Source organism: Hemitrygon akajei, chromosome 23, assembly GCF_048418815.1.
Source record: "Hemitrygon akajei chromosome 23, sHemAka1.3, whole genome shotgun sequence".
NCBI lineage: Eukaryota > Metazoa > Chordata > Chondrichthyes > Myliobatiformes > Dasyatidae > Hemitrygon > Hemitrygon akajei.
Genome location: NC_133146.1, coordinates 22,373,279 through 23,227,749, shown reverse-complemented (window position 1 = coordinate 23,227,749; position 854,471 = coordinate 22,373,279). Strand labels below are relative to the sequence as shown.

The following is an 854,471-nucleotide window of genomic DNA, read 5'->3' as shown; positions in this document are numbered from 1 at the left end:
GAGATAAATTGAAGGGAAGTTTTGTGGGGGTCAGGGTATATTAAGTAAGCGTCTTATGAGATCGGGGATATTAAGTGCCTCAATCTGTTAGGACCGTACATCAGCTTCCCCTCCTTAAACAAAGTCGCGCACAGGCGTTCTCCATAAGGGATCCATCCTAACATCCCAGATCCCGTGGCGATCAAGTGGCGAAGGGAACTGGACTGTGTCCGAACCTTCCTCTACAGCCACCTGAGGATCCACCGATAGGCAACCTCTTAGGAGAACATCATACTCAACTCATAAGAGCATAAGAACATAAGAAACAGGAGCAGGAGTAGGCCATCCGGCCCGTCGAGCCTGCTCCACCATTCAATAAGATCATGGCTAATCTAGCCATGGGCATCTCCACCTACCTGCCTTTTCCCCATAACCCCTAATTCCCCTACTATGCAAAAATCTATCCAACCTTTGTCTTAAATATATTTACTGAGGTAGCCTCCACTGCTTCACTGGGCAGAGAATTCCACAGATCCACCACTCCCTGGGATAAGCAGTTTCTCCTCATCTCCTTCTGAAATCTAGTCCTCCAAATCTTGAGGCAATGATCACCAAGTGATCACATAACTATTAATTAAGTGTGTGGGCATTAGGTGCCATGAGGAAGGATTGGGGTTATATAGAGGGGAGGGGAGCCCCCCCCCCCCAGAAGGAGGATTCTGTGACTGACCTGCACTGAGAAGGTTCGGAGGATTTCAGGTACAATTGAGAGGGACTCCAGGATCTGAGCTATATAGAGGGTAAGTAAGGTGTTGGGTTAGATTGAGGAAAGGTGTGAGATTGATCTGCAGTGCCATCAGACACGGGGCTTGGCAGAAATGGGGATTACCATTCAGAATGATTTGAGCCTGGACATTCTTGTAATTGACACATTAAATTGCTGGTCTAATTCCGCAGTTGGTCTGTAAACTATACCCAGTGGAGCCAAGTGTAACTTGAAATTAGCTTATCTTAGTATGCTAAATAGCATAAACATCCTCTTGTGTGAACAAAGCAGCTAAAAAGCTAACATGGTGGGAAATGAGGGGGACGGTCTGATTTACGCAGCGAATAATTCTTAAATTAATATAAAGAACATCTGGAAAGGTGCAGGCTGCTCCAGCCCTCAAACTAACCTCATCATTGAATGCAACACGTACCAAATGCTGACGGGAATCAGCAGGCCAGACAACACCTATGGAGGGCTGAGATCCATTATCACGACTGGAAAGGAAGAGGAAGAAGCCAAACTAGGAGGGTGAGGGCAGAGTACAAGCTGGCAGGTGATAAGTGAGACCAGGCGAAGGGGATGGTGGGTGGGTAAGGGAGGGGGTTGAATTGAGAAGCTGGGAGGGATAAAAGGATGAATAAGGAATCCAACTGGCAGATCTGATCATAACCTCAGCTCCGTATAACAGTCAGCCCATAGTAATATTTTCACCCTCCTGATTTTTAAGAAACTTTGTCTTTAATATATACAAAGTCCCTTCTCACACCACCTTTTGAGGAAGAGTTTCAAAGACACTTCACTCCCGGAGGGGAAAGATTTACCTCAACTCTGTCTTCATTGGGCAGCCCTTACTTTTTGAAATGGAGACAACATTTCTCGATTTTAATAAAAACATGCTCTCCACATCCAACATTAAAGACCCATCAACATCTTGTATCTTTCAATAAAGACCCCTTTCATTCTTCTGAACTCCAGTGGATACGATTGTAGCCAGTCCCACCTTCTCTCATAAGATAACTCACTTCCTCTGTCAGCTTCACCCAGTCAGGGTTGGTAAAGATACATTAGGAGAATGGTAGGCACATTGATGATAGACATGGAGGGCTATGTAGAGGGAAGGATTAGATTGATCTTAGAGTTAATTAAAAGGTCGGCACAACATTGTGGGCCAAAGTGCCTGTAATACTCTATTTATGGGTATTCGTCTAGTACACTATCTCTGGTTTGCTTCTAATGTATAAATAGCCTTCTTGAAATAGGGTGATCAATACTATACATAGAACTGGAGATGTGCTCTCAACAACTTCATCCACAGCTGATGTCTAATCGCCCTGTGTTTTTAATTCAACTCCTCCTGCAAAAAACTGATGTCAAGTTTTGCTCTCTGCTCCTCCCCACATTGCACGTCCGTCAAACTGGAAAAAATCATCAGCTCCTGGAATCTACAACCACCCTGGAAAGTTTACAGCTATGCAACCCCTTCCCACTCTTACTCCTCTAACCTATGAACACACAATTTCTTGGGAATCTGTGGCTACTTGGAACATAGAACACTACAACACAGGAACAGGCCCCTCTGCCAACCATGTTGTGCTGAACCGATTAAATTACTAAGCAAATAGCCAACTAAACTAAACTCTTCTGCCTACACAACGTCCATACCCTTCCATTTCCATTTTAAAATCTTTTTTATTAATTATTATTGAAGATTAACAAAAATAAGATACATTGTCAATATATCATTATGTACAATAAGGAATTAAATTAGCAAATAACTGATTAACAAAGCTAAGCAATATATCAATAATAATAAGAGAAAATAAAGTGTTAAGAATATTTGTTTTGAAAGAAAAAGGGAAAATAAGAAACCCTACTAACTAAAAAAAAACCCATACTAACTGGAAAAAAAACCATTGGGAGCACATCCCCGGAGCTATACATCATATAAGCTTCCAGTCCATATCCTTCCATATCTCTCACTGTCATGTGTCTATCTAAACATCTCTTAAAAGTTCCTGATGTATCTGCCTCTACCACCACCCAGACAGCACATTCCCAGCAATCTCATCTCTTGCCTCTCTCAGTAAGACCCATTAGGAACTCATCCACCTTAATGCTTTTTAAGAGACTGAGCACTACCTTTTCTTTCACCTGGAAATGCCCTAGCATATGAATACACTCAGCACTGATCTCCCTGTCCTCCATGTCCTTCTCTTCAGTACATACTGATGTAAACTACTCATTAAGAACCTCACCCACATCATCTGGATCCAACCAAATGATGAAGGGTCTCAGCCCAAAGGGTCATTTGTTTACTTCCCTCTCCAGATGCTGCCTAACCTGCTGAGTTCCTCCAGCATTTCATGTGCACTGCTCAAGGCTTGGCTTATGTTCTTCCAGCAGTCTTATCAAGATGATGCGATGTTGTGGCAGACCAGATTTTCATTGCAACAGTGGATCACGAAGCAGAATCGGGCTTCATGTCACCGACAAATGTTGTGAAATTTGTTTTGTGGCAGCTGTACAATGCAATACATAAAGTATGCTATAAATTGCAATAAGAAATATATAAAACATAAATAGATAGTGAGTTAGTGTTCATGGATTCACGGGCATTCAAAAATCTAATGGCGAGGAGCAGAAGCTGTTCCTAAAACATTGAGTGAGTGCACTTCCTCCCTGATGGTAGTAATGAGAAGAGGGCATATTCAGGGTGGTGGGGCTTCTTAATGATGGATGCTGCCTTTTTGAGGCATTGCCTTTTGAAGATGTCCTCAGTGGTGGGGAGGATCGTAACCATGATGGAACTGGCTGAGTTTACACCAGTTTACAGCTTTTTCTGATTCTGTGCGGTGAGCCCTCCATACCCGTCAGAATGCTCTCCACAGTCCTTCGGTAGAAATTTGCTAGAGTCTATGGTGAAATACCAAATCACTTCAAGCTCCTAGTGAAATGTAGCTGCTGGCATGCCTTCTTTGTAATTGAATAATATGTTGAGCCCAGAATAGATCATCAGATATGTTGACACAATCGAATCTTGCAATAGTCCCATTTTTTATTCTCCCCACATCTCACCCCCACCCCCTACCAGGTATGTTGGCCACCTTACTCACCTGTACTCTGGGGAATTTCTACAGTGGGTAGTTCGTCTAACACTCTGCACAGTTTTTGGGATGTGGGAGGAAATCAGAGCACCCAGAGAGCATGCAAACTCCACACAGACAGCAGCAGAGGTCAGGGTTGAGCTACGGGACTGAGTCAAGTAAAACTCCAAAGATCCAACAACCCGTTGTTCAGAAATCCTGTTGGATAACCTAGGCTAATGAAGGATGGCTCACGTGAGCCCGGAACAAGAACCAAGGTCCAAGCAGGGCAAGCAGCCAAGGTGAGGGTCGACACTGTCAGGTGTGTGGTTAGAGCTGGTATCAGGGTCTGGAATGTAAACAGTCAAAAATGTTGGTCGTTTTGTGGCTGGAAATGGGGTCTGGAATGCTTATATATTTCCCACTCCCTGTAAGCTAATTAGGCTCTCTGGAAAAAGAAATAGCACTCTGTGTAACATTGAAAGACATGGAATAAAGGTGCATTGGCATATTAATAGGAGTAACATCTAATAGTCCAGAATAATAGTTGGCCCAGCACCAAAGTCCCAGTGTGTTGGATTTTCAGATTCTTCCGATGAGCCGGTATGAGTTTAACTGGTCATGATCCATGCTCTATGATTCTAAATGTCAAATAAATAAGGTGTTACCCTTCATCAATGTAGGCAATGAGATAAGTTATGAATTCAGCATTTGTTGGCCAGAGGAGCTGGTAATGACAAAGTACATCATCAAACATCAGTCCCTGGAGATTTGAGTGTATAATCATGAGCAGGCAATTGAGAGCAAAGGACAGTTTGAAAATCCACTGCATATCTCCTGCTACAGAATTCAGAAAAAGCTACGAAGATTCATTTTACCTTGCAATCAATGTGCTTATTACAGTTTCATCTGACAGCTGACAACGACCTTATCCGAATCTTTCATGTGGATTGTATTTATACACTGTGGCCAGCAATCTGTAATCTGATACAACATTGTGGTAAAATGCTCAGAGGTCAGCACAGAGAAATCTCAGCGATGGGTGTAATCGAGTCCCAGTTGTGTGTTGGAGCAGGAGCACACATCTATTTACAGATCAGATGGACCATAGAAATGCAGATTTAACAGATCAAGTGTCAATCTTTGCAAATTGCAGATCCACAGAAGCTGCAAAGCAGAAGGAAGTCAGTTCTCCCCAACAGACTCGCACTCATTAAAATCTGGTCTTCAAAAAGAGTTTTCTACTTACCCCAGCTCCCAACTCTTTACCCATTCTTCCTTTACATTCACTTATCCATAGAACTGTCAGTAACACCAGTTGAACTCTATTTTTTGTGTGCTTCCCCCAGCTGTCAGTCTGTGGTTTTGTATTGCCATGTGCTCCTGTCCCCGCTCCGGCCCCTGTGTCACTGAGTACTCCGTCTCTCATCTGTTTCTCATTATTACCTGTATTGCTGCCTCCTGTGTCACATTGTGCTCCACCTATCATCTGCCTCTCTGTTTATTGCTCAGTGTATTTCAGTCCTGTGTTTTCACCTGCTTGTTGCCAGATTGTATCAGTGAATTTTCCGGAGTCTTTCCAGCATCTGGATCTGGACTCTACTTGTCTGAATATTGACTCTGCCTGTTTCCTGATTCTGGTTTTTGGATTTCTCTGGATATTTTGATCTCTACCTGAACTTTGACGCTGACTTTGTTTACTCCTCGGGATTTGTTACTCAATTAATATCACTGTGTGCACAGTACTGGGTCTGCAATTGGATCCCTACTCCAGCATCCTGACAAGAACATGGACCATTATAGCAATGGTCCCCAACCTCCGAGCCACGGACTGATACCGGGCGGCGAAGCATGCAGGGGTCCAGTGGTAGCCGGAACGCACCCAGTGCATCTTTAAGAGAAAAGCTAAAATAAACAAACTAATTAATTAGGTGCTGCCTGGCACGTAAATGTCGGCCCAGATCAGAGGCGATTGTCGATTGCGTGAAGCCTTACCAAGAATCTTACCGTTAGTACCATATTCTGCCATGATGTTTGACTTACCAAAATGAACCATCTCACACTTATCTGGGTTGAATTCCATCTGCCACTTTTCAGCCTGGTTTTGCATCCTATCAATGTCCCGCTGTAACCTCTGACAGCCCTCCACACTATCCACAATACCCCCAACCTTTGTGTCATCAGCAAGCTTACACTAGTCACTGGCCTCCATCAGAATATGACCCGTCTACAGTCACTCTTTGCCTTCGGTGGGCAAGCCAGTTCTGGACCCACAAAGCAATGTCCCCTTGGATCCCATGCCTCCTTACTTTCTCAATAACCCTTGCATAGGGTACCTTATCAAATGCCTTGCTGAAATCCATTAACACTACAACTACTGCTCTAGCTTCATCAATATGTTGAGTTACATTCTCAAAAAATTCAATCAGGCTCGTAAAGCACAACCTTCCTTCGAGAAACCCATGCTGACTATTCCTAATCATATTACACCTCTCCAAATGTTCATAAATCCTGCCTCTCAGGATCTTCTCCATCAACTTACCAACCACTGAATTAAGACTCACTGGTCTATAATTTCCTGGGCTATCTCTACTCCCTTTCTTGAATAAGGGAACCACATCTGCAACCCTGCAGTCCTCGGAAACCTCTCCTGTCCCCATTGACGATGCAATGATCATCGCCAGAGGCTCAGCAATCTCTTCCCTCACCTCTCTTATAGCCTGGGGTACATCTCATCCGGTCCTGGTGACTTATCCAACTTGACACTTTCCAAAAGCTCCAGCACATCCTTTTCCTTAAAGCCTGAGCACGTAGGTATTTCAGTCCACTGTAAGTCATCCCTACAATCACCAAGATCCTTTTCCATAGTGAATATTGAAGCAAAGTATTCATTAAGTATCTCTGCTATCTCCTCCTGTTTCATACACACTTTTTCACTGTCACACTTGATCGGTCCTATTCTTTCATGTCTTATCCTCTTGCTTTTCACATACTTGTAGAATGCTTTGGGGTTTTCCTTAATCCTGTCTGCTAAGGCCTTCTCATGGTCCTTTCTGGCACTCCTAATTTCTTTCTTAAGCTCCTTCCTGCTAGCCTTATAATCTTCTAGATCTCTATCATTACTTAGTTTTTTGAACCTATTGTAAGCTCTTCTTTTCTTCTTGACTAGATTTACAACAGCTTTGGTACACCAAGGTTCCTGTACCCTACCATCCTTTCCCTGTCTCATTAGAATGTACCTATGCAGAACCCTACGCAAATATCCCCTGAACATATGCCACATTTCTTCCATACATTCTCCTGAGAACATCTGTTTCCAATTTATGCTTCCTAGCTCCTGCCTGATAGCCTCATATTTCCTCTTCCTGCAATTAAACACTTTCCTAACTTGTCTGTTCCTATCCCTCTCCAATGCTATAGTAAAGGATCATTGTGATCACTAGCTCCAAAATGCTTTCCCACTGACACCTGACCAGGTTTATTTCCCAATACCAGATCAAGTACAGCCTCTCCTCTTGTGTGCTTATCTACATATTGTGTCAAGAAACCTTCCTGAACACACCTAACAAACTCCACCCCATCTAAACCTCTCGCTCTAGGCACGTGCCAATCGATATTTAAAGAAGTAAAATCTCCCACCACAGCCCTGTTATTATTACACCTTTCCAGAATCTGTCTCCCTATCTGCTCCTCGGTGTCCCTGTTACTATTGGGTGGTCTACAAAAAACACCCAGTGGAGTTATTGACCCCTTCCTGTTTCTAACTTCTGCCCACAGAGACTCAGTAGACAATCCCTCCGTGACTTCCTCCTTTTCTGCAGCTGTGACACTACCTCTGCCTAGAAATCATGATTGCCTTTGAGAGAGAATCTAAGCGACTCCTTTTGACCTTCCAGTGACAAACTCATCACAGAGTTGTATACTGCAAACATGCTTTGATAATAAATGTACCTTGAACTGAATCCCCACCATCAATATCTCGGGGTCACCAACGAAACAGAAAATTAACTGGGCTAGCCGCCAAAATCTGATACTGCAGAAGATGCACAAAGAGTGGGGAATTCTGAAGCAAGCAATTTACTTCCCTATTCCCACAGCCTTCCTTATCATCCATATGGTATTTTGGAAAGATTATCATATTATCAGATTATCAAAGATATCATTATCATATTATCAACCTCTTATGTGGTTGACAGCAACATCAAAAACATTGTTATCCAGGAGGAAGCTGTGTTGGCCAGGAAGAATTAAATTCATCAGACAGGAGTCAGTCAAGGACTGTGAAAGTTTACAAAACAAATGTCTTTATTCTTGCCATCTGGTCAAGGAATGGGGCTGGCACTTTGTGAGACTGTTCCTGCGGTCACCATTTTGTGACCTGGCTAAGCAGGCTTGAACTGGTCTGATTGAGTGAACCCCTTTTTGTATTCTTCAAACTTCCTTCAAAAATATATCATAACTTTTACCCCAGTACTTTTCCAGACAAACACATTTTCACCATTAAGAGCTTGTACCCATTCAGCTCTGCTGCAGTGCAGCGGCTATGGTTTAATGCATTAAATCTTTGATTAATTCTGGAGAAACCTAGCCTGTGTTGGCTTTACTGAAATAGTGATTACCAGATCACAAATACCAACTAAACACATGAGTGCACAAACATTGCAGTTCTCAGAAATGGAAGAACAGCAATATTTCATTGCATTTGCTTATTAGGTCTTTGTCCATTCCACTGCTATTTTTCTATATCCTGTAGCAACCTTTTTAAATAGTTCATCTAATTATCTGGTTAGTAAATTTGCGGGCATGCTACGTCAGCAGGGGAAGCATGGCAATACTTGTGGGTTGCTCCAGCACATCCCCAACGTAAGCAACACAGTTCACTGTATGGTTTGATATACATGTTAATCTTTCATCTGCTCTTCAATCCTTCAATTATAGCACGTAAGTACAGTAGTTGAATGGTTATTGGAATTCTTGAAACAAAGCACGTGAATTGTTTTCAATAGATCTGATACGGGGCAATCTAGCTCCAGCTAAAATGAATGAACACTGTTGGGTTTTGCAAGTTTTAAGAGATTCATTAAATGCCTTCACTGTCCACCCAGTCTAACCTGCCTTTGTTTCAGGTCCCACAGTTCATTTGGGAAGAAATTCAACTGCATGATGCCATTTCTTTCAGATTTATATGACCGAAAATCAGAAGCACAATAATGATCATTTCTAGATTGTTTTATGTCACCCTGGAAATTCAGGCCTTTGTGTAACTGCTGGGGTTTCCATTACTGGGCACACATAGTTACAGATGATAGAAAGAGTCAAGGAGAAGGTGTGTGAAGAGAGATTGAAGTATTAGTATTAGCAAAGGCATCAGTCGTATGTGTGTGTGTGTGTGTGTAAGAGTGTTTATGGCAGCAAGCACCCTTACAATGTCCAGCTATTTCTGTTTGGGAATGTTGATGTGGCAGAGCATGGTCTCCAAAGTTTTAGAACCACTCCCCCCCCCCCCAGCTTCCCCACACCCTACCCCCTTGCTGTGAGATGAATAGTCATGCTCTGTGTTCCATGTGGTGGCTGGTGTGCAGACTTTACCCCAGAGGAGAAGTTTCACCCAAGTATCAGAGCCCTCAGGATTGGCCTGATCAGCTTCAGACTGAAGTGTTCCTTACAAATCCTCCCAAGCACCGCTGTTCCATTTCCATTTAATCTTTTTTTTATTGATTTAAAAATATATAAAGACAAATACAAATCAGAGAAGTTATATCAAATACATATTCCAATAGAAGTACAAACAACAAAACAGGAGTGTACACTGTCAAAATCTTATATAGTATAATATTGAGCTAATATATAAAAGGAACCACAATTCCTCAAAACAATTCAAAAAAAAAGATCAAATTGCCATTATTAAGAAAAAAAACACTAACTAACCTAAAACAAAAAAAAAAAGAAGATTGGGCATTCCATTTGAGGATATAATTACAATAAAAAAGGGAAAAATCCTTCTGGCCAAATCTGAGAAGTCACGGAGAAGAAGAAAAAAGATGACCTAAAAAAGTGAAAAAAAAGTTTGAAAAAAAGAAGAAAATTTAAATCATATGAAAATATTGAATGAAGGGTCGCCAGGTTTGCTCAAATTCAAAAGATGTATCAAACATTCGACTTCTAATTTTCTCCAAGCTTAAACACAACGTAATGGAGGAGAGCAAAAAAAAACAGTAGGTGGATTAGGATCTTTCCAATACAACAAAAAGTTGTTCCATCCCGAGTATCTTTGCATCTTCCAGTTCCTATAATTTCAGAGTTCTCTGCACTCATAGAGTCAGAGAACATCAAGCACAGAAACATGCCCTTTGGCCCATCTAGTCCATGCAGAACTATTCATCTGCCTAGTACTATTGACTCCACACCCCATATAGCACTCCATGCCCTCTCATCCATGTATCTATCCAAATCTCTCTTAAGTCTTGAAATTGAACCCGCGTCTACCACTTCCACTGACAGCTCATTCCACACTCTCACTACTCTCAGAGTGAAGAAATTCCCCCTCATATTCTCATCAAGCATTTCAACTTTCACCCTTAACCCATGACCTCTAGTTCTAGTCTCATCTAACTTCAGTGGAAAAAGCCTGTTTGCATTTATCCTATCTATATCCCTCATAATTTTGTATATCTCTGTCAAATCTCCCCTCATTCCTCTACGCTCTAGGGAATAAAGTCCTAATCTTTTCAACCTTTCTCCCTACCTCAACTCCTCAAGTCCTGGCAACATCCTTGTAAATTTTCTCAGCATTTTTTCAATCTCATTGACAACTTTCCTGTTGGTTGGTGACCAAAACTGCACATAATATTCCAAATAAGGCCTCTCCAAAATCTCATACAACTTCAAAATAACATCCCAACTCCTTTACTCAATACTTTGATATAGAAAGGTCAACATGCCAAAAGCTTTCTTTACAACCTTTCCTACCTGTGATGCCTCTTTCAAGGAATTATGGATCTGCATTCCCAGATCCCTCTGTTCTACTGCACTCCTCATTACCCTACCATTCACCATGTGAGACCTACCCTGGTTTGTTCTTCCGAAGTGTAACACCTCACACTTGTCTCCATTAAATTCCATCTGCCATCTTTGCACTAGCCTCCGATGGGTCTGAAGGAGCACTTTGTCAGGCCCTGGAGACTTATCCACCCTAATTTACCTCAAGACAGCAATACATCCAACTCTGTAATCTGTATAGGGTCGATGACCTCACAGCTGCTTTGCCTCACTTCTATCGACACTGTGTCCATCTCCCGAGTAAATACAGATGCAACCAATCCATTTAAGGTCTCCCTATCTCTTTTGGCTCCATGAATAATAACTGCTCTGCTCTTCTGGAGGATGAGTTTTATCCTTCACTATACTTTTGTTCTTTATCTGTAGAAGCTTTTGGGATTCTCCTTCACCTTGTCTGCTAAAGCAACCTTGTCCCTTCTTTTAGCCCTTCCAGTTTCCTTCTTAAGTGTTCTCTTGCATTTCTTATACTCCTCAAGTACCTCATTTGCTCCTTCCTGCCTATACCTGCAATGCACCCCCTTCTTTCTCTTAACCTGGGCTTCAACATCTTTTGAAAACTACGGTTTGCTAAACCCGTTATCCTTCCCTTTTATTCTGACAGGAACATACAAACATTGCACTTTCAAGATTTCACTGTTGAAGGCCTCCCACTTACCGAGTACACCTTTGCCAGGAAACAACTTGTCCAAATCCACTCTTGCCAGATCCTTTCTGATACCATCAAAATTGGCCTTTCTCCATTTTAGAGTCTCAACCCAAGAATCAGAACTGTCTTTCTCCACAATTATCTTAAAACTAATGGCATTATGATCACTAGATGCAAAGTGTTCCCCTACACAGACTTCTGTTCCCTGCCCTCTCTCATTTACTAGTTTCTCACTCTCTCTAGTTGGGACCTCAACGTATTGATTAAGGAAACTTTCCTGAACACATTTAACAAATTCTAACACATCCAGCCCTTTTGCAGTATGGGTGTCCTAGTTAATGGGTGGAAAGCTAACGTTACCTATTATCACAACCTTATGTTTCTGGTAACAGTCTGTGATCTCTCTAAAAATTTGCTCCTCCAATCCCGCAGACTGTTGTGTGGTCTATAATATAATCCTATTAATATGGTCATCTCTGTCATAATTCTATGTGCTGACCCATGTCCTAAGCTGATTTGCCTTTCCTCCAATACTCCTTGCATTGAAATATGCGCAATTCAGAACATTAGTTCCACCATGCTCGACCTTTTGATTCCTGATTTTGTATGTAGGCTTAACAACATCTTTCTCCACAACCACTCCACTGACCACTCTGGCACTTTGGCTCCCATCCCCCTACAACTCTATTTTAAACCCTCCCTTCCCCCAAACAGCATGAGCAAACCTTCCCACTAGGATATTAGTCTCCCTCCAGTTCAGGTGCAAAATGTTCCTTCTGTATAGGTCCCACCTTCCCTGGAAGAGAGCCCGATGTTCCAAAATTCTGAAGCCCTTCCTCCTGGAGGATCTCCTTAGCCACCTGTTAAACTGTGTAATCTTCCTATTTCTGGCCTCACTAACACATGGCACAGGTAGCAACCCTGGATGTCCTGTCCTTTAGCTCTGCACTTAACTCCCTGAAGCCACTTTGCAGAACCTCATCACCTTTCCTACCCATGTCCTTGGTATCGACGTGGACCTCACCCTCCCACTTAAGGATGATGTGGACTCGATCCAAGATGTCTCTGACCTTGGTGAGTGGGAAGCAACATACCATCTGGGAATCTCGTTCTTGAAATCTAGTTTTGGTTTCCTTATCATCCCTGAATTCAATCAAAGTGTCACAGTTGGCTTTGCTCTAAGCTTTCTTAAAGATTCCTTAAATCTTTCCATCCCTCTCACTCCTATGAGATTTTAAAAAACCTACATCTGTGATCAATCTTCAGATCAGCTTGTCCAACCAGTATCTTCCAATAGGGCCCTGTTTGATGACACTCCTATAAAGTGCCTTCTGATGTACTGCATCATTAAAGATGCAAAAGACACAACATTAAAGATACTACTTAAAGAAAAAAGATTGGCCTTACAATGTTTTCACACACTCAACGTCCAGAAGAATCTTCCAATGCAGTCAGTCAGATGTAGTTTTTCCTACCATGTACATCACTGGAGATAAAATCTTGAAGGAACTGCTGTAATTTACTTAAACCATTCATACCATGAAGCCTTAAGCAAACCACAACTGTTCTTCAAAGTAGAAATGGTTCAACTTTTCCAAGTTTTTTTTGAAAATGGTCAGAGGCAAATACAGCCTGGTCAGTGCTGTAACTGTAAGTTGTGCAATTTCAGCTCTAAGCAGAACTGAAATCCTTTCAAAGACTCTAAACTGAATACCGACTCTTAATTAAGTGAAAAAGGTTGAACACTTTCCCAGAGCCCCTCAGGTAAACACAGGCCCAGAGGCTTTACAGGACAGACAAGATTTTCTAGTTCATTACTTTTATCCTTGTTCTCCCAGTTTCTTGTTAAGCCTTTATGATTTGATTGGATGTTGGTGGCCTTCAGCTATTTACAAATCACTTTCACAAAGCCAACACGTCAAGTTGCAGCTATTGATTTTCTTCAGAAGCTCTGCTACTCGAACAAAGACAAAATTTCAACTGTTCTCTTGTGACAATAATGTAATTATTTGAGTGATAATTGTATGGCCTTTACTATTATGTGTGGCTGCTTAGACTAAAATGTTCAGTATTCTTATGGGTAATTGAGTGTCTTTGAATTAGGGTCAAATGCAATAATGCAAGTCGCTTCTCGGCCTTTTGGCTAAGATCAAGTGTAGTATCCTTGGGACACGCGACGATCGGAAGGGGGAGAAGGTTTTGCGCTGACGCAGGGGTGGATCCTAATGCTGATTGGCTCCCAATCTAACACCCCTTTCCAGCGACGACGACGACAGCAGTGAACAGGATGGCTGAAGACAACAGCGCATCGGCCCGAGGCCCGGGCATCAAGAACACTGTCCGGCTGACAGTGCGACACCAGAGCAAGGGGAACGGCTTCACCAGGGAGACCTTCATCCGGAAGGTCTTGATGAACTGCTGTGGATTCACAGTCGACGACGTCTACTGCGTCCAGGACTTTGCTGGGTTCTTCGACGTCACCTTCCGACGACCCGCAGGGTGGAAGAAGCTGCTCCAGCAATTCCAGGAGAAGGGGAGAGAGGAGCTGCTGTTGCTGCTGCAAGCACAGCCCCTCTTCGCTGTTCACAGGCTGATCAGCGCCTGCAAACAGTTCGAGCAGGCGTCGGGGGCCAGGGTTAACCGCACGAAGAGCGAAGCCATGCTCTTCGACAACTGGCCCGGCCGATCCATCGTCCCCTTCACCATCAGGGCTGATCACGTGAAGGTGTTGGGGATCTGGTTCGGAGGGGCCGAGGCGTGCAACAAGAACTGGCAGGAGCAGACTGCCAAGGTCAAACAGAAACTGGGACAGCTCCCTATCGATAGCAGGCAAGAACCTGGTCATCAGGTGTGACGTACTCTCAGGGCTGCTGTACTTGGCGCAGGTGTGGCCAGTCCCCCACTCCTTCAGCTCGGAAATCACCCGAGCCGTCTTCAGATTCGTCTGGGGATCCAAGAAGGAGTGGGTCAGACAGACCACCATGCACAAGTCCCTGGACAACGGGGGCAAAAACGTCCCCAATGTCGCCCTCACCCTGATGGCCAGCTTCGTGTGTGGCTGCATCAGGTTGTGTGTGGATCCCAGGTACGTGGGCACCAAGTACCACTACGTGCCCAGATTCTACCTGTCGCCCTGGCTACGAAGGATGGGTCTGGCCCCTTTACCGCGCAACACCCCTGTCAGCTGGTCATTGCCGCCATACCTGTCCCGTGTAGAGAAGTTCTTTCAGGTCAAGGTGAAGCTGAAGGTCGACTCCAACGGCTGCGTCGTCCACCCGCCCTCGGTCTTCACCATCGGAGGGAACCAAAGCTACCTGGTCTACACCGGGCAACCCAGGGTGTGCCACAACTGCAGCAAGGCGGGGCACATTGCAGCCCAGTGCAGGGCTATCATCTGCAAGAACTGCAAGGTGGAGGGCCACCTCACCAAGGACTGCACGCAGGCCAAGTCCTGCAATCTCTGCGGACAGGGCGGCCACCTGTACAGGGCCTGTCCGAGATGCACTGGCACCTATGCTCAGGCGACCAGGGAAGTTGCTGGCACTGGAAGGGCCCCGGCAGGATCGGATGTACCCGCCACCCCTGCAGAGGCGGCACCCAAAGCGATGGAAGACGCCAGCAGAGGAGAAGGTGCAGCCACCCCGAGGGTCCCACCCCCTGCAGACCCTCCAGGACCCTCCACAGGAAAAGGAGGAGGAGTCCATGGAGGAGGGGAGAGCCAAGCATGCGGAGATGTCCGTGGGGGAATGCTGCCGACTGAGGGACGCACTCAAACTCGGTGCAGCCACTGCAAGGGCCCGGTGGGGAAGGAGCACAGTTTAGGGTCCTTCTCCCGTGGGAGTTGAGGGGTAGGGGGGCGGGGTGTACACCCCTCAATAATGGAATGTAAATATGGAATAACAGAGTGCCACATGGGTGGCGAAAAGTGTGGAAATGTAAAGACTGTGATGGAAACAGTTGTAAAGGATTGAAAGTCATTGTATGGTTTATTGTATATAATTTTATTTTTGAATAAAGTATATTTTGTTTAATAAGAAAAAGTAGTGCAATTATTCATCTGACCAATCTGAATTCCATTGTCCCTAAGCATCCTACTCAATGTTGTCCTCTTCCCGAAGACTACCTTTGTGCATGGCTGCATCAGACTGTGTGTGGAACCTAAATACGTGAGCACCAAGTACCATTATGTGCCGAGGTTCTATGCACCCCTGGGGTTGTGAAGGATGGTACCGGCCCCGTTGTCCCATTATTAATCCTACCCAGAAGGGCTTCTTAAATACGTGAACTTTTGAAAAGAGGAGGGACTGTACTGGATCTGTTTGGGTAATGAGTCTGGTCTTTCAGTGACCTTTCAGTGGGTGAGCAGTGACCACAGCTCCTTAACTTTCAGGATAGCCATAGATAAGGGTAGGCATGGTCCTTGAGAGAGAGTTTTAAATTGGAGTAGGGCAAATTACGATGGCATTAGGCAGAAACTAAGAGTTAATTGGGAACACCTTTTTTTCTGGCAAGTCCACATCAGATATGTGGAGGGTGTTCAAAGTTCAATTGCACAGAGCACAGGGAAGGTATGTTCCCGTCAGAAGGAAGGAGGGGGTGGAAAGATTAGTGAACCTTGGATGTCTAGAGAGGTGATGAATTTAGTCAAGAAGAAAAAGAAAAAAAGTTATGTAAAGCTTCAGAAGTCAGGATCAAACACAGCTCATGAGGAATATAAAGAAGCCGGAAAGGAACTAAACAAGGAGATTAGGAAAGCCAGGAGGGACCATGAAAAATCCTTGGCAAGTGCGATTGAGGTGAACCCCAAGACATTCTATACATACATCAATAGCAAGGGGATATCCAGGGAGAGGTGTGACCACTCAAGGATAAAGGGGGAAAGCCTTGGATGTGGAGAGTGTGAGTGAGGTACTTAATGAGTACTTTGCTTCAGTATTTACAAGAGGAAAGGATATGGAGGACCAGGAGATCAGTGCTGAGTATACAAATATGTTAGGGCCCTTAGAGGTCAAGGAAGAGGAAGTATTGGACTCCTTAATGAATATTAAGGTGGACAAGTCCCCAGGGGCTGATGGGATTTACTCCAGGTTATTGAAGAAGTCAAGAGATGAGATTACTGGGGCCTTGACCAGTATCTTCGTGGCCTCTCTAGGCACAGGTAAGGTCCTGGAGGAATGGTGAGTGCTAATGTTGTACTTCTATTTAAGAAGGGAACAAGGGAAAATCCTGGGAACTGTAGACTGGTGAGTCTCATGTCAGTTGTAGGAAACTTGCTGGAGCAAATTCTTAGGAATAGGATATATGAGCATTTGGAAATCTATGGCCTAATTAGGGAGAGCCAGCATGGGAGAGATCTTGGCTTGACAACTTGATTGAGTTTTTTGACAAGGTGGTGAGAGAGATTGAAAAGGGTAGGGCAGCGGATGTTGTCTACATGGATTTTAGTAAAGCATTTGACAAATTCCTTCATGGGAGGCTAATCCAGAAGATTAAGCTGCATGGGGTCTGTGGCAAATTGGCTGTTTGGATTCAGAACTGGCTTGCCCATAGCAGACAGGGAGTAGCAATTGAAGGGACTCATTTGAGCTGGATGTCTGTAATTAGTGGAGTTCCACAAGAATCTGTGCTGGGAGCTCTGCTGTTGTGATGTATATAAGTGACTTGGATGAAAATGTAGATGGTTGGGTTACTAGGTTTGCGGATGATACCAAGATTGGTGGAGTTGTGGACAGTGTCAAAGACTGACAATGAATACATCGCAATATAGATCAGCTGCAGATGTGGGCTGAGAAATGACAGATGGAATTTAACCCAGATAAATGTAAGGTGTTGCACCTTACTCGGGCAAATGCAAGGAGACAGCACACTGTTAAGGATCTTCCTGAGCAGAGAGATCTTGGGATCCAAGTTCATTGCTCCTTGAAAGTGGCTACACGGGTCAATATGGTGGTTAAGAAGGCTTATGGAATGCTTGCTTTTATTCATCATCATCATCATCATCATCATCATCATCATCACCACCAGGTGCCGTGCCCAGTTTGAGCTTTGACTACCATGGCCCACACACTCCTGTTTCGGGTCAAGTGGGTCAATTCATTGATACTCATTTCCAGTTCTCTGGCTGCTGTCTCCATCATCATTTGTCTTTGTCTTCCTCTTGCTTTCTTCCCTTCAATCTTTCCCATAATTACCATGCATATTCTAACTCCTCTTTCCTAATCACATGTCCAATGAAGTTACGTTGCCTTTTCATCATCTCATACATTATTTCTCTTTTTGTGCTTGCTCTGCTCATGACATCCCCATTAGATATTCGTTTCATCCATGATATTCTTTGCATCTTCCTCAAAAACCTAAAAATGCTTTTATTAGTCAAGGCATTAAGTTCTGGCCACATCTGGAGTACTGTGTACACTTCTGGTTACCCCACTATAGGAAGGATGTTGAGGCTTTGGAGAGAGTGCAGAAGAGGTTTACCAGGATGCTTCCTGGTTTAGAGGGCAAGTGCTATCATGAGAGACTGGAGAAGTTTTGGGTTGCTTTCTCTGGTGTGGCGGAGGATGAGGGGAGATCTGACTTTTGAACTCAATGTCTCAACTATTAAAAGCAAGTATTGCATAAGCTTTATAACCACATTATTGAACTGTGTAGCCACCTTCAAGGAGCTATGAACATGGACCCCAAGATCTCTCTGTTCAACAAAACTGTTAAGCCAACTAGAGGAGAGCTGTACTTGATCTGATATTAGGAAATGAACCTGGTCAGGTGTCAGATCTCTTGGTGGGAGAACATTTTGGAGGTAGTGACCACAACTCTATCTCCTTCACCATAACACTGGAGAGGGATAGGAGCAGACAATTTGGAAAAACATTTAATTGGGGTAGGGGAAAATATGATGCTATTAGGCAGGAACTTGGGAGTGTAATTTGGGAGCAGATGTTCTCAGGGAAATGCACAGCAGAAATGTGGCAATTGTTCAGGGAACATTTGCATGGAGATCTGCACAGGTGTGCTCCATTGAGGCAAAGAAAGGATGGTAGAGTTAAAGAACCATGGTGTACAAATCTTGTTAAGAAGAAAAGAAAAGCTTTTGAAAGGTTCAAGAAACTAGGTATGGTTAAAGCTCTAGAAAATACAAGGTTGCTAGGAAGAAGCTTAAGAATGGAATTAGGAGAGCCAGAAGGGGCCATGAGAAGGCCTTGGTGAGCAGGATTAAGGAAAACCCCAAGGCATTCTACAAGTATGTGAAGAGCAAGAGGATGAGCCATGTGAGAGTAGGACAAATCAGGTGCAATAGTGGAAACATGTGCATGGAGTTGGAGGAAGTAGTGGAGATACTTAATGAATACTATGCTTCGGTATTCACCAGGGAAAAGACCTTGGCAATTGTGGGGATGACTTACAGTGGACTGAAATCCTGAGCATATAGACATTCAGAGGATGTGCTGGAGCTTTTGAAAAGCATCAAGTTGGATAAGTCACCAGGACCAGATGAGATATACCCTAGGCTACTGTGGGAAGTGAGGGAGGAGATTGCTGAGCCTTTTGCGATGATCTTTACATCATCAAGAGGGACAGGAGAAGTACCAGAGGATTGGAATATTGCAAATATAACCATATAACAATTACAGCACAGAAACAGGCCATCTTGGCCGTTCTAGTCTGTGCTGAACGCTTACTCTCACCTAGTCTCACTTACCTGTACTCAGCCCATAACCCTCCATTCCTTTCCTGTCCATATACCTATCCAATTTTTTTTTTAAATGACAAAATCAAACCTGCCTCTACCACTTCTATTGGAAGCTCGTTCCACATGTTGTTCCCTTATTCAAGAAAGGGAGTAGAGATAATAGAAGAAATTATAGACCAGAGAGTCTGACTTCAGTGATGGGCAAGTTGTTGGAGAAGATCCTGAGAGGCAGGATTTGTGAGCATTTGGAGAGACATAATCTGATTAGGAATAGTCAGCATGGCTTTGTCAAGAGCAGGTTGTGCCTTATGAGCCTGATTGAATTCTTTGAGGATATAACAAAACACATGAAGGTAGAGCAGTGAATGTAGTGCATATGGATTCCAGTAAGGCATTTGATAAGATTCCCCATGCAAGGCTCCTTCAGAAAGTAAGGAGGCATGGGATCTAAGGAGACCTTGCCTTGTGGATCCAGAATTGGCTTGCCCACAGAAGGCAAAGGATGGTTGTAGATGGTTCATATTCTGCATGGAGGTCGGTGACCAGTGGTGTTCCGTAGGGATCTGTTCTGGGACCCCTACTCTTCATGATTTTTATAAATTACCTGGATGAAGAAGTAGAAGGGTGGGTTAGTAAGTTTGCTGAATACACAAAGGTGTTGTGGATAGTCTGGAGGTTTGTCAGAGATTATAGTGGCACATCGATAGGATGCAGAACTGGGCTGAGAAGTGGCAGATGGACTTCAACCCAGATAAGTGTGAAATGGTTCATTTCAGTAGGTCCAATTTGAAGACAAAATATAATATAAATGGTAAGACACTTGGCAGTGTGGAGGATCTGAGAGATCTTAGGGTTCATGTCAATAGGACACTCAAAGCTGCTGATCAGGTTAACAGTGTTGTTAAGAAGGGGTATGATGTGTTGGCATTCATCAACCATAGGATAGAGTTCAAGAGCCATGAGGTAATGTTATGGTTATATAAGACCTTGGTCAGACCCCACTTGGAGTACTGTTTTCAGTTCTGGTCACCTCACTACAAGAAGGATGTGGATAGTATAGAGAGAGTGCAGAGGAGATTTACAAGGATGTTGCCTGGAATGGAGGGCGTACCTTATGAGAATAGGTTGAGTGTTGACTTGGCCTTTTCTCCTTGGAGCGACGGAGGATGAGAGGTGACCTGATAGAGGTGTATAAGATGATGAGAAGCATTGATCATGTGGATAGCCAGAGGCTTTTTCCCAGGACTAAAATAGCTAACACAAGGGGGCACAGTTTTAAGGTGCTTGGAAATAGGTACTGAGGAGATGTCAGGGGTAAGTTTTTCACACAGAGAGTGGTGGATGCATGGAATGCACTGCCGCCAACAGTGGTGAAAGCAGATACGATAGGGTCTTTTAAGAGCCTCTTAGATAGGTACATGGAGCTTAGAAAAATAGAGGGCTTTGCACTAGGGAAATTCTAGGAAGTCTCTAGAGTTGGTTACATGGTTGGCACAAACATTGTGGGCCAAATGGCCTGGAATGTGCTGTAAATTTCTATGTTTAAAGTGTATTGTCTCCTTGCATTTGCCCTTCCAAGGTGCAACACCTCACATTTGTCTGGGTTAAACTCCATCTGCCATTTCTCTGCCCATATCTGCAACTAATATATTCTTTGCCAGTTTTCTACACCATCCACAACTCCACCAATCTTGGTATCCTCGCAAACTTAGTAACCCACTCAACTACATTTTCATCAAGGTCATTTATATACATCACAAACAGCAGAGATCCCTGCAGAGCTCCACTAATTACAGACCTCCAGCTCGAATGAGTCCCTTCAACAACTACCCTGTCCATTTTTGCTTTTTTTAGGTGACTCAGACATGAGGAGTGTGAGTGTTGGTGCCAGAGCCCTATAGAAGTCGGGAAAGAGAGGATAAAAGAACCAGATTCAGGCAAGGCCAGTCTTTTTGGCTGCACAGGCATGGAAAGTGTCAGCATCAGTGGCTTAAACTCAGCTGCAAATAAAAGGACGGTAGGCTCAAGCGAAGCGGTCATTGTTGGAGTGTGCCAGTGATAGAGTGTGGAGGCTTTGGCTTAACAGGCTTCAGCGTGAACAGGCAGAAACACAGTTAAGAAAAGGTAAGCCTTTTTCTTTTTTATTATAGAGTAGTCAGGATGGAATGCTCCTCCTATCAGATGCAGGAATTCAGGATACCTGATGGTTGCCCTGATGTCTACATCTGCGTGAAGTGCACCCAACTTCAGATCTTGACTGACCGGGTCAAAGAGTTGGAACTGGAGTTGGATATACTCAGGATCGTTCGGGAGGCTGCAGATATTGTAGATGAGACTCTTGAAGAGGTGGTTACATCCAGAGTACAGGATTCAGACAGTAGATGGGTGACCACCAGGAGAGGTAAGGGGATTAAGAAGTCAGTGCCCTATGGCCATTCCCCTTTGCAACAAGTAGACAGACAGACAGACATACTTTATTGATCCCGAGGGAAATTGGGTTTTGTTATAGCCACGCCAACCAAGAATAGTGTAGAAATATAGCAATATAAAACCATAAATAATTAAATAATAATAAGTTAATCATGCCAAGTGGAAATAAAGTCCAGGACCAGTCTATTGGCTCTTGGCTCTGTTTTCCTCAAATAACTGACACTCCGAGGGAGGAGTTGTAAAGTTTGATGGCCACAGGCAGGAATGACTTCCTATGACGCTCAGTGTTGCATCTCGGTGGAATGAGTCTCTGGCTAAACGTACTCCTGTGCCTAACCAGTACATTATGGAGTGGATGGGAGACATTGTCCAAGATGGCATGCAACTTGGACAGCATCCTCTTTTCAGACGCCACCGTCAGAGAGTCCAGTTCCACCCCCACAACATCACTGGCCTTACGAATGAGTTTGTTGACGTTGTTTGCTGAAGGTACCCCTTTGGATACCCCTTTATACCCCAAGTATACCCCTTTGGATACCCCTTTATACCCCAAGTATACCCCTTTGGATACTGCTGGGCAGGATGACTCATTAGATCACGGCAGCAGCAGCCACACTGGTGGCACTGTAGCCGAATCTAAGCCTTGATTGATTGAGTCCCTAAAATCAGGCAGTGTGGTATTTTAGGGACTCAATTGTTAGGGGGACAGAAAGGAGATTCTGTGACTACAAAAAAGACATCAGGATGGTGTGTTGCCTCCCAGGTGCTGGGGTCCATGACATATCAGAGTAGCTGCAGGATATTCTCAAGGGGGACGGGGAGCAGCTAGAGGTCATGGTGCATATCAGCATCAAAGACATAAGCAGAAAAGGGGAAGAGGTCCCACGCAGTGAGTATATAGAGTTAGGAAAGAGGCTGAAGAGGATAACCTCTAAGGTTATAATCTCTGGATTACTTCTGATGCCAAGGGCTAGTGCAGGTAGGAATGGGGCAGTAGCACGGATGAATGAGTGGCTGGGGAGATGGTGCAGGGGACAGGGTTTCAAGTTCTTTGATCATTGCAACCTTTTCTGGGGAAGGTGTGACCTGTACAAGAGGGACGAGTTGCCCCTGAACTGGAGGGTAACCAATACCCTGGCCTGGAGAGTTGCTGATGCTACTCGGGAGAGTTTAAACTGGTTTTGCAGGGGGCTGGGAACCAGAGCCCCAGGTCAGTAAGGGAAGGATTGGACCAGAAGGTAGATGTAAAGAGAAAGTATTGAAAGGCAAAATTTACATAACGGAAAAGATAGGTTGGATAGTTTGAAGTTTGTATATTTTAATGCTGGGGTATTATGGGTAAGGGGGATGAACTAAGCATGGATCAGTACTTGGAACTGTGATGTAGACATTACTGAAACTTAGCTGAAAGAGGGGCTGGAATGGCCAATTGATGCATCAGGTTTTTGAAGTTTTAGAAAAGACAAAGGAGGTAAAAGAGGGGTGGAGTTGCACAACTGATCAGGAGCAACATCACAGCTGCTTAATGGAGGGGTCAGACATTAAGTCCATTTGAGTGGAATTCAGGAATAGGAAAGGTGCAATACATTGATGGGATTGTACTACTGACCCCCTTATAGCCACGATGACATTGAGGAACAGATATGTAATCAGATTAAGGAAATAAGTAAAAATAACAGGATTGTCATCGTGGGGATTTCAACTTCTCTAATATAAACTGGGACCTTCTTGACATAAAGGGTTTAGACGGGGCAAAATTTGTTAAGTGTATCTAGAAAGGTTTCTTAAATCAATATGTGGAAGGTCCAATGACAGGAGGAGCTGTACTGGACCTGGTGTAGGGTTATCAGCGTGGCCAGGTGAATGACCTTTCAGTGAGTGAGCAGTTAGGGAACAGCGACCACAGCTCCGTAGCTTTCAGGATAGCTTTTGATAAGGATAGGCATGGTCCTTGTGGGGGAGTTTTAAATTGGAGTAAGCTAAATTACAAGGGCATTAGGCAGGAACTAAGAAGCATTAATTGGGAACACTTTCTCTGGCAAGTCCACATCAGACACTTGGAGGGTGTGCTGCCTTTATGGCAGTTATTTAGTTTATAATATTTTCGCTTAGTAATTTGTTAGCATTTTTTAGTTAAAGTTAGGATTGTTTAAGTAAATTCATTTGTCTGTAATATATCGCGGCTGCGTTGACGTCACATCCGGTTTCGCCACGTCTTGTGGGAAAATACCGGTTTGGGATAAACGCAAGGGTGGGGGTCATTCACATGTGGCGCCCTGCGCTAGTTAAGTTGTTCTCTACGCACCAAAGACACAGTGAAAGCAACGCTGTAAGTCATTAGATAATCGATATGTTGAGTTAAAATTTTAACGCCGATTCTGTTAAAAGTAACGACGGTCGATAAGGTTTATGTTTTTGTTAGTTAAAGAGTCGGGATAGTTTGTATTGAAGTGTATTTAAAGCAGTCAATGGAGCAGGTAGATTCTGACTGTATGCTGCACTTTAATGTAATGTAGTTATTGTAGTTTTACCTTTGCAAGTATTCACAATGTAACTGTGATATCTAGAAGGAAACAAACACTGTACCAATCTTGTATTGTTTTATCAACAGTTTTCACCATACGTTAATGTGAAGAGTGAACAGTAAATGGTTAATCTTACTGCGACCTTGTTTTCATTGACTCCGGTTTATCTTGACGTTTAACTCGGTGTTACGTTACACCCGAGCGAGAACGTTACAGAGGGTGTTCAAAGATCAATTGCACAGAGAACAGGAAATGTGCTCACTAACTAATTTACGGTAGAGGGTTATTACTGGGAAATCAGCAATTTTTACAAAATTGCAACAGGTAAAACATTTTTTTAAAATGGCACACCAGATGAGGTGAAGTGTCTTTTTCTGAAATTGCACAGGCACCAAAGTTAGCCGGCCGTGGTGAAGCGGCATCTGCACCAGACTTTGAGGTGAGCGGTCCTGATGGGATCGAGTTTGGCTGGCTCCTTGCACTCTTCCCATCCGTGCAGGATTGAGTGTCGAGCTAGCAACTCGGCCTCGTAAAAGGCAGACAAAAATGCTGAAGAAACGGCAAGGATGCTGCCTGATGTGCCACAAGGCGTGGAGAGAAACAATAAGCATGCACCAAAGATGATGTATATTCTTAATGTTGATTTTCTTTTGTGTAATTAGCATTTTAACTAAAGATTTTTTTCAGAAACAAAATAATTTGATATAGAATTAAATGACCTTGGATAAGGATCCAAGATTAATTTTATTCCCCATATACAATTACATGTATTAGGAATTTGCTATGATGTGTTGGACAATGAACTCATCCTGCAGCTCAAGTGCCAGCCAGCTTACACTGCCCCCTGCTGTTGATCTTTGTGTATTTTATCCGAAAGATGATGCTTGCAATTACAGTAGTTGAAACAGATAGGGATTTCTCAGTTTATTTGTGTCAAGGTATATCAGGACATTTGAATTTAACGATAGGTTAAATAACTAATAAACTATTCAGGAAAATGATTACCAAGAATCGACTCTTTCTCAAAACTCGCTAAATATGTGTTCTGTAGCTCTACTCCACGGGAACATACTTTAGAAAGATCGAAACAATGATCTCCACTGACTCAGCCAACTCATCCGCAAACACAATGGACTCTTCTCAAAAATTAGGCAGACAGGTTGTTAAAAATTGCCTATCATCAGTGATAGTGAAATCAAAAATTTTACCTTGTCAAATATCTTCTGGAAATTCTCTATTGACCCTCACCTTCGAGGACTATACATTAATTCTTTCGTAAAACAGTGAAAACTTAACTGAGGATAGGTTGAGTGAGCTAAGTCTTTTCTCTCTGCAGCAAGAGAAGATGAGAGGTGATTTGTTAAGTGTGTACAAGATGACAAGAGGCATAGGTCAAGTGGATAGCCAGAGATCTTTCCCCTGGGTGGAAATGGTTAATTCAAGGGGATATAATTTTAAGATGATTGAAAGAAAGTATAGGTTGGGATGTTAGAGGACAGCTTTTTTAAGCAGAGAACGCTGAGAGTGCGGAATGCCCTGCCAGGGGTCACCAATACATCAGGGACATTTAAGAAGCTCTTCAATAGTCACCTGGATTATAGAAAAATAGAGGGCTGTGAAAAATAGAGAATTAAATTGATTTTAGTGTCAGTTATAAGGTCAGCACAACATTGTGGGCTGAAGGGGCTGTATTGTGCTGTATTGTTCTACGCTCCACGTTCTGACTACTTAATGGGAGTAGGTTACCCTCCAGAGCTAATGAATCAAGCTAAGGCATCAGAGCCTCACAGAATAACAGCATTATTACATTGTATCCTATCTTAGATGTCCTAGAGCGTTTTATTTCTAAGAAATTAATTTGGAAAACAGTCATTGATTTGTGTAGGTGAATGGAAAAGCCATAGAGTCCACTCTTCTGTATCTGAGTGAACAGTTAACTTGTTTCAGATGTTGTTATTGAGGGATTGATGCTGGTTCTAACTCTAGGATAGCTCCTGATGACCTTTTCCTGGAGCAAGAGATATACAATGTTACTTGACATCAGTATAATGCTGAGCCGGTAGGATTAGTCTGATTGCAACACCCATTTTGAGATGGCTGTTCAGGCATCTGTATCAACTCTAAGTGGTGTGATTTTAACTTGATGTAGGGGTTCGTTACGGTTCCTGCGTATTCAGTTAGAAGCTCAAACTTAGGTCACCTTGTCCTGCAGAGCTCACATTCCCGCTATTGTTCTCTATCCCGTCCCGGTAAGGAAGAGATTCAAATGTACCTCCTCCAACCTCAGCTACTGTATTCTGTGCCCTCTGCCTTCAGTGTGACCAAGAGCAGATGAGGAGGACTGAGATGGGCCAGTTTCATACATGTGTCTACTGCTCCCCAGATAAGGGCCCTTGCCCTTCCCACTGCAGTATCATGTTGCTTGATACCAGCTCTTCAGTTCCAGAAACTTCCACATGAATCCCTGCCTCAATCATTGAGGAACTACCAGTGTGTACAATCACATCTTTGGCAGTAATAACCAGCAGGATGCTGTTGATCTCCATGTTCTTGAATTAAGATGCTATCATAAATTTTGAATTGAACTACAAGGTGAGTTGTTTAGCTGTATCAGGATTCTTAATGCCGGTGCAGTACAAATGCCATCTTTGAAGTTTAAAATGCTTTCAGTTGTTCTTCGTTAAGAGTCACAGGGTCATCTGAGCACTTCTTGTCCTTCAGCAGATTGCTGAGAGGTTGAGCAGTAGTCCACCAATCTGCCACTAGCTTGCCATTACATTAATTAGCAATAGTTTTATCTGAAATAGCTGTCAAATTTTGTTTCATCTCTGTGATTCTAACATGAGTCACTAGGGGTCACTGTAGAGTCCATGTCATGCCCATCCTGTAATTCTGTGACATAAAGATAATGTCGCTGTTCCTAGAGTCCTGTCATTCCCCTGAGTTCGGTTGGTGGCACTGTACGGGGAGACTGTTCAATGTGAGCTGTAATTCCTTGGGTGGAGCTTCAGAAGTAGGTGTTTCCCAAGGTGGAGCACCTGTAGTAATGTCACCAGCAGGGTCCCTAGCAGGACTACCCAGTTGAAGTCACAGAGGCACTCTTCCAAGCAACACACACAAAATGCTGGTGGAACACAGCAGGCCAGGCAGCATCTATAAGGAGAAGCACTGTCGACGTTTCGGGCCGAGACCCTTCGTCAGGACTAACTGAAAGGAAAGATAGTAAGGGATTTGAAAGTAGGAGGGGGAGAGGAAAATGCGAAATGACAGGAGAAGACCAGAGAGGGTGGGGTGAAGCTGAGAGCTGGAAAGGTGATTGGCAAAAGGGATACAGAGCTAGAGAAGGGAAAGGATCATGGGACAGAATCATGGCCGAAGCACCGCGACAACTCTCTGATACTTCCTCTTATTTACCCCTTGATAATCCCAGTGGCCACATATTTTAATTCCACATCCCATTCCCATTCTGATATGTCTATCCATGGCCTCCTCTACTGTCAAGATGAAGCCACACTCAGGTTGGAGGAACAACATCTTATATACCGGCTGGATAGCCTCCAACCTGATGGCATGAACATTGACTTCTCTAACTTCTGTTAATGCCCCTCCTCCCCTTCTAACCCCATCCCTGATATATTTAGTTTTTTTTCCCTCCTTTTTTTTCTTTCTCTCTCTGCCCAGCACTCTGCCTGTTCTCCATCTCCCTCTAGTGCTCCCCTCCCCCTTTCTTTCTCCCGAGTCCCCCCATCCCATGATCCTTTCCCTTCTCCAGCTCTGTATCCCTTTTGCCAATCACCTTTCCAGCTCTCAGCTTCACCCCACCCCCTCCAGTCTTCTCCTATCATTTAGCATTTTCCCCTCCCCTCCTACTTTCAAATCTCTTACTAGCTTTCCTTTCAGTTAGTCCTGACGAAGGGTCTCGGCCCAAAACATCGACAACGCTTCTCCCTATAGATGCTGCCTGGCCTGAGCGTTCCACCAGCACTTTGTGTGTGTTGCTTGAATTTCCAGCATCTGCAGATTTCCTCGTGTTTGCCTTTTAGAGGCACTTTTCCATTTTGTTTTAGTTCACTTTGAAACTTCATACATTGCATATCGATTCAACTACCATCTTGTTCTTTCACTCGTTCAGTCAATGCAAAGATTTGCTCTTTAGACTTTTTACTGTCTCTAATACTTCTGTATTATCCATCTGTAAATACATGAACAGACCATCAGAGGGCGCTGTACGAGATCCTTCCATCTTCACTCGTTTCCCTGCTCTATGTAAAATACATATCATACATTTTTCACAAACTTGATTTACAGCTTGTGATAAACCAGGGACATACCATGTTTGATTTATATGATCCACAAATCCCCTCTTCAGCCTCTGGGGAAAGTTACTGTGGGTTGATGTTACTTTATGCGGCTCAGCTGTGAGCATCTTACCCATTTCATTTGGCTCAAGTGCCCAAAGTTGCAATGAGACTTTAGAGAGTAAAGGTTCCACATCAACACTGAATAACAGCCCTCCTACAACTTTGTGTCCAAAGATTGCCTCTGCCTCTAATGTACTAAGAAGCAATAAAAGAAAACCTTTCACAAACAAGGGAAAACCTGGCAGATGCTGGAAATGCAATCAACACACACAAAATGCTGGAGGAGCTCAGCAGGCCAGGCAGCATCTATGGAAAAGCGTAAACAGTCGTCTTACCAGGCCAAGACCCTTCAGCAGGACTTTGCCTCATTCCAATCACCACAGTCTACATCCAGTTATTTCCAGAACCTTGTAGCACGACAGTCCTTGAAGACCCTTGTCCAAGGTCCATTGCAGCCTTACCTGTGGAATCTGCTAGGGTGAGATGGTGTCCACTGTTCTTCTGATCTCGTATCATCCACTGAACTTTCAGAGGAGTCACGATGCTGGCACAATATCAGAATCACTTACTTATATTTCAGAGGTGTAGAGAGCAATTTTCTTACCAATATAGGGGTCCCATTTCTGCTACATAAAATGGTCATTTCCAGCCGAGTCATAATAAGCTCTACAGTGAAGATAACAGTGCCATTTGCTGAATTGTAGGTCTAAACAGAATCTAGAGAAATCTCCGGAAGCTTTCAAGGCACTTTCGCAAAAATTGTTCCGAACTGCTTAGTAAGTTGGTAATGAGTAACTGCCACTTGTATAAAAGAGGTTGACTGCTACTGAAATAAATAATCCATGGCTCTCTGGTAAACACACATTAAGTCCCTCAGGAGTGCAGGTAATCATAGCTAGCATTTTACACAATAAATCTCTTTCATATAAGTTTACAGGCACAGGATCCTGGTCTCCTATACTAACCTTTACTGGGTCTGATTTTAGGACATTAATAGGCTGTCCTCTGTTGGCAGAATGCAATTCCAGCTGATGACCATTTGCAATTGTACTACTTGTAGGTCCCATAATTTGCTCTTTCAGCAGTCCTGAATATTGATCCATTTTCTGTATTATCTTCTGATTATATATTCTTCTGCAGCTCACCTTTACCTTGTTGTGCCTCCATAATCTTAGACCAATTAGCCTTTTCAGGGAAGGCAGCATGAAATACATTGTACATATTTTTATAAAAATATTCATTTGGCATGGTAGCAGGTCCTGGCCTGGGTTTGCAATGTCCATGAAAACCCCGAAATTTAAACTCATAACATTTGAATTTGGGACCGAACCAGGCCCTCATTAATCCATAATACTAGGTCTGTGACACAAAACAATTGTTTTAAGTTTCTGAATAGCTTTTTCCAAACCTTTCTCCGTTCTTCTACCATAGCCCATAATTCTCCGGCTGTCCAAGGTTGATATGCACTCCTTGGTTCCTCATCCATAATTCTTCCATCAATCCTTTCCCTTTATAATTAAACATACATCTTGCTGGCATCCCCTTATTTGGGACAGGGAAGGATTCCCCTTGTCCCATAATTACCAATTTCTAGTCTTTCTTCCTCACCCTACTTACTGATTTTCTCTTTCTTTTTTTGACTACAGTGTCCTGTAGGGATTAAATTTATGAGGTCAGTTTCCAATAGTACCAGTGCATCCCTGATGCTAGATTTCAGGAGTCACGGACACTCTTACTCTATGGATTTGGTGCATCCCTGACACTCTTGCTGGTCCAATCTAATCATTGATACCCATGTATCACTGCTGTAAGGGTCAGAGTCACAGAGAGAGGAACTGATCTACTCAATAGACAGTAGCACAGGTTGTAGTGTATAGAACAGGAGCAGGGCAGAGCCTTGAATTTGCTACTCACCTGGAAAGGCCACACAAAGCAAAATGAAAACTTTCTTTTTGGTAATCACTCTTCTGCCAGTTTCCCCATGAGTAGGGGAAACTGCTTAATTTACTTAATTTACTCAAATACAGCTACTACACATCAATTCAAGGTCAGGATGTACTCTATTCACAGCTTAGTCAGTGCCTTTGGCGTTCTTCCTGTAATGCATCTGTTTGTCTTTCTGCAGTTTATATTCACAAGGTTTCATCAGCATAATGCTGCATAAACACTATTAGCAAAGCACTCGGGTACAATACAGGTTCCATTTTGTTACAGACAAAAATGCCATTTTGTTACTACAAGTACATCTCTACAACCAGTCCTTGCCAACCACAGTGCCTGACAGCTACTCTCAATTTCCCACATTCAGCCCATATCCCTCTAAGCCCCCCCCCCCCCCTTCCAGGTGCCTATCCAAGTGCTTCCTGAATGTTTTAAGAGCTGAAATGTGTTAGAGATTCAGAACAACACACACAAAATGCTGGAGGATCTCAAAAGGTCAGGCAGCATCTGTGGAAGGGGATAAGCAGTCAGCCTTTCAAGTTAAGACCTTTATCAGGTCTGTTAGAGATTAACACTGTTAATGAAATATACATACTGGGCAAAGGAGAGCAGAAAATGAGAGTCCATGGATAATAGGGGGGCAAGTGAAGTTAGATGACTTAAGAGCTGATAATGAGAAAGGTATGAAAATAAACGATGTGGGAGTGTGGAGGTGCAGTGAACATGCAGAACCCGTGCTGGGCGGGGTCTGGCCCCTACAGGCCAGCACTCCTGTTGATGTTGCTCTACAGTGTCCGCTCCCTGGAAGACAAACTGGATTGCCTTCATTTGTGGCTAACCCAGGGCAAGATGAGGAACTGCTGCATGCTTGTTCTTGCAGAAATACGGCTCCGGAATAACATCCCACACACCATCAAACTTCAGACCATGTCACTCAGGGAGCTGTGCTAGTATCAATTTTGTAACTGTCTGTGCCATTATAGCTATATGTGCTGTGTGTGACTGTATGTACTGTGTTTTACAACGTGACCCTGGAGAAACATTATTTTGTTTAGGTTGAATGACAATTAAACTTGAACTCTATCAAACCTCTCAGAGGGCACAGTCTCAGAACAGAGAGATGTCCATTTGAACAGAGGTGAGGAGGAATTTCTTTTAGCCAGACGATGTTGAATCTATGGAATTCATTGCCACAGACAGCTGTGGAGGCCAAGTGATTAGGTATATTTAAAGTGGCAGCTGATGGGTTCTTGATTAGCAAGGGTGTCAGAGATTACAGAGAAAAGGCAGAAGAATGAGGTTGAGAGGGATAATAAATCAACCATAATGGAATGGCAGAGCAGTCTCAATGGGCTAAATGGCCTAATTCTGCTCTGATGTCCAGTGGTCTCTCTTCATTCTCCTATGGTCCAGGAAATAAAATCCTATCCTATTCAACTTTTCCCTAAACCTCAGATCCCCAAGTCCTTGTAAATTTTCTCTGTATTCTTCCAATCTTATTGATATCTTTCCTGTAGGTGGGTGACCAGAACAGCACACAGTACTCCAAATTTGGCCTCACCAATGTGTTATACAATTTCAACCTAACATCCCGACTCCTATAATCAGTACTTAATGATGTCCAATGTGCCAAAAACTTTGTTTATGACCCTATCCAGCTGTGACCCCACTTTCAAGGAATTATTGATATGCATTCCCAGATCCCTCTGTTCTACTGCAATCCTCAGGGTGCCACCGCTCACCATGTATGTCCTCCCAAAGTGTAACATGTCACACTTGTCTGCATTCAATTCTTTCTGTTATTTTTCCAGCTGGTCCAGATCCTGCTGCAAGATTTGATAACCCTGCTTGCTGTCCACTATGCCCCCAACCTTGGTGTCATCCACAAATTTGCCGATCCAGATCATTGATATAGATGGACCCAGCACACGACTAATCGCAGGTCCCCAACTGGAGAGGCAACTATCTACTACCACTCACTGGCTTCCCCCACAAAGCCAATGTCTAATCTGATTTACCATTTCATCCTGAATGCCAAGCCACTGAAATTTTTTGACCAGCTCCCATGCGGGACTTTGTCAAAATCTTACTAAAGTCCATGCAGACAACATCCACTGCCTTTCCTTCATCAACTTTCTTGGCAACCTCCTTGAAAAAAGATCAGTTTGACATGAAGATCAACACATAAAGCCATATTGACTATCCCTAATCAGACCTGTCTATCCAAATACTTATATATCTGGTCCCTTAGAATACCTTCCAGTAATTTATCTTCTACAGATGTCAGGCCTGTAAGTTCCCGGCTCTTTCTTAGAGCCTTTCTTGAACAATGGAAAAACATTAGCTATCCATCAACCCTCCTACTTACATCCAGTTAATGACATGGAGAGGGTTGAGAGTTTCAAGTTTCTAGGAGTGAACATCACCAATTGCCTGTCCTGAACCAACCACATAGACACCACAGCCAAGAAAGCTCATCAGTGCCTCTATTTCCCCAGGAGGCTAAAGAAATTTGGCATGTGCCCTCACCAACTTTTGTTGATGAACCATACCCCGATACTTAATGGCTTGGAATAGCAACTGCTCTGCCCGTGACTGTGAGAAACTGCAGAGTCAGCAGACCATGGAAACTAGCCTCTATCGTGTCTATGCTTCCTGCTGTTTCATTAAAGTAGCCAGCATAATCAAATACCCCATCCGTGCTCAACATTCTCTCTCTTCTGAAACAAAAAAAATAAAATTCATCCCTTGATCTTTTCTGATTCAACAGCAAGAGCTATCTGCAAACCAAAGAGGCACTGTACACGCATTCAAGTTCATAAGAAATTACATTATTAAAGCTGTAGAAAAAATACAATACATACAGAAATAAAGTTGGTATGTGGAGTAAGTTTTTTTTTACAGCTGCACAGACCATTGCTCTGAGCATGAGATTTTTACACAGCCTGAGAACTCGTGGCACTTTAAAAGCTCTTTTCTGTTGTCGTATGCACATCAACCAAACACAAACCTCAACTCACAACAGAAGTAAACGATATCAGGCAGTCAAAACAACTGACAAGCACCATGGCAAAAGTAAAATGTTTTGATTAGACGCAACGGGCCAGCGATTTATTAACAATGAGGTACTGTACTGACTTTCATCTGTGGTTATTATTATTATTTGTAACAGTGTTGTGACTTGAAACACTGACATTATACATACATTGAGGTTCTAAACTGTTCCAAAGTAAAGGTTGAGGTGCGTTTATTATTTAGAAAATATATGGATTATATTCGTTAACATCAGTAATTAGTATTTAAAATAGTATTTTAATTTCACTATTATATTAACATAGATTTCAAAATTATTTTAGTATAATTTCAAAATTATATTAACATTATATAAAAGTAAATCCCTGCTACGGGACAACACAATAAAGGAAATTTCAGTAACTGCGCGGCCGCGAACCCACACAGCTTAGACAGGAAGTGCATGAGCGACAAAATGATCCTTTATCAACCAATCACTAAGCCACGCCCTCAATATATTGCCGAAGGAAACCGCGGGGGTATCGCTCTTTCTTTCCATCGGGCAGAAGATACAAAACCCTAAGGTAATGAAGCACCGGGATCGAGGACAGTTTCTCCCCCGCTGTTCCCTGGTATGCACTCGCAATCTACCTCGTTACGAACTCGTGTTTTATTGTTTACCTGCCTGCACTGCACTTTCTATGTAAATGTTACACATTATTCTGCATTGTTATTGCTTTACTTTATATTACCTCAATGAACCGTGTAATGTTTTCATCTGTATGAACAATATGCACGGCAAGCTTTTGTCCCCCCCGTACCTCGGTGCATGTGACAATACACCAATTACAATAATTAAGGTTTTCAACCCAGAAGAATGGAATTAATCACCAAATGGACGTTGCAAATTTCAATGAGTGCAGTATGTTGTCCCCAAATAACCAGAGGAAAGGTGACAACTGCAAACGAAAATGGTTAATCGATCCACAAGTTTCCGACGCTGACATCCTGATGTTGGAAAACTTTGCCACCAGATTTGTTCGGCTGGTGTAGAAACGAACAGATGAAAACCGGCAGGGAGCAGTTACTGACACCGGCAACGGTGACAGAAGCCCAGTTTAAAGTGCGGAACAATGAGCGGGCTGGTATAGTTCCATGTGGCAACGTCTGGGCTGGCGCGGTCGCCCGCACGAAAACGGGAAGAGGGCCGCCGATGGCTCTCGAACTGGGAATGCCGCAGCCAAAGCCGAGCGGGAGGGAATGGGGGCATTTCCTGGGCGTCTCTAGTTACGGAAGCGGGAGGAGCTGTGAAGAGTGACATTCTGCCGTATCCTTGTCAGGGCAGCGATGGCCGAGTGGTTAAGGCGTTGGACTTGAAATCCAATGGGGTCTCCCCGCGCAGGTTCGAACCCTGCTCGCTGCGTTTAGGTATTTTTCTCCACTCCGCAACATTTTCGCCTCGCTGTGTGGAAATACATCCGTTCCACGAAACGACGGAATCACCCGTTTGCCTTCCTGACATGGTGATCTCCACATTGCAGTACCGGCAGTCTCTTGTGATAAATAGGCAAGAACCATTATTTCCACCCCGAAAAGAAATACTGTGACTTGCAATTGCTGGAAACTGATTATTCGTGCTTAGGGAGCTGTGCAATTTAGGCCGGGATGGGAGGAAGAGAGATCACTTTATTACTACCCCAGCCCTCTACCACAAGTTACAATAAGCATAACCATATTGCAACTTTAAGCTCTAGTATTTTAATTTTAAAAAAACGTGTATATCTTTAGATTCCAGCCCTCCTAATACGAGCAAGCCATTCAATCAGGAAACGGCAGTAAATCAGCTGCAGTTGTAAGGAAGCAACTCAAAACTGTGAATTTATTACATACTTCAGAGAACGCCAGGTGCAAAGTCTGCGACTGCAACTTGTGGTGACCCACTTTATTAGATCAACCCTGACTACAAACATCGCCATCTTCCCTTCCTATCGGAATCAGGTTTAGTAAGTCTGGCATATGTATGAAATGTGTTGTGAATGCACACTGTAATGCATTGTCCTGTCTCCGTTCCCCTTCACACTCTACACCTCAGACTTTCAGTGCAAATCTGAGTCTCGTCACTTGCAGAAGTTCTCTGATGACTCTGCCGTGGCTGGGTGTGTTAGAGATGGACAGGAGTCGGTGTACAGAGAACTGGTGGACAAGTTTGTGGGGTGGTGCGGGACGAATCACCTGCTCCTGTATGTGGCCAAAAACAGGTAGCAGCGTATAAGCAGGATATTCCAGCCAGAAAAATCAATATCACAACTTGAAATCTCTCCTTGCCTATGCCTTATCACAGGCATTTCCTTTGTGCCCTCCACCCTGACTTCAAATTACCACTCAAAATTAGACAAAGGCCAATCTGAAATATCAACTCTTGTTTCTCTCTTCCAGTTTCGGTCTGACCTGCTGAGTCCTTCCAGCATTTTCTCTTTTAAAATGATGTTTATTAATAGAAAAGTATTGGACTAAAGGTTGAGGAGAATAGGTACAACTTGTCCGGACAACACCATTGGCCCTTTAAGAGCCTTTGGTTAATGCCTAGCCTGACACTGCAACACTCCGTCATTATCACAGTAAGTATTGGTTCAGTATTTACTTAAATTCCTGGAATGGAATTTGAACACAATCTTTTGAGTCTGAGTGGAGAACATTACCCACCAAAACCCAGCATCATGACATTTTTTCCCACAAATCTGCCCAAACCTTTTCTAGAATAAAAAAAATTGTACCTCCCTCACTTGGAAACCCAACAGTATTTTCTCAGGAACTAGTCAGGACATTCACATAAGTCACCTCATAGGAAATTAGGGAATGGACCTGCAAATGTGTTATGAAATCCAATCTTCTTACCACGATCTCCAAACGCAGTTCATGATTGGAGCCAGTCTTCATAGTGGTAGCTGTGAATATAATTGACGTAGGCATTGTCTCTGGAAAAAAATTGCCTCCACAGCCCTCTGTGGCAATGAATTCCACCAATTCGCCACCTTCTGGCTAAAGAAATTTATCCTCATCTCTGTTCTAAAGGGATGTCTTTCTATTCTGAGGCTGTGCCCTCTGGTCCTAGACTCCCCCCTCTATAGGAAACATCCTCTCTACATACACCTTATCTAGGCTTTTCAGTATTTGATAGGTTTCACTGAGATCCCTCTAGTGAGTACAGGCCCAGAGCCATCAAACACTTCTCATATGTTAACCCCTTCATTCTTGAGAACCTCTTTTGGACCCTCTCCAATGCCAGCACATCATTTCTTTGATAAGGGCCCAAAACTGCTCACAATACTCCGTGCGGTCTGACCAATACCCAATAGACCCTCAGCATTAAATCCTAGCTTTTATATTCTAGCCCTCCCAAAATCAGTGGCAACGTTGCATGTGCCTTTCTTAACACTGACGTTCCTGCAAGTTAGCCCTTTGGGAATGCTGCATGAGGACTCCCAAGTCCCTTTGCACCTCAGCTTTTTGAATTTTCTTCCCATTTAGAAAATAAGCTTTTATTCCATCTACCAAAGTGCATGATAATACAATTCCCTACACTATATTCCATTTGCCACTTCTTTGTGCAGTCTCCCAATCTGTCCAAGTCCCCCTGCAGACTCCCTGTTTCCACAACACTACCTGCCCTCCACCTATCCTTGCAAACCTGGCTAGACATCCAATGCTGTCATCCAAATCATTGACATATAATGTGAAAGGAGGAGGTCCCAATAGTGACCACTGCAGGACACCACTTATCACTGGCAGCCAAACAGAAAATGCCCCCCTTTATACCTACTGTGCCCCTGTCAGTCTGCCAATCTATCCATGCTAGCATCTTTCCTGTAATACCATGGCCTCTTAACTTGGTAAACAGCCTCATGTGTGGCACCTTGTCAAAGGCCTTCTGAAAATTCAAGCTAACAACATCTACTGACTCTCCTTTGTCTATTCTGCCTGTTATTTCCTCAGAGAATTCCAATAGATATTTTAGGCAAGATTTCCCCTTAAGGAAACCATGCTATTTTATCACGTAAATGATAAATGTCCTGATGAAGGGTCTCAGCCTGAAACGTCAACTGTTTACTCTTTTTCATAGATGCTGCCTGGCCTGCTGAATTCCTCCAGCATTTTGTGTGTGTTGCTCCTATTTTATCATGTACCTTCTAAAACGGCAAAATCTCATCCTAAATAATGGACTGCAGCATTTTAGCAACCACTGCAGTCAAGGCTAACTGGCCTATAATTTCCTGTCTTTTGCCTTCCTCCCTTCTTAAAGAGTGGAGCCGCATTTGCAATTTTCCAGTCCTCCAACTTTCCCCCAGTTTTTGTTATTTTGCACCTGCCTTTTGCTTTTATGAATGGATTTTAATGTGTTGCATCGGGAAAATAGATGTGAATAACTTAGAGGTCTAAAACCAACCCCAAACCATACGCTACTGCTATTTACAGAGCTTAAAACAAATACAATGGCCAACTAATTACTTTGAGGTTGTCATGCTTTGATTTAACCTAATTTTTGCTTGTTTAATCCTGGCTCATTGGGATTCCCAAGTATCGCGAAAGGTAGGAAAAGGGTAAGAAGATAAAGATTTTAAAAATCGGCAAGTTTTTTTTCTCTCCCATCAGCCGCCCCACACTCTAACCCTCCATGTACTGCCTGTGGTGCCTGAGTCAGCATCACAGTCCCCTACCGACACATGGAGGATGGTCCTCTCTGCTCACGTCCTGCACTTGGCTTCAAGGACTGAAATCATTTCATGGCCCATACTTACTGGCAGAAATTCTGCCCCCTCTCCACCATAATGCCACCAATGTCAAAACACATCCTCAGATAAAATTTACAAGAACGCTGATGAGTCTTGAGTTATAGGGAGAGTTTGAATAGGTTAGGACTTAATTCCTTGGAGCAGAGGAGAATGGGGAGGGGGAAAATTTGATAGAGGTATACACAATAATGGGTATAGGTAGGCTTTTTCCACTGAGGCTGGGTGAGACGAGAACTGGAGATAATGGGTTAAGGGTGAAAGGTGAAATGTTTAAGGAGAACATGGGGGAATCTTCTTCACTCAGAGGGTGGTGAGAGTGTGGAATGAGCTGTCAGTGGAAATGGTGAATGTGAGTTCGACTTCTATGTTTAAGAGAGGTTTAAATACCTACGTAGTAGGTAGTTAAATACCGTTGACCTATTGTGGCAATAGGCAAATTGCAATGGGACCAGGTCCTAGCTGAGGCAAGAGTTCAATCTAGTTATGACCAACCTCCCAAAGCATTTCATCACTGTCGACGTGAGTGTTTCTGGGCGATAGTCGTTAAGGCAGCCCACATTATTCCTCTTAGGCACTGGTATAATTGTTGCCTTTTTGAAGCAACTTCTGCCCATGGCAGTGAGAGGTTGAAAATGTCCTTGAATACTCCAGCCAGTTGGTTGGCACAGGTTTTCAGAGCCGTCAGGACCTTTCGTCTTACTAGGGTTCACTCTCTTTAAAGACAGTCTAACATCGGCCTGAGACACAGATCACAGGGTCAACAGGTGCAGCAGGGATCTTCACATCTGTAGCTGTGTTCTCCCTTTCAAAGCGGGCATAGAAGGCATTGAGTTCATGTGGTAGTGAAGCATCGCTGCCATTCATACTATTGGGTTTCGCTTTGTAGGAAGTGATGACTTGTAGACCCTGTCAGAGTTGCCGTGCATCCGATGTCGCCCCCAACCTTGTTCTAAATTGTCCCTTCACCCTTGAAATAGCCCTCCGCAAATCATACCTGGTTTTCTGGTAAAGGTCTGGGTTGCCAGACTTGAACGCCACAGATCCAGCCTTCAGTAGATGACGTACCTCCTTGTTCATCCACGGCTTTTGGTTTGGGAATGTGCAGTAAGTCTTGGTCAGCACACACTCATCCACACAGGTTTTAATGAAGTCGGTAACAACTGCAGCATACTCATCCAAATTCAAAGATGAAGCCCTGAATACAGTCCAATCCACTGATTCAAAACAGTCCTGTAGGCACTCCTGTGCTTCCCTTGTCCAAACCTTCTTGGTCCTCACTGCTGGTGCTGCAGTCTTCAGCCTCTGTCTATACTCAGGGAGTAGAAGTACAGCCAGGTGATCAGACTTCCTGAAGTGAGGGCGTGGAATAGCACGGTAGGCATTCTTGGCGGTGGTGTAGCAATAGTCCAGTGTGTTGTTTCCTCTGGTATTGCAAGTGATCTGTTGATGATAGTTGCTTAGTGATTTTTTTCCAGACTGGTCTGGTTAAAATCTCCCAAAACGATGGTGAAGGCATTAGGGTACACTGTTTCGTGCATGTTGATCCCATTGCTCAGATTATCTAAAGCCTGATTGACATTGGCCTGAGGTGAAATGTAAACTGCTACCAAACTGACCTTGGAGAACTCCCGTGGTAAAAAGGACGGCACTTAACTGCTAGATATTCCAGTTCTGGTGAGCAGAATTGGGACAGCGCTGATATATTTGTGCACCAAGAGGAGTTGTTCATGAGGCATACTCCTCCACCTCTGCTTTTGAGAGACTCTATAAGATCTATCCTGACATTGTATAGTAAACACAGCAATCTGGATCTCTGCATCTGGTACGGAAGGGGTTAATCAGGATTCCGTGAAACAAAGGACACACATGGTCCTAATGCCCCTCTGATTCAGCACCGTAGCTCTGAGATCATCAGTTTTCTTCACCAGAGACTGCACGTTTGCCAGCAAGATAGTCAGTATAGGGAGTTTAAGACCCCGTTTCTTAAATGCACTTGTAACCCCGCTTTGCACCCACCCTTCCTCCGTAGTATCCAATGTGGGCACTTCCGACCACAATCGGTGTTGCTTTCATCAGTTTTAAGCAGCAATAGTTTGTTTAAATGCATTAAGACATGTTTGTTGACTGTACTGACCTTGGAAGCAGTTGTGCTTTTTAGCTGTATCAGGCTGAAATGGGAATATTTAATCGTATCCATTGAGAGTACTGCTGCTACTCGAAAGTAGCCCTAAGTGCCCCGGAAGTAAGAATCATCGCAAACCCCCACATCTCCTGATGAACCTTTGATCTCAGTATCTGGAGTTGAACTGTGGGCTGTCTTTAGGAGGGTGAATCCAAGAAAAGCATTCAGACCAGATAGAATACCTGGCCGAGTACTAAAGACATGTGCTGACCAACTAGCTCTTTAACCTCTCTTTTCAGCAATGTGTGGTACCCACCTTCAGCTCCAATCATACCAATGCCCAAGAAGAGCGTGGTGACCTGCCTCACTGACTATTGACCAGTTCCACTTATATCAACAGTGAAGAAGTGCTTGAGCGACTGGTGACAAAACATATCAGCTCCTGCCTGTCAGGCAACTTGGATCTGTTCCAATTTGCCTATCGGAGCAACAATCCAAAGCAGATGCCATCTCATTGGCTCTTCACTCAGCCCTGGAACATCTGGACAGCAAAGGTGCATACAGCAGGATGCCCTTAATCGACTACAGCTCAGCATTTAATACCATCATCCCCTCAAAGCCATTCAATAAGCTCTAAGACCTTGGCTTCAGTACCTCCTTGTACAATTGGATCCTGGATTTTCTCACTTCCCGTCAGTTTGATTAGCAACAACATCTCCTCCATGATCTCCTTCAGCACAGATGCAACATGAGGCCGTGTGCTTAGTCCCCTGCTCTACTCGCTTTACACCCATGACTGTGTGGCTAAGTACAGCTCCAACACCATATTCAAGTTTGCTGATGACACCACTGTTGTGGGCTGAATCAAAGGTGGTGATGAATCAACATACAGGAGGGAGATTAAAAATTTGGCCGAATGGTGTCATAAGAATTCAATGTCAGCAAGACCAAGGAACTAGTTGTAGGCTTCAGGAGAGGGAAACCAGAGGTCCATGAGTCAGTCCTCAATGGAGAATCAGACATGGAGAAGGTTAGGAACTGGGAGTTACCACTTCAGAGGACCTGTCCTGGACCCAGCACATAAACATAATTGTGAAGAAAGCACAGCAGCACATCTACTTCCTTAGGAGCCTGCAGAGATACAGCATGACATCAAAAACTTTGACAAATTTCTATAGTGGAGAGTGTACTGACTGGCTGTATCACAACCTGGTGTGGAAACACCAATGCCTTTGAATGGAAAATCCTACAAAAGATAGTGGATTTGCTCAGTACATAATGGGTAAAGGCCCCCAACCATTGAGCACATCTACATGAAACAGTATCGTAGGAAAGCAGCATCCATCATCAGAGATCCCCACCACCAGGCCATGCTTTCTTCTTGCTGCTGCCATCAAGTTAGAAGGTAGAAGAACCTCAGGACTCGCATCACAAGGTTCAAGAACAGTTACTACCACTCAATCATTGGTCTCCTGAACAAAAGGGGCAACCACACTCACATGCCCATTCATTGAGATGTTCTCACAACAAATGATCACACTTTAGGGGCTCTTTATCTTGTTATTTTATGTTCTTGTTATTTATTGCTATTTATTTATATTTGCATTTGCACAGTTTGTTGTCTTCTGCACTCTAGTTGGTCTTTCATTGATCCTGTTATAGTCACTATTCTATAGATTTTCAGAGCATGCCCACAGGAAAATAAATCTCAGGGTTTTATGTGGTGACAAATATGTACTCTAATAATAAAAGTTACTTTGAACTTCAGATGGGCTACATGTCCTGTTTCTGTGCTGTAGTGCTCTATGACTCTATGGGCACAACTCAAAGGAGACATTAGATCAGGTGACTCAATGGCTGATCAGAGATTTTTAAGGAACATTCTAAAAAGGGACAGGGAACTTTAAGGAGTGAGTTCCAGATCTGCCAGTAGGCCAGCCTGCCAGTAATGGGCAAAGACCATGATGTTGGTTTTATAAGTATACACAGATTAGCTGAATCAAGCAAGTGGTGCCTTTAAGAGAATACTGCAGAAAGAGTTCAGTAAATACTGAATTCTAACATAATATAAATGATAATAATCACAATGAAAGACAATGGCTTTGAGTGAATTAAATATTTTAACTCCCATTTCAAAATTACACAGCAAGACCTCAAGGAATGAAGATCAGAGAATGCAGTTTGCATCTTACAAACACCTACATGAAACTGGTAGTCTGAGGAACAGTAACATTTAATTATATATATAAGAAATAAGTAAGACTATTTATAGAGACGCTCATCTCTAACTATTTCTCAGGTGAAATACACAACATATCACAAAATAAAACTTTCCACAGGACATTCAAAATACAAAGGATAAACTGATCTGACAAGAAATATTTTAGTAAAGTTGAGAATCCCTGGTGAAACTTCAAATTTCATAGTTCCTGAATTTCCTTAGTAATTCTGAGGGAGCATCGGCTGACCAGCGGAAATGATAGTGGCAGTCGCTGATGTTGAAAATTCCTAAAGGAAGAAAAAATTGAACAAGTTATAGGATCATAGAGCCTTACAGCATAAAAATGTGCTTTTCTTCTATACCAAACTTTTTGCCCACCTACAGTATGTTAATCCTATTTCCCTGTCTCCACATCCTTCTACACCCAACTATTCACTTTTCTGCCTAAATGTCTCTCAAACATCACAATTGTATCTAGTATTTGTTTCGAAATTGTAGCTCATCACCACCTTCAAGGACAATTACGTGTGGGCATCTCTTGAATGAATATAAAAAGTGTAAAGACAGTCATAAACACAAATAACTCAGTCACTTTAGAGATTGTATCATGTGAGGCTACTCTCCAACATTAGTGTCTAAAGTTCCAAGCTGTCTGGCTACATCTGTGGGCAAAGCCACAGTAAAACACTAAACAGACACTATAAGCTTATTGTTTAGTTTTAATTTCTGTTTTTAATTATAAGTTGTCCAGTCCTGATATCAAAACCATTGGTTGTTGAAACAATGACGGAGTAGAAGTGTAATTGTTAGTGTATCTTTCATTTGGTCACAAAAGAATTTTGTCATACCAGACAATCTTGAAAGGACAGCCTGGAGAAAGCATGTAAAGGATTACAAACACATTGCAACACACCAGAAAGGAACTGTTGACTGAGGCCCCTTCTTATAACCAGGAGCAGGGTCAATTAATTTAAAGCTTTCTCAACAGAACAAAAGAGAATTGTAGTTTCACACATTTAAAAGGACTCCACTACAAAGCAGATTATTTATGGGATCTTGGGAGTCCAGCCTAAAGGAACAACTACTACACTTGTCAGAATTGACTTTAGAAAAATGCTTATAGGCATGTAAGGCTCTTGAATTTCCCAGAGCAAGACTAGAACTACTGCACGAATCACAAGAAAAAGGCAGAATTGAGTAAGCACGGCTTAGATGGTCAAGTATAGTGGGGAGCAACATGATCAGTTGAAAATTTAAAAAAATTTCTCTTTACCACAGTAAGCATCCATATTGTGACAGAAAATCACTTTGGCAAACTCTGCAAGAGTAAAGCCGACTGTGGGCAGCACAATCCACAAGATGTGGTTGATTTTCACTCTGCAATGAGAATATCTGGGTACCAAACCATTGTCAATGGCTAGGGAGAATCTGTGCAAACAATCTCAGGAAGTTGATGGACAGGTCACAATTACTGATAATGTACATGAGCAATATACAATAATGACCCAGAGCAAAACAGACAAAGCAAAATGAACTCAAATGGTCAGGCAGTTCAAGGGAAATTAGGAAAGGTCCGGTCAAACAGTCTAAACCTGAAGTGTTGATTGTCCAATTCTTCCATAAATGCTGCATGATCTGTTGAGTTCTTCCAGTATTTTGTGTGTTACTCTAGGTTCCCAGTACCTACATATTCTTATGGCTCTAAAACGATTTAGCACTTCCAGAGCTGAGAGATCAAATGTCAGTCTGTTTTAAGTGCAGAAGTGTTTGGTACTTCCATAGAGGATTTCCCAAAGTTATATTTAATTCAGGAGGTTGAAATTTCAGTTTGGTCTAGCAACTGTCTCTGCACATCTGGTTATACTTGCACAGCTCTAAACAAGACCACTGACACACGGAAGTGACCTTACCAACTACCCTCAAATCAGTGGTCAAAAATTGCTTCTGGTCAGTTTTAAATCTCACTTGTGGGCAAACCCATTATACCTGCAGTGCATTGAGCCGCTCCCCAAAACAACCAGTTCCCAGACGCACTTTAGAATATTACCCAAACCTTCTAAAGGCTCTCTGCTGAAAGCCCTGCTCCTAACATTCCTCTCAAAGTTCAAAGATCAGCAAAACAAAAATTGTTCTGTCTAAGCTCTCAGTGAAGCTTCCCAGTTTCAAGCTTCAGCATTGAGCAAAACAGCTTGAATAACAAATTCAACCAACTAAACCTCAGAGACTACTATAGAACACATGAATGTCTAGATGAAGTGAAACCAAGAAGAGAACACAAAAGATGTATCAGGAGTTGGCCATTCAACCTATCAAACCTTCTCAACCATTCATCAGGAATGTGGCAGATCTTCTATCTCACCTCTGTTTACCTGGCCTACTTACATATCCCTTATATCCAGAAATGTACTCATGATAGATAGATAGATAGATAGATAGATAGATAGATAGATAGATACTTTATTCATCCCCATGGGGAAATTCAACTTTTTTTCCAATGTCCCATACACTTGTTGTAGCAAAACTAATAACATACAATACTTAACTCAGTAAAAAAAAATATGATATGCATCTAAATCACTATCTCAAAAAGCATTAATACTAGCTTTTAAAAAGTTCTTAAGTCCTGGCGGTTGAATTGTAAAGCCTAATGGCATTGGGGAGTATTGACCTCTTCATCCTGTCTGAGGAGCATTGCATCGATAGTAACCTGTCGCTGAAACTGCTTCTCTGTCTCTGGATGGTGCTATGTAGAGGATGTTCAGAGTTTTCCATAATTGACCGTAGCCTACTCAGCGCCCTTCGTTCAGCTACCGATGTTAAACCCTCCAGTACTTTGCCCACGACAGAGCCCGCCTTCCTTACCAGCTTATTAAGACGTGAGGCGTCCCTCTTCTTAATGCTGCCTCCCCAACACGCCACCACAAAGAAGAGGGCGCTCTCCACAACTGACCTATAGAACATCTTCAGCATCTCACTACAGACATTGAATGACGCCAACCTCATGCCACGTTTATATGAACTCAATGGCACAGCTTCCAGGGTTGAAAACTGCAAAGGCAGACTACCATGAAGAAATGCTTTCTTGTCTCAATCCCAACCAGACTATCCTTTATTCCACGCAGTGAGGCCTGGTTTAAGGCTCTTCAGCCTGGAGAAACATCCTCTTGCATCCAGCCTGGAAAGCCCTAAGAATTTAGGACGTTTTGATGAAACCTCCTCACATTCTTCAAAACTCTAGAGGATACAGTCCGAATCTCCTCAGTCTCTCTCAATATTGGGCTTCCAGCCAAGGATTTCAGCCCAAAACATTCCTCCAGCATTTTGTGCTACTGCATTAAATAATTTTTAATTAGTTTTCATCAGACATAGCAAAAGGTCACCCTGTGATTGTTGGTCCAATTTGTGAAACTCCCAAAGTCACTGTTTCTCCCAAACATGATAAAATTATCTCAAATGAACTGGCTATGCCAGCCTATTACTTCATGATTTTTTAATAGCTTCTATCCCAGTCTTTGAATTATTTCCTCATGTTGTATCCTTGAACCACATGTTCTGGGATTTCTGACTAATTTCCACAAGTAGATTTTAGAAATGGGATAGAACCAAGCATGCTTTAAAATGGGGATACTGCTGTTTAATAATGTCTTTAATGGTTTATTCAAAAGTTATTGAAAGACAGAAGAGTTTATAAACACGAGTTTCCACAGATTCTGGAAATCCAGAGCAACACACACAAAATGCTGGAGAAACTCTGCAGATCAGGCAACATCTTTGGAGACCCTCGGTCCAAAATATCAACTGTTTATTCCTCTTCATAGATGCTGCCTGATCTGCTGAGTTCCTCCAGCATTTTGTTTGTGCTACAGAGGAATACTTATTGTATTGTAATTAGCCATGGAGAGATATGGTTCAAAATATCTTAGGATAATGAGTAAAATGTTATTCAAAATTCAGATTATGATTGGGATGAATTTCATTATCTGAGAATAGTTTAGGATGTTCAGCTTCTAAAATACTTTCCCACAAATGATAAAGCTCCACTCTAAGAGACCTACACTTTTGTTTGGTAATGAGTATCCGAATGTTAGCAACAGTTATGTTAGCTGGCTGCATCACCATTAAGTTATTGATCATTTGACATTAATTGCACCTTCAGTAAATCTATATCTTTTCACTATGTAAAATTTATTTTCCTTTGCTTACGTGGAGAAGTGGGATCTTCGGCAAAATGTTGATCCTCATTTATCACTTCTGTCTCTTTGACTCCAGCTCCATCACTGTCAGCCTGTTGCACAGGAGAACTTCCATTCCAATCTTCCTCTGTAGATTGTCTTTGTTCCCCTGTCATGGTGGAGCCATCAGAATCTGCAGTAGGCGCTTCCAGCATTGGTTCTTTCTTACTTCTTACTGCCCAGTGCATTGTCTAGAAGATGCAATATATTGTATGAATACCTTTTCTATCTGTTAAGGACTGGTACTGTGAAAATATATCTGTATCCCTGAAGTATTTATGAATTTGTAACTTCTGTAAAATGTAGTGTGACAAAATGGAACCTATGAAATCCCAGAATGCTTTGCTGGTTTGGATAGAGGCTTAAAGGAAGCTGTGTGTGTTTTGTGACAAGAGATGTGTGTTTTATGGCGGGGGTGGAATGTTTTGACAACAGGGGTAAACAGGAAACAGTTTCTAAAGAACAAATGTCAGAACCAGATAAAGATGGAGATAACAGAGGAATGTTATGGAATGGAGTTAATTACTGTTCTCTGGAAAAAGTATATTTTGAGGTATAGGATTGAAGCTTTTTCCAGATGAAGTGTATGGAGTAGCTTCCCTTGCAAGTGAGTAAATGCGTCTATAATTTGATCCACTTTGAATTTATTGTAGTTTGTTTCTGTATACAAGAAGACCTAGCTGGACAGTATACGACAGTACCAAAGATATATAGAGTTTGGTTGAAATGTTTTGTCCAGACAATGTGTGGTATCTGCATCAATATAATAATTATCACTTTCCCAAGAGCTCATCAGCTATGGAAGCCACATGGCTTAGAACCCATTAGTTTTGGAATGGACCTGTTAAGGAATTCACCAAATAGGGATACCAGGGCTCACAAAAGCACAAACTTGATAGAGTTCCAGCTGCCACTCTTCAGTATTAGTACTGATATTTATAGAAATTGCCTGATACAGATCTCCACAGTACTCCCAAATGCAGATACAAGATGGTTTTTATTTCTATTAATAATTTCAGTCACAGTTGCAATTGAAACTAAAGATAAAGGTTATTCTTATTATCTTTAACATGCCCACTGGATGCGAAGCAGTCAAGCTGAGATCAAAAAAATCACCATGTATTAATTTTAAGCAGGCTTTACCTACTATAAACACTCCCCTTGGGATACTGAGATACAAAGTCTTGCAGTTGGGGAATGATTACAGGATACCTTTGACCAGGGCAACCTACATAATGATGCAAGTTACCATTTTGTTGCATGTATTTTTTGTATTTGGTCTAAGCATGTGGTGGCAATTTACAAATTGACAGAATAATCTCTGTTCAGCAACAGGAGAGAGCAGCTTGCATATTATACACAGCCAGCAAAAAGTCTCATGGTTTGGAAACATTTCCCAACATATTCAGTGATCCCAATGCGTCAGCATAAGGGCAACTTCTACACTTCATCACATCAAGCAACATTAAAACCCTGGGAGCCTTAATTCAATTTGCATTACAAATCTGATGTTTTTCACTAGTTCAAAAGAGCAAGATGCTTCAGATGCATTTTTGTGTCACATTCACAGTTACCATCACAACCACTATTTGCTCAGAAGGACAAACCTTTCCAGTGAAAATATATTCATTATGAATCATTAATGGCTACATGAGGGAATAAAATGTATTTTTTTCAAAGCTACTGGAGGCTATTACACTCACATAGTAAGAGGAAAGGTGAGTGATGGCTGGTAAGGCAGACTTTAAGAATGATTAGTCCTCAAACTTAAAAGTACTTTGATCCGGTATCAGAATCCACTGATCATTTCCCCATTGAGTGTTCCTGTCATAAGAGACTCCAGGCTGGTAATATTACATGGGAAAAACAGGCTTTAACTCTCTACAGGAGTGTTTAAGACAATGCATTTGTGCTCCTTATGCTTGCTCCTCCCTGACTTTCTGCAACCATATTATGCATTACTTACAATCAAACGTCAAGCTCTCTAAACTCCTACAGCCAAAGCAGCAACATCATTCAGCACTTCACACATATGTACCATGTCACTTCCGTCATTTTACAGGTGATCACTCTTAGCTGTGTCCACTCTGTACACATTTTCCCTTTCCCCACCTCAAAACAGAACAGCTAACAAATGTCACCAGGATCCTCAGCCAATCAGCTAAGTTGGAACAATAGTTAGATTTTATTCTTGCCTCCGTTTAGTTGCTTGCCCAAAATATTTCTGCCATGTTGGCTGGTGTCTTGGGTGACCAATTATATGAGACTGCAATGCGTACAGAATTCACTTTACCCCACCACCGCCCAGGAGTCCTAAAATGAACTACAGGTTCCTGGAAAGGACAGGGTCCCATTCAGTGTCTCCCAGCAGAGCAGCAAGGACCCGTTCCACTGGCACAAGGCATTCAGGAGGTAGCTGATTCAACAATTGGCTAGTCTTTCCTCTAATCCAACACCTTTCCAACCAGAACAGCCAATTAGATTAAATCCCAACCTCTGCTGTGGAGGTAGAATTTGTATTTTTCTCTCTCTCCCCCATATGTTTTGTCTAGGTCCTCTAGCTTCTTCTAGATTCCAAAGACCGGGGGGAGGTGAGGGGTGGTAGGTTAACTGATCAATAGAAAATATCCAGTGTGTAGGTGAGGGGTAGAATGTGGGGGGGGGGGGGGGGGGGGCAGTGTATCCATGGAAATTTGGGAAAGCTAGACTGGGTTCAAATAGTATTGGTATAAAACAAATGCATGATGGTTGGCACAGACTAGGTGGGCCAAAGGGCCTGTTTCTACGCTGTATCTTTTTTATGGCAATATGCTGTTGTAGTTAGTATTTTACAAATCCATATTCTTCCAGATTCCCAGATACGATTGACTCTTGAAAATAACAATACTCTGGGCTTTGGCACAAGTTGTAGATGCTGTTCATGCACAAACAGTCAGCACTTTACAAAGACCGATGTAGTTGTGACAGTATCTTGCTCCCATCCTGACTCATCCCACCCTATCCCCTCTTCTGCACCTGGTGTTAATGGAGAATATTACTTTTCATTATTCTTTAAACACAGCCTTCATGGAATTTATCAAGAATCTGGAGGCTGATATACAGAAAGGCACATGCATACACAGTACTGTACCTCATCTTGAAATAGTGAAAACACCAACATGTACAACATGTTTAAGGAGAATAAATGGTGGAAGACATGCACAGGTCAAATTGTTCTCACATGCCTGTATTCCAAAAAGACAATAGTTCCAAATAAAAAGAAAGAAATTGCATTTGTTCCTTCCAATGGCATCAATCTTATGGAAGTTGACAAGGGAATTGTCTATATGAGACTCTTGTACACTTTTAGGAATCGTAAAGGTCCATAAAACTGAAACAAGCAAGAGCATTTCTAAGCATAAATCAATGGATAATGGTAACCTTTAGTAGCAATATGGAGACGGTTCAAATCCCCAGATGCATTAAGTCTGGAGTCCACTGGAAGACAGTAAGTAGGTTTATTTCTCAGACAAAATGTGCAAATGAACCACTACCTACCATTTTGACAGCGTCACTTAGAGCCTCCCACTGACGAAATGGAATTGCAATCTTGCTGCGATACCAGTGGTCATAGCGAGCACGTCGGTCTTCATCGGTCAGGGTTTCTTTCGCTTGCTGCAGTTTCTGAAACTGCTCCACTGGATTTGCAGAAGTAAAACAGAGACTGGTTAATGATTCTGAAAACTCCTGCTCTCCACAACACTCCATCCAGGACTAGAGCTGCTCGCACGTCTGTTGTCCCCTGTGGCAGTGAGACTGCAGCCACAGGGTCAGGGGGCTGAGGTAGAGTTACTGAAGGCACCAGATAGGGATTTCACTTTAATTGGCTGAACATACAGGGGCAGGGGGGGTTATGCTAGAGTCGTACAGAGCAGAGCTGGAATTCTCTGTATGGTTCTGGATTTCTCATTACAGGAAGGATGTAATTGAAGGACGAAATGTCATCAAGGTTGGAGATTTTAATTATGAAGAAACATTGTCTATGCTGGGTTTGCCTCTTTAAATACAGTATAATGAATATTGCAGTCAGATTAAATTGAAGTGCAGAACACAATGAGAGGTCAAGATAGTGGCAGTCAAAAATATGAGGTGAAGATTTAATAATTGGTTGAAGCATGAGAAAATAATTGAAGGGAAAAAAATCATGTGACTGGTGGTGGGGTGTGGAACTGTTGATAGCCTGGTAAAGGATGAAGTAATCAGCAATGTTTAATAATACTTGGACTGGTGTAATGTGTCATCACCCACATGGCTACCAACCAAGAGCTGGGAAGTGGGTGGCCCTCATTTGCACAACACAGATACAGTGAGCTGACTGGCCTTGCACTGGATTCTAAAATTCTACAAATTGGACATTAAATGACAATGCAAGGAAACACTGTCACACAAAGAACTTTGAAAATCTGGAACACACGTTTACAAAGATCTGTCGCCAGTTCTTCAAAATTAAGTCCAGGGATGGGATATTTACAGGGGAACACATGGCTAAGTTTGTTGTTACAAAGAGAGTGGTTGATATCTGGATCACATTGTCACAGGTTGTGATAGAATCAGATACAAAACAACGTCATTCACTTAGAAAAGTTCTGAATAATCAGACAAGGTGATCTTGTGGAAGAAAGATCATGTTTGACCAATCTATTGAAATGTTTTGAAGACAAAATTCTAAGGATAAAGGTGATTCAGAAGACATGCTATACCTAAAATTTCAATTTGGCACTTCATCCTGGCCATGCTCTCTTCTCACTGCTACCAGCAGGAGGTTCAGGAGCTTTAGATCCCACGCTCCAGGTTCAGGAACAGTTAATACCCTTCAATTATCTGAACTAGTGTGGATAACTTCACTCACCACAATACTGAAATGACTCCACATCCTATGGAATCACCTACAAGGGTCTACAACTCATGTGCTCAGTATTATTTAATTGCTTTTTCATTATTATTTGCATGATTTCTCTTCTTTTGCACATTGGCTGTTTGTCTCTCAATGTTAATTATAGTTTTTCCATAAACTCTATTGCTTTGAGTTGTAAGAAATTGAATCTCAAGGTAGTGAAGTATGTACTTTGATAGCAATTTTTCTTTGAACTTTGTTAAGCTACTGCATCAAAGTTTACATTGAAAAATGCAATCTTGTGGTAGAGGAGAAAAATAAAGATAAGATTGGCTGGCTAATAGAGAAGAAAAATAGGCAAAATGGTGCTTCTGATTGGTGAAATGTAATGACTAGTGTACCACAGTGATTGATACTGCCGCAGCTTTTTATGATTTATGTAAATGAATTGGATGAAAACACTGAAGAATTGATTACCATACTAGCTTGCCAGAGAGAGGTAGAAAGTTGTGGAAAGGATAAAATTTAAAATGATAGGGTTAAGTGAGTGGTGAAAGATCCAGCACATGGAGTACCTTTTCACCGGGGGGGGGGGGGGGGGGAAACAGGGAAAGAGTTTATCTAAATGGGAAGAGATTGCAACCTCCAAGATACTGGAGATACTGGGTGCACAAGTTTGTTATTCACAACAGTATAGGAGGTGTAGCAGGTAATTAGGAAAGCTGACAGAATGTTATTGTTCGTTCATAGATGAATTGAGTATAAAAGTAGGGAAGATGTGTTTGAGTTCCATTGGCAAGAGCACCTGTAGAATATTGTAAACAGTACCGGTCTTCTTATAAAACTCATGGAAGTTTACTACTGCATTGGAAGCATTTCAGAGGTTTATTAACTAATACGTGAAATTAACAGGTTGCTTAATGAGGAAAGGATGGTCACGTTGAGACCAGAAGAATGAAAGGGAACACAATATCTTCAGGTGTCTTGAAAGATTAAATATGGACAAGAATATGCTTCCTCTTGTGGGAGCCCGTAGAACATGCTGGTCACTTTAAAAATACAGAGTCATATATTTAAGACAATGAGACAAAACATTCTTTTGGGGGGGGTCTTGAGTCTTTGAAAGTGGAGTTTTCAACATTTTTAATTTAGGTAGGCATATATTTGATAAGCAAGGGATTGGAAAGATGCCATGGGCAAACAGGAAATGAGAGGTCAAGGATAGAACTGGGTCAACCAAGACTTTTTTTTAAAAAACTTTTGGGATCTGGTCTCTCACACACAGCCAGCTTTCACTGCTCTTGAGACGATGGTGTTGACATACTGTACTTCTTCTGATGAAGTTACTCCCAAAGTTTTCGAAGAGAGAATTCCAGGATTTAGACCTAATGATGAAGGACAGGTGATACATTTCCATTTTGGAATGGTGTCTTCTTAGTGGGGAACGTACAGGTGATGGTGCTCCCAAACACCTACTACCTTTGTCCTTTTTGGGAGGCAGAGGCTTCTGATATTGGAGGTCAGTCAGAGTTCTGGTGGCATAGAACTGCCACACGTGTTTTAGACGGTTCAGTGTTTAAGGTGGTTGACAGGGTGCAAACTAAGCACTGTGCTTTGTCCTTTTTAGAAGGCTGTGACCTGAGGGGGCAAGCAACCCACTCTTGCTCCCACTGACTTCAAATATAAGAGCACTCTAAATCTCTTCAATAACAAGACCTATCAAATGCACAATAAAATGAAATGCCTGCTATCCAAGGATGGGATTTGAACTGACAACTCTTGATGCCAGGTCAAACATGGGAATTGATGGTACAGACGTACTTCAGCAGTGATTTCAAGAAATCGCTGCATCAGGCTGAAGTTGTCCCAGACAAACAAATCCTGAAACAGTAAAATTGTTGTAACATTATTCAACAGTACATTTGATACATCTGCCCACATGCATTGACAGTAATATTTATACTCATTCATTATATTCATAGTATTTAGCAGTACAAAATAGTCAAATGAAAACCACCTCCGCTATAGATCCATGCTCTTGTATTATCTGTATGGCAAGTCAATTTGGTCCAATTTGTATAGGTACAATTTAGAATACTAAAGTGGACAAGCTTGTTTTATTTTCCAGAATGAATAAGGAGTATCTCTGTGACAGGAATTAAATCAATCATCTCTCAAAGCTATATAAAAGCTAACAAAAACAAATGGAAATACACATACTACCTGTGGCAACAGAGAGGATTATTTCCATCACTTAGATTGAGAGATATTTACTTAATGAATATACCACTGCATCATCCATCACAGCATCACTGAAATGCTGATGAGAAGCTGTTTATCTAGGCTATTTTCCTTCCTATTGAAGCTCTTTGAGGGGCAAGGACAAAGAAAATATATTTATGGAAAGCTTGAATTACTGTACCCTAATTTAATATAACACACAGTCCATCAGGTTCAAATATACAGCACGGCTCATAATCTCCATGACTCATGCACCCATGATGTGGACAAACAGATAAACAATCACTCATGACAATCTTCAATATCGCATTATGCTTTAGAGGTTCTTGCCTACACTTGTATCTTTTTCATAAAGATGGATAAGCTTCTGTTCCTTTCACTATATTAGCTTATACTCATTTTGTATTTTTCAAACACTTCTTTCTACAGAATCACAAAATAGTTACAGTAAAAGTGAAGTAATTTAGCTGTCAAATCTGTACTGGCTTAAAGAGCAATGTAGTACCACCTCACTGTCCTCTTTCCACAACCTTGCACATTCTTTTCTTTGTATACCTAACCTTTCTGAAAGCTACAATTGAATTTACCAGCTAAACACCCACTGTATAAAAAAATCTTTTCCTTTTGCCATTTATGTTAAATCAACGTTGCCTAGTTCACAACTTTTCGGCCAATTTGAACAACTTTTCTCTGTCTGGATCCTTCATGATTTTAAATATCAGAATTGGACCTCCTTGTAACCAAGAAAACACAAACCAAGAAATCTCAGTTTCTCTAGACTATTCATATAACTAGTGTCCTCCATTGCTGGATTCTTTTTGCCAAATCTCTTTTGCAGGTTGGATCGGAAGCAGAAAATGGTGAAGTCCAATAACTGATAGAGGTTTATAATATTAGGAGAGGCATGGATAGAGTAGACTGGGAGAATCTTTTTCCCAGGGTGGAAATGTCTAATACCAGAGGGCATGCATTTAAGGTGAGAGGGGGTAAGTTTAAAGAGAATGTGAGGAGTTAGCTTTTACCTCAGAGAGTGGTGGATATCTGGAGTGTGCTGCCTGGTATGGTGGTAGAGGCAAATACATTAGAGGCTTTTAAAAGACATTTAGGAAAATGAATATGAAGATAGAGGGATATGGACATTGTGTAGTTCTGAGGGATTAGCTTTGGGGGGGGTGGTTTTGATTTACTTTTTAGCTGGTTCGATAAATTGTGGGCCAAAGGTTCTGTTCCTGTGTACTGTTCAAAGGTATCAAAGGTACATTTAATGTCAGAGAAATGTATACAATATGTATCTTTTTTCATCGCAACTATCCACGAAAACAGAGGAGTGCCCACAAAGAATGAATGAGTTAAATGTTCGAGCTCCACAGCATCCACCACCCCCCCCCCAGCTATCCCCTCCCATGCGTAAGCAGCAGCAAAGCAACTGTTCTACGTTCTAACTCACTATTCATAAAAGAGGAGGCGGAAGTGTGCAAGTACAAAAGTTCAAAGGAACCTCTGGGATTTGGGAGACTTCAGCTTGGAGCATCCTGACTATATCTCAGTCTGCACTGATTCACCCAGCACATCATCTAGATTTATCCAACTAAATAAATCACTTTGCTGGAGCAAAGTGCCATCAGACGTTCAGTGGGCACAGTTTAATCTTAATACAGCCTTACCTGCTTTTGGATTATCTGGATGTTTGTCAGGATGGCAGCTCAGGGCCTTGGCTTTAAATTCTGCCAAAATTTGCTCTGTCTGACAAAATAAATATTAAATCATTCACAACTTCAGATAAAAAGATAAACCTTAAGTCACTAATGTCATCAGAACAACACTGGTAAACTTATCAGACAGCATTTCCTTTTACGTATTTATTGCCTCTATTGGTTAGTTTATTTTGCAGCCAGGGAAGTGAATGCTTGACATGATGTAATACATTTGCCAAGGCAACAGCTGATGCTCAGTCCTCTGCACGTACAGTAGTAAATATTGCAAACTGCGTCACATTCTCAGTGTGAGATATTAATTTGTGTTTTAATGACACCAATCTGATACAGAATGCTCTGACTCATTACAATGCAATACAGGAAGAATGATGTTTAAATATATCAGTCTAAACCTGTATGCAAAATACAATGCACACTTCTGACACATCCGTTGCATTAGAATCTCCAATTTTAAAGAAAGTGCCAAGTCAAAGCAAACCTTCTAAACTTAAGAATATAACTTGACTTGTACTTAGGTTTTGAAACCCTTGAAATAGCACAGAATGCTAACCTAGACATTTCCCGGTGCTGCCTGTAAGGAGTTTGTATGTCCTCCCCGTGACCGTGCGGGCTTCCTCTGGCCTCCCACAGTCCAAAGACGTACCAGTTGGTAGGTTAATTGGTCACTGTGAATTGTCCCGTGATTAGGCTAGGGTTAAATTGGGGGATTGCATCATAATGTATTAGCTCTTGTAATTACACAAGAGCTGATACGTTATGATGCAGTCGACATACAAGGTCCTCGTTAGATACTTGTTTGGTTTCTTTTCTCGGTCCTTTCTCTTATCTTGCTCCAGTGTCTGTTAACGTCAGCCATTTCCTGGGAGCACATACCATCCTGTGGAACAGTACCTCACATGTACGTACATTATCAAGAGGGTACTTCCATTGAGAACGTTTTATGAGATTGTTTCAATAAACAATTGAAAATTCCCAGAATGTGGATATTACTGACAAAACCAATATTGATTGTCAATATCCAATTTTGCTTCTACAAAGATGGTGGTGAACTGCCTTCTCAAACAACAGCAGCTTGCAGGATGAAGTTAGACAGACAATTCCAGAAGTGGAGGGAAGTTATCACTGATACACATCAATCAGGATGTCGTGTGATTTCCTGCCGTCATGTTCCTAGGCAGTAACGGTTGCAAGTTTGGAGTGTGATGTAGAAAAATCTTTGGCAAATTACTGCAGTGTAATTCGTAGATGGCACACGTGCCAACCTGAGTGTGCCAGTCCGAACGTGAATGGATGTTCTTTATGGGTTGCAAAGCAGGTGTGAAATTGCATTTATTTATTTATTTAGACAGAGCACGGAATAGCCCCGTCTGGCCCTTTGAGCTGTACCACCCAGCAATACACAAATTTAATCCTAGCCTAATCACAGGGCAATTTACAATGCCAGTTAACCTTCCAACTGATCCATCTTTGGACTGTGACAGGAAATCAGAGCACCCAGAGGAAACCCACATGGTCATGGGGAGAATGTAGAAACTCTTCACGTGCAGTGGCGGGAATTGAACCCAGGTTGCCTGTACAGTAAAGCGCTGTGCTAAGCACTATGCTACCGTGCTCCCCACATTAGGGAGAGAGAAGACAAGTCAGAATTCACAGCCTCCGAATTGTCCTTGTAGTCCTGGTTCTGTAAACATAGAACGTAGAACACTACAGCACAATACAGGCCCGTCAGCCCATGATATTTTGCTGACATTTTAACCTACTCCAAGATCAATATAACCCTTCCCTCCCACACAGCCCTCCAATTTTCTTTCATCCGTGTGCTATCCAGGAGTCTCTTAAATGTCCCTAATGTCCTCTACCACCATCCCCAACATGTGTTCTGTGCACTAACTACTCTGTAAAAATACCTACCTCTGACATCCACTTATACTTTCCTCCAATCAAATTCAAACTATGCTCTCTCTTATCAGACACTACTATCCTGGGAAAAGGTGCTGGCTGTCCATTGTATCTATGCCTCTTAGCATCTTATGTGCTGTGCTCTTCATGCTGGATGTTGGAGAACTGAGACACCCAGTGTCTCCCGGGAAGCTACATCTGCATGAAGTGCATCCAGCTGCAGCTCCTTGAAGACCGTGTTAGGGATCTGGAGCAGCAACTGGATGACCTTCGACTTGTATGGGAGAGTGAAGATATAATTAATCAGAGTTACAGGGAAGTAGTCACCCCGAAGTTGTAGGAAGCTAGTATCTGGGTGACCGTCAGGAGAAATGGAAATAGGCAGTGAGAGCAGAACACCCCTGTGGCCATTCCCCTCAAAAACAAGTATCACCGCTTTGGATACTTTTGTGGGAGATGATGTCCCGGGACAATGCCACGGCAACCGGCTTACAGGCACTGAGCATAGGTCCGTGGTGCAGAGGGAAAGAGAGAGAAGAAGGGAGCGATAGCCATAGGGGACTCGATAGTGAGAGAAACAGACAGGAAACTTTGTGGACATGAACGGGACACCCGGATGGTATGTAGCCTCCCAGGTGCCAGGGTCAGGGATGTCTCAGATCGCGTCCACAACATTTTGGAGAAGAAGGGGGAGCAGCCAGATGTCTTGGTACCAATGACATAGGAAAGAAAAGCAATGAGGTCCTGAAAAAAGAATTTGGAGAGCTAGGTCGAAAGCTGAGAAACAGAACCTCCCAGGTAGTAATTTCTGGATTGCTGCCTGTGCCACACGCCAGTGAGGGTAGAAACAGGATGATCTGGCGGATAAGTGCGTGGCTGAGAAGTTGGTGCCTGAAGCTCTTTGATAATTGGGATATCTTTTGGGAGAGGTACGAGCTGTTCAAAAGTGACGGGTTGCACCTGAACCCGAGGGGGACCAATATTCTCGCAGGTAGGTTTGTTAGAGCTGTTGGGGAGGGTTTAAACTAACTTGGCAGGGGGTTGGGAACCGGAGTGAAGGGACACAGGAAAGGACGGATGGTAAAAAAGTAAAGATAGCATGCAGTCAGATTGTCAGGAAGGACAGGCAGTTGATGGGACTTAGTTGCAGCCAACAGGCTGAGTATCAAATCATTAGGGATGCAGAGTCAGAAAGGATAGCAAACACAGTACTCAAGGTGTTAAATCTAAATGCACATAGTATAAGAAATAAGGTGGATGATCTTGTTGCAATATTACAGATTGCCAGGTATGATGTTGTGGCCATCACTGAATCGTGGCTGAAGGATGGTAGAAATTGGGAACTGAATGTCCAAGGTTACACATTATATCGGAAGGATAGAAAGGTAGGCAGAAGGGGTGGTGTGGCTCTGCTGGTAAAGAATAGTATCAAATCTGTAGAAAGATGTGACATAGAATTGGAAGATGGTTAATCCTTGTGGGTTGAGTTAAGAAACTGCAAGGGTAAAAGGACATTGACGGCAGTTATATACAGGCATCCCAGCAGTGGCTGGGAGGCGGACCACAGGTTACTACAGGAAATAGAAAAGGTGAGTCAAAAGGGCAATGTTATGGTAGTTATGGGAGATTTTAACATGCAGGTCGATTGGGGAAAATCAGGTTGGTAATGGATCTCAAGAGAGTGCGTTTGTTAAATGCCTAAGAGTTGGCTTTTCAGAGCAGTTTGTCGTTGAGCCTAATAGGAGATCAGCTATACTGGATTGGGTGTTATATACTGAACCAGAGGAGATTAGGGAGCTTAAGGTAAAAGGACCCTTAGGAACCAGTGATCACAATATGATTGTGTTCAGCTTAAAATTTGAGAGGGAGAAAGTAAAGTCTGATGTAGCAGTATTTCAGTGGAGTAAGGGAAATTTCAGTGGTATGAGAGAGGAGTTGGCCAAAGTAAATTGGAAGGAGATGCTGGCAGGGATGACAGCAGAGCAGCAATGGTGTGCGTTTCTGGGGAAAATGAGGAAGGTGCGGGACATGTATTCCAAAAATGAAGAGATACTCAAATGGTAAAATAGTATAACCGTGACTGACAAGGGAAGTCAAAGCTATTGCAAAGGCAAAAGAAAGGGCATACAACAATGCAAAAACTAGTAGGAAGATAGAGGATTGGGAAGTTTTTAAAAACCTACAGAGAGCAACTAAAAAAATCATTGGAAGGGAAAAGATGAAATATGAAAGCAAGCTAGCAAATAATATAAAGTGGATAGTAAAAGTTTTTTCAAGTATGTTAAAAATAAAAGAGAAATGAAAATAGATATACTGTAGATCCGCTAGATTAGAAAATGAGCCAGGAGAAATAATAACAGGGGACAAGAAGATGGCTGATGAACTAAATGAAGGTGCCACACATGAGGCTGCTTACCAAGTTAAGAGCCTATGGTATTACAGGAAAGTTACTGATGGTTAGAGCATTGGCTGATTGGTAGGAGGCAGTGAGTGAGAACAAAAGGGTCCTTTACTGGTTGGCTGCCAGTGACTAGTGGTGTTCCGCAGGGGTCGGTGTTGGCACCATTTCTTTTTATGCTGTAAATAAATGATTTAGATGATGGAATAGATGGCTTTGTTGCCAAGTTTGCAGATGATACAAAGGTTGGTGGAGGGGCAGGTAGTGTTGAGGAAACAGGTAGATGCAGAAGAACTTAGACAGATTGGGAGAATGGGCAAGATAGTTGCAAATGAAATACAATTTGGAAAATGCATGGTCATGCACTTCGGTAGTAGAAATAAATACGCAAATTATTTTCTAAATGGGGAGAAAACCCAGGAATCTGAGATGCAAAGGGACTTGGGAGTCCTTTTGCAGAACACCCTGAAGGTCAACTTGCAGGTTGAGTCAATGGTGAGGAAGGCAAATGCCACGTTAGCATTCATTTCAAGAGGTCTAGAATACAAGAGCAAGGATGTGATGCTGAAGCTTTATAAGGCACTGGTAAGACCTCACCTTGAGTATTGTGAACAGTTTTGGGCCCCTAATCTTAGAAGAGATGTGTTGGAATTGGAGAAGGGTCAGAGGAGGTTTCCAGGAATGAAAGGGTTATTATATAAGGAACATTTGATAGCTCTGGGTCTGTACTCTCTGAAGTTCAGAAGGATGAGGGGGAATTTCATTGAAACTTTTCAAAGTTGAAAGACCTAGACAGAGTAGATGTGGAGAGTCATGATGGGAGAGCACAGCCTCAGGATAAAGGGGTGCCCTTTCAACACAGAGATGCGGTTAAATTTCTCTAGCCAAAAGGTGGTGAATTTGTGGAATTTGTTGCCACATGCAGCTGTGGATTCCAGGTCGTTGGGTGTATTTAAGGCAGAGATTGATAGGTTCTCGATTAGACATGGCATCAAAGGTTATGGGGAGAAGGCCGGGAACTGGGGTTGAGGAGAAAGAAAAAAAGGATCAGCCATGATTGAATGGCCGAGCAGAATTGATGGGCCAGATGGCCTAATTCTGCTCCTATGTCTTATGGTCTTATGCACCTCCATCAAGTCACCATCCAGTTCTATCAGGTCAATCCTAAAGTTTGACCACCCCCAAGATGTTAATGAATGTCAAGGAAGCTGATCAGATTTATTTTATGTTCAATAAAGTCAGGTAACAGAGAAGAGTTCCCACAGATTCTATAGGCTCCTGCTTTACCTGTGGTTATTGTTGCATTGTCACATACAGCGTCGTTCTTCTTTGTACCACATCTGTAAAGAGTTCTGAAGCTGAGGGGTTCTGACAAAACTCAAACTGAGCATCTGTGATCACATCATTTTTGAGTAAGTGCTATTTATTATACTGTTGATCGTGTTGTCTTTGCTGATAATAGGATATGACACAATTGGCCAGTTTGGATTTGTGTTCCTGCTGTGGACATCATGTAATCAAGTGTACACAATAGATTCTTGATAATAAATGATCCAAGTAAATTAGACAACAAATTACATGCTTTTGTAAACTTTTCAGTCCTGAAATCCTCCAAGGTCTCTATATTCCACTAATGGTTGTACATCTCATCTCTTTTCTCCCAAGTACTAGGAATTGTTCTCTTTTTTCAGCCACCTTGTTCACAAAGCATGGAATTCCTTCCCTACAGTTTTCTGATTATTTTCCTTTCAGATATACCTCTCTAACAGAATTTTGCACCATCTGCCAAATTGTACTCTTCTTGAGATTGGCCTCTCTCGCTATCTAAATACGTGTTTATAAGAAGTGTCTTGAAATGTTGAACTAGTTTAAAGATAAGGCCACACACCATAAGGCATAGGGGCTCCCCTTTAGAGCAGAGATAAGGAGGAATTTCTTTAGCCAATGGGTGGTGAATCTGTGGAATTCATTCCTAAAGCTGGCTCTATATCTTGTGGTGTGTGGACTTACCTTTAAACTAATTCAACAGCTCAAGGCACTTCTTGTAAATACATATTTATAGGGACAGAATTAGGCCATTCAACCCATTGAGTCTGCTGTTATTCAATCCTGATTTATTTTCCCTCTCAACTACATTCTTCTGCCTTATCCCTGTAACCATAGACACCCTTACTAATCAAGAACCTATCAACTTTCACTTTAAATACAGTATACCCAATGACTTGGCCTCCACAGCCAGCTTTAGCAATTAATTCCACAGATTCACCCATCCATTGGCTAAAGAAATTCCTCCTTATCTCTGTTTAAAGGGGAGTCCTTCTATTCCGAAGCTGTGCCCACTGGTCCTAGACTCCCTCACTATTAGGAACACCTCAACATCTACTCTATCGAGGCCTTTCAATATTCGATAGGTTTCAATGAGATTTCCTCTTACTCTTCTAAACTTCAGTGAAAACGGGCCCAGAGCAATCAAATAATCCTCGTATAAACCCTTTCATTCCAGGGATAATTCTTGTGAACCTCCTCTGAACTTTCTCCAATGCCAGCATGTCCTTTCTTAGATACGGGGCCCTGAACTGCTCACAATAATATGGTCTGACCAATTCCTTATAAAGCCTGATCTTTCTGCATGCAGGCATAGTTTACTTCATTTGTTGAGAAGTTACCAATGGAATTAAACACTCTTCAATCTGTGAATACCATGAATTCTGACCTTATCATGGCGGAGTTTGTGGTGAGCATGGGGGGAAGAGGTCATGAAGCAGTCGCAGAAGGTTAGACTTAACACACTGAGGAACTTGAAGGATATCTCAACACTACAAACATCTTAACCTATGCCTGGTGTGACTCCATCCACTGGAGTGTTTTACTTTGAAATACATATTGGGCTGCTCAGTGACAGAATCAGTTAAACACTGCTGTGATGTCAAGGCCAGTCACTTGCACCTCATATCTGTAAAAATAGGGGACAAGCTCTCCTCTACAATCACTCTGAGCACCGGTGCCCCACAAGGCAGTGTACTCATCCCCCTGCTGTACTCACTGTACACCCATGATTGTGTAACCGAGTTTCCATCGAACTCAATATATAAGTTTGCAGATGACACCACAATTGTAGGCCGTATCTTGGGTAATGATGAGTCTGAGTACGGAGGGGAAATTAAGAACCTGGTGGCATGATGCAAAGACAATAACCTATCCCTCAACGTCAGCAAGATGAAGGAATTGGTTGTTGACTTCAGAAGGAGTAGCGGACCACACGACCCCATCTACATCGGTGGTGCGTAGGTGGAACAGGTCAACAGCTTTAAGTTCCTCGGGGTGAATATCACAAATGATCTGATTTGGTCTAACCAAGCAGAGTCCACTGCCAAGAAGGCCCACCAGCACCTTTACTTCCTGAGAAAGCTGAAGAAATTTGGCCTGTCCCCTAAAACCCTCACTAATTTTTATAGATGCACCGTAGAAAGCATTCTTCTAGGGTGCATCACAGCCTGGTATGGAAGTTGTCCTGTCCAAGACCGGAAGAAGCTGCAGAAGATCATGAACATAGCCCAACACATCACACAAACCAATCTTCCATCCTTGGACTCACTTTACACCGCATGCTGTCGGAGTAGTGCTGCCAGGATAATCAAGGACATGACCCACCCAGCCAACACACTTTTTATCCCCCTTCCCTCCAGAAGAAGGTTCAGGAGCATGAAGATTCATACGGACAGATTTGAGAACAGCCTCTTTCCAACTGTGATAAGACTGCTGAACAAATCCTGACCCGGATCTGGGCCATACCTTCCAAATATCCGGAGCTGACTTGCACTACCTTACTTTCCCTTTTCTATTTTCTAATTATGATTTATAATTTAAATTTTTATTATATTTACTTCGATTTGTACTCCAGAGAGCGCGAAGCACAGAATCAAATATCGCTGTGATGATTGAACACTCTAGTATCAAGTGTTTGGTGAGAATAAAAGTAAAGTATATCTGGGATTCAGCTGGACGGAAGCTGTGATGAGGTTCAGAGCCAAGTGGTCATGCTGAAGTCAAAATTCGGAAATAGTGCAAGTTATTAGTAAGTACCATTCCATCACAGTTGATAACACCCTTCATCCCTTTGCTAAATATTGCAGACATACCAATGAGGCAGTAATTAGCTAGATTCTATTTATCCTTTATTTTGAACAAGACATACCTGGGCAAATTCCAATTTACTGAATAAGATTCTAGCTAGGCTGGAGGTAAATTCATTCTAGAGTGTGACTCTTTAGTACTGGGATACTGTTTGGCACAGTAACAACGTTGTCTCAACTTTGCGATATCGTATTGAATGAATCACATTGGCTCTGATTAAAACTTTCCAGGAGGATGCAGAGATGGATTATCTTCTCAGCACTTCTGCCTGAATGTATATGATTGCAATATTGCTGATCTATGGTTGGAAGATTGATTTCCTGTTCAGTGGCATGCCATTAGTTAATCAAACTAATTAAAGCATTAGTTAATCAAGCCGGGACTTCAGCTTCAGGTATTTTGGCTGGCTCTTTTCCTGGCATGCAGTTCTGCAATCCTCATTGAATCAGAATGGATCCCAATCTTGATTTTAACAGTAGAATGAGGGACATGCTGAACTATGGAGGTCACACATTATGGTGACAATTTCTGCTGAAGATGTTTGTAAACAGTGCCTCACTTGAGCTGCCAGATCTCTTCCAAATTTATCCCATTCAAACCTTAGACTTCAGTGCTACATAACAAGGAGTGTGTCCCTAGCATGAGGACAAGTCTCTAAAGGCTTTCTCTCAAAGATTAACTTTTTTACATTTCTGTTTAAAGATACAGGCTCACACTGCCCAATTACACCCATGTGACCAATTAACCTACAATCCCATATGACTTTGGAAAGTGGGAGGAACCCCACGCAGACACTGGGAGAACGTATGGCTTCCTTACAGACAACAGTGGGAACTGAACCCAGGTCACTGGCACTCTAATGGCGTCACACTAACCACTGCACTACCATACCACCCTAACCTCATGGTTCAGCATATCCCTCATTCTACTGACACAAATCAAGACTAGGGATTCAATGGGGAATCTCTTCCTGATCAACTAAACAGCATGCCATTGAACAGCAAAGCAATCTTCCAACTTTAAATCAAGAGGAGGAGATTTCAAAAATATTTTGTGACAGTCACTTCTATCAATGCTATCAAGGAGAAAAGGTTCCAGCTGAGAATAAGGACAATTATGTTTATCCCTCTTGCTGTTCACTCACTTTTGGTGGAGGTCCAATGTAGTAAGAGCGACATTGAACTCACTAACCTACATTTAAATCTATAATGTTACACATCATATACATGTAATTTGCCTGAGCCCACATTAAGGTTCACATTAGGTTACAAATGTGCTATATGGGACAGGTGTACACTGACACACAATTACAATACTGTACATTCCACATCGTTCAAAGATCCATAATGACCCACCAAACAACTTGGCAAAATCCTCCTTTGGAGTCTGATATCTAAACTGGGAAATGCTGTTCCATAGACTGGACATTCAGAATCATATTATACAGACCACAGCAGGACACCGCCACCGCAGATGCCAGGTCACTGTCCAAACGCAGGAGGGAGAAGCCCTTGGGAGTCCTCAAAGTTGATTCCCGGCTCAAAGGTGGGCAAAGAAGCTTCCTCCTGCTACCTCCACTTAGCTGATGAATCAATGCTCCTCTATTTGAATCGCACTTAGAATAGCATTGGGTCACCATTTACCAGGAATGCAACTGGAGGCTAATAAATACTGTGGCTAGACCAACTGGTCAGATGCAAGGTATCCCGTGGTGATTAACTCCTTTCCTAACACCCACAAGATCAGCCCACAATCTACAATCACAAGTCAGGGACACGTGGGAATAATCTCTCCTGTGTGGGTGAGTGAAACTCCAATAGTTCCCTAGAAACTCAACACTATTCGGGACAAAACAACTGGCGTGACTGGCACCCCATCTTCCCCCACTAAACATTCACTCCCTCTACCACCACCCAGAAAAATGCAATGCAGTTCCCCAAGTCTGCAAACTCGACCACAAAGAACAAGGGTAGCGGGTGTACGAGAAAAAAGTCCCCGTCCAAATCGCAGGCCATCAAGGTGTGGAATACAGTATGTCACCGGTCCTTCATTGTCACTGGGTCGAAATCCTGGAATTCCTTCCCAGTGCCACTGGGGAAGGGGTCTTCAGCAAAACGATTGCAACAATTCAGGAAGGTTGTTCACCAGCACCTTCCGAAGATAATTACTGTTGGGCAATAAATGTTAAACCTCGCCTGGGACATCCCACCTCAGTATATATTAACCCGCATTGTGATTGATGCCTGTTGTCTCACTTTTGGTGGACGCCCACCCTTCAATGAGATATGGACTGGCATATTGTAAAGTGCTGGCCCGCAGTATAATCAAATGCAGGGAATCCTGCACAGAGATGCCCGCTGGACAGCTACTCAGAGACAAACTGGACTGCACTAGGAAACAGTTAGGTCTCTGTACCCGTCACAACACCACCCCTGCCCCCACTAGGAGTTACACTTGTCAGCCTAAGGATTCTAACCCATTAAATGCCGTAAAGGACTTAGAGTGGATTTCTCTCACCGTGGACAGTTCATCGCACCCGAGCAGCTGGTAATAGTCGTCTTCCTCCTCGGTTGTGAAATTCAGCATCGCGTCCATCCGTGGAGCCTGTACCTGACTCTAACTCTGACTCTGGCACTAGTCCTGCTCCAGCTAATTCAGAGCCAGGCTGCGCAGCGGCCGTTTATAAAGAGCAGCCGATCCACTCGGAGCGGATGTGCCGCCCACCTGCCACGTTCCGGGCGATGACATACGCGCACGGCCAGTCTCCACCTCCAGGGATTTTCGCCTCGGGGGAGTGAGTATTAAGGAGTGTGAAGCCGCTGCAGACATCGACCTCTGCAAGGAGTCGTTAGTCTCTCCTTCGCCAGCCGAGCAATGTTAAACACCTCGCACCCGGACGTGAGGGGGCTGCGGGCAGTATGGAACCGAGACAAGTCTCAGTATGCTGAAAGACTCAAGGAAGGAAAACGCTGGACTCCAACTTGAAGGGAGCGCGATTTCAAAAGGGGTGAAATGTTCCAGGAAACTTAACGGATGCGCCTCGCCAAAATTTAAGATATATGTTTCGGTCGGGTAGTGAAGCACTTGATCAGAGAGGTAGGTCTCCTTGTGGGGATAAAAGGTACAAGAGGCAGGGATTGGAAGAGAAGGCATCTCGGGGTGTCGTGGGGCTGGATAAGGTTTCGCGGACGGGCGAAGCCATGAAGGGATTTGAAAAACCGACATGCTTGGGATCAGGAACTGGACCGTCCAGTACGATCTCCTCTGATTTCAGGAACGAAAAAATTTGTCTGAAATCACTCCGTGCTATTTCCACAGCAGCGTGTTTATGCATTTGTCTGTATGCCAAATACATCCCTTCTTATTTATTCATTCATTCTTAGTGTACATATGCGATACACATGTTTCTTTGTCTCCCGTATGTTTCAGTTTCTATTCTGTTTATGTCCGTGAACATGAACATGTCTTGCTTCACCCGACCTCACCTATTACCTTCCAGCTTGTACTCGTCTCCCCCCCTCCCTCCCCTTCTGATTCTGGCTTCTTCGCCCTTCCTTTCCAGTCCTGAGGACTGTTTATTCATTTCCATACTTGCAGAGTTCCTCCAACATTTTGTATGTGGTACTCAACATCTCTACAGAAAAGAACCAGCCTTGGAAAAAAAAAATTAGACCAGCGGTCCTGTACCCACATTGTTCATATAACTCCGGCTGCACGTAATATAGACATAACCATATAAACCATATAACAATTACAGCACGGAAGCAGGCCATCTCGGCCCTTCTAGTCCGTGCCGAACGATTACTCTCACCTAGTCCCACTGACCCGCACTCAACCCATAACCCTTTCCTTTCCTGTCCACATACGTATCCAATTTTACTTTGTGTATATGCGTTTATAAATGACATTATGACTTCGCACACTCTGGTCTAATTTATACTTTTAGCCCGGTATGGTAAAATTCAAGATCATAACTCCCATTGCCGTGTATTATCATGCCATACTTTACGTTCACCAAGAAGAAAGGTATTTGAAAAACATTTTTAAAAGTCGATAACGGTGTGTGATAGGTTCCACGGGGGGGGGGGGGGGGGAGTTAAGATAAAAGTTAATTCTGACTCACACCCGACTGTAATACAGTAATTAGGCTATGAATTTACAGGCCAGGAATAATATCTGTCCAGGAGTCAGATTTTATTCCATGAATTTTTATCCTTATTTTGAATAGTTTGTCTTCTGGAATTGACACTTATTTTTTGTGAACGTTCGAAATTAACCCCCTTCATTTTGTTTTCTACTGCGAATGGTTAGAATGTTGAACTTGCAACCACAAGGGGACAAATGGTAGAGTCATTCAAGGAAGAACAACTTTGAGGGAGTTTGTTGGAGTTAGAAGAAAAAGAATCAGAGGTGTCTCTGTTTTACAAGCCCGCTGATACCCCTTCTGGTACTTACCCTTGCAAGCGGAATAAGTGCCACACCTGCCCCTATACCTCCTCTCTCTCTCTACCATTAAGGGCCCAAACAGTCCTTCCAGGTGAGGCGACACTTCACCTGTGAGTCTGTTGAGGTCATCTACTGTATCCTGTGCTCCCGGTGTGGCCTCCTGCATATAGGTGAGACCCAATGTAGATTGGGAGACAAGTTCGCAGAGCACCTCCGCCAGAAAAAGCGGGATCTTCCGATAGCTGTCCATTTTAATTCTACTTCCCATTCCAACATGTCATTCCATGCCGCAAAGAGGCCACACTGAGGTTGGAGGAGCAACAGCTTATAATCCATCTGGTTAGCCTCTAACCAGAAGGCATGAACATCGATTTCTCGAATGTCTGGTAATAACCTCCCCCCCCCCATCACCCTTCACCATTCCCATTTCCCTCTCTCACCTTTTCTCCTTACCTGCCCATCACCTCCCTCTGGTGCTCTTCCCCCTTCCCTTTCTTCCATGGTCTTCTACCGTCTCCTATCAGATTCCCCCTTCTCCAGCCCTTTATCTGTTTTACCAATTAACTTCCTAGCTCTTTATTTACCCTTCCCCTTCTCCCAGTTTCACCCATCACCTACCATCTTGTACTTCTTCCTCCCCTCCCCTCATCTTCTTACTCTGACCTCATCCTTTATTCTAGTCCTGAAGAAGGGTCTCGGTCCAAAACATTGACTGTTTACTCTTTTCCATTGATGATGCCTGGCCTGCTGAGTTCCTCCAGCATTTTTTTGTGTATTACTTAATATTTATTTAACATTTTTGAGATGTTGCTGTTAATGGAAACAGTCACCAGCATTTATTGCCCATGAACTGTGTGGTTTGTTTGGCCATTTTTATTGAAAACCCCCACATTCCACAGGGAGGATATACAGAGACTCCTTAGTGTAGACGCCGGGATTGATCTCCAAATTTCCAATGCCCCTATCATAGCGTTGCACTAACTGCTACACTACCATCTGCCCATTTCAGAGGGCATTTAATAATAAATAATAACATAATTTAAATTCCACTCTTGTCATTTGAATGCAGGTATCTGGACTGTCAGCACAACCTCTGGACGAGTGATTCGGTAAGTTAACCTGAACACAACCATTATACCCATAAACATTGCTTTGCAGTAACAACAAATGACCTACACCACTAAACTGGCATGGGTAGCAGTCAGTGTTAAACATAAACAATTTATGCTTTGCCTATTGCATTAATCGGGCAAAGATTTCAATTCATAAATTTCAGAGCTTTGCAGAAATTGAATGAATAGTTTTATGATCAGTTCCTAGAAAGTTAAAGTTAGCTTTCATTTGTCAAGGCTCTAAGCTCTGAAAATCTTACCCAAAGCTTACCAACTTCTCGCCTTTTAAAATACTCCTTTGACTAAGTCTTTGTTCATTTGACCTAGTATTCTCTATATGTGGCTTTTTGTGTATAAATATATATTAGCCCTAGAGACATACAACACAGAAAGAGACCATCAAGTACATATCTGTACTAATCCCATTCATCAGCATTACCCTCTATGCTTTGCTAGTTTGCTAGTTCATGGGCTCATCCAAAATCCGCTTAAATGTTGTGAGGTATTTGCCCCCACCACCTTCTCTATCCCCACCCTTAATAATTTTGTACACTTCTATTGTGTCCCACTGCAACCTTCTCCATTCCTTGCAAATTAAATTTTTCATCTAAGCAATTTCTTGGTGAATCTCCACTGCACTCTCTTCAGTGCAGTGACGTCCTTCCTATGGAATGGTAACTGGTATGGCACATAATATTCCAGCAGTGTCCATGCCAATTTTATAAAGTTGAACCAAGACCTTCCTACTCTGATAATCTCGGACGCTCCTAAAATCAGGCAAGCAATTCCAGTGGCCTACTTCACCACCCTATCCACCTGTGCTGCCACCTTCAGGGATTCTTAAACTTGCACACCAAGGTCTTTTGTTCCTCAATATTCCCTGGAGCTCTATCATTCAAACTTTATGCCCTAGCTAGATTCCTACCCCCACTCCCAACCCTGCCATCTCTGTTCCTTATAAAGTGCATCATTCCAATTACCAGAATTAAATTCCTTCTGTTACTTTCCCTACCAGGGAACAGCAATTTTCCATGCCATCAGCAGATTCAATGATCACACTGAGTAGTGCAGGTCCAGGGTCCTATCCATGTTGTATATAACTAGACACAAGCTTCCATTTCCAATAGTCACCCTCAACCATCAATTCCTATTGACAAGCCCATTTTTGATCCAATTTGCCTTGGATCCCATTGGCTCTAATATCTTGAACCAGGCTTCCATGAGGGACGTTGTGAAAGGCCTTACTAAAGGGCACATTAACCACTCTTCATCAACATCAATGTACTGCTTCAAAAAAACTCAATTGAACATATTTCCTTCTGACAAATCTGTGCTGATCAATCCCGGCTTTTCTAAATGTAGATTAATAATGGCACCTCATCACTGGCCAGAAATATTTAAAGAGGTGTTGTTGAAAGTGATAAATGCCTGCTTGTTTAAGAACTTTGTATCATGGAATCAGTCAGTAAATTTGGAGGATCTCCCAACAACATAAGTCCATAAGACATAGGAGCAGATTTAGGTCATTTGGCCCATCAAGATTGCTACACCATTCAATCATGGCTGAACATGACAACATCAAGAGGTAAATTGTACTGTATGAAGTATGACTTTAGGAGCTTGATTTAAAACATCACATTTCTAAGCAAAGTATCAATTATTTGTTACTATCAGTATAATCAGAATCAGGTTTATTATCACCGGCATGTGTTGTGAAATTTGTTAACTTGGCAGCAGCAGTTCAATGCAATACATAATATAGAAAATAATAATAAATAACTCAATTACGTTATATGTATATTGAATAGATTAAAATCATGCAAAAAAACAGAAATAATATATATTAAAAAAGTGAGGTAGTGTTCAAGGATTCAATGTCTATTTAGGAATCGGATGGCAGAGGGGAAGAAGCTGTTCCTGAATCGCTGAGTGTGTGCCTTCAGGCTTCTGTACCTCCTACCTGATGGTAACAGTGAGAAAAGGGCATGCCCTGGGTGCTGGAGGTCTTTAATAATGGACACTGCCTTTCTGAGACACTGGTCCTTGAAGATATCCTGGGTACTTTGTAGGCTAGTACCCAAGATGGAGCCAACTAAATTTATAGCCCTCTTCAGCTTCTTTCAGTCCTGTGCAGTAGCCCCCACCCCCTCAATGCCAGGCAGTAATGCAGCCTGTCAGAATGCTCTCCACGGTATATCTACAGAAGTTTTTGAGTGTATTTGTTTACTCACCATCGATTGAGAGCTCAGCATCTTCAGTGAAGCAGTAGGGATCTATTGGAGGATGTGATTCAAAGATCATCTCAACCAACATTGGGTTTTTGGTATGAATGCCATTAAATGCATCCTACACCTGGCATTTTCTGTAAACTTAGAAAGGATGATGATTGAGACACAGATTATAATAAAAAATGAAATCATGGCCTTGCACTGTGGGAAAGAGAATAGCATGCCATAGGAATCACAGGACTAAATGCTGCAATTATTGGAGGGGAGGACTTCATGAGAATCCTCCATCCAGCACTTCCAGAGCTTCTCTGGGGTTGTAAACCATTTAGGAGGTATGTAGGACACTCTCTTTACTGTGTGAAGAAGACAATTGCAGGGAACAGCATCAGTCACTTTATATAACCACCCTTTACCTCATAAAATGTTGTCAACAGAGAGGGATATGGATTATGAAGGGACAATCATAAGCCATTCTCAAGTTTAGTCTTTGCCATCCACGGCTCTATGATTACTTGCAAGTTGCAAATCTCACTAATAGATCTAATCTCAGAGCTGACTGGACTCATGCAATGCTCTGTTATTGTGATCCTCTACTATGCAATGCAGACTCCAGATCTAACCAGCACAAGTTATCTTGAAAAGGTTCTCAATGACCCTTTGTTGATGGCCCTAACATTAAACATGTAGAAACCCAAGTCCTTCACCAGCCTGCCCAGCCATGGAACACTAGATACAAGAGATTCAGAAGATGTTAGAAATCTGTAGCAACACACACAAAAGGCTGAAGAAATCAGTGGATCAGGCAGTATCTATGGAAGGAAACACAGTCAATGCTTCAAGTCAAGATCCTTCATAAGTCCCCCTTCACTGCACTGGATTATATTTGCCAGTTCTTTGCACACTCTCCCAAGCCATCTAACTCCTAATGTAGACTCCTTGCCTCTACGACACATATTCTTCCTCCTCCTCCTTTTTCCTGTGGTCACAATACGACAGGTCCTTCTGCCAGAATATATACATTTATTTTTCTCTGTATGTACACATACATACTCACCCCTTAGATTTGCTTGGCTATCCAAACACAAAAACATGAAACTCTCCATAGATACATTCTGTGGCAATAAACATTTAGATGTAATTCTTAGATATTTTGGAATTCCTAGTTCATACTTTCCCACTATAGGATACCATATGTAGGCAAAGGAACTGCACTTTGCATTTTACATTCACCCCAATAGATGCACATCACTCTAGGTCAAAAGTTGACCTAGGAGCCTAGATGCATTTAAACCTAGCAATGGTTCAGTAACACTTTCATGACTGATTCTGTGTTGAAAGCTATTAGTATGAGTTATCTGAATATTGAGCAGGAGGGGAAATTGGGCTGTACAATCCCTGTCAGGGTAAGCCAGAATGTCAAATATTAAGCATGCAGGAAGCACATAGTAACATGATCCATCACACGATACTTGCTTAGCATGTACGAAATTGAAACTGGGTCACATTTTACTGACTTACAGACATGTTTATATCAGAATGATTTTAATGACCCGGACGCATAATGAGTGCAGACTTCTGCAGCTGTGCTTGCTGTTTGAGGAGGGTGCTGAGATTGAGCACAGCAAGTTTGGGTGAGATGCCCTGCCCCGACATACTTTTTACCTCTTTGGCATCTGTTTTAGATTTACCAAGGGTGCTGCAAAACAGGACAGGCGTTGGTCGCAGGCAGATATACTACCCCAAGGAAGGTGGGGAAGAAAGGCTCAGGTCTGTGGAACCCACGCATAAAGTACGTAAAGAAAACTATACCGCCACCTGCCACCTCTTTCCCCATTTGTGGAGGAATCACATTTCTACCATGGGCTGATCAGAGCACCAATCGGAAGAGGAAGCAAGTCATTTTTGCTCTGGAGGACTAACTACGAAGGTGAAGACGTAATGAAAACCCGTTTCTCCTGTTTTCATCCAGTGGTGAAGTAAGGGGATGTTAATTCTGCTTCAGTGGACGCTTGAAGCCGCTTCGAGTTATTGGAGCTGCTGCTCATGTTGTTGTTGTTGTTGTTCTGCCCGGTTGAACTCCGACCCCGGCCGGCGAGGTCACGTGACTCCATTTAACTCTCTGTGAAGATGGCGGAGACGGACGGAATTCGGGATTGTGCCGTCGATAACAAGGAGCTTGGCTGCAGCCGTATCGTCAAACGGTTGCGCCTGGATGGCGAAGACGCAGGGGTGGTCGCCAGCGCTGAGGAGACGCTGGAGGAAGGGCGGCGGCGGAGAGCGGCCGACACTGAGCGCCAGGCCGCAGGGTTGGCGCCGGGAGACAATGAGCCCCGGGTCGGGGGCCCGGAGAACGAGACGGCGCCGGCAGTCGGAGGTAGTGCTATGACGAGAGATGGAAAGGGAAGAGGAGAGGCGGGGTAAGGGAGGAGTAGGGAAGGAGGTAGAAAATAGGGAGGGCAGGGGGTTGGATGAATAGGGGAAATGGAGAGGAGAGTGAGAATTGAGGTGGAATAGGGGCACGGAGGGAAGGGATGTGGAATTCAGGAAGATACTGGAAGGAAGGTGGAATGGGGAAGGAAAGGGAGGGGGAGGGGAGGTGGAGTAGGGGAAAGGAAGGGAGGAAAGGGGGAGAAGGGGAGGTGGAAAAGGGGGAAGGGGAGGTGTAATGGTGGGAGGGAGGGTGGAACGGGGAGGGGAAGGAGGGGGAGTGGAGGGGAGGTGGAATGGGGAAGGGGAGATGGAATGGGAGAGGGGTGGGAGGGGAAGTGGAATAGGGGAGTGATGGTGGAATAGGGGAAGGGAGGGGATCTGTCATAGTGGGAATGGGGAGCATGCTGGAGAGGGAAGGGTGCAGTATTGGGAAATGAGGGGAAGGTGGAGGAAGGGATGGGTGTGGAATGGATGAGTGGGAATATGGGAGGGGTGAGCAAATAGGGGATGTAGGGCATTTTGGAACTTCAGAAAGTTGTAAGGTGGGGGAAATGGTGACATTTGGGGACTGTTTGATGGCTGAGGTAGGGGATGTGGGGGAGGGGATTGGTACACATGAGGGTGGAGGACATGAGTTGCAGAGTAAAGGAGAGGAGGGTGCATGGACTGGTTAAGGAAGTTTGGTTTGGAGAGGGGTGGGAAGGGTGTGTCACGGTGTGTAGGAAGAAGTGCTGAGTGGAATGAAGTGGGTGTGGGTGATACCAGTCAGGGTCGATAGGTGGGTGGGGTGGAGTTGGGGAGGGGTCTGTTGGTGTGGAGGGGTGGCAGTTTTAGCCAGAGGGTGGGGTGTGGAGTTTGGTGAGGGTGGGCAGGGTAGTGGTTGGAGGTTGGGTGTTGTGTGTTGGGGAGGTAGGAGGTCAGTAGGTGGTGGGTAAGCCAGGTGTCTAGTGGTTGAGGGGGCTGTGTAGGTCAAGATATGTGTTTGGGTGTAGTTTTGGGGATTGGGTAATTGGTGGTGGAGATATTTGGGAGCGGCTAAGGATGTGGAGGGGTATTTGCATATGTACAGAAGAGGTTATATTTTAAAAAGCAACTTGATCAATAAACTTTAAATGTGTATTTGTGAATTAAAAATTGCTTTCGTTAAACTAGATCTTGAAATTTGTCCCTTCTAGTCAGTGAAAGAGTAGAGGATTGGGCAAGCTGTCACATCCATGGCCCACGCCAGATCCTTGCATGTGGAGAGATTTCTCAGCAGGTAGAGAGGAAAGGGCGCCAGCTTTAGAGGGAAATGTACTTTTGAAAACTTGTATATAGTCTACAGTCGAGCTTTGGTGGTGCAGAGCACCGGTTCTCACCCAGGACAATGGGGTGTCACCACAGTCAATGCTCCTGCCTCATAGTTCCTGGGACCTCAGGCACTACGTATGAAGTTTGCACTTTCTCCTCCCACTTTACCCTTTTGTAGCAGTTAGTTAGAATTGCAACTTAATAGGCAGTTGATTGGCATGTAAGAGAAATGCTTTGTATGGCGTCAGGAAAGTAATGGGACTTAGGAAATCTGCTACAGTGAGTTGTCATGAACCCACTGGCCAATTTGCTGGTTCTTTGTAATAAAGACCTGCGCGGGTTGTTTATTTTCAACAGGGCATTTGGCATGTGCTGAATTGAAATATATTTTCCAAGGTATAGTTGGCAATCTGAGAACTAAAATTAATTAGAAGCCTATTTAGTTTCATTTCACTTTAATTAAGATATAAAAATCTGTGAGACTAGGGCAATGTGATTCTTTTATCAGAGGTTTGGGATTTAAGTCCTAGCTCGAAGACATGCAAAATCTGAGCTGATAGCTTGTGGGGCTGCTTCCATCATTCATACTGAATGCTAAGCCACTTGTAGATGTACATTCCATGGCAAAAAGCCCAAGTGTGGATAGTACTGGCAGAATTCTGGTTAACATCTATCCTTAGTCCGCAGCATTGAAAAGCAACTTATCTGCTTAGTTTTGGCACCTTGCAAAATAGATTCCGCAATTCCTACATTACAGAAATGGCTACATTGTGGAAAGAATTGCTGGAGAAAATCTTTGTAAAATAAATACAAGTCATCACCTTTTGTATAACTTGGGTAAATAGCAGAATTTTAAAAAATACTTTGAATACTGGAACATAGATTTCCTGTCAAAGTGTCAAATATTTTTCCTCTCCTTTCATTTTTCATTCAATGTGAAAAAGACAAATGGGATAAATAATAAAAAATAAATAATACCAAAAACTTAAATTGTAGAGTCCTTGAAAGTGAGTCAGTAGGTTGTGGAATCAGTTGAATGTTAAGGTGAGTGAATTTACCCACGCCAGTTCAGGAGCCGAGTGGTTGAAATGAATCTGGTGCTGTGGGGCCTAAGGCTCCTGTACCTCCTACGTGATGGTAGTAACAAGAAGAGAGCCTGTCCTGTTGTTAGTCCTGAAACATCTTCCCTTAGATGCTGCTTGGCCTTTTGAGTTCCTGCAGCATTTTATATGTGTTATTCCTGTTAATTGTGATTATAATGAGAGACAACCAATCTGGGTTTGACATCTTGGTTTCTCTGGCAGCACTGAGCACTTGTTGCTGTAGTGCCAATGTTCTTGGCTGCCAGGGAAATCAATCACTGAGATTTAATTGGTGGTTGGCCATGTGTGATCCTGTGGGAATTCCCATTAGTGGTAGAGTCAGTAGGAATTAGCTGAATGGTTCCAACAGGAGTCCTCATTTTTCAAAATTGGAGAGAAATTCTTGATACACTGTAGTTCAAAGTACATTTATTATCAAAGTATGTATACCATATATAACCTTGAGATTGATCTTACGGGCAACCACAAAACAAAGTACATTTATTATCAAAGTATGTATACCATATATAACCTTGAGATTGATCTTACGGGCAACCACAAAACAAAGGAACACAATAGAATTCACCAAAAACCCCACACCACAAAGTCAAACACCCAATGTGCGAAAAAAAATAATTATAAAGAGTAAAGGATACCAAGAACATGAACTGCAATGTCGCTGAAAGTGAGTCCGCAGACACAGAGCCAGTTCAGCACTGAGGCGAGTAAAGCTGCATAGAGTAGTGAGCTGAACACTGGTTCATCCTTTACCCTTGACCTTGCTGCCTTTATCTTTTTGATCTGGCTCGGCACTTAAATCAGGTAAATATCAGTTCATTTTTCGCTCTCATGCACCCGGCTCCACTACATCAATCCGGCCCGAATTTTCAATCTGGCCCCATTTTCAAGTCTGATACAGCAATAGCTCTGTGGCCTTAGCTGCATTCTTGAGAGTCTAGTTCACCAAATCCTTCAGAAGACTGCAAAAAGGCCAGGTCTTACGGGTGGTTCAAAAGCATACCTAAAGGGAAATTACAGGCTGCAGATTACAGTGATTATCATAGTCCAGAAAAAGTATATTTAGTAGACTTGTTAGTAGTTTTGTTAGCTGCCCACACTGTCACCCTGTCTCACCAGCACCATCTTGGGAATCCTGAGACATGAGTTGAAGGTTTATTCTCCTGCCATTAAGTGGCTGCTGAGAAGAGATGATAAATTACTCTCATTATTTGTTATCACCCAGAGAATTGTTTTGTAATAGTTATGTTTTTAAATTTCAGATGGCTTATCTGTGGGACATGCAGTTAATGCTGCTCCTGAGGAAATCATTCCAAATGGGATTCGTTCTTGGGAAAGTGACGAAGATGACAAAACATCTCACGCTAGCTCAAGTGATTGGACCCCTCATGCTCGGATAGGTACAGGTTAATATGTAATTAGATTATTACTTTTGCTTGTTGATGTTCAATGTTTTATAATTATGATTTAATTGTTTCATAGAAAAATATACTGCATGTAATCTTGCTATTTTGATTTCCTGTACACCTTGATAATCTTGTAAATTTGTTTATACATCTTAAAACCGCATTGCTCATTTTCTTTGTAATTGAACGTAAGATTTTCCTCCACAACATAACATATGCAGTCATGTGAAAAACTGAATCCTCATTTATTCTGTGAAGCTCTCAGGAGATGTAGAAGAATATTTGGTTCCCCTTTAGTCAAAGCCTTGCAACTTGGAAAAGATCCACTTTCACATGCCTTCTGTCTAATAACCAGTTCTCCATCCTGATAAGTATGTTATTCCTAACTCCTTGTACTGTGGTAACAACAAATTATTGTCAGTGATAATACTTGTCTACCTCCTCATTGTTAGTTTCTTCCTTTGTAAAATCACTGATTTCCTCCTGAGACTGATTTCATAATCCTTATTTGCCATGTAAATGTTAATGGTGGGGGGGGGGGGGGGGGGGGTGAGCTACTTAACAGTAAGTCTTAGATAAATCTTAACATACTTGTAAGTTTACATTTCTAAAAAGAGTCGAGGGATAATTCTTAAATGGGATATCTGTTGTGAACTGATTGGAAAGCACTCATATTCAAGAACTTTACCTTGTAACTTATCCTCTTCTACATTTTCATCCAGGTCCATATAGTTTTGTCCAGCAACATCTTATGCTGGGTACAGACCCACGGTCCATCTTGAAAGATCTGTTACGAGGGAACAGTCCACCACCAGATCTGGATGACATGACACTCTGGCAGATTGTTCTCAACATTTTGTCAGAGCCGCCGAAGAGGAAGAAGCGAAAAGATATTAACACCTTGGAGGACGTGGTGAGAATCTTGAAAGAGAGCAAGAAAATCATGGTCCTCACTGGAGCTGGGGTATGTGTTAAAGAATAGCATTCAATAATCCTATTAAAAATGTAAACATTTATAAGCAACGACTCTGTAAAAATCAGATTTTCCTTTAGTTAATCAGATTGGATTTGTTTTATGTTTGTGAGTTTCCAATTTTTTTTTTTATTCAGCCAATTCTTTTATTTGCCATTCTATTAGTATTATACTAATGACTGGGAAGGATCTGATAGTTTCAGCATTATTCTGGATTTTGCATTGGAATCTAACCCAAAATGAGAGTGAATGAGTTCTCCAAGTCTCAATGTGAAATCAGTGTACAGTCTAAACTCAATTTCTGATGGTTTAGCACTACACTGTAATTAGAGGTGTTTCTGAAATAGACAAAGCAACTGATGCTATTGTTTTTCTAAGAAGGAACTGAAGCAAATTGCTTCAGTTGCTGCAGTGAATTTTGCTTCATAATTCACCCATTAAGTGATAGAAGCAACAAGAAACACACAAAAGGCCAACCTACTGAAGTTAAGGATGCTGTTACACATAGCAACACATTTATCTTCTTGCTAGCCTTGCACTTTTGCACTGTATGTAGATTGTGGGACTTAGCCACATCTTTAATGCCACTACCACATGCCAGTTCAGTTAAGATACCATCTCCTTGTCTTTTTTGATAGTCAGAAACTTGGCTTGGATGACTTAATTTTAATGGTGAGTTCCATTTTTCTTTCATAAAATCTTAACTTAAAAGTTGATGTGAATACAGTACATAGAAGTCCAATGAGAGAGTCTTCTGCTTTTCGTGTCCACAGACAGTCTATACGTGGCCCAGCCAGAACTGGACACATTTTTGCACCTTATTGTTGAATTCGCTAAGGTGTGCAACAGCACAGGGTTCCTCTAACAATGGGCATTGCAGGAGATTTTGCATAGTTTGTGGCTCAGTTCCACATTCACAAGTTGTAGGGCTGAGAGAGTGTGTATTAAGGAACGAGACAGGGCAGGTGACGGGAACACTTTGCATCTAGTGATCATAATGCCATTGGTTTCAAGGTAATTATGGAAAAAGACAGGTCTGGTCCTCAGGTTGAGATTCTAAATTGGAGAAAGTCCAATTTTAATGCTATAAGAAAGGATCTGGCAAATATGGATTGGGACAGGCTGTTTTCTGGCAAAGGTGTACATGGTAAGTGGGAGGCCTTCAAAAATGAAATTTTAAGAGCACAAAGAGTACAAAGCTTGTGCTTATCAGAATCAAAGGCAAGAATAACAGATTTAGGGAACTTCAGTTAAGGAAAAAAGTGCATAACAGGCTTAGACAAGTAGGAACAAATGAGGTACTTGAGTAGTATAAGAAATGCAAGAGAACACCTCAGGAAATCAGGAGGGTGAAAAGAAGGCATGAGGTTGCTCTAGCAGACAAGGTAAAGGAAAATCTTAAAGGGCTTTTGCAGATATATTAAGAGCAAAAAGATTGCAAGGGACAAAATTGGTCTTCTGGAAGATCAGAATGGTAATCTATGCATGGAGCCAAAAGAGATGGGAGAGATCTTAAATGGATTTTTTTTTTGCACCTATATTTACTTGGGAAATAGACACAGAGTGTATAGAAGTGAGGCAAAGCAGCAGCGAGCAAAGTTATGGACTCTATACAGTTTACAGAGGAGGACGAGTTTGTTGTCTTGTGGCAAATCAGGCTGAACATATCCCCAGGGCCTGACAAGGTGTTCCTTTGGACTATGTAGGAGGCAAGTGCAAAAATTGCGGGAGCTGTAGCAGAGATACTAAATCATCCTGAGTGACAGGTGAGGTACCGGAGGATTGGAGGATAGCTAATGTTGTTCCGCTGTTTAAGAAATCCTCTAAGAATAAACCAGGGAATTACAGGCCAGTGAGCCTGACAACAGTATTGTTATTTGAAAATTATTTGAAAGTATTCTAAGAAACCAGAGGACTCAGCATCAAAATAGAAGGGCGTCCTTTTAGAACGGAGATAAGAAGGGATTTCTTTAGCCAGAGGGTGGTGAATCTGTGGAATTCATTGCCACAGGTAGCTGCAGAGGCCAAGTTCTTATGTTTATTTGAGGCAGAGGTTGATAGATTCTTGATTGGTCAGGGCATGAATGGATACGGTGGGGGGAAGGCAGGAGATTGGGGCTGAAAGGAAAAATGGATTGGCCATGATGAAATGGTGGATCAGAGTAGATGGGCCAAATGGCCATGTTCACTTGCTATATCTTAGTTTTCTGAGACTGGATACATGGGTATTTGGATAGACAGGGATTGATTAGGGATAGTCAGAATGGCTTTGTGTACAGTAGGTCATATCTAACCAATCCTATAGAGGTTTTTTTTTGAGGATGTTACCAGGGAAGTTGGTGAAGGCAAGGCAATGGATGTTGTCTATGTAGACTCCAGCAAGGCATTTGACAAGGTCCCACATGGGAAATTGGTCTAGAATGTTCAGTCACTTGGCATTCAAGATGAGGTAGTAAATTGGATTAGACATTGGCTTTGCAGGAGAAGCCAAGGAGTGGTTGTAGGTTGGTTGTTGCCTCTCTGACTGGAGGCCTGTGGCTGGTGAAGTGCTGTGTCCATTGTTGTTTGTCTGGATTAGCAAATTTGCAGATGACACTAAGACTGGGAGGGTAATGGACAGTGAGGAAGACTATCAAAGCTTGCAGCAGGATTTGGACCAGCTGGAAAAATGAGCTGAAAAAATTGACACGAGGAGTGTGGTAGAACACAGGGATCTGGGAATACAGGTCCATAATTCATTGTAAGTGACGTTACTGATAAATAGGATTGTTCAAAAAGCTTTTGGCACTTTGGCCTTCATAGATCAAAGTACTGAATACAGGAGTTGGGATGTTACCTTGAAGTTGTATAAGATGTGTGCAGTTTTGGTCACTTACCTATAGGAAAGGTGTAAGATTGAAAGAGAAAAGAAAATTTACAAGGATGTTGCTAGATCTGGAGGAACTGTTGTAAGGAAGATTGAATAGCTTAGAACTTTACTCACAGAATATTGAAGGGAAATTTGATAACGGTATACAAAATTGAGGGATATAGATAGGGTGAATACAAGCGGGCTTTTCTCCTCTGAGGTTGGGTGAGACTACAGCTAAAGTCATGGGTTAAGGGTGAAATGGTATGAGTGTGAAATGAGTTGCCAGTGCAAGTAGTAAATGTGATTTCTATTTCAATGTTCAAGAGAAGTTTGGATATGTACATGGATGGATGGGTGGTGTGGGCGTAGGTCAATGGGACTAGGCAGTTTAAATGATTTGGCACAGACTAGATGAGCCAAATGGCCTGTGTTTGTGCTGTAGTTTTAAATAACTATTTAAATTTAAAAAAATTTAAATCCACAGTGGAGATCACTTAATTATATAATAATTATATAACAATCTGCAGATTAAAATGATAGCATCTTCTCCTCGCTGACAATCAACACTGGTGCACCTCAGGCGTGTGTGCCTAGCCCACGGCTCTGCTCTACTCTATATCCATAACTGTGTGGCTAGGCATAGCTCAAACATCATCTGTAAATTTGCTGATGATACAACCATTGTTGGTAGAATCTCAGATGGTGACGAGAGGGCATACAGGAGCGAGATATGCCAACTAGTGGAGTGGTGCTGTAGCAACAACCTTGCACTCAACATCAGTAAGACAAAAGAGTTGATTGTGGACATCAGGAAGGGTAAGACGAAGGAACACATACCAATCCTCATAGAGGGATCAGAAGTGGAGAAAATGAGCAGTTTCAAGTTCCTGGGTGTCAAGATCTCAGGACCTAACCTGGTCCCAACATATCAATGCAGTTATAAAGAAGGCAAGACTGTAACTATATTTCATTAGGAGTTTGAAGAGATTTGTTATGTCAACAAATACACTCAGAAACTTCTATAGATGTACTGTGGAGAGCACCCAGGGTATGCCCTTTTCTCACTGGCATCAGATAGGAGGTACAGAAGCCTGAAGGCACACACTCAGCGATTCAGGAGCAGTTTCTTCCGCTCTGCCATCCGATTACTAAATGGACATTGAATCCGTGAACACTACCTCACTTTTTAAAATATATTATTTATGTTTTTTGCCGGATTTTTAATTATTCAATATGCGTATACAGTAATTGATTTACTTATTTATTAGTATTATTTTATTTTTTCTATATTATGTATTGCATTGAACTGCTGCTGCTAAGTTGACAAATTTCATGACACATGCCGGTGATAATAAACCTAATTCTGAATAATAACAGAAACTCTGGGTTATTGGGGGAGGGGGGGGAATAAAATGAACCTACCTTTTACCTGCAGTTGGTCAATAAATTGGGCTTAATGCACTTTTCTAGGTTTCTGTTTCATGTGGAATACCAGACTTCAGATCAAGAGATGGGATTTATGCTAGATTGGCAGTAGACTTTCCAGACCTTCCAGATCCTCACGCCATGTTTGACATTGAATACTTCAGAAAAGACCCTAGACCATTTTTTAAGTTTGCAAAGGTAAATATCTTAATGATTCTGAACTTTCTAGAAACTTGATATCATTTAAAGTGAGAGGCAGAACTAAGCAAAAAGTTGAAAGTTAAATAATGCTTAAAAAACAGTTATTTTCCAATTACACTTAATCAGTGTAAACATGTAAATATCTAATAGGATTTATGAACATGAATGAGTGGTAATTGTACTTCTTGAGGGGGGGCGTGGTCTCCCTCATTTTTTAATTTCCATCAATGCTATTAACTGTTCCATTCACCTTGTGTGCACCTCCAATCATTTCAGTGACACTGTTCCATTCTGATTTCAGTTTTTGCTATTGTTGACTTCACCCTTTCTCAAATACTGTTTTCCACCATGCTGGGATGCTCAGCTGCACACTCTACGACTTATCAATATGCCCATGGAGAATGACGGAATATTCAACTCTATTATATCTCATCTCAATCAATTCAACTGGATTAGCTGTCATCGCTAATATTTTTCCTAATATTAATAAAGAAAGGAATTAAACCTTCCTTTGTCTTGAAGCTGATACACCACTTTATTCTGTTTTGAAGTGATCTAATTGTTGGCTCTCACTGTCATATGATTTGAAGAGAGTTACAGTATATGAAACTTAGCATTGAACCCTTTTTGTGATCTTTCCCCGTGCTTGCTGTTTCATTTCCAAAATCACCTGTCTGTTACTGTTTATGGCATTCCTTCCCAAGCTCTAAATGACACCATTATCTATCTGTTCATGGCTAGCTGTCTTCAGTTTTTCTATTTTCTATCTTCTCATTTCCCCTGGGTGAAGTATCCTTCCTCTTTTATTCATTTTTCAGAATGTGGGCATCATCGGCAACACCAGCGTTCATTGCTCATCCCCACGTGTTCAGGAAAAGATGGTGGTGACCCATTTTCTTGAACCACATTGGTTCTTCTAGAGAAGGGAAGGGAGTCCCAGGATTGAGGAAAGTTGTTATATTTCCACATTGGGATTGTGTTAGTCTTGGAAGGGAACCTTCAGTGGTGTTCCAGCTTGACTGTTATCTTTGCCCTTCGTAGCGATAGACCTTTGGGAGGTACTTTCTGTATCACCTAAACAGATAACTTTATAGAATAGAACAGTGCAATGTTAGGCCCTTTAGCCCTCAGTGTGCTAAGCTAGTAATGCCTAATTAAACTAATCCCATACTGACTGCACATGGCCTATATCCCTCCATTCTCTGCATATAAGAGCCTTTTAAATGTCTCTATCATATGTCTTCACCAAAATGGTTGTTGCAATGCATCTAGTGTGTAGTGGGTAGTGCTTGTCATTCTCACTTTCAGCTTCCACTGCTGGCTGGCAGTCTTGCAAAAAGCCAAACGTGTAAGTCTCTCCCCACCAGTACATAGCCTCTCCAACAGCAAGCCTCATGTAGTGCCTCCTCGCTGGTGACACACAGAAACTGTACTCCTTTTGGACTCAGGCTGAACTACAGGGGACTGGCAGGAGGTCTGGCCCCTGTACACGTAGCACACAAGCCCACCACCCTGGTGCTTGTGAACGAGATCCCCAACTATGGGTAAATAGCCGCACTGCCTCGTGGGCAACCTCGAGAGTGATGAAGGCTACGGGAGTAAACCCAGACGGCAAATCTGGAGTGGAGCCCACAAGGAGAATGGACATCCGTCTGGCAGCGCAGCTGGTGCCACATACTGCTTCATAAGCTTTCCTTTGGACTACACTGGTGAGGCCGAGAGGGGGATCGTGACGACTGGGCATCTCAGGATCTCCATACCTTCTGCCCAGGCTTGTGATGATGATCATCACCCATTGTCCTTCGAGACAGACGGATGCCAGCCACCACTGTGTCTTCACCATCACTGCTGACAGTGCATTTCAGATACCTTCTACTCTGTTTCAAAATAAAACTTGCCCTGTATATATCTCCTTTGAGCTTTCCCACTCTTGCCTTAAATGCATGCCTTTTAATATTAGACATTTCAACCTTGGGGAGAAAGTTCTTCATGTACACCTCTCACAATTTTATAAACCTCTATCAGGTTGCACTCAGCCACTGCTAAACCTGAGAAAACAACCCTAGTTTGTCCAACCTCCCCCTTATAACCCATGCCAAAAATGAATGCAATACTCCAGATGTGGCCTATGCTGAATTTTTAAAAGATGCAACGTAGCTTCCTCACTCTTGAATTCATTGCCTCAGTTAATAAAGGCAAGCATGTTATATGTCTTTACCACCCTTTCAACCTGTGTGGCCAGTTTTAGGGAAGTGTGGACATGGATCACTCTATGTAAGTGCTGTTAAGGATCATACCATTATCTGTGTACTTTTTGCATTTGATCTTCTAAAGTACAGCACTCCCACTTGCCTGGATGAAACTCCATCTGCCATTTATCGACCCATGCCTGCATCTGGTTTGTATCCCACTGTATCCTTTGGCACTGTTCTACAGTATCCATAATGCCACTAATCATGGTGTCATTTGTAAGTTGACTAGCTCACCCATCCCTGTTTTTATCCAAGCCGATCATATGTATCATAAACAACAGATTTCTCTGTTAGGAATCCTGTTGAACCCTGATTGTCACAGACCTCCAGCCTGAATAAGATCTATCACCCACTACCCTCATTCTCCAATGGGCAACCCAATTCTGAATCCAAATGGCTGAGTCACCGTGAATCAGTGTGTGTTGGAGATGATATACAATGCAGCCAATATGGTTGTTATTGTAGTGGATGTTTTAACAATGCTCAGTTTTGTTCTGAATGCAGTTCATTTAGTGGAGTGGTTGTGGAGGAAGGGCATGCGATGAGCACAGGGAGCATCGGGATACAAGCTGATCTAGCCCTTTGTTTCTACTTTTACTACTACAATTGTATGAATCTTGAACAAGTAGATTGAAAAGATTGTAAAAAAAGAATGTTTCAAGAGGGTATGTTGATGAGCCACTGCCTTAAACTGCTTTGGTCATTCTAGTGAAGGGCAGGGAGTTCCATATCGAAGGAATTCTGGTAGTTCTCCCACATCAGGATAATGTGCACTTCTGTGTTTTGGAAGGGAACCTGCTAGTAATGTTCAGATGAAGCATCTGCTGATTGGGGGGAGAAAAGTGAAATAGGTTTATTCCCTCCTTCTTCCCTCTATTCCCCCATTGCTTTTGTTTTGCTCACAATCACAGCACAGCTTTCATCCTGGGTGTGAAAGCCCATTTGTCACAAAGCATTGAAGCTTATATCCTAGTTTCTGATTCATCGTGGTTTTGTCACTCAGTGCATCATAAAGTGATTTGACCCATTGAGAGACTGGCATTTCTTTGTGAAGCAATCCTGACAGTCCCATTCCTCTGCTGTATGTCCATGACCATGCAGATTATTTTCACATGAGACTCTATATTCAATTTTCTTTCAAAAGCCCTGATTGATTCTCCACTCGCCATTTGTCTATGGAGAATAATATCACTTCTGTTTCCACAATACCAATAATTGGTCTATGAAGTTCCCATTCCGTTCCATCACAAGGCATTCTTGTACAGGTACTTTTCTCCTTCCTTTTGGTTTTGTTACAGCGAGCTGGAACAACAAACGCCTATTGGTTAGCTGACAGCCAATCCCAGGCTGCATTTCATTGATTGGTCATTGTTCCTGTCAATATCTTGAATGTTCTTTAGTAAACCATTTAAATAGTAGTGCTTTGCAATGTTTTTTTTTGTAGTTGTGCGGTTTTAATGAATGAAGGTTTATTTTGTATTTGGGCTTTGTTCTGTTTCTTGGCTTCAGATTTCATTAGTATTTATAAGCAAGTACCGTAGATTCCGGATTTTAAGCCGCTACTTTTTTCCCACATTTTGAACAGCTTTGAACTTTGCGGCCAATAATCCGAAGCGGCTAATGCATGATTTTTTTCATGCCGCCTCGTAAACATTTTGCCTCATAACAGTAGACCAATAAAATTGATGAGTAGTTCACAGAGGTCCAATGAAATTGTACGATAAATCAAGCGCACTTTCACAATTAAATTATTGTAAATCAGTCATTTGTACTCACCCTCATCAACATGGAAAACACTCGAAGCATTGTGCTGCCTACTTAGTTTAAACTATATTTGTTTTCTGTACTACATCGCGGGATGCTATGACGTCACACCCGGTTTCGCGGTGTCTTGTGGGAAAATGCCGGTTTGCGATAAACGGAAAGGAGGGGGGGAGCGCATTACGCGAGCGGCTTTGGATCTGAGCGAACTCTGCTTTTAAGTTAAAGGTGATCAATAACTTTTCCTGGTAGGCTGCAATATATATATTTTTTTACCAGTCGTTAGGAGATATTGGAATGTTGTTCAGTAAAGAAGTATACGCAACGTATATTTAAAAGTAGCCGCGTACGGGCACGGTTCGAAAAAAAGCATTTGCAATATGTATTTGTTTTTGTTACCATATGGATTTAATTAAAAGTTAAAAAAATCCTCACGTGTAATATCTTTCTGTGTAAATATCTCATATTACAACGTGGGACACCTGCGGCCGAAAATCCGGTGCGGCCTAAAATCCGGTGCGGCCTAAAATCCGATGCGGCCTTTACAATTAAAAAATTGATTTTATTTCTAAAATTAGAGCCAGCGGCTTTTAATCAGGTGCGCTCTGTAGTCCGGAATCTACGGTAAACACAACAAATTTGTTACAAGGTGCTCTATTGGCAAATTTCAGCAAAATGCTTGCACATAATTTTACTACAGCAGCAAGCTCTATTTGAGGCTGAAGTTAATTGAAACTTTGACCAGCATGTTATCAGTAAGTCCAATGACATCAGTGTCAAATGCTGAACAGAACTCGTGTGAGTCAGTTGTTGCGTCCATTACCAACTTCCAGTTCGATGCTGCTTCAGGAGTTCCATTTGAATTGTAGTTCAAACATTACAAAGATATATTCCAGGTCGAGTTCACCAGTAAAGATGACTTCTGCCTAAGAACCCATGTGAGCTATTGTTTGACAAAATTCTGACAGCTAACAAGCATTCTTGGAGAGCAGTCATCCCTCTTCATTGTTTGTTACCATTGCCTAAAAGTCATTCAAAATGACCCTATTGACTTCATTGCATATGGCAGTTTTATCAATTGCGAATGTGAAAAGTTCAAGCTGGGTAACAGTTCAAATCTGATTTTTATTTGTGGACTTCAGACACCTGGCAGTGCTGACATTTGCAAACGGCCTCTGACCAGACTAGAGCAAAATCCTGATGTAACACTACAAGTGTTCACTGCAACTTGAAACATGATTCCAACCTGGTCAGACTCAACCATGTCAATGCAGTTTCCAGTTGCCCAGACATCATCGCTCAGCAGGTCTCCAAGCAGCTAGACACAGCTTGTTGGAATCGTTGTACTTGGAATTATGCAAGAAACTGCCAATGCAAGAAACACATGTGCAGCAAATGCCAACGCTGTGGCCAAAACTTTTTTCGTCCTTCACTGTCTTCAGGGCAAGTGAAACACAAGGACAAGACATTTCAAAAGCCATCAAAATCTACAAGAAGTCTAATGGTCACGTTCAAGGTTAACAGGAGACAGTACATCAGTGTATTTATCAACAATCAGCTGGTTAAGCTACAACCAGATACAGCATAAGACATCACCACTCTCTCCAAATGCACATGGCAGGCACTTGTATCCCCACTGGTCAAGTTAATCCATCACTCCGCTTGCAGTTCAAGTAGAACCCTTCATCTGATTGGCAAACTGCACTGCACAGTGAATCATGGAGTCACCATTCCATCAGCCTCTTCCGGTTTTTTTCTTTGCCTGGTGACTTACTGTGTAAAATACCGTAGATTCCGGACTACAGAGCGCACCTGATTAAAAGCCGCTGGCTCTAATTTTAGAAATAAAATCAATTTTTTACTTGTAAAGGCCGCACCGGATTTTCGGCCGCAGGTGTCCCACGTTGTAATATGAGATATTTACACAAAAAGATATTACACGTGAGGATTTTTTAACTTTTAATTAAATCCATATGGTAACAAAAACAAATACATATTGCAAATGCTTTTTTTTGAACCGTGCCCGTAACGCGGCTACTTTTAAATATATGTTGCGTATACTTCTTTACTGAACAACATTCCAATATCTCCTAACGACTGGTAAAAAATATATATACTGCAGCCTACCAGGAAAAGTTATTGATCGCCTTTAACTTAAAAGCAGCGTTTTCGCTCCGCCGCTCCCCCCCGCCGTCCCGTTTATCGCAAACTGGTATCCCACAAGACGCGGCAAAACCGGGTGTGACGTCATAGCATCCCGCGATGTAGTACAGAAAACAAATATAGTTAAAACTCTTCTAACTTTAACTAGAAAATGAATTACTAAGCGAAAATATTATAAACTAAATAACTGCCATAAAGGCAGCACAATGCTTTTCTTTGAGTGTTTTCCATGTTGATGAGGGTGAGTACAAATGACTGATTTACAATAATTTAATTGTGAAAGTGCGCTTGATTTATCGTACAATTTCATTGGACCTCTGTGAACTACTCATCAATTTTATTGGTCTACTGTTACGAGGCAAAATGTTTTCGGCGGCATGAAAAAAAATAATACATTAGCCGCTCCGTATTAAAGGCCGCAGAGTTCAAAGCTGTTCAAAATGTGGGAAAAAAGTAGCGGCTTAAAATCCGGAATCTACGGTACTCTAAGAAAATGTAGAAATGCCAGCTGTCTCCCTTGACTGATTTAGTGAAAGTGTGATCAGTTGGGTTTTTGTAACATAAAACCAAAAGACGATGTATTATAATTGCTGCTGTGCTTAAGTCTTCCACCAAACCAATGTGGACTCTGACCTAAGACGTGAATTTATAAGGTGTCTTTCACCATCTTGTGAGATTCCACAGGTAATGATGTACAAAAAATCACTGTTACTTTCTTTACACAGTTCCAAGTAACATCACTAGCAGATAATCTGATTTTAGATGGTGGAAGATAAATGTATATAAGAAAAAATCTTCTTCATTAGTCAAAACCTTGGTTTAGTATTTTTCTCACAAGTGGCATATCCAGTGGAGCAGCACTGATGCTGCACCATTGTGTCAGTGTGGAGTTTTTCTTGAGTGCTTGCTTTGGATTTGTGTGCACAATCCTGTGACTGAGCTATGACACTGAGATTCAATGGTAAGTGAATATTCAGTGAAAAATAGTTGGTTAATAACTCTCTTGAGGAATGTATTAGTGTTCCACATAGTTTAAAATTGGACTAATCAGAAGCCCACTAGATTAACTTGTTCTGCAAGATATTCCCGGAATGTGTATTAGACAATAATTCTACCTGTTTTTATTTCACAGGAGATTTATCCTGGTCAATTCCAGCCATCACTTTGTCACAAATTTATAGCCTTGCTGGATAAACAAGAGAGACTACTTCGGAATTACACCCAGAACATAGATACCTTGGAGCAGGTTGCTGGCATTCGTAGGATTGTTGAGTGCCATGGTTAGTAGTGGATAATATCTGGATTAAAATAACTGAACGAGTTTTCTTTCTCATTAAACTATTACATATTTTAATATGGGTATCTGTTTTGGTGTTCAAAATCTAACCGAAAATACTGGTTGGAGTACATATGGTTTATTTTAACGTGCTGACAAAGATCTTTCTGTTCAAGTATATGGTTACCTGGCTTCATTTATTGCACTGTGTTTAAAGGCTGGTATTTTATAGGAATTGGGCATAAATGCCCCTACAGCTGTTTCTCTGGGGGGTGGGGTTCAGTGGGGAAGATGAGATAATTGTGGATCCACATTGTTTCCTAATGAATGGTCTAACATGACTTGGTTTCTTTGCACTTAGATGCTGTATAATATGCTGAATATGCCCTGCATTTTCTTTTCTTATTCCAAATGTAATTTTAGAGTGCAGGGCAAGATACATCCCGATGTGCTCTCAAGTTAAACTCAGCAAAGTTCATAGCTTGCCAAAGGAGAGTCAGCGGCAGGATTTTATTTTGTTTTTTATTTAAAAAATTCTTACTTGGGGAGGAATTTTCTATATTTCTGGGAAGCTGATGTACATTCTAGGAAAGAAAAGGATACTGGCCAACCTTTCTGGGATACTATCAGATTTATTTAAAGCTTTGGACTTCCTTTTTATTCCTTTTAAAATTACTGTTAGTAATTTTTCTCTTGAACTATAAACGTTATGGTTTTACTGTTATCTGAAATTTTTATTTAGGTTCATTTGCGATGGCTTCTTGTCTGATGTGCAAATACAAGGTTGATTGTGAAGCAATTAGGGAAGAAGTATTCAATCAGGTAATTTGTTTCTGAAGTGAGGGAATTGAAATCACCAGTCTATTGCCTGTTGAATCAGGAATTGTTTTCCTTTTGCTGTACTGATGATGAAGAAGAAGGTGGGAATTGATGTGTGTTGTTTCTTGTCACAGAGCTGGAGTAGGCTGCCTGATTTCATCATGCAATGTGTGTAGTTCTTATATTAACTACTGGGAGATGTGCAAGTCTCCAATGAATAATGCATTCAGTTAATCCTGTACGTTAGGGATTCAATAAATATGGATGCTAGTGGATGATGGGGGCCAAAGAGCTGCATTTTACCCAAATTAGTGGACTGCTCCGGTACACTATTTGTGGTGGCTGCCTGAATTTTACATTCAGATGGCCAGTACTGTAGCATAGCATGATTGCCATGCACCAGTTGTTGAAAAATATGTAAGTAAGCTGTGTGCACAATAGTCTGTAGCACGGAACTAACTAGTGTGTTTTTTAAAGGTTGTTCCCCGTTGTCCAAAGTGCCCGCCGGAAGTTCCTCTTGCCATAATGAAGCCAGATATAGTGTTTTTTGGTGAAAACTTACCTGAGCAATTTCATAGGAGTATGAAGTATGACAAAGATGAAGTTGACCTCCTAATTGTAATTGGATCGTCGTTAAAAGTCCGGCCAGTCGCCCTCATACCAAGTAAGGTTCCTAACCTCGTAATTCATCTTATAGGATATACCACAAATAATTTGATGCAGTATATTAATGTTGTAATGAATATTGGTATCAATGTAAAATGCTCCACCTAGCTCTCAAAATTATAGTGAACCAGCATCTTGATTGGCAGAATCCAACAAATATTTAATAATATATTCAAATATTGACATTAGTAAAGCAATAATGTATGATTTAGTGCACAGTAATTTCATTTCTTGTTCTTAGACGGTGCAAACTCACATACTGTGGTAAATATTTACTTGTCAAGTATACTGCCTGATGTTGGATGCATGCCACATGCTTTTAATGACTCTTGTTTCAGTCAAGATTTTAAAGCAACTTCTGGAATATGGTGACTGGTGTTTTGGTTTTGTTCTATGAGAGGGATTTTTTTTTTTAATTAGTTCCAGCTATGATTAAAGGTAAAACTTGTCCTGACTTCAACACACATGGTTATCAGCCAGCATTGTGCATGGACAAGAGCTCCATTCTTGCTGACCCCGCAGATTGAATCAGTCCAGGTGAAATGAATCAAACTGTGACTCCTGCACATCTAAAATAGTGTGGAATAAGGATTATATTTTGTTCAGTTTTGACTCAATATTCTGTACCATGTTAAGGAAATATCAGCAAAACTATTGCACATTTATTTTGGCTTTAAAATAAAGGTTATTTGTACATAACTTGTTTACTAAGCTACTTTAGTCTGAAATTCCAAATAGCTGTAAATAAATGCAGGTGCTGGAACCCTTCAAATAAAAAAATTAGAGCTGGAAATATCAAGGATGTCAATCAATGCATGTTGAAACCAATTAAAATTTGAAGTATAGCAACAAAAAATCAAGCACAGAGATTAAAACCAATTCATAAATTTAAAGAACTCTGCAGAAAAATGTAGGGAATTAGGGACAGTTTCATGAAAGTAGTGTAATCAAAATTCATCCCATTCTAAGAATTGTGTGTACATGCTTGAAGTATCAGGTCTTACTAAACAATGAAACAAGAGTAGGAAAGTTGTTCAGGAAATGGCTGTTCATCAGCTGGCATCAATGTTCTTTTACCATAAATTCCTGGGATTAAGAACCTGTGCATTTAGAAACGCTGACTTTTCAGTGCATGGTGATTATTTTGAACAGTTTAATGCACAATTCTATATTTTAACATGCAAAGGTTATTTACCTCAATCTTATTTTAATGGATGATTTATTTTCAGGTTCTATACCCCATCATGTGCCTCAGGTGCTGATCAATAGGGAACCCTTGAACCATCTTAACTTTGATGTGGAGCTTTTGGGTGATTGCGATGTTGTCATTAATGAGCTTTTTCATCGTTTGGGTGGAGAGTTTGAAGAGCTTTGTGGCAAACCAGTCAAACTTTCAGAAATCACAGAAAAACCCCCTCGAATTCAAAAAGAATTAAGTTATCAGCCTTGTGATCTCCCTCCTACTCCGCCAGTATTAACAGAAGGTTCTAGTTCATGTGAGCAAGAAATGGAAAACTCCAAGTCAGCAACAAGTAAAGATTCCGCAGATACAAGTTGTGAGCCTGTTGTGGAACCTACAACAAGTTGTACAAAGGAAAACACAGCAGAATCTGAATCAGAAACAGTTCACGTAAAGGAGAGTACAACTGCTGACACCTCTGGGAATTGTGGCAGTGATCAGCAAATTACTCAGGCTCCTGAAAGTTGCCCGGACAGTGAGCATCATGTTCAAAGTGACATAAGAAATGTGAAGGAAACTCTCAAAAAGGGCTGGAGCAGCAAATTTCCAAAAGAACAAATCAGCAAGCGATTGTCTGGTAAGACAAATTGCCCATGTAATCCTGAATTTACATTTCGTGTGTGTAGCTAAGTCCTAATAGATTTTAGAGCATAGATGCCAATGACTTCTGAATTAAATAAATCGTGTGAATGCTTTAATGGTCAAAAAGCCATTATGCATATAGGTTGGAGTACATTTAGACAGGTTACCCCAACATACTGCTGCTGATCCGGTACTGTACTTCATGATGGACCCCTAATGAGTGCAACAATTCAAATGGGTGGTAGTTGTAGTGCAGACAATATTATTGCATGAGTTCTTCATGCATGCTGATGTGAATTACTTTTTAATTGGGAATGTTAATGTGTATGAGATCAGATTATTTGGGAAGGATAATAGTGAAATTCAGCATCCCTGGGAAAGAAACCACATTTGGGACTAGGCTAGTGGATTGCCCAGCAAATTGTTTCCTATGAACTGTGTGCGTCTAAATTGTATGAAATGAAAGATTGATTTATAGCACCCTTAGTGTGATTGTCTTGTCTGTTTTCAACTTTTTCTGTTTTATTTCCCATTCCCTAAACTCTACCAGGACCACTCTACTCCTTTCCTGTTCTGTTCACTTTTTGCTAGCTAGAGGGCAGAAAATATTTCTAAGGCCTTAGGCTCTTAAAAATGACAATAAAGAACATGTTATCCCTTTATTGTGGGAAGAGAGCTTTGTTGTATTCTTCCCTCTGAAGTTGGCATTATTTGCCTGGTGTCGGCTTCGTTCTTGGTTGAGTCTACAGTCAAAATCTTGAACGATACTCGGAACCTGCACATCTTTGGATGCTGGCGTTTGCCTGCCCTTATGCAGCTTAAATTCTCAGTCCAGTGAGAATCCTACTGGGAATCTGACTACAGCTAGAATGCATCCCAGCTCAAGGAAATGAATTGGGTTTAAGGCAAGTGCAGAGAGGTAAAATACAAACTAATTATCAGTTTTCTCCCTTTACCAAGTCCTCCTAACCTGCCTGTCTTGAGCACTGCTCTGCTTGGCTGTAACGATCACTGCTTTGATGCTAGCGAAGTGTTTTATCCAGGGTTAGTTGTGATTAATTTGTGTGCAGAATTTCATGGGTATTCTGTTGGAAGTCATGTTCAATCAATATTTCCCCTTTATTCCTCTATATCACTTGATCCCAAATGCCATGCAGAACAAGGGATTGAGTTAGTTTGATCCAACTATGGTGAATCTGGTTCTATGAACAGGTTGATTGAGGGTGAGTTTCAAGATGTTGAGATGCTGGTACTGTTGCTCAAGGCTGCTGATTTTAAGGGTTTTAACATGGCTGTTAAATGCAATACCTGTCTAGATGTGAATTAACACTCGGCATCTCTGCTGTAAAGATGTATCTCCACCACACCATACTCTCCCCAAATCAGGGTCAGAGACCCTTTTCCTTCCATTTGTTAAGCCTGTGACCCCTCAGCCTCCCCCCCCCCCCCCACCCCACCTTATTATTCAGTCAAAGGGTGTGAGATTCCAAATTCCGGAGGAGCTCAGAGTTATACTGCTGGTTCAGCATCTGGACAAACCTGAAGGCTGGAGAGGTTTTCTTCCCTCCCACGGATGAAGTGTGATCCACTGTGCTTGTCTGGCTTATTGTTTGTTACCCTCCTACCAACCTGCAAGAGTGAAGTGGTCATTAGTGAAGAAGTAGGTTGGCTGATCCAGCCTGATCTCTGTGAGTCTTGACGGTCATTATTAAATACACACATTCATGTTTCTAGGAGTAGATACTCTTAAGAGTGGGAGACCTCATGAGTTAACCTTTTACTTCTCTCGTCCAAAAGACAGTAGCCAATCTGTTGAGATGGTGCAGCTCGGCAAGGCTGAGAGTACTTGTGTAGGTCTAGTTATATGTTAGCTTCATTGACTGGTGAATGAACGCTGGACTTTGTACAGTGATAATTGATTACAAACTGCTCAGTAAAAGGATGATGGGAAAGAAAGAGAATGTCAGCTGTTGCTTAAAGTGAATACTTTTAGCTAAGTGGACTTCTGAGGTACTTCTTAAATTTGTAATTCAAGGAAGCCCATCAACTGAGAAAACTGTACAGATAGAAATGAAGTCATGCACTGGTTTGCCTGTGTTGCTAAGTCCAGAGAATTTAGTTGGAGATTGATAAGGTTATCGCACTGTTTCTTCATGCAGTTCCACTTATCCACCCGTGGATGAGAACTACAGATTATAAACAAATAAAACTGCATAGATTATTGTAAGCTGTCTGCTGCTTGTTCAACTTGTCCACAGTATACACATTACCAAGGTTATTCGGAGATAAGTGGTGCTGGATCCTGATGCTTTTGTGATCCAGGATTCTTCAGAAGTCAAGAATTTAGGCATAAAGCTTGTTCATGATCATTTTATTAAATGTTACAAGAGTGGAAAATGAACTAGTGAGAGGAGCCAAGAGAATAAACCAAAGACAAAGGAAAAAATAGTTGTGGTCGTCTTGCATTCAAACTAGTGAAAATAGTATATGGTGTGACATATATGTACTTTGAACAATTAACCTATAGAATAGCCAGATTCAAGTGGCATGACACCAGCTGCAGTAAACCAAGAAGCTTCTAGAATAATGCATAAGCAACTGTATCATAATTGCTGGAGAATTCACAGAACAATTATGCGTACAGAGCTGATTATATAAGAATACAAGCAAACAGGAAAGTTTAACTACAATTAAAGTCGCAATTCTACACCGCAACCCAACAGTTGGAAAATCCCGTCACCTTCTCCCCTGTATTGCCAAGGTTGAAGACAGGGTGTCTGTCTAGTTATCTCAGCCATATATTAATAACTATGACAGCTGGTTGAACTTAGTCTGAAGCACACCATAGGATCACAAGAAGAGTTAACCCATTATGTCTTTTCCCTGATGCACTCAGCGCACAATCAATCTGTACTACAAATTCTAATGATTAAATCAAAACAGTGGAAACATGTTGATTTAAACTACATTAATTGCCTCTACAGTACCAAATTTTAATGTATAGTTAAGCCACATAGTAAAGAAATGAAAGGAGATGCATAATCAAGCTAAATTAAGATCCTAAGAAAGTGTTTAAATAAAAACACAAATTGCTGGCAGAACTCAGCAGGCCAGACAGCAGCTATGGGAGGAGGTGGTGACGACGTTTCGGGCCGAAACCCTTCATCAAAGTGTTTAAGTCTGGTTTCCCAGGACAGCTATTAAAAATCAGCTTCAAGGACACAAAACATCACATCCTCATGCCTGCCTAAAAGTTCAAAGTAAATTTATACTCAAAGTACATGTATGTCACCAAATACAACCCTGAGTAAATGCAAAGAAGCACAATAGAATCAATGAAAAACTGCACACAAAGACGGATGAACAACCAATGTGCAAGAAACAACAAACTGCAAATACAAAAATAAATAAACAAGAAATATTGAGAAAAGTAGATGTAAAGTCCTTGAAAGTGAGTCCATGGGTTGTGGGAACAGTTCAGTGTTGGGGTGAGTGAATCTGAGTGAAGTTATCTCTCTAGTTCAAGAGCTGGGTATTTGTGGGGTAATAACTGTTCCTGAATGTGGTGGTGTGGGTGCTGAGGCTCCTGACACTCATTCTTGATGTCAGCAGTGAGAAGAGAGCATGGCCTGGATGGTGGGAGGGTCCTTGATGATGGACACTGCTTTCCTGCGAAAGCCCTGTTTGTAGATATGCTCAGTCGTAGGGAGGGCTTTTACCTGTGATGGACTGAGCTGTATTCACTACTTTTGCTGGCTTTTCCGTTCAAGGACTTTGGTGTTTCCAAACCTGGCCATGATGCAACCAGTCAGTATACTCTGCTGCACATCTATAGGCGTTGTCAGAGTTTTAGATGAGATGCTGAATCCTTGCAAACTTCTAAGAAGTAGAGGTGCTTCCATGCTTTCTTTGGAATGGCACTTAAATGCTGGGCCCAGGACAGATCCTCTGAAATGATGATACTGAGGAAATTGTTGCTGACCCTCTCCACCTCTGATCCTCCAATGAGGACTGGCTCGTGCCCACTGTTTTCCTCCTCCTGTAGTCAATAATCAGCTCCTTGATCTTGCTGACATCGAGTGAGAGATTGTTTCTGTGGCACCACTCGGCCAGATTTTCAATCACCCTTCTATATGCTGATTCATCACCACCTTTGATTTGGCCAATGACAGTGGTGTCATCAGCAAACTGAAGTATTGCATTGGAGTGCAAATATTAAGTGAGTTGAGGAAGAGGTTAAGCACACAGCCTTGTGGTGCACCTGTGCTGACAGAGATTGTGGAGGAGATGTTGTCAATCTGGACTAACGAGGGGTCTGCAAGTGAGGAAATAAGAGGATCTAATTGCACAAAGTGGTATTGACACCAAGGTCTTGGAGCTTATTACATAGAAACATAGAAAAACCTACAGCATACTACAGGTCCTTCGGACCACAATGCTGTGCTGAACATGTACTTCAGAAATTACCTCGGGTTACCCATAGCCCACTATTTTTCTAAGCTCCATGTACCTATCCAGGAGACTCTTAAAAGACCCTATCGTATCCGCCTCCACCACCATTGCCGGCAGCCCATTCCACACGCTCACCACTCTCTGCGTTTTTAAAAAAAAGAGTTGCCCCTGACATCTCCTCTGTACCTACTTCCAAGCACCTTAATACTGTGCACTGTCATGTTAGCCATTTCAGCCCTGGGGAAAAAGCCTCTGACTATCCACACGATCAATGCCTCTCATCATCTTATACACCTCCATCAGGTCACCTCTCATCCTCCGCCGCTCGAAAAAGAAAAGGCCGAGTTCACTCAACCTGTTCTCATAAGGCATGCTCCCAATCTAGGCAACATCCTTATAAATCTCCTCTGCACCCTTTCTATAGTTTCCACATCCTTCCTGTAGTGAGATGACCAGAACTGAGCACAGTACTCAGGGTCCTATATAGCTATAACATTACCTCTCGGCTCTTAAACTCAAGGTTGATGAAAGCCAATACACCGTATGCCTTCTTAACCACAGAGTCAACCTGTGCAACAGCTTTGAGTGTCCTATGGACTCGGACCCCATGATCCCTGTGATCCTCCACACTGCCAAGAGTCCTACCATTAATACTGTATTCTGCCATCATATTTGACCTACCAGAATGAACCACCTCGCACTTATCTGGGTTGAACTCCATCTGCCACTTCTCAACCCAGTTTTGCCTCCTTTCAATGTCCCGCTGTAACCTCTGACAGCCCTCCACACTATCCACAACACCCCCAATCTTTGTGGCAGCACCAAATTACTAACCCATCCCTCCACTTCCTCATCCAGGCCTTTTATAAAAATCATGCAGAGAAGGGGTCCAAGAACAGATCCCTGAGGCACTCCACTGGTTACCGACCTCCATGCAGAATATGACTCAACTGCAGCCACTCTTTGCCTTCTGTGAGCAAGCCAGTTCTGGATCCACAAAGCAAGGTCGCCTTGGATCCCATGCCTCCTTACTTTGATCAAATGCCTTGCTGAAATCCATATACACTACATCTACTGCTCTATCTTCATCAATGTGTTTAGTCACATCCTCAAAAAATTCAATCAGGCTTGTAAGGCATGACCTGCCTTTGACAAAGCCATGCGGACTATTCTTAATCATATTATGCCAAATGTTCTTAAATCTTGCCTCTCAGGATCTTCTCCATCAACTTGCCAACCACTGAAGTAAGACTCACTGGTCTATAATTTCTTAGGCTATCTCTACTCCCTTTCTTGAATAAGGGAACAACATCCACAACCCTCCAGAACCTCTCCCGTCCCCATTGATAATGCAAAGATTATTGCCAGATGCTCAGCAATCTCCTTCCTCACTTCCCACAGTAGCCTGGGGTACGTCTCATCCGGTCCCGGAGACTTAATCAACTTGATGCTTTCCAAAAGCTCCAGCACATTCTCTTTCTTAATGTATATATGTTCAAGCTTTTCAGTCTGCTGCAAGTCATCCCTACAATTGCCAAGATCCTTTTCCGTAGTGAATACTGAAGCAAAGTATTCCTGAAGTATCTCTGCTATCCCCTCCGGTTCCATACACACTTTTCCACTGTCACACTTGATTGGTCCTATTCTCTTACATCTTATCCTCTTGCTCTTCACATACTTGTAGAATGCCTTGGGGTTTTCCTTAATCCTGTCCGCTAAGGCCTTCTCATGCCCCCTTCTGGCTCTCCTAATTTCATTCTTAAGCTCCTTCCTGCTACCCTTATAATCTTCTAGATTTTCAACAGCTTTTGTACACCATGGTTCCTGTACCCTACCACCCTTTCCCTGTCTCATTGGAACGTACCTACGGAGAACGCCACGCAAATATCCCCTGAATGTTTGCCACATTTCTTCCATACATTTCTGTGAAAACATCTGTTCCCAATTTATGCTTCTAAGTTCCTGCCTGATAGCTTCATATTTCCTCTTACTCCAATTAAACACTTTCCTAACCTGTCTGTTCCTGTCCCTCTCCTATGCTATGGTAAAGGAGATAGGATTGTGATCACTATCTCCAAAATGCTCTCCCACTGAGAGACCTGACAACTGACCAGGTTTATTTCCCAATACCAGATCAAGTACAGCCTCTCCTCTTGTAGGCTTATCTACATATTGTTACAGAAAACCTTCCTGAAAACACCTAACAAACTCCACCCCATCTAAATCCCTCGCTCTAGTGAGATGCCAATCAATATTCGGGATATTAAAATCTCCCACCCTGTTATTATTACTCCTTTCCAGAATCTGTCTCCCTATCTGCTCCTCAATGTCCCCTTTACTATTGGGTGGTCTATAGAAAAAACACCTAGCAGAGTTATTGACTCCTTCCTGATTCTAACTTACACCCACAGAGACTCAGTAGACAATCTCTCCATGACTTCCTCCTTTTCTGCAGTCGTGACACTATCTCTGATCAGCAATGTCACACCCACACCTCTTTTGTCTCCTTCCCTGTCCTTTCTGAAACATCTAAAGCCTGGCACTGTTAAGACAGACAGACATACTTTATTGATCCCGAGGGAAATTGGGTTTCGTTACAGTCGCACCAACCAAGAAACTTAAGTAACCATTCCTGCCCCCTGAGCCATCCAAATCTCTGTAATGGCCACAACATCGTAGCTGCAAGTACTGATCCACGCTCTAAGCTCATCCGCTTTGTTCATGATGCTTCTTGCATGAAAGTAGACACATCTCAAACCATCGGTCTAAGCGCATCCCTTCTCTATCACCTGCCTGTCCTCCCTCTCGCACTATCTCGAGGCTTTCTCAATTTGTGAGCCAACAGCCCCTTCCTCTGTCTCTTCAGTTCGGTTCCCACCCCCAGCAATTCTAGTTTAAACTCTCCCTAATAGCCTTAGCAAACCTCCCTGCCAGGATATCGGTACCCCTCTGATTTAAGTGCAACCCGTCCTTTTTGTACAGGTCACACCTGCCCCAAAAGAGGTCCCAATGATCCAGAAATCTGAATCCCTGCCCCCTGCTCCAGTCCCTCAGCCACATAATTATCCTGCACCTCATTCTGTTCCTATACTCACTGTCGCATGGCACAGGCAGTAATCTCGAGATTACTACCTTGAGGTCCTGCTTATTGATTAGTTTTGAGGGGTTATTAGTAACGAATGCAGAGCTGTTGTCAATGAAGAGCACCCTAATTTATGCATCTCCACTGTCCATATGCTGCAAGGTTGAGTGAAGAGCCAATGAAATGGCATCTACTGTGGCACTGTTGTAACGGTCTATATTCCTCTGTCCTGTTATGCACATTAGCCATTTTCAGTTTCTCATTTGTCTATCAGAAATCAGTTCCAATCTGAATAATTTAGATATCTCAATATTTGGCCTTGCCCCTTATGCACTTTTTGGAAAAAGATTTAATCTCTAGATACTATTTAATTAAAATAAAGTATGTATTAGTAAATGAATATAGCAAATCTCAGTTAATTTGTCAATCTTCTGACGTGGAGGGGGAAAATCTGTTAGTTGTAAAGTGTTGTGCTAAACCTAAAGTCTAGGTTTATTGGTGACATAATTCTCTGATGTAACAGTAACTATAATCACATATTGTACCACACAAGTTTGAATGTTTTCTAGATCTTAACCTCCCAGTGTTATGGAATATTACAATGCCAAAGCAATTGTGAAAGGAATTTAACACTACAGTTATCAGCAAGCATGATGTCTTCTGTTTCTAATAGAGGACAGGGCGGGTTTGACGATGGTTGAGCCCAGGAGATTAGAACAAGGTATTTGTGCATCAAATCTTGTGACTGGAACTAGTTGGCTTCAGCAATCAGAACCATCTTAATTTGTCTGAGACCTGACTGCAGTGATGAAGTGATCCCCACTCAGTTCGATGTTGCTAGGAAACCTCAAAGGCTGGACTAATACCTTAATTTAGATGTTTAGAAGTTGTAATGAGGTCTGGAGTGAATCCAGACTGAATACCTTTGACTTGGATGTTTGTGGGGAACTGCCAGTTGTATTAAGGATTGATTACTCATGGGTTGAATTATAGAACATAGAACATTACAGCACAGTACAGGCCCTTCAGCCCACAATATTATGCAAACCTTTTAACCTCTTCTAGGAATCAAACCCAACCCTTCCCTGCTACATAGTCCTTCATTTATCTACCATCCATTTAAGAGTTTCTTAAATGCATCTAATGTATCTTTTTCTACCACCACCCCTGGCAGGGCTTTCCACTCACCCAGTACTCTGTGTAAAGAACTTGCCTCTAGTATCCCCACTATACTTACCTCCAATTACCTTAAAAATTTGCCCCCTTGTATTAGGCATTTTCACCCTGGGAAGAAGTCTCTGGTTATTCACTCTATTTATGCCTCTTAATATCTTATACACCTCTATCAAGTCACCTCTTATCCAAATTTGCTTCAAGAGGAAAACCATTGCTTACTCAACCTATCTTAAGACACTCCCTCTAGTCCAAGCAGCATCCTGGTAAATCTGCTTTGTACCCTCTCTAAAGCTTCCACATTCTTCCTGTAATGAGGTTACCAGAACTGAATACAATATTCTAAGTATGGACTAACTATGATTTATAGAGTTGTAACTTTACATCATGGTCCTTGAACCCAATATACCAACTCATGAAGGCCAACACACCATATGCCGCCTTAACCACCCTTATCAACTTACGCAACAGCTTTGGGGAATCTACGGGCATGGATTCCAAGATACCCCTCTTCCTCCACACTGCCAGAAATCCTGCAATTAACTCTGTATTCTGTCTTCAAATTTGACTTTCCAAAAAGAATTGCTTCACACTTTTCCAGGTTGAAATCCATGTGCCACTTTTCAGCCCAGCTCTACCTCCTGTCAATGTCCCATTGCAACCTACAACAACCCTCCACACTATCCTCAACTCCACCAATAACCTTCGTGTCATCTGTAGTCCTTTCAGGTTTACTCTGTACAAATCAGTATTTGATTATCTGTCTCAGGGCTTTTCTGTTTTAATGGTTGTGGGATTGGTTTGTAGCATATTGCATTTGCTCCTTAAAGTGAATTTGCTTCTGTTTTGTAATGTGTTCATCATCCTGTTTTGAATATGCCTAATGTTGCTACAATCTACACTCTTTGTTGAATTAGTGTTGGTCCCCAGTTTGATATTTGCCAACAATGACAGGTGAGGTTACAGACTGTGGCAGAATAGAATTCCATTGCTGCTATACTTCAGCACCTCCTGCATATCTAGTTTTGTGCTGCCAGATCTGTTGTGAACATAACCTGTTTAGCCTGGTTGGAATGCTGCAAAGTGTGAGAGTGTGAAGCTAGTCTGTATATACTATACTGCTGGGTATCATTTTAATAACTGTATGCTGAAGCAGTGGACTACGCTACCCTTATCTCAGTTGTTGACTCTGACCTGGACCATTCAGGTTGGATTGTTTTCCGCCCTTCCCAATGTCCTTTTGAGCTGAGTTCAGATCTTCCTCATTCAAGCTTCCTATAGGTATTGTGTTGTATGGGACTGTAGGTGCTTGTGACATTAGATCATTTCTGTCCCCTTAATTATATAGCCTCTGTAACTGTGACATTGTGTTTCCCTTCTGCCCACTGCATACACCTTGTTCCTCGCAGTCAGTTGGTTGGCAGCACTTGACATAACTGTCCTCATCCATAGAGGAGTATTAGGTGTTTCCGTTGAATATTTCTGTTGAGACTATTGCAGACAACCATGTTGCATGCCTAGTGTTATTATATTTTACCGATAAATAAAATTTGGGTTTTCAGGAAACCCAGAATATACACATGAATATGTGTATGAATAGTGTGCTAGGAACAAGTAAACAGGCAGACTGTGTGCTTCCGTGCTTTGACTGTTTGTACATTAGTGCTGTCATCTGTGTGGGTGGCTAGTTCCCTGCGTAACGTTCATGTGTATTAGGGAGATCACAGACTCTCTGATAGGGATGGGAGGTGTTGGGGATCTAAATGAATATTCTATATTGCTAATAAAATGGCTTTGCAATATGTATCTTTCTTGATTTTCAGATTCCCAATACCTGTTCTTGGCACCCAATCGCTACATTTTCCACGGTGCCGAAGTCTACTCTGACTCTGAGGGAGACGAGGCTTCATCGTCTGGTAACAGCATCAGTGACAATGAGTCATGCAGCAGCAGAAGTGTTGGCGATGGGGAAGAGGAGAGTGACATTGAAGAATTCTATAACGGAATAGAAGAAGACGGGGTATACTTTGGGGGTGGAAGTGAAGTGCTGACTGAAAACTCCATGCAGGGAGAATATGAAGATGATAATTTGTTGGAATAAGAGGCACATTTGCATGATACTAATATATTAAGTTATCCACCAGCATTAGCCTACCTTTAGGGCACTTTTTTATAGTCAGTGAGCTGTCCTGGACATAGTGGCGGTAATGATCATGCAAACCCTCAGTCTGAAACTCCTAGTTCAGTCTGTGTCTTGTGGTGAGAACACTAGGCCTCTAAATACTTCAGTCTGGTACTTCTACCAAATAAACTTCCTGCATGTTGAAACAACCATTTAACACACCAAGTTCATTGACATTACGTTTACTATAATCTTTCAAGTCAGAGAGTCTGCTCTCTGTCAAGAGTTGATTTATTTTACAGCTTTTACTTTCTATTTGTTTTGAGTTGTACAGTTATTTAATGTAGTTCCTCAGAAGCTGAAATGAATGTGCTGTACATATTTTTGTGAATGCTGTTCAAAAGCCATTTAATTGCTGAAAAGGGTAAAAAGGGAACAGGTAAAAAGACCAAAGAACAATGGGAGATCTCAATGATTAGAGCTGCAACAGAAGCTTTACAGGTCTGTGGCAGATTTTATTTTAGAGCACTGAGTGATTTGTTTAAACATATTACATATTTTCCTTCAAGTTTGTATTTTTTCTCATAAAACACTGGCTGGAATGTTTTCTATGAGATGAGCTGGCAGCTAATTTGTACACCGAGGTTACTATTTTTCATTGAGCTTAAGCTGTATATTAGAAACCATTGAGGCTACTCTATTTAAGTGAAAAACATTTTTACAAAATGTGGCACTTGTAGTTATCTGCTGCCTTATATAGAAATTGGTAGGGTTTCCTTATGGAGCCCAGTTCTACTCAGGCCTGGGTCCAGTTTTGGTACATGTATTGTTCCTTTTATTTTCTTGTATTACAAATATCTGTATAAAGTGTGTAATTTAAAGAAATATGAATTGTTGGACACCATTCCAGAACTACAGCTGGAATGCTGAAGAATATTGAGTTCTAAAATAGCAACAGAATATGCCGAAAACACTTAACAGCTCATACAGCAACTGTTCAGAAATAATGCTAATGTATCAATCAAAAGCTCTCATCAGAGCTGGGAAAGAAGGAACACAGGTTGGTTTAAGTTGCAGGGATGGTGGCAGGAGGATGGGCAGATTAAATGAAGTCATTCTGGTAGGCTGAGATAGGCTTGCATGGTGATGAATTGATCGATAATGAGGGTGATGAGAGAGCTGAGCCCAACAGAAGATTATGTAAAAGCTGTGACATGCAAGTCAGAACTGTTGGAATTCTGTTCCAACAGGTCTGTTCTTATCAGTGGAGAAAGAAAAACTTATCTTTCTGTTACAGAACTAACTGATTCCGGATTCCAGCAGAGATGGCCAGTGAACTGATACTGTTGAAGCTAATTCCATCTGATCGAATTCAACAACTTTAGGTCACTATTTTGTTTGTCAGAACGGCCAGTTCTCCTGCAGGTTATCCATCTGTAATTGGAACTATTTTTCTCGCTTCAGTGAAACTATCTGATCTGAACATTTTCTACAGTTCTGACTGATTTAATAGCTTATATATATATATACACACACACACACACACAGTATATTTGCTTTTCTCTCCCTCAACCACCCTCATTAACCTAACAATTGAATGGCTTCTTCAGAAGCTTTTCCCAAGACAACTCTAGCCTTACCCTGTCAAAGATGTTCCCTTTGTCCTATTCATCCCTAGACCTATCTGGAATTTAAAACTAAAGTTATCTTTTGTTCTTAGTGTTAATGAAGGGTGTGTGATTTTTAAAATGTTAACTCTTTTTCTTTCCACGGATGTTGGCTGAGTTGCTGAATATTTCTACCATTTTCAGTTTCTGTAGATTTCCAGTATCTACATTTATGTTTTAATTCAACATTGACCTGTTGTCTACATTCCAATTCCCCTTTCTATTGGAAGTCTAAATTATTCATTTCAAATGTTTAATGTATTGTTTGCTTATCCAGAACCAGCATAACAATTTTACGCCACACAATTTCATATAACAGCTTAGTTTTTTTTTAAAGCATTTGTAAAGTTTTGGTTGAGCTTAAGTGATACTGTGCAGAGCAAGTAGAGTATCTGTAAATTTACTGGCATATTGAAAGAAAACATTTACCTAGACATGAAAATGGGTATTTTGATATAAGAATTACTAAAAAAAAACTAACTAAAAATGTTAGAAATTTGTAAAGGTTTTTGTTGTTTTATAGTTTTGCTATTCAGTGAAACAACTATAGATTTTTACTTATTTTTGCAATCTACCAGAATTAAATATGCTCATCCAGAGCACCTTTTTGAATTTGGTTTGGAAATAGAATTCCCCTTTCTCATCAACTTCCATTTTGCAACATCTGCAGCTTTTCTCTAAACTTGTTCATGTACAAACCATCCTTTTATTGTGGTAACAACATACTCCAATTTCTACACATTACTCCATCTTTTGAATATATAATTATGCATTTGGGGTTTCAAATCATAATACTTTGTCCGCTGCTGTGAAATAATAAATAAAACCTCAGATCAGTTTCCCATTGGAATAGTGTTGTCCAACACTTCTACATTAACCATTTTTGTATCTATGGGAATCATACAAAGCACCAGAAGAAAATTGCATATATCCAGATTAAAACGAGTCTCAAATTTTAAGCCCTACCTTTGCTGCCTTGATGTTAATGTGACCTGATCTTTAAATACAAAGGTGTTCTTGTATTAGTGTGTTCATCTTCCTAAGTATTAGCTTTCTAAAATCTTATAATGAAAATGCAATATATTGAATATAGGTTAAATCTACTCTATTATTTTGTAGTATGGTGTTCTAATTATTTCTGTCCATTATACGTATTCAATCATTAATCAAATGACATAAGGACAGTTATTAAAAGGTGACTTGCTTTCTGTTACAATTTCATACCTGCAGTTTTAGGTCAGACTTTTTAAGTTATATATTTAACATCTTACAGTTTGAATATGCTTAGTTTTATGGAAAAGAAGCTTTTTGAAATTACTGTTGGAACATCGTGATTCCATGAAATGTTCTGTTAATTTAAACTTAGTTGCCTGAAATTGTGAAATCTTGTTCCTGTTCCATGTACCACAGTCTCTGTTCTCTGCTTTTAAAGTGAAGATGTGTTTGAATGGATAATATATTGCAATAAATCTCCTTGGTTAAATTATCTAAGTTTAGATTATTTTTGTTTGTGAAAAGTCAGTATTGAATTACAGAAGGATCATTAACTTAGATCTAAAACACAACCAGATCATCTTCGGATTAATAAATTAAACCTTGCAGTCTTTATTAACTGTTTTCCAATTCTACCTCTTTCTCTCCTTCAGTCCAGTGGTGATTCTGTTTGTTCCTGATTGGAATCTAAATCACCCTTTTCCCTCCTTTCATCATTAGAACAGGTCCTTCTGGCCCACTGATCCACGCTGCTCAGCAACCCACCTATTTAATCCTAGCCTGACACATGACCATAAACCTGTCAATCAGTATGTCTTTAGACTTTGGGAGGAGGTTGGAGCACACGGGAAGGATGTATGAACTTTCTAACAGAGGATGCAGGAACTGACCTCTGTCTATAATAACATAGTACTAATTACTACATGACCGTGACACCCAAATGTTGACCATATCCTTCACCTGTAAGAAGTGAAATGACAATAAAATCATGTGGGAGATTGATAGTGAATAGCTGAAGTCTTTTCTTCGGTAGGGTAATCCAAAACTTGAGAATGATCATTTGAAAAGAGACCTGAGAGGCAGATTTTTCAGAGAGTCATTGATACAAGGAATGAGCTGCCATCGGAAGTGGTAGAGGTGGATACAGTTATATTTAAAAGGTTTTAATAGATACATTGGTAGGAAAGATTGAGGGATGTGGGCCAAACACAGGCAATTAGGATCAGCTTATTTAGACAATTTGATTGGTGTGAATGAATTGGCCACCCTCCCTGCAAAACTGAACAAGCAGCTTTGATCTCCTTCCCAGTCCTAGCCTAAGGGTCTTTAACCTGAAACATTAATACTGTTTGCCTTCACAAAAATGAGGCCTAACCTGAGTCTGCTCAGCGTTTAGTGTTTTCATTCCCTCACTAGGATAGCGACCACTCCACTGCCTCTGCTTTGAACACAGTAGCATGCACTTCTAGGAGACACAGATTTGAACTGAAGAACGCAAGGAAGAATAAAACCTTGTTCCTGCACTCCAGAAAGATTTGCCCCATTCTATTCGTTTATACTAGAAGCCTGAAAATTGGTGGAGGATTATTTTTCCAGATTGCAGGTCTTTGGCCAGTGGTGTGCTGGAAGGATCGCTGTGGGATCCCCTGTTGCTTGTATTAATGATTTGGATAAGAGTACAGTATAGTCATAGTTTGCGAATGATATGAAAATTATGGGGTCAACACTAAAGAAGGTTGTCTAAGGTTACAACAAATCTGGATCAACTAGCAAAGTGGGCCAAAGAATGGCAGATAAAATTTAACTTGGTTAAGTGTAAAGTGATGCATTTTGGTGAATTAAAACCAGGTCAGACTTGCACAGGTGAAAATGCCCTGGAGAATGCGGTAGAATAGATCTAGGAATACATGTACACGGTTCCTGAAACTGGTGACCCAGGTAGAGTAGGTGGTGAGGAAGGTGCTTGTCATGCTTCATTGGTCACCGTAGAGACTGTGGCCTGCAACTAATGGGCTCGTGAATCGGCTGCAGTGATGTCTGACTTCTGGGCTGAGGACTCATTTTCATGAACTTCAGTCGTTTGCTTGGTTTTGTTGTTCTCTTTGCGCGTTAGGTGTTTGACAGTCTCTATTTAATGGGCTCTAATGCCTGTAAAGAAATGAAGCTCATGGTTGTATATGGTATACATACTTTGATAATAAATGTATTTTGACTTTGAATGTAAGAATTGGGATGCCATGTTACAGCTGTACAAGACATTGGTGATTCTGTACTTGCAGAATTGTGTGCAGTTCTGGGCGCCCAGTCGGAGGACAAATGTCATTAAGCCAGAGAGAATGCAGAAAAGAGTTTTATGTTACTGGGATCTGAAGGCTTGAGTTTGGAGAGACTGGATAGGATGGGGCTTCTTCTCACTGGAGTGTAGCGAGGGTTGACCTTTTTGGGATATATAAAATTATAATGGCAAGATAAAGTCAGTGTTTTACCCAGAGTAGGGAGTCTAAAACCTGGGAATATAGTTTTAAATTGAGAGGGGAAAGATTTGAAAAGAACACAAGGAAGAATAAAACCTTGTTTCAAGATCCCACACTCCAGAAAGATTTGGCCCATTCTATTAGTTTATACTAGAAGCCTGAAAATTGGTGGAGGATTATTTTTCCAGATTGCAGGTCTTTGGCCAGTGGTGTGCTGGAGGGATCGCTGTGGGATCCCCTGTTGCTTGTATTAATGATTTGGATAAGAGTACAGTATAGTCATAGTTTGCAGATAGAGTGGGTGGAAGAAGAGATAGTAACTAGTGAGTGTAGAAGGAACGGGGCAGGTGGCTCTGTCATGTTCATGGCTAAGAAGTTGGTTCATGAATGGCTCAGCTACAACTTCTCAGGGTCACACAGTGTGGGCCAAAGAGTTAGTACTGTGATTGCAAATATGATTTCAAAATGTCACATAGCTTCCCAGGTGTCAGAATCAAGAGTGTCACTGAGCAGCTGTAGAACGTTTGTAGGGCTAACAATGAGCAACCATTTTGATCCCAGTGACCAGCAGAGTGAAGGATACAAAACTGCTAGTAGTTAACACTTTATGATCCATGTCTCAAATATAGTAAGCTAACATGAGTACCAAACACAAGAGATGAAGGTGTAGTTGAGAAAAGATGCAGGGCAGAGAGACTTATGAAATTCCTGATACGCTGTTATGAGATCTCAAATTCAACTTGTCTTCCCTGTATTGGTCCCACTGCCTGCAGCAGCTGAAAGTCAAATGATGGGTCTTGATGTGAAATGTTACAGATTTTTTCGGTAAATGCCGCTTGATCCACTGACTGTTTTCAGCATTTTATCATTGTTCCTTAACTTTGGACCTAGTTGCTACAATAATGGAAGAGACCTAGTTCAAACGAGGGCAGAATGATCAGAGTGAAGACAGGACCACAGTATGGTGGTCACTGTTATAGTTACATCACAGGCAACTGAATCTGTGAGGATGAGGCCAAATTAATCACTTTTTCTGGTTCTCTCAGTACTGTCCACAGAGCCAGCCAATGTCCCGAAGATTTTGGCCACTTAGTAGTAATGCACTGTAATATTTAGTTGGATGTCGAGTTCCCCTGTTGAAAGTACTTAATTAGGACCTTGTTTCACTCTCTCTGTCATTCACTGCCCTGCAGAGTACCAACTTGTCAGCTGAGGAAAATGTAAGTGGTATTCAGTAGAGTTCCTTGGCTGTAATGCCATGAAACTGCTGGAATCTACAGTCAATGTGAAGATCCCCGATCTACTACGTGTCAATGAGCTGCTACCTCTGGTGAGTGTCCTGTCAATTGCACAGGACTTACCCAGGACCCATGAAGGAAAACTGGAATGTCAGTTGCAAGGTATGAATTTACATGCTATGAGTTTCCCTGTTTGAATCATCTATGAAATACCTCTGGTTTAGATGCTGATCCCAGATATTTGTGAGGAGGACTATGCCACAACATCTGGGCCTTATTTATTTAGAGGTACAGTGTGTAGTGGGCCCTTTGAGCCATGCCGCCCCACCAACTCCTCCCTGACAAAGCTGATTTAACCCTAACCTAATCATGGGACAATTTACAATGACCGATTAACATACTCTGTGTGTCTTTGGACTGTGGGAGGAAACTGGAGCACCCGCGGAAAACCCACATGTTCCACAGGGAGGACTTAAGAGATTCCTTACAGAGGATGGCGGAATTGAACTCCAAATTCCAATGCCCCGAGTTGCAATAGTGTCACGCTGAACTGTGGCTTTGTTTGACTTAACTGTCTGAATTCAAAGCCTTGGTAGATTATAGGTTGTTCATCTAGTTAACGGTACTTAACTAGATACAGCACAATAACGGGGCGGGGGGTGGTGGTACTAATAAAAAGGCAAGGACTTGATGTGTCTTGGTTCAAAAGAATATATGCTTGATCTAGTCATTGCCTTCGTTGTGCACAATGTGCAGTGGCAAGGATGTGAAGGCCTTCATGGAGAATGCAGTGATGATTTACTAGTTACCCAGAACTAGGGCTCTTCAGTAATAAGGACATGCAAGGGATCTTCTTTCTACATCGAAGGCTGAGTAGAGGTTTAATGAATTATTCAAAATCATGAGCAGTATACACAAATTAACTTAAGGAGTAAGTATTCCCATTGGTGAAAGGTTCACCAAAGAACACAAATTCAAAACACAAAAATCATCAAACTACTGGAAGAACTCAATGGGTCAAACAGCATCTCTGGAGGTAGAGGAATGGTTGAGGGGTGGAGTATATACCCCTGTGGGTATCAGTGGTGCTGAGAGCAAGTTCCTATGTATCAACACCATAGCTTATCGAAACACAGACACTATAGCCAAGAAAGCACAACAGTGCCTCTATTTCCTCAGAAGGAAATTTGATGTGTCCATATTGACACCAGTTTTTATAGGCACACAACTGAAAGCATCCCAGTCAGATACATAACAGACTGATTTGACAATTGCTCTGCCCAAGGTCACAAGAAATTGCAGCAGACACAGCTCAGTCCATCATGAAAACCAGCCTTCACTCCATGGACTCAGTTTTCCCTCAGAAAAACAGCCAGCATAATCAAAAAACTCTGCCACCCTGGGCATTCTCTTTTCCCCTCCCTCTTCCATTGTTCACAAGATGCAAAGGGTAGAAAACTCACGCCACTCGGTTCAAGGAGAGCTTCTATCCCACTTTTATAAGACTCTTAAACTAATCTCTTTACATTGAAGATGGATTCTTGTCCTCACAATCTATTTCAGCATGGCCCATCCATCTTATTGTCTATCGCTCTGTGTTCTCCCTATAACCAACGGTAACACTATATTCTGCATTCTGCTTTTCTCGTGTACTCAAACATTGACATTTTGAAATGATCTCTGTGAACGCTTGCAAAAAGGAGTTTCGGTCTCTCAGTAAATGTGACAATAAACTAAAACCACGAACTCTGATGGTTTGGGTTGAGAGCTGCATCACCATGGAGTCAAAACTATTTGCAAAAAAGAAATAAAAGGAAATGGTGCTTTTGGAAAAGTTGCTACATATTATCCTTTTTCAAATATTTATGACAGAAAAGGAGGCAATTTGTTTCCGTTTAGTCTACGCCAGCTCTCTGAGCTCCCAGGTACTTATTCTCTCTTGAACAGCAATCAGTTCCACTCGAATTCTACTCCCACCCATCAACACTAGGGGTAATTTTCACAGCAACCAATCAACCTACCAATCTGTATATCTTTAGGATGTAAGAGCAAAGCAGTGCATCTGAACCGGGGCGTGGAACTAACTGCATTCACAGTGAGGACACGGGCAACGCGGGTCAGGATGGAACCCAAGCTGGTGGAGCGGTGAGACCGCACCACCATCTGCAGGGGCACTGCCACACAGGCACAGTCGTTCGTCAATAAATGTCTTCGAAAAAGGTACACCTGACCTGCTGTGGCCCCAGGATAAGGAGTTATGATCCGGAATGCATCGTCTGGAAGGCGGGAGGAAGCAGAATCAGTCACGGTTTTCAAAAGCATTAGTATTCTCTGGAGCGTAGAAGGTTGAGGGGGGACTTGATAGAGGTATTTAAAATTATGAGGGGGATAGATAGAGTTGACATGGATAGGCTTTTTCCATTGACAGTAGGGGAGATTCAAACAAGAGGACATGAGTTGAGAGCTAAGGGGCAAAAGTTTAGGGGTAACACGAGGGGGAACTTCTTTACTCAGAGAGTGGTAGCTGTGTGGAACGAGCTTCCAGTAGAAGTGGTAGAGGCAGGTTCGATTTTGTTATTTTTAAAAAATTGGATACGTATGTGGACAGGAAAGGAAAGGGTTATGGGTTGAGTGCGGGTCAGTGGGACTAGGTGAGAGTAAGCGTTCGGCACGGACTAGAAGGGCCGAGATGGCTTGTTTCCGTGCAGTAATTGTTATATATGGTTATATGTGTCCCGCTTGAAGCACATGGCAGAGCTTCAGAGGGAGAGTCGATGGTGATATTCTCATATGGGTCGAATGGCCTTTAAGAACAAAACGAGTGGTAGTAACAGCTTGTTATTAAGCAGATATAAGGGTGGGATTAATCATGAATGGGCCGTGCCTCCAGGCTCAAGGCATGGGCCCGCCCCCCAGCTGACTGGTCTCTGCTCCCTGTCACTCGGCAGCGAGGACGGGCGGCTGCCATAACCATTCGGCGCTGGGATGGCGGTGCGACTGCTTGTGCGAAGCGGCTTCGGATGCCTGGCGGCTGCGGGACGTCCTACCGCACAGACGCTGGTTAGGTCCATGGCACTGACAGGTAAAGCAGCTGCGGCCGGCTCCGGGCTGTGGCCTGTTTACGGTTTGTCCGGGCCGAGGGGCGCCATGTCCGTATGACCTTGCTCGCCGGCCTGAGGGGAGACTCACTCGGCCATCGGCGCAGCAGGGCTCCCGGAGGTCGGAAGGGTGTCCGGTGCCGTCGACTTCGATCGCATCGACTCGGCCCCATGTTAGGTGTGCAGCGGGTCCAGCCCCGTAATTCAAGATCAGTGCTGGCTCTGTGACCGGACACGTCCGAAACCCTAAGCGGTCAGGGACGAGCAGGTTTTCTGCGTGACCCATTAATTACATTTAAATAGCACAGCGGTAAGGTAAAGTCAGAGATAGTCTTGACAGGTGGTGTAGGGGCTCGGTCAAAGAACAACTTTGGTTTCATTATCAATGCTTCTGGCTACAATGTAATGTGTAACTTTGTTTTTTTTAACTTAAGTAAATATTTACAGTTTGGTTGTGGCTACCTGAAATGGACATTTAACGTGCTTGAAGTGGTTAAGCAAAGAATCAGCTATTTTTCTGGCTTGCTCTGACCTCTATTCAGACTCGCAGTGGAACATCACAGGTTGAAAAATTAACTTCACTGGTCGATGCAGCCGGCTTTCACGACATTGAGGAGGACCAAGAAAGTTAAACTTGTTTTACGATTAACTAGGCAGCATGGTTTTTCCTAGTGCTGGTAATAGAGTTGCATTCGTGGAACCTGGAGAAAATTGTTCACTGAAAGCTAAGTTTGCGTGGAAAACTATTACAGCAAATCACTTCAATTTCTTCCTTTAGGTATTCCAACAGATGAAGAGCAGTCCACTGGACTTGAACGAAAGACGCTGCAAGCAATGAAAAAAGGGATGGTATGTGTATTCATCTTGTTAAGTAAAACAAATCCGGAAATGAAATGATGTCCATCATATTCAAAACATACCATCAGATGTTCAAGTTAAAGTACAGAATACTTTATTCTCACTCTGAATTTTAAATTGAATTAGTCTTAAAAATGAATAAACTGTGCAATTGAATCCACATTTCCTCCCAATCTGAGGAAAACTTTGCTTATAGAAAATATCAATCTGTTCATTGTGCCTATTTGATCTTGAATAGATTATAGAATCTGAGGTAAGGAAATTAGATTTTTGGAGACCTTCACAGGATAGATGTTGAAGGGCTATTTCTTTCATGGGGTTGCAGTACCCGTGCTTGTGGTTTCATGGTAAGTATTGAATGAAGAATTATTTCATCAGAGGATTGTGCTTTTGAAAATTTATAACTTAAGAGTGCTAACCATTGAGCCTATTTAAAGCTGAGAGCACTGGATTTTTCAGGGATAAGGGACATGGGCAAAAAGGCAAAGTCGAAGTTCAGTATCGATATTGAAATGAGTTAGGTGAGCTGCCTCATCTATATTCCTGGTCTTATTTCTTGTGTTTCTACTTAACAATTTCCTTTTTTAATTTTGAAAGATATTTTGGGACAGGTGATATGACAGTCTCATACTATAAAATTGGGAGCAGGCATATGAAATCTCATATGAAGAATGAGAAGAAAAGGAAAATTAGCTTCTGTATACATTGAGATCAGTTTGAACAAAGCACAGGAACTGGCATGATAGAAATATGACACCGTGCTGTTTTTAGAATTAGGACTGTATTCACAGGATGAGTCCAGAGCTGGAAATTGCCAAGTAAAATTTATTTTCTGGTGGCAACAAAAGCTAAAGCAGGCATGCTTGATGCTGTGAGGAGTTAGGATTCTTGCATGGAAATAATAGAGGGTACAGATGATCTAATCTAGGACAAAGTTTAAAAGAAGTCTGAGCCACAGCCACACGCTACAATGTATATATTTATTTTGTTCCTCTATTTCCCTCATCTTTCCAATTGTAATTATTTCACAGGACCCCTACAGTATTTTCATGCCCAAGGAGTATGCGGGTACTAAGGATGATCCTCACATCGTTCCTTCAATCACTGAGAAGAGGATTGTTGGTTGCATTTGTAAGTTGGAGATTTTAGAGAAGGAATTCTGGGTGCAATAGTGCTTTAACTATAACAATATTCACCCAATAGCTCTTTTTAAGATTTACTTCTTGTCATGGTAATTTGTGAAACTGTATGTGTACTCAGTAACTGGATCATTGAAGATACATGATCCATCTTCACAAGATGTGAGTTGCACAAAGTCTACTTTTGTTTTTTGTTCTCAGTACTTCTGATGGGGTTAAATGTGAGGAACCCCAGGATGTGCACAGCTTTATTGGCATGTGTATGCTGTCCAAGTGTGCAGCTTTCACAGAATCAGCTGAATCCCTTTTTTTTTTCAATATTGGTAGCAACATTTGATGTAACTCCCTTCTCCCGCCATTTTATCCTTCTGATCCTATTCCTGGAACTGATCTTTGGCATAATCCTGGGACTGTCCTGTCAGTATCCTTCAAATTGCTTCACTTTCTTTGTGCACAGGATTACATAAGCATGTTCAGTAGCTACGTTGCCATACCTGGAAAGAAAACATCTCAACCTATTTAAATTGTCTGGGTTAGTCTTTAAGGGTGGTATGCAATGTCAATTAGCATCTGAGAGTTCAACTTGGGTGGGATCTCCAGGTGGTTCAGTAATAGTAAGGGGATCTTAATGTAATGATGAGTAATCAGTAAATATCATATTGACTGCCATCAAAGAACAATTACAAGTCATAGAACTAATATTATTTACTTGCCTGCACAATCTCTGACCCTGTGCTGTTTACCAAATATTCTATGTATAAACTTGCCTAATTGTGCACTTATTCACTTCAATGCTTCAGCAGTTACTAAGTGTGAGATTTACTTAAATTTGTCTTAATTGCAGGTGAAGAGGACAACACTGCAATTGTTTGGTTCTGGGTGCATTCAGGAAAGTCCCAGCGTTGTCCATCCTGTGGGTCACACTATAAACTCGAACATCATGAACTTCCTCATTAGCCTTGTAACAATAGTCAAGTAGCTTGTCTACTATTTTTGTTGATGTGGAAGATTTGCGTCACAAAATAAAACTAATTATTTGTGTAAAGTCATTTATTTATATAGTTCACATTTAAGTAACCCAGAATACTGGGTGAGCAGATGAAGTGTGTGCTGTTATACTGATTACGGAATCTAGTGACCAAACATGGCAAAGTGCCGTAGCACTTTGTTCTGTTCTAAAGACCCCTGTTAAACCCTTCATTGGTATGGGTTTGGCCTATTCTCTCCATTCAATTGCCATATTTTTTATGTAGCAATAAGAACCAAAGAGGTGTTATAGGTGTGTGAGAGAGAATAAGTTGTAGGGCAATGGGGGAATAGGAAGGAGTGAATGGGAGGGGTTTTACTGGGAGCTGGGATGAATGTAATGGGCTGTATTGCTCCTATCTTTAAAAGCATACATGCCTTGTACAATCTGATGTATTCTATAGATTAAAATTCTATATGATGTATTCTACAGATGAAAAAAAATTTCATCTTGCTTACAGGAGAATCAATGGCATGAGATTTTTCCATTTTCAATTCTGTTCTGACATTTCCTGTTTTAATTAGTTTGCCAAATATGAGTATCTTATTTAAAAAAAAGTTGAAATGCATCAACTTACATAGCTAAATAATTTAATAATTACTGGAGAATACAGCACAGGAATAGACCATTTTGCCCACAATGAAATTATGTACTATGATTATTTCTGGGCAAAACTTTCATTTGCAGAATCAGGTTTATTGTCACTGACCTGTCGTGAAATTTGCTTTGTAGCAGCAGAACAGTGGCAAGATACAGAAATTTAAATGTAGGAGTAAATAAAAAGTGCAGAAGAGGAATAAAGACCATTGCTCATGGATCATTCACAAGTCTGACAGTGGAGGGGATGAGGCTGACCCTCATTCAAGTTCAGTCAGCTTTTTGTTTCCTGGTACTTCTCAGTCCACTTCCCCTCCATTGGTGTACTCAACAATCAAAAAGGATTAGTCAATAGTATGAATATTTTAAAAGCCACGTTGTCATTCTGTTAAAATAATACATGGAAATTATATTCTGTATATTCTACCTAGCAACACAAAGTTTTAATGTGAAGAATGATTTTCCATGTAGGTCTTTGGACATTATTATTTATTTTTATTTTTTTTTAAATGTTTGGGTCTTGAAAATCAGCTGAACCATACTGCTACCTCTGCTAACCTTGCCCTAATGATGAAATCCTCAATGCCGGAAGGAGGATGCAGAGAAGGTTTCAATTCTTTTATCTTCTGAAATCAGGGTGTTCAAAGTACATGGAAGGCTGACAACTGATATTGTTCTGGAGTCCCGACCCAATACAAACTGTCCCCTGCAGCTGGTGTGACCTGCTTCATCCAGCAAATCAATCAGGTATGTGTTGCAGGGGCTAAAATAAAGATTTAAACCCTTCATCTGGACTAAAATATCTAAGGGGAACATGAGGGGGAACTTCATTCAGAGGGTGGTGAGAGTGTGGCACTGGAAGTGGTGGATGCTTGTTTGATTTCAACAGTTAAGATAGGTTTGGATATGTGCATGGATGGGGAAGGGAGTGGTGTAAGGAGGGTTATGGTCCAGTTGCAGGTCAGTGAAACTATGCAGAATAATAGTTCGGCATGGACTAGATGGGTCATAGGTGCAGTTTCTGTGCAATAGTGATCTTTCAATAATCTTTAGCTCTGGAATGGTTCTGGAGAACTGGGAAATTGCAAATATCACTCCACTCTTTAAGATAGGAAGGAGACAAAAGTCAAGAAATTGTACGCCAGTTAGCCTGACTTCGGCAGTCCTGTTTCTCAGCTTTCTACCTAGCTTCCTAAAATTCACTCTTCAGGACCTCCTCACCTTGTCTACCTATGTGATCTGCCAAAATATACCAAGACATTTGGCTGCTCACCCTTGCCCCTGAGAATGCCATGAACACAACATTACAGTCCTTTCCACCTCTGCTCTTCTGTGTCACAGCACCAGACTCAGTGCCAGAGATCTGATCACTATGGCTCCCCATAGTAGGTCATCCCCCTCAACAGTCTCTAAAGTTATATACTGTACTTATTGTCGAGGGAAATGGCCATGGGTGTACTCTGTACTGACTGTTCATTTCCCCTTCTTCTCCTGACAGTCACCCAGTTACCTGTCTCCTGCAACCTATGGGTAACTACCTCCCTGTAGCTCCTGTCTATCACCTCCTCATTCTCCTGTATGAGCCAAAGGTCATTGAGCTGCAGCTCCAGTTCCTTAATATGGTCTTTCAGGAGCTGCAGCTTGGTGCACCTGGTGCAGATATGTTTATTTGGGAAACTCCCAGACTTCTCACATCCCACACACAGTACAAAACACTGCCCCTGGAGCCAGTTTGACTTACTGTGCACCAATAGATGAGGAATAAACAATTAAGAACACAGCGAGAGTAACTTACAGGAGAATCTACCTCATGATGAACCAAAGCCACACTAAAAACTGGCACACTCCAAGACAATGGCCTCTTGGCTTGCACCTGTGCTATTTTTATTTGCCCTTTCTAATAAATCCCTCTTGGTGATTGGTTGCTCAACTCAGAAGTTCTGCCTTTGAAGTCTCAATCACCGTCCTGATTAAAAAGTAGTTCTTTTCACAAATCTTTGGCGTGGATTGTCCAACTAAGAGAAAACTGGCTCAAAGCTCTGCTTTTTAAATCTTGTGGTTAACTGGATCAGCAAATTTGTGGATGAGACCAAGACTGTGGGTACAGTGGACAGCAAGGAAGAGCACCAGAGCTTGCAGCAGGATCTGAACCAGCTGGAAAAGTAGGCTAAAAATTGCAGGTGGAATGTAATGCAGACAAGTGTGAGGTGTTGTACTTCAGAAGGACCAACCAGGGTAGGTCTTACACAACAAGTGGCAGGGCACTGACAAGTGCAGTAGAACAGAGGGATCTGCAAGTACAGATCCATAATTCATTGAAAGTACCAACACTAGTAGATAGGGTCATAAAGAATGCTTTTGTCACATTGGCCTTCATAGATCAACGTATTGAGTACTTAAGTTGGGATGTTATGTTGAAGTTGTATAAGACATTTGGAGTATTGTGTGCAGCTTTGGCCACCTACCTACAGGAAAGACGTAAATAAGACTGAAAGAGTACAGAGAAAATTTATAGTTATGTTGCTGGGACTGGAGGACCTGGGTTGTAAGGAAAGATTGAATAGGTTAGAACTTTATTCTCTAGAATATAGAAGATTGATGGAAGTCTTGTTCAAGGTATGCAAGATTGAGGGATATAGATAGGGTAAGTGCAAGCAGGCTTTTTTCACTGAGGTTGGGTGAGACTACAACAGGTTAAAGGTGAAAGGTAAAATGTTTAAGGGGAACCCGAGGAGAAACTTCACTCAGAGGGAAGTGTAAGTGTGGAACAATCTGGCAACGCAAGTGGAGGTGCAATGTTTAAGAGCAGCTTATATAAGTACTTGGATGGAAAGGGTATGGAGGGCTATGGTCCTGGTACAGGTTAATGGGACTAGGCAGTTTAAATGATTTGGTACAGACTAGATGAGCTGAAGGTCCTATTTCTGTGTAGTAGTTTTGTCTATGACTCTATAGGATGAGATAGGATGTTTTCTATTGTGTATTGTTAAAAATAAGTGACATTCAGTGGAGCCAAGATGAATTTCTTCAGCCTCCTGAGGAAGCAGAGGTGCTGGGGAGCTATCTTGGCCGTGGTATCAATGTGGTGGTACCATGACAGGTAATTGGTGATGTTCACTTCTAGGAACTTTAATCTCTCACCCTAATGTAGACAGGAGCATGTGCACCTCCCACTTTCTTGAAGTTAATAGCCAACTTCTTTGTTTTGCTGACATTAACAGAAATGTTGTTGTCATGACACCATATCCTAAGGTCTTCTCTCCAACTCACTGTCATTTGAGATATGGCCTACTAAGTTGGTATCAACTGCAAACTTGCAGATGGAGTTTGAGCAGAATCTCTAACAACCTTGCACTCAACATCAGTAATACCAAGGAATTGATTGTAGACATGAGGGTAGGGTCAGGGAGTTGGCATCTGCCATAGACCTATTTAGACAAAAGGAGAATTGCAGTGAGTTAAGGTTGTCTGGGAGGCTGGAGTTAATAGTACCTGATGAAGGGTTTCCGCCAGAAACATCGTCACTACCTCCTCCCATAGATGCTGTCTGGCCTGCTGAGTTCTGCCAGCATTTTGTGTTTTTATTAATACTACCATTACCAGCCTCTGGAAGCACTTCATAATGGTAAGTGTCAGAGACACCAGGCAGAAGTCATTTAGGCATGTTACCTTGCTTTAGATAGATAGATGGATAGATACTTTGATCCCAAAGGAAACTACAGTGTCACAGTAGCATTACAAGTGTATACATATAAGATGAGAGGAAAGAATGAAAAATAAGTTGCCTCAAACTGTCTAACAGGAGGTTATCACTTACCCAGCTGTAGGTTGACTCATTATAGAGCCTAACGGCTGAGGGTAAGGATGACTTCATATAGCATTCTTTGAAGTAGTACAGTTGTCATACTCTATCGCTAAAAGTGCTCATCTGTTCAGCCAAGGTGGCATACAGAAGGTGAAAAACATTGTCCAAAATTGCAAGGATTTTCTGTAGGGCACTTTGCTCTACTACAGCCTCTAGTGTGTCCAGTTGAACTCCTATAACAGAGCCAGCCTTTCTAATCAGTTTATTGAGCCTGTTGGCATCACCCATGTTGATGCCATTGCACCAACACACCACCAAATAGAAGATTGAAATGGTGACAGTAACTTTTAGAACATGTGAAGGAGAGGCCTGCATACTCCAAAGGACCTCAGTCTCCTCGGGAAGTAGAGGCAAATCTGGCCTTTCTTCTGCACGGCCTCTGTGCAGGTGCTCCACTCAGTCTGCCATCCAGGTACTTGTAGGTCCTCACCATCACTAGTAACAGGCAGCAGTTCAGGCTTAGTCTTCCTTAGTCTCCTTTGTCTTACTGATGTTGAGCTGCAGATGATTCAGCTTGCACCATTTGACAAAGTCCCCTACCAGGACCCTGTATTCATTTTCCTGTTCTCCTTTTATATACCCAACTATTGTTGAGTCATCAGAGAATTTATGCAGATGACATGACTCATTGTTGCATCTAAAGTCCAAGGTATACAGGGTAAACAGGAAGGGAGTCTGTGGGGCCCCAGTGCTGCTTGTAGCCATGTCTGACACACAGCTCAGATGCTGTACAAACTGTGGTTTGCCAGTTTAGGTATCAGGATGAAAGATGTGAAGTAGGTGGGAACCTCAAACTGAAGCAGGGAGAGGTTAAAAATGTCTGCAAATACCCCTGTACAGGATCTAAGGTCACGGCCAAAGATACTGTACCATTCAGGTTAGATGCTTTGTGCAGATAGGCTCTCTGGAAGACTGATCTCATGTCCACAAGTGACTGTGGGTTTGGGAACATTGGAGGCTGTCTGGGTGGGTGGTGGCACTCCTTAACATGTATAGAATGTGTTAAGCTGTGCTGTTGATAGTAATGTTGCCTGACTTCCTTTTGTAGTCCATTACTGAATGCAATCTCTGCCACAATTGATGGGTGGTCTGGGATTCGATTTTTGACTGGCTTGTCTCTTGCCATCCTGATAGGTTTAAGGAGTATCTCAATTTCTTGCAAAGGTCAGGGCACCTTATTTTGAAATCAGTAGATCTAGACATCAGTAGGGTGTGGATCTCCCAATTCAAAGTGAAACGTAAATTTATCGTAATGTAGAAATACCGAGAATGAGTTGCAGCCCTTGGAAGTGAGTCTGTAGGTAGCATAATCATGTCAGAGTTGAGGTGAGTGAAATTGTAGGTTCAGGAGCTTGCTGATTGTAGGGTAGTAACCATTTCTGGACCTGGTGGTGTGGGACCTAAGACTTGTGTATCTCTTGGAATATGTTAACAGCAAAAGGGGAGCATGGTTTGGATAGTGGGTGTCCTTGATGATGGATGCTGCTTTCTTGTGGCATCAAACCTTGTAATTGTTCTCAATGGTGGGGGATGGCTTTGCCTGTGATGGACTGGGCAGTATCCACCACTTTCTGTAGGCTTTTCCATTCCTGGGTGCTGGTGTTTACATTCCAGGCTGTGATGCAGCCAGTTAGGAGACTACATGTGCATCAATAGAAGTTTTAGATGACATGCCAAATCTATATAAACTGTTAAGTGGAGGACTGTCATACCTTCTTTGTAATGGTACTTGTGTGCTGGTCCCAAGACAGGTCCTCCGATATGATCCACAGTTCTTAGTTTGGGAACACTGGGAATTTACTCTTTGGTACTATCCCCAACACATATGATTGTGGTAACACATGGACCTGTCTACTGATTTAAAGCTGTCATATACAGTTCATCTCTTTGCTCATCACTTTAACAGTGGGAGGGAAAATGGCTCAGTATATATGTTTAAAGTTTGTATAGCAATGATCAAGTGTGTTTGTGCCCTTTGGGGAGATGTGTTGGTAGAATTTTGGTAACACACTCTTGAAGTTGGCCTTGTTGCAGTCACGAGCAATGATGAAAAGAGTATCAGGTTACCTTGTTTCAAAGTTGTTGACCACAGAATGTCATTTAATTAGTGCAGGCTTCACATCTGCCTGAGCTTGGATATAGATCGCTGTCAGAAATAGCTGGTTAACGCCTGTGGCAGGTAATATGAGTGACACCTCACAGCTAGATGTTTCAAGTTGAATGAACAGAGTCTAACCAAGATTATCACATCCAAGCACCAATTCAGAAAAACACCTATACATTTAACTTTACCCCATGACTCTAGTCCATCCAGTGAATTGAGGCTATGTTATCTGGCAATTGACCTGATCCCCTACTCCATTAACCATTAAGTCTGATTACCTGAAGGTGCTAGGGATCTGGTTCAGCAGACCTGGTGCATATGTTAAGATATGGCTAGAGTGGATTATTAAGGTAAACCAAAAACTGGGACCCTGGGAACAGCACTTTTGATGGTAAGAAAGAACCCACACACCTGGTATTGCTGTATGTAGCATGGATGTGGTCCATGGCCCAAACACTGCTCCTGTGCTGTACATATCATTCTTGAGGCCCTCCATTGATCAGGGTCTACCACAGATATTGTGCCAAAGCTCTCTATGTGATATGCAAGCCTGAGTATGATATGGAGAGCAAATTATTGCTCATGTATCTGGCTTCCCTCCCTCCATGTAGCTGATGAATCCAAAGGAACACTAGAGACTGATATAGTTTGGCACCAGCAGCATCATCAGAATTACCAGTCAATGTTGAAGTCAACATAGGACTGCCTTAGGGATCCCAGCTCTGGAATTTTCCTTAGGGTTTACTCCCAAGCTTTCCCCATTAGTAGCTATAGGTGTAAGGCAGCAGAGGTTTCAGATCAGTTTTCCTTCTCCTAGATGAACTGCCAACCACAGCTGACAAGCTCCATTTGACTAGGCAACTGATTTTAAAGTGCCAGTAACTCACCTTTGCCCCATCTCCTGTCAGTAGAAATGCTTCTGCTGGGCTGATTAGCTGACCCACATGTGAAGGCCAGGAGCTGGACTTGGTTGTCAGAGGCTATTTCAGATGCACACTTTTGGGAGCATTTACAGTAATAGGCAGTGGGAGTTTATCCCCACTATCAGCCCCAGCTACAGCAGTCATCTAAGCCATCAGGACAAACAACCACTCTGCAAAAGAAAACAAGCTGTGCAAATACAAAGTAAGAGAAAATAAATTATAATAAAGAAAGGAAAAATACATATTGAGAACATAAGATGACGAGTCCATGAAAGTGAATCCATAGGTTGTGGGGACAGTTCAGTGATGGGGTGAATGAAGTTATCTCCACAGGTTCAAGAACCTGATGGCTGAGGGGTAATAACTGTTACTGAACCTGGTGATAGGAATCCCAAAGTCTCCTGTACCTTCTTCCTGATGGCAGCAGCAAAAAAAAAATTGCCTGGGTGGTGTGGTCTTTTACGACGGATGCTGCTTTCATGTGACAGTGCTCTGCGTACATGTGCTCAATGGTGGGGAAGTCTTTACCTATGGGCCGTATCCACTACTCTTTAGGATTTTCTGTACTAGGGCATTGGTGTTTCCTACTAGACTGTGATGCAACCAGTCGATATACCCTCCACCACATATCTATATTAGTTTGTCAGTTTTAGATATCATGCTGAATCTTTGCAAATTTCTAAGGAAGTAGAGTCTCTGCTGTCCTTTCTTCATAATTGTGCTTATGTGCTGGGCCTAGGACAGATCCTCTGAAATGATAACACTGAGGAATTTAAAGTTGCTGACCTTTTCCACCTCCAATCCCTCTGAATGAGGACTGGTTCATGGACCTCCGGTTTCCTTTGTCTTGCTGACATTGAGAGGTTGTTGTGGTACCACTCAGGCAGACTTGGCAGATTATGCTGATTCATCACCACCTTTGATTCAGCTGACAATGATTTCATCAATAAATGTAAATATAGCATTAGAGCTGTGCTTAACCTCGGTCATAAGCATAAAGTGAGTAGAGTAGGGGGCTAAGCACACAGTTTGTGGTACATCTGTGCTGATGGAATGTGTGGAGATGTTGCCAATCCAAATTCACTGGGGCCTGTAAGTGAAGAAATCAAGATCCAATTGCACAAGGGTGTATTGAGGCCAAGGTCTTGAAGCTTATTGATTAGTTTTGATTGGATGATGACATTGACTATTAAGCTGTAGTTGATAAAGAGCAACCTGATATATGCATCTGCTGTGGACCTGTTGTGCCAGTAGGCAAATTGGAGTGGATCTACGTCACTTCTCAGGCAGGAGTTATATATTTCATCACCAACCTCTCAAAGTATTTTATCCCAGTGGATACAAGTGCTACTGGATGATAGTCATTGAGGCATACCATCAAAGTGATAGTTTAAAGATGTCGGTGAACACTTCAGCCTGTGTATCAGCACAGATCTTTAGTAATCAGCCAGCTATCCCATTTGGGCCAGATGTTTTCTGTGGGTTCACCCCCCTGAAGGATGCTCTCGCACTGGTCTCGGAGACTGAAATCATAGGGTCATTAGGGCTGTGGGAGTTTGTGAAGGTTCCTCCATGTTTTGGTGGTCAAAGCAAGCATTGGGCTGATCTGCAGTGAAACCTTGTTGTCTTCTATTTTGCTTGGTTTCAACTTTGTAAGTTAATAGCATTCATAGTTGTTGAGCATCCTTCAGTGATTCATTTGGTCTAGAATTGCCACTTTGCACCTGAGATGGCTTTACAGAAATCATTCCTGGATGTTTCGTATCTTACTTGGTCACCTGACCTGAATGCCACTAATCTAAACCTCAGCAATTTGCAGATCTCATGATTCACTTAGGGCTTCAGGTTGGGGAAGACTCTAAATGACTTTCTGGGGGTACATTCATCTACAAGCATTTTTATAAAAAATGTCTGTGACAACCAATTCAGATTCATGGCCCAATCCTCTGACTCAAAGCAATCCCATAGCTGCTTTTCTGCCTCCTGTGATCCGACAGCCAAGTGTTCAAATTTCTTGAAATGCAGTCTAGGTGATTTGTAGTATAGCAGGGATATAAGTATGTGTTGAATCCCCTGGTGCTATGCTGATCATAATTGGGCCAAGATTTCTTCAGACAAGCCAGATCGAAGCCCTGTGATTTGAAATGTGTTGGGTGGGCTGTTTCTTGTTTGGTAATGGCAGTATTCGATATCTTGAGTGCCTGATTAATGTCAGCATTTGGCAGTTTGTAATCTGTGGTCAGAGTCATGGAGAACTGCCTTGATAAGTAGAACAGTTGGAACTTAATGCTTAGATGATACAGGTCGGGAAACAAGAGAACAACAAAACCATCACGTCCGAGCATCACAAAGGGTTTATCATGAAACGGATTCCCCATCTTTTGCATTTTCTAAATCAGCAGGTTGATCCATTTGTGTATCAAGAAATCTTTGGGTCTTAGCACCACATTCAGAGAGTAAACACAGCAATTCCTCATTTCTGCCTGATATAGCAATCTTGCCCTTAGGTCTTCAATCTTGTTCTCCAGCAACTGTACATTTGCTAACAAGGTGCTGGGTAGAGGGAATTCCTTTCCTCTGCATCTCAGCTGGGCTCCGAGTCTTCCCCTTCTCCCTCTTTACCAGTTATGGTGATGTATCTTTGTCTGCCTAAAGGTGCCATAGCTGTAGGCTTGAAAGCTAAGTTTGTTGAGTCCTTCAGAAGATTGTGAAATAGCTAGTTCATTAAGACTGTTCAAAACTATGTTGCTTAAAGGGAAATTACAGGCTGCAGATTGCAGCTAGAGTACAGGCAGTCCCCGAGCGACGAACATCCTACTTACGGACAACTCGTACTTACAAACCGAGGAAGGAGAACACCGTCCGCCATTTTAAGTCGTTCCTATTGACACTGTATTGAGTGTTTAACTTTGTATTTGGCTTAAATTTTTCTTAGTAAGATTCACCCTGACCCCGCCCCGAGTTCCCGAGTTCAATCCAGTGACTCCCGTACCATCCGTGCCGGGTTGATGTCGAGCTCACAACTCGACCTCGTAAAAAGAAATACACCTCCACCTCAAGTTCCCACGTGGAATATTGTGGAGGATCAATTACCCAAACCCAGCACAGCCCCCACTGGTCCCATTTAGCCTCTCTCAGTGCGGTGGTCCTTAGGACCCAGCGGACCTCCGGAGCGTTTGGAAAGAGATGAAACGCCATCGGTCACTGGAAAAGCGTTAGGCTAGTCGGTCAACGATCGGAACAATTTTAAAGGATAAAGTGAGAATAATGGAGCATGTGAAAGGCCCTGCCCCGATGAAAGCTACAATTATTACTAAGCAATGCAGTGGTTTAAATTATGGAATACATACGTTTAAGTGTTTTATATGCATAGAAAGGTAAAACATATACTACATACTGAGACAAATGTTTGACTAACTGACGCTAAATAATACCAGATGCACTTGTTCCGACTTACGTACAAATCCCACTTAAAGACAGACTTAGGAACAGAACTCGTACGTAACTGTTGGAGTGTATGGACTGCAGTAAGAAGCAAAGGAAATCAATTTACTGTGCTGATTTGTGGCTGGGGTAGGAACAAAATCAACAATCCAGACTTCCCAGAGGCTTCAAATGAGTTCTGGGATAGAGAAGCATTCAGAAAGCCAGTATTAATGCTAACCTGTCAATTAAAATGCATAAGGCAACTCAAAGCAAAGTATTTTTTCTCCTGCTCATGCATAGGATTACATGGAGACAAGACAGAACAACTTGCAGCCTAGAGGTGATATACACCAATGGTCTTATTGTTGGCTGACATGGGAGCAATTGATGGCTTAGGTTTCAGTTGCATTGGAGTGCAAGCCATTGAAATTCCCTGCTTTTAAGACAGGATGATCCACAAGGACACTGTCACGAGGGAGGAGGCTTCTCTTCTCTGGTATCTGGAATTATTTTCTTCCTTTTCTTATGACCTCTGTGCATGCACACATATGCACTTCATCTCTTAAATGTATGTCCCACTCTGTGTGGACATGATTTTGAGGGATCCAACTTCAATTTTGGGTCCCAGGAGAGTAGACAAATGGTTACCTTCAAACCCACTGTCTCTGCTTGTATGTAAAGGTCCATTCAGAGCTCTTGATGAAATAGTTTTTAATGACGTCACAGCATATAAGCAAATCTTAAATATTAAAGCAAATTAATAATTTAATCAAAAATGAAATTTTCAATTCAAAGTTGTACTCTTCTACATATTTCCTCAAATGGATCAAGATAAAACCCAACAACTCTCCAAATTTACTAGAAAATAAGTTACACAATGACATTTCTAAATCAAGTTGAAACATTTAAACAACAAACAATGCATTTTTTATTTGGTAAAAAATATTTTATCCTGGAAATATGCAAGTTAGCAATTGGTAGTTGAACAAGTAGCTTTGCACTAGAAAATCAAAAGTGAATCCCTAAACACTAGAGCTCAGCTTTAGAAGTTATAAGTTCATATTCTTTCATCATACTTGTGTATTTATTACAAAAATAATTTTAACATATATTCTTGCCTATTAATCTGTGTTGTCTTTTGTGAAAATTACCCTTTTGTTAAAATATGAGTCCTAGAAAAATGAATTCTGTGGATTCAAAATGTTATGGAAATAAATTTTTAGGATAAGAACAAAGAGATCCTCTACTGTGATTGTTCCATCTAATTGGTGTTTAAAGTTTTTGGATTGAACTCATCCTTGATACTTACTTCTGCATAGGTCTTAGCTAAATTTGTGCTAAGATTCCAGTGAGGAACAAACTGATCAGAATACACAGGCTCATAATTTAAGTAATTACACCCAAATTCTTCAATGATTTATACAGAAGTAGACTTTATAAACATAAGCTCCTATTTACAGCATGCCAGTGCCATAACATGTACATACTTTTTTCAAAGCTTTTATCCTATCATAAAAATCTTAACATTAATTATGGATCTCAACTAATTTTATATAAAAACAGGCAACTGAATTGAAAAAAATTAAAGGTGAATTTTTCATGCATCTGCACTTCTGTCTCCCAGAGCTCCAGTAGACTTTCTACCTAAAGAGCAAGGTAATACTATTTCTTCTGATGTTAAGAACATCGATAAGCATAATTTGTAAATGTAATTTTAATATGTAGGATACCGTATACAGTACATGATTCTATACAAATTGCTAATTTGACATTGCAAGCTCTTTACTGTATTTTGTTCATTTCTATTTCTCCTCCACAGCATTTCTTGAAAGATGCGTATTTTCCAAAGGCTTTCCTCAGCTCAAAAGTCAAAAATAGTAAAGATTTTCTTCCTTTTTTATACCAGACTGAAACCTTCATAATGATCTATGGCTTTAACTAGTTTGGCTTTAAGGATTTCCTTGTCTGTGTATTTTGGCAGATCCAGAAGATTAAAACAGGTGTGCGCTACTGGAAGGTAATCATCTCCACCTCCAGTTGGTTGAATGATAAATTTGAGGCTCTTCATACCAAGGATTGGAATTCGGTCACTACCTGTTAGAAACACTTTAGAATAAAAGCATTTTCAGATTTAAATGATGCACCAAGCACATAAATACTTAAAAAATACAAAATCATACATAGTTTATGACCAGAATAGTTGAATTCATTTAAACTTACACAGAAAACGTTTCTTCTTTTCCAAAGGTAGTTCATGGAACACTTCCCAGAAGAATTTGATAGTAGGATGTTCTGCCCAATATTCTCCTTTATATTCAGTATTCTATATTAAAAAGTCACTTAAAATCAATAGGCTACAGATTAAAAAGTAATGTTTTGAAAATTAACATAACTTTTTATGGGAAATATCAGTATGAAAATTACTTGAATGCAAAATCCAGGATTATCTCTAGAACAGCTATAATTGTACAGGATATGTGCTACAACAATGTGGTTTTATTAGCCAATAATGCTAGGAGTATCCTTAAGAATTTGGACAGATTAGGTAATTGAACAGAGAGTGTGCAGTAAGAGTACAAATTAGATAATAAGAGTACAAATAAGAAATTAAGCAGACAGTGGTGAAAACAGAAGTGGGTGGTTATAAAGGTTAATAATGTGTTAGAAATACTAAGGGATTTGAAAAAAAAACACGACCTTGAAGAGCTTTATTTTCACATTACAGAAGGAACATAATGCCCTAGTGCCAACAGATACACTGAATTTTACTCAGGCATCAGTGTGATGACCCAGTTACCAGTGTGGTAAAAGCCTAAATCATTAGTTCCACCACCCATTTTGTTGCCACAGTCCACCTCTCTAGTACTCTGGTGGCTCCTTATGGACTTCAGTAAGTATGAACTTCCACAGGCTTCCCATCTTTTAGGACAGAAATGAGGAGAAACTGGTTGCCCCAGAGTAGTGAATCTGTGGAATTCTCTGCCCAGGAAAACAGAAGAGACTAATTCATTAAATATTTTTAAGACACAATTATATAGATTTTTGCTTAGCAAATGGAGAAAAGGAAGTGGAGCCGAATCCACAGCCAAAATGGTAAAGGAGGCTCAACATGTCAAATGGCCGATTCCTGCTCTTATTTATTATGTTCTGTGTTTAGGTAAGGAAGTCTGTTTGCCAAATTTGTGGCCAGTTAAACTTGGTGCAAGCACACCAATTCCCATTCAAATTAATGACATCAGCTCTTATTAAAAATTGTGTTCTTTTCATTTAGTTTCAATTTTTAATGTTAACAGTAATTTTTAATGTTTTAGTACTGAAGGTTTTGTGTTACTGATTGTAAACATTGAAGATTTAGCTGCAATATTATGCCCCAAGACAAGGCTCAGGCATCACAAAACAAGGCCAGCTGCTATCAGAAACAGAAAGAAACAGGTCGTCTATGCAGATACAGCATCTATACGCCGTTCTGCCAGGTTGAGAGGTTAACAGAAGTAGCAAAGGCCAGAGGAAGCTGCAGAACACCTACAAGCTACTAGACTGTATGCTCTAAAACTGTATCAAGTTGCCTCCGAGGATGTCCATGGGCAAGTTAGAAGGTTTGGAAAGTTGGACTTCTCTTGTCCTCTTTAGTGGCTGGTTCAGAGGTCCAAGTATAATAGGAGTTCACTGCCATATTTAGTCAATCATTACTTAGATCAACTCAAGATATGATCTAGTAAAACAAAGTCACTTGGATGTTATGGTTGCAATGATGGTTACTTTCAGCAACAGCATCATTACATTATGAAACTCCGTAATTATGGAGTTAATTATGCAAAAACGTAAGTTGGTGTCAACAATTCTTTTCTCCTCCATAGGGGGTTCTATTTTATAATAAACATTTACAAAGCATCCTCACTGTAAAAGGAAAAAAACCTGAAGTTATGCTTTGTTACATGAGGTGCAAGTGATACTCTACTAAACCATAAATACATGTTTATTATTCTCTCAACTATGTCAAAAATAAGCATATTTAAAATCAATATTTTTCTACCTTATTCTCAGTTGAATCTTCCACATTTTTGTTAAGTTCACTGAAAATGTTAGTTAAAATTGTGCTGCTTACTTTCTACTTTCACGACTGAATTTTTCAGTATGATTGGTTGCTCAACCTGCTTGATGCCATCTCAATTTTAGAGATCCTCAGAAATTGAAATTTGACACTAAGTGACACCAGGAAGGGTGAAATCTACACCACAGAGAACTTGGGCAACTTTGTTAATTTGTAATCAAGTTGGCAGAACAGAGTATGATATAAAACCAAACACCTGTTACATTTAACAATATTTTGTGTCATACTCACTGAAACTATTTTAGATTTACATTGAGTATGTTAGCCCAAAGAATTCTTAAGTTTACCATACTACCAAGAGAAAAAGCTATAAAACCAGAGGCCATCTGGTCCATCAAGTCTGCTCCACCATATAATCTTGGTTGATTTAATTTTCCTTTTCAACCCCATTCTCCTGCCTTTTCCCCTAAAACCCCTTACTAGTAGTGCTATATGGTAGGTGGTAGCCATTTTCAAAGCTAGAAGCTTATAAACTTTTGTTCTTACTTCTACTATCCTTCATTATCCAGTTTACTTGTTCCTTCATCTGTTGTGTGGTTACACTAACCTTTTCCCATTCTTTCCAATCATAATTTGTATTTCCTGTAACCATTGCTTGCAGTTCATTAGGCTGGAAGAGTTGAAGTACTTTCCCTCCACATACTTTGTGAAAGCTTTCATAGAAAGCATCAAATAATGGAGCAATTGACTGGTTGAACAAATAGTCGACATATGCATCCACAAATTTATGTCTGGAAAAATACAAACAAATTTTTTTGTTAAGTCACAAATATAGACACAAGAATGAACACTAACCATAAAGTCACTTCTTACACATTTTCCCCCCAAGTAACTTCTAATAAAGTAACATTTTAATCTGTGAGCATTTTCAGCATGATACTGAAGCACTATGCTGTCTCCAGAACTATTAACAAAGTGCAATTTTCACAACTAGATACTCAACTCCCTCGTTGCCAAAGTTAAGTGATAATTAATGATCTAGTAACTTAATAGTAATCTGCATTAAGACAGTGGTGATGCGCAGACAAATTAATATATCAGATTAAAGGTGGTGCTGAACAACATTTAATGTAACAACTGACACTAGAGATTATCTATGCAGATTGGAAGACTGCTGGAATGCACCGGACTAGATACCTCTCAAATGCCCACACACCACTTTGACTGAGGACTCTCCTGGTCTTTGGATCAGTGGGAAAAGTCAAACTAAGTAAGAGCTGCTGGAAAAGAGTGGGTTTCTGTCTTAATTTGGGATTGTGGAAGAGGTGGGAAAGACAGCTTTTATTGTCCTTGAGACAGTTCACCTTGGGTTGAAGTAGACGTGGGATTATATACAGCAAGGGTGACAGAAAATGGCAAAAACTATGTTGCCCATTTAGTATGATATTTCCTCTTCTCAGAGCACCCTTACTATTCTGAGTGGATACCATCTGAACCAGGAGCAGCATCCAAGAATGGAAAGAACCTTCTTACTGACAACTATCAGGATTCCTTTTTCCACCAGGCCCTGTCCGATCTATCAATACAACTTTACAGAATCCTGGCAACAAAAATTCTCTCTTCTCATTCATGCCTATTTCACATGTCACCAAACAAAGCCTGTAAATAGCAGGGTTGCCACAATAAATACTGCAGTGATGGCAGTAGGGTAACCACAGTATGGAGCAAATCAGGATTATTAAGGACACTTGGTTTGTCTCAGGCCACTAACCACCATTCAACTAGTTGCCATCATAGTTGCAAAAGTTGTTTGTATTCAGTCAAGTTACAATTTTCCTGTATCATCTTAAACTTACAATTGCAACTCACATTGTAAAGAGATGACATTTAAAACCAGGACTTCACTCATTTTCACTGTCAAGATTATAATCATAACATTTACTTTTATGGCATTTATATTCCACGTATGTATCCCCCTAATGATATGTTATTGATATTCCACGTATGTATCCCTCTAAAAATACTGCCCTGAATTTCAGTATCATTTTCAGTTGATGAAATCAGCAAGATGTAGAATTTCTTTACACAGGCCTATAAACTTGCTGGATTATCTCGATTGTCCTTCTACGCAAAGGAACGAGAATGTTTATTCTCTAGTCTTCTGGAGCATCTCCTGTGGTTATAGATGATACAAAGACCTCTAACAAGGCCCAAGCAATCTCATCGTTTGTCTCCTTCAAAATCCTGCACTAGATCCCATCATTCCTCAAGAGCCCAACACCTTCACCTTCTTATATCAAGCATTCTAGAATATCAAAATAACCCTTCTTGATCTCTTCTTCCTCCAAGCAAGAATTCCATCCAGTGCTTGAGTGAACCCTCCCGTTTCCTAGCTACCCTCTTGTTTTTAATAAATAAAATGCTTTGAGATTTTTCTTAAACAAATGAGATCCAAATAAAACAATCTTAAAAATGTTTCATTACCCTGGAAATCAAAAGGATTATTCTCTGGATTACTTTCTAACTTCTTTTAGAAGTAACTTTTACAACTAATAAGAAATAAATTGCAGCATAGAGAAAGATTAATGAAGTAATGCAAGAGCAATAGAAGTTGGAAGGAAGCCAGATTTAGAAGAGCTACTTTTACATATAATTTACAACTGTTAATTTAAAATTATTTTACTTAAAATATCATTGATTCATACAGCACAGAAATGGAATCTTCATCCCACCATGTCTGTACAGACTATCAAATATCCATTTATCAGTACTTCATCCATAGCCTTCTATGCAATGGTGATTCAAGTTCTTGCCTAGATTCTGCCAACATTTCTGAGAGCTTTTTCCATTATTACCTTCTCTGGCAGTGCATTCCAGATTCCAACCACCTTCTGGGTCAATAAAAATTCTTTACAGATCATCTCCAAATTTATGCCTTTTAGTTTTGGATCCATGTGCTATGAGGAACTGTTGCCTACCATCTACACTTTCTACATCTCCCATAATTTTAAACATTTCTAATAGGTCCTTTTACGTGTTTCTTATTGTTCCAACTATATTATTTATACAAAACATCACATGAAATAATTTTAGTTTTAATTAAACAACTGGAAGCAAACATCATGGAACATACAACAGTACAGCACAGTAGAGGTCCTCTGGCCCACAATGGAATGCCGATTCTTTAATCTGTCTAAGTCTCTAACTAATCCTAATGTATCTGCCTCTGCCACCACACCTGACAGAGGGTTTCACAAACCTACCACTGTGTTAAAAACAAACACCTCTAGCACCTCCCCCCCCCACACTTTCCTCTGAACACCTAAAAGTTATACCCCCATCATATTAGCCATTTCTGCCCTGAGAAAAGATGCTGGCTGTTCACTCCATCTATGCCTCTTATCATCTTGTACACTATTATCGTCACCTCTCATCATCCTTCATTCCAAAGAGAAAAGCCCTAACTCATTCAACCTATCCTCATAAGATATGCTCTCTAATCCAGGCAACATCCAGGTAGATCTCCTCTGTACCCTCTCTGAAGCTTTGACATCTGTCCTATAATGAGGTGACCTGAACTGAACACAATATTTCAAGTGTGGTCTAGCAAGTATTTTACAGACCTGCAGCTGTGGCTCTTGAACTCAATCCCCCAACCAATAAAGTCTAACACACTGTACGCCTTCTTACCAACCTTACAACTTGTATGGCAACTTTGAGGGATCTATGGCTGTGAATCCTTAAATCCTTCTATTCCTCTACTCTGTCAAGAACCCTGCCATTAACCCTGTATTCTGCCTTTAAGTTCAACCTTTTCTCTTCACACTTTTCTAGATTGTACTCCATCTGCTGCTTCTCTGCCCAGTTCTGCATTCTATTTATGTCCTGTTGTAATTTATGACAACCTTTGTGCCATCTACAAATTTAATATCTCATCCTTCCACTTTCTCATCCAAGACATTTATAAAAATCACAAACAGCATGAGTCCCAGAACAGATTAATTGCTGAGCACCACAGATCATCAACCTCACTGGCAATCTTGTCATTCTCTAGAGCCTTCTTGGCAAGCCAACTCTGAATCCACACAACCAAGCTTTCCTGGCTTCCATGCCTTTTATTATAGGGAACCTTGTCAAAGGCCTTACAAAAATATGTATCACATCCACTGCTCTGGCATCAATTTGTTTTGTCACTTTCTCAAGGAATTTAATCAGGCTTGAGAAGCACGATACATCCCTTACAAAGTCATGCTGACTATTCCTATGCTTTTCCAAATGGTCATAATTCCTGTCTCTAAAAATTCTCTCCAATAGTTTGCCCACCACTGGTAACACTCACTGGTCTACAACTCCCAGGATGTAAAGATCATCACCAAAAGGCAGCAATTACATTCTTCAGTTCCTGTAGTAACGTGGGTAACTTATGCTCTCAATAGAGTATTGCTCCCTTCTTCTGACTTCCACTCACTGACTCAGTAGATGGTTCCTTCATGACATCTTCCCTTTCTGCAGCTGGTGATATCACCTCTCATTAGCAATACAACAGCACCCCCCCCCACCCCCGTGTCTTTTACAAAATCTAAACTTCAGAACATCCAGCATCCATTTCTGCCCTTGTGGCAGTCAAGTCTCTGTAATGACTATAACCATAAGACATAGGAGCAGAATTAGTCCACTTGGTCCATTGAGTCTGCTCAGCCATGGCTGATCCTTTTCCCCCTCAACATCAGTTCTCCCCATAAGCTTTGATGCCATGTCCAATCAAGAACCTATCAATCTTTGCCTTAAATACACCCAACGACCTGGCCTCCAAAGCTACACGTGGCAACAAATTCCACAAATTCACCACCCTCTGGCTAAAGAAATTTCTCTGCATCATTGTTTTGAATGGACACCCCTCTATCCTGAGGCCATGCCCTCTTGTCCTAGACACTCCCACCATGGGAAACATTGTTTTCACATCCACTCTGTCGAGGCCTTTCAACATTTGAAAGGTTCAATGAGATCCCTCCCTCATCCTTCTAAATTCCAGTGAGTACAGTCCCAGAGCCATCAAACGTTCCTCATATGATAACCCTTTCATTCCTGGAATCATCCTTGTGAACCTCCTTTGGACCCTGTCCAATGCCAGCACATCTCTTCTAAGATGAGCAGCCCAAAATTGTACACAATATTCAAGGTGAGGCCTCACCAGTGCCTTATAAAGCCTTAGCATCACATCCCTGCTCTTGTATGTTAGACCACTCGAAATGAATGGTAACATTGCATTTGCCTTCCTGTCCACTGACTCAACCTTCAAGTTAACCTTTCAGGTGTTCTGCACAAGGACTTCCAAGTCCCACTGCATCCAGACTTTTGGATTTTTTCCTCTGTTAAGAAAATAGTCTGCACAATACCAAATACCTAATACCAATTTCTAATACTAAAGTGCATGACGATTCATTTCCCAACATAGAAAACTGGTTGGCAGATAGAAAGCAAAGGGTAGCGGTGAATGGGTGTTTCTCGGAATGGCAGGTGGTGACTAGTGGGGTGCCACAGGGCTCGGTATTGGGACCACAGCTGTTTACGATTTACGTCAACGATTTGGATGAAGGCATTGAGAATAACATCAGCAAATTTGCTGATGATACTAAGCTGGGTGGCTGTGTGACATGTGATGAGGATGTTAGGAGAATTCAGGGTGACTTGGATAGGCTGGGTGAGTGGGCAGATACTTGGCAGATGACGTTTAATGTGAATAAGTGTGAGGTTATCCACTTTGGGAGTAAGAACAGGAAGGCAGATTATTATCTGAACGGTGTAGAGTTAGGTAAGGGAGAAATACAAAGAGATCTAGGAGTCCTTGTTCATCAGTCACTGAAGGTGAATGAGCAAGTGCAGCAGGCAGTGAAGAAGGCTAATGGAATGTTGGCCTTTATTACAAAGGGAATTGAGTACAAGAGCAAGGAAATCCTTTTGCATTTGTACAGGGCCCTGGTGAGACCACACCTGGAGTATTGTGTACAGTTTTGGTCTCCAGGGTTAAGGAAGGACATCCTGGCTGTAGAGGAAGTGCAGCGTAGATTCACGAGGTTAATTCCTGGGATTTCTGGACTGTCTTACGCAGAGAGGTTAGAGAGACTGGACTGGTACACGCTGGAATTAAGAAGATTGAGAGGGGATCTGATTGAAACATATAAGATTATTAAGGGATTGGACAAGATAGAGGCAGGAAATATGTTCCAGATGCTGGGAGAGTCCAGTACCAGAGGGCATGGTTTGAGAATAAAGGGTAGGTCATTTAGGACAGAGTTAAGGAAAAACTTCTTCTCCCAGAGAGTTGTGGGGGTCTGGAATGCACTGCCTCGGAAGGTAGTGGAGGCCAATTCTCTGGATGCTTTCAAGAAGGAGCAAGATAGGTATCTTATGGATAGGGGAATCAAGGGATATGGGGACAAGGCAGGAACCGGGTATTGATAGTAGATGATCAGCCATGATCTCAAAATGGCAGTGCAGGCTCGAAGGGCCAAATGGTCTACTTCTGCATCTATTGTCTATTAAATATCATTCGCCACTTTCTAGCCCATTCTCCTAATCTGTTTAAGTCCTTCTGCATCCTACCTGTTTCCTCAACACTACCTGCCCCTCCACCAATCTTCGTATCATCTGCAAAATTGGCAACAAAGCCATCTATTTCATCATCTAAGGTATTTATATACAGCACATATGAAGTGGTCCCAACACCGACCCTGCAGAACACCACTAGTCACTGGCAGCCAACCAGACAAGGATCCTTTTATTCCCACTCGCTGCCTTCTTCCAATCAGCCAATGCTCTAACCATCTTAATAACTTTCCTGTAATACCATGAGCTCTTAACTTAGTAAGCAGCATCATGTGTGGCACCTTGTCAAAGGCCTTCTGCAAGTCCAAATATACAACATCCACTGCATCCTCTTATCTATCCTACTTGTAATCTCAAAGAATTCCAACAGGTTCGTGAGGCAGGACTTTCCTTTAAGGAAACCATGTTGACTTTGTCCTATCTTGTCCAGTGTCACCAAGTACTCCATCACCTCGTCCTTAACAACTGAATTCAACATCTTCCCAACCACTGAGGGCTAACTGGTCTATAATTTCCTTTCTGCTGTCTTTCTCCTTTCTTGAAGAATGCAGTGACATTTGTAATTTTCCAGTCCTCTGGCACTATTCCAGAGTCCAATGATTTTTGAAAGATCATTCCTAATGCCGCCACAATCTCTAACGCTACCTCTTTCAAAACCCTAGGGTGCAGTTCATCTGGTCCAGGTGACTAATGTACTTTTAGCTTTTTGAGCATCTTCTCCCTTGTAATAGTAACTGCACACACTTCTCCTCCCTCACACACTACAACATCTGGCACACTGCTAGAGTCATGTTCTAAGTTATTTGCCCTTGCTCCTGATAGTTCTTACATTAAAAGAGACACATTTCAATCCATCCACTTTCTACAATTTCCACTGTCTATTCATCTTCAGTCTCTCTAAACACTGCATTTACTTTTACCTATTACCCTATTTTCTATTACTCATTTCCATTCCCTTCCCAAATTTAAACTCTCCCCAGAAGTTCTAGTAAACCTACTTGCAAGGATATTGGTCCCCTTGAGTTCAGGTATAACCTGTCCCTTTTGTACAGGACATAATTTCCCCAGAAGAGATCCTAATGATCTAGAAATATGAAACCCTTCTCCTTACACCAATTCATAAACCAGGCATACATCTACCAAATCATCCTACTTTTATCCTCACTGGTGCATGGCACAGGCAGCAGTCCAGAGGTTACCATCCTTGAGGTCCTGCTTTTCAGTTTCTTATCTAGCTTCCTATATTGTCTCTTCAGGACTTCATCCCTTTTCCTACTAAAAGTTATTGGTATCAATATGTACCAGGTTCAAGTTCAAGTTTGTAATTTAACCATACATGAACACCCAATAATACAGCCAAATGAAACAGTGTTACCCCAGGGCCAATGTGAAGACAGTAGTAAAATACAGTCACTATAAGTCCCTGAATCCATGAATGTTGCAGAAGTCTACAGCTGACCACAATACATCATCTTCTGCCGAGCAAACAAGAAGAGTAGCACCGATACCAGCATGGATGCCGCGCCACGCTACCTCTGGCACTCCAGTAGAGTGCACCGACTCCACTGCCTCTCTCCTGGGAAGCTACAAACAGTTGATACCATGGTTTGAGGCCAAGTCCTTGCAACGACTGAGTCTATGCAGCTCCCTCGCTATTCGCTAATAAACCGGTGAATCAGACCTGCAGCAGCATTCCATGTCACCAATGTCCAATAGGATCTTGCAAACGCACAGAAAATGACTACGACAATCACTCGCTGTTAGACTGCAAACTGCCTTTGTACACCAACTCCTCTCTGTCAGAGACAGCAGCAGAATCTACACCAAGTCTAGTTCCTTTACATTCTCAGCCAACAAGCAACTCGTAATGGGCTAGATCTGTAATACTTCAAGTTCTTAATGCACAGCAGGATCGTTTAATTGTAAAAAAATGTTTAAGGACAATAGCATCTATGGTTGTCCTCTTATAAGCCGCTGGATCTGAGCGCATTGCCATCTCAGTGGACATTTGGCTTAGCATGACTTCTTACTGCTCAGCCTCTCCCTTAAGACTGCTGTGGACCCGATCTAAGATGACCCTGACTTGGGCCACAGATCATCCAGCTCCAGTTCACTAACATGGTCTGTAAGGAACTGCATCCAAATACACCTCGCCAATGTAGCAATCAGGAAGACTGGAAATCTCTGAGACCTCCCACACCTTGCATGACCCAGGATCCATTATCTCTACTCTAACCTGGTAGTAATAGGCAAAGAAAAATTGACGACGCCTGAACCTAGTCTTCACCTCTCCTCACTGAAGCCTCTTGAGCCAAAGACTCCACTCCCCACTCTAATTCTGTTCTACAAACACCATGGCTGCTCTGCTTAAACCTTTCTTACCTTTATTAGTCCTAGCCAAATGCCTAACCCAAATGATCTTGGTAATAAGGCCCAAAAGGCCCCAGTTGTTTTTTTTTAATTCGGCAGTTAAATGCCATAAGCATTTGTCTCTGAAATGGCAATCTGCAAACAATGTTCTGATTAAGTTCAAAGTAACTTTTATTATCAGCACCTTATAAAGCCTCAGCATCACATCCCTGCTCTTATATTTTGGACCTCTTACAATGAATGCTAACATTGCAATTGTCTTCCTCCCCATCAAATCTACCTGCAAGTTAACCTTTAGGTTGTTCTGCACAATGACTCCCAAGTCTTTTTTGCATCTCTGATTTTGTGGATTTTCTCTCCATTTAGAAAGTAGTCTGCACATATATTTCTTCAAAGTGAATGACCATGCATTTTGCAACATCGCATTTGATTTGCCACTTTCTTGCCCATTCTCCTAATCTGTCAAGTCCTTCTGCAGCTTTCTTGTTTCCTCAACACCAAATGCCCCTCTACCACTCTTCATATTCTTCTGCAAACTTGGCAAAAAGCCATCTATTCTATTATCTAAATCACTAATAAACACCATGAAAACAAGCAGTCCCAACACCGACCCTGCGGAACACACTGGTCACCAGCAGCCAACCAAAAAGGATCCTCTTATTCCCACACGCTACCTCCTACCAATCAGCCAATCCTCTAACCATGCCAGCAACTTTTCCTGTAATACCATGCACTCTTACCTTAGTAAGCAAACTCACGTGTGGCACCTTGTCAAAGGCCTTCTGAAAGTCCAAATATACAGCATTTTCTGCATTCCCTTTATCTATCCTACTTGTAATCTCCTCAAAGAATTCCAACAGGTTCCATAGGCAGGATTATCCCTTAAGGAAACCATGTTGACTTGTCCCATCTTGTCCCGCGTCACCAAGTGCTCCATAACCTCATCCGTAACAACTGACTCCATCTTCCCAGCCACTGAGGACAGGCTAACTAGTCTATAACTTCCCTTCTGCTGCCCTCCTCCTTTCATAAGGAGTGCAGTGACATTTGCAATCTTCCAGTCCTTTCGCACCATGCCAGAGTCCAATGATTTTTGAAAGATTATTAATAATGCCTCCACAATCTCTACCGCTACACTACCTCTTCAGAACCCTAGGGTGCAGTTCAACTGGCCCAGGTGATTAATGTACCCTTAGGTCTTTCAGCTTTTTGAGCACCTTTTCCCCTGTAGTAGTACTGCACTCACTTCTCTTCCCTCACACCCTTCAACATCTGGCACGCTGCTTTGTTGTATGCCCTCTCTTTTGCTCTTACATTAACCTTGACTTCTCTTGTCAGTCACAGTTGCACTATTTTGCCATTTCTATGTTTTTGGAATAATTCTATCCTGCACCTTCCTCATTTTTCCTAGAAACTCACGCCATTGCTGCTCTGCTGTCTTGCCAGCTATCATCTCCTTCCAATTTACTTTTGCAAACTCCTCTCAAACCACTACAATTTCCTTTACTCCACTAAAAATACTGCTTTGTCAGACTGTACTTTCTCCCTACCAAATTTAAAGTTGAACATAATCATATTGTGATCACTGCCTCCTAAGAGTTATTTTACCTTAAGCCCCCTAATCACCTCTGGTTCATTACATAACACCCAATCTAGTATAGCTGATCCCCAAGTAGGCTTAATGACAAACTGTTCTAAAAAGCCATCTTGTAGGCTTTCAACAAACTCACTCTCGAGATCCATTACCAACCTGATTTTTCCAATCAACATGCATATTGAAATCTCCCATGACCATCATAACATTGCCTTTTTGACATAACTTTTCTATTTCCCATTCCATATCCTACCTAAAACTCTTTTTGTAAGCTATAGTAATCTTTCCCCTCCCAAGAATAACAACCTTTTCAGAAACACATACAGTCTTTCACTAATACTTTGCTGCATTGGAGAATGTTTCTCACCTGTTATCTTTGGTTACAGGAATATTGCTGCCATCCGGAATCAACTCTTTAACTTCCGTTAGACCAAACGTTTCTACTGTAATCTGATTAAGAATTGAGGAAAATTAAAATCACAAGCAAAGATCTTGAAATATTACCCGAACCATTGGTCAGTTTTATCAAAGACAAGAACCATAAGAGGCCAAAATAAATCAAAGCTAGCAGAGACCAAGAATTCTAAATATTATTTTTTTCTAGGGTTTCTCCTTTGTTTTTGTGTGTATTTCAGCTCTTTCCTCCCATACCAAAAATACACAGAAGGATATTATTTTATGTACTTAATACATTGTCATTTGCTTTTTTAGATTGATTCAGAGGTATCTCTCAGAAAATGCCAATCCCTTTAAATAACAGGATTAATTAGTCCCACAAAACTTCAGCTCAGATGACTAGTTCAATGTTAAACATTTGAAAGACTGAATACATACAAGGTAAGCATTATTTGTCAAAAGGGGTGAAAATCAGGGATAATTCCAGTCAAGATGGCTCCTTTGGTCGACATCTCTTAGATATATCATGAATACATATATTTCACTTTTACATTTTTACAATGTCTTTTACATTTGTTTTTCATCTTTGATGTGATTCTGGAATTCTTGGAGCCTGTAATTTGCTGTTTGGAGATCATTTGGGTATTTTTTAGCGCTCTGCAATCTTCAAGAGGATTCTGGGAGGCAGAGGCTGTGTGCGGGAACTTCACGGTAAGCAGGCCACAAGCTGATGTTTGACTTCATCTTGCCAATTAAATCTTCCATTTTTTGCCAATTAAAGCAACGAGGGACACTTGAAACATCGAGCTGAAAGTCTGGATTTTGTTTGGGTGTTTCAGTGGTCTGCAGTCTCCGATTCCAGGAAACAGAGACAGTGTGCACAACTTCATGGCAGGTTGGCTGCTGGACCTGTCTAGACCCCATTTCGCTGATTAAAGCTTCCATTGTTTGTCAATTAAGGTGATGAGCAAGACTGAAGCATCGAGGTGAGTGGAGAGGGTGACTTTTGATTACTCTGTACCAGAAAGGGAAAGATCTGCCACTGGGTGTGGAGAGTGCTCCCCAGGTTTTCTGCATTCTGGTTGTGGATTTCGACTATAGACTACCCCCACCCTGCCCCCAGTCTTAGTTTTTTTTAAATATTGTGTCTTTTGCCCAAACTCTCTACATTTTTTTGTGCGGGGCGGAGGGGTTTGGGGGTCGATATACCTGTTCTGCTTTTGTTAATTTTTTTTGTAGGGGAGGAGGGATTTGGAGGTTGAGGTGCCTATTCTCTTTCTGTTTCTTTTTTGTGTGGGGGAGGGGGGATTTTGGGGGTTGATGGCCGTGCTGCCTTTCTTTTCTTTCCTGATTTCACGGCTACCCAAATAACAATTCCAAGTTGTATACTTTGATAATAAATTAACCTTGAATATTTAAATGCCATATGGCACCAATACAGGAAGATTACCTCATTATACTAAACTATCAAAAACAGTAAAAAGCAATATAAGTTTCTATTCAGCACTAATGGAAATGAAAATGTTTCAAAATTGAGGAATAAATTTGAAAATGATTCACTGAAATATATACATTTCCAAAAATTTATCCACACACACAAGATTGAACTACTTATTTAAAACAGAAATACAATCAGCTCTGATCACTAAACCTTTCCACTTTTTACTCCAATATATTCCTAATAGCTTTCTGCCTTTATCTACTTTATTCCTTTCTTCACCCTGCAGCTGTAGACCCATACAAATATATCATCAATCCTTTATCTATTAAAATCAGGTATTAAAAACAAAGATATCACATATGACTTATAGAGTTATACAGCATGGATACAAGCAGACTGACCCAAATGCTTACCAGAGCTGGTCCTATTGCCTCCAAAACTTTCTTTCCATGCATCTGTCCAAATGCCTTTTAAATGTTGACAGCAATTAATTCCACATACACACTATCCTTTTGGGGGGGGGGGGGGGGAGTTGCCCCTTAATCCCTCTTAAATATTTTCCCTCTTACCTCAAATCTATGCCCTCTGGTTTTAGTGGGAAAAAGAGACTCTGACCATCCACCTTATCTGCACATCTCATGATTCTATATAGCTCTGTAAGGTCATCATGTAGCCTCCTACACTCCAGGGAAAAATATTCAGCCTATTTCAGTCTCACCTTGTAACTCAAGTCGTTCAGTCCTACCAACATACATGTAAATCTTTTCTGCATCCTTTCCAGCTTAATGACATTTTTCTATAGCTGGGTGACCAGAATTACACACAGTACTCCAAGTCTGGTCTCATCAATGTCTTGTACATGTCTTTCTCTTGTACCAATTAAAGCAAGCATGCCTGATGTCTTCTTCACCACCCAGTCTACTTATCTCACTGCTTTTAGGGAACCATAAGCAAGGTGCAGATTGACTCATTTACAATGTATCCTATTTACTTTCAAGATTACTCAAATTCTCCTTGTATATATCTATTTTCTCACCTATACTTTTTGTCACTGAACTCAGTTTTTAAATAAATACCATACTTTCCCACAATATTTTTCATGTCACCATTTACTTTAACATAGGTCTTAACTACCTTTCGTCTATTAATTGTGATGTGAAGAAGTCTCAAACCTGTAAATCCCACTTTTGTCTCACAACTAATTCCCAACGATCTGCAATTAATGATCTAATTGGAGCTGATCAATTTGTAGCTTTTATTGCTCAGTTTATTTGAAACCCATTCATTTATCCCTCTACACCCAACAAAAGCTGATCTTTTTCCCAGATGAGTAGCTTTATCTATGACATTTCACTATGCATTTACTATACTCAACATTGTTTTGATTGACATACTTAGTATTTTATATACATTACATACTGTATATGACACAAGGGAAGCTGTAACATTATCTCCCTATATCAAGTCAAACCTGTAGAAGTTTTACTGAGCACCATGAAAATCTGCTGATAGTTGTAGTGTTATAGAATCCTTAGTTATTATTGTTGCTTTCCCTATTATTATTCCCAAAAACATTACAAATAGAAATTAAGCTTTTAGGAATGTTCAGGTACAAGTCATGCTTTCTTTACTAATAATATGCCACATTCCTTCATAGTTATTCAGACTTTATTAGTCTTAATTTGTTATAGACAATAGGTGCAGGAGTAGGCCATTTGGCCCTTTGAACCGGCACCGCCATTCACTGTGATCATGGCTGATCATCCACAATCAGTACCCCGTTCCTGCCTTCTCCCCATATCCCTTGACTCCGCTATCTTTAAGAGCTCTATCTAACTCTTTCTTGAAACCATCCAGAGAATTGGCCTCCACTGCCTTCTGAGGCAGAGCATTCCACAGATCCACAACTCTCTGGATGAAAAGGTTTTCCCTCAACTTCGTTCTAAATGGCCTACCCCTTATTCTTAAACTGTGGCCTCTGGTTCTGGACTCCACCAACATTGGGAACATGTTTCCTGCCTCTAGCGTGTCCAATCCCTTAATAATCTTATATGTTTCAATCAGATCCCCTCTCATCCTTCTAAATTCCAGTGTATACAAGCCCAGTTGCTCCAATCTTTCAACATATGACAGTCCCGCCATCCTGGAAATTAACCTCGTGAACAAACGCTGCACTCCCTCTATAGCAAGAATGTCCTTCCTAAAATTCGGAGACCAAAACTGCACACAATTCTTGTTCTTGAAGCTTTATATAATTACATATCTAGCACCTAATTCTGAACCCAGTTTTTAACAAAACCAATCATTTTATCTTTTTTTAATTTCTTATTTAAATATTTTAAATATTCCACTGTCACCAAACTCCAAAGAATCACAACATTTAATCAGCTTACATAAATACTTATTATAGATGAAAGGAAACTCATTTTACATCAATGCTAATTTCACATTGAGGCCAAATATTAAACTGCATTGATCAAACTTACTTTAGTTCCTCCCTCAGATTCCTGACACCTACTGACAATCACTACATTTAAATGCGCTTTCAGATTCTCCTTTCGATATTGACTTACTGTGAAGTTGAGGGAGAACATGTCTTCCACATCCTCTTCTGGATAATCAAGTAGTTGCTGCAAACTCCTAAATAAAAATTCACACACTGATAAAGAAAAACTGATTTGATGAAAGTTGAATACATGCTCAAAGTCTGTGTCTTCAGAAATGTTAATTGTAAAAATTATTACCATAATAATAAAAATTAGCAGTAATTCAAGAGTTATCAAGCAGGTTGCATGTACACCTTTTCAACTTTCAACAGGAAAATAAACATTTAAACTGCAAATATTACTGAAAGACTTATTTATTTTATTTAGAGATATAGTGCAGAACAGCTCCTTCCAACCCAATGAGCTGCACTGCCCAGCAACTCACCTATTTAACCCTAGCCTAATCACAGGACTAATTACAATGACCAATTATCCCACTAACCCATATCATAGAAAGTACTCACTACAGAGGGTAATGGAAATGAACACCAGTGCCCCAAGCTGTAATAGCATCATGTCACCTGCTACACTAACAATTTACATGGTTGGAAAATTGTAAAATTACTGACTAATAATTGTTAATGATGAAACAAAATAATGGAGTTAATTTCTGAAACCCAAATAGAGATTAGTTTGGAAATGTTGTCATTATTTATTTTGTTTATTTTATCCAAAAGGTGATTAAGAAAGTCCAAAAGTTGGAAAGTTGCAACAAGGCCAGAATGTGAAGGGTACTTGAATGAATAAAATAATGTTATATTAACTAACCTGCCAACAGTAGGCATCAGTTCCTTCAGATCATCAAAAGTAGGCTTCTGATTTAGGAGTTTCTTATACAAAGCCAATGGAAAATGCAGATCAACAATTGTGAAGTTGTAGATGGCAAGACCACAGACGACACCAATCAAATGAAATAAATCAATTTCTTCAAAGGTCTAAACAAAAAGAAAACAGAATTATGATTGCATCATTGTAATGCTTAAGTGGTGAGGGATTGCACAGATGCAAAGTTAATGATTCACAACAAGGATATCAATCATGAATATTGCAAAATTGGCAATGATAACATTTTAATGACAGATCACTAAAATCACTCATTTTCAGAAGATAACCATATCCGTATCATACTCTGGCATAATAGCCAATACTCTGCTATTATTTGCTTTTATCACATTAGGAGTTGGATCTTACTTTTGAAGCCTTATTTAAAGCTGACTTTTAATAGTAGAATATAATATACTCAAAAAACATTGAGCACTCTTACTGGGTAGCCAAAAGTAGAAAGCAGCAAGGCCAAACTATTCAAATTGTTTGACTAGCCGATTTCATTAGATGGAAACAAAGAGCAGAAATAGGCCACTGGCCCCTTCAAGCTACCCCTGCGATTCGATAAAATCCATATACTTCAACATCAACTGTAGAATCCCACTTACTCTTGTAATTTTTTTCCATTCCTGTTTAACAATGAAAAGTTGTTTTAAAACTATTCATCTGCTTTAAAAATGTTCATACACTTTAACCATGATCCTCAGAGAAGTTTCAAGACATTTTACTATCGGAGAAAAATATTTTGCTTTACCTGTTTTAAATAGGAAACAGCATTTAAATATTAACTCCCAGTTCTAGATTCCCCAGAAGAGAAAACTTCAAGACCCTTCGTGATCATATACATTTCAAACAAGTTCTTGTTCTTTCTCCTAAACTCCAGTAGATACAAAGTACTGTCAACTTTCCTTCATAAAACAATCTGTTCATTCCTAGTATGTCTCTTAAATCTTCTCTGAAATGCTTTCATACACTAACATCTAACCCAGTCATGTAATTCAGTACTCCAAATAGGGTCTCATCAAAACCCTAAAAACTGAAGCATAATCTATCTATTTCTCCAGGCAATTTTCCTTACAACAAATAATAACTTAGCTTTTCCAATTACTCGTTGTAATAACATTCTTTATGCATCACGTGATTCCTCTGCATCTCAGAGCTGAGCAATCACTCACCACTTAAGTAATGCACTTTTCTCATTTTTCCTACTGAAATGGCCAATTTCACACTTTCCCCACATAATACTCCATTTGCCAGATCTTTATCCACTCACATAGACTATTAATAGCAATGATCACTTTAGTCTATTTATGTGCTCTTCATAACTTTATTTTCTACCTTTGTGTCATCAGAAATTTTAGCTACTACAATATTGATGCCTCATTCAGGTATGGCCAATAAATTGTAAATAGTTAAGGCCCCAGCAGTGATCCCTTTGACACACTTCTTTCTTGCATCTTACCCATTCTGGAAAAGTCACACTTATACCTACTGTCCTTTTCCTGTTAAGTCATTCTTCTATTCATGCCAAAAATATTACCTCCTGCACCATGAGCTTAATTTTTGTGTAATAACTTTTGATGCTATCAAATGCTTTATGTCAAGATTTCCAGATGCCCTGTTTTCTCTTTATCCATAACAGATTACTTAAAAGAATCATCTTCTCATTTGCATCAATTGCTTCTTGCAATCCAGAGAGGCTCTGGTCACATTTAAACAGTAGTAACTGGTAGGGAGATTTTAAAACTTTTTATACCTGATATGAAAACCAGATAAGCCTGGACTCCTCATAATACTGAAACATGCCATATTTAGGATCCAATAAATCTCTCATAATCAAGAGGAAAAATTCCTTACGGACTCCTCCAGCATCCACAGCTTCTTCTCCAACAAAAATAACCTGTGTGTGAAGAGATGCTCATCAGTTTGATACAGACTCTTGAAAACTATTTGATTTCACTGAAGAGAAATTGATGACCTGGGAAAACACAAAATTCCTCCATTAATATAATAATTTTCAATTGTTGTCATCTCCTCTTTAAATTTTTTGGGTTTTCACAACCTGTACTATCTCTACACTCATGAACACATCATTTAAATTTACAAATATGATTAGGTCATAATGGTGTTACTTCAATAAGGCAGACCATATAGTTCTGCAACACTGTTACTGTGCATAGAATAAAAAATATAGGGCCCCAAGGGATGATAAGATTAATTAGCCCCCCCCCAGTAAATTATCCCGAAAGTACAGTGAATGGCAGAATTTGGTGGGGATTGTTGAGGACGAGGGGAGAGTAAAGAAATGGCATTCACATTGGTTGGTGCAAATGGGAGGATGATAGCTGGTATGGACTCGATGGACCGACAGGACTGTTACGTGCAGTATGACTCATTTAGTGACCAAATCGAATTTCAATTTTCATAAGTGGCTTTTTTGCAATTTTTGCCCATTGCTCTGTAACTTGTACAAATCTGCTAGTTCTTCTATGTAAATCCCACATGTCCATTATAAAACCTAATTAAAGCCCAGCGCAAATATAACGCAAAGTATATTAGTTGGAATTTGACGCTTGGACACCAACGCAGAACTTAACTACATTGTCAGTCTGATATCATTGGAAGCAATTGAGGTTTCTCTGCATATGCAAAAAGTTCCGTTTTAATAACATTGAGGTGGGGTACTATAAATGCAACCGAGGGGGGCCTTGATAACCTTTGCAGTACTTTGTGAAAGTGGTGGTTGATGGTTGGCATTGTAGTTTGATAACTCATTGGATCTCAAAATGCATCAATGAACCATAATAATGGATAGAAATACTTAGGTCCAAAACCGTTGTTCTGTAAGATAATGAGAAAGTTAGACAGTGGCATGCAAAAGTTTGGGCACCCCCGTCGGATTTTTTATTACTGTGAATAGCTAGGCGAGTAAAAGATGACCTGATTTCAAAAAGGAATAAAGTTAAAGATGACACAGTTCCTTAATATTTTAAGCAAGATTAATTTCTTTATTTTCACCTGTTACAGTTTCAAAATAACAGAAAAGGAAAAGGGCCCGAAGCAAAAGTTTGGGCACTCTGCATGGTCAGTACTTAATAACATCCCCTTTGGCAAATATCACAGCTTGTAAGTGCTTTCTGTAGCCAGCTAAGAGTCTTCCAATTCTTGTTTGGGGGATTTTTGCCCATTCTTCCTTGCAAAAGGCTTCTAGTTCTGTGAGATCCTTGGGCCGTCTCGCATGCACTGCTCTTTTGAGGTCTATCCACAGATTTTCGATGAAGTTTAGGTCAGTGGGCTGTGAGGGCCATGCCAAAACCTTCAGCTTGTGCCTCCTGAGGTAGTCCATTGTGGATTTTGAGGTGTGTTTAGGATCATTATCCTGTTGTAGAAGCCATCCTCTTGTCATCTTCAGCCCCCCTTTTTTTTTTTTTACAGACGGTGTGACGTTTGCTTCCAGAATTTGCTGGTATTTAATTGAATTCATTCTTTCTTCTACCAGTGAAATGTTCCCTGTGCCACTGGCTGCAATACAAGCCCAAAGCATGATCGATCCACCCCCATGCTTAACAGTTGGAGAGGTGTTCTTTTCGTGAAATTCTGCACCTTTTTTCTCCAAACATACCTTTGCTCATTGCAGCCAAAAAGTTCTCTTTTAACTTCATCAGTCCACAGGACTTGTTTCCAAAATGCATCAGGCTTGTTTAGATGCTCTTTTGCAAACTTCTGACGCTGAATTTTGCAGTGAGGATGCAGGAAAGGTTTTCTTCTGATGACTCTTCCATAAAGGTCATATTTGTGCAGGTGTTACTGCACAGTAGAACAGTGCACCACCAGTCCAGAGTCTGCTAAGTCTTCCTGAAGGTCTTTTGCAGTCAAACAGGGGTTTTGATTTGCCTTTCTAGCAATTCTACAAGCAGTTCTCTTGGAAAGTTTTCTTGGTTTTCCAGACCTCAACTTGACCTCCACTGTTCCTGTTAACTGCCATTTCCTAATTACATTACGAACTGAGGGAACGGCTACCTAAAAACACTTTGCTATCTTCTTATAACCTCCTTTGTAGGCATCATTTATTTTAATTTTCAGAGTGCTAGGCAGCTACTTAGAGGAGCTCATGGCTGCTGATTGTTGGAACAAGGTTTGAAGAGTCAGGGTATTTATAAAGCTTTGAAATTTGCATCACCTGGCCTTTCCTAATGATGACTGTGAACAAGCTAACTAAGGTCTGAGACCTTGGTAAAAGTTACCTGAGAGCTCAAATCTCTTGGGGTGCCCAAACTTCTGCATGGTGCTCCTTTCCTTTTTACCACTCTAAAATTGTACAAAACAAAAATAATACACTAATACTGCTTAAAATGTTGAAAAGAATGTGTCATCTTTAACTTTATGACTTTTGGAGATCAGTTCATCTTCTACTCACTTAACTATTGACAATAACAGAAATTTTGACCGGGGTGCCCAAACTTTTGCATGCCACTGTATAATAAGGTAATAAAATGCTTTGATTGTCTTTTGGATATATCCTGTGTTTTAAAATCATCATTCCTGGTTGACATGGACAGCCGTGAAAAGCTGGTTTGCCCTCAACTGGCAAACCATATTCTTGAACTTCTGCGGTCGTATGAAGTTAATTAGTTAGAATCTGGATCCACCTAGTACATTACAGCCAAACATGCTTACTTCCTACAAATCAAAGTGAAGCCATAGTACCTGCCTGAGTCCTAATATGCCTGTTTGCTGGCAGAGTGAAGTAGCTCCTCTTCTATTCCTTCTCCAGGAACATTCCTAAATCATTCTCTATAATTCCAACTGTGTTGTATCTGACCATAAAGCCATATAACATAGGAGCAGAATTAGGCCATTCAGCCATTTGAGTCTGCTCCGTCATTCAATCATAGCTGTTATTTTCCCCCTCAATTCCATTCTTGTTTTCTCCCTGTAACCTTTGATGCCTTCACAAATCAAAAATCACTTTAATCTACCAAGTTATTTGCCCTCCACAGCCATCTATGCAAAACTTATTAGTATTATCATCTTCGCCACCAACTTCCACTCTGCTCTCAAACTCATGTGGATAATTTCTGACGTTCTCTCCCTTTTCTAGGTCTTTACATCTTCATCTCAGGAGACGAACTATCCATGGATATTTACTATAAACCCACCAACCTCCATAGCTACTTAGACTATACCTTTTCACTTTGTCTCTTTTGAAAGGATGCCCCTCCTTTCCCCTAGTTTTTCCATCTCTACTGTATCTGCTCTCAAGATGAGGATTTCTGTTACAGAGCATCTAAAATGTCCTCTTTTTCCTGTAAGTGTGGTTTCCCTTCTGCTGTGGTTGATGGAGACTGATTTTGCATCTCCTCAGTTTCTTGTACTTCTTTGCACACCCTGTCACCTCAGACATATAGTTCTAGTCCTTACTTTTTGTTCTATGAGCCTCTGCATCTAGCACATCATCCTTTTTTCCCCCATTTCTGCCAGCTGCAACAAGATCTGTGACCACAAGCTACATAATCTCCTCCCCATCGTTTTCTGCCTTCTGTACTGACCACTCCCTCCATGACTCCTTGGTCAGCTCATCCTTTCACACCCATCCATCCCTGACCCCCAGGACATTCCCCTGCCTTCAGAGTAGATGGAACCCTGTCCTTACACTTATTCCCTCACCACCATTCAGGTAACTAAGAGCTCATCTAGGTAAAGCATAGGTTTATGTGCACCTGCTCCAACCCTGACTACAGTATTTTGTGCTCCCATTGTGGCCTACTCTACAGCAGTAAGACTAAGTGCAGACTGGGTGGCTGCTTTGCAGAGTACCTGCATTTAGTCCTCAAAGGACATCCCAAGCTTGCAGACCATTTCAGCTCACCTTCCCATTCCCACACAAACTTGTCCACATAAAGAATAACACCTGATATTCTGCCTGGGTAGTCTACAACACAATGGCATGAATACTGAGTTTTCCAATTTTAGGCAAACCCTTCTTTTTTTTTTAAACCTCCGCAGCATGCTCCCTTCTGATCCTCCAGTGCTCTCACTTCTGTCCGTTTTACTACAACCCTTCTAGCTCTCCTTCACCCATCATCACCCCCTTCCCCCTTCTGGTTCCATCCACACATTATACACACTCCACCCAATTTGGTTCCCACTGCTGTTCACCTTTCCGCTAATGATTTCCATTCTCACCTTGTTTATTTACTGGTAACCAGCATTATGTTAGTACTTTATGTTATTGCTCATCTGCCTTTAGAGCTGTCACCTATCTTCAGACTTCCTTCCACTTTTGTTTTTCCCTCTCTGTCCACCTCCATCTATCACTCACCTGCACATGCCCAGCTCTACCTTTGCTAACCTGCCTATGTGTCTGGTATCTAGCACCCTTCCTCAGTACACCAATTGCCTTGAAATTCTTCCTTGACACACTCCTTCTCTTCTTTATACTAGCTTTGTTGCCTTTCCAGTCTCAGTGCTGATACAGGGTTTCTACCTGAAATGTTGACAATTCCTAACGCCCCCACCCCAAAGGTGTTATTCTAGCAGATTTTTTGCTCCTCCAGATTCCAGCATCAATAGACTTTTGCCTTCATACAATGGAGTCACTAATTTTGGGTTCACAAAACATTGTTCAAAATATACAATTTTAAAAAATCATAGAAATGAACTACCAAAACTAGGTAAGGTGCATTCAGACTATTATTCACAGAAAATGTTACCTTTAATGGTTTCTTGAAGTCAACGTTCTTGCTTTTTCTCAGTACTTGCACAGCATCTTCAACAATATGTTCCCTTCGTACAATCAGCACAAGACAAGGATTAACTGTATCAGCCACAGGCAAGAAAAAGGATGAAAAATTTTGTCTGTGTGCCTGGTCAACTGCCATCTAAAATGTGGAAAAAGTTAGGAATTGGTTTAATGTTCAATCCATTTAAAAAATATTTTTAAAAACACTAAGATAAAAGTGGAATGATTATCAGAAAAGTAGGATAAAAACATCTAAAGGAGTGCATTTTAAAATATTCACAAAGCAGTAGAACATTTTCTATGGCAACAACACCAAAGCGATTTATATTTTAGGATTTCAATTTGACTGCCAGGATCTATATAAAAAAATCTCCAAAAACGGGTATATCTTTCCTACCTTTAAATGGGATCTTGATAAAATTTAATGTCTCAGAATAGTTCTTAGCATTTCAAAGATGCCAAGACATTGCCCACTATAAAAACATTCCACCTCAAGTTACCCAGATTCTCTTGGAGTATGGCATGTTTTTGACAAAGAATTTATATCCAAAATCAAAATATACTAAGGACATGGTTAAAAGCAGAACCCAAAGGCTTCCCTATTATTATCACCCCTAAGTAGCTTTTTTACAATTTGATCTTGAAACTTCGGGTAATTTTCATTCCACTAGGGAATGAAAGAACACATTTGTCTACTTTAGTTACCTAAAACCTGATTAAAGCCTCATATTTAGATAGATATAACTTAATGAGTCTTCATTCTTGTTACACTTAAAGTGGTAGGGCCTTACCACTATCTAAATACTATCTCAGTGATAGGTTTCTTCCAAGGATGAAGTGCATAAATGAAGCTTGGATTTTGGTTTACTGGTGCGAAGCTTAGACAAAACAGATGAAAACAACTTTAATAAGCTTATCTTTTAGACAAGATTCCAACTAAGATATCAAAGTGTGTAAAGGCAAATGATGGTAGGACATTTAGGACCAAGGTGAGGAGAAACTTCTTCACTTAGAGAGTGGTGAACCTGCAGAATTCTCAACTACATAAGGCAGTACTGGCCACGTCACTGAATATAGGTAAAAACTAGTTCTACACAAAAAGGCTTCAAGAGTAGTAAAAGTAGGAATTTTAGTATTGAGACAAGAGGATCAGCAATGATTATACTGAATGGCACAGTGACTTGAAGGGCTAAATAGCCTTTACTTTTTGTTTTTCTATGTCTGTGTTTTACCATCATAAAAAATAAAGCTGGTTTATAAATGTTCAACATTAGCTTCCATTGTGGTATGTTACTCCACTTGCATATAAAGTAACAGATTCTAAAGATAATCAATTTAGCTGTATAATCATGTAACTGGGTTGATGCTATGCCCAATACACAATCACGGGGATTCCCTTCCATCATCAATGCTGCTTTTACCAGCATCTTCAATATTTCCCACACTTCTGCTGCACCCACTATCGTACAAGGATAAGGCTCCCTTGTCCTTACCTATCATACCACAAGTATATGGTACATGGAGCTTAGAAGAATAGAGGACTATGTGTATCCCTAGGTAATTTCTAAAGTAGGAACATGCTCGGCACGATTTTGTGGGCCAAAGGGCCTGTATTGTGCTACAGGTTTTCTATGTTTCAATGTTAAGTCTCCTTACCTAGCACATTATTCTCCTTAATTTCTGCCATCTACAACAGGATCCTACATCTAAGCACATTTTTCACACTGCCTCTTCTGCTCCACTGTCCACGGGGCTTGCTCTCCATGTGACTTTCTTGACCACTCATCTCTCTGCACTGGTCTTCCTCCTGGCACTTATCCTTACTATCAGTACAAGTGCTACACCTCCTCCCTCACCACCAGTCAGGGTCTCAAAATGTCCATCTAGGTGAGGCAAAACTTCACCTGTGTGTCTGACTGGGTCATCTACTGTATCTGGTCCTCCCGGTGCAGTCTCCTCTACATCAGCGAGATCCAATACAAATTTGGGGGCTGTTTTGTCGAGCACCTTCACTCCGTCTGCCACAAAAGGCAGGATCTCCCGTGACTACCCATTTGGACATCCCATTTCTATTCTGACATTTCTACCCATGACCTCTTCTACTGCCACAATGATCTAAATTTATTACACTGGACAGCAAATTATATTTTGAAAGTGTTGCTTCCTCAGATATATTTTGTGGTTATGATAGACTGCTTGAAGCAGAACACAAATATAGTCTCAGATTACTTGTATCACCTATAGGAATTTGGAGAAACAATAAATTAACTTTTATAGAATATAACGTATTTAACAGTATAACAGTGTTGATGCTTCGCAATAGTTCAACTAAGATAAAAGTATTTTGTTGATGATTTTCATTTGTACTCAGTGTCTAAGACTTCTCACTCAAGTGCCCAACAATAATCAGCCAACACTAGTGGATTCCAGTTGCCCTGATAGTGTTTCTACAAGACAGTAAAGGTGATAACCTTTAACCATGCTCCTCACTGACAGAGCCAAAATTTACAGGGAAGTAGTCTAAATGGGAATACAGAAAATGAATCTTTAGTGATGTATTACACTTCATGGTTTTGTATGCTTGAAGCATGTTGTCAACCAGCTGCATGCAGTTTGGTGCTCTGTAGTTGCCAAGAAAATTTTCAACAAAATCCCTGAATGCCTTCCATGTGATTTTCTCTGGTCCAACTAGAAATTCTTCAAATTGATGACCTGTTTGATTTGTGGACGAACAAAAATACTTTCCTTAATCTTGGCATCAGTTAGACTGGGAAGCATCTGTCTCAAATATCAAAATCTTTCACGGAAATTTTTGTGTGATTTTGCCATCCTGATGATACAATGAAAGCAAATGGGTCATGTGACAGACTGGTACTTCTGTCTGATCATTACCCAGTCTCCGTTCAGCCATAAGACCTGTGCCACATGACGATAGTCTTCCAGTACTGATGCTACCAGAGACATGGAGTCTAGAGGAGGTAGATGAAGATGCCAATAACCCTGAGCCAAAAATGGAAAATGACACTTGTACTGATACAGATTTTGAACCCTTTATGTCGAGTGAGCCTCAACTGATAACTCAATCTGTTGGAGGTTGTGTTCTTGGCGAGCTGTGCTTTCTCTCTCTCTCTCTCTCTCTCTCTCATTGGTGGGCAACAGATTGTTGCCAATTCTTGAGCCAGAGAACTTGAAAATAAAGCAATGCAACGGACTTTTAACACTAAGTCAGTGAGTTGTTTTGCTATATCTCTCCTCTCGCTGTGAAAGGGAACACCTTTTTTTTCCTTTATTAGGGAGAGCGAGCCTGTGGTATGTCGAATTGTCAGGTGAACGGTTAGTTTTTGTTGTACTGCATATCATGGTGTTCACTGGGGACTTTGTTATTGTATGCTTGGTGGGTGGAGGGTGCTGATGCTTTTTTGCAGAAGTGGTGAGGCTGAGTCTTTGATTTGCTGCTATTTGTGCATAGGAGGGGGAGCGGTTCTAACATTTTAACTGTCACTTATTCTTTGGGGCACTCTTTTGTTTTTGTGGACATCTGCGACAAGAGTATTTCAGGATGTAATATTGTATACATTGCTCTGATATTATATTGAACTATGGAACAGTTCACTATCACAAATACTTCTGAAAATAATAACTTCATTATAGTCAGTAAACAATATGCTATGTAGAGCATGCGCATCAACTTGAATAAATATATATGTAAATACAATGCACAGAACTGTGCCTGTGTGTGAGAGAGAGAGGGGGGAGAGAGGGGGGGGGAGACGGGGGGGAGAGGGGGGGGAGAGGGGGAGAGAGGGGGAGAGAGGGGGATAATTGATTTGGATTTTAAATTGAAATAACAAACATAGGTAATTTCAGAAAAAAATGGTGTGTGAAAGGGAAATTTCATGGTGATTTTCATGACCAACAGCCCAAAATCCACAAGGAACACCCAAAATTCTTCAAATTCAGTGTAATTGATCACATGTACATTGAAACTTACAGTAAAGTACATCATTTGCGTCAGCAACCAACACATTTGAGGATGTGTTGGGGATAGCCCGCAAGTCTCACCATAATTTCTGGCCCATAATGTTCAGCAGAACAAGATGCAGCTGACATTCCACAAGCAAGAAACCCCTCTTTCATCTCCCCCCCAACCCCACCCATGGGTCTGCAACTCCAGGCCTCCATCCTCCAGACGGGGGGTGCCGGACTTGCAGACACAGGGCTTCGAACCTCCAGATTTGCTGACCTAGAGGATTCAACCTTCTACCTCCAGACTTGCCAACTGTGAGCTTCAACATCCAGACTCAGGTTGTAGGAGTGATACCTTATATTCCGTAGGAGTAGCATCCAAACGGATGGAATTAATATTGATTTTTCTCCCCCTCACTCTTTCACTCTTTTCCCATCCTCATTCTGGTAACTTTCTCACTTCTTTTCTCCTTACCTGCCCATCTCCTTCCTGATTCCCATCCTCCTTCCATGGGTCACTTTCCTCTCCTATTAGATTCCTCTTTTTCAGCCCTTTACCTCTTTCACCTCCCAGTTTTTTTTTTAATGATGTTGCCAACTGCTTACACAAATAACTTGCAATTTTGCTGCAAAGAAGATAGGCTGTACATAGAACATTGGCTTGTGACCAATAGTGGAAATAATTATGTGGATTTAAAGCTTGCCCGATATCAATATCACAGTTAAATGACACAAAATTCTTTGTAATTTTGACCACAATCATTCATTGTAGCACACTGGATCAGAAAAACATTTCTGCAACACCCACCTTACAGGAATTCCTGTGCTAAGAAAGGGATTTTTATCATCCTTTGAGTTTCTGAGTTTGGATCTCAGAATTATTTGCCAATAAATTGGTGAAGTCTAAAGCAGAATTCAAGTTCTGGAAAACTATGCAACTGAAGATGATCAACAGCTGGAAAGGATCCCAAATGTTTAAATATTTTAAAACTAAGTCATAGCAGAAACCAAATAGAAATTTTACCATTTGTTTAGTTTCCAAATTATAAAATGAAGGATATTTACTAAGGTAGCTCTTTTTTTTAAAAAAAAAGGTGGTGGTACCTTGACAATTTAAAATATCAATATCTACATGATAAAGTTTCTAGAGGCTGTTTTATAAAACCGTAATTTATAACATGTCAATCTAGAACATGAAATAATAAAAACTGAATGGTACTAAATTAAAATTCATTGTTTCTGATGAATATATAAATTAGAAACAGAAATACTTCATTTAATCTTTTAAGCCTGCTTCTGGTTCATACGTCAGTGAAATTGTGGCTGATTTGAACACAACTTCAATTACCCATTCTCTCAAAACTCTGGTAACCTTTCATCTCATTTGTCAAGAATCTATTTACTTCTGTTTTTAAAATATCCAGAGTTTGACCTACACTTTGACCTTTGATGAAGGGAGTTCCAAAGTCTAATGTACCTCAGAAAAAAAATCCCCTCAACTGCCTTGAATAGATGATCTAAGTTTTATGTTGTTTCCCAGTTCTAGATACTCCCATAAGAGGAAACACATCAAGATTCCTCAGGAGAATCATTCAAGTATGCTCTCATTTTTCTAAACTCCAGCTAATAGAAATCTACCCTTACCAGCACTTGCTCAAAATACAGCAATTTATTCTAAGTATCAATTTAATAAAGAAATCTTGAACTTATTGTGTGCAGTTTTGGTCACCTAATTACAGGAAAGATATTAATAAGGTTAAAAGAGTGCAGAGAAGGTTTACAAGGATGTTGCTGGGACTTGAGAAACTGAGTTACAGAGAAAGGTTGAATAGGTGAGGACTTTATTCCCTGGAGCGTAGAAGAATGAGGGGAGAGTTGATAGAGGTGCATAAAATTATGATGGGCATAGATAGAGTGAATGCAAGCAGGCTTTTTCCACTGAGGCTAGGGGAGAAAAAAAACAGAGGACATGGGTTAAGGGTGAAAAGGGAAAAGTTTAAAGGGAACATTAGGGGGAGCTTCTTCACACAGAGAGGAGTGTGAGTGTGGAATGAGCTGCCAGTTGAAGTGGTGAATGCAGGCTCACTTTTAAAATTTAAGGAAAACTTGGACAGGTACATGGATGACAGGGGTATTGGAGGGATAAGGTCTAGGTGCAGGTCAGTGGGACTAGGCAGAAAAATAGTTTGGCACAGGCAAGAAGAGACAAAAGGCCTGTTTCTGTGCTGTAATGTTCTACGGTTCTACTTTCAACATATTAATATCCTATCAAATAAGGAGACTAATATTGCACACAGTTTAGGCAGTCCCCAGGTTACGATTGAGTTCTGTAACTGACAACAGTACATAATTTTAATTGTATATACATTAGAAATGAATAAGAAGAATATGTGGGAGGTGATCACAGAAACAGCTCTGTCGTGAGAGCAAGCAGGTGCAGGAAGAGCAGCTGCTGGCCAGCCGTGCTGACTTAGTAAGTAAGTGAATTTGCTCAGTGTTCTTAGCTCTGCTTGGCTTCACACAGGAGATTCTGCTGATGCTGGAAATCTTAAGCATATAAACACAATGTAGTGAATGTAGTAGGTCAAACAGAATCTATGGAGGCGAATAAACAGTTGATGTTTTGGGTTGAAAACCTTCATCAGAACTGCATTTTGTGTCCGCTTGTCTTGATCCAGCCCAAGTGTTGTGGCTTGGAGCTGCAGTGGTGGTGGTGGGGGAAGGGGTCAGAAGGCACATAGAAATGCTCCATTCCCACCCAGCAGCATTCCATCCATCCTGAATGCTCATTTGTACAGGCTGTCCACAAGTTAGGCATTCCTGTGGAGGGTCCAAACACCAAATATGGTTTCATCAATGCCCAAATAACTGGAGCACAATTTCCTGCATTTTCTCCCTCTCAACAATAAATAAGTTTCCAAACTTTCCTAATCACTTGCTTCACCTGGAAACTAGCTTTTGTGAAATATTCACTGGGAAATAGCCTTTTGTGACATATAAAAGACTGACATGAAACACTGTTTCGCTTGAAATTATTGCTCCCTGCTGAATTTTTTCAGGATATTCTGATTTGCAACACTTGCTCTAATATTGCAGCAGTGGTTTGTTTTACATAAACTTCACTTTAAATACATTATAATAGGTTATTGTTATGACTTTAATGATCGACAGACAACATACTCACCTGCATTTGTAACATGGCGTCGGTCTGCAACAACGTGGTTTTTGCTTGAGCATCAAATACAAATGGGTAAGTACAGATTGTAATTGGCATATCCAGCAACTAAAATAATGTAAATGAATAAAGTTAAATGCATTGAGTTGGAATCAAAAGATAGATTTCATCAGGTCTTGGAAATGAATCGTTGAACAACAAACAATTGCATGCAGCAAAAAGGAACTAGAAATTGACCATCTATATTAACTGAATGAATTAATGGCGGTCTCATTTACTCTCCATCAAAATAGCATCATGAGATCATAACACCCACTTGACAGTGCACCTCATCTGTAGTATGGTACTGCAATGTTAGCCTAGATACTCTATGGAAATCTCCGGAATGGAACATAAACCAAATGACTAAAGATGACACAGCAACACCATATAGGCATTTCAGCATCAATGTCACAAATCTACATTTTTGTAAAACCTTATTAAAACAATTCTGTTCCAATTATTATTAGTACAGTTGATAGTTTCGGTTTCATGACTATATCTGCTTTTAAATCAGCTTTAAGTTGTCTAAACTTACTCAGTACAGTGTAACAGTAGAAGACATTGTAAAATAATTTGATCTACGGTATTTGATCTGTTATTTACTGGCTTGTGAATGGCAAATCTAAAGAAAAGAGTGTTCAATCCTTTAAAACTTAGGGATTACTTATTTTGAGTTGTTTGATAATATTCAATGGCTGAACCCCATCTACAAGCCATAAGCCTGACCAACACCTCCAGCTATTAACCTACCCCACCACTATTGCTTATCATTTCCTGTCAGAATCACCTTGCGTTTGGATACTCCTGTACCTAGCATCACATTATGTACACACAATTAGTCTATGTACACAGGTAACCTATGTATTTATATTTATTGTTTTCTTTTTAATGCTGCATCTGATCTGGAGTAATGATCATTTCATTCTCCTTTACACTTGTGTATTGACAATAGACAACAAGCAATATTTGTTCAACTGCACTTCTGAAATGCAGTAAGTCTGTCATCCAGAATTGTAGGTTGTATTTCAGGTGTGAAATTATGGATAGTTGTAGCTGAAGAACTTATACCATATAATTCTTTTCTAGTCAACTTTTTGTTTTTACTCAACTTTAGTTAATTAGGTTCAGTTAAGTTGATCGTAACATCTAGTTTCACATGAAGTCCAGTGAAACATTATTCAGAACATTGTAAGTATAGACAAAAATCTTTTACTTACTACTCCATATACTTGATGCTGAAGCCAATTTACATAATCATTTCTGATGTCTATTAAGTCTTGTATTTCATGGATATAGAATTTATCATACTGGATTATCTGCCCAGCTTTCTCATTCACCTGAATGAAAAGAATTGAAACACTCCAAAATAAGTTTTGAGAACACTGTTTTTAAAGTAACAAAGTAAAACAGAAGGACAAAGTCAAATACAACATCAGTTATCAAGTATATGCAAATACAGTTTGCATGAACTTACCCTATGAAGAATTGCCAATACTTCCAGAGAAGTTTTTAGAAATTTATTCCATGTTATTTGCTCAGAATTAGGCATGCCAACCTCAGCCAATTTCAGAAGAAATACTACAACATCCTTATAAAGTTCCACAACCTTCTTAAAGAAAGCAGGTTCCAGTGTAGCCCACCAATTTTCTAGGATGGATGGATGAATTTGAATGGGTAAATGGCATTCCAAAAGACATCATAACATACATATACAAGTATTATAATAAACCTCAGGCAAGTCAGGTACCATCAGGAAAGAGAAACAGTTAATGTTTTGGATCAGAATCCTGTGTCAGTCCAGGAAAAGAGAAAAACAAGTAAATGAGAAGATGGGGAATCTCTGATAGGGAGAGTTTAAAAGTTAAGGAATCTCTTTCTATAGATACAACCTGACCTGCTGTGTGTTTCCAGCTTTGCATTTACACAAAAACCCAGCTGTTGTCTTAAAACACAAGACAGCAGCTTCCTGATTTAGATGTCTTAAATATGGTTAGATGGGAAATAAATACTACAAAAGTGATATCATATGTTAATCAACATTTTCTCAATTGTGAGTTTACAGTTTTTGTCTCTGAATTGTCAATCAGGATATTTTCAATTAGTTTTCATATATATAGGGAGCTTAAGGTTAAGGAATATTAGGAGACAGTAATCATATGATAAAATTCTCCCTGAAATTTGAGAAGGAGAAGATAAAGTTAAATGTATCAATATTACAGTGGAGTAACGGGAATTACAGAGGTATAAGAGGATCTGGCCAATTGATTGGAAGGGTACACTAGTAGGGATGATGGCAGGATGGCAACGGCTGAGTTTCTGAGGGCAATTCAGAAGGCGCAAGATAGATACATCACAAAGATGAGAAGTAGCCTAAACAGAGGATTAAGCAACCATGGCTGACAGGAGATGTCACAGACAGCATAAAAGGAATAAAAAGCCATAAGGAGAGAAAAGATGAAATATCAAGGTAAGCTAACTAATAATATGAAAGAGAATACAAATTTTTTTAGAAGATATATAAAGAGTAAAATAGAAGCCAGAGTGGATATCAGACCACCGGAAAATGACTCTAGAAGGGTAGTATTGGGGGAACAAAGAAATGGCAAATGAACTTACTAAGTATTTTGCATCAGTCTCTACTGTGGAAGACATTAGAAGTACGCCCAAAATTTGAGAATGTCAGGTGGAAAAATGAGTTACTGCTATTACTAAGGAGAAGATGCTTAGGAAGAAAGGTCTGAAGGTAGATAAATCACTTGAGACTAGATGGACTATACCTCACGGTTCCAAAAGACATTGATGGAGGCATTAGTAAAAATCTTTCAAGAATCACTAGGTTCCAGAATGGTTCTAGAAGACTGGAAAGTTGCAAATGTCACTCCACTGTTTAAGAAGGGAGAGAGGCAGAAGAAAGGAAACTATATGCCAGTTAGCCTGACTTCAGTGGTTGGGAAGATGCTGGAATCCATAATTAAGGATGAGTTTTTGTGGTACAGGTGTGCCCCCCTTCACAAAGGTAGAGCGCTCCTATGAAACTTTTCTTAAGCCGAAATAGCGTAAGGCGAAGAACCATTAATTTATACGGGAAAAATTTTCGTAAAAGTGAAAATCCTCTTAGTATTGTGAAAACAGGTTACTAATGTAGGTCTCTCATAAAAGCAAAGTGGCGTAAAGCGAACATTTGTAAAGCGGGGGACACCCGTACTTGGAAATACATGATAAAATAGACCAAAGTCAGCATGGTTTCCTTAAGAGGAACTCTTGCTTGATAAATCTGTTGGAATTCTTCTAAGCACATTTATCATCAAATTGTATTATTGTTATATTGTATCCAACCTTGAAATTTATCTTCTTGCAGGCAGCCACAAAACAAAGAAACACAATAGAAGCCATTAAAAAAAACCACACAACAACCAACAAACATCCAGGGTGTGAAAAAAGAAACAAATTGTGCAAACAATAAAGTTAAATAACACACAAAACATTAACTGCAGAGTCCCCGTCTGCTTTGAGGAAGTAACAGGCAGGATAGGCAAAAAAAAGTCAGTGGATGTTGTTAACTTGGATTTTCAGAAGGCTTTTGACAAGAAGCTTCACAAGGCTGCTTAACAAGATAAGAGCCATGGTATTACAGGAATGTATAGAAGATTGGCTGGCAGGAGGCAGAGTGGAAATAAAGGGGGTCTTTTCTATTTGGTGCCAATAATTAGTGATGTTCCAGAGGGGTCAGTATTGGGACAGCTTCTTTTCACATTATATATGTTAATGTTTTGGATGAGGGAATTGATGGCTTTGTGGCCAAGTTTGTGAATGTTACGAAGATAGGGGAAGGGGCAGTTAGTGTTGAGGAAGTACGGAGTCTACAGAAGGACTCAAGACAGTTTGGGAGAATGGGCAAAGTGGCAGATGCAATATAGTGTAGGGAAGTGTATGGCCATGGACCTTGGTAGAAGGAATAAAGCCACAGGTTATTTTCTCAACAGGGAGAAAAATACAAAAATCAAGACTTACAAATGGACTTGGGAGTTCCTGTGCATGATTCCCTCGAGGTTGAGTCAGTGGTAAAGAAGGCAAATGCAATGTCAGCATTCATTTCAGGAGGACTAGAATGTGATGCTGAGGCTTTATAAGGCATTGGTCAGATTGCAGTTGGGAGTATTGTGAGTAGCTTTGAGCCCCTTTTGTAAGAAAAGGTGTGCTGGCATTGGAAAGGGTACAGAGGAGGTTAATAACAATGATTTTGGAAATGAAAGGCTTAATGTATGAAGATTGTTTGAAGGTTCTGGGCCAGTACTTGCTGCAGTTTAGAAGAGTGGGAGGGGAATCTCATTGAAACCTATCAAATATTGAAAAACCTAGATGAGTGGATGTGGAGAGGATGCTTCCTATAGTGGGTGAGTGTAGGGCCAGAGGGCATAGTCTCAAACTACAGGGACATCCATTTAGAACAGAGATGAGGAGGGTAGGAGGGTTAACCATAGGGTAGTGAAACTGTGGAATTCATTGCCACAGATGACCATGGAGGTTAAGTCGTCAAGTGTGTTTAAAGCGGAGGGTGATAAGTTCTTGATTAGTCAGGACATCAAAGTTTATGGGGAGAAGGCAGGAGAATGGGGTAGAAAGGGATAATAAATCAACCATGATGGAATGGCAGAGCAGACTTAAGCCATTTAGCCCAATGTCTTATGGTCTTACACAACTAATAGCTTCATATTTTGATTTTAAAATATCAACACGAATGGCAAATACTAACACAAACTTAAACTGAGCAGAAGTAACAGTAACATTTCTGTGCCATTAACAATGAAACAATTTTCCTGTACTTCAGGAATGTAAAAATGAAGCAAACATTTCAAAACAGAATATGAGCAATTCTTGTCCAGATATTTATTTCTCTGAATTCCCAATAATTTTATAAAATGTATTTACCAAGCACTTTCAGTGGCATTTTTTCCAATTTTATAATAGCCATTGCGAATGGAATAGCTAATGTCACATAATTGTTGACGTCATTCATGGGAGGGCACTCTGGAAGAGTAATGTAGATCCTCAAGGCTTCTATATCAGGTGGGGATTTGGAAAGATTTGGAATTAAATTTTTCTCCATGCTAGCTGCAATCTAGAGACAAAAGACACATAGATCAACACTTGGAAACAAAATTAATTTAGAAACACAGTCTCATTATTAAATCTTCTTTGAAGTTATGTGTTTACAAAAATCAGATAAATCTATGAGGATAAATCTTACAAGGTCAGTATGGAACCATTTTGACTAAGGCGACTGTTGCTTTAACTCAAATTGGAACATTAATTCTTGTAATGATAAATTGCCATTTCCCATACTTTAAAAGAATAATCTCAGCTCCCCACACTCTTTGTTCCAATTAATTCTTAATTTCTAGTAATTCCACAACCATATGTGAAGTTTGGGTCTGCATATTTCTGCAGGAATTCCTCAGGGTAGTATCCTATGCTGACCATCTTTAGCTACTTCATCAATGATCTTCCTTTATTTGCATGGTGGAAAGTAAGGTTGTTTGTTAAAGATTGCATAATGTTTAGCATTAAAGAATCCTCAGATAATGAAGCAGTCCAGTTCCAAACCTGGCAATATCCTGCCTGATAGGTAGCAAATAATGTCCCTGCCACACAAGTGTCAGGCAATTACAATAACCAACAAGAGAAACTCCAACAGTTAACTCTAACATTACCATCACCAAAACCCCATCATCAATATCCTGGGGTGGTTTGCCATTTACCAGAAATTAAAATGAAGTAACCATGTACAGAATAAGGCTGCAAGAACAGGTAAGAGGCGAGGAATCCTGCAGCAAGTACTGTAACTCACTTGATTCCCCAAACCTGTCCAACATCTACTGGGGGAGAGGTCTGTGCCAGGTACCCAGCACAGTAGCATTTTCAATAACTTTCTTTCTCTATACACAATGCTATAATAAACCCTTTTAGCGCCAACTCCATAAGCATTTTAGTTCCCAGCAACAGACCTTAAGTACTAGGTACAAGTAATTTGTCACCATGAGTTTTATGTTATGTTATTGAAGCACACACTCAGTGACCACTTTATTAGGTACCTCCTGTACCCCATCCACTTTAAGGTTCAAAGGTGCTCTTCTGCACACCACTGTTGTAGTGTGGTTATTTAAGTTGCTGTAATTTTCCTATCAGCCTGAACCAATCAGGCCATTTTCTGACCTGTCTCATTAACAATGTATCTTCACTCACAGAACTGCCACTCACTGGATGTTTTTTGTTCATCACACCATTCTCTGTAATCTCTAGAGATTGTTGGGCATGAAAATCCTAGATCAGCAGTTTCTGAGATATTCAAACTACCCTGTCTGGTATCAACAATCACTTCATAGTCAAAGGCACTTTAATCACATTTTTTCTGCATTCTGAAATCTGGAACTGAACCTCTTCAGCATGCATGCTTTTATGTGGCAGCAACACAATGCATAAATGGCAAATAAGATATTTGCATTAACGAGGTGTGCACATATACCGTACCAAAAAAAGTAGATGAGTGCATATCAAAAGATCTGTTATGCAATAAGCATACGCAAAGATACAGGGATAATAGTGTAATGTAGGACAGTACAGACCCTTCAGCCTACAATATTGTGCCAACTCATTAACCTACTCCAAGATCAATCTAACCCTCCATCCCACATACCTCTTCATTTTTCTTTTATCCACATGCCTACCCAAGTCTTTTAAATGTCACTAAAATACCTGGCTCTCTCAGTAGCACATTCCATGCACTTACCCACTTTCTGTGCATAAACTTATCTCTATGTTGTAGGGGAAAGAATTGAGAGGGCTAATAACTAGAAAATTGGAACATGTATTCTGCTAAGCCTAGGAGTAGAGAAATGAAATGCAGCAGCAACACCAGTTTTCAGGAACTTCATTAATTATATAATACTGTGTGTGTTCATTGTTGTAAGTCATAATTATCATTTTTAAAACCAGGACCCAAGTCTTTTTGTACCCATTACTCTATTATCAAAATAAAGTTTTACAGGGTGCACTATCTCAGTGACACTGTTCTCCCTAGCCATGAACATGCTCACTAAGTCTGCTGAACCAGAGTGCAGAGGGTCCAGAATGAATTCCACTCAACTGCAACAACCCATCAGGGCATTCATGGATGACCTCACAGTCACCACAGAATCAGTCACCGGCTGCCGGTGGATTCTGCAGGGGCTCAAAAAGCTGGTGGAGTGGGCCCGGATGCGTTTCAAACCAGCCAAATCAAGATCGATGGTGCTGAACAAAGGGAAGGTGGAGAACAAGTTTCAGTTCAGCATCGCAAGCACAGCCATACCAACCATCACAGAAAAGCCAGTCAAGAGCTTAGGTAAGGCTTTTGACAGTTCTTTAAGGGACACGACATCCATTCAGGTGACCTGCACTGAGTTGGACAGCTGGTTGAAATCTGTGGACAAGTCTGGCCTACCTGGGAAGTTTAAAGCCTGAGTGTATCAGCATGGCATTCTTCCCAGAATCCTATGGCCCCTCCTTGTCTATGCAGTTCCAATCTCGACAGTTGAAACCTTAGAGAGGAGGGTTAGCAACCACCTCAGGAGATGGCTGGGACTGCCAAAGAGCCTGAGCAGCATTGCACCCTATGGATGCCACAACAAACTGCAACTGCCCTTCAAATGCTAAGGCATTTGATAAGGTACCCCATGCAAGGCTCATTGAGGCATGGGATCCAAGGGGACATTGCTTTGTGAATCCAGAACTGGCTTGCCCACAGAAAGCAAAGAGTGGTTGTAGACGGGTCAGATTCTGCATGGAGGTCAGTCACCAGTGGAGTGCCTCAGGAATCTGTTCTGGGACCCTTACTCTTCGTGATTTTTATAAATGACCTAGATGATGGGTTAGTAAGTTTGCTGATGACAAAGGTTGGAGGTGTTGTGGATAGTGTGGAGGGCTGTCAGAAGTAACAACGGGACATTGATAGGATGCAAAACTGGGCTGAGAAGTGGAAGATGGAGTTCAATCCAGACAAGTGTGAAGTGGTTCATTTTGGTAGGTCAAATACGATGGCAGAATATAGTATTAATGGTAAGACTCTTGGCAGTGTGGAGGATCAGAGGGCTCTTGGGTTCCGAGTCCATAGGACACTCAAAGCAGCTGCGCAGGTTGACTCTATGGTTAAGAAGGTGTATGGTATATTGGCTTCATCAATCGTGGAATTGAATTTAGGAGCCGAGAGGTAACGTTGCAGCTACATAGGACCCTGGTCAGACTGCTGAGTTCTGGTTGCCTAACTACAGGAAGGATGTGGAAGCCATAGAAAGGGTGCAGAGGAGATCTACAAGGATGCTACCTGGATTGGGAAGCATGCCTTTGAGAATAGGTTGAGTGAACTTGGCCTCTTCTTCTTGGAGTGATGGAGGATGAGAGGTGACCTGACAGGGGTGTATAAGATGATGAGAGGCATTGATCGTGTGGATAATCAGAGGCTTTTTCCCAGGGCTGAAATGGTTGCCACAAGAGGACACAGGTTTAAGTTGCTGGGGGGTAGGTACAGAGGAGACATCAGGGGTAAGTTTTTTACTCAGTGAGTCGTGAGTGCATGGAATGGGCTGCCGGCAACGGTGATGGAGGCGGATATGATTGGATCTTTTAAGAGACTTTTGGATAGGTACATGGAGCTTAGAAAAATAGAGGGCTATGGGTAAGCCTAGTAATTTCTAAGGCAGGGACATTTTGGTACAACTTTGTGGGCTGAAGGGCCTGTATTGTGCTGTAAGTTTTCTGTTTCTAAATCCTTGGAGGAAGAATTCAAGGTAACAAGAGCCAGAGAAGTGGTACAGTATAGGGACTCAAGTGATCCAAAGGTGGCTAGAGCAGGGATCCAAGTGAGGACTGGCAGGAAGTGGAGGGCAGAGGAAGCTGTTCAGGAAGGAGAGGCAAGGCTGTATCACAGAAGGCTGGTGGAAGTGGTCACCCGAAGCTGAGCTAGGCTAGGATCCTTTCCAACTCCCCAAATGGACACCATCAGAGGGAAGGAAAGGCGTTGCCTAGTTCAGGAGGAGGTAAGAGCAGTAGTGGAGGAGACGAGAACCTGCAAGGCGGTGGGAATGAAGCAACAGGGAGCTTGGATACGATGGCAGAATGCAGTTGGGAGGCAAGTGACCTGGGCTGATCTCTGGAAAGCCGAACCACACTGCATCCAATTTCTCATCCAGGCAGTGGGTTTCCAAGCCCATCAAACTTGCACACATGGGGCAACCCTGGAGCACATCCTCAGTGCTGCACGAGGGCACTTGGTGAAGGACGGTACCAATGGAGGCATGATCAAGTCCTGAAGACCATTGCTGAAGCCAACAGCGCAGGAGTTGAGTGGGCGAAGCGGTCCCGACCCTCCAAGCAGACCATTGCCTTTGTCAGAGCTGGGAAGCAGCTAATACCTGCCAAAAGAACATCTGCAGGCATCCTGACCTCTGCAAGGGACTGGCAGCTGTTGGTGGACCTCAAACTGCAGCTGAAGTTCCCCAACCATATTGCAGCCACCACCCTGTGACCAGACATTGTCCTTCTGTCTGAGTCTACTAAGCAAGTGGAGCTGCTGGAGCTGACAGTCCCATGGGAAGATCGCATGGAAGAGGCTTTTGAAAGGAAGCTCTCCAAGTACACAGGACTGGTCAGCAATTGTCAGCAGGCTGGATGGAGAGCGAGGTGTCTCCCAGTGGAGGCTGGATGTAGGGGATTCGCAGCCTGTTCCTTAGCCAGAGCCTTCAGCAATTTGGGCATCGAAGGAGAGAGCAAGTGGAGAGCCATCTGCAGTACCACCGCTGCGGCAGAGAGGGCCTCAGGATGGCTGTGGCTCAAAAGAGGGGAGCCATGGAGTCATAAGTAGCTAGCCATCTGGACACAAGCTGAGGTCTGATCAGCCCCAGTTGGGTCACCTGGAGGAGGGTGCATGATGTTGAAAGACCCGAAACACCCGATTATTCCAGGAACATCACTGAAGATGTGTCCAGAGGCATCAGTAGATGTATGTACACAGCTTACTAGCAATTTCGTCAACTGAGAATGTAAAGGCTGTACCAAATTCATGCTCAGGTACATCAGCTTTTGTTTCCTGGTTTTTAATAAATCACCCATTACTTCAAACACCAACTCTGTGTGTCCTTTTAGTTTGCTCCTGCACTGACATCTCCCAATGATCTTAAAAGCATGTCCCCTCATATTCCCTATTGCAACCCTGGGGAAAAAAGTGGTGGCTGTCTACTGTCTGTGCCCCACAACCTTTACACTTATGTAGTGAAACTAGGTAACAATGCCCAGTGAGAGGGAACAATTAAAAGGTTTCCATTTTCTTCAGAAAAGAGCTAAATTTTACCTGTCACCCTAGTGTTTAAATGGTTCCTTGACTAGCGCAAGGAAATTTATCATATTAGCTATTCAGAATATACAAATACAAAATGTAAAATGACAGATGAGACTTTTACTGAGTGGCCATACTCCAGGTACAGGCTCAAATAAATTGGTGACCACCAGAAGGGAGTTAGCAATCCCTGCAGGGCACTCCTGTGGCCATTACCCTTGATAACAGATTGGCCCCGAGATACTTTTTATCTTCTCCAGGGCATAGCAACTGGCTCTACGGCAGAGACGGAAACAGTACAATCAGACAGGAAACAAGTGATAGTATGATAAAAAGGCAGAAGATTTTATGCCTGCAGAACAGTTAGCAGGATCATGTGTTGCCTTCCCAGTTCCAGTATCAAGGACATCCCTGAACAGCTACAAAAAATTCTTGAGAGGTCATTGTACATATTTGTACAGATGACAAGGGTAGAACCTGCAGAATGAGTTATAGGGAATTAGGTAAGAATAAGACTTTTAGGGTAGCGATCTCCAAATGCCTCCTGATGTCACTGGCTAGTGAGGTCAGAAATAGGATAGGCCAGATGAATGTGCAGCTGAGGAATTGGTGCAGTGGGCAGAAATTCAAGTTTTTGTACTACTGGGATCTCTTCTGTACAAGAGGAACAGGGTGCACTTGAATCAGAGAGGGTCCAATATCTTTATGGAAAATTGATAATGCTACATGGGAGGGTTTAGATTGGCAGGAGGGACTCTGAGCAGGAGTATATCATAGGATAAAGCAGTAGCCAGTGACAACATGGGTAGAAATCATGGTATCCAGGGCCACAGTAAAGGTAAGGAAAGGAAATCCCAGTTAAACTAGTTATTTCAATGTAATGCAGACAAATTCAGAACATGGATTGGCTCTGAACACTGGCTGAGAGAAATGCAGTTCAATGTTCTAGAAGACAGATGTTACAGGTGTGACAGACATACAGGTAAGCAGAGAAGGGATGTAGTCTTTTTGATAAGGGAGTACATACAGTGTGTGTTGGCGCATGGCCAAGCTGTTAAAGTGTACGTCTAGTTGTCTGAAGGTCGCTAGTTCGAGCCTTGGCTGAGGCTTGTGTGTGCGTCCTTGAGCAAGGCACTTAACCACACATTGCTCTGCGACGACAGTGGTGCCAAGCTCTATGGGTCCTAATACCCTTCCCTTGGACAACATTGGTGGCTTGGAGAGGGGAGACTTGCAACTGCCGGTCTTCCATAAAGGCTTGCGCCCTGGAAACTTTCCAAGGTGCAAATCCATGGACTATCGAGACTAATGGAGGCCTACTACATACAGTATGTTCTATATTATATTCTATATTCTATATAGAATCTAATATTCTATATTAGAGATTTTAAAGACATGTTCAGATATGCACATGAATGTGAGGAAAATGGAAGGATATAAGCATTGTACAGATAGGAATTATTAGCTTACTAATTTAATTACTGATTTAATTGGTTTGGTTCAACATTGTGGTCCAAAGCCTCTGCTTCTGTGATGTACTGTCCTAAGTTCTGTAACAGCAGTACTTAGATTCTTACAAGTATCATCCAGTGGGGCCATATGGGTAGTGCTTAGAAACAGGAAGGGGAGGGTCAGAAACCACCACCCCCACACCAACTAGTTAATGGGTACTTGAGAAGCAGATGGATAGAGAAGTTGCTTAAATTTCCAAGAATAACAGGGTTGTATTAATGGGAGATTTTAATATCCCCAGCATTGACTGGGCCACCCAGAGTGTTAAGGGACTGGACAGGGTGGAATATGTGAAATATATCCAGCAAAGTTTCTTAGTTAATAATACCTACTTAGGTGGTTTCAATACTGGAGTTCCTCTTAGGAAATAAGGTAGGGCAAGTAACTGAAGTGGTAGACAGGGAGCCCTTTGGCTCTAATAACTATTAGTTCATTAGTGACCATAGTGATAGAAAAGGATAAGAGAGGTCCACAGGTTAGGGCTTAAATTAGAGTAGGGCTAGTTATCGGCAAATTGGCCAGTACCTAGCAAAGTCAATTGGGTGAGCTTGTTTGAAAATAAGGAAACAAATGGCAAGTGAGTGACTGTTAAGAGTGGGATATCAAGATTCTAGGAGCAGCATGTTCCTGTTAGGTTAAAGGGCAAGTCTGCAAAGTTTAGTGATACTTGGCTGATGAGAAACATTGAGGCTCTGGTCAAGGAAAGCAAAGGAGAATATACTGGGTTTAGGAAGTGGGGGACAAGTAAATCCCTAGTTATCTATAAGATTTAGATTACTCTTAAGAGGAAAATCAGGAAGGCAAAGACAGGGTACGAGATAGAGATGGTAGATAAGGTTAAGGGCAATCCCATGAAGTTTTATAGTTTATATTAAGCGTAAAAGATTAGTAAAGGGAGAGTAGACACTTCAGAGATCTGCAGAACCATCTAGGTCTTGAGAATACACTGCAAGCTATGGGTGGGATCTTCAATGACTATTTCTCTTAGCTGTTAACTGAGAATAATGGTTGCTCAAGAGATAAGATAAAGAAATGGAGATGTTTTGGAGGACATTCATATTACCATCGAAGTGGTATGTACCACCTTACAGTGAGTGCATAATGTGGATAAATCCCAGGGTCTGACTAAGTGCATGCTTAGACTTTGTGGGAAGCTAGAGAGGAAATTGCAAAGGCTCTTGCATACATATTCACTAAATTATTAGCCACTGGTGAAATTTCTGAGAACTGGAAAATGGACATTGTTGTTTCCATTTGAGAACCATAGCAGGTAGAAACCAAGCTAGTACAAGTCATCAGTAATGGGAAAGTTACTGGAAGGCTTTCTGAGGGACAGAATCTACCAGCAACTAGACAGATAAAAGTCTTAATAAGAGGAGACTGTGTGTGGAAAGTTGTGTTTGTCAGACGCTTTAGAGTATTTTGAAGAGGTAGCCAAAAGTGTAGATGAGGGTAGGGCAGTGAATGTGTCCATTTGGACTTTAGCAAGCCCTTCAACAAGGTCCACATGGTATCTTGGCTTGGAAGGTTAGGCCCCAAGGAATCCAGAGACAGCACGTTAAGCGAAATAAAAATTGACTCAGGAGGTAAGGAGCAGAGAGTAGGGTTTGAATGTTGTTTCTTGGAATGGAGGCTAATGGCAAGTGGTGTACTGCGAGGGTTGAAATCCTTGTTATTCGGTCTTTATATAAATAATTTGGATGCAAACACATTAAGATTGATCAGTACGTTGAAAATGACAGTATCTGGATGTGTGGTTGACAGTAAAATTATTATAGATTGTAAGAGGATCTTAATCACTTAGGAAGTGGGCCATGGAACAGTAAATTGATTTTAATACAGGCAAGTGCAAAATGATGCATTATGGAAAGTCAACCCAGCAAAGGACTTATACTATGAATGATAGGACGGAGAATGAAATGGGTCAGGGACTTGTAAGTACAAGTGCATAGTTCGTTGAAAGCAGTATCACAGGTAGACAGGATGGTGAGAAAGGTGTTTAGTATGTCGGCCTTCATTGGTCAGGGTAATGAGTATAGGAGCTGGAACATTATATTGCAGCTGAGTAAGCTTTTAGTGAGGCCACACTTGGAGCACTATGTAGTTTTGATCACCCTGTAATAGAAAAGATAAGGTTAAAATGGAGAGTGCACAAAAGACTTACAACGATGTTACCAGGTCAAGAGGACCTGGGTTACAGGGCGAGGTTGGCTAGGCTAATTCTTAATTCCTTGGAATACAAGAGGGTGAGGGATGACCTTATGGAAGTCTTTAAAATAATAGGAGGTATAGATGAGGTGGATAGCAAGTCTTTTCCCTATTCAAAAACAAGGTTTAGAGCGAGTGGAAAAGATTTAAAAAGAACCTGAGGGGTAGTTTTTTCGACAAAGAATGGTGAGTATATGGAACATGCTGCCAGGGGAAGGGGTTGAGGCAGGTACAATAATAGTTAAGATGCACTTCATTAGGTACCTAGATGGGCTTCTCATGGGATATGGGGCAAACACAATAAACTGGGACTAGCTGCGTGGACACTATAGTCAGCATAGATTCATTGGGCCAAAGGGCCTGTATCTCTGCTGTATCCTCTACGACTTTATAAATCCTAACCTATAATTACTATAGCAGTTGATTCTATGCTAGGCTGTCAAAATTGTCAAGAGGCTTAAGAATTTCTGTGTACTTATCAAGAAGTACCTGAAACCTTCCTATCTTGCTCAGGGGTGTTTCACTCCATTGAAATGAACAAGGTTTAGTCTAATCTGGCACAGGCTCCAAATCTAGAGATCTGTGTAAAATACATAGGAAACTAAAGGACTTTGGTGGACTCCAAATGCGCTCCAAGTAAGTTCATTCACTTTGGCAGGCTTCAGATGGCTAATTTGTTTTCACTGACTAAACAGTTACCACATCTGTTTCTGAGTCTTTGAGTAGACTGGAAACATTGCCACTCCATTGGAAATTGCTGTTGCCTTCATCCTGAAGTTCCCACTACCAATTTCCTTAGACAACAGTACAAATGACAATTGCTTGGCAGCTCCAATAAACCGACTTACACTTTTCTAACTCTGTAACATCTTGAAAATGAAACAAGAGGCTTAGTGTTCAATCTTCAGAGAAAAGCTCTGAGCCAGGTTGAAAAGGTTGGGTACAGGATGAAGTGAGGTGATGGGGTCCTGGGCCCAAGAGTGAGAAATGAACCAATGTTCTTAACATCACAGGTAACATTTACAAGTCATAAATCGTACAGAGATACATCACTAAGCCAGAGTCTTTTGCCTATTGAGTCTGCAGCAACCAATCATCCATTTTATATTAAACCTATATTAGTTACAATGTTATTTCCCCTACATTCTCAATTCCCACTACTCACCTACAAACAAGGGACAATTTACAGTGGTCAATTGACCAAATGGCTTCATGGCTGTGGACTCATCTTTGTGAACTTCATTTCTGTAAGTTCTTTTATTTTATGCACAATTTATTTTTTCCCTATACATTGGGTGTTTGATGGGCTTTTTCTTGGAATAGGTCCATTTGGGTTTCTTTGTTTTGTGACTGCCTACAAGGAGACAAATCTCAAGGTTGCACATAGTGTTGTTACGCCTGTGGCCCCCTCCTTTTTGAGAATCGCAGGATTGCTATTGATTCGGGTCAGGAGACCCAGGAAATGAGAGAGAGACACACAGATTTCTCAATGTTTGGAATGTGTCCTGGGTCTCCGAGAGACAAAGCCAAGGATAACGGCCATTATCTCTTGGAGACGGAATTGTGTATTGAGTACTGTACGATTCATCGAAGCCCCAGGCAATGAACCGGGGGGGGGGGGGGGGTGGTGGTGGAGGGCTGGCATCATTCCACCCTGATTGACATCTGAGACCCTGTGAGTCAGGATAAAAGAGGGTCTGTGGGAACAGCCCCACACACGCACCAGGAGAAACGCTAGAAGTTCTGTGACAGCGTTTAATAGCAATAGCCGGTGGAGGGCCCACGTGTGTCCTTTCCCGTTGCCCCGGGATTGAGGCCCTACCACGGAAGGCGGCTTAGCTAAGGAAGAGATCACCACCGACGCCATTTCGAAGGATCGACATCATAAAACGGAAAACCGGGCAAGTTCTAAAAACATCGTCTCTCTCTCCAACCAAAAGCTGCAGCTTGAATGAACTAAAGTGACTTTTATATTTCCATCGGACAATACATTATCCCCTAGACAACGATAGAGCTATTTCTTATTGATTATTATTATACCCGCGCTTTTAGATTTAGTATTGACGACGTTTATTATATGTATGTTTGCATTGACATTATTTTTGTGTATTTTTATCAATAAATACCGTTAAAAATAGTACCATCAGACTTCAACGGACCTCTCTATCTTTGCTGGTAAGTGACCCAGTTACAGGGTACGTAACAGTGTACACAATTTGATAATAAATGTACTTTCAATTTAGGCCTATGAAACTGGCAGGCAGCAGTTCTATTAGCTGTATTATTTGCTGCCCTCAAGAGTGAATTAAGGAACCATAAAAAACTCTCCATTACCTTGAATCACACTAGCAAGATCTGACTGGGTAAAAAAAAAGAGGACCATCCATCTATACACCAGTGCCTCTGTCAAACACTCAGAAGTGAAACACCTTCAGATGCTTTACAAGCAACACTTCACTCATAATAAGGCCAGAAGAGAGGTATTTTCTGAAGACTGCAGCATTTAATTCCATTCTGAACTTCCAATATAATGAAGCAGACCATAAAAGGAATTAAAACTGTCATACAGGTCTTGGACAGAATATACCTACACATATTGTATTAAATTATGGGCTTCATAGGAAGCACAAATGGGACTACATAACATCATCAAAAAAAAGAGGGAAGGGTCATTAATCACATTATAGCCATGTTGTTGCACTAATGCTCCAGTTTATAATTATCTTAATATCCAAAAATCTCTGATGCAAGACAATGTCAGACTGTGTGCAGTTCTGCTACCAAGCAGGCCAGAAAGATATTAAACTAGAAAGAGTACAGAAAAGATACAATTGCATGTTGCCTGGACTGCTGGACTAACTTACAAAGAGCAATTGGATAGGCTGGGACAGCTTTCCCTCGAGTGAAGGAAGCTGAGGAATGACCTTAAAGGTTTATAAAATCATTAAGTTAGGATGTGTCAGGATGATTTACGATATAGACAATAAAATGAAACAAACATCAGGCTAATAGCAAATTTAAGGTTTATAGTCCGGTTACTAACTGACACGAATTTTAAAAAAAATACAAAAAAAGGTCAAGCAAAGTGCATGAGTTTAGATTAGAAAACATACAGCACAATACAGGCTCTTCGGCCCACAAAGCTGTACTGAACATGTCCTTACCTTAAAACTACCTAGGCTTTGCCCATAGCCCTCTATTTTTCTAACCTCTTAAAAGACCTTATCATTTCCGCCTCCACAGCTGGAAGCCCATTCCACACACTCACCACTCTCTGCGTAAAAAACTTACCCTTGACATCTCCTCTGTACCTACTTCCAAGCACCTTAAAACTATGCCCTCTTGTGCTAGCTACTCATTATCTCATACACCTCTATCAGGTCACCTCTCATCCTCCGTCACACCAAAGAGAAAAGGTCGAGTTTACTCAACCTATTCTCATAAGGCATGCTCCCCTGCACCATTTCTATGGTTTCCCTGTCCTTCCCGCAGTGAGGCAACCAGAATTGAGCACAGTACTCCAAGTGGGTCTGACCAGGGTCCTATATAGCTGCAACATTACCTCTCATCTCTTAAACTCAATCCCACCATTGAAGGCCAATGCACCGTATGCCATGTTGCATTAATTAAAATCAATTTACAACCTTTATTTAAATCAAATCGACCGAGCCTAACCTTGAGAAAAATTAAATCCCATTTTGGCTTAAACCAGTTATTTAACAGAAGTTTATTATGTTTGCCTTATGAATTTTTTTTAATTTATAAAAGGGAAAGAGAAATTAATTTCAAGAAAGGTAAGCGAAGCTTAACTACCAGTTTTTTTCCAAGAAAGGTTGGTTAAAAATTTCATTTTCTACTCAAAAGAGCATTAACAATTATTTTTGGATTATTATATCTACAACTCACTGATTGTGAGCTGTAGATATAATAACTGAGACCTAAGAATTATTTCAAGGGTTTCTTCATGGCAAAAGGTAGAGAAAGGCTGTTATAGACCAACCAATAGCCAGTGCTATTTAGAAGAACGAATTTGTAGAGAGATTGCACTGTTGCAAGAAACAAAATCTAAGAAAGATAGCACCAGCCGTTTTTGTAGACCCAGGCAACTTCTTCCAGTTCGTCCACAAAACAGCTTTTTCAGCTTCTTTCTTTTCTTATGTCTTTCCTTTTCAAGGTGGTTAGGGTTCTGTCGGAGTCTGCATTCTACAGTTCAAACTATGGTTCTTTGCAAACAGTATATGGGATTCCCATATGCAGGTAAATTATGAAAATCAGGTTGGTGCTGGATCTGAAGAGGGGGAATTTGTAGAATGTTACAAGGTGGTTTTTTAGAGTAGCTAGGAGATCAGCTGTTCTGGATTGGATGTTCTGCAATGAACCAGAATTGATTAGACAGCTTAAGGTAAAGGAACCCTTAGGGGCTAGTGATGATAGAATTCACTCTTCACTTTGAGAAGGACAAGCAAAAGTCAGATACATCTGTATTACAATGGAGTAAAGAAAATTAGAGGCATGAGAGAGGAGCTGGTCAAAATTAATCGGAAGGGAACACTAGCATGGATGATGACAGATTAGCCACGGCTGAAATTTCTGAGAGCAACTTGGAAGGCACAGGATATATACATCCTAAAGTAGTAGTATTCTAAAGATAGGATCACACAAACGTGGCTGACAAGAAAAGTCAAAGCTAACATAAAAACCAAAGACAGTGCATGTAATAGAGCAAAAATTAGTGGGAAGTTAGAGGATTGGGAAGCTTTTAAAAACCAACAGAAGACAACTAAAAGGTCAATAGGAAGGAAAAGCTGAAATATGAAGGTATGGTAAAGAATGGAAAATTCCAATTGCCACACCAGTCTTCAAGAGGGGAGAGAGGCAGAAGAAAGAAAATTAGAGGCCAGTTAGTCTGACCTCAGGGGTTGGGAAGATGTTGGAATTGATTGTTAAGAATAGGGTCTTAGGGTACTTGAAGGAACATGATAAAAAGGCCATAGTCAGCATGGTTTCCTTAAAGGAAAATCTTGCTTGACAAATCTGTTGGAACTCTGAATAAATAACAAGCAGGACAGACAAATGAGAACTGAAATATGTTGTGGACTTGGATTTCAGAAGGTCTTTGACAAAGTGACACACGCAAGACAGCTTAACAAGAGCCCATGGTATTACAGCAAAAATTCTAGCATGGATAAAGCAGTAACACACACAAAATGCTGGAGGAAAAAAGTACAGTCGATGTTTCAGGCCGAAACCCTTCAGCAGTACTCTTTTCCAGGGATGCCTACCTTGAAGTAGTTTAAATCTTCCCTTCAATGGGAGTTCAGTGAAACCCTCTCTCACTGCTCCCCTTCTGTGATCCCTGCTGCTCTTTTCTGCTGAGGTCCTTCAGCATTCTGTGTGTGTTGCTTGGATTTCCAGCATCTGCAGATTTTCTCTTGCTTATTAATGGATAAAGTAGTGGCTGATTGGCAGGAGGCAAAGAGTGGGAATAAAGGGAGCCCCTTCTTTTCATGTTGTATGTCAAAGACTTGGATGACGGAATTGACAGCTTTGTGGCCAAGTTTGTGGATCATACAAAGATAGGTTCAGAATAGGTAGTTTTGAGAATATAGAGAAGCTACAGAAGAACTTAGAGAGATTAGGAGAATGGGTAAAGAAGTGGTAGATGGAATACAATGCTGTTAAGTGTATGGTCATGTACTTTGGCAAAAGAAATATAAGCGTAGCCTATTTTCTAAATGGAGAGAAAATACAAGAATCTGAGATGCATAAGGACTTGGGAGTCCTTATGTAGGATTCCCTAAAGGTTAATTGGCAGGTTGAGTTGGTGATGTGGAAGGCAAATGCGATGTTAGCATTCATTTCAGGAGGACTAGAATATTTAATGCAAGGATGTAATATTGAGGCTTTATAAAGCATTGGTGAAGCTTCACTTGGAGTATTGAGAGCACTTTTGGGCCCCTCATCTAAGAAAGGATGTGGTGACATCAGGGAGGGTTCAAAGGAGGTTCACAAAAGATTCTGGCATTGAAAGGCTTGTGATATGAAGAGCGTTTGATGGCTTTGGGCTTGTACTCACTATAATTCAGGAGAATGAGAGGTGACCTCATTCAGCTGGTGAAAGGCCTTGATAGTGGATGTGGAAAGGTGGTTTGCTATGGTGGGGGACTCAGGACCAGAGGACACCATCTCAGAATAGAGATTCTAAGACACCATCTTAGAATGGAGATAAGGAGGAATTTCCTTAACTAGAGAGTGCTGTATTTGTAGAATTCATTGCCACAAGCAGCTTGGAGGCCAAGTCATTGGGTATATTTAAGACAGGGGTTGATAGGTTCTTGATTAGTCTGGGCATGAAGGGATACGGGGAGAAGGCAAGAGATTGGGGCTGAGAGGGAAAATGGATCAGCCATCATGAAATGGTGCAGCAGACCAAATGACCTAATTCTGACCATATATCTTATGGTCTCCTTGAAACCAATGCAGAGCTGAAGAACCAAAAGGGCAATTAGCATATCACAAACACAAGAGATTCTGCAGATACTGGAAATCCAGAGCCACACACACAAAATGCTACAGGAACTTGACAAATCAGGCAGCATCATTGGAGGGAAATAAACAGATGATGTTTCGGACTGAGTCACTTCATCAGGACTAGGAAGGAAGCCAGAAAAAGGCAGGTGGACAGGAAGGAGTACAAACTAGATGATAGGTGAGGCCAGCTGATGAGGAAGGCTAGGAGGTGCAATTAATTAAGCTGGGAGGAGACAGATGGAAGAAGAAAACAGCTGAAGAAGGAATTGGATAGGAAAGGACAATTGACCATGGAAGAAAGGGAAAGAGGTGCACTTTAAGGAGCTGATGGGCAAATAAGTAGTGATGAGAGGGGAACCAGTATGAGGAATGGAAAAATAGTAAGGGGAGGCAGGAGAAATGAACAGAAATTAGAGAAATTGATGTTCATGCCATCAGGTTGGAGGCTACCCCAGGTGGGATATGAGGGTTTGCTCCTCCAACGTGATAGTGGCTTCATCATGGCTGTAGAGGAGGCCATGTACCAACATGTCAAAGTGTCGAAGTTGAAGTGAAATGGGTGGCCATGGCAGATGGAACAAAGGTGCTTAAGAAAGCATTTCCTCAGTCTATGTTGGGTCTTACTGACGTACAGGTGCCCGCACTGGGAGCATGGATACTGTAGATTGTCCCAAAAGACACTCAGGTGAAGTGTTGCCTAACTTAGAAGGACTGTTGGTGCCTTCAGTGGTGGTGAGAGAGAAGATATAGGGGCCGGTGTAGCACTTCCAGGGATAAGCATCAGGAGTGAGATCAGTAGGGAAGGACAAGTGGACATGTAGAGACCAATCCTTATGGAAATAAGAGGTTGTGGGGAAGGGATAGATGTGTTTAGTGGTAGGATTTTGTTGTAGATGGTGAAAATTTTGCAGAATGAAGTGCTGGATCATTCTCCTAATGACGCTTGAGGGGTGGCATGCAACGATAAAGAAAACATGATCCGTTATGGTGGCGGAAGGATGGGGTGAGGACAGATGTGCGGGAAAAGGAGGAGATGCAGGTCAGGACAGCGTCAATGGTGTTAGAAGGGAGGCACCATTCTGGGAAGTGTAAGGTATCTCAGATGTTATGGAATGGAAAGCCTCAATTTCAGAACACACATGGCAGAGATGGAGAAGCTAAGAAAAGGGTATAGCATTTTTAAGTGACATGATAGGATGAGGTATAATCAAGATACCCAAGTCAGTAGGTTTATAAAAGATATAATGGATAGTTTGTCTTCACAGATAGACAGCAAGATCAAGTGGAAAGATTTAGGAGGGAGGTGGTGGAGGGGAACTGGTTAGGTCTGTTATCCAGATTGAAACGGAGAGCTTTAAGGCCTTTTTGATGGGGGTTAGAAGTGTATAGGGACTGGACATCCATATTTTAAATGAACTGAGCAAGGCCAGGGAACACATGATCATGAGCATGTGAAGTATCACAGACATAGATGGGAAGAACTGAACCAAGGAGTATAAAATGGAGTTGATGTGTGCGGGCACGAAGTTAGTGGGGAAGGAGCAAACAATGGGCCTACTCAGATAGTCACAAAGTTTGTCAGTCTTGGATAAGAGGTAGAAATAAGCAGTGCGGAGTAAGGGAACTATGGTTGGTAGCAGTGAATGGGAGATCTCTAAAGTTGAGAAGGTTGGTGATGAAGTGCGGAGGACAATGGCTTGATGCTCCTTAGAGGGATCTTGTTGTAAAGATAAGTAAGGGCGCCAGGTCTTAACAAGGTAAAGAATAGTCCACCAGACTACAACAGCACCCACCTAGTCTGTGGGTTTGATGGTGAGGCTGGGATTGCTGTAAGGAGAGTGAAGTGTTCAGAAAGCATGAGGTTCAAATAGGAGAGAGGAGTGAAGTTGAGATGGATGATGTCCCATCGGCAGTTAAAGATGCAAAGATCCAGATCAGGCTGAAGACCATCTAGTCATCAGTAGAGGGTAGGAATCCTTGCCAAAGAAGTAGGCTTGGAGGCAGAGGTAATGGAAGAAGAGCTCAGTGTCATGAAAGGCACAGAATGCACTTTGTGCAAGTGTAGGGGCACAAAGATAAGGCTGCTGCTGTGGACAGAACACTGCTTCAGAGAGGGGAAAGCAAAGACATGGCAGGGATTAGAGCTAGGTCAGGAGAGGTAAGATTGGTATGGTTCAGGGAAAGTGGGTGAGAGGAAGATGAAGACTCAGGGCAATGAAATGGGGACAAGGGGCAACAGGTGACTGAGGGACCTGGGTTTGGTGAGGAGTAGTGGTGAAAGAGGAGGACCCAGCAGCAGTGAAAAAAGTGGAGGTGGAGACAACAGAAGTTGAAGCTGGAGCTGGAGATTACGGGATCTGCAGTCTGAAGGTAGCCAGGCAGTGTCAAGATCAGAACCACTGAAGCAGTGGGTCCACCGTCTCAAGATGGCTGGGGCTGAGGTTCTGCTGGAGAAGGCAGAACCATGGCCTGCAGGAGGCAGAGTATGACTATGAAAGAATATTCTATTGTCCCAATAAAGTAAGAAAGATTTTAAAATGGAGTTAAAATAAACAAAAAAATCTAAAAAGGTAATAAGTAATTAAATTTAAAAGCTTTGATGGAAAATGAAAGAACTAATAAGCATCATGCTGTTTCCGCTGGAATGTTGCAGGCTGAGGGGAGATCTGATGGAAGGTTTACAAGGTTATGAGATGCATAGATAGGGTGGACAGAGTATCTGTTTCCCCAGGGTTGAAATGTCTAACACTAGAGGCAGACATTGAAGGTGAGAGGGGGTAGGTTCAAGGGGGACGTGAGGGGTAAGTTATTCTAAGTGGCAGATGCTTGGAATGGTGGTAGAAAACCGCCAATAGGAAAATAGGTATATGGGGAGAAGGTAGGAATGGGGTACTGATTGTGGATGATCAGCCATGATCACATTGAATGGTGGTGCTGGCTCGAAGGGTCAAGTGGCCTACTCCTGCACCTATTGTCTAAAACAAAAAAATTAAGAGGCTTTTAAGAGATGGTTTAAGACAGGTGCATGGATGTAAGGAAGTTTAAGGGATAAAAACATGGTGCAGGCAGTGCTCAGGTATTTTTAATTTGCTTTTTAGCTGGTTCCACACAACACTGTAGGCCCAATGGCTTGTTCCTGAGCTGTACTCTTCAAAATTCTAAAGAAGCTGTATCAGTTGCATTTAGAGCTGTTGGTTAAATGTTATCACCACTGATGCAAATCAGACTCACTGATGTTTAAATCAGGGAGAAAACAATGAACTGAGTGTTATTTAACATTTCCAATTATCACTTGCAGGATACTCAGTTAATAAGCTAAATATACAATTAATACAGGCTTTTAAAATAGAAATACAAACTTGTTTTCTTATGCTTCTGAAAAAGTGCTTTCTCTCAGCTTGGAAAATAAGACTTAGTTACATTATTCTGCAATGCAGCCAATTAGTCCATTCAGTCACAAAGACCATATTTCTCAGCTGTTAAACCAATGAAAAGTTACTCCTTTACTTCAAATTAGATACACTATTAACATGCTGTATACTTTCTAAACGCTGACAAAATGTACATTAGGTCAATTCGAAGTAGTAAAACATGACTAATGGGCAATGAGAAAGAAATACATCTGTTTTTCTTAGTTTCAACTAACATGCTGACAAAATAAAACAGTGAGCACAAAATACCTGTTGACAAATACGAGGATGATCAGACTGTATGAGTCTATGGAATAGTAATCGAGCTGCATTCATGTCAATCCCTGAGTACTTGGAACTGGTTTTATAATGATCATCATTGCTGAAACAAAAATACTATCAATTAGTTGATAGACATCCAAATGTCATGGCTTTATACTTAATTATTAGATAAATTTGATAGCTGAATTTTATTTTTTTTTCTTATCCATCCACTACTGACCATAAAAAATGCTGCACTATGCCACTCTAAAACAACTTTTAATTGTCTTATAGGTTTCAGCCAAATATTTGTTATATATAATTTCAAAATGCACCAACTTTAATGAAAATAGCTTTTTTCAGCTTGATTTTGTAGAGGTTCATTTAATGCAATACAAATTATCTAGTCAAGTATAATTTAATAAAAAATCTTGCATTTTTAATTTATGGATTGCAAATCAGGAACCCAAGAATTTTAGGAGGCACATATTCTTGGTTGCCAAAATAATTATTGCATTTGTTTATTAAAATATTTGATGCATGGATTCAGTTGCTTCTAAATGTTGACCTGTCACCAAGAAACACGACATTTAGAAGTATAAGGAGTTAATTCCTCTCTAGCAGAATAATCTAAGGTACAAGTGACAAGAGCTTAAAAAAATCCTAAAAGAAAGCACAAAGTCATGTTTTGGTATTTGTTATTTGATTTTCCTTCAAGTAGGGGCAAGGTATAATTAGGTCCCAGGTAATTGTGAAAGGACAATTGATTAAAGATATCCAATAGAAGGTTTGAATAATTTAAGGTGAAGATGTAGATATTTAACACACATTGGGGTGAAAAGTTCTATGGGTAGATGCATCACATGATTGTGGTTACATTCACTTCAATCAATACTTTGTTAAGTGGTGCAGTGAATGAACCATTTCAGCTATTAATTAATATAAAAGGAGAAAAGCAATTAAAGTAAAAATATCCCCAACTCGAAGATACCAAAGAAGGTCTAAAAGGATGATACATGACCAGTGAAAAGTCATGGAACTATTTGAGATAGAGGATAGGCCCTTTGGCCCAACTAGTCCATGCTGACCAAGATTTTCATCTATGCTAGTTCCATTTGCTCAAGTTTGGTCCATATTCCTTTAAAGTTTTCCTATCCATGTACCTGTCCAAGTGTCTTTTAAAAATGGATAATGTACCTGACTTAACCACCTCCTCTGGCAGCACATTCCATATAAAATCACCTCTAAAAAGTGTTTCAAATATTCCAATAACAGTTGCCAGACCATGAAGTTAAAATTCTAAAAAGGGTGATCTGAACCAGTTCTCTGGGGGTAAGGGGATGGAAGGAAGAAGAAATGCAAAAGATACGTGTAACATCTTGGAGAATGGGTTACAATGTCAAAATCCTTTTAAAGATTACAACTGATACTTTTAATTATTAAACATGTCAACTCTGTTTTAGCCACTTCACTTAACCATTGTGGTTTCTAAGATTATACCATGCATTATTAAGGATGAAATTTTGAAACACTTGGACGTAAATAAAATAAGGCAATTTTATTAAGGGGCGATCTTCCCTGACAAATCTGTTAGAATTCTTTGATGAGGTAAGAGGAGAATTGGTGGGTACGGTTTTTTTGGATTTTCTGAAGGCCTTTGACAAGGTGGCACAGATGAATCTGCTAAATAAGCCCACAGAGTTAGAGGCAAGGTATTTACATGAATAGAAGATTGGCTGATTGGCAGAAGTCAAAGAGTGGGGATAAAGGAGTCGCTAGTGACTACTGGAGGTCCACAGGGGCACCTTTGGGACCACAACATAATTACTTTACACATTAATTATCTGGATGAAGGAACTGATAGTACTTTGGCCAAGTTTGCAGATGATCCAAGGATAAGTGGAAGGTCAGGTAGTATCCATAAAAGTAGGGAGTCTACAGAAGAACTTGGATAGGTTGGGAGAATGGGCAAAGTGTCAGATGGAATACAGCACAGAAAAGTGTGGGATTATGAATTTTGGTAAGAAAAGTAAAGGTGCTCATTATTTTCTAAATGGAGATTCAGAAATCAGATGTGCAGAGGGAAACCCTAGTTCAGAATTCCTTTAAGATTAAATTGCAGGTTGAGTCTGTAGTAAAGAAAGCACATGCAGTGTTAATATCCAGTTCAAAGAACTAGAATACAAAAGCAAGTACTTGATTGTTTTTTGTACTGCTGAGACTTTAAGGAGTTGCTCAGACCACACTTGGACATAGTGAGCAACTTTGAGCTCCTTAACCAGAGATTAATTTGCTGGCCCTACAGAAGGTCTAGAAGAGATTCACAAGAATGATACCGGGAATGAAAGACTTAACACATGGAGGAGCATTTGGTAAACACAAGAGATTTGGCAGATGTACAATAACACATAAAATGCTGGAGGAACTCAGCAGGTCAGGCAGCATCTACGGAGAGGAATAAACAGTCAACATTTTGGGCGAGACCCTTTATCAGGACTGAAAAGGAAGGGGGGAAGAATCAGAATCTGGAGCATTTGAAGCTTTGGGCCTGCATCTGAAGTATAGAGTAATCTCATTGAAACCTACAAATACTGAAAAATACAGTGAACGTGGAGAGGATGTTTCCATAAGGAGAAGTCTGGGATCCGAAGATAATGGCTTAGAATAAAGAAATGTCTCTTTAAAACTAAGATGAGGAGGAATTTCTTCAGCTGAATGGTGATGAATCTATGGAATCCCGGAGGGCCGGTGAGGCCAAGACGGTAGGGGTGCTCAAGGCAGAAGCTGATAAATTCTTGATTGGTAAGGGGCTTAAGAGTTACGGCGACAAGGTGGGAGAATGGGGTAGAAAGAAGTCATGATTAAACTTTAAAGTATTTAAAGTTTTTTTCAGTATGGCTTGAGGTATTAAACTTCTGAAATTAGATTATACAATACTGAACATGTTTAATAATAGATTCCCACAGTACAACCTCAACATGTGTCTCATCAAATAGCAGCTGTTAAGTACTGCAAGATGAATACAAGATACATGTAGTTTCACTTAGAACACAGATGGTTTAAACACCAGTGCTCAAAGTTGTACAAATTTAACACAGCTTACATTAAAGTTGCAGTGCATTTAGAAAACTTTATTAATCTCAGTATTTATAACATTACCTATAGGCAAGAAAGCTTCCATTTAGGCAGCCCTCTGACGAGAACACAGTATCGATTTCACTATGGTGAGAAAGAGACACCACATAAGTCACAAATGTTCCAATTTAACCATAACTAAAGTATTTCTCTACTCTTCAACTGAATCTTAACATCTGCATTGAATGACATATCTCCGTATTGCACAAGGATGAAACTACATTTACTTTATGGTTAAAGTTAAATGGTAGTCACATATTTCTGTAAAACAAAATTCTGATACAACTCAAAATACAAAGAAATTCTTCAAGAATATGAGTGATATTTCTCTTATAACAATGTAATGACAATTCAAGGAATAATCTATCTTGAATAAAGGCTATTTAGCCATATTTAAGCAGTACAGAATTTTTGGAACTGGCTTATTATGTAATTATTTTTATGAGGACATTAGCTTGCCTTTGGACTTTCTCTTTATGTGTTTTTGTCCATAGTCTTTCATGAGACACCCAAGTGGTCAGCTATATTCCTGGGTACAACATATTGATGCAGTTACAAAGGCAGCACAACAGTGGCTATACTTCATTAAGAATTCCAGGAGATTTGGTATGTCACCAAAGACACTAGTAATTTTAAAAAACAGATGTACCATCGACAGCATTGTAACCGGCTGCATCAGTCTGGTATTGGGGAGAAGGGGGAGGGGCACCACACAATGGAAGTGTACTGCACAGGGTCGGAGTAAGCTGCAGAAAGTTGTAAACTCAAGTCAGCTCCATCGTGGGCACTAGCATAAAGGACATCTTCAGCAGCAATGCCTCAAAAAGGCAGCATCTTTCATTAAGAACCCCATAACCTAGGACACATCCTCTTATTGCTACCATCAGGGAGGTACATACATACACAGTGTGTGGGGTGTGTGTGTGTGTGTTATTTTGATGATGTGTTACCTCCATCAGGTAGTAGCTCCTATAAATACTATCAGATGGTGGTGTCCAGGATTGGTGCTCATGATGTATTGGGCAGAGCACATTTGTTTCTGCAGCTTCTTACAGTCCTGTGCCTTGGAATTGCTGTACCAGACTGCAATGCAGCTACTCAGGTTACTTTCTATCGTACATCATTACGAGCTCATTATGAGCATTCAATGAGCCAAACCTGTTTAACATCCCAAAAAGATTCCTGCACACTTTTGTCACTGTAACCCTCTAACTGGGCTCATTAGCTACTTCTGCTAAAAGCCACGTGACTCAGCAGTGAGAAGGCCACCTTCATTAAAATTTCATAAAAATATATGTCAAGGGTCGGTTTGACTTGGGGTTCAACCAAACAGGAATGTTGCAACGTTCCAATTAAAGAAACCTCAATTTGAGCAAATGCTGTGTAAATACTGCCCACACACAATTATCAGTCAGCAAAAAATAACAGATAGTACACTGCATAAAATTATAAACAAAGCATATTTACTAATTTCAGCTTTATCAGTTATTAAAAGGAAAAATAAATAAAGGGCCCATTATAGTTTGACCCATCTAAATGAGCACATGACCATTGGAGTTCCTCTCTTCCAAAGCTGGGTATAAGAGTATTTCACGGCACCGACCCCAAGCACAGAGCATTTTGTGTAACAGGGACTCTCCTTCCAACAGCATTCTGTGGCATCTTTCCTTCCGTCTTGCTCTGCAACTGCAGACAAAAAATCTCAAACCAAGACTACTGTCTGTCACAAATCTCTTTCCACTATGCTCTCCCTAGAACTTTCTCCAGATCTCACCATCCTGATTGCCTGACACAACATTCCCAAGTTGAACAGCAGGGCTTTTTATCTTTAGCTGAAACCAAAATATTCTACCAGCAGGACACACTGTTTTTGCCGAAAACTGTTAAAATGAAATACCTACAGCATAGCTGTAGAAATCTTAACCAGGACCTTACATCCTTCCCCCCACCAATAAAAGTCATGTCCTCATGGCTATGAAACCTTTTAAACCATTATTAACAAAACTGTATTCAAATGAATTTTGTGATTTTAGGACCCCCCCCCCCCCACCCCGAATTCAACTGTAAATGGAAGTAACACATCTCGCCATGGGAATGGACGTAACACTTTGTTTCCCAGGTGCGTCCTCTACCGGCCTACCTAGGGGTTTCCTAACTCTGAGACCTTTCCTGTCTACTACAGGATGCCTCCCCATCATGCCTTCTGATGGCTCAGGTCCCCTGCCCCATGACTGATGTAAGCTTCCTTCAGCCCAAGCAAGTGCTGCCGAATATTTCAAACCTTTGCTGGTGCTAACCAGCGAGACCTCTCCTGGAAAAGGGTGTCCTCGTTCACTCTAATAGTGTGGCAAGCACCCTTGCAGCAACTAACATCGGACTTGTCAGTAGGAAAGAGATCTTCGCACTCCAACTAACCTCAGCCAGTCTCCTTTTCCATTCCTCTGGTGTCGGTGAGTCAAAGTTGCATGACTTTGATGTCAACTTCCTTGATCCAAGAGACTACTTCTCTTCTGTTTTCCCTGGAATACTAGCCACTACCATCATTGGAAAAAGAGGGGCAATCAGAATCCTACATCTGAGGGCAACACCTCTTCCTGATGCATTCCTAACAATTACTACTATTCTGCTTGCATAGATGGCCAAAGATCTCTACAGTTCAGGCCTCACCAGCAGTCCTGCAGGTAAACGTGACTCTTCCTGATGATCAGAAGCATCCACCTAGATGGCCGAGTTGTTGGGTACTTCAGCAAATTTGCAGGTTCCCATTACTCTACTCCTCCAGGATGTAACATGACAGGTTAGGAGGAACTTGCACCTTTTCAAAAGCAGCTCTGAACACAGGGTGAATGAACAAGGTTTTCAAGTTCTCTCCACTTCTCTCCTTGCATGCTCCCACGAGCCTTCTCACAATGCAAGTATCTGTTCCTACACAAATGGAAGCTCTACCCTTTTCAACTGGATCTGGGCAGACCAACTTTTGGTCTCAGTTACTCCAAAATCTGCTTCCAAAACTCCAGTTTCAACAATAAGTAGCCATTGTATGGGTACTCAACAGTACTAAGCTCCCAAATCTCAAGGGCACCGAATGGCATCAATGGTAAATGCATCAAATACCGGTTGTAAAAGCATCTATAAAGTAAAGTAACCTGTGTCGAGTGTGGCTCTGGTATAAACACATTAAATCTATATAATATACATTAGAGCCTGATCCCACTTAACATTCAGGAATAGTGTTTTGCACTTTATTATTTCCCTTGATATATTGATTGGAATGCACCCTCTCTGAGATACCAGCCAGATACCTCTGTAGTTTTGCCTTTTTACTTCACTGTTTGATTAACTGCTGACTTGCTTTTTGAACCTCGCAATCTCGCTTGAAATGCCCACCTTCTCCACAGTGGTAACAGAAAGTACCAGTTCCCTCTCTAGTCAAGAGATCCTTTTCAGCAGCAGTCCTGTCATAAATCCTACAGGTGGGTCGGGTTTCCCAGCGGACGTATTACGTTTAGCCAAAACATAAGCAGACATCCATTGAATCAGCTCAGATCCAAGGTTTCCACCTCATTCTTCAAAAGCTCTATCTGTGTCATCAGAGGTCACTTTAGCAGCAAAGGCTACCAGTAAAGACACTACCCTGGTTTTGGAAATGTTCCACTTCTCTATGTTTTCCTCCTCTCTAACTTCTGAGTAACTCATTAAAAGGAGGAGGAGGATATGTCTTGGGCTGTTCGAATACAGAGCAATCATGTCACGTAACTGCGCCCTTCACAACTTGTTCCATTCTCAAGCAATTTCTCTCAGACAGCTGAATGCCCCCTTTGTGACACAAACAATACAGGCATTTCTCCAACCTGAAAATGTAGGCAGACAGCTTCTCTTTCTCCTGGAATGTGTGGCTAAACTTCATCTTGAGATCAGTTGCACTTGCAAGCTCTGGGAGATGTTTTTGCCATTGCTGAAAGTAATTAGCTGTCGTGACTAATGGATTTTCTGCCTTTAGGAACCTCACAATATCAGCTGCCGGACCCTTTCAATTCTCTACCAATCGATTTTTTCATATTATCTGAGCACTGCCACTCATTCAACAACTGAGATGTCTACTCCACCCAAGCCTCATATTTTTCTTCTCCATCGGGTGTGGGCTTGACTCCAGAGAACACTCCCAGCCTACGATAATTTTGGCTCTCTGCAGGTACGCTTTAGCATTTACCAACCAATGATGTAATAGCTGAAACCAGCTCAGAATCAACCACTGAAGAACCCATTAGACCTTTCACATCAGACAACTCTTCCCCCTCATCTCACAGAGATGAGAACAAGGTCTTCACCCTTGGCTACCTTCCCCCCCCCTCTAAAAAATGTGGACTGCCCACGGCCCCACCTCTCCAGGGTCTCCTAGTATGTCGGGCAGCACAAATTCAGTCCCATCACTGCTAGACTGGACTAACACGACATCCTTGAATGTGCTGTTCAATCAGCGCAACTTTACTCAACACTTTTACAGAACCTAGCACTTTAATAAGCAGGTCCTCAGGGCTTAAGATACCCACTCCGCTCAGAACACAAACATTATTTGTGGATAGGCGCTTTGAGTCTTTGAGTCGCACCAAAGCTTAATCCCTGCAGTGTCCATAATAAAGTACCTTTATCACTTCTATATAGCAGTCACACAGCATCCAAGGAAACCAGGATGAGCCCCCATAAATGTAACCCTCTCACCAAGCTCACGTGTAACCTTGTTGCTCCTGTGCTAACAGTATCATGACTCAGAGGTGAGAGGGCCACCTTTGATAAACAATATATATCTAGTAGGGTCGGTATGATTTGGGGTTCAACCAAACAGGAATGTCATGATGTTCCGATTAAAGAAACCTTGAGTTGAGTGGCTGCTGTGTAAATACTACCCATACACAATTACAGTTGGCAAAATATAACAATCATACACCGCATAAAATTATAAAGAAACTATATTTTCTAATGATAGCGTTATCAAACAGTTATTGAATGAAAGGAAAAAAAAGGCCCATTAGTTAGACCCATCTAAATGCGCACATAACCATTGGAGCTCATCTCTTCCAAAGCTGGTTATAACCATTACTCATGGTGCTGAACCTAGTTGAGTGAAAGCACCCACCACAGTCCAAACTTCCCTTGAAGTCCATAGAAACATAGAAAACCTACAGCACAATACAGGCTCTTCGGCCCACAAAGCTGTGCCAAACATATCCTTATTTAGAAATTACCTAGGGTTACTCATAGCCCTCTATTTTTCTGAGGTCCATGTACCTGTCCAGGAGTCTCTTAAAAGACCCTATCGTATCTGCCTCCACCACTGTCACCAGCAGCCCATTCCACATGCTCACCACTCTCTACATAAAAAACTTACCCCGACATCACCTCTGTAACTACTTCCAAGCACTTTAAAACTGCCCTCTCACGCTAGCCATTTCAGCCCTGGGGAAAAAGCCTCTGACTATCCTCAGCATCAATGCCTCTCATCATCTTATACACCTCTATAGGTCACCTCTATCCTCTACCACTCCAAGGAATAAAGGTCGAGTTTACTCAACCTATTCTCATAAGGCATGCTCCTCAATCCAGGAAACATTCTTGTAAATCTCCTCTGCACCCTTTCTAAGGTTTCCACATCCTTCTTATAGTGAGGTGACCAGAACTCAGCACATCTCCTACATGGGGGCTTGAACAGACAGAAGCATCTCTCCACTACAGAGATCTTCTGCTGTCTTCACCTACATGTCCTTCTCTCCCGCAGCTGAATCTAATGTAATAGGGTTTTGTGCAATATGTTTGTATGACTAGCTGGCACTGTGATTGCAAAAGCTTACGAGTTCTATGAATGTAAGAATTTGATGAAACAAATGTATGAGAGCCTTAAATCCTGAACGACAGACTGTTACCAGGTAAGTACTAGCACGCCATTTTGGGCCCCCAAAGATGCATACAACAAAATATTGAAGTTTGTTGTGGCTCCATACTGCAATCACAATAGTGAGCAGGCTCCACTGAAAGGCTGCAAAAACTGTTATTCCCAGTGTGATGACCCAAACTTCAAAACTAAAAAATTGCTTATAACAAAAACACTGAGGTTTACAAATACAAATTTTACTAAATTAGTTTTATATTTGTAAGTTTTAACATTTTTTTAAATTAACAAAATGATTCCAGGATGCAATTTAAAGAGAAGCTATAATTGATACCATAAGCACATGATGGCTAATTTACATGGAAAAGAGAATGAGGCAAGCATTCATTCCACTAACTATGTACCGGTAGCATCCTCCTATGGAATGGGTGGGTTTCCTCTAGGCTCTCCAGTTTCCTCCCAGAGTCCAAAGATGTATCGGTTAGTAGGACAATTTGTCATTATCAATTGTTTGTGATTAGGTCAGGGTTAAAATCGGTAGGTAGTTGGTGGTATGGCTCAAAGGGCCTCCTTTTGTTGCCAAGTTTGGAGATGATATGAAAATTGGTGGAGGGGCGGGTAGAGTTGAGGAAACAGGTAGGCTGTAGAAGGACTCAACAGTAAGTGAATGGGCAAGAAAGTGGCAAATGAAATACAATGTTGGAAAATGCATTGTCATGCACTTTGTTAGTAGAAATAAATGTGCAGACCTTTTCTAAATGGGAAGGAAATCCAAAAATCTGAGTCTTGGAGTACTTGTGCAGAACACCCTAAAGGTCAGCTTGCAGGTAGAGTTGGTGGGGAGGAAGGCAAATGCAGTGTAAGCATTCATTTCAAGAGGTCTAGAATACAAGTGCAGGGATGTGATGCTGAGGCTTTATCAGGCACTGGTGTGGCCTCACCTTGAGTATTGTGGACATTTTTGGGCTCCTCATCTAAGAAAAGATGTGCTGGCATTAGAGAGGGTTTAGAGGAGGTTCACAAGGATGATTCCAGGAATGTAAGGGTTATCATACAAGGAACATTTGATAGCTCTAGATATGTACTTGCTGGAACTTAGAAGGATGGGGGGGGGGGGGGGTTGGAATCTCATTGAAACCTCTTGAACGTTGAAAGGCCTAGACATGGTAGATGTGGAAAGAATGTTTTCCATGGTGAGAGAGTCTAGGACAAGAGGGCACAGCCTCAGGATAGAGGGGCGTCCATTTAAAACAGAGATGAGAAGGGATACAAATTTGTGGAATTTTACCACAGGCAGCTGTGGAGGCCAGGTTGTTGGGTGTATTTAAGGCAGAATTTGATAGGTTCTTGATTGGACATGGCATCAAAGGTTACAGGAAGAAGGCCGAGGAGTGTGGCTGAGGGGGAAAAGCAAAAGGATCAACCATGATTGAATGGTGGAGAAGACTGAATGGGCCAAATAGCCTAATTCTGCTCCTATGTCTTAAGCGCTGCATCTCTAAATAAAATTACATTCCTTTTCACTGAACTTTCCACCACACTTATTTCAGATTTCCAGATTCTGCAGACTTTACAGTACATGAGTAGTAAAGTGAAAAGAATGCATATCTACATTGAAGAAGTAAAGATATTTTATCCTGTATAATCAATTAACTTTCTAAGTATTCAAGGGAACAGTTCTTAACATTATGCAATTTCAGATGTTTATACCTCTATTCACAAAATAAATCCCACCTTTGATACTATTTGTATCAAGTCAATGTGTCACTCTAATTCTTTCTTTCATTGCATATTACATTTAAAATATTTTATAGAAACTGTAATATGGTGAACAAAATCAAATAACAATTACATGCCAAGAATTTAGAAATGGATGGTGCACATCAAACAGAGGCACTGCTACTTACTTGGCTGCCTCCGAAGGAATCCTTCCTGGAGGAAAGCTCATCCATTTCTGGATGACTGGCTCATTTATTGTTAGTATGTGTTTTGATGGATTAGGAAACCTGAGGTCATCTGGTGGCATGGAATTCTTGAGAAGAAACAACAATTAACTGGTGAAAAAGGATACTTGAATGAGGTACTAGAGAAAATATGAATAAATGTGATATAGTGATTATTCTTGAAACTCAGCATTGGTCAACAAAATTAACCCTTGAACATAAAGGATAGTTGGTGCTGGTGAAGCTGATTCGTGGCAACAGGTTCACCACGCTGTTCTCAACTGGGCATATTTCGCTGGCCCAGCTCTTTCATTGACACTTTCTGAAGTCCAGCAGTCCCTCCAGCAATGAAGGCCCCACCATCAAAATACTCTTGAAAATGTGAACAGCTAGCAAGGCTGAGGAAGCAGGGCTTTGTTTGCATAAAAGATTTAAATAATTTAAAAAAATATTTATGACACCAAGATGCTTAAAAGCAAAAGCAATAAAAAGCATTAAAATTTGTTATTGAAGCAAGTACACCAAAATATTCCACAAACCCCTTGAAATATTTAAGTGAAGCAAAGTATTAAAACCCTGCTATTCCCAATTTTTTTCCTTATTGAAGTCAACGTGATCTTAGATAGCGCAGAATCCGAGAAAAGATCCAAGTTCTGAGCATAGAAGACAATAGACTGTGTAAATGCAAATATAAAAAAGCACTAAGTAATGAGAGCATGAAATAACAAGATACAGAGTACTTATAAAGAGAGACCATTGATTGTGGGAACATCTCAACAGGTGAGTGTAGGTATCCTCTTTTGTTCAAGAGCCTGATGATAAACTATTCTTGAACCTGGTGGTGCAAGTCTGAGGCGATTGTGCCGTCTTCTGGCAGCACGGAGAAAACAGCATGGCCTAGATGGTGAAGATCTTTGAGGATGGATGCCACTTTCCTATGACACCGCAAATGACTTGGCTCTGCTGTCAGATTCTAAGAATCCAAGTAACTATCAAATATAATCTTCCGAATCCAATTCCTGAATTTCTGTATTTGTTTGTATATAAGTCTGTAACTTAGCACCAAGGAAATTTATTGCATAGGTGACAGCCATTGACTTTTCTGGAGCTATCAAGCCAAACTTCAGGACCAGCTACTATGTTTTAACAAACATCTAATTTGTTCCTGCAAATGAGAAAATGTGGAGGTGCGCAAAATCCAACCAACACACCCAAAATGCTGAAGGAACTCAGCAGGCCAGGCAGCATCTAAGGAAAATAGTACAGTCCACGTTTTGGGTCGAGACCCTTCACCAGTCCTGATGAAGGGTCTTGACCTGAAACGTCAACTGTACTCATTTACGTAGATGCTACCTGGCCTGCTGAGTTCCTTCGGCATTTTATATGAATTTGTTTCTTCAACTTAAATTTTATTTTTACATAAAGCAATATCTTAACTTTCAAATGTTTGAATCATAAATGTGCACTATAAAACCATTCTAATGAACCCATTTTTTGTTCGAATTTTGTTTTGGATATACAGTGGATTCTGGTTAATTGGGCCCTCAGTTAACTGGGACAGCCACTTATTTGGGACAACTCAAAGAACAAAACTAATTGAGATGCCCTTCATTTATTTGGAACACTACACCATTTAGTTGGGACAGGAGACTGCTGCTAAACATTATCTAACTAGTGTCTGCACTTGTGTGGTCATTAGACATAGCACCGTGTTTAGTGCAAACAATTTTAATTATGTCGGTTACATTTATTTGTGTTCAAAAAGCAATAATTTTGGTGAGAAATAAGCAGCAAGACAATTCAGAACTGTTTTGCTCATTGCAGTTTTAAGTACGTAGGCTTGGAGATGCCAGAATCGGCTGGGAGTGAAAATGAAATAATTTCACTATTTCAACAAGTTAGAAACTATGAAAAATTTGAAGGAATTAACAGTCACTTTGAATTTTACAATGAAAAAGAAGATTTGGAGGATGGAATCATCAAAAACATTCTAAGAAGACAGTCCATTATCTGCACTAGGTATCTCAGCTGATTTTGTTTGGTCAAAAGAACACAGCAGAGAAGAATGAATTTTTTTGTCGATAACTATTATGAAGCAACACAGTTTTATCGTACTGTAGTAGTATTCATAGTGTTCTAATTTGTTCTACATTTCATTAAATACTTAATTTGTTACTCAGTTAAACAGCAGTTTGCCTTTTCTATACCTTTTTAACTATTCCGTGAAACTTCAGCTAATTGATGTAGCTGCTTAATTGAGCCATAATGTACCAGGCCTGATGTGCCTCAATTAACTGGAATCCACTGTATATTCAGACTTTTTAAACTATTTGGGATACAGTTGGCAAATATATTTGTGCTTCCATTGACGAATTGCACCCAGATAACAAGTGTCTTAATCAACCAAAAAATGGTTGACTAAACTGTAAACTTGTTATTAGTAAGGCAATAATCTGCAGTGTCCAGATGTTACTAAAAGCTTCTAGCAAATCTGCCGGCTATATCCAATTTTCTTTTTTCCTTAGTTCCATTATGGCTCAGCAAAGTGTATATGCTCATGCCATCTCTCTTAGGCAATTTAGTGCACACTGTGGCAACATGTTGGTTATAGTTGTACTCCATATTTTTCCCCAAACCAGGCTCAGGAGCATACTCAAGTTCATTAGAAGATTCTAATGAATCTTGGGTTTTATTTATATTTTTGAATATAATATAATATCAACATAAATTTTTCCCTGAAACTTTTCCCAGCTGTTTATCATTTCTAGTACATTAACACATGAGATCTTGCAGATGCTGGAAATCCAGATCTGTATTGGTGAAACCTGACGAACTTTGTGGGACAACAGTTGTGGACCTCAGCTCCATCCACAAAAAATGGTATTTTCTGGTGAACAACAATTCCAATTTCCATTCTAACCTGACTGTCTATGGCTTCCTATTCTGCCACAATGAGGCCACTCTCAAGCGGAAGAAGCAACACCTCATATTCCATCTAGAAATACTCCATCCTGATAGCATGAACATTGATTTCTCCAACTTTCAGCATTCTTTTCCCCCTCCTCCCCTTTTCCTCTTTATTTTCCCCAATCTGGTTTCTTACCTCTTCTCGTCATCTACCTATCACCTCCCTTGGTGCCCCTGTGCCTCTCTTATCTCCCCCTTCCCTCATGATCCAGTCTCCTCTCCTATCACCCTTCCCTTTCCAGTCCTGTATCTTTTCCCAGTTATCACCTCCCAGCATCTCATGTCACCACCCACCATTTTCTAGCTTGTCCTCCTTCCCCTCCCCCCAACTTCTTATTCTGGCATCTTCCCCCTTCCCTTCCAGTCCTGAGGAAGGGTCTCAGCCCGAATTTCATTCATTTCCATAAATACTGTCCAATCTGCTGAGTTCCTCCAGTGTTCTGTGTGCATTACTCTACCATTTGTAGTAGCTTACTTCATTTTCTCGAGTCTACTATCCCACTCTGTTTTATCCAACATCACTTAATGCCTGTAGCTTTGTACATGACAAGTCAGGGAAAAGAATAACCTTCAAATGAATCGTGATAAGGAAAAGTAGGAATCAACATTAATTTTATCTGATATTTATATTCACTATATGGCTTCCATCGATCCTCCTCCACAAATTCGAACCTCCGCATCAACCTCCTCCAAATTCTCATCAACAGTGTCTGTTCCAACCCATTTTTGTAGTTTTGATTCATTAAGATGTGCATTTCTAAGCATTATTTCTTAATATACAGAAAACACAAAATACGTATTTTAATGCCATACTTTTGAGAATGAGGAAAATTCCTTGCTATTTGAAACATTTAGTCTCCCTGCTGAGCTAAGAAAATTACAGATCATAATGTCAAAAATACATCTTGATCAAGAAATATTTCAAATAAGATGTTTTATTTTACCTGCAAATAAGCAAAACTTTGGTCTCCTCCAGAATAAATTCTTTTCACAAAAAAATAGTCTTGAGTATCTGCAATATTAAATTAAAAGGATAAAATATTAACATGCTACATTTTCTGTAAGATGTTGATCACATCTTAAGTACTTCCAACACCTAGGTCGAAGCATCTTCATAACATAACAAAATCATAGTTTTTTTTAAAGTGTTGGTTATACCCAGAAGAAAACCTGTATATAAATGGAACAAACGCAACATCATCTTAAACGTTATGATGAGTGAACAGGACATGATTACATTTTAGGCAGGGAAATGCTAACTAAATTGCTCAAAATTGTGAAATTTTATAAGATTCTATGCTTACATTTAGTTTGAAGCTGGCCTGAGGCAGCCTCTGAGAAAGTGGATATTAACTGAAATTTAGTAATTTTATAGTTAAAGAAATAAAAGGAGAACATGCTGGAAAGACACAATATTAGGCAGCATTAACGGAGACAAAAGGAGCAAATATTTTTAGGTCAATAACCCTTCCTCAGTTCCATTTTTCTTTCAGTTTTCTAGTATCTGCAGTATACAGCTTTTAGAAAAAAAGAACAATCATTGCTATTCAGAAAACAGACTGTTTTGTTATACTGAGATGACTAAAGCAAAATTAAAAAGCAACAAATTTGGAGGAACAGTATACCGGAAAATTTAATACAATTAAAAAAAAATAACAGCATATACCTACTGGGACTATAAGGAATCCAGGCTCCTTTCACTGTAGAAGGACTTCTTCTGTTACTTGTAGAACCAGTTCCTAGTTGACCATTTCCACCAAGACCAAATGAATAAACCTTCCCAGAAGATGGAACAAATGCTAGTGTGTGCTGCCTTTTGTTTTAAAAAAAAGACAAGAATAAAAACAATCATATTTTAGTTAACCAACCATAAAGGTAAAACAAAGTTCTAATTTGGGGCATGAATTTGCTAAAAAAGAACAAGTGGATTTTCAATTTTCAGATACAGAAATCAAGTACCGTAGATGTCGGATTATAAGCTGCTACTTTTTTCCCACATTTTGAACAGCTTTGAACACTGCTGCCTTTACTACGGTGCGGCTAATGCATGATTTTTTTTCATGCCGCCAAAAACATTTTGCCTCGTAACAGTAGACCAATAAAATTGATGAGTAGTTCACAGAGGTCCAATGAAATTGTATGATAAATCAAGCGCACTTTCACAATTAAATTATTGTAAATCAGTCATTTGTACTCACCCTCATCAACATGGAAAACACTCGAAGAAAAGCATTGTGCTGCCTTTATGGCAGTTATTTAGTTTATAATATTTTCGCTTAGTAATTCATTTGTTAGTATTTTCTAGTTAAAGTTAGAAGTACTACATCCCGGGATACTATGACGTCACATCCGGTTTTGCCACGTCTTGTGGGAAATACCGGTTTGCGATAAACGGGAAGGTGGGGGCATTAGGCGAGCGCGAAACGCTGCTTTTAAGTTAAAGGCGATCAATAACTTTTTCTGGTAGGCTGCAGTTTATATTTTTTACCAGTCGTTAGGAGATATTGGAATGTATACGCAACGTAATTTGTGTGTTACCGATACGTATGTATATTTAAAAGTAGCCGTGTTACAGGCACGGTTCGAAAAAAAGCATTTGCAATATGTATTTGTTTATGTTACCATATGGATTTAATTAAAAGTTAAAAAATCCTCACGTGTAATATCTTTCTGTGTAAATATCTCATATTACAACGTGGGACACCTGCGGCCTAAAATCCGGTGCGGCTTGTACAAGTACAAAATTGATTTTCTTTCTAAAATTAGAGCCAGCGGCTTTTAATCAGGTGCGCTCTGTAGTGCGAAATCTACGGTATTTAGTGCATGAGCTCTTTGCGTTGAGTTTAAATAATGTAAAATGTTAATTCCAAAAGCATATTTTCTTTTAACGTTGTTTTAGACAATCAAATTCAAAAGAAGTGCCTTTTACCTTTACTGCTTAGATTGTAACCTGACCAAGCAGACCACTCTTTCTATCTTTAATTTTCATTTGGCAAATTCTAGAAGCAAGTGACTCTCTTAATCATATTACTATCAAGGAAGAAGAAAGAGGATCCTTTTGTCAGGTGGCAATCTGATTCAAACACAATTCCAAACCTAAATACTGCAGATGCTGGAAAGCTGAATTGAAAACAGAAAAAGCTGGAAATACTAAAGTCAGACAGCACCTATGCAGAGAGAAACCACCCCTAAAGAAGAGAATTAATGTTTCCAGTCAATGAATTTTTAACAAAACAAAGGGGTGGGGGTGGAGTCAGGGAGAAACTCAGGAATCAAGCACTATTAATATAGTAGAGGGGATGAGGACTTATAGAATAAAAAAGGTCTGCAATAGGGAGGAAATCAGAAGCGATTCTGTTGACACATTGGTATTGGCATTAGCTGAGAGGTTCGTAAATGCTAGTGGTGAACAACAGCTGTGCCTAGAGACAGCATTCTAGAAATAAGTCACCCAATTTACATCGCCATTTCCTAATGTAAAGGGAATGCAATATGACTACGAATGGTTAAAATGCAGTAAGTACAAATGCTGCTGTACGTTGAAGGAGTGTTCAGGCATTTGAAGTACAGGATGGGTGTTCAGGGAAAATGCTATGAGAAGAGCAGTAGGTGTCAGTAAAAATGAAAGATGATTCAGTGTGTCAGTTAAAGAGGGGGAGGTGGATGGATGGATGGGAGACGGCGGTAAAACTCTCCTGAGAATTTATTTTATTTATTGAAATACAGCATGGAATAGGCCCTCTGGATCTTCCGAGTCACACTGTCCAGCAATCCCCCCCCCCCTCAATAATCAGGGCAATGTACAATGACCAGTTAAGCTACAACTGGCTCTTCTTTGGACTGTGGGAGGAAATCAGAGCAGCCAGAGAAAACCCATGCTGTCACACGGAGAATGTACAAACTCCTTTTGAATCCTCATTGCCTACACTGTAAGGCATTGTGCTAACCACTTTGCTACCATGCCACCCAGAGATGCATGAAATGTCAGAAATTGTGAAGAATGATCTGTTGCAAAAACCCAAACAGTCTGCACGTGTAATCCTGAAATTCAACTGTCCATTAATTCAGTTCACTTTTCTCAATCTAATCTCCATTTTAACTGCCTCTAATCTAACCATTGTCTACAGATCTAATTAGGCTTAATTTGAGGAACAGCTTGAACTTCCAACTTTCAGGAATCAACAATGACTTCAATAATGTCAGCGTTGAGTCTTGAATATTGTAAGTTTGTGTCTCAGAATTTTAGCAGTATTTTTCAGCTTCTCTTCCTTTATTTCAAATTCTATGTTTTGCTTCCTGTGGTTAAATTATCAAACTAGTAATCCACAGGCATAGTCTCAAATCACATCGTGGCAATTTTAATTCCAGTTAAAACCTGGAGATTGCAAAAACTAGTCTTAGTAACGATAACCACAAAAATTACCAGATTACTGTAAATATCAATGTTCTTTGCAGGAGTAAATCTGTCAATCTTACACAACCCATGCCATGACAGTGTCTCTACAACACATTCTGAAACGTCTAGGAAACTGCTCTGCTATCATTGCTACAAAGAAAGAAAGAATAAAGTAGATGGGCCAGTGCGTATTGACCTGGACACCAAATTATGATTTGGAAAAGTCACTTTTAGCACAGTCATCCTGTCAAGTCCTCTTCACTAACATCAAGAGACAGGTATATACATAAAGGCATGTTCACTGAATTATTAAGCAGCAGTTTGACATAATACTTCACACAGAATCCTCTTATCAAAATTCCTGGTACATACTGCCTGGACAGTAGGATTGATTAACCAGAGGCAGCAGCAGTAGTAGAATAGGCAGGTGGTGGTAGCCTTTGGAGTCCTCAATATTGACACCTGACCTCCACCCCCCTCAAGTCTTATGGTATCAAGTTAAACATGAGCAAGGGAAGTTCTTCCTAGTGATCAGTGATCGTCATTCCTCAGCCACACATTATAGTCAAAAAATGCTTAGACAACAAAGGTTAAGGAACCAGAAAACATTCGTGCTCCAGAATTATGTTCATTCTTAACAAACTGTTCCAATGCTGGCACCTATCAACAAATTTAGTCACACTTCATATAAAAGAGGTAATTGAGATATAGCACAAGGGACAAGTCTTTCTGCTTACTGAGTCTGCACCGACTATCAAGCATTCATTTTCACATTAACCTTACCCCAATCTATTTTACAGTTCCTACATTCTCATCAACTCACCCTCATTCTCCCATTCATCTACATTGTAGGGGCAATTTACAGTGCTTAATTGTTTATTTTTCAGATGCAAGAAGAAACCAGAATACCTATAGGAAATAGTGACCTTAGAGAAAACATGCAAATTCCACACACAGCAGCTCTGTTATACAACTAGGCTGTTGGAGGTCAATTATCCCAGTTGTTTGACACCACTGCAGGAGCTGGGAGCAAATACAGGAGTTTTTAAAAAGAGGTGAGTCTCAAACTTTCTCTGCGGTTTTAACTAGCAGGAGCCTAGAAGAGGCAAATTTGTAAATTGTCCATTGAAAATTGATTGGTTAATTAGTTAATTGGCATCAGTAATAAAAAGTTAGGGTCAAGCAGAGGAACCATTGTGGCAGGCCAGTGTTAAGTGGGTAGCTGATGTTTTGGCTCAAGAAGCAGAGGAAGGATAATTGGGCTCTCTTCTAGGGAAGGTACAAATCATTAGAAAGAGGTGTCACAGGATTGGAAGTTGTAGAATTGTTGTTAGGTAGAGCTTAGGAATTGCAAGGGTAAAAAGACACTGATGGCAGTTATAAACAGACCCCCAAAACAACAGTGGACATGTGGTCTATAAATTATAGTGTAGGATAATGCATATCAAAAGGGCAATATTTCAATAGTCATGGGGGAATTTCAATAGGCAGGTAAACTGGGAAAAGCAGGTTCATGCTGGATCCCAAGAAGTGAAATTACTAGAATCCCTATGAAGTGGCTATTTAGAGCAGCTAGTGATTGTTCCCACTAAGGGATCTGCTATTAAAACATAGAAAATAGGTCCAGGAGTAGGCCCTTCGGCCCTTCGAGCCTGCACCGCCATTCAGTATGATCATGGCTGATCATCCAACTCAAAACCCTGTACCTGCTTTCTCTCCATACCCCCTGATCCCTTTAGCCACAAGGGCCATATCTAACTTCCTCTTAAATATTGCCGGCTATTCTGGATTGGGTGTTGTGCAATGAACCAGAATTGATTAGAGTGCTTAAAGTAATGGAACCTTTAGGGGCCGAGCAATCATAGTTTAATAAAATTCACTCTGTAACTTGAAAAGGACAAGCTAAAGTCATATGTATCAGTATTACAGTGGTGTAAGGGGAAATACAGAGGCATGAGAAAGGAGCTGGCCAAAATTAATTGGAAGGGAACACTAACATGGATGACGGCAGAGCAGCAATGGTTGGAATTTCTGGGAGCAACTTGAAAGATGCAAAATAGATACATCCCAAAGAAGCAGCATTCTAAAGGCAGGATGACACAACCATGGCTGACAAGAGAAGTCAAAGCAAACATTAAAGCTAAAGAGGGGTCAGATAATAGAACAAAAATTAGTGGGAAGTTAGATGACTGGGAAGCTTTTATAAACCAAAAGAAAGCAACTAAAAAAAAGTCATAAAGGAGAAAAAGATGGAATACAAAGGTAAGCTAGCCAATAATATTAAAAGCATACCAAGAGTTTCTTCAGATATATAAAGTGTAAAAGAGAGGTGTGAGCAGATATCACACCACTGGAAAATGATGCTGGAGAGATAGTAATGGGGGACAAGGAATGGTAGAAGAACTGAATAAGTATTTTGTATCAGTCTTCACTGTGGAAGACACTAGCAGTATGCCAGAAGTTCGAGATTGCCGGGGACAGAAATTTGTGAAGTTTCCATTAGTAGGGAGAAGCTGCTAAGCAAGTTGAAAGGTTGGAAAATAAATAAATCACCTGGACCAGACTGTACACACCCAGGGTTCAGAAAGAGGCGGCTGAAGGGATTGTGAAGGCATTAACAATGATCTTTCAAGAATCAATGGATTCTGACATGGTTCCGGAGGACTGGAAAATTGCATATGTCACTCCACTCTTCAAGAAGCGAGCGAGGAAGAAGAAAGAAAACTATAGGCCTCTGTGGTTGGAAGATATTGGGAGTTGATTAAGAATGTGGTTTTGAGGCACATGATAAAGTAGGCTGTAGTCAGCATGATTTCCTTAAGGGAAAATCTTGTCAGACAAATCTGTTGTAATTATTTGATGAATAGCAAGCAGGATAGACAATGAAGAATTGATGGATGTTGTATACTTGGATTTTTAGAAGGCCTTTGACAAGGTGCCACACATGAGGCTTAAGAGCCAAATGGCATTTCAAGAAAAATACTAGCATGATTGGCTGATTGGCAGGAGGCAAAGAACAGGCAAAAAGGAAACCTTTTCTGGTTGGCTGCTGGTGACTAGTAGTGTTCCACAGGGATTTGTGTTGGGACCACTTCTTTTTACATTATATGTCAATGATCAGGATGATGGAATTTTGTAGCCAAGTTTGTGGATGATATAAAGATAGGTGGAGAAACAGAGCAGAGTGGCTACAGAGGACTTAGAGATTAGTAGACTGGGCAAAGTAGTACCAGGGGGAATACAGTGTCAGGAGGTGTATGGTCATGCACCTTGGTAGAAGAAACAAAAGTGTAACTATTTTCTAAATGGAGAGAAAGGTGCAAAGAAAATTGGGAATTCTTGTGCAGGATTTCATAAAGGTTGAGTAAGTGGTGAGAAAGGCAATGCAATGATAGCATTCATTTCAAGAGGACTAGAATATAAAAGCTAGGATATAATGTTGAGGCTTTACAAAGCACTGGGGAGGCCTCACTTGGAATATTTTGAGAAGTTCTGGCCCCTTATCAAAGAAACAAAGTGTTGATATTGGGGAGGGTTCAAAGGAGGTTCATGAAAGTTATTCCAGGATTGAAAGGCATAAGGAGCATTTGCTACTTCTGGGCCTCTACTCACTGGAATTCAGAAGAATGAGGGGTGATCTCAATGAAACCTTTCGAATATTGAAAGGCCTTGATAGAATGAATGCAGAGAGGATGTATCCAATAGTGGGGGAGTTTAACACCAGAGGATACAGCCTCAGACAGAGGGACATCATTTTATAACAGAGATGAAGAGGAAGTTCTTTATCCAGAGAGTAGTGAATCTATGGAATTCATTGAACAGATGATTGTGGATTTCAAGACATTGGATATATTTAAGGCAGAGGTTGATAGATTCTTGATTAGCCAGGGCATGAAAGGATACGGGGAGAAGGGAGGAGATTGGAGCTGAGGGAAAATGCATCAGCCCTGATGAAACAGCAGAGCAAAGTCGATAGACCAAATGGCCTAATTTTGCACATATATCTCATGGTCTTATGGCTCTGACATATGTCAAAGAAAAAATGGACCTGGGAATACAGGCCCCTAGTGCCTTGAATGTGGCATCACAGGTAGATAGGGTCATAAAGAGACCTTTCGGCACATTGGCCTTCATAAATCAGGGCACTGAGTACAGGGGTTGGAATGTTACGTCAAAGTTGTACAAGATGTTGGTGAGGCCCAATTTGGAGTATTGTGTGCAGTTCTGATCACCTACTTACAGAAAAAATAAATCAGCTTGAAAAATAAACAAGAGAATATTTGCAAGGATGTTGCTGGGACTTGAGAACCTGAGTTATTGGAAAAGGTTGAACATTTTAGGGCTTTGTTCACTAAAGTGCAGGAGAATGAGAGGAAATCTTAGAGGTGTACAAAACTGAGGTGTATAGATAAGGTAAACACAAGTCCCTCTCCCCTCAGGTTGGGTGAGTCAGAAACTAGATGTCACTGATTTAGCGTGAAAGGGGAAATATTTGAGGGGGAATTTCACTTAAAGGGTGGTATGATGGTGGAATGAGCTGCCAGTACAAATGGTAGAAGCAGATTTAGTTATAAATTTTAAGGGAGATTTGATTAGGTACATGGATATGGGGAGTTTGGACAGTTATGGTCTGGATACAGATCGACAGGATGAGGCAGAAGATCAGGTCAGCATGGACAAGATAGGCCGAAGGGTCTATCTTAGTGCAGTAGGGCTCTAGAATTCTTCAGCTGTTTTAATCAGTGACCATCCTTCCACAAGAGCAAAAGTCTGCTAATGACTACTCATTAAATTCCATTCTCAGCTGCTTCATCAGATAAACCAGCCTATATTTGCCTGCAGTGAGACCAAGAAGACATTCAAGGGCTGAACTGTAATTGGCAGGTAACACTTCTACCATAAAGATGCCTTACAATGGGCATCTTCAAATAGAGAAGGTCTTAACACCTACCCTGGATATCCAATGCCATTACCACCCCAGAGTCCCCATGTTCAATATCTTGCAGGTCAGCCTGACCAGAAATGCAACTGGACCAGCACATAAATATTGTTGCTACAAGAGCATGGCTGAGGTTGGGTGTTCTAAACCAATGACTTATCTTCTGACATCAGAGCCATTCCCCCATCTATAAAACATAGATCAATATCATGGCGAATTACTTTTTACTTGCCTGAAGGAATGCAGTGCTAAAAATACACAACTGGAAAATACTAAGAACAAAGCAGCTCATTTGACTGGTATCCCACCTATCAGACTAGTCAACTCAGTTGCATTAATGTTCATGGCCTTCTGCTACAGTAGCCCATCCAATTCAAGGTTCAGCACGTTGTGCATTCAGATATGTTCTTCTGCAAACCACTGTCGTAACGTGTTACTGCCACCTTCCTGAAGGCTTTAAACAGTCTGGCCATTTTTCTCTGACCTCTTTAATTAACAAGGCATTTTCACCCACAAAACTGCTGCTCATTGGATGTTTTTTATCTGACCATTCACTGTAAACAAGAGACTTGTGTGAAAATCTTCTGAGATCATCAGTTTTTGAGATACACAAACCACCCTGTCTAGCACCATGGTCAAAATCACTTAGATCACATTTTTTCCCCATTCTGATGTTTGGTCTGAACAACAGCTCAACCTCTTGACCATATCTACATGAACTTTGTGCACTAAGTCACTGCCACATTACTGGCTGATTAGATATTTTCATTAATGAGTAGGTGTATGTAATAAAAGTAGCCACTGAGGGTATAAAGTCTACAGAACGCACTGTGGTTAATCATAGCTACTCCAACAGCATCTCCCATTCCTGTGAGCTCACAAACTAAGTAAAACAAGGGCAGCAGGTATGCAGAAATACTATATCCTGCAGGTTCAGAACCAGGTATATTATCACTGGTGTTGCTCGTGAAATTTGTTGTTGATTGAGAAACTTAATCACCATTTTACCAGCATCATTAAGTCTAATTTCTGGAATGCCCTATCAAACAACACTGTTGGAAAGCTTTTACCGAAAGGACTACAGTGGTTTAAAAAAAAAGCAGCTCACCTCCATCCTAAGCACAGCAAAGGGAGGCCTTGCTAACCATGTTCAGATCATAGAAAGTAAACATAATTTACACTTCCTACAGACTTTCCTTTCGCTTTCTCTTCTTTCACTCTCCTTTTGATTATCTCAACAAAAGATGTGTGTCGTTCAGTCTCTCCAGGTTTCTATGCTATTTTAAACCTTTCCATTTTTTGTCTTTGCCTTTCTCCCCTTCTCTGCGATGTTGGTTCATTTCTAGCTTTCTCCCATTCTAATGCAAAGCCCTTGACTTGGAAAATTAACTATGCTTCTCTTTGGAATTCTGCCTCTCCTGTATTTACAGCATTTCTGTTACTGTCCATATATCATAAGTAGAATTCAAGAAATTGGAGTTAGAATTATAAATAAACTGAAATAAGGAAAAAGGCATTTGTTTTGATTATAGAAGTAGCTACATTGAATAGGCAGGCTTAAGAATTTTACAATGAGCTATAATGAGCAATAGCACATGAGATAAACTTGATAAATTTTATCACAGGGAGCTGTAAGCACTGAATTGTTACATCCAAGGCGACAATATAAAAGTTATAGAAAAATCTGCTCCAGTGAAATAATGAGGAAATTCTGGCACATCACTGAAAATGAAGTCCAGCTTAGCAAACCTACTCCTACTGAAATTAGTCTTCCTCAAAAGAAACATTTTTCCACTGATTGTGACTAGGCATGGGAAAGGAAAAGCCAACAGACACTTAAAACAGTGAAGAAACAGTTTGATGCTATGTGAGCAAATACAATGTTCAAGAATTTTATACATCGTAACATGTTAAACAAATACCAATGACAGCTCTAATATTTTGTATTCTTAACAAAGAAAATACAAACCTTCCACAGGCAATTTGTGTAATTACATATCCCATCAATTCAAAGACTTTCCTTGGGTTTATTTCATGGTTTGTGCTGTTGTGCCCCAATTGGCCATAGCCTCCAGCACCAAATGTAAACACTCCACCTTCCTGCAGAGGAATGCACAAGTTTTAACTATTTTTTGAAAATGGTAAACAACATACAGAAACAGCAGGGCACATGGTGCATCAAATCTGTTCCACAAAATAGCAAGGGTTCTCTCAGAATAAGAGGAATATCAATACAGTTTCAGTGTTCACCCACCCCCACAACAGCTCCAAAAATGTAATTCCATCTTGAATGGCAGTAAGACCAAGGATTGATTGTGGTCTCCAGGAAGGGTAAGTCAGGAGAACACACACCAGTCCTCGTCAAGGGAACAGCAGCGGAAAAGATTAACAATTTCTCAAAGCTCCAAGGTGTCGACATTCTGAAGATCTATTCAGGGTCCAACATATTGATGCAATTACAAAGGCAGCACAACACAGGCTGTACTTCATTAGCGTTTGAGGAGACTTGGTATGTCACCAAAGACTCTTGCAAATTATGACAGGTATACCATGGAGAGCATTCCAACTAGTTGCATCATCATCTGGTATGGAGAGACTACTGCACAGGATTGGAAAAAGCTGCAGTAAGTTGTAGACTCAGCCAGCTCCATCATGGGCATTAGCATCAAGGACACCTTCAAAAGGTGATGCCTCAAAAAGACATCCATCATTGAGGACCCCATCACTCAGGACATACCCTCTTCTCATTGCTACCATCAAGGAGGTGGTATGGTAGGAGCCTGAAGACACTCAACATTTCAGGAACATCTTTTCCCCTCTGCAATCAGGTTTCTACATGGACAATTAACCCATGAGTACTACTATATACACACATTGCACACGCGCACACACACACACACACACAGTTTAAATTTTAAGAACAAATTTCACAACACGTGAACAAGTGCCAGTGACATTAAACCTGATTCTGAAAAAACTGAACAACCACACCACTGGAGTATAGAATTCCAAACTAACAGCCATCTAAGAATATCATGCCTATGGAAAAGAAATTCTCTAAGTGGCCTATTCTGAATGGTTAGGGAGGTGAGTATAATTAGGTGTAAAAGATAAATGGATGGGTACATAGATCAGAAAAGTTTGGAGATATATGGACCAAATGCTGACAAATGGGACTAGCTCAAGGAGACATCACAGCAAGCATGGATGAGGTGGCCACAGGCTTGTTTCCATGCTGCACTGCTCTTCAAGACTCTACGATGAGATAGCAACCAATATAAAGTTTGTAAACTACATTTTTTAAAAAAAATATACAGGTTCCATAGTCTCCATTTTTTCTAATAAGCATTTCCCATGTTGCTGGAAAATGGGAAATGTGTTTTGATAATTTGTTGGGAGACATAATGGCAATATTAGCAATTGGGCTATGAAACAGAAAACTCAAGTTACACAAGTCACTATACATTCTGTTGATACAATTGAAAACCACAAGACCATAAGACACAGGAGCAGAATTAGGCCATTTGGCCCATCAAATCTGCTCCACCATTCAATCATGGCTGATCCTTTTATTTAAAAAATCTCCTTCTCAACCCCATTTTCCTGGCCTTCTCCCTGTAACCTTTGATGCCATGTCCAATCAAGAACCTATTAATCTCTGCCTTAAATACACTCAATGACCTGGTCTCCACAGCTGCACGTGGCAACAAACTCCACAAATTCATCACCCTTTGGCTAAATAAGTTTCTCCGCATCTCTGTTTTGAAAGGTTGCCCCTCTATCCTGAGGCTGCACGCTCTTGTCCTAGACTCTCCCACCATTGGAAAACTCCTTTCCAAATCTACACTGTCTAGGCCTTTCAACATTCAAAAGGTTTCAATGAGATCCCCCCCTCCCCCCCCCCCCCCCATCCTTCTGAACTCCAGCGGGTACAGACCCAGAGCCATCAAACGTTCCTCGTATGATAAACTTTTCATTCCTGGAATCATCCTCGTGAATCTCCTCTGAAACCTCTCCAATGCCAGCACATCTTTTCTAAGATGAGGGGCCCAGAACTGTTCAAAATACTCAAGGCAAGGACTCAACAGTACCTTATAAAGCCTCAGCATCACATCTTTGCTCTTGTATTTTAGACCTCTTGAAATGAATGGTAACATGGCATTTGTTTTCTTCACCACCAACTCAACCTGCAAGTTAACCTTCAGGGTGTTCTGCACAAGGACTTCCAAGTCCCTCTGCTTCTCAGATACCTGGATTTTCTCCCCTTTTAGAAAATACTCTGCATATTTATTTCTTCTACCAAAGTGCATGACCATGCATTTTCCAACATTGTATTTCACTTGCCACTTTCTTGCCCGTTCTCCTAATTTGTCCAAGTCCTTCTGCATCCTAACTGATTCCTCAGTACTACCTGCCCCTCCACCAATTTTTGTATTATCTGTAAACTACAAAGCCATCTATTCCATCAACTAAATCATTTATATACAGCATAAAAAGTGGTCCCAACTAGTCAATGGCAGCCAATCAGAAAAGGATCCTTTCATTCCCACTCACTGCCTCCTACCAATCGCCAATGCTCTAACCATGTTAGTAACTTTCCTGTAATACCACGGACTCTTAACTTGGTAAGTAGCCTCATGTGCGGCACCTTGTCAAAGGCCTTCTGAAGTCCAAATATACAACATCCACTGCATCCCCTTTATCTATCCTACTTGTAATCTCCTCAGAGAATTCCAACAGGTTTGTCAGGCAGGATTTTCCCTGAAGGAAATCATACTAACTTTGTACTATCATGCCCTGTGTCACCAAATACTCCATCACCTCATCCTTAACAATTGACTCCAACATCTTCCCAACCACTGAGGTCAGGCTAACTGGTCTATAATTTCCTTTCTGCTGCATTCCTCCTTTCTTAAACCCCTCCACTATGTAAATTTAAAATACAGTTACTACCTTTGTAAGAGCAGCAGTGTGATCTTCACCACAGCAAATGTAGACAATCTTTTGTGTTCGTAGGGATTTAAGCCGGGCAGGAACATATCTGTCTGGGATTAAAATATTTTCAATAAAGAGGTTTGAACAAAAAGGAGAGTTCTGTTGCTAAAAACTTTGATTTCAAAATTTAAATTGAAAATTTGTAAATATATAAAAGCTCCAAACACACATTGGCTTTTCCATGAAACGTAGCTGATCCAAGTTTTGCCAAACAATTTCTTTTTAGTTTGAAACCTAGAAAATTAAAATCCATCACATCCAACTCTACCCTCCCAACATACCAATCTATCAGGGTCTAATTTTTTGAATTTGTGTCATCAACTGAGACATCAAATTTTTTATTTTGATAATTAAACAAGTTCATAAGCCTAGTAAATATTAATAACATGCACAATAACAAACTGCATATCTGAAATTTTTAGATAAGAAAAGCCAGCTGGTTCCAGTATATAACAATACAGTTAATTATAAAAACAACGGTGTAGAGACACTAATTGTTTCCCTTCCAAGTAATAAGATTAGTGCTGCATGTAGAATGTACATATTACTAACATATTTAAGAGAAAATTTGACAATTAAAGCCCAAAACAAGATCTGGTTAGCCCTCCCTTTAGTCATTTTTCATTAGATTATAACAAATGTTCCATAACAATTATTTGTTGGCTTCTTTATTATCGCTAAATTTCGTAACACTCACCAGTTTCATCATTCAGGCCAAGTTGGCCAAATCTGTTGGATCCCCAACCAAAAATAGCCCCTGAGACTGAGAGTGCAAAACTGTGTGCTCCACCTGCTGCAAGCTGAACAAAAGGAACACCATTTAAAGATCTAACTGGCTGCGGCGACGGTTGGTTTCCAATATCTCGACCTAATCCCAGCTGCCCATTATTATTCTGTCCCCATGAGAAAACTTGACTTCCTGAAAGAATTAAGAACAAAATAAACTAAGAAAATATAATGCATTATATTCATTTCTTTCCACAACATGCATTTAAATACTGTAATGTAGTAACAGTGGCATGCATTTAAAATATCTCAAACAGTATTGAGAAAGGTCTGGTTGTGATGTCTTACAAACAGGTAGTTATTTGTAAGTTAACACGCAGAAACTAGCAACCATGTGCCAGACATCAAGTTTTCAACACAAAGATTTTGCTTTTTGCAAAGAGTATCACCAGTAGCAAAACTAATTTCCCTTTGTCATTAACTAAAACAGCATTTACATTGGCATCTGAATTAATAAACAGTGTAAGCTCATTACGAGGATGGTTGGTTAAAAGTAGTAATGCACAAATTTTTTAAAACGGTACCATTTATTTATACTATATACTTTTACTTAATATATACTGTATTGGTTTATTACTTTCACATACACCAAATACACTGAAAAGCTTTGGTTTGCATGCAAACAATGCAGGTCATAAGTACACTGAGATAGTTAAAAGGAAAATAGGACACTGAATAAAGTATAACAGTCAGAGAGAAAGTGCAATGCAGGTAGGCAAATAAAATACAAGAGCCACCACAATGAGATCAAAAGTTTATCTTTCAGTGCATGAGACGACTAATAAAGAGTCTGATAACAGTGGGACAGAAACTGTCCTTGAGCTTGGTAGTATGCGCTCTCAAGCTTTTCTATCTTCTGCTCACTGGGAGAGGGGAGAAGAGAGAATGATATAATTGGGAAGGGTCCTTGAGGTTGTTAGCTTCTTCCTCAAGACAGCTGGAAGTGTAGACAGAATCAATGGAGGAGGCTGATTTGGGCTGGTTTCATAACTCTGCAATTTCTTGCGATCTTGGGCAGAGAAGTTGCCACATGAAGCTGTGATACATCCGGATAGGATACTGCACAAATATTAATGCCAGTTACTATTTAATAATAAATAACATTTTTCTCATATACTCAAATGCTACAACAAAAACTTAAGTTGTAAGAACCTCTTCAGTTACCATGAACCTGTCCTCTTTACCAGATTTTCATGACTTCTCTTATTCTTTCCTTTCTAGCTTAGTTATTCTATTACTTCCTTTTGCCATGCTATAGAAATAGAATGTGTTCCAAACTCCATGAAAACCAAGCAGGTGATATCGCAGAAAAAGGGGACAAATTGACAAATGGAGGCAATGTTCCACATATTTTAATTTTGATGGAACCAAGTAAACAGAATATTTATTCCTCAGCTACATTTAGCACAGAGGTAGCCAGTTAATTAAAGTGACTTGGACTAATCAGCAAATAAAAACTGACGAACATGCACTGCCAAAATCTTTCCTTACCTTTTGATAAAGCAAGAGAATGATGATAACCACAGGCCACTTGTACTATCTGCACTTCTACCAAAGCCTTTAAAGTCCTAAAGGAAAAAAACTAACATAAATGTTAAAGCTCAAGCTATTCAGGACACCGTGGCTGGGAGCAGTTGCTCAAAACATTATGCTCATAAAAGCTCATGAAATAAATAAAGCAAAGGATTTAAAAACAAATACTCAGTCGAAATACATGGCCAAGCATAATCAGGAGATAAATAATGGCAAAATAGTTGGAAGAGCGGAGTGGGAATAACCGTAACAAATGCTACAAAATAATTAGAGCAGTGCAAAGAAAGGAGATATTATAACTAAAAAATACAGAATAATAAAGATTCCAAAATTCTAGTGGGCATTAGCTACAGATTTGTTATACAGAACTTAATGGGGAGCTGGTGTAGGAAATAAAAGAAATATGTTATTCAAGAGATCAGGGATAGAAGTTAAAGAAGAATAAAATTAGAATAGTAAGCATAGCAGTGAAAGCAATGAATCTCTATTCTACGCTTAGGGCACTTTTCTGGAGTGATATTCCTTAGAACCAAAGGGATAAGATTTAGTAATGAGTAACAAACTAGCACTGATTAACAATTAGGCAGTAGAATAACATCAAGCATCTTTTAACCTGACTCAATTCAAATTAATACTTCAAAATGACTAACTTTGAAGGAATGAAAAACAACTCAAGGTGTCAAATACTTAATTTTTTAAAGGAGTGAGTAAGCATACACACTAAACTGTGCAGAAGTCTTAAAGCACCCTAGATTTTTTTAATATAAATTTTGTTTTAAATGTTTAATCTGCATTAGTGTGTCAGCAGAAAACAGCTAATTTTAGGTTTCCAAACATTAATTTTCCAAAAAAAGTTAGAGAATTTTTGTATTTCATCAAAAGAAAGTAACATATTAATACACCATTTTCCAATTAAAAAATTGATTACTTTGTAGGTATATAGTCCAGTGCACAATTAAACAAATAATATACAGATGTTTATGATCTGTGGCATAATGAGTTGAATGAACTAAACTGATTAACTGAAACAGAAACAGGTACAGAAAAAAACAAACTACGTGAAGGACGACCAAACTGAAATGCAAGGGTGTGGCATATGTGACAGTTTAACCTCCAGATCGTTAATTCTTACACCATGGCAAAAGTGAGGACAGTAATAAGACTCAAGGCGGTCACCCTGAATCAGCAAGGTCTCTCCGAAGCAGACGTTTCAAGGCAGACAGGAGTTTCAAATGTGCTGTCCAAGCTTTTCAGAAGAAGCACAAAGAAATGGGAAAGGTTGAGGACTAGGAAACTGAGTGCAGCAGACAAGAAGTGCATCAAACTAATGTCCTTTCTAAATCAAAAGATGTCTAACATTGCCATCAGCTCTAAACTCACAGAAACCACTGGGACCAAAGCACACCTATTCACGGTCAGAAGTCTTGTTTGAAGTGATCTTGAATTGTTGCCAAAAAGCCATTTCTCCAAAATGGAAACAAAGCCAAGAGACTCACCTATGCACAAACACACAAGAACTAGGGTGCTGACCAACGGCAGCAAGTGCTCTGGACTGACGAGTCCAAATTTGAAAATTTTGGTTTAGACAGGAGGGAGTTTGTCCATAAAACAGCTGGAGAGTGTTACATGGAAGAGTGTCTGCAGCGAACAGTGAAGCATACAGAGGCTCCCCGCAGGTTTGGGGCTGCATTTCTGCAAATGGAATTGGTGATCCGGTCAAAATTAATGGAATCTTCAGTGCTGAGAAGCCCAAACAAATTCTCAATCACACAATACCATCAGGAAGGCGTCTTTTCAATCCCAACTTCATTCTGCAGCAGAACAATGACCCAAACACATGACCAGGAACGTAAAAGAACTAACTTCTATGAAAAGAACATGAAGGAGCTCTGCAACAGATGATGGATTCCAAAGAACCCAAAACTGTCTGGAATAACCTGGAGAGACAGGAACAAGCAAGACAGCCAAAGTTTGTAAAGGAACTGTATCAAGATGCATGGAACAAGCTACCTGCCAATTTACTCCTAAAACTGCACAACAGTGTACAGGATTGATGCAGTTTTAAAGGCAAGGGTGGTCACACCAAATACTGAATTGATTTTTTTTTTACTGTTTACTGCTCTTTATAGTTGTTTTGATATTTGGAAACATTTCATTTTGAAAGCAGTTTTGTTTTACATAATTTTTATATACAGGTGCCCAAGACTTTTCCCACAGTACTGTACATATACACACACATCTACAATGGAAATAATTTTAAAACATTTTGCTAACATACAAAATTAATATACAATTAAAAGGGCAAATTTCAATTGTATAGTTAAGTAAGCATAATTAACAAATTAAACATTATTCGAAGCTTATTTTATTATTAAAGAGATTAATTTATCTACTGTTAACAGAGAAAAGAACCGAAAAGAACGCAATTTAAATCTCCTTGACATTATTTCTATTTCAGGATACTGAAACAGGTGATGTTTAATTATAAATTTTCATAATTCTCTACATTGAGGAACCAAGTCGTTGCAGATGAATTGTTATGTTATTTAAAGTATATATCAGGAAACTACTGACTTGGTACTTGCTGTTAGAAAAAGTCTTATCTAAGAAAGTGATCAGGAGTTAATAACTCAATAAAATTGAACTGTAATAGACTCCTTACCTGGGAACTCGGACAAATTCCTCTGTTGTAACCAAACCCAACTGACCATCTTTGGCAAGGCCCCAAGCGAATACTTGGCCGTTATCATTTAAAGCTAGAGTATGCATCTCACCACATGAAACAGCGGTAATATTCTGAGCATCCAAAGCGACAACTTGTTCTGTACATCAAAATAAAATGTAGATTACCAATCTTTTTTTGTGTAATTTTAAAACCCATCTAATCATATATTTTGTTAAAATCTTAACTAAATGCAATTCCAGTTAGTTCAGATTCTGGCAAAATATACGATTACCCAGGATTTATACAAAGATTACCTCGTTGACACAAAGTATTTTTCAGCCAAGTGCAATAACAATTAGTAACTTACCCAGGATGTTTCTCTTGATTAATTAATACTATCCATTATCCTAGCATAATTGGCTTTTTAATAAGCAAATTATTTTTCTGACTTCAACCACATTTGCTTTGTCAAATTGATGAAACACTTCCGAAAAACTCAACATGCTTGCCTTTTCTACTCCAGTGAATAACCTTGCAATGTTCTTCATATCTTCCACTCAGTAGCTTAGAAGCATGTTTCAGTACAGCAACATGCCCCTTTGGCCCATCTCGCCCATGCCAATGATAATTATGTATACTAAGCCCACCTCTCTGCATAAGGCCTGCATTCCTCTGCACCCTTATTGTCTACACACATTCTAAATGTTTTAATAGTTTCTGCCTCCACTACGTCCTTTGTCAACTCAGTCGAAATAATTAACACCCTCTGTGTGAAAAACTTGCCTCTCAGATCTCCTTTAAATTTCTCCCCCTCCCCTTCAACCTGTGCTCTATAGTTCTGGATTCTTGTGCTCTGGAAGGAAGTTATTGACTATCCATCTTATCTATGCCCCTCAATTTTATGAAGCTTTACAAGGTCATCACTCTGCCTCCCACATTCCAGCGAGAATAAACCCCTATCCAATTCCTCCTCATAGCTACATCACTTATTCCCAACAACATTCTGTCCAATCTCTTCTGCATACAGTCAGCCCTCCTTATCTGTGGGGGATCGGTTCTGGGACGACCCCCCCCCCCCCCCCCCCCCAAGGATACCAAAAAAATGGATGCTCAAGTTGGTGGACTTTAGGACCCAGTGGAGTACTGGAGCTTATTTAACCTGTCTCAGTGTGGTGGACTTTAGGACCCGGCAGAGCACGGGACCTGCCGCCCACAGTATTTCTATTCCGGAAAATGATCACAATTGAAAATAAAGTGGAAATAATAAAGCGACTGGAAAGAGGTGAAACGCCAGTCATTGGAAAAGCATTAGGCTACAGTAGGGATAAAGTGAGAATAATGGCGCATGTGAAGGCCCTGTCCCGATGAAAACTACAATTATTACTAAGCAACGCAGTGGTTTAATTATTGAAATACATACTTTTCTTAAGTGTTTTATATGCATAGAAAGGTAAAATATATACTATATACTAAGACAAACGCTTGACTAACTGACGCTAAATAATACCGGATGTACCTGTTCCGACTTAGAGAACTTCCGTATTTTTTCGATTCCCGATCCACGATTGGTTGAATCTGCACAGGCGGAACCCGCGGATAAGGAGGGCCGAATGTACTCAATTTTGTTACCATATCTGTCCTGTAATGATTCGACCAAAACTATACACAATATTCTAACTGTTTTGTAAAACTGCAATATGATATCCCAACTCCTATACTCAATGTCTCAGACTATCAAGACAAGCATACCAAATGCTCTTTTCAGTACCTACCCATTAGTGAGATCACTTTCAGGGAGCTGTGGACTTGCACTCCAAAAAAACCTGCTGCTTACTCTATGTGTCCTAATAGAATTTGACATTCCAAAGCACATGACCTCACATTTGTCTGGATATTATCACATTTGCCACAGCTCCGTCTGATCTTCCAAATGATCTATGTCCCACTATATCCTTAGACAACCTTCTCTTCTTTTTTTATTTTTTATAAATTTTTTTAATTGAGTTTTCAAATAGATTACAGAAAGAAAAAATATTATCAGCCCTTTCCCCTCCTTAACCCCTCCCCCCTAACATATCCCTATAGAAAAAAAAGAGAAGAAAAAAGTAAGAAAGAAAGAATGCCTGGATATCAGAAGACCCCCACATGCTCCATGGAGTTCATAATAGCTTTAATATGTATATTTATTTCTTTCCCCAGATAACCAATAATTTTATCTTCAGAGCACCTATATATTTAATCCTATCTTTTGTAAATAAGGGCACCAAATTTTCAGAAAAATTTCATATTTATCTCTTAAATTATAAGTAATTTTTTCAAGTGGAATGCAGCTAAAAATTTCATTCTTCCAATGATCTATACTTGAGTATGAATCTGATTTCCAAGTAACTGCAATAGCCTTTTTGACTACTGCCAATGCAATTTTTATGAATTCTTTCTGACATTTATTCAATTTGGATTTCGATTTTATCCCTTCAATATCACCTAGTAAAAGTAATGTTGGATTATGTGGAAGTTGTATTCCAATAATTTGTTCCAGTAAAACTCTTTGTCCAAAAAGGTTGAATTTTAAAACAAGACCAAGTACAGTGTAAAAAAGTACCAATTTCTTGATTACATCGAAAACATTGATCAGATAAATTTGAGTTTAATCTATTTTTTGTGGTGTAATATATAATTGATGTAAAAAGTTATATTATACTAATCTTAGTCGAACATTTATTGTATTTGTCATACTGTCAAGACATAATTTTGACCAACTTGTTTCATCAATTTTAATATTCAAATCAGTTTCCCATTTTTGTCTTGACTTATGAATTCCTTGTTTAATTGCCTGTTTTTGAATCAAATTATACATACCAGAAATAATGTTTTTAATTTTTCCTTTATGAATTAAAGTTTCTATTTCATTAGGTTTCCGCAATAACATTGTTTGACCCAGTTTATCTATTAAATAAGCCCTTAATTGGAAATAACAGAAAAGAGTGTTATTTGATATTTTGTATTTATTCTTTAATTGGTCAAATGACATTAATATACCTCCTTCAAAACAGTCTCCTATATATCTAATCCCTTTGTGAAACCAGTTATATAAAAGTTGATTATCCATTGTAAAAGGAATGTTTATTTTGAATTAAAGGTCTCTTTGCTAATAAAGATTTCTTTATCTCATCATCAACATTTATCTTATTCAATAAATCAATCAAATGTTTTAGTATAGGAACAACAACACACACAAAATGCTGGTGGAACATAGCAGGCCAGGGAGAAGCGCTGTCAACGTTTTGGGCCCGGACCCGTATCCATTTAGATTCCCATTTATATATAAAATCTTCTGGTATATTCTCTCCTATTTTATCTAATTCTATTCTAATCCATACCGGTTTATCTTCATCAAAAAAAGATGCAATAAATCTAAGTTGATTTGCTTTGTAATAATTCTTAAAATTTGGTAATTGTAACCCTCCTAGGTCAATTTTCCATGTCAATTTTTCCAACGATATTCTTGACATCTTACCTTTCCAAAGGAACTTCCTCACACATTTATTTAACTCTTGAAAAAACTTCTGCGGTAATTGTATTGGTAGTGTTTGAAATAAATATCGTAATCTAGGGAATATATTCATTTTTACAGCACTGACTCTACCTACTAACGTTATTGGTAACATCATCCATTTGTCAAGATCCTCTTGAATTTTTGTCAATAATGGCAAATAATTTAGTTTATATAAATTCTTTATATCATTATCAACTCTTATACCTAAATACTTTATACCATTTATCGGCCATCTAAATTGAGTTATTAATCGACATTGACTATAATCTCCTTTAGTAAGGGGTAGAATTTCACTTTTATCCCAATTTATTTTGTACCCTGATATTTTCCCATATTCTTCCAATCTAGAAGATAATTTACACAACGAATGCAATGGGTTAGTTAGATAAATCAGAACATCATCAGCAAATAAGTTAATCTTATATTCCTCCTGATTAACTCTGAAACCCATAATATCTGAGTCAGTTCTAATTAATTCAGCTAATGGTTCTATCGCCAACACAAATAAAGCAGGTGATAATGGACAACCTTGTCTAGTTGACCTTGTTAACTGAAATGATGTTGAAATTTGGCCATTTGTCACCACTTTAGCTTTGGGGCTAGTATTTAAGGTTTTAATCCATTTTATAAAAGATACTCCTAATCCATATTTTTCCAATACCTTAAATAAAAAATCCCATTCCAATCTATCAAATGCTTTTTCTGCATCCAAAGCAACTGCCACACTCATTTCTTCCCTCTTTTGTGCCAAATGAATTATGCTAAGTAACTGAGTTACATTATCTGCCAATTGTCTATTTTTAATAAATCCTGTTTGGTCCATGTGTATTAATTTTGGTAAGTATTTAGATAATCTATTAGATAAAATCTTTGCTATTATTTTATAGTCCATGTTCAACAAAGAAATAGGTCTATATGATGTTGGCTTTAAAATATCTGTCTTTTTTTGGCAATACTATTAAAATAGCCGTCGAAAAAGATTCTGGAAGTTTATGCGTTCTTTCCGTTTGGTGTATTAGCTCCATAAAAGGAGGAATTAATAAATCTTTAAACATTTTGTAAAATTCAGGTGGAAAACCATCTTTTCCTGGAGATTTATTACTCTGAAGTGATCCCAGAGCTTCTTCGACCTCTTTCAATGTAACAGGCACATCTAATCCCTTATGTTCTTCCGAATTCAATTTTGGGAGAGTTATTTGTGATAAAAAACCTATCTCAACAATATCATTTTGTGATTGATCGATACAGTTCAGAATAAAAAAATTTTAAAGTTTCATTGATTTCTAAAGGTTTATAAGTAATTTTACTTACACTTGTTCTAATTGCATTTATCATTTTGGAAGCCTGGTCTGTTTTTAACTGCCAAGCAAGAATCTTGTGTGATCTTTCACCTAGTTCATAATATCTCTGTTTAGTTCTCATAATTGCTTTTTCTGTTTGGTATGTCTTAAGTGTATTATATTGTAGCTTCTTATTAAGAAGTTGTTTTTGCTTTTCTTGTCATATATCTTTGAGATGCTTTTTCTAATTTTGTAATCTTTTTCCAATTGATCTATTTCTACCATATATTCCTTCTTAATTTTAGAAGTATAACTTATTATCTAGCCTCTCAAATATGCCTTCATCGCTTCCCATAATATAAATTTATCATCAACTAAATGTGAGTTTGTATCTAAAAAAAACTGAATGTTTTTTCATAAAATCACAAAAATCTTGACGTTTTAATAATATTGAATTAAATCTCCATCTGTAAATCGATTCCTCCTTATCCATCATTATCATTGTCATTATCAAGGGGGAATGATCTGACAATATTCTTGCTTTATATTCCATATTTTTCACTCTGTCTTGAATATTTGCTGATAGTAGGAAAAAATCTATCCTTGAATAAGTTTTATGTCTATTTGAATAAAATGAATAATCTCTTTTTCTTGGGTTAATTCTTCTCCATATATCAATCAAATTTAAATCTTTCATCAATGATAAAGTTAATTTTGCTACTTTTGGTTTTGTAACAACCTTTGTTGACCTATCTAAAACTGGGTCTAGACAAAAGTTAAAGTCTCCACCTATTAATATTTTATCGTGTGTGTCAGCCAAATTCAAAAAAGCCTTTTGTATAAATTTTACATCGTTTTCATTTGGTGCATAAATATTCATAAGAGTCCATAGTTCTGAAAAGATTTGACAATGTATAATTACATATCTTCCTGCAGAATCAATTAATACATTTTGTATTTTAATTGGTAAAGTTTTGTTAACCAAAATTGCAACTCCCCTCACTTTTGAATTAAATGAAGCTGCAATAACATTTCCGACCCAATCTCTATTTAATTTCTGATGTTCTATCTCTGTTAAATGTGTTTCTTGTATAAAAGCTATATCTATTTTCATTTTCTTAATGTCTGTAAAAATTCTTTTTCTTTTCACAGGTCCATTAAGCCCATTAACATTAAAACTTTAAAAAATTCATTAAATTAGTCATTATTTTTAACGGGGCTACTCCAATCTATAATAATACATAATATTTCAACTCTCGTAGTACCTTGGGGAATTATTTTAAAATTCTCCATGTTACTATGTGTCTCCCCTCCGATCATCCAGGCAAAGAAAGAAAGATAAAAGAAAAATAGATTATAAAGAAAAAAAACAACAAAAAACCCCCCTGCTAATGTTGTGAATGAAAAAAAACACAACATTACCCCCCTCCATTGTGCGGGTCATGGCAAACGCCATGATTACACACGTGAATCCTGTAGCGATCGATCTGAAGTTCCCCCAGCTCCCCCGTAGCATGAGAAAGGTATATGTAAGAGAAGAAAAAATAATATCACTACTCTCAATTAATATTTCTCAAATTTTTACCTTTCTCCCCCTGTATCATATAATTAAAAGTATATTTAAATATTCTTCTGTCCTTAATGTCCATCAACTCACTTCACTGTCCCCGTCTTCATCTTTAATCTGTTTCACTTTAAAATCTTCACTGTATCTAGCGAATATTTGGGAGTTCTTGTGCAAACTCCTCTGCATCCCGATGATCAGTAAAAAATCTTCTTTTTCCGTCATCCAAAAAAATTATCAGTGTTGCCGGGTGGCGCAATATAAATTTATAACCCTTTTCCCATAAAACTTTTTTCGCTGGATTAAATTCCTTCTTTCTCTTCAAATGGTCATAACTTATATCAGGATAGAAAAAAACTGCTTTCCCTTCTATCATGAATGGCTCATTTCTCTTTCTGGCACATTGGGCAACCGCCTTCAGGATCTTTTCTTTATCTTGATATCTTAAGCATTTTATCAAGATTGGTTGTGGGTTTTGATCAGGTTGAGGTTTTGGTCTTAAGGCTCCGTGGGCCCTTTTGATTTCAATCAGCTGGGTTCTCTTTTCCATTTCCAAATTTTCCGGGATCCATTTTTGAAAAAATTTTATTGGATCCTCTCCCTCTATCCCTTTTTTAAGATCAACAATTTTAATATTATTTCACCTACTAAAATTTTCAAGCACGTCTATTTTTTCCAATAGTCGTTTTCTTTCTGATGTCCAGGCAAGAATATTATCTTCCATTTTATTCACTCTATCAATACTGTCTCCCATTATTTCTTCCAACTTTTTAGCTTTCTTGTCCATTTTCTCCTGTTTTTTCACCATTTTATCAAACATAATCTTCATATTTTTAATATCTTCTTTTATTATTTTTAATGTTTTTAATTCTTTTAATTCATGCATTATTTGCACCAAAGCTTTTCTTATGTCTCCAGAAGATCTTCCACCTCCAACCTCTTCCTGTTGTTCTTCTTTTGCCTCCTCATCTTCATCTGTATGTTCCAGAGAATCCGAATCCACCGCGGATTCATTTTCACTTCCACTTCCAATCGTAGCTGGGATTTGTAGTTCAAATTGCTTGTGTTTGCGCATGCCCCTTCCTTCGCGCACGCGCAGTTCCTGTTGTTCCTTCTTGGAGACTGTTGATGTTGCCGCCAATTCCTGTTCTGTATCACCAGAGGTAAGATGCACTTGAGTCCGAGGCTCCTTCATGGTGGCTGGCCCAGCTTGTACTGTCTTCAAAGTAGTAGTTTTCTTCTGCGTCTGTTTAAGAGGCATATCTAAGGAAAATCCTGAGTAGTTTAGACGTAGTTTTTAGAAAATATTCACTAACTTTTCTTCACTTAAACATTAATTTATTAGTGTTTTTTTTTTACGGGAGAGCTGGATTTCCACGTCGCGATCCTACGTCATCACGTGACGTCCCCCGACAACCTTCTCTTTAGAAAATTTATAATCATGTCTCTGACATTTTCATTCAAGTCTTTTATATATTCGTCTACATCCTCAAAGTCTCCCTCTATCACTGAGTGTGATGTCATTAACATAATTGTTCCCTCAGACAAATCTTTGATGTAAATTGTTAATAACTGAGGTCCAAGCACCAATTTCTGTGGTACTTACTGGTCATATTCCTATTTTATGGTTTCTATCTGATAATTTTTCAATCCATGCCAGAATAGTACCGCTAGTGTTTTATACTCTTTGTTCAGCAACCTCCCAACTAGCATCTTATCACATGCCTGCGAATTCCCTTCATCTATTCCATTAGATACAGCCTCAAAAAAAAGAAAACTCCAATAGATTGAGTAAATGGGATTTCCCTTCCATAAATCCATGTTTACTCTTTTCAAATATGTTGTTTTCTATGCATGTTTCATATGAAATGTTGCATTTTGGGAGATCAAATGCCAAAGGAGAGCTCTCAGCTAATTGCAGGATCATTAACTGCACTGGTATATAGGCAGTCCCCAGGTTACATACGAGTTCTGTTCCTGAGTCCGTCTTTAAGTCGATTTGTACATAAGTCGGAACAAGTACATCCTGTATTCTTTAGCGTCAAACATTTGTCTAGTATATATTTTACCTTTCTATGCATATAAAACACTTAAGAAACGTATGAATTCCAATAATTAAACCACTGCGTTGCTTAGTAATAACTGTAGCTTTCATCGGAGAAGGGCCTTTCAAATGTTGCATTATTCTCTCTTTATCCTTTAAAATAGTTCCAATCGTTGACCGACTGTAGCCTAACGCTTTTCCAATGACCGATGGACTTTCACCTCTTTCCAAACAGTTTATTATTTCCACTTTATTTTCAATTGCGATCGCTTCCCGTCAATGTAACAGAAACACTGCGAGCGGCAGGTCCCGAGCTCCGCTGGGTCCTAAGGACCACCGCACTGAGGCTAAATGTGACAAGTGGGGGCTGTGCCGGGTTTGTGTATTTGATCATCCACAATATTCCACGTGGGACCTTAAACTGGAGGTGGCTGTGTTTTTTATTTATGAGGTCAAGTTGCGAGCTCGAAATCAACCCGGCACAGATGGTACGGGAGTCACTGGATCGACATCAGCCCAGCATGGGAGCGGTCTGTCACTGGATCGAACTCACAAACCTCCGCTCTCCAGCCCGGCGCTGATCTCACTGCGCCACCAGCTGACCAGAATGGGGGGGGGGGGGGGGGTCAGAGTGAATCTTACTAAGAACAATTTAAGCCAAATACGAAGTTAAACACTCAGTGTCAACGGCAACGACTTAAAATGGCAGACCGTGTCACGATCCAACTTTAAATGGCAGATGGCATCGCGATCTGACTTAAAATGGCAGACGGCGTTCTCCTTCCTCTGTTCGTAAGTACGAGTTGTCTGTAAGTTGGATGTTCGTAACTTGGGGACTGCATGTACGAAACTATCTTGGGGTCCATATCCATAGCTCCCTGAAAGCGGCTACACAATTCGATAGTAATAAAGGCGGCATGTGGCATGTGTTCCTTTATGAATCCAGGCCACCTGGATTGGAGGAGACGTGCAGAGAGGAGAGGTTGAACAAAGTCAGATTGTTTCTTCTGGAATGACAGAGGCTGCAAGGAGACCTCACAGAAGTTTATAAGATTACATGGGATGGACAGCAAAGTGATTTTCCTCAATCATAAAATGTCCAAAACAAGGATGCATATTTGCATTTATTCTGAATTGAGTTATGTGCAAGAAGATATACAGGGCAAGTCCTTTTCTCCCACCACCCCAATGGAGAAAACAGAACAATGAGTGCTGAGAAAGCACAACCAGCAGTAGTGGTGGAAGCAATTTTGAAAGAGGTGTTTAAGAGGCTCTTAGACAGGCACACAAATATGCAGAGAATGAAGGGATATGGGCCTTGTTTAGGTAGAAGTGACTAGTTTAGTTAGGCATTTATTTACTAGTCTAATTAGTTCAGCACAGCATCTTCAGCTGAAGGACCTGTTCCTCTACTGTTCTATGTACTTAAATGATAACACCCAGGAATTTAAAGTTGCTGAACTTCTCCACCTAATCGCCCGTTGAGAGCTGGCTCATAGATTTCCTCTTGAACTCAAATATCTGCTCTTTGATCTTGGTGACATTGTGTAAGAGGCTGTTGTGGCACCACTTAGCTAAATTCTCAATCTCCCTCCTATATACTGATCCGTCACTACATTTGATTCCACTTATGAGAATGGTGTTGCCAGCAAACTTAAATATGGCATAGGTGGTGTGTTTAGCTGTACAGTCATACATGCAAAGTGAGTAGAGGAGGTCCACAAAGCCTTGTGCTGCACCCGTGCTGATAGAGGTTATGCTGGCAATCGGGACTGACTGTTGATGAAATTGTTCCAACTTCCAGGCATCAGACGCGCAAAACAGTCACTGTATTCGCAACTCTTTTATAATAAGAGATTATAAAATGAACAGACGAAGAACAATAATCTCACAGCCCTAATCATGTAAACCAGCAACCTGCCCCTGGGTAGTACAGCAGAACTGTGTAGGTCAGCCTGAGGGCACTGAGACTGGATGGTCTGTCTCCCTTTGACATTTTACTTGACCTAATGGCCTCTGCAGCACAGGCCCATCAACAGGTCCTTAAACAGAGAGTTGGTGCCACCTTCTAAATGCAGGAAAAACCTCTGAGATAGGTGGGAAATGGACTCCTCTACATTCCATCCCAAATATTATAGTCAGTAAGACAGGCCTAACAAAGTATCTGTCACTTCATTAAGCATTTCAACCAGCCTTCTCATAAATGCCTCCCTATTATGACACAAGGTGCAGTCATCTATGCCTTGATGATTACATCTGCAGGAAATGCATCCAACTGCAGTTCCTGACTGACAAGGTCAAGGAACTATAGCTGGATATACTCAGGACCATCTGTCATAGAAAGTGCCATAGATGAGAATTTTACTGAGATGGTTACACCCAGAGTGCAGGCTTCAGATAATAGAAGGGTGGCCACCAGAAGTAGTAGTAAAGAGATTAAGCAATAAGTGCTTTATCTATACAATATTTGCTCTCTTGTAATTTATTTAAACATCTTCTGAACTCTCTCACTCAACTGAAGATTTCCATGAGAACTACTAGGATGGTATTAGCTCCATGAATCTTACAACAGGGAAACTGGCCCTTTGGCTTATTCAGTCACTGCCAACCTTGATGCACATTTAAGCCAGTTCCATTTGCTGACTACTGGCCCATTTCCCACTACCGATCCATGTACTTGTTCAAGTGTCTTTTAAATGTTAATTATATTGCCTCAACCACTTCCTCTTTCTACATACAGGCCACCCTCTGATCACCCCTATGGTTCCCATTAAATCTCTACCCTCTCACCTTAAACCTATGTCCGCTAGCTTTTGATTCTTCAAACTTGGGGAAAGGATTGCGTGCATATTTATGTTTTTCGTGATTTTATACACTCAATCTCCTGCACTCCAGAGAATAATGTCCAAGCCTACTCAACCTCTCAATAACTCAACCACAAGTCTTGGCAACGTCCTCAAATCTTTTCTACTTTTTCTAGCTGTATCAAACTTTATTCACTCAGATTATTTAATTCTGAACTTCTACAATTTAATTCTCAGGGTTTCATAAATGAAAACACTTCATTCCTGTTAGATTCAATCTACCCATCTGCAAGTAACCTCACCTATGCAAAACTAGCAACTGCTGCCAGATCATGTGACAGGCCTCAAATCACAAAGGCTAACAGCATGGCTCAATTTAGAAAAGCACTGGCAGATATCTGGAGATCCTAGTCAGTCAGACAGTGAGAAAGCAAGAGCACTCAAGACTCCAGACTTTCTCTGCACAAGGCATTTAGCTGCTACTAGGACCAACAACTTTCCTATCATTTCGGATGTAGTGCATGCAGCTTGTGCAAACTCTCCCAGGACATGAAGAATGGCAAAAGAGAGATACATCATCTAGAAATCCCTATATAGCTTCTGCTTCCAGGTGGCTGTTCAGAGGTAAGATTTACAAAAACAGTATACTTCACCAGACTAGAGACATGTGATGATGAGGCAAACTATAGGAAAAATTTATTGTTTAACAGCTTTTTACCAAATAATATAGGGAAAAGTGCAAGAAATCAAACATAACAAAGGCTAATATAATGGACTTTGGATCAATAAAGGATAGAAAACTAATTACTGCTATAATTTTAATGTATAGTAGAAAAAAAACAAAATGCAAAATAATAAAGGCAACCAATAGAATACTGGAAATGTAAAGGTTACATTGCAAGTCCTCATTTGTATATAACTGATAATCTTAAGAAGAAAGCACCATAGATCTACCAGAAAACCTCCACGTAGCCTTGGATCATCTGGACAATACAAATACCCATGTCAGGATGCCATTTATTGACTATAGCTCAGCATTTAACACCATCATTCCTACAATCCTGACTGACAAGCTACAGAACCTAGATCTCTGTACCTCCCTCTGCAACTGGATCCTCAATTTCCTAAACAGAAGACCACAATCTGTATAGATTGGAAATAACATTACCTCACTGGCACTCCAGAGGGATGTGTGCTTAACCCATTGCTCCACTCTCACTACGTCCACATGGCTAGGCATAGCTCATATATCTATAAATTTGCTGATTAATACAACCATTGTTGGCAGAATTTCAAATGGTGACAAAAGTGCAGATAGAAGTGGGATATACTAGTTAGTTGAGAGGTATCACAGCAAATATCTTGAACTCAATGTTAGCAGGACCAATGAGCTGAGTGTGGACTTCAGGAAGGGCTAGACCAGGAATCACAAACCAATTCTCATAGGGATTAGAAGTGGACAGAATGAGCAATTTCAAGTTCCTGGGTGTCGATATCTCTGAGGGTCTAAGCTGGACACAACATTTTGATGCAGTTATAAAGAAGGCAAGACAATGGCTATATTTCATTAGGAGTTTGAAGTGATTTGGTTTGTCGAATGGTATGGTGGGGGTAGGTAGGCTACTACACAAGATTGAAATAAGTTGTAGAAACTTGTAAAATGAGTCAGCTCCATCATGGATACCAGCCTCTGTAGTATTCATGACATCTTCAAGGAGGAGCGGTGCCTTAGGAAGGCGGTGTTCATCATTAAGGACCCCCAACACCCAGGACATGCCTTCTTCACACTGTTACCGTTGAAAGGGGGTACAGAAGCCCGAAGGCACACATTCAGTGATTCAGGAACAGCTTCTTCCCCTCTGCCATCCGATTTCTAAATGGACATTGAACCCATTACATTTTTAATTTGTTATTTTGCACTATATACTTTAACTTAACTATTTAATTTTTTAAAATTATATATACACAAAAAATACATATTTAATGTAACTCAGTTTTTTTCTCTTTATATTTCATCGTGCTGCTGCAGTAAAAGTTAGCAAATTTCATGATATTAAATCTGATTCTAATAAACAGTTGTCAGAGGTCAAACTACAAGGATGATTATACAAATTCCCGGCAGGTCAGCGGGAGACGCTCATGGAGTGAGTACTGTTTTAGATTCGCTCCATAACCTTTACTTTTTTTAACCTTTGATCACCCTTATCCAACTTATTTTTACCTACACCAAAAGATTCTTGCTATTTTCTTGGACTTATCGTTAAGAGTTTATTGTGAATTTTTGAAGATATGCAAACAGAAATGGCTCTTAGATCTATAGGACGAGAACCTGGGCGCAACCCGAACGGTAATGGAAAGAAGCAAGCTCATCCGCAATGCACTGAATTAACTTATGAACTGTTTATGGAAGTTTTGGATAAAAAATTTGATGAACTACAACAAATTTTTAAACAAGATATAAAGGCTTTTCAAGATTATATGGTTAAGACGGATTCAGTAATTAACCAGCAGCAAGTTCTTATTGCGACTCTGCAAGAAGAAGCTCGGAAACGAGATTTGACAATTGAAAAATTGCAACAGGATTTAATTTCGACCACTAAATTGGTGGAAACACTTAAAGCCAAGAGTGTCAACTTTGAGAATCGGTCCAGAAGACAGAACCTACGTATACTTGGTCTCCCAGACGGCACAGAAAAAGACGACCCTTCGAAATATTTTGCTCAACTTTTAAAAGATGCGTTCCCGTCGGTTTTCCCAGATAACCCCCCGTTACTTGATCGAGCTCATAGAATTTGGCGTCGTTCATCGAGTGCTCCAGCTAAACCTTCGATTGTAATTGTCCGGTTTCATTATGTACACAACAAAGAACAACTTACCGTAGATTCCGTACTATAGAGCGCACCTGATTAAAAGCCGCAGGCTCTAATTTTAGAAAGAAAATCAATTTTGTACTTGTACAAGCCGCACCGGATTTTAAGCCGCAGGTGTCCCACATTGTAATATGAGATATTTACACAGAAAGATATTACACGTGAGGATTTTTTAACTTTTAATTAAATCCGTATGGTAACATAAACAAATACATATTGCAAATGCTTTTTTTCGAACCGTGCCTGTAACACGGCTACTTTTAAATATACATACGTATTGGTAACACACAAATTACGTTGCGTATACTTTTTTACTGAACAGTGCACGAACAACATTCCAATATCTCCTAACGACTGGTAAAAAAATATATACTGCAGCCTACCAGGAAAAGTTATTGATCGCCTTTAACTTAAAAGCTGCATCATATGTTTGCAGCGTTCTCGCGCGGGTCTAATGCGCTCGCCCCCCTCCTTTCCGTTTATCGCAAACCGGTATTTTCCCACAAGACGCTGCGAAACCGGATGTGACGTCATAGCATCCCGGGATGTAGTACAGAAAACAAATATACTTAAAACACTTCTAACTTTAACTAGAAAATACTAACAAATGAATTACTAAGCGAAAATATTATAAACTAAATAACTGCCATAAAGGCAGCACAATGCTTTTCTTCGAGTGTTTTCCATGTTGATGAGGGTGAGTACAAATGACTGATTTACAATAATTTAATTGTGAAAGTGCGCTTGATTTATCGTACAATTTCATTGGACCTCTGTGAACTACTCATCAATTTTATTGGTCTACTGTTACGAGGCAAAATGTTTTTGGCGGCATGAAAAAAAACCATGCATTAGCCGCACCGTAGTAAAGGCCGCAGTGTTCAAAGCTGTTCAAAGCGTGGGAAAAAAGTAGCGGCTTATAATCCGGCATCTACGGTACTTATGTGGCTCGGCGGGTTGGAATGGTTAAATTTCAAGATTACTATTTCCGTTTGGTTGAAGATTTTAGTCCTGAAGTTATGAAGGCTTCTTTTTAAACCTCTGATGTCTGAATGTTATGAGAAAAATCTAAAACTTGCACTCTTATACCCTGCGAAGCTTAGAATCTCTCCGCCACATGCTCCACGCCAGGTTTTCCTTTCTACATCTGAAGCGAGAAGTTATCTGGAGGAGAACTTCCCTACTGCTACAGACACTGATCCCTAATAAATGAGTGATTCTGATCGTGTAAGATGGTTTTCGATTCCTCAAACCAGATTTAGTCTCTGGTTATTGGTGTAGGTTTATCCTATACTTTATATTTAAGTTAAAGTGTGTTTTTGTTATATTAATCGCTCTGTTTTATACACTTTAACCATTATACTATATTTTTGACTATTATTTTTGTTCCTTCGAAGGTGTATTTTTAACCCTTCGAAGGTGAATTCTTTTTTATTAAGATGGTGGTTTTTTGGAAAAATATTCTTGGTTTTGTTTAAGATGGCGTTATTTTTTCTTCTCTCGTCTTCTTCCTATAATGCATCGCTTATCATAGTTTAAATATTTCTTGATTTGTTTGGGTTATAACCCGATTTATAAGCTTTTAGTGATTATATTCTTTTTTTTACAACAAAGTATATTAAGAAGTGTGGTTTTTAGTATAGTGATTATAATTTTTAAAGTTGGGTGGTTTTTTTTATATATATCCTTTATACACAGAGTGGTCTTCCGCTGATATGGGGGTAGAATTAGTCTCATTTTTTCCTTTTTCTAGCCATATTTTGGCTTTTTTTCTTTTTCTTGTGGGGGTGGGGGATGGTCTGTTTTCTAATTTTATTTTTCTTTTACCAGTTTGTTTTAGTTTTTTCATTTGGGCTGTTTTTGAACTTCAAATATGTCTACGATGTCGTCACTTCCGGGCCTGCTCTTTATTTTTGTTCCTCTTCCGGGTGCATGAGTTTATAATTTGGTTAACCCTTTTTATACCAAAGGGTTGATTTTAGAAGCATGGCTCAGACCATTAATTTTGTGTCTTGGAATACTAATGGTTTAAACCATCCGATTAAACGAAAGAAGATTTTCAAAGTATTCCAAAGACTTAATGCTCATATCATTTTTGTACAAGAAACTCATGTGAGGAAGGAGGACAAATATCGCTTTTTCAGGTCTTGGTGGGGTCAACAGTATCATTCGAATTCGAATGCCAAAGTAGAGGGAGTTTCAATTTTTATTGACTCCTCTATTGCATTTGTTCAACACGATATCCTTTCGGATCCAAATGGTAGATTTTTGTTAATTACGGGTTTACTTTGTAATAAAAAGGTTGCTATAGTTAATGTTTATGCTCCAAATGTGGATTGTCCTGATTTTTTAAAGTCCTTATTTACTTCTTTACCTAATCTAAATGAATATAAGTTAATAATGGGTGGTGACTTTAATTGTTGTTTAAATCCTTTGATGGACAGATCTATATCTATTCAGACTTTACCCAATAAGTCGGCCACTTGTATTAACTCCTTTTTGACTGATAATGGAGTTTTTGATATTTGGAGATTTCGGCATCCTAACGACAAAGAGTTTTCTTTTTTCTCACATGTTTATCATTCTTATTCGAGAATTGATTTTTTTTATTGATTCTTGTTTTATTCCATCAGTAATTGGTTGTAATTATGATATTATAGCTATCTCTGACCATGCTCCATTAAAACTTTCTATTAAATTTACAGATACAGCTTCTAATGTTAGACAATGGCAATTTGACTCTACCTTATTGCAAGATCCGGACTTTATTAAATTTATGATCGATTTCTTCTTTTCAACTAATTCCACGGATGATATTTCTTGCGGAACACTTTGGGACACTTTTAAAACGTATATACGTGGACAGATTATCTCTTACTCTGTTGGTCTGAGAAAACGCATTAAGAAGGAAACTCTTTTATTGGTTGATAAAATTAAAGAGATTGACAAGAAATATTCGATCACTCCTAGTAAGGAGCTTTACAAAGGGTTGAACTTCAAATGGAACATAGTTTATTACTTACATCTCCGATAGAAAATAAATTAATGAAAACCAGATCTGATTTTTATATACATAGTGATAAATCGGGTAAACTGTTAGCTAGTCAGTTGAAGAATGTTTTGGTTAAACGTCAAATCACTAAGATTCGTCAGCAGAATGGGGATTTGACAGTTAACCATGATGAGATAAAGAAGTCAGTTCAAGACTTTTATACCTCCCTGTATCAATCTGAATTCCCTCAGGATCATAATACCATGTGTGATTTTCTTGGGAAGTTGAATTTTCCAAAATTATCATCCGATGATCTTTCAATATTAGATACTCCTATTACGGATGCAGAAATTAAAAGGGTTATTTCCTCAATGAATTCTGGGAAAGCACCAGGTCCAGATGGGTATACTGTAGAATTTTTTAAATGTTTTTCCGCTACTCTTTCTCCTTGGTTATGCAGGGTTTTTGAAGAAGCAATTAGATTGGGGAATTTGCCACAATCTTTTTATAGAGTTTCTATTTCTTTAATACTGAAGAAAGATAAAGACCCTACTAACTGTGCATCCTATAGACCAATATCTTTATTGAATGTAGACTCCAAGATCTTTTCCAAGTTACTGGCTTCCAGGCTGGAGAAGGTATTACCCCAAATTATTTCGGAAGATCAAACTGGTTTTATTAAAAATCGCTATTCTTTTTTCAATGTTAGGAGATTACTGAATATTGTTTATACTCCTTCACATAGCACTTCAGAATGTTATTTCATTAGATGCGGAGAAAGCATTTGATAGAGTTGAATGGCCTTACTTATTTTATGTGTTGGAGAAGTTTAATTTTAGTCCGACATTCATTTCTTGGATTAAACTGATTTATCACACTCCAGTAGCCTCGGTGTTTACTAATAATCAAAGATCTCCCTTTTTTCATTTATTTCGGGGCACTAGACAAGGCTGTCCTCTTAGCCCATTACTATTTAACATTGCTTTAGAACCTTTGGCAATTGCCATCAGAGAATCACAGGATATTTCGGGTATTAATCGTGGGACAGATATTCATGTTATCTTTGTATGCAGATGATTTATTATTATTCATTTCTAACCCTGAGAAATCTATTCCAGCAGTTTTATCATTGTTGGCTCAATTTAGTGAGTTTTCTGGGTATAAGTTAAATCTTAATAAGAGTGAATTGTTTCCTTTGAATAGACAGGTCCCAAGTTATGGAAATTTACCTTTTAAATTAGTTAATGACTCTTTTACTTACTTAGGGATTAAAATCACAAAAAACCATAAAGAATTATTTAGGTTTAATTTTTTACCCTTAATTGATCAGATTAAATGCTTGTTTACTAAGTGGTCACCATTATCTTTATCTCTGATAGGTAGGATTAATGCTATTAAGATGGTTATTTTACCTAAGTTTTTATATATTTTTCAAGCGGTACCAACTTTTATTCCGAAATCTTTTTTTACTAATGTTGATTCAAAAATTTCCTCATATATATCTGGCAGAACAAAAATCCCAGGTTAGGTAAAATATACTTACAGAAGACAAAGAAGGAAGGTGAGTTTGCATTACCTAATTTCAGATTTTATTATTGGGCAGTTAATATTAGATATTTGTTATGTTGGTTTTAAGACTGGGATGGATCTTTTGGCCCTCATTGGGTGAGTTTGGAAATTAAATCGGTACCAGGTTATGCTCTGGGTTCTATTTTAGGGACTTCTCTCCCTTTTGCTCTTTCTAAATTGCCGAAACGAATTGACAACCCGATAGTTAAACATACTTTACGTATATGGTTTCAATTTCGGAAATTTTTCGGGTTGACTCAATTCGTTTTAAATATTCCTATTGTATCTAATTGCTTTTTCCACCCTTCAATTATAGATCAAGCTTTTTCGGCTTGGAAAACTAAGGGATTACTAAGATTTTCTGATTTATTTTCGGACAATTGTTTTATGTCTTTTGAGCAATTATCTAATAAATATAATTTGCCCAGATTTCATTTTTTTAGATATTTACAGATTAGGCATTTTTTAAGTACGGTACTTCCTACGTTTCCAAATTTTGTGTCTTCAGATATTTTGGAGAGTTTGTTTGAATTAAGCCCTTTTCAAAAATGGCTTATATCAAAATTTTATAATATAATTATGAAGATACGTTCAGAGCCCCTTTATAAGACAAAAAATGATTGGGAAAGAGAGCTTAATCTTATTATTCCTATTGAGAATTGGGATAGAATTCTTCAATTAGTTAATACATCATCTATAAGTGCCAAACATTCATTAATACAATTTAAGGTCGTACATAGGGCCCATATGTCCAAGGATAAATTAGCTCATTTTTATTCTTATATAAACCCTATTTGTGATAGATGTCAATTTGAAATCGCGTCTTTAACTCATATGTTTTGGTCATGTCCGCTTTTGAAAAAATATTGGAAAGATATTTTTGATATTATCTCTGCGGTATTGAACATCGATTTACAACCCCATCCTATTATCGCAATTTTTGGTTTACCAATGATGGACTCACTTCATTTATCTTCTTCCACCTGTCGAATGATTGCATTTCTCACTTTGACGGCTAGAAGATCTATTTTGTTGAATTGGAAGGAAATTAATCCTCCCACTGTATTTCATTGGTTTTCTCAAACTATGTTATGTTTAAATTTAGAAAAAATTAGAAGTGGTGTATTCGATACTTCTATTAAATTTGAAAAGATATGGAGACCATTTATTCAATATTTACATATGATGTAATATGACCCTGTTCCAAGCTTATTTGATTTTCCAGCTTTAATCTTATTTATGTTGAGGATCGGAGTTGACGACACTGATGATTATGTATTCTTGTGAGATATTATAAACAGCCCTTTTTTTTTCTTTTTCTAGTTTTTCTTTTTTTGCTTCTTTTTTCTTCTTTATTAGCTATTAGATTAGTAGTTTAGTTAATTTTGCAAACATTTTTTTTCCTTTTTTCTGTTTTTTTGTATCATATATTATGAAATACCTAGATTTGAATATCCACTCACAGGAGACCTGGCCCACGCCCAGGTTTACGGCTGCACAGGTGGAAGGTCAACTGAGGAAGATCTGTACCAGCAAGGCGGCTGGACCGGATGGAGTTTCCCCACGATTACTGAGGGCCTGTGCAACTGAACTGGGAGAACCACTACAGCGCATCTTCAACATGAGTCTAGATCAGAGAAGAGTACCCAGACAGTGGAAAACATCTTGTATTGTCCCGGTACCAAAGAAACCACAACCAAAGGAGTTGAATGACTTCAGACCTGTTGCCTTGACGTCGCACGTGATGAAGACCATGGAGCGGCTGATAATACAGAATCTGAGGCCACAAACCAGGCACGCCCGGGATCCGCTTCAGTTTGCATATAAGGAGAAGGTGGGAGTGGAGGATGCTATCACGTATTTGCTGCACAAATCACTCTCTCACCTAGATGGGGTCAGTTGTGCTGTGAGGATTACATTCCTTGACTTCTCTAGTGCCTTTAACACCATCCAGCCCAAGATCTTAAAGCACAAACTAACGGAGATGGGAGTAGACTCTCACATGGTGGATTGGATAGTGGACTACTTGACAGATAGACCTCAGTATGTGCGGTTGGGAGACTGTAGGTCTGACACAGTGGTCAGCAGCACAGGAGCGCCACAGGGAACCGTACTCTCTCCGGTCCTGTTCACCCTGTACACATCTGACTTCCAATATAACTCGGAGTCCTGCCATGTGCAGAAGTTCGCTGATGACACGGCCATAGTGGGGTGTGTCAGGAATGGACAGGAGGAGGAGTATAGGAAACTGATACAGGACTTTGTGATATGGTGCAACTCAAACTACCTGCGTCTCAATGTCACCAAGACCAAGGAGATGGTGGTGGACTTTAGGAGATCTAGGCCTCATATGGAGCCAGTGATCATTAATGGAGAATGTGTGGAGCAGGTTAAGACCTACAAGTATCTGGGAGTACAGTTGGACGAGAAGCTAGACTGGACTGCCAACACAGATGCCTTGTGCAGGAAGGCACAGAGTCGACTGTACTTCCTTAGAAGGTTGGCGTCATTCAATGTCTGCAGTGAGATGCTGATGATGTTCTATAGGTCAGTTGTTGAGAGCGCCCTCTTCTTTGTGGTGGCGTGTTGGGGAGGAAGCATTAAGAAGAAGGACGCCTCACGTCTTAATAAGCTGATAAGGAAGGCGGGCTCTGTCGTGGGCAAAGTACTGGAGAGTTTATCATCGGTAGCTGAGCGAAGGGCGCTGAGTAGGCTACGGTCAATTATGGAAAACCCTGAACATCCTCTACATAGCACCATCCAGAGACAGAGAAGCAGTTTCAGCGACAGGTTACTGTCGATGCAATGCTCCTCAGACAGGATGAAGAGGTCAATACTCCCCAATGCCATTAGGCTTTACAATTCAACTGCCAGGACTTAAGAACTTTTTTAAAGCTATTATTAATGCTTTTTGAGTTAGTGATTTAGATGCATATCATATTATTACTGAGTTAAGTATTGTATGTAATGAGTTTTTGCTACAACAAGTGTATGGGACATTGGAAAAAATGTTGAATTTCCCCATGGGGATGAATAAAGTATCTATCTATCTATCTATCTATCTATCTATTTACCTTGTTCATACATATACTGTATGGTTCATGTTTTGGGAAAACTCATTTATACTGTAATCATTGCTTATGTATTCTTTCATGTGCAATGGAAATTTGTATGTTTGTAATCCCTTTATTAATATATCAATTGTATTTTGTTCATATTATTAATATTAATAAAAAGATTGAAAGAGAGAGAGAAATTCCCTGCAATTTAGAAAGCTGCAATACAAGTTGATTTTTTTCAGGGATACTTAGGATAATTCATGTAGTGGATAAAACAAAAATTCTTGCCAATTATGAAGTTTAGGACTGGTAGGAATTGGAGCAGAATGGAAGGTCTAATAATTGGAGCAATCCCTGTCAGGTGCAAAACTAGAAACGATTAACTGTGCTTAAAGACTGATACAAGTCTTGAGTTCAGGGTCACTGACAATTTTTCAGATCTGGAAAAGCGAGCAAGTTGGAAAATTAAAGAGACAGGCCACTGGAATTTCTGCGATTTCATTGTTTTCCAAACCTCCAGAATCTACTTCCATCTACAAAACAAGGGCTCCGTGAGCCAGTCCTCAGAGACTTTAAATTCCTGTGTTATCATTTCAGAGGACCTGTCTTGGGCCCAGTATGTAAGTGCAAATACAAAGAAAACACGGCAGCGCCTCTACTTCCTTAGAAGTTTGCGAAGATTGGACATGACATCTAAAACTTTGACAAACATCTATAAAAATGTGGTGGAGAGTATATTGACTAGTTGCATCACAGCCTAGTACGAAAACACCAATGCCATTGAATGGAAAATCCTACAAAAAGTTGTGGATATCGCACAGTCCTGCACAGGTAAAGCCCTCCCCACCACTGAGCACATCAAGATGGAGTGCTGTCGCAGGAACACAGCATCCATCATCGGGGACCCTAACCACAACAAGTAATGCTCCCTCCTCATGGCTGCCATCAGAAAGGTATATGAGCCTAAGGACTCACACCATCAGGTTCAGGAACAGTTTTTACCCCTCAACCATCAGGCTCTTGAACCAAAGGAGACAACTTCACTCACTCCATCAAAATGTTCCACAACCCATGGACTCACCTTCAAGGACTCTTCATCTCATGCTCTCGATATTTATTGCTCATTAATTTATTACTTTCATTTCTTTCTTTTTGTGTTTGCAGCTTGTTGTCTCGGCCCGAAATGTTGACTGTACCCCCCACCACCCCACATTGATGCTGCCTGGTCTGCTGAGTTTCTCCAGCATTTTGTGTGTGTTGCTTGGATTTCCAGCTTCTGCAGATTCTCTCGTTTGTGAATAGAACTGATTGGATTTACTCTGGTGGGACCTCACATGGACCTAATGGGCTGAATGGCCTGTATCACAGCAAGAAGAATCCTCCCCTTCTAACGTAGTAGGAGAGGCAAGGCATCCAGAGCCGTAAGAGTAGGCACAGGTTTAAGGTGCTTGGAAGTAGGTACAGAAGGAGATGTCAGGGTTTGTTTGTTTATTATGCAGAGAGTGGTGAGTGTGTGGAACAGGCTGCTGGTGACAGTGGTGGAGGCAGATACAAAGGGTCTTTTAAGAGACTCCTGGATAGGTACATGGAGCTTAGAAAAATAGAGGGCTATGGGTAAACCTAGGTAATTTCTAAAGTAAGTACATGTTCCGCACAGCATTGTGGACTGAAGGGCCTGTATTGTGCTGTAGGTTTTCTATGTTTCTATCTGGAATGCACTGCCTGGAAGAGTGGCAAAACAAAGTTGCTAAAAGCATTTACAAACTGTCTTGATAAGCAGTTGAACCAGGAAAGAATAGAAATCTATGGGCCAAGTGCTGGAAGACAGGATTAATACAGTTGGGCTCCACTGATCAACATTGAATCAGTGGGCACTCCTACGAGCCAACTCAAGATAGATGCTGCTGTTAGAAGATATAATAAAGAAACTGACACAGACCAAGACTTAGCTGTTGGGAATACCCATTCCCAGACACTGTTTGACATGAATTTTGTTTTCACTTTCACTTTTAATAATATTCGACACTTCCCCCTTGAGTAAATCCAGCCCTTTGCAATGTTTATCAGAAACTCCTTTTGGCTTGGATTAAATACACAATCAGTTACAAATACTCTTTTATAATTTGGATGTAAGGAGCTCTGTTGAAATCAAAAGTTGAGCATCATTGAGCATTTTTTTTTTAAAGTGCACTTGCCAACAATATTCACAATGCCTCCCAAGACACTCCTTATGACTTTGGTTTGATTTGGCAAGTTGGACACAGATGTCTTTTACTTTATTTGAACAAGTGTAACTGGACTATTTTCCCACATTTCCATGACATGTTCAAGTGTTGTAGATATACTCAGTGGCTACTTTTATTAGGTACAGGAGTGAAACCCAGAGAGGTTTTCTGCTGCTGTAGCCCTTCAGCTTCAAAGGTTCAACATGCTGCACATTCAGAGATGCTCTTCTGCACACAATTATTGTAAGGTGTGGTTATCTGATTTACTGTCACCTTCCTGTCAACTTGAATCAGTCTGGTCTTTCTCCTCTGACCTTTCTCATTAACACGGAGTTTTCGCCCATAGAACTACTGCTCTGGATGTTTTTTGTACTATTTCCTGTAAACTCCAGAAACCATTGTAGATGAAATCCCAGGAGATCAGGAAATGAATACAAACAAGTAGTGAGGTCATGGAACCTATACAGATTGAAGAGAAGGAGGTGCTTGCTGATATGAAGCAAATCAGAGTAGATAAATCCCCAGGACCTGACAGGGTATTCCCTCGGACCTTGAAGGAGACTAGTGTTGAAATTGCAGGGGCCTTGGCAGATATATTTAAAATGTTGGTATTTACGGGTGAGGTGCTGGAGGATTGGAGGATAGCTCATGTTGTCCGTTGTTTAAAAAAGGCTCTAAAAGTAATTCAGGAAATTATAGGCCGGTAAGTTTGACGTCGGTAGTAGGTAAGTTATTGGAAGGAGTACTAAGAGATAGGATCTGCAAGTATTTGGATTGACAGGGACTTATCAGGGAGAGTCAACATGGCTACGTGCGTGGTAGGTCATGTTTAACCAATCTATTAGTTTTTTGAGGAGGTTGCCAGGAAAGTGGATGAAGGGAAGGCAGTAGATGTTGTCTACATAGACTTCAGTAAAGCCTTTGACAAGGTCCCGCATGAGAAGTTAGTTAGGAAGATTCAGTCGCTAGGTATACTTGGTGAGGTAGTAAGCTGGATTAGACATTGGCTCAATGGGAGAAGCCAGAGAGAGGTAGTGGAGGATTGCTTCTCTGAGTGGAGACCTGTGACTAGTGGTGTGCCATTGGGATCAGTGCTGGGTCCATTGTTATTTGTCATCTATATCGATGATCTGGATGATAATGTAGTAAATTGGATCAGCAAATTTGCTGATAATACAAAGATTGGAGGTGTAGTGGACAGTGAGGAAGATTTTCAAAGAGGGATTTGGACCAACTGGAAAAATGGGCTGAAAAATGGCAGATGGAGTTTAATGCAGACAAGTGTGAAGTATTGCATTTTGGAAGGACAAACCAAGCTAGAACATACAAGGTAAATGGTAGGACACTGAGGAGTGCAGTAGAACAGAGGGATCTGGGAATACAGATACATAATTCCTTAAAAGTGGTGTCACAGGTAGATAGGGTCGTAAAGAGAGCTTTAGGTACATTGGCCTTTATAAATCAAAGTACTGAGTTTAAGAGTTGGAATGTTACAGTGAGGTTGTATAAGACATTGGTGAGGCCGAACTTGGAGTACTGTGAGCAGTTTTGGACACCTAATTACAGGAAGGATATTAATAAGGTTGAAAGAGTGCAGAGAAGGTTTACAAGGATGTTGCTCCGTCTTGAGAAACTGAGTTACAGAGAAAGGTTGAATAGGTTAGGACTTTATTCCCTGGAACATAGAAGAATGAGGGGAGATTTGATCGAGGTATATAAAATTATGATGGGTATAGATAGAGTGAATGCAAGCAGGTTTTTTCCACTGAGGCTAGGTGAGAAAAAAACCAGAGGACATGGGTTAAGGGTGAAGGGGGAAAAGTCTAAAGGGAACATGGGGGGGGGGGGGGGGTTTCTTCACAAAGAGAGTGGTGGGAGTATGGAATGAGCTACCAGATGAAGTGGTAAATGCAGGCTCACTTTTAACATTTAAGAAAAACTTAGACAAGTACATGAATGAGAGGTGTATGGAGGGATATGGTCCAGGTGCAGGTCAGTGGGACTACGCAGAAAAATGGTTCGGCAGTCAAGAAGGACCAAAAGGCCTGTTTCTGGGCTGTTATGTTCTATGGTTTCTGAGACTCAAACCATCATTCCACAGCCAAAATCACTTGGATCACATTTCTTCCCTATTCTGATGTTTGGTCTGAACAACAACAGAATATCTTGACCAAATCCACGTTTTCATGCATTGAGATGCTACCACATGATTGTCTGATTAGATATTTACATTAATGAGATGCAGAGGTGAACCTGAAAAAGTGGCCACAGAGCTTATACTAGATCTGTTCTTTGTTGTTTCTGTGCATACCTTGATTTGATGTGGAATTAAAGTGTCTGAAGAATGATTTTTCGAATGACAGACCAGGATAGGTCACTGTGTGCTACCTTGGCCAGAGGACTGCTAGCAATAAATCAGCTATTACTTGTGTATTCATTTGGTGTGGATCTCTCACATTATTGAGGACAATAGAGTAGCTCAAAAATTCTATTATCATTCATTACAATTTAAGACTAAATGGGGCAGAGCTGTAGAATTTCAAATTGACCTGTTTGTTATGTACCCGTGACAGTGGTGTACTTGTCACGTGACAGGTGTTGAAGCTGTACTGGACTTGAGGTAATGGTCTTGTGGTGGTGGAGTGACGTCATTTTCCCGCCAGTAGAGGTCATGTGACAGGTTTTTTTTGTGTTTTTTTTTTTACAGGGTATAAAAGGAGGACCCCTCCCTGTGAGGAGGGGCAGTTCGTGGCTGGATTTGCTATGTTGACTTCATGCCACTGCGTGATTTAATGTTATGACGCAGTTTAGTTGAAAGATGGAGTTTTATTTAATGCCTAAAGTTTAAAAGGTCATTGCCAGCAGTTTCTTTATAATACTGCTAGTTGAGAATCAGTGGAGAGTGAAGATCGGAGTTCGGGAGCTGAAAGATCGAGGAAAGTCGATTTTGACGGTGAAACAGGTTCGACCTTGTTTGATCCTCATTCGGAAGGAATTCGTTGACTGTCCCCGTGTTAATCCCTGTGAATAGCAGAAAGGATTGGGAACAGTTTTGTAAAGGAAAGGTCAGTGCCTTTAAGCCGTTACATTTCATCTTCGTAAATTCCCCGTGGGAAAAGTAGTTCGACTGGGAACTGAAACAACACGACGTGAAAGAGAATTTAAATCGTCTTAAAAAGTCTCTCCTTAAATGGACTGTAAGCATTTTGAACTTTTGCAATACGACTTTGAAGAACTGTTTTGCAACATCGCTTTAAAAACTGTTTAAGCTGCATTGCTTTAAGAACTGTTTAAGCTGCTGCACAGCAGCTGATTTCCGGTTACGTGAGTGGTTTGTTTACTTTTTGGGGGTTTGTTTTTCAGTGTTTAATAAACGTGTTATTTGTTATAAAAACCCCTGCCTCACTCATATATTTATTGTTGCTGAATCCGTAACAGATTGCATAGCTTTGAAAGTAGTCTTGTTTTGTAGCTTTGCTACAAACAGTAAGGGCTAGTTTTTGAGGTAAAAAGTAAACATAGCTACTTCTAATAATAAGTTTCCGACAGCTATCTGGAACTGCTGGGTATGCTCCAAACCTATCCCATTTAGCAGAATCATAATGTTACAGAATACAAGGAACATGGAACTTCAAGGACTATGTGATGGCCACTAATATTGTCATATTTCAGATGCATCTTTGACATGCAGATTGGTGAGGGAGACTCCTCTCCGACCGGTTCCACAATTTGCAAAGCCAGATACAGCGCTTCAGCTATATCCTTCAAGGTTTAAGCGACCCAATCCAATGTCGATGGATTGCTCCTGAGGATGAACATGCAAGTCCCCACTTTACTACTTACCTGAAATTTGACATCAAGAATTACTGATTCACCTTCTGAGAGTGGACAGTTGGCAGTAACTAGCAAGACGTTTTCTCGCCCATGTCTGATTTAGATCAATGTTGAAGATCTCTATTAATGCAATATATCTAAATTTAGTAGTTCTCTCAAAGATAAAGGATTTGACACCTAATACATACCATGGTATACCAAGATTATTCATTGGATTTTAAAAAAACTAATAGAAATCCCACTGATACCGATACAAGTTTTCTTAGAATTCCTCTGATGTAGATACAAAAACTTCCTTTCCTTCACATTAAGAATCCAGCCATTAACCCTACATTCAACCTTTCAAAGTGAATCATTTCACACTTTTCCAGGTGGAATCTCCAGCCTTCACTTCTCAGCCCACATCAGCATTTCTGTCAGTGTCCCATTATAACCTATGACGACCTTCTGCACTACATATAACACCAACCTCCATGTCATCGTTCCACTTCCTTATCCAAGTCGTCCATATATATTAAAAAAATCACGAAGAGCAGGGGTTCCAGAACAGATGCCTGTGGAACACCACAGGTCACCAACCACCAGGCAGAATGCACTATCAACTACCAACCCTCTCTGCCTTCTTGTGGGCAAGCCAATTCCGAATCCACGCCGCAAAGTTTCCCCGGATCCCACGCCTCCTGATTTTCTGAACGAGCCTAACATGTATAATTGTCAAATGCCTTACTAAATCCCTTCAATGTTTAGTCAGTGCTTTCTGACACTGATTACTGCACATTCCCAGTTCGCCTCTACTAATTTTTCTCAACTGCAAAGCAAGCTTCAATTCTTGCGCTGAATTTAAAATGACAGCTGGAAAAAAAAGTCGTTAGACAAGCATTACGCGGGACCTGAATATTGAAATTTAGAGACTTACCTGGTCGTTTTCTTCCTTTTTCGTGTCCTAGCTGGCCCTGATCATTGCAGCCGCATGTATAAACAGTGCCATCATCCAGCACAAAAACAGTATGCCTACGACCACATCCTACATCTTGAACCCTTCTGCTCTGGAAGAATTTACACGTCCTCGGTTCTAAAACCACCTCTTCATCGATGCCACCCAGTCCAAGCTGTCCGAACGACGTGTTTCCCCAACACAACATGGCTCGTTCAGCAGGGAGGCACCTCTGTAGCTTCAGACGACTTTCACTTCAGTAGTCGTACTGACACCTGCACAGATTTTTTTTAAACACACACATAAACATATTAGTCATCACCATGCAATGGAGATCAAACAAAAGAAATACTCCGCCCATGAGGAGGTACCGCTGGATCGACCTCTGTCCAGCAGTCGAGCCAAGCAGCAAGTTGCCCCACACAACTTTCACAATGCAAAGGCCCAATGCGGCCTCGGAGAGCAAGGAAGACGGAACGTCCACCGCAAACGACCTCCACCCCACCACCATGCGCATCTGTAACAGGTTAGTTCTGAAACAGACCCAGCTCTCTCAGACGCGCACTGACCTGACCTGACACACGGCAGCTCTATCAACTGAAACGCTTCCGAAAGCACTAGAAGAATCTTCTCCCGCCGACTCAAACCACTGGAAGTGACGCCACAATTTACCGGTCACACCACGCCGGCGCAAAACGATGACAGCGCCCGACCGTCGATGTCCTCAATGGGCATGCGCGCGCCGCGGGCGGGCTCGAGCCGCTTGTACCTCGCGGACGCGCGCGCCGCGGGCGGGCTCGAGCCGCTTGTACCTCGCGGACGCGCGCGCCGCGGGCGGGCTCGAGCCGCTTGTACCTCGCGGACACGCGCGCCGCGAGAGGGCGTTGGCTTTCGACGGCTGTCGCGTGTGGGCGCGCGCGTCTTCTAGAGAACTAGATTGTCGAGTTGAAGGTGAGGTTGGCGTGTGGGAGGGAAGAAATTGCAACGTGTGGAGGATTTGTCGGAATTATCAATTATTATTAAAAATTAGTAATTTGTTAGTAAATTCTACTAAAGATGAATGAACAAACACGAGGAAATCTGCAGATGCTGGAAATTCAAACAAAAACACACACAAAATGCTGGTGGAACATGGCAGGCCAGGCAGCATCTATAGGGAGAAGCGCTGTTGACGTTTCGGGCCGAGACCCTTCGTCAGGATGAATGAAACTGGGCAGATGCTGAAAGCTACTCACCAACTACTCTGTCTAAAAAACTCGGGAGGTGGTGGTAGGAGATGCAATACCATTTTTTGGAGATACTGAGATTAGGCACATGGACAGGCTAGGAATGAATGCCACACGTAGCAAATGGGAGTAGATTAAATTGGCATCACGCATATAATTCTACAAAGTGTATCACCTATATTCACATCCACATTGTTTGTATAAATCACAAACATCAAAGTTTTCAGCACCATTTCAGGTAGTGCACTAATGGTCACCAACTTCTAATGAAAAAGCAACCCTCCACCACCAACTTTTACTGAACCATTTCCAGCTCTTGACTGGTTTCAAATGGACTCGAAGTTTTAATCAAAATTTGTTTTAAGATTGTTTTTTGTGCTCACAATGTTTTTCTTTGGTCTGATTCACCATTTTAAATACACATTAGGGCTCTCTAGAGTGGCTGTCCTTTCCTTCAATATGGGCTATACATGGAAATTGAGCATGCTTAGAATTTAAAAGTAAAGTTCCTGAGATAAAAATTATCTAGCAGAAGTTCAGACTTTGAGAGAACTTGAATTAAAATCTTTAAGGTGGGGAAAAATAAAACATTGGGCAGATTTCATCTTTACGCAACATTTTGAATAATTTCATTTCAACCTTTTTTGAACCTAGATTTTATGATCTGCATCAAGAAAGAAGTGCTTACTGTGGAAATGGATTTGACCATTTATAATGGTATAATGCTGTTACAGTGCCAGCAACCCAGGTTTATTTCCGCTGCTGTCTGTAAGCAGTTTATATGTCTCTCCTGTGACTGCATTGGTTTCCTCCAGGTACTCTGATTACCTGCCACCTGCCAAAGATGTGCAGTTAGTAAGTCAATTATTCACATGGGTGTAATTGGGTGGTGTGGGCTCACAGGGCTAAAAGGGCCTGTACTGTACTATATCTCTAAATAAATGTAGATATACCAAGTAAGTTGGAGGGTTAATGACATATTGGCACTTACTGTGGGGATTTGGAATATAAAAATATTGACATTTTGCAGGGGTTGTGGAGGACTATGGTGAATTTGGTTTTGGCTTGCCTATGTAAATAGTATCAGACTTTGAGTCAGTGCAGTGTAGATTTACTACATGGATTTCTGCGGTTGAGGCGTTTGTGCTGCTAGTGGGGGTTGAAAAGTGTTAGCTTGTTCTTCCTGAAGTGAAGAAGACAACAAGTGATCCACTTGAGGCATAAGGGATTCTAAAGTACATTAACAATGTAGACTGGTTCCACAAGCTAAAATCTACAGTTTAGGAGGTGTAGTGATAGACATGAGATATGGGATAGAGGTGTAGAGTAGGAGTGAGTTATAAGATGAGAAATTTCTTTATATGTAGGATTACGTTTGGTATTTTCTGTGAGGAATTAGATGTTTAGTCATTAATTATACAGTATTCATTACAGAGAGCAACAGAGTTTTGGGTACAAAGTAAAACAGAGGATTATGGACCCAGGCTGTAAAGTGAACAAGGCATAGGAACAGCTTTGATTATATTGAACATAGAGAAGGGCCAAAGTGTAGTATAACTTACACTTTTTATGCCCTTGTGTTTTTATTCTGGGTATAAATAACAGGAGGGTCTTGCTAAATTAGTTATGAACTGCTTTTATAGTTGTATGCTGAACTAACGAGGTACTCAAGTTAAGCTCAGAGCAGTTCTGGGAGCCCTAATTCTGCTACTATGTCTTATGGTCTTATGGCCTGTTGGATTCTGATGTTTTCAGAAGTTCTTTTGGATGTCAGGAAAGAGGCACAATTGTTTTATTAAGAGCTAAGAGAACAAAGAAAATTGAAAAATGGTCAATAACTGTAGCGGAAGCTAGTAGCAGAAGGGAGAGAAGAAGCAAAAAGTAAGACAACTGACCCTCGAGGTCAGCTCTTTTTATACCCATAGAGTAGAAACATTTCATTCAAATTTGCAGTTGAAAGAGTCCACGGATCAGATACCCCTTATTCAAATACTGTAACATAAAAGAAACTTCCAGCACTTTCCAAAATGTTACAAAGCACTGTAACCACAGGGGACACACTGAACAACTAAACCATATATGTCAAACTCAAGGCCCGCGGGCCAAATCCGGCCCGCAGTGGAATTATCTTTGGCCCGCGAGATAATATCTAATTACTAGTAAAGCTGGCCCCAGTAATCGAAGCGCCTATGGTGTATGATATGGCTAATGCTGAGTTTATTCAGGTACCAGGTTTTCAGGGTTTTTAGTGTTTATTCGGCAGTCTTGCTCGGTAGTCTTCTTCATAAGAAACGGAATTTGTAAAGTGAAACACTTTGTAGTTATAGCAGAGACTGAGACACATGAGAGCAGGCTGAGAAAATGGAGGCAATGAAAGCTGCGTTCGCACGCGTCCGACTGATCCGGCCCGCATGAAGCTGCATTTTTCTCAATCCGGCCCGTGACCTAAAATGAGTTTGACACCCCTGAACTAAACACACATACTGTGGCCACTAGAAAACATGTATATAAGTAATTATAAAAATATACAGTAGGTAAGTAATTAATTTTTAAGCTGCAAAGAAAATAACAAACAGTTTAATCCAACAGGTCTCAGTGGGACATGTCTTAACAGCACTATGGGAGAGACTCTATAACCTTTCTTTTTCTCTTCTGCTCATCTTCCCACTCCTTCACCTTCTCCACCTTTTCTTCTGCTATTTGTTCTAGTTTGTGCTAATGTTCTGCTGAGCCCTCAAAATGGCAACATTCTGGGGGGTTGCAACATATATAATAATTTGTAACATAAGTATGAGATCCTCTCCAGAAAGTAATGGAAAGTCCTGTCTAATTGGTCCAGGAGAAAAATTTTATTTTTGATTATTTCTCGACTTAGACTCCTAAGTCTCCATTAAGCTTTGTATGGCTATTTAACTGAGTCTTAGTTGCACTCTTCAACAAAAATCTAGATTGAAGTGATGAGACAAGATGGAAAGTATAGAATTTGCCCTAGGACATTCAGATCTGAATCAGAATCAGAATCAAAATCAGGTTTAGTATCACTGGCATGTTTCGTGAGATTTGTTAACTTAGCAGCAGCAGTTCAAAGCAATACATAATATAGAAGAAGAAAAAGGAAAAAATGATGATAATAATAAATAAATAAATAAATCAATTACAGGATACGTATATTGAATAGATTAAAAATTGTGCAAAAAAACAGAAATAATATTTATTTAAAAAGTGAGTAATGTTCACGGGTTCAATGTCCATTTAGGGATCATATGGCAGAGGGGAAGAAGCCGTTCCTGAATTACTGAGTATGTGCCTTCGGGCTTCTGTACCTCCTACCTGATAGTAACAGTGAGAAAAGGGCATGCCCTGGGTGCTGGAGGTCCTTAATAATATATGCTACCTTTCTGTCTAAGGCTCTGCTCCTTGAAGATGTCCTGGGTACTTTGTAGGCTGGTACCCAAGATGGGGCCAACAGAATTTATAACCCTCTGCAGCTTCTTTCGGTCCTGTGCAGTAGCCCCCCCCCCCCCCCACCCCATACCAGACAGTGATGAAACCTGTCAGAATGCTATCTATAGAAGTTTTGAGTGTATTTGTTGACATACCAAATCTTTTCAAACTCCTAATGAACAATCATCACTGTCTTGCCTTCCTTCTAACTCCGTTAAGCTGAGAGCAGTTCAATCCACACAGATTATGGTCTTCCGGTTAGGAAGTCGAGGATCCAATTGCAGAGGGAGGTACAGAGGCCCAAGTTCTGCAACTTCTCAATCAGGATTGTGGGAACGATGGTATTATATGCTGAGCTATAGTCGATGAACAGCACCTGATATAGGTGTTTGTATTGTCCAGGTGGTCTAAGGCTGTGTGAAGAGCCATTGAGATTGCATCTTCCATTGACCTATTGCGGCGATAGGCAAGCTGCAATGGGTCCAGGTCCAAGTCCAGGTATTGAGGCAGGAGTTCAGTCTAGTCATAACCAACTTCTCAAAGCATTTCATCACTGTAGATGTGAGTACTATCGGGCGATAGTCATTAAGGAAGCTCACATTATTCAAACTCCTTCCAGTGTGAAAGTTGAAGTATGGGAAATACAGTGAATCACAGGATAAGGGCATCAATCTTGATGATTACATCATGTGGGACAGAAGCATTTTACAAGCTTCCATGAGCATCTTTATTTGGGAGATCATGCACCATTTGATTATTCAAAGAATGTTAAGTTTTACAGTTTGTGAAGATTCCAGCTTTGTACACAGAGACAAATTTTCTGCAGAGGTGAGCTGCTGCTTGGGAAATATAAATAATCTAGCCATAGTCTTCTGAAATTGATGTAAGTTTCAGGATGATGGTAACCTTCATCTTTGTAGCCACAGCAGTCCATGTACAGACAATGTCTGGGCTATGCTGCAGCAGTGGCAGAACTCTTATCATTACTAACTTTGAAAGCCTTGATCTGCACGTGCATTGCACCTTGAGGAGGAATTTGCTCCTGGAAGACTCTTGGGGGAATTGATCATTTTCCTTCAGCTCCATTTGATGTGATGGAAATGCCTATGGCCACTTCCTTTGCTGCAAGCTCAATAGAATCAACAAGTAAAGCTGCTTAGTACGTTGAAACACTGTCCAAGGCTTTCATTTGCATTCTTCAATCTAGCTTATTGCAAAGAACTCCACTATAATTGAAACAAATCTGAAAGTAATTAATGATTCTTTTGAGTTGCATTTGTACAGATTTGGCACTGATTTTGAGACTTTCTTTCTGTGTGTGATCCATACAAGTTTGTAACAGACCTGTGAATTAATTTCAAGGGGAGAACTATTAGTTGGGAAGAATATAGATGACATCATCCTGTGCTTTAAGTGTAAACACATTAAGCACATGTAAGCATGAAAGTTTAAGTTGCATTATATGCTATCAATAGCATAAAGTTAATATTAGATTTTATGATCCATCAAATGCTGAATTTTATTCCCATAGCATGTAACAACATGAACTATGTAATTCAATTTCTAGTTAATGGGTCTTATATTCAAGCAAATGTAAATGCTTACAGTAGGACTCTAAGAATCTGCTGTGCAATGGTTTTGCATCTGGTTCACTAAGTGATACTTATTGCACTTCCTTTCCACTCAGTGGGCCCTGATGTCCACATTTGCCTTCCACTTTCTGGCACTCTGGTTCCTACTCACCCTGGTCCCTTCCAATTCACAGGGCACAGGTTATTGTTCTCCTTTTCCACTGACCAGGACACAGATTCTGATGCACTTTCTACTCACCAGAGTTCCTGTTTGGAGCATCATATCAATTCACTGAGGCCACAGATTTCAGGCTGCCTTCAAACTTGCCAGATCTCTGGCTCTTGTAATCCCTTCTGACATTCTGAAGCTTCCATTCCTGCATTCCCATATGACTTAATGGTGTCCAAGTTTCTGCTATTCCCTTCCACAAAACAGACTTCGAGTTCCCATGCTTCCTTTCCACTAAATAGGGCCTTTGTTCCTGCATAACTTTCCACTACACAGGGCCATTCACCCTTCTCCATATCCTCTCTCCGGGGCCCCATTCACCATGCTCCATATCCACTCTCCAGAGTCCCATTCACCATGCTCCATATCCACTCTCCAGAGCCCCATTCACCATGCTCCATATTCACTCGCTGGGGCCCCATTCACCATGCTCCATATCCACTCTCCAGGGCCCCATTCACCATGCTTCATATCCACTCTCCGGGGCCCCATTTACTATGCTTCCTATCCACCCATCAAGGGCCCCATTGTCTAGAATGCCCACTGGTTGGGTACTTTGCATGTTGAATTATCAAAGTTTTACTTTATATGAAAATAGAATATAAAGTGGAGAATATATTATGTTTGCTTTTGTCCAAACAATTCTCTGGAACAAATAGCAAGTTCCTGGAGGAGCTCAGTAAGTCAGGCAGCATTTACAGAGGGTAATGGATATTGACTGTCCATTTCCCTCCACAAATGCTGCCTAACCTGTAAAGTTCCTCCATTAGTTTGGTTTTTCACTCTAAATTCAACATCTGTGGTCTGTTGCGTCTCAATTTCTTTGGATGAAAGCCATTGGAATTGTCTGTCGGATAGTAAAACATTTTGTTAATGAAGGATTCATGTAGCATTCATAAACACAAGAATTTTGCAGATGCTATAAATCCAAAGCAATGATGAGGCCACTCTCAGGTTGGAGGAGCAATGCCTCATATTCAGTCTGGATAGCCTCCAACCTGATGGCATGAACATTAATTTCTCCAACTTCAGGTAATTTCTCCCCACTTCCCCATCTTTCTCTTTCCATTCCCCATTCTGGCTCCCCTTTAACCCCTTCCCTTCTTCCCTGCTGTCCATCACTTCACTCTGGTGCCCTTATTCTTTTCCTTTCTGTCAGAGTCCACTATCTTCTCCCATTAGATTCTTCTTTTTCAGCCCTTTACATTTTCCACCTAGTCTCTCCCAGCTTCCTACTACATCTTTCCTTCCCCACCCACCCATCTTCTTCCTCACTGGTTTCACCTATTACCCATCACATTGTATTCCTTTCCTCACCTCTTATTCTGGCTCCTTCCCCCATCCCTTCCAGTCCTGATAAAGTCTCAACCTGAAACATCGATTGGCAAATCTGTTGGAATTCTTTGAGGAAATAACAAGCAGGATATACAAAGGAGAATCAGCGGATGTTGTGTACTTGGATTTTCAAAAAGGCCTTTAACAAGGTGCTGCACACGAGGCTGCTTAACAAGAAAAAAATCCATGGTATTACAGGAAAGATACTAGCATGGATAGAGCATTGGCTGATTGACAGGTGGCAAGAGTGGGAATAAAGGGAGCCTTTTCTGATTAGCTGCCGGTGACTAATGGTGTTCTACAGGGGCTGGTGTTGGAACCTCTTCTTTTTATGTTATATGACAATGATTTAGATGATGGAGTTGCTGGCTTTGTTGCCAAGTTTGTGGATGATACAAAGATAGATGGAGGGAAAGGTAGTGTTGAGGAAGCAGGGAGTCTGCAGAAACACAGATTAGGAGACTGGACAAAGAAGTAGCTGATGGAATACAGTTTTGGGAAGTAGTCATGCACTTTGGTAGAAGGAATAAAAGCATATTTTTAAAATGGGGACAAAATTCAAAAATCCATGTGCAACAGGGTTTGGGAGTCCTCATGTAGGATTCCCCGAAGGTTAATTTGCAGGTTGGTGAGGAAGGCAAATGATTCCAGGATTGAAAGGCTTATCATATGAGGAGTGATTGATGGTTCTGGACCTATACTTGCTGTAATTTAGAAGAATGAGGGAGGATCTCATTGCCTAGATAGAGTTGATGTGGAGAGGATGTGGAGAGGATTCCCCGAAGGTTAATTTGCAGGTTGGTGAGGAAGGCAAATGATTCCAGGATTGAAAGGCTTATCATATGAGGAGTGATTGATGGTTCTGGACCTATACTTGCTGTAATTTAGAAGAATGAGGGAGGATCTCATTGCCTAGATAGAGTTGATGTGGAGAGGATGTTTCCTATAGTGGATGAGTCTAGGACCAAAGGGCACAGTCTCAGTATAGATGGACGCCCATTTAGAACAAAGATGAGGAGGAATTTCTTTAACCAGCGGGTGGTGAATCTGTGGAATTCATTGCCATGGACAGCTGTGGGGGCCAAGTCATCGGGTAAATTTAAAGTAGAGTTTGGCAGTCAGGGTGTGAAAGATTATGGGGAGAAGGCAGGAGAGTGGGGTTTAGAGGGAAATGGATCAGCAAAGATGAAATGGCAGTGCAGACTTGATGGGCTGAATGTCTAATTCTGCTCCTATGTCTTATGCTGGTTTATTCCTTTCCATAATTGCTGCTTGACCTGCTGACTTCCTCCAGCATTTTCTGTGTGTCACTCATGTAGCATTCTTATGATTTTTATAAAAATCTTCCATTTAAAGCAAGCTGCTTTCAAAAGTTATTTCTGAAACTCATAGTGAGATCTACCTACGACTGGAAATATTTTCATTTCAGCCCAATATTTTTATATATCATTCATTCGTACAATATTGTAATTTAAAAGAACCTAAGGATGTACAGAACACAGAACGGCCATATAGCCATATATTCAGTTCTTTTAAGATTGTCTAAATGTACTCATGCATCTGTGACAGGAATTTTTTGAAAAATGAATAATTGATCACTAGGATGCCCTTGATGCTCTTTTTTCATATTAAAAAAAATTATCATTGTTGCTCAATTACTAATTATATAGTTTATAGATTATAGTCCTGATGCTTACACTGAGGGTTTAAAAATTAGGTGTTTCAACTTCATCACCCAGAAGTGCAGGTACATATAGCTGATGAAAAGACAGGCATAACTGGGGCGCATGTGGGTGCCCATGGCCACACCTTGGGTTTGGGGGAAGTAGGAAGAGCCGAAAGAGAAATTATTGAGGGTGAGGACCAGATTACTAGGCGGAGGAGGGTGTTGGTGGAAGGGAACTAGTTTGGTCTTAAAAGTGAAAAAGACTGACAGTGGGACAATGGTAAAGCCTTTGCTGAGGAAGGACTGTTTAGCCTCAGAGAGGGGAAGGGGCAATTTCCATTCTGGTAAATGATAGATATGCCAGGAGGGGAGGTCAAATTTGGTTGTAAGGAGAAAGATTCAATTGTGAATTAGATGTGATTTACAATTGTGGAAATTGGGGCATAGACTTATTTTGTGGATTGCTATAAGATTGGTCCACAAGCACTACTCAAGGGCAAGTAGAATCTAACTACCCTTGCCTCATATTTACATACAAATTCTACAATTTTTTATGAAAGCATTTAAAAAATTTTCAGTTTTATTAAAGAGTGTAAAAAAAATGATATAATTTGAAAGGCGTGTGGCTGCCATCTAATCTTGTTCAAGTGAGAGGATTTCTTGTTTTTAAACTATGACTTCACACCTGCTTTATTTTGCTGTGCTCATTGGTCTCCATGCTTGTAGACAATTTGTATGTGATAAGCAACAGTTGTTTCGGACATTGCAGATCCAAGTGGTGCTGTGTTACAAGACCTAGTATTAGCCCTCGGCTGCTTGATGATGACGCTGCCTAAAATTAGCTTTCCTGCTGACTTGACATGGTTGCAATAAAAGAGCTAACCTGAATGGCACATTCTGTAAGGAAGGAACAAACTGATTGAAAGCAAGCAGTGTATTAGTTTAATCAACAAATAGATCTTCTTTGTGGTAAGCTTTCACCTGGTTTGCCAGGGTTACTTATTGAAAGATCAACAACAAAGAAAGACCAAAGCAAATTTGAAACTTTTTTTGATAAAGACGCAATTAATTATTCAATTCTGGGTGTAGTCTTGTAATACTTCTGCGACAGTAAACAAGTATATGTGTGTAATGGTGTATATTTTAGTCATTTTTTTGCAGAATATAAGGACATTTTTGTTAGTTCTTTGCTATTCAGTGCCTGTGGTACAGTCAGTATTCAAATGTACATTGAACTTAGATTGATGGGAAATTAAATAATCATATTATCATCAGATCATCTGTTTTACATCCAATTTAATTTAAATTGTTAACTAGATAACCTAATAAATGATGTAAGATTACAAAATGTTTTGCTGAATAAAGAAGAGTTTGCCATTGATAATGTTTTAACTTTATATGTTGCTTCCAAAAACTTAACTATTGAATGGTATTTTAACTTAAGTGCTCATTCCTAGACAGTAGTTTAAATTATGAAGATTGATCGTGCATAAGCTAAGTGTTATTAATCACATTTATTGATTGTAGTAGAGTAATATTTAGTTGTGTTGAGTCCAATGAAAGTGCCTTTGCTATTAGAGATTTAACTGAAGCTCACTTACGCAGCTTCCGCGGTTTTAATTACTGAGGCTGGTGGAATTCTGAGTATTATTAATTACAGAATAGAGTTATTAGAGAAACACAGCTGATACTGTCCTTCAAAAGAAGAACACTTTAGGTTTGTGATATATATTGTGTAAATTTAGTGTGCTTTCTGAGAGATGAGTAGAAATAGGTTACGAAGATGTTGTTAGAAAACACGAGTATTTCAGAATGCAACCGATAAGTTACTCTGATAATGTGAGTCTATGCAATAGGATAATGTTGAATAGTTCATTTGCTATTTGCTTGTGAAATTAATTACAAATTGTCCTTGAAACCTTTACTTGCTTTATAATCTTGATTAATATGTATTGGATTCCAGTTAATTGGTACATATCCAGGTCAGTCCATTTTCGCCCACTTAAGAGGCTGTATCAATTTGCCAAAATTTGATAGAAATAATTAAAAGCATATAAAAGAGACAAACTACTAAGTATCAAATTATGTATTTAAATGAAGTACAGAACAAATTGCCAATGAAAATATGCAACTATCTATATACTACTGAAACTCTCATGCTCTATTTGTCTGTTTGTGACCTCCAATTAGCACAAACAGTGCATTACAGCGGCATTATTTTTGGCTAAATCAACTTAAAATGTGCTGACTTACAGAATGCAGGCAAAGTTCAGGTTAATATATTCGTATAAAATTGCTCACTTGCCAAAATCAACAACCCTGTATTCACCCAAGAGCCAATGTCAGCCATGATGGAAACCGTGATGTGACAGCACGACACATGCGCACGGCCAGCTTTAGCAGCCCCTCATGATGCTCACAGAGCCAATTCCACCTTTGAGTGATCGGACAATTTTTGCAGTGAATAGAGAAGACAAAATCACACAGTATTTGACAGGCAGATCTATCGGGCCCTTTGAAACTGTCGGATCGATACTTGGATTTCCAACACGAGAGGGAACCAGTCGTTGTTCGCTTTCAAATGCACCTTCCCCAACAGCATCAAGTATTCTTTCGAGATAATGCTGCTGTGCAACTGAATAATGATATGACAAGAACCACTTTAACGGAATTCATGGATCTTTGCACTCACGATCCATTTGCAAGAACCCTGTACTATGTAGATATTCCCAGATTCTACACTTGGACTAATAAGAGATGGGAAAGAAGGAGAATGGGGAAAAGAGTGGAAGAGTACTCTGGGATTTTTGAAGCAAATGTTCTGGGTCGAGTGTATACATGAAAATACTTCATGTCTCCATGAAGTGGTGACCTCTACAATTTGAGAATGATTCTTCATCACATAAAGGGACCAGTATATTTTGAATAATTGAAAACACATAATGGAGATATCCTTCCATCATTCAAAGACGTCTGCAGAGAGAGAGGATTATTGCAAGCTGGTGATCATTGGCAGCAAACTGTGGGAGAAGCAGAGAAAACAAGAATGCCCAGAGCAATGAGAGATTTGTTTGTTGTCTTGCTAACAAAGACTGAAATCAACAATCCACAGCAATTATGGAACCAGTTCAAGAATGCAATGTCTGAAGATTTCTTACAAATGGAGAGGAGAACGATCAATGATCCTAATATCATGATCAATGAGAGGCATCATGGACAAGCTCTTCTGTATTTCCAAGAGAAACTTGAGAACTTGGGCAAAACACTTGAAGAATATAACTTGCCAATACCAAAAAACAGTACAATTACTCAAAGTGCTGGCAATCTGGAATTATTGTGTGAACTGCAATACAACAGAGATGAACAGCAGGAATTTGTTTCACAGAAGAAGCCCCTATTGAATAATGAGCAAAGAGAAGTATATGAATATGTGTGTGACTGCTTGGAAAGGAATCTCTCTTCAATAATTTTCATTGATGCACCAGGAGGAATGGGCAGGACATTTTTCATCAACTTGATCCTCGCTAAAGTTAGGGGAGATGGAGGTGTTGCTATTGTTGTAGCATCATCAGGTATTGCAGCAACATTGATGCCTGGTGGTAAGACAGTGCATTCAAGATTCAAAATAGCCCTTGAAGTAAATGAAAGTGCCCTTTGTAATATCGATAAGAACACCAATACTGCAAATTTACTCCAAAATGCGAGGCTTATTGTCTGGGATGAGTGCCCCATGATTAGGAGGGAGAGCTTCAAAGCCATGAACTGGACTCTTTGTGACATATGCGGCAAGAATGAGGCATTCGGGGGTATTTTAACCATTTGCTGTGGCGATTTCTGTCAGCTTCTACCAGTTGTGAAACATGGAAATGATGCTGATGTGGAGAACTCATGCATAAAAAAAATCCTGCTTATGGAGAAGCTTCATCAAGTTTTAATTGAAGGGAAACATGCGATTGAGTGAGGGAGAAGGCCGATATTCTGAGTTCTTATTGGATGTTGGAGAAGACAAGATTGAGAAAAATGAAAACGATGAAATCGAATTACCTGAAGATATGATTCTACCAGCAAAAACTATGGAAGAATGCATTGATTTCATCTACCCAACATTCGACAATCCTGCAGAACTGTTCTTGAGGAATTCTGTCTTGGTTCCTCTCAATGAAATGATGCAAAAAATAAACTTCATATGCATTAGATGCTTCCCTGGAATCATAAAAGAATACTGTTCCTTCATTGCTGTAAGTGAAGGAGCTAACACCACTCACTTTCCAACAGAATTCCTTGATTGGGTCGAACTCTCTGGATTGCTGCCAAATAAACTGGAATTGAAGAGGGGATCTCCCATCATTTCAATGATAAACTTGGATCCACCAAGGCTTTGCAATGGAACGCGAATGATGGTGGAAGAACTGCATGACAATCTCATCGTAGCAAAGATAAACATTGGTGCGTTCAGTAATGACATTGTCATAATCCCAAGAATTACTCTCAATTTATCAGAAGGGGAATATGTCCCTCTTCAGCGGAGCCAGTTCCCGATACAGTCATGCTTTGCTATGACTATACCTAAGGCGCAGGGCCAAACCATGGAGAATGTGTTGATTTATCTGGAGAAACCTGTATTCCAGCATGATCAGCTGTATGTGACTTTAAGCCAGGGAAAATGCAATGAAAATGTTAAGAGTATTCTTAAAGGGCGGCAGATCAACCAGAAATGTCATCAAAAGTGTCCTTCGTTAAATGAGGAGCTATATTTGTCTTGCTACGCATCTTTATTCTTTAATAAACTGCGTCTTTCTTCTTTAATTTCCAAAGCACATCACATCAGACTGCACTACCTTTCTCTCAAACCTGGTTGTCTAGTAGTACTATAAAACTATAAAATAGTTATCGATAGATGAATTGATCCAGTGTACACTGCCATGTATGGAATATCCAAGGAGGGGAAGCACCTTTGGTGAAGGGACTTGCCATGTCCATTCTCGTGTAGCTCACTCATTGTTGGTCTCCGCTGGACACTCAGCTCTTACCTGTCACTCCAAATAGCTGTTAGGATGCAATAGCAGCCACACCACAGTACACCATTTCAACAGGCAGGCCAAACCAGGTGAAGTGCAGTGGCGGGCTTTAGAACCCAGTGAATTAACAAGTCAGCTCAGGTGGACTGGGCAGATGAGATCAACAGTGAAATCCAATGGTGTTCAGTGAAACGGTCTCCCAGTCAGCTTCGGGTCTCACCGGTATATAAAAGGCCGACGCAGACTGGGAGACCGTTTCGCTGAGCACCTACGCTCTGTCTGCCAGAGAAAGCAGGATCTCCCAGTGGCCACACATTTTAACTCCACATCCCATTCCCATTCTGATATGTCTATCCATGGCCTCCCGTATTGTCAAGATGAAGCCACACTCAGGTTGGAGGAACAATACCTTATATTCTGTCTGGGTAGCCTCCAACCTGATGGCATGAACATTGACTTCTCTAACTTCCGTAAATGCCCCACTCCCCTTCTTACCCCATCCCTGATTTATTTATATCCCCCCTCCCTTTTTTTCTCTCTCTGCCCATCACTCTGCCTGTTCTCCATCTCCCTCGGGTGCTCCCCTCCCCCTTTCTTTCTCCCTAGGCCTCCCGTCTCAATTTCCTTTCCCTTCTCCAGCTCTGTATCCCTTTTGCCAATCACCTTTCCAGCTCTTAGCTTCACCCCACCCCCTCCTGTCTTCTCCTATCATTTTGGATTTCCCCCTCCCCCTCCTACTTTCAAATCTCTTACTATCTTTTCTTTCAGTTAGTTCTGACGAAGGGTCTCGGCCCGAAACATCAACAGTACTTCTTCCTATAGATGCTGTCTGGCTTGCTGCGTTGCACCAGCATTTTGTGTGTGTGTTGCTTGAATTTCTAGCATCTGCAGATTTCCTCGTGACAACAAGTATACAAATTAGCTGCAGGAGAAGGCTGATCTGCTTTGAGCTTGCTCTGCCTATTGATAAGGCCATGGTTGATCTGACTGTAATGTCCTCTGCACATTCCAGTTTACCTGTGGTTAATCTTTTGTCTTTTTTGCCTATCAAGAAACCATCCATCACTGCCTTAAAATATTTGCAGACTCTTCTTCCAGCACCCTTTAAGAGTTCCAAGGATGTATATTTTCTGAGAAGATTCACAATATCTCTGATTTACGTAGATAACCCCTTATTTTTAAATGGTAAACCTAATCCTGAATTCTTCCATAAGAGTAAACTTCACCTCTACATCCACCCTGTCAAGACACCTCAGGAATTTACATGTTTCAATGAAGTCCTTTCTCACTGTTTTAAATTCCAGTATTTAAATTTTCTTGACTAATACCCTGATTGGGAGGGGTGTCAAATTATGATAACGCATCCAAACCAATATTTGTCAAGTAAACCTTGTCTGAAGTGTTTACAATGCAATAAAGTAATTTAGGGAATGAAGCTAATGCTGCGCATAATACCCCAGATAGGATCTCACCAATGTCCAAGTTTAATCTATCATCATATCTTGAAAATTTTGCATGCGATTTAATGGGGTCAATAACATTGACTCTGGAGGATCTCAGAGTTGACTCAAGACTTGAGTCAGAATATTTTAGTTGAATTCCACACAGAAGTCTCGGCTGTTTACTTTTTCATGGAGTCATAGAGCACTATAACACAGAAACAGGTCCTTTGGGCTATCTAGTCTGTGCCAAACTATTATTTTGCCTCATCCCATCGATTCGTAGCTGGATCATACTCCTCCGATTCGTGCACTTATCCAAATTTAAATGTTGCAATCAACCCTGTATCCACCAGTTCCACTGGAAGCTTGTTCCACACTTGCACCACCTTCTGAGTGAAGAAGCTGCCCCTCAGGTTTCCCTTAAAATATTTTACTTTTCACTCTTAACCTTTGACCTCTAGATCTGGTCTCCCCTAACCTCAAAGGAAAAAAGCCTGCTTGCATTTATTCTATCTATACCTTTATCAAATTATTCCTCATTCTCCTGCACTCCAGGGAATGAAGTTCTAACCTATTCAACCTTTCCCTATAACTCAGCCTCAAATCCCAGCAACATCCTTGTAAGTTTTCTCTGTACACTTATTGATATCTATCCTGTTGGTAGGTGAACCAGAACTACACACAGTACTCCAAATTTGGCCTCACCAACTTCTTATATAATTTCAACATAACATTCTTCATACAATGCTTTGATTTATGAAGGACAAATGTGCCAAAAGCTGCCTTTATGACCTTATCTACCTGTGATGCCACTTACAGTAAAAGGAATTGTGGATCTCTATTCCTCAATCCCTTTGTTCTATTGTACTCAGTGCTGTACTGTCCACTGTGTAAGTCCTACCCTGGTTTATCATCCCAAAATGCAACATTTCATACTCACCTGCATTAAATTCAGTCTGCCATTTTTCAGCCCATTTTTTCCTAACTTATGAATCAGTACTGTTTCATATTGAGCCATCTGAGGGAAGAGTGGCAAATGTATAAAATGCACTCCAGTTAGGGGGCTTTAATGTATGTTATTAGAAGTGGCATTATAGTATCTCTGAATGACCTGTTAGTTTCCTTGTAGACCAAAATGCAACATATGGATGAAAACCAATAGAAGTTAATCAGCCATGATCAGACTTGATGGACCGAAAGTCCTAATTCTGCTTCTGTTTCATATGGAGTAATCTATATGACCTTGTTGTTGCTGATCTACTATCCTATTTCCATGTTGGTGCTGAGTGACCACTTAAGCTCCTTTTCCGCCTGTGATGCTGAAAACCCAACTCTAAAACCATCTTTAGATATGTCAAGTTCATTTAGTGCAGCTCAGCAGTGGCACCTAATTAACAATATGCAAAATTGTCCAGCAATGTGTTTTCTACAAAAAGCACACCAACTGCAAATGTAAGTTAATAATTATTAACTTACTAATACTGATAGAAGGGTTCAACACTTCTTTGAAATTCTATCTATAATCTGCTTCCTTTTGCTGTCTGCTCCCTGTGACCCAACCACACCCTACCTCAAACAACCCCTTCAGTTCCAAAGCTTATTTTGTCTTTAGTTCAAAGAAACTGGATATAATAAAGTCAAGGACTGGATGCCATGGAGTAAGTTTACTGAGTTAATATATGGACCTCCCAACTAAAGAGAGTGGCACACTGAATCTCCTCTTAGGGAATAGCACAGGGCAGGTGACAGAAGTGTGTGTAGGGAAACACTTTAGGTCTAGTAATCATAATTCCATTTGTTTCAAGATAATTATGGAGAATGATAGGACTGGTCCTTGTGCTCAGATTCTAAATTGGAGAAACACCAATTTTAATAGCATCAGAAAGGTTCTGACAGATATGGATTGGTGTTCCAGCAAAGGAATGCTTGGTCAATGGGAAGCTTTCAAAAGTGAGATATTGAGAGGACAGAGCTTGTATGTTCCTGCCAGAATAAAAGGTAAAACTAACAGGTTTAGGCAGGAAGGAACATCTGAGATATTTGAGGAATATAAGAAATGCAAAAGAACACAAGAGGGAAATCAGGAGGGCTAAAAGAAGGCATGAAGTTGCTCTAGCAGATAAGGTGAAGAAGAATTCTACAGATATACTAAGAGTAAAAACATGGCAAGGGACAGAGTTGGTCCTCTTGAAGGTTAGAATAGTCATCTATGCTTGGATCTAAAAGAGATGGAGAGATCTTAAGTGGATTTTTATATCATATTTACTCATGAAATGGACACAGAGTTTATAGAACTTAGTTAAAATAGTAGTGAGGTCAAGGACCATGTACTGTTTATAGAGGAAGATGTGTTTTGCTGTCTTGAGCCAAATTAGGGTGGATAAATACTGAGAGCCTGACAGGGTGTCCCCTTGGACCTTGTAGAAGGCTTGTGGAGAAATTGCAGGACTCTGACAGAAGTATTTATAATATTCTTAGCCACGGGTGAGATGCTAGAAGCCTGGAGGCTAACTAATGTTGTTCTGATTTTCTTGAACATCATTCCTGAATAAGCCAGGAAATTATGGATGGTGAGCCTAAAGTCAGTAGTGGGTAAATCATTTGAAGTTACCTAGGGTACAGGATATTTAAATATCTGGATAGATGCAGTTTGCTTAGATATAGTCGACATGGCTTTGCGCATGGAGGGTTGTGTGTAACCAATTTTATAGAGCTTTTCAAGGAGGTTACCAGAAAAGATGATGAAGGAAAGGCAGTGGATGTTGTCTTCTTAGACTTTCGCAAAGCCTTTGACAAAGTCCTGCATGGGACACTGGTCAAGAAGATTCAGTCATTTGGCATTCAGAATGAAGTCATAAATTGGATCCAACATTGGCTTTGCATGAGAAGCCACAGAGTGGCAGTAGATGGTTGCCTGTCTGATCGGTAGTGTGCAGCAGGGATAAGTGTTGGGTCCATTGTTGTTTGTCATCTACACTAATGATATGGATAATAATTTGGCAAACTGTTTCAACAAATTTGTGGATGACATTAAGATTGAGGGTGCAGTGGATAGCGAGGAAGACTATCAAAACTTGCAGTAGGATCTGGACCAGTTAGAAAAATGGGCAAGGATGTTCCTAGAGCTTGAGGATCTGAGTCAAAGGGAAAGGTTGAATAGGTTAGGACTTTCAGTCTATTCTAATATACTCTATTCGACATACGTATACTGTAATTTATTTATTTATTTTTATCATTATTTTTTCTTTCTTATGTATTATGTATTGCAGTGAATTGCTGCTGCTAAGTTAATATATTTCACTACATGTGCCAGTGATAATAACTCTGATTCTGATTCTGACTTTGTTCCCTGGAGTGTAGGAGAATGACGGGAGATTTGATAGAGCTAAACAAATTAAGAGGGGTATAGATAGGGTAATTACAAACAGGCTTTTTCCACTGAGGTTGGCTGAGACTTGAATTAGGGATCATAGGCAAATTCCCCCTCAGGTTCCCCTTTTGGAAGCATGATAGCATAGCAGTTAGTGTAATACTATGACAGCGCCTGTGATCACCGATTAGGGATCAATTGGGTTCAATTTCTGCTGCTGCCTGTAAGGAGTGATGTTCTCCTCATGATCGCATGAGTTTTCTCCAGGTGCTGTGGTTTCTTCTCACATTCTATTGACATATGGGTAGGGTTAGTGAGTTGTGGTCATACTATGTTGGTTCTGGAAGCGTGGTGACACTTGTAGTCCGATCAGAACATTCTTCACTGATTTCATTTGACATAATGACATATTTCACTGTACAGGTGACAAATAAACTTAATCTTAAAAATCTTTAAACTTCTTCACTCTGAGAGAGGTGTGAGTAGAACAAGCTGCTAGCAGAAGTGGTTGGTGTGGGTTCAATTGCAATATTTAAAGAGAAGTTTGGATAAGTACATGGATTGGAGGGGTATGGAGGTCTGTGGTCCAGATTTGGCTCAAAGTGACTAGGCAGAATAACATTCGGGCTGGACTAGATGGGCTGAAGGGTCTGTTTCTGTGCTGTTAAGTTCTATGACTCTATACAAAGATTAAAAAAATAAAATGAGTAACTCCAATTGCCATTTGGTAGGCATAAAGGGGCATGAATAGCTGCTAAGATGGAAACTCTACCTGCTATTTGAAACTGATGATTTTGGGCCCAGGGTATCACTGCAGATGCTCTTCCAAACATAAGCCTGAGTCTAGCTGGCTTTAGAAGATATAGCCTTTCCTTCAGTATAACGTCAAGGAAGCAGCTTTCACTAATTGCATCATTTAGTCACATTGCAATACCTTACATAATGAAATACTCCATGGCTGTATGCAGCATGTCTGAGATAATACTCAGCCTTGGATGGATGGTAGTGAGTAACATTTGCTCAGGATAAGTCAATGGCTATCTCTAACAAGGAAGACCATTCTCCTTCCTAGTATTCAATGGTAATAAGATCACTAAGTCTTTTCACATCAATTTCCTGGAGAGTACCACCACATAAATGTCATGCATAAAAGACCAAATCATTGGCTCATTGGTTACTTGACTAAATCACTTTCTCTCCACCATATCAAGCAGCTATTTTTTTAAAATCAAAATTGTATTTTATTTATTAAACATGCACACAGGAAGTACTATGTAAACAGTCTTTCTTTACATTCATTATTCCATCAAATCAAAACATTCATTGTGCCACCGAACTAATGCAGACTGTTACAAAGCATTAAGGCCACTCATGTTTACTCTTTAAACAAAACACCCGTAAAGTGTTTGAGGGGCAGTTACACAGGATCCAGCCCTTCAGTGTTCAGTGAGAGCACGATCATAAATTGTGGGCCTTCCCCAGAAATCCTTTACAGTGGATATACCAAATGTTAGTGTGCTGCTCAGCACATTCTCCTGCAGCCTGGAACATGCCAGTTGGCAGCATTCACTTATGAACATCTCGTTACACTGAAAGATCAACATGTTTTTCCAAGATAGTGTCCCTCACCAAACTGATGATCTTACAGCAGCAGGTGATGTTCGTCTCAGTATGGGTCACTGGAAACAGCCTATAGATCAGAGTCTTCTGCAACAGAACTATTCAGCTTAACCTCAACAAGGGCTATTGCTTCTTAGCTGTCCACAATGAGGCAGGAAATGATCTCATCTGCATTGCAACCATCTCAAGGACAGTGTGCATTGATAGTGAGTCTCCAATTATGCAGAAAGATCTGAAGGAGAGGACCTTTCTCAGTGTCAGCCAAGCAAGGTCTATGTGCTTGTTTGGGTTATGGCAATGAAACAATTTACAAAGTGGCTTTGACATTCTGCTCAAAGAAATCATCCTTCTCATTCAGGTCTGCAGAACTTTCTATTCTGATCACTGCCTCATGGACATATAGTCAAAAATGTTTTTCTGCAGAAACTTCAATGAAGGACAGGTAGTGTTGCAATATCCAGCTGTATGGAACTTTGTGTGGCAACGTCCAGGCCCGTCTTTCACAACTCTGGGGACCGCAGGTGCAGTCTTAGTATGGATTGGTGCTTGGTTTTGTATACTTTTGCTTAACACACTGCTTGATGCAGATAATCACAGAGATGGTCATCAAACTAGGGCTGTTAGATATGTTTGCTCCCCCATTCTCTAGAGATCTGTGAATTGTGATCCATTGAAAATGCTCAATTTTGGATATTCAGATGAAATAGAAAATGGTTTTGGAGACTACTATGGTCCAAAAATGAGGAATAGGGTACATCCGTGTCAAATATAGCTAAAGTAAGAGCACCTCACATCTGATGATGGGTGCTGCCTTAACTGTCTCAGGAAGCTCAACAACATCCCAACTTGAACATTCATTTTCAACATGCTCATGATGGAGTCTTACAAGATTCACAATTGCAACTGACTAAAGTGTGCTCAACGATATTTACCAAAATTGGAACCCATGCCATTCAGAAAAACAAGAACATGAGAACCCATACCTCTCAGATTTTTTTGTAATCACACAGCATCCTGATTTAGAATACATAATTTAATGAGTCAATACCTTTATTATATCTGGGTCAGAATGTTCAAATTCCATGTCCTGTGTTATGGAAGTATCTTCACCACAGACTGCAACAGATGATGAAGAGATCTAATCATGACCTCATTAATTGACCTTGTTACTAATGGGAAATGCAGATATGTAACCCCTGTTCCATGCTGAATGACTGGGACAGAATATGCCATTAAGTTCCAATCAACTCTTCATTACTGCAGTTTTCTTCAGGTGTCAGCAGCTGTTTCCTTGAATTACTAAGAGCTGCACTGAGTTCATGAGCAATGGTAGCTGGATGTGAGTCCTGATGGTGGTAGTAACTGGAGCAGGAGGCCAGAGGGAGAGATATAAATGGACATATGCAGTATAAGAAATATGTCAATGAATAAGTCAGACACAGGTCCTTTGACTCAACTGGTTCATGCCAACTACAGCATCCTCACTGCTCATCCCAGTTGCTTGCCTTTGGCCCATAACCCTCAGCCCCTCTTTTCCTTGCACCTATCCAATGTCTCTTAAATTTTGCAATTGCACCCACTTTGACCACTTCTTTTGTCAGCACATTCCAGGTATGCACTATCCTCTATGTAAATAATTTACCTATTGAGACTCTTAAATCTCTCCCCTCTTACTTTATACCCATGCCCTGTAGTTTGGGCCTCTGCAATCTTGGAGAACACATGATTATCCACCTTATCTACACCCCCTATGGTTTTATAAACTTCAGAGGTTAATTTCCATTCTCCTATGCTCCTAGGAATAGGTGAATTTAAGTGAAATTACTTTCACAGAGAGACTTACTGAATTCAACTTCAGTGTCAGGTCAGGTTTTACTTTAGAGAATGAACATGTATTTTTGTATTTTCTAATTCCATTGTTTATTTAAAATTAAGAATGCATCCTTATATTTGCACAACAAAGTCTAAAAGGCTTACATTTATATAATACCTTCTTATAAATGGATGTATTGACTGCTTTTGACAGAATGCCATGCCTATTTTGATTATGTTGCAGTGCCCAGCTGGATAATTGCTGCAGTAGAAAGTAAAGCCTCAGGAACAGGCTCTTCAGCCCACAAAGTCTGCTCATGATCCCATATTAAACTAATCCCATATGCCTGCACAGGATCCATATCCCTCCATTCTCTGCATATTCACACGCCTGTCCAAAAGTCTCTTGCACGTCACTATTGTATCTGCTTCCAACACCACCCCATCACCCAGCCACTAGCAGCACATTCCAGGCATCTACCATTTAGTATAAAAAAAACTGACTTGCACATTTTTAAAATTTCCCTCTCACTATAAAACTATGCCTTCTAATAGGTGACATTTCCACTCTGGTAAAAAGACTCTGACTATCTCCACTATTTATGCCTCCATAATTTTACAAACTTCTATCAGATCTCCCCTCAGCCTCTTAATAGAAGAAATTCCACGTTTGTCCAGCCTCTCTTTGTAGCTAATAGTGTCCAATCTAGCCAACATCCTAGTGAGCTGCTTTTGCATCTTCTTCAAAGCCTCTGCATTCTTCCTTTTACACAGTGACCAGAAAAGCACGTAATACTTCTGATGTGGCCTAAACAATGTTTTATGCAGCTATAATATAATTCCCAACTTTTTGAGAGCATCCTGACTAGCTGCATCACTGCCTGCTATGGGAACTGTACTTCCCTCAGAACTTTGCAGAGAGTGGTGCGGACAGCCCAGTGCATCTGTAGATGTGAATGCCCACTATTCAGGAAATTTAAAAAGACAGGTGTGTAAAAAGGGCCCAGAGGATCATTGGGAACCCGAGTCACCCCAATCCCAAACTCTTCCAGCTGCTACCTTCCAGGAAACAGTACCACAGCATAAAAGCCAGGACCACCAGGCTCAGGGATAGCTTCTTCCACCAGGCCATCAGACTGATTAATTCATGTTGACACAGTTGTATTTCTATGTTATATTGACTGTCCTGTTGTACATATTATTTATTATAAATTACTATAAATTGCACATTGCACATTTAGACAGAGACGTAACATAAAGATTTTTACTCAAGTGTATGAAGGATGTAAGTAATAAAGTCAATTCAATTCAATTTATACTCAATATCCTGACTGATAAAAGCTGTATGCCTTCTTTATCACCTGCTTTGTTGCCACATTTATTTAGACTTGGACTTCCACCTCAAGATCTCTCTGCATATCGATGCTCACAAGGGTCCTGCAATTTTACCGTATACTTTTCCTTTACATTTGACTTCACAAAGTGCAACACCTCAAACTTGTCCAGACTAAACTTCATCTGCTATTTATCTGCTCATATTTCTAACTGATCTTTATTCTGCTGTACCCTTCAACAACCTCCTTCACTATCTAGAACTCTGTGCTGTCTGCAAACTTACTAATCAGCCAATCTAAGTCTCTGTCACCTTCTTAACCAATTCAGTCAAGTTCATCAGATATAAGCTACTCTGGACAAAGCCATGCTGACTATCACTAACAAGCCCAACTTTCTTTCAAATGGGAGTGAATTCAATTCAAAAAGGTCAGTTCAGTCAGGGCTATAAACCGAAATTGGGGACAATCTCTGTTCGATGAGCTCAATGCCTTCTATAGTTGTTTTGAGCAGGCAGAGAAAGCTTCATCAAGGCACTTTCATGCAGCTCTCCTGGCTCTGTCTGTTACATCTCAATGGTAGAAGTCAGAACTGCTTTTACAAGGGTTACCTTTCAGGAAATGGCTGTCCTTGACAGAGTCCCGGGGTGAGTTCTAGAATCATGCTCAATCAACTGGCCACTGATATCTTCATATTCTGATCTCAATAGTCACATCTACTTCAAGGAAGCCTAACCTATTTCAATCACAAGGAAAGTAAAGCATCCTGTCTTAGTGATTACCAACTAGTGCTCTATTATCAGCCATAATGAAGTGCTTTGAGAGATTGGTAATGGCCCACATCAGAGCCAACATCCTATGCCAATTAGATCCCCCTGCAATTTGCAAACAAGAAAAATAAGTTTATGGAGGACACCTTCCTTGCACTAAATTTGGCTGTGGATCAATTCAACAATGATATATGTCAGAATATTATTCATTGATTACAGCTCAGACCTAAAACCCTATAATAATAAGTTCATTGACAAAATCATTGACCTTGACCTTGCTCTCCCAATTTATAATTGACTTCTAAACTCCCTGACCAGCAGACCTCAGTTGGTTAGAATTGGTCATAACATATCATCCACTCTGACCCTCAACACTGGTGCTCCCCATAGTTGTTTGTTTGATCGCCTCCTCTATTCCCCATTTACCCATGACTGTTTGGCCAAACGCAATGCCAACTCAATCTTAAGTTCACCAATAACGTCACTGTTATAGGTCAGATCAACAATGATGATGAAAAATAGATCATGAACTTTGTGTCAGAACAACAAATAAGCCCTTAACGTCACTGAGATGAACAAGCTGACTGCCTGACCTCGGGAAGTGGGAAGACGACTGGGAGTGAACACAACATTTTCTTGTCAATGAAGCTATCTTATAAATGTTCAATAGCCTCTAGTTCCTAGGTATCCATATCAGCAGCAACCTCTCCAGGTCCGTTCATATTGATGTGGTGATTATTAAAGACTCTTTCCATGAACATTTTCTTCAACCTCTGCAGATATCTTGTGGAAAGATTCTGAAAGTCTGCATCTCAGCCTAGTATTGCTGAGATGCATCAGTCCTTTTGGACTGATGGAATCTACAGAGAGTGGTAAACAATGGCCATTCCAACAAAGACTCATTATTACAAAGGTACCTTCTATACATTACATCATCATAGTGCATAGCTTCAGGAGGCTAACAGTATCGTCAAGTATGTCTGCTATTCTGGCCATTGTCTTTCTATTCTAGGAAAAGATACAGAAGCTTGAAAGCCTGAACAAGCAGAGTCAAGAACAGCTACTTCTCCACACCTATGAGACTTATGAATCAATTAATTTTTTCATAACCCCTTCCAGGTTGGTTGGCTGATGGCGTAGTGGCATCAGCACTGGACTCTGGAGCAAATGGTCCCGAGTTTGAATCCAGCCGGCTCCCTTGCACACTTTCCATCCGTGCTGGATTGAGCGTCGAGCTAGTAACTCGACCTTGTAAAAAAAAATACTGGAGAATGCTACAGAAATGCCACATGATGAGCAATCACCAATAAGATTGGAGCAAAAAGCTTTTCATGACAGCACCGCAATGACTCCACCAGGAGTTAAGGGCATTCTTCTTCTTCTTCCATTCCAGGTGGTGATGTTTTGAACCCTTAATTCTACCTCCTCTGCTATTGCCATTTTAGCATTTCTTTTTGCACTACCATACTTTGCACCATGCTATATTTTCTGCTTGTCGCTGTATTTATTGTTGTATTTATGATTACTGTGTGTACTGTTAGCTCTGTGAACTTCACCCCGTGAGCAAGAAACTTCATTGGTCACAATGTATATAACAATAAATTAATCCTGAAGAAGCCCTAAAGAAAGGTTCTCAGTTCAAAGCACTGACTGTTTATTCATTTCCATAGATGCTACTTGACTGGCTGAGTTCCTCCAGAATTTCTAGTGTTTATAATAAAATAATCTGATCTGGTTGATCTAATCTGATCCAATCTATACAAATCTTTTCCAATAGCTTCCCTACCATTGTGGTAAAGCTCACTGCCCTGCAGTTTATTGCATACTCCCTATTGCCCCCCAGTCCTCTGGGATCTCAGCTGTGGCTAGAGATGATTCAGAAATTTCTTCTCTTGTTTCTCTCAATAACCTACTGATATATTAAGTGTAAAAGGATAGCTAGGCAGAGATCAGCATGGGTATGTGTAGAGCTGCAGTTCAAGTTCAAGTTTAATTATCGTTCAACCCTATATGCATATAGCCAAATTGAACACCTTTCCTCTGGACCAAGGACTGTAGAATTGATGGTAAGTTAACCTGGTCCAGCTTGTTCTTCCACTGAGGATACACTGGAGGGCAGCACCAATAGGAGGGGCTAGCCCCCAACCCAAAACAGATTCCACAGGGGCTCTCTCACACTGCTGGTCGGCTGCAGAAGGTGACCCCGCGGCCTTGGCCAAGTCCTCACCACAACCAAAGCAATGCAGCCGCCTCACCATCGGTCTCTCTGATGAACCAGTGAACTGAACTTGCAGTGCTCTATATCACAATATCCAACAGGGTCTTGTAGTCACAATAAAAACTACATGATATGGTTGAGAATCTTTAATGAATATTTTTCATAATTTTTTGCTGTGGGGAATTTAATAGAAGTTACAGATTTCCAAAGAAGTGGTATTGCTGGCCTTATCACACATTAAGGTGGATAAATACCAAGCACTTAACCAAGTGCAACCCTGGACACTGTAGGAAAAAATGCTGAGGTCCTTGCATCATTTTTAGACACAGATGATGTTCCAGAGGACTTGAGGGCAGCTAATGTATTGTTATTTAAGAAAGAGAGCAAAGATAAGTGAATGAATACAAACCTGTGAGTTTGACATCAGTGTTGGTTATGTTACTAGAGAGTCTTGATTTTGAGGAATGAATCTACCAGAATTTGGATAGTCAAGGACTGATTAGTGATAGGGATAGAATATCTTTGTGTGTGTGAAATTGTGCCTAACTAAACCATTAAATTTTTTTTTCAGGTAACCAGAAAGATTGCTGGAGACAGGGTGGTGGATACAGCCTTTGACAAGTTCTCCCATGGAAGGGTAGTCTAGAAAGTTAGGTTGCGTAGGATCCAGAGAGATAGGCTATGTAGATCCATAATTGGCTCAGTGGTAGGAAGCAGAGGGTAACATTTGAAAGTTGTTTATCTGATTAGAGGCCTCTGAATTGTGGTGTGCGTACAGGAATCAATGCTGAGCTCATTGTTCATTATTTATATAAATGATTTGAATGAAAATGTACAAGGCATGGTCAGTAAGTTTGTTAATGACACTAAAATAGGTAGCATTTCAGACAACAAAGAAGATTAACAAAACTTATGTGGAGATTTTGATCAGCTAGGTAAGTAGGTCAAGGAATGACAAATGGCATTCGGTTCAGATAATGCCAGGATTTGAGCACCTGAGTAATAGTGAGAGAATGAGCAGGTTAGGACTTGAAGTGTGGGAAACTAAAGGGTGGCTTTATAGAGTTGTATACGATCATGAATGATTTTATACACCTTTTTTCCTGGGAGAAGGAACCAAAGACTATACATCATAGGTTTAAAGTGAGAGGGAAAGAGTTTAAAGGGACCAGAGGGACAATTTCATCACATGAAAGGTGGTGTGTATATGGAACAAACTGCCAGCAGCAGTGGTTGAGACAGGTACAATCAAAACATTTAATTAAAAACATTTGGATAGGTATATGGATAGGAAAGGTTCAGAGAGAATGGGGCCAAATGTGAGAAATTGGCACTACCTTAGTTGGTCAGCATGGGTGAGATGGGCCAAAGGCCCTGTTTCCATTGATGTATTACTGCATGACTCTAGAACACAGCATAGATTACATTAGGCCTTGGGGATCTATCTACCTTAATGTTTTTCAAGAGATCCAATACCTCCTCCTTGACACCAACATGACCTATAATATTAGCATACCTTGCACTGATCTCACTTTCCTCCATGTCCTTTTCCTTGGTGAATATCAATACAAATAATTTATAGGATCCTTTGTTCTGTGGTTCAACAGGAGTTCAGATTCTCACATCTTTGAATCTAATTGCCAGGAGAGTTTGAGGAGAAAAGATTTTATTACAAAAATAAGTACTCACTAGAGATAAGGGATATTATTAGGCCTCTCTCACTAGATGACTGCCAAAAGAAGACCCAGCCATAAAATTGACTAACCTATTATATGTACATAATATGTCTCACATTTTCATTCTGTTTATGTGGTCACCCTAGTAATAAATACCAGAATGGCAGTGACATTCATATTCTAGAAAGTATTTAAAAAATAACTAAAAGTGGTTTTGATTTCATATTTAGCCAATGGATTGGAATATGATTAGATATGCTGCTGTGATGCTCCACCATCGCCATTCCCAACATCTTTTGCTCCTGCCAGATTTACAAGCTCACTCTCTGCTCCACATTGGTAAATACAATCATGTGCAAAAGTCTTAGGCACCCTAGCTATATGTGCCTAAGTCTTTTGCACAGCACTTTAAATGTATGCCTTTCATAATATTAGCACACTAAGGTTCTTTGTTTTCTTTGATTTTAATATTCAAGACATAGATTTTCAACATAGCACTTTATTTTGCTGACCATCATGGTCTTTACTTGTTACACTACCATGTTGGCCCTCTGGGATCTGTGCTGTGCAAATGTTGAGCATTTGATCTGACTTATTCTCAGGCTGAAGACCCAAATGATTTCCCATATGGAGTGAAAATTAGGTGTAGGGTTTCAACTCACTGCTCTTGTGTCAGCTTTGAAAATCATTTAGTTCAAACTCTGGTAGTAGATGTGCAGCTTGTCTTCTTGTCCTTTAAGATAAAAAGAGAACATTTAATAAAAGAATTAACCAACTTTTCTGTGATTTCATGAAACTAGTTTATTGGAGATGCAGGAAAGCTTCTGACTTGTTTTTCCTCTAGCTCCCAGTAGAGAAGACAAAAATTATTTAGTTAATATTTGCAGTGCTCACCTGATTTAACCTGCTGTGTCATATCCAGGTATGGGTATCTTTCCTGTCTTTGTTTCTGCTATGAAGTTGACCCTTTCCATATCTGTTTGTTTATGAATTCATGGTTTCATTTTGATTTGAGTTTTATTGAAAGCTCTTTCATGTTTTCTATTTTGATTTGATTATTTGAACTCTTTATAGTGTTTCACAGAGATGACGACGATCTGTCTCGGAACCTATATTTCCTTGCTGTGCAACTTGATTGGTTGTTTCACAAGAATTATCAGTAAAACTAACAATGAATGTTGTTGAAAAAGCTTAAACCTACCCTCATATTTAAATTGGCTTGTAAGTGACTCCATTTGCATACACATGAATTTGCTTTCAGTAACCATTGCTTGAAAAAGCCAATTTCTCAAAAAAAAATCATGAAATTTTAATGTAATTTCTCATGACCATTTTAACTGAACTTAATTGATTAGCTGTATAATTTTCCAGAGTTACTCAAAAGCATTTTAAGACAAATGGTGTTTGGATAAGAACGCCAGTTTGGATTTGACAGCCGTATTCCATTCTTAGTGGGAAACCAGGTCAACATAAACAGACTAACTCAAATATCTGAAGGTAACTCAATAATGATGGATTTTAACAAGTTTAATTTGAGCATTTTAGGACATTTTAAAAGAAACAGATGGAGATTAAAATAGTCAACACACACAAAATGCTGGAGAAACTGAGCAAGTCAGTCAGCATCTATAGAGTGGATTAAACAGTTGACATTTCCAGCTGAGATCCTTAATCATGATTGTAAAGGAAGGGAGCAGAAGCCAGAATAAGGGGTGAAGGGACAGAAGGGAGTACAAGCTGGCAGGTAGTAGCTGAGACCAAGTGAGGAGGAAGATGTGTAAGTGAGGAAGAAGTAAGAAGCTGGGAGGGGATAGGTGGAAGGAGTAAAGGACTGAAGAAGACAGAATCTAATAGAAGAGGACAGCGGGTCATGGGATAAAAGGAAGGAGGTGGGGAACCAGAGGGAGGTGTTGGGCAGGTGAGGAGAAGAGAAGGGCTGAGAAGGTAACCAGAATGGGGAATGGAAAAACAGAGAAGTAGGGAGGGGAGAGAAATTACCAGAAGTTGGAAAAATCAGTGTTTATTCCATCGGGTTGAAGGCTACTTAGAAGGAATATATGGTGCTGCTCCCCCTACTTGAGGCTGGCATCATCTTGGCTGTCGAAGAGGCCATGGACACACTTGTTAGTCAGAATGGGAATGGGGAGTTAAATTAAAATGGGAAACTACTGGGAGATCCCCCCTTTTGTGGCAGACAGAGCGATGTGGTCTCACCTATCACCTGTCAGCTTGTATACTTTCCCCTCCCTGCACCTCCTTATTCTGGCTCCTCCTTCCTTCCCTTCCAGCGACATTGAAAGGTCTTGGCCTAAAAATCTCAACAGTTTATTCTAGTGTTGCTTACAATGTCCAGCATCTGGAGAATCTCTTGAATTTAGAATTAAAATAGTCACAATATTGCTCAATTTTATGACACATACTTGAAGCTGCTAAAATACTGAAGTTAGCTTATGATAAAATTTCTTTGCCAAAGAAAGAAATCTGAAAAGAGTGATACATAGCTGCTTCCTGCACATTCACATTTATCACTAAATTACTAAAATACTCCAATTGAGTAACAATGGAAAATGCTTAAGGAGCTGATGCAGGGAAAGCATATGGCTCTGCTGAAGAGGTCGGGGAGGTGGGGGATAAGTTGTTTGAAGTTATTGTCAGAGAAGGGAGAGGGAGACTTGACTTGGCTATATTCTGACATTTGTTTCTTTTTATGGGAAAATCTAGAACTGGGGACAGTGAGAATAAGGGATCATCCAAAAAAAAAATTGTGATGAGAAGGAGTTTCTTTTAGGTTGAGAAGTTTTGGAATTGTCCTCTCTAGAGGCTGAATCGTTGAATTTATTCAGAACTGATTTTGGACTTCACAGATTATGTACAGGCAGGAAGGTGAAGCTGATGCCAAGATCTGATCAGTTGTGATCTTATTGAATGGTAGAGCATGCTCACATGACCTTTATGTGCTTCTGTATCACATGTTCATATGCAGGAAAGGATTAAGCATGCTAAAAACATTGGTACAGGTACAGAGGAGATGTCAGGTACAGAGGCACAGAGGAGATGTCAGGGATAAGTTTTTCACATGGAGAGTGGTGAGTGCGTGGAATGGGCTGCTGGTGGCGGCGGTGGAGGCGGAAACGATAGGGTCTTTTAAGAGACTCCTGGATGGATACATGGAGCTTAGAAAAATAGAGGGCTATGGGTAAGCTTAGGTAGTTCTAAGGTAAGGAAACATGAGGAAATCTGCAGATGCTGGAAATTCAAGCAACACACACAAAATGCTGGTGGAACACTGCAGGCCAGGCAGCATCTATAAGGAGAAGCACTGTCGACATTTCGGGCCGAGACCCTTTGTCAGGACCCTTAGAGAGGATGTCTACGTACTGAGAGATGAACATCTAGTGAAGCTATATGGGTAAAACTTAGAAATAAAAGGAAGTATTCACTATGATGGAACTGTCCTATATAGGCTCCCTGAAAGCCAGCAGGAATAAGAAGAGCAAATATGTAAGAACAGTACTGAACTGTGTGCAGTTTTGGTCACCGAATTACAGGAAGGATATTAATAAGGTTGAAAGAGTGCAGAGAAGGTTTACAAGGATGTTGCTGGGACTTGAGAAATTGAGTTACAGAGAAAGATTGAATAGGTTAGAACTTTATTCCCTGGAGCGTAGAAGAATGAGGGGAGATTTGATAGAGGTATATAAAATTATGATGAGTATAGATAGAGTGAATGCAAGCAGGCTTTTTCCACTGAGGTTAGGAAAAAAAAACAGAGGACATGGGGGGGGAAGGGGGGAAAAGTTTAAAGGGAACATTGGGGGGGGGGCTTCTTCACACAGAGAGTGGTGGGAGTGTGGAATGAGCTGCCAGATGAAGTGGTAAATGCGGGCTCACTTTTACCATTTAAGAAAAACTTGGACAGGTACATGGATGAGAGGTGTATGGAGGGATATGGGCCTGGCGCAGGTCAGTGGGACGAGGCAGAAAAATGGTTCGGCACAGCCAAGAAAAGCCAAAAGGCCTGTTTCTGTGCTGTAATGTTCTATGGTTCTATAAATGTAGGAATAATAGGGTTATAATAATAGAATATTTTAATTTCCCTAATATTGACTGGGACTGCCTTAGTATCAAGGGGAAAAATTTACTAAGTATGTCTATAGGAAAGTTTTCTCAAGCAATATATAGGTGGACCCACTACAGAAGAAATACAACTGACCTCCTCTGAGAAATGAGGCTGAGCAAGTGGCATACTGTATATGTCAGTGGGATAACACTTTGGAACTGGTGACCATAATTCTGTTATTTTTAAGTAGTTCTGGAAAAATAAAGTCAATACTAAAGTCCCAAATTGGGGCAAGGCTAACTTAGATGGTTTTAGACAAAAACTTGCAAAGGTTGATTGGGAGAGACCAGTAGCAGGTAAAGAAACATCTGACTCGAGGGAGGTTTTTAAATGTGACAATCAGGGTGTTCGGGGCCAAAATGTTTAGAGTGCAGGTCAAGGCTGGCAGGAGTAGAGACCCCTGATTTATGAGGGATATTGAGGATATGATGAAGGGTCCTGATGAAGCGTCTCGGCCAGAAACATCGACAGTGCTTCTCCTTATAGATGCTACCTGGCCTGCTGTGTTCCACCAGCATTTTGTGTGTGTTGCTCTAAGGTAAGGAGATGTTTGGCACAGCTTTGTGGGCCGAAGGGCCTGTATTGTGCAGTAGGTTTTCTATGTTTCTAGGCCAAAAGCTACACAAGGAGGCCTAATATGGTCCTACAAGTGCCTTAAATCATCCAAACTATCAAACTTAACTGGGCCTCTTCTGGTCAGTTTTGCCATATACAGTATTCACCACCAGGTGGCTTATGACATGGGTTTCTACTTTTGAGAATTTAAGATTAATTCTTAGTTCTGAGTATGTCATCAAGGTACATCTTTAGTTTGCTAAGTATGACATCATCTGCTTTTAGTAGGATCTTCTTCTACTACTTGAGTTGCCACCATAAAAATTAATCTTGCTTTGGAATAGAACTTGGTTGTCCAATTCTGACCTTCTAGCCCTTCTCTTTTACCCTCTTCTGGCCAATGGGTAAGAATTAAGAAATAAACAATGGGTAAGCCTTTTTTCGTACTATATACTACATGACGTCTTTTTCCTCACCTGATTAATTAATCAGTGATATTTTCCTGCAGTATGTAACTTTTTTGCTCACTTTCAGTCACATAACCAAATTATGATTAATCTAAACTTCCAAATTGTGGCTCCTTTATTGTCTAAATCATTAATTCATAATACAAAAGTTCTAAGCTTTGAAATTTGCTGAATAGTCTCTCAGTCATCAGATTTCTGAATGGACAATGAACCCATGTATCTATTTTTCCCCTCTTGTTTTTCACTACTTATTTAATTTTATATATTTCTTGTTGTAATTTATAATATTTTATGCATTTCACTGTACTGCTGCCACAGAACTACAAATTGTGCAACATATGTCATTGATCTCAAACCTGATTCTTATTCAGTCAGTAAAACAACAGATGATGTCTTCTCGTTGTTTCTGTTCACTCAGCTATTTTTTTTCTTCTAATCTACCACTTTTCCAAGAATTCCTTGATCTTTTATTGTTTTGGTTAAAGCCTAAAGTTCATGTAGAATATATTAACTATACCAATGTTTGTAACCTCTCAAAAAATTAAGCTAAGTTAGTGAACATAACCCTGCCTTAACAAATCTATGCTGATTGTGTTTATTAACTTGTATTTTTCAAACTGACCATTTTAACTATCCCATAGAACTTTTTTCTAGTATTTTGTCCACAGACCATCTGCTTTCAAGTGAAATATTGGCAGTTTGCAAGTATTCCAGCACCATATCTGAATTAGAAAGAGTTGGAACATGATTATAAGGAATTAGCAGATAGGATTAGAAATTTTTAAAGTAAACTGCAGATGCTGGAAACCTGCCTCAAAAATAGAAAATGCTGGCAATACTAAGCAGGTCAGACAACAAACTGTGCAAATACAAAAGGTAGACAGATAAATAGATCTTTACCCTCTCACCTTAAATATATGCTCACTAGTTTTAGACTCCTCTATGCTAGAAAAAAGATGGTAAACATCCACCTTATCTATGCCCCTCATGATTTTATAAACATCTATAAGATCACCCGTTAGCCTCTTTCACTTCAAGGAAAACTATCAGCCTATCCAGCCTCCCTCTGTATATTAAGCATTCCAGTCCCAGCAACATCCTTATCTATTTTTCTTTCACCTTCTCTAGTTTAATCACATCCTTTATCATAGTACACCACAGCAATAATTGTGTTGTCATTTATAAACACACTTTCTTATTCAAAATGTTAATAGTACAAACAGCAGAGGACCTATCTCTGATCCCTGACACACCACAGGTGAAAGACCTCTAATCTGCTGTATCTACCAAAGATTTTCTCCCTCCTCAAAGGAATTCAATTGATCCCAACTGTCTGTACCTGACATACTGCTTATTTTTCTTGGTCATATCCTCAATATCCCTCATAAATCAGGGGTCTCTAATCCAACCAGCCTTGATCTGCACTCTAAACATTTTGGCCCCGAACTCTCTGATTATCACATTTAAAAACCTCCCTCGAGTCAGATGTTTATTTACCTGCTACTGGTCTCTCCCAATCAACCTTTGCAAGTTTTTGTCTATTGCCAAGTAAGTTAGCCTTGCCCCAATTTAGGACTTTAGTATTGACTTTATTTTTCCAGAACTACTTAAAAATAACAGAATTATGGTCACCAGTTCCAAAGTGTTATCCCACTGACATATACAGTATGCCACTTGCTCAGCCTCATTTCTAAGAGGAGGTCAGTTGTATTTCTTCTGTAGTGGGTACACCTATATATTGCTTGAGAAAACTTTCCTATAGACATACTTAGTAAATTTTTTCCCCTTGATACTAAGGCAGTCCCCGTCAATATTAGGGCAATTAAAATATTCTATTATTATAACCCTATTATTCCTACATTTATAGAACCATAGAACATTACAGCACAGAAACAGGCCTTTTGGCTTTTCTTGGCTGTGCTGAACCATTTTTCTGCCTAGTCCCACTGACCTGAACCTGGCCCATATCCCTCCATACCCCTCTCATCCATGTACCTGTCCAAGTTTTTCTTAAATGGTAAAAGTGAGCCCGCATTTACCTCTTCATCTGGCAGCTCATTCCACACTCCCACCACTCTCTGTGTGAAGAAGCCCCTCCTAATGTTCCCTTTAAACTTTTCCCCCTTCCCCCTTCACCCATGTCCTCTGGTTTTTTTCTCCCCTAACCTCAGTGGAAAAAGCCTGCTTGCATTCACTCTATCTATACTCAACATAATTTTATATACCTCTATCAAATCTCCCCTCATTCTTCTATGCTCCAGGGAATAAAATTCTAACCTATTCAACCTTTCTCTGTAACTCAGTTTCTCAAGTCCCGGCAACATCCTTGTAAACCTTCTCTGCACTCTTTCAACCTTATTAATATCCTTCTTATTCCTGCTGGCTTTCAGGGAGCCTATATAGGACAATTCCATCAAAGTGAATACTTCCTTTTTATTTCTACATTTTACCCATATAGCTTCACTAGATGTTCATCTCTCAGTACATAGACATCCTCTCTAAGTACTGGCACAGCACTCTTTCAAAGCAAAATCACATCTTCCCCTCCTCTCTTATTCTACTTCATACATGCCTGTACCATTGGTAACCCAAAACACTGAGCTGACAGTCCTGACCATCCCTCAACCATGTTTCTCTAATAGCTATAATACCACAATTTCATGGACCTATCCATGCCCTGAATTCTTCAGGCTTCGGGCAATGAATTAAATGCTGTTTAGCTTTTCTCTCTCCCTGTCCTGCTCTTGCCTGGAAAGGTCATGAAAACACTACTGAAGGAAGAGATTATATTGAATATTTGAATGGTGGATCAGGCATGAATAGTTGGATGGTGCACTCCTGCTTCTAGTTCTTGTGTTCTTATGATCAACACTTCTATTGTTTTCTCTCTTCTGTATCTGTGACACAGATCTTGACTTGGCAATTTTCTTTGTTGAAGTCATTTTTCTGTCCTATGAGTTATCTTCCCATGAATCTCTGCCTATTATCCTATTAACATCCATCCAAAACATAACGCTCCATCAATAGCAAACAATCTGAAGCAACCAATGAATCTACATATTATGCTGGAATTAACAGTACTTTGATCTAGGAGTTAGGTGTTACTGATTGAATCAATTTTGGAATAAACTTCTCATGACAAAATTAATCTTAATTTTAAATTTTTGTAAATTTAGTGTTTATGATGTGTTTAGCTTTTACTGTATTTCTTATGTTTCTTATGTCAATGCAGGTCATCACCACATGATAGCAGGGGTTCATTCCAGGCAGCAGCCTTACAATCTGTGCCACTGGTCTCCCAAATACTTGCTAGTATATATGGGCTGTACATAAATCAGATGTTCATAAGTTGAAGAAGGCCTGTAAACTAGTCACATAAGTTTATTTGAACATTGAACACTGGCAGTAAACCTCAGGAAAATCCCAAAGCACTCTATAAGAATATTAAGTGCAAGAGGTAACTGGAAAAATGAGATATGTCAGGGACCAATCTGACATGGAACTAAAGAGCTTAGGTAAAATCTTAAATGGATATTTCTCATCTGTATGCAGTTAGTGGAAGGACATGCTGGAGAATCCATGGAGTGTTATGGTAGAATTCTAGAACACATTATCATCAAAAGGAAGACACAGTAGCTGTCTTGGTGTGCTTAAATGTGGTTAAATCACCAAATCCTGATGAGATGTAGTGCAGGCTGCAATAACAGGCATAGGAAGAAATTGTAGGAACTTGCAGAAATTTCCAAATTTTCTCTGGCCACAGTAGAGCTACCAAATAACTGATGGGCAGCAAATATCCTACATTTATTCAAGAACTGTACCAAAGCTAAGCTTGATAATTACAGGCCTATGAGTAAAACATCAGTAGCGGAGAAATTATTGGAAAACTTTCAGAAAGACAGAACCAATCTGCACTTGAAAGAGCAAACATTAATAAAAAACTATTTGACATTGATTTATCAGGGCGATTTGATTGACATTTTTAAGAAACAACAAAATACAGTGGATTCTGGTTAATTGGGACACATCGGGATCAGTACTTTTTGGTCCAATTAAGCAGCTATAAATGAAATTTAGAACAACTTAGAACACTATCGATACCACTCCAGTGCCATAAAACTGTTTACTTGTTCTTAATACTTATCAATGGAGGAATTCATCCAGTGTATGTTGCCATGTTCTTTTGATTGATTGTAATCAAGCAAAGCTAGTGAGGCACCTAGTAGAGATAATTCAATTCAATTCAAGTTTAATTGTCATTCAACCATACATGAATACAGTTAAACGAGAAAGAGTTACTACGGGGGTTATGGTGTTAAAACACATTACCAGTGGCCACACACAAGAATACATTCATGCAATAAAAGAGTCCTGACACTCTCTTCCCTGCAGCACAATGATTTGATGCCCAGTTCTCGCACATACAAGTCAACCAACCCATATAAAATGTCATTAAAATACAATAACGCAGAATATGCATGTATTTAGTCCAGATCCCCAGTCCACTGATATTATCTGACAACCCGTCTCGACACCCACTAGGTAACACTGCAACGGCTGGAAAGCAAGCAACTTCGCAGCTTGAAGCCCAGGTCCACTGAGTGCCATTTAAAAAAAAGCTTGCAATTTACCACTACAAAGCTTGTCTTCTGCCGAGTGAAATCCTGAGAGGGCAGCGCCAGCTCCATTCTGGATGCAGCACCACAATGCTTTTGGTGAAGCACAACAGCTTCAACTCCTCACTCTGGTGGCTGCGAACAGGTGACACTGTAGTCAGGCCTGGTCCTCACTACGACCAAGGCCAGGGAGCTAACCCTGCCATCCACCACTGCTCTCATTCAGTAAACCAGAAAAACTTGTGGCATACCAGATCAACAATGTCCAAAGGGGTTTTGCGATCACTAAACAAAGTGACCATGACATTGCACAACTCTTTCCTTATCTCCGCCAGCAAGCAACTCACTGAAGGTATAAATCTGCAGTATTTAAAGTTCTTAATGTATAGCAGGAACTTGCGATCATTAGACTTACATTTAAGTAGAGTAATAGCATGTTTTGTTGACTCCATAGAAGCTTCTGCGACCCGTCGTACCATCATCTTTCCGAAATGGACTGCCTTCATACAATGCTATTGATTGCATCTTCAAATCTTCCTTGTAATTGTAACATTCAAGATGATTGTCAGTACTTTCAAATTCTTTGAAGTTCCTAACTTGTTGAAATTGTGAAATCATTTCATTTTCACTCCCAGCCATTTCTGACATCATCAAGCCTGACGGCTTAAAACCAGTTCTGAATTGCCTTCCTGGTTATTTCTCACCAACAATCAGTGATAAAAATCACTGCTTATTAAACACAAGCACATGCAACTGACACTAATTAAAAACAGTTCACTCTAAGCATGGTGTAGTGTTTAATGGCCACTCAAGTGCACATATCTGATGCTCTTTAGAAACTGCTCAGCAACAGGTTCCTGTCCCAATTAATAATAAGTACTTTATTAATCCCTAGTGGGAATTACTTTGTTACAGGGCAACATTTAAAAATACACTTAACAATAATAATAATAATTAATTAATACAATAAAAATGTTAACTAATAATGAAGTACAGAATAATAATATACACAATAATTTTACAATGTGTAATACTGTGCAATAATAATGTATGAAATAATAAAACAGAGACTATTGTACTATGATTTGTGTTCTCTTGTTGCACAGAGATGAACTGTTGTACATGCTTATTGCATGTGATAGGAAATCTTTTTTGTAACGATCCTTGTGACATCAGAGCTGACTGAGCCTGTTGGAAAGGGTGCTCCACTGCTTATTCAGTAGGTCATGGAGAGGATGTGCCTGATTGTCCATGTTAACAATTTGTTTAGTGACCTCCTCTCCACCACTAACTCAAAAGTGTCCAAGCTGTAGCCAAGGACAGACCTAGCCTTTCTGATAAATTTATTTAGTCTGTTTGCAGCACCAACACCGATGCTACTCCTACCACATAAGGCCGCAAAGAAGACTGCACTTGCTACAACAGACTGGTAAAAGATTTTCAATATCCTGCTGCACACATTGAAGGATCTCAGCTTCCTTAGAAAATAGAATCTGGTCATCCCCTTCTTGTAAACAGCCTTGGTGTTGGTTTTCCAGTCAAGTCTGTTCTCCAGGTGAGCACCCAAGTATTTGTACTCCTCCACCACTGCAACTTCTCCCAGAATTTATACAGGACTCATCACAGTCCTTTTCCTCCTAAAATCAATCAGCATCTCCCTGGTTTTGGCCACATTAAGAAGGAGGGGATTCCTCCCACACCATTTCACAAACTTATCCTCCAGTCCTCTGTACTCCAACTTCTGCCCACCTCTGATACACCCAAACACCACAGAGTCATCAGAGAACTTCTGCTAGTGACAAGGTTCAGATTTGTACTGAAAGTCTGAGGGGTACAGTGTGAACAGAAACGGAGACAGGACGGTCTCTTGTGGTGCTCCAGTGCCACTCACCACCATCTCAGACAGAGAACTACCCAGCTTTACAAACTAGGTTCTGTCTGTCAGGTAGACAGAAATCCAGGAGATAGTAGATTTGTCTTTGCCCATCCTTTGTAGCTTCTCACTCAGAAGAGGTGGCTGGATTGTATTGAAAACAATAGAGAAATCAAAAAATGTGATTCTCACAATGCCACCAGCATCATTCAGGTGGGAGTGAGCTCTCTGCAACATGTAGATGATGGCATCATCCATTCCCGCATGAGGTTGGTAGGCAATGAAGATCTCAATTGTGGTCAGGACCAGCTTCTCCAGTACCTTCATCATGTGAGATATGAGGGCAATTGGTCTGTAGTCATTAAGTTCAGATGGAATTCTCTTCTTGTGTACAGGAACCGAGCAGGAAGTCTTCCATTGCCCCAGTATCTTTTCCTGATTCAGACTCGGATTGTAAAAGTGCTGCAAAATACCAGACAGCTGGCTCGCACAGGCACTTCAATACCTTGGGGCTGATACCGTCTGGTCCAGCAGCCTTGCCTTGATGCAGTTTCTCCAGCTGTCTCTTAACCTGACCTGCAGTCATAGTCAGGCAGGGGAGGGTGGTCATCTGCATGAAGACAGGATATTCCGAAGTTGGGGGGTGGTTTTGGAACACAAGCACTCACCAGAGGAGAGGGAGAGGTGGATGGAGAAGGCTTCAGGGGCAGGGAGGGTGTGTGGTTTGGGCAAATGGGGAAGGCGACAGCACGAGGTCCCACACTGAACATGTTGAAAAACAAATTCAATTTGTTAGCCTTATCCAGGTAGCCCTTGATCTTCCTTTCCTTAACCTTGAAGCCAGTGATCTGCTTCATGCCCGACCACACACCCTTTATACTATTCTGCTGGAGCTTGTACTCCAGCTTCCTCTTGTAGGCTTCTTTGTACTCCCTCAGCTTTACCCTCAGTTAACTCTGTACTCACCTCAGTACTTGTCTATCTCCAGACCTGAAGGCTTTCTTCCTCATATTCAAAAATTCTTTCAGGTCCCTGGTGATCCAGGGTTTGTTGTTGGGGAAGCAGTGTACAGTCCTGGCTAGCAAGATGGTATTCTCACTGTGGTGAACTACATATACCTGTCTGGACTGCTCCTGTGGCTCCTCCCACAGACCCCTGTATAAAGGCGATTGAGGCCTGAGCCCGGCCTCCTTCTCCAGGATGTAGTGTTGTTCATTCTTCCAGTCAATAAAAGCCGATATCTCGCTTCTTACGTCTCAGAGTGAGTTATTGATGGTGCATCACTCACAGTATTTGTTACAGTCTTTCATACAGTCATTTTGTTAATGTCCTCCCTGTGTGGCGCACATAACACACCCCAGTTCATTCTCTCAAAAATATTTCCTGCAGTGCCTCATTAACATCCTGAGTTCACCTTCTCACAATCTTTGTTGATGCAGGCTGCTACTGGGCAAGGGGCATGTACCTGGGTGTTAGCAGCATCAGGCTGTGGTCAGATTTGCCAAGTGGGTCCTTTACATTCGCATACAGAAGGTCCAGTGTGGGGCAGCTGACATATTTGTAAACAATTGGTATGTTGCCTCGAGAGAAGCATGATTAAAATCCCCAGTAACAGCCACAAAAGCACTGGGATATTGAGTTTGTATTCTAGCAATGGTTGAAAGAATAGTGTCGCATGCTGCATTCGCATTAGCAAACGGTTGAATGTAAACAACAGCTAAAACGCCATTAGGTCTCAAACAGACAAAGGGAATCCTGGCTGTTTTCTCAATTAGTTTTTGTTCTTTAAGAGTTGCCCCAAATAAGCAGCTGCTGTGATTAACCAGTGGCCCAATTAACCTGAATTCACTATATATTGATGAAGGCAATGTGATTGTTGTAACCAATGTGGACTTCAGTAAGGCCTTTGACAAAGTGCCACATTGTAAACATGTCCATAAGGATTGAATGCATGTGATACATGGAGATTTGGGAAAATTGGATCCCAAATTAGCTTGGGAAATGATTGCTGTCACCCTCACTATATATTATTGTGCAGGTATTAGTAATGATCTTTCAAAAATTATTGGACTCTGGCATGGTGCCAGAGGACTGGAAAATTGCAAATGTCACTCCACTATTTAAGAAAGGAGGAAGGCAGCAGAAAGGAAATTATAGACCAGTTAGCCTGACCTCAGTGGTTGGGAAGATGTTGGAGTCAATTGTAAAGGATGAGATTATAGAGTACTTGATGACACAGGACAAGATAGGACAAAGTCATCATGGTCTCCTTAAGAGAAAATCTTGCCTGGCGAATCTGTCAGAATTCTTTGAGGAGATTACATGTAGGATAGATAAAGGGGATGCAGTGGGTATTGTGTATTTGGACTTACAGAAGGCCTTTGACAAGGTGCCACACATAAGGCTGCTTACCAAGTTAATTGCCCAAGGTTACAGGAAGTTATTGGCATGGTTAGGTCATTGGCTGATTGGTAGGAGGCAGCGAGTGGGAATAAAAGGATCCTTTTTTGGTTGGCTGCCAGTGACTAGTGGTCTGCAGGGGTCGGTGTTGGGACTGCTTCTTTTTATGCTGTATATCAATGATTTAGATGATGGAATAGATGTCTTTATTGTCAAGTTTGCAGATGATACAAAGATTGGTGGAGGGGCAGGTAGCATTGAGGAAACAGGCAGGCAGCAGAAGGACTTAGATTCGGAGAATGGGCAAGAGAGTGGTAAATTAAATACAATGTTGAAAACTACATGGTCATGCACTTTGGTAGTAGAAATAAATGTGAAGACTATTTTCTAAATGGGGAGAAAATCCAAAATTCTGAGTTGCAAAGGGTCTTGGGAGTCCTTGTGCAGAACACCCTAAAGGCTAACTTGCAGGTTGAGGCAGTGAGAAAGGTAAATGCAATGTTAGCATTCATTTCAAGAGATCTAGAATACAAGAGCAGGGATGTGATGCTGAGACTTTATAAGGCACTGGTGAGGCTTCACCTTGAGTATTGTGAATAGTTCTGGGTTCCTCATCTTAGAAGAGATGTGCCGGCATTGGAGAGGGTTCAGAGGAGTTCACAAGTATGATTCTGGGAATGAAAGGGTTATCATACAAGGAATGTTTGATAGCTCTGGATCTGTACTAGCTGGAATTTAGAAGGACAGGGGGGTGGTTCTCATTGAAGTCTTTTGAATGATGAAAAGCTTAGACAGAGTAGATATGGAAAGGCTGTTTTCCATGGTGGGGGAGCCTCGAACAAGAAGGCATAGCCTTAGGATAGAGGGGAGTCCACCTAAAACAAAGATGCAGAGAAATTTGTTTAGCCAGAGGATGGTGAATTTATTACCAGAGGCAGCTGTAGAGATCAGATTGTTGGTTGTATTTAAGGCAGAACTTGATAGATTCTTGATTAGACATGGGATCAAAAGTTACTGGGAGAAGGCTGGGGAGTGATGTTGAGGAGGGGAAAAAAATCAGCCATGATTGAATGGTGTTGAATGGTGGAGCAGACTCGATGGCCCAAATGGCCTAATTCTGCTCCTCTGTCTAATGGTCTTCTGGTCTTATGTACATAAATGACTTGGAAATGAATGTGGGAAGTGCAATTAGTAGGTTTGCAGATGTCAAAAAAATGGTGATGTTGATAGGAGATTACAAGATTGTTCTGATCAGTTGGTAGAACAAGGGCATATGGAAGCTTATCATTGTGAACTGATGTGCTTTGGGAATACTGAAAAGGGTGGGGTCTGTGTTTGCTGGAGTTTAGAAAAATGAGGGGAGATCTCATTGAAACCTATTGAATATTAAAAGGCCCAGATAGCATGGATGCGGAGAGGATGATGTTTCATATCATGGTTGGGTCTAGGACTGGAGTGCACAGCCTTAGAATGAAGGGATGTCCATTTAGAGCAGAGATGAGGAGGAATTTCTTGAGCCAGAGTGTGTTGAATCTGTGGAATTTATTACCATGGATGGCTGTGGAGACTAACTAATTCAGTAAATGTAAAGCAGAGGATGATGGGTTCTTGATTAGTCAGAATGTCAAAAATTACAGGAAACGGGCAGGCGACCTACTCATACTGGTCAGTGAGTGTACATTAAAAAGCAGTGCTTCACAGGAGTTACGGCATTTCAACAGTGGCCAATCAGAAATCAGGGTTCATTAGCAAGGACAAACAAAAATAAGGTGGGGCAAGCAAAGCTCCCTTTGTGTGGACAGTGTTTGAGTGGGGTTTTGAGGCTTTAGCTCTTTGAGGTTTCAGCAAGGAGAGGCTTGAGTGAGAGGAGACAAGAAGCTGTAGGTAGATTTTTTTTAGTTTATTTATTGTTTCTTTCTTTCTTTATAGTTGCACAGTTAGAATGGTAGAGATGCCAGAAAGGATATTTCAGTGCTTCTCTTGTGGGATCTAGGAATGCAGGGAGATCTCCAGTGTCTCTGATGACTTCACCTGCAAAAAATGCATCCAGCTGCACCTTCTAACACTCAGCGTTAAGGATTTGCAGCTGGACCTGGATAATTCAGGAGGCTGAATGGGTGTTAGACAGGACAAATAGAGAGGTAGTTACACCCAAGGTGCATGACACAGGAAACTGGTTGACAGGAGGGTGAAAGGGATTAATCAGCCAGTGCAGAGTACCCTTGTGGCCACCCCACTCATTGCAGGTAGACAACTTTGGATGCTGTTGGGGATTGGTGGTGGGTGGGAATGACCTAGCAAAGGAAAGCCACAGTGGTCAGATCTCTGGCACCGAGTCAGACTCTGTAGCTCAGAAGGGAAGCAGGGAGAAAAGGTGAGCTGCGGTGATAGGGGATTCATTATTTAAAGGAACAGAAAGGATGTTCTGTGGATGAGAATGAGTTTCCTGGATGGTATGTTGCCTCCCGGCTGCCAGGGTCTCGGACATCTCAGACTGAGTCCTCAGCAATCTTAAGTCGAAGGATGAGTAGCCAGAAGTCATGGTCCACATAGGTAGGAAGAGGAACAAGGTTTTGCAAAGTGAGTAAGTGAGTTCAGGGAGTTGGGTGCTAAGTTAAAGGACAGGACCTCCAGGGTTGTGATCTCAGGGTTGCTAACTGTGCTATGTGCTAGTGGGGCCATATATAGGAAGATCATACCAGTTTAACGTGTGGCTAAAGAGTTGGTGTAGGAGGGAGGGCTTCAGATTCTTGAATTATTCAGATTCAGATTCAGTTTATTGTCATTTAGAAACCACAAATGCAATGCAGTTAAAAAATGAGACAATGTTCCTCCAGAATGATATCACAAAAGCATATGACAAAACAGACTACACCAGAAAATCTACATAACGTTTGGCAATCCCCAGTCCAGAGTCTGGAGAGGTTGCTGCGTATTAATATTGTGCTACCGTCTTAGCGTGTTCCCCGGAAAGGAACTCCAAATCCACCAGACAAAACAAGACCAAAAACTAAAGCTACAAGACCTGCACAAAACCACATAGTTACAACATATGGATACAACAGTGCAAACAATAGCATAATTGATAAAAAAAAAAACAGACCATGGGCACAGTAAAAATAGTCCAAAGATGTTAAAGGACTATAAGTTCAAAAAATAATCACCACACAGTTTCCACAAGTCCTCAGGGTCCCGACAGACTCACCATCCCATGCCGGCGGCAGAAGGGAATACCCCCGCTATGGACTTCCTCGGCGCCGCCCGACTCAGCCTCACAGATGCAGCACACAACGAAAGCGACCTGACCTCAGCGGACTCCGAGTCCGTCGAACCTCCGAGCCTCCAACCATCCCCTCTGGCACAGCTTCTCCGAGCACCATCCTCTGCCGAGCGTATTAAGACGGCCCCGCCAATGGCCATTGGCAACGCGACCCCGAGGGCTGGGGGCCTGTTCTTCCCAGCAGAGTTCCGGACCTCACAGCAGCAGCAGCAACGAAGAAGGTCTTCCTGGAGATTTCCAGATGTTCCTCCGTGCTCCCACGTCAGTTTTCAATCGATTATGATTGCGCACGGCACCCCACTTCACAAATAACAGATAATCAGCTCTGGAGTGGCCGCTGCAAGCTGCGTCGTGCCGCCATCTTCTTGCACCTAAACTGGAAGGAGATTAATAATCTAACAGGAAGGTTTGCTGGTATTACATGGTGGGGGTGGGGGGGTGGAGTGTGATTAAACTAGAGCTACAGGGGGATGGGGAATGGGAAAGAATGTCAGAACAGATGGTGGAGTGGTTGTGGAGACAGCTGTAAAAATCTCAGACAATGTCAGGAATCAAGAGGTTGACCATGATGGGGCTAATGTTCTGAGTTATGTATATTTTAATGCAAGGTATTGAAGGAAAGGTAGATGAGCTCAGGGCATGGATCAACACACAGAATTATAATATTGTAGCCACCATTGAGACTTGGTTGAGGAGGGGTAGGACTGGCAGCTCAATATTCCAGGGTTTTGATGTTTTAGACGTGATAGAATAGGAGGGTTTGAAGGGGAAGGGATGGTGTTACTATTTAGAGAAAATATCATGGTAGTGCTCAGTTAGGACCGACTGGAGAATCCTAGTGGAGCTTTATGGGTGGAAGTGAGGAATAAGAAATGTATAAGCACATTAATGGGGCTATATTGTAGACTACTCAACAGTCCGTGGGATTTATAGAGCAAATTTGCAGAGAGATCGCAGACTGTTGCAAGAAACATAAGGGTGTTATAGTAGGTGATTTAACTTTCCATAAATTGACTGGGACTCCCATACTGTAAAAGCACTGGATGGGACAGAGCTTATCAAATGTGTTCAGGAGAGATTCCGTAATCAGTAGATATATGTCCCAATGAAAGAGTATACAATACTTGATCTCCTACTGGGGAATAAGACAGGGCAAGTGACAAAACTTTGTGTAGGGGAGCACCTTGCATCTCATGATCATAACGCCATTAGTTTCAAGGTAATTATGGAAAAGGATAGGTCTGCTCCTTGGGTTGAGATTTTAAATTAGATAAAGGCTAATTTTGATGGTATCAGAAAGGATCTGGCAAATATGGATTGGGACAGGCTGTTCTCTGGCAAAGATGTAAGTGGGAGGCCTTCAAAAGTGAAATTTTGAGAGCACAAAGCTTGTATGTGCCTTTCAGAATAAAAACCAAACACAACAGGTTTAGGGAATTTTAGCTATCAAGAAATAATGACGCTCTGGTTAAGAAACAGAGGGAGGTGCATAGCAGGTATTGACAGGTAAGAACAAAAGAGTATAAGAAATGCAAGAAACCACTTAAGAAAGAAATCATGGGGGCTAAAAGAAGGCTTGAGGTTGCCTAGCAGACAAGGTGGAGGAGAACCCTAAAGGCTTCTACAGATATGTTAAGAGTAAAAGGATTGCAAGGGCCAAAATGGTCCTCTGAAAGATCAGAATGGTAATCCATGTGTGGAGCCGAAAGAAATGGAGGAAATCTTAAATGGATTATTTGTATTTACTCAGGACATAGACACAGAATTTATAGACATAAAACGAAGCAGCAGTGATGTCATGGACCATATACAGATTACAGAAAAGGAAGTATTTGGTGCCTTGAGGCAAATTAGGGTGGGAAAATCCCCAGAACCTGATAGGGTGTTCTTGTGGGAGGCAAGTGTAGAAATTGCAGAGGTCCTAGTAGAGATATTTAAATCATCTTTACCAACAGATGAGGTACTGAGGATTGGAGGATAGCTAGTGTTGTTTCACTGTTTAAGAAGGGTTCTAAGTATAATCCAGGAAATTATAGGCCAGTGAGATTGACAACAGTATTGGGAAAGTTATTGAATATATCAGTATTTGGATAAACAGGACCTGATTAGGGATAGTCAGCATGGTAAGTCATACCCAACCAATTTTTTTTTAGAGTTTTTTGAGGAAGTCACCAGAAGAGTTAATGAAAGTAAGGCAGTGAATGGTAGCTAAATGGACTTCAGCAAGGCTTTTGATAAGGTTTTGCATAGGAGGTTAGTCAAAAATTGCTTTGGCATTCTAGATGAGTTAGTAAATTAGATTAGACATTGGCTTTGTGGAAGAAGCCAGAGAGTGGCAGTAGATGGTTGCCTCTCGGACTGGAGACCTGTGACTAGTGGAGTGCCACAGGGATGGTGCAGCACCATTGTTTGTCATCTAGATCAATGGTCATATTGTGGTTAACTGGGCAAATTTCCGGATGACATTAAAATTGGCGGTATAGAGTATCGCAAGGAAGATGATCAAAGTTTGCAGCAGGATCTGGACCTATTGGAAAATGGGCCGAAAAATGGCAGATGGAATTTAATGCAGACAAATGTGAGGTGTTTCATTTTGGGAGGACCAACCAGGGTATGTCTTACACATTAGGCATACTAATCTTTTCTAGGGTAGGGCACTGAGGAGTGCAGTAGAAAAGAGGGATCTGGGTATACAGGTCCATAATTTATTGAAAGTGGTGATAGATAAGGTTGTAAAGAAAGCTTTTGGCACGTTGGTCTTCATAAATCAGTGTATTGAGTAGTTAAGATGTTAACATCTCAGTTGAGATGTTATGTTGATGTTGAATAAGGCCTAATTTGGAATATTGTATGTAATTTTGATCACCTAGTACAATAAATAGGTATATAAGATTGAAAGAGTACAGAGAAAAATTAAAGAATGTTGCTGGGATAGGAGGACCTGGGTTGGAAGGAAAGATTGAACAGGCTTGAACTGTATTCCCTAGAATTTGGCAGATTGGATGGAGATTTGATAGAGGCATACAAAATTATGAAGGGCATAGATAGGGTAAATGAAAGCAGTGCTTTTCCACTGAGGTTGGGTGAAACTAAAACTAGAAGTGATGGGTTAAGAGTGAAAGGGGACCATGAGGGGAAACTTCTTCACACAGAGGGTGGTATGAGTGCAGAATAAGCTACCAGAGCAAGTGGTAGATGTGGTTTTGATTTCAATGTTTAAGAGAAGTTTGGATAGGTACATGTATGTGTGGGGTATGGAGGGCTATGGTGTGGGTGCAGGTCGATAGGACTAGGCAGTTTAAATGGTTCAGCACAGACTAGATGGGCTGAAGGACTGATTTCTGTGCTATAGTTTTCTGTGTCTTTATGACTAATGGGGTTGAGAGGGATAATAAATCAGCTATGATGTAATGGTGCAGCAGACTTGTCAAGTCACGTCAAGTCACTTTTTATTGTCATTTCGACCATGACTGCTGGTACAGTACACAGTAAAAATGAGACAGTGTTTTTCAGGACCAAGGTGCTACAAAAACTACACCGAACTATGTAAAAACAACACAGAAAAAACTACACTGGACCACAGACCTACCCAGGACTGCATAAAGTGCACAAAACAGTGCAGGCATTACAATAAATAATAAACAAGACGATAGGCACAGTAGAGGGCAGTAAATTGGTGTCAGTCCAGGCTGTGGGTATTGAGGAGTCTGATGGCCTGGGGGAAGAAACTGTTATATAGTCTGGTTGTGAGAGCCCAAATGCTTTGGTGCCTTTTCCAAGATGGCAGGAAGGAGAAGAGTTTGTATGAGGGGTGCGTGGGGTCCTTCATAATGCTGTTTGCTTTGTGGACGCAGCGTGTAGTGTAAATGTCCGTGATGGTGGGAAGAGAGACCCCGATGATCTTCTCAGCTGACCTCACTATCCGCTGCAGGGTCTTGCGATCCGAGATGGTGCAATTTCCGAACCAGGCAGTGATGCAGCTGCTCAGGATGCTCTCAATACAACATCTGTAGAATGCAATGAGGATGGGGGTGGGAGATGGACTTTCCTCAGCCTTCGCAGAAAGTAGGGATGCTACTTGGATTTCTTTGTTATGGAGCTGGTGTTGAGGGACCAGGTGAAATTCTCTGCCAGGTGAACACCAAGAAATTTGGTTCTCTTAATGATCTCTACCGAGGAGCTGTCGATGTTCAGCGGAGAGTGGCCTCCTGAAGTCAACAACCATTTCTTTTGTTCACATTCAGAGACAGGTTGTTGGCTCTGCACCAGTCCGTTAGCTGCTGCACCTCCTCTCTGTTTGCTGACTCGTCGTTCTTACTGATGAGACCCACCACGGTCGTGTTATCAGCAAACTTGATGATGTGGTTCGAGCTGTGTGTTGCAGCACAGTCACGGGTCAGCAGAGTGAACAGCAATGGACAGAGCACGCAGCCCTGGGGAGCCCCCATGCTCAGTGTGATAATGTTGGCGATGCTGCTTCCAATCCGGACTGACTGAGGTCTCCCAGTCAGGAAGTCTAGTATCCAGTTGCAGAGGGAGGTGTTCAAGCCCAGTAGGCTCAGTTTCCCAATCAGTTTCTGAGGAATGATGGACTGAATAGCCTAATTATGCTCCTGTGTTTTATAGTCTTACATGAGAAATGCTGGAGGGCCCTAGGGAATATTGATTGTATTGGAATATTGGAGAGGGTACAGAGAAGATTCACCAGCAAGTTGCCCAGGACAACTTTAAGTTATGAGGAGTGAGTGGATAGGCTAGGTTTGTTTCTCTTAGAATGGAGGAGGTGAGGATTTCAAAATTATGAAGGGCATAGATACAATAGATAATAGGATGTTCTTCCTTATAGAATATATGTCTAAAACTAGAGGGCAGAAGCTTAGGGACGGGGGTAGGAGGTAAAAAGGTGTTTGGGATTTTGAACATAGGGCTTGAGTGGCTGATGGAAGCATGCACTCTCACGACATTTAGGACGTATGTGGATGAGCACATAAATTGCCGGGATACAGCAGACTATAGAGCAAATACTAGTAATGGGATTAGTGTTGATAGATACTTGATGGTTGGCATGAACATGGTGGGCTGAGGAGCCTGGTTTTGTGCTATATGATTGTGATTAAATCAGCATACTAATCTTTGCCATTAAAATTATTGACATGTCATCCCTATTTTTAGCTGTAACCCACTTGTTAAACAGCCATTGGGGAATATAATGAAACATACTTCCTTATTTCACCTATACTTTCATAATAAAATTATTGTTTTAAATCTAATTTTTGGACTTAATTTCTGCAGGCAAGTAAACAGCCATGAAATAATGCACTCCCACTCTCATGGAGGATCAATACTGACCAGTGAATCAAGATTTCTGGAATATCCACCAAGGAAATATTAGAGTTTCAGCTATTCAAAAGGTGTTGCTATACTTTATGCATACCCTTCTATCCAATGAGGTATGATATTTGCCAGACACGTGGTATGACCTCCCTAAAATATCTTCAGACTCAGTATGCTGACAAATGTAACTGGTACTGTGGTGACAGGTTACCCAGTGCTGCTTCCCACTATCTCATCAACGTCAAGGTTAACTCTGTAACAACCTCCGGACTGTTAGTTTCTCTTGTCCCAGGGGCCTGCAGGATTGCAGTGCTGCCCACCTTTCATCTCCAACTTCTACAGGGTAACTTCCACTACTAGATTTTCAGATCATATCATCCACTCGGCCAGAAGGTATTGTGTTATTGGCTTCATGCAGAACTGATGTCTTTAATGATTTATAAAGGTCAATGTAGAATTGAAAGTAATTTGCTCTTTGAATTATAGTTCACATAGTGAATAACATTTGTTAGGCCACATTGCTTCTGCTTAAGACTCAAGAATTAGACTCTAGTGCTGGAAATCTTATTTAAACTTTGCATTTGGATATTGTTTGGACTTGAACTCAGCACTTGTTAGAGGATATATTTTTATCTTGTTAAGCGACTAAAGCTCTTGTTGTTTTGCGTTCTGTCACACATGCCTTAGATATCAGTGACATCATGGTTTTTATAGAAAAATCTCATTACCCAGTACATTTTAAGAGCCATGTCTAAAATTCAATGTATTTTTGTCACTATATCAGTATTTGAAACAATTTTAAGATGAATCAGATACTGCTTTGATTTTTGTGTAGTAAAATGATATCACAGACTATTATTAGATGAGTGCTTAGGGTATTTGCTCACAGAATTTACATACACAACAGCTGCAGAAAGAGCTCTGTTGGAAAGGCAATGTTTCCTCTGCAGTTCTCTAGGATTTGAGTGTCAGTAACATGTGGTCAGCTCAGAGATCTATGCACTAGGAGCATTGACTGGGAGTCTATCTGCAGATTTTATGGCCTTAACCTGAGGTGTCCTGATGATGTTGAGCTTCTTGGGTGTTATTGGAGCTGTATGCAAGTGAAGAATATGCTTTTGTATTTCCCAAATGCTCTTTGTAGATGGTGGAAAGGCTTTGGGGTATCAGGAGGTGAGTTTCCTACAACAGGATACCCAGGCTTTAAGCTGTTTCTGTAGCACAGTATTTCGTGGCCATTCTTGTTGTGTTCCTAGGAACCCCCATTTTTACAAATATGTTGTTAGTGGGGGATTTAAAAATAGTAATGTATATGAGTATCACTAGGAACTGATTAAACTTTGTTAAAAATGGTATTGCCTGTTTTCCTGTGATCTGAACGTTGTTTGCCATTTATTAGCCTACATTTGAATGTTTGAGTTTTGTTTCTTACTATCATGAACTGCTTTAATTGTTAAACAGTTGTGAGTGGAATTGAACACAGTGCAATCATTAGCAGTTCATTTTTGATATATTAGAAGGAAAATCAATGAACCAGCTAAAGATAAGCCAACAATACTGTTGCCATGAACTCCTGCAGTGATATTCTGGGGTTGGGATAATTAAGTCTCAATAATGACAGTGATCTTACTTTGTGAAAGGTGTGATTCTAACAAATGGAGTGTTTTCTCCTTGAGGCCCTTTGACTTGATTTTTGCCAGTGAACCTCAATGCTACATTTCTCAAATGTTGCCATGATATCAAGGATAGTTGCTCTCATTTTTAATCTAGAATTCCACTTGGTTCATATTAGGACCAAGGCTATGATGAGATTTGGAGTTATACTTGATACCCAAACTGGGCATCAATAAACAAGTTAGTGGAGAATAAATACAGCTTGAAAACACTGCTGATGATACTGTATAGTCCTTCAGTTTGTGAATGACTGAAAAATAACTGTTTTAGAACATAGAACAATACAGCACAGTACAGGCCATTTGGCCCACAATGTTGTGCTGACCCTTAAACCCTGCCTCCCATATAACCTTCTACCTTAAATTCCTCCATATACCCGTCTAGCAGTCTCTTAAATTTCACTAGTGTGTCTCCACCACTGACTCAGGCAGTGCATTCCACGCACCAGCCACTCTCTGAGTAAAAAACCTTCCTCTAATATCCCCCTTGAACTTTCCTCCCCTTACCTTAAAGCCATGTCCTCTTATATTGAGCAGTGGTGCCCAGAGGAAGAGTTGCTGGCTGTCCACTCTGTCTATTCCTCTTAATATTTTGTATACCTCTATCATGTCTCCTCTCATCCTCCTTCTCTCCAGAGAGTAAAGCCTTAGCTCCCTTAATCTCTGATGTTTTGGTGGCAGTTAGCTAAATTAGATTCATCAAGATTTTTATGATAAGGACTTATCTTGTCACTTTTCCACATTGTATGAAAAACGTCCATCGCTGTCAGCCATTTCCAATGATCAGATGTTACAGTGGTGATCTTAGAACAAGCAAAATTGAATCATCCACATGACACTTCTGGCTGGATATACTTTAGCCTAGTCTGTACCTCTTTCATGTTCCTTTTGGTGAAAGTGGAGATGTTCTTAGAGCTACCTAATCCTGTTACGTATTTAATTGTCCACCACTCTTCACTACTGCAGAGGTTTGCAGAACTTTCACTTGACCCTGTGGGATGTAATTCTGTGTGGCAGTTTCATCAAGTTAGCACCTGATTTTTATATATACCCTATGCTGCTCTTCTGCATTCTTCATCAAAGCAACAATGATCTTTTGTTTGATAACAACACTAGAACAAGGAATTTGCTGGCTATAAGATTACAGAGTGCAATGGTGTATAGTTCTGATCAATTTGAGTTGTAGGGTCATAGACTATGGAAACAGGCCCTTTGACCCATCAAATCCATGCCTGTCTTCAACCCACCCATTCACAAAAATACTACATTAGTCATACTTTTATTCTCCTTGTTTTCCATCATCTCCCCTAAATTCCACCACTCACTAAAACAGTTAGAGGCAACTTGTAGTAGCTAATTAACATGTCCTTGGATATGGGACAAAATTGGATCACTTTAATGAAACCCACACAGTTTGAAAGAGAAAATGCACATTCCACACAGCAACCTGTGTGAAGTCAGGACTTCGGTACTGTGAGGCAGTGGCTCTATTAGCTGTACCAGAGTGTTGCCCATTTGAAGAGTGAGTGACTGCACTTAAAACATATTGCAAATGCTGCATGATTAAATCACTTATTTAAAAACTTGAAAGCAACTGACCAAAAATGAAATTTATGCAAATCAGTATGATACCTGAAGCAAGGATATTTAGACATATTACTTAGGAAATGACAGTGAATGCAGTAAAAAGAATGAGTGTATAATCCCTTGCTGCCAATGTTTAAAAAAGACTCAGAACGGGAATCTACACAGCAACATGGATGCCAGTTCAAATGTGTTGCTTTAGTATCTGTTTACTTTCTGTCCCAAGTTCTGAATAGGTAAGGAGGGAAGTTCTTTGTTTTCTTTCCCCATCTTACCATTACAGTGACATAAAATCACAAAGAACTTTTGCTAGCCGAGGATTGCCCCCATTTCTAGCTCCAAGCAATTTATTTTTATCAGGTGATTTTGGAGGGTTGGTTTTACCTTATGGTGAATTTGTTGAGCCTTAAAATGGCAATGAAACTATACAGCATCATCGTTTCACAGCCTGGGCATTTTTAATGGCTTGGAATTATGTACAGCTGATCACACAATTTGACTGGCAGATAATGTTATTTACTTACTAGGAGCCACTACTGAAGAACTGTTGCTTACACACAGCAATATAGAAATTGCCTGCTCGCCCCTGAATTTGAGAAAAAGATAGATGATCTGATGTCATAAGAGACCTGGTACTAGTGAGCAGAAAGAACCTGGTGCAGATAGTATCCAGGAAATAGCTTAATGATGGGCAAGGACCTGCTCAGGACAGAGTTGAAGATTTCATGAGCTCACCATGCCTGTCTTACACATACAGTTATATCATAATGTACACCTGATGGGCTTATAAGAATTTTACACCTGATTCACTATTTTAGATGTGATTGCTTAACTCAATTACAGCAATAATAATGCAGCTTGCAAAGTGAGTCTGTGACCTCGATATAGATAGGCCTGTATTCTGCTCTATTTGCAAGGATGACAAGAACAGACAAAATTTTAAGTGACTTAAATGACTGAGTTTAATTCTTCATCACTCAATTTGACAGTCTGCTGTTGACATATTTGCATTTGCAATTATTAGGAAATGTTAACTGTCTCCATGATTATGGTAAAGATTGCATTCACATTGTCTTTTGCAACCTGCTCTCTGTGTGTGTTGTTCTCAACTGAGGTTTTGCTTGCGATATTTCAGTGAAATTCATAGCAAGACTGCTTAGTAAGATTCCACCTCACCTCAAGTTAATCCATGAATGAACCATTAGGTTAATGATAAAGAAATCCAAAAAAAAGACTAGTACATATGTGTCAAGGACCTCCCGCACACTCCTTTATAAAAATAGCACAGATTTAAAGAGTTTCTGCTTCACTTAGCAAGATTCAATTATTCAGACAGAAGCTGAACGTGTAACTTGGATTTTTCTTATTCATGATAGAATGCAAGAAGATAACTGTGAAGCCTCCACATCCATAACTCAGCTTCTGAGGGAGAGCTATTTAGCTGAAGTCCGAATACAACAAGAGCATGGAGAGAAAAGCCGATTAGAAGGTATCTCAGAACATTTTCATTATGGCAGTAAATCTGGGGGTTCCCAGGATTTAGATGGTCAGGACGAATCCCCTGATTTGTCTGCGTTTTTGAGCCAGGAAGAATTAGACAAAAGTGTAAACTTGGCTCAGCAAGCTATTGCCTTGTGTTCACATGAAGTAAATAAAGATGAAAAGCAGATCAATTTAAACTGCCCCAACAATGATTTGTCTGACATTTGGAAACCACCTGGGAACAAAAAGGTTTTAGAATCTACAAGTTCCTCAACTGTCCCAGAGAAATCAAATAACATATCGTATCAGCATGGAAATTTCATCAGAAGCCCCAGCAGCTCAAAAGAAAATTGCAAACAATTAAGAAAACAGCCAAAGCGTACGCCTTACTGCAGTGAAACAGAGTCTAAAAAAGATTACTTAAGTAAAGCTGCAGATTTCATTGAGGAGTTATCTTCACTCTTTAAAACAAATAGTTCAAAACGACTTAAACCTAGAGCCTGCAAAAGCTCTCGAAGCAGGGCACAGGCAAAATCTCGTTCACAAAGTCAACATTCAAACTGGTCTGTTGATGAGAGAGAGAGGGCACACGCTCCATTTTCTACACAGGTGTACAATGAAAGTGAACCAGAGGAAGAATCTGAAGAAACAGAAGAGGCTCTAGTTTCATCTGCATCTGTTGAAAATATAACAATAAAAGCTGAAAACAATGAGGTTCAGTCAAAGCCTTTATCTGTTGAAGATACCAAAGGAGATCCACCACGGTTCACTCAGCGGCTGAAGAGCAGAGAGGCAGCAGAGGGAAGCAGAATTCAACTTGAATGCATTGTGACTGGATTACCAAAACCAGAAGTGAGGTAACTGTCCCATATTTTTGTCTTTTTAAAGCTTGCAGTTTGGTTTGTCAAAAGGTTCCAGTGTGTTCTGTGAATAATTTTATGACCATAAAATTAAATGCTCATGAATTTGAATTTCTGAGCTTAATTCCAGCCTGAGTTGCAGCTGGAGAGCTTGTGCAAGCTGTTTAAAGAGTGAATCTGTTCTATACATGTGAATTATGTTGGAACCTACTCATGAACTTTATAAAGTAGTTTATTTTATGAAGTCAATTGCATCTAGAGAGAGATGTTGGATAGTACATATGTGATATTGCTGGGGTTAGATACTAATATTTATGGACCCTAGTGTGCCATAAGTTTGTGTGACTCTCTGAAGTCAGAATGGTTTCTGATTTGAAGGAGAACCTGCAAGCGGTGGTGTTCCCAATCACCTACTACCAACCTCTTTGTTGGTGAGAGAATTGTACGTTTATGAGATGGGCATCAATGTAGTCTATGGAAGTTACTGCAGTGCACTTTAATGGGTAAGACAAACTGCTGCCGTGGTACATTGATGGTGAGGGATTGAATAGTTAGGATGATAGGTGGAACACCAGTCAAGTGGTTAGCTTTGTGTCAGATGATATGTTCATTGCAGCTTCAATCATCCAGATACTTGGAGAGTATTCTATCTTACTGCTGATTAGTGTCTTATAAATGCCGCAAAAGCTTTGCTGAGTCAGGAGGTAGGTTATCAACTATAGGAAATCCAAATTCTTAACTGCTGATTCTTGTGGTCACAATATTTATGTGGTTTATTCAGTAGCATTTCTAGCCAGTTGTGGAAGACTTAGTGATGGTAATGCCACTGATTAACAAAGGTGCGTCCTTAGACTTTCTCTTGTTGGAGATGCTCATTATTTATCACTTACGTTATGTAAATTTAACATAATTTATCAGGCATTAATTTCATGTTGTCTGGATATTGCTGAATTCATTACGTCCTTCTGGCTACTATTTCCTCTATTCTGCCATCGTCATCAAATGAGAGGAATTATCCTAGTTTTAAAAATGTGTAGGTGAGAACATACTGTACTTCTGTTAAGTGCTGTCTCTGCATCCTATAATAAACAAACCTGGTTCATCCAATCTTCCCTCACAACTGAAACATTCATTCCAGGCAACATCCTGGTGAATCTTTCCTTCAACCACTCCATTGCAATCATATCCTTCCTATAGTGATCCAACCAGAACTATGAACAATATTCCATTTGTGGCTAACCGGCATTTTAGAAAGCTGTACCAAGACCTTTCTCCTCTTGTATTCTATGCCCAGGTTAGTGAAGGTAAGTATCTCATATGACTTCTGTACCTGACTGCCATCTTCAAGGATTGATTACGTTTTGAATGCATAATACAGTACTCTGGAAATTCCAAAGATTCACCACCTATAAAGAAATATATTTTTACTTCAGTTCTAAAAGAACTATGCCTTTTAGTTTGAGACAGTGAACTTTAATTCTAACCTTCTTAGCCAGGGCGGTCATTCTCCATGCATTTACCCTCACCAGCCCCCTAAGAAGTTTCGGGGAGATTACATCTCATTCTACTAAACCCTAAAGAATAGACGTGTAGCCCACTCAGTATCTCATTGTATAAAAGAATTGTCTTCCTTGCAAACAAGCTGGTGCTACAATTCTTTTAGAACAAGTATATTCTTTTTCACTAAGGGGATTGTACATTGTACAAAACTGTACGCAAATTATAAGAAATTTTAATCTTATGCTTCTCTTTAATGAAGGCCAACATACCATTTTGCCTGCTGCACCTCTGTGTTACCTTTTATTAACTTACATATGATATTTCTCAACTTTTCACCATTTTAAGAAGATGAAATATCTGTAATATTTCTAACTTACAATTTTCCATATTGAACTCCATATGCAGTGTTGTCTGTTCAGTGAGGATAAATATATATCCTCTTGAAACCTTCTTGCATTCTTATCACTATTCGTATTTCTAATAGTTTTATATCATCAGCAAACTTGGAAAAATTCCATTTGGTCCCTTTAGCCACATCGTTAATATAGATTGTGAATGGTTGGAGCACAAACACTTATACATAAGACCATAAGACAGAGGAGCAGAATTAGGCCGTATGGCCCATCAGGACTGCTCTACTATTTGATTATGGTTGATTTATTATCCTTCTCAACCCTATTCTCCTGTCTTCTCCCTGTAACCTTTGGCACTCTTACTAATCAAGACCCTATTAACCTACGCTTTAAAAATACCCTTCGCCTCCACAGCCACCTGTGGCAATGAATTCTATGCATTTACCATACTCTGGCTCAAGAAGTTCTTGCTCATCTCTGTTCAAAAGGAAATTCCTTGTATTCTGAGGCTGTGTCCTCTGATTCTAGGCTCTTCCACATCCTCTCCACATTCATTGTATATAGGCCTTTCAATACTCAATAAGTTTCAATGCAGTCCCTTCTCACTTTTTTAAATTCCAGCGAGTACAGGCTCAACACCATCCAATGCACTCATATGTTAACCCTTTCGTTCCCGGAATCATTCCCATAAACCTCCTCTGTGCTCTCTCCGATGCCAGCACATCCCTTTTTAGATAAGGGACCCAAAGTTGCTCACAATTCTCCATGAGCGGCCTGAGCACAGGGGTTCGTAACCTTTTTTTATATACCATGGGCCAATGCCATTAAATAAGAGGTCCATTGCCTTCAGGTGGGCAACCCCTCCTTTAGCATTACATCCATGCTTTTACATTCCAGTCTTCTTGAAATGAATGCTTATCCCTGTGGTGCCTCACTGATCACAACCTGCCTACCTGAGAAGGCCTCCTTCTTTGTTTTCTATCTGTTGACTAACTCTCAATTCATGTTGGTGTATTACCCCCAAATTTTGTGTGCTTTTTTTCATTAATCTCCTATATGGGACCTTATTGAAAATCTTTGAATATCCAGATACTGGCCAGTCATTGGTTTCTCCCTCGTCAACTCCACTAGAAGGAAATCTTATAGATTTGGCAAACACAATTGCCCTTTCACTAATCTAGACTGATTCTGCTCATTCGTATTCTATTGTAAGTGTCTGGATATTAGTGTGAAGAATAGGATAGACCATGATAGTATTGCCAGGGTTTTTAAGATAAAAAACGAAGTGTTGAGTATTTTGAAGGATGTTGAGGTGGGGCAAGACCTTTGACCTAATGGGTTATATTACAGGTTTTTACGAGAGGCAAGAAATGAAACTACCTGGGCCTTGACCAAGATATTTATTTCTTCTCTAGCCTCAGGTGAGGCTCCGGAGTACTGATGAGTGACTGATGTTCTTCCTTTGTTCAATAAAGAAAAATAGTGATAATCCTGGAAATTATGGACAAGTGAATTTATATGTGGTCGACAAGTATTGGAGAGGATTCTTTGAGGTGGAATTTATGACCAATTTGAAAAACATGGTCTAATTAAGGACATCCAACATGGCTTTGTTGGAACAGGTCATGTCTACTAACTTTATTGATTTTTTTGGAGAAGTGATGAAGGTGATTGTTTAAGGTAGAGCTGTGGATGTTGTCTACCTGGATTTTAGTAAGGTGTTTCACAAAATCCCTCATTGTAAGTTTATATGGAAGATTAAGATACATGGGATCAATGGTGATTTAGCCAGATGAGTTCAGAATTAGCTCACCTATAGAAGACCGAATATAGCAGTCAATGGGAGTTATCCTAGATGGAAGTCCATGACTAGTGTTGTTTTGCAGGGACCCATAATGGGACCTCTTCTCATAATGATATAATGTATATAAATGACCTAGATGAAAACATCAATGGGTTAGTAAGTTTGCAGACAACACAAGGATTGGTGGCATTGCGGATGGTGTAGAAGGTTACTGAAGGATATTAACAGAAATGTCTAAAAGCAAGGTGCTTGTATTTAAGATGAGTGGGGGAAAAGTTCAAAGGAGATGTGCAGGGCAAGTTTTTTTTACAGAGTGGGTGGAGGGGGCAAACACAGATTTTTTAAGTGGCTTTTAGTTGTGCATTTAAATATGCAGAGAATCAAGGGAAATAGGCCATAGATTAGCTTGGTGGGCACAATGGTTGGCATGGATGAACTGGGCAGAAAGGCTTGTTTCTGTGTTATATTACTCTTTTACTCTAAAACTCTATGTGTAGGCAGAAGGGATCAGGTGTCATTAGCTTAAGTAGTTTGTAACAATACCATGGATTGTTGTATGTCTTATCACATCCATTATTGTGGATTCCTGCTGCTAGCTGAAGTAATGGATTGTACAATAGATGATTTTGGTTTTTGTTATAGAATCAAATGGGAAATTTGTGACTAATGAAGTATCTCAGGGACTGATGCTGGGACCCCTGTTTGTGATGATTATTAATAACATGCATGTCAGTGTAGGAGGTACAATCAGTAAATTTGCAGATGAAAGAAAAGTTGGTGGTGTTGTGGATAGCAAGGAAGGTTGTTCAAAGCATGATACTAATTAGATGGAAGGTAGTACAGAGCATTGGCAGATGGGGTTTATTCCAACATGTGCGAAGAGATGAATTACAAGAATTATGGTCTTATGTTTTTTAAGTCAAAGTTCAAAGTGCATTTTATTATCAAAGTATGTATACTTTATACAACCTTGAGAATCATCTCCTTACAGGCAGCCACAAAACAAAGAACCCCAATAGAACCCATTAAAAACAAAAGAAGCCCATCAAATGCCCAATGTGCAGAGAGAGCAAACAAGAAAGCAAGCAAACAATATTCAGAATTGAATTTCACAATGCCAGGCATCACTGCAGCCAATTTAGAAGACCACTAGTTGCACACCACAGTACTAGTCCAGCACAGAGTCAAGCAAACCCCACAGAGCAGTGAGCATTGGTCTTAATTCAGTATACACTTAGTGGCCACTTTATTAGGTAGTGGAGGCCAATGTGGTCTTTTGCTGCAGTCGCCATCTGCTTCAAGGTTTGATGTGTTGTGCATTCCGAGATGCCCTTCTGCAATGCTTGGTTATTTAAAGTACTGTTGCTTTCTTGTCAGCTTGAACCAGTCTGGCCATTCTCCTTTAACCTCTCTCATTAACAAGGTGCTTTTGGCCACAGAACTGCCACTCACCGTATGTTAGTTGTTTCTCACATCATTGTCTGTAAACTCTAGAGACTGTCGTGCATGAAAGTCCTAGGAGATCAGCAGTTTCTGAGAAGCTCAAACCACACCATCTGACACCACTATCATTCCATGGTCAAACTCACTTAGATCACATTTCTTCCCCTTTTTCATGTTGATCTACACAAACAGAACCTCTTGACTATGTCTGCATGCATTTATGCATTGACTTGCTGCTACTTGATTAGCTGATCAGATATTTGCATTAACAAGCAGGTGTACAGGTTTCTATTCAGCTAATTTCAAAATTTGTTTTTGGTTCCATGAATATCAGTTTTATGTGAAGTGCACACTGAATTGCTAGTGCAAGAACAGGATGGAGGACATGACAACGTAATCATTCCTGAGATAACTGCAGAACCTTTGGAACTGCAAATTAAATACGTACACCTGGATTATATAGATAACAGGGAATAAAAGGAAAATTAATATGTGGGAGAAGTAGTGTTCCTGCTTAAGCTTGAAATCAAAAGAGTAGTTAATAATAGAGAATAACAGAGAAGATACCTAGAACAATACAGTACAGGAACAGATACCTTGGTCCACTTTGTTATGCCAAACTAATTAGATTAGTAATTAAATGCCTAACTAAACTAATCCCTTCTGCCTACACAATGTCTATATCCCTCCATTCTCTAAACATTTATGTACATATCAAAGGGGCTCATAAATATATCTATCATATTTGCTTCCGTTACCACTCTAGCAGCACATTCCAAAGCTTTCAATTACTTCTTATAATGGGATGACCAGAACTGAATTTAAACTCCAGATGTGGCGTCACCAGAATTTTACTAAGTTGCATCGTAACTTCCTGAATTTTGAATTTCGTTCCTTGACCAATAAAAATAACCGTGCTATATACTTTCATTACTACCCTATCAACTTGAGTAGCCACATTCAGGGTGCTTTAGGCTTGGATCCCAAGATTCCTCTGTACAAAAAAGTTGTTAAGAATCCTGCCATTACTGTGTACTTTCCCCTTTCATTTGATTTCCCAAAGTGCAATGTTTTGCATTTGATGCAATTAAGATCTACATGCTATTTCACCACCCATATCTGCAACTGATCTATAACTTGCTATATCCTCTGACAATGTTCTACACTATGCATAATGCCATCAATCTGCAAACTTACTAACCCACCCATCCATGTTTTCATCAGGTAACTTATATACGTATAAGTATCATAAACAGCAAAGGTTCCAGTACAGATCCCTGCAGAACTACACCAGTAGTGACCTCCAGCTAGATTAATTCCATTGACCACTACTCTCTGTCTTCTATGCACGTCATATTGGTGAAAGATAAGCATTCAGGAGATACTTTGTAAAGAAGTTAAGACTCCTAGTTGGAATTGAAGTTAGGTTCACTGATACTTGCTGTTAGGTGGTAGAATGTACAAATGCAGAGATTAAACAAGTATTTAGAAATGTGAATGTGGTTTTACAGGAAGATTTTGACTTTGCTGAAGGTTGATTTAAAGGGGTTAATTTCTTTGTCATACTCTGGACAAAATTTTGAAGGAATAAATCCATATACAACAAACAGGTAGGTCATATCTGTGTTAACCCTGATTAGTTATTTGCTCAATGGCCCATGAACATTTCATTATATCGAATAATGGAAAACCCATTACGATTCAAAACTTTGAAAAAAACGGACTGCAACTTAGCAAAGTGCAGACTTATTGAGTAAATGTGTTAATGACTATAACAGCAGAAGAAATCCCAGAGGGTTGCCTTATTGCCATAAAGGATTGTGGAGGCCAAGTCATTGGGGACATTTGGCATAGACTGAAAGATTCTTGATAGATAAGGAGATGGTTACAGGGAAAAGGTTCGAAAATGGTGTTGAAAAAAATCAGTCATGATTGAATGATGAAGCTGACTCAATGGGCCAAGTCTTATGGTATTAATATTCTGAATTGCTAGAGGTTTACAATATGATACATAAGTATTTTATACACCAAAGAGAGAATATCTCTATTTGCACCCCTTCCTCATACCCAAATATAGACAACATATAACAAACAGGAAAAGAAAGCATATGAACTACAAAATATAGTGAGTACTGGTAACTGTCAGAAATACAAGGAGCACAAAAGAAAACAACTATGTATAATAAGAGCTACAACAAAAGGAATATGAGAAGAAATTACAAGAAACATCAAAATTAACACAGTCTTGGAAAGCAAGTTGGTTAGGAACATCGTAACAACATTACACATCAAAACAGATATTTCATTTTATGATTGAGAATGAAGAAGCAGTGAAACTGTGTAATAATTATTTATACCAGTGTTTGAAAGAAACTAATTTTGAATTAGACAGGAAATCATAAAGTTAAGATAAGACAAATAACATGGTGGAGAACATTATAGTACCAAAAATGACAAATTCCCAGACCAGATGGTTTCGATCCAAGGTTATTGAAGGGATTAGGTGAGATTCCTAACTACAATCTGAAAATTTTCCTCAATCTGGGAATCATTTAATTCACTTAGAATAAAAATTTGGACAAAATCTGGACTGCCACTTCATAATTATTTCACTATTTAAGATATGTGAATAAGAGTAAGCAGAGGAGTATAAATATGCTGGTCTAGGATCTATTGTCAGTCTATAACAAGAACAAAGTTATTCAACACCATCAAAACTAGCAAATATTTCTTCAGTCCAGCTGAAGGGACTCATCCCTAACCATCGACTATACCCTTTTCCATAGACGCTACCTGGCCTGCTGAGTTCTTTGAGCATTTTGTGTGAGTTGCAAATATTTCTAAAAGAAAGATTATATCCAATGGATCTGATTAAATGTTGTAAAGAGTTTAACTGTAAATGTTATTTGTGTTGATTCACAGAAGGCATGCAATAAAATCTGTCATACGTTTGCAAAAATTTAACCTTATATAATTTAAAAAATATATTGACTGCGTTCACCCATTTTACAAAGTTGGTTGAATAATAGGAGACAGAATTGGGGTAATGGGAATGAATCTCTATGACAGGTGTCCTGCAGAGTTCTGTATTGGGGCTCAATTATGATATTTTAAAAGAAACAGTTCAATTGAGAAAATGGAGACTGACATAACTAAATTTACCAGTACTAGAAGCAGTGCAAGCATATCAGAATCAGAATTAAAAGCAGGTTATTATCACTGATATACAATAGGTGGAATACTTGCCTTACAAAGCCCCAGCAAAAAATCCTTGCTTTTGTATTCTGGTCCTCTTGAAATGAATATCAATATTACAATTGCCTTCCTTACAACAGACTCAACCTGCAAGTTACCTTAATAGAATCTGGCACTAGGATCCTCAAATCCCATGGCACTTCCAATTCTGAATTCTCTCCTCACTTAGGATGAATCATTTCAGCTACGGAGATAAACTGGATTAGCTGGATTTTGTTTTCCTTTGACTGGAGAAGGTTGAAGGGCCTTCTGACTGAATTTTGAATTAAGAGTCAGGGATGTCTATAACCAGGGAGAATAGTATAAGGTAAGCAGTTGGAGATTTATAAGAATTCTTTTACGCAGAAGGTGGTTAAAATTGAAATGCGTCGCTGGAGCAGTTGGCAGAGGCAGATGCACTCAATACATTTAAGATGTATTTAGAAGAGCCCTTTAAATACATAGAAGGGGACTATCCTTGACATGTACTTGATGATGACAATGGACACAGTTAAGCAAGGGCCTGATTCTGCCCCATATGATTCTTAGACACTGTAAGATCCTACAAACTCCTCAATTCTGTCTAAAGGATTCAACTATTTATCGTAGGTTTGGACATGATCAACCACCAACAATGAAGACAAAAATTAGCACAGCTCAATATCAGTATTTGTTGGTGCAAAGCAAAACTTCCCACCATTAAAATTAACTTTAAAATGATTTACAATGACAATATAATAAAGAAATATATTAAATTCCTATAGTTTTGAAAGGCTTAACCTTAGTGTAGGGGTTTTGTTGAAGCTCTCCCTAAGCACTCAGTTTCCACTTTATTAGGTAGAGGAATGGAACCCAGTGTGGTTTTCTACTGCTGTAGTTCAACCACTTCAAGGTTTGACATGTGTGTTCAAAGAGGTTCTTCTGCACACCACTGTTATAATGCGTGGTTACTTGAGATAATGTCACCTTCTTGTCAGCTTGAACCAGTCTGGCCATTCTCCTCTGACCCGTCTCATTAATAAGACATTTTTGCTCACAGAATTGCCAGTCACTGGACTGTTTATTCATTTCCGTAGATGCTGCCTGACGTGCTGAGTTACTGCAACATTTTGTGTGTGTTGCTCTAGATTTCCAGCATCTGCATGTTTTCTTATGATTTGTTCACTGGATGATTGATTTTTGCATCATTCTCTGTAAACTCTAGAGGCTGTTGTATGTGAAAATCCTAGGAGATCAGCAGATTCTGAGACACTCAAACCACCATCTGGCAGTCAAAGTCACTTACATCACATTTCTTCCTCATTCCAATGTCTGGTCCGAACAACAACTGAACCTCTTGACCACGTCTGCTTGTTTTTAATGTATTGAGTTACTGCCACATGATTGGCTGAATATATATTTGCATTAATGAGTAGCTGTACAGGTGTACCCAAATTTGTGGCTCAGGCTATTGGTATCAAGGTGATACGCTTGTGCCCCAACTGACAATATTTGCTTTGTAAATGACTGTGTTCTTATCTCTTGCAAAGTCAATCCTTGATTTCCAGAACTGTAGCAATCTGGCAAAATTATATCCCTTTAGCTTTGTGACAAATTCTCCCAGAATCCTGACAGTATCCCAATATTTTTGAAGCATTCTATAGATATGAAAAGAAATAGCATGCACTGTCTTTTAGTATCTCATTTACTATTCCTATTTTTTATTCATACAATCATTTTAAAATTTATGTCACAAGAAGCTACTTTGCCCATTGTGTCCTTATTGATTGAAAAAGTAATATCTAGACCAATCTAGTAACATCTTTTTAAACTGTCTTTATACTGTTTAATATTTTACACTGTTTCTCATTAACCTCAACATCTTAATTATCCCTCTTTTTGAGAAGATAGATGCAAATTATTTAATTAGGTACTTATCTACAACTTTCTGCATCATAGTCTGGTATGGTAATTCAAACATAAGAAGCTGCAGATGGTAGTTAACTCAGTGCAGTACATCATGGATACATCACTCACCACTATTGGTACTATCTACAGAAAACATTGGAAATAGCCTCAGGAAGAACACCATCATCAAAGGTCCCCATCGTACAGTCCATGCCATTTTCTCACAACCACCATTGAACATGAGACCCATATCATTCCACAGTTTCCTCTTTTTCCTTTTGCACTTATAAGGCATAACCCATTTTCTTTGACTTTACTTTTTAATTATTTTACATACTCTTTCTTCACTTTTCTAAACTTCCTTTTAACTTTCACTCCTGCATTTTCTTAATGCTTTAAGACTTTCCACTGCATTTAAGTTCTCAGTATCTTACATAGTCTTCCCTTTTTTGTAGAATATAATATTAAAGGTAAGACTCTTGGCAGTGTGGAGGATCAGAGGGATCTTGGGGTCCGAGTCCATTATACGCTCAAAGCAGCTGCGCAGGTTGACCCTGTGGCTAAGAAGGTGTATGGTGTATTGGCCTTCATCAATCATGGAATTGAATTTAGGAGCCGAGGGGTAATGTTGCAGCTATATAGGACCCTGGTCAGACCCACTTGGAGTACTGTGCTCAGTTCTGGTCACCTCATTACAGGAAGGATGTGGAAGCCATAGAAAGGGTGCAGAGGAGATTTACAAGGATGTTGCCTGGATTGGGGAGCATGCCTTATGAGAACAGGTTGAGTGAACTCGGCCTTTTTTCCTTGGAGTGACGGAGGATGAGAGGTGACCTGATAGAGGTGGATAAGATGATGAGAGGCATTGATCGTGTGGATAGTCAGAGGCTTACCCCTGATATCTCCTCTGTACCTACTCCCAAGGCTAAAATGGTTGCCACAAGAGGACACAGGTTTAAGGTCCTGGGGAGAAGGTGCAGAGGAGATGTAAGGGGTAAGTCTTTTTTTTTATTCAGAGAGTGGTGAGTGCTTGGAATGGGCTACCAGCAACGGTGGTGGAGGCGGATACGATAGGGTCTTTTAAGAGACTTTTGGATAGGTACATGGAGCTTAGAAAAATAGAGGGCTATAGGTAAGCCTAGTAATTTCTAAGGTAGGGACACATTCAGCACAACTTTGTGGGCCAAATTCCACTTTGGAAGAATTTGTGTGCTTTATGTTAACTATTATATGGCAAATTTCATGTTTACGCCAATCTTTGTGTAAATTTTAAATTTATGCTTTGATTCTTCTTGTGCATATAGAGGTAGTACATTTTTTGGAATTTATTCCAGACTATTTAATGTAATTTCCAGTACACAAGTGCACAGGAGAACAAAATAATTGTTAATCTGGATCCAATGCAGCACAAAAAACACAATAAGATAAAGAACACAATAATAAAAACATAAAAGTATATAAATACATAAGATTGCTTGTATACATAGCTATTTACCATTTACATTGATGATTTGGAAGAGGGGACTGAGTGTAGCATAGCAAAATTGCTGATGACACTAAACTGAGTGAAAAAGCTAATTGGATAGAGGATTTGGAGAGTCTGCAGAGGGATATAGATAGCTTAAGTGAGTGGGCCAAGGTCTGGCAGATGGAATACAACGTTGGTAAATGCGAGATCATCCACTTTGGAAGGAGTAATAGAAGAGCAGATTATTATTTAAATGGTGAAAAATTGCAGCATGCTGTTGTGCACAGGGACTTGGGAGTGCTTGTACATGAATCGCAAAAAGTTGGCTTGCAGGTACAACAGGTTATTAAGAAGGCAAACAGAATGTTGGCCTTCCTTGCTAGAGGGATTGAATTCAAGAGCAGGGAGGTCATACAGGGTACCTGGAGTACTGTGTGCAGTTCTGGTCTCCATACTTGAGGAAGAATATACTGGCTTTGGAGGCAGTGAAGAGGATGTTCACCAGGTTGATTCCAGAGATGAAGGGGTTAACCTATGAGGCGAGATGGAATCGCCTGGGACTATACTCTCTGGAATTCAGAAGAATGAGAGGGGATCTTATAGAAACACACAACATTTTGAAATGGATAGAAAAGATAGAAGTAGGAAAGTTGTTTCCATTGGTAGGTGAGACTAGAACTAGGGACCGTTGCCTCAAGATTCAGGGGAGAAGATTCGGGATGGAGATGAGGAGAAACTGTTTTTCCCAGAGAGTGGTGAATCTGTGGAATTCTCTGCCCAGGGAAGCAGTTGAGGCTTCTTTACTAAATATATTTAAGATATAGTTAGATACACTTTTACATAGGTGAATTAAGGGTTATGGGGAAAAGGCAGGTAGTTTATGGACAGATCAGCCATGATCTTATTGAACGGCGGGGCAGGTTCAATGGGCTGGATGGCCCACTCCTGCTCCTATTTCTTATGTCCTTATGTTCTTGTGACTATAAAGTGACACTAGGCACAGGAGTGACTGTTCATAAGGTGACTCTGACAGGAAATGATAAAGTAGTGGTGGTGGGGGATGTGGAGGGGTGAAGGTTAGTGAGTAGTGTTGACCAGCCTTATTACTGCTAGGGGAAAGTAACTTTTTGAGTTTGGTGGTTTTGGCATGGATACTATGTAGCCTTTTCCAAGATGGGAGTGGGACAGACAGTTCATGAGCAGGGTGGGTGGAATTCTTCATGATGTTACTGGCCCCTTGCCATATATATGTATTTGATGGTGGGTAGGCTGGTGCCAGTTATCAAACAATAAAGGGTGAAATACCCCTTCATGTCAGTATTTCACATGACTGGCAGAAGCTATTTGTCAACGAGTCATAGAACACTCCAGGACAGAAACAGGCCCTTCAGCCCAGCTAGACTGTGCCAAACCAATCTGCCTAGTCTCATTGACCTACACCTAGATTATAGCCTTCCATACCCAAATTTTGCATACTTATATCAAATCTCTCCTTAATCTTCTACATTCTAGGGAATAAAGTCCTGTCTTTCCCAGATAGGATTTTCTATTCTTTTCTATTTTGGGTTCAGGTTTGTTTACTTGCAAATTACATTTACAGACAATCTGATGTTGCAAAATTCAAAGCCAAATCCGAATCGAATTACATCTTCCTTGTTACCATACTGGAATATGACTTCCCTGCAAAGTGGGTGCATATTACAGTGAAATTCAATGCAAGTTGAAATCTAACCCAAGAAACTAGTTGGGAACTTTAAGTTGGTTGAAGTTATTATGAACAAATTTATTTTTGCCTGGATTAACTCCTTCATTGATACAACTTCTAGGATAGCATCAATGCATAAACATCTATCTTTTATTGTTGTGAAAAACAAAATCTTGTAGTTTTCTATATTTCTGTGGATGAATAACAACACTTGCAAGTTTTGGTTATGTATTAGTTTGGATAAAAATCTTTGAGTAAAGTTGATTGACATCATACTGGAAATGGCTTCACTACTAAGCTAAAACCACAGACAGAAATACACTTCAAATGTTTAAAATTCTGTCTCTGAGCCTGCAGTTTCTTGATTTATAGTTTCAATGTGAGGTACCTCTTACAAAGAGTGTCTGCTTAGGGAATCACACCAAAATAAAAAGCAAATGGAGTTTACTTTGGGTTGCCTTTATGTTAAAGAATTAACTACATTTAATACTTGCCAAGTAAGTGTAAATTATTCTTCAATAGCTTGATTCGTTGAGGCAATATTGAGCAAATATTCAAATCTAAAAATTCATCTGTCAGTTTTTTTATTGCCCATCTCAAACTGCCTTTGAGAAGATGGTAGTAAAGATCTTCCCACAGCACTAAAGAGTTGGGAATACCAGAATCTAAAACCTGCAAAAATGAAGTATCGGCAATATAAATCCAAATCAGCCCTGTGTGTGACTTGGACAGGAACCTGCAGGTAGTGATTTTTCATGTGTCTATGGGCCTTAACTTTTCTCATTATTGATGTGAAGGTTTTGCCTCTATTGATGATCATCTAATACCTCCATTTTTCTGTTGAGGATTCAACCTCTTTTCTCTTTTATTGTAATGTTTTCTCTCTCTGTATTCTCACTACATTTTTTGTCACTCAAGTTATATTATTCTCAAATGTGCTTCTTTGTGAGATAACACAATTTAATAAGTGTAAAGAGAGACAGAGTCTGGGGTTTTTGATCTGACTAAATGATTTAAGTGGAGACTATTGTGAGGAGCACTTGGAGGCATAATTCCTCCAGTGACCAGATGGGAGAAATATTGTCTACCGAATGTACCTTTTACGATCTGAGGGACATATTGATTGTGACAGGGGTTTGGGGAAATTTATGGTACAAGATGGAATGCAACATTTAGGATGAAGGATTGTTGAGGAAAAATATCTCTTGAGAAAAATAGACCTAGATGAGATAAAATGTACCAAATCCTGCAGAGCCTCAATACTGTTCAAGGTCAGGAGTTTTGTGTTAGCCAGCAGAAAATGCAGTTCTGCTCATGTAGTTAAGCAGAAGAAGAGAAGTAAATTACAATGACATTTTAAAGCATTTAAGTATTGTTGCAAAGCAGTAAGGGAACAGAATGGGAAGGAAAGCCACAAATGCAAAAGCATGAATTATTTTCCATCTCAGTGCAGAGGGGGAGAAACAAGTAGAAATCAGAAGAGTACTGGCAAAGGGGCAAGGCCAGTTCACAATTACACAAGCTGTCTGGGGTTCCTGTGAGATGTCTCAGGGAGAACATACCAATCTAAAAATCATGACATTTCCCAAATGGGGGAGAAATAGAAAAAGCAAACATAATGGAAAATGTCAACATTAATAGCAGAGACAATCAGATTTAGAACTATTGACTTATTTGCTTTGTGTTGGAATAACCTTGGACATAGGTATTTGGATTAGAAACTTGTTGAAATTCTATATTAATACTACTGAAACGTATGATAAGAAATAGTTAAAGAATGTGTGGAAACTAATACACATAAATTTATTTGGATTTATTGAAATACCTGAGTATAGTCTCTCTACTCTATTTAACATTGAAATTAGAACACTCAAAGAAAGGTAGCAGGGGAAAGTCAGTGCCATCTAGTGCCATCTCATGGTAACAATTAACCTTAAACATTAAGCATTTCCACGTTACTAGGAATGGCTAAAATGTAGGAAGAGTACATGGCTCATCAAGATTCTGCAGAGTGTGAAACTGTGTACATATTTAGGAGCAATTTTATACAGCACCAATCTTTGCCACTCCATCTTCAAATTCCATCTGCTAAGAGCCCTGAAAAATGTGACCAGTTTCACGTGCGTCTTTCTCAGTAGTTTCACAGTTTACTCTCTCTGATCTTTGTTGATTTATCCATACTTTTTCAGTGATATGTCTGCAGTCTTTTGACCCAACTCTTGCTTTACATACCCCTCAGATCATTTGCCTCACACCCTAAACTTCCCTTGCAGAGTGAATGGAGGAAAGCACAGAGTGAGTGCTTTAAACATATAGAACCTTATTTATTGCACACAATCTTTTGGCCTTAAATGTAGTGTAATAGAATTCAGAAGCAGCAGGTCTTTAATAAAAATACTTATTTATTCACAGTATGCTACTTATCTAATGAGCAAAGTGTTTTTATGAGAAGATATTAGAGCTGTGGTCAAATATTTCTCATAATTTGGCAAATAATTTTTGCATCTATGAGCAAAAACAAATTTCATGTCATGTTACATAAAGGGTATTTAATTCATCTCTCCACTATGTGTCTCCACAGCTCTGATAATAAAGAGCTTCCCTTTTCAGTTCTAGACCTTGTAAACATTTGGATTGTACTTTAGTTACAATGAAATTTAGAGAAGATGTATTAATTTAGTTAGTGGCAATTCCTGTATTACTGACACTGTATACCACACTTATATAATGTTAATCATGACAGGAAATTTTACATTTCTTTTGGATTTCCTTGATTAATAACCTGATTTGTAACTTCCATTTAGAATACATAAATTCCACTCTATGTTATGATTACCAGAATATAAGTCAATTTGCAAATATTTTCATGATTTTGTTAAATCAGGGAAGCTTCCTCCTAACATCACCCTTCAGCCTTCTTCTATTCATTATTTTTCTTCATGGTGCAAAGAGTTAATGTTTGAGTATTGCATAAGGATGCCAGTTAATTGGTCAACTTTGTCCCTGGATGGTGATAAGTTTTCTAAGTGTTGTTCAAGCTCATTTGGGTAAGCAGAGAGTATTCACACCTCAGACCTGTGCTTTATAGATAGTGGGCTATCGACAAGCATGTTATTTGCCACTTTAGCCTGCTCTTGTAGCTTAATCATTTATATAACTTGTGCGGTTATGTATCATTCTGAAAATGGTATAACTATTATTTGCCATTTATCAGTTCTTGCCTGAATTTTGTGCAGGTTTTCCTGCAGGTATGGACAACTGTCATAGAGAATTGTCATAGAGATTGTGAATGGAGTTAAGCATCGTGCAATCATCAGCAAAAATCCTTAACCCTGACGATGGAATGATATATCTACTGCAAATAGGTGGATGAACCTGACATAAACTATCACAGTTTGTATGCTAGAGATGTCATTGAAACAGAATATTTGTTGACACATAGCCTGCAAAGACAGTTCCTTTCTATCTGACTAAAAGTGTTTTCAAGCATTTAATAAGCATCCAGGATTTTCTATTTTTATTTCAGACTTCCACCAAATGCAATTTTTGACCTTTGTTTGGTCCTTGCTAGGGTCTGGAGCTATGTTTAGGGTATCCTGGTAGGCATAGTGAGCAATTAATCTAGAGCATATTGATCAACAAGTTTCTAGATTTTGCCATATCGATTTCACTTGACAGTTACCTTTTGCACATTCAGTATTCCTCCATCATTTCGATCAAGTGCACTTGGATCTGGAGATAATAGTTTGTGATACTGCTTTACAAAAGCAAGATAGTTCTGGTGCAGTGTACTCCTCCGTAATCAGCTTCTTGAAGCTCAGATTAATTTAATTTTTTTTAAAAAGGAATGTTGAAATACCTAAAGACTGACCATCCATGAATTCTATATGTAGTATTCACAATTGTGTGGTATTTGTGAAGAAAATTGTGGTTGATGTTTAGGGATCTCTTGCAGGATGTTAGAGATATATTTGTCCCAATGAGGAAGATAAAGAATGGTAGGGTGAAGGAACCATGGGTGACAAGTGAAGTGGAAAATCTAGTCAGGTGGAAGAAGGCAGCATACACGAGGTTTAGGAAGCAAGGATCAGATGGGTCTATTGAGGAATATAGGGTAGCAAGAAAGGAGCTTAAGAAAGGGCTGAGGAGAGCAAGAAGGGGGCATGAGAAGGCCTTGGCGAGTAGGGTAAAGGAAAACCCAAAGGCATTCTTCAGTTATGTGAAGAACAAAAGGATGACAGGAGTGAAGGTAGGACCGATTAGAGATATGGGAGGGAAGATGTGCCTGGAGGCTGTGAAAGTGAGCGAGGTCCTCAATGAATACTTCTCTTCTATATTCACCAATGAGAGGGAACTTGATGATGGTGAGGACAATATGAGTGAGGTTGATGTTCTGGAGCATGTTGATATTAGGAGAGGAGAGGAGGTGTTGGAGTTGTTAAAATACATTAAGACGGATAAGTCCCCGGGGCCTGAGGGAATATTCCCCAGGCTCTACGAGGCGAGGGAAGAGATTGCTGAGCCTCTGGCTAGGATCTTTATGTCCTCGTCCATAGGAATGGTACCAGAGGATTGGAGTGAGGCGGATGTTATCCCCTTGTTCAAAAAAGGTAGTAGGGATAGTCCGGGTAATTATAGACCAGTGAGCCTTACGTGTGTGGTGGAAAAGCTGTTGGAAAAGATTCTTAGAGATAGGATCTATGGGCATTTAGAGAATCATGGTCTGATCAGGGACAGTCAGCATGGCTTTGTGAAGGGCAGATTGTGTCTAACAAGCCTGATAGAGTTCTTTGAGCAGGTGACCAGGCATATAGATGAGGGTATTCCAATGGATGTGATCTACATGGATTTTTGTAAGGCATTTGACAAGGTTCCACACGGTAGGCTTATTGAAAAAGTCAGAAGACATGAGATCCAGGGAAGTTTGGCCAAGTGGGTTCAGAATTGGCTTGCCTGCAGAAAGCAGAGGGTCATGGTGGAGGGAGTACATTTGGTTAGAGGGTTGTGACTAGTGGTGTCCCACAAGAGTCGGTTCTGGGACCCCTACTTTTCATGATTTTTATTAACAACCTGGATGTGGGGGTAGAAGGGTGGGTTGGCAAGTTTGCAGATGACACAGAGGTTGGTGGTGTTGTGGACAGTGTAGAGGATTGTTGAAGATGGCAGAGAGACATTGATAGGATGCAGAAATGGACTGAGAAGTGGCAGATGGAGTTCAACCCGAAGAAGTGTGATGTGGTACACTTTGGAAGGACAAACTCCAAGGCAGAGTACAAAGTAAATGGCAGGATACTTGGTAGTGTGGAGGAGCAGAGAGATCTGGGGGTACATGTCCACAGATCCCTGAAAGTTGCCTCACAGGTAGATAGGGTAGTTAAGAAAGTTTATGGGGTGTTAGCTTTCATAAGTCAAGGGTTAGAGTTTAAGAGTCACGAGGTAATGATGCAGCTCTATAAAACTCTGGTTAGGCCACTTGGAGTACTGTGTCCAGTTCTGGTCTTCTCACTATAGGAAGGATGTGGAAGCACTGGAAAGGGTATATAAGAGATTTACCAGAATGCTGCCTGGTTTAGAGAGTATGCATTATGATCAGAGATTAAGGGAGATTAAGGGAGCGAGGGCGTTACTCTTTGGAGAGAAGGAGGATGAGAGGAGACATGATAGAGGTATACAGGATATTAAGAGGAATATATAGAGTGGACAGCCAGCACCTCTTCCCCAGGGCACCACTGCTCAATACAAGAGGGCATGGCTTTAAGATAAGGGGTGGGAAGTTCAAGGGGGATATTAGAAGAAGGTTTTTTACTCAGAGAGTGGTTGGTGCATAGAATGCACTGCCTGAGTCAGTGGTGGATGCAAATACACTAGTGAAATTTAAGAGACTACTAGACAGGTATATGGGAGGCAGGGTTTAAGGGTTGGCACAACATTGTGGGCCGAAGGGCCTGTACTGTGCTGTAGTATTCTATTAAAATTGTGTGTAATGTTTATATTTAAGCATAACTTTGATACTTTTAGTCTAAGGAATGCACTCTCAGTGCTGATTTAGCAGAGACCTCGCAGTACAGCTCACTAAGATTTTCAGATCACATCATCTGACATAAACAGGCACATATCAGACACTAAAACTATTAAAATCAATATACTCACTGCATTGCGGGTCTGGTATTTGATGTTAAGGGAACAAGTTTTAATTTGAGCTTAAGCACTTCTGTAAATTGATCCTTCAATGTTAATTGACTTTGACTCAATATTATTATATCAATTTAACCAAGAAATAAATAGCCTTAAAATAGCCTCATGGGGTTTTCCACAGCCTTATAAGTCTTTCTTTGTGTTCTTCAGATATTAAAGCATAAGAATTAACTTGTGTTCTATTTGAGTAAATTATATATTCTTAGAAGATTATTGTCTTCGGCAGTCCTTCAGGATCAAGGGTGACCTTGCTTCCACTCCAATTTTGTGAGGTGGCAGATTATGTCAGTGTGGGAACAGATGGGAGAGGAGATACTGACAGAGCAGTTGAGAGTGTAGTTTTTCTCCTGCTGCTTACTCCCATCACATGGTCTCAATGTTCTCAATACCATCCAGAACTCAACGCTTCTACCTTGAGTGGCCGTGGGACAAGATTTTCCTAGAGTCGGGGAAAATTGCTTTTTTTTAAGGTGTCTTTAAGCACATCCTTGAATTTTATCCTCCCTTTGTCTACTAATCTTTTCCTGCGATAAAATTAAAAACAAAACTTAATTCTAAGCACAGTAAGATTCTGCAGAAGAAAATAACCAAATAGCTTTCCATGATGTTGGTTCTGGAAAATATTGACAGGAACAACAGGGCTTCTTCTCTATATCATCAATGCCATAGTTTTCTTTATATATCTGACTTAAGAGGGTAGGAATGGCCTCAGTTTAATTTCTCATCCACAGCCAATAATTCCAACAATTCTGCAATCCCTCAGTATAACATGAATTGTGTGATCATATTTATAAATTCGGGTTGAAATGGCCAAACACGCATGTAATCACATTGGCAAGTTTGTCGATAACATGACAATGGTGGAGCTCATCACTAGCAACAATGAGATAACTTAGAGAGGAAGTGGAAAAGCTCGAGGTCTGGTGCCAGGCAAATATCCTCTTCCTCAGTGTCAACATGACAAAGGAGATGGTTATCAACTTCAGAAGAATTTACATCACTCACACCCCACTTTACATTGGCAGCAGAGCAGTTTCAAACATCTGAGAGAGCACATCTTGTACAACCTCTCATGGTCCCAGAACAGACTCCACACAATCAGGAAAGCTCAACAATGCTTCTACTTTCTGAGAAGGCTGAAGAGAGCTGGACTATGTACAGTTTATTTACACTCATATCAATGTACAGATGTGCAGTAGACAGCATCCTAACAAACTGCATCACTGTATGGTATGGAAACTGCACTGAGGTGGACAGGAAGGTTCTACAACAAGTAGTCAAAATTGTCCAACACATCACCAGCACCATCCCACCCACCATCAAGGACATATATATAGAAAGGTGCTGGAAAAGAGCTGGTAACATCATGAAGGATCTCACCCACCTTGCTCATGGACTATTTGTCCCTCTCCCATCATGGTGAAGGCTATGTAGCATCTATGCCAGGATAACCAGACTCAAAAACAGATACTTTCCCCAAGCAGTAAGGTTGCTCAACACTTCCACCCCTCACAACCCCACCACCACTACTTTATCATTTCCTGTCAGAGTCGCCTTATGTACAAACACCCTGTGCCTAGCATCATTTTATGGACATAAAAATCAATATCTATAAGTTATCTTATGTACTGTATTTATATTTAATGTGTTTTTAATTATTATGTTTTTATCATATTTTGTTGTTTTTGTGCTGCAGTGGATCTGAAGTAACAATTATTGCATTCTCTTTTACACTTATATACTGGAATGACATTAAGCAATCTTGAAACCGAAACCTGATGCCTTAGATGCCAGAAGTCTATCTGAGAACTTAATCTATCAAATAGCGACAGATGACTCTATTTATCAGATTCACTACTTAGTGATTTCATTAATTGTTCTGCCCAAACATATTTGCTGCATTTGGTGAGTTCAGAATGCAAAGATTAATAAAATATCTGTGTCATCTCACTTAAAATTTGACCTAAGAGCAGACTGAATAGAATTTTGCAACTTTACCTTTTGCACCAGGCAAAATGATAACGTGGCTTTCTCTGTAAGCTTTGGTGTAATGGTGCTTACCCTTTATATATTCCTTGTTATTATGTTTTCTGTTCCTCTGCCTTAAATTCAAATGGCAATTTCTGCTTATTAATTTTAAGTTACTGGGGCTATCTTTATTTATCATTCTCTCCTTTCATATTGATATTTCTTCTCTTCCATTAGCACCATGAGACAAAACAAAATGTTCTACCATGTGTATTTATTATCAGACGTCACATGGGCTAAATGAAGCTACTAAACTCAGGCTTGTATACTCACATTTATTAAGATTGTTCTTTACACTTACATTTTAAAGTGTTTGAACTCTTCTTAGGGTCGAGTGGTATTTTACTCAGTTACACTAGTGTACAGTAGAGTTGCACTTTGGAGTTTTTACCTCTGATATTCTCCATTGTTACTAATCACTCCCTTAACTGCTTAAGTTGTCCAAAGCTTTATACATGAAGTGAGAGTGAGTGGTTCAACACAATATTTTAAAAACAGTGCTCAGGTCTGTAACTTTATCACATGCTGACACACAATCTCCTGAACTTTGGAAGGCAAAAAAATACATACTGCCAGGTGGAGGCTGAGACTATAAGTAATGAGACACATTTACTTAACTTAATTGAACAACATTCAGTATAATCAGTGTATCAACAATAATTATAAACTTTAGAGATAAATATTTGCTAGGATACTAAGGAAAATTTATAGGCTGTTCTTAAAACACATGTAATGAGTTCTTTTTACATCCACCAAAATGATAAATAAGACTCAATATTATACTTAATCTAAAACAAAACTCATTAGTTTCAGTCCAGACTATGCACTCAAGTCTCTGGAATGGGGTTTCTACAATAACCCTTTCTAAAGATAACCCAATCTTTCAGAGATTAGTAAATACAATTATTATTGTCACATGTACTGAGGTAGAGTGAAAAACTTTGTTTTGCATGTCATCAATTCAGATCATTTCATCACGTTAGTGTATGGCTATAGTATAACGGAAAAAATGATAACAGAATGCAGAATAAAATGGTACAATTACAGAGAAAGAGCAGTGCAAGCAGACAATAATGTGCAAGGCTATAATGAGTAGATTATGAGGTCAGGAGTCTCATGCTATCATACTAGAGGGCCATTCAATAGTTTTATGACAGCAGGATAGAAGCTTACACAAGGAAATCTGCAGATGATGGAAAATCAAGCAACACACACAAAATGCTGGTGGAACGCAGCAGGCCAGGCAGCATCTATAGGAAGAAGCACTGTTGACGTTTTGGGCCGAGACCCTTCGTCAGGACTAACTGAAAGGAAAGATAACAAGAGATTTGAAAGTAGGAGGGGGAGGGGGAAATGTGAAATGATAGGAGAAGACAGGAGGGGGTGGGGTGAAGCCAAGAGCTGGAAAGGTGATTGGCAAAAGGGATACAGAGCTGGAGAAGGGAAAGGATCATGTGACGGGAGGCCTAGGGAGAAAGAAAGGGGGAGGGGTGCACCAGAGGGACATGGAGAACAGGCAGAGTGATGGCAGAGAGAGAGAAAAAAAAGGGGGGGAAGCTAAATATATCAGGGATGGGGTAAGAAGGGGAAGAGGGGCATTAACAGAAGTTAGAGGAGTCAATGTTCATGCCAACAGGTTGGAGGCTACCCAAACGGAATATAAGGTGTTGTTCCTCCAACCTGTGTGTGGCTTCATCTTGACAGCAGAGGAGGCCATGGATAGACATATCAGAATGGGAATGGGACGTGGAATTAAAATGTGTGGCCACTGGGAGATCCTGCTTTCTCTGGCGGACAGAGCGTAGATGTTCAGCGAAACAGTCTCCCAGTCTGCGTTGGGTCTCACCAATATATAAAAGGTCGCACCAGGAGCACCAGACGCAACATACCACACCAGCCGACTCACAGGTGAAGTGTCGCCTCACCTGGAAGGACTGTCTGGGGCCCTGAATGGTGGTGAGGGAGGAAGTGTAAGGGCAGGTGTAGCACTTGTTCCGCTTACAAGGGAGATCGGTGGGAAGGGTTGGGGGGGGGGGGGGGGAAACGAGTGGACAAGGGAGTCACGTAGGGAGCGATCCCTGCAGAAAGCAGAAAGAGGGGGATAGGGAAAGATGTGCTTGGTAGTGGGATCCCGTTGGAGGTGGCGGAAGTTATGGAGAATTATACGTTGGACCCAGAGGCTGGTGGGGTGGTAGGTGAGAACAAGGGGAACCCTATCCAGAGTGGGGTGGCGGGCGGATGTGTGGGAAATGAGAGAGATGCGTTTGAGAGCAGAGTTGATGGTGGATGAAGGGAAGACCCTTTGTTTAAAAAAGGAAGACATCTCCTTCATCCTGGAATGAAAAGCCTTATCCTGAGAGCAGATACGGCGGAGACGACAGAATTGCGAGAAGGGGATAGCATTTTTGCAAGAGACGGGGTGGGAAGAGCAATAGTCCAGGTAGCTGTGAGAGTCTGTAGGCTTGTAGTAGATATCAGTAGATAAGCTACCCCCAGAGGTGGAGACAGAAAGATCAAGAAAGGGGAGGGAGGTGTCGGAAATGGACCAGGTAAATTTGAGTTCAGGGTGAAAGTTGGAGGCAAAGTTAATGAAGTCAACGAGCTCAGCATTCGTGCAGGAGGCAGCGCCAATGCAGTCGTCGATGTAGCGAAGGAAAAGAGGGGAATGGATACCCGTATGGGCTTGGAACAAGAAGCTTATTCTGGTGGTATCTGCTTTCAGGTGGGAGGGGAATAAGAAAGAATGCCTAGGGTGTGTGGGATCAATGCATATGCTGTTCCATTGTTCAAGAAGGGTAGCCTTACTGAGACAGGAGAAATTTAGGGAGAGTCCATGGAAGGGAGGCAGGTGTGTTTATGTGCTGAGCTACATCTACAACTCCAAACAGTTTCTAAGAAGAGTTTATCTCTTAGTTTTCAGTTCCAAAATGCACTCTCCAACACATTATGCTGCCCTTCCTTGTTATATACATTGATGTTATACTTATTTTAAAGAAGTTTGCTGGAAATGTGCAGCCATTTCTCAGCCCATCTCCCAAATGATCAAAATATCTTTGGCATCTATTGTAACCTGCTTCACTATCAACAAGACTCCTGAATTTAAGATCATCATTAAACTTGATAATCATGCCATGCACATTTGTATAAGTCACTTACACAAATAATGAATGACAGAAGTCCCAACACAACCTCTAGGGCACCCCAGTAGACAAAGGCCTTCAGTTAGAGAATCAACCTTCAACCATCACTCTTTGCTTCCTATCATTGAGTCAATTCTGAATCGACATTGCCAACTCCCCTGAATGCCATGTGACCTATCATTCCAGATCAGCTTGCTATGCTGGACTTTGTCAAAGGCCTTACTAAAATCCATTTGGACAATATCTGTTGCTCTACCTTCATCTATCCTCTTAGATACCACTTTGAAAATCTTCAAATGATTCATCAGCCATGACCTCCCAAGCATAAAATCATGCTGACTATTCTTGATCAAGCCATTACTATTCAGGATATGGCCCGAAACGTCGACTGTACTCTCTTCCCTAGATGCTGCCTGGCCTGCTGAGTTCCTCCAGCATTTGGTGTCTGTTGCTTGGATTTCCAGCATCTACAGATTTTCACTTGTTTGTGAGCATCTTTACAAGGGTGTTTGTGATTTCTTCTGTGGCCTCCCATAAGATCCAGGGCTACAGTTCACCAGGCCCTGGGGATTTGCCCACTTTAATGTGCTTCAAGGCAGCAAGTAACTCCTTCTTTGTGATATGCATATGTAACAGTTGGCTGGGGTCTTCACGGACATTTTCAATCTGTCCCTGGCCCAGGCTGTTGTCCCCACAAGCTTCAAGATCGCCACCATCGTGCCAGTGCCAAAGCATTCCACTGCCGCGGGCCTGAATGACTTCTGCCCAGTTGCACTCACCCCCATTATTGCAAAGTGCTTTGAGAGACTGGTTCTATCACATGTGAAATCCTGCCTGCCCACTACCCTGGACCCCCATCAATTTGCCTATCACACCAACAGGTCAACAGAGGATGCTATCTCCACAGCACTTCACTCTGCTCTGACCCAGCTGGACAGCCCCAACTCTTACGTCAGAATGCTGTTCATTGATTTTAGTTTGGCATTCAATACTGTGACCCCTCCGAACTGATTGCCAAACTTCGCCATCTTGGTATCAGCTCATCCCTCTGCAATTGGACCTTGGACTTTCTGACTAACAGACCCCAATCTGTTAAGTTAGACAACCTCTTCTCCTCCACCCTCACCCTGAACACTGGCGTGCCTCAAGGCTATGTGCTGAGCCCTTTTCTGTACCCACTTTTCACCTATGACTGCATTCCTGTACATGGTTTTAACTCCATATACAAGTTTGCAGACGACACCACGGTGGTTGGCCTGATCAGAGGGGATGACGAGACGGCCTACAGGGACGAGGTCCAGCACCTGGCCGTGTGGTGTGCCAACAACAACCTGGCCCTTAACACCTTGAAGACCAAGGAGATCATTATGGACTTCAGGCATGCGAGGAGCCACATTCACATCCCCATCTACATCAACGGAGTTGTAGTGGAGCGTGTATCAAGCTTCAAATTCCTTGGTGTCCACATTTCCGAGGATCTCACCTGGTCCCTGAACTCCATCCTGATCAAGAAGGCACAACAACGCCTTTATTTCCTGCAGAGCATCAAGAAAGCTCACCTCTGTCCCAGGATACTGACGGACCTTTACTGCTGTACCATTGAGAGCATACTCACCAACTGCATCTCAGTGTGGTAAGGCAGTTGTCCCGTACCGGACTGCAAAGCACTCCAGTGTGTGGTGAAAACTGCTCAGCGGATTATTGGCACCCAATTGCCCACCATTGAGAATATCTACCATAAACTCTGCCTGGGCAGGGCGAAAAGCATTATCAAGGATGTATCTCACACTAACCATGGACTTTTTACTCTCCTCCCATCCGGTAGGCACTACAGGAGCCTCTGCTCCCGCACCGGCAGGCACAGGAAGAGCTTCTTCCCTGAGGCAGTCACCCTGCTGAGCCTCACATCACAGCGCTAAGCAATATTGCACCAATATTGTACTGTCTCAGTAAATTTATATTTGTGTGCAGTAGCACTTACTTTTTATTCGCAGTTATTTTGTAAATAACACTATTCTTTGCATTTCTGGTTAGATGCTGATTGCATTTCATTTGGCTTTGTATCTGTACATGGCACAATGACAATCAAGTTGAATCTAATCTAATCTAACAGGACTGCTGTATTTATTAGTCTCATTTCTTTGGGATCCATAATATTCTCCTTAGTAAATACCAAGGAGCCACTTTAATTCCTTGGCCCACCTTGTTCCCTAAGTGGAGGTCCAGTATTGCTCCATCCTGAATAGGTTCCTCTGTATATTGCACAAGGAACTGGCTTGAATACACCACACTAATTCTATTCCATCCAGGCACTTTGCATTCTGGGTGACCCAGTCGATATGGAAAAACTAGCAGTACCCTACTATTTGGACAACTATTGTCATTTCTACAAATTCATCCATTGTGCAGGTATTACTCCACTCCCACCCCTTGGTTTGACTTATGCTGTGATTATTAGGACATTTCACTCCAAAAAATAAATCAGCTTTCAGTTTTCAATAATGAAAAATGCGTCATGCTTTTGAATTTCTTATCTTTGTTTCCCAACTGTTTCTACTACATGTGCTGTATTTAATACATTGGAGACAAATTCAAAATATTTATTTTCCACCAAAGCCATTTCTTTATCCTAGTTTCACCTGCCTTTGCTTCTAACAGATCAATTCTATTTTTTCTACATGTAGAAAGTCCTACATTTTAATCACTTTTATTGCTTATTTTAACTTTTTATAATAATTTTATTACAATAATTTTCTTCAAGGTACCCTTACCACATGTTTACAAATTAACTCTGACATAAATGCATTATAAAATCAAAAATGTGGACATTGGAACAAGTTCTCTATAATCAATTAAACTCTGAACCACAGACTGGTTTTCTCCAACTAAATTTCAATGTTTTATCATAACTGGCCCAGTCTATGTGTAATTAATATATGTTTGTAAGGTCTGTAGCATCATTCATTCAATGTTATGACATGTTATTTTGAGCAGTAAATTCTAAGTAGTGCTACTTTTACTCTTCACACATGGTGCCAATTTCCAAGTGAGCATTAAAGAGCACTTTGTTATCCTTGGTATGATACTAGGCACCATATTCCAACACAAGAAGATATTGGGGATCTATATAGCATTGAATTCTAGATTGGCATAAGAGGACATCCACCATAAATCGCTATACTTCAGCAAAGTACTAGAAGGTATTTTCCCTCATTGGAGCAATGGTTTATCAAGGTGTTTCATACTTCAGCAAGTTAAGTTATTTGTAAGGAGGTGAGGGACAAAATATATGTGCCTAAATTTGTGCTCCACAAAAGAGACAATTTTGTTTTGTCTTGTTGCCCCACAACTGAAATTATTTTAGATGGTTTGGTGAAGCACATCAGAGTTTTGTGAGTCACTGAAGCTAAAACATAGGAGGGAAATAGCTAGCTTGGTCAGTAAATCTGACCTTCAGCATGAGCTCATTACCAATCTGAGTCCAGACTCAAGAGAGATTCCAATAGCTGTATCAGTCAGAACTGTGTTGAGGCTGTCAGGATATCATATATAGCAAGTTCGACAATCACGGTTGTCAATTTTTTTTCTTAAAAGTTCAGTCAAAAATGTGTATGTTTAAGTCTTCTGTTATTGAACATTTCTTTTGCAATGATTAGCTTTTGATGAATTCGACAGCTGCAAATCTTTAATTGGTGAGTCATAGCATGACTGAAATATAAATAAGATATTCAAGTGTATCAGCTATATAATTCTGTCTTGTAAAGGTACTACTTCACAGGCCAAAGCCAGATCTCAACTGATTGGTATTTCATTTTGATATTTGTGTACCTTTGTTGCTTAACTAGCTATGATCTGGTATTTCGAAGTATCTTCTGTCTTCTATTGTGTGGGAGAGGAAGTTTTCTTTTAAATATATCTTAGGATCTTGATTCATTAATTAAGCAACTGAGCTGATAACATAACCATATACACAAATATTTAGACCAATGACAGATCTGTGCATTGCAGTAGAGGAATGATTATTAATACTTATTTAATCTCAATGTTGATGCTGGAGACAGGTAGGAAAAAAATTAAATAACATAGCATTGACAATAATCCAAAATTAACTTCTGGATCTCAATATTGATCCTTGATTTTTTGATCTTGTAATGAGTAATTGTCTCATCAAATCCAGTTACTGTATCTTAGTGGTTAAATAAAGAATGTGGTTCAAGATTTAGTACCATTTATTTGGAAGAATATATTAAAAAGTTGGTTTAAACTTTCAAATTATACTCAACATGAACTGAATTATGAACACATAGGGTGTAAATTTGTTTAATTGAATGTATGTAAATACACTTTATAATTACTGAATGTGGCAGTAGATTTTAAATGTAAATATTTAAATGATTTTTAAAGCTGTAAAGGAGCAGATATTATTATATTATTTTTTAATGATCTGTCTATTGAGCTGCTAATGAAGGTAGTGGAGATAGGAACAGTTACAACATACAAGAGCTGTTTGGACCAGTAGAAATGAATAGATCTAGTGGGGTTAAGGAATTAATGTAGCAAGTGGGATTGGTATAGATAAGCTTAATAGTTGGCATAGATGCAGTGGACAAAATGGCCTGTTTCTCTACTGGGTGATTCTTTGACTGTTTGGTGTTATGCTTATGAAAGTAGACCAGACCAAATCTGAAATTAATGAATGGCTTTCATAGAAGGAATAAATAAAACAATTATGTTCTTTTGGTCCAATTGAACTGGAAGTTCTATCTTATAACTTTATATATGTTAATTTTTCACTTGTTTATTATGTAATTGCTGAATAGCTGCTGTTATTTATGCATTTGATTTTGAATCATGTTTTGCACTCAAGTCCTCCCCTAGAGTATAATAATTTCGGCTGACACTCCAATGCTTCATTTAGATAAGACATTTAACCTAAAAACCCATCTCAAGATGAGACAAAAGGATCCAAGGAATTATTTTGAAGAAAAAGATCTCTGCATCCTGGTGTTCTGGCTTGTAGTTTTATCCTTTAAACAATAGTACAGAAAAAATGCTTCATTTAGAAAGTAATGCAAAAGTCTATCCTTCAGTGATTGGGCATCTCATACGTGGCCAGCAAAGATTTTTAAGCTCTCTTGCAGAGCATCAGCATTCTCTTCCCTTGCTTTTCATAGCAGTCTGAGATACATCTTGTTTTCCATTAGTTTCCTGTGGTTATTAGTGAAAGCTTATGTACGCTTTTAGGCAAGGCCAGCATTGTTAAGTGATCCAGGCAAAAAGAGTTGGAGTAATCTAGAATGTTAATATTAATAAGACACTCAAAGTATTGCTTCTATAAATTATATAACTTGGGAATTCAGCATTTTCAATTTTAATAAAATTCTATAGCTTGTTTGTGGCATTTGACTTAAATTTTATACCTTTTTGTTTCTTATATACTTTTAGTCAATAATAAATCACCAGCTTGCTCATGACAGTTGCACATAAGCAACCTGGTTTTGACTAACTAGATTAATTACCTAGCAATTACTGCTAACAGGAGCTGATTTAAGTTCTTGGAATTTTAACCATTATAAGTATATTTTGTTAATGTACTGAGTAGACAGCTTAGAGTTCAATTCCACGGAGTATAGTTTCTATGGACAATAAAGCGGGATTTTGGTGAGTAGGGAGGAATATCTGTAGCGAAAAAAATGTGCTAACCTGTGAATTTATTTCTGGAAGTAAACCTAATAAATAAAGCTAAAGCAGGCACCCCGGGCACATGGACTGCACATCCTGTGTCATGCAGGAATTTCAAGACATTTCCCAAAACCCTAGACAATCACAGGTGCAGGAAATGTTGACAACTGAATGGATTTGATCTCTGGGTTTTGGAGCTTGAGTAACAGCTGATGTCATTGCAAAGCCAAATGGTGTACTTTTCATGAGGTCATCTGCTTATATGAGTACAGATAGAAAGGGACTAGATGTCTGCTAGGCAGACAAAAGAAAAGACAGGCAGTAGTTCAAGAGATCCTTTAGTACATCTTGCTTTCTAGTTGGTTCTGAAGGTTGATGGGCAGAGGGTGTTACTGGAGAATGCAACCAGAAACAACTGCACTCAGAGAAGGGTCACGATTAGGGGATTCTATGTTTAGAAATGATTTCTATGTTTAGAAGGGATTTCTGTGATTTTAGGATAGTAATTTGCCCTGCTGGTGGTAGGGTCAAGGATTTCATTGAACAGCTGCAAAAAATTCTTGTGGAGGAGGGTGAGTAGACAGAAGTCATGACCTGTATTGGTACCAATAACATAGTTAGAAAAAGGGTAAAAGTCTGCAAGCATTTAAAAAGTTAGGAAAGTCATTAAGAACAAGGACCTAGTGCAGCTATGGTGACCCTATTGTACCCTAAAGAAAATTAGAAATGTAGTTTAATCACAATATACATTTGTACATTATCATTTAAGCCCAAGTCTCTTTTCCTTCAAATTTGTAGTATTGAAGTTGAATAATTTTTGTTATAATCTTACAAAAATTTAGAGTAATAGTTGTAATTCTGGTCTTTACTACCATATTGGGAAACTAATGACTTAGGAATCCCACGTAGAAAGTTCCTGTGTGGTTGATTTAACAAACGTATTAGCCTATTTGCAGAAAAATTGTTAAAGACTTCTTTATAAATGTACCAATGCTTTCTTTGTTTGAATTTCTTCAATTTGGGTATTATTTGACTTATTTGAAAAAATTTCCACAATTAGATGTTAAAATAGAAAAAAAAAGTGGTGAGCTGTTCATCTAAAAGGGTTGAATAGGATAAATTTTCAATTGCAAATTCAATAGTGACTAAACCACTGTAGACTGGTGAATGCAGAGTAGTTTGTAAATAAAGAAGTGTTGGTGTTGAAAGGCAAGCTTTAAAGGCCCTATGCGCATAAAAATGATTAGAATCAGGTTTGTTATCACTGTCATATGATGTGAAAATTGTCATTTTTTGGCAGCAGTATAATGCAAGACAGGACATTTCTGTAAATTACAAAAATGGTGCAAAAAAAGGAATTATGCGATAGTATTATAAGTTCATGGGCCATTCAGAAATCTGATAATAGAGAAACTGTAAGATAAAAGAGCAGAATTAGGCCATTTGGCCCATCGTCTTCTGATTTATTATTCCTCAACCCATCCTCCTGCCTTTTCCTTGTAACTTTTGATGCCCTTACTAACCAAGAACCCACCAGCCTCTGCTGTAAGTATACTCAATGACTTTGCCTCCACAACCATTTATGGCCATAAATTCCACAGATTTTCCACCCTCTAGCTAAAGAGAGGAAGAAGGTGCTTCTCAATTGTTGAGTGTGGGTCTACAGGCTCCTGTACCTCTTCCATGACAGTAGTAATGAGAAGAGGGCATGCCCATGATGGTGAAGGGCCTGACTGATGAATGTCACCTTCTTGAGGCATCGCCTCTGGTACATGTCCTCGATGGTGAGGAAGGTTACACCCATGATGCAACTGGCTATATCTGCACTGCTCTGCAGCCTCTTGCAACCCTATGTATCAGGGTCTTCATTACAGGTTGTGATGCAACCAGTCAAAATGCTTTTCACTATACAGCTAGAGAAATTTTCAAGAGTCTTTGGTGACAATAATATAAAGCAGGATACCATAAGTTTTTTTTCAGTTATATAAAGAGTAAAGCAGAGGTGAGAGTTGATTGGACCTCTGGAAAATGATGCCTGTGAGGTAGTAATGGGGGACAATGAAATGGCAAACAAACTTAATGGGTACTTTGCATTTGTCTTCACTTTGGAAGACACTGGCAGTGTGCCAGAGGTCCATGGGTGCCAAGGAGCAGGAGTGAGTGCCATTGTTATTACAAAGGAAAAAGTGCAAGCAAACTCAAAGGTCTTAAGGTGGATAAGTCACCTGGATCAGATGGCCTACATCCCAGAGTGCTGAGAGAGGTTGGTGAAGAAATAACGAATGCACTGGTCATGATCTTTCAAGAATCACTTGATTCTGGCATGGTCTTGGAGGACTGGAAGATTACAAATGTCACTCCACTTTTTAAGAAGTGAGGAAGGCAAAAGAAAGGAAACCAAACCTCAGTGAAAGCGTTGGAGTCTTTATTAAAGATGAGGTTTTGAAGTAATTGGAGACATAATAAAATAAGTCAAAGTTAGCATGGTTTCTGTGGGGGAAATCTTGCCTGACAAATCTGTTAGAATTCTTCGAGGAAGTAACAAGCAGGGTGGACAAAGCAGAGGTAGTGGATTTCATTTACTTGGATTTTCAGAAGGCATTTGATAAGGTGCCGCACATGAGGCTGCTTAACAAGCTAAAATCCTATGGAGTTACAGGAATGATACTGGCATGGGTTGCAGAATGGCTGACAGATGAATGGGAATTAAAAGGGCCTTTTCTGGTTGACTGCCAGTGACCAGTGGTGTACCTCAGGCGTCAGTATTGGGACCACTATTTTGCACATTGTTTGTCCATGATTTAGATAATAGAATTGATGCCTCTGTGGCAAAGATTGCGGATGATACGAAGATAGGTGGAGGGGTAGGTAGTGCTGAGGAAGCAATGCAATTGTGGCAGAACTTAGACAAATTGGAAGAATGGGCAAAAAAGTGGCAGCTGAGATCCAGGTTGGGAAATGTATGATAATACATTTTGGTAAAAGGAACAATAGTGTGGACTATTATCTAAATGGGGAGAAGATTCAAACATCAGAGGTGTAGAGGGACAACTCTGCAAAATTTCTGGAAGGTTAATTTACAAATTGAGTCTGTGGTAAAGAAGGCAAATACAATGTTGGCATTTATTTCAAGGGAAATAGAATATAAAAGCAAGGAGATAATGTTGAGCCTTTATAAGGCACTAGTCAGGCTGCACAAAATATTGTCTACAGTTCTGGGCCCTGTATCTCAGAAAGGATGTTTTCTATGGTGGGGGTATCCAGAACTCGAGGGCACAGCCTCAAAATTGAGGGGTGACCCTTTAGAACAGAGGTAAGGAGAAATTTCTTTAGCCAGAGAGTAGTAAATCTGTGAAATGCTGTCACTGACTGCGATAGAGGGCAAGCTTGTGCGTATATTTAAGGCAAAAGTTGATTGTTTCCTGATCAGTGAGGACATCAAAGGATCTGGCAAGCAGGCATGTGTATGGGGTTGAGTGGGATCCAGGATCAGCCACGATGAAATTGCAGAGCTGATGTGATGGGCTTGTGGTAAACTATGTATACCTGTCTGGACACGCCCCTCTGCTGACTGCTCCTGTGGCTCCTCCCACAGACCCCTGTATAAAGGCAATTGGGGCACTGCTCCTCCCTCAGTCTCCAAGATGTCGTGCTCCCTTTTTGCTGCTAATAAAAGCCTATCGTTTACTTCCAGTCTCTGAGAGTTATTGATGGTGCATCAGGGCTGAATGGCTTAATCTTACTCCTATGTCTTATGGTCTTATGGACATACTAAATCCGCTCACACTTCTGATGAAGCAGAGCTGCTAGTAAGTTTTCTTCATGGTTGTATCAATGTGCTGGGCCCAGGACAGATCCTTGGAGATTTTTACACAAATGAACGTAAAGCTGCTCTTCCTTTCCTCTGCTGACCCTTCAATGAAGACTTGTGTATGTTTACCTGACTTTCTCTTTGTGAAGTCCACAATCAATCCTCATCAGCCTGCTCTTCCATTTTATGAAGATCATGGCTGATTTTTTTCTCAACCCAACCTTTGCAATTTATCCATAGTAATTATTTACCCCTTTGCTTCTCAGGAATCTTAAAACAAGTCCAGTACCTCTTTCTTGATATTAATACCATTTTTAGGTGTAGAGGGCTGAGGACTGGGATATATTTTTCAATATCTTTTGGGGAAAATATTCTCAGTAAGGCCAAGAGTGACATTTTAATAAAGGAGTACATTAAAATTTACTTATGGGTTTGGTGTTGATTGTATGCTACTAGATTAATAAAAACCTCATGACAGGATCTCAACACAAGTATTTAAAAAGCTAAGCTGTAAATAGAATTTGGAGTACAAATTTGGAGTACAGGATAGAACCAGACTACAGCGCACAGTGAGGACTGCCGAGCGCATCATTGGAGCCTCCCTGCCCTCTATTGTGGACCTGTACTCTTCCAGGTTGAAGAAGAGGGCGGGGAACATCATAAAGGACTCCTTCCATCCTGCGCACGGACTGTTTGATCTGCTTCCGTCTGGTAGGCGCTTCAGATCCCTCCAGACTAAGACTAATAGGCACTGGAGAAGTTTTTTCCCTACTGCGGTCACTTTGCTGAACAGTTAACTGCCGGTTAACTGTCGGCTAACTATTACTTGGATTGCACTACCTGTATGTATAATCTATATTTTCATTTATATTTATCATTATTATTGTTATGAGCAGAGAGACAACATCTGCCGGAAGTAAATTCCTTGTATGTGCATAGGTACTTGGCGATTAAAGTCTGATTCTGATTCTGATTCTGAAATAGATTGAGGATATTCAATGGTCACACTGCATTCGTGAGGCACCACTCATAATTTGGGGGAATCCGGAGTCAGTGAGATTTTTGTACCAGTTATGGAAAAAATGCCTGTTGCTGCCATAAAGATGGCATGTTGAATTGAATTGGCTTTATTACTTACACCCCTCATATACATGAGGAGTAAAAATCTCTATGTTATGTCTTCATCTAAATGTGCAATGTGCAATTTATAGTAATTTATAATAAATATTATGTACAACAGGATAGTCAATATAACATTGAAATACATTTGTGTCAGCAAGAATTAATCAGTCTGATGGCTTGGTGGAAGAAACTATCCCAGAGCTTGTTGGCCCTGGCTTTTATGCTGCGGTACCGTTTCACGGATGGTAGCAGCTGGAATAGTTTGTGGTTGGGGTGACTTGAGGTGACTCAGGTCACCAATGATCCTTTGGACCCTTTTTACACACCTGTCTTTATAAATGTCCTGAATAATGGGAAGTTCATATCTACAGATGTGCTGGGCAGTCTGCAGTACTCTCTGCGGAGTCCTGCGATTGAGGGAAGTACAGTTCACATACCAGGTAGTGATGCAGCCAGTCAGGATGCTCTCAATTGTGCCCTTATAGAAAGTTCTTAGAATTTGGGGGCCCATACATACTTCTTTTACTGTCTGAGGTGAAAGAGGCACTGTTGTGTCTTTCTTATCACACAGCCGGTATGTACGGAGCACGTGAGATCCTCGTTGATGTTTATGCCAAGGAACTTAAAAGTCGCTCACCCTCTCATCACTGGATCTATTGCATATATGGAAGTGGCAGGATTATTGTGGTCTGCTGTTGATTGAGTACAGATAAATCCCTGTTGACTTAATCAGCCAGGAAAAGTTATTTCAGATGAACATTCATCCACATCATGACAGTACATCATTGCAACTCTTTATGTGCATCAAAGCAACCCTGTCACATTACTTGAATCCTCTTCAACTACAGAAGCACCCATCATTCATTTTCTTTCTACTGCCTCATAGCAGTTAACCAGTGGGTCTTAGTTCTTAAGCACTTCTTTGCTTCTTTCTGATGATTATCATCATCATTGCATGCACTGCATTGAGTAGATGCACATACGTCATTCTTGTCATTTACAGTATATTTGTTTTCCTTTTCCCTTTTGTGGGGAAGGAATGCACAGAGTACTGGGGAAAGGGGAAGAATCAATACTGGTACTCTGCAGTTTTCCTAGCAAACATCTGTAGAAAATGAAGTACTGAAAATTAGTGATAATATGTTGCCTCCATGAATCTGAGAAGTAAGGGCCTTGCAGCTATATGGTAATATAATGACACATCAACCACCAACACTGCATAAAGCAGTCTGTCTCGTATTGTGTTGATTGGGTTACATTCGATCATGTAAAGATTAGTTTTATTTGTCACATGTGCATCAAAACATACAGTGAAATGCATCATTTACATCAAATCAAATCAGTGAGGATTGTGCTGGGCAGTTCACAAGTGTCACCACACTTCTGGTGCCAACATAGCATGCTAACCCTAACTGTATGTCATTGAAAAATGGGAGGAAGCTGGAGCACCTGAAGGAAACCCATGCGGTCACGATGAGAACACACTTATTCTTTACAAACAGCAGTGGGAATCGAACCCTGATTTTACTGCTGGTGCTGTAAAGCATTGCACTAACTGCTACGCTACCATGCCACCCACATATGAATCAATTATAGCACACTTACCTTGCCAATATTATTTCATATCTCTCATCTTCGTCTAGATCTTTATGTACAGTTGCTGAATCTTGGGAAAGAGAAGTCCTCAGAGAAAATGATTCCTTCTGAAGGAATATTGCCATAGGACCAGATTGTTTGACTTTCACCTGGTCTAAGAGGTAGTTAGTTCATAGAATTGGTGTATAACAGTGTAGTTTGGGAATGGTGACAAAAAAGCATGGCTGTGCAATTTAAGTTTGACCTCTGTCTCTGGTGCCCTGAATACTATTGCACAGCTTTAGATATTTGAAATGCAAAGCTTGTATTTCCTGCACGTTACACACCGACAGTTCCATGGAATAAGACGAGGAGCAAGAAGGTGATAATTGATTGCAATGACATTTAACATCCTACATTAACTTTCGACTAGTGGTGCACGGTGCCTACCACATGCCCTGCCTGTGATTCCTCAAGACTTTTCAACATCGTCTCCCTTGGTTTTGGCATTTTGGTTTATTGTCACATGTACCATGATACCATGAAAAGCTTGTCTTACATAACTATTCATATGGATCAGATTATTACACAGTGCATTGAGCTAGAATAATATAAACAATAAAAATGCAGAATAAAGTGTAACAGCTACAGAGAAAGTGCAGGGCAGGTGATGCAGATTATAACAAGGTAGACTGTGAGTTCAAGAGTCCAACTTATCGTACTAGAGATCTATTTAATAGTCTTAAAGCAGTGGGGAAGAAGATGTCCCTGAGTCTGGTGGTACATGCTTTCAGTCCTTTGTATTTTCTGTCTAATGATAGCATGATTTGTATCTTTGATTACGCTGGGTATTTTCCTAATGCAGCGATAAATATAGACAGAAGTCCATAGAGGGGAGGCTAGTTTCCAAGATGTGCTGAGAAGCTCTAAACTCAAGTATTTAAAAGGGCAGCAGTGCCATAGGATCTCCACTTCTCTGTCAAACATCAGCCTGACGTTGAAATTATATCTTTGTACCTTTGTTGCTGTGCCAAAATACTGGACCTTTCCACCAAATGACAGGGTAAGAGTACCTTCATCTTAAAAGCTTAAGGGATTCAGGAATTCAATCACCATCATCTTCTCAAGGACAAGTAGAAATGGCTGTCAAATTCTGATATTGTCATTAACATCCACCTCAGAAAGGAATTTATAAGAAAAATATTCATGCTTTAATGCAGAATTACAAGCAGATACTCTGGAAGATATATAATCGATATAATCATGTATTGATTGATGTGGTCATCAAGCCTAATATTTTCATCTATATTGATGTGTTTTATACCTCAAATAAAAATGAAAGGAAGATTGATAGTTCTGGAAATATGTTGTGATAAAAGGTACTAGATTACATTTAGTGAGTGAATCATGCTGTAAATAGCTTAGCTAGTAATGTACTGCAAAAATAGCCTGAGCACTTTATAAAGAGTCATGAATGAATTATACTTGTGTCATAGTGTAGATTATTACTGTCAACAAATTCATGTTAAAGGACGTGTATCTAAATTGTCTCATGATCTTCCAGTCCTGGCATCTAAAACAACTTTCAAATAGATACCATGACAGTGTTAAACATATTGGCTTAGAATTGTTTGAAACATAAAAAGAGGATCATGAGTTGGCTATTTGGCCCTCTTGCTTGTTCCACCATCGAATATGATTATGGCTGATTATCTACATGCACCCTACTGCACATTTCTTCTTATATCCCTTGAATGCTTTAGTATTTAACATATTCAAGAGGAGATAGATATTAACCATGACTTAACCTTCATATTTGTTTGGTTAACAAATTCACCATCTCTGAATGAAGAAATTTTGCTGGTCTCAGTTCGGGATGTCATAGATTAAGACTGTGGATCCAGCTTCTGGACTCTGTAGCCATTAGGAATATTCTTCTAGTATCCAATCAGTGTAGTCTCATTGGAATGTTATAGGCTTCTATTAAATCACTCTCATTCTTCTTAACTTCAATGAATATAGGCTCAATTAATGAAATCCCTCCTTAAGCACTAGACCTGACTTCCTAGGAATCAGTCTTGTAAATCTGTGTTGCACTCCATTATTGACAATACCATTCTTCATTAAATAATTGCGTGTAGAACTCCAGATGATATTTCAATAATGTCCTCCAGAGCTGCAGCAAGTATCCTTACTTCTGTACTTATAATCTCTTGCACTGAAGGCAAACATACCATTTGTCTTCCTAACTGCTTTTTGCACCTGGACATTTGCTTTCAGCGACTTGCTGCAACCCGTTTCAGCAACTGGGTACACGGACACCCAGTTCTCATTCCATGTCCCCTGTTCCCCAACTTAACATCTTCAGATGTATCTGCCATGCATTTGTACACTCACAAAGTATGGCAGACTCATGTTAAAAGCTCTTTACATTGACCACACAGCTCACTGCTCCTCCCCACCCCAAGGTTTATGTCATCTATAAACTTAGAAATGTCACATTAAGTTCCAAACCATTGCTGTATGTATTGTGAATAACAGGCCTACAAGCAATGATAGCTATAGTACTCAATTAGTCATCCAGACATTGACCTGTTTATTTCTACTCTCATTTTCCTGTTTGTCAATCAGTTCTCATTCCATGATAGTTTATAATTTCCAATTCCGTGTCCCTTTTGCATTTTCTACACTAATCTCTTATGTGGGGCCATATCACAATCATTCTGAAAGTCCAAATATGACATGTACACATGCATTCTCCCTTATCTATTTTACTTGGTAACAGCCCTAAAAAACATCAGAGGATTGGTTAATTATTACCCTTCCATGAACCCATGCTGACAGTGTGCAATGCTTTACAGGTATTCTGTTATTGCATCTTTATTAGAATGTAGCATTTTATCTTAGGCTTGCTGATCTGTAAATTTCCTGTTATTTCTCTTCCTCCTTTTTCAAATAGTGGGATTACATTTACTTCTCTCCAATAAATAGGTACTTCTCTAGAATCTAATAAACTTTAGAAGATGACTATTTCATCCACTACTTTCAGTGCCATTTCCTTTAGTATTCTGGAATGTAGATTTGAGGATTTGTCAGCCTTTAGCCTCATTCTTTACTAATATTAGTTTCCTTGCATCATACATTGGGGTGCTCTCTACAGCTACCTGATGAGATAACAATAGCCTTTGGCCAGAAACAGATGGTGCCCAAACTTCATAGAGTGTTTCAACCCTTAACCACTGCACTCTCCAGTTGGCAGGTCAGCAGTGGTGGTCAAGTCACTGCCCATCCGCTCCTGACTTCCAGCTCAACTCCTCTTGCCTGCTTCATATCCAGGAAGAGGCTCTTTCTGCTTCCTCCCCCATCCTACAAGCTGCTTGGTTCTTGCTCTTTTCATCAAGGCCCAGTGCAGACAGCAACCTCCATGCCTACTTTGCTGGGAACCCTCTACAACCGGGGAATAGCCATGTCTGTCACCATTAGTCCCTGCACTCCTGGACTAAGGACTGGTACTTCAGGGCCTTCTTCACATGACCCTCCTCACATCCTTCCTCCCATGGTACTGTGAGCTCCACCAGGACGATTTCCTTGTCTTCGGTGGACCACAGTACGATGTCTGGTTGAAGTGTGGTTTGTATGACCTCTGGGAACTGCAGCTTTCTGCCTACATCAACCATCATCTCCTATGATTTGGCATTTTGCAGCAGATTGGATTTACGCCTCTTTGATGTGACTGGAATGACCCTTGACGAAAATGACTGCCCTGTTTGCCTCTCTGCCAGCTGGTCTCTTTCTATACCTCTCCAGCTCCTGCGTGTCAGCAAGGAGCAGGAGCACCTTGTCGTGGTGCCACCTATACTGTCCCTGTGTTAAAGCTGTTTTGCATCCTGGCAGTATGTGTGCCAGTGAACCCCGCTGACCACAAAGCTTGTAGATAGGGTCCCCAGGTGTGCAGCTATGATGATGTAGGGAGAGTGTCATACATAGGCCACAGGAGGAAAGAAATGTGGAAGGGCCAGAGTCTCCAAAGCTCTGCCCAAGTGATCATGCACTTGGGAAGATCCTATTTAATTCAGGCACCCTGTGACCCCAACTCCACTACTTTCAATACCCATCTTTCATCCTCTCAGTCCCATACCTCTTCCTGGACCATGTCACACCTATCCCTTGCACTTGCACTACCCTATTGTTGGAATTGTGCTGAGTCAAGGCCTTGCTGTCCCTGACATAGGTTACCAGTGATGTCTCTTAATTGCAGGGAGGTCACTGCCTGGTCTGTGGCCGAGTTGCAGCCCAATTTCGGTCCGATCTTGTTGTGAATCCTACTTAATGTATTAGCTTGTTATTGGAGCCCCTCAGTGTTAACACAACTCTACACTTTGCCACCTTGAACACCTCTACTACCGATGGCAACAGGAGTTGTAGCTCACCTGAGCTTATGTAGAGTCCCACTGAAGAAAAACTTGGGGGGGGGGGTATCCCCAGCCATCTCTGCAGGTGCTTGTTGACTTCCCTCTTCCCTCTTAATGCCTTCTGTAGTGGTCATGGGGAAGTTGTACACCATGAAAAGCCAGTGCAGCCTTGGTTTTAGACCATGTTGGTATAGCCATGTCTTAAATTTACCAGGGAGGCCTGTTTTGTCAGTCTTCTTCAGTCACTCTTCAGTCTGCTTTACAACGTCGGTGATGTTGACGCGGTCCATCATTCCTGCATTAAACCACATTCCGAGATATTTTACTGGATTGTTCTCTATGGATGGGATGACTTCTCCCTGTACTTGAAGACGGAACCTGCTAGTAGCCTTGCCCTCTTTGATCACCATGCATCTGGACTTCCTGGCCTTGAAGGTCATTCTAGCCCAGGTAGCTATGTGGCCCAGGGTTTCCAATACACATCTTGCTTGGACTGGGTTACGGTGGTTACTGTGATGTCATCCATGAACCACCCACCCCCCCACCACCCATATTGCGGGTTGTCAGATGCCAGGCTCCAACAATGGGCCTCGGGTTATGTCTGCTGCTGCTGCTGCTGAAATGACAAACGAGATGGGGGAGATGGGACAGCCGGTTGGAATCCTTTTTGGAGGGTCTTGCCACTCGGTTGCAATGTGGGCTGAAGTGAAGCGTAGCTTGAATCCTCCTAGGTAGCTGGTGATCATGTCTTGCATTACTAGCAAATATGGTAGTGGTCTAGGACAATCTGGATGAGGACATGTGGAATTGATCTGTCAGCATTGGCTAGGTCTAACCAGACCACTGTTAGGTCACTTTTCTTCTGCTTAGCCTCATGGATCAATTGGCTCATTATTGAGGTATGTTCAAAGCACCCAGAAAAACCTGAGATGCCACCTTTCGGAATGGATGTGTTAATATAGTGGTTCTCCATTAAGTAAGAGGTCAGCCTTTTCGAAGCACCAAGAAGAATATCTTGCACTCCACGCCAAGGAATGAGATTGTCCTAAACTCGGGTGATTGTAGAGGAATCTTCTTCCTTGGGAACAAAGCATCTTTTAGCCATTTTCCAGCTTGGTGGGACAGAGCCTTTGGTCCAAATCTTCATCATTATCTTCCACAACCTCTAGAGGAATTTTGGTTATTTCTTATATACCTTTTAGGGTATACCATTTGGTCCTGGGGCAGCAGATGACTTTGCTCTCTTGATGATATCCCGGACCTCTTGCCACATGGGCTCTGCCACATTCAGCTGAGTTGCTGGAATTCTTGGTTTGGCTCAGTGGCTGGAATTTGGATTGAATTCTAGTCCTTGATCCCTACAGGGATCACTGTGTGATTCCCGCAGAAATTCTTTCACCTATTGCTTTGAGCTGGTTAGGGTGCCAGATTTTTGCTGGCTGAGAAGTTCCCTGTGAACCTGATGGGTTTTTAAACAAATTTTGTAGATTTTGCCACAATAGTATTATGCAATGAATGGCTCCCCAGTCAGTTCCCTTCTTTCACTAAACCCTTGATTCTCTAACTTACCTGGGGGAGTGTTTGTCTTTTTTTATCAAGGCAGACTAATATATGTGTTCAATTGTCCTGTCCTTTCTTTGGGTTGGGAATTACAATCACCAGAATAATCTTGGTTAGATTGGAGGATTTTTTAAATATATAGTAGAAGGCTTTTTTTTTGCCTTCTCTAAGAGCAATCCCATTATTACTATTATCTCACTTACTGCTTGTGTTGGCTTCTCATGCAACTGTCCAATTAGCCCCAATGTCCTACACTTCTCCCATGCACAACATTTTTTCTACTTTAGTTTTTATCTAATCATACACAACATACAATTAAACTAGCTTCCACCATCCTTTTAAGCATGACATTTCAAACTGCATTCCAGATTCCTGATTCTTCTGCCATTTGAAACATTTACTCTGTATTAAATGTAACAAAATCTTAGTAATCATTAATGTCTATTAGGATTGTAAAATCTGAATCACAATTAGTAGAGAGATATTCTGAGTGCTAGAAATTAATTTGCATTGTGCAATGCTTTTAGACATGATATTGGTAAATTTCAGTGTTTTTGTGCAGTCAAGCTTTTGCACTTCAATGCATTTGTAGATTTTGCAGATGACACTGTTCCTCATGCCTTAAGCATCCTTCATTGAAACTGCATAAATACCAGGCATTTTAAATGATTACCTATGGATACTTATTTGCAGTAGAGGAAGCATTCAAGGAATCTTGGGAAAAGTAACACTGAACCAGTTTTCGTCCAAATATCTACAGAATAATAAACCTTCAAAATAGCAATGATAATAAAAATAAAGAGAGACCCATCAGTAGAATCAGATTGTTTTCATTGTAGAATATTAAAGGAAATCAGTAAGAACAATGCAGCTTACAGACAAAACATATTTATGTGGAAATTATGTGTTTGTAGTTAAGGGTAAAGTGATTCAAATACATGAAATTTTTGAATTAAACAGCGAGATTGATTTTATAGGGAATCTGGCATGATGAACATTTTAATATTTTGAAAAAAATTAAATAGGATAATGTAAATAGATTTTATTATATGGATTTAGAGCAGTCAGAATTGTACAGCATGGAAACAGGCCCTTTGGCACAGCTAATCCATGCTGAACAAGATGCCCCATCCAACCTAATCCTATTTGTCAGCATTTGGCCCATAACCTTCCAATCCATGTACCTGCCTGTCTTTTAGAAGTTGCTATTATCCCTGCCTCACTTTCTCTGGCAGCTGATTCCACATAGATACTCCCCTCTGTGTAAACAAGTAAAAAAGTTGCCTCTCAAGTCCCTCCAACCTTAAACCTATGCCCTCTAGTTTGTGATGCCCCAATTCTGGGAAAATTACTGAACATATTTAACCTTTCAATGCCCCTCAGTATTTTAGATGCCTCTGTAAGATTATTTCAGTCTCTTACTCTTTAAGGAATAAACTTCTAGCCTGTCCAACTTCTTCCTATATCTCAGTCCCTCAGCCCTGGCAGCATCTGTATAAATCTTTTCTGTGCCTTTCCAGTTTAGTAACATCTTTCCTGTAGCAGGACGACCAAAACTGAACAGAATACTTCAGGTGCTGCCTCACCAGCATTTTCCACAATTTTTTCATGAATTTCCAATTTCTATAGATTCAAGAATCAATTTTGTTTATCACATGTATATTAAAACATACAGTAAACTGTGTTGTTTGCATTAACAACCAACATACTAACTGTGTGTTGGGGGCAGGAGACAGGTGTTGCCACACAAATTCCAGTGCCAATATAGCATGCCCACAATGCTTGGCAAAACAATGCAGAATACAATAAATAAAACAGAACACAACAAGCAACAAACCAACATCAGCAAACCAAGCCCAATTTCTCATTCCCACCCAAGCACATATGCAATCCTCTAACCCCAGAATACATCATCTTTTTTGACTCAGACTTGCAGACATTGGGCTTCAACTTGACTTCTGGACTTCTGATTTGACCTTCAGGCCAAGGTCCTCGGCAAGGACCCGCCAATTACTAAATACTAGGCATTGAACTCGTGACTCACTGATGACTGGATTCTAAACACAAGGTCTCCAACTATGGTCTCGTCAATTTGCAAATCCAGGGTTTATTGGACCTCTTTCTTCCTGCCAACATGGAATTCTGACTTCAGAACCTGCCAACAACTGGCTGTTCTGGTGGGGCCACTAGCTCTTGTCCTTGCTGGTCTGCCTGCCCAATGTCCAGCTGGACCTCCCAGCCTGGTTCCCAGATGTTCCACCTCCATGACTCTTGCCTTCAAATGAGGATGAAGACTCGGGCTCTTGCCAACTTATAATTCTCCTACATCCCTGATTCTAAACCCTAATCAGACTCCAAACTCCCCTCTTCATTCCACAAACCATCTCTATTAACCAACAGTAAAAAATAACAAAATGCAAATTGTGACTCAATAGAAGTTGCAACTCAACGCCAACTTGTAAAGCTTGTGATGGTATTGGGTCTGCTGACTGTGAAGTTCTAAACTCAAATACCTTAAGGCCTGTTTAATATAAATAGTCACAACTGCTCTCAATAAAGGGAGATTTTGGTGTAACTACCCAATCTTCAAAGCATGATTTATTTCCCTGTTTCTTCTCCACTGCACCTCTAGCTGCCAGTACCCACTGTTTGAGCGATGGGTTCCATCTCCCTACCAAAGAGAAGATACTTCCGCTAACAAAGTGGTTTAAAACACAGTTCATTTATCTTCAGTAATACACATTTAAATCCAAATATCTTTCTTAAAACTCATTTAAAACTCAGAGAGGATTTCTGTCTTAATCATTTCCAAATTACAAACCATTTCTAAAAAAACACAAACCATTTTCAAAACACGAAGCGTTTCTTAAACATAAAGGATTTCTTAAACTTAAAGGATAAATGATTTCCAAGACACGGGTATAGTTCCTATAAACTAAAATGACATACCAATAAGATGCAGATGAACGAGTTGTCAGTCGCAGAAACCAAAGCTGGAGGAATGGATTCTTAGTTCACCTTGTATTTTTTTCATGTTTTTTGATGTTCCTTCTCCCATGCCTAATAAGTATGAACTGCTCTCTACATTTATACTCTTTTTTTTTCTCCACCTGGGTGACTTCATACACATATGATATATTCTCATTTATCCTTTTAACACAAACAAACTAAAAACATCTTTTGGAGACATAGACTTCAAGCAATGCTATTAAGTTATTTTCTCTGAGTACATTAACCATTCCAATTTATGCACACATCAGTTATTGATATGCTAAATGATATTATCTATCTGTTCTGTAAGCTTCCATGAATTAATTAACTTTAGAGTCAGCTTGTCTGTTTGAAACAACCCAAATTAAACAACCCATTGTCTTACCTTGAGCAGTAAAGCAGGTGCAATGACTAGCATCTGATTTCTTACAGACAGAATGCCTGCAAAATACAGTACTCAAAGGCATGTAGGCCAGAATTGAACTGGATGAAACAACAAGATTCTATAAAGCACATCCGTCCAGTGCCTTACACACTACATCCTAAAGTGGATGCTGAACTGCAGAGCTTGAAGCCATCTGGAATTTTCTCCAAGGTTGAATGGAGTGATTGGGCCATGCCCATTGCCCCAGTGATCAAGAAAAGGAAGGCCAGAGCCATTCACATATGTGGGGATTTCAAGGTGAGCATCAACCCAGTGCAGTGTACTATGCACTAACCCCTGCCATGAATAGAAGACATGTTTGCATCTTTGGCAGTCAGGGAGAGGTTTTCAAAGATTGACATGTCACAAGCCTATCTGTAAATGGAGATTGAGGAGTCAAGCAGAAAGTTCCTCACAATCAACACTCGAGACTGGTCCAGCATAATCACCTCATCTTTGGTGTCGTATCAGCTCCAGCAATTTGGCAAGGAGCAATAGACCAAGTGCTCCAAGATATCCCAGGAACACAATGTTACCTTGATGACATCATCACGACTGCTAAAAATAATAAAACGCACCTCCAGAACCTTGGTAAAGTGCTTACCAGGCTCTGCACACAAAGAAAGAGAAATGTGAGTTTTTCAAGAATGAAATATCATATTGTGGACATGGTTTACATAAGTCACAAGAGAAGCTTGAAGCAGTGCTATTGACATCCAAAACGGAAAATGTGTCACAACTCAGGTCATACTTGGGCCTTGTGAACTACTACCACTGGTTTCTCCTGAACATTGCTACAGTGTTGCATTCATTGAATGCACTGTTATAGACAGGAGCAAAGTAGGAATGGTCAGAAAGATGTGAAAGAGCATTCAAGGAAACAGAGACAAATAACATATGATGAACTGCTCACCCATTATGACCCATTCCTGCCCTTCAGACTGGTATTGGAGCTGTTCTGTCACATATGAAAGATTGATCCGAATGTCTGATTACATTTGCTTTGAGATCACTGATGAGCACAGATTGACTGAGAGGCCATTAGTTTAATATGGAAAATAAAGAAGTTCCACCACTTCCTCTATGGACAAATGATTACGCTAGTGACAGATCACCAGCTCCTTGTGGCCATTTTCAAGCCCAAGTAGGGAATTCCAGTGATGACTGCTACTCAGTTACAATATTGGGCACTATTCCTAGGTGCCCACTCTTAAGACTTAGATTTCAAGGAACCAAACAACACAGCAATGCTGTGACTTGTCCTGTCTTCCAGTATTGGCAACTGAAGAAGAAACGTCTGCATACTGTGACCTGGCAGAAGTGTTCCACACCACATTGGTGGAATAGTTGCTGATAGCAAATTCTGAAATACAAAGGGTAACAAGGAATGACCCGACATTATCAAAAGTCTATGAAATCACCATGCAAGGATGGCCAGCTCATGGTAACCCTATGTTTCCAGAGTTCTCAGCGAGACGAGACCAACTGTCAGTATGTCACTGATGTGTGGATCTTGTGTTGTGGTTCCCTCTAACCTGCACACCAGAATGTTAGAAAATATGCATGAAGAACATCTGGGTACAGTCAAGATGAAGAGTCTCACTTGGAGTTGTGTGTGGTGACTGGGAATAGATAAACTGATTGAATACTTATCTAAAAGTTGTTTAGGAGGCCAAAAAGTTCAAAATGCACCCCCACAGGCACCGTTACACCCATGGGAGTGGCCATCTTCACCATGGCAAAGAGTACATGTTGGCTTTGCTGGGCCATTCATCGATTCCATGCTGCTGATTGCTGTGGAAGCTCATTCAAAGTGGGTGGTGGTTATACAAAGATGTTAACACTCTCAGCAAGGGCTGTTTCTGCCCTGAGGACTATCTTCGCCAGAAATGACTCACCAGAACAAATTGTGAGTAACAACGGACCACAATACACAAGAATTCCAATTGTTCATGAAGAAAAATAGCATCAGACATTTCATGTCAGTCCCTCACCACCCAGAAATGAATGGATTAGCTGAAAGGTTTATCCAAACCTTCAAGAAGCCCATTAAAGCGATGAACAAGTAGGACATTTCTCTACAGCACAAGGTGGACGACTTCCTTTTTGTGTATCAGAACTCTGTTCATGTTACGACAAACCAAACACTCGCAATGCTGTTCATGAGCAGGAATCTGAGATCTCACATAGACCTCCTGAAACTAGACCTTCGGAGGGAAGTACAAAATAAACAGTTCAGCCAGTTGCCAAGTGAAGCAGCAAGGAGTTTCATATTTGGATAGGAAGTCCTAGTGTGTGATTACCGAGAAGACAAGTAGAAGACCTGGTCGGATAGCTACAAGAACTGGACCATTGATGTACACAGTGAATGTTGGATATCAGATATGGAGATGTCGTGTGGACTAGATACTGGATGCACAACTGCAGAACACACCTGAGTTGACTGCATCCAACAAGACATGTACATTACAGTCACCAGACTTACCTCTCATTGGTGATCATGTCACTGACAGCACTATGACACAGGAAACTGAAAACCTTATCTTAGACAAGACACCTACTAAACCAGATGCCACCCCACAGGCTCAGAGGCACAATCCTGAAAGAAACAGAGCACCATGTAAAAGATTGAACCTTTGGACTTGTGAAGTTTGTTATGGATTGTTATTGTGAAAGCACGTTTATTTGGAATACAGGTTTACAAAAGCAAAATTGAATGTTTTGTACATATACAGTTTTATGTTGCATTGATCTAAAGATGAAGGAAGTGTAATGTATGGATCTAGTTCTTTTAAAGCAATGAACCCCCCTCCCAGCCCTATATATTGATCTGTAGTCCATGCATACGCTGTTGTCTATTCATGCACATTGTTCTTTCACACATTGCAATGTGATTACACCAGTTAAAGCCAACTCACATGTGTGTGCTTTTATTTTATCGACATGTAGTTGTGCACAGACATAACACTATTCGTCAGCTTTATAGATAGATAGATAGATAGATACTTTATTCATCCCCATGGGGAAATTCAACATTTTTTCCAATGTCCCATACATTTGTTGTAGCAAAACTAATTACATACAATACTTAACTCAGTAAAAATATGATATGCATCTAAATCACTCTCTCCAAAAGCATTAATAATAGCTTTTAAAAAGTTCTTAAGTAGTTTACTTAAATACATTAAATACAATCAACCCCGGCACTTTAACATATCTTACTCCTGGTGGTTGAATTGTAAAGCCTAAAGGCATTGGGGGAGTATTGACCTCTTCATCCTGTCTGAGGAGCATTGCATCGATAGCAGCCTGTCGCTGAAACTGCTTCTCTGTCTCTGGATGGTGCTATGTAGAGGATGTTCAGGGTTTTCCATAATTGACCGTAGCCTACTCAGCGCCCTTCGCTCAGCTACCGATGTTATACTCTCCAGTACTTTGCCCACGACAGAGCCCGCCTTCCTTACCAGCTTATTAAGCGTCCCTCTTCTTAATGCTGCCTCCCCAACACGCCACCACAAAGAAGAGGGCGCTCTCCACAACTGACCTATAGAACATCTTCAGCATCTCACTGCAGACATTGAATGACGCCAACCTTCTAAGGTAGTACAGTCGACTCTGTGCCTTCCTGCACAAGGCATCTGTGTTGGCAGTCCAGTCTAGCTTCTCATCTAACTGTACTCCCAGATACTTGTAGGTCTTAACCTGCTCCACACATTCTCCATTAATGATCACTGGCTCCATATGAGGCCTAGATCTCCTAAAGTCCACCACCATCTCCTTGGTCTTGGTGATATTGAGACGCAGGTAGTTTGAGTTGCACCATATCACAAAGTCCTGTATCAGTTTCCTATACTCCTCCTCCTGTCCATTCCTGACACACCCCACTATGGCCGTGTCGTCAGCAAACTTCTGCACATGGCAGGACTCCGAGTTATATTGGAAGTCTGATGTGTACAGGGTGAACAGGACCGGAGAGAGTACGGTCCCCTGCGGTGCTCCTGTGCTGCTGACCACCGTGTCAGACCTACAGTCTCCCAACCGCACATACTGAGGTCTATCTGTCAAGTAGTCCACTATCCAATCCACCATGTGAGAGTCTACTCCCATCTCCGTTAGCTTGTGCCTTAAGATCTTGGGCTGGATGGCGTTAAAGGCACTAGAGAAGTCCAGGAATGTAATCCTCACAGCACCACTGACCCCATCTAGGTGAGAGAGGGATTTGTGCAGCAAATACGTGATAGCATCCTCCACTCCCACCTTCTCCTTATACGCAAACTGAAGAGGATCCCGGGCGTGCCTGGTTTGTGGCCTCAGATTCTGTATTATCAGCCGCTCCATGAAATATATTTATTTTACTTACTTAGAGATCTAGTCCTTTGAGTCACACCACCCAGCAGCTACTGATTTTACCCTAGCCTAATCATAGGACAATTTATCATGACCAATTAACCTACTAACCTTTACATCTTTGGACTGTGGGAGAAAACCAGAGCATCCATGGGGAGATTGTACAAACACCTTACAGAGAACGCCAGAATTGAACTTTGAACTCTGGCACCCTGAGGTGTAATAGTATTACACTAATCACTACGCTACCCTGGTGTCCAATCAAGTGAATGCTCCGTTGTTAGCACAGAGGGAAGGCAATGCTGGAGTTATTGAAATGATGAATATTTTTTGCTTATGTTCACTCACTGAACTTGGCCATTAATGGAGTGACAAATTGGTTATTTTTAATTTCAAATTAAATGGTATAATATAGCCACCTTCTTGACTTGCCACATCCCTTGCAGTATAGTAATCCTGTCTTTCCCCAGCCCCTCTGTGCTGTTGGGTTAGGAGTTTAAGACATTGACCCAACATTAACATTGAGAGCGGCAGGTGTATGGCAGAGCTTTTTGCTGATCTCAGGGTGCCCTGCTAGATAGAAGAGGTTTAAATTTGCAGATGTTGTTAAGAGAATTTTGATGTGTTGCAGCACTGTATTCTCCAGACTGAACCATTTAATTGAATTGTGTAATGATAATGTAGACAGTGTATTTTAAAGTGCTGGGATGTTAGATGTCAAGCCATTATACCTCTGACATTTCTTGAAAATGGTAAATATTTTAAATGTATCTAAATGTAAAAGGAAAGTGATTGCACTTGACGGAAATGGTCTTTGATTTTACATTTGTGGACACAAATCTAACCTGCAGTCTCAGCATTTCTTTGTAAGTAAATGAAAAGTAGTTTCTAATTCAGACTAACACCTAAAAGATTATTAATTAAATGAAATGAAAATTTACCATGCATCATTTTTCCATGGAGCAGCACAGGGAGTCTGGAGCTTTTCACACTGCAAATCTTCATGTTATCTACAAGTTTGCTGATTGTACTGCCCTTGCTGAGGTGTTGTAACATCAACTAGACAGTCAACCAAACTTCATTCAACAATGACTCGAGAGTGAGGGTATAGCCTCCTGTCTCCTTGGTTTTCTTGCAATCTCAATGGCATGACGTAGTGAATAAGTAGTGAAAATGAAAAACAACAGAATACCATACAATACCATTGTTCCAATCACACAAGTAAATATGCACAGGTAAGGAAGAACTGAGTTAAGTTTTCTGTGGGTAAATATTATAAAATTACAACAAATAAATACTACAGGTAAATAGTATGTGTGAACTATTAGCATCTAGTTTATTGTTTAATAAGCTCAAGAATAATATTCTATTTCAGCAAAATTTTATTGATACCTTCACATTAACTTCTGGACAATATAACATCTACTTACAAGCAATGCTTTTACTGGTGAAACAACAGGATGGCTTTAGATAGAAACTTCTTTCGCTCATAAAATAATCCTCTGGCCTGCTGCCAGCCAGTGTGCTTCCCTACTTTCTATTTCCTGACTGCACAGGAAGTGACTTGCTACAGATCTGGAACTGCTCATTTTGAACTAAACTTGAATGTCCTTAATCACATAGTAAAAAACATAAATCAATTGCCCAAAGGGCAGAACACTGATCGTGCCTCCCACATCCATATCCAAGTCCCAACAATAATCCTTGTGGGATTGAAATGGAAAAAGAGCCTTCTACCATCACCCTGTTGACTATTCCTCAACAGGTCTAGGTTGGGCAACTCACTATGCAACTTAATTAATCAAGGCTTGCACTTTATTGACTCTGCACAAACACCCATTACTATGTTGACCCCAGGCCAACAATTTAAAACATATTCTACTATTCTCTCTGTACTAGTACTCACTCAGACCACTTTTCCGATTTAAAACACCAAAATAGAATCTCCCATTTGCCAGATGATTGATCCTTTTTCTCCCAGTCTCTAGCATGGGGTTTTTCCTGGCGGTAGATAGTTTCTGGATTGTTCGCCACTTTGCATTTCTTATAGTCTTCCTCATCACTTCAAATGTTGTGCCTCAATCTTTGTCGGCTCAATGTAATCTGATTGACCTGTGTCACCTTCTTATTGGCTCTGGTCCAAGCCAGCATCCATTTATTGCCCTTCTGTAAGTGACAACTGATATTTTATATCTCTTTGTTCTGAATTAGCCAGCTACTAGACTTGAGTTAGTCAAGTGAGCTGTAGATTCCCCTATTCAGAAACCTAAATGTTCTATTGTACCAAAGAACACCTCACAAATAACTTCTTATTTGGAACTGCTCTCTAGTTCAGCAGATTATCAGGAGCATCACTGTGTCAACTTTAAAGCACTTTTATAGAACTATTCTTGAGTAAGAACAGTTCAAAAGACACCTCACAAAATGACGGTTACAGAGCAGCTTCACAAAATGGTAGCCTCCATTCTTTCTAGCACATGGCAAGAACAAAGACAATTAGTTTGTTTACTTTCACAGTTCTTGCCTCATTTGAGTTTGATATTTCCTTCCTTTAATTTCTTCATGGTCAACATCTGCCCCTTTTGATCCACAGAAAATTCTGTTCATATATCTGAGTAAATGCAATACAAAAGGAACACCAGCATTCATAACTACATCAAATAATACTGTTAAAGATACTAACAAATTATCATAGACTGTAAAACATAGATAAAAAGCAATATCAAAATACTGGCTTATTTAAGAATATCAATACAAAAACATATAAAAGAAACATGCTAAAATACACCTGATTTCATTAAACATCAGGACATTTAACAGCAATTAATAAAACGTAATGAGGTAGAGGTACATAATAGTACATCATAGTATAAAGGCAAACAAAATCACAAAAAGGAGATTTGAAATAGTATTTAGCATGCAAAAACTTAAGTCGTTTCAGTTGCTATTGAAAAACACTTAGGAAAATACATTGGATAATCATTAGTACAAAGAGCAGAACAATAAAAACACATGAAATATTACAAATCCAAGCATGAAATTAACATCTAAACTTTACTCCAAAAGGGTGCATTCTGCAAAGCATCATTAGCTAAATCTGCATGATCTTTAGTAGTCTTGGATAATTCATCACATTGTCCAATAATAGCTTCATTATGGTTAATAACTTTATCCCACTGCACAGTAAAATGAGGGATAGTTGAAAGAGCAGTAGGTAACACATGTAAGTAAACCCTCAGCAGCATCATTGATATATACATTCTGTTGAATAGGTGGTTTTACAACTGCTTAGGTAGCACTTGTCCTGCTAAAACTAAGTCCTTCGAAACATTGGAAATCACAAAACTAGAATTAATCACACTTCTTATAATGTGTGCTTGAAGTAGCAATGTAATAAGTATCATTTACCAAAGCGAATTTCTGGAAGATCTTGTGTATAGACAGGCAAAATAGATAGAGAACAATTATAATAAGAAACAGACCCACAACCTGTTAACCCATTTTTAGCAAAATCCTCTGGACGAACCCAATATTCTTTTTGATAACAGGAAGCCAGATCTTTGTAGGTCTTTGCCATATAATAGCATAAGTAGGTGGATTTGTAATTGAAATACAAACTCCTTCTTGATACTTCCCAACATTATGAACCAAAATGTCCAATTAATAAATGTTGGAAAAGTTCCTGGAGGCTTATTCCACACTAGCAAGGAATTTGGAGTGGTGAAGTTGAACACTTGTACATGCTCATACCCTGATACTAGAATAACCTGTCCTGTTTCTTCTACTCCCTTTGTGTCTGTCTGAACCTCATCACAGAGCAAAGGACTATTAACTGTTGGCACTGCAATAGTTGTGGCATCAGTTGTTGACTCCACCGTGGGGTAGGGAATATATGGAAGGTCTTGGGGCTCCAGAACAACTGCGACTGAGTTGCCTGGGGCACATGCAGCCAATAATTTTGTTTCTGATTTGTGTCCACGTCAACAGTACCTTTACATTCCCAATAAAGTTGTACTTGAGTTATAAGCCCTTTTATCCCTGAAACAGGAACCCAAAAATAGGACTTCCCACCATTGTCCCAGTACTCCCTCTTTTCCCCATATTACCTTTGCTCAATCAAGATTATCAATAGACATTGGTCTTATTTTCTTTAAAACATCTTGACTCAGTTCTTCAAGTTTATGTAATCATTTTTCCATCCTCATCTACACAGTCTGCTATTACCGTGGCATCTGACAAATCCAAATAGACTTCTCCGTGAATGTTGTGAGTAGTCCATAACCTTCAATAGAGACTTCAGACATTAATGGGCCACTCAAATTTCAAAGTGTAAAGTAAAATTTATTATCAGAGTAATTACATGTCACCACATGCAACCCTGAGATTCTTTTTCTGTGGGCATGCTCAGCAAATCTATAGACTAGTAACTGTAAACATTGGACAACAAACTGCAAATGATACCAATCTAACTTATTTGGAACAGACTGGATTCGCTAGACAGATGAACTGCCTCTAACAACAATGTCATATGGCCCTCCAAAGTTCAAAGTAAATTTTATTATCAAATTACATATATGATACCATAGACAACCCTGAGATTCATTTCTTGTGGGCATACTCAATAAATCTGTTGAATAATAATCATAGCAGAATCAGTGAAAGACTGCCTAACTAGGGCATTTGACCAGAGTGCTGAAGATAACAAACTGCAAATACAATAAGAAGAAACATTCATAATAAATAAATAAGCAATAAATATTGAGAACATGAGAAGAAGTCATTTTTCTCACTGTTACCATCAGGTAGGAAGTACAGAAGCCTGAAGGCACACACTCAGCGATTCAGGAATAGCTTCTTTCCCTCTGCCATCCGATTCCTAAATGGACATTGAACCCTTGGATACTACCTCACATTTTTTAATAGATAGTATTTCTGTTTTTGCATGATTTTTAATCTATTCAATATACATATACTGTAATTGATTGACTATTTATTATTATTATTTTATTTTGTTTTTTGTTTTTTTTTCTTCTATATTATATATTGCATTGAACTGCTGCTGCTAAGTTAACAAATTCCACATCACATGCCAGTGATAATAAACCTGATTCTGATTCTGATTCTGAAAGTGAGTCGATTGGTTGTTGGAACATTTCAGTGATGAACAAATGAAATTGAGTGAAGTTATCTCCTTTGGTTCAAGTGCCTGATGGTTGAGGGGTAGTAACTATTCCTGAACATGGTGGTGAGAGTTCTGAAGCTTTTCTACATTCTTCCTGATGGCAGCAGTGAGAAGAGAGCATGTCCTGGGTGGTGGGGGACCCTGATGATGGATGCTGCTTTCCCATGACAACGTTTCATGGAGATGTGCTCAGTGGTTGGGAGGGCTTTACCTGTGGTGTACTTGGCTGTATCTATTACTTTTTGTAGGATTTTCCGTTCAAGGGCATTGGTGTTTCCATTACAAGGCTGGATGCAGCCATTCAATAATTCAATATGATCTATGGAAGTTTGTCAGAGTTTAGATGACGTGCTGAATCTTCGCGAACCCATAAGGAAGCAGAGGTGCTGTTGTGCTTTCTTTGTATTTGCACTTACATGCTAGGCCCGGGACAGATCCTCTGAAATAATAACACCTAAGTGTTAACCCTCTCTACATCTGATCCTCCAATGGGGACTGGCTAATGGATTGGCTCTGTTTTCTTTTTACTGAAGCCTATAATCATCTCCTTGATCTTGTTGATACTGAGTGAGAGTTTGCTGTGATGACACCACTCAGCTAGATTTTAAATCTCCCTCCTATATGCTGATTCTTCACCATGCTTGATCGGACCTACAACAGTGGTGTCATTAACAAACTTTAATATGGTATTGGAGCAATGCTTAGCTACACAGTCATAAGTGTGAAGTGTGTAGAGCCTTGTTGTGCACCTGTGCTGATGGAGATTGTGGAGGAGATGTTGTTGCCAATCCAAGCTGACTGGCACCTGCAAGTGAGGCAATTGAGGATCCAATTGCATAAGGAGGTATTTAGACCAAGGACTTGAAGCATATTGATTAGTTTTGAGGTGAAACAGTGAGAAAACAGCTCTGTCTTACCTCAAATAGTTTCATCGGATTTTGCACCACCTGTGCAGTGAAGTGGGAACTTTGATCTGAGTCTAAACTCCTTGGCAATCCCCAGTGGGTAAAAACTCTCTCAAACAAAATCCTGGCTGCAATATTAGTGGTTTTATTTGTAGTTAGGAAAACCTTTATCCACTTGGTGAAATCATCCATTATCACTAGGATGTATTTCAGTTCTCCATGGGATGGAGGTAAAGGTCCTATAAAATCAATCTTCAAGTTAATCCATGGTCCTTCTAGGAGGGTGTGTGTGTCTTAAAACTGCTTTTCTAGGTAATTTGTTTTAGTTTAACTGGGCACAAATCAAACAATTCTTACAATAATGTTCTACACCTCCTCACATTTTTGGTTGCCAACACAGATTCTTGAACTGTTCCATAGTTCTGTCTGCTCATTGATTCCAAAAATGTCATGGTACCAATACATCATCTGTTTTATTTTCACCTTCTGGCATTATGAATCTACTATTATTAAGTACAATCCATTCCATACCTGGATTCCTAAATATTTCCCATACTCTTCAGAATTAGAACACAGAAGAGTACTGCATTCTCTCTGCTCTGTACTTTTGCTAACTCCTGATCCTTTTGCTCTACATTGACTAAGTCTATAGGTACTTTTTGCTGGTTTCTGTGTCATCACTCGTCAATTCTGGCACCAAATGCACATATCATTCCACTCTGAACTGAGAGTTGAATGTAGCTTTACAATCTGTTTTAAAAAACTTGGTGTGATTGACACCACCTTTCTATTCAGCTACCAATTTCTGTATGACATTCATAGCAGTCTGTAAATCCTGACACAGACTTTACCATTTCTCTAATTCTGTGTTCGCCTTTTTACACTCTTCTTCACTTTTCCCCTTTTCTCTTGTCACGCATTCACACTGAATCTGAAACTGATTCATGCATCATATTCGCCTGACCTTGCTCTCTCAGAATTTCATTTTCTCTCCACTCTCGCCAACTTTTTTCCTCTCCCTCTCTCTCTCTCTAACTCTTCCCTGCTCTTACACAATTCCTCTGCCAGTTTCTTTTTCTCCCTTTTCACTTCAAATAGACTTTCCCAGCTACATCCCATTATAATGACTTTTTAATCCCTTGAAAAAAAATCAATAATTTATTTGGTTTCTTTTTACTAACTGCTTTCCACAATGCATCCCCCAGGGGTCCCTGAACCTCCACTATCAAACTTTCCTATCCACTCCTCATAATTAGGCCATTTTTTTAATAGATAACTAAGAAAGTAATCTCACCAATCCTCCAAACCCCCTAGGTTCTTCTTGACCTTTTATTTCCCCATTTTAATATCCTAACCTTGTGAGTGATTCAGCTCAAAACTAGCATCCTAGACCTCTATTCTTTCTTTTTTGAGCGCATCAAAATATGTTGACTGTTTGTTAATAGGTCTAAGTTAGGCAACTCACTACACAACTCCTAATCAATCAAAGCTGGCACTCTGCACAAACAACAACATAATATGTTGACCCCAGGCCAACAACTTAAAACGTATTCTTCTGTCCCCTCTGTACCAACACTTACTCAGACCACTTCTCAAATGTATAACACCAAAATAGAATCGCTCGTTGGCCAGCTGATTGATTCTTCTCCCAGCCCCTGGCAAGGGGTTCTTCACTGCGATGATTCTGGAATTTTCTCCGTTTTGTATTTGAAGCCTTTTATTCTTCTAATCTCCCTCATCAGTTCAAATATTGCGCTCCAATCTTGGCTCGAGGTCATCTGACTTACCTGTGTCACCTTCCTCTTGGCTCTGGTCCAAGTCAGCATCCACTTTTGCCCTTCTGCAAGTGACAACTGGTAATTTAAGTCTCTTTGTTCTGAATCAGCCAGCAACTTATTCATAAAACTGTATGTTCTATTGTACCAAAGAACACCTCACAAATAACTTCTTATTTGGAAATTATCTCTAGTTCAGGCAGATTATCAGGAGCATCACTGTGTCAACTTTAAAGCACTTTGATAGAACTATTCCTGAGTAAAAACAGTTCACAAGACACCTCACAAAATGGAGGTTACAGAGCAGCTTCACAAAATGGCAGCCTCCATTCCTTCAAACATATGGCAAAAACACAGAAAAGTGGTTTGTCTACTTCCATTTTCATTGACTCATTTGAGTTCAATGGTTCCTTCCATATTTTTATTTGTTCATGGCAAACAACCCAATTGTGGTGAACTAGATATACCTGTCTGACTGCTCCTGTGGCTCCTCCCACAGACCCTGTTGACTGCTCCTGTGGCTCCTCCCACAGACCCCTGTATAAAGGCGACTGTGGGCTGCTGCTCTCCCTCATTTTCCCCAGGATGTAGTGCTGTTTATTCTTCCAGTCAATAAAAGCCGATATCTCACTTCCTAAGTCTCAGCGTGAGTTATTGATGGTGCATCACCAATGCAATTTTTGATACATTTTGGCAACCTGGTCTGTATACCATGGATGGTATTAAACCATTCTGTTGTACATGATTTGTCAAAGACCTTGCTGAAATCTGTGTGAATCACATCTTTGGCACTGCCCTTATCAATACATTTTGTAACCTCTTCAAAGAATTTAATCAGATTGATCAGGCAGTGTCTGCCCTTGACTACACCATACTGGCTAAAACTGAAAAGTCCCTGCTTTCCAAGTGGTCATCAGTTTTCTCTCTCTGAATATTTTCCAGTATATTCCCATGCATCTTGTGTGAAATTAGACTGTGTCATTGCCCAGTACTATTCTCAGCCGTTTTCATTGCAATGCTGTAATCTCAACTTTCACAAACAGTCTGGCGGAGTGGAGCAATAGACAACTAGGTAAGTGATCAACCTATTTTGCAGCCACTACAGGAAAAAAAGTTATATCGATGGCTCTTGCTTACAAGCACACTGGGAGACGGAGTTCTATGGCATTACCTATCGACTTGTTCACTGAAGCAAAAGAGAAATTGAGCCATACATAATAACATCTGATCCATGATCCATGATCAAGCCTGCTGCCATCCTTTTTCTTTCCACCATCCCCTCCTCCCCACTCCATACATCACCACCTTACAATACTAAATGTCTATGACAAAACATCAGAGAATATTGGCCCTTACCATATTTATGTATTTTATTTGGAGATACAGCATGGTAATAGGACCTTCCAAACCATGAGCCCATGCTATCCAATTACACCCATGTGATCAATTAGCCTACAGGCCTGTACATCTTTGGAATGTGAGAAGAAACTGAAGCATCCAGAGGAAACCCATAGAGTCATGGGGAAAATGCACAAACACCTTACAGACAGCACTGGGAATTGAACCCAGGTCATTGGCACTGTAATAGCTTTACACTAACCATTACACTACTGTGCTGCCCCCAAGAGCCAGTCCTCAGTGAAAGTCGATGATGAAATTCACCATTTGCCTGCACAGGTAGTGGCCTTCAAAGGAAAAGAGTGTGTAAAGATCACTTTCTCAGATGTAGCACAATGCTCACGGTCTGTAGGGCAGTAGCAATCCCTGTCCTCTTGTATGCTTTTGAGACATCACCCTCAGCAGGTAACTCAAAACACCAGAAAGAGCATCATCTTTGTAAAATGTTCCAAATCCATTGACAGGATAAGTGAATGATTATTTGTGTTATCTTCCAAGCTGAGGGTTCTTCAGCTGAGGGTCAAATTGCACTGTTAATCTGAGAGAAGAGGTCACATTGTTAGCATCTGTCACTAGGCTCCTGAATCTGAACATTTGTCATAGCAAAAGATTACTAGGTGGAAGACCCTTATTATTACAAATATCTGACACATGAGGTTTTCTGTTCATGGACAAACCCACCACAGCATCTTAATATATGGGGACATTCAATTGGGAATGTGAAAAAGAATATTGTAATAATAGAGGTTTATAAAGTTAGTTGGATAAAAACTATTCTCCCATAGGCTATATTAGCTGCCATTTGCTAGGTTTTATCTCCTTAGGGCTGGAGGAATTAGGACTTAGTGAGGAGCAAAACAAAAGTTCTGCTGGAGTATTATGAGGAATTAGTGTGTGAATTAGAAAGCTGAGTTAAAGGGGATTACTGACAGAATCGAGTGTAAGTTGACATAGCTTAAAAGATGAGAGGGGTAATTTATGAATTAAAAGTGGTATGAGGGAAGCAGGGCATGAAGTTGGATAGTAAGCAAATGTGGCGCTATTCCATTGGGACAGGCTTTCTTTCACTTGTACTAAAACCAGTGTCCTGAATAATTAAATAACTGGGGCTGTAAACTAAATAGTGGCAGGGAAGATTCAGGTAAAGGAAATTTTAAAAAAGAAAAAAAGTACAATAATTATGCATGTTAATGTTATAGCAATGGAAACCAGAGATAAACAACTGGGGAATTAAGGGTGATAGGGAGGCAAAAAAGTTACTCTGATGTTAAGGTCAGATAGCCACGGTCTTCTTGAATGGCAAATCAGGGTCAAGTTGGTGCAACCTAATCCAGTTTCAATTTCTTTTTTTTATATGGCCATTTTTGTGATTTCACTATTGCCTCTCAGCCCTTGTTAGTCAACTAAGTGTTGTCCAGAGCCAAAATTATGTACCCAGTATACTCATGGTCTTTCTTGGCACCAAATCAGTAGACTCCTACAAGTCATGTTACTGTAGTTTGGGGTCAGCTGGCCCGGGAAAAAAATATGTATGAAACTATGCATAACAGTGATTGGTTAATGGCCTGGATTTTTCAGGGAAATTCAGCTATTGGGCTTCTCCACACAAATTCCAGGAAGTCTGGGATTTCTCTGCATGCACATACAAATGCAGTAATCTCAGATTTCATGACAGGTGTTTGGTGATGGTTCGCCACTGCAATCCAGTTGGATTCCTTAAGAACAGAGCAGGGAGTTCTTCTGCACTGATTTTAATGGGAAAGAACAGCTGCAAAGGCACTGTTGTAACAGTTGGTATTTTCAGATATTTTCATTGTTTCAATCTGTTTATACATTTCATTTTTCAGTGTTTCGTATTTTTCAGGTTGTTCTTTTTTTAAGACAGACATTTATTCAGAATAACTCATTGCAAGAAAGAGAGTGAATGAATGCGGTCAGCTATCACAGCTTTTTTCCTTTCAGCTGTTTCATTGGATTATTTTGCACCTTTCCTACCATGCGCACAGACACACATGCACATATATACAAACCGTACTAACTTACACAGCCTCCCCACTGAGAACTTAAAAATTCTGTCCAATCATTGTTTTCTACCATGAATAGATACAAATAATTTAATGTTTGGGATTGATTTAATCTGTCATTCACCAGTTATGGTCAAGCTGATATTGAGTTAAATAGCAACAGAGTAAGGGAAGAACTAAAACAGAAACTGCAGAAAATACTGATGGTTTGAGCCAGCATCGGTGGAAAAGTAACAAAATTATTATTTTAGGTTGTTGGCCTTTTATCATGCCGTTCATCATCAATTCTGATGGAAGTTTATACAGTAAAAAGATAGTTCTGTTTCTGTCAGATATTACCTCAGCTGCTGAATATTTCTAGTATTTTTGATTTTTTTCAGTTTTCCAGTATCTGCAATATTTCAGTTTTTGAAGGTATGATACAAACTATGCAGAAATAGAGAGCCTTCTTTTCTTTCAAATTTTGCATGTTTTCGGCAAGATTCATGTGATCATAATTTAGTTGCTTCTGAGAAGGTTCAGCCGCTGCAGAATTGACCTAATGAATTCTTCTGATAAAGGAACAGTTTCTGTGGATTGAAAGTGTTTTTAAACATTGAGTGGACAAGCAGATGTTATAATAATCAGCAATAAAAGGAAGGTAAATTGGGAATTGTAGTGCAAAGGGGTATTATATGTTTATTGAATCTTTTATTCAATAAGTTGTGGTCCAACTGTAGCTCCAGATCATATGTTCCAAATTTGTCTTCTCTGGATCCTTTGTCAACATCTATTGATTCTCTTCCTTTTCCAGCTCACCGTCTTCTTCCTTCACCTCTTGGTTCATTACATCTGACAGTGACTGATCCTGCTTTATTAGCAGTTTGTGAAAGGTGCTTAACAGTCAACAAAGCATTTAGAGACCCATAACTTGTCTTTTGTGAGGGACTTACTCAGAAATCCTGCAACATTACTTCAATCATGCTATACCTTTGTAGCACTAAAGCTATGTTCCTTTTAACCATGAGACTTGATGAGGTGAAGAACCAGTTAGGTAGGGAATGATCCTTGTTCCTCTTGGCCACCTCCTTGGCTCAAAGGATGTCAGGAATAGCAAAGAGTCACAAGCTGAATGCTCTACGATATCCCACACTAACCAACATAATCATAAATGTGCTGAATTTTGAGAGTATTTTCTGGAAATGCTGGTACATGATGATGGAAATTCAAGTCTGTCAACTGCCTTATGTTGTTTCTATTGGTTAAGGCAAAAAAAAAAGTGCAGTCTGCATATATACACCTGATCACAGGCATGAACTTTGGAATTTTTGCCACTAAACTATATATGCAAAAATATCCCAACATTCCTGTCTGTTTACAGAGTAAAATGTCAGTAAAATGATTCATATTCTCACATATCTAGTGTAACTAGTCAACTAAAATATGACATAGATATAAGCAAGGACATTTCATCAAATCATCTAACAAATTATTTTAGTGCCAATTATTATCATGCTCAAGATGAAATATTGAACATTAATGATCTGTGTTCTTCTGTTATCTAAGATTGGAGCTATTTCAACACCATGATTTAACTTTTTATTTTGTAGGTGGTACTGTGAAGGAAAGGAACTCAAGAACTCACCTGACATTCAGATTTCCTATGATGATAATCAGTGTTCACTGATCATTTCTGAGGCCTTTGAGGAGGATACAGGACGTTATACCTGTTTGGCTTCAAATATATATGGATCGGATGCAACGTCTGCAGAACTTTACATAGAAGGTAAAAATGTGTTGGTTAAGAACTTTCTGCAATGCCTCAATACAAGTTCAAGTTCAAGCTCAAGTTTAATTGTCATTCAACCGTACAATGAATACAGCCATATGAAACAGCATTATTCTGGGGCCAGGATGCCAAACATGATACCAATAGTCACACACAGCACAAGGCATATATAGCGCATACAAAATAGCAAGCACCTATAAGATATCAGCTAAATAGTCACACAAAAAAATTCCAAGATGCTGAGCCCATGGATGTTGTAGCAATCTGCCATCGAACACAGTACAACTTGTCTTTTGCCAGGCAAACACTGGGGAGTAGAACCCACTCCAGCTTGGACACTGTGCCATAACACCTCTGGTGGAGCACACCAACTCTGACACCTCTCTTCTGGGCGACTGTAAACAGGTGACACCACGTCTTATGGTCTAGTCCTTGTTACGACCAAGGCCACACAGCTCCCCTGCTCTCTGCTTCTGCAATGCATTAATAAATCAGTGAATCAGACTTGCAGCATTCCACATTAATAATGTTCAACAGGGTCTTGTGATCACAAGAAAAACAACTAAGATGATCACTCGCTCTTAGACTGCACATTGTCTTCGCTCACCAACTCCTCCAATGCCTCTCTGATGCAGGCAGCAGCATGATCCATACCAAGTCCAGCTCTTTCAGTTTCTTCACCAACAAGCAATGCACTGTTGGGGTAGACCTGCAGTATTTTAAGTACTTAAGTCCAACAGGATCTTGTGATTGTAAAAACTACATTTATAAAAGACAATAACACCTCTAGCTGACCCTGTAGAAGCCGCTGTGATCAAACATGCTGCCATCTTCCCAGAAACATTTGTATTGTAACATTAAACAAGCTTCCATATGCGATTATATGGAAGAATATATAGTATAGCTAATCCAGGTTCAATTCTCATTGCTGCCTGTGAGGAGTTTCTATGTTCTCCCTGTGACCACGTGGGTTTCCTCCCACAGTTCTGCATTTTGAGAGGGAGAAGCATAAGTCACATGTATCAGTATCACAATGGAATAAAGGGAATTACAGAGGCATGAGAGAGGAGCTTGCCCAGGTAGATTGGAGGAAGATACTGGTGGGGGGATGATGGCAGAACAAAGGCGGCTGAAGTTTCTGGGAATAATTCACAAGGCACAGGATAGTTATGTGCCACAGAAGAAATTGTTCTCAAATGACAGGGTTAGGCAACCGTGGCTAACAAAGGAAGTTAAGGACTGCATAAAAGCCGAGGAAAGGGCATTTAAGGTAGCAAAAGTGAGTGGGAAGTTGGATGACTGGGAAGCTTTTAAAATCCAACAAAGGGCAACTAAAATGCTACAAGAAGGAAAAAGATTAAATATGAGGGCAAACTAGCTGATAATATAAAGCAGGATTCTAAGAGTTTTCTCAGATATATAGAGGGTAAAAGGGAGGTGAGAATTAATATTGGACTACTGGAAAATAACACTGTTGAGGTAGCAATGGGAGACAAAGAATTGGCAGATGAACTTAATAAGTACTTTGCTTCAGACTGTACTGTGGAAGATACTTAACTGTATGCCAGAGGTCCACGAGTGTCAGGGAACAGGAGTGACTGCCTTTACTATTACAAAGGAAAAAGTGCTAGACAAACTCAAAGATCTTAATGAGATAAATCACCTGGACCAGATGGACTATGCCCCAGAGTCCTGAGAGAGGTTGCTGAAGAGATAACAGATGCATTGATCATGATCTTTCAAGAATCACTTGATCCTGGCATGGTCCTGGAGGACTGGAAAATTACAAATTTCAGTCCATTCTTTAAGAAGGAAAGAAGACAAAATAGAAGAAATAATATGCCGGTTAGCGTAACCTCATGGTTGGGAAAGTGTTGGGAGTCCATCATTAAGGATGAGGTTTCAGGTACTTGAGGACCAATGACAAAGTAAGTCAAAGTCAGCATGGTTTCTGTAAAGGGAAATCTTGCCTGACAAATTTGTTAGAATTCTTTGAGGAAGTAACAAGCAGAGTGGACAAAGGAGAGGCCGTGGATTTCATTTACTTAGGTTTTCAGAAGGTATTTGTTAAGGTGCCTCACATGAGACTGCTTAACAAGATAGAATTCTATGGTGTTACTGGAGATATACTGGCATGGATAGAGAAATGGCTGACAGGCAAGAGGCAGCAAGTGGGAATAAAGGGGGCTTTTTCTGGTTGGCTGCCAGTGGCCAGTGGTGTTCCTCTGGGGTTGTTATTGGGACATCTACTTTTCACATTGTTTGTCAGTGATCTAGATTGTGGAATTGATGGCTTTGTGGCAAAGTTTGTGGATGATACAAAGACAGGTGGAGAGGTAGGTAGTGCTGAGGAAGCAATGCAGTTGCAGTAGAACTTAGACAAATTGGAAGAACGGGCAAAAAAAGTGGCAGATGAAATACAGTGTTGGGAAATGTATGATAATGCATTTTGGTAAAAGGAACAATAGTGCAGACTATTATCTAAATGAGGAGAAAATTCAAATATCAGAGGTGCAATGGGACTTAGGAGTCCTCAAGCAATATTCCCAGAAGAGTAATTCACAGGTTGAGACTGTGGTAAAGAAGACAAGTGCAATTTTGGCATTTATTTCAAGGGGAATAGAATATAAAAACAAGGAGATAATGCTGAAGCTTTATAAGACACTAGTCAGACCACACTTGGAGTATTGTCAACAGTTTTGGGCCCCTTATCTCAGAAAGGATGTATTGTCATTGGAGAGAGTCCAGAGGAGGTTCATGAGGATGATTCTGGGAATGAAGGAGTTAACATATGTGGAGCGTTTTGCAGCTTTAGGCCTGTGATCACTGGAATTTAGAAGAATGTGTGCGGATCTCATTAAATCTTACCGAATGTTGAAAGGACTAGATAAGGTGGATGTGGAGAGGATGTTTACCTTAGAAACTAAATTTCATTGTGTTGATATTTCAGTGGAATAAAGGAAATTACAATGGCATCAGAGGGGAACTGGCCAAGGTTGAATGGAAAGGGACACTAGCAGGAAGGACAGCAGAGTAGCAATGGCTGGAGTTTCTATGAAAAATGAGGGAGGTGCAAAACAGATATATTCCAAATAAGAAGAAATTTTTGAATGGAAGGACACTACCATAGCTGACAAGTGAAGTCAGAGTTAAAGTAAAAGCAAAAGTACAAGGAAGCCAAAGCTAGTGGAAAGATAGAGGATTGGGAAGCTTTTGAAGATTTGCAGAAGGAAACTAAGAAGGTCATTAGGAAGGAAAAGAAGCTGTGAAAGGAAGCTGGTGACTAATATCAAAGAAGATACTAAAAGCTTTTTTAAGTATATAAAGGATAAAAGAGAGTTGTGGGTAGATATAGGACCAATAAAAAATGACACTGGAGATATTGTAATGAGAGACACAGAGATGGCAGAGGAACTGAATGTGTATTTTGCATCAGTCTTCACAGTGGAAGACATCTGCAGTATATCGGACATTCAAGAATGTCGGGCAAGTGAAGTATGTGCAGTGAAAATTACTTCTGAGAAGGTGCTCAGGAATCTTAATGGTCTGAGGGTGGATAAATCTCCTGAACCTGATGGAATGCATCCTCGGGTTCTGAAGGAAGTAGCTGGAGAGATTGCAGAGGCATTAACGATGATCTTTCAAGAATCGATAGATTCTGGCATTGTACCGGATGACTGGAAAATTGCAAATGTTACTCCGGTATTTAAGAAGGGTGGGAGGCAGCAGAAAGGAAACTATAGACCTGCTAGCCTGACATCAGTAGTTGGAAATTTGTTGGAATCGATTGTTAGGGATGAGATTACGGAATACCTGGAGGCACATGACAAGATAGGCCAAAGCCAGCATGTTTTCCTGAAAGGAAAATCCTGCCTGACTAACCTACTGCAATTTTTTGAGGAGATTACAACCAGGGTAGACAAAGGAGATGTAGTAGATGTGCTGTACTTGGATTTTCAGAAGGCCTTTGACAAGGTGCCGTACATGAGGCTGCTTAGCAAGATAAGAGCACATGGAATTACAGGGGAGTTACTAGCATGGGTGGAGCATTGGCTGCTCGGCAGAAAACAGAGAGTGAGAATAAGGGGATCCTATTCTGACTGGCTGCCGGTTACTAATGGATTTTCACAGGGGTTGGTGTTGGGACTGCTGCTTTTTACAATGTATGTCAATGATTTGGACTATGGGACTATGGATTTGTGGCTAAATTTGCTGATAATACAAAGATAGGCGGAGGAGCGGGTAGTGTTGAGGAAACAGAGAGCCTGCAGAAAGACTTAGATAGTTTAGGGGAATGGGCAAAGAAATGACAAATGAAATACAATGTTGTAAAGTGTATGGTCATGGAAGCAATAAACAGGCAGACTATTATTTAGATGGGGAGAGAATTCAAAATGCAAAGATGCAAAGGGACTTGGGAGTCCTTGAGCAGGATATCCTAAAGGTTAACCTCCAGGTTGAGTTGGTGGTGAAGAAGGCGAATGCATTCATTTCTAGAGGTATAGAACATAAGAGCAGGGATGTGATGTTGAGGCTCTGTAAGGCACTCATGAGACCACACTTGGAGTATTGTGTGCAGTTTTGGGCTCCTTATTTTAGAAAGGATATACTGATATTGGAGAGGGTTCAGAGAACATTCACAAGAATAATTCCAGGAATGAAAGGGTTACCATATGAGGAACATCTGGCAGCTCTTGGGCTGTATTCCCTGGAGTTCAGGAGTATGAGGGGGGTGGGGGATCTCATAGAAACACTCCAAATGTTAAAAGGCCTGAACAGGTTAGATATGGCAAAGTTCTTTCCCGTGGTAGGGGAGTCTAGGACAAGAGGGTACGACTTCAGGATTAAAGGACGCCCATTTAGAACAGAGATGCAGAGAAATTACTTTAGTCAGAGGGTGGTAAATCTGTGGAATTTGTTGCCACAAGTGGCTGTGGAGGCCAAGTCATTGGGTGCATTTAAGGCAGAGATAGATAGGTTCTTGATTAGCCAGGGCATCAAGGGTATGGGGAGAAGGCTAGGAGTGGGGATGACTGAAAGAATTGGATCAGCCCATGATTGAATGGCGGAGCAGACTCTGCCTTCCTTCTGCTCCTATATCTTATGGTCTTATGGTTATGGTGAGGGTATCCAGAATTAGAGGGCACGGCCTCAAAATTGAGGGTCGACCTTTTAGAACAGAAGTAAGGAGGAATTTTTTTTTAGTCAAAGAATGGTGAATATGTGGAATGCTCTGTCACAGACTGTGGTGGAGGCCAAGTCAGTGGGTATATTCAAAGCAGAAGTTGATAGATTCCTGATTGGTTGGAACCTCAAGGGCTGGTGAAAAGGCACGTATATACGGTTGAATGGAATATGGGATTAGCCATTATAGAATGGCAGGGCAGACTTGATGGGCAGAATGGCCTGCTTTTGCTCCTATGGCTTATGGTCTTATGTTCTAAGATTTCCTGACCTCCATGAACAAAGAACGGATAAGATATTACCATTTAAAAAGGAATTTCTGCTGCTAGCCACATGATCCTCTTCATCCCATTTTGAATCTCCACATGTCCATGGGGCACCTCACATCTACAATAGTTGTTCTCCTAGAGTTATCACTGCCAGTATAGATAGATAGATAGATAGATAGATAGATAGATACTTTATTCATCCCCATGGGGAAATTCAACATTTTTTCCAATGTCCCATACACTGAAATGTACACTGAAGACATATTTGAAGTGTCTGCTTTGATATCCATTTCTTACCAGTTTGAATATTCAATTCCAGTGTCATTGTCTGACCTTTAACACCTTTTTATTGGCTCTGCTCCAGATCAGAATCCATTTAAATCCCTCTTCCCAGCAAGTGAAAATTGGTAATTTATGGCTCTTTATTATCAATCAGCCACCAGCTTGAATCATGCAGACCAACATTCACAAGCCTGCATGTTATATCCAACCAAAGAACACCTCACAAATAACTTCTTATTTGGAAATGAGCGCTCGTTCAGCAGGTTACCTGAGGCATCATTGTGTCTAAAACACTCAAATCAGCCAAGTGACTTGACTCACAAAATGGAGAACCCAGTCTTCTTCATAAAATGGCAGCCTCCATCTCCTTTCTTATGGCAAGAACAAAGGCTATTGGTCCATCTGCTTCCACTGTCCTTGATTCATTCAAATTCATTGATTTGCAGACTGTAGTTCTTTCTGGCCAACAGGGGTGAGTATATTTTGGTCCAATTAAATAGCTGATGTAATTATCCAAAGTTTCATGGAAGTAGTTAAGAAAGTATAAAAAGGACAAATTACTATTTAACTGAGTAACAAATTATATATTTAAATGAAATACAGAACAAATTAGAGCATTACTAATATTACTACAGTACTATAAAGCTGTGTATTAGTCCGTAATAGTTACCACTGAAGGAGTTCCTTGAGTGTATGCTGACACGGTACTTGATTGGTAAAGAATCCATTCTTGGTCCCTTACCATCGAGGTTTAACACTTTTCCCAATAACCAACAATTTCTTTATATCAGTTCCTGACATTGTTGAACAACATAATTATGTAATCCGTTGCTTTCTTTGAACCTAATAGTGTTGCGTGTTTGTAGCAAAGGGAACTGTCCAATATGACACAATAAAAAAGGCCTATTTCATCGGCATTGTAGATATCATCTGCACAAAATTTTTTAAGCATGTCCATGTTTCTGCACTTACAACATCAGCAGTACCTATCTTGCTATGTGCTTTCTTGAATTAATGTGGTACCTACATTACCATCAAGACAACTAACCACATGCTTCCTTAAATTCATTGTGACATAGCTTCTTAGCTGGCTTCTCTGACTTGTTTTTTAACATTGGTCCACTGACATGCAACCAGTTATAATGGAATACTATGGATTGAGGCCCTCTTCAACGTTTGTATCCTTACCTTCAGGCTTTCATTTTTGCGATGTACTCTGTTGTCCGTCGCATAATGCCCATTCTTCTTGTCGTTCATCTTGCTGATGTATCAAGTGTGCAATTGTAGCTTTTAACACTTCAGTTGTCTCTGCCAGACGATGGGTGGTTTTAGGCAGATTGCTTTTAATTTGTTTCAGGTGGGTAATTTTTTTGGCTAGTGTCAGATCTTTTTGTGGAAAGGGTCTCAAAAAATTTCTAAAGTCAAAATAATCATGGCTTTTTGAATCGGTATCCATCAGCCCAAATGGATAACATAACATAAGCACACATAACGAACACAGCTGTTCACTCTGAGCATGGAGCAGTGTTCAATGATCACACAAGTGCACGTAATTCATCGTCTTCTGCTCCAGTTAAGCTGCAGTGTGTCCCAAATAAACAAAGTGAATACTGACTATTTTCTCATTGTTCTTTAAGAGTTGTCCCAAATAAGCTGCTGCCCCGATTAACCAATGGTACAATAAATTGCAATCTATTCTATTTTGTTTTATGTGCCGTGTGTGAAATATGCTTTGTGGGTGCACCATGGTCTGAAGGAACATTGTTTGGTTTGGTTGTATACTGTATATGTACAGCTAGATGAGAATCAGTTTGAACTTGAACTATTGTTTGTACCATGTTTTGAAAAAGGGTAATTGGTTGTTTTGTCATTCATATTTCTGTAGTACTATTGCTTCATAGTAACACAACAGGCTCAGAATGTACATTCCCCTTTACTATGAAGTATCAAGTCGTAGACACTTTGAAATTTGTGATGATACCCTTGATTAAGTTTAGAAGTTGTGGCATTCCAATTAGGGAGAAGAATTGACAAGGCATGGATTAATAATTCATCCATTCATTGTTCATCCTAGGGCAGTGAAAAATGCTTAGATGGAAATTAAGATGTTGTCAACCTAGCTTTTGTTGGAGCTTACTATTTGTTTTCCAAATGTTATTTTTATGTGGGTGCTGTGGATTAAGTTGAGGTCTTGTACTGAAATATACATTGGGCCCTTTCCAGATGCAACTCTGGACATTCTACTTCTTTAGTTTAATTGTGTTACTCAGAAGGAAAGCAGATATTGGATCTGCTCTAATCAGCATTTCCAGGAGAATATAACAGCTGTGCAAGTAGCTGCCAGCATGATTATTAAAGTTTTCATGAAGCCTTGCCAAAAAGTAGCAATTGTCCTTCAGTGTTTCAGGTCTCCTGTGTGCGACTGCAAATCCATGACTACTTCCCTTCTCAGCACTTCTCTACAGGTGGCCAACAGTTATCTCTCAACAACCTGTCTGAAGATGTGTGACAGAGACAGGTGTTTTAATAGACTCCTTAAAACAATAGTCCTGTAGGTCACTATTGATCATACATTGAGCCCTTGTAATTTCTTCCCCACTTTATTTCATGGTGCCCAAGAGGTCTGAATGGATTTCTATAAGTGATAGAGTTCCTCTTGTCCTTACCTAACAACTGCATCAGCCTCCATATTGAACACATCATCTTCCGCAACTTCCTCCATCTCTTTCGCCAAAGTGGGGGAATGCTTCCTCAAGCACCTCCGTTCCATCCACCAAAAATGGAACTTCCCAGTGGGCAAACATTTTAATTCTTATTCCTAGTCCCATTCCAACAGATCAGTCCATGGCCTCCTCTTGTGCCAAAATGAAACCACCCTCAGAGTGGAGGAACAACACCTTATATTCCATATTAGTAGTCTTCCACCTGAAATTATGAATATCAATTTGTCCTTCCCTCCCATCTTCTTCTATTCACCTCTGGCCTCTTACCTCTTTCCACCTGCCTATTATTACTCCCTGGGTCCCCTCCTCCTTCCCATTTTCCTGTGATCCACCTTCCTCTCCTATCAGCTTCCTTCATCTCAAGCCCTTTATCTTTCCCATCCACCTGGCTTCACCTATCACCTTCTCGCTAGCCTCCTTCCGCTCCCCCCACCTTTTTATTCTGGCGTCTTCTCCCTTCCTCAGTCCTAAAAAAGGGTCTTCGCCGAGACGTCGACTGCTTATTCATTTCCATCAATGCTGCCTGACCTGCTGAGTTCCTCCAATATTTTCTGTGTGTTGCTTTCTATACCTTAGTTTCTCTTGGATGACTGTTGCAATTCTCTTTGATCAACTACTAAGACTTATTTAATTAATTGCTTAATATTTTGTTTTCATAAATGAATGGTTCTGCTATAGGAAGTTTTTTATTAAACCCAGTCAATAATCTTTCTTTATGTATTACACAGGTGTCACTTCATCTGAATCTGAACATGACTCTGCAAAGGAAGAAGTGAATGAGTAAGTATAATTAAAACACAGTCACAGTTGACAGTTTTCAGTTTCTTACTCATTTTGTTGATCATCAAATATCCAGATGCATTTACATAGTAGCACCATATCATACATGGCGGATCAAGTGGGTGTCATCAAACAGTAGTTGGCATTGAAGCACGTAAAGGAGCGATTAGAGCAGGCTGTCAAAATCTTGGTGAATGGGATTTGGCACAGTTTGGGATGGGCAGTAAATTACTTCAACTGATACTTGGAATGACTTCACATTCATAGAAAATAGGAGTGAGATTAGCTTCAGAATAGTGGAAGTGGTAAAAACAAGGATAAACATTTCAGCAACAGAGGAGTGAGGCCAGAGTGGAGGCTGGTTTCAATAATGGCATAAAATGTATTCAGAAGTATATATAGTATCAATTTCATAAATGACAATAAATTGGCCAAAAAATTGGATTGTCCTTAGAAGGAAGGCAGCCAATGGGATTTAGACCATAAGACAAAGAAGCAGAAATTGGCCATTCGGCCCATTGAGTCTGCTCCGCCATTTTATCATGAGCTGATCCATTCTCCCATTTAGTCCCACTCCCCTGCCTTCTCACCGTAACCTTTGATGCCCTGGCTACTCAGTCTATCAATCTCTGCCTTAAATACACCCAATGACTTGGCCTCCACTGCCGCCCGTGGCAACAAATTCCACAGATTCACCATCCTCTGGCAAAAAAAATTTCTTCGCATCTCTGTTCTGAATGGGCGCCCTTCAATCCTTAAGTCGTGCCCTCTTGTACTAGACTCTCTCACCACGGGAAACAACTTTGCCACATCCACTCTGTCCATGCCTTTCAACATTCAAAATGTTTCCATGAGGTCCCCTGCCATTCTTCTAAACTCCAAGGAGTGCAGTCCAAGAGCGGTCAAATGTTTCTCATATCTTCTCATTCCCGGAATCATTCTAGTGAATCTTCTCTGAACCCTCTCCACCGTCAGCACATCCTTTCTTAAATAAGGAGCCCAAAACTGCACACAGTACTCCAAGTGAGGTCTTACCAGTGCCTTATAGAGCCTCAACATCACATCCCTGCTCCTATACTCTATTCTTCTAGAAATGAATGCCAACATTGCATTCGCCTTCTTCACCACTGACTCAACCTGGAGGTTAACCTTAAGGGTATCCTGCAAGAGGACTTCCAACTCCCGTTGCATCTCAGAACTTTAAATTCTCTCATCATTTAAATAATAGTCTGCCCGTTTATTCAATATTTAGGGAACAGAGTTTCTGGCAGGGACTGAAGTCAGTGGCTTTGGTCTTCCCTGTATTTAATTGGAGCAAACATTTGTTTATCTGGTATTGCATATTGAATAGATCGTCTGATAATTTAGAAACAATGAAAAGGTTGAGGTCAATCCAGATTTTGTCAACATATTAAAGTAAACAGATGCTATGTTGTTAGGTAATGTTACTGAGGGACAGCATGTAGATGACAAACAGGTGTCGAGCTAATGCCTCTTATTATGCTTGTAACCTAATATGTTCTTTGGGAAATGTTGGTAATCTAGAAAACACATCGAGAAGCTCGCCTAGTGTACACCATTTGTTCACCAAACAGCAACAATAAGCCCATGTGTGTCATTTTATGAATTTGTTTTCTTTTGTTGAAAATTCTGTGCTGTGGCATTATTTTTTGTGGTATGACAACACAGAAACTATCATGTACATATAATAAATTCCAGAGTATCAGATAATGCTGTAATTATTTATCCATAAAGAATATTTTGATATTCATAACATGAATTCTATATTTTTTGATTGCTCGGTCGATGCTTAATCATTTCTGATACTCGGAACCCATCTTCCCTATACACATAAACACAAGAGATTCTGCAGATGCTGGAAATCCAGAGTAACACACATAAAGTGCTGGATGAACTCTGTAGGTCAGACAGCATCCATGGAGAGGAACTAACATTTGACATTTTGGGCCAGGACTGGAAAGGAAGTGGGGGAAAAGAAGTCTGAGTAAAGGTGGAGGGGGAGGGGAATGAGTACAAGAGGAAGGAGTGAAACTAGGTGAGGGCAAAGGTAGGTGAGAAGGGGAATGAAGTGACAAGCTGGGAGGTATCATGAAAGACAACATATTATTATTTACTTAATACTCTGGTTCATTATGTGTAATGATTTAAAAAGTTAGTGTTTTTACTCTTTATTTTTGAACCTCATGTTGTATAACACAAAACAAAAATCAAAATGATATCAGCTTTTGTAGTTAACATTTTTTTTTAATTTTTAGGATTCAGGATCCAATCCCCATTGGTGTTGTCGATCAATCCTCTCCTCACAGTTCTCCAAATCTTCATTCAGAGTGTCACCAGTTAAATTGCCCAGGTGTCCAGCCTCCAGTACAGCCGATACAAAAGGTATTATCAGGTCTATCTTGTTTTCAGCATTTACTTGGAGACATAGAGAATTAAGTATGTAAGTTGAGTTTTTGGCCATCACATCGTTTTCACCCAGTGCTGTCCTCCTAATATCAATTTTCTTGCCTTATCTCCATGTTGTCTGATGCTCTTAAAAACCCATCTAGTATTCACTTAAATTATAACTTTAAATATATGATGCTAATATACATGTAAAGTATCTGTTTGAAAATATTGCAAATTCATATAAATTATTCATTTCAATTATTGCATCTCTGAAAAATAAGATTATTTACTTATTCACTGCCCATTATGCTGCAGGCAATTAGGACAGTAATGAAGGTTGTCTATATCTGTCAGTGTTCAGGGCTTCCTTAATCATGTCAGTAGCTACCACTCAGTTTTCACCACTGTCAGTCTTGCAAATCCCACCTGTAGACTCATGGAATACCACCACATTATCTGTGGGATTCTTCATTGCAGTTTTCATAACAATTTTGTTTTACCAGTCAGGGGTGTTAGACCTATGCTGGACCCTCAAACGTGAAGGAACAGTGGATTACTCTTAGACCAGCCTATACCCTTTTGGCATGAGTAACCCTACCAGGAGCCAAAGCATAATGCCCTGACTCCAGGCAATATAGCTCTGAGGGTATTAAGGCACACACACTAACAAACCTTGTGACAAGGTTGTGGTCCTTTTGGACAGAAAAGTAAGATGTCTGATCTTTATTAGAATTCAAAAAGGTGAAGAAATCCATCCAATGAGTAAAGAGAATCTGCATTGAGCAGAATATGCTCCATGACCTTATCCCTGAGGTTCCTTTGAGGTGGCCTTGAAAATAGCTCAAAAAGGAAATTCATAGAATCACGAATCAGTCTGTTTTCCCGGGAATATTAAAGTAATATATATCATCTGGGTGGAACAGTGCTTGTAAACTTTGCCTTATTACTGAAATGCTAGCAAGTCCGCAAAAATAAAATGATGTACAGGCTGACGATATGAAACAAGAGGAGAAAAATGTTGAAAATGCTCAACAAAGAGGTATCTTGAGCTTGCTTAAGCTCTTTTTCCTTCTTCCCACCCTATTGTGGACATTTTATATTGTTCTTTTTTTTCTCACTCCCCTTTTCTCAACATATTAAATCTATTTTAATAGTTTCAGTTCTGGATAGAAGGTCAATGACTTAAATGTAAACTTTCTTTTTCTCTGATAAATGCTTCCTGAGTCTGTCGAGTATTTCCATAATACAGTTTTGATTGTATTAACTCATCTACTCTGTTCTAGAGTATGTACCTTAGAAATTCAGAGGGTATGATTTTAATTTTTGTTTTAAGCTCTGCTTATTCCTTTCCTGAAACAAAGTAAACCTATTATTCTGTCCTCAGATACAAAGCCCTACAAATTTCCTCCAAGGATTGGATGGGCTTCCCCTCATGGCTGCTCCAGTTTTCACAAAGGTATTGTAAATTGATAGAAATAGTTTGATACTTGCAGATAATGGTCCAGCAATCCATCTGTATAGTGTCAGAATACTAGCATGGCACAGATCAAAATTGTGTTATGGTCCTTTAATGGATTCTGCACATTACTGAGGCAGTCAACACCAGATGCTAATGGTGAATAGACTTCATGAGTCATAGTTTCCAAAGAGCCTAACAATGTTTTTTTTTCTGAATCCACGTCGTGTAAATTATGTCACTAATAGTGGATTGTCTAGAAGTTTATCTAGCAATAAATTGTACCACATTGGCTTTCGTAGCAACTGCTGTTTCTCACACCAAGAAAAAAAATAGCCTTAAATAATGCTGAAGGCTAAAACCAAAAAAAACAAATCTTAATTAGAGGGCCAGATGCATTTCACCTGCATTCATAGCTGGAGTACAGCACAACTATCAAACAGTCCACAAGTAGACAATTAAAACTTGGAGCAACACACACAAAATGCTGGTGGAATGCAGCAGGCCAGGCAGCATCTATAAGGAGAAGCAATGTTGACGTTTTGGGCCGAGACCCTTCGTCAGGACTAACTGAAAGGAAAGATAGTAAGAGATTTGAAAGTAGGAGGGGGGAGGGGAAATGCGAAATGATAGGAGAAGACCGGAGGGGGTGGGGTGAAGCTGAGAGCCAGAAAGATGATCAGCAAAAGGGATACAGAGCTAGAGAAGGGAAAGGATCATGGGATGGGAGGCGTAGGGAGAAAGAAAGGGGGAGGGGAGCACCAGAGGGAGATGGAGAACAGGCAGAGTGATGGGCAGAGAGAGAAAGAAAAAAAGGGAGGGGAAAAATACAAAAAAAACCTAAATATATCAGGGAAGGCGTAAGAAGGGGAGGAGGGGCATTAACAGAAGTTAGAGAAGTCAGTGTTCATGCCATCAGGTTGGAGGCTACCCAGCCGGTATATAAGGTGTTGTTCCTCCAACCTGAGTGTGGCTTCATCTTGACAGTAGAGGAGGCCATGGATAGACATATCAGAATGTGAATGGGACGTGAAATTAAAATGTGTGGCCACTGGGACATCCTACTTTCTCTGGCGGACTGAGCGTAGGTGTTCAACGAAACGATCTCCCAGTCTGCGTTGAGTCTCACCAATATATAAAAGGCCACACCAGGAGCACCAGACGCAGTATACCACACCAGCCGACTCACAGTTGAAGTGTCGCCTCACCTGGAAGGACTGTCTGGGGCCCTGAATGGTGGTGAGGGAGGAAGTGTAAGGGCAGGTGTAGCACTTGTTCCGCTTGCAAGGATAAGTGCCAGGAGGGAGATCGGTGGGAAGGGATGGGGGGGATGAATGGGCAAGGGAGTCGCGTAGGGATAGATCCTGCAGAAAGCAGAAAGGCGGGAGAGGCAAAGATGCATTTGGTAGTGTGATCCCGTTGGAGGTGGCAGAAGTTACGGAGAATTATATGTTGGATCCGGAGGCTGGTGGGGTGGTAGGTGAGGACAAGGGGGACCCTATCCCGAGTGGGATGGTGGGCGGATGGGGTGAGGGCAGAGGTGCGGGAAATGGGAGAGATATGTTTGAGAGCAGAGTTGATGGTGGAAGAAGGGAAGCCCCTTTGTTTAAAAAAGGAGGACATCTCCTTCGTCCTGGAATGAAAAGCCTCATCCTGAGAGCAAATGCGGCGGAGACGGAGGAATTGTGAGAAGGGGATAGCATTTTTGCAAGAGACAGGGTGGGAAGAGGGATAGTCCAGGTAGATTGGATCAAGCAAACTTTGATCAAGGTTACCACATCTCCAGATGGTTTCAGCAACTTACCCCTCAGAGTTTATTGGTCAGAACAGCCAGAAGAAATCCTGTGAAAAGAGAAATGGGTTCCATGATCAATAGGTGAGAAATGAATAGAAACAAAATGTCTGACAGATGAACGACTAGAGACCTTCATAAATAAGCAGCCTCTAATCATAAAAACAAGAGATTCTGCAGTGGCTGGAATCTTGAGCAACATGCACAAAATGCTGGAGGAACTTGAATTCTAGCATTGTAAATAATAGCTTATCTGTTCTTCGTTCCTTTAAAATTATGTACACTAAGAATCTCCTAACGTTCTCTGAATGTCAGGCATCTCTCCTGTTTTCACCACATTAACTCTTTACAGGTATTCTCAACATTTTTTTACTAGCTTCTACAATGTGTTGAACTGTTTAATGCTTTTCCCAGTACACAAGTGCAAAGGAGAACAAAATAATCGTAACTCCAGATCTGATGCAGCACAAAAAGTAACACAATAAGATAAAAAATAAAATAATAAAACACAGTAAATAAAAATAAATAAGATAGCTTATACACATAGATTGATTGTATGTCCATAAAGTGACACAAGGCCTCTGTGACTGGACATTTTAGAGTGTTGTATTTGCTTGGAACTGGGAACCAGAATCAAAGTAGGGTAACATACCTGAAGGAAAATCGCTGTATTCATCAAGAGTACAAAACGGACCTTCACAGCTCTCTGGAGAGTCAAGTCAGGCTTTCTAAGTCAGTTATCACAAAAATCTGTAGCTTCTGTGGGCAGTGCTCCATCCACACACTTACACCTGGGCTGTTCAGTTTGTAGAGTACTGACACCCTAAACTTCATGACTTCCAGATTACTCTAAACTGTAGCAGTCAATCCATTATCATGCTTTTCAGTTTGCTAATGCTCCCTACTTAAGACTGCCTCTTTTTTCTTGAAAAAAAATCCCTGTAGCGGAGTTTATTTTATAAAGATGCAAGGTTCATGCACAATGCATTAGTAATCCTTGTGTAACTCAGAGCTGTCAGAATCAAAAGAATCATGTCATATTTCCAGGGAGCCTCCATCCCTGTTGTTATCAGGACGTAGAGTATTTGTTCACCATCGTATTTCAGTAGCCTTGGATTATCCTTCTTTCTTTACTTCTTCATTCCTATACTATTATAGAAAAGGTTCCTTATAATGACTGCAAGGAGGCTGATGGAAAATGCTATCAGGCCCCACTAGATGAGAATGCATTGTGTATTGCATTGCTCTGGGGATGCTTATCGGTGCAAGAGGCTAGCAAGGGAGAGGGTAGGAGCTCTCAGTGACAAATGAGGGAATTTATGCCTGGAGCCAGAGGAAGTAAGCAAGATTCTAAATGTGTACTTTGTATTGATATTCATCAAGGGAAAGATCATGGAGGATAATGACAGCACTGAGGGTATGTTGTTATTTGAATAACATTAAGAGGATATGTTCCCAAGACCTAATTGGATCTATCCCAGGTTACTGAGAGAGACAATGTAGAGGATTGCGGAGCTTTGACAAGATACTTTGGATTCTCTTTAGCCATAGGCAAGGTCTCAGAGTAGTGGAGAATAACCAGCATTATGTCTTTGTGTAAGAAGGATAATATGAAGGATAAGAAGGGAGGTGCGGTGGAGATACAACCCCAAAGGAGCTGTAGGCTGCTTCTTCCCTCCACTAGCCTGCAGATCACCCTTGAACAAGATGTTGTACCTGCCTACTCCGCCCGATCAGGATTACGTGAAACCATGGGAGCGGGTGGTGGATGGTATGAGCATATCCTATGTTCTAGTTATGTGACCACTGATGCCAGGCAGACATCCTCTGAAGAGTATCGATAATGGCTGGGGTCTCCCATCTTGTAAAGACACTACCCAGAAGAAAGCAATGGCAAACCATTTCTTTCGAAAAATTTGCCAAAAACAATCATGGTCATGGAGACCATGATCGTCCATGTCATATAACACAAAATATAATGATGATGATGATGATGACGAATACAGACAAACCAGCAAATTATAGCCAGAAGAGCCCTGCAGTGGTAGGGAAAATAATAAGATTCTCGGGGATAGTATTTTTTTTCAAATCTGGAAAAAAATAGGGAGCACAGATTTAGGGTGAGAGGGGAAAGATTTAAGTGGCACCTGAGATGTAACATTTTTATGCTGAGGGTGGTGGGTATATGAAATGAGCTACCAGAAGAAGTAATTGAGGCAGCTTCAATAACACTATCTAAGAAGCTCTTGGAGAGGTATATGGAGGGGAAGAGCCCAGAGGGATATGGACAGAACACTGGAAAATTGGTAGCATGGACTCATTGGGCTGAAGGGCCTGTATAGTGCTGTATTTCTCTATGACTGTATGACAGACGGCATGGCTTTGTGAGGGGGAGAATATGTCTTACAAACTTGATTGTGTTTTTTTGAAAAAATGAAGATGATAGATAAATGTAGGCATGTGAATATTAAATACATGGACTTCAGCAAAGCTAAGCATTTGATAGGATTCCACATGACAGGCTGATCCAGGAGATTAAGGCACTGAAATTTGGTAGATTAGATTCAAAACTGGCTAAGCCTTAGAAGACGAAGGGTACTTGTGGAGGGATGTTATCCTGACTGGAGGTTTGTGACCAGTGGTGTTCTTTGGAAAAGAGTGTAAATCGACCAGCCAGTTCTGGTAAGAAGGCGACATGTTCAGAAGCAGCGGCTTCTCAGGGGGCCAACCAAAGGTGTTTTTTACTTTGTTAAATGTGTTTTTATGATCGTAAGACGATATTGGACTCTAAGAACTTCATGTAGAGCAGGTCTGCTGCATCAGTGAGCTGCTCGTTGATTAGAGTAACCGGCTGGTGGATTGGAGGAGGAGCTGGCTGGCGTGTTAGTGAAGGAAGCGGCCAGCGGGTCGGAAAAGATGGAGCCTGCCAGGAGGTTGAAGGAGGCAGCTGGTGTGTTGGAGGAGCCAGATTGGGTTCGGAGGAGCTGACCTGGGCACAAACCATGCTGCTCCCTGCAACTCAAAGGCATCGGAGTTGGTGCACGAAGGCGGTATGCAATGTAACCATGGGTGACTGTCTTAGATGTTTCTCTTGCAATCGCAAGACCCTGTTGGACATTGATAATGAAAGATGCCGCAGGCCTGTTTCCCTTGTTTGGTGGTATGGGAGCTGCACAGCCTTGATTGTAGCAAGGACTAGGCCTTAAGCCGTGGACTTGCCTGGTGCTGCAGTCCCGGTGAGGAGGTGATGTAGTGTAGTGGTTATGCTGAGTTGGAAGTTCGCCTCTCCTGACAGTGCAGCCCTCCAGTGTTTGACTGGTGGAAAGACAGGCTGGATTGCCAGGCACTCTACTACCATCAATTTACAAGACAAGACACAAAAATTGATTTCCCTTCCTCCATCATCAACGTTGCCCTCAACTGCATTTCTTCCACTTCATGCTCGTCTGCTCTTGTCCCATCCATCTGCCACCCTACCAGAGATAGGGTTCCACTTGTTCTCACCTACCACCCCGCCAGCCTCTGCATCCTGTGCTGTGCATAATTCTCAGGAACTTCTGCCTTCTCCAATGGGATCCCACCAGCAAACACATCTTTCCTTCTCCCTCCCAGTTTCTACTTTCCACAAGGATCATTCCCTATGTGACTTACTTGTCCTTTCGTGCCTCCCCACTGATCTCCTGGCACTTACCCTTGCAAGTGGAACAAGTGCTACAACTACCCCTACACCTCCTCCCTCACTACCATTCAGGGCCCCAAACAGTCCTTCCAGGTGAGGTGACACTTCACCTGTGAGTTTATTGGGGTCATATACTGTGTCCAGAGCTCCCAGTGTGGCCTCCTGTATATCGGTGAGATCCAACATAGATTGGGAGACCACTTCACTGAGCGCCAGAAGAAGCTGGATTTCCCAGTGGCCACCCATTTTAATTCCACTTACCATTCCCATTCTGATATGTCAATCCATGACCTCCTCTACTGTTGCAATGAGGCCACACTCAGGTTGGAGGAAACACAGCTTGTATTCTGTCTGGATAGCCTCCAACCTGATGGTACGAACATCGATTTCATCCCCATTTCCCTCTATCACCTTATCTCCTTCTTTGCCTATCATCTCCCCGTGGTGCTCCTCCCCGCTTTTCTTTCTTCCATGGCTTTCTGTCTTCTCCCATTAGATTCCCCCAACTCCAGCCTTAGATCTCTTACACCAATCAACTTCCCAGCTCTTCATTTTATCCTTCCCCCTCACCTTTCACCTTGTGTTTATCTCTCCCCTCTCCCCACGTTTTAAATCTACTCTTCATCTTTTTTTCTCCAGTCCTGCCAAAGGGTCTCAGCCCCAAACATTGACTGTACTTTTTTCCATAGATGCTTCCTGGCCTGCTGAGTTCCTCCAGCATTTTGGATTTCCAGTATCTGCAGATTTTCTTGTCTGTGATTGGATTACTACACTGCGAAGCATCTTGCTATTAACATTTAATCTTCTGAAGTGTACACTTCACAGTTGGCCAGATTAAATTTCATCTGAGGTGCACACTTGGTTAAAATAGGCTTCAATTATACTGGTGCCTAAGAAGAATTTGGTAACCTGACTCAATGTTATCATTCAGTAGCACTTGGCATCCACAGTGATTAAGTGCTTTGAGAGATCAGTGATGAATCATATCAACTTCTGCACCTTGGATCAACTCCAGTTTTCTTACTGTCACAACAGGTCAACAGCAGATGCTATTGCTTTGGTTGTTCACTTAACCCTGGAACTTCTGGACAGTAGACATGCATACATCTGAATGCTTTTCATTGACTACATCTCTGCATTCAACACTATAATTCCCTCAAAACTAACCATTAAGCTCCAAGACCTAGGCTTCAGTACCTCCTTTTATATTGGATCCATGATTTCTTCACTTGAAGACCCCATTCAGTTCAGATTGGCAACACCATCTCCACAATCACCATCAGCACAGATGCACCACAAGGCCGTGTGCTTAGACTCTGCTTTACTCGCTGAATACTTATGACTGTGAGGCTAAGTACAGCTTTAATGCTATATTTAAGTTTGCTGACAACTCCACCATTGTTGGGCAAATCAAAGGTGATGAGGAATCAGCGTATAGGAGGGAGATTGAAAATCTGGTAGAATGGTGACACAACAACATCTCACTCAATGTCAGCAAAATGAGAGAGCTGATTATTAACTAAAGGAGAGGGAAACAATTCCAAGAGGACCACAACCTTGTCATGGTTTGGAGGTGTGCATGCGTCAACGACCCGAAGATCTATGCTGGCTAGACTCAAGGTCTTTTTGCTTTGGGTCTTGGTAGGGTTAGCCATGGCAAACAGGTAAAAGGATAGAGGCCAGAATAAGAGTGGCTCACGAGTCTTCCACGTTTGGGTATTCAGCTCAGGCTAACAACCCTGACTGGTTAAACAAAACTGTTACAGAAACAGCAATGAAGAATCCTTCTACATCTGTGTGGAGTAGTATTCCTGATTTCCCACCCAGGACTTCTATGGCTGACAGTAGTGACAGCACTTCACTGGACCCCTGAAGGGTGGAGGATATGCGGGAAACCAAAGGCAACTTGATGTTGTATGGTAGAGGTGGAAATGAGGGCCCTAAACCACAACTAGGGCACAGTAGAGAAGATAGCCAAGGACAGACAGAGATGGGGGACTACATTTTTGCACAAAATGCCAGCGGTGTAAAGGGCAGTAAGTAATAAGTGGAGGAAACTGGAGGACCATGAACTAGTCTTCATCAGAAGATCAGAGATGGAGAGGATTAGCAACTTTAAATTCTTTGTCATTATCAGTTCAGAGGATTTGTCCTGGGTCCAGCATGTAACTGCCATTACAAAGAAGGCTCTGCAGCAGCTCTACTTTCTTAAAAGTTTGAGAAGATTCACTATGTCATTGAAAACTTTGACAAACTTCTATAGATGCGTGATGAAGCGAATACTGACTGGTTGCATCACAGCCAGGTATGGCAACATGCATACCATTACATGGAAAAGTAGATACAGCCCAGTCCATCACTGGTAGAGCCCTCCATTGAGTACATCTACAAGGAGCACTGTTGCAAAAAAGCAGCATCCATCCTCGAGGAAAACATACCATCTAGACTTTGCCCTCTTCTCGCTGCTGCTATCAGGAAGAAGGTACAGGAGCCTCAGGATCCACACCACCAGGTTCAGGAACGGTTATTATCCTTCAACCATCAGGCTCAGTAGGGATAACTCCACTTAACTTCACTCACCCCACAACCCAGGGATTCACTTTCAGGGGTTGGGTTCTACAACTCGTGTTCTCAGTACTTATTGCTTATATATTTATTATTATTATTTTGTTTTCTTTTCCTATTGCTTTGTACCTGCATACTTTGTTATTATTTCCACATTGTTTTTTGTCCATCCTTGTTGCATGCAGTTTTCATTGATTCTATTGTGTTTCTCTGTACCCACTATGAATGCCTGCAAGAAAATTAATCTTAGTGTAGTATATGGTGATATATATACATTGATAGTAAATTTACATTGACTTTGACTTTGATCTGGCAATTGTCATATCTGCAATTTATCTACATCCCACTATATGCTTTGTCAATCTTCTTCACTATGCGCAATGTCACCAACTTTGTATCATCTGCAACCTTTCAAACCAATTCATCCACGTTTCATCTAGGTCATTGATATGTATCACAAACAACACTGGACTCTGTAAGGATACCTGTGAAATGGAGTGGTGTCCCAATTTACTATGGGTCTCACCAATGTAGAGAAGGCTGCATCGAGAGCACCAGACATAAAAGACAACCCCAGCAGATTTGCAGGTGAAGTGTTGATTCACCTGGAATAACTGTTTGGGGCCCTGAATGGAGGTGAATGGCCAGGTGTAGCACTTATGCTGCTTGCAGGGTTAAGTACTAAGAGGGAGATTAGTGGGGACAGATAAATGGACAAGGAAATCACTGAGGGAGCAATCCCTGCGGAAAACAGAGGAGGGGGAGGTAAAGATAGGTTTACCGTCTCTGATCACAAGACTCTGCAGCGGATAGTGAGGTCAGCAGAGAAGATCATCGGGGTCTCTCTTCCTGCTATTACAGACATTTACACCACACGCTGCACCCACAAAACTAACAGTATTGTGAAGGACCCCACACACCCCTCACACAATCTCTTCTCCCTCCTGCCATATGGCAAAAGGTACTGAAGCATTTCAAGCTTTCACGACCAGACTGTGCAACAGTTTCTTCCACCAAGCCATCAGAATCCTCAATATTTGGAGTCTAGACTGACATCTACATCACTTATCATTATATTGTAATTTGTCCTCTACTGTGCCTATTGTCTTGTTTATTAATTATTGTACTGCTTTGCACTGTTTTGTGCACTTTATGTAGTCCTGTGCAGGTCTGTAGTCTAGTGTAGTTTTTATGTTGTCTTTACGTAGTCTAGTGTAGCCTTGTGCTGTCTCACATAGTCTAGTGTAGTTTTGTATTGTTTCATGTAGCACCAGGGTCCCCGAGGAACGTTGTTCCGTTTTTACAGTGTACTGTACCAGCAGTTAATGGTCGAAATGACAATAGACTTGACTTGACTAGTGGTACGATCCTTTAGAGATAGCGGAAGTTTTGGAGGATGATGTGTTGGTTGTGGAGGCTCATGTGGTGGTAGGTAAAGACAAGAGGAGTTCTGTCACTGTTAGGGCGGTGAGAAGATGGGGTAAGCGCGGATGTTCAGGAAATGGAGGAAGTGCAGGTGAGGGCAGCCTCAATAGTGGAATAAGGGTAACCCTGTTCTTTGAAGAAGGAAGTAACCTCTATTGTCCAGGAAAAGAAAACTATATAGGACTGTGGTCAGACCCCACTTGGAGTACTGTGCTCAGTTCTGGTCGTCTCACTACAGGAAGGATGTGGAAACTATAGAAAGGGTGCAGAGGAGATTTACGAGGATGTTGTCTGGATTGAGGAGCATGCCTTATGAGAATAGGTTGAGTGAACTTGGCCTTTTCTCCTTGGAGCGACGGAGGATGAGAGGTGACCTGATAGAGGTGTATAAGATGATGAGAGGCATTGATCGTGTGGATAGTCAGAGGCTTTTTCCCAGGGCTGAAACGGTTGCCACATGAGGACACAGGTTTAAGGTGCTGGGGAATAGGTACAGAGGAGTTGTCAAGGGTAAGTTTTTTTTATTCAGAGAGTGGTGAGTACATGGAATGGGCTGCCGGAAACGAAGGGTCTCGGCCCGAAATGTCGACAGCGCTTCTCCCTATAGATGCTGCCTGGCCTGCTGCGTTCCACCAGCATTTTGTGTGTGTTGCCGGAAATGGTGGTGGAGGCAGATACGATAGTCTTTTAAAAGGCTTTTAGATAGGAATATGGAACTTAGTAAAATAGAGGGCTATAGGTTAGCCTAGTAATTTCTAAGGTAGGGACATGTTCGGCACAACTTTGTGGGCCGAAGGGCCTGTATTGTGCTGTAGGTTTTCTATGTTTCTACGTCTTAGGAACATATGCAGCAGAGGTGAGGAACTGAGAAAAGAGAATACCATTTTTACAGGAGACAGGGTGGGATGAGGTATAGTCAAGATGACCGTAGGAATTGGTAGGTTTTTAAAAGATGTCGGTTGACAGTTTATCTCCAGTGGTGGAGACAAATTCAGAAAGGGGATGAAGGTATCAGAAATAGACCAAGTGAATTTAAGGGCAAGGTGGAGGTTAGATGCAAAGTTGATGAAATTGATGAGGTCAGCATGGGTGTATGAAGCAGCATCCAATGCAGTCGTCAATGTAGCGGAGGAACAGTTAGAGAACATTTCTGGGGAAGGCTTGGAACATGGACTGTTTTATGTGGCTAATGATGAGGCAGGCATAGTTGGGGCCCATGCAGTTGCCAATAGCTACACCTTGAGTCTAGAGAAAATGGGAGGAGCTGATGGAAAAATTGTTGAGGATAAAGACCAGTTCTGCTAGATGGAGATGGATTGTGGTGGAGGGGAGCTGGTTGGTAGAGTACGGGGACAGAACATACATGATGAAAATGAAGTAGTCAGGGCCAGGAAATTGAAAGTTACTGAGGATATTGCAAGTATGAGAAGTGTTGCAGAGGTAGGTGGGAATGGACAGAGGTGGATATAGGTGGATCTATACAGCTCATTCTTCTGTATGAGCCATCTATGAGGGATCTTCTCAAATGACTTTCTAATATCCATGTAGAATGCACATACATGATATATCAATCACATTTATCACATCCTTGAAAAACTCAGTTGTTTGTAATACAAGACTTGCCCTGCACAAGCCACGCGGACTGTCCCTAATAATGAAATGGTTTTCCAAATGCTATAAATCCTATTCCTAAGAATCCTCTCCAATAGATTCTCCATCACTGACATGAAACTCTCTGGTCTTTATTTTCCAGGATTATTCCTATTTTCCTTCTTTAGTAATGGGACAATGTTAACTATTCGCTGGTACTTTAGGGCCACACTTGTGTTTCGAGAGGTCGTGAAGATACTGGCAGTATCTGCAATCTAATCTGTTACCTCCTACAATAACCTGGTGTATTAACCATAATGTCCTGGAGACTTATCCAGCTTGATGTTCTTCAAAAGACTCAACACTACCTCTTATCTCAATATGTCCCAGTATATTAGCACAGTCCACATTGATCTTATTATTCTTCCTTCCTTCTCCTTCGAAAACATTGACACAAAGTACTTAATGGACCTTGCTCCATTATCAGACTCCAGCTTATGTTCCTTTCTTTATCCTTGAGTCGTCTTACCCTCTCTCTTGATGTATGTATATAATGCCTTGGGATTTTCTTGAATTCTACTTGCCCAGGACTTTTTAATGAGCCCTCCTGGCTCTACTCATTCATTTCTTGTGTTCTTTTCTGGCTTCATTTCTGACAAAGAGACTTCAGAGACAGTTCCTTGTGGACTTTATGCGCCAGATTTAAAACGCGAGTGGGACCTGTCGGGATTTGCTATGAAGAGGGAGATTGTTTGGGTTATTACTAATTTAGCAAGGGCCAATAAAAAGAAGTTAGGTTTAAGCAGAGTGGTCATTATTAGAATGGCCAAATTTAGAGTTGGAGGCGTAGTTCAACAATCTTCGGCAAGAACAGGTGGATATTAAGGGTGCTGAATAGTTTTGGAATCATTTATTTGATTGTAGAACTCGGGCTTAAGAAGTTATAGCCAAAAGTATAACAAGCTCAGTGGGAAGAGGCTAAGTAATTGACCTAGGTGAGTACATAAATCAAAGGTTTCAGAGAGAAGACACGAGTAAGAACAGGTAAGTTTTTTTTTGCTGTCTGCAAATCCTTAGTCCTTAAATCAGTGTAGGCAGGATGGTGGTTAAGGTGGTGGAATGCTCTTCTGTAAGATGTGGGATTTCAGAGTACCTAACAGTCTCCCTGGTGATTACATCTATGGGAAGTGCATCCAACTTCAATTCCTTCCATAAATTGGAGCTGGAGCTGGATGTACTCAGGACCATCTGGTAGGCTGAAAACCTCACAGATGAAACTTTTACTGAGGTGGTCATACCCAGAGTGCAGGCTTCAGATATTAAATGGCACTGTGGCTGGCTCTGAGGCTTAGCAGGGAAGAGTTAAATGAGGCAGAACAATAGTGATGGGAGACTTGATAGTTAGGGACATGGAAAGGAGATTCCATGGCCATACAAGAGATGCCAGGATTGTGTGTCACCTCCTAGGTGCTAGGGTCCAGGATGTCTCAGGTTGACTGCAGAACATTCTCAAGCCAGAGGTTGTGGTGCACATTGGCATCAATGACATAGATAGAAAGGGAGAAGAGGTCCTGTGTTGTAAGAATAGGGAATTAGGAAGGAGGCTGAAGAGCAGAACCTCCAAATTAGTAATATCTGGATTCCCTCTGGTGCCACCTGCTAGTGAGGGCAGGAGTAGGATGATAGTACAGATGAATGAGTGTCTGAGGAAGTGGTGCAGGAAGCAGGGTTTCTATTCCTTGGATCATTGGAAACTCTTCTACAGCAGGGGTGACCTGTACAAGAGCAATGGGTTGCACCTAAACTAGAGGGGAATCAAAGTCCTGGCTGGGACATTCGCTGTGGATGTTGTCTACATGGACTTTAGTTAGGTTTTTGACAAGCACCTCATGGAAGGCTCATACAGAAGATTAAGTTTGCACGGCATCCATGGTGAATTATCTGTTTGGATTGAGAGCTGCTTTGTCCATCGAAAACAGAGGGTAGTGGTCAAAGGGATTTATTCTAGCTAGAGGTCTGTATTTAGTGGTGTTCCACAGGGATCTGTCTTGGTACTCTGTTGTTTGTGATGTATTTAAATGACCTGGATGAAAATGTCAATGCAATAAACACAAAATGTCCCGATGCAGGATTTCAGCCCAAAACATCGACTGTTTATTCATTTCCATAGATGCTGCCTGATATTCTGAGTTCCTCCAGCACTTTATGTCTGTTGCTCGGGATTTTGAGCATCTGCCGAATCTCTTCTGTTTATGAAAATGTAGATCAGTGAGTTAACAAGTGTGCAGATGATATGAAGATTGGTGGTATTGGGGATAGTGTAGAAGACTGATGAAGGATAGAGTGGGATATAGATCAGTTGCATATTGGGCGGAGAAATGAGACATGGAGTTTAAACTGGCCAAATATTAAGTATTCAACCTTGGTAGGTCAAAACTCAAGAGACACTATGCTTTTAAGCACAGGACCTTTAGCAATGTTGATGAGCAGAGGGATCATGGGTTCTAAGTTTGTAGATCCCTGAAAATATCTACACAACTTGTTAGGGTGGTTAAGAAAGCTTTATAAAACTCTAGTTAGGCTGCACCTGAAGTATTGCATACAGTTTTGTTCACTCCATTATAAGAAGTATGTCCATCAGACCATAAGCTATAGGAGCAGAATTAGGCCATTTGGGCCATCAAGTCTGTTCTGCTATTCCATCATTGCTGATTTATTAGTCTTCACAACCCTGTTCTCCTGCCTTATCCTTATAACTGTGACATCTTGACTAATCAAGAACCTATCAAACTCCATTTTAAATATACTCAATGGCGTGGCCTCCACAGCCATCCATAGTAATGAATTCCACAGATTCACTGCTGTCTGGCTAAAGAAATTCCTCTTTGTCTCTGTTCTAAATGGATGGCCCTCTATTCTGAAGATGTACCCTTGTTCTGGAATCACCCACTAAAGGAAGCATCCTCTCCACATCTTCTATATCTAGAACTTTCAGTATTCAATAGGCTTCAATTAGATCTCCCCTCATTCTTCTAAAATCCAATGAGTACAGGCCTAGAGCATTATACACTCCTCATACATTAATTCTTTCATTCTTGGAATAATTCTTGTGAACCCCCTCTGGGCCCACCCCAATGCCAGCAGAGCTTTTCTTAGATAAGGTGCTCAAAACTGCTCACAATACTCCAAGTGTAGTCCAACCAATGCTTTATAAAGGCTTAGCATTACATCCTTGCTTTAATATTCTTCTCCTCTCAAAATTAATGCTAACTTTGTATTTGTCTTCATTTCCAGTGACTCAAACTGCAAGTTATCCTTTAGGGAATCCTGCATGAGGACTTCCAAGTTCCTTTTCACCTCTGGTTTTTGAATTTTTCTCCATTTATAAAATAGCCTGCACCTTTATTTCTTCTTCAAAGCACATGACCATACAATTCCCTACACTATATTCTGCTTGCCATTTCTTTGCCCATTCTCCCAATCAGTCTAAATCCTTCTGCAGACTCCCTGCTTCCTCAACACTACTTGTCTCTCCACCTATCTTCATACCGTCCACAAACTTGGCCACAAAGCCATCATTACTGACATCCAAATCATTGACATAACATGAAACGAAGTGGTCCCAACACTGACCTCTGCAGCCAACCAGAATAGGCCCCCATAATTCCCGCACTTTGCCTCCTGCCAATCAGCTAATCCTATATCCATGCTGGTATCTGTCCTATAATGTCATATGCTCTTGTTAAGCATACTCATTGCGGCACCTTGTCAAAGGCCTTCTGAAAATTCAAGTAAAGAGCATCCACTGACACTCCTTTGTCTATTCTACCTGTTATTTTCTCAAAGAATTCCAACAGGTTTGTCTGACAAGATTTCCCTTCAAGGAAACCATGCTGACTTTGGCCTATTTTATCACATGACTCCAAGTATCCTGAAACCTCATCCTTAAGAATGGACTCCAACATCTTCCCAACCACTAAAGTCAGGCTGTGGCCTATAATTTCCTTCCTTCTGTCTCCCTCCCTTCTTAAAAGAGTGCAGTAACAATTGCAATTTTCCAGTCCTCCAGAACCATTTCTGAATCGAATGATTCTTGGAAGATCATTACTAATACCTCTACCATCTCTGTTGGTAGAGTTTCTGAACTCTGGTGTCTGGTCCATATGGAGCAGGACCTACCTTCAGAACTTTCAGCTTCCCAAGCACCTGCTCCTTAGTATTAACCACTGCATTTACTACAGCCCCCTGGCATACTGTTGGTGTCTTCCACAGTGAAGAATGATTCAAACTACTTATTAAGTTTGTCAGCCATTTCTTTGTCACCTATTACTACCTCTTCAGCATCATTTTCTAATGGTCCAATATCCACTCTCACCTCTCCTTTATTCTTTATATATCTGAAAACACTTTTGGTATCTTCTTTTATATTACTGGCTTGCTTACCATCATATTTCATCTTTGCTCTCTGTAGGAGCCACGCATCTGTTCCCTATCTGCATTGTTGCGTGTTTATTATTTTTATTGTGGTAGCAAGTCACATGAGTGGGGGCATGTTAAAAGCAAAGGGAACAAGTTACGTCTGTGCATTGTTCGTAACAGTTTGCAGCTGGGAGGCCTGTGGACATCTTATCTTTTGTTCACCACTCTATTATGTTTAACTTACACTTAAGTATGCTTAAGTTTCATCGCTTCAAGATTGTATGTTTGCTAATTGCTAATAAAGAATTGAATACATATCTTTGACTGTTAGAACAATCATATATGGAGCTGAGGGCGTGCCATACAAGCATTACAAACCCATTGGGGTTGCCTGCAGCGGCAACTTGTTTTGGTTAGAATTGGCCACTACACCCTCCTTATGGCTCTTTCAGTTGTCTTCTGTGGTTTTAAAAACTTCTCAATCCTCTAACTTCCATATAATTTTCCTATATTATATGCCATCTCTTTGCTTTTATGATGTCTTTGACATCCCTTGTTAGCCACAGTTGCCACATTCTCCCTTTAGAGTACATTTGCATCTTTGGGCCATACCTTAATTGCTCATTCTGAATTACTTGCAGAAACTCCAGCCATTGCTGTTTTGCTGTCATCCCTGCTGATGTCCCTTCCAATCGAAATGGCAAGCCCCTCTCTCATGCATCTGTAAATCTCTTTACTCCACTGTAATACTGATCTGACTTTATCTTCTCGCTCTCAAACTGCAGGGTGAAGTCTCATATTTTGATCACTGGCTCCTAAGCATTCCTTTACCCTAACCTCCTTAATTAAATCTGGTTTATTATACAACACCCAATCCAGAAAAAAAGCCACCTAAAAATCCATCTCTACAAGGCATTCTACAAATTCACTCTCTTAGTATCTAGCACCAACCAGATTTCCCCATCTTCTTAAGACAAGATAAGATAAAACTTTATTTATCTCAAATGAAATTATTGTTGAAAGGTTGCTCAGTCAGAAATATATACTTTAAATGTAAGTATTGAGATACAAAAAATACAAAATATGCATTAAAAATAATAGTGCAAAATACAGATGTCCAATGAAACCGTATACTTATATATTTAAGAAGGAGGAGTTGTAAAGTCTTATAGCCACAGGGAGAAAGGATCACCTGGTATTCAGTGGTGCACCTTGGTGGAATCAGTGTGCTACTAAAGGTGTTCTTCTGTTTGCCCAGTATTTCATGGAGGGGTGAGAGGGATTGTCCATAAGGCTCTGGAGTTTCTGCAGCATCCTCCCCTCAGACACAACCACCAGGGAATCCAGTTCCACCCCCAGAACAGATCCAGCCTTCCTGGCAAGCTTATCAATCTTCTTGGCATCAGCTGCTCTCACCCTCCTGTCCCAGCAGACTACAGCATAGAATAGAATGCTGGCCAGCGCTGAGTTGTAAAACATCTGCAGCATAGTACTGCAGACGTTGAATGACCGGGATCTCCTCAGGAAGTGCAGTCGGCTCTGCCCTTTCTTGTACAGAGCCTCTGTATTTTTAGTCCAGTTGAGTTCCCAGGTACAACAGAGACCTATATCAGAATCAGGTTTATCATCACTCACATATGTCATGATTTTTTTAAAACATTTGTGGCAGCAGTACAATGCAATACATAAAATCACTATAGTTCTATGCAGAAGTCTTATGTAAATATAATAGTATATAGCTAGGGTGAGTAAGACTTTCATACAGAACTGTAGTGATTTTATGTATTGCATTGTACTGCTGCCACAGATTTAAAAAAAAAGCAAATTTCATGACGTATATGAGAGATGATAAACCTATTTCCGAATGGGTCTCTGTTGTGGACTGAGAGTGTGCAGGTGGCAGGGAGAGGGGAATCTTGGTTGGAAGAGGGACAGGAGCAGGGAACAGCAGAGAGACATTCTGTAATGATCGATAAACCAATTGTTTGGAATCAAATGACCTTCTCTGGTGTCTCATGGCTGCGTGTGTCTGTACCCACGCCAACCACCCCCCCCCCCCACCCCTGACACTCCTTCTCTGCCACCTGTCCCACACTCCTTCCATGGCGCTCCACCCTCACCATTGCCAACGTCCTTTTCTCCTGCCGGATTTACAAACTTGCTCTCTGCTCTACATCAACAATTACAGTACTGATTTAAGTATTGACTGAGTAATTTGTAAGAATATGGCATGCTGTGATTCATAAACTGAGGCACTGAGTGTAAAGTGGGAAAATTATGTTGCCTGACTTTTGCGTTCACGACACTATATAGGCAGTTCATTAGTTGAAAGGAATGTTGGGTGTATTCTAGACGAAGATGGATATGTTTCTTTGGATTCATGAAACTTTGGGTGGGAAAAGTGGAGCTGAGGTTATAATACATTAATGATCTTATTGTATGGTGGAGGTTTTGTGTTGCAGTTTGTCCTTTATAGGTAATGTCTGTCATTTATTTTACTCTGTTTATTTACCTCTTGGCTATCTATTATCTTCCCATCATCTGTGTACATCTTTCATTTATATTAATTTGTATCAGAAATTTCTTTACTTTTGTCTGCATTTAAGTTGTAGCAATGTCAGTGCATGTGATGCTAACAAATAACTGCTTGTATTACAATAAGTGAAATGTTCTATAAACGAAGGTATAAAGAGTATATCTGGGTTACATATAGAATATTCCATAAAGCAAAAAATCTAGCGACATATCCAAGAATAAATTGGAGTGATAAATAACATTTGCATGATTTGCAGCCACTGCAAGATGTGACAGCAATAGAGGGACAGCTGGTCGTGTTGGAATGCAGAATAAAAGGAGTACCTTTCCCGAAAATAGAATGGTACAGAGAGGAAACTTTAATAGAAGATTCTCCTGATTTCCGAATCCTGCAGAAAAGTACGTGTTGTTTATTATAGCAGCAACTAATTAATTTGCCAGATTGGAATGCAGCTGCCCATTCTGGAATAATTTCTAATGAATTAGTGGGCTTTGTGCAAGCTTATTAACTGATGTGATGAACTGAGTTCCCAAGTTTGCAAGTTTACATTGGAAATGTATTCTGGATAAAAAATTGGAAGCTTTGGTGAAGTAGCATTTATGTGGCCCAAAGTTCTTTGATGAATCAATAAGAAAATATTGAAAGTAGATTAGTTGGTATGTATATGAGCTTCCATAATGCATTTGACAAAGTACCAGGAATTAAAGGGAGAATGTCTGCATGGATGCAAAATTAGCTGAGACAGAAAACATGGCTGAATTGATGTTTTTAAAACTTGAGAGAAGCATGTGGCAGTTTCCCATGGAGATCAGAAATAGAACTACTGACTATTTTGATCTATATATTAATGAGTTGGACTTTAGGTTTTTTGTAGCAATAGGCAATCATGATTGGCACTTCCAAAGTTCAGGTACTTCCTGCAAATATGTTCTGGACTTATGTGGATCTGCTTTAAGACAAGTTGTGCTAAGTGACAGATGCTAGCTCATCTGTCACTCTACATCATTGCTGCAATCAGTATCGGGGGTAGAGCACATACTGATCCTGGTGGAGGTTTAAGAGCCCCCATTAACGTCAAAGCAGATTCCTAACTTGGGAATTGGAGGGTAAAGGTAAATGATTATTTTAAACTTACTTTGTCTTAATATTCTAAACTATTTCTGATTTTGATTTTGATTATGTGTCACTTGCATCCATTATAACAAATAATACAACTCTGTGAATGTCACAGCATTTAAAAACTTTTAAATTGTGGTAGTGACTCTGACAGGGAACAAAACAAGGCTGTCAAGAAGAGAGGAAATGTTTGTCAGGGCATTAAGGAAAAAGCCTCAGTCTCAAATCTTGTGAGCCTTACTCGCCTCTGACCTGTTATCCCTTGCTATATACCTCCAACTCAGTTTTACTTCCAGATTTAAAGATCAACTTGATTATCCTTCCATCTCCATCTTAGGTAAGTGTGAATAGGAGGAGACTATTGAATATCAAGGAATATTGAAAGTCCTCGATAGAGTGGACATGGAAAGGATGTTTCTAGAGGGACACGGCCTCAGAATACAAGGACTTACAAGGAGAAATTTCTTTAGCCAGAGAGTGATGAAGCTGTGAAATTCACTTCCACAGATGGCAGTGGGGGCCAAGTCATTGGGTGTACTTAATTTGGAGGTTGAGAGGTTCTACTTTAGTAATGGTGTCAAAAGGTACAGGGAGAAGGCAGGGGTATGGGGTTGAGAGTGGAAATAAATCAGCAATTATGGAATTGCAGAGCAGACTTGAGGGGCCGAATGGCCCTATTCTGTTTCTATGTCTTAAGGCTTTATGGTCTTATGTACTGTGAGCTATGAATCAAGAACCTGGGCTGACTCTAGCTTGAATATGTCTACAGATTTAACATCCCAGCTGAGCATTACTGCACCGTTGCTCCTACAAACAAAAATAAGGCCAGTTCAATGGTGCAATTAAACAAAGAATAAAAAAATCCTTTCCGCTAAACTAAGTGTATTTCAGCATTAGCTGATTAGGTGATGAGGAGGACAGACTTTGTGCCTTGCCAAGATGTGTTTAGGCAGTGATGAGAGAGAGGTACGTGTAAAGGCAAAGACTGGTTCCCACCTTTGCCATCTTCGAGTCATTGTCTCACCAGCTGCACTTATCATAGGCCAGTATTAATATTGAAAAATAAACCTTCAGACTCATTTTGGTTGATTAAGCTAGCAAACTTACTGCTGGTTTGAAAAACTTTCTTCAGAAGATATGGTAGCATAGGTACATTTCACAGCCAGATATAGTTATGCAGCCAGAGTTCTGCACATTGACCGAGAGAAACAGATTCAAATCTTACCACTGGTGGCTTAAGTAATTAAATAAATCTGGAAGTAAAAATGAGTCTTAGTAACAGTAACAGAAACTAATAGATGGTTTAAAAAGTCCATCTCATTCACTATGCCCTTAAGTGAACAGAGAAGGAAATCTAACATCGCTGCAACACACACAAAATGCTGGTGGAACACAGCAGGCCAGGCAGCATCTATAGGGAGAAGCACTGTCGACGTTTCGGGCCGAGACCCTTCGTCAGGACTCTGGTCTGGTTGTTATATGATTGAAGATCCACCAATTCCCAATTCTTAACTGCTTCCTCAGTTCAGAGGTAATTAGGTATGGATACTATATATACCAGCATTGCCAGTGACATCCACATCTAGTTGAAATTATAAATAGAAAGGGACAATTTTGTCACACACAAGTTTATGAAGCTGCAGCTGCTTCTGCTCTGCAATCACTCCTCCCAACCTCCAGAGAATCAGTTTGCTTCTTAGACACCATTCCTTTCTGAAGTCTCACTTAGCCAGGGGCCTCACAATTTCAATTTATCATTCACTTAGTCATTGTGCCCAGGATCTGGCAGAGCCCCACACACCCTTCTTGATGAACCGCTTCAGCAATTCTTCCACAGCCCTTTGATACCTGTTTCTTTACTTTCTGGTCTCCCTCTGCTTCACAGCCAAGAAAAACATTCTCACCTTTTAAGTAAGTAATAAAAATCTTTAACTTTAAAGGAGATAAAAATGTATAGGATTTTTATCCTCTACAAATACATCTTTATTCAGGTATAAGAGTTCCCTTATTCAATTTTCCTCTTTTTTGCATCTAATGAAACAGCAAAGCAACCTGATCAATGTGAATGTGTAGACAATAGACAGTAGGTGCAGGAGTAGGCCATTCGGCCCTTCTAGCCAGCACCGCCATTCACTGTGATCATGGTTGATCATACACAATCAGTACCCTGTTCCTGCCCTCTCCCCATATCCCTTGACCCCGCTATCTATAAGAGCTCTATCTAACTCTCTCTTGAATGCATCCAGAGACTTGGCCTCCACTGCCTTCTGGGGCAGAGCATTCCACATATCCACCACTCTCTGGGTGAAAAAGATTTTCCGCATCTCTGTTCTAAATGGCCTACCCCTTATTCTTAAACTGTAGATGGTCCATTAAGTGGATTAAAGTTAAACTCTGAAGACATTTGTAGATTAGTTGCATTTATTTATGAAAGTTTAATTTCTACTTTAAAAGTTATCATAGAATACAGAACTATATGGAACAGGAACTGGCCCATGATTTATCAAACTAATTACACTATTAATTATAAGACTACTAAACTAGTCCCTCCTGCCTACAAAACTTCATATCCCTCCATTCAAGTACCTAAGAACCTGTCAAATGCCCCTGTCATATTTGCCTCCACTACCATTGCTTACAATACATTTCAGAAGTCCACCACTCTGTGTAAAAAAAAAAAAAAACAACAAAAAACATTCACACATTATCCCGTGAACTTATCCTCTCTCCTGTACAAAAAGGATGGGTTACACCTGAGTCTGATGGGGGAACCATTATCCCTACATGCAGGTTTGCTACAGTTGTTGGGAAGGATTTAAACTAATGTGGCAGGAGAATGGGAAATGGAGTGATAAGGCTGAGGAAGTGTAACATGAAGACAAAATTAAAAAGGGTGATGAATACAGTACTGAAGGTACTTGAATGCACATAGCATACGGAATAACGTAGATGATCTTGTAGTGCAATTAGAGATTGGCAGGTATGACATTGTGGGCATCACTAAGTCATGGCTGAAAGAAGATCATAGTTGGGATACACCTTGTATAGAATGGACAGGCAGGTAGACAGAGGGTGTAGCGTGGCTTTGTTGGTAAAAATTGAAATAAAATCCTTAGAAAGAGGTGACATAGAAGATGTAGAATCCTTGTGGGTAGAGTTAAGAAGCTGCAAGGATAAAAAGACACTGATGGGAGTTATATACAGGCCCTTCAACAGTGGGATTTTAATTTCAACACAAAGTAGAAAAGGCATGTAATAAGGGCAATGTTACGATAGTGATGAGGGATTTCTAATGTGCAGGTAGACTGGGAAAATCAGGTTGGTGCTGGATCCCAAGAAAGGGAATTTGTAGAATACCTATGGCTTTTTAGAGTAGCTTGCGGTTGAGCCCACTAGGGGAATGGTAATTCTGAACTGGGTGTTGTGTAATGAACCAGATTTGATTAGCGACCTGAAGGTAAAGGAATCCTATGGAGCTAGTGATCATAATATGATAGAATTCACCCTGCAGCTTGAGGGAGAAGATAAAGTCAGATGTATCAGATGTATCACCGGATTAAAGGGAGTTACAGAGACATGAAAGAGGAGCTGCCAAAGTTGAATGAAAGGGGACACTAGCAGGAATGACAGCAAAACAGCAATGGCTGGAGTTTCTGTGGGCAATTCCGAAGGCGCAGAATAGATACATTCCACTGATGAAGAATTATTTTAAGGAGAAGATGAGACTGACAAAGGAAGTTTAAAAACAACATAAAAGCAAAAGAGAGGGCATATAATATAGCAAAAATTAGTGGGAAGTTAAAGGGTAAGGAAGCTTTTCAAAAGCAACAGAAGGCAACTAAAAAGATAGCCATAAGGATAGTATACAAAGATAAGTGGAGGGGTAGGTAGTGTTGAGGAATCATGGAGTCTGCAGAATGACTGGACAGATTAGGAGAATGGGCAAAGAAGTTTACGGTTATGCACTTTGGTAGAAGAAATAAAGGCATAGACTGTTTTTTAAAAGGGGAGAAAATTTTAAAAATCAGTTGTACAAAGGGACTTGAGAGTCCTTGTGCAGGATTCCTGAAAGGCTAACTCACAGGTTGAGTTGGTGGCAAGGAAGGCAAATGGAGTATTAGCATTCATTTCATGAGGACTAGAATGTAAGAGCAAGGATGTGACTTTGCAGCTTTATAAGTCATTGGTCAGAACAGACAGAGTATTGAAAGCAGTTTTGGTCACCTTAACTAAGAAAAGATGCCTTGGCAGTGGAGAGGGTCCAGAGGAGGTTCACGAGAATCATTCCTGCAATGAAAGGGTTTTCGTATGAAGAGCTTTTGATAGCTCTGTGCCTGTACGCATTTGAGTTTAGAAGGATGAGGGGGCATCTCATTGAAACCTATCAAATATTGAAAAGCCTACATAGAGTGGATGTGGAGAGGATGTTCCCCATAGTGGTGAGTCTGGGACCAAAGGGAACAGCCTTGTGCAGGATAGAGGGATGTCCATTTAGAACACAGATGAGGAGGAATTTTTTAGCTGGAGTGCAATGAATTTGTGGATTTCATTGCCACAATGGCTGTGGAGGCCAAGTCATTGAGAATATTTAAAGCAGAAGTTAATAGGTTTTTGGTTTGTCAGGGTGTTAGAGGTTATGGGGAGATCGCCAAATGGCCAAATTCATTTCATGAGGACCCTGCCATTTCATCATGGCTGATCCATTTCCCCCCTCAGCCCCAATCTACTGCCTTCTCCCCACATCCCTTCATGCCCTGACTTAATATATACCCAATGACTTTGCCTCCACAGCCACCTGTGACAATGAATTCTACAGATTCACCACTCTCTAGCTTAAGAAATTACTCTTCATCTCTGTTCTAAATGGATGCCCTTCTCTGCTAAGGTTGTGTCCTCTGGTCCTAGACTCTCCCACCATAGGAAATGTAGGAATTTGGCCATAATAATTTCCATATGACATTTTCCTGTCATATCTGGTGATCTTTTACATCATTCACCATGCCACCAGCCTTTGTATTGTCTAGCAAACTTACTAACCTACCCAACCATTTCATCTAAATCATTTCAAGTATCACAAACCACAGAATTCCAGTACGGATACCTGCTGCACATTGATCATTATCCTCTGTCTTCTATGGGCAAGCCAATTCCAAATCTAAAAAGTTGTGTCACAGTGGATCCCATGCATCTCAGTCATTTGGATGAGCCTACCATATGGAACCTTGTCAAATGTCTTACTAAAATCCATGGAAACAACATCAGGCCCTACCTTCATCATTCACCTCCCTGAAAAACTTAAGTTGGCAAGACAAGTCTTACCGAACACTAAGTCAAGCTGATGATCTTTAATTAATCCATTGTTCTCCAAATCCTCCCTAAGAATCCTCTCTTAACAACTTTCCTACCATCAGCATGAATCCTGCCAGTACCGGGATTATCCCTATTCCCCCTTCTTAAAGAAAAAAACAACATAGTTACTCACCAGTCCTCTGGGTCCTCTCCTCTAACTAGAGGTGACAAAGATCTTCGTCAAAGCACCTGCAATTCCATCTCTTGGCTCTCTCATAAACCTGCGGTGTATCCCATCAGACTCTGGGGTCTTCTCCACCTTCACGTTCTTCAAGAGATCCAAATTATCTCTTCCTTAATTTCAAACACCTAGCATATTAGCACATTTCACAAAGAGCCCACTATCCTATATTTCCTTCATCTTGGTAAATATGAACACAAAATATTTTTTTGATGATCATACCCATATACCTTTGCTTCCAGGCACATGTCCTCTCTTTTATTCTACCCTCTCCCTAGTTTTCCACTTGCTCTTAATGTAAGTGCAGAGTGTCTTGGGATTCTATTTAATCCTACTTGCCAAGGATCTTTTATGGGTCCACCTCGTTCTCCAAATTACCTTCTAGAATACTTTTCTAATTTTCTTCACAATTCTTTTGAGCTCCATTTGATTATTACTTCTAAACCTTATATACACTTCCTTTTTTCTCCTTGACTAAATTCATCATCTCTGTCAATATCGAAGGTTCCTTTATCTTGCTAATACTATCCTCCTTTCTTCAAGTTCAAGTTTAATTGTCATTATTATCACACATGAATACCCATGAATACATCCAAATGAAACAGTGTTACTCCAGGACCAAGGTGTAAAACATAGTACCAACAGTCACACACAGCACAAGGCGCATATAAGATAGCAAGGACATATAAAATATCAGTAAAATACAGCCACACAAAAAAAAGTACAGGACGCTTGAGTCCATGAATGTTGCAGCACTCTGGAGTCAAACACAATACAGCTTGTCTTTTGATGAGCAAATACTGCGGGCTGCACCAACTCTTGGATGGCTGTAACAGGCGACATCACAGCTTGAGGTCTAGTCCTCACTATGACCAAGACCACGCTGCTACCCCACCACCCGCCAATAAATCAATGAAATGGACTTGCAGCATTCCACATTAACATTATCCAACAGGGCTCTGCAATTACAGGAAAAGTGACTAAGACAACCACTCCCTGTTAGGCCTCTCTGACGCAGGCAGCAGCACGATCTGCAACAAGTTCAGTTTCTCTACCAACAGGTAACTCGCTGATGGGGTAGACCTGTAGTACTTCAAATTCTTAATGTCCAGCAAGGTCTTGTAAACATAAAAAATGTTTAGAAAAGAATAACACTTTTGGTTGGCCCTGTAGAAACCGCTGTGACCGAGGGTATCGCTATCTTACAGGAACCCACCTGTTCTATACACTTTGCAGTTGATCTTTAAGTACCCTCTTCATGTCAGATGTGGACTTGTCCAGAAGCAACTGTTCCCAATTAACTCTCCCTGGTTCCTGTGTAATATTCTTATAATTTGTTCTTTTCCAATTTAATACTCTCCTGCAAGGTACATATATATCCTTATTTCTTTAAATTTGTGGAATTGGGATCTCTGATTCTTAAAATGTTCTCCCACTGAAAGTTCAATCACCTGGCCAGGCTCATTTACCAAACATCAGTCCAATATGGCCTCTCCTCTAATTGGACCATCTATATGCTGATCTTGGATGCATCTAACAAATATTGTTCCACCTAAATCTCTTGCACCAAGGAGGTCCCACTCTATATTGGGGAAGTTGAAGTCACCCACTATGATGATACAATACTGTTGTTTTTGCACCTTTCCCTAATCTGCCTTTATACCTGTTGCTTAATGTCATGATGGTTACTGGGCGGGGGGGGGGGGGGGTGGTCTGTAGTATAATCCCGTCAGAGTGATTACACTTTTCCTATTTTTGAGTTTTTCCCATATAGACTCAGTGGATGAACCCTCCATTATGTCCTCTCTGAGTGCAGCTCTGATGTCTCTAATGAATAATGCATCTCCCCCTCCCCACCTGCTTCTCTATCTTTACTAAAAATAGAAACCCTGGAATGTTAAATATTCGGTTCTTTCCCTCTCAATCAAGTCTTTGTAATAGTCACATTATAGTTCCATATACTGATCAGTTCGGAGGTCACCTTCCTTATTCCTAATACTCTTAGCATTAACATAAGCACACTTCCCATCTTGCCTCTTACCTTGTCTCTGCCCGTCCTTCCTTATAAACTTACAGGTCATGACATTTACCTTCCTCTCTGTTTCTCCACTTACTGATCTGGCGCTTTGAATTTCAGATTTATTATACTGAAAATCCTCCCTTTTGGCTCAGAAAAAAGTTGATTGAAGTAGTCAGAAGAAACCAACAGAAAATACCGGGCTCATGTTTTATCATTTATGTTTCAATATATTAATGACATATTATTGGATTTACTATCATGCAGTTTAATATGCCACGCCCTATAGTGTAGTTCTTTTACCATAGCACACCCTAGACCTAGACTGGGCTATAAGTTTGAATCCTTCCCTTAATTTCACTGAGCAAATATCACCTCCTACTCACTGATGCAGGTGTGCCAAAAAATCTTTGGTGAAGCTTTAATTACTGGCAGCAAAGGTCATCTATCAGTACAAGGATGGAAGATTTCTCATGCCTGGCACTGCAATAAATGAGTGATTTCACCAGCAAAGGCTGCTAGTGAGCAGGCAGTTGAAATCTGGCTTCTTGTGCTTTGGTCAGGCAACCTTCTGACAGGAAAAGAAGGTAAATGTTTACTTAATGATGGGAGTATGGTCCAAGAGCAGATTTCCAGTGTAAATGTTGGGAAATTTTATCAATGTCCTGCTTCACCAGTGTAATAAAATATGGGCTTTCAAATTATGGCCGATTGATGCCAGAAACTCCAGGGCATTTAATGGAGTAAAAAGGCTGGCATTTACCTATAGAACCTGGGCTATTCCTCCTTTTTAAATAGCTTTCCTAGTGTGATAACCTAATAAAAGGACATTCAACCTGTCTATGCTACTTTTTAAAATATTGAACACCACAGGAAGAACCACAAGAAGGTTTGGTTGTTGCTAACATTTATTTGACCAAATTATATTAACAACTATGCAGTTGAAACAAATAGATATGCAAAGATAGGTTTACCTATTCAATTAATCTCATGCTCCTCCTCTCTCCCTAAAGCCTGGGAAAAAAATTCATGTCCACTATGTTGATAGTGTATTGCACTAATGTTTAGTATTCATAGTCTGTCATGATCTTAAATAGTGTTACCTCATTTACTCTCCAGTAAATTAAGCAAATTTCTGATCTATTGAGTCTTAATCTTTCAAAATTTCTACAGTATCTTAATATCATCTGTCAACTGAGACACCCTAGACTTCCAGAACTAAAGGCTCTCATTCCTGTAAATCTCCTTTGCACCCTGGCTAAATCCATGACATCCTAATATGTTCATATCACCTGATCTGAGTAAGCATCTTAAGGATCAATGGCCTAAAACTCAGCATAAAAAGTTTTAAAACATTATCCTTTGATCATCTATCAACATAGATTGGATCCAAAGAGCCTTTCAAAAATACAAAAAAATAATCCTACTGCCTTAAACATGTGACAAAAATAGAGGGGAGATCGGGAATACAGATAATATACGAGCTGATTCCAACACTTAGGATTCATTATGCTCATGTATGTGAATGAGCACAGTACCAAACAAAATATGTCATATGTCTCACAGTTTTAATGATTTCAAGGACCTCTATGAATACCCCAGTAAGTTACACTTGTATTTGGAAATTCAATCTTTATGACAAAGAACAGGTCAAAAGTAAGAGGCAGTTGCAATGAAAATACAAGAGAATATTAAGAGTATATCAGGAACTTTTATATTAATCACCGTCAGATAACCAACCTCAAATTTTTGAGTTCTACAATAAGCAGAAATCTCCAGATGAGCTGAGGCTGTGGCTGTTTGCTATAATTAGATTTGCTTCTTTAAAAGGGAATGATTGCTTGCAGAATTGTAACATTGTGCAGTATAGCTACTAAAAGCAAACTCAGCTGACATGTGAACAATCCCAAAAGAGGCTTACTTGGCAATGATTCTAAATATTTTGAAGTATGTAACTTCACAGGAGTTAAATACTTTTAGTTTTCTCACATTAAAACTATTCACCAATCTTGAACAGATTCAAATGAATTTTATTTGCAACATGTATGTTTTATTCTTTAAGTAACCACTTTTTAAATGCTTACCATTTTTTTAAAAAGATAGTTGTCCTAATGGACTTTTACTTTTTGTCCTTTCCTGTTTGCTTTTTATTGATGTAGAGCCAAGATCAATGAGCGATTCAGGTGAGTGTTTGGATATTTTACAATTTATGGGATTTTCATGGAGTGCATATTTAGGTAAAATTAGCAAGAATTGTAGTAATTTACAATTTATTTAAGGGAAGAAGATATCAATGATTCTTCTGTACTTTTTCTGTAAATTCATTTGTACAATATGGAGAAACTAAAAGCAAATGTAGCAAATTCTCAATCTTAAAAGTTGACTGAAACTGTAGAAAGTTTCTAATACCATCTACAATGTCATTATGACTTTCCAAAAGCTTAACTATGAGATTAGTACTATCATGTACTACACTTACAGAGTAATTACAGCCTGAATATGAACTCAAGGCCCTGGTTAACAATTTGGTGAGACTCCCAACATTACTGGCTTTATTCAAACATTTTTCAGACTAGAAGAAATCAAAATGTGGAGAGGCATTTCCATACTGAATTCCATGGCCACAGGTCTCATAGTGCTGCACAGATAATGGCACAGTAGCTTTGGACATGTGATCACTTTTCTAATACAGCAAATATATGCACAACAGTGTGAAAATAACCAGATAATTTATTTGCATGATGTCAGTTGAAGGAAAAATATTGATCACAACACTTCTTGCACTTTAATTTACAGATTATTATTGGGGTATTGAGATGGATATTGACACCTTGCCTATCAGAGGGCCTGAGTGGGTCTTGTACTGGTCATTGGAGAAAGGGTCCCCAGGGTAGGTGAGAGAGCCATTAGAGGGTTGTGTTCATCAAGCTATCTGAGAGTTGTGCTGGAACAGATTAGGAGAAGAGATCAGTTGGAAAGGATATGAAAATGTAAGTATGAGAGTTACCTTAATGTGTGAGTCTGGAGCAGCAAAAATCCAATTTTTCTCTGTATGATCATCCAAATGAACCATGTATGGATAATGTAACTTTAAGCATATCTGGTATGTAAATTACTTTAGACATGAGGTTGCTCTAGCAGACAAGGTGAAGGAGACTCCCAAAGGCTTCTACAGGTATATTAAGAGCAAAAGGATAGCAAGGGATAGAATTGGTCCTCTTGAAGATCAGCATGGTCATCTATGCATTGAGCTGAATGAGATATGGGAAAGTCTCTAAAAATAAGTTGGAAAGTTATTGGCCAGTGAAGCTAACATCAGTAGTGGGTAAGTTATTGGAAGGTATTCTAAGAATTGAATTGAATTGAATTGACATTATTTCTTACATCCTTCATATACACGAGGAGTAAAAGTCTTTATGTTATGTCTGTCTAAATGTGCAATGTGCAATTTATAGTAATTTATAATAAGTAGTATGTTCAATAGGACAGTCAATATAATATAGAATACAATTTTATCAACATGAATTAATCAGTTTGATGGTCTGGTGGAAGAAGCTGTCCTGGCTTTTATGCTGTGGTACCGTTTCCTGGATGGTAGCAGCTGGAACAGTTTGTAGTTGGGGTGACTCGGGTCCCTAAAGATCCTTCAGACCCATTTTACACACCTTTCTTTGTAAATGCCTGATTGGTAGGAAGTTCACATCTACAGATACACTGGGCTGACCGCACCACTCTCTGTAGAGTCCTGCGATTAAGGGAAGTACAGTTCCCATACCAGGCAGTGATGCAGCAAGTCTGGATGCTCTCAATTGTGCTCCTGTAGAAATTTCTTAGGATATGGGGGCCCAAACCAAACTTCTTCAACCATCTGAGGTGAAAGAGGCACTGTTGTGCCTTTTTCACCGCACAGCTGATATATACAGACCACATGAGATCGTCGGTGATGTGTGTACTGAGGAATTTAAAGCTGTTCACCCTCTCAACCCCAGATCCATTGATGTCAGTAGGGGTTAGCTTGTCTTCATTCCTCCTGTAGTCCACAACCAGCTCCTTTGGTTTTGTGACATTGAGGAAGAGGTTGTTTTCTTAACACCACTGTGTCAGTGTAATGACTTCTTCAGGCTGCCTCATTATTATTTGAGATTAGGCCAATTAGCGTAGTATCAGCAGCAAATTTAATTAGCAGATTGGAGCTGTGGGTGGCGACACAGTCATGGGTATACAGAGAGTAAAGGAGGGGACTTAGGACACAGCCCTGAGGGGCACCTATGACCTGTGTTGAGGGTCAGAGGGGTAGAGGTGAAGGAGCCCACTCTTTCCTGCCAACAATCTGACTAAAAACCAGATATATAAATACTTGAATAGACAAGAACTGATTAGGGTTAGTCAATATGACTTTGTGTGTGGTAGGTTGTGTCGAACCAATGTTAGAGTTTTACAGGGAAGTTACCAAGAAAGTTGATGAAGGCACGGCAGTGGGTGTGATTTACATGGACTTTAACAAGGTCTTTGATAAGGTCCCACATGGAAGGTTGGCCAAGAAGGTTCATCACTTGACATTCAGGATAAGGTAGTAAATTGAATGATGACTTCGCAGAAGGCCTCTCTGACTGGAGGCTTATGACTAGTGATGTGCCATGGGGATTGGTGTTGGGTCCATTGTTGTTTGTCATCCATATTAACAATCTGGATGATAATGTAAACTGGATTAGCAAATTTGCAGGTGACACCAAGATTAGAGGTGCAGTGGACAGCGAGGAAGGCTACCAAATCTTGAAGAGGGAACTGGACCTGCTGGGAAAATGGGCTGAAAAATTGCAGATAGAATTTAAAGCAGACAAGTGTGAGTTGTTGCACTTTGTGAGAACAAACCATGGTAAGACTTGCACGGTGAACAGTAAGGCACTGAGGAATGTGGTAGGACAGAGGGATCTTGGAATACAGATACATAATTCCTTGAAATTGGTGTCCAAGTTAGATAGGGTTGTAAAGACAGCTTTTGTCACATTGTCCTTCATAAATCAAAGTATTGAGTACAGGAGTTAGAATATTATCTTGAAGCTGCATAAGACAGTGAGGCCTAATTTGGAGTATTGTGTCCAGTTCTGTTCACCTACTTACAGGAAAGATATCAATGAGATTGAAAGTGTGCAAAGAATATTTACAAGGATGTTGCCAGAACTTGAGGACCTGAGTTATAGGAAAAGGTTAAATAGGTTAGGGTTTTATTCCCTAGAGCATAAGAGAATGAGGGGAGGTTTGGTAGAGGTATACAGAATTATGAGGGACATAGATAGGGTAGATGCAAGCAGGCTTTTCCCACTGAGGTTAGGTGAGACGACAATTAGAGATCATGGGTTAAGGATGAAAGATAAAATGTTTAAGGGGAATATGAGGGGGAATTTCTTCACTCTGAGGGTGATGAGAATGTGGAACAAGCTGCCAGTGGAAGTAGTGAAAGCAGGTTCAGTTTCAATAGTTAAGAAAAAGTTGGATAAGCACATAGATGGGAGGGGTATGGAGGGCTATGGTCTGGGTACAGGTTGATGGGACTAGTTAGTTATGACTAGATGGGCTGAAGGGCCTGTTTCTGTGCTGTGTAGTACTCTATGACTCTGACTCAATGATGTAAGACCAGGACGAACTTCATTGAAATCCCAACATGACATGCAATGAATCAAAAGTTTTTAATTACTTGATGTTAAAATAACTGGCAATGTGTGTTCAAATGTCTCTGCCTATAAATAAAGTTTAATGGCAATAGTATGTGACTAACATGGCCAATTGAAAAAACTAGGGATTGGCAAATGCATGTGCTAAGCTGTCAATATTTTTGTGGATTTCTTCTTATGGACTCTTAACCTCTTTATGCTGCCAAACCCAATGGCCTATGGAGTTCAAATCCTCACATAATTTCTCTTGTATTGCTATGACATTTCTCCTGGATGGCTCATTACAGTAACAAAAATGTTAATCTTGAATGTGTTCAGAATCTTATATTCAATGTTTTTTAAAAAATTCAATTGCACATGTCAAATCTCAATTTTCCAGTTGTCCACAATACACAGGTTTTGCGATTAAAGATTATTTCTGTGTTTTCACTTCATTGGACCATTTTATGAAATGCAAGCTGTGAATGTATAGGCTCTAGGGGCACTTGCTTTTGGCATGAACATTGAACACTAAATGCATTATGAATTTTCTTGTCATGATCTTACAAATAACCAGATGTTCTGTCTCATCATACCACAATTGAGAAGTGTCATAAGTGGCTTAGGCTAAGCTGTTCAGTTTGTTTGCTTGTCTAGATTTCAGCTCTATTGTGCCTTGAAGACCTGTCTTTTCAAAGATGGTTTGTAATATTTCATTACTTAGCTGATTAAGGCCTTTGTAGAATATTGAAACAACTAGTGATGAATAACTCTGAACCTCCGTAGATGCCAATGAGGAATATAACTTTCTTGAATTAGTTTTATTTTCATTGTTCCTATAGTTACTTTAATTAAGTATTCAGATTCCAGGTAGCTGGTTTATAATCTCTATAACAAAAATGCAAAAGGCCTTATGTCTAATTATAATATAACTGTCACGAATCCTGTGACAAGTTGCAAAGGACCAGCAGAAATGCAACACACCTGGAGTCTGGTTTACTATAAATTAAGACTATATTTATTACTACTACAAATTAATATCATTAAAACCAGATAATACGATACAGGTTATAAACTATTATATATAAATATATATATATCTCCGTAAATGCGTGTGTGGATACAAAGATAATAGTCCCAGAGGTAGATATCAGTCTTACAGTGTCAGGTAAGTTTAAGCAGTTCAGTTCACTTTGTGTTGCATTGAGTTGAATTGATGGAGATAGAGAGAGAGTTAATTGAGTTGATGTTTAAGTTGGCAGCTTTAGTTGTTCTTGCTTCCAAAGTCTTTAGAGTCACTTCGTGTGGACCCCACACAGACACAGATGGACAGAGCCCCTTCTAGGCAACGGTCTACTAACCCACGGCACGGGTTCACCACCAGCAGACCCCCACAGGGAAGCTCTTACCCGCACTGGTAATCACAGGTCGAAATTAATCAGTCTGTGGCCTCCAACCTCGTGGTGGTCTTAAACTCCACCATTGGTTTCTGGGGTAGCTTCCGCACTTCTCCCATGTCGTGTCTCCTCTGCCATTATCAGACCAAAAGCCTCAACTTTTCATAATCCATTCGAAATTCCAGCTGTCCATTAGCTCAACCGCTCTGAGCTGTTACCATGGTGACTTCCCAGCTCGTGTCTCAGCTGGTGCCGTACTCTCTCTCTCTCAAGGTCACAATTAAAAGTGTTATCAAAACCAAGTCAGAGTCCTCTCTCTTTTAATTGCCTCCTTGTTCATTAGACTGCTGAATTTTCTAGCAGTTTCTCACCTGCGTGACATAACCATATAATATGATTTCTAGACTCAGGTATGGCATTCTGTAGTCACAAATAATTTGGGACATCTTCTATGTCCTGGAAGGCATTTATAATACATAATTACAAAGAGCAGGGGTCCCAGAACAGATCTCTGTGGAACACTACTGATCATTCACTTCTAGGCACAATCGATCTACAACCACCCTGAAACCTGAAAGAAAGAGTCTTGCTGTAAGACTCCATGGATCTTTTGGATCCATCTGAGCTGGATCCAGCATTGGTGTTAATGTCTCATCACAGTATTACACTGGATCATTTAGATGAGATTATTTGGAAATGTGTAACCCAGTAGGTTTTGCATGTTTGGAAATGGATTTAAACTTAAAAATATCCAACAGAAATACTCCAGCTTGACAATTTCCCTATTTAATTTCCTTGAGTAGAATTAGGATCTATAGATTGTCAATAACACAAGCAAATTGTTATACTAGAACAATAATTAATTTCTAAATTTTACTTTGGAACTGTGTGTTCTCTGGTTTCCTGAAATTTCCCAGTAAAAACAAGAGAAAAATAATTAAGATTTATGAAAATACTGCAATATGTGCTCAATAATAAACACAAGAGACTATGTACTTAGATGTTGGAAATCTAGAGCAACCCACACAAAATGCTGGAGGAACTCAGCCAGTCAGACAGCATTATGGAAATGAATAAACGGTTAATGTTTCGGGCCAAGACCCTTCATCATGACCTGTGTGTGTTACAATAGTTACTCAAGGGAGTTTCTTTCTGACCCATTAGTAGGAATTGGTTTGTTCAGTTTGTTTTCTGAAATATTTATAGGGGTTTTTTTTTGTCAGACACAAGTTCATAAATATATCTGGCAGATATTGAAATATTTTTGCCAGATCTCTGTACTGGGTATAAGGTGATGAGAGAAGAAATAGGTTTGTAAGTCAGGTTACTACCAACATGTACAAGAAGAATGCCATGTTCAATTGTATTTGTTTCTGAATTGCAGATGTTTCAGCTCTGTCAAGAAACAGAACTGTTCCTGGAGATTTTCCATTTTTTGTTATATCGCAGTCAGGTCATATACATATCCAGACTCTTCATGCGTACTTTATTGGAGGGAATAAAGGATGTCCTTTTAAACCAGTCCTGATATAGGGTCTCAAACCAAAGCATTGATCTTTTATCCCCTCTGCACTGATGCTGCTTGACCCACTGTTCTTCCAGCAGTTGATTTTGCTCTCATTTCCAAAATCTACCATCTCTTGTGTCTCTTTTCATAAAATCAGACATCAGACCAATCTATTTAAGGAATCAACAAGCCAAAGGAATATTAAATACATTCTTCAGAAGCACGTATCCTTCATAAACAGCTATGATAGACCCAAACTTAAATTCTGGTGAAGTTAAGGGAAAAAACTGGCAGGATAGAAATGTGAAGACATTTAAATCGCTGGGCTATGATGTGCATTTTGTGAGCAGGAATTTAGCAGTCCTCCCAACTGGTTACAATCTTCCCATCCAAAGTGGTTGTGGTGTGCTCCTTGCTATCACAATGCTACAATGAGTTAAGAACATGCAAAGTAACAATGTGCAGAGTGTGCATAATATCTGAACAATTGTGTTATGCCCTGTGTTATTGCTATGTAGCAGGTATTTGATTTTAGCAGTTCTGTAAGAGCAGTCTGTTCTGCTTTTAGTATGCCTAGGTTTCAGCAAAAGATAATGGGCTATGTTGTTCAACTTTGGAATGTTGTGTCAGTCAGTCAGGGTGATGGAATTGGGAGAAGGTTCTGGAGAAAGCTGGGCGTAGAGGTTTTTGTGACAGACACTGGTGTGGTTCAAGGTCTTTTTGGTGGGAGCTGGCAGAAGACAGGAGGGGAGATGGCTGAGGATGTTAAAGACAACTTCAAGATGAACTCAAACTTACGTACACGTTTGGATTGGGTTAACTGTAATGGGCCCTTTTTTATTTTCTTTTTCCTACTAACTATTCGATAAAGCTGACATTTGTAAATATACTTTTCTTTATAATTGTATGCAGTATACAATCTGTTACTTCTTGCTGACGGCTAATTGCATGAGGGCAGTATTTACATGGTATTTGCATAGGTCGGGATTCGGCTGGTTGAGACATCCCAACTTTCTGGTTTTGGTGGAACACAAGTCATACCAACCCTAGATGTATGGAGTTTGAGAAAGGTGGTTTCCTCACCACTGAGTCCAGTGGCTGTTCGGGGCTAACATGCCACGTCTCTAGAGACACGCGATTAAAAAGGGTTTCAATTGCAAGGATGAGAAAGGTGAAGTTCAGATGACAAATCAGTACTTCTCTAACTCAGTTTGCTGGGTAACTTTATTCATGTAATGTTTATTGAGATTGCACTTGGATAAAAACAAGTGATGAAAACATTCCACAAGGCAGAAAGGATTTATTAAAGCATAAATAGGTTAAAAATCCTTTAGAACTGGAAAAGCAAAAGAATAAGTTAATTTTAAATTAGAATAGGAGAGGGATGGATAAGGCAAAAGGATATCTCCAACAGGGTAACGTCAATGAAATGCTGGAGGAACTCAGAAGGTTAGGCAGCATCAATGGAAGGGAATAAATAGCTGATCTATGTCTATACTTGCCTGGAAACACCCAATCCCATCCAATCTCGGAAGCTAGGTAGGTTCAGGCCTAGTTAGTACCTGGATGGCACTGCAGAATCTCTTGAGTTTATGTCTCAGCCTGAAACATGGACTGTTTATGCCTCTCCATTGATGCTTTCTAACCTGCTGAGTTCCTCCAGCATTTTTTTTGTGTGTTACTCTGGTTTTCCAGTATCTGCAGAATATCTTGTGTTTATGTTCTCTGATAGGGTGAAGCCAAATTGTTCTGGGAATAAGCAGTAAAGATCCATTAATATGGGAATAATTGAAATCCTTCAAAGTCACTGTCCTCTTGTATATTTCCACAACACTGTTGTATCCTTGCTACTCCATCACTCAACATTATTCATGGTAATATCCTTCTTGTTATATATTTGGATTTCTGAAGACTTTCAGTACAGTACCACTTAAAAATTATAGCATAAGATATGAACTCAAAGAGTTGAGTAATGTATTAGCATGTTGATTAAGGTAATAAAGAATTAGGAAAGAAATGTTAGGTTTTCAAACAGTAATTAATGGGGTGCTTTTGAGATTAGTACAATTAGTACATTTACACAATTTGACCAAGTATTATAACTAATTTTTTGACAAGAGTTTGTTATATGAAGGACATTGAATCTGCTGAACAAGTGGCCTCAGGAGGGAAACCTGTTGGAGTCTTCTGCTGCTGTAACCCATCCATATGAAGGTTTGACACGTTGTGCATCTGAAGATGCTCTTCTCACCACCACTGTTGTAAAATGTAGTTACTTGAGTTACTGTCACCTTCTTGTCAGCTTGACCCAGTTCGGTCACTCTCCTTTGACCCCTCTCTTTAACAAGGTGTTTTAGCACCCACCCTGGATGCTTTTCATTTTTTGCAGCATTGTCAGGAGATCAGTAGGTTCTGACATACTCAAACTACCCTGTCTGGCACCAACTATCATTCCACGGTCAAAGTCGCTTATGATTCTGATGTTGTACCTAATAAAGTGGCCATGGCATGTAATTTAGCAGAAGGATTATAAATGGGATATGCAAGATTATCTAGGTATCTAAGGGGAATGAAAGAAACAAAATGTTGTTAAACAGGGAAGAAGTATAGAATGCTGCTGTACAGAAGGATATGATAATTCATATGCATGAAATACAGAAATTAATTTGTTTCATATAAAGTTAAACAGGCCTTTATTGTATGAGTATAAAATAGAGAAGTTTTGCTTTTGGTGAGGACACACCTGTCATACTGTAAAATGCTTCTGGTCTTCTTATTTAAGGCCTTAGAACAATTTAGAAAGGGTACACTAGGTTCATTCTTAGGAACAAGATGAGCACAAGAGGAATGATTGGGCTTTTATTTACTGTGGCTTTGAAGAGTGGGGGGGTACCTAATGGAAATGGATTCTGAACTCAATAGCATACATGCTGCGGCAATGTTTCCGTTTATGGAGGATTCTAGACAGGAAGGTATGTGTTTAGAATACAGGATATCTCATTTAAGATTGAAATGAAGCAAATTTCTCTCAGTGGCCATGAACCTTTGAAGTTCTGTACCCCAGATATCTGTGAATCCTTAGATATTAAATATATTTAAGGCTGAAGGAAATGGAATTTTTGACAATAATAGGATCAAAGGCAATGGGGAGCAGGCATGAAACTGGAGTTTTGACTTATTGAATGCCAGAACAAGCACAAGGAACTTATACGGTGTGCTCCTGATCTTTTCTCTTATGTTCTAAAGTTAATTTTTAGTTGTTTAATGCTAAAAGATAATTATGCAATTAAATTTCTGGGCACTTTTATTTCTTTTCTATTCCTTCTTAGACATGTTTATCATTAATTTGCTACTCAGATTAAGCTATTATCATCCTTCTATCATTTTTGTTACTTTCCTTTCTCAATTTCAATGGCATGCTGCAGAGTTTAAATTTATTGCTTTAAAAGAGAAAGTAGTTTAAACAGATAGCATTCACCATGCCAGTAGGGATCTCCCAGTGGTAAGTCATTTCAATTCCACTTCACTTACCACACTGACGTATCTGAAGAAGGCCTCTTCAACTGTCAGGTCATGACAAATGGAAATCAAATCACCTCATATTCTTCCTGGACTGTCTCCAACCTGGCAGCATGAACATTGATTTCTCAACCTTCTGGTAATCACTGTCCCTCTGTCCCTTTTCCTCTCTTTTTCCCTTTTTTCTCTCTCCTCTTAATCCAACTGGCTCCTATCATCCCATGACTTTCTCCTCCACCACTCTTTCTCCCCCTCTCCATCTGCCTAACATCCACATGCTTGTCTCACTGGTTTCCCTCCCGAACTTCTTCAATTTATTCCTGCTTCACTATCTTCACTAATTTATTCCATCATCTTCAATCCTTTGTCACTTCTACCTATCACTGCCCAGCTTCTGACATCATTCCCACCCTCCTCTGTCTATCACATTACTCACCCAAATGCACCTGTAACCTACTGGCTTTTGCACATGTGGGCAGGAACGATGTCAGAAGCTGGGCAGTGATAGGTGGAAGTGACAAAGGACTGAAGGAAATTCAGCTACATCCCCTTTTATTTCCAGTCCAGATTAAGGGTCTCTATCTGAAATGTTAACTGTCTATTTCCTACCATAGATTCTGCCTGTCAAAGTCCTGCAGCGTTTTGTGCATTAAACAAGCAGTGTGCAGTGCACAATACACATTTTAGGAAACATTTTTAATTAAATGAAAAGGTTAGCTTTTGCATTTTAGAAATAACTTGCAATAAAACGTGGAGCACATTTCAATGAAAGACATGAGCTATGCATAAAGAGAGTTTCAAGGACATTGCTTTTACTGTATTTGCACAAAAGCATGTACCCCTATAATTATTACAAAAGACAATTTGTTCTTCTAAGTAGACTAAGGATTATGTTAACTGTTCACAGAACCTACTACCAGGTACATTTAGTGTCATAGAGCAATACAGCACATAAACAGGCCCTTCAGCCAACAAGTCTATGCTGACCACAATGTCCACCTACCTAGTTCCAATTTTCTGCATGCAGCCCATATTCTTCCAGGCCCCTCATCTCATGTACCAATCAAGGAGATTTTATTGCCCCTGTCTCACCCATTTCCTCTTGGCAGCTCATACAATACAATCACCATCCTCTATGTGCAAAAGTTTCTCCTTAGGTGATCTTCTGTGATTTGCCTCTCTTGTTGGTCAATGCACAAATGACACAACAATTATATATCTAGAAGGCCACAATATTTGTGAAAAGAACTGGACAGGTTTCAATTATATATCTAGAAGGCCACAATATTTGTGAAAAGAGCAGGCCAGGTTTTAAAGTTTTTCAAAAGGAGTAAATCATGACAATGATTCTCAAAGCAAGGATCGCCTAATTTCACATAACTTCAGATTTTGTTAGCAACCATTTGGTGAACCAAAATGCCTAAAGTTCTTTCCCAAAGAGTTTTTAAAAATGTATATTTGGAAATACTCAAGGAACAGGGTAGCAGTGAACTAAAGATCACTTTTTGGTTGTTTGTGATACATTGTCTATTTAATTCTACTTTAAATTAATAGAAAAAAGATCTAACACTTAATGCACAGAAGTTCTAAGTAGTTATTACATTGCTGCATTTGATTCACATAAGCTTACTAATTTTATTGACATTCTGACTCCATTGTTGGCTTTCTGATAGAACTGCAGAGTTGATGAAAATCTCACAAAATCAATCTGTAATTCCCAATCATACTATTTTTAATGTATTAAAAGTGGTTTTCAGATGTTGGATCCCAATCAAATACTTAGTGTTATGATAAATGTTCTCACCCACATGCCCAAGAGTCTGGTTTCAATATGGTTTGGCTATATATAATTTTACTGCTTTTCTTGCACTTGAGGAAAGAATCTGGTTCTCTAAAAGCGTATGTAGATGGAAATTAAGGTCTGAAGTTAAATACTTCAAATTCCTCATTCACCCAATGATTGTAAAATCAAGGCACTGCAAAGTTTATGTAAAAGATTCCCATAACTTTAGTCTGGCAGCCAATATATTCATTCAGATGAATTTTCACTCCACCCCAACCAGAACCACTAGTGTCTTCCTAAGTCCTTTTGGTTTGTACCATGTTAGTTCCTCTCAGAATTGTATATGCAGTACGTAATTATGTAAAATCACTTCATCTTTATAAATTATCATGAGTGTAGATCCATCTATCTCATTCCTCATCACAGTGCATTATTTAACTATGGAATCAATGAATACCAGGTAACCAAAAGTAAACCCAATGCTCCAAATATATTCTGACTATAGTACTGTAAAAAAAGCATATTATCATGTCTTTATGTTCTTGTCCCCTTGAAATAAATGTTAAGATTAAATTTCCTTTCTGATTCCTATTTATACTTTTCCACCAGCTTTAAATGATTACTTGACTCTTAAATGACTTTGCCCCTCCATAGGTTTATATTTTTATCACCTGAGTGAGAATATCCACTGATTAGTTATTTTAAAAAATACCACTGGGTTTATGCAGGCATAAAATGCAGCATCAACTGACCTATTTGAAGTTCATATTAATTCAATATATAATATATATCGAGGAAAACACAGGCAAAGCAGACAACTGTGACTCTAATGTATTGTTACATGACTAAATAGTTGAATATGTTTGGAAAGCATCTGTGATTCATCTGAATTTTTTTTAGAGGAGATATGCACCCTGGTAATTGCTGAAGCCTTTGCTGAAGACTCCGGGATGTTTACATGTACGGCGAGCAACAAGTATGGCACCATGTCAAGCATGGCTCACCTCTCTGTCCGTGGTAGGTCTACCCTTTTTTTTATTAATTTTCTTCCTAACATTATTACCTTTTTGCTTCAGATGTAAACAAAAAAGCGACATATTTTTCAAAAAAGGGTTTATTTTAGTCAAATTACATAGGATGCAGCAGCCCATTGACGTTAGACACCAGACCTACTGGATCAAGCAGCACTATTTTAGGATTAAACCTCTGACTTCAGAAGGTAACAGGCTCATAGGATTAACCTTGATAGGATTAGGCTATGGTTCAGAAACTAAGTATCCTGTATTCTTCATTCTCTGACCTCTAATCACACCTTTCCTACCATTTAAAGTCACAAATAAGGTGGATGTGGATAACGAAAATTAGTTTGGATGAATACAGCAATAACTATGTTCAAAAATTTTAAAGTCATCCATTTTGATTGAAAAGTTGAAACATTTGCTTGCACTACCATTCTGACAAAAGGTACAGTTCAAGTCAGAAGTTTACATATACCTCAGCCAAATAGATTTAAACTCTATTTTTCACAATTCCTGACACTTAATCCTAGAAAGCATTCCCTGTCTTCTGTCAGTTAGGATAACTACTTCATTTTAAGAATGTGAATAATGTCAGAATAATAGTAGAAAGAATGATTTATTTCAGCTTTTATTTCTTTCATCACATTCCCAGTGGATTAGAAGTTTAAGTACACCTTGATAGTATTTGGCAGCATTGCCTCTAAATTGTTTAACTTGGGTCAAATGTTTTGGATAGCCTTCTCACAATAAGTTGCTGGAATTTTGTTCCATTCCTCCAGACAGAACTAATGTAACTGAGTCAGGTTTGTAGGCCTCCTTGCTCGCACACGCTCTTTCAGTTCTGCCCACAAATTTTCTATCGGATTGAGGTCAGGGCTTTGTGATGGCCACTCCAATACCTTGACTTTGTTGTCCTTAAGCAATTTTGCCACAACTTTGGAGGTATGCTTGGGGTCATTGTCCATTTGGAAGACTCATTTGCGACCGAGCTTTAACTTCCTGGCTGATGTCTTGAGATGTTACTTCAATATATCCACATAATTTTCCTTCCTCATGATGCCATCTATTTTGTGAAGTTTACCAGTCTCTCCTGCAGCAAAGCACCCCCACAACGTGATGCTGCCACCCCCATGCTTCACGGTTGGGATGGTGTTCTTTGGCTTGCTAGCCTCACCCATTTTCCTCCAAACATAACGATGGTCATTATGGCCAAACAGTTCAATTTTTGTTTCATCAGACTAGAGGACATTTCTCCAAAAAGTAAGATCTTTGTCCCCATATACACATGCAAACTGAAGTCTGGCTTTTTTATGGCAGTTTTAGAGCAGTGGCTTCTTCCTTGCTGAGCAGCCTTTCAGGTTATGTCAATATAGGACTCGTTTTACTGTGGATATAGATACCTGTCTTCCTGTTTCCTCCAGCGTCTTCACAAGGTCCTTTGCTGTTGTTCTGGGATTGATCTGCACTTTTTGCGCAAAAGTACGTTCATCTCTAGGAGACAGAATGCGTCTCCTTCCTGAGCGGTATGACGGCTGCGTGGTCCTATGGTGTTTATACTTGCGTACTATTGTTTGTACAGATGAACGTGGTACCTTCAGGCGTTTGGAAATTGCACCCAAGGATGAATAGACTTGTGGAGGTCCACAATTTTAGTTTTTCTGAGGTCTTGGCTGATTTCTTTTGATTTTGTTTGTAAACTTCTGACCCAGTGGAATTGTGATATATAGTCAATTAAAAGTGAAATAATCTGTCCATAAACAGTTGTTGGAAAAATTACTCGTGTCATGCACAAAGTAGATGTCCTCAACGTCTTGCCAACACTATAGTTTGCTAATATGAAATCTGTGGAGCGGTTAAGCAATGAGTTTTAATGACTTCAACCTAAGTGTATGTAAACTTCTGACTTCAACTGTATCATTGTTTATTATCTCCAAAATTCACTTCAGCAACACATTTAGCCTTCTTCAATTGCACCTTTGACTACAGTCTCCACCACACAGAAGGAGAAGAGCAGCAGACGCAAGAAAATACCGTATCTGAATCCTTTTCAAAGCCATACACTTTTCAAATTACTACTCTATGGTTTCCTAAAAAGTATGAACTTAATTTAGGCTTTCATAATTGCCTCCAAATTGGAAGTTTGTCTCTTCATTGTCACTTTGCCTCTTTGAATTCTTGCCTTGTTTAACACAGAGGAGATGGGGAAGGTTGCAAGGAGAGTGGTTCTCAGAGCTATTCCCTGAGAATCAGAAGATACCAGAGCTCACTAGAAACAGTAAGTTCAGAAGCCAGCGTTATGGGGAAGGAAGGAAGAAAGGATTAAGGTTACTGATGAATTTATACTTAGCCTTTCGATGAAGAGAGACCATGACCTATGTAGTGGTCAGCATGACATATTACAGCCCAGGACATCAGAGTCCAGAGTTCAATTCCAGCGCCATCTTTAAGGAGTTTGTACGTTCACCCCCGTGACCACATGGGCTTCTTCTCACGGTCCAAAGACGTACTGGTTAATTGGTCAACTGGCCATTATAAGTTGTCCTATGATTAGGCTAGTGTTAAAAAGGTGGGTTGCTGGCTGGCACAGTTATTTGGACCAGAAGGGCCTGTTCCACGTATTATCTCTAAATAGTTAAAATAAGTAAATATCAAGACTGAAAATTTGCTTAATGGACAATGATCCCAATTTCTCCTAGCTTACAAAAAGTCTCTAAAAGCCACAAACTTGTATAAATTATTTCTTTGACACCATTTCTGTAGTTCTTTTAAAAAGTGTATTTTTAATGTAAGAGTTTAATTCTGCAAATCTAATTCATGGTAATGACGCTATCTGCAAGAGCTTACATTGCTGACATGCCCTCCTGTGATATTCTGTATGTACAGTAATTAGAAAATTGTAGGAATCATGGTTGTAATTTCCTATAATATCCTTCTAACAAGAATAATGAATACAAACACATTACTTAACATTAACATTTCACTGTATCATTTTTATAAAGAATCATTAAAGTTTTAGATAATTTATGACTCCAGAGGAGGTGATTCTGCCATCATGCTAGTCGATGAACAACTATGCAGTGTAATTGCATCTCCTCGCATTTGATTCCCAACTTGCTGGTCTCAACTCTCCAAGTACATTCCAGATACAGATACATGATAAAGAGTTTCTGCCTCTACCAGCCTTTCAGATAGAGTCTTACCACCCTTGGTGTGAATTCTCTTTTCTCAGCTCCTTACTAATTTCTTTATCTATCAATACATTGAGAATCCTGTTTCATATCCTATATTTAAACTCATTGGGTTTGCTGGAAAATTTATAATTCTACTGTGTGATATCTTTTAAAACTATGTGAAAATGTCTTGAGGTTTTTTATAGGAATATTATCTGAATATTCTAGGTAAACTGCCTGTCCAGCACCACTAAAGACCCAAAGGCATCAGATTATCAACATTTTAATTATTGTGTTCCCTCAAAGGTCTCAGTTAAATTTTCCTCACCTCCTGTTGAAGAAATCAACGGCAGCCTACCCAATCTTTCTTTGAGTTTCCCAGACCTGACAAATACCCTCTTCAATGCAATCACATCTTTCCTGTAAAATAGTGGTAAAAGTTCTGAATTTTATTTTACATAGTGCTCAAACTGTGGTCTAAATAGTATTGTACTAGGTTAATTGCTCTGGTCTTGTCTCCAATGTCTTGACTAAAGGAAGTCTTCCATTATTTTTTAAGAACCATATTGTTTGACTTTAAAAAGTAATACATAGCAAGATCCTACATTTCATATCTTCTCATTCATTGCAATATGCACCCCCTTTGTTTTATTATCACCCTTCCCAACAAATGCATTCTGTTACACTTAACCAGATTGAATTCTGTTTTTCACTTCACAGTCCAACTGGTTAAGACCATTCATAATTTCCTGTAGTCAAAAACTCTCTTCCTTCCTGTAAGCTACATAGGCATTTTTTGTGTCACTTACATCTGCATCCTTATATTTTAGACTAGGTCTTTTATATATCCTAAAGGCGAGCAAATGCTGAACCTTGCAGAACCTTGCTGGTATAAGCCTTTCAGCTGAAAAAGAACCCAGCAATCATTACCTTTTGTTTCCCACTGCTGAGCTGATCTGATATGCCAAGCTTACTTGGATCCTCTCAGCTTTGTCATTAACCACCTTCCCAAGAGGAACCTTATTGAAAATCTTTCTATGATCTACAGAGACAATATGCAGAGAGCATAGTGCTTGTCAACCCACCTTAATACTCCTTCCAGCTGCTCAGCTTAATTTTTAAAAACTATATCCAGAATTGCACCACACCTTTGAACCTCCACCTGCTCACTCCTCCAGCCAAACTGTTGATATACTGCTTAAAATTTTCTGCTAAATGCCATTTACAAATTCTACACCTTCAATATTTCTTTGGCAACATCTTTGTACATTTTCTTTGCAGTCTTTCAATCTTATTGACACCTTTCCTGTAGGTAGGTGACCAAAAATGCACACAGTACTCCAAATTATGCCTCACCAATGCAATAAACAACTTCAACATAACATCCCACCTCCTGTAAGCAGTGCCCTGATTTATGAAGGCCAATGTGCAAAAGCTTTCTTTATGACCTTTTCTACCTGTGATGCCACTTTCAAGAAATTATGGATCTGTATTTCCAGGTCCCTCTGTTCTACCACATTCCTCAGTGCACTAATGCTCACTGGATAAGTCTTACCCTGTTTTGCCCCCCTAGGGCCCCTGCAATTTCTGCACTAGCCTCCCACTATGTCCGAGGGAACGCCTTGCCTTGCCCTGGGGATTTATCCACCCTAATTTACCTTAAATCAGCAAATACCTCCTCCTCTGTAATCTGTATGACCCCACTGCTGCTGTGAGGTATATCCATGACCCCACTGCTGCTGTGAGGTATATCCATGACCCCACTGCTGCTGTGAGGTATATCCATGACTTCACTGCTGCTGTGAGGTATATCCATGACCTCACTGCTGCTGTGAGGTATATCCATGACCTCACTGCTGCTGTGAGGTATATCCATGACCTCACTGCTGCTGTGAGGTATATCCATGACTTCACTGCTGCTGTGAGGTATATCCATGACCTCACTGCTGCTGTGAGGTATATCCATGACCTCACTGCTGCTGTGAGGTATATCCATGACCTCAGTGCTGCTGTGAGGTATATCCATGACCTCACTGCTGCTTTGCCACACTTCTGTAGACTTCGTGTCTGTCTCCTAAATAAATAGAGATAGAAAAAAACCATTCTTTTGCTCTTAATACATCTGTAGAAGCCTTTGGGATTCTCCTTCACCTTGTCTGTTAGAGCAACCTCAGTTCCTGATTTCCTTCTTAAATGTTCTCTTGCATTTCTTATACTCCTCAAGTACCTCATTTGCTCCTTCCTGCCTATACCTGCTATGCACATCCTTTTTTTCTTAACCTGGTTCTAAATATCTCTCTAAAACCAAGATTCCCTAAACCTGGTATCTCTGCTTTTTATTCTGACAGGAACATACAAAATCTGTACTCTCAAAATTTCACTTTTGAAGGCATCCCACATACCAAGTACACCTTTGCCAGAAAACAACCTGTCCTAATCTACACTTGCCATATTCTTTCATGATAGAAAGATGAGCTACCATTTCAGTGATAGTTAAAGTATCATCCATCATTGTGCTTTGTTCATCTGACTTATTCACTATATTCCTTGTATTTGGATATGGATCATTAAGTGTATCCAGAGTTTAATTTTTCTATTTTTTTTTGTTTGGTTCCCTTCCAAATTCCTTCACAGATTTTCTACCATCCATTTCTAGCTCAGTTCCTTCTCAGTTAAGCTTTCTATCACCATGCCAAGCTACTTCAAACCCTCCTCTGCAATTCCAGTGAATCTATCTGAGAGGATATTATCACAGCCCAGTTGATGGGCAATGTTTCTTGCCTGTACAGCTCCCACAATTCCTTGCTCCTTTCTCCATGCTCCAAAAATGTAAAGCATCCCTTCTGTACCACCTTTCCAATCACACATTCATCTACACAACCTTTGTGTTTATGTGCTCACTGGTGGATGGCAGCAGTTGTTCCCCAGAATTTATTGTGTTTGAAGTTCTGCTTCCCAACTCTTTCGGGTCTGTTTACAGTACCTCAATTTTTTGTCTACCTAATTCATTGAGAGCAATATATATCAGTATCTCTAGGGGTTTACCCTCTCCCTCCAGGGTATTCAGCAGCTGCTCATACAATCTATGAACCTGATATCTGGAAGGAAGCATACCATCCTTGAAACATGTATGCTTCCACAGAAGCAACCGTGTGTGCACATAAGTGGAAGCACTTATAAATATAGTTATATTTTCCTTTCCCCTCTTGCTGTACAGCTGAGCTCTGTAGTTAACATGTACAAAAGCTGGATGAACTCAGCAGGTCGGGCAGCATCCGTTGAAATGAGCAGTCAACGTTTCGGGCCGAGACCCTTCATCAGGAATGAAGATGGAGGGGGCAGGGCAAAGAAGGTGGGGGGGAGGGTGGAAGGTACCAGGTGAAAAACCAATCAGAGGAAAGATCAAGGAGTGGGGGAGGGGAAAGGCAGGAGAGGTGAAGAAGGAATGTAAGAGGAAAGCACAATGGGTAGTAGAAGAAGGCAGAATCATGAGAGGTGATAGGCAGCTAGGAGAGGAGGCAGAGGGCAAGTGGGATGGTGGAAGGGAGAGGGAGGGAATTACCGGAAGTTGGAGAATTTGATGTTCATACCAAGGGGCTGGAGACTACCCAGACGGTAGATGAGGTGTTGCTCCTCCAACCTGAGTTTGGCCTCATCATGACAGTAGAGGAGTCCATGTATGGACTTATTCAATGGAACATGGCTTCCTCTACTGCCATGATGAGGCCAAACTCAGGTTGGAGGAGCAACACCTCATCTACCGTCTGGGTAGTCTCCAGCCCCTTGGTATGAACATCAAATTCTCCAACTTCCGGTACTTCCTTCCCTCTCCCTTCCACCATCCCACTTTCACTCTGCCTCCTCTCCTAGCTGCCTATCACCTCTCTCATGATTCTGCCTTCTTCTACTACCCATTGTGCTTTCCCCTTACATTCCTTCTTCACCTCTCCTGCCTATCCCCTCCCAGCTTCCCCTCCCCCACCTCTTGGTCTTTCCTCTGATTGGTTTTTCACCTGGCACCTTCCACCCTCCCCCCCACCTTCTTTATAGGGCTCCTGCCCCCTCCTTCTTCAGTCCTGACGAAGGGTCTCGGCCCAAAATGTTGACTGCTCATTTCAACAGATGCTGGCTGATCTGCTGAGTTCATCTAGCTTTTGTATGTGTTGATTTGACCAGAGCATCTGCAGTGTACTTTGTGTGAGCTCTATAGTTGCTCTTCCCAGCTCAAACTTCCTCATTTTTGGTATTTCGTGGTCTTCTGAACTTACTGCCTGCACTTTTCTTCATCTTCCTGCCAGTCAACCAGTTTTTCATTGCTTACACATTTTTTAATTTAAGATTAAAGTTAAATTTAAGAAAGGAGGACTATTTTTTAAAACCTAAAAATTCCCCCAATCACCATAGTTCCAAATTTTGTACACTGTAGAACTAATGCTCCATAGAATGTCATTCTGTGCCAATCTGGAAGAAACTGACTGATGGCTTTTTCACAGGAACTGAAGATTATAATGCTGTTAATCTGAATTCTTCAAGCTCTGTGACAGTGGAGGCCACAGCAACAGATGCGCAAATCCAGCCAAATAAAATGCTGTTACCATCCACTGTCCCCTTTAAACCAAAACTGGAAAGCGTTCTTGTGAACCACCAAGACCACAAACCTAAAGCTGGATTGAGAGTGCATTTTAAATTACCTGAAGATGATACAGGAAGTGAACCTTCATTTGAAGGGGGACACGACAAAACAAACAAACAGAATGCCTGGACATCAGTGCCAATTTCACCGACAAAGGAGCCTCCACCCGTATTTGCCAAACCAAAACTGTGAGTATTTTGTTTACTGATGCAGTGCATGCATAGCTATTGAATGATGATAAGCATTTAAGTGCAGATTGTCCCTGACTCCTATATAGTCCCTTTGTTAAATAGTTTATATGTTTGTTAATAAGTGTTCTATGGAACAGATATTGCCTCAATTTTGATAGTTTAATATTTCTAAGCTATCATAAAAGTCACTTGGTTGAAAATTTTTTGGAGTGCATATTTTAAGATTGTAAATCCTAGCATAAACTAAGTTATAGTTTACGCTGTCAGTAGAAGAGGGCTGGAGGATGGGTTATTCCAATATTGAATCAATCTGAAAGTACAGAAATAAAGTGGCTGGCGCCTCAGCCAGCACCAGTTCTTCTCTACAAAAAACCAACTCTCCCAATCCAATGCAAAAGAATATAAGAAATAGAACTAGAAATAGGTCATTTACTGTTTTCTGCCTGTCTCACCATTCAATAAGAACATGATGATTTCTTCGCCTAATGGCGCTTCCTGCACTAATCTCGTATCCATTGATTCCCTTAATACATAAGTATGAAAGTACAAATTTGAAGAAGTGTGTCACTTAGTCCCTGAATTCTACAATGTTATTTAATCTGACTGTAACTCAGCTACACATTCCAGTCTACCCATGTTTACTTCTCACCCCAAAGTTTAATAAGCATTTGTCTACTTCTGCCTTAAAATGTTCAAAAATTTTGCTTCCACTGAGCTTTGAGGAGGCAGTTTCAATGACTTAGAGTATTTGTGAACACTCTTCTGCTAGATTCTACCAGTAGTTGGAAAAATGGCTGCCCATTTCGAGTGAGGAAGATCAGCAGATGACCAAATCCTTCACCCTTTGGAAAAAGGTTTAAGTGGCCTCATCAGTTATCTTTTATATAGGGAGATTATATTCAAATATAATTTGAAAACCATCTAAAGTGACTCAGGCTTGAACCACCAGATGAAGTTGAGGTGATAAGATAAAAATGAACTCCCGCTGAAGAAATGGACAATGTAATAAATCAATAATAAAGTATTGCATTGTAACCCAATTCTCTATGATCTTAGCTCTAGTCCCGCTGGTTACAACTCTGAGTAATTCAGGAATGCTGAATTAGCTTCTGTTCTCCTAATTAAAGATCATTACTTTGTAGCTTTGTTGGAATAATTTTGAATGAAAATGAAAGGTGATGTTTGAAGTTATGAGTATCGCCAGTTGGTAGATGTTAGCTTTGCAAAGCTGGGTGAACTTTCTTTTGAATCGTTGTTTATGTGATTTGCAGTCTGTCAATTAGCTCCTCTCTGCCCTTTAATGATCAAGAACATTTGCTCTTTTCATGCAGTTTCCTCTTGAAGCATTTAAAATTATATTGATGGCATGTGGCTAAAGTAGTTCAGTGCCAATCTGAAACAGTTAGTTTGAAGCTACCTTCAGTTTTCTGGGCTTTGAAATCTTGAAAGGATCTATGATTATTAACAGGGGAAAGCTGTTTTGCACAATGCCTTTCTTGGCTTTTATCAGTAGTTTTTCTGCCATTTGGGACTGTTTTCAGTTGTGGCTTAAGTATTGAATGACGTTAGGTTGACTTGCAGACCTCCATTTTTCATCCATGATTTTCCATTTACAAATTAAGTTGTCACAACCATATTTTGAAAATGAGTGTTTTCCTTGGTATAATTCCACATGTTCTTATTGTGAAGGGCACCAAGCAGGATCACAGAACCAGATGTCTAAACATGACATTGTGAAACGTTTTGTTTTTGTTTGCTATTCACTTCAATTTTCTTGCCAGATCCTCTGAGCTTATGAAATGTGAATGGAAATGTAATCTCACATTTGGGAATTTGGATCATGTCCTACATGGCCTATACATGACTCAGGCACTTATATAGAAGCATGCTTCTGCCAGTCTCACGTGGCTTGCTTCAGTGTTACTGAAAGAGAACAGATCAATCAGAAGCAAGAGTATATAATTTGACACCTGGTTTTTCACTATTAATAAAATTCCAGCTGATCTGTTAGAATTCGTCACCATTTTACAACTAGCCCCGGTAATCTTTCACCCCTTGCTTATCAAGTATCTGTCAAAGTCTTCTTCCACTGCCCCATATTGGAAATGTGTTCCTAAAGCTCATAATGCCCTGAGAGAGAAAAAATAACATCTCATCTGTTTTAACTGAGTGACCATTAGCTCAAGAAACATGTCTCTATATTCAATCTATTAACGCCCCTCAGGAGGTTTTATGTTTCAATCAAGTTACATTTTACTCTTCTAAACTCCAGTGAATAAAACGTAACCTGTCCAACCTTACCGCCTAAGACATACTACTCTCAAAAACCTACTCAGAACTGCTTCTTATTCATTAGCACCCTTCATTAATTAAGGAGACAAATACTGTACAAGTATTCCCTAAACTGTCTCACAAATGCCCATATAACTGCAGCGTAACCTCCCTAACTTTGTCTTCAATTACCCAGCAATAAACAATAATATTCTGCTAACTTTCTTAAAAGCTAGCTGTGTCTGAATGCTAGACTTTTGCAAGTCATGCATTGGGTCCCCAAGTTTTACTTGCATCTCAGTACTTTGTAGTTTCTCACCATTTGGACAATATGATTGCTTCTCTTTTTCTCATCAGACTGGGAGATGTCATATTTTTTCCAAATTATATTCCATTTGCCACATCATATTGCATTAACTTATCTACATCCCTTTGAAACCTCAGAATGTCCTCTTTACAGCTTGCTTTCCTACTTATTTTTTATGTCATTGTCAAATGTAACAAACATACCTTTATTTTGTGCCTTCTTCCAAGTCATTCATATACTGTAAACTGTTAAAAGACCACAGGACTGTTCCAATTAATTAGAAAAGACCCACTTAATGCCCACTCTCTATTTCAAGACAATCTAACATCCACACAAGTAGCTTAATTTTTATATCATTTAACTTGTATCTACCCTTTATGCGACATTTTGTCAGATTTCTTAAGGGTTATAGAGAGCACTGCAGCACAGAAACAGGCCCTTCAGCCCATCTAGTCCATGCCAAACTGTTATTCTGCCTAGTCTCATTGTTCTACACTGAGACCATAGCCCTCCATACCCCTATCCAAATTTCTCTTAAATTTTCAAATTCAGCCAGCATCCATCACTTCTGCTAGCACCTTGTTCCACACTTTCACCACCCTCTGAGTGAACAAGTTCCCATGTATGGCATTTCCTGAAAAATACCAAACAGTTAGGTCCCTATAACCTGCCATCTTAATCTAGAAACATAGAAAACCTACAGCACAATACAGGCTCTTCAGCCCACAGAGCTGTGCCGGATATGTCCTTGCCTTAGAACTACCTAGGCTTACCCATAGCCCTCTATTTTCCTAAGTTCCAGGTATCCATCCAGGAGTCTCTTAAAAGACCCTATCGTTTCCACCACCACCACCACCACCACCGCAGGCAGACCATTCCACGCACTCACCACTCACTGTGTAAAAACTTACCCCGACATCTCCTCTGTACCTACTTCCAAGCACCTTAAAACTAATCCCTCTTGTGCTAGCCATTTCAAGCCCTGTGAAAAAGCCTCTGACTATCCACACGACCAATGCTTCTCATCATCTTGTACACCTCTATCAGGTCACCCCTCGTCCTCCGTCACTCCAAGGAGAAAAGGCTGAGTTCACTCAACCTATTCTCATGAGGCATGCTTCCCAATCCAGGCAACATCCTTGTAAATCTCCTCTGCACCCTTTCTATGGTTTCCACGTCCTTCCTGTAGTGAGGTGACTAGAATTGAGCACAGTACTCCAAGTGGGGTCTGACCAGGATCCTATATAGCTGCAACATTACCTCTCGGCTCTTAAACTCAGACCCACAATTGATGAAGGCCAATGCACCATATGCTTTCTTAACCACAGAGTCAACCCAAGTCCCTCTGATCCTCCACACTGCCAAGAGTCTTGCCATTAATGCAATATTCTGCCATCATATTTGACCCTACCAGAATGAACCACCTCACACTTATCTGGGTAGAACTCCATCTGCCACTTCTCAGCCCAGTTTTGCATCCTATCAAAGTCCTGCTGTAACCTCTGACAACCCTCCACACTATCCACAACACCCCCAACCTTTGTGTCATCAGTAAATTTACTAACCCATCCCTCCACTTCCTCATCCAGGATATATAGAAAAATCACAAAGAGTAGGGATCCCAGAACAGCTCCCTGAGGCACACCACTGGTCACCAACCTCCATGCAGAACATGACCCATCTACAGCTACTCGTTACCTTCTGTGGGCAAGCCAATTCTGGATCCACAAAGCAATGTCCCCTTGGATCCCATGCCTCCTTACTTTCTCAATAAGCCTTGCATGGGTGCCTTATCAAATACCTTGCTAAAATCTATAAGAAGCAATGCATATTTGTGTTTCTAGATATGGAAACATGTCCTGGGGAACAGTTCATATACCATATCAGGTTACTTTCTTAATTGGGATTAACTTGATTGTTCTTGAGTTTGGGTCTGAAAGTATTTCTTCTGGAAATCTAAATGTAGAACAAACATTGGTACCCCTTTGTAGTGATGCATGTTACTTCAGAGAATTCCAAAAATTGGTCATATATGGTATCCCTTTCACAAAATCGTATTAACTTTGCCCGATTGCCTTGATATTCCTGCTAGAGTTTCTTAAATAATAGTTTCTAACACTTTTTTATGGCAATTGTTAAGCAATCTGGCCTTTAGTTTCCTGCTTTTTGTGTCTCTTAATCTCTGCCTTACATACATCCAATGACCTGCCCTCCAGTTGCCTATGGCAATGAATTCCACAGAATTCTTCTTTAAGTAACATACTGAACTACCTAAGGCACTCCCATGCCACCCACACCACTCCTGTGACATCCTTCTGTTTACTTTCTCCTTTGCCTCCAAAATTATAATCCTCACATGATCACACCTTCTTCTAAAACTACAACTGATCCTCTCTGGCGTGTATATATTGCCTGACTCTTCATCTAATGTCCATACTTCTTTTCAATCCTTGACCTCTCTTGCCCTCACAATTTCCAGCATCTAGCATCTCCTACTGATCACATTCTATTCCCTACCTACTGATCCTCAGTCCAAACTGCAATAGCACTTCCAGGATTCCTTCCCCACCCCCCCCAGAACCACTAGGCTCAGTTAAAAGGAATACCTCCTTATTACATAACAGGCAATACAGATTTGTGCCACTTTATAGCACAGCAGTCTCTTCGTTCTCAGCTTCCTGTAGTCTACTCTCGCACATGTTTGTCAAATCTGCATTTAACTCTTTAGTCACTTACCTATATTTTGGAATAATTTATAGTGGCCATTTAGCCTGACAGCTCATCTTGAGATGTGAGAAGGAACCAGAATAGCCAGGAGAATTACATGCAGTATGTGTAATTTCTACAGCACCCGAGGTTAAGATCAACCCTGGGATTCCAGGGTTGTGTGGCAGCAGGACCAACTGCTGTGCCATCATTCCCAAGCATGGCACTTGAACTTGTATCTGACATTACAGCAGTGAATCAGTACTGGACTGCGATATCAGCGTTTATTTATGTGCTTTAATCTTGGCACGGGACTTTATGGCTTACAAGAGTGCACTGAGTCACAGACGACACATGATAGTTACTTGTAGTAAAATATCTCAGGGTGTTCCTTTCCTATGCAAAGAGAAAGTTGTCTTTAATTTTCCCCTCAATCGTATGAAGCCAAGGTAGCATAACAGGTAGCACATTACAAATCACCACTATAATTCGAAGTTTGGAATTCAATTCTGGTGCCACCTGTAACGAGTTTGCACATTGTCCCCATGAACCATGTGGGTTTCCTCCAGTAAGTAGGCTAATTGGTCATTGTAAATTGTACTGTGATTGAACTTGTGTTAAAAAGGTGGATACTGGGTGGTGCAGCTCGTTGGGCCGGAAGGGCCTTTTCCGCGCTATATCTCTAAATAAATAAATAAATAAATACACACATAACGTTCATTTTTAAGACAAATGGCTCTTTCACACCACAATTGTTCTAGTGTATTTGTTGATAATGTGGGTTACCAACCTATTTTGATATTATGCATTTGGTATTTATCTTGATCTATATTTTTTGGATGGATAGCTTACATGAATGTCCTACTTCTTACATAAAGAAATTCTCCAATTGTATGCTATTTAATTTTAAGCACAAAAAGATTTGTAGAATGGCCAATTTCTTTATAGCCATCCAAATTTATGTGAAGTAACTGAATATTACAAAGAATGGAAAACTGTGTGCTGGCAGATTAATGTTTATTATTTTTAAAAGTTAAACCAATCAATAGGTTGTATTCTTATACGAATCCCATTCGCGTTTTAAAGAAAACCCACTAGAGGCATTCTGGCAATTTAACAGGTTGACAATTTTAAAGCTATTTTCTCCATTGATTCATTCATTTACAGATCTTTAATATTTTCAAGGAACTTAACATGATCATAACTTTTAATGGAGGCACAAGAGACCACAGAAGCTGGAATCTGCAGCAACAAATCTGCTGAAGGAACTTAGTGGATTGAGTTACATCTGTGGCAGGAAGGGAATACCCCTCCTTGCTCCAGCAGCCTGTTACTAACACCACCTGTCTACTAACACAACCTGCATGCCTCAGTACACCAATCACCTCTCTAACCCCTGTCTCACCACTCCACATCCCCACTTTATATTGGCCATCTTGCCTCTCCACTCGCAGTCCTGATGCAGGATTTCGACCCAAAATATCAACAACTTATTTTGTCCCACAGATAGACTCATAGAGAAGTACAGCACAGAAACAGGCCCTTCAGTCCATCTAGTCCATGTCAAAACCATTTAAACTACAAACTCCCAAAGACCTGCACCAGGACCATAACCCTCCATATCTCTACTATCCACCTATCTATCCAAACTTCTCTTAAACATTGAAATCAAGCTCACATGGACCACTTGTGCTGGTAGCTCATTACACACTCTCACACCCTTCTAATTGAAGAAGGGTTCCCCTTAAACTTCTCACCTTTCACCCTTAAGCCATGACCTGCTAGCATTTACACTATACCCCTCATACTTTGTATACCTCTATCAAATCTCCTCTCAATCTTCTAAGTTCTAAAGAATACAGTCCTAACCTATTAAATCTTTCTTTCAAACTTTGTAAGTTGGTCAACCCACTGATTTCCTCCAGCAGACTGTTTATTGCTTATAACTTTTAAAGTACTGTATTGTGCTTTAGGCTGCAAGGAAAACTGTTGAATCTTGCAACTTTGCCTCAAGTTAAAGTACAAAAGTACAGTAGTTTTTCTCTATTGAATGTTAAGAAAAACATGTGCTAAAAGCACTTAAGCTATACATAAAAATCATCAGTTACGAGTAGAATGTAATGAACAACTTCCTGCTCGCATACTGGCAATAAAGTGATTCTGATTCTGAAAGTTCATTGGTGCGCACGTAACAGATGATTAACCTGGACCAACCACACCTATTAAGTCAAGAAGGTACAGCAGCATCTACATTTTCTGAAGAGGCTGTAGTGTGCAAGGCTCCCCACCCCCATTCTAACAACTTTCTACAGGAGCACCATTAATAGTGTCCTGTCTGGTTGCATCATGGTGTGATTCGGAAGCTGCAAGGTATTAAACCACGTTATCCTACACAGGATAGTAAAAACTGTCGAAACTCTAAGATGGATACTCTAAGATGGTGGTGTGATGCAGCAGTGCACAGTGGCCACTTTGGAATGAATATCTGTAATCTGTCAAGTAGGATGTCATGTACAATCCTGATTTGATGGAGATGGACGGGTGAAGCACGGTGGAACATCTGGTGAAACTTCTGAAATGCCTGTTTCACTGCCGCTGCTACAGTGTGATCGGAAAATCTCCGGGAGGAAGAACCTGAATCTTCGGCTTTGCCCGTTGCTTGGTGGCCAGGGCCGGGGTTGAAGCGCTTGGCAGGGATGGTGCTCGGTGTCGGAAGGCTGGTCGGAGGCTTGAAGTTTTTGACCAGACTCAGAGTTGGCTGTGGTCGGGTGCTTCCAGGGGCTGTATCGGCAAGGTTGTCGGTGCTGGAGGTTCATGGCAGGAAGAGTTTTTCTTCCTTCTACCGTCTGCATGAGATGATGGGCTGTCAGGACTTTGAGACCTTTTTTTACCGTGCCATGGCCTGCTCTTTATCAGATTACGGTATTGCTTTGCACTGTTGGAACTATATGTTAAATTATGTGGTTTTTGTCAGTTAGTCTTTTATTAATTATGGTATTGTCTGCACTGTTGTAACTAAATGTTATAATTATGTGATTTTTGTCAGTCTTTTATCAATTATGGTATTTATCAATCATTTAATCAATCATTTATCAATCATTCCTTCCTTGCCTTGTACCCAAAACCCCACACTTGCTGTAGCTCATCTCTTGTGAATCATATTTTTACAATGCCATTTATTCTTTCAAATATAGATCATTTTCAGTGAATAGCAGGTGGATTTTAGATTAACTGCAACTAATTAGTGTTTTTGTTTGTAACTTCTTCATTGTACTATTTCCTTTAATTCTTGTGTTACTCATTTGTTAATTCCTTCCAACTAGTTTTCTTCATCTACTCTACCTAGTTGACCTTGTTAACTTAAAACCTTCTAAATTCCAGAAAGTATGAATCTAGTTCCTATAATGTATCTTTATATTTTAACCCATGGTATCATATTACTAAATCTAAACTATTCCTTCCCAAGATATAGAAACTGGAAGTGCTGGAAGTATTTTTGGCCTACTCCAACCAGGATGTCTATGAAACTGCAATATTATTTGATACCCTTGTAGAATACCTAGTTCTTTTAGACCTAAAGTGCATACCAAACACTTAGGCAGGTCTTGGAAGATATTAGGGATCCAAGGATTATTTATTAACAGGGGATGCATTCTTTTAGCTGCTGTTTTCACTGTTGAATTCTCAAATTTCAGTTGAAATGTCACAGAGCAAGTCTTGAAGCAACTGACTTTGGTGTAGGATTTGGGAAGATCTGGAGGGAAGCGAAAAGCAGTTACTGGAGTGTGATTGTGAAATAAAAGTTATCTAATAATATGCGTATTTTATAACTTCATCAGATAATGATGATGTAATGTCAGTTTTCATTGTTGATCTGATGCGGTTAGTGTTGAGGGAAACGCGTGAGAGGTGCAGGACTTCAATCATGCAGGTACCTTGGGAAATCAGTGATTATTATCTTGGAGAAGAGTTTGAGTGTGAATTGGATTTATTTAAAATAATGAAGGATGCAGATGCGGTAGATAGAAAAAATCATTCATATTGGCTAAAATGCGAAGAGCTGCGGCCATCCATATTTAGCCACCCATGTTCAACCATGAACTCCACTGTTGTCTGTCTGGAGTTTGCATATATTTCCTCTAACTGTATGGATTTCCTGCAGGTACTCTCATTTCCTGCCATATCTCAAAGATAAGTAGGGATAAATAGGTGATACTGATCTCAAGGTTCTTTGGAAGTCAAGAATGATATTTAATGCTTGGTGGATACGGCCATTTGATTAATTGATACAAGATCAAAGGATGAGCAAAAGAAAAAAAAGACAAACAAAAGGGAGTCATGGTCATCTTAGAATTGAGATAAAGCACATTCCATTGATAACAATCAACCAATAAAATAGCTACATTCAAGTGGCATGACACCTGCTGCAGAAAAATGGGAAGCTTCTAGAAAATACAGAATCAGCCATACTACAGTTATTAGAAAATTTATTGAATAATTAGAGGTGAATATATAAAAATTAAAAGCAAGCATAAGAAAGTTCAAACACAAGGAAAGTACAAAAAAAAACTCAACTCTACATCCTAATCAAAGGTTGATAGGTTAATGTCACTGTGATTATCCCTTGGTATGTACATGAGTAATAGGATTTCAAGGAGTTGATGTGAAAGTGGGAAATTAAATAGGGTTAGTATAGGTTCATAAATGGTGTTTGCTGGTCAGCACATGGTTGTTAGGCCACTGTCCATGTTTCCAAACTGTATGTCTGTTAACAAACTGGAGGGTATAAGATGAAAGTGAGGGACAAAACAACCAAAAGTTTAATGAAGATAAACTTAAGGATTTATAATTTGATCCCTGGATAGTAAGGACAAATTCAAATGTAGCATTTACAGAAAGCTAAATAATTATCTGAAAGGAAATAATTTGGCTTTGGGGAGAAGGTACGGAATGGAACTAGTGCGATTCTGCTTACATAGAGAGGAACGGATTTGATGGACCAAAAGGTCTCCTTTCACAATGTAACCATTCTAGGATTGTTAGATTTGAATTTAACATCTTCCATTGGTGAACTGGGATCTTTGCTCTTCCTCTCGTACTTCAAGTAACAATAGTGCTATTGTGTGTCCTTAACTGCACTGGGGAGATGGTGGTATTCCATTCTGGGTCATATTTACTGAGTTTGTGAGTGGCAGACGCCTGGATTCAGTTAAGCGTGATATCAGTAATGCTCTATCAGATTGCAGTAGCAGTTGCAAGACACGCATGGTCTCATCCAGAGTGTAATAGCAAGGAGCTCCCTATGTGTGCTAAACAGGTCATGTATACATTTGATCCTCACTTTTGATTTCCTTATTGAAGGAAGCTTGGAATGCACTTCCTCCATTGTGTATGAAATTATGGATGCTTCCAGAGATCCAGACAACCACAGGTGAAGGAAGTAGTTCCAGTTACAGCAGTATGACCTTATCAGTTTGAAGATGAAGCAATGACCAAAGTCACTATGTTATATTGGTATGCCCATGAACTTGATTGATAACATATTTAGAGAGGTTGACTCACCTGTTCTTAAGCATGAAGAAAGAGGACGTGGACAATAGGAACTACGATTGACTAATACATATGGCTAGAGGAATTGGAGAGCTTGAAAACTGATACATTCCATAGATTTGCAGTTTACTTTCAAAGGTTTTGAAGGGAGTGGCCTAAGAGTAGATACTCCAGTTGTCATCTTCCAGGGTTGTATGGATTCTCTTTCTGTGGAGTGGAGAGTAGCAAATGCAATGCCAGTACTTCCCGGGGGGGGCGGGAATGTTAGAATCTATAAAGAAAAGAATAACTTGATTGAGCACAGTTCACACTTGCTGGAATTCCTTGAGGACTTGATAGGGCATTGAATACAAGAGTTGGCAACATCAGGTTACAGCTGTGCAAGGCATTGGTAAGATCATGCTTGTGTGAGTATTGTATGTAGTTCTGGTCGCCATGCAATAGAAGGATGTGATAAAGCTTGAAAGTATGCAGAAAAGATTCATAAGGATGTTGTGGAGACTTGAAGCCTCATATTGTAAGAAAAGATTTGATAGGCTTGGATTGTAAATCCTGGAGTGAAGAGGCTGAAGTGTGTACTTAGAGATTTATGAAATCTTGAAGAGCATAGATCAGGTGAATGGCTATCTTTTTCATTTGAGGGCATGGCTTTAAGGTGAGAGGGGAAAGATTTACAGGGGAAGGGACATGAGTGCATTTGTATCAACATAGAGTGTGGTAGATATATGGAACAAGCTGCTGAAGAAAGTTGTAGAGCTAGGTACTATTTGAAACCTAGGCATTATTTGAAACCTTTCGAATGGTGACAGGGTAGATGTGGAGAGGATGTTTCCTATGGTAGGAGAGTCTCAGACCAGAGGACACAGACTCAGAATAGAGGGGCATCCTTTTAGAATTGAGAGGAAGAAGAATTTCTTTAGCCAGAGAGTGGTAAATCTGTGGAATTCTTTTCTACAAGCAGCTGTGGAGGTCAAGTCTTTATGTATATTTAAGGCAGCGTATGATAGCTTCTTGATTGGTCAGGGCATGAAGTGATATGGGGAGAAGGCAGGAGTCGAGTCAAGTCACTTTTATTGTCATTTCGACCATAACTGCTGGTACAGTACACAGTAAAAATGAGATAACATTTTTTCAGGACCATGATGTTACATGACACAGTACAAAAACTAGACTGAACTACGTAAAAAACAACACAGAAAAATAAAACTACACTAGACTACAGACCTACCCAGGACTACATAAAGTGCAAAAAACAGTGCAGACATTACAATAAATAATAAACAGGACAATGGGGCAGTAAGGTGTCAGTCCAGGCTCTGGGTATTGAGGAGTTGGATAGCTTGGGGGAAGAAACTGTTACATAGTCTGGTCGTCAGAGCCTGAATGCTTTGGTGCCTTTTCCCAGACGGCAGGAGGGTGAAGAGTTTGTATGAGGGGTACGTGGAGTCCTTCATAATGCTGTTTGCTTTGCGGATGCAGCGTGTAGTGTAAATGTCCGTAATGGCGGGAAGAGAGACCCTGATGATCTTTTTCAGCTGACCTCACTATCCGCTACAGGGTCTTGCGATCAGAGATGGTGCAATTTCCGAACCAGGCAGTAATGCAGCTGCTCAGGATACTCTCAATACAACCCCTGTAGAATGCGGGGTGGGAGATGGACTTTCCTCAGCCTTCGCAGAAAGTAGAGATGGATGCTGCTGGGCTTTCTTTGCTATGGAGCTGGTGTTGAGCGACCAGGTGAGATTATCTGCCAGGTGAATGCCAAGAAATTTGGTGCTCTTAACGATCTTTACCGAGGAGCCGTCGATGTTCAGCGGGGAGTGGTTGCTCCATGCCCTCCTGAAGTCAACAACCATCTCTTTTGTTTTGTTCACATTCAGAGACAGGTTCTGTACCAGTCCGTTAGCCGCTGCACCTCCTCTCTGTATGCTGACTCGTCATTCTTGCTGATGCGACCCACCACGGTCGTGTCATCGGTGAACTTGATGATGTGGTTCGAGCTGTGCGTTGCAGCACGGTTGTGGGTCAGCACAGTGAACAGCAGTGGACTGAGCACACAGCCCTGGGGGACCCCCGTGCTCATTGTGATGGTGTTGGAGATGCTGCTCCCGATCCGGACTGACTGAGGTCTCCCAGTCAGGAAGTCTAGGATCCAGTTGAAGAGGGAGGTGTTCAGGCCCAGTAGGCTCAGCTTTCCAATCAGTTTCTGACGGATGGTTGTGTTGAATGCTGAACTGAAGTCTATGAACAGCATTCGAACGTACGTGTCTTTTTTGTCCAGGTGGGTTGGGGCCAGGTGGAGGGTGATGACAATGGCGTCGTCTGTTGAACGGTTGGGATGGTATGCAAACTGCAGGGGGTCCAGTGAGGGTCTGGACAAGACAGCAGGGTCTTTATATGCCTCATGACGAGCCTCTCGAAACACTTCATGATGATGGATGTGAGTACAACGAGACGGTAGTCATTTAGGCAGGACACTGGGGCTGAGAGGAAAATTGGATCAGCTGTCATAAAATGACAGAGTAAATGGCCTAATTCTGCTCCTATATCTTATGGTCTTACTTAAAAGACATATGGATAAGTGAACACGAGGAAATCTGCAGATGCTGGAAATTCAAGCAACACACACAAAATGCTGGTGGAACACAGCAGGCCAGGCAGCATCTATAGAAAGAAACACTGTCGATGTTTCGGGCCGAGACCCTTCATCAGGACTAACGAAGGGTCTCGGCCCGAATCGTTAACAGTGCTTCTTCCTATAGATGCTGCCTGGCCTGCTGTGTTCCACCAGCATTTTGTGTGTGTTGATATGGATAAGTGCATGGATAGGGAACATTGAGAATAATATGAGCTAATCTAGGTAAATGGGAGTAGCTTAGATTTGCACTTTGGTCAGCATGGATGAGTTTTTTTAAAGGACCGGTTTCCATGGGGAATGCAGCTCTGACTCTAGAATAGATACGAGATATTCACTGGATGTGGTGTATTTAGAATTTCAGAAGACTTTCAGTAAAATGAAGTTGAGGGTAATATACAAAAATGGTTGGAGAAATTGTTATTAAACAGATAGAAAGATTCTTCTAAGTTTAGTAGACAGGCTGACAGGGTGGTGCAATGGTTAACACTCCAGTACTCAGATTTGATTCTGACCTTAGCTGCGGAATGTCTGGAATTTTAGCATTCTGTGACTATGTAGGTTTTTCCTGGTGCTATGATTTCTTCCCATGTGCTAAAGAAATGCTGGTTGACAGGTTAAGTATGTGGCAGAAAAATCAATGGGAAGAATTGTTAGAAATGAAGTGTGAGGAAAATATGCAATTAGTATACAAGGGTGTTTGATAGTTGGTATGTGGCACTTATTTTCATGCGGGATATCAGACTAATGGGTGATTGGTCAACATGGAATCATTGGGCTGAAGAGCCTATATCTGTGCTGAATTGCTCAACTGCAGTGATTAGTGTTTTGAGCCCACCTGCTTCAACAGTTAGGCTAAGTAATTGAAAAGTTGTATTCATAAGTTTATTTATGGGATGCTGAGTATGGACAGAGATGTAAAGAGGCTTAGGTAAATTGGAGAGTAAGGTAAATTGAGTGAGTGGATCAGATGGAACACAAAGTGAGAAATACAGTATGATGTTATTAACTGGGGTGAACATAAGTGGGAAGCAGAATTTAGGTAAGTAGTGCAAGATTAGATTGTACTCTTGTGACCTGAGTACAAATCAATTAAGGGCTGTTTGCAGGTGCAGCAGCTGATTAGGAAAGCCACTGAGATGGTAGTCTTTATAACAAGGGGATTTGATTATAGAAGTAAGGAAATCTTACTGTGGCTGTATAGGACCTTGATAAGATTGCTCCTAGAGTATTGTGCAGAGTTGTGGTCTCTTAGTTAAGCAAGGAATTATTTACCATAGAGGGAGTGAAATGAAGATAGACTAAACAGATTCTGAGGATGGCTGGAGAAATTCAGAAGACTGAGATTGTATTCATTTGAGTTTAGAAGGATGAGCGGTGACCACATTAAAACACACAAAATTATTAAAGTAAATCAACTTTATTATTATTAAAGAGAAATGACTGTGCAGGCGTGCGGACATCAGTGAGTTAGACTGGCCAGAAGAGTTTAAAATAGATCATTTTTTCTCTGGCAGTTTGATCGAGGAATAACTGTGCAAGCGCATGGACATCAACAAGTTAGACCAGCTGGAAGAGGTTGCAAGACAGCTTTATAGAGCAGGCTACGGAGTAGGGGGAGTCAGAGTAGGAGGGCTTTGGCTCAACGGGGCTTCAGTGATAGTGGATTGAGATGAGGTAAGTTACTTGTGAAGAATAGGAATAGGAAGCATGTCTATGAGGCCGGTGTTCTGGACTGGGTGTCAGATGTGGGATGTCTGGAAGACTCCCAGCCTCCCGGACGGCCACATCTGCGCTAGGTGTGCCAAGCTGCAGCTCCTTAGGGACCGTGTTCAGGAACTGGAGATGCAGCTCGATGACCTCCGTCTGGTCAGGGAGAGTGAGGAGGTGATAGAGAGGAGCTATAGGCAAGCAGTCACACTGGGGCCTCGGGAGACAGGTAGGTGGGTAACAGTCAGGAGAGGGGAGGGCAAAAGTTAGATACTACAGAGCACCCCTGTGGCTGTCCCCCTTAACAATAAGTACCCCTGTTTGAGTACTGTTTGGGGGGGGAAGCAACCTACCTGGGGGAAGCAACAGTGGTAGCACCTCTGGCACAGAGTCTGGCCCTGTGGCTCAAAAAGATAGGAAAAGGAAGAAGATGGCAGCAGTGAAAGGGAACTCTATAGTTAGGGGGTCCGACAGAATATTCTGTGGACACAGGAAAGAAGCAGGGATGGTAGTTTGCCTTGCAGGTGCCAGGGCCTGGGACGTTTCTGATTGCATCCATGATATCCTAAAGTGGGAAGGTGAACAGCCAGAGGTTGTGGTACATATTGGTACTAACAACATAGGTAGGAAAAGAGAGGAGGTCCTGAAAACTGACTACAGGGAGTTAGGAAGGAAATTGAGAAGCAGGACCTCAAAGGTAGTAATCTCAGGATTATTACCTGTGCCAAGTGACAGTGAGCATAGGAATAGAGTGAGGTGGAGGATAAATGCGTGGCTGAAGGATTGGAGTAGGGGGCAGGGATTCAGATTTCTGGATCATTGGGACCTCTTTTGGGGCAGGCGTGACCTGTACAGAAAGGATGGGTTGTACTTGACTCTGAGGGGGACCAGTATCCTGGCAGGGAGGTTTACTGAGGCTATTAGGGAGAGTTAAACTAGAATCGCTGGGGGATGGGAACCAAAATGAAGAGACAGAGGATGGGGCGATTGGTTCACAAATCGGGAAAGCTTATAGACAGTGTGAGAGGGAGGATAGGCAGGTGATAGAGAAGTGATACGCTCAGACTGATAGTTTGAGATGTGTCTCTTTTAATGCAAGGAATATCATGAACCAAGCGGATGAGCTGAGAGTGTGGGTCAGTACTTGGAACTATGATGTTGTGGCCATGACAGAGACTTGGATAGCTCAGGTGGAGGAATGGCTACTTATAGTGCCAGGCTTCAGATGTTTCAGAAAGGACAGGGAGGGAGGCAAAAGAGGTGGGGGCGTGGCACTGCTGATCAGAAATAGTGTCATGGCTGCGGAGAAGGAAGAAGACATGGAGGGATTGTCTACTGAATCTCTGTGGGTGGAAGTTAGGAAAAGGAAAGGGTCAATAACTCTACTGGGTGTTTTTATGAAGAACCCAACAGTAACAGTGACATTGAGGAGCAGATAGAGAGACAGATTCTGGAAAGGTGTAATAATAACGGGGTTGTCGTGGTGGGAGAGTTTAATTTCCCCAATATTGATTGGTATCTCCCTAGAGCGAGGGGTTTAGATGGGGTGGAGTTTGTTAGGTGTGTTCAGGAAAGTTTCCTGACACAATATATAGATAAGCCTACAGGAGGAGAGGCTGTACTTGATCTGGTATTGGGAGATGAACCTGGTCAGGTGTAGGTCTCTCAGTGGGAGAGCATTTTGGAGATAGTGATCACAGTTCTATCTCCTTTACCATAGCATTGGAGAGGGATAGGAACAGACAAGTTAAGAAAGCGTTTAATTGGAGTAAGGGGGAAATAAGAAGCTATCAGGCAGGAATTTGGAAGCATAAATTGAGAACAGATGTTCTCAGGGAAATGTACGGCAGAAATGTGGCAAATGTTCAGGGGATATTTGTGTGGTGTTCTGCATAGGTATGTTCCATTGAGGATGGTTGGGTACAGGAACCATAGTGTACAATGGCTGTTGAAAATCTAGTCAAGAAGAAAAGAAAAGTTTATGAAAAGTACAAAAACTAGGTAACAATAGAGATCTAGAAAATTATAAGGCTAGCAGGAAGGAACTTAAGAAAGAAATTAGGAGAGCCAGAAGGGGCCACAAGAAGGCCTTGGTGAGCAGGATTAAGGAAAACCCCAAGGCATTCTACAAGTATGTGAAGAGCAAGAGGATAAGGTGTGAGGGAATAGGACCATTCAAGTGTGACAGTGAAAAACTGTGTATGGAACTGGGGGAGATAACACAGGTACTTAATGAATACCTTGCTTCAGTATTCACTATGGAAAAGGACCTTGGCAATTGTAGGGATGACTTATAACGGACTGAAAAGCTTGAGCATATAGACATTAAGGAAGATGATGTACTGGAGCTTTTGAAAAGCATCAAGTTAGATAAGTCACCAGGACTGGAAGAGATATACCCCAGGCTACTGTGGGAGGGGAGGGAGGAGATTGCTGAGCCTCTGGCAATGATCTTTTTATCATCAATGGGGATGGGAGAGGTTCTGGAGGATTGGAGGTTGCATATGTTGTTCCCTTATTCAAGAAAGGGAGTAGGGAGAGCCCAAGAAATTATAGACCAGTGAGCCTTACTTCAGTGGTTGGTAAGTTGATGGACTTCCAGAAGACTATTGATACTGGGACATTACCGGACAATTGGTTGATAGCGAATGTCGTTCCAATTTATAAGAAGGGCGAGCACACAAATCCAGGAAATTACAGACCGGTTTCACTCACTTCCATCCCTTGTAAAATTCTTAAGCATATTATTCACTGTCACATTATGGACCATTTAGACAGACACAACGTTCTTACTCACCACCATCATGGCAGATCTTGTGACATGCAACTTGCAGGGCTGATCAACGACTTAGCAAAGATCCTTGACAACAGAAGCCAAGCAGACTTGATCAGACTCAGCTTCAGCAAGGCATTTGACACGACCCCCCCCCCCCCCCCCACCAGAGATTGCTATGTAAGCTTGAACATGTGGGCATTAACAACAGTCTTTTACATTGGTTAAACAAGTTCCTTACCAATAGACAACAACATGTGCTTCTCAAGGGGGCAGAGTCCCCTGAATCTGCAGTAACATCCAGAGTGCCCCAGGGGACCGTGTTGGGACCCTTACTTTTTCTCATTTACATCAACGACTTGCCAAATATAGTCAAGTCCAAAGTCAGACTCTTTGCAGATGACTGCATAATCTTCCGTGAGATAAAAAATGACTAAGATGCTCAGCTGCTGCAAAATGATATTGATTCATTATGTCAATGGGAGTCTCAATGGCAAATGTCCTTCAACTCATCTAAGAGTTATGCTATCCATGACAGTCACAAAATTAAACCAATCAACACGACATATAACATGAAAGGAAAGATTCTTGAACCAGTCACCCATATCTTGGTGTTGAAATTAGCAAGTATTTTAACTGGGCATGCCACATCAATTAGATTACAGCCAAAGCAAACAAAATGCTAGGTATCCTGCAAAGAAACCTCCTCTCATGTAGTAAATCTGTCAAGGTCATGGCATACAAGACACTCGTCCGTCCAAAGCTTGAGTATTGCGAGGCCATATGGGATCCCCATCAAGCTAACAGTAAGAAGTCCATTGAAAAAATCCAATGCCGCGCTGCTCGCTTTGTGCTAAATGATTACAGCAGGAAATCTAGTGTCACCAACATGCTCTCTAACCTTCAGTGGCAACCACTTGAAAACCGACGTACTAAACTACGGTTAATCTCCATTTTCAAAGAAGTTCACAACATCACTCCAACAAATATCCAAATTCGTCACAGGGTCAGTTCAACTCGACAGCAAATTGGACCTTACGTACTGGAAACCCCTTCACTCAGCAAGATTTGCTCCAGTACTCCCTCTACCCAAGATCAACAAGAGAATGGAATCTTCTGCCGCCAGACCTGCGCAGTATTTCTGACATTAATATTTTTAAAGATAGACTCAATCAAATCAATTTAGGGGATCTAGTCAAAAAAGCTCACTTTACAATTTAACTCTCACACCGTTCACACCGACTGTGCGTTATAACAGCCATCCGACAGTGCTTGCGCAGTACAAAGCAGAAGAAGCAGAAGACAAGATTTATGAACATTTGGAGAGGTATAATATGATTAGGAATAGTCAGCATGGCTTTGTCAAGGGCAGGTTGTGCCTTATGAGCTTGATTGAAATTTTTGAGGATGTGACTAAACACATTGATGAAGGTAGAGCAGTAGAGGTAGTGTATATGGATTTCAGCAAGGCATTTGATAAGGTATACCATGCAAGGCTTATTGAGAAAGTAAGGAGGCATGGGATCCAATGGGACCTTCTTTGTAGATCCAGAATTGGCTTGCCCACAGAAGGCAAAGAATAGTTGTAGACAGGTCATATTCTGCATGGAGGTTGGTGACCAGAGGTGTGCCTCAGGGATCTGTTCTGGGACTCCTACTCTTTGTGATTTTTATAAATGACCTGGATGAGGAAGAGGAGGGATGGGTTAGTAAGTTTGCTGATGACACAAAGGTTGGGGGTGTTGTAGATAGTGTGGAGTGCTGTCAGAGATTACAGCAGGACATCAATAGGATGCAAAACTGGGCTGAGAAGTGGCAGATGGAGTTCAAACTAGGTAAGTGTGAGGTGGTTCATTTTGGTAGGTCAAATATGATGGTAGAGTATAGTATTAATGGTAAGATTCTTGGCCATGTGGAGGATCAGAGGGATCTTGGGATCCATGTCCATAGGACACTCAGAGCAGCTGTGCAGGTTGACTATGTGCTTAAGAAGGCGTACGGTGCATTGGACTTCATCAACCATGGGACTGAGTTCAAGAGCCGAGAGGTAATGTTATAGTTGTATAGGACCCTGGTCAGACCCTACTAGGAGTACTGTGCTGGGTTCTGGTCACCTCACTAATAGGAAGGACGTGGAAACTATTGAAAGAGTGCAGAGGAGATTTACAAGGATGTTCCCTGGATTGGGGAGCATGCCTTATGGGAATAGGTTGAGTGAATTTGCCCTTTTCTACTTGGAGTGATGGAAGATGAGAGGTGACCTGATAGAGGTGTACAGTATAAGATGATGAGAGGCATTGATCACGTGGATAGTCAGACGCTTTTCCCTGGGCTAAAATGGCTAGCATGTGAGGGCACAGTTTTAAGGTGCTTGGAAGTAAGTACAAAGGGGATGTCAGGGGTAAGCTTTTTAACTCAGAGAGCGGTGAGTGCGTGGAATGGGCTGCAGGCGGCGGTGGAGGCGGATACAATAGGGTCTCTTATGAGGCTCCTGGATAGTACATGGAGCTTAGAAAAAATAGGGGGGGTATGGGTAACACTAGGTAATTTCTAATGTAAGTACATGTTCGGAACAGCATTGCGGCCCAAAGGGCCTGTATTGTGCTGTAGGTTTTCTATGTTTCTATATAAAAACAAAACATAAGAAACATTTAACAGGTCTGGCAGCATCAGTGGAAAGAAAAATAATTAATATTATAGTTAATGTTTCAGGTACAGAATTCATTGTTAGGATTTTAAAATAAGATAAAACTGTTGAAGGGCATCTTCATTTTAATTCACTGCATTGTCAGACTAGTTTTTCTCCTGAGGCAGTACATCAACTAATAGCACTCTGAGTTTAAAGAGGAAGTGCTACCAAGTGTAAAACTTAGCCTTTTAAAACCTATTCCATCTTCAAGATATATTTTATTTTACAGATTCCATTACGTTAGGGTGTGCATCAAAATGTAATGTCCTTTGTAGGAGTTAGCACATGGCTGTGTTAGGTGATGCAGACATATTTTCTCTGTTTACCCTGCACAATTCAATATGACTATATAAAGGCAACAAGTACAACAGTTAATTAATTACCTACTGATCCTGTTTAAACTTGTTGTTATGATTTATGTGTCCTTTGTCACATTAAAATGCTGCACAATAGAGCTCTAATTGCTCATGTGGTGAGCTACTAGTCTCAGCAGTGTAGATACTGACCAGATACAGAATTAGAAAATATAGTTGTATGGTACACAGTGCATAGTGAAAGAAGTGAAATCAAAAATAAATGCGTTTTTAGTATGCTTGCTTATTAAGCTCTGTTCTGATCAACTGGGTGGAATAGTCATTGATATCTTTAGCCTCTTGCTTCAGCGGTCTGAGGTACCCACATGCTTCAGGCAGGCTTTGTGATAACCTGCCTCAATGACTATCATCAAGTAGCACTTATTGAACATCTACTGTGATGCAGTGCCTTGAGAGGTTGGTGATGAAACATATCAATTCCTGCTTAAGAAGATACTTGGGTCCACTCAAATTTGCCCACTGTCACAACAAGGCCACAGCAGATGCCATTTCATTGGGTCTTCACTCAACCCTGGAACATCTGAACAGTGAAGCTTCACACAGCAGGATGCTCTTCATCGACTACAGCTCAGCATTCAAAACTATCATCCCCTCAAAACTAATCAGTAAGCTTCAAGGCCTTGGCCTCAATAACTCCTTGTGTAATTGGATCCTCAATTTCCTCACTTGCAGATCCCAGTCAGTTGGAATTGGCAAAAATATCTCCTCCACAATCTCTCGTCGGCTGAATTAAAGATGGTGATGAATCAGCATATAGGAGAGAGATTGAAAATCTGGCTGAGTGGTGCCACAACAACAACCTTTCACTCAGTGTTTCATAAGACCATTAAACTGATTATTGACTTCAGCAGGAGGAAACTGAAGGTCCACGAGCCAGTACTCATCCGACATGGAGAGGATCAGCAACTTTACTTCCACAGTGTAATAATTTCAGAGGGTCTGTCCTGGGCTTAGCACATCAATGCAATTAATGAAGAAAGCAGGACTGTGCCTTTACTTCCATAGATGTTTTTGAAGAATCAGCATGACATCTAGAACGTTGACAAGCTTCTATAGATAAGTGGTGGAGAGTATATCGACTTTTTGCATCACTAATGGAAACACCTATGCCCTTGAATAGAAAATTCTACAAAATGTCATGGATATGGCCCAGTCCATCGTGGATAAAGCCCTCCCCACCACTGGCACACCTTCACAAGGCACAGTCACAGGAAAGCACCATCCATCATCAAGGACCTCCATCATCCAGGTTATGCTCTCTTCTCGTTGCTGCCATCAGGAAGAAGGCAAAGGAGCTTCAGGGCCCCCACCACCAGGCTCAGGAATAGATATTATCCCTCAACATCAAGATGGAACCGGAGAGGATAACCACTCAACTTCACTCGCCACATCACTGAACTGTTCCAACAACCTATGGACTTACTTTCAAGGACTGTTCAGCTCATATTCGTGATATGTATTCTTATTATTTCTTAGTATTATTCACTTTCTCTTTTGTATTTGCAGTTTGTTGCCTTTTGACATTGGTTCTTTGACTGTCCTGTTGGGTATAGTCTTTCATTGATTCTATTGTGTTTCTTGGATTTGCCATGTAAACCCACAAGAAAATGAATCTCGGGGTTGTATTATTTCACCAGCACTGACTTCCATTGGAGAGCAGTGTTTGCAGGAAAATTTCTACAGGAACTTCTGGATCATGAGAACCCCAGTTAATAAATTTTCTTTGCATTTTCATGGGAGTTAGTAAGCCATTCAATGTAAGTGAATTGACATACAGTACATGCAAGACTTTGTACAAAATCTTTAAACTATCTTTTTATTTATAGATTGTGATCATTATAATAAATTTATGATTTTCAGTAATTTGCACTTGCTGAGGAGACAGACCCTCATTAAAAAAAAGGAAATTTCCTTTAAACTGAAATTACTTTGTTCAGAATAGAGAAGGATAGAAGAAAAGTTAATAATCTGTTTAAGTTATGAAGTTCAAAGTGAATTTATTATCAAAGTACATATATGTCACCATATGTTACCCTGAGATTCGTTTTTCACAGTCAAGCAAAAAATACAATAGAATCAATGAAAAACTACATACAAAGATTGACAAGCAACCAATGTGCAAAAGAAGACAACCTATGCAAATGCATGAAAAACAAATAAAATTAATAAATAATCAAACAAACAAACAAATAAATAATACTGAGAACATGAAAGTCAGTCCATAGGTTATGCAATTAGTTCAATGTTGGGGTAAGTGAAGCTATCCACATTGGTTCAGGAACCTCATTGTTGAGGGAAAAGCACAAGGAATAATTTGAAAAGCACAAAGGATAGGGTTATACGTTTAATGCAATTAACACAAGAATTCAACATAATTGAGGACATATTTCTTTATGCAGATGCATGATACAATCATGAACATTCAAAGACTGTCATACAGCAAAAATTAGTCTATTCGTAAATGAGCACACTGATCTTCAAGAGGACCAATTTTGTCCTTTGCTCCTAATGTATCTGTAGAAACCCCTACGATTCTCCTTCACCTTGTCTACCAGAGCAGCCTTATGCCTTCTTTTAGCCTTCCTGATTTCCTTATTAAGTGTTCTCTTGCATTTCTTACACTCCTCAAGCACCTCATTTGTTCCTTGCTGCCTATACCTGCTTTGCACCTCATTCTTCTTCTTGACCAGGACCTCAGTATCCTTTGAAAAGTAAGGTTATCTAAGCTTTTTATTCTGATGAAAATGTACAAACTCTGTGTTCCCAGAATTTCACTTTTGAAGGTCTGTTCCCACCTATCAAGCTTCATTTTGCCAGAAAACAACTTATCCCAATACACACCTGCCAGATCCTTTCTGATACAATCAAAATTAGTCCGTATCTAATTTAGAATCTCATTGCAAGGGCTGATCCTATCCTTCACCATAATTATCTTGAAACTAAAGGAATTACATGCAGTGGCCTCTTTATTAGGTATACCTGTACATCTGCTCGTTAATACAAATATCTAATCAGCCAATCACGTTGCAGCTACTCAATGCATAAAAGCAAGCAGACATGGTCAAGAGGTTCAGTTGTTGTTCAGACCAAACATCAGAATGAGGAAGAAATGTGTTCAAAGTGATTTTGACCATGGAATGATTGTTGGTGCCAGATGGAGTGTTTGAGTATCTCAGAAACTGCCAATTATCTGGGAGTTTCACAGGCAATGGTCTCTAGACCAGTGTTTTCCATCCTGGGGTCCACAGACCCCTTGATTAATTGTATTGGTCCATGGCATAAAAAAGATTGGAAACCTAGAATCTAGAGCAGGGGTTCCCAACCTTTATTTATGCCATGGACCTTTACCATTAACCAAGGAGTGCCAGGTTGGGAATCCCTGGTATAGAGTTTACAGAGAATGGTGCAAAAAAGAAAAGATATCCAGTGAGTGACAGTTCTGTGGGTGAAAACACTTTGTTAAGGCGAGAGGTCAGAAGAGAATGGCTCACTGGCTCTAGCCGATATTCTGAACAGTAACTCAAATAGCCACACGTTACAACAGTGGTGTGCAGGAGCATCTCTGAAAGCTGAATACATTGAACCTTGAGATTGATGAACTACAGGTGCAGAAGACCATGAACATGCACTCAGTTGTCCACTTTATTAGGTATAGTAGGAACCTAATAAAGTGGTCACTGAGTGTATGATCGCTGGATCCAAAGTGTTCCCCTACACATATATCTGCCATGAGCCCTGTCTCATTCCCTCATAGGAGATTCAGTATTGCACTTTCTTTAGATAAGACCTCTATATATTGATCAAGCAAACTTTTCCTGAACATATCTTCATAATGAGCTTGAATCCAAGAAAGTCCTACCAATAGCACTGTGAGTCTTCCTTCATTATGCTGCAGTTCAATATCATAGTTCACAGTAATCTGTTAAAGTCACGAAAAGCAGCACAGTAAGTACTTGCCAGGGATGTTCTCTTCGTTTTATATGAATTAAAGAGGCAAAATGTTCAAACTATAGAGATTCCACTGCAACAACAGTATAATGGATTCTCAGTACTTCACCAGAGGTCTATATCTAACAAGTTTTATCATGCAAATAGATTTCTTTGCAAGGAAATGCTGGTTTCTGATGGGTCCTGCTGTAGATTTACCCGAGATGTATTTGCTCTTGGCAATGGTGTCTAAGGATTTCATCAAACAGAGCTAACAGAACTTTTAGGGACTTTTACTGTACATGTCATTGCTTTTATTTTGAAGACACTGCATGCATCCCAACATCAGTGTAAAGGATTCAGTGAACCAGCATTGGAGCTGTGGAGGTCCAGTTTGAAACCTTTTGGTCTACCAGCTTTCAGGATGTCTTTATGTTTCTATTTTCATCTAACTGAACATCAGAATATGGAGTAATTGACTATCACTTCTGAGAGCAGCTCAAAACTCTTTGTTGAGGCTGTTGAAGGAAATGGTGAGTATTGCAGTAACTCAATCAATAATTTTTATGCCTGTAAGAAAAACTCACATTATGATTTTTTTCTTTCATTGTGAAAATGGTAGTTTACTGTTCTTTTGCATAGTTTTAATATAGGTTTTATACACAGAGCTTAGACTGTAGACAAATTAACCAAAGAATACTTATTGTTAACTTGCAAAGGATAAAATTTGTTTAATGTGTAAGACAGCTACACTTAGAATTACTAGCAAATGTTGGTCATTAGGAAAATTAGCAGACTTTTTCTGAATCTGTATAGTATCAGCTAGGGAAGGATATATATTTAATAATTGAACTAACATATCTGCTTCATACCATACCAGACAAGTGAATTAATTCATCTCAACATGAATATTATTAGAGCAATTTGCAATACTTGTTTCTATTTTAAGCTTGTCCTAGAAGGACAACATTTATAGTCAAATATAAAGAAATATTCAGAAACTGTGTGAACTATTTCATATAGTGCAAAGAAGTATTTTCTACAGTGCAGGACTTTATGGCGTTATGAATACATTTTTGCAGTGAAAGACATATTGAAATAATGTGAGGTTCTCAGTAAAGTTCTTTAAGGCTTGAACATACACTGTACTTAATAAAAGGAGCATACATATCCTGAATTACTATAGTTATTAATATAAAATCAATGAGTACTGTAAATAAGGGACATACTTCATAACAATTATACTCAAAATAAGAAGGTACAGACTTATTTCAGTGTGCATTGAACAAAACAATAAATATACAATAAACAAATGAAATAGAAGTGGCATATGTAGACATTGTAATCTAAACAATTAGGAAAGAAAAAATTGTACTGGGATACTAAATCAATTTTGAGAGAACTTGGAGGACTTCTTCGTTTGAAATCGGTCTGAAATATTTAGCTCTGATGGCTTAACATGTAACACATGGGCAATATGTTTCTGTGACATTGTCCGTATTATCAGCAAATGGGAGAAACTTCAGCAGGCAGCACTGAGGTTTAACACAAAAGAAAATAAGCATTATAATACTGGTACAGATCAACAGGAATGATCCAAACACTAAAGGGCTAACCATGGAGAGATATTAGAGAAATTCTTCATAACAATTTAGGAAACATGTCCATAAACTTTCAGAACACCAGAGAATGTGAGTAAAACCACTCAGCAGAGAGGATTAAACTAAAGTCACCTGTAGGGAATGTGAATCAAGAATGTGATGGCCAATGAAGATTAGAGTCAAAAGGGATGAGGAGTTTGGGAGAACTGGTGTGCCAGATGGATAAGGTTCAATAGCTCTGAGTCAGAAAGTTACTGTATATGATCAAATACCACAACGAAGAATTCAGCATACTGTATGTATCTTGAATAATTCCATTATGTACAGTTACAGTTAAAAATACTATGTTTAAAATTAAATATTAAACCAAGGCTCCTTTTGCATTGCTAAGTTGATGTTAAAGATTCCATGGCAATATCTCAGAGTGGAGTAATTGCCCTGATGCCCCAACAATACACATGTATGAAGAACAGGTGAATGGCAACTAGCGTGAGTCTAGGACTGATCAGGGATAAAAGAGGAAATGTGTCTGGAGTTGGAGGAGGTAAGGAAGGTCCTTAATCTTTGCCTCAGTGAGAGGGACCTTCACGAATGAGAGGACAGCATAAAATAGGTGGATATGCTGGAAGATGTTGATGTTAAGAAAGAGGATATGCTGGAACTTTTGAAAAATATTGGGATAGAAAGTCACCAGGACCAGATAGGATATAACCATATTACTAAGAGAAGCAATGGAAGAGATTTCTATGCCTTTGGCAAAGACCTTTGCATCCTCACTGGCCACAGGAGTAGTACCAGAAGATTTGAGGGTGGCAAATATCATTACTTTGTTCAAGAAAATTTAATAGAGAACAAAGTAATAGCTTTTGCCACCTCCAATCTTCTGTATCATAGACCAGTAAGTATTGTATCAGTGGTGAGCAAACTGTTGGAAGAGATTCTTAGAGACAGGATATACAAGCATTTGGAGAAGCATAAGCTGAATAAAGATAGTCAGCACAGCTATGTGAGGGATAGTTCGTACCTCTCAAGTCTGATTGAAGTATTTGAGGAAGTAACAGAACAAATTGATGAAGATAGAGTAGAGGATATAGTGTATACGGATTTTAGATAGGTATTTGACGAGGTTTCTCATTCAGAAAGTTAGGAGACATGGAATCCAAGGAAACTTGACTGTGTGGATTCAGAATTGGCTTGCCCACAGAAGCTGATAGTGTTAGTAGATGAAGCATATTCTACCTGGCGGTCCATGACCAGAGGTGTTCTATCCTGGGACCTCTGCTCTTTGTGATTTTTATAAGTGAATTGGATGGAGAAGTGGAAGGGTGGCTTATTAAGTTTGCAGATGACACAAAGATTGGTGGAGTTGTGGATAGTGTAGAAGGTTGTTGTAGGTTACAATGGGACACTGATAGGATGCAGAGCTGGGCTAAGAAGTGGCAGATGGAATTCAATCTGGAAAAGTGTGAAGTTGATACTCTTTGGAAGGTCAGACTTGAAGTCAGAATTCAGGGTTAATGGCAAGATTCTTAGTAGTGTTGATGAATAGAGGGATAATGGGGTCCACATCCATTGATCCCTCAAATTTAAGAAGGCATATGATGTGTTAGCCTTCATTAGTCAGGGAATTGAGTTCAAGAGCCAAAAGATAATGTAGCTGATGCACCATCAATAACTCACGCCGAGACTTAGGAAGTGAGATATCGGCTTTTATTGACTGAAGAACACACTACATCCTGGGGAAATGAGGGAGAGCAGCAGGCCACAGTCGCCTTTATACAGGGGTCTGTGGGAGGAGCCACAGGGGTAGTCAGCAGGGTCTTGGGAGGAGCCACAGGAGCAGTCAGACAGGTATATCTAGTTCACCACAGTAGCACTATAAAACTCTGGATAGGCCACACTTTGTGTATCGTGTTCAGTTCTGGTAGCGTCTCTATAGGAAAGATTTAGAAGCTTTAGAGAGGGTGCAAAACAGATTTACCAGGATGCTGCCTGGATTAGAGAGCACATCTTATGATGATAGATAGAGCGAGCTAGGGATGTTCTCTTTGAAGCGAAGGAGGATGAGAGGTGACGATAAAGGTGTACAAGACAATAAGGTGTACATAGATAGAACGGACATCCAGAGCAGAAATGGTTAATGCTTGGATGCATAATTTTAAAGTGATTGGAGCAATTATAAGGGGGAAGTTTTTACATGGAGAGTAGTGGGTCTGTTGAATGCACTATCAGTGCATTCAAGGCAGATACAAGGGACATTTAAGCACATGAAGGAAAGAAAAATGAAGGGCTATGTAAGGGGCAGAAGGTTTAGATTGATCTTAATGTAGGTTAAAAGGTCAACACAGCATCATGGGCTGAAGACTGTGCTGTAGTGTTCTATGCTCAATGATCTGTGTTATAATTAATTAAAAACTCTATTGAGAAGTATATTAAAGTATCATTTTAGATGATATACAGGTTAAATATTTTGATACCACAATTAAACTTCTGGAAGAAATAAATCCTCCATCAGCATTTGTTCAGCCCAAAACATTGACAATCCCTTTTCCTACACAGATGTTGCACGATCCACTAAGATTCCTTGGCAGTTTGGTTTTGCTCCAGATTCTAGCATCTAAAGTCCTGTGTCCCTCTTGAATATTTTGGTATTATGAACAAGAACAATTATCAAATGGAATTGATGTTTTCCAGGATTAAATCAAGATCTTAAAGAGTTGGTATATTTATCAAGACTGCTCAGTCAAGCCAATAAAGACAGGATTACAGAGTTGGAAGTGGGCAGTGAGTCCTTTCCAAAGAGTGTACCTGATAAATTCCCTTCACCAGCTAATAACTTACTAGTGCTCATACACAAAATAGATTGACTGAGATCATGCAGTTGCTATCAGTGTCTCTTGATCAATACCATTATAGAAGAGGAATTTTGCCAACATCTGTGTGATCCCAGGTATCATCTTTCTCTTCAGACAGCACTCTGCTCCAGACTAGCATCCCTCCAGTTGTGCATTGTGTTTAATCCCAGGTTATAGAAGTCAGACTTTGGAATGGATTGTCCTGAGACTTAATTGAGGCATGAAGACTTTGAATGACCTGTGCTTAAACTGAACTGTCAGCTTGGGAGAGTCAATTCTGATGGGTTTAGAGGAGTGCACCACTTTAGCACTTTTGAAATGATGGTAGTGGATTGTATATCTCTGTGTCTATTGGTGTGTTTATATGATCTGTGCAATGAGATATATTAGTTGTTCAGAAAGGCCAAAACGCTACCCTTAGGTATAGGATAAATCAGTTCTGGGAGTGATTTCATTCAGGACTGCTTGTAGCCTGCTCTTCACTTACTCTCTGTAAGAACTTATGGTGCCTATGTATTAAGGTGTATTTCCATGTAGTGAGGAGCATACTTATTCTGTTGCCTTATTTGTTTTTGCAACTACTATTGAATGTCCTGACGTGGTAGAGAGCTGTCAGTTTGACAGAATTAGAGCATGAATATCAGCAGGTGCACATTACTGAGTCATTGTGATACATATATAACATATTGCAGGCACAAAATGCACGTTGTTAGTCTCATCGCAATTGTAGTCATCTACTATGTCTAACTTGCCCTGGGATGAAAGTCTGTGGGCTTAAAGTTAAAAGAAAATTTATCAAAGTACATACATGTCACCATATACTACCCTGAGATTCATGAACTTAACAGGGCAATGCAGGTTTATTTGGGAGCAATCAAATTTCTGGGCTTAAGCATCACATTCTGTCACTAGGATTTATTTTGCTAAGGCCGTAACATTTGCCGCTTTGATTATTATTCTCTACATTATACTTCTTTCCCGTTTGTTCTTTAATTATTTTAGTATTAAAGTTCATGCAGTTTTACGGGCAATAACATTAGGAAAGTAGTTGTATAAAATGGTAAACTTTAAGAATAAGCCAGGAAATTATAAACTAACCAGCCTGATGTCAGTAATGGGCAAGTTATTGGAAAGTATTCTAAGGGACAGGACATATAAGTATTTGGATAGACAGGGTCTGATTAGGGATAGTCAACATGGCTTATGTGTGCAGACTGTATCTAACCAAACTTAAAGAATTTTTCAAGGAGGTTACCAGGAAGGTTGATGAAGAAAAGGCAGTGGACATGGTCCTCATGGACTTTAGCAAGACCCTTGACAAAATCCTGCATTGGGAGACTGGTCCAGAAGTCAGTTGACGTTCAGAATGAAGTATTAAAATGGATTCAAGATTGGCTTAGCCAGAGATGCCAGAAAGTTGTAGTAGCTAGTTGCCTCTCTGAATGGTGGCCTATAACTAATGGTGAGCTACAGGGATTGGAGTTGGTCCTTTGTTGTTTGTCATCTATATTAATGAATTGGATGTTAATATGGTAAGTCGGATCAGCAAAATTTGCAGATGTCACAATGTTTGGAGCATAGTGAACAGCAAGGAAGGCTATCAAAGCTTGCAGTGGGATTTGGACCAGCTGGAAAAAGTGGGCTGATAAATGGCAGATAGAACTTAATGTAGACAAGTATGAGCTGTTGCACTTTGTGAGGACAAACCAGGATAGACTTAACCAATAAGCAGCAGAGCACTGAGGAGTGTAGTAGAATAAAGGGATCATTCTTTGAAAGTGACATCACTGGTAGTTAGTGTCCAAAAGACAGCTTTTGGCACATTGGCAATCATAAATCAGAGTAATGAGTACAGGAGTTTAGATTTTATGTTGGTTGTTAAGACGTTAATGAAGCCAAATTTGGAGTATTGTGTGCAGTTCTAGTCACCTTCCTACAGGAAAGATATCAATAAGATTGAAAGAGTACAGTGAAAATTTACAAGCGACTTGAAGAACTGAGTTATAGGGAAAGGTTGAATAGGTTAGGACTCTAGGAGGTAGGAGAATGAGGGAAAATTTGATAGAGGTATGAATTCCTGCATATTAGGAACCAATATACAGTTTTATAGTACTGCAGTAGTATAGGTAGTGTTCTAGTTTGTTCTGTATTTTATTTAAATACATAATTTTTTTACTCAGTTTGTATTTTTTATACCTTTTTAACTACTTTCATGAAACTTTGGCTAATTGGGACAGCCACCAAAATGTACTGGTTCCAATGTGTCCCAATTGACCGGAATCCACTGTATTTGCATTTCTGCTACTGAACTCAGTCAAGTAGCATAATTAGAGGCAGCAACACTTCACTGATTCCATAAAACAGATGTTGCTATTTACCTTTGGATGATGGTTGGCTCTTGGCATTCACTCTTCACTGAATTACTTATTATGAGCAGTGAGCCTGGAAAGCCAAAAGGATAGATGTAATAAGCATAAGATTTTTAACTACATACTTGGGCTTGGTTCAGGGATATTCAAGTTATGAATGTTGTCATGAATGAAAATTTTAGAGAACTATTTCCCAATTTGTTTACAAATGCCAGACAAATAAAACACACATCTGAAAAAAGTACTAGCCAAATACATTATAGGGATTAATGTTATTTTGGTTCGGTAATTCTTTTTGGATCACTTAAATAACCTGGTTCTAAGGAAAGCACAGTGTTACTTGCTAATTTTTTAAAAAGTTGATGATAGCTCTAGGAGCTATCAATCCTTGCTCACATTTACTTGATCAGTCTGTACAAGTCGCTTCTCAAGCACATTTACAAGGCATATCTGGTATAAGTTTTTCCTTACATTATTTTACGAGTCCTTTCTGAACAGCACACCCCTTGTTCTTTCTAATCCTCTTACTAATCATTTCTCTCTCTAATCTAGACTCTCAGTATTAATCATTACTCTCATTAATCAAAACCTTCTAGCACTAATCATTCCTTATACATATTTACCAGAGGTCCCAGTGTTAGTTCACCCTGCATTTTAAAAATGAGAAGCTAATGTCAGATGTATCAGTATTACAGTGGAGTAAAGGAAATTACAGAAGCATGAGAGAGGAGCTGGCTGACATCGACTGGAAAAGAACACTGAAGGGATGACAGCAGAGCAGCAATGGCTGCAATTTCTGGGAACAATTTGGAAGGCACAGGATAGATACATGCCAAAGAGGACGAAGTATTCTAAAGGCAGGATGACACTACCGTGGCTAACAAGAGAAGTCAAAGGAACACAAAAGCCAAAGAGAGGGCATATAAAAGAACAATTATCTAAAAGATGTGCTGACATTGGGGAGAGTTGAATGGAGGTTCACGAAAATGATTCTGTGATTGAAAGGCTTGTCATATGAGGAGCATTTGATGGTTCTGGCCTCTACTCACTGGAATTCAGAAGAATGAGGGGTGACCATATTGAAACCTATCAAATGTTGAAAGGTCTGGAGAGAGGGTAGGTGAAGAGGATGTTTCCTATGGTGAGGAAGTCTAAGACCAGAGGCACAGCCTCAGAATACAGGGGCGTGCTTTTAGAACAGAGATGAGGAGGAATTTCTTTAACCAGAGAATTGTGAATCTGTGGAATTCATTGCCACAGGCAGCTATGAAGGCCAAGTAATTGGGTATATTTAAGGCAGAGGTTGATAGATTCTTGATTAGTCAGAGCATGAAGGGAAAGGCGGGAGTTTGGGGATCAGAGGGAAAATGGATCATCCATGATTAAATGGAAGACTTGATGGGCCAAATGGCCTAATTCTGATCCTATATCTTATCATTTTATGGCCGTACAGTTACATTTCACAGACCCAAATAGTATAAGATTTTTAAGGGCGATACGGAATATTGATGGAATGAGGCAGTAACTGCTCTATTTTGTGACCATTACTGACTTTTCAATGAACATTAACATTTTTATCTCACTCTAGTCCTAAATTGGTTTAGGTGTAAATTAATGAAGTGAGTTAAATGCAAAACAGAACTGGATATTTGATGTTGGGTACATCTTTAAAATAGTATGATTCAGATTTGTTTATCACAAGTACATCAAAACACAGTGAAATGAGCTATTTGTGTCAACGATCAGCAGAACCTAAAGATGTGCTGCGAGTAGCCCACAAGTGTTGCCACACATTCCTGCACTAACATATTATGTCCACAATGTTCAGTCAGTAATATCCTTATGTTATTGGTAGACCAGACATGAAATAAAATGTTTCAGATACATCTAGCACATATGTTTATTCAATTGCTTAAAGCTTTGCTTTAATATATGTTTACATCAACTGCAGCTATGTGTACTTGAAATTAACTTACTGACATGTTTTTTTTATTCCATATGTAGTGATCCCATCCAGTTGCAACAATTGCACAACCAGGTTCTCCTTGAACAACAGCAAGAAACGAACGTACTGCAATCAACAACTCAATCATCATCCCTGCCTACCACCTTCCCACCCGCATCTCCATCCACCATGAATACTCACACTTACAATTCTCATCAGTCTGCACAGATGCCTTCTGCCAGCAGGTCAACAATACCAACCAACACTCTGCCCCACGCATTTAATTATACACGTCCAAAACAGTTCATTGCTGCTCAGAATGTCAGAAGTTATTCACCGTCAAATTCTCCTCTGCCTGCATTGAGCATGATATCTCAAAAAACAGAGAGGGTGGATAGTAAAGAAAATTATTTTGGATTCCCACTCACAGTAGCGTCACAATATGATGTCTCACACAGTTATTCAACAACAAGTGCAGTTGGACAGACTGCTCCCACTATTCCACCACTTCTGAGTTTTCAGCCTCAGGTTGCTTCACCAACTGGTGGCTCCTGCCCTAGTCCAGTTCACAACCCAGTGGCTTTCCTCAGCTCTGTGCTACCGTCGTTGCCCTCTGCACCACCTACCAATGCAATGGGTCTTCCCAAGAGAGCTCCAATAATGTAAGTGTCAGTTACAAAATCTTCAAACATTACAGCGGTAGTTAGTTGTAAGGAGATTTGTGGATGGGAGATTGAAGCAGTTTCCTTTAAAGAATCTGGATGGTCCATTGGATTAGATAACAAAGAGTAGACCTCTTACTCCAAAGTCTCAATTTCAATGAATCTGGGCTAGATGTGTTTGTGACCATGGATGAATAGGAATGTGCTTTATGTACGTCTCACCCCTTGCCTAACTCACGGCTGTTACCACTTCTCAAAGGATATGACCAGTGCCCAAAATATGCATACCTAGATCTGTCTGCTAGCTATTAGTGCACAGTATTCATTATTCACAGGTTGATGGGAAGATAAGTTTAGGAGTTTATTCTCAGAGCACGGCTGTGCATTAGTCTTTCAATAAGAATGAAAATTGTTTCAAAAATATATTTTTCAGCTAGTTGAGTGTTGTTCTTTATTTTTGCCATGAAAGCTTGCTATGACAAGATTCCACTCTTGATTTGGAATAATTCCTGAATTCTGATTGTAGGTCTGGCCTGTGACCACCAACTTTAGCAGTTTAAAGAAATGATTTGAAGCATTTTCACCTGAGTGATACTATCACTAAACACACTGCAGGGACCATAAGTGTTAAAACTGAATGAGCAGAGGATTTGCCATTCTTCAGAAATTATCTGCGTTCTGAATGAAGGGATTTATTTTGTTTTGTTATTCAGGGTTATATCAGCACCAGAGTAAAAGTTATCCAGGACCTTACTTGGTCACCTTTGTAGATGTGTAGATTTTTTTAAAATGAAGTCTAGTACTCAAACATAATGGGATTGCTTATGTTGTCTGTGGGTGTTGAGTCAGTTTTAAATCTTAGTATTTCAGAAAAAGTTTTGGGCTTATATATGAGGAGTAGCAGATATTCATGGCATGAAACACACACAAAATGCTAGAGGTATTCAGCAAGACAGGCAGCATCTATGGAGGGGAATAAATAGTTAAAATTTTGGACTTTGATCTTTCATCAAGTCTAGAAGTGAAAGAGACAAAAGCCAGACTAAGAAGGTATGGGGATTGGGGAGGAGTACAAGCTGGTAGGGAGATGGGTGAGACCAGGTGAGGGGAAGATATGTGGACTGGGGGAATGAAGTAAGAAGCCGGGAGGTGTTAGCTGGAAGGGGTAAAGGACTGAAGAAGAAGAACTCTAATGGGAAAGGAGAGTGGACCATGAAATAAAAGGAAGGCAACTCAGCAATGGTGATGGGCTGGTGAGGAGGAAAGAATGGTAACCAGAATGGGTAATTCTGGAACATCTCTTGTTTATAATCATGATGGATCTTGTTTTGCCATGAAGGTGGTAAGCAGCCCCACCATTCTGTTTCTAAACATTTGAGATCCAAGAAACAAAGAGGTTAAAGTAGGGCATTTGAGATTTCGGAGGGAGCTGCTCTTCCTGTTTCCAGATCTGTCTGTCAAATACCAGGATTTCAAAATTACTAAACACCCCAAAAACATGATAGACATATATCACAAATACCTTTTTTATTGTTAAATTTTGATAAGGAGAAAATATAACCTTCAGTAACATGTTTCACCTAGGTTTATTTTAATGCTGATTTAATTTTGAGTAACAGCTGAAACAAATCCCTTATTTATGGCAAATGGCAAATGCTCTGCTCATTTATTTCAGGCAGTGATGAGGAGTGGAATGATTTTGTAACTTTATATACTGGTATTAGCTTCCAGTGTTCCCAGGTCAGATGCTGGTTGAAGTCATGTGCCTCTGACAAAATATGCCCTCCTTGGACATATTTGAGTTTTTGGCAAACAGTACTAGACATTGCTTTGATATTTCTGAGTTAAGGTTAGGAAGTCAACTAATGCGCATTGGAAATCACATGGTTATTTAAACTCATTGAACAGAAATTCTCACACTTAATTAAGACAGATTGTCAGAGAGCTTGTTTTGAAAAAGGCTCTGAAGGCTGAGTGTCATCCTGAACGGTATCAAGTTGATAATTTATTTTGGAATATAATGGGCCAGGTCTCCAAGGAGCTTGGATCTGACCATCTTTAAACTTACAGGCATATGCTTATATCTACAGCATACAGACTGAAGTCTAACCTTCTGCTGCATTTAAGAGCCAGCCTTGGCACACTCGTACTGCACTTGGGTAGTATAGATTTCCTCAGATTTCCCAGTTTAGAAAACTAGTTTAGCAAATATCCTTACTTAACATAACACAAATGTAGCTACCCCATTGAAGTGAAGGAACTGCTACCAGAAAAACAGAAGTAGACCTACAACTTGATTTAATTAAGCTAGCTTAAATGTAATTGATTGTTGTCAGTTTTTGACAGTTTTGGAGCGCTATGGTTTAATTTTTAAAATACACATTCATTTTTTTAGGGTTTTTTTCTATAAACATTTCCTGAGCATTGTTATAAATGCAATTGATGATCATAAATATTTGATTTAAACAATATCTTTGATGCCTAGTGTACCTGAGAGTAGAGCTTCAGAAGTCATTAAAGTCATGTGGAAATGCAGCCAGCCACATAAGGTCAGAAAGGGCCTTTGCTATGCTGAGCCTTACTGATTAGTTAGCAACAACCTCTTACAGGTAAACTACCAGTAGGATCACACTGGAAGAACAGTGCAGCTGATTGGCAAATTTTCTAATCAGTAGCAGAAGATCAGCCCAATTATATCTAGATTATAATTTAAATGAGAAATATATTAATAGCACAGAAGTACATATGTCACAAAGCATCACTTTTAATTATACAGTTCTACACAAGGTGTCTTGAAGAAAGTGTTGAAATCACCACGATCGTCCACTAATGATGAAATACGAGAAAGCAAGGATGCTGTAATACGTGACTTAGATAGAAAGTCAAACTTCAGAGATGACGTTTACCATACTGGGCAGCAGGTGAGAACCTTTTGCAGTAAGACAACTGAAAATGCACCTAAAGTTCAGCAATATTTTGTGAAATTTTCTTTCATATCAGCAGAATAATATTTAATTTCCCTGACTTGAAACCATTAAAAGTTACCTTTAGGGTATTTCTTCCCTGACTATGTCATGAAACAGAATGTGAACTGACTTTCAGATTTTTGGTGAAGATTTATGTTCAAGACCTTTCACATAATCTGGTCCATTCTGTATCCTGCCAGTCTCATTAAATGAGTTCAGCAAATCTAATTAATGAACTTACCTCTGAAAGGTTCTATTTACTATAGCAACAGTAACAGTTGGCATGCCATGAAACAAGAGGAACATGTTAACTTTAATATTGTTTGCCATGGTTGTAATTGTTAGTTCATATTAAGATAATGTTGTGTTTATAATCTTCTGGAAGTGATGTCTCTTTTATTCTGTTGAAGAATTCTAAAACCCGCTTTATTCATGTAGAAGTATCGTTTAACCACCCGCTTCTCTTCAATAGAGAGTAACTTATGAGGATAAAATAGCCCACAGATTTCTTGGACAAAATTCTCCTTCACTTTTTTTAATTTTCATGAGGTAAAGGATATGGCAGAGTTACAGGTACATGCTTTAAATTCACTTTCATCATTCACTTCCATTTGTATCAAGTTCATTAAAGATATTCAATGGTTACAATTAGCATTCACCAGATTATCAGCAAACTGTTGACTTAATTAAATAAACATAAGCAATTATTCACTGCATTTAGGTCTAATCCACACCTTGTAAAATGAAACACATTAATATATCGTACTCATGTGTAGACAGCAAAACTCACGCACCTCTTTTTACACAAAGTTGCAAGATATTAACATATTAGCAATCCTACGAAGAATTTCTGCTACTGTTACGCACACTTGGAGTCTTCACGTGGCAGATCGTGTTTCATATTTTTATTTGAGTTGTCTATCTCTATGAAATTTTTAAATATCTGTCTATATATGATTAGTCACTGTCTTATCCATTGCATTGCTCAGGATGATCATTATATGGTGTAACCAAATGACTGTTCTATAATTTCAAGCATTAAGTATGGTTATTGATCTGAAGCATTACAGTTAATGCCTTCTATAACTCATTGAGATGATATCCAACCCACTCATCTCTCTTAATCTCTCTTATAAAAGCATCTGAGACATTTATCTGTCATCTTTTCCAATTCAACTACCGAAGTTCAAAGTAAATTTAATATCAAAATACATATATGTCATCATATACAACCCTGAAATTCATTGGGGACATCACAGTAAATACAAGAAACATAATGAAATCAATGAAAGGCTGCACCCAACAGGATGGACAAACATACATGCAAAAAACAACAAACTGTGTAAGTACAAAATTAAAGAGAAACAAATTAATTAAATAAAATTATTAATTTAAAAAATTGAGAATATGAGATGAAGAGTTCCTATGGGAATAGTTCAGAGATGGAACAAGTCAAGTTAGACCATAAGACTATAACACATAGAAGCAAAATTATGCAATTCAGCCCATCAGGACTGCTCCCCAATCAATCATCCAAAGTCTCTGGCTATCCACGTGACCTATGCCACTTATCATCTTGTACACCTCTATCAAGCCACCTCTCAGTCTCCTATACTCCAGAGAGAAATGTTCTAGCTTGCTCAACCTATCTTCATAAGACGTGCCCTCTAATCCAGGCAGGATCCCAGTAGATCTTATATACTTTTATTGTTTATTTACTTTTTTCCATACTCTATGAACACAACTTTTACTAAGACCATAAGATACGGGAGCAAAATTGGGCATTCACCCCACTGAGTCTGCGCCCATTCCATCATGCCTGATTTATCATCCTCTCAACACCACTCTCCTGCCTTTTCCCCGTAACCTTTGACACCCTAACTAATCAAGAACCTGTCAAACTCTGCTTTAAATACACTCAATGACCTGGCTTCCACAAGCATCCATGGCAATAAATTACATAGATTCGCCATCATCTAGCTAAAGAAATTCCTCCTCATCTCTTTTCTAAATGGACATTCCTCTATCCTGAGGCTTTACCGTAAGGTCATTGACTCACCTATTATAGGAAACATCCTCCACATCCACTCTGTCTAGGCCTTATAATATTTGATAGATCCCCTCTCATTCTTCTAAACCTCAGCTAGTACAGGCCCAGAGTCATCAATGGTTTTCATATGTTAACCTTTTCATTCCTAGAATCATTCTCATGAACCTCCTCTGGACCTTCTGTAATACCAAAATATCTTTTCTTAGAAAAGGGGTCCAAAAATGCTCGCAGTACCCAAATTGCAGTCTGATCGATGCCTTATAAAGCCTTAGTATTATATCCTTACTCTTATATTCTAGACCTCTCAAGATTAATGCTAACATTGCATTTGCCTTCTTTACCACTGACTCAATCTGCAAGTTAACTTTTGGGAATCATGCACAGGGACTCCAAAGACCCCTTGCACCTCTGATTTTTGAATTTACTCCCCATTTAGAAAATAGTCTACGCCTTTATTCCTTCTATCAAAGTGCATGACCATACATTTCCCTACACTTGTATCTCATCTGCCACTTCTTTACCCCTTCTCCCAATCTCTCTAAATCCTTCTGCAGACTCCCTGCTTCCTCAACACTACCTGCTCCTTCACTTATCTTTGTATCATCTGCAAACTGGCCACAAAGGCATCAATTCCATCATCCAAATCATTGACATATAACGTGAAAGAAACAGCCCTGATACCAACCCCTGCAGAATACTAGTCATTGGCAGCCAACTAGCAAAGACTCCCTTATTCCCACTTTTTGCCTCCTACCAGTCGGCCAATCTTCTATCCAGGTTAGTATCCTTCCTGTAATAACATGAGTTCTTATCTTATTAAGCAGCCTCATGTGTGGCACCTTCTCAAAGGCCTTCTGAAAATCCAAGTAAGTAACATCCACTGACTCTTATTTATCTTGTCTTTTATTCCTCAAAGAATTCCAACAGATTTGTCAGGCAAGGAAACCATGCTGATTTTGGCCTATTTTATAATGTGCCTCCAAGTACCCCCAAAGCCTCATCTTTAATAATATACTCAACACAGACCAACTGGCCTACAATTTCCTTTCTTTTACCTGCCTCCTTCTCAAAGAGTGGTGAGACATTTGCAATTCTCCAGTCCTCCGGAACCATTCCAGGATCTAGCGACTCTTGAAAGATTATTATTTATGCCTCCACTATCTCTTTCAGAATCCTGGAGTGTAGTTCATCTGGTCCAGGTGAGCTAACTACCTTCAGGCCTTTCAGCTTCCCAAGCACCTTCTCCTTAGTATTAGCAACTATATTCATTTCTACCCCCTGACACTCGAATTTCTGGCATACCAGTAGTGTCTTCCACAATGAAGATTTACAAAAATCACATCCTCTCCAACAAATATCATTTTCCAGTAGTCCAATGTCCACTCTCACCTTTTTTTCACTCTTTTATATATCTGGAAAAACTGTTGGTATACCCTTTGATATTATTTGCTAGCTTTCCTTCAAATTTCATCTTTTCTTTCTTTTTTTCATTGTCTTCTGTTGGTTTTAAAAAATTTCCCAACCCTCTAATTTCCCACTAATTTTTGCTATACTGTATGTCCTCTCTTTTCCTTTTATGCTGACTTTCATTTCCCTTGTCAGCCACAGTTGCCTCATCCTCCCTTTAGAATACTTCTTAATCTTTGGGATGTATCTATCCTGTGCCATTGCTGTTCTGCTGTCATTCTTGCTTGTGTCCCCTTTCAATCGATTTTGGTCAGCTCCTTTTTTCATGCTCCTGTAATTCCTGTTATTCAACTGTAATACTGATACATCTGACTGTATGCCCAGGCATCATCCCCGATGAAGATGGCAGACTTTGTCATCAAAACATTGGTTATATTCAATACCTGTACCTGCCTGGAAGCTCAAGAAAAGTTTATTTGTTTATCTTCTTTATTTCAAACTGCAAGGTGAATTCATCCTGGCTACTGCTACATATAATTCCCATGAAAATCTTTTTACCTTTGCAGTTTCTTAACTCTACCCACAAGGGTTCTATATCTTCCAATCCTATTTCACCACTTTCTAGGAATTTAATTTCATTTTTTACCACCTCTCTGTCTACTTGCCTGTCCTTTTGATATGTGTATCCTAGGCCCCTAACCATGATCTTCCAGCCATGACTCGGTGATACCCACAGCATCATATCTGCCAATATCTAACTGTGCTACAAGATCATCTACTTTATTCTGTATACTGCGTACATTCAAATGTAACACCTATGGTCCTGTATTCATCACCCTTTTCGATTTCCCCTCCATATTACACTCATCCCACAGATTGCAACTTTTCCATATCACCTGCCAGTCTTTCTTCATAGTTTCACTGCACACTGCATCTACTTGTATACCAACTGCTCCATCCTCAGCCATATCACTGCAGTTCCCATCCCCCTGCCAAATTAGTTTAAATCCTCCCCAATAGCTCTAGCAAACCTTCCCATAAGGATATTAGTCCTTCTCGGGTTCCCGTCTAACTTATCCTCTTTAAACAAGTCATTCCTTACCCAGAAGAGATCCCAATGATCTAGAGAAATGAAACCCTGTCCCCTACACCAGATCCTCAGCCACTCATTATAGGCTGTACTATCATTCTTTTCCTGCCCTGATTCGCATGTGGCACTGAGACTAATCCAGAGATTACTACCTTAGAAGCCCTGCTCTTCAGCCTCTTCCCTAACTCCTTGTACTCACTGCGAAGGACTTATTCACCTTTTCTACCTATGTCTAATTCTACCTTGGTGCCAGTGGGCACCAAGACCTCTGGCTGCTCACTCTTCATCTCGAGAATATTCCGTAGCTGCTCTGAGACATCCTTGGCTCTGATCACATGGGAGGCAACACTTCATCCTGGTGTCTTTCTCATGGCCACAGAATCTCCCGTCCATCCTCCTAACTATCAGGTCTCCTATCACTATCATATTGCCTGACTTTACCCTTCCCTGCTGAGCCTTAGAGCCGGATACAGTATCTGGTTGCTTCTGCTGTACCCCCAGCAGTATCCAAAGGGTTATACTTGTGGCTGAAGGGAATGGCTGCATCTGAACCCTGCACTAACTGCTTATTCCCCTTACTTCTCTTGGTGGTCACCCATCTACTATCTGAAGCCTGCATTCTGGCTTTATCCGTGATGGACTGAGGTATCCACTACTTTTTGTAGGTTTTCCATTCAGTGTATTTCCATACCAGACTGTAATGCAACCAATCAATATACCCTCCAGCACACATCTATTGAAGTTTGTAAAAGTTTTAAAAGACTTGCCAAATCTTTGCCAACTTCTAAAAAAAGTAGAGGTGCTGCTGTGCTTTGTAAAGGTACTTACATGCTGGGCCCAAGACATAATACATTATCATTATGTAATTCATACCAATTCAATATCTGCTTAATTTGTTAAACTATCAGAATCATTTTTCCATTCTTCCTACAAATTTAATGATTTGTGCAAGTGATGCATCCATCAAATCCATTAATATATCTTTTAATTACATCCATCTTATCAATTTGATTAATAGGACTGGATGTTACAATCCCTAAAGTTTTTGCACTGCACTTGACTTGAATGGAAGTAGTTCTTAAAGATGATCACTAGATGATGTTACTACCATTACGACACATCTTCAGTGGTGTACCTCAACATCACTGGGTGTTTCGGCCTTTTATCACAAGACACCCTCAGCCGAGGCAGGCCCACCACAGGCTGATCAGACCTGGGTGTGTGTCACATGGTGAGTCTCTAGATGGTCACCTGGCAGCCCAGACAGCATCCCTTCTTTTCAGCCACAGCCAGTGACTGCTCATTTCGGCAGCATTAGCAAGTGCTTTGATTGCTTTCCTATGGGCCTGCCCTCTGACTCCTACTTCCCTCAGCAGCCTTATGGTGGAACTGGCTACAAAGCCCCTGCACCCCACCTCAACTGGGTGCACTTTTACGTTCCAGCCTCGCTCCTCTGCTTCAGCTGCAAGGTTGGCATGTCGCAGCCTTTTCCGTTCGTAAGTCTCATCCACAGCGTCCTCCCAGGGGATCGTCAGCTCAATGATAAAGGCAGGAGTTGGACCAAAGGACCAGGTCAGGCCGCAGGTTGGTTGTTGCAATTTCAGATGGGAAGGTAAGTTTCTGGCCTAAACTGACATGCGTTTCCCAGTCCCTGGCTGCACTTAGTGGGCTTGAGTCGTGAGGCGAGGGTTAGCCCCTGGTTTCTTTCCTTCCCAGATGAAGGATGATAGTTGTGGGACCGTTGTCTGGGCATTGAGAGGCCTGGCATTGGTGGTTACTCTCTTACACTCAAGTTCAGCTGCCAAACACCTCAGCACTTGGTTGTGTCTCCAGGTATATCTGCCTTGTATTATGCTCGTCTTGCAACTAACCAAGATGTGTTTGAGGGATGCCAGAACTACACACAGAAGACAAGCTGGATCCTCTCCCAGCCAAAGATTTATAGGAGAAGGCAGGACATCATATGTTGCTCTGATGATAAATCTCAATCTATTTGACTCCATGCTTCACAGCTCACTCCATGTGATTTTCCTCCTCTCAACACCCTCCCACCTCATCCAGCAGCCTTGCTTGGCTTAGGATATTGCTTTGGCACATCTGGCTGCTGCTTCTTGGTGGCACACCTCCTCCACCACCAGGTGCCAGCGTTCAGTTGTAGTAGCCTTTTTCCAGGTAGGTTTCATTTCTCTAAGGCCAAAGTCTCCTCTGCCCTATTGCCCACTATGTCCTGGTGTTGGAGGGCAGCTTCTGCTTCCAATACTGCTGTGGCTGGGGTCCATTTCTTCCCTGTTGCTAGAGCAGGAGCAACGCCTCTTATGATTGGATCCCAAGATTTTTTGAGTGTCATTTCCAGCTTTGCTTTGGCATATTTGTATTCCTCCACCAGGCTAGAAATTGGCAGAGAAAGGGCACCGTTCCCGTAAAGTCCTATGCTGCTAAGGCATCTCAGTAACCCAAGCCACTTTCCTTCTGATCCATCTAATCAATCAACCAACCATCTGACCATCTCCACTAACATTTTGGTCACTTCCATCCATCCATTTTCTATTGCAATCTACCATCGATTCAAACTTTTCTATTAACTTGGCCCATCTAACTCATTTATATTTCAATTTCTTCCATAATATTGATTCTTTTATTGTTTTGATCTAATTAAGTAATCTGACAACACTACCTATATAATCTATCTTTCCATCCAACAAATCCATTCTAGTAAGAACCAAATCCAGTAGTTACCATCTACCATTCTATCTTTCTCATCCATGAATCTGTCTGATTAATCCACCCACACAAACACAAAATTCTTCAATGATCAAACCTATCTATCCCATATAAGTAGTCACTTTTCTATTCACACATGTATGCATTAAATGCAATAATTTTCCATTTTCTATCCACTACATTTATCTACCATCCAGTTGGGTTAATTTATGGATAAACTTTTGTTCCTTCTTATTTCCAGATTTCTGTAGAAGTTTTCCTCAGGACACAAGAGCGATTTTATATTTATAGGACTTTAAATATTTGATAGAATCAATAACTGTGCTGGTCTATAATAGATTAAGATGAAAGCCACATTTTATGATTTCACCTTCATTTCAGAGCTGTGTATCATTTTTCCTTTAATTTTCAGATGTGGCATTGGGAACATTTCAGCTAGCTAAAGGAGGAATTAGTGTGTTAATTTTCTGAAACATACATTCATGGTCACTAAAAAGTAAATTTGTTTTTTGTGTTTCAAAATCCTTGGAGAACTTTCAGTCCTTGGGTTGCAGTGTTGTCTAGATGAACCTATTATTGTTGTATGTGTTTTTGCAGTTTAATTTCTTTTTATCTGTTGGGTTAAAAGTTCTTTCAAACTGTTCTGCTTCAAAAGTACTTTCACTCAATTATTTTTAATTAAAAGTGGAAGATCATTTCATTCATTAACAAGAGAATTATTTATTGCAAAGATCCATATAAATTAAACAACTGAACAATACAGTCCTCTGTGATTTCTATCTCAAGATTTGTTGATTTGCACCAACTCTCTATACTTCACTGCATGGATTTCAAACTCTTAACCTTCATTTGTAATACTATCTCCAGGACCTATCCATGCTTAATTCCCATCGGAGTCCTTTTTACCTCCAATTCCAATCCTGTGCAATCTTCAGTTCCTCAATTATAACATTCAAGGCAGGGCCCTCCACTCAGAAAATTGTCTTTAAGCGCCTCATTTTCATCTCATGTTTCTCCAAATTTTAACTACTTTTGAAGACCATCTCTTTAATTTATTCTAATCTTAGCTTCACAATGTTCTCATCACGTCATAGTTCAAGGCTTATTGATGGGGTATCAAAATTGTTTGGAGTTAGAGAAGAACATTGGTGGGAAGTCAAGAGACATTGGATGTGGAAGATAAAACTATCAATGAGAGACGGGAGATGTGAAAAGAGGGGAAGAATGCAGTGAACTTGGGAGAACATTGGTGATGAAGAAGAATACACAGGAGTCTGTGAATATTGAAGACCATAGGTACATTGAATCAAGGGAAGGATTTTACATGATCAGTGATTTGTTGATGGCATAGTTGTTGTTTAGGGGGGTATTTGGAAGTTCCATGTATCTGTCTCAGCCTTAATATAGGTGCACTTTTTGTCAACTAGAACGAAATTGTTAACATAAAGCACTGTTAAAATGTATCAAAGAGTGATTGCCTCCTGCAGACAGATTTGACTCTCCACCAGACAATGCCTACATCCCACACTGATCCAGTGGCTAGTTTGAAGTGAGTTGTTTTTGCGTTTAAGATATTTTGTATTTTACTTCTTATTCAAATCTGCCTCTTGGAAGATTAAAATTCTGCTTCTGTATTTCAGTACATCAATTACTGCTCATATTATGTTCAGTTATATTATTTCCATCTTAGAATAGATAGGAAATTGATTGATTTTTATCCAGTACACACCTCTGAGATTGATTTATTTGTCAATGTAGTTTTCAAAAGTAATAAAACTCATTAGTTTTGTTCCACCAACAACATTAGGTTCTTTATTACTCATTGCTCTATCTTGTATCTTTCAACTGGTGCAGTTTGTTGCAAGGTAAGCCTCCTGAATGTACATTGAGTTCACCAAAATACTTTTCTTTCAAAATGCTGGATTTTACTGCAGTTAATATAAAAATATTTGTTTTGTATTTCAATTTAATACCTTATAATATGGTTTGGTGTATTAATCAGTTAACAGAAGCTTGATTTTCCAGGAATACAAAGTGTCCAATTTTGAACAAAGACTTATGAATGAAATTGAATTCCGTCTGGAGAGAACTCCTGTGGATGAATCTGACGATGAAATAGAACATGAAGATATTCCTACAGGGAAGTGCATTGCACCAATTTTTGACAAAAAACTCAAACATTTCCGGGTGGTTGAAGGATCACCAGTAACCATCAGCTGCAAACTTATCAGCATACCAGTACCAAAAGTAAGTATTTTACTATTTAAAATATTTAAACGTATCATTGGGGGAGTCTAGGCCCAGAGGGCACAACCTCGGAACAAGGGTTGTCCATTTAGAATGAATGGAGATGGAAGGAATTTCTTTAGCCAGAGGGTGGTGGATCTCTGGTATTTGTTGCTCCAGGCACAGTAGATCCAGGTCATTGGGTGTATTTAAGGTGGAGGTTGAAAGATAAATCAGAGTGTGAAGGGTTACAGGGAGAAGGCAAGAGTTTGGGGTTGAGAGGGAAATGATCAAATGGCAGAGCAGATTCAATTGGCTTAATGGACTAATTCTGCTCATATGTCTTATGGTCTTATCCTTCTGATTCCGTGCTTATTACAGTTGTTATTTATTTATGCAAATACATACCTACTGAAGTACAACTGATTACATCTCATTACGCAGTTGGATTTGGCAGGCAGGGTTAAAGTTCTTCAGTTATAAAAACAGTAAAAGAATGAATAGGGAGAGACTAGTCCTCTTGAAAACGATCAGAGCCAGTATGTATAGATGGTGGTGTAGTGGCATCTGCACTGGATCTTGAAGTTCAGATCCGGCTGGCTCCTTTCATGTTTTCCATTCATGCTGGGTTGAGCATTGAGCTAGCAATTTAGCAAAAAAGAAATGGCAAGGTTGCCACATGATGCTCCACAAGGCATGGAAAGGACCACCAACAACCATCCATGTATGAAGCCACAGGAAATGGCCAAGATTTTTAATGTCTATTTCTCCTTGGAGTTTAGTCAGGAGAATATCATGGATGCCAAAGATATGTAGGTAATAAGTATGGAGGTCTTGGAAGGTATACATATCACAAGAAAGGAGTTATTTGCAGCCTCGAAACACATTAAGGTGGGCAAATTTCCAGGGCCTGACTAAGTACACCCTGGATCTTCTGGGAGGCCACGGAAGAAATCATGGAGGCCCATGTAGAGATATTTGCTTTGTTGTTAGTCACTGATGAATTTCTAAAAGACTAGAAAGCTGCTAATGTTGTTTTACTGTTCAAGACCAGTAGAAAAGACAGGCCAGGAAACTACAGGCTACAAACTACAGACTTCATTTGTGGGGAAGCTACAGAAGAGAATTCTGAGGGACAAGTCAAGGCCTGTTCAAGAATAGTCAATGTGGTTTTCTGTGAGGGAGGTTGTGGTTGGTTTTTGAAGAGGTAACTAAGGGGATAGATGAAGGCAGGATACTGTTCATTATTTATATGGACTTTAGCAAGGCTTTTTTTCAAGCCCCACATACAGGCTGAATTGGCTCAGTTATAGGAAGCAGAGGGTGATAGATGAAAGGTGATTCTCCAACTGGAGGCCTATGATTAGTGGGGTACCTCTACAAAGAACTCTTGATCAATTAGGGAAATGGACTGAGGAACAACAAATAGATTTCTGCTTAGATAAGTGTAAGGTGATGCATTTTAGACAGTCAAACCAGAATAAGACCTGTACATGCCACTGATGAGTGTTGTGGAACAGAGGGACCTGGGAGAACAAGTGCACATTTCATTAAAAACAACCACGCAAGTAGACAGGGTGTTGAAGAAGATGTTTAGCATGCTGGCTTTGATCAGTCCGAACATTGAGTATAGGTCTCGGGACATTATATTACAGTTACAGTATCTGTGTCATTAGTGAGAACGCACTTGGAGTCTGTATTTTGTTTTGGTTATCATGTTATAGGAAAGACATAGTTAATTTGGAATGGGATCAGAAGAGACTAATGAGGATGTTACCTGGACTAGAGAGTCTGAGTTATAGGGAGAGATTAGCCACACTGGACCTTTAATCCCTGGAATGAAGGAGAATGAGGGGGTGTCCTGATAGAAGTTTATAAAATCATGAGGGATATGAATAAGGTGGACGGTCATAGTCTTTTCCTCCAGGCTGGGGTGTTCAAATCTAAAAGGCACAGATACAGGATAAGAGTGGAGAGAGTTAAAGGAGACATGAGTGGTAACTTTCTTACACAGAGGGTAGTGAGTGCCTGGAATGAGCTGCCAGAGAAAGTGGTCAAGGCAAATACAATTGCAACAGTTAAGAGGCATTTAGATAGTTACTGTATATGGAGTGGGAGGTTTTGGAGGGTTATGAGCCCAAAGTGGACAACTGGAACTAGCAGGGAGGATGTTGTGGTTGGCATGGACCAGTTAGGCCAAAGAGTCTGTTTCCATTTTCAATTTCTCAAGGACTCTAATAACTTATTCCTGTACTTTACAACCCAAAGGTATATTGGTTTAAAGATGGTAAACAGATTTCTAAGAAGAATGAACATTATAAAATGAAGCGAGAAGGTGATGGTACATGCATATTGTACATTGAATCAGCTACGAATGATGATGATGGAAATTACACAGTTATGGCAGCAAATCCCCAGGTGAGTACCAAGACCTTCACGAGGAATGCATGTGGTATGCTTCAGCATGTCTTTTATTTTCATGCATCAAAAATAGATATGTCTAAAAGTCAAACTACATAATTATGTTATCAAGAGACCCCAATGTGCTCATAGTTTCAGTATGTTTTTATATTATCAGCTTTTCCAGACTGCTCTTTCAGCAGAATAATCAGAATAAGTAATATATTTTTCATTAAAAATGCCAATGAATTTTAGTATTTTCTATTTTAACTAACATCAGTGAAACTCTGTCGGATGTTTAAATACCCTTTTGAACCTTCATGGAAATGTTTCAACTACTGTAAAGTTTTTTTTTACATGTTATTGTTGTGCATTGTTCCCAAGTGAATGGACTGTGAGAAAATCATAAGACATAGAAACAGAGTTAGGCTATTTGGCTCATCAAGTCTGCTCTGTCATTCAATCATGGCTTATGATGGAGTAGGTTGATAGAGCTCCTGAAGTGCAAGGGGACAGAATGTGCAAGTTATTTTTTTAATGAGAGAAGAGAGCAGTGACCCAACCCTTTGCCATTACCAGGCTGTGCCTTTTACCTGATGTGTCTGTAATTCAGAATCAGGTTTATTATCACCGGCATGTGTGTGAAATTTGTTAACTTAGCAGCAGCAATTCAATGCAATACATGGTAATATAGAAAGAAAACAGTAAATCAATTCAGTAAGTATATATATGTATATTGAATAGAGTAAAAATAGTGCAAAACAGGAAGAATATATATTAAAAAAGTGAGGTACTGTTCATGAGTTCAATGTTCATTTAGGGATCATATGCAGAGGGGAAGAAGCTGTTCCTGAATCACTGAGTGTGTGCCTTCAGGCTTCTGTACCTCCTTCCTAATGGTGATAATGAGAAGAGGATATGCCCTGGGTGATGGGGGTCCCTAATAATGGCACCGCCTTTCTGAGGCACAAATCCTTGAAGATGTTTTGGATACTATGGAGGCTAGTACCCCAGATGAAGCTGATTAATTTTACACCTTTCTGTAGCTTCTTTCAGTTCTGTGCAGTAGCCCCCCCTCCCCCCTCCCCCACCATACCGGACAGTGAAGCAGCCTGTCAGAATGCTTTCCATGGTACGTCTATAGAAGTTTTCAATCACCAAGCTGGAAGGCTTAGACTTTTTTATGGAGGGAAGAGAAAAGAAAAAAGCAGTGTTAAGTTCCAAAATGCTACCAAATATCATAGGGTACCCTATTAACAATAGTATTTCAAACTATTAGAACCTAAAATGCATTCCCTGCATTTTGGCCTGCAGCCAAAATAGTACTTTCTACATCAGAGTACTCTGCTTCCAGAATTATTTTACCAGTGTTCACCTTTCTGTTCTGGCTGTGTTGCAATCTGATCCTTGATTCCTGTGTTGCCCAAGGGATATCCCTACAATCCTAGACAAAAGAAATAAGTTCACAAGTATTATCTCTGTGTTCTGGAGAACAGCAGTCTATTCATGAGTGGCATCTCTCTGTTCTCTAAAAACAACAATCTATTCGTACATAACAGGAAGCAAAGCCATAATTAAGTCAGTTTTAACTGCTACTGACCAGAAAGTCTTTTCCTGTGAATTGCTGGTGGCTGTCACTTGACCCAGTGGTCACTTTTTAAGACGATTGTCACTAGACCCTTCTACAAAAATGCGTGTACCCTCCAGAGTGGCTCTTAGCACCAAACATCTTTATGTGAGAGGTGGGATGAGCTTCTCCATTCTCCATGCCATCTTTATACATTTAACCAAGTAGGCCTGACAACTTGTTAAATAATTCAGCATGCATCCCCACCTCTTAAATGTGTCTCTATCAGAGTCCTTACCAGAACTGCTTGAGCAGTTTTGATGTGTGAATTTTCCCTCAAGGAAGTGTAATAATCAGACAAACATAAACAAGAGAAAATCTGCAGATGCTGGAAATCCAAGCATCGACTATGCTCTTCCATAGATGCTGCCTGGCCTGCTGAGTTCCTCCAGCATTTTGTGTGGATTATCAGACAGCCAATGTCTTTTACCTGATGTTAGCCCAATGGTAACAAATATCTCTCGTATTGTACATGTCATTAACCTGCTTTCTTCTGCTATGTCAGTGTCAGGATCTGAGGTGATAGATAGCAGTGTCAGGCACAATGGTACAGTCTGTTCCTCCTCATAATTGCCATAGATCGCTTACCTTGTAAAGAGAAACCACAACAGAAATGAACTGATAGCCTGTGAGCATACTGTTTCTGAGAAATCTAAAATCATGATTGTGTCCAATGAAACAACATAATAGGAAACATTACAAGATAAATTTCAAGGCAACAATTCCTTATACTCAACTTGTGATGGTTGATAAAACAACCCAAAAACGATTGACTGGTTTGCCTAGTATTTCCAACTTATGCTGTCTCGTGATATTTCACAATAGAAATCAGTAGAATTTCATAGTTATCCTTTTATCAAGCAAAAAAATCACAAAATAGAAGCAAGTACTGCAGGTCAGAACACAGGTTTCTGAAGAAAGCTCTGCTCTGCACAGAATGGTATATGTTGGCCTGTGCATTCGTTTCAATTCTTGTTTTTTTTGCTGAAATCATCTCTGACTAGAACTTATTGTAAATATATTCTGGGTTTTTTTTTTGGTAAACAGGGAAGAACCAGTTGCTCTGGTCACCTCATGGTACAGAATACTCCATTCCGTGGCCGTGTAGTCCCATCTGTTCAGAGCCAAAGGTAGGTGATCTGAGCTTCATATTAGTAACATGTATCTTTGTTTCTTTGAGTTTGATTTCCACACACTTGAAGTAAAAGGCTCTTTTGAGTATCATTAATTTGCCATTATTTCTAACATTTGTGTCTTAAATACTAAATTCATTTAGTTTTCCACATGGAAATTTCCTTCCATGTCCACAAAATACTAATGTTGCTAAATGAAAAATGAGAAAATCTGCAGGTGCTGGAAATCCAAGCAACACACACAAAATGCTGGAGGAACTCAACAGGCCAGGCAGCATCTATCGAAAAGAGTACAGGCGACGTTTCAGGCTGAGACCCTTCATCAGGACTGAAGGAAAAAAAGATGAGAAGTTGGGGTGGGGGGGCGAGGGGGGGAAAGGAAGAAAGGAAGGTGACAAGTATAACCAGTAAAGGGAGGGGTGAAGTAACGTTAAGAGCTGAGAAGTTGATTGGTGAAAAAGTTACAGGGCTGGAGAAGGGGGAATCTTCTGTCCTGGAGAGGACAGAAGGCCAAGAAAGAAAGAAAAGGGGAAGGAGCAGCACTAGGGGGTTGTAATGGGCAAGTAAGGAGATAAAGTGAGAGTGAAAAGGGAATGGGGAATGGTAAAGGGGGTACCAGAAGTTAGTGAAATTGATGTTCATATCATCAGGTTGGAAGCCACCCAGACAGAATATAAGGTGTTGCTCCTCCAACCTGAGTGTGGCCTCATCGCGACAGTAGAGGAGGCAACAGATTGACATGTCAGAATGGGAATGGAAAATGGAATTAAAATGGGTAGCCACTGGGAGACCCTGTTTTTTTTCTGGCATACAGAACTTAAGTGCTCATTGAAGTGGTCTCCTAACCTACATTGTGTCTCACCGATATACAGAGGCCATAGCTGGAGCATCAGGTACAGTAGAAGACCCCAGCAGACTTGTAGGTGAAATGTCATCTCATCTGGAAGGAGTATTTGGGGCCCTGAATGGAAGTGAGAGAAGAGATATAGGGGCAGGTATAGCACTTGTTCTGCTTGCAAGGATACGTGCCAGGATGATCAGATGGAAAGTTGGGCAAAGAACTGCCATTGCAATTTAATCCCATTCATCCCTCCCCATTGATTACCCTCCTGGCCCTTTGAAATTACTGTGCTATTCAATGGAATTGTAATTGATCGAAGTATGGTTTCCACCCATTCCTGTCTGTTTCTCATAACCCAACAAACATGTCCCTTATTTTCAAATACTGCCTCTTCTCAATAATACTATAAACGAATAGAGAAGATAAGGGTGAAAATGGAGCTTTCAAGGAAAATGAATAGATGATTAGAAATATAAGCCAGCTACATAATTCAAGGAAGAAACCAAATAAGTGATAGCATATCAAATCAATTAGAAATGTTGGTTAAGATCATGATAATCCAAATTATAAATGAATTTCTCAATGATTTAGCAAATGAAAAAGGTATTTATGATCATGTTTTCTTGTACAGAAATATCCTACTGACTCCTGTAATTATTGAATTTAATGTTGAATTTAACAGCACATTTCACTGCTTGTAATTTTCTGTTAAGTCAAGTGAAAATATCATTTTCTATAACAATGCAATGTGTTATGTATTGAACAATAGAACAAGGTCTCGTGTGTCAGAAGAACCTGTACAGGAGCGATTTTTCTGCCCGCATTTTCTTCAGGCACCAGGTAACATGGTTGCGCACGAAGGACAAATTTGTCGATTAGACTGCAAGGTAAGTGCTCAGATAATAGAAAAAGTGTTTAAAATGAAAATACAGTGGATTCTGTTTCATCAGGACACTTTGAGACCAATACAGTTTGGCCCAGCTAAGCAGCTCCCCCAATTAGCCAAAGTTTCATGGAATAGTTAAAAAGGTATAAAAAGGACAAACTATCGCTTAACTGATAACAAATCCTGTACCATTAGGGTTATTTTTTCAGCTAGTGTCAAATCTTTCAGTGGCATCTTGACAAGGATCCAAACTTTTTTTGTCAAAATAAAAAATAATAGAATTATCAAAAATCGGCATCCATCAGCCCAAATGGATAACATAACACAAGCACAAACAAATGACACTATATAAAATTGTTTACTCTAAGCACAGTATAATAGCCACATAAGTGCATGCAACTGACCCTAGTTAGAAACTGTTTGACAACAGTCTCCTATCTCAATTAAGCAGCATAGGTCCAAATAAATGAAGGGAATCCTTGCCATTTTCTCCATTAGTTTTTTTAAAGAATTGTCCTAAATAAATGGTTGTCCCTATTAACCTGAACTCACTGTACTTTTGTTTGCACAGTATTGTGGTATTGATTTCAATATTTCTATCAGCACATGAAGCATTAATTATATAGTTAATTTACAAAACAGTGATTCATAATCTTATATATCTCTAACATTACACCCCTCAAACTCCTTCACTTCAGAGAAAACAAGCCTAGCCTATCCAATCTCTCCCTATAGATAAAGCCCTCAATTCCAGGCAACTTCCTGGTGTTTTTCCTCTGAATACTCTACAGCACAATTACCCGTAGTGACCAGAACTGCACTCAATACTAAAAGTCTGGCTAGCTGATGTTTTGTAAACATAGAAACATAGAAAACCTAGTTGCAAAATAAGATCCCAACTTTTATATTCTACATCCCGAATTATGAAGGCAATTATACCATATGCAATCATCACCATCCTATCAACCTATGATGCTATTTTCAGGGAACTGAAGACTTGGAACTGTACAGGTCTGTAGAATAACATTCCTAATGCCCTACCATTTATTGTATATATCCTATCCCTTTGTGACTTATCAAAATACATCACTTTGCATTATTGGATTAAGTTCTTAGCCCAACTTTCCATCTGATCATCTTGTAGCCTTAAGCAAATTTCCATTCTATCCAAGGCACCACCAATTTTTATGCAAAGTTATTCATCATACCTCATTCATTCATATCAAAGTCGTTAATAAGTATCACAAATAGCAAATGTCCCTGCTGGTGTCGTCACCAATAATGAGACTAGAAACAAATTTACTGCTCAAACATATTTTACTTTACTTGAGCACAAGGAGATCAGCATGGCCCCTGTCAACACACTATTCTGAAGCCAGGACAGAAAAATGTTATTTTTATACAGTATTGGCTTATGGATATTGACCATTTGGTAAACATAGAACATAGAAAACTGCAGCACATTGCAGGGCTTTCAGCCCGCAATGTTGTGCTGACCATGTAACCTACTCTAGAAACTGTTTATAATTACCCTACCACATAGCCCTCTATTTTTATAAGCTCCATGTACCTATCTAAGAGTCTCTTAAAAGACCCTATTGTATCTGCTTCCACCACATTCACCAGCTGTGCATTCCACACACTCACCACTCTCTGTGTGTAAAACCTACTCCTGACATTCCCTCTGTACCTACTTCCAAGCACCTTAAAACTATGCACCCTCATGTTAGCCATTTCATCCTTTGGAAAAAGCCTCTGGCCAGCCACACGATTAAATGTCTCTCATCATCTTGTACACCTTTGTCAGGTCACCCCTCATCCTCCATCACTCCAAGGATAAAAGGCCATGTTCACTCAACCTATTCTCAGAAGGCGTGCTCTCCAATCCAGGAACATCCTTGTAAATTACCTTTGCACTCTTTCTAAAGTATCCACATCCTTCCTGTAGTGAGGTGACCAGAGCTGAACACAGTACTCCAAGAGGAGTCTGACAAAGGTCTTTATAGCTGTAACATTACGTCATGGCTCTTGAACTCAGTCCCATGGTTGATGAATGCCAACATACTATACGCCCTCTTAACAGCACTGTCTACCTGCACAGTAGCTTTAGTGCCGTATGGACATGGACCCCAAGATCACTCTGATCCTCCACACTGCCAAGAGTCTTACCATTAATACTATACGCTTTCTTCAAATTTGACTGACCCAAAATGAACTACTTCACACTTATCTGGGTTGAACTCCTTTTGCCACTTCTCAGCCCAGTTCTGTATCCTATCGATATCCCGCTGTAATCTCTGACAATCCTCCAGACTATCTACAACACCTCCAAACTTTGTATCATTGGGAAACTTACTAACCCACCCTTCTACTTCTTCATCCAGGTCATTTATAAAAATCACAAAGAGGAGGGGTCCCAGAGCCGATCATTGCGGAACACCACTGGTCACCAACCTCAGTACAAATATGACCCGTCTACAACCACACATTGCCTTCTGTGGACAAGCCAATTCTGGATCTACAAAGCAAGGTCCCTTGGATCCCATGTCTCCTTACTTTCTGAATGAGCCTTGCATGGGGAACCTTATCAAATGCCTTAGTGAAATCCATGTACACTACATCCACTGCTCTGCCTTCATCAATGTGTTTTGTTACATCCTCAAAGAATTCAGTGAGGCTCGTAAGGCAGAGCCTGCCCTTCACAAACCCATGTTGACTATCCCTAATAAGATTATGTCTCTCCAAATGCTCGTAAAACCTGCCTCTCAGGATCTTCTGTAACAACTTTCCCATCTCTGAAGTAAGACTCATTGGTCTATAATTGCTTGGGTTATCTCTACTCCCTTTCTTGAACAAGGGAACAACATTTGCAACCCACCAATCCTCCAGTACTTCTCCCGTCCCTATTGAAAAAAATGCAAAGATCACCTCCAGAGGCTCAGCAATCTCCTCCATCACTTCCCACAGTAACCTAGGGTATCTCTTCCAGTCCTGGTGACTTACCTAACTCAGTGCTTTTCAAAAGCTCCAGCACATCCTCTTTCTTAATGTCTATATGCTCAAACATTTCAGTCCATACAATCTGAGTATGCTTGGTCAATTGGTATTCACAGTAGAGGGGCTAAAAGTCAATAGAAACTACAAGCTGACAACTAATGATATTTTAAAGTTAGTAAAGCAATTGGCCCATAGTTTTATGTGTTTCACATCCTTCCATTCTATTGCTAAATTCTCATCTGTCTCTGGCACCCCCTACTGTGAAGAGAGAAGCTACATTCTTCAAAGACGTTTCTATAAAAGATCTCACTTCATTGGCCCCACTTGTCTAGATTACTGACATACTGCTGCAGTTATCCTCTCCTATCACGTCTGCAGTAAGCAGCGTTGGCTCTAGCCATCTCACTTCGGAGGTCTGGATTGACTACAAATGCCCCAGGCTATCCTTGCCTGCATGTTGTCTTTAACCCTTGCTTTACTGCAACTCCCACACAGTGATCCATCCTCATCTTCCTTAACTTAGGTGATATGGCTGACTACTCTTCTTCACTGTCCTTAGAGCTATACTTCTCTGGTTCCATTAATATCCATTCAATCTTGGCTAGAGAATTACCTGCAATTACTGTACCTCTGATTCCTCACAAAAATCCAGCCATGTCTCTTTCTTATTCATAGCTCATTGTGGTAGCACCTTCCAAATCACCTTCCTCTCAAATTCTTCCATTGTCTTACCCTCTCCCCCACTCACTCATTTCTTTTTCACTTTGATTTCCTCCAGCTCTACAGCCCTCAAAAATACCTATTCTCCACTAATTCTGTTCTCTGTTCATCTCCCATTTTAATAGTGCAACTTTGCCGGCCAGTCCTTCACCTGCCAAGAGCCCATACTCTGCAATTCACAGCTTGAACTCACCATCTTTCTGCCTTTGTAAGACCATAGGATATAGGAGCAGAAGTAGGCCATTCAGCCCATCAAATCTGCTCCACCATTCAATCATGGGCTTTTCCAATTCTTCCAGTCATCCCCACTCCCCTGCCTTCTCCCCATACCCTTTGATGCCCTGGCTAATCAAGAACCTATCTATATCTCTGCTTTAAATGCACCCAGTGATTTGGCATCCACAGCTGCTCATGGCAACAAATTCCACAGATTTACCACCTGCTGACTAAAGTAATTTCTCCACGTCTCTGTTCTAAGTGGATGTTCATCAATCCTGAAGTTGTACCCTCTTGTCCTAGACTCCCCTACCATGGGAAATAACTTTGCCATATCTAATCGGTTCAGACCTTTTACCATTTGGAATGTTTCTGTGAGATCCCCCCCCCCCACCCATTCTCCTGAACTCCAGGGAATACAGCCTAAGAGCGGCCAGACATTCCTCATATGGTAACCCTTTCATTCCTGTTTTAAATACACACCATAAAAACTACACTGAGCAAATATTTTTTCACATTTACCTTAATTTTTATGAAATAATTTTGAACAGTTAGCTAAATTGAAAGAGCTATACTAATAGAAATCAAAAAACTGCAGATGGTAGAAACCTGAAATAAAAACAGAGTGCTGGAACAACTCAACGGGTCAGAGATCTGTGGAAAAAGAAACAGTTGAAGTTCAGATCAACGACTGTCAAAACGGAAGTTATATGTATGCGTGACTGGGCAGCACTTTGCAACTTCAAGAGACCTTTTTAATCATATTTAACTTTTCCATTTGTCCAGTCCATTTCTCGGCTGTTTCTCAAGCTCAGATCTTGTTTAAGAGTGTGTTTAAAATAGTTGCTGGAAGAACTCAGCAGATCAGGTAGCATTTGTAGAGGCAAAATCCTGACCTCAGGTGCTGTCTGTGTGAAATTTGCTTACACTGCCTCTTTTATGTAGGATTAGTGTAAGTGGCTAAGTGATGGTAATTTTCTCTGCTGTATCTCTCTATAAATTAATTCAAAAACCTTTAAAACCAAAAATAGCCTTTACATCCTGAAATATATGAACTTTAATAGCATAGACATTAATAGACTTGAGCAAAACCATCTAAATTTTTTAGAAGGATGAACCTTGGATCAAGACCCTGCATGACCTGAAACTTCAGCTAACCCTCTGCCTCCACTGTTGCTGTCTGACCCACTTCCAGCTGGTTTTTTTGCTCTAGATCACAGCACCTGCTGTTGTATGTCTATTTGTCTGAGAGTGCTTAGTTAATACAAAGGTAAAACCAATATTGCTCAACTCAAGGTACTTCCAATTTCTGGAAAGTCAATGTTTTTAAGAGGAGTTAAAATTATAGCAGCTTATGTGTGCCGCTGACTTTTAGAGTGACTGGAAAGATGAGGATGAGGTTCCAAACTGAGAATGGACCAACACAATGAAAGAATTTGGTTATAATGTAGATACATAAAAAATACTTACGGTACTCCTTAAGTGATTCACACATTACCAGTTTCTCTTTAGCCAAAGTCTATGTGATTGCTTGAAAGCAATGGCTTCCTCCATTGAATCTAACAATTCCCAATGTGGTGACAAAGGATAGGTGAGGTGATCTGTGAGTCGGTCACAAACTGCCATGGAAATAATTGTTGTATTTTAGTTATTTCGTTCTTGGAACAGTAGAACAGTTCAGGAATGTGACTTGGCATAGACCATGCTAACAAAGACCTTCTAGGTGACTATATGTTTAAAAGGAAAAGCCTAAAAACAATAGGCCAGCACACAGTGTTTACCATCAAGAATAAGACAACTACCGTAGCTTATAGATACAAACATGACCAAAAAAAAATAGGACTTGGACATCTATAGTCACAACATCATATTGACCACTGTCTATGGTATCTACCAGAGAATCTGTGGCTCAAGAATCAGTCATTACAACTGTCACTACTCTCACCTACAATCTACTGTTTTGGATGAATGAGAGATAACTTCATTGAAATATATAAGGACTTGACAGGGTGTATGGTGAGGTTATTTCACTTTACATGGTAGCCTAACACATAAGTCTTTGGTTAAAGGCTTGAAGTTTTGTGAATGACAGCAGAAAATTTGTCTTCTCTCAGAGGATAGTTTATCTTTTGAATGACCTATTCTAGAGAAATTTTATGCTCATTCATTGATGTCAGTAGATTTTTGGAATCCAGTGGAAGTTTAGGATAACTGGATCAGGGAAAATGTGAGAATATCAAAACCTATTCTCAGGAGAGTCATTGTGATTTCAAAATTAGAATGCAATCAAGTGTCTGTGGTAAAAATAGATTAATTATATGATTGAATAAAAAAAAGAAAATGCATTAGTACTGTTCTCATAGCCTTAAAATATTAAAAAAATGTTTTACAGCCATCAAAGACTTTGAAATATGACTGATGCTTTGCAGTACGCTTGAGTGCGCGGTGGTGGGTGCCGATGCTTATTTTTTGATTGGTGCTTTGCTGCTACTTATGTGTGGGAGGGGGAAGCTGGGAGGGCTTTGGGGTTCTAATATTTAACTGTCATTCATTTTTTGGGGCACTCCTCTGTTTTCGTGGATGGTTGCAAAGAAAAAGTATTTCAGGATGTATATTGTATACATTTCTCTGACATTAAATGTACCCTTGAAACCTTTGAAATCACAAAGAAACTGGATGCTAGAATCCTGAAACTAAAGCAGAAATGTGCAATTGGTCAGGTAGCATCTGTGGAAAGGGAAGCAGATTTAATATATCAGGTTGAAGACGCTTTGTTTGGACTAGGAAAGAATGGAAAAACAAGATAGTTTTAAGATGCAGGAAAGATGAGAGGGCTGGAATGCAATTTGAAAAGGAATGGTGGAAATTGAGTTGTTGTGGTTCATGTTATAACTATCCTCACAGATAAGAACAGGAGGAAGCTGGATTCAGAAAGTAATAGTTGAGATCTTAATTGAAAAGCAAAATCTAGTAGTTATTAATACTCAAGGTGAACAAAACAGAAATGGTTCATTTGGTCCACATTTTCCATGCCAACCTTTTTATCTGTCTTCATTAATTCTACATTTGGTTTATATCCTACCACACCTTGCCAATTTACAAACTTGTCTAAGTCTCTCCTAAACATAGTATCTGACTCCAAGTTTCAAATACCAACCACTATTTTTGTAAACAAATTCCCCTCAAATCTCCTTTAAATCCCTTCCTCTCCTCATAAACCCATGCCCTCTATACCCATATCATGGGGAAAAGTCTAACTAACTCCCTATGCCTCTTATAATTTTACATACCTCCATCAGACCACCCATCACCTGACTTCACTGCATGGAAGACATGTTCAGCATTTCCAGTTATTCCCATTAACTAAAGTCATCCAATCCTGGCAACATTCTGGTGAATCTCCACTGTATCCTCTCCAGAACCATCATATCATTCCTATATGGTACACAAAACTGCACACAAAGTTTTGTAAAGGTTGCAACATAACTCTTATGTTCTATGTCCTGTCCTAAAAAGGTAATCATGCCATGTAGCTTCTTCGCCACTCTTCGAACTGTGTTGGCATTTTCAGAGAACTGTGAACTTGAAACCCCAAGGGACTTCTGTACATCATTCATTGGCACTTTACTGTTTACTGTATATGTTCTACTCTGTTTGATCAAGATGGATCACCTTCCACTCACCAGCATTAATTCCGTCAGCCAGTACTACTCAGCCACAAATTTCTATCTGATCTACATCCTGCTGTAGACTCAGACAACCTTCCTCAGTATCCACAAAAGTTACAGTTAACTTTTGGTTAACTGTAAGCTTACTTAATCATACCTTCTACATTCACATCTAATTCATTACTATATATCACAAATGTCACAGATCCCAGCACTGGTTTCTGTGGCACAACATTGGTCATAGTCTTTAAATCAGGAAAACATTCTCCCACCACCATCCTGTGCTCCCTTATTAGGGAGAGAGAGAACTTGTGGGATGTGGAATGCTGGGTGAAATGCGAAGTCTTTGGGGTAACCACAAGTCTGTGTCTTTGCTATTGCGTTGCTCACACTGCGTGCTCGGTGGTGGTGCCAATGCTTGCTCTTTTGTTTGTCAGTGGGGGGAGCAGGGATTGTTGCTTTCTGTTGTTTATGCACTGGAGGGAGGGGAGCTGGGGTGGACTTTGGGGTTCTTATGTTTAACTGTCATTCATTCTTTGGGGCACTTCTCTGTTTTCATGGATGTTGGAGAAGAAAAAGCATTTCAGGATGTATATTGTATACATTTCTCTGACATTAAATTGGACCTTTGAACCTTTGCTTCCTATCACCAAGCAAAACTTGGCCCTAATTGCCAAATTGGCTTGGATCTTGTAAGCTTTAATCTTTTGGATCAGTCAGCCATGAGGTTCCATATAAGACAACCTCTATTACCTGTTTTTATTAATGTTCTTAGATACTTCCTCAAAACAAATTGATCAAATTAGTGAGGCATGTTTCCCCCCACACAAAGCCACTCTGCCTATCCCTGATCAGCCCCACCTTACCAAATACACATACATAAATTCTATCCTTCAGGATTTTCACCAGTAATATTCACACCATTGATGTAACGTCATCAACTTGTAGTTATCTCATAATATTTGGATTATCTACTAATTTTTGTGTAACTAAAATTATATTACTAACAAACTTTCTTTATGATGTCAAAAGTAAAGCTTTGCTAGACCAAACTCACTGAAGTTCTGAAGAAGTGTTACTAAGAGAATAGACAAGAGTGATGTAGTTGTAACATTTAAAAGGACTTCAATAATGTAGTACAGGTTGAGTACACATTATCTGAAGTTCTGAAATCCATGATGTCACAAATGTAAAATTCCACAAAATGCTGAGAAGGTTCCCAGGCAATGCGCAGGTCTCTGCATACCACAGACAGTTCTGAGAACTGACCTCACATATGTAAAAAACAGAAGTTAATGTAAGATAGAAAAACATTGCATAAAGCAAAACATGAAGATCTCGATCATGTATCGTTAGTATCAGAGTGAACATATGGCACTTAATGATATGCTGATCATGAAACAAGCAAAGATCTATCACGATGAATTGAAAATTGAAGGTAACTGTGAATATTCAGCAGGCTGGTTGCAGAAATTGAAGAAAAGGCATGAGATTAAATTATTAAAGCATCTTCTGATCATGGAAATCTAGCACCAGAACAAATCTATGATGCTGATTGTTTTTATACCTTACATGATGGCCTTAAATTTTTAATGCATCACTGATGAAAATCTTAACACCTGAAAAGGTATACAATGATGATTGTTTTTATACCTTACATAAGCCCTAGAAACAAAAGTAAAATACATCTACAGTGTATTGTAACCTTTTAATCAAAACACAGCATCAAAACAACAGCTGATTTGGGTATTCCCCCAGTGCTGCTGTACTGTTGTTGCACAATTATATTTTCATTATATTAAGGGTATGTAATAATTTTTACTGTTCAGTACATACATATGATGAACAAATGTAAGACAAAATCTGCTTACCAAGAGCTCATAAATTTAGAGATGGAAATGATGGTGATCCCAAGCTATCTCATTATATATTCCAAAATCTGAAAATATTCAAAATCCAAAACACTTCTGTTCCCTTCAGATAAGAGATAGTAAATTAGATCAGAATACCTGGAGTCAGCAAAAGGGATAGCTAACTGGTTTTGAGAAAGAACACAATGAGTAGGGGGGGAAATGATTGTTTCCATAATACTGAAAATGATTTATATGAACATTTAGAACTTCAAATTAAAATAAAATCAGACATCATATTAAAATGTTGGTCAGTACTGAGAAGGACCACATTAAATTACTAGAAGTCATCAAACCTGGAGAACTGGCGGATAATTGCCCAACGAATTTCAATCCAATTAACTGAAATATTAAAATTTGAATTATAAAATGAGGTTATAAAATAAGGATCTGAAGAAGGATAGAGAAATAAAGGAATTTATGTAACACCAGATGAAGCAAAACTGATTAATAAAACCATAAAGTAAGTAGAACTATTGTAATGCTTATTGTTAGAGGTAAAATTGAAAAGGTAGTCAGAACAGTTCTAGTTTTAAGTGGTTTGTAGGATATTAAAATACGTTCTCTTTCTTTTAGGTGAGTGGTCTGCCAAATCCTGATCTCATGTGGCTGCTGGATGGTAAACCAGTCTTGCCAGATGCGACCCACAAGATGCTCGTGCGTGAAAATGGTATTCATTCGCTCTTGATTGATCATCTGACAGCACATGATGTGGGTACTTACACATGCATTGCAACAAACAAAGCTGGACAAAGTTCCTTCAGTTTGGAGCTATCTATTGTAGGTAAGGCCACTGCTGTGTAATGATATAATTCTATTAAAATAGGAAGTTTCCATTAATTTAGATAATTAATTGAATTTGTCGATTTGTCAATAAAGCTGGACAGCAAAATCATAATAACATTTTTCTGTATTTCAAAGATAAAGTTTTGCTTGACAAAATTCATTTAAGTTTTGAAGAGGTATAATTGAGAGAGTAGGCCAGGATAATGTGGTAACCCTAGTCTAGTAATTACTATGTGTGTGCGAGTTACTAGGCTCGGAAGCAGTTGCTTTTGAAGTTGCCAACTGGGCTCCTCATGTTCAAAATGAGTGACCTAGGTTCCAAAGGTGATCATCTGTGTATATGTCCCTATTAATTGGTAGCAGCAGACCAGGCTAATTATTGGTGTTAGTGCACAATGATAAGTTCATAGCCTGGCATTTTTCAAATTCTAATCTTCAGTCTATGCTTACTTTATATTAAACAAATACTAAGTAGCGTAAAAGAAACTTAACAGATTAGTGGTTGAATTATATCTTCTATTTTTGATACCCTTATAGACCTCCTCGAGCATTTAAAAAAATTGGTATGTTCCCTTCAATTCCCTTCAATTCCAAATGCTCTAATTCTTTGTTTAATAATTTCTTGTTTGAAAAGTAACGGTATAACATTTGCTGAAGTGCATTTCTTGTTAAGTTGTGTTAAGTAGGGATGGATGATCTTGGGAGGTCTTTTTCTTTGAATTGAATATTGAAACATTTACCTGGGAGAGACTTTGAACAATAGGATAAGGAACTAATAGAAAGTATAAGAAGAAAATAATTCTCAGAAGACAATCTTCATTAATTTTCCAATGAGTAATTATTTTACTTGAACTTCACCAGGTATCAATTCATGAGGCATCTTTGCCTGTGGATGAAATCTTCCAGCTGTACACACAACTGTGTAATGCCAAAGTATGGCAAGGAAGGCATTCTAAATGGTAGTCAGATCTTAACTTCATTGAATCTCACTTTGTCACTCTATTGCTGGAATATAATCCAACAGTTTCCAAGTCACAACTACACTTCACCCACATCAAGAAAATTTCACTTTATTCCTTTTAATCTTGCTGGAAGCAAATGATGTGAGTGAGCACAAGTATTTGCTGGAGTCAATTAAGGGCACTTAGAAAACTATATAATAAAAGGGAATTCATATTTGACAAATTTATTGGAGATTTTTGAAGTTGTAACTAGCAAAATAAAAGGAAGGACCAGTGAATATGGTATACTCAGGTTCTCAGTAGATTGTCACTAGATGTCACACAAGAAATTATGAAACTAAATTAGAGCATATGGAATTGAAATAAACATTTTATGCCCAGCTGTTTATAATCTTTATAAAGGATTTGGATGATGAGATCAGATGTTATATTATCCAGCTTTGTTAATTGGACAAATCTAGGTGCCTTTGTGGGTTGTGAAGAGGTTACAAAAAGTTATGCCACTCATTTTTGGTAGAAGGAAATAGATAAGTGGAATATATTTCAAATTGTGTCCAAATAGAATTTTTTTTTAATTCAGAGGGACCTGGTTGCCCTCATATAAGAAACACTGAAAACTAATATCTAGGTATAGCAAATAATTAGGAAGGCAAATGGTATCTTGGCCTTTATGACAAGTGTATTTGAGTACAAGACTACAATTGTCTTATTACATTGTTTACAGCCCTCATGACACTGCATGTGGAATATTGAGTACAGTTTTGGTTTCCATATCCAAGATGCCTTCTCTGCTTGTGACAGAGAGTTAAATGAAATTCACCAGATTAATTTATGGGAATATAGGTTTGAGGAGATATTATGCAGACTGTGGTTAAGCAGTCTAGGTCTATATTTAAAAGAATGAAGGTTGAGAAAATTTCCAAGTAGCTTGACAGACTAGATGCTGCTTCTTCTGATTAATGTCTTATGAACCATGAATCTACAAAGATTCATGAATCAAACTATGACTTTTTTCCTGAAATGTAGGAAACTGAGGGGTGACCTTTTGGAAGTATACAAAAATGAGAAAAAATGATTAGCCAGGGTAAGGGAGTCCATAACAGAAGCGCTGAGTTTTAAAATGAGAGAGAAAAGATTTAGAATATAAAACAGTAGGGTACAGGAACAGATCCTTCAGCGCACAGCTGAAATAATTAAACTAGTTATTAAATGCCTAACTAAACTAACCCCTTCTGTCTACACAATGACTATGTCCATATTCTGCACGTTCAAGTGCCTAAGAGCCTCCTCCACCATCACTGGCAGTGCATTCCAGGCACCTAACACTCCCTGTAAAAAAAAAAGTCCCTCACGTCACTTTTGAACTTACCCCCTTTCACCTTAAATGCACGTCCTTGATTTCAGACCTTCCAATCATGTGACAAAGATACTGGTTATCAACTCTATCCATGCCTTACATAATCTTATAAACTTCTATCAGATTTCTTCTCAGCCTCTGCCTTTCCAGAAAAAACAACCCAAGTATGTCCAATCTCTCCTTATGGTACATGCCCTCTAATTAAGCAGCATCTGCACAAACTTCTTCTGCACCTTTTCCAAATACTTGACATCCTTTCTATAATAGGGTGGCCAGAATTGAATGCAATACTCCAGGTATGGTCTCACTGAGAGATTTACTAGGATACTTCTTGGACTGGAGGGTATGTCTTATGAGGATATATTGAGCAAGATAGGGCTTTTTTTTAAGAATGAATGAGGATGAGAGGTGACTTGATAGAAGTGTACAAGATAAGAGACATAGATTGAGTGAATAGCAAGAGACTTTTTCCCAGGGTGGAAATGGCTAAAACAAGGGGGCATAATTTTATGGTCATTGGAGGAAAGTATAGGATGAATGTCCCAGGTATTATTTTTCACAAGGAGAGTGCTAAGTACATGGACACTGCCATGGGTGATGGTAGAATCAGATAGATTAGGGACATTTAAGAAACTCTTAGATAGGCACATGGATGACAGAAAAATTGAGTCTATGTAGGAGGAAAGGGTTAGATTGATCTTACAGTAGGTTAATAGGTTGACACATCATGGACTGAAGGGCCATGAATATCATGTTATTCCAGGTTCTATGTTGTAACTAGAATTTTATAAATCAGCAATATTCCAATTCTTGAACTCAATTCCTTGATCAATAAAGGCAAACATGCCGTCTTGCCTTCTTTGCCATTTATCAGACTATGTAACCACTTTCAGAGTGCTATGGGCCTGGACTACAAGATCCCTCTGGACATCAGCACTGTTAAAAGTACCGTGTTCCTTTACATTTGATCTCCCAGTGTCACACTTCACATTTAGCTGGGTTAATCTAAATCTGCCATTTCTCTGCCATGTCTCCAACTGATCTATATCACACTGTATCCTTTGCGAGTTTCTACACTATCCATGATCTTTCTATCATCTGCAAGCCTACTAACCTACTTAGTTACTATGTTTTCATCCAGGTCATTTTTATATGTGCCACAAACAGCAGAGATCCTAGTACAGATCACCAATGAACAGCACTAGTTACAGTCCTCCTACCAGAATAAGTCCCATTGACCACTGTCCTCTGTTTTTTATGGACAAGCCAATTCTGAATCTAAATTGGCAAATCAACATAAATTCCATGCATCTTAATCTTCTGGATGAATCTCCAATGAAGGACTTTGTTAAAACACCATAGTAAATTTGATGTAGACAACATCCACAGCTTCATCATTCACCTTTATCACCTCCTTGAAAAACTCAAATCAAGTTAGTAAGGCATGGCAAAGCCATGCTGATTGTCCCTAGTTAGGCCATGGATTTCCTGATGTTCAAATATCCTATCCCTAAGAACCCTCTTCAGTAATTTACCTAACACTGACATGAGATTCACTGGTCTAGAGTTTCCAGGATTATCCTATTTCCCTTCATGAATAATGGAACTCCTCTAGTTACCCACCAGTCCCCCAGATTCTCGCTTGCAGCTAGGGAGGCCAGACAAATTTTGGTCAAGGCCCCAATAATCTCATCTCTTGCCTCCCTCAATAACCTTGGACATATTCCATCAGATCCTGGGGGGATTACTCACCTTAATGTTCTTTAAGAGACACAACACTACTTCCTTATTTATGTTGAAATGCCTGAGCAAATTATCAAGCACCATGATAGCATAGCTATTACAGGTGGGGCGTTAGAGTTTAGAGTTCAATCCCGGTGTTCTCTGTAAGAAGTTTGTTCATCCTCCCCAAAGGAATGCCTGGGTTTCCTACTACCCTCTAAAGACATACCAGTTAGTAGGTTAATTGGTTGTTGTAAATTGTCCTGTGGTTAGGTTAGTGTTAAATCAGTAAGTTGCCAGTGGCATGGTTTGTAGACCCAAAAGGCCCTATTCAGCGCTGTAACTCTAAATAAATAAATAACACTGATCTTGCTATTCTCCATGCTACTTTTCTTGGTAAGTAGAGTATTCAGGACCTCACACACATCCTCAGGCTCCAAGCACGTATTCCCTCCTTTATCCTTGAGTGGACTTACTTGACTCCTGCTCTTGATGCATGTTCTAATATGTTCGTTAATCCTACTTCCCAAAGACTTTTCATAGACTTTTTAAAGGGATCTGAGGGGCAACTTTTCACACACAGGATGCTGAGTGTATGGAATGAACAGCTAGAGGACGTGATAGAGATGACAATTACATCTATAAGGCATTTGGACAGTTACATGCCTGGAAAGCTTTAGAAGGGTAAACAGCCAAAAGCAGGCAGGTGGGACTAGATTAGTTAGGCTTCTAGGTTGGCACAGATGAGTTGGGCAGAGAGCCTATTTTGATGCTGTACATCAATCTCAAAATCAGGGATGTCCATTCAGGACAGAGGAAATCTCTTCACCTGGGGTTTAGTGAATCTTTGCAGTATTCTGTCTGAGAATACTGTGGATGCTCTGTCACTGAGTATTTTTATGATGATGATTAATTTCCTTAATATCTAAACAAATCAAGAAATCTGCACAGGGAAACAAATGTAATGTAAAAGGTAGCCATGATCTCATAGCATGATGAGGCAGGCACAAGGTATTAAATGGCCTTCTCCTGCTTTGGATTCTTATTTTCTTATAATCCATATGCAGAGCAGGCTTACCCTGGCAGTTGCCCTGTCATTTGGTAAATTATAACACCGGCAAACTCAAGCAGTGTTTTTGATGCCTGGTCTGCACTGAAGAAGCCATGAAATACTAGGGTATCAAGATATTTAGTAGGACCCTTTATGCTACACTATAATGTTGATATGAGAAAGTAGGTATTGCCTCCCCACATCACTCAAGAGGCCAAAGTGCAGAAACTCAGAGGAGTTCTAAGTGAAAGAACTAAATGAGGAAGTGAAGATAAGTGAAGACAGCCCTTTTCTGGTTAGACTATGAGAAAATAAAGAGATCAGGAACCTTAACTGCACTTCATCTTTCAAAAGTAGTCCTGTGTTTCTGGCTTGTTATCTATCAACAACCACTTATTGCTGATAACACAAAGATAAAAATGTCCAAAAAAATACTTATTTCAAAAATAAACTATGCACAATCATAGAAAAGTAATCTAATCATTCTATCTGTGCCTCCATTCTATGAGCCTTTCCTTCTGTTGGTGTTGCTGTGAGATACTAACGTGGTTGTTGGTCGTAGACTTTAAAGTACAGCAAGAGCTTAGTTATATATTCCTGTCAGCATTCTTCTGACAAAAATAAAAATGCTGAAAAAAATTTTCAGCCAGGATGCTGTGCACACCTGTGCAATGTTGAAACAAGTATAGATCCTTCTTCTATCCCCACCTTTACAATATTTCCCATCTCAGTTAGTAAACAGAGCTACAGAGTGATAGCGTTTGATATCTGCACCCATTTCTTTCTCTTCAAACACCGGCTGGTGGCCATTAGACACTCAGGAGGTAAAGCACTAAGCTTGGACAGCAACCCCTTGCAGGACAAGATTTCTAGGCAAATGTAGAGGTAAAGTACAATGAAGATCATACATTCTACCTATATTATGATGGTGACACTGAAGCAGCATTTTGCACTATCTCACGAGGCCAACCTGTGAGCTGACCAACATTTTCTCGAAATATCTTAAATACTATCATTTGTCATTCTTAGAGGAGATCCTACATTCAGTAGGGCTGAAAGAGGAAATCAAGAAAACACTGTGTGTAGCTTGGTGGTCTGTTTTGTCAGAGCTTTTCATTTAAACTGGCCCTTGAACCATTATATCACAAGCCACATTATAGCCATTGTCCTAGCTTGATTCCTCTGTTTTTAACATCTTTATGTTAACTTTATACATGTCTCTCTTCAAAATACCAAATATTCTGTGGAAATTGAAGTGAATTTATTTCGCTATTACCACATATATGGATCAGTATCATAATAGTGTGTGGCATATATCTGAATTTAATTGTGTTCCTTTTGTACATTTCCAAGAGAAGGTGGTATGGTCGCAAGATGTTGGACCTCATGAGAACTTGTGACTCTGCCATGATTTTTTTTTAAATGTCTGATGGTTTAAGTGATTTTCCTGTTTTTGTGCTCACTCTTTTTACCAGTCCCCAATTTCTTCATTTTGGAATCCCTTGAAGGATTGCCTGCGAAGTGTCTTATCTTGTCAGATATTTTGTCAATGGCATGTGATGCTTGTGGTAGAAGACAGGCTGAAGTCTAAGTAAAAAACTTCTCAAGACAGTCCCATCCTCCTATAATCCAGAAATGCCTGTGGTGAGGGTGATTTGGGGTCTCACATTCACATTCACATCAATACTCTGCTGTCTTTGTGGGCTCCCCTGCAATTTACTTCTGTTACCGCTCATTTCCTAATACTGCAACTTAGTGCTGAAAACAATTTGTATGCTTGGAGGGAAATTATAGAAGTACCATTACATTCACAGAGCTCTGAAAATTCTCAAAGGATTGTGTGAAATGCATTGACTGATTACTCATAATATTGAGCAACTCAGTGAAATTGTATAGTGTTTGCCCCTCTTGGTTCCTCTCTTCTGTTCTTTTCAGTTATTTCTCCTCACCGGTGTATGGTGTTGTTTCAGACATGTAATTCCATTGGGACAGTGCTAATTCTGGCTGATCTATATCTCAGCTTCCTTTACTTACCTTTGATTTATATCCATTGTTATCCTTACCTAAAGTAATCTATTAATTACAACCTTAAAATTTTCCTTTGTTCCTGCATCCACAGTCTTTCAGAGGAAGTAATCCGAATTTAAACTACTGTGCTTTGGATGAAAAAATAACTTCCAGATATCTATTTATAAAAGGCATTTCATCATTTTAGCTATTGTAAAATGTTGTTGCTGTAAAAGAAGGTTTTGTCAAAGAACATAAGGAAATGGGCTCCAAACAGCTGTGTGAAAGTGCCCCTAAAATACCTTAAACTATCTTCTTCAATCACTAGCTATACAGGACCTAAGAGCAACTTATTGCAAAAGCAGGTGGGGAAATTACACCTAACATTGAATGTACAGCTACAAACTATTGTTAATAATAATCCTTGTAAAAATAATAGTTTGATAAGGAGGAATATTAAAGAGTTTGGGATTAGTCAAGGTGGGACTTCTGAAGAGAAATATGCTGTCTTGGTCTGTTTCGATAGCTATCCTATGATGTTGATAGGTTCAGAAGAAGAAAAACAGAAGTATTTTCAACAGTTCAATGGTTCTATTTAATATCAGAGAATGCATACAACATACAACCTGAAATTTTTACTCTCCACAGACATCCACAAAACAGAAGAATAACCCCAAAGATTGAATGACAGAAAAAAACATAAGAATCCTAAAGACCCCTCTCCTGCACTAGCAGAAGCAAAAGCATCAACTCTCCCCCATCCCCCTCCCACCACCGATTCCAGCAGGAAGCTCCAGTACTCACCATCCACCAGGCAAGCAGTAGCAAAGCTATTGAGAGACTACGATCTGCAGTCCAACAAAAGCTATTGTTTTTGACATGCCACAGACTCTCTCTCACTAATAAGGGAGAAAGAGGTTGTGGTGAACTACATATACCTGTCTGGACACGCCCCCCCCCTGCTGACTGCTCCTGTGGCTCCTCCCACTGACCATGGCTCCTCCCACAGACCCTGGTATAAAGGCGATTGAGGCCTGAGCCCTACCCTCAGTCTCCAGGATGTAGTATGGTGGTCAATTACTGCTTGTTCTTTCTTCCAGTCAATAAAAGCCAATATCTCGCCTCACGTCTCAGAGAGTTATTGATGGTGCATCAGAGGTACCAGTCCTTCTACAGTGAGAGGGGAGACAAATTGCTCACAATTTCAATGTCACTGTCTGAAGCACCATTTTTATTTCAAGTTTCCCCCAACTCAAAAATCGACAGCAAGCTCTCACTCACCATCGAGAGAGAGAGAGAGAGAGAGAGAAAGCGGTCTCCTGACTGCAGAGACCTCCAGCAGCCGCACCCACTGTTTTAATGTTCCAGTTTCCTGCGACACTTCAGTTCATGACACAGGTGAGAAATCGAGTCCACAGGGCCGTGCTAAGCCATACCCTGAAGGCACCTGACTTCAGGCTGCTCCTGGAGATATTGAAACCCAGCTGATTGGCAAATTCCAAGAATGGGAACCCACCACTGTGAAGTGCTACAGTTTGAGTGCAGCTGTAGATCGCAGACTCCAACAGGTCTCCAGAAAAAGAAAGAAGAGGCATTAGAAAGAAGAATTTAAACTGGGATGGGAGAAAGCACCCTCTGGCGCCATCTCGCCTTTTCTCATTTGCAAAGTCTTGCAACTTTGTTTCTCAGAATTCTCCCCAAATGACATTAAAATGTATTAAAATTAAACAAATCATATCATTACCCCATCAGGAAGGCTGATGGTCACACAAGGTGAAAGTTATCATTGTAGCAAAAGCAGTAAGAGTAGAAATAATATAAAATATGGAATATCAGTGTACTTCTAAAATATTTGTTTGTTCTTGTTTCTGTTTGCTTGGTTTGGTTTTGCAGCAAAAGAAATCACAAAGGCACCAGTGTTTATTGAGAAACTGCAGAACACAGGAGTGGCAGAGGGCCACCCAGTCCGATTGGACTGCAGAGTGATGGGCATGCCACCTCCCTTCATCTTTTGGAAGAAAGACAATGAGACAATCATGCCCAACAGAGAAAGAATAAGGTGTGTCTGAACTCCTCTTTACAGCAGGGCCATATAATATATTAAAGATTAAAAATATAAGTTTGTATCTGTTGGAATTACATCTGCTAGAATTGCACCTTGGAAATTTGCATAAAATGTTGCATTTGATTCAAGAGCATTTATCTTTACAATTAGCACCCAGTGGGAAACTCTCCCTTTCAGATGCCTGGTTATATCCTTTTTCTTCACCTAGTACATTTATCCTGCTGTTGCCAGTATAAGACTGTTAGCTACAGTTCTGGATTCAGGTGAGCAAAATTACAAGCCTCCCTGCCTATTGAGTTCCCTGTCACTTCTTCTCAACTAGACTTTGTGCTCCCCTGCTGGAGAGGAGAGCCAATCTTAGTACCACTAACTTTTCTCTGAGACACTAGCCTCCTCCTAGAAGGCATCCAACACTGTATAATGTTAGAGAGGGGAATAGCTACAGGGGCACATGCACTGCCTAACTGCCCCTTTTGGCAGTCATCCATCTACTCTTTGGCTGAAGATGCAAAGTGACCACCTCCCTGAAGCTTCTATAACACCTTCTGCCTCCTATACTGTGTTCTCTTCACGGATTCCAGCTGCTGTTTATATTGATCCATGTGGTCAGAGAAAAGCTGCAACTGGACACACGTCCCGCAAACAGCTGTCAGGGACATCTGTGTTCTCCCTGATTTCCCAAGAGGAGCATGCCGCTCCATTGAATGTCATTACCAACCAACCCTGATTTTCTTTTGGGTGAAAAAAGAGAAAAAGCTTTACCTTGTGGAACACCTTACATTCTGTTTGGGTAGCCTCCAACCTGATGGCATGAACATCAATTTCTCTAACTTCCGGTTATACCCCCCCCCCCCCCCACCTCCGCCATTCCCTATCCCCTTTTCCATCTCTCACCTTATCCTTGCCTGCCCATCGCCTCCCTCTGGTGCTCGTCCTTCTCTTTCTTTCTTCCATGGCCTTTTGTTCCTCTCCTACTAGATTCCCCCTTCTCCAGCCCTGTATCTCTTTCACCAATTAACTTCCCTGCTCTTTACTTCACCCCTCACCCCCCAGTTTCACCTACGACCTTGTGTTTCTTTCTCCCCACCTCCCACTCTAACTCCTCATCTTTTTTCTCTAGTCCTGCTGAAGGGTCTTGGCCTGAAATGTCGACTTTACTCTTTTCCATAGACGCTGCCTGGCCTGAGTTTCTCCAGCATTTTGTGTGTATTGCTTGGATTTCCAGTGTCTGCAGACTTTCTCTTGTTAACTTGCTTATCCTATGGTTGCTCAGCCACCTTACCAAAGCCTCTGCACATAGATCACAAACTCAGCAATCTGACATCATGTGTTAATTATTTTCCTAAAATACAATAAATAATGTAACTGAAAAAGATATAAAATTATCTGTGAGCTATAATTTACTGTATATTTGTTATTTAACCTGGTTTATTTTCAATTGACATTTCATAAGAAGATCTGCTGGTTTTCCAATTAGTTTTATATGTATTTAACTAAATCCATGTAGTTGTCTTACTTGAACAGTGCAGTAGCATATGGGATGACGTAGTAGCATAGCAGTTAGTGTAAACGCTTTTCAGCCCCAGTGACCCAGGTTCATTTCCCACCACTGTCTGTAAGGAATTGATATATTCTCCTGTGACTTTGTGGGTTTCCTCCAGGTGGCTCCACTTTCCTCCCACATTCCAAAGACATAAAGGTTAGGGTTAGTAGGTTGTGGACATGCTGTACTGGCATTGGAAGTGTGGTGACACTTCTAGGCTGCTCTCAGCACAATCCTTTCTGATTTGATTTGACACAAGTAGTGCATATTATTGGATGTTTTAATGCACATTTGACAAATAAAACAGATCTTTATTTTCACCCAGCATGCACCGAGATCCTACAGGGTATGTCTGTCTCTTGATCCAACCATCCAAGAAGGAGGATGCTGGCTGGTATACTGTGTCAGCCAAAAATGAAGCAGGAATCACATCTTGCACAGCTCGATTGGATTTATATGGTTAGTATGTATCTTGAGTGTTAACAGTTATAAGAGTGGATTTTCATCAGTGATACTGGGCAGCTTTGTAATTGTATCACCCTATCTCGGTTCTAAACTCTGTAACCCTTAAAAAGATCTAATGGATTAGAACTTTATAATTGTCTCCAAACTCAATAACTATTTTTTGGATAAATTTAGACTCCCTCCATCCTTTGAATGAAGCATTAGCTTTTGACTTTACCACCACTAAATGGCTTAGCTCTAATTTTAAAGTTATGTCCTTTGATTTTGAAATCCACCAGCAGAGGAAAGTTTGCATCTACCCTACCAACTTCATTGATCATTCTCAAATCCCTCAGCTAGATCATCCCATGCTTCCTGTGTTCAAATCAAATACTTTCAGTGAGATGTTTATGTATCTCTCAAAGAACAGGGATTGAATGCAAACTCCAAGCATTCACTAAAGGATCCTCAGAAGGCATTCTCATGTGGACCATAAGCAGGGAAGCTGTGGTAAACTATGTGTATACCTGTCTGGACATGCCCCTCTGCTGACTGCTCCTGTGGCTCCTCCCACAGACCCCTGTATAAAGGCGATAGGAGGCACTGCTCCTCCCTCAGTCTCCAAAATGTTGTGGTCACTTTTGCTGCTAATAAAAGCCTATCGTTCACCTCCCATCTCCGAGAGTTATTGATGGTGCATCAGAAGCAGGGTTTGTAAAATGTTGCTGGTGCTATTACCATTCAGTTTGCATCTACCCTACCCTTTAGTGAAGAGAATAGAAATAAAGGCGATAGTTGTATACTTTCTACGCCCCTTTTATAGTGAAGTAGTTAGTTGAGCAGCTCCCCCATAGCAACAAACACCCAAGTTCAATTCTGATATCTGATGCTGTTTGTGTGAAGCTCAGGCTTCTTTCCACATCCTACAGCCACATGGTTGATAGGGTAATTGCCCACTGTAAATTGCCCTTTGTGGATGAGTGATAGGGTCTTGGGAAAGTCTATGATAATATGGGGAAAATAAATGGAATTAAGTGAATAGTTGATAGTTGGCACAGACATAGTTTCCCAGCTGGATTACTCTGTGGCTCTGAACATTGTTAAGTTACGTGCCTTTATTAAATTAATGGAGTTTTGTTGAGGTTTTCCTGGAAAGGATATTACTTCACAAACTTCTACAAGATTTGCAAAATTGGAACTTAGTTGTTGCTCATTGCAGCAGAGATAGAGCCGACATGGAGTGGCTTATGGACAACTTTATAATGGTGTTGCCAATATTGTCAAGTTAAAGTGAGGCCATGATATCGCTGGACAGCATTTTTTCTGCATATGGCTGAGTTGAAAGCACATGATACCAACACAGCTTTGACTGGAATATTAATATATTGCCAGGAAATGACACTGTTGAGATACATTACTGAGAATATGTCAAGTATTATCATCTATAGTGTGTATTTGTTTTAGACTTTTAAAATAGCAAAAGGTACAAATGCATTTCACAGAAGAAATAACAAACAAAATTTGACACTGACCTACATTACAGCTGGTGGTCTAAAGCTTGTCCAAGGTAGCAGATTTTTAGAAGTGTCTTATATGAGAAAGAGGGTACAGGGTCAGAGAGGATTAGATGGTGAATCCTAAATGGTAGGACCTTTGCAGATGATGGTATAAACATCACTGATAGAGAGGTAGGTAGGAGGAGTTTAAAAGAAGGGAGAGGGACAGATGTTCTGTTCATTTAAATAAGCATTTGGTTTAAACAAAAATTATGGAATTACATAGAACAGAACATAGAATCATTCAGCATAGGAACAGGCCCTTCAGTCCACAATGTCTGTGCCAACCAGAATGCCAGTTTAAACTGCACATCTGCCCACATGTGGTTTATATCCTATCATTCCAGCCTGTTCATGTGTGTCTAAATGCTTCTTAAACATTGCATCACATCTGTTTCCACCATTTTCCCTGATAGCATGTTAGAAACATTTACCACTCAATGTGAAGGGGAAAAATTACCATGTAAGTTTTCTTTAAACTTTCCATTTTTAAAAGTTATGCCCGCTAGTATCTGATATTTCCATCCTGTGAAACAGACACTTACCATCTACATCTCTCATAATTTTATATACTTCTATCAGGTCACCCCTCAGCTACTGACTTCCAGAGCAAATAATTAAAGTTTGCTCAGCCTCTCCTTTTTGCTAATATTCTCTGTACAGGCGGCATCCTGGTGCCTTCTGTATCTTTTCCAAAGCCTGTCTGATGCACCATCAATAACTCTCGGAGACGTGAGGCGAGAGATAGGCTTTTATTAGCTGGAGGAGAGAGCACTATCAGCAGCAAAAGACCATCACACAACATCCTGGAGACTGAGGGAGGAGCAGTGCCTCCAATCGCCTTTATACAGGGGTCTGTGGGAGGAGCCACAGGAGCAGTCAGCAGAGGGGGGCATGTCCAGACAGATATATGTAGTTCACCACACTCTCCATCCTTCTTTTAATGTGGCAACTAGAACTGCACACCATTCTCTATATATGGCCTAACAAAAGTTTATAAGCCTGCAGAATGACTTCCCAACTTTTATAGTCAACACCTGACTGATGAAGACAAGCATGCCATATGCCAGCTTTAGGCTGTATCCAACTGTGTTGCAGTTTCAAGGAGCTATGCAGTTGCACCCCAAGATCCCTCTATACATCAATATGTCTAAGGGTCCTTAAATTTAATGAGGTAAGTAAACTGATTCATAGTTTAATTTCAATATGATTTCTTTGTATCTTTTTTGAGTTAAGCTATTAAAAGAGGCCTGGCAAGGCACTTCAAACCATGAAATGCACATCGTGTGGTTTGAATGAATGAATGACTGATCTTTATTGTCATTATACATAGATACAATGAAACTCTGTTTGGCTTCCTCTCAGGCAATCAAACAAAGAGGTAGATAAAAACAAGACAGTAATAGAAAAACAGTATTAAATAGACAAGTAGCAGAAAATAAGTTGCAGCAGCACCAGAATATCACAGAAATGCACAAAGTGCAAGTATTTGAGTCCTTGTGTGTGCATGTGTGTGCTCACAGTTTCAGTCATTGGTCTGTGGGAGTGGTGTGATGGAGGCCACAGCTCTGGGGTAGAAGCTGTTCCTCAGTCTATTTGTTCTGGCTTTTAGAGTACTGAACCTTTTGCTGGACGGCAGTGGGTCAAACAGGGAGTGGCCGGGGTGTGTCTTGACTCTGGTTATGCTGATTGCTTTCCTCCTGAGTCTGCTGGAATAGATGGTGTCCAGTCCTGGGAGCTCCATCCTGACAATTCGCTAGGAGGAATTTGCAGGAAGTCCTAAAGTTCTAGAAGCAGAATTGTTGTTAGATTCAATCTTGGATCTTGGAACCTGAGTCATCAGAATGGGAAAGAAATGTGATCTCAGTGACTTTGACTGTGGAATGATTGTTGGTGTCAGACAGGGTGGTTTGAGTATCTCAGAGACTGCTGATCTCCAGGGATTTTCATGCACAAAAGTGTCTAGAGTTTACAGAGAATGATGTGATAAACACAAATACATTTAGTGAGGTGCAGTTCTGCGGGCAAAAATGTTGTGTTAATGAGAGAAGTCAGAGGAGAATAACTTGACTGGTTCAAGCTGACAAGTGACAGTAACTCAAATAACTATGTGTAACAACAGTGATGTGCAGAAGGGCACCTCTGAACACGCATGTCGAACCTTGAAGTGGATGAGCTACAGCAGCAGAAGATCATGGACATTAGGTACAGGAGGTATCGAATAAAGAGGTCACTAAGTGAATGTTCATAGTTCCTTGAAAGTGGCAACACAGGTAAGCAAGGCCAATGGCATGCTTGCCATCTTTGCCTGGTCATAAAATACAATACTTTGGAGTTCATGTTGGAACTTAACAAAACACTGCTTAGGCTACATTTGAAGCATCATGTATATTCTGGTCACTATATAAAAGTGATTTGATTGTACCAGAAGGAAACCATGAGAGATTCACCAGGATGTTGCCTGGATTGGAGGAATTAACTAAAGGAAAAGTTGTATCAACTAGTTTTGCCTTCACTGGAATGAAGGAGGCTGAAAGGTAACCTGATTAAGGTGTATAAGGTTATGAGAGGCATAGTAATGATGTATAGTAAGAATCTTCTTCCTAAGATAGGTGTGTCAAAAACTAGAGGTCATCGTTTTAGGTTGTGAAGATGGATCAGAGGGGAAAATTTTTCACAAAGACACTGTTTGATATCTGTAGCTGTTTGACAGAGGAAATGCTGCACTTTGACACAATCACTACATTTAAGGAACATTTAGTCAGACACTTGATTACACAAGGCTCAGAAGGTTCTGAAGCAAATCCAGGCAAATTGGTCAGTATGGACACCATGGGCCCAATGGCCCATTTCTGTGCAATACTGCTCTATGATTCTAGAACTTTATAACAACTTCTGATTTTCTGATAATATGATTGTCAGGCAGAGATAATAGTGAACTGCAGGTGTGATGTTCATAGGATCATGGAAATATACAAAACAGAAAGGGGCCCATTCAGCACACTTTGCTTATACCAACTCTAGTGCTTACTTGCACTAATCCCATTTATCTGCATTAGGTTCACATCCCTGTGTGCCTTTCCTATCAAAATACTATCCAAATTTTCTTTAAATGCTGCAATTGTATCGGCCTGCACCACCTCCTCTGACAGATCACTTTGGACTTCCACCACCCACTGTGTGAAAAATCGGTAAGCACCAGGAATAATCATCCCTGTCACTTTAAGTTTAGTTCATGCAAAAGCATTAGCAAACGCTGCATAATAATGAGATTTTATAATGGTGATTTAAACTAATTTTATTAAGTAATGATTAGAACATTAAATCAGCTTCTGAAGCAGAGGCCTGTTGTTCCGCTGTTTTGGTGATAGAAGCTTTATGGGGAATAATATAATTGCCCGTTTTTGTTACTGCCTTATCATTTGTAGTGAATTTACTTGTAGAGTGCATATTTAAAGAGTATTGATTGCTGTCTGAAACATTTGTTTCACTTTTGATAGGGTGGTATACAGCTCCTTATAATATTAGAGTAACATAAAATTCACCATCACAGTTGCAAAGGCTCAACTTGGCTATTTTTGTTGTCACAGCTCAATGGCACCAGAACATCAAACAGCAAGTAAGAAAAGTACAACCTCCAAGCAGTCGATTTGCTGCTTTTTCTATCCAAGGACTTGACTTGAAATCTGCTTCCCCATCAGTGGACACTCCACAGATTGCAACCAAACAAAATGTGATGGAAAGTGATGAACTGTGAAGTTTCTTTTGAAGTTATTTCAATATTTTTTGCTTCTGCAAAACTTAGTGAACAGTGAATATAATAGATATCAAATGATCAACGTTTACACAAAGTTGTTTTTCAAGAGCTTAGTACCTTTGTGAATGTTATATGCAACAAGGCTGAAATGATGTTTAATTAGCATATAGACAGTACAGAGAAACAATATAATGATTTCTATAGTTCCTTTTTAATATTATGGCAAATGCTATTTATGAATGTAGATGTTGGCAATGCCACAGTTACAATAAGCTACTAGATGTTCAGTAATCAAGGTAAATTAGATGTCAATCCCCAGCAATTTTCCATTTTGCAGAGACTTTCAAAAGCAATGTGATAAAGAAAAGGTGAGCAGTGTTAATGGGTACAATATGAAATGTTTGGTCCTGGTTTGCAAGCAGATTCTTTCACTTGCATGTGGCTCATTGACACTCCTCAAAACCATTGCTTAATTAGCATAATTGTCTTTAATATGATGTTACATGCTGGTACAATGCATCTATTTGTTTGCACCAGTTAAACGTTGACTGCAGTGGACAAGTTTATTCATGTATTTGTGTTCCTTGATAACAATGCAAATTACTTTTGATTGTCTATTAAAAAGGTTAATTTTCTTTCCAAACTCCTTTGTGAGTAATTTACATATCTAAACATAAAATGGCTAATCATAAAATTGTGAGATTCCCATCATTCTTTACCTTCAACTGCTTTAGCTGGTATTAAGTTCGCCATATGGCTACTGGTACAGTGCGAGAAACATTTTCCCCATTTCATTCTCAATGAGCAGGGGACACTTTCACCTGAAACCATAATTCTGTTTGGATTCACACATGACACAGCTTTCAATGAACTAAGGAATACATATTAACCATTACAATCTGATTTGTTTACATATCTTGCTAGGTAATAAGTTGCCACACATACCCACTTAACCCACTGACTATGAGAACTGATCCAAAACAGCGGTTATTTTTTCCAGGTATTTTCACATTGATCATGTGTTTAGTGGTTTCCAGGGGCTTCCCTGATTCAGCAGAGACAAGCTTAAATAATATACTAACTGCAGGAAGAATGGATCTTTGGCTTGAATCAAAACATTAATGTATGCTTGCACTTGTAAAGAAATAATGGATTGTTTATCTTGTGAATAAAGTTTTATTTATTCTAACAAGTTTTGAAGTTGTGGATTTGCATGGATTGGCAGTATGGAAAACATGAAACACAATTACTACATTTAAAGTGCATGTCATATTTGCCTCTGCTCAGTGAAATACATTTCTTTCATTTAAGGAGCTAGAATACTTGAGTGGCTCTATTTTCACACTTATGACAAACAACAATGATGGAAATTGAAACTCCCTATTCCATGATAATGCAGATTTAAAAGAGATCCAGTCGATTTAGAAAAACAATTATCTTTTATCCACACCTTTTAGCTGAATCAACACAGGAAATGCTGGAGGAACTCAGCAAGTCAAACATCTGAGGGAAATGGACAGTCAACATTTCAGGTCAAGACCCTTCATCTGGACTGAAAGATAGAGGGCAGATAAGCCTTTATACCTCACTATCTTTCAGATCAAATAAGGGATTCCAGAACATAGAACAGAACAACACTGTAACAGGCTGTTCAGTCCACAAGGTTGTGCTGAACCAATTAAATTACTAAACAAATGGCCAACTATACTAACTAATCCCTTCTGTCGACACAATTTTCATATCCTTCCATTTCCTTCACATTTATGTACCTATTGAAAAGTCCCTAATTTATCTGCTTCTACCACCACCCAAAGCACCCATCACTCTCTGTGTAAAAAAAACTTGTTCCTCTCAGCTCTTTTGAACTTACCCCCTCTCACATTAAGTACCCTCTGGTATTAAGACATTTCACCCCAAGAAAAAGATGCTGTCTACTCTATCTATGTCTTTCATTATCTTACAAACCTCTAGTGGTTCTCCCCTCAGTCTCTGCCGCTCCAAAGAAAACAAGTTATGCTTATCCAAACTCTCATCCTCTTAATGCCTCATGTCCTCTAATCCAGGCAGCATCCTGGTGAACCTCTTCTGCACCCTTCCCAAAGCATTGATATCCTTCCTATAATGGGATGACCAGAAGTGTATGCAATATTCCAGGTGCAGCCTAGCTAGCGTTTTATAAGGTTGCAATATAAGTTTCTGATTTCTGAACTCAGTGCATTAACTAATAAAGACAAGCATGTCACATGCTTTCTTAACAACCCTATCAACCTGTGTAGCCACTTTCAGGGAGCTATGAACTTGGAACCCAAAATCCCTCTGCTCATCAACACTGTCAAGGGTCTTGCTCTTAACAGTGTGCTGTCTCTTTACATTTGACCAACAAAAGTGCAGCACTTCACATTTGGCTGGGTTAAACTCCATCTGCATTCCTCTGCCCATATCTGCAGCTGACTTACTGTATATCTCATTATTCTTTGCCTGTCTTCTATACAATCTGCAACACCACTAATCTTTGTATCATCTGCAAACTTACTAACTCACCCATCTATATTTGCATTGAGGTCATTTATAAACATCACAAACAGCAGAGGTCCCAGCACAGATCCCTCTGGAACACCACTAATCACAGACCTCCAGCTAGAATAAGTCCCTTCACCACTCCCCTCTGTCTTCTAAGGGCAAAACCAACTCTGAATTCAAACAGCCAATTGACTATTGATCCCATGCACCTTAATCTTCTGGATGAGCCTTCCATGAGGACCCTTAACTAAACTCCATGTCGACAACATCCACAGCTCTGTCTTCATCAATCACCCTCATCACTTTGTCAAAAATCTAAGGCATGACTTGTCCCACACAAAGCCTTGACGGCTCTTCCTAATTAGGCCATGGTTTTCCAATTGCTCATAAATCATATCCCTAAAAATTCTCTCCAGTGACTTCCTTATCACTGATGTGATACTCACAGGATTATAATTTCCAGGATTATCTCTGGTACCCTTTTTGAATAATAAAACAAAATTAGCTACTTGCCAGTTTTCCAGGACCTCGCCTGTAGCTAGAGAAGACACAGAAATTGGTTAAGGTCCCAGCCTCTCTTAATAACTTGGGGTATATCCCATCATACCCTGGGGTCTTATCCGCTTACAGTAAAGCTTCTTAAGAGACCCAACTCTACCCCCTCCCTTATCTCAAAATGCCCTAGCATTTTAATATACTCAGCACTGATCTCCCTATCTTCCATGTCCTTCTTAGTAAATACTAATGTAAAGTACTTACTTACGACCTCACCTACATCATCCACATCCAAGCAAATGTCCTCTCCTTTATGCTTGAGTGGCCCTACCTTCTCCCTAGTTATTCCCTTGCTCTTGATCTATGTATAGGATGTCTTGGGATTCACTAATCCTACTTGCCAAAGACATTTCATGGCCCTTCCTGGCTTTCCTCACTTCTTGAGTTATTTTCTAGCTTATTTACACACTTTAAGGGCACTGTTTGATTTTAGGTTTCTACCCTTTACATATTTTATTTTTTCTAAATACATAACCTCCTTTGACATCCAAGGTTCTCTTAACTTCCCCTCTTTGTCCTTCCTCTGACTGGAACTTACCTGTCTCGTACTCTGTGCAGTTGGTCTTTAAATACCCTCCACATGTCGGTTGTGGACTTGCCACAAAATGGCTGTTCCCAATTAACTCTCTCTAGTTCTTGTCTAATGCTCTCGTAATTTGCCCTGCTCCAATTTAATACTCTCCCACAAGGTCCATACATAGCCTTATCTGTGGCAATCTTAAAACTTAAGGAGTTGTCATTGTTTCCTAACTGCTCATCCACTGTAAGGTCAGTGTTACGGTACATCTCCAACAACAATGAATATAGAATTGAGTCAAGTTTTATAAACGAATTAACATTTATTAAACTCTGCTCAATAAGAATGAAAATTAAACAAACAACTAACTTAACCGGAAGTTAACTGTTATACGGCAACTCTGGAACACAGTCTTCAAATGGTAAATGTGAACACAGTCTTAAAGTGATAAATGCGAGCATGGTTTTAAACGTGGTAAATACGATTCCAAGTCCAAGTGATTTACACAGTCAATTAGGAGAGACTTTCTTAAAATAATAAATTCCTCGACAACGCGATGTTACTGCTGATCCTAGCAGAAATATGCTTTGCCTGAAGGATGCACGATGAAGGAAATAAAAATGGCTTAAAGGAACTGACCTTTTTCTTGGTGAATGAACACTGCATAACCCTTTCTACTCTTACAGGTAGGGGTTATCTCAAATGCAGGTCACTACTTCTTGAATGAATATCCAACAAGGTCGATCCTGTATTACCGCCGATGACACAAACTTTACCTGATCCTTCGGGTTCCTGTACTTCAGTAAAATCTTCACTCTCCAATACTTAGACTTTAAAATTAAATCAAAGATACATCAAACAAACTGGCAGCAATTAACAAAACCGCTGGCACAACGATTCTGTACCTTACAGTAGAAAGTAAAACTCCACTTTAAAACAAAACTGCGTCATGAGACCAAATACGCAGCATAACGGAGTAACTGACAAATTAAACGACGACTCAACACAAACCTCCTGCGTCACAGCAGGCTTTCCCGTTTTATACCTGTTGAGAACATGTCATCACGTGACCTCACTCTGGTGGGAAATGACATCACCCCTGCATCACAAGACCATTACATCATGCTCACCAGATACTCAATTACATCATGGTCACAAGACAGTCACCAGATACCCATGGGGTATGTAACACCTTCCTCCAAACAAAAAATTTGGGCTGTTATGAGCAAAATTTTAACAATTAACTAATTACCAAAAAAATACAAATGTATAAAATCCACAACATACAATATACATAGTATTATCATACAGCACCTTACAAATTAATATACCGTAGGAGTGTTACAAATGTTAAAATACTACTCCATAAAAAATTACATTGTACATTCAACATCTAGATAGACAGTCAGCAATCACATTATCTTTGCCTTTAAAATGAGTTATCAAAACATTATACTCCTGTAACATCAAACTCCATTTTAGTAACCTTCTATTTTTGTTTTTCATCCTACTCAGAAACACTAACGGATTATGATCGGTGTAAACTTTGAGTGGTTTCTGAGTTGTACCAACATACACATCAAAATGTTGTAAAGCCAAAACAAGGGATAATAATTCCTTTACTATAGTTGAATAGTTTCTTTGATGCTCATTAAATTTCTTAGAAAAGTAAGCTACTGGATGATCAACCTCGTCACCCTCATTCCTTTGAAGTAATACTGCTCCTGCAGCCTCATCACTAGCATCTGCAACTAATGAAAATGGTTTTTCAAAGTCAGGTGCCCTGAGCACAGGTTGATGACATAGCATAGTTTACAATTTCTCAAATGCCTCCTGACAAAGCACTGTCCACACAAACTTTTCATTTTTCTTCAAGAGGTTAGTTAATGGAAGGACAATGTTAGCAAAATTTTTACAGAATTTTCGGTAGTATCCTACCATTCCCAAGAATCTTCGGAGAGTTTTTTTAGCAGTTGGAGTGGGGTCCTCTAAAATTGCCCGAACTTTTGCCTGAACAGGAGCTAACTTACCTTGACCCACAACATAACCAAGGTAAGTCACAGTGGCATGACCGAATTCACTTTTAGCTAAGTTAATAGTTAAGTTAGCTTTTGAAAGCCTTTCAAATAGTTTCTCCACCGCAGTAATATGTGCTTCCCAAGTATCATTTTCTGTAACTAAATCGTCAATATAGGCATCTGTATCTTTTAACCCATGAATCATAGAATTAATCATCTGCTGGAAAGTGCCTGGGGCATTCTTCATCCCAAATGGAAGAACATTATATTCATGTAACCCAGATGGGGTTACAAATGCAGAAATCTCTCTACCTCTATCTGTCAATGGAACACACCAATACTCCTTCCAACAAATCAATCTTTGTAAGGAACTTTGCTTTTCTGATTTTATCCATACAACTATCCACTCTAGGGGTTGGATACACATCTGTTTTCATTACAGCATTCACCTTCCTGTAGTCAGTACAAAACCAAATACTACCCATCTGACTTGGGCACCATTAACACAAGGTGAACTCCAATTCGAATTAGGAGATCTAATAATATCATTTTCTAACATATACTTAATTTCTTTCTCGGCAAGTTCACATTGTCCCATGTTCATCCAATATGTATGTTGCTTTATGGGTTTGGCATCTGCAACATCTACATCACGTGAAGCTACTGTGGTTCTTTTAGGAATGTCTGAAAATAAATCCCTATATTTAAAAATTAATTGCTCCATCTGCTGCTTCTGCTCTGGCTGTAAATGAGCTAATTTCTCATCAATATTTTCCAGAATTGTTACGTTTGGTAATCTGGCAGAAATAATATTGGGTTTAAAATGAGTTTCAGATGAATCATCCATTAAGTTCCTAGTGAGATCAGACTCATTATTATTGACCAAAACAGTCATAGTAGCAGACTGTTTCTCATAATATGGTTTTATCATATATATATATGACGAAGCTGTTTGACCTTCTTCAATCCGGTATTTTAATCACATAATCCACATCATTAAATTTAGATATAATTTCATAAGGACCATGAAATCTAGCTTGTAAAGGATTCATTTGCACTGGGAAAAGAACCAACAATGTATCTCCAGACTTAAATGACCTCATTCTAGCTTCTTTATCATACCAGGTTTTCATTTTCTCCTGAGCCAATTTTAAATTTTCCCTGGCTAATCTACAAGCTTTATGGAACCTTTCCTTAAATTTTAAAACATAATCCAGCAAATTAGTGTGTACCTCTTTATTAATCCATTGTTCTTTTAATAAGGCCAAAGGTCCTCTAACTCTATGCCCAAATACAAGTTCAAATGGACTAAAACCTAATGATTCCTGTACTGACTCCCATACTGTAAATAGAAGTAAGGCTATACCCTCATCCCAATCATTTTCATTTTCTACACAATATGTCCTACTCATAATCTTGAGGGTAGAATGAAACCTCTCCAAGGCTCCTTGTGATTCTGGATGGTATGCAGCCAAGGTAATCTGTTTAGCTCCCAGTTTATAAACTATCTGTGGAAACAATCCAGAAATAAAATTACTACCTTGATCAGATTGTATTTCCTTAAGACAGATAGACATACTTTATTGATCCTGAGGGAAATTGGGTTTCATTACAGCCATACCAACCAAGAATAGTGAAGAAATATAGCAATATAAAACCATAAATAATTAAATAATAAGTTAATCATGCCAAAAAAGTAAAGAATTTTATAAGAGCCTTTATTACAGTTTTAGCCATTATATTCCTAAGTGGTATTGCCTCTGGAAACCTAGACACAGTGCACATGATAGTCAGCAAATACTGATGGCCACTTTGTTTTTGGTAATAGGCCCACACAATCTACAATAATTTTGGGAAATGGTTCACCAAATGCAGGAATAGGTTACAGTGTGGCCACTGGAGTAACTTGATCAGGTTGACCCACAATTTGGCAAGTATGACACATTCTGCAAATGTCCACCCTAGGGCATACTATGAGCTAAAGTTAAAATCTCATTTCAATAAACTTTAGGAACTACTACCTGGTGAACAACCTTCCATTCATCACTTGCAGGAATTGTAGGTGATCTCCACTTCCTCATTAATACCCCTTTCTCAGAATAATATCCTACTGGCACCTTATCAATTTCACTATCTGGAAGAGCTTCCTCTTTTAATTTGATAATCTCAAGGTCTCTACTCTGCTCTGCTATCATCTCCTTCAGAGACAGATACAAATCTTCATTGTCAGACTTACTCCAAGAATCTTGATCAAACAATGAAGGTAAGAAAGTTTCTGATAACTCCTCAAAATTCGAATCCCAAGTTGAACAGTCACGGGTAACAACCTCATCCTGCACATCAAGCTTTTTTGGCATAGCTTGAGTTACAACACAGGAGGAATCTGTGTTAGAATCCATCTGTGGTTCCTATGACCTTATTGTCAAATGCACTTCAGGAAAAACTTGTCCATCTGCTAAGTCATTTCCTAGCAATAGAGACACATCATTCACGGGTAAGCTGGGTTGTAGTCCAACTTTAATAGATCCTGTAACTAACCCTGACCTTAAATTTACTGTATGCAAATGTACAGGCATAAGGGCACTCCCAACACTTCGTATATAGTTTACCTCACCAGCATCAGACTTATCACTAAACTTTATCACACTGTCTAACATTAGTGATTGAGAAGCTCCAGTATCCCTAAGGATTTTTATTGGCACCGGAGTGGATCCCTCTTTCAAGGATACAAATCCCTCGGTTATAAAAAAGATCATATCCCCTTATAACTTGGTCAGACTCTGACAAAGCTTCATTTGTATTTATCAAACCCTGTGGATTTACAGGTGTTTCAATATGTTGCACACAAGCATCTGGGACTACCTTCTTCTCCTTCTTCTTCAATTGGAAACAGTTAGCTATTACGCGACCAGGTTTCTTACAATAATTACAAATAGGACCAAACTGTCTTTCCTTCACATGTTTCCCTTCATCCTTACCTTTCTCACTAGCTTCTGATTTAATATCTGGTTTACCTTGATTCTTTGTGCTAGTTTTCCTTTTAAAAGTTCTACCCTGAGGAAATTTACTCTTATAGATTAAAGCATACTCATCTGCTAATTTAGCAGGCTCCTGCAATGTAGCAGTGTCCCTCTAATTTAAGTATGTTCTTACTTCAACAGGGATGCTCCTTTTAAATTCCTGCAGTAACATCAACTCTTTCAATTTATTATACTCCCCATTCACATTTTTAGAGGAAACCCATCTCTCAAACCACACAGCTATTTCCACTTAAGCAAATTTCACTTAAGTTTTTTTCCACAGATTTCTTCAAATTTCTGAATCTTTCTCTATAAGCTTCTGGACTACCACCCACAAACCAATCAAACAAAAGAATCAGGTTTTTCCCTTCTCCAAATCAGACTGATAATTAAACAAGCACTTAAGCTCAAAATAGAACAAATCCCGGATGAGCCCCCAGTTGTCACGGTACATTTCCGGCATCAATGAATATAGAATTGAGTCAAGTTTTAAAAACAAATTAACATTTATTAAACTCTGCTCAGTAAGAATGTAAAGTGAACAAATGACTAGCTTAACTGGAAGTTAACTGCTATACTGCAACACTGGAACACAGTTTTCAAATGGTAAATGCAACACACTCTTAAAATGGTAAATGCGAGCATGGTTTTAAACGTTTTAAATGAGTTGATGTTAATGCAGGAATTTAAAAGGAGCATCCCTGTTGAAGTAAGAACATACTTAAATGAGAGGGATACTGCTACATTGCAGGAGTCTACTAAATTAGCTGATGAGTATGCTTTAATCTATAAGAGTAAATTTCCTCAGGGCAGAACTTTTAAAAGGAAAACTAGCACAGAGAATCAAGGTAAACCAGAAATTAAATCAGAAGCTAGTGAGAAAGGTAAAGATGAAGGGAAACATGTGAAGGAAAGACAGTTTGGACCTATTTGTAATTATTGTAAGAAACCTGGTCGCGTAATAGCTAACTGTTTCCGATTGAAGAAGAAGGAGAAGGAGGTAGTCCCAGATGCTTGTGTGCAGTCAATTAGGAGAGACTTCCTTGAAATAATGAATTCCTCGACAACGTGACATTACTGCTGATCCCAGCCAAAATATTCCTTGCCTGAATGATTCAAGATTAATGAAATAGAAACGGCTTAAAGGAACTGACCTTTACAACCCTTTCTACTCTTACAGGTAGGGGTTATCTCAGATGTAGGTCACTACTTCTTGAATGAATATCCAACAGGTCGATCCTGTATTACCGCCGATGACACCAACTTTACTCGATACTTTGGGTTCCCGCACTTCAGTAAAATCTTCACTTTCCAATACTTAGACTTTAAAATTAAAACAAAGATACATCAAACAATTAACAAAACTGCCAGCACAATGATTCTGTACCTTACAGTAGAAAGTAAAACTCCACTTTAAAACAAAACTGCGTCATGAGACCAAATATGCAGCATAACGGAGTAAATGACGAATTAAGCAACAACTCAACACAAAACTCTCGCGTCACAGCAGGCTTTCCCATTTTATACCTGTTGAGAACATGTCATCACGTGACCTCACTCTGGTGGGAAATGACATCACCCCACCATCACAAGACCATTACATCATGCTCACCAGAGACTCAATTACATCATGGTCATAAGACAGTCACAAGATACCCACAGGGTATCTGGCCAGGCTCATTACCCAACAGCCTCTCTTGTTGGGCTATCTACATATTGATGTAAGAAATTCTCATGGATACCCATAACAAATACTGTCACATCTAAACCTCTTGCACTAAGAAGATGCCAATTGAGATATTAGGGAAGTTTCAACACCTTTCCTTGATCTGCCTGCATTTCTGTTTCTCAGTGTCTTGGGAGCTATTGATGGGTCTGCAACACAATCCCATCAAACTGATTGGGCTCTTCCTATTTTTGAGTTCTACCCATATAGACAGAGTGGATGAACCCTCCGTTATTCCTCTTCTGTGTGCAGCTGTTATTTTGTCCCCAAACAATAATGCAACTCCCACTCCAACGCCCACCACTTTTTACCTCCCCTTCTATCTTTTCTAAAACATTGAAACCCTGGGACATTAAGCTCTTTCTCAACCAAGTCTCTGGCCACATCTTCATTCCATGTACTGATCCATGCTCTAAATTCATCACCTTTACCCATAATACTCCTAGCATTAAAATACACACACTTCAAACTATCTGTTCCATCGTATCTATTACTTTGCTCCTGCCTGTTTTTACTGGCCCTGACATCTACCTTTCTCTCCATCCCTCTACTTTCAGTCCTGGTGCTTTGTTTCTCATCTTGATTCAACATTGATTGTCCACTTCCTTCCATAGATGTTGCCCAACCTGCTGAGTTCTTCCAGCATTTTGTGTGTTGTTCCAGATTCCAGAATCTACAGTTTCTTGTGCATCCCTTCAGTTGGATGCCTGAGTTACTTGCCTTTATCAAGTGAAGCTCTTGATAATCTATGATCAATTGACAATGTTGATGCCACTTTTTTAACAGAAGTGTTAATTTTCTGCTAGGTAAAAGCTCAACTTGTATTCAGTCTACAGTGCAGCAAAATCAGAAGAGGCCTCTAACAGGTTCATCAAAAAAAAACTGCTGGAAGGTTGTGGCACATTAGCCAACGTCCATAGAGGCAGGTAGAGGGTCAACATTTCAGGTTGAAACCCTGCATCAAGATTGAGAGTGTGGAGGGAGATTGCCAGTATCGAGAGTTGAGAGTCGAGGGTGACACAGGGGTTGGCAGATGAAACCAGATGCGGAGGGGAATGATGGGCAGATGGAGTTAATTGTGAGCAGGAGAGGGTGGAGTTAGGCTCAGAGGCCGGATGATGACAAGTAGAAATGACAAGGAGCTGCAGAAGTTGGATTCTGACACGTAAGGATGGTAATAACTGGAACCAGTTGAGTGAGGATTGATAGAATATAAAACACAGTACAGGCCCTTCAGCCCATGATGTTGTGCCAACCTTTTAACCTACGCTAAGACCAATTTAACACTTCCCTCCTACATAACCCTTTATTTTTCTATCATCCATGTGCTGAGGCATTGAATTCAAAAGTCAGGAGGTTACGTTGCAATATTATAAAACTCTGGTTAGGCCACATCTAGAGTATGGTGTACAGTTTTAGTTGCCCCACTATAGAAAGGATGCTGAGACTTTGGAGAGGGTGCAGAAGAGGTTAACTAGGATGCTGCCTCATTTAGAGGGTATGTGCATTGAATAAACTTGCACTGTTTTCTCTGGAGCATCAGGAGGGTGAGGGGAGATCTAATAGAGGTTTACATAATTATGAGAGGCATAGATAGAGTGGACAGAGAGCATCTGCTTCCCAGGGTTGATAGTTGTAATACTAGAGGGCATACAATGAAGATGAGAGGGGGTAGGTTTATTTTACTCAAAGAGTGCCTGGAATGTTCTGCTTGGTTTGGTGGTAGAGGCAAATATATCAGAGGCTTTTAGGAGATGATTAGATAGGCACATGGATGTAAGGAAGATGGCGGGATTAATGTTTGGGTGTTTTTTATTTGCTTTTTAGCTGCTTTGGCACAACATTGTTGGATGAATGGCTGGTTCCTATGCTGTATTTTCTATGTTCTATCTAAGAGTTTCTTAAATGCTCCTAGTGTATCTACCTCTACCACCATCCCTGTAAGCCACACACCTACCACTCTCTGTGTAAAGAACCTACCTCTGATATCCCCCTATGATGGGCAGATGGAACCACGGGTAGAGGGGATAGGAAACCCAGTGCATTAAATGTGTGGGTATGGGCAGATGGAACCACAGGTAGAGGGGATAGATAGATAGATAGATAGATAGATACTTTATTCATCCCCATGGGGAAATTCAACTTTTTTTCCAATGTCCCATACACTTGTTGTAGCAAAACTAATTACATACAATACTTAACTCAGTAAAAAATATGATATGCATCTAAATCACTATCTCAAAAAGCATTAATAATAGCTTTTAAAAAGTTCTTAAGTCCTGGCGGTAGAATTGTAAAGCCTAATGGCATTGGGGAGTATTGACCTCTTCATCCTGTCTGAGGAGCATTGTATCGATAGTAACCTGTCGCTGAAACTGCTTCTCTGTCTCTGGATGGTGCTATGTAGAGGATGTTCAGAGTTATCCATAATTGACCGTAGCCTACTCAGCGCCCTTCGCTCAGCTACCAATGTTAAACTCTCCAGTACTTTGCCCACGACAGAGCCCGCCTTCCTTACAAACCCAGTGCATTTAATGTGTAGGTATGGGCAGATGGAACCAGATGGTGCAGTGGAAAGAAGCTGAATAATGGAGGGCTGGGTGTGTGTGGAAAGAAGGGGAAGGAGTGACAGGGGTTGGTTGTGGAGAACAAGATGGATCAGGACAACTTTGGAAGACAAGCTGGACCCGAACAACATCCCGTGCATCGTTATTCTACAGGCAATGCCTCTCAGGGACTTGAACTATATATTTTTTTGTGTGCATATATTTTTTCTGCTATTGTAACTATACTGTATGTTATATGTGCTGTGTGCTGTGCTGTTGGTACTCTGTTTTGCACCTTGGCCCCAGAGGAACATTGTTTCATTTGGCTGTATTCAGGTATGGTTGAACGACAATTAAACCTGAACTGGAACTTGATAGAAGCTGAATGGATCAGAAGGGAGAGAGAAAGGAACACGAGGCGTGCAATTACCTGAAACTGGAAAATTCAAATTTCATACCATCAGGTTGCAAACTACCCCAGTGGAACATGTTAGTGCTTTTGTGGGACCCTTAAGAAGGATGAGGTGGAAGCAAAAAGGGATAGTTGTTTTATTAGGGCTGTACTACAGTCCTTCTAATAGTCAGCAGTGAATACAGGAAATGACATGTAGGCAAATTACAAAGAAGTGCAAGCATAAAAGGGAATTTAAACTTCCCCACTATTGACTTGGATTACCTTAGTTTGAAGGACTTGTGGGGACGATGAAGCTTTTAAAATGCATCCAGAAAGTTTTTTGGGTCAGTATGTACGTAGTTCTATTGGACCTGGCCTTGGAATGGAGCCAGGCAAGAGGCTGGAATGTCAATGTAAGTATAGAGTAAGTTTCACGGTAGTTATGAAAGGAATAACAATGGATCAGAAATTAAGGTTGTGAAATGAGGGAAGTCCAATTGTAGCATCATAAAGCAGGGCCTGGCAAAAGCAGAAATGGGAGTAGTTACATTCAGGTAGGACTACAGTCAACAAGTGGGAGATATTTTAAATGGAAATAATGAGAGTTCAAGGCCAACGTGTCCAAGCTGCCCTCAGCCTTACTGGTGTCAGGGGACATCAACAAACAAAAAGGGAAAAAGAGGCATTTGGCAGGTTTGGAGAAGTGAAAATAGTGGAAATCTTACAGATGTACAGAGAGTACAGGGGGTACTTTAAAAAGGAGGAGAAAAAAGGGCACAAAATAATACTGTTGAACAAGATGAAGGGAAATCCAGAAGCATTTTATATACAAGCTGCTATATCCAGCATTGCTCTGATTATTATGTCAGCTATTATGATGTTTGCATTAAATTATTTGCAAGTAGGAAATAATTATTTGCAAATAATACTCATTATAAATAAATATATATAATTATCCATGATTAGGGGTTCAAATTATGTAGATACCTTATGTAGTAAGCAAAGTTACCAATCTAATATGTACAATTGAAAATAACTATGTACACAAAATTACACAGCTCTCTTTAGGTAGGTATGTATCAAATCACAAAGCATAATTTACTTGATTGTAAAGTTCATTTGCTTCAGAATACATTGTATTTCTTAGGAATCAGGTGTAAAATATACAAGTTATTTTAATCTTCAACTCTGGAACAATCCACATGTAGTTTTGAAATGAAGGCCAACAACTTTTAGGGACATAGTCCTTGCAACTTATTCATGGTCAGAGCAAAACTGAGTGGAACAGGGAACTGAAGTTGCTGATTTGAGAAGGTAGATTCCCCCAACAGCATTACTGCCATCTCAGTTACATGCAGTAGTAATTTTTGAACTTGTATCTGGTGCCCTTGCATATTATTGATGGATCCAAAATTCTGAGTAGCATCTTTGGAGCTTGTTCTTTTCATTGAAGATTGTATGATGGCACACTATATGGTCTCAGAAAGTTTAATGATTCCGTGGGAAAATATACAGTCCCATCAATGGGCAACAACCACAAAATTCTGGAGGAATTCTGCAAGCCAGCCAGCACCTATGGAGGGAAATGAACAGTTGACATTTTGGGCCACGGCTTTCCATCAGGACTGGAAAGGAAGGGGGGAGTAAACAGAATAAGAAGGTGGGGGAAGAGCAATGTTGACAGGAAACTTTGAAAGAGTATCTTTATTCAAGGCCTGCACTCTATGTTTTCATGCAACCTTTGTTAATACAAACAGTGTTGAGTAACATTTAGCAAAACAGCTTGCATGGATGCACAAAGGGGTATGCCAATTTGGCCAAAGTTTTTCATTGAAATCATTCCTGTTTGATTTTCTCACTTCCAAAACTGAGCAGCTCTCTCTTGCAGATAGATTGTCTATCAAATGCACTTGAATCCTGGTGTAATTGTTTAATTTCTTCCCAAATGTATGATGGTCAGCCCTTCAATTCATTTGCTTTATTACCTTGTGGAATTACTGGAAGCATTTGACAGATTTAATCCACTCCAGCACTAAAGTAACATCCACCACTGACTTATTCTTGTGTCAAGATCTTGCAATGTTTAATGCAAGGCTTCACTGGCTGCTTTGTTAGCCGTTATTCATTCATCCAATTTTACAATCTTTTATAATGTTTTCCTTTGGAGCTCTCTTCCTTATTTGTCAAACTTAAAAAGAGGGTCTAAAAGCCAAATGTGCAATTTCCTACCCTCCACACAGCCACCTCCAAGAGGACCACAACCTCGTCATGGTTTGGAGTCGTGTGTGCTTCAATGACCCAGAGCGCTATGTTGGCTGGGGTCAGGGCTTTTTGCTTTGGTTCTTGGTAGGGTCACCCAGGCCAAACAGGTCAAAGGGTAGAGGACTGACTAAGAGTGGTCCACCAGTCCTCCAGGTTTGGGGATTCAGCTCAGGGCTAGCAACCCTGACTGGTAAAACAAAATTATTACGGAAACAGAAATGAAGAATCCTCTACATCCGAATGCGACGGTATTCCTGAGCCTCCACGTGGGACTTGCATGTCTGACGTAGTGAAAACCAAGAGGAAACTACTAACATGACGAAGGAAGCCCTGAACATCACCAGAGATGGAAGACCTTCATTACTGCCCTAAACGCCAGTGGTATAACCGGCAGTACAGTAATGACCCTCCCCCCACTCCTGTTAAATGTGTTCCATGATGTTGCCATGTTTATTCTTCTAAATGGTAGATTAAATAAGTTAATAAGGCAAGTGTTTCCAGTTCCAAAAGAAGCATAAAAGATGACTCCTTAGTTACCACGAACAGCTTATGTAATAGTATCTAAGCCATTTATTTGGAATCTCACTGAACCAATATGTTTGTAAAAGCAAAGATATAATGCTGAAGCTTTGTAAGGCACTGGTCAGACCACACTTGGAGTACTGCGAGTGTTCTCGAGCCCTTATTTGAGAAAAATGTGCTAGCATTGGAATGGTCCAGAAGAGGTTCATGTGAATTACCCTGGGAATGAAAGGGTTAATGTATAACGGCTCTGGCCTGTACTCACTGGTGTTTAGAAGAATGAGGGGGGATCTCGTGGAAATTTATAAAATATTGAAAGACCTAGATAGAGTATGTGTGGAGATATTGTTTCCAGTAATGCATGGGTCTAGGACCAGGGGTCAGAATGCAAGGACATCCGTTTAGAACAGAGATCAGGAGGAATTTCTTTAGCTGGTGGGTGTTGAATCTGTGGTATTCATTGGCACAGACAGCTGTGGAGGCCAAGTTTTTGGGTACATTTAAAGTGGAGGTTGATACGCTCTTGATTAGTAAGATCATCAAAGGTTATGGAGAGAGGGCTGGAAAATGTGGTTCAAAGGGATAGTAAATCAAATGGAGACATTGAGTATTATAAAGAAACCAGAAAAGAACTCAAGAGAATTAGGAAAGCCACGAAGGGCCATGAAAGGTCATTGGCAAAAGGCATTAAAGAGAATCCCAAGGCATTCTACATATACACATCAGGAGCAAGAGGGTAATTAAGAAGAAGGTGAGATCACACAAGGATAAAGGGGGGAGCATTTACTTTAATGAGAGCATGTAGATGATGTCTTCAATGAGTGCTTTACATCATTATTTAACAAGGAGAAGGACATAGAGATAGGGAGATCAGTGTTGAGAGAATTAATATGCTCAGGCATTTGGAGGTAAAGGAGGAGGTAGTGAGTCTCTTAAAGAGCACTAAGGTGGATAAGCCCCCAGGGCATGATAGGATACACCTGAGGTTATTGAGAGAGGCAAGTGAAGAGATTTGCTGGAGCCTCCACCGATATCATTGTGTCCTTTCTAGCCACAGGTGAGATCCCAGAGGACTGGTAAGTTGCTATTTCTGTTCTATTATTCAAAAAGGGAATCGGGGATAATCCTAGGAACTATAAACCTGTGAGTATCACGTCAGTGGTAGGGAAGTTACTGCAGAGAGGTTTTATGGGATGGTTTATGAGCATTTAGAAAACCAATACCTTATTAGGAGGAACCAGTATTCCTGTGTGCAGGGAAAGTTGTGTCTTATAATCTGATTGACTTTTTTAAACAAGGTGTCAAGGTGATTAAGGTAGAGCTGTGGGTGTTGTCCTCATGGCTTTTAGTAAGGCATTTGACAAGGTCGCTTGTGGGAGGCTCATCCAGAAAATTAAGGGATCAAGGGTGAATTGGCCATTTGGATTCAGAGGTGGCTTGTTCATAGAAGACGGAGGATAGAGGTCAAAGGGACATTCTAGCTGGAGGTCTGTGATTAGTGGTGTTCTACAGGGATCCCTGTTGCTTGTGATGTATATAAATGATCTAGATGAAGATGTAAATGGGTGGATTAGTCAAGTTTGCAGATGATACAAAGACTGGTGATGCTCTGGATGCTGTGGCAAAGAATACATCTGGATTTAAATCAGTTGCAAATATGGGAGGAGAAATGGCAGATGGAGTTTAACCTGGCCAAATGTTAAGTGCTGCACTTTAGTAGATCAAATATAGAGAGACAGTACACCAAGGGCAAGACACTCAATGGTGTTGATGAGGAGAGAGATCTTGAGGTTAAAGTTCATAACTCCCTGAAAGTGACTACACAGGTTGATAGAGTGGTTAAGAAGGCAAATGGCCTTTATTAGTTGAGACGCTGAGTTCAAAAGACAGAAAGTTATGTTGCAGCCTTATAAAACTCTGGAATATTTTATACAGTTCTGGTCACCCCATTATAGGAAGGATGTCAAGGCTTTAGAGAGGGTGCAGGAGTGGTTTTCCAGGATGCTGCCTGGATTGGTGGGCATGTGCTATCATGAGAGATTGGACAAACTTACACTGTTTTCGTTTGGAGATCTGCTAGAGGGTTATGAGAGGCATGGATAGAGTAGGCAGGCATGTATCTGTCTATTTTTCCCAGGTTTGAAATGTCTAAAATCAGAGGGCATGCATTTTTTCAGTGTAAGGTGGTAATTTCAAAGGAGATTTTTAGGGCAAGTTTCCCCCTCCACCCTCACACAGAGTGATGGGTGCCTGGAATTCACTGCCTGGGGTGGTGATAGCGGCAGCTACATTAAGGACTTTTAAGAGACATTAAAATAGGCAGATGAATGAGATGGAAATGGAAGGAGAAGGACATTGTGTACGTAAGAAGGATTAGTTGAGTTGGCCATTTGGTTACTTATTTATTTGGCTTGGTACAACATTGTGGGCCTGGGCCGTAGGGCCTGTCACTGTGCTGTACTTGTCCGGGAATGTGAAGGAGGCTTGACCCAAAAGCAGAGCAGTGGAGACGATTTAGCAGTAAATGATATTTTACTAATAAACTGCAAAATAACAAGCTAGGAGGGGACACAAAACAAGTGAGAACAGATACCTATCACAACAAGGTAACTGATGGGTCAGAGCAGCTGGTTGAGGCTGGCTGGTTCATTTGAATGAACAAGGATTGTGGATGAGTGCTGGGTTTAAATAGGCTGCAGGTTGGAAATGATTCACAGGAGACTCCTGTTAGCTGGGTAGAGACTGGGAAGTGTCTGCCTGTGCAGGGCTGACAGGATTCCACATCCTACAGGGCAATCTGGTGGAACTCCTGAATAATGAATCCAAGATGAAACTCGGTGGCACCCAAGGCCTCTACTTGGGACTGTACCCTTCCCAATCAACATCCCTCCACCATGATGTGAATTCATCAAATGGCAAGTCATGTACACTGCACAAACCTCCATCTTACTCTCCACAGATGCAGGCTCAGCTGGGTTGAGTGTTCCATGGACTGCAGACTTGAGGAACGACACCTGGATCCTGAGGGATGGTGGCAGCTGGAAATGGCAAGTGACTGGATTGCTGTAATGGGTAGTTTTGGAGGTACCAATGAACTGGAGTGAGTACTGGCTGGAGTCAGTGTGAAGGAGTGGAGCTCGGGTGGCTAGTCATACACCGTTACCAGGCCGGAGTAGTCTGGCTGACAGCTGGCCTGGTGACAGTAGGAACGGTTAGCAGCTAGGGCAGGTCTCCATGCCCTCTTCCAAGCATTCTGGCAGCAGAAAACCAGGTCTTAAAGACAGGACCTCCATTGTTGGGTCCTCTGCAGGGAGCAAGGGGGAGTTGGTAGAACATGAAGCACTTCAAAAAAGGTGACATACCTGTGGCAGAGGTAGTGTGCGGACTGTGGGGCTGTTTGGCCCAGGACAGATATTTCTTCCTTGTGGAAGGGTTAGAAGCATTGCGGAAACCTCTCCAGTCGCTGATTGGCTTTCTGACTGTCCATTGGTCTGCAGAAGATAGCCAGAGGACAAACTCACTGAGACGTGGCGGAGGGAGCAGAAGTTTCATCAGAAGCAGGAGACAAATTGTGGGCCCTGGTCCAACACATTGTCCTGGGGAAAGCTGTGGTGGTGAAGTTCATGTTGGAGAACCAGATCTGCTGACTCAGCAGCTGACAGAGCTCTAGGAAGGGTAATGAAGTGCACCACCTTTGAGAATAGGTCCAGTACTGTAGTAATCACTGTGGCCCCATCAGAGGGTGGAAAACCCGTGATGATGTTCGTAGCAACGTGGGTCCACCATCACTGAGGGACCAACAGGAGTTGCAGGAGCCCAGAGGGCCACTGGTTGGAGTAATTGGATTGGACACATTGAGGGCAGGCAGCAATGGACTGATGTATATCTGCGATCATGCTGAGCCACCAGAACTGGTGTCACCGAATATCCGGATTCTATCACGAGCTGGATGGCCAAAGAGAGGCAAGGAGTGGGCCCACTGGAGTGTTTCAGAACATACGGCTGCCTACACATGTAGATCAGAATCAGGTTTGATATCACTGGCATGTGTTGTGAAATGTGTTAACTTAGCAACAGTAGTTCAATGCAATACATAATATAGAAGAGAAAAAAATAATAAGTAAATCAATTACCATATATGTATATGGGACAGATTTTAAAAATATGCAAAAAACAGAAATATTATATATTTAAAAAGGGAGGTAGTGCCCAAGGGTTCAATGTCCATTTAGGATTCGGATGGCAGAGGGGAAGGAGTTGTTCCTGAATCGCTGAGTGTGTGCCTTCAGGCTTCTGTACCTCCTACCTGATGGTAATAGTGAGAAAAGGGCATGCCCTGGATGCTGGAGGTCCTTAATAATGGACACTGCCTTTCCGAGACACCGCTCCCTGAAGATGTCCTGGGTACTTTGTAGGCTAGTACCCAAGATGGAGCTGACTTCTGCAGCTTCTTTCAGTCATGTGCAGTAGCCCCCCTGTACGAGACAGTGATGCAGCCTGTCAGAATGCTCTCCGCAGTACAACTATAGAAGTTTTTGAGTGTATTTGTTGACATACTAAATCTCTTCAAAATCCTAATAAAGTATAGCTGCTGTCTTGCCTTCTTTATAACTGTATCGATATGTTGGGACCAGGTTAGATCCTCAGAGATCTTGACACTCAGGAACTTGAAACTGCTCACTCTCTCCACTTCTCATCCCTCTATGAGGATTGGTATGTGTTCCTTCGTCTTACCCTTCCTGAAGACCACAATCAGCTCTTTTGTCTTACTGACATTGAGTGCCAGGTTGTTGCTACAGCACCACTCCACTAGCTGGTATATCTCACTCCTGTACGCCCTCTCGTCACCACCTGAGATTCTACCAACAATGGTTGTATCATCAGCAAATTTATTGATGACATTTGAGCTATGCCTAGTCGCACATGCAGTTGTCAAGTGTGTTGGCCGGAGCGGGCTTTGGTCATAGAGCCTGACCAATCGCATTCTCAAGATCACAGATAATCCAGGTGAGGAATTTGGGAGGATGGAATGATGGGCTGAGAGCTGATCTCCATTTCAGCTGGGTCATACTGTCATGACAGAGAGTCCACCACAGTGTTATTGACGCTGGGTCAGTAGGAGACGGTGAAGTTGAATTGCGTGGAGAAGAGGGCCTAGTAAGCCTGATGTAGGTTGAGTCAGCTGGTCTTTTGAATGGATACGAGATTTTGATGGTCAGGAAGGATTTTGTTTTCCATTAGCCAATGTCTCCATACCTTCAAACCCCATTTGATAGTGAGTAGTCCCTGTCTCCTACCCCATAACGGCACTGTACAAAGTTGAGCTTGCGTGAGAAGAAAGCACAAGGGCATGCCCTTTTCTCACTGTTACCATCAGGTAGGAGGTACAGAAGCCTGAAGGCACACACTCAGAGATTCAGGAACAGCTCCTTCCCCTCTGCCATCCAATTCCTAAATGGACATTGAACCCTTGGACACTACCTCCCTTTTTTAATATATAATATTTCTGTTTTTTGCATATTTTAAAAAACTGTTCCATATTCATATATGGTAATTGATTTACTTATTTATTATTTTTTTCTCTCTTCTATATTATGTATTGCATTGAACTGCTGCTGCTAAGTTAACACATTTCACAACACATGCCGTTGATATCAAACCTGATTCTGATGTACATGTGTAGGCAGCCGTACGTTCTGAAACACACCAGTGGGCCCACTCCTTGCCTCTCTTTGGCCATCCAGCAGGGAATTATGAGGCTGTCAGGCAGGAAATTGGAAGCTTAAACTGGAAACAGATGTTCTCAGGGAAAAGTATGGAAGAAATGTTGCAATGTTCAGGGGATATTTGTGTGGAGGTCTGCATAGGTACGTTCTAATGAGACAGGGAAGTTATGGTAGGGTACAGGAACCGTGGTGTACAAAGGCTGTAATAAATCTAGTCAAGAAGAAAAGCAAAACTTACAAAAGGTTCAGACAGCTAGGTTATGTTAGAGATCTAGAAGATTATAAGGCTAACAAGAAGGAGCTTAAGAAGGAAATTAGGAGAGCCAGAAGGGGCCATGAGAATAGGACCTATCAAGTGTGACAGTGGGAAAGTGTGTATGCAACCGGAGGAAATAGCAGAGGTACTTAATGAATACTTTACTTCAATATTCACTATGGAAAAGGATCTTGGTGATTGTAGTGATGACTTGCAGCAGACTGAAAAGCTTGAGCATGTAGAAATTAAGAAAGAGGATGTGCTGGAGCTTTTGGAAAGCATCAAGTTGGATAAGTTGCCGGGACCGGATGAGATGTACCCCAGGCTACTGTGGGAGGCAAGGGAGGAGATTGCTGAGCCTCTGGAGATGATCGTTACATCATCAATGGGGACAGGAGAGGTTCCGGAGGATTGGAGGGTTGCGGATGTTATTCCCTTATTCAAGAAAGGGAGTAGAGATAGCCCAGGAAATTATAGACCAGTGAGTCTTACTTCAGTGGTTGGTAAGTTGATGGAGAAGATCCTGAGAGGCAAGATTTATGAACATTTGGAGAGGTATAATATGATTAGGAATAGTCAGCATGTGTTTGTCAAGGGCAGGTTGTGCCTTATGAGCTTGATTGAATTTTTTGAGGATGTGACTAAACACATTGATGAAGGTAGAGCAGTAGATGTAGTGTATATGGATTTCAGCAAGGCATTCAATAAGGTACCCCATGCAAGGCTTATTGAGAAAGTAAGGAGACATGGGATCCAAGGGGACATTGCTTTGTGGATCCAGAACTGGCTTGCCCACAGAAGGCAAAGAGTGGTTGTAGACGGGTCATATTCTGCATGGACAATGGTGACTAGTGGTGTTCCACAGGGATCTGTTCTGGGACCCTTATTCTTCGTGATTTTTATAAATGACCTGGATGAGGAAGTGGAGGGATGATTTTAGTAAACTTGATGACACAAAGGTTGGAGGTACTGTGGATAGTGTGGAGGGCTGTTAGAGGTTACAGCGGGACATTGATAGAATGCAAAACTGGGTTGAGAAGTGGCAGATGGAGTTCAACCCGGATAAGTGTGAAGTGGTTCATTTTGGTAGGTCAAATATGATGGCAGAATATAGTATTAATGGTAAGAGTCTTGGCCGTGTGAAGGATCAGACAGATCTTGGGGTCCGATTCCAAAGGACACTCAAAGCAGCTGTGCAGGTTGATTCTGTGGTTAAGAAGGTGTATGGTGTATTGGCCTTCATCAATCGTGGAATTGAATTTTGGAGCTGAGAGGTAATGTTGCAGCTATATAGGATCCTGGTCAGAACCCACTTGGTGTACTGTGCTCAGTTCTGATTGTCTCACTACAGGAAGGATGTGGAAACCATAGAAAGGGTGCAGAGGAGATTTACAAGGATGTTGCCTGGATTGGGGAGCATGCGTTATGAAGACAGGTTGAGTGAACTCGGCCTTTTCTCCTTGGAGCAACGGAGGATGAGAGGTGACCTGATAGAGGTATATGAGATGATGGAGAGGCATTGATTATGTGGATAGTCAGAGGCTTTTTCCCAGGGCTGAAATGGCTGCCACAAGAGGGCACAGGTTGGAGGTGCTGGGGAGTAGGTACAGAGGAGATGTCAGGGGTAAGTTTTTTTTTACTCAGAGTGGTGAGTGCATGGAATGGGCTGCCGGCAAAGGTGGTGGAGGTGGATACGGTAGGGTATTTTAAATGACTTTTGGATAGGTACATGGAGCTTAGAAAAATAGAGGGCTATGGGTAACCCCAAAAAATTTCTAAGGTAGGGACATGTTTGGCAAAACTTTGTGGGCCAAAGGGCTTGTATTGTGCTGTAGGTCTTCTATGTTTCAATGTTTCTAGATGACCCTGGGGACCCTGAGTGTTGCCAGGGAGGAGGTCGATCACACTGTGTGAGGTGGCATGGTGCTGGCTTCGCTTTTACTGAGGGCAATGGCTAAATCATGGTTTTCCTGTGGGAACTTCCGAGAGTTGTCTCCGTCTCCACGGACTTGCAGGACAAAGTCGGCAGAAGTTGCAGGGCAGGTGTTCCAGAGGGTGGGCCCACTACTCGGCAGTGACTAGGCAAAGTGAGGGTCGTGAGTGGAAAGTGAGGGGAACGTGGGGCGAGTCGATAAGAAGGAATTGGATGACCTCGCGACTCTTCCCAATCGCATTGAAGTGGTGAGAGATGAGCTCGGTAAGGAGTCCAGGCTACACACAAACTCCAGTCCAAAAAGCTGCCTATTAAGCACCGGAGCCTCCTACATGCGTAGAGTCATCGGGGTGTGGAAGACAGACACGAGTCGGGCTATGGTGCTGGAACGGGAGTGCGGGGGTAGCTTACCAGAACAGGGCCAATCGTCTCCACCTGGCGGTGCGGTTTTCCCGGAGGCAGTGGGCATTCATTTTAACAGCAAGCAAAACACTGTCAATCTCCTCTGGGTTTGATCGCTCTCATTCTCGTTCATCTGCCCTCACAAAACACGCTTAGCAGGCCTGTAGCGGGAGTGAAGGATTACCACGCTAAGATCTTGTGCACAATCTATGTGAGATTTGCTTGCTAAAAGATGCTTTAAAAAGTCAACTTTCCAAATATCACTTCATTTCTTACCACTAGCAAATTCTCCAGTAACTTTTGCATTGCAAACAACACACGCAGGTAACACCAGTTTCTGTATTGTGCATAAATATTTCTGGCAGCTTGCACATTCCTGACCTCATGAGCTTTCGGTGTAGCAGCTTCTACTGTTTCATTAAGCCGTTCCAATTTAAATGAACTAACAGTCCTTTTGTGCTTCATGCCGTTTGCTTCTTTGGAATTTGACATGGTGAATCAATAAAAACAGTATAAATAAGCCAGATCTAAAATCTGCAGACAAATGATCACAGACTCCACGTTGTCAATATTGTCTGTATCAGAAACTGGAAAAGGAAATACAACCTTGAAATGTGCTTAACATGCCAACAAGGAAGAGAGTGACAACCTTTTGTGCGCAGTTTAAATGCCCTTGTGTGCTAGTAGCAAAAGATGTGTGTGCTCACTCCTTAGGGGGAATTTTAGCCTGCAGCCTGAAGTGGTTCTGGGAATGGAACTGGGGTTCTAGCTGATGATCTGCAGGGTCGTTCCGTAAGATGCTTGTCATTTCAGAGGACCAGAGTGATGAGACTGTCTAGGTCAGTGGGCATCTCCCAGGTAGTCAGTTTATCTTTCAAGCGCTCGGAGAGGGCATGGTGGTAATGGGCCAACCACCATTCCAGCCGCACTCTGCCTCAAGGGTCCTGAATTCCGCAGTGCAGTCAGCACTGAGAATGAGCCTTGACCCAGGCGAAGTATACAATCCGCTGCCCCACATCCACCTTCCTGATGGTCAAAACCCTGCGTAGCTCTGTAGTAAAACCTTCATATTGGCTGCAAATGATTTTGCTTTGTCCCAGTTAGCAAAAGCCCAAGTTAGAGCTCTCCCGGTCAAGAGAGAAATGACGAAGGCAATTTTGGTTCGGTCCGTAACATACAGAGATGGCTGAAGCTCGCAGTGCAAGATGCACTGGGACAGGATATAGCGGCCTGGCATTTAGCATTCAGGCACTGGAATCCGGGCTCCAAGGGAGGAGGCTGACTGTCACGGGGGGTTGCTGTATTGAGATAGAGAGCTGGTTGGCAATGGTGAACTGATGGCCAATGGTTTCCTGCTGCTCCGGGATCATCTGCTCTTCTCCTTTAGACGAGTAGACTCTGCAGGGTTAATCGCTGGTTCATGCATCCTGTCGGGTAATGTAGCGGCCTGGCCCAAAAGCAGAGCAGCAGAGATGACTTAGCAGTAAAGGATGTTTTCCTAAGAAACTGCAAAATAACAAGCTATTAGGCATCACAAAACAAGAGGGCACATATACTTAACTTGACAAGGTAACTGGAGGCTGGGGCAGCTCGTTCATATAAGTGTACATGGATTGCGGATGGGAGCTGGATTTAAATTGCCTTCAGGTGATGAATTGAAAACGACTGGCAGGTGATCCCTGTTAGCTGGGTAGAGACTGAGAGGTGTTTGCCTGTGCAGGCCTGAGAATCTTGTTTCCTATGTTCTATAACCCTTAAAGTTGACATATTTTTATATTGTTATTTATTGAGATACAGCACAGAATAGGCCCTTCAATCCATGTCACTCAGCAATCCGCTGATTTAACACCAGCCTAATCACTGGACAATTTACTACAACCAGTAAACCTACCAACTGGTATGTCTTTGGGTTGTGGGAGGATACCAGAGCACCCGGAGGAAACCCACGTGGTCATGGGGAGAACGTACAAACTCCTTACAGACAGCAGTGGGAATCTCAGTAGATATCGTAATTAAGAAGGTTTATAGGATATTGTGCTTCATTGGTTGGGGGAATTGGGTTGAAGAGCAGAGAGCTCATACTCTGACCTTATACAATATCGGTCAACCTCAGCTGGAGTACTGTGAGCAGTTCTTGTCACCCCGTCATAGGAAGGATGTGATGGAGCTGGAGAGGGTATGGAGGAGATTCACCAGCATGTTGCTTAGGGTGCAGTATCTCAATTGTAAGGAGAGAACGGAGCGGATGTTTTCCCGGAGTGGAGGAGGTTAAGGGGAGGCAAGATTGTGGAATGAGGGGTATAGATAGAGGAGAATCAGTACACTTTTCTTCTTAACAGAGGTAAATGAATCTTGAGGCCATAGATTTTGAATAAGCTATATAGATCAGCACTTTAATCATCTCGGCATTGAAGTCTATAGGGCAGATGTTGAAAAATGGACACCCATCCTCATACTAATTCTATTTGTATGGACACGGTGAGTTGAATTGATGTGTCAACGGGTCTGTTCAAAGAATAGCAATTAACATCAGACTGGTCAGACTGGGAAGGAAGTACTGGAGATTCACCAGTGAGAAAATGGAACTGAATTCACTTACAATCCACATTATTAAGCAGCTTATAAAATACAAGCAGAGCAATTATATACAACGCACCTGAAATCTGGAACAAAAACTGCAATAGCTGCAATTAAATTGCAAACTAACTTTTTGCAGAATAGAAGGATGGCCCTTTAAAAGAGAGATGAGGCGGAGTTTCTTTAGCCAGAGGGTGATGAATCTATGGAATTCATTGCCACAGATGGCTGCGGAGGCTGGTATTTTCTTGATTAGTAAGAGTGTCAAAGGTTACGGGGAGAAGCCAGGAGAATAGGGTTGAGAGGGAAAATAAATCAGCCGTGATGGAAAAGTGAAGCACACTTGATGGGCCAAATAGTCTGAATCTACTCCTATATCTGCTGGTCTTAACTACAGATTAACTCATTAATATTCATATGAAACTCCACATATAGCTAAAAATCACTATGCTGTACAAAATAGGTTTTCAAAAGCTTGTCTATAGCTCTAGCTTTCAGCTTTACATCTCAATTGTATGAGAATTCCGAGCCATGGCTAATATTGTTCTATTTATAAGTAATTAATCTCTGTAAAAGTTGGGGAATTTGTTGGAAAACACTTAGTTAGCTTTATCCTTAGGGAAAAGAAAAATCTACTGTAGTGGGAAAAAAGTTATCATTAATTATTTTGTGCCAGCTATTTCTATATACAAATAGCTGTTGACAGTGTTAGTAATTCACTGAACTCTTCCTAACTAGGACAACATATTCTTCGTTTTAAAAAAAGTACTAGTTAAGCACATTCAGTCATACAAATGAGGAAATTATCCACAGGGCTGATGGTCTCCTTTAACGTGTTGCTGGGCTGCGGGGATTAAATCCACAACATATTGAAGAACGCATGTTTTAATTCAAATCCCTACAGAGAGTGGCTGAAATCTGCCAACCATCCCTGTCATTAATAACAAAAATGATGTGAGCACATTAGTGATGGTTAAATCTATTATTCGTTCATTAGTGCTGGTATAGTACACATATTTGAAAGTTTAATAATGGCCAGCATCTCTGTATCTTCTTGAACACAGTTAAACATTTCAAGGTATTTTCGCCAGAGCAATTTCAGACCCAGCTTGAAATTAAGCTATGAAAAAGCCATTAAAATTTGTAACCCAACACTTGATGAAGAGAAGCATCTTAAAAGAGATGAAGAGAGGTTGAGATGTTTAGGCACTAGGGAATATCTTCCTCATATGAAAGAAATTTGGAAAATAGAAAGATATCTGGAAGAAAGCAGAGCTAAAGGATGTCTGTAGCACCAGAGATTACAGGGATAGAGAAAGGAAAGTCCATTTGGAAACTTAAACCAAAGGATGAAAGTTTCACACTTGAGTCTTTGTTGGTCTGGGACTTGGTGTACATCAGCAAGGACTGGGGTGACTGGTGGACAGGACTTGTTATGAACTAGCATGCAATCTTAGAACATAGAAGAGTATAGCACAGGAACAGGCCAGCTGGCCCACAAAACTGTGCTGAACCAGCTAAAAAGCAAATCAAAAACACCCAAACACTAATCCCTCACTGCCTAAACCATGTCCGTATCCCTCCATCATCCTTATATCCACGTGGTTATCCAAACATCTCTTAAAAGCCTCTTATGTATGCCTAAAGCAGGCAGTGCATTTCAGGCATCCACAAACAAGTTTAAAAAAACTTACCCCTCACATCCCCCTTAAACCTACCCCCTCTGACCTTGCAATACACACAGATTCAGAAGAATTCAAATTTGTAGATAGTGGAGAAGAGAAAGCTGTCAACAGGGAAGGCACAGTATTAACTGTAGTGGTAGCAGTGATTGAGATATCCGAGTCATATTTGAAGATTTCAGCATTAGATCAGTGCACGCCATAGTGAAGAGAAGTATTATCATAAAGGTTAATAAGAAGAGATAATGGTGGTGATGTGCTAAATTTGAACGTGGGATTACATTTCAACCTCACAAATTCGGTAGTGTGCTGAAAATCCTGGTGGTGGATTTTGAAAATAATGGCTTTGGTTTTGTCAATATTTTGCTATGCCGGAAATGGAATGTGTGGCAACACTTGTGGACTGCCCCCAGCATATCTGTGGGCATGTTGGTTGTAAACACAAACGATGCATTTCCCTGATGTACATATGATAAATAAATCTGAATCTGGAGATTTGATAGAAAGGAATCTCTGCTCAATCAAAGCAAAGACAGAATTGTGTTTCTCCCAGCTTACACTATTGCATTTGGAGCTCACAGTGTGGTCTTGTGGATGGCAGAGAAGCCAAAGCGCACGTTTTGTGACCACCTTACAGAACACCTCGGCTGAGATCACCGAGGTGACCCTGAGCTTCTCATTTTAACACAGTACTCCAGTCTGCAGAACACCTCTCTGCTTTGGTCCCCTACAATGCGCCAATGTAACTATGAGGAACAGCACTCAATCTTCTTCCTGAGTTTCACGCAACCCTTAGAAGTTTAACCATTACAGTGTGTTCGACCATTTCAGCCAAGCACCCTTTTAATTTCTCTCTCCACCGATGTAGCTGTATTCTCCCTCTCTCTCTCTCTCTCTCAGTACCTAAAATGTTGATCTTTAAATTGTTACCAGGACTGCTTTGGTCATCACCCAAGGAAGTGCTGGGACTTCTGATAAGCATTAAGGTAGATAAGGCCCCTGGACCTGATGGCCTATATCCCAGAATATTGAAAGAAGCAAATGAGGAGATGACATGGGCTCTGAAATAGATCTTATCATTCTCACCAGCAACAATTGAGATTCTGGAGGACTGGGGAATAGCAAGTGTTGTGCCTTTGTTCAGAAAAGAAAATAGGGATAATCCAGCGAATTATTGGCCAGTGAGCCTCGCTTCAGTGGTAGGGAAGGTATTGGAGGAGATACTGAGGAATAGGATGCACGCACATCTGGAAAGGCATGGTGTGCTTAGACAGAGTCAGCATGGCTTTGTGTATGACAGGACATGCTTATAAACTTGATGGATTGTTTTGAGGAGGCGGCAGTGGAGTTTGACGAGGGAAAGGCAGCAGATATTATTTACATGAACCTTAGTAAGGCATTTGATCAGATTCCTCAAGGCAGGTTGATTTGGATGATAAAGATGTGTGGGATCCTGGGGAATTGTGAATTTGGATCTGGAAATGGCTTACTCATAGAAGACGGAGGTGGAAGGGATGAATGCTGTCTTTCTGGCTGGAGGTCCATCACCAGTGATGCTCCATACAGATCAATGCTGGGACCTTTTGACCGTGATGCTGTCAATGATTTGGATGAAAATGTAGGTGAAGGAATAATCAAGTTTGCAAATGGCACAAAGATTGGTGGAGTTATAAACAGTGTAAAAGACCATCAAAGAAAACCATAAACTATGCAGTAGATCAGTTACAACATAAGCAGTGAAGGGGCAGGTGGAGTTTCCTGCAGGCATCTGTGAAGTGTTACACCTTAGGAGCTCAAATGAAAGGAGGAAGGATACAGCCAATATTAGACCCATTAATAGCATTAACATACAGATACTGCATGTACAGTATACACAGATACTGAATGCTACTGTGTGTAGCATTCACACTAGAACCACCAGACTCAAAAACTGTTACTTTCCCCGAGCACTAAGGCTGATCAATACCTTCACCCACTAACCCACCCCTCCACATACCCCACCACAACTACTTCATTATTTCCTGTCAGTCATCTTATGTACAGACACTTGTGTACCCAGGGTCACTTTATGGGCTTATAATCTATGTATATAAGCTATCTTACATACTTGTATTTATTGTGTGTTTTTATTGTCAACATGTTGTTTATCTCATTGTGTTTTTTGTGCTGCATGTAAAGGAGCATTTCATTCTCCTTTACATTTCTGTGCTGGAAATGACGTTAAACAATCTTGAATTTTGAATTTAGAACTTCAGTCATAAATGATCTTATTCTGATATCATAACCTCCGGTTCTAGACTCCTCCCTGAATCCAATTTGTCCTTTAATAGTTTTCAGTTTCAATGAGATTACCTGCTTTCTTCTAAGTTCTCCTTGCTGGGTCAGAATAATGCTATTTTAGCACCATCGACACAGGTTCAGTTCTGTATGGAGTTTGTACCTTCTCCCCATGACCGTATTGGTTTCCTGCAGGTGCTCTGGTATTATGGGGTGGCACAGTAAGCATAACATCGTTACAATGCCAGTGACCTAGGTTCAATTCTGCTGCTGTCTGAAAGATGTTTGTATGTTCTCCCCATTACTGCGTGTGCATGGTTTTCTTCTGGGCGCTCGGGTTTCCCACCACATTCCAAAAATATACGGGTTAGTAGGCTAATTAGGCACATGGGTGTAATTCGATGGGGTGGGCTTGTTGGCCCGAAATGGCCTGTTACTGTGCTAAAAAAAATACCAAATCCACAGCCTCAGGAATCCTGGTTGTATTTCCTCTTTGACAATTGCACCATTTTTTAGTTAGGGAGATCAAAGGAAATCTGTTGCCTGCTCACTGTCAGATCTTTTATTTGTAGTTTCTCCTTCAATTCCATCGAACTTGTCCCACATTCTTTAATTGTTTCCCCTATTGTTTCAGATTTTGTTTTAATTGCATAGATTACTTAGAAAGTTTAATTCTGGAATTTTCACAGATACACATTGTATTTTGACAGCTTTAACATCCAGCTGAGAAACGGTGTAGCAAAAAAAGGTTTTCAAACTCTTTCAGCAGTTTGATGGGCAAGTTTGCTCCCTATCAATCACAGCTCCCCACTACCAACTCCAACAAAGCAGAAAGATCCCCTAACACAAGAACTGCCGCTTCACAACAACTTCTCAACAGAAGAACCAGGCCAGGCTAAGTGCGGTCAGCAGTAAGCGCTGGTTGTCGTCTATAACACCAAATTCTGCACTGTAATGATATCAGTGAGGGAATGCAAGTGGTTAGGAAATATATCACAGTCAAGTGGTTTCTTGGGTTGAGGGGAATTCCAGATGAGCTTCAAAGATTGCAAGGCTGGGGATAGAAGCATTTTCAGGAGTTCCAGTTCAATCAATTAGACAACAAACGAGATACAATGGAAAAAGATGCTATGGTCAACTTACATTCAATGGCCACTTTATTAGGTACACCTGTACATCTGCTCATTATTGTAAATATCTAATCAGCCAATCATGTGGCAGCAAGTCAACGCATAAAAACAGGTAATGTGGTCAAGAAGTTCAGTTGTCGTTCAGACTAAACATCAGAACGGGGAAGAAATTGTCATCTAAGTGACTTTGACCCCGTGGAATGACTGTGGGTGCCAGACAAGGTGGTTTGAGTATCTCAGAAATTACTGATCTCCTGAGATTTTCATGCACAACTATCTTAGAGTTTACAGAGAATAGAGTGAGAAACAAAAAAAAATCCAGTGAGTGGCAGTTCAGTGGGTGAAAACTTCTTGTTAATTAGAGAGGTCAGAGAAGAATGGCCAGACTGGTTCAAGTTGACAGGAAGGTAATAGTAACTCAAATAACCATGCATTACAACAGTAGCCTACAGAAGAGTATCTCTGAATGCATAACATGTTGAATCTTGAAGTGGATGGGCTACAACAGTAGAACTTGCACTCATTGGCCACTTTATTAGGTACAGGAAGTATATAATAAAGTGACTACTGAGTGTATCTCAGGGTGAAGACAGCTTAAGAATATTGGTTAAAAGATAGTTTAACACATTCATACTCACAACGAGTACCATTCCTGACCTTCATAAGGGCTTGTGCACTGAGCTGATGGGTGAGGATGTTAGCTAAGGAGAGGAAATAATTTATAATATCAAACACATATAAAGCCAGAAGAAAAGATGTGCAGTTTACAGTAGGATTGAAGTATTCCAACTGTAATGTAACTAATTCCTTTTTATGAATGAAGTACTGAGCAGAAGGTGGTCTTGAGGATGAAGGGCTTGTGGAGGGAGGGCATGAGGGGAGATGCAGGGATGACGGAAAGATCTGAGTTTAGGGATTTAGTAAGGCAACCTTTTGAGAAACTTGCTCCAGTGTGCTAATTCAAGTGACAGAAGGAGCTGACCAACTGATCAGTTGGTTTCAGTCTTGGTCACATGGAATACCAGCTGGGGTGAAGTTGGAATGCAGTGATGGCGAGTTAATGAGTTGGTAATGAAGAGCGGCAAGTGGACATCTTTAGACTGATTGAAGATCTTCAGTAGTGTGTAGCTTTTCCAGTAGGCAGCAGAACCTGGCAGTGGTTTATGCAGTCAATGAATGGCTTAAAACATTTACCACCATTGATGTTCAAGTCCTTCAGGAAAGGAGTAGAAAGGGGTTGGCGTCCAAGATGGAGAAAGCATTGGAAGAGGGAATGGTGTTCTCTTTGAAATCTATCAAATATTGAAAGCCATAGATAGAATGGTCCTGGACAGGATATTTCCTACAGTGGGAGAGTCAGAATACAAGAAAATGTCTTTAGAACAGCGATGAGGAGGAATTTCTTTAGCCACAGGTTGGAATTCGTTGCCACAGACAGCTGTGATTGGATATACCCAAGTCATTGAGAATATTTAAAGCGGAGGTTGATGGATTCTTGATTAGTCAGTGTGTCAAAGGTTACGGGGAGAAGGTAGGAGAATGGGTTTAAGAGAGATAATAAATTAGCCACGATGGAATGTCGGCACAGGCTCGATGAGCCGAATGGCCGATTCCTGCTCCTATGTTTAATGAGCTTATGATCTGGGTCTTCGGGCAGATAATGGGGTGGGGGTGCTGAAAGGTCTGATCCTGTCACTGGTACCTACTGAAATGCAGTACTGTGCAGATTGCTGGGAACTCGGACTATCCTCTGACATTGCGTAAAGATCGCGAATCAGTCAGCGACGGGAAAACAACCTTGCACCTTGCCTGCAGTGCGGCTCACTAAAAGACGTCGGAATGAACGCGTAAAAGAAAAGGAAGTCTCCAGGGAAACCCTTCCTTCACCGCTCCCTGCAAAAGAGCATTGAATAATACTGTAGTAATCGCTGACCCAAAAGGACGTAGATATATCCAGTTAAAAATATTTAATTACATCCAGGAACGCGACAAGAATTGCACAGAACACATTTCAATCGAAGTCTGACCTCAGGCCTAAGCCAGTGATTCAAAAATAAAGCAATCGGAACTTTAAAAATCATAGAAAACTTTCAATAATCTGTACAAAAAAGATAATATCTAATACAAATATTTCACCGTTTGTTTTCTAATTGTACAGAGAATTGCTTGATAAAATGCATGTAGGTATGAAGTAGACGTATTATTTGGACGGTGCTAGCGCGACAAGTCGGCCATTCAGCAGCGACTCGTTTCTCAGCCTCGCCACATCCTCTAAGATTATTTACACAAATTCCAGCAAATCAAACCTTACTACCACAGAACCTGTTTAGCTAAATCCATAAAATTACCAGTACGACTAGTACATTCAAACTGAAGCAAGTTCGAGATTTGCAAGACCGTTTGGAAAAACGCAATCTGGATCTTCCTCAGCCAGCGCTGGGTTCAGTTGACTATCTGGAAGCTGTCGTGGTTGAACGGGAAGATGCTGTCCGTGCACATGTCCTTTTTCTCTGATACCTGTCCCACGTAAGTCTGAATGCTCTCGCTCCCCTCTGTGTGCTGGTACTGGATGTGAATCCAGCGCCGGTCGCTGCCGTAGCGTTCGGCCTCGGTCAGTATTCGAGTCAGGGCCATGATGTAGCTCAGCGCCATCTGCAGCGTCTCGTATTTGGAAAGTTTCTTGTCTTGCCCCCACTGTGGTACCACCTTGCGGAGCCGGTCGAAGGCGGTGTTCAGTCCCTGCATGCGTCGCCTCTCCCGGGCGTTCGCAGCCATTCTCCGGCGGACGCAGGTCTCTGCCCTCTCGACTCCGCACCCACTCGGAGTGGAAGCGGTGCGGGCGGCAGGCACCGGATCTGCTCCCGGAGCACAGGCTGATGCGGCGGACTTCATCGCTACTGCTCGCGGCTGAGGGACCCTTGAGCCTTGCCCGAGTTGCCTCGCTCTGCTGTGGGCAGCTGGTGTCTGCTCCGAAGATAAGACTTTATACACCTGTCCTGCCTCACCTTTCTGCCGAGCTCCGGCAGTAAAAACCCGCCTTACAACGTGCGCACAGGCTCTCCAAATAATATATCCCGTCGAAAAAAACTGGACCGCGGAAGATGTGGTTGCTTCCAAAAGTGCCCGTGGTTTAATGCGAGATCGGTGCTGAGCTGGATGAACAGAGCGGCGTTCACATCGAGATCGGAGGATCACCCGACCGCTAGCTGCCGGAGAACTCGGGATGGTTGGTGCGATGGGAGCGTGGCGAACAGTCAGTGCCTCTCGGCTCCACCGGCTGGTTTTATAGCCCCGGGCTGCGCCTTTAACAGGTGGTAGCAGGTGGAAAGGCGTCCCCAGCCCGAATCCCAGCGCCGTTCCTCCCTGGGAAAATCTGATCGAACCACAGCCCCATCGCTGCAAGCACTCATTTTCCAGTAGGGCCGCTACCATATGTTTGAATGTACCTTGAACGTGAACGCCTTTGATTAATAGCCAAAAGCCGATTAATACGAATTCTGAACGTGAACTTCCCTGGTTTCCAGGATTCTGAGGAAAGCGAAATGCAATGAGATATAGCAGGGAAGGGTTATCTCTTGTAACATCAGCACAATTCCAATCAATTCGCACTTTGCAGCTCTGGCAATGAAACGCCTGTTCAACCCGGAACCTCACAAAAGCAAGGCCATGCTTTATTAGTTTAAACAAAATATGACAAATCAATTTATTTAATACCGAGTCTCAGTGAGGGTAAACGGCAGCTGCTGACAGTATCGAACAAAGTCTGCCTGCGATTTTAGAGATTCCAATCAGTTCTAGACCTAGAGTTTTGAATTTGTCTCACTTGCTGGCTAATGTTCCTGTATCATTTTATTTAGGATTTTTAAAAAAAACGCAGTCCTTCTGAATATTCCCATGAGATAATCAAATTTGAAAGTGCAGGACCAGTGATAAATGTTTTCATCATTCCTGGGTATAATTGACACATTGCCTAATACTTCAAAATATTTTAACAGAAATAATCACTGCAAGTGATTTTTGTTAGACAAACCAGGAAATGAAAAGAAAGTCTATTTCATTGTGAATTACGGTCAACACAACTGCCACACAACTTTGGTCGCGTGTGCACGTCCTATCTACATTTATTTCGATGACGACAACGCGACGTTTTAGACTTGTATTAGTTTTAAACTATAATCTCACTTAAGCGATGAGATACAAGAAAATTATTTTTAAAAATAAGAACGTTATTAAACGAACTATTGCAACCAACGTGCCCCCGAAACCAAATTCTTATTCAGCATTCTGTTAAGGGGGCTGGGAGGGGGCAGTTACAACACCAGACCGGGAAATCAACCAAGGTTTTATCTTTGGAAATGGTATCCTTGGTAATATCACCTAACATTTCTCCCCCAAATCAACTAAAATTATTCAGGTGCAATGTCATATTTAAACACCACGCTTTTGCTTCTAAAATTATCAACCTGATGAGCAAGAAGTAGAAAATGCCGTTGATTCTGTGTTGTGAAATCTAATGGGCAGCTGGTGGTTGTCAGGACGGTCTTGTTGCGATTAAATGGTTTACTGAAGCGTCGCCGCCTTAGAAGTGGCAGTGAATCGGAGCGGGTTCAGTTCCTCCTCGAGTCCAATGCGGAAAGTGGCCGGACTCCCACGGGGATCACAATTTACACCCAAACCTCTCTTTACCACGGTTCGTGTGATTTTAAAAATCGAGATTTGATCAGGTGGATTGCTGAAACAGAAAGGAAAGAAGGCCAATAATGGGGAACGCCAGCTCAGTATCAGTATTTGGAAAGAGATCAATGTCTAGCAACCCGTTGCAAATTTGCCATTACGTTCTTCTTATCGTAAGTGTCTACCCCTATTTGATCTATTTATAAAATCACAACATCAAGTGAAGTTGTACAATTTTAATCTCCAGACCTGAGAAAGAATACATTGCTTAGAGGCGACCACAAACGACCCTGGTTGTATAGATTCTGCGAATGTCAGGAATTAGAATTATGGAGTCTTAAAAAAAAGTACAACACAGAAACAGGCCCTTGGGCCCTTTTACTGCATACCAAACCATTTAAACTCCCTAATTACTCCGGGGAAAGGATCGAGTGGTTGAGATGTGTGTTTAAAGATGAAGAAAGCATTGGTATTGAAATTTTAAATGTCAAAAATCTTGACAAGGTTAATGCTGGGATGATATTCCCCTGGCTGGAGTGTCCATCTTGCCAACAGATACACAAAATAAGAATATTTTTATTAGATAAAAATAATTTTAGCTCTGAAGTACAGAGAAATATCTTCAACCAGAGGATTACTTCGATTTCCTTACGCCGCACAGATCTTGGTTGTTGAATATGTTCACAAGAGATAAATTCAGACATGCTGCAATTACTCAGTAGGCCATACAGTATCTGTGGGGAGAGGAACAGTTACACTTGAAGATTCAGCAATTCCCTTTTTTTTAACTTCATGTTTCCAGCATCTGCAGGTTTTTAGTTTTATATTCCGCCCCCCCCCCCCCCCAAATAGATGAATAAATTACTGTACTGGATATCAATTGAATTAAGGGTAATGAGAAAAGTGCGGAAAAGCAGAGCTAAAATCGTGATTTTACTGAATGGGAAAACTTTCTCTTCCTCTCTCTAAATGTGTTGACATACATAACTATATCATGGAAAGGATGCATTTGAATGAGTAAATACATAATACATAGATATGTCTACAAGATGATATGATGAATAGATAGAGTGGATAGAAAGAGACTTTTTCCCAGGGCTGAAATGGCTAATACGGTGGTGGGGGGGGGAGGGGGACAGAATTTCAAGGTGATTGGACGAAAGTATAGGGATTTTAGAGCTAATTTTAGTTTTTTTACACAGAGTGGTGAGTGCGTGGAACACCCTGTCAGGTGTGCTGATAGAGACAGATACATTAGGGACATTTAAGAAACTCTTAGACAGGTTCATGAATGATAGACAAGTTGGAGGGCTATGTAGGAGGTAAGGGTTAGATTGATCTTAGAGTAGGTTGAGAGGTGAAGATGGAGTTTAGAAGAAAGAAGAGGGTTCTCATTAACTATCGAATATTGAAAGACCTAGATAGAGTGGACGCAGAGAGGGTGTTTTGTATGGTGGGGAAGTCTAAGACTAGGGGGCACTGTCTCAAAGCAGAAGGACATCCCTTTAGGACAAGGAGAAATTTCTTTAGCCAGATGGTGGTGAATCTGTGGAATTCATTGCCACAGGCGGCAGTGAAGGCTAAGTCGTTGAGTATATTTATGGGTTAACAGATTCTTGATTAATAAGGGGGTCAGAGGTTACTGGGAAAAGGCAGAAGAATGTGGTTGAGAGAGATAATAAATCAGCCATGATAGAATTGCAGAGCAGACTCGATGGGCCAAATGGCTTACTTTTGCTCTTATGTCTCATGGTCTTACGATATTTAGTTTTGTTCTGTTTGTCTAGATCGAAATCAAATGTGCAGCTAATGGTCATGTGCTTGAATGTGGCTAGCGGTCAAGTTGTGGATGACGCCCAACACACGGAGGACATTGCGGCTGCAAATGGAAATGGTGCTTGTTACAATGGATTGTTATTGGGTGTAGCCACCTTGTATGAAATTGGTGCCTGGCCAAATGGATTGGAGCATTGAATGTAGTGTTGTTTAGGAAGTGGCGTGAGAGATGGAATTTCAGTACGCCAAGCGAGGGCAGTAATAGCGGGGAAAGACAGATCTACTCCAGGGGAACAGCACCTTCATCTCCACTCTTTCACTGCCGCCCTGCTCCCAACTGGGCTAGGGCTTGATAAGGCAGATAACCAAAGTGAAAGTTGAGTTTATTGCCACAAGCACAAATACAGGTATGCACAGGTGCGATTAAGATCTTACTTGCAGCAGCATCGTGGGAACATGGCATCATCAAAGCAGCAATCACTAGAAAACATATTCAAAAATTGAACACTCTTATAATAAGAAAGAACACAAAAAAGTCTATTTTAGTGAAAATTGAACAAAGTGGTCATTGTGTCTCGAAACTTTGATGATTAGTGTTGAGCTGGTCGGTTTATGAACTGCCCGGCTGAAGGAAAATAGCTATTCTTGAACCTGGTAGTATGGGCCTTCAGGCTTCTGTAACTGCTGCCCGGTAATAGGTGCAAGATAATGGCATGGCCCGGATGATAGTACAGATGGTGAGAGCGATGGTGCTGTGATGTACTGGCCAGAGTAAACAACTCTGCAGCCTCTTTCTTTCCTGTTCATTTGAATTCCAATACCAGACAGTCATGTTTGTTAGGGTGTTTGTGACAAGTTAAACCTCCTTAATCTAGTAAAAAGTTGGTACATCGGCACACTTTCCCATTGATTTCAATACAGATCAACCAAGACTACAGCCAGAAATTTAAACCAGAAGTATGGGGGGGGGGGGGGGTGGAATCTGAAAGAGTAAATGGTAAATGTAAGGATCTGTAAATTGCTTTGCTAATACTGAGAGTATGATAGGAGTAGAAAATACGGGTATCTTAGGGAAAATATAGCAAGGAGTAAAAATAAATGGAGTTTCTTTACCTAAATTCGCCAAGCATTCCTAACACGGGATTCCTTTACTTTCCGTTTTCGGGAGGTGGACATTGCCGGCATTATTGCCCTCCTATCATCGCCCCCGAAATAAGGAGTAGTTACGAATTAACACATTGTGGCCTGGAGTCACGTACAAACTGGACTGGGTAAGATGGCATTAGTGAACTCAATGGGTTTTTATTACAACCTGGTCACCTGTACTAAAACTAATCCCCCCCCCCCCCTTATTTCCAGATTTATTTAATTACTTGCGTTTAAATTCCAAAGCTGTCATGGTGAGAATCAAGCTCGTGTTTCCAGATCAGTGGTCCAGATCTCTAACCTAATTAATGGCATAAATGATCTTATAGCCATTACAGAAACTTCGTTGCTTGGCGAATGGCTAAGAATGAAATATTCAGAGTGCTTACTGCATGCAATGGAAATCCAGTGGAAAATGTCGTATGGATAGTTGGATATCACACAAACAAAAGTGTGTAATGGCCTTCGTTATGAGAATCAGGATGAATGGAAATTCTAAAGGAAAAGTGTTAATCAAAGTATCAATGTAAACTCCTGATAACAACTGTACTGTAAAATATATTGCTAAATCTGGAGAGATTTTAATCCTCAAATAGACTGAATAAATCAAGTTTAGCAAATTCGAGTTGGAGGATGAGATGTTACAGTAAGTCCGAGACGCCAGTAGACTGGTCAGACAAGTTGGACTCCCACAGGTGAAAATTGGACACCACACGTGAGGTAGGGTTCCCCAAGAGGAACGGGAGCTGGAGGGGGTGCTTTCTGACTGCTGGCAGCACGAGACAATCTTACAGAAGGAGAAAGAAGCTTTGGAAATGAAGTGGGAGTACTAAAGCGGTGACATGTTACCATGAGGGAGGCTGCCCGGTCAGTGCAGATCGGGGCTAAGGCGTACAGGATAGCAGTACAGAGATGGCCTGTCGACTTGTAATGGCGCAGCGGTAAGGGGTTGCGTGGCAACCGGACTCCGTTAGGGTCTGAGACCTGACGCTGCGGGATGGCGATCTCGACATTGAATGAGGGTTGGGGCTATCTGGTTAGATAGTGAGGATGGGAAAGAGAGGTTAGGAAAAGCCTCTGATTTCAGTTTCTAAGTAAACGCCCTCCTCCCTCGCCCCCACCCCCATGCAGCCACGCCAGTGAAGGTCAGAACGGTGGCTACATGGTTCCAGATCTGGAAAGGGGGTCGCCGGTCCTTAGCCCTTCCAGCATCCATGGAACAGGGTGAGGAAAAACAGCAGGCTGGGCAGAGGAATTGCGTGAGAGAGGGGGGCCTGTGGGGCATAATACAGTGTCTCACCGAGACGACTATCGTCACATAGCTCTCCGCTAAGGAACTGGCACAGTTGAGAGTCAAGTTTAAGCAGAAGCCATGGAGTCTCTACACACGCGGTTGCTGAAGATCTGGGGTGTGGGGAGTGATGGAGTGAGTTTATCCAATAGGGAGGTGGGTGTCCTGGGGGGAGGGGGTTGCTGTCGTCCCACCACACGATTAACAGCGCCCTGACAGGACCACCCGCTTCCCACCGAAGTGATTAATCGCCAGGGAGCAGAGTGATAGCAGCAGGTATTCCTCACTCTTCGAGTGGGTTTTGCAGCCCCGGGGGAGCGGAGCACAGTGGAGGAAGGGGCCAGAGCCCCTTAGCCACTGGGGTCTGATCACAGGGATCTATCACGATAGCGACAACCCATGGTCAGAGGTTAATCTCAAACGTTAAAGCATCAACTAGCTCCTGGTTTAAAGGGAGTGGCGCTGCCCTTATTGGGACCATCAGATTACTGAAGGGATTGGGGTATGCGGGGGAAGGTCCTTGTAGTCGGGTGCGCCAATTAGACAAGTAGCCTTGGGGTGGTGGACGCAGGTGACCCGTAAGGAAATGTTTATGGCGTCGCTCAGCGCCAGGGTCCCGACGGAGCAGGTAGATGGAGGAAGCTCGACTGGGGGGAAGCGAGGTGAGGAGGCGGTAAAAGGTCGTTCTCCAAGGCCTCCCTCGAGAAGGGCTCCTGTCCTCCGCGGGATTCCTCGCATTCCGTTCAAGGTTGCCTATATTCCTCGCTGGAGGTTCTGCGAAAGACAGTGGCGGATCTTCAGAGGCAGCCGGGATCGCGCGGGGTAGGGGTGGGGGTCGCCCTCCCGCTCCACTCACGTAAGGATGGGCTCCTGACAGATATGTTCAGCGGTGCTTACCTACCGAGGGATCCGAGGCCTTACGGGTGCATTGCGGTACATTGAGGGAAATGAAAGGGAATGGAGCAGCGATGGATGGATGGCACTGGCTGGGGTGGGCATCGGTGCCGAGCACACCATCATTCCGGATAACGCCGGAATCCCAGGGCTAGGGGGCACACAAGCACACTACTGCCCGCTTGGAAGGTTATCTTGCCGTCGACCCATGACTGTCTTGGTGGCGGCCTCCCCTGAGGGCATTCTGGGAATGAGGGGTAGATCCCTGCAGACAAGTAGGGGCCGTTTTACCTTTGGGGAATTACTGGTGGGAATGGCCAAGTGGGAACCTTTGATGATCCCGCCACCACCCCCGCCCCACAAAGGCAGTTAACACCACAGGGTCCCGGGAGGCATCAAGGAGATCGGGGAAACTGTGGATGCCTGTTGCAGGGGGAGATAGGAGGCCGCACCGGGAACAACTTCAACCACCTCCAACGGAATCCCACTACCAAGCACATATTTCCTTCCCCCCTCTTTCTGCTTTCCGCAGGGATCGCTCCCTACTCGACTCCCTTGTCCATTCGCCCTCCCCCCCCCCCCCCCCATCCCTTCCCACCGATCTCCCTCCTGGCACTTATCCTTGTAAGCGGAACAAGTGCTACACCTGCCCGTACACTTCCTCCCTCACCACCATTCAGGGCCCCAGACAGTCTTTCCAGGTGAGGCGACACTTCACCTGTGAGTCGGCTGGTGTGGTATACTGCGTCCGGTGCTCCTAGTGTGGCCTTTTATATATTGGTGAGACCCGACGTAGACTGGGAGACCATTTCGCTGAACACCTACGCTCGGTCCGCCAGAGAAAGCAGGATCTCCCAGTGGCCACACCTTTTAATTCCACGTCCCATTCCCATTCTGATATGTCTATCCATGGCCTCCTCTACTGTCAAGATGAAGCCACACTCAGGTTGGAGGAATAACACCTTATATACCGGCTGGGTAGCCTCCAACCCGATGGCATGAACATTGACTTCTCTAACTTCCATTAATGCCCCTCCTCCCCTTCTTACCCCATCCCTTATTTCTCTCTCTCTCTCTCTCTCTCTCCTTTTTTCCCTCTCTGTCCCTCTCACAATCACTCCTTGCACTCCTTGCCTGTTCTCCATCTACCTCCATTCCTGATGAAGGGTCTCGGCCCGAAACGTTGGCTACTCTTTTCTCACAGATGCTGCCTGTCCTGCTGAGTTCTTCCAGCGTCGTGTACGTATTCTCCATCTCTCTCTGGTGCTCCCCTCCCCCGTTCTTTCTCCCTAGGCCTGCCGTCCCGTGATCCTTTCCCTTCTCCAGCTCTGTATACCTTTTGCCAATCACCTTTCCAGCTCTTAGCTTCACCCCTCCCCCTCCGGTCTTCTCCTATCATTTCGAATTTCCCCCTCCCACTTTCAAATCTCTTACTATCTTTTCTTTCATTTAGTCCTGACGAAGGGTCTCGGCCTGAAACGTCGACAGTGCTTCTCCCTATAGATGCTGCCTGGCCTGCTGCGTTCCACCAGCATTTTGTGTGTGTTGCCCTATCCACTACCAGCAGGTTAAACCCAAGGGGTGGCCAGCGGGTTTCTCGAGACGCATCCGCAGGGGCACGGGGCCGGTCAGATATGGCAAGTAGATTATGTGGGGCCCCTGGCAGAACAAGAAACACTCTGTGCTCGCGGTGGTGGACACATATTGCAAGGTCCTGGTGGCGGTGACGTGTGGCTGTGCTGACCAGGACAGCATAATAAAACGCTTGTAGCACTTTTCATCCATGTAATCGGACAACTTCTCACATTTTTCAAGGGGTCAAAGTCCAAGGTGGGTTGCGGAGTCTGTGGGCGTTCCACAAGCGGCGGGGCTGATCAAGCATATGAATGGGCTGTTGAAACAGTTATTCACCTCCAGCCGCACCACTCGGGGTGGCTGAGTGTGTGTTGCAGCAGGCGATGGACAACCTGAACTCCCGGGAGGGTCCCTGATGTCCCGACGCTTGGCAGTGATCGGCCCCTCCAAAGGTGGGAGAGGTGGAGTTGGAGGAGGAATCGAGGAAGTTTTGGGTGCAGCACCCATAGGAGACAGCAGAGCGGGGATTGCGCGATGTGTGCCATTACCTGGAGAAACAAAATACTCAGCAGCTAACCAGGAGAGAGAGAGTGTGCGAGTGTCCCTACATTACAGAACGGCAGAGTGGCGGAAACCGACGGCAGTGGTGGTGATAGTGATCGGAGTGAGATCCTACGGATGGTGTACGAGTATGGCGAACCACACCAACGCTTCGGACTGTTGCAAGAGGGTGCAGATGGAGTGCCGCCGATACCGATCCCTCTTTAACGAAGCAGAACAGAACCGTAGGAGGAATTTGTCCAGCTTCCCGGGTTTTGGCACTCTGTTTTGGGGGAAGCCGGGAGGGAGAAGTCCAATCCAGCCAACCTCGCCCAGCCGTACGGAAATGGCCTTGAAGAACTTGAGGTTCAGTAATCCCGGTGGAGTAAGTGTTTCAGGGGCTTGTACCTCCCTACTTGTGATTTGTCTGACCATTAGACAAATCATAGGACTGTAATCCCAAGTCCCGACTGCCAGTAGGGAAGGCGAAGGAGTGTCGGTGCAGGCGGAATGATGAGCGCAGATCCATCCAGTCAGTGGGACACAGTGAGCGTGAGCAGTGGCAGTATGCTGGTTAGTCACCTGGACATGCGACTCCAGGGCCTGCCTGGGGCTTCCTGCGGGATGGTATGGCTGCTGCTATCCAAGGTACGTCATACCATACGTACACTGCCCTAGTAGCCCGGGCGAATACCCCGCTCCGTGAGGGTCGGCGCAATGAGAGGCAGAAAGAATGGCAGCCTCGTTTTTCTGTAACAGGCACGGTATGCATAGTCTTCGTGATGGGGACGCCGGGCAACGCGCTGAAGCACACGGAGGATGCACTGACCGGAGTGTCAGCTGAAATGATGGCCATTCGGACGGTGGCCTTGTAAAATCGGACGGCTTGCGGGGAAAAGTGGCACCTGTGCCGTGATTAGTCAGGCGTGCTGCCCATACATCACCCACCTGGCTGATCATATGGAGCAGTCAGTAAAGAAGGTCAGAAAAGTAGGGGGCCAACATAACTACTATACCCCCGGGGGTGGGGGGGGGGTGTTGGTCTATTGGGGCGTTGGGAGGCTGGTGGGCCACTGTATTATACAGGGTAGCAACGGGTGGGCTGATAATTCTGTGTATTATGATGTTAGTTTTGTATGTAGTATTGTGGCTGCTGGAGCTACATTCGCCCGCGGGCTGCGTCTCACGGTGTTGCGTATTTCGAGGGGTATGTTGCTGTGAGTGTCAAATTTGCCCGCTCATCGAAAGCCACTCGCGGGAAGTATAAGGGGCATTGTGCCCTTTCCGATTGTTGCCATTTAGCTGATGGCGTCACGGCGCTGGTAGGTCTAAATCTAGCGCACTAAAAACATTCAGTCTCTATTTCGCTCTCTGGGCCACCTCGGGCTGGGGGCGGGGTGGGGGGGTGGAGAATGTCCAAGTGCCATGGAAAAATTAAACAGTGAACTGTGCAAGTGTGCTGGAATAAAAAGGGGCCGTGCCCAGAGTTTAGGTAAGTATTTATCACGGCGTGTGACTTGAACGGTTACTGAATATTTAGTATCTGCCTAGGCCTGTAAAGTAAATAGTTAACTTACTTACTGATAGTATCTTATGTCCCCAGCGAATCCGCAGACCAGATTTCACTCAAAGGTGGGACTGACTAGAAATAGTCATGGTTAAGGACAAAATGTTTAAGGGGAACATGAAGGGAAACTTCTTCACTCTACAGGTGGGGAGAGTGTTGAGCAAGCTGCCAGCGGAAATGGTGGATGTGGGTAGGATTGCAAGATCTATTTATTTATTTAGTGATACAGCGTGGACTCGGCTCTTCCGGCACTTCGAACCACCCTGCCCCAGCGACCTCACAACCCCGATTAACCCTAACTTAATCATGGGACAATTTACAATGACCAATTAACCTACCTGGTACGTTTTGGGAGGAAACCGGAGCAGCAGGGGGGAACCCCACACATTCCACCGGGAGGACATACAGAGGCTCATTACAGAGTGATGCCGGGTACTCTGATTCCGGAGAAATTTGGAAAGATACATAGGATGGGAGTGGTGTGGACAGCTATGGTCTGGATCCAGGCCAATAGGACTAGACAGAATAATAGTTCAGCATCGACCAGATGGACTGAAAGGCCTGTTTCTGTGCTGTCTGATCCATTGAAGCTGCTTCATTAATCAGCCTCCTCACTGATCTTCTAACTCATGGACATTTTCCTGCACATATCCTGTGATTCTCTTAATAACAATAACAAAATTACTCATCTTTAAAAAAATTAACTAACTGACTGAGCCTTCAAAACTGTGATAGAAAGTTTCACACATTCACCACAAAATCAGTGAAAACATTCTCACACTTGTCACAAATGTCCTACCTCTTATTCTGAAACTGAGACCCTAGGTTCTAGATTCCTCACTTAGAGAAAACATTTTCATTCCATCCATGCTCTCAAGCCCTTTGTAAATTCAAAAGGATCACCTCTCATTCTTGTAAACTGTAGAGGAAAAAGAACACTGTTAGTATCTGCCTGTATAGCAACAGAGCCAGGAACTGGTCTAGTCAATCTCCATTGTACTCCCGCTTTGGCAAATATGTCAACTTTTTGGAAAGAAAACTAAAACTTTACATGGCTATCCAAGTGTGCTACTTGCAAAGCCCTCTGCAATTACAGGAGGACATCTTTACTCTTGCCCTCAAGTCCTTCTGTAATCACCATTTGTTTTCCTGATTGTTAACTGTACCTGATTACTAACTTTCAGTGGTACAATGAAAAGAATTGCAATAGTAACTTCATGAAAAAGGGGTTTTTTTTCAGGAAGAATGATCATAATATAATTTTATATTTTAAATTCATGGTCATACAACATGGAAACACATCCTGTGACCCAGTCAACTACATTTGAATTAATTTCCATCTTCCATTTCAGTGCCTAAATTTCTAACTGATCTATATCGTGCTGTATTTTTTGATGCAAAAACAAAAACAAAGGAGCTGGTTATGGACTACTGGAAGAATGGAAACAGGCTAACCCCTACTGACATCAAGGGATCCAGGCTTGAGAGGGCGAACAGCTTTAAGTTCCTCAGCATAAACATCACCAAGGATCGCATGTGGTCTGTACATACCGGCTGTGTGGTTAAAAAGACACGTTAATGCCTCTTTCACCTCAGACAGTTGAAGAAGTTTGATATGGGGCCCCAAATCCTAAGAACTTTCTACAGGGGCACAATTGAGAGCATCCTGACTGGCTGCATCACTGCCTGATATGGGAACTGTACTTGCTTCAATCACAGGACTCTGCAGAGAGTGGTGCGGACAGCCCAGCGCAGCTGTAGATGTGAACCTCCCACTATTCAGGAAATTTACAAAGACAGGTGTGTAAAAAGGGCCCGAAGGATCATTGGGGAGCCAAGTCACCCCAACCACAAACTGTTTCAGCTGCTACCATCCAGAAATGGTACCGTAGCATAAAAGCCAGGACCAACAGGTTCCAGGACAACTTCTTCCAACAGGCCATCACACTGATACAGCTGTCTTTCTATATTATATTGACTGTCCTGTTGCACATACTATTTACTATAAATTGCACATTGCATATTTAGATGGAGACGTAACGTATAGATTTTTACTCCTCATGTATATGAAGGATGTAAGTAATAAAGTTAAGTCAATTCAAGACATTTCATTTTCCATAACTCCACCAAAATTTGGGGTTCCTAACTGGAACCCCTGTCAGATTTTCAGAAAGGAAATGCTCCCAGATATTGTTGACTATCTAATGAATGTATCAGCATTGGACTCTTTAGAAAGGAGCGTACCTTTTTCACTGCTGTGTGGAGAAACTTGACCACTGTGGACAAGGGTGTCCTGCCTTTCATGGACAGTTCAGGGTGTGCAGTCACCGTAGCAGAGGTGGCTCAATGCCAACCTATTTGATTTTAGATGGTCTTGGGTTCAGGAGCTTACACAACCTAGACTGAAAACCTAACCGCTCAGCTATTGAATGGAATGTGAAACTGAGACCCTGCTTGCTCTCTAAAATAAAAAAAATAACAAAAGACTAGTATTTAGTTTACATCTTAAAGCTCTAAAGTCATGTAGGTACTGTCATTTGAAGACATATGAAACTGAGATACTAAAGCTAAAATGCTAGAAGAACTCAACAGATTAGGCAGCATCTGTGGAGGCAAAAGGATGGGTTGCCTAATCTTGGAGTCTTAGACAACCCAAGGACAGGTGGTTCCTGAGACACCGTCCAATCAGAGCATCATGCTGTTCACTGGTTATTACTCTGCCATGACCTGAAAACAGATCATTAAAGCTCTATTTTTGGGAGTGTGGTGTGCATAACTCTGGCGTTCTTTCCAGGATTACAAAAGCAACAATTTTCAAGAGTAGTTCATTTGCTCTGAAGAGTTTCAAGGATCCCTGTTGTTGTGAAAGCTGGTATAAAATAATCGGACTCTTTGTTCTGATCATTACCAATCCTTGCTATGAAAGACATCACATCATCCAGCTGTTAACCTCACTGATATTTGTGGAATTGTTGCCTGAAATACAACAGGTACAATGTTTCTAAAGGTGCTTCATTAGTTTTGGACATTATTTTGGACATCCAGCATTTGTGAAAAGCACTACATATGAAAGACAGTGGGCTAGAAAACCATTCAATTGAACTGTTCCTTTCAGCGCTTTGCTATTGAAGATTAACATATCCTGGAATGAAATCTCACAATGTCCATTTCTGTGCCATTTCACCTCACTTTGGAAACTTGGTGGGGCACTTAAACATAGAACATAGAACACTGCAGCACAGTACAGGCCCTTTGGCCCACATTGCCTACACCAATTAGCCTACTGTAAGATCAATCTAAATCTTCCAATAGACAATAGGTGCAGAAGTAGACCATTTGGCCCTTTGAGCCTGCACCACCATTCTGAGATCATGGCTGATCATTTACTATCAATACCTGGTTCCTGCCTTGTCCCCATATCCCTTGATTCCCCTATCCATAAGATACCTATCTAGCTCCTTCTTGAAAGCATCCAGAGAATTGGCCTCCATTGCCTTCCGAGGAAGTGCATTCCAGACCCCCATAACTCTCTGGGAGAAGAAGTTTTTCCTTAACTCTGTCCTAAATGACCTACCCCTTATTCTCAAACCATGCCCTCTGGTACTGGACTCTCCCAGCATCTGGAACATATTTCCTGCCTCTATCTTGTCCAATCCCTTAATAATCTTATATGTTGCAGTCAGATCCCCTCTCAATCTTAATCTGGTTAATTCCAGCGTGTACAAGCCCAGTCTCTCTAACCTCTCTGCGTAAGACAGTCCTGACATCCCAGGAATTAACCTTGTGAATCTACGCTGCACTTCCTCTACAGCCAGGATGTCCTTCCTTAACCCTGGAGACCAAAACTGTACACAATACTCCAGGTGTGGTCTCACCAGGGCCCTGTACAAATGCAAAAGGATTTCCTTGCTCTTGTACTCAATTCCCTTTGTAATAAAGGCCAACATTCCATTAGCCTTCTTCACTGCCTGCTGCACTTGTTCATTCACCTTCAGTGACTAATGAACAAGGACTCCTAGATCTCTTTGTATTTCTCCCTTACCTAACTCTACACCATTCAGATAATAATCTGCCTTCCTGTTCTTACTCCCAAAGTGGATAACCTCACACTTATTCACATTAAACGTCATCTGCCAAGTATCTGCCCACTCACTCAGCCTATCCAAGTCACCCTGAATTCTCCTAACATCCTCATCACATGTCACATTGCCACCCAGCTTAGTATCATCAGCAAACTTGCTGATGTTATTCTCAATGCCTTCATCTAAATCGTTGATGTAAATCGTAAACAGCTGTGGTCCCAATACCGAGCCCTGTGGCACCCCACTAGTCACCACCTGCCATTCTGAGAAACACCCATTCACCGTTACCCTTTGCTTTCTATCTGCCAACCAGTTTTCTATCCGTCAATATCTTCCCCCCAATGCCATGAGCTCTGATTTTGCCCACCAATCTCCTATGTGGGACCTTATCAAATGCCTTCTGAAAATCAAGGTACACTACATCCACTGGATCTCCCTTGTCTAACTTCCTGGTTACATCCTCGAAAAACTCCAATAGATTAGTCAAGCATGATTTGCCCTTGGTAAATCCATGCTGGCTCAGCCCAATCCTATCACTGCCATCTAGATATGCCACTATTTCATCTTTAATAATGGACTCTAGCACCTTCCCCACTACTGATGTTAGGCTGACAGGACGATAGTTCTCTGTTTTCTCCCTCCCTCCTTTCTTAAAAAGTGGGATAACATTAGCCATTCTCCAATCCTCAGGAACTGATCCTGAATCTAAGGAACATTGGAAAATGATTACCAATGCATCCGCAATTTTCAGGGCCACCTCCTTTAGTATCCTAGGATGCAGACCATCTGAACCTGGGGATTTGTCAGCCTTCAGTCCCATCAGTCTACTCATCACCGTTTCCTTCCTAACGTCAATCTGTTTCATTTCCTCTGTTACTCTATGTCCTTGGCCCATCCATACATCTGGGAGATTGCTTGTGTCTTCCCTAGTGAAGACAGATCTAAAGTACTCATTAAATTCTTCTGCCATTTCTCTGTTTCCCATAACAATTTCACCCAATTCATTCTTCAAGGGCCCAACATTGTTCTTAACTATCTTCTTTCTCTTCACATACCTAAAAAAGCTTTTGCTATCCTCCTTTATATTCCTGGCTAGCTTGCATTCATACCTCATTTTTTCTCCCCGTATTACCTTTTTAGTTAAGTTCTGTTGTTCCTTAAAAATTTCCCAATCATCTGTCCTCCCACTCACCTTAGCTCTATCATACTTCCTTTTTTTTAATGCTATGCAATCTCTGACTTCCTTTGTCATCCACTGTGGCCCCTTTCCCCCCTTTGAATCCTTCCTTCTCCGGGGGATGAACTGATTTTGCACCTTGTGCATTATTCCCAAGAATACCTGCCATTGCTGTTCCACTATCTTTTCTGCTAGGATATCCATCCAGTTAACTTTGGCCAGCTCCTCCCTCATGGCTCCATAGTCTCCCCTGTTCAACTGCAACACTGACACTTCCGATCTGCCATTATCCTTCTCAAATTGCAGATAAAAACTTATCATATTATGGTCACTACCTCCTAATGGCTCCTTTACTTCAAGATTGCTTATCAAATCCTGTTCATTACACAACACTAAATTCAGAATAGCCTTGTCCCTGGTCGGCTCTCGTACAAGCTGTTCCAAGAATGCATCCCGTAGGCACTCTACAAACTCCCTATCCTGGGGTCCAGCACCAACCTGATTCTCCCAATTCACCTGCATGTTGAAATCCCCCATAACTACTGCGACATTACCTTTGCCACATGCCAATAACTCCCTATTCAATTTGCACCCGATATCCATGCTACTGTTTGATGGCCTGTAGACAACACCCATTAGGGTCATTTTGCCGTTACTGTTCCTCAGTTCTATCCACACAGACTCTACTTCTCCTGATCCTATGTCCCCCCTTGCAAAGGACTGAATCTCATTCCTCACCAACAGGGCCATCCCACCCCCTCTGCCCACATTTCTGTCCCTATGATAGCACGTATACCCTTGTACATTCAAGTCAGAGATTGCAGGTCTGATCTCCCTGCAGCCATGTCTCCGTTATCCCAACAACATCATAGTTACCCATTCGCACCTGAGCTTCAAGCTCATCCGCCTTATTTCTGACACTTCATGCATTCAGATATAGAATTTTTAGCCCATTTCTCCTCTCTCTGTTTAAATCGCTGCCTATTGTGCTTAACCCAGCTCCCTGAACTCCCATCGGGCTATACGCCCCTTGAATTTTGTTGTCCTTCCTAAATTTACTTATTCTTTCTGCACATTTAACTCCATGTTCCATCAGACCATCCCTCTGTACATGTGTCCTCCTTATCACTTGTTCCGCCTCTACTACACACTTAATATTTCAGAACCGTGTAGTCCCCACCTGTCCTTTATTCTTCCTCTCGCTATCCTCTCTCGCATTCTGGATCCCTGCCCCCTGCAAATTTAGATTAAACCCCCCCCCCCCGAGAAGCACTAGCAAACTTTCCTGCAAGAATGTTAGTACCGCTCCAGTTCAGGTGTAAACCGTCCCGTCGGAACAGATCCCACCTTCCCTGGAACAAAGCCCAATTATCTAAAAACCTGAAGCCCTCCCTCCTGCACCATCCTCTCAGCCACGTATTAATCTGTATAATCCATCTGTTCCTTGCCTCACTCGCACGTGGCACAGGTAGCAATCCTGAGATTGTTACCCTGGAGGTCCTGCCCTTCAGCTTCGCACCTAACTCCCTGAACTCACTACGCAGGACCCCCTCACTCATCCTACCCACATCGTTGGTCCCTACATGGACCACAACATCTGGGTTCTTGCCCTGCCTCTCGAGAATAACCAGCACCCGATCTGAGATGTCCCGGACCCTGGCACCAGGGAGGCAACATACCATCCGAGACTCCTGATCTTCCCCACAAAATCCCCTATCCGCCCCCCTGACTATAGGATCCCCTAACACTACCACTCTCTTCTCTTCCCTCCTCCCCTTCCATCCCACATAGCCCTCCCATTTTTCTGTCATCCATGTTCGTATCTAAGAGCTTCTTAAATGTATCTAATGTATCTGCCTCTGTCACCACCCTAGGGCATTCCACACAGCCACCACTCCCAGTGTAAAACCAAAAAAAATGTTACCTCTGACACCCTTCCTCTACGCTTTTCTCCAATCACCGTAAAATTATGCCCCTCCCCCCATGCATTAGCCATTTCCACCCTGGGAAATAGTCTCTAGCTACCTACTCGATCTATGCTTCTTACCATTTTGTACACCTCTTATCTAGTCACCTCACATCCCCCTTTGCTCCAAAAAGAAAAACCCCAGTTCACTCAACTCATCTTCACTTCCTTCAGTAATTCACCCTTGTGGGTTTGACATGATTTCTGTGTCAGTCATGAAATGCAAAGCCAATTTGCAACATTGAGGTAACCCAGATCAAGTTGTCCCAGAAGTGACCAGCATTGATGAGTCCCAGGACAGCTAGGTTTTAATACCACCCCACCATATCAGAATCTTGATAGGGTATGTTCCATCATTACTTTTGGTTCTTCAGGCCCCCTGTTAGTTCTGTACAAACTCTCCAAATTGTACAATAGTTCTGAACACCTGAGATCCCACTAATTCTGTTGATCCTGACTCCTGTTTCTGCCCAAACCATCTGTCAGACAGCTGGCTGTTCCCTCATTATTTACAGTACTTCCCTGTTGTCAAGTCCACTTTTTGGCCCATGGCCTGCAGCTTCTGGTGCTCATTCGCTAACCACACAACCTCTTACTCAACATCAGCAAAACCAAAGAACTGATTATTGACTACAGGTGGAAGAAACCAGAGGTCCATGAGCCAATCCTTTTTACAGGATCAGAGGTGGAGGGGGTCAGTAACTTTAAATTCCTTGGCGTTATTCTTTGAGAGGATCTGTCCTGGGACCAGCACCTAGTGCCATTTTGAAGGAACATGGTAGCTCCTCTACTTTCTTAGAGTTTGTGCAGACCACAGTAAGCCATCTAAAACTTTGATAAACTCCTATAGATGCACAGTAGAGAGTGTCTGGACTGGTTGCATCATGTTCTGGTATGGAAACACCAACACCAGAATGGAAAAGTCTACAAAAAGTGGTGAATACAGCCCAGTCTATCACAGACACACCCTCCCCACCATTGAGCACATCTACAAGGAGTGATGCCACAAGAAAACAGTATCTATCATCAAGGAACCTCTCAGAGTAGAATATGGTGACATGCATACTTTGATAATAAATTTATTTTGATCTTTGAACCTTGGACAGGGACAGGACCACAATTAAACCAGTCGTCCATGCACAGCTGTAATGTCTATTTGGTGCACTAGAAAATCTAAACGTATCTCCATCTGTTGACCACTTCTCCCTTGTATTATAATCACTTTTGTCATTTAATATCTCCTATTTCTTGCCTTATCGAAGACTTTGTCATCTTCCCTCCCGTCCACCTCTTCTCCCTTTGCACTTGCTTTAAGATTGGTTACACACTTGTCCAGTCCTGGATGTGAAAAGTTATTGATCTGAGACATTGCAAGTTTCTCTTTCTGCATATGCTGCCTGATTTGCTCAGTATTGATGTTGTTCTTCATTTTAATTTCAGGTTTGCAGCATCTTCAGTATTTTTCTTTTGCACTCTGTGCAAACTCTTATGAACCATGCAGTTGGATCTCAATGACAAATAGGCACAAAGAGAGTCCTAAGTAAGTAGTGCACCAGGGAACTTCTATGTTCAATTAAACTTAATAAGCAGACTTCCTTTACACTGAGCTGTCCAAATCTACCTGGTTATTAGGGGAGAAAGCCCTTAACCAGGGACCGCAGGAAAGTTGGGCAGTTGGAAAATGGTTGCTTCGGACAAGTGTGAAGCCCAGTCCATCACAGGCAAAGCCGCCCCCACCACTGAACACATTTACAAAGAGCACTGCCACAAGGGAGCAGCATCCATCATCAAAGACCTCCTTCATCCAGCATGCTCTCTTCTCACTACTACCATCAGGCAGGAGGTACAGGAGCCGTAGGTCCCACGCCACCAGGTTCAGGAACAGCCACTACCCTACAGCCATCGTGCTCCTGAACCAGTGTAGATACTTCAACACTGGACTGAAACTACAACCAAAAGTCTCACTTCCAGGGACTCTGCAACTCATGTTCTCATATTATGTGTTTGCTTGCTTATTTATTTAGTCTTCTTTTGTACTTTGGTTGTTTGTCAATCTTTGTTTATGTACAGTTTTTCATAAATTCTGTTGTATTTCTTTATTTTCCTGTAAATGCCTGCAAGAAAATGAAACTTGAGGCAGTATCTGGTGACATATACTGTAAGTACTTTGATAATAATTCATTTGATTTTGACTTTGATTTGACTCACGGTATCAAAGGATATGGCGAGAAGGCAGGTGTATGGGGTTGAGGGGGATCCGGGATCAGCCATGATGGAATGGCGGATTGGACATGATGGGCTGAATAGCCTAATTCTGCTCCTATGTCTTATGGACTTTGATCAGGAAGGTGTGGAAAACCCAGGTGGGAAAGCCTTAATATTTAGAGGAACAAGAGATTCTGCAGATGCTGGAAACCTTGAGCAACACACATATAATATGGTGCCCCCAGCACATCCCTAATGCAAGTGACACATTTCACTGTATGTTTTGATGTACATGTGACAAATAAGCTAATCTTTAAAGATTTTTTTAAAAACTCCAAATGCTGGAGAAATCTACGGATCTATGGAGAGAAATGACACTTCAGACCTAGACTCTTCGTCAGGATGAGAAAGGAAGAGGCAGAAGTTTCCTCTCTCATTCTGAGTCTGTTCCTTGTTATCTTGTCTCTTGCGAAATAAATGCTAATGCTGCTCAAAATGGAATCCAATAATGTGCAGAGCACCAGAATTAAACTTAAACCAGGAAATGCTGAGTGTGTGTGTGTGGGGGAGGGGGGGAGGAGCTCAAAAAGCTGTCCGTGTAAAGAAATACAAATTTCATTAACGCTGTTTCTCTTTTCACAGTTGCTGCATGATGTTGTGCTTTTCTATCATCTTCTGTTTTCAGTTCGGTCTTCAAATATCCGCAGACTTACGATTTTTCAGCTGACTATCTAGCCTGGAATCGCTTGGCTTAGCCTTTCCTCTCTTTCTGAAGAATTGTATGGGGATTGAAGATCTCCAGTCCTCTGGCACCAATCCCGTATCTGAGGAGGAGTAGAGCACGCAGGTCAGAGCCTCAGCAGTTTCTTTCTAATGTCATAAAACATGAAAACAAGCCATTCAACCCACCATGTCCACACTGAGCAATTAGTAATCCATCTGTATTAACTCCATCTTCTAGTACTTGGCCCATAATAAATCCCTAAACAACTCAACTGCCCACTTAGATACTTCTTCCACTGGGCTATTGGCAGTGTAGTCCTGGTAGTCTGCACTCTCTGGGTGGAAAAGGTGCCCCTTAAATCCCCTTTAAATCTGTTGCAATGTGAGCCATATTCAGCCTGCACATGGTCCACATCCCTCCATTCTCTGCATATTCATAAACCCATCGAAGATCCTGTTAAACGTTCCTGTTGTACCTGCCTCCACCATCACTCCTGGCAGTGCATTCCAGGCGCTCACCACCCTGTGTTTAAAAAAAAACATGTCTTTTGTCCCGCACATCACCTTTGAACTCCACCCCCACTCCACCTTTAATGCATGCTAATATTATTAATCATTTCGGACTTGGGGAAAAGAAATTTGATTGTCTATTTATGCCTCTCATAGTTTTATAAAATTCTAACAGGTCTTCCTTTAACCTCAGCTGCTCCAGAGAAAACAACTCAAGATCATTCAACCTCATGAAGAGGGCAGCAAATAGTTCATTACCTGCATACTCTGCTCCACACGTAACTCCCCCTTTGGGTACTGAAATTGTTGTACTAGGGTGAAAGGTCTTTGATCTGACATTGGTTCTTTTTCTGTTCCGTATTTCCAGTATTGTCTGCCTTCATCTTTTCATGCTCTGCTCTTCCCTAATTTATGCTCATCTAGACTTGGCAAAGAAAGAGGCCATTCTGCCCATTTAGTCAATGCGGATTCCAAGGGATCAATCCCTTTGGTTCATTCTCCCTCTGCATATTTTAGTTATTTTGTTTTATTTAGCATGGAGGGGGCCCTTCCAGCCCTATGCGCAGCAACCCTGATTTAACCCTAACCTAATCACGGGTCAATTTACAATGACCAATTAACCTACCCATTATGTCTTTGGACTGTGGGAAGAAACCAGAGCATCTGGGGAAAACCCACGTGTTCCATGAGGAGGACGTACAGAGTTCCTTTAGGAGAATGCCAGAGTTGAACTCTGAACTCCGCTACCCTGAGCTGCAATAGCGTCATGCTAACTGTTCTGCTACAGTGCACCTCATTCATTCAGTCTTGCTGCACATCTGTTAAATTCTGATGCTTTTGTGATCCGGAGGTTCTTTGTATGTCAAGATGGGGCATGAAACTTATTGATAGCAATTTTATTGTGTTACAAGAACAACGAATGACAAAAGTAGTCATTGCCATCTCATGGTCAGACTGGAGATAGCAAAAACTCAGCTCATGACAATAAACCAGCCAGGTTCAAGTGGCATGACACTGCTAAAGGAAACTAAGAAATTTCTTGAAAATTACAGCAGCAACTGTACCATAATTACTGGAAAATTCACTGAATAATTACATGTATACGTGCGATTATACTGTATAAAAGTGTTGGCGCGTGGCCAAGTGGTTAAGGCATTCATCTAGTTATCTGAAGGTCGCTAGTTCGAGCCTTGGCTGAGGCTGCGTGTGTGTCCTTGAGCAAGGCACTTAGCCACACATTGCTCTGCGGCAACACCGGTGCCGAGCTGTATGGGTCCGAATGCCCTTCCCTTGGACAACATCGGTGGCGTGGAGAGGGGAGACTTGCAGCAGGGGCAACTGCCGGTCTTCCATAAAAAAAACCTTGCCCAGGCTTGCGCCCTGGAAACTTTCCAAGGTGCAATTCCATGGTCTATCGAGACTAACGGAGGCCTACTACTGTATAAAAATACAAGCAAGTATAAGAAAGTTAAACTGCAAACGAACAACAATTCTACACTCTTATCAAACATGTCCATCAACTTCCCTCCAATTATTACGATTCTTTATGCCATTAAGGACTAGTTTACGGTGGCCAGTCCACTTATGAACCAGCATATCTTTTAGCAGCTGGGAAGAAAGCAGACAAGGACGAGGAGGTGAGGAGGAGGTCATTATTATCGCAGGGGTTCGTGCAAATTCCACACAGACAGCCCTTAAGGACGTGATGGAACCTGAGTCCCTAGAGTCGTGCTCACTACTGCCCCTGTCCTCTTTATCCTTTTGATTTGGGGTTTCTTCCTCATTCAGTGCCAGGATAAATTGTACAGCACAGAAACAGGCCCTTTGGCCCAACTAGTCCATGCTGAAACTATTTAAGCTGCCTACTCCCGTTGACCCGTACTGGGGCCAGAGCCCTCCATGCCCCTACTATCAATGTACCTATTCAAACCTCTTCTAAATGTTGCAATCGAGCTTGTGTGCACCACTCATTCCACACTCTCACAACCCTCTGAGTGAAGAAATTTCCCCTCATGTTCCCTTTAAACTTCCTACCTTTCATCCTTAACCCATGACCTCTGGTTGTAGTCCTACCCAACCTCAGTGGTAAAACTCCATTTGCATTTACCCCTATCTATACCCCTCATAATTCTGTATACCTCTATCAAATCTCATCCCAATCTTCTGTGTTCTAAGGAATAAAGTCCTAACCTATTCAATCTTTCCTTATAACTCAGGTCCTCCAGATCTAGCAACATCCTTGTAAATTTTCTCTGTACTCTTTCAACCTTGTTTAGATCTTTCCTGTAGGTAGGTGACCAAAACTGTACACATAACTCCAGATTAGGCCTCACCAATGTCTTGTACAACTTCAACATAACATCCCATCTCCTGTACACAATACATTGACTTATGAAGGCCAATGTGCCAAAAGCTTTCTTTACGACCTAATATCTTTCTGCTAATATCCAGATTCTATATTAATGCTCTTTCAGGAAAGGAATCTGTCTTCACCCCACTATATTTCATCTGTTTTACACCAGTAAGGTTGGCCCTGTTACTCTTTGAGGAAGCTAATCGAGTCATACTGTTGAAGACCATCAGTACACTGCATCAGGGCAACTAAAACTGATTTAATACCACCCTTTCTAATGATATGAGAGCCTATTCATTCATCCAAAGGTATTGACACATTTGAAAATGGGGATTGTGCTGGGGGCAGCCTGCAAGTATTGTCATGCTTCTGGTACCAGCATAGCATGCCCACGTGGCTAACCCTAACTTGTACGTCTTTGAAATGTGGGAGGAAACTGGAGCACCTGGAGGAAACTCACACGATTGCAGAGAGCGTACGAACTCTTCACTGACAGTGACGGGAATTGAACCTCCATCACCAATCACTGGCGCTGTAAAGTGATGCACTAACCATGGTCGGAAGTTTGCAGAGGAAGTAAAATTGGTGGTACTTAGCAGGGAAGGTTGTCTAAGGCTACAGCAGGATATAGATCAGTTGGAAAATTGGGTACAGTGTTGGCAGTTGGAGTTAATCCCAACAAGTGTGAGGTGGCACATTTTAGGAAGCAGACACGGGTAGAAGATACACTGCAGAATGCTGACAAACAGAGAGACCTAAGGACCCAAGTCAATCAGCTCCTGGAGGAAACCCACAGGATTACGGAGAGCATGCAAGCTCCTTCAAAGTGGCAACTCAGGTGGATAAGGTGGTGAAGAAGACAAGTGGGCAGCTTCATGAATTGGTGCTGGGCACAGTGGTCCGGGGATCTTTTCTGTGCCATATGAGTTTGACTCTGTTTCCCAGAAGATCTGCGAGTTGTCTTAAAACATTTCTGATATTAACGTAGAAAAATACAGTAGATATGGTCTTGTATCAAAATGGGTCATACATGCTGAGCTGTACTGGCATACGTGGTTGTTTGTGTAAATAATTTATTGGCTAGTAATTATTGCAGTCAATCCCATGGAGACAAACTCCCAAAACCAGAACAGCTGTTATTGTCCATTAAAAAAAAACTACCATTCAATTTATTTGTTCTGAAGCTCTAAATTATTTTGCATTTTGTGATTATTTTGCTTAGAGTATTAAAAAACATGCATAAGAATGTATTACCCAGAAGTTACCTGTTCAACAGTCCGAGATTATAACCATGGGTTCAGCTTGTATATTACATTGTGAAACTACTAACGTGAGTGAAGCTGACGACTGAACGTGATCTCAATTTCTTTGTGAATATCTGAATTTAGATAAACAAGAAAAAATCTGCAGACGCTGGAAATCCGAAGCAAGACACACGAAATGCTGGAGGAAGCCAGCAGGCCGGGCAGCATCTACGGAAAAGAGTACAGCTGATGTTTCCGACCGAGACCCTTCATCAGATTAGATGAAGGAGTTCACGGGTTTATCTGGCCTTTTAATGATATGGAGTGCACAGTAGCAAAGTGGTTAGCGTTACACTATTACAGCTCAGGGTGTCGGAGTTCAGAGTTCAATTCCAACGTCCTCCGGAAGGAGGTTGTATGTCCTCCCCGTGGAATGTGTGGGTTTCCTCCGGATGCTGCAGTTCCCCCCCCCCCACCCCACAATCTAAAGATGCACTAATTAGTAGGTTAATTGATCATTGTAAATTGTCCTGTGGTTAAGACGGGGGTTAAATCGGGGCTAGGGTTGGCCGCATGGCTGTAAGGGCCTATTCCGTGCTTTATCTCTAAATAAACACGCAGAGGTCATACAGGTTTCTGACAAATTGGCTGGCATCAACAAAACCTGAGAATGTATCAAACATAAAATAAACAGTTAATTGTGGGAAGTGCTTAAGGCATAGAAATTTGATATTCATAGATGTTCATACTTAAATGTAAAGCTTTGTCCCTCTGCTGTCAAATACAACCACTTATTTCTTGGTAATGGTGCATTTAATGCTATTAATTTTCTGAAGCCGCAGTTATTTTGCCAAATATTATTACATTATTACAACTATTTTAACCAAATGGTTTAAAGTTATAATAATGTAATATTGTGCCTTCATGGTTGAAAACTTTATTTGTCCAAATTATTTAAGTTTTTAGGTGAACCACAACAATCTCCCTCCTGACACACGTGCAGACACTGAGTGAGGGGACACTTGGACTGGAGGTGCACCGGGGGTGAAAAGTTGTACCAGCTCCGTCCTTCAGTCACAGAGAGCCTATCCACCTGTTTACAGTCCTGGTTAACAATGCTTTTGGGAGTTAAGGTTTGTGCCGGTAGGTACACTGAAAACGGCAGCTTTGTGACATCTGCTCAACTTCTCTAATCATTCTGGCACATTTCCTCATCTATCAGACATGAATAGTAGGGCCAGCAAAGCGTGGTAGAACAGAGAGACCTAGGGGTGCAAGTAAGCAGTTCCCTGAAAGTGATGACACAGGTAGACGGGGTAATGAAGATGGGGGACTAAGTACAAGAGTTGGGATGTTACGTCACAGCTGTACAGTATGCAGTATGTTGCCAAGACCACAACTGGGATATTGATATTCAGTTCTGACTGACATAAAGAAGGATGTGATTAGGCTAGAAACCTTGCAGAAAAATAGTCACAAGCCTGTTGGCTGGACTAGAGGGCTTGCTCTAAAAGAGAGACTCAACAGACGAGGAGTGTCTTCACTGGAGTGAAGGAGGTAAGATCAGCACCCTATAGAGGTTTACAAAATCATGAGGGGAAAGAGGTGAGGGGGGGGGCAGGAAAGATGGCCATCGTCTTTTTCCCAGGGTAAGGGAGTCTCAAACTTGACAGCATCAGTTTACGGTGAGAGGGAAAAGATGAAAAGCGGACCTGAGATCTGTGTTTTCTCACAGAGTGATGGCTATATGGAACAAGCTGCCAGAGGAGGTTGTGGAGGCAGGTAGGTACAATTATAAAATGTTATTTGGGTAGGTACACGATAGGAAAGATTAGGGGAGATGTTGGCCATACGCAGGGAAAAGGACTTCCTCAGGAAGACACTTTGGTCATCATGGATGAGTTGGGTCGAGCAGTGTTCCTGTGCTGTGTAACTCTGAGAATCTACACCTCAGGAATGCTGCTTACCGATGTCCAATTAACGTTTTGCCAGAACCAATAGACTCTGTACTCCATCAGACATAGACTCAAGGCTGAAGCCCAGAAATGAAAAGAGAATGACCACTTGTGACAAAGGCAAACTTTCATTGAACCTGGCATCAAGGAGCCCTGACAAAGCTGGAAACGAACCTTCAGTCCATCAAGTCCGTGCTGACCGTCAATTAATTCAACACTGATCCAATTTTCTCCCCTAACAACTCCCCCTCATTTACACACTAGGGGCAATTTATAGTGGTCAATTAGGCTAATAAACTGAACATTGTTAGGATGTGAGAGGAAACCAGAGCCACGTAGTCACTGGAAGAATTTGCAAACTCTCACATAAACTGTGCCAGGTGTCAGGTTCAAACTTTAGTCACTGGAGCTATAAGACAGCAGCTGTGCCGGCCCATCAGCATCAAGATGCATGCTTCAGTGATTCGTGTCATAGCCCGCACAAAAATAGAAGTTTGTAGACAATGAAGTTGTCCACGTCTGTACCAGTCTGAGCTGCATGTGGCATTCATGCCACAAAAGGTGCCAGGCACGACCTGCTCCAATAAAGGAGTTCAGTCATTTAGCTGCCTCTGAGTAGTATTCCCAAGACACACTCAAAAACAAACAAAAATCTAGATGACTTCAACTGCACTTTCCAAATCCATGATCAGCACTGAACAAGGACAAAAAGGTAAGTTGGTCAGGAGTGGTGGTAGAGACAGATGCAGTTAATTTGCTCTCCAGCATTTTGTGTGTGTTGCTTTACATCAGGAACATTTAAGAAACTCTTAGATCAGCCCGCAGGTGAAAGAGAAACAGAGGGCTATCTAGGAGGGAACACTTAGATTAAGTTAAAACATTGCCACAACATCACAAGCTGAAGGGCCTGTAACATGCAGTAGTGTTCTATGTTCGAAGATCGGAAGGTGTATGGAATACTTCAACGTTCACTTTCTCTTCACAGCTACAGACTGTCCAGATTGGAAATGTATGGTCAGTCTCCTTCCTGGGTCTAAACTCTGGAACTGCTTACAAGTTCCACCGGTTCAGTCTCTTCACAAGACACAAGTAGTTCAGAAAGATTTATCATCCACTTCCACTGGGGAAGGGCAGTAACTGCTGACTTTTAAGTGACACCTTTCACAACTTCAGGATGTACTAAATAACTTTACCGCTACTTTATGCCAATTTATGCTAATGAAATTCCCCAAAGCAGTGAAGTGGCAACATCTTATCACTTGTTCTAATGATATTGATTGATGAATTAAAATTCCCCAGAGCTTCACTTGGACAAAATGGGGACATGTGGATTTCTGTTATTTATGAAAGGAAGATGAATTACTTCATTTTAACATTCTTTCAACAGTGTAGCTTTGCCTGTGCTACAGTGGACTATCAAATCGGATTACCAACAGCGTATAGTTTAGAGAACTGATAGTAAATCCATCAGAAAGCTCTATATTATCCCATGGTATCGAGTGCAAAGGTGAAAGTAACAAATTTCTCACCTATACATTAACATAGCTGATTACCATGTTTGTACTGTCTACATCAGTCACTTTGTTACTGGTACCTGTACTGGTTTACTAATTATGTTTAAGAATTTCAAAGTAAAATTTATTATCAGAGTACATACATGTCACCACATACAACCCTGAGATTCTTTCTAAATGGGCATACTTAGCAAATCTATGGAACAGTAACTGTAAACGGGATCTCTAAACTGTAAACATCAACAACTGTAAACTGTAAACAAACTGTGGAAATACAGATAGCAAAGAAGGATCTAGATGAGCACTTGAACTGCCAGACTCCCTGTCTGGAGCATTCCACAAGCATTGTTGCAATCCAGGTTGAACAATCCTTAAAGGAGTGATGGTCTTCAAGTTTAAAAAAAGAACACAACCAGTGAATATTACAGTTACAGCGTCAGCGATGGCTGGAATAGGTAGTAAACCTTACAGCATATTTTGGAAATTGTCACAAGAGTTCTGCTAGGTAGGAACATTCACACATATAAATAAATGTGATCAGTCTTTATTACTGCCATTTGTGATTACTCGAAGCTGAGCTGTAACAATAATTGACAATATTTTCTAATTTCCAGTTTTATATCATACTTGTTAATGCATCATTTACAGTTTCTCCCTTAGTGAGAACAATTAGAGTACTTACCTGGGGGGACTTGGCACAACTTCAACTTTGCCTTTCCTAACACCTGACTTCTAATGCAACAGTTTACCTTGGATTATTAGAGATTGCAAGAGATGAAAGCATCAGAAAGCTGTGGAACAGAGAAAATGAATTCTTCGGTGGAAGAATTGTTACAATTTGATAGAATTCAGCTTTTACATCCATATACTTTGTACATACTTTATGAATGACATGTATCCAAAAATACCTTTGCAAAATGTACTTCCAATTGTTAGGTTATTTTTGGTGCTAAGAACTAGAAGAAGTTGTCAATAATGAAGTTGTGTACAAAAAGACTGATTGCAACAGTGTTTACCATGGAAATTGGAACCGACTAATAATGTGCATAGAACTGACAAAGTTCTATGAGAGTCCAAATACTCTCTCTACATATACACCTTTACTGAAATTGAGATTCACAAACTTGAGTCAGTGAGTGTAAAATATAAGGACAAATGCTTTAAATGAACATTATTTCCATTTGGATGGCTACAAAATATGTGGAGGAGAGATAAAGATGTCCACCTAGTTTGACTTATTGTTTTCTGGTGCAAAGAAGCATAAAATTATGCTCATCAGGAGAGTTTAATTGATTTAAGATTGGTGCATTTTGCCAGATGCTTCTTGGTCTGAGCGCTTGTATGACCTTCCCTGATCTTGCTGTCAATCTCCTGACCTCTCAGTTACTCCGGCTATGGTGCACATGATCATTAAGTCTTCTTGATTGCAGGGTTTATGAGTCACTACTATTCACTTATTTCATTTTTGCCTGAGATTTAAGTTCTCCATATGCTGCTGCTCAGAAAGAACCAGACTGTGCTTGCAGCTTGAGTGGCGTCAAGCGTCAGAAGTAAAGCCAACCCGACAGAAATTAGTACCACTGCATTTGACTTCGGACTAATTAAATAGTTTTGAGGCACTAATGACAAAGTGGAACAAGTGGCGACGTAATTCGTAATTTGTCTGAGCCATTTCAGTGACTCCACAGAGGCAGTCAAGCAGTCCCTGAGGTGTTGCATTAACCCTTATTTAAGCTGTTTATGATGGCGCTGGCATGGGGTTAAAAAGTAATGATGGAAGAACAAGCTACTGGTTTCTGCCCTTCCATATGTGACGGCTTCGAACTGTGGAAATGAAGGTCTGCTGCACCACATGCCCCAATTGTCTGCAAGTGAATGATGGATACTGGTGTTGACATCACTTGTTATTAACCATTTGGCAGTTTTTTTTTCTGAAGAAAAAAAGTTTCAGAATTAAAATTCGCATTAGATATTTTCAGCATATGGAGCAGCCATTTCACTAACAGGGCCAGCAGACTAGAAATGCTATCTATTCGTTTGAGTTGACTAGCTGAAGAGTGAGTTAAATTTCGGGCATTTTTGTTTTGAATTTAGGAAGTTATATCAATTGACGAGAAATTCGATTGCATGGCGCATTTTTTTAGGGTAACACGTTTGAAAGTAAGCTTATTGTTTCACAGAGTAGGACACTACCATGGTGGTTTCCAGGTTAGGAAGTGCCACATTGCTCACGCATTGTGGAAGTTCTGCTAAGGTATTTTCCAAGTCCATTGCCTGGAAAATGAGTCCATGGTTCTGAAACCAAGTGTTTCGCACCCCGTCTAAGTTGTTAAAGTGCTGCCTGCTCTGTTGCAGCACAGTTTTCATTGGTTTTCCATTACAAGTCTAGCCATGTCTGGTTCTCATGCTCATCATCAAGTTAAACTCAGAACACAGAGTAGTGCTACAGCACAGGCCCTTTGGCCCACAATGTAGTGATGACCTTTTAACCTACTCTTTAGATCAATCCTACATAGCGCTCCATTTTTTCTATCATCCATGTGCCTATCTAAGGGTTTCTAAAATGCCCATAATGTATCTGCCTCTATCACAGGGAGTTCCACACACCTCCTTGTAAGAAAAGAAAACTTGCCTCTGTATCCCCCCTACATTTGTCTCCAATCGCCACTCATATTAGGCATTATCGCCTTGTGAAAAAGTCTCTGGATTGCCATCTGACCTTTGCTTATCATCTTGTACACCTCTATCTAGCCACCTCTCATCCTCCTTTGCATCAGAGGGAAAAGTCCTGGCTCACTCAACACGTCCTCATAAGACATGGTCTCTAATCCAGGCAGCATCCTGGCAAGTCTCTTCTGCACCCTCTCTGAAGCTCCCACATCCTTACTATAATGAGGCGACCAGAACTGAACAAACATACTAAGTGTGCTCTAACTCAAAGTCATGTAGAACAAAAGTAGACAAAGGAAGTCAATGCCTCGAGGCAAATGTTGATAGCTGTATATTAACCCCCTACAGCGGATGGCTGGTAGAAGGATCGGGTGACTGTTAATGGACATGTCTGATTACAACATCATAAATAAGGGTTTGGGATTGCTCATAGACCTAATGGGCCAAATGGCGCCTCTCGTTCCATAAGTAAAAGTAAGACCTGGCCTCTTGCTGGGAGCTCAACTCGTGCAAATTCTTTTAATTTATTTTCTCACTTGCTCTCCTTTGAACCTCCTTTAATACTGAACACACTTCCGCCCCCTCCCCTCAAGCTCACAGCCATTGCCCAACCTTCTTACCAAAGTCGGGCAACCTCAGTGGGAGCATAGTGGTGAAGTTAATAGTCACTGTCTCTCAGCTTCAGGGATCTGGGTTCGATCCTGACCTCTAGTGCTGTCTGTTTGGTGTTTGCAAGTTCTCCCTGTGACCTCATAGGTTTCCTCACACATCCTGAAAAAGTGTGGGTGGTAGGTTAATTGCCCACTGTAAAACTGCCCCTGATGTGTAACTGAGAGGTGGAATCTGCAGGTGGTTGATGAATATACAAGTCCCCAGGTGAGTTGCTTTCCAGAAGACAACAGGAGAAAGTAAATCAGTGACAAATAACTATCAAAGGTGCTTCAGACTTTGTGGTTACCCATTTCATTGCCTCAGATTTTTCTCTTTTCAAAATTAAAATTGTATTCCCCTCCTCACAAAATGTATTTCAATTCCCCAGTGAGTTTGTTGAGTGGGGGGGGTGGGAAATGTCTGAATCCACGAGTCTGCTGGAGACTGAAGTCAGACTGTCCTGGGACTGGGCAGGTGGTAGGGAGGAACAAGGCTTCTTGTGCTGTTGCTCTGTCGCTCGATATGTTCTGTTTTGTGTCATTCTGCCGAACGTGCTGGGCACGTTACGTAGGTGCAAGAATGTGTGCTGCCCACAGTACACCCTTGGGTGTGTTGGTTTGTTAACACATGATAAATAAATCCAACTGCGAAATGGGATCATTGTGAATGGTTAGTAAGTAGTTGGCATGATCTCAGTGGACTGAAAAAAGGAAAGAGTCCTCAGTGTCTCCATTACCTAGAGAAACATCTTATTACAGCAGTGAACTGCAAAGACCCATTACCCTCACAAGACATTTCCTTTGGTCTCCGTCTGAAATAGACCAGTCCTTTTCTAGATACATCCACAGGTAAACATTCACTCAGTATATACCCAGTCATTTCCCCTCAATCTTAATTTTTTCAGTAAGATCTCATGTCCTCCTTCTAAATGAGCTTAGGCCTGGCTACTTCATATATCACCCCTTCATCCCAGCCTATTCGTTTGTCTACCACCTGAAGATGTGAACAACAAAATGTTCTGTTCCTAGAGAGAGGAAAATGACCCACCAGATGGAGATTCTTGGATAGATTCAAGATAGTAGCTGAGGAAAATAAGGAAAAGGGATGGATGCTATCTTGATGACAGATACAAAATGAAGATCTTCACATGAAGATCTTCACTTTAATGAAGACTTTATGTATATGAAATGCTTATCTTTATCAGTTGGAACATTCAGTTCAAGAATCAGGAAGTCATGTTGCAGCTTTATAAACCTCTGGTTCAGCCACATCTGGAGTACTGCATTCACATCTGGTTGTGGGAAGGATGCGGAAGCTTTGGAGAAGGTGCTGTATCAGGATGTTCTCTGGATTAGAGGACATGTACTGTAAGAGGATGGACAAACTTTGGTTGTTCTCTCTGGAGTGGCAGAGGCTAGGGGGCAATCTGATAGAAATTTATAACATAATGAAGGATATAGATAGAGTATATGGCTGGTGTCCATTTCCCCGGGGCTGAAATGCCTAATACTATTTATTTAAAGTGAGAGGGGCAAGTTCAAAGGAACTGTGTGGGGCAAGTTTTTTTTAACACAGAGATTGGTGGATGCCTGCAATACGTTGCCAGAAGAGATAGTGGAGACAAATACAATCGAGGTGATTTAAAAGGTTTTGCAGAAAATGGAGGGACTGGGACATTGTGCAGCTAGAAGGGATTAGTTTAGTTAGGTATTTACTAGCTGAATCAGTTCAGCAAACATCGAGGGCTGCAGGGTCTGTTCCTGTGCTGTACTGTTCTATGTTCCATAGAGGATCAACAGTGCATTAGAAGGACCCAGTACTGCAAATCACATTTTAGTCTAAAACATTGTCAAAGAAGTGTTGTCCCTCCAAATTCATTTGCTCAATGGATTCACCACCTACCCCACACAGCAAAGACCATCAAATACCCAATGTGCAAAAAAAAAAGAACAAATCATGCAAGCAATTAAAATAAACAAAAAAAACACAAAGAATATGAAACACAGAGTCCCCGAAAGTGAGTCCACAGCCCCGGAGACGGTTCAGTGCCGAGGAGAGTGAAGCCAGTCCAGGAGCCTAATAGCTACAGAGACAGGCCACAGCCCCGGAGACAGTTCAGTGCCGAGGCGCGTGAAGCCAGTCCAGGAGCCTAATAGCTACAGAGACAGGCCACAGCCCCGGAGACAGTTCAGTGCCGAGGCGCGTGAAGCCAGTCCAGGAGCCTAATAGCTACAGAGACAGGCCACAGCCCTGGAGACAGTTCTGCACTGAGGCGAGTGCCAATAGCTACAGGCCACGGCTGTAAAGTCGGTTCAACGCTGAAGCGAGTAAATCTCGTGGGACAGTGAGCTCAACACCAGTTCATCCTTTGCTCTTGGCCTTGACACTTTGATCAAATTGCGCAAAATAGTTTTAAAAAAGTAAACAAAACACATGGAACATGAACTGGAGATGGCACCGCCGGTTCAGCATTAAGGTGAATTCATGTTTCCCCGCAGAGTTTGTATCAAATGCAAATTTCTATTACAACATGTTCTTCAGACCACATGGAGCTATTTGTTCCTCTACTTTTGTAATGGGAAGACATAAACAGATTGTGGATGAATTGATAATGAAACAGGACTGCCGTTCAAACCAAAACATTTGGTTTGCACACGATTTTCAGAACACTGGGGAAAGAGAACCAATTTTGTTTCATGGAGAAAGTGGGTATAAAAGCTCTCCTGTTTTTTACGAGCTCAGGCCCGTGGGCTGTATAATTGTGGCTGTGCAGTGAATAGGATGCTCGTTGTGGATGGAGATCACTGTGGTGCAGTTATCAATGGAAGATTGATGAGGCGCCTGCAGGCTGGGCTTTGGGAACCCTGAACCATCTGGAAACTCTCTTCCGTTCCTACCTGCAGGAAAGAAATTTTGCAGAGCAGGTGTTCATTTGCTTCAATTTCGGTATTCCAACTTTCACTTCACTCGTCGTCTGATTGTTGGAAAAATCTACTTGTCTTCTGATGGCCCTAAATTCTTAAAATGATCTCTTGAAACAGAAACAGATCAAATAACCAATAATGGTTGCATAATGATACGGAAAATATAAATAATGCATTTTCAGCACCAAGAATTCAAAGTATATAAAGAGATTTAGGATTTCAAATATATACTTCCTGCAGGTGCAAGCAGAGTAAATAAGCAATGAAGAACAGTTTATGGGTTTCAGAAATAAGGATGAAGGGGATAGAGTAGTGATAAACCCACAGAAAACATTGATTTGAGATTTGTTCTGTCCCTGGTTTTAGATGCCAATTTTTAACAAAGTTGCTGAAGCTTCTCAGAGACTCCTGATGAGTTGCAGGTTCATCAAGAGGGGGCAGCACAGTAGCATAGTGGCTAGCGCATCGTTTTACAGGGTTAGCGTTTGCTGATTGGGGGTTCAATTCCCGCTGTTGTCTGTAAGGAGTTTGTATGTTCTCGGTGTGACCTTGTGGGGTCTTCTGGGCGCTCCAGTTTCCTCCCACATTCCAAGGAAGTATGGTTATGCTTCGCGAGTTGTGGGCATGCCATGAAGGCATCACAGGTGTTGAAATGCTTGCATGAGGCCCAGCAGAATTCTCGCTGATTTGATTTGATACCAACGATGCATTTCACTGTACGTTTCGATGTACTTGAGATAAATAAAGCTAATCTTTAAAAATCTTTGTCTTTTTCTATGCATTAATAAGGAGACTGAGGTGCAGGATTAATTCCCACTGAAGCGGGAAGGCTAAGGAAGTTATATAAGTACTTTAATTCTTCAAAGTTTTGAGTAAGGGTTTAGGAAATGTTTATTTTCTCTGCTTAGAGGGTGACAGAATCATTCACTTTTGATGAGGCAGCAAGGAGCATTTCTTTGCACAGAAAGCTCTCTGAGTCTGAATTGCCTTGCCACAAGGTAGTTGGAATTGTTTGAATGAAAGGCCTGCATACCTTTTAAGGGAAAGTTGAATATGTATTTCAAGTGATAGAAGATATGTGGTTACAAAAATAATATGCTGCAGATGCTGGAAACAATTATGCAAGTAGTCACAAACAAGAGAAACTCTGCAGATTCTGGAAATCCAAGGGTACAGTTGATGTTTCGGGCTAAGACCTTTCAGCAGGACCTGATCAAAGGTCTCCGTCCAAAATGTTGACTGTACTCTTTTCCACAGATGATGCCTGGCCTGCTGAGTTCCTCCAGCATTTTGTGTGTGTTGCTACAAATGGTCAAAAGGTTACGGGGATTGGTTGGAGAGTGAAGCAGATAAATGAACTTTCATCATTTACAGATTCAGATTTACTTATCACACGTACATCGAAACTTACAGAGAAATGTGTCATTTATCTTAACAGCCAACACAACCTAAGGATGTGCTGGGCACAGCCCACAAATATTGCCAACCATTCAGGCACCAACATAGCATGCCCACAATGTTCAGCAGAACAACACAACAACAACAAAACAGTAAATCAAACCGGCAAGACAAGCTCGTTTCCCACTCTCCCCACCCATACACAGACATACTCCAACATCAGGACAAGCCAAGCCTAGTCCTGGGCCCCGGATTCTCAGGTTTGTGGACATTGTGCCTCCAACCTGTGATTATGTGATGCGCATACAATCTATTATTCATAGATATATAGCACAGAAACAGGTAATTTGCTTCACATTCACGTCAATCATTTTACTCATTTACATCCATCCTATTTTACCAAATAAGATTCATATCCCTCTATGGCTTTGCCTATTAAGGTCCATGTCTAAGTACCTCAGAAACAAGGTCATTCTAATTGAATCTGCTACCTCCTCCAGGCAGCAACCACTTCCTATGTTCAGAAAAAAATTACCCCACAGACCACCTTTCTCTCATCTCAAAACTATTTGCTCTTAGTTTTGACATCCTATGGGGCAAAGAGATTTGATCAGCCATACCAGACAGCGAGTGCAGATGTGATGGTTTTATGCCCCTTCTCTGTCTTGTTAACGTCTGTCAACCAGACATCTATGTCTGATTGAAAGCACTAGTAGCAACATCACCGTCCATTATTCTGCCTCTGAAATTCCTTCAATCGAACAAATTTGGGAGGAAGAGTCCTATGAAGTGGTTGTACTATGTGTTGAGTTTAGCACTACATCCTGTATTTAAACTAATACACTGGCAGCGGAACTAAGGGAGACAGTTGGTCCCATCTCAGTCGGTTTCACAATCCCATGCACTTCCAGGTGAAATGAAATTATATTCATTTCAATGGGCCTTTTTGATTATTAAATTCAACAAGATGCTTCAATAATCCCACACTGCTAGTTTGGGAAAAGTGATGGGAATATACGACTATGTGTTTAAATCGAGCATAAATTGGAGAAGAGACCTTAATTCTAATTTTTCTACTTGCTTGCTCATTGAATACTGTTCACTCAAAAACTGCTTTGTACAAAATATTTCTATTATTTAAAATTGCAGCTTGTAATAAAACAAGTTCTTTTACAATGCCTAAAGCAATAACTTGCATCATATTAAATAGTCTATTTCTTCATCATTAGAAAGTGTAATTAATAATCAGAAACTTTGTTTTCACAAACATCGCAGTCTAGTTTTGAGGATGTGACTTTATAGCCTTTAAAATTCATTTCTTAACAGTGCAGCTTTTTCTGTGCATCTTTGCATATTTAATCAGCGAACCTTCTGTAAATGTCTGCAATTAGTGCAGTGATGATTAATAAAATAACCCCTTTTAAAGCCCCATTTAGCTACTAAAACTGCACAATCAGGTATAATTAATTCATCAATAATAAATCATTACTGATTAAGTAAGCCTTGAGTTTAGAGAAAATGAATGCCCTTCTCCACCTGAGCACTGCTAATTTTTCTAGTACTAGTGAAAATAAGAACAAATTGGGAAAACGCTTAACACTTTGCATCTTACAATAGATTTGTTCAAAGTTCAGCATAAATGTATTATCGAAGTACATATATGTCAGCATGTACAATCCTGAGATTCATTTTTATTGGGGTATTCACAGTAAGTACAAAGAAACACCATAGATTCAATGAAAAATCTCATACAAGTCTTTCAACAACTAACGTGTAAAAGACAGCAATTGTCCAAATTTTTTAAATTAATATAAGCAATAAATATCAAGAACATGAGATGAAGAGTCCTTGGAAGCCCAACATTTCAGTGTTGGGCTGAGTGAAGTTATTCCCTCTGGTTCAAGAGCCTGATGGTTGAGGGGTAATAACTGTTCCTGAACCTGGTGATGTGGGTCCTGAGTGTCCTATATCTTCTTCCTGATGGCAGCAGTGAAAAGAGAGCATGGCCTGGATGGTTGGGATTCTTAATGATGGATGCTGCTTTCCTGTGACACTGCTCCTTGTAAATGTGCTCACTGGTGGACACTGGGCTGTGTCCATTACCTTTTGTAGGCTTTTCCATTCAAGGGCATTGTTACCATTAGTGACTGCCTACACTTGCGAGTTTAAGTACTATGATCATGTTATGGCTTGTATAAATATATATAATTTATATATAATATATCTATTGCACTAACCACTGCTGGAATATTGGGAATAAAATGATTTTTAGTTTCATACACATCGCTCATTTTCTCTTTTCCTTCCCCCAGGTAGGATTCTCACTTCCAGAAAAGTTCCTTTAAGCTTTACTTCTATGACAACTTAATTATTTACATCTCAGTATTTAAAAATATTTAAAAAGGGAACTTTTACAAATTTATTTCTAATGGTGGTATGTAATTGTTTAGCCTGCAAAAATTGTAAAATTGTCATCTAAGCAATCGCATAACACCATTAGAAATAAATTTGCAAAGGTTTCCTTTTGAATGCCAGAAAATGAAATTAGAAATTGATCAGATTTTAGCAGAGAAATTGAAGAACTTGATGAGCAATTCTTGGACACAAAAGAGTCTAATTTTGTCTTGACCTTGAATGGATCTTGCTGGAGATCACTCAGACCATTGCACTTCAGTGCTGTATTGACAGCAGTGCACTCTGCTATCCTGACATCAGCTTCACTGATATCACAAACTGCTTATAGGCTATATCCACCCATGCTAACGGATAGGAACCCCACACTGCAACCATCATGGATATTCTCAATATCGTATCAAATTGCTCCTTTTTACCCTGTTTGGGTCTGACGTTGGGAAACATAAAAGGCAGCTTCAGAAGAAGCCTGCAGGCTGATTGCTCATCTTCCAACATGGCAGCCAGTGCTTGTTCCAACATTTTGCTGCTGAGATATTAATCTGGTGGGTCTTCCCATAGTGACGTCACTGATGGTGCTCCATTACTGGAGGGGTTGTTATGATCGTGGCAGACAACTGATAACTGATAACTATTAACAACTGTTTATAGGCTGAATAGACTAATTCTGCTCCTATGTCTTATGGTCTTAACCGAGTGCATCAAGGACCTCGGGGTTGGGCATGCACTGTGGAGAACCTGTTTATCTCATGCAGAGAATGCCTGCGTCCTCTCGTCAGGAAAGAGACACCTCACCCCACCTACAGGCTCGGGTTTCTCTGGGCTGAAAACTGGCTGCATTCTCGTGCCTGGACTGCTTTTACCGTGGGCATCGATTCGCAAGCTCTTTGCCACAGGATAGCTTGGTTGTGATTCCCTGTTTACTGCTCATTGCTACATCAGAGGCATTACCTGGCACTGTACTGACGAAGAAATTGTTTGGCTTCCTTTAACTTCACTGAGAAACAGGTGACATGTTGGACACTAGGTTGCCGGCTGTCCTTGGCTGCAGTCAGCCATGTGTCTAGAAGGTCTCTGATTAGTAACAAGGACCTTTTAAATAAAAGGAAGGCTTCTGCTTGCTGCAAAAATGTAAATGGTTGTGGATCCAGAGAAGAATTTCTTCAAGGTGGATGCCACTCTCTGGGATATGCACATGATTCTTTCATCCTGAAAGAATTTACACCACCAGTTATTTTCAGCAGCTGGTAATTCCTGAGGAGGTGGATCCTGGGGCCTTCTGCCTCCCTGGTTTCTTGCACCAGTGTATGCTCCAAATTCATCATTGGGGTGCTGATATAGCAAGAGACGAGCAAGTACAATGATAGTCGAGGAGAACGCCATTGGTCTCCTCAAAATCAGAATTCATTGCTGAATTAGTCTACAGGCTCTCCGACAGTGCTACTCAAGCAGGTGGGGAGGATGCTTCCATTAGCAGAGTCTGGGGGTACAGCCTTAGAATAAGAAGGCATCTCTTTAAAGTAATGAATTTCTCCAGCGAGAGGGTGATGAATCTATCATATTCATTGCTATGAAGTCATTGTGTGTATTTAAGGCAAAGATTAATAGGTTCTTGAGTGATAAGGGGGGGTTAAGAATTTTGGGGAGAAGGTGGGAGAATGGGAAGAGGGATTGAAAAAAAAAACAGCCATGATTTATAGTTGTGCAGGCCCAATGGGCTGAATGGCCTATCCCTGTTCCTATGGTCTAAGTACAGAGAGATCTGGAGTTTAAGCCGCTTGAAAGCAGCCTGAGAGACAGCCAGAGCAGAACACCAAGGGCTTTGTAGCTGGCCCTCAACCTCATCTCGCAGGTGAACAGAGGAGAGAGGCGTTAAACAGGAAGGTATAGGGGTCGCCTAACAGAGTAACTATTTTCATATCCTGCAAACCAAATCACCTTCTCTACACTGCAGAATGTAACACCAGTAATGAACCAAGGGAGGCTGGATAATGCATTGAGTACCCTCACATGACATTTTGCATTCCTAGATACATCGAATGAATAAATGGTTCCCAGTTCTCTTCACATCATGACTTGCCACAACGTTCGTGTATTTCATAAAGAGTAGCAGCTCACTTAAAGAACTCAGGTCTCATTCTCTCACTAACTCACTCACTCTCTCCCACTTTACTCACTCTGTGCCTGTCTGTCTCCATCTCTCAAACATTTTCCATGAACATATATACCATGGGATGTGTAACCAGTAATGTGTGGCTTATAGAACATAGAACCATAGAACACTACGGCACAGTACAGGCCCTTCAGCCCTCCATGTTGTACCGACCCATATAATCCTTAAAAAAAGTACTAAACCCACACTACCCCATAACCCTCCATTTTTCTTTCATCCATGTGCCTGTCCAAGAGGCTCTTAAATACCCCTAATGTTTTAGCCTCTACCACCATCCCTGGCAAGTTATTCCAGGCACTTACAACCCTCTGTGTAAAAAAACTTACCCCTGATGTCTTCCCTAAACTTCCCTCCCTTAACTTTGTACACATGCCCTCTGGTGTTTGCTATTGGTGCCCTGGGAAACAGGTCCTGACTATCCACCCTATCTATGCCTCTCATAATCTTGTAGACCTCTATCAAGTTATTATCTTTACCCAGTTCATTGCATCAGACAATCTCCTTCAGCACTGCCCCTTTTTAGGGAATTTTCCCATCTGGTAGAAACTAGTGTAGCAGCAAAATCAACGGGAATGGCAGGTTTCTTAACAGTGTGGAGGAGCAGAAGGCTCCTGGGGTTCACGTCCCTCGAAGTTGATAGGATTCTGAAGAAGACATAGGGTGTGCTGACCTTCATTAGTCAGGGGACTGAGTTCAAGAGTCATGAGATAATGTTTCAGCTCTGTAAAACTCTGGTTAGACCACAGTTGGAAAATTGTGTTCAGGTCTGGTTGTCTCATTATAAGAAGGGTGTAGAAGCTTTAGAAAGCGTGCAGAAGGGATCTACCAGAATGGACTTGGGCGTGTGCTAATGAGGATAGGCTGTGTGAGCTAGGGCTTTTCTCTTTGGAGTGAAGGAGGATGAGAGGTGTACAAGATGATAAGAGGCATAGATTGAGTGGATAGCCAGAGACTTTTTCCCAGGGTAGAAATGACTAATATGAGTGGTATAGTTTTAAGATGATTGGTGGAAACAATGGGGGTGGGGGGAATTTCGGAGGTACAAAGGGACTGAGAGTCCTCGTGTGGGAACCCCGAGAGGTTAACTTACAGGTTGAGTCGGTGATGAGGAAGGCAAATGCAATGCTAGCATTCATTTCAAGAGGATGAGAATATAAAAAGCAAATATGTGATGCGGAGGCTTTATAAGGCATTGGTCAAACCGCACTGAGTATTGTCAGCAGTTTTTGGCTCCTTATCTAAGAAGGGATCTTGGTGGTATTGGAGAGGGTCCAGGGGATGTCTACAAGAATGATGCCTGGAATGAAAGTATATTAGGAGTGTTCGATGGCTCTGGGTCTGTACTTACTGGAGTTTAGAAGAATGAAAAGGGATCTCATTGAAAACCTTTGAATATTGAAAGGTCTAGATAGAGTGGATGTTGTGAGGATGTTTCCTATAGTGGGGGAGTCTAGGACCAGAGGGCACAGCCTCAGAATACAAGAACATCCCTTTAGAACAGAGATGAAGGGGCATTTCTTTAGCTGCAGGTGGTGAATCTGTGGAATTCATTGTCACAGGTGGCTGTTGAGGGCAAGTCATTGGGTACATTTAAAGCAGAGGTTCTTGATTAGTGAAGCCATCAAAAGTAATGGGGAGAAAGCAGGAGAATGGGTTAATAAATCAACCATGTTGGAATAGAGGAGAAACCTGGTGGGTCAAATGGCCTAATTCTGCTCCTGTGTCTTAAGATCTTATAGTAACGTCTTTATACAGAGAGCGGTGGTTGTGTGGAACACATGTGCCAGGGATGGTGGTAGAGGCAGATACATTAGTGGTATTTAAAAAATTCATAGATGGGCATATAGATGACAGGAAATGGAGGGCTATGTAGGAGGGAAGACTTAGATTGTTCATGGAGTAGGTTAAAAGGTCGGCACAAAATCGTGGGCTGAAGGGCCTGTACTGTGCTGTTAAGTTCTATGTTTTAATTGTCAAAGAAGCAAAGATGAAACAGATAGTATAAAGATGCTCAAGGTTAACCATGAGATACCAATTTCAATCCATGCTGAAATACAGAATGACAATGGACTTTCTTCTATTGATTCAGAATACCATTGGACATTGTTCAGCTGAATCTGATGGGAAAGTGAAATAAAATTGTAACCGTGTTCCATGGAGAAAGCAATTTAGACATTAAGAGAGTCTGCGTTGTCGTCATCTAACAAATCTCCCACAATACCATAAGACATGGGAGTAGAATTACGTTATTCAGCCTATCAAGTTTGCTCTGTGGCTGATTTATTATTTCTCCCAACCTCATTCGCCTTCTCCTGTAACCTTTACCCTTATTAATCAGCAACCCACTTTAAATATAACCAATGACTTAGCCTCCACAGCCATCTATGGCAATGAGTTTATGCCATCTATAAATTTGCTGATGATACAAGCATTGTTGGTAGAGTCTCAGCTTTAGATGGGAGGATGTACAGGAGCAAGGTTTACCAGCTACTTGAGTGGTGTCGCAGCATCAACCTTGTACTCAATGTCTGTAAGACCAAAGAGCTGATTCTGGACTTCAGGAAGGGTAAGGCGAGGGAACATGAACCAATCCTCATAGAGGGATCAGAAGTAGAGTGAGTGAGCAATTTCAAGTTCCTGAGTGTCAACATCTCTGAGGATCTAACATGGACACGACATATTGATGCAGCTATAAAGAAAGCAAGATGGCCGCTGTGTTTGATTAGGAGTTTGAAGAGATTTGGTTTGTCAACTAAAACACTTTAAGACTCCTATAGATGTACCGTGGAGAGCATTCTGACAGGCTGCATCACTGTCTGGTATGGGGGCAGTGCTACTGCACAAGACCGAAAGAAGCTACAGAAAGTTTTAAAACTAGTCAGTTCCATCTTGGGTACTAACCTCCATAGAATCCTAGACATTTTCAAGAAGCAGTGCCTCATAAAGGCAGTATCCATTAGTAAGGACCCCCACCAACCAGGACATACCGTCTTCTCATTGTTACCATCAGGAAGGAGGTACAGAAGCCTGAAGGCACACACTCGGTGATTCATGAACTGAGCCATCAAATACTCCTCAAACATTAACCCTTTCATTCCCAGGATTATTTTCGTGAACCTCCTCTGGACTCTTTCCAATACCAGCACATCATTTCTTAGATAAGGTGCCCAAAATCTCACAATACTCCAAATGCAGACTAACCAATGCTTTATAAAGCTTCAGCATTACATCCTCACTTTTGTATTCTAGTTCTAGATGAAGTATGTGTACAAAGAATGATGTAATGAGGAAATTTGATGATATCAGAAATGCATATGTAAATCACTTCATTACAGCAAGAGATTATCAAGGATTTATGTAATTATGAATGCAGTTGAAAAGTTGATCTAATGGAATCTGTAGAGGAAACAACAGAAGAATCTATTGAACTGTATTGAGAAGATCACCTTTATCAAGGAAAGAAGTGGATACAAACTTGGAAAAGATCAAAAGGGACTAAGAAAATCTCAGATTAAGTTAATCTGTAATTTAAATTGCTTATACATTAGATGTTCATAACTTCTCCTTGGGTGAAAATGGCTAATACAAGGAGCCATAATTTTAAGGTGATGGGAGGAAAGTATAGGGAGGATTTCAGTGGAGTAGTGGACAGATGGAATACCCCATCAGGGGTGATGGTAGAGGTAGCTTTATTAGGGATGTTTAAGAAACTCATAGATAGGCACGTGGATGATAGAAAAATGTAGGACTTATATGCTCCTAACTTGGATGATGTGGACTTCTTTGAACGGTTTTTTACTGCGCTGCCTGATTTGACTTCATACTCTCTCATACTAGGCAGAGACTTCAACTATTGGTTAGATCCAGTGCTGGATCGATCATCTCCTATTCCCAGTGTACTAAGCAAATTTGCCTCATTAATTCAGTCCTTCCTCTCCAACTATGGCATCTCTAATGTATGGCGCTTTCTCCACCCAAATAAGAGAAAATATTCTTTCTTCTCACACATCCATCACACCTTTTCTAGAATTGACTACTTTTTAATCGATAATCAGTTGATTCTATCAGTCTGTTCCTGTGTTTATCAAAGCATAGTGATATCAGACCATGCTCCGGTTGTCCTGTCTATAATTCTTCCTGGCCTTCTTCTAATAAATAAGCATTGGCATTTTAATTCAACCTTACTGTCATATAATGACTTTGTAAAATTTACAATAATCTTTTTCCTTAATACCAATACGTCACCTGAAACTTCAAACCTGGCTGTTTGGGATGCTGTGAAAGCAGGTCAAATAATTTCCTACACAGCGAATATGAAAAGAAAGAATCATAAATAACAATTTGCCCTGGCCAATCAAATTAAAGAAATAGACCAACAATATGTTCAAATTAAAAATCCGGAGCTGTACAAAAAATGAGTGGAACTCCAAACTAAATTTGACCTTATTTCCACTCACCCAATTGAATGCCAAATCTTGAAGAGCAAGAGCCGGTTCTATATTCATGGTGACAAATCTGGTAAATTTTTAGCCAACTAATTAAGGGGCTTCAAAACCAAACACACCACAAATATTCAAATGGAAAATGGAAGCATCACCTCAAATAACTCTGAAATCAACAACACATTCAGGAACTTTTACTCCTGACTTTACACCTCTGAATCCACAAATGATAGCACTTTGGTCGAGAATTTTTTAAATAGCTTAAATATCCCTACACTCTCTCTTGATCTCAAAATGAGACTGAATGAGCCAATATCATTAGAGGAAATATCTTCAGCTATCTCATCACTGCAGACTGGTAAATCTCCAGGACCCAATGGGTTCCCTGTAGAATTCTTTAAATCATTTTCGTCACTGCTGTCACCTCAATTAACCTTGGTTTTATTTGATTTGTTTAAACAAGATAAACTGCCAGCATCATTTAATGAGGCATGCATCATTCTTCTAGCGAAGAGTGGCAAAGTTCCAACAGAGTGCTTCTCATAAGACCAATCTCTCTGTTAAATGTTGATGTCAAAATCTTAGCTAAAGTTCTGGCCCGTAGAGTGGAGAACATCCTACCCTCTATTATTTCTGAAGACTAAAACTGGTTTTGTCAAAAACTGCCTCCCCTTTTTTAACATATGCCATCTTTTAAATATCTTATACTCACCTTCAGTTGGGATTCCTGAATGTGTTATCTCCTTAGATGCAGAGAAAGTGTTCGACCGTGTGGAATTGAATTACCTCTTTGCTGTTATAGAAAAATTTGATTTTGGACCAAGTTTCATCATGTGGATTGAACTGTTATATTCGTGTCCCACTGCTTCTGTTTTGACCAACTCTCAGCAATCCCAACCTTTCAATCTCAAACGTGGAACCCACCAAGGGTGCCCCTTAAGCCCGTTACTTTTCAATCTGGCCATAGAACCACTGGAGATTGCATTCCATAGTTGTGCGGATCTGACGGGGATTTGGAGGGATGGAGTTGAGCACAAAGTCTCCCTTTATGCTGACGATCTTATACTTTTTACATCAAACCCGATCACCTCCTTACACCCCATGTTCTCACTCCTTAACAAATTTAGCCTGTTTTCAGGATGTAAACTTAATTTACACAAGAGTGAACGTTTTCCCAATAAATAGAGAAGCACAAGCATTAGAGTTCCATAACCTCCCCTTTAAGGTAGTGAATAACCTATTTACTTACCTTGGCATCACAGTAACAAGGAATTATAAGCGTCTTTTTGGAGAAAATTTCACTAATTTGTTAAATCATACAGAACAGAGCCTAGCACAGTGGTCACCCTGATGGGCTGAATTAATGTTGTCAAAATGAACATCCTTCCTAAATTCTCATACCTTTTTCAATCCATACCAATTTTCATTCCTAAAGTCTTCTTTGACTTGCCAGACTCAGTCATATCATCCTATTATGGAAAGGTAAGTGTCCCCAACTGAATAAAGTCCATTTTCAAAAATCTAGAAGTGTTGGGGGCATGGCTCTGCCCAACTTCCGCTTATATTACTGGGCAGCTAACATACACTAGTGCATCTTTTGGTCTCATTTCCACAACAAATCTGGCTGCCCAGTATGGGTGGCAATGGAGCTGAACTCTATTAAGAATTTCTCTATTTCCACACTTTTTGGATCCACACTCCCTCCTCTTATGCCTAAACCAATTGCTAATCCTGTTATCAGGCACACCCTGAGAGTATGGGTTCAGTTCAGAAAGTACAGTGGTCTCTATGGCTTCTCTCTTTCAAATCCTATTTTACATAAGCACCTCTTCCAGCCTTTTATACGTGATCCAACATTTCAAGACTGATATAGAAAGGGCATCAGGCGCTTTAAAGATCTTTTTATAGACAACTGCTTTGCATCATTTGAACAATTGTCTGCAAAGTTTAACTTCTTTCTTTAACTTATTTCTTCAGATACTTGCAAATTAGGCATTTTATCAGCCCTTTGTTATCAAACTTCCCTGAGGCACCCGACACAAATGTCGTTGATATGTATCTCTGCATGAATCCATTGTGCAAAGGTCTAACATCTACTATTTGTGACAAGCTAGCAGTTCTGAGGCGAGCCCCCCCTTGACAACATTTAAACTGCCTGGGAGAAAGATTTAATTTTTTCACTTTCAGACGATGTTTGGGATTCAGTTCTCAAGTTAGTTAACTCAACCTCTTTATGTGGCCACCACTGCCTGTTACAGTTCAAGGTCGTACATAGGGCCCATGCGTCTAAAACTAAATTATCTCGCATTTACCCAGATGTTAATCCCTGCTGCAACAAATGCAAAAGGGGTGAGGATTCCCTTATTCACGTGTACTGGACATGCCCTAGCTTGGAAAAATACTGGAAAGATGTTTTCCAAACTCTATCCCAAATACTTAATTACAATCTGGAACCTAACCCTTTGATTGCTCTTCTCGGCACCTCCAGAGAGGGGGACACGCACCTAAGTCCGACCAAACATCACATACTGTCTTTTGCCTCTTTTGGCCAGGTGTGCACTTGCTCAGGTAGAGGGCTGCTGCCCCACCCACCCATGCTCAGTGGCTCATGGACATCATGTCCTGTCTATGCCTTGAGAAGATCCATTATTCGACTCTCAATTCAGACATAAAGTTCCAAAAGGTGTGGGGACCCTTTCTTGAATATTTTCAGAATTCCCAGACAAACGAAAGGTTCATCCCTTGCAGGCCAGGCAGTATCTATGGGGAGAAGCACTGTTAACGTTTCGGGCCGAGACCCTTCGTCAGGACCTGACAAAGGGTCTCGGCCCGAAACTTCAACAGTGTGTCTCCCTATAGATGCTGCCTGGCTTGCTAGGTTCTACCAGCATTTTGTGTGTGTTGCTTGAATTTCCAACATCTGCAGATTTCCTCGTGTTCATCCCTTCTTCCTTTCCTTTGCACATAACTCCCTGACTTTCAGCATTCTCCAGTAAAATTCTACAAACTCAGATGCGTTAGGAAAATACACCTTCTCTATACCAATGCAGCTCTGTGGGGATAAAGGTTCTGTTTAACCCTTTTTGCTAATGCAGTGATGGCTTGGAGATGGGAACTGGGAGGGGTAGGTCGGGGCAGGGAGGCAACCAAAGCATGATTTTACTATGGGTGCGTCTCTTTCATAGATGTGAATTGTACATTGGTTACATTTGTTATGTACTACACAAACCTCCTTTGTACCATGCTTTCTTGATTTAAAAAACCTCTTTGCTGATCTCTACAAATGTCAGTCAGATGATTGGGAGAAGAATGGTACAGTCTGGTTACCTAAGGGAATATAGAAGAATTTTTCAGCTTTTCTCATTGGCCACGAACTTTAGCTTTATTTTTGTCCACAGGTCGAAGTAATGATTGAACACACTGAACCATGGTCCATGTCAGAAACGTGACTGCACTGCATAGACGAGGGAATTTGTTTTGCCCAGTCTGCCGTTTTGTATGTTAAAACTTTGAATGCCAAAATTTGGGAGTGATCCGGTTAAATTTAATGTAGAACAAGAGAAGTCAGGAACACACAATATTATTGAACACTGCAGCTACAGAATGCTGTTATATAAGGAAACATCACTTTCTATTTTCATCAGCTTATTATTGCTGCTCTCAAACACTGACAACAGCTTGCGTTTTAAACTTGCAGTTGGGTGCACGGTAGCGAGGCGGTAAGCACAACGCTATTACAATTCAGAGTTCAGAGTTCAATTCCGGCATCATCTGCAAGGCGTCTGTACACCCTCCCTGTGGACTGCATGGGTTTCCTCCAGGTTCTCCGGTTTCCGCCCACAGTCCAAAGACGTACCGGTTAGCAGGTTAATTGGTTATTGTAAACTGCTAGGTTTATATCGGGGACTGCTGGGTGGTGTGGCTCAAACCTATTCTGTGCTATATCTCTAATTAAAATATAACAGCACTGACAGTTTTAACGGGTCTCTGTTACTTCTGGCTGCAGCATGAACAACAACAGTAAAACAAATGGTTAAACAGAGTCTGAGGAGCAGGTTTTTCATCTGTTCCTCGTTCAGTTTTTTCACCAGATGTTTTTTTTTTGCAGATAATCATTTCCAGTAGCTTCTAAATTTCCTGAATTGCAAGTTGGAGCATCAAATGCTGGGTTGTGCAAGGACCACCTGCATGTCATAAGCAACATTCTTCCAAGGCAGCCCTTTGGATTTTGAAGCTTCAGCTGTTTGCCTGGACACAGTCCATGATGATGCATTAGATAAGATGTTAAGTGAGTCAGCTCTGGAGATGAATGTAAGGAGCCTCAGAGGAGTCCAGGTTGCAAACTACTTATGCAAAAGTTGCAAAATTGTCTGGGAACACTCGAGCAATTCAAAATGTACACTGACCATATCTGGGGCATGGTGCTGGAGCAGAATTGCCAGACCGGTAATGCAGTGACCATGGATTTTAAATTTAAACAACGAACTGTCCAATGCAGCCCGGTTTCCGATCTCGGGAAAGAGATTGAAGTAGGCATTGTGGGCTTAGTCTTGTCCTTTATTCCTCTCCCATTTTAGCTTTCATTGGGACCACTCTGTCCGTGACTCACTAGGCTGCATAATTTTCCCTTGCAACTACAGGACGTGTAACACCCATCATTTCACATCCTCCCTCACCCTCAGCCAGGGAGCAAATCAGGGGTTCACCTGCATCTCTTCCAATCTGGTCTACTGCATTGGGTTTTCTTGAGTTCCTAGTTGCAAGTCCCTTTAACTATCTTTTCCACTCCCACACAAAGTTGTTTTTCTTCAGTCATCCCTGTTGTTATGGAGAGGCCAAATGCAAATGGAAAGAAGAGCATCTGTTTGGGTAGCTTACAGCGCAATGGTATGACCATTGAGTTTTCCAGTTTCAGGTGACCCATTCCCTGATTCCCTACTCCCACACATACTCATATCTCCACCTGGATTTCTTCTTCCGTTGTTTACCTCACCCATTCCCTGTCCTACCCGGTCTTATCTTCACATCATCTCCTCCCTATCTGGTTCAACCTATCACCTACCAGCTTGTATCTCACTGCTATGTGCCAGCAATCCTTCCTTTTCTCTCCCATTCCCGATGCAGGCTGTCAACCAGAAACATCAACTTACACATTTCATCTCCACAGATGCTGCTTGACCTGCTGAGTAGTTCCAATGTTTCGCTTTTTTTGTTGCCGATTCCAGCATCTGCAGCCTCTTTTGTCTCCATTCATACAAGAGCCTGATTCAAATTCGGATTTATTTGTCATAGGCATGTCAAAACATAGAGTAAAGCGCGTTGTTTGTGTTAACAACCTTCACAACCTAGGGGTGTGCGGGGGGCAGCCACAAGTTCCAGTGCCAACACAGCATGCTCACAATGCTCGGCAGAACAACACAGAACACAACTAAACAGAGCCCAACAAACAGCAAAATAACAATAGCAAAAGAAACCCCTTTCCCCTCTCCCACCCAATCTCCCACGCACTCACACACACAGACAGTTCTCCAACTCCAGGACAGGCTACTAGCCTCCAATCTCCAGGGCTCAGCTATCGAGCTTCGACTTCTGGACTGCAGATCGACCTTCAGCTTCCAATCTTTGGTATTGATCCCTGGGCTAGCCAATGATGCAACTCTGAACTCTGGGTGCACCGACTGACCAGCTCTCGTGCCTCCTGCTCACAAGGGCTCCTGGTCACTGGACTTCATGCACGGAGTGGATTTAAATATCTTAATGTTATAACAAGCCTCCGCAATGGAACATGGGGATATCCCGATATGTCACATTTTTAAAAAGCCACATATTTGGTTGGCTGCAGTGTTTTTTGAAATTCATGATTTGATTGATTTTCTAACAGTCTCTTACTCCTACCTATAAATAGAAATATAGAGAATTACAAGCTGACTACTTCTACTAATGGAGAATATGTTTAAAGGGCGGATTAAAGCTGGTTGCACAGTCATAAACTGAGCATAAGATGGCACTCTTTACTGAGGCCGAAATACACTCAACAGTAAGCAAATCCCTTGCTCTGTTTACAAGTTGTGTTTTTATGCAGTTCCATTGTGCAAAGGTGGGTTAATATTCTGGAGTGAAATTTGTCCAGAAAAGAATTTCCTCATTCACCTCTCTCCAGGCATGAAAAAGCGGTTCTGTTGAAATGATACAGGCCATATTCACAGTGATTAAAATGTGTTAGCAAATCAAAGGCCAATGTAAATTTATAATTTAAATACAAATATATATACTGCCTTGTAATTCATTTTCTTGCAAGCATTTACAAGGATAAAAAGGAAATACAGTAGAATTTATGAAAAAAATATACATAAACAGACCAGCGTGCAAAAGAAGACAAACTGTGTAAATAATGCATTGAAAAATCAGCTGTCATGAATCTTTGAAAGTGAGTCTGTAGATCGTCGAATCAGTTTAGAGTATTAGTTCAGGTTCAGGAGCTTGATTGTTGTAGAGTAATAACTGTTCCTCAACCTTATAGTGTGGAGATCCTTGATAATGGATCCTGCTTTCTTGTGGCAGAGCTCTGGCAGGCGAATAAACCCTTCTTGGGTTTCCAGCCGGTTATGGGTATTAATTTGAACCGACTTTTTGATGATAAACTCAGCCATCTTCATCAGGAACGATGCCTGGGTATGTCTAGGACAGTGGTGTATATATACCCCTGTCGTCCGTCCGTCCTGATTGGTTAGTCCTCACCCAATCAGGTTTCCGCTGTCCCACCTTGTTTACAATTGAATTCTGGTTCTTACTCAGAGCGAGACCTTCATCTGTGTTAAAATTCTTTTCCACTGGTTTTATTTCAACGGCTTCCTTCACCAAGCTGTCCCAAAAGCCACGATGTGGCATAGCAGCTTGTGCCGTGGAAGTCAAACCTGTGGGCATTGCATATGCAACGTTCTACTTCTGCCGATTTCTCCGGGTAACCCAAACAGATACACCTCCTATGCTCCTTGATGCAGGTTTCCATCGTGCGCCCCACTATACACCGCTCTGTATTCGCAGGGAATCCTGTAAACGCCAGCCGTTCTGAGTCGCAGGTCATCTTTGGCCCGCTTAAGCTGTGATTTGAACTTCTTTATGAGTTTGTGGATAGTATTAATCTGGTACTTCTTCAAGGTTCTGCTGATCTTTCCAGAAACCGTGGAAATGACAGGAAGACAGGCAGTAGCGACAGGTTTCTCCTTACTGTTAGGTTATGAGCATCTAACCTGGACCCAACATTTCAAAGCAGCTACAAAGAGGCACAACAGCTATATTTCATTAGGAGCATGAGGAGATTTGGCATGTCACCAAAAACACTCACAAATTTCTACAGACATCTGCTGGCACACTCTCACCACTCTCTGAGTGAAGAAATCCCTCCATGTTCCCCTTAAACATTTCACCTTTGACCCTTAACCCATGACTCTAATTCTAATCTCACCCAACCTCAGTGGAAAAAGCCTGCTTGCATTTACCCTATCTATGTCTTTCATAATTTCGTATACCTCTTGTTTCATTTTGTAACTCCAAAACATAAAACTAGTTGAAAGAGAAACAAGGTTTTGCTTATACTATTAGCAAGGCACAAACGTGTGACGTGGGAGCGTAATGGCGTATGTCATTTGTATACTGTTACTCATAACCTGCAGTGCATTGTATAAACAATGAAGAATGCTTAATCAAACAATATATTTACAATATTACTCAAATGTTACCAATAATATTAAATACACTACACTCCTCCCTGCTTAGCTATAAACTTCAACTCAATATAGAACACATCTCAACTTATATATATATACTGTATACACAATGTACTATATAATACAAATACTATACAGACATCCACAGCATAGTCAATTTAGAATTGTCCCATTCAGGCCTAAAGATTTAATCATTGTGGAGGATCGCTTACTCGTGTAGGATAACATCTTTCCTGACAGGTGGTGGGGGAGCTCCCTCTGCTTTACAGGTGAGACTTGTGGCTTGTGGAACAATCTCAGGTTCTAGGGCCTCCTCCATGGTGGTTGTAAGAGCTGATTCTGAGATGGTGGGAAGTGGTTCTGACAGCTCTGAACACCCCTCTCCTTTCTTCAGCTTTTCTCTCTGGATCTACTTTGCTCCTCTCTTCTCTCCTGGTCCCGGCTTCTTTCTCTGTCTTTATCCTGCTCCTGATCCCTTTCTTGGCCAAGCCTCCTTTTCTCATCCTTGATTCTCTCACGATCCCTATCACGGTCCCGTTCATGTCCCTGGTCCCACTCATATTCTTGTTCCTGGGCTTTTTCTTTCTCACGTTCCTTCTCTCCTTCATGCCTTTCTTCTTCTCACTCATGTTCTTTCTCTCTATCTCTTCGCTCCTTTTCAACTTGTTGTCTTTCTTTCTCTCACCTTTCTTTTCCTTCTTCTAGTTTCTTGTGAGTATCTCTGAATTTGCGAATTTCTCGAGAAATTAGGTCTTGTTAATCCTCTTCCATTTCCATAGCATTGATGTCATCCTCCTCTTTCTTTTCCTTTTTTTTCTTTTGAGGATGTGCATCTTGATCTTGGAAGGTGCATTTAGTTCACTGGAGAATTCTCTTATTAATCCTTCCATTGCTCCCTTTACGATCTGATCTCTCCTCTTGGTTTCCTCATCCACAACACCATCTGACAAACCCTCAGTTTTTGTATCTCCATTGACTTCTTTCTCTTTGGCTTTCCATTCATCTAGCTGGGCTTTGGTCTTTGCATCTACTTTCCAAGCAGCTGTTTGTCTCCTGCTTGAAGTTAATGCAACAACCTTAAATGCACGCAGCATAGATTCTGCTACTTTATACTTACAAAAGCCAAATACTTGCATCTTTCCTGAAGCTCCTTGAACTCACTTCCAGCTGAAAACACAGCCACATTTTGCAAGTAATTGCCTATTTAACATTTGGTGCCACAGACTTGATGGGCTGAATGGCCTAATTCTGCTCCAACGTCTTCTGGTCTTATAACTGGATTTTATATATGAAGCAAATTGAGCAGTACTCTAAAGCAAATGAAAAAGCCAATAAGAAACGAGTACCAATTCTGCTGAGTGTATTGAGGGAAAAGCACACAGAAGCTTTCTCAGATACTTTGCCTACAAAAACTGTTGTAGTTGGACCAGTGCTTTCATTACTTTCACAGTTCCTCTGAACAGCACAGTCTGTCCTTGGTCCAACATGCTTTCTAACCAGAGGCACAGAGGTTGGCACCAACACTCTGTTGACAACGGTTCGTAGTGTTTGGCATGGAGACAGTTGTGGCATCTTCCAGTACCTTTCTTAATTTGCTTTTGTTTGACTCTATTACAGGGGATGTGGCATGCAAATGGTGGCTAGGTCTCCAATCAAGTTGTAGTTGTCTCAGCCAATCATGATCCCACAATGCTGGTCCTCCTGTTTTTACCACACTCGAGTCCAATGTGGCTTGTTGGTTGTTGTATTTCACTGTTACAAATGTCATTCCCACAGGAGTTCTCTTTTCTCCAGTATGAGTTCTTAGGTGATATCTGTAGGGTTCAGTTCAGTATCCTTGAAACGGCATTCAAAACCATTTTGTGGAATAAACCTAAATCAGAAACAGGTTTAATATCATTGGCATATGTTGTGAAATTTGTTAACTTTGTGGCAGCAGTACAATACATGACAATAGAGAGAAAAAAATGAATTACAGTAAGTATATATCCAGTATATTAAATAGTTAATTAAGTAGTATAAAAGAAATAAGAAAGTAGTGAATAGTGACTGAAACAGTCAAGACAGCATCCAATTCCATTTTAATTAATTTGCCATTCACTTCTAGTGTAAGCCAGATTGCTTGTCTATTGTTAGTTTTCATAATGTAAATCTCAATCTATGCAGTCCTGTGTCACTCATTATTGTCAAATATTTCATCAACAGTATGCAGATTTGTGCTCTTTTTGAAAATACAACTTGACATTTTATCTTTTCCCCGTCCCTGTTCTGTCCATTTATTTTTGTCTGGCCAACATGCTCTTTGTAAGTGTCCCACATTGTTGTATTTTCTGCAAGTTTTGCCTTTAAGTCTGCATTGGCCTGGTATATGTGCATCTCTACCACAACAGTGACACAATTTGCAAAGCCAGACAGGTTTCTTGCTCATTCTCAATTTCATTCCTGACCGCAACTCAGTTGTGTCTCTGCCTGCTGTTTCCATTGACACAGCGAGTTCAACTGCTCTTTTAAATGTAAGTTGTGCTCCTGTTAGGAGCCGCGTTGAATGCTTTATTTAAGATTCTTGTAAGAAAATGATGTCTCAGTACATCATTAAGCCCATTATGGAAAGGACAATGCACAAACAATCTCTTCAATTCTGCCACATAAGCTGAAATAGACTCCCCTTCCTTTTAATTCCACTTATGAAACCTAAAGAGTATTGCAATCAACAATGGCTTCAGTTCTGACTGTTCTTGTGTTCCTCTAAAGTTCATTTTGGCTGGTTTGGTTGGAGCGGTCAAACCTCTGAGCAAACTGTATACTTTTCCACCTAATGCACTCAGCAAGACTGGTACTTGCTTCTCATTTGCTATTTCATTTGCTTTAGAGTACTGTTCAATTTGCTCCGTATGTAAAATCCAGTTATGAGACCAAAATACATTGGAGCAGAATTAGGCCATTCAGCCCATCGAGTCTTCTCCGCCATTTGATCATAGCTCATCCATTTTTCTCTTAATGCCATTCTCTTGTCTTTGCCCCATAACCTCTCACACCCTGACTTATTAAGAATCTATCAGCCTCCGCTTCAAATACACTCAAATGACCTGAAATCCACAGCTGCTTGTGGCAACGAATTCCACAGATTCACCACTCTCTGGCTGAAGAATTTCCTCCTCATCTCTGTTCTAAATGGACGTCCCTTTATTCTGAGGTTGTGCCCTCTTGTCCTAGACTCCCTGCTCCCCTTTAGGAAGCATCCTCTACACATCCACTCTACCTATGCCTTTCAACATTCAATAGGCTTCAATGATACCCCCCTCATTCATCCTAAATTCCAACGAGTACAGTCCTAGTGCCATCAAACACTCCTCATATGATAAGCCTTTCAAAGATTCAAAGAACAGTTATTATCAATGAATATGCACCTTGAGATTTCTCTGCTGATAGACAGCCACAAAGCAAGAAACCCAAATAATCTAATTTTAAAAATGGACCAAAACCACGACGCAGAGAAAGAAAAAAAACAATCATGCAAACAAGAGAAGCAAGTGACAGCATTCCGAACCAGACTGAATCTTTAGCTCCACTCCCTGGAGCAGCTGGAGTAGGCCCAAGTAGCACAGCAGCCAGAGCAGTTCACCACCGAGAGATGAATGAACATTGTGGGAGAGCAAGCGAAATCAGCCCAGCCCTCACCTCTGGTCCCAACACTCAGGCTTTCCGGTCTGTCTGGACCGGCGTTTAAATTGTAAGCACTGGGTAGTGCCTCGAACTACAAACCGGACCCCAGTGTAGCAATACGCTTGGGGTGCCCAGCTTGGTGCCATTCTCAATCTCACCAAAGCAGCTCAGCACTTGGAGTGATCCAGCCTCACACCCAGGTTAGGTGAATGGGCCATTGAAACCCTTTCACATTGACTCCACTCCAAATTTCTCACTCGAGCTCTAACTTCAACCACGATACCAACTCCATCGGCGACCCCATCTTGAACACATTGTGCTTTGGCTTTGCGATGCGCCTGCACAGCCCATCCTTCAAATCAGCTTTGCCTCCACTTGCTTCTTCATTGTTTGTGGTGATAGCTTACCATAATTTTCTTCAGAAAAGGTGTTAGTAGTAATGTTCTCAACACTACCTGTCCCTCCACCTATCTTCATATCGTCCACAAACTTGACCACAAAGCCATCAATCCCATCATCCAAATCACTGACAAACAACATAAAACGTAGTGGTCCCAATACTGACTCCAGCAGAACATCACTCGTCACCAGCAGTCAATCAGAAAAGGCTTCATTTATTCCCACTCTTTGCCTCTTGTCAATTAGCCAATGCTCTATCCATGCTAGTATCTTCCCTGTTAATACCATCTTATCTTGCTAAGCAGCTTCATGTGTGGCGCCTTGTCAAAGGCCTTTTGAAAATCCAAGTACATAACATCCACCGATTCTCCTTTGTCTCTCCTGCTTGTTATTTCCACAAGTAATTCCAAAAGATTTGTCAGGCACGATTTTCCCTTAAGGAAACTGCGCCTTCTGAATTGCTCCCAGAAACTCCCATTGGAGCTCTCTTGTCATCCCTAGTGTCCCCTTTATCTTTTGTGCAATTGAACACATCAATCTTTCCAATGTTACCAACTATTTCTACTTTTTTAGAAGTTTGTAATTATTATCACCCAGTACTCATTGTTTATGAACAGACTAATTCATCCATTTTGTGTTTTTTTTATTACTTGACAACTTCTCTGTCACCCTTGTGAAGAGGCACCATGCTGTGTTGTTTTTATTAAACTCAAATGTCTTGCTGCATTTCAACAGGGAGATAGTCATCTCCGGCTCATTTAAAATTTATTTGTTGCCACTGTCATGTTCTATAGCTCCAAACATAAAACTAATTGGAAGAAGAACAAATGATCCGAGATAAACCAGTCTGGTTTCGATTTTAGCTTTGGTGAGGTGTGCATGAACTGTATGACATGGTGGTGTAATGACGTGTGCCATTTACATACCTTTTACAAATGACCCACAGTGCATTATGTAAACAACAAAGAATGCTTAATCAAACAATACATTTATAATAAGATACAAATATTACTCAAATATTACTGATATATGAAATACAACAACACCTCTAGCAAATATCCCCTCATTCTCCTATACTCGAGGGAATACATTCCTAACCTATTCAGCCTTTCCCTATACTCAGGTCCTCAAGTTCTGGCAGCATCCTTGTAAATTTCCTCTGCACTCCTTCAATCTTAGCGGTATCTTTTCTATAGGTAGATGACCAGAACTGCACACAATACTCCATTGGTTGAGTGGATAGTCAGAGACTTCTAGCCAGAACATAAATGTCTAAAACAAGGGGGGAGAGTATTATTTTAAGATGATTGGAGGAAAGTAGAAAGTCAGAGGTAATGTTTTTACACAAAGGATGGTGAGTGCATGGAGCTCCTTGACAGAGGCAGATAAGATACATTAGGGACATTTAAGAAGCTCTTAGGTAGGTAGTGGGTGATAGAATAATGGAGGACTATGTAGGAGGGAAGGGTTAGATTGATCTTAGAAAAGAAAGATAAAAAGGTCAGCACAACAGCATGGGCCAGTACTGTTTTAAACAGGCACTTCAGCCCAACTCATCCGTAACAACCAAGTTGTTTACCTACATTCATCCCATTTGGCTGTGTTTGGCCCATATCCCTCTTAACCTTTTCAATCCCTGTGCCTACGTCTTTTAAATATTGTAGTTGCCCTTACCACTTCCTCTGGCAGCTTGTTCCTCAAACCCACCATTCTCCCTGCGAAAAACTTGCCACTAAATTCCTTTGCCCTCTCACTTTGAATCAATGCCCTCTAGATTTAGACTCACCCACCCTGGAAAAATACAGACTATTTAACTTATCTACACCCTTTCAATTTTATATTGTTCCTCTGAAAGTTCACCCCACACCCTAAGGACTTTAGAGAGGTAGTAATGGGAGACAAAGAAATAGCAGATGAAAGAAATGCCAGAGAATAGTGTTTCTGTGGAATTCGTCGCCACAAGTGGCTGTGGAGGCCAAGTCATTGGGTACATTTAAGGCAGAGGCAGATTCTTGATCAGTCAGGGCATGAAGAGATACAGGGAGAAGGTGGGAGGTTGGGGCTGAGAAGGAATTGGATCAGCGATGATGAAATGGCAGAGCAGACTCGATGGGCCAAATGGTCTAATTCTGCTCCTATGGTCCAACTCAATAAGTATTATGTGTCAGCGTTCACTGTGGGAGACATCAGGAGTATGCTAGAATTTCATGAGTGTTGGGGGGGGGGGGGCAGAAGTGAGTTTATTCGCTATTACTAAGGAGAATATACTTGAGCAGTTGAAGGCTCTGAAAATAGATAAGTCACCTGGATCAGATGGACTTACATCCCAGGGTTCTGAAAGAGGTAGCTGAAGAAATTGTGGAGGCATTAGTAGTGATTTTTCAAGAATCACTACATTCTAGAATGGTTCCAGAGAACTGGAAAATTGCAAATATCACTTGACTCTTTAAGGTGGAAGAGAGGCAAAAGGCAGGAAACTATAGGCCAGTTGGCCTGATATCAGTGGTTGGGAAGATGTTAGAGTGCCTTATTAAGAATGAGGTTTCTAGATACTTAGAGGCACATGATAAAATAGGCTAAAGTCAGCATGGTTTCCTTAAGGGGAAATCTTACCTGACAAATCTGCTGGAATTCTTTGAGGAAATAACAGCGGGATAGACAGAGGAGACAGTGTTAGCACATGGCCTAATATGGCCTAGATAAGGCATCGGACTAGTAACCTGAAGGTCACTGGTTCGAGCCTCAGCTGAGGCTGCGTGTGTGTCCTTGAGCAAGGCAACTAACAACACATTGCTCTGCGATGACACCGGTGCCAAGCTGCATGGGTCCTAGTGCCCTTCCCTTGGGCAACATCGGTGGCGTGGAGAGGGGAAGGCCTGCAGCTTGGGCAACTGCCAGTCTCCCATACAACCCTGCCCAGGCCTGCGCCCTGGAAAACTTCCAAGGCGCAAATCCATGATCTCACGAGACTAACAGATGCCTATAAAGACAGAGGGGAGTCAGTGAATGTTGTTTACTTGGATTTTCAGAAGGCCTTTGACAAGGTGCCACACTGGAGGCTGCTAAAGAGCTCATGGTATTACAGGAAAGATACTAGCATGGATCAAAGATTGGCTGACTGGAGAAGTGGCACTGGCAGAGTGGGAGTAAAGCAGGCCTTTTCTGGTTGGCTGCTGATAAACGGTAGTGTTCCACAGGGGTTGGTGGTGGAACTGCTTCTTTTCACATTATATTTCAGTGGTTTGGATGATAGAATGGCTTTATAGCCAAGTCTGCAGATGATACCAAGATAGGTGGAGGTGATAGCAATATAGGTGATTAGGTGATTTCTGGTGTAGTCCTTAAGCATTAACCCAGGGAAATAAATTAGTTCAAATCCCACAACAGTAATTGTGGAATATGCATTAATTAAGTAATCTGAAATTTTAAAAAATAGCTCCAAGAACAATGACCACAGATGGGTTAAAGTAACTTAAGTTTTTTTTTACCAGTACTGTTGTGTTGTAAACATAGTGCCACTTTCTCACTGGTACACTGCATGACCTTATTTTCTTCTCTGTTCACAAAGTTAACGGATCTTTGTGAAAAACAACTTAATTCACTAACTTCCCCAGGCAAGGAATTATGTCCCATATGTAATTCCATGTGTTCTATGTGACTGCATTAACCATCTGATCAAAAGGCCTAGAAAACAGTTATATTTGTATCATAACTGCACTGGTTCAGGAAACTGACTCACCATCTCCTTATGAAGGATAAACAGGGATAAAATGCTGGTCTCCCAGTAATGATCACATTTTTTGTCATTCTGCAGCATTCAATACATTCTCAGTACTGTCTTCCTCCTTGAAAATATTATCTTTGAAAAATATCTGTACTTTCTTAATGAACAAAAAGAAAGATTGACAAATCTTGTTATACACCCCAGGCTGCCTAAAGAGTCTACTTGGGGCTGAGCTTCCAGCTCCTTTACTTTCCTGTCATATGCACCCCCTGTACTCTAGATTTCTATGTGTTTGTCCATGATGAATATCAGAAATTCAGCAGATGCAGAAAATCTGAATAAAAACAGAACAGTGGAAGCATTTGGCATCAGTGGAAAGTGAATTAAATTAATGTTTAAAATACAAGAGATTGTGCGGATGCTGGAAATCCAGAGTAAGACACCCAAAAATGCTGGATGAACCCAGCAGGTCAGGCAGCATCAATTAGAGAGAAATAAAGAGACATGTCAGGTCCTAATGAAGGATCTTGGCCTGACACGTCAACTTTTTATTCCTCTCCATGGATGCTGCCTAACCAGCAATTCTTCCAAAATTTTGTGTGTATTACTATAGTTAATGTTTTGGGTCAAAATCCCTTCTTCAGAGCTGGGAATAAAAGACAATATAGTTTTAAGTTTCAGAAAATTAAATAAGATAATGGGGGGGGGGGGGTGTTGTGGTGGATGGTTGTAGATGAATAGGGCCAAAGAACTATCTGTGATAAAGTGAGACCAGGGTTACTATGATTATAAATTGCAGTAGGTCAAATATGATGGCAGAATATAGCATTAATGGCAAGACTCTTAGCAGTGTGGAGGATCAGAAGAATCTCGGGGTCCGAGTCTATAGGACACTCAAAGCTGCTACACAGGTTGACTCTGTGGTTAAGAAGGCATATGGTGCATTGGCCATCAGTCATGGGATTGACTTTAAGAGCTGAGAAGTAATGTTGCAGCTATATAGGACCCTGGTCAGACCCCGCTTGGGGTACATTGCTCAGTTCTGGTCACCTCACTACAGGAAGGACATGGAAACTATTGAAAGGGTGCAGATGAAATTTACAAGGATGTTGCCTGGATTGGGGAGCATGCCTTATGAGAACAGGTTGAGTGAACTTGGATTTTTCTCCTTGGAGTGACAGAGGATGAGAGGTGACCTGATAGAGGTGTATAAGATGATGAGAGGCATTGATCGTGTGGATAGTCAGAGGCTTTTTCCCAGGGCTGAAATGGCTAGCATGGGAGGACACAGTTTTAAGGTGCTTGGACGTAGGCACAGAGGAGATGTAAGGGGTACGTTTTTTTATGCAGAGAGTGGTGAGTACGTGGAATGGGCTGCTGGCAACGGTGGTGGAGGTGGTTCTGATAGGGTCTTTTAAGAGACTCTTGGATAGATACATGGAGCTTAGAAAAACAGAGGGCTATGGGTAACCCTAGTGTATTGGAGGGGGTCATGACTGTCACGTGACAGTTCTTCCCATTACCTGGTCAGAAGGCATGCCACCTGCCAATCAAAGTTTGACCCCACCACACCCATCAATGCACACATAACCATTGGCCCCTTTAATTCGCCTTGTACTTGGCCTCAGGCAATTGGCCTTTGTAATCAGCTGAACTCTGCTGGCACTGAGCCATTGGCCCCCCTGTGAATTACCAGGGCTGGACCCTCCAACCCTCCTACACTAAGGGTGCCACATGTACTGGACTCTCCCCATGCCATCTCCAAGGGATCACCCTGCTTCACTCCAGGCTGAGAACTGTGGAACGGTGCTGGAGAAATTGTTGGTGAGCTGTGCATTGAATAGGATTGGGAGCATTGATTATTGTCCCTAATAGCATAGAGCCGTGCCCGCACAGAGTCAAGGGGTGGCGGGTATCGTATTGAATTTTCCCTTGGTTGTATGTATCTGTGCGTGTACTTTGTTCCCACGCGATTTTCTGACGTTCATTATTAATTGTCTGCATGTGTTTTATTGCTGATCCGACTTTTCCCATAACTGCTGTAAATTGTGCATGTGTGCATGTTGCTTCTGTTGCCATTTTCCCACGTTTGCCTTCTGTAAATAAAATCCTTTACTACCAAGACTGTTTGTCCAGAGTTCTTGCCTTTGAGACCTACCGAATCTATTTCCTCACTAACTTCACCTAGGTAATTTCTAAGGTAAGGACATGTTCGGCACAGCTTTGTGGGCCGAAGGGCCTGTATTGTGCTGTAGGTTTTCTATGTTTCTATGTCACAAAGAGCTGGACTCTACTTAATAACTGAACAACAAGGCCCCTTAGTTAGTTGGGGCCTGCATTTCAAAACAATAACTTGACAGTTAGCATGCTTTGAAATGTCTTCAGCTGTGAAATATTCTGCATAAATGCAAGTTCTTTATTGCTAATATGGAGCCTTTACTGAATAGTAGACATTATTTTCAGGCCGTGGCAGACAAAGTGGTGGCCCTATTGATCAAAAACTCTATACAGCACTGGAAGGGAAGTATTGATTTGCTCTGAATTTAAGAAAAAACAGTATTATTATCCTGCCAGGATTATATTGTAATACCGTATATTCCGGAGTATAAACCGACCCAGAGTATAAGCCCCCCCCCCCCTTTCAAGGTTAAAAAAGTGACTTTTTCATGTTACCTTTGTATAAGCTGACCCCTTTTGTAGAGATTTCTGATTTAACCAGAAAAGATCACAAGATCTCACATGCCCATACTCAGCTATGCGGATCCTGAACCGGGAAATTTTGTGAACCAGTACCTGCTAAGAAAACAGGCCTACACATTGTAGAGCATTATAAGTGAATTCTTAATAAATAAATCAGGGAGGGAAATCTTGGATTAGGACTCCAATGGTAAAGAATTCTCAGAATTGTAACCCCAGTGAAATCATTTAGCGCCCATGGTAATCTAGTTAAAACATAACACGGGGTGGCGGGATCAGTACGTGTACTCAGTATTGAGTTTGCGACCGCCATGTACAAAAGTTTAAAACAAATGCGATATGATGCTGGCTTTAGGCTGAAGGTTGTTGATTTTGCTAAAAGAACGAATAATTCTGCAGCTGCTAAGAAGTTTAGTGTAAACGAGAGAGAGAGAGAGAGAGAGAGAGAGAGAGAGAGAGAGAGGAGAAAGGCAGAGGACACGCTGAGGGAAATGCCAAAGACAAAATGTGCAAACCCCGGGAAAACATGCCAGTGGCCAGAACTGGAAGAAAAAGTTTTAGAGTGGGTGAATCACCAGTGATCGTCAGGATACATTGTTACCAGGGAAATGATTCGAGTTCAAGGTTGAAATGGGACGAAAAACACCGTGAGGTCAGCGAAAATTTCAAAGCTACGCCAAGTTGGTGCACCCGATTTATGAATAGACGTGACCTTGTGTTGAGACAAAAAACAAAGATTGCTCAGAAAATTCCCGCGGGGTGTTGTTTACGTTCAAGAACGCTGCTGGATGGACGAAGCCGGTTGCTTGAAGTGGGTTAAAGAGGCGTGGCGTCCACGTCCCGAAGGTTTCGGGAAGGAAAAGTCGCTACTTGTCTGGGACGTCTTCAAAGCGCACTTGTCAGGTGAGACAAAAGCAACACTGAAAGCTGAAAATACGGACATTGCAGTCATCCCCAGTGGTTTGATGTCCGTGTTCCAGCCACTAGATGTGAGTTTTTAAAAATCATTCAAAGAATTCATGCGACGACAGTGGAACGAATTTAACTCAAAACAGCCAATAAACACCTGTCTTCCGTGTATTCGTTTTTCCAAACTTGGCACCCTGTGTATAAACTGACCCCCTAATTTTAGGACCAAAATTTAGGGCCAAATTCTCGGCTTATACACTGGAATTTACGGTAGACATGAAAGAACGGAATTACTGAAATGTATTGGTAGTTACACTGTAGTAACAGTCCAACCAGAAAGCAAGATCTCCAAGGTGCAGATCTATGGTCTGAGCTGGTGCAGTGAGAGAAGTTCAGGTTATACAGTGCCTCTCTTCAATTACGGAGAGATGCAAGCACGGACACTGCAGTAAATGGGTATATTTAAAGCGGAGGTTGGTAGGTTCCTGATTAGTAAGGACATCAAAGGTTATGGGAGAAGGCAGGAGAATATAGTTGAGAGGGATAATAAATCAGTCATGATGGAAGAATGGAGCGGACTCGACGGGCCGAATGGCCTGATTCTGCTCCTATGTCTTATGGTTTTATAACTATTGGCCACCACCGGACTCGATTTTGAAAACTGCAGTTACTGTCCCAGCTACAGCCACTGCGATTCAAACGCCGCTTAAGTCAGCGACAATTGCTAACCAACGTTTCCTTTCCCGGAGCCTGATTAGTCAGAACACTCATTGTTTTCGGTCATTGCCTGTACTCCAGACCTTGATACATAGTATACACTTCAGCAGGACAATTTCCAGAATTATATCAAACTTGGAAAACCCCAGCTATCGCGTTCTGGTTATTTTGGTACAGTATCGCGGTGTTAGAAAAGTGCCAAAACTTTAAACTTTATTGGTGGAAGTAAGTCAAAAATCTATGACCAAATTGATACACATCCCATCTAGAGAATTCAGATGAAATTTACTGCGTGGTAATGCAGGCAGAAGGTCAAATTACAATCCAGCATCAAATCTGAACTGTTTATCAAATTCAGAACTGCTCAGAACCCGAATTCGTTTTTTTTTAACTATTCTGCCTTCGAACGATTTGCGATCTTGGGCACCGCAGCCAAGGGATGTGAATCAGATGTTGCCAACTGCAAATGGGCTCTGTAACAATCTGTCCTTGTCCATTAGCGACCACCTCCCAGGGGGATGTAACAACACGCTAATCTCGCTGCCTCTTCCCAAGGCTCTCTATGCATCCCATTCGCCCGCTCCCAGCTGGGAGCTCCAATTCTCCCGGGGCCCATTCCCTCCCTCCGCCTGGCGTCATCTCTGCGCAGGGTGGCGAAGGAGGCGTGGACAGTATTGTGATATTGGTGTGTGACCCGCGCACTGCCCGCCACCTGTCAACCTTTCACTCCGAACCGCCGAGCAGACATCTCGCCACAGCTCCCCACAGCCGAGACCCGCATAAACCACCCTCCCCCCAGGTTCTGTTAAAGACCAAGTGGATAGCATGAGCTCCGGTCAGGACAGCGATCTGAAGTTACCGATCCAGGAGGTGCATGAGATGGAAAGTTTGTCGAATAAGAACGCCTGGGATAACGCAGCATACGAGGGCTCGCCTCCGAACTCCCCTTTCAAAGTGCAGGCTATCTACAATCCCAGCTCTTTCCCAAGCAACCCTTACGGATGCGAGGAGCCCCCCGTGTACCCGGAAAAGAGCCAGCCTTCCTCGGGATTTTGCACAGCTCTGAGTAACGGAATTCGCAGTAAGTTCGAGGGACGCGAGCCACGTCCGATTGGAGTTTTCAGGGAATCCGATCATAGTTTTAATTGCCTGCGAGGATTTTAACAAAACCGGGATAAAATAAGTTATAAAATGTGAAGAGGCTTAACACTTACCCGACTCAATTTTCCTGGTATTTCTATTTCAGTCTGAGCCCACACTTGTATGTTAAAAAAACCTTTTACTCCCCAAAAATTGTGTTTTTCTTTGCTAAAAGTGTGGGGTAAATACAAATCTGACGATACCCCTAAACAAAATACTTAAATAATAGTGAAAAAGGAAAGCTGACATTTATATAGCACCTATCCCGGATGCCCCAAACTCTTTGCAGCTAATAAGGAACTTCTAACGTGAAGCCACTGCAGTCCTGTAAGAAACAGTGTCATTCTTAGTCTGGGTTTAGTGAGTGCCCATAAAGATGGTGATCTGCTGTGAGAGGTAACTGATCAGGACAATGGGGATTAACCATCCCTGCTCTTCTTTCCAGTATTACCATTTCGATCCCAGAGAGTAGGTGGTTTAATGACTTAATGAAAACTTACTTTGGGCAATCTAGCCATATTCCAGGAGCAGTGGACATTTAGTCACTTGGAGTAGTTTGTTGATAAAATGGTGATATGTGCATTTGAAAGGCAGAAGTGTAGATAAACACAGGTGAATCTCTGGTTTTAGTATCCACGGTGTTGGAACCTGCATTTGGACTAATTTATTATGTAAAATGCATTGGAGGGTTTTGCAATGAAATAGTTCAGTTTAGCTCAATGTCAGGCACAGCTAGTATAATTTAATAACGTTGTCTATAGATGTATGGTTAATAGCTTCCACCCTCTGTAGATATTGCCTGAGCTGCTGAGTTCCTCCAGTATTTTGTGTGTTGCTGTGCATAATTTCAGGGCAGTCTCTCTTCAGTGGTTATCCATATATATTATGTCAGAATACACCTTTAGTGAGGAGTCTGGTTTAAAAAGTGAGCAGTTGGATCTCTTGGGTAGCTGGGGAATGTACAATTTATTTCTCCATATTTTGAGAAGCCTACCAATACTCTCAAAACATGCAAGGCTGGAATTTCCATGCAAGTTCTGAATAATGGCTAATAGTGCAAATAATCCTTTGCAGTCCAGCTGTAGAGCATCCAGCAACATTTCCAATCTGCAGAGGTCAGTCCATTTCCTGCACTGATTTGACACATCTAATTGAGATTAGATTAGAAAGAAAATTATAGGCCCAGTTCGCCTAACTTCAGTGGTTGGGAATGTGTTGGAGTCTATTATTAAGGATGAGGGTTCGGGGCACTTGGAGACTAATGATAAAATATGCTGAAGTCAGCATGGTTTCTGTAAAAAGAAATCTTGCCTGACAAATCAGTTAGAGTTCTTCAAGCTAGTAACAAGCAGGGTGGTCAAAGGAGAGGCAGTGGGTGTCATTTACTTGGATTTTCAGAAAGCATTTGATAAGGTGCCACATATGAGGCTGCTTAACAAGATAAAATCCTATGGTATTACAGGAAAGATACTGGCATGGATAGAGGAATAACTGGCAGGCAGGAGGCAGTAAGTGGGAATAAAAGAAGACTTTCCTGGTTAGCTGCCAGTGACTAGTGGTGTTCCTCAGGGGACAGTGTTGGGACCGCTGCTTTTCACATTGTTTGTCAATGATTTAGATAATGGAATTGATGGCTCTGTGGCAAAGTTTGCAGATGATACTAAGATAGGTGGAGGGGTAGGTAGTGCTGAGGAGGCAATGTGACTGCAGCAGGACTTTGACAAATTGGAAGAATGGACAAAAAGTGGCAGCGGGAATACAGTATTGGGAAATGTACGATAATGCATTTTCATAAAAGGAACAACCGTGCGGACTATTATCTAAATGGGGAGAAGGTTCAAGCATCAGAAGTGCAGAGGGACTTAGGAGTCCTCGTGCAAGACTCCCAGAAGGTTAATTCACAGGTTGAGTCTGTGCTAAAGAAGGCAAATGCTATTATGGCATTTATTTCAAGAGGAATAGAATATAAAAGCAAGGCCTTTATAAGGCACTAGACTTGGCATTTTGTCAACAGTTTTGGGCCCCATATCTCAGAAAGGATGTGTTGTCATTGGAGAGAGTCCAGAGGAGGTTGACGAGGATGTTTCCAGGAATGAGAGGGTTAACATACAAGGAATGTTTGGCAGCTTTGGGTCTGTACTCACTAGAATTTAGAAGAATCCGGAGGGATCTCATTGAGATCCACCGAATTTTGAGAGGACTAGATAGGGTGGATGTGGAGAGGATGCTTCCTATGGTGGGGGTATCCAGAACTTGAGGGCACAGCTTCAAAATTGAGGGGTGACCTTTTCGAACAGAGGTAAGGAGGAATTATTTTAGCCAGAGAGTGGTGAATCTGTGGAATGCTCTGCCACAGAATGCGGTAGAGGCCAAGTCCGTAGGTATATTTAAGGTGGAAGTTGATAATTTCTTGATCAGTCAGGGCATCAAAGGATATGGTGAGAAGTCAGGTGTATGGGGTTGAGTGGGATCCAGGATCAGCCATGATGGAATAGTGGAGCAGACTCAATGGGCTGAATGGCCTAATTCTGCTCCTATGTCTTATGGTCTATCTACAAACATGAGCATAAAAATCAAGACTGAGCCCCAGTAGAATACTGAAGAGGTACTGTACCATCTAGACTGAGCCCCAGTAGAATACTGAAGAGGTACTGTACCATCTAGACTGAGCCCCAGTAGAATACTGAAGAGGTACTGTACCATCTAGACTGAGCCCCAGTAGAATACTGAGAGGTACTGTACCATCTAGACTGAGCCCCAGTGGAATGTTGAAGGGGTACTGTACCATCTAGACTGAGCCCCAGTAGAATACTGAGAGGTACTGTACCATCTAGACTGAGCCCCAGTAGAATACTGAAGAGGTACTGTACCATCTAGACTGAGCCCCAGTAGAATACTGAAGAGGTACTGTACCATCTAGACTGAGCCCCAGTAGAATACTGAGAGGTACTGTACCATCTAGACTGAGCCCCAGTAGAATACTGAAGAGGTACTGTACCATCTAGACTGAGCCCCAGTAGAATACTGAGAGGTACTGTACCATCTAGACTGAGCCCCAGTAGAATACTGAAGAGGTACTGTACCATCTAGACTGAGCCCCAGTAGAATACTGAGAGGTACTGTACCATCTAGACTGAGCCCCAGTAGAATACTGAGAGGTACTGTACCATCTAGACTGAGCCCCAGTAGAATACTGAAGAGGTACTGTACCAAGTAGACTGAGCCCCAGTAGAATACTGAAGGGGTACTGTACCATCTAGACTGAGCCCCAGTAGAATACTGAAGAGGAACTGTACCATCTAGACTGAGTCCCAGTAGAATACTGAAGAGGTACTGTACCAAGTAGACTGAGCCCCAGTAGAATACTGAAGGGGTACTGTACCATCTAGACTGAGCCCCAGTAGAATACTGAAGAGGTACTGTACCATCTAGACTGAGCCCCAGTAGAATACTGAAGGGGTACTGTACCATCTAGACTGAGCCCCAGTAGAATGTTGAAGGGGTACTGTACCATCTAGACTGAGCCCCAGTGGAATGTTGAAGGGGTACTGTACCATCTAGACTGAGCCCCAGTGGAATGTTGAAGGGGTACTGTACCATCTAGACTGAGCCCCAGTAGAATACTGAAGAGGTACTGTACCAAGTAGACTGAGCCCCAGTAGAATACTGAAGGGTACTGTACCATCTAGACTGAGCCCCAGTAGAATACTGAAGAGGTACTGTACCATCTAGACTGAGCCCCAGTAGAATACTGAAGGGGTACTGTACCATCTAGACTGAGCCCCAGTAGAATGTTGAAGGGGTACTGTACCATCTAGACTGAGCCCCAGTGGAATGTTGAAGGGGTACTGTACCATCTAGACTGAGCCCCAGTGGAATGTTGAAGGGGTACTGTACCATCTAGACTGAGCCCCAGTAGAATACTGAAGAGGTACTGTACCATCTAGACTGAGCCCCAGTGGAATGTTGAAGGGGTACTGTACCATCTAGACTGAGCCCCAGTGGAATGTTGAAGGGGTACTGTACCATCTAGACTGAGCCCAGTGGAATGTTGAAGGGGTACTGTACCATCAGAGGTACAAGCTAATGCATGAGACTTTAAACAAAGGTCTTATCTGCTTTCTGTGGTGAAAGCAATGCATGATACTTTGAAGAGGAACAGAAGAATTAAACCTGATTTCTTGGTAAAATTTTATCTCCAGTCAGCATTTCATATGTCTGTCCTTCCATAACAAATGAGGAAATTAAATATAGGTTGTCAGGCTTTTTTTAGGTGAGGAAATTGTCAGGAAGAGAAATTTTATTTCCTTAAGTTTCAATTGATTTTAGTGCAATGATTAAAATAAGCAGGATAGATGTTGAGAGGCCGCTTCCCATGGTTAGGGAGATTTGAGCTACTGGGGCCATGGTCTTGGTATAAGGAACTAGGTACTTAAGCAACAAAGAATAGGAGTTTATTTCTTTACATGATGTGGGAATTGTTGCAAAAAATTGAGTGAGATTTTGACATTTCTGCATATTATTGTGATAGCGGAATGATGATATTGATACTAAATGGGAGGCAATAAATGTTTCATTGTATTCTTTACACTTGTTGTTCTTCTCTTCTTGTATGTGAGCACTAGGACATGCTGTCAATTTTACACAGAAAGGGCGAATGAGTGCAAAGAGTCTTGCAATCATTACAACTATGAATTCCAGAATAATTACAAGATGCCCAGAAGCCAATGAGACTCAAGGCTTGGACCAGTGTTAGGGTCAGAAGTTTTTTTGTGCACTTCCAATTTTTAAAGTTTCCTTAATTCTGCACAGTAGTTTCAACACTCTACACATCATTGGCAGAAGAATAGCGATAACAACATATCATTGTTCTGTCCCTTTGATTCTGGAATGTGGGCTGGTGGAATTGTCCTTAAACCTAGCTAGGGAAGAGTCATGAAATGTATACCATTTGATAAATCATAAAGTTAATTGGGAAATGTCAATTTCCTAATGCTTTTGCCTGAAAAACACAATAGGGCTACGAAAACAAACTCTTCACACCATCTTAAATGTTTCATCTCCCAGTTAATCTGAGTAACCATTCCAGTTGCCCCCGTCACCCCTAACTATTTGCCCAGTCACTGCACAGCATTGTAGACATTTGAACCAGTGTTAATAATACTGTTTACATTGTAAATACATAATAGTATTTATGTACTTATGTACATTTTACTCCATATCCATACTTTAACCTCTAACTTTATTTTTATATTACTATTTACCCCTTATAACTGTTGAATGTTCTTTTTGGTTCTATGTTGCACATTGACCAATGCAAGTTCCTAATATGTGTAAATGTATATGGCACATGAAGTTGATCCTTCATCCCCGACCTTTGAAGAATGAATTACTATTTCAAGCCACGCAATCACATTGAAGCTTAAAGCCACAGGTAAGTATATCTAGAACAGGAGCATATAGCAGAGCACAGGAGCAGGTATTTCTGCCCACCACATCTGTGCTGACAGCAATGTCAGTCTAGCTAATCCCATCTGCCTGACCACGGTCTGTGTCTCTGTATTCCCCGACTGTTCATGTGTCTGTCTAAATTCCATTTAGTGTATACTCTCCTCCTGCATACCGGGCAGGGTCCTTAGCTGTCCGGCAATACTGTTTGAGGCTGTTAGATCTTTTAAATACTGTACTGAATGTGTCTTTGATCCATTTCGTGATTGCAGGTTTGTGGGGCACAAAGCTGACTGAGAACCTAACCAACAACCCAGAGCTGTACGTCAGGAGAACTTTACGCGAATTACTCGTTTACATCGTTTTCCTTGTGGACATTTGTTTATGTAAGTAAGTTGTGATTAACCACGTGATTTCCACACCCCATTCTAGCTCCTTTGTTGATTTTTGTTTCTAGTGCAGGGTGATTTCTTCTGTAAATAATTTGTTTGTATTAAAGAGGTCACATATAATAGTCCATTTCCTTCTCTCATTTCCCATGCAGTTCAAACAGCCCCATCTGCTTTTGCAAGCCTGCAAAATCAAATAATGATAAAATATACAAAATCAGTTATAAATTCATTTAAAATAATAAAATAAAGAATCAGCATGCATGCCTCCATTTAACTCATTTTAATTAAAGTTATCTAACCCATTCAAATGAATGAGAACAAGGTCCATAGACCCAGTTGGTGGAAATCAGAGACAAGTCTACCTGTGCAGAGGGTTTCTCTGATCTCTGGTAAGGCCAAATATGTTTTGGGCTGTTGTTGCCAATATTGAGGCTTTGTCGCTCAGCATATATACCTACACAAGTGTTTTGTTTCATTCTTCTTGGTCTTTGGGCCTACTTGATAAGCCCATGGTTAGCTGCCCTGCCCTGGACACTCCTGAGAAGATGAGGCTGGTGTTCATCAGGCCTGAGGTGGCACAGCCTTGTGCTGTTAAGGAGGATGCTCTAGGATTTTTCAGCCTAGAACAGAGGACTGTTATTTATAGGATGGTTCAACTGGTATCTGCTACCCAACGTGGTGAAGGGTATTGGTTTGAATGGTGATGGTAAGGTATTCTTAGTGATTGTGTTGATTTGAATTTAAATTGAGGGGTCTGGTGTCTTACTCCTGCTCCTGATTATTTGTGTTCTAGTGTTTCACTATGTCCTGAAATTTCGTCACGTTGCACATTGATAACATAGTAGTGTGGATAGTTAATGTGCTGGGTGGATTTAGATCAAGTTGACTGCCAGGTATTGAATCTCCTGAGTTCTGCTATGGCTGCAATTATTTGGGCAAACGCTAAATATTCCGCCCACTGTCTTTGTTTAGAAACATACAGATAGGAAAGTAGGAGCAGGAACAAGCTGTTTACCTGTTCTGTCATTCAGTATGGTCACGGCTGATCCTCTCTCACCATACCCTTTGACCCCTCTTTCCGTCCAGCAGTTTATCTCCCTCATATGTATATTCAAGCAATTTGATCCCCAGCTCCCTTGGTGGTAGAGAATTCCACGGGTTCACCCCACCTCTGTTTCAAATACCTGTATTTGTGACTGTGACCTCTGGTTCTGAGTTCAACTAGCCAGAGAAACATCCTCAATGTGTCTAGCTTGCTAGGTCCTGTCAGCATCTTGCTCATTTCAATGAGTCCGTGGCTAGTGGTGTTCGACAGGGAGTCTTACTGGGACCTCTGTTAAATGACCTGGGCAAATGTGGATAGGTGGGTTAATAAGTTCGCAAAGGACACAAAGATTGGTGATATCGTGGATCGTTTCGATGACTGCCAAAGGATACAGCAGCATATAGCTTAGTTGCTGATTTGTGCAGTGAAGTGGCAGATGGAGTTCCACCCAGTCAAATGCATGGTGTTGTCTTTTTGGAGCTAAAATAAAATGTAAAGGGAATATATACAGTTAATGACAGGAACAGTGATGATGTACAGAGGGATCTTATCATTCAAGTCCATCGATCCCTGGAAGTAGCTACACAGGTTGACTGGGTGGTAAGGAAGGCAAATGTTTTGCTTGGCTTTAATAGTCAAGGCACTGAGTTCAAAAGTCAGGAAGTTATGTTGCAGCTTTGTAAGAGTTCGTTTGGCTGCATCTGGAATATTGCTTTTAGTTCTGGTCACCTCTTTGCAGGAAGGATGTGAAGGCTTTGGAGAAGGTGGAGAAGGGGTTCACCAGGATGTTGCCAGGATTAGAGGGCATGTGCTATCGTGAGAGGCTGAACAAATTTGGATTGCTTCCTCTGGACTCATGGGGGTCTAGGGGAAACCTATTAGAGCTTTGTAAGATAATGAGGGACAACTATTGAGTAGATAGTATATTTTTCCTATGGTCAAAATGTTAAATGCTTGAGGGTGTGCACTTAAAGTGAGAGAGGGTAAGTCCAAAGGAGGTATATGGGGCAAGTTTGAGGGAAGTGCAAATTTCAGGGTGGTAGCAGAGGCAAATATGACAGAGATATTTAAGAGTCACCTAGATAGGCACGTGAATGTACAGAGGGATATGGATTTGTGTAGACAAAAGGGACTAGCTTAATTTCTAGTTTAATTAGTTCCTCACAATGTTGGGGGCTGAAGAGATTTTTCCTGTGCTGTACTGTTCCATGTTCAATATTGAGACATCCTCTGAACTCTCGTGAATATATAGTCTGTGCCAACCCAATCTCTCCTCGTACAGCAGTCCCACAATGCCAGGAATGAACGTGGTTTATTCCATTTATGAAAAGTATATCCTATCCTAGCTAAGACCAAAAATGAACACAAAGTATCAGTTGTGGGCTTATCAAAACCCTTCCCTACTGAGAGTGCAGAGGTCTTGGAGAAGCAGAAAGTAAGTCATGGAATACACAGCCATTGGCATGTTTCTGCAGCGAAGCACGTATGGAGCTTACCTGTTGAAGTTCTGGCCAGTAGAGACCCTGAGGATGGTGATGATGGGAAACTCGACAATGATAATATTACTTAGTGCTGACTGATTTGGCTCTGTCTTTGCAACTGTTAATTTCCTGTTGCTCAACCCAAACCTAGTTATTGCCAAGAACTCACTAAATTTATTCTTGGCTCCTTCATTTTATTGAGAAATTTGTAAATGGAGATGAATTGTGAGCGATTTTAAGGAAATGGGCTACTTAACACATTCTGTTGAAAGGAAAGTGTTGTCAAAAATTAAATGCACTTGAGGTCAGCATGTCATCCTGAAGAACAGCGACAATATCGTCAGGTTGATACGATTCCCCTTGAATGAATCATAAAAAGAATTGTCTGAGTCGAAGGTACGAGTTTCTTCATTGGGTTTGACTTTGTGCACTTTGATCTTGTTCTCGGACAGGTCTGTAGTTAAATATTTCCCTCGTTTTGATAATTCAGTGCAGGCTGATAGTACAGTGGTTGGTCAGCATGGAGTCGCCCTACATTATGTGAACAAAGCTTTACTTGGTAATTTTTTTACTGTCGATGGTGTAGCTGGACTGGTACAGATCAGCCTGGTGGCCAACTTGTTCTAGAGTAACGGTCTCCAGCACTTTAACTCAGATATTCTTGAGACCCAGAGCATCTCCTGTATCTTGATGTCACCTGGAATGATTCACATTGGTTGAAGCCAAAGATCTGTGATGATGAAGATCTTGGGAAATATCCAGAAAAACCTATCTGGATTTCTTCTTAAATAAAATGGTTGCAAATGCATTCCTTGCCATAAGGCTGGGGTGACCCTAGAGCCCTTCCTCCTGTTTGCTTTCACTCACCTGCCTCCATTGGCTGATTTTAGCATTTTGCCACGAGCACTGACCTGAACCATTTGTTCCAGAGGCAGTAAAGATAACTTCCTTGACAGGCATTTTTAAAGTTATAAAGAAATTAGAATTGCCTTCTCTTAGAATCAAGTTAAAATGTTAAAAAGGACATGTCCTGCTGTTGGTCATGAACCAGGAAGGCATTTGCCCTCTCAACATTTAGAGTCTCTTGGATGCTCCTGTTTCCTCACTCCTCCCAAAGACTTGCCGGTTGGTTAATTGGCTACTGTGAACATGTCCTCATGTAGATGGGTAGCGGGAAAACCCAGTGCAGGGGAAAGGACTGGTTTATCGACAAGTGTGAGAGAAGTTGTTATAGGGAAATAAGTGAGGAAATAGGATTGCTCTGACAGCTGGCACAGGCTAGATGGGCTGAATGGCCTCCTTAGATGGTGTGAAAGATGAGAAATGGGAAATAACATTTTAAGGACAGCTTTCTCACTCCCTACCCCCCCCCCCCCCCACCTTCACCACATTACTGAATGGGGAATGAACCCATGAACATTATCTCACTAATTTTGCTTTCTTTTTGCAGTCCTTAATGATATATTTCCATGAAACCAACTAATTGGGGCAGTTGTTTAATTAGGCCAAAATGCACTGATCCCAATTAGAACCAATAAACTGGAATTAATAATAATGCTGACTCTGATTCAGATAAGAGATGTAATTTAGCCCATCGGCCTTATGAATCCATTGCATGCCAATGAAGTCTAAAGAATTTATGTTTTTCTTGTGAATGCTGCTTATCTGATGCTATGGTGCTGCTGCACGTAAATTTTTTGTTGCACCTGTCCATGCATGTACAGTACTTGTGCATATGACAATAAACTCACCTTTGAATTAAATTTCATCCAGGGGTGTCTACGGTTCTTCACCTTTTTTATTCTGCATGTCATTCCCCTAAAAACGCTGTCCACTTGTGTGATCTAATGGGTGGCTTTCCTTTGTTATTTTAAGAGTTTAAATTGACATAGTAGAGTTATTTTCAATGCTGGCACAGAAATTATAAATTTTCTTGTTGATGGTAATAATCCAATGTATCTTTTGATAATGTTTAATGGTATATTACACTGAGCTTTAGGTGCTCGGTGGAGATATTAAAATTAGCATGTCAAAGGTTTGAGATAGAGAATAAGGAGATATGAGAGAAGAACTGGCCAAAGTTGATTGAAAGGGGACACTAGCAGAGGTGATGACAGAGCAGCAATGGCTGGAAATTCTGGGATCAATTTGGAAGGCGAAGGATAGAAACATTCCAAAGATGAAGAAGTATTCTAAAGGGAGGATGGGGCAACCATGACTGACAAGGGAAATCAAAGACAGCATAAAAGCAAAAAGCAGGGCATGTAATAGAGCAAGCATTAATGAAAAGTGAGAGGATTGGGAAGCTTTTAAAAATCAACAGAAAGCCACAAGGAGAGAAAGGATTAAATATGAAGATAAGTTAGCCAATAATATAAACAGAATACCGAGTTTATTTGGATATATAAAGTGTAAAAGAGAGTCGAGTGGATATCAAACCACTGAAAAATTACACTAGAGAGGTATTAATGTGGGACAAAGAAATGGCAGATGAACTTAATAAGTATTTTGTGTCAGTCTTTATCATGGAAGACATGGTAATATGCCAGGCAGAAATGAGCGTGGTTACTATTACTAAGGAGAAGATGCTTGCAATGCTGAAAGGTCTAAAGATAAATAAGTCACCTGGACCAAATGGATAAACCTCAGAGGTAGCAGAAGAGATTGTGAAGGCATTTGTAATTATGCTTCAAGAATCACTAGATTCTGGAATGGTTCTGGAGGAAAGGAAATTTGTAAATGTCATTCCACTCTTTAAGAGGGGAGAGAGGCAGAAGAAAGGAAGTCATAAGCAAGTTAGTTTGACTTCAGTGGATGGGAAGATTTTGGAGTCCATTATTAAAGATGAAGTTTCGGGGTACTTCAAAGTACATGATAAAGTAGGCAAAAGTTAGCATGGTTTCCTTAAGGGACGGTTAACGTCGATTTTCAGAAGGCCTTTGACAAGGTGCCATACATGAGGCTGCTTAACAAGATATGAACCCATGGTATTACAGGAAAGATACTAACATGGATAGAGCATTGGCTGACTGGCAGGAGGCAGAGAGTGGGATAAAGGGGACTCTTCTGGTTGGCTGCCAGTGACTAGTGGTGTTCCACAGGGGTCTATGTTGGGTCCGCTTCTTCTTACATTGCATGCCAGTGATTTGAATGATGGAATTGATAACTTTGTGGCCAAGTTTGCAAACAATGCAAAGATAGGTGGAGGGCCAGGAAGTGTTGAAGAAGCAGGGAGCCTGCAGAAGAACTTTGACAGATTATGAGAATGGGTATGAAAGTAGCAGATGGAATATAGTGTAGGGAAGAGTATGGTGATGCACTTCGGTAGAAAGAATAAAGGTGTAGACTATTTTCTAAACAGGGAGACAATTCAAAAGTCAAGGTGCAAAGGACTTGGGAGTCCTTCTGCAGGATTCCCTGAAGATTAATTTACAGATTGAGTCTATGGTAAGGAAGGCAAATGCATTATCAGCATTGATTTTGAGTTGATTAGAATATACAGTAAGAGCAAGGATGTGACACTGAGGCTTTATAATGCATTGGCTAGACTGCAATTGGAGTATTGTGAGCCATTTTCGGCCACTTATCAGAATCAGAATCTGAATCAGGTTTATTATCACCGGCATGTGATCTGAAATTTGTTAACTTAGCAACAGCAGCACAATGCAATACATAATCCAGCAGAGAGAGAACAAAAAATAAAATAAAATAATAAATAAACACGTAAAATCATTTACGTATATTGAATAGATTTTTTAAAACGTGCAAAAACAGAAATACTGTATAGTTAAAAAAAAGGAGGTAGTGTCCTAAGATCCAATGTCCATTTAGGAATCAGATGGCAGAGGGGGAGAAGCTGTTCCTGAATAGCTGAGTGTGTGCCTTCAGGCTTCTGTACCTCCTACCTGATGGTAACAGTGAGAAAAGGGTATGCCCTGGGTACCAGAGGTCCTTGATAATTGACACTGCCTTTCCGAGACACTGCTCCCTAAAAATGTCCTGGGTACTTTGTAGGCCAGTGCCAAAGATGGAGCTGACTAGATCTATAACCCTCTGCAGTTCCTTTTGATCCTGTGCAGTAGCCCACACCCCCCCCCATATCAGACAGTGATGCAGCCTGTCAGAATGCTCTCCACAGTACAACTATAGAAGTTCTTGAGTGTATTTGTTGACATGCCAAGTTTCTTCAAACTTCTAATAAAGTGTAGCTACTGTCTTGCATTCTTTATAACTACATTGATATGTTGGGACCAGGTGAGATCTTGACACTGAGGAACCTGAAGCTTCTCACTCTCTCCACTTCTGATCCCTCTATGAGGATTGGTATGTGTTCCTTCATCTTACCCTTCCTGAAGTTCACAATCAGCTCTTGCGTCTTACTGACGTTGAGTGCCAGGTTGTTGCTGCGACACCACTCCTCTAGTTAGTATATCTCACTCCTCTACGATCAACCATGGTGGAATGGTGGAGCATTCGATGGACAAAATGGCCATATTAATAGAATATGGGGAAAAAGTATCTAAGAAAAGATATGCTGGCGTTGGAGAGGATCCAGAGGAGGTTCATGAGAATGATTCCTGGAATGAAAAGGTTAAAATATGTTGAGTGTTTGTTGAAACTGGGTGTGTACTCACTAGAATTTAGAAGAATAAGGGGAATCTCATTGAAACCTATCTAATATTGAAAAGCCTAGACAGAGTGGATGTGGAGAGGATGTTTCCTATAGTGGATGAGTCTAGGATCAAAGGGCACAGCCTTGGGATAGAATGATGCCTGTGTGGAACAGAGATGAAGAGGAATTTTTCTAGACAGGGGGTAGTGAAAGTTTGGAATTCATTGCCACATACTACTGTGGAGAAGGAGTCATTGAGTATATTTAAAGTGGAGGTTGATATGTTCTTGAATAGTCAGGGCATTAAAGATTATGGTGAGCAGGCAGGAGAATGGGGTTGAGAGGAATAATAGAATAACCATGATGGAATAGTGGAGCATTCGATGGGCCAAATGGCCATATTCATAGAATACCTGAGAAAAGTAAATAAACAATGGAAGTATATAAGAGGATGCAGAGGAGATCTATTGGGATGCTGCTTGGACTAGAGAGCGTGTTTAGAGAAGATGGGTTGAGCAAGCTTGCACTTTTCTCTGTGGGGTAAGGAGGATAAGAGGTGACTTGATAGAGGTGTACAAGATAATAAGAGGCATAGATCAATGGATAGCCGGAGACTTTTTCCCAGGGTAGAAATGGCTAAAACAAGGGAGGCATCATTTTAAAGTGATTGGAGGAAAATATAGGGGGGATGTCAGAAGTAAGATTTTTACAAAGCACAGGGTGAATGTGTGGAACGTCCCGCCATGGGTGGTGGTAGGGTCAGATATATTAAGGGCATTTAAGAAACTCTTAGATAGGCACATGGGTGATAGAAAACTGGGGGACTATGTAGGAGGGATGTGTTAGATTGATCTCAGACTATGTTGAAAGGGATGTACAACATTATGGGCTGTAATGTTCTATATTCCACATTCAAATACCAATGTATATTTTTCAAAAGCAGTGAACTGAGTTTGATCCTGACCTCTGGTCATCATTATGTGGAGTTTGCATGTTCTCGTTGTGGCCACATGGGTTTCCAGCAAGTGTCCCAGTTTCCTGCCATAAAAATGTGTGTGTTGGTCAATTGCAATAAATTGCACCTGCTATACAGGTGAATGGTCGAATCCGGTGAGAGTTGATGGGACTGTGGGAGAGTTAAGCAGCTTATCTGTGTATCAGTGGGTGCTTGACGGTTGATGTGGACTCGGTAGGCTGGGAGGTTTCCCATGCTGTACCTACAGCTCTGTGACTGTTAGAGTAAACAGCAACATGACTGCCATTTTGCATCCAAACAGGTTCCACGAACAAAGATTTGTGATGTTGATTGCTAAATGAATATCGTCCCAGGTTTCAGGAAATTGCTCATTGTGCTCTGCCTTCTTTTATGGAAGCCACCTATTTAACATCTCAAACAAAGGACAGAATCGGCAGAACTTCCTCTTCAGTCTAGTGAAGTGTTATTCTTCACTTTGTGCTCAAATCACAGATTTATTTTATCCATAACCTTCTGATTCAGAAGCAAAGCAACTGCTACAATCTTATGGCTGAAGATTGGCATTGCAACAGATGCCAATTTTCCTACTAACGTCCTTTCACAGAACTGAGCCATTATAAAGCAGCTACAGTAATGGATATGTTTTAGTGGACATTTCTCTTTGTGTGTATAGCACAACATATGATGTTGAGAATGCGTCATTTGCCTTGCATTTTTTTTTGTCATAAGCCTTGAAATTCTTTTGTAGCAGATTTGTAGCATTTCTTCCTTCATTTTACCATCTCCTGAACTTTATACAAACAGGGAGAGAGAAAAAAAATGTTAATTCAAGCCTGAGAAGTTAGGAATCTAAATTGTTTTTCATCAAACACTACTACAGCATTTTCTGTTTATCATATCCTTTGAGCTACGCCATTATCCACTCGAACAAAAATTACCTTATAATTAAACTAGTCGCCAGATTTAACCTCAGACTTACTTTAAATGCAATCCTCAAAAATCGAATTGAGTAGCACCAGCAAAAATTAACTGTTCTTAAATGTTTCTACAGTCCTGTCTCAGGTATGAAATCATAAACACTATTGTGATATTTTCCATTAATTCCACTGTTTACTATTGCTATAGAGATCTTGTTACCTTCCTTTACTATGCATTTTCTTTTCGTACAGATGGACTGAAATGGCTTCACAATGGTTTTTGTTTCAGAGTATGTTTCCATGCCATGTACAGAAAGCTTTATGTATAAAAATCAGCAGCTACAAGAGTGCCCTATTAGTAGCTAAAACCTGATTTCATCTCAGAGCAGGTCAACTCTCCTTCCAAAAGAATTAACATGGTCATGTCCAAGTTGGAACTCTCTGTGAATTCTGAACTTTAGCCTTTACACCTTGTTGCATTGTGTATAATTTTATCGAAGCAGTTCATCAAGATCAGTTCTTTATCTCTGTTATTGAGTAGGACAAGAGCAGCAATAATGAGACACCATTTTCACAAGTTTCATTCAAGGTCACACTACACCAACCCCTTGAATTTCTTTAGTCTTTACAAGGTGCTGCAAACCATAGCTTCATGATTCATAGACTCAAAGTGCACCGTAACACAGAAAAAGGCTCTTTAGCCCATCTAGTCCATACCAAACTATTATTTTGCCTAATCCCATCAACATGCACCTGGGCCATAGGATGTCCCATCCATTTACTTAGTCAAACTTCTCTTGTTGAAATCGAAATGCGTCCACTATTTCTGCTGGCAACTCTTACCAGTCTCATGTTCCACTTAAACATTTCACCTTTCACCCTTATGACCTTTAGTTCTAGTCTCACTCAATTTTAGTGGAAGAAGCCGAATTGTATTTACCCAATCTACTATATGCCCTTCATAATGTTGTATATGTCTATCAAATGTCCCTGTATTCTTCTATCCCTCCTAACCCTATAACTCAGGTTCTCAAGTCCAGGCAGCATCTAAACCTTATCTGTACTCTTTCAATCTTATTGATTTCTTTCCTGTAGGAAGGTGATAAGAACTGCATATAATATTCCAAATTAGGCCTCACTAACGTCTTAGACAGCTTCAACATAACATCCCAACTCCTGTACTCAGTACTTTGATTTATGTAGGTCAATTTGACAAAAGCTCTCTTTATGACCCTATCTAGCTGTGACTCCACTCTCAAGGAATTATGTATCTCTTTTCCCAGATCCCTCTGTTCTACCATACTCCTCAGTGTCCTACAGTTCACCATATAAGTCCTTCCAAAGTCCAACACCTCACACTTTGAAAACAAACGCAGACAAACATTAACACAGAGCAAAATAATAAGACGTTAGAATTGGTAACTTAAGACATTGAGAAATAGATGTTATGAAGTATCTCAAAGATAGATAGAGAGGCTAAAAGAGCAATGGATGAATTACCAGTGCTCTTGGCCTGGATGAGCAAAAGTACAACTACAATTGATGGGGTGAAATATTTGCACAAAAAGACAGATTTGGAGGGAAACATTTTTCTTTATGGGAAGGTTTTCAGAGTTAGGGAGCATCAAGAATGTGAGGAAAGTAGAACACATGTATGAAAAGTTTAAAGCCAAGGTCTAATGGACCAGGAGCCAGAGTGGACTGGTGAGCAATGGATTGATGAGTGACAGAGCTTAGTGCAAGTTCAAAATGGGACATCAAAACTTGGATGGGATTTGAAGCTGGTAGACTAATCAGGAGAAAATTGGAATAGCTGAGTCAGAGACAGCAGAGTCAGAGTTGAGGGATTTGACTGAAGATAAACTGTAATCAATGGAGAAGTTCATGTTATGGAGAAAGAGAGTAGGCATTTTCAAGATGCTGGAAGGATGGTGTTGACTATTCAATTAAAGCCAACCCCAAACAATCTGGCTTAGCTTGAGATTGTGGCCAGGGAACAGGATGGAATCTTGGGAAGATCATGACTTTCGCTGGGACCAAAAGCAATGGTGTAGGCCTTTCCTCTGATTAAACAGAAGAAATTAATCCAACAGTCCTGACAACAAAGAGGTAACAAAGGGATTGAGATGTGTTCTTGGCATAGTTTGGAATGTCTTTGGCATGTATGTGGATCATGAGGTCTTATTTTCATCTGACACTACTGAGGATTAACAAATGCAAAGAAGTTATGGGAAAACTTTGTAGGAGATTCTGTGGCCATGATCAGCAAGAGTGAAACAAGGCAAGAACAGCCCTATACAATGAGATAATGGAGGAAAACTGTTGGTCAGCAGAATGGGGCAGATAGTGCCTCGCAACTTCAGTAAACCTGGATTCTGGGCTGACGTCAGATGCTGCTGTCTCTCTGGAATTTACGCATTCTCCCTGTGACTACATGGGTTTCTTCTGCATGCTCCAGCTCCAGTTTCCTCCCACATGTGAGGTTTGGTAGGTTAATAAGCCACTGTAAATTGACCATGGTGATAGGATGAGGGTGGTGGGGGTGGGGTGGGGAGGAAGGGTTGGAAGGAATGGAGTTCATGGAACATGTGAAGTATAAAATGAGATTAGTGTAAATTGGGTGCTTGATGGTCCATATGGGTTCGGGCCAAATGGCTTGTTTCTGTGCTGTAAAACTCTATTAATTTAAGGTGATTGTGCTATCAGCTACCTAGAAGGCTATGGACAGATAAGGAACAAAGCACAATAAGGTTTACTGCAGTCACCCACACAGATGTATTTTGTGAATTTAGTTAGTTTTGTGAATTTAGTAATTTGACCAGCAGTTTTAAGCGTGGAATTTGCAGGGAAGAGGAGGACAGATTAGGGAAATGACGGCAAGAGTTTGGAGAGTCAGATAGAGTGATAGTTCACATTTTTTGGATTAACACAAGATTAGATGTACTGTGCGTTGATGAGTAAGGGGCGATGACAAATTTTACAGGAAGAATGGCATTTCCTGAGTCTACAAAGCTGCTCATAAAAGCAGTTGGACTGGTTGGTGGGGGTGAAAAGTGTAATGTGAAGCCAGGATTAATTGTTGTGAATGGATCATTGAATTTGAGAAGAGAGGTTGGCCTCAATTGTTAGAGAAGCTTTGGTGAATGATGGAGGAAATGCTAGGGAAAATGAGTTTAGGATGGAGTAGGTGAAGACTTTGAAGGAAAGCTTGAGCACATTGGGTTAGATGAGAGAGAGAGAGATGCAAAATGGTAAATGAATGGAAGGTCCCCGTCATTTAAGAGGCAGCTGCTTTAAAACAACCCTGTGATTATCCTTATAAAGTTATTCTGTGTTTCAAGGAATTAGGAAAAACCTCTGCACATTTGCTGCTGTTCATGTTTAGTAGAGCTTCAGAGAGTATGACTGATTCATCTGCTAGGTAAGATCTAAGTAAAGGCAGAGGAAAAGATATTTACAGAGTGATCTCTTCCCAAAAATTACAATTGTCTGGTACTTACAGACAGATTGTCCTGCATAGGTTTGTGATAATCACTCTCAATAATAGCCTTTTACTTCCTTGGCTTTTGGCAGCGGGCCAGAGCAATGGTCTTATTATTTATCCTGTTTGCTTAGCTTCCACAAATACACAACATCTGTTTGTCTCTTTTGGAGTTTTCTATTTGATGACCCATTCACTATAATTAATCTTAGCTTCAGATTGCATTTTTGGTTTTATACCCAAACTGACCCTGAGGTCATGGGCTCCTACATAACCAACATAAGCAGCAGAATTGTGTGTGCTTTATTCTAAGCAACAATGTCCATTCTAATTTGCTGTTGAATTAATGGATACTTGGGAAAAGGTGATATGGAAGCAGACCTTCTGTTTATGTTTTAAAACATCCTGTTGTGGTTTTGGGCAGGGTGAATAATGATGTAATGTGCTTCCAATCACTAATCATTCTGAATGGCTCATTTGTACCTTGGCCCCTCTGCAGCACTGTTCGTTCACTATCTTTGACAGACATGTGCAATCATTTAACATTTAGTGCTGAGCATTTTGTATTTTAATGAAAGAAGATGAGCTGGTGATTCACGAATCAGAGGCAGTAACAAATATTTGGGAACTGTGAAGTTCGTGTTACTCAAGCTCTTTATAGGTTTGAAGAAAAATAGAAATGGTGAATGATTGACGTATCAATGCAGAAGGTGCGTCTGATAAGAAGATCATTCTGAAAAGGATTATTGTATTTTTAAGGATGATGGTTCCTCGGGTAAATGAAGAAATACAAGATAATGTTTTACGTGGTGTTCCTTTCTTGTTTGATTGATTAAAGGGAGTTAGTGTGGATCTTCTAATTTTTGCCTGTGGATAAAGTTCTCAAGCAGTTTCTGAGAAATTTCTATTAGGCTTCAAAGATTCACCATCAATTAACAAGATCATTAATCTCTTTCAATATGTTTATTAATGTATACAAGAATATATAACAAATACAGAGTATATATATATATATATAAATTACTAACAGAATACAGACAATAGAAAAATTGAACTGTATAGGACTGAGTAACATACGTGTATCTAGTACTCCGGCAATGATTGCTAATACTGCAAATTTATAAAGAGTATACATTAGGAATTTTATATATATATATATATATATATATATATATATATATATATATAAAATCTAGCCCCTACCAAGAAAGCCAATGGGTAAGAACAAGGAAAAAAATATTTTTTTTAAAGTGTCTCTAAGTTGTTAACAAAGAATAACATAATTAATAACATCTATGTAGGAGAAAAAGCCTTTCACAAGTTAGAGTAGTAGTTCATAAAAGGACCCCATGTCGTATAAAAGTACTGTACTGAATTAGAAATAGAACACTGAATCTTCGCCAAACTAAGATGAGTCATAATGTCTTCTAACCACTGCATATGAGTAGGAGAGACTGCTTCTTTCCATTTAAACAAAATCCGTCTTATAACCATATAACCGTATAACAATCACAGCACGGAAAACAGGCCATTCCGGCCCTCCTAGTCCGTGCCGAACTCTTAATCTCACCTAGTCCCACCTACCCGCACTCAGCCCATAACCCTCCACTCCTTTCCTGTCCATATACCTATCCAATTTTACCTTAAATGACACAACTGAACTGGCCTCTACTACTTCTACAGGAAGCTCATTCCACACAGCTATCACTCTCTGAGTAAAGAAATACCCCCTCGTGTTTCCCTTAAACTTTTGCCCCCTAACTCTCAAATCATGTCCTCTCGCCATAAGTGAGATAAAAGCTAGAACGTACAAGTCTGAGGGAGTTAAAGTTATATCTTGAGGTCCGAGAATACCAAAGAGAGCAGTAAGAGGATTAGGTTCAAAGTTAGTGTTAAAAGGTTGAGAAAAAGTAGAAAATACATCTTTCCAAAATTTTTCTAAGCTGGGACATAACCAAAACATATGAATCTCAATTGTAGGAATTTTCTACAGTTCTCATCTCCATGACACATTCTGCAGTTGTAGCAAATCACAAGGAAAAGTCATGGATGACTTAACTCCTGTTTTGGAAGATTTTTTTTAATGGAAAGCAGGATTATGTTTGCTCATGTTACATTGTTCAATATATATGAGCATTGGTCTATTCCATTGGGAAGGAAAATTTATGTAATAATATTGTGACTGACAGTCCCTTTACACTCAGTGAAAAGTCTGAGGGTTAAATTTTGATAATTCTCTTCTTTTTATCACAAAAATTTGACAGTAAAAAAAAACCTTGATTGTTCTAAATGCGGCTTAAATTTAAAGCCAAAGATCTTTCGGGTCTGCTTTCCATGACATTTTGCTAGGATTTCTTAAGTTAAACTGGGGCAGAAGTTTAACAGCAAATGGCAGGGCCCTGGAGAGTGTGTAGAACTCAGAGACCTAAGGATACAAGTATTTAGTTCCCTGAAAGAGGCAACAGAGATACACAGGGTGGTGAAGAAGTCTCGTGGGACACTTGAATTCATTGGTCAGGCCAGTGTCTACAAGAGTTAGGACGTCATGTTACAACTGTACAAGAATTTGGTGCGATCTCACTTGGAGTACTGTATGCAGTTCTGATCACCTAGCTATAGGAAAGGTATCATTTATCTGCGGAGAGTAGAGAAAAGATTCACAGATATGATAATGAAGATACTGAGTTATAATAAGAGACTACATAGGCTGGTGATTTTCTCCCTGAAGCAAAGGATTTTCCCAGAGTCAGAGAGTCTAAAATTAGAGGGCATAGGTTTAAAGTGAGAGGAGAAGGATTGAAAGGGAAACAGAGAAGCACGTTTTTCACACAGAGTATTGTGAACGAGCTACTAGAGGAAGTGATAGAGGAGGGTGCAATTACAACATGTAGAAGAAGTTTGGACAGGTATATGGATAGGGGTGTTTTAAGGGAATGGAGCCAAATGCAGGCAAATTGGGCTGCCTCAGGTTGGAAACTTGATGGACCTTGACAAATTGAGCCATAGGACCTGTTCCTCTGCTGTTTAATTCTGTGTCTATGATTGAAAGCTCAATTTACTTGGACTGTGACAATGACGGGGAATTACCAAGTTCCTAATTACAAGTCAAAATATTGTTGTAAATTGTCTAAAACCACATCAAAGCTGAAGAAACTTAAATTGTAATGTTGAGTTCCAGCTCAGAAAATATTTTAAAGTTCCAAGTTCTAAGTAAATTTATTACTCAAGTATATGTTACCTTGAGATTCGTTTTCTTGTTGGCAATTGCAGGAAAACAAAGAAATACAATAGAAATTATGTGAAGACTATAAATAACAAAGACTGACAAACAACCAATGTAAAAAAGAAGATAAGGACCCTGGTCAGACCCCACTTGGAGTACTGTGCTCAGCTCTAGTCGCCTCACTGCAGGAAGGATGTGGAAACCATAGAAAGGGTGCAGAGGAGATTTACGAGGATGTTGCCTGGATTGGGGTGCATGCCTTATGAGAACAGGTTGAGTGAACTCGGCCTTTTCTCCTTGGAGCGACAAAGGATGAGAGGTGACCTGATAGAGGTGTATAAGATGATGAGAGGCATTGATCATGTGGATAGTCAGAGGCTTTTTCCCAGGGCTGAAATGGTTGCCACAAGAGGACACAGGTTTAAGGTGCTGGGGAGTAGGTACAGAGGAGATGTCAGGGGTAAGTATTTTACTCAGAGAGTGGTGAGTGTGTGGAATGGGCTGCTGGCAACGGTGGTGGAAGCGGATACGATAGGGTCTTTTAAGAGGCTTTTAGACAGGTACATGGAGCTTAGAAAAATAGAGGGCTGTAGGTAAACCTAGTAATCTAGTAATTTCTAAGGTAAGGACATGTTCGGCACAACTTTGTGGGCTGAAGGGCCTGTATTGTGCTGTAGGTTTTCTATGTTTCTATAAATTATGCAACTAATAAGCCAAAAGTAAATAAATAATACTTTGTAGAATGCTTGAAAGGGAATCCATAGGTTGTGGAGTCAGTCCCATGTTGAGGTGAGTGAAGTTAGCCATGCTGGTTCAGGAGCCTGATGATTGTAATGTAATATTGTTCCTGAACCTGGTGGTGTGGGACCTCGGGCTCCTTCCTGTACCTTCTGCCCGATGGTAGTAGGGAAAAGAAAGAATGACCAGGATGATGGGGGTCTTTGCTTTCTCCTGGCAGCTGTCCTTTTCAGTGTGTTCACTGACGGGGAGGGCTTTGTCTGTGATGGACTGGGCAGTATCCATCACCGTCTGTAGACTTTTCTGTCCTGGGCATTGACGTTTCCATACCAGGCCATGACGTAGCCAGTCAGGATACTCTTCATGGTGCACCTATGGAAGTTTGTCAAAGTTTTAGATGACATGCTGACTTCTAAGAAAGTATATCCTTTATACACGTGAAGTCACGGTGCTGAGTTGATAGAAAAGAGTGAAGGTTCAGACGTCCCTGCCAGACCTGCAGCAAAGCGACTACTCTCGTTGCCTGATTCAGATGGTGTCGCTCTGATATTAAGTCATGAGAGGTCATACCTGTGTCATGTGCGACTTGACCATGATATTCTGATACCAGTTTCTCTGCACTGTTGCCCAGCTGAGTGGCACCACAATTAGATACCAATCCAGTCAAAGTCAGAAAATGATCTGCAGGTGTCCCTCAAAGATTCTTCTTGTGGCAACGTCATCCATAAACACAACATCAAACTCTATCTTGTAGCCATCTTTGTCTCGACCACTGTACCGTCCCTGAACTGTCTGTCGTACTGCATGACAGGCATCCAGTAATACTGTAGATGAACTGAAACTTCCTTCAACTTGAGAAAACCAAAGACTGCCTTCAGTTCACATCTGTGGACCCCATCTGTACCCTTGGCAACTACCTGGGGCCAAACCAAACCTTCTGCAATACCTGTGTTATAGCTGACCAAAGGTGAAACCTACACCATATAGCCACATAATCACTAAGGAGAACGATTACTCAAATCCACCCTTGCCCATGCTTATTTCCTGATGAGTACTTCATAGCTTTATCACTTCTGGACTTGCGTATTCCTGACCTCTCTCAATTTTCTTTTGCCAGCTTGATGTTATTCAAATTGTTTTATTTGTACTAGGATATATATCCCTATTCTCTGTAGCAACTAATGATGATTTCAACTGGACTTGAGCTGTCTTTCTTATCCTTTTAATCACCTCCCTTTGATCTATTTTTTTATCCAATCCAGTTTCTGCTTTGTTACTTTTGAATAAGGCTCACATTTTAGCTGACAATGATATAATTTACCCGATGAGGAGAAAGAAATATTCCAGGTACAGCTTTTTTTTTAGTAATTTTAATGGAAAAGTTAAATCTGATATAATAATAAAGCTGTTAAGGTGAATGGTGTGTTGGCAGATTGAGTTCAAGATCCATGAGGTAATGTTGCAGCTCTTTTAAAACCTGAATGGACCACACTGGGAGCATTGGGTCCAGTTCTGGTTGCTTCATTCGAGGAAGGACGTGGAAGCTTTTGAGATGGTGCAGAAGAGATTTCCCAGGATGCTGCCCGGATTAGAGAGCATGTCCTATGAAGATAGACTGAGTGAGCTGGGGCTTTTCTCTTTGGAGCAAAGGTCAATGAGAGGTGACTTGATAGAGGTGACTTGATAAATATTAGATTGATATCTCTATCTAATGATAGAGATAGATGATAAAAGGCATAGATCAATAGATAGCCAGAGACTTTGTCTCAGGGTAGAAATGGCTAAAACAAGGGAGGAATAATTTTAAAGTGATTGGAGGAAAATATAGGGGGGATGTCAGAGGTAAGATTTTTACAAAGCCCGGGGTAAGTTCATGAAATGTCCTGCCAGGGGTGATATTAGAGGCAGTTATATTAGGGACATTTAAGAAACTCGTAGACAGGCACAAGGATGATAAGAAAATGGAGGAGAGAAGGATTAGATTGCTTGGTTAATGAATTAATAGGTTGGCACAACACCATGGGCTGTACCGTGCTGTAGTGTTCTATGTTCTATCTGCCCGATATGATAATTAACAATTGAATTGGTATTAATAATCATCTGGCTTCCTCTATCTTCCAGTGACGTATGGAATGACCAGTTCAAATACCTACTACTACACCAAGGTTATGTCAGATCTCTTCCTCTCAACAGCAGTAGATACACAGGTCACCTTCCAAACGATCCACAGCATGACTGACTTTTGGGATGTAAGTACAATTCAGTATACCGTAATTCTTTTCTTTAAAAACATTGCAACGTGTAAAGCATCATGTGTTACACCAGAGGGCGCTTCTCCTCAAATATACACATGCTCCAAAGTACTCTGCATTGATATTTGGTTGAATACAGATCTTTCTAGCTTTGGCCTGGAACGGTATATTAAGGCTGTCCTAGAAACTTTTGAACCTTCATTTGATTTTGAGAAGAGATGGGGCTCATTTGCTCATTTCAGTTAACTGATAGATTTCCTCCACAATCTAAGTGTAAAATTTTTTTTTGACATATTTTTCTTTCTTGTTGGTGGTTTGATGTTTATTTTAAGAAGCTTTCTGTATGACGCATGGCTCCGGGGTTGTACCCCCAATGGGTTCCTTTTTTTTTCTCACTTTTCTAGCTTAGTAGGAGTTCTTTTTATTCACAAAAATTTTCAATCTTTAAGATAATTCCTTTTTTCTGAGGCATTGTAAGTGTTGTTACTTTGATGTACCTGTGTTATTTTTGAATAATAATGATAATAAAAAGATTTGAAAAGAAAGGCTGTCCTGATGAAGGGTCTCAGGCTGAAATGTCAACAGTTTATTCCTCTCCAGTCTGGCTGAGATCCTCCAGCATTTTGTGTGTGTTACTCTATATTAAGGCTGTGTTGTATGGGAAAGGGTGTCATATAATTCTCGTACAGGGCTTGTCAGTAAATAGATTCCATTAAGAACAAAGACAAAACACATGAGAACATGGATGTGCATAGAGTGCTAGCCACAGTTTGTAGGCTTGGGATAAAAGATAATTGAGGTGGTGTTGGAAATATTGGGGGGGGAGCGTGAAGAATCAGAATCAGAATCAGGTTTATTATCACCGGCATGTGTCGTGAAATTTGTTAACTTAGCAGCAGCAGTTCAATGCAATACATAATCTAGCAGAGAGAGAGAGAGAGAAAATAAAATAAAACATAATAATAAATATACAAGTAAATCAATTACATATATTGAATAGATTTTAAAAACTGTGCAAAAACAGAAATACCGTATATTTTAAAAAAGTGAGGTAGTGTCCAAGGATTCGATGTCCATTTAGGAATCGGATGGCAGAGGGGTAGAAGCTGTTCCTGAATCACTGAGTTTGTGCCTTCAGGCATCTGTACCTCCTGAGATGGAGTGACATGGGAGAAGTTCTTTCCGTGGACAGAGAAGTTCCAGGAAAAGGGAACTTGAGGAACCGAGTGGTAACCCACGGGATCGGGTGCTGGAAGAACAACCTAACACTTGAAGCTGGGTGTGCATAGGGGTGGTTGTTGTTGGTCATGTGATAGGGTTAGAGTCCTGGACATGGATATCTGAGTAAATATTCACCGAATGACTCAAACTGGCGATTGGTTCTACAGCAGCATCTAATCATCAGTAGCATCCTGGGGCTAGAGGACTGTGTATTGTGCATGGGTGGGTCGGTGGGAAGGAGGAACAGGGCTTCTGTCACTGATGTTGCTTTGTCACTTGGTGTGTTCCTTTTGTTGCGTTCTGTGTGATTCTGCAGAGCATTGTGGGTATGCTATGTTGGCGCCAGAATGTGTGGTGATACTGGTGGGCAGCTCCTGTATCAATGCACATAGTAAATAAATGAATCTGAATTTGAATCATCCACAGGCTAGTTTTCATGTATGAGCTTAAAAATGTATTTGATTCATTCAGACAAGCTGTCGCAGCCTTGTGCTCTGAAGGCTATAACCCGTGCGTGCATTGCGTGCTCTGCCTCCTCCTCCTTGGCTTGAGTGGGTAATCTGAGACTGGTTTTCTCAGACAGCGGAACAGCAACTTTATTGGTGAGTTCAATATGAAGGTAGATTGAGAAAATCAGGTTGGCGCTGGATCCCAAGAGAAGGAATTCTTACAATGGCACCAAGAATGCCAGCTTGTGCAATTGGATCTTGGGCACTTCGACCACAGTCAGTTCAGATTAGCAAGAACATCTCCTCCACACTCTCCATCAGCACTGGTACACCACAGGGATGTGTGCTTATCCCCCTGCTCTACTCACTTTACACCTCTGACTGTGTGGCTAAGAACAGCTCCAACACCATATGCAAGTTTGCTGATGTGGGCCAAACCAAAGGTGGTGATGAATCAGCATACAGGTTTTTTTCAGTTAGTAGCGGTTCCTTTTTTCCTTCTTTTTCTTTCAAAAAAAATTCTGAACACTTTGCTTCTTTATTATTATCGATATATTGCTTAGCTTTGTTAATCAGTTATTTGCTAATTTAATTCCTTATTGCACATAATGATATGTTGACTTAACGTATCTTTTTTTTGTCAATCTTCAATAATAATTAATAAAAAGATTTTTAAAAAATACAGGAAGGAGATTGAAGATTTGGCTGAGTGGTGTGACAACAAAAACCTCTCACTCAATGTCAGCAAGATCGAGGAGCTGATTGTAGGCTTCATGAGAGGGAGCCAGAGGTCCTCATCGGAGGATCAGAGGTGGAGAAGGTTAGCAACTTTAAATTCCTCGGTGTTACTATTTCAGAGGACCTGTCTTGGACCTGGCACGTAAGTGAAATTGCGAAGAAAGCATGGCAGTGCCTCTACTTCCTGAGGAGTCTGCGGAGATACGGCATGACATCTAAAAGTTTGGCAAACTTCTACAAATGTGCATTGGAGAGTATATTGACTGGCTGCATCATGCCTTTGAACAGAAAATCCTACAAAAGGTAGTGGATTCAGCCCATTACTTCATGGGAAAAGCCCCCGACTACTGAGCACATCTACATGAAATGCTGTTGTAGGAAAGCAGCATCCATCATCAGAGATCCCCACCACCCAGGCCATGCTCTTTACTCACTGCTGCCGTGCTGTAGAAGGTACAAGAACCTTAGGACTCACATCACCAGGTTCAGGAACAATTTCAAGCCCACAGCCAACTTGGAGTTTATTGATTAGTTTTAAGGGGATGATGTTATTGAATGCTGAGCTGTAGCCGATAAAGAACATCTTTGCTGTCCAGGTGTTCCAGGATTGAGTGTAGAGCCAATGAGATGGCACCCGCTGTGGACCTGTTGCTCCAGTCGGCTAATTGGAGAGGATCCAAGTCTGCTCTCAGTCAGGAGCTGATATGTTTCATCACCAGCCTCTCAAAACACTTCATCACTGTGTATGTACAGCACTAAGTACAACTGGGCCATAGTTATCACCACACACTCTTCTTGGGCTCTGGTATAATTGAAGCAGATGGGTACACACACTGCTGAGGTGAATACACCAGCTAGTTGGTCAGCACAGGTCTTTAGTATGTGGCCACGTACCCTGTCTGCCGATTTCCGTGGATTCACCCTCTAGAATGCATCATCTTCAGTGTCATCTTCAGATACTGAGGTCAAAGGATCATCAGGAGGTGTCAGGGTTTGTGACGATTCCTCCATGTTCTGACGGTCAAAGTGAGAATACAAGGCACTGAGCTCATCTGGATGCGAAACCCTGCTGTTTCCCACGTCATTTGATTTAACTTTGTAGGAGGTGACAGCGTTCAAGCCCTGAAACAGCTCTCGAGCATCCCCCATTGATTTGTTTGGTTTGGAATCTCCACTTTGCTCGTGAGATGGCTTTCCGGAGATCATACCTGTTCCTTCTGTAGTTTTATTGGTCTTTAGAGCTGAATGCCTCTGATCTGGCCCTCAGCAGACTTCTGTAATCCTGTAACTGTTTCTCTGCCTCCTGCAACCACCTCTTAGTTGTTCTAATCTCTGGGGCCTTGCTTTTTAGGGTCTGCCTGTACACAGGTAGGAGGAGGACAGCCAGGCGTCCGATTTACTGCCAGCAGGTAGAAGGAATGGTAGACATTCCATATCGTAGTGTTGCAGTGGTCCAGTATGATGGGACCTCTGGTGCTACAGGTTATATGCTGGTGATAAGTGGGCAGGAATTTCTTCAAACAAGCCTGGTTGAAGACTCTGCCGATAATTTGAAATGCATTGGGTTGGGCTATTTCTTGTCTGCGGATGGCATCATGCAGTGTCGCGAGTGCTTGGTTACAGTCAGCCACTGGTGGAATATAGGCCGCGGTCAGGATCACAGATGAGAACTCCCAAGGCAAATAGAATGGATGGCACTTGATGGTTAGGGGATCCAAGTTGATGGAAAATGAGTTTGACAGAACCACCTTGTCGGAACATCAACAGGAGTTAAGCATAAAATACACACACCTCCTTCCTTTGCCTTACCTGAGTCCATAGCTCGGTGCATTCTGTAAACCGCGAACTCTTCTGGTTTGACGGCTGCATCTGGTGTGGTTTTCATACAGCAAACCAGTGAGATATTTCTCATCTGCCTCTGAGACAACAGTTTTGTCCTCAGATCCTCAGTTGTATTCTCCAGTGACTACACATTTGCCAACAGGATTCTGGGTAGAGGAGACCTCATTCCAGTGCGTTTTGGCCTGGCTTTGTTAAATGTCAATAATTTGGATGACGGAATTGATGGTTTTGTGGCCAAGTTTGCAGCGATACAAAAATAGGAGGAGGGGCAGATAGCGTTGAGGAAACAGGGTGTCCTGTCTCTGGAGGCACTGCTCGTTATGCATGTAGTTTGTTGTATATAAACATCACTTCTGATGTAAGCTGGTTTTTCACATCAATTCCTGCGCAGGTTAATTCGGATTTCGACTTGAAGCACACACGACAAAAAGCCATCCATCTCCATCCACTCTGTATTTGCCTTGAAACAGCAACATCTGTGAATCTTGTTAATATTGGTAACATCTAGTAGATGTACCTTGAAGAAAGTATTATGTTTATTGTTCATCACTATTAAGTTTTTGTTTCGTCCCAAGTTCACTCTAGTCCACAGCATAGCTATAGAATGTTGCATGTGTGTGTTACCTTGTTTAACACTGATCGTGAGAATAATCCATAATATTCATATATTCAGGTGCACGACGATTCTGCATTGAATCTAGTACGTGTTTTAACTTACTGCAGTTTCACAAATGTTTCTCATTAAAAACCCTGAAGAAAGCCGTCTCGGGTGATTTTTGACAAGGTGCTGAGCTTTGTACACAAGGCACTGCGAGGGCAGAAGGGTTTAGACAGAATGGGAGAATGGGCAGAGAACTGGCAGATGCAATGTATTGTAGGGAAGTGTATGCTCGTGCATTTGACTGAAGGAATAAAAGTGCAGACTATTCTCTAAATAGGGAGAAAATTCAGAAATCAGAGGCACAAAAGGATTTGGTAGTCCTTGTGCTGAGGATTTATAAGGCATTAGTCAGACTGCACGGAGTATCGCGAGCAGTTTTGGGACCCTTATCTGAGAAAGGACGTGCCAGTATTGGAGAGATTTCAAAGGAGATTCACCAGTGATCATGAGAATGAAAGGGTTAACATATGAGGAGCACTTGACAGCTCTGGGTCTGTATTCACTGGCTTTTAGAAGAATGAGGGGGATCTCATTGAAACTTGTTGAATATAGAAAGCCCTAGCTAGGAATGGATATGGAGAGTATGTTTTCTGTAGTGAGGGAGTCTAGGACCAGAGGGCACAGCCTGAAAATAGAAGGACGTCACGTTAGAACAGAAATGAGGAGAATTTTCTTTAGCCAGAGAGCGGTGAATTTGTGGAATTCATTGCCACAGACAGCTGTGGAGGCCAAGTCATTTGGTATATTTAAAACAGAGGGTGATAGGTTCTTGATAAGTAAGGGCATCAAAGGTTGCAATAGACAATAGACAGTAGGTGCAGGAGTAGGCCATTCTGCCCTTCTAGCCAACACCGCTATTCACTGTGATCGTGGCTGATCATACACAATCAGTACCCAGTTCCTGCCCTCTCCCCATATCCCTTGACCCTGCTATCTATATGAGCTCTATCTAACTCTCTCTTGAATGCATCCAGAGACTTGACCCCCACTGCCTTCTGGGGCAGAGCATTCCACATACCCACCACACTCTGGGTGAAAAAGATTTTCCGCATCTCTGTTCTAAATGGCCTATCCCTTATTCTTAAACTGTGGCCTCTAGTTCTGGACTCACCCATCAGCGGGAACATGCTTCCTGCCTCCAGCATGTCCAATCCCTTAATAATCTTATATGTTTCAATCAGATCCCCTCTCATCCTTCTAAATTCCAGTGTATACAAGCCCAGTCGCTCCAATCTTTCAACATATGACAGTCCCGCCATTCTGGGAATTAACCTTGCGGGGAGGAGGCAAGAGAATGTGATTGAGAGGGCTAATAAATACGCCTTGATGAAAGGGCAGAACAGACTCGATGGGCTGAATGGCCTAATTCTGCTCCTATCAGCCTAATGAGGTAAATGGTTTCACAAGTGGCATGCTTGAGATGGTGTGAATGGGCCCAGTTCTGTGCTGTATATTTCTATGACTCAGTGCTAGTCACAGGTAGTGAACTGGGAATTTACATGCAGTGAATTGCATTTGTGAATAGTAAAAGACAATTGTATAATGGACACGGTCGTTGGTTATCCAGTCTCGATCCTCATACTCGCACAAAGCATGCGTGTGTATCTTAAACACTTTATGTATATGTTGATGACGGTGAGAGAGACAGCAAAATGGGCACATGTTTACAATTGTGAGTGATTTGCCTGCTTGATTGCCGAATGGCGGCAGATGTTTGCTACGTAAACATGCCCACATATCAAATCCATTTGTATGTATTGTGTAAGCACACACTACGTGAGATGTTCATGAGTAAATTAGCTGACAGGGTTAAGACAGCGTTACTGTTGTGACTAAGCAATTTCTGTTGGGCGCTCACGTAAGGGAGGAAACATAGAATTTTTAATATTTTACAGTTAAATTTTAATAATAGAAATAACGGTATCATTTTTATTGTTATGCATTGACAATATAAAGTTTAAGTGTATTACTGTATTTCTCTTTTCATTGGCTTACCAAACCAATAATGTGACCATTCATACAGTAGGATTTTTGTTCGATCTGAATTTCAGGGAAGGTGAGATGAATAGCAGAGATGAATGAGGTGAAATCATGAATGTTTTCAGGCAGCCAGGTGAAGCGAAGAGGGAGTGTTAGGATGGAGCACCAACTCAGTTTGTGTGAGCTACAGTTCGCTGTAGCTTTAGACTTTTACAAGAACACACGTGCCTAGAAAATATGCAGTAAGCCACAGTGGATTCAGACAGGTACATATCATGCCAGAGGAGTTTGAAGTGCCGAAGTAGATCACAAATGGAAGTGTGTGGTCCAATTTTGCAATGTCCGTGGTCTTATCAGGGAGGGGTTTTAACCTGATCTGCTCCAGGCACAATGAGCATATTAAAAATGCACTCTCATCATTCAGATAACGATCCTGCTCAGCAGCACAGTTGGTAACTCAGTGCGGGGAATCCCGTCGTGGATTGCTGAAGGTGTACTACCAGGCAAATGCACATCACAAGAACAGGCAAATCATTATTTCCTTGTTTACAAAGTGACACTTTTTTCATCTTCAGGAATAGGTTTTCCACATTTCCTCACAGGAAGGCCCTTTGGCCCATCGAGTCTATGCTGGGTGTACTTAATGTCCTGTTCTGCACCTATTTCCCTGCTACCTGCTCTCTAAAATTTGCCCATTAAAAGCTTTTGATTCTCCCATTAACTGCCAGTGGTAATTTACTGCAGCCAATCAACTGAAGGAGGAAACCAGGACACCTAGAGTAAAAGCATGTCTTCATAGCGAGAATGTGAAATCTCCATGAAGATGGGAGCGGAGGTCGGGGTCAAATCTGTTGATGGGAAATGAGACAATTGTACCATCTGCAGCACCATTGTGCTTTCCTTTAGTTTGCAATGACAGTAGTAAAGCAAAGCGAAAGGTCCACCTGCAGTCCAGCAATGAGTGAACACCTCGGTCAACTGCAGGAGAAACATCTGGAACAACTGGAACGTACCACATGCAGGAAGGTATACTTGTTAAACCATGCTTTATGTTTTAATATCTTCTGTGAATTAGGGCATGACTTATTCTATAGAGCTTCACACACAAAATGCTGGAGGAACTCAACACGTCAGGCAGCATCTATGGAAATGAATAAATAGTTGGTAATTCAGGCCAAGACCCTTCTTCAGGACTGGAAAGGAAGGGGGGAAGGGGGAGGGAAATGAGGGCTAGCTATATGGTGATAGGTGGATGGGAAAAGTAAAGGGCTGGAGCGGGGATCAGACGGTGGGAGAAAGGGAAAAGGAGGAGCACTGGGAGATAGGCAGGTAAGGAGAAGAAAAGAGAGGCCAGAGTGGGGAAAGAAGAAGAGGGAAGGTGGAGGAAAAAATTACTGGATGGAGAAATCGATGTTCATGCCGTAAATCTGGAGGCTACCTAGACAGAATATGAGGTGTTGTTCCTCCACCCTGAGGGTGGTCTCATCGTGGACACGGGGATGGGGATAGGAATTAAAATGGCTGGCCACCAGAAAAGTCTGCTTTTGCCAGATGCAGTGGAGGTGCTTGACAAAGCGATCCCCCGGTTTACGTCGGGTCTCACCAATGTCGAGGAGGCAGCATCAGGAGTGCCGGATACAGTAGAAGACCTCAACAAATTTGCAGGTGAAATGTTGCTTCACCTGGAAGGAGTGTCTGGGGCCCTGAATGGAGGTGAGGGAGGAGGTGAATGGGCAGTTGTAGTGTTGCTAGCAGGGATATGTGCCAGGAAGGAGATTAATGGGGAGGGATGAATCGGCAAGGGAATTACAGAAGAAATGTGCCAGGATGGAGTTAGCACCTCTGCTGCACCTGCTAAATGCATAATTTTGTGAAGGGCAACCATTTTAATTCCTATCCCCTTTCCTGTTCCAACATGTCGGTCCCTGGCCTCTTCTTTTGCCATGATAAGGCCACTCTCAGGGAGGAGGAGCAACACCTCTTATTCCATCTAGGTAGTTCCAACCCGATGGCATGGACATGGATTTCTCCTTCTAGTAGCTTTCTCCCTCCCCATTCCCTCTTCTTCTAGTCACCTGCAATTCTATGGACATGAACAGGACACTGGGATGATATGTTGCCTCCCAGGTGCCAGTGTCGGGGATGTCTCAGATCATGTTCACAGCGTTTTGGAGGGGGAGGGGGAGCAGCCAGATGTCTTGGTACATATTGGTACCAATGACATAGGAAGGAAAAGCAAAGAGGTCCTGAAGAGAGAATTTAGAGAGCTAGGCAGAAAGCTGAGAAGCAGGAACTCCAGGGTAGTAATTTCTGGATTGCTGCCTGTGCCATACGCCAGTGAGGGTAGAAACAGGGTGATTTGGCAGATAAATGCGTGGCTGAGAAGCTGGTGTAGGGGTCAGGGCTTCAGGTTCTTAGATCATTGGGATCTCTTCTGAGGGCAGCTTTGGCCTATACAAAAGGACAGGATTGCACCTGAACCCAGGGGAAACCATTATTCTCACAGTCAAGTTTGTTACAGCTTTTGGGGAGGGTTTAAACCAATTTGGCAGGGGGGTGGGAACTGGAGTGAAGGGATTCTGAATAGGATGGATGGTTAAAAAGCAAAGATAGCATACAGTCAGACTGTCAGGAAAGGCAGACAGATGATAGGACAAAATTGCAACCAGCAGGGTGAGGATCAGTGCATTAGGGATGCAGAATCTAAAAGGGTAGCAAATACAGTACCCAAGGGGTTATATCTCAGTGCACGGAGTATAAGAAATATGGTGGATGATCTTGTTGCACTTTTATAGATTGTCAAGTATGATGTTGTGGCCATCACTAAATCGTGGCTGAAGGATGGTTGTAGTTGGGAGCTGAATGTCCAAGGTTCCACATTGTATCAGAGGGATAGGAAGGTAGGCAGAGGGGGTGGTGTGGCTCTGCTGGTAAAGAATGGCTTCAAATCATTAGAAAGACGTGGATAGAATTGGAAAATGTTGAATCCTTGTGGGTGAGTTAAGAAACTGCAAGGGTAAAAGGTCCCTGATGGCAGTTATATACAGTAACTGGGATGTGAACTACAGATTACAACAGCAAATAGAAAAGGCACGTCAAAAGGGCGATGTTATGATAGTCATGGGAGATTTTATCATGCAGGTAGATTGGGAAACTCAGGTTGGTAATGGATCTCAAGAGAGTGAATTTGCTGAATGCCTACAAGATGGCAATTTAGAGCAGCTTATCGTTGAGCCTTTGAGGGCATCAACTATACCGGATTGGGTGTCATGTAATGAACCGGAGGCTATTAGAGAGCTTAAGGTAAAGGAACACTTTGGAGACAGTGATCACAATATGACTGAATTCAAATTGAAATTTGATAGGGAGAAAATAAAGTCTGACGTTGCAGTATTCAGTGGTGTAAAGGAAGTGGTAGGAGAGAGGAGTTGGCCAAAATAAATTGGAAAGAGATGCTGGCAGGGATGCTTGAGTTTCTGGGAAAAATAGGAAAATGCAGGATAAATGCATTCCAAAAACAAATAAATACTTGAAAGCCAAAGTAGTACAACCATAGTTGACAAGGGAGGTCAAAGCTAATGTAAAAGTAAGAGAGGACATACAACAAAACAAAAATTAGCTGGAAGATAGAGGATTGGGAAGCTTTTAAAAGCCTACAGCAACTAAAAGAATCACTATGAAGGAAAAGTTGAAGTATGAAAGCAAGCTAGCAAACAATATCAATGTGGATAAAGAAAGCTTTTTCAAGTATAAAAAAAATAAAAGAGAGGTGAGTGTGGATATAGGGTCGCTAGAAAATGAGGCCGGAGAAATAATAATGGGGGGGAGGGGCAAGAAGATGGTAGGTGAACTAAATGGGTATTTTGCATTAGCTTTTACGGTGGAAGACACTAGCAGTGTGCCAGGTATTGAAGGGTGTGAGGGAAGAGAAGTGAGTGCAGTTACTATTACAGTGGAGAAGATGCTTAAAAAGCTGAAAGACCTAAAGCTGTGTAAGCTTCATCTGGACCAGATGAACTGCATCCTCGGGTTCTGAAAGAGGTAGCTGTTGAGGTTGTGGAGGCATTAGTAAAGTTCTTTCAAGAATCGTTGACTCTGGCACAGTTCCAGAAGACTGGAAAATTGCAAATGTCATTCCGCTCTTTAAGAAAGGAAGGAAGCAGCAGAAAGGAAATTATAGACCAGTTAGCCTGACCTCAGTGGTTGGGAAGATGTTGGAGTCAATTGTTAAGGATGAGGCTATGGAGTACTTGGAGACACAGGACAATATAAGACAAAATCAGTATGGTTTCCTTCAGGGAAAATCTTGCCAGAAAAACCAGTTGGATTTCTTTGAAGAGATTACAAGTGGGATAGATGAAGGGGATGCAGTGAATGTTGTATATTTGGACTTTCAGAAGGCCTTCGACAAGGTGCTGCACATGAGGCTGCTTACCAAATTAAGAGCCCATGATATTATAGGAAAGTTACTGGCATGGTTAGAGCATTGGCTGATTGGTAAGAGGCAGCAAGTGGGAATAAACTGACACTTTTCTGGTTGGCTGCCAGTGACTAGTGGTGTTCTGTAGGGGTTGGTGTTGGGACCGCTTCTTTTTATGCTGTAGATCAATGATTTAGATGATGAAGTAGATGGTTTTGTTGCCAAGTTTGTAGATGATATGAAGATTGGTGGAGGGGCAGGTAGTGTTGAGGAAACAGGTAGGATGCAGAAGGACTTAGACAGATTAGGAGAATGGACAAGAAAGTGGGAAATGAAATACAATGTTTGAAAATGCACGGTCATGCACTTTGGTAGAAGAAATAAATGTGCAGACTACTTTCTAAATGGGGAGAAAATCCAAAAATCTGAGATGCAAAGGGACTGGGAAGTCCTTGTACAGAACATCCTAAAGGTTAACTTGCAGGTTGAGTCAGTGGTAAGGGAGGCAAATGCAATGTTAACATTCATTTCAAGAGGTCTACAATATAAGAGCAGGGATGTGACGCTGAGGCTTTATAAGGCACTAGTGAGGCCTCACCTTGAGTATTGTGAACAGTTTTGGACTTCCTATGTAAGAAAAGATGTGCTGGCATTGGAGAGGGTTCAGAGGAGGTTCACAAGGATGATTCTGGGAATGAAAGGGTTATTATATGAGGAACATTTGATAGCTCTGGGTCTGTACTCAATGTAGTTTAGAAGGATGAGGGGGAATCTCATTGAAGTCAGTGAACTCTGATTTAAGAACATAAGAACATAAGCACACAAGAAATAGGAGCAGGAGTCGGCCATCTGGCCTGTCGAGCCTGCTCCGCCATTCAATAAGATCATGGCTGATCTGACCATGGACTCATCTCCACCTACTTGCCTGTTCCCCATGACCCTTAATTCCTGTAGTACTGCTTTATTCAACTGTTTCAGCAGGATCCTGTCTGAATCCTAATAAATTATCGGTGGAAAAGCAGAAGCAAGGAGGCCTCCTTTTAAACAGCCTGTACAACCTGGCATTTTTGCAGTATTCTGGGGGATTCAGTGAACTAGAGTCTCAAAGGTGCAGTGCAGTGGCTCGGCAGGTATGGGCCAAATTGACACAGCAGGGCCCAGGCCCGAGAGTGAGGAACGAGATGATGTTTGGCTGATTTAAGCACCCGGCCAGATTGAAAAGGTTGAGTATGGGTCAAATTAAGGTGGTAGGGCCCAGGCCCAAGGGCAAGGAATGAGCCAGTGTTGGTGTGGACCTGGGGTCGAATTGAAGTGGTAGGGCCGGGGCCTGAGAGTGAGGAATGAACTCAGGTTTGGCCGGTTTAAACACAGAACCAGATTGGAAAGGTTGGTGTGTCAGGGCCAGAGGTGAGTGAAGGTTTTCAGCTCACTGCTGTGCAAGGTTTACTCATCTCTACACTGACCTGAGGCATTGGCCTGCAACTAACAGGCTCCTGGACCAGCTGCGGTGATGAAACTGACAACTGGTCAGTTGTGGAGAGTGCCCTCTTCTTTGTGGTGGCGTGTTGGGGAGGCAGCATTAAGAAGAGGGACGCCTCACGTCTTAATAAGCTGGTAAGGATGGCGGGCTCTGTCGTGGGCACAGAACTGGAGAGTATGACATCGGTAGCAGAGCGAAGGGCGCTGAGTAGGCTACGGTCAATCATGGAAAATCCTGAACATCCTCTGCATAGCACCATCCAGAGACAGAGAAGCAGTTTCAGCGACAGGTTGCTATCGATGCAATGCTCCTCAGACAGGATGAAGAGGTCAATACTCCCCAATGCCATTAGGCTTTACAATTCAACCGCCAGGGTAAGATATGTTAAAGTGCCGGGGTTAGGACTGAGCTTAAGTTACCATTCAATGTATTTTAGTAAACTATTTAAGAACTTTTTAAAAGCTATTTATTAATGCTTTGTGAGAGGGTGATTTTAGATGCATATCATATTTATACTGAGTTAAGTATTGTATGTAATTAGTTTTGCTACAATAAGTGTATGAGACATTGGAAAAAATGTTGAATTTCCCCATGGGGATGAATAAAGTATCTATCTATCTATCTATCTATCTATCTATCTATCTATCTATCTATCTATCTAAATGGCTCCCTGGCTGTGTACTCACTTTCCTGAACTTTAGTTCTGAATGTTATTTGTTTAATTGTTATTGTTTGCATGATTTGTGTTTGATGGTCTTTTTTTGGTGGGTTCTATTGTTTCTTTTTTTTTTGTAGCTGCCTGTAAGTTGAATTTCAAGGTTGTACATAGTTGTACTTCGAACTGTAATCACATTTTCTCATACTTCTTGCTCAAAAGTTGAGAATCTAATACCACTTATAGATATTTGGGAAAACATTTGATCTGTGATTTGCTTGTGGCAATAATTTACAAATTTACTAAGAATATTACCTGTCAGTATCACACTGTTGTAATTTTGTAATGTACGGTAAATACTATCCTGAAACGTTCAAAAGCATCGGTTTGTTTCTGAAGTTTGCACTGGCCTGTTTCATTCAATGCTTGTGTTTTATGCTCAGTATGCACAGGGTCCATTGCTGAACGGATTGTACTGGACCAAATGGTACAACAGTGATCTGATCTCACACGGTCCTCATTCATTTATTTACTATGAGAACATGCTTCTGGGTGTTCCCCGAATCCGACAGATCAAAGTCATGAATAATTCCTGTGTAGTCCATAAGGACTTTCGAAAAGACATCATTGGATGCTATGATATCTATACAACAGACAATGAAAATAAATCGCCAATCAAAAATGGAAGTGCGTGAGTGTAATCTTTTTGCTTAACCAATGGATTGCCAACATCATTGCAACCAATAGTTATATTGTATATTTCCACTTTTACTCCCCGCTTTCTAATAATGCCTTACTTCTCACCTTCTAAGTTAACTGATTTCCACTCAGCTACAACAATGTGTTCCAAATCATCTGTAGTCAGCTCCAGAATGTGGATGGGAGAAGTAGATTTTACATTGGGACCTGTAGTACGGAGCTTCATTCAAAGTGAGAGTGACCCGTGCTCCCATCTGGAAAGGCTCCCCACCAGCATCTTCAGCAGACAACTGCAGCAGACACCAATGACACCAAATGTAGTCTCAAACTTACTGATGGTCAGGCATTTTATACCAATATTGTTCATGATAGATTGACTGAGTCAGTATGCATTTTGAAAAACACCAAAAACTGATTTTATTTAAGCTGTCATATTCATATGTTGGGCTAAAATAAAATAAGTGAGTCCTTTCAATGTTAATGCCAAGATGAAATTATTCATAAACTTTGTGAAAGCTGGAAAGTTCACACAGATGACAGGAAATCAATACAAAAATTATTTGCATTTTAGAGAATCTTTCTACAATTCTAGCCTCTCATGTAAATTTCACATTCTTTGTTTCACCATTTATGGAAATATCTTTAGCTATCTATGCACAGGGGTTTGAATTATATCCACAAACCTTTCCACCTCATTTTCATCCTTTGAAAAGTTCATAAACCTGCCCAGCCATCTGTCCTAATATCTCCTTCATAGGTTAGGTGTCAGATACATCATATTTTATTTATGTGTAACATCTTGACATATTTCACCACACTACAGGTGCAAAACAAATGCAAATTGTTGCTTTACTTATTTTTGGATTTTCGAATCTTGTCTTCATCTTCATTTTCTGCCAGTTTTGCTCAACTTTACACAACTTACACCACAGCTACGGTCTACACTAACCCTTAAACAATTTCCACCACAGGTATGCTCTACTCTACTTCTATAACAATTTGCATCACAGCCAGGCTCCACACGACCTGTGAAACAATCTACTCTACCTCTCTAACAACTTACACCACAGCTACGGTCTACACTCACCCTTAAACAATTTCCACCACAGGTATGCTCTACTCTACTTCTATAACAATTTGCATCATAGCTATGCTCTACATGACCTATGAAACAATTCCCACCAGAGCTACGATCTACCCTACCTCTATAACAATTTTCACCACACCTACGCCCTACACTGCCTCTTTATCAATTCCCATCACAGCTATGCCCTACCCTATCTTTATAACAATTCCCACCACAACGATGTTCTATGGAACCTTTATAACAATTTCATGGGTCATTCTTCTTGATCCTTAAACAATTACATCGGTTCTGCTATAGGAAGAATTGTTTTCAGTTATTTCAAGAGAAATGTGATGGTTTTGTTAGAATGTTGGCTAATGGGAAGGAAATTAGAAATGAGAGACAATTTGTGTTGCTCAGATAGGGGGAGGGTGAAACAACAGTCAGTGCTGTTCCACTTTTGTTCAAAATGTCTTGTCTTTATGCAAAGAAAACGCAATGGAATTTATTGATGACACTACAGTGAGGAGTTTTATTGTCATTGAGGAAGATCAAATTAATTAGTGGATGGACAAGCAGGTGACATATAATTTTTAAATGAAGAGATTATTAAAACCATCAGCCTACACCAAGGAAAAAGAGTACGGTATATATTTAAAGAACAACTAATTGAAGTAGACTGGCAGACAGAATAGTCAAATGAAAACTAAAAGGGACAGGAGTACATATCAAACAGAATGGTACAGTATTCAGTGATGAACTGAAATCACAGACATTCAATGATCACAATACCAATAAAGTCCAGGAAGATACAGCATTTAAAATAGGCAAAGAGCATTTTGAATTTTATAAGGGGAGCAATAAAAGAATAAAGAAGTAAAATTTAGATGTAGAAGGTAATAGCTAGGATACATTTAGAACACTACATCATGGAAGTGAGGGCACATTAAGTGTGCAGACATTGCCTGTACATTGGCAGGGATCATGTAGGTAGGATGAGGAAATTGAGAAGCTGGTGGTATTTCCATGAACCAAAGTTTAAAGCAAAGTTTTTGACATATGTAAGTTTTGACAAAGTGAATTGATAACTGGAATCATCTTGGATTGGAGAGTTTGTAATCAGCAGTCATCAATTTAAAGGAGAAAGTCAAGAGGGAAGTTATTCACTCAAATGGATATTGGATGTCGAGTAGTTGTGGCAGAGACCATTGTGCCTTTTGAGGGCAACTGTAATAGCTACCTGATTCAAATAGAAACACAAGATTATGGAGTATGTTGCAATCTTTCGTGGCTCTATCGACATCCTGCTCCTAGGAATCTTCAATTTCTTCCTCTCTACTTCAAATCTTTTGAAAATCTACTTGCTCAACCCCAAGTTGTGTAATTTATTCAAATTCCCCTACATATCTACTTCTGTTAGTTATTTATTTTCCTTCCCTCACTGAAACTGTTGAAAAGATTTGTCTGCTTAGGGAATTATAGAATTGCAAACTTGCTGTTATTAACCATGAAATTGGTCTGTGCACAGGTGGATTTACTATTCTGAGAAAGAACTTGGAGGTTCCTCGCACTGGGGTAAAATAACTGTCTACAGTGGTGGTGGCTATTATCAGGATCTCAAGACAAACCTGAATGAAAGTGCTGCAATTCTGCAAGATCTGAAGGACAACTTGTGGTTGGACAGGGGAACTCGTGCCATCTTCATTGATTTCTCAGTGTACAATGCCAACATTAACCTCTTCTGTGTTATAAGGTAGGTCACACCAAATTCAATTTTGCTCAGAATGGATATCATAGACCATTATTCAGGCCATGAAACCATAAGACATAGGAGCAGAATTAGGTCATCTGGCCCATGAAGTCTACCCCACCATTCATTCACAGCTGATTTGTTATCGATCTCAACCTGATTCTCCTGCCTTCTCCACATAACCTTTGACACCCTCAGTAATCCTGTCCTTTCTTAGATAAGGAGCCCAAAACTGCTCACAATATTCCAAATGTGGCTTGACTAATGTGTTACAAAGCCTCAACATTTCCTCCTTGCTTTTATATTCTAGCCCTCTCCAAATGAATGCAAACTTGCATTCGTCTTCCTTACCACCGACTCAACCTGCAAGTTAACCTTTAGGGAGTCCTGCACTAGGACTCCCAACACAAAATGCTGGAGGAACTCAGCAGGCCAGGCAGCATCTATAGAAAAGGGTACAGATGATGTTTCCGCCAAGACCTTTCATCAGGACTGGAGAAGAAATGATGAGGAGTCGGAGTTAAAAGGTAAGGGGAAGGGAGGGAGAAACACAAGGTGATAGGTGAAACTGGGAGGGAGAGGGGTGAAATAAATAACTGGGAAGTTGATTGTTGAAAGAGATACAGGGCTGGAGAAGGGGGAATCTGATAAGAGAGGACAGAAGGCCGTGGAAGAAAGGGAAGGAGGAGGAGCACCAGAGGGAGGTGATGGGCAGGTAAGGAGATGAGGTGAGAGAGGGAAATGGGAATGGTGAAGGAGAGGGAGACATCTGGAAGTTCAAAAATCAGCATAGGTCAGTGAAGCGATCTCCCAATCTGTGTCAGGTCACATCGATATTCACACCAGGAGCACCAGATGCAGAAGGTGACCCCAACAGACTCACAGGTGAAGCATATTTCATCTGGAAGGACTGTTTGGGGCCCTGAATAGTAGTGAGGGAGGAAGTGTAGCACTTGTTCTGCTTCTGGTGTTTCCAGTGTGGCCTCCTGTATATCGGTGAGACCCGATGCAGATTGGGAGACCGCTCCGTCTGCCAGGAAAAGTGGGATTTCCCAGAGGCCACCCATTTTAATTCCACTCCTCATTCCCATGTCAGTTTATGACCATGTTCAGGTTGGAGGAGCAACACCTTATATTCCATTTGGGTAGCCCCCAACCTGATGGCATGAACATCGATTTCTCGAACTTCCGGTAATGCACCCCCTCTCCTTCACCATTCCCCATTCCCATTCCCTCTCTCACCTTATCTCCTTACCTGCCCATCACCTCCCTCTGGTGCTCTTCCCCCTTTCCTTTGTGCTATGGTCTTTGTCTTCTCTGATCAAATTCCCTCTTCTCCAGCCCCGTATCTCTTTCACAAATCAACCTCCCAGCTCTTTACTTCACCCCTCCCCCTCCCGATTTCACCTATCACCGTGTGGTTCTGCCTCTCCTGCCCTCACTTTCTTACTCTGACTTGTCATCTTTTTTCTCAGGTCCTGAGAAGGGTCTTGGCCCAAAGCGTCAACTATACTCTTTTCCTTAGATGCTGCCCGACCTGCTGAGTTCCTCCACCATTTTGTGTTGCTTGGATTTCCAGCATCTGCAGATTTTCTCTTGTTTGTGATTGGACTAGGACTCCCTAACCTCTTTACACCTCCGATCCCTGAATTTATTCCCTTTTTAGAAAATGATTTATGCCTTTATTCCTTCTGTTGAAGTGCATGACCATACACTTCCCCACACTCTATTCCATCTGGCCCTAAGTCCTTCTGCTTCCTCAACACTACCTGCCCCTCCACCTATCTTTGTATTGACCACAAATGTCCACAAAGCCATCAATTCTGTCATCCAGATCATTGATATACAATATAACATGAAAAGAAGCTGTCCCGTCACCAACCCCTGCAACCACTATGAGTCCCTGGCAGCCAACCAGAAAAGACACCTTTATTCGCACTCTTTGTCACCTGCCAGTCAGTGAATCTTCTCTCTATTCTAGTATCTTTTCTGTAATACCGTGGTCTCTTATCTTGTTAAACAGCCTCATGTGCAGCACCTTCTCAAACACATTCTGAAAATCAAAGTAAATAGCTTCCACTGCCTCTCCTTTGTCTATCCTGTCTGTTATTTCCTCAAAGCGTTCCAACAGATTTGTCAGGCAAGATTTCCCTTTAAGGATATTTACTAAAGCAGATGACTCCTCTGTTATGGCCATGGGAGTTAATGAACTTTACTCTTACAGAATTCGCAAATCATCACCCAAAATTTTGAGATACAGAATAAAAATTTGCTCTCAGAGAATTAACATGTAAATAAATCAACACCAGTTTTTCACACATGCACAGATGATGCGTTACAGAAAATCACAAGACAGAACGTTCTTTAGGAATGCAATCCCCACTCCCGCCCCACCACCCCGGTTAGTGGGCTCCAAATGGATAGCTTTGTTGACGTGAATATGTTGAAAGGTTTGCTTCATTTCAATTGCTCACTCACACATTTAATTTCTGAAGCAGAATGAACCAAAGCATTTCACCCACATGCACTTTCAAGCGTGCATTCACACACACATACACACACACAAGCACATAAATTTGCACACATACAAACGTGCATGCAGGCATGCACATATTGTACATTTTGTACAAATAATGTACATTTTGGCTTAAGCAAGTCTAAAAATTTAACAACAATAGTAATTGTATTAAACAGTATTTTACACAAAATGCTGGTGGAACGCAGCAGGCCAGGCAGCATCTATAGGGAGAATCACTGTCGACGTTTCGGGCCAAGACCCTTCGTCAGGACTTGCTTCTCCCTATAGATGCTGCCTGGCCTGCTGCGTTCCACCAGCATTTTGTGTGGGTTGCTTGAATTTCCAGCATCTGCAGATTTCCTCATGTAAATAGTATTTTAGGTGACAGTCTTCCAGCTTCAACAGCAATGACAGCACAGGCTGCACAAGTGGAAGTAAGAACTTTTGCCATCATAGTTGGATGGAAAATTGTTTACATCTCTCACCATCCTAAGAATTTAGACCACATTAAAACTTGGAAAGTAACTTCTGGGTAGGTTTCTGGGGTTCAGGATCGGTTTGTGTCCTTGAGGCAGAGAAAGGGTGGTATGGATGAACAAGATGCTACCAGGGCTTTGGAGAGTTACAAGGTAGCCAAGGATGAGTTAAAGAATGCACTAAGGAGAGCTAGAAGAGGGCATAAGAAGGCCTTGCCAATTAGGTTTAAAGAAAACTCCAAGGCTTTCCACACGTGTATATGTGAAGAACAGGGAGGTGACTAGAGTGAGGGTAGGACCGATCAGGGATAAGAGATTCAGAAGAGGTAGGGGAGGTCCCTAATGAATACTATGCTTCAGTATTCACCAGTGCGAGGGGCCTTGATGTTTGTGGGGACAGCTTAAAACAGACTGATGAGCTACAAAAAGTCGATGTTAGGAAAGAGAATATGATGGAACTTTTCAGAAACATTAGTACAGATACGTCCCCAGGTCGGGATGGGACATACCCTGGGTTATTACAAGAAGCGAGGGAAGGGATTGCTGCACCTTTGGCGATGGATTTTGCATCCTCTGTGTCCCCAGGGTACCAGGTGATTAAAGGAGGGAACAGGGATAACCCTGGAAATTCTAGACCAGTGGGTCCACTTCAGTGATGGACAATTATTGAAGATGATTTTTAGAGACAGGATTGATGAGTATTTGGAGAAGCACAGTCTGATTAAGGAGAATCAACGGCTTTGTGAGGGCAGTTCATTCCTCACGAGCCTGATTCAGTCCTTTGAGGATGTGACAAAGCACACTGATGAAGGTACGGCAGTGGATGTGGTGGACATTGACTTTAGTGAGGCATCTGATAATGTTCCCCCTGGTAGGTTCACTCAGAAAGTCAGGAGGCATGGGATCCAGGGAAATTTGTGGATGGTGATCCACAGGGATTTGTTCTGCTCTTTGTAATTTTTATAAATGATTTGGATAAGGAAGGGGAAGGGTGGGTTAGTAAGTTTGAGATGACACTAAGGTTGGTGGAGTTCTGGATAATGTAGAAGGTTATTGTAGGTTACGACAGTATATTGACAAGATACAGAGCTGGGCTGAGAAGTGGCAGGTGGAGTTCAACCTGGAGAAGTGTGAACTGATTCAGTTTGGAAGGCAGAATACACAATTAATGGCATGATACTTAGCAGTGTGGAGGAACAGAGGGATCTTGGAGTCTGCATCTACAGATCCCTCAAAGTTGCCAAACCGTCGACTGTACTTTTTCCCATCGATGCTGCCTGGCCTTCTGAGTTCAGCCAGCATTTTGTGTGTGTTGCTCGAATTCCCAGCATCTTAAAACTTTCTCTTGTTTGTGTTATGGTGCTTTTGCCTTCTTTAGCCAGGGGATTCAGTTCAAGAACTGCAAGGTAATGTTGCAGCTCGATAAATCCCCGGTTAGACCACACTTGGATATTATGTTCAGTTCTGGTTGCTTCATTGTAGGAACGATGTAGAAGCTTTAGAGTGGGTGCTGAGGAAATTTGCCTGGATTAGAAAGCATGTCTTATGAGGATAGGTTGAGTGAGCGAGGGCTTTTCTCTTTGGAGTGAAGGAGGAAGAGAGTTAACTTGATAGAGGTGTACAATATGATAGGAGGCATAAATTGAGTGGATAGCCAGAGACTTTATCCCAGGACTGAAATGGCTTATACAAGGGGGCAGGATTGCAGGAATGCCAGGGCTGGTGGTAGAGGCAAGTATATTAGGGGCATTTAAGAAACTCTTAGATAGGCACATGTATTATAGAAAAACTGAGTGCTATGTAGGAGGGAAGGGTTAGATTCATCTTAAAGAAGGTTGAGAGGCTGACACAGCCTCATGGACTAATGGGCCTATACTGTGCTGTAGTGTTCTATGTTCTAGATGTGTTAATTTGCTAATGCAGTAAGATTGGATAGGCTGATATGTAAGTACAAATAATTAGGAAGCTAAAAGAGTGCTAATATTTATTGGTAATGGAATTTAATTCCATACTGGGGAATTTAAATACATACTCATCTCCATATTAAAGATGATACGTTACTATGTTCAAAGTGGTTGAGAGAAAGTTTATTAGACTAATACATGGATGGACAGTTTGTTTTATGAAGCTAGGCATGTATCTGTTGGAATTCAGCAGAAAAATTGCAACATCCTGACAGATCTTGACAGATAGATATGGAGTGGATGTTTTCTCTTGTGGGAGAATTCAGAATTAGAGAGTCACTGTTTAAAAATAAGAGATTGCCCATTTAAGTTGGAGGTAAAGGTATTCTTTTCTTACAAAGCATGAAACTTTGCAACTCCTTTCTCAATGGGCAATAGAAGTGGAGTCATTGAAGAGATGGACATATTCTTGTTAAACAACATAGGTGTGAAAAGATGGTTTCAGATTGATCACCTCTAACCAGTGATGTACCCCAGTTTGTTGATGGTGTTGTGGGCAGCAAAGAAGTTTGTGCAAGTCTACGTTAGGATAGAGAACAGCTGGAAGGTTGGGAGAACCATTAAAGGGTGAAATTTAATCCCAACAAGATTGGGACGTGGCATAGCGGTTAGCGTAATGTTATTGCTGTGCCAGTGACCCAGTTTCAATTCCCACTGCTGTCTGTAAGGAGCTAGTACGTTCTCCCTGTAACCACATGGGTTTCCTCCAGACGGTCTGGTTTCTTCCCATATCCCAAAGACGTACGGATTAGTAGGTTAATTGGTCAGCATGGGGCCGGAAGGGCCTATTACTGTGCTGTATCTCTAAATAAATTAACAAAACATCAAGAGATATTTTGTGGAGTCAAGTAGAGGTCGGACATATACAGCAAAAGTTGATGCTAAGAAATGCTGCTGAACAGAGGGACCTTGGGGTTCAAGAGTATAGTTCCCTAGAAGTGGCAACACAGACATTTAGTTTGCGTGACATCACAGGTGGAGTGTAAGATATAAAAGTTGGGACGTCATGCTGTAACTTGACGAAATACTGGTCTATCTGCACTTGGAGCTTTGTGTACACACTGTCACAGTGCGGGACGGATGTGGTTGTGCTGGAGATTCACCAGTGTGTTGGCCAGATTGCAGGACTTTACTTATGGGGAGCGATTGGATAGACGGGATTTGTTTTCTCTGGAGTGAAGGAAGCTGGGGGATATATAAAATGATAAGAGGCATAGATAGGGTAGATAGTCAGAAACTTTTCCCTGTCATATCAATAAAAAGGTTTTGATTTAAGGTGAGATAAAAGAGTTTAAAAGAAGATTTAAGAGGACAGTTTCTTTTATGTAGAGTTGTTGATATTTGGTACTCATTGCCAGAGGTAGTAGTAGAGTCAGATACAATTATTAAGTTTAAGCAATATTTAGCCAACCTCTTAAATGGGCCAGTCAGAGGATATGGAATTATTAGGGACAACTGGGATTAGTTTAGATGGGGAAGAAATTGGAATAGACCTGGTGGGCTCAAGGGCTCTTTTCTGTGCTGCTGCAGGTAAACTGGACCGCAAGACCTTATTAACGAGTGAAGCAGGGTTCTGCTGCCAGTCTGTGCCTTCATATTTTGAAAAGCAAAGATAGATGAGAACTAGATATCTGCAATAAAAATGAGAGAGAAAAAGGGAAAGAGAAAGAGAGAGAAAAAGAGAGAGAAAAAGGGAAAGAGAAAGAGAGAAAAAGGGAAAGAGAAAGAGAAAAGGAAAGAGAAAGAGACAGAAAGTGAAATAGTGAGAGGGAGAAAGAAGAAGAGAAACAGAGAGAAGGTGAAAGAGCAACAGAGAGAGAAAGAGAGCAAGAGACAGACAGAGAGAAAGAGTCACAGAGAGAGGCAGAGACAGACAGAGTGAAAGAGAGAGGTTTTTAATCAGAACTGGGAAATGTTAGAAACAGGTATAATGTAAGTTGAAGGACAAGGGGAGCAATGCAGAGAGGAAGGGGGAATGTCAGAGATGGAGCAAAGACTGCAGGACTAACTGGTGCAAATGGTCAAACTGACAGAATGAACGTAAATGGTCAAGGCTTGTTAATCATAGCTGACTTTCCTAGAGATAAGAGAGGGGATGGATGAAGATGGTAAGAGAAAAATGGTGGCACTTTGAGATACAGAAAAATGTTGTTCCTGAAAATTTGAAATCTAAGAAAATGCTGAAAATATCCCCAAAAAATCAGTCAGCAGCTGTGGAAAAAACAAAGAGACCATATGAACTTACCAGTTATGATATCAACTGGAAGAACTGCCCGAAGTTGATGAATTCAGTGCTGTGACGTGTTGGTCAGAAGATGAGATGCTTGTCCTTGAGCTTACATTGGCTTTCATTGGTACACTGTATTAAAGTGACAGGCAGCTCAAGATCAAACTTGCATCTTGAATGGAGCTGTTAGTCAAAGGACTCATCTACTCTGGTGTCATTTAGGCTCTCTGTCACTTGGCTGGTTTTGATTGAAAACAGACAATTGAGGGTGATTAACGCTCATGCTGAAGTGTAAAACTACAGAACATGCAATGTTGGAACAGAATGAGCCAGTTCAAAGGTGTCAGAGAGGAAACTAGGTAGACTAGAACATGGGTCCCATATAAAAGGCTCTAACAGTCTGCTTCTGATTAGCTGCTAACTTCACATGTGACAAGGCATCAGGAATACATCATCACATCAGAGACATTGAAAACTAACAGATTCACTCTCGAGTCTGGAGATTATTGGCTGAATTTCAATAGGGTCCAATTTTTAAATTCTTGCATTCACACATTGGATGTAGGAGAGAGAATACCTTTAGTGATTTTTTTCTCATTTTCTGACCTGGAAACATGACGTATACAGAACTTAATGGGCTAAATTGGGGTTTAGTGATAGCCATTGAGCCTTTTCGCAGAAGATACTTATCCAAATCTTTCTTGCTTTTTACAAATGTGCCCAAGTACAGATCTATATTTTGGTAGCAAAGAATAATTGTAGACTTTTTAAAATATCTAGCAACATATACTCTAAGCTTATGCTTTTGCCTAAAGCCCTTATGGTGCAATATTTTATGTTCCAAATTCCTTACACATGTTCCCAATCCTCGAAGCTATGTGGTGAGCTATCAGAGACAAATATTTACCAAGATCTTTCTGTGTTTATTATTCTATTTCGTTTAAGGCTTGTGGTGGAATTCCCTGCCACAGGCGGTGCAATACCTTCCTCACAGTTCCGCACAGTGAAACTGATCCGTTACATCAACAACTGGGACTTCTTTATCATAGCCTGTGAAATCATCTTCTGTATCTTCATCCTCTATTACATTGTGGAAGAAATACTGGAACTCAAGCTTCATAAGCTACAGTACTTCAAATGCATTTGGAATTGCTTGGACCTGGTGGTAATTCTGGTAAGTTCCTATTTTCATTCTTCTGTTGTAATAGCAAGGTCTACGTGCATTTACTGTACGCAGCACCTTTAACCTGTCGAAACAATCACACAAAGTGTTATTGTACTGAAAATGGCACATCAGTTGGGCTACAGCATCACAACTCCAGCAACCCAGAGTTCTTCCTAATTTCGGTGCTTTCTGCGTGGAGTCTGCATGTTCTTCCTGTGAACCTCAGGATTTTCCCCAGTAACAACAGCTGCTTCCACAGGGACCTAGAACATAAAACACTACAGCACAGTTCAGTCCTTCAGTCCACAATGTTGTGCCCACTTTTTAACTGTTACATACCCCGTAACTGGGTCACTTACCAGCAAAGATAGAGAGGTCCGTTGAAGTCTGATGGTACTATTTTTAACAGTATTTATTGATAAAAATACACAAAATAATATCAATGCAAACATACAGATAATATACGTTGTCAATACTAAATCTAAAAGCGCGGGTCTAATAATAATCAATAAGAAATAGCTCTATCATTGTCTGGGGATAATGTATTGTCCGATGGAAATATAAAAGTCACTCAGTTCACTCAAGCTGCAGCTTTTGGGTCGGAGAGAAAGACGGGTTAAAACTTGCCCATTCCTTTTATGATGTCAATCCTTCGAGAGTCGTTGGGAGTTGATTTCCCCGTTGTTAGCTAAAAACCGTTCTGCCACGGTAAAGGGCCCATCGACTCCGGGGCAAACGGAAAAGGACACACGTGGCCTTCCACCGGCTTTCGCTATTACGGGATCGTTAGCGTTTCTTCTGGTGCGTCTGAGGGGCTGTTCCCACAGACCCTCTTTTATCCTGACTCACAGGGTCTCAGATGTCAATCAGGTTGGGATGATGCAATCCCTCCACCAACCTCCCCCTCGGTTCATTGCCTGGGGTTTCGATGCATCGTACAGGATGCAATACACAAGACCGTCTCCAAGAGACAATAGCCGGTATCAATGGGTCCGCCTTTCGGAGGCCAGGACACATTCCGACTCTTTGTGAATTCTGCATGTCTTTCTCTCATTTCCTGTGTCCCCTGAACTGACTTAATAGTGATCTTGCGATTCTCACAAAGGAGGGGGCTACCCCGCACCCTTCGGCCCCTCAGAGCTGTGGCACATTCGTAACATAACCTACACTAAGATCAAACTAACTCTTCCCTCCTTTGACACAACCCTCTGATGTTCTATCATCCATTTGGTTATCTAAGAGTTTTTTAAATGTCCGTAAAGCCATAAAGCATAGGTGCAGAATCTGTCGAGTCTGCTCCGCCGTTTTGTCATGGCTGTTTTATTATTCCTCTCAACCCCGTTATCCTGCCTTCTCCCTGTAATCTTTGATCCTCTGACTAATCAAGAACATGTTAACCCCCACTTTTAAAACACCAATGACTTGACTTCCACAGCCGTCTGTGGCAATGAATTCCACAGTTTCATCACCCTCTAGCTAAAGAAATTCCTCCTCGTCTCTCTTCTAAAGGGACGTTCACTTAATGTACCTGCCACTACCACCACCCCTGGCAGAGCATTCCACACACCCACCCTCCCCATACCTTTTGCCAGTCACCTTTAAGTTATGCCCCCTCATATTAGCCATTTCTGTCTTGGAAAAAAGTCTCTGGCTATCCACTCGATCTATGCCTCTTATCATCTTGGGCATTTCTATCAAATCATCTCTCATCCTTCTTCACTCCAAAGTAAAAAGCCCTTAGCTTGCTCAACCTATCCTCATAAGACATACTCTCTAAGCCAGGCAGTATCCTAGTAAATATACATTGCACCATCTCCAAAGCATCTACATCCATCCTATAATGATGCAATTGGAACTGAACACAATGCTCCAAGTGTGGTCTGACCAGAGTTTTATATGGGGAGGCATGGTAGTGTAGTGGTAAGCACAATGGTTTACAGTACCAGCAACCCGGGTTCAATTCTCGCTGCTGTCTGTAAGGAGTTTGAGCGTTCTTCCCATGAGCATGTTGGTTTCCTCTGAATGCTCTGGTTTCCCCCCACAATCCAAAGATATACTGGTTAGTATGTTAATTAGTCATTGTAAATTGTCCCGTGATTAGGCCACGGTGAAATCGGGGTCTGCTGGGCAGTGTGGCTCAAAGGGCCAGAAGGGCCTGTTCTGTATTGCATCTCAATAAATAAATAAATGGCATTACCTCAGGGCTCTTGGGCGTGCACCCTTTCATCGTTCCTTATTTGGGGTGATGGTTATGAATTGGAGGGAGAAGGGGGTTTGCTGGATTGTGAGAGAGTAATAGAGAGCCAAAGGAGGGGATGGACTGATGGAAATGGCTGAGATCAGGCTGGGGGACTAGAAATCCTCCAGCTGTGTCACTTTGCCATTTGGGAAAAAAACATTATTAGGATAGATAACCAAGATGGGTCAAACATGTGGGCATTAAATACTTCCTGGCAAAATACGTAGTGGGATCCGGAAGTTTAAGGATGGAATTTCAGAAACTGGGGTCCTGCTAGCTGAAATATCAACCACCAGTGGTTGATTGATTAGTATGAACAAGTGAGAAGCAGAACTATTTCAAATGATAAGGAGGTTGTAAATCAGGAAATGACAGAGCATGCCAGAATGAGGATATTAAAATCAAAGCATTGCTTCACCAGTGTTGGATCTTGGAAATTTTCGATCTCCAGGTTCTTTTAAGAGTCCAAGAATGATTGAAACTTTGTTTCTTCAAAGGTCATTTATTTAAAGTTTAAACAAAGGATCAGATGATGCAAAGCGGAGGAACGACGCAAAAGAAAAAGATGGCACCTTTGTAAAATCTACCACCTTTATAGTTCAGATAAGACAAGTTCCTTAGATAAAAAAAGCCAATGAAAGTTCACACAATTACAGCACCTCTGCAACGTGCTAACACTGCCAATTAAAAAAGAAAAGGTGACAAACCATTGTGTAACTACTATACAGTGTTTCTGCCACTAAGTGGGGACAAAACACCATATTTTGTTAAAAAAATACATCTTTTTTAAAAAATACAAAGTTTGTATTGGTAAAAAGAAACTACAGTTTTAGTCTTGCATTAATTCAACTTATTTTAATTTTATCTTATAAAAAGCATAAAAAATGACCAATTCCAGCAGTCACACCTTTGATTCTAAAATTACTCTTAGAATCACCACATCTGCAAATTCAGAGATTCCAAGTAACAAATGGAGTTTAGCCTCCCAATCTCTCAGTAACTAACCATGAAAAAGATAATTTATAAAAAGAGGGAAAAAACCCTAAACTAAAAAAAAAGCTAAACTAAAAAAAAACAAAGATTGGGCTGCCATATTTTATCGGTTAAAATTATAATTTGTCATTAACTCCACTCCTCTATACATGAACAAAAAGAATTACTAAAAAAGGATTCAGAAAGGGTCAACTTACATCATATGAAAATATTGAATAAGTGACCTCCAAGTTTCTTCAAATTTAACCGAGGGGTCCATTGTACTGCTCCTAATTGTTTCCAAGTTTAAACACGCTATCGTTTGGGAAAACCATTGAAATGTGGTAGGGGGGTTGGAATCTTTCCATTTAAGTAAAATGGATCTTCTGGCTATTAACGTCACAAATGCAATTAGACAACTAGCTGATGAGGATAAATGACTGGAGTCTATCACTGGTAGTCCAAAAATTGCAGTAATAGGATGAGGTTGTAAATCAACGCGCAGAACTACTGAAATAATATCAAAAATATCTTTCCACTATATTCCTAGAAGAGGACAAGACCAGAACCTATGTGTCAAGGAAGCTACTTCAGAATTACATCTATCACAATCAGGATTTATACGGCAGTAAAAACGAGCTAACTTATTCTTGGACATACGAGCCCTATGAACCACCTTAAATTGTAACAAAGCGTGTCTGACACACATCAAAGAAGTATTAACTAGTTTAAGAATTTTCTCTCATTTCTCTGTAGATAAAGATATTTGAAGTTCTCTTTCCCACTCATTCTTAATTTTATCAGATATACCTAGATGTATTTTCATAATCAGATCATAAATAATTGCCATTAAACTTTTCTGATAGGGGTTTAAACCTAAAGTTTTTTCTGTAACTTCGATTTGATGCGATATTGGAAAGATAGGTAAAGTAGCGTTCAGAAAGTTTCTAATTTGTAAATATCTGAAAAAGTCTGATCTAGACAAATTATATTTATTAGCCAGCTGTTCAAAAGACATAAAACAATCATCCATGAATAAATCACGAAAACATGTTATTCCTTTTGTTTTCCATAAAAGAAAACTTGATCAATTCTATATGGTTAGAAAAAAAATTAGATATAATAGAACTTGACAGGATAAATTTATTTAATCCAAAAAATTTACGAAATTGAAACCATATTCGTATTGTATGTTTAACTATTGGATTTATAATTTGTTTATTCAATTTAGTAAGTGCAAAGGGAAGTGCAGCTCCTAAAATAGAAGCCAGTGAAAACCCCAGTACAGACTCCCGCTCGAGGTTCATCCATCGTGGACATTGAATTTCAACCAACTCGTGTGTCCAAAACATTAAATATCGAATATTAATTGCCCAATAATAAAATCTAAGATTCGGCAAAGCCAAACCGCCTTCCTTTTTTCATTTCTATAAATATTTCTTACTTAACCTGGGATTTTTATTCTGCCATATATATGAAGAAATTTTAGAATCAATAATATCAAAAAAAGATTTAGGGATAAAAGAAAATGCATATTAATATGACTTTTAACATCATGTAACCCATGTTCAATAATTATATTCATGTTGAGAAGTCTTCACACAGCATGTATCTTAATCTGGAATCATTTTACCTCAATTGTAGTGGCTGGCATGTACCCATTTACTTGTACCTTCGACTTTGACTGTTGAATTGGTAATTAGCAGTACTTGGTTAGGGCCTTCCCACTAAGCTCCCAGTGGTTCCTTAAGTGTTTTCTTGGGTGTGTCCTCCTACCAATGGACCACTCCAAGCAACAGAAAGCTGTTGGGAAACAGACTGAACAGTCTGGGTTAGTTTCACAAAGTAACCAACTAAGCTATCTGCCATAGCGTGTAGACGAGCCTTTCTGAGAACGAGGGGTCCTGATGGTGACATAGGTCACCCTGTTACCACTTCAAATAGACTCAAATTTGGTTTTTTTTATGTTTGTGGTTCCTCTGATACTGCATAAAACCAAAGGAACAACTAGGCTATGGTACACCTTCCTCGTGATACTTAGTCAGCCATTGTTTGATGATGCCATTAATTCTTTCAGCTTGTCCTGATGACTCTGGTTGATGTGGGCAATGAAAAGACTGTTCAATGTTCATCCTTCAACATAATTCTTGACAAGCATTTCCAGTTAAATGAGTTTGTTGGTCAGAATCAATACAGCATGGGAATCCCCATCTAGAATAGAGTCCTTAATCAGAGTTTTGTGACGGTAGCCTTTCTTGCTGGGATGGCTTCCACCCAGCTTGAAAATTTGTCCATTATTGCTAAGACGCCTGAATATCCTTGGCACTTTGGTAAAGTAATGTAGTTCACTTGTAGATGTAAGAATCGATCAGGTGTGACAGGAGTACTTATTTGTGGTAGCTTTTCTGTTGATCCAGGGTTTGTTTCTTGGCATGTCATACATCTCTCAACTATTTGTTGAGCTTGCATCCTGAAGTTTGGATTCCACCAATATTGAAAGAATCTGTCGACCATCTTTTGCACTCAATATGTTCTAAGGTGTGTTTCTGCTGTGGCAGTTCAGCTGGGGCTATTATCACTTAACCAGCCAACATTTTCCATCTAATATCACTTCTCTTCATTTGAGCATTGATTCTGCATTTCTCAAATATCTTGTAAGTTAGGTTGTGATACAGAGCTTAACTTGGTTTCCATAGTTTCAGTTATCAGGTTTTCTTCTATTTCTTCTATTTTTTTATTCTTTCCCTTGATGTCCTTCTTGCCATTTCATCTGCAAATGCGTTTCCATGGCTTTCTATTGTGGTCATTTTGGAGTGACCTTTATATTTCAATACAGCAACTTCTGCTGGGAGTTGTAAGATCTCCATAAGTTCTTGTACTAGTTGAGTATTCTTAATTGGAGTTCCACCAGCTGTAAGTAAACCTGTTCATCTCCATAAGTTTCCAGAGTCAGGAATAACTTGGAAAATATATCGAGAATCGGTGTAGATATTTGCTGATCTTCTTGCTGCCAGCCTACAGGCTTCAATCAAAACTTTAAGGTCTGCCTGTTGTTCAGAAGTACCAGGAGCCATGTTTCCCGTGGCCATCACTTCATTTTCTGTGACAACAGCCCAACCGGCCATTCAGATTCCTCCCTCAACGCTTGATGAGCCACCAGAGTACAGAATCAGATCTGCATTCATCTGTGGTTCATTTTGGTGGGTCAAATATGATGGCAGAATATAGTATTAATGTTAAGACTCTTGGCAGTGTGGAGGATCAGAGGGATCTTGGGGTCCGAGTCCATAGGACACTCAAAGCAGCTGCGCAGGTTGACTCTGTGGTTAAGAAGGTGTACGGTGTATTGGCCTTCATCAATCGTGGAATTGAGTTTAGGGGCCAAGAGGTAATGTTGCAGCTATATAGGACCCCGGTCAGACCCCACTTGGAGTACTGTGCTCAGTTCTGGTCACCTCACTACAGGAAGGATGTGGAAGCCATAGAAAGGGTGCAGAGGAGATTTACAAGGATATTGCCTTGATTGGGGAGCATGCCTTATGAGAACAGGTTGAGTGAACTCAGCCTTTTCTCCTTGGAGCAACGGAGGATGAGAGGTGACCTGATAGAGGTGTATAAGATGATGAGAGGCATTGATCGTGTGGATAGTCAGAGGCTTTTTCCCAGGGCTGAAATGGTTGCCACAAGAGGACACAGGTTTAAGGTGCTGGGGAGTAGGTACAGTGGAGATGTCAGGGGTAAGTTTTTTACTCAGAGAGTGGTGAGTGTGTGGAATGGGCTGCCGACAATGGTGGTGGAGGCGGATACGATAGAGTCTTTTAAGAAACTTTTGGATAGGTACATGGAGCTTAGAAAAATAGAGGGCTATGGGTAAGCCTAATAATTTCTAAGGTAAGGACATGTTCAGCATAACTTTGTGGGCCGAAGGGCCTGTATTGTGCTGTAGGTTTTCTAAGTTTCTATATCAGCACTTCATTATGGTCATTTGCATCTTCTTGGCATTTTATTGTTCTTGCACAGTCATGACCATCATTGTCCTCCATGTCCACTGACAAAAGTGTAGTTGGATTCACTGGACAAGCTTGTTGAATGATGATATTAGGTGCCTCAAGAATGCTGGATCACTTGGACCACCGAGCAGCTGTCACTGGAGAGGCCCTGCTCATAGTCAGTAAAATATGTTCTGAATGCAGACACCGAACGTTTAAAGTCTGACCCAGCACAATGTTAGAAGCAGTCATGACAGCCAGGTATGTTGCCTGCACTGCTCATAGACACAAACTGCATCCTAATGCTACATTGTCCAATTTGGCTGAGTAATGACCAGCAGGATGCTGTTGGTCTCCATGTTCTTGAGTTAAAACCACTGTCATGTAGCCACACTTCTCGTGAGCGTACAGGATAAATGGTCTTTCTATATCAGTGATTCCTAATGCAGTACTTCTATCGCCTTTAAAGTTTGAAGAGCTTCCACCTGTTCAGAGTCGTCGGAGTGCTTGCTGCTGGACTGGTGCAGGTGGTTTTTCTGATATAACAGCCTTTGCGCGATCTTCAGTGATTTCTCATTTGCCTTGGGAAATTTCCCGTCTCAAGGAAACCACTTCTTCTTGATGCAAATGTGCCTTGTCCAAATAAAGTAGATCACATTCATGCTGATCTTTAGTCACAGAAGCAATCATGATATCATCCATATATTGTATGATAGCGAGTCAGTGCCTGGACAGTCCTTTAGATGTTGCTTCAAGGACACGTGATAGACAGTAGGACTATTGTGAAGTCCCCATGGTAGCCTCATCCACTGGTATTGTTGACCATCAACTATAGAAGCCAGCCATCGTTGACATTCAGGCACTAATGCTACTGATGTGAAGCCATTGACCATATCGGTAACTGTGAACCAATTATGTGATTGGTTCAAGGTGCTGAAGATGATTGATGGATCTGTCACCAGAAGGGTTAACTTATCAGTACATTGATTAACAATACTGTAATCCACCATCTGCCTGCAAGTGCCATTCGCCTTCTTGATAGGCCAGATTGGACTGTTAGATGAACTGTGTGTCTTGACAAGAATTCCTCGCTCCTCCAGCTGATTGACAATAGGTTTGATGCCTTCTATTGATGTTCTACTTAAAGAATATTGCTTGGTACTACATGGCATCTTCCCAGTAAACTTAACAGGATCCATTTCCAGCGGGCCACTATCATTTTTGTCTTGTGACCATATAGGATGACTAGTTAATTTAATTTTTCCACCTGCATGAGATTCCAAATAATTTTACCCTCCATGAATTCAAAAGTAGAGATTAAAGTCATAGAACATAGATTTTGAGAAGAGGTTGCGAGATGTAAGATGTCTGCCATCCAGAACTGTATTTCTCATAAGTGCGAACTAAATTGTACTTCAGCTGGTTTGATTTTGAACCTCCAGCATAGGTTCATATCTTTGAATGCTAATCAATGACCCCATTTTTGGGCAATAGCTTCAGTTATAAATGTTAATTCTGCTCCTGCATCCAGTAAGAATTCAGCACGTTCATATCTAACTAGTAAATTATCATGTAAGTTGAATGATTTTTGCTCCATCAAGGCAAACAAGGGCTGCAGGGAAGGGCCTAGTCATTTTTGCGACCTTGACCACTTGTCCACTACATCTATAATTGTAGTTTGAAGTTATACCATAGATCAGAATGTTTTGTCCTTTGTAAGGTAGGGGATTGAAGTTGCTGTTGAACTTGCTGGTAAAGTTGTTGTTGAGGCTGTGGCTGAAGTTGTTGTTGTGGTTAAGTTGCTCTCTTCCTCCAACAATTTTTCATCCAATATCCCTTTTTACCACAGAATTGACTTTTTTTTTTACTTTGGGGTTGTGGCCCAGACCAGGATTGCTGTGAATTCCAGTTTGACTTGTTTTGTTGGTTAGCAGGTGTGGACTGTTGTTCCATTTTACTGAACATCTTGGAACTTTGATATTTCGCTCCATGTGTTTAGCACCAGTTCATTGTAGAGAACAGCTGGATCATTCCAATTCGCTCTCATTAGCTTCACCATTTTGGCAACATCTGGTATCAAACCATCCATGAAGGATGAATTGAGGGGTCTACATGTGGATTCTTCTATATTATCTTCAGATATTCCTGAGTAGTTGGTCCAAACTGTTCTATAGCAATCTTCATATTCAGAAACATCCTCTGAAATCTTTTGTTTCCAATCAACCACTTTCTTCCAAACAATCTGTATACGAGCTTCTTATTTCAATCACGTCTTAATTGCATTTGCTGAAAAGATGGCATTATAGCTAAAATCTGAATGTCATCATGTGGATGCAATTTGTATATGTTCTTAATTCGTTGAAGTTCAGCCCAAGTCTTTAAGCTTCCATTTTTAGGATGTGGAATTTCTCTAGTCCATTTGTCAATTTTTTCAGATTCAGCTAGTTGATGATAACTGTCCTGTCTCCTTTCATAATTTCCTTCTTCATTCTTGCATGTTTAAATTTCCTTCATTTTTACTGGGGCAAGTCTTGGCATAGCTGCCAGACTGAATACTTCAGCACTCTCATTATCACTTAAGCCACAAGAGGTCTCTGATGAGTTAGTATCATATCCATTTTCCAGTTCCCTGGATTTCCCAAGGCGTCACTGTTTCTGGGGACGAATCAGCATTGGCTGCATTCCACCATAAATGACATCAATGTTAACATTGCCCACTGGGTTGGACAAACTGCCCGCTCGGTTGGCAGAACCACCCATTGAGGGTTGTTTTTGCACAGCACAGATCTGCCTCAGCAACTCAGAAAAGTGCATCTTGCTACGGACATAGTTCTCATGCTATTCTCTCACCTGTCAAGTCAAGTCACTTTTATTGTCATTTCGACCATAACTGCTGGTACAGTACATAGTAAAAATGAGACAACATTTTTCAGGACCATGGTGTTACATGACACAGTACAAAAACGATACTGAACTACGTAAAAAAACAACACAGAGAAAGCTACACTCATCTACAGACCTACACAGGACTGCATAAAGTGTACAAAAACAGTGCAGGTGTTACAATAAATAATAAACAGGACAATAGGGCAAGGTGTCAGTCCAGGCTTCGGGTATTGAGGAGTCTGATGGCTTGGGGGAAGAAACTGTTACATAGTCTGGTCGTGAGAGCCTGAATGCTTCGGAGCCTTTTCCCAGATGGCAGGAGGGAGAAGAGATTGTATGAGGGGTGCATGGGGTCCTTCATAATGCTGTTTCCTTTGCGGATGCAGCGTGTAGTGTAAATGTCCGTGATGGCAGGAAGAGAGACCCCGATGATCTTCTCAGCTGACCTCACTATCCGCTGCAGGGTCTTGCGATCCGAGATGGTGCAATTTCCGAACCAGGCAGTGATGCAGTTGCTCAGGACGCTCTCAATACAACCCCTGTAGAATGTGATGAGGATGGGGGGTGGGAGATGGACTGCTTAGTTAATGCGGAGATTTGGTCTTTAGACTTTTTATTGTCTTTTTCATACTGCTCTTTTAGCATGCTATAATGCTCTCCTTCCACAAAAACCCCCCAATTAGTTAGTTAAACTGTTCACTTGCTGAGCAATTATTTGTTCACAGACTTGATTCTCTAATTAGGCATGTTAGCATTTAAAAGTGTTTATCTGGTCTTGCAGCTCGTCACACTCACACTTCCACAGCTCTGATATTACCATTAGCATCCAGTCAGTTTTCTTATTTCGTGACCACATTTTTTTGAATCTTATTCCATATCATTTCAACGCCACTCATAAACCAATCCTCACTATCGAAAGCACATTTCTTCCAGGTTTCTTCGCCAACCGTATCAAGTTTATATACTTGATTCAAGTAAGTGCTTAAACTCTCTGTTATCTGTTCTCTCCCAGCTGGAAATGCTGGAGATTCAGTAGTTTGTTTCTGAACTTCGGCCATTGTTTTAAGTTTGATCTTAATGAGTACTCCTCAATCACAGTTATTAGATCGCAATCCCATTACGGCTGAGAATATAATAGAGTTATGTAACCCTCTCACCGGGCACGTATAGAAACTTGGCGTGTTAGTTACCTATGCTAACAGCCTCATGACTCACAGTAAGAAGGCCAACTTTCATAAACAATGTATGCCTAGGGTCATTATGATTTGGTGTTCAACCAAACAGGAACATTGTGATGTTCCGATTAAAGAAACCTCAATTTGAGTGAATGCTGTGTAAATGCTGCCCACACACAATTATCGGTCAGCAAGAAATAACAGGTCATACACCACATAAAATTATAAAGAAAGTATATTTACCAATTTCAAACAGTTAATAGGAAAGAGAAATGAAAATGAAAAGAAAACAGCCCATTACAGTTAAACTAGTCCAATGTACACATAACCATTGGAACTCATACTGGAACCATCTTTTACTCACATGCAGGACCCCAGTCTGCGTGAAAGCACACACCATATTCCAAACTTCCCTCAAAGTTCATCTCAAACAAACTGGCTCTCCCGGAGGCGTATTGGCCCTTCCTCCGTGGAGCCATTCATCTGCACAAAGCACTTCATGCAAAGCCGACTCTCCTTCCAATGGTATTACGCGGCATCTTCCCTTTTGAGCCGCTCTGCCAAAAGACCCCAAACCAGACTCCTGTCCATCACATAACTCTCTCCCTAGAGCTTTCTCCCAATCCCACCATCTAGATTGGCTGACCCACCATTCCTAAGGTGAACAACATGGCTTCTTATCTCTAGCCAAAACCAAAACATTCTACCAGCAGGATGCACTGCTTTTACAGAAAACTGCTGAAATGAAATACCTGCATCATAGCAGAGGAAATTTTAACCAGGGCATTACATTCTCCCCTTCCACCAAAAATAGTCATGTCCTCATGACTTTGGAACTTATTAAACCATTATTAATAACACAGTAGTCAAATAAATTTCACGACCTCAGGACCTCCAATCCATTTGTAAATGTAAGTAGCATATCTCATTCTAATAGTGTGGCAAGTACTCTTCGTGCAACCAACATCAGACTCGTCAGTAGAAAAGACATTTTCTCAGTTAATCTCCTTTTCCATTCCTTGGGTATTGGTGAGTCACCAAAGTTGAATGACTTCAAGGTCAACTTCCTCGGTCTAGGAGCTGTTTCCCTTCCATTTCCCCTGGAAAACTAGACACTACCTCTCCATTACTCTCTTTGCATGCTCCTATGAGCCTTCTCGTAATGGAAGTATTTGTTATCGCAAGGATGGAAGCTTCACCCTTTTCAGCTGAATCTGGGCAGACCAACACTGGTGTGTCTATAGTCTCAGTTACTCCAATATCTGTGTTAAGTATGACTCCAGCATATATCTGTATGGATACATCAGAAACTGGACCCAATAATCTTTCACAAATAGTGTTATGCACTTTAGTATTTCCCTTGAGATACTGATTGGAATGTATCTTCTCTGAGATGCCAGCCCATTCCTTTACTGGGTCCATCCAAAGTTTTGCCTTTTTTCTTCTCTGTTTGATTAACCATTAACTTACTGTTTGAAGATTTTCCTGCTCCTCAAGGTCTCACTTGAAATGCCCATCTTCCCCTCAATTGTAACAGAAAATACGAGTCGCCTCTCTAGTCAAGAGACCCTTTTCAGCAGCAGCTAGGTCGGGTTTCTCAATAGACGTATCACGTTTAGCTGAAACATTATCAGACATCCATCGAATCAGCTGAGCTCGAAGGTTTTCCACCTCATTCCTCGAAAGCACAAAGCAAAGAGTCAAAGATTCAAAGCACATTTATTATCAAATTCTATAAATTATACACCTTGAGATTTGCCTGCCTACAGGCAGCCACAGAGCAGGAAACCTAAATAACCCAATTTTTTTTTAAATAAAAGAATAACACCATTGTGTAGAGAAAGAGGGAAAAATATAAACATGCAACCAACAAAAATAAGCCAACAGCATTCCGAACCAGAGCGAGCCCTCACATCCACTCCCAGAGCGAGCCCTCAGATCCACTCCCAGAGCAACTAAGTAGGCCCAAGCCTCAGTCACAATTCATCTCACCAGTGAGGCAAAAATTGCACAGCAGCTAGATCAGTTCACAGCCTCGGCGCAGCAGAGAAAGAATGAATATTCATGTGAGAACGAGCAATCTATTGAGCCGACTCTCGCCTTTATTCCTGACACTCGGGTTTCTGTCTATCTGTGCTGGTGTTTTAAGTTGTCCAGGCACTGCTCTAGGACCCAGACCCCGGTGCCACGATATGCTTGGACTGCCCAGCCCAAAACCATTCTCAATCTCACCAAATCAGCTCGGCGCTTGGAGCAATCCAGCTTTACACCTGGGATAGGCGGACGAGCATCGAAATTCTTCTGCATCGACACCTCGAAATCGCTCCCTCCATCTCCGGCAGTGATACCTCCAACTCCATCTGCGACCCTGGCTCGAACACGTTGCACCTCGAAATGCTGCAGCACGGCTCATCCCCTGATTGAGCCTCGCCTCTGCCTGCATCCTCACTGTCTGCGGTGATAGTTCACCAGAATTTGCTTCAGGAAAGATGTTATAAGTAATGTTTTAGTCGAATTTCTTGCCTTCCAAACTACCAGTAAACTGTTGCATATCTTCAGTAGTGCCATTTTAAACCAGAATCAGGGAGAATCGTGGAGAATATTCTGGTAATTCTCCCCATGTTCATGTGGAGAGTGCCGGAACAAGGCAGCTCCTATCACTCGTCCTCCATTCGATGAAACACCCTCAACATGTGCCAAGTCAAGTTGGATATCTGACTGAACAAAGGATACTTGTTTGTGACTCACTGTACTCACTGGAATTTAGAAGAATGCGGGGCGGATCTCATTGAAACCTACTGAATGTTGAAAGGACCAGATAAGGTGGATGTGGAGAGGTATATTCAAAGCAGAGTTGATAAGTTCCTGATTGGTCGGGGCATCAAGGGATAGATAGATAGATAGATAGATACTTTATTCATCCCCATGGGGAAATTCAACATTTTTTCCAATGTCCCATACACTTGTTGTAGCAAAAACTCATTACATACAATACTTAACTCAGTAATAATATGATATGCATCTAAATCACTAACTCAAAAAGCATTAATAATAGCTTTAAAAAAGTTCTTAAGTCCTGGCAGTTGAATTGTAAAGCCTAATGGCATTGGGGAGTATTGACCTCTTCATCCTGTCTGAGGAGCATTGCATCGTCAGTAACCTGTCGCTGAAACTGCTTCTCTGTCTCTGGATGGTGCTATGTAGAGGATGATATGCTGAGAGGGCAGGTGTATGGGGTTGAATGGGATCCAGGATCAGCCATGATGAAATGGCAGAGTAGACTCAATGGGCTGAATGGCCTAATTCTGCTCCTATGTCTTATGGTCTTACAGTGACAAAATATTTTCGATTATCAGGTTATGAGTTACTGGTTGAGAACTAAGTGGCTGCTTTACTAGGTGGCAATCTTTTGAGTATTGTGGGCAGATTTTCAAGTTATTTATTTCTGATCCAGAACCTTATATTTGAGTGCATTTAGGATATGCACTCCCAATGGGCAAAAGCACTCAATAAGCTTATCTATGATTTGTATCTTATTATGTAAACTGATGCGATTTACAAGTGTATCAACTTATAGTTATTCTTGTTCTGTGTATATAATTGCACTTATGGATATAACATTACTTTGCCAATTTAAAAGCCATTTAAAATAAACCTGGTAATTTAAACATGGACAGGTCTTACCCAGTAAATGGTAGAGCCCTGGAGGGTGCTGACCAATAGAGAGACCTACAAGTACAAGTACATGGATCCCTGAAAGTGGTGGCACAGGTAATCAGGATAGTGAAGAAGGCTTTTGGCTTACTTGTCTCCATCAGGCAGGGCAGTGAGTACAAGAGCTGGGATGACATGTTACATTGTCGAGGCTAATGCTTTGAGCATTAACCACAGTTCTGGTTTCCTAGCTATAAGAAGGATATCATTAAGCTAGAAAGGGTGCAGAAAAGATTCACAAGGATGTTACTGGGATTGGAGGACATGGGTTATAAGGAGAGTCTAGATAGGCTGGTTATTTTTTTTCATAGTACATAGAAGGCTGAGGGGGTATATACAGTAATTCATGAGGGGCATAGAGAAGGTGAATGATCAGTCCTTTTCCCCAGGGTGGAAAGTCCAAAACTAGAGGGCATAGGTTTAAGGTGAGAGGGGCAAAATTTAAAGGGGGTCTGAGAAAGCTTTTTCCATGCAGTGGTTGAGGAGGTATGTAAGCATGGTAGATGAACTGGAAGGTTTATAAGAATAAATGCAGGCAAATGGAATTAGCTCAGGTAGTCAATTTGGTCTGCATGAATGAGATGGGCCAAAAGGCCTGTGTCCGTGCTGTATAACTCCATCTAAAAGCCATATCAGTAACATTTATTATTATATCCATTAATATTATGTGCCCCACTTGTTATTGTAACATGACGTTGAATAGAGTGACAGTATTAGAAAAGGCTAAGGATATATAAAAATAATGAATATTATTTTCCATTAAAGTCTGATTTCTAGATTTTATAAGAGCAGTGAATAAGAAGCCAGTGTTCTGTTTCTCTGTTTCAGCTCTCCTTGCTCTCGATAGGATTCCACATCTTTCGCACCATTAAAGTGAACATATTAATGGGAGCACTGCTGACCGACCCAGAATCCTATGCTGACTTTGAGTTCTTGGCATTTTGGCAGACCCAGTACAATAATATGAATGCTGTCAACTTGTTCTTTGCTTGGATCAAGGTAGCAAAAATTCTAGTCATAACTAATTAGTTTAATAATTCTCCACATTGCATCTTCAGTTTCCACTGTATATCATAATGTATCTTAAATTTGAGAGAACTTTTTTTGTCATTGTTATGAGTTCTTGCAGAATATTGTTCACATATGACATTCCCAATGGCTGCCCTTTGCGTTCCACTCTCTGAAATGCTTATCATCTCCCCAGCTGACTGTTGCCAATTTGCTAATTTCTATGAATATTGTTAGATTTGCTCTTTAATATTAAGACTACAACAGGAAATATGAACCTGCTGATTTGTACTACTAATTCCTTAGCTATTGTTGTCACTAACTACTTTAGTTTGGTTTATTGTTATTAAGAGATAAAAATTTATCAGGGGTTAAGAGTAAATCTTCAGCATGCGTTGTTTATTAAACAGATCTGAATCTGTAGCTCATTGTGGAAAAAGTTTGATCGAAGTCAATCTTAAATTACAATGCCTTTTTGCACAATGTCATTTCTTAGAGGTGTCAGTTTCTCGTTGCTTTAACTCGAATGCATTGATTTGTCTAAAATATTTACAAGAGTTAAAACTGGGAGATGCCCAGATGCATAGAGATGAAAAAGATTTTGTAGATAGGCAGCAGCGAGTCCAAAGAAAGATTTAGGGCAATACAGGTCAACAAACTCAGGATGGAGTGGATGGTAGAAGTTTTGGATTACTCAAGGCCGTAAAAGGTAGAAAGAGAAACGCCATTCATTTTTGTATTGAAAAATCAAGTCAGGAAGTAAAAAGCATGGATGAGGGTTTTAGTGGCAGATTGGTGAAGCATCTGAGGAAGGGGATGAGTCATGCCATCTAATGGAATTAGAAATAGACCGTCTTGGTATTGGCACCAATATGAGATCGGAAGTACAAACCTAGAGTCAAGTGAATTTAACTTACTCAACAAAATTGTTCAGTTTGAAACAATTCCCAGTGAAGATCTTGGACTCAATTGACTGGGAACTGAGTATGTTTGTAGTTTTTTTCCACCAAGATTGTTTTCTTAATATTTCTCTTATTTTTAACAGATCTTCAAATATATTAGCTTTAACAAGACAATGACCCAGCTGTCGTCAACTCTAGCTCGATGTGCCAAAGACATTCTTGGCTTTGCAATTATGTTTTTCATTGTTTTCTTCGCCTATGCTCAGTTGGGATATCTTCTGTTTGGAACCCAAGTGCAAAACTTCAGTACCTTTCTCAAGTGCATGTGAGTACTTTACTATTTCAGACCACGTTTAAAACATGAGAAGCATACATAATTACAATTTAAAAAATCATAAATTATTTATCATTATATTTTCCAAAACATTTGGAAACATTAGTGCAGAGATAATAGCTAATTAATTGACAGATTAATGATTATTTGACAGAATTCAATTAAAAATTGTTAATTAAATGTAAGACTGCCATCAAGGTTAGATTATTTTTCAAGAAAGCAGGAACAACCCCACAGGTTTTGCTGTAAGGTTTTCAGTGTGATCGGCTGCATCAGATCAACAGTGAGGACTATCTTTTGTTCCAAAGGATGTTGAGCACAAATTGTATTACAGACCTGGGCTCCTCTCTAAAGGCAGGATATCATTAACCTAGAAAGGGTGCAAAAAAAAATCAGAAGCACGTTTGTTACCACATTCTTTTGTGGCACCAATAAAACCGAAGACTGTTTGAAGCAGGTGAATACCTCAGACTGCCAAAGCGAGAGGTTAAAGATTTCAGTGGTATAGAGGGGCTACTGCACAGGACCGAAAGAAGCTGCAGAAGGTTGTAAATCTAGTCAGCTCCATCTTGTGTACTAGCCTACAAAGTACCCAGGGCATCTTTAGGGAGCGGTATCTCAGAAAGGTAGCGTCCATTATTAAGGACCTCCAGCACCCAGGGCATGCCCTTTTCTCACTGTTACCATCAGGTAGGAGGTACAGAAGCCTGAAGGCACACACTCAGTGATTCAGGAACAACTCCTTCCCCTCTGCCATCCAATTCCTAAATGGACATTGAATCACTACCTCACTTTTTTTTAACATACAGCTGTTCTGTTTTTACACGTTTTTTTAAAATCTATTCAGTATATGTAATTGATTTACTTGTTTATTTATTATTATTATTTTAAATTTTATTTATTTATTATCATTTTTTCCCTGCTATATTATGTATTGCATTGAACTGCTGCTGCTAAGTTAACAAATTTCATGTCACATGCCGGTGATAATAAACCTGATTATGATTATGATTATGCCCTCTAACTCCATACAGAGATTGCCCCTTTGCCCTCTAATGGGTCCCTAGTTACTGACTTGCCCTTAAAATAGTTGGGGATTTTCCTCAACCAAGTCTGCATGTTCCATGCTTTTTGGGAACACATTGCCCAGAGCTCTCACTACATTTAGATTAATCACACTTCATTGTTCCATAAGTTTTGAACCCACATTTCAGGAACGCAGCATTTAGAAGTATTTTTTTCCCACTTCAGTTTGGAAATTCAAGAGGAGGGGCTGAAGAGGTAAGACTGAATATCGAGTAATGAAAATGAGGTGATTTTTATTCAAATGTTTATTATCCAAGAAAGTATAAATTACACACCTTGAAATTTGTTTGCTTACAGGCAGCCACAAAGCAAGAAACCCGAATAACCCAGTTAAAATAAAACCAAATGTCACTGCATAAAGAAAGAGAGAGAGAGAAATCATGCAAACAATGGAAGCCAGCCGAACCAGTCTGAGTCTCCAAATCTGTTCCCGGAGCAGCCGGAGTAGAGTGGAATAGGCCCTTCTGTCCCTTTAAGCCACATCACCCAACAACCCCCAATTTAACCTTAACCTAATCACGGGACGCTTTACAGTGACCAATTAACCTACCAACTGGTATGTCTTTGGACTGTGGGAGGAATCCTGAGCACAGAAAGGAAACCCACACGGTTACAGGGAGAACATACAGACACTGTCCTTACAGACAGTGGTGGGAATTGAACCTAGGTCACTGGCGCTGTAAAGCATTGTGCTAACCATTACACTACCATACCACCCCATGTTCAAAAGTCATCAAGAGTTAGGGGAAATTGCAAAGACAATATAGAAGAAACAGTGTGGTCCTCATGTGATCTTGGGGCAAATTTAGAAATAATGCAGGAAGGAATAGAAATACTTTGTAAAATTATGAATGGTGTATTGATGTGGTTCATTCACAGGGTGTGCTCAATCAGATCCTTATTTGCTTCTCTAATTCTACTTAAATTTCTTTCCAGCTTTACTCAATTTCGAATAATCCTTGGAGACTTCAACTTTGATGAGATAGACGATGCCAACAGAATCTTGGGTCCAATTTATTTTGTCACCTATGTTTTCTTCGTCTTCTTTGTGTTGCTGGTAAGTTGCAACTGTACTGAATTACTTAAAAATGATGGAAGGTCTCAAACAGAGATTTGTCAATTTGAAGGTGATGTGCTTGAGAAGAGCTACACCTCACACTCGAGAGCAAAAATTACTTCAGGAGATGAGTGTTGTTTATCACTTCCCGCAGTCTCTCAGTGACACCCTAACAGCCTTGGAATATTTGCCGTATGGAAAAAGCCACCATAGATCTGTGCAATGCAAGCACTGAGTGAAAACCCTTAAGGCCAAAGATTGGCACAGTTAGTGAGGGACAGTTACCAAGTACATGCACTCTCATGCGGTACTCCAGAATCTCGTTGTCCAGTTGGTGGTCATGGAACCACAAGAATCTGAGGTAGTCTCGATGATCCTCTCTCACTAGGAAGCTGTGGAACAGTTGTTCGATGTCTGACATCACTGCAATAGACTCAGTTCTGAACCTCATGAGGACACTGAGAAGACAGTGAATAAGTTCTGAACCCCACAGGATCACATTGCTCAGAGATATGCTTTTAAGCTGTATACTTGAATCAAAGACAATTCATATCTGAGCAGGTTTTGGGGGTGGTAAAACCCCAAAGTTGGACAAATACCAATTTCCTTTGTTAGGATCTGGTGGAGGCACTAATCCAGCACAAATATTCCTGAAGAGTCTCTCTGGGAGCTCCATGTAATGATCGTTCATTTCTGGTTTCTTTCTCAATGTGTACTGAGGGCAACGAGTCGACTAAGGGCTTTCTCCCTGTTGTTTGGTAAGAGTTGTCATGGCGAGTGGAAAGGAAGGGGAGTTACCCAGCTGCTTGACTCATCTTTTCTAAACATTTTGTTCACTATTTGAAGGAAGACCTCTTCTTCGGTGGAAGGTGCCAGCTTATAAACATCTTCCAAGTAACAGAATATCAGTTGAGCAGAGCTAAGTATGTTTGATTACCTACAATCTTTGCTTTCATGAAGATTCTGCTGTCACAGGGTCTGAAATAACTAGGGCAACTGTCTCCAGGACATTAGTCTTAAATGTGCTGAGAGTGGGCTGATGAGCACCATCAAGACAGACTTCACCTGCTATGACCAACCCTGAGCCAGTTGTTGGGCATAAAGTGCATTGTGCTGACCGTTGTGCTGTTCATGTATCTTACGTGTGTGGATGGTGCCTCTGCCAAGCAACAGGAGAATTTCAGCAGAAGAGTCAAGTTGGGAAGTCTTGTCAGCCATGGTTTTAAGGTGTGAATGACTGAAGCTTCAGGAATTGTGAGTTCATCCCTGTTGTTGGGAACATGGTCACACTCAGTGAGGGTTGGCAAGGGTAAGCAGACTTCCCTTCCTATTGACTCCATGATAAATCCACTGGCTCTTCTTCCAGCATCTTCTGAGGTTACAAAACTTGTCTTTAGAGTGTGTGGGGAAACAGAACTTTGAATACTGAACGTGTCAAAGAATGCTGATTTTGCCAATGTCACATTGCTCTATCATCCAATATCACAAATACGTGCCCTGGAACGGATGAATATTCATACTGTCCAAATCTGTACAAATGGGAATGGAAGCAGTACAACTCTTAACTGAAGTCTTTGCTGTGATGGTACTGCAGAAGGGGGTGCTGTGGATCTTTGCTGATGTAGGCTTTGACTATCAATACTTGGAGGATGTGAAAGGGATGTTGGCTGTGTGGTGTGGCAGCTTCTCCTTGTAAGGCCAATTAATTTAATCAATTAATTAACTGTTTTCTATTTCAGAATATGTTCCTGGCCATCATAAATGATACATACTCAGAGGTGAAGGCAGATCTTTCCAATCAGAAAAGTGAACTTCAGATTACAGACATCATTAAACAGGTTTGTTTTCATATGACAATACCAATATTCTTTAGAACAAAATAATAACTACTGTAAATAGTTATAAGTTTCAATATTTAAGTACGAATTTATTTCAGATTGTTGATATTGGAGGACATCATCCATGAAATCTCTATGGCAATATTGACAAAGAGATGGCATTAAGTTTTTTGTTATTTCTTGCTGTTAAGATATAGATAATTTTACAGTGTATCTTGCCGTTCCATAGTTATGTGGGACTATTTAAGCAGTAAATCTCATGGGACTGAGGTTGCAAACCTCCAAGAAAGAGACAGTGAACCAACTGTGCTACATCCAGGAGAGTTTGAGTCAATCCACAAATAAGCAGATGTAACGGAATCCAGGTTTGCAGTTTATCTGACAGTCTAAGTGTGTGCCTTCAGGCTTTTGTACCTCCTACCTGATGGTAACAGTGAGAAAAGGGCATATCCTGGGTGCTGGAGTTAATAGTGAAACCTGCACAAGGACTCCCAAGTCCTTTTGCACCTCAGATTTTTGAACTTTCTGCCCATTTAGAAAAATAGTCTACACTTTTTTGTTCCTTCTACCAAAGAGCATGACCACATAGTTCCCAATACTACATTCCATATACCCCTTCTTTGTCCAGTTTCCTAATCTGTTTAAGTCATTCTGTAGCCTCCCAACACTTCCTGCCCCTCTACGTATCTTTGTATCATCCACAAACATGGCCACAAAGCCATCAATTCCATCATCCAAATCATTGACATATAACCTAAAAAGAAGCAATCCCAAAACTGACCCCTGCGGAACAACACTAGTCACTGACAGCCAACCAGAAAGGGCTCCCTTTGTTCACATTCTTTGCCTCCATCCTGCTCTGACCCCTCTCATTAACAAGGCATTTTTGCTCACAGAACAGCCACTCACTGGATGGTTTTTTTTTTGTTTATCACACCATCTTCTATAAACTCCAGAGACTGTTGTGCATGAAAATCCCAGGAGATCAGCAATTTCTGAGATACTCAAACCACCCCATCTGGCACCAACAATCATTCTATGGTCAGTCACTTGGATCACATTTCTTACCAATTGTGATATATGATCTGAACAGCAACTGAAACTCATGACCATGTCAGCATACTTCTATAGCACTGAGTTGCTGCCACATGATTGGCTGATTAAATATTTGCATTAATTAGCAGGAGTATAGGTGTACCTAATAAATTGGCTACTGAGTGTAACTGCACAAAAGTTAGCAAATTTAGTGTTCAAACATGGTATAAAACTATTCTGCAGAGATACTCTACAGATGACTTTTGAGAATTTGTAATTCAATGAAACAAGAACACTGGTGGCCCTGTTCAAAGGTCACAGCAGCGTAGCAATTAGTGTAACACTTTACAATGCCAGCAGCCCGAGCTTGTTTCCTGCCACTGTCGTTAATGACTTTGTATGCTCTCCTTGTGACTGTGTGGATTTCCTCTGGGTGCTCCAGTTTCCTCCCACATGCCAAAGCCATATGGGTTAGTAGGTCGATTGGTCCCATGGGTGTAATTGGGCAGTGCGGGCTCATTGGGCCAGAATGGTCTGTTACCATGCCATATCTCTACATATGAGGGGTGATTGATAAGTTTGTGGCCTAAGTTAGACGGAGTCACTTTTAGAAAACCTAGCATATTTATTTTTCAACATAGTCCCCTCCTACAGTTACACACTTAGTCCAGAGGTCGTGGAGCATACGGATCTTGGACCTCCAGAAAGTGCCCACAGCAGGGGTGATTGATAAGTTTGTGGCCTAAGGTAGACGGAGATGAGTTATACAGCTCTCGTTACATGTATGTGCAGGTCAACTCTTTGAGTGATTATGCAGAAAGTTTGAAGTCAATAACTCATCAGTTAATAACATCAGGGCTGATTGATAAGTTTGTGGCCTAGGGTAGAAGGAGATGAGATATTAACTTCAAACTTTCTGCATAATCACTCAAAGAGTTGAACTGCATGTGCATGTAACAAGAGCTGTACAACTCAGCTCTTTCTACCTTAGGTCACGAACTTATCAATCACCCCTGCTGTGGACACTTTCTGGAGGTCCAAGATCCGTATGCTCCACGACCGCTGGACTAAGTGTGTAAATGTAGGAGGGGACTATGTTGAAAAGTAAATGTGTTAGGTTTTCTAAAATTGACTCCTTCTACCTTAGGCCATAAACATATCAATCACCCCTCGTAAGAATAAAATAAAATCAACACCCACTGCCAGGTGGCTCTCTGCACTTTTCTGGAAATTTCTTTTAGCTTCTGTGGTGAAATAATGGGTAGGGAAATGAGCAAGCATTGTTACCTGTTAACAGTAAGTTCTAGTTTTATGTCCTAATATTTTCTGTTTGAACTTTAGGGCTATAATAAGGCTTTGATGAAATTGAAGCTGAAAAAAGAACGAATTTCTGATGTGCAGAAAACTCTTCAGAGTGGATCCAAGAAGCTGGATTTTGAAGATTTTAGAAGCAATCTTAAGGAGTAAGAATTCAATTGTAATGTAGATTTTGAATTATAATAGCTTAAAAAATCTATTTACCAGGCAGTTTTAACAGGAACACTACATTATTATTTTTCTTTTGCACTATTTATCTTTGTAACTTATAGTAATTTTTATGTCTTGCTGCAAAACAACAGATTTCATGATAAAAAACCTGATTCAGATTCTGAAATGTGGAAATCATGAAAATGACACCAGAATTCCCAATTTATGTGCACAATGTGAGTGTCTATGGAAAAAGGTTTCTTAAAATTAACACTTGCCAATGAAAAGTTAAAAAAAAGAAAGTAATAGAAATCTGAAGCAGTACAAAACAATGTTGGAAATACAGCCATCTAGAAATTGGATAATACATCCCGGTAGCAGGATCCAGCTGTTACCTGTCAGTCCTTGACACCCAGCTGAACCAGCAATTGATGAAGCACTTACCTGGTTGTTCTGGGTGAGCCTGATGGTAGGTTAGGCTTATGTCTTGCTACGAAGAATTCTTCACAGTGCATCACAATTCAAAATGGATTTGAATCTATTTTTTCTTTTGGTGGGGAGTTTGCCTTGTTTATTTCTCTCTCCTCACAGCAGGCTCTTGACTATTGAGTCTTTCCTGGCTCTGGAGTTAACAACTGAGAGTCAGAAAAATTGTCAGAGCAAAGATGCACAGCATTGATTTCACACACTATCATCCCATAAAAGGGACAATTTCCCCTTTAAATATGGGGCAGCTAGAAACACCTGCCAAAGAGGCAGACATGCTGGGAAGAACTATATTTTCTGGTGTCTCAGGGTTCTGAATATGATCTCACCTTCTTTCACCTTTGTCAAATTCCTGCTGGATCTCCCTGCTCAGGGACCCTCAACACCATCCCTGGCAGTGGGTGAGACGAGATAGAAAGGTGTGGTAAAGGATCTGTGAGGACCTGGAGAGAGCAGGTGGGGAGGGGGAGGGCATCGAAACCAATGAGCTCCCACTGGGACCATCGACTTTTCATGGTCCTTTTAGCTACAAATTGATTGATGAAACTGCAGTCAAGAAACAACTGTTTTTCAGTTTGGGCCACTCTGACCAAGAGATCAATGATACTTTTGCAAGATATGACCATGATGACAATAAAGTCCTGGATGAAGAAGAGCAGATGAGGATGAGGAATGAATTAGAAGAAAAGAAGGTAAGGAAATTGACCAAGTAAAATGTTAGCATTGAGATACTGAGATGATTATGAATATATAATGAACAAATATATATTGAAAATAAATGATTATCCAGGCATTGACATTTATTTGTTAAGAACATCTGGTATGGAATACACAGACTATACAGAACTGTGATGTCCTTTTTATAACTTTATGGGCAAAGTGAAAAAAATTCTAGGAAGTTTCTAGGTATGAGAAATTTTAAGTACAATGTTACACCAAAATAAAGCTGTTTTCTTTCTCTCTTCTTGAGACAGAGAAGTCCAGAGGTAATCTGTTAGAGGACTGTAGGAATATAATAGGTTTAGTTAGGGTAAGTGGAGGCATGGGTAAGTGTTCCGATTAGAGTTTGAGGTCAGATTTAGAAATTATAGGGATAAAACATTAATGCTGTGCCCCATAATATTTGACATTTTCATTTTGGGAAAAAGACTCTAATCCTATTATGTCTCTCGTAATTTATTCTATCAGGTTATCTCTCTGCCTCTGATACCGAGTTTATCCAAACCCTCCTTATAGTGACATCCTCGTGAAACTCTGACCCTCTCCAAAGCCACCAGATCTTTCCTATAGTATGGTGACAAGAAATGTTGTATCTATATAAAACTTTGGTTCAGCAACATATTTCCCTAACTATATGTAGCATGAATGGTATAGACCAGTGGTTCCCAATGTGGGGCGTACGCCCCACAGGGGGGTAATTTGATTTTTAAGGGGGGCAATTTGAGAATGAGTTATTAACAGTGAATTTTTTCTAGTAAGTCTGTGTGAGTATGAGTGTGTGCGAGTTAATACATATGTGTGTATACAGTATGCATACATAAAAATGCTTGTGTGTATGTACATGTGTAATTGCGTATGTACTGTATATATAGTGTATCACCATCATTACAACCATCAAATGGCTTTCATAATTAAATTAATGAATTGACTGATGTAGGAAGGAACGAATGAACAAGTCCAAACGCGTAAGAAACTCGTACGAGGTCGCGCCAATGCTGCTTTTTGCAGTAGCTTTCGGTTCTTGGTGGTGTGAAGGTGTGTACATTGCGTCATCTCTTTTAAACGGTGTATCTGACTTTGTATGCTGTAGAAACGAATCGGCATTGTTTTATTTATTTATTATTATTATTATTATTTTAATGTCACTTAATGTTCTTTTTTTTACAATTTCTTAGTAATTTCTTCCTCAGAACTTTAACTGTCCTTTGGTTCTTTTATTTTTCTCTTTCATGAATGCCATGTTCTTTGGAAGCTTGTTTAAACCAAGTTAATGATCTTTTAGGCTTCCTCCAGGTGAATAGGAGTTCACTTTTTGAATAATAAGAATTATATATCACCACAGGGGGCATCAGGATTTTAGAGGTGATTAGGTGGGGCATGGCCAAAAAAAGGTTGGGAACCACTGGTATAGACACTATATGTTATATATAGCACATTTCTATTTATGCTGTATGTACCCTATTTAAGTGTGTGTGCAAAAATGTATATTTATTTATTGAGTAGGCCTTTCCAACCACACTGCCCAGCATTCTCCCAATTTAATCCTGGCTTAATCACTGGGACGATTTGCAATGACCAATTATCCTACCAACTGATACGTCTTTGGATTGTGGAAGGAAATGGGAGCACCCGAATTAAACCATGAACACTACCTCACTACATTTTATAATTTTAATATTTGAACTATTTACTTAGTTTAACTATATGTACGTTAGGTATATATATATATAGTTACTATATTTCACGTTTTTTCTCTATTACCATGTATTGTAAAGTACTGCTGCCACCAGGACCACAAATTTCCACTGATATTAAACCTGATTCTGATTCTGATATTCTATCTTTCATTGCACATCACAGATCGCTCTGAATGCTGAGATAGAGAAGTTGGGAAAGAACATGGACAAGTCACCAGTTTTCAACCGTTCTGCTGACTTTGATAATGTGAAGAACAACAGCAACAAACCAAACGGCAGTGTGACCAAGGAGGAGTTCCAGGCGTACGTATCTAAGGATTTGATGGTGGATGCTAAAATATAAAGTAGAGCTTAGGAATCTAACTGACCTAGTTTTATTAAAATCACCACGTGACGTGGGACAAGTATTTTCTTAGAAGACAAATATTTTGTTATTATCAACATTTCATGAAGTGTTGCTAATACAATGTGGTGTTATTTCAGGTTGGAACGCCAGGTTGTTCAACTCGAACATTCCATAAGGAACATTATATCTAAAGTTCATGCGATCTCTGCTAAACTTGAGACAATGGAAAAAGGCAAAGACACGAAGGGAAAGTTGCTACAGAGTATCCCAGAGGTAAAGCTGATCTCGCTTGTCAATTTCTTTCTTCGCTGAACTGACAGAAAGGAGGTCAGGAGGGTGCTTTTCAAATATTTATTTGGGCTTAAACTCAAAACTTAACGAGGCTCAGCTCAGAAGTTGTAAAGCTAGATGACACAGAGACACAAGAGAGCAGACAGGGTTGAAAACGATGCAGTAGAATGCTGAAATCTTTTCAGTGACTGCACTTAACGGGAGACCAAGGGAGATCCACAAGCAAAAGGAGATTTTTGGATAATAACAGTGATTACAGTTGTAACTGAACTTTGCTTTTTGATGTGTATTCACGGTGCTCTTCCAGTTTGGAAAGAATTGGCAATAAACATCAGCTGATTTGAACAAAATCTAACAGAAACAGTTGGTACATTTATGTGACTCAGCTAGCGGGAGGGTTGCAGGACAATAATTGAACTCCCCGGAGCCACTCCAATGTTTAATGTCAGTTGTCAGGTCACTAGAAACCTGCTCCACTTTAGTCATTGTCTTCATGGACTCTCCTGAAGGTATTTGCTCAAGCACAGCACAACATCCAGAAACTCTCTCAGAAAATGCATGACAGTAGTTAATGCATTTTATGGTATAAGACTTTTCAAATAGTTATTGCAAATACTTTACCATCTAAATGAAACAAAACTCAGAAGATGAAAGTGCTGCATGTAAGATGATTTTTTTAAGGCATAACTTTTGACACCCTTACACAGAACATAGAACATAGAATAGTACAGCACATTACAGGCTCTTCAGCCCACAATGCTGTGCTGACCCTCAAACTCTGCCTCCCATATAACCCCCCACCTTAAATTCCTCCATATACCCGTCTGGTAGTCTCTTAAACTTACTGATCAAGAACATATCAATTTCCACTTTAAATATACCCAATAACTTGGTCTCAACAGCCATCTGTGGCAATGAATTCCACAGATTCACTGCCCTCTAGCTAAAGAAATTCTTCCTTATCTTGATTCTAAAGGGACATCCTTCTATTCTGAATCTGTGCCCTCTGGTCCTAGACTCTCCCACTAATGGAAAATTTTGCATTCAAACAATATGGCAAACCCACCCCCAACATCTATCTCACACCCATTTCAGAACAGTAACAAATACCCTTTCAAATATATTTATCAAGTACAATTTATTTTGCTAAAAACCTAGTTCAGTTTAACATCACCAAGCACCAAAATTCAAACAACACAACTCCTTATCATCTTCTGTCCCATGGTACTCTCATATGGACCTGCCTGTGATAGAAACCCAAACCCCTTCTTCCCCACTTGACACTTTAATGCTTTTGGAGAGGTATTTGATGACTATGAGTAAGTTGGTGTATTGCTATATCCCACTCAACCTGGATTTGGTTACCAAATGGCTTTTAGACCATCAGATATAGGAACTAATGAGGTCATTCAACCCATCGAGTCTGCTCTGCCAATCAATCATGGCCAATTTATTATCCCTCTCAACCCCATTCTTCTGCTTCTCCCCATAACCTTTGAAGCCCTTACTAATGAGGAGCCTATCAACCTTCAGAACTGTCTGTGACAATGAATTCCACAGATTCACCAGCCTCTGGCTAAAGAAATTCCTCCTCATCTCTGTTCAAAATGGGAAGACCTTCTATCTATTTCAAACAAGGCTGGACAAAGGCTTGGAGCTCTGCAGAAAGTAGCATCCAAACTAGACAAAGAGGGCAGAACCATGGTTTACAAAGCCCAGGTACGAGGTATCATGGAGTATGCCTGCTTATCATGGATGAATGCCTCACAGAGTGTCCTCAGCCAGCTTGATTCCACTCAAAGAAAGGCTCTCAGGATTATAGGTGTAGATGAAGCCTCAGCTCGTGAGAGGCTAGCCATCAGTAACTTACACCACAGACGGCAGGTTGTTGCAGCTACTGTGCTGTACAAAATGCACACCAGCCACAGCCCTGCAGACCTTCGCACCATGCTGCCTTCATCTTATGAGAGACGGCGCACCACACGATCAAGTTTATCCATGCCTGCTCATGCTGTTTCTATGCCTGATGCGAGAAACAACACACTGGATAGAAGCTTCCTTCACTGTGCTATCAGAATTTGGAACAGCCTTCCAGATGCTGTGGCTGGAAACATCTGCAACAATGGGGTCCAAGCCTTCAAGAATTGAGGGCACAAACACCTCTCTGGGAGGGAAGTCACATGCTTCTTCTTAAGCAATCATGAAGGGGACCAGGATGGCAATGCTTGGTTGTTGGCAGGTAGGGTTAATACCTGACTTTCAAGAGCACTTGTGTGTTAAGTTCCGGCTGGACTTAGTCCTTAAACTGCTGGAGAACAGTGCGGAAAGATCAGGTGCTGTTTTCTCCCGGTAGGGATTAGTTTTCAGTTCCAAGTGCTCCTGCCACGTTTTGTCACCCTGTAACCTTATCTTTCAATCTCTCTGAATTATGGAGGACAGCATGTGTATAAATGTCTCTCTCCAGCAGACTTCATCATGATCATCATGACTTCAGTATTTCTACCATGTTTTAATGTTTCTTAATTGTACAAATGATTGTTTTAATGTTCTATTGCTGAGCAACAATGAACTATCGGATTGGCCTATCAGAGTTCTCTTTGGGAACTAGTTGACTTGATCAGCATTTCTAATCTGGCTATTGTTCACGATTGCACTTAATAAAAAAAAAATTTGAGGCTGTGCCCTCTGGTCCTAAACCGCCCCACTATTGGAAACATTCACTCCATGTCATTCTATCAATATTTGGTAGATTTCAATAAGATCCCACCTCATTCTTTTACAAGCCCAGACCCATGAAACACTCTTCATACATTTGGACCTTATAGATGTCCATGTCTTTGAGGGATGACCTTATTGAAACAGATAAATCCCAAGGGAATGTGACAAGGTAGATGATGAGACGATCGTACCAGCAGGAGTCTCCAAAGGGGACTCCAGAAAATGCAATGTTGGAATTTGGAGCTACAGACAATCTGGCAGAAGTCGATCGATTGATCAGCATTTGGAACACAAGACAGTACAGCACAGGAACAGGGCCTTCGGCCTGCTATGTTGCACCAGACGAATGTGTCCAATTACTCTCTTCCCTTCTGCCAACACAATGACCGCATCCCTCCATTCTCTGCGCATCCCTGTCCCAATCTAAAAACCTCATAAACATTATTGAATCGCTGTTGGATTAGGGTGTAGAATTGTTCCTATGCTTGCTTTTATTTTTATTGGGGCAGCACAGTAATGCAGCGACCAGTGCAATGCTATTGCAGCACCAGCAGTAAGATCAGGGTTCAAATCCCACCACTGCCTGCACGCTCTCTTTATCATCTTGTACACCTCTATCAAGTCACCTCTCCTTCTCCTAAGCTCCAAAGAGAAATGCCCTAGCTTGCTTAGTCTTTGATTTTTTTTCTTGTCTACAGATCTGTGATTCAAAATTTGATGGTCTGAAGTAGTCTACAATTGCAGGAGTAGTTTCACTGGCTTTACCTAATGACCTTGTGGCTAAAGACTGTACTTGCCATCATGCCCAATCACAGGGCCTTATGTTGACCAGAAGGTTTGGGCAATGAACAGACCCCAACTTGATTGTATGGCTGAGCGTATCGACATTAGGAGGTTTCAGCTTTGTGCTGCATCATCTTTATACCATCTTGTACAAGGAAATAGCTGTAATGGAAGTTGGTATTGGGTTGGTTTGATGAGTGGATTTTGTGGTGAGGATGAGAATATTCAGATTCAGATTTATTTATAAAATATACATCGAACCATACAGTGAAACGCAATGTTTGCGTAACAACCAGCACACCCAAGAGTGTTTTGGAGGCAGTTTGCAAGTGTCACCATGCATTTCAGTGCCAATATAGCATGTTTGGCAGAACAACATAAATCAAAACTAAGCAGAACGTACTGAGCAACGAAGCAACAATGGCAAAATTGACCTCGTTCCTCCCTGCTGAGAGAGCATGACATGACCACCTATAGAGGGGTTAAGTTATTCCATCTCAATAATTTAATTTCAGAATAACATCCTTTAGCAACAGATGCCAGAGCATCTGTTTTTGGTGTTAAGAAAGACTTTAAAAAACATGTTGTTCTGTCATTTAGGAATAAGTTGGGAAATTATAGACCAGCAAGCCAAACATCAGGAGTGGGTAAGTTATTGGAAGATATTCTAAAGGACTGGATATATGAGTATTTGGATTGACAGGGACTGATTAAGGATAGTCAACATGACTTTGTGTGCACCAGGTCTTGTCTCATCAATCTTATAGAGCTTTTCAAGGAAGTTACCAGTAAAGTTGATGAAGGCAAGGCAGTGGATGCTGTCTACATGGACTTTATCAAGGTCTTTGAGATGATCCCACATAGGAGGTTGGTCAAGAAGCCACTTGGCATTCATGATGAATTAGTAAACTGGAGTAGACATTGTCTTCACGGGAGAAGCCAGAAAGTGGTAGTAGATCTGACTTTAGGCATTTGACTAGGGGTGTGCCACAGGGGTTGGTGCTGGGTCCATTATTGTTTGTCATTTATATCAGTTGTCTGGATGATGATGTAACACACTGGATCAGCAAGTTTGCAGATGATACCAAGATTGGAGGTGTAGGGAACAGTGAGGAAGGGAATCAAAGCTTGCAGTGGGATCTGGATCAGTTGGAAAAATAGGCTTAAAAATAGCAGATGGGTTTTAATGTGGACAGGTATGAGGTGTTGCTCTTTGGGACACAAACCAGTGAGCAGCAAGGCACTGAGCAGTGCCATGCAACAGAAGGATCTGGGAGTGCAAATCTATAACTCCTTGAAAGCGGTGTCACAGGTAGATAGGGTTGTAAAGAAAGCTTTTGGCACATTGGCCTTCATAAATCAATGTATTGAGTACAGGAATTGAGATACAATGCTGAAGTTGTATAAGACCTTGGTGAGGGCTTGTTTGGAGTATTGTGTGCATTTCTGGTCACCTGCCTAAGGGAAAGATATCAATAAGTTTAAAAGAGTGAAGTGTAAATTTATAAGGATGTTGCAGGGACTTGAAGACTTGACATAGGGAAAGGTTGAATAGGTTAGGACTGTATTCCCTAGAAGGTAGGAGAAAGAGCGGAGATTTGATAGAGATATACTAAATTATGAGGGGTATAGATAGGGTAAATGTAAACAGGCTTTTCCCACTGAGGTTGGGTGCTAGAACTAGAGGTCTTGGGTTAAAGGTGAAAGGAGAAATATTTAAGAGGAACATGAGGGGAAACCTCTTCACTCAGAGGGTGATGAGAGGGTGGACTGAGCTGCCAGCGCAAGTGATGGATGCAGGTTCAATTTCAACATTTAGGGGAAATTTGGATAGGTACATGGATGGGAGGGGTCTGATGGGCAGTTTGATGGGGCTGAACAGATTAATAGTTCGGTATTGACTAGTTGGGTCGAAGGGCTTGTTTCTGTACTATAGTGTTCAATGAGCCTATAATGAATTATTTTCAAATGCATATCATGGATTTGGCTGCATAAGACTAACAGTTTGCTTTAAATTGCTTCCTCAAGAATGAAAAACGTGATCCAATGGAGAACCTGTAACATTCAAGAAAGAGAAGGCAGAAGATGTGGGACTCCAGCCTGGCTCCACACTGAACTCATAGAGGAGACTCACCCTGGTCACAACCTACCTTGCCCTGACCAGTCCTCATATTCTTCACCTTAAAGAATAAGCAGCAATGTCATTCTAATGCTCACCTTCAGAAACAAAAAATTCTGTAAAGACTCCATTGGACTCCTGTAACAATGTGTAGTGCCAGCTGTAAACACCGTAAAATAACAGCTGATTTTTGATTATTGGGTTTCTCAAAATTTATCATTTTGTTGTGCTTCAAACAGAGAAAAGGAGAAATGTAAATTATTTCTAAATGCTAGCATATACACAGTTAATTAAAATAATATTCTAATTACACTTTGAGGAAGATGGATCTATAAGGGCCACTTCCCCTGGTTTTAAACTATTGTTGATGTGGCTGTTGGGTACTACGGATATAATTTTACTGAATACATGCAGCTTAAATCAATGACGAATAATCTGGTTCAAAAATGTAATATCATTCAAAATCCAAAATGTGCTCAACCATCTTTGGCCCCTGCCTTACCAATCCCAAGATATCATTTCTTGTCCAATACTCTGAATGCCAGTTGCTAACTCAATTGCCCAACTGGCTTGAAGTCACTGCACACTAGCTGTCAATGCGTATACCGAAGGTCCGTATCTCAAAACTCCCTTGTTTCTCCCTAAGAACGAATCAATGACCTTCTTTTTGTTTACCCAGACTGAAAATGAGCCCGCCTTTACATAATTCCTCTTTCTGAAGTGTTCTCAAACTCACAAAACGTTCTGTCTGAGTACTCCCAAACTCAATTTACACAAACTGCTTCCAGAGTCCATCGCTTCTGTTACCCCACCTGGTGTCTTAGGCATTCTGGCTAATCACTCACCACAAGTGTAGAACTGAGGATTCTGCATTACAGCTCTTGCTTTAAGCTCAAAGGTCTAACCTACCCACGACTTGACTCCAGATTTCTCAAAGCTCAGTAAATCTTATATAGTTTTGGCTGCAGGGTCTCTCTCTGCCTGATCCTAAATGCCATTCATGTCAGCATACTGGCCTCCATAAAATAATTTCAAGTGCCGTGAGTGATAAAGAGATACACGAGGGTTGTGTAGTGAGACTGGGAACCATGTGGAAATAGATGGCGAAAAGGAAGTTCTCCACAGTTCTTTTTAGCCAGCCAAACATTTCACATGTCCTGATGAAGGGTCTTGGGATGAAACATTGACTGTTTATTGCCCTCCATAGATGCTGCCTGACCTGCTGAGATCCCCCCAGCAACTTATTGTGTTGCTCTGAATTTCCAGCATCGGCGTAATCTCGAGTTAAACATTCCACTTCCCTGAAGAAGTAAAATAGCCTACACTGCCGCTGGGGCTTATCTTAATTTATTCAAGAGGCATAAACCCCTCAAAGAGTTGAAACCCTCAGTGACATACTGAGACCCCTCGTGCTACAGAAAGAGTAGAGTTGGGGTATTTTGGTTCTATGAACGTCTTGACCTTTGATTTCTTAAAGGTTGGTCTTTGAACTCTCCGTTTTACATTATTATCTTGTATTTCAATTATTATTCCTTCTGTAAGAGTACATTCTACATTCTCTACCAAACATGCCCTTGCTGAGCCAACTAATTCTCTCAATAAAAATTAGTGAATACGTAAATACTTAAAACTTTGAGAAATCATTAAGAGAAGCGTTTTAATCCATTTCCCAATAATATCTGTAAATCTTCATGTTAACTGGAAAAACATTTACTCAGTTATCTTCCATACTGAGACCAAACTTAGGGATGAGTGTAAGATTGTCAGCCTCTCGAGCCTTTTCCATATTTCACATTTTCCCTGATTCTGTAATATCCTTCATTATTAAAAATCTCACAGATTAAGTTAACAGTTAACGCAGCATCAATTATTTGTGGAAAGTGAGTTCCAAATTTCTGCTGCCTTCTGCATGCTGTCTCCTTCCCAACTTCACTCCCAAAAGCTCACTAACCAGTGGAGGCCCATCCTCTTTCACTCTCTCATACCTAGAAAACTTCCATCCATTAGTTCCTTTCAGAGATGAAACACCAGGAGCTGTTGGCACTGCTGAAAACATGGTTTAACTAGAGTTTTGTTTCTCAGGAGCATTAATGTCTAACCTTTGAAGTAAATCTGAGAAGGAGAAGGGTTATCGCATTTGTTTCTTTGCCTAGCCATGAACAGTTTGAAGTTCTTTGTACATGAAGTCCAAATATCTTTGGGCCTTTACTTTGCTAGTTTTTCACCATTTACAATACTCCATTAATTTTATGTTAACATATACTTTGACATTTGTCAAATCACTTGTTGCACCTTTGCCCTATGATGATTCTACTAATAGAATCATAGAGCACAGGAAAAGGCCATTCAGCCCACTTTGACCATGCCAACCAAAAATGGATTTAACGTTAATTCTTTTTTCCTGGCTCACTTCGCCCTGCTGGTTACAGCTCTTCAAGTTCTCACCCAACCTTTTCAATATGACATGGATTTCCATGTCCATTCCCCTTTCGGTTAATTTTTTGTTTTAAACTTCTCCAATCCTTCTATTAATTAATTGAAGTCAATTACTCACCTTTGTGCAGCTCAGTAACACTCTCCTACACTACTTTTATTTCTCTAAGTCATTGGCAAACTTGGACAAATGGATTTATATCCTCTCACCCTAGTCACTTGTAATTAATTGTAAGGAGCTGCAGTTCCACAGATTTGAGTGCCAGTTCTTCATTCTCTCTGCTCAGCCAGTTTCCTAGCTAGTTCACTGATTTGTCTCCAATTCTGTGAGATTTGGCTTTAGCTGGCTGTCTGCAACAAGAGACTTTATCAAATACTTTCAGAAGGTCCATATGAATAAAATCTATGTTGACCACCTCTTCGAAAAGTTCAATCAGGCAGGTCCATTGGACGTAATCTACCCTTGGCAAGCCTATGTTGACCCTCTCTGATGAAAAGAAAGCATTCAGAATCTTTCATCATTTTAAACATAGACTCTAGTGTTCTTCCAACAATAAGAATTAGGACTAACTAGACTATAATCTCCTGTCTTCCAGCAACTGTCTTTATAAAGGGTGGGTATTGCTTGGATTGCTAATTTACTCCTAGCCGGCAGTGCACTTACTAATTCACACCATAGTGTCTACATTCAGAGTGGCAATGTCCTTATCAAATTCCTAATGCATGCACACTTCTGTGGTTCTACTGGTTACCAACATCGTTAGCCTGACCAAATTGGCAAAATTGGAAACTGTTGCACCAGCACCTCTTTCCTGTGGGAAGCCAAGTATGTCCCTTATCTTAAAGTTCTGTTTCTGTTCCTGATGCTGATTAAAGCTGTGGCTTCGAGTTCCAGTCCAAGACTGGAACACTTAAATCTGATACCATGGGGCTACCTCAAAGCATTATGAACAGAGTAGGGAACTCTCCCTCTGGCCAACAACATTGAAACAGGTTAGGTCGTCATTTTTATGGTTTGATGTTAGCGTGACTCTAGTACTATAATGAAAGATCTGACACTTCCCTCCTTCATTTTCCTCTGTAATATCTATAGGTAATTCATTGATTATGAAACATTTTAGTGTGTGAAGGGTAATTAACACAAGCTAAAACATATCTGTTGTTTCAAACAAATAGAAACGTTGCTGTTGAATTTATGGTCTTAGTGCTCATTCAATGTCTTTGTTAGATTGTGATATTTACTTGTAGCATTTTTAAAATTCAGAGAGCAAATCCAGGATCACAAAATCTAAAACTGTCTGAACAGTTACAAGTGGTGTTTATGCAAAAGCTTCACCCTGGATCTGCTACAGCTAGAATAATGATGGAGATAGACTTGTGCACATCATTTTGCAGAGTTTGTGAGATTTCTCGATTTGTTCATTGTAACGGAAACACATAGACTGAAAAATATACAGAGCTGCTTCTCCATTGCTGGCTTTTGATGATCATGCCTCAATGGGTAATATTGGAAACAATATTGTGGGTATTCAATAACTGCACATAGAGTAGTTGTGTTTGAACATTGACTTAGAACAGTACAGCACAGTACAGGTCCTTTGGCCCATGGTGTTGTGCTGACATTTTAACCTGCTCCAAGATCTAACACTTCTCTCCTACATAACCCTCAATTTTTCTTTCATTTATCTATCTATCTAAGAATCTCTTAAATGCCTCTAATGTACAGTATCTGCCTCTACCATCACCCTGGCAGCCATTCCATGCCTCACCACTCTCAGTGTAAAGACTTACCTCCGTCAACACTCGTATTTTCCTCTGATCCCCTTAAAAGTATGTCCTCTTGTATTAGCCTGGGAAAAAGTCTCTGTCCACTCAGGCTATGTCTCCTATTATCTTATACACCTCTATCAAGTCACCTTTCATCCTCTTTCACTCCAAAGAGGAAAGCCCTAGCTTGGTTCAACCTACATTGATAAGACATGCTCTCTAATCCATGAAGCATCTTGATAAGTCTCTTCTGCACCCTCTCTAAAGCTTCCACGTCATTCCTACAATGAGACAAACAGAACTGAACACTATACTGCAAGTGTAGTCTAACCAGAGTTAAATGTATAACTTCTCACTCTTAAAGTACATAAATATATATATACATGACTCATATCCCTTTCATGTTCTCAACATTAATTGCCGTGTTATTAAAAGACCCACTAGCTAACTCACATGGCAGTATATTTGTTAAGCAGATTTCAAATACAGCCTGGATTCATTCACTTTGGTCATAAGGACTGGGACTGTGTTAAAAACTGTAAGTGCTTGGGGATCTTAATATCTTACGGTGACTAGTGGTGTCTTGCAGGGGCCGATGTTGGGTCTACTTCTTTTCACATTATGTGTGAATGATTTAGTTGACGGAATTGATGACTTTGTGGCCAAGTTTATGGATGATACACAGATTAAGTGGAAGCCTCAGATGAGAGGGACGTCAATTTGCAAAAGAGATGAGGAGAAGTTTCTTTAGCTAAAGGTTAGTAAATCTGTAGAATTCATTGCCACAGGCAGCTGTGGAGGCCAAGTCATTGAGTACATTTAAAGTGGAGGCTGACAAGTTCTTGATTAGATAGGGTGTCAAAGGTTACAAAGGCAGGAAATTGGGGTTGAGAGGGATAATAAATCAGCCATGATGGGATAGCAGATCAGACTCAATGGGCCAAATGGCCTAATTCTGCTCTATTGATTTATGGTCTTATAATCTTATATCATAAAAGTTGGTGGATCAATGCATATTCTCTATAGTTCTTGACTGGATTGACCTGGATCCCTATATTCCTGAATGAACATGATCCCAGGCTCTGCCAGTGAGAGATGATAGTAACTTCCGTGGTCCTAAATTCAAGCTTCTCCTCGTCCTGGATTAGAGTATACCTGGGAGTCCAAATTGCAGGAGACTAGTGTGAATAAAATATATCATCCTGGATTCTATTAAGCATGGAATTGTGGTGTTTACAAGTTTCACAATGATGAAAAATACAGAATCCCAGAAATAAAAACAATTGAAAAATAATGAAACAAAAAGCAGAGGAATCTACGAATGTACAATGGTAGAAAAATGATGGAACTTTGCTGAAATATACTGTAGATCCCTAATCTCTATTAACTTAGGAATTACTTATATGCTTCATATACTCATATCAATGCCGCTTTCTCTGTAGATAGTAACATACAGAGTATCGTCAGAGTTCTTTTTCCTTCTTTTGTATATTTCTGAAATGGGTGATTGACAACCAGAACCGGAGGGAAGCAAGTGTGAGGCATTCCAGATGTGTTTAGATTGAGAGCTTTCCCTTCATTGTCCCTGTCAATTGTGAAATGAAGTGCAATAGATCCCCTTGGTACACGATTCACTAGGAATGTCGTGTCAATCATAAAGTACTTTGACTGCAAAATATCTAATGTACGTACTTGCATGTGTTAGATTTGATGCTTGTTCTGAGTGAATTGCATAACTGACTTAAGTGTAAATTTTAATAAACGCGTATAAGCAATTCCATGTTAATTTACTTTTATTCACAAATCTAATATTTTAAACTGCATAATGGACCGTCTTTCCACAGTGGCCTATGCTGGGTTATTAATCAAGACGAGTCAACGCCTATTGCATTCCCACATTAATCAGTGGAAGTTCTGCACCTGAAAACATTAGCAACTCATTTTGTGCTACTGAGTCTCATATGTGTGTCAGGAGTCCAGCCTATGTGTGTTTGGGGCAATAGCAGCACTCCAAAAATAAGTTCCAATGACGAGTGAAGTGGAGAGGGCAAGGGAAGGCTCTTGATCCACAGGATGGACTAAACTGCTCAAAATGCTGATTTGGAAAGGGCAAAAGGTGGGGGGGGGGGTGCGTTTCATAATAAACCCTCTGTGATTCTCCAATGTGGCAGTTCAATCGTACTCGTGTTCACCAGCACTGGAACACCTAATGACCATTTTAATCACCAAGAGAGTTCTTCTCTGTGATCCTGACCACAAGGAACAGGCCACCATCTGCTGACTGTAATCAGGCACGAGATGCAGCATGCTGCCGTCACCAAACAAGAAGCAGTCCACCCTAACGTATTTCAAACCATAGTCAGGGATTTCAGTCAGGCTGGTTTGAAGAAAACCCTGACCAATTAACATCAACATATAACCTGTAGCACCAGAGGTCCCAGCACGTTAGACCACCGCTATACTGCAATAAGGAATGCCTACCATTCCCGGCCTAGACCACACTTTGGGAAATCTGATCACTTGACTGTCCTTCTCCTACCTGCTACTGGCAGAGGCTAAAGAGCAAGGCTCCAGAGACTAGGACAACAAAAAGGTGGTCATGGGAGGCAAAGGAGCGGCTACAGGATTGCTTCGCGTTGGTGGACTGTGCCGAAGTCAAGGACTTATCAGTGGATCTAAATCAACACACAGTTGTCACAGACTTTATATAAACAGCTATAGATGAGTATGTGCCCACAAAATCATTCAGAGTCCTCCCCATCCAGAAGCACTGGATGAACCACAAAATCCAAAATCTGCTGAGGGCCAGATCAGAGACATTCAGGACTGGCAACCAAGTAAAATACAACAGATCTCCGGAAAGCCATCTCACGGGTGAAGCGGCAATTCTGGATGAAACTTGAATCAATGGAGGATGCTCAACAGTTGTGACAGGGCATGAATATTATCGTCTCTTACAAAGTGAAGTCAAGTGACAAAGGTGACAACAGGACATTGCTCCCAGATGAGGTCAGAGACTTCTGTGCATACTTTGACCATCAAAACATGGAGGAACCTTCACGAACTCCCACAGCCCCTGAAGACCCTGTGATTCCAATCTCTTCAGGCTGACCAGAAAGCATCCTTCATGAGGGTGAACCCACGGAAAAGATTCGGCCCAGATGGGGTACCTGGCCAAGTAGTCAAGACCCATGCTGATCAACTGGCTGGAATGTTCACCGATAGCTTTAACCTCTCTCTTCGGCAGTTTGTGGTACTGTGGTGAACTAGATATACCTGTCTAACTGCTCCTGTGGCTCCTCCCACAGACCCTGCTGACTGCCCCTGTGGCTCCTCCCACAGACCCCTGTATAAAGGCGACTGTGGCCTGCTGCTCTCCCTCATTTTCCCAGGATGTAGTGTTGTTCTTCAGTCAATAAAAGCTGATATCTCACTTCCTAAGTCTCGGCGTGAGTTATTGATGGTGCATCAGGTACGCACCTGCTTCAAGCAGGCTTCAATTATACCAGTGCCTTAGAAGAATGTGGCAACCTGCTTTAATGACTATTGCCCAGGAGCACTTGCATACACAGTGACGAAGTGTTTTGAGAGGTTGGTGATGAAACATATCGACTCTTGCCTGAGAAGTGACTTAGATTCACAGGTCCACTGCCAATGCCATCTCATTGGCTCTTCAGTCAACCCTGGAACATCTGGAGAGCAAAAATGGATGTATCAGGATGCTCTTTATCGACTACAGTTCAGCATTCAATACTACCATCCCCTCAAAACTAAAGAATAAATTTCAAAACCTTGGCCTCAATACCTCCCTGTGCAATTTGATCCTCAATTTCCTAACTTGCTGATCCCAGTCAGTTCGAATTGGCAACAGCATCTCCTCCTCCATCCGCACAGGTGCACCACAAGGCTGTGTGTTTAGTCCCCTGCTCTACACACTTTTACACTTATGACTGTGTGGCTAAGCACAGCTCCAATGCCATCTTTAGGTTTGCTGATGACACCACTGTCATTGGCTGAATCAGAGGTGGTGACAAATCAGCATGTAGGAGGGAGATTGAAAATCTGGCTGAGTTGTGCCACAGCAGCAACCTCTTACTCAAAGTCAGCAAGACCAAGGAGCTGATCATTGACTTCAGGATGAGGAAACTGAAGATTCGTGAGCCAGAACTCATCAGGAGATCAGAGGTGGAGAGAGTCAGCATCTTTAAATTCCTTGGTGTTATCATTTCAGAGGACCTGTCTTGAACCCAGCACATAAGTACAATTGCGAAGAAGGCACGGAAGTGCCTCCACTGCCTTAGAAGTTTGCAAAGGCATGACATCTAAAACTTTGACAAACTTCTATAGACGTGTACTGGAGAGTATATTGACTGTTTGCATCATGGCCCGGTATGGAAACACCAATGTCCTTGAATGGAAAGTCCTACAACATGCGGTGGATACAACCCAGTCCATCCCAACATTCCGCACATTTACATGGAACGCTGTCACACGAAAGCAGCATCCATCATCAAGGATCCCCACCACCCAGGTCATGCACTCTTCTTGGTGTTTCCATCAGGAAGAAGGTACAGGAGCCTCAGAATTCTCACCACCAATTCAGGAACTGTTATTACCCCTCAACCATCAGGCTCTTGAACCAGTGGTGATTACTTCATTTGCCCCATCACTGAACCACAAGCTACAGACTCACTTTCAAAGACTCTTCATCTCATGTTCTTGATATGTATTGCTTATTTATTTATTATTATGATTTCTTTTCCCTTTTGTATTGGCACATTTGTTTGTTTGGCCACCATGTTTGGTCTTTCACCGATTCTATTATGTTTCTTGGATTTACTGAGCGTGCCCGCAAGAACATGATCCTGGGGTTCGTATACGGTGACATACATGTACTTTGATAATAAATTTACTTCAAACTTTGAACGTGACAGGTCAAAATGTGGTGGGAAGGAGGTGGTCAAAGTGAAAGCTGGGAAAATACTTGCTTATCAAATGATTATACAGTGAATCTGAAAGCACAGATAACAAAGGGTAAATTAGACAATAACTAACTTATTTATAGAGCACTTTTCATACAGATGATGTAGCTCAAACTGCTTTACCATGGGATAAAGTGCAAACAAAAATAAAACAAAAATAAAATAAACATGAAGGTAAAAGACAAAAAGGTGTTAGTTAAAAGGAAAGTTAAATAAATAGGTTTTGAGCTGGTGTTTAAAAGTGTCAATAGAGTCTACATCCCTTACTGTTTCAGGTATAGAATTCTACAATTCAGGAGTGTAGTTCAAAAAAATTGACCTGTCAATTATCTTTTGAGGGAGATTGTTTAAATTTAGCAGACCTGTGGAAGAAGACTCGCGAGCTCGAGGAGGATTACAAACTGAAAACTATCCTGTGATTCCGTTCTGTACTCCAGTCTCAACCATTAAGTCCTTTGCAAACAAATAAGAGAACTTTAAAATCAATTGTAAAAGATACAGGAAGCCAATGCAGGGTAGCTAAGACAGGACTGATATGTTCCCTCATCCTGGCTTTAGTTAAAAGTCTATCAGAGGCCTTCTGAATGAGTTAGATGGACTTGTTTCTAGGAATCCTGTTCTGACACCAGGACAAGTGGGAAAACAAGAGCAATGAATCCACGATTTTTAGTAATCTATTTTCACCCAGAAAAGTATTTTTATTCGTTCCATCTATGTGGAGTCATTTCATGAAGAGGAATAAAAATTGACAAATAGTGTACATCCAGGTACAAAAGAGTTTTACTGTTGAATATGCCATACACAATTAATCTGAATCTGGATTCTCAGCTCATTGTATTTACATACAGCTATTAAATATTGCTGTAATGGGTTATAATGTGTAAGTTGTGCTGTAATGTTTTGAACAGGTTTAAAATGGTGAGTAAAACACGGACAAGTTTAAAAATATTAAACCTCTAACAATTACAACTTGTAGGAAACAGTACTCATGAGATTGCTTGGCAATGATTAACAAATTAAAAGAGTACTGAAAATGGGCGAGAAATTGGTTGTATTTATCAAGCCAATGGTTCATCCTTTAAAATATAGTCAGCAAAATAGCATTTTGCAAAAGCTACAACAGTGTTATACATTTCTGGAGACAATTAACTCCATGATTCAGCATGCTTGGGCCTGGGGTGCTGTTGGTCAAGCCAGTTTTCCAGATTATTGAACATTATTCCAATTTACACTCATACATACTCTGATTTACTTTTTAAAAAAGATGTCATGCATTAGCCAAGTTGAAAGGGATCGCAGGAAAGAGAACACATTGATCTTAAGGGAGCATGGGAACAGCACCCAGTGAAGCAGATCTCTGAAAAATCAGATCTTACTGCTTCAGAATTTACTTCCGTGCCTGGATCTTGCCAGAACTTGCAGTGTCACTTTTGTACAAATAGCAACAAGCGCTATCGACATCAACATTACTTCGACAAGAAAAGATGCTGTTGACTTAACACCAAAATGCACAACAAATTGTAGCTACAAGCTAACTTCAGCAATGGCCAATTTCAATGGTTGAGTGAATGGAAAAGATAGCTATGCAGTGCCCTGTATAAAAGTAATATCAGTATCATTTATAAGTTAATAATTTAGGTGGAGAAACAATATAGTCTTCTGGAAAGGACATTTCGATATGTAGTCAAAATTTAAAACTACATCAGTGATTGTAAAAATAATGTTTTTACAAATAAGATCCAGACAAAAGAGATTCCGATATCAGTGTTCAATGCCATCGAGTGCTTGCCACCATCATTCTTCCAAAACTTGTACAAGTGAGTGAGGTGCTGTACTTTCCCCATGCTCCAAACGGTACAACGATAGTGGTCACGTTATCCTGGGAACCATATTGTAACGCCTGGAAGTTACATTAAAAAATTAAAATTGGACTAAAAAATATTAAACTCTTAGAGGCTCAGGCAACAAGTGTAAGCTGGGGAAAAGCTTAGTTATTGATAAAGCGAAATGCCATTATAAATGTAGAAAGTCAATAAGTAGACAAAACAATGCCAAATAATAGTGAGGAATGGCACTTAATTAAGATGCAAACTACATTCAGCAGCAATGGTCGGCAAGGGGAGAGGATCCAGTAGAACACGCAGCAGTTTTCAGTAAATGAAATGGAAAGAGCTATGAGTCAGATAACTGCTGACTAGGTAAGTGATTGGTGAGTCAGTTGTACAACCTGGAAACAGCCCGTTGACCCATCACACATGCCGATCTAAGCCATATATTTATGTTTGGCGTATGTCACTCTAATCCTTCCTAGTTATGTACCTGTCCGAGTGACTTTTAATGGCACCAACCTCCCATCTGCACCCACCTCTACCATCCCAGTAACATCCTTGTTAATATTTTCTGCATCCTTTCTAACCTTGTGACATCTCTCCTATCACTGGGTAACCAGAACTTCACACAATCCTCCAAGTGTAAATCACACCAAAGACTTGTACTGCTGAAACATGATATCCCAACTCCAGGACTCAGTGCTATGACCAATGAAGCCAAGAATGCCAGATGCCTTCTCCACCATCTTGTCTACCCGTTACCACTTTCGGAAAACTATGTTCCTGAACCCCCGTCTCTCTGATTTACAACATTCTCTACCAGTTATTGAGTAAGACCATGACCAACACTTTAGTAAGAGAAATAAGGAGAATTATCATCTAAATGGTGGGAGACTGAAAATGAGTGAAGAACAAGGGACCTCACAAAGCACTAGTAGGCATATTCAACAAGTTAAGAAGGCAAACAGTGTTGCATGGCAAAGCAGCTTGATTTTAAAAACTGAGAACTTTTCTTACAAGAGTGTTGGAGAGGCCCCACCTGCATTCAGTTTTAGTTCCCTACCTAAAAGAAGATAATATTAACACTGGAGGTAATGTGAAGAAGACTCACTGAGCTAATTTCTGAGGTGACAGAGTTGTCTATCAAGAGAGATTAAATAGTTTGGGATTGCATTCCATGGAGTTTAGAAGAATGAAATGTGATCTTACTCAAACATACAAGGCCCTAAAGAGGCTTAATAGAGTAGCGTATAGGATGTTTTCATTTGAGGAGGAGTAAAAAATGGACTGGTCATTTAAAACTGATGTACATAGAAATTTCCTGTTACAAGAGATGATGAATTTCTGGAATTCTCAGTCACAGCATCATTAGAATTTGTTAAAGTGGAGGTGGATTAGCTTCTTGATATCAAGAAATAGAAGGGTATAAAAATGAAGCCAGCATCGGTCAGTTATGATCTCATTAGATAGCAGGGTGATTTGTGAATGGTGTTTCAACACGTGGACACTAGCTCATCACTCTTTTTCTGCACCACTGATTTTTTTTTTTGTAATTTATTGTGATTTTATATCTTTGCACTTACCCTGCTCCATAACAACAAATTTCACATCATATAAATCAATAAAAATAAATCTGATTCTGATTGCATAAGAGCTAGATAATTTACGATAAAAGGTCATTGCAAACAAGCTGCTCATGCAGAACTGAGAGTTTTAATCAAACGTCTGTCCTTGCCTGCTCATTAATGACGGCTGCAGCTTCTAGTGGATCTTGGCATTTTTTTACAACATCGCACACTTCTTGGGGCTCCATAATCGCACTAACTCCGTCGGTAGTCAGGACCAGGAAACAATCTTTTGTATGTTCCAACTAGTAAAGGTGTAGAGCAAAGCCATAGGTAAATGCTGTAGTTATGAATCATTTGGATAAGAAATGTGCAAAAGATCACACGTGAGGCTCAGACATTTTACCTCCACAGTTTTAACTTCTGGCTCAGCAGTTACTCCGTATGGCTTGAGATCCACATCCCCAATGCTACGGGTCATTGCCAATCGACCATTCACGTAAGGGTTGGTGGCAAAACTCCAGTCGATGAAACCGCCACACTCCTTGATCCTTGTATTAAGAAAACAAGTCTTCTAATCTTTAATGCAATTGCCATTCAACTTAATTCTAAGCAAGAAGTTCTTTTTTCTATTCAAAAGCAGTTTTGTTATTAAACACAATAGTGCTAGGCAGTACAGTAGTTTGACTCAGACTAGATGGGCCAAAGGGCCTGTTTCTGTGCTGTGATTCTATAAGCCAAATCTGAGTGATAAGCTGCCCAAGCCCCCCTTCCTACTGGACGACAGCATGTATTTGGACTTCTTGAAAGCTATATTAAGAGGTTAGTGTGCATAAGATAAGTGGGGATTTAAATTCGATGATGGCGGACTGACAACAGATGATATTTAAAGAATAAATATACAAGTCACAACAATCCTGCTGGTATAAAAATAAGTCAGGAAAGTTGGTTCAACAGTCATGTACAAAGGAAATGAAAGAATAGTGCTTTGTAACTCCAAAACGTTAAACTAACTGAAAGCAAAAACATGGGAGCTGGGAATAACATATCTTAGTTTCAATTTTACTTTAAGCAAGGTGTGCACGTATGACCTGGTGGCATAATGATATATGCCATTTATGTACCTTTACATATAACCTGCAAAGGATGATTAAACAACAAAGAATGTTTAATCAAACAATATATTTACAATAGTACTTAAATATTAAATACACAGCATTCCCCCATGCTTAGCTATAAACTCTAATTCAATATAGAACGTATCTCAACTTATGAACACATACACATATACATGCACACAACATATACTATATATACAGTATGCTATATAATACAACTACTATACAAACATTCTCAGCAGAGTCAATTTTAAATTGTCCCATTCAGGCCTAAAGATTTAATCACTGTGGAGGCTGTCGCAGGAAAGCAGCATCCATCATCAGGGAGCTCCTCCACCCAGGACGTGCTCTCTTCCTGCTGCTGCCGTCAGGAAGGATGTACAGGAGCCTCAGGACTCACACCACCAGCTTCAGGAACAGTCACTACCCCTCAACCATCAGGGTCTTGAACCAAAGGAGATAACTTCACTCAACTTCACTTGCCACATAATTGAAATGTTCCCACAATCAATGGACTCACTTTCAAGGACTTTTCATCCCATGCTCTCAATAGTTATTGTTTATTTATTTATTATTATTATTTATTTCTTTTTGCATTTGCACAGTTGTCTTTGGCACATTGGTTGTATGCCCAAGTTGGTGTGGTCTTCTATTGATTCTGTTATGATTATTATTCTGTAGATTTATTGAGTAGACCATAAGACAAAGGAGCAGAAGTCGGTCATTCGGCCCATCGAGTCTGCTCCACCATTTTATCATGAGCTGATCCATTCTCCCATTTAGTCCCACTCCCCCACTTTCTCACCATAACCTTTGATGCCCTGGCTACTCAGATACCTATTAATCTCTGCCTTAAATACACCCAAAGACTTGGCCTCCACTGCCACCCGTGGCAACAAAGTCCACAGATTCACCACTCTCTGGCTAAAAAATTTTCTTCGCATCTTTGTTCTAAATAGGCACCCTTCAATCCTTAAGTCATGCCCTCTCGTACTAGACTCCCCCACCATGGGAAACAACTTTGCCACATCCACTCTGTCCATGCCTTTCAACATTTGAAATGTTTCTATGAGGTCCCCCGCCATTCTTCTAAACTCCAAGGAGTGCAGTCCAAGAGCGGTCAAACGGTCCTCATATGTTAACCCTCTCATTCCTGGAATCATTCTACCGAATGTTCTCTGAACCCTCTACAATGTCAGTACATCCTTTCTTAAATAAGGAGCCCAAAACTGCACACATTACTCCAAGTGAGGTCTTACCAGTGCCTTATAGAGCCTCAACGTCACATCCCTGCTCCTATACTCTATTCCTCTAGAAATGAATGCCAACATTGCATTCGCCTTCTTCACCACTGACTCAACCTGGAGGTTAACCTTAAGGGTATCTTGCACGAGGACTGCCAAGTCCCGTTGCATCTCAGATCTTTGAATTCTCTCCCCATTTAAATAATAGTCTGCCTGTTTATTTCTTCTACCAAAGTGCATGACGGTACACTTTCCAACATTGTATTTCATTTGCCACTTCTTTGCCCATTCTCCCAACGTATCCAAGTCTCTCTGCAGACTTCCTGTTTCCTCAGCACTACCGGCCCCTCCACCTATTTTTGTATCATCAGCAAACTTAGCCACAAAGCCATCTATTTCATAATCCAAATCATTGATACACAACGTAAAAAGAAGCTGCCCCAACATGGACCCCTGTGGAACACGACGTAACCGGCAGCCAACCAGAATGGGATCACTTTATTCCCACTCTCTGTTTCCTGCCAATCAGCCAACGCTCTATTCACATATGTAACTGTCCCGTAATTCCATGTGCTCTTATCTTGTTTAGCAGCCTCATGTGCGGCACCTTGTCAAAGGCCTTCTGAAAATCCAAATACACAACATCCACTGCATCTCCCTTGTCTAGCCTACTTGTAATTTCCTCAAAAAATTGCAATAGGTTTGTCAGGCAGGATTTTCCATTAAGGAAACCATGCTGTGTTCTGCCTATCTTGTCATATGCCTCCAGGTACTCCATAACCTCATCCTTGACAATCAACTCCAACAACTTCCCAACCACCGATGTCAAGCTAACAGGTCTATAATTTCCTTTTTGCTTCCTTGCCCACTTCTTAAATAGCGGAGTGATATTTGCCCACAAGAAAATGAATCTCAAGGATGTATATGGTGACATATTTGTACTTTGATAATAAATTAACTTTGAACTTTGAACTTTAATGTCTTTCCTCTGCTAGGCAGGTGATACTTGTTGCTGTGAAACAACCTCAGATTTCGGGGCTTCCTCTGTGGTGGTTTTAGGCATTATGGGACTGCAGGAAGTGTAGCTCTGAATAGCTTTCTTCTGAACGTGAGCATCATAATATATGAGTACAGTGTCTGATATCACCATTTCCTTTACCTTTTTGAAAGCCACCTCAAATTGCTCTGTCCATTACCATGTCTTCCCCATCTGTAGTAATGAGTTCAAGGATTGAAGCACAGTAGCCAGGTCTGGCAAGAACCTGTTTGAGTAATTGACAAATCCTAATAAGGGCCACAACTGCAACATCTCCTGTAGCCTTATGGCATCCACTACTGATTGAATTTTCTCAGCACACTTGTGTAATACTTGTGCGTCAGTGGTGTGACTGCAATAAGCGATGTTTGGTTTAAAGAATTCACACTTGTTGGGTCATGTTCTGAGCTCATAATTTTCTAATTCTTTTAACATTATCGTAAGGAGCTTCTTGTCAGTCTTACTGGTAACAATGATGTCATCCAGGGAACACGGAGTACCTGGACAGCCTTGCAGCACCTGGTCCATGGCTTTCTGTTGGAGTGCAGGTGCAGATGCTATTCCAAAAATAAGCCTATTTTTGCAATAAAGCCCTCTGTGAGTGATTATGATGAGAAACACTTTGGACTCTTCTTTCATCTCCACTGGTAAGCCTCAGCTAAGTCCATTTTGCTGAAATGTTTTCCTCCCGAGAGGTTTGCAAAGATATCATCTAACTTTGAGGGTATTAATCTACTTTCAGTACTGGGTTGAAGGTGACCTTAAAATCACCACAGATCCTTACAGACCCATTAATTCTCGCTACTAGGACCACTGGCATTGTCCACGAGTTCTGCTTAACCTCGGAAAGACTTCCTTCAGCTTGCATGCGATCTGGTTCATTGGCTACTTCAACATGGATAGTATAATGAACTAGATGGGATTTACAAAACCTGGGTGCGGCATTTTCATTTAACACTATTTTACCCTTGATATGCTTGAGATTTTCCATGCCAACCCTGAACAGTGACTCTATTGCAGAGGATGTGGTATGCAGATGATGGATGGATCTCTAACCAAGATGTAGTTGTCTCAGGCACTCATATCCCCATAACATGGGCCCTCCTGTTTCTGTAACGTACCAGCCCAACATGGCTTGTTGGCTGTTTTATTTCAATTACAAATGTCATTTGCACAGGAGTTATCTTTTCTCCAGTGTAATTTCTTAATTGGATATCTGTAGGCTTCAGTTTAGTATCTTTGAAATGCTATTCAAATTCATTTTGTGAAATGATTGAAACAGCCAAGCCAGTATCCAATTCCATTTCAATTTATTTGTCATTCACTTCTGGTATAAGCCATATCGCTTGTCTCTTGTTAGTTTTCACAATGTAAATTTCAAGGCTACCCAGTCACTCTCATTGTTATCAGAGTTTTCATCAACATCATGCTGATTAGTGCTCTTCTTGAAACTGCAACTTGACTTTTTGTCTTTCTCCTTCCCTGTGCAGTCTGTTTACTTTGTCTGCCCAACATATTCTTTGTATATGTCCTACTTCATTGTATTTTCTCAAGTTTCACCTTTGAACCTGCATTGGTCTGGTGTCTGTGAGCCCCTACCACAATAGTAACACAATTTATTCAGCCAGGCAAGCCTCCATCTAGATGCTGCAATTTTGTTCACACTCTCGTTCATTCTTGAGTGCAACTCATTTGAGTCTGTCTGCTGTTTCCATTGATACAGCTATTTCACCTGCTCTTTTAAATGTAAGTTGTGCTTCAGTTAGGAACCATTTTTGAATGCTTTCTTGTAAGATTCCACAAACTAAATGATCTCTCAGAGAATCGTTAAGCCCATTACTGAACTGACAATGCACAGACAACTTCTTCAATTCAGCCACATATGCTGAAATAGACTCCCCCCTTTTGATTCTGCCTATGAAACCTAAAGCATTCTGCAATCTACAATGGTTTCAGTTCTAATGTTCCAGCATGACTTTCACAATATCAGCAAAGCTCATTTCATCTGGTTTGGTTGGAGCCGACAAACTTCTAAGCAAACTGTATGCCTTTAAACCCAATGCACTCAGCAAAACTGGCACCTGCTTCTCATTTTCTATTTCATTTGCTTCAAAATACATTTCAATTTGCTCAGTATGCATTCTCCAGTTATCTCTTGTGCAATCAGATGTGTCTATCTTTCCAATGTAGCCAGCCATTTCTGCTCTATTTTTAGATTTATAATTCTTATCACTTGGTACTCATAGTTTATGAACCTGTAAATTCTTCCATTTTTTGCCTTTTTTTAAACTCAGACAACTTTCTCCTCTTGTGAAGAAAAATATTTGTACTTCAAGTTTTAAAAATTTGACCATTTCTCGCTGTGCCTTTTTAAAATTTGAACGTCTTGCTGTACTTCAACAGGTAGGTAGTTGTCTTGGATTCATCGCCATTGTTATGTTTAGTTTTTTAAACTAATTGAAAGCAAAAACATGGAGCTGGGTATAAAGTATCTTTGGTTCACTTTTACTTTAAATGTGGTGTGCACGTACAACGTGGAAGCATAATGATGTATGCTATTTATGTACTTTTACATATAACCCACAATGCATTATTTAAACGACAAAGACTACTTAATCAAACAATATATTTACAATATTACTCAAAGACTAATGAAATATTAAATATACAACTGATAGCATATCCAAAGAGAAATAAATTTGCTAGGAAAAAAGCAATGTACCCAAGGATTCAGAGCAGTTTAGAATTAATCAAAGGAAAATAAATATAAAATCCGATTGTAAAAACATGTATGAAAAATGTGAACAGAATGATGTTAATGAAGATTAAAATGTCCTATCTTCACAAAGAAAGATACAAATAACCTTCCAGGTAAGTTAGGGAACCAACGGCCTAGTGAAAGAGAAGAACTGGAAAAAATCAGTACAAGATATATGAATAATACTCAGGAAGTTAATAGAATAAAAGCTGACAAATCTCCATGGCCTGACGATCTATATCTCAGAGTCTATCAGAAGCAAATTTAGAAATAGGCATGGTCATCTTCCAAACTTCTTTGGACACTAGAGCAGTTCCTAGAGGTGGGAAGTAGCTAAAGTAACCCTGCTGTTAGTTTGTTAAATAAAAGGAAATAAATAACAAAAACAAGAAAACGTCAGTACTGAAGAAAATGCCAGCAACTCTTATAAAAGCACTGCACGACAACCATTTTGCTTCCTGAACACTCTTGGGTGTATCTTATGTGACGAGATCTGAAGGATTATCCGAAGTGGACTGTTCCTTTAAAAAGAGAGAGAGGGAGTGGACAGCGTGTGTGCTATTTCAGCAATGGAGAGAGAGAAAGTCTGTGAGTTGCCTTGGAAACTGAAGGGCAGAACTATATGATGGACAGCTAGTGTTCAGCACTTGTGAGATATATACAAGGTCAGTTGGCTTTGTAATCAGACACACCAGACACCAAGGAAGACACTGGTTGAGCTTTGTGTGCCCACGACAAAGGTGGGGTTTTTGCTCACAGTGTGGACAAAGGGGTGACCGGTGGAACGCTATCGGTGTGTTTAACCCTTGTCTGGGTTGATAGCGGTACCATGTGAAAACGGCATCCTCCTTTTGTGGTCACAGTCAGTGACTGTAAGTTTCGGGAGCAGGAAGATTCAACGGCATCAGCACTGGGAAGACAAAACAACTCCGTCTCTCTCTCTCTCTCCAACTCTACTCAATTCAAATTCCAGAACTGAACTGACTACTTACCATACCACCATAAGACTGTATCATCTAATCATCTGAGCTGGGAGAAGCTTGGAAACTTTACTAACTCACTTATATATGCATATACTCTGCTAATCTGTCTTGCCTTATCTTGTTTTGTATTACTTTATCACATAGTTACTAATAAAATAGTATTTATAACGGAAGACTCAGACTCCAGGTGTGCCCATTTTTGCTGGTCCTTTTTAACCCATTATGGGGTACGTAACACTTATGGATTTTGGGCTGCTAATCAAGAAATTTCCCTATGATGCACCATTTTTTTGAAATTGCCTATATTTGTTATTTCAATTCATAATTGAAGTCAGAATAACTGATACCAAGATTAAGGGAGGCATTTTTTGGGTGCACAAATCAAACAGGTTATCAATGATAGGCAATTCAAAGAACTTCTAGTGGGACCGGAGAATATTGTGTGGAAAGCATTCAAGGTTGTTGAAAATTTACTTGGCAACTACAGAGTACCAAATTACAGTATGTGCAGCTGGTTGCCAACGTGCGTCAAGCATACAGAAGCATGAAGTGCAACATGTCACTAAGATTCATTTTCTGCATTCCCATTTAGATTTCTTCCCTGCAAATCTTGGTGCCGTCAGTGACGAGCATGGTGAAAGGCTTCACCAGGACATCGTGATCATGGAGAAATGGTATCAGAACAACTGGAATCCATCAATACTGGCTGATTATTGTTGGGCACTTAAATGAGAAGCCTCAGGCACTATAATTAAAAATCATTTAGCTTATTTGAACTACCAGCACCGTATGTAATTAAACGCATTATATTCAATAAAAGTTAATTTCTTATTTCTCTAAATTCCTACGTGATACGAGTCACCTGAAATTATATTTATGTTCAGCTGGTGGTCGATCATAAACAAAAAGAAAAACATTCTGAGAAAGTAACATTTTCAGAAAAAAAATATTGTCCAGTGAAGTTACAGAATAGTACAGCACAGTACAGGCCCTTTGGCCTACAATGTTGTGCTGACCCTTAAACCCTGCCTCCCATACATCCCCCCCCACCTTAAATTCCTCCATATACTTGTCTACTATATAGTAAAGGAATGCTTGAAAATCCTTAATGGAATTGGATAAAGTCAACATGAATTTATGAAAACAAAATCATAATTGAAAATATGATTGAATATAGTGGAATTTTTTAACTGGTAGAATAAGTAAAAGAACCAGTGGATGTGATGTAACTGGACTTCTTGAAAGCTTTCCATAAAGTTAGTGTGCAAAATTAAAGCCCATGGGATTGGAGATAATGTTCTGGCATGAATTGGTCACAGGCGCAAAAGGAAGTGTAGGAAACAGGCTCACTTTCTAGGTGATAATTAGTGATTAATTAGGTAACAGAGATCGATTCTAAGGTCAATGCTATTCATGAGGTGTATCAATGACTTTGAACAAAGAGCAATGCACCACAGTGACAGAGTCTTTGGCCCATGATGTCTGTGCTAACCATAATGTCACTCTAAACTAATCCCATCTGTTTGACCATGATCTGCATCCCTCCACTCCTGTCTAAATGCCTCTTAAACATGGCTGTCGTACCTGCATCCCCCCCCCCCCCCCACAGCACACAAGCCCTTCCAGGGAGCTATGGATTTGCCTCTGTAAATCAATGCTCCCAAGGATCCTGCAATTTACAGTAAGCTTTCATTTTGCATTTGATCTCCCAAAAAGCAACACCTCACACCTGTCTGGATTAATCTCCACCTACTATGTCTGTTCCCCTTATTTCCATGATCTATATCATGGTTGATAAGAGATGTGGAACATCTAGACAAGATGAAGATTGAGAATCTAGAGAGTTACAAGGTAGCCAGGGAAAACTAAGGAATGTATGTAGGAGAGTTGGAAGGTGGCGTGAGAAGGCCTCGGTGAGAAAGATTAAGGAAAACCCCCAGATGTTCTAAATATAGGTGAAGAACAGGAGAACCATTCAGGGATAAAAGAGGAAACATATGCCGGGAGTTAGGGGAGGTCCTTAATAAATAATTTGTTTCAGTATTCACCAATGAAAGAAACCTTGATGTTTGTGAGGATAGTATAAAATGGCTTGATATGCTAGAACATAGAGGTTAAGAAATGATTCGCTGGAACTTTTAAAAAATATTAGGATAGATAAGTCCCTGGGGCTGGACGCGATATATCCCAAATTACTATGGGAAGCAAGGGAAGAGATTACTGTGACTTCAGTGATGATCTTTGCATCCTTACTGGCTACAGGAGTAGTACCAGATGATTGGAAGGCAGCAAATGTTATTCCTTGTTCAAGAAAGGGATTAAGGATAACTCTGGGAATTATAGACCCATGGGACTTACTTCAATGGTGGGTAATTATTGGAAAGGATTTGTAGAGACAGGATATACAACTATTTGGAGAAGCATGATCTGATTAGGGATCCAATCACAAACAAGAGAAAATCTGCAGATGCTGGAAATCTAAGCAACACACACAAAATGCTGGAAAAGAGTACAGTCGACATTTTGGGCCGAAACCCTTCAGCAGGAGTCCTGCTGAGTTCCTCCAGCATTTTGTGTGCATTGTCTAATTAGGGAAAGTCAGCATGGCTCTGTGATGAACAGGTCATGCCTCATCAGCCCGACTGAATTCTTTGAGAATATGACAAAACACTTTGATGAAGGTAGAGCAGTGAATGTGGTGTATATAAATTTTAGTAAGGTTCTTGATTAAGTTCCCTATGATAGACTCATTCACGAAGTCAGGAGGCATGGGATCCAGGTAAATTTGCCTGGGTGGATTCAGAATTTGCTTGCCCATAGTAGATAGAGTGTATTTTGTCTGGAGTTTGGTGATAACTGATGTTTCACATCATTTCTGTTCATTGGAAACAAAGTCCATTTGTGGCATTTTTACCAATCTCTTTCCTTTTCAGTGATAATTCTGAAATTAATCATTCCAATGCCAACAAAAATTCTTAACATTTTGAATCAATGTTTTAACTAGTTCCCCATCATTGGCATTATACTGCTGACTTAATATAGTAAACTTGTATTAATGTATTTTTAAGTGGTCACTTGAATGAAATTGTTTTGAAAATTTACGTTATAGGGCAAGTCACCTTTTCCTTTCATCTTGCCTCCTTGGGGTGTGATCTTCAGTTAATTGTTCAGCTTTTCCTTCACGACAAAGAATAGCTGGGCTATCTCCAACATTAGCCACCATAAGAAGAGATTCTTCCTTTAACAAAGCCACAGTTGCAGTGGTTCCTGATGTGAACAGTGTGTCTGAAAGATTAAAATCAGTACAAGCAAAATGTGAATTATCAGCCTTTCGAAGTCCAGTCAAAATTGCCTTAGGTAATCCCATCACAAGATAACCGATGGAATCTGACTGAGAAGAACAAAAACAAATCAAGACTTTCAAAAACAAAAGCAATATTACTAATTAAATATTCCTACTGTTATTTCAGAAGTAACCAAAAGAGCTGTTATTCAAAATGACCGTAGCATTTAAGTTCCATAACTCACCCAGCAGGTTTTTATCAAAATTCCACTCCCACAGCCACACCTTGCTGATATTATAAATTCTTATTGCAATGAAACCGCCAATTTTTCTTAGATCACAGTAGTAGAGAAAATCAAGGACTCCTCAAACAAATTTGTTGCCCTTTGAACCACTTATGCCACGGATCACATCAGTGGAATTTAACAAACGAAAGTAATTTTAAGTCCAACTGAAATACTGTAACATACTAAAATGTAATCGTCTCCACAGAAATACAATGCAATCTAAAAACAAGTTATTAATACAGAAATAAAGTCAAAGAGTTGACATAATTATGTTTAAAACCTCGATAGTCTTCATTAGCCCAGACAAGGAACAGCTGGATCCCTTCACCTGGACTGAAATATAAAGGTTGTAACAAACCCAGTATGGCTTATTTAGAAATCAATCAGGTATACTCTCTATATTGTGTGGTGGCTGGTCTGGAATTGTTTTTTTTTCTTGTGATGTGGGGCTTGGGGAGGACACTAAGCTCACTTGTCTTTAATTTAGGTGCTTTTTTGTTAAATTCTCTTCCTGTGTAGCATATTGTTATTGTATGCTTAACCTTGCTCTGTATTAATGCTCCTCATTGGGATTTGGGGTTTTTAATTTTGTAAAATGTTTTGAAAAACTAATAAAAAAAATTTTAAAAAAAAGAAATCAATCAGGAAATCTCTTAATAACTCTTCTTTGTGTTATATTATAGAGCAGTTTATTTAATCTATTGCCATATACCAAATCAGACTAAGATATCCAGCCATATAAACACTCAGATGTAATCTTGAGAAGCCAGTTAAAAGCTTTACTCTTTAGTTAGGTGTTTTCTTTTGCATGAATGTTTACAGATGGAAGATAATTATTTTATCCAACTGCTTCCCATGAATAAAGCTCATGACGGGGAAAACTGCAGCTAATGAAATACTTCTTTTAACAAGGATTTTTTTCATTGAGTACACCAACAGACCATCAATTCTGGAAACGGATGCTTTTGTAATTCCCTGGTTAAGATTTCTATTGCTATGCAGTGAGGTATTTTCACTTTAGCAGTTTTCTGCAAAACCAGAACGTCCTGTTAGTTGGAGTGTTTCTGAAGGATAGTAGTCTGGTTTGGGGTCTTTTGGCAGGAGGTGTGAAGAAGAGCACAAGGGAAGATCCTCAGAGGATCCCACCTGAAGGAGAGACCCTGTTGTAAGAAGTGCTTTGTGCAGACGAATGGTTCAAAGGAGGAAGTGCCAATACTCCTGAATAAGCCAGTTTATGCAAAATGGTTGCAGGGAAGTTTAAACTTTTGCTGGTGTCTTTCATGCAGAACATGGGTTCAGCAAGTGAGTATTCAAAGTGAATCACCTTACTAATCCAGAAATGAGCTCCAACGTTCATGTGCACATTTAGACCGTTTTAACTGCAATGGACCCTTTTTCCTTTTCCTTTTCAGTAAACTGTTAAAGTTGAAAAGTTGGCAAATATACTTCCTTGGTAATTTTATGCCAGTGTGTGATCTGTCATTTCCTGGCAAATGATAGCTGTGTATGGGGCAGTATTTACACAGCATTCACTCCAAACAATGTTCCTCAGTCAGAACATCCTGACTTTCCTGTTTGGTTGAACCCAAATCATACCAACCCTAGACGTGTGTGGTTTGTGGAAGGTGGCCTTCTCACCGCTGAATCACATGGCTCTGAGCAGAGTGAACTAAATTTGTATACAAGCCTCAGTGAGAGGATTGCACTTCCAAATCTGAGAGATGATAAACCAAGGACTTCAGGCTAAAGGCAAGAGTCAGCAATATCAACAACTATCAGTGACAATGCCCAGGGCCATCAAGCAAATTTACTTAAAATTGGTAGAATCAAGAGAGCTGGATGAATGCTTTGGAACCAACTTAACATCTAACACTGTCAAGTTTAATTCATTCTGGCATTTGAAAGTAAGTGTCAGTGTGGTGACCAGTACACAATCAGATGTTTGTAAATGTGTTTATGGTTCAGTAAAGGAATGGTCGAGTCTAAAAGTCTGGACCATGGACTGGAGGTGAAAGCCCGATATCTGAGAGTCTGGCGCCAAGGTGTGTGTGCCCTGGGAATGGAGGCCTATTCGTGTGTGAGGTGGTGAGAGGGTGGGGAAGGGAATTGTTTTGCTGCTGTTGTCTTGTTTTGTTCTGTTGTTGTCGCTGCTGCTTCTGTTGTTTTGCTAAGCATTGTGAGCATGCTTTGTTCGGAGTGTGTGGCGACTCCTTGGACATATTGGTTGTTAACACAAACTACACAAGCACCGTATACTTCGATGTTTATGTGACAAATAAATCTGAATCTAAATTGGAATCCAAAGTTCAAAAACTTCGAAGTACATAGTAAAGTTAATCTCAAAGTCTTCAAGGCACACCCAAGGTCTTCATGGACAGTTCCAATGTGAACTGCTTGCTGTCACTTGAGAACATCCCCCTGTTCAAAGTTCAAATTCAAAGTAAATTTATTATCAAAGTACATATACATCACCATATACAACCCTGAGGTTCATTTTCTTGTGGGCATGCACAGTCAATATAAGAAACACAATAGAATCAAAGAAAGACTGCATCCAACAGGACAAACAACCAATATGCAAAAGACAATGAACGGGGCAAAAAGAAAGAAAAAATAAATAATAATATTAAATAAGCAACATGAGATAAGAACATAAGATGAAGAGTTGAGCGCAGTTATCCCCTCTGGTTCAAGAGCCTGATGCTTGAAGGATAATAACTGTTCCTGGTGCTGAGAGCCCTGAGACTCCTGTGCCTTCTTGATGACAGCAGTGAGAAGAAGGCATAACTTGGATGGTGGGGGTACTTGATAGATGCTCCATGTAGATGTGCTCAATGGAAGGGAGGGTATTACCCGTGATGGACTGGGCTGTATCCAGTACTTTTTGTAGCCACTTACATTCAAGGGCATTGGCATTTCTGTACCTGGCCAGGATGCAGCCAGTCAGTATACTCTCCACCGCACATCTATAGAAGTTTGTCAAGGTTTTAGATGAAATGCCAAATCTTCACAAACTTCTAAGATAGTAGAGGCACTGGCTAGACCCAGGACAGATCCTCTGAAATGATAACACTGAGGAATTTAAAGTCGCTGACTCTCTCCACCTCTGAACCCCTGATGAGGACTGGCTCGTGGACCTCAGGTTCCCTCCTCATGATATCAATAATCAGTTTCTTGTTGCCATTGAATGAGAGGTTGTTGGTGTGACACCACTCAGCCAGACTTTCAATCTCCCTCCTATATGCTGATTCATCACCACCTTTGATTTGACTAATAACAGTCAAACCAGCAAATATCAGTAAATTTAAGTCGAGGCATTGGAGCTGTGCTCAGCCTCAGAGTCATAAGTACAAAGCCAGCAGAGCAGGGGCTAAGCACACAGCATTGTGATGTACCTGTGCTGATGGATAAGATTTTGTTGCCAATCTGAACTGACTGGGGTATGAAAGTGAAGAAATCACAGATTCAATTGTGCAAGGAGGTATTGAGGCCAAGGTCTTGAAGATAATTGATTAGTTTTGAGGGGATGATAGCACTGAATGCCGAACTGTAATTTATGAAGAGCATCCTTCAGCTCTTATGGGAGAATGAGAATGTTATAGATAGAAGCTACAGGGTGGTAGTCAACCTTAAGTTGCACGAGGCAAGAGAGGGAAAACAAATTGGCAGCCAGTACGAATACCGCCATGCCGTTCCCCTCAATAATGAGTATATACTTTGGATGCTGTTGGGGGGTGGTGGGAGACCTACCAGGCGGAAACCACAGTGACAGGTCTCTGGCACTGCGTATGGCATTGTGGTTCAGGAGGGAAGGGGGGGGGAGAGAAGTGAAAGGGGATTCCATGGTCAGTGGAAAAGACACGAGGTTCTGTGAATGCAACAGAAACATCTAATTGGTATGTTGCCTCCAAAATGTCAAGGTCAGGCATGTCTCAGATCGGGACCATGGCATTCTAAAGGGGGAGGGGGAGCAGCCAGAGGTCTTGGCACATATTGGAACCAATGACATGGGTACGAAAAGGGAGGAGGTCCTGAAGAGAGAATTTAGGGAGCTAGGCAGAAGTCTAAAAAGCTGGAGCTCCTGGTTAGTTATGTCTGGATTGATGCCTATGCCACGTGCCAGAGAGGTTAAGGAAAGGATTATTTGGCAGATGAATGTCTGGCTGAGGAACAGGTGCAGGGGGCAGTGTTTCAAATGTCTGGATCATTGGGATCTCTTCTGGTGAAGGTACAGTATGTATAAAAGGGACTCTCTATACCTGAATCTGAGGGGAGTCAATATTTTTGTGGGCAGGTTTCCTAGACTGTTGGGCAGGATTTAAACTGATTCGGGAGGGGGATGGAAAACAGACTGATAGGGCTAGGGATGGGCTGTTGGTTTATAAGCAGAGGCAGTCTGTGAGAATGTCAGAGATTATAGTTGGGAGCTTAATGTCCAAGGATACACATTGTCTCAAAAGGATAGGCAGGCAGGTAGAGGATTGCTCTGAAATCAAATCCTTAGAAAGAGGTGACACAGGATCAGAAGATGTAGAATCGTTATGGGTAGAGTAAAGGAACCGCAAGGTCAAAGACACGCACAGTATGCTGGAAGTTTGAGAGAGTCAAGGGGCAGAAGTCAATGCAGTTGCTATTACTAGAGGAGAGCTGCTTGGGAAGCTGAAAGACCTGAAGATAGATAAGTACTTGGACCAGATGGACTACACCCCAGGATTATGAAGAAGTAGCTGAAGAGATTGTGATGCTTCAAGAATCATTACATTATGGCATGGTCCCTGTGGACTGAAAATTTGAAAATTGCACTCCACTCTTCAAGAAGGGAGGGAAGCAGAAAAAAGGAAATTATAGTCCAGTTAGTCTGACCTCAGTAGTTGAGAAGATATTGGTCAATTATTAAGAATGAAGATTAGGGGTACTTGGGGGCATGTGGCAAAACAGCCCAAAGTCAGCATGGCTTCCTTAAGGGAAAACTTTGCCTGACATATCTATTGGAATTCTTTGAGGAAATAACAGCAGGATACACAAAGGAGAGTCAGTGGATGTTCTGTAATTGGATTTTCAGAAGGCTTTTGACAAGGTGCCACACATGAGGCTGCTTAGCAAGATAAGTGGCCATAGTATTACAGGAAAGATGCTAGCATGGATAGAACATTAGCTGATTGGCAGAAGACAAAGAGTGCGAATAAGGGGAGCCTTTTCTGATTGGCTGCCAGTGACTAGTGGTGTTCCACAGGGGGTCGGTGTTGGGATCACTTCTTTTTATGTTGAAGGTCAATGATTTGAATGACAGAATTGATGGCTTTGTGGCCAAGTTTGCAGATGATACAAAGATAGGTGGAGGGCAGGTAGTGTTGGGGAAGCAGGGAGGCTGCAGAAGGATTTAAACAGATTAGGAGGATGAGCAATGAAGTGGCAGATGGAATACGGTGTCAGGAAATGTATGGTCATGCAGTTTGGTAGAAGAAATAAAAGCATGGAGTATTTTCTAAATGGGGAGAAAATTCAATAGTCTGAGGTGCAAAGAGACCTGGGAGTCCTCATGTGGGATTCCCTAAAGAGTAACTTGCAAGTTAAGTTGGTGGTGAGGAAGGCATTTCCAGACGACTAGAATATAAAAACAAAATGTAATGCTGAGGCTTTATAAGGCACTGGTGAGGCCTCACTTGGAGCATTGTGAGCAGTCTTGAGCCCCTTATCTAAGAAAGGATTTGTTGACATTGGAGAAAGCTCTAAAGAGGTTATGAAAATGATCCCTGGAATGAAAGGCTTGTCATATGAGAAGCATTTGATGGCTCTGGGCCTGTACTCGCTGGCATTTAGAAGAACGAGGAGGGATCTTATTTAAACCTATCGAATGTCAAAAGGCCTCAAAAGAGTGGATGTGGAGAAGATGTTCCCTATAGTGGGAGAGTCTAAGGTCATGCAGCACAATCTCAGAATAGAGGGACGTTCATTTACAATGGAGGTTAGGAGAAATTTCTCTAGCTAGAAGGTGGTAAATCTATAGAACTTGTTGCCACAGGTGGCTGTGGAGGCTGGGTCTTTTGTGTGTATCTAAGGCAGAGCTTGATAGATTCTTGATAAGTTAAGGCCTGAAAGATTACAGGGAAAAGGCAGGAGAATGGGGTTGAGAGGAAAATGGATCAGCTATGATCAAATGGTGGAGCAAACTCAATGGGCCAAATGGCCTAATTCTGCTTCTATTTCTTAGGGTATGCATCTTCGCTGTGCAGATATTCCAGGGTTGAGTGACGAGCCAATGAAATGGCATCTGCTGTTGACCAATTGTGATGGTAGGCACATTGGAGTGTATCCAAGTCGGCTCTTTGATATGTTTTTATTGATATGTTTATCGATAAGTGCTGCTGAATGATGATCATTGAGGTAGGTTACCATGTTCTTCTTAGGCATCGGTATAACTGAAGCAGGTGGGGACCTCAGACTGCCGAAGTGAGAGGTTAAAAATATTAGTGAACACTCCAGCCAGCTGATCAGCACAGGTCATTAGTATTCTGCCAGGTACCCCATCTGGGCCAGAGGCCTTCTGTGGGTTCACCCCCTTGAAGGACGCTGTTGCATCTGCCACAACTACTGAAATCACAGTGTCATCGAGGGCTGTGGGAGTTCCTGAAGGTTCCTCCATGTTTTGACAGTCAAATCAAGCATAAAAGGCTTTGAGCTCACCTGGGAGCAAAACCTCATTGTCACCTATGTCTCTTGGTTCACTTTGTAGGAGGTGATAACATTCACACCCTGATACGGCTGTTGAGTGTCCTTCAGTGATTCGAAATTGGTCTGGAACTGCTAGTTCACAAATGAGATGGCTTTCCCGATATCGTGCCTGCACCTCTTGTATTTTACTTGGTCACCAGACCTGAATGCCATTGATCTGGCCCTCAGCAGATTGCAGATCTCATGGTTCATCCAGGGCTTCTGGTTGGGGAAGACTCTGAATGATTTTGTGGGGACTGACTTGTCTACAACCATTTTCATAAAGTACATGGTGTATTTGTTCAGATTCTCTGATGAGTCCTTGACTCGAAGCAATCTCGTAGCCACTTCTCTGCCTTCTTTGACCAGCTTTTTGTTGTCCTTACTGCTCTTGCTCTTGCTCTTTAGCCTCTGCCTGTATGCAAGTAGGAGAAGGACAGACAAGTGATCAAATTTCCTGAAATGCAGTCTAGGCATGGGATGGCAGGCACTCCTAATCGAAGTATAGCAATGGTTGGATATGTTAATGATAAATGGGCAGAGATTTATTCAAACAAGCCCGAGTGAAGTCGTTGACAATGATTTGAAAGGTGTCAGGGTGGGTCATTTCTTGCTTGCTAATGGCAGGACTCAGTACCTCGAGTGCCTGCTTAAGATCAGCCTTTGACTGTGGTCAGGATCACGGAGGAGAATTCCCTTGGTAAGTAGAAAGGTCAGCACTTAATCATTATATGTTCCAGGTTGGGGTACAAGTGTGCAATAAGACCACTGCATCTGAGCACTACATAGTTTACCATGAAACACAGATCCTCATCTTTTGCCTTCTCCTAATCAACAGTCCAGTCCATCCTGTGCATTATGAAGCTCTTGGGTCTCATCGCCAAATCTGGTGTGTCCAGAGTGAGCCACGTCTCCATGAAACAGCTAACAAAGCAATTCCTTATTTTCCTCTGATATAGCAATCGAGCTCTTAGGTACTCAGTCTTGTTCTCCAGCGACTGTACATTTGCTAAAAAGATACTGGGTAGAAGAAATGTTTTATCACTTTGTTTTAATCTGGCTTGGAGTCCTCCCATCCTATCTCTCTTTCAGCCATGGTGAAGTACCACTGTCCGCTTAAACATGCCGTATCTGTATGCTTGAGAGGTAAGTCCACCGAGTCCTTCAGAAGATGTGAGAACGCTAGTTTGTTATGATGGTTCAAAAGTACATTATTTAAAGAGATACTACAGGCTGCAGACTTCAGTGAGAGTAGTTCAGAAGTATATCTAGAAGTTTTGTAAGCTGCCCGCAATGTGCTGCTGTGTTCCACCAGCACCATTTTGCTCAATCCTTACTCAGTTTACCCAGAGCATTGCTAATGTGGGTTGTCTAACTGTAGTCCAAATTGGAAGTGCCTACTGCAAGGATAGGCCAGTCATTGAATAGCCACAGCCCATGAGAACACCAAGATAAATAAAAAGCAATTATTAAAACAAAACATGAAAAGACGACAGGAAATCGAAGCAAGATTAAACACCCTTCAGAGAATTATCAAAGCAAACATTTCAATACCTGGGTTAAAATTTGGCCTTTCTTGTCAGATATCAATACCAGGTTCTGCTCACTAGCAGATATAAATGATACCATGTGTACTGTTTATGGGAAAAGAGTTTTCAATTTTATTCTGTTCAATATTTATCTCTTTACCAATATCAACACAATGTGGTCATTTTCACTTTGTTGTTTGAAAGAGGTTAACTATATATTAACTGCTCTGTTGTCAATACCCTACTGCACTTTTGAGAAATAAACACTTTGTTAGCAGTAGAGCGTTCTGTGATGTCCTGAAGCAGTGGCGAGTATGCCATTAATACAAATCTTTCTCCAAAGTTTTAATGCTCAAATTAGTCTGTGCTTTCAAATCCAGAGAAATAAACAAATGCTATGATGTTTGAAACTGTAAAGTTTCTCACACAAAAGTCATTTCATTTGTTGTACATATACACTACATTCCAGATATTAGTAACTGCAGAATTAGGTACAGAATATCGTAACTTACCTTCTCTTGAATCACAAGCATTGTCTGTGAAGTCACTATCTATTTGAAGAAAAGATTTCAGCAAGACATTTTCCAAATTTACTTCTGACTGTAGATTATGTCTAAAAATATTAAAAGAAAATTACCCAATTGCACCTAAGTTTGTTAAAAATGCAGGCACTGTTAAGAAATAGATATTTGCTTACTGAATATATTGTCCAATGTATTGGGAACAAAACTCAGCGGCATCAGTCCCTCCATGTCCATCAAAGACAGCAACACAGAACAATCCATCAGAGAGTTCAGCGATACTGAAACGATCTTCATTATCCCTTCTTTTTCCAATCTGACTTGCATAGCCAATGTTGGCAAACTTGTTGCTTCGAAGGTTTACTATTCGAGGTGGTAGAACAACCGGGTCACTTAACCAATTCCCAAACCTGTCCCAAGTTGCCAAGTGCTTCTGTCTCTCAGCTGCTGCTCCATTTGTTTTATTACTGGAAGAAAGGTAGGATTTTTGCTGGATGCATGTGAGCTTTGCTAGTTTAGTAGCTGCAGCTCCATGATATCGACATACAAGACCAATTACAAGCATTGCCATAATGAATTTATCAGACCTAAAGAAAACAGAATGTCACTCATTAATATTGCTTTGGTGGTCAAAATTTGCATGGTGAAATAAAAGTTCTTACATCACTCGTTACTAAAAATCATAAATGCACTAAACCAAAATCTCTGGGCTTATGCTTTCAATAATAAAGATTAATTAAATTATCAATTAAAATACAAAAAACACAAAAATGATCTCACGCACTTGCCTCTTTGAACAATTGGATCAAAGCATCATAATGTTCCAGTGTGTTATCAGTCACCACTTTCTACTCCACCATGTGAAGCCTGCAGTCAGACTCACCTTTGGATTCCTGCTGTCCAGTGCTACAAACTCTTAAAACCACAATACCCTGTTCTGAGTGACCCAAGCCAGGTAACTCCCATCATCACACTCTTGACCCACAGCAATGGCTGGTACATCTTCCTATAAGACACTTAACAGTCCATCCTATTAGGAGAAGGTTTTATGCAAGTGAAAATCTCTGCCTTGGTTCACCTAAGCGGAAGATGATTGTGTTACTCCACAAGCCCCCTGCACCAAATCCTCATCCACGTATTCATCCGCTAAATCATCCTATTCTTACTCTCACTGATGCGTGGCATAGGCAACAATCCAAAGATTACTATCCTTGAGGTCCTGCCTTTCAGCTTTCTACATACATTCTCTCTTCAGGACCTCATCACTATTCCTAGCCAAGCTGTTGGTATCAATATGTACCACAACTTCCGGCCATTCACCCTCCCCCTTTAGAACACTGTGGACCTGATCTGAGACATCCCTGACATTGGCACCTGGGAGGCAACATACTATCTGGGTGTCTCGTTCACATCTACAGAATCTCCTGTCTTCTCCTCTAACCACGGAGTCCCTGCAGTCCTCTATTCATCCCTTCCCTTCTGAGCCACAAAGCCAGACACAGTGCCACAGACCTGGTCACTGCAAATTTCCTCTGATAGTTCATGCCACCCAACAGTAACCAAACAGTATGAGGTTCACAAGGTTCCAGGAATGAAGGGGTTAACATACGTGGAGTGTTTGGCAGCTTTGGGCCTGTACTCACAGGAATTTAGAAGAATGCATGGGAATCTCATTGAAACGTACCGGATGTTGAAAGGACTAGATAGGGTGGATGTTGACAGGATGTTTCCTATGATGGGGGTACCCAGAACTAGAGGGCACAGCCTCAAAATTGAGGGGTGACTTATTAGAACAGAGTTAAGTTGGAATTTTTTTAGCCAGAGAGTAGTGAATCTGTGGAATCTTCTGCCACAGGCTGTGGTGGAGGCCAAGTCCATGGGTATATTTAAGGCAGAAGTTGATTGTTTCCTGATCAGTCAGGGCAAGAAGGCAGGTGTATGGGGTTGAGGGGGATCCGGGGTCAGCGATGAATGGCCAAGCAGACTCGATGGCCTGAATGGCCTAGTTCCACTCCTATGACTTATGGCCTATTATTGAGGGGAACGGCCCAGCTACCTGCAATTTAAAGGTGACTCCCTCCATGTAGCTCCTATCAATAGCATCATCTCCTCATTCTCCCATATGAGCCAAGGGTCATGCACCCTAACACTTAAACGTGTGGGCAGACATCATTAGATCTGGATCCATTCATAAAGACTACATGTGCAACCAGACCTTGAGCCTGAAATGAGCTGTTCCAAGAGTATGCAGCATCTACATAGGACATTCCCATAGTGATGCACCATCAATAACTCACTCTGAGATGTAAGAAGCGAGATATCGGCTTTTATTGACTGGAAGAATGAACAACACTACATCCTGGAGAAGGAGGCCGGGCTCAGGCCTCAATCGCCTTTATACAGGGGTCTGTGGGAGGAGCCACAGGAGCAGTCCAGACAGGTATATGTAGTTCACCACACATAGGATGTCAGAAATCACAGTTCCACCCACTCAAATCTGCAAATCCACTGTTCATTAGCTTTTTGATTTCTAATTTCAGAGGGTATACAATGGAAAAAGAAAATTGAATCCCACCAATGGAGCTGCTCCAAAATAACTGTATTTCTGCAATCTTTCCTAATATTCACTGTCTTTTTCTGTCCAGAAACTCTTTTTTTAATTTCAACCAAGTTACAAACTCTCCCCTCTACATCAAGCAAAGGCTCTCCACACACATGCGAGAAATAATTATAACTTACTCTTTACCTCTGCTCTCCTGGAAGGAGATGAGGCAGGCACCAAAATCCTTCATGAGGTCATTGTTGGTACCTGGACCCCTGCACCAAGCTAGGATCTCTCGCAGTTACCATTCAAAGAAGCAGGCACTGCCACGATTTGTTCTTGAAAGTTTCAGTAGCATTTACCACTTACAAAATTCAATGAGCCATTTTAAAAATATGAATAAACAAGCATCAGTAAACAATAATGGGTGGACTTCAGTCAAAAACTGATCAAGGTTTATATTCAGCTTTAATTTTGATTAAGATTTTTGGTTTGAACAGCTACTTTTTTTAAGCAAGGAATTAACAGAAAAGTTGGGGGGGGGGAAGAAGCAAGGAAAACAAAAGTGAAGAACTTAGCAAAGCACAGAACAATGATGCCACCAGCAATGACAGCTTCCAAATTACTTGTATATTCACATCAAAACCATGTTCTTTCCTGACCAACCAACCCACATTGTCTTCTTAGTTAAGTGGAGTTTCCAGCTCCTACTTTGCCACCACATCCCACTGTCCACCTTCCACACCACTGCCAGACACTCAAACATCTCCACCTGCACTCCCTCCACCCCCACCCTCTCACCCAGGCCGTCAGGCCTTATATGAGTCTGAACACAACAGCCCAGAAGGATTTCTCCTCAAACTCAGTCTTTAACCTCATACTATCTTCTTCACCACCCAGACATTCACAATCAGCACCATCTCCTCTGTACTCACCAGCCAACCTCACGCTTGCAATTCTCAACATTAGCCCCAACAGGCGCAGAAATTGCCCCTATTCCATAATTCTAATGCCCCGTCTATCCACCTCCCACGCATTCCAACCTCCTATTTTCTTTTCCACATCGCTTCTTTCATCCTGCATTTCAAACTCTGTCCAATTTTTCCAGCGATCCTGCGATACCCAACATACATACCGGCGCGCACACACAAAGCGCTGCGTGTACAAGCAATGCCCGGGCACTCGGCAAAATGGCAAAGCGTTGGCCAGCTTTTATACTCGGGCACGGAGTGATACGTCACTGGCCTCCGATAATCCTCTGAGCAGAGGAACGAGATACCATAGAGCCCTGTGGGGTGGTTGGCAGGGGGGAGCGCGGAGCACACCGGACGGACTCAGATTGTTAGCAGAGTCTGTGCCCTAACAGTCTCTGTGTTTCTGTCACAGGTCTGTCTTGGTGAAGTTTGCATTGCTCCCTCCTGACAGCGATTGCAAGGGCTGATGTGTCTCCCGCAGCCCGGCAGTATTGCTTTGCCGTCTGTCGACTACAAGCCGCGGGACAGCAGTGACCATCACTGCGCTGTCAAAGCCTCGGCCCCCAATCGGGGACAGCAGTTCCCAACGCCTTCCACTTTCCGCGGCACAGTTTGTCATTTGTAATTCCCAAAGTGGATCTACAGTGGTACGGGACGCATCTTACTCGACGCCTTTGGCCAGCGTCGCTCTGTACCGCACAGTTTTGTGCTTCGCAGACGGCGGTTCCAGGCGCAGTTTCGTCCCTTCACGGCACGTGTTCTCGTTGTCAGTCGTGTCCGGTGCAAATCTCTCCATTGTGGATTATGGCCTTGCACTGGACCGCGATGCTCAGTACCACTTCGTCCAGTGATTACATTACTGATTGGTTTCTCTACTCTTGGCCGCAATTGCGAAGATAAAAATTAGAACATCAAGCTCAGAGCATTACAGCAAGGAAACAGGTCCTTCAGCTCACTATGTCTGTGTCAACCGTGATGCAATCTAACTCATCCCATCTGCCTGTACATGGTCTGTTCCCTAATGATCGTGGGTCAGACTGAAAGCCTGGAAAACATCGCTGTTTTATCTGCCTCTTCTGGCAGCAAGTTCGAGGTATCTACCACTCTGTGTAAAAATCGTGCCCTGCATATCTTCTTTAAACTTTATCCTTCTCACTGTAAGGCTATATCCTGAAGTATTTGACATTTCCACAATGAGGGAAAAAAGACTACCTTACCTGACCCTCTTATAATTTTATATATTCCTGACAGGTATATATTCCTCAGCCTCAGACTCAAGCAAAATGTTTCTCTAACCTCTGCTAGCTAATGCTCTCAAACCCAGACAGTATCCTGATGAATCATTTCTGCACCTTCTGCAAAGCCCCACATCTTTCTTTTAACTAGTGACCAGAACTGTATACAATATAACAAATGGGACCTAATCAATGCACTATATGGCTACCACATAACTCACTGCCTGACTGAAGGCAGGTATGCTGTTTGCCTCTTCTTTTGCTATGAAAACGAACAGGGAAATCTCTTCTATTATATTAACACTTTATCGAATGATGTTACATCTATTTCTAGCTAATTAAAACAACAGCTTTCTCTTCGCCCCACAAACCAATCAGAATTCCCTTGTCTGTAGACTGCACACCCACAAAATGTTGAGAGAAAAGCTTCCTGTAGGAATACACCTATCATTACACAGTAACGTGGAACTCCAAGGGTTTGTGTCATGGAGAATCATGATACCGAGAGGACCTCTCTGTAATGTCAGGGCACACTGCTCAAGTAGTATATGATAGCGGTAATTTGAACTCTATAGCAATATTTATGTTCAAGTTGGCAACACTCAAGATCATTTGGCATCACTTGTTCCAATCCAGTTACTCAACCTGTGTGACTAAGATAATGTATGACATATGAAGAAGGTCATGACAACGTTCAGACATAGGTGGATATGTGACAAGTAATATTTGTGCCACGTGGGTGTAAACCAATGACTACCTCAGATTAAAAAACTCCTTTTAACGATCAACTACATTGCCTTTGCTAATCAGACCATGTTAACATGCATGGGCTCTGGAATAGCGGCCCCTTCAAAATAATGGGTGCATATCTGTGATCAGCACAAGCAACCTTTAACAAGTGTTCATCATTCATAAGTTTTGATTCCCTGAATGTGCACTGAGGCAATATACACAATGTTTAGCACTGACTAGCTGCTGAAGGCTGCATTGGAAATTGAAAGCATTCTGCACTCAGAGTCATATAAGCAGTGCCTATGATCCAATTTGCTTAACTCGGCCTAATTAAGCAAGTTGCCTGGATTTGACCCATAGTCCACTAAACCTCTCCCATTAATGAACCTGTCTAAATGTCTTGCCTTTTACCCTGGGAAAAGACCATGACCATCTACCCTACCTATGTCCCTCGGGATTTTATAAACCTCTATAACCGTACTCCTCTGCCTCCTTCTCTCCATGGTCTATCCAGTCTCTCCTTATAATGTCAGCTCTCCAGTCCCAGGAACATGAGTGAATCTTTTTTTTGCAATCTTCTTTAGCTTAATCACATCCTTCTTGTTACATGGTGACCAGACCCCACACAATACTCTAAGTACATTCGCAAAGTCTTGTACAGCTGTAACATAACCCTCCAACCCTTGTTTCCAATGCCCCAACTGATGTAGGTAGGCACGCCAAGCTCCTTCTTCACCACCTGTGTTGCCACCTTCAGCAAACTATGTACCAGTACCACTACATCTCCCTGTTCTACAACGCTGTCCAGGGCTCATTCATTCGCTGTGTATGTCCTGACTGGCTTACCTTCCCAAAATACTTCACCGCACAGCTATCAAGTTAAATTCATCTGCTATTTGCTTACCACATCTATATGGACTTCAGTAAGGCCCTTGATAAAGTTCCACAGGTAGGTTGCAATGGGAAGTTAGCTTGTATAGGATCCAGAAGAGCTGGATATGGAATTGGCTTGATGCTGGGAAACAGAGGGTGAGGATGGAAGGATGTTTTTTAGCCCATGACTAATGGTGTTCCCCAGGTGTCAGTGCTTAGTCCATGACTATTTGTCAATTATATCAATAGTTTGGATGAGAATATACAAAGCATAGTTAATAGATTTGAAGTCAGCACAATAGGTGGGATCATTGAAAGTGATGGTTATCAGGATCTTCAGAGGTAACCTGATCAGCTGAGTAAGTGGGCAAGGAATGGCAAGTGGAGTTTCATTCATATAAGTGTAAGGTGTTGCTATTGGGAAGAATAGTAAGCATAGGACTTTCACAGTGAGTAGTACGACCTAGGGGAGTGCTGTGGAACACAAGGACCTAGGAGTACAGTATATAGCCTTCCGAAAGTAGAATTGCAGATAGGCAGGGTGGTGAAAAAGGCCTTTGGCACTCCAGCCTTCGGCAGTCAAAGCACTGAGTTTAGAAGCTGGGATGTTATGCTGCAAGGTTACAGGGTGTTCTGAGACCACATTTGGACTATTGTGCTCAGTTTTGGTTATCTTGCTATAGGAAAGATGTCATTAAACTGGAAAGAGTACAGAGGAGATTTGGAAGGATTCAAGGAACTTATTGGACTCAGGGACTTATGGAGAGAGGTTGAGCAGGTTGGGACTTCTTTCACTGAAGTGTAGGAGAAGGAGATGTATAAAATTGTGTACAGTTCTGGTCACCGAATTATAGGAAAGATATCAATAAATTAGAGAGAGTGCAGAGACGATTTACTAGGATGTTCCCTGGGTTTCAGCACTTAAGTTACAGAGAAAGGTTGAACAAGTTAGGTCTCTATTCATTGGAGCGTAGAAGGTTGAGGGGGGATTTGATCGAGGTATTTAAAATTTTGAGAGGGATAGATAGAGTTGACGTGAATAGGCTGTTTCCATTGAGAGTAGGGGAGATTCAAACGAGAGGACATGATTTGAGAGTTAGGGGGCAAAAGTTTAAGGGAAACACGAGGGGGTATTTCTTTACTCAGAGAGTGATAGCTGTGTGGAATGAGCTTCCTGTAGAAGTAGTAGAGGCCAGTTCAGTTGTGTCATTTAAGGTAAAATTGGATAGGTGTATGGACAGGAAAGGAGTGGAGGGTTATGGGCTGAGTGCGGGTAGGTGGGACTAGGTGAGATTAAGAGTTCGGCACGGACTAGGAGGGCCGAGATGGCCTGTTTCCGTGCTGTGATTGTTATATGATTATATGATAAAATTATGAGAGGTATAAATAGGGTGAATGAACGTTGTCTTATGGCCTGAGTTGGATAATCAAGAACAACATTTAAAAGGTACTGTATAGGAACAGTTTTGAGGAATACGGGCCAAATGCAGGCAGATGGGACTAGCTTAGATGGGAATCTTGGTCAGTATGACTCGGACTCCCTTTGACTCCATTACCACCCTGTTACTCCTGCACCTGTCTGTGAGATAGCTATGCATTTGGTCCTCTAATTCCCACTGGAAATTGGAAGGCCTAAAGTACAATCACATCAAAATGGCCACATGTTTTTATTTCTAAAATCTCCCCTTAAAGCCTGACAGGACATTCTTTCCAGACGATCTGGTCTAAGTGTTGTGGTCTCAATATCTCAATTCCCACCTCCTCTCTTATTTCCATCTATATCATGCTTGTAGCATCTATACCCCAGCACATTGACTTCCAGTCCTGCCCATCCTGTAATAATAGCTCTATGAGAAAAGCTGGTCATCATCCCCACCTCAGATTCTCTAACCACTTTTACGTTATGCTATTTCCTGCATACCGCCCACTGATTAAACGTGTCAAACCAGTTCAAAGGAAGATAAAGACCTGGCCATTACAGAACTGTTTTAAAAACACAGGCTGGAACCTGCTCAGGGAGGCGGCTACCTACGACCATCACATGAACATTGATGAAAATGTGAGATCTGTGACTGGCTACATAGAGAATTGCACTGAGGACATCATTGCTATTAAACACATCCCTGTGAGGGAAAATCAGAAGCCATGACTGACAGCAGAGGTTCGGGCACGGCTGAGAGATTGGGACGCTGCCTTCAGATCGGGGGATAAGACAGCTCTCAGGACAGCAAGGCTGCACTTTCCCACACCGTCAGGAAGGAAAAAACAAGGTTATCCACAGAGAATACGCTGTCACTTCTGTGACACCAGAGACACAAGGCACCTATGGCAGAACACTCAGTCCATTCCGGACTACAAGTTCACCCTGCTGAGCAACGACAGTGACGCTTCTCTTCCTGAGAGGCTGAGTGCCTTTTTCCTTTGGTTTGATGCACGGAATGATGCGCTGGCACGGAAGGACCCTCCCCCCCACCCCTGTGGAGCGGGCACACTGTCCGACTGCAGCTGGTGTGAGCAAGACCCCAGCCAGGGTTAACCCATGTAAAACAGTGGGGCTGGATAATGCACCTGGTCGAGGTGCTGAAGGACTGTGCAGTCCAGTTAACTGCTCTAGCGGATACCCTTAACATCTCTCTGAAACAGTCCACAGCCTCCTCAGGCTTCAAGGTAGCCACCATCATCCCTGTGCCCAAGAGGGCAGCAGTAACCTGCCTCAATGGCTACTGTTCAGTGGAACTGACCTCAGCAATAATGAAGTGATTCGAGTGGATGGTTATGGATCACATTAAATCCCATCTTCCTGCTACATTGGACCCTCTCCAGTTCGCTTATTGCTCAAATCTGTCCCCTGATTATGCTATAACCTCTGCGCTCTACTCCATCCTGTCCCACCTGGAAAATAGTACCAGGATTCCATTTATTGACTTCAACTCAGCATTCAATATGACCATGCCGCAGAAGCTGTTGGTTAACTGTCCTTGCTGAGTCTCAACACCATTCTCCTAGATCCTGGACTTCTTGACAGAAAGGCCACAGTCAGTTCTTGTTGGCAGAAACATCTCTAACTCTATTAGGCTGAACACTGGCACTCCCCAGGGTTGCACACTCAGCCCACTGCTGTTCACGCTATTGACTCATGACTGGACTACTAGATCGAGTTCAAGCCGAATCATCAACTTTGCTGACGACACAGAAGTGGTTGGTCTCATCAACAATGATGACGAGACAGTGTACAGAGAGGAGCTAGAATGGCTGGTAGCATTGTGCAATCGCAACAACCTGAGTCTCAATGTAGACAAGACCAAAGTGCTGACTGTGGACTTTGGGAAGGTACAGGCTAACCACCCCTCATTGGACAAACACAGCTCCTCTGTGGAGAGAGTTAGAAGCACCAAGTTTCTGGGAGTGCACATAGCAGACAATCTCACCTGGTCCCTCAACACCATCTCTTTGATCAACAAAGCACAGCAGCATCTCCACTTCCTGAGGATTTTGAGGTTTCCCTTTCCCCTAATTTAATTAATTTTTACAGGAGCACATCGACAATGTCCTGACCAGCTGCATCACCAACTGGTACAGGAATTTCAAGGCATCTGACTACAAGTCCCTACAAAGGATTGTGAAGACTGCTGAAGGGATCATCAGGGTCTCTCACTGATTGAATTGAATTGAATTGAATTGAATTTCAGTTTATTGTCATTTAGAACCCACAACTACAATGCAGTTAAAAAATGAAACAACGTTCCTCCAGAATGCTATCACAAAAGCACACGACAAAACAGACTACACCAGAAAATCCACATGAGATTTGGCAATCCCCAAATCCAAATCCGGAGAGGCTGCTGTGTATTAATATCGCGCTACCATCTTAGCACGTTCCCCGGAAAGGAGCTCCAAACCCACCAGACAAAAGAAGACTACCCAGACACACCAAGTCAGGAGACCAACTCTACCACCCAACAAACCAAAAACTAAAGCTACAAGACCTACACAAAACCACATAGTTACAACATATAGTTACAACAGTGCAAACAATACCATAATTGATAAAAAAAAAACAGACCATGGACACAGTAAAAATAATCCAAAGATGTTAAAAGACTATAAGTTCAAAAGAAACAACCACACAGTTTCCACAAGTCCTCAGGGTCCCGATAGACTCAGCATCCCACGCAGGCGGCAGAAGGGAATACCCCGCTATGGACTTCCAAGACGCCGGACTCAGCCTCACAGATGCAGCACACAGTGAAAGCGCCCCAACCGCAGCGGACTCCGAGTCCGTCAAACCTCCGAGCCTCCGACCATCCCCTCTGGCACAGCCTCTCTGAGCACCATCCTCTGCCGAGCGCACTACGATGCCCCCGCCACCAGCCACCGGCAACGCGATCCCGAGGACTGGGGACCTGTTCTTCCCAGCAGAGTCCCGGACCTCACAACAGCAGCAGCAACGAAGAAGGCCTTCCTGGAGATTTCCAGATGTTCCTCCATGCTCCCACATTCGTTTTTCACCAGATTAGGATTATGCACGGCACCCAGCTTGACAAATAACAGATGTCAACTCCAGAGAGGCCGCTACAAACTGCATCGCGCCGCCATCTTGAAGCATGTACTTCAAAAGTACCATTAGAGGCATTGATCAGGAGCACTGCATACATTAGGCCCTTAACATTGTCAATCATCTGTCCCATCTGTCCAAGAATCTCTTTGACCCCCTACAATCAGGCAAGAGGTACCATGGCATCAGGACAGGAACTATTAGGATGGGAAACAGCTTCTTCTCCCAGGCTGTAAGATTCTGAACTCCTTGCCACCATACAGGAACTGTCATGTATAAAGCACAACTGTTTGCTGGTTAACTTGTATCGTACATGCACCTTATTATTTGTTAATTGATTGGAGGTAACATTACTTTGTGTGTTATGCGTGTGAGTTATATGTGCTGTGCGGTGCACCTTGATCCAGAGGCACATTGTTTCATTTGCCAGCTCACATATTGAATGACAATAAACTTGAACTTGAAGTTGAATGACACCACTATTATATGTGTCTATCCGTGGCCTGAGTTCATCTGCCTGGCTTGTTAGTATTGTTGTATTAAAATAAATGCATTTTAACATATTACTTCTGCCTTGCTTTCTACCCTGCATATTGAATATACACAATTGAACTTCTATGTCTGTCTCAATGTTCTCATGAGCTGCTCTGCTAACTTTTGGTTCCATGTCCCTGCCAGAACAGTTTAAACCTTACTGAGTAGCTATAGTAAATGTCAAAGTATCTCTTGGCAAAACTTCAGCACTATTACTTCAAACACCATACTTTGATCTCAGACACAGCCAACATAGCAATCTTCAAAACGGCCACTCTAAAGAGATTAAATGGCTATCTATTTATGCTGTACAATCCTTGTGCACATTTCCCACACTTTCTAATTACTTTGTAGCGATCACCAAGCAATTCACAATCCGAAGATTTTAAGACTTCATTCTTAGAAATCTTCGATTATGTTAAAGGAATTGTTTAGCTGCCATTCATAATTGTTAAATAGTTAGGGTGTTAATTACTAGATAACTGTCTTTGTCAGGTTTAATACAGTTTTATGAAATATATGGGATAATTCCGCACAAAATACTTTTCCAAAACTGACAACATGGATAAATCAGACAGCAATGTGCAGTGCCTCACAACCCGAACTATAATCTTTCCCAATGTAGATTTCTGCTAACTTATAAAGGTAAATTGGTTGCCCAAGAATTGATATTTCTTCTGCAAAGTAGGCATAATTTTAAGGTGAGTGGAGAGAAGTATAGGAGGGGTATCAGAGGCAAGTTCTTTACACAAAGAACGGTAGGTACATAGTTTGCCCTGCCATACACTGAAATACCCCTAGAACACATTAGGGGCATTAAAGACCCTAAATACCCCTAAAATTCATTAGGTATCAGGAAACATAGAGGAGGCTTGACCTAAACACAGAGCAGTGTAAAGGATTAAGCTATGAGCAATAATTTTAATAATAAGCTGCAAAATAACAAGCCAGGAGGGGCCACAAAACAAGACAGAACAGATACTTGACACAAGGCAACAAAGTAACTGAAGGCTAGGGGCAACTGGCTGTTTCGATGGGTGAATGAAGACTGTGGATAAGAGTTGGGTTTTAAAAAGAAGTGCGGGTGATGAGTTAAAGACAAGTAGCAGGTGTCTCCTACTAGCTAAAGCAGCCAAATGGAGATTGGGAGGAGCCTGAGATTCTAGGACGATCCGGATGGGTCGGATGGAACTTGTTGATGAGTGAGGGATCCAAGCTGTAGTGAGACATCAGCCAAGAACTCTCCTCTGGGCCATACCCTTTCCAGTTATTGCACACCCTGTCGATGACGACGTGAATCCACCAACTGGTGAACGGTGTACACTGGACTATCTTCCACCATCGTAGGTTCTTCAGGTGCAGGCTCAGGTGGGTTGAGTGGTCCATGGACAATGGGCTAGAGGCAGGAGACATGGAAGATCCTGAGGGACAAGGGCAGACAGTAAGTGACTGGATGGATGGGATGGGTAATCTTGAAGGGACCATTGAACCAGGGTGAGAGCTTGTGGGAGTCGCTGCAGGGGTAGATCTCAGCTGGACAGCCAGGCATGTTCCCCAGGCTAGAGTACTCTAATTGGCCCCACTAGCGGTTGGCCTGGTGGCAGTAGACAATGGCTGAGTCATGGTGTTCCTGTAGGAGTTTCATGAGGTCAAGGGGTTCCACCGACTCCACAAACTTACAGGGTGAAGTCAGATAAGGTTTCAGTCAGTTGATCTGGTGAGCGGGTCCCCAATTCAATAGTGAACCAGAAGGCCAGGTGAAGTGAGGGTTGTGAATTGAGAGTCGGCACAAAATGAGAGGAATGTTGGATGAGTCAATCAGGAGGAATTGAATGGATTCGTAGTGTTCTTTGATGCTCATGTGTACAGGCTGATTACACACTCTGACCACTCCAAGGGATGCCCGTCAGTGGCCATGATCCAGAAAGGATGAGTGATAGAACATAGATCATAGAAATCTACAGCACATTACAGGCCCTTCGGCCCACAATGTTGTGCCGACCACGTAACCTACTCTAGAAACTGCCTAGAATTACCCTACTGAATAGCCCTCTATTTTTCTAAGCTCCATGTACCTATCTAAGAGTCGCTTAAAAGACCCTATTGTATCCGCCTCCACCACCATCACCGACAGTGCATTCCACGCACTCACCACTCCCTGTGTGAAAACTCACCCCCGACCTTGTACCTACTTCAAAGCAGCTTAAAACTACGCTCCCATTCCAGGACGCAGAGAACATTTGATAAGTTGGTGATCAGCTGCTTTGCAGTAAGTGCACAAGTCGTTTCTCTACAGTCCCTCGCACTCTTGGGTAGGGCAGGGGTTAAAGGAGCCGGAGATGTTAATGACAAGGGTCTTGCAGCCTGAAACAGCTCTGAGAAAATTGAACTGCGGTTCTAACTGATGATCTGAAGGTTGGTCCATACGTGGCCCTTGTCATTACGGAGAACCAAAGTGATGAAACTTTCGAGCCAGTGGGCATCTCCTGGGTAGACAGTTTGTCTTTCGAGTGCTCCGAGAGGACATGACAATAATGGGCCAGCAGGACTTTTCACATTCCAGCCACACTCTGCTGAGGGTCCTGAATTCTATGGTATGATCCAGCACAGAGCACGAGCCTTGTCGCAGGCTAAGTATCTGATCCACCGCCTCCCTTCCACATCCCGGATGTTCAAAAACCCCAGCACATCTCAGCAGTGAAATCCCCATCTCCAATGCAAATGGTGGTCGTGTTGTCCCAGGTCAGAGCTCGAGCGATGAGGAACAGGATGCAGAGTTGGTCCATAGAATACAGAGACAGCTGGAACTTGAAACGTAAGACGACTGAGACAGGAAGTTGCAGCATGGGGTTGGGGATCTGTTGAAGCATTCGGGCATCAGAATCCGTGTCTCTAAGGGAGGAGGTTGACTAGGACTGGGTTCCTGCCTCATGACAGGGAATTGCAAGAGACTGACGAGACTGACTGGTCGTAGTTCCCTGTTGTTTCTGGATCATGCCTCATGTCAATGGATGACTTCCTTCAGGTGAACAAACTTTGCTGGTTCAATCGAGGGTTCAGCCATCCTGTCAGGAAATGTGGATAGGATTGACCCAAACACAGAGCAGCAGAGACGATTAAACAGTGAGCAATAACTTTAATAACAAGCTGCAAAATAGCAAGCACAAGGGGCCACATAAAAAGAGAGAACAGATACTTAATACGATAAGGCGAAATGGTAACTGAAGGCTAGGAGCAACTGGTTGAGGCTGTGGGTGAACATGGACTGTGCCTGAGAGGTGGTTTCAATGGGCTGCAGGTGATGAGTTAGAAACAAGAGGCAGGTGACTCCTATTAGCTGGATGGAGACTGGGAGGATCCTGCAAGTGCAGGCCTGACATTAGGGGCATTTAAGAAACTCTTAGATAGACGCATGAACGACGGAAAACTGCAGGGCTATTTTGGAGGGAAGGGTTAAATTGATCTTTGAGTAGGTTAAGAGTTGGGAACAACATCGTGAGCTGAAGAGCCTGCACTGTACTCTTTTGTAATGTTCTATGTTCTTAAAATATGGCCTGGTACACACAGGAGAAAAATAGACACAGAAGATAGCAAGTGTGAGTGGTATTGATTAAAGCATTGTTAAAGCCTGGAGAAATGACATCGAGTGTCAGGGTTCAAAGATGGGAACTACTTGGTTGAGTTTAACAACAGAAATGGTACAATGATGATTCTGTATCAGAGATCACCAATTGATGGAAAAGAAATGGGGGAGCTATTGGCAAATAAGTTTCATAAAGATTCAGCAAAAGATGGGGGTGATATCAATTATCTTCATATGAATTGGGTAGAAATACAATTTTAATGCTGAGGAGGCGAAGGCAATCCTCAATGAATACTAAAGAACTTCCACGATCGGTATGCTTCCAATGTGAATGATGGCATTGTTGAGCAGGTGAGGTAACATTGATCGGAGACCATGAAGGAAACAGTTAGTTAGACTAATTATGGAAAAGAACAAGACAGAAAACAAGAAAATAAATTTTCATCTAATGGAATACAAATGTCAATAAACTGATAATAGATATCTCTTATCTCGAAAAGATAATAGTTAGATATCTCGAAGAACTGGGAGGCCTACATGAAGCCATCAGTGAGCTACTGACTACACATTCTGACAGCTTTGTGGTGATTGCTGGGGACTTTAACCACACCAGCTTAAAGACTGTGTTCCCCAAATTCCTGCAATATGTGGATTTCAAAACCAGGGGAGACAACACACTGGACTTGGTTTATACCAACACCCCACAGGCATACAAAGCAGTCCCCCGCCCCCATCTTGGCCACTCTGACCACATATCTGTCATGTTAACACCAGCATATAAACCACTGCTTAAACGTGTGAGAGCAGAGAAGAGACAGATAAGGGTCTGGCCAAAAGGAGCAGCCTCAGCACTACAAGACTGTTTTTGCACACAGACTGGGACATATTCAAAACAGCAGCCTCCTGTGATGACCATACAGACATTGAGGAGTATGTGGAGGCAGTAATCAGCTACATAGCCAAATGCACGGAGGATGTCACTGTGATGAAAACTTTCAGCGCACGTGGTTATAAAAAGCCATGGATGACACCAGAGGTGCGTTTGCTACTGAAGGCCCATGACACAGCCCACAGATCGGGGGACAGGACTGCGCTTCGCTCAGCCAGGACTGCGCTTTCACTAGGGATCAGGAAAGCGAAAAGGGCCTACGTGGGCGAAATACATGGACTCTTCTGTGACACGGGTGACACCAGATGGATGTGGCAGGGAACTCAACTTCTGCCAGACTACAAGATCAGGCAGAAAGCCGATGACAGCGACGCCTCTCTTCCAGACAGGCTCCACAATTTCCTTGCATGCTTTGAAGCATCAAACACTACAGCAAGGGGGAGCGCCAGTCCCTTCTCACCATCTGACCAGCCAGCTCCAATCATTGATTCAGAGCAAACACGGAGGACCCTTGCCAGGGTCAACCCATGAAAAGCGGGAGGTCCCGACAACATCCCTGGACATGTGCTCAAGGAATGTGCTGATGTATTAACATCATTTTCAACATCTCCCTTAGTCAAGCCATTGTCCTCAGATGCTTCAAAACCTCCACAATCATCCCTGTAGCAAAGGAATTCAGACAGTAGTAGCCTGTCTGAATGATTACCGTCCCGTTGCCCTGACCTCCATAGTGATGAAATGTTTTGAACGGCTTGTCAAGCCTCATATCACAGCCAGCCTCCCCTCATCACTGGATCCTCTACAGTTCGCTTATCGTCCAAATCGCTCTACGGAGGACACAATATCCACCACACTGCACACAGTTCTCTCTCACTTGGACAACAAAGACACTTATGCCAGAATCCTGTACATTGATTTCAGTTCAGCGTTCAATACTATCATCCCGCAGATACTAGTGGAGAAACTGTCGCTGCTTGGCCTTAACACTGCCATGTGTCGCTGGATTCTGGATTTCTTGACAGAGAGACCACAGTCAGTCCGCGTTGGCAGGAACATCTCTGACTCCATCACACTGAGCACTGGATCCCCACAAGGCTGTGTGCTTAGCCCACTGCTGTTTACACTGCTAACACATGAATGTGCAGCCAGATTCAAGGGGAACCTGATCATTAAATTTGCTGATGATACCACAATGGTAGGGTTCATCAGCAAAAATGATGAAACAATGTACAGGGAGGAGGTCAAACACCTAGAGAGTTGGTGCAGTGACAACAACTTGATGTTTAATGTCACCAAAACCAAGGAGATGATCGTTGATTTCAGACGGTCTCAGCCTGAGCACACACCCCTCAGCATCAGCGGCTCCACAGTGGAGAGAGTGGAAAACATCAAGTTCCTTGGGGTGCAGATCTCGGACAATCTCACCTGGTCCAGGAACACCACTGGGATTGTGAAACGGGCCCAGCAGAGATTGCACTTTCTGAGGAAACTTAAACAAGCATCATTCCCCACTAACATCTTAACTACATTCTATAGAGGAGTGGTTGAGAGTGTGCTGACCTTTTGCATCACAACCTGGTACTCCAGCTGCAGTGCTGCTGACAAAAAAGCCTTGCAGAGGGTGGTTAGGGGAGCAGAGAAGGTTATTGGGGACTCCCTACCTTCTGTCCAAGACCTCTTTCAGAATCGATGCCTCCAGAAGACACGGTACCTCATTAAAGACCCCTCACACCCTCTCCATGAACTGTTTGTTCTTCTGCCATCAGTTAAACATTACAGGAGCATCAAAACAAAAACCACAAGGCTACTAAACAGCTTCCTCCCACAGGCAGTCAGACCGCTAAATAGCTGCTCTACCTGACTCTGCATTTGGACACTTTTAACTTGCACTGGACACTTATAACTTGATTTTAACCAACATGTGGCTGTTGTGTTTTACTATTTATTGTCGTGTTTACTATTTATTGTTGTGTTTGTTATGTTATGATTGCACTTGCCCCTGGGAAACGCTGTCTCATTCTGCCCTGCAGAGCTGATGTATGGTTGGAATGACAATAAACTTTTTGAATCTTGAATCTTGAATCTCTTAGATGAATTGGAATTTATCAAAAATACAACTAAGAAGGTGCTGCAAAGAGGCTAATGGGTTTTTGATACAGTTTTGGAAGATACAGGTGTGGCAGTGATTTTTAGGTCATATATATTTCAACAGATTGAGCCATGTAACTTGCAAAGTAACATATGTCTACAGCTACTGAAGAGATGGTTTCCAGATGCTTGAATGTGGTATTGTGGTCTGGATTGAACTGTGGTGAAAACCGTCAGAACGCAAGAAGGTCCCAGCACCTCACATTGTGTCACTGGACTGGAGAACATGGTGGCAGAGGTAGAACTTAATAGACAGGACACAATCTCCACAAAATCGTGGAAAGATCATGATCAGAACTCTTGTCCATTTTTGGTTCTGAACCAAATCCACTGATGTCTTTTGCAACAGACAGCTCAATAATCTTGGAGGTAAGATCTCTCCTTTAAGTAGCATGTGAGCAGGCCAGCTTCCCCTGGTGCTTGCTTTGTCCGTTTAACGTCCACACTAAGTGGTCATCATCTCTTGTTGCTGCAACACTGGAGCAGTAAAGTCAAAATGGGTGTTGCACAAATGATTGATATAATTTCTGATCTGTGGTGTATCATGATCATAAAAAATACATAAACCACTATGTATATACAAAGCCCCTGTGCACACTGGAATCAATTTCACGCTACAATTCAATAGCATTGTGCATTACAAAAGTACAAATTTCACAGGCATAAGGCCTAGGTGAGTAAGCAACAGGAAGCTGTGGTGATATCACGTGTAATGACATATGAGAATGTGATTGGAAAGAGTTCTCAGCATGCGCAGAAATGATAGAATGATCTGGAACATGGCTTGCTAAAAATGTGGTTTGATTTTGTTGCTGTAAATAAAAGTTCTAATTCTTCCAGAATATGATTCTTTATTGTTAACCCACAGTATGTATAAATATAAGAACACAACATGTTGTCAGAAGTCGGTCTGGAAGAATAATACATTTCGGAACATGGGAGAGTTGAAGATAATCAAAGAAAAAAGAGTTCGAACTGTTTTGGTGTTTGCTTTTTGCTTTGTTTGCTTTTGGTTTTAAAAATGGAAGGTTTGCAACCTGCACCAACACTTCAGCTGACTGGGAATGGAGCTGAGAACTGGAGAAAATTCAAGCAGAGTTTTGAAATATATTTATCGGCGATCAGAGCTGATAGAAAACCGGAAAAAATGAAAGCTGCTATTCTACTCCACGTAATAGGTGCCGATGCATTTGAGGTATATACTCATTTTATTTTTGAAGATGATAGTTTAAAATTGGAATCGATAATGGACAAATTCAAAACATTTTGTATACCTAAGCGCAATTTGACATATGAAAGGCATAAATGTTTTACGTGTGCACAGAGAGCGGCTGAAACAATTGTTCAATATGTTACTGAATTGAGACATCAGAGTAAAACATGCCAGTTTGCAGAATTGATGGATTCTCATTAAAGACAGAATTGTTTGTGGCATTCGGGATAATAGCATGAGAGAAAGACTGTTAAGAGAACAAGATTTAGACTTGGAAAAAGCTTTGATGCTTTGACGTCACAGGCTAAAGAGCTTTTCATTGAGAAATGCAACATACATGCTGTGAGAAAACGTGAACATGTTGGAAAAAATAATAAAATGACAAGGAAACCAACAGACAGCAAGACGACATCTGAGATAAAAAAGCTATGTGATCACTGTGGGCTGCAGCATCGGCCAAAACAGTGTCCAGCGTATGGGAAAATGTGCAACGACTGCGGTAAGAGTAATAATTTTTCATGCTGTTGCAGAAGTAGAAACAAAATAACAAAGTAAATGTAGTGCTTGAAAATGAACTTTTATATTGAGGTGCTTTGTGAAAACAAACAAAGTAAGAATGACTGGACTATTTCATTACAAGTGAATCAAAACAATATTCAGTTTAAACTGGATACTGGAGCACAAGTAAATGTTCTTGCAGAATCTGAGTTTGATGCATTAAAGCCAAGACCAAAGTTCCATCAGACAAGTATAAAAGTGACTGGGTATTCAGGTGCAGACATTCCAGTTAAAGGAACACGTGTGGCAAAAGTATCACACAAAAATATTGTGCACACACTTTCATTTGTGGTGGTGCCAAAGAATGTACAGTCAATACTGGGTTTATCTGCCTGTGAGAGACTGAATTTGGTGAAAAGAGACTTAGTCCTGGACAGTGACACAGAGTCAGAATACAGTGACTTGATGAAAGAGTATGAGGACTTGTTCAAAGGGCTTAGTTGTCTTCCAGGAGAGCTCACGATTAAAATTGACAACACAGGGCAACCCGTAGTACATTCATGTACAAACCCCATTTCCAGAAAAGTTGGGATATTTTCCAAAATGCAATAAAAACAAAAATCTGTGGTATGTTAATTCACGTGAAGCTTTATTTAACTGACAAAAGTACAAAGAAAAGATTTTCAATAGTTTTACTGACCAATTTAATTGTATTTTGTAAATATACACAAATTTAGAATTTGATGGCTGCAACACACTCAACAAAAGTTGGGACAGAATTAAAATAAGATTGAAAAGTGCACAGAATATTCAAGTAACACTGGTTTGGAAGACTCCACATTAAGCAGACTAATTGGTAGCAGGTGAGGTATCATGACTGGGTATAAAAGTAGCGTCCATCAAAGGCTCAGTCTTTGCAAACAAGGATGGGTCGTGGCTCACCCCTTTGTGCCAAAATTCATGAGAGAATTGTTAGTCAGTTCAAAAGGAACATTTCCCAATGCAAGATTGCAGAGAATTTAGGTCTTTCAACATCTACAGTACATAATATTGTGAAAAGATTCAGAGAATTCAGAGACATCTCAGTGCGTAAAGGGCAAGGCCGGAAACCACTGTTGAATGCACGTGATCTTCGAGCCCTCAGGCGGCACTGTGACAATTATAGCCACCTGGGCTTGGGAGTACTTCGGAAAACCATTGTCACTTACCACAGTCCATCGCTGCATCCAGAAGTGCAACTTGAAACTGTATTACGCAAGGAGGAAGCCATACATCAACTGTATGCAGAAACACCGGCGAGTTCTCTGGGCCCGAGCTCATCTCAGATGGACCAAAAGACTGTGGAACCGTGTGCTATGGTCAGATGAGTCCACATTTCAGCTAGTTTTCGGAGAAAACGGGCGTCAAATTCTCCGTGCCGAAGATGAAAACAACCATCCTGATCGTTATCAGGGAAAGGTGCAAAAGCTAGCATCTGTGATGTTTGGGGGTGCATCAGTGCCCACGGCATGGGTGAGTTGCATGTATGTGAAGGTACCATTGACTCTGAGGTGTATATTAGGATTTTGGAGAGACATACGTTGCCATCAAGGCAACGTCTCTTCCCGGGACGTCCACGCTTATTTCAGCAGGACAATGCCAGACCACATTCTGCAGGGGCTACAACAGCGTGGCTTTGGAGACACAGAGTGCGTGTGCTTGACTGGCCTGCTGCCCATCCAGATCTATCTCCTATTGAAAATGTATGGCGCATCATAAAGAGGAGAATCAGACAACGGAGACCACGGACTGTTGAGCATCTGAAGTCTTATATCAAGCAAGAATGGACAAAATTTCCAATTGCAAATCTACTACAATTAGTATCCTCAGTTCCAAAACGATTAAAAAGTGTTATTAAAAGGAAAGGTGATGTAACACAATGGTAAACATGCCTTTGTCCCAACTTTTGTTGAGTGTGTTGCAGCCATCAAATTCTAAATTTGTGTATATTTACAAAATACAATTAAGTTGGTCAGTAAAACTATTGAAAATCTTTTCTTTGTACTTTTGTCAGTTAAATAAAGGTTCACGTGTATTAACATATCACAGATTTTTGTTTTTATTGCACTTTGGAAAATATCCCAACTTTTCTGGAAATGGGGTTTGTAGAAAAGTGCCTTTTCCATTACGTCATCAACTGAAAACAGAGCTTGACAGAATGGAATGGCTAGGAGTCATAAAAAAAATTGATGAATGGACTGAATGGGTCAATTCATTTGTCATTGTTGATCAGAAAAATGGAAAAATGAGGATTTGCTTAGATCCAAGAGACTTGAATCAAGCCATTAAAAAAGAGCATTTCAAATTGCCTGCTCGTGAAGAAATTAAAGCCACAGTTTGCTAATGCAAAGTACTTTAGTAAATTTAATGCATCCTCTGGATTCTGGCAACTTAAACTAGATGAACCGAGTTCAAAGTTGTGTACCTTTAACACTCCTTTTGCCAGATACCGTTTTCTTCGGCTTCCATTTGGAATTGCATCAGCTCCTGAAGTGTACCATAAACCATTCACATGCTATATGAGCACCATTAAGGGTATGGATTCTTCCATGGACGATATTGTTTGGGGATCATCTAAACAAGAGCATGACGCCAGACTCAGACAAATCTTTGAGGCAACACGCAAGGCAAACCTGAAGTTGAATAAAGACAAATGTCAGCTAGGAGTGACTGAACTTACCTTTGTGGGTGATATCATCAGCAAAGAGGGTGTTCGTCCTGATCCATTGAAGGTTTCTGCTATTGAGAACATGCCAACTCTGCAATGTAAAAAGGATGTTCAAAGGTTCATGCGAATGGTCAACTACATGGGAAAATTTGTACCCAATCTTTCAGAACAGCTTGCTCCATTAAGGCAGCTAACAGAAAAGAAAAACAAATGGAACTGGAAACATGAACAGGAGAAGGCATGGCAAAATCTCAAGGAAATACTCACCAAAGAACCTGTGTTGAAATTCTATGATGCTGAGAGACCCATCAAAATCTCATGTGATGCATCTCAGGCAGGCTTAGGGGCAGTACTACTCCAGAAACATGATCAGGAATGGCTACCAGTGGCATATGCATCTCGTTCATTATCTGATCCAGAAATAAGGTATGCCCAAATTGAAAAAGAATTGCTCAGCATTACGTTTGCTTCCAGGAGATTCCATCAGTTTGTGTCAGGGCAATCTATTGATGTTGAAACTGATCATTAGCCTCTGATTGCATTGTTTTGCAAACCTTTAAGCAACTGTCCTTTGCGAATTCAGTGAATGATGATCAAATTGCAAAGATCTGCCTTGAATGTGTCATACACACTTGGAAAATTCATGTACACGGCTGACACACTTTCCAGAGCTGTGGATCCAACAACAAAAGACAGTCACAGGGACGCTGTTGATGTTCAGACATTTGTTGATATGATCATTGAGACTGTACCTGTTGCTCCCAAAAAGTTGGAACTGCTGCATCTTGAGACAGAGAAGGACAAAGTTCTCACTCAGGTAATACAAGTGGTGATGGATGGATGGCCAGATAATAGGCATGACTGTACCTCAGTAGTACAAGATTATTGGAACCACAGATCAGAACTGTCTGTTGTGGATGGGATATTGTACAAAGGTAGAAGAATAATGATACCTAAAAGTCTCCAAAAAGAAATGCTTGGGAAAATTCATGAGGGCCACCTAGGTATTGAAAAGTGTAAGAGAAGGGTGTGGGAAGTGATGTTTTGGCCCAGGATGAATCAAGAAATTGCAGAATTGGTGTCTTCTTGTCAAATATGCCTTAAATACCAACCTAGCAACCTTAAGGAGTCACTGCATCCACATCCTAGCCCTCAGAGACCTTATCAGTAGGTAGGTGTTGATCTTTTTGTAACTGACAACAAAGTTTATCTATTAATAACAGATTACTACTCACTGTATCCTGAAGTGTGTGGTTTGAGCAGAATAACGGCAGAGAATGTAATTACATGCATGAAATCAGTTTTTCCCAGGCATGGTGTACCTGATGAAGATTTCACAGACAATGGTCCACAATTCAATGGTGAATGTATGAGACATTTTGCTCATGAATGGGCCCTCAGTCCAATGGATTGGTTGAGAAGTCAGTAGGAATGATCAAGAAACTGATGCACAAAGCAAAAGATAGTGGAAGTGATTTTTATTAAGCTTTGGTAGCCTATCGCAGTACTCCACTTGAATGTGGATTTTCACCTGCTCAGCTCTTGATGGGACGCCGTTTGAGATCCAATCTATCAATGGATGAGAGCCTTCTGAGAACTGAGGGAGGTGAACAAGTGAAAAGATGGAAAGATGAACACAAAGCAAAGCAGAAAACATACTTTGACAGATGTTCTCGTCCATTACCTGAACTTCACCAAGGAGATGAAGTGAGGATACAAGACAAAATGAACACATGGACACAGAAAGCTACAGTACTTGAAGAAGTGCAACCCAGATCATACATGGTCCAAACAGAAGAAGGTGCAGTGTTCAGAAGAAACCTCGAAGACCTCAAGAAAGAGTCAACTTCAGAGTTTCAGTTAACTGATGCAGACCAGACAAAACATGAAAATAACAATAAAACACAAGAACTTTGTGAACCACTTAGAAGGTCTACTCATGTTCATAAACCCCCAGAGAGACTGATAGAGACATGTTAAATTATGTATTTGTTCTGGTTAATGTTGCTAATTGTTTTTCTTTTTAAGGAAAGGAAGATGTGGTGATATCACGTGTAATGATGAGTAAGAACGTGATTGGAAAGAGTTCTCAGCATGCACAGAAATGATAGAATGATCTGGAACATGGTTTGGTTTTATTGATGTAACTAAAGGTTCTAATTCTTCCAGAATATGATTCTTTATTGTTAACCCACAGCATGTATAAATATAAGAACACGACTGAAGCATGCAAAAAAAAATCACTGGTTATTGTAAACTGTCCATGCTGTACTGCAATCAATCAATAGATAAATAAACAAACAAAGTGGGTGCAGAGTAAACAGATTACCTTTGGAAGGAAGAAACAATATCTGACCCTACAACTGTCTGGATGTTTAGAGAAAATGGATCGTTGGGAGAATCTTTCTGGGTATTTATTTCAGTTTTTTTTAACCACCAAGTATGGTTTTTTGGAAGCAGGATGCTTGGATGGTTATCCCCAAAGCAATCACTAACAAGCAACAGAGAAAAAGAAGCAGAGTCCACAGGATGCGTTATGTGAGATGCACCCAATGGATAAAAATACAGTTAAGGCTCTGATGACATGTTGATAAGTTCTACATGAGGTCGAAGTCAATTTGTCAGCCAGCTCTTCTGAGCCTTTCGAGAAATCTTGTATCTCCCATGACCCGGGCTTCTCTGTGTCATTAATCAGGATGCCTTCTTCCATCTTGTGCATTTTCCTTACTATCTTAGAGCCTCATATATAGTTTCATGTCACCCGTGATCTCAACCTCAGGTTAAATGGTATTTCCCATTAGCTAACTGCCAGCCAGTTTACAGGTGGGAGATACGAGACCTCAACACCACAGAGTGCGGAACAATTTGCTGCACCTCACCAGTTAAAATTTGTTCATTTTGCAGAAATGATATTCAATGTTGCCAGCCATTTGATACCTCTGGTAATCCAAGGACTCCAGCTCTGTGTTCCATCTGTTAGCTGATTTATTTTCTCAACCAAGTTCATTGAGTTTACCTCGTGATACAACAGGCTAAAATAAACTACTCACATTATTACTGCAGATAGTTTGCAGTGTTCCTCTGCAGCAGAATAAAACTCACATAACTCTCCTTTTATACGGCCTATCAACGTAGCCATGGCCAAGCATGTCACCAGATCATGCAGCCTGTTGAGCTCATTTTTCCTGCATGGTGTGGGACTGTCTGAAGCATACTGTTAGTTAGAAATGTAACTATTTTAATGGACTATTGTATCACATTATTATCAAAAACCCAAGTACTAGACACGTTCTGCTTAAGATTCTTTAGTAGTCCTGGTCGCTTGAATCCTACGATTAGCCCTGCTGGCTCCAACCTATTTTCTAGGATTTATCTCAAGATTGAAGCAAGCCACAAAATTAATTTTTGTCTAGGTAAACTATCAGTGCAGGCAGTTCATGATAAATATTTGGAGGAAGTCTGGAGCACCAACTTTTCTTGTCCTTGATATCTCAAGGTGGACGCTGGAATTTCAATCCTGGAGCAGGATTGCTTTACGTATTGTGGCATTTTCCAAAATACATTGCATACCATCTGCCACGATTTTGCATTTGGCAGGCTTTATCTAGTCAACCTTCACCAAAGTCACAAGACCCTGAGCAAACGAAGTGCACTTCTGCAGTTCCAGTGAGGAATTGGGATGAAGATAGGTGTCAGCTATTTTCCAGAGTCACATGTTTGACCAATTCGTCATCAACATATCAGTTTGAAATTCCTTAGTTCACAAAATAATGATGATATTCTTGCGTTGTTCCCATTGCCATCTTTGTTTGTACTTATGGAACAAATAAATAATATTGAGCTATTTGAGGCTATATTTTATTCTGTCATATCCTATTTTATCCTACATAAAGTTCATCTTCTAAGACTTTTAATACTCTAAAACTTTAAATCTGAAAAACTACCTGGTACATTTCCAGTCGCTGCTGCCCCTAATAATAACCCAGAGCAATTCAGCCTTGATGACTCTATAAATACTTAGACACAAGCTCATGAGAAATTTGAGCTCAGTTAGTAACTTAAAACTACTGCATGAAATGAATTCAGTCCACAGCAATGAATTCCCAAAACCTTTTATCTGTTTCCATACGAACTCCTGATTTCTTGGTCAATAAATGTTTCTACATACACATATGCCAAGCCCATGAAACTTCAAAACAGTAAAAGTCTATTCAGCCCCTTGACTTGCTCAGCTGTTGTAACTCAGGCTTAGATTTTTTTAGGTTTCTAAGGATGGTTTTTGGGACAGAGAGGAGAGTTAGGGTCAGGTTAGGGTTTAGGGGCAGGAACGAGGGAAGGCTAGAGGTCAGGTAGTAAATGAAGAGTCTGGGCAGGAGTACAAGTCCAGGTTTCTGTGCTCCGTGATCAAACGTCAGTGATCCCAGCTGCTGCTGAGAAGACCAGCAATCCCCAGGTTGGAGACCGGTCCCAGGCTTGAAATCCATACAGGCAGTAAGTACTGACTGGGACAAGGGCATGAGGGTTGGTGTCCCCAGGTCATCAGGGTTGGAGGTCCACTTGAGTCTGGATGTAGATGCCCGAAGGACAGATCTGATGAAGTCCACAGGGCTATATGCGAAGGTCAAACTTGAAGGTTGAAGACCAGAGGTAGAAGCCCGATGGAGACACAAAGGTTCAAACGAACCACAGGGGCCTGGGTTACGGCATTGGAGGTCCATGCAAGTCCAGAAGTTAAGGCCTGAAAGTCAACATGATCGGCATCCTGGGGTGAAGTACAAAGTTGGAGGTCTTCTGTCTGTGAATCTGAGAATCCAGGGACAAGGACTGGAGACCTGGAGGTGACCTGTCCTGTGGCTGGAAGCCTGTCTGTGTGGGTGAGTGGGAGGAATGGGGGGGGTTTGTTTTACTGTTATTTTCTTGTTTTATTTTGTTGTTGTTGCTACTTGTGTTGTTCTGTGGAACACTGTGGGCATACTACATCAGCGTCAGAATGTGTGGCAACGTCAGAAAGGGTGCAGAGGAGATTTACAAGGATGTTGCCTGGATTGGGGAGCATACCTTATGAGAATAGGTTGAGTGAACTTGGCCTTTTCTCCTTGGAGTGAAGGAGGATGAGAGGTGACCTGATAGAGGTGTACAAGATGATGAGAGGCATTGACCGTGTGAATAGTTAGAGGCTTTTTCCCAGGGATGAAATGGCTAACACAAGAGGGCATAGTCTTAAGGTGCTTGGAAGTAGGTACAGAGGAGATGTCAGGGGTAAGTATTTTACATGGAGAGTGGTGAGTGCGTGGAATGGGCTGCCGGCAGTGGTGGTGGAGGTGGTTACAATAGGGTCTTTTAAGAGACTCCTGGATCGGTACATGGAGCTTAGAAAAATAGAGGGCTGTGGGTAAGCCTTGGTAGTTCTAAGGTAAGGAAATGTTCGGCACAGCTTTATGGGCCAAAGGGCCTGTATTGTGCTGTAGGTTTTCTATGTTTCTATTTACAGGCAAGATGTTAGAGTCCATTACTAAGGGTGAGATTTCGTATTACAGGGAGGCACCCAATAAAATAGTCCAAAGTCTGCATGGTTTCCTTCAGGGGAAATCTTGCCTGACAAATCTATTGGAATTCTTTGGGGTAAGTAACAGGCAGGATAGGCGAAGGGCAGCCAGTGGATGTTACTTGCTTAGATTTTCAGAAGGCTTTTGATGAGATGCCCCACCTGAAGCTGCTAAACAAGGGCATTACAGGAAAGGTACCAACATGGATCGACGATTGGCCAGCTGGAGAAGGTGAGAACTAAGATGGGATGTTCTCGTTGGCTGCCAGTGTCTAGTGGTATTCTGCATGGGTTGGTATTGGAAACACTGCTTTTCACATTATATATCAATGATCTGTATGACAGAATTAATCATGTTTGCTGATGATACAAAGGTAAATAGAGGGGCAGGTTGTGTTAAGGAAGCAAAGACTGGGACAGATTAGGAGAATGGGCAAAGAAGTAGTAGATGGAATTGATGGGATCTGTCTGTCTCAAAGGACAATGGAGTGCAGCACTGCAGTGACCTTGTCAGGGCACAACCTGGGCAGGGGGTATGGAGATCCTGGGATGGCCAGTCAGCAAGATCCCCCTCTTGGCCTTACTGATGTAGTCCAAAGGAAAGCTTATGAAGCAATACTTTTGGCACCAGCTTGGCTGCAGAAGCTGCTGGAAGGATTTTCTGTAATGTTCAACCGCCTTAGGGGCTCCACTCCAGATTTTCTGTCTGGGTTTACTCCCATAGCCTTAGTCTCTCCCAGTGCTGCTCGCAATGCAGTGGGGATACTTACCCATAGCCGAGCACCTGGTTCCCGAGCACCAGGGTGTGTCCACATGCCAGTAGGCCTGTGTGCTACATGTGCAGGGGCCAGACCTCCTCCTCATCTTCTGTAGTTCAGCCTGTGTCCGAAAGGAGTTCAGTTTCCATGTGTCGCCAGCAAGGAGGCGCTACATGACATTTGCTGTTGGAGAGATTGTGCACTGGCAGGGAGAGGCTTGTGCATTCAGCTCACCTTTGGCCAGTGGTGGAAGCCGTAAGCGAGAGCAACAAGCACAGCCCACTACCCTACCACACTGGACGTGTCAAAACAACCATTTGATACACAAATGTGGCAATGTGGCAGGTGGAATACTGTGCAGGGAAGTGTATGGTTGTGCACTGTGGTAGAAGGAATAAAGGTGTAGACTATTTTCTCAAAGGGGAAAATTCAGAAATCAGAGGTGCAAAGGCACTTTGGAGTTCTAGTGCAGGATTCCCTGAAGGTTGACTTTCAGGTTGAGTTTAGAGTAAGAAAATTAACTTTGAGGGGACCAAAATATAAAAGCAAGGATGTAATGCCGAGATTTTATACGACATTGGTCAAATTCCATTGAGTATTGACCTTGGAGAGGGGCCAGAAGAAATTTACAAGAATAATCGTGGGAATGAAAGGGTTAACCTATGAGAAGTGCTTGATGGCTCTGGGCCGGTACTTACTGGAGTTTAGATGAATGAGGAGTTATCTCATCGACATCACCAAATATTGAAAAAAATAGAACGTGGACGGGATGTTTCCAATCGTGGGACATTCACTGATAATAAAAATATAGCCCAAGTCCCTGAATGTCGTGACATTCGGATGATGGTGCATTGATATCACCCTGGAGCCACGTTTCTGTAAGAACAAGCCACAGCAGTTCCTTATTTCACCCAACTGCAGCCAGAGATGAAAGTTCTCTTGCTGGGACCGAACACCGGAGGGGCAAGCCTCCAGCCCAGTATGGAACTCAACGCTATACAGCCAGTGATTGCAACGGGTGAATCTGAGGCATGAGGGCTTTGTCTGTTCAACAACCAAGGCAACGCAAATCCCCCACCATCAGTCTCACCATTGAACCAGTGATTCAGAGTCAGGGTATTCTACATAACCAATGCAAGTTATTGGGTGTAATTAAAGCTGAGATTGATAGGTTCTTCATTAGTAAGGGCATCAAATTTTACAGAGTGAAGGCAAGAGAATGGGCCTGAGAGAAAAAAATAAATCAGCCACGATTAAATGGCAGAACAGACCTGATGAGTCCAGATAGCCTTATTCTACTTATAGTTTCTTATACAATTAAAGACCAATGAATCTTGCATCAATGCATCAGTGTAAACTATTGGAGAGGCTTCTTAGAGACTGGGTATATGAGTGTTTGGAAAAGCGTAGTCCAGTTTGGGATAGTCAGCATCATTTTGTGAGGGGCAGGTCATATCTCATGAACCTGATTGAATTATCTGAGAAAGCAACAAGGCATATCGATGAAGACAGAGCAACAGCTGTATTGGATTTTAGTAAGACACTTGACATAAGACACCCCATAATAGGCTCAGTCAGAAAATCAGGAGGGCATGTGATCCAGGAAAATATAGCTGTATGGATTCAGAATTGGCTTGCCCACTGAAGGCAAAGAGTTGTAATAGATGGAGCATACTCTGTCTGGAGGGTAAATGATCAGTGGTGTTCCGCAGGGATCTGTTCCGGGACCCCCGCTCTTTGTGACTTGTTGCAGAAGTGGAAGGGTGGGTTAGTAACTTCACAGATGACAGAAAGGTTGGTGATGTTGTAGATCATGCAGAAGGTTGCCAAGGCTTACAACCAGACATTGATAAGATGCAAAGCTGAGCTGAGAAGTGGCAGATGGAAATCAACCCAGAAAAGTGTGAAGTGATACACTTTGGAAGGGTGAACTTGAAGGCAAGAAACAGGGTTGATGGCAGGATTCTTAGCAGTGTGGAGGACCAGAGGGATATTGGGATCCATGTCCATTGATTGTGGCATTCGTTGAGATGGTTGTTATGGTGTGTTGGCCTTCATTGGTTGGGGTACTGTGTTCAAGAGCAGCGAGGTAATGTTGCAGCTCTATAAAACTCTAGTTAGACCAGACTATGAGTTTTGTGTTCTGTTCTCATCACCTCTTTATAGGAAGGATGTAAAAGCTTTAGAGAGGATGCAGAGGAGATTTACCAAGATGCTGCCTGGATTAGAGAGTTTGTCTTATAAGCATACATTCAGCAAGCTAAGACTTTTCTCTCTGGAGCAAAGGAGGAAGAGAAGTGACTTGATAGGGGTGTACGAGATGTTAGGTCTCTGGCGTGGACAGCCAGAGATTTTTTCCCATGGCATAAATGGCTCATACAAGAGGACATAATTTGAAGGTGACTGGAAGAAAGTACAGGGGTCTTGTCAGAGGTTTATTTTTAACTAGAGAGAGGTGACTGCATGGAACGTGCTACAAAGGGTTGTGGTAGAGGCAAATATATTGGGGAGATTTAAGAGCCTCTTTCTTTTTAAGTCTTTTTATTAATTTTAAACAAACATAGGAGAGACATAGATACAGAGAGTTTGAGAATACATAATTAATAGGTTAAAGTATAAATACAAATAGATGATAATCCATATATAATAACCTCCCAAACTCATAGTGATTACGAAAAAAGGAGTAAATAAGAAAAAAAAACTCCAAAAAAAAACCTAGCCAACATGGGCCATTGCATTATGTCAAATATACACAGTAGCGTCAATAACTCCGCACCTCCATCCAAATAATTAAGGATAATAAAAGTAAGGTTTAGGAAAAGTCAGTTTAGCTCATATGAAAATGTTGAATAAATGGTCTCCAAGTTTCTTCAAATTTAATTGAAGGGTCAAAAACAACACTTCTAATTTTTTCTAAACTCAAATAAGAAATAGTTTGAGAAAACCACTGAAATATGGTTGGAGGATTAATTTCTTTCCAATTCAATAGGATAGATCTTCTAGCCATTAACGTAAAAAATGCAATCATCCACCGAGCTGAGGGGGATAAACAACTATTATCCACCACTGGTAAACCAAAAATTGCAGTAATAGGATGCGGTTGCAATTTAATATTCAGAACTTTTGAAATAATACCGAAAATACCTTTCCAATAATTTTGCGAGCAGGGGCAAGACCAAAACATGTGGGTCAATGAAGCAACATCAGAATGACATCTGTCACAGGCTGGATTAATATAAGAATAAAATTGAGCAAGTTTATCCTTAGACATGTGAGCCCTATGTACAACCTTAAATTGTATTAAGGCATGTTTAGCACAAATAGAAGAAGAATTGACTAATTGTAAAATTTTCTCCCACTGCTCAGTGAGTATAAGACAATGAAGTTCTTTTTCCCATTCCTTCTTAATTTTTCCTGATTCTTCTGGCTGTATTTTCTTGATCATATTGTAAATGATGGCTACTAAACCCTTCTGGCAAGGATTCAGAGCTAAAAAAATTTCCGTAATGTCCATTGGACATAATGAGTCCATTCTAACTTGCAAGTATCTAAAAAAATGAGTTTTAGACAAATTATATTTATTAGATAGCTGTTCAAAGGACATAAAACTATTGTCTAAAAAAAGATCACGAAAACATGCTATACCTTTTGTTTCCCATAATACAAAGGCGTGATCCATAAAAGAGGGCCAAAAAAAAGTTAGATATAATAGGGCTTGATAAGATAAACTTATTCAAGCCAAAGAATTTATGAAATTGAAACCATATTCGCAATGTATGTTTAACTATAGGATTGGTTATTTGTTTATTCAATTTAGATAAAGCAAAAGGAAGTGAAGATCCTAAAATAGAAAACAATGAGAAGTCTTGTACAGATAAGAGCCTCTTAGATAGGCACATAATGAACGTGACAGAAAAATGAAGAGTTATGTGGGGGGAAGAGTTAGACTGATCCTGGAGTGGGTTAAAGGGTCATGGGCTGAAGGTCCTGTACACTGCTATAATGTTCCATGATTCATGCTTGAAGGTCCTTTTCGTATCCTTATATTTCCTTATTACAGCTCACCATGCCTATGAGCGATCTCAGAAACTTCTATTCCCCCAAATATTTCCATGTAATGTATTTTCAAGCTGATTGATTAAAACTCCACTGATTCTTCCACCACTATGATGAAACCATTTTGCCTCATACCTTATTGTGTGGTACATTGAATTCAGTTCATGTGGAGCAGTTATCAGGTGTATGAGTAGTACCTCTAGTGTTCAATGTTTCGATGACAAACTCTGCCATCTTCATTAGGGATGATGCCTAGGCATGTCTAGTCCTGTTGTATCAGGAGGGACAGATGACGGGGTATATATACCACTGCACTAGACATGTCCAGGCATCTTCTTTGATGAAGATGGCAGAGTTTGTCATCAAAACATCATTTAAAATTGGTAATAAACTCTTCTCGAACTGGAAGCCCATGAAGAGTTTATTTGTCAGATAAGCCAGGAAAACACTAGATCCTTTTTCAATTCTAAACTTTTTGCTTATAATCCAGCTCATGGCACTGATAAATTTGTTTCAGGTACGTCAGGTGAAGCAAACTGCACTACAAATAAAAACAACTACTACACAAAATCCCTGTGAAAAATATAAATGCTGCACACAGGAATATAGCTTGGGGAAAAGATATAAAAATACTCACTCTCAAGAGAGAAATTTGTAAATGGTAACTAAAATAAATAGTGAAACATTTTAGAGTGTTTTCATGCGCCCTCAGTTTTCTAATGTGATTGTTTTAATGCTATAATTTGTTAGGCAAGTGCTATTTTTGTCAATACGGCTGAGAATCAAAGCATGATGATTATCTAGCTCAAGATAAATCAATGTTAACAACAGAGGATGTACTCAGACAGTATTTTGTTTGAAGCCTGTTGTCTATCAACGTCAGCAAAACTAGAATTAGAATCAGGTTTAATATCTTTGGCATATATCATAAAACTAACTTAGACTCCAGTGTTATGGTTGATAAAAACCAGAAACAGGTAATGGAACAAGCACATCCAATCTACCAACTTGCTACTGAATCGTGGTACATGAAACAAGTAAGTTAAGGTAGAACACCGATGAGGATAGAACGAGTACAATGGAGTGTTTGAAGCATCAGGTGACCATTGTGACAGAAAGCTCCTGAGTTAGACTAAATTAGGAATCCTGAAAGTAAATTTTAAATTTGCTGAGATAAAACGCAGAATTCTGGTCTCACTCAGCAGGTCAGGCAGCACCAGCGAGAAGAAACAGAGTTAATGTTCGAGTTCAAAGAACCTTCATCGTGCTTTATAGGTGACTTCCAGAAGGTATGTAGTTGACTGATTCTGGCTTTGCTATTCTGACAGAGTTAGCATTATCTTGATTACATTCAATGCATTGTGTTGCTGCAAGAATTGCATTTATATAGGTCTTTCCATGACCTCATGACCATAAGGCCATAAGGTGAATTGGCCATAAGGTGAATTAGCCTATTCGGCCCATCGATTCTGCTTTGCCCTTTGATCATGACTGAGTTATTTTCCCTCACAATCCCTTTCTCCTGCCTTCTCCCTGTAACCTTTACACTGTTACTAACTAAGAAACTATCAACCTCTGCTTTAAATATGCCCAGTCACTTTCCATCCACAGCCATTTGTAGCAATGAACTCCACAAATTCACCACCCATTGGCTAAAGAAATTTTTCATCTCTGTTCTAAAGGGACATCTTTCTATTCTCTTTTAAATTTTATAACTTCAAAGTATTAAAATAATTCAAAGGAAGACACAGGAGTTTGAAATGTGAGTCTAACTTTGAGTTTACTTAGACGAGGCTTGAACATATCATGTTCAAGAATGTGTAATCAAACAATATATATATACACATTTACTTAAATATTATTGAAATATCAAATCCACAACACTGAGGATATATGTCCTCGGGTATTGGACACATCCTCTCCACGTCCCATCTAACGCACCCTTTCAATATTCAGTAGGTTTCTATGATTCTCTTTCTTCTAAACCCCAGTGAGTACAGGCCCAGAGCCATCAAATGCTTTGCATGAATTAACCGTTTCATTCCTGGGATCATTCTCATAAACTTCCTCTGGGCCCTCTTCAATGCTTGCATATACTTCCTTAGATAAAGGGCTCAAAACTGCTCACAATATTCCAATGTGGTCTGACCTGTGCCTTGTAAAGCCTCAGCATTATATATTTGAGTCTTTTTATATTCTTTTCTTCTCGAAATGAATGCTAACATTGCATTTGTCTTCCTTACCACCAACTCAGCCTGCAAGTTAACCTTTAGGGAATGCTGCGGGAGGAGTCCCAAGTTAAAATCAATGATGTACTACATAACTATTTCAAGAATCCTGGGCATAGACCAATAGAATTGGCCTAGGAGAGGTTTACATTCATACCTATGTAGTACTAAGCGATGTGGCCTAGAATCCTAAGACCATTAATTGACCATCAAAGTTTGAATAAGAAATATGTAGACAAATAGCAAAAGGATCTAAAAGCCATAGGGTTGTAGCAGTTAGCTCTCCTTATATTGTAATAGGATTTGGTCAGACCTCATTTGGAATACAGCATGCTGTTCTGGTCACCACACTACAGAAGCAATATTGTAGTACTAGAAAGAGTGCAGAAGAGGTGCTATCTAGAATGGAAGGTTTTAGTTACAAGGAGATTGGATTGGTTGTGATAATTCTCACTGGAGTATAGGAGGCTGAGGGGTGACTTTATAGAGGGTTTTTTAAAAACTATTCTATATATGTCTCTCATAACCTTACCAACTCCTATCAGGCCCGCACTCAGCCTCCACAACTTCAACGAAAACAACTCAAGTTTGTTCAACTTCTCCTCATAGCATATAATGCTGGTAAACCTCTTCTGCTCTCTTCAAAGCCTTCACATCCTTCTTATAATGGAATGGCTAGAAGGGTATGCAATGCTCCTGTTGTAACCTAACCAGAGTTTTATAAAGTATAATTCCTGACTCCTGAACTCAATGTCTTGACTAATAGAGGCAAGCGTGCCACCATAAGCCTCTTACAGTACCGATCAACTTGTGCAGCCTCTTTCGGGGAGCTATGATCTTGGATGTCAAGATACTTTGCACATCAATGATGTGAAGGGTCCTGCCTTAAACTGTATCCTGCCTCTTTACATTTGATTTCTCAAAATGAAATAATTCACACTTCTCCAGATAAAATTCCACCTGCCATTTCTCCATCCATATCTGCAATTACCTACATCCTGCTGTGCCAGGAAATGGGGTACAAACTACAAAGGGGATATAAAAGGCAATATTACTGTGGTCATAGGGGATTTCAATATGCAGGTAGATTGGGAAAATCAGATTGGTGCTGGATCCCAATAGAGGGGAAATAGATGGCTTTTTAGAGCAGATTGCGATCGAGCACATTAGGGAAAAGTTAATTCTTATTAGGTTTTGGTTTAATGAATAATGAACCAGATTTGGTATAATGTATAATGAACCGGATTTAATTCAGATTTGCTTGCCGGTTTTCCAGACTAATGGATATTATTCCAAGCAGAACATGTTGTTTGGATTCATTTTTTAAAATATTACATTTTACACATTACATTGTATTTTAGTTGAAGAAAATCAGAAAGTAGAATTGGTTTAGATGGAGCTAAGCAGGGGTGGAAAGTTACTTTAGGAATCCTTATAGACCCTCAAAGAGAAACAGAAATGCAGAGCACAGATTAGCTTGGCGAATTAGAGATGCATGTAACAAGACTAATACCATAATCAACATATAAACTGTGCAAAATAGATGATCAGTAATGGTACAGAACACAAATATTTGTTATTGATATATCTGTTTATATCCCAGATTACTATGGGAAACAAAGGAAGAGATTGTTCTGCTTTTGGTGATAATCTTTACATCCTCACGGGCCTCAGGAATAGTACCAGATAAATAGAGGAGACAAACGTTATTCCTTCGTTCAAAAAGATGAGTAGGGATAACCCTGAGTGAGCTAGAAGTTTTCTCATTGAGCACAGGTGAATGAGAAGTGACTTGATAAAGGCGATCAAGATGATAAGAGGTATAGATCAAGTGGAGAGTCTATAATCAGCTCCTTGGTCTTGCTGACATTGAGTGAGAGGTTTTTGTTGTGGCACCACTCAGCCAAATTTTTAATTTCCCTCTTGTACGCCGATTCATCACCACCTTTGATTCAGTCATCAACAGTGGTGGCATCAGCAAACTTGAATATGGCATTGGAGCTGTGCTTAGCCACACAGTCATAAGTATAAAGTGAGCAGAGCAGGGGGCTAAGCACACAGTCTTGTGGTGCACCTGTGCTGATGGTGATTGTGAAGGAGATGTTGTTGCCAATCCAAACTGACTGGGGTCTGCAAGCAAGGAAATAGAGGATCCAATTGCACAAAAAGATATTGACACCAAGGTTTTGAAGCTCATTGATTGGTTTTGACGGGATGATACTATTCAATGCTGAGCTGTAGTCAATAAAGAGCATTCTGATGTAAGCATCTTTGCTGTCCAGATGTTCCAACGTTGACTGAAGAGCCAATGAAATGGCATCTTATAAAGGTAAAATTTATACTAGATGGAATGAGGTGTCAAAGCAGCAGTAAGGTTCCATCTTAAAAGGCTAGTAATGGTCTTCACATTGGTCCTCTGCCTAAGAAGTAGTAAAGGCATTAAGCCAAGGATCCCACAATATATGGCTCAAAGTACTGCCTGTTCTGTTCCAGATCTTGCTCTGTACTACCAACATACAAACCGTCTGGGGGAACTACAGTAGCGTAGCGGTAAGCACAACACTCTTACAACTAGCTCATTTCAGGCACTGTTCTGTAAGGAGTCTCTGTATGTCATCCCCTTGGAAGGTGTGGTATTTCCCCAAGTGCTCCTGTTTCCTTCCAGAGTCCAAAGATGTACCGAGTAGGTTAATTGGTCACTGTAAATTGTCCCATGATTAGGTTAGGGTTAATTGGGTTTGCCAGGGGTTGCTGGGGCAGCATGGCTCAAAGGGACAGAAGGGCCTACTCCACGCTGTAGCACTAAGTAAATAAACAAACAACCACAATTCAACTTCCCCAGGATACTTTTTTAAATGTTACTAGCTAATTTTTAATTACATCTATCCTCAATCCATTATCAACTTGACACATGTTCTACTAAGACCTGTGCTTTACGCAGGTCTTTCAGTTCTTTCCACCAATAACCACTGTAAGGAAGTTCACGTGCTGATTTAGCTAACAGATAACTAAGATTAGCAGCTGAGGCATGTAGTTTTACAGGAATGGAATCTGGAAGTACACTTCCATATAGTTTGAATGTCCACTTTAAGTCCCAGGACCATGGACACCTCCAAGTCCAGAACCGCCAAAGAAAATGCAAGGTCCAAAACCTCCATTAACAGTTCCAGATCTAGAACTCCAGCAAGTCATTAAATAAATTCAAGATGAAGACTAGCAGTTTGTGAATTTGAGGAAAGCAAGTTACATTGGGCTTAATTAATTAAGTGGAGTTATGGGAAAAGATTGTGGAGTCATAGAGCACTGCCACACAGAAACAGGCCCCTTTGGTCCATCTAGCCTGTGCTGAACTATTAATTTACGCAGTCTCAATGGCCTACAACTGCACCATGGCCCTCCATATCCACCCAAATTTCTCTCAAATACTGAAATTGAAATAGTATGATCTATGTCATTTTCTCCATGTTGTCTACTCCTGCCCAACATCGATACGCCAAGTAGTTTTGAAAAACAATTGCAGTGCAGATACTGGAAGTATAAAATCAGAATGGAAAATGCTGACCAATCTGCTGAATGTGTCCAGCATCAATAAGCAGAGGAAGATAGTGAAGATTTCTAGTCATCAAAAACAGAATGAATCAAGATTTTTAAGTCTGGAATCCCTGTGCACGTTTCCAGGATTGGAATTACTGGTATAAGTGCTAGTATACTAACCCAAAGATGGAATGTCTAATGACATTTTCAGAACTGACATCTCCATCACACCCCTGACTGGAATCTGGATGTGGAATCCTTGAGCTGGAACTGTTTTCAAGTGACTCTTTCCTGCGTCTCCACAGACACTTGAATTCCCATGTTCAATCTCACAAGTGAAATCACCAACTACATTCCCAATGTGGAAAGTCCCTGAACTAGAAGTCCCATCACAGATCTGGAAGCACTATGTGCATTCCCAGAGTTTGATATTGCATGTACAATAACATAGCGTTCATAGGGATGAAGTTTAATGTCTGTCCTGTTGAGTATTATTTTCATATTTCTAGGATCTCCAGTTTGTTTTGTTTGGCAATTATATATGTAATATATGTAACTGAGTCCAGGCTAGAAACTGTACTCAAGGTATATTTAATACTTTCACTAATTGATACACCAGAGAGCACAGGACAAATCATCTCAATCCGTGAATTGCACAAACATTGATTGAACTAATGTATAATAGGTCTTAAGTTTCACAATATCATTGAAACTACTATTGCATGTAGAGTTATCTTCAGCCACTCTACTGGTGTAGCAATTCAGATGGTGAAGGTGCTGAATCCTGTTCTTACAAAACATGTCAGATATAAATAAATAAACTTTAACTATTTGTCTCTCTCTTTATTGTTGGGCACCGTACTTTTGCGGAAGAAGAGTTTCCTGACTTCAGCTATATAAGATAAAATCCCATGATTAACATTAGATAAATTCAAGAATTTCAATAGTTTTGCCTTTTTGTGGTAGAAATATCCCAAGTACGTAAAATAATCAGGTAGTATTTAAATGGTAAACAAGTGAAAGATTTTGCTAAGAACAGCATAATCATTATTCCTGGAACCACAGAATCTTTTCTTGGGTCAATGTTTCATCTACAATTTCTAACACTGAATTGTAGCACTCATCCATTCAACTCCAAGTCCGTTTCGGCATCCAATTATTTCTAAATTTTACTATACTCCAATTCAAATTACTCTAATCTCTGTATCATATCTCTTATTTTATGGTATTGCAAACCATTTACTGACCTTGTTAAGCTTTTCAAATCTTGATAGCACATCATAATTCAGGCTGCCTTTCCATATTCAAGCTTTGAGATACTCACCAGTTGTTGACTAAAGACAATCTGCGGGAATATCCTACTGAAGAGCCTGCAAATAGTTAACTGGCCTGTTAAGTGAACCAAGGCCATGGCTGTAAAATGATTGGATGATGTGGTAGTAACTACAGTGAATCGTTTCATTAATAAAAACAGAAACTGTTGGTAACATTCAGAGGACTGGGCTGCAGCCTTGGTAATTGAAACAGAGTTAGTGCTTCAGGGTTGTTGAACTGCAAAATTAATTCTGTTCTTCATTTTATTGATGCCATCTGATCAATTGGGTGCTTCAAGAATTTTCTGTGTATTTTTGTTTGGTTGTCCAACGTTTGTAATTTTCTTGATATTCAGTTATAACCATTACTCCAGAAAACTGTCAGCAGATTTGTGATTTTTATGCATGTAGAACTTAATTCTTAAATAAAGAATTTCAGTGATCCAATGCTTCATCACTGTCCATAGGATCCCTATTGCAAGAAGATGCCATCAATTAAAATACTTATTGTTTTTGTAAGAATTAGTCCTGCTGTTAAGATAAAAACAGTCATTTTAAAATTAACTATTTTAAAAATTTTTATCTAAGATAAAAATTAGCTAAAGTAAACTATGAAAAATAAACCAAAGGAGGTAATTGGTTGAACATAATCAAACAAATGAAAATAAATTAATCTTTCCTTTGCAGTCATTCCTATCCATTCAAATGAAAGAAATGTCTAAATATACATTATGTTCTACTTGACATTGTCTGTTCATGCAAACTCTCCATCACATATTCAGGTGAATAGTTTCATCCCTTGACATATAACTGGACAATGTAAAGGAAGCACCATTTCAGAACAGTCAACTGCAGACCATCAAATAACTAACATTGGGGCTGCTGTTGCATGGAAATCCCCAAAACTCTGTCTGCATTATCCTGCAAATAATTGATGCAGCAGCAGGCAATGAAAAATGTAAGATCTGGTGCCATTGATAGATTATTCAGCAAACATTTTCAATTATCCATGATAACACTGATTGTTTCAGCACTGTCAAAGATCAGAGTTGGAAGAGAAATAGCAGGAATTTTGCGTGATACCATTACAGTATTCTGAAAGTAAGTTAGTGAAGCTCTGAACTCAGTGACAACTGTCTGCCATATCTTCAATGCTGCTGTGATATGGAGCCCTGCATAATGAAATGAAAATTAATGAGATCACAATGTTACTTATGATGGGCAATCTATTCAAACAACCTTTGGTTATAAAGCAAAAAAAAAACAAACTGTTGGAGAACTCAGTAGCTGAACAGCATCTGTAGAGGCAGAAGGATGGTTGACATTCTAGATGGAGATCATGAGTCAGACTAAGTGTAGAGGAGAGATAGCATGAACAAAGAGGTGAGAGGGAGGGGCTGGCAGGTGATAGGTGGAACCTGGTGAAGAAGAGGATGATGGATAGGATGGAGCCCGATATGGAAGGGAGAGAACAAGAGTTGAAACAGAAGAGGACAGGTTGAACAACGTGGGGGAGTGGAAGATGGAGGCTGTAGATTAACAAGAGGAGGCACACAGGTTGCCTTTGCTGGAATCTCATAAGTAACGAAGGTGATATGTAGAACTTAATTAGAGAGGGATGAAGGCAAATGGAAGCAGCTGCAGGAGGGGCGAGGAGACCTAATGAATGTATGAGTGATAGGTAAATGAGACCAGGTGGATGAGGCAAACAAATATCATAAGGCAATGACAAAGAAGCAGAATTAGGCCATTCAATTAATCAGGTCTGTTCTACCATTTGATCATGACTGACTAGGCAAGGGGGCCTGTGGGCTGGTGGGTGGAAATGTTATAGGGTGGAGCTTGAGAGAATCTGGGTGGATCAGACGAGAGAGGAAGGAACACAAATGGTGCAGGTAATCACTGACATTTACTATAAACCCACTGACTCCCACAGATAATTTAGCTACCTCTCCTCCCACCCAGTAAGAATACCATCCCTTTCTCTTAGTCTCTGTCTTCACAGGCGCAGCCCTACCACTGAATTTCTCCAACAGCTTTGTTATTTGCTCTAGATTCTGGTGTCTCCAACCTCTGGATATAAATAGGTCAAAGGTGAAAGTGGTAGCTAATCTAAGTGAATGTCCCAGACTCTACATAATGGAATTAAATAGAGAAAGAGGGCCAAAAAATGTAATAAAGTGATCTGGTCACCATTATAAGAGTGAGCTGGAGATCTGTCACAACATTGCTTTCCATTTACCAAAAGATACACCAGAGGATGACCACACTTTCCTCAGAATAGGAACATATTCATCATTGTTACCCTTATCAGAAGCACGAATAATGGCAAGTGTTGGTGTCTTTTTAATTATTTTGATAGTCAGTGCATAACCAAGAATAGTCAGCATTGTTTTGTCCACAGGAGGTCATGTCTGATGAAATATTTGGAGTTTTTTGAAGAGGTAACTCAGAGGACAGGCAACGGTAGGTAGTGGATGTTGTCTATATGGACATTAGTATGACCTTTGAGAAAGTCCCACATGGTAGGCTGATCTGGAAGGTTATGTCTCATACAATTCAGGTGGAGGTAGCAAGGTAGATTCAGAATTGGCTCAATGATTGGAAGTGATGCTTGAAGGTTGATTCTCCAACTGTGACTAGTGCAGTGCCCCAGACCTCTGTTATTGGTTATTTATCGAAATGGGCATAGCATTCAGAACTCTAGAGTTCAGAGTTCAATCCCAGCATCCTCTGTAAGGAGTTTATACATCCTCCTAGTGGAACATGTGGGTTTCCTCTGGGTGTTCCGGTTTCTTCCCACAGTACAAAGATGTACCGGTTAGTAGGTTAATTGGTCATTGTAAATTGTCCCATAATTAGGCTATGGTTAAATCAGGGAATTGCTGCAACAGTGTGCTTAAAGGGCCAGTTGGGCCTATTCCATGCTGTATCTCTAAACAAATACATAATTTGGATGTGAATGTACATGGCAAAATTAGCAAGTTTGCTGATGATACTAAGTTAAGGGTTTTGTTGTTAGTGAAATGGGTTACACTGAATTACAAAAAGATGTTGAGTAGTTAGGGAAATTGGCTGAGGAATGCAAAGGATTTTCATCTTAGCAAGTATGAAGTGATTCATTTTGGACAGTCAGACCAGGATAGGTCCTATATGGTGAATGGCCGGGCACTGATGAGTGTTACGGAACAGAGGGACCTGGGAGTACAGGAGCACAGTTCATCACAAGTGGCCACACAAGTAGACAAGGTACAGAAGAAGGTGTTTAGCATGCTTGGCTATAGGGAGAAATGGGTAGAATGGATATTTATTCCATGGAATGCAGGAGAATCAGAAGTGATTTCATAGGAGTTTATAAAGTGATGAGACGTATGATAAGGTGGATGGTCGTAGTCTTTTCCCCAAGGTTGGGGAATCCAAAACTAGAGGATTTAGATACAAGATGAACAAAGAAAGAGAATTAAAAGAGACCTGAGAAGTAACTTCTTTACTCGGAGACTAGTGAGTACCTGGAATTGGCTGCGAGACAAAGTGGTAGAGATGATTACAACTGCAACATCTAAGAAACATTTGGATAGATACATGGAGGGGAGAGGCTTGGATGGTTGTAGATGAAACATGGTCAGCTAGCGCTAGCAGAGAGGATGCTGAGCTTGGTATGGACCAGTGAGGTTGAAGGGCATGTTTCCATGCTGTATTACTCTATCTCATTGCCTGAAAATACTGAATACTTCCAGTGACCTTAATTGCTCTTTTTTTTTCAAATTGCTCTTCAAATTCTACATCTAAAATAGCTAATAGCTTCAACGGCCTTCAATAATTTAGGAAAAAGTTCAAAGTAAATTTTATTATCAAAGTGCATGTATATCACCATATACAACCCTGAGATTCATTTTATTGCAGGCACACTCAATAAGTCTATAGAATAATAACCATTACAGAATTAATGAAAGACTGCCCAACTACAGTGTTCAACCAGAGTGCAGAACACAAAAAATATGCAAATACAAAAAGAAGAAATAATAATAATAAATAAAAATCAGTAAGTATTGAGAACATGAAAAGAAGGGTCCTTGAAAGTGAGTCCATTCATTGTGGAAACATTCTAGTACAGGGGCAGTGAAGTTACCCCATTGGTCAAGAACTTGATGATTGATGGTTGCAGCTGTTCCTAAGTCTGGTGGTGTGAGGCTCCTGTACCACTTTTTTGATGGCAGCAGTGAGATGAGAGCATGATCTGGCTGGTGAGGGTCTGTGACAATGAATACTGCTTTCCTGCGACAACGTTTCATGTAGATGTGCTCAGTGGTTTGGAGGGCTTCACCCGTGATGTACTGGGACATTTCCACTACTTTTTGTAGGATTTTCCATTCAAGGGGATCGGTGGTTCTGTAATAGGCTGTGATGCACCACTACACATCTATAGAAGTTTGTCAAAGCTTTAGATGTCATGATGTCATGCCAAATCTCTGCATCCTAAACATCCTAAGGATGTTTTCTTCGTAGTTGCACTTACTTACCAGGACAAGTCCTCCAAAATAATAACACCAAGGAATTTAAAGTTGCTAATCCTATCCACCAATGAAGACTAGCTCATGGAACTCTGGTTTCCTCCTCCTGAAGTTTATAATGAGTTCCTTGGTCTTGCTTTTTTTTTAGCGTGTCACACCAGACAGTCAGCCATTCTTGTCTGGCACATGGTGTCAGGATTGGTCTCCTTTCGGATTAACCAGGTCATGATATGAACATTCCTGACTCGACCCTTGTTTTTTTAACGAGGCCAAGTGGCTAGCTCGACGCTCAACCCGGCGTGGATAGAAAGCGTGCTCGGGGATGGCCCGACTTGGGTTCGAACTCAGGAGCCTTCGCTCCGGAGTCCAGCGCTGATGCCATTGTGCCACCAGCCAGCCTTGCTGAGGGCCAGATCAGAAGCACTGGTCTTGCTGACATTGGGTAAGAGATTGTTGTTATGACAGCACTCAACCAGATTCTCAATCTCCCTCCTATGTGCCTATGATAGTGGTGTCATCAGTCAACTTTTATATGGCATTGGAGTTGCGCTTAGCCACACAGTCAGGTGTAAAGTGAGTAGAGGAGGGGACTGAGCACCTGATGCACCTGTAGTGATGGAGATCATGGAGTTTATATTGTTGCCAACCCAAAATGACTGGGGTCAGCAAGTGAGGAAAATGAGGATCCAATTGCACATGGAGGTATTGAGGCCAAGGTCTTAGAGCATATTGATTAGTTTTGAGAGGATGATCATATTGAATGCTGAGCTGTAGTCAATAAGGAGCATCCTGATGTGTGCATCTTTGCAGTCCAGATGTTCCAGGGGTGAGTGAAGAGCCAATGAGATGGCATCTGCTGTGGACCTGTTGCTCCAGTAGTCAAAGTGGACCAGCCCAAATCATTTCTCTGACAGGAGTTGATATGTTTCATCACCAACCTTGCAAACATATCATCACTGTAGGTGTAAGTGCTACTGGGCAATAGTCATTGAGGCAGGTCACTATGCTCTTCTTGAACTGAAGCCTGCTTGAAGCAGGTGGGTACCACAAACTGCCAAAACAAGAGGTTAAAGATCTCAGTGAACAGCCAGTTGACAAGCACAGGTCTTTAGTACTTGGTCAGCTATCCCATCTGGGAAAAATGCTTTTCTTAGGTTCACCCTCCTGAAGGATGCTCACACGACAATCTCAGAGACTGAAATCATATGATCATTGAGGGATGTGGGAGTGCTTGATAGTTCCTCCATGTCTTAACAGTCAAAGTGAGCACAGAAGGCATTGAGCTCATTTGGATGCAAAGCCCTGTTGTCCTCTATGTTGCTTGATTTAACTTTATAAGAGGTGATAGAATTCAAGCCCTGCCACAACTATCGAGCATGCTTCTTTGATTCAAGTTTGATCTGAAATTACCACTTCACCATGAAATAGCTTTCTGGAGATTGTACCTGGACCTCTTGAACTTTCTTGGTCACCTGATTCCAATGCCTCTGACCTGGCCCTCAGCAGATCATGGATCTCATGGTTCATCCAGAGCTTCTGGTTGGGTAAGATTGAATGATTTTATGAGGGCACACTCATCTAACTGTTTTAATAAAGTCTGTGACAACCATGATGTATTCTTTCAAATCCACAGATGAGTCCTTGAATACAGCCCAGCCCACTGACTCAAAGCAATCCTGTAAAAAAACTTTTTTGCTTCCTCGACCCACCTCTTTGTTGTCCTAATCTCTGGAGCTTTGCTCTTTTGCCTCTGCCTGTACACAAGTAGAAGGACAGCCAAATGATCTGATTTCCTGTAAGGTGATCTTAGCATGGTACAGTTGGCATCCTTTATCTTACCATAACAGTGGTCTGGTGCATTGTGACCTCTGATGCTACAGGTTATATGCTGATGGTAATTGGGCCAGAGTCTTCTTCAAACAAGCCTGGTTGTAGTCTCTGACTATGCTTTGAACTGCATCGGGGAAGACTATTTCTTGTTTGGAAATGGCATCATGGAGTAACGTGAGTGCTTGATTATAATCGGCCACGGGAGTTTTGTAAACACTGGTGAGGATCACAGATGAGAATTCCCTAGGTAAATATAATGGATGGCATTTGACCATTAGGTGTTCCAAGTCGGAGAAACACAGGTTTGACAAAATTGCCACATCAGAGCAGCAATGAGAGTTTATCATGAAACACACACCTCCTCCTTTTGCCATTACCTTATCAGCAATTCGTTTTATTCGCTAAGTCGAGAAGTCTTCAGATCTGATGCTGTATCTAGTGTACTGGGAGAAAGCCATGTTTCAGTCTAGCATAGAATAGAACAGGTTCTCATTTCACTCCAATGCTGCAATCTTGCCCTCAGGTCCTCAATTTTGATCTCCAGTAACTACACATTTGCCAACAAGATGCTGGATAGAGGGGGCCTCATCCCCCTACTTTTCAACCTGGCTTGGAGTTTCCCCTCCTGCCTCACTTCTGGCCATGGCAATGAACCTTCATCCACTTAAAGGTGCCGTACCTGCCTAGTCCACCGAATCCTTCAGATGATTGTGAAATCTGTAGATCATTAAGATTAATTAAAAATACATTGCTTTCTGCAGACTGCAGTGCGAGCAATTCAAAATGGTATATTTAAAAGTATATTTAGAGCTATTGTCCGCAGCCCACAAAATGTCACCAACGATCACTGGCACCACCTTTAGAATAAGTTTTGTTGTCTCTGAATCTCAGGAGGTTCAAAAGCTGTTAGAGCTTTGCTGGCTGACTCAACTGACTTTCAGTGTTTTTGTGGAACGGCTCAATCTGTAATCGATTTCAGAAACTTCCTTCTCAACTGTGACTGAAAGCAATGACATTGTGATTTGAAAGAGCCTGTAACCGAAGAGAGGCTCACAGACTCAAGAATACAAGTCAATGCTTCTTAAAGCACAAGCTACCTGTAAATGTATTCTGGGCAAGAATGAGCAGCTTGTAGAATGATCAGCAACAAATTCCTGCTTAATATACTAGAGCAAAAGAATTCAGAGGATGTGTTATAAAATGAAGCCAGGATCTAAAAGATGAACAATTCACCTTTTTTCATGACTTTACCATTTTAATGAGCAGATTGAAAGGATATGTTAATCCATGTATGAATTCTTCTCTAAATTTCCTCTGGGTCACAGCGTAAGTGCACGTATTGGTGGAACAGCTGAGAAGTTGCAGCATTATCCCAATCTCCTGGAAAAGGAACGTTGGATCATTTGAAGAGCCCGTTGAATAATTTCCACTCTTAATTCGAACATTAAGGAAGTTTAAAAAGTAGGCCATCCATAGTACGATAAAACTTCCAGAGATAGTAAAGAGCAAAATGATAGACTTCCTCCTGTTCTCCATCTCAGGGTCACTCTGTTTCTCTCCGTTACTCTGGACTTGGAGCCTTCTGCGAGCTCGACTGGCCACAAGAATGTGTCTGACAGTCAGGCCGTTGAGAATTAACATTAAGAGGAAGGGAGCAAAGGGAATTAAAATACGGTCAATCCACTCGAGAATAGCCCATAGAAGATTACTATAAAAGCTTAACTTAATATTACAGTACCATGGGACATCGTTGGCTATATATAGAGGCTCATATATGAAGTACCAGGGAATATTTTTTATGCAGCTCACAGCACAAACTGTTGCTATGACAACTGCAGCCATTCTTTCGGTGCAATATTTTGTTTTCAGCTTTAGGCAACAAATGGCTATAAATCGATCAAAGGTGAAAGCAACAGTTAACCAGACTGAGCTGTCCCTGGCAATAAGAATTAGAACTATTCTGGCACTACAGGCCAGAGTGGTGTGGATAAGGAGATCTGGAAAATATAGCATACTGATCCTGTGCAACACTACAGCCATGATAAGGAACATGAGATCTGCCACCGCCATGCCCAGCAAGTACCGAGAGATACACCGGGTAAGACCACACTTTCCTCGGGACAGAATCACGATCGTCACCAAGTTACCTGATTAAAAAAAGAAAGGATATCATTTTAATTATTGAGCAGACACCATATGGAAGAAGCAGCTCCTTCATCAATGAAGGATAATTTGGATTTATGAAAAATATTTAACCTAAAATTGAAATAATTTCAGGATTCCAAACATAAGTCTTTAGATAAGCAGCTTTGAAAGAATGCCCCTGCCCTGAATAATACACTGCTGGGTTAGTCTGGATTGATATCTCAGCCACAAGCAAAATACATTTGAGTGTCTCTATTTTGGTTCTAACCAACGGAATCTTTAACTCTGCATCTACTCTCACAAGCCCCTAACAAATATTGTACATATTTATGTGACCATTCTATGTACTCGTCTACTTAATCTTTCAATCTATGACAAAAGTCTCCAGCCCTGTAAGCATTGAAAAATCTTCACTACATTCCCCCTTTCATGATTATGTATATCCTTTCTTTTGAAGGAAGACGAGGACTGTGTACAATATTTCAGATGCAGTCTCACCAATCCTCCACATAATCAAAGGAGGAAGTCTCTGTTCTTGTATTTAAATCCTCTTGCAATAAATACTTCCAGTCATTCATGAACAAAGACGTCCAGATCCTTCTGAAAACTATGCTTTCAATCATTCATAGTCTGCCTTTCTATTTTTCTACTGAAGTAGATGACCTCAACTATTTCCAGGTAATATTCCATTTACTGTATCCTCACTCCTTCTCTTACCCCGTTTGTCCCGCAAAGTCCCCACCCACTATAATTGTTGTGTTAACTTTATAATGTGCACTTTTGATTTTCTGTTTATATTTTTTAGAATAGTCTAGTACAAGAGGGCATGACTTAAGGATTGAAGGGCGCCCATTCAGAACAGAGGTGCGAAGAAATTTTTTTAGCCAGAGGGTAGTGAATCTGTGGAATTTGTTGCCACGGGCGACAGCGGAGGTTAAGTCATTGGGTGTATTTAAGGCAGAGGTTGACAGGTATCTGAGTAGCCAGGGCATCAAAGGTTATGGTGAGAACGCAGGTGAGTGGGACTAAGATGCCAACAAAATAGAGAGAGTACAGAGAAGATTTACTAGAATGTTACCTGGGTTTCAGCACATAAGTTACAGGGAAAGGTTAAACAAGTTAGGCCTTTATTCTTTGGAGCGTAGAAGGTTGAGGAGGGACTTGATAGAGGTATTTAAAATTATGAGGGGGATAGATAGAGTTGACATGAATAGCCTTTTTCCATTGAGAGTAGGGGAGATTCAAACAAGAGGACATGAGTTGAGAGTTAGGGGGCAAAAGTTTAGGGGTAACATGAGGGGGGAACTTCTTTACTCAGAGAGTGGTAGCTGTGTGGAATGAGCTTCCAGTAGAAGTGGTAGAGGCAGGTTCGGTATTGTCATTTAAAGTAAAATTGGATAGGTATATGGACAGGAGAGGAATAGAAGGTTATGGGCAGAGAGCAGGTCAGTGGGACTAGGTGAGAGTAAGCGTTCGGCACGGAATAGAAGGGCTGAGATGGCCTGTTTCCATGCTGTAATTGTTATATGGTTATCTGGTTAAATGGGAGAATGGATCAGCTCATGGTAAAATGGCGGAGCAGGCTCTATGGGCCAAATGGCCAACTTTTGCTCCTATGTCATATGGTCTTATGGTTTTATGGTCTTAATGCCAGTACTGTTTGGAGGCCACATACATTACAGCCCTACCAATGCTTTCTGCCCCTTCCTGGTTCTTAACTGCATCCAAATTGATTCCATTTTTTGACTTACAATAGGGGTCTAGAACTAGAGGACATAGGTTTCTGATGAAATGCAAAAGATTTAAACAGGAGCTGAGCAATGGGCTTTCCACCCAATGGGATGGGTATATGGAACGAGCTGCGAGACAACATAGTAGATGTGGATACAATTACCTGGAATGGGATTGGAGTTGGTTTATTGTTGTCACATGTACCAAGGTACAGTGAAAAACTTGCTTACATACTATCCATACAGATCAGATAATTACAACAGAGCATTGAAGTAGAACACAGCAAAATAAAGTGTAAAAGCTACAGTGAAAGTGCAGTGCAGGTAACCAATAAGGTGCAAGGTCACAACCAGGTAGATTATGAGATCAAGAGTCCAACTTATCATACTAGGGAAACATTGAACAGTCTGATAACAGCAGAGTAGAAGCCATCCTTGAGCTTGGTGATACGTGCTTTCAAGCTTTTGAATCTTCTGCCCAGTGGGAGAGAGGAGAAGGGATTGTCTGGAGTTGGTGGGTCTTTGATTTACTGATGGCTGCTTTCCCGATGCTGCGAGCAGTGTAGACAGATTCCATAGAGGGGAGGCCATTTTCTGTGACGTATTCAGCTGTGTCCACAGCTTTGCAGTTTCTTGTGGTCACGCGTAGAGCAGTTGCCATCCCAAGCCAATATTAATCCAGAGAGGACACTTTCTACAGTGCAGTGGGGACATGCTGAATTCCTTTAGCATCCTCAGGAAGTAGAGGCATTGGAAAGCATTATTGGCCATAACATCTAGATGGTTGGATCAGGACAGGCTATTGCTGATTATTTAGAAACCTGAAGCTCTCAACCTCAACGCCTTTCGTGTAGACAGGAGCATCTGCAACACACTCTTCCCCCTTCCTGAAGTCAGGAAACTGCCTAGAATTTCCCTACCGCATAGCCCTCTATTTTTCTAAGCTCCATGTACCTATCCAAGAGTCTCTTAAAAGACCCTATTGTATCTGCCTCTGCCACCATCGCTGGCAGCCCATTCCACACACCCACCATTCTTGGTGTGAAAAACTTGCCTCTGACATCCCCCTTGTACATACTTCCAAGCACCTTAAAACTATGCCCCCTCATGTTAGCCATTTCAGCCCTGGGAAAAAAGCCTCTGGCTATCCACACAATCAATGTCTCTTATCATCTTATACACCACTATCAAGTCACACCTCATCCTGCATCGCTCCGAGGAGAAGAGGCCAAGTTCACTCAATCTTTTCTCAAATGGCATGCTCTCCAATCCAGGCAACATCCTTGTAAATCTCCTCTGCACTCTCTCTATAGTATCCACATCCTTCCTGTAGTGAGGTGACCAGAACTCCAAGTGGGGTCTAACTAAGGTCTTATATAGCTGTAACGTTACCTCACAGTTCTTGAACTCAATCCTAAGGTTGATGAAGGCCATCACACCATCTTAGCAACACTGTCAACCTGCGCAGCAGCTTTGAGTGTCCTACGGACATGGACCCCAAGATCTCGCTGATCCTCCACACTGCCAAGAGTATTAAATCCATCAGCTACTTCTCAGCCCAATTCTGAATCCTATCGATGTGAAGCCGTGACCTCTGATAACACTCCAGACTATCCAAAACACCCACAACTTTTGTGTCATCACCAAACTTACTAACCCACCCTTCTACTTCCTCATCCAGATCATTTATTTAAAAAATCATAAAGAAGAGGGGTCCCAGAACAGATCCCTGCAGAACGCCACTGGTCACCGTCCTCTATGCAGAATACGAACCTTCTACAACCACCCTGTGCTTTCTGTGGGCAAGCCAATTCTGGATCCACAAACCAAGGATTCCTTGGATCCCATGCCTCATTACTTTCTGAATGAGCCTCACATGGAGAACCTTATCAAATGCCTTCCTGAAATCCATATACACTACATCCACTGCTCTACCTTCATCAATGTGTTTTGTTACATCCTCAAAGAATTCAATCAGTCTCATAAGACACGACCTGCCATTGACAAAGCCATGCTGACTATCCCTAATCAGATTATGTCTCTCCAAATGCTCATAAATCCTGCCTCTCAGGACCTTCTCCAACAACTTGCCCACTGAAGTAAGACTCATTGGTCTATAATTTCCTGGGTTATCTCTACTCCCTTTTCTTGAACAAGGGAACAACGGTTTCAGTCCTCTGGTACTTCTCCTGTTCTTATTGATGATGCAAAGATCATGCCAGAGGCTTTGCAATCTCATCCCTCGCTTCCCATAGTAGCCTGGGATATATCTTGTCTGGTCCTGGAGACTTATCTAACTTAGTAACTTTCAAAAGCTCCAGCACATCCTCTTTCTTAATGTCCATATACTCAAGCATTTCAGTCCGCTGTAAGTGATCCCCACAATTATCAGGATCCTTTTCGCTGGTGAATACTGAAGCAAAGTATTCATTAAGTACCTCTGCTACCTCCTCTGGCTCCATGCATATGTTTCCACTCTTGCTCTTGAGAGGTCCTATTCTCACATGGCTCATCATATTGCTCTTTACATACTTGTAGAATGCCTTGGGGTTTTCCTCAATCCTGCTCAACAAGGCCTTCTCATGGCCCCTCCTGGCTCTCCTAATTTCATTCTTGAGCTCCTTCCTGGCACCCTTGTCATTTTCTCAAGCTCTAACACTACCTAGCTTCTTGAACCTTTCATAAGCTTTCTTTTCCTTCTTAACTAGATTTTCTACATCCTTTGTACAGCATAGTTCTTTTACCCTACCATCCTTTCCCTGCCTCAATAGAAGTTACCTATGCAGAACTCCATGCAAATGTCCCTTGAACATTCCTTGAACATTTGCCACATTTCTGCAGGTGATGGTCTGAACAAATAAATCATCTTGGCTGCAACACACACAAAATGCTGGAGGAACTCAGCAGGCCAGGATCATCTATGGAAAAGGGAACAGTCGACGTTCTGGGCTAAGACCCTTCAGCAGGACTGGAGAAAAAAAAATGAGGAGTCAGAGTTCAAAAGTGGGGGGAGGGGAGGAAGAAACACAAGGTGATAGGTGAAACTGGGAGGGGGGATACAGTAAAGAGCTGGGAAGCTGATTGGTGAAAGAGATACAGTGCTGGAAAAGGGGGAATCTAATAGGAGAAGACAGAAGGCCATGGTGGAGCACCAGAGGGAGGTGACAGGCAGGCAGGAGATAAGGTGAGAGAGGGAAATGGGAATGGGAATGGTGAAGGGGGAGGGGGAGGGTGCAGCTACGGAAGTTTGAGAAATTGAAGTTCATGCCATCAGGTTGGAGCCTACCCAGGCGGAATATAATGTGTTGCTTCTCCAACCTGAGTGTGGCACCATCGCAACAGTAGAGGAGGCCATAGACTGGCATGTTGGAATGGGAATGGGAAGTGGAATTAAAGTGTGTGGCCACTGGGGGATCCCACTTTTTCTGGCAGGTGGAGCATAGTTGCTTGGTGAAGTGTCGCCTCACCTGCCTTGGGGCCCTGAATGGTAGAGAGGAAGGAGGTGTAGGGACAGGTGTAGTACTTGCTCCGTTTGCAAGGATAAATGCCAGGAGGGAGATCAATGGGAAGGGATGAATGGACAAGGGAGTCACTTAGGGAGAGATCCCTGTGGAAAGCAGAAAGTACGGGGGAGGGAAAGATGTGCTTGGTGGTGGGATCCTGTTGGAGATGCTGGAAGTTACGAAGAATTGTGTTCTGGGCACGGAGACTGGTGGGGTGGTAGGTGAGGACAAGGGACCCCCTGTCCCTGGTGGGGTGCCGGGGGGATAGGGTGAGGGGAGACGTGTGTAAAATGGAAGAGATGCAGTTGAGGGCAGCATTCATGGTGAAGGCTGGAGTCAGAGTTGGAGGCTGCACAATCGGCTCTTTGATGGTGTCCGAGGTCGTTGGAACCCGCATCGATGGTGGTGGATTCCGGGCACTGTATCTGCTTGGGATTGTTAAAACCGTTGAGGTCAGCAACAGGGATTGTGGTCTGGAGACGTCCGTACATGCCGGCGTTAGAGTTGGCAGGCGTAATCTGTGGGCGGGCAATCTGCCGATCCTTGCTGGGCATGAAAAAGTTGAAGAACCAGCAATTGAAAGTGTGGATCCGGTGGAGGATAAAGTAACGGACAGGTTCATTGCAGGCAACGGAGGGAGAATCCCAGAGTTGTGTAAGTGACTGGGTAGAAACCCCAGGTACTTTCTCATGGCAGAAAGCGTGGTGCATGGAACACGCTGGGAGAAGCAGTCAATCAAATGTGAGTACCTGGGGTCCTCAGAAGGTCCAAATCAAGAGGCTTGAAAACAGATCTGTAAGCCATGTGGTACAAGCTGGTGGCTGAAACATGTTTCTAGGGAGGATACATGGCTGAGTAGCAGTTCTGGGCAAGCATGTGGTCGAAGAGTCGGAGGGCAGCAGAGATCACAGAGGGGGAGCAGTGAGAGAGAGTTTCACTGAATTCCTGTCGAAGGGTAGATTTAAACTTCTTGTGGGTAGGCACCCCTAGAAGAGACTTTGCAGTGTAGTAGTCCAACGACAAACAAGCATCTCCAGATGTTCTTTTGTTTGTGATTGTATATGACTGCAATGAGTCCATATCCAAAGACCCAGCTAACAGCCTAGATGATTATATTCTCACTATCATGGATTTTTAGCAAGTTTTTTACCCAAAGAGGATAATCATGTTCCCAAACTGGAAACCACTGATATACTGGGTGATACACTCCCTACTGAAGCTTAGGACTACATCATTCAAATCAGATGACCCTGACCTTTACAAGAAATCGAGGTACGATCTCCATAAAGCTATCAGAGATACCAAGATATACTAGTCCAAAATCGAGTCCTAAAGCAGTCATCAGTTATGGCTGGGCTTACATGTTATAATGGGTCAAAAACGAAGTCAGGCCGCATCACTGACAACAGCACAAAAGCACAACATCCCTTCCCGATGAACTTAATGCATTTAATGCATATTTTGAACAGAAGGGGAGTGGTATATCAAATGCACTTGAATCCATAGCCACTGTTGCAGGTGGAAGGTCTGGCTTTCAGAGAGTGAACCCATGAACAACATCTGGTCCAGATGATGTTCCTACCCGTAACCTTACATCTTGTGCAGATCAACTAGCAATTTACCTACTGCTGAAACATGTCTGCGACAGATGCTGTCTTCTTGGCCGTACACTTACTGCAACTCTGGAATGTCTGGACAGTAGACACCTATGATAAACTATTGTTTATTGACTACAGCTCCACCTTCAATACTCTAATTCGAAGCAAATTCATCGCCAAACTCTGAGAACTTGGGAGTCAACAACCAACCCCTACAAATGGATGCTTACCTTCCTGGCAAACAGACCTCAATCAGTAAGGATAGGCAGCAAAATGTCTACCACAATTATTCTCAACACTGGTGCCCCAAAAGGCTGTGTCCTCAGTCTCTTACTCTACTCCCTGTGCATTCGTGACTGCATGGCCAAATTCTGCTCTAATTCCATCAACAACCTTGTAAATGATACCACTGTAGTGGACCATATCTCAAATAGTGATGAATCAGAGTACAGCAAGGAGGTAGACAGCTTAGTGACACGATGTCATGACAACAACCTTTTGTGCGATGTCTGCAAAACTAAAGAGCTGGTCATTGACTTTAGAAAGGAGGGCTGTTCAAATGCTCCTGTCTACATCGATGGTGTTCTACAAGATGGTTGTAATCTTAAAATTCCTCGGAATAAACATTACCAATAGCCTGCCCAGTTTGAACATATAGACAGCATGGCCAAGAAAGCTTACTAGTGCCTTTTCTTTCTCAGGAAGTTAAATAAATCTGCCAAGTCTCCATTGACCCTGACCAATTTTTATCCACATCCCTTAGAAAGCATCTATCTAGATGTATCACCGCTTGGAATGGCAACTGTTCTGCCTGTGACTGCAAAAAAATTGCAGAGTTTTATACATCAGGGAATCCAGCCTTATCTCCATGGACTTTGTCTATACTTTTCAGTGTCCAGCTTACTCAAAGACTCTGCAGCCCTGGGATTCTCACTTATACCCTCTTCCATGGGACAGAAGATACAAAAGACTGAACGCACGTACCACTAAGCTGAAGTACAGCTTCTACCCTACAGTTCCTAGTAAGAAAAGATGGACTCTTGACCTCACAACCTACCTTGCTATGATCTCGGACCATATGATGTAGCTCTGTAGATGTTGCTCTTTATTGAGCATTCTGAAATTGTTTTAACATGTACGGTCTCAATGCACTCTGTAATGAATTGATTTGTATGAACAGTGCTTTTCACTGTATTTTGGTGGATGTGATGATAGGAAACCAATTCCATTTCTAGTTATGTACTTGTATCCCTCGGTCTCTCTGTTCCAATACACTCTCTGGTACCCTGCCATTCATGGTGAAAGACCTATTATGGTTTGGCTTTCCAAAATTCATCACCTATTGAAATCCATTTGTCATTCTTCGGCCCTCTTCCCTAACTCATCAAGAGTCACTTGTGAACCTGATAATTCTCTTCACTGTCACCCTCCTGTTTCAAAACATCCGCCATTGTTCCTGTACCTAAAAAGACTGTTAACTTGTCTGAACAACTGGCGTCCTGTCGCACTCACCTCAATAATAAGGGACTGATTTGAGAGGCTGTTCAAGGACTACAGCTGCAGCTTGCTACCACCCACAATGGACCCCCTACAATTCACCTACCAACACAACTGATCGACAGATGGCACAATAGCCACAGCTCTACACACACATCTGGAGAAGAAGGATGCTTAAGTGAGAATGTTGATCTTGGACTACAGTTTGGCATTCAACACCTTAATTCCCTCCAGGCTCAACAAGAAGCTCAGAGACCTCGGCCTTCACCCGGCCTTGTGTAGCTGGGACCTGGACTTCCTGTCAGATCGCCGGCAGGTGGTAAGAATGGGCTCCCTCACCTCTGCCCCTCTGACCCTGACTGTGTCGCCACCCTCAGCTCCAATCAGCTAATTAAATTTGCTGACGACACTACACTGATGGCCTAATCTCAAAGCCTACAGGGAAGAAGTCATCATCCTGACAAAGTGGTATCAATGTCACAAAAACAAAGGAGCTGGTTGTGGACTACAGGAGGAATGAAGACAAGCTAACCCCTATTGACATCAATGGATCTGGGGTGAGAAGGTGAACAGCTTTAATTTCCTTGGCCTACACATCACTGACAATCTCACATGGTCTGTACATAGCGGCTGTGTGGTGAAAAAGACACTCAACCACAATCTAGTCCAGCTGCTACCATCCGGGAAACGGTACCGCAGCATAAAAGCCAGGACCAACAGGCTCCGGGATAGCTTCTTCCACCAGGCCATCAGACTGATTAATTCATGCTGACACAATTGTATTTCTATGTTATATTGACTGTCCTGTTGTACATATTATTTATTATAAATTGCTATAAATTGCACATTGCACATTTAGATGGAGATGGAATGTAAAGATTTTTACTCCTCATGTATAAGAAGGATGTAAGTAACAAAGTTAATTCAATTCAATTCAAAACCTACTAATTTTGTGACACCTACAAACTTACTGATCAGGCCTTGTGCATTTGCACCCAAATCATTTCTATAAATAATGAATAATAACGTAACGCTCATCCCTGCAGCAGGCCACCAATCACCAACTTCCATTCTGAGAAACAACCTTCAACCACAACCCTCTGTTTCCTATCTCTAAGACAATTTGGAATTCCCGCTACTTGTTCTTGCTGGATTCCACAGGACTTAACCTGACAGGCCAGTCTACTATGCGGTCATTGTCAAAGGCCTTGCTAAAATCCATACAGTATGACTCGAAGAAAGAGAAAGACAATTTTAATGGTCAGTAACATGGGAAGAGTATGAACACAATCAAATTCAAAGCATTCCAGCACCCTCAATCTCTTGTGTCTCAAATCAATCAAACTGATCCATTGTACATTGCCTCACCTGGAATACCAAAAGCTGCCAGAACAGGATAGTAAATTGCAAAAACCAGGCCCGTAACTCGTGCGTGCATTTTCTCCTTGAGCCTCAGGAAACTTGTTGACAAGTGAAGGATCTCATTTTATAATTGTTAGAAGTACCCAGTAGAATAATTTGACCACGTCATTAATGGCACAACTCGATTTAGTTGCATTTTCATTAATGTTAGTTACACTTATTAAACAAACAGATTAAATCCCTTGGTTATTTTCTTCTCTTCTTTCCCAATCCTCATTAAGCTGATGGTGTTATTGAACTAAGTGATGCATGAGTACAATAGCACTATTATTTTCTGGTTCAGTATATGGAACAGAAATTGGCAAATGCTAAGATGACACCAGCTGCCCAGCACCTAACAGGCCTGACAAGGACATGCACTAATCTTGGGGAGTTCATGCCATGAGTATTTCTTTATTCTGTTAGGAGTGTGAATTTCCACATATTTTACCACATCAATGGCATCAGTTCTTGCTACACACTTTAGAACTGCAGACCGATTCAGGGTATTATTGTACCTGATGTGTCAAGTATTGTATACTATGTGTCGCTGAGTTATTAAGCACACAGTTAATGCAATTTTTCATGAACTTGAACCTACCCATCAAAGGTGTAACTAGGCCAGGAAAGGAACTTGTAGAGTTAAACACACTGGGTCATATCCAGTTGAATTCCACTTGCTGACTGTACCCAGCAAGCCTGGCCCATGCACGCACTCCACATCTGGGCCAAATGTAAAGACAAAATGGGCTGTTCTGACCAGGCGTTTATGAGCCACAACCAGGTGATGGTGGGGATATCCTGAGATTAGTGTTTGATTTGAGGGAAAGGTGCCATGATATCTGTTAAAGCTTTACACCAGTTTTATGAAAAACAAAAAAAAAATAAGGATATTCAAAGTAACAAATAAAAAAATTTTTTAATCCTATTTATTGCATATGTCAGAAATTCACAATCAAGTCAATTGAAAGTCTGATCCCACACCAAAATAACTGGACTGCACCTTGGCACAGCTCACAGCAACCATCACACGAGCCAAGTGACAGATCCAGAAGGCCCTACATCTCAGCAGAAATCTGGCATTTAGAGCATAGAACATAGAACACTATAGCACAATACAGGCTCTTTGGCTGACTAAGCTTTCAACCTTCTCTAAAATTAATCTAACCCTTTCCTCCTATATAGCTCTCCATTTTTCTCTCCATTGCAGAGTACCCCTGTGGCCACCCCCCCTCCCCTTAACAACAGGGATACTGGCGGGAGGAAAGTCACAGTGGTCGGGTCTCTGGCGCTGAGTCTGTCTCTGTGACTCAGAAGGGAAGGGGGAGAAGAGGCATGCTGCTATGATAGGGAATTCATTAGTTAGGGAAACAGACAGGAGGTTCGGTGGGTGAGAACAGGATTCCCAGGTGGTATGTTGCCTCCCGGGTGCCAGGGTCCGGGATATCTCGGATCGAGTCCTCAGCATTCTTAAGTGGAAAGGGTGAATAGCCAGAAGTCGTGGTCCATGTAGATACCAATGACATGGGTAGGACAAGTGACGAGGCTCTGAACAGGGAGTTAAGTGCTAAGTTAAAGGGCAGGACTTCCAGGGTTGTGATCTCAGGATTGCTACCCATGCCACATGCTAGTGAGGCCAGAACTAGGAACTTCATACAGTTTAATATGTGGCTAAGGAGTTGGCGTAGGAGGGAGGGCATAAGATTTTTGGATCATTGGGCTCTCTTCCAGGGAAGTTGGGACCTGCACAGAAGGGACGGTTTGCACCAGAACTGGAGGGGGTTTAATATTCTAGCAGGAGGGTTTGTTAATGCTGCATGGGGGGTTTAAACTAGAGTTGCAGGGGCATGGGAACCAGTACCAGAACAGTTTGTGAGACAGATGCTGGTAAGACCTCAGACAAAGTAAGGAATTAAAAGGTTGAGCATGGTGCGACTAGTGTCCTGAGCTGCGTATACTTCAATGCAAGAAGTATCGTAGGAAAGGTGGATGATAGTGTTGAAGATGAGGTAGCTGGTTTACAAACAGAGACAATGTGCAGTGAAGAGAGGCTGTTGATAGGGCAAAATTGCAGTCAACAGGATGAATTGCAATGTAAAAGGCGGACAAAATCGAGAAGAGTAAATATAGGACTGAAGGTGTTACATTTGAATGTGCACCGTATACAGAATAAAGAAGATGAACTTGCAGCGCAATTGCAGATTGGCAGGTATGATGTTGTAGGCATCACTGAATCATAGCTGAAAGAAAATAATGACTGGGAGCTTAATGTCCGAAGGATACACCTTGTATCAAAAGGACAGGCAGGAAGGCAGAGCAGTGGCATTCCTCTGTTGGTAAAAAAATGAATTCAAATAATTAGAAAGAGATGACATAGTGTCAGAAGGTGTTGAATCATTGTGGATAGAGCTAAGGAACTGCAATGGTAAAAAGACTCTGATAGGAGTTGTATACAGACCCACAAACAGTAGTAAGAGTGTGGCCTTCAACTTATAACGGGAGATAGAAAATGCATGTCAAAAGAACAGTAATGCAATAGTCATGGGGGATTTCAATATGCAGGTAGATTGGGAAAATTAGATCGGGGAACTAAAGGTTATGGGTGGGGATGAGTCCATGGCCAAATCAGCTATGATCTTATTGAATGAGGTGCAGGCTCATCAGGCCAGATGGCCGACTCCTGCTCTTATTTCTTATGTTCATATGGTGCTGGATTCCAGGAAGGGGAGTTTCTAAAGTACCTACGAGATGGCTTTTAGAGCACCTCATGGTTGAGTCCAGTAGAGGATTAGCTATTCTGGATTGGGCATTGTGCAATGAACCAGAATTAATATGAGAGCTTAAGGTAAAAGAACCCTCAGGGGCCAGAGATCATAATATGATCGAATTCACCCTGAAATTTGAGAAGGAGAAGCTAAAGTCAGATGGATCATATTACAGTGGAATAAAGGGAATTGAAGGGGCATGAGAGAGGAGTTGGCCAGAATTGATTGGAAAAGAACACTGGCAGGGATGATGGCAGAACAGCAATACTGGAATTTCTGGAAGCAATTCAGAAGGCACAGGATATATAGATCTCAAAGAGGAAGAAGCATTCTAAAGGAAAGATGACACAACCGTGGCTAACAAGAGAAGTCAAAGCCAACATAAAAACCAAAGAGAGGACACATGGTACAGCAAAAATTAGTGGGAAGTTAGAGGATTGGAAAGCTTTTAAAAGGCAACAAAGGGCAGCTAAATAAATCATTAAGGTAAAGATGGAATATGAAAGTAAACTGGCCAATAATATCAAAAGAGAATACCAAATGTTTCTTTGGATATATAAACTATAAAAGAGAGGTGACAGTGGATATCAGACCATTGGAGGGACAATAAACTGGCAGACCAACTAAATAAGTATTTTGCATCAGTCTGCACTGTGGAAGACACTAGCAGTATGCTGGAAGTTCCAGGTGTCAGGGATCATGAAGTGTGTGAAGTTACCATAACTAGGGAGAAGGTTCTTGGGAAACTGAAAGATCTGAAGGTAGATAAGTCACCTGAACCAGATGGTGTGCACCCCAGGGTTCTGGAAGAGGTGACTGAAGAGATTGTGAAGACATCTGTAATGGTCTTTTGAAAATTGTTAGGTTCTGTAATGGTTCCTGAAGACTGGAAAATTGCAAATGTTACTCCACACTTCAAGAAGGGAGAGAGGCAGAAGAAAGGAAATTTAGACTGACCTCAGCGGTTGGGAAGATGTTGAAGTCAATTATCAAGGATGAGGTCTCAGGGTACTTGGGGTCACATGACAAAATAGGCTGTAATCAGCATGGTTTTGTCAAGAGAAAATCTTAGCCGACAGATTTATTGGAATTCTTTGAAGGAATAACCAACAGGAGAATCAGTTGACGTTGGATTTTCAGAAGGCCTTTGACAAGGTGCCACACATTAGGCAGCTTAACAAGCTATGAGCCCATGGTATTACAGGGAAGATTCTAGCATCAATAAAGCATTGCCTGACTGGCAGAAGGCCAAGAGTGGGAAGAAAGGGAGCCTTTTCTGATTGGCTGCCAGTGACTAGTTGTGTTCCACAGGGGTCTGGGTTAGGACCAATTCTTTTTACATTATTTGTCAATGACTTGGATGATATAATTGATGGCTTTGTTGCAAAGTTTGCAGACGATGTGAAAGTAGCTGGAAGGTCAGGTAGTTTTGAGAAAGTAGAGAGGCTAGAGAAGACTTAGATTAGGAGAATGAGCAAAGAAATGGCAGATGGAATACAGTGTTGGGAACTGTATGGTCATGCACTTTGGCAGAAGAAATAAAAGGGTTGACTGTATTCTAAATGGAGAGAAAATACCAAAAAAAGCTGAGGCACAAAGGGAATTGGGAGTCCTTGTGTAGGATTCGCTAAAGGTTAACTTGTAGGTTCAGTCTGTGGTTGGGAAGGATAATATATCAGCTATGATGGATTAGAGGAACAGACTCAATGGCCCAAATGGCCTAATTCTGCTCCTCTGTCTTATGGTCTAAACTTGCAGATCATTCAAAAAGTGGTGGAGTTGTGTATAGTGAGAAAGGCTGTCAAAGGTTACAGCAGAATATAGACCAATCCTAGAGCTGACATCTCCAAGCTTCTCTATGGCTGGATTCTAGATGAGGAATTCCTGGGCTGGGATTTTGTTCAAGTGTATAGGGCTGGAATCACAAAGGTCAGCCCTAGAGCGTGAATGCTCCAGGGGAATTCTAAATATGGAATCACCAAGTATCCTCTCAGGATTGGAAATAATACACAGGGATCAGAAATAGAACACTATGTAAACTCTCAGGGGTGAATCCTTGTCTGGAAGCACCATGTAGTCTCCTACAGTATGAAACTGCCCGTACTTTGACAGAACTGCAATTACCCACTAATGTTTACAGGCGTGAAGTGTGATGCCTGGCCTATCTATTAATTGGAGCATTGCTTTCTTTTATTTCATGTCACCAGTATCATAAATTTATTTTAATCTTCATTGATAATGAGGGAGGGAGGGTGTGGAGAGGATAATGAGGGAGTGAGGGAGAATGTGGAAGGGAAAATGAGGGAGTGAAGGAGGCTGTGGAGTGGATAATGAGGGAGTAGAGAAGGTTAGGAGGGAATAATGTGTGAGTGTGGTGGGAGGGGATAATGAGGGAGTGGGGAGGAGATAATGAGGGAGTGTGGTAGGGAAAGGAATAATTAGAGAATGGGGAGAGAGAAGAAGTTTCTTATTGAAATTTTGGAAAGTGACAGACAGAATATCAATTACTTTTCCTTGCTGCACTGAGAATACACGCAGCTTCAAAATCTTCCACAGCATGGGTAATAGACCAGCCCTGACCTCTCCTATATCCACCCCTACCCTCAGGGAAACAAATGGTCCTCTGCGTGGATCCCACCCTCTTGCAGCTGCAGGTCCTGACCCTCTTTAACTGGTGTGTGGCTCGTGCTTTGGGAGAAATATTCTTGCTGTGTTCTGGGAGCAAGTCCCGAGACCTCACAGTGAGCAACAAGTCCAGGGAACCACGAGCTGAGTGTGTGGGGTAGAAACATGGAGAGGGGAGGACAATGGCTTATAGACAGGGAGAAGTACAGAGGGGGAGCAGGAGAAGGGGTAAGGAGGAAGAAGTGGGGGAAGTGCCACAGAGGAGAGGGCAGAAAGGAGAGAGGGAGAGATATGGGCAGGGTAGAAAGGAGAGAGAGAGAGAGAGAGAGAGAGAGAGAGAGAAACACTAAAAGCAGTTACAGTGGGAAACGAATGCAGAGAGAGGACGCAAGGCACATACGAAAGGGACAGGTAGTGAGGGGAAAAGGCATGTGGACATGTAACTAAATGAATCTGAAATAAGAAGCTATGATTGATAATGGTGAGAGAGGGTAGCAAGGCTGGGGAATGAGGGAGAGACACAAGCAAGGTATGAGGGTGATGAAAGGGAGGGGATTGCGTTGCATTTCCCTTCCTCACCACTGACTCATCCTGCAAGTTCACCGAGGGAATCCTGCACAAGGACTCTCAAGTCCCTTTGCACCTCCTATTTTTGAATTTTCTCCCTGTTTAGAGAATAGTCTACACTTTTATTCCTTCTACCAAAGTGCATGATCACACACTTCCCAACACTGCATTCCATCTGCCACTTCTTTACCCGTTCACCTAATCCATCCATCCTTCTACAGCCTCCCTGCTTCTTCAACACTACCTGCCCCTCTGCCTATCTTCATATCGTCCACAAACTTGGCCACAAAGCCATCAATTACATCATCCAAATCATTATATACAACATAAAAAGAAGCGCTCCCAACACCAAACCCTACAGAACACCACTAGTCACTGGCAGCCAGTCAGAAAGGGTTCCCTTTATTCCAACTCTTTGCCTCCTGCCAATCAGCCAATACTCTATCCATGCTGGTATCTTTCCTGTAACAACTTGGGCTCTTATCTTGATAAGTAGCCTCAGGTGTGGCACCTTGTCAAAAGCCTCCTGAAATTCCGAGTACACAACATCCACCCATTCTCCTTTGTCTACCCTACTTGTTATTTCCTCAAAGAATTTCAACAGGTTTGTCAGGCAAGATTTTACCCTTAAGGAAACTATGTCAACTTTGGTCTAGCTTATCATGTACCTCCAAGTACCTCAAAATCTCATCCTTAACAATTGACTCTAATATTTTCTAAGCCACTGATGTCGGGCTAATGGGCCTATAATATCCCTTCTTCTACCTCCCTACCTCTTGAAGAGAGGAGTGATATTTTCAAATTTCCAGTTCTTTGGAACCATGCCAGATTCTATTGATTATTGAAAGTTCATTACTAATGCCTCCACAATCTCTTCAGCTACCACTGTCAGAAACCAGGGATGTAGTCCATCTTGTCCAGGTGACTTGTATACCTTCAGACCTTTTAGCTTCCCAAGCACCCTCTCACTAGTACAGGCCCACAATCCCTTATCCAAAATTCTGAAATCCAAAAATCTCTGAAAACCAAATTTTTTTGCCAACAGCTGATGTCACTCAGGTGTGACGTGGCAGCACTAGCAGAGGCCACCAGACGTCAGTTGTGGCTCAGTGCTCGTACTGGTTACACGTGCATTTGCTGTTCGCTGATATTTTGTGGTCATTGTTGACTTTGTGTTTAATTTCACTGTGAAAATGTCAAAAAAAAAAGCTGCAGATACCCCTATGGGTAACAATGAGAAAAAGAGAAGGTAGCATCTATCATTATCAATTACGCAGAAAGTGGAGTTATTGCAGAAGCTTGATCGTGGTGTGTCTTTGCGGCGTCTTACTGAAGAATTTGGTGTCGGAACTACCACTGTATATGATTTAAAGAAACAGAAAAATGCAAGTTACTGAAGTTTTATAGTGACAGTGACGTTCTACATTTATTGGAATAAGTCATTTACCATGTGTTTGATTCAGTTCATTTGAAGCTGTATATTTTTATGTTTTATTGAATGTTTTTGTTGGAAATAATTTTTTTTTCTTATCATTATCCTCTAAACAATACAGTATAATAACGACTTACATAGCATTTACATTGTATTAGGTATTCTAAGTAATCTAGAGATGATTTAAAGTATACGGGAGGATGTGTGTCGGTCCGGAGCTCCGCCGGGTCCTAAAGTCCACCTGCACTGAGACAAGTTAAATAAGGGACTTGAGCATACGTGTTTTTTGGTATCCAATAAAGGAGGGATTCTGAAATCCGAAAAATCCGAAGGGATTGTGCACCTGTAACAACAACTTCTCTCACTTGTGTGCCTTGATATTCTCAAACTTCTGCCTTACTGCTAGTGTCTTCCACAGTGAAGACTGATACAAAATACTTATTCAATTCATCTGTCATTCCCCATTACTACCTCTCCAGCATCACTTTCTAGCAGTCCAATATCTACTCTTGCCTCTCTTTCACTCTTTATATATCTGAGAAAAAACTTTAGGTATCCTCTTTGATATAATTGGAGAGCTTACCTTCATAATCTTTTCTTACCTTATAGCTTTTTAGTTGACTTCTGTTGGTTTTTAAAAGTTTCTCAATCCTCTAACTTCTCACTATTTTTTGTTCTATTATATGCCCTCTCATTTGCTGTTATATTGGCTTTGACCTCTTTTCGGCCATGCTGTATCGTCCTTCATTTAGAATGAATCTTTGGGTTGTATCCTTCATGAACGTTTGGAATCAGCGGGAGTTCCTGACGGTCCCAAACCTCGCTGCTCTCCTTCACTTGGATATCATTAATTGTGGTTGAACCGGTGTTGTGGGCAACTTCTAGATCTTGTGCTGGCCAGGCAAGTTAAACTGCCTTTTGCCCATCTTGACCAGCCACTCTTCACCATGGCTCTGGATGGGAAATCATTGGTCCCAAGGTAAATTTGTTTTCTGCTCCACTTCACTTCATTATTGTTAATTAACCTAATTGTGGCTTGTTTTACCTGTTAATTGCTCCCAGAAGTTTTTTTTTTGTGCTGCTTTGGTAACTGGGTTTTTATGCAACCCTATACTATATAAGATATGCACACTGAGCACTCATCGGTCAGCCTTGAGCTAGCTTTTCCATAGTGACATTTGTTCCAAGTGACTTCTGTATCTTTGTTGCCCCTTCTGTGCATAAACTTTCATCCGAGTTTTATACTCAAGTCTCCAGTTACTCTGCACCTGGGTTTGCTAGCTTGAGTTCATCATTACAGCAAGAATGAGCCGTCATGGACACAGCAGAGTGCCTAAAGCTGTGTACAGAATGAACCATCATGGACACAGCACAGTGCCTAAAGCTGTGTACAGAATGAACCATCATGGACACAGCACAGTGCCTAAATCTGTGCACAGAATGAACCATCATGGACACAGCAGAGTGCCTAAAGCTGTGTACAGAATGAACCATCATGGACACAGCAGAGTGCCTAAATCTGTGCACAGAATGAACCATCATGGACACAGCACAGTGCCTAAAGCAGTGTACAGAATGAACCATCATGGACACAGCACAGTGCCTAAAGCTGTGTACAGAATGAACCATCATGGACACAGCACAGTGCCTAAAGCTGTGTACAGAATGAACCATCATGGACACAGCAGAGTGCCTAAAGCTGTGTACAGAATGAGCTTCATGGACACAGCAGAGTGCCTAAAGCTGTGTACAGAATGAACCGTCATGGACACAGCACAGTGTCTAAATCTGTGCACAGAATGAACCATCATGGACACAGCAGAGTGCCTAAAGCTGTGTACAGAATGAACCGTCATGGACACAGCAGAGTGCCTAAAGCTGTGTACAGAATGAACCATCATGGACACAGCACAGTGCCTAAAGCTGTGTACAGAATGAACCATCATGGACACAGCAGAGTGCCTAAAGCTGTGTACAGAATGAACCATCATGGACACAGCACAGTGCCTAAAGCTGTGTACAGAATGAACCATCATGGACACAGCACAGTGCCTAAAGCTGTGTACAGAATGAACCATCATGGACACAGCAGAGTGCCTAAAGCTGTGTACAGAATGAACCATCATGGACACAGCAGAGTGCCTAAAGCTGTGTACAGAATGAACCATCATGGACACAGCAGAGTGCCTAAAGCTGTGTACAGAATGAACCATCATGGACACAGCACAGTGCCTAAAGCTGTGTACAGAATGAACCATCATGGACACAGCACAGTGCCTAAAGCTGTGTACAGAATGAGCTTCATGGACACAGCACAGTGCCTAAAGCTGTGTACAGAATGAACCATCATGGACACAGCACAGTGCCTAAAGCTGTGTACAGAATGAACCATCATGGACACAGCACAGTGCCTAAATCTGTGCACAGAATGAACCATCATGGACACAGCACAGTGCCTAAAGCTGTGTACAGAATGAACCATCATGGACACAGCACAGTGCCTAAAGCTGTGTACAGAATGAACCATCATGGACACAGCACAGTGCCTAAAGCTGTGTACAGAATGAACCATCATGGACACAGCACAGTGCCTAAAGCTGTGTACAGAATGAACCATCATGGACACAGCACAGTGCCTAATGCTGTGTACAGAATGAACCATCATGGACACAGCAGAGTGCCTAAAGCTGTGTACAGAATGAACCATCATGGACACAGCAGAGTGCCTAAAGCTGTGTACAGAATGAGCTTCATGGACACAGCACAGTGCCTAAAGCTGTGTACAGAATGAACCATCATGGACACAGCACAGTGCCTAAAGCTGTGTACAGAATGAACCATCATGGACACAGCAGAGTGCCTAAAGCTGTGTACAGAATGAACCATCATGGACACAGCACAGTGCCTAAAGCTGTGTACAGAATGAACCATCATGGACACAGCACAGTGCCTAAAGCTGTGTACAGAACGAGCTTCATGGACACAGCACAGTGCCTAAAGCTGTGTACAGAATGAACCATCATGGACACAGCACAGTGCCTAAAGCTGTGTACAGAATGAACCATCATGGACACAGCACAGTGCCTAAATCTGTGCACAGAATGAACCATCATGGACACAGCACAGTGCCTAAAGCTGTGTACAGAATGAACCATCATGGACACAGCACAGTGCCTAAAGCTGTGTACAGAATGAACCATCATGGACACAGCACAGTGCCTAAAGCTGTGTACAGAATGAACCATCATGGACACAGCACAGTGCCTAAAGCTGTGTACAGAATGAACCATCATGGACACAGCACAGTGCCTAAAGCTGTGTACAGAATGAACCATCATGGACACAGCAGAGTGCCTAAAGCTGTGTACAGAATGAACCATCATGGACACAGCAGAGTGCCTAAAGCTGTGTACAGAATGAGCTTCATGGACACAGCACAGTGCCTAAAGCTGTGTACAGAATGAACCATCATGGACACAGCACAGTGCCTAAAGCTGTGTACAGAATGAACCATCATGGACACAGCACAGTGCCTAAATCTGTGCACAGAATGAACCATCATGGACACAGCACAGTGCCTAAAGCTGTGTACAGAATGAACCATCATGGACACAGCACAGTGCCTAAAGCTGTGTACAGAATGAGCTTCATGGACACAGCACAGTGCCTAAAGCTGAGTACAGAATGAACCATCATGGACACAGCACAGTGCCTAAAGCTGTGTACAGAATGAACCACCATGGACACAGCACAGTGCCTAAATCTGTGCACAGAATGAACCATCATGGACACAGCACAGTGCCTAAAGCTGTGTACAGAATGAACCATCATGGACACAGCACAGTGCCTAAAGCTGTGTACAGAATGAACCATCATGGACACAGCACAGTGCCTAAAGCTGTGTACAGAATGAACCATCATGGACACAGCACAGTGCCTAAAGCTGTGTACAGAATGAACCATCATGGACACAGCACAGTGCCTAAAGCTGTGTACAGAATGAACCATCATGGACACAGCACAGTGCCTAAAGCTGTGTACAGAATGAACCATCATGGACACAGCAGAGTGCCTAAAGCTGTGTACAGAATGAACCATCATGGACACAGCACAGTGCCTAAAGCTGTGTACAGAATGAACCATCATGGACACAGCACAGTGCCTAAAGCTGTGTACAGAATGAACCATCATGGACACAGCACAGTGCCTAAAGCTGTGTACAGAATGAACCATCATGGACACAGCACAGTGCCTAAATCTGTGCACAGAATGAACCGTCATGGACACAGCAGAGTGCCTAAAGCTGTGTACAGAATGAACCATCATGGACACAGCAGAGTGCCTAAAGCTGTGTACAGAATGAACCATCATGGACACAGCAGAGTGCTTAAAGCTGTGTACAGAATGAACCATCATGGACACAGCAGAGTGCCTAAAGCTGTGTACAGAATGAACCATCATGGACACAGCAGAGTGCCTAAAGCTGTGTACAGAATGAACCATCATGGACACAGCACAGTGCCTAAAGCTGTGTACAGAATGAGCTTCATGGACACAGCACAGTGCCTAAAGCTGTGTACAGAATGAACCATCATGGACACAGCACAGTGCCTAAAGCTGTGTACAGAATGAACCATCATGGACACAGCAGAGTGCCTAAAACTGTGTACAGAATGAACCATCATGGACACAGCACAGTGCCTAAAGCTGTGTACAGAATGAACCATCATGGACACAGCAGAGTGCCTAAAGCTGTGCACAGAATGAGCCATCATGGACACAGCAGAGTGCCTAAAGCTGTGTACAGAATGAGCCATCATGGACACAGCAGAGTGCCTAAAGCTGTGTACAGAATGAACCATCATGGACACAGCAGAGTGCCTAAAGCTGTGTACAGAATGAACCATCATGGACACAGCAGAGTGCCTAAAGCTGTGTACAGAATGAACCATCATGGACACAGCAGAGTGCCTAAAGCTGTGTACAGAATGAACCATCATGGACACAGCACAGTGCCTAAAGCTGTGTACAGAATGAACCATCATGGACACAGCAGAGTGTCTAAAGCTGTGTACAGAATGAACCATCATGGACACAGCAGAGTGCCTAAAGCTGTGTACAGAATGAACCATCATGGACACAGCAGAGTGCCTAAAGCTGTGTACAGAATGAACCATCATGGACACAGCACAGTGCCTAAAGCTGTGTACAGAATGAACCATCATGGACACAGCACAGTGCCTAAAGCTGTGTACAGAATGAGCTTCATGGACACAGCAGAGTGCCTAAAGCTGTGTACAGAATGAAACATCATGGACACAGCACAGTGCCTAAAGCTGTGTACAGAATGAACCATCATGGACACAGCACAGTGCCTAAAGCTGTGTACAGAATGAGCTTCATGGACACAGCAGAGTGCCTAAAGCTGTGTACAGAATGAAACATCATGGACACAGCACAGTGCCTAAAGCTGTGTACAGAATGAGCTTCATGGACACAGCACAGTGCCTAAAGCTGTGTACAGAATGAACCATCATGGACACAGCACAGTGCCTAAAGCTGTGTACAGAATGAGCTTCATGGACACAGCACAGTGCCTAAAGCTGTGTACAGAATGAACCATCATGGACACAGCAGAGTGCCTAAAGCTGTGTACAGAATGAACCATCATGGACACAGCACAGTGCCTAAAGCTGTGTACAGAATGAACCATCATGGACACAGCAGAGTGCCTAAAGCTGTGTACAGAATGAACCATCATGGACACAGCACAGTGCCTAAAGCTGTGTACAGAATGAACCATCATGGACGCAGCACAGTGCCTAAAGCTGTGTACAGAATGAACCATCATGGACACAGCACAGTGCCTAAAGCTGTGTACAGAATGAGCCATCATGGACACAGCACAGTGCCTAAAGCTGTGTACAGAATGAACCATCATGGACACAGCACAGTGCCTAAAGCTGTGTACAGAATGAACCATCATGGACACAGCACAGTGCCTAAAGCTGTGTACAGAATGAACCATCATGGACACAGCACAGTGCCTAAAGCTGTGTACAGAATGAACCATCATGGACACAGCACAGTGCCTAAATCTGTGCACAGAATGAACCATCATGGACACAGCACAGTGCCTAAAGCTGTGTACAGAATGAACCATCATGGACACAGCAGAGTGCCTAAATCTGTGTACAGAATGAAACATCATGGACACAGCACAGTGCCTAAAGCAGTGTACAGAATGAACCATCATGGACACAGCACAGTGCCTAAAGCTGTGTACAGAATGAACCATCATGGACACAGCAGAGTGCCTAAAGCTGTGTACAGAATGAACCATCATGGACACAGCAGAGTGTCTAAAGCTGTGTACAGAATGAACCATCATGGACACAGCAGAGTGCCTAAAGCTGTGTACAGAATGAACCATCATGGACACAGCAGAGTGCCTAAAGCTGTGTACAGAATGAACCATCATGGACACAGCACAGTGCCTAAAGCTGTGTACAGAATGAACCATCATGGACACAGCAGAGTGCCTAAAGCTGTGTACAGAATGAACCATCATGGACACAGCACAGTGCCTAAAGCTGTGTACAGAATGAACCATCATGGACACAGCAGAGTGCCTAAAGCTGTGTACAGAATGAGCTTCATGGACACAGCAGAGTGCCTAAAGCTGTGTACAGAATGAACCATCATGGACACAGCAGAGTGCCTAAAGCTGTGTACAGAATGAACCATCATGGACACAGCAGAGTGTCTAAAGCTGTGTACAGAATGAACCATCATGGACACAGCAGAGTGCCTAAAGCTGTGTACAGAATGAACCATCATGGACACAGCAGAGTGCCTAAAGCTGTGTACAGAATGAACCATCATGGACACAGCACAGTGCCTAAAGCTGTGTACAGAATGAACCATCATGGACACAGCACAGTGCCTAAAGCTGTGTACAGAATGAACCATCATGGACACAGCAGAGTGCCTAAAGCTGTGTACAGAATGAACCATCATGGACACAGCAGAGTGCCTAAAGCTGTGTACAGAATGAACCATCATGGACACAGCAGAGTGCCTAAAGCTGTGTACAGAATGAACCATCATGGACACAGCAGAGTGTCTAAAGCTGTGTACAGAATGAACCATCATGGACACAGCAGAGTGCCTAAAGCTGTGTACAGAATGAACCATCATGGACACAGCAGAGTGCCTAAAGCTGTGTACAGAATGAACCATCATGGACACAGCACAGTGCCTAAAGCTGTGTACAAAATGAACCATCATGGACACAGCACAGTGCCTAAAGCTGTGTACAGAATGAGCTTCATGGACACAGCAGAGTGCCTAAAGCTGTGTACAGAATGAAACATCATGGACACAGCACAGTGCCTAAAGCTGTGTACAGAATGAACCATCATGGACACAGCACAGTGCCTAAAGCTGTGTACAGAATGAGCTTCATGGACACAGCAGAGTGCCTAAAGCTGTGTACAGAATGAAACATCATGGACACAGCACAGTGCCTAAAGCTGTGTACAGAATGAACCATCATGGACACAGCACAGTGCCTAAATCTGTGCACAGAATGAACCATCATGGACACAGCACAGTGCCTAAAGCTGTGTACAGAATGAACCATCATGGACACAGCACAGTGCCTAAAGCTGTGTACAGAATGAACCATCATGGACACAGCAGAGTGCCTAAAGCTGTGTACAGAATGAACCATCATGGACACAGCACAGTGCCTAAAGCTGTGTACAGAATGAACCATCATGGACACAGCAGAGTGCCTAAAGCTGTGTACAGAATGAACCATCATGGACACAGCACAGTGCCTAAAGCTGTGTACAGAATGAACCATCATGGACACAGCAGAGTGCCTAAAGCTGTGTACAGAATGAACCATCATGGACACAGCACAGTGCCTAAAGCTGTGTACAGAATGAACCAACATGGACACAGCAGAGTGCCTAAAGCTGTGTACAGAATGAACCATCATGGACACAGCACAGTGCCTAAAGCTGTGTACAGAATGAGCCATCATGGACACAGCACAGTGCCTAAAGCTGTGTACAGAATGAACCATCATGGACACAGCACAGTGCCTAAAGCTGTGTACAGAATGAACCATCATGGACACAGCACAGTGCCTAAAGCTGTGTACAGAATGAACCATCATGGACACAGCACAGTGCCTAAAGCTGTGTACAGAATGAACCATCATGGACACAGCACAGTGCCTAAATCTGTGCACAGAATGAACCATCATGGACACAGCACAGTGCCTAAAGCTGTGTACAGAATGAACCATCATGGACACAGCAGAGTGCCTAAATCTGTGTACAGAATGAAACATCATGGACACAGCACAGTGCCTAAAGCAGTGTACAGAATGAACCATCATGGACACAGCAGAGTGCCTAAAGCTGTGTACAGAATGAACCATCATGGACACAGCAGAGTGCCTAAAGCTGTGTACAGAATGAACCATCATGGACACAGCAGAGTGTCTAAAGCTGTGTACAGAATGAACCATCATGGACACAGCAGAGTGCCTAAAGCTGTGTACAGAATGAACCATCATGGACACAGCAGAGTGCCTAAAGCTGTGTACAGAATGAACCATCATGGACACAGCACAGTGCCTAAAGCTGTGTACAGAATGAACCATCATGGACACAGCACAGTGCCTAAAGCTGTGTACAGAATGAACCATCATGGACACAGCACAGTGCCTAAAGCTGTGTACAGAATGAACCATCATGGACACAGCAGAGTGCCTAAAGCTGTGTACAGAATGAACCATCATGGACACGGCAGAGTGCCTAAAGCTGTGTACAGAATGAACCATCATGGACACAGCACAGTGCCTAAAGCTGTGTACAGAATGAACCATCATGGACACAGCACAGTGCCTAAAGCTGTGTACAGAATGAACCATCATGGACACAGCACAGTGCCTAAAGCTGTGTACAGAATGAACCATCATGGACACAGCAGAGTGTCTAAAGCTGTGCACAGAATGAACCATCATGGACACAGCAGAGTGCCTAAAGCTGTGTACAGAATGAACCATCATGGACACAGCACAGTGCCTAAAGCTGTGTACAGAATGAACCATCATGGACACAGCACAGTTCCTAAAGCTGTGTACAGAATGAACCATCATGGACACAGCAGAGTGCCTAAAGCTGTGTACAGAATGAACCATCATGGACACAGCAGAGTGTCTAAAGCTGTGCACAGAATGAACCATCATGGACACAGCAGAGTGCCTAAAGCTGTGTACAGAATGAACCATCATGGACACAGCAGAGTGCCTAAAGCTGTGTACAGAATGAACCATCATGGACACAGCACAGTGCCTAAAGCTGTGTACAGCATTGGCCTGTCAAGGTAAAGCTCCTAGAAGACATGAACACATGCTCCAGGAAATACTAACTTTGCTGCAGTTGTCCAAGTCTGGTGGGCAAGATTTACGTTCTTCTGAGATAGGTTCTAGATCCAAGCACTCTCCTGTGCATCTTGCCACTGATTTTCTTAACTTCTGTGAAGTAGCATTAATCCTACTGACCCCTGAGCAGTTTGCTGGTAACCCCGAGTCTTGCCAGGGGTTTTTGATACAATGCTCCTCAGCATTTTAGTTACAGCCTTCCAAGTTCCCTCTAGATCAAAGTACGTGTCATGGTTCCGGTTGGCCGTTCCCCTTTAACACTTCTTTCTCCCTGATCATGCCCCAATTTCAGTCAAGTGCTGCTAGTTACCCAATTACCGTACATCTGGCTTTCATCAGAGACTGGGAAATAAATACGATGGTGACTCTATCACAGGTTGCCAGTTTGTTGGTCAATTCTCGTGTGATACTTCGTTCTCTGTTCCAATTAGAACCGGTAATTCTAAGTTCCTCTCTAGTTTTAGAGAGTTGCTGTGAATCCCATCTCCTTGTCAAGATCCCTCTGGTTCCCTGCTCTACGTTCAGGTCTACGCCAGCCTCCCCAACTGAGTCGACGTGCCAGTGTCCTGCACTTGGGTTCTCCTCCGTCGCCCCATGTAACAGTAAGGTGACGTACGTCCTCTTATCCTTATGGGCAAGGCCCTCTTTTGGCCAACAGCATTATGGGAGAAGGATTTGCCACCTACTTTGACATAGAACTGATTTGCTAGCCCGAGTTCATTGTTACAGTATCTATCCTGTGTCCTCATAACTGCTCCCAGAAACTCCAGCCATTGCTGCTCTGCGGTCATCCCTCTTCCCTTCCAATCGGCTTTGGCCAGCTCCTCTCTCGTGCCTCTCTAATTCCCTTTACTCCACTGTGATGCTGATACATTTGACTTTAGCTTCTCCTTTTCAAATTGTGGGGTAAATTCTATCATATTATGATCACTGGCTCCTAATGGTTCCTTTACCTTAAGCTTTCTAATCAAATACAGCTCATTACACAACATCCAATCCAGAACAGCTGTTTCCCTAGTGGGATCAACCACAAGCTGCTCTTAAAAAAACATCTCATAGGCATTCTACAAATCCTCTCTCTTGGGATTCAGCTCTAACCTGATTTTCCCCAATCTATCTGCATACTGAAATCACCCATGACTATTGTAACATTGTCCTTTTGACATGTCTTTTCTATCTCTCATTATGATTTCAAGCCCACATCCTGGCTACTGTTTAGCAGTCTGCACATACATCAGGGTCTTTTTACATTGCTGTTTCTTAACTCTACTCACAAGGATTCTACATCTTCTGATCCTATGTCATCTCTTTCTAAGGATTTAATTTCATTTTTTAACAACAGAGCCACCCCACCCACCTCTGCCTAGCTGCCTGTCCTTTTAATACATGTGTATCCTTGGATGTTAAGCTCCCAACTATAATCTTCTTAAAGCCACAACTCAGCGATAAACATAACGTCATATCTGCCAACCTCTAACTGCACGACAAGATCATCGACCTTATTCCAGATACTGTATGCTCCTTCAGTCCTGTATTCATCACCCTTTCCAATTTTGTCCCCCTGCTACGGTGCAACTCATCCCACAGACTGCTGATTTCCTTATCAATTGTCTGTTTTTCTGACAGTCTCACTATACACTGTCTCTGCTTGTAATCCAATGGCCCCATCCTCAGCTTTATTACTCAGGTTCCCATCTCCCTGCCCACGTGTTCATGTGTGACCCATCCCTTTTGTACTGATCAACCTTCCCCAATGATCTACAAATCTGAAGCAGTGTCCCCTTTACCAGTCCCTCAGCTACACATTCATCTGCCAAGTCATCCTGTGATCTTCTGCTGTGCTTAGTCACACAGTCACGAAGGCAGATAGAATACAGCAGTGAGCTAAACATTCATCCTTGAGCTGTGCATGTGTTGTTTGGCTGCAAAGTTAAAAGTAAATTGGTTATCAAAGTCCATACGCGGCACCATATACAACCCTGAGATTCATTTTCTTGTGGGCATACTCAGTGAGTCCAAGAACCATGGCGGATTCAATGAAAGACCGCACCCAACAGGGCAGACAAACAATCAATGTGCAAAAGACAACAAACTGTGCAAATACAAGAGAGAAAAAATAATGATAGATAAATAAGCAATAAATATATCGAGGACATGAGATGAAGAACCCTTGAATGTGAGTCCATAGGTTGTGGGAACATTTTAGTAATGGGGCAAGTGAAGTTGAATGAAGTTATGTAATACACACAAAATGCTGAAGGAACTCAGCAGGCCAGGCAGCATCTATAGAGAAGGGTAAACAGTTGACGTTTCGAGCCAGGACCCTTCATCTGGCCTAATGAAGGGTCTCGGCCTGAAACGTCAAATGTTTACTCTTTTCCATAGATGCTACCTGGTCTGCTGATTTCCCCCAGCATTTTGTGTGTATTACTTTGATTTTCAGCATCTTCGGATTTTATCTTGTTTGTTGAATGAAGTTATCCCTACTGATTCAAGATGGTTGAGGGGTAATAACTGCTTCTGAACCTGGTAGTAGAGACCTGAGGCTCTTGTACCTCCTTCCTGATGGCAGCAGTGAGAAGAGAGCATGACCTGGGCAATGGGGGTCCTTGATGATGGAAGCTGCTTTCCTGTGGCAGTGCTCAGTGTAGACATGCTCAGCGAAAGGGAGAGTTTTACCCGTGATGGACAGGGCCATATCCACTCCTTTTTGTACAATTTTCCATTCAAGATCATTGGTGTTTCCAAATCAGGCTTTATTGCAACCAGTCATATACTCTCCACCACTTATCTATTGAAGTTTGCCTAAGAATTAGACATTCTGCAGTATCTTCATAAACTGCTAAGGAAGTAGAGGCACAGCTGTGCTTTCTTCGTAACTGTACTTATGTGCTGGGCCCAGGACGTACCCTCTGAAATTATATCACCGCAGGATTTAAAGTTGCTAACCTTCTCAAGGTGATATTTTTACTAATATGCATTGACTGTGGCAAATTCAGACCGCAGCAGTGAGAGGTTAAAGATGTCCTTGTACACTCCAGTCAGTTGGTCAGCACAGGTTTTCAGTACCGGTCAGGGCCTGATACCTTGTTAGGGTTCACTCTCTTGAAAGATCCCCGTGACCTTTGACTTCACACTCAAGACAGAGATCACAGACTTACAGACGCTGTGGGGACTCATACAGGTGGATCATTATTCTCTTTTTCAAAGCATTCATAGGAGACGTTGGGCTCAGTGGAGAGTGAAGCATCACTGCCGTATCCGCTGTTAGGTTTCACCTGATAGGAAGTCTTGGCAGAGCCGTCACACATCTGATTGTGCTACATCATCCAGATTCATGTAAAGGGAAGCAATCAGTGTCAACGTCCTTCCCAGGCCATTATCACTAACAATGAAGCCCTACTTCCACTCTGCCAGCTCTCCATGTTGCTCAGATTCTGAAAAACAGACACTATAATCGATTTCTCCTTCCAGTTAAAACAATTTATTTCCCCCTCTCCCCTTCTTTTATTCCCCACTCTGGCCCCTTACCTCTTTGCACCTACCTATCACCTTCCCCAGGGTCCCCTCCTTCCTCCCTTTCTCCTATGGACCACTCTCCTCTCCTATCAGATTCCTTCCTCTCCAGCCCTTTACCTTTCCCACCTACCTGACTTCACCTATCACCTTCTAGAAATCCTCCTTCCACTCCCCCCACCTTTTTATTCTGGCATCTTCCCCCTTCCTTTCCAATCCCGAGGAAGGGTTTCTCCTGAAACGTCAGCTGTTTATTCATTTCCATAGATGCAGCCTGACCTGCTGAGTTCCTCCAGCATTTTGTGTGTGTCACTATATCCTGAGCTCTTTTGTAAAGAAATAACCAAGCACACAGAGGAAAAAATTCCAAGTGCGCTCAAAGCTGCCTTGAAATAAAAGCATCCTCTCTTACACCTGAGAATCTCTGGCCGCTGGCACTTTAAGTAGAAAGGAACTGCTCAGGATGGTACTATGAACCTTGACACCATGTATCCATCTATCAAGATTCACAATTCGAGTTTACCTTCCTCGTGAAATGTGTTGTTTGCCACAAGTGTCGCCACATTTTCCAGTGCAGACATAGCATGCCCACAACACTCGGCAGAACAATACAGAACACAAAAAGCAATTAAACGGGCTCTGTTGCTCCCTTCCACCCACACACATACACTGTCCTTTAACTCCAGTCAGGCCTCCAGCCTCCAGTGGACCTGGGCTTCTACTTCCTCAGTGGATTTGTAGAGATTCACACTCAGCTCTGATCAACAGGCCTCCGCCTCTGGACTTCAAATTCAACCCTTGGGCCTCACTCCTCGGCTTCGTCCCCAGAATCACCAAACTCTAGGTCTCAAACTCTAGGCTTACTGACGACAGAACCCCTAACATTAGGCCGTAAATTCGGCCTCGCTGATTCGTGAAGTCAGAGAAATTTATTCCCCCTGCCCGCACAGAATTCTGAATCCGGAAACCACCAACTGGGAGGGGTTCTCATCCACCCTGTGCTCGTCTGACATCCAATATCCAATCACAGATGTCCCACGTCAATGTCGCTGGCCTTTGTAGGTGGAATGGAGACTTAGGTTCCAGCCTGACCTCTAATACCCTCACATCCCTGTCTCTAAACACTAACCTGACCCCTAACTTTCCTCTCTGTCCCCAAAACCATCCTTATAACCCCAAAAAAACTAAGAAACTAAATCTGAGCCACAACTTAAGAGGTCACAGATCAACGTCATCTTGAGAGCTATCTTAAATCTTGAAACTGGAGAATTTTAGTGGAGATCTCCAGGTAGGTTTTTCACATAGACGATACTGAACGTCTGGAGTTACTAGAGTCAGATACAAGTGCTGAAAAGGCAATAACAAGAGACGGGCCTAATGTGGGCAAATGTAATTAATGTAGATGAGCATTTCAGCATGGATGAGCTGGACCAAAAGGGATATTCCTGTGATATATGATTCCATGAAGGATCCATTTTAACACCAGCTTTTTAGTTTAATATTTTTAATAATTTGTGTTTTGATGGACTTTAATCAAATTTACTTCTTAATACTTTTTTAAAATTATTTAAATCCATTCTCATGTCTCTGACTGTCAGAGACATTTAAATTTTAATAGCATTAGACAGAGGTGACCTGTCAGAGTCTGTGCATGAGTCACTGGACCTCCACAGCTGGAAGAACTCACTGCAGTGACTGTGGACCACAGGCAGCAGGCCAGGTCTGGAACAATATGGCCTATTGCAAAGGATGACCTCCTGGCCTGTTAGGAGTGGAATTCCAAAACTTAACACAATAAAAAATGATTAATTGTGGTCTGACGTTATGCAGTTATTTTGAGGCTAATGACAGAAATCAAAACCTGTGAAGAACAGCAGCCTACAACAAGGAAAAGCTTCCCCTGCAGGCCTTGTTAATATATATTATTACAATTCACACGCACAGACTAGCAGGCCATATCACGTTTTACCTTTGTTTAAATACAGATTTTTCTCAAGTTTCTGATGCAGGGTCTTAAACCAAAGCGGTGACAATTCCTTCCCACCCCCACCTTTTGTTGCTGCCTGACCTTCTGAGTCCCTCCTACAGTTTGTTTCCTCCCCAGACTCCAGCACCCACAGCGTCTTGTCTCTCCAAGATGCTGCTGACCAGTTTCACACGGCTATGATCCTTAAAGCCACCTCGGATCACAGGTTGGATTGGTGAGGAGGAGTGGAGTTTGCATTTATATGTCATGTGATTAAATTTTATTTTGTAGATAGCGCAGACTTCAACTCTAACAGCCCTGGAGATAAATTCTAGAAAAAGTGCAATTTCAAGAGATTCACAGGCAGAAATATAACAGTGACTGTCATTGCTCTGTGTTTTATACAAACCCATCCCTGGGTTATGAATGTCTGATTTATGGACCTGGTCATTACCACCCTTAGGTTCCCCTCTTCCTTCCTTTTCTTCCATGGTCCACTGATCTCTCCTATTAGATTTGTCCTTCTTCAGCCCTTTACCTTTTCCACCTATCCCATTCCAGCTTCTTACTTCATCACCCCTCCTCCATCCTCCCATCTTGACCCTCTCCTGGTCTCACCAGTTACCTAACAACTTGTACTGCTCCACCCACCTTATTCTAGTTTCTGTCCCCTTTCCTTTCCAGTCAGACTCAGACCAAAACATCAGCAGTTTACTCCCCTCCATAGATGCTGTGCTCCATAGATCCAGCATTTTGTGTGCATTGGATGGGATTAATTGCAATAGGAGCCCATGGTATAGCACGGAGATGGTGAGCCAAATGTTAATGACTCCATGAGCAGGAATGCAGCAAATCAGGTGAATTATCTTCATGTCCATTTCTCCAATCTACTGTATGTCATCATACAAAAAATAACATGCATGTGAAAATGCAAACTCTAGACAACTAATAAATTAAAATACAGTTTCTGATTGGAAAAGTATATCAAAGACAAGTTCATGTTCAGTCTTCGTCATTCAGCTGTACATATTGTGGTGAACTAGATATACCTGTCTGACTGCTCCTGTGGCTCCTCCCAAGACCCTGCTGACTGCCCCTGCGGCTCCTCCCACAGACCCCTGTATAAAGGCGACTGTGGCCTGCTGCTCTCCCTCATTTTCCCCAGGATGTAGTGTTGTTCTTCAGTCAATAAAAGCCGATATCTCACTTCCTAAGTCTCGGCGTGAGTTATTGATGGTGCATCACATATGTATACCACAAAACAAAACAACATTCCTCTGGACCTTAAATGTGTTACTTACATTCGAATTATTCAGTACCAAGTTTTTTTTTGTGTTGCTCTATCCAACTTCAGTAAAGACACTGATATAATTGTAATTCATAGATTTCACAAGTTTCACAAAGTCCAAGATTTTCATTCCAGCCAATCAAGCATCTGATGAGCAAGTGAACAAGAAACTCAGGCACAGCATCAGGATCCAGCAGCATGCCACGCATTGTGGGTCAACGCTTCCAGAATTTATAATTGCACTTGCATGCCGACACAGTCCATGAGCTCTGATTCCCAGGCAGGCTATTGCTGCACCTCCAGGACGTAAAGAGAGCCTTTTCAAAAATCCCATGCCAGCACTCTCACTCAGTCAGATGTCATTTAAAAGTGCTGCAGCAACACCTGCCTCACCTATTTCGATCTCCAAGCTGAGACAAACTCATTATCCCTACCCAGACTACATCACTCACCCCCCCCCAACTATATTCCTTACCTTTCCGTTGCTCCGCAACAGCCAGTTATGGTTCTTAACCCAACCCTAATCCCCAAGACCATCCCGCCCCAAGTGCTGCCTCTGTACTTGACCCCATGGCACTTCCCGATGTCTTCTGTGCATTGCACGTTGAGGAAAGTCCTTAAGGTGTGAGCCTCCAAGGCCTTGAGATTCAGTCCACCTGACTAAGGAGCTTTTAGGAGACCCTGACCAATTTATTGGATTATCTGTGTATTTTAAAAAGCATTCATCAAGAATCTAGAAAATCAAGTCACCTAGATGGAATTCCTATTTTTAAAAAAGCTTGTTATTACAGTTCAACAACTGCTGTCACTGTAAATTCTGATTTAAAAATGGAAATTGCTTTTATACAGAATATGAGACACACTGCAATGTTTCCGTTTTCAGCTCCTCCGTTTGATTGCTAAGAATATCCTCCTCTAATTCTGCTTCCCAAGCTGTTATGATTTAAGTTTAAAGGTGTTGTAGAAAATAAGAAGAAAGCCTACAACATTAATATAGTGACAGAATTACATCAGTGTTCCATGCTTTAGAAATTTACTTAGCCATAAGCATTTCACACTGTGCAAATGTAGACTATGTCTGGGAGAAGAGCTGTGGGCATCTTGAGGTCAGCCTTTGAAAGATTCTTGCATTATCTTTCCACAGTTCTTCTTTAAGTGAGGGTAGACAAACGAGAGAATTCCTATGGAATTTGTCCTTGTATTTTGAATCTGCTTGCTCCAAGATATTTTCAAGATATAAGTTTATTTATCACGTGTACATTTAAACATGCAGTGAAATGCATCATTTCCATGAACAACCAATACACCCTGGGGAGGCCTGCAAGTGTGGCCACACATTCCAATGCCAACATATCATGCTCTATATTAAACTTGGTGGAAATGGAAATGCTTTCTAATGAAACTGGACCCTTCACCTATCAGTTAGAGCATAACCAGAAATGGAAATTATAAGATAGCCACTGGAAAATTGAATTGGGAATTCAGAAGTGTTTTTACTCTGAAAGTGGTAGAAACGCAAAGTTCAGAATTTTGGGGAACTGTGTAGTGAGTACTACAGGTACGTGCAGGTGAAGGCTGGCCAAGCATAAGGATTAGAAAGAAATAGAAGACTATGGTGGACAGATTTATCAAGGATCAATTTATTCACCAGGTACATTTGCATGTGTTAGGAATTTGCTGTGTATGGTATTTTGGAGTGACATGCAACAAAAACAACATTCAAGAATTATAAAGAATAAAGAATTAAGAATTATTTAAAAAATACAGTGAGAAGTTAAAGTACCAGTATTGAATAAAATATGCATAAATACATCAATACCAGCATGTATTTACAATGTAAACAGCTTTATAAAAAGTGGGTTACAGTGCTTATAGTGCAGCTATAATAGATAGAGGGGGTGGTGGCTAAATAGAATGGTTGATCAGATTAACTGCCTGGGGAAGAAACTTTTAAGATGACGTGAAGTTTTTGTTTTAATAACCCTATCGTGCATTCCAGAGTGTGATCTTGGAAAGGGTAGCTTGCAGGGTGGGTAGTGTCTGCCATGCTTTACCCTGTCCACTTCCTTGTCCTGGACACATACCGGTCCCGAAGCGATGGCAAACTGCAGCCAGTGACCTTTTCGGCTGACCTGGCAGTTCGCTGTAGTATTGTGAGAGAATGCTGAACCAAACCAACAGTAATGGGCTGATGCGAGGGTGCTGTCTATGTATGAATTGCATGAGTATGTTCTAGGGAATTTGGAATTTCTATTAGGAGGGAAAATGGGGGGAAGGTGGGACAAAGCAGAAATGTTTGCATGGTCTGAACAAGCTGAATGATTTGTTTCTGTGCTGTAGATTGTAGGCAAGCTAAGCAACCAGTTCCTCTATGAAGTTGCCCTCATGTATCAGTTGTAGTTTCCTCTGATACCAGAAGGTGGTGGAGTAAATGTATTCACTGTAAAGTCTCGTCTTCGGCTGGTTCTTCTCACTCTGCGACCTACTGATCTGTTCCAACCATTTCTCTGCAACCTTCTCTACTGCTCTCATCTTTCATGTTTTATTTTACATTTTTAAGAAATCAATGTAAATAAATCTCTGAATTTTAAAAATATTTATACTTTCTGTCTTTCTCATGGGCTTATTTTGTACATTCATTATTTTATACCTTCTGCCAATAAAATCATCTTAATTTAATACTTTTTTAATATAACTACAATGTGCATTTTAGCCACAGCCAGAAATCCATGGATTTATTCTCACTACACTGTCACTCTGCTGCAAGCAGCAGTAACCCGTGTGTGGGTTTTTGGCTTCACTCACATTAGCAGCCCATAGCAGGGTACGTAGACGTCATAGGGAGAAGGTTGGGAAGACAGAACATGTAGGACTAGGATAGCAGATCAGAGAACAACATGATGTCTGGTGAGGAAGCTAACTGAACCTGCCGGTACATTAATATGGGAACAGATACTGAGTACATTACAGCCAGAAAATTTACAGAGAGGGCACACTAAAGGTAATGCGATAGGGGCGAAGAAAAGCAGGAGAAGGGGGAGAAGGTGATCCCACACATCAGGAACAGCATAACGCGATACAGGGTGCACTTACTTCATCTTTTTTCCAGCATTGGAGAATCAAGAACTAGAGGTCATTTTTTTTAAGGTGAAAGGGGAGAGATTTAATAGGAACCTGAGGGGCAACTTTATGACCCATAGACTGGTGATTGTATGTAGTGAGCAGCCAGAGGAAGTGGATGAGGCAGGGACATTAACAACATTTAAAAGGCAAACACGAGGAAATCTGCAGATGCTGGAAATTCAAGCAACACACACAAAATGCTGGTGGAACGCTCAGGCCAGGCAGCATCTATAGGGAGAAGCACTGTTGACGTTTCGGGCCGAGACCCTTTGTCAGGTCTAACTGAAAGGAAAGATAGTAAGAGATTTGAAAGTAGCAGGGGGAGGGAAAAATGCTAAATGATAGGAGAAGACCGGAGGGGGTGGGATGAAGCTGAGAGCCGGAAAGGTGATTGGCAAAAGGGATACAGAGCTGGAGAAGGGAAAGGATCATGGGATGGGAGGTCTAGGGAGAAAGAAAGGGGGAGGGGAGCACCAGAGGGAGATGGAGAACAGGCAGAGTGATTGGCAGAAAGAGACAAAAAAAGGAGGGGGGGAAAATTAAATATATCAGGGATGGGGTTAAGAAGGGATACCCCTCCCCCTTTCTTCAAAAAATTCAAATTTCAAAATTCAAAAAACTCCCGATGCAGCTCACCAGCTGGGCACAGTATATCATTATCTTACATTCTTTCTTTCTCTTCCACCTCAGGGAGGCTCAGAAATGGAAAAGGTCATGGCGGCCACGGTAGTACTTGTAACGTTCTCGCTCGGGTGTGAAGTAACGCCGAGGTAAACGTCGAGATAAACCAGAATCAATGCAAACGAGACCGCAGTAAGATTAACCATTTACTGTTCACTCTTCACATTAACGCATGGTGAAAAAGCGTTGCTTTCACTGTGTCTTTGGTGCATAGAGAGACCCTAGTCAGCGTTATGGTCGCACATGTGAGTGACCCCCACCCTTGCGTGAATCTCAAACCGGTAATTCCCCACAAGACACGGCGAACCCGGATGTGACATCATCGCAGCCGCGATGTATTACAGACAAATCAATTGATTTAAACAATCCTAACTTTAACTAAAAAATGCTAACAAATTACTACGCGAAAATATTATAAACTAAATAACTGCCATAAAGGCAGCACACTCCCCGCTTGGCCTTCGTAAGGTCACAATGAACATAATACAAACTTCAGTCTCTAAATCAGTCGTTAGGTAGAAGTAGAATGACTTCTGTAACAGGCCTTTGGTAAATTTTCCCATCGCCTTGGTCGGTAGTTTTCAACTCGACTTCCCTGACATGTCCATCCCTACTAGGGAATGTGGCAGTGATTCTGGCCATTGGCCAGCAGTTGCCGGCGATTTGCTTGTCCTTGAGCAGGACTAAATCTCCAACTTGAAGGTCCCTTCTCCATTGCTTTGTGTACAGGTCCTTATCGGAGAAGTCCCCTGGTGGAGGGGGAGCTCCTGCCTTCTGCGTAAGGAGCATTGATGGCGACAGTATGAAGGGGTTTTCCGGGTCAGAAGACACGGGTAGGAGTGGTCGTGCATTCATAATGGCTGTGACCTCTGCCATTGGTGTGCCCAGTACCTCGTGGGTCGATCGGATGCTTTGCTGCATCTCAGGTCTCCTTTCCGTGGTTTTTTGCAAGGGCGTGAACCGCTTGACTGCCTGCTCTTTGTTGTTTGGCAAGCACTGGCGTGGTTCTCTGAAAGGTAGTGGGGCGACCCCACTATTTGCTTTGTCTCTGAAGACCTTGGTGTCCTCCGTTTTTAAGATGGTGGCGTCTTGAGCCGATGGAGCGAGTTTATTATCGTGCTCCTTATGAGCAAAGACAGACTGACCCAGCGTCTCGTCAGTTACTTTGCGCTTGTTAAAGCCTTGTGGTGCTTCCTGGACGCACATGGAACTTGTGCGGGGTTGAAGAATCATATGGCGGCTACTCTCTAGCACATTGGTCTTGAGTGTGTTAGCCGTTGATTTGTGTTCGTTGCCAGGGCACACCTCTCCTATCACCACCCAGCCCAGATCCAGGCGTTGGGCAAAGGGGGCGTCGTGTGGTCCATTGACCTGCTGCCTAACCTTGTGTACCCGGAGAACATCCCTCCCTAATAGCAGGAGTATTTCTGCTTCTGGATCCAGCTCTGGGATGTGTTTGGCGATGTGGTGGAGATGTGGCTGGTGTAGCACCGCACTTGGCGTCGGGATCTCAGTGCGGTTATTCAAGATTTTCTCGCACTCTACGAGTGGGGGGAGACAGATGAGGACTTTACCATCCAGGGACTCGATCTGGAAGCCTTCGGCCCTCCTTCCGTAAGTTTTCATGTTGCCTGAGCAAGTTCTAAGGTAGTATGGGAACTGCTCACTCTCAATGTTGAACAAGTTAAAGAACTTTGGACTGACTAGCGAGCGGTTGCTCTGATCGTCCAGAATTACGTAGGCTTTGATGGCCTTGTCTTTGGCTCCCTTAGGGTACACCTTAGTGAGACAGATCTTTGAACAAGAACGGCTTGCCTGAGCTTGACCGCAAACTTCCGTACAGCTCGAGCTGACAACAGTTGTCCTGGAGTGAGCTTCTCCCTCCCCGCCGTCCTGTTGTGGGGGTGAAGGAGCGTTGTCGGTTTGCGGTGACGGGCCAGGATGCATGGCCCAGTCGTGATTAGCGCTATCACATTCCAGGCACTTCACGGCGATCGTACACTCTCTCGCACAGTGAGAGGTCGAGGAACAGCATCTAAAGCATATTCCTTTCTCCTCGAGGAGGGCCTTCTTCTCTTCAAGGGGTTTTTCCCTAAACGTTCTGCATCTTTTGAGGGGGTGGGGTTTGTTATGCAATGGACAATCCTTGCTAGGGTCGTTGTCAGTTGTAAGGACTTGAGTCTTAAGCGCTGAGACTGGTTTAGTAATGTTGGAATTATTCGAAGTGGATTTATCTGGCTTGGTGTAAATTGTACTGCTTCCTGGACCTATGAGGCTAGGATCGTTTCGCTTCTTCGCCTCCTTGCACACGAACCTGGTGAAATACTCGAAGGGAGGGAATTGACCTTCGTGTTCTTCCTTGTAATCTGAGGCAACGGACAACCACCTGTCCTGCAGCCCAAATGGAAGTTTGTCCACGAGTTGTCTAATCCCGGTTGGAGTGTCTAGGTATACTAGACCAGCTGAGTGGCCATCTTCTTTGGCGCCTTGAATCTCCATGAGTAAATCTCCAAATTCTCTTAGCTTGGTGTGGTCCTTGGCTGACACCTTAGGAAAATTTCCCAAACGTTGACATAGCGCCGCCTCAATAATTTCGGGGGCTCCGTAGCCCTCCTGAAGTCTCTCCCATGCTTTCTTCAATGCTAGCTCGGGTTTGTTGATGTACACTGAACGCATGCGTCTCACCTGTTCGCATGATTCTTTTCCCAGCCATTTTGCCATAAGATCCAACTCCTGGGTTGCTCTGAGCTGGACTCCGTCGATAGCGTTGGTGAAAGTGGAGTACCATGCACGGTAATTTTCAGGTTTATCGTCGAACTGGTATAGTCCTGAAGTGACGAGATCCCGTCGTGCGAAATACCGTGCTGCGGATTCGTCTGCAAGTGGCGTGCGGGCTGAGGGAACATGTCCACAGGTACATGACTGAGGGCGTACATCTGTTATGGGATTTGCTGGTCTGGACTCAGTCTTTGCCTCTCTTCTCCCCAAATCCGGTAAGTTCGGTGTCGAGAAGTACTTGTCGTGAGCCCTTGCATTCCTGGGTTCATCGCGGAGTTGCGAGGGTAAATTATCTTCCTCGGATGGACGTGATGCCGTCGGGCCTCTCCAAGACTCCTCGTGAAGTGGGACGTTATCGAATAAGTAAGGAGAGGAAGAAAGAGTCTTCCATTCCATTTGAGATTGGACATAGTCCCTTGTACGTTCCAATCCGATCTTTTCTGAGGTAGATTTTCCGTCCTTCGGATCATGCATTTCTTCGGCGTCTTCTATTAACTCTGCTTCCACCTCGGCAGCTGCTGCTTCTCGTTCTAGCTTCAGCGCTTCTAACCGTGCCTCTACCCTTTTCCTTTCCAATTCGTTTTCGGCTTCTCTGGCGGCCTTTTCCTTCTGGTTTTCGGCTTCTCTGGCAGCCGCTTTCATCTTTACTTCTAATTCTTCTTTGGCAAAGCGCGCTCGCACCTTGGCGGCTTCTGCTTTCGCTCTTGCTTGGGTGGCCTTACTTGATGCCCTACTGCCCCTGTCGCAGGATGACGATGACTTTGACAACGACTTGATGCTGGATCGGGTTGACATGGCTGCACTTTAAACACCTGATAATGCCGCTTTTTCACTGTAACGTTCTCGCTCGGGTGTGAAGTAACGCCGAGGTAAACGTCGAGATAAACCAGAATCAATGCAAACGAGACCGCAGTAAGATTAACCATTTACTGTTCACTCTTCACATTAACGCATGGTGAAAAAGCGTTGCTTTCACTGTGTCTTTGGTGCATAGAGAGACCCTAGTCAGCGTTATGGTCGCACATGTGAGTGACCCCCACCCTTGCGTGAATCTCAAACCGGTAATTCCCCACAAGACACGGCGAACCCGGATGTGACGTCATCGCAGCCGCGATGTATTACAGACAAATCAATTGATTTAAACAATCCTAACTTTAACTAAAAAATGCTAACAAATTACTACGTGAAAATATTATAAACTAAATAACTGCCATTAAGGCAGCACAGTACTGAAACAGGGTGAACTAGGACAGAGATGTAGAGGTGACTGGTGTGATTGTGACTTTGATAAGATTTATTTTCTTGCAATTGAAGATTGATCTCATTAAATTTTATGAAAAATTCTGACAAATAAGCAATGTTATGCCAAATATTCTTGAGTTGATTATTGAATGAAGCATTTGAGTCCAAAGAATTTTATCACAGTATCAAAAAACACGTAAAAGTGTCTCAAGCAGTCTCTTTTCGAGGGCCTTCTGACTTCTGTGTGCAACAGCAAGTGTTCGAACTGCTCATCATTCTCAGTACAAACCTCTCAGAATAGCTCGGAGCTGAGAGCATGGGACTTGATTTTATTTAACACTGTGACAACAGCATTCATGTTTTGTGCAGGCAACCACTTGTTTTTTTGCAACAACATGTTGTCTGTGAATTACACGGTGAATGATAATAATGTTGTATGTTAAGAGTAAACATATTTGTTTAGCATAGTGTCCCAGTAAAAGAACACAGTTGAAGCACTATTAAAATAAAAGGGGAGGAGTGTACTGTATGACCTACAGTATAATAAGTGGCTACTTTATGTTTTAGTAACACGTCGTCGAATACGTTAATAGGCACATATTGAGCATGCGTAATTAGGCGCGTATTGATCTGTACGTGTGTGCCGAGTTCAGTTTCTGCCAGTAAAGAATCATGAACCTTAGCTCCCGTCTCCAGCGTCTTTATTAATAGCATTGTTGTGTGACCAGGCCACAAACACAACAGGCAGGTATGATGTTGTAGGCATCACTGAATCGTGGCTGAAAGGAGGTTATAGCTGGGAGCTTAATATCCAAGGATACATGTTGTATCGAAAGGACGGGCAGGAAGGTAGAGGGGACAGCATTGCTCTGTTGGTAAAAACTGAAATCAAATCATTAGAAAGAGGTGACTTAGGGAAGGAAGGTGTTGAATCATTGTGGATAGAGCTAAGGAACTGCAAGAGTAAAAAGACCCTGATGGGAGTTGAATATGGACCCCCAAACAGTAGTAAGAATGTGCACCACAAATTACAACGGGAGATAGAAAATGCATGCCAAAAGGATAATGTTGCAATAGTCATGGGGATCTTCAATATGCAGGTAGATTGGGAAAATCAGGTTGGTGCTTGATTCTAGGAGAGGGAATTTCTAGAGAGCCTGTGAGATGCTTTTCAGAGCAGCTCGTGGTTGAGCCTACTAGAGAATCAGCTGTTCTGTACTGGGTGTTGTGCAATAAACCAGAATTGATTAGAGACCTGAAGGGGCAAGTGATCATAACATGATCAAATTCACCCTGAAATTTGAGAAGGAGAGGCTGAAGTCAGATGTATCAGTGGAGTAAAGGAAATTCCAGAGACAAGAGGGAAAAGTTGGCCAGAATTGATCAGAAAAGAACACAGCAGAGCAGCAATGCTGGAAATCCTGGAAACAATTTGGAAGGCACAGGATACTGCATATACATCCCAAAGAGGAAGAAGCATTTTAATGGCAAGATGACACGACTAAGTCTTCCATGGAGAATGGACCATGGGGGAAGGGAAGGGAGGCGATGGGCAGGTAAGGAGAAAATGTAAGAGAGAGTCAGAGTGGGGAATTGAAAAAGAGGGAAGGAAAATGGGGAAACATTACTGGAATTTGGAACAAATGAACAAACATTGAATGCTTATTCCTCTCCATAGATGCTCCTGACCTGAAGAGTTCCTCCAGCATTTTGTGTTTGTTCCTCCTTTCAATTCCGAATGCCTCCTTTAAATCCTCTCCTAATCTTCCCTGTTACAGGAACATTGGAGACCGCAGGCCCAGTCCATCAATCATTCCTCATTATTAAGTAATTAATTAATATAAATTAATAAATTAATATTAATTTATTATTAATAACAAATTAATGATTTGTTATTAATTTGTTTGCTTAACAACTTAATAATATCAAATTATAACAAGCATTTTTTTACTTTTAGTCTAAAACCCATTTATAACTCAAGTCTCGGGGGGGGGGGGTCTTCTCTGCCACTTCGGGTAATGTCTGTCAATAAACTTGTTTGTTTTAATACAGATTTCTACATAAAAGTCATGAAAAGTTTATCTCTGAGCATACGGAGTTAAGCAGATGTGCGCCTCCAACTTGCTAAGAGTTCTGGGCAGCAGATCGCCTCCGTGTAATGAAGACTCCTCTGTGCAGCTGTCCTAGATATATACGCATCTTTGTGCTATCACTTGTCTTCCTTATCCATATCTCATTTGTTCCAACTGAGCTAATTACACAGCCAATCTTCATATTCTCCTTAGATTCCAAATAGATAGCCTGACCTTTATGATACCATCACTTATCATAATATAACTTTCCATCTTCTATTTGTGCTTCATATCTTTGTGCTGGTGATTCAGCAGGAGTGCTGGGAAGATGCTCAGGAGAAGATGGAGATGCTGTCACTTTTTGTGGAACACATCCTTTTGGGAGTTAAAGAAATACATGATAAATTGGAGAACAAGGTTGCATTCTACGCTGGTCAACTTGCAAAGAGTTTGAACGGTAACTCTGATGTGAGATCCTGAGGGCTCTTTCGGGCTGTGATTCAGGTCCTCAGGGATTATAAAAATACTGCAGGATGTCTGTTCTTCAGGTACGATCTGAAAGAATGTACAATTTACTTAGGAGAACTCAACGATCCCATCCTGCTTCCATGTGTTCATTTTTACTGTTTTAAATGTATAAAGTGGTGCTTGAATCAGGACAACACCCACTGTGCTGTACTTCTCTAGAATTGAATTGAAAATACACGTGGACTAAGATGTTAACTGTCCTGTGCTATCATCAGTGGGATCATCAGTTGATCTTCCACCTGTCTTCAGGAGTTTCGGCCCGCTTATGATCAAGAGTCCCTCGAGGTGGTGGGCCAGCAGTGCTAAAGCACCACCTCCCACTGGTGAGCTTAACAACTTGGCATCGGCCTCTATCAGAGTTGTTGGTCGCTTCCATCCAACAGATAGTCCACTCTTCAGGTGTCTATGCAGCTACTGAAGAGTTTACAAAAGATGGATACACTGTCCGACTATCTGCCCCTCTGGACATACTTAGTCCACACCTATGAGATGATTATGTACCAGCGGTAACAAAAGAAGTAAGTGAAGCTGTAGCAAAATTAGCCATATTTCGCAAGAGGTGTGATGCATTTTTCGTAGCTTTGGTTTCCATGGTCTGCTTCAAAGAATACTTGCCACCAACGAAAGAAGTGGTTGGTGATCTGTTGTCTCTACTAGTTATAAAAAGTCAGGGCAATCCAATGACTCACAGAAAGATCAGTACCTTACCAGTAATCATTCACTATTTGATGAAGCAGTTGATCAAAATCCTGTTGTTCATTCCATTATTCTTAAGCTGCTGTTAAAGTACAGTTTTGCTGATATTAAGGATTACCTGCAGTGCTATCTGTCTGGCTCAAGAGGGAGAATACCTTCAGGTGCACATTCAGCACAAGTGTGAAAATACGACAGAAACCTTACAGTTTGTTGCCAGACTTCTTTGTGAAAAACAAGACACATTGGCTAAGGATTCAAAATATGTATGTGCAAAAGAAACTTTCCTGCAAAGGATTAAGTGTATGCTTTTCAGTGGAGGAAATTATTGGTTCAAGATTTACCTTGAGTGAAAGTTGTTCTGTTTGAATGGAGATGCTGGTCTTTTCGGAGATTTAAGCTTATTGAGAGTTCGCAGATCTTCCATTATCCGTTCATCTGTTAGCAAGTAATTTAACTGCGCAGGTGCAGGTTTTCATCTTTTGTCGGTAATTAGAACAGGGTCATTAGGTCTCCTCCTTAGTGTCCCAGTCATTATTGACTTTACGACCATAGAATCTCCTGTAAGTTCCATTGTTAGCCTCTCATTCTCAATCATCTTTTTCTTTTCTTCTAACTCAATCTTTTTGTCCTCAAATTCCTTCACTGTTGCTTTCTTCTCTTTAATATAATTCCTTTCCACTTGTTCTGTCTCCAGTTGCAGAAAAAGCTCTGCATTTCGTATTCCTTCCTTGTATTGTTGATCTAGTTTCTTCATCCTTTTCTGATACTCCTGCAAAGTGCCTTTCTGCCCTGAAGTGTTCCTATTCCTTTCATGAACACTTCCTCATAGTAGCAAGTATTTGTGACAGTCTCTCAGTTGTAGTCTTGCTGCCTTCCTTTGCTGACACATCTAGTGCCTTGATAGTGTTCCAATCCAACTGGATTTTCCTGAGGCATTCACATCCCAGCAGCGGTGGTCCTCCATTTTTCAGTACATAGAGGTTCAGTTGCTGTGTTTTATCTCCGAAGGTCACTGTCACTTTAATTTTGCCTTCGGGAAGCACTCTCTGTCCTGTGTAAGTCTTTAGTAGAACTTTAGCTCGTTTCAGAGGTATGTGCGAAAACAGTCATTTGTAGTCCTGTACAGAGGTCACTGTTAAAGCTGAGCCTGTGTCCAACTCCATTTTCATCTCACACCCACCACTTGCAGAGTGATCCATATTACTCTTTGATCGTCTGTCTCTTTCACGCTGTGAAGTTGCAGACAGGACAATTCACTTTCGTCTGAGTCATTTTCATCAGAACTGCCTTCTTTCATTTTGTGTACCTTGTTGTATTTTCCTTTGGAGTTTCTTGTTTCTCTGTATTTTGCCCTTTTTCTGCCGTTGACTAGCTTTGCATACTCTGCCAATGTGGCCCTGTTTGCCACAGTTTCTGCATTCTTTGTCTTTAAACCAACAGTTATTCGGGTCATGTGACCTATTCCCACAATGGTAACATTCCTTCATTTCTGTTCAGTGATATTTTATTTGTGGCATATTCCAGAGATTTTTGTTGTATCTCGGAAGCACCCCATGCCACTGCTTCCATTGATTTTGCAATGTTTAGCGCTTTCTCGAATGTAAGGTCTCTTTCACACAGTACATGCCACACACTAACCTGTCCCTCAATGTGTCCGATAGACCAGCTCCAAATTGACAATGTTCTGATAATTTGCCCAATTCAGCACAATATTCAGAAATGCTTTGATTTTTGCTCTGATTCCGATTGTGAAATTTAAATCTTTCAACAATGACCAGTGGTTTGGGGTTTAAATGCTGTTGAAGAGTGTCTACTATTTGCTTGAACGTTTTGTCAGCTATCTTTTCAGGGGTTAACAAGCTCCGTAGCAGGCTGTATGTTTTTGCTCCCATAATACTGAGTAAGACGCTGGCTTTCTTTTCATCCTTAACACCATTAGCCTCACAATATAACTCCACTCTCTCAATGTAAGTTGCCCAGTCTTCAGTGCCACTATCAAATGCTGCAATGGTTCCAATCATCGTCATCTTTGTTATGTTAATTAAGCCCCGTACTCCCATTATTTTCCTTTTTGACTCATGTGTCCTTTTTGCTAGCGCCACAAGCTTCTGGGGCAGGCAAACCCTCAGTCCCTGGGGGTCAGCGCCGTCTGTGGTCTCGGCTGGACGTGCTGCGGCTCCGACTGTGTCTCTTGGTCTCCCAACATTCCCAACCCCAGCTGTGATCCCGCTTCCTTTCAGACTCGCGGCCTCACTCTGCCTCCTTCTCCCGCTCCTTGGCTCATTCCTTGTGCTCTTCTTCCGAGTGTCATCAATTAGAACACGCCATTCTGATACGGTGTAGGTTCATTAATCTCGTCGCCAATTTGTTGTGTTTGTGGCCTGGTCACACAACAATGCTATTAATAAAGACGCTGGAGATGGGAGCTAAGGTTCATGATTCTTTACTGGCAGAAACCGAACTTGGCACACACGTACAGATCAATACATGCCTAATAACGGATGCTCAATATGCGCCTAATAGCACATTCAACGACGTGTTACTAAAACGTAAAGTGGTCCCTTATTATACTGTAGGCCAGACTGTACACTGCCAATCTGCAACTGTCTTGCAAGTTCATCACCTTACTCTGTATACAGCACACATTCCAATACAACATCTTCAGTCCTGTATTTACCCTGTTCAATTTTGTCCTCATTTTACATTGCAACTTATCCTGTGGACTGTAATTCTTCTCTACCAACAGTCGCTCCTCACTACACATTACCTCAGTTTGTAAACAAGCTACCTCACCTTGGGCACTATTATCCACCTTTCCTATGATACTTCTTTCATTGAAATATACGCAGCTCAGGACGGTAGTCACAACATGCTCAATGTTTTGATTCCTAACTTTTTCTGTGGTCTTACCAACATCTGCCTTCACAACCGCTCCACTAACTGTTCTGGCAGTCTGGTTCCCATCCCCCTGCAGGTCTAGTTTAAACCCCACCGTGCAGCATTAACCAACCATCTTGCTAGGATATTAGTCCCTCTAGTTCAGATGCAAACTGGCCCTTCTGTACAGGTCCCACCATCTCTGGAAGAGAGCCCAATGATCCAAAAATCTTACACCCTCCCTCCTACACCAACTCCTTAGCTACGTATTAAACTCTATTATCTTCTAGCTCTGGCTTCAATAGCACGTGGCACAGGTAGCAATCCTGAGATCACAACCCTGGAGATCCTGCCCTTTAATTTAACACCTAATTCCTTGAACTCCCTTTTCAGAACCTAGTCACTCATCCTCTCCATGTCATTGGTACCTACATGGACCACAACTTCTAGCTGTTCACCCTCCCACTTAAAAATGCTGAGGACTTAATCCAAGGTATCCAGGACCCTGGCATCTGGATGCAACATAGCATCTGGGAATCTCATTCTCGCCCACAGAAACTCCTGTCCATTCTGCTAACTAATGAATCCCCTATCACCACAGCATGCCTCTTCTTCCCCTTCCTGCTGAGTCACAGGGGCAGACTCAGTGCCAGACACTCACCCACAGCGTCTTTTCTCCAACAGTATCCAAAGTGGTACATCTGTTGTTGTGGGGGATGGCCACAGCACTTGCTCCTTAACCCCTTTCGCCTTCATGACTGTCACCCAGTTTCCTGTGTTTTGCACCATGGCTGTAACTACCTCTCCAAATGTCCTATCTATCAGCACTTGTGTCCCAGCCATTCTCGTCAAGGTTTCTCATCACAGTACGATTGATCGTGGCCATTGTAGCCAGCCACAAGTGACAGAATTTTTGGACAGAACCTGGAGATACACGACTTTCAGTTCGCCGTGTGTCAACTATGGCAAGAAGGAAGCCAAAGTCGCTCGGGTAAGGCTGTTGGTTGCTCTGAGGAGCCAGTACACCTTCTGAACCCAGAGAGATTCAACAGTGACCCAGACTCTTGCCGCGGCTTCCTCACTCAATGCTCATTGGTGTTCAAACTCCAGCTGACCCTGTTCCCTTTGGAAAAGTGGCCTTCATGATCTCTCTCCTGACCAGGAAAGCCCTTGCCTAGGCCACCGTGCATTTGGAATGAAGGTCGGAGGTTTACGTGGATTTGGAAGAATTCATGGCTGCCATGAGAAAGTTATTTCATTATCCCGTCAGAACAAATGGAGCCTTGGACCACTTCCTGCCAGTCAACTAATCCTCTATCCATGCTAGTATCTTTCCTGTAATATCATGGGCTCTTATTCTGTAAAGCAGCCTCATGTGTGACCTTCTGAAAATCCAAGTAAACAACATCCGCTGATTCACTTTTATCTATCCTGCCTATTGCCTCCTCAAAGAATTCCAATAGATTGGCAGGCAAGATTTCCGCTTCAGGAAACCATGTTAACTTTTGCCTATTTTATCATTCGCCTCCAAGTATCCTGACACCTCATCCTTAATAATGAACTCTAACTTCTTCCCAACCACTGAAGTCAGACTAACTGGCCTATAATTTCCTATCTTTTGCCTCCCTCCTTTTTAAAGACTGGAGTGACATTTGCAATTTTCCAGAACCATTGCAGAATCTAGTGATTCTTGACAAGTCACCTCTTAATGCTTCCACAATCCCTTCAGCTACCGCTATCAGAACTTTGGTCCATCTAGTCCATGTCTCCTCTACTTTCAGACTTTTCAGCATCCCAAGCACCTTCTCCTTAGAAACTACACTCACTTCTTTCTACTGGCACTTTCCAATTTCTGAAATAGTGCTATTGTCTTTCACTTGAAGATTGATGCAAAAAGCTTGTTAAGTTCATTGACCACTTCTTTATCCAAAGTTACTACTTCTCCAGCATCATTTTCCAGCAGTCTATTATTCACACTGGCCTCTATTTTACTGTTTATATATCTGAAAAATCTTTTGATATCTTCTGTTTATTATTGGCTAGCTAAACTCCTAGCTATCTCCTAAGTGTACCTTTACCTCAAGCTCCCTAATCAAATCCAGTTCATTACCCAACATGCAATCCATAATTGCCTTTTCCCTAGTGGGCTCAACCACAAGCTGATCTCAAAAGCCAACTTGTAGGCATGCTACGAATTCCTTCTCTTGGGATACAGCACCAAACTGATTTTCCCGATCTGCCTGCATATTGAAATCTCCCGATAACTATGGTAACATTGCCCTTTTTGCATGCCTTTTCCATCTCCCGTCATAATTTCTACCCTGCCTCCTTGCTACTATTTAGAGGCCTGTATATAGTTCCCATCAGGGTCTTTTTACCTTGAAGTTCCTTAACTCCATCTGCAAGGATTCTACATCTTACGATCCTATGTCACCTCTTTCAAAGGATTTGATTTTGATTTCATTTTTTACCAACAGAACCACCCCTACCCCTCTGCCTACCTGCCTGTCCTTCCAATACAATGTGCATCCTTGGATGTTAAGCTTCTACCTATGATCTTCTTTCAGGCATGACTCAGTGATACCCACAAAGTCATACACACCAATTGCTAACGGCGCTACATGATCATCCACCTTAATCCATATACTGCGTGTATTCAAATATAACAATTTCAGTCCTGTATTCATTGCCCATTTCAATTTTGCCCAATGTTAAACTTCAACTCATCCCACTGACTGCAGTTTTGCCCTATCCTCTGCCTATTCTTCACACAGTCTCACTACACATTGCACCAACTTGTATAACACCTGCCCCATTCTTATCCCTATCACTCCAGTTCCCATCCTCCTGTCTAGTTTGTTTAAATCCTCCCTTGAATGGGTGCCAGAGCTGGGTGGATTTAGGTGTGTTACGAACGTGCCACACCTCAGAGGGGCCGAAGGGTACAAAGTAGCCCCCTCCTTTTTGAGAATCGCAAGATCGCTATTAATTCAGGTCTGGGGATCCAGGAAATGAGAGAGAACCCTCATAGGTTTGGAATGTGTGTCCTGCCCTCAGCAAGACAAAGCCACGGATACCGGCCATTGTCTCTTGGAGACGGAATTGTGTATTGAGTACTGTACTATTCATTGAAGCCCTCAGGGAATGACCAGAGTGGGCTGGTTGAGGGATTGCATCATCCCAACCTGATTGACATCTGAGACCCCGTGAGTAAGGATAAAAGAGGGTCTGGGGAACAACCCCTTCAGACACACCAGGAGAAACATATTAGACCAGTGTAGGCTTGTGTGTGTGTCCATCCTTGCCCAGATGACAAGTCTTCCACGGAACGGCCTCGCTAAAGGACGAATACGGATCAAGAGCGGATAAAGGAAAGCTGGCAAGTTTCTATTCTCAAAACCTCTCTCTCTCTCCAACAATTGAAAACCCAGCGGTCCCCAAAGGCTGAAGCCTGTATGAACTGAATGAACTGATTGACTTTTATATTTCCATCAGACAATACATTATCCCCTAGACAACGATAGAGCTTATTTCTTATTGATTATTATTATACCCGCACTTTTAGAGTTAGTATTGACAACGTATATTATCTGTATGTTTGCATTGATATTATTTTTGTGTATTTTTACCAATAAATACTGTTAAAAATAGTACCATCAGACTTCAACGGACCTCTCTATCTTTGCTGGTAAGTGACCCAGTTATGGGGTACATAACAGGTGGAAGTGCTGTGGTAAGCTATGTATACCTGTCTGGACACGCCCCTCTGCTGACTGCTCCTGTGGCTCCTCCCACAGACCCCTGTATAAAGGCGATTGGAGGCACTGCTCCCCCCTCAGTCTCCGAGATGCTGTGCTCCATTTTGCTGTTAATAAAAGCCTATCGTTCACCTCTCGTCTCCGAGAGTTATTGATGGTGCATCAAGTGGGAAGTGGCAAAGAGAAGATGATGCAGATCATGGAGCTCAGGGCCTGGAGCTGTGTGAGAGAAAGAAAAAGGGTCTGGGGGTATCTGCACATGGCACAGAGAGCAGCACATACAATATGGACGGGGTAATGTGGAGTCCCCACCTGACACTCAGTTCTCACCTGTAGCTCCAAATAGTTGTTTGCAAATGACAGCGACCACAACTCGGTACACGGCTTCGACAGGTGGGCTAAACCAGGTGAGCAAAGCCAGTGGACATCATACCTTGGTCAGATAGGGACGTGCCTGTCCTAGCATGCAAAGTTGGTTTCAGCGAACTGAGAAGATGAGCTCAACAGTGAGATCCAACGGCCAGGAAGGCAGTTCTGCAATACTTCATGGAGAGTGAAGGGCATAACAAGGCACAGAAGAAGCCATGGTCATCCACTGCAACCAAGAAGACTCCAGTTGTGATGACTATTTGGGCCACTGGACTTGGACTTCCAAGGTGGAGAGAGTGGAACTGCCCCTGGGTAACAGCTTTACCACTTTAAAAACTTTCCTCCTCAAGTTCCTTGTCATTGTTGGATATGATGGACAAGCAATCAATCAATATAGGGAAAAGCAATCAATGGAGCATCAGTACCTTGGAACCTTGCTGTGGCCAAACTGGTAAGCTCAGAAACAACTAGAAGCCACGTGGGACCAAGACAGGGGTGGAGACAAGTACCTTGGGAGGACATGTAGCTGTGTTAGTGAGTTTGGGTGATTGCAGGTCAGCACTTTAGATCAGAGAGGGAAACAGTGAGAGTGGGTCTCACACAGCATACCTACTCCCCCCTCACCTGTATTCACCTATCACCTGCCATCTGTTTCTCTTGTCCACTTCCCTCCATAGATGCTGTGTGACCCATTAAGTTCTTCCAGCATTTTGTGTAAGTCACCAAGTGAGTCCACTTCAAAGACTCTGGGCTATGGTCAATGCCCCCAATTTAGAACTGATATATTCTGATACATAAGAATATATTCTTTCTATCTAGTGATATGTGTCACTTATGTAACATGCTGTAAGGTTTCACTGCTAATGTAATGGCCCCTCTGCACGTTTCACTGCTAATGTAATGGTTTTTCTGTAGCAGCAATGTTTGGGTTATGACTAGAGATAACAGGGCTTTGGAATGTATGTTATCCAATGGGAGAAATGTTGTTCTTTCTTGTGAGTCTGGATGAGAGATTTTCAGGGTCTTCTGTCAGGGAGAGAAGAAGGAAGAAAAACACGTGTGGAGGGAGTTGGGAGACAACCGGACGGAGTGGACTGGGAGCGAGGGTCCGAAGGTCAGCAACACTTGGAGGAGGTCGATGGTTAATGAATAGCCATGTTAGTGAGCTCCAATGTGCACTTCTGACTTCTGATATTTTGCAGTGCAGATTTGTAACCAGGCAACACATCACACAGCATCCACACAAATGAAATTTCCCAGTTTGGAGGGGCCAGTAGTTGTCTTCCCCTAGACGAACACATGCTGGCCGAGCATGAGGGTTACACTTAAAACAAAATGAACTAATTACTTAATTCTGAAACATTACTTTTTCAGACATTTTAGGTTTAAAATGTTTATGGCAGTACCACAAAAGTCCACTAAGTGAAAGTGGTGGGTTTTGGGCAAACAGACTTATTTGAAGTCATCATCACCACACAGGCATGTACAAAAATTCTTACAACTGGTCATATAAGGAAAGAAACAGTTGGTCTTCGCTTCCCTGAATCTATTGAAAATAAGCTCATAATCAACAAAGAAATGGCTGCCAAAAATTCCTTGATGCTTGTTATATTTTAAGATACCTTCACCCAAAAATACGATGTTCGTGATTTTCTAAGCTTGACACTTGAATATTCAATGAGTCTGTGGACATTCATGACTGCAGTGCAAGCCAAACAGAAAATTAATCAATGCCATTTAATTGCATTCCCATTTTCTGTCTCATTGAACGGTTGCTCTTATCATTAAAATTATTGTTATAATGGCCAATATAAATGCCACATGCTGCCATTTTCTTTTCTTAGATTTTCACTAACAGCAATCTATCAAGAGCAAATGTCTAAAGTAACATTTATTTTGAGTACCTTCCATAGTGTAATAATCATTTGTAATCTAGGAAACATAACCCAGCTCTAAAGAATGTGAGCAGAAAATACAGTGTAAGAACAAACAGAAGAAGACCTTTCAGCTCTCAAAGTTCTGCAAATCAATCACATTATGAGCTTTCAGAGTTGGACTGCGCCCAGTCAGTGAGCTGAAGCAGGACACAAAGCTGTGATTTCAATTAGGTCCGCTGCTGAAGCTGAGAAAAGGCAGTGCTTCACAGCAGTTTTCAGAGTTGAACTGCACCCAACCATTAAACAGGATTCATTAGAAAGGCAGGCGCAAGCGGAGCAACTGTTGTAGGAATGGCCATTGTGTGAGTGGGCCAGTGTTAGAGAGGCTTTGGTTCATCAGGCTTTAGCAAGACCAGGCTTGGGCGAGGTAACTACCCAGTAAGTTTCTTATTCCTCTTTATTTGTTTTCATTCCTTCTCTGTCAGGGCACAGTTTGTGCAGTGAGAATGGCCCCGGGGCAGTGTTTCGCTCCGTGTGTAAGAGGTGGGAATTCTGGAGGAACCCCCACTTCCCGGATAACCACATCTGCACCAGGTGCACCGAGCTGCAGCTCCTCAGAAAACTTGTTAAGGAACTGGAGCTGCAGCTTGATAACCTTCAACTCATATGGGAGAAGGCAGAAGTGATCGACAGGAGCCACAGGGAGGTAGTCACCTCTAGGTTGAGGGAGGCAGGTAACTGCGTGACCATCAGGAGAAGGAAGAGAAATGGACAGCCCGTGCAAAGTACCCCGTGGCTGTTCCCCTCAATAATAAGTATACCACCTTGGATATGGTTCATGGGACGACCTATTGGGGGATCTGCAGTGACCGGTGAGTCTGACACTATGGCTCTGAAGAGAACAGAGGTGAAGAGGACTGCAGTGTTGATAGGAGATTCCATTCTCAGAGGAACAGAGACAAGATTCTGTTGGCACGATAGAAAAACCCAGATGGTATGTTGCCTCCCAGGTGCCAGGGTCAGAGATGTCTCAGATCAGGTCCACGGCATTCTAAAAGGGGAGGGTGAGATGTAATGGTACATATTGGCACCAATGACCAGGACCAACTGGCTCCGGGACAGCTTTTTCCACCAGGCCGCCAGACTGATTAATTCATGCCGACACAATTGCATTTCTATGTTATATTGACTGTCCTGTTGTTTATTATATTTATTATAAATTACTATAAATTGCACATTGCACATTTAGACAGAGATGTAATGTAAAGAGTTTTACTCCTCGTGTACTTGAAGGAAGCAAGAAATAAAGTATGACCTGTACAAAAGGGACGGGTTACACCTGAACCTAAGGGGGACTGGTATCATTGTGGGTAGGTTTGCTAGAGCTCTTCAGGAGGTCTTAAGCTAATTTGGCAGGGGGATAGTAACCAGAGTGATAGTGGTGAGGATGGAGTAGCTGGTTTATAAACAGAGGCAGTGTGTAGTGAGACAGCTAGCAAAAGCAGCCTGATAATAGGACGAAATTGCAGTAAAAAGGATGAGTTGCAATGTAAAGGGCCGACAAAAGCAAAAAGGGTGAATGCAGGACTGAAAATGATATATTTGAATGCACACAATATACGGAATAAAGTAGATCAACTTGTCACGCAATTACAGATTGGCATGTATGAAGTTGTGGACATCACTGAATCATGGCTGAAAGGAGGTTATAGCAGGGAGCTTAATGTCCAAGGATACACGTTGTATCGAAAGGACAGACAGGCAGGCAGAGAGATGGGGTGGCTCTGCTGGTAAAATATGAAATCAAATCATTAGAAAAAGACGACATGGGATCGGAACATGTAGAATTGTTGTGGATAGAGCTAAGGAATGGCAAGGGTATAAAGACCCTGATGGAAGTTATATGCAGACCCCCAACAGTAGGAAAGATGTGGTCTAAAGATTACACTGGGAGATAGAAAGTGCATGTCAAAACGGCAATATTGTCATGGGGAATTTCAACATGCAGGTAAATTGGGAAAATCGGGTTGGTGCTGGATCCCAAGAGGGAGAATTTCTAGAATGCCTATGCAGTGGCTGTTTAGAGCAGCTGTTGAGTCCATCAGGGGATCAGATATTCTGGACTGGGTGTTGTGCAATGGTCTTAATATACAGTACATCTTCATTTACTTAGGTTTGAAATTTCTTCTGATACTTTCACCTAACAAAACACCTCAATCATGTCCTGAAAAATTTATATGACCACAGTTCAAAGAACTGAGTGTTTCAGATCAGTTCTTTTGTCTTATTATGCACATGAAACTTGGTAACTTTAAAATTCTTGTCAGTTGTTCATGGTCCTTTTTTTAGCCATGTTACTCTCTGGATATTTTGTTTTCTTTTTATTGACTTTCTGCAACACTTCTGACAAATTGTCAATGGCAGTGAATAAACCGTTCTCTTGCTCTCTGCTTTTGTGATGTCAACAAAACAGTTTTGTGACACATCATGAGATGGACTGCTATATTAAAGACAATTCACTAAACAAAACAGATTTTTAGGATTGATAGTAGGAAGTATATTGGATATATGGTACAGCAGAAACATTAATACTCTCATCGAACAAAATTCAGAACACAGGAAGTTGCAAAAATGGTGGAAATGTGAATAAAAATTTAAAAATTCTGGAAAACTCTTAAGATCGGACAGTATCAGTAAAGATTAAAATATAATTCATGTTACAGCTCTAAGATTCTTCATTAGAATTGAGAAAGTGATAAAAATAAGTTATTCTTAAACAAAATACGAGATCATCCACTTTGGAAGGAATAATAGAAGTGCAGATTATTATTTAAATAGTGAAAGGTTGCAGCATGCTGTTGTGCAGAGAGACTTGGGAGTGCTTGTTCATGAATCGCAAAATGTTGGCTTGCAGGTACAACAGGTTATTAAGAAGGCAAACGGAATGCTGGGCTTCATTGCTAAAGGGACTGAATTCAAGAGCAGGGAGGCCATGCTGTGACTATACAGGGTACTGGTGAGGCCGTACCTGGAGTACTGTGTGCAGTTCTGGTCTCCATACTTGAGGAAGGATACTCTGGCTTTGGAGGCAGTGCAGAGGAGGTTCACCAGGTTGACTCCAGGGATGAAGGGGTTAACCTATGAGGAGCGATTGAGTCGCCTGGGACTATACTCTCTGGAGTTCAGAAGAATGAGAGGGGATCTTATAGAAACATACAAAATTTTGAAAGGGATAGATAAGATCGAAGTAGGAAAGTTGTTTTCCATTAGTAGGTGAGACTAGAACTAGGGGAGATTGCCTCAAGATTCAGGGGAGAAGATCTAGGACGGAGATGAGGAGAAACTGATTTTCCCAGAGAGTGGTGAATCTGGAATTCTCTGCCCAGGGAAGCAGTTGAGGCTTCTTCACTAAATATATTTAAGAAACAGTTAAAACGGCGGCTGGACCGGATGGAGTTTCCCCACGATTACTGAGGGCCTGTGCGACTGAGCTGGGAGAACCACTACAGCGCATCTTCAACATGAGCCTGGAGCAGAGAAGAGTACCCAGACAGTGGAAAACATCCTGTATTGTCCCGGTACCGAAGAAACCACAACCAAAGGAGTTGAATGACTTCAGACCTGTTGCCTTGACGTCGCACGTTATGAAGACCATGGAGCGGCTGATAATACAGAGTCTGAGGCCACAAACCAGGCACGCCCAGGATCCTCTTCAGTTTGCGTATAAGGAGAAGGTGGGAGTGGAGGATGCTATCACGTATTTGCTGCACAAATCACTCTCTCACCTAGAGGGGGTCAGTTGTGCTGTGAGGATTACATTCCTTGACTTCTCTAGTGCCTTTAACACCATCCAGCCCAAGATCTTAAGGCACAAACTAACGGAGATGGGAGTAGACTCTCACATGGTGGATTGGATAGTGGACTACTTGACAGATAGACCTCAGTATGTGCGGTTGGGAGACTGTAGGTCTGACATGGTGGTCAGCAGCACAGGGGCGCCGCAGGGAACCGTACTCTCTCCGGTCCTGTTCACCCTGTACACATCAGACTTCCAATATAACTCGGAGTCCTGCCATGTGCAGAAGTTCGCTGATGACACGGCCATAGTGGGATGTGTCAGGAATGGACAGGAGGAGGAGTATAGGAAACTGATACAGGACTTTGTGATATGGTGCAACTCAAACTACCTGCGTCTCAATATCACCAAGACCAAGGAGATGGTGGTGGACTTTAGGAGATCTAGGCCTCATATGGAGCCAGTGATCATTAATGGAGAATGTGTGGAGCAGGTTAAGACCTACAAGTATCTGGGAGTACAGTTAGACAAGAAGCTAGACTGGACTGCCAACACAGATGCCTTGTGCAGGAAGGCACAGAGTCGACTGTACTTCCTAAGAAGGTTGGCGTCATTCAATGTCTGTAGTGAGATGCTGAAGATGTTCTATAGGTCAGTTGTGGAGAGCGCCCTCTTCTTTGTGGTGGCGTGTTGGGGAGGAAGCATTAAGAAGAGGGACGCCTCACATCTTAATAAGCTGGTAAGGAAGGCGGGCTCTGTCGTGGGCAAAGTACTGGAGAGTTTAACATCGGTAGCTGAGCGAAGGGCGCTGAGTAGGCTACGGTCAATTATGGATAACTCTGAACATCCTCTACATAGCACCATCCAGAGACAGAGAAGCAGTTTCAGCGACAGGTTACTATCGATGCAATGCTCCTCAGACAGGATGAAGAGGTCAATACTCCCCAATGCCATTAGGCTTTACAATTCTACCGCCAGGACTTAAGAACTTTTTAAAAGCTATTATTAATGCTTTTTGAGATAGTGATTTAGATGCATATCATATTTTTTACTGAGTTAAGTATTGTATGTAATTAGTTTTGCTACAACAAGTGTATGGGACATTGGAAAAAAAGTTGAATTTCCCCATGGGGATGAATAAAGTATCTATCTATCTATCTATCTATCTATCTATCTAAATAGGATTTTACATAGTAAGGGAATTAAGGGTTATGGGGAAAAGGCAGATAGATGGAGCTGAGTTTACAGACAGATCAACCATGATCTTATTGAATGGTGGGGCAGGCTCGATGGGCCGGATGGCCTACTCCTGCTCCTATTTCTTATGTTCTTATGTAAAATTCTGCAGATGGTGGAAATTCAAAGCAACACACACAAAATAATGGAGGAACTCAGCAGGTCAGGCAGCATCTGTGAGAATGAATAAACAGTCAACATGCCTATGAAAGTTCTTAGTCATCCACATCGTTATGTATCAAGCAGTAGTAACTGGACTTGCTGTGTTGTGTAGAAGATGCTTTGCCACTCATCTGAGAGGCTTCTTCAGTTCTGATCCATGGTGGGTAATTTTCCGGCTTATAAACTCTGTGTGTTGTTTGAAGGTATAGCAATCACATGAGGGTCGTTGAGTCATAGAGGTAATGAGAGGGTCATTGGTCTTATCTTTGCATAAGTGGAGGTGTGGACTGTTGTGGAGACACCAAGGTAGAGATGTTAGGGCTGCACTGGTAGTTGAAAGGTGGTGTCATAACCCACTCTCTCTTTTCTGGGATGTGTTTTCCAGTTTGACAACGATGGCTTCTTTAACCCCTCTTTCAAACCACCTGTCCTCCCTGTCCAAAATGTGCACATTGTTATCTTCAAAGGAGTGTCCATTCTCCTTTAGGTGTAGGTATACAACTGGGTCTTGGCCTGGGCTGTTAGCCCTCCTATGTTGGGCCATCTGTTTGTGAAGTGGTTGTTTTGTCTCACTGATATACAGATCTGTGCAGTTCTCATTGCATTGGAGTGCAAATATAATATGGCTCTGTTTCTGTTTGGGGGTGGACGACTTTCTGTCTGAGTGTGTTTGTAGGTTTGAAAACACAGGGATCTGGTGTTTGTTGAAAATCCTTCTGAGTTTCTCTGAAACTCCAGCTACATATGGGATGTTTTTTCCATCTGCTTTGCTCCTTACCTCTATCTGTTGGACTGATGTCCCTGCTAGTTTTTGTCGCTGTATGGATGAAGGCCCACTCAAGGTAGCTGCAAGCCTTCAAGGCTTCTCTCTTTACTTCTATGACTCTTAACATGTGATTGCTATACCTTTAAACAATTCACAGAGTTTATCAGCCAGAAAACGACCCACCATGAATCAGAACTGAAGAAGCCTCTTGGATGAATAGCGAAATGTCTTGTAGAGAACAAGCAAGTCCAGTTGCCTTGATTGGTTGATATAAACAGTCGAAGTTTCGGGCTGACACCCTTCTTCAATACTGGGAAGGAAGAGGAAAGAGGCCAGAATAAAAAGGTGGGGAGAGGAGGGAAAGGAGGATAGGGAAGCCAGGTGGGTGGAAAAGGTAAAGTGCTGGAGAAGAAGATATCTGATAGGCGAGGAGAGTGGACCGTAGGAGACAGGGAAGGAGAAGAGTACACAGAGGAAGATGTCAGGCAGGTGAGAAGTGATGAGAAGCCAGAGTACAGAATAGAAGCTGAGGGGAGGGGTAAAGAAAAAAAATTACTGGAAGGAGAGATCGATATTCATGCCATCAGGTCGGAGGCTACCCAAATGGAATATAAGGTGTTGTTATTCTACCCTGAGGGTGGCCACTTTATGTCACAAGAGCAGATCATGGACCAACATGTCAGAACGGGAATGGGAATCAGAATTAAAATGTCTGGCCACCAGTAAGTTCTGTTTTTAACGGATGACTAGAGGTGCTTGATGAAGAGGTCCCCCAATTTACAACGGGTCTCACCAATGTAGAGGAGGCTGCATTAGGAGCACCAGACAGAATAGACACCCTAGCAGATTCACCTAGAAGGACTGTTTGGGTCCCTGAATGGAGGTGAGAGAGAAGGTGAATGAGGAGGTGCAGCACTTTGGCTGTCTGCAGGGATAAGTGCCGGGTGTGAAATTAGTGGGAAGAGATGAGTGGACAAGGGAATCACTGAGGGAGCGATCCCACCAGAAAACACTGAGAGGGGAGGAGGTAGCGATGTGTTTAGTGGTAGGATCCCTTTGGATATGATGGAAGTTGCAGAGAATAATGCGTTAGATGTGGAGGCTCATAGCATGGTAGGTAAGGACAAGAAGAACTCTATCACTGTTATGGCGGCAGGAGACTGAGGTGAGCGCAGATGTTTGAGAAATGGAGGAGATGTGGGTGAGGGCAGCGTCAATGGTGGAGGAAGGGAAACACCGTTCTTTCAAAAAGATGGACCTCTGTGATGGCCTGGAAAGGAAAGCCACATCCTGGGAACAAATGAGGTGGAGACACAGGAACAGAGAAAATGGGAATATCATTTTTTACAGGAGATAGGTTGGGAAAAGGTATAGTCAAGATAACTGTGGGAATCAGTAGGCTTATAAAAGATTTTGGTTGATTGTTTACTCCAAAGATGGAGACAGAGAGAGATTGAGAAAGGGGAGACAGATAGATCAAGTGAATTTAAGGGAAGGGTAGAAGCTGGAGACAAAGTTGATGAAATTAACAAGCTCAGCATAGGTGCATGAAACAGCAGCAATGCGGTCATCATTGTAGTGGAGGAAGAGTTGGGGAGCATTACCGGGGAAGACTTGGAACATGAACTGTTCTACATAGCCAATGAAGAGGCAGGCATAGCTGGGGCTCATACAGGTGTCCATGGCTACCCTTTGAGCCTGGAGATATTGAGAGAAGCCAAAGGAAAATTGTTCATGGTGAGAACCAGTTCTGCTGGATGGAGGACAGTGATGATGGAGGGGAACTGGTTGCTTCTGTTATTGAGAAACAAGCAGGGAGCTTTTAGGCCTTCTTGATTGGGGATAGAAGTGTATAGGGTATATAGACATCAATGGTGAAAATGAGGCTGTCAGGGCCAGGGAACTGAAAGTTGATGAGGAGATTGTGAGCATGCTAAGTATTGAGGATGTAGGAGGGAAGGGACTGACCAAGGGGGATAGAATGGAGTTGAGGAATGAGGACATGAATTCAGTGGGGTGGGAGCAGGCAGAAACAATGGACCCATCGGCCAGGTTTGGGTAGGAGGTAGAAGCAAGCAGTGCGGGGTAAGGGAACTATGGTGACAGAAAATGGGAGTTCTCCAGAGTAATGAGGTCAGTGATGGTGCCGGAGAGTGTTTCCTGGAGTGGGGTCCTCTTCAAAGGGTAGGTATGAGGAGCTGTCTGAGAGTTGCTACCTGGCCTCAGCAAGGTAGAGTGTGTGCCACTCTACAACAGTACCCTATTTGTCTACATGTTTGATGGTAAGTTTGGGATTGGTGCGCAGAGAGTGGAGGACAGTGCGTTCAGAGGGAGTAAGGTTCAAGGAGGAGAGACGAGTGCTGAAGTTACGTTGGTTGATATTTCGTTGGCAATTCAAGAAGAAAAGATCTAGAGCAGGCAGCAAACCAGAATGGGGTGTCCAAGAAGAGAAGGAGGGTTGGAGATGGGAAAAGGAGTCATCAGTGCGGGATATGGAATTCTTGCCAAAGAAATGGGCTTGTAGGCGGAGGAGATGGAAGAAAAACTCGGCTAAGTTACTCTTAAGTTGCAGAGAAGGCACAGAGAAAGGAACAGGGCAAAAAGACATGGGAATGCCAGAGTTGAGAAGATCATTCTGATGATGGTTTAATAGGGGCAACTAAAAAATAGAAAGTGGAATTAATACAGTTAGAGAATGATAATACAAGCAAATGAACAAGAAATGCTGTAAAATGCAGTGTTGTGGGACATAGGGGCAAGTTAGTCTGTGCTAATAAGAGAAAAATTGAAGCAATATTACAGACAGATGACTTACAGCGGATTCAATGGTTCCATTTAATATTCAGTATACAACCTGAAATTCTTACTCTTCACAGACATCCACGAAACAGAAGAAAAACCAGAAAGAATGAATGACAGGAAAATGTTAGAATCCAAAGACCCCTGCTCCACACACAAGCAGCAGCAAAGGATCAACCCTCCCCTCCCCTCCCCCTCCCCACACCTGCCTCAGCAAAATGCATCAGTCCTCACTTCCCCCCACCACCACCACCATCTGACATGCAAACAATAGCAAAGCCTCCAAAGAGACCATGACCAAAAACCACTGGTCATCCCAACAGTTCGACATACCACAGTCCCTCTCTCCCTCAGGAGTGTCACTCCTGCTACAACGAAAGACAACAGCTTGTTGTTTCAATGTTGCAGTCTGCAGCACCACTTTGTTTCGGGTTTCTCCAACTTGAGAATCGGCAGCAGACTCTCTTTCACCATTAAGGCTACGTTCACACTAGACCAGATTATTTTGAAAACGCTGGTTTCGCGTAAAAACGATAGGCGTCCACACTAGATGTTTTCAAAAATATCTCTGTCCAAATTAAAACAGATATTTTGGCATTTTTCCTCCCACTGCGCATGCGCAGGACACATCCACCGAAAACAAGCGACGTGTTTGGTGTCGAATCTCGCCGTGAAAGACGGTGCGAGTTTGTTCAGTTACAGACTAGAAAAACTTAAATGACGGGCAGCTGTTGGCTCTCGTGCAGGAGGACTTAAAAGTAAAAAAAACAAATACTGGAGCGTATGGAGGCAACCGACAGGGAGTTCATGGACAGTATGACCCAGCTGACGATGAACATTGAAAAACTGATGAACTCGGTTGCATTAATAAAGCACTTTGTTAAATGTATAAAACATGTCTGCATCAGAATTATCTTGTATTTCCATACAATGTTACATTAGGCTGTTACACATCTATTGTCAGAGAAGTACTTGCATAAATAGGTAAACCACCTTCATACGAGCAAGGATAGAAAACAGGGCAAAGTGAGTATACTTATTTATTCAGTGAGTTATGGGTCAAAGTATTTGGTGAGTACATTTCTAACTCTTCTGGCTTCAGTCTCATTGCCGTCTGTTCTGAAATTGTTAGGTTGTGTTCAAGAAAACAATGAAATGGTGTGCTGCCGTCACCATCTGTTCTGGCACGTCATGACAGCGTTTTCAGATTTCTTCGGTTACCCCATCCACCCTGCTCCGGCCAAGTGGCGTTTTCAAAATTACACACTCTGGAGAGCATTTCTGAAAATCTCCGGTTTCGGGGGACGAAAACGCCATTTTAGTGTGGACGGAGGGTAAAAACGAAGAGAAAAAGCTTCGGTTATGGAATTATCCGGTGAAGTGTGGTCGTAGACTAAGAGAGAGAGCGATTGCTTGAGTGCAAAAGCCTCTGACAGCTGCACCCATTGTCTTGATGGTCCGATTTCCCATGACACTTAAGTCAGCAACACCAGCAAGGACACACCCCAAAGACGTACATCCTCCAGGCTGTTCCTGGAGATATAGAAATCACTAGGCCACTCGGCGAGCTCCGAGAGCGGGAATCCACCACAGTTTGAGTGTAACTGTACATCAGCAACTCCGACAGGACCCCAGCCACCTTGAAAAGAACTTAAACTGTGTTGCAGATGTACTGGGAGAAGTCGCCTCGGACGCCACCTTTAGTTCCTCCCTCCCCTCCCCCACCTTCAGATCTCCTTCCTTCTGGTTATGGCCAATTCTGAAATAATTGGAGAATAGCGTTCAGAAGGTTACAAGATGAGATGTCATTCCTCAAGCTTATACTGGTGAAGGAGACCACAGCCGAAGAGAACAGAGTGGGCATGGGGTGGAGAATGCAGGTGGCAGGCAACAGGAAGCTCTGAGACACCCAGCAGACTGACTACAGCTGCTAAACCAACATCCAAATCCAGGTAAGAACTCTTCAGTGATTTCATTGAGCTTTCATAGAACCTTGCGAGTGCATCAACTGAAACCTTAATTCTGATCCTCGCTCCACAGATGCTGCAGGATCTACTGAACATTCCCAATTCTTCTATTTGGGTTTCATTAGCTTTAAGTTTTAGTTGATCCTGAGCGACCACAGACTTCTTTGGGAGAGCGTAGTGGTTAACTACTACATTGCCAGTGACCCAGGTTCAATTCCCACCATGCCTGGAATGAGTTTGTATGCTCTCCCCAGGACTGCGTGGGTTTTCTCTGGGTGCTCTGGTTTCCTCCCACAATCCAAAGACGTACGGATTAGTAGGTTAATTGATCGCATGGAGGTAATTGGGCAGCATGACCTATTATTGTGTTGTATCTCTAACTAAAAATAGAAAATAAAAGAATTCAAAACTTATGTGTCCTTTCTGTGAGACCATCAGAGTAAGCAAGCCAACCAACTGAAACTCAGTTTTAGTTTTTAATTGATGTGTCCTCTTTCTGTATGAGCCTATGTGCCAGGTTGCTGGATCCCTCAACACATTTTTAGAGTCATAAAACACTGCAGCACAGAAACAGGCCCTTCAGCCCATCTAGTCCATGCCAAACCATTAATCTGCCTGCGCACAGACCATAGCCCTCCCTACCCCTCCTATCCATGTGCCTATCCAAATCTCTCCTAAATGTTGAAGTCAAACCCATATCCATCACTGCACTGGCAGCTCATTCCACACTCTCACCATCTCCTGCGTGAAGAAGTTTGCCTTAAACATTTCACCTTTCACCCTTAACCCTTCACCTCTAGTTGTAGTCTCAACCAACCTAATAGAAAAGTCTGCTTGCATTTACTCTATCTATACCCCTAATAATTTTGTATACCTCTGTCAAATCTCCTGTTTTATTCTCCAATGATGGCAAATATTGTGTTTCAAGTCACTGCCTTCATAGCAACCACAAAAATAATGATTACAGCAAGTCCAAACTTCAGAAATAAATCACACTCTGCCGTGATTTACAGCAGCCTTCACTTCATCCTTGGCATAATTGCTTCATTTGTTCAACTGGAAATTACCAGTTAGGTAAATACGTTGTATATTCCAGCAAACATGAGATACGACTATGTAAGGCTATAAGCAGCTACAGCTATAAACACAAAAAACACAATTAGAAGGGATTTCCTTCCTGACTCGGAACACGATCTCGGCAAAGAGCATGAGAAATTTCAAGCAAGGCCAAAATCTGCCATCCATCTTCCTTGAACAATTGCAGTCATTTCACTGAAGAGACAACCACAACCATGGTTCAGTTCTGACTTCCAAAGTTTAACACGGACAGTTAAAGACCTCTGACCTATTTACAAGTCAGAATGTTGATTGACTTGGAGGGGAATCCCTGGGTGGTTGGTGCTCCTGTGTGCCTGCTACCCTTGCCCTTCCTGGTGGTAAAGCTCATACCGCAGGTTTAGGAAGTGTTGCTAGAGTAGGCAGACTGTTTAACTACAATGCATTTTATTTTATTTAGAGATACTTCCAGCCCAATGAGATTTATAGACCATCTATGTGCAGTCCTGGGAGCACCAGTGAGCTGGGGCGTCACGTTATAGTTGTATAGCACAGCCACATTTGGAGGAATGAACGTAGTTCTGGATGCACTGCTTGACAAAGGATGTCATTGAACTGGAATCAATGCAAGAAAGATTTACAAGGATTTTACTGAGACAGGAAGGTTTGGTTAAAAAAGGAGAGGCTAGATAGGCTAGGACAGGCCAGGACCTCCCCCCCCCCCTCCCCCCAAGGTATAGGAGGCTGAGAGGTGACCCAATAAGATCATGAGGTGCATAGATAAGATTTATAGCCAAAGTCTTTATCCCAGGGCAGGGGAGTTCAAAACTGGAGGGCCAGGTTTAAAAGGATGGGGAAAAGATTTAAAAGAGGGGCAAATTTTTCCACAGAGAAAGTGATGCGTACATGGGAGACTCTACCAGATGAAATGGCATACAATATCTAGAAGGATGTGAATGGTTATATGGATAGGAATGGTTGGGACTAGCTCAGTTAAGAAACTAGGTTTGCATAGATTCTGGGCCAAAGGACCCACTTCTGATCAGTATAGCTATGAATCTATGGCCATAGGTAGAGAAAATGAATGTTTAGGCTGGCGAATGAGATGCCAATCAAGTGGGCTGCTTCATCCTGGATGGTGTGAGCTTTTTGTGAGCTGTTGAAGCTGCACTCACAGAGGCAAGCGGGAAATATTCCATCACATTTTCCTCAGTTGTACCTCATAGATGGTGGGTGTCAGGAACTACAGGACACCCATCTGCATCTTCTGATGTGTTCTTGTGTCAACGCTTTTTTACTTGGTTGGTCCAGTTGGATACATGACACTAAGAATGCTCATGGTGGGGATTTAGCAATATTAATATCATTAAATGATATGGGGCAGTGGTGGAGATGGTTATCATCTGGCACAAACGTTGTTCGCCACTTACAAATCCATGTCAGAAAGTTGACTATCTTGCTGCATTTAGATATGCTACTTCATTTGATGAGGAATTGCAAATGAAGATAAACCTACTGTAATCCAGGCAAACCTTCAAATTTCTGAACTTATGATAGAATGATGGTTTGTGGTCAAGCAACTATAGAAGGTTTGGCCAAAGTCTTTGCCTTGAGGGTGCCAGAGTAGCATAGTGATTAGTATAATGCAATTCTAGCTTGGGATGTCAAAGTTTGGAATATAATTCCAAAGTCACTTGTAAGGATTATATATGACCTTACCATAGAATGCATAGTTTTCTCCAGGTTCTTCAGTTTCCTCCCATAGTCCAACGACATATCAGTTAGTAGATTAATAGGTCATTGTAAATTTTCCCCTTATTAGGCTAGGGTTAAATTGCTACCCAAAGGGCTGGAAGGACCTATTTTGCAATGTATCTCAATAAATATGTCTTGGGGCTGGGATAAGTGACTTCTGGCAATCTCAACCAGCTTCCCTTGTGCCAAGTATGATTCTAACCTTTGGAATGCTTTCCCATCAATTCCCATTGTTGCCAGTTTTACCAGGGCTCCTTGATGCACACCCAGTCCAATGCTGCCTTGGTATCCAAAGGATCATCACAAAATGTCCTCACTTCACCTGTTAAATTCCACACTTTGGTCCAGTTTCATCCAAGGCTGTGATATGGTTTGAAGTTGAATGGCTGTGACCAGATCCAGTTGATGAGTCAGTTATCAGGGAGTAAGCACTGTCAACCTCTGGGGAAGATGTGACCTGTACAAAAAGTGAGAGTTACACCTGAACTCAGGTGTAACCGATATCCTTGCAGGCAGGTTTGCTAGAGCTGTTGGGAGGGTTTAAACTAACTTGTTAGGGAAGCTAATTTTACAGGAAAAATACTAACACGGGAAGAAGATTAACTGACTGGCAGGAGGCAAAGACTGGGAATAAAGGTGGCCCTTTTGGTTGTCTGCTGGTGACTAGTGTGGTCCATAGGGGCCAGTGTTGGGACCGCCCCTTTTTTAGGTTATGTGTCAATAATTTTGAAGTCAATAATGACTTCGTAGTCAAGTTTGCTGATGATAGGCCAGATGGTGTTGAGGAAACAGGGAATCTGCAGGATTTAGACAGATTAGGAGAATGGGCAAAGAAATGACAAATGGAATATATAGTGCAGGGAAATGTTTGGTCATGCACTATGGTAGAAGGAATAAAGGTGTAGACTACATTCTAAGTGGGGAAATAATCAGCTATCAGAAGTGCAAAGGCACTTGGGAGTCATTATGCCGGATTCTTTAAAGGTTGATGAGTTGGTAGTAAGGAAGGCAAATGCAATGTTAGTATTCATTTCAAGAGGACCAGGATATAAAAGCAAGGATTTAATGCTGAGGCTTTATAAGGCATTTGTCAGTCCACATTTGGAGTATTGTGAGCAGATTTGGTCTCTTTATCTAGGAAAAATTGTGCTGGCATTGGAAAAGGTCAAGAGGAGGTTCACAAGAATTGTTCTGGGAATGAAAGGTTTAACGTATGAGGAGCACTTGATGGCTGTGGATCTGTACTCACTGGAGTTTAGAAGAGCAAGGGGGGTATCTCATTGAAACCTATCAAATATTAAAAGCCCCAGATATAGTAGACATGGAGAGGATGTGTCCTATGGTGGATGAGTATAAGATCAAAGGACACAGCCTCAGAATAGAAGGACATCCCATTCAAACAGAGATGAGGAGAAATTTCTTTAGCTAGAAATGGTGAATTTGTGGAATTCATTGCCACAGACAGTTGTGGAGGCCAGGTCTTTGGGTATATTTAAAGTGGAGTTTAGAAGAACAAGCGTAACTCTCATTGAAACCCATAGAATATTGAAAGGCTTGGACTCATAGAAAAATACAGCACTGAAGCAGGGACTCTTGGCCCATCTAGTCCATGTTGAACCATTTAAACTGCTTATTCCCATCAACATGCACCCATACCATAGTCCTCTATACCTCTACCATCCATGTACCTATCCAAACTTCTCTTAACTGTTGAAATCGAGCTCACATGCACCACTTGTGCAGGCAGCTTGTTCCACATTTTCCTGACCCTCTGAGTGAAGAAGTTTCCCCTCATGTTCCCCTTAAACTTTTCACCTTTCACCCTCAACCCATGACCTCTAGTTGTAGTCCCACTCAATCTGTGGAATTCATAGTCACAGACGGCTGTGGGGGCCAAGTCATTTAAAATGGAGAAGGGGGTTGAGAGGGATAATACATCAGCCATAATGAAAGAGCAAAGTAGGCTTGATGGGCTGAATGGCCTAATTCTGCTCCTATGTCTTATGGTCCAGCAATAATTGCCATCACTTTACTGATGACTAAATATAGACTGATAGCTCAGTAATGATTCAGGTTGGATTTGTCCAGCTTTTGTGATTTTGCATATTCAATATTTTAATAGCAATAAACAAAATGTAGGAGGAAGCCAGATGAAGGACAGGAGGAGTGGAAATAGCAAAAGAGCTGAGAAGGTAATTGGTGGAGACAACAAAAGACTACAATTCTATTAACAGAGGCACAACTAGTTCTAAGTACAAGCATTCATTACCACAGCAGATATTCAGATATTGTCTGGTCCAGCACAAGAAATGGACTGAACTAGCTGAAGACTAACTTGTGTAATCATAACGACCTCAGGAGAAATTCAAAATGGGCAATCCATTTGGCACTTCTGGTCAAACATACGTTGCAAGTGCTTCCTCCCCTTTAGGTCTCACATGTTAGTCCCAGCCGATGAGGATGGGAATATTTTTGCATCCTCCAGTTTTAACTGTTTAATTATGCACCACCATTCAGATTCATAGAGTCATACAGCACCTTTTTAGGCATCCGTTAGTCTCGTAAGACCATGGATTTGTGCCTTGGAAGGTTTTTTCCAGGGCGCAGGCCTGGGCAGGGTTGTATGGGAGACCGGCAGTTGCCCAAGCTACAAGCCTTCCCCTCTCCACACCACCGATGTTGTCCAAGGGAAGGGCACTAGGACCCAAGCAGCTTGGCACCGGGTTCATCACAGAGCAATGTGTTGTTAAGTGCCTTGCTCAAGGACACAAACACATTGCCTCAGCTGAGGTTCGAACCAGTGACCTCCAGATCACTAGACCAATGCCTTATCCACTAGGCCACGCACCAACACGATACAGCACCAAAACAGGTCCTACAGCCCAACTGGTCCATGCTTTCACAGAAACGTGTACCTGTACTCCAGGGTTCTTCTGTTCACTGTCACAGTCCTACCTTCATTTAACTTATCAAAATATAGCACCTAAACTGACCTGAATTAAATTCTATTTGCATATCTTTGGCCTACCTACCCAGCTGATCAAGATCCCTCTGCAAATCATATACAGTTGATTTCTGGTTAATTGGGCAATTGGGTAATCAGGGCAGCTGCTTATTTGGGACGAAGAACAAAACTATTCGAGAATATAACCAGGATTCCCCGTGTTTATTTGGAACATTATGTCACTAAGGTGGGATAGAAGACTATTGCCGGACAGTTTCTAATTAGTTTCAGTCACGTGCACTTGTGTGATCGCTTCAAGTGAACAGTTTTTAAATAGTGCTAGTTGCACATGTTTTTGTTCAAAAAGCAGTGATCTTTGTTCACTGATATTTGGAGAGAACTTATGATACGATAGAACTTACCTGTACTTAGAGAAGGGGAAGCTGAAATTGGATTTATCAGTATTATAGTGGAGTAAAATGAATTGCAGAGGCATGGAAGAGGAGCTGGCTAAAGTTGATTGGAAGGGAACACTGGCAAGTATGAAGGCATTAGAACGATGGCTGAAGTTTCTGGGAAAGGTGCAGGAAAGATGCGCCCCAAAGATGAAGTATTCTAGAGGGAGGATACACAACCATGTCTGACAAGGGAAGTCAAAACATCATAAAAGCAAAATAAAAAGCATTTAATATAGCAAAGATTAGTGGGAAGGCAGAGGGTAGTAAAACTTTTAAAAACCAACAGAAGGTGACTAACAAAAATGCCATAATGAGAGAGAAGATGAAACATGAAGGCAAGCTAGCCATTAAGATAAAAGGGGATACAAAAAATCTTTTACAGCTATACAAAGAGTAAAAGAGATGAGAGTGAATATCAGACTGCTGAAAAATAATGCTGGAGAGGGGGACAGAGAAATGCCAGAATAACTTAGTAAGTATTTTACTGTGGAAGACACTAGCAGATTTCCAGAAATGCAAGAGTGTCAGGGGGTAGAAATGAGTGTTTTTGCTATTAGTAAGGAGAAGGTGTTTGGGAAGCTGAAAAGCCTGACGGTAAATAAGTTACCTGGACCAGATGGACCCCCTGGGTTCTAAAAGAGGTAGCTGAACAGATTGTGGAGATATAGTATTAGCAATAATCTTTCAAGAATCACTAGTTTCTGGAATGGTTCTGGGGGAGTGGAAAATTACAAATGTCTCTCCACTCTTTAAGAAAGGAGGGAGGCAAAAGAAAAGAAATTATAGACCAATTAGCCTGAATTCAGAGGTTGGAGTTGATTATTAAGGATGTGGTTTCGGGGTACTTGGAGGCACACGACAAAATAGGCCAAAGTCAGTATGGTTTCCTTCAGAGGAAATTTTGCCTGACAAATCTTTTGGAATTCTTTGAGGAAATAACAAGCAGAATAGATAAAGGAGAATCAATGGATGTTGCTTATTTGGATTTTCTTAAGGCTTTTGACAAGGTGCCACACTTAAGGCTGCTTAACAAGATAACAGCCCGTGGTAGTACAGGAAAGATACTAGCATAGATAGAAAATTGGCTGACTGGCAGTTGGCACGGGTTAGGAATAAAAGGGCCTTTTCTAGTTGGCTGCCAGTAACTAATGGTTTTCCACTGGGTTTGGTGTTGGGACTGCTTCTTTTCATATTATATATCAATGACTTGGATGAAGCAACTCATGGCTTCGTGGCCGAGTTTTTGGATGATATGAAGACAGCTGGAGGGGCAAGCTGGGTTGAGAAAGCAGGGTGTCTGCAAAAGGACCTGGACAAATTGGGAGAATGGGCAAAGCAGCTGATGGAACACAGAGGCCAAGCACTTCGGTGAAGGAGTAAAGGTGTAGACTGTTTTCTAAGTGTAGAGAAAATCAAAAATCAGAGGTGCAAAGGGACATAGGGGTCCTCATACAGGATTCCTAAAAGTTAATATGCAGGTTGAGTCAGTGGTGAGGAAAGCAAGCGCAATGTTAGCATTCAGTTTGAGACAACTAAATTACAAAAGCAAGGAGATAATGCTGAGGCTTTATACAGCTTTGATCAGACTGCACTTGGAGAACTGAGAACAGTTTTGTCCACTTATCTAAGAAAAGATGTGCTGGCATTGGAGACAGTCCCGAGGAGATTCACACAAATGATCCCAGGAAGGGTTAATATATGAGGAGTCCTTGATGGCTCTGTGCATGGAGTTTAGAAGAATGAGGGGGGGGATCTCATTGAAACCTATCAAATATTGAAAGACCTAGATAAAGTTGATGTGAAAAGGATGTTTCTTGTAGCGGGGGAGTTTAGGAACAGAGTGGACAGCCTCCAAATAGAGAGATATCCATTTAGAACAGAGATGAGGAAAAATTTATTTAACCAGAGGGAGGTGAATCTGTGGAATCCATTGCCATGGACAGCCGTGCAGGCCGAGCCACTGGGTACATTTAAGGCAGTTGATAGGTTCTTGACTAATCAGAGCATCAAAGGTTATGGATAGCAGGTGGGAGAAGAGAGTTGAAAGGGATAATAAATTAGTCATGATGGAATGGTGGAGCAGACTCAATGGACTGAATGGCCTAACTCTGCTCCTATGTCTTACTGTCTTATAGGTAGGGTGAAAGCATGCAGGTATCTTCCACTGTGTACAGTTGAGACTAGAACTGGAGATCATGGAAGAGTGAAAGGGGAAATATTTAAGAAGAATCTGAAGGGAAATTTCTTTACTGGGAGGATGGTGCAAGTATGGAATGAGCTGCCAGGGGTCAATTTTAACTTTTAAATGAAGTTAGGATAAGTACATGGATGGGAGTGGTGTTGATGGATATGGGCAATGTGCAGGCAGATGACACTAGGTAGAAGCTCAGGTGAACATTGTCTAGATGGGCCAAAAAGCCTGTTTTGGTGCTTTAGTACTCTATGACTAATCTTGGTCTATGGTGAAGCCAACAGACACTATTGAAGTCAGTGGGAGTGATGGACTAAGACAGATACTTGGAAAGACAGAAAATGATAAAGGTTCTTGTGTGTACGAGGAGTGACCTGGTCTGAGGGTGATCCAACAACTGTGTGAGGTTTAGGAGTGGCCTGGACTCTGGGCGATCTCGGTGTATAGCGGGGGAGGAATGATTGAGAAATGTACTGCAAGTGACAGAGGTTGCAAATTATTCTGATGTTTCCTGGGACTGAAACAAACCAAAGATGGTTCTGGTGCATCTGAGAGTGATTTAGGTTGAATGTAATCTTTTATGGTCCTGGCCCATAGAGCAATTAACAACAGCAGTTTGATTGGCACATTGAAAATCTGCTGGCCGCTCCTGCTCTCAGTCTCACCATTAGCAAGATTTCTATGTTTGAAATCTCCCACTGGGGGAGGAAAGCTGCTAGAAACTCCCACATTACACTTCTTATGAAAACAATATCAACATACTCTAGATGCTTGAAATCTGAAGCTTTGACCCAAAATGTTAACCCTACTAGTATCTTTGCAGATGTTCCTTGAACTTCTGTGCTTTCCAGCAATTTCTGTTTTCAATTCACACTCATTGGCAGCAACTATTGGAACTGGCTTATTATTGTCACATGTACTGACATACAGTGAGAAGTTTGTCTTGCATACTGTTTATACAGATCATTACACAGTGCATTCAGGTAGACAGGGTAAAAGAATAACAATGCAGAATAAGGTGTAACAGCTACAGAGGAAGTGGGGTGCAGGTAAACAATAAAGTGCTAAATCATAATGTGAGTTCGAGTCCATCTTATTGCACTTTGAGCTTTTGTATCCCCCGTCCAATGGGATAAGAGAGAATGTCCAGGGTTGGTGGGGTCTTTGATTATGCTGGCTGCTTTACTGAGGCAACGAGAAGGATAGAGACCAGAGGCCAGTTTCTGTGATGTGCAGAGCTGTGTCCATAACAATGCAAGTTCTTGTGGCCACCATCACAGAAATTGCCACGCAATGAGGGAGGAGAAATCAAGCTCCCCGATTGATCTTGGAATTCTGCACAGAATCATAACTGATACAGAGTAACATACAGTAACTGAACTTTAAGAGAGAATAATTTATGAAAAGAGATCTTGCAACATAGAGCAAGAAAGGAACACTGAATGTTTCAATGAGGTAGCAGAAACCAATCCCATTCTATTTCTGATTTGATCATTCTGATTTTTTATCCAAGACTAGGAACTGCAACCTGAGATACAGTTTATTATTCTATCAAAGCTGCAAATCAATGACGTTGAGTGAAAACAGAAAATGCTGAAAATAGCAGCAGAGGCAGCACCAATGAGGGGAAGAACAGAATTAACATTTCGGGTCGATGATAGTTTGTCATCAACTAGAAGCTGTGTCCCTAAATTTCCTAAACGAGAACCGTATATTGCACTCGCCAACCTTACTTCCATTCCCCTAATGCCCCAATTTGGCTAATCCTGCTTGCCTAGATAATTCTGGATCCCAGCAGGGAGTATCTGAACTGGGCACAGAGATATGATGGATGGACCAGGCTAAGGCTGCTAAGACTGGCCACAAAACACAACTGATAGATATGAACAGAGATTCTATAGATGTTGGAAATCTTGAACAACACACACACACAATGGTGGGGGGATCTCAGTAGGTCAGGCAGCATCTAAGAAGGAGAATAAACCATCAACACTTTGGACCAAGGCCCTTCATCAGGACAGAAAAGAAAGGAGGAAGAAGCCAGAATAAGAAAGTGGGGGAGGGGAAGGAGTACAAAATGGAGGGTGATAGATGAGACCAGGTGAAGGGGAAGGGGGATGCTGTGAGAAAGCTGGGAGGAGATAGATGAAAGAGCTGAAAGGGTGAAGAAGGAGGAATCTGATAGGATAGCAGAGTGGGCCATGGGAGAAAAGAGGAGGGGCACCGGGGGAGGTGATGGGCAGGGAGGAGAAGAGAACGGGTAAGAAGGGAGCCAGAGCGGGGTAGAGGGTGGGGAAAATATTATGACATCCTTCCACATCCATCCTATAATGAGGCAACCAGAAATGAACACAATATTCTAAGTGTGGGCTAACCAGAATTTTACAGACCTGCAGCATTACCTCGTGGGACTTAATAATCCATCTAATAAAGTTCAAACGCAGACAATGCCTTCTTAACCACTTGCACAGCAGCTTTGAGGGATCGCAAGCCTCATGATGAAATGTAGAAATGATACTTGGAATGCCAGGCAAGAGGAAGAGCCAATCAGAGAGCAGCCAGCCATCCCAGAGGGAATAGATAGACTTACCGGAATGAAAGAAGGATAATCTGCTTCCTGGTTTGCCCACAAAATTTGGTCTGTGTCCTAGAGTAATTCACAACAGTGGCTCCATTAATTTTGATCCCAGTCCCCTAGGATTTTCATGGACAAGTTTGTACCATGAGGTCATGAATTTTTGCAAGCTTTATTTCACTCATCAAAACTTCAATCTACAAGATGCCAAATCTCTGACTTCCAGCTTTCAGGCGTTTGTTGGATATGACCCAACTAGTGAAGCCTACCACTGCTCAAGGATTTCATTCCAGGCAATTCGCTTATCATTTCTAAAACAGTGAAGATGTAAGTTATTCAAGCTTCATCAATGACTTCATCATTCAAGCTTCAGATTGTTTAGTCCTCTAATGAGTAGTAAATGAGGGCTATTTAAACTAACCTGTAAGTGTAACTATGTAACATGTTGCATTTTGCTCAAAAGAATAAGGAAACCATTTGAAATTAATGAACTAGGGGTCCATTCACTCAAGACAAGTATGATGTTCTCCTAAGGGGTTATTCCCTTAATGGAGAATGTTTGAGTGTGGCATGGGGAGACTGATGAGTGGGCAGCTATCACACGGTCCTTAACAGATCAGGGTCAAAGTCCAATGGTATTGAAGGTAAGATGACAGGGGACACTTGACTTCTGCAGCCTTCCTCCACCATTGTGATATGTCATCATCTTCCACCAGCTCCACCACTGAGGTCTTGGTTGGATCGATCTTTCTCTACAGCATCCGCCTTGAACTCATTGCCATGGATGACCCTGCCAGGAGCTATGCTCCAGGTGACATGGGGATCTTAGGAACTCACAAGCCTCTTCACCACAACAAGATTACGTGAATGGACTAATGAATAAAATGCATAGGATACAGAATCACAGTGCTAGGAGTTGTAACGAAGGTTAAAGAGGCTTTAAAAGCATTACCTAATTTCTAAAGAAGTAACACTGAATATCAGAAAAGTCACATTAAATTTGGGTAGACCTTGGTCAGACCACAAGAACTTTGAAAAATTCTGGCCTTTAGCAGACCAAAAGAAATAGGAGCAGATTTAGGCCATTTGGCCGATCGAGTCTGCTCCACCATTCCATCAATGCTGTTTTATTATTCCTCTCAACCCCATTCTTCTGCATTCTCCCCAAAGACTTGGCTTCCACAGCTCCGTGGCAATGAATCAACAGATTCACCCCTCTCCAGCTGAAGGAATTCCTCCACATCTCTATTCAAATCGGATGCCCTTCTATTCTGAGGCTGTACCCTCCAGTCCTAGACTCTTCCACTGTAGGACACACCATCTCCATGTCTACTCTGTCTTGCCCTTGAAATATTTGATAGATTTCAATGAGTTCCCCCTTCATTCTTCTAAACCAGTATGTACAGGCCCAGAACCATCAAATGCTCCTCATGTATTAACCCTATCATTCCCGGGATCATTCTCATGAACCAGCTCTGGACCCTCTCCAATGCCAGCACATCATTTCTCAGATAAGAGGCCCAAAGCTGCACACAATACTCCAAATATGGTCTCGCTAATGCCACAATGCCTCAATGTTACATTCCTGTCTTCTCAAAGTGAGTGCCAACATTGCATTTGCCTCCCTTACAACCGACTCAACCTGCAAGTTAACCTTTAAGAAACCTTGCACATGGACTCCCAAGACCCTTCACACATTTCATTTCTGTATCTTCTCATTTAGAAAATACTTTACACATTTATTCCTTCTACCAAAGAGCACGACCATATACTTCTCTACCCTATGTTCCATCTACCACTTATTTGCCCATTCTCCTAATCTAAGTCCTTCTGCAGACTCCCTGCTTCCTCAACACTACCATCACCTTCACCTATCTTCATATCGTCTGTAAACTTGGCATTAAAGCCATCAATTCTGTCATCCAAATCATTGACATATAACATGAAAAGACGTGGTCTCAATATCGACTCCTGTCAGTCAGCTGATCTTCCATACTCCTTCCTGTAATACTATGGGATCCAAGTTTCTTTAGGAGCCTCATTTGTAGCACCTTTTCAAAGGCTGTTTGAAAATCCAAGTAAACAACCTCCAATGACTCTTCTTTGTCTATCATGCCTCAAAGAATTCCAACAGATTTGTCAGGCAAGATTTCCCCTTGAGGAAACCATGCTGACTTCAGCCTATTTTGTCATGTGCCTCCAAGTACCCCAGAATCTTCTTCTTATAATGAATTCTAAAATCTTCCTACCTCTGAAGTAACTTGCCTAAACTGTCCTTTCTTCTGCCTCCATCCTTTCTTAACAAGTGAAGTGACATTTGGAATTTTCCAGTCCTCCAGAACTATTCCAGAATCCAGCAATTCTTGAAAGATCACTACAAATGCTTCCACAATCTTTTCAGCTACCTTCTTCAGAACCTTGGTGTATGGTCCATCTGGTTCAGGTGACTTATCTATCTTCAGACCTTTCAGCTTCCCAAGCACTTTCTCCTCGGTAATAGCAACTACACTCATTTGCCCCAAGATACTTCTGAATTTTTAGAATATTGCTGGTGTCTCCCACAGTGAAGACTGCGCAAAATACTTAATTAGTTTTTCCAGTATTTCTTTGCTCCCCCCCCCCCCATTACTACATCACCAACGTCATCTTCCAATACTCCGATATCCACTCTCATCTCTCTTTTACTTGTTATATATCTGGGAAAAAAAACACTTTTGGGATCCTTTTTTATATTATTGGCTAGCTTATCTTCATATTTCCTCTTTTCTCTCTTTAGTGCTTTTTCTCTTTCCCCTTTTTTTAAAAGCATCCCAACCCTCTAGTTTCCATTAATTTTTGCTATATTATGTCAGCTCTTTTGCTTTTATGATGTTTCTGACTCTCGTCAATCCCAATTGCCTTA

At 41.1% G+C, this 854,471-nt stretch overlaps 7 protein-coding genes, 1 non-coding gene and 1 pseudogene across 19 annotated transcripts; 5 read left to right on the top strand and 4 right to left on the bottom strand.

Annotated features, from left to right (window-relative positions):
* The first annotated feature begins 34,836 nt into the window (after nucleotides 1–34,836).
* Nucleotides 34,837–34,918, top strand: trnas-uga (transfer RNA serine (anticodon UGA)). Its single transcript has one exon. It is a non-coding gene; the product is annotated as a tRNA-Ser (tRNA).
* A 7,590-nt stretch (nucleotides 34,919–42,508) lies between these two features.
* Nucleotides 42,509–66,847, bottom strand: dnajc12 (DnaJ (Hsp40) homolog, subfamily C, member 12). Its single transcript, XM_073027214.1, has 5 exons — nucleotides 66,638–66,847; nucleotides 55,639–55,717; nucleotides 50,398–50,537; nucleotides 46,832–47,051; nucleotides 42,509–42,915 (listed from the first exon to the last, which is right to left on the bottom strand). Exons 1-5 carry the CDS (start codon nucleotides 66,713–66,715, stop codon nucleotides 42,821–42,823), a joined length of 612 nt encoding a protein of 203 aa, XP_072883315.1. The 5' UTR covers nucleotides 66,716–66,847; the 3' UTR covers nucleotides 42,509–42,820.
* Nucleotides 66,848–66,938: 91 nt separating this feature from the next.
* sirt1 (sirtuin 1) lies at nucleotides 66,939–108,323 on the top strand. 2 transcript variants are annotated; one of them, XM_073027212.1, is made up of 11 exons: nucleotides 66,939–67,216; nucleotides 69,636–69,675; nucleotides 73,589–74,280; nucleotides 77,989–78,132; nucleotides 78,855–79,096; nucleotides 83,427–83,579; nucleotides 90,891–91,038; nucleotides 91,777–91,856; nucleotides 92,331–92,517; nucleotides 93,749–94,336; nucleotides 104,872–108,323. In XM_073027212.1, exons 3-11 carry the CDS (start codon nucleotides 74,034–74,036, stop codon nucleotides 105,147–105,149), a joined length of 2,067 nt encoding a protein of 688 aa, XP_072883313.1. In that variant the 5' UTR covers nucleotides 66,939–67,216; nucleotides 69,636–69,675; nucleotides 73,589–74,033; the 3' UTR covers nucleotides 105,150–108,323. The 2 variants fall into 2 exon arrangements, with proteins under 2 accessions (XP_072883313.1, XP_072883314.1); XM_073027213.1 differs by having other exon boundaries at nucleotides 66,940–67,216; nucleotides 77,989–78,126.
* Nucleotides 108,324–114,448: 6,125 nt separating this feature from the next.
* On the top strand, nucleotides 114,449–117,682 carry LOC140715272 (cytochrome c oxidase subunit 5B, mitochondrial-like; annotated as a pseudogene).
* Nucleotides 117,683–129,273: 11,591 nt separating this feature from the next.
* Nucleotides 129,274–249,290, bottom strand: herc4 (HECT and RLD domain containing E3 ubiquitin protein ligase 4). Of its 5 annotated transcripts, none has more exons than XM_073027207.1 (24): nucleotides 249,165–249,290; nucleotides 248,578–248,870; nucleotides 219,862–220,021; nucleotides 217,158–217,234; nucleotides 215,578–215,799; nucleotides 214,839–214,930; nucleotides 211,855–211,985; nucleotides 202,221–202,363; nucleotides 201,495–201,562; nucleotides 197,548–197,672; nucleotides 189,781–189,840; nucleotides 186,631–186,742; nucleotides 167,263–167,452; nucleotides 163,808–163,980; nucleotides 163,551–163,670; nucleotides 162,301–162,399; nucleotides 155,122–155,289; nucleotides 150,165–150,308; nucleotides 148,352–148,518; nucleotides 147,611–147,677; nucleotides 143,568–143,650; nucleotides 133,238–133,421; nucleotides 130,800–130,902; nucleotides 129,274–130,685 (listed from the first exon to the last, which is right to left on the bottom strand). In XM_073027207.1, exons 2-24 carry the CDS (start codon nucleotides 248,801–248,803, stop codon nucleotides 130,477–130,479), a joined length of 3,123 nt encoding a protein of 1,040 aa, XP_072883308.1. In that variant the 5' UTR covers nucleotides 248,804–248,870; nucleotides 249,165–249,290; the 3' UTR covers nucleotides 129,274–130,476. The 5 variants fall into 5 exon arrangements, 4 of the variants coding, with proteins under 4 accessions (XP_072883308.1, XP_072883309.1, XP_072883310.1 ...); XM_073027208.1 differs by having other exon boundaries at nucleotides 249,170–249,290; XM_073027209.1 differs by lacking the exons at nucleotides 129,274–130,685; nucleotides 130,800–130,902; nucleotides 133,238–133,421; ... (1 more) ...; nucleotides 147,611–147,677; nucleotides 148,352–148,518 and having other exon boundaries at nucleotides 150,257–150,386.
* Nucleotides 249,291–258,958: 9,668 nt separating this feature from the next.
* mypn (myopalladin) lies at nucleotides 258,959–513,604 on the top strand. 5 transcript variants are annotated; one of them, XM_073027204.1, is made up of 20 exons: nucleotides 258,959–259,035; nucleotides 304,602–305,564; nucleotides 369,122–369,297; nucleotides 378,487–378,538; nucleotides 380,815–380,941; nucleotides 382,332–382,403; nucleotides 400,666–400,807; nucleotides 411,232–411,255; nucleotides 423,830–423,946; nucleotides 431,612–431,939; nucleotides 465,714–466,316; nucleotides 469,093–469,237; nucleotides 478,576–478,797; nucleotides 481,045–481,194; nucleotides 483,851–483,933; nucleotides 485,547–485,664; nucleotides 495,751–495,958; nucleotides 504,953–505,118; nucleotides 506,993–507,126; nucleotides 512,258–513,604. In XM_073027204.1, exons 2-20 carry the CDS (start codon nucleotides 304,603–304,605, stop codon nucleotides 512,422–512,424), a joined length of 3,996 nt encoding a protein of 1,331 aa, XP_072883305.1. In that variant the 5' UTR covers nucleotides 258,959–259,035; nucleotide 304,602; the 3' UTR covers nucleotides 512,425–513,604. The 5 variants fall into 5 exon arrangements, with proteins under 5 accessions (XP_072883305.1, XP_072883304.1, XP_072883306.1 ...); XM_073027203.1 differs by lacking the exon at nucleotides 258,959–259,035 and adding an exon at nucleotides 300,175–300,361; XM_073027205.1 differs by lacking the exon at nucleotides 258,959–259,035 and adding an exon at nucleotides 300,220–300,311.
* A 30,892-nt stretch (nucleotides 513,605–544,496) lies between these two features.
* atoh7 (atonal bHLH transcription factor 7) lies at nucleotides 544,497–547,919 on the bottom strand. Its single transcript, XM_073027444.1, has one exon. It carries the CDS (start codon nucleotides 547,917–547,919, stop codon nucleotides 546,930–546,932), a length of 990 nt encoding a protein of 329 aa, XP_072883545.1. The 3' UTR covers nucleotides 544,497–546,929.
* Nucleotides 547,920–612,954: 65,035 nt separating this feature from the next.
* pkd2l1 (polycystic kidney disease 2-like 1) lies at nucleotides 612,955–703,952 on the top strand. Its single transcript, XM_073027200.1, has 15 exons — nucleotides 612,955–613,266; nucleotides 619,046–619,159; nucleotides 637,760–637,887; nucleotides 651,780–652,027; nucleotides 654,630–654,854; nucleotides 662,982–663,210; nucleotides 679,005–679,175; nucleotides 680,230–680,411; nucleotides 682,443–682,563; nucleotides 684,303–684,401; nucleotides 686,778–686,899; nucleotides 687,964–688,081; nucleotides 689,970–690,109; nucleotides 690,290–690,425; nucleotides 695,973–703,952. The coding sequence occupies exons 1-15, from the start codon at nucleotides 613,011–613,013 to the stop codon at nucleotides 696,003–696,005; spliced, it is 2,322 nt and encodes a 773-aa protein (XP_072883301.1). The 5' UTR covers nucleotides 612,955–613,010; the 3' UTR covers nucleotides 696,006–703,952.
* Nucleotides 703,953–706,007: 2,055 nt separating this feature from the next.
* Nucleotides 706,008–731,923, bottom strand: LOC140715264 (protein phosphatase Mn(2+)-dependent 1K-like). 3 transcript variants are annotated; one of them, XM_073027195.1, is made up of 8 exons: nucleotides 731,787–731,810; nucleotides 730,849–731,015; nucleotides 728,286–728,696; nucleotides 728,101–728,201; nucleotides 718,898–719,063; nucleotides 709,046–709,190; nucleotides 708,810–708,944; nucleotides 706,008–707,145 (listed from the first exon to the last, which is right to left on the bottom strand). In XM_073027195.1, the coding sequence occupies exons 2-8, from the start codon at nucleotides 730,899–730,901 to the stop codon at nucleotides 707,014–707,016; spliced, it is 1,143 nt and encodes a 380-aa protein (XP_072883296.1). In that variant the 5' UTR covers nucleotides 730,902–731,015; nucleotides 731,787–731,810; the 3' UTR covers nucleotides 706,008–707,013. The 3 variants fall into 3 exon arrangements, with proteins under 3 accessions (XP_072883296.1, XP_072883297.1, XP_072883298.1); XM_073027196.1 differs by lacking the exon at nucleotides 730,849–731,015 and having other exon boundaries at nucleotides 731,787–731,923; XM_073027197.1 differs by lacking the exons at nucleotides 730,849–731,015; nucleotides 731,787–731,810 and adding an exon at nucleotides 731,695–731,713.
* Between the last annotated feature and the right edge of the window lie 122,548 nt (nucleotides 731,924–854,471).

Coding starts and splice junctions, on each gene's coding strand:
- mypn (XM_073027202.1), top strand. CDS start 301,113: ATGGTGGAAAGGCTTTGGGGTATCAGGAG. Junction 481,195..483,850: donor TTATGGCAGCAAATCCCCAG/GTGAGTACCAAG, acceptor TTTGGTAAACAG/GGAAGAACCAGTTGCTCTGG. Junction 507,127..512,257: donor AGCTCGATTGGATTTATATG/GTTAGTATGTAT, acceptor TTGTTGTCACAG/CTCAATGGCACCAGAACATC.
- dnajc12 (XM_073027214.1), bottom strand. CDS start 66,715: ATGGACGCGATGCTGAATTTCACAACCGAGGAGGAAGACGACTATTAC. Junction 50,538..55,638: donor TCCAGATAATCCAAAAGCAG/GTAAGGCTGTAT, acceptor CTGCAAATCCAG/TGGAGCAGTTTCAGAAACTG. Junction 42,916..46,831: donor CGAAGATCCCACTTCTCCAC/GTAAGCAAAGGA, acceptor TTCTTCCTTTAG/GAATTTTCAACATCAGCGAC.
- pkd2l1 (XM_073027200.1), top strand. CDS start 613,011: ATGAGCTCCGGTCAGGACAGCGATCTGAAGTTACCGATCCAGGAGGTG. Junction 679,176..680,229: donor TGTTCTTTGCTTGGATCAAG/GTAGCAAAAATT, acceptor TATTTTTAACAG/ATCTTCAAATATATTAGCTT. Junction 680,412..682,442: donor AGTACCTTTCTCAAGTGCAT/GTGAGTACTTTA, acceptor ATTTCTTTCCAG/CTTTACTCAATTTCGAATAA.
- herc4 (XM_073027207.1), bottom strand. CDS start 248,803: ATGTTGTGTTGGGGAAACACGTCGTTCGGACAGCTTGGACTGGGTGGC. Junction 197,673..201,494: donor AAAGTTTTGCTTATTTGCAG/GTAAAATAAAAC, acceptor TTTCTTCTCAAG/AATTCCATGCCACCAGATGA. Junction 130,903..133,237: donor ATTGGAAAGAATGGGAAAAG/GTTAGTGTAACC, acceptor TTTTTAATATAG/AATACTGAATATAAAGGAGA.
- atoh7 (XM_073027444.1), bottom strand. CDS start 547,919: ATGGTAGCGGCCCTACTGGAAAATGAGTGCTTGCAGCGATGGGGCTGT.
- sirt1 (XM_073027212.1), top strand. CDS start 74,034: ATGGCGGAGACGGACGGAATTCGGGATTGTGCCGTCGATAACAAGGAG. Junction 78,133..78,854: donor TCATGCTCGGATAGGTACAG/GTTAATATGTAA, acceptor ATTTTCATCCAG/GTCCATATAGTTTTGTCCAG. Junction 79,097..83,426: donor TGGTCCTCACTGGAGCTGGG/GTATGTGTTAAA, acceptor GCACTTTTCTAG/GTTTCTGTTTCATGTGGAAT.
- LOC140715264 (XM_073027195.1), bottom strand. CDS start 730,901: ATGAAGGATTTTGGTGCCTGCCTCATCTCCTTCCAGGAGAGCAGAGGT. Junction 728,697..730,848: donor CAGGAGAGCAGAGGTAAAGA/GTAAGTTATAAT, acceptor TGTTTTCTTTAG/GTCTGATAAATTCATTATGG. Junction 728,202..728,285: donor TACATTGGACAATATATTCA/GTAAGCAAATAT, acceptor TAATATTTTTAG/ACATAATCTACAGTCAGAAG.